This window comes from Anopheles gambiae, chromosome 3, assembly GCF_943734735.2.
Source record: "Anopheles gambiae chromosome 3, idAnoGambNW_F1_1, whole genome shotgun sequence".
In the NCBI taxonomy this organism is placed as follows: domain Eukaryota; kingdom Metazoa; phylum Arthropoda; class Insecta; order Diptera; family Culicidae; genus Anopheles; species Anopheles gambiae.
This window is the reverse complement of record NC_064602.1, coordinates 95,315,994-96,396,382: the sequence shown is the minus strand read 5'-3', so window position 1 is coordinate 96,396,382 and position 1,080,389 is coordinate 95,315,994. Positions and strand designations below refer to the sequence as shown.

Genomic DNA, 1,080,389 nt, shown 5'->3' with positions numbered 1-1,080,389 from the left:
CACGTAAATTGTCCATGCGGCTCGTCGATAATAAGGAATCAATGTGAAAATTGAAAAAATAATGGTTTTCTTAATTTTTATCTCCAAAAATGTCGAAAACACAATGAATTATGGAATAAAATCATGGAATAAAACAAAATAACACACTTTAATCCATGTTCTAATGTTTAATAAGAACTCGCAAAGTCCAAAATATATTTTTAAAGACAATTTAATCGAAAAAATTGAGTAGATAAATTATATGAACAAATTTAATAAATGTAAACAAAGTTTGAATCCTGGGGACCTTACGTCAAGTGACGAATTGTCAAAATGCACTAGAGTCCACCACCTGATATTTTTAAATCCACCTTGATGTTGCTAGTCGCGTGCTGTTGATGAATAATATGTTATTTTTTAATCATGAAGGTTTTTAGTGATATTTACCTAAAAATCGACACTACCAATGGTTCATTTAATTTATGATACATTTTCAAATTTTCTATGATGAAAACAAGCATTTAAACCCGTTAAAAGCACATTGACTTGTTCATCGATTTATTACAAAGATGGAGGACTGAAAATGGTTCCCACTGGCGTACCTGCTGCATGAAAATATTTGACAGTTAATCGTTCAATGCATGACGTTTTGAGCTTGAAGCATGCAAGGTATTGTGCAGAAAATGGATTTAGAAGCAAGCAAATATTTTCTAACTTCCACAAAAAAGCAGTTTTCGGCAAGCAAAGCAACATGATTCCCTTTTTTTTTTAATTTTCTTTCACAAAATTGTTAATTATTGTGCTTTCCAGTTGTCAGAGCAAACTGATCGTTTGTCTGTCAAGAGGAACTGTCAAACGGAACAACAATTTTCTTTCACTTGTTATTTTTATTAAATTTAAATGTTTCTGGTTGGAAATGTCTCACTTTTGTACCTTTTTATGTTTTCATAGCTTTCTTACTAATTTCAAAATTATATAAAACAATTTTATAAAAATTATATACGAGCTACAACGTTTGTTTGTCCCACAACCTGTTTTTTGGTTAGGTTTTAGCGCGCATATTTTTTAACTGAACTTGCCACACACACACACACACACGTAGAAAAAGACACGGCAATATTTTGCCAACTTTAAAAGAGAATAAGAAAAAACAACGCTTTTTTGTTGCGCTCCCATCTACCGGGTCCACTTGATTATCACCCATCGCCCATGCGGTTAGATTAGCGCGGAAGAAGCGGAAGACAGTAGAATAAGAAGAAAAAACAACAACACTCGTCAGCCGGCCGCTAATCCAATTCCATCCTCCAACCTGACCAGAGACGATGATGGTGCAACGGCTCTAACACGCGCACACCACGTCCGACAGTTATTGAGAGTGGCCGCAACTTATTAATAGTGCTCTTCCGCTCGGTCGCTTCGGTTTAGCAGCACTTCGAATACCGCGTGACGCAGGGCAGCAGCAGCAGCAGTCGAGTGCTTCGAGAGCGCGGCACAAACCGGCGTATTGTTGTTTGGCTTTACCCCCTGCATTGTTTGCTACATTGTCGTGCTGTGCGGTCGTGTTCGATATCGTGAGCGCTTCCTTTTTATATAATCAGAGCCATGGAAAGTCTTAGGTGAGTGGTGTGTTGTTGTGGCGGTGACCGTGAAAGAAAAAAGACCGTCCTTCCGCCTTCACGACAGCGCAGCTTCTTGATAACACGCCGTTCGTGGCAGTGTGGTGGCCGGCCGTCGGGTCATGCCCTTTCGCCGTTTCAACCGCTGCTCGGAAGCAGCAGATGATTGTGGGCAGAAGATTAGAAGATCGCAGTGCGCTTCCCGAAGACCGTGTCCGTGTTTCTTTTTTTAATTTATTTCTCTTTCCATCTATCTCTCCCGCTTTCCAACAGGGATGGTATGCTGGTGGGACTCGGCAACCCGCTGCTGGACATTTCGGCCGTGGTTGAGAAAGACCTGCTGAACAAATACGATATGCAGCCGAACAATGCGATACTGGCGGAAGAAAAACACATGCCGATGTAACACGTCACACCTTACAGGATCGCTTTCGTGATGCTTATTTCAACTCACTGTTTGCCTTCTGGTTCCCTCCCGCAGCTACCAGGAGCTGATCGAAAAGTACCAGGCGGAGTACATTGCCGGTGGTAGCGTGCAGAACTCGCTGCGCGTCGCGCAATGGATTCTGCAGCGACCGCGGACCGCCATCTTTTTCGGGTGCGTCGGGCAGGACGAGTACGCCCGCATCCTAGAGGAGCGTGCCACGTCGAACGGGGTGAACGTGCAATACCAACGGTCGGCCACCAGCCCGACCGGTACCTGTGCCGTGCTGGTGACGGGTACGCAGCGCAGCCTGTGCGCCAATCTGGCCGCTGCGAACGATTTCACGCCCGAGCATCTGCGAAGCGACGGCAATCGGGCGTATCTGCAGGGAGCACAGTTTTTCTACGTGTCCGGCTTTTTCTTCACGGTCAGCTTCGAAAGTGCGCTCAGCGTGGCGAAGGAGGCGGCCGCCACCGGGCGGATGTTTATGATGAATCTTAGCGCGCCGTTTGTGCCACAGTTTTACAAGAACAATTTGGAGGAAATATTCCCGTACGTCGATGTGCTGTTTGGCAACGAGACGGTAAGTAGAGGCGCAGCTGGGGTTGCGATTATCAACTTTTCTTTCAAACCGCACGGCGTTTTCTATTTGCGTTAATAGGAAGCGATCGCGCTAGCGAAAGAGTTCAGCTACGGTACGGAAGATTTGCGCCAGATTGGCAAACGGATCGCCGCCCTGCCGAAAGAGAATGGCAAGCGGAAGCGCATCGTGATCATTACGCAGGGCAGCGATCCGGTGCTGCTGATCGAGGCCGGAACCGACAACGTGCGGGAGTTCCCGGTGCAGAAGCTAGCGCCGGAGCAGATGGTCGACACGAACGGGGCGGGTGACGCGTTCGTCGGCGGCTTCCTGGCCCAGCTGCTGCAGAGCCGCACCGTGGACGTGTGCATCAAGTGTGGCATTTGGGCGGCACGGGAAATTATCCAGCGGTCCGGCTGCACCTTCGAAGGCGAACCGTCCTTCTGTGCTGACAATTAAAACGGCGCGTTTCTTTCGGGAAAGAATTTCCGCAAGCGGTGACGGTCAAAACCACCCACTCCCCTCGAATACAAAAAAGACCCTCATTTTGATAAAAAAATTGTCGTTTGCCTCTTTGTTACAACTTCTGCTGCTATTGCCGCGCTCCCTTACTTACTCCTGCCCTATTCGGCCGGCTGGTCGGAGTACAGACTGGCGATCGCCGGATCCTCCGTTTCGTAGATGATCAACACCTCGCGAAACTTGTCCACCAGCTGCAGCAGCTGCGAGCGGCGCAAATTTTCAAAGTACATTATCTCCTCCAAATGATGCTCGCCCTTGAAGTAGCCGGCCTTCCACAGGCGCACCATCAGCGCCAGGTCTTCCGGGTTCGAGGCGGCCGGGATGCGCGCCACCGCCTTCCGGTCGGGCTCGGGAAAGGCCGCGAGCAACCGTTTCAGCTTGTCGTCGTCGTCGATCGAGGCGATACTTTCGTCGTTGTCCGTGCTGGAAGCCGTCTGCAGGCCGCCCACGCTCGAGTGGCTAATGTTGGACCGGTGGCTCGCAGACGAAGGTCGCGTATTGGAGGTAACGGAGGCGGCCGTCGTTAGCAGCGCGGAGAGACTGTCGGAGTAACGATCTTCGCTGAGCGAATGCTTCCTGTTTCCGCCGGTAGGCACGGCCAACGGTTGGCTGGACGATGCGCTCGGTGCCGAGCTGCCGTACAGGGCGTGCAGTGCATGCGCCCGGTCCGAGCTGCAACGTCCTGCCGCCGCTCCGCCAAACTCGTCCTCCTCAATCCCATCCAGATTGGCCACAAACTGTACGTACGTGTGGAGCTGCATCAGCAGATGGTGCTGCAGCATCCACAGCACCATCTGGGCCAGCCGGCCTTGCCGTGCCGGATGTTGCAACGGGGTCGTAAGGTGCCCAATCGAGGTGGGCAGCGAAAAGTCGCTGATCACCTCAAACAGCGACATGCCGGGGAATTTGGTCGCAAACTTGTCGGAAAGATTCGAATGAATGTTGAGCTGTGCGTCGGGCGCAATCACGTACACGTTCGTCTCGCACAGCGGGTAGATGATTGTCGCCTTGGCCCAGTACACCAGATGCCCCACGAGCTGGTACACGTGATCGATCAGCAGCTCGGCGTCCGATGCCATGTTTTGCAGACTTTTCAGCGGATTGTACACCTCGATCAGCTGCAGCAGCATGTTCGCACCGGACGGTGGCACACAGTCGAACAGCTCGGACGGATCGACGAGCAGCAGCATGCCGTGGTAGGGCTTGAGCGACTCCAGACACCGATCGATCGTTTCCGGCTCCACGGCCATACCTTTCTTGTGGAACTGGTGCGCCTTCTGGGGCAGGCAGAAGCTCAGCGTGACGGTCTGGTTCATGGTAACGTTCAGCAAACCCGTCGTGCACAGGTCGTGATAGATCTGGAAAAGCAAAATGGGAAATTAGTGCCTATCAGCGCGAACACACCATGGTTCTTGGTACCGTTTTAATGAATTGCGCCAGCGTGGTGTTTTTCAGTATCGTGTCAAACACACCGACCGCAATGCCAGCCGCCGTTGCACACGTCACCACCGTTTGGCCGCTCGTACCGGCCGGTCCCGTACCACTGCCCGTCCCAACCGAACCGCCCGTTCCGGTGGCTCCGGTCGGCTGTTCCTGCTCTTGCAACGCGCTGTTCTCGTCCATCACAGCAACCATCGTTTTGATCTCCCGCGAGAAGTAACCATCGCGACGCTCTTCGTAGATCAGCGCGATGCCGATCCGCTTGCTCAGCTCGTAGTAGCTCTTCACCACGGACGAGCTGGCCTGGGCGTGCAGCGCAAACACGACGTTGATCTGAATGTCGGAAGACTTTTGGTCCGAGCCCGGGTCGCTCCGCAGCAGCGTCGGATGCGAGACGAACCGAACGTCGTTCACCTTCAGCTCGAACTTTTGATTGCACAGCTCCGACTTGACGGCAAACAGTGTCGCCAGATCTTTGTCCGAGATGCCGTACAGCTGGTCTGCGGTGGGATGGAAAGGAGGACAGCATGAAACACAAGAAAAAGCTTCGGAAAAACTGCTCATAACAAACCAAAACAAATGTTGGAAGGTGGCGCATGCTGCAGTATGTCGTCGCCCGTGTGGATCAGCGAGTAGGGCGTCTTGCGGGCTGGCGTGACCGACGTTTGGAACTGTTGCGGCAGCGTGTACGGGTAGCGGAACAGCAACCGATCGCCCTTGCTGTCGGACTTTACCAGAATAATGCTGAGCGGATTCACCTCCATCCCGGCGGAGAAGGCACATTACAACTGCGTGGACGCGATTATTTAACAGAGTTGAAGTTTGATAACGCATTTCATCTTGTTTACTCGACAAACACCACCACCACCGCCCAGCTGATGTGCGTAGAAATGTCATCACACATACACACACGCACGCACACATCACGCTACAGCGATGTAAACAAATGCCGGTGCGGGATGGGAGAAACGCGATTTTTCACTTTTTCAATGATTCAGTGGAAGTTTTATTAGTATCCGCAACAAAAGCGACCCCCACATGGATGCAAAATGCACGAAAGACGAACTCCTCCTGCGCACGTGACCTTCTTTCTGCAAAGTTAAATCAATATATGACCCACATCGCGCCTCGAGCCTTTGTTTACGCGACCTAACAAATTAACGTGGAAAAAAGAGCTGGTTCGATAGCTCAAACTAGAAGATGGTGCGTGCCCGATTTATTCCGGAAAATGATTGCAATGGTTAGCGTGCTGGATGATATCTGATATCAGCAAACGGTCGTACGACACTACTGCTTTGCTATCGCCATCTGGCTCTGGTACTGCATCTGCAGCTTCTGCAGGTTCGCACGGTACTTGTCCTGCTTCGCTTCCAGCTGCGTAATGTTCTCCCCGCACCGCTTCAGCTCCTTCGTGATGTACTCGATGCGCTTGCCGACGTTTTGCTTGCTCTCCTCGAGATCCTGCTTCACCAGCACCGGGCCGTACAGTTTGTACACCTGCAAGCGGCCGCCGCCGTGTGTGGGAGGGTTGGAAAGAAAAGGGGAACCATCTGGTTAAAAACGAGTCGGTTGGAGACGCACTCCGTAATTGCTTACCGTGTTGGTTGGCTTCAGCATTTGCAGCTCCTCCAGAATGCTCTTGTTTTCGAAGTACTGCCCATCGAGCTGCTGCTGCGTTTGCACAAGCTTCGAGAACTCTATAAAAGGAAACGAAATGGTGCTGGCGGTCAGTGGCGGACGGCAAGGCTACGAGCACATGGTGCATTCTTCCCCAGATTCAACCCCCAGATACCTTACCTCGCTGCGTGTCCTTGAAGTTTTTCAGCTCCGCTTCGAGTTTACGCTGCAGCACGGCGACTTCCTTGTCCATTTTGTAGGAAGGTTGGGCGATGTTTCTGAACCAGCAGCAGGGCAATTGCGTGCGTGCGAGGGATCGTGGGATTTTGGGTCCTTTTTGGTTCTCTGTTTTCGTTGTGCACCCATTTGACAGGCAGGTGACAGTTCACAATCCAACCAAGGTGCGCACAGGGGATGGTGTGCTTTCGCCCTATAGTGAGAAATAATACTCATGCGAGTGTTCTTTGATGGTAAAATTTGAATTTTAACCATCATTTTTGCATTTAAAACACATTTTGAAAGGGATTTGTTGCGTATTTTCATATTCTTTTAGTAAAATCACACGAATGTATCTCTGTTCACTTAAAACACACTCTAAAAGCTTTTTTAATTGCAAAAAAATGTTAATAGAGAAAGTTATCTTTACTTCATTTTTCAATTGAAGGGCATTTCTCAACAATTATTTAAAAAAAACATCTTTCTAGTGAAATCAGGTACAGAATCTAAGCAAGAAGGAAGTACTTAAACATACCACTACAGCCTTACATAGCGCTAAAAATGACAAAAGAGTAAGTAGGGGAAAGCGGGGCAAAATGGGCATGTGGGGCAAAATGGGCACCCTCTATTTAAGCATTATTTGACTACAAAGATACTTTCCAATGCTAAAAATGCATTCATTAGAGTGTTCTATGAACACCATGTAAGTTTCATAACCCTAATATAACAAATAACTAAGAAAAATGCAAAATAAGGTTTAGCAGTATATTGATGTAATTTTTGCCACTTCGAAAATAAGCTTAAACGTGTGTCACAGGGATGCGTTGAAGTTTTTCATGATATATTTTTAAAGATATGATATTTCTTTACAATTTGTCTGAAGCAATCAAGGCGATTGAATTCGTATTTTTACTAATATAACAAAAAATACAAAAATGCTTCACGTGGGGCAAAATGGACAGTTACGCTTGGGGCAAAATGGGCAGATGCTTTTGACATCTGGCGCTTGGTGAGGCTATGGTGTTGTATTTGTCGCCTCAATAATGATGACAGCCACAGCTTGAAAAGTTTCAATTTTGTAGATTTCAACGTGTAAAAATTGTTTTAATGTCGATAACATATTTTTGGAAGAATTTTAAGGGCCTTTCTGACCAGCAAAACAACAGATAGAACGAAAATACATTTCACAAAACGTGCACAAAAGCATAGACCATCACCTAAGCGCCGTTGTTGTGGCCCATATTGCCCCAGTGTTTTGACGTTTCGCAGTTTGTTTACATATGCCCATTTTGCCCCAGGGCTATGCCCATTTTACCCCGCGTGTCAAAATAGCTTCTCGTAAAACATCAACTTTTATTTTTCATTGTTTTCATGATTTTAAGTTGTTTTCTTTCAATGTGGCAATTTCAATCCATAGATAAAGGGTGGAGGCATACAATAATGAAAGAAAAATTGTGTTTTGTGGCATATTTAAAGGAATATTCAGTAAACTGCTTAACATGCCCATTTTGCCCCGCTTTCCCCTATTCCGAAGAAATTCTTCGCCAACTACCACTTTGTACTACACACACACGCACACAAACACACACACTCAAAGCAGAGTCGCCCGATGATTTGCTCACCTCGCCGCGTGTGTGATGGTGTGCGGCTCACGTTCGCATGCACGTTAGATAACATACGGCGAGGTAGGAGAGCACGCGCTAGAAACGGCTGCGACTCTCGCGCCAGAGTCATCTAATGTCATGAAGGTATCGGACGTGTTTTCTCGGTAGCTAAGCGATAGAGCGGGCACGGTATTTGGAACCATAATACAGACAGCAGAAGCAGCATCGATACCAGCACCGTATCCTTCGCAAAACGCAAAAGTGCCGGAAGAGGCAGTGTGCTTCGTCTCGTGATATTATTTTGACCGTTGGGTTAAAACGGCGGAATTGTGTGTTTTTGGTGTTCGTGTTGGTTCTGTTCAAGCATTGGTGCAAAATGTTGAAAACCCTACCAATTAGAGACGGCGGCCGAAAGTCTAGCAGCGACAGTGTGAACGGTTGTGAAAATGCGAAGAAAACTGCCGGCTCTCTAGCGGTCGTGTGCTCGCGGTTTATGTCACCTTCGCCGTAGTGATTGTGTAACCCAAAATGTGACTTTCGGTGCCACACATTAGTTGGAAGAACATTCAAGACGTGCGAGAACACGACGATGTAGGAGGGGGATACTAATTTCCATCCTCCCGGACTCGTGCAGCAGGAAATGGGAGAACGAACGGCAAACGGAATGAAGCAATCGATTTTCCAACTTTGTGAAATACCTGAGACATCGGAATGTTTTCCTCATTTTCCTTATTTTCATCCCGCTCACTTCCGCAAAATGCTCCCCCTTTTGTGGGGAGATACTGGGAGGACTTGTTTATACGGCATTTCGCTCATCTGTGCGGCCTATTGCCGAGAGCCCAGACCGGGCGGGAGGGCTGATTGAAATCACCGATACTGATCAGAAAACAAGCTTCCTGCTACCCCGGCTCCACTATCCCCAGCACCATCACCAGCATTAAAGATGGTGGTACAAAGGTCTGGGCAAAATGGTCTTCCACTCCCCGCCTGCTGCGATGGGCGCTTTTGTTGTGCCGGGGAGAGGAGGATTTGCTTGCTGCGATGTTGCAATAACATTTGACCGACTGAAAACTCATAATCCGCGCCGGAAGAGAAGCGATTGCCGAAGATGTGTGTGTGAAATGTTTAAAAAAAACGGACCTGCTGCAATTCCTGCTGCAACTGCATTTAAAGCGCGTTTAGCACGCGGTATTACATTGTTGTACAGTTGATAAGTGATTAGTGGTGGTGGTGGTCGGAGGGTTGTTTGTTTTCCGTCCGTTTTGCAATGTCGTGTAATGGTGCGAGCAAATCGAGCGTTTGCTGCGGTAGGATGTAAATTAGCAGAGCAAGCGAAGAGAGGTACAAAACGCAGCCCCACTGCGAGCAGCGAGGCAGTGTTTTTCCATTCCCTTTTGATGTGGCGCTGAGGTTAGATTGTTCTGGCACATTTCCCCCGGCTGGCGCTACTTCCAGTGGAAAAGCCCCCTTACTTTGGCAGAACGTTTGGTGGCGTGTGCGAGCGACCATTGCCCACACCATTGTGTTGGTGGTGGTCGTATGAGAGAAAACTGTGCGAGGAGAGTGCGGAAGGAGAGCGAGGGGAGGGTTGGGGGGAGAATGCATTTTCCCGACCCGTTATTACATAACAGCTGATCTCGTGCATAACACATTCTCGCCCCTTTCTCTCTCTCTTTCTTTCTTTCTATCTCACCTGCTTGCCTGCTCTTTCTCACACACAGCTACAAACACACACACACATATGCATATATGCTCATTTGGCTAGCAGTTTGCTCTCTATCGCTCTTTCCGTGTCGTTCTTGAGCGAGCACATTGACTTTCCCGGCCTTTGAGATGATGGGAGGGCGGTTGGGAGAGGAATTTTCCCATTCATCGTAGTAGTAGTAGTAGTAGTGGTAGTGGTAGCTTTCCATACGGTGGCCAATGTTTTTCTTCGATTTGCTCACACAAACAAGCACACCCATCAACACGGTTACCGGAGCCGGAGAAAATGCGTGTTTTGTCATTCGTCAGTTTGTCGTTACCGTTACATACTTGGATTATTTTCAATCCGGCACTCGCGGCGGAGAAGAAAACGCGCAAAAGAACTTTCTTGAAGGTTTTAACGTACACGGGTTTCTTTTTATTGCACCGTACGACAAAATTCACCGACAAAAAAAGAAGTGTAAATCGTGCTTGCGAACCAACTGCACCAACTGGTCGAAGCAGGCCTACTTTTCCCACCGTACCTTATAGAGGGATATCCCTTGTGAGCGAACAGGAAGTCGAACATCGATTGCAAACATCGGCCGACCTTACCTTGCACCCACATTGCTCCAATCCTCTGTTCCTGCAACAACAAAAAATGCACGAACAACGAAAAAAGCCAGCGGAACGAGCTAGAAGGATGGCGAGGAATTGATTGCTTAATTTATCCCAACCCCGAGTGTGTGTGTGTGTAAGAAAAGAAAAGAAAAACACCCAATCACAAAGAGAACACATTTCGCAATTGCACACACACACACGTATACAGGCAGCAAATGCGTTCCTCGTCATGCCGTCTTGCCCGTATGCACCGCTGCAGCTTGCTTCAAACGAAGAAAACGGTTTTCTTGGGCGAGTGGCAAACCCTCTAAGTGCACATTTTTGGCAATCCCATGCACTTGCAGCGAGTTGCACCCAGCGAGAGGACGGTGAGCATTCCCGGCGATCGAGAGTAGTTGTAGCTGCGCGATCGGTGAAGAATGTCACCGCTTTCCTTCCCTGCGCTCACTCACTCGAGGCCAAACAAACAATGTAGCTGTGATATACTTAATGTAGTTGTGCTGATGGTGATGCTGTTTGAATGAACTGAACACAGCTCATCCGCGTTCTAGGTTCGCGCAACCAACCAAAAAGCACGTGAGTTTGCGGAGCTGTCATCATCATTATCAGCCTCATGATCCGTCGCAAGGAAGGGGGAAGGAGGGAGCGCCCACTCTGCTCTGATTATGCAACGCGAGAACGACGCAAGGGAAGGAGCCCTGAAAGGTGCGCGGCCGCGCGCATCCATCGTTATCGACGGGCTTAAGAGAGTGTCGCGGCGGTTGCTTGAGGCGTACAGGGCGGGTGCAGCCGCTGTACAGATAGCGACATTTTAAGATATGTATTACTAGCCGTGTTAGAGCAAGCACACATACACAACCACACACAACAAGTCACATACAGACAGACAGAGGCAAGACAGATAGAGGTCTTGTTGGTCTCACATGCGCTCCAACGTGAAACTTTGGTTCACGATCGGCTTGAGAGACTCTTTTTCGGTGTGATTCCGCGTGTGTGCGAGATGAGTCGATCGGTAGCAGGCAGCATCGGCGATCGTGCGATCACACATAGGAATGGGAAGGGAAGCATCCCTCCCATCGGAAAGAAACTACAAATAGAACCATGAACTAGTGCGGGAGAGAGCAGTGAGGTAGTGACAGGAAGGGAGGGGGGCGTCTTGTGAGAGAGTGTTCTTTTTCCCCGCGGCCTGCAAAGTGGCGAAAGAAAGAAAAGTGACGAAAACAACCGCCAGTTGCCCGATTGCCGGACGCGAATTGCCCAAGGATGCGAGGTTTTTGTGGTGTAGGAAACGTTGTGGAGAGTTGTGTGTATTTATGTGCTTCGAAGCGAAGAAGACGGCGCACGTATGTACCACCCGGTGACTGATTATCTAAGACGTCGAGGGAAACGATCACGATTTGGTTGGTTGGAGAAATCAAACATTGAGCCACAAAGCGTGGAATACGATGGGCTGGTGCATGGTGTAAAGTGAAAGACGATCTTATCCAAAGATCCGATGATCTAGAGAAGATCCTCGAGTCTAGTTAGTGCCTAGTAAAGGATGTTCTTAATGTGTTTCTTGTGAATCCGTGCTTATATTCGTATGAATATCCTTGTGTCTTTACTCTTCCATTCCAGAATCATAACTAGTTTCGAGTGTACATGTGAGTGTGTCAGTGTGTGCGTTTGTAAGTTAACCAGAGAGAAAGAGTAGTAGTGTTCTAGAAGCTAGCCTGACCATCCCTATCGAACTCCACCCATCAACGCTACCAATAACTCCACCGAAACACCAACTCTGGTGACCCAAAACATCTCCAAAACCGTGCAATAGTGTACATGCCCCCCGATCTTCCTTTTCCCGTACGAGCAATTCCAGACCGAAACCCTCCGATCGAGCTTTGAATGATTCTATCCGATCACGACCCGCAAGCCGACAGCACACATCGTTCAAGATAGCACCAGAAACTGTCCGGAACAGTGCGAGAAGACCCGTGTTACCCATCGAAAGGGGAAAAGCAACGAGAGCAAGAGCCCTAACAAGCCCACCGGCACCAGTTTGAAGGACACCTCGGGTCGTCCCCAGTGAGGCGATGGCGAAGGGTGCAAAAAGGAAGACCAAATGGGTGTCCTTGTCGCTGGCCAACGCAAACACCAAAACCTCGAATGCGACCGGCTCGGATAGCGAACAGACGCAGGTCCACCATCACCAGCAACAGCACCATGGAGAAGGTAAGTGTAGCGGGAGGAGTAGCCACAGACAGTACGCAGCTTTTTGACAGGAATCAAATGTCCCCGGGAGGTTCCCTCCGAGCGGTTTGCTCGAAAACGCATGTCGCATGTCGCCTCTGGCCGCGTAGGAATGTCGCACGCAGTCGCTTCCAGAAATAACGCACCGAGCGAGTTGATGGCGAGTTTTCGTTGTTTTGTTGTGTTGTTTGCCTTCTTTCTGTCCTCTCCCGGTCGGTGATGGTGGGGCGGTGGTACCGCGTGTACATCACATGGTTTTCGACAATTGCGTGACAGCTAGCGCACACGCCGGTGGCTCTGAAGTGTTTGACGCAAAGATGGAGATGCTTCTAGCGATCCCGAGGGAGAGTTTGGAGATGTTGGAGCATTCAACTATGCGCTAACTGAATTCTGAAACACGAACGGAGGGCTCACTTCGTTGTGGAAGCGAACTCCCAGAACAGTTAAAGACATCTCCCGAAGTCGTCGCCATGGTAGCGAGAGAAATGATCCAACACGCAAATAGAAATGCTGTTAATCCAAGCAGGCACAGTAGTCCACACCGTCTGGAATCTTCGGTTTGCATCTTCCTTTTGCTGTGGCTTGCGCGTTATTTCCAGTGCGCCTGCCACTTCCTTCGTCCGTTACAGCGGTTTGTTTGTGCTGCTAATTATCTACCGCATTTCGAATGCTCTTCGCTAGAGACGATAGTGCTCCACTTCCTCGTCAATATCGGGTCCGTCTTTATGCACCGAGCTCATTATGATACACTTTCTAATCAAGAGCACACTGGGTCCACTGGCTGTGTCCAGGCACCGAAGGTCGATGGTTTGAAGCCTAGCGGGAGTCATCACACCTGATTTCAAGAGTGCAGATGGCACCAAAGGCACATGTACCAGGTAGAGCACATGGTGCCGGTCGGGCCCTATCGATGATAAGATATGGTAGGCCTCTTTACGGGAACGGGACGCCATGGCGAGAAACCCCTGAAGCACTCTTCCATCCATCAAGCAAACGGTAACTTCCTCGTACAATGGTGATCTTCTTGGGATTTGCTTTCCTCTTCTTCACACAAGGAGTTCCTTAAAGCGACAAGCAGACACACACGGGTCGAGGGTTTGTGCATATCAGCATGCGTTATGCTTATCTAGAAGCGAAAAAAAAGTAAGTCAAATGAACTTCCTCGCAAGATAGCTGCAGCGTACCTTACCAGCCCCGTTGAGTAGGCAAATCAGACCCGGTGTTGATTAAATAAACGCCCGGACATGTCTTTTTCCCCATTTTTTCAGTCTTCGGTTCTTCTCGCATACAAACGGCCAGTGTTGGGAGTTTCTTCACGCTACCCAGCGGTTACATCAGCCCAAATGTTTTCTCCCATAATCGTTTATTCTTTGCTGATCTTTTTTCTATGGTTCTTGCAATCATAATCGGGGCGTCCTCCACAACCCTGGACCAGAATGGCAGGGAAAGGGTCGTGTTCTCTCTGCGTCTCGTTTTTAACTGCTAATTACCTCGCATTCCGTTCCGTTCCATCGAGCTTACATAAGTGGACCGTTTGGCGGCGATGTGGGTCAGGTGTCTCGTGATTGTGAAGTTTGTCTATTTTTTGTTTCTCCGCTCCCTCCTCTTCCTCTTGTCCGGCCAGTCGGGAGGGATTTCTTCCCACTTCGCCTTGTACAGAATACACAAGCCAGACAAGCGAGCTCTGGTGGCGCTTTTCTGCCGGTATTTTTGCAATCGATTGGAAGAATTTTTGAACGCCGGCCAAAAGAAACCGGGCTGCTGTGAGCTCTCCTGCACGACAAATTGAATATGCACATAAGCAGTGGCTCTTCACTGGCCCGATAGTCAAATAGGTTTGCTTTTTGTTGCAACATGTATGAGTTCTATTGCTTTTTACAGTGGAATTCACTTCTGAACATGGATCGAATAAAGGAAGCAGCAAACTTCTCGATCGTTTAGGAGAAAACAAACTTCTTACAAGATTCAATTCACCGATCAATTGCATCATTCGGCCGTTTGTCTAAATGCACACGCGCGCATTGGCATTATGTAAAGTTGGCAAATAAACCCACCCGCGTGTGGTGTTCGCGGCTTTAAAAATATGTTTACACTCGCCCGCACCAGCTCGGCCAAAGTAACCAAAATGTGGCCGTTCTCCGCCGTGGTGGCCGCCGCCGAACGCGCAAACAACTGCAAAGCACCGAGCACCGCTCTGTGCGCCCAGTACACCTTCACCGATCGGTCGGTCACATGATGGCGCGTTGTAGCTGCCGCGGCTTCCCGCTGGCAAAGGAGCCAGCCCGTCGTCAACGGCAACCCACAGTGTCTTGGGTCGCCCGCTTTTCTTTCTCCTCCCGGTATCAGCAGCAGCATCAGCATGCCATGCCAAACAGCAGTGGGCAGTGTTGTGTGCGGTGTGTGTAAGTTGCAATTTCGCTGCGATGAGTTTCGCTTTCGGCCAACAACAGCAACGGTGCGGGTGAGGAAGTTCTGCGGCCTGGGGGCTGAAGTGATATTGGGAACATCGAGTGGCGGCGGCGCACCAAGAAACACTATTTTTGGTGACGCAAGGACTGCGCGCGGGAACCGAGCGAGCAAAAACGTGGCGCGTGACACATCGCACACCCGCCACCATGCCGATTCCGAACACGCGGACACACATTGGTGGGACATTTTGCTTTTGTTTTTGTGTGTGTGTGCCTCTTTCAGTACTCTTCAAAAACGGCATAGTAAGGGTAAAAATAGCGTTACGCTTTACGCTGCTTTCCGTTGCCAAAATTGTACAATTTGTGGTTCGTTGAGAATGTGTGCAACGGGCGGGACGGGACGCAATTGTAGTGTAGTTGTACGTTTTATATCTGCAATGTTTCAAACGTCACCTTGAATGCGACTACGTCAATACCAATGGGGCGATCAACAACAATGGATGTGTGTTAATTATTCTTTACGTTCTTTTTTTTCATCCGACACAGGACACAGGCACAAAATGCACAATGGCGCTACTAGTCTAGCTGCAAAGGTCGGAAAAGAGTTTGCACCTAGAACTGATGTAATAATAGAGGAGCAGCAGCAGCAGAAGGAAATGCAAGGAAATGAGCGAGTGCAGGAGCAAAGTGGGCATCGAACCGACACCAGCACCGGCAGCGACTGTGTGGCAGGCTCGGAACGACGTCCCATCGGTTCCTACCACAGACGTCGACCTCCTCCGTACAACAACTCGCGAACCAGCTGGAGCGGAGGAGCGGCGTCCACCGGATCGAACAATGGCCGCAGCGGCCATTACCACCGTAACGGTTACTATGGTAATGGGGGTGGATATTATGGCGCGGGCAAACGGTCGCACTACGAGCACTACCCACGACGGCAGCAAACTTCGGCCAGCACGAACAGAACGACCTCCGGCGAGGGAGGAGAAACAGGAGGAACTACGATTAACGACGGTATGGGGAGGCACAAGCGGTAGTAGCGTCTCCATAAGACACGATTTAACTTAATCTTGTTTCCCCAAAAAAAAACAGATGAGTACACCCGAATAACAACCCCGCGACAGGACGTGCTCTTCAAGAAGGGCTACCTGTCCCGTCCGAAGCCTTCGGTCGCGACGGCCAGTACGTCGAACACGGGCTCCAGCTCGATCGCGGCCACCACTAGCGAGGGCAGCGATGGGAACAACGGAGGCAGCAACAGCATTTCCACGACGGAATCCATCACGTCCGAGTACGGTGGGTCGTATGCGGCCGACGGCAGCCAGCTGATTGACTATTCCTACCCGTGCATTCCGTGCGGCTACTTCACGGAGACGGGCGTACTGGTGATGAATGGTAAGAGGATCTTTCGTCCACTTCCCAAAAATCCCAAGATTACTAACGCATTCTATTCCCCACCGACAGGTTTTGCTGTAGACAACAATGGCTTTTCGTACTTTAACGGTGGCCAGACGTACATCTACCCACCGAACTACAACAACTGCCAACCGTCACCGCCGACAGACACGACGTCCGCCGGGGACCAAACGACGGATTCGATGCTTTACGCAAATGACAATGCAACGGACGAAACGAACGCGAACGAATCGACTGATCTGCTGGATGGATCGTCTCCGAACCATGCGCCACCGGTCGGTGATGTTGAGGCTGTGGCGCAGTACGAAAGCAACAAAGCTGCCGTTGGCGCTTACGGTGAGTGCGGTGACACCGCCGGTGATGGCCAGTTCTACGCGAACGGTGCCCTTCCCACGCTGGAGCAGGTGCCGGAAGAGATCATTCCGAACGGCGAACCACAGTTGGCCGGGGAGCTGATGGCCGCTGATGCTGCTGCTGCTACTGCTGCTTGCGCAGTGTGTGACGTGCAGGAGCCGCAGGACTACTCGGAGAATGGGTTCTTCCCGTACACGAATGGGTACGATTTCGCTCAGTTCTATAATTCGCTTTGCTATCCCAACTGGTTCATGGATCAGTGCCGCATGTATGATGATGCTGGTAAGTCGAAATCACACCCTCAGAGTGTCGTTTTGGAAAGTACTCTAACTCTATCTTCGTCCTCCGTGTTAGGTTTACCATTATACTGCGGTGGCGAGTACGCTATGACAAACGAGGAGGTCTACGGACATCAGCCGAGCTTTAAGAAGCGCAAAAAGCGGTTCCGTACCTTTGAGGAGGTGAGAATGGGAGCTAACCCAGTAGTGCAATTCAGTATAATAATTGGTTATTTCTTTGTGCCTTTTTCTATAGATGCCAGCGCTAAACGGTAACTCTTATGACGTTGGAAACGCCACATCTGCAATGGTGGTATGTGAAGGAAGCAAAAACACACAAAAAGTGGAGGTTGTTCTAACATTCAATGTCTCATTGCAGCTTGAACCCAACGCTGCCGGTAGCGAGACTACCGAATGTGTGCCAGAAAGCCAAGTTCCTTCTAACGATGCGCCTCTTCAGTCGTATCAACTAAATGCCGACGTGCAGGAGTTCCAACCTGCTGCACTGCCGGTAGCCAACTCACTTCCAAACGCCACCAAGATTGGAGCCGTCTGTACCACGTCGAATGACAAAGTGGATCATCACAGCACCAAGCCAGGCAACGCTCAACCAGTGGCGAGAAATCGTCATCCAGTAGCACCAAAAGCTTCAAAATCTACGTCCAAAGTAGTAGTGGCCGTGCCTGCTGCTGCCCAAGCTGCCGTTACTTCAGAGTCAGCTACAGCACCAAACCCATCTCCAGTGCCAGTTGGTGGAAAGCCAACGTCCAGCAAAGCTAACCGCAAGAAGGATTTGATCGAGTCGACGCTTGCCTTCGCCGCCCAGAACATTGATCTCACGCGCCCGAAAGCGGCTGCATCGGTGTCGCACGAGAGCGACCTGTGCTGGACCACCATCGATCGGAATGGCCGGAAGAAGCGTGTTGCATCGGAGCTGCCGGAGCAGGATGCGATCACTGCGCCTGGAGCGGAGAAGGAATCTGCTGCGGAAGAGCGCGCGAACACGAAACACACGAACGGCGCCACAGTGCAGCCAGTTGCACCGACACAAGCTGCGCCTACTACGGTAGAATGTTCCACGGTGCCGGACGCGAACGGTAACCGGGAGCAGCCAACTAAGAGTAAGAAAAAGACACACAAGCACAAAAGACAGCAGCTCCGGAAGTCGGTGGGCAACTTCAGCAAGCAACCGCTGGAAGGATTTCAGCTAATCGAGCCGGAATTTTCGTCCTCGGCGGCGGGACACCGCCGTGGACGAAGTGGTGATAAGGCAGGACGTGCTGAGACGATCACGCCGAAAGCTAGCAATGAAGAGGTAACACAGAATGTTGAAGTCAGCAATGAGAAGCAGCCGTCCTCTCTGTCGGACGGCCCGGAGCAAGGTACGGCATTATTTGAGGGAGCTTGTCGCGTTGCTGAAGAGGTTGCAGAGGTTGCAACTACAGACGTGTATTGTGATAAGGAAAGCGATGGTGTGCTAGCCGAAGTATCGCCCACGGAAGAGAATGTTGCGTTGGAAGTAGAGGAAGTAATCGCTCAAAAAGTCATCCCCTCGCTAGCCGTTGCTGTTGCGGTGGAGGAGAAAACTAATCTAAACGAGACTGAGACTGAAATGCACCACCAACAAACGATGTCTGCGGACGTCGAGCAACTGGGAGCCAGGGAACAGGAGCCAGAAGTTGAAGTTATCGCCGAAGGAGTGATCGAGGAGAGCAAAAATGACTCCAAATCGGTTGCTCAGGAACCTGAAGTGGTGGAAGAGATGTTGAATCATGTTGCCGAAGGAGATGTTAAGATTTTACAGGAGCCAACCGAGCTTGACAGCACACTTTGCGTAGAGGAACTCATAGTTCCGAATGATCTCGATGAGTCCAGCGCAGTTTTGTCCCACCCGGTCGAACAGCACCAAACAATGGACGTCCAGCTGACGATCGACACGCACGTGCTTACCAGTGCTGCCAAACAGCTGACGATCAGTTCCGTCAGCAGCCCCAAATTGCCCACACTCGAAGAGGACGAAACGGAGGAGCAAGCCGACGGGGCGGATGATGGCATTGGATCGGAGGGTGACGACGCGCGTCCCAAGCGTGGCAGCGTCTCCGGCGCTGGATACACCGAAAGCATCGACTCGGGTCTACAGAGCCCGGCGCCGTGCGGTGGAGTTGCCTCGCCCGAAACCTCCTCCATGGTGAGCTCAATCGAAAGTCAACCGGCCAGCGGTGAATCGAGCCAGTCCGCTCTGACCCAGGTGGTAGGTTCGTGGCTGTTGCGAAAGCTGGAAGTGCACGAAACCGAGGAGTTGTTTGTACTGCCGAGCAATCCGCTGCTGATTCAGCGTCTCGAGCGGTTCCACCAGCTGCAGCGCCGCGAACGCCGCGAGCGACTTCGGGGAGCGATCACGTCCGAGTCGGAGGAGGATGAAGATGAAGAGTACGATCTCGAGGGAGAGGACACGGACAGTGATTACATGAGCGATGGACAAGGAAGGCTAGATCGTACACAGTCTGACGACGCCAACAGCTCCCAGCCGGGATCGCCGCTTAACTCCACCCAGCAAGAAGGTGCTGACGCTGCGCCGAAAACTCTGCCCGATGATGCGGGAACACTGTTGGTCGGGCTGGATGAAGGCAAGCGACAGGCGCCAGCCGTTCATGCCAACGGGGAACACAAATCCGCAGCAATGGTGCATCGGGCGGCCGACTCAAAGCGCTGCTCGATCATGTAGGGATCGGCTTAACATGACGCAGCCAGCCGCCGACACGCTCATCATCCTCACATTATACATACACGTTACGCGCGATGATAACCTGAGCAGCCTGTCATCCCCCACGAAACTCACACGTGACACACCGCTCATTGCCTTTTTCCTTCATGCTGAGATATTTCGTAAGAAGTTTTGATCTAAGATTTTCATAATCATGCAATTAGGTTGTTAAACACGGTACTAATAGTAGGAGAAAGAAAAGGAAAGCAGCAGACACACAGCAGCACATGATCCTCAAAGGGGAAACATGCACACGACAGTACACCGTCACCCACTGTCGACCGAGTGTGTGTGTGTGAGTGAGCTTTCCGATACAACGATATCAAATTGCGAATCGCGAGACGGCGATACGGTTAATGTTATTCGTAAATTAGTATACTATGGCACTCGTACTATAATCGTACTCAACCCGCCCCTACAGCGTTCGTTCACCGTAGAGCTGCTAACTGTTAATAAACAGAGCTTCACGAAAAGAAGAAGAAGAAGGTTAAAAAAAAAGAAAAGTAAAATGCACTTCCGTTACGGGGAGGTGGGGGGTTAAAAAAGAAAGGATCGTCGGATGAGCGCTCTTCTTCTGGCGCTAACTCATGCTGTTGTTGTTTTATTCGCCGCAACATACAAACTAATCAATTTTTAGATTCTTTCTGCATTCATTAGACAGTTTTTCTTTGTTTTTTGTTTTGTTTTCTAGAAGAAGGAACACACCCAATGCTCCCGCTCTCGCCTAAAAACACTCGATTAAAGCGCATTGTTTAATGCACGTTGTTGAACGTAATTCTTGCTAGAGGATATATAACTATTAATAATAACGAATAAATGAGTTGCATGCCTGCAAAAGCAAGCAATCTAAACGCTGCAGATGTAACTGCAGTAGGAAATAAATTAATATATAAAAAAAGCAGAAAAAAAAACAAACACAAAATGCCACAATAAAACTGAATAAACATTGAAAAAGAAACACATCAAACAGTTTCGAATTTGATGACGTTGCTAACAAATGATGACCACCCCCAACGCCGAATTTGTCCACTAAGTGTGTCGTGATGTTAATGCTGACGAGCCCAGCAATTAACCCATTGAACTCATTGTCACGGTATGACCTACCGAGATGCATCGAAAATAAATAACCTCATAAATCACGAAACATGCTGATCGGTTGTCATCCTCTCTTTCGCCCATCGGGCTGCCTATCCTTGACCTATAATGCTGCATGATGCCACTGGTTCTGCCCGTCCCGACATCAGCTGGTAAAGGTTATGTTCAGAATGTTCATGCTCCACTCGCTCTCCCGTCCACACAAGTAGGCGCGCCGAGAGCACCACAGCCACTCATGCTCAACAAAATAAACATCACCAGCTGTGATATAAAGGACATGGCACATACACAGGGATCGACGTTGCATAGACAGCACGATCGTGCTCGGTTTGTGTAATTTCGTGCATGATAAAAATAACTCCCGGCTTGACCATTAAAACCCCGTTCGGCCGACCGACCTCCCTTGTACCACCGAAAATTGCGCCATGCGTTTTCGCGTTCAAATCATCATTCGGGTAGGTTTTTATTTTAGTTTTTCATCTCGTGAAAGGGGCAGTGTGAAAGGGGGTTAGACGGCCAACCCATACTATTGGATCGTGCGTCATGACGCAGGTGTGTCTGTATGGGTTGAGATTTCTCACACTCAGCAAGCATTGGTTGAGATAGAGAGAGGGAGAAAAAGTGAGAAAGGGAGCAGAACAACACACAACTGATCGTGCACACTTGCATCAGCCGAGTTGACCGCAGCACGTTATGGAGAGGGGGAGAGGCTGATGATGGTTTTGTTTTGATGTAATTGTGTTTTTAATTTTTCCCTTTTCGTTATTTTTAAAAATTTGGCGCATGTGCTAAGCGCCCCCACGGACGCGATCTTGTGGCCAGTCGATTTAACCATACCGCGAAGCAAAGTCGAGCGTCAACAGCGAAGAAGGAGCAGACCGATCGTTACGTGTGCTGTGTTTGTTTGTTGGACCAAAGTGGTGAATTTATTTACATTCCACAATCGTTTGATTTGTTGCAACACAAAATTGATTAAGTAAAACCAATGGAAGGCGATTTCAGAAGCATTATGCACCTAAGCTATCGCGATTATCGCTCCATCCCGGAGGGTTTGCGCGGCCAGGGCAGTGAGGAGATTTCCGAAATTTATCTGAAAGAAAATCTTATCCACACTCTACCGGATTGGTTCTTCGTGGAGATGTGCCATTTGCGGTTTCTGTGCCTCGCGGGCAATATGATCGAATCGCTGCCGAACCAGATCGGCCGCTTCGAGTGTCTGGAAACGCTCGATCTGTCGGAGAATTCCCTTCACCGGTTGCCCCACACGGTGGGACGGTTGAAGCAGTTAACCAAGCTGCTGCTGAACGGAAACTATCTTCATCAACTGCCTGCTGGTATGTACATATTGTGCTGTGTTGATTCGCAATTTCCATTGCCTTTTTTCCGCTACTTTCCAGAACTAGGCCAACTACGCAAGCTGGAGGTGCTGGAAATTCGCAAAAATCGTCTCACAAACATTCCCCTCCAGCTGTCACAGTGCGTCGCGCTGGAAGATCTCCTGATGGACGACAATCCCGGGCTGGTGTCCGTGCCAACGCGGCTCTTCAATCTGCCCCGGTTGACGTACGTGTCCGCGGAACGTTGCAACTTGTTTCAGCTCCCGTTCTACACCAACACAACCACACTCGCATTTGCACTGCTGTTCAGCAACAACCGCAGCCTAACGCACTGTCCACTGGCACTGGAGCGCTTCGCGCCGCCCGATTACGATGCGCTCGAGGACAAGGTGAAGCGAATCCGAAACCCTTCCTGCTATCGGCAGCTCGTTTGTAAAGCGGTACCGTATCTGTTGAACTTTCCGTCCGAGTTGGCGTATGTGAGTGATCGTAAAAAGGTGGGAATTGCTCCAAACTCTTTGCTAGCGACAGCGTTGCGCGTGGTTTCCCGGTGTCGAGTACGGTTGGACGTTTTGGAGCGGCTTGGTTTGCCACAGTGCCTTACCATCCGTTTGCTTCAAGGGCCGGTAGCCTACTGTGCCAGTGTACCATGTGAGAAGGAAATTTTCATCGAAGCAGTCGTCGCGCTGGTTAAGAGGTGAGTGAACGCTACGCGCAGCTTCGCGGTTGTAAGGGACACCATGCGTCTCCACCGAGTTTGGAACGATCGAGCACGTGCTCCACGCAGTAACTTCTTCATCTACTAAATCGCTTCGTTCGATGGAGAATTGGTAGTCCCGCTACGAATCTAGTTACCCCCAATAACACAACCAACCTCAACCCAATGTAGATAACAATTGCCTCCGTAGGTTCGTCTCTTATCGCTCACAATTTCACAATCTTATCATTTGCAACCGTTCTGTACCCACCTTGGGAGATTGGCGTTTATTAATTTCAAGTTGTTTTTGTTTTCTTCTTCAATTGTATTTATTTGTAGGAAGGAATATGCACGAAATTTTGTACTTAGTGTGTTGTTCTGCTCGAAGCTTTGCGCGGACCGTTGGTTCCAGTACAACTGTGACACGTACGAGGAGCTGTCGTGGGTAATTCCCGTCTAAAGCGTCGTCATACTGCCATCAGTACAGCCTTATAGCCGAGACTACGTTAAAGAGAATTGAAGAAGTGGTTTAGTTTGATAGAATCGATTTTACACCCGGCCATCAGACCTCATTCGGCAACACACACACCAACACACTTACCTCACTGTGGATCGCAATCACACCGTCCTCCGCGTTGGCTCGGATAGAAATCGAGGCGAACCCGTTCGGCTCTACAATCACCTGCAGCCCGGTGCACGTTTCGCCCTCGCGAGCACCCGAAATCACATCACAGTAGATACCGGCCGGCAGCCCCGTCTGCAAGATCACGTTCATGTCGAACGGTTCGTTGTTGAACGCCACAAAGCCGACGTTCCCGCGGGCAAACGCGATCTGATTGTTGCCATTGTCCCACCAGTGCTGCAGCGGCGTACCCCAGGCAAGGTTGCGGAAGTGGATCATACTGTACATCTGGCGCCACCGGTGCTCGCACACCCAGCCGCCGCCGCACGTCTTGTCCGGATTGATGATGGGCGACAGCAGGTTGCCCTGCGCATCGGACGGCGGGCCCTGGTCAAAGTCGGTGAACGCGAACGAGCTCATGATGCGCAGCTGGCCGTACGGATACGCGGCCGCAAATGCAGTGGCCATCTTGTACGGTTTGGGCTGTTTGTACGTGAGAATACCGTAGTCACCGCGCTGATTGTCGTGATTGTCCACGAACACGAACGCTTCGCGGGACGCCAGCAGACCCCACGCTTCGCCAAAGTTCGACAGCCAGCGGAGGGCGTCATTTCCACCGAACGCACGACCAAGATAGTGCGAGAACATAAACTCCGTCACTGTGCCGAGGAACGTGTACTCAAACTTGCGAACCGCTTCGTGCGCCCCCATATCGATGACTTCCTGCGCGAGGAATGCGCGCGATCCCGGCGCAAACCCGTACGCAGTGTTGAGGTTGTTGAGCCGTCCGAAGATCACCGCCAGATCGGCGGGCCACATGTGTTTGGCCGCATCCACGCGAAACCCGGCCACACCGAGCTCGATCAGGTGGTTCAGGAAGTCAACGACACGGTCACGCACCCACGGCACCGCCTGGTTCAGATCGTGCAGTCCCACCAGCTCGCAGTTCCGGATCTGCTCCGCATTGCCCCAATCGTTGATGGCACACGGTGGGTTAAAGTCGGGCCATCCGAACGGTACCGCCGGGAACTGACGGTCCGAGGGAATGGCCGTGGAACTTCCCGTACCAATAGCCGGCTCGACGGGTTGCGTCGCTCCCATGTGGTTGATGATGATGTCCACGTACAGGCGCACGCCGGCCGCATTGCAGCGCCGCGACATGTCCGCAAACTCAGCCTCCGAGCCCGATCGCGTGTCCAGCTTGAAGGAAATGGGCTGATAACGTTCCCACCACGGGCGGGATCCATCGGCCAGTCGAATGACGATGTTCTCGTTCACTGGAGACAGCTGCACACCGCCGTACCCTTTGGGCCCCAGGAAGCGCTCACACTCGTCCGCAATGTCGCTCCATTTCCACTCGAACAGATGCACGATCGTGCTGTGGCCGCGGACAAAGTGGGGATCGTGCTGGGCGGCTACCGGGCGACCGGTTAGGGCTAGCAGCAGGATCGGTGCTAGGCGCACTAAAAGCTTCATTTTTCACAGGGAAGGACACCAATTTAATGACAACCCGACAGTGGGGCACTGGACCAATAGGTGCGGATTGCATTCATTTTATAGCTTCTGGCCGACCAAATCAGTTGATGGGAAAGCAATGTTAGGGTGGGCGATTGTTTTATCGTTCAACGTTACATGATACGACGCGGGGGTGCTGATAGCGTGCTGTTGTTCGGTCGAGAGGTGTGAGCTTGTTCGACAAGCAAACCAGTTCCAGTAGAGATTAGTTATCTCCCATTTTGCGTGTGTTATGCTCAATATGAATGGAGTTTAAAAAGAACAAAAAGCCAAATAACAAATAGCTGAAGTATTGTGTTATTGCAATGCATGTACGTAAAGTCAATCAAGATTACAAGTTCTTCTTGATAATAGAACACAGTATTTTGGCGTGATTAGCAAGGATTTGAGCGAAATTTGCCAAAAAATGGTATGCAATAACCTTGTTTTTTAAATTCCACTGATGGGTGAGAAGGATAATGGCAGATTTAATTCAAATAAAAATCGCTCAGACTATCATGATAACACTAAAGATCAGGATTTAAATTTGGTGCCACACAAAACAAAGCCATTTGCGAGATAATTTGTGTAAAAGAAAATAAATAAATATCTCCTAAAATAAACCAACCGAACTTTTGAGCGCACCCACCGACCATTTCTAGAACTTTAATTCGAGCGTCCCGTTCGAGCAGTTTTCGAGCAGCGCATCACAAAACCCAAACAAAAACCACAATCAAAGCTGCGACTGGCAACACTGCCCTCAAGTGACATTTTCATACCCAAGCAAGCGGCAGCGGAGTCGCAGTTTTGGCGAGGGCATTTTCGTGTCGGAAAAACACGTCATTCTATCGATTTTTCAACCCGCAAGCGGTGGAAAACGCATTCCAGTGTACGTTCCGCGAACATGGTTTCGCAAAAATCGCTGCGAGCCAACGCGGACAGCGAGAAGGAAAACAAAACGAACGCGGCGTCGTCTCCGTCAAGCGGCACGGGCGGTGGTGGTGGTGGTGGTAGCGGCAATACACATGCGGGAGACGGCAGCACTGCTGCTGCCGCTGCTGCTAGTTCCAAACAAACGAAAGATAAACCCGCTTCCGACACGCAGTCCGGGCCGGATGGAGTAAGTTCCAGTGCGGCCGGTTCGCCGGATGCAAGTGGCGGGGAGGTAAGCATAACAAGCGGAAAAGCTTTTTCTTGTACAAAAGCTTAACTGTGGTTTGTTTTTGTAGGGCAACAAAGATGAGCTGGTTATTGGAGAGGAGTACATGGTACAGCGGCAGGATGGTTCGTGGCATTTGGCACAGTTGATACAATCGCGACAGAATCCCTCGGATCCGAAGCAGCTGGAGTACTACATCCACTACGAAGGTCTCAACCGGCGGCTAGATCAATGGGTGACGCGGGATCGAATATCGAGCGAAAGCATGCCGGGCGGCAGTCCGACCGGTGTCGGCGATCGCTCCACCAGCACGTCCATTCCACCGAACGCGTCCGGCGAAGGGGCGACGGCAAGGAAAAGTCCACTCGGATCGACCACAGCCAATGCGAAGGATCGCTTCAGCGGGCTAAAGCCGGGCTCGAAGGAAGCCAGCACGCTGCTGTTGGGCGGCACGGATCACATCGCATCCAGCCTGGACGGTGGCGATACGGATCGCAAGATCACGCGCAACCAGAAGCGACGCCACGATGAGATCAACCACGTGCAGAAAACGTACGCCGACATGGACCCGACCACGGCGGCGCTGGAAAAGGAGCACGAAGCGATCACGAAGGTGAAGTACATCGACAAGTTGCGCATCGGGAAGTACGAGATCGACACGTGGTACTTTTCACCGTACCCGGAAGAGTACGGCAAAGTCGGCACGATGTACGTGTGCGAGTACTGTCTGCGGTACATGCGGCTGGCCAAAACGCTGAAGGAGCACAAGGCCGTCTGCACGAGACGGCAACCGCCGGGCAGCGAGATCTACCGGAAGGGCACGCTGTCCATCTTTGAAATCGACGGCAAGGACCACCGGTTCTACTGCCAGACGCTTTGTCTGATGGCGAAGCTGTTCCTCGACCACAAAACGCTTTACTACGATGTGGACCCGTTCTACTTCTACGTGCTGTGCGAGATCGACCGCGAAGGGCAGCACATCGTGGGGTACTTCTCCAAGGAGAAGGAATCGCCCGAGGGCAACAATGTCGCGTGCATTCTCATACTGCCGCCCTACCAGCGCAAGGGCTACGGCAAGCTGCTGATCGGGTTCAGTTACGAACTGTCCCGTCTGGAGGGAGTGATCGGCAGTCCGGAAAAGCCGCTCTCCGATCTGGGCAAGCTGAGCTATCGCAGCTATTGGGCGTACACGCTGCTGAAGCTGATCAAGGACTACCGGACGACGACGATAAAGGAGCTGAGCGAGCTGTCCGGCATCACGCCGGACGATATCATCTACACGCTGCAGTCGATGAACATGGTCAAGTACTGGAAGGGCCAGCACGTGATTTGCGTGACGATGAAGCAGATCCAGGAGCATCTGCAGATGCCACAGTTCAAGAAGCCGAAGCTGATGGTGGACCCGGCGTACCTCAAGTGGACGCCCCAGAAGCGCAACAACCCAGCGAAGCAGATAAAGAAAAATTAGCTTTAACGCGTCATGCGGTGTGGGAGCGGTGAACGATTTTTAATGGTGAACAATTAAAACTAGAATCATGTAGCTCCTAACGAAATCGTTCGTGTTTGAATATTGTATACACCTTGCGCCTGCACGGTCTGATGACAGATGTCATGAGAAGAAATCGGGGAGAAAAACAAAAACATTGCATTTCCATTCCTTACAACCGGCATTTACAGAGCATAACTGAGTAATTTTGCCATTTCATTTGTTAAGAATCGTGTTGAATGTTATTGAAAACCTGCTCGACTATCCTTTTCCATCGGAATATCTTGAAGTTTGGTCAACAGTCCCTCAAGACACGTGCAATGGCAACGCTTCCGGAGGTCGTCGCAAAACTGAGCGAGTTCGCACCGGAAAACCTGGCGGAAAAGTGGGACAATGTAGGCTTACTGGTGGAGCCGAGGAATAATAAAAGGTAAGGATGGATGGAATGCAAAAAGAATCCCTTATATCTGATATTTTGCACCCTTTTTTGCTCTTAGTTCCATTACCAACATCCTTCTAACGATCGATCTGACGGAAGCGGTAGTAGCGGAGGCACGGGAAACCGGCGCCCAAATGATCATCTCCTACCATCCGCCGATCTTTGCACCGCTCAAGCGACTCACCCAAGCGTCGTGGAAGGAGCGCATTGTGATCGATTGCATCCGTCACGATATAGCGATCTATTCCCCTCACACGAGCTGGGACAACGTAACCAACGGGGTGAACGATTGGCTAGCGGACTCGCTTCCCCATGCCGATTCGCGACCGATCCTGGAGAATCCGATCAACGCGGCTTACGGTGCTGGTCGGCTGTGTACCGTGAAGGGTGAACCTCTTTCGGAACGCGATGCCGTTCAGCAGATTGTGAAGCACACGGCAATGGACTGTGCCATGGTGAGCTTTGCGTCGAGCGGGGACAAAAACCGCAAGGTGCAAACGTACGCCGTTTGTGCCGGATCGGGCGCAAGTGTGCTGAAGGGCGTGAAGGCCGACATGTACATTACGGGGGAAATGTCGCACCACGAGGTGCTGGAGGCGACGAGCAATGGCACGTGTGTGGTGCTGCTTGGCCACAGCAACTCGGAGCGTGGCTATCTGAGCGTGTTCAAGGATATTCTAAGCAAGCGGCTGAACGGCGGTGTTACGGTTCACGTTTCGAGCAGCGATAGAGATCCGATGCAGCTGGCATTGCGAGAAAATGCAAACTAAACGAGGGTCTCTTTCCTTCACAGTAGGTTTTTCAGAAGAATGCTATGTTTGAGAATCGATTGATCGAATAAAAAAGGAATTTTTGGAAAATAATTCTTAAGGAGTAACTATTTGAACTATTCGACTACATGACGGGATGGTTTCGGAGGTCTCTTTAGGTTGGTAAATTCGCGTAATATTCACTGCCTTCATGCTTTTTTTTCAAGATTGCTTCAATAAATAATCTACTAAGGGTTATGACTTACAAGCAATTCCTCCGCGCCGTCGAAAATTATTGTTCCGCCGAACTGGAGATAATGTGCTGCACCACATCACTGAACGTTGGGAAGATTCCACTGACCGCGGGGCGATCTTCGTCGGTGTATTTTTCCGGTTGATATTTCCCCGTCTCCACCAGGTAGCCCTTCATTCCGATGCGCATCGCACCGAGACAATCATCATTCGGATCCTGTAATATAGCGAAAATGGCATTACTTACTCTCTCGTTTTCAAATCCACCTGATACATACATCCCCGATCATGACGCACTCGGCCACATCGATGCCATCCGGCAGGGCAGAGCGGAAAAAGTATTCGTTCGGTTTGCCAATACACACTGCCGGCACGCCCGTACTATACTCCAGCCCTTTCACAAAGCACCCAGGGCCGAGTGCGATCCCATCCTTCGCTTTGTAGTAACGTCCTTCATGTACGGCCACCAGCTGAACTTCCTGCTTGACGCTTCGCTGGTGCAGCACACGGAACGCTTCGTTCAGATGCTCGTAGCAGAACCGTTCCGGCGCCAGCCCAACCACGACCGAGTCGAGCGCACGTTCTGGATCGTTCGGTGGCATATCGGTGCGGGCATCGTCCGTCAGCAGGTAGTACGGGTTGAGGTTGTTTCTCCTCACGTACTCGGCCGCCGCCCCTAGCGAACCGTAAATCTCATCCCGCTGCAGTTCGAATCCTATTTTACGTAACCGATCGTACAGCGAGCCGACACTTTCCTTCGTCGTGTTGGTAACGAATTTCACTTGTACACCATGCTGTCGAAGCCTGCGGAGAAATGCAGAGAGCTGTTAATATGAGGAACTGTGGATGAAAATCTGAAAAACGATGTGCCCTCTTACCTTTTCAGCGCTTCCACTGCTCCCACGGTAGGTTGATCGTCCACGTGTAACGTTCCGCTGAGATCAATCAAAGCTAATTTCACACGCTGCACAGCCATGTTGCGTTGTGGGACGGTAAAAAGGGCCGGAAAAGAATATAAACGAACAAACGAGGCACTTTTCTGGAAAGTCCAGAATTTGGTGAATGTTTTCATTTGAAATTCGATTGTGGTCGTTGTTTGACAGCAATGTCAACGGTGCGTTTTCAACTGGCAACACTGGCGCTATGCTTTGAATTTTGCTAAATAAATTTTCTCAAATCAAGAGTTTATCGCAATCCAAAAGTTTATTTTTCAGTTTAGGAATATCCACTTGCTCTAAAATGAACTTTAAACCATAATAAATAACACAAAAGAATGCCCTTTTCATGGATTTTATCCCGAACCTATATATATCTTGGCCAGCGTGTGTGTAGACTGCGCTTTAGTCTCTGCTTCGAAGGCCAATTGTCAGTCGCTCCAGAGAAGCAAAGGAGTCACAAGAAAAACTCGGTCGAACGGGAAGCTGCAATGTCGCCGTGAAAATCGTGCAAAACGGGTTGAAAACCGTCGGGAAAACTTCCATGCGTGTGCGTTTTTCGTGACTAGGCAGCGTGTCTGTGTTGTGAATGTGTGTTATTATTTTCTCTCTCTCTCTCTGGTGAGCAATTGGTTCGCAATTAGATCGCGGGACGGTTGAATGTTTTGTACGGGCACGACGGTGGAGGGGGGAAAGAGCATAACACAAATCGATTGAAGGAACGGTTGCAGAACAGAGGCGCACGGCTTTCGGGCGTGTGTTGTTGCGCCGCTGTGTTGTAGGGAAAAGTGTTCGGGGATTGGCTTTTGCGTTTTTGTGTTGTGGAAAACACTCACGTGGGATACGGTGGAAATTATCATTTCCGCTGTACGGTTTCCTATTCCGATAGCAGGTAGAAGTTGTGCCGTATGTGTGTGTGTGTTTGATGCGGACTCATCATCATGCTAATGTTGTGTGTTGAATCGGTTCTATTGTGCGCAAAAGCGCAGCATAAGTGTTGTGTAGCCCACCGCCACCCGTTCTTTATGCGGTGTCCACAGTCCGATAATGCTGGTGTTGTACATATTTTCCTCGTGATTCTGGCTCGAAAAATCGGAAAATTATTTTATGGAGCCGACTGTAATTTTCTGTCACAGTGTACTAGATGGGACGGAAAAAAGTGGCCACACCAAAATTCCTAAAATTGGGCCTAGCACTAAGCAGAAAAAAAAGAAACAGCTGAAGGGACAACCTTCTTCTCTAATTCCTCAGCAAATCATCCATGTCGCATGCAAACGAGTCGTGATAAATGAGTTTTTCGGTGCATCCGCCCCGTCTGTTTTTCGCCCTTTTTTGGGAAACACACGCGCGACAAACATCGAAGCTCGAACGATCGGTTTTTTTTTCGTCTTTCTTTCTTGCCTCCTTGCGTTCAGTCGAGCGTGCAAAGCGTGCGTGCTGATGCTGGGGACGACGGATTTTCCGAGATTGGCTTGGCCCGCCGTCGTGTGACGCCGCACCGTATGTGTTTTCTCAAAACCAAACCAAAAAAAACCCCTCCCTCATATCCCACAACCTCATTCGCTCAACTCGACCATGATATTCGACGGCGAAGGGGCACAACATGTCTTCTCCCTTTTATGTTTTTATTTAACTTTAACCAGCCACACACAAGCGTACACGAAAACACACGTACGGCCCCGCGAAGGGCGTGAATGTGTGTGAGATGAAAGATGGGAAGGAAGGAAAGGAAAGGACGCAAGGAGACTGTGCGGGAGAGATGTGGGAGAATGATCCCTTCCCGAAACAAATATTGCATGTGTGTGTGTATTATGAAGCCGCACACACATTGGGATGTGTTTGTATGTATGCGTGTGTGTGTGTGTTTGTATCCTTTTCTGGCTTTTTGTACCGCATGTGGGATATACACGCGCTTTTCTCCATTTTTGAAGCTACCCAGGAATGGGGTAAATTTGATAGAAAATCTAATTTTCCTTTCTTGCTCAATGGGTAGCGCCACTATCTAAACAACCTCTATGCAAACCCGCATTATGAGTCAGTGTGCAAGACTGAAAAGGTGAAAATTGGAGTTTTGAGACTTTCACAATCTTTCAAAGAAAGTTCTTTAGTAACTTAAGTCAAATAATCAGAAGAAGAATCTAAAAAAGAACATTTTGACTGTCTTGCATTGTGGAGAGGAAAAATATACAGTTATACCATCCTGATTCGACAATGCCAACGGAATATAAAAAAAAAACAGTCAGAGACAGGAACAAACAAAGTAGAAAAAATGATGCAATATAGTTAAATCAACGGACGGGATAAAAAACGGAGTCGCGTGATTCGAAATTCGGCAAACAAAAGCAAGTTTACTTCTCCCTTTCTGAATGTCCTGAATGAATTACAGCTGTCTTGACTTGAGCGAGGAGAGCCGACTTTTACAGCAATGGGGTGAAAAAAGAAAATAATAACAGGACTTTACCGAACGTATGCTAAATACAAAGTATTTATTAAATTGACGTGTTCCGCTTCCGCGCTTGCATGTGTTTGTGTGCATGGGGAAATGGAAACGCGTGCAAAAGTCAGGCCTACTTAGATCAGGGCCTCCGGTGGTGGGACAGGATAGGCAAACAGGCAGGGTGGTTAGGACCGGCGCCAAAAATCAATCAGGAAGAAGTTGTTTTTTTTTCGACTGTCATGAAAGTTCCACTTTATTTATTGTTTCTAGTTTGATTTGCTTCCCTTTTTAATATGCAATCCCTCTCTCTCTTTCTTTCTCTTTGTAGTGCTTAAACAATCCAGTGGAAATGTGATTTGTTTCATCCTCACCGCTCCAGCGACATAGAAACCCCGCTCCTTGGCATCCTTTGATGCGCCGGGCGCGAAGGAAAACAGTTTGATTTGGTGCGATTTACAGGAAGCAACAGCAACAACAAAAAAAGGATAAATTATTAAACCCTCCCATCCCTTCCCGCTCGACCCCCCCACTGCTGGGTAGTGTTTCTGTCGGCTTTCGGTACCTCAAATCATCATTGTTGATCGGTGGCGGGATTTTTTTCCCCATTGCCTTTTCCTTCGTTTTTGCCGCATCGTGTGCGCGAGCGTGTGTGTGTGTTATTATTGTTGCAGTGAAAATTTCAAAATCCATCCTGTCCGGCAAATACCTGCCCTTCCAGCCACCTACCGCGGATTCTCCGGCTTTTCTCACCAAGTGTGTGTGCGTGTGTGTCTGTGTGAGTGAGAAAACGGGAATGGTTTACGTGCATTCATCATTTTCCGGCGTGGAAAAAGGTGTTGTTTAAATGTTTCTCCCGCCGTGCTAACAACCGTTTGTGTGTGTGATTGTGTGTGTGTGTTCCGGAAGTGTACATAAAAAAAGTCGAAGCAATTGCACACGGATAATAATCAACGTGGGAAATTGCAACCGGTTTGGGTGGAAAGCACACAGCAGCAGCAAAAACAACAAAAAAGGCCCGACCAACCAACGCCCCACATGCCCGGCACGGAAGGGAGCAGCGGGTACACAGCACTTGCCCGGGGTCGTTGGGGGTCGCCGAGGGTGAAGGATTAATCCAGCACACCACGCAATCGAAAGCAGCAGCACCAGCAGCAGACGACGACGAAACAGCAGCACAGCGCACGGTGTACAGTAAATAAAACTGCACAATAATTATATCGACCGGAAGCCCGGCGGGCCCGTACGGGACGTACCGATGGTTGCGATGCCGGCAGGATGCATCACCCGGTCGCCGGCTGGTCCTGGTTGCTGGCGTGTTGCAGCGGCACTGCTCATAATTAGCTGTTTATATAATCCGGCAGCAGTCGAAGGTAAGTGCGGAATGGTCCTTTCGTGTTCGTGTCAGGGGGAGAGAGAGAAGAAGGTGGCCTTTTCCACCAACACACTCGCAAGGAAGCAGATTTGCGAATCTACACCGACCGTATCGAATCATCATCCCATCCCGAAATCCCTTTTCCTCCTTTGCACGACTCTGCCCAGCAAGTCTCATTTTCTATTTTAGCAAACAAATCGAACGCTTTGGCAGGTTGGCAACGGTGACACGGGGGGAAATTGCATATAAAACGATAAACATCCGGTCAAACGCATGCCTGTCACGCCGGAATGCGAACGCCGTGTGGGCCCAATCGATCGCGGCCAAAGTTGTGCATGCCTGGCAAATTCCGTCAATTTCGATGCAAAGCGCGTCACGCGATCTGTCGTGCGACGGGAAAGCCGAGAAAACACACACTGGAAAACCCCCGACCCCCTTACCCTCTTTATCCTCTGCCTTTGGATCATCAGCATGGCTGTGTGCGTGCGGAAAACCGGTCTAATCGACCGCTTTTCTTTCGCCGTGCTGCACGTGTGTGTGTATTTGTGCTCGCCCTCTGTATCGAGCCGTCGTGTGTTGTGTCATCCTGCTGAAAATTTCAATGAATTTCCCAAAACCGGACGGATTTTCCAGCCTTTCCTGGGGGGTTGGTTTCGTCCTGCTCGTGTGCCGCCTGCTGTCGTGCTGTCTCATTTCTGCGCTCGCGCTGGTTTTTTGATAGCGACAGGAGGAGGAGAGCGAGGGACTGTTTGATGCAGCAAAATGTGTCCTTTCTGTGTTTGATTGCGAGGGAGAGCACCGAAGGGATACACGCAGAGAGTGAAAGAGAGCGAGGGAAAAGAAGAACAAAGGCCGGTCGTCCTTGTTATGCTTTCATCGTCGTGCCGTATTGCTTTCTCTGTTTCTGTTTGAAATGTGTGTTGTTTTATTGCCATCTTGTTTGGAGAGAGGGTTGTGAATTGTTTTCTGGAGAAACCTTTTGGGCAGTCTGTATAGTTTGAAATGATACATCATATTTGAATCGATCTGGTGAAAAATAGGTTATGATAAGAGCCGTACAGCCGTAATGAAAACAGCAGCCAACGGAGTCCAACAGCTATTGGACAACATCATCATCCATAGGCATTGTGGACGTATTTGCTCAAATAGATTTCAGCCGACAGCATCCTCTTCAATCTATTTGGAAACATTTTTATCATCATTTTGCCACACACACACGCACACACAAGCATGTGGCAAACCAGACTCAAATGGGTTCGAAAAACGATTCGATTTCAATCATCAAAAAAGGCCACAGAAGGCAGCGAAGGCATCTTTTCTTTATTACCCATCGCTGCTACTTCTGGCTTCGAGACCGCTCTACCATTAGCTTTGGGCTTGGTTTGAGACCTTCTGCCTTCTTTTTTTTGTTGGTCCTATTCTCGCTTATCTCGCGCCCGACAAACTTCCAATATCCGGCGGCGCAGCGAACGCTGTCCTCGAACGCTGGGTGTGGAAACGACCTTTCGAGGAAATCGTTACCGAAAGCAAACATTCCCCGCTGTGGGTTACATCGCCGACAAACCCGGAGTGGAAGAGCAATAGAGAGAGGGACAGAGAAAGAGCTTCGGCGTCGAAGGTCAACCCTTAAATCTGCATGGACTCTGCGCGACTGTTCGCCGGCGTATATGAGGCGTAGGAAAATTAAGTAACAACTCAGAGCAGAGAGAAGGAAAGTGTCCTATGCCGAAAAAAAAGAAGCCCAACGGCCGCCCAGAGTAATGCCGGCAAGACCCTCGAGGAGGGTAGTAGACACACGCCGTGCGGAGTCGTGTGTGTCGTGCCAAAATAGAACTCCAAACTCAGAAAATGTTTTTTTTTACGACTAGCGGCATTTGCTTTGGCCCAAGGACACCAAAAAAAACGCCACTCGTCCTTTCCCTGCGGGCGGGTCATTTCCTCTGCCTAGTACAGAATAGGATCATCGGCGATCGGAATCTCTCGAAATAAGATGAAGAGAGGGGGAAAAAACAAACAAACAAACACATGCGAATAGGACGGCGGAGGAAAATAAATTTCACTTTCTTCCTTCCTTCCTTCCTTCCTGTCTTGTTCTTGCCGTTGGTCTGGGTCCGAATAACTTCTTCGAGTAGGTTGTTTAGTGGTAGGGTATTTTTATGCAAAAATGATACCACCCCCCCTCCTCCCCTCTCCCCCTCGGTTCCATTTACATAGCGAGGGAAAGCGCAAAAGGGCAAAGAGAGGGAAAGAAATTTATTAGCCTCGGCCCTGAATCGAAGGAGAGAGAAGGTTCGTTGATAAAATCTTGATCGGAATTGAAATGTGCTTTGAACACACACACACACACACACACACACACACACACGTATAACGCATTTGCTGATCGGTTTATCGGTGGCAGGGCAATGTGTGGTGATGAAGAAATTCAATGGCTGTGGCCAGCGGTCGTTTTGGAACTGCGATAAACTTATGCTTTAGCCGTAGACCCTTCATCCCTTTACATGCTGTGCGTACCTGGGGCCTGAGTATAATAGATCAGAAATTTGCATTAATTTGTAACGAATGGATGCAGCAAAGGCACGGGAATTTGTGATAAATATGTGTTAAGAAAAAGGGGAAAAACACACGAGCCGGGAAGATGAATTGGATAAAAAAAATAGTTATGGAATGGAATATTAAATCGCTAAACAGAAGCGCATTAAATGGGAATTATTGGAATGTGTTAAATATGTGTGTCAGTTATACTTGTACTTCTGTTATGAATTCGATCGTCTTCTTAATGCAAAGACAATGGAAATAGTTTGAAAAGAGGGAACGACAACGCAAGGAAGCAAATGCAATTAAACTTTCTGCCGCTCTGAAACTCACGCCCGTGTCCTTACGCAACCCCAAAATGGTCAGCACATGGCAGCAGCAGCATCAGTATTAGTTTTGTTCGTAAGACATTTTTGCATATTTCCTCCACCCTCCCCACGTTCGTGTGCGCTTCCCCGCTTGTGCTCTCTTTGAGTCAACGACGACAACGACTTGTCGTCGGATTAGCAACCGCGGACATGATTTTGCCGCATTAGAGAGCATGCAGATTATGGGCTGAAAGATCAAAGTTCACGGAATGGCACAGCCGGGGAATGAACAAAAAATAAAAGAAGAAACATAAGCCCACTGCTACTGTGACCCGGGGTATGGTGTATCTTATAATGCGCTTTGCGCTGTGTCGCGCTAATCCTTTTCTCAGTCGATTGGGCGTCCTTTATGTCCCGATGGCAACGATGGCGATGATGATGATGATGATGATGGCGTTATGGAGAGTACCCCGTAACCTAATTTCTCCCGGTAACGGCCGGTTCATGATGGGCCCAGACTCCCGGACAGGCGTGTGATAAATGGACGGAGTGACGGCAACAAACGCCGAGTGTGGCATATTAATTGTGCCGACGATGTTGTGTGTGACGCAGCGGGAAAATAAACGGACCAACGGAATGGAGAAAATGTCATACGGAACACGATAGCATCTAGGTTATGTCTTACTTCTTTCTGGCGGACATGATTCTTCTTATCTCTTTATTTATTGTGTGAATCATCGCTAGCAGTTAGTTTGGTCACGAGCTGGAAAGCTGTTTGGAGCTTTTCTTTGTTGAAAGGACATCCCAAGGCAGTCTTCATCATTACTTAATGGTTTATAGGATACACTAAAGGGGGTTCCTACATGGCTGGATGTGTATTGAAGCTCTGATCCATATTGAGTGTATTGTAAATCCAGAGTCGGCTCCGATTCGACTTGGAGTTGGAGTCATCCGGAGTCATTTGGAGTCGTTTAGAGTCGATTGGAGTCAAGCGGAATCGGACAACTCCACTCCAAACGACTCTAAACGACTCCATACGACTCCATATGACACCAGACGACTCAGAACGACTCCAAACGACTCCACACGACTTAGAACTACTCCGGACGACTTCGGACGACTTCGACTTCAATCGACTCCGGGCAACTCCGTACGACTTCGACTTCAATCGACTCCGGGCAACTCCGTACGACTCCGAACGACTCCGGGTGTCTCTGGACGACTCCGGACAGCTCCGAACGACTCCGGGCGTCTCCGGACGACTTCGGACGACGCTGGACGACTCCGAACGACTCAGACTCCAATAGACTCCAAACGACTTCGAACGACTCCGGACGATGCCGACTCCAAACGACTCCAAACGACTCCGAAAGACTCCGGGTGGCTACGAAAGACTCCGGGTGACTCTGGGTGACCCCGGACGACTCCAGACGACTCCGACTCCAAACCACTCCAAACGACTCCGGGCGACTCTAGACGACTTAGAACGCCTCCAGACGACTCCGACTCCAAACCACTCCAAACAACTCTAGACAACTTAGAACGACTCCGGACGCTTCCGAACTACTCTGGGTGACTCCGAACGACTCCGGACGACTCCGAACGACTCCGGACGACTCTGGGTGACTCCGAACGACTCCCGACGATTCCAGACAACTCCGAAAGACTCCGAACGACTCGAGGACGACGCCGACACCAAACCACACCAAACGACTTCGGGCGACTACAGACGACTTAGAACGACTCCGAAAGACTTCGGACAACTCCGGCACCAAACGACTCCTGGTGACTTCGAATGACTTCGGGCGTCTCCGGACGACTCCGGATGACTCCAACGGAGTCGGAAGCGGACTAACAGTAGCCGGAGTCGGATCGGAGTCTTGGGTGCGCTCCAAAGAGCACATCACTAAACAGAAAGGCGATTATCCTACGACGAGGCAAGCTTACTGGCTTTGTGTGACAAGCTTTGTCAAAGGACAAGCTTCCTCTTTTCTACACCTGTTAGCTGAATTTGTGTTCCTTTGGGATGAAAATGATATCAATTTACGGTAGAAAACATTTGACCAAGCCGTAACAGCGAAAAATCACTTTCACTCACAGCCCAAAGATTTACGTCACTTTGCTTTCGTTCCCTTGTACCCAATCGATCATTACCAAATCAACAACACTGACGTTCCCATGTCACCCAACGAAGACGAACCGCGCGTCAAGTCAAAGGCGCGATTGATGTTGTTTTGCTGTGTTGGGAGGTATCACCTTTTTCCCCCCTTGCCGAAGGTGTTGAACCAAAAAAAAAACCGGCCGGTTCCGGCGGTTCGTCGTCGTCGTCGTCGTCGTCACCGACATGCATCAACACCTTTTCGTGTCCTCGGAAGTGGCGCGGTGCGGAAGAGATTTGCAACGGCTTTTCACACTTGGCAGGCAGGCACAAGCAACAACGAAAATCGATTCAGCGAGAGTGGTGTGACTCCGCTGTGAAGCAATGGGGAAAGCAGAAGTTCCCCCAAACACACAGACACACCGGGCATAACAATACAACAGGAAAGAGAGAGAGAGAGAGAGTGAAGAACCGCCGGCAGTGCTGAGCGGGAAAAGCTCCCGAAAGTGATTTTCTGTGCGGAAAATCTGAAACAACGCCCTAACGCGATTGTGCACCTCCGTTGCCCCACTGCTGGCCTTCCTCACTTCCGTTTTTCTTGAAAAGCAAAAAAAGGAAGAACACAAAACAACACACTCGACTCACCGTCGGAATGCTACCTTTTTACCCCAAACCCCCTCCTCCCTTCAGCTCACAGCAGGTTGAATGGGAAAATTCGATCCTATGAACGTGTGAAAAGGAAAAGCGTGAAGGACCGAGCGAGATGGCACGTCGGATACAGAAAGGAGTGAAAGGCTGCAGAGACACACCGAACACACACACCGAGGACGAGGTCGACAACAGCATTTGAATATCAACTCTTTCCGTTTCCGAAAACTCTCTCGCTTGTTCTCTTTCTCTCTTTTCATTTGCTGTCCCTGTCCCGCCAGCACTTCCGCCGTGGTGGTGGTGAGCTCGTGCAGCACGAGAAAGGGATAACTGTTTTGTTTTGGGAAGACAAAACACGTGTGTGTGTGGCAGTCGCCTTTAGGAACGAATTATTATCGTGAAAATTTTGCACTCGGACGAGGCGGAGATGGGAAAGCCCGATGGGGGAATTTTCCATTCTTAACCTGCTCCAGCTATTGTGTTGCGAACTTCAAAAAGAGCGTTGAATTTTAAGGGTAAAAAAATTGATGGAAGTTGATTGCGAAATTAGTCGATATTGCACCCGGCATCGTTTAACGTTTGAGGCCATTGATTGGTTTAAATATTGAAATTAGAAAAGGAACTTTACAAAACTAACTATTTCATAACACAAAGGAAAACACGCATTTCAAGCTACCATGCCATTTACGCCTTACGAAAGACTTGTCTGAATGTCCTTCTGTGCATGAGCCGCCCGGGAAAAACTGCCACAAAAAAACGAGTTTTTTACAAATATCCTTTACGTAAATGAAGTCATGGAATGTGTCCATTTTGCGCCAGGCGGCTTCTCTTTTCATCCTTTGACTTGCCATTTGCAGCGTGGGGAAAAGCCAAAACGATGACGGAATGATTCCGATGCTCCGATGCGAAATAATGGCAAAAAGCAGCACCCAAGTCAAGACCTTTTTACCTCACAATTAACAAAAGTCGTCACAGAGAGGAATGGGTGTTAGCCAGAGAGAAAGGGGAGCGCAATCTTAAAAACCCACCTTCCGGGCTTTTGCAAAGCTCAGCGCAAAAATTATGCCCCCTTCTTGTTACGCCCGCTTGCCCGCCCGCTCGTTCCCAAAAAGGCCACACCATCGCGCCGCTCCATTCATGTTAGCCAATCTTTGTTTTTCCTGTTCGTGCTTTTTTTCTTGTTGTTTGGTGTATTTAATTCGCAAATTGAAATTGTTTCATTTCGGTTTTGTGTGCTTCTTCAACGAGTTGGGTGTCTCTAAAGTCTCCAAATTGTGCTGCCCTGCTGCTGCGGTGTATTAACCTGCGCCCCTCGGACAAGGGTTCGACGAAAAAAGAAAAAGAAAGAGAAAAGGAACGACTTCTAAAATTAGTAATCACGTTTCTTATAGCGATCGTTACTTTGCGAGGTTCATTCCCTGTTTTTAAACCTTCTTCTTCGGTGTGGGTGTGGAAAAGGACACGGAACTGGAGTTTTTTCTCCCTTTACTGTATTTCTTCGCTTGTACGTGCTTTCTTTGCTTCTCTTTCTCTGTGTGTGTTCATTCATATTGTACTTTTTGCCCGGTTTCGCTTGGAATAATGAAGGGATTTCACTATTTAACTACTGCTTAACGATTCATACTGGTATACTTTTTTGTATTCGTCCTTTTCTGTGTGTGTGTATTCTGTGCTTTATTTGCCAACTGGCGCTGTGAATGTTAATGGGTTTTTAGTGTTTTATCTTTTGCGAAGCGTTTTGCTTCGTTTGTTGTTAGAAATTCATTTTTTGTTTCGTTTTTCCTCCTTTTTGCTTGTTTAATTTTGTACGACAGTGTTTAAAGGTGTTCTATGTAGTTTTCGTTTTATTTTGCACGTTGAAGCTTTTGCTATTTTTTTCCCTACCCTAAAGAAATCATTTATTTGAACAAAAATGGAATAATTTAAAGAAAAGCACCAAAACTGATGCTCAACGACACGGCACAAATCGTTAAAGCGAAGGAAGACCGGGGGCTCGCAGGGCTTTCGCAGGTGAAAGTTCATATAAATTCATGCCAACAAATCGTTCCCGAAATTCTATCCCACCTCTCTCTCTCTGGTGGTGGTTGGTGGTTAAGCAGCATCAAGAACATTTCCCCAAAAAGCAACAGTCGCGCGCACACACACAGACACCGCCGCAGCAGGATGATTTCCATCCCCCGAAAAGCAACGGTGCATCGTAATATGCAATATAAAGTGCAATATGTATGATGATGATATGATAAACCGGTTGCACGCTCGTCTGCAGCCATAAAGGGTGAACAGGGTTTTTGGGGTTTAGACAAGTTCCCCACGGAAGACAAGCCATCTCCACCATCCTCCTCCTCCCCCCCCTTTTTGCTTCGCATATTTGTTTCCCACTTTAAAGGAACCTTTTTTCCCTCCCTCTGCACTCGAGCCAAGCGCAAGTGGCATCTTCAAAAGTGGCGTCGTAAATTTCGGTCCACGCTTCTTCCACGCTTGATCGAGACACAACCAACGCCCTGCTCGAGTCGGCAGCAAACGCCGCACGCACGAGTGCACGAGTGCGGGGGGGGATTGGAAAGGTTGCCGGGGTTTGGCCCTTTTCCATCATCAGCCAGCCAGCCAGCCCGGAGGGATCGATCGGGCGGAGGTTGCTGCTGTTGCTTCCATCCCAAAACCCGTATGCGGGGCGCTAGAAATGCATCACAAGAGTGTCGAGTGCAACATGCACCAGGCGAGGGGGTTGGGAGGGGAGCAAAAGTAAAGCAGCAAGACGGAGAAAGTGTTGGTTGAGTAGAAAATATGGCTCTTTTTGGTGTGGTGTGCGATGATGATGCGCGTAAGGTAGAACGGCGTAAAGTGTTGCTTTTTATGGTTCGATATTGCATTTCAGCAATCAACATGGAACTGTGTTTTAAATTTTTACATTTTTTAAAAGTATCAAGCATAATGTATATAATGCTTCTCCCTCTTTTAAAGCAACCCTTTCGCTTTAAAGCAGACTTGTACGATCCGCCTTCACGGGAAACACAGGGCCGGGAGCAGAAAAACCGATTAAAAGTCCTGTGGTTGAAAGTTACTCTTCCTTCGGTAGTTAGTGGCCTAGTTGCTTGTCGATGTTGCTTGAACAAACCGTAGGGACATCGCAATCGATGCTAGAAAACTCCTCCCCTCGGGTTGGGTCCGGGGTCAAAAGGTCAGAAGAGGCGCGCTGAACACACACCGCGCCGCAGAATAATGATCCAATCGCATTCAAATCACTGCACGATCATCGGGGCGGTTTGGTTTGGGGGAAGGGTGGTGTTAATGGAGAAGAGAGAGAGGAAAAGGGTTAAAAGTATTCTGCAGCAGCCTTCCAGGAACAGCAGGAATGTTGGCAGTACTCACTCGATACCACCACCACTTGGTGCATGATGGTGCACGTGTACGAGCACTTCATCCCTTTTGGTTCTGTTTAACGCCAACCCTTGCCCCACTTGTTGCCCAGCCAGCGGCCAAATGCCCTCTTTTGCCGGCCAGAAGAATGTGCAGGAATGTCAGGAAAGTTTCAGGACATTATATTAGCAAACGGGGCCCGTTCCCGGAGAGCGTTGAAGAGCGCGGCACAGCACTAGCGGTTGGTCGGGCAATTCGGGCAAATTTCCACAGTTTCAGTTTTTGAAGAGCGATCGTAATTTATGACCCAGCCAAAATGACTGTTCCGTTTTACAAAATCTATGTGTTGTTTTGCGGTCGGCGGAATGGGCGATTCGTTGCAGCAGTGTAGAACTGATTTAGCCGAACCCGAATCGAAACATGCATTCAATGCGTTTCCCAACCACAAACGCTCCCAAACATGGGCCCTCTGCGTTTTGTTGGCGCTTCGCTCCATTTGTTTATTCACCCAGTTTTGGAAGCGTTTCGGTCTAATCTACAAGACTGGCGTGTTTCGGATTTCTAGTTCTAGGCTAGTGTGTGTGATGTATTGAATGTTTGTTTAGCCTGATAATGAGTATGGCAAGGAGCGACACTTTAATGCATCATTTCGGTTACAGGTCATCAGGGTTTGAAGATTTAATTGAAATTCATCGGGAGTGGCTATAACCCTGCTCGAAGAGACGATGACAAGTTTTCTATTACACTCTTGCTGCATTATTGATGCAATATATAATCAAATTACGCGATAGTTTTATAGTTTTATCTGAATATTTGTATTTCTTTTACTAATTCAGTTACGGCTGCTGCCCCAAATTCCCAACCCAACCTTGCGCGAGGGAGAGGGACACACCTGAGCATTTATAACGCGTTGTGGTGGGTTTTTTGTCATCATTTCCGCTTCTTTTTTTCCTCTCCCGGGGTACACACATGAAAATTGCGCCCCATAGAACCCACACAGAAAAAAGAAGACCAAATCCACCAGGAACGGCTTGAACAACAACGAAAAAAAGCATTCTCTGGAGGGCCTTTTTTCTCGTTTCCGGGTGGAATAAAAATAATCACATAACGAGAGTGGATGCCTCTCTTTTTTCTTCCATCTCCGACCGTTCGTTCGTTCGTTCGTTCGTTTGAAGACCATTTTCCCTTGTCCCCCGTTCTTTTAGGGGGGTTGTTGGGTGGTTTTTTCGTCTGTTGTTGGGTGCCGCCGCCGTTGTGCACTGTGGCGTTGTTGAACGTGTTAGTCACTCTCTCCGCCATTGCTGTTGCTTCCCAAAATGCCGGGCCAGGGCAAACCACTTGACACTCCATCCATAAAGCCGCTCCTCGAGGTCGCGCTTTGCATACACGTTCCCTCCACGGGGTTTTCCCGTTGGTTCTATTGGTCCGTGAGCCAAGCCTTTGATATGCCTGTCGTCGGTGGTGCTGGTGGTGTTGGTGGCGGTTATTGGCGCAATTGGTCGCTAGTGAGGTGGCCCCCAAGTGGCTGGTAGCAGATGGCCCACTACGAAACCATGACAGATTCTCCGCCCGACCGTTCGGTGGTCAAGAAGAGCATTAAACCATCCCAAATGTACAGCAAACGGGGCGGCGAGGAACGGGAGAGACCCCCTGGGGAAGGGTGAGCATTGCCACTTAGTAGTCGTTGTTGCCGCTGCTTCTTTTTGAATACCATTAGGACGACCCTTCTCCCCTTTCTCCCTGCGAGGTTATAGCACAAATATTTGATTATGGTCGTTCTATTCTTAGAACGTTGGCGCATAAATGAAGCATCATCCCGTAACCTACATTCCTTTACACCATCGCCACCAAGTGCAAGAGTGCTCTGTACCCTTACCCTTATGTGGTTCGTGCCCTCTGTGTGTGTGTCTGTATGGGAAATCAGCTTGTGCGATCGCAACAAAGAAGTGAAAAAAGAAGCTCACTCACGCTTGTCATTGCATTTATTCCAACCCGTTACGCAAATCGGCGGTCTTGTGTTCACATGTTCAATAACACCTCCTTCTTCTTGCTTCTTTCCCTTCTTTTTCTTCGCCAACAGCACAACAGAGGCCCAAAATTACGGAACACCCGAAAGATGCGGTCGCGGCGAAGGATGAACCGCTCACACTGAACTGCAAAGCGACGGGAAGGCCACCGCCCGAGTTTATCTGGTACCAGAACGGGGTTCCGCTGTCACCGTCCGATCGGCGTGTAATCCTGCCAGAGGGGTCACTCTTCTTCCTGAGGTAAGGGTTTTGAGCACAAGCACTCAGTGTGCTGCAAAATGTCACTGTCAATGTCATAAACAAATCTGACTGAAACTAAATCCATACCAGTGTGACGCACTCAATTGTGATAATCAGAGGTGATACTCAGAGCGGTTGGTGTGACCAATACATGCTTCATGGCATTTGTGCGACCATCGCTTGGTCAGTCACTATGTCATGACTTTTTTTTCTACTGTGATCAGTTTTGCAAAATGTCATTGATATAGTCATGAAAAATATCGGCTGAAACAAAATCATGTCAGCGTCACGAGCTCTACTGTGATGATCAGAGGCGAGCCTCAAACAGTTAGTGCAACCATCCCATGCTTGGTGACATTATGTGCAATCAACTCTTGGTCAGTCACTTGGTCGCGACATTTTCAGTCGGTCAATGGGAGATATACGGTGCTTGCGAGTGGTTCCAAGAAACATAGTAAGCATGTTATCTCGCTCTGTTTGATCCGACAGATAATTAAAACAGACAAAGGGAGAAAGCATGATTATTTTGTTGCTTGAGCTCACACGCCAAGTATATTCCAAGAATGTCGTGATTATCATTAGGAGAAAATGTCGTGACCAAGTGAGTGATCAAGAGTTGGGTGCTTATCAAAATGTCACCAAGCATGTGATTGGGCCTCCAACTGTTTGAATCCCACCTCTGATCATCTCAGTTGTGTATGTGAGCTGATTTGAGCTTCGTTTCAGTCATGAGTGTTGGTGACTGAAACAGTGGCATTTGGCAGCACTGTTCACAGCCAGAAAAAGTCATGATTATACTAGCGCCGGCATTAAGCTAAGCTTGTCAGTCAGAGTATCGCGTTGGACTCAAGAATTCGCATGTCGCATTCGGCACGTCATGACGCACTTTTATTGAGTATCAGCAATGAGCATCAAGCTACCACGGATAATTGTTTTCGTTGGTGAAAATCTCGTGATGCTCATGACATTTTGCAACACTGGTCTCTACGGCTTACTTATTCGCTTCTCATGCTTCCACAGAGTGACGCAAAACAAGCGTGAACAAGATGCGGGCGTCTATCACTGCGAGGCACGGAACTCGGCCGGTGTGGCCATCAGTGAGAATGCAACGCTCCAGATTGCAGGTAAGCACCACGTGCACCACGCGCACTAAACGCCCTCGACGCTAATGAATTGTTTTTGATGTTCCAGTGATGCGGGACGATTTCCGGCTGCTGCCGAAGGATACGGTCGCGCTGGTCGGTGGCCCTGTGGTGCTGAACTGCACGCCACCGCGCGGCATCCCCGAACCGTCCGTGCTGTGGATCAAGGATGGCAAAATACTGGACATCAACGGCAAGCACCACTCGCTGGTCGATTCGGGCAGTTTGCTCATTTCGGAAATACAACCGAACGACACGGGCAAGTACGAATGCTCGGCGCAGAGCATGGCCGGTACGAAGACGAGTCCGCCGGCGTATCTGAAGGTGCTGGCGCCGCCCACCATTGTCAAAAGTCCGCACGATACGGAGGTGCTCGAGGGGGAAGGGTTTGATCTGCCCTGTGGGCTAACGGGCGATCCGAAGCCGATCGTTACGTGGCGCAAGGAGAGTGGCCGCCTGCCGGAGGGGCGCTCCCGGAAGCTGCTGGACAATACGCTTCGCATTGAGGACGCGCGGCAGGAGGACGAGGGCAAATACTTCTGCGAGGGCCACAACGAAGGAGGCAACGTAACGATATCGGTGTATTTGTACGTGTACGAAGCGCCCACGTTTATGGAAGCGCCGGTCGATATGACGGTGCGGGAGGGCGAACCGCTGGTGCTACCGTGTCGGGCGAAGGGACGGCCCGCGGTGCGAATATTCTGGGATCGGATCGACCGCAAGCACGTGGACAATAATGAGCTGCACCAAGCGCAGCGCGATGAAACGGAGCAAGGCGACGGGGGACGGAAAAAGCGTGCGGTTGGATGGGGCTTCCCGGAAGGGTTTGCATTCGCACCGGAAGTGGCATCGTTCGTAGCGAATGGGAGCGGCGATGGTGGGATGCGGCGTGGCAACTGGTCGATCAAGATTGAACCCGTGTCGGAGAGGCAACTGCTGCGACAGTATCCCGCGCGCGTATCTGCGTACCGTGCGGACGCGAGCGACAGGAACCGGTTGCTTCTGCGCAGCCGCAGAGACACCGGCGGACCGGAGGACAATCAGCACTCGGAAGGAACGATGTCGCCGGACGGTTCCACCGGCACTTCGATCGCGTCGACGGCCCATCCACACAGCAGCAGCGACATTGTGTTCGAAGAGAACGGCAGCCTTTCGTTCCGGCAGATCCTCAAGGGCGACGAGGGCTGGTACGCCTGTGCGGCCATCAACGAGGCGGGCAGCATCGTGAAGAAGATCCACATCAAGGTGATGGCGGACGGGGAGGCGCCGGGGCGCGATTCGGGCAGCCTCGAGTACGAGCAGAACCGGTGGGCCAACCAGCAGTTTATCGTGCTGAACAACGTGTTCACCGTGTCGGCCACCTCGATCGGCATCACCTGGGACGTGACGGACAGTACGTCGCGCATGCAGCTGCGCATGTACTACCGGGTCGCGACGAAACCGGTCGACTACTATCTGTACAACTCGACGTTCAGCAGCGTGCTGACGACGAGCAACCTGAAGGAGCTGACGCTGACCGGGCTGCGGCCGTACAGTGAGTATGAAATCTTCGCCAGCATTCCGGAGGGTTTGGACGGCTCGGTGTCGAACATTAGGCGGGGTCGCACGCTCGATGGGCCGCCGACGGCGCCGCCGGTTGATGTGCGGGTCGGTGTGATCAACACGACGGCCGCATTTGTGCGCTGGTCACCACCGCCGGTGCATCTGCTCAACGGGGAGCTGACGGGCTACAAGGTAAGGATGCTCGATTTAGCGCTCGATGTGTGCACGATAACACAAATCGGTTGTTTTTTTCAGATTCAAATCAAGTCGAACGCAACCAATAAAGTGTTGGGACAGATGTCGCTCAATTCTTCTACGCAATCGGTCGTCATCAACAGTCTCACGCCCGGCGCCATGTATATTGCACGTGTTGCCAGTCTAACGGCTGGAGGAATAGGTTGGTTGTGTTGGCTAAAAGAGGAGAAGATCTTATTTGTTTATAAAATGTGTATTTTTTTCTCGTGCGTTTTTACAGGTCCTTACAGCTCGCCAACACCGTTGCACATGGATCCACAAAACATAGTGAGGTAAGCGGGGTTTTTAACGTATTCTTCTATGTAGAAGAGGTTTTATGTAGAAAATATAACCTTTCTTTTGGCCAGATCTGACCCAACACCGAGCTACTGGACCGCCTCGTGGATGTCCGGTACGGCTATCGTCGTGCTGTGCGTCGGGCTGATCAGTGCCGCCGTCTTTGCCATCTTCTGGACGGTGCGCAAGAAGCAGAGCGTGAAAGCCTCCTACCCGGGCCCCTCGGTAACGACAATCATCCCGGACAAGCAGCACACGCTCTGGCTGCACGGCAATACGCTCGTGAAGGCGCCCTCCCACTCACTGGACCCCCCGAGCACGTCCGAGTATGCCGAGCTGACCAACAACACGATGCAATCGCAAACGATGGGCAAGATGATGATGGGCGGTGGAAGCATTCCGCCCGAACCGTACGCCACCGTGACGCTGCAGCGTGGCGGCATGATGACACTCGGCGGGCTGGGCGGTCCGAACGGCGGCGGCATGGGCCCGACGCTGTCCGAAGAATCGTGCCTGAAGTGCTCGAACGGCAACAGTCCCACGTCGAGCAACGAGTACAATGCGCCGATGCGGGAACCGATCAACATATCGGACGTGTTGCCGCCGCCGCCGGACCATCCGTATGGCACGTACCGGCCACCGAACAACATGACGATTCGCACCAATCCGGCCGCACTGTCGCCGCAGATGATGCGCAAGAATGGCAACGGGGGTAATCAGGGCAACCAGGGACAGCCGCGATGGGACACGCTTCCGCCACCAATTCCGAGCTTCCCCCAGAACTGGATCCGACCGCATCCGCACCAGCAACAGCAGCAGCAGCACCATCATCCGGACATGTACAACAACGTGAACGGGACGGAAAACGATTACGAGAGCGGTTCGGTGCTGTACGAGCAGTGCTACCGAACGGGGCCGCCGTCGAGTGGGGGTGCTAGTGCGGGAGGCGGTAGCGCCATGACCGATCCCATGCTGATCGGGGGCAACATCGAGTTCTTCAGCCAGGCGGGCGAACCGACGGAAGAGTTTTACCGCAACGTGAACCAGGAGTTCTCGGACGATATGGGCTTTGAGCCGGCGAGTCCACCGGCACCGTGCCCGGAATCGGTCCCGTTCAACGGGGGCAAGTATCTCGCGTCGTCCTCGAGCGAGAGCCCCATGATGACGGCCCGGAGACACAACCAGGGCGGTCGGGGCGGCTATGCCGGCCACCATATGCAGATGCAGCACCAGCAGCAGCTCCAGCACCAGCAACAGATGCAGCAGCAGCAGCAACAGCAGCAGCTCCATGGACAGAACAGTGTTGAGCACAGCTCGGACGATAGCGACTGCGACTGTGGCAACGGTAGCAACGAGGGACGGTGGGTGCCGCGCACGAAACCCCGTTCGCGGAGTCGCTCGAAATCGACCGATCGAAAGTACAACCGGAATCTCATACGATAAGAGAGGAGGGCCGGAGGGATGGGGTATGGGATTGCTTAAGGGCAGCAACGGGGAGCGGTTTTGCGCCCATTCTATTGAGGCTATCTCTCTTTGTTCGCGGCATTTACGCCTGCATAGGTTTAGGCGCCAGACGGTTGAATGGCGTTCACAAAGGACACACACGCCTACGTGTGTGTTCAATCATCCTATCATAGAAACGATGACCCCACACTCACTCAAAACACACAAACACACTCTCAAGTACGTATTAACGCCTAGCTATGGCTTTCTCTTCAGTAATTTAACGAGCATTTTAGTCTCTCGTAGCTCTCTTATAGGAGGGGCATAACTCTTCTTAGGAATAACGCTTTTTTCTCATCTTTCCCACTCATTCGCCAACTGCGGGGGGAGCTGTCGGGCTGTATGCGTGCCATCGTCCGACAGGCAGACGTATAACATAACTTCATAGGAGGAGGGTAGTGGTAGTAGTAGTAGCAGCAGTAGAAGAAGCCTGTGGGTGAACGCGTAGTGAAAGCAATCGCGTTACACTACTGCTAAAAGCAATGAAGCATCAAGGAGAGGGATTGCCGAGTAGTGCATTTAAAGTCAGTACCGAGAGAGAGAGAGAGGGAGAGAGAGATAGGAAGCTCGAAATATGTCCTTTGCGGTACGATGAGGGTCTCCCTCTTTTGAGGTAAGCGACCGTGCGCATCATCATTATCATCAGCTAGCTTCCAAATAATTAGGTGAAATCGTTGCATACGATGGTTGCACGTTTGTATGCAATCGCAGGGACAGAGTGGCCGGTGCTGCTGCTGGTTGCTTACTGTAAAAGGCATGTGCATCAGCCATTAACAAGGATAATAACTCATTCAACATGTTTAGCATTACGTTGAACTTTGCTCTTACGTTAGCGTCACCCCATCTTCTCATACATAACATTAGCGTTTTATCTTAGAATAGAGTTGAAAGGGAAAAGTAGGGAGAGAGAGAGGGTCAGTTCAAGCCGATCAAGTCTGTTACGATCGATCGGTGAAGAGTAATTCCACGTTTTCAATTCTACATATCAATTTCCTTTTTCGGTTGGAGTGCAAAACACACACACAAACACATCCTCATAGCCGTAAGACAGATATGTATTCCCTCGGACAGGTGTATATATTTGCAAAAAATGTCTCTCACACACGCGCGCGCGCCATAGTAATTTTGTGTAAAGTTACCGAAACCAAAGCTACGACGGTGTGCCATATTGGATTGGAAAAGCCATTCGCGCAGCCAAACAAAAACTGATGCATTTTTTGCCTTCCCCCGCGCACAAGGGGATCGAATTCATTGCACATTGTATACCACGGAGGGAAAGGAGGAATGGAGCGGAAAGGGGAAATTGTTACTGTTTGGTTGGGGTTTGGTCGAGCGCGAACAAAGCAAAGCGTTAAAGCACAGAAGCGCACTCAACACGTTGTTCCTGAATGATGTCTTTTGTTTTTTTTTTCTATTGGGAGTTGTTACAAATTGACCGAAGGAATATGGGGGAGAAAGGGTAGAGAGTGTTCAATTCCTTTCGCTCCTTGTACAGCTATCCTTTTGCGTGGCCACTGTGGGCACTACTGGTTGGTGTCCGAGCTTGGGTTCGGGTTCGTTTGTTGTCGTGTTGTCCTCAGTTTCGTCGGTGTTCGTCCGTTCTGGTTTAGTTTCCCAGTTTGCCATTTGGGTGAACATGTTAGGTGTTTACAGAGATGCAACTTAAAAGACAAAGCAAGAAAGCATTTGTACAGCAAAAAAAACAACAAACACACTCACACATATATCTATATATATACACATTAAAATAATATATATAAATATATATATACACCAACTCAATAATCAGTAGTGCGTAGGGATGATGTGCGCTGCTTAGAGGATAGCGTGATCGAGGCGTCTCCTTCCCGGTTTGTTATAGATCAGCCAAATGAAACAAAACCAAAACTGACACCGAGCGATATCAAGCCACGATTACAAACGAGTAGAAGAAGGGGCAAACAAAATGCAAGAATGGGGAACGAAAATTCGCACTTTCTTCGCAGGTAACAGGAAGCAATTCGAAGTGCATATATACATAAAAATGGGGTATAGAGGAGGAGGAGGTAAACAGAAACGTGCATGAGATAAAAAGAGAAAGAATAAGCAAAACAAAACGAAGGGTCCCAAAACACAGAAGCAGAAGCAGCAGCAAAACAAACAAATCAAAAACATATGACACAAAACAAAACAGATCGACCGCAAAGTATAATATAGGGGAGGAAATATTATATCAACTGTGATAATGTAATGAAACAAAACAAAAACACAAACAAACAAAGCTAACAAAAGAAAAAAAAAGGGAAATCCGGTGAATAACAAAGGCGCCGCGCAACGCAGCATTAGTTGCGCGCGCAACCGTGGTTTTGTAGCGACGGCGACGACGACGACGATGGACGCGTCGACTGTGTCGTTTTTCCAGGTGTCGTTCCCACCTTTCCACCACAGAATCGCCCTTCCCAAAAGCGCACGGGCAGAAACAAGCTCGCCCACAATCTGATCCCGGTTTTATTTTTCGTCCTTCTCGCGACCACCTCTCCTCACACCAACAGTTCGTTGTTGGTTTGCCGATGAACTTTTGCATGTCGCAAACGAGTTAATATTTTGAACCGATGCGACAAACACACACACACACACACACATCCCCACGCCATTGGAAATTTGTATGCGCATTTCTAAACCGAACGCTGTAAACAACACACACCCAAATACGAAGAAGACGCATTTAGCAACAGCAGAACACAAGCGATAATACCATGCATTACATATATAATAGTATTATATGAATTAATTTACTGCCTTAAACAAAACGTAGCTAATAAACGCGGATTAACTTGCGACGGGGGTAAAAAGCAAGAAAAAGAGGAAGAAAACGCTAAAGAGCAGATGAAAAGATGAGAAGCCCCCAACGGGGGGCACACAAGCGCGCTTGTTGATGTGTAACAAAAGGAAACAGGAGAGGAAACAAATGCGAAAAACGAGAAAAAGAAGAAGAATTGATATATTGAAGTTCAATTTTTGGAACAAGTTTCGGACAATTTTGCCTGCACGAAGAGCGAGAAAGAGAAGGGACGGGAGCGTGAAAGCAAACCACAATACACACCCACACACACACACAGCGCGCAATCCAACCAAACGTGGGGAAAGGTGTTGAAGAGAAAACGAAATGCGAACCCTAAAAAGGAATAACAAAAAGGGAAAGGAAACACGTGTAAAAGGAAAAGAGAAATCAGACAAGAGAACTCAGCAAGGAAAGAAACACTCACACAGAAAACAGACACAAGAAAACAAGTAAACTTGAGAAGACTTATTTTACATCATGATTATTATGATTGATAAGTATATTATTACCAGAAACCCTAGTGGATATATATCGTTGTAGGCCGATATTAGCGATACATGATATGGGACACAGCATAAACGGTTGGAGCCACGCGTACCACACGTTCCCCCAGGTGGTTTGGTGAGGGCGAAACAAACTCACACACACACAACTGTGAGTGAGTGATGAAGCAATCGAATCGGCAGCACAAATATTGAGACAGTAGTAGATATTTGCTTTAGAAAACCGAATCCGAGAAGACGGACTCACCTGCAGGAGCGAAGGAAGAAGGAACAAATCAAAAGTAAGCCAACGGAGGAAGGAAGCTCTACATACATAACTACTGCATGCATTTAGCGAAACAAAAAACGAAGAAAAAAGCAAACAAACTCCCTTTAATCTTTAATCCATTAATTATTACCATGCGAAACCAAAACCAGCCAACAAGCAGCAACTATTTATGAACTCTCCTAATCATAGTGGGGCGCCATTATACACAAAAAAAAAACAGCCATACCAACCATTACCGACAATTAAACACGAGGGCATGATAGGGTCATTCTGGGAAGGAAGGGTCATATAAACTCACACATATATACGTAGTAGAACCAATCAGTCCTGTAGTTTTCTGACCCGGGTACACTACGGAAGAGAGGGGTCCCTCTGACTCACGGGAAATGGGGGAGCGACCCCAGATACGCCCGTCTTCTGTCGGTCCAGTCCATAATCCGATCAGTTTACTAAGGATAGTACTACCTTTTAAGAACGTTGCATAGTCTCCACATAATTCTACATACCATTCTCTCGCCTCTCTCTCTCTCACATTCACTCTAGTCTTGAACGCGCGCATATATTCTCCACACAGCATTTCTCACAAGCACACATACACAAAGAGACACACTAGAGACACAAAATCGTTACACCATTAAAGCTTTTTTTTTGGGTAGGGAAGAATTGAATCGACAGAACGAATGTATGTGACGATTTGAAAGTATTTTTTATGTATTTCTTTACTAAAGTATTGCAAGTGTTAGATAATTTTCCAGTTTTTTTAAATGCTTTATGTACGTGTGTACCACACGGCGTGCTTGTTTGGCTACTTGTTCGTACCGTTAGACTACGTTAAGCCCTGTTTCATGCATGCCAAAGCCTCCAGTTTCGTTGTTTCTTGTGTTTTGTTGTGCAAGAAAAAGCGTATGTGCCATGTATTATTTTTACGTACAAATATTTAACTCACTGCCCTGTGTGTGTGTCTATTTTTGCTTAGAAACGTTCCCGCTCTAGAGCGTCGTTTAGTTGGAGGTAAAACAACAGAAAGCCAAACAAACGAAACGAAAATGCAAAAAACTCACGAGTATAATGATAAAACACAAAGATGAAATGATTCTCAACCAGGGGCCCAACACGAAGTAGTAGAGAAACAATGAAACGGTAGAGAGATGGAGGCGGAAAAGCAAAGAATAAATAGGCTTAACCTCAACAACATCAAACACATAAAACTCAAACAAAACACTCACATAAAAACACATTACAATTACATCATACTCTAGCGCAAATTTAATCTAATCCCGAACGCAAATTAAAAGACAAGAGGAAGACAGGTAAAAGGCAAATGAAGGAAACATATGAAGAATGAACAAAAAAAGAAGAACATAACCACATAGAAGTAAACGAAAACAAATCCCAACACTATTCTCCTTCGATATTTATCATTTGTTTTTTCAAACCAAATATTTCGCTTTCTCGAATCCGCTTTTCTCGCGCGCTCGCGTTTTCTCTCTATAATCAATCGAAAAACGAAAAAAATGCAAAAAAAAAACACAAGAAGCGAAGAAGGGCTGTACATCCAGGGAAAGAAAAGTAGCAATGAGGCAAACAATCGGATTGCTTCATTGGGTGACGCGAGGAAAAATAAAACAATGCAAAAAAAGAGTTATGAAACATATAAAAGCAGAGCCAGTTCACTTTAGATAAGTAGTGATTAACAAAACCAAACGACGTTGAAAAGCAAAACAAGTAGTAGCGTGTAAGGCGAATAAAAAAAAAGGTAGGAACGCAACATGAGAGGAACCAACAAAAACAAAAAAGAAAGCAAGAAAATTCACACAAGAAGCAGTCGAAAATAATCAAAGGACGATAAAAGTAACAAGAGAAAGCGAAGGAGAGAACGTGTTTTTGGGCCATAGCGTTCGTTTCGTTTTTATCGTTCTGTTTGGTTGGGGAAGTTGTAGGAGGAAGGGAAGCTAGAGGGAGAGTAACAAATTTCCCGGAACTGCTGTGTAAAATTCTCGTGCACAAGCAAACAAAACAAAGATGGCAAAATTAGACGATAACGGAAGATTAACAGACAACAAAACGCAAACGCAAAAACGTAACGCAACTTTTAGATGATAGTTTTAAACAAACCGAACAAACAGCAAACGCGCAGCAGTAGAAAGGCAAGAAAAGAAGGGTAAAACAAAAAAGAAAACGATAACCCATCCTCCACACTCACAGCTCAAAGCACAGCAACAGATCAGACAAGCAAAATGAAGGTAACAGGTCAAAACTTCTTACAGCAAAATCCTAAAACACTTTAAACCGAAAGAAGCAAAAGGAAGCAAACTGACATGCGAGCGCAGAGAGGGGAGGGAAGCGTCCGATACTATAAACTAACTAATACAGGTGCAGGTTACACAATACTGCTAGTAAACTGGCAGAGAAACAAATCCATGACACAACGGAATCATCAATCCTATCTCTTACAACAAGAACAAAAAAAACGTAACGAAACAAACATAAGTAGAAACCGCAAAGTCGGTGCAACACAACAACCCCCAACACTAAAGTGGTCGAAATAACAAAACAAAAAAAAAACAGGGGACGAGCGCATAACAGCCATAGACGGAGGAGAGGAAAGCAAAACAAAAAAAAAACATACAAAAAAGGAAACAAAAGTAACTAGTGAAAACTAATAATTGAAGCAAAACAACAAAAAAACAGCATCAACATGAACATATATAGTAATATAAATAAAGAACAAAACAAATGAGCAGGTTAGCAGTTTTCCATTGAAAAAAAAAGTAAATAAAACTAGATGCGTTTTTGGTGCTTTTTTTGAGAAAATGTCCGAAAATTAAACAAAAAATCGTAAAACAACCAACAATTTTGAAAATAACGGTCAGTTGATGAGCGTGTGTAAACTGCGCTTTGTACGCTTGGTACAACCAATAATGCAACAGATGGCGCTACTCACTCTTGCTTGCTGCGGGAAAAGGGTGTTCGTGAATATTTAAAACAAAATATACTTATTCAATGAAACTTTTTACCTTTTTTTCTGTACAAAAGCCGTATTATCAGCAAATGCATGTTGAAAATCGGTCAACAATATGTCTGTACAGTAAATAATTCAACCGTTCGCAAAATGCGCGCCAATCGAACGCACAGCCAAACAACACACGCAACAGTGAGCGCATACAGGGTTTCCCACGATTTATTGGTTGGTTCCCACGATTTATTGGTGCGTTCCCACGATTTTTTGGTCATTTCCCATAATTTTTTGGTAGCAACCCACGATTTATTGGTCGGTTCCCAAATATTATTGGTCGGTTCCCAAATATTATTGGTCGTTTCCCAAATATTATTGGTCGGTATTATATTATATTATATTTGGGAACCGACCAATAATATTTGGGAAACGACCAATAATATTTGGGAACCGACCAATAATATTTGGGAACCGACCAATAAATCGTGGGTTGCTACCAAAAAATTATGGGAAATGACCAAAAAATCGTGGGAACGCACCAATAAATCGTGGGAACCAACCAATAAATCGTGGGAAACCCTGTAAGCAACACCAAAACAACATTTCCCTTGGTGGGAGTGGGAGGAGGGATCTAATACATCGGCATGTTTTGCTGTTGCCCCTAGCGAGACAGGAGCGGGGACATACACACACACACACGCGCCAAATAAAACAAACCAAATCGTCCCTAACAACCGTCTCAATGGAAAGAACGCAAACAAATCACAACATTGCCGTCTTGCGTGGTGTGGTGTGCTGCGGGTCGCGTCTGAACTTTGCGCCACTTTATACACTCAAAAAGAAAGAGATTACTAACAAATTGAAAGCTAGCTCTTTAAGATTTGTGATATTTTTTACCGCAAAAAGGCAGGTTTATGTGGGAAACTTCTTTGCCGTTGTTGTTAAGAGACGACGCGTGCCGTTCGACAAAGTAAGCGGAACAAGCGATGACGTTGCTAAGGGTGGGATTTCTGCTGCTGCTGACCAGTGGAAGTGTACCGACTGGTCAGGCGAAGTATGTCGAAGGTCATCTCAAAACATCCGACGTAAGTGTCATTGCATAAAGTGTGTAAATGAGGAGTTTCTTGCTAACATTTCCTTCTGTCTGTCCGTCCTTCCAGAACTGGGCATTCTTGGCAAGGTTTTGCTTTCTCTCCGGCAAGGGCAAGTACGAGTACCTGATTGAGTACGAAAAGAAGCTCGGTGAGCTGAAGCTGCTCCTCTACTACGACGACCGTACCCAGTGGCCTGCAATCTACAAAACGGACAAGGTGAGTTCCCAGCCCGTTTACGCGCACGTTCAACTAATGTCCCTCTCTTTGCAGACCTGTACCGAGAAGCTGTCCGTGCTGCACCCGGAAGACAATCAGATCGTAACGCTCTCCCCCCGCACACCGTACAATCTCTACTCGGGCTGTCATCTGCGGACGCCCACCGCCAAAGAGTCGCCGGACGATCCACTGCCACCGCGGAATGCCGGTGGTCCAACGACACGGGCACCGGCAACGTCCTCCCGTGGAACCCCAGCAGCTGGAGGTGATCTGAAGCCACCGGACGATGAGGCACAGTACTTTGATCAGTTTCTCAAAACAACAACCACAGCGGAGCCGGAATTCGCGTTCGAAGAGACCACCAGCGGCAATGGAACGGAGGAGTCCCCGTACGAGGTACTGCTCACGTCCACCAGCTCCATCGTGGGCTTCATGGGTGACAATGGCGAAGTGAACCTGCTGGAGAACAGTACCGACTATCGACTTCTTGTGGAGCAGCTGTTCCCCCAGGAGGAGGAGTCCTCTGCTGGAGAGCAATCACAGCAGGATCATCCGAACCGGACACGACTGAGACGTGCTGCATCGACCGGGAAGTTCGAAACGCGACTCATCGTGAGCTGCAGTAATTTTGGGAGTTTCACCAGCTCCCGAGAGCGTTGGTGGTATATAGCGATCGCGAACTGTGACGGTGCGGGGAGAGGACTGGACGTGAAGTATCGCTTTCGGATGACGAACGGGCCACCGGGGGACTTCTGGCACGAGCACTTTTCCGCCGATGAGATGTGTAAGTGCTGTGTGATGGAGTTGTTGGAGGACCTGAGTGATGTAGAATTCGCCGCGGCCTTCTTTGCAGATATTCCCCCAATCCTGCTGGCAGAGTCCATTGCTTACAGTTTTCTGCTGCTGGCCGTGTTTATCTGTGCGGTGGAGCTGAAGGCACGCCACCTCTACCACTGCACCTACAGGCTGTTCACGTTGAGCGTGCTGCTGCAGTGGTTCGGCATTCTGCTGCTGAGCGTCACCTGGACGAAGTACGCCGTGTCGGGCATTGGGCCGTTTCCCAACTTCGGTGGCATCTTCACGAGTGCGAGTGAGATCTCCTTTCTGCTGCTGCTGTTGCTGATGGCGAAAGGTAGGTCCACAAAGGTGTCCGCCCTATTACAAGATACCTTACTACACCTCTGTCCACGGGCTCTTTTACAGGCTATACCATCACCCGGGCACGGCTGAAAACGTGCTCCACCGTCAAGATCACCATCTTCATCAACCTGTATGTGGTCGTGTACGTGTCACTGTACATCTATCAAGCGGAAGCGTTCGATCCAGGCGAAGTACTGAACCTGTACGAATCACCGGCCGGTTTCGGACTGGCCGGACTTCGCTGTGCCGGCTGGATCTTTTTCATGTACGCGTGTGCCGCCACAATTCGCAAGTTTGCGGAAAAGACACCCTTCTACTATCCCTTCACGATGCTCGGTTCGCTGTGGATTCTTAGCGGCCCCGTCCTAACACTGCTCGGCGTTAGTGTACTCGACCCGTGGGTGAGGGAGTCTGTCATGCATGGTGCTCTCGGGGCGGTGGCGTTTGCCGGCCATTTGGCGTTCCTGTGGTTGACATGGCCGTCGCGCGCGAATCGTAGCTTCCCGTACCACGTGCGCACCAACCACGTGGGCATCTCGCACGGGGAGGACGATGAGGTGACCTATCCGAAGCATCCGTACGAACCCGCGACGATCGTCGGCAACCATCACCACTACCCTGCGGCCCCTGCGGAGACGATACTGCCGGGGAATGGGCACGGGAATGGCTTTCTGGTGCCGTTGTCCCGTGGCGAAGGATTGTACGATCAGTATTTGCGCGAGCGTGACATCTACCACAGCAGCTCGACTCCGCTTAGCTACGTGTCGTTCCCTACACCCGCCACCAACACCACCACGAATGGGGTTCATCGGGAGGGACCATCGTTAGTGCGGAATGGCAACGGCATCAACAGTCCAGCAACGGCGAACGGGAACGGCGTCAACAGCCCAGCCACGGGGAGCGGAGAACCATCGGCAAACAGAAACTCACTTGCACTGGTCGTGGATGGCGATCTGTCCGGGCATCCTTCGCTGGAGGTAGCGCCGGAACAGGTGTCGTCGAGCAATGCGCCTCTAAGCGGAAACGGGTCCATCGCATCCGAACCGGTCGAAAGGCAACCATCCGGTGGAGGTGTTGAGCGGGTACAAGAGAAACGACCTTTCAATCCATTTCTTGCTGGTGGAGCTGCTAGTGGAACCGTAGCGAGTGGGGAAGCGAGCCGAAAACCGAACAAAATCATTCTCCCCAGCCTGTCGGACCACACCGGTCAGGCAGGTCCGGTGACGGAGGTCGCTGGAACGGCGGAACTGGCGGAACAACCGGCAACGAACGGGAACGATGGCAGTAATGCCGTCCCCAAGCATCTCTTTGCGGCAAAGCGAGATCCGTAAAGGCACCTCTGGGTGGGTGTGGTGGGTGTGCCGTGTGCCTGTGTGTGTGGTTTGCCACCTCTTCTGTTTTCTCGTTTTTTTTTCTACACGTGTTTGTGCCTTACATCTACGCCGCGCCGTGTTGGTGTCGAGGCTTTCTTTCGTAGCAGCAATAAAGTGATGTAACACACCAAAAGTATTGATGTGGCTTGTGTCTGTTACAGTTAATTGGGTCCAGTTACAGGGCTATGCTTTATAAGATAGTTTATAATATCTCCAGAGTACGCTTAAAGTTTGTTTTGAGACAGCGCAAATTCCTGGTGCCTCTTAAATCCAAGAAAAACTGTCTCTCTCTTGTTGGCCTGCTCACGATAGAGCACGTCGATGTGACATGGCCCGGTCAACAATTATTCTCCAGGATGCTCGGTCCCTGGCTGCAGCCTCCCATCCATGCAGACACCCGTTCTCCGTCAGTTTTCGCTACACCTGGTTCAGCCATCGAGTTCGCTGTGCTCGCCTGCGCCTTATGCCGAACTGGGGATCGCTGTCGAACACCTTCTTGGTGTGGCATGCGTCCGGCATCCTTATGACATGCCCCAGCCATCGTATCCTGCCAGCCTTCGCCACCGTCAGGATGCTCGGTTCGCCGTACAGCTCAGCAAGCTCGTGGTTCATCCTTCTCCTCCACGCTCCATGCTCGAGCACACCGCCAAAGATGGTCCGGAGGATGCGTCGCTGAAACACGCCCAGAGCGTTTGCATCCTCCGCTCGGATTGTCCAGGATTCGTGTCCGTAGAGGACCACTGGGCGAATCAATGTGCGGTATATCTCACATTTCGGGCGGGCTCAAAGTCTTCTGGATCTCAGCAGCCAGTGAAGCTCATAATATGCACGATTCCCCTGCACAATGCGTCTCCGGATTTCGCTGCTGATGTCGTTGTCCGAAGTAACGACCGTCCCGAGATAGCAAAACTCCTTTACCACCTCGAGGCAGACACTGCTTCCCAGATGGTCTGAGTCGCCGGCAAGCAGGTACTTCGTCTTCGTCGCATTAATTCTCAATCCAATGCTTGCTGCTTCGCGTTTGCGTCGAGTGTACGGCTCACACACCTTCGCTGTTGTCCTGCCGATGATGTCGATGTCATCCGCGAAGCCAAGAAATTGGAGATATCGGTAGAGGATCGTGCCACGGATGTCGTTGTCTAGCCCCGCGCCTCGAATGACACCTTCCAGGGCGATGTTGAAGAGCAGACAGGAGAGTCCGTCACCTTGCCTCTGACCCCTGTGAGATTCGAACGATTCCGACGTCAAGTTCGATACTCTCACCTTGCACTGCACCCCGTTCATAGTAGCCTCTAACAGCCGGATCCACTTCCCAGGGAAGTGGTACCGCTGCATGATGCTCCATAGCTCCTTCCGGTCTATGGTGTCGTAGGCCGCCTGATGCAGAACAATTCAGGTCCTGGAAGTAATGTTGGACTCTCACAATTCCTGGAACATATACCGATCCTGGAACAGGTCTCAAGATCAAACTAGTCTGGTAACTGACAACAAACGCATGCCGAGTCTAGATTTGATTCCTAAATCAACCCATATCAACCCTTACACTCCTTCCTGAACCTATCCTGACACTGGAAATGATCTCAAGCACCTGGATCCTCAAGGTCCTGTGTCTGATACCGAACCTATCTCATTCTTGAGGAATGATTGTATCCATAAAGATCCTACAGCTGATCCCACAGCCATACAGCACTTGGAATTAATCTAAAGTTGAATTATTAAACTTGGAAGTACCTGGAGCTGTCTCAAACAATGCAATGGAATGGAAGAGAAGAGATCACCCGGTGTAAAGAACACAAACAAAAACCTTTATTTACTCTAAATTAAACAGTCGCTTGTCACGCTCTTTGCCACGTGCAATCGAGCGCTCCTTCGAGGCATCAAACGAATGTCTGAACTCTTTCTCAATTCTCCCACCAGGACGTCTCACAATCCTTTCCACCTTAGGACCTAGCTTCAACAAGTCACGCACCAGCGCATTCTCCTCCAGATGTACATTCAGTGCCATTCCCAACACGTCCTTCAAGCAATCATACCTCCGATGCATCATCCAACTGTTCAGGAGAAGCGTTTCATCACCAAACTTAATGCGCATCTCCGGTACAACGCCCTCCTGCAGGTACAGCAGCACATCACGGAATGTGATTCTTTGAAGTTTGCGGCCCCGTTTCCCCTGGAAGTGGTACGCGTCTGTGCTTAGCTTGCGGACAGTGTTGAGCAGATCGGGGAGGTCTTTCTGAAGAAAGCTTGAATCATACTGACACAACAGTTCATGAATCAAGGCAAGCGTTTCGCCCGACGCAGTGCGTACATCCAGATGGTTGCTATCGAGCATTGCCATGAGATCTCTTGGCGACAGTAGGTCGCCACTTTTCACGTGCTCCAGGATCTTCTGGGGTGTGAGCTGTGTGAGAAGTAGTGTCCACGAACGCAGCACTACTGCCTGAGAGTCGCCACAGACGGGATCGGGTACGTTTTTAATTGTTTGCTGTAGGATCTTCACAAGTGACACGATCTCATCAGCCCGTTCATCCTCGCCGATAAAGCAGAGCATTCCCAGAACCGAGCAACACTTCATCCGAAAATTTGAGTTTCCCAAACTAACGTCCGTGAGTATACCAATCATCACCGGCTTGAATGTTTCCACCAGCTCCAGCACATCCGCGCACGTTTCGCTCTGAAGTGCCAGCAAGGGAATGACACTCACCGCCCAGAGCCGTTCCTCTTCATTGCCTTTGCGCAACGAACGCTTCACCGACTCCACGAGCGACATCTTGCGGCCGGCCAGCGAGCCAGGACAGTAGCGCTGTACTAATCCTTCGCAAACGCTTCGATACGCATTAACACGCGTCTGCTGTCGTCGGAAGGATGTATTTTCGATCGCTTGATGCAGTTCTTTCTCGCACGCTGCTTCACTCGCTTCATCTTCGGACGGGCTGTCGGCCTGAATGGGTTGGGAGTCTCCCGCCGAAGGTTTTTTCCTGTTGCGTGGCATTTGCCAAATTCTTCTTCGAGTCAAACCCTTCCTTCCACCACTGTAACTCAAAGTCAAAGCTTGCTACGATTGAATGGTTCGAAATGTTCGGATGCGATCAGAAAAAAGAGGGAAAACACCAGTAGGTTCATATTAAATGCAACAATGAAGCAATAGTTTAATACTTTATTTTCCTTTTTCCACACATTGGTTTTTTTTTATTTCTTCTTTATCTCTTCAAAAGTATATTCTGGATCTGGCTTTGTTTGCTTTTAACTTGTTTTAGTGTTCAGTAGCTTCATCTTTTTTGTTTTCATCGTGGATGTATTTGTCGTGTATGTTTGCCTACAGTTTTGTTTTGTTTTGGTTTTTCCGTTTCCTTCACTCCTTCACAGTTTTCACAGTGTTGCTCTCAGGTTGTATTGAATTGTTCCATCTAGTATTGCATCTTAATGTTTGTTTTCTTCCTGTTTTCCTGTTTTTCTTCCACCATTATTATCAATTATTCGTTTCTCCCTCGCTCGGTGCAGGTCCTTTTGTGTAGTAACATTGTCATTCATTGTTTCATGTTTAGTAGTTGCTTACATACATATATGTGTTTGTGTGTGTGTTTGTGGTTATGTTTGTGATTTACTTGTTTTTTATACAGACGTGACTTTTTGTTTGTTTGTTAATGAATCTTCTTCTGTTAATTCTCCAAAACCGAATTCTTTTGCTGCAGCTTTCCCGAGTTTGTTAATGATTATACAAGTTCATATATCTCTCTCTCTTTCTCTCTTTTTATATCTTAATGGTGGCCACTTTTTGCAGCTCTTTGCTTCTTCCTCCCGTCTCTGCAACATTTTTGCTCTCAATTTGGAATCGAATCTGATTTGTTTTCCCTTTCCCCTCCCTCCAACATGCACATTTGATGCCTGAAAGAACCTTACAAAGTAACAGTCTCATCATACCGCACAAACCACCACAGTTTCTGCAAGTAGGTAGAAGTAGTAGGTTGTGTCCCATTTTTTTGTTCTGCACCAAAATCAATCCATCAATCCATTTCATATGTGTTAGATTCTCTATTGTGCTTTTGTTGCTTTTGTTAGTGCCAATTTTGCTTTCACCTTGTTTTGTTATTTGTTTTTCTTTCCTTTTCATTCGTTTTCCTTGTTTTCCATTTTTTTGCTTTCACCTTGTAACAAATGTTTTTTGTTTTCTTTCTTTTCCCCTCCCTTTCCTTTTTTCCCCCCAAAAATAATGTAACTTACACAGAGATGGCTTCAATTTTCAATGCTTATGATTTTTTGCTTGTTTTATTTGTTTGTTGTATTAAAATCAGTTTATTTTAATTGTCTTATAGTGTATAAATAAAAAAAAACGCACATTTAATCAATTAAGGAAACTCGTTTTCTCTTAATTCTCTCTCTTTCTCTCATGCTCTTTCTCTCTTGCACTTCGTTCTCTGCTAGGTTGTTGCTTTTATACTTAAAAATTAAAAATAAGAAATGGTTGTTTTTTGCAGTGTTTTACCGTTTTCCTTTTAATCATCCCGCTGCACACATAATCCCTTTTTTGTTTTTGTATTTTTTTTCTCTCCCTCTTTTCTTAATTTGTGTATGAAACTAAGTTTGTGTGCGTGTGTCTGTGTGTGTGTTTGTGTGTATGTTTGAGTTTTCGGTTTGCTTTGTGTAATGGTATTTTGCGTAATGTGTTGCACTCAAACACACACACACACATACACATTCACATTCACAGTGTTTTTTTATCTTTTGCTTTTCCATCACGTTTCCTTCTCCTTCTCCTCTCCTAGTTTGGGGTTTTCTCTCTTACTTACTTAGCATAACTTAGTTGTGTAAAAAAAAAAAAAAAACTCTAAACGCTGACACTTAATCTTACCGCTTATGCAATACATGGGGGGAGTTGTGTTTGTTTTTTTTCTTTTCGTCTATTTTATGAAAATTAACTTTTTACACACTTAACCGATCGTCCTCGCACGCGCGCGCTCCTTTGCCCTTTTTGTTTCGTTTCTGTTTCTGTTCATTGTGGAATTTCAAATTCAAAGCTAACGAAAAAAAAGGAACGAACAAAATCATTCTAAACTGCTAGAGCTAGAGCGATAGTAAAAGGACAGAGAGGAAAAGTGTCCACTTCTTTAGAAAGCGAAGCGCAACAAAGAGTGATAAACAAGAGTAAATCTAACACGAACGAAGATAGAAAATAGAACTAATAGAATATTAAAAAAACCGATACAAAAGATAATAAAAGCAATTGGGTCTACATAGTTCATTAAAAAACAAACAAACAAAACAAAACAGCACTAAACAGAAAAAAGCTAAGGGGAAAAAAGGGTTTCAATAAATAAACTAAACCAGTACGGTGTACAACACACCCAAAACACACACCTAACACACACATTTGCAACTTGCTACACAAAACTGCTAGCACAGCATCTTAAGAGCAGAGAGAAAAGTAAACCTATGAAAACAATTGGCTTTATGGAAAAACTAAGAAAAAAGCTCGGAAAAAGGAGGATAACCGAAACATAATTCCGGCAGAGCCAAATAGCAACAAAAAAAAAGTAGTAAATGAAACAAGTAAATTAGTGTTAAAATTGGATTCTACCTAACCGGTTCTTCGCGTACACACACTCACACTAGCGCACACTCTCTATATATACACGCACACACATACACACAAACACACTCGCATCGCTCGATTGTTTTGGAATTAAAATTACAATAAAATTAGAATAAGATAATAATAGTAAAGAATGATAATCGCTACCACTACATGCTAGGCAATTATTCTCTCTCTCTTTCGCTCTCTCTCTCTCTCTCTCACTTAATCACACGACCACTAAAAACAAAAGGACTGTTTCTTATACATGCGTACGCGTGTGTGTGTTTTGTTGCTGGAGTTTGGGGGAAAATGACTCAAAAAAGCAGAGAAAATGCTTAAACAAAAATCAGTTCAAATCTCATTCTCGTCTCCTGCTCGGCTTCTGTTCGGCTGTTTTCTTCCCCTCTTCCTCAGTTTTGTTTCTTTGTTTGTGTGTCCTGTGTAGTGTGGTGTAGTTGTAGTAGGCGTAGTAATAGTTTGTGACTTCATTCATTGCTTTCCTTTGCTCTCCGTTCTCCTCTCCATTCATACTCCCTCTTCTTCCTGTAAGAATCTCATGTTGCATGTTTTTTTTTGTTTTTAGTTTACTTATACACGTTTGTTTTTGCTTCTGTTTTCTCTCTTTCTTTTAGTAGCTCTTCGTATTGTTTTTTTAATAACCTCTTTCTCTGCTTTGTTATCACACGCACACCACCACAAACTTTTCTCTCTCTCATTATAACGTTTCGTTAAATTATATCTCTTTTACTTTTTCTCTTTCTCTTTCTCCTTCTCTTTTAATCTGGCGGAATATTATAGCTTTTCTTTTTCATCTTGTATAATTATTTCTTTGCTTTTTTTGTTGTTGCTGTTTTTGTAATCTCTCTCTCTCTCTCTTTCTGTGTGCGGTTTTTTGTTTGTTTTGAATATGTTTAGGTTGATTACTCTCCTGCTGTGTTACTCTCTGTGTATTGCATTCATTCCTCATCACTTCGTTTTGTTTTGTTTTGTTTTTTGCACACACTATCGCTAAAGAACTATTTACACGTAACGTTATACCCTTTTTCTGGTTTGCTTCTCTTTTTGTGTTGGTTTTTATATGTTCACTATTTGTATGTACCATGTTTTTGTTTTCCTTCCCCCCCCGCAGTTAACCCTTGTTTGCTCAAGGCTCAATCAAAACTTTAACGTTTCTGCATGCGTGCTTCCCCTATATTATAACTCCCTATACTTGCATTATCTGCCAGTGGCTGCCACCTTTTTTTTCATTTTACCTGAATCTGATTCCGTGTTGTGTGTGGTGTGTTTGTTTTGTTCATTCTCAATTTTAGTTTGTGTTTCGGTTATCCTTTTCCTGTTTTTAAAAAATCGCTATTTCTCTCATTGCTTTTAGAAAAGCGCATAAAGTGGTTGTGTGCTACTGTTACTCTTCTTTTCTTCTTTTAAATAGTTTTTGTTATTTTTCTTCTTCTCTCTCTCTCTCTGTGAGTGTCTTTGCAAAGTTTTGTTTGTTGTTGTTGTTTTCCGTTCAACCATTCTAGGATATTTATGTTTATGTGTGTTTGTGAGTGAGTGGGGTTTTCCCTTTCTTTTTTCTCTTAGCATATACATTTTGCGTGTTTTATCTTGCTCCTCTTGCTTCGCTTTGCACTTGTGCCACTACTACTACTACTACTGTACAACAGAAGTTAAAAAAAACCTCCATACTTCCATACCATATGTACTGTGGGTTTGCCTGTGAGGTGAGTGTATTTGTGTTGCCGTTTTCTTTTAATATCCTTCGCTTCTCACTAAGCTTCTATATAGGTTTGGCTGTTTGCAGTAACTTAGCTCTCTTCGCTGTTTTGTTCATCAAAATTATTGATTCTTAACACACACACTTACGCACGCACACATACATACATATCTACGCATCAGAGCTGCTCGTGGGAATTGTTCTTACAAACTACTAACGTCACCGTCGTCTTCCTTGTCTCACGCACGCACTAAAACCTATTACTATTACAGCTCCTGGCTTGCTAGTGGCGGCGTGCCATCATCACACTAGGATATTCTCCTTCCCTATTTTGTTTTGCACCCGATCCGACACCGGCCCATTGGATAGAAGCACACACATATGCGCCTTGCGTGGAGAAGAGAGGGGATTTCTGTTGAGGTTCGTCGCCTGCGCTTGCAGTCGCCGTAGTAGTCTCTTCTCCACGTGTGTCCACAGCTTTCTTTTAATAAAACAAAAATCGAGATCTATAAGAGCAACACACACACAGACACACACGCACACCATCATCCCCTCTTCCCGCTCTGCTCCCACCAACACACACACACACACGCACACACACGTTTTTGGCTTCGCATTGTAGTTTCGCATTTGTAGATCATTCGGCCACTAAAATACTATAATACATCCTCTCCCCCCTTTACCCTTCCCTCATGATGTGTGTGTGTGTGTGTGAGTGTTTTACCGTGCGCTTTTTAGGCTTGTCCGGAGGTTCGTCTTCTTAACACATTAAAAATTTGTACAACTTGTAGATGTAGTGTTTTTTTCCTCTGCGAATGCGCAATCATTCTCTCCCACTGATCCCCCTTCTGCTGCTACTGGTCTGCCTCTTGTGGTTTCTTTTGTTTGTGGTAGGATTCGCCCGCGAACGCCTGTTTGCTGTGTTTACGCCTCGAGTAGGATCTTGTGGATGGTGGGATTGTTGCTGCTGCTGCTGCTGGTGGCGGCGTTACTGCTGCTGCTGCTGGTGGCCACTACGACCGTCGTGGCGGCACCGACCGGCGAGAGGGCCGACGGTCCCCCCACGATGGACCGCTGGACGACGGACACAGGCGTGGGCGCCGGCGAGGGTGACTTCTTCGACAGGTTCAACGGTTGCTGGTGGCACGGATCGAGGGAGGTGGTGGCGGTGGCACTGCTACCAATGTCCACCTTCAGCTCGATGAGCCGGGGCGAGGGGGTGTGCGGGGGCGCCACGACCACCACCGACGAGGGGGAGGCGGGCGGTGCGGGTGACGTCATCGTCGAGTGGGGCGACTGGAAGTAGCGGATGCTGGTGGCGGAGGAGGAGGACGAGGACGGCGAGGCAGCCGACGGTGGCGACGAAACCACCGACAGCGAGGAGGAGGACGAGGAGGAGGAAGTGTCCGGCGGGGTGAGACTGCCCGGGGACGGGGTCTGCTGTGCCCGGTGGCCGCCCGTCGTCGTGATGACGCTGGCCGTCACTGCCGGTATCACCTGCTGCCATCGCCCGGCGGAGGCGCTAGACGACGAACCTCCAAACGGACAGCCACCGTTCGGGGCGGCCGCCGCCGCCGGACTGCTTCCACTGGAGGACGAGGACGAGGGGGCGGGCGAGACGGCCGACACGGTGAGATGCGGTGAGGCCCGCTGGAACACACCGTTGGCGGCGCTGGCGCCACACACCAACAGTCCTCCCTGCTGCTGCTGCTGCTGCTGCTGCTGCTTGATGTAGTTCTGCTGCTGCTCCTGGGCCGACTCGCGCATGATGTAGTTGTGGATGATGTCGGTGCGCTTCATCTGCTCGGGCGTCATGCGCGGCTCCTCCATCAGCGATTTGGCCAGCACGGAGTGCGTGCTCGAGAGGGACGAGTAGGCGTGGTGGTGGTGCTGCTGCTGCTGCTGCGGAGGCTGCGGACTGGACCGCGCGGACGTCGACTGCAGGAAGCCGGTGGCGCTACTTTGGTGGGACTGCGTCGTCTGCGGTCGCGTTAAATGCATGTGCAGCTGCGACTGATGGTGCTGGGGCGGCTGCTGCGCAGGCTGCTGGGGTGGTGATGGGGCGGCGATTGCCACCACGGACTGCTGCGGCTGGGGCACCGAGGCCGGGCGCGGTGAGGACGACGACGCCAGCACGGTCGCCGACGGGGACGGGGCGGCGCTCGCGCTAGTGGTGGTGGTGGAGGAGGAAGCGGCTTCCGCCTCGCTCTCCCGGTGGCGCATGGCGCGGAACTTCTTGTGCGGCTTGTACGCCTCGTCCATCAGGCTGTTGGTGTCGTAGAGCGGTGGCGCTTGCAGGACGCGCTTCAGCACCGGCATGTTGTCGACGCTGGCGTGCCGCGCCAGGGAGGGCGCCTTGCCGTTGCTGCTGCTGCTGCTGTCCTCGAGCGCTGGGTCTTCGAGCGACGACCGCGGGCTGGAGCAAGACGACGAACCGCTGCTTACGCTGCTACTAGCCGGTTTCGGATGGAGCAGCAGATGGTGGTGCTGCTGATGGTGGAGCTGCTGCTGCTGCTGCTGGGGCGACGGATTGTCGTGCTTCTCGTTGCCCGACTCGATGCCGGAGTCGGTCGGCGAGTCGAGCTTGCGGTACCGCGACACGTGATGATGGTGGTGGTGATGGTGCAGATGGCTTGCGCCCGCCCCGGACGAAGCGGACGACGAGGACGCGGACGAGGCGGACGACGACGACGACGAACCGACCGACCGGATGACGGGCGTGATGGTGAGCCCGTTCTGGGCGAGATGTTGCGCCGTGCCGCCGATCAGATCGTCCTCCGCCGACGAGCCCGAGCTGGCCCGATGCCGAATGATTGGACAGGCGCCGGACAGGGTGGCAGCGAGCAGGGGAGCCGCCGCGGAAGCCGCCGACGAAATGCCACCGTGCTGGTGATGGTGATGGTGCAGGTGATGGTACTCCGACGACAAGGAGGAGGAGGAGGAGGAGGACGAGGAGGACGTTTCGGTGGACTCCGTGCTGGAGACGGAGCTCATCGGGCTCTTGGCGATCTCCACCTCGACCTGGTTGCCGTCGCAGCTCCAGCTGGCCGGGCTCTTCGCGTCCAGCACCGCGCCCTGGTCCTCCTCCGCCGACCACATCTGCTGCCGGAGCAGCTCCTTGTGCTCCGTCCGGAACACGACCAGCTTCTCCGTGTGCAGCGTGCTGAGCGTGCGCAGATCGGGCATCGTGCGCAGCAGCTCCTGCATAAACTCCGGCTTGTCCGGGCGGTTCTGCGAGATGACCGACTGCAGGCAGGCCTTCAGCTTCGTGTACATGCGCTCGATCAGCTCGACGTTGCGCAGCCCGGGCCGGTCGGGCGTGATCAGCACGATCGCACAGAACAGCCCGATCTCGGCGTCGGTCAGCTGCATCGAGTTCATCCGCTCCGCAAAGTTGAACGTGCTGTCCACCAGGAAGCGAGCGTTCGCCCCGTTCTGGATGGTGTCGCGCCGCATCACCTGCCCGTTCAGGCAGATGATCGAGTTGATCGACGTGTCGAACATGCAGATCAGCCGCACGAACAGCGCATCGAACAGGCCCGCCTTCAGCAGCGTGAACTTGTCGTCCTGCGTCAGCAGCTGGAAGCCGGGTATCATGCCGGCGAAGTCGATCACGCCCCGGATGACGTGGGCGAAGCGCTGGCTAAACTCCTGCTCCGACTGTAGCTCGGGCGCTGGGTTCAGGGGACAGGCCTGGAAGAGAGAAGATGTGAGATGCGATTAGATATACATGAGAGAGAGTGTGTGTTAGTGTGTAGTAGGTGCGGGAAGACATCATTCTGACACCTTCCTAAAAAAGACTGTTCCAGTATGCAAATTGCCGCACTCAAAGAGACACGATGTCGTCTAGACACCATCAGGAGAAGCGCAGAGGAGAGAGATGGTGGTTCAAGGTGATCACTTTTGTATCCACCATCTCCGTTTACTCATCTCTGCCGGAAGTGTGTGTGGATTTGGAAGAACTTCCCAAAAAGTCCCAACCCATCGCACACTCACATCGGTCACGCTCCAAATTTGCGCTCCATCAGAGCGCGCGCGCGCGCATGGCAACTCGTGTGCGTGTGTGTGTGCTGGTCGCTCGCCGCCAGCTCAAGGTCGACGAACCTTCGGGTACGGAGGAGTTCAAGGTTTCTTGCGCTACTGTGCGCAAAAAAAGAGGCACTCGTGTGTGTGTGTGTACGCAGTTGGTCACGTACCGAGCGATTCGTGTGTGATAAGCAAACATAGCAGCGAACCCTGTGGCAGGGGGGGGGGGGAGGGGGGGTGGGGTATTACACACGCGTTAACAAGAGCTGGAGGACACGACGCTCAATTTCAGAGCGGTGGCCATCATCGATTTTAGGGAAGGGCGTGCTGAGAGAGAGAGAGAGAGAGAAAGAGATGCTTTTGGTGATAAGCGACGAACTCGAAACAAAAAAACCAAAACGACACAGGGTTATTGACTTTTGTGTGGGCGCGTGATGACTTTGGCAAATTTTCGTCGGTGGGCCTCTGTGTGTGTGTGTTTGATTGCAGCATGTCAGCGACATTCCAACCGGGAAACAATGCGGCTGTAATTAATCTCGACACGGGCTCGACTCGCCAGTCTAACCTTTTATCGGTCATTACCGGTCACGTTGTCACGTCTTTGGTCTGTGTGCCAAGATGGCACACACATGTGTTTTGCGCTTTGCCTCTCTTGCGGTTTCCTGCTCCCCGCTGCCACACGACGACGACGACGATTGTGTTTCCTCGTGTGCGTCACGGTCAGTATGATTGTTGTTAACGGTGCCTGATATCTCTCTCTCCCTCTCTCTCCCTGTGGCCTCTCCATTTCATTCCCTTCTACCTCTCTCTCGCTTGCTCCGGCTTGAACTTCAATTTCAAGGACAGCAACAGAACCGTTACCGGCCGTGTCGTGTCGTGCGCTGTGTTGGTGTGTAGCGGACTATTTGCGCGACAAACGACCAACCCCTTCCCCCCCTACCCTTCTCCTTGACAACCTTCTCCTACCGTTCCTCAAACCGCCTCCCCTTTGGTACACACGCGCTCTAATTGTCTCTCCACATGGCCGTTGTTGCTGCGCTGAGCGAAGAAGATGGAGCAGCGGTGAACGGTCCCCGGCGGTGGAGACGCATGGCCACTGACGACATTGAACATTGGGTGCTGGTAGGGAGAGCGAGAGAGAGAACACACCATACCGTTTCTAACACAGCATGCTGCCGCCACCACCAGTTCGAATTAATTCTATTTCCGCATTTTCGTGCACATCACTGAGGTTGGCAGTGTGTGTGTGTGTGTGTGTGTGCGTCAGCAATCGCACGCACACCTTCTGGGGTGGGGGCTCTCTCTCTCTCTCTCTCTCTCTCTTATCGGTCATTCCACGCAGGGTGGATGGGGTTCCAAAACAGCAGCACCAGCACAAAACCCCTGGGCAATGGCATTTCTCGGAAAAAAAACGATTTTTGCATTCGCTTTGAAGGCAAGCTGGGGATGATGATGTAGAATATAAACAGACACACACAACAGGAAGTCGATCGTTCGCCGTCTCGGTCTTTACATATCTCACACCGCACTCACACACGCGCGCGGCTAACAGCACACGAGCGAGCGATTAAATTAGCGAAACACAATTTCAAGGTTATCGCGCAGTCTGCGCTTCCTCCCCGTTCCGCCCTTTGTGCAAACATTCATTCCCCTTCCTGTGACTTACTTGCGCCAGGGGGGGATTTCTCTTATCGCTTGCCGCTCCACACCCCTCGCAGGAAACGATGTGAGCGAGAGCGAGAGAGCGAATGAGAGACCCCCGTTTATATCAAATGACAAAATCGCGACCCGAGTGAGTGCTTTCCGCGAAGCGGGATGATGAGCGATGAGTGCCCCTTCGAGCGCGCGCGCGCTCCCGTTTTTTGTGAGTGAGTGTCTCCACGCTGACGAGGCGAGTTCCAACCATCAATCCCCAAAAAAAAAAGCACCACCACCACGGCTCAAATGCCGTTGACCTTGGAGAAGGTGCTCTTTGCATGTGTGTCTGTATGGGGGAAGCTGCTTCCTCTACTTCCTCTTCTTTACGCGCGTTGTGTACTTACCAGTGTCGGCATCGAGTAGCTCGGGCAGTCGCGGGCCCGCTGGCGCATGGCGGCGACCTTTTCGCGCGTAAACTCGCACGTTTCGATGTGCGCCTGGAGGACGCTGGCGAGCAGCCGGGGCTGATCGTCGAGCTCGCTGGCGAGGGCCCGCTGGTTGCCCCGGTTCTGCGTGCTCTGCTGCATCGCGGCCAGTATGCGGGCCTTTTCCCGCTTCGGCACCCGCCCAAACCTGACGGCTGTATCATGAAACAGAGAGAGAAGGAGAGAAGAAGAGATGCGTTAGATTAGTTTGATTAAAGGAAGAGAAAAAAAAAACGGAACTGGAAATGCTTCTAATCAAACGCGCGCTTGGATGTACTGGTTTCCGTTTCCTCCTGTGTGCGTGTGACCTCACAAATCGTTGATCGCTCATGCACAAATTTCCTACTTTGATCACCTTGTTCCAATTACGCGAGCGAGGGCGATTCTACTTCCCCCGGAGCCTCCGCCACATTTCAAACTGCAGTTTGAACGTCCCTGACCCTCTTCCTGCCCTCTTTATTGCATTGCAAAAAACGGTGGAAGACGCGTGTCCTTCACCAACCGAGAGAGGATATGGAAGAGAGCCGAAGCCAGCGTTAGAGCACCTGTCGGTGAAGGTTAACATTTACCGGTTAGTAATAACCGATCGATCACTTCAAACAGCGCTCCAACACCAACCGTCGATCGATCGTTCGATGGCCCTGGCAACTGGTGGTGCTGTGGGGCTTGTGAGCTTCCCCTTCTCTCTCTCCACACCACGAAACACACGATCTACGATCTCGCACACACACAGCAAGGGAGGTCAGTGTGTTGTGTCTGTTACCTCGGCTGTTTCTTGCTTCCGCATGCGAGAGCCGGTGGTGGTGCTAGACGTCGGGGGTCTGTCATCTCGATTTCTCAAATTCGTCGTCATGCCCACACCACAAACGACCCCGGGGAGGGGGGCTTATGACCTCAAAAAACAAAAGGCGCCTAAAACCAGACGAAAGGTCGAAACGCAAATCGCTTCTCTTTTTCGCTTCCGGGGACAAGCGACGAACCTCTCCTTTTGGGTGTCCGGGGGGTTTGTGACCCACCTTTTCCCGCACAGCGCGCCTGAGTGGAGGCTTATTGAGGTCGCACGACGGACGAGACGTGTGTGTGGGGTGTCACTCTCACTTTCCGAAACCTAACCTACTTTAAATCCCGCTTCAACGTACTCTCACTTTCCACAACGAGTGCTGGGTTGGTTTCTCGTTTCTGTCCTCGCGATCATATGATCATTCGCTTTCCGGTTTACAATGTGAACCATGCGTGTGCGTGTGTGTGCTTTGTGCTACATTTCCCTTCTACGAAATGAGGGTGAAAAGGGGAACGCGTGCACAAGTGTGACCAAAAGGCAGCCAGATGAGGGGCAAATGGCAGCTCTTTCTCTCTCCCTCTATCAGGTGGGCAGTAGTAGTTGAACGACCCCGATCACCCTTTCTCCAATTCACACACACGCATGGCGGCGTTTAAAAATAGCACCTTTTGCTGCCTTTCTTTTGAGGTAAGCTGACGTAGAATAGAGAAGAAATGACAACCGTGTGACGACAATTGTTAGGTTCTATTATCATCTCCTCTTTTCTAGTTCATACTATTACTTTCTTATTTTACTTTTTATTCTTGTTTTTTGCATGTTTTTTTAATTTTTGAATTAAATTGCATTTCAAGACAATTTGATCTTATTTCCGCTCATTTCTCTCCTCACCATTGATCCCATTTACATGGGCAACGGTCCGTAACGGTCCGGAAGAGGAGGTGGTGGTAGTGGTGGCTGTTATCTTCACTTTCTGTTTTTAAAATAAAAAGAAATTTCGAAACGAAACCAACGAGCCCAGACAGAGCTGCTGCTGCTGCTGCCATGCCTCGTTAGTTGGGAGAAAACAGTCATCCGGCCAGCTGCTGCCGCCGAAACCCAGAGCCATGATGGCAGCGGGCGCGGGAGAGAAAGGCGACCGACTGACTGTGTGTGCTGCCGTCTGGGAGAAAAAGTAGGTGAAAATCGTGGCCAATTCTCCCTTTCCTCCCCTACTACCACAAACCCAAACAAACCCACTGGGAGAAGAAGAGGAGGAAGCAACAACAAAATACAAACACACACACACAAAAACGAGAAAAGTGAAATGAATCAGCCCGCGTACACCCCGATCGAGATATGGGTGTATGTTTTCGTTTAAAACAATGCACACAGCACCATTACCTCCTTATTAGGAGGGGGAGCAGCAGCAGCCCCGTGCCTTAAGAGCATCGAGCAGAGATCGAGGATGGAGAGCAAAAGAAAACCAGCACACCACAAGACGGTCCGCCGGCGCGCCACCGCGAAGAAAGCAGGAAAAGATAGACGCGAAAAGGAAAGATGGCGCTGATCGGTCCCCGGTGCGCGAGAAACATTCTCTTGCGGCCTCGCTTGTTTCTATCTCTCTCTCTCTCTCTCTTTTACCTTTACCGCGAGTAGTGCTTTCTTTAGCGTTTGCGCCCCTGATCGACGAGATGGTAAATGGAAAATAGCGTTTCTGCGCGCCGCGCTAACAAGGGGTGGTGAAGGAAAATAAAAAGGAAAAGTGTGTTACTTTCTTGACACCGTATCTTGAGCGGAGGCGAGCAGCAATGTGGAGAGAGAGAGAGAAGTTAACGAGATAAAGATATGGGTGAAAATCAATGGAACCATTGCAACTGACTTTGACAGTGTGTGAAAAGTGAAATTTTACACGACACGTTTTTTGTTTCATAAAATTATTTTTTTGCAAAAATCCAATTTCTACAAGTCAGTGTTCCACGAAAGATAAGTCTAATTTTAATTTAGTAAGCTTGCTTCGTGACCATCACAAGTAAGTAGAACACACGAACAGGGCAAAACATACGCCCCAAGTGTGTAAAACGAACGAGCGAACAATGGAAGCAAAATGAAACGAACACGTTTTTCCATCCGACGGTGACCATCTTACCCTTTTTTGGCACCCGCAGTGCGCAAATAATGCTAGTGTGGGTGGCAAAAAATGAAAAAAAGTAATGCTTTGAAAGTGAAGGTGAAAGTTGAACAGCCGCCGCAAGCGTGCGTGTGTATATTGAGATCAGACGGTCTTGTGTTCCCTTTTATTGCGCGTTCACACTCTACTTTGGTGTCGCCGGGGTGTTTGTAAGTGAATACCGTTCTGCTTTTCATGATTTTGAATTTCACCATCGAATTATGTGGAGCAAACCTGAAGGTGGATGAAAAGAGAAACCCATGTTGTGTTCACCCTACATTCTCCCCCAGAAAGCCCTTTTTTGCGCTGTGTCCCATTTGCACCATTAACCTCTAGTGACCTTTGCAGGTTTGCATAGGTTCCTATCCTCTCGTTTCCTCTTGCCCCGTTGCTCTCTTGGTGTGTGTGTGTGTCTACTTTCTAGTGGTTCGATTGTGTGTGTGTGTGTGTTCGGTAGAGTGCAAAAGAGAGCGCCCTTTTGTTCAATTTTCCCATTTTGTGCGGCTCGTGCCCTTGACCCTAAATGAGTGACACACACACACACCGTGGGCGGATGTGTGGATGGGCTTGGGGAGAGACCCCCCATTTCCCCACCACAAAGTGTGAGTGACACTCTCTGGGACTCGCTTGGACGGCAACCGAATGGAAGAGGAAAGAGAAAGCGCTTTAGAAAGCCAACGCGCTGCTCTCGCTCTCGCACATGAGCCATGCTCCCTTTCGGCATACGGCACTTTCTCTCGCTGGGTGCTTGGAGCTGCTGCTGCTGGTGGGCGCTTTCGCCAAAATCAAACAAGCAACAAAAAAAAACACCACAGAAGAAAGGGGGAGGTTATTCCCGTGACAAAGTCAGGGCAAACACACCACCGGTGGAAGCCATTTTTAAAGGTCACAATACGCAATTCGTGTTCGATTCGCTCGCTTCGTCCCTTATTTACTCCACCCCTTGATGGGCTGCATAGAAGGACCGATAGTGTGTGTGTGTGTGAGAGAGAGAGAGAGCGAGTGAGAGGCTCCAAGTGCAGGCATTTTGTGAAAGCGAACCACCCCATAAAAGGCTCCGCCACAAAGAGACAGGCGCACGCGTCAAAGGCCGCAAAATGGTCCAGAGTTCGAAGTGGAATCAAGGTCAAAGATCACATTAATTCTGATGGTGTGGTGTGGTCCCACAGGAACAAGGATGCCATCCATCGCTCTCTTTCTCTCTCTCGCCGGATCTCTCCACACAAAAACGTTGTCTTGTTGTACTTCAATCAATGGCAATGTAATTTAAAACAAACACACTCTAATTGGAAAGAGGAGATAAATTGCACAAATTGTAATTCTGAGAAAACTCCGCCAAAAACCAACACTACGACACCTACGTGCATTGTGATAGGAGACAACTCCCTTCAGGATGCCCTTCAGTATTGGTAACTCTTCGGCCATCTTTGCTTAGATGTTTTTTTGTTTGTTTTCCTCCGCCTTTTCTTTTTTTGGTTATCGCTTTTTGCTTCCTTTCTTTTGCACTTGTTCTTCTTCTTCTTCTTCTTCTTTTTGTACACACTTTCACTAGAGAATATTTGCCACTTGCACTCGCGTGCGCTTTACTTTGCCTTCTTTTTTCGGTGCTTTCCGTGACACTACTGTTGTTTTGCACTTCTTCTTCTTCTTCGTCTGCTCTCTTTTGCTACCGAAACGCTTCACTTTCTTTCACGTTTTATCGGCTTTCATTTTGGTTGCTGTATCACTTTCATATACCACTTTGCCACTTTTTTTGTATTTTACTAATCTTGTTTCTTACTTTTCATTTGTGTATCACGTGGCTACTACTGCTTTTAGAAGAAAGGGGGAAGAAATGGAAACTATTATAGAACACTGCTAGAACTATTTGTACGAACACTGAAACACATGTTTTATTCCATCGCCCTGCTCGAACACACTTTGCTAAAACTAAAACCGAACCAAATCAATCAAATTCTGCACACTGCTACTACTACTAACCCCCTGGGTAAGGGGCCAATTGGTTGACATTGAGATAACGCGCGGCTGAAAATCCATTTCCCAATTCACACGGTGTGTGGTGTGTTGTCACGGTCAAAGCAAAACGTTTTTCTGTGTGTGTGCGATGTCGTCGTAGTTGGCCGTGGACGTCGCCGTCTTGTGCTTGAAGCCGAACCGTCGTCAACCACCGAATGGCGAATGACCTCGAACTTGTACTCTGGTCTGGTGGTTCGAGCTCCCCATACACACACACAAACACACAGACACACAATCGCTGCCGGTGTGTGTATGTGTGTCTCTGTGTAATGTGTGTCGTGTTTTATCGGTTTAGTTTGATGGTTTTTTTTCTCTCTCTCTCCCTTCTACTCGTCGCTTATATTCACTGTGCATATAAACGCATACTAACAGAACGGTACGGGGTACATGGACGGCCCACAGGGAGGTGTAAAAAGGACCTTTACAACCCACACAATCTCCACCATATTTGTATCCTTTGCTCTCGTTCTCACACACTCTCTCTTGCGCGTAGGCTCGTGTTGGAATGTCGGTCCTTGGCCGACCCAACACCACACACAATGCCGATTCAAACACACCAATCACTCACAAATGCATACACACACACACACACACACACACACACACACACACACACACACAAATCCAACTGGATGACGCGCGCACGGATGTGTGTTTCCGAGGATGTGACCTTCGCCTTGCCACCCATTCAAAAGGCCAAATCATCGTCACCGGAGTGCGCGCGTGTGTGTTTTTGTTGTTTCGGGCAGGAGAGGCCGCTGCGCACTTTATCGCTTTGACCGCTCCAAACACGCGCGTGTTACTTTGTTGCAGAGAACAATTCAGTTATCCTTTTCGTGGAATTAAAACCCTAAGGAAAGAGGGAAAACCACCTGTGTGTACACACTTGGCACCCCCCCCCCCAAAACAACCATTTTACAAACACCCAAATCACTTTTTTTTTGCACACACTTCACCGCTCATTTGCAACCCCACAACGATATGCTTTTCTTCCACCGCAAACCGGCCGTTGTTGCACGCTTCCCCACACAACTATAAAGCAGCAAAAGCGGGCACAGCGCTCTACTAAAAAAACACGATGGGGCCACTAAAAATGCGCCCACACACACACACGCGAGGCACGCGCGCTTTTGCTCTCCTTTTTCGCAGCAGCCCGGTTCAACGGCTCGTCGCTCACTGGCAGCGGTGCGGTCCCCGTTGGGGCTTTGGGGCGCCTCCACCAGCGTGTGTGCGCTGGTGAGTGCCGGCTTGCTGAGCGACGGTGTGAGCGCGCTGAGCCGGCCATCGAGAGCGTTCAACCGGGAAGCGTACAGCGCGCAGCGCATTCAGAGCGAGAAAGAGAGAGAGAGAGAAGGCGCGCGTGTGCGAGGCGACGAACGGGGTTTTTTATCAATGTCACCCACACACACAGACGCGCGTTGAAGGTTTTTATCGAGCCGCACGACGATGATGATGACGATCGAGGCGGCGGCAATGATGATGGAGGAGACACCGGCGTACACAATGGCGCGTCCTCCTCTCTCGCACGCAGCGAGCGCGCGCGGCCATTGCTCGTGACCTCCATCTTTGCGACTCTCCACGTGCGCGGCTGCTGCCGCCCGCCCTTTATTAGCCACTCAGCATGTTTCGCAGCAAAACGCTGCAAACACGCTGGGGCGATAAAACCAAAACCGGGAAGCGCGCAAGGAAAAATCTGTGTGTGTTTTCCTTCCAAACAGTTTGATTTTAATTATTGTGGCGCATTTCTACGAGTTCCATCCCCCCGGGTGCGAGGGTGTGTGTATGTGGTGCACTCATCGCCGCCCAGATGCTCTCGACCCCATCAAACGAACGAACTCACTCAACCTGCTTCTGTTCTCTGCCTCTCTCGCTCTCACTCGGGGCTGTGTCGCACCCGTGGCCTTGAACTTATCCGAATTGAATGTCGAGCCAAGTGTCGAGGGTAGGTGAGGTGACCACCACCACCAGGGAACGGGAGTGGGATGATACGGTGCCGCGCAGAAGCAGCACTTTATCGCACACGTCAACGGCCACAGAGCGGCACACACACACACAGCAGAAAAATGTGAGAAAATCTTCCCCCCAAAGCAGTGGGATGGGGGGGGGGGGGGGGGATGGGGTGGTCACAGTCGGAGGCGGGAAATTTATTTTTACACACACGTCCATGACCCTCCTTTCTTCGCTGTCGTTCCCCACAAACCCTCTTCTCGCTGAGCGCCACATTTCCACGAAAAACGCCAACAAACTAAGGGAAAAACTATACTTCATCCTCCCTTTTTTTTTGGAGAACCCATTTTCCCACCAGGAATGCCCGGTTCCCTCTCGCTCTAACCCAAAAGCTGGTTACTATATAGGGCTGGTTACAACAGGCTGTAAGTGTGCGAGGGAATGCCACAAGCACTGGCTGGCTGTATGTGTGCCACGTAAATTAGATTGGAGCAAATTGCGCGCCTATACTTCGTGGAAAAGCCTCCTCTCTTCCTCCCATCACTCCCCATGCTGCCTCCTGCTGCCATTGCAAGGTCACACAGCACGGGAATATTGCTCACACACAGCAATATATAAATGGCGCAACCGATTTTTGTGCTTCCTTCCGTCAAAAGGTGGCTGTTGTTGCTGAGCCGGGAATAGTGGTGGAAAACTGTGATGGCGGTGACTGCCGGTGCCGCGACCTTCAAGGTAACGGAGGGGCGCGGTGGGCGGTGGAAAACTATTTCCAGAAATGCGACAAGGTGTTGTGTTGCGTTTTTAATGGGGATTTTTCTTTGCTCGCGCGCTCTCCTTGCGGTTGTCCTTGGACTGTCGGGAAAGCGGGAGGGAGCAGGACTTGCTGTCGACCTTGTCCGCTGGAATGGGGGGGGGGGGGGGGGGGTGGTAACGCTAAATATATCCTGAGCTGAGAAGAATTAGCCAGCTATTTGCGAAATGTGATGTAATGGCGAATGGCGGGGAACTGTTACAATGTAACGACTACTAACGAGCGGAAACACTTCCCAAGGTTTCGCTCTTAATCCTGTACTCATACTCATTGAGAGCTATTTTTGCGTCAAATTATCCCATAAATTTCATCATACAAAGATCTGGAACCCGTCAGGCAATCCCGAATCTCCAAGTTGCTCTTCTTTTTTTGTTTTCGTACCCCAAAAACTTCCACCTAGAACGCAGTTGGATATCATCACACGCACACACACACACAATTGGAGCCGCCGCCTGTTGGTTGTCCTTGACTCGTGATAACCTTGGTTCACCCTCGCTTCGCATTTAGCATCGGACTCTCTCTCTCTCTCTCTCTCTCTCTCTCTCTCTCTATCATTTGCCCACCCGTTCTATTTCGTTCTTCTAAATTTGTTCTCTTTCATTCTGCTCCAAAATCATCCGTGCTCCAAGCTCTTCTTGTGAACGGTCAGTGAGTGAGTGAGTGAGAGCTCAGCGCCACTCACACCAGCAGATCACACAGCACTCATCAGCGGAAAAGCTCGCGCGTAAAACGGAGTACCGAAAGCTTGCGTGTAGAGGGCGCCGCTGTCGCCGTGCTTTACACAACAGTGGGTGCAATAAAAGTGTGCTTTAGCGAGGGAAAACTATTAGCAAAAGAACTTTAAATATTTAAATAAGTAAAAAGTTTAATTGATGACAACTCAAGTCTTTTATTCACTTCACAACCCTTTAAAGAAGCCCTTTTGCTGATGGGCACTGGACTCACACTGGACATAGGCCATAGAAAACCCGTTACAGTTCATCGACACATACACTGGCGGTCGGTCATGAGTGGGAGTCGGTTCTGAACGCGGGTTCAACGACATTCTAACAACATTTTCTTCTTCTACGGGGGGTTTCCCAACAACTCAACACACTTCCCCCAAAAAGGTCGGTGACTTTCAGTTGGCCGATAACGATGTAATCGACCTCAAAATGTGTGTGGGGCTTAGCTTTTTTTTTTTTGCTGTTGTATTTCGGTCGAGATTTGATTGCTCCGATGAAGCAATGGAGTGGAAGAGGGATGGAAGGACCAGTAATTAAGCGCCACCACGATGATGATGTGTGGGGGGCTTGAGTTGGTGCCACGGGCTGGTCCTTCTAATGGGCAAGCAACCATTTCCGATGCATATGGCTCACGTAAAATATGCATAAAACGGCCGTCTGCTAATGAACTTTGACACACATACGAGCTGTTATTCATGGACGGAAGCGAACGTTGCTAGATGTCATTGACTCGTAGATTTTGCTTCCCTCAAACCTCGCTTTTGCCATCTCGCAGTTCAATCGCAATCACAGCCACACAGCACAGTTACCCCTAAATGTAGGCACGGAAAAGGGAAATTTGCATTCGGCTCGGTCGGCTCCATCCCCGTACATCGTACATCATCATCCGTTTAGTGTTTTTTCCGACTCTCTCTGTTTCGAAGTCACACAGTCACAGTGAAGGTAAGATATGCTCGCTGCTGCTCTTGCTGTATTTGCGCTCCTCTCCAAACGGGCGACTTCTTCGAGCGCGCATTTAAAGTGTACACACGTCGGGCACTGGTTCATTGACCGGGCCCGCCGCACATCGGGTTACAAATCGTAAAATGACCTACTTCTTCGGTGTAGGGAGGGAAGAGTCACCCCGTTGGTGGAGTGGGATGAGCTAAAAACAGGGCGATAAATCAACGCGCGAGTTACGTTACCCACCACTTTCAGTTTCGGCTCGGTGTGCACTTACTTTTGACATTGATAAGTTAATAAAAGTTAGATTTAGAATATCATAAAATGCTATTTACAGTTGTAAAGCATGAAATAAAATGTTGATATTCGATAATAACAACAAATTTAGCCAAAATAAAACTGAAAACTACTTACTAAGCTGCTTAGTAAGCACGGGGTAACGCTTACATGCTTACCACCTTCAGTAAGTGAAAGTATTTCCCTCGTCAAATAGTGCCGCCGCCATTGGCGTGAAAGAAAGCGAGCATTCGGTGTCTTTCCATCGCTCACCATCGGAGATCGGCTTACAGCAAGTAAAAGTTTCACTTCCTGCTTCGTGCGAAGAGAGACAGAGAGAGAGAGAGAGACCTGCTGACATGTTTCACACATTTTGCACGCACGGATGGCTTCCCTGCGCCTTCGCGACACATCAGGGTGATGAGGGCGAGGAAAGGAAGATGTGACGATCGCAGGAGAAAAGGGAAAGTGAAATCGTGTTGACTCCGTGTTGGCCCCCCGTCAAGGCAGGAGGCGAGGAGCGGAAAGGTGTGATAGACTTGTACACACCTTTTGCATGATGATCGATGATCGGTCATCTGGGCGCCTCTTTGTAGAGGTTTTATATAAGTTTGAGCCATTGAACTATTATTCAGACAGCCTCTCGAACAGCCCCAGCAACATTGTGCCCCTCGAGAGACTCAAGAGTTGCAAAAAAAAGACAATTTAAACATAAATCACCTATTTGCTCAGTTGCAAAAAACACAAAACGTGCCCCGCGCGCCTCATCATCACAAAATGGGTCATGATTTCCTTGTGTTTTCTTCCGAATGTGCAAAAAACCACACACACAGACGGGTGAGTGAGACACACTTTGCATTGACTCATAAGCACGGCTCTTTCTCTCTCTCTCTCTCTCTCTCTCTCTCGTCTGTGTGTTCATTAGCTTATGCAGAGCTCGGCACACGCGACAACGATGACGATTGCTCAAGCATTGCCACCTCCCTGTAACCCCCCCCCCCATACCACCCACCACCCTTCAGACTCCTCATTATCTGCGTCAACCCCCGCCTGTTCACACAAGACAAACCATGCACAAGCGGAGAAGAGCAGTGTGCTGCTCCAGATTATCGGTCCCAAACCAACACAGCCCCCCCACCCCACAAAAGGGAGAGAAAGGGCACGGCGGACAGATGCGCGAAAAGAGCTGGGGGGAGGGAGGGCTGGCCCGAGACTCTTATGCCCGAGGACAACGACCATGCAACCTAATTTTTTAGTCCAGCCGCGCGAGATGAACGGCACGAAGTGGCGGGGAGAGAGAAAGGGCAAAAAGGCGGCTACCCTCCTTCTCCCTCCCATGTGCAACACAAAAGGCGCAAATCCACGCAAAGGAGGAGGAAGCTGGAGGGTTGCGACGAGCGGATCGCGGGCAGGGGGTTCGTCGTCTACCATACTGTTGCTGTCGCGCTGCTACCCATTTGCTTTGTGTGGTTGGCTGCCGCTGCCGCTGCTGCTCGGCCAGTTCGCATGAATTGTAAAACAAGTGAACGACCTGCATGACCGAAATAAGAGTCAACGACCCCCTGGGCGACGACGACGAGCAGCCAATGGTCGTGAGCGCGTGTGAGAGGGAAAGGTTCACCCCGATCGCTCGCTCTCTCTCTCTCGCTTGCTCGCTCAATCGCTCTGTCACGCATCACAAAGAGGCAAATGGAGAGTTTGAGGAGGGTCGTATAAAGGGGGTGGTTTTGGGGCGATACAGGCGAGAGAGAGAGAGAGAGGGTGAAAAAGCCTTGAAACTCGCATGAACTAATCCCCCCAACTGCTCGAGCGGTGCTCGCTCGAATGAATTGCTCCATGAACTTCGCGATCGTCTCTTGCTGTGTGTGTGGCGAAGGGTGGAATGAACATTGAAAAATGAACAGACAGTGGGATTTTATGAATAGTGGAACCATTTTGCATACTTTTTGCATAATTATAGGTTGATTTTGAATATTCTAAAATTGTTCTTAATCTATTTTTACACAAAATCAGTCAATTTTCTTCTTGGAAAGAACAGTAAACCTCCAACTTTGCGACACCAGCACATTCTAATTTGAATGCATTTGCACTGTGTGTGTGTGTGTGTGTGTGTGCGCGCGCTAGGGTTGATGGTTGTGTGCGTCGTCCGGTCGGCTCTAATCTGATCGCGATCGCCACGATTCGGGAAGCAGCACCAACACAGCAGCAAAAACACACACTCAAATGGAGCGCAGCAAGCACCACGGCTGGCGATTGGAGTAAAAATAGAAAAGCGAAAGTTTCTCACCCGAAACCCCCGTGCGTGTTACGCGGCAAAACGGGCCGAGGAGCGTGCATTTGTGAGGTGTGCGTGAGACGAATTAGCACACGGGAATCCGTTTCGGGCACGTTTCAATTCCCAGCCCAGGCTGCAGACACACACAAACACGCACACATTGGTTCCACCACAACAAGGTGTTCGGGAGGTTTGATTGAAATTCCCAGCGAGTGTGGAGCGCAGCGGATGCGTCCGACGGCGAAAACGAATTCAATGCGCGATTACGAAACACATAATTCATTCGGCGTCTCCGCTGGGGGATGGCTGGACGGATGGCTGGACGGATGGAAAGGAAAAGGAAGCGATTTCGCCAGCCAACTCGCATACTCAATAGGGAGGGGGATGAAAAGGGGGACACAGATAACAAGTACACATGTGCCTTTGCTGCCTGGCTCTATAAAAAGCTCCGACCAACATCAAACCCATCAATCTTCCTCTCAGATTAACTCAACCCAATAAAGCGAGATTGTAAAAAATACTACTAAATTAATGGCATAAAAAAGCGCGCACACACACACACACACCCTCCAGTGCCGGAAGGTGATAATGAGACCGAGGAGTCAAGCACATCAAGCCGTTGGAGAGAAAGTGAAACTTGGCAACACTTCTGCAGCTCTCCCGCCGCCGCCCGAAAAGCAAAGTAAAAAAACCTTCGCCGCCAGAGCTCGATCTCCTCGACCCAGTAAAACGCCCCGAGCAGCGGGCGCGTGTGTGTAGAAATAGGGGTTGCAAGAGAGCAGCGGAGGGAAGGGGGGGAGAGAGAGCGAAGGGGTATTGGTCGGGGGCAGCTTGGTCCGGGGTGAATGCACTCCGATTTGGAACGGAGGTCGTTCGACGAGCGAGTGGAAATGATTGCGCTCCACCGAAGGTAAGAAAGAGAGCGAGTGCGTGTAAGGGGTGGGGGTTTTGCTAGCAGAGCGAAGGCACAAAAAACCTACGGCCTACTAAGCTGCGTACTAAGGGTGGCTACAGTGTGTGAAAAAGAGAGAGAGAGAGCGAAAGAGTCGATTGGAACGGAAGAAACGCTCCAAACGATGGATGAACGAGCGCAACGAAACGAATTTACCTTGAAATGGTGCGAGCGAGCACGTCCATTACTGTACCCTCGTACTGCTGAGCACTTGCGCGCTCTTTCTGGCGCACGAAGCAACCCTCCCCAAAATGAACCAAAATGAACGTTGGATCTTGTGGTGGAGCATCGAAATGGCTAGCAAAGAGCGGCAGTGAGAGAGTGCGCGAGTGTGAGAAGGCGTTGGGAAGGCGGGGGTAACAAACTAGGCCGTCGTTTCAACCCCCCTCTCTCTCTCACTCTCTCTCTCACTGCTTCTCAAAAACTACCCTTTTGCAGCCGTTCTCTCTGTCGCACAACAACAGGCGAGAAACCCCCCTACCAACCGCGCGGCTTGACTGTCACAACACATGCGAGCGAGACACATCATCGGTCGCTCCGTCTCACTCTCGCTCCCGCTCTGATGGAACGGTTCGAGCAAGAGCGCTCGCGGGACGGTGGGGGAAGTTTATTTTTCTGACCTAAATAAAGTTCAAAATGATTATGGCCCAGTTAGACGGTCGTTGAACTCGGGCGCGCGATGGCCTCGCTCGGTTCGGCTCTCCTCTCGGCTCGACTGGTGGGGTGAGTGAGCAAGAGTAAGAGAGTAAGCGAGATAGCCAACACGACGGTGGCGCGCGTTTTCGCTTTCGGTCTATGACGTGATACGTTCGTCGCTTGGTCGGTCCGGGTGTCCCTTCCCTGGGGTTGTCCGCGACTGTTGCGCGCATGCGACATGAAATGCAAAGGGTTGGGGAAGGGGGGGGGGAGAGGTTCATACAAAAAACTGTATGCGAAGGTATTTTTTGCAACCCCTTTTGCTCGGTATGTGTCTGTCTCTCTCTCTCTCTCTCTTTTTGTCGTTCGGTGTGCATCTCGTTCCGTTCACAGGCGCGCACAGCAGTTGCAACAACCGTTTGGCCCTGAGCTTTATACACAGTCGACTCCCATGCACCCCCCCTTCCTTCCAGCTTGTTGCTTGTGGTGGCCCTGTGTCCCTTTGGCCCTTCTCTTTGGGCGCGCTCGGATAGTTTGAGGATGATTTGTGCTTCGTTTCACAAGACGATTCGCTACGCAACGAAGCGCTAAATACAAAGTGTAATCTCCCATTTTTTTTAAACATTCTGACCTTCTACCCCTTTATTGAGATCGTTTCTTGTTTGCAGAGTGTTGCGCCGTTGACCTCCCAGCTCGCCACATTTCCAAATAAAACGCACACCTCAAAAGCCCGCAGCCTTGAAGTCTGGAACGTGCGCGGCCTGGTCTGTGGCGCCACACTCCCTTCTTTCCCAAACTGGAGCAGCCCCAGTTGGCTAATCGTTACACATCTTTTCACATCACCTCACTTGCCGACGCCGCCATCTAAACCTCCAAAACCAACACCCCCGAGCGCCCGAGATAACACACAAATCCACAAACCCAAATTATCTCCGAAGGCCAACGCGAGAGCGAATTTTTTGGAGCTCCGAAACATCTCCATCAATGACACAGACACACACGTACACCCGCCGAAAAGTGGACCACTGACCGAAGATTGCTGTGTCCTTCACACCCAAAAATTCGGACACGGCACGGCGGAGCAGCAGCAGCGTCCATGACAGCCATGTGCAACACAAACACACACACACACACACACACACAGACCATCCATTTCGATCTTCTGCCCATTCGCTTTTCGGGTTTTCGTGGGCAATATTATTATTTTCGATGGTAGTTTTAATGTTCGACCTTCGCGTGCGGAGACGAGCTTGTTTGGAACCCGCGGAGGGTCGTCCAACATGCGATCGCTTCCAGTTGGGCCGAGAGCGCGTTTAGAGAGAGCGCAAAAGGAAGGACAAACCCCCATGGTGGTGGTGGTTAGATGGATTAGGTTTGGGGTTCAAGGCAGTCTTCTACACAGTAGTGGCGGACATTGTTGTCGCTCGGATGGTTCGATGGTCGTTAAAGAGTGCAATTTATGATCATAATATCTCCTCCTCTCGATCGAATTAGCTAATTGAAACGTCCCTCACCGTTACAAACGAGCTTTAGAGAAACCAGTCAATCCAAGCGATGTTTGTAAAGGGAGAAAAAATGGTAGAGAAAAGGTCACTTACCGTCACGACTCATGCCGACGGCGATGCACTTCTTCAATCGGCAGTACTGGCAGCGGTTGCGGTTTATTCGCAGTATGCTGCACTGCTGATTTTTCGTGCACGGTCGGTACTGGATCTTCTGCTGTATCGACCGCCGGAAGAAACCCTGGTCACACAAAGAGAGAGAGAGAGGTAGAGAGAGAAAGATTGTTAGTGAAATGTTTCAATGTTTTGCTTTGATGATGATGATTCCTAAAGCATGAAAAGCAAACAAAAAGGAAATTGTGATCGCCCTCCTCCTGCTCCTAAACGTACGTGATCTTCGCAGAGATTCTCCTCAAACTGCTGGCAGAGATCGTTGATGAGATGGTCGGACGAGGAGCAGGTGCAGCCGCCGGTGGACAGTCCACTGCTACTGTTGCTGCTGCTGCTGCTGCTCTCGTCCCCGCTGCTGTGCGGTTCGGGCGAGGCCGCCGACGACAGGGACGACTCCCGGCTGCGGCAGGAGCTGTTACCGCTGCTGCTGCACGTGCTGCTGCTGCGCGCCTTTTTGCTCGCCAACCGTGCCTCCAGCTCCTGCTCATACTCTTCCTCGTCCTCCTCACACCCTGCCTCGATCGCTTCGTCCTCTTCCATGGCGATCGGCGCATCCGATCCGTCCTTCGTCTGCTGCTCTCCGCTGCTCTTCTCGATGGCACAAATGACTACACGCTGGTGCTCCTGCTGGACAAGTTGCTGTTGCTCCTCTAACCGAGGGGCGGCAGCAGCCAGCACTACCACCGACGCCGGTGGCACTTCCTCCCGCTGCTTCACACTGCCCTGGGCGGTCAACCACTCTTTGGCGATCGTTGTCTTTTTCCACGGGCAGAAATCAATCTTGGGCGTCACGGCCACCACCGGTGGGACGGTGGTAGTTGTGGTGGTGGTGGGCGGTGGTGGTGCGACGGTTGACTTGGCCGCATTGAGTGGTGCGGACTCGAGGATTCTCACCAGCGCGCTGTGGCTCGTTTTCAGACTTTTGGGCGCTTCCGCCAATTGCTGAGGTAGTGATGAAGGGGGAGGTGGAGGAGGTGATGCGGGGGCGGCACCCTGCCGCACGATCACGACCGTACCGGACGGTGCCATCGTTTGCGAGCTTTGTCCTTGTTGCTGCTGCTGGGCGGCTGCTGTTTGTTGCTGCTGCTGGACGGCGCTGCATCCCATTTTTCCACTCGCTACACGCTTTACGCCCTTGCTTTCCCACCAAACTGCACTGAAAATTGCACTCTCACAAGTACACACACAAACGCTTCGATAAACACACAAGCACGCACACTATAACGCGTTAGAACTTGTAATCCTATAAGATTTTCCGTTCCGTTGTTATCGCCGAGCGATGGGTGCGCCTGGTGTTTTGTAGAATTTAGCGTGAATTTTCCATCTTTGAGCTGTTGCGGCTGCTGCTACTGCTGGTGGTGGAAGCGGACAGTGTGATCCTTCCAGGACGGTACCGTGCACGCTACACATACACACACACGCACATAAACACGCTTACTTAAATGCACTTCCCTGCAGCTCGCTGCACACTTTTTGCTGCAATCTATTTTTTGGGAATGTTTTTCCTCGCCACAACGCAACGAAACACACACTTTCTTCTCAATCTCTCGGGCGGCACGCCACTCTATATCCTGAGCTGCCTGCTGTGGCGGCACAAACTTTGCATTCCTTTTCTTTTGCGGTGGTTTGCCACACTTTTTCACACTTTTTACTCCAGGCGAAGAAGGCTTCAAGACACACACACAGCCAAAGCGCTTCTGCCCTCTTGTGTGCACTTGTTTCCGGGGAAACGTGGTTGTGCACTCTTCTGGAAGGAAAAACTCCGACAAAATGTATCGAAGTGTTTTTACTTTTTTAAACACGTTTTTTCCCACCGATTTCGCAACCTTTGTGATCTGTTTTCCGCGCGCGCAATTATTTTCCTGCACTCGAACTAACACCCAAATGAGCGCCAAACGAATCAAAAACTCGCGGCGACGAGCGACGACGAGAGCGATATACAGAGCGAACGATGCTTTCGCAGGCGCGTCCAGTTTGCGAATGAATGCCAACGGTTCGTCGCCGTGCGTCAACCGTCCCCGCTTGAACGGATGAACACAGCGAACAGCAGCAACAGCAGCGCGGCGGTGTGTAGAGCGGTAACTGATTCGGTAATCGTGCCGCTGTGAGTGTGAGTGAGCGAGCTAGACTAGGTTCATTCTCTCACTCTCTCTCGCCGACACGCTCGCACACTGCACACACTACAGTCCCCGTTATTTTTGCCTCAGCTGCGCTGCTCCTTGCAAACCCCAAAAGGGACCGCGCGACTGCACAGCCACACACACACACGCACGCGTTGGCACCTCAGTTCAACGACCTGTCATTGCCGATGGCCTCCCCCACCACCAACGCACTCCCTACTCCCCCTTCTTCACTGACAATTCACGCGGCGTTCATTCGCCATCGCTGTGTTGCAATCGGCGGCGTGAACGCTTCGGGAGCGAAAATGAACACGCACCACGAGCACGGGTTTGGTGGTACGTGACGTGCGGCACACGCTGGTAGGTTCGGTGGGTGTGTGTGGTATGAGACACCAGTCCCCCCTGGCATCCCCTTCTACACGCTGACTTGCGTGGCGGCGTCGGCTGAGGGTGGCCGTGTTGGTTTCGTGACCCACTTTTTGGTCATCCACCCCGAAAAACACAGAGCGGCGACGGGGCCACCGAGAGCCCGAGCTCGCACACGCAGCAGCAGCAGCAGCAGCACACGGAAAACAAGGCCCATGGGTTTTGCTCTGTGTGTGTGCGTGAAAGAGCAAGAGAGAGAGCGTGTGCGTGTGGGCAAGAAAGGGATGAAGGAACAAGGGTTCATATAACGCGCGTACGGAGGGACACGTAAAATCGGTGCTTCGCGTAGTACTACGAAACTGCCCCGGCCGCCCATTGTATATCAAAAGGGGGAGGGAGGGCGCTACAAACAGGGGGCCACCTTTTCTTCCCTCTCTGTCGGCTGAATCTCGACACAAGCGAGCAACCCCTTTTGCGGGAAGGAGAGCGCACGAGCCGTCTTTTTTTTGCATTTGGAAGCATTTTTTACACCTTTTCCACCGCATCCCACTTCCCGGAGGACCTACACACACTTTGGACAGGGGTGTTTTTTTTGTACCTTCTCTTCTTTCTTTTCCTTCCTCGAAGCACAGAAAAGACGGTGGTGGTGGTGATGGTGGAAGGCGCGTAGTCATCGTCTTGCTGCCGCTTTTGCGAGGAAAGAAAGTGAGAGGAATTTGTGAAGCGAGGCCAATTATGATGAGTCGTCGGGGCGAGTGCCCCCCCCCACCCCCACCCCCCCCCGTTTGGGAAGGGGCAAAATTGGCGAACGGATAAAATTGCGTACGATTTTCAGCCACCCAACCCACAACATAAACCCCTTTTTCGGGGTTCAAGCACTGGGAGAGGATCTTGTTACGTTTTGCGAGGGGTGGTGGTGGTTTATTGTTCGAAGGTGAGGGTAAAGGAAATCGTGAGAAAAAACAGCCCCATCTTTCAGCATTCCGCAAAATGTGTATCGAAATTTGGCCATCGGATGAAAGTTCGGGTGGGAAAAATGTTGGCCAAAAGGTTCGCCGCTTCCGGTCACTTTTTCTCTCCACGTGTGTGGAGGGGGAAAGTGTGGCAGAGCAGAGTGAAGCCATGCAGGCAGATAAGCACCAGGGGGAGGGTTCGAAGGGTGTGAATCATTCTGTTTTGGGTCAGCAAAAAGGTGTAAAATATAAAAAAATCGAACAATAACCTTTCAAGCGCCAATGATAATGGATGAATCAGGGTGCCATTTTTGTTTGTTTGTTTTGAGAGCCTTTTTTCTTGGCTGAAGTCCATGATTCAGCGCCTTTCTTGAGAAAGAAAGGACTTGTGCCGAAACAAACCACACATCGGTGACGCACTCGCACAGGTATTGGTCCCATTTCCTGTTCGAGATTTATTCGCACACACAGCTGGAGCTGTCTCTGTTTTTGAGTGCACATTTATTGTATATTTATAAAGTGTCTTGTGTACCTTTGCTTTAACAAAACCATCCTAACGCTAGACGCCGTTGTGTTGTTGCGCACAATGCTCTAAATACATAGGCGATTGTAAATCGCGCTTTTAGCCCTTTTTGTCTTTGCGCAATCGGCACATCTATACACACACACCAGCAGCAGACTAATCGAGGTAGGCCGTGGTGTAAACAATCAAGAAGCTGTGGCGCTCGCATCGGCGACACAAGAAGTCGCCCCGCAGATGATCTGTTGCAAAACAAACAAAAAAAGAGGAAGAAGAGTGGCAATCGAAGTGGACAACACAACACACGCGCGCGAACTCTCCACCCCTTTCGCTTCGTTTTGTGTCGGGTTGCGGTCAGTGGCCTCTGTCGAGAACCTCGGCATACAGGCACACACAGGCGGGCACGAAAAAGCCGACCACCCGACGATGACGACGACGACGTCACCGGATTCACCGTAAGCGAACGGCGCGCGATAGAAGAGCTCGCAAAAGTTCATTGGCCTTCCCCGAGAGTGGTTGTTCTTCAAGAGACCTGACACGGTACTGGCCGGCATGGGTGACGGCGACCCAGAGAAAGAGAGAGAGCGGGCGGGAGGTGACCTGAAACGAGAATGAACGCTCGCACCTCCCCATCGGAAGGGGGTTCGTCGTCTCGCACACCTTTCTGTGTGCGGCTCATGCACGAGAGAGCGGAAAGCATGTTTCGTTCTGATTCTGTGCAATGCTTGGAAGCGGGGTGGAATTTCCGCAAAAAAAAAGAGGAACAAACTTGGGAATGACTCTGGCAAACCCAGCAAAGGGGAACCTAAAAGGGGAGCAAAGTCTGAGCGTGCTTTATGACGGTTCGGAATTGACACTGACTCAGATGTTTTTCCTTCTCAAAAAAGGAAAAATATAGAAGGGCGCATACTTCCAGAACTTCTGAAGCACGTTGAAGAATTTCAAAGATTTTCGCCCTTTTTTCCCCAAAAAAGTTCTAAATTTGACCTCATTTTGTGCCAACATTTTGGAATGTTCACTTCACAAATCCCCCCCCCCCCCCCCCCCATGTGTGTCGTATGTTTCTGCATCTGTAGCTTCCCAAGCAGCGGGAGAAGGAGTTCCAGTTCGGCTCCCCCCACGATATATGCGTCACCAACCGGACGGACCCCGGGAACAGGGCGCGAATGAAAGGTGAATGAACGCGCACCTTTCGATACACAAAACCACCCCCTCGCTCCTCGCTCTCCCGCACCTCTCCCCTTGCACATCCATCATCGCCATGGTTCTTCAGCGGAGTTGAGGGAGCACATTTACTCGCCAGACCTGTCGCAGACCTCGGGGTGTGTGTGTGTCGACCGCTGTGACGTCACAGAGCATGCAAGCAGAGGTTCTCCCGGTGTGCGAACGAACGTACGAGAACGAGAGAATGTCCAGACTCGGCGTTGCAAACGCGCGCGCAATTTCCTGGTCCACAGCGACACACACACACACGGCGACAGGGGTTGGTCGAGCGTTTTGCATATTTTACCCTTTCTCTCTCTCTCTCCCTCTTGTGGCTTGGCTTTTCGCTCCACCCGCTCGTTTGCGCTCATCTCCATTCATCCTCCGTCACTAACAATTGTTCTGTGAACCTGAGTATGTGTGTGAAAGAGAGAGAGGGAGAGCACACACCGAGAGTTCATTGACCGAGTTGGACGCAAAGGGTATGTGTGTTTGTGTATGTATGTGCGAGGAAAAGTCCGATCGTTTGTCTCGCGATCATTTCTTATTCGCTCGGTTCTTCTCTGATCTCCGTTACTTTGCCATGTGTGAGTGTGTGTGTTTCTGTGTGACTGTGCACGAGTATATGTCACCCTAGTTTGCTCTCAATTCTGAGAATTTTATTGGGAAAAATTGGAACTGCGAGTACCATATCAAAACGCTCGCTTTGTTGCCCGAACCGCGCGCATATGGAAATCGCCTTGTATCCTTCGGCCTAGCTAGGATCTAAAAACTTGAGCTAGTGAGGGGGGGATGGAGGGAGCGATGTTTAATTAGGTCAACAGTGCACACCAGCCGTGTCAAGCTTCGCGTGTGTGTATGGGGCGAGGAAACGATGAAAGAAGGGAGGCGAAACAGCAGCGGCAAGAACATAACCGACCGGGAAGGTTAAATGAGTTCGTTAGCAGACCCTTCTACAGAACGGGTGGCCCACTTGCCCACCCGCTAGGTGGTTTTGTGTTCCTTCGTTCGTTCTTTCGCAGGTTCATTGACACTTTCGGTGGGGAGGAGTGCTAGCTCTTGTGGTTACACTCGAACCGGAATGAGGGGTTGGTGGGGCAGCCGCTGAAGTTCTATTGCCATTTGGATGGAACTATTTCAACCTTAGAATTGCTGTTGAAATGTTTCTGTTGTCTTTCTCGATTTCAGGTGTTATAATTATCATCTTTGGTTTTTATCATCTCATACTTTCGCTTGTTTTTTCTGTGTGTTAATGGTTTAGTCTACTATTTTTCTCTTTTGCTACCGTTTTAGACTGACAGATTCTCACTTTTGTTGATTTTTTTTGACGATTTATGTTACTTCTTCTATGAGTTTTATGTTTCACTTTAAATTTTTTATTTTTTTTTCTTTTATCATTTTTATACAAATTCTATTTTATTTCTTTGTTTCATAATCAAAATCAACATAATTTTAGTATCGCTTGCTACCATCACGGAACTGAGCTGCATGTACGCAATCATTAATCCAGCTTACAATTCGCGCGCGCACGTCGAGTGCAACCTGAACCTCTCGAGTGCGCGTGCCGGTGTCAAAGGCTATGCCACTACTAACTCACAAAAAAATGGAGAAAGAGGAACTATACGTCGGAAAGAAGGGTGGAAAAAATAGCAAATAGCGGGTTAGAGTTCCGCGCTGGGAGGTCAACGAACTTTTCTCCGAAACTGAAAGAGAGTGTGGCGGTTTCTAACACCCGACCCGCCGTGCGTTGTTGTTGCTGGTTGCTGCTTGCGCAACCACCTCCTGCCCACACACACACACACACACACAGACCTTTCCTTCCGATCGCCCCGTGCAGTTTGTATGAACGATCGTGCACACACAGACACATATTTTTGTCCCGCCATACACGCAAAAACGTGCGCGCGCGCTCGCCCTGCTGCTAGGCTTACATAATTTTTTCTCACCAACTGTGGTACCCACCACCACCTTATGCCCTGCCACTGCTTTCACAGCGATCATGATGGGGTGGGGGTGGGCTAGTGCCCGATCGTCTGTTGTCTTTCGTTCCGACTGCGTTGCGCGTTCATGTCCGGGTCCGGGTGTATATGGTCAAAATGTGCACAGTCACACACACATAAACACGCGGCCCTCGAGCAGGACAAGGTGGAATGAGGCCATTTTCGTGCCAACTCCCCAAACCCCCCCCCCCACCTCTCCTTATGGGGACGTTATGTTAAACTTTACTGTCCGCGTAGATCCTAACGGGGTTGTTGTTTAACTATCTCCCTTGCCTTTCCCCCCCACACACACACACATCGCGCGGCCTACCTACCCAACACAACATTGGGGGTGGTGTTTTTATGTGCAAAAAACGACAAAAAAACACACGCTGGTCGGAAAACAAAACACTGCGACCGCTTGAATAATATCAGCCTTTGAAAATCTGCTCCGGGTACACGGGCGCGCGCGCCCGCCAACATTGTGACAACATCATGTTTTGTGACCCTCCCCTCCACCGTTTGCATAATACAGGAAAAGGGGTTTACGTGTGTGCACTGGTGGGTGGCGTTTCAGTACAGTTAGAATTTAGAGTTAGAAGAGGAGAACGGGTGTTGAACAATATTCCGCCGGTTCATTCTGGCTTTCCCAAAAAGGGTGTAATTTTTCACACTTTCGGCAGTAAAGCGTACGGCGCCGGTGCTGGGTCAACGGCCTTTCCGTGTCAGTCATTGGGGCGGGTGAATCATGTTTACCATGAGTCGCCGGGCGGGTTTCGGAGAGTCGGTCAAAACTGGTTCGCGGTATTTCGCCAGCTCAGCTGTATCACACAAAAACGGAGGAATTTCAGCAGGCATTCTTCAACGTTACGAGTCAACTTCAGGTCCAACATGAAGAATTTGAGTGTATGGAAGTTAGCGTGAAGGAAAGATTAAGAAGATATTGATATAGCATCAAAGATTGTTCAAATTGAACGCTTTTTTGTGCATATCAGTACTAGACAACGAACCCCTTCAAACACAGCAGGGCTCAATATCCAAACAAACACACATCAAAATGGTTGTTTACCACAAAAAAACACGTCCTATACAACATACACAAACCGACCAGATACTTTGGTCGTAGGAGACGCACGTGAAGCGCCGACTTGCACGCCAAGAACAGTACGCGAACGACAGAGAGTTCACTGACACACGCACGGACAGGGGAGAGTCCTCCCCTGGTTGGGCAAAATAAAACGCGCGAAAAAAAGGGCAATAAGCAAGGAAGGGATACCAACAACGCCTGGAGAGGTTAAAAATGTATGCTACAGCGTTGGCAGCAAACCCCCGGGAAAAGGGCGACCGCCATTTATCCGTTAGAAAACGGACACTTTAAAGCGGCAAAAAAAGGGTCGCCACTGTTGTTTGACGTTTGTTCTCATTTCGGGCTGCTGCTGCTGCTAGTGCTAGTCATAGTTTAGTAGTGGGTCTCCTCTCATCCTCGCCCTTTTCTCACCTCTCTCTCTCTGGAAGATGAGGGACGCAAAATCGGTCGCTCTTTGTCTTTGACGGGTCGCGCCGCAAGACGCCAGTTGCATTCGTCTGTTTTGTTTGTGCGTGCTGACATTCTTTGCTATTTGCAATTCTATCACACCACTCCTCTCCCCTCCCCGCGATATGCATCTGAGCACCCGTTTTTCCCTTGCAGAAGAGCAAATTTGCGTTCGAGAAATTGCTCGACTTTGCGCTGTTAGCATCCACTTTTCCAGACAGATCTCGTTATTATTGTGCTTTATTGTTATTCGGTCGCCGACTCGGGCACACATCCTTTGTGTGGATGCATCTCTTTATCTTCTTGATGTGCGGTGGGTGGGAGAGCAAGCAAAAATAGGTCATTTTTGGAGCGAACAGGTTCTTTGGCAGGTTCAATATGATAGGAGCAGACGAGACATGGGGCTTTGTGGAGGATATTCCTTTTGGATGCGGTTCTACCCGGGTTGATCCCCTTGGGATGCCCCGGATGATGGGGATCGCGACCGACAAGCAAATCGGACAAGTCATTGCCCTTCCCATCATTCACCAAGAGAGGAAGAGACAGAGAAAGAGAAGACGAGAACGCAATTCTCTCCCGCAGTGGCGATCGAAACCTTTTGCGCATATAAACGCCGAGCCCAGCAAGCGTGTCGATCGTGACGAGAAAAGAAGACGAGAGCGAGAGAGAGAAAGCACTATCCGCGATCGAGAAGTGGGATTTTAGACCGCCGACCTATAATTACACACTCCAAACGCGGGCCTTTTGCCCGTCCGTGTTCCGTTCGCGTCTCGTAAAGGCGAGGAAAACCCGGTTTTGTGCCTGGTGGCGGCGGCGAGTTTTCCTCCCATCCACTTCTTCCACCCCCTTTTGGGAGGGTTTATTTTTGGTCAAAACATGTCCACTCACCAACACTGCCACACACCAGAAATGGCCGGAGGATAGAGGAAGTGAATGACCGATCTTGCTCCGGCTGCTCAAGCAGAGTCCGCGACGTCATTGCTCCAGCCGCGATCGGACGCCATCATGGTGTTGCTCTCTCTCTCTCTCTCTCTCTCTTTCGCTTTCTCTCTTTCTCTCTCACTCTCAGGTCTGATAGTTGGTTACGCAAAAATAACTGATTGCCGCAGTGCTTATGATGATCGAGTTGGCATTTCCGCGTGATATCTGCCACCTTTCTTCCTTCACTTTTTCGCGCTCTCTCTCTCTTTCTTTCTTTCTCTCTTTCCTCCTTCTCTCCATCTTCAGCATAAAAATCCTGCTCGTAATATATAATTGAAGACGGAACGGAAACGGCCGATTCGGTAACGAAGAGATGGTGGCGCGCGCGGGTTGACTTGATTCGCGAACGGTCGTCGTCGTCGTCGTCGTTGTGTGGATTATGCAATTGTGTTAAAAAACTACATTACCACCACTACAGCAAGCGAAGGAGTGTGAAACTAACCCGCCACCAAACGCTATGATGGTTGGGGTCCATTGACCCCAGGGCGGTTCAAAACAACAACACCCGCAGGGAGGGAGGTTTCCAGCCAAGAAGGAACAAAAATCACACGCACGGAGGGGTGACCCGGGGCAGTAATCGCGTCATTTTGTTTATGTGTACACGAATTTTGATTTCTTTTACCTTCTTTACCTTTACCGCGTGCGTTCTTCCCTTATTCGACATTCGACCGTGCTTGTTTGCATTCTTTCGGTCCCTCACACACATATACACAGTAACAACCCTTTTTCGCGGTTCGTCTCTTACCCGTGTTCTGCTCCGTTTGTGTTCACGTTCACGTACGTTTTTGTTTTAATTTAGTTGTTTTTGTTGGGAGCATCGTTTGTTTTTCCTTTTTCCTTCTCAACCATTAGAAGTTTATTGAACGCGAAAGAGAGAAGGTGAGCGAGAGAGTGAGAAAGAGAGCAATCCAAGTAAACATAGTATTGTGTAATTCCTCCCTCTCCTTTCATTTTGGTGGGCGGGGGGTTCATCTCGCATAGCAAGCGGTGGAATCTGTCTCTGTCTCTCTCGCTCTCGCTCTGTTTTGGATTTTTGTTTTTGTTTTGATTTTGAAGTTTTGCTTCGCTTCTTCTTCGTATTTGGGGGGGAGATTAGGCTCGTTGGGCTTTCTCCTCCCTTTTGGACGCGCACACTAGGGGTAAATGAACGCATTAAGGCCCCGAAAACCGAAAAAAAATTGGGTGGGATTTTCCGGCTCTCCGCTTTGCGCTTCCTTTCAAAACATCTTACGAAACGCGCGTTTGCAATGTGAACCACCCCCCTCCCCTCTCTCCTCCATCCACCCCTTTCCTTTTGCTTCCATTTTAGGGTTTTGTTTGTTTCGTTTAGGAACTTTTTTATGTGTGTTTCTTTCTCCCTCTTTCGTTTTAAAGCATTTTTTTTTTTTCAATCATTTTCGCTGTCGCTGTTCGCTCTTCTCTTCTCACCCATCCAAAGGACCGTGGGGGGGGGGGGGAGGGAAAGATGAAAATCATCGACACTTTCTACCACCGGTGCGCGATGCCGGCTAATCTTTAACTTCCTTCTCTTCCCTTTCGTGCTGCGCGCGTCAGGTGAAAAAGGGGGGAGGAGTAGTAATGATGGTAGGGCGGTTTGAAAAGAGCCCACCACCAGATGGGGGTTGTTGAACTCCGAAATCTGCTCTGCGTGAGTCGTTTGTTATTATCCGCTTGCCAAACAGTGCCGGTTTTACTTGCACTTTTCCCCATTTCCGCGCAAGGCAGTTCCAATTGCTTTCACATTTCCATTTCCTTCTCTCGAAGCGCGCTCGAGTAGTTGCTGGTGCTGCTGCTGGTGAGAGATTTTACGTTCGCAATGGCAGCAATAACATGTAAACAATTTCATCATCAACAGACGAAACAAATAACAACAACATGCCGTAACCTCACTTCGCAGTGTGTGTGTGAATGGATTAGATAATGGATTGACATGTTTTTACTACGCTGCCATTTGCGTTGCGTACAAATGTCAATAACCCTCTGCATGAGAAGGGGGGGGGGGGGGGAGATGTGGTCCCTCCCTTGAGCTTCGCCCCCCAAAACAAAATGCTGGAAAATCCAGCACGATGATTAATGCCTCCAAAGGAGGACCCATTTGTGAGTCATCCAATTCCGAATGGTTCGAAACGAGCTGAACCAGGCTGACTGGTGAAAACTGGAATGTCCACCTTTTGGATCCTGTTTCCCGTATTGAACACTGAACTTCGGTGGTGGGGCCCAGGTAGCAACCGCTGTTCTAGGTGAATCATACTACTGGTGCTCGACATTCACAGGCTTTTGACCCCAACCCGGACAACGGGCGTAACTGCTATGAGGGCTATGAGTATGCAAATGAGCGGCAACAGCAACAACAACACAAACGCAACAAAAAATATGAAAAGAAATTACAAACAAATTCCCCGCCCCACCTCGCCTTTTGCCACATTAACAGTTAAATGACAGTTACAGTTAGGCCACGCGACGAACCCCCCTCTTCCTTCATCGTGGGTGGGTTAGTGGGAGAACCGCGGACAGGGAAGCGGAATATTATGAAATAGTATTACTTTTCGGCGATGAATTGTTTTTATTCAGCGCTGCACAGTCCGGTGCACACACACACACACACAAAGTCATTAGGCGTTTTGTGCAAAGCATAATTTAAATTCATCGTGCACACACACACACACACACCGGGAGCGCACAACAACAAAACGATGACGACCATCGGGTGGGTGGGTGGGTTTGGCAGAGCACGACAAACGCAGCAGCACCGCGGGGCACGTAATAGAACAGTTACGAGTCAATAGCCTTTTTGAACGGCGAACGCACGGGTTGCGCGCGCTGTGCCACCCCGCGCATTAGAAGAAAGAAAAAGCACCGTTGAAAGAATGAAGGAGCACGAAAACACACGCACACACAGGCGAGGGCGCATTCAAAAGCAAAAGGGAAACAACGATGGTACGCAAAGTGGCAAAAGGGTACGCGTTTGGGGTCGTTGAACATGACGATGAAAGGGGATATTCCAACTACTTTGGGGGAATAAGATCCGAAAAAACCAGCTGGTTGCCCAGACAAGTTGAAGTAGGAATAGGATGGCTTTTTGTTAGATGAATATGAATAATTGATAGTCAAAAATGATTCCCATTCTATGCTAAATGCCATAGTTACTAGTTCTAAAACGAACTGTTGCAAAATCTCCCTCCTGTACGCTCCTGCGTACACCCAGCAATCTATTCAAGCGAGAGAACACAACTCCCTTGATCTGGTTTTCAATCTCATTCTCTTTCTCTCTCTCTCGCGCGCGCTCATTCTGTGTTCGCTCTATTTGTCTCTGTTGGTAGACGCCACGTGCTTTCTTACCACGTACCATGCGTCTCCATCGGCTTTTACAACAAACTCGTTTATTTCTCATTCTCGCCACTGCTTTCGTGACGCGTTCGTGCGGCGCTGTTGGGGTTGAGATTGCTAAAATGCCAACGCGCTGAACGTCACCGAAACGCGTGTGAGTTTACCTTTCAAGGTAACAGAGCAAGAGCACAAAATGAACGCGTCGATTCATTCGACGTTGGTCGAACGTAGTCCAAATAGTCTCTATTTTTTTAGGTTTATTCTTTAAAAATAGCATAAAAATCAACATAATATTTTTGGTATTATTCAAACCCTTTCAATGATTTGTTTATCGCACGAAAGGGTTTAAAGATGCTGCAACACAACCGGTCACGTTTCGGTTGCTGCATCGGACGGATCTCTCCGGTCGGGCGTAATTTCTAGAAACGACGATCGTCTGAGGCCCTTTCCGTCTGTGTGTGTGTACGTGTGTGCGCTCCGTTCTCTTCTCGACGCACTTTTCGTCACCATATGGTGGCGGCGGGCGACCGTTCTTCCATGGGGCAACACACAACGAGCCGGTTGTGTGAGTGGGAGAGAGAGAGAGAATGGTTCCGAGAGCGTGTGCGTGACGAAGAACGAGCAACATGCTACAAACAAGCTGGTCCCCCCCCCCCCCCCCCCCCCCTTTTTGCTTGCGGGTAGCATTGACACATTAACAGAGCAAAGACCTTTGGCGTTCGTTTCTTAGCCGCTCTTAGCTCTCTGTCTCTCTCTCGCGCGCGCGCTCCGCGTAGAGTTCGCTTTGTGTTGCGTGGTGCGTGGTGCGTGGTGGTACTGCGGGGTGGAATGTTGGTCAACCACCCAGGGCAACCCCAGGCAGCAGCAACCACACACACGCACACACAAACAGCCAAGTAAGTCAGCTTGAACGCTTCTGCGAGTTGCGTGCGAGTGAGTTGATTTTTTCGCATCGTTTTGCATCCACCCGAATGCAGTTTTTGGCCATTGTGTGTGTACATCTTTGTCTTGACTTCGGGCGGGATGTTCCCTTTACGGTTATAAAATTGTTATAAAATTGTTCATTTCAAACACGAAATATCTTTCAAAAATAAGGGTGCAAAAGCAAAAACAAACGTTGTCCGCCAAAATGAATACGCTCGAAATGTGTGTACCCGGACAAAAGGGTGACGCATGTGGCACCCCTCCCCCCCCCCCCCACCCTTCGGTAAGCATTTATCGGTTGGATGGAATTTTCTCGAAACAAGCAACGAACCCACCAAATACACGCGCACAACACAACCAACAAACACTTCTGAAGTCATAAAAAAACCCCGCGAAACTGGCCACACAGAAATGGAAGATAACAAAAAGTCGTAAAAAAAACAAACAAACAATCAATGAGCAAGTATAAACACCATTTTTACGCACAACTTCACTTTACGCGCGGCTCGGCGCTTTACCGTTGTCGCCGATTTGTGACGCAATTGTTTGTCATTGTTTACCCACACACACACAAACACGCGCGCGGCCAATTTGAACAGGATATGGAATTTTTATTTGAGTTTCATTTCTACGCTTATAAACAAACAATGAACCAATAAACGGAAATTTGATTCCGTACGCGCGTGTGTAACCCTTTTGATTGGGGTTTTTAACATTACTTGAACCCCCGTGCGCCTGCAAACAAAGAGCGCTTCCCTTCCAGCTGAAGGGTAAGGCGTAAAAATCGGCCACCAGAACAAAAAGCAGCAAAAAGAGCGGCAACAGCGAAGCAAAAAGATAAACAAAAGAGATAAAAACCCCGAATGCAGCGAGATCTTCTTATTGGCAAACATACACCACACCACCATCGTGCAGCCGATGCACTTCGCTGTCCGTCTGTTGCACTTCGGGGGCAGCCGATGCAAAGCAAAAAACGCACGCTGCTGCCAGGCAGACAAAGCACCACCGGGAAGAAGGACCCTTTTGCCCCGAGTGTGTGTGTGTGTGTCGATGATGATAACGGCGCATGAAGGGATGAAATACATTGGTAGACGCAGCAGCGGATGGGGCAGGGTACGAGGGACGAATGGCGAAGACGACGACGGGCACGCTTCGGTGTCGTTGGCCTCAGTAACCCACATGCAAGGTTGATGACCTAAATTACTTGCCCCACCTTTCCGCAAGCCCCGCTTTGAACGTTCTCGTTCTCGCACGTCGCTCGCCGCTCGTGGCGCGGCCTATCCACTGTTCCATGGTCGTCGACCTCATCCATCAAGGGGTCGTGCCGCGCGGGCCTATGGTTGCCCGCCGCGTTCTGACGTTCTGGTGTCGGTCTGCAAATGAACGCTTCGCGCTGTTCATGGCGCTTTCGTTCTGGAAAATGAACGTGTCGTGTCGATGGGTAAAGTGTTGCGCTCCGGTGCTCGACATTCGGTTCTAGGTCGCGTGTGTGCGCTTACCCCGTGCGGGTGCAATGGACTCTACCATAACATTAGAAATCTGTTCTTTTTTTTCGATTTAAAATTGTTTTACACGAAAACAGCGTTTTTTTTTGCATTCCACATTTCCACATTTAGCGCATTTTTGTACCGCCCTCCTTATCAGTGTGTGTGTGTGTGTGTGGGAAACGTTATCAGCCCAAAAACAGAAAATGCAGGTCGTCCACATCCGGGCCAGTCACATACAAAAGAGAGACAAAATGAATGCCAAATGAACTCTCCGTTCGAAACAACGAAAACGAATTTTGCGTGAGAGCAACAGGGAAAGGAAACAATCCATTTGAGAGAATGAGGGGGCGAAAAGAGAGCGGCAAACGTGCATGTGCGCTGCCTCTTGCGCCATCAATACGCAGGCCGGGGCCAATGTACGACGGTACGCGCGCGCATGAACGCTTTTGTTGTCCAAAGTTCACGCAATTCACTCCGTAGTACACAAGCCCGTGGTGCGAGAGCGAACGAGAGAGTGAGAGCGAACAAAGTAGAGCTGAGAGAGAAGCCATTACCCTTATTGCGGCCATCTTTGTTTTGCTGCTTCTCGTTCGCTCGCGCGCAGAATCGAAGTTCGAGCCTCCCTTTCTTGCCTACTGGGATCATACACACACACACACGCATAGCAGCACAACGCCACACAGCTGGACGGCACAAAAATGGACGCTCAGGCACAAAAGAGAGACACCGCCGAAAAGAAAGAGAACGAAAGAGAAAGAGACGAAAAGTAGCGTAGAACGGCGGTGAGTGGGTTGGTGAGGAGGTGGCCTCATAAAATCTCAAGGCCAATACTTCTCCTCCTCCTCCGCCCCGGCGCATACATTCCACTCCCACCACAAGAAGATTGTTGTCGCACATACATGCACAGACGCCTACGAGAGAGAGAGCGGGACGGGAGAGGTGTCGCTTTCTCGCTCCTTCCCACACAGCAGCCACAAAGCGTAGCGGGCTGGCTGAGGGGTTTATTCTTTCGAGGGCATTGCTTTCAAGCCAGCAGAGCAAGAGAAGCGTGTGTGTGTGTGCGTGTGTATGTGTGTGTGTGTGCGTGTGTGTGTGTGCGACGACATTTTTGCGCTTCTCTTCCACCCTTCGGAAGGGGGCGCGAAAAAAGGCAAGCAAGTACAGCGGTCATGAAAGAGAGAGAGAGAGAGAGAAAGCGAGGGAGAGGGTGGCAGATAAAAGAACGAGGCCATTCGAGTTCGTTCAACCCGCGGGTGTCGTCAGGCGCGTTTCGGTTTTGCATGCGTTCGATCCGGACCAGGTTGAGGGGGGGGGGGGGGGGGGAGGGAAAGGGCGAGTTCTTCTTTTCGGTCATCCGCTCTTTTAGGACCAGACAAAGAGAGAGAGGATTCAACTTCTTGCTCATTAATTGAACTCGTCCTCATCCCAAAAAACGCCACCACAATGTTTCATTAATGTTTTTTTTATTGTAATGTCCATCTGGACTCCGTTGTAACAAATAATAAAAAAACGAAGGGTCGTGATAAGGCAAAACACGGCCGGACACAATTGCGTCTGCAAAGTCGCACAGGTGAATGACCGGTAATCGCAACCATGCGCGCACAAAACGCCCCGCTTGGACGGGTGTTTAACGGCCCCCAGCACCAAGAAGTTGGTCATCGGACCACAGATAAAGCTCAAACGGGCGCGCAAAAAAACGCACGCATGTGCCCAGGTTCCCAATTTGAAACCGAGTCAGTGTGTCACTCCTCGTGGCTGCTGCTGCTGCTGCTGGGATCGGGAGACCCCGGGGGGAAGGAAATGAGTTTGAACATAACAAAAAAATGCAAAAATAACACAGAAACACAGAGCAGAAGAGAGGAAGCCGCCACGACACGCTTCATTTCACGAACGAAATTGATGATGGTGGACCTCTCACCACCCCTCGAACACCCCTTTTAAATGAGTTAAATAGCTCATTGGAGGGGCGGAGGTTGCTGTGCTTTGACGCAAGCAGAGCAGTGAGGTGTCGGTGTGTGTGCACGCAGGAAGGGGGAGCAGGAAATAGACGCACGCGTGCACCACCCCGTGTGAGATATGGGTCAATAAATGGTCTATTTTTATTTTAAAAGAGTGTGCACGATCGGGTGGTGTGGGGAAGGAGAAAAATGCTTCAACAACACATTTACAATCCCCGCACAAAAGTGTGACGCTTTTAATTTTACGACAACCACTGTGATGAGCTGTTGTTGCGTGCTTTAATTCCGCTCGGGTAAAGATTTTGGCGCCATTTTTTTTTAATTTAAGAACTGTTTTTTCTTAATTTATTTACGTAAATGACAAACATTAAAGACAGCCGAAAAGAGACAGAACACAGTGGCCTACATCTTCCTACACGGCGTTGGCAATCGTCAATTAAAACCAATCGCCCCGTGTCAAACACACCCACGGAGTTTCGCAACCAATAACTCACGACGTGTTGGTGCAAATGTGTGGTGTGTATTGCACATTGCAGTAGACAAAACCAAACCTTAAGGCAAAATCTGTCTGCAAAAACCCAAGCGCCTAAACCCAAATCCCAATCTCGTCTCCTTCATTGCGCCACACCACCTTGCGCGCTCGCCCAGCATCTAACGGCCAGGTGGCGGTGCGGCTGCTGCCTGTCCTTGACAAGCCCGCAAAAGACACGCAAAGAGAGCTGGCTAGAGCGTAGTCGGTCGGTCGGTCGACGACTTCGACGACGAGCCCGCATCTGAAAACAACGCAGACAACACAAGCAAGCGACGAAACCGATCCACTGCACTGGTGTTGCACAGTACACAGACACACAGCTCTTCACAGTCCACGATTGCACAACAAAAGCGCAGCCAGCGATCAGTATCGCATCGGCAAAGGTGTTCCACCACCACCACCAGTGTGTGTGTGGCAAAAGAGTTGGTGGCGCGATCCGCCTGGACGACGACTGGACGACCTTCGGGGCGGGCCCTTTTCCGGCGCCTCTTAACACTGCCCGCTTGGTGGTCGGGTGGCGGTGTGGGTCGGGCCGACGAACTGTTTGCTAATTAGTGGCCGTGTGCCAGCTGTCAGCAGTGTGTTGTTGCTTCTCGAAATTTGGTTTTGCCTAACCCTTTCCCAACAAACACCTCGCAGGACATCGTGGAAGAAGCGTTTTTGGAACTTTTCGGGCGGGTTCGTTGCTTACACCGACGCGTTTCGCGTTGCAACGCCTTTACGCGCTCTAGTGTGGGTGAAAGGGTGAAGGGAGCAAGGAACTAGGTCACACCAGGCCAGGTGGTGGTTCGCGGCTCGACAAGGTTGCAAACCGACAGGTTCAACAACCTCACGCCGCTTCAAGACCAACTCACTCCGCAGCGGGGACCTCTTCTCAACAGCAGCAGCACCAACAAAAAACAACCCTTCCACTCATAATTATTAACACAGCACACACACACACCAAATGTTGTGCCCTTGTACTAGAAATTGAAATTCGAAAGGATTTTGCTCTCCGCGCGCGAGCAAACGAGCAAAAGCCGCAAGCGACGAAATTCCGTCCACATAAACTATGCACCGCTTTGCTCACTCTTTCTTTGTCTCTCTTTGTCTCGTTCACTCTACGCCACCCCGGAGAGTTATGCTGCAAACTGTGCGGGCTCTGCCTGAGCATTACAACATTGCAACACACCGCACGGCGCACCTGCCTCTGCCTGCGTCGGAAGCATCCCGGGCAGCAAGAATTCACGCAACTTTGGCGACTCACAGGCAGCGAGCGACTTGACTTTCAAGGACATATACTAGTGGCGAGGGAGAGAGAGAGAGAGAGAGAGTTTACGAAACCGTTCGCTTGCCAAGGTTTGGTGGTGAGATAGTATGGGGCCATTGTGTGGGCCCCGCTCGAGTGCGAGCGAGAAAAAGCGAGGCCGTGGCCCGGAGGCGTAGAAAAGAGCGCGGCGAAGAAGTCAATAAACTCACCCAGCTAAAGGCCATCGACACTCACGAATGAGAGGCAAAGAGCACCAGAGAAATAGAGAGGGAGAGAGAGAATGATTCTTAGATACTAAGAACAGAGCAGGCTTTGGCGCAAGTGAACGTCGTAAGAGCGAAAAAGAGGGCGAGAGCGTGCAGATTCTAGAAAGCACCAAAAAGCTCACCAAAGCTCACGAGGGTGCAGTTGAATCAGGGGTCACTGGACGCATCCAATGTCGGGCTGATCGAGTCGTGTGGGGAGGTTGAAATGTCAAATCGAGCCAGTTTCACCGTCACTAGCAGCGTCTTTCAAGGGTAAGAGAGCTAAGGAGCTTAGAGTGAGTGTGTGAGGTAACTTCAAGCTGGCTTCAAAGTACCAACTCCAAACTCGGACACACAGAGCATAAGCGCGATGTAACAGAATGCCCGCAAGTGGACCGGTTCTCTTCATATTCTGCTTGCTTCTTCGGCTATTCCAACTCCGCGCCGGCTGTTCTAGAGCCGACGACGTTAGGCCTTACCAACACACCACAGTCATTGACCGATCAATGAAGTTTATCGGCCTCTTGCACGCCTCTCACGCCGTTTTCCAAGAGCCGTGTCAATGCCACCGCAGGCCCTGTCCTTTCTAAAGACCTTCCCAGATTGCAGAGAGACGGCTTGCACGGTTGCATGTCTTATGCGCGGGCTGTAGCGTTCGTCGCTTGTTGCGTCGTTATTAACTGCATGAAGTGTGTGTCCATTCCCAACACAACAGTTACAACCGCTACCAACCCAACGATAGAACCAACCCGGGCGAGAAAGGTAAACAATAGCCAATCATGTATCGTTCTCTCCCTTCTGCCCGGGGTGTTGTTTTTTCTTCTTCTTTCGGGTCGCGCATTTCCACCATGACACCATTAGTGGGGCCACGTACACCTTCAACCGGGAGAGATGCGTTTTGGGTCACTAACCTTTTGCTGTATAGCTGCCTGCCACAGCTGACCAGAGGAAGAAACGGCAAGAGAGGCAACCCACCCACCACCGTCCAGAAGCAGCTGTTATTCTGGTTTGGTTAGTTCTCTTCTCTGCTGCCTCTGTACTAAGAAGCACCACGTTCTTTTTGCTCATCATTTTCTCAACTCTTTCGTTCTGCAACTCATTCTTTTCTTTCGCCTTTTTCTTCTTGCACACTTGTTGTTTTTTCTTATCTTTAGGGCTCTTGCTCTTCAATTCTCTATTACTTGTTTGTTACAAGAAGCTATTTTTAGACCGTTGTTGCTTCTTGCTTCTTGCTTTCCTCAGCTACTTCTATTTTCTTCTTCCAACTGTCCAGTTATGCTTCTGCTTTATGCTTTCCTTTCGCAATGATTATCGGCTTTTTTTTATGCTTCTTCTATTCTCTCACTCGTTCTAGGCACAGTGCTTTTGTCCATTCTACATCTTCCCTTAGCAAAACTGTTCTTTCTTTACCCTTTCCCCCCCCCCCCCTTTTGCGAATGGCAGAACACACCACAAAAAAGCCACAAAAAAGGTTACTGAACGGTGATGAGCCCGCGCGCGCGCTTCCGGAGCGCCCACGAGAAGCTTTCTCCCGAAGCGACGTGTTTCGAAGGTGAATGGCTTCTGTGTGTAACCTCTGCCGTATTCTTTAGCGCGCAAGAATGAGAAGAAGAGGGGGGGGGGATGAAAGGTTCAATTTATGAAACCACTCGGCTCGGTGTGCGGCCACCCCAAAAAAGTGAATGAACCTTTCCAGCAGCAATAACTCGGGGTATACACACACAAGTGCGCTTGGAAGGTTCGTGACCACCGATGGATGATGACCGACGATTTCCTCATTGCGGTCTACGTGTGAAGCCTTTTTTTTGGTTTGTTTCTCCATGAGTTTGAGGTCACAACACTCTTCAATATTTTACACTTTTCATGGTCTTGCAGGAAGGTTCTGATTGGAGGCCATTTCCTGTTGGAAATTTATGAACCGTACAACTCGCCGTCCAAGTCTCTAACCTTGCACAGCCGCAGAGGTTCAGTTGCAGCATTGTGAGGGAATTTCCAGAAGCTTCTTTCCAATTTCTAAGCATTATTTCTAGATCTTTTTCTTTGAATTTGATTGCAGTTTTTTCGATGAATATTTGATCACAATTTCCTTTTTTTTCTATGAATTTCTACAGCACATGGTACAATGTTACAAGACACTTACCTTGCATCCTTCGCACGAATGGACGCCATAATGGAAACCGGACGCCTTATCACCGCACACACGGCACAGGACGGTTGTGCCATCGAATTCTGGAAAAAGAGGAAAGGGGGTAACAAAAGCAGTTAGTTGCAATTCTTTCCACTATCTGAGCCCAAAACCAACCCCCCTTCGAAGCCCCGAATGACCGATAAGAAAAGCGGGTGAAGGCCACTGAACTCGTCCGTTTATCTTATGATTCTCTCCCCCCGCCGAAGTGATGATAAGCGAGTGGCCCTTTTTGTTTTCGGCCCACAGAATTGGACAGTGACGCATATTTCTTTTGTGTAGGGTCGTGTGTGTGTGTGTGTGCTTGTGTGATCGTCCGGGAACTGGGAGGATGATGTGGTCGATTTGTTTTCCTTTTCGCTTATCAGTGGCCAACACGTCAACGCTCTTTATCCCCCAGTGACCCATATAGTTTGTCCGTATAGGGAAGGCGCGGAGTGTACGTGTTATCCCCCCCCCCCCCTCTTCCCTCCTGGTCGATCAATCGTGTGATGGAGCGCCATAACGCAAGCGTTTACATAAATGCGACTTTTCCGGGACGCGGCAAGGGAGAAACACTTCGGCCGCGAGCGAGCGAAGCGGTCAACGTCCGTGCGCGGCTAGCTCGGGAGTGTGGAGAAAGTTGCTAATGACGAGCATCCGAACCGATCGAGAGCGTTTTTTTTGTTGTTGTTGCGAAAACATAAAGCAAAACAAAACCGCCCCAAGCACGATGATCGACCAACACACCCATAATAAAAGCACACCAGGAAAGATAGATAGGCGAAAACCTCCCCCCCCCCCTGGCACGAGTTGTGTGTAATTATACAATCGTTGTATAATGAAACCAAAGCACATACACAAACACGGTCAGCAGTGGCGCGCGTCCGGCTTCCATGTATGTTTGTGTGTTTCGTCTCTAATCGACTTTTGAATATTAAACCAAAAAAAAAGAAGGTAAGCGACGAAACCGAAAGCATTCGAAAAGAAATGCTTTCCAACCCGCCAAGGTACGGGGAGGGGGAGGTAGGGAAGGGCTAGTGCGCTCAGCCGCTCTATTGCACCAAGCGAAGAGTGCAAGTAGGAGTTGGGCGAGAAAGCGAGTCGCGCGGTTTTGTTTTCATTAGATTTAAGTGTTCATAATAACGAAGGGGAAGGTTTTGTAATGAGCGCTTGTAAAGCCGGTTAGTAAGGGGGCGAGCAGTGAAGGGGGTTGTGCTTTTAAAGCCACCATTCGGAGGAGGGTACATAAAACGAGAATTCCATATAAATGATAAAATGAAAAAACGAGTGCATTAAATCGAGCTTATTGAATAAGTAACTTAAAAGTAAGAAAGACAATGAGTAAAACTATAGAAGAAAATAGAAAAAAGAGGTAGAGCTCAATAAAAAGTAATAAAATGAAATCAAAACCACAATACTTTAGTATAAAACAAAAGAAAAAAAGAGATAAAAAATAAAACAAAACTAATCAAACACATAATGCAAATTTGTGTGTTTAGAGAAGCTATCGTTGTATCATATTTAACTATTCACATGTATATTGTGTTTTTCTCTTCTTTTCTACTTTTCTATTCTACTCTTTTCTTTTACTCTTCTTTTATATTCTTCTTTTCTACTCTTCTTTTCTACTGTTCTCTTCTACTCTAATCTTCTGTTTTTCTTTTCTATCTTCATGTGTTTTTCTTCTCTTTTTGTGCTCTTTTTTTGTTACCAAGAAACTCCAACTGCCTGTGATGAAGCCCCACATTTGCTGTTATTTTGTATCATTCAACCAAGGCTTGCTATGCGCGCCTGCAACACATCGAAAACAAGCTCTCTGCTCTTCAGCTCCCGCCAGCCAGCCCGAGAGGGGTTAGTGACTTTCTTTTCCCACTACCTGCTCCTCCTCCTCCTCCTCCTTCAGGTGTGGATTGGCTTCCGCCGTTCCGTTTTCGGTTCATTTTTCGTGCTCGTTACGTTTCGGAGTCCGCGTGACCGAGAGAGCAGCAGCAACACGGTGGTGTGCGGTGGTGTGCCCAATGGTGGCGGATCCACCAAGTATCTCTTCGCTCTCTGTGTTTGTGTGCCTTTTTTCCATCGTTCCATCGTGCACTTTCTTTTTCCAAGTGAAACCACCCATCGAAGCGAATGAAGCAGGAGAGAGGGGGGGGATAGTTTCACTTTCACTGATTATCAGGCACACAAACACAAAAAAGCAGACAGTTTGTGCTGTCCGTGTGTGTGAGAGACAGAGAGAGAGATAGAAAGAGCGAAAGAGAAATGCGTTTCCTTTGGCTTGCTGTCTACGGCGACGGTTGAATGACCCGCGCACACGGACGTGCACAATATCATAGACACGGGAAACCGAAAGCGAAAGCTCTTTTTCGGGCTGTGGCTGTTAATCTTCGGGGGGTTGATGAAGCACAGCAAGGGAGGCGGTGAGGCGTACCACCCCCGGAGGACGCGCATCTCACAAACAACGAGGCCACCGCCGGGAACTGGTTCAGGCGAACACAAATGAGGGCTGGGAAGGAGGAGAGGACGGTTCGTTGATTGAATGGCAGGGCAGCAGTGGGAGTGAAATCGGTGTTCGTTGACCCGGGGTGGATTTGGCCCACACTTTCCCTTTTTTGTGGAGTCTTTCGCCACCAGCTTGGAAGGTGAATGACTTCCTCCAAAGGTAAATAGCAAAATCAATGGAAGGAAAAGCGAGCAGCAGTTGCTCTTTAAGTACGGGAAGACGATCATCAAACATGATCGATTCCCTTATCAAACTATCTCGAATCCATTCAATCACTTCCGCCAAGCTTTAGCTGACCCGGATGACAGCTTTACTCCAAAGAGCAACTCGACACAGTTCTTCCCGATCGGGGTCGCACACATGCACTCCCGTGGCTCTGATAAGCCGAAGCGCAAGCGATAAGACCGCAAACATCGGCAGGCTGAAGCTGTTTGCACAGCCAGTAAAGCAGGTGTTCTCTGCTCGATCTGCCCGAATGCACGTGACAGCTCGTGCGCTTTGTGTGCTGCCTCCTCCTGTGGTGCGCACTTCAAACATCAAAATCGTCATCCCGACCGCGCGGAGTGCGACTTGGGATTTGTCATCGCTTGGGATTACTCACACGGGCTGCGGGAGACGAAATGGGGTCGCTTGCAAGTGAAGTGCAAAAAAAGGGTCTACAAAGTTGTAGTTTCCACTATCCACCGGGTTGTTGAGAGCGTTTAAATGTGGAACAAGAATCCCAAAAAAGTTTGGGCATTGAGGTGCATTGAGTTGCTTGATATCTTCATAACAAAAGTTCCAATCTTCAACCAATGTCTTCAAAAAAAATGTGTAATTTTCATAGATGTCGTATTTAATTCATTCATCTGTCTTACCACGTGTTGAAGGAACAGTAACTCACAAAAAACAACTGCATCGAATGCTTCCGAAGATTTCCATTTCCATACATTTCCATAAAATGTGATGAGAAAAAGGTCATTAAACCATAGAGCAGCGCAGTAGAGCATTGGGGAACCGAACCGAGCGAGAAAAGACAGGCGCAATATGCTCCATCAAACATCCCCCCCCTATTCCCCACCCCGAAAATTGCATTCAAATGGCACACACCACGTGACACGGAGCACGACGGAGCACGCCCCGCCCGAATCACACACAAACGCCGCGCGCGCCTTGGGAGGATGTGTTGAAGTTTCACTTTCCGCCCTCGATCGCCACTATGTGTGTGAGACTTTCTCGCCCAAACCCCGCTTATTATTGCGGTGCGAGAGGAGTTCGTTGAACTCGCCCCCCAAAAGGCCAACACTGGCGGCAGAGAGCGGGCAAGCAAGCAGGGTGAGAGAGCATTATGCACACCATGCCGACCCGTCGGATAAATTCGAAATCATGTCCTCGAGTGGAGGGAGAAACGCGCGGTGGTGGTGATGGGTGAACGGTGACTATGTTACTACAGACACACGCACGAAACTACCACCACCATCACCATCACCATTGCCAACCCCAACTAGCCTACTACGAAGTTCGTTAACCCAGTGCTCGAATTATGCGGCTGCATGCGAACGCTCGAAGGCGAACCACCCCGCCGCTGTTGCGTCCTTCTTCGCTTGCGCTGTGTGTGAGTTGGGCGAGTAGTGACTTGAGGTCGTTATGCGTATGTTTCGAAATTACTTGGGATGGGGTGTACACGGACGTACAGCAGTCAGCTCTTTAAAACGATGCTTTACCCCGACTGTATCGAGATGAAGGCATTGAAGCAAGGAACAGAGAGCAAGCGAGGGAAACACACACACAGCGTACTCGCAAGACAAATCTCAAACTACTGCGGCAAGTGTGATGGCACTACGAGGAAGATGGCCGGTGTGCAGGAGAGCCGCCCTCTGCCCAACCGAGAGTCTCCAATTGGAGGATGCTTAATTTTATACCGGCTAGACGACACAGACGACGACGACATCACGCCGAGTCGATACGAGAAGGAGACGGAATTGGAAACTATCACCTCCAGCACCGTCGTCATCCAGCCGAGAGAAACAGGTTCAACGGCCACCGCGATGAAAGTGAAAAGTAAAAGTTTCCACACCTCCACCGTCTGCTGCCTCTCTGGCAAGACATTTCGTTGCTTTTCAGTGCCGATCGATGTCACTCAATGGGATGTTAGTGCCCATCTTAACCGACTGCAAAAAAGGGGGTTAACTGGAGGGATGGAAATGAATCTCTGATTAGCAACATTACATTGAGGGTAATGATCCCTCTCAAGTTATTCCGAAATTGAACATTAACGCCAGACGACAAAGAGCGTTTCGTCTTCAAGATCTTCAATCCCTTTGAACTACGAAATCATCTCGAATAATGAAGATTCCCAACAGCACTTAGATCCTCAGATTACTTCGTTAGCATACATCTGAGGCACTCTCCTCTAGCTATGGTAATTTATATGTGCCAAGACATGGATTGATTTTTCGCGCTTGCTAACATAGAAATCGTGCAGCTCAGTGCTCCTTTCCTTGACTATTTCCTCTACAACCCGACAGCCTCACGTGACTCGGCGTCACGAGACGAGGGCCGAAGGGGGTGAGAGTCACACACTTTCAAAAACCCCGGGGTTCATCGTACCGGGAGAAAATGGAATGGAAAGAAAGTGTGTACACACGCCGGAGCCGGCGCGGCCCGGACCGTTTTCACTTTCAGCTTCACAGCTCTTGCTGCTGCTGCTTTGGTTCCGAAATTTCGAAACGATTTGACACGACCGAGGAGAAGAAAACAGGGAAACAGGTTCGTTGACCCAGCCCGCTAAACATAACATCCTCGAGGAGGGAGATGGGCATAGGGAAGAAGCATGGCGCACAGCTTCTTCGCGTCTTCCATTATCGTTGCTGCTCTGCTCGAAAATAAACAGACAAGCGTTCGCCCCGCTTCCCCCTCTTCATGCCCGATTTCAAGCGACTTCGAGGTCAACGGACCCTTTTCTTCCCTTCTTTTCTGGGTGTGAGCGGGCGCACGCACGCCCAGAGCCGGAACTATGCTGCACCGGGCTGGTTTGTTTGTTTTTTTTTCCCTTTTTTTCGGCAGAAGGTGCAAGCGAGAAGGGCCGATGAGGAGGGCGACGTTTGGAACGTTAGGCTGCGCTTCTATGGTGAGCCAGCGTTGTCTAGGTCATGAGGTAAAAGCGCACCCTCGGCGGGCACAAAGGGCACCGATCGGGCGGAATCGGTCCCTTTTAGTTCACCCTCTATCTTGTCTTTCGTGCGCGTGTTTTTTCGAGTCTACTCTACCCATTCCATTACTTTCTCGAGCACCACGAAACGCCCGCGGAAACGGGGGGTGAACGGGGAAGAGGTCACCCTCGCATGTTTTGTTTGAGGATTTCTTTTCGTCGCTTGCGCGCGGGCGAAAGCGAAATCTTAGGTCGACGAATTAATGCACCGTGTGCCTCCTCTTTCGGAGCAGTTTTGGGTTTTTTGTTTTGTGTTGCTTGCAGTAGCGAGGGTGCCACCACTTTCTCCGTCTTTTTGTTGATTTTGTTCAATTTTAACACCCGCAATTGTTGCAGAGGGGGAATCGTTGAAACAAGAGCAAGCGTATGTTTAAAATATTTTTTAATGTCTTAAAATGGTTGTAATGGAGCGAATAACATTAAAATTCTTTCTTATTTCGAATAAAGTAAAGAAAACATATTGCAACGAATCAACCAACACACGCGTAACATATTTCCATGCAGGCCTTATCTCAAGTGCGAACCAAAACCTTCAACAAATCCATCACCTGCCTCCATAAACTCGGGGCACAATCTAGCCGCATGCTGCGCTGATTGCAGACATTTAGGCGCATTTTCTGCATGTGCCGCTCACTGCGAACCACTCACTGCGCGCTCACGTGCTCAAGCGAGCGATTTCAAGGTTTCTCACTACTGGCGGCGTCGGCGGCGAGTGAGAGATTTGAGCATTTGCTGCAAGCCGCTAGCAAATTTATATTAAAGCGTGTTTTATTGCTACATTTATCGATAACAGGTGCAGGCAATTGTAGGTTATCGTTGCAAACACGTGAGCAAAATCCAATTAAAAACTGATGCACTTGAGACCTCGGTGGGCTGTGTTGTGGAAACAGTGTTGCTGTTGTAGGAGTTAATTGTGCACAATTAAGCAACACACATCCAGCGTTTCCATCACATGCAGATTGTACAGCGAGGGAGAGAGAGTTTACAAGTTAATAAATGAAACGCACGCTGTCAAACTGCAGCAAACTCCCTACTATTACTGAAAGCCAGCAAACAGCACCCAACCGTACGACGACGGACGACGACGACTAAAGCGACGACGACCCCGCATCGCACCGAGAATGCGATGTGAAACGGAAAAAAGGTCAACGACTTGCGGCAGCGAGGGCATTGGCATGAAAAAGGCGCGCACATGGCGCGCGTGAGGCCCACACCGCACCGCGCGCCACCATCCGGGTCCAGCGGCGCCACACACCTTCACACACCGCCACCCGGAACCAGCTTCAAAGCGGCCCAGAGTGCGAGTGAGCAAAGCAGCCACAGTGGTGAGCTGCTCCGGTTTGTGACTGGACGGGGGGTGAGGGTAAGAGGAATTCTTCATGCTCTTCACTCTCCACCTTCCATAGGAGCATTATAGCGTTTCCTATTAGAAAAAAAGGCGCACCACCCCATAGGGCACTCACAATTTATGCTTCCTTCTATCATGCTGCGTGTGCGAAAGAGAGTAGGACATCTCTTTCTATCGCACGCGAACCAAAGGAGCCTTTTGGTTTCTTCTCCCGCCACTCACGCGAGTTCCATAGTGAGAAGGGAGCTCACCGCACACGCACTTTCGCAGTGAGCAAACCCGAGCGAGATGGCATGCTGCGAGTGGTGAGTGACCGTCCGTGAGTGAGATGAGAGCGAGAGACAGAGGAGAGCGTGTGAGAGCATGAAGGGCAATGTACTGTTTTGACCGTGTGCTGGTTTTTCACCCCTATTTCCAAACCCACACACAGTCACACATCCACTTGTATGCTTCCCTATTTCGCTCTCTCTCTCGCTCGCTCGCTCTCCCTCTGTCTCTCAAGCGCCATCATGCAGGAACGCATTCTAGACACGATTTTTTTTATGCTGCTCGCTTCTAGCCAAGGGTACAGCGACACAAAAAAAAGGTCAACAACACATGTGCGATGTACAGTTGCACACATAGGGGTGCCTCCGCTTCCGTTCTTCCCCGCTGCGTTCTAGAGCGTGTTATGCGTCCTATTAAAGGGGGACTTTTTTTGTTAAACGCTCGCTAATAGGGGAAAGACGGCTCCGGCTCGTATGCAACTGCACACCAAAACCAAAAGAAGGTCAATTAAAAATTATGAATTGAGGGCCACGTCAGGTGAATGTGCCCGTCACGCATAATTATCACCCTACGTGTCTACGTCATCTTTCAGCATATATCCTGGCTCCTGTTTTATGCTCTAGATCACTCAAAGAGCACTCTTTTATCCCCTCTCTCTTTCACTCTTGTGGAGTGTAACTGAACTTGACACCATTTCGACACAGCTGCAGTTTTACTTTCCCTCTACAGTCTAGTCTAAGGGGTGGCAAACACGTGGGATTTGCATCCCAATTACGGAGGTAAGGCAACACATTACAATTGCTAATTTTCTTATGATAGTTTCAATTTTGGGAGCGCCTTTTCCTGCTACATTTCCCCCACCGCATCTTGGACGTGGTTACCTATGTTCAAGTCCGGCTCGCCTTTCGGGCCGGGTGAACAGCTGCTGGAACTGCCGCCACTGGTGGAGGTGTTGTTGACGCCACCATTGCCGCTGCTGCTGCTCGAGCTGGCCACACTGTTATCCATAATGACGGGCGGTGTCGTTGGTGGACTGCCGCCGCCACCACCGGCCGTGGTCGAGGAGGTCGACTCCTGCTTGGGAACGACGACCACCACGCCCGACGAATGCTGATGGTGCTGGAGCTGCTGATGTGGTGGTCCACCCCGACCATACACCGACAGCTGGTGATGGTGGTGGTGAAGATGATGCGGATGGTGGTGCGGATGCCCGAGCGCATCCTCCGCCTTGGAGCTGGCCGCCACGTCCGCCGAGATGCTCTTCATCGAGTGCAGAATCTTGGGGTGGCTGGTGTAGACGGAGGAGGAGCTGCCACCGTGCACCGCGTGATACGTGATGACCGGCGGTGAGGTCGGTGGATTCGGCCCGGCGGACACTTTCGGCACCTGCAGCTGCCGCTCGGCGGAAGGAGACGACGAACCCTCCGGCACGCTGCTCGTTGCAGCGGCACTGGTCGCTGTGGTCGTGGTGGCTGCCACAAGATGGTTCTCCTTTATCACGGACGGAGTGGCCGGCACCTGATAGTGGTGGTGCTGGTGGTGCAGCGCCACCGGATGATGATGATACCCGTCCGACAGCATGATGTGGACTGGGATGCTTTGTATCGACGGCGTGACACACTTGAATCGGATATGTACTCTGGGAAGGACGGGGGCTCTGGCTACCCTATTTGCACGCTGCCGCTATTGTTTGCCTACGATTGGGCCCGACGACGGATGATATACTGATAGAAGGTAGAGGCGCTTTTCACTTTTCAATTTTCACCAAACCGAACCGAACCGAACTAAACCGTAGACGGCCAGCGCGTGTGGCGAAACACATTTTTGCCATATAACCTTCTTTAACTCCTCGTCGCTTCACTTCACACGGCCGAGAGAGCGCGCTTCACTTTTGCTCCATCCACTTTCTTCCGGCGCCCGCGGTTTGCAACAACGATTGGAACGTTTTCACTATTTCTTTTCTTCTTTTATTAATATTTTGCTTTCTGCCGTTTTTATTTTATTTCAAAACATTTCACTTACACTCTCCCACACACACGAACGCGCACATGGACACGGGAGATAAGGCAAGACAGCTTAAGCATGCACACACGCACACACAATATTCCTACAAGCCAACGCACCAAGTTTTGGGCGCTTTCTTCATTCAATTGTAGGAAAATATGCACCAAGGCGTCGCACTCTTTCGCTCCTTATATTCCTTCTGCGTAACAATACTCGTTATCCTGAGGCACTTTTTGCAATGCACAAACACACACCAATGCTCAAAACACTGCTCGGCGCTCGACCGCAAACAAATCACAAAGCACTTAACTAATAAAATGATACGAGGAAAACTTTTGCGAGTTTCCGTTGAGTTTTCGTCACTTTTACACCATTCAAAACAACTGAATTAACACACACACACCCGCCAAGAGACAGAGGGAACACAGGCCTGTCACAGATCAGTTTTCGATGCTCCCTCCCTTCGTCTCGATTAACTTTTGCACTTTTGTTTGCACTTTTGCTTTAAACTTTCACACCTTTTGCTGGAGGCACTGATGTTGAGCGTTTTATCCAAATTGTTGCCGTCAACACGCGGTGTTTTTTGGCGTTATGGGAAGACACACACAACACACAACACACCACCCGGTGGGCCGAGGTGGTCGAGAGCAAGCGCGCGCGCGTCTTCGAAAAACACGACCGACGCCAATGAAAGGAAAATCGTTAATAAAAGTCACTCACTCGCTCCGGTTCCGAGTCGAAGCAGGCCGCCGTCGAAAATTGAAGGTCATGAGCGCGAGTGGGGGGGAGCAAGGAGACCTCGTGAGAGCGCCCGCGTGAGAGCGAGAGTGAGAGAGTTCTTGTGAGCCGCGTGCTTGCGTATTATGAAATGTGCGGCGCGGTGCGATTGCGGTGTGAGTGACCGTGTTTGAAGGCGATCGGTTTGCTCACCACCCCACAACGGCCTCCTTCTCCCTTGCTCCTATAGCAAGAGGAGAGAAAAGGTGGGGGGGGGTGGATTTCGACGGGAGCAGCAAAGGAAAAGCAGCATGATCAGGCGAAGGAAGCCAGTCACTTTTCCTGCTGATAGTTTAAATGCTTTTTCTTTAAAATGGGTTTATAGAACAGGTTTTGTGTTTCACAAGATTGCCTCGATATTGCATCGTATTCGAACCATAAATTGACCGTTACGTGCTTCAGAATATTACAAATATTTCAGTTTAAATTCACTGTCCGTTAGACTTTTCATTTTCGTTAATCATTAATCGAGAATTGTGGTTTGACAAGTGTACCTGCTCCGAACAAATCAATGAACCAGCCCATCCTTGTACATTTCATTCACCCCGCGCAAGGGGTAGAGAACCGGAAAAATCCTTCATCCAAAAATCGTTCGTACCTTCTTCCACCCCCCGAAAATTGCGTTATAAACATCATCCGCCGTCATCCGTTTTTGGCACAACAGCGCGCTGCTGCTAGCCTTCACCGGCCAACAAAAACCTGTGCAAAACCCCAACAACACACACACACTGATTGGATCATCGCGACACAAGAACCGCGAGTAGAGAGGGTCGTCGCTTTTGAAGATGAATAATGGTGCAGAGACCGCCGCCGCCGCCGCCGCCATCTCTTGAGGTCAGGCCGGCGCTGCGATGGAGCAAGAGCGAATATGGGGTAGTCGACCGGTGAAGGGCTCGGTCATGGCTAACGCCACACAATAACGCATCATAAAAAAAAACAGCACACACGCGCGACAGAGCAAGGGAAGAGCGAGTGAGAGAGAGCGAGAGAACGTTCAAAAGTATCTCAATTGGAGGCGATCATATATTAAAACGAAACGACCACCGAAAACCGAGAACTTCTTCTGCTCCCCTCCCAAACCCCTCTAATTGATGGTTGTTGGTGGACTACAGGCCCTCCCCCCCCTTTACACCCTTCTCTCCTAAAAACAGAACGCAAAACCACAAAACCTTCTTCGGTTTCTTCGGTTTCGCGAACTTCCTTCCCAAAACGCGAATGGTGTCGGTTCCTGTTCCGAAGAACAAGGTGAAGGTGAATGCGACAGCCAAACACACACGCACACACCGACGGCCGTTTGCTGCTTGTGGTGGCCATAATAAAGATGACGAGCAGGGGTGAGTCGCGCACGGCCGACCCCAAAAAAGGTGTTGGCCGAAAAGAATTCAAGGGCAAAAAGGAAGGCGCCGTGGCGTTGCAAAAAAGCCTCGCTACTTGTGCTCCAATTAAACACGCACACACACAAGTGGTGTAATTTTGCCTTTTGACTGGTTTTGTGGTAAGAACGTTCTAAAGTTAATATAAGAAAGTCAACAGGAACGGTTACATCGAACACTTGGGTGGAAGAGCAGCGATCGCCAAAGGGTGTCAATTTCCTGTACGGGGCAAGCGAGAATGTATTACAAAACAAACGCCACTTGAGCTTTTCTGAAGGCCAATCTATGTTTATTTTGAACTACACCTCACCACCACCAACACCTCCCGTTTGCTAATAATATCCATCCTTCGATTCTCCCAATAAAAAACAAACTTTGAATTAAACGAGATGAAGCAAACGAGGAAGCCAGGTGGCCTGTTAATCGACCCACTGATTCGGGGTGAAGTACCACGCGGAAGGAGAGGGAGCGCAGGGGAAGATGTGCTTAAAAATACAAAACAACGCTCAAGCATCCCCCAAACAAACTCTGCCAAACCACCCCAAAATTGATCAACATTTTCCCAAAAGAGATAGAAAGAGCGAGAGAGCGAGAGAGAGAGACCGAGCAAGAATACACAGATGAGAATGATTTTTGGTCAAAATAAATGGTCCACACATACTTGTTGTAACGGCTTCCATATGATCATCATCATCATCATCAGACAGACAGCACCAATACTAAAAGGAAGCAGCACACAAGCAGAATGTATAAAAAATCGCACATAAATTGGAAGTCGCCATTTTTTCGTTGTTGTTTGCTTTTTTTTCATTTTGAACCATCGAAAAAAATAAGGAACACGCACACAACTTCAGCCATCGAAAAAGCAAGAGAAGAAGTGAGAGAGATAGAGAGAAACAACCGAGAATTTCAGGTTCAAGGGCAAACATGCGACGCAAGCGAAAAAGCGGCACACGGACACACACACACACAACAGCCGCGGCAATGTTGGCCAGTTCTGTGCGTAAGTGGAGCAAAAGGAGGGGAGGAAAGGAAGGAGAAGGAAGGGGGTTTTGCACGCTTCTTCGGCACGGCTCTGCGCTTCTTGGACGCCCCAAAACAGCAAACCAGCAGGGCCAATTCAGAATTAATTAACGGCGAACAGCTTCGTCAAAGATTTGTTACTTTATTGGACTGGCGATCATAAATGGCATGTGAAACGTTCGTCGGTGCCGTGACTTTTTGATTGAATTTGTTACATCTGTTACCAACTGTGCTTTGTATGTTTCATGTTTTTGCTTTTAGTTTTATCAAACTATTGCAATGGTTTGTTAGTTCTGTGCTTCTCTAGTCTTTCTTGTAAGCTTTTTGAACATTTCTATTCAGTTCCAGTTCCATTTCCACATTTACAAACGCCCTTTTACGGATGACTTCTTCAGTGGCTCATTTGAATGGCCCACTGCGGAATGGAATACATTTTTGGGCACTTCCAAAGGACACTCCTGCTTCAAATGCCGCTCGGCCAAAGAGGTCAGGGTCAGTCGGTGACTTCGCGCGGCGGGTCGACCAAACCGACCCCTTTCCAAACACGAAATAAATAAACCCGACACGCCATTTGTCTCGGAAACCCCATAGACGAATAGCAGTGTCGATTGTCGACTTAGCACAGACAGGCCGCTCAAGAAACGCTCTTACGCATTTTTGCGTACGCAATCGCAGCGATACGCGCACGATCGCGGGAGAGAGAGTGAGAATACACGCGTTTCTTGTTTTCTATTTTTATTTCCTCCTTGTTCTTCCATTATTCTGCCCTCCCCAAAATCATATTCAAATGGATTCGCACCATCACACACATCGTCGTCGCCGTTTTTGCCTTGAACTTAAAAACATTCTCCCTGGACGGCCTCCTCTCCTGCCCGCGGAGGGGGTTTTTTCGGTTGCTGTTTCGCTTTTTCGAACGTTTTCTCCGCTTTCAATTGTTTTCCTTCCCAGTTGGGGTGTGTGTGTGTGTGCTTTTTTACTTTTGGTTAAGGAGGAAAAGGAGGGTGACGGGGGGAAGTTCCTTTTGCGCACTTTGGGCACTTTTACGCAATCGAAGCCGAAAGAACGTGGACCATCATCGCACCGTGTTGGGACGTAATTTAAAGGCAGCGTACAGCGCAATCAAGAGAGCGGCGAAGGAAAGCACAACAACACAACAGGAAGCAGCAGAAGTTTGCTTTTTTGATCTCTTTTTTTCTGTTGTTTTCGGTTACACTTTATTGTTTTGCTTTCGCTTTGCTGTTCTAGAAAAAACATGAGCAACTTTACTAAGTAAATTCTCAATTTATACAAGTTCACTTTCTTTTACACATATTTTATTTTACTTTTGGAACAAAGCATGCTCTGATATTATAGAATAAGTTAATTGAACAGAGAAATACTGTTTTGCAAAATAGTGTAATTTATATTCAATAAACAAAACAAAGCAAACAAATAAAAAAACAATCTTAAATAATCTAAAAAAATATAATACTATTTGCAAGTTGAACAATAAAAATGAAAGGTATATTAGCAAAACGGTAAAATAAAGCACACAAAACAAAATACAAGAAAGAAATGTATAAAACAGTTCATTCCGACGCAGAAACAAACCAAATAACATGTAAAAGCAAGCGAAGAAGAAAACCTGGAGTAAACAACCCCGGTAAGGAATAAAAGTAACGCGCAATTACAAAACATACACACACTCCGCCACTAAAAGGCAGACCAAGAACTTGAAAGCAGCACAAGAAAACGACCAATAGAAACATCACCGCGCAGCAAGAGAAGAAGCAGCAAGAAGTGGAAAACAAGTTCAACGAAACGAATGCAAAGAGGTCAACACACCTCACGATGGGCAAGCGACTGCTGCTGCCGCTGCTGCTATGTTGCTGCTAAAACCCAAGCAGTTTGTGAGCCCAAAACGGGAAGAAGAATTCCTCCCCAAAACGCACGTTCTCGTTTCCCGAAACAGTCGCCGCACAGGCGCAGCCACACATACGCACGGAGCAGAAATATGTGGTTCGTTCTGGGGCCCTGTCCGGTTCCTTTCTTTCCTCCCTAACTCTCTACGCAGCACAGAGTGCCACAACAACTTCGCTTCTGTAGATTTCATGTATATTTGCATTCACCCCATGGCCCCGATGGCAAGCAGGCAGGCAGGCTGGCAAGCAGGGAGATCGAGAACGATGCAAAGAAGTCATTCTAAAGAAAACGCACTGGAAAAGGCACAATTTTCCCACCTCTTACTAAGGAGCTCCAGTTTAGAGTTTTGCTGTTTCCAGTTCTCGTTCTTGCTTATTGCTTTCGTTTCGTTGCTTTTATCGCCCGTTCTGAGCACAGTTTTCATGGCAAGTTGTTATTTTCGCCTCTGGCTTTTTGGTTTGCGTTTTCCCTTCATTCTCGGTTGATTTTACCGAACGCGGCGCGCGTTCCCTCGCGCTGACTGACGGACGGACACGGCCCGCGGTCGGGTGACTGACCTACGACGACGATTTTATTTCACCTTCCGCGCGGTCGAATGCCTTTTGCGGTTTTGCCCGGCTCTCTCGCTAGCGAACGAGTGAGACGGAAAGCGAGAGAAAGAGAGAGAGATAGGGAGAGAGAGCGATGGGGCGACGATCATGGTGAAGATCTTCCAGCGCTGAGAGAAAGAGAATGCTCATCTGCGCTCCTCACTGTATGCTCCCCAAGCAGGCCGGGTGAGTGGCTGAGTGAGTGGCTGGATGAGCAGCTGGATGAGCTGTTTATCCAGCGTAGAGTTGATCGTCAGATAGCGACGAACGTAAAAATTGTTTTTTTCCTCCCCCTTTTCACCGAGAGCGCCAATGAAAGATCGAACCATCGCAATGCGGACGAGGAGCTGAAGAAAGTGCGATAAAGAGGGAAGCGACCAACTACACTATCGCTCACTCTCTCTCCCTCTCGCTTTATCTTTCCAATGGGAAAGTGATAATGCTTCGGTAGACCACACTGGGGGGGTATATTGCCACGGGAGCGATCGGTATTTTCCAAACGAGTGGCAGGAGAAAGGAAATACACTCTGCCTCCATTCCCTCTGCCGACCCACCACCACCGCAACTTGCTTTGCTTTCGCTACGAGGGCAAACCGATCGGAAAATCATTCAACCGGCGCGGATAATTGGACGGTGAAGGTTAAGTCATTGACTCTCGCTTTTCCTTCCTCTGCCCACCGGTGCGAATAAACGGGGAGAGAGGGGAAGGGGGAAGGGAGATGGAGAAATTTTGAAACGATAAAAATTATATACTGGGGCGTTTATCTGTTGTTGTACTTTAGTTTTAGAGGTTGGAAAGATCAATTTGATTGTAAAATGATTCTTTAAATAAAGTAAAAGTAGATAAATGTTTCATGTATTTGTTTATAATAAAATAAACACATAAACAGGTTTAAGCAAATGGAAAACTGTGCAACGTTAAGAGAGAATTTGACGCATCAAATTGCGAGTCATTTGAATATTTTCAAGCCCTTCTCACCATTGCACTCTAATTATACATTGCTTGGCACCGAAAGTTCACTAACCGACTTTTTCTTCTCTCCCTCCACCAAACGCATCAAACCGTTGTTTCACTAACCTCTACGCGCCACCAAAAGAAGCAAAAGAAGTTCATTGGATCGGTGTGAAAACATCATGAAAAGTGGTGCAGCTTTTCTTTCCATTTTCCCACCGGGTACGCACCCCGGGTGTGTCACGCCGTACGCACCAAAAACGCACTATTTTCGCATTCGCTTTGCGGCTTTTTGTGTTTTTTTTGTCTTGCTTGCTCTGCTGCCAACGTTTCCCCTTTCGCCGAGGCAAAAGTGAGTCAAAGGAAAATTCGTTTCGCAGCGACGTGTGCAGGGGTACTGTGGGGAGCGAGGGCGAGGTTTGGCGAGTTTAATTTAAGCCGTGCAACGACCCATAAGACACGCCACGGTGCACAAATTTTCCTCCTTCAAGTGTGTGTGTGTGCGTGCGAGAGAAAGAAAGAGGGAGAGCGAAAACACAAATGAGGGAAAACGAAAAATGAAGCAAAGAAAAATGCGTTAAAAGAGATGCACGGAGGGGGCTGGAGAGTAAAAACTGTGCAGTAAATAAATATGATCAGAAGAAAACACACAAAAACACACACACATAGCAGCAGCAGCGATGGCTAAGAAGAAAGTAAAGAAAGTAGACAAAACAACAGCAGAAGCAACAATAAAACACACACAGCCGCGGCTAGAGAGCAGCAAACAAACCAAACAAAAGGGAAATAAAAAGGAAAATGCAATCAAACCGACGGGCCACAACTGAGTGAAAAAACTTTGTAAAAGCGAAAACTGCACCCAGAAAACTGTTGCCTTCATTACCGCCCCTTACCAGTGTTTGTTTGTCTTGCGCATTTTTTTTTTTTGTTGTTTAGCGCTAGGAAAGTTTTGGATCACTCTGCCGCCGCCGTAAACTGTTACGATTATGATATGGCTAACCGATTTGCAGACTAAACCATTAGTTTACTTTCAGCTCTACAGCAAAACAATCAATGAACTTCTCTCGCGCTCGATGATCGTCCGATCAGCAGTGGGGGACTGCTACCGCATTTTCATTGGCTGTGAAAATGTGCAATCAATTTGAGGCAATTTGAAAGCGACCGGTGAGTGTGTGTGTGGGTAGATAAAAGGGAAAACTGTGGCCTGTTTGGACGGGAGCATGGGCCGAAGACAATTGTTTGACGAATAATGAGCTTAACGATAAACGTATAATTTAATAGCAAAATTGAAAATGGCAATCGAGTGAGAGGGAGTGAGAGCGATCAGCCGTGAGCTGGAGGGTAAATTCCGTGACAAACGAGACTGTGAATTATTAGTTAAGCAGATGATTTTGGGGCGAAAGGGTGGTACGGATCACGAACAAACGATCTTCAAATAATTGCTACCGCAAGAGGCATGAGCCAAACACGAACAAAATCTCATCTTCTCCTTAAAGAAGGCTGTTGTTAGTTGGGCACAACACACACATCGGGCAGTATAGTGAAAGTACTCCACCATGCAGCATGAACTGTTTTAATTGAACGGTCCCAAATGGAAAGAGTTCCCGGGCTTGTTTCAAACCAGCCTGATCCGGGGCCACACAAAATGCGTCAAAGCATCCCATAAAATTCCCCCAAACAACCTCCCCCCCGGTTGACGTTTCACTTTTGCTAGTGATGGCTGCTTAGCGAGGTTTGATTCGTTTCGGGGAGTGCAATGGCGCCGACCTGCCTGCTGACTGCAACCTCCCCGCGACGGGAGGCGCACAACACCTCCAAATGTGACCGGTGGAAAACATCATCCGGGCTGACCGGACCCCACCAGAGGTCTTGGGATAGTGACCCGCCCCTTCTTCTTCGCATCCGTTTCATCCGCTTCTGCTATTGGCTTCGTGTGTGCAAGGGCCAATGACTTCGTCCGGATCGGCCGGCTTTGCGAAGTGAGCAGAGGTCAATGGCATGCGGCCAGGCTGGGCAAGACCTCCGCGCCCGAAAGTTCCGAAAGTTTTTGACGGTGTTGACGGTAATAGAAAAACCCCCAGAGTAAGGTGGCAGAAGAAGCATATTTATGCTCTCTTCATGTGTTGATATGTGTTTTTGTTTTTATTTTGATGCATTTTTTTGTTGTTGAATATTTTAGCTATAAAAACTGCGTAAAATGCAGCTAAGGAAGAAATGAAAACATACCTGAAAACACTGAATGTACCGAATTAATGCTACAAAAACATTAGCCTTAGCATGTTAAATAGACATTGGACGGATCTACGATTCGACTACTTACAACAGCAGCAAGTAGGTGCGAAGAAAGCATCCTAAGATCAACAGTCGAATGGTCAATTGATGGAGCGACCAAGAGAAAAGAGAGAGAGAGAGACGAAGGGAGGCAAAACTATGGAAAGGAAATTGTAAAAGTAAATAAACTGTGGTACATTAACCCGCAATCGAGTGGTGCTCGCCCCGAGAAGATCATAGGCTCTCTACACCCCTCCTCCATCTTCTCCCTATTCCCCCCCCCCAACCCCCCTCACAGCACCTTTTCACTCGCTGTGCCAGTGAACCTTATCTCTCTGCGCTCGATCGCTCGCCGCCTGCTCGAAGGGAAAATGTGTGAACGCAGAGCAGAGCAAAGGCAATGAAAGTAGTGAAGAAAGAAAAAAAAAACACACACACACACTAAAGCTTCACACTCGAGCGGACACACGCTGAGCATAAACGAGCCCCGATTACCATGGAAACCGCATTAAACGCTCGTACTGAGGCGGTGGAAGGCAACAAGACACTCATCCACTCTTCATGGGGTCAGCAGCTCCCCATTACGGAGCGGGCATGGTGAGTGCACCTCCAAGTGAGTGGCCGTCGGAGTGCTCCAAAGGCAGCAGAGCGCAAAAGAGGCAATGGAAAACGAAAATACAACAACAAAACAGAAAATATCCAACAGATATATCCACTCCAGCCTATTTCCAGTGCAGCGGAGTCCCGCCGTACCATCGCGATGGGTGTGAACGAGAGAAGAATGCAATCGCTCTCGCTCTCGTTCCCGGCGATTGACAATCTTTGCCGCTTTGAGAGCCGCTAGCGAAGGGAGCAAGAAAAGAAAGGCTCTCTAATTTGCTTACTTGCTTTCACTCTTTCTCGCTGCCGTGCACGGCCGGGGGAGCTGTGCCGGCTGCCACGATGGCCGACTTGGGGGCTATGACCTTGGTTTCCTTTGCAGCGCGCACCCAACCCGGTGATTGTTATGCAGTAGTAACGGGGTTGAAGAAAAGTTCGGCTCCAACTCATCGACCGAGCAACGGACGATGCGTGGAGTAAAACCATCTCTGAACTCTCTGGTGCTTTTCCCTGTTTTATTCTCTTCCAATCTTAGTATTTATTATTTCAATTAGTAAAGGAAAAGTTTACAATAACTGAAATGAAAATGAAATATTCTTGCTCACTCCCACCTTTGCACAATTTGAATGTGGAACACCCTGCCCTTCATTGAAATTTCCTTGAAACCATTTCCCAGTTTCTCGGCTTAAAAGCAAGTCAACGAAGAAAAAGCAAACAATACAAAATTGTTTCAAAATAAATCTACTTTTCTTTCGCCTCGTTCTGAGCGTCAGAGAGAAAGAGAAAGAGAGCGTACATTCAGAACGACCATCATCAGCCTTTTCCTGGCGAGCGGAAAATCGAACAAAGCATTAATCAGCAGAAGCAAAATAAATTACCCGACGAAAGAATAACGCTGGGGAAAAAAGCACAACAAACCAGAACACACACACATGCACACACGCAGACACGCATACGGTCACAGCCGGTGTTAAGCGCCAGCGAGAGAACATGATCATCACCGCCGGGAACGGGCGCATTCTTGGTTGTTTGAGTTTGGCCCGGTGTGGCCCGATGTGGGTTACCAGTTTACCCGGCGATCGACTTCCATCTCGTGCGCGCTCCTGCTGGCCCCACGTGAAGAAGTGGAGCAAAAACGCGAGATACCGACATGAGTGAGAGAGCGAGAGCGAGTGATAGAGAGCGAGCAAGAGAACGCGCGCGTGAGTGACAGCAGCGAGCAAATGGGGAGCAGCACTGTAAGCTCTCAGCGGCTTAGTGAGCGTCACTCACTAGCAGTTTGCGTGCGTCTCCATCTCCCCCAGCCCCCCATCAGCGCGTAACTCAAACCAACCCCTCGCTCACGTACTCCCGTGTTGCACTCTCTTCCAACAACTCACCCCTCCCTTCATCCACCCTAACAACCCTTAACAGTGCTCCAAGTGCGAAAAAAACTCGGCAGAGCGAAGGCAAAACTCGAATCGCGCGCGTACACAACAGGCAGCGAGTGTGTGCGCATGGCCGGCAGTGTATCGGTAGTGGTGGTGGGGGAGGGGGGGGGGTTTACGGGAGAGAGGGGAAGTCAATGACCGACTAACCTTGAATTCATATCAACGGGCGCGCACTCGACGACCGAAGTCGCTGCCTGCTGCCTGCCTGCTTTTGCTCTGGCGTAGTTGCGTATTTTGCTCACTCTTTTCCATCCCGCTTTTTCGCACTGAGCAAGCATGCGAACGCCCAGGCGAGATAGAACGATCGAGGGATGATGATACACGCACGTTTTGTGGGTGTTCTTCTTGCTGCATCTTTTCTCGCAACAAAAGAAAAAAATGAAGCGAAATTTATATATTGGTCCCAGCTTTTGCAAATAACAATCGCACCACACATACGCACACACAGCCACACGATGCCGAAAATTCGTTTGATGGTTGCCCCACCACACTCCACAGACGGTGCTGTTCTGTTTGCGTTGATTTCAGGCGTTTGCTCACTTTCTTTTTACACAAAATAGAGGGCACAAAGGAACGAGAATACTTCGCAGTTGTAATGAGCCACCGCCCGAGGCCGCAAACAACGCATGCGAAGCGGGGAAGAAATCGATAAGCGGTAAGTTTACGTAACTATTCACCGAGAGTGTGTATCAGCAAATGAAGTAAGAGAAGATGAGAAATGTGTATCACGAAAGAAGTACAGAAGAGGGAAAGAAAGTAAAAAATATAAAATAGACAATTAAGAAGCTTTTAAATAAATAAAAACATATAAAACAACACAAGAAAACATGTACAAAGTATAGGAACAGAAAACAAATAAACAACATGTAAAACTGTTGAACAAAGTAAATGCACAAGATGAAACACAAAGTAAATAAATTCTCTTAAAAACATGAAAGATGAAAAGAAAACAAATAAAAAACGAAATAAATCAAGAAATTAACAAATATGAATCAATAAATGGAAACGAAATATTGCAATAGAGCAATGACATGACAAAACCATCAAAATTATCTAACCTACACAACCTTCAAAGTGTTAATACCTCATAATCATTCAATTTTGAGGAACAGACAAAGAAAAATCGATCCCATCATTACGTCACGCCCCCATGTTTTGGAATTAAAAAGGTGCAAACAACATTAGAATAAAAAAAGATGGACATCATAATACGAAAGGGAAGATGGGGGGGGGGGGGTGGGGAATCCAATATCACACCCTGTGCATCTTTTTTCCTCGGGGCTCAGCGGGTCTGCGCTGCCAAACGGATTGCACACACCACAGCACGAAAAAAATTCAGTGTTCTGGCATCGGGGCGAAATAGGTCACAGGAGCAAATTTGCTGCTGTTCTTATTATTTCATCATTCGGCCACATTGATTGCACAAATTCGGAACCGTATGTGAGTGCAACCGAGAGAGAGCGAGAGAGAGCGTGCCGGAGTGAGAGAGATAGCAGGCGCTTCAAATATCATTTCTAAATTTATACCAAAACAGCACCGCCAGCAGCAGTGGCCCCACGTAGCGTTCTGTGCTGGGTGCTGACGATGGTGCTCAGTAAAAAAACACGTAATGAAGGTGTAGGCAACATACAGTGCTTGTGGTCTTTTTGGTCTACTGTCATTATGATTACGTGGGGTGTATCTTAGCTCTCGGCTGGCGATCGATTTTCCTTGACAACCATAGAATTCCTGCACCAAGAGCAGAGCCTACGGATACAGCCAGCGTAGGTCATCAACACACTACTCCTACCTTATTATCGGACGGTTCCATGAAGCGGTTCACGATTTATTGCCCGCAAGTTGGTTGCCCTCCACCGACACCTTGAGAACGGTTCTTATACTACGCTTCTGGCCCCGTCGAGCTCCCCTGGAATCCTTCGCCGAAGACTCTGCCCTCTGGTGGCAATTTTTCGTAGCGACAGAACGGTGCGGCATTGATATTGCGCTCACGCCACGCTCATGGTGGGCATTCGACATCCCTCCTTCTATTCCATTTCCGGAACCGGTTTCATCGATTCCCAGACAGACGACGCTGGGCATCGCAAAGCACACGCGCAGCACACTCCCAACCACGGTTCTCCAACGACCCGTGGGGTTCGCTGTCTTGTGCGCGTTCGAACTCAAACCACGCTGCCCCTGCTGCTGCTTCGTTCGAGCAAACCTAAATGGCAATGACAATGACACTTCTTGACTGCGAGAACACACAGGTGTGCTTGAGAAACACACGCACGGTGGTAGAGCGCAGTAGTAGTCGATCGAGCACTACACGAAATGACATTTAGACGATGGTCCGCTAATCGGACGCGTCAACAACAACAAAAAATCGCACACACAAGAGGTCGCTAGTAGCAAGGCCTTTTGCGCGTGTTAGTGTGTTTGCTGCTGCCCGCTGAAATCGCGTCACCTGGGAAGTAGTTCGTTACACTCCACACCACGCTAAACATCTCCTTCTCCTCCCACGGCCACTTTTCGAACTTTTGAACGGCCATGAACGTGAACGTGAACGAGACGAGAACGTGCGAAGCTTCCCCCTTTTCAGAGGCAGTTTTACCTTGCCCACTCACAATGCGGTCGCCAATTCTCATACAGCAGGAGTAGGAGGAAGAGGAGGAGCAGGAGGACGATGACGTTGGCATGAAGTACATTAACGTCTTCCCCATCCTCTCGGTTCACCTCGTGATACACTAGCACCGTTTGAGTTTGACAGAGGGGGTTGTGCATATTTTGGCACAGGTTCTACCCCCGAGCCGTTTTTCCGGTTTATTCGCAGCTGAAGGTAAAGGTCGTTTTTTGGGGAGCGACATGCGGAAAAGCGGGTAATTACTGGGACGAAATAATTACCCCGGTTTTGGGGCAGCACCGAAAGAAAGTACCGAGTGAAAAAAGTGAAAAGAATATTCTGCACGAGCAAGAGCAAAACACCAAAGAGAAGGCATTCTTTCGGTACACATTCTTTCACATTCTACTGTGTTTGTGTTTCTCTTTGCTTATGTCATTACGTAGTTATGTCTCCTTTGAGTTGTTCGTTTTCTTTTCTGTTTCTTCGTCATTAATTTTCCTTTTCCGCTCTAAATGCTCTTACTTATATGTGCTGAATTACTTTCACGTTTTCTTAGTTTGATTTTCTTCTTTTATAAAAACGTTTTGCAAGAAAAAAACATCACGTTCTAAAGAACCTGCAATAATAATACAGTTTCAAACTTTATAAAGCACACACACGAGGTAGCAATGCTTAACAATTACTTCCCTCAATTACGTCTTTCCACCACACCTACCTCTCGTGACGTCAGGACACAGAAAGAAGAAACCACACAAATGCGTCTCGCCATAATGATAAACTACAATGTAACGAGCCTTCGAGCGTTGAGAGTCGAAAAACTAAGAATTCGACTGTTCGGAGCACCCAGAGAGAGCAGTAGCACTCAAGAATAGGGGCAAAAATGAAACACCAAAAAACCTGTGTGTCAGTGTGTTAAATACCAAAACAAAAAAAAAAAGGCCAACCGCTGGAAGGAAGTAATCGTTGAGCAAGCAATATTTATCGGGCTGACCAATCATTTGGCACCCGCTCTGCTTGGTCCCGTTGACAGTTGCCAGGAATGAAAAGAATGGAGCAAGAATGTCAGGCTTTTTTTAAATAACAGTTTGCGTTTGAGTTTTAATTATAAATTCCCGTTGTTTGAATGAAATAGCCGGTAATTAAGTTAAACACATTGATTTCATAATTCAAACACAGTAAAAGATTATCCTGTGATTGACGCCTCACAAGAGACGAACTGAGCGACAAGCTTGTACAAAGAGACAGAGAGTAGCAGCACACTACTCATGCAGATGCTACATTGCTACACGTTCCTCTCAACCCACGCTGTCCGCGTGTCTTGAATGTCTACGCACTCTGTTGATGAATCTTCTCGCGGCCTGCTCTGCGTCACTCTGCAGAAAAGTCCCGAGATATTCCGTTTGTGTGTGCTAGGCACCCGGCGCGTTTGACCTTCCGCGCGTTTATTGATCCTCTGTATCAAAGGATCCGTGCTCTCTCTCTCTCTCTTTCTCTCTGTATGTCTGGCCCTCTCTATCTCATACAGTGGCAGAGTGTTATGTCCGCGTTCGAGTAGCTTCCCTCGCTAGACCTACCAGCTCGTGTTGGAAATGTGAACACACGCAGCGGTTCTGTCGCGCTGGACTTCTTTGCTCGCTTTCGGAACGGCGAATTGGTGGGTTTGCCAGAGCAGGATGGCAAGCTAACGATCCACACCCAACGGCGAGAAGGTGGAGGGGGGGTTTCGTTGTCTGTGAAGTTACTGGGGGAAGAAGTTTGGCAGCTCGCCGCCCCACAACCACCAAAAAAGGTTGATTGTTATTCAATCGATTGTACTGTTGTTTGCTCACTTCCACACGCCCGTCAACCGCCTCCTCAAACCTCAAACACACAGCGCCTCGTACCAGCCCGAAAGTGCGCTTATCTTATCATAGCCGCCTTCACCTTCGCCTCAGCCGCCACAGTAGTCGATGACCGACAACAGGCGGGTTGTGGCATTGAAAATAATAATAAAAAAACATAATCGGCCGTTCAGCGACCAAAAAAACTGCGCCGTCGGACGCGAATTTTGTTGGCCGATCCTCCCGCTTCCTGATGTCACCCGGACTTGGAGGGGTGTTTTATTAGTTTTTCGTACTCCCCACCATTAGTTGCCGAAAATGTCCTTGAATGGCTGGGTGGGCGCGATTAGTGGGGCCTTTGTTCGGACGCCACAGAGTGAGAGCCCGGAAGCTTGACGCGCGCGTGCGAACAGCCGTTAAGCCGCACTACACTATGTGCAAGTATGGCGGACCAGCAGCAGCAGCAGTAGTGGTAGTACGAAGGGGAGATTCCCGCCAGAGAGCACCACCATCACCACCACCACTATCACCTGTGTCTGAGTGGTGCTCGCTGGGGCCGCACACTACGCGCGAGTGACCAGCGTGCGTGGTGCTCCAGTGCCACACATTTTTGGATGCTAAGTAAATAAGCTGTGCAAATGAAAAAAATAAACCATTTGTTCCCCCATTACCTAGACACACACACATGCACAGACAGACAGAGACACTTAACAAGCATTGCGGGAAGGGAGGGGCCAGGCAGTAGGGGTGAGTTTTTTCGAACGTTTGCCATTTAAAAATTAAGAGCTAACTGAGAGAGAGATAGGGAGGGAAGGTGGGAGGGAGGAGCTTGCTGACCTTGAAATGCGACGCAAAAAAGGTATTTCAAAATTAAATTTAGAATACCGGCCTGTGTGTTGTATCTCCGGGACCGAGTAGGGGAAAGGAGACTGTGTGTGTGTGTGCGCAATTTTGGGCCCGTTCGCTTGGTGTCTCGATCATGCTTCCCAACCTCCTCCCCACCCCCAAAAGGGGGACGATGATGGGGTGGATTTTGTGACCCAAGAGACTCAACAGAGCGGGACAAAAGCATTAGAAAAGGCGGCGTAACGAGAACGGGAGAAGCGGGATTTTTGCACCCCTTGTCACCAAGGACAAGCGCGTTACGTGTTCGTGCGATCGGTGCGGTGGCATGTGAGGGGGAGGGGGAGAAATAATACCTGAAATGACACGACTGCTTTACCGAATTACACAACGCGAATAAAAAAAGAGAATAAAATATAAACAGATTTACGCCTCAATCGATCGCATGTACGAGTGTGTGTGTTGATGCTCACATGCTATCAGCAATGGTCGCTAATGTCTTTCAAACCCCCCACTCTCCTCTATACCAGCTCCCAAAATGGGCTAATGTTTATCATCATTCCCATCACCACCCACAACACGAAACCAAGTGGGGGCAATGCATGATATGAGCTCCCTCATTTCAAGGGCAAACACATGACACGCATATCTCCCCCCTGTGTGTGTGTGCGATATGGGAAGCAAATAATAAAATATAATACAAACGGCCTTGCCGGCCCCTGTCGTCGTCCCGGTGTGTGTAACCGTTATCGCGTCAACCGCTTGGGGTGCGATACATACTTGTGCACACACAGTCGAATGTGTTTGTTGTGCGGAGGACACAGTGTTTAATTAATTGCGCAGCATTGGGTTGACACAAAAGTTGGTGGCCGCTAATTGAAAAGTGAACTCACTCTTACGACAAGCAAAATCAACACGTGTACATCGGCTGATGTAATGTGGTAATTGGAGCAACAAACAACACAGAACTCTCACTGTGTTGGGTCAACCGGTAGAGCAAACCTAGACTTATCTCGTCAACCTACTGCCCCCCTGTCTACAGAGCACCAAGAATTAGGTTCCTTCCAATTCCCAAAGGGGCAGGGCAGACAAGCGCGCGGAGAGACGGAAGCAAGCATCAAAATCATGAGGAGGCCTCCTACTCCGATAACGATAATGTCCATTCTTCCCCTCTTCATCTACCCCCTCTAGGTGCCCTTGGTGGCCGTTATCGAAGGTACGATTGAGTGTGTGTGAGTGTTTTTTTCTTCTTCTTCACGTCATCGTTCACATTTCCACTAGGACAGAGACGGTCGGAATTGGTGTTGGTGGACAACGGGTGGGATAAGGTGGATGTCAACGACCGAGATAAAGTGCTGAACTTTCTCAAGGATACATCCCCGCGCTCGTGTTGCCTGTTCGCCTGCTCGCCTGCTGCTTCCTCCCTGTGTTGCTTCCAGTCAATGGTCCAGCGCAATGCCACAAAACGCACACACACACACATACAGGGAAGAGGAGGAGGAGGTACACAGCTCAGCTGCAGCCGAGTCTAATGCCACCCTGCCTCCACATCGGAGGCATTGCGTTGCAGTATCGCGGCCAACGAACGTCAGCAACCATCATCGCAGAGTGCGGCTAGATAAGAGAAGACCACGCTGCGGTGCATTCGAGATGCATTCTTTCTATCCCTCTTATTGGTTGTGCCTGCATTGTGCCCTTTGATTACCTGTTTTTTGTATTTATGTTGATGAAAAATCATTGATAAAGCGACTTCCAATTAAATAAAAGGATTTTTAACTACAATTTTGACTGACTTTGGCTCGTTGTGGGGTGAGACAATGAGCTCCAATTTACAAGCTTTATTGTACAAAAATGTCTGAACTCGACATTGAAACTTTGACAACGTTGAGGAAAAGAGTTTTACGCTACGATCGTACTAAATCGTACAAAATTAAAGCCACAAAATGAAAGCGAAATTTACACTTTCAACAACAGCAGAGCGGACCTGGAATGTCTAGGCTCCAAAAACAAGCCCATCTGAGCGCAAGGTTCAAGAGAGAAATAAAAGAAATTATTAAACCCGTGCATTGCAACCGAGCCCGAACAAAAAAGGGAAAACTGACACAAAAAAGCGATACAAATCCACTGACCAAGTGAAACAACAATGTAACAATAATATATGCCTCCAAAAATTTCTTCCAGTAGCACCACACACAAAAAAAACACACTTTAAAAGCCTGATTTTTTACCCCACATGCAGGCGGGTTCATCACCCTTCTTCACGGAGAGCGAAAGACACGGCGAAAAATAAAATGCGATCGTGGGTCGTGCACCTTTCGCACGACGAGCCGGAGAGATGTACGATCATTGCGAGGAAAGGTGAAACTGACGAGAGCTGATCCATCCACAGGCGCTCCAGCGCCCCAAAGAAAGTGTGCGCGAAAGAAACAGCGACTGGAGAGCCTTCCTTCTCAAGCAAGCTCCGCGAAGAAAGTGGACGAAGAAAGTGCAAAAGCGGACGGCCGAAGAAAGGTAACACTTTCGCTCGTTGAAAGTGAAGGTTCGCCGCTTGGAGCCGCGTGCTGTGGAGAGAATGTGGCAGAGATGTGGCCGGCGGAGCGAGAGGAGACGGAGACGAACCGGGTGCATAATGGTTGGCACGATCTTTACCCTTGTTTCTTGTTTTTTTTTCGGGGGGGTTGGGTGGGGGTGGGGGGACTTTTCTTTATTTTATTTATTTGTGTCCCCCACGTGTCTGGAGAGAAGACGGCTCATAAAAGTGCAAGTATCTATTTTTCGAACGCTTTTTTTTTGTGCATGAATTTATGGAATCGAGCGGAACGAAACCTTCCCCAGAAAATGTCACGGATGGGAAAATAAAGCTGAAAGTGAAGCCTTTTTTCATGGAAAGTGAACTTCGGAGTCGTTATGGAGAAAAAAGCACACCAAAATATTGCGCTAAAATTAAAACGAGCCAATGAATTCCAAAGCATTCAAATTCTAAATACGCGTGCACATACACACAGTTTTGGACTTCCAGGAAATCCTAACGACCTTCCAAAACATCCTCCAACGATCCACACAATCGTCCCAAATGGATAAAAAATGACTTCATTTGTATTCGGACCGGGATGAGATGGTCGTCTGTCCTCGCGCGCGGAAGTGATCAACAGTTTAATCACCTTGCGGTGGTCGATTCTGTGCTAATTGGAGGCCATTCGTGCTCCGTCTATGGGACCCATTTTTTGGGATCTTCGCTCTTGTCTACTCGTCCACCATCATCTACCCCTGGGCTGCTGTTGCGAATTTCGGACCAGACTAAGAAAAAGGCCAAAAGCTCTTTGTCGGGGCTTTGTGCGATGACCGTGAGGATTTGTGCGCGTTGGGGCAGTGGAGTTGAATGAACCTTCGAGGAGCCGGCGAGTCCGGTAGCGTTTTAGATCGTTATCCGGATTGGTTTCTTTTGCTGTCTACCTGCGGGATTGGTTTATCCAGTTTTGGACAGGTGTGCAAAGACTAATGGAAGGTTTGGCAGTGCTGTACAGCGTTAAAAATAGGTAGGTCAGCCGCACAAGAATGAGTTAGAAAGGAAATTACGCCTGAAGTTATGCAACGCTCACTACAGTAATAGCTTTTTTGGGATTATGGCAATAGTTAATTTAGGTTTTTTTTTCTTTTTCGACCACGACCTCCAACGTCAATCAAACACCTTCACCTTCACATCGGAGAGTGCGTCACAGTCGTCGGAAGCATTTTGATCGAACGATTACCTCCATCAAGCTCACGGAAGAACTCTCCCAAAGCGGGAAACCTGCTTTAACCATCTTTGTCCACCAAAATCAGAACCGAAAGCTTCGCCAAGAACAAATCTTTGATCGTGAAACTTTCCTTGCCCGCCCACTGGTGAGGCCAATCGGACCAAACCAGTTCCAACTCGTGGCCGACAGCACCATCGACTGTTGTGTGTGAGGAGTTTGATTGCGAAGATATCTCGTATAGAAGATGGGGGGAAACCAGAATGAAGAACACTCGAAAATTGGTTTTGTCCCGTATTAGGCATGTGTGAGAAATAGGATTGGATCGGACTGGTGTCCTAACAGTCCCTCCGCAACACCCACGGTGGAGCTCAATCGTTGTTTGGGATCGTTTTTGGGTGGATTTAGCTGATGACTCACACAATATAACGTTTTACATATGCTTCAAGAAAGGAGCGTTTAATCAAAAGGCCATCCCCGAGAGGAAATCCCCCTTCATTTTTCAGTGCGTCATGATGATGTGGACAGGCGCACACACAACGCGTCCCTCAACGCGTCCACCACTCACACCAGTGGCTTCCTTTATCAGCGTGTACACTCATGGCGCAAAACGCTCTTACGCGCTGTACTTCAGTCGGTCATGAACCTGATTTCAACTGCTGAACGGATCTTCTGTGTCACACACACACACACATACGCACGCACATGAGCAACCGATTCCAGCGAGCGTCATGTGCAAAGTGCAAAAATGTGCATCGCGCTGCATGCCGCGAGTGAGAGGAGTTTCTGGTTGTTCCCTCTTTCGCCCGACCGATTCGGGCTCAGCTTTCGTTTGCAGGAAAGGGACCGAAGGGAAGGGAGGCGAACAAGGGGGAAGGGCACGATCGTTTCAGAGACCCTAGCACCGGTCATGAACCTTTTTAGCATGAAATGGCAGCGGCGGCCGCGGTCGGGTTGCATAGCCTCATCGGCTTCGGTTTTCTCGTGGCCTCTCTCATCGCTCATCTCTCGCTCGGATCGCTCGCCATCCACGACAAGGGGGTTCGTTGACTCATGGACATCCCCCCGCTTTTGCCCCCGCATTCCCCCCCTCCCTATTATTGGAGTCTTTGTGCCGCTGCCCTAGTAGAGATACGATCGCGACGATCGGCTACCACACTACATCACAATCTACACGATCTACTCTCGCAGGAAAACAGAAGAAATGGCTATTAAAAGCTTTTTTACAAACAACAAAACGTTGTTTTCTGAAGTCAAGTCATGATTTTAAATAAATGTTACTCAACATAGGAAACGTGGCAAGAGAAATATTGAATGCAAAACGGAGTTCTGAAGCCACAAGTAACGCCACCGCGCAGGGCGTAGTTTCGCATCATTATTCTACCGAGGGGTCGACGATAATTTCTAAGAATAACCAACCCTGCCGTCTTCTAGGTAGCAGTACGTTCTGGTCTCGCCGTCGTGCCTGCATGTTTGCACGCTGAAAGACATCTTAAGAATGCAACGCGCGATCTTCTTGCATGCAAAGCAGCTGCGGTGGTGGGGAAGGGCGCATCATTTGCACATAGGCTTTTTGTTTGCAATGCAACTCCCTTCTCACGGTTAGAGCGGAGGTTTAGGGAGGATTTTTGTGGAAATTGTCTTTGCTAATTCATATTACAACTAGCGCGTAGCGGTGTAATGTCATAGAATACTGATCCCAAGACATCGTTTTATGGTTTGCAGCAGTGTCATTAGGGAAGTTTTAGTTTCATTTTTAGCATAAAACATAACCATATTTGTATTAATTTTCTTTGTGAAAATAACAACCTTTATAAGGAAAAATAGGAAGAAAGTTCCATCCCAAAAAATGCCTTAAACATACTCTCCTTTAAAATGAAAGCAAAACAAAACTGCTCCAATAAAGACGACCCTTTTGCATGAGGCGAGGGAGAAGAAAACTGTGCCAATTAAGTGAACGCGATTTATTTTCCATACAATCGGCCGGCGAAATGTGTATCACTTTCACTCGGCACCGAAATGGCAAATATTTATGACCCCCCCCCCCCCCATCCTCCCCCCTTTCCACGGGGTAAGTTTTCCACCACTTTTCCCAGCGTCGTACACGCTTTGCTGCACATTTTACCTTCATTTTCATCGTCGAGTGTCCTATTTATTTTGTGGCGAGGCGAGACCCGCGCCACAGTTTTAGGCTCGTGTGGCGTGGGTGATGTACCCCCTCCCCCCTCCCTGATGGCCTTCTGCACCATCCACAACAGCTCTATGTTATCTTGGGCGGCGTACAGTGAAATTGGCCTTGGTTGGGGATCTCTTTCTCCCTCTCTCTCTCTCTCTCTCTCTCTCTCTCTCTCTCTCTCTCTCTCTCTCTCTCTCTCTCTCTCTCTCTCTCTCTCTCTCTCTCTCTCTCTCTCTCTCTCTCTCTCTCTGTCGATCAGTTTTACTTTCCAAATGTCATTGTTGTCGTCGTGGACAGCTTGTCCGTTTGCTCCGCGGAAGACGTCGACGAGGGCATCAAGGGGTCAACCATCTCTCGATGTCGTTGTCGGAGTTCAATGTCTCTGAATAGAGGGTGGTGTGTTTGGGTGGGTTTCCCTTTGCTGGAGTTTTAGTAAACGGCTGTTCCTCCTTTTTCCCTCCAAGTGTTAGCCTTTACAGAGCATTTGTGAATGGATTTGCAGAGCATTTACAAGCTGATAAAGTAGAGATCCGCACGAAAAGAATTACCTTCCCCCTATCTGTACCGTCCTCGTCTCCTTTCTCTTTCGTATCTCTCTCTCTCTCTCTTTCTCTTGGCGTGTAACGCGACTGATCGAGCTGATCGAAAGGAGGTGAAAGCATCAAGTTCCTCCTCTCTCTCTATCTTTTTTCCCCGTACATTCCGCACCGGGCGCGTTCGATTGAAAACGATCGAAAGCATAATAATGCCCCGATGCATGCACACACTGTTGCAACGCTCCTGCTGCTGCACGAAGGGAGAATGCCGCCGTCGCCGCCGCGAATCGCGATCGCAAATGAACTTTAACAAAAACCGCACACACGCACACACTTTCACACACCTCCGTAGCCGATTTGCTACCCATGACCCACTGGCTTCCTCTCCCCCTGTGTGCGTTTTTGACTCTCTTCGGTCACACAGTCAATCACCGGCCGCCATCGCGCCTTGTGCCGCCCGAGCGACTTCCTCAATCACAGGCGACGAAACGGTCCGACGACGGACGGAACGACAGAGACACAAAAATGCCACCAAACTGACCAAACTTCCCGTGGTGCCCCAAGCAATGGTGGTGGTGGTGGTGCTGCTGCAGGTCGCATGCCCGTTCAATTTCTCTTGTGGTTCATCGAACTTGAGCACACTGCTCCCCCCTTCATGCAGTTTTGGGGCTCTTCCACTACCGTCGTGTACCAGGTGTGCACACACACACACACCTACCCACCCATTCAACCCACGTTTAATTTCTCCTTCACATGCTGCCACCTCCCATCTGCCCTCGCTCTCCCCAACTGGTTCGGTTTACTATCGAAAATATTTCATTCCTCTTTCATCACTCTGTTCTCCCTTTCTTACGTGCTCTCTCTCTCTCTCTGTCTCTCTTTCTGTTCGCTTCTAAACTTTTTTGTGTTTGATTTTACACATCTTTCTCTTTTGTTCGATATTTTTACACCCATACTGTATAATTATTGTGTTTTTTTCTTACTTTTTGCTTTTTTGCGTTCCATCTCATGAATTTATCATATGAAGAAAATGATACAACAATTACAAAAAAGAAGAATTTAGCGGTCCTTATATTCTTAGTTCAACAAAAAATGGAAAAAATCTATAAATTGCATTAAAAAATTGTTTAAAAAAGGATGCATAAAACGTTTAAAATATATTCCGCAAGTGAGTTCAATCATTTTTGTTTAATTATTAGCATAGAAACAACAATACTAATGTGTTCATTTTATAAACATAACAAAGCATAATTAAAAATAAACATTGCAAACAGTTATATGCATTGCAAACAGTCAATTTAATATTTCTGTGCATTAATTCGCTAACCAAATGAATAAAAAAGTGAGCTTTTCAAAAAGCTTTTCCACGGCCCCACGCCAACACACACACACACACACTCAACCGAGAGCGAGAATGAAGGAAAAGAAAATTGGCTTCAACGCTCCAGTCATCTCCACACCGCATCTTCCCATCATCTCCCACATTTCCCAAACTTCCAGCGCGAGCGCGACGGTGACCAGTGGTGCCATCTAGTAGCGACTGGCGGAAAAAGTTTTATCCACACTCACTCACACTCGCTTTCTCTTTCGCTCGCTCTCTCTGTATCTCTTGCTCTCATTTCGCGGCCCGTCCAACAGAGGGCGCTAACGGATTGGGAGAAATTCCACATTCCATTCGGCTGCACTTTCTCCCCCTTCGACATTCGCGTACAGTGCTTGCTGCGCATGTAAAACCAGTTGCTGCAGAAGGGTTTTTGTTTGAATGTTGCTTTTTCTGAGTGTGTGTGTGGATGAATCACAACATCACTCAGGGGGAGTGTGAATTTCATTGACAAAAAACGACAAAAAAACTCACCTAGAATTAACACACACACACGTGCTCAGGCCTTTCTTCCCGCTAACGGGGCTAAGGCATTGCGGTTAAACAACGTCCGAAACAACGGGCATGATGCCTTCAATCCTCACGGCAAAGGTCACGGCACGGCTCAACGCACAACAAGGAGCGTGTGCAGCAGCGGTGTAAATGAAGAAAAAATGGCTTCTGCACTACCCTTTCCCCTACCATGCACCATGCCCAAACAACTCTTCCCGGGCGCCTTGCGAGTTTTCAAACAACACACACTTCATCACACCGCAAAACGGTGTCCTCCTCGTGCTCCCTCGGATTGCCAAAATATTGTTGCCAAAAGCTCAGCGCGCTCCATGCGGATTGTTTGTGTAAACCTTTGTCCCCCCTCACACACACAAACAACCAACTAACGGTGTTGGTATCGTTGTTGGAGCACCGCATGTGCCAGAAGGTTCAAGCAAGGTGAGAAGGAAAAAAAAGCTCTTCTGCACCCGTCCACAATAATGCACTTTCGGGGGTACCATCTTGCCGTTGAACTGTTTGCTCTTTTGCTACACAACAACTTTGAACGAAAGTGCGGAGTGAGGTGCGTGTATGAAGAGAAGCAGCAGTAGGCGGTGAACGTGGCCATCACTAAGGCACGCACGAAACACACACACCCAGGAGAGCCGGAGTTTAAATGTCGTCCGTCGACCACAGCTGCTTTTTTGCCTTCTCAACCCAACTATTCCAGCGCCAAGGTCAACACAGTGGCCACACCAGGGCCGTCCGAAAAGGGCATTCCGTAGCACTGTTCAGCGGCCATACAAAGTCAAAGTGAAGGCCACATGGCACTCCCCCAAACCTCCGAAGTCCATAATCCTTGCCGCTTCCCGGCAGCGGCAAAAGCGGGACAGAGTGTCAGGGTGAGATAAGCGTGTGCGTTAGAAAGGAATAGCGTGAGCCCACCCAACAGTACCCAACGATACCCTCCCGATCGACTCTTCACATCCTTCCTCAGGATTTTGCTAACACACACACTCTCTCTCTCTCTCTTTAGCAATGGAAAAGCGCTCGATTGGAACGAAAGGGATGCACGGACCTCCGTCAAGGGGTTACGGAAAACAGGGAAAAAGCATCGCAACGCCAAGGATCAATAGCCATGGTACCAAGAGCGTGTGTATGCGTGTGTTTGTGTGTGTGTGTATTGGTGGCCCTGAGTGAAGGATAATTATACATATTCTAGGCACCGATGTCCGCTCTGCCATGCTTGATTGGCTTTCGGGCACACACTCTCACACCTTTCGTCGTCCTTGGAGGTTGGAGAAGTTAATTTCACCGAGCCGACCGCACCAGGGCCGGGCCTGGGCCGGGCTATGCCTCCTGACATCGTCGAGGCCGTGCATTAGGGTAAGGCTTTAATAATTTTGAAATCAATTAAAAGCACAAATTGCTCACTTGAACGTTTAATTAGCCAAGTTGAGTGCTGAGTGCTGCTTACAGGCTTTAATTTGAAGTCTGTGCAAACTAATCAGACTCTGCAGTCAATATCAAGTATTTAGATGGATATTATTCATCGTTTTTTTGCATAGAATTGGATCTGATTTCTCCTAAAATGACTCTAAGCCAAACATTACACAAAAATCATTCCTACTGACGTAAGTTCTTCATCAGTTATCGCTTGGCTTGAGTGTGTCCTTGAGGGTTTGCAACACCAAAACTGGAGATGATGCAAACGTTGCTGTTTTTGGCACCTCGTTGCTCGGTTAACTCGATCCATTATGAAATCTGCTTCCGCATAGTGGCAGCAACTGTGACGACGTCACCGACTTCACCTTCACGGGTTATTTGCCATTTGTGCGCCGAAATCACGGAGGCGAATGAAACTGGTGGCACTCATCATGAACCGTAGAGGTACACCATCGGTGTTTAACCTGCTCATTGACAGTTGATCTTTAACGAGTGCGCACGGTCATTGTCCAAGAAGTCAAGAACCTGATGAGTCAAAGTTCACACAAAAAAGTGACATGTTACAGGTAAATGGTGGATGACATCACAACTTTTTTGGGGAAGTCTTCCTGATATCCTTTTATATCCCAAGGTCTGCAAGACTACATCTAGGTCCTACATCTCGACTTACCCAAATCCGGCATGGAACTGGACGGCTCCTCGTGTCCTCCCCCACTACCACCACTGCCTCCCTTGGACATCTTCAGTGGTGGCGGCGGAGGTGGAGGCTGCATTGAGGTCACGTGCCCGTGTTGCTGCTGCTGCTTGCTGCTTGAAACCGTCGTCGTTGTGGTAGAGGTAGCCTGCGTTGGCGGCTTGTAGATGGAAGCACGCTCGTTCGACACGAGGATCGTGGTCGTGGTCGTAATGCTGCTGGACGTGTGGGGATGCTGCACTGCCGCCCCGCCACACCCGCTGCCAGCAGGAGAAAGGCGTCCCTGGTGGGAAAGTGGCGAGGAGCGGCCACCGTTCGCAACGATAATGCTGCTGTGTTGCTGCTGCTGCTGCTGCTGCAGCGGGACATGATACTGTCCATGTGGTGCATCCTCCGGTTCTTCCTCTACCATCGCCTCTTCGTGGCGCTGTTGCTGCTGAGGTTGATAGAACCGGCCGTCTCTTATCACGTGCACACCCTGTCCACCGGTGACGACCACACCGGGTTGCTGCTGGTGCTGTTGCTGGTCATCCTCCTCCCCCTCGTCGCCCGGATGCGCCCGGGACACGATCTGTATCCTGGCCAGCATTCGGTCCGGTTCGTCGGACGTGCGGCGCAGTGTTAGGGGAGGTGGGGACGGCTGCCGGGATGACGCCGACGGGGACAGTGGGCCTCCCCGCAGTCCGAGGGCGAGTTTGAGCGTTTTCTTCGGTGGCAGATGCGAGATGGGAAGGTGCTGGAGTGTGGCGGAGGACGAGGACGATGGTGATGACGCTGCTGGCCTTGAACCGTCCCCAGGTCGGGCCCCGTACACGATGCACTGGTTTTCGCCCAGCACGAACGTTCGCACCTCTGGCGCAGTGCCGGCGGCCTTCTTATCGTCCGGCGCCTCCTGCTGCCCGGACCGGCAGCCCTCGTTCCCCTCCTCGCGTGACCTTCGCTCCACCTGCTCTCCCCGTTCTCCGTGCGCGAGTCCACGTGAGTCTTCCGTCTTTATCAGGATTTTACGTTCCACTGCACTCCCTGCTGCTGCTGCTGCTGCTCCCCCACTCGGACCACCGACGACACTACGAATACACTGCATTTTGTGGGGTGGTGGGGGGGGGGGGGGGAATGGAAGCAGAGGGGTCGAATTTGGAGCCAACCGTTTGTTTTCCACGAAATGTTACACACTTGCTTTGAAATGTCACAAACACACCACCGTCGCAGGACAACTTATTCACGTGGCCACTCGTGGTCACTTCAATCGTTTCCGAACTTTGCTTCACTTGTTGCCTTGCTTGCTCTTCACCGTGGGACGCTCTCTTTTTTGCTCACAAACGTTTGCTTTCACCTTTTGCTTGTACTTTACAGACGTTGGCGTGTCATTTGCACATCTTGCCATTTCTTAAACACACTTTTCGGAAGCAATTAGCACACTTCTTCTTCTTTGCTGTAACACACTATTGCTTCCATACAGCCCAAAACACACACACAGATACATGTGGTACTGGAACAAGGCAACTCTTGCTGTATGTGACACTCACACACACATATACACTTACAGCAGCCTGTACTAAACTCTATACACAATCACATGCCAGCTGTAGTAACCTGAGTATCAACATTGCCAACCGTTGATGACGCACACACACACACATACACCTTTCGTCGCCTTTTCCCTCTTTTTGTGTCAAAATCCCTTTTCAAAGAGGATAGTTTTAGCTGCCTTTGAAGAAGTATTGCTTTCCAATCAACAAATTTCCCTTAACGACAGTATATCACACACACATACACACACAGTCACTTGTATCCTGCAAAACGCTTCCTGACGATACACGTCCGGATGATGCAAATGATGCTGCTGCTGATGATGACAGTTGATGACGGAAGAAGGGGTTGGAAAAACTCAAGGTCTACTTGTTCACGCACTAACAACGCACTCACACAAACGCATGCCGAGGGACGATGACAGTATTGAAACCAGGTCCACGCACACACTCACACACATACACACGAAACACGCTCTAGTAGGCGGCAATGTACGGTGTCACTGTGTCAGGTGTTGTTGGTGTATTGGTTTGCCGTGTTGTTGTTGTTGTTGTTGCTTTCATTGTTCCTCCGGCCTGCCAGGGAACGGTATTGACGTTTGAAGAACATTTCTGAACGGAAAACGGGAAGAAAAAGAGCGAAAAAATTAAGCTTTTGTTTCACTTTCACTTTTTCACCCACGCGTTAGAGCTGGAAAACTCGGTGTGAAAAAGGGAAAAAGGTCAAACCCGCGAAAAGAAAATCCTTCCCAGACCCGACAGTGAGTGGCTTTTCGTGTTCCGTGTCTTCATTCCGAGTACCTTAAGCTAAATTCCGTGCAAAAATGTGTGCAAACTTTTCGTACGTTGCTCATGAAAATGGAACAGTAATGTTGTCCTTCTTCGATCTCGTCACACGCACACACACACCACGTGGTAGCCCTTCTCAGTTGTGCCTACTTGCAGCACATTTTTACAATACCAATGCTGTAGCGCGGTGTGCCCGACCGGTCGCAGAGAATCAACTAAAAAGCGCTAACACACCAACCAGCAGCAGTGGGGCCAGGCGGCGGAACCGTTTTTCTTGCGTCAACAACAAATGCGACGCACACGCGCACACACACAAACCAGCAGGAGGTAGTGTGATTAGAATGGGGCAGGGAGGCCGCAGGGACGAGGGGCCGACCGTCGGCAATATCTCGCGGCCGAGTTCGCCTGTCAAACGCGGCCGAGTTCAAGGTCAACATTTTTCGGCAATTCAAACAAACTGCTGCTGCTGCCGCTGCTGGCTGATGAGAAGAGCGCGCGCGGGCTCAACACACTCACAGCGAGCGAGCGAGCGCTCAAGCTCAGCGCGAGTTACGCAAACCGCTCGAGCGCGGCACTCAGCAGTCGAGCCGGGCTCTTCCGCATTTCGCTTTGCGTTGCATCAGCGCGACAGAGAGGCAGCGCTGCGCGAAAACGAGAGCAGGACCGTGGCCGTGAAATTGAAACTTTGTGGATCGGTTGAAACGGGTTGGCGGGAGCTGGTGACACGAGCGCGCCGCTCTCTCTTTCTGCCTCGTTTTGCGTCGGATTGTGCAACTGCGCTGCTCTCATTCTCTGTCACAGAGGGAGCTCTCATGAGTGAGAGAGAGAGCGAGCGGATTGTTCCCTCTCGCTAATGCTAATGTGTCAGATCGACGGCGATTTATTTGGCCTACTGCCTTTTGCGAAGGGAAAAAAGTGATCTATTCCTCACGCTGTATGCGTCAATTAGAACGATTCACAGCGGAGCAGGTTTTTGAGCATCAGAACACACAAACAGACGCAATAGCAGCGCATGCAAATTTCCTGTTACACCCGTTACACGGACCGGCGAGCGAGAGGAGGGTTTTGACGCGCCCACGCAAACAATGAGACCCCAAATTTTGAGTGATTCAGGCCGAGGGGTATGAGGAAGCTTGAGGAAGCACGGAGAAGCGCGCTGCGATGAGAGTTCGCATTCTGTTTTACACGCGCGCTTCACTAACACCAATACAAATACCGTGCTTTGACGAGCCGTCTGTGAATGTGTGTGTGTCTTCTTTCAGCGAGCTCAACTTGGAGCTGCTCGTCACATCGTGTTGTCTCGCTTACACTACAGCATCGAACCATCGCTCCGTATGCCCCCCCCTCCTACGCGTGCAAAACCACCAGTACAGCGCGACGCTTTGCCGGAGATGGTTGTGCGTGTTTTGTTTAAAGTCCCGCGCGCAGTGTTTGTGCATTGATGCGCATTTCGTTATAAGTCTCGTGCGCCGGTGTGTTTTGGTGAAGTGTGCAGTGAATAAACAGTGTGCACAGACGCACATGCAGTGCGTGGATCCACAGGTAAGAATTTGCTGAACAGAGTCAACGCAGATTGTCGACAAGTTTCCCGCAGCCTGGCTCGACCCGGTATGACGTCATTGGATTCTAAATGTGTACTTTAGTGTATACTTTATGTTTCAATAAAGTGTTTAATGTAATAAAAAATGACAGTGTTTGTGTTTAGTTTTAGAATAAGTGCATGAAAGAAAACGAAAAACGAAAGAAACAACTATCTTTACATGTGTTGGTAGCATGGCTCGAAAGAACACAAACACATTGAGAACTGCAGAGCGCACCGTGCGTTACGGGTGGGGAGGGGGAGGGCTCGCGCGAGGGTGTAACTCATTGGTCGAAGAGACACTGTATTTCGACAGCGTCACTCAAATAACTCAAAAAATACACTCATTTTGCCGGACGGGGCGTGACGCATGCAAGCTCCAAGGCCAAACGTCGGAACGGGCCGCGCATGGGGCAAACAGTTGCGCGAAACCGCCAACTATTCCCGCGTGTCTGTGTTGAGTACTTCTAGACCGCCTCCCCCCCCCCCCCCATTGAGGGGAGTGTTTGTTGTTTTATTTCAAAGTGTTTGTGTGCAGGGGGCGGCTTTGCTGGCGTGTTGGTGCTTCACCCTATTGCGAACGTGTATTCAACCCGGAACAGTCACGAACACACTCTCTCGCGCTCCGGCGGGTAACCCAATGGCCTAGTGGGATTGTAGTAGTCGCCGCGCGTCACAATGAGCGTGCGGTGAGTGATTTCGTACTACCAACGAGCGAGCGAGGGGCAACAGATCTACTAAGGGAGCACATCGCGCGGCGGGTGACGCGATATTTCATGCCCAGAGGATTTTGGTGATTACTTGCACCTAATTAAATAACATTTTTGGAGACTGCCGAGCGACTAATTTGTTGCACAATTTAATCCCATCACTCTACGGTCCTACGGCCTAGAAGACAACGACAACGGTTTCGTTTCCGATTCCGTTCGTAGGGCACAGCAAGCAATAAGCTCGGAAGGTGCGAACCTTGTGCAAATATATCGTAAAAAAGAAACCCTCACACAGCAAACACACCCTTCACACGGGGCCCGGGAAGCAAACACACTCCAGTCCCGGGAAGAACGGTCTGATACGTTTGTCCACCCCGCACTAGTTGCCGTGCACGCGGAATGGCGTCCGGATGTGGCCTTGGAGCTGAGCGCGTCACGCGCCAAAGCGGCTGTCAAATCCATATGCGGGCCCCTCCTGGAAGCGAATGTGCTCTTTCGTTTCCAGCACGGTCGTACGGGTAAAGTGGAAATGGATGATCCCTAGTCCAGCTTAACGGTATATTAATTGGGATGATGAAATTTGCATTGCGATTCCCGAAAATTGCATGATATATTGAGCATTTTGAGTTCCTCGAATAACTAGAAACTTGAAATCAAATGGGAATTAGAACAGACTGTATCAACTGATCTAGTCTAATCGTAGCATCCTTGAAGCAAGAGCAGAACCTCTTGATTTCCCAATTCCCAAATATTTTGACTGCGTGACTCACAAAAATAAGAAGTCTTGCGATCAATACTGTTCACGATAATTTTAAAAGATTTTTTTAAAGTATTTATATGTCGTTTTTAACTACATCCAGAGGTTTACGGCAAGTACTATCCAAACAGAATATCTCACCGAAAATTGTGATCATTCCCAATACATACCAGCTTCTGTCATTGGAATAATTAGGAGCTCCAATTTACTCTAGTTTTACTATCTTTGAATACGTGACAGAGGATAGTTCTTGCTTTCAAGAAATGCTGTGAACTCTCTATATGACTGAGACCTCTCTTATTTGAACATGTTTGACAGTCCCTTCATTTTATAGTACAATTTTTCCCATAAACATTGGAATTCGCTATTCCTCTTGTTTGTTTTTGCCATGGTGTATGCAATGATGTTCATAATCAAGTAACTTTCCAACGATTTCCAAGTGTTTCTTCGCTTGCAATTAGTTCTAAAAGCAACAGAGTTTCAACTTTTACTCAATCTTGCATACTTGAAGCCAAACAGTATGTCTAATCTCTTCACTTTCACTATCTCTATCTGATTAAAACGTGACACTCTGAATTATTTCGAGTTGAGGAAACATTGGAGATTCCTGGAACTTCATAATTGATGTCTCAAAGTGTGTCATTAGAGAGAGAGCTAGGCTGGATACTAGACAGTATGGATTTTTCGAAAGTTCCCGTAGCTGGTGCCCTCTCCTGAAGCATCTCACCGGGACCAAGAGCTTGCAATTCTTGGTTAGATGACATTTATTCTTGTCCATGGAAGTGTATGGCTGTGTCCTCGGGATAGAATTTCATAAGTTCAAGATCATCACTCCAAAAACTCTGATCACTTCATCGATCGAACTCTGTTCCATCGATCAAACTATTGCTTCAAGCTGACACACTACCGTCCATGCACACATACACACACACACACCAGTTGGTCGATAGAAAGCCACGATTGAAATTCAATTCAAAACGTTCTTCCCCATTTTCTTCCGATCCCCGAAATAGAAGCAGCAGCAGCAGCGGGAGAGCGAAAAACACTAGCTCACGAGTTACCAGGCGCACACACACCCATACTACAGAGGCACCACACATACACACGCTCACTCATACCCTACACGATCCGGGAGTGCGCGCGGGAGAACGAATTCTATAAAAAGACACGGGAAACGATTTTCATGGTCAACATTTCACCTTGAATACACGTTTATTACTTTGGCACCGACCGGTGGTGGTGGCGCGTTGATTATAAAATGTATTTGACATTGTTGAACCACACTCTACTGCTCCCATTTCCCTCCGTCGCTCGCGTTGATATTCTGGAGTGTCACACCGCACTTCTCATTCCCGCCATGTCGCATCCACTCATGTGTGTTCGGTCACGTTGATAATGGTGTTATCACATGGGCGGGAGGTTTTATTCAATACATTTCACCTCCATCTCTGTGTGTGCTCTCAGTACAGATAGAAGTTCACAGGTGAAGCTGTACACTACGGGGCTTTTTATGCAAGCATACACATGAAAGAAGCAAATCCAATAGAAACGGATCATCACTGCCAACCAATCGACTGAACAGGCTGCACAGAACAGAACGCGGCTGCTGCTCCTGCTTCCCAGTGTTTGTGTGCCATTCTTCCGTTTTGCGGCTTTGTTTTCCTTTCCTGCGCCCATGGTTCTCGTGTGTGTGTCTGTGTGCCATCCCTGTCACTCGCACGCTCACGCGGGATGCCTCTTCTCTGCTTCTTCGGTTCAGTTCTTGTTTGCACGCGGCGACACCGGGTCAAGGCCCTGCCGGAGCAAACTCAAGGCCAAGGCACACACAAACACACATACACACACACACAAGACGAACGCGCCACCGATCTTTGGGGAGGCAACGGCACACACTGAGACACATAAACACACACACAAACACGATGTGACAGCACCACACACAGCAATGGATGACGGAGAGAAGGAGAAAATAATAATAATGTGTGCCCTTTTGCCCGCGCTACTAAGGGTGTGTGTGCGGCCTCTTGAGGTTGTCTGTTGTTCCTCCGCTGGTGGTTATCCCGAGTTGGGTCCACATTTACATACACATACGCTAAACATTTCTACTTTTCATTCCCCTGCCTCAATCAAATGGCTGCCAAAATGTGTTGTTGTAATGAATGGTTCTCGAAGTGTCACACAATTGCACCAGAAACACATAGAACTCGGTCCTCGACAGGGAGCAGCTGTTTGTATGGGTGCCGCATTTGATTATTCGATTAGATTGAGGAAAACGTTCGATCGGTATCGAAGCAACCGTCGTCGCTACGGGAACCACTGAAAAAACCACTGAGCCACGTTTGGTTGTTTGACATTTGAACTGTCACAATGGCGGTACAAACACCACGCGATAAGTAAATATTCCGTGCTCGTTCTGGAGGTGCACTTTAGCTCCACACAATTCCTCGCTTTTCGTACCTTTCCGGAAGCAGCTTCAAACACAGCGGTAAGTGTCAGTTTTACTCTGGCAAATGCTGGAGAAATTGACCAGTAAAATCCCCCTAAACTCCAATAATAATTCACTTCCAGGACCGCGGGATCACACTAACAAACGAACGAAATTATAAAAAAAAAACACTCTCGGACCCCGGGAGAACAAACACTGGCGCTGCCCATACGACGTAAAACTCCGACAGAACTCCGGCCGAGTCCGCAACGTCAACCGTGTGTCCAAGCCATTCGAAAGATTTCCCTTAACTGATTTCGCTTTCATTCGGCTCGAATGCGTGATGGTACCAAACGAAATGGGAAACCGGCACCGGTGTGTGTGTGTGTGTGCTTCTCGGTTCTCGGCCGTCCGCGCGTCACCGTGCGCCACCCGCCCGGTTCTCTCAGTCCCCCCAAAACCCACCACCACCCACTAGCCTGTCCCGCATGAGCACGTTTAAGGGCTTGGTTCCATTTCTATCTCACTCGCTCTCTTCATTCTCTCTCCCTCTTTGTGGCCTCTCTCTCTCTTTCTCTCTGGTTTATGCGGGTTCCTCGCTAGAACCTCCGTACGCTCGTTCCAGAGAGCGAAAGGGGGCGCCCCGTTCTTTTTCCCTATGGGTTCTGTTGCGAGGGGACGCGCAAGGGGGCAGATGCATCTCGCTCTGCTGCACATGCGGCGCATGTCGGTGGGTTGATGTTGTTTTACACACTCAAACACACACACACGCTCATGCTCTTGCAGTCTTGTTCATTCCTCCGTTTCCTCGTACGATGGGTCGTTCTAGTGTTCCGTCTGGATGCGCTGCAGTTCCCCATGTTCCTCCCTTTTGGAAGCGCACCGAACACACACCCTCACACTTGCGCTCTTTCCGAGTAACAGTGAGGGACGGTTTTTGGTTAGATGGAAGTAGAATTGAAACTATTTTTAAGAAAGGTTCTTAAATATCTTGTGCTCTAATTAAAAAAAGTCTAGATTATCAATATCTAGAACAAGACCTCAAGGCATCTTCAGTCCTAGAAGATTTAGACTAAGTCCAAGTGACTATTTAGCTAGAGTAGTAGTGCTAGTTTGAAATTCCGTATATGATTTGAAGGTCCTTGTAGCATTTCATAACAGAATTTAAATCCAGACCACTAGTTAAGATGTCCTATTCCCGCTTCCTGTACGACAAACTCCAAAATAATGTTACCGTAATGATATATTTGGGCAATCACTGTTATTCCTGTCAAAAATAGTCCTTTCTCTCTCTCTCTCTCTTTCTCTGGCTCATCATCAACACACTCAAAGCGTTGCTCTCCACTACCCGAGTGCCTTACTCACGCTCATTTTCCGGCCGGTTCGGTGACTCCCGGCCCGGTTGTGTGTGTCCTGCCGGGCGCGTACCCCTTACCTATTCACCTACTTCTTCCCACTACCTATGCCCAGGCCTTTTTCCCACGACGCACCTGTTACCGCGTCCACCGAACTGCTTCCGAGTTCGTGTTGCACTTGCGAGGAGAGAGAGAGAGAGAGCGAGAAAAACAGAGAGAGCGAAGACGACGAACCCTTACCACCGCACCAGGACCCTTTGCAGGATTGCACTTAGTAGGCGAATGTTGCTCCTCGGGCTGCACCTCGATGTGTATCTGTGTGGGATGTTGACGTTCAACCGCGTATGGGTGTGTGTGTGTGTTTGTACGGGGAATTGTAAGGATATGGGTACGAGCTTCCTTGTGTGTTCGCCAATTTCCCATCCGCAGTGTCGGTCAAACATTTTCCCTCGAGGGTGCTTTTCTTCCCTACACGAGACACGAGTGCACACCATAACCCATGCCACCCCACCCTGGAATGCATTTGCACACCAATACACGCACACAACAATCGCTATCGGAGAATCGCGAATAATCGGGACTCTCACTCCCTGGTTGTGTCTCTTTCTACACCGGTTCTTCGTTCGTGCGGTACAGAGGAAACCCGCCGAAAGGATAGGGGCCAACGAACGTCGATGACGACGACAGCGACCACGACGACGACGACATCAACCTTTTTCCCCCTGTGTCTCCCTACCCCACCATCCAGCAGTTGAGCAATTATCCTTGCGGCAGACGAGTCCTGGAATGGGAGTTCTCCTTGTTTTCTCTTCCTCCCAACGTACACAGAAACTAGCAACTTGCTTCCTTGTTCCAGACATTGGAGTAAGGAATTCATTTTTTGGTGGTGCGTTGGTTGTTTTTTTTCTTCTTCTTTTTTCTCCTTTTTTGTATGCTTCCTACTGCGACTCCCCACAGTCGCGGGCGGCTTGTTTGCTTGCTATTATATGACGCTACACACAATTATGCTTCCACCGGTGGACACGACAGCCTATAGAACTACAACAGTAAGGATCCTCAAGAGCCACTCCAAAGGCGAATTCAAAAGAAGGAAGAATTATAAACCAGACGGATAGCATAGAGCAAAAAAAAGTACTCGCACACCCATACGTAGCATAGCGTTGTAGGGCTACACAGCTTTCCTTCCAACTTTTGGGAAGGGTTTGGTGTGTAAATTTGTCCTGTCCCGTGTTTTGCTTCCCTCAACATGGGGACAGGGGGACAATTCTTTACGGTTCTTCTTAGCCATTGACATGGTGCAAAGTGTTGTGTTTCTAATTTTATACACAATTTTTTCATTTCGATTTTGGTCCTTCGAACCGGATGAATTGAATTACAATGTATTGTTCTCTTTCCTTTTTCGAATTGTTTTTTTTTTTGTTTTACGTCAACTTTGCTACTGGAATGACCTTTCCTAACAGCAGTTGATTACAGGTCGTCGCGTCTTGTTCGGGCTATCGAAATCACGTTTATCGATCCATACATTAGGCCAATGTCCACCGGGTACAGAGAACGAAACAAACAATAAAAAAACGAAGCGACCCGGGCTACGAATGTTCACCTCCGCCTTAACCTTAGCTGAACCTAGCGAGTCGAAGGTTGAACCCAACAAAGCGTGTCAACGAGGAACTCCCTGCGCGTGAGTCTTTTCACATTCAAATTCAAACTAAGTAGAATAGTTTTAAAAGATAACGTAGAAAAAAAGCAACCGGAAATAATTCTTCTTTGCCGATGCACACCTCAATACTGTAACACTTCAGCGTCGCTTGCTCGGACAAGTGCAAGGTCAGCAATGTGCGTCATCCTGCCGAGCGGGATAGACGCAAAGATCTTCATCACATTCTCCATGCTCTAGGCACTCCACGCTGAAGGGTTCAATCAGTGGGAAGAAAGCTGACAATCGGCGTCTCTCTACGCGATCACGTAACCTTGTTAGGGGGAAGTGTTTATCTTTGCCTGGACGCTCACGCCTCTCGATCAACATCTTGCTTATTTGCAATAGAAAAAAACTCCCCCGTCTCTCTTCTCGCTCTCTTTCCCAGCTCAATCGAGGCTAGTTTATCAAACTCGTTTGACAAAGTTTTTTTCTCTTTCTTTCTGTTGCTTAGGTGCATTCGTTGTGTGCGGTGGCAGAGAGTTGCATTAGAAAATGCGCCATAGTAAGCGTAATCTCGGGTCCAGCGATCAACGAATGGGGAATTGAGCGTGTTTCTTTGTCGTAGGTTTCGTTTAAGTGACATTTAAACGGTATGACCGAGTGACCAGACACAGTAAGGGGAGAGCTGGGGGAGAATGGAAAAGGTTACAAAACGCAGGTACATAACTATGAAGCTTAATTAGTTTTGTGCATGACCTTTTCTTAAGGTGTTGATTAAGAGATTAGGAAAGAAGTTGTGATTTTCCGTCTGTTATGAATAAATATTGATGTCTTGGTATATTATAAAGCGCTGATCCAGAATAGTCTGAGAAAGATTTCAATGTTAATCATTTTTCAAGGTTTTGATTGACTAAAATGGCAAATATTTGATGAAAGAAACCATGATAAGTCGTATCTTACAATATCTCATAATTATTACATTATAAATTGAAGGTTCTTCAGACATTATTCAAGTACAACCTATACCTATAAAGCAACCACTCAACTCCAGCTAATGAAGATATCAACTCCGACAAGCGTCAGAATCATTGGCGCGATCTTGTCTAACGTCCAACGTTGGACGCAAAACCATGGACTACGACATGTTTTTGTTTCTATTTCTTTCTTCCCTCTCCCTCTTTCTCTCTAACACACTCGCTCTAACACAACCACTTGCTCGATGCACATTGCACACATTGCAACACCTCCGGTTCGGTGTACACGTTTTACCGTTATGTCGCGTGGAAAACCTTGACGCGCCAAACCGATCGCCGTCGCTATATTTATCAACTCACCCCGCGTTGATTTGCGGCGATCGGAAAGCACGCGCTTTCCGGCACAAAACAACCAACCACCACTCACTCAAACTCAACACCCGAGAGGGCGAGAGAGAGAAAGAGCGAGACGCAGCAGGGCAAAGCCGATAGCGCCAGCCGAGCGATTGTTTGTTGCGTTAGAATTAGAACGCGCAGCAGTAGGTTGGTAGAATGAATTAAAAAAAAGGGAAAGTTCCCCCGCGATCTCCTCGCTCGAAGGCACCTGATGCTGGTGGTGATGGTGGTAGCCACATGTGTGTGCGTGTGTGCGTTGCATTGCGCGATCACGCTGCAACCAGACGGCGAAAGATCTTGCAAACAACGGCAAGCAAAAGCAAACGGCTGCACTGTTGCACGGTGCGATGGTTGAAGGTCGCCTGGCCCTCGTGCAGGTCCTAAGTTGCCTAAGCCCATATTCGTGAATGAGCCGTAAATCTTGTGCCCTCGAGCGAGTGTTGTGTGTCTAACGGGGATTCGCTTTTAGCGACTGTGGGGAGAGTGTCGGCAGAGGAAGATCTTGGGACTGGATGGGTTGCCGTCTGGTTAGAATTTCGGGTCTGTCGGATGACGACGGAGTTTCGTGCTAGAGTCTACTGTCTGCCATTTCAGCGTTTTTCAAGGTCTCGTGGAAGTGGATGAAAGGGATGATCGGGATTTTCGGGAATTCGTCGAACGAATAAATGAGGTTACCGTTAAACGGTTGATCGTGCTCAAGAACCTTGAACATCTTCTGGGATCGGATTCGGATGATCTGATTCTGACGATTGAGGTCATCAAAAAGCGAGATCTTGGAACAACTTCAAACGCTAGCTTTTCGTAGAATTTGAAGTGAGACCAAACACTTTCAACAGCAGCCTCTAGGGGAATCGTACCTGCGTTCATTCACCGCATTTGGCTGCCATTTTCTTGCGCGGTTCCATAACTCACCAATTTCGTCTCATGGCATGGCGCTAGGATACGCCGTTACGCACACGCCGTAGCCGCCCGAGGGCATGTTGAATGGTTGTATGCGTGCAACATAATTGCAGTCCGGCGCGCAGCAGGGTCGCGTAGAGATGCTCCAGCAACATCTCCCGTGTTCGGCTCCTTTTCCTCTTACAGCTGTCCCATTTTCAGTTGTAAGGGAGAGCGAAATTGCGGCAGACTAAAAACAGGGAAGTAAAGCCACGTAAAGCTGGGATGAGGTGAAGAGCTGATATCTACGCAGTATTTGGCCTATACTTTACAGGTTCTTTGAAAATATTCCAGTAGTTTCGTAGAACATTGACTTTACCAACTCACTGTAGTTGTTGAAGAGTTGAAGTAATTAAAAATATTGTAAATGAATATCCTATTATTTACAAAAACTGTAAATAACATCCATGTCATCAGGATATATCCTTGAATTCTGAAGAATTCTTTCAATATTCAACGCTATCCCCAACGCCATGCTGTGGCAAGTACCAAGAGGCAAGTCTGCCAGACGCGTGGTATGAGTGAGTCCTGTAGGCCTCAGGAAATGCAGACACTGGCATGGACGTGTAGAACAGCGGGCAAGTTCGCCGGAAAGCAAAAATTCACTCAGCGAACCAACAGGCCGACAGTAGCGGACGCGACGCACGGTTCCTCCTGCTATGTAAAAGTAGGTCTTTGGGTTGGGGTTGCAAGAGCGAACGAATACGGGCTTTGCAGTACGTGAGCAGCAGCCGACTGCTAGGCCTACCATCGGTAATGGAGCCAGCAAGTGCTGGGTGTGAGTATGATTACCAATTCCGGAACAAGACTTCCCGGAAGCTTCACCTAACCCACACGCCACCTCGTGAAGCGTCCAGTACACACTTTGACAGCGTACTACTGCGCCATCATCTCCCATCCCAGGCGGGATGAAATCCACTTCAGCAATAGAATCATCGTCCCGGTTGTGCTCAAAATACCGCCGGATGTAAAGGACGTTTGCTGTGGAGGAGGGATAGGGCATAGGCCCTCCTCATAGTTCGCTCGCAAGTGCTGCAGTATTGGGGTTCCGGTAGTGTTCGGTGCTACATAGTACATAGAAAACATACAGAGAAAGAGAGTGTGTGTGTGTGAGAGAGAGAGAGAGCAGGAGCGGAGCGGTAAATAACCCAGACTGCTGCTGGACCGGGCCAGACCAGACGCCGACGGTGCTCTCGGCCGGCGCGAGTGCGCATGTTTCGTATGTCCTTGCCCTTGGTACAGGTTCATCGTTCACCGGTTTCGTCGGGGCAGTTGTCGCAAACAGTTTGCCGTGTGTCTAGTGGAAAGGGATGGTGTATTCCCATCTCTCTCTCTTCCATCATTGGTATGGGTTGTGCTACAAACTCACACAATTCCCTGCAGTAGGGAGATGAAGCGATTTGTTCTCATTTCGATTGTCTGACGATATTTCCCTCCGAATCGAATTATGCGATGGGGTGCGTTTTTTTGTGTGTGCCTATTGTATCTTCAGCCTCGAGTCACGTACGAAGGGAGCAGACGTCTCGGCAATAAAGTTGAGCAGACACACCCGGCATCATCCCCGTTTGTCTGGCTCGGGAGGATCTCGGACGATCATTGGGCGCGCGAGTCGATGCCCTCGTTAGGATATGCGTGTGTCTGCGAGATTCTGCGTCTAGTCTTCGTACCCACAGGTGAAAGGTTCATCCACAGGCCATGCCAAGGCGAGGTGATGAACTAATTTCTCGATCCATTTAGCACACAATCAGTTAACCTGTTCAATTCGCGTGCAAACGCCGTCCAGCTCCAGTAGAAGCTTCTCGACGCCTCCCCAAGTTCAGCTCGGTCCAGTCCAGACAGGGTGACAGAGGGAACCGAATCGATTCGGAATGTCCGGAACAGGGCGGCAAAAGTGCACACCACAAACGCGTCAGGCGCGTCAATAACCGAAATCTAGGTGGCTCGTCCTGCGCAGACACGGAATACTTGTCGCTTCCTCCTCGGTCCTCCGCTCGGCGTTTGTTGGGGGGGGCACACTTGTTTTGCACCGCCACGGTTAGGTGGTCAATGGCAGACAGACAGACGACGACGACCTCCCACCCGATCATCAATCCTGTTTACTGTCACTGTATGCATGATTTTTCCTTCTATTTTTGTTTTTTGTTAGCTTCGTGAAAATATTTTGCCATTTTCCGCTTACCGAAATAAAAGCGCATCCGGTCAACCAAATTTATATGGCCGTTCACAACGGTTCACATGATTGAAGCTCTCGTTCGCACAGCACACTCTGAAGCCCCAGTTTATCCCACATTCCCAGAATAACGATGTGTTGGGGTTGGGAAATGAAGTACATAAATGCTTTGCAATATAAATAATATGCTTTATGGCGTGTGGTGGAGTAACGGCCATCCGTCCAGCTTACTACACACACACAACCGGAGTGCCCTAGTTACTCTGGGGATCGTTTGTGCACTTCCGCCAGAGGGCGCTGCGCTGCTCACACACTTCCCGGAAAACCACGTGGCCATCACCGCCATCGCCGCCGTACAAAAAACAAACCGGAACGGGAAGTGACACTACTTCCACAGCCCACGCGGATGCATCCATATTTCAGGTCGAGTTTCGTTAGAATATGGTTGATGAACTTCGTGTCTGCGACCTGTTTATTCGTTGACTTCTTAAGCGCGCTCGCGCGCTCGTTTATCACTCCGGCCGCTCCGGCCGTGGTTTTTGTGTGCAATTTTTCTTTTGTCGGAACGACGGCAGGATAAAAAAAGAGGTCGACGAACATCTTCACTTGACGACAAAGGGGAGAGCCTGCTGATTGGGAAAATCTTTTGCCGAACGGAGTTCAATAGCATCTCTCGAGAGGGCTCCGAACGGAGGCTGTGGCTTGTGGGTGTCGATGTCCTTTCCGTCTTCCTCGTGATGAGGTGCTGCGGGTGCGGTTTCTCAGTAGTTTGACAACAAAAACACCAACAAGTCTGCAGCAACGAACCTCTTTGTTCTTACTGGGGATGCTTGTTTTGGGGGCAGAAATGGACAAAAGAAAAGCAAAACTCTCGCTGCTCTCGCGCTGGCTAGACAAGATAAGCCCGCAGTGATGGTTTACTAGACTTTCCAAGCATTTGTTTTCTGTCTGGACGATAATTTAGACTTTTTCGTCCACCTTCAAGCTGTATTTTTTACGAGTTTGATAAAGAGCAAATTCAAATGGGTATTATGTACTGCAAGCAACAAAGGATGGGTGCTGCAATTGCTGAGGGAGCGCTTCGCGGCCTGCCCTAGATATACAAAAGATCAACGACTAGCCAAGGTGTTCGTCACCTTGTTTCGTCCTTGTTTGCGGAAGAGTTCTTAACCTTTCTTTGTGTTTGATGTATATACATAGGCGAAAGTTTAAAGCCCTTAATGTTGTGAGTTATCCCAATGCGGGTCGAATCAATCGCGTTTGAGGCAAGATTCGTTGAGGCTGATTTGAAGCAATAATTATGTTAGCTGACTTGAAATTTATAACCTTTCCTTAATTAAGTCCTTAAATCCATGATCCTTAAGATCAAGTAATTCCTCAGGACCCACAACCGGATTATCCGGAATATCCAGTTCTGTTGGAGTGCAGGTGCCATAAAATTGAAAGCATTTAACGATTCTTCATCTATCCATCGTTGATGACCATTATAATTCACCTTTGTTCGCTGTTGCTTTCTGCCGCCAAGGCACCCTATGGAGAAGCGAAGAATGTGTGCCCTGAAGAACTCAAAACAATTTAGAGTTCCGTTGAAGCACGAAGATCAGATCATAAACCATCATTCTGGTTTCGTCCGTTCAAAACATCGCCGAACGCGAAATGCGAACTCCGATTGCACCTCAGCAATTATGCGCCCCAACGCCATAAAAGCTTGGTATGCTGCCCATGTGCTGAGTCTTTCGCGTACGTTGCACGTACCGCAATGACCTCCGAGTAGCAAGCATGGGGAGCAATCAACCCCGCAAACGAACCGAACGCGGAGCATTCGCCCGCATTCGCGCCAGTCCTCCGGCAAACTCGGGTGGGGTTTTATGCTGGTTCTAAGTACTCGCCCCGTGGCAAACACAGTGGACCAGCATCGTTGCAAGTTGCCCAAAGCGAAGCGCAAAAAAGAAAAAAAGCAGCAACCATCTTCCAAGCTTTGCGTGATTGCTTGGATGGATGCGCCAACCGATGACGAGTGTTGTTGTGGCCGGTTTTCTTTTCTTCATCGCATCGCAGGCAGGCCGACATAAACGTTGAAACTCGAGGGACCATAAACATTGGCCTTCACAGGCATTTGTTTTTCCGTTTCAGTTTGTTTCTTTTCCGTCTTTTGTTCGGCTTGTCCGCTTTTCGCTTGGTTCGTTATTTTGCATTTTGCCAAAGAGCACTTCTGATTTCTCATTATTTTGTTCTCTTTCGGGTAGAAAGATGCAAAAGTGTACAATAAAGTAATGCAGTTTTAGGAAAGTGTTTTCCAAAACAAAATAAAAGGATTATAAAACATATAAAAAGAACTAAAAGTGTAATTGAAAACCGCAAATGGTAGAAATTTAGGGGCAAATGAGTTAAAAACAAAGATCAAAGAAACAAGAAATACAAACTGCCTGCATAATTCAAATCATTGCGACTAACAGCGACATATAAATGACAGCACAATCATTAGAGATGTCTGCTCACACTCCCTGCAACATGTGCATTAGGGAGAAAGAGATAAAAACACAGAGAAAGAGAGAGAGAGAGAGAGAGAAAGAGATCCATCGCAAATCTCATCCCTCATCGTCGAAGGCCAAACCGGGGTGGAAAATCAGTAACGCGAAACGTAGAAAGCAGGAGCAGGAAAAGCGACACAGAAGAGCAGAAGAACGTTACAACCAGGGGCCGGTTGGGTTGGGTCGGGAAAGCCTGGGGAGGCACGGGTGTGCAGCAGGTTTTGCGGCTCTCGCTCTCGCTCGCTCGGTAACGTCGTGTCGGCCAACGTGCGCCGTGTCTTCTGCTCCTGCTCCAGGTCAGATGATCAGTGGCGGGAAGTGGCAGGAGGTGGTTTTGCCACGTTCCAAGGTCAATAGACTTTCCTCCTGCTCGTTCGGTTGAATCGACACGATTCTGGCTCGATGTTTACGACTTCATGGAAGCCCGCCGGCAAGCGGTACGGTGCTCTTTCTCTCTCTTTCTCTTTCTCTGTGTTTGTGTGATGTTGTTTTGTTGCACTAAAGTGTGTAGCATCGGTCTTTTTTTGTTGTTGTTATTACTCTGTTTCGTTTTCCTTTCTTTGAACTTGTTTTGATGTTTTGTCTTTTCGTAGCTGCTCTCATTAGTGTTTGATTTTTGTTTTCTTCAATTTTGCTGCTGTTCTAATGAGTTATGTCTTCGCTTCAACTTCAACTTTTGCAATTAGAAACTCACTTGTGTAAGCCCATACAGAGAAAACATAAAAAGATAAAATTCAAAGTCCGCCATAAAACAAGCCAAAGAGATAATGAAAATAATGGAAGGTTTCTTAAGGAAGTTGTACTTCAAATGCAAACGGGAAAAGTGAAACAATTTCGCTTTTGTTCCCAATCGTTACCTCATTTTAAAATCATCCATTCCTGGATGGAACGTTCTGGATACGGTGCAAACAGATACACTCACACATACACATACACATAGGGACTGCAGTTCCGCATGCGGTCTCGTGCGTCGAATCCGTATCGTTCCCCGAAAAAGTCCTTCTACCGTGTGTGTGTGTGTGTGCGGCGGTGTCTGCGTGCAGTTTATCGATTATTTTCCCGGGCCCTTTGCACGTTCCCGAGGGATTGCGCCATCGAGCAGGAAGAGATGCCGTTGCCGGATTCCTTTTTTCCGAGGACGAATGAAAGAGAGAGAGATCGCGTGTGAGTGGGAGATGAGTTGAAGAATAAGTGTCTGGAGGTGGACGCTTTACCCGGGAAAAACTAAACAAAAAACAGGATAGACTCTGGAAAACAGGGGAAAAAATACACCCCGACCCGGTGTAGATGGAAATGGTTCAGTCTGGGCAGGGGTGTTTTTTGTTGTTGTTGCTTATGTTGGTGTCCTGCATTGGCTGCTAGCGACCGGGTGTTGTTTTTCCGAGCCGGTCCTTGGCCTCCCTTTCGGGACACATGCGCCGGCGATTGCCGGAAATTCGAAACGTCTGACGGCCGAGATTCGGTTCCGGGCAGGGCGAGAAGGACGGTGGAACTGTGTTTGGAGTCGGGACACAGTGAGGTGAATGCTTTTAAGTGCAATTAGAGCAACGTCGTGGAAAATCAAAGATTCATAATGACATCATTCTTAATGATGCATTGCAATGACATTGAACGATTTATAAAATTAAGTTGATTTGAAGCTCAACTCTTACCAACTTTTATGCCCATCACTGTTCCAAGCGGTCGGCACTTCACATTACAGGCCCTCGTCCTCGTTGGCTGCCTCCAAAAAGGTTCGCCGCGGTCATTCATTCACTCGCGCACACGCGCTCCCTGTTTCAGATAACGATTTGTGCAGACGATTCATCGCGCGTCCGTCCACCGAGGCGCTTCCGCGTTTCTCTACTGGAAGAGCTGCACCGCATACATGACACGCCAATTTCCGGGCCAGCCTTTATGTCCTTCTGCCGCACCACAGACAAACCCGCCAAGGGATCAGGTCAGGTGCGAAGATGATGCTTTCGTATGTGGCCGACGGCCGACGACGAGTACGTTGAACGCTCGATGCTCGATGATCGTGACTATACAGCGGATCGCAGAATCGTTCCTGCCCGCAAAGACAATCATGAGGATGGACGAGTTGAATAGTCGACCGATTGGATTTGGATTGGAGGGTTTATATCGACAAGACAACCGGGAAGTGTCTAGACTGTCTAGATAGGGGAAAATGAAGAAGCAATGGAAACGCAACCGTGCTTAAACGTGGTATTTGGAGCTGTGACGCTCCAACGTTCCCTCGCTGGCAATTAATAGAATCCTTTTTATTTTCTACACAAATCAAGAACTCGTTACAGTCCCTGGTTGTACTGTACACGAGAAGGTAGCTCGTAACTCGTTACCAAGGGGTTGTTTTAAGGGGGAATATTTTCCACCACGCCACGCCACAAGTACTCTAGAAATAATGACCGCTCGGTGGTGGTGCGACCCTCTTTTTTTTTTGGGAATTTTTGCACAATAAAATACCGGGCAAACCGGAAGTCGGTAGCGAATGCAAATTTCGCAGTTGCCCTCACGCGGCATGGGTGAAAAATCACGCAAAGAACAGTCGCGTGATGTGAGGAGGAATTTTGAGCGAGATTTTGTGTGGCAGTGTACGACGAATCTGGCCATTTTTTGGCAAACATCAGTTGGTGTGTGTGTGTGGAAGTCAGGAAGGATTGTTTCCCTGTTCTTTATGTGTATATGCATGTGTACTTCTTGGACAAGGGTAGGAAACATGCCACATAAACCTGTCCTGTTACAAGTCCTGGACGGAAAATCATGCCACTTTTGGCAGAGTTGTTGAGTTTTGTATTTTTTTGTTTATTTTTTTTCATTCTATCCATACAACGAGTACAGTATTGAGCACGCTTTACAAGGGAAGTCTTTTTATGTGATTTTTGAACTATGGATTGTAAAAAAATTGCTTTGGATTTTGTTTTTTCTTGCTGATTTGTTATTTGTGTACGATTTTTCTATTTTTATGCCTCTTTTCCTCTATTTTTCTAGCCTAAACCGCTTAAACAACTGTCAGATTGTGTCATATTACAAAATACTTTGCGCAATATTGTGTTTTAATCAAAAACTTATCCCTTTTTTTTAGTTTATTCCCTCTAACACACTACTTTCGAGTACAAAAACGTTGCTAGGAGTTTTTGGTTTTGTGTGACTTCCTAAACAGCTCCAAAATTATGTTGCCACATAAATATAAAACAATAAGAACATACATAAAACAACATAAAACACACCACCATTGCTGCATGTAAGCGACGAACCGTCGGGATAGCGCAAAACTCCTTCACAACTGGCCTCTTAGAAAGTAAAAATCAAACAACAACTCTTCCCCTCCCCACCCCTCCTTACTCCTTCCTTTACTCTCTCTATCCGTCGGTTGAAAATAATTATTTTTCATCCGGCAATAGTGCCAGTAAGGGGGCAGGCATAGCGCAATCGGTAAGGGAGAACAAAACGAAAAAAACACACGAAGCGACGAACCCCCTTCGGCTACTGGACTAACTCTGACAGTGGGACGTGGACGTGGAAATTCGTCCATGGAATCCAGGCTACAACAGGGAGGACACCTAGGGCCCTTCCTTGTACACCACCACCACCGCCACCACCATATATTGGCAATGTGTGGCATGGAGCTAGCACTATAGACACGGGGAAGCCTTAACAACGGCGTGTCGTCCCGGGAAACAAAAGGGAAAATCACCAACGGAACCAAATCCCACTGGCCAACTAGGCGCGACTAAGGGGGCCTAGTGAAAATTTACTCTCTCTCTTCTCCCTCTTTCCTGTATATACATACATGTGTGTGTGAGACAGGGAGAGAGAGCGCGATGGACGGGGTATGAGCGAAATGGAGCCATTTTGATGGAAAGTGAATCTGTCTGCAAAACCGTAGGGCTGTGATAGGGAAGAACCGAACGTGCACAGAAGCGCACGAAGGGGCCCTGGCCCTGTCTGGCCTGCCTGTAGGACGGGGGGAGGGAAAGAAAGAGGGAACAGTGCAGGTGGAATTTTCATTCCAGAGTTCTCGCCGTTCTCGGTGCACAGGGGCTGGTATTTAGCTCAGTGGGTCTTGGTACCGGAGGGCGCGGCGAAGCACGACACGCGGTGTTGAAGGCTATGTGGGCTCAGGCATAAGGCCTATCTGCCGGTGTATGTGTGGGTGACTTTTGTACTTACCGGAAATGGGCTGTAGACGGTGGCAAAAAGGTGGTAATGTTAAAACGTGTGGTAAGGAGCGGAGGTAAAATGGGGATTCAGCTAAAGACATGCTTTTGTCTAGACACGGAATCAAGTGATGGGGATGATGAGCAGATCGTACTCTAGTGGCCCGCAGCACGCAACAAACACAAGGGGGAAATAGAGCTGAAACATTGAAACAACAGTGGCTTGGGGAAGGGGTGTTAAACAAAAAAAAAAGAAAAATATAAAACGCAATATTTAAGAATCAATTATTGAACTCAGTAGTGATAAATGAAAGAAATGTGTACGGAAAATTATAAAATTATGAGAAATATTTAACATTTTCCTAAATTTAGCATTTTAACTCTACTCTCACTTGCAACCATTTTGTAACAGTTTTTCACTACTATTCTTAATACAAAAATCTATAAACTCAAGGTTTCACAGCTAGCGCAGTGAAAAAACACACCCAATTAATTGTAAACATAACCTTAGGACGTAAAATAATTACCCGAACATGGGTTTACCATTATAGGCTAATAATGTCTGAACCGAAACCGCTCAGAATACGTAAGAAGATGATCAAATATTCTACCTCCTACCCCTTGGACCAGCAACGTACCACGGCGGCTTCGTGATGCGAACGCTGGTCGTACTACATGCTAACCATGCTCTACAACCTCACTTTCCTCTCCGCCCGAACTGGGTCTCCCTGGCCCTGTTTTGCTTTTACTTTTCCCCGTTCCGGTGGTCGATTTTCGGGTGGCCGCAGTTGGCTGGAAAACTCGCAAAAGCACCACGCCGCACAGCCACAGGGAGCCGTTCGCATAGCAGCAGCAGCAGCAGCAGCGGCGGCGTTAAAACCGCGAACCCCATTGCCTACTGAGACACATACGGAGCGAGAACGAAGCGGGGCGGGGAGCGTATTATAGAGCAACACAGCAAGCACGCACACACAGAACCAGCGCTCTGGTACTATGTTCCCGTAGGAACGCTACCCTTCCAAACATGGGAATGGGGAGCTGGTATATGAGTGCATGTGTGTGTGTGTGTTTTATAGTTTTTTATGCTTCTACCTTCTATCCCATCGGCCCACCACACCATGGACCGCAATCGAAATAGGCTTCACGTTCGATGTTTGCTGTCGTTTCCGTGGAAAATGCGCAAAAATGACGAGCAACGGGGGGAGGAAGCACACTGCCGACGGAACGCTAAAAACAACCACCAGACACAAACACACACCGTCTGGAGCTATCGATTGTTAAATCCATCCACCCTCCCCCTCTGGATGGGCACCGGCACTAGAAGTCAGTACGAGACGAGACGGAAAGCGCACGAACGTAGAATGGTTTTGGAGATTGGACGGCTTTTCGCGACCGTGGTGGTTTGCGCACGAGTCGCTGCTCAAGAATGGAAAATTGAAAATTAAATATTAAAATGTGAACTATTCTGTGGAGTGTGGGGTAAGACAGCGTAGTTCCGGGTGTCGTAGCGTATGAAGCAACAAAAAAAGAGAAAAGAAACCAGTTTTTTAACAGCGAATAATTGCCTATCAAAAGTCCATCAAAAGTTTGTTCGTCGCTTGCGGACGCTTACGGTTACTGTATGAAAAGTCTGTCGAATCAAATGTCACTGTGGCATTATTATTTTGTTTTGCGTCATTTCGACATTTAAATGCATTTGATTTGTTTCTGTAGGTAATAATAGTAAGATTTTGTAACTTCACAGCAGATTTCTAATAAAACATGACAATAAGAACATAAAATAGAATAAAATAATACAATACAAATCTCAAAACCGTCAAAAGCTTTGACAAGAAAACAAAAAACTTATAAACCAACAAAAATGTGTAACAATATAAATAAAACATTCAAAACGAACCAACAATGACCCAATGAAACTATAAACGTCAAGAACTAATTAAAAACAATAGCAAAAACTAAAAGATGATAAAAGACTTGTTTACCAACATAAATATGAAACTAAATCAAAGTTCCAACTATTTACTGAAAGACATGAAAAATAATCCAAAAGTGTGAGGAAACATACTAAATACTAGAAGCAAACAAATAACTCAAAATAAACCATAAAACAATCGTAAATGTTGATAAAAAATGTTAAACAAATATTCGCTTCCTAAAACACAAGTCATCAATAAAAGAACACAAAAAGAAAAGAAACATAACAATAACAAGAAAAAAAAAACAAAAAAATACAATGTAAAATTCAAAACAAACCATTGCAACAAATGAGAGAAACAAGCAAAAACGAGAACACCAAGACAACACCAACGACAGGAAGCAAGGGAAGCAATCAACCAAACTTCCTCAAATTCCGTGTCTCCACGGGCTGCATAACGTCGTTACAGCGTTACGCTGCCTGTTACACACACACGCCATCTATATGCCTCCCAATTTTCACGACAGCTTCTACTCCGACTGCAGTAGGCCGGAGTGGAGTGGGAAAAAAAGCAGAACCAACCGTCGAGACAACGGTGCAACGGTCTCGCCCGTACTCACAACCCTTCCCCTCACTTCCTCCCATACCAAAAGACGCACGATGGGATGAGTGCAGCAGACACACAACGTGCCTTTCCCCCATTCCTTCAACCGCCATCAGCCTGCCTATCTGTCGGGGAGCCGTTCTTCTCGTCCTGTTTTTCCTTCACCTTCACCAATGAATATTGCTGACGGTATGACCGTGGAGGATGAGGGCATGACTGTACAGTCACCAAAGGGCAGGGCAGGGCTGGGCTGGGTGGTGGTTTTTCGCGACATGCAGCTGTATTGGTTCCAGGCCGGTGCCAGCGCAGAGTGGGTCGCCCTAGGTAGTGGGTACATATTTCCGCAACATAAACGCAGCATAGCACAACAGCATACCGCACAGTGTCGCTCATACCAGCCTCCTCGCTTTCCACCTCCTCTTCCAGGGCAGTGTCGGGCACCCGGTTATGTACAAGCGTTCGCCGACCTTGCAATATCGGTCCGGGCAGGACCACGACCAACGCGAAGGTGGGAAGGAGCCGGGTGCGTTCGAGGCGCTTGCGCACACCGTGCCGTCTGGAGTGGGTCTGGGTCGGGGTTTTCGGTCGGTTCCTTCAGCGCTAGCCCAGATTCAACGTTCACGCAGACACGCAGAGACAGACACAGGGAGATACAGACACACACACACCCAAACACCACTGTACAGTCAGCTATGCAATTAGCGGAAGGATAACTGCGGGCGAAACGTTCCTGGAATGGGCATCGTATCGTACGGGACACCGCGTACCGAAGCGAGGGTTTCCCTTCCCTGGATGCGGAAGGTCATGAAAGTGGAAGCCACGAGAAGGCAAGAGACGGTGGGGCGGTGTATTGCACTACTTTTGTCGACCGGGATGTTGTTGATGGAGTTGGATGAGCTTCAGGATGAGAGAGAGAGAGAGAGAGCTAGACAGGGAATACAAGGAAGGACGATACCCCCTTCGCAGGTCCTCCTGCTTCTGCTCTAATTCTATGTTTACTCCACCGATGACGTACCGGGAGGCAGAGTTCTGGAGAGAACGATATTTATCCTCCGTCGTCACAAAAGCCAGCTCCCCAGACATTGGGAATGGTGGTGTTTGGAGGGTCCTCTTTAGAACTTAAAGCAGAGAGAGGAAGAGAGAGAGAGCGAGTGCCAGGATGAGTTTATCATGCTCCAACGAACAACTCGACGTCCTCGGTACAGGAAGTAGCTAAAACCATGGCTTTCCAATTCCAAGGGAACGGTAAATAGGAAGGACAAGAAGGACGAGACCTCGCACAGACAGCGAACCCTCTCCTCCACCGTTCCCGACAGACAGACTGAACGTTTGGCTATTATAAATAGTGAAATATGTCACGATGTAGCCGTCAAACCCATTCCGAGAGTCCGAGAGTTCGAGTAGAGACGGAGCCCCTGTCGCGTCCCTGTACTCTAGCATTTCATCCCCGGGAAGGGCGCTCGAGAATATAGTTCAACAAACGCTATTTATTACTCGCCGCAGCGCAGCGCAGCGAAAACAAGGAAGAGTGAAACTTTCCCGAAAGTGGGAAATGCCGTGGCCGGAGACCCGAGGGCGAGAGTGGCTGGTGGGGCAAAATGTCTGATGCAGACAGCTCCCCGTTTTCCTCGGGATTGGCGTGTTTGGGCCTTGCCCTGCTAAGTATGATGACCGTCTCCGATATTTGGATGATCGTGAAATTTCCTGTTGAGGAATTATTTCGCTTTTAGACGACTTCATTCCACCGGGGAGTCGTTTTTTGGGGGGGTCGGCGGCTTTTGTTTCCCGAGACTGGGGACTTCCGGTTTGGGGAGGTAGTTTAAATAGGGAAATTTATGTACAGACCACGTGTGAAGGTGGTTTGAGGTGAGTTTACACCAAGCAAAAGCAAGTTAAATGTATTTTAATTATTCATTCGAACATTTCTGTCTCATTATTGTCGCTGTCAGACGCCATTAGAACATAATTATAGTGGCTAAATCTCGAAATGGGAAACTCATATTAATCCATTACACCATTCACTGAGATAAAGACTCTGCAGAAACAATGTGTGCAAATAAATCACCACACTAAGGACGATGATTCTCTATTTACGCTTTTTCCCCCTGTTTTTGAGTCCGAAAAAGAGGGACCAAAACCAGGAAACAAGAAGCATCTATCTCGTCTGATGTCGACTACCCCCATATCCCATTGCCGTTGCTCCTGAGTTTGCGAGATGAGACAGCGTCCCTTGTCATCGTTTGGATGCTTTTCCTCCACATTCCTGCTCGTACTATATATGCTCAGTTTGTCCCTACCCTGCCGCTTTTGGTGCGATGATTATATAGCACAAGGTCTACGATCTCCTGCAACACCTGCATCTGGCGCAGCCGTATCCTGGGCGCTCGAGTGGTTGCCTGCCTGACGAAGTGCTTGAATCTGAATGCACGAGGATGAACTCAGCGCGCTGCTCGGGGCTGCTGGGTTATTCAAGGTTGCCGACTTGGCGGAAGTTTACGGTCGATTTTTGGGTTCTCCGTTGCACAAACCAAGGAAGCGATTGTGGTGATGGATTGTTATAGAAATTATTTGCAAAATGTTGTTTCCGTTAGCGAAAGGATTCGAAAAAAGGCCGAAACGAATTGACAATATTTCACACAATTTTTGGCTTTTAGCGATCAAACAGAATAGAGCTACATCGAAACAACTCTTGCTTGATGTACATAACACTCATACTCATCTCTTATTCAGGTCAGCATGGGACAACATTCGTGAAATTTTAAAATGCTTCCCGGAATAAATTTCATTGATCATGTTCCAGTTAAAAAGCATCACAACGCTTGGCCATTGAAGGAAGTTGTAGCATATTCCATCGATGTTTTGGGAAAAGAAAGAAACGTAACATCTCATTACCATTTAAATTGCATTAGCTAACCATTGCAACGTGCAATCTTCAGGATTCATCATGGAAATATCCCACAAGTTGCTCAAATTGCATCTCATATTAGAGCTTTTAGGCTCATGCGAGCTTTTGAGCTCAAATAAAAGCTTTTACCGCTGTGAAGTTAGTTGGATTATATGTTGTATGCAAGTTACAGACAAGTTGTGGGCATGCAGAGGGCGCTCGGGTGCCCTTGTAGCAAACTTTCACTTCTTTTTTTTCTTATTTCTTCTTCAAACTTTCCCATAAAATTGAATTTTCTTACATTCTTTGGATGAGGTTAAAACAAAAAGCATAATTTCTCATAATTCTGTTTTATATTCACAAAAATCATATTGTTTAATCAGTGTGCTTTTACTATAAAAATAGATTGCCTTGTAATGTATAATTACTGTATTAGGTTGAGTTTTCTTAACAAAAAGTTCCTTATTGAGGTTACAAGTCAATAATAGTGATATATTACGGAGAAATAGAGTAAAAAAGCTAAAAAAGAAGCTAAATGCAAGGCCCTTCCAAGACTTCTCGATTAATCTGACCCACAGACTCTCTTGACTTTTTGACAGATGCTTCTGTGTCCCTGTTAAAACGCATTAATCAATACATTAATAAGTCATTGCATCAAACAATGCACAGCATTCACACTAAACCGTTTTACTGCTGTACAAACATTAATATTTTCACTCAATACACCCACCATAAAAGAAATCGCACGCTAAAACAATCCGATTATCCTATCAACTAATTGTTGACAACGCTTCCGCTCGATTCAATCATAATTTGTCCATCATCCGCCCCCAAACAGGTTTCCGAGAAAGGTCACCAATGGGGAAGCGATGAACCGTCTGAGCAAATTTTACCATCCATTTATTACCATAGAAATCAATCTAATCAAATCCATCCATGGCGCAAAGGAAGCAACAAAAAAGCACAACCGTATCACACCCCAAAACAATCGAAATTTGCTTTCCCTCCCGAAAGTGGAATAATTAACACCGCAACAACCGTAACCGTTGGCCGCAACGATCATCAACGGTCCCAGGTCCTGGTGTGCAAACGACCCTTTGCCAGGGGGAGCAGCAGCCGAGCAGCTTTGCGCCATGCTGCTTTATAGCGCTGCTAACACACGCCGCAAATGTGGCTGCAACGCACGCTTTTCACGAACAGCGCGCGCTTTTCACGGTCAGCATTGGGGTGCGACAAACGATTCAATCAATTTCTACACCAACCACAAGCAGAAGTAGCAAAAAGTAATCGTTTTCATTATCCTTGGCAGCCGTGGAAGGAAGAAAAGACAGCAATTCGTTTCTTGGTTTTTTGTTTTGGCATGTTAACGTTTGCCTGATTGGTCCCAACGCGGGAAAGGAACGATTGGAATGGCATGACGCACGGGCAAGGGATCATGGCACACGGTGGAATGCGAAACAGCAGCAACAAGAATAAAAAACATGTCAAAATGTTGAAAAGATGCTCCGAAAAGGAAAGCAGGCGTACGATAAGAAGAACGAGCGCCAAAAATAGAAACATACAGCACATAAAGGTAAATAAACAACGCCAAACGAAGTAGTTAAAGTATTGTGCTTTAAATGGGTGAATTTAATTATTCATTTTATCAATCTAAATTCAAATCAAGCAAAAATCAAAGAATTGCGCCTAAAAGTATGCATTCCGCACTACATGATTGCATTAAAAATCGCGTCTGTTAGTCTAAAATGTTTTTGAGTTGTTCAAAACTATATTTTTTGCAATAACACATACTTTTAACGTGCTCAAACCCTCTTTCATCTCCTCTCTTTCCCATTTCGACAAATTAAAATACACCCAAGGTCAACCAAGAAAGAAAAAAGGTGGATGACTTCCGCAAAGTATGAAAAGGAGCCATTAAATCAACCCCTCAAACTCGTCAACAATACAGGCAACAACAAGCTACAGGTGTCTTCTCCTTCCGCCTTTCGGTACGTGTTAAAGTCACCGTCGCGTAGGATTGCAAAATCAATTACCATGGACGGGGCGCGAGAGACACGCCAAATGGTAGGATGAAAAGATTCCGAAGCGAAGGCCATCGGGAGCGAGGTTGTGATTGGCCATCGAACTGATTGATGGTAGGGGGGAACATCTGTACCGAAAAACTCCACTGGCCCCTTGTTGGCCCTTAACAGCGTGGCTACCCCTTAAAAACTAGCAACGGAGTTGGGCACCCATCAGTGAGGCTAAACATTCGACTCCTTCCGTTGTTTACGTTGAAGCGGATTTGCTTTGATTCGCGTTCCGGAAGCTCGGTAACGGGCCAACAGCTTCAATAATTAGTGCCATTCACTTGGACACTTGGTGCGAAGGCAGAAGAACCGAGGAGAGGGGGCGAAAGCCACACGGTACCGACCGCAACTGGTGTCCGCGAAATTAGGATTTGTTTGTTTTTACGAGCGCGTTTACAACCTCACTTCAAAGCGCGGGCGGAGGATTTAATGGGAGCCAACATTAGCCACCAACCCTTACCACAACGAGAGCCCCCCCCCCCTCTACGTCGGTCGAGAGGTACTTTTAACGATGGCCGAGCGACCGGCATGTGTTTATTTGGGCCACATATGTGCGGCCATCGTTGCCACCCCCAAACCCTCCACCAGATTAGCCAATTGACACTTCAGCTCATCAAGCGAAAGCGCGGCTGCTGAGCAGCGAACTGAGCGACGGAAGCCACTTGAGCCGAGCACTTCCGCTTTTCCACGCTTCATAATGTGTCCCCGCGCGGGTTTTATTTTACGCCGTATCCAAGTGGGTTGGAGTGGGGAGCAGGGGAGTAAAAATATTGGCTAATTGATAATTTAATGCACTGTGCGACAGATTGGACAATTTCTAGTACCATCAATCTGCCGCCGCAGAGTGTACGCTGTGACGTGCGAAAGCCGAACGGTGGCGGTGGAAAACACCGATCGTTCCTCACGGTTGGATAATACCATTGTGGGTGGGTTGGGGATGTGTGGGATATGGGAGAGTGGATTGAGGTGCTTTTTATCTGTCTAAAATATGTTTTCCACCGTGAAAACGGGCACACGGGGAAGTTTTGCAGCCTTTTCAAGGTGAAATATGAAAGTGGGAAAATTCAATTGCTAGTTCTTGCAGTCGAATTAGTAAAAGTATGCTGGGATGTGTAGAAACGGGTAGAAAGTCAGAAGAGAGTCCTATGCCGTTTGTTTCAGGGTAAAACGACGGCCAGAAAGGTAAACTGACAAGTGAATGATAGAGAAAAAGATGGAGTGAGGCAAATTATTTTGAAAAAGTTGATGAGGCAGTTAGAAATTTGTAAAGTATTCCTACTAAATGCTTTGAAAATGCTTTTAACAGCTTTTAGTTTTAACAATTTTCATATTTTGCAACCATTTTTTAAAACATAAATACGTCAAACATTTTAATAATTTTGTGCCTGAATTTAACAACTTGTAGTAATCATATTTCAATTTAATATTGTTTGTAAAATAAATACTGAAAAATATAAAATAAAGCAAATGTAATAACTTAATGTCCAGGAAACCTGCAACATCTACAAATTGACCGATATTGTTCCTCCTTTTTAATTGCCCAATCATCAGACAGCTAAGCAGCAAGCAAAATTGCGACCATCATAGTGTCCTTTTTGCTTCCATTTTACTTCACTGCGCGCTTCACACAGGCCCGACGACCTCGACAGTGCAGGCTGACGAGTGTACAGAAACAATTTGACAAAATTATTTCATCAATCCTGCACATTTCCGCAGTTTTGTGCCTTTTGCCATGCCTTCCGTCTCCTTCAGCATGATAAACTCTAACCTCGGAGCGGTCGTCAATGATGCGGTCGTGGATGATGTCACTGTTTGGCCATAACTGTGGGAGGGTGGTGGATAATCCACAAGTGGACACAGACTTGTTGCATTCCATGCATATCTTAGGCAAAAATTTGAAAGCATTCTGAAGATTGTAGTTGCATGATGAACATGATGTTGTAGGCAGCGTTGTACACATGTACATGAATTCAGTGTCTACAAGCGAAAAGACACCAAAACTTAACAGAAACGGCCAGTTTAAAGTTAGTGTTTCTAACCAAAAAACCTATTGAAACAAATTAAACCCACTGCATGTACTGAGAACTATCAAACGCTTGCATCTTCGCGACTTCGTGCGAGCACAGTGGGGCAGTGTTGCCAAACCAACCGACAAACTGTGCACACGAAACGAGCAAAAACCGCGAATTACAACTCGCGAAACCATTTAATCAACCCAGACAGTTTCAATTGAGCCTCGCAAACGTATATGTATCAAGGGGGTCGCTGCTATGATTATCATCCAGACTAGACTTCCACAAATCATCGCCGATGTTCAAATCGCGTCTCGCAATGCATCTTGCAGCAGCAAGAAGGGGATAGAAAATATTAATAGAGTAATTTTGTCATCCGCAATGCATACATTTAGGCGTATTACCTGCTGCGTAGTGAAACGTAGCTGAATAACGCTACCACAGGAGCGTTAAAGATTAATTATATATTTGGTGTCTCATCGGTGGAGCGTTCGCCCCCACCGAAAAAGCTTTTTTTCTTCTGCTCGGTGAGTGTGAGCTTGCCGTCGAATCAAAACCCTCGTGAGATTCACCCTTAACGATAGCCGCTCACGACGGCGAATGAGCATGAGATGAGAAACGGGAGCACTCACCGTATCGTACGCTGCGTTATCGTCGTCCGGAGTCGTACGCAGCTGCCGTCGTTTATCATGCCGTGCCGCTGTTGGCGAAAAATCGGGCCAAAGACGAGAAGCCGCCGGGTATAAAAGCGTCGGTCGGCCACCGGAAAGCGCAACAATCGTACACCAGGCATCAAACGCTCTGCATCACACACTCCCAGCAGCAATCCCAGTTCGGTGTGGTTGCAAAGACAGTGCAAAACCTGACCCCAAGCAACCGCCGTGTGTGCTGTGTGTGTGCTGTGTGTTCCGTTAGACGATCTTGCGCGTGGCTGTGGCTCGGATTCTTCAGACTTTCTTCGGCTGGTGGAGAGAGTGATTTTGTGAATTAGACACAAGTGTGTAAAGTGTGATCGCTCCCTCACCTTCTTCCTTCTGCAACTGAAGTGATCTTTCGGTCAGCATGGTGAAGCTTCATCTCGTCTGTGGCGTGCTGCTGTTCGCGTTCCTCGGCTGGGCTCACGGGCTGCCGGTGAAGGAGCAGGAGCTGGAGGAGGTGCTGACCAAGCTGCAGGAGCTGAAACGGCTGAACGATGGTAATGATCAAGTGCAAATTTTTCCCCTCTTTTTCCCCCCTTCCTACTGTCAGTGCCGTGTCTTCCAATCCACCAAAGTGCTGTCAACAATTGTCCCCGTGTGCCGTCCATTTGTTTCGTGTGCTGCTCGTGATCTTGTCAAATTACATGTTTGTGAAGCGTCCAGACCGTTTGAAATGATTTACCACATCCGCTCATTACGCACGACGAGTAAAATATTCATTTCCGCCTCATTGCGGTGGTGCCGAAAATTTGCACTAACCTCCAAAACCAAAAAAGCCACGTGCTGGCACTCCAACAAACAGGAAACGCCAATTACTTCTACAAATATGGTTAGCAAATAGTGCCATTTCCGTTTGCTACTTGTTGCATATCGCTGCTGCAGTTGAATCCTTTCGCGTACATTCCCCCTGGAGGAATTGGACGTTTCCCGCTTTGCTTACAGCGGCCACGATGCAAATGGCTGAAAAGAAAGGAGAACGAAAAAGAAGACGGCATGAGTAGATATTTTACATTTTAATCAAAACAGTATCATCATACATCACGATGCTGTCTCCGCCAGCAACAGAAGCAGCACCAGGTTGCAGCAGCAGCTGTAGCAGGACGCCCTCGGGGGCTTTCTGTGTGAAATAGCTCGGACAACGGCGGCATTCCGGAAATGGAGTGGCCTGGTGTTTCATGGCTCAAAAGCGGCCCAAGCCAAGGATCGAGGGAGGAATTGGTTGGGATGAGGAAGCACCATTGAGTGCGTACGGATGGGAAAGGAATGTATCCTCCCCTTCTAGGTCACCTTAATGAAGGCCGAAAAGTGTGTGCGGAGCAAAAATTTACAATCCAGACCACAGAGGACAGCTGGACCTGGGGACAGCCAGCATTGTTATGAGATCATTTTTACGATTGCATGCGGGCAAACAGTGCTTGAGCAACCTTGTTCCAACCATTCCCAGCCAGCCTTGTGGCGCATTGTACTGTTTTTATTTAATTCGATAAACATTCCAGCACCACATGCAGGGACCCCGTCATCATCCGACGGGAGTGGGGATGTGTTATTCGATGCGTTTTCTTGGACATTTTCATTCCAAATGAGGCTAACGATAAGTGGTTGAGCGCAGGAGTTGGAAATCGTGATCAAGCATTTTGTGTTTAAATCATAGCCCGTGCTCCACGTGCGAGCGGCTGTCGGAGTTGAATATTTAATTTCACTCCATTCGTATGCATGCTTCTAATTGAAGTTGTATTAGGTAATAAATGCAATCAAGAGAAGATAATGCCACAACACAACATAATCTTCTTGAATATGTTTTAACCTCATTTGCATCAGCATTTCATCCACCCGCTTTTTTGCACTACACTCTATAGCGAATCGCTTTTTGCTAACTCTACGCCAGGATGCGTTTTCCAATATCCTTTGCTCCCCCCATTGACTGAGCACTCCCTGCTCCTCGTCCACCGAAGATGTATAATTTATTATTTTAATAAATTGTCTTCGAGCTGCTCATCCCACATCCCCGGGAGACAAATCGAATTCGGTTAAGATAATTTCTATACCGCAAAGCGTGAACAACCACGCTGCTCCACTTCCGCGTCACAAAACTTGCAGCCCCCGGGGCTCGCTAATGCAATCACGAATGGAGACGCCTGGTGGCGCATGGTGGTTTTCGATCGCAGCTGAAAAAAAAAAAGACAGGCAAGCGGAACGAGTACATAATTCCCATTTTGCCAACCGACGCGCTTATCGACGCACGGCCAGGGAGTAACAGGCATCCTTTCCCGCAGCCAGGACGCGCGGCGATGCGCTTCAATTTCCCGCTTCGCTGATACTTTTTCCGGTCTGGGAGCGTCTTTTGTTCTCGGGTTTTGCGGTGTTGAAGAGCAGTAACAGGAGGCGGTTTGCTTCCTAATGCATAATGAGCAGTGAGGGGTTCTTTTTTCCGCACTAATCGCCCCAAAACCGATACGCCTAAGCGAGTTTCCCACATGCATTAAAGGTTTGTTTGCTTCCGAGGTGGGATAATTCGATCGCGCTGACCGAGAGAAATCGGTAACACTAACCTTTCACACCAACCGACACACACACGGCCGGGGGTGACGGCATTTCCTATGGCTGCCTGTACCCCAGCGCCATTCGGTTGTAGTTGGTTCTGATTTCTCCCGTCCTTCCGATTCCATCACCCGCCTTCCCAAGTGCTTGCAAGTGGCAAACTTAAAATTACATGAAAACATCATCAAAGCACGCAGCATGGTTGCCACTGGACACCACACACACACACACATGACACATGGTGATGTGAGCGCTCCACAAGTGTGGTTGGAGCCGTATGCGTGTGTGTGTGTGCGCTGCTGAAGCACAATTGTAGCACATGTTCGGGTAGGTGGTGTTGGTCCATGATGTTCCAACTAGTTGCGTGCTAGGTACAATGCTAGGGGAAAAATGGGATGAGGGGGGAACGGGGGAGGTTTCTTCTCATTTCCAGCAACACCAGAACACCCTTTCCGAAAGGGCCTTTCCTCTTGTGTGTTTTTGTATTGTTGTTGCTGGGTTTTTCGCACTGCCCGAATGAATGTTCTGCCATTTGCATTACTCATCGGCAGTACGGGGAACTTCAACGGGTAATTCAAGAGGTCTGCACACGCTCCTTTCGAATCCAGCCACGGTGCCACGGTTGAAGAGGACACACATCGTTCGGTTGCAGCATCATTGGCACTCCATTTGGGGGGGAACTGCACTCGATTCGTTGCCGTATTACTATCGTATGTCACATTCCATCGGTTGCAATGAACAAACAGGATGTTTCACAGTATTTGTTAAGCTGTAAAAAAGAGGAGCTTTTGTTATTTAATTGTGTAAAAAAATGTTAAAAATTATAAAAATAAGATTGATAAATTAACATTTGAACTTTCTTGCCCAGTCACATGTTCTAATACAAGCTTAACCCGTAATCCCGTTCGCTACAACGTGCCAATATTGTTGCATTGGTAGATGGTTGTAAAGATTCGACCGGAAAATAAGTTTGAAAAGTGCAGCAGACAGATAGGGAGAAGGATTTTTTTAATGTATAAAGGGTACACAAGAAAGTGCATTTTTTCATCGTAAAAAAAAACTGAGCGGATTGATAACTTTTGCCGGCGGCGAGCGTTTGAGTTTGACTTCGCTTTACTTGAGCAAAAGTTTATTTATTAAGTGACGAGGGAGCCAAACTGTGGCTGGGTCCCGTATCAGTAGGAGCTGGAAAAGAGAGAAAAAGAGAAAAAGGTATGTTTGTCTAAAAAGGATGATATCGTAACAAATTTTGAATTTTGTAGTATTTTTTTCTTTCTTATCACTTTGCTCACGATTTTTAGAGCATCGTGCGGCGCCCTTTTGTGGTTGCGTTGCGAACGGCAGTAATTTTATCATTAAATTTTCCACCGAGTGGAACAGAATTTGCCCCTTTCTCGCTAGAAGTATTTCAATTTACGATTCAAACCAGTGACCGGCGGCACAGTGGCACAGTAGTTGTGTGAGCATAATTTTGAATGCCGGATAAAAATAACGGCTCGGCCACGTGCTGCCTCGCGGCTTGCTCAGAGCGCTCCTGCCAGGCTAATCACGGTATGTTCCCTTAGGAGCTGAGGCTGCATTTGAAACCACATACGGTGTTGTGTGTGTGTGTTGTTTAACGAGAAGCCTTGAATTTAAATTGCTGCTGCTGCTACTTTCCCGCTGCCATCCCAATTGCCTTTCAATTGGTCAAACGCTTGGCAATGATTTGAACGATAATTTTGCGCCCTTCATGGGGCTTTTTGAGTGTTTTGGGCCGTCTCCGATAGGCCCTAAAGAGGATAGAAATATACTAACAAAATCCTTGGAACTGTTTCGGGCTTCTTTTCTTTGGAAAGTTTTATGTTTCGTTTAGCATCACGCCAGGTGCTAAAGTATTCCACAGAAACCAATATTTTGTGTTTAAACGTGCGTTTTAGGAACATATTTTTCCCTTGCAAACGCTTCTTGCTCGCATAAAGACAAAGTAGTTGAGCAACAAACCAACCAAGCTTCATCGAGTGCTTGACGTGGGGTTGGGTTATGATGGCACGATCCGAAGGTAAACGATCCTGCCTAAATTGATGCTCGGTGGTCTCGCAGCGTGTTGAAGCGACCTCAACCGTGAGGAGCAAAACATTGTTAACGATCTGTCTCACACGCACATAAAAAAGAACTGTTTTGTTTTACATCACAATCACAAGGTGCAAAATAATAGCCCAACTTTGTGCCATCTGGCCGTACAAACACGCTGGGCACGTGCGGTCGTGGTTTTTACGAGCGTCTTCAAGTGAGCGTATGGTGGGTGGGCAGGGGTGTTTTTTCTTCCTTTTGGATGCTTATCCGACGCACAGCTGATGCTCAATTATTCATAGCTTTATTCTATTATTATAATCATCGCCCCGAAGAGGTGCCGAAAATGAGATGCCGATATAGAGTCGTAAAAAACCTGTTTGTCATCGGGCGCCTGTAACGAGTTTAATTACATCAAGCATAATCAATCATCCGAGATGTAGTCACTACCCTAGCTCTCAATGTGTGTGTGTGTGTTTATATGTCTACCTGTTTGGTATCTGTCTTTTGTTCCTCGTCTCTGTCCCGTTGAGTGTGTGTGTGTGTTGTTCCTTGTGAATCGTGTCTTACACCAAACGTGAGCGTCCAACTGCGTGTCTAGAGGGCGCTGCTTAACGCCGACCCACGTGTTCTCTCTTCACGTGTTTGTCCTGTGTCCATTGTCCAAGTTGTAAGCGGTAAGCGGTGTAGCGGCGATCGCCACAGAACGCCCCTTATTAATGCTTCAAACCCATTTTTACACGCGTATCCTACTGGACACAACACAGAGTACCTGTTCTACAACCGCATTCTGCTCAACTCGGCCGGCATCTACGACGGATCCTTCTCCGCCATGCCGCGCAACGCCGTCGGCAGTCCGTTCGGGCGGAACCAACGCTCGCTCGACTCGATCGGCGGTGGCAATCTGCTCAAGCGAGCGTCACTCGACTCGATCGGCGGTGGAAACTTACTGAAGAAATAAGTAACCACAAGCCACGGAACATCATGATGATGACTTGAGATCGAATTTGGTAACCGCACAACGAAGCCACGATGGATTTGAGTTTATGGAGCAACATTAAGTTACCGACAGCCAGGCCGGAGGAGTCTGTCCCACCCCACAGCATTGTTAACAAGCGCCCTTTTTCTGTTGGGGCCCGAACAAAAAAGAACAAACAAAGAACGATCATAATCATAATCTGACCTGGACACTTTGATACCTTGAGCAAATCGAACAATCGATTTGTTAAATTAAAAACACTCAAAATTATTTACCTCTGTGCTAGTTTTGTCCCCATTGGATGGAAAGTGGACACACACACACATGCGCGCGCGTATTGTTTAAACGGAGCCCGACCCAAGCCCTTCTTTCTCTCTTGGCAAATTTAGCATTTGTTGAACTTAAATTGTAGCCTCCTTCATCAAGCACGGAACCTCAACGGAAAAGTTGAGCGAACAAAAAAACGTCCGGCCAAGTAATAAAATGAAAAAAAAAATCAACAATCAAACAAAATGTACAATAAAGCCCTGAATGCAAACGTCTCCTAAGAGCCAATATGAACTACTGTGCTTGTTTGTTAACTAAACCTTCATGTTGTGTGGCAAAAAGTGTGGGAAAAACTAAGACATCCGAAGCCACGTGGCAACCGAGTACCAGTGGGCAGCCTTAAAGCAGCGTCAAAGCTGCAACAAGGCTGCCGCTCAATCGATTAAAGTGCTTTATCCGTTCCGTTCTAGACATTTCGTCATCGCCAAATGCAAGTAGGTCAGGTTCAATATCTACAAAAAAAGAAGAAAACAATTAAAATGCAGTCGTAAATAATAAAACGAAATAAAAATATTGAAAAAATGCAACCAAAACAGCCTTACCATCCGAAACAAAAGGTCCAACGGCTCGCTAACCATTGCTCCCGCTCTTCTTTTCACCCGCTGCATTGTTTTGCTATGCTCTAATGATTCTTTTAATTCACACACAAAAAACACATAAAAACCCGCCACGAGAATAGGCCAACTGAAGCAGGTCAACGAGGAGAAGTTGCAGCAGCTCGGCGGCGCCTCCACCAACGGTCAGCGAACGGCTGGAGGGGCGAGTAGTGCTGCTGCTGGTGGTATTGCAGGAGCCGCTTCGTCCGGCTTCAAGACGAAACGATCGCTCAACAACTCGGACCGGCGGACGCTGCTGTACAACTACTATTCCCGCGGGTTGGCGCCAATGTACGACAAGCGCAACTTTGACGAGATCGATCGGTTCGCCCGGTTCAACGGTAAGCGCAACCTGGACTACGAGCCCTCGTACACCGGTTCGGCCGACCACGGGTACAATGGGCGCTTCAGCAAGCGTAACTTTGACGAGATCGACCGCTTTAATGGTAAGTTTGCTCCCACGGCTAAATGAGACATAGCCTTAAAGCTTCTCGCTCTCTCTCTCTCTCCTATGTGTGCGCTTAAGGAATGTCTGGCTTCAACTATCGGCTTAACGGCGATGACATGGCGACGATCGGCAAGCGGAACTTTGACGAAATCGATCGGTTCGGCCGGTTCGCCTTCAACAAGCGCTACTTCCCGGAGGTGAACGAGCTCAGCCCGGGCAACAATCTCAAGCACGACCTGTCGGAGGATATGGCCGTCATCAACGAGTACTCCCAGTAAAGGGACTGTGGTAAGCAGGAACGCGGATACCGACAGACCGAATGCCGAAACACGAAACAGTCCCGAGCGCCCCCTTGCACCATCTTCCCTTTGCTAAGCAGCACACTGAGAAGCACTTTCTTTGAGTTTCCTACACCGAGCAAAACACTGCAAGTGTGCAAGAATTAACTTAAGCAAATGGCACAGAATGGTCAGTAATGTACGCGATCGATGTGCACGTGTTTTATCGCGTTTTTTACACACAGACTCACCGAAATCAAATAAACACTAGTTCACTAATTGTAATTAAAAAAACACACAGAAAAAGTATAAAAACACTAATTACTATGAAAACAACCTATCGATGGAGTGATACGAGAGGAAACGGATGGAGGGATGGATTAAAAACAAGCGTTACTTAAATAAGTTTGAACATAATGTTGTAAAGTAAGAAACAAAGGCAAAATAAACAGATGAAAGTGAAACAAAAAGAGAAAAGAAAAACTCTCCACAAAAAAAAAACGAATAAGCATAGCTTCATAAAATTACCCAATAAACCACTTTGCTAATTGATGTGTGTTGTAGCTCTGACAAGGTATTGGCCATTCTGTTCATTAGGATTTGCCGGGAAGCGCGCACTGGGTCGTGGTAAACTTTCTTTCTTCGATTCGTTCGGACAACGCATTGTTCACAGTCGAGGGGCAAGGCTTTTTGCTTCAACTTTCCACCACCGCGGCATGTCGTTGCACGTGCGTGTGGTTTCGTTATTGTTTCATTAGCTGGCGCAGTCTTCACCTAACCACCGACGCGTTCGGATGTGTTTCGTTATCAAGTGAAGAGATAAAAAAAAGCAAAAAAAATTAAGAAGAAAAGGTTGTCGGCCTTGGCCACTCGGGCTCCAGCAATGGGCCGAGTAAAAACCGGTGCGTCCAAACGGACAAGAAGTATTACCATCCCTCTTGAGGAATTCCAACGCTTAAGAGAGTCAGCATCGTCCAATATTCGTACTAACAACGGATTTGATCTCCTTACGGACAACGACGCAGAAATGGATGCTGTGTATCCTAAACCGCAACGCAATCCACGATCTACACACACGAGCGAGAACGTTCAGCAAAAGAATACACGCATACCGCCAATCATCGTAACGGGTACTAGTGTTAGTGATGTACACCGACGTATTGTAGCAGCACATGTAGTAAACTACACAACGAGCCAAACCAGAAAAGGAATTGTGGTAACATTTTCATCAGTCGACGACTTTCGCAAAATAAAAAGTCTATTTGAGGATCAGAAAGTATCCTTCTACACGCATCAACTCGCGGATGATAGGACGACAAAAGTCGTAGTATTTGGCCTACCCGTTATGGACTTGCACGATATCAAAAGTGCTCTAGAAGAAAATAACGTCAATCCAATTGCAGTGAAGAGCTTGGCAATCAAAAACAAAAGGTACAGTGACCAAGCAATGTACCTCTTACATTTCACTAAAGGTTCGATAACATTAGCCGAACTAAAAAATGTACGAGCGATAAACCATCATCGTGTTTACTTCGAATACTACAACCAAAAAAACGGGCCAATCCAGTGTTCAAACTGCCAAAAATTTGGCCATGGTAGCGCAAACTGCTTTCTCCCGTCCATATGTGTGAAATGCGCTGGCACGCACACTTCAAAAACCTGCCCTCTATCACAGAGCACATTAAATCCTGATGGCAAAATCGCCACAAATAAGCTCTGCTGTGCAAATTGCAACGAACACCACACTGCAAATTACCGTGGTTGCAAATCCCGTCCATCTACCAACACACGGAACAAGAAGCAAAGCGCCCCGACGTTCGCCTTACGACACGAGATGTTCCCACCGCTACATCGACAAAACGCTCCCACACCAACGATCGCTACACCGAGTAGCAGAACGCCTACCTACGCCGGCTTGTTTAGCGAGCGAAATAAAACACATACACCCGAAGCGGACATGTTCGCGATAGACGAAATAGGCGAAATCATCGAAGATGTGTTCGCTCGCATGAGCTCAGTCCGCTCAAAACAAGATCTCATCACCGTTATCATCAAGGTAACTGCAAAGTATTGCTTCTCCCATGTCTGAATCTCCTAGGACACTTAAAATCATGTCATGGAATGCAAATGGTATTCATACAAAAAAAGATGAATTTTTCAATACCTTAATAGAGAGAAAGATAGATATAGCTACAATTAGTGAAACCTTCCTGAAACCCCAAACTCGTTTCTCACACTCAAACTTTATTGTACATAGACTAGATAGAACTACCGGTGAAAAAGGCGGAGTGGCTATTGTTGTAGCAAAAGAAGTACCGCATGAAGTTTTACATGCACTGGATCTCAAAGTTATTGAATGCATAGGAATTAATGTTAAATTAGTAGCCGGTCCTTTAGCTATATTATCAATTTATAACCCTGGTTCAAATTCCGATCATGTTAGTTTCCATAACGATTTAAGAAAAATAAGTAAGCTTAAAGGAAAATCACTAATTTGCGGAGATTTTAACGCCCGGCACCGCTTGTGGAATTGCATCAAAGGCAATAGTATGGGTAAAATCCTATTTGATGTAATTCAAACAGGAACCTTTTCTCTTCATAGCCCCAACGAGCCCACTTATATTCCAAGCTGTCACAGACGATCACCCTCTACTCTTGACCTAATTCTTGCAAATGGCCGAATCGATATAACTCCCCCTTGTACACTAAAAATATTTTCATCAGATCACTTACCCATCCTGTTCAAAACCATCGACAGTAAAATCATCAACAAATCCCCTTATGGGATGCCAAATTATGCCGCAGCAAACTGGCCTCTATTTAAAAACATCATTAACAGCCGTATTAATCTCGCCTCACTAAACCTCCAAAACATAATTAACACCTTCCAGATCGATACAATGGTAACGTACTTAACTAAAACAATCACTTTGGCACAGAATAATGCTATACCAGTATTCTACCCAGTTAGATTCACTTTAGTGTTACCTGAAAATATTAAATCCAAAATCAAAATACGAGACTCAGTAAGACGTAGATGGCAAAGAAACAGAAGAAACTTGACACTTAAAGATCAATACAACGAACTAGCAAATCAAATTAAAAACGATATATCCCAATACCGAAATATGTCATGGTCTCGAAATTTAACAAAAATTAATACTTCTAAAAACATAAACAATAGTAAACTATGGACATCTATAAAAATAATCAAAGGCTGCTCTACCTCCATTCCTCACCTTAAAGCAAATGATAGAATACTTCTCACGCCAAAGGAAAAAAGTGAAGTATTAAAAGCTCACTTTGCGAATGCCAATAACACCACTTTAAACAGTCCAAGTCCATTAACTGCACAAATTGACCCCTTAATAACCCAGTTTCTTAGCTATCATACAGAAAGAGGAAATATAAATCCGCCTCATCTTGTGAAGCCAAAGGAAATTTATAAAATTATAAAAACTTTAAAAACAAAAAAGTCGATTGGTACCGACCTTATAAGTAACAACGCATTAAAACATTTACCAAGAAAAGGAATAATTTTGTTATGCTTTATCTTAAATAGCTGCTTAAAATTAAACTACTATCCTGAAAATTGGAAAATAGCGAAAATCATTCCCATAGCAAAACCAAAAAAGGACCCCAAGATTCCGGCAAATTACAGACCGATAAGCATACTAAGCTGTATGGGTAAAATCTTCGAAAAGATCATATTAAAAAAGCTAGATTCTCATACCAAGTCTCATAACGTCATCCCTTCTTTTCAATTTGGATTTCAAGCCAATTTTGCCACCACTCACCAATTAAATAGACTCGCTAACACTATAACATCGAATCGAAATATTAAAAAATCTACAGGACTAGTTACACTTGATCTCGAAAAGGCATTTGACACAGTATGGCACGATGGACTAATATTCAAATTGATCAGCAACAATTTTCCCCCCAAATTAATTCTTCTCATTAAATCCTTCTTGTCGAATCGATCTGGCTCCGTTCATCTTCATTCTTATCATTCTGAACCCTTTAAACCACTTGCCGGCCTGCCCCAAGGCAGTGTGCTGTCCCCAATACTATTTAATATATTTACAAGCGATATACCTAAAATGAAAGGAGTTAAGAAATACGCCTTTGCTGATGATTTTGCTATCAGCTCATCTAGTTCCAATCCCGATAGCATATTGTGTAGCCTCAACAAAGGCATACGAAAATATGTGACCTTCTGTGAGCAGTGGAAGCTAAAAATTAACGATGGAAAAACGGAAGCAATATATTTCACGAGGTGCCGAAGCGCAAGAAATCTCCCAAATAGTTCACTTACGATAAATAATAACGAAATTCCTTGGAATAACACCGTAAAATATTTAGGAGTAGTATTAGATAAAAAGCTTACATTTCAAAAACACATTGAAGAAAAATTAGTTAGCGGCACAAATGCGATTAGAATTCTTTACCCATTTATTAATAGAAACTCTAAATTGAATTTACGAAACAAACTTCTTATGTACAAATCGTTAGTAAGACCTATAATTACCTATGCATCACCAATATGGAGAAACAGTGCAAAAACACACATAAAGAAAATGCAAATATTTCAAAACAAATTCTTAAAACGAATACTAAATCTCCCACCTTGGTACAGTACAAGCATTATTCATAGAAAAGCTAAAATTGACAGGATTAGCGAGTTTATAGAAAAAATCAATATTAAATATCGATCTAAATGCACAAATAGTGGCATACATACACTACAAAACCTCATCTAAAACTATACTTATATTTGTAAATACTACTTTTTTTTTTCTCTTTCTCCCTAATTGCAAATCCCAATATGAACTAGTTCCCCTAGTATAGTTTATAAAAGAATAAGTTAGTACATAGTTTAGAAAATATAGTCAAATTAAGAGGTTTTTTTGTAATTTTTCCTCCATCAATACGTCAAATTCATTTAACATCAGGAATAGTGTCCACAATGCCAAGTGCAACAAAAATCAACGAAATATCGCGTTATGGAATCTCCGGTACCGATGTAAAATACTAAATTGTAATTCAGGATTAATGTACATCTAAGAAATAAATACAAATGAATGAATGAATGAATGAATGAAACATTAGCTGGCGCTGTTTTTCTGTTGCTTTATTACCACTCCACTTTCGGTGTTTAATGCTGCTATAGTATTTTTTTGTTTTGTTTTAGTTTACCTGGGAATAACGTTTTCCTACATTGCCTCCACTGCTGCTCTTCTGCTCTGCCCTTTCAATTATGCGATTTGCTCTATCTGTTTGCTTATACAAATACCATCTTGATGCCACCACCATCCTGTGCGTGCGTGCAGGCTGCGGCGATTGCTGGTAGATTTCTTTAATGTACATTTACAGTCCTCAGGTCAGCTTCTCTATGCTGCGCGCATCTGCAACATAACGGCAACAACCAGCAGATCACGATCAAACTGACGGACGAACCTGCTGCTTACTGCCGTTATTGCTACGCTAACAAGAGTGTATGTCCTGGTGTATCCTTTTTCGATATTTTGTCAGGATGTAAACTTCCCCTGGGGAAAGAAACCGTTCGTTTTTCCGTACGCCCTTTTGTCCTATCAGTGTTTCTCCTCCTAAATCTAAGCAAACTTCCGTGTGCTCTTGTGTCATGATCATCAGCTAAATTGTCTCTTTACAAAGTAGGAGCGAATCTGCGGTAGCTGTGCTTTAAAATACTACCCAAAAAAATGAAACAAACAAACAAACAACACCTTTCAACCGCTTCTTTCCTACGCGATAAGCGCGAGCACAAGGAATTTGTAAGGCGACAAACATCTAATGCTCCCCCTTCTCCATCCGGTGGCAGTAAGTAGGTAATGGTCTCTTGCTAGCGCTCAGTAGCCCAGGACAATCCACGCCGTGCCGCCGTGGCCTCATCCTGTGTGTCATTTGCTGCCGATACCGATCAGCGCCTCATCCATCAGATCGTCGTCGAGTCCGGCGGCGCCGGCCGCGTGCGTCGACGAAGCATTGGAGTGCGGCGAGGCGAACGGTAGCGGAGAGGGTGCGGGCGACTTGACCAGATGCACCGAGACGGAGGCCGGCGACGGCAGGTTGTTCAGGGCCGCGGCACCACCGACGACGTGATTGTTCAGATGGTTGCTGTGGTGGTTGTTAAGTAGATTGTTGGGCGGCGGCGGCGGCAGCACGCCACTCTTGGCGGCCAGTGCCGCTATGAGCTGCTGCGTGCTGGTACTGTCCAGTGGCAGGGACCCGCCGGTGGACGCCGGAGACTGCCCTCCACCAGCGGCGGCACTCATCGCGTTCATCATCATCATCGACGCCATCGAGGCAACGGCGGGCGTGCTGCCGGCCACTGCGTCACCACTATTGCCGCTCCCGCCTCCAATCCCATCCTGGGACGAGTGGGAATGATTCGATATCGTGCTGCTGGGGCGCGACGGAGGGCGCATTAGCGTACCGGAGTCACCATCGTTCGACGCACCGCCAGAGATGGGCGATGGAAACGGGGGCAGCACCATCGAGCTCGTTGTGGTGGGCGTGCCCGGAGCCGAGCCGGATCCGCCACCCGAACGAAACCCGTCTCTGCTGGCGCTCCCCGACAGCATGCCGGGAGAGGCCCGTCCGGCCGTGGGAAACATACTTCCATCGGAGCTGTTCGACTTGGTCTGCAGTGAGCCATCGCTGCCAAACATTTTCTGCACAATGTTAGGCAGCAGCGGATGCAGCCCGGCTCCACCACTCCCACCAGCTCCGGCAGTACCATCGACCGATGCTGCACCCGTTCCCGGAGCCATTTTGTTGCTACTTTTAGCTGCAGCGCCAAGCAGATCGGACAGTAGCCGGGCGCTCGCTTCGCCGGAAGGAGAAGTGGACGAGAACTGCCTGACCGGTGACGATCCTACCGACGGTGCGGCAGTGGTAACGGGCGTCTGTTGCTTCTGTTTCCTCGCCGCAGGATCCTTGGCGCTCTTGGAGCCCGTCTCGCCGCTTTCGCTCGACCCGGTAGAGGCTGTACCGCTGGCGCCACTGTTGGAGCGTGCCGAAAGCTTCGGGATTTGAAACTTTGTGTCAAGCGACTTGGCAAACCCCTCCATGTTGCCCATCGAGCCGGTCGGGTAGCCGAGCATCTTCATGATCGATATCGGGTTGACCAGGGCGGAGGACGATGATCCCGTGCCGGATCCGGTCCCGCCCGTAGCTCCCGTCAGCATCGCTCCGGTAAGCGACGAAGCGGACGATGATTTCGAACGGCCGGACGTGGAGCCGCCCTTCTCCTTCGACGAGTAGGCGGACGATGAGGACGAGCTGGCCGGGTTGGAGGTGGACTTCGGCGAGCTTACCTTGGACGCTTTCATGCCCGTACCGCCGCTTCCGCCGAGCGAACCGAATGAGTTGGACTTTTGAAACGGTGCCTTGGAGGAGCCGGACGTGGAGCTGGTGTAGTGCGGGCTCTTGGTGGACGATGGGAAGGCTCCGCTGAAGGAGGTAGTGTGGTTCGATTGCTGCTGCTGTTGCTGCTGCTGCTGCTGCTTGGACGACACGGGCCCGCTGGATACGCCGGACTTTAGGCCGGATTTGTTGCTCGACTTGGACCCGCTGCCACTGTTGGAGGAGGAGGAGGAGCTTTTGTTCGAGCCCTTCTTGTTCTGGATCGTCAGCTTGATGCCGTCCGAGCTGGGCTTCACCATGTACTCGGACGCTTTGCCGCTGGTCAGAGCCGCCGTCAGCGAAGGTGCACTCGTCACGGAGCTGGATTGAGTTAGGGCTGAAAGGTGTGTGAGAGAGAAACAAGGATTAAAGGATGAATTTGAGGATGAAAGAACGCTCTTGTTCACTACTTACCTGCACCAGCAATCCCCGCCGTGGAGGAAACACAATTGGCCAATGAACTGGTGCCACCCGATGGCAACAAGCCGCTCCCCGACTTGGCCGAATCCTTCAGACCGCCAAACCCGCCGATGTTTACGCCAGTCCCAATGCCACCCGTCCCAGCCGCCAGCGAGGTCGTCTGCTGAGTGATGGTCATTTCCGGCAGTATCAGCACCGCCTCGTCGTCCGCCGATTGGGCCGACTTGAGCTTATCGATCACGGCACTGAGCGAACCGCCCAGTCCAGTGCTGCCGCCGGCGGCCGTGGGGGTTTTGCGGTTTTTTGCCGCCTGCAGTGCCTGCAGCATCGAGCTTGCCGTGGTCATGCCCGGCCCGGGCAGTCCCAGCCCTCCCAGGGCAGCCGCAGCACCCGGGACGGGCCCGGTCAGATCGATCATCGGGGCGACGGGCGAGCTCGAGCCAGCGTCTCCGATCCCGGCCGCCATCGAGATGCTCATCGACGAGCCGGCGGCCAGATCGAGCTGTTTCAGCTTCAAGCTTGAGTTCTTCGAGCGCCCACCCGAACTGGAGCTGGAACTCGAGCCAGCAGCACTGGTCGCGGTGAGCGACGATGAGCCAGTAGCGGTGTTGGCGGTGCCGAACTGAAGCGCCTTTTTCTCCGACCGTTCCTTGTCGCGCTCCTTGGATGAACTACCCGTGGTGGAGATGCTTGCGCCGCTCGTTCCACCACCACCACCACCACCGCCGCCGACGTCTGAGGATTTCGACCCGGGAGAGCTACCGCTGGCCGCGGCCGACTTCAGCGCGGACATACTGGGCTTGCCGCCACCGGTCGAACTACCGCCCGAGTGCAGCGGATGCTTCGGCGACACCGACGAACCATGCTTGGGGCTGTGAAACCCCAACGGCCCACCGCTTCCGCTGTGCTTCGGGCTGCTGTGATGGACCGGGCTGGAGTGTTTCGGGCTCGACTTGCTCGTCGACAGCGAGGAACCGCCCACGCCTCCACCACTGCGGTGCGGGGACGATTCACCCGACGACTTGTACGGCAGCTTGTTGGGCGGTCCCATCGCCGAATCGTCCGTTTTGCGCTTTTTCTTCTTCTCCGATTTGCTCGAGCTGGTTCGCTCCGACGAGTCGGATGTCTTTCGATGGCTGCCGCTGCCACCGCCGCTGCTGGATGAAGATTTTTTAACCGTCGATGAGGAAGTAGCGGTGGTCGAGGATGAACTGCCGGTAGCGTTGCTTTGCGGTACTGCTATTGGCGCGCTGGTGACGCTTGGGGAAGGAAATCCACTCGCTGCCACGGTACCAGCGCTCGTTGCGAGCGGGATAATTTCCAATCCGGAGCCGCTGATCGTTGGGAGAGGTGTTTTCTCTAGCCCAGCACCACCGGAAGGCGATACGACCTTGCTGGCAATGGGCGAAACCGCTCCCAGCGCTGGCTTCCCGGAAGGAGAGCCGAACGACGCTTTCGCTATGGCCGCCACTGGTTGAGTATTGTTTGTCTCGGCGAAAAAGCTGCTCATCTCGGCCTCGACCAGATCCACGCTCTCTTCCAGCTCGTCCGACGCAGCGGACGTGCTCGAGCTGCTCGAGCTGCTGCTCGAGCTGCTGCTCGAGCTGGAGCTGGAGCTGCTCGAGCTGCGGCGCCTCTTCGTCGGCTGCCCGCCGCCAGTGGACCGCTTCGCCGCGTCCGGCTCGAGCGCGGAAAAATCGAGACTCTCCAGCAGCAACGTCCCCGGGCAGGGCCGATCCGGTGCCGGCTCACCGGCTAGCGAACCGCCGGCCAGTGAAAACCCCGCCGAGGACAGAGAAGATAGGGAGGAGGAAGAGGAAGATTGGAGCGGCATCGTGGCACCCGTCGCGGTGTCACCGTCGCCGCCACCCGTCGGCAGGACGCTCGGAGGTTCATTCTTAGCAGAAATCATCGCGTTTGTAGTTGTAGTTCCACCCAAAGAGCTGCCCTTGGCATCGGTCCCCGCCGCCGCCGGGACCGTCTCCCCGAACAGTGGCAAGCCGCCGGTGTCCTCCTCCGTTGCACCGCCGGTTTGCAGCCGCTGCTCGCTGCTGTTTCCTGCACCTGTTGCGCCGGATGCTGCTGCACCCACATCCTGGCTGGTGATCGTGGTGGTGGTGGTGCTGCTGCTGCTGGTGGCACCGCTCGCACCGGCCGCAACCGCCGCCCCAATGTTGGCCTTCTCCGTACCAACAGCGTCACATGCGCCGCCGCCGCCGCCACCACCAACGCTAAGGTTGCTATCACTCTTTGGGCTCTTACAAAAATCCTCCATGCGTCGTTTCTTTGCTGCACCGCCCGCCAACGGTTCCGGCGGCTCCCGGGCACCCAAGCCGCCTGGCGCTCTGCCACCAACGATGCCAATGGCTGCCGCCGCCCCCAATCCACTCCCGTTCCGCTCGGTCAGCATATCACAAAAGTCTAGACCAAGGGAGCCGCCGCCGCTCACCGTGAGACCGTTGCCCTCTCCGTTCATTAGACCGCGCTGCTGCTGGGCGGCGGCCGTCCCGTTCGTTGCCGCACTGCCTCCACCTCCGCCAGCGCCCGAGCCATCCACTGCCGGGCCCGGTCCACCGAGCGACGAGAGGTTGAACCCGTTCATTGTTCCATCGTCCCCTGTGCCGGTTAAACCGCCACCGGCCGGACCCGTTCCATCGCCGCCATTGTTAAGACCCGGAGCAGCACCTCCCGCTCCACCGCCTCCACCTCCACCGCCGTGGCCTCCACCGGCACCTCCCGAAGACACTGTGGAGCTGCCGAGCACGGTCGGTTTGAACTTCTGCTCGTGCTCCTCCTCCCACGCCTTCATCAGCGCTCGCAGCGTGACCGGGATCGACATACAACGCTGCAGCACGGCCGAAATGCGCTCCACCGTATGCTCGTCACTCGTCTCGCCCTCGCTGCAGTAAATGCGCACCGCAATGTTGGCAATGTTCTGCAGATCAAACTCAACCGTGGCCAGCGACTCCTCGTACGGGTGTATCAGCGAGACGGTAATGTTCTGGCAGGACAGGGCACTCACCTCGAACACCAGCAGCCCGCCGGTCGTTCCGTTCTCGATCGTATGTACACTGCCACCGTCCAGCAGCTGCTGCAGTGCGCTCAGCCGTCCGCCACCACCGCCCGGGGCGTTCGTGCGGATGCAGCTCGACAGCAGCTGGTTGAAAACGGCCTGCTGCCGGAGGTAGGTTAAGATCTTGGGCACGTGCTGCGGCTCGGTGAACGGTATGCTGCTCACCATCATCCCGCGCAGCGACGGATTGTCCGTGAGAAAGTAGCAATGATACTGGTCCGGTAGCGACACCAGCAAACCCTTGGCCAGATCCGTCACGCTTCCCGCCGACGCGTGGTGTGCGATCAGCCCGAGAAGCGATCCCGGCAGCCCACCACCACCGGACGAACCTTCGCCCGCCTGCTGCTGTTCGCCCGCTCCACTACCACCAACGATGCCCCTGATCGCGCGCATCATTGCGCTGTTGAGCGGCATCGGTTTGCTCAGCCGCAGCACGAACGTGGCCGGCAGCGAGGTAGAGTTGTGCTTCTCGATCGGCGTGTACACCGGCTGCAGTACGGACGCCGCACTCCCGCTGCCCGCATTCACCACCAGCAGCGGCTGTATCTGCAGCTTGTTCGCGCTGGACGCTTCCAGCACCACCGCCACGCTGCAACCGATGCGCTCCTGGGCGATCAGCTCGGCCGACAGCACGTTCATGGTGCGCGTGGTCAGATCGAGCAGCTCGTACGGTGCCACAAAGTAGGTCAGCCGCATCGGGTGGCCCCCGCGCCGCTTTTGCACCACGCCGAGCGGCGCCTTGTGCAGCTGCGCGTGCACATCCGCGTAGTGCTGCAGCGACAGCGTGTACAGCGTGTGCAGGTCGGTTTCGAGCGCCTGCAGCGCGACGAACGCATTCACCTTGATCTTCTTCTCCGCGTTGAGCTGGTAGATGGAGGCCAGCCCCTCGAGCTGGGTGGTAAAGTCGGCAAAGTCGCCCCGCTGCAGGCAGGCGACCAGCTCGCTGCAGCTCTGCTGCTTCATCTTGCACTCGTGGTGCACCTTGACGTCCTGCACCGTGCCCCCGGCCGGGTCGAGTATGATTTCGAGGTAAAACATGTCGGACGAGATGAACAGGCCGGACGTGTCTTCGCTGAGCTTGAGGCTACAAAAAAGAGAGGGCGCAAATCGTTAGAGCAAAGCACGAAGCAGGCGGTGCTCATCGCCGATAGCACGAACTTACCCTAACTGTCTGGTGAGACAGTCGAGTCGCTCAACCAGACCCTGCCGGGTGGTCACCTTTATGCAATACTGCATGCTGTCGAGCGTTTTCTGTAGATTAGACTTTTCCACCGCGTCTAAGGCGTATCGTTTTTCCTGCGAATTGAAGGGAAAGAAAGAGAACAGTTAAGCAAATCTTTCCCCCTTTTGTTCCCTGTGTCCACTCTTACCAGGAGCGACATCCGCACGGATTTGGACATCTCCTGGAAGGATTTGTACTGAGCCGATTTGGCCTTCGTCCGTAGCCGCTCCATCAGCAGCTCCATCTGCCACGTTTCATGCTTGTCTCCGCCGAGCAGCACCTTCCCGGCCGTTCCCGTGCCTCCAGCGGATGGCCCTCCACCGCCGGGCGGTTTAATGTCGGGCTTGCCGATACCCTTGCCACCACCGGGACCACCGCCGGGACCACCACTACCACCACCACCACCGTTCGCCATCAGTAGGGCCGGAAGACTTCCACCACTGACCGCCGCCGTACCGGAAGCTGACATCGTGTGTGCGTATGCGTGGGTATGATTCTGTATGCGACACACTCTTCTCTCCCTGCTGTTCCCCCCGCTACTCTGATTCCTCCCAATATGCTGCGCAGCTAGGCAGTCCCACTTTTGTTGTCTCTAACACTGCAACGGATGCACACGCCAGTCATCGTCCCGTGCCCGTACCCATTCTCTTCGTCACCATGCGCAAAGTTCACGACAGCCGGACGACACATTTTCCCCACCCGTCCTCGGCAGGCGTTCCGGCGAACCGTCGCAATCCGGTGGCATCTAAAACGATCACTTTTCCCCCATCCCACCACCACCACCGGGAAATGGCTCCGATTACAAAACTTTCCCTTTAATTTCTTCCTCCGGTCACCGTTTCTAGGCGTACACACACACGCACACACTCACTCACTCACTCACGCATACGCTTGGTCGAGCGGGTGCGGGGCGGGAGAGATCCGCACGCAAGTATAGTTTCCCGTTGATCAGAGGAAAATGGCTTGCGATGCTAATTCGGCAGCACCGTGCAATCACTTACGGGAAAGATTTCATTCAACAAATCTTATCTTTCGGTCGCCCCTTTCCACATGAGGGCAACAAACGCGTACACACCGTGGCGACGACTACACACAGAAAACTTCACTGCCAGGTAGCACCCCTTCGTTTTCCCCCAGCACAACTCCTTCCACTCGCACACACACACGCACACGCTCCTCGGCACGACGACCTGCCGCACGTTTCACCGCTTTTTCGCACGCCTTCCCCCACTGCTAGCAGGTTCCTCCGGCCGTATGGAGTGTCCTGCACCGGTCTGCCCACCGTGGGACACAATTTTCACGCACGCGGAACAGAAGAAAGCGCAGAACTTTTCCGACTTGTCGCGACGGACGAGGTAAATAAATGGCTGCCGTCGTCACGATTTCGACCCGTACAACATGGCGAGGGTTTTTGACGTTCGAATATCGCTGCATCTCGCTCATTTTCTCTACCCATCCTTTACTCGTCTACAGTGCTTGTTTCAAAGAGAGCGTTTGTCCATATGCCTTTCGTTGTGTTGGTGACAATTTACGAGCATCGTATACCGGGGTGTGCATGTTCTCGCTCGTTGTGTCATGCCATCTCTTTCGCACATATTAACGCGTGAAAAAACGTAAACAAACTTGGTGGTTGACTAAATTGTATGTGCCCAATTTCGTTCAACTATTTGCATCAGAATCGTTTACAGTTTAGTTCAAATGTAATTAAATAGACGGATAAGGGCCGTAGAAAAGCTGCACAACGCGTAGGACCTCAATTCAAAGAGGCACACGCAAAAATCAGCGTGAGGAAATACCTGTATGAAACCAGATAACCGATAAAAGTTCAATAGCGGCTCTCGCACAACGCCTTTCAAAACCCCTCACAACGACTTTCAAAAACACTCGCACGCGAGGGAAAATCGCACCGATTTGGAGCGTTGGCGAGCTTGCAAACCCGGTTATTGGGGAAACTTGTTGTGTTTACGTTGCTGAGGGTTCAAGAGTTGACAGCTGTTCATTGATCGCTATCTGTTCGTAGTTTTCATCGCGCACTGTTTCGTCGATTATCGATCAAAGTGTAGTCGCAGCCAAAACATTTTTTTTAAATAAAAAGTAGATGAGCTATTAAATTAAAAGTTTGGCTTGTTTTATTACTGAAAATATGTTTAAAATTACACGAAACGTTCACATTGAAGCACCCAGCAATTGTATGCGAAATATGCAACTCAAAGTGTCATCGAGTGAATAGCCCTGTACCCCCAGGAAACAAATTCAAATTACCGGTTTCTAATGCTTTGTGACAAGAGAGGAATTCCGATATAAGTTTCAATTTTCGTAAATTTTATACTTTTTCAAAAATCGAGATTTCCCCAAATGCATATTCAATCTTGGGATGAGTGTACAGAATATCCACAGCGAAAGTAAAACGGTCAAAGGAAACATTGGAAATTACCATGCCGGTAGTTTGCTGGCGTTGCAAATCTGCATTTCACACTCATTTGGTAAGGAATCCTGAAGTTGTACGGAAAATTTCATCATGTCAAACGAAATCGTTTACAAGCGTCGAAAATCTGTTGTCATTCAGGTAAGACCTCCACAAACAAACTTCAGGAACTAAGGATAATGATGATACGATCTCCTGCCGATTTTTTATAGCGAACGAAAAAGAGAACATCGTCCAACGATGATGCATTTGATCGAAGGTACAAGGCGGCTGTTAAGGCCTATCACAACTACATGGAGGGATTAAACCTGATTCTGAAGGAGAAAGGTACGATCTACAATGTTTCTCCCCCTTTTTCCCAGGTTAATACTCATTTCTCTGCATACGACCACATTTTAGAAGCAAAAATTTGCAAAATTCTTCGTAAGCGTAGCACGCCGCTCTGGTTTCAAGAGCTGACCGACGAGCAGTGCGCCATCTGTGACCAGCTGCTCGACGCCATCGCGGACGATACGGATGAGCGTACGTTCCATCGCACATCGGCACTGCTCCGAAAGCTAGGCGTTTATCCGATTTGCCCCAACAGAGTCCTGCGCACCTCGCTGATTCTATGCAATGGGAATGATCTGTCCTTCATCTGGCTGCTGCTCGAGCTACATTACATACGCAGTCCCGGGCAGGACAATAATTCCCCCCGGGCGAAGGATTACACGATCAACGAACGGTTGCTTCTGTCGGCGATTGCTCACCTGGATATGATGACCACGTTGCGAGGATTGGAGAAAGTGCTGCCTCCAAAGAAACCTACGCGTCCGACCTCAGTCGCAGCGAGCGTTGCTGAAACATCCCATCGAAAGTCCCCTTTCCCTCGGACCAAATCTCCATATCTGCAACGGCAAAAGGTGTTCGTAACGGGTTTCACCGTTCCGGTGAAGATCCAACCTCATCGGGACGAATTTCTTGGCCGGTATGCAAAGTACCGCGATCCGGAGCACATTATTCGCAACGAAGAGTCCCGTTGGTTTACGCGGTGCGGAGGATCCCGGCGCAATCTGTACTCCAGCGAGTACTACCTCTCTGCGGACGATTCCCAGTACATGTGTTCGAGCAGCAACTGCTCGATCAACAGTGCCGGTGCGGTCGTGATGGACCTGTTGAATGACCACATCCGTAACATGGTGGCACGGGTTGAATGTTGCCAGATGCTCTGCCCCAAACACCACCAACTGGATGAGCAAGGAGCGAAGGTGTTGGAAATACTGCAGCGAAACACATCCGCTAAACAGGTGCTGATGCAGGCGGTTCGTGCCCAGTGTGTACAGTGGGCCGACGAGGAGCAACAGAACGACGCCAAACGCCAGGTGGAGAGTTTGCTGAAGCGCCTGGCGGACGAGGCGGTAACGATGGCGATCCTGGAACCGACCAGCGATTGTCCCGAGTGTTGGGAGCGCTTCGAAGTGCAGAAGAAGATGCTGAAGGGACAAAAGTGTAACTGCACAGAGTCGGAAGGTTCGGACACGCTGGTACCGGAGTCGATGGCCAATGTGGACCAGCGTTACTTTAAGTTCTGCGACAAACCAGTTCCGTACGAGTTTGATCATGATACAATATTTTACGGAGATGAGCGGGTTGAGCCCACGTGTCCGATCAAGTGTGCCATACAGCGTGCGCTCGGTGTGGACCAAACCGGCCGGATTAAGGACACGGACATTGACCAAGCGATCGAGCGGTTTGCCAAGATGACGTGGGAAGAAGAGGTGAAACATTGGCAGGAACGGACCAAGGCAACGGATGATGACCACGAATCGCCATCGGTGACGACGGATCCGCTGGACGTTAAATACATCGAGGCGACCGATGGGACCGATCTACAGGATCTGTTGAAGGTAATGACAGGGGTTTCATCGCCTGTTCTGCCCTATCCCAACACTTTTTTTTTTAATTCTTTAACAGCGCGCTCTTCGCCGGCTAACCGAAAATCCAATGTACCTGTTAGCTACCTTCCCTTGCGTCGATCGGCTACCGATCCTGCAGGCCTGGATTCGGGATCGCTACGACGTGCCGATCGATCCGCGGGAAAGGGAAGCTGCGCTGCTGGAAAGCAAACACTTCTGGAACTATCTCATACCGCGTGCCACTTCCGTGCGCTGGCCATCGCGCAAGGATACTGGACTGCAGCTGCAGGTTAACTGGAACTACAAAACCAAGCTGGAAACGACGGTATGTGGCACTGTCCGTTTAAAAACAGATTAATGTAACTTCCCGTTTTGCAGGCGGCCAGTTTGATGTACAAATTTTACCGAAAGTTTAAAAACGTTCAAATACAAGAGGGACGCATCTGGTGGACGAGCATGGTGCCGTACCATTCCGGGCCGGACAGATTCCGGCAGACGTTTTCGGCCTACTTTCCCAACTGTGAGCCGGCCATGGTACCGCAGGTACGTCCGTGGCGTCCATTCCAGTACCGAGTGATGCCAACGGCGAAGGGTACGAACAGCAGAACCAGATTCTAAGCCATTTCGAGTTTGAATTGAAAGTAGAGCATTCGTCGCACGAAAAAAATGCATTTTTGATAAGGTAATTGCTGGTGCAGCATTTTCTACTTTAATACCCTTTTTTCTACTCACACACACACACGTACACTCAATGGAATGAATGATTATATGGAATGCATTAAGAAATGATCCAAACCCCCCGTGCACAGCGTTTTTGCTGGTGTGTGGATCTTTCACTACCGAATTAATGTAGGATGGCCCTTAAGCACTACGGTAAAATATCACATACAAATGATTTTCTCCCTCACATACACGTCCGCTGTCCGCACACGTTGGCACATGGCACACGATCACTCGTTCGACAGCGGCTTGCCTTCCTCTCCACCGTGGTGGACGCCAGATTGCTGCTCCTCGTCCCGAGCTCGCTTCCGATTCATCCAGAGCCAGTTGCGCTGCCGGAAGTAGTCTTCGATGTCGTGCAGCGAGCGGCCCTTCGTTTCCGGCAGCAGAAGGAACAGCAGCAGCGAGGCAGCGAACGATGCGATGCCGAACATCAGGAACAGACCCTGCGTTTTGAGGGCCGCCTTCGCGTACGGGAACCCTTTCGCTACGCCAAACAGCAGCAGGTTGAAGATGGTGAAGAGATAGCCCGCTATCTGGCCGCGGATTTTGGCCGGCAGCAGCTCGCCGATCATTATGCCGGGCATGGTCATGAAGCCGGTATTCGCCCCAATGTAGATCAGTATCAGCGTTGCCGCGACGTACGTGTCGAGCGGGGTTTTCGGTTCGCCGGCGCGAACGTACATGAACGCAGCGATAGCGACACAGCTCAGCCCCGATCCGAGACCGCTCAGCGTCACCATTAGGCGGCGAGGCATCATCAGCAGCAGGAAGCAGTACAGGAAGGTGAAGGCAAGGCGCACGATCGCCGTCAGCACGGCCGCCTGGATGGAGTTGATGTCACTGCCGCCCATATCCGAGATGATGTCGACGGCGTAGAACACCACGAGATAGGTGCCGGAAAGGATCTGCAGCACGTGGAACGCGTTGATGATGATGAGCGGCTTAACGATGGCCAGCTCGCCGAGCGAGCGCCAAAAGTTTTGCGGACGTCGGTTGTGCTGCTGCTGCTCCTGCTCGAACCGCTCGGTCAGCTGGTGGAGTTCCTGCTTCGCCTGGACGGGGCAGCCGCGCAGCCAGGTCAGTGCTTTTGCGGCCCGGTCCGGTTGATTGTTGCGCGCCAGCCACACGGGCGACTCGGGCGCGAAGAACAGGGCAACGAAGGAGAGCAGCGGCAGGACGGTGCCACCCCAGGCTACCTCCCGCCAGTGGAACTGGCTGCCGAGCGCGTACACGAGCAGGATGCCGAGCGAGTACGACACAAACGGAGCACCGATGAGGAGGCCACGCAACCGCGGTTCGGCTATTTCTGCCAGCAGAATCTGTTTTGGAGGAGAGAAACGATAAGTTATTTTTGGAAAAAAAGAGCAATGGCTGATGCTGTTCTTACCTGTGCCGGCGCGGCTGTCAATCCTACGGAAATTCCTGCAACAACACGCCCGAGCAGCAGCAGAAAGTGGGAGGAAGCTGTGGCAAGCAGTACCCAACCACCGAATAGCGGTACAATCGCTAATAGAATAGCTGGCCGACGACCCCAGCGGTCCATGATCGGGCCGGAGGCGAACGAACCGATCGGAGTGGCCAGACTGTGGACACTTGCTGCAAAAAAGGAAGCAAAAATTGCATCAAAAGTACGGTTTTTGGGACAGTTAACGTAAAACATACCGATCCACGAGCCCATCTCGATGTCGATCGCAAGCGTTTCGTTGGAATCGTACAGCTGGGGCAGTAACACGGCCGAGTACCCGATTGGCATGCCACAGCCGGCAGCTAGCAGCAGCACGGCCGAGGTCAGAAGTAACTGTAAGTAGATAGGATCGTTTGAAGGACAAAGCATCATTTTTGGGGAATCTATTTTAATAACAAACGGTTTTGTCCTTGTGCGTGGTTCTAAATTTCAACACGGACATAAACATGTCCCCCAAAAAAAAACCCTAAAAAAACTAACATTATCTTGAGTTTGATTGTTTGTTCAAGGGAAGAAAGGCATGTCCGAAGCACGAAGCACTGCGGCCCATGATACCACGCTTTAATCGAAAACAATAAAGTGGTCCTTGACGTGCGCATCGATTCGGGAACTCGATTGCGGCAATTAAGCTTTGCTTGTGAAACAACGAACCAATGAGGCTGATTGGTTGTGCGCCACCCTGCAACCCAGCATCATCATCATCATCATCATCGCAATGGGTGACACTGTTACGCATTTGCATTAGAAGAAATTAACTGAACGGTTTGATGTTCGCGTGCACCTCCTATCAATTGCAGCGTAATGGTTGATGGTTTGCAACGATAACGAACAGCTGACGCTGCTGATGCACTACACACCGCATCATCAGCTGCAATCATCATCATCATCATCTGTTATGGCTACTTCCGAATTCAAACAAAGCATACATTGTAACTCTGATTCTGTTGAACGGCCTCAATTTGAAACGCGCAAAAAAGCGCATGCAGCAGCATAATGAACGGAAATGATAAGCCAATGTGCTGCATATGCTACGTGAGACTAATCGACTGCGCCAGCAAGAATTGTTTGTGTGCTGTAAGGTGTGATTTTTACATCTCCGAGAAAGTGTGTTTACACAGATGCAAAGTAAGCAAACAATCGGCACGCTATCTTTATGCCTCAGCATCAACAAAAAGTTATTGCTCTGTGTGATTGCTCTGGTGTAATTATTTGCATTAAGATACGGTCATGCAACTTGGCCGCTATTTACACTGCACCGCGCATTAAACGCTTCCGTGCAGTTCGGAAGCAACCGGGTTCCGGTTTTAAACGGCAAACAATACAAAGCCAAACCAAATCACCAAACAATCGATGTTGCGATTCGTTCGGCGGCACACCGTTTGCATGTAGTTCGACCAGGCTTTGAGATTTTTTGCAATTTACACACCTGATGAAATACGCCTTTCGTCGTGGACACGGATACAACCTCCGCCAACGTCGTTTGCTTCTGCTGCTTCGGGCTCCCTGCTTCGGGGTAGTAGCAGGGTTCGCTGAGCTGTCGCTTGTGCTCGACGTACTTTAGCGCTTCCTTTTCATCCACCGTTTCTTGCGTCGCCTTCGGGGACGGGACGATCAGCACGGGACCGGTTTGCAGCGATTCCAGTTCGGTGCCGGTGCGTATCATATTGTCCGGCAGGCATAGCTCCGTCTCTAGGCAGGTGCTGCCATCCACCCAACGGTCCTCTGGCGAATAGCTAATAGAGGAATTAGGATGAAAGAGGGAATTAGTATACATTTTTTTTGCTACAATCACGCTCTATCGATGACGGTTTATATTTGGTCGGCCAGGTGCGCTGATAAGATATCGATTGCTGACCTTCGGCGAGAGAAGCGGTAAACGACAAAACGGAGAGAGGAGCCACATGAGAAATTGTAGTTTTCAAGTGGCGTAAAACAGCTGTGTCACGGCCCGCTTAATGTGCGCGCCATGTAACCATAGCGAAACAGGTTCCAGGTCGGCCTACTTGACCTAATCGTTCTAAGCGGCTCTAGGTTGTGGAAGGTGAAGCAAAATTATTGCAGAATAAGCTCAAGGATCGCGGAGAGATGTCTCAAGCAAAACACTTTCTATCTCAATTTTCTGTACTTTCACCAATCTGGAATAAGATGCAAAAATATGTTTATAATATTTACCTTTGTGTTATTTTCATTGTAGAACGATTTGTGTGAATTCCAAGCTCAAAATCTCTGCAACATTAGTTTCACCCTTCCTCTCGTGTGTAGACGCGAAGGGATGGATGCTTTTCCCTACTCCAAGTTATACCATCGGCGCGGAAAGAGCGCCTAAAGCAACGCGTAACCACAGCACCGCGCGTGTGTCGCTCGGACGTGAACGAATGACTGAAAGTTTGCTCGCGCCAGCAGCATACTATACACCGCTCTACCACCGCCCGACCCAAGACGCGCACAGTAACAACATTCGCGAGCCTGATTGGTAATAAGCCGGAACAACAAAACGGTCGGGCGACGGCACGCGCTGCTAACAGCAAAGCCGGCAATCGATGACGCGAACCTTTCAAGAGAGTGAATCGCGCGATTTGTGGTCAAACGAAAGGCGATTTTTTCACTAAACCGGAGATGGAAAAACAACAATTACACCAAACACCTTTACATCGAACTAGATAAATGATGAGGGGGAATTAATGTTTACAATTTCACACTACCAAATATCACTCAAATTTCATGTTTTAGGAGTTGTATTACGATTGCATGCCAATTTGTCGCGGAAAAAGTTGAGTGAAAATATGCGGCAGAAATTTATCCAAACAAAACGAACTTATTTTTTGCACTGACACAATCGTAAATCGACTGGTTTGACAGCTTTATTGTTTACGTTCGGTTTTAGCAGCAGCAGTAAGGCAGCGCTCTGTTGGCTATTGAACGATACAAACGAGCAAGATTGTGCTCGATGTGTACTGAAACTTTTATTTTCCGATAAAAAATGAATGATGTACCTAATCGGAATGATTACCCAACCATCAAGCGTATGATTTGTCTTCGTTCAAAAATATTCATGTTAAAACATTTAAAATATATAATTGAAATAAGTTAACTGATAAGAAATATCTGTTGTCTTGCTCGATAGGTAACAGAGCGCCGCCTTAGCCACACGGAGACTGCCTGTACGCGCGCGGCACAAGTGTGATCGATTGCATACAATTAGGCGTCGTCGCCAGCATTTTCAAATTCTGACATTTTTTAAATTTCCGTTACATACACTGCTAAAAAGGATTTCTTTTTTTTTGCACACATGATTTATATTCTTTTATTTGTCGTCTTACATAAACCACAACACTTAAATATTTCCTTACTTAACAAACATAGCCCTGCCGTACAATGTACCCCCTATTCAGTCTTTGCTACTTCGCCCAGTCTCCATCAAGGCAAACTCCACGGCGCTGTGATGGTCCAGTTGGGATTGTGCGATATGCCATTGCACGACCACGACACAGGCACCATGTAGTCTACGATCGAGTCCCCTATGTCGGGACAGTTGCGTCGAGCGTAGTACTCCATGTTGTACAGACTCAGATGCAGTCCATTTCCGATCGACAACACCAACCAAAGCAGCACATTTCCCACATTCTTGCCCAACCGCTTCGTCACAAACATCAGCATCAAGCCCAGAAACTCGAACTGCACGAACATCACCGGGTAGAAGAACCGGAACGTAAACGCTAGGATGAGCTCGTGGAACACCGACGACACTGTGAACACAGTCACCGTTGCCAGCGGTCGGCAGTTACGGAACACGTGCTCCACACAATCCTTGTACACGTACGTGTACAGCCAATCGTGCACGACCACGTTCCAGGATCGGATATACCCGGCGAACGTGGACTCGTTCCACCAGTCGCGATAGAACATTCGATCGGCGAACCGCAACAGCTCGGCCGCTCCATTCATCCACGCGTGCAGCAGACTGTAGAACGCACACAGGAACGACAACGATCCTGGCATAATGCTACCGAACAGCGACAAAACGAAGCTGCCGGAGCTGATCTTGGCATGGCCAAACTTCTCGAACAGAGGCGCTAGGAATCGTTCCAGTATGAAGCTGATGTAGAACACTACACCGATCACCTCGAGAGCATGTCGAGCAACGACTCGCCAGCGGATCTGCTTCGTGCGCGGATACTCATCCCGGTAGACCAGCGTTGGTGCGAACAGGAAGTAGGCGTACTTCGAAAACGACGGCAGCCCTTGGTAAGTGTCCGGAGAGAGCGGCTTCGAGTCTGCGTGTTTCTTGCCGGAGACGAGCGCTCTCGGAACATTGCTGCGAATAAAGGCGTGCGCTTTCATGAGGAAGCGAGTCATTTCCATGAGATAGGCCACAGAGCTGGCTGGCGGTAGGTCAAACCAAAGGAGAGCTTTAATGGCTGCAGCAATAAATCCACACTGGTATGACACGAACAGAACCACTGCAGACCAGTCCCACAGCTTCTTCATGGGAGATCCTACAAACGAAAGAAGGGTACGTTAGAGCACATTATGTTGAGAAGGAGTTATGACTTCACTCACCTGCTGTAAAGTTCTTCCGGAGCAAGGCCCACATTCGGAAGCATGGATAAAGCAAGAAGGTGGACGTTTGCATACAACACCACAGCATCAGGGCGATGTGAAACTTGCCGAAGCCGGCTATGATTGGCCGAAAGCCCAGATTGATGCTGCCCGTGTCCACGAAATCGTGCACCACGGTGTTGAGGAAAAGGATGATCAATATCACGATGAAGATGTGATAAATCGTCTTGATGTGTTTCACTTCAAACAGATCCGTAAGCAGCGAGTTCCGTGGCATAAACACCTTGTCCGGTAGCTTCCCATCCGTCTTGGCGCTCTTTCGATGTCCATCGTGGTTGGTGGATTTCTCGTTGAACAGCTGTTTGAGCTCGTAGTTCTTGAGATTAAACTGCTTCACCTCGGTAAACAGGTCGTCCACCGCAATGTCCATCTTCATCTCCACCTCTTTCCCCAACCGATTGACAATATCCTGAAAAGCGACAACCAGGAAGGTGTTGTAACTGCAACGCAAACAGATATTGAACATTACTACGCTGTCTCACTTACGTGCATTTTTTGTTTCATTTGCTCTACGGCCATATCTTTCACCATCTCCTCGCGGTATTCCCGTTGCGCTGGAAGAAAGAAAGAGAGAGAAGCACACATGTACATAGAATTCTCACTACGAAAATCCAATAGGAATTCTAACACACTTGCATAACAAGTGGACAATCACACACAGGCGCTCCAAGAAACCATACAAAAGCCCTCTTTTTACGTTCTAACCAGCAAACGAAACATGTGGCACCCCACGCCTACCTCGATTGTTGATGGCATTCTGTACGGTCGATCCGGATGAGCCATCATTGCTCCCGGAGCCAGAACTTTCACTTCCACTGCCAGCATCACTCATTGTTCCTGCTTCTCTTTTCTCCCTCTTTTCGTAACACAAAGAGCATAAAACACAACACACAACAAGGATGGCCACAGCGCAGCTCAGGCCTCGAGTCTCGTCTCTACGACGTCCAATCAACAACTGAATCTGTGAAGCCTTCCGCCACTAGACGAAGCAGGCCGCGTTCTTGTATGAAGGCTGATAGGGAGTAATCGGTTCACATGCGGTACCACCGGCAGCCGGTCGATTGTGTTGGTGTTAGAGGAAGCGGACGGTTGTCGGACGGAGGCACTCGTTAAGGGCGCCGAGTGCAGCTGTACTTAAGCCATCAGTACGGTGGACGACGCACGCGCAATTGCTTGTACCGGTGGATGGGAAGTGCCCTTATGTCTCCAGGAGGTGGATTAGTCATGAAAAAACACATTAAAACGGATGACTTAACACGTGTTTTCTTAAGGAACATAAAAGAAGAACGTTATGTTCTGTGGTAAATCAATCTGTGATGGATTACTGAGCAGTTGAAACGAAAGATAACATAAGTGTCCCATTTCGTTATTGAATTATGATGAAACCAAACGAACTAAGCATCAAACATATCTTGAATAGCATGTGCAAAGTCCAACACAAATAAGGAGAGATTTTTCAAACATTCATTGTTTATGTTGCCAGTGACCCATAAAAAAACATCAACCATAGATAGAGATAAGGACAGAACGGTAAGAGCGTTAACGCAGACAGCCTCAAATGAGTTCCTCGTCTTCCAATCTCTTCCAGGGATGATTTGAACTGACATCTGTGTTAATTAGCGTACAAGATTCTATCAGCCTTTGCAACAATATGGCTTTTGTTATGGATCATAGGACTTCAAGAAAAATTGAATTACTTTTTTAACTAAAGGATTGACCCACAAATGCGATGCATAATCTATGGTATGCTTCTACTGGGGATGTTATGAATGATTTATCAAGTAAAATCAAACAAATACAACACCGTTTACTAGCTACACAAGGTCACATGCACTTGTTTACCAGCGTAATATTGATTACTATATCGCTAGAAGACTACAACCACTTGTAATCTATTTACAACGAACGGAGACGTGTGCCAAAGTCCACTCTAGATATCCGTGACGTGAAGTAGTGATGCAATTATATTGTGTTATCTGGAGATATTCTCCGTCAGTTTTTCGATGACTAATCCACCTCCTGGAGACATAAGGGCACTTCCCGTCCACCGGTACAAGCAATCGCGCATGCGTCGTCCACCATACCGCTGGCTTAAGTACAGCTGCACTCGGCGCCCTTAACGAGTGCCTCCGTCCGACAACCGTCCGCTTCCTCTAACACCAACACAATCGACCGGCTGCCGGTGGTGAACGCATGTGAACCGATTACTCCCTATCAGCCTTCATACAAGAACACGGCCTGCTTCGTCTAGTGGCGGAAGGCTTCACAGATTCAGTTGTTGATTGGACGTCGTAGCGACGAGACTCGAGGCCTGAGCTGCACTGTGGCCATCCTTGTTGTGTGTTGTGTTTTATATTCTTTGTGTTACGAAAAGAGGGAGAAAAGAGAAGCAGGAACAATGAGTGATGCTGGCAGTGGAAGTGAAAGTTCTGGCTCCGGGAGCAATGATGGCTCATCCGGATCGACCGTACAGAATGCCATCAACAATCGAGGTAGGCGTGGGATGCCACATGTTTCGTTTGCTGGTTAGAACGTAAAAAGAGGGCTTTTGTATGGTTTCTTGGAGCGCCTGTGTGTGATTGTCCACTTGTTATGCAAGTGTGTTAGAATTGCTATTGGATTTTCGTAGTGAGAATTTTATGTACATGTGTGCTTCTCTCCCTTTCTTTCTTCCAGCGCAACGGGAATACCGCGAGGAGATGGTGAAAGATATGGCCGTAGAGCAAATGAAACAGAAAATGCACGTAAGTGAGACACCGGGGTAATGTGCAATATCTGTTTGTGTTACAGTTACCACACCTTCCTGGTTGTCGCTTTTCAGGATATTGTCAATCGGTTGGGGAAAGAGGTGGAGAGGAAGATGGACATTGCGGTGGACGACCTGTTCACCGAGGTGAAGCAGTTTAATCTCAAGAACTACGAGCTCAAACAGCTGTTCAACGAGAAATCCACCAGCCACGAGGGACATCGAAAGAGCGCCAAGACGGATGGAAAGCTACCGGACAAGGTGTTTATGCCACGGAACTCGCTGCTTACGGATCTGTTTGAAGTGAAACACATCAAGACGATTTATCACATCTTCATCGTGATATTGATCATCCTTTTCCTCAACACCGTGGTGCACGATTTCGTGGACACGGGCAGCATCAATCTGGGCTTTCGACCGATCATCGCCGGCTTCGGCAAGTTTCACATCGCCCTGATGCTATGGTGTTGTATGCAAACGTCCACCTTCTTGCTTTATCCATGCTTCCGAATGTGGGCCTTGTTCCGGAAGAACTTTACAGCAGGTGAGTGAAGTCATAATTCCTTCTTTCAATAATGTGCTCTAACGCACCCTTCTTTCGTTTGTAGGATCTCCAATGAAGAAGCTGTGGGACTGGTCTGCAGTAGTTCTGTTCGTGTCATACCAGTGTGGATTTATTGCTGCAGCCATTAAAGCTCTCCTTTGGTTTGACCTTCCACCAGCCAGCTCTGTGGCCTATCTCATGGAAATGACTCGTTTCCTCATGAAAGCGCATGCCTTTATTCGCAGCAATGTTCCGAGAGCGCTCGTTTCCGGCAAGAAACACGCAGACTCGAAGCCGACCTCTCCGGACACTTACCAAGGGCTGCCGTCGTTTTCGAAGTACGCCTACTTCCTGTTCGCTCCCACGCTGGTCTACCGGGATGAGTATCCGCGCACGAAGCAGATCCGCTGGCGAGTCGTTGCTCGACATGCTCTCGAGGTGATCGGTGTAGTGTTCTACATCAGCTTCATTCTGGAACGGTTCCTGGCGCCTCTGTTCGAGAAGTTTGGCCATGCCAAGATCAGCTCCGGCAGCTTCGTCCTATCGCTGTTCGGTAGCATTATGCCGGGGTCGTTGTCGTTCCTGTGTGCGTTCTACAGTCTGCTGCACGCGTGGATGAATGGAGCGGCCGAGCTGTTGCGGTTCGCCGATCGAATGTTCTATCGCGACTGGTGGAACGAGTCCACGTTCGCCGGGTATATCCGATCCTGGAACGTGGTCGTGCACGATTGGCTGTACACGTACGTGTACAAGGATTGTGTGGAGCACGTGTTTCGTAACTGCCGACCGTTGGCAACGGTGACTGTGTTCACAGTGTCGTCGGTGTTCCACGAGCTCATCCTGGCGTTTACGTTCCGGTTCTTCTACCCGGTAATGTTCGTGCAGTTCGAGTTTCTGGGGTTGATGCTGATGTTTGTGACGAAGCGGTTGGGCAAGAATGTGGGAAATGTGCTGCTTTGGTTGGTGTTGTCTATCGGAAATGGACTGCATCTGAGTCTGTACAACATGGAGTACTACGCTCGACGCAACTGTCCCGACATAGGGGACTCGATCGTAGACTACATGGTGCCTGTGTCGTGGTCGTGCAATGGTATATCCCACAATCCCAATTGGACCATCACAGCGCCGTGGAGTTTGCCTTGATGGAGACTGTGCGAAGTAGCAAAGACTGAATAGGGGGTAAATGGTATCGCAGGGCTTTGTTTGTTGTATAAGGAAATGTTTAAATGTTATGGGTTGTGTAAGAAAACAAATAAAAGAATAGAAATTATGTGTGCAAAAAGTCCTTTGTATCAGTGTATGTAACGGAATTTTAAAAAAATGTGCAGTTATTTTGAAAAGGCTGGCAAACAAGACGGCGCCTAATTGTATGCAATCGTTCACGCATGTGCGGCTAAGCGTGGAAACAGCCGCCGCACGGTATATGGCGGCTAAAAAAGAACGTAAACAATAAAGCTGTCAAACAAGGTGGACGCAGCTCCAGTTCGTAGCCTAAACTAATTTGCAGATAGAATTTTACTAAAAATGTGCTTTGCTTTCGTAAACGGCGTAATTACTCGCTAATATGTTTAAGGATACATGTTACGTTCGTTCCGTAGTGTCCGCTTGTAGAGAAAGAAAGGATGACAAAAAAGAAACCCTCACCGTGAGTATCTTCCCCGTGTTGCCTCCTGCACAAATGCCTATGTTTGTTTTGATGTGATTTTCCCGTTCCGGTGTTGTGTTAACAACATCTTCTAGACAAAATCGCATCTGGGAAAAGGAGCGCCGCGAGCGTCTGAACAAAACATTCGATGATCTTCAGCGACTGCTGCCCGAACATGAGCCAGCCTCAACGCTCAGCAAGGTGGAAATCCTGCAGCGGGCAATTGAGCACATTAATAAACTACAAAAAAAGATTAAGACGCTGGTGGAAGAGTGCCACGATCCGCTGAAAGGTATGGGCGTTTGACCGTCGTAAAGCGACTGAAATGATAACACAACAATCCTATAACATTGCAGACCACGTAAAGGAGCAAGAGGTACGCTTGAAGCGGCTGCTAGTGCGGAACGAAGAACTCGCGGAACTGCTGCGGAAAGCGAAGATAACCGTTCCACCATGCAAGTATACGATAGCGGCAGACGACAGCCAGCAACAGAGCGAGGAGAAGGAGAATGGAAACGGGCATAAAAAGACGGTGCAGCGGCAACGCCGGGCCGGTGCAGCCGCCAAGAAACAACGAACTGTGATAGAGAACCAGCCACCGGCGAGTGTAGCGAGCACGGAGGCGGTAGGTTTAAGTATTGTTAAAAGTATTCCCCCACCAACCAGTGGGACGGAGAGCAGCGGGATCAGCTGCAGTAGTGCCAGCAGCAACACCATGCCAGCCCCATGTCCACCCACATTGCGGAACATCAATGGCATCCCGCCCAGTAATGGTGGTAAGTCAAAACATGTGTGAATTATGAAAGATTGTTACTAAAAGGGATAAAAAATTTTTAGTGAACGTTACACCCGCTCTACTACCAACGCCCATAATGACGACGAGCGTAATAATATCCAACAATGGCAATCTCGTCCAGGTACCGATCGTTGCCCCACCCTCATCGCTGCTGATCGTCGGCAATGAGGACATTCGATCGAAAATCAACTTGAAAAATCGCGCCCAAGACGGAAATCCATCCCGGTACCGGGGCAAACGGGGGAAATTCACGATCAAATCGATCGACCTCATACCGGGCAGAATAGTGAACGGAAAGATACCGATTCCACCGCTGCGAAGGAGCACCAACGACAGCTTGAAATCGTCAAAAGCGGCACCGAGATTGAAACGGAAACGAATGCTCGAGAAGGGTGGTAAAAGGTTGCGCAAATCAAGCACCTCTACAGGGTCTACAAAGCAAGACAAAGCGCACAGCGACAGTTCCAAGGCAAAACGTGCCCGACTCCAAGGGCAAGGGAAGTGTCAGAATGGGGAAACTGCCACCAAAGAGGATGGTGCAGCCCAACAGAAACAGCATGAAAATGTGCTTGAAACGTCAGCCCAACAGCCCAACCAGTGTGTGGTCGTTCCAGCGGCAATGAAAATCCTTCCAAAGGAGCAGGATCATACAAAAGTGCATCCAAACGAAACTGAACCGACGCAAGATACGCATCTCGATATTAGTTTAAACCAAGCGGACCTATCGGAAGACATCTTTGCAAACCTGCACGTTGGTCCGGACGGTTCGAATGTGCATGGAGGCAACGATGATGGTACGCTCTCACCAACGGCAGCGTATCTGATGAACTTCCCGCTCGTGGCTGGCGGTGGCAAAGCGGCCGGAAATCATGCAGACACTGGCGAGGCGGACGAATGCCACGATGCCACCGGGCCGATGGATCATCAGCAATCAGGATCAGCAAACAAAGCGAACAACGTGGCAAATGAACAAACGGGCAGCTTGTTGTTGGACAATTTTTCGTCCTTTTTCAACTATGGCCATATCGACACGACGCTGGGCACGACGGCACCGACCGTGGGTGGTCTGCCGGATATTACTACATTGCATTCAATTCCTACGCTGACTGGTGGGCATGCGGGCACACATGCAGCGACCACGATTGGTACGGGCAGCTCGAGGGAAAACACTTTCACCAACTATCCGACCATCTATCAGTCGATTGATAATATGCTTGATTGTCGGCCCGTGGCGCCAAATCGGTCAGCGATTGGCGCGTCCGCAAATAGAACGCTTCCAACGGAAACCGACTTCAACGGCAGTGGGACGTTCACGTTCACGCTAACGTCCAACACGTGCACCGCACCCACGACGGTCCAAGCGTCCATCGGTTCAGGGCACTTTTACGGTCCTTCGTGCGGTACTCTGAACCCAGTGAAGCCGGTAGACGATTTTAGCTCGCCGATGAAACCATCGATTGAGTTTACCTTTTCGCTAACAAGCACAACGGCCTCGCAGCCGAAAACGGTACAGAGCCAGTACACGAACAGCACGATTCTGGCGACCACAATGACCACACCGTCCTACGATACGTACGGCTATTTCCACAAAACTGTCGCCAAACCGAGCAACTACTGTGCGTCGTTCAATGTGCTCGATCCGCTACTGTCCACTGAGAAGCCGGCGACCAGCTTTACCTTTAGTCTGACATCCTCCACCAAGACGGAACCATCGTACACGCAGTCGACGATAGTGACGGGTCCAACGAATACCACCCAAACGTACGGAACGCCTCCGAAGCTGTCCACTAAACCACAACAACAACAGCAGGAGCAGCAGCAGCAGCAGCAGCAGCAGCAGACGGCAGCGGTGGATATCTTTCCAGCGAAACAAGAAGCTGTTGTTAAGCCCGAAAAGCCACGAACAGCGCCGAAAACTCACATGGAAACTAGCACTGCTCGGACTGACCCTTCAAACGGTCTGCAACAACAGCAACAGCAGCAGCAGCAGCAGCAACAGTTACAGTCTCAGCAGCAAACACAATCGAAATACGACGTTTCCTGGATGGCGACCGGTGTCCACCAAGGTCAATCCACCAACGCATCGTCCCAAAACAGTCAGCAACAGACGCAGCAGCAACCGCACTATGAGACCATTCCCTCGCAAATCATCCCACCGATTGAGTTCCCGCCGGCCGGTGGCTATACCACCACGAACAACTACAAGTCGGACATCTTTTTCGCTCATCCACCGGGCGAGGAGCACAACCTAACCTGGTCCTCGCCGAGCAAGCTGTCGAACATCCTGAACGACAGCTCCTCGCCCTACTTCCCCCCGGTAACGCTACCGAGTTTAAATGGCGATCTGGCGCTCAACACTTCCGGGGGTGGCAATATACTCGGCGGTTCGGCGGCGTGCACTGGCAACAAGATGAATACGGCTTCCAGCTGCAAGGTCGCCAAGAAAGCGTACCCGCAGAGCAGCAGCAGTGCCATTGGAGCGGGACAGGCGGGTGAAAGCTCCACCGGCGGTAGCTTCCTTTCCGTGAGTCAGCTCGTAAATGAACCGTCCAAGTCATACTCTGCTAATGGTCCTTCGATGAGTAATGGTGCTGTGTGTCAGAAAACGACCAATAACAACTATTCAGCTGAAGCATTGATTGGCCATTCGTACACCCATTCGTCTACGGTTGGGCTTGAAGGTGGCCGGAAGGATAAGCTGTTTGAGTACGGAGCAAGCACGCTGGATAGTGGTTCAGCGCCGTTAACGTTTAATTTCGACACGTACGCAACAAACGGCGCCGGAGTGGATTACAACAAGGGCTACAACTTTGGCAATCAGCAAAACGGTTACATGGCATCTTCGTACGGAGATTCGGCCTACAGTACAGGGTCGAGCAGCTGTGGCGCATCGAATGCACCGGCGGCGATACCTTACTACGGCAAGACATCTGCTTCACAGGGATACTACAATCAAACAAACCTGGAAGGCACGCTGATGGAACTCGGGTCCACGTCTTCGACGGTTACGAACTATCCTAACCCAACCCATGGGCAACCTACCGCCTCAGCTAGCACGATGGGACAGGAATACACAACACCGTACTATCTGCCATCTTTTGGAGAGAAAAAGCAACCCTCTTCTACGACTCAACCGAGTGGATCAACCGAGCAGACGAGTGCAAAGAGTAAAAAGAACCATAAAGCTGCTACAGTTGCTGCTGCGGTGGAATATGTGTTTAATACGACGATAGCTTCTACGATTGCCACCACCATTATGAGCTCATCGAGCTACAACTATAATGCGAGTGCTAATGCGACGATCACATCCTCAGGATCTATGGGTCATAGTGTCCCGCAAACTGATCCTTCCTCCTACCCGAACTACCATCATCACCATCATCATCACTCGTCTCGCCATCATAACTACCACCATCTTCAGCCAACGCAACCGTCTGGCATTGTTGCATCGGACACATCCAGCTCGGCCACTCGCAAGACTTCATCTGCAGCCACCGCAACCACCACCACCACCACCACCACGTCATCGTACAACTACAACGGCCAATATCTTTCGACGAAAGCTCCCCAGCAGACTCATTTCGATGCGTCCCATCAGCCATCTTACTCGCATTCACATCACCTGAACATGCCACCGTGCATCAACCCCACACCGGGTGTTGGCTATGGAAGTGGTCAGTCAGCCACCAGTCAGCCTGCTTACGGGCAATCTGCTTCCCACGAGGGACAGCAGCATCACTACCGCCATCAGCCATCACAGGTAGTCGTCCATCATCATCACCACCATCAACAACAGCAGGAGCAACAGCATCAACAGCAGCAGTCTGTAACGAGTTCCAGTTCCTCCATACCGAACAGCAGCAGCAGCAGCAGCACCACCACCATAACCAACTTTAACCTGAGCACAATCTGTCCGGAAATTAACGAAAAAACGGCCCGCTCGAGGGAAGGCCCGCTCCGGTCGGGTGTGGTGGAACCCGGTGCGCTACGAGCGCCATCGTCCGTGGCGTCGATTGTACCGCACTGGTGATCGCCGGTTCCTCTGTGTAAACCTGTTGAGTGAGAAGCAACCAATCGTGTGCAATCGGTAGTATGGGGGGAGGGCGGTTTGTGGTTTATTAGCTATGAATATTATGTTACAAAAAATGAAGAAATGTTCACATTAAGCAGGATAATAATACAATAAACAAAAAGCATGTGTGTATTGCTTTAACGTAAAATAAGCCAACGCGAGCCAAATGCTAAACGGCCCCAAAAACGCCCGAAACCCGGAAACAAACGCAAAGAGCAAAACTCCAAACCATCTGTTGTTCGCTGCCGTCCGCACACGGTTAACGTTAACCGTTAATTATCGCGCCCGTTGCCAAACAATGCGCCGTGCGCGCAGAAAATGCACCACGCGGTATTTGTGTTTGCTTTCTTCCTGCTCGACGCAGCAAGGACAAGGACAAACAAAGGGCCTGCCTGCTTTCGGCCCCCACCCCTCGTTCGATTGACGGTCGATCCTTGAGTGTTACGGTCGATCGGGTTGCAGCGTGCGATGATGGATTGGCAACAACGGCCTCGTCCACGGGGACAGAATAATGGTGTAACAGCTCCCTTTTCCCCATCGAAAGAGAGAGAGAGAGAGAGAGAGAGATTGAGAGAGGCTAGATATCCTGTTATTTCGTAACGTATTTGAATAGTCACCCTCTCTCGCAATGTCTGGGAGTCCGTAACGCAACGCCGGCAAGGACCCAAAACACGTTTGACAAACGTCCGACTGCAATGCCGAATGTGGAAGGGCGGTTTGAATTATCACACTCCAGAACTAAAAGAGGGAAGGAACGTAAAAAGGGGAGGGGAAACTCCGCAAACGTCTGCGCGTACTGCAGTCGTCCGGTTCGGGCGGCCAGCGGACGATTCAATTAGTTATCGTCCGTCGCATATGCATAAATCCGGCGTGCGCACGTGTGTGTGTGTGTGTGTGTGTGTGTGTGTGGGCTCGCTTTGCTCCAGAGCCGACAGCGGACCGCTCCCATACTCCACCACTACCATGGTGGCTGCTGGCGACATCAAAGTAGGCCTTCCCTATCGCTGCTAGACACGCGACATAGTAGGCTCCTTTTTTGTTGTTGTTCGGTCCAGCGTTTGGTCATTTCACAAACACATACACACAAAGGCACAAAGGGACACCATAACAGAAAAGCAGGCATAAGAAAACGAAGCGGATCAGAAGTTTATAATTTGAAAAAGCGTCAATTAATGTAATTAACTTTTCGGTGGCATTTGCATACCGAGTGCCGCAGCTCGGTTGGCCGCACTTTCCACGTTTACCAATTGATTCACGGGGTGTGTGTGTGAGAGAGGGTGTGTAGCAGGTGGTAATCCTTTTGGCCGCGCACAGGTACAAACAAGCGCAGCACCAAACCACACACACAACACAGCATGCTGTGGAAGCATGAGTGCCGGCAGTTAACGTGTGTGTAAGATTACTTCACGTAATTAGTTGGCCCCGTGGAACACACTGTTGCGCCGCTGTTGTGTGCAGGTAGTTTATAAAATTTGCACCAAAGAGACCATCCATCATGTTCTTAATTGGGAAATAGGTGAAATATTTTAATATATTGTTTTTTGTCTCTCTCTCTCTCTTTTTTAGACAATTGTAGAAACTTAAAATGTCGCGGAGAACCATTTGATGAAGGATGAAGAGAGCGAGGGTCTTTTGAGAGGTGATATATTACCCCCCCTGCCTCTTCTTCAGCTTGCCCGGGGGAAAAACAAACAACCGTAGCGCGGCAATTTATATCCTTCCGTTAAACATCTTTCTCTCTCTCTCTCTCGCTCATGCGTTGATACCGTTGTGCCGTGCGAATGAACTGTATGGAGTGTAACTGACAGCCGAAAGAATGCTGGAATGCGGAGCACTGGTCCGGGGGGAGGAATCCTTGGAAGAGACCCTCCGAGAAAAGCTCTTTAAGAATTTAAGGTTCAAAGGCCAAAAAGTTGAAACTAAAATTACGGCCCCCCCCCCCCCCCCCCCTGCCCTCAGTTTATGCTGGTGCGAAGCCTTCGGCAAGAAAAAGCTCTTCTAAATCCCTCCAGCAAGTCTCATAGTCCATGTCCAATGTCGCAGTGGCAATAGCTTATGGGGTCTCGCGCAGGCAAAAAGATTTACCACTTCCACTACCACCGCCCAGTGCTTTCACGCCCAGTTCGCGCGGGTTCCGTGTCGCACGGAAGCTTTCGGTGCAGTTTCGCACTGCATGCCAACCGCATCATCAGACCTATGGAGGGGACTCTGACCCAGTCACAGAGTCGCCAGCAGAATTCCCCCCCGTCTCATACTTGGTACATGCAAAGAAGTAATTGTGAACCCAAAAAGGGGCTGTACTGGCGAGCTGGGTTGCGTCGAAACAGTAAACCGAAGTGTTTGCCCGATCCGATTAATATCCGGAAGATGTCCAACCAATCTTTTTTTGGGTGTTTTCTGGTTGACTTTTCGGGTGTCTAAAAATTGGCAAGAGGTGGGGGGTTTTGGGGGGCAAGAGATTTATAGTATTCGACCGCCCAACAACCTTCGTTTTTGGGGGGCAGAGGGCTTTTGTTAGAGCGCAGAAATTATTTCACTCACGTGTACGGAGGAATTTATTGTACAGGAAATGGAATAACTTTCGTCACCGGTTGTTGTTGTTGTTTTGCTCCTTCCTCTCTGTCCCCTGCTGTTGGTCGAAAAATCGACCCGAAAAACTGCAACTGCTGCCAGCTGTGCAAAAGGGGTAGTAATGGTAGCAACCCGGTCGGTCGGTCGGTCGGTCGTCGTCGTCTGTCGGGCGTGGTGAAGCCTTTCACTAACTGCCATTTCCTTTTCCGGATTCCAGTACCGGACCGGATTGTTGGGACTGGGTGCTGTGTTACAACACCGCAGTTGCAGTTCTACCTCGTGCGAGGAGTTGCAAACAAGAAGAAAGAGTGGAAAGAGCGCCGTGCCACTGATATCAATAAATTTTGCAGAACCTTTCTACATCGAGAGGGAGAAAGAGAGAGAGAGGGTTTGGTTCCAAATTTATCATGAAAACCCCCTGAATCCATGTCTAGCTAGTGAGGGTGAGGGTTTTTAAATGCTACCTGAAGTTCGCGAGTTCGATGCACTCGTGCCACTCGGGAAAATTGCATTGCCTTTGGCGCATAAATCATAAGACGAATTGAATCCCGAGAGAGCGTGGAAGGTGGAAGGTCTAGTCCAGGTAGTCCAGGTCCAAAGGTAGAAGATCCCCCTGGAGGTGCGTTCGATTGATTGATGGTGATGATGAGGTTATTTATTTGCGTTTGCCGGAGAACCTTTCAATAGTTCCAATAGGTTCAATAGGTCCAATATGCAATTCCGTCTAAGAAATTCCTTATCGAAAACTCACAACTAGACACAAAAAAACAGTGTTTTATGCGAAACGATTTGTCCTGCCCTTCTACTCTTCCCGCCAAACCAACCCAAAGTGTCATTGTACTGTCGTATCCTGCCCTCCAGGGAAATCCAAAAAGGAAAAAACTGATGATGAATTTTCGCGCCAATGGGACCGTAGAATGGGGCCGAAATGTGTCGAACTTGTGTCTTCCACCCACAGACACGTTTCTGTTCCGGATCCGGATTCCGGTGCCTCCAAAGAAATGTGTCTATACGAGACCTCGAAATGTCGTTCTGCCTTTCTCGGTGAAGCAACGCGTTTTTTTTTTGGAGTGGGGGTAAAGACAGTTTATTAACCACCCCTTTCTCCATCTCTCACCCTCCCCAAAAAAGCGTGTCGAAAAGAAATGGGACCAAGGAAACGGAAGTGACAGCCGTCTTTTTTCGCACTTGGATGTCTCTCTCTCTCTCCTGTTTCCTCCAGCGGGGCACCATTGCCGAGGGACGATAAAAATGTGCAAATCCACTTCTTGCCAAATGCTGTCGGTCAGATTTCTTTGTTTTGGGGTCATAACAGACGACACCCCGTGCTCGTGTTTTCTTTGGCTGTCATTTCCAGGGCTGGCAATTATTGAAATTTCACCAATTTGCGCCCGTTTTTTTTGGCGAAAACGATAGACAAGATGACGTTTAATTAGTAATAGCTCAGCAGGGTAGAACCCCGTTGGTCCTACACCAGAGGACAAGGAGGAAGGAAAATGGGAACGCAAGTTGAATTGATGTCTATTGAGATTGGACTGGAAAACGACTGAAAGCGTGGTATTCCTCTATTCCTGTTGCTTTGAATTCGGAGAAAAAAATGAATTATTTTTTAATGAGAGCAAAGAGTTTTAACGGTGTTTTTAAAACGCCTGTCAGGCTAGTGATGAGCTGGTGAGGAGCAACAACAACAAAAAAAAAAAAACAAACTTCAAACTCCACGGATCACTGGATGTCTGGAGCAAGCTCTGCTCTGTTTTGCCCCGTCCGGATGCTTCCTGCCGTCCTGCGAGCTGATGATTAGAAGCGACTCGATGATGATCCTCTCGTCTCGGAAGGAGCCAAAAGGTTATCGTTTGCTTTGGGTTTGGTTTCAGAGGCACTGATTACACTGCCCATCTATCGGGATGGACGGTTGATAAGGAGGTCCAATTCCAATTCTAGCGAGGTCCGATCTGCCGCCGCCATAGTGTCCTGATTTGCGATGCGCTCTCTGCTTGCCACAACACAACACACACACGTGCCTTATCAGATGTGCAAAAGGCAGGAACAAAACAAACCACAATCCAACCATGTTTTCAAACATCACAATCCAACATCATCTCATCCGCATTTGCAATTGCGCTGCTGCAGAGTTTGCTGCAAAAAAAAAAAACAAATGGCGCCTTGATGGCGACACGTGGTGCAAGAGAGCAAGAGAGAGATGTAGGTTAGAACTGTGTGTTTTCGCCATTTCAGTCCAAGGATGATTAGAGAGTGTATCCGCGTGTTAGTGCGCATGGCAACCGATGGCGGTGGCGTTGTTGTTGAAAGGAGATTGCAAACATCACAGTATGCCGGATGCTGACTGGACGGTGATGCGGAAGATGCTCTTCTGCGCAGCATTCAATATGGCGGTCCTGGAGAGGCCATTTTAGGTACGAAGAGGACTATTCACAACATCCTCAGTTTGTCCCCTTTCTGGTCACAAAGGCAGGGGAACGTGAATCAAAGCATCCGGAAAAATGTTCACTTCCGCGGGGGACATGGATTTCACACTGACGCACCCAGGAAGGGGTCAAAAGAAGTCATCCGACCGACGACTGTGTGTGTGTGCCCCCACGGGTTAAGTATTTCGTTTGGTTTGGGTCTACTGCGATTGAATCGCGCGCTACCCGTCGCGTACGTGAACCGTTCCGTTCACCTTAGCAGCGGCACATCCGGTCACCCGGATTGCAGTGCGTCAGTGCTGCCTGAATGCATATTTTAAATCGGTTGTACTGGCTTTACCTTTCTTTGCTGGGCCGTGCATTTCCACGTTCGGTTCGTATGTGTGTGTCTGTGTGTTTGTGTGTGCGGTTAGGTTTCAAATTTCTATCACCTTCTCCAGTGGTGGCGGGCCTGTGTGCCGATGCCGGTTTGGGGACTTTGTTGGGTTATTTTAGAAGCGCCGGCCTTTAACTTCTCCGATCATCAGGGATCGCATTTCCTCCAGTTCTACGAACCGTACTGGAATGCAAACTGACACACAGTGCACAGTAGTGCATTTGGTGGCGGGAAGAGTCCGATTTGATTTGAAGTGTGTTTGAAAGGTGGGTTTTGAGGTGCGTAAATGTTCATTATTGGGGTACAGAAGTGAATTTGAATTGATTTTAAAATGGATGTACTACATGAGTCATTCATGTGCTAAAGACACAGAAGTACTGTTGGTGTACCACTTTAAAGAGCTTCTTTTTCCGGACAATTCTTCCAATGATTTGTCCACCACTATTACCCATAGTCCCGTACCGAGCGACACGCAGCTCCCCACACTGGCACACTGGGGGTCTGCTGCATAGTCAATGTACGGCCCCTACCCTCCTCCAACAGAACGCCACACACACACACACACACTGTCCGGGAGCAACAACAAGCAGCAAGCAAAACAACAACTAAAAAACAACGATGACAAATGTAAAGATATGCGCCGCTCGGGGCCATTACGGGCCTGCCCATCCCCCCGGCTTGAACCCGACCCCCTGCAACAAAAACGCAAAGCTCAGGAGGTCGGGTCATGACAGCCGCCGGACCGGGGGTTTGCGCACTATTCTATAGACCGAAACCGGCAAACCGGCCATCCTCTCCTCCTCGGCACCAGCGGTCAGCAGACGGAGAGAAGAGCGCACGCAACACATGTGTGTGTGTGTGTGTGTGTGTGTGTGTGTGTGTGTGTGTGTGTGTGTGTGTGTGTGTGTGTGTGCTGTGGCCACTTTGGTGTATTAAATAGTGGCAGTGTCTCCTCTCAGGAGGAAGCGAAGAAGAAGGTTGGCCTGTTGGTTGGCAATGATGTTGTTATAAATACATTCATTTCCCTTCTGCCTTCTCGACGGCCCGAAGGTCTTTTAAACCTTCCGTTTGGTGACGCTAAACGAAAACCATAATTCAAAGTGTAACTTCCAATTATTTTCGAAAAAAAAAACTACACAAATATTAAACAAGGCAACACCTTTACACATTGTATCGAAATTGAATTAGCGCAACGGTGTGCGCTGGTCTGGGCCTGTACAACTTCGTGTCCGTACCGATAAAGGCTGTTTTTTTTTGTTTTAAAGCGCGCCCGTTTTACAATTTGCCAGCTGAAACACATGGCGAGGGGGTGGGGGGTCACAGAAAAATCTAATCTCAAGCCCAGGTCCAGGGCACTCAAATCAGCTTTTCCGTCTCCGAGGCGACACTCTCTCTTGCGCCGCGCACTCCCGGTTCATATGCGCTCGAAGCCTTACGAAGGCGATTCCCTGTGTGTCCAAAAGAGGCAAGCTGAAGAATCCATACCAGTGGCCAGTGCCCTATACAAGTTCCCCCTCCAGCTCTTCAGGGTTCGACAATCTGTCGCCGGGATTTTGGGCATGCGAGGAAGAAGAAGCCGCTGCCGCGCGTTTGCTTCGTGTCGCTCATTTAAGTTGCGCTTGACCGTTGCAATCCGGCCACTGGCGGGTAAATTTAAATCACAAATCAATATTCATACAGCACATACGGCCCATGCATGTTGGAAGATTAGAATGTTAGCCCCCCCAAAAAAGGGACTCTGTTCTGGTTGCATTTTGAATGAATTTCAATTACAAAACCAGCCAGCCAGTCCCACAGCCCGTGTGGATTGGATGGTAACGAATGTGTGTCAACCGTCGGCACCGTGGAATAGATTTACAGTGTAGGAAAACAAGAGGCATAACATCTGTCCGTGGCCCGTGGTTTACAAAAAAAAAACAGGCAATAAACTTGTACTTTAAACATTCACACTCACACGCAAAAAGGGCAAAAAATCGGGGAAAGATAAGCGACGAACTCGGTAACGAATGCCATATCGTTGCACCGTTTGGTGCTGCTTATCTTTCTAACCTCGACACTGACCTCACAGGCTTTCCCAAGGTGTCTGAGTGTGTGTGTGTGTGTGTGTATGTGGGTGATAAGCAGTGGTGTCAATTTTCCCCAAACGCTTCCAAAATCCAATTATCAAACCAATTGGCTTATCCAATTGATGGTAACAGTGGGAAACACTGAGACATACCAACGGGGTTTGTTCAAATTTTCTAATAGTATCCCATTGCGGAACTGGGAACCGTTAGGGTGTTCCGATAAGAGTGAACGCTTTTCCAGTCGTCGCAGGCGTCGTCGAAGTCGGGGCCACCGTTATCGCATCTGAGGGGTTTAATCCTTCTAGACGGCTCGGGACGACCAGCAGCAGCTGAAACCACTGATAAGCACCTTCAGCACCACACACACACACACACACCGGCCACACTAATCTTAAGTGACGTGGCGGCGAACTGGGGGCAAAGATAAGAAAGCGTTGGGTCGCCCGTACATCGTTGTATACCTCAGAACAGAAAAAAATCGGTTAAACAATCGTTTACGCAGCCCCTTCCGTTGATAAGCGGGAGTCGTCCGGTGGTCGATTGATTTGGAGTTTTGAAGTTCAATTTCGGCAAATTACTCATTTGTTTTATCGGAGCGCCGCCGCCGTTTGTTTGGGGTGGGATGGGGTGTGTGTGTGTGAAGATAAGGACAGTTGTGTTGTCGAGCCGGCATCAGAAACTGTTGGTGGAGCATGTGGCCAATGCGCCAGAAGGAAGGAGGATGGTTTGTGTGACAAATTTTAATTTTAGCTTCCGTGTTGCTCCGGTGGCAACCAAATTGCTCTCTCTCTCTCTGCTGTCTTTGGTGTGTGTAAAAGCGAAAAAAACGTCGTTTGTTCACAGCGCTGTGAGTCTTAAATTTATGACCCTGTACCACTCCCCCGAGCTCCACCACATTGTGTAAAACAGCCCAACGAAAGTCCTCTTAATGACAATAAAATTGAACGCACAGGGCACAACACTGCACAAGACATTCCCAATCTGTGTCTCACGGCGGATATTGATTCTATTTCCATCGTGACGACTTCGCGGCTCCACTGTGGAGAGAGAGACCCTCAACCAACCGGTCGATCTTTCACAGCGATTTAGTAGTTTGGGGAAGAAAATTGTTCTAATGATGGGCACAGGCACTCCCAGTCCAATAATATCTTCATTTGTGGGGAGGGAAGTTTGGGACGCACACTGGCCACGTGGTTTGCAACAAACGGAGAGGGCACACACGTGCCGGGCGTGCCGGAAACAATATTGACTGACGGATGTCAAGCGAGTGGCTCTTTTTTTTTTTTGGGAAAAGTGTCCACTGGGACCTGGAGAGTAACATGTAAATATAGTTTTTTGGGAAGAAGCATTGGACCCAAATGGAAAGAACTAAAGAAAACCAAGTGGGTCTGATTGTTAAGCCAATGCCATTAGAATGTTTATTGGGATGCACTTACAGGCTTTCGATTGGACAATAAAAGGGCATTAGAAACTTAACTAGCTTTAGCTTTTAAATGCATTAAATGGGTTGCCAAATGAATCAACAACAAATCCGTTCATTTAATTCCTTCATTTCGAAATAAAAGTGGATTGAGGATAACTTCCAGACGCAGTATGGGTTCAGAAACATTTACAGAACATGATCGGATTCCATGGCAGTTATAGGACCGGTATGAGGTTGAGGATCAATTCCTTAATGGAATGGAATCAGTTCCAGGATCGGTATAAGCTCTGGAGTAGTCTGATAGCCAGAATTGGTTTAGAATTATTTCCAGCGCCGGTGTAGATTCAATATCAGCGCCTGGATCAGTTAAGTGTTGAGATCTGGTCCAGAATTGGTGTTGCTTATGTATATGTTCTAGGACAGATCAGTTCTTCAACCAATTCATTTCCAGAGCTGGTATGGATTTAGAACCAGTTCCACAAGAACTTTGGTATTGGTTCAGATCAGTATGTGTATGTGTCCCGTAGGTTGGAGAGTTCCTGAGAAATCATTCTCTCAAATTGCGGGATCCTTTAAATTCACTGTTACAAACTGCATAGTCACTGGATAAGAGTGTCTGTAGACAACCATTTCCTTTACACTACGATAAATTCGACGATCAAGCTGGTGTGAAGTACGATCGCGTACATGATTGAGAATTAATTTAAAATTTATCCTCATTAGTGTCTTTGCTGGGAAAACTTTCACCTATGCAAATAATAAATTTAAAAACACATTCACAAAACGAAAAAAAAACCAAGATCTCCATGTTTTATACACTCATGATCGTGACATCTCGTGGCCGTTGTACCTTCACACCTGCCGTCCCATCAAGGACAAACCATGTTTTATTTCTTCATTTCCCATTCCATCGGCAGAAGGTGTCGGAAGGTGACACCGCGCGAAAGACAGCCGTTACGGTGGAGAAACTAATTAATGGATGGACCTGTTTCTTATGCGCGAGCTTCCTAGCAGCTTGCAATTTTGCAGTTTTTTTGTTGTTGTTGTGCATGCGAACTAGCATGTAAAAATATTAATTTAAATTTGCATACCTGTTTTTGTTCATTAACTTACCTTTGATAAAAGACAATTAAAGTATCCTTCCAATTGGCAAGAACGATCGCTTAAAATGGGAATACTATTTTTATGGAGAGCTTCAAGTGTGGCCCGGATTTAGGTACTGTATTTCTTGGATTCCAATTCACTCTTAATTGTAATTGGAAAGGAAGAAATGAATGCACAAAAAAGGGGGAAAAACAACGTTCCCAAATAGACGCTGATGGCGGCCCAAGAATAGAAGACATCTCACACGGAGTATTTGCAATTTTCCCATTTTTCTTTGTTGCTTCCAATCCACCCATCCTCCAGAACGCGACGAAAGATCCGAGGACCGTGCTTTCCCTGGAATGAATAGATCATCTGTCTGGTCTGATCCGTGTTTCTCTGGGGACGGGTGGGTTTCGCGTGGAATTCCGCGCACCAATACGCTTCGCTAGCTGCCAAGGGGAACGGGTGACAAAAACACGACGATCGTGTAATGGTGCTAAGCTGCAGCGACTCTCTCCTCCTGATGATGGTAGAGATTGTGTGCACCAAAAAAAAAACCAACGTTCATCATTCGGGACGCAATCCTCGTTCGTTTGGGTACACATTCTTGACTAATTCTTGCCCCACCAACAAACCGTCTCCCTTCGATCTTGTCGGTTGTCGGCTTTCGGGGATGTGCCGTGAGTGTGAGGGGATGGGCCGTTGCATGGTGCAAACGCGCGCGCTCTTGCAATTGCGTTTTACAGTAAAACTTAATTCATTACACTATAAATAGTAATAGGCGAGGCATAGTAGCATAGCAAAACCGACAAGAATCCTGCTGCAGCGACAACAAGTGCAGCTCTCCGGTTGACGGGATTTGTAAGATATGTAAGCAGTTTGGGGTGGTGCTGCATTGCGCATCGGTGCATTTCTGTGCAAGAGGGAGCTTCGTCATGGTGGGGCAATACAGTGATGTGCCGATTTGAATGAGTAAATGATAAAATTCTATATTTTATAAGGAAACTCAAGGTGAAGATCACTTTTGAAGAGATATTGATCATGTCATGTATTTAACACTGAACAACCTCTTTATCAAACAGTAAATTTGCTTTATTTCTACCACCAAAAAAGAAAGCCTCCAAGGTGAGAGACACACTGTAGTAGCGCACCCAGAGATTCGCTTCTCAAATCGAATTACATTTCGGTATCTGTGGTGTGAGCGTGAGCCCTTCTCTCCATACCATTCCACGATCAAACCGCGTACGATCGCAGGGTCATAATGTACAAACGTGATACAACTCATCTCCGTCTACGAATTTCACATGTCTCCAAGCAGCAGCAGCAACAGCATCATGGCCGGCGTACGGCGCGGGCGCGCCACGCATCGAAATCGAAACGCCGCACCCGGACGATGAAGCCAGCCGACACTCCTAGGATCACTTTTCTTGTGATCTCCTATACTCTTCTCTTCTCGTTTTTACCCTTGAGTCACCATGAGTAGTACTTGTTGGGTTTGTCACACACATTGGACCTGCCGGCGTTGATTTAACGCTTTTGGCCGTTTTATTTGGTTGCTATATTTATAAACCCATTTAAATTCGGTTCGGGACGGAGGCCGTCGCCAATGTGTGTGTGTGTGTTTGTGTCTGTGGACAGACACAATGGTACGAAGCTGTAGCGCACACAACACATTTCCTTGTTTTCTACCCGCTTGATTTTATTAACTTTCGTTAGGAATTTTGGGGCGTCGTGCTCGTAGTACTGAGCCAAAAGTAACATTGAAATGCCCCGTTCCTTAAAAAAAACGGGGTTTCTCACGCAGCAACAGCAAACACGATTCAATAAATTACTCAAACTTCTTATCAAACTTCTCAGCGCGTGAAAGCGCAACGCTAAAACTGCATTATCGAACTTTGAACGCAATATTGCGGAACAGGTGCGCTCTTGTGGGGAACAAGGGGGGTTGCATTGCAATGCAGATTACCGTTGCATGCGCGATCGTGCACCACCCCACACAACATGCTCCGTCCTGTACGCGATGCGGTGTGTAATTACTTTACCAGCTACGACGACGGGGCGACGCACAATCCGCGACACATGCACTAACCCGTTGACCCTTTTTTTCTGCTGCTGCAATTCCCCCCCTTGATAGGGTCCGGGACGCAACGTGCCACCACGGGATGATAAATTATAGAGGCGAGTAGTAGTAGTTGTAACAGTGGGTCGCCAGTTAGCCAAGCGGTTTTAGAGGAGAAAACACACACACACACACGGGGGGCTTGCTTTGAAGGACGGTTTTCTTTATTAAAATGCAGATATATGCCCTATTCCCTTCTTTCCCTTAACGCCAGGTGCACCTTCGCACCTTTGGCGGAGAAGTAAGGGAATAAGAAGGGAAGAGGTGTATTTGCGCGGACAATTGGAAGTGATTGGGAGTGGAGTAGACAGTGAGAGGATTAATGGTTGTTGGGGGGGGGGGGGGGGGGGAACCGACTACAGACTAGCTTTCCACAATAACAAATAGGTTCCTCTATGACTTGACGGGGAAGCGAAGAGACTTTGGAATGTCATTTAAATGTTGAATCTATTCCTGAGCTAATGAAACAGTCCGATCGCATTTTCTAATTGAGATTGCGAAAGATATCCAATGTGATTTTCTCCAACTAGGATGCATTGGATTATTGTACCACGAAGAACATTCCAATGGGTTGAAGTAGTCAAGCTAATCGATTTCGGATGTTTCTTCTCCCAGTTCTCAATTTATATCTCAATACCCTTTTCATTTTTTGTCTGAGATACACTTTATTTTTTCCATTTTTATCGTTTATTTGTTGTTAAAAAAATCGCCATACACTGATCTCTAAACCACATTAAAATTACTTGAGCCACATTTAAACCCTGACTGCTATCGCCACTAAAGACCCTAATAAAAATGCTTGTGTGGCAATTTTCTTCACATTACCCTGCCTTTTTCGCCTTTTCGTGTACCCTCTCCTCCTAATGCAAACACAGATACGGAACACGTGTTGCCCTTACTTTTTATCGACGAAACGGCAGTCACCATTCGACAAAGCGTTTAAACTACAACTACACACAGTCAGTCAGTAGCAGTAGTAGTAATACCGTGTGGCGAATCGAATAAACCAACAAACCTAAGCCTTATAACACATCTTAAAAACCGTCTTCTTTCTTGAATTTCGACAGCATTTTCAAACATACCTACAGCTCAGCTCAACAGACTTTCCTAACGCAGACACACGAGACATTGGCCACGAAACACGCTGGTGACTGTGATGATCATCATGACGATGATGATGATGATTGTGACGGGGGATGGCACAACACACTGCACACACAACCCCACACATATGGGGCAATCTGTTCAAATAGATATGTGTGTATATATCCCGCTAGTACCAGAACGCCCCCCTGGAGCGGACACCCCGGGAAAATAAACCCGAAAAACATGTGTTTACCACGCGGGACAGACAGAACGAACGAACTGCTGCTGTTGCTATTGGTGCTGGCTGCATGGATGGATCTTCATCGCCACCATCGGCTCTAATGTACCGTATCTAATCGACCGGGGTGATGTGTTGGCGGGGCAAAAGTAGTGCCAGTCGATCGATAGATGCTTTCATTCGTAACAAATTCATTGATCGTCGTCAAACGACAACAAGTGGTATTGTGTTTCACTTTCTTCGAGCTGAGCGCTGTACGTTTAAGGCCCGGATTGGCTCGACGTGGAGTTATATTCTCAATAACTTATTGATGCTGTCATGCTTTGTCCGCCTCCTAAATTTAATCACAGTTTTTATGTGTTTTACTCTCCGCGCATCTGTAGCTTTTAATTATTTATGAAAAGCAAAAGATAATATTTAACAAAAACAATCTTTCTTGCGATGAGAAAGCAAATACACACTCTCTCTCGCGATCGGTCGACTGTCACGACCTCCGACGACTGTATGACAACTTAATTCGTTTGTATTTTAAAGCCTGCTTTTATTACACCCCCTTGCCGTCTGTGTGGTGTGATGGGAGGCGAAACTGATCTGTCTGTGATAATTTCGTTAATCCTCCTCCTCCTCCTTTGGCCGGCTCCAAAATCCATCCAAACCAATGTTCAAAAATGCGAGCGCGAGACGAAACGCGACCGGAATATCCATACCGGAAAGAGTGTTGAGGAAAGGGGAAGAGGGTAGCAACACACACACACACACCCAACCATACATTTCACTGGCACGCGTCCACATGTCCACATCAGACCTGCTCCTCCGCCAACGAATTTCGCGTCTGCGCGCGTGCTCAAACCGCCGGAACGGATTCAAACCCCCCACCCCTCTCCATCACCGGCCGGGGTCAGCGGAGTATATAAATGTGATAAGGCGTTTCTCGCTTCTTTTCCTACTTTTCCCGTTTCCCGTTGCTTGTACACGCAACGGTCAATCGACCGCGCATCTTCTTGCGTATCGCCATGTGCGCGCCGCCGCCATTTGCGCCATGTGTCTTCCCATCTAACTAACATTACTTGCCGCGTCTAAAACTTTTCCCCCACAACGTTGGCTTTCTCTTTCAATTTCCTGCCTGCTACGACTACAGAATCGCATGCGTTTTCGCCGGTTTGTGTGTTTGCCAACTGACCCGCCTAGGAGCATACCGTCATCCTCATCATCATTGGTGTCGTCTCGTCGTTTGCGCTATGTTGTTCTGACAAAAACTTTTTCCTAACATTTATGGGTGCCATAAAACAATAAATCCTCGTGTCCACCTCGTCGCCCTGCTGCGTGCCACTGAGTGGCTTGTGTTGTCTGCACTGCACACACCACCACACACGATACATGCTCGCGATCACGCCGATCCCTCATCCGACTTCCGTCCGACGTTGTTGTTCAATTTGCTTTGTACAAAACCCGGAGGAGGAGGTAGCTAAGATGCTAACAGAGAAGAAATGAAAAGGAAATAGAAGACAGAGAGAGTTATCGAAATATAGGGTACAGTTTAACAAAAAAAAGGAAAAGTGTTGGTACAAAAAGTGCATAAAATATTGCGGGTCTCCTCTTGCTACACACGATCGGACCCCGGGGTGATGGGGTAAAGCGTGTTGATTGTTTTCCTTCCCAACAAAAAAAAGGTTTCTCATTCGGTTGTGTAAACGCGGTATACACCCCATTTGACCCCTCTTTCTGCAGCCAAACCCCATGGATGATCATTTTCATTTTACAACAATGACGCACATCACAATTCATCATGAAACGAAAGTTGTAAAGGGAAAATTGCGCTCCTTTTCCTCTAATTCAACACACACACGCGTGCAGTACCTGATCTTCAATCTATGTATTGATCCCCTATCGTAAATGTTATCATAATTCGAAGTACAGGGTTTCCCACGATTTATTGGTTGGTTCCCATTAATTTTTGGTGTATTCCCATATTTTTTTCGTGCGTTCCCACGATTTTTTGGTCGTTTCCCATAATTTTTTGGTCTAATTGTATTGATATCCAATCGGAAAATACCAATAAATTATGGGATCGAACCAACAATCTATGGGATACTACCAAAAAATCGTGGGAACGCACCAAAAAATCATGGGAACTGACCAATAAATCGTGGGAAACCCTGTAAGTCGGATAAGTGCTGATGGGGAGATCGATATTTAACCCGCACGCGAACCGACCGGGCAAGCCCGCGGCTTAAACCACCACGATTAGATAATGAAAATACGAACCAGAGAGAGAGGCAGAGAGAGAGGGAGAGCTTATCTAATTTGGTGCACAACTAAAATGATGACAAAACGTGTAAAAAGGGTGCTTTGCTTTGATGTTGCATTAGACGTATCCCACAGGGGTGTTTCAATAATAAATCACTGAGCCGTTATCTAATCTCTGGATGGGTGGTTGTATCGCGCGTGATATGAGAGAAAAGCATTGTACTTTAGTTGTATGCCTAAATAATAGCTAGTTTGTTCATTTAATTCAATCATGTTCAATCTATTATTACACACGAATTAAACTCTTTTCAAGAGGAATTTGACGAACAAGGAGCTAAATTCAGTTTAAGACCTCTTCTGTCTGGTTTAGTGTGCATGAAGGGAAGGGAGGGAAGGGCAAACAAATAGCTTTTTCCCGGGCACAATCCATTTTTCCGCCCCATGTGCGTTATTATTGCGCGAAAATTCCTGCCCCAAACGCAAACACCCCGGGGTCCCTGTCTGTGTCGTCCCCCCCTACGGATACACACGGAGCCGACTTTCGACTATCGTATGGACACACCCTTCTTCCTGCGGTGTGTGTGTGTGCGGTTTTGGCGCTTTAGTTCTAACCATTAACTCCGGGGAGTGTGGTGATTGGAGAAGGAGGAATCAACACACCTCGTTTTTTTCGCCCCGGTTCCATCTAAAATATTCGCGCTCTGCGAGTTGAATTTTCATACAACGTGGGAGCAGAAATTTCATCCATAGCAACACCACCACCACCACCACAACGGCTCTACACCCCTGAAGGAAGAAAAGGAAGAAGAAATTAAGATTACGGAAAGGAAAGAAGCATAAAAAAACGCGCGCGCCGTGTTTCTGACGCGCCTTTTTCCCAAAACCCTCTCACACTCACTCTCTGCTGGTGGTGGTGGTGGTGGTATGTGGCATTTGCATTTGGCGTAAAGGGAAAAAAAACCCCTAACACACACACACACACACACACTCACACACACGTGCACGCGACATCACCACACTGTGGCAAACCACCAGCGGCCTGTGGTCGGGTCTTCCTGGCGGAGGGCAAGGATACATATTTCGATGAGCAAACATATGGTTTGGGCGTGTGTTTGTGGCTGGAGAAGGAAAAAGAAACCTCCGAGCAGAACCACCACAACCGGCGGGACATTACCGGGACGACTCCCATCATATCAGCCGCCAGGGCGCAAAAGGAAAAGAACAGGGAAAATAACACGTGGAAAAACTTCCACTTTTTTGCCTTTCGAAACGAACGAAAAACCTCCTTCCTTCGCCGGTTGGTCAAACACGCAGAGGCACCACCGCACCCTGTCGATCTCGTTCTCTTCCCCCCCAAGCCCGGGGAAGTAGTGTGTGAATGTCTTCTCCTCCTCGACTGATAATGTCATGCCGTGATGATGGTGGTATGCTATAATCATCATATGGCATTTTTTCTTCCCTAAACCGGGGAGCTACCGGAGCCCACCGGGAATGACACTCTGGTGTACGCGTGTGTTTGTGTGGTTGTGGCTTAAGGGACGACCACGTTTCGGTGTAGGCTCGGGATCAACGTGGTGGTGTCTTTAGCGCGGATTTTCAATACGGTGAAGTAATTTACCATTGCAAAGGTTATATTATTTGCATTTACTTTCACAAAACAATCAATTTTCAAGTGACCGTGTATCTGGGAGGACAATTCTCATACGCACCTGTTTGTCTCTCATTTCACTCCTTGTGTTCCTGGCTGCTAAGCGTAGGGTGTTAATATGAACAGATTAATTATCAAAAAAACATAAATAACAGAGTCACAAGTGGAGAAACCACACACTGTTGGTAGGATGGATATTATTACATTTTTAACACTTGCCACACAACGCTGTTGCGACAAGAGTGTGCTGTTGCTTCAGACGCGCTCGGTAAATGAAACGAAACAGCCTACAACACACAAGAAAGAAGAGATCTCTTATAAGATTCTTGCCTTCATTTCAACCGGACACTTGGGGAAGGGACATAAGAATTTGCTGCTGTAACAAGAAACGCACACCGGCGCTCTGTGCAGGACGACTGTGGGCAAGCGAGCAGCAACATACAACCGGTAGAGAGCTTGTGTTTGAAAATAAATGAATCTTGCGAAAGCTAAAAACCACGACTAAAAAGTAAAAATAAAAAGAACGCAACAAGGTGACAATGCGGGGCGCTCGTTGAGTAATTTCACTCGCTCAAACTCATGAGTTGAAAAAAGGCGGTTCAAATGGCGGACGCATTTTCTTAGAATCATTTTGTTTCTTCAAGTACGCACGGAAACGCGGATCGTGGTGATGTGATCGTCGTCGATGTGACCGTCCCTTTTCACTTGTGTTAGAAATGTGAGTGTTGCCTAAGCAGTAGCGTGAGGATGAAAAATGTGCGTCTTGAAGACAAATCTACACACATCCGTCACGAAATCACGCACCAGGAGAGGGCGGAAAACTGTGACAAACATTGTCCCCACAACCACCTCCCCCCACCAGGAAGAGCAGCCCCAGAGAGAGCAGGTGGCAATAATGGTGGAAGAATTGTTTAGTGTTCCTCTTAATCGCGCAGTGTGTGTGTGTGTCCGTAAGAATTTAAATTCGATTTCACCATCTAGTGAAAAGTGAACGGGTTTTGCCTGCCTGCCTGTTTTGGTTGGTTGATTGCCTTTCATAAAAAAAGATCAGCACTCCCTGCTGCAACCCCGTGAAGTGTCCTCTTCTCGTTCGTGTGACAACAAATCACTATCTTCTCGCGCCACTCGACAATAAAAAGCATTAACGTGCCAGTGGCCAGTGTGCGCTAGCACAGTAAAGAATGGATTAAAACGTGTACCAAGGCACAGAGGCGGAAAGACGCATCATCTGGCGCACACCGAGAATTATCGCTGATAAATAAATCCTTCGCGGTGGCCTTAGCGAGAGTCGTGAGAGAGGGACAGTGTCCCCCGTGCGTACATGATGGTCCATCCGTTGTCGGTACTGCGACGATAAGGAAAAAGATTGCTTCGTTTCTTGTCGGTGTGTGTATGTGTCCCTGGCATATTGTTTTACATTTTTTTTTGTATCCATTTTCCGTTCCGTGCTTGTCCGAACTTTGGTTCTAAAATAAGAAAGAAAACGAAACAAAAAAAGGGCATTTAGATTCCTTGGGTTTGTGCCGATGTCTTAAAGCTGCGGAGAATATGTAAACAATACACATGCCACCGCCGCCATCGCATCATCCATCGTCAATGTAATGTGTACTCCTCTACACACACACAGCACACACAAACTCGGACTCGGACTCGTTCTTGTGTTTTCTAAACGCGACCCCACCCGCCGACGTCGAGACATAAGATTTTCAGAAATTCTGGGAGCTCAAGTGCGCGACACAATGTGACGGCCAAAGTCATGACCCCTTTTTAGCGAGCAGGGGAAAGCATTTTTCTTTGATTTGAAATCTGACAAACCTCCCCAGTGGGGGGGGGGGGGGGGGGGGGGAGCGTCATCATATCGCATATCACATTTTGGAGGGAAAGGTGATTGATCTGCTGAAAAGCGAAGATCACCACCTTCCGAAGATCAGGGTCGAGGAGCGTGCACGCGTTCAAAGGGGCTCACAACAGCACTGCCGTTAACCCAAAAACGATCAAGCCGTAAGCAATTTCGCTCATAGTCGATTTTTTTAAAATAATGTTTTTTACTTAGTTTAGCTAATTGGAAAGATGGCCACTGCTTGACCCTTCCTGCCACGCACCAAATTGAGCACCCATTCACTTTCGATCGTAACGATCGATCGTCGTTAACGGTAAAGGTCACTTCTTGCCTTGAATTTACATAGACGTACACAGTGGCGGTGAAGGGGGTCACTTTCCTGACCGTAATTAACACCTGCGGGGCTCTCGTTTAGAGACCAAAAAAAAAGGCCCAACAGCATTCGAAGGACGCGCGGCAGTACACTACTGCTTGATCATCTCTCATCGTATTGTTTTCTCATTTTTAAAAGACACACACACGCGACGGCTCCAAATTGCACTCATGCATGCGCGAAAACGGTTCGGGGGGTTCAACGAGAGTTTGTTGTTTGCTAAGGTGTGTTCCTGTGCTTTATGATGGGACGGAATTACGTAGGGAGAGGAGAAGATGCAAGCAAATCATCTCATCTCTTTGCTCGATCGAATGTTCGATCGCCGCCAACAACAACAACCACCAGCTAAGGGGAGAGACAGAGAGGCGTGTGTTTTTGTTGCTAGGTTGCAAGGCATTCACGTAGAACGCTCCAAGCGCGCCCAAACAAAAACTGGTTTCCCATCGGCAACACTTGTACACTTGCGGCATCATCGTTACCCCGTATCGGTACCAGTTAGAGGAACTTGTGTGATAAAAATGACCAATTGGAAGTATAGAAGAGCAAACAGCATTGGTTGGTATTAGAGAGGGACGACTTCAAAAGGGTCGACCACAGCGCCTGTGGGCTGCAAATTATTGCATTTCACACACACACGACTGCCTCCTCCTAACGCATTTTACGCCCCAAAATTTTTCCGTAACAAACACCGAACACACACAAAGAGCAACTCGTTGTTTGCAGTTGAAAACGTGTTCATTTTAAAAAGCGCCCTATTATTTAGCAAAGCATCGTTCAGTCCGGTGATGGCAATAATACTTTACACGATGATGATGATAACACTTCTCTCCTCTCGCGCACATTGCTCTTTCAACGCTAATTCAAGGCTATTTACACAGAAAGCCCCCGGGTTTGAGTCAAGTGCGCCGTGTGCGTGTGTGTGTACAAAACTATCTCCAGAAGGAAACAATTTTCCTTTGCACAACACAAGTCCCCTTGTGTCCGTGTTTCATCTTCTCCTCTGCCCATTGTGTGTGTCTCATTACTTGCCCATTGCCGCGCGCACGCATATTATTGAAACCTCTCTTCTCCCTTTTGAGGTCGCCAGTCATGTTGCTCCGCCCGGGACGGTCCACCTCACCCTTAAACGAGGATAAGCGGCTGCTGTGTATATGTGTACATTTTCCCAAACTTGGACCGAAAAACGCGACATGATCCTCCCATGGAGGAGACACAGCGACGGTCATCATACAACGGTACCGTCGACGACGACGCTGTCCCGCCGCAATCCGCCGCCCGCCCTCGGAAACCATATCAATTTAACCAATTATGCTCAGCATGCGCGCGCTCGTGCGTTTCTTCGTCTGCTTCGTTTCTCTCTCTCTCTCGCCGTGGGGCGGCGGCAGGCATGAGACACACACTGCTGCTGCTGCTGCTGTGTTGTCCCACATCAGACCAATATTATTTGATCAGCAGAGAGCAGCCACCGGCAGGGGAGATGATATTGTGGATGGGATGTTGTACGACGATGCGATGATGATTGCTGTGCGATCGCCCGGCCAAGGGAGCAGAGTAGGAGAGTACTGGGCTTGACAATTTTATGTTTATTTTCGTGCGGCAATTTGATCTTCCCCTTTTTTGGGGCATACGATAATATGTTGCCTGCTCGTGATATTGTTCCTAAAAGCAAATGTTTCGGTTAGTGCTTGGAGGCTGCAAAAAGGGAACGATTTGATGGTTGGTGTAAGAGTTGCATTTAAAAGATAATTAAATACTCACAAAACATCTGCTCCCGTGTATACTTGCCTGGTATTACGGATCGAACGAGGCAGTTCCCCGAGTTCCGCCAACTACTAAACAAATGATCACTTCTTCCACGCCAAACACAGACACACACACAGAGACACAAGAAAGATGAGCATGGGCTCGGACGACATCTTTACCTGACAGTATTAGAAATATCCGATAACATATCTAATGCTGCCCGGTAAGATGTGAACAGACACCCCAGAGAGGAAAACGCACTGGCAATCCCGCCAGAGGAGTGGTGGCCACCACGGTCGAGGACGACTGAGAGGAGCCTGATTTCGCACACAACAGCAGAGCAGCAACAGCAGCACACAAACCACGGGTCGCTTCTTCCGTAGTGCGCTGGGGAGGAGGGAATTCCATGGAAACTCCTCACAAATGTGGGCAACAGCAGCAACCACCTCAGCACACACAGAGGGAAGCATTGGATGTGCGGGGGACGGTGTATCGATTACGGAAGGGCGTGTGCGTGTGTGTGTGTGTGTGTGCGTATGTGTGGTTGTGCCCGATCGAGTCATCGAGACTCTCCGCTGCAGAAATGTCACCTCCTTCTAATCGCACAAAACCAGAAAGGGAATGTGATATGGCGCTGTTGCTGCTGCTGCTGCTGTTGTTGCTGTTGCTGTATCATCTCCTGCCCTGTTTGGACCTGGTGGCAAGTTCTGGATGAGCGCTGCTGCCTCCTTCTACTGCTCCTTCAAAACCACCACCACACACGCTTGCTTCGATCGGATATTTCGCCGTTGCACACACAATCACGCGCGCACTCACAAACACACGGCGGCGCAGGGGGGTGAGAGAAAAAAACTTGAATTTCAACGACGCAAAGAATGGAAGCTCCCCACACGGCACGGCACGGCACACTCGATTGAACACACAAACGAGCCTCTGCTTCCCTTTTGGTGCCTCCTGCTGCTGCTGCTGCTGCTGCATGATCAAGCATTATGACAGTTTTCTTTTTTGTTTTACACACCATTGGCCGGTTGTGTGGTGATGGCGTGGTGGTGTGTGACCAACCAAAAAAAAATCCCCCCGAACACCATATACGGAATTACGCGAAAACCACGAGCGCGCGCGCGCGCCTCGTTAAGCTTGTGTGTAGTCTCTCCCAATCCCGCAATCCCAAATCGTGTCCTCTTTTTCTATCGTTTTATCACACACACGCCACACGCCAACGATCTTTCTCCCCGGGGTGATATCGAAGTGAGGTTAAGGAAAGGACCAGCCTCGCATCCTATTGTTTTCGCACATTTTATGCCACGCACACACACACCACGCACTGTCGAGTTCTTAACACGTGTGCAAAGCAGGAAACTCTGCAAAAAAAAACCGACACATCCACGCACACTTGCGAACAGTACGAGATAAAGTGCTTCTTCCGTCGAGGGAGCACTGTAGCACAGAGCGGAAAAAACCGGGACGACGACCACACCACGCGGCGGATCGTGTGCTCCAAGTGTGTGTGTTTGTGTGTGCCGATGACGGGGCGTTGCGTGTGTGTGGACTCGCCGCGCGTTCTTATCGCAAAATTGCCAACGCAGCGCCAAAACCAAAATGGTTTCGCTCTCTCCCGCTCTACCCGCACACTCCCTGCTGCACCTTCTACCCTTCCTCCTGTGAGTATCCTTACTTTCGCACTTCTCTATTCAGCACACACTGAACGCTGCTGGGGAGCAGCAGCACACGTTTCTTTTGTTTTTTGCGGAACGGAATTGTAGTAGCCATTGCTGCCGCTGTTTTTTTGGCACACCACACTTGTCTGTTGTCTGCACCCCAGGGGCGGCTTTTGTTCTTTTCATTGCCTGTGGTTCTACGAAATAATGTGAGCCTCGTGTCTTTTCTCATCCACCGGCGAGCGCGCGACCATCACGAATCATCACAAAATGTTCAGAGCACAAGAATCGCTTCTCCGTGCAAAGGGAATTGATATTAATTTCCAGGAAAGCCAATTCAATTGAACTGAGAGTGCATGCCGCCGCGCATCTGTTTCTTCGGCCTGCCCCGAAACGTAACTTCTGAAAACGTGGCAATACAAACTCGCCCCCCAAAACTGGGCGACACTTTTTCACTACCCAATTTCCGGGCGATGTTCCAGCTGGAAGAGCTGACAAGCAACTGAACTGCCCGGTTTCGAAAACACACGCGCGTACACTCTTTCCTCCGGTTAGCGAAAATCACAGCCCAGTCAGTCCTTCCACGCGAAACCCCAACACACACACACAAACACACACACTGAGCCAGCAGCAAACGGGCGGCAGCAGCGTTAGACCGCGCGAACCGCACCACTGCATTAGATGAGCCGCGGCGTGAATTTGAACAATAACTGACTTTTGTTACCGAGGAACGCCGAAGGAAAATGTGCTTCTTCAAATTCAAATGTGTATCCCCCCTCCCGGGCTGCTGCTGTTGCTGCTGCTCTACAGCCAGTGCCCTTAGTCGCCCGTAGGAGTGAACGGGAGCACACGAACCGGCTTTGCTAGTGGAAGCAGGCAAGCGTGTTTGATACGGCATAGCGCGCTGCGGGTGAGCAAACGAGAGCGAGAGTGGTCGCGTAGCAGGAGAAAGAAATGTGAGACGGCGCAAGCGCAAAGGAAGCGCGTGCGAGCGAGCGCACTAGTGTGTGGTGGAGTGTGACGGAGGGAGTGAGATAGCGAAATGCGGGAAGATCGCTATGGGTACTTTTACATTGTACGCGTGTAGTGCAGATAATATTGTGAGTTATTAGAAATCTGCTTCGATTATCTGGCATGGTAATTGGAGATTAGGTTTTGTGCGATCAACTGAAAAGTAGGGTTAGAAATGTACGTTGCCCAAACGGAGAGGCCCGTGATAAAAGGAAATGACAACTTGTCAATGCTCTGACTCGCTCACACTAACGAAGTGGATCGTATCTTTCTCTTTCTAGCTACCGGGGGAGTACAGGAAGGAACACTGAATAAGTGATAAGCTGTCCGGGCGTTTCGAGTTTCGGCATGAGAAAACTTGAAATCAAAACTACACGACGATGACGATTCTGAAATTATTCATTAGACTTATCATAGAGTTTGACAAACGTTGAAGCAACTGATGCGTTGGGCTGTCCAGCAAGAGATAATTGGTTTGCCTTGAGTGATATATTGCCGGACTGTTTCAGAACCTCTTGGATCGCTCCACCGTGTATCTCAAGCATATTCCAAGTTCCCTGGGACGTCGGTCACAACAAGCCTACGTCACGGAGGATTCTGCACAACCGTCGCTAAACGCCGCGTAGTTCACGGAGTCAACACATTGCCACAATCTCCACCTCTCCCATACTGGCCACCATGAAAAACGAAGAAGAGATAAACGTTGTCTGTAGCATTACCACCGGGTGTCGAGTGATGGCTGAGATTCTGTCGATCTCTGGCGGCAGCTTCTTCCCTCGCAGTGCCCCCGGCGGGTTCTGTACGACGATATAGCTGTCAATCATTCTATAATTAAGCGATTTCACGCCATCTCTTCTCTGTCGATGCCCCACGGACACACACACGCACACGCACCACGCAACGAGCCCTGGTTAGACACTTTGTGGACACAAATGTCTGACGATCATGATCGTGTCGTTCGTGGCTTGCAGCTACTGGGGAGCCGGGGAAGTGTTTTGGGAACCCGCATTAGAATCGGGTTACGAATCGACTCCATTGGTGTGATAGCTATTGCACGTTAGCGACAGAAAGATGCGACAGTATAAGATCAATGCCGATCGTTTCTTGATATACAGGACGATCACAGCAGAAGTGTCACATGGAGGCTACAACAAATAGCTCGTGCGCGCACTGTTGTGGCAAAAGTCCCTGCGGGATCTCCCTAGGTCCCCCTTCCCCAGCAAAAAAGTCAGATAAAGATACACTTTTTCTCTTGCGGATGTTCCCCGCATAGCAGAGGAGCCGGCAGCAGTAGGACGGTTCGAAATAGCAGAGCATAATCACACACACACAACGATCTCGGTCGGTCGGTCGGTGAAGGTAGACCAACTCGCACTCTGCGCGGCACTCTCGGGTCTCTCGGTTCCAAAAATAGTATTTATTTGGTATTCCATTCCTTTTCGGATGGTCCCGCCAACGGCCGTATTTTTAAACTGTCACATCTTGCCGACCGAATGACGACTGGGGGACACACAGCGATCGCGGCGCGGCACGGGCAGCCCCTTTTCCACAGGAACGTTTCAATTTGTCACCTCCCCCTACCTTCCCCTCCCCCAATCAGCAAAACAGGATGCCTTCCGTGTGTCGCGCTCGAACGTGTCGATTAGATCTTGCATGTCATTGCTTGGAGGTTGCGGCCCACCAGACCCAGCCCACCAGAAAGCGGGCCCTTACTATCGCACGGCGGCACGGGCGAAGTGTTGTCGTCGTCTTGCCCGATACATCGCCCGTGATGAGATCTTAATCGATCGAATGATAGATGAGTGAGGAAGTGGGCGAAATTGAAGCATTTACGGACGAAGCACCATCTCCAGCGCGGGATGCTTTCTTTTTTCAACAACCCAACTAATGAAGGTCTGTAGGAGCCACGTCCGATAGCATGGGCAAAGCCCCCTTGGAAACCCCTATTCTTGGGTGGAAGGTTACGTAATTTCGGAAACGGTGATGCAATGCGACTCGCTCCAAAAGTAAGGCACATCAGAAGCACCAGAACGGTTCCGTCTCCGATGAGTTGCGGTTGCCGCCCATCGGCACATCCAGCCCCGGCCTATATGGGGTAAGTGTGTGAGCAATCATCATCCGCCGATAACCTCCGCGCGCAGAAGGTTATCACGGGGAGGGAAGCAAAAGCAAAGCAAAAAAAAGGCAATAATGTTATTTCTTCCACAGCGCGTTCCTGAATTGTGCTGCTGATGTGGCCCCGGGAGACCGACCGAGATGATACAGAACCATGGCGGGATGTCGTGATTCGATTGGGAGAGAGCGCTGTTTGGATGCGGCGACCGTTGCTGGCAGCACAATCGATGGTGGTGGAGGCACACTTTACCACACAGTCCGAGGGATTGTGTGTCTGATAATGGGTCGCTAGCTTAAGCTAGGGCAGATGTGGTAATACCGTCTGTGTGAGTGCCTTCTATCTGACCCTACAGCCTGTTGACAGCTAGAGCAGCATCATCATCATCATTGCGAAAAATTATCGCCCTTGTGGTGGGCCAATATTGCAAATGATGATGATGATGTTATGCTTTAGTCAGCTCAGTCAGTGTTTATAGGCTCATCAGTTCCAAAGGCATGCAAACAAGGGAAGGTTTTGTATACAGATAGAGCGATCGAGTCCAGTCCAGCTCAGTAGAGCGCATTATTGATAAGCGCATCTCGTAACAGCGACCCCAACGCTGATGACCTACTGCTATGGCACGTTGTTCTTCGACTTGGTGATGCATTAATGTGCGAGCGAATGATTTATGAGACGTTGTTGAGCGTATGATGTGTGTGCTTTGCTTTTTAAAAATTAGCCACATCCTTTATCATCTCCTGAATGGCTGAAAACAGGAATTTTTGCAAGTGATTATTTGCACCATTTCTACATCAAAATCTGCCTGCCCTCCCTCCGCTCTCGCCATGCTCAAATGAGCTCATTGAACTAACAATTGCGATTAATGAGCTTTACGCATCGGTGAAGGTGAACATTCCTCTGCACGTTGTGTTGGTTAGGTTTAGTTTCGCGGCATTCCTTCCACTGTTGGAATGCGTGGAACTACCGTGCATTATTGGATGTTTCGAAGCATGTTGATTTGATGTTTGCGTTTTCTAATCAATAATTGCATCGTCAAACAACAACCAAAAAAAAAAAAAAGGCAGCAGAAACATGCCGTCATGTTCCAACACATCTCAGCTCTTCTGCGTTAAACGCCGACTAACACACAACAGTGTAACAAGTAAAGTCGATGCCAATGACATGGTATTACTTGAACCGTTTTTAATCCGATCCGGATTACGACGGAGAGGGCACTGTTTAAAGACATCGATTCTTAATGCAATGATTAGCGTATGTGCTGTCTTTCGTTTCGTTGTGTGTGCCTTCTGTCAACCTTCGGTGACTGCTTAAGTCTCCCCCCGGCTCCCCGATACATTATACACCCATTCTCCCCGTCAACGTCTAGTGAGGCTTAGCTTGCTCGGGCGTGCCTCTACCAGTCGAGCTATATTTAGTACGTTTGGCTGCTTAAATGCTCTTGCAAATGCTAGCTGAAAGCGATTGAGAACCCCACTGTGTGTCGTCCGAGGCGTACATGGGGTGGGCATGGTGTACGGAAGCTCTTCTGTCTCATACGTGAGAAGATTAATAAGTGTGTTTGGGGATATCAAGACGACGGTGTGTACCAGCTGTTACTTTGGTGGACTTTGGTGTCTTCCACCCCAAATCCTCCTCTCATTGACCGATCATATCTTTAATCGTGTACAAGATGTTTGAGTTGGTGGGCTTGGGACGTGCGGTGGGTGTCTTAAACATCTGCACCAATTTGTAGTAAACGGGTGCTTGAGTACTCTAGCACCCCCCGTGGCCCCAAAACAGCCCATTTGTCACATTATTACTATTACTACTAGCAAATAATTAGCGTGGCGCATTAAAATGGGCGCCCTCTCGCGCTACTGCTGCAAAGTGTGCGGACACGACCGCAGGAAAAAAGCCTGCAGATAGCGTCCTCTGTATCCTCTGTCATGGGCTGTCAAGCATTACGGCGAACAGCGCTGTAAAACTGGCCGTGTTTTTGTCCATCTCCATGGTGGTGCCTCGTTTTGAAGTGATTTGTAAATAAATTACTGTTAATTGTACGCTCCCGCACCACACGATGTTACAGGCCGACGCCGTGATCCTCCGTTTTGTACCGCGTGTACGGGTCGTGGTGCGCACCAAGGCTGGTGGTGAAGCGCCATCCCAAAATGAATGTTTTTATTCGTTGTGCTGCAAGCATGTTATATTGAATGTGTGTGTGTTTGTGTGTAACCTGTTAAAGTTTGCTACCTTGTGTCTTTAAACGTTTAGAATAGAGGAGTTTATAAAAAAGATAGCTTTTTTTTCTGGACGCGGCATTGTATTTGCGTATAAATTGTTTCATCATGGTCGTTTAGCTTCTTGCTTTCAAGTCATTGCGTGTCGGAATAGATAGAAATTTATTGAGGGATCTTCTGTGTGTACGGTAGAGTAGATGACTATATTGACGTTGATTTGTATATTGATTTTACGTCATAAACGTTCGATGTCGTCAGCAATGACATCGCTGGACCATGGAACCGCTTCCATTAGTTCCATGCCTGCTACCACGTGCTCGCCGTCAATTTGCTCGTGAAATATTGTTTTTTTCATTTTCAACTGCTATCACTTCCACACTGCACAAAAGTAACGCTGGCAGCAGCACACCCAAGGTGCACGAATTAATCAATTTAATTACCGTCTTCAAACGTCTTGAAGCGTCCAACGGTGTAAGGCGCGCGCGTTGGGGCGAAAGCTTATGCGTTTGGCGGCGTACCCGCGATGCGCCGATTTGCACAAACCTGATTAACAATCCAAAAAAACACAAAAGCAAACAAAAAATCCAATTAACCTCCTAGGCCTTCCTCTCCGGGGCGCTCGGTCTAGTGTGTGTGTGTTTGTGTGTGCGTAAGACAGCAAGCGAAGGATGACCCGGGCACTTTAAGGTTAATGATAGTGGTGTGTGGAACCGCGAAGGTGCAAGGAGAGTGTAATGAACGCGCATCTCTGCCCCCTGCTCTGAACCCACCGAATCGAAGGACCGAAGTGGCCCTGATGGACGGCGCCTTGTGTGGGGAGGTTAAATGTTACTGATAGGGCAGAGCGGGCTTGATGAAAAAAAGAAGATCAAGCAACATTGAAGATTATGCACTTTTTGCTGCCGTTGTGGACTGTAGTCGTCTATCGTAATCCTTGAAATGATGATCATGACCAGTGCTCGTTGGTTGGTGAAGAAGGAATTGCTGGAGATAAAAACTTGAAGACAAATGTCCAAATTGTGAGGGATCAATGAGATCCTTCAACTAAATATCCCATTGATACCTCAGGACCATCCTTGAACTAAAGCGAAAAGAGGAGTCTTTCAAATGAAATTGTAATGGAACTGGACATACTTCCTTTTTTCATTTAAAACATTTAAGACATGTAAGTGTCAATCATATATTGGCTGCATGTCAATGCACAAAAACTAGCCCCTACGTCCCGGGGCTGTCATACTATTATGCCTAATGGTTTGGGTTTTTTAGACGCCTCTTCTCTTGGGGTGGCGATAAAAACGGGTTGAGCTTAAATGGCAAAAACAAAATGGCAACTGCAATTTGTCTCTTTGCTGAGATGATGTAACTAAAAACCACGCTCCACGCTGATGGCATCTACTGTACTGTCAAGGCTAGATGGTATTGCTCTCAAGGCCACTGAAGTGTGTAGCGTCCACACGACAGTAAATGTAACGCTTTGTAACGCTGTAGAAATCAATATTAAGGAAGGTTCTCTGGTAGGCCATGAGGTAGATTTATTTTACAAAACTATCACTACAAAGCCTTCCCCCCCTGTATATGAGGTCACGGCAGCTCAGGGCAGTCAGGGAGTACTTCAACGCGCTTGGCCATGCCCAATAAGTTAAAAAGCTTGTATTCCAATGGTCGCACTCTCTGCGCGACCATCAAACCGCGGGTCCATTCAATTAATCTGCATTTAATTAACAAGTTGAATACCCTCGGCATGGTATGGAGACCGACCACCCTTGGGAGTCGTTCGACCCGAGTCGGGCGGTCGGTCGGTCGGTCTCCGCGGGTGCAATGGCTGACGTTGGTCCGAAGTTGACCACACGAACCATACACGAAAGTCGAGGGGAAGATACTTCATAAACAATGCTTGAACATTAGGCGAAATAGAAACAAGGAAATTGGATGTAGAAAGCTAACATGTGTTGTAGGGAAAAGTTTGATACAAAAACTGACTCATCATCACTCCCTTAGAAGCATGCATGCTCATCAGAACACGATATGTACTTCAACAAAAGTGTATGTAAATGTCGGATCTTGTAAGTCGATACCGACCAGATTGATCTGATTAATATGAGCCTATGAGGTTCACAATCAGACTCAGATCTCCCCTTCTGCCTACTCAACCAGTTCCTAGAACCTTTCCCTCTCCACACCGTCAAAGCCAGGGCGACATAACCTTCTACCATTCCACGTGTAAGCTCGAAGTAAGAAGAAGTTAATTATCAACTACTGTTGCACCTGGCGCTCTGTATACTCCCCAGCCTCAGCTAAGCCAGTGGAGTTATTAAGAGTGATGCAGGGGAGACAAAAAAACAGACAGCCAGTTGATAGAATTGATCCCTCCTGCCATCTTCCGGCTTTGGAGCAACCGGTATCACTCAACACACACACACACACTGGTTGTCCTTGTACAAATCATCGGAACGGCCCCTGACACATTATCCGTTCGGTAGCCGTGACGCGTGCGTACCCGGTCGTATGGCATAACATATCAGCTGCTGTTGCTGCTGCTGCTGCTGCTCTTGGGGATCTGGATCGGGTTCTCTTGCCGGCATTTGCGAATGCGATCGGAACTCTACCATACCGGGAGGGTTGTCCTTGCCGTGTCGATCGACTGATCAGCGGTATATCGAATGGGGTTGGGGGCTTCGATGCGATTTATTACCTCAGAATGCTGCCCCTAATGGTTGGTGTAGGTGCGCTCTTGGTAATCAAATGCCGACTCCCCCTTGTCATGTTATTAAAACGTGCTAGATTGCTGTTTCACTCGTCGTCGTCGGGGTGGTAGATATATTAATATATCAAAACACACCTTGCACACCCCTTAGACGTGAATGGTTAGCGATTATTAAGCGGATAGGCGCATTGCAAGAGTGTGGTGGCTCAAGATCTTCTTCCAACCAGGTGAGCCTAGAGCTAATTTGCACAGTGCGTCAGTGTGAATAGCGGACGATTAATGTATATGACCGTGCGTCTTTTTTTCTTCTCTACTTGTAGCCTTTCCTGCTTGAGTAGTAAAAAACTGGACGAACGATTGCCAGGTGCTGCTCCGCTACGCGTAGAGCAGCAGTATGCAAATTGATGTTTCTTTTTTTTGCGCAAAAAAGCGCCTGACTGCGGGTCGACTCCCGGGATGGACGGACGGACGAGAGCGATTATCGATTGGCGGCTCACTCGGCGACCCTCGTGTGTGCTTTCGAGGCGGCGGCGGCGGCGGCGGCATTGCATCCGCTTTCGCGCGTGGTGCAGAGGTCCCGCTTCCCTAAAGAGGTTCGGTTTTGGTGTGGCAGCAGCAGCAGCAGCAGCCGGTTCGCTGCTCCATCAAGGCTCGAATTAATGTTTGGAACCGGGAGCTAAAGCGGTACTGGTTTTCTATGGCGATGGCTGGAGCGAGAGCAACCCAGGGCCGTTGCGTTGGGTTGCATTGGGTTGATTGGATTAGCAGAACCTGCTGCTGCTGCTGCTGCGTGTGTGACGCGTGCTGGTGTTGCGCGCGCTCTCGACATGTCACGCCACACCTGTACGTCGCCGCGTGTTGGCATCGGTTCAACGCAGGATCGATGAACTCTCCTAGGGGGTTTGGATGCCAAGGCGTCGTGTGTGATGAGATCCTCGCCGCAGTCGATCCTTGTGAGCCGCGGCGATGTGTCAAAACCGCCACCGATCGTGACTCCGCACCGTCTGCCGCGGGGTCTCTGTAATTGCGCTGGCGGGTCGTCGGACTAATGGACTTTCACTTACAGCGTGCTACCGTTTTGGCACGTGTGAGAGTCATCCCAAGCGCTGGTCCTGTCCATCCGTTGGTTGGCTGCGCGTAAAAGGCGTACGATCACCAATGGCCGCAGAAAGAGCGGATAGATAGAGAGGAAGCGGCTGTCGGTTGGGTAACAACCACATTCACCTCGACACGACACGACACGGCACGCACGAAGGGCAAAAGGAAATTTATTAAATTGTTGGCACACGCACACACACACACAGCGCACGTCGATGAAACCGGCAGCAGCTGGCGTCTCGTTTCGAATGTCGGTTTTTTTTGGGGAGGGTGGAGTTGAGTAACTGAGTGGGTGATTGGGTGGGTGGATCGGTATTGGCTTTTCATCGTACGCACACGCGAGGAAAACGCTTGCTGGGGCATGCCATTTTCCTACCCCTCGGTTTGGGGTGTGAGTTTTCCAAGCGACTGAGACGGACACGCGAAGGGTGAAACAAGGAGAGAGGAAGGTGGTGAGGGCAAAAAAGGCACAAAAAACACACAAACCAACGGAACAATGTGTACAAGGAAGAAAGAGCTTGTGGCAATGGGAAGTAAAACACAAACACATAACGCCTGGACGGTGTCCAAGTAGTACACCACCGCCTGCTCCGCTTTTCGATTGTAACCAAACGCACACGCTTGGTCCCACCGCCTACCCGCGCCTCCCTGACCTCGGACAAGAGAAATGGACGCGGCTTTCGCGCGAATAAAAAAGCGCATTTAGCTGCACTTTCTTCTGCACTTTGCGCACCAGCGTGGCGGTGATGGGGGGCGGGGGGCCGGTGACGACTCATCCTTAGGCGCAGGCCTTCTTCCTCCCTTGAAGCCCTCTCTAGTTTCGGTATTGCATGCGTTTGTGTGTATGTCGAGTTAATGCACATTTCATTCCGCTTTTCGCTCTCTCTCGCATTGCGACCGGTGGTGCGACATGCATCAACGGTTCTTTTGCTGTTGTTCAATGCAAACGCGGGCTGTGTGTGTGTGTGTGGATGTTCGACACAAACACACACACACACACACACACACACACACCTCGTCGGAGTAATGGGGAGGCTTTCATTTCGCTCCAAACCCCCCTGAGGTTTGGGGAGTGAATTGAAGGGCGCGCCAGGCATAGGTTTTCTTCTTATCCTTCCTGCGTGTTATCGTGGTTTTTGAGGGGCAAATACACACACACACACATGGGTATAGAGGCAAAACCGCAACACCGTTGCATGCATCTTTCGTGCGAGCGTTCGTTTTCTTTGGTCTTTCGTGGCGTAACAGTTGACCATATGGGGACATCCATTTCAAAGGGGGCCCCCTTGTCCGTCGTGCCATTTTATGCCCTGCGTGTTTTTAGCAGGCATGGACTTTCGGACGATGCTTTGTCGTGGTGTGTGCGTTTTTCTTCGGCAAAACGGTAGAACGGAACAACAGAACGCAACCGGCAAAGGCTAATTTCTCTAGCGTCCATCTTTGAGTGCTTCGAAGGGCTCAAGAGAATGATGGGGAGAGAGAGAGGAAGCGAGAGAATGAAGAAGAAAAATTATGTCATTGCATCGATTTTATTTGTTGGCCTGGAGGTTCCTTTCGGTTGGTAATAAATTTAAAATCATTTATACCGACCGAGAGAGAGAGAGAAAGAGAACCCTTGATTACCATCGGTGCTGATCGGTGGTTGTGTTCATTCATCAACCGTGCTACGGTAGGCAGAGCAGTTGGGGTTGGCAACATTGTATCAGCTTGATGAGGATGAGGGATCTAATTGAAAATTCTATGATATCCAGGAATTAACGAACGGATTTTGGGAACGATATGAAAAATAACTGAAGATTAGTGGAACAATGCCCGATGCAAGAGGATTTCTTGGATATCTGGAGGTCCTCTGAATTGAAGATATATCGTTAGACATCATTTGAAGGAGTGTTGAACTCGGTATTGAAGGTAATTACCTCGGAACAATATCCAATATTTGGTTTGGTTGCCTAATGAGTTTAACTTTCAACAAGACCTTCCAGATATTCATGGCCTCTGATAGCTGCTCCGATAGCAAGAACATGAGCCAGAGGAATCTGTAGATGATCGTGATGATATCTCCTACCCTTACGTAGAAGATCTGCCTTACAATTCTCGTAATATTGGTTACTTCATTCCAATTATTCCAAGAAACAGCTGTACAAAGATGCGTTAAAGCCTTTTTTCTATCTTTCTCTCTTTCTCTCTCTCTCTCTATCTCTCTCTCCCTCTCTCTCTCTCTCTCTTTTCAAGATTTGTTGAAAACTAAACCACCGACTGTACTAACAGTTACGAAAGGAGAACTTGAAGCGATATTGACAGACTTTCGTAAGCCAAGAACATCTCATCGTACGATCATCGTAGGCTGGGAGCGATAACATTCCACAACTAGAGCTACTGCAGCGCAAGGCCCTCTCTGTCGCTTGTTTGAAGAGATAGAATCGATATTACTTTGTAGAGGGCGCCCTTGCTTTTTTTTTGTGTCTACTCGATTCATCGATTCATTTCCTAAACTCGTCTTCTTCAACCACGGAAGCGTGACATTTGACCAAACAAACCGATTGAACAGCAACAACAGCAACAAAAAAACAAAAGCGAAGCCGGAAACAGCATCGACCACATGGCCCTCGGAGGGAGGGCTGCAAACATATCGAAGAAGCACCTAAAAAAAGGAGGTGACGATGTGCAGACAACACACACGCGCGCCTGCTGAATCGGGCAACAGTTGCAACGTGTGGTGAGAGTGTGCCTCCGTCCGACCCCGGTTCCTAACAAATTTCAAACAGCGAAAGGACGTCGGGCGGGAGGTCAAGAAGGATGCTACCCATTAAGAAGTTGTGCAAGGAGCCTGACTGCTTCTGATGATGTGTGACTGTGTGTGTCTATGTCCAGTTAGCGGCAACAGAGGAGAAAAGGTTTGCCGCGGGTTTGACGGCGGCGGCAGCGGTAGACTCACACTTCCGGTATTTAAACGAAAAAAGCGTGCGCACACGCGCGCGGCCGATGAACACACCGGAAATCGTTTGAACCGTTTGACTCGCCTTCCGGGGGCACTGTTTGACACATCGGTGATCCCTGGGGAGGTTGAGGATGAGTTTGACATGAATGTGGGGAGGTATTGCGTGTGTGTGTGTGTGTGTGTGTTACCTTTCGATGCTTTTGTTTGGTGAGCATGAGCCTTGAGGCTTCCTCAAAAGACTTTGAATATTCAATAGTGATTCCTGTTGATTCTTCAATCAAAAATACATTATCGTGGTGGAACGATAATAATCTAAGAACTCTGTCCAAGAAAACATGAACGCGCACCGCGTTGTGTGCAGTTCGTTAGATAGTCATCTTTATGGTCAATTTGCAGGTTACTTTTTCCTTCTTTCTCTCCCGTTCGTTGATTCATATCCGTCGAGTGTTGTGCACATTAGAGTGTGTGCAGTGCAGTCCCATAAAAGTTCACTCTCTGGCCAGGTCATAAAAAAAAAACAAAACCCGTCCCATGGTGTCCGTCGCTCGCGAGCAGCCGAAAGGTAAAAGTAAAACAGCATAAAACAAACAGCATATAAAACGAGCGTGTTGAAATTAACCAATTGACCGTTATCTTTTTGCAGGAAAACGCCACACACACACTCTCTCTTTCCTTGGGACAACCTGTCGATTAATGAAGTGGAAATGGGTACTTTTACCAATCCTGGTAGTTCGGCCGTGTGCGCAACAAATGGTCGTTTTCTGCATCCTGCTAAAGGTGGCGCCGTTGCTTTTGGTGAGTACGAACGAAGCTCTATTTCCTACAAAGAATGGTTCTGTTTTTGGGGGACTAGAAGAGCCTTAATGAAGAATAATTTATAGCGAGTGCTTAAAAATGCAAAAATTGACATAACAATCTGAAGCATTCAAACAGGTTTGAAGCGCGTCGAGTTGTTGCTGTCTATCCCATAGAGCACTCCTCTTTCGTATCATTTTTTGGGAAGAACGAAGGCGCTAAGCACAATAAGAGTCTAAAACCTGGTATCGATTACAATTAATTTTCCTCCATCGTCACTGGACTTCTCTTCACAAGTCGGTTTTGTCGGTGTCGTCAAGCACAATTCCTGCCCATTTCTTGAAGCTTGTGTGGCGCTGTGGCATCTGATCGACCAGCAGGAGGTCGTCGATCACGTGCCGTAAAGCTATCTCCCAACACGGCACACACGCTGCTGCCCAACCGAGGTTGGGCGATGTTGTCTTCGCTCCACACACCACAGCCCCTGGCCCAAGTCATCTCTGAAGCACTCTCATTTGTAAATAATTCGTGTTGTGTGTGCGTTTTATATGATCGTTGATGCTTCACTACAATGTTGCTATGGTGCTGAGGTTCACTGCTGTTTTTTTCGCATTCTTCCGTGCTTTATTTCACTGTTGTTGTTGGTGCTCTTCCAACGCTAGATCACGCATGGAGTTTTGCGCAAGTAGGTCCGCAGAGGACTAGATAGGAGAAAATTAGACTAGCAAGAGGAAGATATGCGCAAAGATAGCGTTATTGTGCTGATGCTGTTGTCACTATTTCTTACTGTGGGCAAATGTTCAAGATCCGTTCTGACTCTATAGTTCAGAGTACATCCTCCTGATAAACTCCCAGCTTTTTTATCGATATCCCAAGAAGAAGTAGATGATCTAACCCTCTTCTGTTACAATCCAAAGCCCCCATGATGATGATGAAATGAGTGTGCAATAAATAATTCCTCTAAGCACCCCACATCCCCATTCCCGAGTTGGGATGTCGGGATGACTAACATATGCACAAACCCCTTCGGCTTCGTCTCTGTCCGGAAATGAACGGAAACGGGCCTATCTATGCTTGCCCTTGCCCTTCCGTTTCCTACCACACTTTAAGTGACACAGTTCACACAGCCCGTCAGAGAGACGACGATTTGTCGTCTCCAACACGAGTCTCCAAGCGAACTATTTATGTGTGGTTGTCTTGCACAGTTGTAGGGTTTCGACATTGGTCCGCCTCGTATTGTAATCAGCGACAGCGACGGACGGGAAGGTTTCCTCTTCCGATACTGCAACGCGACCGCAAACCGTGTGCTGCCTCATTTGGGTTTGGGGCAAGATTCATTAACCTATTTTATGAGTAGCAACGTCTAATCACATCTCCGATATTGAAGAAATAAGATGCGCTTATTACTGGGTTTATAGGTAGCGACTATAGGGTCTTTCAACTCCATAAATCAATTGTGCGACTTGGAGGGAGTCGTCGAGGACGTTCACCAAACATCTCATCCCTCAAAGCCTGCGCACAACATTAAGCTACCTGTGTTGCGTTGATTCCTTTTCCTTTCTTTCCAACCTCCGAAGGCGCTTTTCGTACATAAACGGCATCAAAACGGTGGTCCTTCCGGTAAATGATAGGGTGTGCCTTGTCCGTATCCTCGGGGCCTGTGTTTATATCCCGATTTAGCGCTTCCAACAGCACACGATATATTCGCCGCTGTTTTTTTGGTAATCGCTCAACACGCTTTGATCGTCGTTTTCCCCGGGAGATGAAGCGCCAGGACCCAGATTATCGTCGTTGGCACGAAAGGCTTCACACTTTGCCGCACTTTGATGAGAGAAGAATCCAAGGGAGAGACAGAAAGAGATGATAGAAATCAAGATAAAAACCAGTGTATAACTGTCGCGGGGTCTGAACTGTATCGCAAGGCTCCCCCGAACGGGGAGGGTATAATACACTCGACATTAAAACAAAAAACAAAAAGCTGGCCAAAACATCAACTACCACCACACACAATCCGGTAATGGCTGTTTGCAGTTCAGACTTCTTAATGAATGCGTTTTTTTACATTAATTGCAGCATTTTTTAATGCATTGTTTAGTGGGTTTTTTCTTCTTTCCTTTCCGCTTCATTTTTTTTAACGAAAAAGCCGAGGTTTTTGGGCTACAAGTGTCTGCAGGGATAGAAAAAAGTGTCTCGAGTGAAAAGCCATGACACCATACCATGAGCCTTCTGGAGTGTTGTTGGGTATATATGGTGTCGTTCCGTTGGGAGGAACGGTAACGTTTTCGATCGTGTTCCAACGCGACTCTGAAGAAGAAAAAACCCTCCGGAGGAAGACAGACAGACACACACACACACACACCGCTCATCGAATATGGCGAGCAGCAACTTTGGAACTCATCAGCATTAATATGAGAAGGTTGACTTGTCAGCAAACATCAACATCATTCTCCCCCCCTTTCCCGTGTCAGGCTAATCTGGAAGCGAACACACGTAACAAAAAACAACAACCGCAAAACACAAACCTTTTATATAATTCCTTTCCTTGCCTTGGCCGTTCCGAAATGGGCAACAAATGGGAATACTGGCAGCGGCTTCTGGAGCCAGTGGTGGCGGTGCATGCGCAGTTGCACTTTTTGACAAAACGTGCGGGGGAAAGGAATTTACATATTTCAGCAGGCAAGAAACGTGGACTATTCCTCTGGGGGAGGGCTTGGAGAGACAACCCGTGCGCTGGTTGGGGCATTATTGCACATTCTGGACGAGTAATGAAGACATTTGTGCGAGCGATGTCGGCGCGAAAAATGCATCTCCGGGTTTAGGAATGTTACGACATGAGATATTATACAAACCAGGAGGGAACATATGAGCATAGTTGGTTTGTTTGCTAGAAGAATCGGCAGAATCACTGAGCTTTCTCATGGTATTATGGAGACTGGAGGAAGGTTTTGCTGGGAAACCCGTTGAGGGAATTTTAAAATGTGTGCTAAAACGTTTCCCCAACTTCTGGAGTGAAGGCAAGGACAGAAAGTGTGATCTTCGAGAAGAGTCGTCTGAATGCTTGATGGTGATCGCGCCGATTCTACACCCCGAAGTCAACCCGTTTCACGCACATCCTGCCATTGACCTTGTTTGGAATGAGGCGAAAATGACACGTTTTCCAATAACCGGTTGGTTGGGTGTTGTCGGTGGGTTTGCTATTGCTCTCATTCTCAGATTGGTCAGATTGAAATTAGAGCTCTCTCTCTCCCTCTGAAAGGTAGCAGAGATTGATTGTGTTTGCTGATAGTCTCGTTACTTCCAACCGATCTTGATCAACAACACGATCGATGGGTGTACAGTGTTGCTGGAGATCTCTTTCCTTGGGCCTCAGATTGTTAGTTTGCCAAAGCATCTTAAGCATTTTAAAACCCTGAATTTCCAAAACTCTGAACTTCCAGCTCAAAACATTCCTGGAACAGAGAATTTGCTCTCCTTTTGCTTGTTTGGCTGGCCGCAAAACAAGTGGTTGGTTCCATCTGGTGTTCCATCAGCAGCCTGCAAAGGTTCACCAAGAACCTGAACCGAAACAGGCGGCAGAGTGTGTGTATGCCCGTGTTCTCACGAAGAAACGCAACACAGCGGCCAAACTCTTGTGTGTTGGCGCGGTTTCATAAAACGAGTTTTACCAGTTAAATTTTAATATTTCCATCCCCCCGCAATGGTATGGTGTAGAGGTGATGTTGTCGTCCTGTAGTCTGGCAGAGGAGAGCTGCTGCTGCTTCTATAGAAAAAACCTGCTCAACATACGCGAACATGCTCTCCACCCCCTGTCCTGTGTCTTTTCGCAGGAGAGGAGAGAATGAGTTTGATAGGATTGGAAGACTCCACGACAGCAACCACCGAGCAACCACGACGATGCTGCAGATGATGACGTCCTGGAAATGATCGCAAAACGTTTATTCCGCGATCTCCTCCTCTACCTCGTCCGCTCGATCTCGTCCCGCCCGTGTGTGATTAACGCGTTTTTATTCAAATGCAGCGCTTGGGCCTCTTTTTTGCCCGTATCCTCTTTCTCCCGTTTTGTGCGGAGTCTTAAGAAGGGGGAGCTGGGGTCTCGTATGTTGGAAGCGCGTAAAACAAATTTTCCAAAACCCACAAGCTCGGCGGGCGATACACCTCTGGTGGGCGTGGGGGCGAGCGTCGTCGTCACCACCTCTCCTCATCTCAACCTGTTTCTCTGCACGCACTGAGGATATTGGAACTCCCAACTCCCGCCCGGCGTTCTTTTGGACCCCGGTTAGGAAGCAGGAACAGGTTGCGATACTGAAGAGCGACCGCGAGCAGCGCGCACGTGTGTGTGTTTGTGTGCGTGTTACAACAAAAGTGAGACAGGTTTTTTTCAGTTTCTAAAAAAAAGAGATACGAACGAAAGAACGAAGAACCGTAGGCAACAGCAGGAGCAGCAGGAAAAAAAGCGCACACATAACGTTTTCTTGCCACAACCCTTAGTATAGAGGGGCTGTGCAAAGAACGCGCGCCTTCCATTTACAGATGCGGTCAATGACATGGTGTGTGTGTGGAGCGTGTGTAGCACACCGAAATCTTTAAAATCCACTCCATCAAATGAGATCGAATGAGTGTCTTTTAATGATCTAGTTCTGAGTGTCATCCCCGCTTAATGAAGCGATCTTGTACAGTTGTTGAACAATGCTTCTTAATAGCTGATAATTCCCATAAATGTTGATGATCACGATTTGTCATGGGATATTATATCCACCTCAAAATTATGACAAATGGCATCAAAACCATATCTCCCAACAAGAAGCCGTGACAAGCAGCTAATGTTTGCCTGTCAACCCCGTTCCGTTACACACTCCCCCGGGAGGATCGATCACAAAGTGATGAAAGCGTTAAAATGGGTAGATACACACCTTGAGCCGCATAGCCTACTCTAAGGTTGAAGTAGCAGCTCGTACCGATATATGATCGAGTTAACGCGTGGTTGGGTGCACGTGAAACATTGGAAATGTGAAAACCATCTCCAACACGAACAGCAGCAGCACCGGAGGCAGGCAGTCCAACGCCAACTGTGTTATTAACGGCAGCGATAAAGCGTGTCTTTACACATATCTTTTCCAGTGCCACAAAAGAGCCCACAGCACAGACGCGCACAGCACAGCTCTCGACAAGCGGACTACATCGGACCGAGCGTTAATAAGTGCGCGTCCATCTGTGGGTTCTGTTATCTCCTCTCACGCTTGCATCTCGCTCTTCTCCATGTAGCTTGTCCCGATGGCCGATGCTTGCCTGTCGCTTGTTGTATAGTCACCATTTTCAGATTATCAGTGACAAAACGATCATCTCTCGTTACCTACCCGATCGATCCTCAAAATCCTTACACGCACATAAATCACCGCGCGAACATTCCGGTTTGTCATTTGACTTTATCTTTGGAGGAGTTTCTCACTCTCTCTCACTCCCCTGAATCTCGTATTTTTAACAAGCAATGTTTTAGAAAGGGAGCGATAAGAGAGGACCGAGTCTGAATGAAGGATTGTTCTGTGTTCTGGTTCTGGTGGATCGCGTAGGGCAATGGGCCGCGCATGTGTAATGTGGGGTTTCATTTATCAAACTCCGTTGGTTGGTACGGAAGGCGCCGGCGTTGTGTTGTTGCGCTTAATGACTAACAAACGGCTATTTATAACGTATCGGTGGATGGCTGTTATCAATTTGTTGAGATGAACTCTATAGGTCTGTGGTGGAAATAGTATGGTATTGCCTTTTGTAGAGAATTCTATACAGATACGTGAGTGTATAAACCTTGTTCTAGAAGTTTGCATTGAGCTGATGTTCTGAAAAGAAATGATCTCAGTTTTTTGAAGTCATAATCGTTGGATTTCTGCAAGACATTCAAGAGAATTATCACTGCTAGTAGTGATGTCATGGTATAAACAACAGTGTCATAAGCTCCCAACGCGCCAAAATCAAACACACTTGAACTGGTTGGTTTACTCACTCACTGTACATTTCTAGACTTAGACCCGAGACCCTTAGAGGAGGCTCTATCACGCTTATCACGTTTCTGAGCAGCTGGGGTTAGTAGCACCTGGTTTTTGTTTTATGGCCCGTGGCTTTACACCCGAGATAAGAATCATTCAAACGGGAGCGCCGGAGTCTAGCGTTAATGATGTGACAAGCAAGTGTGGAAGAACCCTATCGGTGGGTGTGTGTGTTATCGTGTAGAGGTCTGGAGAGGCTCACAAGTTGCAAAAAGCCCAAAAAAGAAGAAGCTAGACTGCAATACTCGCCTTCTTCAAGAATTGGCTTCCAATCTCAGTGTGCAGGGTTTGACGGATCAATTCGGAATCGAATCTCCAACTGTTGCTGCTAGCTACTACAGAGCGAGAAGGTTGCTCGTTTTTTATGAGCCTGCAGTCTCCAGCAGCAGTAACCCAGTTATAAATGGGTTCATTCTTCTTCCAGCCCCAGCCCCGGGGGCCAGTAGGGGCGTGTGTGCAATGTTGTAGATTTTAACACGGATTTTTATGGTTTCTCTCGATGCCCGCTTCGTGCGCGCGCATTCCAGCTGAGATCAGGTTTGCGATCGACGGCAGCGTATCTGGACGGGGTTTTGGGCTTTTATGTGTGTTTGAAAACCGACAGCAGTTTATGGTTGTTCTATCGCGCTTGAAGCACACACACACACCGTCAAAAGGGGGGGAGAAGGGGAGCACCATATCAGATAATACCGTCCAATTACCTTTCAATTCCTTAGTCCCGCTTAGTCATCGGGAGGCCGGAGAAGGATCGGAGATGGAGTTTCGGAGGTGTTAATTTGCACCCTCTTGGGAGGGGGAAGGAGAGGGTTGGAGGAATTTCCCGAACTGAAGCGGCATCAATTTTCACTCTCATCCGATCTGAAGGGGGAGCTCTCTGTGTGTTCAATGTTGGCCTTCTTTTCAAACAAGGTAGACCTTCTTCTTCCATCCCCTCCCCAGAAAAGGGATCGCCTGCAAAGTGTGTGCGGGAGGAGAGTAAAGTGGTTTCGGTGGATTACGCCCCGGTGTGGTGGCGGCAAACCAGTACTCTATAATTATGCCCATCGTGTACCCCCTCATCTCCTTTTTTTTTTGCTGAGCTGTGTATTGTGTTCGCATGCTCCTCCTCACCCATCAGCATGGTGGATGGTACACGCGTGCGCGGAAAAGCCCACATTTATGGGCGATTTTCGATCGAACTGTTTTTTTTTTTGTGGTTTGGTTTGGTTGCTTTGATTGGTTGGCACGGACACGCAGCGCGAGACGTAGCGGCGTTTACGCATCGTTGTGTATCGCGCATTGAAATACCTGATCGCTGATGGTTCAATCGCTGATGATGGTGGTGGTGTGTATGATTAACCTGCGCGTGGCTACACGCGAGCGTTTAATTCTAAAAGCAATATTATCGTCGCTTCCGAAATGAAATCGAAATCTACTGCTATAAAGCACCATCATCCCCCCGGCATGGTTGTCTCGTCTCCGCAGTGCAAGACACACACACACGCGTGCGCCATAATAGATCGTCCGAAAATAGCTCGTGGGGGCCTCCTGCTGCTGTTGTTGGCCGCAACCGTTACAAATGCAGGATTGTCACCATCGCCCAAAGCATTCCACCGTGTTTGTGTGTGCCACCTCCCGTGTCGTGCGTCCGTCTCCTGTGGTGCCCTTCCCTTCTTCCCTCAAGACTTGATATTATTTTTCTCTATTCCCCCCCCTCCCCCCCCACCGAAAGAAAGAGAGAGCGAGAGAGGTTTTTATACGTCCAATTTCCCGACATTGTTGTAACGCCGGCAGCAACTCTTTCTTCCCCACCCGTCGAGTGTGTGTGTGTGTTTGTGTGATAGAGGACAGTGAGAGGAGGCTCTCTGAAGATTTATCTGCCAAGCAGAGACAACCAGCGCTGTGTTTCGACCGGGGAAATGTTGGTTTGCGAGCGGGAAATTTAGAACCTCTGGTGCGTTAGATATTTATTGTCGGCATTATTGTCAGATGGTTCTGCTATTTAGCCTTTCACATTGTTGCAGTGAAGAGTCGACAGGAAGCGAAAGGTTTTAAAACAAGATTTGGGGCAATCATTAGAGTGTCACTGCTTCGTGTGTGATGGTGGAGACTTAAGAGAGAAGCTTTATTCGCGTTCCAGCACGCAAGGATGCTTCCTATGGATTATGCTGCTTACCCAAGCTGCTTACTCAGTCACCAGGTTTTGGGACATTCTAAACTGGGGGCAGGGGTGTGTGTGTTCTTACTGCTCTGGTCACACACCCGTTTTACGCCGATTTTTTCAGAAGCGCTTCAAACTCGACTGCTCCTACTCTGCTGGTGTCTGAGGAAGAAAAAACATTGAGAATATATTTGCATACATATCGAACACATCGGGAGGACGTCCTGGGGGGTGCAAGGTCTGGTTGAATAATTCAACAACACGCCACGAAACACAAACGCACTTACAGACAAGCGATGTTACGATGATACGTACCAACAGTAAGGGAAAGAGCTCTTTAATATGCTGGCTATATTTATCATACACAGTTCAATTCGGTTCAATTCCTTGTTTGCATAGTTTAGCGCAGGGGCAGACTGAACTAGTTTATGCGGCCGCGAGAGAGAGCGAGAGAGAGAGAGAGCCCGAATGGATGGAAAGAAACGCTTACAACCTGTCTAAGGTTTTTTTTTGTTTTGGTTTCCAATCCAAACGAGCTAAAAGCGACGAGTTTTAACAAGAATTCTAAGCGAAACTAATGATGGTGCGCCTAAATGTATGCAGTGTTCATGGCAAATAGAAGCTCTTGCTGAGCAGATTGCATACTTTAAGGCGTACTACTTCTATGAAGACTTGTTTAAAAGAAGCTATTCAGTGCGCGTTTAATTAAGAGCATCTAGAATGTTCTATTTGCTATCTTATCTAGAACTGTACAAGTTTAATGGTAATGTTTGTAAGCAACAAACCTAACTTGCCACTGTTATCAACAATCAATTGACATTCGATTCACATTGATCGATGGAAAAGGTTAGCGGGAAAAAGGTCCGACACTACCCCTCCCGCTGGTAAGAGATTAGGATTCACTGCTCAAACGGCTGTAACTGGACTTCACTGGGGGAAGAAGCTATAAAAGAAAATAATTAAACAACCAACCAGGCACAAGTACTAAATTAAGAAGACCTTGGCGATAACGTGACCACAGTCCAGCGAACGATGAATGAAACAAACAAACCCAAGCGCAACAGCGCAACCAAGAGCGCATTTCGGTTGACCCTGCGGTGTGTTGCGCATAACCTTCCGACCACATCTGCGCCCCCGGGGTTCGCGGTCGGGTTATCAACCGGGGAACAGTAACACTCCGGCCGAATCCCAAAACAGCCCATTTTCGAGCGATAGTTCCCAGGGTCGTCAATGCTGGCCGCAAATGGTCGGGCCGTTCCCTACTGCTGCTGCTGCTGCTGATAAGAAGATCCCACATCCCGCGGCATTTTGTGGTTGCGGCGATTGTATCCCATGGGAGCGTTTCGAGCAATCGGTGGCGGTGTCGTCGCACAGAATCCTTAAACCGTAATCTGGTCTAATACAAATGCCACACACTCTGTGATAGCAGCATTTCCCATGATGATGATGTTTGAGGTTAGGAGCGTGTGTGTGATAAATGAATGTTCCCACGGATTTGGGTTTCTTTCATACAAATAGCTCACACAAGTCATCTTTTTTTTTAATAATGAATACATATTTTATTTGAAATTTTTACCATTCTTACTTTCTTCTCACAGTAGTATGGCATTCGTTTGCATTTCTTTCTCTTTCTCTTTTTCTCCCTCTCTCTCTCTCTCTCTCTCTCTCTCTCTCGCTCTCTTTTTGTATGTAGTTTCTCTATTTTGTATTTTCATGTTGTGTTGTGTTACTTTACATTTTGTTTCCTCCTTTCTTTATCATTCTTTTTGCAGCTTTCCCATTGTAACTTTTTCTCTCTCTCTCTTTCTCTTTCTCTCTCTAATCGTGCTTGATTCATCCCTTTTTCTTTTTATATATAGTTTACATAGCTTTCTTTCTTTTATTATTTAGCATTTGTTTTGCATCCTCTGTTTTGGTTTGTGTAAAGTTCTTTTTAATAATATAATATATATATATATTTTCATCCATTTTCTTTTTCTTTCGACGTCTGAGATTGGTTTCAGTTGGTTTGTAGTGTTTTTTGTTTCGGCTTGTGTGTGCGTGTGTTTGTGCTTTCAGTTTGTTCGGTTTGCTAGAACTCTAGAACGTTTTGTTAAATATTCTGTTTGACTGCTGTTGATGCTACTGTTTTGCAAAGTTTTCTCTCTCTCTTCTGTCTCTCTCTTTCTGTTATTTTACATGTTCTTCTATTTTGCTTTGTTCTTATACATTGTTTGCTTCGCTTCGTATAAGATGCAGGTTTTTTGTTCGTTTTTTGTTTCGTTTTACGTTCTTCTGTGTTTGTTTTTGTTGTGTTTGATGCAACCAGGTCAGGTTTGTTTGTTGCAGCTTTGCACACTGAGGTAATGGCAACGAGTGCGTAACAAGTTCACTATTTCACATTTTTCTGTAATTTCTGCTCCATTTTTTTGGGGGTTTTTTGTACGTATCGTGGAGTGTGTGTGTGTGTGTTCGCATAGCTCGAAAGGTTAAAAAGAGGATCTTTTTTGTTGTAAAGGAAAAACTGTTTGCATGAGTGCGTTTGTTTGTTTGTTGTAGTCATTTGCTCATATCAAATCTGTGTGTTGATTTGTTTGATGTACTTGTTCCATTTACATCGCTTTTCATGTTTCTTTTGCACGGTTTGTTGTGTCTGTGTGAAGCTTTTTATAAAAATAACAAGCTTTGCTTTATTTATCTCTTCTGGTTTGTTTGTTTTAAGTTTTACTTTCTTCTGTTCAGGTGTGAGAGCAGCTATTGTTTTGTTTGGTTTGTTTGTTTGTTATTTCTGTTCCTCGGGGTTTTTGTATGGTTAGAATCTGTGCTTATATATTATATGTATCTGTACATTTCTCTTTCTCTTCTCCTTTCTCCTTTCATCCTCACTATTAACACAGCTATATACTAATGTATAATTTTTATTTCATATATGTTTGCGCGTGTTTTTTTTCTTTAAGGATTTATGCAAACTCAACAATTCAGGGAATCTCAGGTCAAAGATTGTTTGCAATTGTACAGAATTTTGCGGGTGAGGGGGAGAAATTTAAAGAGGATTTTTCTTCAAAGTTTCTGTCCATTCGTTTCACTTTCGTGCTGTTTTCTCCCTTTTTTCCGCTGGGTTTTACCCTGTTGTTGCATCTACTGTCTCACTATTTACATTCATCTTTTGTAACTTTTCGTTCATTCCTCTTTATCTCTTTTTCACTCTTCAACTCGTACCGACAGGTAGTTTGATTTAGGTTGCTTTTTTGTTTGGTTGGAAACAAAATTATCTAATAAAATTAACTAGCATTTAATTTGGCTACAAGTAAATTTTTCCTAAAGTCCCAAAAAAAGGAGCATAAAAAGGGAAATGAAAGAACAATTTACTTTACAATGAATCCACAATCAAGTAAAGCATGTTATCTAATTATTCTAATTAAGAACAATGATAACGAAACAGCTTGGGTGTAGTAGGGCTTATGCAATAGAGAGTTGAACACCGAACAAGCTAAGGGAAGGAGGGAAGGATGTGTCCTATAACCGTGCAATTTGAGGTTAATGTTAGTGTTTTCTGTCCTTACATCACTAGAAAAGCATCAGGAACGGAGAGGAAGAAGTTTTGTTTAATATTTTTCTTTTCTTAATTTTTACCATCACTTGCCTCCTGTGTTCGTTCCCCAAAAAACGAATGAAATTAACGCCCATCCCTTCTTCCGTTTGTGGCCCTCTTCTTCTACAATTTTGTGTGTATAAGTATTACCAGTCTAATTTTGAAATGTTTTCCTACCTTCCGAAACGTGTGTAGTACGAGAACCGATTTTTCTTTAGTCTCAAAAAAGTTTTAAATCTCCTCCAATGTTGGTTCCTTTTTTTTCCTCTCGTTCCTTATTTTTCGTATTTTCCATTCAGTCCTTGTTTTGGTGCGCCTTTTGGGGGGTTTGGAAAAGCGCTTTCCTTTGGGAGGGATAATCCTAACAGCAGTAATGCCTAGTAAAGTACAGCTATTCCAATTGGTTGTATTACATTACATTTTGTGTGCTTGCATTGCCGAAGTGTAGAAACAGTAAAAGTGTTTCAATTTTAATTGGACGAGCTGGATTTTAGTGAACTGAGTGACAATAAAAAGGGGAAAAAACGCAAAAAAAACACTCTAGAAGAAGCTTGTGCTATTCCTTCTCTTGTGTTTTTTTCCGTATTAATTGCCAAAGCGGGATAATATTGTTATTATTTCATTAAAATAGCGTTTTTTAAACGTTGGACTTTTAAACGACGACGCACAGTGTAAGAGTGCCACCGACTACAGCTACAGCCATCACTACTCGGCTATGGGTTTTTAATTTAGATTTTTTTTCCGCATACGCTCTCCATTATTTCGGTATCGGTTTGTGTAAGGGCTTGTTTTTTTTTTAACTTTTACTTATGGTAATGTAATGTTTCAATATACGTTTAATCCTACTATCAAGAGCACCGCAATCAGTCATCTTTCGTTTTTGTCTTTATATGTTGCCCGTTAAGTATTGGTAAATTGGTTGGTGGGGAAAACAAGTGCTAATCTTTGCAACTAAAAATAGCTCACTTGGTGTGTTTTTGAATGAATATATTTGTAAAATGTTTAAAAAAAGATGTAACTTTCATTTAACAAATTATTGACATCTTTTCAGCGAGGTAAAAATGGTAATTTTGCCGGTAAAATGAAATTCGGCTCTTTTGCGCCTAGATGTATGCAATTTTTATGGCAAATGTTGCTAAAAAAAGGTAATTTAACGGAAAAAATTAGCCACAAAAACAAACGAAAGGTATAAAAGCTTAAAAATAATCATTCTGTAGCTTTTTTTCTGCCTTGCTTTCGTTTACCCAACCATTTCCTCCTACCCCCCGTACACCATCCAGTCTCATGTTTTTTTTGTTTCTTTTTATTCGTAATTTGCCTTAAATATGTTTATACACGGTTTGCTACAATTTCACCAAATATGCTGTGGTTTATTCTTCTTAATTGTATAGAGCTTTTTTTCGACACACGCTTTTGGAAAGAAGAAGTGGGGGGCTTTTTGCGCTGATTTCGTCTTGTTTTGCGCCCGAGCGTTGCGCTGGTGGGCGGGCAGGGCGTTTGGGGGATCGGATTGGATGTTGTCGTTGTCGCTCACACGCGCTCGCATAGATGGAATTGGGGATTTGTTACTGTAAATGTAGAGGAGAGAAATAAAACAAAAAACCTCAACAGCGAACGACAATAAATGCAGTAACGTAAAGAGGAAACTCATCGCCGGAGAGCCTCCGGGATTGTGGCAGTTTTGTTTGTTTTTCTTTTTGTTTTTGTTGTGTTAACGTTATCGCGCTTAGATCGTTGCTACTCGATCAAACCAAACTGTGAACACAGGCAGTCATAAATGTCGTACGGCCAAAGGGCAGTTTAAAAACATGGAAGCTAATAGTTTTGTTTGGTTTTGTTTTCATTCGTTGCTGCAACTGTGTTCCAAAACGAAACGGAGGAACAAAGATGTTTAAAACGGTGCTCCAAAAGGTGTGCTTAAAATGGTGCTTTACAAATAAACTCTCTAACGAACACAGTTTAGTTGGACAAATGCCTACTTCGAACGTAAAGAAGTGCAGTAGCTCAGCTCAGCTCTTCAACGTTTCAACGCCGTAAAGTATGCAACATGCAGAACAGAAGCAATGCTTCACTCGTTCGAAGCAGCTTTATCCAGCAGAACTTTTGCCCTAATCTGTCAGAAAAATGTCCAATCTCTCGGTAATGGCAGTGATGTGTTTTCTTTTCTCTTTTTCCCTCTCTAAATTACGCCTCATTTACGCCTTATTATGTCTCGCTCTCGCGCGCTCTCTCTCTCTTTTGCAGTTTGTTGTTTTTCGATTGTAAAAAAATGTCTCCCCAATATGTTGATGTTTTGCTTTTGTTTTTTGTTTTGCTGTTGTTTTTTATACTTCTAAATATCACACAGATATGTTACTGCCAATGTGATTAACGCTAGTGTGTGTGTGTGTTTTTGTTTCGAGTGCTCGCTGCTACTCGCTGCTTATACCGTCAGAGAGTGGAGAGAGTATTTTCACTGGGTGTGTATCAATATCGATAGTAAAATGCATATTTTCTTCCCCTTTTTCTCACCGTTCTTCTCTTAGTTGTTACATTAAGTATGCTTTTATTAGCTTAGTGTGCAATACGCCAATAATTTAATTAGCCAAGATACGATTATCTTCAGCGCATTGTGCTGTGGTTCTTCGTGTTGGGTTCTTGCTCCTCCTGCTGGTTGTGTGCCGACGAGATTTGATGGATCATTTAATATAGCGTTTCAATAGTACGAAATTTGAATCTTCAAAATTGAATCTTATTGTATAAGATCTCCTGCCACATCGTTACTCTCCTTCCTTAACCTCAAATGTATGCATCATCATGTGTTGATCGCAGTAAAACGCTCCACATCCCCCTTTACATCCTCAAGTGTGTATCCCTCAAGCTATGCAGTATTGTTTGTTTGTGTGTGTTTACAATAATGTTGTTTTTATTAAATTTATCCATTTAATCGCAATCGACATTCTCCCCCGCAAAGTTCACTCACGGAACGGAACGGAGGTGTACGTGTTGATTGTGTTGATTGAAGACTTTTTGCTCTCCTGCCGGCTCAGCCCCCCATCCCGCTCAGGAAAGAGAGGGGGTGGGGCCTTAATGGCAATGTTTTACAAATGGGTTTCATCTCATCTTTCGTTTTCTTCGGGGGGGAATGGGAGGGTAAATTTATTGGATGTTATATTCAATTAACTCCTGCTCATTACCTTAATTTTTACCATTTGCTTGACCACACGTTCTCTCTCTCTCTTTCTAAGAGCTTCTTCGACTACTGTTTTCGATGGTAGTAGTAGTAGTAGTAAGTTGTGTTGTGTACACGCGATATTGGAATGTTCATTAGCACACACATTTACACAAACGCGCTCTTAGAATTGTAATCATTATTGTGATGAGTTAAATCGAAACTTCGTGGGCCTTCTGCAATAGAGCTTATATCTGTGATTTGAGGAATTTAAACATTAAGCTTATGACGTTCATATCTCCCCCCAAAACACGATATTATTACCACCGATGCATGTATAATGTTGTATTATTATTACTGTATTGTATCGTCGCTATTCCTAGGTGTAAGATGTGTCTCTACGGTTAGAAACGGCAGTGGTTGGCCACAGAAGAAGAAACAAAAAACTGGCTATTCATCCCATATGAATCCATCATCACATTAATGCTCTCAGCTCTCAGCTTTTCCAAAAAATGCGCTCCACAATCGCGAAAATCCCATTTCAAGTACAAATGTATCCCTCCTGCTCGACAGCCCCTGGAGGATTTGGTACCTCAAAACTCGGTAAATACTGCTCAAACATTTCCATCATTAAACACGATTTTTCATCTTCAAAATGTCCATTCAAATACTCGCACGGTGCTGTTGTACAATTTTCGCAAATAAAATTAATGCTTTATCGACAGGGGACGTAACGTAACGGATAGATTCAAAAGCTACACGGACGCCTAAATGTATGCAATTTTAAAAGTTGCTTCTAATACTGACGAATAGGTGGCGCTACTGTACTGCTCGTTTGCTCCGCAGAACAGTAGGACAAGTAATGGAAAAAGGAATGTGACCTTAAGCAATGAAAATAGAATTAAGAAATTAAAACCCTTTGAAAACAAGTGAAACGAACCCAACGAAAGAAAGAACTCATGTGAATTAAAAAAGAAATATTTTATTACAAAAAAATAATAAAATAATATAGCAATAATAAAATGTAACTATCGATAAAGTCATTAATAGTATTTGAGAAAATTTTGCACATATCCCAGTTCAATGCTTACACACGAATTACACAAAACTATTATGCACTATGCACGCTCTTAATGCTGTACGCTCTCTGGCTCGTTGCTGGCGTTGTTTGTTGTTGTTTTTTGTTTCAGCAACTTTTCCCCATTTTTTGTGTGTGTTTTTTCTTCTCCCTTTTATTCCTAATCCTTCCTATCCTTCGCCTATAATACACGGTTGTGTGTAATCGCGCTGCTCTCTCGCTCTCTTGTTTTTGCCCTTTTGCCCTTGCCTTTTCCTTACATGTGTAGATAAGAATCGTCTACGGGTGTGTTTTCTTTTAAAAGCTGTACAATTTTACACAAAAGCGCGGCAAAATTTTCCTTCTGCGTTGTTTGTTTTTGCTCTCGTTTTTCCTATGTTTTATCTACAGTTTGCACAGCGTGTGTGTGTCTTCCATCCTTCAGCTGCATTCGTGTGCTACTAGAGCTCTAATCGGTGTGTAGTGTTTTTTGTTTGTTTTGTTCTGCACTCTTCTTATCCTGTGTGTTGAGATTTTATACTCCCCAAAAAGCTTCTTTTTCACGTTAATTACAAAGGTTTTTTTTAACTTTTTTTTCCTCTTCCCTCCATCGTGTGATAAAGAGAGAACGAAAAGGTTGGTTGGTTTTTGTGGGCGCATCTATTCTTTTCTGGTTATGAGGTGGTGTTTGCATAAAACTTGCTTCTCCTCCCATTCGTTTCATCGGACACTTTTCATCGCACTTCCAAAACGAAACCATCACGACGCCGCTCCAAGTAATCAGTCCGTTTTGTTGTTTGCCTCTCATTACTCGTGTTGCACTACAAAAAAATCACTCTTTTTCAATTCGTTTCCCGTTCCCACCTATCTAGTAAAGTTTTGTTGTTGTTTATGTGTGTGTTTTGTCTACATGTTTGCTTTTCACTTTTCGCGTTGTTTTCTTCTCGAGTTATCTTTTGCAACGCAAATTACAACTTTACTGTTGTTTTTTATGTTTTGCTTGTCTTCCTTTTTCCTCTTTTTCTATTTTACTGTTTGTAATGAAGTTTGAAGATTGTATGAATGAAGCTGCTTTACTCCGTACACTCTGTTCTGCTTGTTTAATGGTGTGTGTTTTAACTTTTCTTTTTTTAGATTTCCTGCACTGTTTGCGACATTTGTTTGTGGTTATTTGTTTTGTTTTGTTTTGTCAAAAGGCACCTCCGTTTCCGAACACAAACAGAAAGAAAAACTGTCTTTTTAAAAAAAAAGTTTTCTTACATACACTCTTTCTACACATTCGCTCTCTTTCTTCCCTCTCGCATCACACATACACGATTTCTTCGTTTTCTCATTTTCATGTCTTATTTTCTTCTCCTTTTTGTAAAGCAAAGTGCAGTAGCTCGGGAAGCATTAAATTAAATTAGCACGACAACGGTCAAAAACTAATTCTTGTTGTTCCCTTCTTGTTTTGCTGCTTTTGTTGTTTGTTTTCTATTTTTGTAAAAGCTTTTTTGTTCTCCATTTCACTTTATTAGAAACAACTACGGAAAAGTAAAACACACGCGCATTAGCAGCTTGCAATTAATTGACAACCGCAAACGTTTAATGGTCGTTTTTGCTTTGTAGGAACGGACGGGTGTGGTATTGTGGATGGTGTGTGTGTGTTTGTAATTAAATGGAATAAGCTTAAAATTTTGCTATAAAATTAATACAAGGGATGGAAACAAGGTAATTTAACAAGGGCAAAACGGGTGGGGGGAGAGAATCTTTCTTTGTTACAGTTGGCCGCATTTGGCTAGAACACGATTTACAACAACTCTTTTGACTAATAATTGATTTAATTGTTTGCATTTTCGACTAAAACAGAATGGGTTCTAAACGCACACACACGTACAGAAGAGTGGTCGCGCGGCACAAGGAAAGAGATTGAATAAAGGCTTACGGAAACACATTACGCATTACAGGATATGTTTAAAGTAACAACCGATTGTTTGTGTGGGTGCGTGTGCGAGTGCGTTTTGCAACGACAAATAAAGAAGCCTTTCTGGATTCAGGACGTTTCTCGAAAAACCTGGATTTTTTGAGCCTAGTGGGGAGGAGAGTGTGTAAAACTTAAATGCACATCGTTTTATGTTCTCTAAATTCCATACTAAATTGTGTTACACAAGCAACAAAACCTATGCATTCAAACTACAATTCTTTTGCCAACAGTTTGCTACATTATAAACGTTTCTCACTCTCTTTTCCCGCAAACCACCCTTTTTCTTTTCCTTTTCCACTCATCAATCAATCAATCAAGCCGCCGTGAAGATAGCAGGCAGCAGCAAACACCACATTTGCGATTTGTGTTGAACCGTTTTGTGTGAACTGCATTTGAAGGTTTTGAGGGTTTTGCTTAAAACATTTTAAACTCACACTACACGATCGTCTGCGTGTGCTGTTATAGAGAGATAGAGCGAGAGAGTTTTTGGGGGGAAAAAGAAAGCACACCACAGTGTGTTTCGATCCGGTCGATTCGTCCCCTTTTTCCCTTTCATTTTTAGTGAAACTGTGTGTTTTTCCCCTACTAAACCACACAAAACAACGCGCGGAAGAGGAAGTGGTCGCGGGATCATCTCACACACAGCTGCTACGGCCCAGAGTACTACTACTACTACTGCTGAACCGCACTGAAATTCGTTCCAAATATCGGAAAACAACCACCGCCATTAGTGCGAGAAAATCCCCCCAACTTCATCTTCCCGCTGTTGCGTTTTTTTTCTGCTTTTGCTTTTATAAACCACGTGCGTGTGTGGAGAGGTTTTGTTTCCGAAAGTAACTTAGCTCCGCTAGCTTATTAACTCTATCTTTCTGTGAGGGGGCGAAGGAAAGTGGAGCGATTTGCTTCTGTAAACACTGTATTCCCGGGTTCACACAATAGCTTCCCCTACATATATCCTTTTTCTTTTCCGTTTTTCTCTTGCGCAAGGGCTAGAGTGCTTGCGCCACAGACACTCACGCACACACACACACCATTTCTCGCCATCTAAAGCCAAGAGAACGGTGTGCGTGCGTGTGTGACCGCGCTAATAGTAATATTGTTGATCGTAATAGTAGTAATAATAATAATAATAATATATGCTTCTCTTAAAAATTATTAACAAGTCACAGCCAAACGATACGAAAGAAGGTGTTTCCGAACCGCACACCGCACACACCTGTCCATATCTTACCCTTCAACGCACACCGAGTCCACCTTACAACACATACACCCCGAAGGGGAGGGATCACCTAAATCAATGTGAACCTTGTTGTGGCGTGCCGCTTCTTTTTTCTGTGTATGCTACTGTACGGTATTTCTCTATTGGCAGTAGGAGGCGTTGAGCCGTCAAAAAGGAGGTGGAATTTTGGGTTTCCCTTTCTCCGGCGGATTCGGTTGCATTTCGTTTCACAGTAGCGCTCTCCTTCTCGCAGTGTTTTAAGGGTAGCAGCAATTTGACAAAGTAAAATGGTAGTGGTAGTAGTAGTAGTAGTAGTAATGGTACTACACTACTACTACTACAACTACAGCAGCGCAATGTAGCTGTGGCAGTATATTTAAATGTTGAAGGGGGTTCTTCCACGCGGAGGAAGTGTGTGTGAGTGTGTGACGGTGTTCTTAAGTTGGATTGTTGGGGGGGGGTGCAAATGGGTGCAGCACGTCTCGTTGCACCTTCTTTCGCAGCTTTTCCACAGTAATAGTAGTAGCAGTAGTAGTCGTAGTAGTAGTAGTAGTAATAGTAGTAGTTTGCTAGTGTGTGTTCCCCTTTAGCTTATTTCAGTATCGTTAAACATCCCTACCGCTTAAATACACCGCACACGACGCAGCACATCGATCTGTGCACACTCTTACCAATTACCCCCGCATCCGATGGGTAACCGGAAATGCTGCACACTGGTGCTGGTGCGCTTCCCTACCTTACAATAATAAAAAAAACGATCCTAATCCTGCCACTTACTATCGTAGAGCTAATAGTAGTACTCTTTCATCATTCACAACACAGATTTACGCGCACACACAACGCAGCGGCGGTCCGAGGGGGGGGGGGGGGGATAGCTTCCTTGCTCAATATTCAATTAAACACTTCACTTATCTACAATGCAAAACTCCCTATTGCAAACAATCCCGTTTTGGGGGTGGGATCGTCCCTCTCGTTCCCTCTTCTCCTAACGCAACAAAGCTGGAAGATGTACAACAGAAGAGAAAAACCGCGATCCTCTAACAAACTAACTGCCTTAAACGTAAAACAATTCATTACTTCCGGGTTTTCACTTTACGTTACAGTTTACTGTACAAAAAAAAGACTCTAGCTGTATAATTAGGTGAGGAATGAAGTATTGTTACAATCTGCCAAAACACACACGCACACCTTCAACTTTGGGTGTGTATGTGTGAGTGTATGTCTGTGTGTGTGTTTTTAAAATAAAAAAAAACATCAATCCAAAACTCGGTGGATGATTTGTGCACCACTACTGACTCTTTTTCCAGTGTCATTTTCGCAACATTTGCACACAAACACACTCAGGAGAGGCAAAAAAGAAACCCACCAAAGAGGAGTTGTTGTGGGCCAAAAAAAAAAAGAAAAAAAAAAGAAAACAAATAAATTAACTCTCTACGATAAATAGAATGTCGTCGTCCGGGAAGACGCTTCCGGTGGCCGCGTGGTCGCCGTCGTCAACGCCGCCGGCAGCACCGATCAGCGCGGCCAGCGGATGCACGTGACTGTCGAACAGTACGTCCGGGGCGGTGACGGCGCCGACCACCGGGGGCAGCACCGTGCCCTACGCTAGCTATACGACGTGGTGATCGAGCATGCCGACGGTGGAGAGCAGCCCGTTGCTGTTGCCGTTACTGCTCGCGTTACTACTACTACTGCTGCTGCTGCTGCTGCTATTACTGCTGACGCCCGTGTTACTGCTGCTGCCGTTTACCGCACCGCCGCCGTTCGTGGTGATACTATTAGTAACTATTCCTCCGACCACGCTCGTACCGCCGCCGACCGGCAGTGTGGGTACGACTCCGTTACTGTGCATCTGTTGCTGCTGTTGCTGTTGCAGCTGAAGCTGACTGGATTGCTGCATCGGTGTGACGACGATCGTCGACGAGGTGGATGCCATTGAGGAAGTGTTCGGATTGTCCGACTGTTGGTGTTGCTGCTGCTGCTGCTGCTGCTGCTGTGCGACCAGCTCTTGATGCCGAGCCAGCCCAACCGGCGGTATGTCCTGCACGTCCCATATCTCCTCCAGGAAGCGGGGCAGCTTACGGTTCTTCAGCTTGAGCGAGAAGCACATCTCCGAGTTCTGGTTGCCGAGCGTCCGCAGCTCGGTCAGGATGGACAGCAGCTTCGCGAACGTGACGCTACACTTCGGGTCGCCCCCGTGCCGGTTCAGGATGTAGACGCGCAGCGTGTCGATGTAGTAGCTCTGGATCGTTTCCACCAGCTCGGCCTTCTCGAGCCCGGGCCGGTCGGAGAAGATGACGATCGCGGTCAGCAGCGCGTACTCGACGTTGTCCACCGTGAGCGTGTACATCTGCCGGCAGAAGTGCAGCAGGTCCTCGATCGTGTCCGCCATGCCCGCCATCTTGTACGAGTCGCGCGTGTACGATCGGTTGTTGGCAAAGAGGATGGAGTCGGTTTCGGCGTCGTACCGGCGGGCCATTCGCAACATCATCACCTCACTGGAGCAGGCCTGTTTAACGCAAGGGTGGAATGGAATGACATGATGAGACGCTCATAGAGAAACGCCACTGTGTGTGTATGCATACTTACCTTTAGTAACGTTATCTGATCCTCCTGCGGGATCTTGGTAAATGCTGGCAGTCCCTTCGCGAACTCGACGATTAGTTGTACTGTGAGGATGGTGATTTCCGTTATGTGCCGGAAGTGGATTTCGTGGGGATCTTCCTCCTCGTTGGGTGAGTTCTAAGATGGAGAGAAGAGTATTGTGCGTTATTTTGACTACTTCAAGCCACCTGGGTAGGGCCAATCTCTTGGTTACTTACAATCATTATCCTCTTGAGATCTTCCTCCGACGGTTGCTCGTAGCCATCCTGGTACCAGATCAGTTTGTAGATGACGGCCATCTGGTTCGCCGTCAGCAGAGGTATGTTTCTTTGTCGGTTTTCGTTCAACAGCTTCTCCGGCAGTAGCTGCAAAGGAGGCAATTTGACGTGGCATTATTAAAGGAGCCTTTATCTCTCTCTCTCTCTCTCTCTCTCTTCCACTCTTTAGACTTACCGGTATCGCGGCGGTGGGCGGTGATTCACACTTCATCAGCACCGGCAGCAGCTCCGACTTGTAGCTGCTGCTGTTCGTTGTACTCACGGTGGTGGTCGACGGGTTCGGCGGCACCTTGTCCTTCTCCTTCTGCGCCTTCTTCTCCTTCCGCTTGATGGCGCACTGATTCTCCGGCACGACGCACTCCGGCCGCATGCCGACCGCGAGACACTTCTTCAGCCGGCACTCCTGGCATTTGCGCCGCATGTACATGTCCATCTCGCACGCGTGCCCAAACTTGCAGCAGTAGACCGCGTTCTTGGTGACGCTGCGCCGGAAGAAACCTGTGCAAATGCATTGAATTTAGTGTCGTTAGTGTGTGTTTGGGTGCGATGCGAGTGATCTGACACTTTTTTTCACATTGTCTGATGGGGACTTACCTTTGCAGCCTTCGCAGGTAAGTGCGTTGTAGTGGTAGCCGCTCGCCCGGTCACCGCACACGAGGCAGAGCTCCTCCTGCTGCCGCGGCGTTGGGCCTTTCTTCTGCTTTTTCGCCTCGCTGCCATCGCCGGTGTAGCCGTTCAGACTGCTCGACGGGGACAAATCTTCACGGCCTGGATCAAAGAGAGGAAGAAAGAAGGAGATAAAGGAGCCGAATTAGTTATTTTTATGCTTGAAGCCATGCGCGCGCTATCTGATGGTATTGAAGTGCGCAATTTAAACATTCAAACTCTTATACACATCTATCCAACATTTAACGCTGGTGTGGAGATGACTTGGAGCTGCATAAAAGCGATTAGCACGCGAACATGTTGCCACGCAACAATGCTGCATTAAAGCACACACACAATGTGGCTGCACGATGCGCTCGTGATGCGGTTTTTGGATATCTTGCAAGTGCAATCTTCTGGCCCCACGGGCACGATAAGAAAACTGGCACGCATTTTGATGATGACGCATGGAAACCACAAAGATCACGCCCCAACAACAGCGCAACCGAACACCAAGCAAACAAACAAAAAAATGCTTTAATTACCCTCGAAAAATGGTTGCTCTTGAACTCGTTTCTGCTGTCACGGTGCGTTCCTGTGGTGCCAAGGGGGGATCAACCTCAATCCGCTACCACGGCACACCACGACCACCATCATCATCATCCATCGTCATTGCAGAAATGCGTGACAGTTTTCGGAAATTCAAGAACCGCGTCAACCGCTTTGGGAGTGTGTGTGTGTGTGAGTGTGTGAGTTTGTCGAGGACGACGGGGGCGCTTTAGTGGTTTATTATACGTTTATTACTACTGACAATATGCGAATGCAGAAAATTGCATTTACACGCCAGTGGAGTGGGAGAGGTGTACCAGCAAAATGTAATCCTTGCGATGAAATAAATTAAGCCAGACGACAAACCGGGTTTCGGTGGGTCGGTAAGGAAATGTGAGATGCAAAGAAGCGAAATCTCATTATATCATGCGCAGATGTATTTATTGTGTCAGTTTGACGGGTTGTGCATTATTAAAACGGGTTCTCTCTGACTCTCTCTCTCTCCCCAGGTCTATGTGTCGGAGTGCATTTGAGGTGCATTATTATTATTTTTAAACCAAACTCCTCTTTTGCACTGATTTTTGGAGCAGATTTTGAGCCGTAACTCCCCGTTTTGGATTCAAAGGTACTCCCCCCCCCATCGGAACACACGCGGGATCCTTCCTGTGGACCCCTGCAGTATGCAGAGATTTTATGCCACCGAAAATTCTGGCGATGCAGAAGCAGATCCAATTAATTATAAACGCAATCGTACATATATATCTTTCAGCCGCTGACGTGTAAAGGTCGGGTGTGGTCGTGGTGGTGGTGCCCGCCGATGGTGCCGATGGATTGGGCTGGAATTCGGTCGCGTTTGTGGCGCGCGATGTGTCACGCGTCGGCACGACTAGGAAGTGGCCATCTTTCGCACACATACTCACCAGCCCGCCCGACACGGTAACATGGATTTGGAGCCACAGTTTTACACCAAATTAATGACACCTACGCGCACCTTGTGACCGTTCGACCTAGAGAAGCGGGGCCGTGATTTTAAACATTGGAGTGCAATTTTGTCGTCTGTCACCGTTGCTCAAGACGGCAAAGAAGCGAGGGAAAGACACAGTTTAGGGAGGTGTGAGAGAAAGATTACCCGTAACCAGAATGCTGGAAGCATTAGAAAAGGACCCAGACACAGCAATGTTGCAGAAATGCACAGACACAGAGCAGTAAGAAGTTGCCGCTGCACATGCGGCGAATGAATTATGGCAAACCGGGCAATAAAAGAATGCAACATCACACCACCACCACAATCGGGTTCGCCGGATCTCTAGAGAACCGAGGAGGAGGAGGAGGAGGAAGAGTCTTAAAAGCATGGCTCAGACCCAAAGGGAAGATCTGGCTTCTTCTTTTTTTTTGTTGGCTCAAGAGATATAAATGTGTCGTCGCGGTTGTTGCATTCCGCGAAAAAATGCACTTCTTTTGCGCGCTAAGACAACACACACGCAGCCAGCAGTGTGTCGTTCCAGCTAATCACGCGCTCGAATGTTTGTGCAGAGGAACCAACAAAAGAAAATAAAAAAGAAAAGGATCATACAGTGAAAGAAACAAACATTCTAAAATTTTGGCAACAACCGAACCACCGAAAACGTCACGCTGCGCGCATTCTGTGTCTGTGTTTCTAGGGAGAAAGAGCGACCTCACGCAGGAGGCAGGCGGGAATTAAAAATCTTCCATAAATCTCCACCCAAAAGGCACAGAACGCACAGGCAGCAAGCAGCAAGACACAAGAACCTTTCACTTTTGGGGGCCGTTAATTTTACACATCCGTGCCGTGCCGTGCCATGCCGCCGTCCGACGCCACTGGGAGTGTGTTGCGTGTGCGCATCGGGGCACACACGACTGCTCTGCTGCAGCTCCACTCACACTGGGTGCTTTATCGCTTGCATCGGGAACATCGGGAGGTATAATGAACAGCTAGAACGGCTCTTTTGGAAGAAGCAGCAACACAATAAAACCAAAACACATCCAGAACCTTTAAGACGCATCGTGTTTTGTGTCGGTAGAGTGCTGCTGCTGCTGCTGCTTATCTCACTAAGCAGCTTGACGATCCAAAAACCATCGCCCGACGCCCGATCGCTATATTTGCCAAAGCAGGCGAAATTCCTTTTGGAGAGTAAAGATAAAACAGAACCACCCGAAAAAAAAAGAGTCGCCGATCTGAATTACTAATCGATCGATCGTCCCAATGTGTGGTCGTCCGCAACGCGCCTCACGGAAGTGATGCTCGGGTCTTGGGACTCCTCTACTTCACCACTCTACTTCTAGTTTCCTTGACAAGGTTCATTGCCATGTCGTGCCGTGCGGGAAGATTCCTTCCTGGACGAGGGGAACATTAAATTGTACGCGTGTACTAGTGCCTAAATAAAGATGAGATGTTTTGAAACCGACAGCTACCCGAAAACCCTTAAAACGCCACCCAAAGGACGCTGACCAGAGTTTGAGTTAGTTATGCATGTGCGTTACCTTGAAAATTGAATTACAAAAAGAAAAATGAGATTTACCCTAAAAAGAGAGAAAAAGAGAGAGCAATGTTGTTGATTGCGTGAGCTATTTGCGGGATATTTTCGACGCTGCGTGGATACTGCCATTCGCATATGCAGATTTGATTTCGTAGGAATTACCGCTACCGAAGAGATTCTGCTGACGTTCCCCTTTCGGAATGATCTGGAAGAACGAGAATCTCTAGCCGGATATCTCTGGACAACTTTATTCCTATTCCAGTTCCAACCAACTCCGCACTAGCGATCCTCGAAGGTCTCGAGAAACTGGCATACAGAGCCTGGGAGCCATTCATCATTTGCACCGCAATGACGTGCTTATCAGACAACTAGAGGAGCCGCTGTGTTGTGTTGATCAGGGTTTTCAACTTTTGAAGGTGAACAGAGACAGTGGAATGTCTCCGCCAACGCGAGGATCATGTAATCGTGCCCCTGTGCCACTTGGCTGCGTCACTAGCTGCTAGAAGCTTGCCCTCTGCAAGTGGCAATTGCGTTCTAGTTGTGCATCTGTGAGAGAGACTCTCTCTCTGTTTTACTGACAGAGAAAGAGAGAGTGAAGTACAGAGAGTGCCGTTTGATAATATATCGAAAGGTTAGATTACCCATGACGTCAGCCGGTCAGTCTGTGGTCGTACGACGTAGATCGACGACCTCCGACACACGATCACACAACAGGGAAATAATCTAATGCACACGCGTTCCATGGGGAGAGGGATTGTAAATAATGCAATAGAAACTGCCAAATGCATTAGCCAGCGTGGTGTGGGCGAGTAACGATAGACGGATTGATGGTATGACGCTTACTTCTCAGAATAAAGATGTGCGCAGCCCGCAATTCCTCTCAAGCAAGTTCAACCAGCAAGTACGCAATGTTCTCCAACAATTCATCACAAACATCCAGTAAGACCTGCCGTGGATGTCTTTTGCTGAATCTTGCGCATTGATCAGATCGGTGGCTTACCCTTCAAAACTGATAATCTTCATATTTATGGGCTCCCCAACGTCCATCGATCCCGCACATGTGACAATGTCCAACACACTCAAAGTGTGGTAAGTTAATCCTTCGGATACCCGGCTCGCCCGGTACGTAATGTGACACATCTCAACGTACTAATTTGCAGCTCATCGAACGTTGAACGATGAGCAAGAAGTGGGGGAGCAAAGAAAAAAACAACAAAAACAGGAATCGACTCTGGAGATGATCCTTTTCCAGAGAATTTACCAGGCAAATACACGCAAATGCCAAAACATCCACCCCTTGCTGGGTGCGCTCATTCCAAGCTCGAGGAGTTCGTAAGACGGGATGGTGTATGTATAATCGCTACGACAAGCATTTACGATGCCGATGAGTTATTTTATTACGCTCATTTATTTCCAGCACACAAAACACGGAACACACGGAACACACAACTCATTTCCAGCATTGATATCTGCCGCCCTGAAGCAGAGGTTCCACACACAGTATGATGTATGCCCGCAAGGATGCGCTGGGATTCACCAACAGATTATCGTTTGGCTTTCGCACTCCTTTTTGGCGAAATGATGAAGCTGTGTGGAACGATTTGTGATTGTGTACGTAATAGGGTGGACGGACGTCTAGAATTGGAGATCTTCAAATGAAGGTGTTAACCCAACTCACCACAAAGATCTCATTGGAGAGAGAGGCTCTAGAAATTGAAGATCTTCAAGTCGAACAGGTTTTGCGGTGTGTGTGTACTGAACTGGTTTTTGTTCTCCTGGTTCCCGGTACCTTACATTCATGTCTAATAAATCCATCGAGTGCATCTGCGGTCATTTACCACCATGCAGGTTGAGTCACCGAACGGAAATCTTACCAGGAGCCTGATCTTCTTCAGCCAACCAAATTCCCTCAGGTCTGTTGTGTGGTAACCAGAATCCCGAACTCAGAACCCTAGGAGGTAAGCGATTAATTTCGCTACCATAAACGCCATCGCACGCTGGGCGAAGGTATTATTAAACAGCATCCGGAAATTCTTCCCTCCAACGCCAACAATGTTGCAGAAATAAAACTTTCTAAACAGAACCGTACGTGTGTGAGAGAGACATTTGTTCTGGTGTGTTTGTGTGTGGGAGAGCATTTATTGTATAATTTAATGTCCAACTCCAAACTGCTACCGTTTCGTGACATTGGGGGGTTTTTGGAGATTGGAGTAGCAGCCACAGCTCAACCGGTTCTTCCGGAGATGAAGAGAGGTTGGTGGTTTGCTGCTCACCTTCGTCGATTCGTGCAGTGGAATAGAGGAAAACAAAAAATCAGCTCCCAAAGAGCCATAATCAGGTCCATTAGTCATCATTAGCTGACCTATTTCAGATGATTTAATCCATCCTTACACAAGTCACAAATTAGTCGCCCCCCAAAAACGGCTGCAATTAACAACTCTAGCTACCGAAAGCTGTGGAATGCACACACACACATGGTAGCATCGGTAACGAGGCATGAATGCAGTAGTTTGTACAGCCATGCTGAAGCCATTTAACTGCATCATCGGCCCCCTTTATGGTTCATCTCGCGTTCAATTTTAGCGTCAGCAATAAAGACAACACGTCGAAAATACTACAACGACGACACACTCTTCCCATGCCATTCCCGTACATATTCGCTGCTGGTTTGATGTCGTACGAAACTAATAATACCACCCTGGTTAAGTGGCACATCAGCAGCCGCCAACCATCCGAAGGGCATTTGCGAGGGTGTTCCGATGGAAAGATGGCAAGGGAATGCAACTACACACCTTTTGTATGTTCTGTTATGTTCTTTGTGGCTCTGTTTGTGTGTGTTTTTGTGTACACATTCATCCGGGATCATGGCGCCCTCCATCACCGTACAGCAGCCAGCCGGGGAGAGCATAAATGGAAGAAAAATAATAAAACCCCCAATTCAACCTTTCAGTACCCCCAACCCCATTCATGTGTGTATTGGTGTTGGTATGGTAAAAACGAGTCCCATATTCTCTGGTTGCACCCGGGTACGCCACCCTCTCGAAATAAAAAAAAGCAAACATACATAAACACACACACACGGACGAACGAAAAAAGCGTTGAAAATATGTACACACGGTCCTGCCCGACTCGAAAAATTACTGTCATAGGTCGGGGTGGTGTAGCACCAGCACCAGCAGAGCTTCTTGGAGCAAGGGGGAGTGAGCCAGGGGAGAGGAAGAATAAAAGTGGAAAAAATGTTTATATGAGCACGATGAAGATGTGCGTTCCCTTCGGCTACCATCGCGTCCATAAGGCCCACCTTCCCCCTCCCTGTGCCCATCTCATCATCGTGGCCAGAAGAAAGTGAAGACAAACGAACCACCGAACGAAAGCAACCCACCACCAGTGAGTGTTTGTGTGTGCCAAGATAACCATTGCACTGTGGGGCAAATGGGAAGGGAAGAGCGTATAAAACAAAGAATTATCGATCGCTAACGCAGCGTCGTCGTCGTCGTGGTCGTTGTACAAACACAACGCAAAAGAACTGCACCCCAACCGTCGGTCGTGCAAGTGCGCTTGTGTGGTGTGTACAACACATGCGGGTTTTCACGCAACACGCAAGTAAGTTACTGGGTTTCTCGTGTGCACTTATAGTTCGCCCCCTTCCCGGGGGCCTCCGTCTGGTCCCCGTGCGGGCGAATAAAATGTGACAACCCTCAGGAGGGGTTTGAGGAGGCAAAAAAAGGGGCCAGCGGTGGTTGATAGATGCACAGCTAAAGATAGATACGATTCCCATCCGTAGTGTGTTGGAGCACTTGGGGACATATACACAGACACGCACAGAGTTACCAGAGGCAGTACATGACGAAGCACACCAGAAGTCGTTTTTAACTACGAATATCTCTCTGGACTTCTGGAAACGGGACACGGACTCCCAGGCGGGGAGAGCGGAATGATCTTTCACACGACGCCTGACTGTCGACGACTTCTTCCTAGGATCGGAGCGTTTTGGAGTTCTTCTTCACCATCACCAGCGATGGCGAAGAGTGGATGACAAACCGTTTGGGGTGTGTAAAAATGGGTCCTGCTATCTTTGGAACAAACCCGTCCCTCAGCGAAGAGTCGTAGGAGAGTAGCAGCCTCCCTTTCGGAGCAGCAAGCGAGTTCTTCTTCCGGAACATCTTTAGGGCAATAAAAATGTGCGCAAATGTGCGTGTACTACTACCACCACCACCACACACAAGAAGATTTTGTGATGGAGGTTCTACACCATTCATGTACCATCAGCATCATCAGCGGCATCATTATCATCGTCATTGGTTATTGGGAATAAGATTCCTTCAATGTTGGAGAGGAAGAACTCCAGTAGATTGTTGGCGCTTTTGGAAAATTGCTGACAAAATCTATCATGATTGAGAAGGACATAAAACATCCTCTCTCCCTTCCAGTAGGTTGTAAAATGTTTACGACGAAATTGTATTGAATTAATTTAGAACCAAAAGGAAGTGGAGTGCAAGCAACGAACCCTTTATGATGTCCTGCAAAATAAAAGAATCCCGAAAAACGGTCCACTCCAACCACGACCCGAAGTAACGACTTCATTCGCTATTCTGCGTATGCAAAATCTTCTGCACCATCCACGAGCGGTTTTAACTCATCGCGGCGGCTTGTTATTATTAACAGCTCTTGTCACACTTGATTGCACTGTGCAAACTCACGCTCCCCACGTTTGTTGCGCGGTTTCATCTACTTGCATCTCTCTGTCTCTCTCAGCCCGGCAAAGAAAAAGATAGACCAGACAGGACACGACCGCATCCGCCTCTAGTACTGCGCCACGGTAATCTGCAACCCACAAGCTGCTGCTGCTGCTCCGCACACACCACACACAGCAGTGGCCCGCTATGCAATTTATCATCGTTACAGCAGGAGCAGCGACGTCAGTCCACATTAAAACGGGAGAGTGAAGGGTGGTGCAACAGTGACTTTCCTTTGCTGTTGCTAGAGCCGTGGCACGCAGTATATATTGGAGGAGGAGGGTAGAGAATAGAAGCAAAAATTGCCGCTGCTAGCTAGCGTTCTCTGCTCTCTGTCGTGGATGTCTGTTCAGATGGGCGTAGAACAACATCGCGTCTCTCCCCCCTGTAGGAAGGGGCACACCAGCCACGGCTACAACGGCTACGATTGAGCAGATTGTGCTTAAGTGGAAAGTGAAATGGTAAGTGCACTCACTCTCGAACATGCGCAAGAGAACTCGAGAGTGTATAGTAACGCCACCCCACCATCATCATCGACGAGGGCCCATGAGGGCACTGTGCGTCCTTGACTCTTGTCGCTTGCGCCAGAATGCACTCGCGGGGCTCGCGGCGATATGGATGGATGGAGGAGGGTGAAGAGAGTACGATGTTGCCATCGTGCGGGAGATAGACGCACGATCGCAAGAAGTATTCTTGCCTACACAGACTCACACACACACACAGAGACACACATAATCAGACATTTGTGCTCTTCGTGCGGTAGGTTTCCCGTACCGTCATGTACATCCGGACCGACTTGAATATGGTGGCAGGCTGCCCTCATAGCGCGGCAATAGAAGAAATCATTTTACTGAATGGAACTAGGGGGTTCGGAAACTCTGAAGTCTGGGAGATCTGGGCGCACCAACACAGAACCCACGAACGTACGCATATGAACGTGCACTAAATTACATTCGTGCGTCATGAAAGCATGCCACGAACCCACCGAGTGCAATTTGATACGCGAATTGCACACACACACACACACTTTGGGAATTCACTTGAACCACCCCCCGTCGTCCGTCGTGTGCGCGCACTTTCGGCCGGATGGAGTTACGAGGTCAGGGGATGGGTGTATTTTGGGAGCATTTCATTTGAAGGGCAGTGTGAGTGAGGTCAGTTCCCTGTTCGAGCAAGTCCCGGGGGCGCATTGCAGTTTCGCTGTGGAATTGCACTTGATCGTGACTTGATCGCCGGGATCGGGGGACGCGGGTGAGGAGATCCTGTCATGATCGTGGTAGTGTGTCTTTCTTCTCCTTTACAACGGTGGTCTATCGGTGGTGAAATGCAGTCAGCGGAAGTCATAAGTACGTGGTGAGCTATTTTTAACATTCCGACAGTGTGTGCTGCTAATGTCCAAGAAGTTTATGGAAAAGTGTCTCTTTCAAAAACTTCAAGATTTCAGATGTACATTGACTCATGCCCAAAGAAGTGTCCCAAGAGTTACTTAGACGAGCAAGGCAGACAAGGCTTACTTTAGGACCGGTCGCTCGAGATCTTGCAAGACGTTAATTTAGATCTCAACACCAATCCATCGCAGGTACTGCCTGCTCTGTCCCAAGAAGACTAATCGATTTATGTCCGTGGCGGGTTCTTTCGCGCACAGGAACTGACCAACACATAGACCTCTCGAAGACCCTTGGTAACGAATGTGTCTTGCAATGGCGGTGGTGTTGCTGCAATGTTGCAACTGAGGCTTAATGAGCGACTTGCGCACACGGAGGAACCGGTCCGCCAACTTCATCACGCTTATCCGTAAGTGTATCGATCTCCTCCTGCTCGCGTGTGTAAGCGCACGCGTACTTCTGATTGACATTTTTGAGGCGCTGCCGAGAAGCCTGAAGTCGTCACGATCACTGTTTGATGATATGGGGCCCCATCTAGGCGATAGACGCTAGACGACGAACTTGAGCAATATAGCGGCGTGCAGTCCAGTTCTGGTGAATGCCGACCGCACACAGACGGCAGGCTACTACTTTCGCAAAGTCAAAGTCCACCAGAGCCGACGACTTTCGTCACGCTAATTTAGGTTTCCTTTTATAGCGAAAGCCGTAAGTTGATCATGTCATATATGATGTACGCTGCGTTTCGCCCTATCAGGCGAGCGTTTGTCCTTGAATGCGATCTTTGTTGGCTGATCTGCGTACAATGTTTGTGCACATTGATGATGAAACATCGTTTCACATTGGTTGTTTTAATCGGTGCAATCGTAAATATTTGCATAGTCTCTCGAGCACACATAAAAAAGCATGTCCGGAAACTTCTGGCGTACCTGGCCTGTAGTAAATCCTTTTCCCTCGTGTCGTGAATGTTGATTCGCAAATTTATGACCATTATGACGAATGCCATTTTTATCATAAACACAAATAGGCACACCAAAAACTAAGCAATAAAATGTGACCAAACGGTGACCACGGGCAAAATTAGAAAGTTGAAAGAAAGCGAACGTGCAGTTTATAGATTCAACATCTATTTTGCATAAACGTGCGAAAAAATGGACCCCTCCAACTCTACTAGGATGATGATCAGACGTCGATGATCCGAAGCGACCACAGAAACGGAAAGTGGCCGAGTCGGTTGGTGCTGATGAACATAAAAACCAAATTTTGCAACCCTGTCGAGTCTTATGGGGCGTCATATAATTAACAAAAGTGGCCAGTTTTGGGGCTCGTAAATACAACTCGAAACGCAACGCGCTTTTAATGCATCATTATGAGAAAAACAATCCTACAGGATCGACCCTAACCTGTCTGTTCTATCCGTCGTTTCTGGTTGGATAATTTCTTAACACAAACGCAACGCCGAGATCGCTATCTGACTGTAAAGGAAAAGAAAAAAATGAGCCACAATTTCAACGAACAATATCTGGCTGTATGCATCTGTGAGCGACGGGGCAGCAAGACGTCAGCAAAACCGATGGCATGTCCTTTTCCTTCTCCTACCCCCCCCCTGAGGGGGCTGCTAAAATTATCCACTCACGCGAAACATTTCGCTTTTCTGACATTGAAAACCGACGTGCTAGGAGACGGTTTTGTTGCTTTCCGCGATATTTTCAGCATCCGTCTAGTACATTCGCACATTCTACTGTTGCGAATTTTGTGTTTTGATAGATTTTTCAAACAAACCTCACACCATCGGAAACGCGCGGGCACATCAAAAGAGTGTGGTGGCATTCACGGAAGCGCTATTTTGCGACGCCAGTGCAATCAATTAACTGGCGAAATTGCTGATTGCTTTCAAACGCTTAAAATCGTTTTTAAATACTTCGCTTAATGATGGTCGTTGAGGTGTCATTAACGCGTGTCAAGAATGTCGTTTTCTGACTTCGCCATTACCGCAGTACAGTGCAGCAGATGAGCAGGATCGTGTGCGAATTTCCGTTTCTATCTTATGTTTTGTATTTGTTGAATGTGTTACTCTAGATTTAAGCTCAATGGGAGTTACATCAAAATCACAATATACATACTTTTTCATTACTCTTAAGAGTGTATCTCTTTATGTGCAAGCTACTGTATTTCATTTTATCGTGCTATGGTTCATTTTGACATTTTCTAAAGCGATCAACAAGCGATCCTCATAGCGGTGACACAGAGAGTGACATATTTTCAAACGCTTCAAACGCTAAATCGACGACCCTACAGTCTCTTTAAATGCTGTGCCATATGTGTTGACACGTGTATTTATAGTCTCTCCGCTGCCGTGCTATGCATTCCCCCTCATTTCTGATAAGAATCGGCTTTTCGACAAATGCAATGCTCTTTGAAGAGGTATTATTAGGACTTGAAGCGAAGTACACGTTCACGAATTCCACCAGTAAACACATTAAGATAATCACCAGAACCCTCCTCCTGCAGCAATGTAGCAGAGAGAACGCACTGAATGCACTTACGAGCAGGGCGCGACAGGGCGTGAGACGGGAACTCGAAGGGAGAGAGAAAGCATAATGAAGTAATTCGATGATTCATTTCAAGGTTGTAACATTGAAATACAACACGACCGCGTATGTAAGCACAACATGCAATTAAGACATGAAAGTACAGAACAACAGACATTAGCATTGTTGCGAAGCGTTGTTTGCCTGAGAGAGCAGCAGCACCATCGACGTCGTGATCTTTAGAGATTAGCACAAGAGAACGCAGATTCATTTTTCAGTGCTTGATGAATTGATTCTTTCTTTTCCCAGTCGTCCTGTCATTGCGCACAAAACACAACCAGAATGGAAAGATTATGTTGCGGTTTGGGTGGTCGGAGCAGTATTACTATTATTATTATTCTCCGACATGCATATGCAATCTCGGACATATGTGGTGTGCTTGATTCTGGAGAAATGAAGTTCTCTACACCGTCTGGCATGCGGACAATGCGTTTTATTGTTGTTCGGGCTAATTATCTGCATCTGTTGCAAGTGGATGCCACAACATTCTGGTTGTCTGTAAGAACATTCAAATAAGGCAATTCAAAGCAAATTAAACTGTTGCGTGAAACATGGGGCAGACCTCTCACTTCCTACACACCTCATTATCGAATGTTCAAAGCATTTCAGCCTTGTCCAAAAATCCATGCCTCTCAAGACAATTCTGTCCATGATGAGGGGTTAAACAGTCCATAACTTACCGAACATTATGATAGCTGATAGCTCGCACTGACACGCTGAATGAAGTCTGGATGAAGATAATCGAACGTTCGCGTGAAAGTGACATCACGTTTCCTGCATCCCAAAAGTGCATCCTACATGCGCGCCCCGACTTCAACACTTCTAATCCGGTTCGAAGGACCAAACAGACAAAAAATCCTCAAAAATTGCATTTCATCCATCCCCCGAATCGGAATTCAACCTTCACATTCTCTTCCTTCTATTCGTCATGTTGCTGTTGTGTCCGCTGATGATCAATAAAATGGTCTAAGCAGCCAAAGGCAGCCCCCACCGTCGTCGTCGCGCTTCATATCCGCCAAACAACCCGCATGGACCGATGAGGTGTTTGTTTGCTTGTTGATTGATTCTTAATTTCTTCCAATTCCAGCTACAGCGGGGTGGAGCGTAGTGGTGTAAACACCAGGAGAGGACGCATTTCAAAACCACCACGACATTTTAGGATCGCCAAAAGTGCATTGACACCCGCGGCTGAAGAAATAAACACACGAAAAAAAACCAGTCGCCACTTCGGTGGTGGTGGTGTGTTCTGGTGCTAAGCGCAATGACAGGACAGGGCAAGACAGCAACAACCCCCTTTTCTTCACCACCACCACCCACCTGTGGACGACGGGGAGGAGAAGCATTGAGTTGCATTTTCGTGTTTGTGATATCGTTTTGTATTTTAGTACTGCAGTCACGGGAAGTAAGAATGAGCGGGGAAGGATGGTTATGTAGCGGAAAGTGCGGCACATAAAATGGCCACTAAATGAGAACATTAAACCGGGAAAGGCGGTGAGGCGGCCGGTTTATTTTTTATATAAAAAGGCAGTGCGAAAAAATCCGTCTCACCAAATTGCCAGCCCCGACATTAGCAAAAAAACTGAATAAAATACAGGCACAAAACCGGGCCAGCACGATCTCAAAAGAAAACGCACCGTAGTCAATAAAATATCCTACGATATATTTCCAAAAGGATATTTTTAGCCAACAACCGATTTGGGATGCATGATAGGGCGCGCGCGCGCTTGGCACAGTTGCATACACGAATGCACTGCACAAAGCGCCACTCGCTGTGTTTTTTTTTATTTCTTTTTAAATTTCAGCTCGTCCGTTTCTGTTTTGATTATTTTCGTGTTGAAGTTCGTGCAAAAACGACGAACCGGAATTTAGTCGAGCGCGCTGACTGACTGCTGGTGAATGTCGCGTGTAGAAATGAATCTTAGACAAGGTGTAGGTAGCCTCCCTAAACTGCGAATAAGAAAATACTGACTCTGACACGGCCTGGTGTCGACCAACGGCGTGATGTAGCGTTAGAATTTTGGGTGTTGTATCGCTATTTTTCGCCTCGCTAATGCTTCACAGAGCGCAGAGACAGCCAACAGCGAAAGCAACACGAACTCCCAACAGACCCCCAAACCCCAATCCTTAATTGAATCGTTTGTATGCGCCGGGCAGTGTGCAGCTAGTGCCACGCCTCGTGTTCCGACGATGACATTGAAGAGGGGGTTGCGTGGAGCCGGGAGGAACCGGGCAGTCGTTTTTGTTTCAATGCAATTTTTTGACAGCCGCAAAAGCCGCGCTCTTCTTGTTCTCTGCTATGTTCGCGAGGTGAAGGTGAATGCAACTTTAAATAATGCAAAACGCCGGGGGTAAGTATCGCATTACGCGCTTTTAGAGCGAAATTAAACCAACAGCAGCGGCGAATGGTTTTTTGTTTGTTTCGTGCGCAGTTTGGGTTGTGCGTGTTTTGGAATTGTTTTAACAAAAATGTTTGTGAGACTCGTTTTTAGATATTGCAATATTAATCAACCCTGTCACGAATCTCCTACCCCCTTGATCGGTGGGGTTTTGTTAAAAGGAAGTGAACATGGGGAAAATCGACAAATCAAACGTATGTTGGTTGTCCCCACACAAACACATCCGGATACAGTCCGGCAGTGTTCAAGGAAATGATCGGTAATTTAGCGTGAAGAAAGAAAAATCGACAAACTGCTGGTGCTGCTTGTCCTGACGTCTCAAGACATTGGATGATTGAATGGTTGCAAAAGTTGCTGCTACCGCTCACGGCACAACTGCCGCGTTTCGGAAGCCGGCAATCAACGTCGGATGCCATATTTTGTCGTGAGCCGTGAGGAAGCCTAGGCGTGATGGAGGCTATACTGCCCTGAACTTGACGGAAAATGAAACAACACATTAATGCACCAAGGCGTGAAGAAACACGTGTTTGGTTTGGTTGGTGCGATGAGGAAGAGATGTATGAAGTGAGAGAGACGACACGTCTGGTTGGTGTTGTAGAGCTTTTGTTGCAGGAAGAAAAGCACTAGAGGTCAAGTGAGAGGAACATTGTAGCGATTTTGTCAAGCTTTACACATAACAGAAGACTTTTGGGAGGTTTCCGGAGGTCATAATGGGAAATTCAGAATTAGATGACTTATACTCCATGTCCTCGAAAGTGCCATGGGTAGCGAATGATAGTGAAAGGTAGCAAGAGTTCTTAGTACTGCCAAAGCTCCAAAGATTTGAAGATCGAAAACAAGCCCCTAGGGACGGGTGAAACCTTGAACATAAACTAAATAGCAATAGCCCACATAAGTGCGATCTGGCATCGGAACGTAACATGAACTCCACTCCAAATGGTTGTCCCTTTCCTCCTCTCGCTGGCCTGGTGGTACAACACCACGCGAAGGGCAGGTCTGCCCATATGCAGCGCGACCGCTCTAGACCTCCGCTCTGTGTGTCCAGATAAGATCGATCAAAATGGACGCGCTGACCTTGAATCGAACCTAGCGCCCCTCTCTTGTAGGCTCGTGATCTAGGCTTCGGAGAGACTTTCGTACGGCTCCACCATTCACCACCATTTGGGACCGGTGAGCATAGCTCCCCCTTTGCTACCATTCTTCACCCTTCTGCTGCTTCCTCGATCGACAAACCTGCACGCGCAAAGGAAGGAAGTTATAAATAATCGAACGAAAAGTAAAAGGAACCTCTCCTCACCAATCGGTCGGCCTAAAGAAGGATGTGTGGCTAGGGGGAAACTCAAACCTTCTTTATTCGTTCCACATATTCTCCACATCTCCCCATGTTTCCGCGCTGTCGGGCCAAGTCGACGAAAGGCGAATCTAAATGGTGATCGAAGAGTTGCCTTTTTTTCTTGAAGCATACGTACCGAAATGTGTACCACACAGAACACAGAAGCAAACAAAAAATCTTGCAACTCATTAGCCAGAAAAGCGTAGATAAAGACGGAATGGTGCTACCAGCTCGCGTAATGGAGGCCGAGGCTCGCTGGACTACACGTCCCGATGACGGAGGTGACTATCAGAGACACCACTCCACAAGGCGAATGGGGCTACGAGTTTATGCTAAATCGCTTTGATCTGCGTAGATAATCGCGAATCGAGAAAAGGGCGGAAGCTGATCATAATGTTGTTGATCAATTTTTGGGGAAGGTAGTTTTGGTGCTTTTGCTCTGGCCGTGGTGGCTGAGCTGAAATGAGAGCTGATCGTCTGTAAACTTTGACATTTGCACAGAGCCCCGTACTGGTGAAGATCTTCACTCTGGTACGAATTGAAACGGAACAAGTCTTGCCACAATTTACGACGACCACAACGGATCTCGCCGCGCTCTGTGTGTGTACGGGGAGATAGGTGGAATGTTGCCTTTATGAGCGGCAACATCTCTTCCATCATACACGAAAGGGAGGGCACAGCCGTTTTGCTGTCTCGAAACAGGTTTTTCAATTCGTCTCTGATAAAGGTCTGCGCTACTCCCCCAGCGTCGTCCCTTCTTCTCGTGCTTGAGCTCCTCCAAACAGCAAGTAAGAGCCAGAGAAACCGTGGACGGATTCTTTTGTACTGGGCAGAGATAGATCCACAACGCCTGGAAGGTACCGAAGGGTGGAGAGCATCAACGACGCCTCATCAGGCTTGTGGCAAAGAATAAAACTAGTACCAGAGGGCGCGAGGAAGTGGGTTTGATTGGTGGTGCAGCTGTCTGTGCTGCAAGTTTATGGATTGATTGAACAGTAACACCCCACCACCACTTACGAGCAAGCTGGGAAGAAAAGTAAAAGCCCCCTCACATAAAACTAGGCAACTCTCGTTAACTCGCCATCGCTCAGACACACACACACACGGTTCATAGGCTTCCAGGCCGCGTACCGAGGCGTAAAGCTGATTGACTTTTTAAAGCCCCTCTTAAATGGGTTCTGCTGCGTTTTTTTTTCGTTGCTGACCACTCTGTGGCAATAAAAAAATGAGAATACTTAATTTTAATTACAACTCGAACTAGTTTTACAACCACATCGCCAGCGAGCTATGACGTACTATTCGAAAGAAGGGGATAGGTAGGTTGATACTCTGCAAAAAAGTGGTGCTATTTATTCTGCAAAGAATTCTTGCAACTCCTGCAATGATACCATATCTGAGTCCACCAAGGGTGTAGAATCTTAGTGCTCCCTCCCATATAAGCTTACCTACGATGTCTGAGTCGTTCCGCTAACCGTTGGAGGGGGTACACCTATACGAATACTACAGTATATTCAACTGACGCTTGTCTGTGTCTGTACTTTTAACGTCCACACTCTGTACGTGGTCGTTGCAGAGTGGTTTACTACGTTGTCGTCATGGTTTACCCAAGAGCGTCGTAGATCTGAGATCGGATATTCACAGCGAGATCGTGCAATAGTTTTCGTAAATCCTCAAGCACTAGGGCAATGAGGCTGACCAATGGACTTCACCTTGGAAGTCATTGGAAGGCGCAGATGTCGTAGTGCAGGTGTGGTTGGATGAACTAGAGGGCTGTAGAGGACGCAACACACAACCAAGCGAAATGGACAGCTTAGATCAAGAATTCCCCCGCCCAAGAGGCAGCCCAGCACGTTGAAGAGTTTGGATAATTGAAGCCTCGATCGACTTCAAACCCCTTCCAAAGATCACGTACCGGAATAGGAGTAGTCCACGTCCGGCGCGGAGAGCATGGGGAGAGAATTCAAATTAACCGCAGCGTCGAAACACCGACCGAAACACTGGCAAGAAGCGATGGATAGAGTAGAATCTTTACCGCGTTGAAATGGGCGAACCGTACCTAATCGTACAATGATCGTTAGCGTGTACGTATATTCGACATACTTCAACGGTTAATTATATGATTACACTAGACCACAGACCGCGTTTCTGTTCGAGTGTGGGGATCTGATTTTTTGACAACTATCCGGTTGGTTCGACGGTAAAAAAGGCTACCATATCAACGAGAGCCACCTAGCAACAGGTTGTGAAATTCGCGAAAAAGTAAAACCTTTTCCGCATACAATGTTTGTTCGTACACAACGTTCTTCTTTGCCGCATGTTTTCATCTACCGGAAACTGAACTATTCCGACCATGACTAGGCAACACTACACACACTCTCTGGATTGGCCATTCCGCACGTTTTGCTATGAAATGGAACAGAGGAGGAGCTGGTTGGTGGCGGTGGTGGATGCATTTTCAACAATCGAAAATCTTGCTTCATCATCATTGAAAGAAGAATAGCGGGCAGCGGGGGAAAAAAACAATGGAATAAAATAGGCGATTTTGTGGCGAACAAACTAACCCGGATGAATAATCGATCGAGAGGGAAATTAAAGAGCGATAGAGAGGTAGAGAGCGAAAAACAGATGAGATTTTCCTTTCGTTACAGCAAGAATTCATTTCTGAAGGAAGGACCACCACCTCCGAAAAGTGAGCCGGCACGAATACGGCATGATTTATTCCTTATATTTTTGAACTTTTAATTTACGTGCACCTTTATTCATAATGATGAACCGAACCTACCTTTTACAGAGCATTCGGGCGCGTAATCGGGTAGCTGAACCAATTTTATTAATTGACTGCGAAGTGTTCATAATTCAGAACTGGAAATGAGGCTTTTTTTGGATCGCCCAAGAAACTCCACGGGACGGGAGTTGCACATCATTAGAACGTCCAACTCTCCTCCTACTCCTTCGATTCCTCCTCCAGTTTGCCCCTACACCTTCGATAACGTGGGACGTGGAACGTTAAGGCTATTAGAGGATTGAAGTAGTAAGAACCTTCGGTCATCTGGCTATGGAAACAACTGCACCTCGTTTTTTTGCCATATCGACTGCATCTTAAGAACTCCCACATGGACAAAACTACTCGCTCAAATACGCCAACGCAGGCTCGTATTTATTGGTGCGTTTTTTGTAAGTCGCATTCAGAATTCAAATGGAGAGAAGGTAGAAGATCTTTGAAATAACCTCTTCATCTTCATTTGTAGCGTTGGATGCAAGAAAAGCGGGCGTGCTACAAGATCTTAGAACGTGATATTCTACATAAACAGCTACTCCATCTGACTGAAGAAATAATAAAAATCATCACAGGAGTGTTTCCATACACATTAGCAATTTAATTTGTAGCACAGTATTGAAAGCCTCTAATCCTCTCCTTGTAAGTAGATCATTATTTCAATCAAATAAATCTCAAAACGTTGCACAGAACTAATCGAAAAGTGGGCAACACTGCGAAGAAGTTAATTGATTTCACGCGCAGTGTTGGTGCACTATCGACGCCACTCACCACATCTGCAAACAATTTTAGCATCTTACTAACTCGCCAAAAAGTTGCATTTTGCATCCGTTCGGCAATGGAATGGCGCGGGGGGTTAAAGGAAGCATATTTCACCATTCAAATTCGCGTCTCGGTGCACACTGTAAACAAACAGCTTTTTTGTTCGTTAACCCGGTTAATCCCATACACTTCCTGTGTGCACACAAATGCAAGATGTGCAGGCATGCAGCAGCATGGTATCAGTTTCTTTTGGGGGTCTAAAATTGCAATTCAGCTACACCACAAGTCCGGCGTTGAGATTATGCAGCCTCTCCCAGAATCGATGGTGCTGGTTGTTGTTTCTGCAGTATGATGCATTCGTTTGTTTTCATTTCCAATGTCCTAAACACAGGAAAACACACTTGTCAGCAGATTTTCGTACGGCAAATGTTATTGCATTGGGGAGCTGTACTTCTCAAACATTGTTTCTGATTGAATGCTGCTCAAAGTGCTGGTTGTGCACTTTGGATGTGCACGATTTGAAATCAAACGCAACAACAAACAGTTTGGCACTCAAAAGCCAAACATTTGCACTGCGTTTTGAATTACGAGTGCCTCAAGTTCAAGGGTATTGCTTTAAATGTCGGATTAAATGTTACCTCCAGCGCGCTCGCTAGTCTTACTAAAACTCCAACCTTTGCTGCGATGGACTCACCTAAAATAGAAAATAAAAAAACGAACAATATTAATTGACGTATTTCAGCACGACTTAAAGATATGTGATAAAAGCGTTCACATCGTTATTGTATATGGCTAAAACAATTACTGCTACAGTCGTAAACTCGACGGGGAACGTCCACCACAAAAGGAAGCTCAAATAAAGCTACTACCGCAACATCAACACAATAGCATCTATTTAGTTCAACAACATCGGTGACCATTGTTGCAACATTGTTGCATCTCCCGACACTAAACAGAACATACATGTCTTCTAGTGCAGTCGTGCATTGGGTTGCACACGACAGAGCGTATCGAAGGGTGGAGGGGGGGAGGGGTTTGTGTCAAGAACATTATTCGATTCTTTTCTTCGGCGTTTTGTGACCGCAAAGGGCACAAAGCTAAGGGCGGCAGAGCTGCGGTTGGTAAACATCGCCAGACGCGCACATTCTTGATGCACTATTGTTGCATAGTGTGCGGGCAAGAAGAACAAACACAGAACCTCACCACATATGTGTGCGTGTGTGTGTGTGTCTTCGCAAAACAGGAAGTCTAGCCAGCCAGTAGTACGAAGCGATTGAAGTGAAAAGCGTGGAAAAGAGCTTCTTGCAGTTGCTTCCTCTTGCTTACTGTAGCTTAGAATAGCACACGGAACTGTAACTGACAGGCAAAGGCAGCGAGCCGCCACTTCTAGTGGGTGGGCGTATGCACTGAAGTTATGAATACACAATTGCAGTACACCGAGATGGCGCACCAACGCGAAGACGAGCCGCAGAAAACGCGAAAGAATAATGCCTGCAAAGGGAAAGGCAAACTATCATCTTTCAAGTGCGCCGACGAGTGTCTGCAACACGATGGCGCCACAACAGATTTGTTGAGTGTTCCTTTCCGCTTGCTCTAATGGTTTCTTCCAAGTCCCTAGAAAGTCAATGGTAAAAGGGCTGCCGAGGGGGATCAACTTCCACTTGTTGCGTATTGGTGGTTGAACGGTTGGGTAATTAGTACCCATTTCCTGTATTGGTGTGCTCTGCGCCTTTACAGCTCTGCGTCTCTCTATCAGCTCAAGTTGCGAAGAAATCTGAATCCTCCCTGACGATCGTACAAAACCGCAATCCACCCAGCTTCAGTGGATCACTCTCTAAACATGATCACCACCGCCCGCCCCCCCGACTGATACTGATCAATATTCAAATGACCCTCGAAGAAACCGAATGGGAAAGCGCATCTGGTAATGGATTGCATTCAAAATATTCAAGACCAAACTGCCGCGCGTCGCCTTAGCAATAACCTCCAAAGAAGGTCCCTCCTCCAAACGACGCTCACTCACACACACACACACACACCAGCATTGTACCAAAGATCATCAAACCGTATCGCTGTTTTACATAACGCTCCACTCAATACATCCTCTGCCTCCCACCCCTTCTTAATCATCGACGACAACCCGCCAACGCGAGACAACTCTCTGGACTGTTCCGAGTCTTGCAGGCCAACAACAACTCCCTCACACGAAACTGTATGAGTTTGTGTGTGTGTCTGTGTATATACAGAGTAGCGAACGTCAGCACCGTGGAATATACGCTATTGCAACCTTGCCCTTTGAGCTACGTGCGCCTCACATCCCCTCCGTCCTTTTACTAATGCACAAGTAGATGCTGCAAGCCAGCACATCAGTTCAGCAAGGGAGAGTACTGATGCTGTTACCGGCGCGGCTCAGGCTCAGGCATCCCTTCTCCAAGGGCATCTCTCTTCCTCGCTCAAATGTGCAGCTAACCACAATGGCCGCGTTGTCAGGGCTGCCCACCGCCAGAAAGTGCACCATCTCCAGTGCACTATCTTGATTCGTTGATCGGCGGGCGCGCAACCACACACTTCAGGTCATTGGCGGCTGCATCCATCGGCGTCATCGTCACGTGCGCGAGATGATGTTTGTGCCGCGAGCGGAGCATTAAAATCGCAACCAAATCGAGGAGGGGCTGTTACTGGAACGTTTGAAGATTTAAGGGGACGGAGAGGTGGATGTTGAGTTCGCGAGTTCACTCATTTCCCATGAATTTGCAGTATTTGCAGGCTGCAATGTTTGAGCGATGCATCGTGATGTGTTCTTGTCCCTTTACTGCTGTGTCTTTTCTGTGCAATGGCGCGGGCCCGCATCACCACATCGTGATCGGTCTCCGATCAACACTCGTCCACTTTTATGGCACTATGAGCATTCAAGATCGCTGCAGCTAGCACACAACGGGCCTACCAGCAGACTGACTGGCCCAGAAGGGTTTCATTCACTTCATTTCCACGACCAGGTCTATGTGCGCGGAGTTGCCTACATGTTGCAATCGATAATTGAGCATTCAATTAAACTAGTCCTCATTACTGACGTCAATGAGTGGAGTTTCTGTGGAGGTCAGTCGGATTCCAAGCACTGAATTGCGAGAGAAAATGAAACTAACCAACTAAGCATAAAAGGACGGCATAATGATGATGTTCCAACTAAAAACCAAGACTTATTAATAGACAGCAGTGGGCAGCGGGAAAATGATTCCATAATTAGAAGTAGGACGACAGCAATCTTGATTTTCACACAGCGATAACTTAACCATCTGAAATTCATACTATTTGCAAAACCTTGGACTTGAATCAGGAAAACAGTTCCAATGTAGGAAGTAACATTTGGCTGCCTTTCTGAGCAGGGCCGTGTTGTTACTATTTCTCCTACCATGTCGTATTCCACTAACCAACTACGCTCGAAACCCGCATACCGACATATCGCGGGCTGTTCTCCTATTTCCCTGACAGGTCAGCGTGCGAAAGGGAAGTTGAAAAGCAAAGCTCGAAGGTAGGTAATAAGTACTGCAACACTGTCGGCGGGGCTGTCGGCGCTAAGGGGATACTGCTATGGGAACAAAGTGATGCTGTGCCTGTTGGACGACTTCGCTGCTTCGTTCGCTCAGCTAAACAGCCCACAGTAACGATGAGGAATGAGTAGCAGCGAAACGAAAAACGAGGAAGTCTGTGGAGAGCAATTGCTAAGGTTACGCCCGACTAGACGGCTAGTGCTGTTGCCGTGTGGCTGTATGTGCGGAGACTGTTTCCAACATATCGGAAAGCCTAAACAGTGAATTGAAAGAAAAAACTAGATTCACAAAGCTCTCAAGTTCCACGTAGAGGTGTGGAGCTACAGTGTAGGCTCTAACAGAGAGCTTCCACCACCTAGAATGTGCATACATAATCTACATAATGGAGCTCTCCAGCACTAGACGGAAGTGTAGGCATTGGGGGGAGAAGAAACAAGGTGCAAATCGAAGCGAACAACCTCTCCGTTCTAGTGCGCGTAATGGTAGTGAAGGTATGTGCCCTGCCGCGTGTAATTATACATGTAACTCTCCACCATCGGGGCAAAACCGGACGGCCGGGCTTCCATTCACCTAGTGCCTATGAAACTTTGCCGTCCAGTGCCTCGCCGATGTCTTGCGTCTAGAATATGCGGCTGTTTGCACTAGCTATGTATTGAAGTGTATTAATTTTTTTGATTACACTATACGTTGATAGGATCTTTCAAGAAAGCATAAAAAAGGCAACGAGAATTAAAAATATCCAATATCAAAATACCAAAAGTGAAATAAAAATAGCACCAACATAAAATTGATCTATAAACTGTGTCTAGCAAAACGGGAAGCCAATAAAACATCGGCAATCGTTCCGCTCCGTTCGCTGATTGCTTCGCGGCAGGCGGTACGTGGCTAAAGCGCTCCCCAACCAACAAACGCGGGGTGATATTTTCTTTATTTATCATTTCCGTAACTAATGCAAAAGTCAGATTATTGTAGCAAGCAAAAAACTCTGCTCTAGCGCAACGCAAACCACCGGAACAGCAGCAAAAAAAACAACCTTTCGCCAATGAATGGAGCCACCGCAGAGTTAGTGAGAATTGTGTAGCATCATGGCGAAACCTGGAGCGGCCTATGCCAGTTTGTGTTAGTCTGGCTTGGGTATAGCATGAAAAAAGAGAGCCTGAAGTGGTCGCATGCAAATAGCGCACACGTCTAGCGAGAAGAATTGCCCTCCGCAAGAGCCCGGCTGGTGGTACGTACTATCAATCATAGCTGTATGCGGAAGTGGCTCCCCCTGGCGAAGATCTTCGCAAGCTTCGGATTTGAAGCTTCTTTGCAAGTGTAATGCGTTTGCATGCGAAAGGGATTCTTCCTCAAGTGCTTTGTGCGGCAAGCGAATTATAGTGTCATTTTTTCTCCATTCCACTACAAACGCTTCATTGCAAACATTGGAATAGAGGCAGGAAAGGAAGAAGAAGATTACAGTGCAGAAAACAAAACAGTAAACAGGTTTCTTTGCACACAGCGTTTTCTCGTCTTTCTGCGATATTTACAACGCTCCTGCTGCTCGCTACAGCTGGGCGCCTATATTACCCTTCTTTCCTTCTAGGGCGAAGTTCTTAGTTGTAAATGTTAGTGTGTACTTGGAGGGGAGCTTATTAAAAATCATGTGTACCCGCACCACCGTCACTTCCGCGACCTTTAAACGCCGCAGAAGGAGGAGCGCCACCACATCGATTGGGAGAGGGGAAAAGTGTTGTGAAGTTCATAGTCAACTCGCTGGCTTACTTTCCTACCATTCCAGATCGTTTTATTGCTAGGTTCTTTAGTTCATGTTCTCCTATCCTAAACCACCACACACCGTCGTCATCCACATAATTGCTTGCGTGATTCCCTGATTAACATCATCCCGCGCGGGTTGTGCCGCAAGAGAAACCCTCTACCCGTGGAGAGTCGTGGCTTTGATTTAAATCGTGCTTTCGTTCTTTTGCTCTGCCTCTTTCCACACACAGCTAGTTCTCGTAGCACACCAACACACAGGTGTAGAATAATGTCGCTAGCTGGCCGGAGTTTCTAGGTTCTAGGCACGATTATTCTGATTTGCTCCCTAGTTCCCTAGTTCTTTGCTGCTAGGGTTTTGGAGCAAAAGGAAATAAAAGAGAAACAAAACAAATGATGATTACCAGGGGCCCTGGTGGTAAACGTATACCTTCGTTTTCTGAAAAGACTCTGAAGCGGAAGGAACTATGTCCCGGAGAGAGAGAGAGAAGAGAAACGAAAGACGGAATAGATGATCGTACTCTGTGCTAGAGCGCGCGTAACCATGCAGGCCCGCGTGATCCTACCGAAGAATGGCGCAAGACATCGGGCACAGACGAAACACACGTATCGTGGATCTGCTTTCCACGACGCATAAACTTATGTCCACAACCCCGTACCCCTTTCCAGCTTTCCTCCTTCTCCAGCAACGTTGGCTGGAGAATTAAAGCCCAACCAGGCAGCAAACCACGAACCACGGGGAAAGCACAATGCGTAAAGAACGTACAGGCGGCGCAAGGAAACGGTGTCTGCTGACACGGGTGTGGGACACCGCAAGGATTAAAGTAGTGTAATTGCCGTTTGTTGACCTCTGCGTGCAGTGACGTAGCGCGAATGGTAGAGGCTTATGAGTGTGTGCGTGTGTTTGTTGTTATTGATTATTTGTTTTCATTTTGAAAACCGGCCGGCAGCAGCCTGTTTGACAAACGGAACAAGGCAGTTTCGAGGTCAGGAAGGCATGGAGAAAAGGGGAGAACGTCTTAAATTGCCGTTTGGAATTAGAGAAGGATGGAAGAAGATAAATAAAAAGCATGATAAACCACACAAATCACGAAAATACAATTTTCGATAACACATAACATAATCATAAATATTTTTTTTTATTCAGGAGTAACGGTCCAAAAAGGCCGTATTGCTTAATAATCATAAATATAATAGATTAATCATAAATATAATAGACTAAGAAATGTGAAATACAAAACATAAGACATGAATATAACGAAATCAAACAACTTAACAAAAGTGAAAGGATTAAAGAAATGCCGAAAGCAAAAAGATGAAGATAACTTAACAAACAAAAAAACAAACCCACTAATAGCTGTGTTAAATTTTCTCCAAAATTCACACAAACACACACAACAACGAAAAACAAGCGAAAAAAAAGCTCTGTGTCCCCGCAAACCGGAAATTGAAACTAATTTGAATAATTAGCTAACACACATATACGCAACAACCGCCGAGTATTCTCTTTCACTCCCCCGTGCACTTTTTGGCAGCCCGCGTGTCTCGCAAGGGCTAGAAAATCGTGATTGGAGTGTCAATAAGTGGGTTGCCTTTTTGTTTGGTTGAGAGACTGCCCAAAAACAACAACCCGCTCGTTCACTTTCGCCTACGGTTGTCAACGGCTCAGTGGATTGTTTTTTTTTGTGACTTCAATGTTCAAGTATAGTTTTAGGTTCGTCTTAAGGTTGTAAAGGGTGCCGTGCACAACACAACGCAAGAACCTCGTAACCGAAACGGTTAAACTGTTTGTTTGAATAAACAGCTAATGTGGGTTGATTGCGCGCCTCTGATCGTTACATTTTGGGAGGTGTTAAGGTAAAACATTGTGAATCATAGACGAGCTAATTTCGATTCATTCAAGAATTATTCAGCGGATGGGGGTTAAATCGAGCAGCAAATGAAATCAATTTACTTACGAGGTGTTAAGAATTCAAACCTAAAAACCTCCTAAGTATGCTCCTCTCTCACTAATGAAGAGTCATTACATTGCCGAGGAAATTCAATTTCGTGGCAAACATTGATATGCAGCAATTCTTCATCTTCAATCTTCCACACTTCCGGGGCCGATTGATCATTAACCGCAGATACACGATTTTAATGATTGACCAAAATTGCTCCCGGTGGAGGTCAAAGTGGCGATGCAAATAGGCAAATTTGGATCAAACTTCCAAACTCTCGCAAACTGCATCACTTTTCCCTAGAAATTATATCCTCTCTTCCCCAGGGGGTGGGGGAATGAAATCGAATTGAACGTGGCGCCATCGAACCGAGGCATAATTGCAATTCAATGATGCGTTTCCGGTCGTGCTCTAATGCTCCAAACACAGATAATGTACAATGGTCCGAAGAGAGAGAGACTTCCAAAGAAGCATTTCTATTTTTGGAGTGATAACAGATACGTTTTCTGAACATTTTCTACCAGATAATTATTGCTTTCGATAATCACCAATATCCGAGGCTCTTGAGGCTACTTCAATATATTCTTTCTCCTTCCTTAATTCCAGCGTTAATTGCAATAGTTATGATGCCACATTTTGTTTCCCTCTTCTATAACACATCAGAATTCGTTGAGTTGGTATCTCTCCAAAAAACATCAGGCAATATTCAAATTTATCACATATACAATTTCCAAATGGTAGTTAAACAGTTCCGCGCACGCTGCTTCTATTCTTGAATTAATAAGCCGCAATTTGGCCCATCCCCTTCCCTTGGATAACGTGGAATGTATAATTTAGACCCAGGGAAAAACGACTCCACCTAGGCCTACCGGGCAAAGTCTGCCGAAGGTATCCTAGCAACAGCGGAATGGTAAACGAAAGCCCGTGTCCTACATTTTTCCGACCCTGGCAACTAATTCTGACCAGCAAAAGAAAAGCCGCAACTATACTAACAGCAATACCACCCCCACACGCAACCCGGAGTTAGCGGTGAGTAAACTGAGGCCTACCGAATGCCTTGCGGCACAAACTGATTCCTTCGGGTCGATTGTTTTTCTCCATTTTTTTTGTTGTGGATGATGGTCAACATTTACTGTTTCGGACACACATTTTGGGTTGTGTTAGTTAAGAGTTTAAGCACACGCTGGTAGGCTTTACCGAACAGAACACCGTATCACAGACGTCTCCGGTTGCGGCCTGTTGTTATTTTGCTCCATGCGGCCCTTATGATTGATTGATGAGTGTGTCATGAAGTGCGACAACGTGCCATGAAAACGTTTTGCCGCTAGGCTTCGGCGTTCGAGTAACCGAGTGGTCTGCGGTGAAGTTAACACTTGCTTCCTTGGTCAAGTGCTGAGAGCCGCTGCATTCTGCTATGTTAACTAATATATCCTGGAATACGGCATACCATACACCATGCAAAGGATTTTTAATTCTAGCACGGCTTTTTTACGGCTTGAACTGGTTAGCGCTATAGGTGGATGTTTCTAGTTGCATGTCATCCCTTACTTTGACCCATAATTGGCCGAGTAATACACGTTATATCGCTCGGAATCACCGTTCAAACAACGCCGGCAAATAGGCCTCTAGTGCCGTGCAAGGTTGTTGACCCACCACATCATACATACACGCGAACCTGCGCTGTGGAAAGGAGGTTTCTGCTGACTTTTGATATTACAACCTTTGTTTCCTTTTTTTTCTACTTTTTTCTAGGCCGCTAGGTAATTTTCTCCTACATTTGTTGCCTGTAGGCCACTGTGTTTGACACTGTTTCCATCGGTGTTGGTACTCTTTTTTCACCTACTAGAGAACCACCCTTCCGAAGGGAACCACTATATCGCGACTCGCACCTCAACACTACGGTGGTGGTGAATGGCAGGGTTAAGGGCGAATGTCAACGGGCCTCTCGTGCGAATGAGGGTGTATGGGTACCCTTCCCTATTCAAGATCAATGACAGCAACCTCTTGCTGCTAGTTTCAAAGTTGTTAGTTCACATCGAGCTGAGCAGAACCAACGGACGTTACACAGCGATCTAGGTACAGCTAGGTGCGTAGTTTAAAACTGAATAATTAACAACCTGTCTCACGTGGTGTGACAGGGAACGCCGCACACACACACACACACAGCGAGACAAGACGATTTTAATTTAAGCAGTCAAGCCCGAAACCGGCAAGCATCATGCGAGAGACCGTCACTTACGACGCAAAAGAGATAATCCATCCGAAGTTGGAGCCGATGTCCATCTTCTTGTTCGATTGGATTTGGAATGATTTTGTCACTGTTGCTGACATCCAGGCATTTTGACACGGCCTGTCAAATCAGCACACGTTATTGGAACCTCTGGTTTTTTTTCTGGAAAGTTAGTTGCAAATAGTTCTCGCCAATTCTGGGTGGTTCTCTTGACTAGAGCGCGCACAACTTCAGACACATCAGCAGAGCAGTTCGTCTTTATGCTGTATCAAATCATACTTCACATTCCACTTCCCGAACCCTTCGCAAGGCGCAGGTAGTCAAATCGTGGACACAGGGTCTCTGCCGCGCTAGAAAAGGTGTGATCCTCATTAGCTATTCCGATCCCGTACCCGCTGTGGTACCGCGCACACACACCCAACGCTTGTTGTTGTGGATTTTGCGCACACTTCACTCGATCGGGCTTCTCTCTGACAGCTGAGTGGTTGTGTAACATGTTGAAAGAACTATGACAGCTATGCCTCTACCTGCGCGAGATGTGCTGGAATGCATGATCAGTCTCGAGGCACTGACACACACACACACTTAGGCAGGCGATGACAAGCATCGATTTCATCGAGCTTTGGCGATTCTCCTAAAACAAGCTTAGCAACCCCGCATTGGAGAAGCGTTGACAAAAGGGTTTTTAAAAAGGGTGTCCTTTTACGTTAGCTGCCCTGCACTAGCTGAGGCTGGGAAATTAACATCTCAACGCATGTTAATAATCAGATTTTTAATTTCTTTTGTTGTGCTCACGTCTTCGGTGAGTTTTTGAGAATAAAAGTTCTCCCTATGATTAACACCACACCGTAGCATATTATCGGGGAGGCTTTTTCAGCGGATGATAAATATTGCCGCATTGTTAAGTTTGCTCAAGCTCATGGGAAACCTAATTTTAAATGTTTTATGGTTCAGAGATTTTTATGATGCTCTTTTAGTTTTTCTTCAGCATCATAAAACTGAACCACGGGATATTTGTGGTACTTTGTATCAACTACATGCTGATGTTATTCTGGAGGGAGCATGGTGTCATCCACGAAGCTGATATCTACTCCCGGAAATTTTTTAATAGAATGAGTTTTAAATTGGATTTACATATACGAGTATTTAAACCCAATGTCTTCTGTGACGTAAAGACTTGCTATAGTTGTTGCCAGGCTTTCTTGAAACTCGCTTCAGAATGCAGGGCATATTTAAGGAGCATCATATTCTGTTGAGAATTTCATTTCCTGAGCACATGAAGCATCTGCTGAACCCTTTTCATCTTCATGCGTGCTTTACGGTGATAATTAGAATTAATTGCTCGCCGCGGGATCTTGGGTCCGTGTAACGTACACGCGACCGAGAGAGCATTAATTTCCATATTGATCTTCTCAATACTTCAGCTTTTAAAACTATTGGCTTTTGCGGGGGGCACATTTCGTGAGTCATTTTACGACCGGGTACTATTAATCATCTGAAAATATCTCCTATTGGGCTTTAACTGCACATTATTAAAGATGGCATAAAATTCAAAGTGAGTCTTTAAAAACGCAATAAAACATTTTTAGAACTAGCCTTCAGAACAACAGTATGCGTGTGTTTGGCGTGCGCTTTCGTGACCTACCCCTTTTGTTAGCACCTTCCTTCTAACTCTCAGCACCGAGGTCGAAGCCGACTTCTAGAACCGCGAAACGCGAGTCACACCAACTATTGACTGTTTGCCATTTACTTTGCACTAGCCCTCACCATGATCAATCGTTCGTAGCAAAGTCAACCTGTGAGCTTGGAATATGATGATTTGTTGAATATATTCCTTCAAGCAATAGCGAAAAAAAACACCCAACCAACATCTATTTGTACAGCAGTGTTTGCCGAATTGCTGCAGGAAGGTGTATCTGGTGTGGTGGTCTGCTCATGCTCGTGTTACTGGTCTGGTGCCCATGCCCCATTCTTTACTAACAACGCGTCTGTTCGTGCGTTCTTCGAGCCAGCGTCTGGAACGAGCGCTTCTGGAACACGTCACTAAGTAATGAGGCGTTGGAGTAAACAAAACGGTGTGCTGACCTACATTTAGCAGCCAGAAGTTCCAGGAAGATAACGCCAGAAAACACACACACAGACACACTCGAGGGAAAAACGGGTGTGTTTGTACTATCCCCGGTTGGCCACTCCAATATTGGGCAGTTTGCTTCCTTAAGCGAAAAGATAAACACCAATCTCACCCTGCGGCAAGGTGAGTCGGTGTTCTTTTACCTAGATATCACTTTTCTTGTTGACGCCACCAGAGAGACCAGAGAGACAAAGGTGCGCATTTTTTTCTGCCCCGGTCAGTAGCTTTTGTTTGCAAATTTGGGACAGAAAAATGAGTGTTAAATATGTAATTATAGGGCGTAGAGCGCACGGTTCAATACGAAACCGTTTTGCAAACAGCTTCTGCACACTCATCTTGCATCCGGCCGTTGTTCCGTTAGAGCGTGTGGCCCTAAAACAGAAGGGCTTGTCATCGTCCGTCTCTTGACCAGCGATCAGTTGCTAAAGAATGCACTGAAAAGTGGTCAAGTGAGATTTATTTTAAGCGCAAATCCACCCTATCACCTTATTCTTTTTTTGTGGAAAGTAGGCTTTTTTTGGTTGCAACTGCAACTAAAAACAGGACCACTCGCGGTTGGTGTGATCCAACCATCAGCGCAAAAAAGGGAGACAAATGAGTATGCAAAATATGCGAAATAAAACCTTCAAAACCTTAACGCGCTCGCAATCAAAACGGTAATGGGTGTAGAGTGTAACAGTAAACGACAGCCACAGTCGTGGGGCAAATAAACATAAACAACTTTCATGCCCGTGTTGTGCGGGTGGATGCATATGCGTACCTCAGTCAAACAAACGAAACGAAAGCAATGAAAAAAGGTGCATAATAATATTAATGAGTGCAACAAGTAGCAAAACGAACGAAACGAGGCACCATTCCTCTCCAATCATGAGGGTTGCGAAGGTCTTGTGTATGCAGTTTTTGTTGTTGTTGCATTGGTTGTTGGTATCGTTCAGGTGGATCCGGTTTGCAGCACTGACTGACGGAACAGCATCGGCAACAAAGAGACGGCATATGAACGATGAGATCGGTGTGTGTAATCTGGTGGCGGCCGGGAAGGAGCAGTGAGGACCGTAAGATATCGGCGAATCTGTGTCAACGATGACCGGAGCCGGCACCCCATACACAAACACGCATACGGGGGATAGCGAAGTACGCTTTTATTATTTTTAATTTTGGTTACCATCGAACCGCAAGACAGTCAGTCGAATGTCTGAAGTATCCAGCAAGAAAGGAAAGACCTTTCTTTGTCCTGCGTGAGCGCCATTGTGTGAGCCAACCTACTTATGGTGGTAGTGTGGGGAGCGGCTTTTTTCTGTTCCCTGTGCGAGACATTACACCTTTGAGCGATTAACCATTGATACATGGGGTGATTTCTTTATGTCTGTCGAGGTTTCAGTTCCAAAAAAGTTGAGGGAGATGTTCAGGATCCAACAAAAACCGTATAGATGTCATAATACATTGGAAGTCATCGTACATGTAGAAGATACAATCCATTGGAGCTCGGGAAGTCATCCAACAACAAAAAGATCCTATCCAATACATCTTCTAGAAACATGCGGTCTACAATAAGACACATATGATGTTCCAATCAAGACTACACGGACGACACTTTCACTGTTTCTCTTACACCAGAGTTATCACGTCGGCACGTCAGCAAGCAAGTATCCTGCTCGGTTTGTTTAGTCATACACCAGAAAACCCCAATTTCCAAATCTAGGACACATCGCGTCCTGCAGTGTCATTCATCTAAGAAGTCTGACGTGGAATGTCCGAAACCAGTGTCTATAAGGCTTCGTATTTCCCCATTGGACAGTAACGGAGCGGCGATAATTGAACAGTAATGAGCTGTGCAGAGAAGAAGACAAAAAAGCATCCTTCCTAACCTTCTCACCCAATAAGGCACACACAGATGCTGTGCTGCTTTCATGTGCGGAAGCAGACCGGGTCTGGTGGCGAAGGAGGAGAAGATGAGGAGAAGGCCATAGGCGGCCGGCAAATCGCGTATAATGCGCGCCCTCCCTTTGTCGACTCCATTTATGGAGAAAATTCCTCCCAAGCCCAAATGGAGCCAGAGGATGCGTGTATGTGTGTGTGTGTCTCTCTCTCTGTCTCTGTTGAATGGCGCCTCCAAAAACCCCCGCCACCGCATGCAGCAGAGCTCTTTCGTGACTCGCAAATCGAGGTCAGCCGCTGCAAGTAAAGGCCAACCGGCGACCGGCGCTTTATCCAGGTCATATGGGCGCACGATACATACAGCCAAAAATACATCACCTACCCACACACACACACAGACACTAACACGGGTACGGGGTGGCTTTATGCAATGGGTTTATGATGACTGGGATGGCGGTCGGGTGGCCTCTGAACAATGAGCTCTCGAGTAAAATGGCATCGGTGTCTTTCCCTTGCCGCCCGCCATGGCCAGCTTTTTGGGGAAGGAGGTGAATCCGTCAAATCGAGCGCTCGAAGCAGAAAACGAAAGTGTGTACCCCGTCTGGAAAGTGAGGATCAGAGAGAGGCCCATCAGGACCGCGGGATGGACGGTAGGGAATATTAATGATTCACCTCTCGAACCCGCCGCGGGGCCGTTTTTGCTTAGACAGAGACAGAGAGATACACCCGGTGCCGGTGCAACCCGCCCAAATTGTTGTTTGCGACAATGGCACAATTAAACGAAAGGAAAAGTTAGGTGCGCTGGGCGTGCGTTTTTTTATCGCTTCATTGTCGTTTGTTTAAGTGTTTTCAAATGTACCCTCCCTTTCCCGTCTGCCTGCAGAAACATTCGGTGAGAGCTTTTTTTTTGTGCACAACAGTTAGACATTTTAAACCCGCACTATCATTTTCAGTCGCAAAAATGTACCGAGAGCTTAGAAATGACTTTCCCATGCGTTTCTTTTGGGTTATTTCGCTTTGGGGGCGCATTCGTTTGTTTGCGTGTAAGCCAGAGCAGTAAAACAGAAATGCCAACTTGAGTCGTGAAGCATCTAATTTCGACTTTAATGCCACAACACCATTGCCGCAATGCAAATGTCGTTCATTTCCCATCGAAATTCGCACCGAAAATCGTCCTCTACGTTCGGTTTGCCAATTCGTTCGAGGGTGAAACCTTGTACACCAGGACGCCTCACTCGCCTCTTTCCATCGACTGCCGCCTAGACTGCCTGAAGGGTTAAAGTAGTTCAAGGGCACCCATTCCACCCGGTGTGTTTTCACGAGTTTGGGCTCAATTAAACTGTGGTTGAATATTTTAAAATTAGTTTGTTGCCATTTTCGCATAAGCTCGGTCGCGCCTATCGGAAAGGTTGAAAAAAAGACATCCGATGATAAGACAAACGATCAAACACATCCTGTTGCACCTTTTCGCCATTATTATGTTGCCCCGGGGTGTCGGCTACTGCGGGGGGAAAGTGAAAACAACACTTGCAACAAGAAAAAAACCCTCCTTCGATACACACGTGAGCACAGTCGTGTCTCAGCTGCTTGCCAATTTCTGTGTGTGTGTGTGCCGTTTGCCTTTTTCTAATACTATTTTCATCCCACCACCAACGCGTACCAAACTAAGCTCACTTTCCCACTGTGTTGGGCCGGCCGCCCCGACAGACCTTTCACTTTTCACTCGCCAATGGCCCCGATTTTTCTCTAGTGGCGGCGTGTGGTGATCGTGATCGTGAAACTTTTATGCTCGCCGGGCAGATGGTGGTGGTGGTGGTTCGCTCTACGTCACCATCATTTTTTCGCTAATGCCTCCACATCGAGAGCGACGGCGATGCTGGGGCGCTGATGGTGATGGTGGCGGTGGTGTGGGAAAAGTAGGTCAAGCCCGGGCGATTTAGAAAACATAGAGTGCGCGCACAGCAACAAACCCCGAGCGCGAGATAGAGAGACACACTCACACGTCGGTGGGGAGTATCATTTTTTTCGCTCACTACACAAATACAACCACAGCTCCGCTGGCATGTGTGGCCCCACCCGCCGCCAGCTGAAAGGTCTGCGCCACGAGCCAAGAGAAGAAAAAAAACACACGAGCCGCGCAATCTCTCGCTCATTCATGATTCACATTGTGGGGCACAACGTTGCTGTTTCAAGAGCGAACAGCTCACGAGGAAGGGCTGGGTGGTGGTGGTGACGTTACGAAAGGTGTCACAGTTACACGTCTAAGCCTAGGCTAAGCCGAGCGACGGCGGCGGCGGTTGACATCGCAGCTGCAGGTTGCCTACTCTCGCGTGATCATCACATTCAGGGTTAGAAGGGGGCCTCCTCATACCAGTGTGTGAGAGACCCCATTTATCTGATCTAGATCTATTTTTTGCTTCCATTTCCCCAACCCTTGGGGTGCAGCAGCTGTTCCACATAGGCTGCAGACAACATCTCGAAGGGTGTACGTCTCGTGCAGCATATCAATCTTCTAATTATCTTTCATCTGGCACCCAACGGGGAAGGAGAGTGTGCTGAGAGCTGCTCGAGCGCTATTAGAGAACTTACTCGAGGGTAGAGGCGATAATTGAACGATCGATACGTCGACTTTGCACGCACGCACACAGACACTCGTAGATGTCTATTACCTTCAAAATTTCTCACGTGGTTTACAGTTTGCTCGATGGCTGGGCTGGGCGAGGCTCGTCGTTTAACGGCCAGCCTCGCGCAGCAAACCCTCAATCAAACATAAATGTCACGCACAAGACGCCGCCGCCGCCGCACAGCACCGAGCGAAAGTTAGACGTCCAAAAGCAGTAAAACCACCGAAACGCGCGCGCTCGCCAAATGAAAGTGAAGCCTAGACCGTCGCCGGCGTGGAGAAAGCTGCAACTCTCCGCCGGACCCCGACATAAACGAAAGGGAAACAGAAGAAGAAGAAGGAGATGGTGCGTGGCAGAAATAAAACTCCAAAAGTCAAGAAAGTGAAATGGATTTGTGAAGTGTGCCCGGGAGAAAGAGAGGGAGCAAAAGCTCATCAGGTTTGCGGCTGAAACCCTTTCGCACGCAGAGACTGAGGTTTTGTGGGTTTGCAGGGCACGCACACACACACACCCCGCCGTATGCCAAACGGGTTCCTCAACGAACGGGTGTGGTGGTGGTACGGCCCTTCTTAAGCAGTTGGTCCGCGTTGGAACCAACAAACCGATTGCCAAATGTGGAACTTGCCGGACGGCTTGGTAGCCGGGTTGGTAGCCTCCGGGGGTCTTAAATGCCCCCAAAAAGGCCTATCGCACATCGCACACCCTGTGATCCGGTGCCTGGGGCTTGGACAATGCGGGGCGCGAAGGCATTCTGAAACCGGTCCCAGCAAAAGGGAGGAAAGTTCCCCACGAGTGTGACGGTGGTGGTGTCCCTTAAGGCGATGGGTTTTACGCTTCTCCTATGTTTACTTTTCGCAGCAATACCGACGCTGATTTTTGCTGGTTTGCGCACTACACCCCTGTCTCTGTATTCTCCTATTCCCGGAAAAAAACCTGAACAAATGTGTTTCACGCACTTTCGCCCGCGGTGTGCTTCTATGGCGAATACGAAAGAAAAAAAGGAAAGTAAACAGAAATCAGTGCAAGTCCATTTGGAGATTCGTGTGGAGAGCACGCGCAAAAATAAAACAACAATTGGCGAAAGCTTCTTCGTTTTCCTGTAGGCTTTGGAGTAGCCTCCTTAGATGTCAGTCATAGACGAGGCACTCCTCATCATCTCATCTGCCGCTCGAAGGCAGCTGTTGGAGAAGGTGGTTTGAATTTCTAGCTCCGATCTAAAGTCCATCAATCGTTATCAAACATGTGTTGAAGCTTAATCGAGCGTAAAATTCCTTACCACAAGTTCTCAAAGCTTCTGTGTTCCAAAAAGTTGGAAAGTGCAATCAAGAGGCCTCGTAGCAGTTGACTGAATTTCTAGAACACTCACTGAGCTGTAACAATAATTGATCAGTGAGGTTTCGGATGAGCCTTCCGGGATATTGATACTTGAAAAGTCTGATGAAAACTTCACCTTCCAATTAACCGTCTGTGGGGCAGGGAGTATCAAATTTCACGGCAAGCTTGAATGTCTTTTGGAAGCCCTAAGACCTCCCCTGGCGACACATCTATTGTACCTTAAAAGACTTCTTCGCAGTGTTCAAACATCCTTTATCGCTAGAATCTATTTTGATCTATTCCGTCATGTTTGCTGGTTCTATCGTTCTATTCCAAACTCATTTGACAGCTGACCTTGTGTAGAGGCACTAACAAAGAAACCCCCAACGATAGCAACTTGATAGTTGTTGTCCAAAACCGCGATTCTTCGCCCTCTACTTTAAACATCCCGATGACCTTATATTCAACGACAGATTCCACAATTAGATGACGAACTGCCCCATCTTCCATATGGTTTGCTTCTTTGAAATCTTCTGAACTACTCGGACCTGAGAGATCTAAGAGACAGAGATAGACACACACACTCACTATGACCTAGCTTCCCAAAGAAAGTGAAATCCAAAACCGGTACCCGCCGCAAAACTTGTGGTTCAATGTCGAGCACGGTAATTGGGTCATCGTCTATCGCGGCCGGCTATGCTGGTTTCACTATCTCAGAAATGGCACGTTTCGCGCGCTGCAAAGAAATGGCAACCAGATTGGTTCATCTCAAACGCCCTTCTCAACCTCCCCCACCCTACAACGCGACTGGATTGTCCGAAAGGGATGAAAAGCAGGTCTTAAGTGATCGTCCACGTTTGTGATGGATAGGTTCGCCGAACGTGTAACTTGATACGAAATTGTCAACCGTAGGACCGGCGCGCGCTAGCTACCTCCTCCCGGTGGCGGTAATGGCGCTCAACAAATAGACGTCACTTAGACGAGCCGCTTTCAATGTGGAACGAATAGGAAAACAAAGTCTTTAGATAAGTGTCATCGAATGACAACTGACTTTTTAACTTCCAGCTAGTTTTTATGCTTGTATGTAGTTCTTGCTCAAAATAACTTCAAAGAATACTTAAGATTTCTGTGGATTTAATCTCCTGGAGATGTTCTTCAATGTTCTTGGGATCTCAATGCTTACCTGTAACGAAAAAGAAAGGATTGAAATGATTAGCTAAGTTTTTGATTAAAACGATCTAAAGGATAGTTAAAAAAACAACAATATTTTAGTACAATTAGTAAACATCTCCGCTTACAACGAAACAGCTGTACATCTTCACACTCGGATGCTGTCAATTGCACGCACTGCAGGGCGACTTCAACCACATTGTGTGTCACCTTTCGCCCACAGCCGTCAAACAGTCGAGTCGAGCCGGACACTCGTAGCCGCGAAAGCAGAAGAGCTAGACATCTTGACACATAACGCATTCGACCTGAATTTCCACGCAAAAGGTGGCACAGGGAAGGACAACACACTACTTTTTTGAACATGACTTCGCTCATGCCCACACTCGCTAAAAGTTACACACTTGCAGAACAATTTTCGGACTTGTAATTGATTTTGGGACCAGAGAAATTGTGTAGCAACTGTAATTTCGATGCGTACTTCGAGCCAATTCGCCAATGGAAGAACTGACTGCGAACGTGTTTGAACGATCTCCTAGCGTTCTTTTTAGCATACGGAAAGCAAGTACAGCGAAAGAGGACGTGTTGATGGACATGTGACAAAGTCGGTCGGGCAAAACAGACAACCCGCAGGGCCTGAAATAGCGACGTTGCATGGGACACACGCATCTCTCTCTCTTCATTAACCACGGTTGACAACAGTCGTATGGAACCGGGACGATCTATTCCACCTTTGGACCGCAACAGCGTTGAATTTCACTCATCGCACCAGCACGCAAACATGCTTGCGAGTTTAGAGCAGGCTAGATCATTTTTATATCTAAGTGACATTTCTCGCTAAGAATAAACATAAGCTTTAATTACTTTTACAAATAAGAATCTGGCTTGCTTCAGTCTGCTTTGCTTCCAACCGACGGACGCAATGCACGTCAGCAAATGGATGCCCATTGCCAAGGTTATCTAATTTACTGTCCACTGGTTGACGTTGACAGCGCGGGGTAATACAACAGCGAAAACATCTGTTTCCTCCACGGACAAGAAATGGACTGTAGTAGAAAAAAAAGCCAAATTGTACTCCAATGAGAACCACCTCAACACCTCAACTGGCCAAAACATAATATAAATCGCCTAGGAGCCAAAAGAAGAAAAAAAACTGACAACATCCGCCACATATGTTTGGAGGGTACGGAGAAATCGATCCCAAAACACGCATCTTTACACTGTTCCAAGGCGACTCTTTTTTTGCCCATTACGCAACCCCGCTAATGGAGTTCACAGAGAGAGAGGCTAATCCGACACATATTCTCCGCCTCTTGGACAATGTCTAAATGAACTGATGAAAAACTTGAAATTCGTGAACATCGAATCTCTAGTGGCGTTGTCGTCCTCTGAAGAATCAGCTAGTCTTCTCCTCACTCCCAAAAGGGCCACCGATTAGAGGTGCGCGTGAGTGTGTCATTCGTTTGCGGGATGATTAATGACTTCTGGCAAGTACCTGGGCTGAGACGCTGGGCACAGAAAATCCCTCCGTGTCCCCCTAATAATGGTGGCAGCAGTGCAGCACATTATAATGACTGGCAAGGTCGCTTGCCATAAATTTCTTCGCCGGCGCTGATGGTGGGTGTTTTTGGTAACAGATTTCAGTGCCCGCCGTTGCTAATGCTTAGGCCACGAATAGCACCGCTTTTATGTGCAGTTGTTGTCACAAGAACCACACTACAAATTATCCGCGCACACAAAAAACCCACACAATATCCGCTTCCTTCCGGTTGGGCTTTAGTATCGCACACGCACGTATGACGTAATTTCCACCCGATTCGCTTCGTTCAAATCGAATCGCTACAGTAAATGTGGATAGATCGCATCTAGCAACAATCGGAGAGACGTGAAAAACACTTAGCAAAAGGACAAGCAAAAGATCAATAACAAGCAATACACACACTTGCGCTTCTGGGTGGAGAGCTATTTTCTTTTCTCCGTGAAACGATGGCGAAAGTCAATAAAGGAAAGTAACTTTATCGTCTTGCTGTGGTTGGTGGTGGTAACAATCTTGTAGATCGAGAGCTTCATCCATCAATCTAGCATCGGGTAGCACCGCATGCGATGAAAATGTTCATTGAGGTAAAATTATGTTTAGCCATTGTTTTTATATGGTTCAGTTTGTTTTCTTCGTAATATACGCATGACAGGGAAGTTTTTGCACCCCGAAAAGGTGTAAACAGTTAGATGATGAAATCTAGCCACAAATAGGCAAACGATTCTTTCCAGCTTCTGTTAGACTTCCACAAGCCAGCTTTTTATCGTCTATTTGATACATTTGTCACCTCTATTGGGTATGGAAGTTTGGGTTTCTGGTCGCTTTTTTGCATCTCCTAGAAACTAGTTGTCACATCACACAAGATCGTCAACAGCGCAGAACAAGCAGCCGCTCTGGCAACCGTCAAACGATCGCCAGTAGCGCGCTGCACATTGATATTTTTGGTTTAATGAACTCTCGAATGCACGCTAGACATATGACCACAAATGCCGCCGTCACGTCGTTTTAACTGGTGTGTCGATCACTCGCTGCCATGGTGTTCAATGTGGGGCACGTCCTTGCACTCTAGTGCTTCAATCGTCTCCACTAACCGCAAACGCGTCTCCGTGTGTCTCGCTCGCAAACGGGGTGTAATATTTCCGAGCAGGCCGGGCCGGGGAAGAAAGGATGATGAAAAGTAAGAAAAATGGTCCCAAACCACCGCGCAGTACCTCGTATGATGACTGACACGTTACGATGCGGAACAGGGCGAGTTGTCGCGTGTCAGCGGATCCGGTTCGAAGGACCAAAACATGTCGGACATTTTGAGTCGCAAGAAACTAAATCTAAGGTAGTTTGATTTGTGTCTTACTGTAATTGATCGAGGTAATTATAATTACAGAGAATTTTTAAATAATAAATATGCCTTTGCCCATACACTTCTTCAGTTAGTAGACGGTCCGCTCGTTCTATCTCTCTTGCTCTCCCCATAACCGACAGTGAGGTAGGAAGCTTCGGTTCTCGATTGTCGGTTGGAAGCAACGTGAGTTCAGTTTCCGTCAGCGTTCCATACACCGCATCCGGCGGTTAGTAAACAGCACAAAAATAGAAACCACAGCTCTCCTCTGCCCTCATCTCAGTCTCTTCTTCTCTTTCACGCTCAGCACACATCGGTACAGTTCGGCAGGGACGTGAGTGAGCTAGTTGGTAGCGGGTTTCTAGAACGAAACCGAAACCAAACCCACCCCAAAAACTGATTTCTTCATCCCCATTAGCACACACGTCCGTATGTGCGTCCGGCGTGGTGTGTGCAGTGGCGCATTCTCAGGCTGCATAACGAGCGCAACGCCCAGCCAGGCCCGATGTATGCTCCCGCGAGATCCCTGACCATAGAAGCGCGCCGGTTGATGCTCGTTGGAAATGCGTTGTCTTATGTAGGACGGATAATGCGGTGGTTCACGTTGAAGCATACATTTCTTTTTCCCCCTCGGTGCAACCGCGTTTGCTTCCACTCTTTTCTCGACGAGCGTTCGCGGGTTACGCATGCGTAACGCTACACACCGCGCGGCCTGTATAGACCACGGTTGTAGTGATTCTGCTATATTTGTAACAGATTCTGGCGTACGTGTGAGTGTCTGAGCTGCTTTTTAAAAAGGGCTTGACCTATTTTTACCACGGGATATTAAATCAATCAAGCAGCCAGAGGTGGGACATCCGATTATTCGATCTTTAGGGTTAATTAATGCGTGTTGGTGAGCAGCGCGTCCGGCGTTGATATGTTGTGAAATCGAGATTCGTTTGGCCCAATTCTGTGCGTTGTAAAGCATTGTGTACTATTTCTATGACAGTTGCAACTGCAAGAGGATTGTTTGGAGCCCATTTTCATCACATCATTCATCATGCTTTCCTGTTCTTTTGCTCATTAGCGCTCTCTTAATTACATTTTATAATTGAATTGCTCAGAAAACAGCAAACACTCACACTGGCTCATCTTGCCTCGACAGATAAATAAAAAGAGGTCATCTCCACAGGGATCCTCCTTCACCCTCTTCTTGTAACGTCCAACAACACTGTTCCCTTGAAACAGACCTGTAATGGTTATCACACACAGCACAAAAAGCTCCGTTTCTCCTTCTCTCTAGTACAAAAATGAGGTGACCTAGTCTTGAAGTCCTGACGCACCTCAGTATTTGCAAACTCACACACACTTACCAACAAAAACCACACAAAAACAAAGACCGAAAACAGTACATTCATTGTTGTTGAGCCGATTGATAACCGAGTGTGGGGGCCACACAAAACCAATCGCCTGGCGGCCCCAAAAACCGAAGCCGATAAGACAACTGTGCCGCCATTTTTACACATCCCTCTCCTCCTTGTGCAACAGAGTTACTGGCGCCCTCCTTCCCGTAATGTCCCCCCATCGAGTCGGCTGGCCCAGATGAAACATTGCGGCTGCTCGGCGAGACCAAAGACAACGAGAGGGGCGAGAAGAATCCATCGAACAAGGAAAAAAAGCATCACACGATGGCTTAAAAATAAAACCAACACCACTCGATTGGAGTCTCTATCGCACGTTGACGCATCTCTCTGTCGCTGTCTGTGTATTTGTGTGTGTGCGTGGATGGGAAATTCACCCCCAAAAACATAACACAACAAACCCCGGCATTGAACAACAGAAGGGGGAAAAAAACAACAACCGAAATATTCGACATTCGGCAAACGATGATGATAATCGCACACACTAGGCCAACACTCCTCTCGTACGGTTGACCGTGAGTCGTGAAGGGGCGCCCCCGAGGGGGTGTGCGATATGATGCAGCGATAGGGGGGGAGGTTGTGGGGAGTGGGTGCACGGTGTGGCAAAATTGTTTCAAGGCCAAACACGGACCCGATGTCCTCCCTGTGCCGCGCGCGCACGCCGTTCCACTCGCTTCACGCGCGCGGAATTCTATCTGGCGCACCCGAAAGCCGTGACTCCCCCCCCACCATACATCATCCCCCTCACAGGCCGGGTGTCTCTCTCCGTTCCGGAGACCCCACGGAATCGGTCGAGCAAATGTTTATCATCGTAAAAATGCTGTTTTATTTCGTTCCTTTCCGAACACGTCTCGATCCCGCTCCCGCTGTCTATCTCTCTCTCTCGTTCGCTTTTTGCTCCATACCCATGAGGGTTGGCAATTTGAGATAGTGAGTAGAAGGAGCACACACAGACACACACACAGCAGGGCATTAGTAGTAGTAGTAGTAGTAACGCAGGGTCCTCTACATAGCGTTTTGTGCGAATTATGATCACCCCCACACGAACCCCACACCACGACGCGACCAGTACACACACCGAACTTGACCCCAAAAAACAGAAACGGGTCTCGCCGTCTGCTCTCCCCCCTTCTACCCCTCTTTCTATCAGTTCCGCCTTCCACCCCTCGCCCGTACAAGCGACAAGTGTGGTCTGTGGTAAGGATTAAAAAAACGTCGCAAAAAAAAGCAACCCACCACCCCTTCCTTGTTGCATCACTGCTGCTGTTGCTGCAGTTCCATTTTGGCCCAGCACACACTCCCGGTGATTTGTTCTCTGTATATGTGTGTGTGTATGAGTTGGTGGTGGGTATTTTTAAAACATTGTACCCAACACCCTTCCCCTCGAAAAGAACAGGGAAGCGGAATGATATTTTGTTGCACTTTTTCGGACACTGTGTGTGTGTTTTTATCGCACGCGGCTGCATTAGAAGACGACGTGCACTTTGGGGTGGAATGCGCGCGCGTGGGATGGCGCGTTTAGTGACGTGAGGAGCGGGAGGGGGGGGGGGGGGTTGGATGGTTGTAGAAACTGCGGCGAATAGATAAAACAACAACGCAAACTCTGAGGCGCACATGTGCCGCGGTGCGGTGGCGAGCAAAGTTCGACGAACCTTTTTTTCTCCCCCCCATCCCCAGTTGTGGTGCGCGGTGCGGTATAGGGAATCAGCGATTTGCATCCCTCCGGGAGCGAGATGTGTGCGTGTGTGTGTGTGTGTGTGTGTGTGGCAGTTTCAAGAGATGCCCGTTGACTTTCATTTTTAAATGCGCAGTTAGGCTGAAGAGCTTCGGGGTTTAAGTCAAGTTTTAAAAATGGCATAACAAATAATCTTTTCCGATTGCTTAAGGAGCAGAGAATTTCACAAAAATCGAGCCAAAGTTTTAGTCCTTCGAACCGGAATTCAAAATGGCTTCAAAATGGCTCATAGTTTGAGCAGAACACATGATCGTGTTAGTAGCATTTAATTTGCACAAAACAACTGCTTTCGGTCCTTCGAACCGGATTGTTTTGGTCCTTCGAACCGGAGAATCGTACTCACATTTCAGAAACCAGTTAGAATGGTCTACTTTTTCAAGCACATGCATCACACCTTCTAGTAAAAGGTCAAGAAACTACCAACTACCCACGATGCACTAGAGAAGATCATGACCAAAAAAAATAACAAACCCACACCAACTTGAGCACGCGGCTTGGGCATTGAACTTTATCACCCTGCTGGTCGTCTGCTCGCTGCCAAGATGACCAAATATACCTGCCCGGTTTGTTTCGGCTGCTCTGCGCGCCTCTACCCTCATTGCATGTGTATTAGTTTTTATTTTACCACGATGCGTCACCCTTGCTGAGATAGATGTAGAGAAGCAAACAGAGATAGAGAGGCACACAACAACAACAACAGCAAAAAACACAACAGCGCGCAAATTTGGCCACACGCCAAATGATGCAATCGTGTGCAATTTGCCGGCATCAAACGCACCACCAGCAGCAGCAGCACCGGTATTTGATGAGCGGAATTTTTAACAAGCCCGGGTGGGTGGAAGCCCCCGAAAACAGAGGAGCCGTGGTGTCAGTACACGGGGCAGTAAATTAAGGGCGGCCGGGCAGGACCTTCGCGCTGACAAAAACCTTGACACACAAAACGGCAAAGAAGGGGGTGCAAAATGGATGATGGGGGGATGGTTTGCGCGTAAACAAGCGTACAAAAACCGATGCAATTTCACTCCTTTCTTGTGGAGCTCTGTTTTTGAGGGGCTTTGATTAGTTTGTGTCAATGAACAGTTTATGTTTTTATATCAAGAGACTCTTGGCGATGGTTTGGAGTTCCGCTCTAATAAAGTCCCAAGTGTTAGACTATAACAAAGTGTGTTTTTGTGATGGTTTTTTCTTTATCAGCGTGCCCAAAGCGACACCTCGGAAGCGCGGTTCGATCCGCTGGCTGGCGCTGGTGGGTGGTGGTGGGTGCAGTGGTATGGCACTCCCACCCATTGGCAATTTGTTACAGCGCCACGCCGCGCGCGTTTTATGCCGATGCCCTTGAAAAATGCGAACAAAAACAAACCTGTTATTACTACCGTGCCTGTGTGTGTGTGTGTGTGCGTTGATTATAGCAACAACCAACAACTACGGGAAATGGGTAGCGTGAACTAGGCGAACGCACACATATATACAGCAAGACAGGCCACCTGATAATGGATTACCAGCGGCAAAAAGTAACACACATTTACCGGCGGCCAATGGAATGTTGGTGACGTTTGGCAAAGGGAAGGAAATAAAAATTACTCATGGTCAGTAGGAGGAAATAAAGTGTCATTGTTTTGTTACAATTTATGAAGCTTTAAATGTTGAAAATAAAAGCGACCAAAAGTCGCTTGTTTCAAGCAGCGCTTGGGCAGGAACATCACTTTCACTATCTAGTCCTTCTGCATAATGCCCGTAGCTAACAGTGTTGCGTCTTACATCCCCTCTTCCTTGACCTATAAATGCACCCAAACGGCAATATCGGCACCGTTGGGAGTCTTTTCCCACCGCAAAGACTTGAATATACCAACAGCACACAAAAAAAGCACCAACATGCAACCGAATGAGGGTAATCATTTAATCAAATTCCCTCAAAGCTAACCTCATTTCAGATGCGCCCTACCACAGGGTCGGTCCTGTGTGTGTGTGTGTGTGTGCAGCACACAATAGAGTAATGACAATAGGGCGACACGCAGCGGGCGACCCAGCTAGATCCGGTGTGGGATTATGGCGCCTCAGGAAGCCGCACCGCAACCGTTGGAGATGCAATGACGCTTTATCAAATTGATTGATAAGTTCGACGAACGGCCAGAGGCTCGCGGTGGTGGAGGGAATTTAAACGTCGTGGTATCATTGCGCCTGACACCTCCTACTCCCACGGCGGATTGGGTGAAATTGGGGCCTCATATAAATAACAACCTTCCGGGAGAGCTGATGGGCGAACGGTTAGCATAGCAATGGCGCTAATAAAACATCTCATAAGGATTCGCAGCTTCCGGCAGTTTGGTGGCAGGTTTTATTTCACGTACTTAGAAAACAAACAAACCCACTCCCACTGGCCTCGAAAAACTAAGTGAATAGAAGAAGGCACGAAACAGAGAGAGAGAAAAAAGCACCCCAAAACAAACCTCTTCTGGCCAGTGTCGATTGACCTTAAGTAGGGAATACACTTAGAAGAAAAAACGAAACATTCCACCGCACGTTATCGGGGTACGTTTACTTAATCGGCCTTCCCAAACACACCACGACAGCGAAGGCAGCACTACTAATGAACCTTGAAAGGCCGCCCTGCTTCAATCACAGCAAGTGAGGCGCATCGCTAAGCTTCGCTGTCCGAGCGCGCGAGAGAGACAGAGCAGTTTTGGGACACACCGGGGAGCGATGATAGTGTGACGGACAATTTCTTAGAATCTTCTCGAAGAATAACTACTAGCTTCTACTTCGGTGCCCAAACCCTGAATCAATTATCACGCCACCACAACTTCCTGCAGGCATTACGAGCTAAGGAATCGATTCCGAAATTCGCTTCTCTGCCGAGTGCATAGCCCCCAGGGAGGAAAACAAGGGTTGTTCATTGTCAAAGTGCAGTGACGCACACACGTTCTGTTTTACATCACACCACACCACTGAGCGAAAAAGAAATCTCTGCCTGACGTTGCCTGACCCTGAAAAATATGTCTCAATGAAGCATGGAGCGCCGCCACACTCCGAACTTCGATAGCAGGGGCAGCAACTGTGTATGGTTTCTGTGTTTTGATAATCATTTGCGTGAGTGGGAGCAGGGAAAGGGAACACACATCATGTGTAATCGGGTTGCCTAGGAAGGGGCGACACGCACACACACACTCCTACATGCACAGATTGTGAATAACACAAAACTCGCCCGTCTATGTTTAAGTGCGAATTGACTCTGACTTTGCTATGACGGCTGACCTAGAAAACAGGCGTTGATAATCGCGCGCAAGTGTCGGTTTCACACACTGGCGGCGCATGACATCCACACCACCGTGGCTACGCAATGCGTGTGAGTGAACTGGGCCGTTCAGGGTGGACAGATTAGAATACAAACACAACTCCCTCTCCATTAGAGTGTCGTATCAAAACACCAACAAACACACATACAGAAGCTCTGGACCGCATACCAGTTGGAATGGGTATGTTTTTGATGCCAGGCAACATATGACCAAACGTCCCAAAAAAAAAAAACGAAGCGAGTCACTGAGATGATGTTCTTTGCACGGTTCCAAATTGAGGTCAAGAGCAGATTCGTCAACTAGCGAACCGGCTACTACTGTGTCGCCTGGTCCACACTGTTGGGAACATAATTTACGATCAATTTATAGCCCACTTCCAAACGCCGTCGAGAGTACGACTAACTTCGAAGAAAACCAGGGAAGATATATTTATGGGAAGACTCACAAACTTGAAGCCAACAAGCAAGCATATTGACTTCAGAAAATGTACCTGACGAGGAAAGAGCACCTTACCGACGAAGTTGAAATGTCACTGTACACACTTCAGAGTGTCTTGAAGCAATGTGCCAAACAGAGAGGAGATGCAGTGAAAGAGACAGTGAGAGAGTGTAACTTATTGGCGGCAATAAAAGTTGACACCAATGTTAGTCGATGCTACCGAGAGCACGAGATTCGTTGGCGTCTAATTGATATCCACAAAGCACTTCAAGAGATGTCACATCTAGACCTCCTTAGAACACGAACATCTCTATGCCTCAAACATTTTCTCATAAACGCATTAAAATATGAGCATCTATTACAACATGACATGACGCTTTAGCGTGCTGCCTCCACCAGCTGTTGTTTTATCGGAAAGATCCGGCGAGGAAGGTTGCCCACGTTGCACACCGACACCGGGATGCTTCATCATAGCTCCATTTGGATGGACACGAATGACGTGCTGCCTCTGCCTACACATGATGTGACGACAATCGTTCGTCGTAACAACATAAAAACCTTTGCCTCGCACACAACCGCCTCCCCGAGCGAATCTAGGTCAATGAAAGTAAGAATCGTCGAGAAGGTGCAACAGCGGTGCCAGTGGAATTCCCCAGCGCACGCAAACGGATGTACGGATCACTTCAAGATCTTCGTACCTGCGACTGAGAGATGCCTAAAGGACCTGGTTTCCGATGATGAATCTCTCATTCAAGGATGCGAAATTTGCCCCTAAAAAATCCCAACAATGATTCACGGTGGCCGACAACTTACCTGACGAAATCGAGTTCACCGACTCGCTGCGCGGCGTGTTCATGATCGTGTTCTGTATGATCGAGGGCAGTGGCGGGATGATCGTCTGCGAGTGGTTCATACCGTTGATCAGATTGCCCACGAACTGATGTATCTGGTTGGTGCTGGCCTGGTTGGCCCCGTTCGGGCCGACCGAGCCGGGCCCGAGGCCAATGCCGTTCATCATGCCGTTCAGATTGTTGCCACCGTTCATGATGCCGTTCATGAGCAGCTGGTTGGCGGCGACCGCTCCACAGCCACCACCGCCGAGATTGTTGTTCCCGTTCGACAGGACGCTGTGGCCGTTATACGCATTCTCGTCGTAGGCGCCCCACAGCTCCAGATCGTTGTACTCTGGCGAGCCGAGCGACGTCGGAGACATCGTCATGTTTGGGGACATGACGAGCGCGGCCGACGAGGACGTCACTTCCGAGCTGCTCTCGTCCAGCATGCGCAGGGCGGTGAAGCCGCCATTGTTGGACCACCTTCTTTTCATCATCTTGCGGGCCTGTTTTGTTGGTGAGAGTTGCTTACCCCTTTAGAATCCTTCTTAGGCTCTCTTCTTATCTACACTGAGGTTACACGTTTTGCAAGAATCGCGGCGTTCCTTGTTTTTCGATTGGATCCCGTATCCTGCAGGATCTCGAAATTCTTCTGGAGCCGTATTCTGGAGGTACTCCAATAACGGGGGAGAGGAGAGGTTTATTGTTTGTACCGTTGGTTAACGCTGTATATTGAGGTCGAGACGTTGAGGTTGAGTAGCGAGAAGGTGTTCTACGCTTCTTCTAGCAAAGATGCCGCCCAGAAACCCTCCCGCTGCAATGCAAAGGCCAAACAGTCGAACCAGGTCGTTGTCTTCACTTGTACACTTGTCTTCAGAATGCTCTCTCCCGACACTTCACTTTATATTACAAGAATCTCCTTGGATATCACTACTTCTGATTATATTTCACACTCTTCCAAGCCTTTTTATTCCAGAGATGTATTTTCACTTTGTTTAATAGACTCTTCGCTCGTTTGGCTCCACTACTGCTGAAATAGATCCCAGAGCCTACTACGCAGTAGGAAAATAATTTACACACACATACACGCACGTTTGCCACGAATCACTTAACTTCGGTCGACACAGCAGGCGATGGCCATGTTCTCTGGAGCTGCTCTGGGAAGCGTTGGATCACCGCACGAAACGGACGGCGTCACAGATTGCACCGTGCTGGCGTTCCGGACCACCTGGAGGCAGCTGTACCGTATGATTCTGATTGGTTGGCTGTACAACTACTGCTGCTGCTGATGATGCTGAATAATAACTGCACTTCCCGAACTGTTTCATGCTGTCCCTTCCGGACACGCTGATGTTGCACGGAACGGGACACGCACTCCCGATATTCACAACCGCATACAGGATCGTTTGTTGCGCGTTTTGGGTTTCTTCCCGTTTAAACTTTACAGCACTGGAAGTTTGTTTTTGTTAATCTCTGTTGGTTTTAAAATGCACATTGCCAATGCGGCCACCGAAGAAAAAGAATATTTTAAGGAATGGTTAGTTAAAGCAGTGCGTTCAATGACCCTGGGATACCGTTGCCTTGCACCCAACCCCCCAAACTGCCTGATGTGTTTCTGAAACCTTCGTTGGTATGTTAAGAATTGACATTAAGATCTTTAGACTTTTTCGAGACTACCGATAGAAATCAACCAAGTTTCAAATCATCCCTGACAACCGTGTCTTACGACCCTGCATGCCCTCCTGCTTAGTAGGTTGCCGGGGCTGGGCAACATTGTAAAAGCCTGGCCACGTCCAAGAATGTCACTTAGGCTTTGTGCCCTTTTTGTCTCGCTCCCGTCCCGTCAATACCCGGAGTTAGTCGTCTCAATCAACCAAGAACCTTCCGGACCGGGAACCGGTCTTGGGACGACGGTTTGCGCTAAGAGCGACCAGGTATTCTATAATTTGCCTGGAACGAATGCCCGGTTGAATAAGAACAACCTGTACAAGTGGACACCGGGGCCGCACGGAGCTTGAACACATTTCGGACGTCACTGGCAAACGCAACGCAACCTCAGGTGCTGCATAGGTGAGTGTGTGTGTGTGTGTGCTGGAATTTCCCTTCACTTTTCTGATACAAAAGCGACAGGATATTTTTGTTCCCTCCGCTTTCGTGCCATGATTCGTGAAACAACCGCCGCGCGGAGATTCCGGTCTCTCCTTCGGGCAGGGAGCGGCAACGCTTCGGCTGCTTTCAGTGCAAAGTGTTTCCATTTTTTGCTGCTGCCTGTGCCTGTTTGTATCGTTCATTATCCTGATTGTTGCCTTTTTTTCGCATTTGGCATTTGGTATTTGCTCTACCTTTGCTTGTTTGCTTCTTCCCCCGTGTATGAAATTCAGCACAGCACAGAGAGGACCTTAGAGACTCTGGACCGAATTGCCAGAAGATAATATCGGCCGACAAAAACAACACAAAAAAACACCGATACCTGTTGCGAAGGTATGTACCTGTTGCTTCCGATTGGTCCAGAAGTCACACCGCGAGAGCGCGCTACACCGAAACGTGTGTGCAAGAATGTAAATGTTTTGCGGTTCCAGTTTCGACTCAATCCGACGGTTCGTGAAAGCGCTCGCCTTGCCCGCCGAGGGCAGCAAGCACACAATCTTCGATCTAATTTCGGACGATCGGTGACTTTGCTCTGCGTAATCACCGCCACCGCCCGCCCTGCTGGACGTGAAGACAATCGCCTTGTGTGCCCTTCGGTTGGGCGAAGCGAAACAAAAACGGGAATAAAGTTTCCCCGTCCCCCGTGGGATGTCAGCCGCGGGCCCTGAACGATTCTTATCAGAGTCGACCGTTTACAAAAGCCCCCGGAGCGAAACTAGGCCAACCGGTGAATTGATAAGCGATAAGAGATACTAGCGCGCAGGAGAACATGTGCGGTGGCGGGGACAACAAAAAAAAAACAGTATCAGTTTGGGAAGAGACGGGAGAAGTCAGGAGAGAAGTTAGGGGAAGTCGGGCACCTCCAACTCTTAGGTTCAACCAAACTAGTTCCAACAAAGTAACAAAGATGCCTACGGTTAGGCCCTGATGGCGATGGCATGCTCAGGGCTGGAGTTACACTAGCAAGTATTTCCCAAGGGTTTGAAGAGATTGCAAGATAGTGCCTTTAATCCTTGTCGGTTCGTTAATCATCTGTACGCAAAACACGAACCGAGGCTGAGGTTATCGTAACCTCATTAGGGAGGGCTGCATGTAGAAATCCGGGATCACAAGTATAATAACCTATATTCCAGATGGTTTCGAGTAAATGAACAACAGATCTTGATCGTGTTTATAATCATTTATATTATATTGATCAGAATCTACAGAATTTGACGACACATGAGCTCCACAAGTGTACAAACGAATGGTACGAAACGGTTCATCAATATTCCAATGTAAGACCTAAGGAACGTAGAAAGCGAGCGTTCTGTTGCACTTCTCTGTCCCCTCCGTCAACTGTATGCTCCGACGGTATCGACAAAGTAAAGTGTCTTTTCCGTGTTTGTACAGTGATTTCGTCGTCACCACCATTAGGCGTCATCAAAGGCAGTGGAAAAGATGCATCGATTACTGATAGCGCAATGACACGGGAATCTAGCATGCACCTCCAGTGTGTCGAGCACGTTCCCATCGATGTTCAGTTCCCGCAGCAATCATAATAAAGCGTTGCACCAGCGTTCCTCGTAAGTTCTCCAAACATGTGGAGCAGTTCCGTTCAATTCACCGCATTCGGGCAGATACCGATTTATTAAAATGAACTGCGCCTTTTGCGTAAAACCCATTCCATTCCAACTGCACAGGTTTGTCTGGACAACTGTCCCCACTGCTGTGGGGTCAAATGGATAGTTGTTGTTTGCTCCGTTTCCCCGTACACATGTGAGCTTCACACTAACACCCCACCGGGCAAGCGAAATTGGAGTCTTCCGATGGAATCTTAACCACGATAGCACGATGGTCAACTATAGAACAGAAGACACAGAGAGAGAGAAAGTGAAACAAGCTCTCCCCGCTCCGACCAAAGCGGCATAAGTGCAATGGCGATCGGAGATACTGGGGCGAGATGCATACGGACGGCGTCTTGGGACGGCGCACTGCTGCAACCGCTGCCGTTCATCAAGGTTGCGCCCGAAAGCGAAAAGGCGCGTTCAAATATCCCACAGAACGCGTCCCCGCCCGTCGTCGTGTGAAGGAACGCGTTCAGGGACAAATATCTGGAGGCAACGGCGATGACGACGATATTTGTTTCCACTGGTAAATTGTGCCGAACCTCCTCTGACACGCGGCGTTTGTATCTGAGAAATGGAATCTGTACTTAACATTCCACAGTGACTATCAAACTTGAGGGTATTATATGAGGGATGACCGGAAGCATCGAACATTACAATCTAATTATCCGTAATTTTGGAAACCGAATATCTCAGATAAGAATTCTATGGTAAGTTACAATGTCCATTAAGTTCCAAAGTTATGTACATTGGAGAGTGATCTTCTTTCTTCTTAGCGACTTTTGAAGCAAGAGATCAGAGCTTCCCGAAAACATCGAGAACATCGACACAGTGTACGGCTTCCCTTGGACCGCTTGCACCCCAAGCGCAGATGTCTCAATCAGTCGTCTAGGTTGAAAATAAAACAGTTGAATGAATTCGCAAGCCTCCCCAATTGAAGGCGATTCGTGGCTGCCAAATTGGATAACGACCGGTATATGTTTAGAAGGGAGAGCAATAAATAAATCGACATCTCACTGCGACGGACGCCGTAGTCTCGCGTAGCCTTAGGCTTCAACTATCCTTTGGGGGAGTCGTCGAGCAAGTGCATCTCTTTGTCCAATAGCTCTGTGGACATGTTCCGAGTTGCAAATAATCCCTGGAGAACATCCCCGTTATATGTTATAGTGTTGTTATAATCATTTTCTTTATTTCGCTTCCCACTCTGGAAGAGACTGCAGATATATCAACCTCAGCGGACGGATGAAATACGATCAATGCTCAAGTGTATGCCATAAATGTGTCCAACAGGAGGCGCACGGTGTCATAAAAGCTTCACATTCAAATCACCAATCCCGGAGATGTAGCAAATAGTGTAATAAATAGCAAACGATCGATCGATCGCGATGGTTTGCAAGGCTCAAAAGCACACGACACGCTAACGAACCAACCAACACCTTCCCGGGCGCGTTAACCAGAGGGTCAAATTTCTACGAAGAATTCCAACCTCTGGAGGTGCTATAAACCTAACCAACAACAGCTCTATAAACAAAACAAAAACCCGGCTCCAGGTGGTTCGTTCCCTCTATCATCGCCCGTCCGGTGGGAACGGTGCTCACCTCACCTGGATAAGTCGGTGAACTTTCCGAGGACGTCACTCGAACCGTGAAGGACACGTGGGATCGGATCGCACCGATGGTCCTCACTCAGCCCTTGCAGTAGGTATGCACGCTGTGGTGGGCATCAGCGACAGCCACCAAGTTCATGGTCATCATAAATTGCGCTACTTATGCTGCGCGCACTGCTCCGACACGGTCAAACCAGAACCAGCATAAAACCTCCAGTTGCCTCCCCGCAATTGGAAGGCCAGCCCGCACCACCACCACCCTCTGGACAGGAGACACCGGTGGTGCAGAGAACGTACAACCCTCGTCCCCCTCCAACAGATAAACACGCAACAAGCGCTGCCAATGTCCGACCGTTGAACTTTCGTGCAGAATTCCATTACACCGCTGCCTAGAAAACGGTTCCCGAGCGCGTTTGCAATGGATATTGTTTTGTTTCCCTTTTCCGAAACGACTCCCCTGTACCTTCCCTAACCTTTGCGTGTGTGTGCAGTGGGGAGAAGGGCAGAAGTTCTCTGTAAAGTACACCCGACACTCCCGGGTTCTTGTTTGCACCGCGTTTGCAGCCCCGTTTGCACAAAAGTGCATCACCTTGCCACATACAAGGGGAGAGAGCGCGCGCCGGGAGGTGGTGGGTCGTAGCGTTATAAATTAACGCTAGAAACGCAAACTACTATGACACAGCGATCGGACGGGGGAGAAAAAGCCGCAAAAGCGGGTTTCATTTTTCAGACATTCGTCACCTGCGTTTGCCTGCCGCTCGGGGCGTGAAGGCGTGAAAGTGCAAAAAACTCTGCGGGTGTTTGAATATTCGATGAAGTGCTGCTCCTAGGGTTGCTCCAAAGACTGACTGCGGTTGCCCTTTGCGCCTCAGAGGACGCGGTCGTGAGGGTTGTTTGTGTGTGTTCCACTTGTTGAACTGCACAGGGAGGTGTGGACTACCACGTTTTGCTCTGTGTTGTGCCCGCAGTTTTTTTAGACTCCCTATCCTTTCTAACCCTCGATTGTCGATTGTAGAGTCAGCGTTGACTAATCACGCGCCCTCCTCTTTTGAAGAGTGAGACAGTTTAGATCAGGGCCCAGGGTCATATGGGGACTCACCGCAGAGCCAACCTTGCAGACACTCAAAAGGGGGTAAAGGAACACGGTTACGTGACTGTTTTGCGATCACCCGCACCCGTACCCAACAACGGTTATCGCACGTTTCACCGATGTCTAAACTCGATCTGATCTTTTACAGCAAAACGGGCCGATGACTACAAAGCCGAGGAATGTATCGAAACGATTGACTGTGTCCAAGACCGTGAAAACCGTTCTATTATTCCACTACTTTAATTCTTACCGTTCTAACCTGCGTTTTTGTGTCCTGGGCGGTTGAGGTTGAAAATTTACATACAAATTTTGAGCCTCAATAAAATATGATAATCAACCACACACTCGCCCCGCAGCAGCAGCATCCAACAGGTTCATTGGCTTCTCCGGCAGGCGCAGAACCCATCACTCAAACCCGCAAACAAAAGCCGCCAATAAAATCGCCGCACTACTTGCCAAAGGCTCTGCTCCTCTCATCGATAAGCGACTTAGGCGCTGCCGAATGGCTAGGGATGGTGTTTCCTTCCAGAAAATTATGATTGGTGGTACGAGCACTACAGTATTATGCAAAAATTCGCTGCCACTTTAAATCAGTGACGCGCACACACAATGGAGAAGAGGGCATCCTCCTATTCTCTTTCGGCTCATTTCTGTAATTATGGCTAGCATGTTGCTGATCATCTTAAGCATGCGCCGTTTTGGTCTATTCTTTCTTGTGTTAAAAACCTCCCCAAAGTCACTGTTTTTTTGGGGCGAAGAACTCTCGGGCCACATAAAAACAAAGCTCCACACACGCAGGTGGTGGGCATAGAACTGCGAGGGGCATTTGTTGGAGCGGATGAGCCGAAAGGAGTCAAACGAAACGGATGCTATAAAATTTATGAAAATGTTTGTTTTCTTAGACAGGCAGCAGCAGCAACAGCGGGCAGTCAAGGACGGTGACTTTCTGATCAGTGTTTTGCTGGAATCCAATGACATGGAGTAGATGCAATCTTTAGCACAAAAATGCGCTTGAAGCTATATGTTTTCTGCTTAGAATCGTACGGATAACGCTTTATTTATGGTGCACTACTGCTTTATCCGTCCTTGATCGTGGCGGTGTGCTGTGCTCCTCTCGCCCGCGAGGGCAATGTTTTGCATTTTCTCACGACCACACTCGACTCACCAATCTTTGGCTAATCTTAAAAATTTACGCCAAAAAAAAAGAACATTCAGCATCCAATAATAAAACCCTCGTCCCTTCTTCCCTCTCTCGAGTCACCTTCCTTTCCATCGTACAGTAACGCGTGTGGAGCGCGATCACGTTGTTATGATTTTAGACCCTTCTTTCCCCGTTCTCGCCGTTACGAAAGAAATCGAAACTGCTTCATCCGAAACACACACACCCAACCGTGGATGGATATCTCTCGCGCGCTGGAGATGGACCCGAGAGTTTTTTTATGCGAGGTTGTGATGCTTTTAGGTTTCAAAGGTTTTTTTTTGTTTGCTTCAAACTGGTCGCGAAGCTGTTTGCTGGTGGCTATAGCATGTTCACGCTAGCCTAGCCGCGGCCGTATCACAACGCCGCTGTGTGTGAAGGCAGCTCCAAAGAAACCGGTTTTCCCCTCCGCATATTCGTAGCATTTTCTTACGCACAAGTGCCACACACCCTATACGTGTATCCGAGCGCGCGCACACACCACACCGGGCGCACTCCGCACAGAGACCTATCTAGAATGGTTGCGTGTAATCTTGCTCGTTAGGAAAGAGACGGAAGGTCAACAAATCAACAGAAAGAGCGAGAGAGCTGCGAAAACAATCTCAACATACAATTAAACCCAACCCAACGCGGCCCCGTACGACCCAGGCGCACAGGCGACGAACCCCCTGAGGACGAACTGGAACGAAGCGAGCTGAAGACTCGGTCGTTTCGCTCGGAGGCTTCATCAAAACGAAGGAGAGGGGGCTTTTGTGCTTCGTCCTGTGACCGATCGCTCTCACGTGGTTGGGGGAATTTGAATCCTTGGCATATTTTAAAAAGAAAGAATGAAAAAATAAACGCAAGTCCCAACACCAGGAACACAAATCCTCCTTCATTCTTCATTATGTCGTGTGCTGTAAGATTCTACCTGGTTTGCAAAAGCCAGTCTACCCTTCTCTGTCACGCGTTCACGCACGCAGGTGAGCTCAACATTACGCATAACGCGTAAACCGGAACAGTGTGGATGTACGCACACATATACAGTTTTCGGTTCTAGCCGTGTGTTTACACGCTTCTAAACATCTCTTGAAGGTTGAATGTTTCCATTCCAACATTTACCAGGCGTGGTTGTATTGGTAGCGGTAAACATTTCGTAATAGACACAAATGCACAACATACAAACACACACACACGCACAAACAAGAAGATTTTTTTTTGTGGTGGTTGTGCGTGAGGAAAGATTTTTCCCAAAATTATGAAATAAAATGTCAGCGCGGTCCAGTGAGGTGAGGATAAAAACAAAAGATTCAAGTTTTTGGGCCGCAAGAGACGAACCTTCCCCTCCTACAACTACGTCTGCAAAAAGGTATAATTAGGTAACATTGCTATCAAAAAGAGGTGGAATCTTCTTCCTTTATAAACGGAAGACATTGTCAGCTCAGCTCTAAAGCAGGAATAGAATCAATTCTAGCTTTACGATGGGAAAACGGAAAAACCCCATCCTACACACCGCAGCACCGTGCGCTTGGTGGTGTTTTGTTATTATGTGTGTCTCCTTCTTCTTTCTCTTCACCTTCGTTGTTCAATCGTGATGAGCTGCGCTTCATGCTCATGTTCATTTTTATGCGCCTCTTGACTTGCTTTCGGGATTTCTGTGCCCTGTGCGCTTAGAATCGCTCATCCATCCATCCATCCATCCATTCCACACCGTGTTATGTTTTAATCTTCATTCCCTATTGCTGTGCACTGTTTCCGTGTTCATTGAGTGTTGTTGTGTGCGTTTTTTTTGTGGTGTGTGGTATTACGATGCGTTTTCCTGGAAATTTTATATCATTAGTGATGCAGAAGAGCGAGCAAGAAGAGCAAAGCATGCTCAAAAAAAATGAAAAACACAGATTGAGAAGCGAAGACAAAAAAAACCGCGCCGCTCTGTGTGTGCTTTTACGGAAGAGAAGGAAATGAGTTGGAGAATAGGAAGGATGGGCAATGAAGCGGAGGCTCTGCCCATTTTATGTGTGTAGAATCGATTAAAAGAAGGCAATCGTGGGGGTTTTTTTCAGTTTTCTTCAACGCAAGCGGGCGGCCTTAGGTTCGTACTTAGATTGGATTGTTGCGCCTTTTTGGGGTGATAGAAATTGATTTTTTCGCTCAAGGTGAAGGTGAAAAAATCACTATTTTAAAGTAGAACGAATTCTTTCCCCTATCGGGGAGAGAGAGAACGTTCACAAGCGAACAGATACCAAGCCCCAGTTTTATGCCTTTGTTTGCCACAGTCGTTTGGTTTGAAATTAGCAAATGAAGCAGTGGTCGAACAACACTCCACAGCGATTTGTAAAGCAATAAACCAACAGTTCAGTGTGTAGCTGTGCCCGATGACAAGGGCCGTAAAGTAAGGCTGGTGGTGCCGTCTCTATAAAACATGTAAATCACAACAACTACCACACTCTGATGAATGTGTCCAATCCACACACAGCTCAAAGCATCAAAGACGGGCATAAAATTAGAAAACTCTAAACCGTCAAACCAAATAACGCTTTATGACATCTTGTCGCATTTTTTGGTTTTTTTTTGCTGCCCGCGAATCGATTTTGCAACAGGTCCGTGTGGCAGCGTGTGACTGACATTGGAGCTCTTACACGCAATAATTTATGATACCCTGCTAGAACGTTCATCAAAAACGTGTGGTGTGAGTTCATTTAAATATGTTTCAATTTTTAACCGCCTCGAGACACCTTCTGCTTTTCGCACGCTTCTCACGCGTTACGTTGCTCCTCGCGCGCGCCGAGTGTCATCCGCAGTTGACCTTAGCTTTTGGCGACAGTTTTGGTGGTGGCAATGGCGTGTGTGAATGGGGCGTACCATGACATTGATTTCGAAACTGGCGCGGCAAAAACAACACACCAGGCCAAACTTCTAAACTTGACCGCAAATGCCGGTGCCATAGACGGGCGGCGGGGGTAACGTTCGAAACCGAAAACCAACACCACCACCGTGTGACATGGTTCAATTTCGCTTGGTCAATGTTGTGTGCGAGTTTTCTGTTTGGGGAGGGGAGGGGGGGTGTGGGTAGATTAAAGAATAATTTTAAATATTGTATCCAAACTAATCAGACCCATCAGACATTCTGCCAAGCGTCCGCAAGCATCCGCAATTTGCGTTACAAGTTCAATCAAAACACACTTTGCGAAGAAACACCAATGCCCTACATTGCCTGCCTGTGTCGTCATAGCATCTTTATGCTCGCTTTTAAGCTAATTCATCTCCAACGATACATCCAACACACACACGCACGCAACACAATTCGATTGTGTGGGCTTTCGCCAATACAAATTTGCGCTACTTGAGTGGTTTCATCGTTCAGAGAGAGAGAGAGAGCAAGCTGACTCTCTGCCGGGGTGTGGTGGAGGAAAATGCGTCGCCAGGCGCCACCCGGTTTGTTTATCTTGCGGGAAATTGTTATGATACGGCCGGGAAAAGTGAAAGAAAAACGCCCAACAACTACTGTCGGTCGCAACAGTGGGCGCCATTTTTTGGAGTGATTTCTCTTAACAGCAAGAGGGACTGCTTGATAAAGCATAATATTTGTTTGTCCAAAAAGAGTGAAATTGTTACATGTCTGCAATAGCAAAGCTATTTTTATATCACACTGGTTTTGTATTGTTATGCCATATGGAAGGCATATGTGTGTTTGTGTGTGTGTGTGTGTGTTTGGCTGTGACCTATTTTGAACGCATTTCCGCAGCTTCGGAGCTTGCATTGTAAACAATTTCCGCAATTTTCTATGAAACTCTACACCTCCAGGTGAAAAACCCGTTCCTCCTTCCCCATGGCTTCCCTTTCATTCAGCTTTTCAGTGAAAAACATATTTCTAATTTTAGTCCTGTGTCCCATATTATGCAAACTTTGTCGCGATTCGCAGAAACACACACACACGCACACATATTATCCCGAAATTCGGGAATCGTGTGATTCACCCCGTTCCTACCCTTCGCGCGCACACACACACAATGCAATTCTTCTCTCCATCACACCTTTTGTTGCGCCCGTCAAATCGAATCCTTGTCGCACGGGGACGGTGGTGTTCTCGTGTTTGGGCCGCGTGTTGAAGGTAAAATTATTTAAATTTATTCCCACCTCCCGTCCCCTGCTTCCTGTTTGCCTTCGACGGTGTTTGCTGACGGCAGCAGCACCTGCAAACCGAACACAATTTAGATGCCCAAAATCTGCTTTGCTGCAGGCCAAAATATTCCTACGGGGCGACATATTTAAGCGACCGAACTTACTTTATTATAGAGAAGGGATGTTAGTTTTGGGCAGCGAAATATTGGTTTGGCAAGGGGACGAATGTCCGTTGTGTGTAAAAATGATTAAAATAGTTTCTGCATAAAGCAGTTCAGAAACACATCAGCAGTTTTTTTTTGTACGGATTTGGGTTTAATAAACGGCCCTTTTGATAAATTATATTACATCATATTCCACTCTTCTACGCAATATTTTACCGTACTCTAATATCATGACACATTTCTCAAAAAAAAGATCAAAAATGCTTCTCAACGTTCGCCTTTTTTTACAAGAACATAATCTTGCAGCATAAAAATGCAATTAAACAAAAAAAGACATTTTCGACAATATTGTCCATCTTTTCGGTCCATGTTTTTCACGGCCACGCACACTCACTCACACTCTAACACCCTCCTCTCTCCCTTGGTTGTGTGGTTCTTGCTTTCATTCCATTCTACGCTGCCATCTTCCCTATCTTCCCTCTCCGATCTTTGATTGTTGCTCTGGCCCGTTCGGTGCACGCACACAAACGCTCCCGCCATCGACGGAACCATTTCCTCGTTGCCCACTGTTGTGCCTGCAGTTGCATTAGAAAAGTGAAACACGCACACACACTCAAACACCCATCCACTTGCAGCCACACAAGCGTCGGGGTGGGTTTAGAAGAACAAAATACGCTGGTGAGTTGCATCTGGGTTACTATGTAACCCGATGGGGTGGGTTTGCGCTGCCAGAGTAGTGTTGGTGAGCGGGCATCACACCGCCAGAGGGGCATATCAAATACAGCTCTATGGCAAGAGGAAGAAGAAGAAGAAGCAAAAAAGCTCGAATCAAAGAGCGCGTGAGTGAGAGAAAAAACATGTGAAACAGAATCAGGTTCAAGTGCACACACAAGCGGCGGTGGCGGCTGCTGCACTGTTGCAGTTTCAAAATCTCTTGCTCTCTCTCTCTCTCTCTCTCTCGCTCCGTCGTTTGCTCGATGTACGGAGATGCAGTTTCCGAGCGCACTTGTGGTAGTGCTGCACGGGTGCAATAGTAAACGGGCGGTAGTAGTAAAAGTAACCTACTGACTTTGAGCCCCGCACGACAAGATCAAACTCGCTTCTATAGCTGTGCTCTCGCGCGTACGCGCTTGTATGTATGTGTGCCTGCGGTGAGTAGTAGGTGGAAAGGAAGCGCGTCTCTCCCTAACACTCGCTCTAACACACACGCACTCACACACAGGCACGCGGGGATGCATTCTGATGCACTTTTTCCCTTTCACTGGCTGCCCTGCTGCTGTCCATTTTACTTGGCTTTCTAACACACGGCTTTGTAAGTGTGTGTGCGTTGCGCTGGTCGGGAATGTAACGCGAGGCACACTCAACAACAGCAACTGCCGCTGCTGCTTCTTCTTTGCTGTCTATTTTCTAATGCCACGGTGTGTGTTGGTGGCGCGTCGGTGGCAATGTCGGGGAAAGGCCACGCAAATGAAGCAACGAATGGAAGGAGCAACACACACACACAAAAAAAAAACATGGTCGCCTTCTGGCTGGACTCGAACAAGCAAACACAATGAGCAGAAGAGTCCATCCGCATTTTTGACGTTTCACTGAGGAATGTGTCGGATTAAGAGGTTTTACCAATGAAGAGTTTATATTTATGTGATGTCTTTTTTTTTGTGTGTAGAAGAGTGGAAAGAAACTGTTTCCTATTTTTTAAATTAACTTACACTTTTCTAGAAACTTTGTTTCTATTTTCACTTTTGTTTTTTTTTTGCTGAATTCAACTCCCAACACTTCACCCGATGCCGTGCGGAATCAAACTGATCATAATCCTTCAGGAAGAACAAACAGAAAATAAAATTTAGATCATCACCGAAAAAAAAATCACTTCAAGCGAAAGTAAAAGCACGTGCACAAACTGTGTAACGCGCGCTTCCTCGTGGCACTTCATTCTACACCAACACCAACATTTGCACACTCTGCATGCCCTTCATTTTGTGGCATTTGCTCTACATTTGTCAAACTGTTTCAATCTGCTCCTTTTGTTGCAAGCGATCGCACACCTCACACACTGTTGTGTATCCACACGGGTGTCGCTTTTACTTTCTCACACTGTTAGAGAGCATCCTTCCATCACCACGATCATACACCCGCGCACCCACACTTTCGCCTTGCTCCACCACGTATTCCACGTAGAGTATTCCACTTCAGGTGCGCGTAGATTGTGGTGATTAGGGATTTAAAGCTACCGAAAAATGTCGACCACTCTAATGTGTGCGCCGTGTATGAAGGTGTGCTTGTGTGTATGTGTAGGCGACACACACGCACAAACACTTTGAGCGACAACAGATGCGGTACACGACGGACGCTTTGCGTGGAGGTGCTGACAGGTGTCAAACACGGGGCAAAGCGCGCAACCAGGATACAGGCGCAAAATTTGATTTTTTGTTATTTATTTTCGGACGCGACACGCACGCAATCGATCACCTACACACACGTTTTGCATGGGAATTTAGCGTTCCTCCGGCACACAAACACACTCTAGCCGGTGAACAACACTCTAAAGCGGCGGCGAGTCGATCGACAACGTGACGCGCACTCTCGCAATTCAAAGCACCAAGTGATGATCAAGTTCACCAGCTTTTTTTTCCGGATCGAACGATCGAGCTGAGAGATTATTCTTTTGCATCTAATTTGCAACGCCACATACACACACATACACACGCACATCACAAACGCTAATTGCCGGTGTATATTCAAATCGAAATCATTTCTCTGTCAGCACTGAACACTCTATTCTCTGCTCGCTTCCTTATTGGTCACCGTATTCCAACACTACGAAATACCCATCGCAAAATATTACTACAATACCTGCAGCACACAATTTTAACTAACACACCTTCTTTCTATCGGGTCACTAATATTTTACAAAAAAAACACGCACTCTGCGGGGCTCGCTCGATTTGGAAGGCAAAGAGGCGTCGCACGACACACGCGGCCCTGCCGTTTTCTGCGTCGAAAAACAACGCCGGGCCCCGGCGGTTTGTTGTTTCCGTGTATAAGAGCGCCGCGCGTGCGGTTGTGTTGTGTGTGCGCGTCTCGACGAACAGCTCGAACAGAAAGCTTGCCGTTCACGGGCGCGCTGCAGCACACGTACGTACGTACGTTTCGAACGCTATTCACCGAGGTACAGAAGGGTACTGAGTGACTGGTCGTGCACTAGCACCGTTCGAGGCCGCCGGTCGGTACATCGCTGCCCAAAAGCCGCACACGGTGAGAGCCGCTCACTCGAAGCAACTCACCCAGGCGGTTCGGCGGTGTGTGCGTGTACGTGAGTGCGCGCGGCGCACAGTGAGCACGGTGCAGTTTACCATATTTGACCAAAAAGCCATTTGAAAATTAAGTTTGATTTTATTGAAGCGTTTTTATATTTGTCTTTTTAATTGTTTTTGTTTAATATGAAACAGATTAAGTAGGCAGCGTAAGTGAAGAGATGAATCAGTTTATCAAGTACCCAAAATAATGCTTCGATTTGGATGAACTATGTTATCATCAAAAACCAAATAAACTTATTCAAACATATAAAGCAGCTTCAGCTTCAAAATTCAACAAATTTCATTACAACATTTTGTCCAATCCATTCAACCCAGTGTGCAGCATTTACTATTTCCACCTATACAGCCGTACTTGCCGAGTCGTCTCATGCGAGACTCACTTTCTCACCTCACGCTCTAAACTCACTTTCATCTCACGCTCTGTGAGTGACCGTCGCACGCACACAAATGCAGCGAGGTTTTTTTTGTGCTCGACGACGCTCTCCCTTTCACTCACGAGCCGTTTTCCGTTTTCTTGTTCCTCTCGTTGCAACACACATAAAAGCGCATAATTTCTAAGCAACTGTGGCGATAATGTTGCTGTTTTACAATTTTGATTTAATGGTATTTTGGATTTAAGTATTTTCAATTGGGGTTTCTTCCTTTTATATAAATCATAATATAAACTTCTATGATATAAAAAAAATACAAATATTAAGTCTAACATCTCATAATTTCCTTTTTCTCTTACAATGCGTTTGACATGCATTTTTAGACGCTGCACAACGGAGGACGAAAATTCACACCCAAGAAACCCACCGCTGTGCGGCCGTAGAAAACTTTCCTTCCTTTCCAGCTTAGCCCCGATATCGCCCCGATGTCGTAACCGCCTTCCCCGTGTCCTCCCCGTGTGCCGGCGTACGGCGAAAAAATAAAGGGTTAGAGAGTCGAGAAAAAGTGCTCCGAAGTGCAGCAGCAGCAGCAGGGCGCCGGCAAACGTTGAAGCTACCACTGACCTACACACAAACACAGCTCTATGCAGCCGCCGACACGCCGACACGCTATGTATGCCAGTGTCATGGTGAAGAGCATAGTGGAAGGTATACATAGAGCAGCAGCAGCAAGAGAAAAAAGCGACAGAAACGTTCACAACCGCTCCACCACCAGGTCCACATAAAACCCCATTCACGAACGGAAACGCACAGGGAGGGGGGGGAGGGAGGGAAATGCATCCAACGTCATTGCAGCGACCGCGCGGCCCCAGCGCCCTGTGCATGTTGTGGCACGTGATGGGACGGCGACGCGGCGAGCTGGTGGTGGCGAACAAAGGGAAAAACTAGTTGAAAACTAACCCACAGACGACGGGCCAGCAGCAGGGCAGCAGACCCCGGGAACGTTTGTGTGTGCGTGTGTGTGTGTGATGGTGTCTGGTGGAGAACAAGGGAGGAAATAAACTCCAATGAACTGTGCCAACCCGGGAAACGTGATGCGCCGAGGAGTGCACTGGATTGCGAAGGAATGACATTTGATGCAATGACAAGGAGAGAAAACCGGGGGGAGATGGTGTATTTTCTAGTTCTTTTTTTTGCTCTCTTTTTTCTATACGTGTATGTGTGTGCGGAATGTGGTGAATTGGATCAGCCAAAAGGGGAGTTTTGTGACAGGAAAATGGAAAACCATTTCCACCCCGAAGCGATGATAGGGGTGAGCCGGAAGATGGAGTAGATGGAATGTATTTCATCCATAACCTTAACGATGCTCTTCATAAGCGCATCAAGCATAAGCGTACTTCAAAGTTCAACAAGAAGAGTTCTAAGAAAATTCGAGTTTTATGTTGACAGTTTGAAATAAATAGAGAAAGAATAAATTTCACTTTTGAATATTAAGAATTGACAGAATATAATGTAAAACATAGAAAACATTTACAACTTTTACAACATACCAAGCGCATCGTGAAGAAAATGTAGAAAACAGTTGTACGCTTACCTGAAAAAGAAGAAAGAGAAACAAACAAAATAATTAGTAAAATACGCATTTGGCTCCAATCAGCTCCACACATTCTCCCCCAAATGCTCAGCCCAATCAGCGTTTGTTGACGTGTGCATGTGTGTTAGCTAATCGCAATCATTTCTCGGACCATTTTCGTTGCAACGATTGTATATCAGCCATGCAGCAATGTGTGAAGTGAAAAACAAAAGAAAAACGACGAAGCAGACAACTCCCGGCAGCAGTTGCCCCAATCGAACGCAAAACTGCGCAGAAGATTCCACCATTGGCCCGGCGGCGGCACCCGAAACCCGGGAGGATGCGGCCGGTCAATGATGGGAAGAGGTCGGGTTGGGTGCAGTGCAGGGCGCAATGCATTCGAAAGCGAATTTCTAACCACGTCCGCTCGCGACGATGAAGAAGAACACGCGGGACGAACAAACAAACAAACAAATGGAACATTGAACGAAAAAAAGTGCACATACACACACACACATAAACACGCACCATCCCTTCTGCTACTAACTCCACGTCACTACAGTCCGGTAGTATGCCTCTCGCTCTCGCCAAGGTGATAAGAACAGCAACGCGGCACCAATACCCGCGCGCAAAACCCGTGTAGTATTTTGTCCATTGCACTCCACACGTCCCTGCAGCCGTCTTGGCATCGTGCATCAGGATCGGTTACCACTCCCCCATCCCCCATCTCCCCCCTGTCTACCGGTTGTACAAGTTGTCGATGGGGGCTGAGGAAAAGACACATCAAAATTTCCATTTCCTAAAGTGCTCCTCAAAGATGCATCCTTCCGCACACCGTTCGATAAGTTGTGCGACAGTTTATGGGTGTGTGTGTGTGTGTCTGTGTTTGAGTGGTATGATAAGGAAGTTTCAGAATTTTAAATCAAATTATAGCCAATGTCACGTTTTCCTCACACCCCACACACACACACACACATAGGGTCTGCAAGCCGGCTGCAGATGCAAATGAGCATTGTGGGTTGTCCACTCCGTCCCAGCCGCCCTGGAGCATCAAAATGCACATATACACGAGGGTGCAGTTTTGCACAAGATGCGCATACGCTGACCTTAAACCTTACAGCACCAATCAAGTGAATAAAATACGACTAGAAATGATTAAAACCACTCGCTACTGGAGTTTGGAGTGGTGCTTTGGAGTCGCAGCAACATATTTCAGCCATTTTTGCTTGCTTTGAAACCGAAACGCAACTCCCCCTGCAACCCCGCGCATATGCAACTGTAAACTGCGCGCGCCTTACGTAACACCTTTTTTGGCCGGAGGAGCACACACACACGCACACCCGGTCCGTCACCCGAAACACTCTCGCTCTCTTCTTTCTCTGCTTCCTGCCTCACCCCCCACCGTTTCACGAGGGCCAATAAACGTCTTTGCGTTGTGTGTGGTGTCGTTTTCTTGCTCGGAACTCGACGACGACGATGATGATGATGGAGCGGAGCACATGCATGCAACCAGAAGCAACCGCACCGCACATCGCGCACCAGAGCTGCTTATCTACCGTTGCAGTCCATACCCCTCCCCGCCCGACTACACCTTGCCCTTCCCGCAGTCATTTCTAACGTGCCCTCTTTCGGCAGCTTCATCACAATGGACGAGATTTCAACTGTGCAGGCCTTTCTCGATGTGTTTGGCTGCTTTTGAGGGAAGTTTTATATTTTTACTGTGTTCTAGAGCACTCTAACTTGTCAGCTGCAAAATTTCAGAACAGTATCTTTGGTAGAAAAATTAGGAAAATTAAAATAAAGCGTTGAATCCTGGTCACGGCACCAGCGATTATTTTAATATTTTTAGGCTTTTTTCATTTGATACTTATAATTGAGCAAATTTTTTTGTACACAATCATTCTTCAATTACTCTTCGAAAAGAAGCTTTTCAAACTAAGTTCTTACTAACAGAAGTAACTATTTAACTAAAATATTTATAAGCCACAAATCCCAAACAACAAACCTTCACCGTGCGCTTGTTTGTAAAGCATTTGATTCTGTGTGTGTGTGTGGTTTTTTATGCTTACGCGGACATAAAAACGAAACTGCACACTGCACCACCCCACCCCACACGCTGTGCCCGCAGCGTTGACGAGCTCAGTTTCCATGTGCCCATCAGTATTTGTGCAGCACCGACGGGCAGAGAGAGAGAGAGAGCGGGATTCCGGGGAAGAAGCATTATCAGTAAACCTTTCCCTCCATTCGACTCCTGCTCGCCCCCCGCCGGGGGAGAAGACTAATAAAAGTTGCACTTCCTTCCCTCCCTCCCCCCTTCCGATGGCTTCCCCAATGGCAACGGTAGAGTGCAATCGCATCGTGGTCGACAGCATGTTATCTGCTCCATACACACACACGCACACCAACTCACTAACACATAAACACTCGCGTCGGCTGCGGTGGTGCAGCCAAAGCCGCTTCACGCTGGCCATCTAATGCTTGATGCAACGGCGTACAGCGTTGTTGTCTGTGTGTGTGGGACGGACTGTGGTTCTCTCCCGACTTTGTCGACATAATTTCCACCGGGAGACATTACCACCTCCTTTCCCCTGCCCCTCGACAACCACTCATTTCACTCTGGGTTATTATCAGCATTTTACCAGCTTAGGTGAAGATTAGTTTTAGCAGATTAGCAAAACCGATGCAACAGAGGGCTTGAGGGTTTTTATTTGCAAATGTAGGAAGGCATGGGAGGAGCACGAGAGAGAAGCAGGAGCTACACTTAAGCCGTGAATGAGCCGGTTCCAGAGTGGAGACAGATTAGATCGGCAAATAAAACGTTATATCGTGGCTGGGCGTATACTGGACTAGTAGCTTGTTGGCGCTATTTATCAATGAAAGGGTGATAAAAACGGTGACGGAAAGTGTTTTTTATTGCAATTTCTGTATTTCATACAGGATCAATTGATGGGTAAGTGCATTGGAAAAAGTTTATTTATTTGAGCCGGAAGTTTTGCAATCGTTGCGCAAATGTTTGCTTTCAATTCGGAGTCAATTTTGAGCCCCTTTTTTGCATACGACTGCAGCGTAGACTGATAGCACATAAAATTCCCAGAAAGTGCTCAACATTCTTCCCCAAATAACTGTACATTTTTCAATACCATAGCAAAACGTGCAAAGGCTTCTTGTTTTTTTTTCTCGCTGTCATCCCCAAATCACGATAAAAGTACGGCCACATAAAACACACCATCCCGTGCTACCCGAGCCGTCGTCGTCGTCGCCACCACCGTCCGGCCGGCCAGCCAGCCGGCTAAACAAAATGCCAATGTCGTCGTGACATAGACATAGACCGCTCCCCCCCGCCATGCCCTTTACCGCTCCTTTGCGGGTTGCATTGAAATGGAAGTGCACGCTTTTGTGCATCCCATTGCCTTCCCTCCGCTCGCGTATCGCGTTTGTAATGGAGCCCGGGGGTTGAAAATTGAACGAAATGGGAAATATAAAAAAATCGTCTCCGTCATCATAAAAACAAAACCCACCTCCCCCCACCCGGGAAACACCAAAACTGCAGGCAAACGGGAAGTTCTGGGGAATTGTTTCAGTCAAATAACACACTGCACCGATGACGAGGGTAAAACGGAAGGGTAGGGGGGTTGCATTGTGTTTTGCTGCACTTTTCAGTGAACTCGTCAGCTCGTTCACTTCTTCGTCTGTATGTGTGTGTGTGTTTGTGTGTCGATGGCTTTTCTAACATTGGTACCGTATTTTTGTTGTTGTTTGTTTTTTGGACTGAAACTTTTCAATTTCGTGCCCGCTCTATGGGACGATGAGCATTAACCACCCCCCTTTTCTGGTGCTTCGTCTTCCATCCGCGTGCTTCGTTACCGTTAGAGCACCAGCACGATCATGATCACCATTATTGGCCATAATCAACCATAAACTGGAGGAAAAGAGGATACGGAATGACATAAAAAAAACAGACAAAACAGGGCGAGGGAGCTGCCGTACCGTGTTTCGTATGGAGCGCATGAAGTCGTTTGGTAGAAACGAAGCATTTACGATTTAGTTGTTGATAGTGCGACAAGCGGGTGGCCTAGATAGTGGGGACATTTATTTTTATTCATCATTAAATGCATTAAAGGGTCGAACAGCATTGGAGGACTTTGAGTTGTTTAACAGATAGGAGAATATTAGACTAAAAGTAAGCCTCAGTTCCGTTTCAAACAGATCGGAACATCAAACAGTTCTTATACATTATTCAACATCAAAACGTAATGTCGTATGAGCAATAAAACTCTCATGAATTGCACATTTTGTTGGTAATTTTTAAACTTAATTCCAAACCGTCATATCCTTCCTTTGTTTGTTCCACGTGCAGCTAACAATGAAGTAGGCGCCATTCGTGCACGGCTTCTTACACATCCGGTGAGCGAAGATGGCGTCCGGAAGTATCGTACACCGCTGCTCCCCTTCCCACCCCCCAAACGTTGGTCTGGTCGGATGGTATAAAAATTTGGAATAAAACAAAAGCCGACAGCAATGCGGCATACGCATCAGCTGCTCATCAGAACGGGAGAAGGAAGCGTTTGCATTTGCTGCTTTTCAATTTTACGCACAACGTCCCATCCCCACGTCCCCCCAGACACAACAGTCCGAACGGAATGAAAACGACAAAACGCTGGCTGGATTAAGCGGGGAGACTCGTAAAAAAGTACTCATAAACATAGACAACGCATCCAGGGAACAAAAAAACAACCACACAGAAGTCCGTTCCGTTCGTGATGCGTTCGTGTTTTTTGCTTCTTTTCTTGTTCTTCAGCTTCAACATAAATGTCAAATGAAATAAACAAACAGAACAGAGCAGCAAGACGCCAAACCCGGCTGTGTCTTCGTCACTATCTCTCGCTCTCTCTCACACTCATCGCACGCATCGCTCACCGCATCCCACGCGCGCGCTCACGCACCAAGCGGCGGTGACGTTCGCTTTCTCTTTTCACTCGCTACTTTCTCGGCCGGCGAAACCGACGAAGCACGCGCGTGCGTGCCCTACCAGAAATGGTCTCGCGTTGGTCTAGGTTAGGGAAGCGCAACCTTTCTCTCATCCCTGGCCCAGCAGACCATCGTCTCGATCTCGAAATGCGAAAGGAAATGCGGTTCTTCGAAGCGTTCTCCGGTGTGTATGCGGGGCAACAGCAGCAACCGTTCTCCCTTTTTTCTGCTTTCTCCTGCGCACAATACAGGCCCATACACATACACACACTCAAGACACCCGCATTGAATCTGAGAAGATGCGAAGCGAATGTTGAGATTTTTTCTTTTTGGGTTCTCTCTCTTAGCGTGGATGAAGATATGAAAGGGACTGCATAATTTTTTTTATTGCTCGTTTTTGGGAAGGTTTAATGCCCCGGCGCTACTACCAAGAAGCGCCACCAGAGCATGATGCTGGTTTGCCGTTTTTTATTGATCCGTTTTTCATTTTTTTTTGTTGCCTTCTTTGGAAGGTCGAGAGGAGATTTTGATGTCGGTGTCCTTGCTAGGAATGTTTAGGACGTTTTGACGAGAGCTAGAATGCTCGTTTATGCCTTTGCTCCCCTATATTGTGCTAATCTATGCTTAACGATTTGCTGGAAGTCATGACAAAAATTACATGAGAGACATTCAATGCTATGCCAAGGCCCCAAGTAACTTACAGTCCAAGACATTGGGGCTCCTCTCCAATAAAATTCCTGATAGTGTGTTCAATATCAATCAAAAGTTCATCGACACACTCCATCTCGTGCCCTGTTGTCAACGCATCGCAAACACTGGAAGCATCAGACGCGTTCCGGTGGAAAATCATCTGTTCTTGCAATTTAACACACATTCCTGATTTTACTCGCCGTCTTCATTCTAATCTTTTAGCAGCTTTTAAAAACCTTCCGTCGAATGAAAGGAAAACAAAAAAACAAAGCAGCTAATCAACTCAAAAGAAGAAGCACTTCACCCAAGCCAGAGGGGAGCAGAGGGATCGGGACGATGACGAAGATCAGTAACCCATCAACCCACTGCCCATCAAAAAAGCTGTAAGCCAGCACCACCACGTAAGATACCCTTCGAAGTGAAATCAAAATATCTTTTCATCACCGTGTTCTTGCTCTTGGTGCCAGAGCATTCTTTTGCCTTTCCACTTCGTTTTATTCACCGAAACTTGCCCAAAAATAAATCAGTATTCGGTTGTGCATCTTCCGAACCATCCCCACCAAAAAAGGGGAACCGTAGCACACAAAAAAAACAAGCCCCATACCATACAGACATTAGACGAACGATTATATGGAGAATAGAGGAGGCGAAGAAGTCCAGTACGGGAGGCTCCCGCGCTTTGCTCCCTTTCGTTCTCAAGCACTCAAGAGCACACCTCAGCAAATGGTGTGTGGCCTTTCAATTTCGGTTTCGCCAGCTGGCGTTTCGCCCTGGATACTCTCCCATTCTATCTTTTCCCATTAGCTGCTCGCATTGTTGAATCTTGCTTTTGCGCTAGTTTGTTTGCTTGTTCATCGCTGCTACTAGTTACTATATCCATATTCAGCTCTTTTAATCTTGTTTTGAGTGTAGCCGTTTTTATTCAGTTGGTTCATCTCTTATCATTTACTTATATTGATTCTTTACATCCTTAATTTATTCCTTAAACAACTGCTCTTAACTGTCTTATGTTTGCAGTTTCGATAATTTATCTTTCACGCAATACGAAAACATTCTTTCAATTCTTTGGGGATTGAAAATGATGTCAAAAATAGCCGCCGCCCTTGCTCCTCCGCACAAAAGCGCCAACTCACAGCCCGATTCGGTTTTATTGCGTCTTAGAAACCTGCTTTTTGATGTGTATTCTACGCGTGTATTCGTTCTCGTCGGCTCGTCGTCGTCGTTTACGTTCCATTTTGCCCGTTCCCTTGGGCGAACCTGTGCTCTCATCCTCATCCTACGTTCGCGCCGTTTTTCCGCTGCTGCCCGCTGGTTTTTTACTTTTGATTTTTATTGCCCCCCAAAACAGTTTTGTTTCTCTTTTTTTTCGCTTGCTGGTACTCCCCCCGGCTCTCCCAGTACGTAGCAGAAGGCTGAACAACGCTGCCGGGATAGGTTCTTCTTCTTCTCTAAGCCCTTTTGGAGATGAGCTTCGCAGGCTTTTATGGTTTTGTTGTTTTCCTGTACGTGTGATGCTGTAGGGATTTTCCTTTCTTTCTGTTTTTTGTAGTGCATGCTTTAATTCAACAATTTTGATTTCTTACACAATTCTCAAATATTGATTTTCCAATGCTTTGATATTTCAACATTTGATGTAACTTCAGCGATGAACGATACATCTGGCTTAAAATAAGACACCAGCTGATGAGGTGGAGATACAACGACGGGAAGAATTGCATCTACCGAGTTACATCTGGTGGTGCAGAACACATGTTCTGCACAACACAACGTGTTTGGAAAGAGAATTGCGATCCAGTTTTAGAATAGAATGGCGTTCGTGATTCATTTTGTATCGTTTTCTTTGTACATTGGAATTGATTATTGGGAATATTGAAAACATTGGAATTTTGATCACTTGGAATCTTTTGGTTCTGTCGTTTCATTTCGAATAATACCCCTGGATGGATCGTGGTAGTTATTGATTCCTTCACAACGCCTCAAGCACTATCACAAGCGATTGATTTCCTCGGTACCGACATGCATTAATCTATCGCCCGATGCATAAACCCCGTCTGCTTACTAAATCAGTTCACTCCTGTCAAAAGCCACACACCGGGAAGATGATCCAGTCCAGCCGTCCAAGGCAGCAGAGCGAAAAAAAACGTCCAAACCACAGTACAAACCACCACCGTACAACCTGGTGGAAGCCTTACGGGCGAGATACGGGTGGTATCCATTCCGGCTGCATATGTTCCACGATGCGCTGCCCGATTGCCGATGCGATATGCATCGTTTCAAAGCCGTAACTCCCTTTCCCCCTTTGCTCCTCTTCCACGCCGAACCAACAACTGCATCACGACGACAAACACACATGCCACAAGCGATCGGAGCGGTTGGAGCTGGGGAGGCTTCTTAGAACGCCATCTTTTCCATTTTTATACCGTTCTAAACTCAACCGCCCTAGGGCCTCCGTATAGGAGCTGGAGGAAAGAGAGAGAGGAAGAAAGGGAACAAGCGAGAAAAAAAAGAAACGCATAAAAAGCCACAACCACACACACACATGCACAGAGGCAGGGCCCGGCTAAGTTGCATCCTGTGTTGCACTTTCCCGTTCTCGCCCAAAACCCCTTCCCCTTCTTGGCCATATTGTTTAGAAGGAAAATTTACATTTTTATCTTCCATCTTTTTTCCTCCTTTCCGTCACACACCACCCAGTCTCCCTCTTACTCTCTCTCTCTCTTCTTGCATTCCTCGTGGGCTTGTTTGTTTCAAACTGTTTTTTCATGCCTCATGATGCCAGCAAACTGCATCCATTCCGCCAGGAAGCAGCCGCGCCACCCTGGCAAAGGGTGCGTTTTTGGCGTTTGGCGTGGCCTAAACAAAAAAAAAACAGCATATGCCTCCGGCTTACGGAACGTGTAAGCGGGCCCGACGAATAGAGGAAGATATCTTGTCAAAATTGATTTCAATTGCGATGGCGAAAAACAAAGAGAAGAAGGCAAAAAGCCGTGGGACACAGATGCACATCCGTTTTTTTCACGTTTGATGTACTTCTTGCTTCATTTGGCGAGTGTTTTGCGATTTAATTCCATTGTGAAACTTCCTCTGGAGCAAGATATTATCCATCGTTTACTAACTGAAGCATAATTAAAATCAAAATAATCCTCTGCACGTTTGTTGGTAGTTGTTCCTGAAGAATACGCTCAACTGTAAGAGCACAATCAACCCTTTTCTAAACACACCATCAGGTCCAAGATTCGACGAGCGATATAATTTAATAAAATTTGCACACGTTACCCCTTTCTGCGTCGGTTAAACAACCTTCACTCATTATCTTCACCATTTGAACTACGCTCCTTCAGAACATTTCCCCCTTTTCTAATTCTATGTCATGCTACGAGAGCTAAGTCCTTACGCACAGCATCCCTCCTAAGTCCTAATGAAAGTCATGCTCGTGCTGAAGGTCTTACTCTGCCACAAAAACCGTTCAAAGGGATTCCTGTGTGAGTGTGTGTGTGTGTGTGTGTGTGTTTTGTCCACTTGGAAAGGGAAATGAAAAATTGAATTATAATCCCCCTTTACAGGCTTACGGCGTACACACACTGACACAGTGCAAATGGCCACAAAAAAGGGGATGATTTTCTTTGTGACAGTTACACTACTGGTGGCACTCAGTGTCAGGCTGTGCTGTGTTGGGAACACAATCAGATGGACAGTGAGCTTTCCAGGATGGGTAGTGCCCGAGGTGGAATGCTTGTCATGTTGTTTACGATACGCTTCAGCTAGAAAATAGGAAGCTATCGGGTTTAGAACGTTCTCCAGGGGAAGTTATCTATAGAGTTCATTATTTCAGGTTTACATTCTTCACAAAAAATGAGTTATATTTTGTCCTTCAGACTATCAACCTAAATATCCTTAATCTATAAAAAACATGGTAGCCGTTTTTTTCAGATCGTTGATCTCTTTTGCATTCATCCGAAAGCTTGATGTATCTGTCAAAACACCAGAAAACGATACGCGAAACATCAACAACAAAAAATCCCTACAGGATACCAAATTTACATGCACCCAGATCCAATTTTCGCTTCCCCAAACAGCCGAGCCTGTCCCGAGGATCGTCCCGAAACTCGAAGACTGACTGCTGCGAGCTCCCCAAGAAGCCTCCTGCTCCTGCGAAAGCAAAGCACAAACACGCAACACCAATCTTGTCCAATCTTGCGAGACGTGGAAACTATTATCAGGAGCCGACAAGTGCCTTCATTCTTGACGTCCAAAAGCACATCAACAGACACACAGACGGGGGGTACAGGCAAAAGGGCAAATTATTCGATCGATTGATTTGCGAACGAGCAAGGCGAAGAAGAGCCGCCAGCTGCGGGCTGGCCTGGGCTGGTGGTTTCCAAAAATTACACATTCTTGGTCCAATGGGGGAGAGCATGTTGCTGCTGTCGCGGGCCTGACGTTGCTGTGTGTTGCGGTGGCATGCGAAAAACGCTTCTTTCCGCCATTTGGATGCTCAGGGTTGCCGTTTTTTTGCCGCCGCTGCTGCTGTTGCGTTCACTTCTAGGTTGTGATCGTTTTTTGTTTCTTCACCGTTTTGTTCTCGAAGATCCTCCCCGAATAGCGCAAAAGCTCCAAGCGGCCTAAAGTGGTGACTGCTTATTTCCTTCGTTTTCACTACCAAGCAAGAAGTTCTACCTGCTTACAGATTGGTCCCTCTGGCCCGTTTGAAGGTCCCCAGCTGAAAGCGAACGCGTATGGCGCGTGTGGAAGAGGCAACTCCTCCCCACCGCCGTTGAGGTCCACAAGATGCGGCCACTTACAATCGCTACCACAACGGGCAAGCCCCTGCCATGCTGCGAATGGGTCGATGCGATGCTTTTTGCTCTCTACCACTCTGCGGTGTGTGTGTTTGTGTGTGCCTTCGAGAAGATGCATCACCAGAAGGGGACGAAGACGAAAAATACCACAAACAGCCACAACCACTACTACTACCACCATTCAAACACAACGAACCTCCCGCCCATTCTCCCTGCCTCATGTCCCTCTCCCCCTGGCTGGCACGCGAAAAAGTCGAAGGAGAGCAATTTAGGCGGAAGACTACAATTTGACGAATGGACCCCAACTCGGACCGCGCGCAGCCTCGCATCCTTTACCAAGCCGCGGGTTTTCTCCTTCTCATTCGCAAACGATCGGAAATCGGAATTGGCCATCCGGGGTGGTGAACAGTGGGGTTAGAGAGGGGTTGGAGCAAACACACATACAGATACAAACAGCCAGAATGGTCAGCTTTCGGAGAGGAAGCAATTGCTTTTGAAAATAACAGCAGCTCAAGAGAAGGAAAAAACAACAACTTCATCCCCCGGCAGCGACCGGCGAAAGGAAGAGTTTTGTGTTAGGTGCAATAGGCTTTTTTTTGGTTTTGTTTCGTTTGTTTTATTATTTCCTTGCTTGCGGAGGTTTCAGCACACTGAGGAAGCAGCACTAGTGCTGGAGGTCTTTTCTTACCTACAAAAAAGTCAGTACAAAAAGTGAGGGACTTTTGCAAAAAAGCCGATTGAAAACTCTGATCACTTTACCCAAAACTGCCACAATTGATCCAATCTCTGTTCGATCAGCTCGGATGTGCGTAACGATGCTTACTGTCATTACTTGCTCCCAAAATAGATCCCCAAGCAGAAATAGAACGCGAGCACACACAGCAACCCAAAAAATTAGACCAAGTACAGGAATGTGTGTACCTCAATGGTGTAGCACGCTCAAACGCACTAAAATCAAGTGTGGAGTCGCCGTTGTGTATCGATACGCCCATCCCAGTTTCATTTGAAGGCTGTCGTCGTCGTCGTCGCAGCGTGAAAACGAGGCTTAAATTTAGCGAAATTCTTTCCAACGTTTTGGTGTAAATCGGCTTTGTGCTAGATTCACGATGAGGGAGAGAGTGCGTGTGGCATGAAATTAGATCAGTTCGTTCGATCGCTATAAATAAGCGTGTCAGAGACAAGCAGCATTCGTACTTTGTGCTTCGGAAGTATTTGTTAAAAGTAACATATTGAAGGGATTGGAGGATTTATTTCAAAGGATTTGAATGAAAATTACACCTCAGAAGATATTCTAAGCAAAAAAACGCCCAAAAGTATGCAATGTGTACAGCAAATATTGCTTAAACGGCGATAGTGATCTAATTTCAAGTTAAGAGCATCACCAAACTTATTTTACAAGAAAAAAACACTCTCTCACAACCCTCTCGTCTCGTAACACTTTTTCACCAATCAACGAATTGCCGCTAACATGCCTCTTTAAAATTACACCCCAGTGTTTTGTGCGTTGCGCTTCCAGGCGAAAGAAAATTGTCCGTTCGTGTTCGCCTTCCCACCCAAAAAAAAAAATACAGAACCGTCCGCATGCAAACGTAATTAGCCGCTGGTGGTGATGGCGGGTGCAATTAAATGCAAACCAATCTTGCTTGCTGTGTGCGCCTACCCCCGGGTTGCACGAATGCAGTCGAGCAAAAAAAAACAAGCAAGAACATAAAACAAAGTTCAACTGCTGTTAACAATACCAATTACAACCGATCGGACGAGAAGACAGAGAGAGAGAGAGAGAGAGGGTAAAAAAAGCATACCAATGTCACCGTGTCGATAATACACACGCAGAAACCCGGAAGCGTTTGCGCAAACTTTCTCGCTCGCTGCCGTTGCATCATGGCACCAGTTTAGAGAATGCAAGCTTAGAGGCCGAAACGCTTTGCCGAAAGGTGCTGACGGACAAGGGGGAGACGATAAAATCGGTTCCGTTTGTCGGAAGCGGAGCTTCACTCTATCGACTCTCTAATTAACAGCTGCAGGTTTGCTTCGGTTACCCATAAACTCCTGACAGTGTGTTGTGTGCGGTGTCACCGGCGTACAAATTGGACAGCTTCTTCAAATTACGTTTACACGGGCAGCTGCACACAGGACGGGCTGCGCTGAAACGCAACAACTGAGTGTTCGATTCTGTGCGAATAAATTAACATATTACGCTCGTGTCAGGTTGTTGGCGCAATGGGCACAAGCGCTTGTTTAACATGAATTATTAAAAATTGTTCCAACGGCTTCACCGTTAGACGAAGAGTGGAAGCTGTAATTTGAGCACATTATTTGTTTCATACATTTAAGCAATCGTTCATCAGTTGCGTTGGAGGAATTCAAATAAAAAGATTGTACCTTCTAGTCGAAAGAACAACTCACGCACGCATATTTTACACTTGTAAGCTAAAAACAAACAAAACTGAAACCCACTCAACGTGGGAGTTCTCTCCAGCGCTCCACCTTCTTCTCATTGAATGATTAGTTTTATGGTGATCGTTTTTGGGCAGCACGACGCCGACAAATAAATTACCTTGCCCGTGGTTTCACTAAAAGCACCCTCCCGTTGTCTTGGTTTAATTCCAACGACACGCGCAGCCGAAGCGGAACTACCATTGAGAAGCGTTACATTAAGGATTATGATGTCATTTTCGAAGTACCTCACTCGCCACACACAGCCAACCCAAAGGGTTCGGGCAATTAGGTCCCACTGTCGTGGTCCAAGTCGTGATTAATTTCTGGTCGATCTATGTTACCAAACAAACAGACTTATGCCTCTTCAATCATCGGTCGACCGGTGAAATACTCATATTCAGTTAAAATCTCTTTTTTTGGAGGGTTTTTTGTTCCTCATTTACTCTACAAACGCTCAAGGTTAGTGTCAGAACGCTGGCGCACTGAGAGTGAAATGTGTGTGACGACCCTCTAAAGGGCTTGTCTCCAATGTCACCCCTTTTTTTGCCTCTTCCGTGCCTCTATAAATTAATATTGTCAACCCTTTCTCCGGTATTTGTGTGTGACAAGGGCTGCCTAAAAGGGAATGGAAGGCCAACAACAGCGAAAGGCGTGTGAAACAGCATTACGGTAGGAGAAAGTAGGGGAAATGAATAAAATTATCCCAATCCGTTCCTGCTCGATCTCTTATTACTCACCCGGGCCGCCGCACATACCAGATCTCCTGCTGTTGGCTCAACGTTCCAGCTTTAGCATAACAATATCGTGCAAGCATTGTTGTTGTAAGGATGCTTGTACTCGAACAGGCACAAACACACGCCCCGGGAATGTATGGCAGTGGGAAAAAACCCCTTCATCTGGCGGGGAAAACTGGAAAATTGGAACGGAAATCCTTTTCGTTCATGAGCCTTTCTTTGAGACAGCTTGGCACTATTATTGAACGCAATTACGGAAGATTTGGGTACAGTAAGCCACGAACGCAAGTCTCATTAGGTTATGGAGATTTTCAATGACTCAAACAATAAATAAACCAACTATTCTATTTCGTTCAGCATAACTTTGCCTCTTTTGTAGTGTAATAAATCTTATTCCTAAACTCCATCCGGCTGCTAATCATATGCCTATTGCAATGTAAACAGAATACAACGAACAACGAAGCAACCCCCACAAATACCTTAAACCATCATCGGTCAAAGCGCTCCCAAAATCAATGACCGCCCTGGGTCTGATTTATTTCGCACTTCCCTAGCGCGCACGGCAATCAAACCGAGCACCGGGATCAATTTGACCAATTAGTCAAACAGTTGGAAGCTTTTGCCTTTTACTCCTCGGAATCGTAGCCACTCTTTGGGCCAAAATCAATGTGCGCTTTTATTAGCTAAGCGTGATTTTATGTGCGAAATAAAAGCACCGAAACGGAGAGAAGTAAACCTCGGGCTCGGCGCGGCGTCACGGCTAGATTTAGATTGCGATTTTATTTTCCGATTCGGGTTCTCTATGGTCAATTACAGTGAGCAGTGCCAACGGAGCTAGAAATTGAAGATGCCTCCAACCTGTGGACGTGGAGACCGGCCCGCGTGTAGGCAGGAAATTTGGAGTAGCCTGCCCAGAACGAAGCAAACTCTCCAATAAATTCTTCAACCTTCCAAAGCTTCGCAAAGCGCCATCGATTGCGTGTGCTCTAACCTGAGTGTGTTTGTGTTCGAAAGCAAAATTTATGACAGTCATCCATCGCACCGCAGCAGCAGAGCATCACGACGTTGATGATGATGACCAAGAACGGCCGATCGAATCTTCTTCGGATCACGGTTCCACTTCTAGGATTCTAGATTGCTGCCTCCATCCGGCGGGTTTGCCAGCTTCTTCTCGCTTCTACAATTAAAGCATACAAGGCCCGGTGATCACCGAAAACCCAGGCAGACAAGGGGGGCTGCTGCAGTGCGTCACTTTGCCTCCACGCGGAGTAATATCATTATTTCGTCGTGCTTGAAATAGCAAACTCATCGTTTCGTACTTATGGCGTACATGTGACACGCAGAAGGGGGTGGGGGTTGGAGCGGGAAAGGGAAGCTTGTTAAAAAACCTGGGAAAAGAATCTATTTTCTAGCGAGCAATAACATCCAAACGCCATATGGTGCCGCGATCCGAAACAGCAGCAGCAACGAAAACGAAAAGACGAAAAAAACACCCCAACAACTTGAAGGATAAATTATGCGCCTCTACAAAATCGGCAACATTCAATGCCCCCTCTCCCGTAGATCCCCTCCACCTCGACTATCCTCACAGTGGAATAGGCAACAGCAAAAGCATCGCAAAGAATCAAGCCAAGGTCACCCCGTTGACGAAAACGAAACGAACGACTTATCGCGGCCGAAGGCAACGAACCTCCGCGCGCAGTAGTTTTCGGTGTTTCTGTTTCGTTCCATCTCAACGATCACAACGCACTCGCATAGTGTTCGTAGTGTTCTTGTCTTTTCTCCCATTGGGGTTTTACCTAGCTTCCAGTTTTGTCACGGACGGCACAATGATCCACTTTTCTTTGGCCCCATGTTCATCAAGGTACACCGAACATGAGAATTGTCAATCAATTGCTCACGGCGCACCGCGCGCTTCGTCATTATTTGATCGCTCCGCGGTAGTCACAGTGCTACCGGTTCGACAGCATACCCACCCATCTACCCGCCGCCAAAAGGTCACCCACTTCCCTAGCTTCTCATTCATCGCACACAAACGCACCACCATCTGCAGACCTTTCGAGAAGTAGGGGCGGCAAGAGATCCGGAGGTCTCACCACCATCGGAATTGGGCTTGTGAGACCGTCCGGCTGTAGCTGACGTGGGCTAATGACCACGAAATATCAACGCAATGCGCGAATGGGCACCGAATTCAACGACCGGCTAACATTATGCAGCCGACCACACCGTGGAAGGAAACAATAACGAGCGAATTATCCACGTGAGCTGCCGAGGTTTGCCCGACGGCGCATGCTGATGATGCCTTCCACTGCTACCAACCGTACGACACATGGTTGTGACGCAGTGACTCATCCGGTATGAGTGATTGAACTCTTGTTTAGTCAGTAGAGCAAACGCGAGCACATTCCGTTCGATAAACGACAAATGCTCGTTTGCTTGTTCAAAATTAATTTGTATTACAATGCCAATGCCAAAACTGCGAAGAATTCCAATTAAACTGTGTACGAAAACCTATAAAATTAAATCAAGCCTAACACAAATTCACAACAATATTCCAACAACGAGAGCATCATGAAAACTGCAAAATAAATGCCAAAATCACTGCCATTCGCTCATCAAAATGCGAATGTGTTCTCGTCGGGCCATGTTGATGTTCGTAAGCGGGAGGGAAAGGAAGTCGGTATAATGAGGCAAAAGTTGTTGACCATTCTTTGCCCACACACTCACACACATGCAGCCCACAGACAGCGTTGAGTGAAGTTGTGTGCGAGCACCCTCACCGAGCACCACACACTCTTCCACGTGCCACTTAATCCACCTATTAGTCCTCTTAATTGGGCCAGGGTCGCCACCATCGCCACCAGCGACCGCGCGAAACAATCAACCAAAGAGAAAGAAATACGGCGAAGAAACAAACAAAAAAACACGCACACGTCCAATCTTGAAACTCCTCCAGCAGCAGAGCTCGCACGACCCAAACAACCCAAAACCGGCGTCGCGTCGAGCCTACCGGAGCGCTATTTTTGCACGTTCCGGAGCCAACCTTCATGCGCGGTTGTAGTTGTAGCTGCACAGCCCTGACAGAGCGCCAGAGGACAAGAGCAGCATAGACCCACACTTTGGGACAAGTTCACGAATAGAGCCGCAGACAAGGGGACAAGCATACCTCCACGCGATCACATCAAGGCCTGCAGCGGGTGCTAGATTTTTGAGTGTCGAACGTGAGTACCATTCACGAAACGCGCGGTGAGGATATGCTGAAGTTTGGTGCTACCCCTGTCGGGACATACTGATGAGGGACACACACATACACAGCCATTTGTGTCCGAGGTCTACCACTTACCGCATGCGCATAAAGAAGGCGCTTCGGCGCTTTATTCTGCAATAAATGAGATACTTACAATAAAGTAATCTTTATTGTTTACGGAGTTCTTTACGGCACCAAGCTGCTAGAGTCGGGATTTTCCAATACGTCGTCCAATAAAACGCATGACCCTGCAGCATGCAACGCACGTCTCCACTACCTTCGCACACTCCGTTTATGGAGATTTGCGTTTAAGCATCGCGATTCGCGAACGTAATCGATCCAACATTTCTTATGCCTGTCCAGCAGGCTGCTGCTTGGCTGCAGTTTCAATTAACAATACTTCCCGTAATGATCGTGCCGGAGGACTTGCTGTATTGTAAAGTCTACGGGTGACTTCATCAGGGTAGGAATAAAGGAACAGACACGTTCACCTACATTTCGATTTGATGATAACAACAACAGTCGTCATATTTCTGCTCTCGCTTATCTTTTCCATCTACACATTGTATCCTCATGGAAGGTCTGAAATGAATACGATCTCAGACTACGCTCAGGCTTCAATAATTGAGCGATAACCAAACGGGGTAGCATTGTGCAGCAAAAACACCCCAAAATGGGCGTCTCTCGAATGATTTCCAAAAGCTCCATCCCCCCCCCCCCACCATCTCCATTTCACATCTCATCAACAACTCATTTCGCGAAATGTCAGACAAGATATCTTTCTTTTGCCTTCGCGACATCACAAGGACATCGATGACCACAGTTTTGCACGCACACAGCAGCACACCTATAACACTCTGCCAAGGATGCACATAAATCATGCACGTGCGCTGCCCACACTGTGGCACTGTGTGGCATAATTTCTTTTACGTCATCCAAACAGAGACAGATCCTTAGTAGCCACGCGTAGTATTCATGCACACCAGGTAGGGGGTTCCACTCACGTTCACACACACGCAATGTATACGACAGACGGAAAAGGCATCACACCATAAACGGGAATCGGTGGTTTCCAACACACACACATCCGAGGAATATTCATCTGACATCTTCGTGACAGCTTGTTACTGGGTGGTGTTATTTATACACAGACACGGCGAAAAGTCCTGCGGAGGAGATGGTCCGAGCAGTGCAGAGCTCGCAGATCAACCCAGCGCTGCCGAGCCGAGGTTAATATTTATGGTAATACGAATAAAACTATTTGCAAGCGGCGATCCTTTCAACTGGGCGTGTGCAACGTCAGTCCCCCTTTGGGGCAACTGTTTAGTCTAGGGTGACGGGTTTGTTTATGTATCTTTGTATAATTTACACTCTCATGGTACGCGGTTGGATGTGTGTATAAGAATGTCTTTTGATTGTAATAAGTTAAGATCAAAAGCGTAATATTTCTTTGTTTCACATACAACTACGCCTATAACCTCAATTCTGTACATGGGACTATCCCATCAAAGTTATAAATATACACGTACACCCCTATCGCGTGTGTCATAGAGTGCCCATTACAGATTAATTATAACTGCTCGATGATGCTGCTGATCATATTCAACATGATCAATCAAGCGCGATCTCCACCCTAATACGGAGTACAGCGAGAACTTGCCATCTCACACACAACACAGTGACTCACCGTGCTCGTAGTGCCAGGTTCATAGCCCGACGGTGGTGCCTGTGTTATGTCAACAAATCGATGATGGCGGTTCATCAGAGTTCAGACGTCGCATTCACTGTCTCATCGCGCGGTACGCGTGATCTTGCACAATAATATCGTCAGCATGATGTATTGCTTTACTCTCGGATGAGATACACTACACTATCACCCATCCCCCACCAAGATTATGTCCACGTTCAAGGTGAGTCGCTCGGCAGAGATCACGATCACGAGGCAATTTGTAATGCCAACTCCCAGCTTTTCAAGCTAACGGTGGGCGGAGAGGACAGGACATTTTCACAGAACATGTCGAGATCTATTTCCTGGTACGGGTTACGGTGCGGTGCCCTAGGGCAAGTTCTGATCTTATCAGAACCAGCCGGCATAGCAGCGGGGGAGTGGTGTTCGCTCGATCGCGTTATTGAATCGTCACGATTGCCCACTTAATCCAGCCGTTCGGCTCGGGATTACAAAAAAGGGAAGTCGTCGAAGGGAGTATATTGAAAAGCTTGGCGCTCTAGGCGCCTAACGAGCAGAGCTGTAATTATCGTGAGATAGTTGGACTTGGTCTAGAATTGAATTGCCATCTAGTTAGCATTTAGTTCGAGCTTTTATTGGGTAAGTGGCTTTGATTGATTGTTTTTGCTGCCTCTGGAACCTACTGGAACGGACTGAAATTAAAAGTTCCATAATGTCTGAGGCCATACCAGTGTATCTGGAGATTCAATGTCCATTTATTTCTGGATCAGAGATACTCCAACAATTTTATGCTTTTAAATAAACACATCTCAATAAAATACATGACCCCGAAGGCTGATTGCAATCTCCGATTCGATTCGCTTCCATCGCTCTGAACATGTCAACTTACCACACACATCCACCATACTTCACCCACCAATGTTTGACCAAGATCAAGTTCTCACACCATGACGTAGTACAACAACAAAAAACCCACGATTTAAAGCCTCAGCTCGCATAAGTGTGAACACACACCGATTTGACAGATTTGTGCTGACCGCTTCTCCAAAACGCTGGATCGCTGCTACAAGGATCCAATATTGTCCGTGAGACTTACCTGTGGGAAAAGGAGGGGAAGAAAAGAACAGAAAAAACAGTTTGGATAAGTCGTACGAAGCATTAAAGTGATCGGGTTCGAGATAAATCTCCCTCTGTGTGTATGAGCCCCCTCCGTCTGAACGCTCTTTAATCGTCGTGTCGACCCGTTTCGGTTTTATAAAACATGAAAAAGCCTCCAGCAGTGCAAAAAGGAGTCGCACCGCGCACGATCATCGCGGTGGTAAAAGGAGCGGGCAGACCTGTCAGTATACCGGACACATGTTCCGTTTTCGCACACCGACTCCGATCGCCCTGACAGATGTGACCGGTCCGGTAGGTTGGAAGGTAGGTGTGTGTGTGTGTGTGTGTGTATGTGTGCAAAGAGCGTTCCCGATCTTGTACGTGTGGCGTGTTATGTTTCGTGCGACGCCACAACACACGAACCACGGCGGAATCGATCTCGAAACCGCGCTCTTGCGCCCTTTCGCTAATTGAAGTCAAGGGCAGAACGCCGGCTACGTCGGGACGGGTCCGATCTGGCTGAGCATGCGTTCGAAGAGATCTTTCAGCCCTACAGTGAAACGTACTAGACGCTCGGGGATTCATTTTTATGATTATAAATTATACTAGGAAGCATATAATAAGCGTCAATATTTATTCACCTTACGTTTAAGTAAGCTTAACCATGTAGATTTATTGAATTTAATCATATGGAGAAACGCTACATCCTAAGAGAGCTGTTAAAATAAATCCATTGGCCTTAAATAGATCGACATTATAGCTTGATTCGATGGTAGAGATAGGACAATTCAAGTGCTTGACTCACTGCACAATACAAGCGCATACACCTCGTGCATGCATGATTTGCTTAAGATGGGATTTATTCACGACACACTTCAGTTTTGAAGTACTAAATAGATCAATGTAGAGTGCATTGAAGCTGATTTCTTGATAATTCTTACTCAGAATTTAAACAAATAGAACTATTTCTTGTTAGTACTATTTCTTTACAATGCTTGAACATGTAAATTATTATTTAACTTAAGCCTGTCATCGAGACATCGTACCCTTCATCGTTATCACGCCACACTTTCCAGTGATGCAATCGAGCAAACGTCAATGACTCTACTAAGCATCAGATCTGCCTCCAAGGTTCTAAGTGCAGTCTTGCTTAACAAAACTTCAGAATCAGACAGACACCCAAACACTTGATTATGCCATCGTAATCTGTCATAATCATGTAAGGGGGTTTTGATTGATAAGACCTCAAACTATCAATCCTCAAGGATCAAAGATCAACCCAACCCGAGCACACTGCAGAACTTATTGGAACTAGCAAGAAATCATGATTTCGTAAAATAAATTTCCCCAACGTGTAACATGGAGGCCTCCCACAACATTTCCAGCACTGCCACATCAGCCACCCGATTGGCGGAATGATAAGCCAGCGGGCACAACAAGCGAGCACGTAATGATTGGTTCTGAAAAGGGTGCGTGCGTGTGTGCCTGCGGTTGATTGCAACTTGCAAGAAGTGGAGGTACTGTCGATGCACTTTTCAATGTCATTCGGCTGGCAGAAAATGGGGCTGTACCAGAACGGGAGCCTACAGCATTGATAACACCTCCCGTTGTGCGGTTACGTGCCGAATCTCTCGGCGAGAAATTTGTACGCGTGCAGATGCACTCTGCACACACTGTGCATTTATTTATAAAAAGAAAACATACATTTTCTTCTAATAACTGTGGGGAAAAGGGGGGGAAATGACCCAACAAACGCAGCACACCAATCAACGAATTGATACTGTCGACACTCTTTCACTGTGTTAATTAGACGTCATCGAGTTGACTTCAAACGCTCCATTACACACTCTCCCTCTGTCACACGCACACACAAACATGTCAACCAGCCCGCCGACAAACCCAATTAGCACCACCAACCAACCGCTCGCCCACAGAGCGCATCAAGCGAAAACATAAAAATGTACTGCAATTGCAGCTTGGCACGCGAATATTCGCCACGTCAGACTGCACAGACTTCCCACCCCAAAAAAGGTGGGTCCCTCACTGTCCCTGCAAGCGTGCCTAATTTGTCGTGACCACAATAGGGAGTCATGGTTTCCCCCAAAAACTACCTTCCCGCAGGGTGTGTCAATGCAACCGAACCCATTAGAGGAGCATTTTTTTTGGCTGGAGCAATGCATTCCCCTGTTTTGCCAAGGGCTGATGGTTTTTCTGCACCAAAAGCTGCAAAAAGTGATTGCAAAACAGAAACAAAATTTTCCCCTCAAAATGATGCTCACGTTAAAATAATCATTAAAATAGTGATCGATTCAGGTGTAAGGAAAACTACCAGCCCGCCACACATCAAACACACTTCAAATACCAATTTTACTTTCATACACATTCACTTATGCAGTAAGAGCAACAACACAAGCAAAAGTGCATTTATCAGCAAGTGAAATTTTCCTTTCCAACAAAACCGGCGGGGCAAGGGGGAGGAAACCTAATTTAAAAAAAAACCATCCAAACAACGCTCCCCCATGGGCAGCTGTGTGGGCTTAGTCGTCGCGTGGTTGTAGATGGTTTCGTTTTTATCGGCTTCGCGTTCCGCGGGTACACATTTTCGACAGCTTACTGCAAGTTAATCAAACTAAAACTAGCCGAAAAAACGAAAACAAACTAAAAAGCAGCGTTGCCATAGCGTTCGCGAAATCGATTGTAACGAATCGCGCAAGCCCCTTGTTGTTGAAGGGGAGAAATTAGCAAAACGAGCGAACAAATCGGGCAGAGGGGGGGAAAAAGACAAGCAAAAGAAGAAAATGCAAACTATAAAAAATACACACACACACACACACTGCAAGTGAGCATGTAACAGCGAAAGCGAACATCATGCACCATTACGAAAGGGGTTGGGGGGGTGCAAGTTGTTTGTTTTTTCTTTCTTCTGTTTCTGTTGTTGCGCCTTTCCCCCGTTGGCTGGCGAAAGGCAAAGAAAACAGACGGGGGAAAACAGACGAATTCAAGTTCAAGTTCAGTGCGGGGCGCAGTGTACAAAATTTTGCACAGCTCGCTTTACTGGCGACCCCGTGGAACTATGACGACCGAAAACCAAATGAACCGTGCTGCTTCCGCTGCTCGTGTGCCCGTGTGCCCGTGAAAATGTTGTAAAACTATATGACCGTTTCGGCTGGCGCCGCGGTAGAAGGCATACAAGCATTATTGCAATTGACTTCTTGATATGTTTATGACAAAGGAAATTTCATTAAAAGTGTTCTGCAAAGGCACAGAAGTGTCTGAGAGGAGGCTGAGAAAGGTGACGTAAAAAACCCCTGCTCCGCAACAGGCCGGTAATTGTTGCAGAATACTAACCAGAGCTTCAAGAATGATTGCTTCATTCGAGAGACTTATTTACATAATGACGCTGTAAAAGAAGTAATCACTCGGAATCAATTATGAACTCACCGGCCCTCCCCCCAGCCGGACTGATTTATGGACAACTAAAATTAAACGATGATAACTCAAAGCACTAAACAATCACTGTACACCCTTGCCGTCGCCTATCAGGAAGATTACAAATTATCATGGAAATGGAACGTAAATAGCGGGGCGAAAAGCAACAAATTTCCGCACAACAATAGCTCTCTGCCATTCCCTTTCCCCTTTCCATATGCAGCGGGTGAGAAGAGCTACATAGACCACAATAGCATACAGGCAAGCGAAACAGCAAGAATATGAAAGAAAAAAAACAACAACATAAGCACCACCAAACGAATCCATCAAACAAGCTCCAATTTAGCTTTTAAAATCAAGTTGAACAACCAGCTAGAGCCAGCGACGCAAGGTTCAGGTTCATGGTCATACGCATTAATTTAGCTGGCCCCATGGAATATCACCCCTCCCCCCCCCCCTTGTACCCCTGTATATGTGTGTGTGTGTGTGTCTGTTGGTAAACCTTCCTGTGCTTCTTTTTCGCAACAATACACCACCTGGGGGGCTGCTACTACCCTAGGCTAAGAGCGCTATGCGCGCGTTCTAGTGCGCGCTCACTTTTCACACGGCAGCGTGGAGGAAGAGAAGAAGCTACCCGGTAGGGAGGGGGGAGGAAGCAAAATCACTGCCAACCCCCCACCCCAAATGGTGGGTTGGTGGAGCACGCAACAGTTAATTACAATTATGAGTCTCCATGGTCCTCAGCGCGATCGAGGGAAGAACAAAGCGCGCAGACGATTGTCGCTCATTATTATGGCGCTGCATAATTTACGTCAAAATGTTGCAAAAAGGTTTAACCCAGCCTGGCACCCCCTCGCCCTTTGTTGGAGACACGAATAAAAAAAAAGGAAATTAAAATTCACGAATGCAATAACTACACGAAAAAATAGCCAACTCCAACCACTGGAGGCGAAGCTGTGCGAAGGAAAATGGCGGAAAAATGACGCATTGAATGCCGCCGGCCGGCCGGCTGATGGTCGGCGCGGTGGTAGTTTGCCAAAAAAACATCCCCCTTGGCTCAAGAATCCACTATAAAAATGCACAAAACGCTACCTGAGCACAAATTAACACAATAAACACTAATTAACCACCATCAACAGACGGTGCGCGTCCTGTCCTGGTGTCCAGGTTGTGGGCCACAGTCCCTTTTCCCTCCCACAACACCGACTGTCGCCTATTATGCCGATGGATCCGATTTCAGCTCAACGCAGAAACCTTCACCTTTTCGCTCCTTTCCCCTATATGTCGTCCATGGTGTTTTTTACCCTTCAGTTCAGCACATTTTCAACCACAATAAAAGTGAACCCAGCGAACCATAAACCGAACACTACACTCAAAGGAATGCCGGGGAGAATCGTCCCCCATCGTCACACACACACACACACACACACACACACACTCACTCACAAATGCAGCGAAAAAATCCGCGCAGTGGAAGAAAAGCGTTTTACTAAGAAAACAATGTACCACCGTGGAATGTGTGTGTGAGAAGAGTGCGAAAAGTGGAAAGAAAAACTCTGTACAGAAATTTTAAAGTCGGTGGAAAATGGTCGTACCAAGCGTTGGAAAGTAAAATAATAAAACTAAAAGTAACAAGAATAGCAAACAAACATACAACCACACGACGTCAGAACAGTGCGCGACATAAAAAGTGACAAAAACGAGTCAATTTAACAGGGAAAAAACAGTAAAAAACAAGAACACGCAATGAAACACATAAAACACACACACGTCAGATGAAAAGCGTTTTTGACTTACCCAAAATGCGAAAAATTGGCCTGCCCTACCGAAAACAAAAAAAATAAAGCAAGCAAGAACCACAAAACAAACAACAAAAAACCGACCGAAAAAAAACGACAAAATTGTCATCAAAATCGACGAAGCATAAACCCTTTTTCCTCCGCTCAAAGCGGCTATTAACTTTGCTGGCTTTTTATTATGTCTCTTTTTTCCCTCTCTCTTTCTCTCTCTATGCCATTCCTTCTTTGTCCACACCCGCCACTCCTGCTGCTGCTTCCTGTGTGCGTAAAATTGTGCTGCGTAAAGCAATTGCGCATATTTTAGGCGCGAGCGTCGATTTCGCTCTGTGTGTGTGTGTGTGTTTAACGCTCTTGTTAAACGAACGAGAACACTTCTTTTTTTGGTAGCGTAAAAATGAATTTTTTTGTTGCATTTTTTCCCCTGGTGGCGACCGAAACTGCAATTGTCAATCCAAATTTGCGTGTCAGCCCACAAGCGAGCTACTGTGCTTGACGGCGAAGCTTAGTCAGCCATGTCATCACCCATCAACTGGCACAGTGCGAGGGGAAAAATGGATGCGTTTTTCATGGCTTAATGTTTATTTCAATAACTCAATTAAGGGTCTTTTTGCTTTACTGCGATTTTGATCACATCTTTTGTTTGATTTTTGGGATGTGCGCGAAGTGCTCAGCGTTGGCCTCAAATTTTCTAAAACAAACACTCCCCAGAATGTTTCAAACTCTCATCGTCATCTAAGACCAAAGACAACCCAAAGTGGGTCGTTTCGTGATATACCACACGCGTGATTTGCGTGCCATTTTCTCATCTGAAGTATTTTCCTTTTTTCTTTTGTGCACCCCTCTTAAACCAACATTATTCTTCCCTGTACACACATTGTTTCACTAGAAACCATTTTTCATGACCTCCTTCCTTTGATGCGATCTCAAACGGGGCACGTTGCAATTTCGGTAGCATTTTCCCACCCACCCAACCCCACCACTGGGAGCTCGTAAAACACGAAATAAAACCCCCACGGTCCACATCAAAGCCGACTGACGGCTCACGATCGTACGCCGGGGGCCCGGTCCGAAACCAGACTCTTCTATTGACTTTGATCTTTGCCCATGATCGGAAAGCCCTTGGAAAGGTGGTGGTTATTTTGACGGCGACAGCGCTGAACGCTGAACTTGACATCGGGTGCGACCGGCACAGCGCGACACGGCGCCGCTACTTTATTGAAGCCCATAAATCTCTCTCCCGCCGAAGTCGCGTTCGCTGTGCCGGTCCTCTACAGAAGCGACAACGAATGGTCGTGGTAGACACCAAGCGCACAACAGCTGACATTTGGTATTTGGCTCACTGCGGAGCGCGAAATCTTTGTAAGAGCGGTTAATAACTACCACCAGACCGAGCGGTGGCGGTGAAAAGTGAAGGGAGACAATCTTCATGAAGCAGGGCTGTAGTAAATGAAGTTGCCAGAGAAGAATACATTCTGTTTAATGAGGTACACACTGTGTGTACTGTACCCCCACAGCACCATTTGTAGCTACGATGAAGGTCGATTTGGTCGATTCTTTTCAGGATGAATAGTAGGAACTTTAATGATCAATTGCCTCTCAGCAACAGCTGCGAGCTCAGATCTCAGACCCATTCTAGACGCAAGAAGTATGACATTTGCATCGGTTAATCAAGTAATCAACAACTTCCCGAGACGTGAGATAGACAAAACACGAACCACGACAACAGCACAAACCAATCAAACCTGCTTCACAGCCCACCGTCCGTTAGTACAACCAGCGTGGCAAAGGAACTGTCCCTTTTCCATGCCGGATGATGCCCACGTGGCGCTGGGTCCAGCATTAACTGGACGCGCGTGAGATCTGCCCACGCGCCACCCACTGGAGGCTATCGACCGACCGAGAGGGTGCCCAGCTTGGTTGCTGCAAGCATGCCCGACCTGCAAAGCCCTACGCGCCACGAGCAGCGGAAGAAAGGCGATATTTGCATCCGTTTGCACTTCCAGCGGCTGCACAGCGCTGGTGACCTTGCATTCCAGGAAACACGGCAACGATGGAAGGAAAGCCGGACCACAGCCCCTATATTGCTACATTTTGCTTCCGCTCGTGCAATCGTTCAGCTCCCAACGGGAGGAGATGGGCGTGGGTGTACCGCATCCGAAGGAGTTTCCGGCTGCATTGCAAATGAGACTTTTCCCATCTTACCGGAGAGCTGTGCTACCGGCCGGGCTTTTGCAACTACACAGTTCTGCATTGGCGAAGCTTATTAAGATCCAATCACTGCAAGTGGACAGTATTCCCCCAGACAATAAAATGTTAGTTTTGCGGGTAGCTTTTATACGGAAAAATAACAGCGGAGATAAAAGATGGTGAAATGGCGACATTAGTAATGGCATGAAATACCACACCATGGGTCGTGAGATCGAATCTTAGTATGGAACCACTTTATTTGTTACAAGGGCATCATTTTTAAGCATCTTTTCGATATTAAGCCCACAAGTCGACTATAAAAACTTAATGCGTAAGCCTGTTGAATGGGTTAATCAAGCTAAAAGAAGAGCCCCTGGTTGAAAAACACATCACACACATACGTAATTTAATATCTCTATTTAAGACACTCCATCACTACGATCATGATGATGATGATGATGGGTTGACACTTCATGTATAGCGCCTGGTAACCATCAACATAACAAAGGCAGCGAATGATATATTGCATAAATATAACTTCCCATAGCACAAAAACAAATAAACACAACACTCCTCCACCACCACCACCAACTGGGTGACGACGGTGCGAAGGTTTACGATGATTTCGAATGCATGACATGTCGCGTTTCAGCATTGACCACTCCGAGAGGCTTCGCTGCGCCACCATTGCAACACTACACACGCGGAGAGTTGCATTGTGGCACACATTGGCACGTTTCCAACGCGGAAACGACCGAAAAAAAATTAAAAAAGAAAATGTGATGAATGCCGGCTCTAACCTCACATAAAGGAAGTTCTCCCTACATCTTATACACATTATAACCCCCTGTGCATGGGGTTCCTCGTCTTCTCCTCGCAGGGGGGGATGATGTAATTCTTTACGGTGTGCGTAAGTACCGCCTGAAGTCGTTGTCGCACACCAGATTTGTGTGTTTGTGCTACCAGCCGGTGACCAATCTACGCCAGTCAATTAGCATTTATGTAAAGTAGTAAGAGGCTTTACAGCGCTCGGAGGGGGAGTGCAAAAAAAGCAGTCAAAGATGGCGTTATACCAAACGAGTGCGCAAAATATAAAGTTGCGAAAGCATTCGCTCGCGCACGACCAAAGAACGATATCAATCTGGCCCCCAAAACGCTGTCCGCACATCTGGGGAGTGTGCGGTGAATAACAAGGGGATATTCCTCGATGGTTCCCTATTAAGCTCTTCAAACGCTATTAGTCGTAATAAAGCGATATTTTATGTATCTTTATTCGTCTTTTAAAAAGGCTCTAACAGACTTTCATTTTCTACTTCATTTCAAACATTGGTTTGGCCTTGAGTTTTGTGAATTATCAATCGCTATGATCTATTGAAAGAGACATTCAAAATCATTTTAATTTGCACTGAAGCTTATTTATAGTTCAGGATGTCTTTGAATCCCCAGGCACTTCACCTATACATCCCTAATACGCTTGCGCTGCAGGAGATCGAGAGATCAGCGCACCAACAACCAATCCAGACCTGATTAGAATCTTTATCTCGTTTGCACGCCACTAGCGCACCATAAATCGCTCGTCTTAACGGCGGCTGTGGTCTTAATAAAGCGGCGATGCGCACCGAGAACCATCGTCGAGATTGTCCGCTCGTGATTGACCAGATTTCTAATCGCAATTCCTGCTCCTGACAGCAAACCAGTTTGACTTGCTAGGACCAGCTCTTTGCAGTTGTCGGGGCCTCCTGTATTTGCTTTCAATTTCTGCTCTGTCCTGCAAGCGACTGACCCGTTTCTGGAGAGATAATGCGTGCGTGAGAACCCAAATTGGAAAGCCGTACGATTCTTAGATTCCTTCACTTGTGGATGCTGTGATGTGCACCCCTTCTTTTAACAACAAAAAATCAAACTCACACAACCACAACGCATGGAACATAATGCACACGATGCAACATGGGGCTTTTTGAATGGAAAGAAATGGCCGTGGGATTTTCCAGTTTTTTTTTCTTCTTTTCTGCACCATCTCGCCACGAATGCATTTCATTTTCCTGTTTTGTTCCGCTCGTTCTGGCTGGATGTAATGAGCTGTCCGTAAGAAAACCCTCTATTTTACGTTTTTCTGAGCCAAACCAAACACTAACGAAAGGGCAGCGGCAGTTTGCGGCCACTCTGTCCCATGACTGCCAATTGTTCAGCAACAGCAGTTGGAGGATAGCCCGGCGCAGATGCATTGTTGACTGTCGAATCATTGGCCCGGGGGGGGGAGGAGAGTTCCACCACTATTTGCAGTGCAGTTTTGCCTTTGTTTTGCCCCGCGTGTTACCATGTTCGCCGTTTACTTTCGCTTAGCGCAGCAAAATTTCATTCTCAACCGCTAGAACAACCGCCAACTGTTTTCGCTCCGCTGCCGTGGAGAACCGTGGAAAGGATTGCGATTGCATCGAAAGTGCAACGAGTGCAGGATGCCGCCACAGCCCGATCATGTGCACCAATCATGTGCCCGTCCTCTTGCGCCTCCCTTTGCAAAGCGCAACAGATTGCGTAAGAAGACGAAATTTGCTGCACGTTAGCACAAGACAGGGGAGTGTGTTAGAGTTCGTTTGCAGCGGCTGCATCGGGTTGCATTCGGCGAACAAGGTAAGAGGTTCACACACACATACACATACTCCCACCGGGTACACCTTTACATGCTGTTCTGTGCCAGGGAAAGAAGAAGCGACCAATCGTGCCATCGAACTTCCGCCCAGCGTTAGAAAACTGAACCATCCCTTACGGGAGAAGTCCTCGTTGAGGGTGTTTCTTGGCAGTTTTGTGTGTTGTTTTTCGCTCTAGTGCAGGGGATCAGCTTTCTTCTACGAAAGTGGTGTCCAATTTTCATGCGCATTGCTTAACTGTATGCGGTGTTGTACGAAACGAGACGAAACTGTACGCCCTACGAAACGTTGACTCCTATGGAATGCTTTAAGGGAAGAACATTGCGCTTTTCTTAATGGAGTTTCTTCGTTGAAATATAAATCCACAAGACCACAATCCACCGTTTTAAAGAAGACTAAAAGGTACACATATGCTATCAGCAAGTTTTGTGACATTTCTAGCGTGTTATTGAAAGTGAACAAACCAGCGCACAGGAATCCAGGATCATTAACATTTAAGTCCAGCTGATATTCTTAACCCGTACGATCTCCGTTTCACAAACACAACTCTTCACCTAGTCCAAACCAGTCCAAACTGCTGCAAGCGAAAATAATTGCCACCATTTGCAAACGCTCTCGCTCTTGATAGTGAGGAGCACTAGGGTGAAAAGGGTGACGATGCATTAGAAAGGAGCGACCGACGCGTTTCTTCACGCACCCGCTCTGCTCCGAGTTTAATTGACCGGCTTGACAACAGCTACCCCCTTTCCCATCCGCCCCGGTGCGTTTGTGTGTAACCAGTGTCTGATTTTCGTTGCAAAATCCCAAACCAGAATGGGAAAGAGGAACCAACCCGTACAACCCGACCCCCCAGAACGAGCAGGGAGAGAGGCCGGTGTTGTTTGCGGAAGAAAACACCCGTTAGAAGACCTTGAACGATCCGGTTGTGGGGTGTCACGCCAGCCGGTATTTGAACATTGCAAGCAAGCAGGCAGCCATTGCACCATTACAAATGCATCCACACGCACACTCCCCCTGCACTGCAACTGCACACGAAGAAGGCGTGTGGTGTTGTGTGCATCTTGCACCGTGTGCCACTTGGGTCCGATTTGCAAAGTGCTGTTGGAAATCGATCGAATGCCCGGCCCGCTTTGCCTGCCGTCTGTTCTGCTTCCCTTCAAACCGGTGGTGTTGCGTTTCATGCAACACACCGTGTGCAGCAGCGCATCGACGCTGCCTTCCTTCGGTGCATCACCCGAGCCATTCTGTGGCGGGACGGACAGAAGAGTGTGCAAATAGCATTCTTCCACTTACAGGTTCTCTATCTCTCTCTCTCTGTCTATCCTTCTTGACAGCTGTCGATTATCGAGATGACATTTTGCTCCCAACGGGTTGCACAAACCGGGACAAGTGGACGGACTACCGTAGCCGGTGCGATTATCTACCCACTTCCCGCACTGTACACTGTTCGCTTCCGCTTAACCCAGGACCTTAAACCGGGCTCAGGCGAAGTAAGGCGAACGGGTATAATCGGTTGTTCTGCTGCCTCTAAGCATTGAAAGGAAAGCTTCCAACTCCACTGCGAAATGGCACACCGCCGGACGCTTTCGCTAACGATCGATAATGACGGGAAAATGGGCGTCCGGGCGGTGCGAACGAAAATGAACGCAATTTTAACGATAACGAGCTGCACGAGAGGAAAAACTGAGGCACTGAGGAAGTAAAGCAAACAAAAAGTGTGAGTGAAAAGATAGGCTGAAACGCTACACAGCGGGAGCGACAACAAAAGTAAAAACACTAAATCGAACGATAACGAAAGACTTCATCATCAAACAAGCGACGAACGCGCACTGATGCAGCGGTATTATTGCTTACACTTACACAACATTTGTTGTTACTTCCAACTCATATTAACAGTTGCGTTAAACTAAAACAAAACACCGCTCCTTTCAACCCTCCCCAGCACGCATAGCTCCCATTCATTCGTTCTTAATCGCTTCGGCTGCGTTTAAACCTCCCCAGCACCAACGGGCGCAAATTAAATTAAATTAGCAGTTTTGCTCAATTTCATCCCATAAGCCAATTCTCGGTGCCGCCGCATTTTCGGTGCATTTCGGATAAGTTGCTTCCTCTTGCACTGGCCGGTTCTGTGCCGATTAAATAACAGCAGCAAACAAAACCCAAAAATTCGCAATTGGTTTGCGTTTATTTCCACCATCCTCGTTCGTTCTCCTACCAGGCAAGGCAAAAGAAGGTAAGGAGTAAAAGTGCAGCAGAGAGCGAAAGACACTCATGCGGCCGCAGAGAAAAAATAAGCTTTATTATGTCCCACCGCCAATTCCCCCCCCCCCCCCCCCGCTATCTTTATCTTTCATCACATGCTTGATAGTCATTAATTTAATGACGCTAAGAAGATTTTCATCTGTTTGTTTTTGTTTTCGAGCGAAATTAATCTTCAGCCTGCAGACTGGCATGCGGGGTTCCTTCATAATTTGCAAAGTAAACAGAGAATTTTAATTTACAGAAGCTCGTATCATCGGGTTTTTTTTAACAGCGCACATTGTTCCAGTAGCCCAGCGGTTTAGTTACGGCTGAGCAAATGCTTTCATTCAACCGAAACCGATTGATATTTGACCAACGTTGACGAACGGAAAAATAAAACCGCTCCAAAATCCCCCAAACATGGCCGATCGTGGCCCCTTAACGTTGAGTCTCCCATTTCAGAGCGCAAGGAGCGGTAGTAAGTCGATCATGCATACTGCAACGGCAGCAGCAGCCGCCACAGATTGCAGCAGCGTCGCCGAAATCACTTAGCAGCAGCCGCAACTTAGACGACGAACCCCCCCTTGGGGATGAATGGTCCAGTAGTGGAAGAGATGAAGGAAGAATCGAAAGGAAAACCGCACTCGGCCGATTAATTATGAGCTCTCGAGGTAATTTGTCAAACCATTTGCTTCAACAATTCGCTCACACAGACGGGCAGCACAATCATTTGCACATTATCAAGTTCCATGTGTTTGGTGGGTTTTGTTCGCGTGCTTTAATGAGGAGATCCTTCCAGTAGGAAATCGGCTCCAGTAAGAAAAAAAGCTCAATCTTAAATCGGCATTCCAGACCATCAGCCGTATCAGCTGCGGCAACAGCGCTCCACAAGCTGTAGACCCGAACGCCCCGGCTGGATGATCGGCCAAGATAATCTGCGTCCGTTTGCAACTCAAGCCACACGCATTCTGTCGAAAGGATGCTCGCAAGGAGCTTGAATAAATTGGCGATCATTAACGATGGCAACAAACGAGGGGAGATGTTTCGGCGCGGAAAGTTTCTCATGCAATTCTTGATCTCTTTTTTATTCTCTTTTAATGTTTGAAGAAAAAAAGCGCATCAGCGCGAATGGATGCAACGCGATGGAAGTCAGCTGGAATAGAAACAGAACACTCCACACCCCAAGAAGCACTGTGCAATTAAGTGAGTGTGAGTGGATCAAGTTACGGCTGTCATTAGGGTGGGGGATGTACCAACACCACCACCACCACCACAGAGAGATGAGCGGTTGATAATTTGCCAAAAATGCTGCAGAATAATTTGACAGTTTCATGTATTTTCAGGCTCCAACAAATCTGGAGCTTTGGCAAGCTGTGTTAGCCACTTTCCCACCAGCCGACATTCCCACCCATACTCATTTCCAGCGAAGCTAACCATTAACTATGCGTAAAGTAATTCGCATGCGTTCTTGATGTGGCTTGATGTCACAAAAAGAAACCAAACCAAACATAAGACGGCCCGCGAATGCGCAATGCAGTTGTTTCGCAGGTTCGGGGACTTGGTTTTCCCCGTTTTCTTCCCTTCACTTCGGCTCCTTAAGCGCAATTTATGCACCCAGAAAGTAGTGGACAGCATTGGGAAGGTTTTATTCCTTTTCCCGTATGCAGTACGTGACTCCTGCTGTTCCTACTGCTGCGGCCCTGTCAGTCTCCGGCAAAAGGGTACAGAGCTCGCAAAAGTTGCTTGATTTGTTGGCGCAAAGTGATGTCATAAATTTCGGTCGCTCCCGCTCGGGCCGCAAACCGGCCGGGGTTATGCGGTGCGGCATCAGTTCGGCGAGCTTGAACGAAATGGCGATCCGCCGCCACCGCTTTTGATTGAATTAAGCCGAGCCCCGGGAAGCAATTAAATTGCTCTGCGCGCGTGTAATTTAATACAGTTCGCTTCCTTTGTGCTTCCTTCCTAAGCATTTTGGGGGGAGGAGGGAAGTGATAAATGGAAGCAATGTTTGGCCAGGCGTGCTTGTGTGTATGTGTGTGTTTTTGGTAGAGTATCCCATGGTCCGATTTGACCGAGCAATAATCCTAAAATCTTGCGCCGTTTCTGACACGAGAACGAATGGATTCAGTCGTCGAAGCAAACAGCGTAAATCAAATCAATGGTAAAACATTTTTATGAAACTATCTTCAAACTTCCAATAAGAATAATAGTAGATTTAAAAAGCTGATTAAGAAAATATCTTAAATTATTGGCAAATATCTAGAAATAGCAAATAGATGCGAAAGCAACTTGAAATCTAACTGAAAGAGAAAGCATTTGCACAACAACTTGCACCTGATGGAAAAAGCAAACGATTCTCATCAAAACACCAAATTTCCCAGAATAATATTGACTGCTTTCAGCATGGTTTTATTTATTTCTCCGGTCTTTTCCTCCTTTCTAGCATTTCAGGCCACGTTCGCAGTCGTACGCATCGATTTCCTCCATCATTTACGCTCCCTTTGGCAGCCGGCAGAAAATAAACCTGCCAATAAACGTTAGATGTGTTGCCACTCTCGAAACAGCATTTGTTCCACTGTTGTTGTGTTTTCCTGCTCCTTTCGCAACAGATTAAGATCTTCACGTTTGCGCCACACACCCGTTTTCGTGGTACGATCTACCACACGGGGTCGGGTCTAATGCAATGAAAATGTTATAATACACACCCCATAATAGCGAGACAGCGCAACAAAACAGGATGCAGACGGTGTCGATGCGTGGGGTACACGTTCGCCAAATCCTTTCCGTATCCCCCTGGAGCTTTTGCACGAATGTGCGGATGGTAGAAATTAAATAAAGATATTTTTTCAACTTCAGCCTGCTTCTATCTGCCAGAAGGAACAAATGCAATTCCCGAACACGCTTTTTTCATTGCTTTTGCGAATTTTATTTGATACCACGCAGCACCATGCATTTATGTTTTTTTTTCAATTTACCACCGGGTGCTTGTAACGCGTTCGACATCCGCCAAATCGTGGCGAGGACCATTTGAAAGCTGCACAATGCTGCCCTCGAGCGGTTGGACGAGGCTGGCACGCGACTCAAATGCGCGCTCGAACCAGACCTGCACCTTGCGCCCTTTTTTTGTTGCGGCAGTAATAAAAGCGTGCCGGCGATGGGCAAGTGTCCGTACATCCTGCAGACACACAGGATGCATCCTGTGCTCGTGATGTGCAACCGAAAAAAAAGAACAGCATTACAAATTGAACACGAAAACTAAGCAACCTGCATTGAAGTCAGGCCCTCTAAGCAGTAGTGAATAAAGGGCCACACAATGGAGCAAGGTTATTAGCAATTAAAAACTGACCAGCAGTCCAGCATAATGGTTGCGTACACATCTAACATTAGGCTCCTTTTGCTTCGTGCTTAGAAAGAGGACGACCCAAAATTGCATTAAATTGCAACAAATAATGAGGGAAGCAAAAAAGGGACTCTGCTGGCAGCACATGGGCACCCCCTCCAGCACTTAATGAAACGCAAATAGAATTAGCATAGTTTTTGTTTTGGTGGTGCGTTGTTGCCTCACTCTAACCGCTCTCTAACGTGGCACAACGTGGGTTATAGCGCTGTCACCTGCTGCGTAAAAATTAATATATCCACGCCTCGGGCAGCATAGGCCAAAGATGAATGCTGTCTAGACGTTTCGCCCGAAACGATTCGTACCAATCCTTTCGGTGGTTACCACAGCTAGACAGCTGTGCCTACCGGTTGCACAGTGTGTTATTATCGTAAAAAAAGCCTTCATTTTGCCAATAGCTTGTAAATCAACCGTTTCTAATCACATTTGGCTGTGTAAGACACAGACACAAATTTGTTGTTGGGGCGAGCTAGTGATTATACCCTAATGTTAACCCCCCATACTATTTGTAGTTTGGGAGAGCTTTAGGTTAGGCAGATGGTAGACAGAACAATCATGCATTTTTATGTTAACCTCATGAAGGTCAGACTGTGTGCATTACATGCAGCTGGCAGATTCCCTCCAAACAATCTCCATTATTGTTACACTTGTTTTCTTTTAGTCACACTGATTGCCATCAAAATGCATCCCTTTCATTAATCGTTATCAATCCCACCTGTTTGTGGCGTATAAGCCACCCACCGCAACGGTATTAAACTCCCCCTCTTCCATGTACACAAAACCACGCTCAATGACATTGCAGCTTCCGTCGTCATTTGACGCTTGCATTATCGTGTGTCCCATATTCCTGCATATAAACTTTTTTTACCATTTTTTTTTCACTCCCCCGATACGGTTTGCGCGTTCGCACTACAAACGGGAGCGGCAACGGGTACACAAATAAACGTTTATTAACGATTGCCCCCCCCCCCCCCCCCCCCCCCCCACCCGGCTATTGGGATAGGTTCAGGGTACAGCGAGCGCAATTGCAGTACGCTGCACATCACCGTGCATCAAGTACACCGCATCCAGACACATACAGACACGGGCGCTTTACGAACACATCCCGAACCTACGACAACGCCAAATTATTTTGTCTCGATTCGGATCATACCGCCGGCTGCAGAGCCAGTTGCCGACGGTCATAAAAAATGCAAACAGCAGGCCATGCACCTCTGCTGGTTTTCTCTCTCTTTCCAGTTGGAAATGCTACGGCACTTAAAAAGCAATTAGAACACTTTTCCCATTGACCGATAAACCTTTGGGGGGGGGAGGGGGCCGGTTTTGGTAGAGGGTGGTTGTTGTTTTTGTGGTTCTTTGTGCATGAGCTACATTTCTGGAGCATGAGGTAAGGATTTTAACAAGACATAATGAGACAGATCTAGTGACTCGTAATGCCTGAATGTTGGAATTGAAATTTAAAGTCCAACAGGAACTTATTCTAACAGGAACTTACTTTTATCATGCGCGAGTCATACAGACAGTACCCAGAGTTTGTGTAAAAAGGTCATTAGACCCAAACAGTACAAACCTACACATCCCCTCCACCATGCACTGCCCACACCCTACCCCATGAGTCATATTCTGGTATCTTACAAAGGGGAAAAAAACCTGAAATTCCCGACCTACCCCGACGAAACAAAGAAGACGACACTGGAGACGACACTTCTGATAACGAAACTGCAACCAGCAGCAGCAGCAGCTTCGTCGATGTCGATTTTTGGTCAAAAGACGTGCGTCACACCGGTACGTTGCGTGCGACTCTTTGTTGGATAAGGCAAAAAAAGGTCCTCACAGGTGGGTGAATATATGGCTGGTGGCTCTTGAATATATCGATGCAAGTAGGATGGAATAGTCCGCCGGCGCTGCGGCACGCAACAAGCAAACAGATACTCACACTGCTGCTATTGCTGGAAGTTGAATGGAACCTGTTCCGGTGACTAATGCTCTCGGGCGGGGAGAGCTTGCGAGGCAATGTTTGCGTGTCTGGTGGATGTTTGTTTTGAGCAGGGAGTCAAACAGACACCTCAAGTACCCGCCCTCTGTGTAGTTGCACCAGAACCTCATGCATGTTTTGCAATCAGAACCTCTGGCGTTAGTGTATTGAAGAATATTTTACAGTAAGGTCATCCGAATCGAGCAGCATAATGACACTTCTAGTGAGGCAACTAACACTAACAAATTCTGGACTTAGGGATCTTTCAAGATCTAAACAATATCTCACTTTGAGTCACAACTAATCACTTCAAAGTGACAGCAAATTATTCCTCCCTTAAACAAGCTAACTTCACACGCTATTTTCCAACGACATGCATGTGTGTGAGTGTGTGTGTTATCCACAAACAAGTATCATTGTTTTGCACTTCTATCGCGCTGCTATCCATTACCATCACGCCGCTCCGTGATTACGCATCCGAACGTAACTGATACATCAGCATGGCAAAGAGAAAGAGAGAGTGGCGCGTGAACGTTTGCAATGGATGCATCGGTGCAATACCTTTTCCGATTTTCACAGCACTCCACCCCTCTTTTCCACCCGTGTCGAACCGTGTCTGGGCTGGTCGTGAAAGCGTGGAGACCGAGTCTCCATGTTCCTCTCCCCCGAAAACAGCTTATGCTCCAATACTATGCTCATCCCACGTCACAGCTAGGTCATGGATCATTTTCATTTCCACTTTTCGCAAGCTCCCTCGTCTGATCCCAATGGGTAATTATATTGAAATTATCGCGAGCCCTGAAACGTGACGTCCGGACATGCAATACCCTCTCTCCCCTGGGGGGATGTATCACTGTTACAGGGGGCAACCAAATCCATACAAGTGTCGCCCGTCGCTGTTTTATGCCCGCCGGAGCACAGCTTTGAGGTTGAGGTAGGTCCGGGAAATGCGTCTCGTCTCGAGGGCAGGCAGGAGAACAAGGGGCAAATCGCTACGGAATCGGAAAATTTTGAAACAAACACAAACACGGGTAGACGTGTGCTCGTTCGCTTCGTATCGATCCGAAACAAATAATTCAACACCAACAGTCGGCAACGAATCCGGTGCTGCTGCTACACTATTTTGGCACCGACGGTCCTCTGCCTCTGCCTACGTATCGGATTCCACCCACCAATACACACATACACACACACACAGATACACACCAAGGGAGAAAGGGAGTGGCCCTTGCATGACGAAACAAAAGCGTCAGAAGGGGGGGAAAAAAGACACACAAAAGTGGAAATGGATAACACAATTTACCCTCGGTTGGCGCAGGTCAGTGTCAGCCTTTTTCCCTGCCCTTGTCTGAGTTTCCTGGCGCTCGACCGTGGCCAGAAAGCATGGCGAACACAACAACAGTTGTAAAAAGACAATTTTACTTGTACAATTCTTCGGGCTGTTTGTCTGGTTGAGGATTTTAACATTTTAAACTAAGCGATTTACATTAATAACAACCAATATGTTTTTTGTGGGAATTTCTGCGCTGTTGTCAGGCAAAAAGAGCATAAAATTAACATAAATGTTATATTCAAAACAACTTTTACCAACACTACTAGCAAAAGCCGGCTCCCTTCCCTTCGCGCTGTGCCCATTCCTCATCGAAGGCACGATGATGATTCCGTGCGGCCCTTTTGCACATTTATTTCTGTCCACCACAACCGGTCTCCGTCGCTAGGGCGGCTGCCTCACTGGCCAGATAAAATGGGCCGCATGATGTTCCCATCAACCCTCCTCCCATCCCAAGCACTCCCCTGAGCGCTCCAAAGGGAAAAGAACGAGAGCAAGCGCAACAGAACCACCACCACACACTGCTGCAGTTGAGTGACCTTTTGAAGGTTACAGCACACCGTCAGGCCGGTGCGGAGCCAGTGCACTCTTGTAAAGGGACCACCCCGACTACCGCCCCAATCCACCACCCTCTCGAGCTCGGGGAAAAAGGTGTTGGGATGGAACGCACGAAGGTTCGCAGAAGGAAATTGCCACACATACACCAACCGTTGGAATTGGAGCCGTTTGGTGGGCGCAGGAGGTGGTGTTGTATCGGTTCTGGTGGTTTTGTTTGGTCCCTTTTTTTCTCTCACTCACTCTCTCTCTCCCTCACACTATTGCAAAATACACCGTCACAAAAGGGTGTGGGTTTTGGGTTGGTAAATAATTCGCGCCCTCAACCCCCAGCAACCGTGCGGCGGTGTGTAGTGATGCGCGTGCTCGGGTTTTCACCGTTTTCCTTCGGCGTCTTGCTGTTACTCCTTTTCGCAACACTCACTTTCGAGACATCATAGCACCCACGGCCACCCTCTTGCTTTCTAGAGAACAAACGGTTCTGTTGGTACTGCGACCTAGGACACGGTACCGTCGGTTGAACCTGCTCTTGCCGCTCCACCCGGGTTTCGATCGATCGCGAAAGGATAGCGAAGACACCAGCTCTACGAAATCATGCACCGTAGACACGCAAGACGCAAGCATCGTGTGAGCTTCGGCAACGGAGGCGGAGAAATTTTAGCTCACATCAAACGACCCTTTTCCTTCCCATTTTGCAATTTAAACCACACTATCTGCTGGAACGTGCGAAAGGGAAAGGTAGCTGGACGAATTTTATAACAAGCTCTCCTCTCACCCTCATGCTCCTTGCCAATCCCAGCTGCGCAGTTTCGCGCAAGGGTGAAATGAACTCGAATGTCCTTGGAAAGCTCGGGAAGGACGACCGCTTCTTGCTGTGCCCTGGGCTGGGGCAGAAGTTTCGCTTCGTCGCATTGAATGCTGTAATCATCATCAACCCTACGGGGAGCACGCGGTAAGGTAATAAGGAAGGATGGTAATTGGAATGGGGCAGTGGGATAAGTTTGCGCAAGACTTTGTCCAACTGCAGCATAAAAAGTTTGATAAAAGATAACCATTAACTAGGGCAACTGTACGGTGAAAATGTATTTTAAAACGTAATTTGTTCTATTTTGCCATGCTTTCTGGAATAGACTTTGACAATTCTGGGAGGGAAAACTTAGTTCCCGCGCCAGCTGGAATGTCACACTTTTTTTTCGTGGAAATAGACAACTCCAAAGACACAAGTGAACACACATTTTCATTACAATTTCTCAACAATTAACAATCCTGCTTCCACCTTATTTTCCACTTGCCTTTCCGCTTGGCTTGGACTGCATTTTCCGCCAAACACAAGAGAAAAAGAAAACCAAGAAACCCCCCTTCATATCATGCCCCCCCGCCCTCGGCTAGCTCGGTGAATTAGAAAAGGAAAATGCATGAAAGAAAAATTGCCAACGCAAAAAAAAAGTAGTTTTCTAGGTGAAGTGCAGCGTGATCGAAGATCGAGCACACGGCCACACCCTCTCCCCCACCCGCTCTCCCGCGGCGTCGGTCTATGCATTTTGCGCCACCACTGTGCGAGTGGGAAAAGCTGAAGCAAACTCCACACCGACGACCTGCACCGGCTCTACCCCCTCTTTAGCCGGGTTTAATTGATAATGAAGATCTTGCCGCTTCGGAAACAACTGCTTAGACTCGACGGATCTAATGCGCTACCATCTCTCCCGCTGTGTGCATTTGTGTGTGAGTGTGTGTGTGTGTGTCTGTTAATTAGCCCCCCCCCCCCCAGACCCCCTTGGCTCTCATCCCAACATGCCCACGGCGGAACTGGAGCAACACCGACAACTACAACAAGACCTGTGTGCTCGCTCGCTGAACACGCCCCGCCGTCATTAGAAGCGAAAGAAATGGAAATGGTGACTCAGGCAGAAACCGGGTATGGGAAAAAGGTGGCAAACGAGAGCGCGGGGGAAAACATGTCTTACAACCCAAAACCGGGTTTTCCACATTTTCCCGCAGCACAACTCGCCGAAGGAGGAGTTGCTTTAATTGGAGTAGAAAATTTTGTGATTCCCTCGCTACCCAGCCAAAAGCGCATTGCTCGTATCGGCCAGCCGGATCGCGATTGTCTTTGGCACCGTAAGTGGCGCACTGTTTGTGGGAGAGTAAATTACTACATCAAGTACCTCCCACCTTCCTGCTCTTACCTGCTGCTCCCTTTGCTTGCAAACATGCTAAAAGTGAAAGAAACACTTTTGATTGCGAGAATTTTGCTTTTTAATTCCGACCCATCGATTACCAGGCAGTCGGCAGAGCATGTGGCAAGTGGAGATGGTGCTTTTGTCGGTTTAATTTTTGCCTGTTTTTGATAAGCGGTGTGGCGGTACGAGCGTAATGCATCACTTTCTACAATGGAAAGTAAGTCATGCTCGATAAACCAAGGCAGGCAGGCCTCGGGCGAAATGCATAATGTGGAAAATTCAAAAATCGAAAGGCAAACAGTGCAGCGCCACTCGCGCCAACCTTCGGCAAAGGACAGTTACAATAAAGTTCAAGGTTGCTGTTTGCAAGGTTTGCCAAAGGCCAGGGACTGCTGTGCCGCTTCGCTAAGCTCCGGAGCATGCGGCCGGTTGAACCGGGAATCGTGACTTTGATGCAGCTGCGATGATTAAAATGCTGCGGCGTGTGCCTTCAGTAAGCTTCAGCAGAAAGGAGAACGTGTACGCTCTCTCATTACTTTGTAGAAATGGTTCGACTAACAAGAAGCAAACAAAATTGCATTCTTTCCAGAGCAATGTTGACTTCAATCCAACTAGAATGCAGTCCTGTTGACTTTTCTGAAAAATATTCCACGCTATAATTAAGACATCTTTCTCAAATTGACTCATGTTTCTAGAAATTCTTACTGCTAATGCGCATGTTGTTCCAATCATTGTGTTCTATATAAAACAAGGTTACTCCCTCATCGCTCTGTTTGTTGATTGATGGAAAAGGATTCTAAAATTAGCTCCCCAACACCACCATCACTTCCTCGTGACACGCTCTTTACAGCATAAATTGTTGCATGATTTCGATAGAAAGAGCGTCACAAACACAAAGACAACAAAGAAAAAGGATTAAATAAACAACCGTCCCCAAAGACACACACACACAATTAAAAATGCTTTCCTCGATGTTTAATTGCACGATGATTTACATTCGCAAATTTATGACACGCTTCATTAGCGTCCGACCCGGCCATTGCGTAGCGGGCGTGGGCGCACTTGCCGCGCAAAGGCAGTTCAAAACGTCACGCGTAACTGAAAATAGCATCATCGCCGATTGCGTTGACGATAGATCAACATTGTTGCAGTTTTCTGCACTCATTACTGTCGGGCCCTAACGAACCAAACAGGACACGCGCCGAGTTCACCGGGGCAAAAAGGGCTTAACCGTGCACAGATGCCGTTCGTTGTATCCAACGGGGATCCAACTGGCATCAAATACTTTGTTGCCTTATTCTAGAGCTGAGACCGCTTTAAATTATGCGAATAATGCGTTGGTAACAAATCCAATAAAGCTTGGTGGGTTCAACTACTAACCGCCAGGGGGACACGTGTGTGATTTTTGCTTGGTTTTAGCATTACTTACCCATTTTGCCATTTGGACTGTACGGATCGTAGCTGCCGCTGGACAACGGTGACGAGTAGCCGTTCGACATCGTGTTGGTGTAGGTGTGACTTTGCGAGCCGGGCGAGGGGCTCAGTGGCGGGGCCGATCCTTGCACACTTCCAGGACTAGGTGAGGATATCCATTCTTCGTTGCTGTAAAAGGTAAAAAGGTCGAAATAGAGATCGTTAGACGATGAAATAGGTCTTCAAAATCCATTCTTGTTTCCTTTAACTCTTGTGAAGTACCCTAAATTAACAGTCGACCTGCCAAACCACAAAAGACACAACGTAAAAAAAAACCCTGTAAACGCTCCCCAGCATTAAACAAAGAAGCATCGCAAATCACCATTTAACGAGGCCTTGAGAGCTAACCAGACACACATCAACAAACCGAAAAAACTGCAACGAAAAACAAATAAAAATCAATACAACGCGAGACCTCACGTAATTTGCCGTCGGTTGGGTTGTGTGCGCAAACAACGACATCAACAACGACAACGAGAAAAAAAGGGTGCGAGAAAGCTGACCCAAATTACACCATGTCAGGAGAGCTGCTCGTCTGCATAGAATGACACCGACACCCACACACACATGGGTACGCTCTCTCACACCCTTTTCCCCTCTGATAGCACAGATTCCGCGGCCCGGTCTCGGTACCATTTCACAGGCCTCCATTGCATGGTAGTCTGGTTGATAGCAAAAACCATTTTCCAGACGGGCTGATGATTCAGGCCGCGTCCAGACGCCGCCGACATACGCCAGACGTTCGGTAAGCACAATTTTAACGGACAAATAATACCATCCCCAACAAGCCGTCGTCACGCCATCCGGAGGCGCGCGGACGAGATACAGACGCCGGCGTTGATGTTCACGACCTTTCCCAAGGTAATTTCCAGTACGCCCCGCGAGGGCGCTCCCATTGACGGGAGGTGTTGGAGCATGTTGGAGAGTGTGAGTAGGGAGTGAGAAGAAGAAAGAAAGAAAGTTGTGGGTGCTATTTTCTGCTCCATTTTGTCTGTCCCTCGTGTGTACTGTCTTGCCTTCCAAGTAAACATATGAGCAGGATTAGCTGGCGGATCTCTTTGGGGAAGATACCATTTTGACGGATATACTCTCCACTGAGCTATCAATCTCCATCGACTGCTTGTTTGTGCGCCGTTTGGTGCTTCATATTTTATCGCGATCCAACACTGTGTTTACTTATTTTCTCAGTGCAATCTCAGTGTCTCTACAGCTTGAACGACCCATAAAACCGTTTGCAACCCTGTTGCAAAATTCTTCGTTTTTGTTGTGTGCCTCCAACTAACCTCCAATAGAATGCACAACTGCAGACGAGATAAGCTTACAACAAAGCAAGCAAACGAATGCAATAGTGATTTTGCAAATCCCAGACACACCTTGTTGAGTTATCAGATACAGACCGGTGACCTTGAGAGACGCGTCGAGTCCGGGGCTACGTTATCTCTCAATGAACTTTTTTTCCCCGGAGGTACAGTATTGGGGACGGTAAATGAATGGTCTGGAGGCTCCAACATGTCCAGCCTGTGTCCAAATGTCGAGGGGTAGCGTGTTCTCCTCTCCAGGGAGCCGAAGCCACCCCAAAGCTAATTGGAAGCCCTAAATTGGATTTCCCCTCAGTGACTTCCAGTGTGTGTATACAGTTGGCTAGTCGACTCCTCCACCACCCAGACCAGACATATCCATACGATTTGCGCTAGAGGAGCTAATAGAGGTTGAACGATGCACATAACGAGCGACCATTTTTTTCAGTTTCAACCGAAATAGGTCAACTCGCCCCAACGTCGGACATGCATGGGGACGAATAAAAAAAACCAACAAGGGACAACAAAGTTGCCAGACGGCGGTATGCACAACGTATGACGCACTTCCGGCTTTCGATCCCTACGTGCGGGAGTTTGCTGGTCGCGTTGTCTGGGGTTAGGATTGTTATTACACAGTGCCGAAACTAAGTTGTCTAGTTGGATTTCTAGTACTTTATAATTGAATTTAGAACGGGAATACTAAAGACCTCTTATACAAAGATACTCCCCTGCTACTTTTAGCTACAAAACCTCCAAAGACTCAAAGCCCACTACGTACCTTTCGTGCCTCCGCTTGCCACCAAAGACAACATGTCCGCCACCATTCGCGGGAGGAATGGTCGTCACGGTAACGGTGTTGGCAGTGACACTCGTACTACTTCCGGTGGGGGTTGCCACTACTCCTCCTCCGCCGCCGCCGCCACCACCACCCCCTCCACCGCCCGTATCACTGGGCAGGGGTTCTACTTTCACCGCCTTCAGCATGATGTCATCACCGATCTTCAGGATGCTGATGCTGTTGTTGTTGCCGCCGGCCACCTTTAGCAGCTGGTTGGCGACGACTGTCGCTCCACCGGCACCACCGCTACCTATCACGGGTGTGATCGTCGCACCACCGCTCGCTATCGTGGCCCCACCACCCGTACCGACCGCCGTTGCCGCATTCAGTGCACTGAGCGTACTGGCACTCAAGCCGATGATCGTCGCGGTCGCGGGTGTAGTGGCCGTCTGTTGCCGGGCCGTCTGCTGCTGCTGCTGCTGCTGGGGCTGGTGCGGCTGCTGGATGCTGACTATCGTGCCGATGGGCAGGGCCGTCGTCGTTCCCGATTGTCCAGCCAGGATCGTCGTGCTGCCGCCGGCGATGCTGAGGATTTGCGGCGCTTGCTGAAGGATCACGCTGCCCGCACTCGTTCCACTCGTTCCACTCGTTCCACTGCTGCTGCTCGCTGACACACTCGGATTTGTGCTGACAATGTTTACACGGTACATGACCAACCGGGAAGGGGTAAGGAAGAAGAAAGGACTGTTTTAAAAGCGTTTTGCTGGATGTCGCTCAACGAAGCGGTTGAGATTCGATGTCGTTTGCTTCCGATCGAGCCGAACGATCTCTATTCGATTGCAGAGATTCTTAGAGTTTTCTGGACACTTTCGCACAAGCACTCTTTGCGGTTAGTGTCTTTATTCGTAACAGAATTGGCGGAGATTCATTCCTTTCTACTCTGTACAGTTTTTCCCCAAAACTTTCTCGCGAGGAGTCTGGAGCTTGATTGTGTATTAAATAGTATTACAATGATTCTGGAAGCTACGGGCTAAAGTTTCTCCTCTTTTCTTCTATTGCACGTCGTTAAGACTATCGGCCTTTACTGGTTTGACCGTTGTTCTGTACCCCCTGTTGCGCTACAGAAGTTGTCTCATAACGCTAGAGACGTTCATATGCAGCCCGGATTGAGGACACGGTCAAGCCGCAAGCTGACCAACGTGCTGCTTCGATAGGCGTTTATATTTGCGGCACATCTCTTCGGGATCATCGTTACGCGGGACATGACACCGTCGTGTGGAGGAAGATTCGCTGAGATTCACGAAATATTATCTGGAAAGAAGAGAATGGGACATCGTGAGTATTGTTATTGGCTTTCAGCTTTCATTTCAAGAATTTTGGAGTGTTTAACGTAAATTGAAGAGACCTTTAAGATCTCGATGAATTGAAACCCATAAAATTTTTATCCATTATTCTCTTGAGCAATAGACTTCTCTTGTTGTCAGACATCTCATTTCCCAATAATATGATTCATTTCCCAGGTGTAATCCATATCTTCCGATTATCCTCGCCATAGAGCACGGACTATTTGGTTTTCCGCTAGATTAACGTCGATTTAACGATTTATTCCCCAACGGACCGACGCGTTCCGTTCTATGCTATGCTTGGCTCATCCCTCTCCGTCCCACCACGGCCACATTCCACCAGACAGACAGAACACAATGCCAAACGAGCTACCCACAACTACATCCAACCCATAAGGGTCTGCAAAAATCGATCCACCACTACCAAACTCGCTGTGTGGAGCGTACATTGAAGAAAAAGCTGCTCGAATAAACAAAACCCACGCCCACCCAAACCCAAACAGGGGGTAACGCAACGCTCCGGCAAGCTCTGAAACAGCAGAGACACCCGAGACGACCGACCGAGGGCATTGAAAATGCAGCACAAAACATGAAGCCCTTGTACAGTTATCAAGTGCAAGGTGCGCCTTTGCCGCTCGGCAACGTTTTGGCACGGTATAGACAAGCAGGGGTTTATTGGCGTAGGTCGGACAGAATCAATGGACCATCTCATACAGCCGCACACACACAAACACACATAAGCCTGCCCCGGTGTGGGTGGTACTCACCGGTGTGTCGTAGCCATGGTGAGAAGTTTCCTTCCTCTGTCCGCTCAACTTTTCTCAGATCACGCTATGGCGAGATGTGGTGAGAAAAATCGATCGCTTTTCTGAGTGCTTTTCTCACAGTGCCAATGTGTGTGTGTGTCTGGCTCAGTGTTTGGAAAAGCGTGGAAATAGACACTCAGACGAGCAGGCCATTAAACCTAAACAAAATAATATACATAGCTGGGAGTTGCACTCAGCCCCAGCCGCACGGGGAGATGGTGGCGCGAATGGTGGAAAATCGTGTCGCCACTCACTTTCCTCTTCGCTTACTCTCGCTCGCGAGTCTGCGGAAAGCGAACGATGGTGCTAGCAGCAGCAGAGCGCTAACGCCAGACAAAGGCCGGTCATGCTTTTCCTTTTCGATGAAATGTGAGTTTTTCTTTTATTGTGCAGCAAAACGTCAAGCACTATCCTAACAAGAAGCAAGTTGTTATTCGCATCTGTCAACAGACTTTGTTTTTATAATCCTAGATGAGTCTCGTTTACGTATTTTCATAACATTTAACATTCAAATCACTCAATTGATTCAATGCTCATTTTAAATCCTTTGCTGTTATTTTTTCATTAACGTCTTCTCAAAGACAGTTCTCCCACTAAAGGCTCTTGAATTCGACATCAGTCCCTTGATCAAATTGACTCCCACATTGTGAATTTTTGCTACGGTCATTTGCAATTTTGTGCATTTAGCAAAACTTCCACAGAAGGGAATAGGAGCACAATGTCCGGCAAGGAATGCATGAACGCATCAATAGGTGCCGTCCATGCTTCGAGTTTCCCCCCTCTGCCAAGAAGTTAAACAAACAAAACACAACGACAAGCCAACATCAAAGAATTGATTAAACGATGGAAAGTGATTGACTAGGACAGGACAACAGCACGGCGAACACTGCCATTAGACGAGCTTTTCCCCAGACCATTTACCATTTTCCTTTCGAACCTATCGAAGCGTAAAGAAAGTGCAACTGGCTTGACCGTCGTGGGCGTTTTGGGGAGTTAAGGATGATAAGCAATTTGTTTGTTCAATGGGGGTGTTTTTGTTGTGTCAAGGTTCTTATAAAATTCCACTTATAAATACAAACAGTCATATAAAAGGTAGGGAAATAATCCTCAAAAATGTAATATTCAGTTCAATCCTGTATGTATGTATTTATGTATTTGAAGTATTTGTTAAAATGTTTAATGTTTAAATGTATTGCAATGAATTTAAACTTGACAGTGTATTATGTAAGAACAGAGTAGTCAACAAATCGTTGAAAAAGCAACCATCACTATCACACAAAGAAACACCAACCATTTTCATTCGGCGCAAATATACACAGAGACCTATTACGCTCTGCAGCAAGAGCGCAATTTTCAAATGAAAACACATTCCGCATCGCTGAAAGGAAAGCGAAAATCGTTTTCCCAACACCAAGATATCCCGCCATATATTTTGCCAGCAAGGAGGATCCTTCCTTCTGAGCTTAAAAGAACATTTCGCTCCCACACTTACCTCCCCCGAAGGCACGGGGGAAGAGGCAAAATCATCCACCTAGCAAACGAACGAGCGAACGAACGAACATCCTTTTGTGTCGTCTGAATTTGTGTGTTGTGGAGCAGCAAAAGAAAAAAAAGAAAAGAAAACGGAAGCTTCGTCCCGTCTTCTCGTCTAATGAATACTCATAAAAAATGTATTTTCTTCGCCTCGCGACAGAAACCAACGCAGCGCTTCGTTTGCTTTTCCATTCGTTAAATCGACCTTTCCCAATGTGCTGGAGGCCACAACACATCGAACAACGGCGGAGCGACTTGGCAGAGATCCCTTTTTTTATTATTTTTCCTGCATTTTGCTACAGCCCTCCTGCACCGTGCTAAAGGCGCTTAGACATTACCATCGAAAATACATAAGAATTTAGGTCAATGCAGTACTTTGAACATATAAACGGTACCCGGGTCTCTCTCTCTCCACGGCATCAGCTCCACTTTGCTAGACCTTCACCATCCACCAGAAGGGCAACGTCGAGAATCGTCTGGCAAACGCAAAACGGTGCCTCCCACATAAGTGATATAGAGAGAAAGAAAGAGAGAAAGAAAAAGAGAAAGAGAGAGAGAGAGCGTCGAAAATGGAAAACTGACGCTAAATCGAAAAGTCGAAAAGAAAAGCAAGGTGGCGATGGGAGTGCTTCGCCATCCCAGTATGGCGACCTACCCTAAGGTATTTTCCATTTTTCACGGAAAGCAATCGCACCTCTGAGTGTCTCTATGTGTGTGTGTGTTTTTGTGCTGTACATATATACATTGACGCACACGACAATATACATTTTGCGTTTCGCCGTTTCTGCCTTGCAGCATTTTCGTACATAAGCCAAATCTATTACGAGACAAATAACAGTCAAAAATAGGGAAAAGCTTTTGCAAAAATGATCCGAAATCTTAGTGCTATTGTTCGCAGCATGGAAATGTCCTGTCTTGGCGTACAGGTGGGTAGTTTCGGAAAATAACAAAACTTTTTAAAACACAGCGTTCCTGCTACAGGCATCCCAAAATGATCTCCAATCTCAAGGGATACGAATGCCGTGCTGGTAGCAACAACAATGACGGACGGGAAAGTCAAGCTCAAGGAGAACTGCGTCCAACGACTCCATTCTGGCACTGGAAACATGGTCTGGTACATAATATGTCCCCCGGGTTTAGCGTTGGTTTTTCCCTTTTGCCATGCTACTATTTACTGACAGACACCTGCAGGAAGCCGAGCATCGCTTGATATTGTGCAATCGCCACACGCCACAGCAAGGCTGACGGGGCACACGCGTGGTTGCAAGGGGAGTGTGTTCCCGTTCGTCGTCTACTGCCCCTGTTTGCATCACTTTCCCCCCTGTATGCTGGGGGCCATTATAAGTGCCAGACTCGCACAAAGGACGAAGCTAGAGACGAAGGTATCGGTCCCGTATCGGATGAGCAGTTGTTTCCGCCCGGAGTCTGGCATTCCCGACGCCACACGCCAGACTTGCGCAGTAGCGCGGTCACTCCAACCGGGGCAAACCGAAATTCGGGGTCATAGGTCATGGTTTCGGTTGCAGATCCTTGTTTTTTTTTGCACAGTTTACACAGGGCGGAATGTGTTCAGTGTTCTATGTAACGGTGGCGCTTTATGGAGTGTAGCACATTTCACCCTTGGTGCCTTGGTGGGTCGTGGTGTGGAGCATCCGCTACCCGTATGAGAGCGGTGCAGTCTGTGCGGGTGGAGATGAAGTTACAGCGTAATTTGCAAAAAAGAGGAGATTATTGTCAATGTCGACCGGGTTGGGTTAAGGTTATTTCAAGGACTTTCCATTTCGAAACGCTGTGCTGCTGGCAGGCGTTGTTTTAAGGATTTTACTTTCACGAAATGAGTGGCATAGGTTGCATTGCATTGAAAGGTGTTGCAATTGTTCGGTTAATGCGATTATCTGCGAGAGGCTGAATGTCCTTTTTAGGAGAGCACAGGAGAAATATCTGTCTGGGAAATGCAAAGCATTACTTGAGGGCTTTATCTTCCAGGAACTGTACTTAAGGAGCTTCCACAAAATGCACTTAGAATTCTGTTGGAAGAAATTGCTACTGATAAATAAACTTTCAGACACTAATAACAACTCAATAGTTTCGATAACTTATCACATTCATCGAAATATTTCAAACAACTACAAAATTTCGAAAAAATCTCAAAGCTATGCACCAATACCTACTTTTAGGAAGAAAATCAAAGGCTGTTTTTGATAGCATTGAAATCAATTTTGAAACTATAAAATTGTTATCATATTATTTAGTAAAATCTATTCATAGAAGATGCCACTCGAAGAAAACGAAAACTGAAGTCCTACTGAAGCTTCCAACATCTTTCCGGGAGATGGCGCTATCATTTCCAAGTGCTACGGTGAAATATTTCACCGCAACTTTTCAGCCCTTTGAACATTTCAAACTGTGCTACGTTATACCAGATTCTTCCACAGTCGACATAGCAATGAGGTCGACATATAGTCGACATGCTGTGAAACAGAAACTGCTGGATGGAAAATGGAAAAGCTTCTGCGAGCAAAAGCTTCTTCAAATGGAAATCTAAGACCGTTGTTTTGAGAAACATTATCATAACGAATATTCACGCTTTTCTTTGCATTATATTACGTGTCTAATTGCTGTTACTATTCTCCACAGGTCACTGGGACACTACGGTACGGCCAACTGAATCATCATAATCATAAAGAAATTAAGTCGTTGCTTATCACCCAACACCACCCGAAACACAGCTAATTTCCACAGAACACGCTTCCGCTTATCATTTCTCTTCATTTCTACGTGGCCACGCGCCTCCTCCCCGTATATGGAACGGAAGTAGCTTTCAAACTTCTTGCTAAAACAAGTCTAACAACACAACCGCGAACCGGATTTCGTAACGCCGCCAGTGCCAAGAAACCATGAGCTATGAATCTTGAGCCACCCAGCAACCACCTACGCACGGGCGGGGAAAAGCTAGCGACCGAGGAAAAATGGGTCATCATTTTTCTTCATAAAAACGCCTTCCGATAGGTTGGATAATAATGTCGCCCCATTTCGCGATCAGTGGGGTTTGGCGGGAAAGTTCGTTGACATTTTCTGCTTCTGCGAAAGATGTGGCCGTTCGCTCGTCTATCGGTTCCTCTGCAAGATGCAAGCATGTCACATGCTTTTATCGCGTAGTTTGTAATGTATTGCGTAGATGTGCTTGTGGTTTCTTCCATCTCCTTGATTAAACGGTGTCCCTCTGCCCTTGTGCATCGCTCACTCGCTGGGGGACAGGAAACCGATCCATAGACGCTCGGCAGGATAAGCGTGCGAAAAAAGCTCATTAGGAGTTTTTTCATGCAACACACCGCACCATATAAACTTCTCCGAATAGGCACCGGAAAAGGGCCCTTGGTGGGGTGAGGAGGTTTTGTATAAAGCATAGCTTCATCAATCAAACTGATCTAGGTTGGTCAGCATTCGATAGCGTTGTCAGTTTTTCCGACCACACAAAACAAAGGCAGGACCATTCATCCTCGCAACGAAAATTTATGAGGAAATTTCCCAAGAAAAAAAAGCTACCAATGTGTGTTAGATAAACAAAAGCCTAATAAATAAGAAAAACTATCCAGAATGAACTTATTCCTTTCACGAAAGCATTAGCAGTAACATTAGCATGACCAACTGGCCCAATTAACATTTTATGTCCTAAAATTAATAAAATTACTAAAAATATCATTCGTGACATCCTTGCTGCAAACTAGAGCTCCGCCCGACCCCCCGCTGCCAGACGGAATTGGCCGTGCAGGCTCGGGGGGACCCTACTTCACATAAAAACCGAAACCCCATTCATTCAATTAATTTCGGAACGCTGGTCCCAGACTGTTAGCCGGCCATCATTGCCAGAGCCAGCCGAAGCTTTCGGGGTGAGAGTACGCTAAACGCGTTCGCCTTCCTTCGTAGTTTGTTTGCGTGACGCTCCGGTGGCATGATGAAGAAGAGCGGTGGGAAAAGCTTCAGTGCGTGAGGACACCCGAGGTAGAGAAGGATATGCCGGCGGCGGCGTGCGAAAAGAAATACGCTCACCGAGGCTCGCCCGTTAAATGGTAGACCTTTACAACCCCAAAAAACACTCACACACACACCGATCGATAAAGGCCAGACAGATGCGCGACGCGATGGTGGTCCTTTGTGGACGGGCTGGGAGATTGGGAGTGTTTGTGTGAATTTTCCTCCGTACCCTGTACCACACGGACTACTCCTTCACGGACACCCGGAGGGACAAGAACGAATCGCACACGCAAAACCTATCGTACGATGGGAAAAGCTACAAACGAGCCAGATAGGTTCATCGGGTTCGAGAGGCTTCAATGTGTCTTGCCCGAAATCTTCTCATCCTGGGGAAGGCTGGTAGTGTTCGGAGCAGCTTTGCGTAGGCGGAAGCCACTTGAATGAAAGCGCTCGTAATAAGTGTTGAATGAGCCACGGCGGCGGACTGTGAATAAGGATGTGTGAATGTTATTTATTGCGATTTTCTTTCCCGGGTGAGAGTGAGTGCTGCACAAATAGAGGAAGTATTCGGAAGTCCAATAAAACGGATGCTAGTACAGCTGATTAGGTCTTTCAAAGTAAGCCTATTCCAGGAAAACCGGATCAAAGTCAAAACAAACTTAATAATGGACTAACTTCGGCTTAACTTTAGTTTCACTTTAGTAAAATGCGTTGGCCATAACAACACAAAGTGTTTCTTGAGATATTTTAAACGCATAGTTACCCAAATTGCCTGTCAAAAGGAACATTAACTGGTCACTGCTCCCATCGTTTGCAGAGACTTTCAACACTGATCACTTTCTGCCTACATATTTTCCTTCATTTGCAAAGGGTTGATTGAGCTTGCCAGAATTGTCTTATACATCATCTTGCTGAACAAACTTTTGCCCTTTCTTGCTTGCCAGCAGCTACGCAGCAAAAAAGTAATAAGCAGACATCAAACTAACAGCGTGTGGCTCATCACTCCCGCCCTGGAAACCAGGCGACGTGACGAGCCAAGCGCCTCCATCGTTACACGTTCCTTTTCGTTACTCCGGCTTGGGGCGTTCTTAAGACCCCGTGCTTGCCGAGCGCCTCCACAGTTTCATCTCCTTGGCAGATCCCCATCGCCGCTGGACGTAGGCGTTTTTATCCTCCCAAACTTCCCGCAAAGTAGCGCACAACCTCCTGGCTGGAATATTATTTTGGCCCTCTTGGCTTGGCGGTTTGCTGCTTACTTCACTTCGGAATTTCGGATTCCTTATCGATGGCGACGGTTGGTGTACATCATTCGAGCCACGTGAAAGTAATGAGGGCACCTTTTTTCCGCATCGCGCGAGACTGTTTTCCTTCTCACGAACCTGCGTGCAAGTGTGTGTGTGTATGTACCAGTGTGCTTTCCATTGAACCTTGCGTGAACCCGCAAAAGGACCCAGAGCACCACCAAACGCGCTCCGCAAACAGACAGACGACGTCAGCCGACGTACGACGCGTGCTGGGCGCGTGAGCCACATTGGGTTCGTTGGCTGCCGGGTACGCTTGCGACTAAATTATGGTCCGAAACCACATCCCCTCCCGGTCCGTCCGTCTGCCTTTTGAGGCCGGCTTTAAACCACATCGTTCGACCGAAATTCAGACATGGCCTTACGCGCTTCGGTGTAACATTAAAGGGGCGGCTTCCGTCTGGTAATGTTGTTGTTTTTTTTCTGAATGTTCCTTGGGACCATGGGGTTTACCGGGTTTATGGTTTGTATCCTTTTTCGCGTCCCTTTCGTAACAAATAAAACACCACGCTCAACCACCAGCGGCTTCTTTTAATGGGGTAGCTGAACTTTATTCGGGTCTCGGGTGTATACCGGGGTTCGGTTGTGTTGTAAAAGGGCAACCAGACGCTAAACTTCCAAACAGGCAGAAGGAAGGCCTAGTGGAGGCGAACAGCGGAACGGGGGATATATCCTCCGCTTGCCATTCAACCGCATTAGAAATGGATTAAACCCCTGGTTCCAATATAATCCACTGCGGCGGGGAACGGTCACAGTTATTAACTGGACCAAGGCTGCGAGATGTATGATGTCTGGGCTGGGGCTTTGCTTTAGGCACCTTCCCCAACGGTGTAATGAACTGTTGTGAACATCCGTATGGGACAAAGCCCTATTCAGATGAAACTTGCTGCTTCACAAATGAATCGTCAAACTCTCTTCTTTTTTTTATCCGATGTGTACATTCCATCCACCAAGGGTCGGGAAGGTTTACCTCATACACATCCAAGTGTCAGACATTCTTTTCACAAAACATTAGAAACCGCGGATGGATACGGGGGTCAGACATTGGACATTGTGTTTGTTTTGACATGGAGCGACATGTTTTTGATGGAGTTTTACCTCCGGAACGTCTGGAACGGTTCTCTATTATGATTGCGATGGACAGATTTAACGGAACAATCATATGTAATAGAAAATATGACGAAACAAAGACATTGGATTATCCTACAAACTAACTGTGACTGCTCGACTGGGACCTGTAAGCAATAAAAAGTCTACAAACTAACTTACATGTCCAATAGTGGAACTGTCAAAACAGTTACGTTTTTTGCATTCTTCTATTTTCTTCTTCTTGTCGTTAAAATGAGTCATTGCACATTATTCTTTTTAACATAACCAACAAATCTATGCTTTCTCGTCATAAGATATGTGATGATGGCCTAGAAGCAGATTTGAACCCACTACCTGTAGTGTGTAAAGCAAACGGTTTGGCAATACACTACGAAGCGCTCTTTCAGCTGGGCTGTAAGAATACGCTTTTAAGCAAACAAAAGGAAGGCTCTCCGTAACTTTCGTTCCATACCCAAATTCAATTTAAACCTCTTTAAATTTCATGTACCGTCGGAATATGATTGCGTTTTAAATTTTTAAATTGTCTACAGCACCGCCCCGGATAAATATATCCCCTAAAATGTATTTTACGTCCCACGTAGTTACCCTCGCCGAAGGTGATTGGTTCCAAATTCCCTCCCCTTAAAAGATTACTTGCCAGCATGAATATCTTCACCACACACACACACACACAGGGGAGCAGAATATTGCCGCGGCATAAAACTCACACTCACACGCTCGGCAGGAAATTAACACCACATGTGTCCTTAATCGATCGATCAGTTGCTTTCCTAATTGAATTGTACCCACCAACGAGACGCACCGTGCCCTTGCGTCTTATCCTTTACGATAGGAACACACACATTAAGAACTCACATATTTTCCATAACGTTTGCGTCGAGCAAAAAAAAGAGACATACACCAGTCGACGTTTTAATTTGAATTTTCCATCCGTCGCACGAGCCTGGACGACCTTTTGTTTTTCTTTTTTTTTCTTTTTTCATCTCACGCATAGGTGTTACTCGGGCTGGTTAAAAGGGAGTTTGCAAATTGTATTAAATTGTATTATCATTACCATTCGCAACCTTCACCCCTTGTGGATGATTCGTTCGAAAATCGTTTATTGATTTGTGCAAAAGCTGCACAGGAAAAATACGGTACCAATTAAAATTCATTTTCCATAACGTTAATGCTTGATTCTAATCGGGCTCGCTTTGCCCATCTAAAGAAACACTTTTACTTATTTTCCATGTAGCAACGGCTCCGAAACCGTAAGATACGATTCATTCAAAATTCATTCCTCTCAACACACACAAAAAAAACCGGGAGGGAAAGAACACCATGTTGCAAAATGCAAACATCTCTCCCTTCTAAACTTGCGCCAAACGCACACACACACACACAAAAAGTATTGCGTTGCACACAAAAGCTTGCACCGAAAGTGAACTAAACAGGACAACGTACTCGCTTGCATATGCAACAACCCTGGGGAGGCAGAAACAGTAGCAGCAGCAACAAAAAAAGTCCGATGACTTTCACCTTGAATTTACAGCGCAATGTCAATCAGCCCCGCCACCGTCTGGGTCGCTCTTCCGGAGTTGCCCCACCCATTCGGTTTGGTGGAGGGGTAGGGAAAGCAAACAAGCGATGCACCGAAAATGCACCACCTCTCCCACAAGCTGCGCCGTTAGTGAATTTAGAGGGTTTTTGTTTTTCCCACCACCTCTCCCAGGGGGAACACGGCGCGCCAAATCTTCCAGAAGGAAGGTTGGAGGCCATCAGCCGCGCTTACACGCCCGGGGCTCGGGAGTCGGGCAGATTCAGCAGCAGAGACTGTTCAACAAGCTGCAAGACAAGTAGAAATGAGGGATGAAGCGCAACAAAAACCACCACCACCACAATCAGCAAAAGCGTTCGCGAGAACTGAGCGCGAATGAATTATTAATGGCGCGAGATAAAACTGTTGACTTTGAGATTTTCATGCACGAAGGCAAGGAAGAGAGGCAGAAAGAATGGAGGAGGAGGGGGGGGGGCAAGAGCGTTACATCAAAAAGCAGTCAGTATAACTGTCAAAAGAAGCGTTGTTGCGAAAAAGAAAAGAAACACTGAACACGAACCGTTTCGATGGACTTCTTCCGTGGCATTGCATTCGTTGCAGCTTATGGTTGCTTTTTTTAAGGTTTCTTTTCACTGTAACCTCAACATCGTTTCGCTGTTTAACGATGCTGTCCGGGCCCGGATGAGTTTGACATGTTTGAATAAATATCTTCATTAAAAATGACCACCTTTTTTCCCCCTTTCACGACTTCCACAACACAGAGAAGTCCAAACATTCATCAGCGCGTTGTTTTAAACATGATTTAAAAAAAAACATTTCATTGGTTTCTTTAAATTCTTTTGAAAAAATAACCAGAATGGGTACAAATTATTCCAAACGAAAGCAACCCTGCTAACTCGATGACAGCCAACGCGACAAATGCACCACGATGCTCTCGCTCATCCACTCCCCCGTCCTCAAGTGACGATGACGAACAAGAGGCTGACTGGTGGCGATGAAGTGCAGCGAGGTGCATCCGCCGCGTTGCGTTTGCGGGCACAGCACCAAAAACTGCACACCAGAGAAATGACCCACTGTCGAGGAAATGTGCATCCCCACGACGGTAGAGCGCGCACTGCAGGCGCAACTGCACTTTCTGTTGAGGTAGTCCTGTGATCCGGTGCAGTTGCTGTTTTCCTTTCTGTCACTTTCTCTTGCGAACGGGATGCTTGTACAAGGAGAAGGAAAGATGTATTGAATAAATTACCTTGTTTGTTAACTATTCGTTGTAATTTATACGATTGTTTGGTCTATTTTTAAGCACAATTATTCGTCACCGAACACGCACACACACACACACACGCCGCGATAGAAATTAATGCAGAAAGCTTTCGCACCCAGCGTCGCGCTTACGCGTTAATAATTCTAATCGAATGCATCGAATGCATAAAGCAAACGGAATAAATATATCATTCCGTCAAATGAGGTCATCGTCGATAAATCAACCCAGCACGGCCGTAGACAAACCGTCCCCACCACCACCCTTTTCTTGGAGCACGTACAAGCGACGATGCAACTGCAGCTCAAACCATTGTCCACCGCCTCCCCCTAAGCTTCCCCCTGTCGGCCTTTCCCTGTCTTCAAGCCAGTTGATTGAATTGAACCGAACAGAAAACAGACAACAGCAAAAAATGTCAGCATGCAATGCGAAATCACCTTCTCCCCCGAAACAATCATGCATACATGATCGATTCACACGAGGGTAAGAAACACACCGACGCACACGTACAAACAAAAGCCCCCAATCAATGACGGGGCAAGGTCATTTTCATTGCGATTTTGGCCGTTTTATGACACGATTTTTATCGCGCGGATTCGCTTCCTCCTTCGCCCCCCCCCCCCCCCTTTCCCCCGAGATGCACATGCACCGCGCGTTGTGCATGAACATTGCAAGCGAACATTGGTGTGGCTGTCTGCCCGCATTTCGCTCATTGTTTCTGTCGCACCGTGTGTTGCTGTGCAGTGTTTTGTCACTTCCCTTTTCGCCACGCCAGGGGAAACGATCGCAAACAAAAATGGTAACACTGACGGTAAAGTTGCAGCGGCGAAGAAGCAGAAACGATTACTGGGGCCATTTTCATTAGCGTTATTGCGGCTGTGGCACTTTCACTGATTTGATGCTGTTCTGTGTGGTTTGCTTTGCAGCAAATCAAATGCCAGACAGGCGCAAAGATTCAGCAAAGACATTGAAACATTTTATGATTATTTTAACTTTAAGGTATTTTCTAATTATTATTTCGCTTCTCCATTCATTCCCTCACAGCTCGTCCAACGATGATAAGATGAACGAAATAAAATAACATAATCACTGAAAACAACCTCCTCCGTCGCACGCCTCCCCGCCGCCGCCCGCTGGTTGCAGATTGTGCAACAACACAATTACGTGCAGGAAGACAATATGCAATCGGCTCGTGCATAAACGCCACGCAATCGCTACCACGAGGAATAAACAAACGAATGTTGCAAAAGCAAAGATGAATTGAGCGGAAATGAAAACCGGCGATCGTTAGGTCTGACACTGATGGGGGGGGGGAGTTGCAAAAAACAAACCAAAAAACCATCAGCCTTCAAGCTCGCTGCGTTCATTATCGCACCCCTCCTCCACCACCAAAACGTGGCTACAAATTCGGGGCAGTGTTTCATTGCGATGGCCCCCCCAAAAAAGAAATGAAAACGGGACACACACACAAATATTCACAAAATTCAAACGACCCCCCAAAAAAAAACATTTACGCAAATAACTGCGCACGAAAATGCAGCCGAACTTGCGGGAAAAACCACGCAGTTTCAGCGACGCAAGACGCGCAAACCAAGTGTGTGTGTGTCTATGTGCTGGTGCTCCCTGTGCCCTGTGAAGATTTGTCCTTCACCCCGTGGCTGTAGTAGCAGGCTGGCAGCACGGTCGTATTTCAAACCGATGCAATCTTGTCGTGCGTTATTTTTGTTGCCATTTGCGAGAAGAAAAAAAAACAAGACGAATCACATGTCCGCACGGGATAAACACAGTGGCGGCGCATTAAAACAAAAAAAAAACAGACGTTATCCGCCACCAGCATCCGACACCGTTAGAAAGCCATATGTGTGCTGCATTTATGACGCTGCGACCGTGCAGGAAAGCGATAGGAGGCGGTACCGGTTTTTTTAATTATTTTTCCCTTTTTCGCCTGTTTGCAAATTCAGTTGCAAATGCGAAAACAATTCTTCATCAGATCAACCAGATGATTTTTCGTTTCGTTTGCACCGTTTCTTTTGCTTAACAGCTGCAACAGCGAGCAGAGGGGAGGAGGGGAGGGCAGCGATGGATTAAGTCATCGGCAGTGCAGAAGAGCAGCGGGTCAGCAGGTGACCTTAACCTCAGGCGAAAAAGTGAAACTGTAATCAATTTCTCATTTTTATTTTTATCTCACATCTCACCCGACGTGTGGCTGCTGCATTCCGTCGTGTGCAATAGAATTTGCACACTGAGGCAGGCGGGTGGGTAGGAGAAGAAGCGCTCCCATTACTGCAAGTGTGCAAGCTTGCAACAAACGCCGATTCACCCCGCCCCCCTCTAACACGAGCGTAAAAAGGAGGAAAGAACAAAAATAAAACAAACAAACAAATAAAACTGCCCCGCCAAACTGCAAACAGCGCGCAAATGCACGGGCAGACACGCTCATCAAAACCGGCGACACCACATACGCACACACACACACGCCGCGGTCACCTGCAGGTCCCCTCCTCCATCCCTCACGCCAGACCTGCTCACGTCACACAGCGCGTCACTCATCATCAGCGAAATCTAAATACAAAACGCTAGAGCAATGAACTTAGCCTGGCGAACCGCGCGCACCGTCCCCGCATGGTCGGGGAGCGCAAAAAAAAACAACAACCGAAGCTGCATTAGACAGCGCACACACACACACACAAGCGCGCCCCGCGGAAGGCACATGCAAACTGCAGCGGCGCAGGTAGCAAATAGACAAATAAAATGGCCTCCCCACACACAGCGGCGTGTCGTTTTACAGAAGAACAGGAGGGAATAAACCGACCGCGTCATAGGTCGAGCGAATGCAAATTGCTCAATACTTCTCTCGTTCTCAACTCCGGATGCACTAACCCACACACACACACATGTGTGTGGAGGAGGGCAGGCGAATAGAGCGACATCAAACAGCACACAAACACATCACACATGCTCTCTAAGCCCCATCCGGAGCGTTTTGGTCAGTTTGGACTGCAGCGGGTGCAGTAAATCAGCATGCCCCACCAAACCCTTCCTCTTGCTCCACCCCGCTGCCAACACTACTGCAGTAGATGGGCCTCTATTTCCGGAAAGATTCGAGAGATTCGTTCCATTCGTACACAGTGAGAGTGAGTGACCAATATGCTGAGCGCTGCTGTGTGAGTGGCTCTAATCCGATCTATTGCAATTTGTAGCTCATCTTGGGAGGAAGCTATTCCGTTGATGTGGTTGAGTGGAGTATGCAACCCTCTCTGGAGTGTATTTACATGGAATAGACGGAACAAAACATCTAATTGAGGATCATTTCCAAAAGATTCACTATCCTGTTCCAACCATACAACTGCATAACTTCAAATAGGTTCATATTCAATCGCTAAAAGCCCATCATTTATTTCACTCACGCCTCATTTTGGCGGTCATGATACCGCCTCTGCACAGTTGTGTGGGGCACAGTTGCACAATTGGAACGGTTTCAACGTCCCCGCGCTGAACGGTCGCTGCTAAAAAGGCACAAATTACGCCACACGACATACCACATACCGCCGGGCGATCACTGACCCACACACTGGCCCACATAGATTAGAGCAGAGCGAAATTGCCGCCGGGCGCTGATGATATGACCGCAAGGGGAACTGCCGGCAGAAAGGAGTGAACTAAATGGAGCAAGAGGGCAACAATTACTGAGTAAATTGATTGCGAATGCAACAATGCTACCGCTGGTAGAGTTGTGTGTTGGGGAGCACATATTGCAGCAACATTTAAAGCACAAAAAATCAAACGATTCTATGAAACTTTTATGTTAATTAGTGTACTTAAAAGGATGTAGCTCTATTTTGTAACAAACAACAAAAAAAGTGTTATTTACGATCAACACCCAAACACACAAAGAACATTTAGAATGGGGCGCAAAAACTGCATTTCTACACACACACACCGTCTAAGCAGCTAAACATTCACCTTGAAGAAACATGACCACTATTGTTTTCACTCATGCGATACTTTCCTGCCCCACACACACACACACCGACACATGCGTACACCCATCCCACTAACCCCACACCCCGGGCCGGCAAGCACACTTCCTTTAAATGGTTCTTTCATTAAAAATGCACCAATCCCTCCCGCCCTTTTTGGCCTCGCACACAAACAAACAGTAGTAAACGGGGTCAAATGCGCCCGTGGATGAACGCACAAACATAACCAGGCAGACACATACACGCAAACATTGGGGGGGTGGGATGGTGTATGCTCCTCGAGCATCGTGCGAGGAGAAAAAGAAACCCCCGTTGCATGACTGAACGCCGGGGCACAAGCGAAACAGCTGTACTAACAGCCGATGTCTGCATTGTAGTATCGCGCGTCGCACACACTCTGTTCTTGTTAGTGGTCATGGTGGTGGTGGTGGTGTGGGTTGGGTCGATGTTGTACAGCAATTCATACATAATTACGCATGCATGCATGCTGATTGAACGTACGTGGTGGTGGTGACCGACAGCAACGCTGGATGCGAACGGACTCTGAAGGCCGGCTCTCCATGTCCATTCGTGCTTCGATCCTCTTTGCGGTAGGTTAGGGTCATCCGCAGTCTTGGCGGATGGCCGCTTCCGCGAGGCCCCACCATCGGGCCATCAAGAGCAAATCTAATTATGTCTGTCACACTGGCCCCACGTGCGCCATCGAACGGGCAAAAGAGGAGCCATAACGCATGCGACCCATTGAGCTCGCCTCGCATCATATGTCCGCTGAATGTCAAATCTAGCATTATAAGCTGCCATTGGCTGCACCGTTTTTTTACGCCAAGGACGACACACCTTTACCCACGTGAACATAAACCCATAAACATCCAACTACACTTGGGCAAGTCTGGAAATGTAGGTCATCAATGTAGCCAGAAGTCAGAAGCGCCACTAGCGCCACCACAGTGACATCAACAACACGCGTCAACATTTCGCTGAGTGAATAGACACTCTTGTCAACCCAACCCCCTCTCTCATTGAATGGATACTTCGGTGAAAGGATGTGATGAGAAGAAAGGCAAGAAAAATAGCTTCTAATCACGCCACCGGGCCTGAGGGATACTTCTGAGCTGCTAAACAGACCTGTTTTACCTTTTCTTTTCAGCAAGAACCCTCTCAATCACGCCCATTCACGGTGAGTTATTTGTTGTCCACTAAGCACTGTTATACACAAAGCGTTATACACTGCGTAGAGCATCGAGTCCAACCAATGCTTGGAGCAATTTGAAATGTTTTGTTTTTACGTTCAAATGTTGTTCTTCCCTCCTCTTGGAAGCCATGCCGGCAACAAACGCATAAAAATGTCAATACAGAGCCCCAACCGATGCAATCCAATCAGTCCGTCCGAGACCGTCTGTGACCGAACGAGGTCAATTAATCGAAGGCGAGTGCAAACCCCGCCGGACGGTCAACGGGGGGAGAGATGGACAGGACGAACAATGTTCGGCCTCTGCGACAAGACGGCTGACATCACGCCTCAAGAGGCGCACAAAAAGGAAGCTAATAAAATGCACGCTAGACAATGCCCTAGAAAAAGGATTGGACCGTTGCCCGGGATGGAAATTGTTCTGGGCGGTGTATCGCCCCATGCTGAGGACAAATATTGAAATGGTTGTGTGGTTTTGTTTAATCCTTAAAACGGTCTATAATGTTGAGTGCCCTCTTGACTCCATCGTAGAATTGATTTTGCTAAAATCCGTTACCAGACTAAATATTTTATTTCATTTCAGTTCAGAATTTAACTCATTTCATGTCCTTTATTCGAGCTTTTCCATTTCATTTCACCGCTTTAGAATTCCCCTTTTCAGCTGACACCACAAACATAAACATGCAATAGTATAAAATCGCAAATAAGGCTTCAAATCGATTAGCAGACAATGAGACGTGCCGATGCTCGCTGGAGTGAGGTAGGTCAGGGACAAAAAAACAATATCCATTTCTAATATTCTAACCCCATCGCACAGTGTTCCTGAAGTGGTGGCAATGGTTCAAAGCTAAGGCGTAACAAGCTGTCAGATTTCTCCAATCAGGAAAGGAAGCAAGCAAACTCTTGCTGCTTGAAGAATGACGACCCAGAGGAAGGACGATTTACTCCAAATAAAAACGCTAATCGAGGAATAAAACGTTATTAAAATCGTTTTCTCTCACCTGCAAACTTGACATGATATTGGTAGGACTTGTGTCCTGAACCTGACCTTTGCTGGAATTTAACAGGAATAACCTTTGTTGTGACTCAGCTACAAATACTCCACAACTCGCTAATGGTGATGATTGTTCAGTGTAATTTTCTATTGTTTTAAATCGGTTATTCAAACCATAAAACGATGAGAAAATATTTTCTACTCCACTCCATCGATCATGGTTGGAAAGCTTTACTACTTCCTAGTTGCATGTTAGGCAGCCAAAACTTTTGCCATAAAACGTCCAACTTGGCTTGGCACGGCTCCAGAACAATATTTTAAACCCAAGCTCATCCCTGTCCAGCGTCTAGACATGCTTCCACAATTCGCCAAAAAGCTGTGCATCTTCCCAAAAAGCAAGCAAAGTATAAAAAAGACTACCAATCCAATCGTTAATAATTCTCCAAAATGCAGAAAAAGAGCTACACTCATCTGCATGTTACTTGATCCACAATCGCACACAGACACACACATACATCCCACAGGATATCTTGCTTACAGATTCGAAATCACTCAGTAAGATAGAGAGAGAGAGAAGGAGACCTTGAACATCCGTGAACCAACAATAACAACTAAAAAAGCCAAAGCCAACACGACACTGCTCGTCAAACACCTCTCCCGCTGGCCTTGAGCTGCGGGTTGTGTACTGTTTTGTGCTAAAATGCACATAAGTTAGCAAGCGTTAGCGCACTTCTGCCACTGCCACATCGGAACAACCCGGTCACTTCCCGCTTCCCGGCAGGGTGGCGGCGCGCATGCAATCACACCGAGCCGCATACAGTCGCATTTTGGGGCCGGCAAAGAGGGTGTGAGTTTCGGCAGAAGTCTGACGCCATTTCGAGAGCCTTCCCCAGCAGCGGCAAGCTGATGGCTCGTCCTGCTGCATAAACCATGACGACGACTACCGACTTTACCACGGAAAAATGCGTTAAACATTATCGAATGGAATATGGAATTATTTTACATTAACGTCCTATGGGAAAAACGTTCACCGGCGGCAGTCCTTGTCTAAATGAAAACCGAAAGGTCGTAGGGTAGTGATGGACATTATTAGGAAATAGAGATAGATAGAATGTATAATTCCTCAGGTATGAAGTTACATTTCCTCAGGTTCTTTACAGCGAATCTTGTTGACTGCACGCGACAACAAGTAAAAAACAAACATTAAAAATCGTCCATTGACCTTCCCAGTAATGTCAGCCACGAGCGGCTTGAGCTCAATCATCACAACCATTTGAAAGCAAAATAATTAGCGCTTTCACCCGAAAAACGACTTTTGCAAAATCACTTACACGAGGATAGAGTCGTTAGGACAGAAATAAAGATGATATAGTATAACTCGCTTGCTCGGTACATGGCGTGTGGTCAAGCGACCTGGTACAAATGCCGACAATAATTCAAACCTTTTTGCGTCGTTGCGGGTGTCTTTTCTAAGAAATCGTATAAAAATAATAAAGTTCTTTTCATTTTTTTAATTGGTTCAATTCAGCTATCGATGGCGTAGAATAGTCTCAAACAAAGAGTCTTAAATAAGAGATCAAAGCAGCTTTCTTCGCCTTACTGTTGCAGTAGAAAACAACATCAGCATGACATCCGAATATTGTACAATTCTTGTTTTGCTGCGACGAAAATTTGATTTTTTCCAATCAGCAAACGAATTGTCTCGCGCACCTGGTTCAACAAACCCCAGCTGGAAAAGCGTGTACACGTGTAGTGGCTGAAAGTGTTTGCTGATAAACGTACCCCATAGCGTACACACCGAGATTGTACACATTTCCTCAATTCCCTAACAGCTTTTTGTGAAGAATGCTTACGTGATGACGTGAAGATTGTCTGCGTTTTTAATTTCATTCTCGAAACGTTTACAACTGAAGCCAACAAAGATTGTCTGCTGCATACCTGAAATAAAAGAATATAGAAACAGAACCGATTATTATAAACGATACATTATTTATTAGCTGCTGGTGTGATCATAAATTATCTAATTTAATCATAAATTAATTCCGTTTCCTTCCACTTTTTTTCCACAAACACACTCCACTGTTTGCACTAGGTCACTGTAACGTGAGTGCTCAATCAACACACACAAACACCCCGTTCCAGGAGCCACACATACACACATAAATGCATTAGAATCACAAAACCAAGTATAAAGTTTCGTAATGATTAGTTGAAGAAATGTGTCGGGCACAAGCTTCTAACTCGTTCTGCCGTAGAAACTGCTGGAGAGCTCGATGCTTCATCCATTATGCATAAGGTAGAGGAAGCAAAGTTTCAGCTCCTTCCGTAATTTGAACAAAAATTGAATACAAAAAGTTTCAAAGATGTTTAAGCAAAGCCGTACACTTAAAACTGCACAACAAACATATGTACCACAACACTAACCATCTTTCAATTATACTATAGTATTACAGGCACTTCGCAAGCGTACGCTGTGGTTAACTTCAAAGCTAACCCCAACCCTATTAACCGCCATCATGTAAAGACGCTAGCAACAATGTTAAGCTACACTTGCGTCACGCAAAACCCCTTCGGCATCGTGTACGCAAGAACCCCCCTCATTCTACCAACTGATGATCAAGATACGAATCAACGTCTTCCCCTTTTTCGCACTCCACTGACAAATGCACCGTGGCAGCAAGAGCAGCAGCAAACACACTTGAACGATGCCTCCATTGGCTGTACCATTCGAGTTGAAATATAATCCTTCTGCTATCGAGCTTTTCCATTAGCACAGACACAGGGGGAAATGGGGAAGCGACGTCGTTCCGCCGGGCAAGACGACACAGCATGGTTGACCTCGTCGGCGGGGAAAAGATTGCCTTCGAAGTGCATTTGCACTCCCCAGCTCTCTTTTCGCCCCTTTGAACGCGTCCCACTTATCGATCGACATGCTCAGATATTGCTAATTAAATCTTAACATTAATATTATTTCTGCCTGCTCATTCTCCCACCGACGGGCTGGGGAGGGGCAGTCCGAGTAACTGACGGTCTGGCGCATAGTCTGGTCGCGTCAGCTGGCTTTGCCGGAAAGCGAGAAACGCTAATTGTATAATGATTTGATTGATCAGCCGAGTCGATCGATGACATTCGTGCGCACCGGATTGCCGCGAAAAATATAGCCGCCGTGCGGGCTTATCGCACCCGCGGCGAAACCATGGTCCTGGGTGAGGTTTGGAAAAATCATCTGTCATACTCATAAGCTGCCTGTCCGGCCTGCCGGCCGTTGGTCCGCCCACCCAGCCCGGCCCGTCACTTCGGACCAAACGAAAAAGGACTCCTCGCAAAACTCGAACGACCAGTTCCACCTCCCGATGGAGCAGCACCGTGGCGGGAACGGGTTTTCGAGCTGGTATCATACTTTTTTCTGTCAAGGTGACGGCAACAAGTCGAGCTTTTCTCAACCCGACACGGAGGCATCCCCCGTCAGGCATCCCAGCCCGGGAGAGCGCGTGTTCTCCCTCTACCGCCTGTCGGTCCACACAACATGGGCGACCCTGAAATGGTGGCTGCAACAAGCCGACACGGTTTCGCTAAACCGAAAACCTCAGTAGATCATTTTTCATTCAGTCTTTTGCCCGGCGCGTTTAATGGCGTTCAGCAAGCAGCACGATACGCGGATAGGATTTGTCGCAGTTGCAATGAAATGAACGGCAAACGGCCGTTTTTTTTTGTTGTTGTTTGCCCTCACCCGCGCAACACGCAATCGCAACAAAAGGCTTAATAGCTTTGCTTAAATTTTGCATTGAAATTGAATAAGCCACCGCGCGCGCGCCTTTAGCGGCCGTTGAATTACGCATACAGTTGTCCCGCGATCACGCTCAAGGCTGCATTTGGGAAGCTCCCAGGCGAACATGAGAGACAATGTTGCTTGCCCGTTTGGTTTGGCTGGCCTTGAGCCGGTTGGGAAATTAGAATACATTTCCATCGAAGATCTGAGATCGATGGCGCCTAAGATGTTACGAGCGGACAACAACGCCCAAAAAGTAGTTCGACGCTCAGTGTTATGCTAGCACTGGCAGGGAAGTTGTGTGCATATTAAACAGCCAAAACCGAGGAAGTATGCAGGAATATGCTAAAGCATTACCTGGAACATCGCTAAGAACATCTCAGACATCAGAATGGTAGCTTTTTGTTTGATTGTAATCTTCACCAGCACAAACAAGTACGGTGGTCAAATGGTAATGCAGACAGACTCGCAACTCAACAGACTAGCGTTCAATTCTCAAATATAAGCCAAAATGAAACATTTTTGCTTGTCTTTTCCGATCAAGTATTCAATGAATCCTCCAAGCGCATAAAATACTATTCTAAAACGTTGATGTCTTCTAGTCGATTGTACGTGGTGGTACCACATACTTATATTCAAAGCACACGCATTGCATTAATGAATGTTTCCCCCGATCATACCTTCGATTAGGCATGCACAGCACACACCACAATCGATGAGCTTTACAGCAAACGATTAGCCAGCCAACCAACACACATTTGTTTATTTATTTTTTCTACTCCTCTCTTTAGTTTTGCTTCAAGCCAACATCCGCAAACAAACCGCACCACAACGGGTACAAGTGAAACACAGCGGACATAATTTCTCAACCAAACCAATTCCAATGGCGATATGATGGAAAGGAAGTCCTTTTTAGATCACTATCGAGCCCTCTCGCGTCCATCAGGGTGGTCTAGGGAAACAGTTGTTTAATAATATTCGATGATCAATTCCAATCACATCTCCGAGGACAGAGAACGTACGAAGTTCGATGCGAGTGTAAAGTGACGTTCAAAGTAGCAGGCATTTCGAAGAAGAAGATCCAACATCGTTTTATCAGATCGAAACATCTGATCGAGCGATCAGATACGAGACTTCCTCAGTGCAATTTCGCGTGTGTCTTAGATCGTTTGAAGCACTTAGATCGTTCGGACAAACGATTATTGCGGAAAACATCGTGTCAAGCGTTACTCTTACCACGCATCTTCCAAGTCCAAGTTGTCGAACAAAATTAGCTTCTTCATTGCACTCTCTCCCGCTTTTCTGCAGAGTGCATCGTATCGATTGCTTGGTAGGGGTAGTATTTTTTCAACATTGGTGTCAGTGAAACAAGAAAAAACTACCATCGCCTCATCGACACGATTCCGTCCGTGCACGCATTCACGGTGAATGTCACAGTGTAGGTCAACAGATACGGCAGACGCACGCACTTCCCGCGCCCCGGATGGACCGGGAGGAACCGGTTTCGCTCTGCGTCACCTCCATCGCAAGAAAACCGGTCCATCGGGTCGGTGTGGCCGATGGAATTGGCCAAAGGAAAACATAACGATGGAGTTAAAACTAAAAAAAAAGGCACGCATACATTCATATTACCCTGAAGCAGTAACGCAAACACTGACCAACTCGTTGAGCAGAAAAGTTAAAGAATGATAGAGGGCACCAACACGCGGGACGCCGATCGCTGGGAGTGAGACGACATGGCTGGAACTGGCCCTCTGTGGACAAGCTTCTAGCCTATTGCTTAGCCTGAGAGAAGATGTTCTTTTTAGACGTTCCTTGCTAAGAGCTGAAACTGATGAAAACTGGTTTAGGGTTTTGTGTTGCGTACACACATGCCGGCTTATGGAGAGGAGCTCGAGCTGGACTACTATCAAGAAGATTGCAAAAACGATTTTCCTCCGTCCTCCAGGTCGGGCATGGAAAGGTATGCATGGAAATGCATTTAATACGATCCTTCCCGATCCAACCTGGAACGGAAGAATCTTTCGCGGAGAATGGTTCGATCTCAAGAGGGGAAAACTCCATCGCTACAATGTTGCGAGCGCTCCAAGAATGGGGAATGACGTGATATTTCAACATTTAATTAAATACGGACCGGCTGTCCAAAGAAGGATAATTGAACGATACGCCAACGACAATTACACATACCGTGCCTATCAACACTGCATCCGAAAGTACCGAGAGCCTGTTCGGGGAGCCTGCGCATCGACATGATCCTGAAAACAGCCACAGCGATCAGCGCTACTTTGTTGCTAAATGGGACAGAACTCGATGTCAGGTGATCATTGGCCAGAGGTGTCCGTTTTCTGGAGCTGTGTCTCGGTGCTTTACGTTCAAGAATCTTCAATGCAGAGATATATCCAGGATATGATTCATTGTTGGAATGTGGCATTTTAATAATTTCGTGCTAAAGCCACCCTACCGAGACGGACTATAAATTCAGCTTCATTATTCACTCGGATGCGATATATGAGCTGCGTAAATGCCAATGTCCGAATAATACATATTCATCTCGAAAACTAAAGCACCAGCAATATCAACAACTATCCTCTGGTGGCCCTTGCAAAAAAATGCCTCCTCTATTACCTTTTCCATTCTAATGCGCGTTTCCTTTTCCGGTTCGCAGCGGCTAGAAACCGAACTATAACTTCAAACCTAACCGCACACACAAACAGACCCGCGTGCTTTAATATGGACGACATTAATCACCTTCTCAAAGCACTATCTAACTGCTCTCGGCTTCCGGTGCCAGGCCGTTAGCATTTCGATAATAACTCCAACACTGCTAGGTGCTAACGTGGCTCAATCTCGTCACCCCGTCGATCGCATACACTCTAGACGCGACTAGTTCGACACTTCTTCCTTCGGCTGGCCGGCCGGTGGCATAAAAAGGTATGCACGCGTTTGTCAGTTGTCCAAAAAGGCGTGACACCGATCAACGGACGAGCACGGAGCTCAGCTTGTGCGGGCGCTCTCGCGCGCGCTCTCTGGCCTCGGATCTATTGGTCTGTTTGCTTAAAGTTAATGGCGTGTGCAAATGATTGATAATCTCCTTTGTGACTTTTGCACACACTTTACGGTCTCCAACCAACGTCAAGGGACACTAGGAGAAAGGGAAAGAAGTCTGGGGTGAAAAATAAACAAATGGGAAAACAGGAAAAACCCCCACGACCACCACCCTAAGGGGGACTCTGTTTGTAAGGTGAGGCCATTATCTTTAAACCGCGTACACACACCATACACACATTGCCATAAACGAACGACTCTGCAAGACTTTACAGTCATATACCTCGTACAGTGAAACAGTTTCTACGTACACTTATGTAGGTTTTTGAATATAAATTCGTTACACTATTCAATCATGATAAAGCTTGAAACTTGTTAAGTGAAGTAAAATAAAGCCCACTAAAGTCCTGAATTAATGAACCATTTATCAATGAGCGAGTGCTGTTGCTTTATCAGCCACAGTGAAAAACTCCATAACTGAACCTGCTGCTGTTACACTGCAAGCTTACCCACTGTCCTACATTCCCTAAACGCAAGGGAGCCCTCGCAAGGGACTGTGATGTGTGTAAGCTAACTGCCACACGCGATCGAAACACTTTCCACGCCAGAACTACCTACCGCAGGACCCAAACAGCTACACACAATCTAATCGTTGGCAAGTTTGCAGCAAATTAATCAATGTCCACTGTAAACTATACCACGACACGGTACGGCAGAGGAGACGGACACAATATGGACGCCCTAGTGGACGCTACTTCCTAGCTGGCGTTCCTTGGGGAAACAAGTAAGAAAAACTGCATCACATTTTAGGCACCAAATTACCTAAATTACGGTATTATGTCTTCTTATACCTTCCTCCTATTGACAAAGTACCAATTGTTATCCTGCAACCGTTTTTGGGTACCAGAACAAAACAAACGTCTAGCAACAGAAACCAACAAATTTCACAACCTACACAAATCGTGCCAGACCGTCAGCAATCTCTCCTGCCGAGATTTTTTTTTTTTTTGGCAGTTCACGTCAATCGGTTGATTAACGATAAATAATTTGATTGACAGGTTGGGCCAGAGCAATAAGAAGCCTAACCCACACCAAAGGATGAAGAAAGCGAATTCTAGCAGAAAACATCCAATAACTCTCGCCTAGTGCGGCTAGAACCATACTTTCATTGGCGTATTGTTTCTCTGCCCCGTACCCCCACGTCTAACTTTTCGTAAGATAGTGAGCTTTTTAGACTCGCACAGTCTCCGTGAGTCAGCACGTTGTTGGGCAACATGGCGACGAATGCTCCCGTGAGTGTAGGTGTGTATGCGTGTGTCCCAAACACTCCCATCCTAACCAAAGCTGTGCCGCGGCGGTGTTCACCTCCTGCCGCTGTCGATTTTCGCATCTTGATAGCCCATTAAAGCTTACCACCCGCGCTGCCGGGCCCCAATTGTAAAGTTATGTTGTTCGATTCCCCCAGCTCGCTCGGAGTCGGGTAAACCTTCCTGGTTATCCCGCGGGTGGGGGATAAGGCAGTTATTAAAAGTGACGAACTAATCGCACCCCCAGCTTTGCCTTCTATTCCCACCTCCAAAATCCTTGCAGGTCGTTGACCTACACGATTCATTAGCACGATTCTGTTCGTGAATCTGTCCGCGAGTGGCGTGGTGCCGTACTCTTAACCCCTTCCCTGCGCCATTTTGAGTGCAAAACATTACGACCCTATAACAACAGCCAACCCAACAAAAAAAAACACGTTTAGACGGCAACAAACATACCAACAACGGCTACAGCTTGGACAGCATTATATCGGCGCCTCTGAACGCCCTCGTGAGTCGTCGTCAATCTGCCATCCAAGCTCGGAAAGGCATGACCGGTCGATTTGGCATAGAAGTTTCCAAGTACCACACGTGACACACCGGGCGGGCGAACTATTCCGATTGCAAAGCTGGATGGATTTGATTGCAAACCACGTTTACACCTTCCCAGATCTATGACCCTCCAACCCTTCCTCTACCATTCCCTCCGCCAGTAGCGGTCGCAATTCTGAAGTTTGTTCACTGTTTTCTAGGAACTCACAGAAGATCTGTCAAACGTCAGACGAGAAGTATGCGAGGCGTGGTTTTTGGACATCGGGTCGGTGCCTCTCTTTGGCTTTGCCATCGTTTTTGATCGCCGCTGCTGCGCCGAATTGTGTTTGCTCGGCATCTCTGTACGTTTGATAGCCTTTGTTTGCAGAAAATAATGGCCAATTGACGTGTGGTGTATTTGATGATCAAGCAACCACTAGAAAAAAAAATAGACGAGGATCACTGGGCAATACTGCGAGAGACACGTCACGGTTTTTGGTGGAGGTGGAGATACAGAGAAAAGCAATTTACCAGATTCCAGGTGATCGGATTACTGTCGCCAGCTTTAAGGGAAGGTCGTGAGCAGAATTCAAAACGGTGGCGAACAAATGGGATGATGCAACTTGTTGTCTTTAACTCCAGAAGACCTATTTTAATGATGTGTCGTTAAGAAGGTCAATGTATCGTTCAACATACACGATAACGTCTTTAAATTCTTTGAGTTTTTGATATCTTCACAGGAACTTGAAGCCCCTGATGACTTACATCTGACCGGAACTGGATCTTCTGAGAGAGTTAATAACCTCCAGAAATTCTATCAATACTCTTCCAGACAAAACATCTAACGCAGTCCTCATCTTCAGCCAAGTCTCATTAAACCGATGCCTCCGAAACCGAACAAGTAGTATAGTTCCCATGCACTCTCATCTCCCTTGAACAAAGCTATCTTTTTTGTAACTTCCGTTCGCGACTTCCTTCAGCCTGATCTGCATTGTTTTTCATTCGTTCCCTCCATCCTATCGACTCTTCTGCCAAAGCTACTGAACTATTCCACCTCAGACTAGAACAATCAGCTCCCTTTAGCGTCCGCCAGATTCGTCACACTCTTACATCATCGTTCAGCTTTAATGATCACGCATTTCCACCTTTGCGGAAACCGGCCTTTGATGCAGTACAGCCGGCAGCAGTCACTAAACATGGCGGCAACAAACATCACAATGGTCCAAGATGAGTATTCGATAGGAGGCTCGGGTTCTATTCTATTGCCTTTTAGAATGAGAACTAGAGGCAGACAGTGACTGAGTCAGAGGGGAAAGAAACCGACCGGACACAAAGGTACCCGGGTACAAGGTGGTTGTGTATCGCCTTATAACAATGAATCAACACTTTTCCTTCCACGTTTTTCTGCTCTCTCGGTGAAACGTGCGAACGTCCAGTGTGTATGCACCGGGGAGGCATTCTACTGTGCGATCTGTGACGATTCTTGCTGGCGTGTGTGTCTAGCAAGCGTTCTAAGTGAAGTTGACTACTTCCCAGCCCAATATCTCTCTCGCTCACTCCCGCTTTCTCAACCCCAAACCAACAGAGTTGGAGAAGTAAGCGCGCAGAAATGATAGATAGCTACGCAGTTTAACCTTGAACAGTCGCTTGTCAGCATGTGCATGCGGCTCCATGTGGTTGTGTGGAGCAAAAAACACCCCCAACCGCTCTTGCGTTACATTGCTTGTTCTTTCCTCCTTCCATTCCATGAATAAGCGACCGACAGAAGGGAACCACGATTGTCTGACGTCTGAGACTGGGCTTAGATATGCGTGTGGAAAAAAGTGGGGGTAAGAGTTCGCTTACCGCGCGTCTGTGACTTTGGTTTGCGCTATCGAGAATGCGGTTGCGCATATGCTAATGAACTCTATCGCTCAAACGAGCTAAGTAAACACACTACGTACACTGCCAAAGCCTGGGGTGGGAGCAATACGTTGGAGGTTTGGTACAGCATTCTGATCTCTGCTCGGAAGACTATTAGACCCGTGTCTAGACCCCTCTCGTCCAGACAATGATCTTACTTTTGTGGTTTTCAAAGACCAATTTCAATACAGTTGATTAGATAACAAAAAATATATATAACAAAAATATATTCTTGTTAACTACTTCACTGACGGTGACCTCACTGAATCACTTCCCTTCGAGCTCTTCTTGCCAAGATATACTTAATTCTAGGCCCAAAACAACCACCAACAGGCCAATCTACTTAATCCCCATGTTCTGCTGATGGCGCCGACGCAAGCCACCTTCAAAACGGTGCAACAAACACTTGCCCTTTAGAACGCTGCTGCACACACCCGGTCGTACTGGTTTCATTTTCTCAACCTACACACAAACACACATCCTCTCGTTATGTCACACACGCAAACGCCCACCCAAGAGAGCCATCTTCCTTCCCACTGCACAAACAGAGGCACAAGACACAAGTGTTTTCTAGCGGAAAGTCTAGCAAAATTACACACCGTTCAGCACACAAACACCGCTGCATGTGCGCAGATGATGCGCACAGTTGCGATCGAATATAAAACGCCCAACTGCATATGCAAGAAACAGATACGCACACACATGTAGCCGTACGAAGCGAGCGTGATATTAGCGAGTGAAGACAGCGTTGCCTTTTGAGCATCTCTAACACAATTTCAAAGCGGAACGCATCGCATCGCGCAAGAAAAGGGATGCGAAGAGCTAATTTTAGCCGAACGCAACCGGTCCGCTAACGCAACGAGATGCAGATGCCGCTGCACATGTCAATGATGAGGCGTAGGTTGTTATTATAAAGCAAGTTTTTTTTTTCGTAGAATCAGCCAATTTAATCCAAGTTCTTCGAGAGTTAGTCATGATCTCTCAAAAACTCTAACTTATTATGTTAAAATTACTTTACACATTACACAAATAAAATTGAGAGCATGCCTCTCGTTAGAATGAAACGTTCGCTTGCGCGAAAAAAGAAAAACAATCCCAAACACCCATGAACCCAAAAACGAAATCGAGCGCACGTTTTCGGCTGACCTACTAAACGCACACGCTGCGCAAGAGCTGCGCGTACACGGTGCGACGACGCATCTGCATGTGCGTTGGTTGAGAAATGTGTCTCCTCTGTCATTTACTTTTCGGGTGCGTCAGACAGCATAGCAATGTTTTTGGGAAGTGCCACCGATTGGAAGAAGCGTTTCCGGCACTCTCGTGATCCACCAAGATACCTGCTTCAATGTAGAATCAAACGCATCTTTTTGGGGCGTACTTACGTACTTACTAGAAGCTTGACCATTCTTTACAAACTAAACACAAGCCGCTAGAAACGATTCACAAACTAATTTTGCTAAGTATCAACCCGTCACCTTCCTAATTACGTCTCCAACAGACTCGTTGTGATATAAACATTTTCCATTGATTGTGAAAAACTCCAACCATTAATTATGATGTGCTCTGGCAGCACCCGGCTCTTCGCCATCTCGAAATTTTCATTTCTAAAAGTTTGCCAAAACATGCCACTAACCGGGTGAAGAAAATTGCTCGGTTGGAAAATGTTTCCGCCCCATTCTCTTTCCGTTGCATTTTAATTGCACACTATAGAAACAAAATATCTCTGCGCAAAAAAACAAAAGGAAAAGTTAATGCTTTGCCGGGGAAAACCGTTGGCAAAGATAAAAGGTAACGAGGAGGAGAACACCCAAAGGGGTAACAAATCAAAAGAACCAGAAAACAAACCAAACAACGCACGAATGATAGAGAAAGGGGGCAAACACAAAACCACCACCACAAACACAGAGACAAACATAACGACCAGCAACAACAACAACCACACAACCGGAAGACGTTTCGCTTTTATTTCCCTCGGACACACTACCCCGCGTGGCAGCGATGGCGACGACGGTGAGGGTCATAAATCTGCTTCACAAATTTGACCGAAATGTTCTCTCATCTGTTGCCAACTTCACGAGGCGTCGCGAGAGTTTGAAGGTTTTCGATAGCAGAAGCAAAAACAATCTCACACACCAACAAAAAAAAAACAACAACCCCGGCACACCTGTGTGCTGCCGTGTGTTTGTGTGTGAGTGGTGCGTTTTCGATTGCCAGGAGGGGAGAAGATGGAGTCGCACACACGTCATGTGTGAAATTTCGGTCATCTATATTCGGCGGTTAATAAGCCGCGACCGCGATGGTTGTTTGGTTCAAGGCTTCTTTTGCTCTCCCCCTCCCCCTTCGGTGCAAATGGAACAGCATGCATTTCTAATGTTCATTTAAAAGAAGTGGAAGTGAACGCCCAAGTTCATCAAGAAAGCGCTAGAACGATATCTTACCTGCAGTGGTGTGTTCTGGTTAGCGGTGACCGATGTACTCAGCGAGAAATATGGGAAATACTATTCAGCTAAAACATAGTCTTGAAGAATTGCTTTTTGAGTTGGTGGTTTACTGCTGCTGCTACTGCTACTTCAGCTACCAAGCGAACACAACACGATGGTTATCTGTTTTCTTACTCTATGTTGCACACTCTAGCTCGATTTGCTTTCGTATGTTTTAGCACTGTAATCACTCGTTTCCGTATTTTACTGCTTTCTTACACGTAGTACACATCCACTGCTACCATTTGCATGTATCTCTAACACTAAGGAAACATTTACTTCCACACTTTAAAGAAATATATTTCACAAACAGACACACATGTACATACGCACACACAAACCATGGGGGACACAAACTGAAAACGTCGCTGCAGTCGCTGCGTCACTTCACTTTCTTTCTTCCGATTTCACTACTTTCGAGTCGCGATCATCGAAACCCGGACCTTTATTTACACACTTAACTGACTCACTCACACACACACTCGCCCCAAAAGCACTCTGGCGCTGGTGGCTGGGCTGGCCAAGGTTAGATGCGCGTCTGCCGTAACCAAACTGCTTTTTTTTCTCTCTTTTCTCCTTTCTGTATTTGTTGTTTTGGGGGATTACACATTTGAACCACTCACACACACATTTCACCCTTCAAACGGAGCACCTCGCACTCACTTCGTACCTGGCGCGATCGACAGCTGCTGCAATCGCAAACGATCCTACTGCTGCTACTGCTGCTATTTCTCCTCCATTTGGTGGCTGGTCGGTGTCAAGCAAATCTTAACGACTTTTCTCCCGATTGAGATGATTTCCTTTCTTCTTCTTACTCTTATTTTTTCTTACACTACTCCACAATTTTCGGCCACCCTGTGCTGACTACTTCACCACACCACCAGCAGGCTCGTGTTTTGGGTACGATTGGTTGACGTTGAAATATTTGGGAGCAGCAGCATATTGGTTTCACTTTTCTACACTTTTCACTTTTCTTTTCGTTTTCCTTTGGCGGGAGTTTCTTCTCCCCGATCTGGCTTGTCAACACTACTGCTGCCACTCAGATTTCACCACCTTGTTTTCAATTTTCACATTTTGCACACTTTTGGTGTGGTATTGCTTTTTCCGCGACACTTTTCTGGCGTGCTAAGGAAGAGGTGCATCGCATTTGCTCTATTGGGAAAATAGAAAATAAGGAAATATGCAACTAATTATTTACAGGACACTGGTACCTAAACCTAGCTCAATAAACACGAAAAGCAATTGTGTCATTCTAACGTAAAAGAAAGAATTTTACACAGCAAATGTGCTCTTTGTTCATAGTCTTTTCACAGCAAGCGTCTTCAAGTCTTCCGTTGGCACATTAAACTTAACACTCCAGAATTGTGCTCGCTCGTAAAAATGACCTGAAAAGAAACAAATAAAACATATTGTTAATTGTTTTTGCTCATTTAACCAATTTAATAAAACGTTACTTAGATATTTCCTTATCAATATAATCAATATCTAGCTAATAACGAATCAATTCACCCTAAAAGGACCTTGCACCGATTTCAATCTCAAATCAATCTTCAAGGTAAACCTTACACATAATCGAATTACATCGGACTGCTCCTCCACAGTGAATTTACTCGATTGCAGAAACTTAAAATGTTCTATCAAGAGCATCTCATCCACACCATCGCTTTATCCATGGCGTCCGATACCCAACTTCCAGCTCAATTTCTCCACCCCAAACACGACACACTTTCGCTCTCAAGGTCGTCCGGAGCAGCTTTTACTCTGCAGCTTTCCTGTGGCACTATATGGCAATCGTTTTATCAAAATCGAGGACAGCTAGTCCCGTCCTACCCCCGGTGCACATCACTCCAGTCGATAAAGGGCGATTGCATTCCAGCGAGCGAATAAGAAAGGAAAAAATGTAAAGCACAAGACAATCCAATCCTCCAGAGAGCAAAGGAGTCGCTTGATTCGATTTCAGTTCCGGCGCGATATTCTAACGCCAAACCCCCGTACGAAGAGCTAGACGATGCTTGCACGATTCTATTCAACCTCACCTCACACCTCGATGTCGCGCGCAAGAACCTTCTGGACCAAAACCGCTTTATCTTAACTAAAATCCTCCGCTCAGTCCGAGCGAGCCATTCGCACCGAAATCATTTCATTCCAACACTTTTTGTGAGCTTTTTCCCTTCTGCAAACCTGAGTCGCCTTCGTTCGCTTGACACAGGAATAAAAGTAAAATATGTTAGCTCCCGCTCCCCCTACCATCGTCACGACGACATCGTAACGTTAAACGTGAACGTAAACGTGAAGCAGATTACTCGATTGCATGATGAAGTAAGTTTTATGCTCTATCGCTACCTCCCTCCACACGCACACACACACGCTTTTGCCGGCAATGTTACAAAGCTTTCCGCCAAGCGGACGCTGGAGCTCGCCGGGCGCGCACACAGCACACACAAAAGGTGCTAAAATTTTACGTTCATTTACATATAAATTTTTAATTCACTGTCAGCTTCACGTTGTGCGCTCGGTCGCGTTTTTTTGGTAAGGAGTTGGCAAACACCAGAAATAAACGGACCAAAAAGTGATAGACGCACGCTCTCCCCTCCGGGTGCTGCACGCAGTGTTAGCTTCCCCGCTGGAGACACTCATTTAAATACATTTTTAATGTGTAAAAGAACACCAACCAAAGACAATTAAAAACGCGGCCAGCTAATTCACGGATTGAATAATGTCCGTGTGTGTGTGTACGATTCCAGCGATGCATGCGAGTGCAAATAATTTGAATCTCCAAAGCGGGAATAATTAGCTTTTTTGTTGTCGGTACCGGAAACTAATTGGTATATCCTTTACCTTTCTCTTTAAATTCGTCGGAATAATTCATTCACTATAACGCTGAAACTATAAAAAGGTTGTCTCATAAATCATATCTTCAAATAAAAAACATCAAACCAAATATCTATTTCCAGTTCAACCATTAAATCCAGCGAGTGAGAGATAAAAAAAACACAAATTTCCCCAAAAAAAAAGCCCAAAACAACATACATCATCAAACAAATATGACAAACATTCAAGATAGCGGCTACCAGGCGAGCAACAAAAAAAAACACCTAAACTCTCTTCCAATAACTCGTAAAACTCTGCCAGCAGATGCATTCCGTAGAAGGTGCCAATTTTTCTCCAAACGAAACTCCCAAAACCCACGATCGCATTGAACGTTAGAACAACACTCACAAACGGCCACAACAACAACAACAAAAAAGCAGCAAGCTCCACCAAAGAAACACAGATAAGAGCTGGAAGCTACAGCGAAAAGCCCGTTGTTCCTGTCCAGCTCGTTCCGCGATTCGCGAGACGCTTATGCTCCCAAGAGGCACCAACAGCATCACACCAACACCATCATAGCACCAAGGCACGCTACGCACGTGCGAATCGAGTGACGGGGCTAACTGGTCGAGAGCGCGGTTGGTTCTTTCCCCTTTCCCAAACGTACACCCTCCTTTCTGGCCAGCCCAACACCCCCTCCTTGGGCTGTGATTCGGGGGTCGCTAGGTTCGAATGTTTCGCCAAAGCGGGAAAGGGTACCGCGCGCCGGGGCGGCAGAAAAACCGGTTCCCGGTTGTTTTCTTCTACCGATCGCGTACCGCGGGCTTCCAAATTTTGGCCACTGGCCACGAAGCAAGCAAAACAGTTTCTTGGCAGGTTTTGTTTTTTTTGCTGAGCAGCCCACGAACCATAGGGCGAGCGGAAAATACGCTAAGCATTCGCAACAAAATTCGCCACACGGGATTGTGCCTCGGGATGCCCCTCGATTGGACCTTCTTTTATTCTTCCTTTTTCAATTCGATTCCACCAGCGATTCCCCGTTCCGTTTGGTGCGAGAGGAAGGAAAGTTCTGCAAAGGGAAACGTTTTCTTATCCCTTTTCTTGTCCGTGGCTGTGTTTGTGTGCTGTTGCCGTTTGCCAAATTGACCATTCTTGCCCATTCCTTTGTGGGCCTTTCTATTCCTTTCCATCTTGAGCATCCCAAAAGCGCATACCGACGGGTTGGGTTCGCCAAAAAAAAAAGATTGGAAGTTTTGGCAACAACCAAAAACGCGAACAAAAAAAAACTTCGTTACGAGACACCCAACAGCAAGCAATTGCAAGAAAGTGAAATGGATGGCTGATGATCGAGCGCCCCAAAAACGGGTTTCCCCATCGGGGTCCGAAGTTCGTGGAATTTGAGATGTTCTCGTCGTGATAATTTCCAAGGGAAGCTCCTTTTTTCTCTCGCGCTTGGCACTTGATTGCATTTTCTAGACCGCCTCTAGACTCCTGAAGAACCGAAGAAGACTTCATTCAGAAATTCCCAACAGCCAACGTAACGGAGCTGCTGTTCGATTCCTAGAACGGAACGGTTCTGTAGTGCGAACATTCTTGAGCTGAAGGACTGCAGATATCCTTTTCCTTTCTACAAATCTGCAGATATTCACTCAATGAACGAGCTACCTGCACAGCTGCAAGCTATTGTCTATTCCAATCTCTTCCTATTTTCTAATGGTAGATGTCATTTAACTCCAGACAAATGTTTCTTGTGCCGTGTGTGCCGTTCTACACACGTTTATGACGTAATTAACCCAATAAAAACGAACACAACACCAACACGCTGCTGGTCCCTTGTTAAACTTTCATCAAACCGAAGCAAGTTGAATGACTTCTTTAATCATAAAATCTCGCGTACAGTGCTGCTCGCTTTCCGTTTCTCCACTTCCATGGCCCTCTAACGTCCCTGGTGGACTTTATGCATACTCCCAGCTCCCAACCCCAGGGGAGCTGGGTCCATTTTCGGGGCCTTATCCCATTTGTCATTTCAAACACGCTCAACCGCTCGCAGCTATACAAAACCGAATATCCGTTTAATGATTTTAATGTTGTTTCCCTTATTTTTTTGTGTTAGTTCGTTTCCGTATCCACGGCCACATTAACCATCCCCCTTGTGAGGGATGGAATTGAGACGACAGAGCAGTAGAACCGAATGAAATGGAATAGTTTCAAGCTTTTGCTGTACGCGTGCTTTCGTAACTTTTTTTTCGTGTTCATCCCACCGGTATGTGATCGTTTGTGGTAGGTTTTTTTTTGTATTCCCAGCCAGCGGAGCAGCTCCATTTACCGACCTCTAGCTGAGGGTGGTGGCAAACGGTTTCAATACTTGCTCAGATAGTGTGACAACAAGCACCGGCAACCAAAAAAAAGCTTGCACCCAATTTGAAATAATGAATCATTCCACCGAAAAAAGGAACACATCCATAGCCCCACTCATAGCAAGTTGAGAACTTCCATCGAAAAGCACCGGAGAGTGACGAATGAAGAGTCATTGACATAATTAAAAAAATAACACTAACTCTTTGCCTGTCCATACCACAGTACGGACAAGAGTGCGAGAAGCACCACTAAAAAAGGTCGCTTAAATTCTGTTGCCCATGTAGAGCCGCAAAACTGTTCAAAGTGACGTTTTAATCATCTCAGTGATTGAGCTCCATCAATGCCTTGTACTGCCTTACAAAAGTAACAAACGCACACGCACGACTTTCCAACAGTACACGCGTTACTTGCTTCAATTAAGTAACAACCACCGTAAATCCGATACAGTCACACGCCGGCCACCAAAACAACACCACCAACATATCGATTCCAACCAACACTGCACAACGGTAGATAATATCGGTACATCGGTTTGACCGATTGGTCCAGTTTTCCCGACCCCTACGACTTTGCCAAGGCACTCTTCCTCGCACACACACACACAAACACACTCAGGTACAGCAACGAAAATTGGAACGTTTTTCCAGCACGATACACCTCGTTGCGCCGTACCCCAAAAGCTTCCAAAGTAGAATAGCCCGACGATTAAGCGTACCGAATCCACCCAACATAGAAGGATCTCTTGCTACCCCATAAATCGGAACATTCCCTCCAACGTCTTCCGACTCGTGCACAACACTCGTGCTCTTTGATTGATGTAATGAGTGGAAGAAGAGAAGCCAGAAGCCACACCACCGATCGACACAACGCCAGCAGCTCTTCGACCGCTGTGTTCTAATTCCGAGGTGATAATGATACGCTCAGCAAATGTGATAATTACTCTCTGGGAGGGGTGGTGTCTTTCGGTACGGTTCATAGCAGCGGAGCACCATTCCATCCTGCCTGGGTGTGCCGTAATTGCTTCCAATCAGTAGTTGAAAGTTACACAATGCTTTTGATGCACCAGAGTTTGGAAGTTTTTCATATTTACTTCGTTCGATTGCGACGGGTCGTCAGGAGGAGCAAAGTAGAGCGACGTTTAGTACCGTAGATCATCAGAATTGGTACAGAAGATTTGGATTTCATGTAAGATTCCAACTTCTAGCTACCCCGGAAAAGTTTGAACCTTTTTAATGAGGCAATCAAACACAATCGAGCGGTAAAGCTTAATCGCTGAAGTCTTCATGCATATTGTAAGATATATTGTCCATGCATCTCTTCCACCACCAGCTCCAATGAAACAGGTCCAAAACACCATTCTACATACCTCAAGGTGTAATTCCTAATATCCGAGTTCCACACACACACGCACACAAACCCCTATCGGCACCATTCTAATCTGAAAACTCCCACGTGTTCCAATTGCCCGGCAATTCCACCGGCCAGCAGCAGCATGCAATTATCGATCTTTTGCTACCCTCCAATGCTCCACACCTTCCTACGCCGTTATTCTGTTCCGAGCTAAATTTCATACCCGGTAGTAGGCAAGTCGATCGGCAAAAATTGAAGCCTACTTTTTACTTCTACCGATGTGAGAGCTTCTGTGTAACCGATTCTACCTACCGATTACCGCTACGGAAGCGGCTGGTGGGAAGTTTTACCCAGTCTCAAAGGCGCAAAGATGCAGTTATTCAACTGTAAACAACGTTCAGCAAAATTGTGTTACAAGTGCGCACTGTTATCTTTTTCACACTTGCAGCCCGATTGAGCGATTGTGTGAAGAAAGTGAAGAGCCCCTGTCCCCCCGAGACTCCTTCCTTCTCACTAACGCTTTGTTAGACATTCTTTTAGACGGCTGCAAACAACAACAACAAAAACCCCCAGAGGGCTCTTCTATTAAATGCAACGCAGACATTCGACACCCCCGTTCCTCGCGAGACAAGGCCACGGTTGGTGGTGTCGAATGTAAACCGTCGGGGGCAAATGCGCACGCCCAAATGCATTTCGCAATGGCCGGGCTTGCAAACCGCGCGCACCACAATGAAGCATGCAAAACTGTGCTTGATCGTGCTGCGAATGTTCGCGAGATCCCCTTGCCCTTTACCCAACGCCAGACAACTTGAAAGGGTTAACAACTTCGTAAAGGTTGCCCACCCTCTACCTCTACCACTCATATATATGTACGGCGAGAATCGGCGCAAAAGTTGCCGTAATGCAACTCACCTGCCCCACAGACACAAAGGTCAGTGTGAAGCGTTAGTCAATCGGTGTGTAAGGTTAAAGTATATGCACACAACGACGATACAATCTTCACCACAGACGTTCATTCACATTGAGGAGTTTGAAGAAGAACAAACAAACATTCAAGATAGATTGGGCTGCACTGCAATTGCTAACTTAAACACTCAGCAACCTTTTACATTACTTAAACACTTCAAGATACTCACAATACTTAAGCGTATGCAATGCCCCTTCTTACACTGTAACAATATCCACCACCCAGCCAAGGTCCGGTAAGGTGCTAAGAAACAAAGTAATCTCAACCGATACTCCACTCAGCACCGCCGTTCACTGCCAACTGTGAGGCCTGGCGAAAGTTCTACAATCAGGCTTCAACCGCAGGTCTCAATTACAGTCCTAACTTCGGAAGTACGTGTCAGTACCCGTTTAAAACTACTTCAGCAGGACATCTAATCACCATGGCAGGAAAAACAAACTTCCTTCAGATACGACGGTGGGCTTATTTTGTCTAAAATTACTGCCCCATGAATGAACCAATTCCAAAACGATAAATCCTCACTTTATCAGACGCGTGACGATTGAGCTCAGCGTGTGCGATGTTTTGTGACATCTCTACCCAGCCTAGACACCATCAACCTTCGGCATATGACGGGCACCAGCTGAAGCGTGTCCTATCGCGCACAAGTTTTCAACCGAAACCGATGCACGATCGCAATCGAGACGCCGTGCAAGGAACGCATTCCTTCGATGAGTTGTTATATCCCCCCCCCCCCCCGTTTGTAGCAGCACATCGGTAAAAGGTTTTATCAGCACACTTACGAAAGGGTACCACCGCCACCACTACTACCTCTATTATGTAATGGGCTGGCAATTGGCCTGGGCTGAGGAACGAACGATAGGAAGTGGTTCAACCATTAGCTGAACGGTGTGATAAGTGGGGTACGTGACTAGGCAGACAATATATGCTATGCCGATGCACTTGCCGTCGACTTGCGGGTTTTGATAGTGACGAAGGAAATTGTTAGAGATAGAGCGATGGTTACTTATGCCACCAATATGGCCGCTTTGGTTGAGCTCCACATGCAGATACTTTATAAGACCTATCATATACTACTGTCCTAAATAGTTTATTTGCAAGATGCTGAAGTTTTTCATTCGTTTTCAAATAGAAGATCGGACTCGTACCAACCCGAACCCGAGAATACGGCGGACAGTGGTGACATTGAAAACTTACAACCACTTAACGACCGGGTACATCACTGCAAATACTTGACTGCCTGTTTGCCGCGGCGAACACAACCGGTTCAACCAACGGACGTGTAAGCATGAAAGGTCCACATTCACGAAAGGAAGGGCACACTCTGTGTGTTTAACTCCGGCATAGTATACCCTTCACACGGTACCAACTATAGCCAATAGTGTCGCTGGAGTGCGACTACACCAGCGAGCGCTCGGCTTGGCCGGTGCCTATATCTGCCGCCCATCATCCATAAATACCTCGGCGCGAGAAGTACCGTAAACAACAAACGCAGTCTTTATGACAAATTGTCTGAGCAAACACTGCCAGGAGCACGTAGATTCTGACCGTTATTAGTCGCCATTTGAAGCTGTCCGACATGCTTTCGCTTCATGCAAATCGCGAAAGAGGGGCAGATGCGTCACGTAGTGAACTTGAACGTGGAAAGTGCGTGATTTGAAAATAAAATACGCGTCTTCAGACGCATTCTCCAAGAATGTTTTGACATTTCTGAAATTTTCACTTACTAGAAGTCTTTAGGACACGCTTACCTAGCTACAGATACTGTCTTAATTGGAAGGCAACTTTCATCTGTACGTTCTACCTAAGTGCTATGCTATTCCTGCTGACCTCATTCTCAGCATTAGTGCTACATCTTCACCCCCCACACACAAACACACACACTCTCCTCCACATAGGCAGTGTATTGCACAGCCATTAGAGCAACGGCTGAAGCACGTCGGACAAAATCTAACGGCAGACAAAACAGTCACCAGGCGTGACGACGGTCGCTCGCTCGTCTGCAGGATGCAGCTCCAGACGAAAAAATTGATTTTGCTGCCTGCCAGCACCCACCACGACAGATCCTACCGGCAGACGCACACCAAGAACAACACAAAAATCAATCATCATCTCGCGCATGCTGCTGCTGCTGTTGCTGCTGGCCTCATTTTGCTAATGAGATACTGGGGTGGCTATTTTTACGCAGAATTTGGATGCTTCTTCCTTTGCCAAGTTTTTTGTTCTTTCTCTTCTTGATGCAACCACCACGCACCAAAACACTGCCTGCGTTTGAATCGCCCGACATCCAAGACACCGAAAGAAATTAGGTCTAGTCCAATTTAATGGCAGTATCATTGCCGAGTCATTAAGTGAGTTTGTTTGCCTTCATTTCTTTGGGTTCGGTGCTTTGGTCGCCCCTGCCTGATGAGTAAGCTTCTTGATGGATAAATAAATGTCGACCCTATGCGGGTGTCATTTGTTTGCATTTGGCCAATGTGGGTAGAGGTGGTAGAGCCGTTATGGACCTGTCTTCCCCCCTGCAGACATTAAACTACATAGACAATTATTTCAAATCCAAGAAGGAAGAAGCTTCGTTAATCCGCAAGAAATTACAAGATTACTTATTACTGCACAAATATAGCTCGTTTGAGGAGCAAGTTTGGCGAACGGCAGCAACTAAACCTTCCTTTGTCACTCAATCGACTTACCACTTCTTAAATCACGGCGCTCTTGCGCCAAATTTCAAACATGCATTTACCTGCAAGTGGAGAACAGAACACACAATAATCGCTAACATAAATCTTGGCCGACTGTTCACCATAAATATAACAGCTTCTTGAACCTCAAACTGTCCCACAAATAAGCCCGCGGCGGCGGCATGTACATTTCTTCATTTTCTGCACCCCCGAAAACAGAGATGCGTTAGGCCACAAGTCAACCGGCCTGGTCATATATTACACCCTTTTTCGGTCAGTCCATCGGACGCGCCGAACCGCATTTCGAACCGGGCATGCCTTCCGCAGTGTTCGAAACTGTTCCGGAACTGCTCAGCCTTTGTGTTGCCAAGCGGCGGACGAGACCCACCCAGAAAGCGAAACCCTCTTTCCGGCTAGCAGTGGAAATTTATTCCATCCCCATTATGCCTCCCAAGTGCAACCGGACCTCGGTGCGGGAAAAGTGCAACGAGGTCTCGTTTTCTCATCTTGCCGCTGGCATTGTCGCCACCGTCTGGGCCTCACTGGCAGGACTGACGTTTGACAATGTCGCCGTATTCTTTCGGATACTCGGGTCCCGTTTTTGGGAGCGTAAGCTTTTGGCAACTGGCACCGATACGTGCCGTTTTCGTCGTCTATTGTGCTTTGCTGGCTGTGACTGGTTTATTTTGACTCGTGCGAGCGCTTCAACTTTTTTTTATGTTGTTCTCTGCGTCCATTCGCGTCATGTTTCGTCTTCGACAGCTCGGAATGTTCGCAATCGGTTCGGTTAGATTTGTTATTTTATTTTGCCTGTTCACCATTTCCAACACCAAACGGGCGGTCGGCCATCTCCTGTTACCCACCCTCCCTATGCCCCGCGTTCTGTTCCCCATGCAGTCGGTTTCGTTTTTCTCTTTCCGTAAGTCACTTTTTTTTTTCGGGAGAGCACGGTTAAGGTGAACGAAAACGAAACTTATCGACAATCGGGCGACAATCGGCGTCGTCGTCGTTGCTGTCGGGGGAGCTGATATTGCAATATTTTATTTATTTTCTTATTTACTTATTTCTCGTCTCTGTGCCACCCTTTACCTCGGTGTGTCGTTGAGCCCGTGAGGGTCCATTTTGACTAAAAACGGACGCTGGCAGAGCAACAAGAAATTCGAAAGAAGAAGAAACGTAAAAAATGCCAAACAACAAAACAAAAACTGCCCACAACGACGACGACGACGACACCGACGGACGACAGCGACCATAATGTTTTGGGCCAATAAATTCGAGACAGTACTACGTTTTGCGCCACAGTCGGCTAACGGACGGTAAGATGTGAAAACGAAACTGGCAAAACAACAAACCAATCGGTCCAGACACGCGGAAGACGCCACGGAGAGCGTAAGTAAACCGATGGAAACGTTTACGAGTATGAAAAAAAACTAAACCAAAGCAAAGGAACATCCTACGAAATGTCGACTAAACTCTTGATTGGATGCAATTTAAAAGGAACCACTCGGAAGGATATGTACTTCTTATTACGTCACGATAACTGTCGATGCGATAAACCGAATGACAAGCCTTGCCAATATTGGGCTGTACATTTGATTTTTGGCTAACATAAGCATAGTTTTTTTTTTGTTCATCCTCTTTCCTTCAATCGAGTCTATATGCTGGAGCAAGGAATCTTAGATTGCTCCAACTCCATCGAAAGCGATTGCAAATGTCACACAGCAGGCATGGCTGACGCGAGATGGTATGATGGCCCGGTTTTGCCCTTATCCAGAGAGACGGACTCAAGTTTCATGCCTCTTGCCAATGAACCAATGAAACACGTCACACACACACACAGCGCGCGCCGTCGTCTCGTAATCTTTGTGCTCGTTTTTTTTCTACTTTCTGGTGTGAGAGACGAGCTTTAGCAACACAATTAGCATAATGCCGGCCGGGGCGTGATTGTTTGGCTTGATGGTATTATTTATTTTAAGTCGAACACTTAAATCAAACTCCCTCTTCGCGGCTCAGCTGCAGGACCGTACCTTTTACGGTGTTGCAAACGACACTGGGCTGGACAGTGTTTTGTTTCGGTTCGTCTGTGTTTAAGCGTGAGAAATACTCTACAGACTCACCAGACGACGTAAATGACCTCAAAGACTTGCGTAAAACGTTTGGATTGTTTTACTGCAAATCACTAATCGATACAGTGGTTCTTATATTGCTCTCAAAACGGGACTACGGGAGCAGCATCTCGAAAGTACCATGCATCAGTGCATGGGTTTGCGCAACACGCGTCACGGTTAACGTTTTTGAAACCACCGAGAATATAATGTACACTGAAGATTTTTCTACACATTTCAGGCATTTGTTAGCAAAATTAGGGGCTCCTATGAGAGACATTCGCGCGTAGTTGATATTCAATGATGGTTGTTTCTACTCATTAGGATTATGCAACGGTATGCTGTTACGGGTTGACAATACATTCCCACACGACGCTTGAATTTAGCACACACCAGGTAGAACTCTTCCGCTCATGAATATGTGTGACTCTGTAGAAGACGCTTCCAACAGTTACAGAGAGCGCAAGTTATTTTATCTTAAGCATTATTCCAAACGAAGCTTCTAGCCGCTCCTACTCCCACCAAGCACAAACAACACCCCACCAATAGATCGAACACACACACACCTATGACTGCTAGGCACACCTATTCGCCGAAGCATGAGCGCCCGCCAGAGTGCCCGCCTCATCAGCAAAAGCAGCAGCATATTAGTGTATGAAAACGGTGTACACTATCCGGCCGATATCCCCGCCCGCCCGGGACCCGGTCCGCCGTTCGTAATACGCATACGAATGAGTTTAATTAGCATGCGCTGACATTCATGCTTCAAACGAACACACCGAAATGGAAAGGAAGCAACAACAAGAGCAACAGCGGCGGCAGCAAAAAAAAACTGCGCACACCACACGCTAAAGTTTCACTATCATCGTCCGCCGGGACATCAGGGCGTGCTGCTTCTGCCTTTTCGCCCGCACAACCGCGGATCGTGCGCGAGGGTGGGTTCGTTGAACCGTTTTCGGTTAGGAAACCTTCGACAGCAGTTATAGGTGTGTGTGAGTGAGTGTGAGGTTTTATTTTTTTCAAAGGTGAAGGCATCCTATTTGCTCTTTTGTCTATGTTGTTCCAAGAGACCCCCAAAGGTAGGGTCCAATACATCGACACCACACAACAAAAAGCAGGGGTAGGAGGTTCATGTGCACGCGAAAAGCTCACCGTCTTGCATACGCAAGCAGTATACGCCATCGGTTTCGATTTCCATGCCCTATCCATGCTGGCGCGCGCATACCTTACCGAAACGAAGTAATGCCGCGCACAAATTAGCCAACTGACAGTAGGATAAAGCGCAACGAGGGGAATAATGGTATCAAGCGCTGGGGGTGGTAACAACTACACAATTAGACAAAGTAACAACCAGCGTGGGTGTGAGTGCAGCACGCAAAACCAGCCCCAGTGTGTGTGTGTGTGTGTGGAAAGTGGGTGGAAAATGCACACACACGCCGACCACCAGAATGACACGAAAATGCAATACAATACAGCCGGATGGCGTTGCAAACGTGTGTTTGGACGAACGAAACGCGCGCGCGCGCTCTCGTACACACCTGCTAATGCTGAACACACTTTTGGGTCAAGGTTAGGAGAGTGTGGACCGCGTACCCCGATGCAGACATACCGACACATGAGTGAGAGTGAGTGTGAAAGCGGTCCGTCGGTCGGTGGAAAACTGCGTTGCAAAAGCTGGAATGGAAAAACTGTCACCGGTGGTAGCGCTATTTTTATGTGCCGCTGCAGCAGGTTATCGACCGCTGCCCATACGGCTTGGGGCGGGAAAGTGCAACACTCGGACGGACACTGCCGGCTGGTGGTGTGGTGTGTCTTGCTTCACTTTTAAGGGTGGAAAGATGACCTCAGCCATACATCAGCGAGACTGAGAGTGAACCATTGGAAGACGTTTGCAGCAGCAAAATCAAACGTCGAAGAGATGCATTACTTTGTCATATCTTAGTATTTAAAATACTAAAAACAATTGTATATAAGTCTGACCAGAACTGCTTTATCGTCTCTTAAGTAATGTACACTCTTCTCGAGCTCTCATTTGCTCCAAATGGCTTCCATTTAACCTTAAATATCACCCTTAACACCGTTACTGTTTCACTTTACGCGAAAACGAAAATCCACCAACATTGCACTTTCAGCGCCACCGCTAAGTGCAAGGGCACCCGGACCACACCGGACCGTGTGCACAGTGCGTTTTGTCCCACAGGGGAACGACCAAAGTGCATTACTGGCACATTACGAGCCAACCGAGCCCGCTAGCTGAACCGATGAGCTAATCAGACTCCACCACCACGCTTTCGCAGACCAATGCAACGTTGTGTGAAATCCAATGCAACATTCCCAACAGGGGGCTTCCCACCACTAACACCACACCAATCGCTCGCGCCAACGGTTCCGTCTTGAGAAAAAAAACGGAGTGGAAAAAAAAACACAATTCCACCGGTCTGTTTGCCGGTCATTTCGCGATTTTTCGCTCTGACCATTTTGCAATCGGGCACGAGCACCGAGTTCGCTTTTAATTGTTTGTGCATCGGCGTGGTCAAGCTGCGCGACCGAAACTGAAACCATGCGCCTCCTCCCCCAGAAACCGCCAACAAAAACGCAATGGACGTGGTGGTTTTTTTTCTGTTTCTTTCGCTTTCCTTCACAAGCCACGTAACTTTTCGCAAAGACAAAGCCACTAAGTTTGGACTCCCGGCGGGTGGTTGGTGAGCCAGCGGCTTGAGCCATTTGGGGCAGATTAAGCCCCCGCTGCCACCAGTGAGCTTCCCTAAGGCCACGTCGAATTAGATGTGGCCAAACAACAATTGTCAACCAGATGGGGCACGTTTAGCTGTGAAGCATATTTTAATTGCTCGCTCGCTCGCTGGAAAAGGTGGAAAATTGGCTCTACAAGTACACGGTGCGGCCGTGAGAGCATAAGGTGGTGTTTGGTGTTTTTCTATTGAAGAGTCAAGTTAAAACAAACCCCATTGCCATTTGCTGCGAGAAAATGAAGTGACACATTCGACTATTTCTCGAAGCTTTAGTGCTCTAAACTCGTTCAATAAAGAATGCACAAACCTCTCTTCCCTTCTCACTGGCGGTACAAAATGGCGAACCATTGGCATTGTGTTATTGTATGCAGCGCCACATCTTGCACGTCGCTGCCCCCGTGTGCACACAGCCAAAGCTTTTATTTATTGAAGCTAACAACACGTACTCGCATCTTCGACGTCCTGTCATGTCTCGAGTATGTTCCGCGCTCTCGCACACACACACAGCTCCTCGCTTATTGCAATCGGAAATCCAATCAATCACTCAATGATGGCACTTCGGGATGCCAAGGTTGCACAAATGCTCCTCCCTGAGTGCGCTTCTTCTCCTTTGGTGATGTGATTTTCCACTTCAAAAGCTACCCATTTCAAGCCGGCTTGAGGGACGCTTCGAAACGAAGAATTTGGTGTACCTCTTGGGACGAACTTTTAAACATGAAAACATTGAATTTTTTTATGCTCAGTTGTTCCACAAAAATGATCAACAAGTAAATATTAACAAATAAATAGTACAAATATTTTGCAATATTGACCTTCTAAAGCAATACATTTTAATGGTTCCTTACATAAACTCCACAAAAACAACCATTTATATCGACAATTGTACCACCAAAACAACATACAACGAAGTCGAAGCATTTAAACTTCCACTCGCAAAACGAAAACGGACACCGGATGGAGTAACGGATATTTAAATCAGCAGCAACAGCAGTAAGTAACCAGGAACAAAAGCGCCAGGAGTAGCCGTACACACACACATACACACCTCAGCACAGGAACGCCAGAAAATTCAAGGACAAGGCATTAGATTTGCATATTTTCCTCCTTCGCCTTCCGCATCCTCCTTCTCCGTTTTGCGCATCGATTTCATGAATATCCTCCTACTTAATCCGGATCGATTTTTTCTCGTTAGTCCTTTTCGGTCCGTTGGCACAGTAAAGCTTCAGCCCCCCCCTCTCCTCTCCCTACACATTAAAAAGGCATGGTACACATCCGCGCCCGCTATTTGCAGTCGTTAAACCATTTTTATTGCAATGGCTTTCAAAAACCGTCGCATGATTGAATGTCCTTTAGCAGGAAAAGTGCTGCTTAAGATCCCACCAACCAGTGTACCCGACGGTGGAGCTGTAAATCGAACTGTGTTCTCGCTGTACGCAATGCATACGGCCAAACGAGTATGCATAAAACCGAATCTACATACAAAACACGACACCACACGAGACCGACCCCACCGATGGCGGGTACGGGGTGGCAGCCGACAAATGTCCTCCATACCGCAAAGTCCGCGTCAACTTACGCAGAGCGAATGTGTGCACTTTTCAGCCGTCGTCGTCGTACGTCGACAGTGGCACCCGTTTGCATTGCAGAATGAGAAATAGCCAACCTTTCCCAATACAGGAAGCTTCTTCACAGCGAATAGGAAAGCCACTTACACCTTAGGCTAATGCCCTCGCAACGTCACTTTCTTTGCCTCCTTTCCCTACGTAAGAGCCTCCGCGGCGATAGCACGCACGCTCCGCGGGCATTGGGCTTCGAACCGTTTCGCACACACGGAGACACGGCAAACAGCAGCACTGCACACGGGCACAACTGCATCTACCCCTCCCCCATCAGAAGCCCCTGCCCTGACAATGGGAAGGTCCTTCGAACCCTAGACGAGAGACGGACACGCCGAGGCCGAAGTGTGTTGTGTGTTTCTGCTGCGTTTTCGCATTTCGCGATTGCTTCGCACAATCGCATGCAGCGCAAAGAAACGCAGCCGCAGTTGCATTCATAATGAATGAAAAATTATTGACCACAGTGGTGGCCGATGAGGCGCGAGTGGGTAAGAAAAAGGGAATCAATCGAGCGAGTGTAAGAGACCTCCGCCTGCTGCTCCCACCGCTCGTCGTCTTCCTGCTGTAACACGAGAGTGGCCCACCGGTGCACATTAATAAAACATCTTCATCAGAGCTGGAATTTACTTTATGCAAATACTCTGCAAACCGTCGCTCCTTTTTTCCTCCTTCCCTTTTCTCACTCCTTTTCCTCGCCGCAGGTCGGGGGGTCGAACCAGATCGGGAAGATGTAAGGGCTCATACGTTATCTCGCGCACCCGTTCCGAAATGGTGCTGGAGCGATGTAATAAATTGTACAACGGTGGTCCCCCTCCCCACTCCTGCTAACGAGCGGTGAGACAATTTATCGTCTTATAAATATCGTCACGAGTCCTGTTCAATTAACAGCTATTTTTCAAACCCAATCATACACACCGTAAATCAGATCATCAGGAAGAGGAGAAATACAAATAATAAAAAAAAACTATCTTGCATGTTTCTTAATCGATGAGGACGGTGGAGCTTTGTTGCATCCGATCACACTGCCCTCGGCTGTAGAATGCGTAATGCGTCAGCCTCCCGAATGCATTTTGCAGCGCGCGAATTGGGATCATGCAGCGGTCGAAAGTACATGCTGATCGTATGCAGCGCGCGATTGAAGCGCACATTGACTATGCAACAAGGTGGGAAAAGGAAGTCGGCGACAGATTATGGTAGGTTCGGCCGAGTGCAGTTGCTGCGAAATAGGACTCACAAGTTACCTAATGAAGATGCTGTGCGGCTGTCTTGTGCGTGTCACGGGTGTCTAACACATCCTGTGCAAAAAGGGAGACGCCAATAAGAGATTAGTTTAATTGGAAAGGTTACAAAACAACTGATGGAGTGTTCCTAAGCAACTGGTTGAAAATTGGGCATTAAAATCTAATAGCAATGAGAAAAAGAGTTAAGGCTTGTGAGTTTCCCTTTCAAAAGTATTTTTAGTCAAGCTTTCGTGAATAAATTTTATTATTAATGGAGTCATTATCTATTTTTTTTTTTCAAAACACTTCTAAAGTGCATCCAAACGTTCCCTCTCGTCGGTGTGTATGTGAGTGTGTGTACTTGTATTGTTTTCCCTTGGCGGCCGCTATAGCGAAACGGGGGAAAACCCATCGAACCGAACCACAAACAAAAAGTAAAATAGAACACAACAATTTTTATACTCGTTGCACACACACACACACAGACCGTGCCATGGACGCCATCTGCGAACAAGAGGGTGCGTTTGTGTCGGTCTCTAAACACTGACTTAGAACGCGCGTTGCATTAGAAGAAGAAGAAAAAAACAGTCTAAATCCAGAAGGGGAAGCAACAATACCGTGCACAGGGGGCCGACGACGACAAAGACACAGAGGGGCAGCAGAGCGGGTGTTTCCGGGAGCCGGGCCGGGGGCCGGGAGGGGTACTAGAAGAAACGAAAGCGTTTTTCATGCACCCGGGGAAATAGGGCCAAGGTGGTGCTGCGCGTCTCATTTGAATGCAGCCAACCGACGGAAACTACAACTCCAATTAGGGCTCCCTGGCTGGATCAGTGTGTGTGTGTGTGTGTTTTTTTTTTGTTTACTGCTACTAATGCTCCCTTGTAGCTGGCACATTGAGCTAGAAAATGAAAACTTTTTTTAGGTTTTACAATCGTTTACACACCGGTATTATGTATATAAAAGATGTTTAGCGTGCAGTGTGCGTGTTGCAGTTTCGTCGATATTTAAATACCACATTTATCGTTTGTTATGAAACAATTAATATAATTTTGTTATTTCTTTTAACGATTGTAAATAAGACAAATAATACAGTGTCTGATTCAGTGTTGTAATGTTACTTCAGGAGGACTTTTTAAAGAGAAGCGAAAAGGTCGGTCTTTTCGAGCGTTGAACAAATGACGCACTGGTTGGTCACGTCAACAGTCACGCTTTTGACAACTACAATACGCGTCTAGTCCAAGCGATTGGCCGCAAAATTCCAATATATCTTACACGCCCAACTACATAAAGCACCATACAGTCCTTCTTTTTACTCTCAAGAGCAATCAAACATCGAATTAGCAATTTATCGAAAACTACACAACTTTTGACTACAAAAGGAAAACCGTTGTGCGTACAAGAGCGTGAAAAAATCGAAAAGTAAACGTTAATGTTATTTTGGCGCTACACTTTGTTACTGAGAAGTGCGATGAATTACGCTCAAAAGCAAGTGAAAGAGAGCAGCACATAGCGGACACCAGAAAGTACATACAAACGCACAAAACACTCACTGCTCCATATAGCAAGCACGCACAGGGGGGGAAGTTACTATTTCCCTTTTATTCGCCCGCCGAACGCTTGTATGTGTGTTTGTCTAGTAGAGCTGGACGCGAGTTTTCATCCACCTTTTTTCAATGCTGAATCTTCCTAGTTTGTTTTTACTCCAAACCCGGCAGTTCTATCCGTACACCACAGTGCTCATCCGATCAGCTTCACGAGCTACTGCTGTGCTTGGTGAACAATATATTGGGTGCGGGCGCGCGCCTTTCCCCTGAAGCCAGAAGCCCGTAAACAATACCGTTAACCGATCATGCGTTTTCCCACATTTTCTCCACCCCATCCCGAGCAGGGAGGGTACGAGGTGGCATCGAAAGGAATTTTTCTAGCGTAATATTTACGTTAACAAAAAAAAAGCCAATCATATATTTACCGGGCTCGTTTCTCGGTCTATCTCTCTCTCTCTATCGCACTATACTTTTCCCCAATTCGGCCGTCTATTTACAATTTTTCTCGTATTTTCATCCCCATCTTCTGGCGTGCTCCACCTACCTTTGGAAGCATGTAGCAGCAGATTGGTAGTAATAGTGACCTAAAACCGGGCTAGGCTAGGCTTTCGGGTTACTGTTGTTGCTGCTGCCGCTGGCTGCCTAATTGGAATTCAACCCAGAAAACCGGAAGCAAGCTCGCGCACACACACACACACCACCACCACAACGAACAAATACAGGCGCGGGGTAATGGATGACATTTTCTGTATTCGATCGCGCGATGAAATGTCGAACGAGCGTTAGAAATCAGCGATGAGTGACGTTCGGTTGCATGTTATTAATGTCGCATCATTAGAATGTACACTTGCGGGCCGTTTGAATTGTGTAAGAGAATTGTACAACTGCTATGCACTTTAACTATAAAACTATAAAACAAACTGAAGTAAGAGAAACGCTTATATAAAACAGAGCCATAACAGACGTTTGAAAAGCACAGCAAACTAAAAAAAGGGGGATTTCCCTCTCGCCGTACAGCTTTAAGCTTGTATCTCCACGAAACCGCCACCGGTTCGAATCCAAACCAAAAGCGACACGAACATGAAATCAACTACACATACATACACCGACACAAACGATCTCTAAACACGAACAGACACACACACACACAGAAAAAGACGCGATGGTGCACTGCTGGGCAGCAGACAGAACGAATCCGGACGTTCAATTTGGGGCTTTGATCTGGGGACTAGGGATGAGAAGCGAAAAAACACAAACAAACCGAAATAAAACCCATCAACACACTCAATCTCACACACACACACGTTTGTAAGGGAAAGGAAATCGCGTGGTTTTCCCACCACCATCCCACTTACACCATCACGTGCACACACACACACAGACACAGCGGCACAAAGGCCCAGACGCAAGGGAAGCGCTAAGTTTACACTCGCGCGACATCGCGGTTGAGATTTACCTACACTTGCACACACTGACTAACGGGGCAGCGGCGCTTGCAAGGTGCATCTGGTAAGGTGCACTCGAGGTGGTCGCTTCTTATCACAGCGATGCAGCGAACGATCGGAATAATACATGTCAAAATGCGCTACAAGCTACACTGTCAAACACTTTACCAAAATAATTCATTTGAAGACACGTTTGAACACGGCGAGGGCATAGAAACACCACCATCAAACACCGACGAAATGACGTACAATGTGAATTCACTCTCTGATGAAGTGTGTGTAGTTGCAGAGAAATGCACTGTCCGCGTCCCGTAATCGTGTACTTCAACAGCGATCCGCGGCACCCACACCAAACAACAATCAAAATGAAGTGGGGACGGCAGCAAACTTCTAACAAACAACACCTTACACACGTCTAATTTAGCGCAAAGAGCCGAGCACGGTCCGTTCCGATGAGACGCCAGAAGCCCGAACGCATCCGTGAATGGTGAGAAACTAACCGCTCGCAGTATGGCCACGGCAGCCCCAAGCGAAACCAAACCCCAGTGCGCTGAGAGTGGTGCGAGAGAGTACATTACACCGCTGAGTGACGCTGTACCACCCCACACCCCAATGGGGGTGATGGTGGTGGTTGCTTCGGTTTGGGGCGCGAACACGCGCGAACTCCTCCACCTGAGCTGCACTCTGCTCCAAACGGGGTACTGCTGCTGACCAAACAGCCCGAGAGCACTCACGACGACGACGCATTCGAAGGAAGGAAGGTTCGAGAGTAGACAGCTCTCTGTCTCTCACTCTCTTCAAACAGGTCCTCAAGCCGGAGAACGTTTGACGATCACACACACACACACGGGAATACCCATACCATTGTGGGGACCTGTGTGGAGATGCAGATGGTTGAAGGGATTTGTTGCATTCGAACTGCTTCCCAGAGTGCCGAGAAGAGCTTCAATGGAAGAAAAGGGAAGAAAAGGTTGCTATTGAGCGAGGTTCTCACAGCGCGGCACAGCGCATCTAGCGAGATGAGTTCGAGAGAATGCTGCCAGACCTTAACGGAGTCAGCTGTTGAAGTTTTGCGATTGGTAGACATTGACAATCTGAACTTTAAGAACTTCAGCTTTGATGGAGCTATGTTTGCTTTAAATTATTACTTTTTCAAAAAAGTTTTTGATTGAATGGAGAACTCTAATTTCAGCATATTTGCAGGTTCTAGAAAGGACGCACTAAAATCTCATCAAACGAATCTAAACACACTTTAGTGATCACGACCTTAGATGTCTTACCAGGAAAGGCACAGCAGCTGTTGGAAGGGACAAGATTTACTACACCATATCAACCACCGGCTATAAAATGGGAAAACGACTCTGTCCAACGAAACATCACATCTCTCCACAGAACCGGTTCAAATAGCGATCCCTTTCATTGCGATTTCTGTCTCTACCTCCCTCTTTCTCTTTCCTATTGAAGAGTAAGCACTTTTTTACAACCAGCCAAGCGATCAAGAAGCATCTCGCGTTCTTGCCGAGGTGATCGTTTTGGAGACCGGCGATCGTCTGAAACGGTAAACTCTCACGAACGCTAAGGTGATGCCGCATTAGGAAGGGAACGAAATCGACGAAACCAACAAAATGTCTCGCGGTGCTATTTATCTTCTAAACATTGCCAATGCATTCTTGTTATCGTGTTAGTCGATCTTCCTCCGTTCATTCCAAACCAACAGGCGACAATTTAACTACATACCAACATGCGAATCAGCACAAACTAGGCATGTGTAAAATGAACGAGAATCGCACCGTTCGAACAGCTCGGTAAAGTGCACGAACGAACGAGGTTCTTAACAAAAAGAACGCCCAGGACTTTTGGAAGAAACTGACTACACCGAACGCGTTCGAACGTTCCGTTCAGTGTTCGACGGCACACATAAATGTGGTAATAAAACGTGCAAAATCATATTGCTTTCTCGCTCTTTCTCGCACCGTGCGAACGGGTCGTCAGAGATCAAAATGTACCCTGTTGGTGTTGAAATCGTACCCATACAACTCAATTCCTCGAACGCCGTCGAATTTGTCCAGCAGTGTTCGATACTTGTGCTGTTGGTGTGGAAATCGTATCTATACGACTGAATTCATCGAACGCGTTCGAACTGGTGTTCGATCTGTGTTCTGTTGGTGTGTAAATCGTACCTACACAACTGAATTCATCGAACGCGTTCGATCTGATCCGTTAGTGTTCGATCTGTGTTCTGTTGGTGTATAAATCGTACCTACACAACTGAATTCATCGAACGCGTTCGAACTGGTGTTCGATCTGTGTTCTGTTGGCATGGAAATTATACCTATACAATTCAATAGATCGAGCCCGTTCAAACGGATTAGTCATTGTTCGCGAATGAACTGAACTGAATTGATTGCGCTCATCATGTTCATCCATTTTTAAGTAGTTTTTTTTTAAATAGAATCCTTAAGTGTGTATAAGGCATGGGGTACAATATATGCAGGAGACATTTTTGCTCGTATTAGTTTTTTACATGCTAGTTTTTGGTCGGTTTTGCGATGGATTGTGTTGACCAGACAACCGAGTGTTTAATGTTTTTAAATGATTGGTTCCAACCGCAGAATGAGTAGTTCTTTGGCTACAGTATGCGTCTATGGTGGGTAAATGAAAAAGATAACGAGCGTTCTTTGTGAATAAAAACCTCATAAAACAAAGAACGAAAGAATCGTCGTTCGCGTTCGGTTCTTTTTGGTGAGCGAACTAGTTCGTTCGCGTTCGGTGAAAAGAATCGTTTTGCCCATGCCTAGCACAAACGATCGAAAAGGCAAGAAAGCGAATGACTTATAGAGCATGTTCTGAAACCAACCGGCTAAACAAATCTCTACAGCTTTGTAAGAATAGGCTTTCAGATGAGAATTCAGAACAGGAGATCACCGTCGAAAGAAAAGACATAGATCACATTTTGTCCGATTATCAGACCGCGTGTTTATTTCAATAGCTTTTCCAATACTTCAATATCTGTCGCTTAGGCCGCAATCACATGATTGCTCAACATTTTTTTCCAATATTTTCTCAGTCCATCATTCCACGATACGTTCCGATTACTATCTCGAGACGACCAGAAGCACTAACCACGGCCTGGGTTGAGAGAGTCGCCGATTACGACAGCATAAAACATCTTCGAGGTGAATCCTTGACCAGCAAAGGGCAAAACCACACCTTCGCTCACTCACATGTGATCGTGAGGCTCAAAAGGGTAGTTAACTAGCTCCCCCGTTAAAACGAAACCCGCGGCGAACGGGTGGACGAACCTCGCGTGTGGCTTTGGTATCGATCGCGACACATTGCTCTTGCTCTGCCATCTCGCTTTCACCCTTTGCCTATTCCGCTTCGGGCCGCTAACTGGTTTCTAGCGCAATTCCGAACGATCTTCGACCTTTTTCGCTCGGAACGGTATGATTCATTGGCACTGACTATTGTTTTTTCACCTCTCCCAAACCCCGTTTCCTCGGAAATTCACGCCGTGCTGTGAACGCTGCTTAAGCTGCCCTCGAAAACAGCAAACGGTTCAAACTGATCGAAATTGAAGAAGCGAAGATCGAACGAGCGAGTGGGAACCAATGCCACAAAAATGCATCTCGACGAAAGAGACCTGCTGGTGGGGGGATGCGAATTTATTACACCATACATCTTATGCCCACCAACGAAACGAGCTCTGTGTGTGTGTCTACAACCCGTGGGACAGTGTCTATGGGGAAGAGGTACGTATAGCGGCAAATAGCAGTTCGTTGAAGTGGAGTTTTAGTTCCGCTTACGGTGCGGTCAAATGACACTGCAGAAAAAAAACGACAAACTGGGATAAGATTTATTTTTATGAACGTTCGCTACACGGCGTGAACACTGCGGGTGACTTAGGCTAGCCTTGCCAACGAAGACCTCTTAGCATGGACGAGGGCCTAGCAAAACTTCAACCTGATCCCTGTCAATAAAAAGCTGATCATAACGGTCAGTTTACGAGTGCTCTTCACAGTCTAACTGGTTGAGGGACATATGTGTGGATCGACAAGGGTAGAAGTTCAATATTCAATCTCTTTCACTAATCCGCTTGGTCCTGGTACAATAATATCTTAGCAATAAAAGTGCCTCTTCCATAGCTGTGGGCTATTTTAATGACGAATGAAGTACATTGACACTTGCAAGTGTATCACTTTAAGTCACTATGAGAAATTTAGAAAGTACTTCCTGCCATTACCGAAAGACAGAAGGGAGAGATATCTCTGCAAAGTAATTCTTAACTCAATGCCATATCTCAAAAAAGCTGTGGTACATCAGAAGACTGTTGCTTTAAAAATTGTCCTATAATATACACACATCCATCCACTGTCTCATGCGTTCCTCTCATCCACTCGAACAGCCTTGTAATCCCTTGTAAAGAGCACGTTTCTAAACATAAAAGACCAATCCCCATCAAATTCTTGCATGCACCAACGAACCCACTGCGTCTCCAAATGATGCCTTCGGGATGAAGCTATAACCCGATGCACAATCTAACTCTCCGCACGTTTAGGGAAAACTTGTATCTTCCCGTGATTGCTTACGACTGACCTCAAGGGCAAACCAACAGGCAAGTTGGAGCATAAATTCTAAAGTTGTGCTTTTTCCTGCTCAGCACAACATCGGAGCCCCATTCGTTTCAGCATTGATCGATCGGCTCAATCAGACCGTTGCACAAGAGCGGGATATGGGCGCAGAGAATCTTGCGCAGAAGAATTCGATTTTGAATTTTATGATTAAGTCGTAAAACTTCATAGCTGAACCTTGGGCCGTGGGGTGTGCTGTAGCCCGCGTGGCCCTTGGTGGTTTCTCAACCGTCCGTGCAGCGAGCAACATCATGAATTCTACCATACGAGAACGGCGCAGGATAATGAGATTGTCTAAGGTAAACGGGAGAAAATTAAAAATATATTCCTAGAATCTTTCATTAATCTTCCTGATGATTTCAGGGGCGTAAAAGAGCATACGATAACTTAATGACATAACATGAAATTTCTTTACACTTGCGCAATTCTATGATTTTGCACAGGTTTTTCAGAGATATCATTCTCTTGGCAGAATCCTAATATATCTAAATATTAGCCCCATTTGTCCTCCGACATTCCAATGCACAAAGCATCACAAAGTCAAATGTTGAATATGGCTCAACCCCCATCAGGGAGAGAAAACAAAGCTTCAACTATAGCTAGGAGCATGTACCTTCACGACTTCTTAACTCCCACCGGGGCACGACACTGCACACATTACAACTCTGGCTAAACACGAACCGACCATATTCTTCCCTGATCAAAAAAACACGGTAGCGTTTTTTGATGCACTCCTTCCACCCACTTCCGCCGAGGTGATTCACACACGGCCACATTCCGAACCGGATTGGAAAATGAACCGCCCGCAAAAAAAGGGCCAAACCGGTGCAATAAATTAGGAGCTTTATGTGTGCATCTTTTGCTTGGGTAGAAGTAATGATTTTAAAGGAAAAAGAGGAGGATTCAGAGGGGAGCGGGTCCGTGCAGGCATTCGCTTCTGTTTGCCCTTTTTTCCAGCTGCAAATAGAGGGTGGAGAGATGAGATCTGCTTGCACTTGTTCGTGCATTCGCAGTGTGTCGTCCTCCAATTCCGCTGCCCTGCCGTTTCGAGCAAGTCAAGGATGAGATTTTACACTTCAGGGTTTTAGAGCGTCCGCAGCCCGATGGGTGGCCGTGTCGGTTCATTAGTTGCACCGAAGTGGGGGGGTTACGAGCTTCTACTTCTTCTCCGTAGCCCGTTAACGATTTGATTTCACAGTATTTATTTCGCATGCAACAGGGCAATGCAATGGGCACCAGTAGCAGCGACGTTTGAGAGCAGTGGAAACTTTTGTCGTTAGCTTTATCAACGTGATTTGGGAGTGCAGAGTGTTGCAGAGAGACTTTAGTGAACTTTCTTCATAAATTTTGCATATTGAAACTAATTAGGGGTACAACTGCACGAGAAATGGATTAGAAATGATATCCTACCCAGAATTGGTGCAGATATAGGGCAAGCCGTTTTGCACGATGAATATTAGAAACTCTTTGAAAATCTACTTGAATATCTTACCAGGAATAAGTGTGGAGAGGCATCAAGCACATTTAATAAATAATAAGCTTCAATTTTAATGAACGTAATGCTTACGTTTGCAAGAATAAATCGAAGAATGCTTCTAACCATTACCCGAAACTATGTCAGACATCAAAAACCAACTACATGAAGTAACCCATTTCATTTTCATAACCATTCCAATACTCCTTTCGTCAACAAAGAATCCTACCCGCCTGCAAGCGCTCTTCCCCTCAATATAACTTATTTCATCTCGCTGTTCACGAAAAACGTCCTCTATCGGACTCACGGACTCCGCTCCTCCGCACCGTCCATGTCAGCGATGCACTTTGTGACAGTGAGTAGCGCACTGCAGGATGTGCAAGTCCTCCAACCCAACTTCTCTACCGACAACCTTCTCCCAGCTCCGAAAAAACCGCATGACAAATAGGTCACATTGGGCGCACCCTCTGTGAGCTGTGGGCTGGACCGGTGTCCTAGATTGTGCGAAACGAAACGCCACGTCCTGGCCAAGGTTAGGACATTTCCACCGACCGACCGTGACGCTACAAACTCCACGGTTTTGGCGTGGTTGTTCCGTTTTTGTTACAACGTTAAACTGCTCACACTACCCGTAGGAGTCCTTCTTTTTTTGTTTTGTTTAAATACAACCAGCACACCGCACACCGTGGGAGGGCTATTGCTGCCGAGATGGGGTGTGGTGCAGCACTAAAAACACACACACACACACACACACACACAGAACAACACACAGTGACGCAGCTATCACGAAACTGCATCGAACAGTTACGACGATAGCCCCAAGAAGTGCACCCAAGGACGTCCACGGTCCATCATTGCTCTGGGCGGCGTCTTTGTGTGTCGATACAGGGAGAAGTAGTTGAGGATATTTTATAACCGCTTTAAAAGTAAACTTTTCGTACGTGCTCCAATGCAAACCGCTTGCCGTTAACTATGTGTGTCGTGACTTTATGGCAAATGTAATCTACATTCCATTATGTTGCTGGTAATCACCTTATCTCATCGCAGCTCCCGAACTACACAGCTGTCACACACCATTCACAAACTCAATTAGCAATTATCCATCAAACTGTAGGCGAAATGACAGCTGGAATGATGCACTAATGTCACTAACATTCTACTCATTGTCCTGCCAAGAAGAAGGATGACAATCCAGTTCACACACTAAACTTTCCCGATCTCAATCTCGATCTCAAATTAACAAGTAACAACTTACATCGGTATGCATTCGGAGCATCCTGTCGCTCACTCTCTCCTGTTTTCTTCCTTCCAAACGCAATGCAATCCACTGTCAATTCGTCCTTGACGTTCCTTTATCGATGTGTTGCGGCCCGTGGGACGCACTTCACCAATCCGCACGACAAACAAACAGCAGAAGGAGGGCGTAAAAACACTACTTTGACACAAAACTTTCCCCATTCTAGCACCAAACCAAACCATTAGCCTTGTTCCTGTTAGCTAACTAGTCGTTAACATTTCCCTGCCCTATTCGATGCACTTCGCCGTTTACCGCTCCCGTGTCCAGCAATGCGCGCTGTGTCCATAAAATATCATCAAAGTTTAAGCCATCCCCGTCCACCGTGCTGATCCTCTCTCTGCTGCCCAAACGTCCGTTCCATTTTCCACGACTGGCTGCACTTTGTTCCCATTCGAATGAACAGGACCATCGCCGCGCGCACGCAGCCAGTGTTGTAAGTTTGCGCGGGATGGTGTGTTCCATTTATTGTGCACTGATTACCATCGGGATCAGTGGCGATATTTCCAGGACGATGGTGCCAGGAATCGCGCTGCAAAATGGGAAATGGAGCAGGAGCACACAACGGTTTTGCTAAGTAGCTGCACAAAGTGATAATAGAGGACACATCGCCGTGCGCTGATCCTTCGACACATAAATCCAATCGACAATAGGGACCGGAAGCCCTGCTAATGATGCCAACAGGGGCTGTCCTTCGCTGCTTTGCGGCGGTCCGATTTTGAAGGACTTTGAAGGACTTTGCGCAAGGAGTGAATTATCTGTTGACGGAAAGTGTTCTTGTAATGGAGTTATGTTCAGGTGTAAATAATCAAATTAAACTGAAACACAATACGCAAAAAAACAATAATGTCACAAACAATCCTGTTTAATGATATTCCATTCAGCCAACCGAGTATGATTAATCGCACTCATCAGAGATAAACATTTAACGAAGGTGCAAGTTTAAACCACACACAAAAAATGCATGCTCTCGCTCTTTCTCTCTATTGATGAGGGTGCTGGAAGATTGGTTAAAGTAATTCGATCCGCCAACAAATTCCATCCGCCGCCCGACGAGACAACGGCAGAGGAAACGAAACGGCTCAGAGACAGAACCGCCGTCGAGCGCCTTTGCCTTCCGTTCTCGAAAGCCCAATCAAATTCCAGACAGGCTTATGGTCGTCTACTCCACCACCAACCGACGGTTTCGCATCTCACGCATTCTCTCTCTCTCTCGTGTTCTCTCTCTGCCCCATTGTGATGGTTATCCTTTTAAACTGCGAATGACGACAACTCGGCAGACAGGCCGTTGCCCTTCGTTACTCTCAAAAAAAAACATAAGCACACACACACACACACACCAAAATTCTTTACCCCCAAGGACCAAGTACGGTAAACGGTAAGGATTCTCGGTGTCACAAGGGAAGATGGAGCCGGCCGTAGAATGACAGAAGCGCCAAAAATTGTGTTGCAAGCATGAAAAACTTCTCCGATAGCATTCTTCTGTCTGCTTTTTGTGTGTTCCGTAAAACAGGTGTCGAAATTTCTGCATAAATTATCTGTTGCGAGGGAGTATTATTTCCTTTTCTAAGAGCTATTTACAATATCCTTGGAGCATAATTAACTTTGACACAAGTTTCGCCCTTTCAAAACATTTAATTTCACACGCTAAAGTTGCGAACTTGCGTAGAAAATTAACTCTTTTCAATTCATACCACGTTGCAGCGACACGCATCAAAAATATGCCACACACACAAATTGTGCCCATTCGCACGGTAGTGTAATAAAAATATCATCAGCCACCCAAAATCGAACAGAAACGGCCACGACTACCAACAACACGGCCGCCCAGACGAATCAGGAAGAAGATTTTGCGGAAGCTCGGCACGGCTCGGCACGGCAGTGACAAACACCCGCGAGAGAGGCCGGATGTTGGCAGCAGGAGAGTGCCGAGAGTGGAAAGCAAAAAATATCGCCCAGCCGTCTGCGGCCGAATTGGTCCAATGAACCTGCGACCTCTAGTCAAGGACGTCTTGGGCCAGACAAAGCAATCTTTAATAACAATAATAACAGCAGCAGCTGCGCCGTACTTCCTTCCCGAGTTCCGGCAAATAGAAACCCCGAACTAACTCTGCCACTCCTTTGCTGAGGAGGATGGGATGGGGTGATGCAAGAGAGTGGTTGTTAAAAAACGAAAGGAAGTGAATTTCGGAAAAGCTTACTGGGCAAATAAAAGAAGTAAGCTCGATTTCTCCCATCGTGCAGGTCCTTTTGTGCTCAAATGTTACGTTGTTACGGTAGAAATCGAAAAGTCTTTACAATCACACCGAAATGCGAGAACGACAGCCTTCACTTTTGCTCCAACTTCCTTAGCGCGTGCGAAAGCTCGAGTGAAAGCTTTTCTGCCGAAGAGTTCTTATAGGCCGCAGATTCCACCGTTCGGCACTCACCTGCACCTGTGTGTCCTGCACCAGAATGCGATCTAATGAAGACGAATCGAGCCGAGTGTAAGCGCTTCGGTTCGCCACTGTGCCAAGGACGAAGGAGAGTGCTTGTATCCTTGCCGGAGCATGAGTTCCGTCTGGGCGCTGTGTTGTGACGGGTTTGGTTACATTCTGAGAACCGTTCTCCATCTCCGCCCGCACGGAGAAATAAAAACAAAATTCACCTCTCCCCATCAGCTACATCATCTTCACCCATCCTTGCGTTACTGGTCTTCTGGCTGCTCCCAACTCAACCACACGAGACAATCATTACGCTCTCGTCAAGGATGCAAGGATTTAACTCGAGGCAAGCCGGTGTGCTCCGAAGCTATTTCCGTGGACCGAATGTAAGGGGTCAAGGACGTTTGAATATCAGACGATGGTAAATGGAGATGAGTACCAATACGAGGAGCTTTCTACGTCACGTCAAGCATAATATAAACATTCCACAAGCAATGAATACAAATACACAATTGAGTCTACTTTGTAATTTAAAAAGGATACATTTTGCTCTTATTTTCTCACCAATGTTCCCCACCAATGTTTCAAATACGAACTCTCCCCCCAAACTTGTTCTTTATTCGTAGCAAACATCCATCAAGACGCGGGATCCTTCAAACACAATAAGTTCACCCATCATAACAAACAACCCCTTCAGAGTTCAAACCGCCCAGCCACTCGGGGGGCCGTTGTTGAGCGATGCCAGAAGCTCCTTCGTCCTTCACCAATGACGGCACAACCGCCAACAAAGAGAGATCTGACTAGCAATCATGCGTCAAAATAAGATGCCAACCATTTATCATGCTCAAAAACCCGTACACACAACACCGGCCGCCAGAGCCACCAGATTACGCCACTTTCGGATATGATACGAGCAGGGTGAACAATATTACGTGGTGTGTTTTTGTTACTTTATATAACAACTACACAGCCCGCCGGAGCTGCCTTAGCCCTGAGGGTGAAGCTCGCCAGCAACGAAAATGAAACCTGGAAAAGCACTTTGCTAGAATAACAGCAAAGTTCTTTGCCGCCCAAACGAGATATATGCTGACCCTTTTTGCGAGGATGAAAGTTTGAGCGAAGCTAACTATCACAGCCACGGTAGAAACGATGTTAAGAGCTTGCGAAGGACGTATTCACAATGGTGCGAGTTCATTTAGATTAAGCGTGTTACGGAAAGTAAGAGCTAAATTGAAACAATTCACAATAAAAATATGGTTGAAGGATTGAACTTGGCTGAACAAGTAATGTCTTTTGTTTATGATCTAAATCAAGAACTACAAACAAGCCAGCTTTTCTTTTACTGCACAGAAATGGACTTACGAACGTATGTGAAAGGATATTTGACTTTCTATGATCTCCGAGGATGTTTTAGAAGAAGATGCAATCTGTATCTTCATTGCGGAGTTGAACTCACGACCTTTTGCGCAGACGACCGAGCGCTTGACAACGTCACCATGGAGGCGCTCATCAATTACTACATTAATAGCGCCTTTTAAGCAACAATCTGCGAAGAATTGAATCAAAAGTCTTTAAACACGTACTAATATTACAAACAAAAGCGGTCTTACTTCTTTTTCTAGTCTCGTTTAATTCCAGAATACTCTTTACCAAATGTATACTTCTAAAATAGCATTATTAAACCAAGAACAGCACAGTGCATAGACATAGGTGAACCGCGCGGCCAACCAACCTGACCACACATAAACTATTACCTAGAACACCGAAAATAACGCAAAGGATATGCAGGAAAAGCACGCGCAAGAGGTAGAAAATTGAACCTATCGGACCAGCAACCAGCGACCAGTGCGGTAAAAGAAACGGGACGAATCGTGGAGGGCAACACACTACGATCGCGCCGCCATGCCCGACCTACGCCAACATTCATTTCGATCCATTTTTAGCATTTATATTGTTTATCGTTCCTTCGCTTCTCTGCAGCTTGTTCGCTTGTTCAGCGCGGTTTGCCAGAATGGCGAATTATTATTACACATTATTTTTTGTTCGGTTCACACCACATCACACCGCCTGCATTCCGGCGTACATTCTTTTGCTCCATTTAGCACTTTTCGGGGTTCCTTGTTTCAGCTTCATTTGGCCGCTTTACGATGCTTCTTCCAACCCCGTTCTTAGTTGCATCCAAATGGTTGAACTGTGTTCCAAGAACCCCACGAGTAAGGGACTTCATTTGCCAGTATTTGTTTACGATCCATTATAAGTGTTTTTTTCGCTCTCTCACGATAATCACTACACTCTACTTTGGACGAAAGAGCAGCAGGTTGATAAGATTAGCTTCCTTTTTTATGAAGCGCTAATGTAACATTACTGCTTAACGTCATTACGAGCGGGCAAACAGCACGAACGAATGGATAAATAATATTACCCGTACGCGTCTTTGACCTCTGCTGAAGGAATAGAGTACACACATATCTTGCTAAACTTCACATAGCCTCACTACATACGTGGAGTGGGGAGGAAAATGTAGAAAGCGCACTGATTGCAGCGCAGTAGTTTCTTCCTTGCCGGCTACAAGTAACGTCCACTTGCCACTCCGGTATGTATACTACGAAAATGCATCGACGTTCTCACTCTCTCTCTCTCTCATACTGTGTTTGAAATCCGATTTAGGCAACGCCATGCATGACCTCGAAAGTGTTCAAAGACTACATAACGCTCCTCACTATGTACTGTACACGATGCACAACGATGACGCACGTTTCAGCCCTGCATACTGCCACAGACACCTACCATAGGCGATAAGGAAGTTTACGCCTCACCAGGTGGCTCCATCAGAGAAATGTGTTTGAAAAGTGTTTTTAAAAACAACCTCCAAAGGCAATATTTACATTGAAAAGTTAACGCACTTCATGATTTTTCTTCTTTACGTACAAGATAACGATAAGCAACCTACGCTTTGGATCGATTTCATCACATCCGTAGTTGTCGTAGGTTCGGCATTATGTACTCAATCTTTTTGGTCGTCGCAATGGCAACGTACGCTCAAACAGGGCAAAACCAGCGCCGTTTGATGTTAAGATGAACCGGCATTAACCATTGCGAAACACTTCGCTAACCCCGAGAAACAAGTTATGTTTAAACTTGCGCGGGAGGAGATTCCTCGCTCGCTGCCTCTTTCGCTCCCTGTGTTCCACCACTCTGTTGTTGTTGATTTTGTTAATAAAAATTCTAACAATCCGTACCGTGCAACCTGCCCAAAATCGATACTAACTTCATTTGAAGGCATCCACACTCTGCTCTGGCATCCGTAATGGGGTCAACAGTCGGGTCAGCGTATCCAGCGTAACCTGGCTGCACCCGGTAAAAGCTGCACGTGAGCGGGGCCGGAGGGGGGCCACAAGCGACCTTGCGACAACGGAGGATACTCTCTCTGTGTCTCACTCACTCATTCGCACTCATTTTCACACCATCGGGAGCGGCATTCTGGTGCAATGAAATGCGCAAGGACATTCCACTGCAAAATTCCACCAATACCGCCGCCACACAGCAGCAGGTGAGACGGCAAAGCGAGCAACCACCGAGAGCGAAAGAGCCACACAAACACGAGGAGGGAAAGTTCATTCTGGTGCTGCTACAAACGTGACCTAAGTTGGGTCTTTTTTGTCCTTTTTTTGGGGTGAGCATGCTTTTGTTTTTATATAATAATAAGCGCTCACACAGCCCAACGAGCCCAAGGAGCTTGGGGCTTGGGGATATTACAAGGGAATTTTCGCTGGAAGGTTAATGTTGCAATTTTGGGAGGTTCTCCACCCAGGGGGTTAACGAACAACCCGTGTTGTTGGGATGACCATGAGAAGCTTATCCCTGCTGAGATAATCGAATGTCGGTTCGAAGAAATCTTAACGGCTTGACAGTAACACGAACCAACAAATTATCCCCAAAAAACCCAATGAACTGTGTCCTCTTTACAAAAAGTGTACTCCAAAACAACATCTTTGGCTCCCGAGTGGACCCGAAAATTCCGACAACTTCTTGCCCGCTTCCCCTTTCCCCGTTCCTCCACCGTCACCGTGTATGTTCAATGATCTCGCCAGTTTTTGCAAAAATGAACTTGCGTGAGGCATTGCCCTAGGTCAGGCACCGTAGGCAAATGTCATCGATCGATCCCCCTTCGAAGCCGGTTCAGGGCGTGGTGGTGATGCAATGCAACCCAATGTGCCCGAAAGAGGAAAAACAAAAACGGCACTGCACAGTATGTTGGGATCCATCATGTGTACATAGCGCGAAGAAGCGAAGGAGCGAAACAATGCGGAGAAAGCAACGAACTTTTGGGAGGCTCCCGGTAAGGACAACGATTTGCAATCGGGGAAATGCTTTCCTCGCCGAAGGAAGAATACACGATGGAGGGAGATTTATGTTTCATAAAAAGAGCCTTTCTTGTACCTATTTGGACAAAACGATAAGAATGTCGCTGTACATAAGGCTGAGATTTTTATCTGCGCGAAAGCAAAAGCATATGCAAAAAAAACTAAAAGTCTCTATGAAAATAAAGAAAAAAAGGGAAAAAAATCAAAATGGTTTCTTGTCCTTTTAAGCGCGAAAAGGATGCATGTCGTTTTCGTTTTTGCACCAACAAAAAAGGGCTAGAAGGCAAACCTTGCCAGTGCTAGGGGCGCGATGAAAGCAGGAAATTGAAAGTGATTTTTTCTGTGAGTGTGTGTAAGTGTGTGTGTTTTTGCATCATCGCCCCATAACTGCAACTGCGCGTTTTCAATAATGCAACCGCGCGTTACACTGGACTCACCTACACATAGAGATAGTGAAAGAGAGAGAGAGAGAGAGAGTCACTAACGCACACACCCACACAATCACAATCGAATGAAGCATTTCATAATGATTCGCTTACATACTGCAGCGATCATAATGCATTCTCACCGTTCGCGTTAGATAGCACAATCGGTTTCCTCCACCTTCTCTTCCACAGTTTTCCTCCCACCCAAGTAAAGGAATGCACCACCGGAAACAGACCTGTGACTGTGTGTATGTGTACCGTCGAGGTCGTCACACAAATCGATGATGCCATCGGTGCTCGGTGGAGCCGGACAGGATTCAAGTTCATTGCCTTTCCGGGATGAAAATAGAAAACTCGGGAAATGCAACCACAGCCCGTCTCTCTTTCTCTCACAAGCTCTTTCGGCCTGCTTTGGGATCCGCCGCCGTTCTATCCCGATGGGAAGAGGAATTTCGGAACGGTAATTGAAAGCTGCGCCGGCGCGATTCCCCAAAACCCAACTACAGACGCATTTCTCCTCAGCAAAAATCACCCCCCACCCGCCCGCTTGGTGCATTGCAAAGCCCTGCAGGCCCAAGGAAAAACAAAAAGGGCACACGGCATAGGGTGTGATAAAGGGAGTGAGTGTAATTGCGTCATTAGAAATAGTACACAAACGCATTGCAAACGGTAACACGTCGTGATTCAAAAAATGGCTTCAAAAATATCGAAAATCTTTTCAACTAATGCAGCATTATTTTAGTAATTTCTAATAATCTTTATTACAGCCAAAGACCGACCATTTTCATAATTTAAAGCACCTCAAAACGACAACCGGTTCTTACCGGACAGAACAAACCGGCTCGTGGCTCGCGGCTATGCGCTGTCCATTATCTAATCAATCCACACCGGGTTGAGCCCCCTTCCCTGTATTGGGGGGGGGGGGGGGGGATTCTTCCTCTCACGTGCACGAGCAAACGCGCATGAGGAAGCGCGCGCGCTTTGTTTACATCATTATCGAATTATTGCCTATCGCTTATCGCACGCGGTTCTTCCGACGAAGCAGGAGCGATGGAAAGGGCGATACTACCGAGAGGCGTGGTACGTTTGAAGGCTAGCCCAAGATATGAACGGGTTTGTTTACCATTTGGGCTTAGCTGGGGGGTGGCTATACGTTTTATAAATAGAATGTCCACTTTACTGGACTGACCACTTCCTGGAGGGTTTCAGGTTAGATATTCTCAAGAAGGTGTTTAAGCAAATAAATGAGAAATCTAATTAGACAAACTTACCTTAAATTAAATGGCGAATCTTTGGATCAACCTAATTTCTTCCTCTCCTAGAAACACATCCTTTCCCCTATACTTCATTCAATTGCCGCATCCTGTGCTCAGCCCTCTCAACCATTACAACACACCTTTTTTCGGAACATTCTAGACGATCTTCTCCCTCCCAAAGGGAGCGTCATTTCGTCACGGGAATAACGGGGAAAGGGATACACGTTCACGAAATTTCCATACCCCCCAAAAACCGGAAGCGAACCGTCTTGTACACGCACGCACTGAGGCGACGGAAGACTATTGCCATGGAAACCCACACCCTACGTCTCTCGTGCTCTCTCTCTCTCTCTCTCTTTCCTCCAGACCCAAAAAGGTACTGACACACTATCGACCTTTTTTTATTTCCTTTTCGATTGTAATTTAATCAATTCTGTACACCCAAGACACCCAAGCAAGACACACAAAACAAACGCGTTTTGCTTTTGTCACATAATTTCACGCACCGTTCACCCCCTTTTCCGCCCTCCCAGAAGGAACGCACGTAAACATCGTACCGCAGCACGCGCGCGTTATCAGTCGGGAAATGGCGAGAAAAACACACTCACTCATACACACACGCTTACTATCTTTTTTCCACACCAATTTGATACAACGTCTTGTCTCCCGCCGCCAGATTGTGGAGGATTGGTTTTGTTTTCACCGACACCGATTAGAAGGTTCACGGACGACACACGGACTTTCACCGAGAATGGTGACCGCTTGCTACGATCTGATTGTGCACTGACCGCACTTCGAAAGCATAACCCAAACACACGCACAAACACACTGCTGCCCGTTTTATGCTGCTCGGTATGTTTTTATGCTGTTTTCAAGCGCATTCAATCGCGCACTTCCTCGCGAGAACTGTGGCAGCAGAGGAGACGGGACCGAAGCAAACGAAGTGGTATGCTGCGCGCACATACACACACGCGCGCGCAGGGGGTGTGAGGGAGGTGTAAATACTGATTTGACATTACGGTTTGTTGTTACGCCGTGCTGCTTGACAGTTCCGCCATCCCTTTTCTTTTTGCTGCCTTTTAAAAAATCTCTGCTCTGCTACGCAGGAAGAAAGTAAACCGCACCACCAAAGCAAAAAGAACATCCCCTTTCTACACGCACACACACACTTGTGCACGTTTCCTCGCGGGTTACGCGACTGGCCATTCACAACCGCGTTTTTTTTTGGGTTGCTCCTGCTCGTCTATAGCGCGAGACACAAACGACGACACATTCTAGATGAAGCTGTGCTCGGTACAAGAGATGAGGGAAGGGAAAGGACCCTTTTTCTAATGTATTTCTATTACCCAAAACACACTACACCGGGATGAGGTGCACACGTACACTGCACACACATACAAACAGGCACACACAACCGCGCACAAACAATCGAACACGAGGCGCACAAACACACAAACGAGCGTTCAAAACAATTAAACGCAGCTCCCGTCGTACGCGGTTCCACCAACACGAATGGAATGTTTTGACAGCGCAGGCAGAGTGAAAAGTGAACCTCACCAGAGAGCGCTCGCACACACACACGCATGCATGCAGTACGACCCGTTCTGAGCGTGCAGGGGTGTCAAACTCCGTATAGTGAAGCGTTTCAAAATAATATTACCGTTTTGTACAAATTATTATTATTATTTATTTTTAGTCATGTAATTCCAATACATCTATTTAAATGGGTTTTTTTCTAAAATTGTGCCATTTCATGTGCATCTAGGATGATATTTGACTTTTTTTCTCCACTTGAAAGTCGACCCGTTTGAGGCCCTTAAGAGCAGGGTTGCTTGGAAAATAAAGTCTATATAAGGCAGGGTTTCAGATTACACGTGTTGTTACAACTAACTGTTTATTGTATTCAGAAACAATTCCATCTAAAAGGAAAACTGATACGTTATGGCTTGTGTTATGGCTAGTGTCAAAGTGGTCTCCTCCTGCTGGTTTTACCTACTAATATCGATATAAGGCACATTAATATTATCGCAATTCCATTCTTCTACGGGTTGATCCAATGTTCGTTTTTTTTTTGGTATAAATGCTACAGGACATTCCCAGTGTCCATCATCAGATCCTTCATCGTGCGCTTTTGGGCATTTTTCCCTCTTGAACGCTAAAGTTCACTGCGCCTGTTTTTCGTCTCCAAATCATGCTCTCCCTGCCCAATGCCCGACTCGCTCAGCAAGGCCGGCGCATTCGGCAGCTGCTCCTTGTCCCCCTTCTTTGGTTCCTGGCTGGCCTGACCCTGGCCACCGTCCCGCGTATCATTGCTAACCATTCCCGAGCTACCCTTGCTTGGCCCTCCAACAGCCGGCAGTGTTCCATCGATGCGCAGCGAGTCCTCCGTGTCGGAGATGTACCCCTCGTCCCCGGTGTAGTGCGTAGGGTACAGCAGCAACGGTGCCGCACTCCAGGCACTCAGCGTCCGGTCGCGGAAATGGCTCGTCCAGCTATCGTTCGGATGGTTATCGAACATGATCGGCAAATACTCGTCCACCGGCAGCAGCTTGCTGAGCGGTTGCTCGCGCAGCAGCTTCTTCGCTCCCTCCAGCGTGATCACGTACCCGAGCGTCCAGTACGAGTAGCCCGCCTTCACCAGGTACTCCGATCCATCGATCCACTTTTCGTCTTCCTCCTGGAGCCGCTTCCGCCCGAAGTAGATCAAATCCCAGCCACCGATGCGACGTGCATCGGCCAGCACCCCGTACGCCCGGCGGCGGAAAAATGGCTCGAACCGGATGTCATCCTCCAGCACGAGCACTTCCTGCTGGTTGAGCCGTACCATACGCTCCCAGATGTTGTAGTGGCTCAGGAAGCAACCGATCTCTCCCATCGTCATCGGGCTGGAAGAACAGAGGGAAAAAATGCTTAAGTAAACAAAGCAAAGAATGGCAACAAAAAGCTACGTACCGCTTGTGGAAGGGATCGGCATAACCGGGCAGAAAGCGGATGCCCATATCGTACACTTTCTTATCGCTCAGCTGCTTCCCATCGACGGCGGGGAAGTGTTCCACGTCCAGGCCGAGCAGATCGAAGTGCTTCAACATTTTCGTACGTCGCTCCGTACGCCGCTCCAGATTGATCATGTAGATGTGGGAGAGGGACAGTTTGTCCCTGCGGAAAAGCATGAGAAGAAACGAAATCAATGATTTATGTAAAAACACTCCAGCAAAGAAAGGTCTCCGGCTTACTTTGGAACATCCGCAACGAATCGGCTTAAATCCTGCTTCAACGACAGCGCCCCATACTCATTCACGATGTAGCTGAGCACGTTGGTCAACTGTTCCAAATCTTTGCCCGGCACTGTTTCACCCGCCTCCAGCGGCACCATGATGTACCCATAAAGCAGCTCATTGCACACATACATCGGAATTCCTGAGTAGTTTGCCGACATGGCAAATATGATGATATCATCCACCGGCCCATCGTACCGCCCGACCGGGAGGTTTTTCCGCTCAAACGTTAGCTGGCGCGTTTGGGCAATGTTAAGGCTAACCAGCACGGCAGTATGCACCATCGGCACCGGCCACTGGCCGATCTGGTCGTAGTTGAGTATCTTTTTGTAATCGTCCGTCCGCTGGTAGTAGTAGTCTGACGTCATGCCGCACCAAAAGTTGGAGTACAGCCCATCGGACACGAGCATGGGCGCCACGATCGGCAGCTTCCGGTCGATCAGCTTGCCCAGCGTATTGCTGTTTGTTAGGAACACATCGGCATCGATGAACTGTTGAGAAGAAATCGAAATCACAACATTATTCCCCATTGGATTGAGTTTTTTTGCTATCAACTCACGAAGATATAATCGGCCCACATCATTCTTGCGGCTTGTAGTGCATCCTGCTTCAAGCGAATCACATCACTAAACCGTTCCTCATTCCAGTGTGTGCTAGTTTTCTCACTTTCGCGCTTTCCTCGCTCGCTGCGGTATTTAAAATCCACACTATGGTACAGCGAGGACGTTCGCTTCAGCCATGCTTTGGTAATCTCTATGCTGCGATCTTCATTATGATCCGAACGGATCCTGCAAGAAGGGGAACAAGAACGTTTTATATCGTTACAAGAACCCTCACCGAGGTAGATTAGTCATTAACACTTACCACAATGACATCCGATCTTTGGGATAGTCGAGATCCTCCAAGTACGAGAAGAAGTACGGCAGCGTGTGCGCTTTGTTGCGCACCAGCACTGCCACCATTACGGTTGGAAGTTGCTCCGTAAGCTCTATCTGATTGTCGCCGCTAACGATTGTCGTCGTCAGCAGTAGTGCCAGCATCATCGTCATCATCGCTAGCCCCGCAAATGCGCCACCGCTGCTGCATCGCACCGACACTATAGAACACATGCTGGCGTTTGTGCGAGTTTTAACGTAGTTAATATAAAAACTTAACAGTAAGCACACCGCAACTAGCCCTTTCTTACGCTACAACACCGACTATTGCTTTTTCTGACTCATATCAACTTCCGCTTCCGCCGTCGCCACCGCTCGCCAGATGAGAAACAGATGAGTTTTCCGTTCCGATCTTTACCGTAGCGCACAAGCATGCAAACACACCAACACACACACACACGCAACAAAACAATGTGCGGCAAATGTCAAACCGTACCCCCACAGAGCATAGCCTGCTGACGCGTAGAGGGGATGATGTTTTATGCTGGTTTGTTTATGTTTTCCTTCCTTTTCCAAAGCACGCAACCAAACACACACACAGAGAGAACGAGATAAAAACGCCAATGATGTAGGATTTGGAAAAACAAATATTGCACAGCAAATTTATTTCTCACCAATACAAAATAATGGAAATTATTAACTAATTTCTTAATCCAATACACTATCCTTAATCGCTACAGCAAAGTACAATTTGTATCTTTTGGTTTTTTTTTAGTTTGTTCAATTCCATCACTAGGAAAGCAAGAAGTACCATCAATTGTTCAGAAACGTTACAGCACTGGGGCGTAAAGGTGGAGAGAGGGGGTGACATATTAATACAGCATAAAAGATGAGATACATCGCTATGTGCGCCGGAGCTGCCCAGGGGCGGCTCGGGCCTTTAAAACTGCGGCAGGCACACCTTCTCCGCAAACAGCTCCGATATGACCGTGATCCACAGGGCCAGCACGAACATGATGTACGATATGCCGACCTGGTGCGAATGGGGCAGATGGTACGGTTGGCCACCGATCTCGTCCACATGGAATCCAAGCGGAAATATGACGGCCGCAAGACAGAACAGCACCACTGCAATGGGAAAGCGGTGAGAATTTGATGTTGGGTTTCTTAATACCAATCGGCAATCGGCTGCCCATATACTCACTTGCAGTAAAGCCGACCCACCGGGCATAAGGGATCACATTACGGTCCCAGTTGCTGGACGCCAGCAGTATGATGGTGGTGGTAATGCAGATGCAACCCACGAAAATGCATATCAACGCGATCAGCCACTCCGGCTGCAGCTCGGGTGTGAAGCAAACCTGCGGCCGGTTGTACAGCGTCATGCACGTCCACATCAATCCCAGCCGCGTTTCGCCTGCCGAAGCGAAAGGACAAAGATTAGTCAGTCGACCTCCCTATTTTGCAACCCCCTTCGTATACCTCCAACACTGGTCACAATCCAATCGGGCATGGCCAAACTAACGATCGCACACACATCCGCCGCCATAAACAGACCAGCGCTGATTGTAGTTAGCTTGTCCATTTTAGGGCTGTATTTCACAAAAACGTCCTGTTTATTGCAATACTGGTAACTCTACTCAGAGAAACATATTTTGCCCTCCTCTTCCTGTGCTTGCGGAAAAAAGGTTGCTGCTTGCAAAATTGGAATGTTTATGTTTGGGTTTGGATGACAGATGCGAATGTTCTTTTTTTCTTGTCTTGTGCAACTGTTGTAGGGTTCCGCTGGATTAGTTTGGTTTTTATTTTAACTGATGCATACATTTTCTACATCGAAATTACATTAATTGCTAGCATCGCAAATGAAGTAAGCACACATAAAACCTAAAAAGCAGCATTTCAGATCGTCTGAAATATAAATCAATAAAATAAAAAAAAACGCTTGTTTTCAAACCCCTTCCACAAACCATTTACAGTTCAGCCCGCGCAGTTTTCACTGCGAAAAGTAAACAAACTGTCAAACAGCATCGGAATTTGTTGCCCGATTTTCAGTTCGGTTCGGTTTTTTTCTCGCATTGTTGCGCTGCGAGTGAATCCTTTTCCATAACTCCCGGCCGTTCTGTGCGGGAAACGAAAATGGCCTATTGGTCCGGGCGGAGGTGCCTCAGAAGTCAAAACCCCCATTAGTGCGCGAGTGTGTATGTGCGTAGATTTTACAACCACTTGTTTGTGTGGTCGGGCAAACACACCTTCTCATCGCATTCGACATGAGCGACCTAGATGATCCACTTTGTGGGCAGACACAGTCGTCCCAGCAGCAACAACAGCAACAACCTCCAACTCAAACAACACCCCGCAGTTCTCTCGGCTCGGGTGCACTGTCCTACAGCAATTCCTCCATCTCGCCGTCGACGAGCTCGAGCAGCTCCGGGTCGGCCAAATCCGCCGTCAGCGAGTGCTTGGGTGCGTGGCTCAATTACCTCCAGATCATGAACAACCTGTGTGCGGCCGGCTACCGGCTAGCGCAAACGATTGCCGCCCTCGAACCGTGGGCGTACTTCGAACATCCGAGCACAGCCACCGGCGGCGGCGGTGGCCAATCCGGATCGGGGGCGAGCAATCCGTCCGGCATTCCGTCACCCTCGCAATCGGCACAGCCGGGCCCACAGATACCGCAGCTACCGTTCACCACCTCGCAGATTCCGTCGCACATGGCGTTCCAGTTTATCACGGCCTGGGACGAGCTGGCGCGGGCGTCCGTCATGGCCACCAGCACGGTCAAATCGCACATCGTAAGCGTGCTGCAGGACTTTAAGACGCAACCGCTGGCGACGGTGGAGCAGGACAGCGAGCTGCTACATATCAAGGAGTACAATCAGCTCATTCTGCAGGACAACGCACAAACGATGATCAATCTGCAGCACCAGTTCTGTGTCGCTTCGTGCGACGCTTTCGCGCAGCTAATGTGCTGCTACCAGTGCCAGACGCAGGTGGGATTTCCGCACGACCCGGACTGCCCAATGGTGCAGCACCCGATGTCGGCCGCCGCAACGATCGCTCGCACCGGCGGTGGTGGGGCGGACCAACGCTCCCAAACGCCTTCGCCCCACTTCGGCATGAAAATGCAGGAAAATGCCCGGCTGTACGATCGTACTGGGTCGATTTCGACGCAAGGATCCTCCTCGGACCACGGCACGACGGCGTATGAGCAAACGCGTGGCCCCTCGCCGCACGACATTCGTGGGCCGAGTCCGATCCAGGGCTATTTGGACAATATCAGGGGCCCACTGCCAAACCCGGGCCATCTGTCGGGCATGAAAGCGCCGTTCTATCGGGGCTCACGCTCGCCATTGAATTTCCCCCTCTTCACGCTAAACGGACAGCGTCGCTGGTCGGAAGCGGCAGCTGGGGAAGTTAACTCCGAGGCAGCGCTCGATCCGGAAAGCCAAATGCGTCGCTGGTCAATGCCGTGGGAAGCGAAGGCAGACAAATCGACGGTGCACTGGAACCAGACGCGCCTGATGCCGATCTCGAAGCTTGCTGTGCCGGCGTCAGGGCCGGGACCAACGCCGAAATCGTCGCTCGGCGATCGTAGCCAAAGCACCACGCCGGACTCTACCTGGCACTCGTCCATCACGAGCCAGGACGGGTTGGTGGAAGCGATACAGCTGCTGTCCTGCCGACCGATTCACCGGATGCAGCCGATGATGATGATGGCACCGCCCAACATCGGGCCACCGTTCGTCGAGGAGCCCTCCGGGATGGTGGGTAGCATTGAGGCAAAGAAATGTTAGATTCATTCTTCTAATATGACTCACCTTTTCTTGTTGACGCAGCAGCAACAGGAATCTCACAACGTGTCGGGCAATCCGCCCGGTCTGTACGGTATCTGGACGCAGCAGAACCCGCCCAGTGCCATGCTGCGCCAGTCGACCGTGGCCACGATGCAGCAGGACCGCATGGTGCCGCTGATGAACTACATTCGCGAGCAGGACTCATCGATTGACGAAAATCCACCTAACTAAACTCACACTCGCGCACCAGAGGCAAGAGGCGAACTCATACTAACAAAACCATCATTACAGGCGCCAGTGCGCTAGTGACCGCTTGCGTAATGGGGGGAACTTATTCCATTGGTGGTTCCTCCAGCAGCGGGTGGCATAATCACATACCAAAGCATCATTATATTAGCATCATACCAAAACCCATTTTAGGACGATATTGGAAGGTTAAATTTTATACAAAAACCAAAAAACAAACGGCGGCTAGGGAGAGGGGATAATATTTTGGCCCCACACACTTTTTGTCTCACTTCTGTAATGTTTAAAGTGTACTCATCATATACATAGACGGAAAAGTATGATATTCTTTACACGAAACGTTAAGGAAACCGAGAGAGAATCTTTAACCGTTCGATCATGACAAGATATAGTGGAAACGACGCTCACATTTACATTACATTATATACAGACACGACAGGGGCCGGATATTTAAATGTTTAGAACTAACTCTGCAAATTCGTACTGAATTTCTACTATATATACAAATCTCAAGTGTAACCATTTTACACGTTTCCCCGTAGAGAGTGTCTGTCTGTGCGTTCTCGCGATCGATAGCAAAAAGAGGCAAAATCGCTTAAACAAACTGTTTGTTCCTTCGTTGGTTCACCTTCGTTACTTTACGTGGTGCATATTAAATTATTATTCACTACTTTAGCCCACGTGGGGCCAGTAAATAGAAACGATTAGTAAGTAGTAGTATTACATTGGAAGGTTTATTGGGTTTTCTATACTTCAATGGACAAGCGTGTTTATGTGTACTAATATTCGGGGTAGTAACACAATTTAATAAATCTGGCTGTCTACTAAAATAATGCAAATCTATTCCACTTTCGATTTGATTCTTAACCGAAAGCACGTTTGACGATGAAATAAAAATTCATAAAAATTTTGAATTCAAGAGTTGAGAAAAAATAAAAAGAAAAATTGTAAAAGAAAATCATATTCCTCCTCCTCCTCCTCGGGCACGGTTGTTAACACTAAAATAGTACAATTTAGCAGGTCGACGCAGAATCGAACCCCCTTTACGAAGGTACGGGAAGGGTTGAGAGTTCTACCTTTAGCTTATCGTACATATCCTGATAGTCGGGATGCTCCCGGATCAGCATCGCGACCGTGCCGCGCTTCACCCCCATCGCTGCACCGAGATCCTTCCGGCTCGGCATGTAGCAGTAGGGAATATTCTTCTCCTCGCACACGGCCGGCAGGTGGCACATGATTTCGATCGGTGTCACATCGCCGGCAAACACAACCAATCTGTGCAGAGAGATGAGAAGGGAAATTATTTAACAAGTCAAGCGAGAGGTCAGTTTGAAGCCGTTCAAAGCAAGACACACTTACCCAGTCTCTCCCTTGCGCAAGCGGATCTGAACGTCCTTCAGTCCGTTACGCAGGAAGTTCTTCTGTTTCGATGCTTCAAATACAAAACAAAGGATGGCGTTAGATCGTGCAACAACGAACTGTTGTAAACCACTTCCAGTCCTACCTTTTTCGATAAGCTTGTGAACCTTTTTGGTAAGCTTCTTGGACGCCATTGGCTGGGCGATTGCGCTGGCATTGCGGACCTTGTCCTCGTACGAGTCTTCCTCCTTCACCACCACCGAAGTGTCGACCTCCTCGGCCGCATCTACCTTTTCCTTCTTTATTTTACCCATTTTACGATGTGAAACGTTTTGTGTGAAGTTAAAAATGTGTTAAATTATACACGACCCGGCGTATGTTCTTCCCGCACGTGTTTCGGCTCGCGATGCAGTGTGTGATTTTTGACAGCAAAACAAGCCCACTTTGACAGCAGCGTTTGTTTTGGTCCGTCATGTTGGTAGCTCTGCACTGTTGTAAGGTTCCGCGGAATAAAAGCAAACAAGAATTTAATTTGTTAAATTTTAAAATAAATTTAATGTTAAAGCTTTTCGTTGGATTGTTTTCCTAAAAATATTAAACATTCACCTAATACAAGTTACCAATTGCATTTTGTGTTTTTATTTGCACAAAATCCATTCTTCCATTCTTTTCGCATACAAATGTCATCCATAACACCTCGCAAACACCCGTCTGCCCTGCCCCTCGCAGCAACAACACTACAACACACAGCTCTCGCTTGTTTTCGTGCAATAAGAAACACGGAAAACGGGCAAAATCGTGCCTGCGTGACATGAAATAGTGCAATTTTTTCAAGGAAACCGTTTGGCAACCCACTCATACTGCAGAGGGGAGGGGATTGTGGAGGCAAAGCCAGTGATCGGTGCGTGAAAACTGTTCGCTTTCTGTGTTTTTGTTGTGTGAAAATGCGTACCCAGCTCGGCTGCTGGCAATGCGTAGAAGGAAAAGCCTGAAAAGTGCACCCACTGGGTGGGGAGGTGATTTAGTGCAAAGTGTGTTAAACTAAGGAAAGGAAACATTCTCTGTTCTGGATGGAAGACAAGAAAAGGTGAAACGGTGAAAAGGTTCCATTGAGAAAGAAGCCGTATCTTCTGTGTGTTGTGCAGTGAAAGTTCCAGTGCAGCGAGGGGAAGGAAAATGTAAAATGCCTAAGCACCCTCTCGCATCGTGAAAGTAAGACGAACAAGAAGAAAACGAGCTCAGGAAGCAAAAACGTTCCTGTAAACATATACCCCCGTCGTACGCAAAAACAATCAAGCTCGCCAGAAATATCGGTCCCCGCGGAAAAGAAAATCACATCAACACACACACACGCACATACACACACACCCCCCAGCCCTAAATGTATCGTTCGTGGCACACACGTAACCCCCGCACGGTACAGCCAGATGGGATGTTGTGGTGGGGTGGCTTGTGCTAGAAAATAGGTTTTGCCGGTTGTTTACCGCACGGTTGTCGGAGAGAAGATGAGAACCGGGCTCGGCAGGAGGCGGAAAGGGAAAGCCGGCGCTGCCGTCACCGTCGGACCGCCGCCGTTCCTTGCCGATTGGGTATTGTGGGTGGCGTTGTCGCTGCTACTGATTGCGACCGCCGTCCGCACCACGAGTGTGTCACCTGGTGTTAATAATAGCTCCACCATCCTAAATCGACCCAGTCCCTATCAACCCGGACACGATGGGCAACGTTCTCCACTGGACAGTTTGGAAGGGAGTGGTGGTGGTGGTGGTGGTAGTACGCTGAGTTACAATGCCACCGAACGTGAGGGCAACCGGTCCGCCACGACGTTCGAGCAGTCCGCAAAACCATGCTGTGATAGTAATAGCACCGACCGGGCGCAGACGGCTTCTCCTTCCGCGAGGACGCACCGGGTAGTGATAGAATTTTCCACCAAAATTGTCCAGAACGAGTACATCGTCCAGTTCAACGGCTACTACAAACCGAAGGAGCGCGAAAGCTTCATTCAATCCGCCCTGAACGGATCCAAGGTAAGGAGCATGGCCTACTCTAATTCGTGTACGTGTTGTCGCAATTAAACCTACATATCACTGCTTTTAGGTACAAAAATGGCGCATCTTGCTACGGAACAATCCGGCACAGGATTTCCCGAGCGATTTCGACGTGCTAACGCTGGAGGAGGCGATCGAATTCGCGGACGATGGGTTGGCGCTGCTTCGCACGCATCCCTCCATCAAAAGCATATCCCCCCAGCGGATGGTGCATCGTGCGCTGAAGTATGTTCCCCTCCGGCAGTCGGACGCCCATCAAGCCGATGCGGAAGAGGAGCAGGAAGAAGAGGAGGAAGAGCTGCCAGAGCAGCCCGAGCCCGAGCTCGAGCTGGACGATGCAGAAACGAACGATTTTATCGAGTTCATCCAAAAGCGCCGCCTAACAACGGAAGCTAATTCGTTTGCCCAGCCACCAGCACCACCGGCACCTCCGCCACAATCCCCCAACCGGCACACCAACCGGCGGTTGCTTCGTGCGATTCCACGCCAAATAACGGCCCTACTGAAAGCGGACGTGCTGTGGAGCATGGGCATCACGGGGCAGGGCGTCAAGGTGGCCGTGTTCGATACGGGGCTGGCCAAATCCCATCCACACTTTAAGCGCATCAAGGAGCGCACGAACTGGACGAACGAAAAGACGCTGGACGATGGCGTCAGCCACGGTACGTTCGTGGCCGGCATTATCGCCTCGTCCAAGGAGTGTTTCGGCTTTGCGCCGGACGCCGAGCTGCACATCTTCCGCGTCTTCACCAACAACCAGGTGTCGTACACGTCCTGGTTTCTGGACGCGTTCAATTACGCCATCCTGAAGAAGATCAACGTGCTCAACCTGAGCATCGGCGGGCCGGACTTCCTCGACCAGCCGTTCGTGGACAAGGTGCTGGAGCTGTCGGCGAACCGCGTCATCATGGTGTCGGCGATCGGGAACGATGGCCCGCTGTACGGGACGCTCAACAATCCGGGTGACCAGATGGACGTGATCGGTGTCGGCGGGATGGATTACGCCGACAACATTGCCAAGTTTAGCTCGCGCGGCATGACCACGTGGGAGCTGCCGTACGGGTACGGCCGCCTCAAGCCGGACATTGTCACGTACGGGAGTCAGGTGAAGGGCAGCAACCTGAACGGTGGCTGCAAATCGCTCTCGGGCACGTCCGTTGCCTCGCCGATGGTGGCCGGTGCGGTAACGCTGATCGCGAGCGGTGTGCTCGACCGGCCGGGAGTCGATTTGAACCCGGCCTCGATGAAGCAGGCACTGATAGAGGGTGCGGAAAGGCTGGCGGACAACAACATGTTCGAGCAGGGCCACGGGAAGCTGAACATACTGCGGAGCATGAAAGCGCTGGCAGCTTACCGGCCGCGCGTCACCCTTTCGCCGGCGTATCTGGACTTTACCGAGGACTACATGTGGCCGTACACGACGCAAAGCTTGTACTACAGTGCGATGCCGGTGATTGCGAACGTCACCATCCTGAACGGGATGGGCGTGTTTGGACGGGTGATAAACCGACCCACCTGGCATCCGTACAGCAACGAGCACGGTGAGCTGCTGAACGTTTCGATCAGCTACTCCGAGCAGCTGTGGCCGTGGTCCGGCTGGATGGCGGTACATATCGGGGTGAACGAGGCAGGGCGTGGATTTGAAGGCATCGCGCAGGGTCACATCACGCTGACGGTACAAAGCCCGCCGCAGGGCGAGAACGAACGGGAACCCCGGAACGGCACGGTCAGTTTCGCAATCAAAGTGCGCATCATTCCACAGCCGCCCCGGCAGAAGCGAATCCTGTGGGACCAGTACCACAGTCTGCGCTATCCGCCGGGCTATCTGCCGCGTGATAATCTGAAAATCAAATCCGACCCACTGGACTGGCGAGCCGATCACGTGCACACCAACTTTAAGGACATGTACACGCACCTCCGCAACGCTGGCTACTACGTGGAAGTGCTCGGTGCGCCGTACACCTGCTTCAACGCATCCCACTACGGCACACTGCTCGTGGTCGATCCGGAGGAAGAGTTTTTCCCGGCGGAAGTTGCGAAACTGCGCGAAGACGTGCTCGAGCGGCAGCTGAGCGTGATCGTGTTTGCCGACTGGTACAACACGTCCGTCATGCGGCGGATAAAGTTCTACGACGAGAACACGCGCCAATGGTGGATGCCGGATACGGGCGGGGCCAATGTGCCGGCGTTGAACGATCTGCTGCGGGGGTTCGGCATCGCGCTCGGCGATCGTGTTGCGGACGGGTACTTTGATATGCGCGACCATCGGATGTACTATGCGTCCGGGGCGAACATTGTGCGCTTTCCCGTTGGAGAAGGCACGATTCTGGTCGAGCGGGACCTGCTCGATGAAGGGCTGGCGATAACGCAACCGGACGAACCCCGCTCGAAGGTGCGGACGCGCACAGCCATCCTGGGGATGCTGCAAACCGATCGGAGAGTGTACGCACGGCTACAGCCGGCAACGCCCAATCCGGAAGGAGCGCCACCATTGGCTCCACCGGACGAGCTGCCGGAGGAGTGGGAAGAGGACGGTGGGAAGATCGATCGGGACGCAATCATCAACAAGCGCATCCTGCTGAGTGCTGCTGTCGGTGGTGCTGGTGGTGATGTTGAGGAGGATGAGGATGTCCCAAACGATGGCGGTGAGTTTAACCGGGACGATGCGATGAATCGCGTGGATGCCGGTGAGGAACCGCTGCCGGAAGACGACCGGGACGGTGATGATTTGGGACAGTTGCTGCGCGAAAGGACGAAGGCTGTGAAGCAGCACAATTCCACAACGGCACGAACGGGTGGTCGTCCCGAGCTGCTGGCCGGTGGCCGGATTGCACTGTACGGCGATTCGAACTGTCTCGATTCGACGCATCTGGAGAAGCCGTGCTTTTGGCTGCTGGACTCGCTGCTGGAGTACACAATGACGGCGCATGTAACCAGCCTACTGCGAGATTTAAATGTCAGTCGGCAAGTGGAACAGATCGAAGGTAGGGCGTGGAAGGACTGTTTGAAAAGAGTGTATAGTAATGTTATTTGCTTTACTTACAGAAAACGTGAAGCTACCTCAGCGAATGCCGAACAACAATCTGCACCTGTACTCGAAAGTGCTGGTGGCTCACACGACAACGGGCGAGAAACGTCCCATACCTGTGTGTCAACGGCTAGAGTGGGAATATCCGGTCACGCTGAACATGTCCAGCTTAAGCTTCGGCACCGGTCCAAACGATCATTTACTCGTCCAGGAGCAGCAACAGCAGCAGCAGCAACAGCTTCTAGTGGTCCAACAGCGTCAACTAAAGCAAGGCCCACCGCAACCAATCATGCCGTTGGTGGGGAACGAGCTCGTCTACAGCAGCCGGGGTCGTAGATTGGAAAGTCAGAAAGGTGAAACTCTACATTATCAAAAGATGATGAGCATTGTTTAAGTCATTTACTTCGTTTTAGGTGGTAATGCCGCACTAGGCGCCAACGATGAACCAGACGTTCCCGGATGGCGCAACAAGAAAACGGATAAAATCCCCCCAAACGCACCACCGAATGGATTCAACGGTCCATCCGGTGCATCACCAACGGCCGGCACACCGATGGCGGTCGGGGTGAAGATAATTCCCCTTGCCGGAGGATCCACGGAAGACGTTGACTACTATGCGGAGAGCCGCGCCGGTGGTGGTGGTGGTGGTGGTTCGAATGGAGATCGTTCCAGTGGTACAGTTGGGGCGTTCTACTGGTTGGGCGGCTCGAAAGGTGCCGTAATGTTGGCACTGTTCGCGTTGCTTGCTCTACTGAACTGGGTGCGCAAAACGAAAGGACTCACGATCAAGCGACGGCTCAATTACGTCTTCAATAAGGTTGGCTTCTGAGGAGCTGAAGTACAGACACGGTTGGCTATACCAAAAGAGACGAGCGATAAGGCAACGAAACGGACCGGCTGGTAGTAGTGGTAGCTTAAGTTGGGGGAACAAGACTCGTTACACGGTAGGTGGTAAGGGAAGTATTTGCCAGCTTTTCGTATTAGGGCTCAATGTTGTTTTATGTTCTTGTTATTCTTCGCGTCGTAGGAGAGGGCGGTTCTAGTTCACTTTTTAGCTGCAGTAATGAACCTTTTTTTTAATTTAAATACTACTGTATGTTTAGCCAAGGAGAAGGAAATCAGTGCTGTTCTTCTGGTAGGTGTATCTTGTTGAAGATATGGCAATAGAAAATAGGAGCCCCAAATGAGCGGTGTGTGTGTGTGTGTAGAGAGAGAGCAACAGCAAAAGATTAACATACATTATGTCAATCCGTATTGGTGTGAATGTGTTCCTAGCTATTCCCCGCCACACGGGGAGGAACGCAAAATAAAGAAGAAAATATTTTTATATTTTTATAACGAAAACACACAAGCGTAAGGATTGCTTTGATTGCGAAACAGAACGAGAGCAAAGGAGACAAAAGAACAGTTGGACAAGCGAAAGAAAAGAAGTGAGGGAGAACGGAACAGTTTCTTGGAATGTTTTGGATCTCTGTGGAGTTGCCGTTGGGGTCAAACGGATGGATCAGTGTATCGATGGCAGCCAGTGCGAAAAGTTGTGATGAAGCGGAACCAAGAGTGAACTTGCTGTAAAAAAAGTTGAATCATATTGCTTTAAAGTGAACCAAGGCGATCATCAGAAGTGGAAATTGCAACCATTTTCTTTCAACAATTTCCCTCCCAATAACCCAACAACGAGTGAAGTAAGTTTTAGAGAGTATTTACATACATTTATTCTTCGTAGTAGTAGTAGTGGTGAGGTGGTTGTTCCCAATGTAGGGTTGGTTGAAGCAATGTAGTTTCTTTTAGAAAGTGCATCACTTTAGATTCCATGGTTGTGTCGTTCTTTGGTATTTCTTCTATTTGCTTTGGTGGATTGTAATTGGCTCTAATGTGTTCGTATTCTGGGCATTCAATTGTCAGGTGTTTAACGGTGGCGTCCACTGCGCAATTTGGGCATATTGCTGAGCTCTCGTTGTATCGAATGTGAAGATGCGCGTGATGCGGGTGTGTCCTATCCTTAATCTTATTATGGTTCTCTGGTAGCTGCGTGAAGGGTGATCATTCCAGGGATCTATTTTCCATTGCAGTTTTATCTGGTAATGCAGCCACCGACGAAAGTTGGCTCTGGATGACTTGTTGTGTTGTGATACGGTGGATGCGAAAACCAACGAAAGCTGATGTATTCGATGTTGGGAAGTTACTCTATATGTTGGATGTAGGGATTGTTGAAGTTTCCGTGTTCTATTGCCTCTAGTACCGGAGCGCTATCGGTAAAGATAACACACTCGGCGTTTTGAGGTGCTCTTTCTTCGGCTGCTTTGATGACAGCTATCGCTTCCGCTGAGAAGATGGTGGTGGGACAAGGCAGTTTGAGTTGTAGGTTTCTGTTTTATGTGTATGCTGCACAACCGGCGTTGGGTGGTAGAACTGATCCATTGGTGTAAATGTTGTAGTTTTTTTAGTAGTTATCGGCTATTTCGATAAAGTGTTGTATTACGACCAATCTATTGTTGTTATGCTTGCTGATGTGTTGCATAGACCGGTCTATCTTGTTGATGGGATTGTACCACGGTTTTTGCTTGTTTTTGTTGATGTCATGGCCTATGGTGAGTTTCATGTCGTGCTATGCTATCTCAATAAAAGAGTTGGCGTTGATCCTTCCTTCTATTATTCTGCCTGCCATGTTGGATATATTCTGCGTTATTAGATATGTCAGTGGAAGAACGCCGCATTCAACTAGTGCTGCATCGGTTGGACTGGTTCTGAAGCAGCCCGATATGTAATTGACGGCCCGGTGGTACGGTGGAGCGATTTGTTGGATAAGATCTGTGGAAGTTAGTGAGGCAATCTCCGACCCGTACAGCAGCCGCGGCAAGAACCAGCCCTTTAGGACTGCCAACAGCGCTGGGCGAGGGGTGTTATTCTGTGCCAACGTACGGATAATATTTAAGCGAGGTATGGTGCGTCTTTTAATTTCCCTGCAGTGGGGCCCAAAGGTGAGTTTTTTATGAAAAATAATACCCAATTTGATTTTTTATTGTAATTTTATGACGGTTGCGGACACGCGTGACTCCGCTTGGTATGTGTAGGATTTGACTTTTTGAAGCCGCTATGGAGTTGGTCCACTGGTGTACTGGTTGTTGTAATTTGCGTCGTGTAGTCTTGGCGTAATGGAGTGTGGAAACCAGTATGATGTCGTCAGCGTAGAGAAAGGTGTGTATTTTGACTGGGATAGATAGTAGGAGGGATTCGATGTGGTTGATGAGGAAGAGGGTGGGTGATAAGGAAGACCCTTGCGGTACTCCGTTCTCTAGTGGGAAGGGCGGCGGGAGGTGTGGGAGCCAAAGAGGATTTTGAATGTGTGATCAGTTAAACAATTTTGTAAGAAGGCCGTTAACCGGCATTAAGCCAATTGGTCCAGTATATGATACTGCCGTGTGCGGTCAAAGGCCTTCTACAGGTCAATGTGTTTGCCTTTGTTTCTTGCATTGAAGAAACACTGCTCTAATGTCGCAAGGTATGTTTCCATACTCTTGCCGGGTCGGAAGGCGTGTTGGTGTTTGTAGAGGAGTTTGCGGTCTTCAAGCTTTGTGATGAGCCTCTTATTAAGGATAAGAGGAGAGGTGTTAGCTGCAGGGTTAGTTTGCTCGCCGAATGTTTATGCATAGAGTTAGTACCGAATATCGAAAGCAGAAGTCTAGTTCGTTAGCGTTAGATCGGTATCAGACTTTCGCTCAGTTACTTTCGCTTGCGGGATTTGTGTTTCCCGCCTTTTGGTGGTTTTACTTTCGGTGGTGTGTTGTTGTTGCCGGGAGAAATTTCCTGCTTAATGATTGAGCCAGTGGAAGCATCAGTGGAGGTTGAGGAGGGAGTTTTTCGTTCCGGTGTGACCGGGGCAGAGGTGTTCGAGTCCTTGTTCGTTGATGTGTTAGTGTCCGTGTTTGTGTTGATTGTGTCTATGCTTTTACTGTTCGAGTCGGCGTTTTCGGTGTCATTGTCTTTGCGTCGGGTTTGGATCTGGCTTTTCAAGAAGTCACGTTCCTCAATCACTTGCTGGAACTTTACGAAGGCCGAATTTAACATGGCCTTTAACTTTTCTATTGTTGCGTCGCGTTCGGCCAGTGCCGTGTCGTTTTGTTGTTGTTGGTGGTGGTGGTGGTGGTGGTGTTTTTGTTGGTGTTGTTGTTGAGCGCCGGTCAGTCGCTTTTGGACGCCGGACTCGCCATTTTGACTATACAGTCTGCGAGCTTCGGAGTAGGTAATCCCACACTGTGCCGTTTTGTGAGCGTGGATGGGAATTATTTGCACCGGGGTACCATCGATTAATTTATTAATCTTTAGCAGCTTGTCGAACTGCTCCCGACTCTGCGTTCTCATTAAGAGCTTGAACTGTGAACCCCTTTCGATCGGCACGCAATGCTCGATGGGACCGACGAACGGCGAGAGGCTTTTCTCGATCAAAAACGCGTTCTTCGGAATGGCAAAACCCTTCTGGGGCGCCAAAATCAAATATCGCGGTTCGCCCTGTACGTCCGCTGGATCCATCCAGTCGGGGACCTGACGACCACTTTTACTCGGGCCCGCCATCTTGCGGGCCTCACTGCACCAAGTCGCACCAAGACGCAAGTTTGCTGTTGTCCGTTGGCACAAAATAATCCCCCCACACAAGCACTAGTCTAACAGTCACCAAAAATAACCGGTACTCACCGCTGGCAAACGGTCACGAGGCAGAAAATCCACACTCCCTAGGCTCCCAAGCTCCCCGGGTGATGGCGTCGGTTTGTGGCGTCGGTTGAGCAATGGCGTCGCAGAATACTGGGCACGGGAAATCGCAGCGTGTTCACTCTCCGAATGCTAGAACACAATTGAACAGGATTTGATGCTTTTTTTTGGTTGGCACCACGCGAATTTTCAAAAAGCCCACGCAAAGCTCCCACTCTCACCCCTCGGTCCACGCGAGATGCAGCGATGATGCGTGCGTGTCCTGCGCAGCACTCTCAGCGCGGCGTGAAGGTGCGAAAGAGACGACGCTATGGAAGCATGCAAAAAGCGCCCAGAGCTGGAAGCTTCAAATGCTTTCGCTATCGTCGTGGGCAAAACGCTAGGATTGAAAACGATCTATTTGTTTGCATATTTCGATAAAAGTGAGTAATTCGCATTTTACGTTCATGTAATTGCAGGCATTACTAAACCGGGGAACAGTTTCTCGATTCGACACACCTGCACAGACCTGCTTTCGGACGCAGTGCTTTCGGACGCAGTGACAGCGAACGTCAGTGTTTTGCTGTGCGGTCGGTCGCTGGAGCACATTGAAGGTAAACATTGGAAAGGAAAGTTGGGATAAGGTGCAGTGAAGTTGTGCTTGTTTCGATGGGAAAGATGAGGCTGTCTGAGCGAATGGTTCAAAATAATCTACTCCCGTACTCGAAGGTGCTGGTTTGCTCACACGACAACGGGTGAGAATGTGTGACAACGAAACGAGCTTCTGCCGGGACAGCAGCCGTACAAAAGGTAATCATTGCTTCACCGTCTGATGGTCAGCATTTTGTTGAATCGTTTTCTTCGTTTTAGGAAATATCTCCATCTCTCCGTTTGGGACAGTTGCTGCGCGAAAGGACAAAGGCTGTGTAGCAGCACAATTCCACTACGGCACGAACGGGTGGTCGTCCCGAGCTGCATGTCCAGCTTAAGCTTCGGCACCGGTCCAAACGATCATCTACTCGTCCAGGAGCAGCAACAGCAGCAGCAGCAAGCACCACCGAATGGGTTCAACGGTTCAACGGTCCACACACGGTAGGAAGTAAGGGACGTATTTGCCAGAAGGAAATCAGTGCTGTTCTTCTGGTAGGTGTATCTCGCTGAAGAAAAGGAAAATGTCTATGGGAAAGGTCCCCAAATGAGCGGTGTGTGTGTGGAGAGAACGAAAGAAGCAGCAAAAAGATGAACATACATTATGTCAATCCGTATTGGTGTGAATGTGTTCCTTGCCCACACGGGAAGGAACGCAAAATAAAGAAGAAAATATGTTTATAACGAACACACGTAAGCGTAAGGACGGTGGCGATTGTTTGAAAGAAAAGGCCTCCTTTGATTGCGAAACCGAACAGGAGCAAAGGAGACAAAGGAACAGTTTGGACAAGTTTGGACCGATCGGTGGCGGTGTGTTGCGAAAGAATGCAAGTGAGGGAGAACAGGACAGTTTCTTCGAACAGGTGAAGCTCTGTGGAGTTGCCGTTGGGGTCAAACGGATGGATATCGATGGCAGCCAGAGTGAAAAGTTGTGATGAAGCGGAACCAAAGCGACCAAGAGAAGTGGACATCGAAACCTTTTTCTTTCAACCATTTTCCCAATAACCCAACAACGAGCGAGGTAAGTTTTAGAGAGTATTTACATACATTTATTCTTCTTCGTAGTAGGGTGGTTGTTCAGAATGCATAAAATTGTGTTCCGAGCGAGTAACTTACAGCTAGGAGAAACGCTTAACAGCTAGATAATAGGGTGTACGTGACCGTACTGCACACGGAACTGGTCGCTTTCTGGTCCACACACTCATCCTGGGTAGTCGTCCGCCGTTCCATGACCGTGCACACAGCCTCCACTCCGCCGTCCCCCATCGCTTACTTGGAACTGGTGTACTTGGTGACGGCCTTGGTGCCCTCGGACACGGCGTGCTTGGCCAGCTCGCCGGGGAGCAACAGTCGCACCGCCGTCTGGATCTCGCGGGACGTGATGGTGGAGCGCTTGTTGTAGTGCGCCAGGCGGGACGCTTCCGCCGCGATCCGCTCGAAGATGTCGTTCACGAAGCTGTTCATGATGCTCATCGCCTTGGAGGAAATGCCGGTGTCCGGGTGCACCTGCTTCAGCACCTTGTAGATGTAGATGGCGTAGCTCTCCTTGCGGGTCTTGCGCTTCTTCTTCTTGTCCGACTTGGAGATGTTCTTCTGCGCCTTGCCGGACTTCTTAGCTGCCTTGCCGCTGGTCTTCGGGGCCATTTTGCTTTGGGACTTCGAGCTGAGCGGACGTGTTTGCAGTAGAACAGATGAAATTCGCAGATTTCCAAAGAAAATGTATAGAAATGTTCACTTTTGTTCGCCTTTCTTTTCTTTTACTTATTTTTATAGAGACTTTGAGGACTAGCTCATTCGCCTCTTTTGGTGGATTATATATCATCCAGTAACATGGTCTCTTTTAGATAACTTATAACTTTCATTTCTGTTTTTGTATCGTTCTGTAAGACCTGTTCGATGTGTTTTGATAAATTGAGTTTGGCTCTTGTATTATCGTACTCTGGGCATTCAATCAGTAAGTGTTTAACTGTGGTGTCTGCGGCGCAATACGGGCAGATTGGAGGGTTTTCGTTATTTAAGATATGGCGATGCGTGAGACGTGTGTGACCAATTCTTAATCTGGTTAAAATTCTTTGATGGCTTCTGGAAGGGTGGTCAGTCCATGGATCTATTGCTGTTTTTATGTACTTTAGGTGTTTGTCGTTGGATTGTACCCATTCTGTTGTCCAATGTATTTTGATCTGATTGTGGAGCCAACGACTAAAGTCGGCTCTGGACAATTTGTTGTTTTGAGTTGCAGGTAATAGTCGGGCTTCGTTGGCCAGTCTATCGGCATGGTCATTTCCAGGGATCCCTTTGTGGCTGGGGATCCAGCAGAAACTGATGTGTCTGATGTTAGAAAGTTGCTCTATTTGTTGAATGTATGGGTTTTTGAAGTTGCCATGTTCTATAGCTTTTAATACAGATGCGCTGTCTGTGAAGATAACACATTCTGTGTTTGGAGGTGCTATTTCTTCTGCTGCTTTAATGATTGCTATTGCTTCCGCTGAGAAAATGGTGGTGTGACAAGGCAATCTTAGTTTTAGGCATCTATTTTGAGTGTAAACTGCACAACCGGCGTTAGGTGATAAAACGGATCCATCAGTGTAGATTTGATAATGGTTTTTGTATTTGTCGGCAATTTCGATAAAATGCTGCAGTATAACCGAATTATTGTTGTTGTTCTTGCTAATGTGTTGCATCGACCAGTCTACCTTGATGGTGGGATTGTACCACGGTTTTAACTTATTTTTGTTGATGGTGAGTATTTGTGGAAATTCCAGGCCTATGGTGAGTTTCATGTTGTATTTTGCTCGTCGAATAAAAGAGCTGGCTTTGATTTTTCCTTCTACTAATCTGCCTGCCATGTTGGATATTTTCTGTGTTATCAGATATTTCAGTGGAAGAACGCCGCATTCAACTAGTGCTGCTTCGGTTGGACTGGTTTTGAAGCAACCCGATATGTGCTTGACGGCCCGGTGGTATAGTGGAGCGAACTGTTGGATAAGATCTGTGGAACCTAGTGAGGAAATCTCCGCCCCGTACAGCAGCCGCGGCAAGAACCAGCCCTTTAGGACTGCCAACAGCGCTGGGCGAGGGGTGTTATTCTGTGCCAACGTACGGATTATATTTAAACGAGGTATGGTGCGTCTTTTAATTTCCCTGCAGTGGGGCCCGAAGGTAAGTTTTTTGTCGAAGATAATGCCCAGTATGGAGGCTTGTTTGACTTCCTGTATTTTTTGACCTTGTATTTTGATTTTAGGACGGTTGCGGACACGTGTGACTCCGCTTGGTATATGTAAAATTTTACTTTTTGAAACCGCTATAGAATTGCCGGTCCAGTTGGTCCACTGGAAAACCTTGTTGACAGCATGCTGTAGCTTGAGTCGTGCGGTCTTGGCGTAGTGGTGTGTGGAAACTAGTATTATGTCGTCGGCGTAAAGAAAAATGTGTACGTTTGTGGGGAGGGATAGTAATAGGGATTCGATGCTTATAAGGAAGAGGGTGGGAGACAAAGAAGACCCTTGCGGAACTCCGTTCTCTAGAGGGAAAGGGCGGGAAGTGTACGAGCCTAGCAGGATTTTAAATGTCCGATCGGTTAGGAATTGTTGCAGAAATGCCGTTAAGCGGCCACCTATGCCCCATTTTGCCAATTGATCTAATATGTAATATCGCCAGGTGCGGTCAAAGGCCTTTGACAGGTCAATGATTGCGCAGATAATGTGTTTTCCTTTGTTCCTTGCTGTAGAGAAACACTGCTCTAATGCCGCAAGGTATGTTTCCATACTCTTGCCGGGTCGAAAGGCGTGTTGGTGTTTGTTGAGGAGTTTACGGTCTTCGAGCTTCGTAATGAGTCTCCGGTTGACCATTTTCTCCATCACCTTGCAGGTGCAAGGGAGTAGAGAGATGGGCCGGTAGCTATTGGCACTATTGCTGGGTTGATTAGGTTTGGGGATAGGCACTATCAGACTATTTTTCCATTCTGATGGGATGTTTCCGGTGGTCCAGATATTGTTGTAAATAGCGAGCAAACGGTAATGAGCAATGAGAGGTAGATTTTTGAGCAAAGGGTAGCCGATATTGTCGGCACCGGCAGAGTTTCCCTGGCAGCTGTTAAGTGCCCAGTGGAGCTCTCTTATGGAAAACAGTTGATTGTACGATTTGTGGTTTGTGTCAGGAAAAGAGATCGGAAGGTTGGACTCGGTATTTATTTTGTGAGCTATGAAACTGGTAGAGTAGTTTTTGGTGGCTGAGGAGTTGTAGAAGTGATTGCCGAGTGTTTGGGCAATTTCGGGTGTGGATGTAATTGGTTGGTTGTTTTCGATCAAAGTGAAGATAGAGGATGGGTTTTTCCCAGACATGTAGTTTATCTGTCCCCAGACCTGTTTGAGTGTACTGGATGTCTTGATACTGTGCGCCAAGCTAGTCCAACCGGAGGCCTTAGCCTCCTGGATGGCTCGCTTAGCTTTGGAGTTGGCTATGCGATATAGGCTGGCTAGATGAGGTGTGATGGGGTTGTTGGGAATACGAGTGCTTCGCCGCAGTTTGCGAAGGGCGGATCTGCGTTCTTTGATGGCTAATTGAACGTTCTTGTTCCACCAGGGTACGGATTTGCCGGATTTAAAACCTTTTGTAATAGGAATACTGAGTTTGGCTGCTTTTAAGATTAGGTTGTGGAGCTCGTCTATTGTCATGTCGTTGTTGGCCGAGATGTGTGAGTCTATTGTTTGCTGGTATAGCGACCAATTGGCCTGTTCATATTTCCAACGAGGTCGGGATGTTGGTCTAGCGTCTATTTGGCTGTGTTGAATAAAAATTGGAAAATGGTCACTGCCGTGAAGGTCGGGGGCTATGGACAGTTTGAATTGAGAGCAAATATCGTTCGATACTGCACAGTGGTCTAGAGTGGATTCCTTTCCATCAGCGGGAGAAATGCGAGTGGGTTGCTGATTTTGAAGCACATACATGCTGTTAAGCTCAAAGTAAGCATACAGCAGTTTGCCGCGTGGAGTACACTTATCGTTGCCCCACGCTGTGTGGGAGCAGTTTAAATCGCCAATTATTATCTTAGGGTGGTCGGTTTGCATGGCTACGCTATTGAGGTCGTTTGTTAGGTAGAGAAATGATGAATGGGGAATGTAGCTATTGATGATGGTCACTGTGCGGGGATATTTTATTTTCACGGCTATTACTGGGAGTGGTGAATTGATGGGGACGAATTCGTGGTCGATTGTTTTTAAAACGCCTATTGCTATGTTGTGGTGAATGTTGTTGAAATTTTTAAAATACCATTGGTATTGCGCGAAGGAAGTGTTAAAAGCAGGTGGAATAAACATTGTTTCTTGGAGTGTGATTATATATGGTTGGTGTTTAGTTACTAAGGTTTGTAATTCGTCAATGTTTGAATTAAGGCTTCTGATGTTCCAGTTGAGGATAAGCGGAGAGATGTTAGCTGTAGAATTGTTTGTGTTGTGGAATTTTAATTATTCGAATAAATAGTGCCAAGTATCGAGAGCAGAAGTCTAATTCGAAGCGTTAGGTCAGTGTCTAAAGCCTAGTTTTCGCTTTTGGGATCTACGTTTTCCCCTTTTGTGCGATTTTGTTTTCGATGGTGTACTGTTGTTGCCGTGAGGAATTTTCTCTTCGCTTGTTGTGTCGACGGTGCTATAGGATGAGGATGAGGGGGAGGCTTTTCGTTTCGGTCCGATCGGGGTAGAAGTCTTCGAGTCTTTTTGCGTAGCTGCGTTTGCGTCCGTGTTCGTGTTGTTGTTCGCGTTAGTGTTGTTTGTGTCGATGTTCTGTTCCACGTTAGTTTCCATGTTTGGGCTCGAGTTCGCGTCAGCGTTGCTGTCGCTGTTCGAGTCCGTGTGGTTCGAGTCCGAGTGATTCGAATCGGTGTTTTCGGTGTTCTTGTCCTTGCGTCGGGATTGGACCTGGCTTTTGAAGAAGTCGCGTTCCTCAATCAATTCCTGGATCTTTGCAAAGGCCGAGTTTAACATGGTCTTTAGCTTTTCTATTGTTGCGTCGCGTTCGGCCGGTGCCGTGTCATTTTGTTGTGGTTGTTGTTGCAGTGGTTGTGGTTGTTGTGGTTGTTGCTGAGCATTAGCCAGTCGCTTTTGGACGGCGGACTCTTGTACCTGACTGTATATTTTGCGCGCTTCTGGGTAGCTGATACAGTTATCCACCTTGATGCGGATAATGTTCTGTTCGGCCAGATAGACCGGGCAGGAGCGGTTCAGGGTAGCGTGATCTCCTTTGCAGTTTTTGCATCGGGGTGGGTTGTTGCAAGATCCATGCTCCGGCATTGAGCAGTTCGGGCAGGCTGGAGCAGAATTGCACCGAGCCGTGGTGTGTCCCACAATCAAGCATTTAAAGCATATCATGGGCCGGGGGTAGTAGGGACGCGTGCGCACCGAGATGCAGCCAACGCGCACCTCCTCCGGAACCGTGACCGAGTCGACACGTAGTAGGTAGGCGTTGGTCGGTTTCACCGCACCGTCCACCTTGCGCATGAACCGCTTCACCTCCACGATTTTTGTTCCCTCGATTTGGGCCAGAATCTCTTCGTCCGTTAGTCCGTCCAGACACGGAGTGACCATCACACACTGTACGGTATTGCGAGCTCGGTCAGAGGTGATTTCCACCGGGGTACCATCGATCAGTTTCTTGATCGCAAGCAGTTTGTCGAACTGCTCACGACTGCGTGTTTTCATGAGATATCGCGCGCCCTGGTCCATCGGCACGCAAGGCTCGATGGGACCGACGAACGGCGAGAGGCTTTTCTCGATCAAAAACGCGTTCTTCGGAATGGCAAAACCCTTCTGGGGCGCCAAAATCAGATAGCGCAGTTCGCCGTGTACGTTCGCTGGATCGAGCCATTCGGGGGCCTGACGACCCCTTTTATTCACTGGGGGGGGACCGTGTCCCCACCCGCCTCCACTCGGGCCCGCCATCTTGCGGGCCTCACTGCACCAAGTCGCACCAAGACGCAAGTTTGCTGTTGTCCGTTGGCACAAAATAATCCCCCCACACAAGCACTAGTCTAACAGTCACCAAAAATAACCGGTACTCACCGCTGGCAAACGGTCACGAGGCAGAAAATCCACACTCCCTAGGCTCCCAAGCTCCCCGGGTGATGGCGTCGGTTTGTGGCGTCGGTTGAGCAATGGCGTCGCAGAATACTGTGCACGGGAAATCGCAGCGTGTTCACTCTCCGAATGCTAGAACACAATTGAACAGGATTTGATGCTTTTTTTTGGTTGGCACCACGCTTCAAGCCCTTCCCCTCAGTGCGAATTTTCAAAAAGCCCACGCAAAGCTCCCACTCTCACCCCTCGGTCCACGCGAGATGCAGCGATGATGCGCACGTGTCCTGCGCAGCACTCTCAGCCCGGCGTGAAGGTGCGAAAGAGACGACGCTATGGAAGCATGCAAAAAGCGCCCAGAGCTGGAAGCTTCCAATGCTTTCGCTATCGTCGTGGGCAAAACGCTAGGATTGAAAACGATCTATGTGTATGCATATTTCGATAAAAGTGAGTAATTCGCATTTTACGTTCATGTAATTGCAGGCATCACTAAACCGGGGAACAGTTTCTCGATTCGACACACCTGTACAGGCCGTACTTTCGGGCGCAGTGACAGCGTACGTCAGTGTTTTGCTGTGCGGTCGGTCGCTAGCTGGAGCTTATTGAAGGTAAACATTGGAAAGGAAAGTTTGGATAAGCTGCAGTGAAGTTGTGCTTGTTTCGATGGGAAAGATGAGGCTGTCTGAGCGAATGGTTCAAAATAATCTACTCCCGTACTCGAAGGTGGTGGATTGCTCACACGACAACGGGTGAGAAAGTGAGACAACGAAACAAGCTGCTGACGGGGCAGCAGTCGTACAAAAGGTAATCATTGCTTTACCGTCTGGTGGTCAGCATGTTGTTGATTCGTTTCCTTCGTTTTAGGAAATATCTCCATCTCTCCGTTTGGGACAGTTGCTGCGCGAAAGGACAAAGGCTGTGTAGCAGCACAATTCCACAACGGCCCGAACGGGTGGTCGTACCGAGCGTTATTTGTTTTATTGACAGAAAACCTACCTCAGCGAATGCCGAACAACAATCTGCACCTGTACTCGAAAGTGCTGGTGGCTCACACGACAACGGGCGAGAAACGTCCCATACCTGTGTGTCAACGGCTAGAGTGGGAATATCCGGTCACGCTGAACATGTCCAGCTTAAGCTTCGGCACCGGTCCAAACGATCATCAAAGGGTAAACTCTACATTATCAAAATATGATGAGCATTTTTTAAGTCATTTCCTTCGTTTTAGATAGTAATGCTTCACTAGGCGCCAACGATGAACCGGACGTGCCCGGATGGCGCAACAAGAAAACGGATAAAATCCCCCCGAAAGCACCACCGAATGGGCGGTCCATACACGGTAGGAAGTAAGAGACGTATTTGCCAGAAGGAAATGGGGGCTATTCTTCTGGTAGGTGTATCTCGCTGAAGAAAAGGAAAATGTTTATGGGAAAGGTCCCCAAATGAGCGGTGCGTGTGTGGAGAGAGCAACAGCAAAAGATGAACATACATTATGTCAATCCGAATTGGTGTGAATGTGTTCCTAGCCCACACGGGGAGGAACGCAAAATAAAGAAGACAATATGTTTATAACGAACACACGTAAGCGCAAGGACGGTGGCGATTGCTTGAAAGAAAAGGCCTCCTTTGATTGCGAAACCGAACAGGAGCAAAGGAGACAAAGGAACAGTTTGGACAAGTTTGGACCGATCGGCGGCGGTGTGTTGCGAAAGAAAAGAAGTGAGGGAGAACGGAACAGTTTCTTCGAATCTGTGGAGTTGCCGTTGGGGTCAAACGGATGGATCAGTGAATCAATGGCAGCCAGTGCGAAAAGTTGTGATGAAGCGGAACCAAAGCGACCAAAAGAAGTGGACATCAAAACCTCTTTCTTTCAACCATTTCCCCAATAGCCCAACAACGAGTGAGGTAAGTTTTAGAGAGTATTTACATACATTTATTCTTCTTCGTAGGTGGTTGTTCAGAATGCATAAAATTGTGTTCCGAGCGAGTAACTTACAGCTAGGAGAAACGCTTAACAGCTAGATAATAGGGTGTACGTGACCGTACTGCACACGGAACTGGTCGCTTTCTGGTCCACACACTCGTCCTGGGTAGTCGTCCGCCGTTCCATGACCGTGCACACAGCCTCCACACAACACCCATCGCTTACTTGGAACTGGTGTACTTGGTGACGGCCTTGGTGCCCTCGGACACGGCGTGCTTGGCCAGCTCGCCGGGGAGCAACAGTCGCACCGCCGTCTGGATCTCGCGGGACGTGATGGTGGAGCGCTTGTTGTAGTGCGCCAGGCGGGACGCTTCCGCCGCGATCCGCTCGAAGATGTCGTTCACGAAGCTGTTCATGATGCTCATCGCCTTGGAGGAAATGCCGGTGTCCGGGTGCACCTGCTTCAGCACCTTGTAGATGTAGATGGCGTAGCTCTCCTTGCGGGTCTTGCGCTTCTTCTTCTTGTCCGACTTGGAGATGTTCTTCTGCGCCTTGCCGGACTTCTTAGCTGCCTTGCCGCTGGTCTTCGGGGCCATTTTGCTTTGGGACTTCGAGCTGAGCGGACGTGTTTGCAGTAGAACAGATGAAATTCGCAGATTTCCAAAGAAAATGTATGAAGCTGTTCACTTTTTGTTCGCCGTTTAGTTTAGTTTTACTTATTTTTATAGAGACTTTGAGGTCTTGCTCATTCGCCTCTTTAGGTGGATTATATATCATCCAGTAACATGGTCTCTTTTAGATAACTTATTACTTTCATTTCTGTTTTTGTATCGTTCTGTAGGACATGTTCCGATGTTGTATTAATCCAGCAATTGTCTCTTTCAGGTAATCCATTACTTTCGCTTATAGTATGTCGTTTTCAGAAGTTGTACGGTTTGCTTTGGTAAGTTGAGCTGAGTTGAGTTATGACTCTTATGTTTTCATATTTTAAGCAATTCAGTTAAAGGTGCTTGACTGTAATGCTGGTAATCCATTATTTTCACTTTATAGATAGTTTGTCGTTTCCAGAGGCTGTACGGTTTGCTTTGGTGAGTTGAGTTGAGTTTGACTCTTATGTTAGCATATTCAGAACAATTCAGTTGACTGTAGTGTTCTGCGATGACTAATCTGCGATGACTTCGTGGAAGGATAATCTGCCCATGAGTCTATTTGATGCTGAGATTGTACCACGGTTTTGCTTATATTCCTGGACAGTCGTGTTCTATGGTGAAATCCATGTTATACTAGCTCTTTGTATGAGAGTTGGCTTGATGATCCTTTCTTTTATTGTTCTGCTTGACAGCCCGACAGTGTAGTGGAGCGAACTGTTGGATAAAGAACTAAGAAACCTAGTGAGGTAACCTCCGCCCCGTACAGCGGCCGCGGCAAGAACCAGCCCTTTGGGACTGCCGACAGCGCCCTGGGAGGGGTGCTATTCTGTGCCAACTTACAAATTGTGTTTAAACGAGGTATGATGCATTTTTGATATTCTTGCAGTGAGGCCCGAAGGCACGATTTGGTCGAAAAATAATGCTCGGTATGGAGGTTTATTTGATTACTTGTATTTTTTTTAATAAAATACCATTGGTATTGGGTGAAGGGATTGTTAAAAATAGGTGGAATAGGCATTGTTTTTTTTTTGTGTGATTATATATGGTTGGTGTTTAGTTGCTAAGGTTTGTAATTCGTCAATGTTTGAATTAAGGCTTCTGATGTTCCAGTTGAGGATAAGCGGAGAGATGTTAGCAGTAGAGTTGTTTGTGTTGTGGAATTTTAATTATTCAAATAAATAGTGCCAAGTATCGAGAGCAGAAGTCTAATTCGAAGCGTTAGGTCAGTGTCTAAAGCCTAGTTTTCGCTTTTGGGATCTGCGTTTTCCCCTTTTGTGCGATTTTGTTTTCGATGGTGTACTGTTGTTGCCGTGAGGAATTTTCTCTTCGCTTGTTGTGTCGACGGTGCTGTAGGATGAGGATGAGGGGGAGGCTTTTCGTTTCGGTCCGATCGAGGTAGAAGTCTTCGAGTCCTTTTGCGTAGCTGTGTTTGCGTCCGTGTTCGTGTTGTTGTTCGCGTTAGTGTTGTTTGAGTCGATGTTCTGTTCCCCGTTAGTGTCCATGTTTGGGCTCGAGTTCGCGTCAGCGTTGCTGTCGCTGTTCGAGTCCGTGTGGTTCGAGTCGGCGTTTTCGGTGTGCTTGTTCTTGCGTCGGGATTGGAGCTGGCTTTTCAAGAAGTCACGTTCCTCAATCACTTGCTGGAACTTTGCGAGAATCGAATTTAATTTCGAGTTAATGTGTGCATTCATAGCCGTTAACTGTTCTATTTTGGCGTCGCGTTCGGCCAGTGCCGTGTCGATTTGTTGTTGTTGCAGTGGTTGTGGTTGTGGTTGTGGTTGTGGTGGTTGTTGTTGTTGCAGTGGTTGTGGTTGTTGTGGTTGTTGCTGTGCATTAGCCAGTCGCTTTTGGACGGCGGACTCTTGTACCTGACTGTATATTTTGCGCGCTTCTGGGTAGCTGATACAGTTATCCACCTTGATGCGGATAATGTTCTGTTCGGCCAGATAGACCGGGCAGGAGCGGTTCAGGGTAGCGTGATCTCCTTTGCAGTTTTTGCATCGGGGTGGGTTGTTGCAAGATCCATGCTCCGGCATTGAGCAGTTCGGGCAGGCTGGAGCAGAATTGCACCGAGCCGTGGTGTGTCCCACAATCAAGCATTTAAAGCATATCATGGGCCGGGGGTAGTAGGGACGCGTGCGCACCGAGATGCAGCCAACGCGCACCTCCTCCGGAACCGTGACCGAGTCGACACGTAGTAGGTAGGCGTTGGTCGGTTTCACCGCACCGTCCACCTTGCGCATGAACCGCTTCACCTCCACGATTTTAGTTCCCTCGATTTGGGCCAGAATCTCTTCGTCCGTTAGTCCGTCCAGACACGGAGTGACCATCACACACTGTACGGTATTGCGAGCTCGGTCAGAGGTGATTTCCACCGGGGTACCATCGATCAGTTTCTTGATCGCAAGCAGTTTGTCGAACTGCTCACGACTGCGTGTTTTCATGAGATATCGCGCGCCCTGGTCCATCGGCACGCAAGGCTCGATGGGACCGACGAACGGCGAGAGGCTTTTCTCGATCAAAAACGCGTTCTTCGGAATGGCAAAACCCTTCTGGGGCGCCAAAATCAGATAGCGCAGTTCGCCGTGTACGTTCGCTGGATCGAGCCATTCGGGGGCCTGACGACCCCTTTTATTCACTGGGGGGGGACCGTGTCCCCACCCGCCTCCACTCGGGCCCGCCATCTTGCGGGCCTCACTGCACCAAGTCGCACCAAGACGCAAGTTTGCTGTTGTCCGTTGGCACAAAATAATCCCCCCACACAAGCACTAGTCTAACAGTCACCAAAAATAACCGGTACTCACCGCTGGCAAACGGTCACGAGGCAGAAAATCCACACTCCCTAGGCTCCCAAGCTCCCCGGGTGATGGCGTCGGTTTGTGGCGTCGGTTGAGCAATGGCGTCGCAGAATACTGTGCACGGGAAATCGCAGCGTGTTCACTCTCCGAATGCTAGAACACAATTGAACAGGATTTGATGCTTTTTTTTGGTTGGCACCACGCTTCAAGCCCTTCCCCTCAGTGCGAATTTTCAAAAAGCCCACGCAAAGCTCCCACTCTCACCCCTCGGTCCACGCGAGATGCAGCGATGATGCGCACGTGTCCTGCGCAGCACTCTCAGCCCGGCGTGAAGGTGCGAAAGAGACGACGCTATGGAAGCATGCAAAAAGCGCCCAGAGCTGGAAGCTTCCAATGCTTTCGCTATCGTCGTGGGCAAAACGCTAGGATTGAAAACGATCTATGTGTATGCATATTTCGATAAAAGTGAGTAATTCGCATTTTACGTTCATGTAATTGCAGGCATCACTAAACCGGGGAACAGTTTCTCGATTCGACACACCTGTACAGGCCGTACTTTCGGGCGCAGTGACAGCGTACGTCAGTGTTTTGCTGTGCGGTCGGTCGCTAGCTGGAGCTTATTGAAGGTAAACATTGGAAAGGAAAGTTTGGATAAGCTGCAGTGAAGTTGTGCTTGTTTCGATGGGAAAGATGAGGCTGTCTGAGCGAATGGTTCAAAATAATCTACTCCCGTACTCGAAGGTGGTGGATTGCTCACACGACAACGGGTGAGAAAGTGAGACAACGAAACAAGCTGCTGACGGGGCAGCAGTCGTACAAAAGGTAATCATTGCTTTACCGTCTGGTGGTCAGCATGTTGTTGATTCGTTTCCTTCGTTTTAGGAAATATCTCCATCTCTCCGTTTGGGACAGTTGCTGCGCGAAAGGACAAAGGCTGTGTAGCAGCACAATTCCACAACGGCCCGAACGGGTGGTCGTACCGAGCGTTATTTGTTTTATTGACAGAAAACCTACCTCAGCGAATGCCGAACAACAATCTGCACCTGTACTCGAAAGTGCTGGTGGCTCACACGACAACGGGCGAGAAACGTCCCATACCTGTGTGTCAACGGCTAGAGTGGGAATATCCGGTCACGCTGAACATGTCCAGCTTAAGCTTCGGCACCGGTCCAAACGATCATCAAAGGGTAAACTCTACATTATCAAAATATGATGAGCATTTTTTAAGTCATTTCCTTCGTTTTAGATAGTAATGCTTCACTAGGCGCCAACGATGAACCGGACGTGCCCGGATGGCGCAACAAGAAAACGGATAAAATCCCCCCGAAAGCACCACCGAATGGGCGGTCCATACACGGTAGGAAGTAAGAGACGTATTTGCCAGAAGGAAATGGGGGCTATTCTTCTGGTAGGTGTATCTCGCTGAAGAAAAGGAAAATGTTTATGGGAAAGGTCCCCAAATGAGCGGTGCGTGTGTGGAGAGAGCAACAGCAAAAGATGAACATACATTATGTCAATCCGAATTGGTGTGAATGTGTTCCTAGCCCACACGGGGAGGAACGCAAAATAAAGAAGACAATATGTTTATAACGAACACACGTAAGCGCAAGGACGGTGGCGATTGCTTGAAAGAAAAGGCCTCCTTTGATTGCGAAACCGAACAGGAGCAAAGGAGACAAAGGAACAGTTTGGACAAGTTTGGACCGATCGGCGGCGGTGTGTTGCGAAAGAAAAGAAGTGAGGGAGAACGGAACAGTTTCTTCGAATCTGTGGAGTTGCCGTTGGGGTCAAACGGATGGATCAGTGAATCAATGGCAGCCAGTGCGAAAAGTTGTGATGAAGCGGAACCAAAGCGACCAAAAGAAGTGGACATCAAAACCTCTTTCTTTCAACCATTTCCCCAATAGCCCAACAACGAGTGAGGTAAGTTTTAGAGAGTATTTACATACATTTATTCTTCTTCGTAGGTGGTTGTTCAGAATGCATAAAATTGTGTTCCGAGCGAGTAACTTACAGCTAGGAGAAACGCTTAACAGCTAGATAATAGGGTGTACGTGACCGTACTGCACACGGAACTGGTCGCTTTCTGGTCCACACACTCGTCCTGGGTAGTCGTCCGCCGTTCCATGACCGTGCACACAGCCTCCACACAACACCCATCGCTTACTTGGAACTGGTGTACTTGGTGACGGCCTTGGTGCCCTCGGACACGGCGTGCTTGGCCAGCTCGCCGGGGAGCAACAGTCGCACCGCCGTCTGGATCTCGCGGGACGTGATGGTGGAGCGCTTGTTGTAGTGCGCCAGGCGGGACGCTTCCGCCGCGATCCGCTCGAAGATGTCGTTCACGAAGCTGTTCATGATGCTCATCGCCTTGGAGGAAATGCCGGTGTCCGGGTGCACCTGCTTCAGCACCTTGTAGATGTAGATGGCGTAGCTCTCCTTGCGGGTCTTGCGCTTCTTCTTCTTGTCCGACTTGGAGATGTTCTTCTGCGCCTTGCCGGACTTCTTAGCTGCCTTGCCGCTGGTCTTCGGGGCCATTTTGCTTTGGGACTTCGAGCTGAGCGGACGTGTTTGCAGTAGAACAGATGAAATTCGCAGATTTCCAAAGAAAATGTATGAAGCTGTTCACTTTTTGTTCGCCGTTTAGTTTAGTTTTACTTATTTTTATAGAGACTTTGAGGTCTTGCTCATTCGCCTCTTTAGGTGGATTATATATCATCCAGTAACATGGTCTCTTTTAGATAACTTATTACTTTCATTTCTGTTTTTGTATCGTTCTGTAGGACATGTTCCGATGTTGTATTAATCCAGCAATTGTCTCTTTCAGGTAATCCATTACTTTCGCTTATAGTATGTCGTTTTCAGAAGTTGTACGGTTTGCTTTGGTAAGTTGAGCTGAGTTGAGTTATGACTCTTATGTTTTCATATTTTAAGCAATTCAGTTAAAGGTGCTTGACTGTAATGCTGGTAATCCATTATTTTCACTTTATAGATAGTTTGTCGTTTCCAGAGGCTGTACGGTTTGCTTTGGTGAGTTGAGTTGAGTTTGACTCTTATGTTAGCATATTCAGAACAATTCAGTTGACTGTAGTGTTCTGCGATGACTAATCTGCGATGACTTCGTGGAAGGATAATCTGCCCATGAGTCTATTTGATGCTGAGATTGTACCACGGTTTTGCTTATATTCCTGGACAGTCGTGTTCTATGGTGAAATCCATGTTATACTAGCTCTTTGTATGAGAGTTGGCTTGATGATCCTTTCTTTTATTGTTCTGCTTGACAGCCCGACAGTGTAGTGGAGCGAACTGTTGGATAAAGAACTAAGAAACCTAGTGAGGTAACCTCCGCCCCGTACAGCGGCCGCGGCAAGAACCAGCCCTTTGGGACTGCCGACAGCGCCCTGGGAGGGGTGCTATTCTGTGCCAACTTACAAATTGTGTTTAAACGAGGTATGATGCATTTTTGATATTCTTGCAGTGAGGCCCGAAGGCACGATTTGGTCGAAAAATAATGCTCGGTATGGAGGTTTATTTGATTACTTGTATTTTTTTTAATAAAATACCATTGGTATTGGGTGAAGGGATTGTTAAAAATAGGTGGAATAGGCATTGTTTTTTTTTTGTGTGATTATATATGGTTGGTGTTTAGTTGCTAAGGTTTGTAATTCGTCAATGTTTGAATTAAGGCTTCTGATGTTCCAGTTGAGGATAAGCGGAGAGATGTTAGCAGTAGAGTTGTTTGTGTTGTGGAATTTTAATTATTCAAATAAATAGTGCCAAGTATCGAGAGCAGAAGTCTAATTCGAAGCGTTAGGTCAGTGTCTAAAGCCTAGTTTTCGCTTTTGGGATCTGCGTTTTCCCCTTTTGTGCGATTTTGTTTTCGATGGTGTACTGTTGTTGCCGTGAGGAATTTTCTCTTCGCTTGTTGTGTCGACGGTGCTGTAGGATGAGGATGAGGGGGAGGCTTTTCGTTTCGGTCCGATCGAGGTAGAAGTCTTCGAGTCCTTTTGCGTAGCTGTGTTTGCGTCCGTGTTCGTGTTGTTGTTCGCGTTAGTGTTGTTTGAGTCGATGTTCTGTTCCCCGTTAGTGTCCATGTTTGGGCTCGAGTTCGCGTCAGCGTTGCTGTCGCTGTTCGAGTCCGTGTGGTTCGAGTCGGCGTTTTCGGTGTGCTTGTTCTTGCGTCGGGATTGGAGCTGGCTTTTCAAGAAGTCACGTTCCTCAATCACTTGCTGGAACTTTGCGAGAATCGAATTTAATTTCGAGTTAATGTGTGCATTCATAGCCGTTAACTGTTCTATTTTGGCGTCGCGTTCGGCCAGTGCCGTGTCGATTTGTTGTTGTTGCAGTGGTTGTGGTTGTGGTTGTGGTTGTGGTGGTTGTTGTTGTTGCAGTGGTTGTGGTTGTTGTGGTTGTTGCTGTGCATTAGCCAGTCGCTTTTGGACGGCGGACTCTTGTACCTGACTGTATATTTTGCGCGCTTCTGGGTAGCTGATACAGTTATCCACCTTGATGCGGATAATGTTCTGTTCGGCCAGATAGACCGGGCAGGAGCGGTTCAGGGTAGCGTGATCTCCTTTGCAGTTTTTGCATCGGGGTGGGTTGTTGCAAGATCCATGCTCCGGCATTGAGCAGTTCGGGCAGGCTGGAGCAGAATTGCACCGAGCCGTGGTGTGTCCCACAATCAAGCATTTAAAGCATATCATGGGCCGGGGGTAGTAGGGACGCGTGCGCACCGAGATGCAGCCAACGCGCACCTCCTCCGGAACCGTGACCGAGTCGACACGTAGTAGGTAGGCGTTGGTCGGTTTCACCGCACCGTCCACCTTGCGCATGAACCGCTTCACCTCCACGATTTTAGTTCCCTCGATTTGGGCCAGAATCTCTTCGTCCGTTAGTCCGTCCAGACACGGAGTGACCATCACACACTGTACGGTATTGCGAGCTCGGTCAGAGGTGATTTCCACCGGGGTACCATCGATCAGTTTCTTGATCGCAAGCAGTTTGTCGAACTGCTCACGACTGCGTGTTTTCATGAGATATCGCGCGCCCTGGTCCATCGGCACGCAAGGCTCGATGGGACCGACGAACGGCGAGAGGCTTTTCTCGATCAAAAACGCGTTCTTCGGAATGGCAAAACCCTTCTGGGGCGCCAAAATCAGATAGCGCAGTTCGCCGTGTACGTTCGCTGGATCGAGCCATTCGGGGGCCTGACGACCCCTTTTATTCACTGGGGGGGGACCGTGTCCCCACCCGCCTCCACTCGGGCCCGCCATCTTGCGGGCCTCACTGCACCAAGTCGCACCAAGACGCAAGTTTGCTGTTGTCCGTTGGCACAAAATAATCCCCCCACACAAGCACTAGTCTAACAGTCACCAAAAATAACCGGTACTCACCGCTGGCAAACGGTCACGAGGCAGAAAATCCACACTCCCTAGGCTCCCAAGCTCCCCGGGTGATGGCGTCGGTTTGTGGCGTCGGTTGAGCAATGGCGTCGCAGAATACTGTGCACGGGAAATCGCAGCGTGTTCACTCTCCGAATGCTAGAACACAATTGAACAGGATTTGATGCTTTTTTTTGGTTGGCACCACGCTTCAAGCCCTTCCCCTCAGTGCGAATTTTCAAAAAGCCCACGCAAAGCTCCCACTCTCACCCCTCGGTCCACGCGAGATGCAGCGATGATGCGCACGTGTCCTGCGCAGCACTCTCAGCCCGGCGTGAAGGTGCGAAAGAGACGACGCTATGGAAGCATGCAAAAAGCGCCCAGAGCTGGAAGCTTCCAATGCTTTCGCTATCGTCGTGGGCAAAACGCTAGGATTGAAAACGATCTATGTGTATGCATATTTCGATAAAAGTGAGTAATTCGCATTTTACGTTCATGTAATTGCAGGCATCACTAAACCGGGGAACAGTTTCTCGATTCGACACACCTGTACAGGCCGTACTTTCGGGCGCAGTGACAGCGTACGTCAGTGTTTTGCTGTGCGGTCGGTCGCTAGCTGGAGCTTATTGAAGGTAAACATTGGAAAGGAAAGTTTGGATAAGCTGCAGTGAAGTTGTGCTTGTTTCGATGGGAAAGATGAGGCTGTCTGAGCGAATGGTTCAAAATAATCTACTCCCGTACTCGAAGGTGGTGGATTGCTCACACGACAACGGGTGAGAAAGTGAGACAACGAAACAAGCTGCTGACGGGGCAGCAGTCGTACAAAAGGTAATCATTGCTTTACCGTCTGGTGGTCAGCATGTTGTTGATTCGTTTCCTTCGTTTTAGGAAATATCTCCATCTCTCCGTTTGGGACAGTTGCTGCGCGAAAGGACAAAGGCTGTGTAGCAGCACAATTCCACAACGGCCCGAACGGGTGGTCGTACCGAGCGTTATTTGTTTTATTGACAGAAAACCTACCTCAGCGAATGCCGAACAACAATCTGCACCTGTACTCGAAAGTGCTGGTGGCTCACACGACAACGGGCGAGAAACGTCCCATACCTGTGTGTCAACGGCTAGAGTGGGAATATCCGGTCACGCTGAACATGTCCAGCTTAAGCTTCGGCACCGGTCCAAACGATCATCTACTCGTCCAGGAGCAGCAACAGCAGCAGCAGCAAGCACCACCGAATGGGTTCAACGGTTCAACGGTCCACACACGGTAGGAAGTAAGGGACGTATTTGCCAGAAGGAAATCAGTGCTGTTCTTCTGGTAGATGTATCTTGTTGAAGAAAAGGAAAATGTTTATGGGAAAGGTCCCCAAATGAGCGGTGCGTGTGTGGAGAGAGCAACAGCAAAAGATGAACATACATTATGTCAATCCGTATTGGTGTGAATGTGTTCCTTGCCCACACGGGGAGGAACGCAAAATAAAGAAGGCAATATGTTTATAACGAACACACGTAAGCGTAAGGACGGTGGCGATTGCTTGAAAGAAAAGGCCTCCTTTGATTGCGAAACCGAACAGGAGCAAAGGAGACAAAGGAACAGTTTGGACAAGTTTGGACCGATCGGTGGCGGTGTGTTGCGAAAGAATGGAAGTGAGGGAGAACGGGACAGTTTCTTCGAATGTGTTGGATCTCTGTGGAGTTGCCGTTGGGGTCAAACGGAGGGATCAGTGAATCGATGGCAGCCAGTGCGAAAAGTTGTGATGAAGCGGAACCAAGAGTGAACCAAAGCGACCAAGAGAAGTGAAAATTCCAACATTTTTCTTTCAACCATTTCCCCAATAACCCAACAACGAGTGAGGTAAGTTTTAGAGAGTATTTACATACATTTATTCTTCTTCGTAGGTGGTTGTTCAGAATGCATAAAATTGTGTTCCGAGCGAGTAACTTACAGCTAGGAGAAACGCTTAACAGCTAGATAATAGGGTGTACGTGACCGTACTGCACACGGAACTGGTCGCTTTCTGGTCCACACACTCATCCTGGGTAGTCGTCCGCCGTTCCATGACCGTGCACACAGCCTCCACTCCGCCGTCCCCCCATCGCTTACTTGGAACTGGTGTACTTGGTGACGGCCTTGGTGCCCTCGGACACGGCGTGCTTGGCCAGCTCGCCGGGGAGCAACAGTCGCACCGCCGTCTGGATCTCGCGGGACGTGATGGTGGAGCGCTTGTTGTAGTGCGCCAGGCGGGACGCTTCCGCCGCGATCCGCTCGAAGATGTCGTTCACGAAGCTGTTCATGATGCTCATCGCCTTGGAGGAAATGCCGGTGTCCGGGTGCACCTGCTTCAGCACCTTGTAGATGTAGATGGCGTAGCTCTCCTTGCGGGTCTTGCGCTTCTTCTTCTTGTCCGACTTGGAGATGTTCTTCTGCGCCTTGCCGGACTTCTTAGCTGCCTTGCCGCTGGTCTTCGGGGCCATTTTGCTTTGGGACTTCGAGCTGAACGGACGTGTTTGCAGGAGAGCAGATGAAATTCGCAGATTTCCAAGGAAAATGTATAGAATTGTTCACTTTTGTTCGCCGTTAGTTAGTTTTACTTATTTTTATAGAGACTTTGAGGTCTTGCTCATTCGCCTCTTTAGGTGGATTATATATCATCCAGTAACATGGTCTCTTTTAGATAACTTATTACTTTCATTTCTGTTTTTGTATCGTTCTGTAGGACATGTTCCGATGTTGTATTAATCCAGCAATTGTCTCTTTCAGGTAATCCATTACTTTCGCTTATAGTATGTCGTTTTCAGAAGTTGTACGGTTTGCTTTGGTAAGTTGAGCTGAGTTGAGTTATGACTCTTATGTTTTCATATTTTAAGCAATTCAGTTAAAGGTGCTTGACTGTAATGCTGGTAATCCATTATTTTCACTTTATAGATAGTTTGTCGTTTCCAGAGGCTGTACGGTTTGCTTTGGTGAGTTGAGTTGAGTTTGACTCTTATGTTAGCATATTCAGAACAATTCAGTTGACTGTAGTGTTCTGCGATGACTAATCTGCGATGACTTCGTGGAAGGATAATCTGCCCATGAGTCTATTTGATGCTGAGATTGTACCACGGTTTTGCTTATATTCCTGGACAGTCGTGTTCTATGGTGAAATCCATGTTATACTAGCTCTTTGTATGAGAGTTGGCTTGATGATCCTTTCTTTTATTGTTCTGCTTGACAGCCCGACAGTGTAGTGGAGCGAACTGTTGGATAAAGAACTAAGAAACCTAGTGAGGTAACCTCCGCCCCGTACAGCGGCCGCGGCAAGAACCAGCCCTTTGGGACTGCCGACAGCGCCCTGGGAGGGGTGCTATTCTGTGCCAACTTACAAATTGTGTTTAAACGAGGTATGATGCATTTTTGATATTCTTGCAGTGAGGCCCGAAGGCACGATTTGGTCGAAAAATAATGCTCGGTATGGAGGTTTATTTGATTACTTGTATTTTTTTTAATAAAATACCATTGGTATTGGGTGAAGGGATTGTTAAAAATAGGTGGAATAGGCATTGTTTTTTTTTTGTGTGATTATATATGGTTGGTGTTTAGTTGCTAAGGTTTGTAATTCGTCAATGTTTGAATTAAGGCTTCTGATGTTCCAGTTGAGGATAAGCGGAGAGATGTTAGCAGTAGAGTTGTTTGTGTTGTGGAATTTTAATTATTCAAATAAATAGTGCCAAGTATCGAGAGCAGAAGTCTAATTCGAAGCGTTAGGTCAGTGTCTAAAGCCTAGTTTTCGCTTTTGGGATCTGCGTTTTCCCCTTTTGTGCGATTTTGTTTTCGATGGTGTACTGTTGTTGCCGTGAGGAATTTTCTCTTCGCTTGTTGTGTCGACGGTGCTGTAGGATGAGGATGAGGGGGAGGCTTTTCGTTTCGGTCCGATCGAGGTAGAAGTCTTCGAGTCCTTTTGCGTAGCTGTGTTTGCGTCCGTGTTCGTGTTGTTGTTCGCGTTAGTGTTGTTTGAGTCGATGTTCTGTTCCCCGTTAGTGTCCATGTTTGGGCTCGAGTTCGCGTCAGCGTTGCTGTCGCTGTTCGAGTCCGTGTGGTTCGAGTCGGCGTTTTCGGTGTGCTTGTTCTTGCGTCGGGATTGGAGCTGGCTTTTCAAGAAGTCACGTTCCTCAATCACTTGCTGGAACTTTGCGAGAATCGAATTTAATTTCGAGTTAATGTGTGCATTCATAGCCGTTAACTGTTCTATTTTGGCGTCGCGTTCGGCCAGTGCCGTGTCGATTTGTTGTTGTTGCAGTGGTTGTGGTTGTGGTTGTGGTTGTGGTGGTTGTTGTTGTTGCAGTGGTTGTGGTTGTTGTGGTTGTTGCTGTGCATTAGCCAGTCGCTTTTGGACGGCGGACTCTTGTACCTGACTGTATATTTTGCGCGCTTCTGGGTAGCTGATACAGTTATCCACCTTGATGCGGATAATGTTCTGTTCGGCCAGATAGACCGGGCAGGAGCGGTTCAGGGTAGCGTGATCTCCTTTGCAGTTTTTGCATCGGGGTGGGTTGTTGCAAGATCCATGCTCCGGCATTGAGCAGTTCGGGCAGGCTGGAGCAGAATTGCACCGAGCCGTGGTGTGTCCCACAATCAAGCATTTAAAGCATATCATGGGCCGGGGGTAGTAGGGACGCGTGCGCACCGAGATGCAGCCAACGCGCACCTCCTCCGGAACCGTGACCGAGTCGACACGTAGTAGGTAGGCGTTGGTCGGTTTCACCGCACCGTCCACCTTGCGCATGAACCGCTTCACCTCCACGATTTTAGTTCCCTCGATTTGGGCCAGAATCTCTTCGTCCGTTAGTCCGTCCAGACACGGAGTGACCATCACACACTGTACGGTATTGCGAGCTCGGTCAGAGGTGATTTCCACCGGGGTACCATCGATCAGTTTCTTGATCGCAAGCAGTTTGTCGAACTGCTCACGACTGCGTGTTTTCATGAGATATCGCGCGCCCTGGTCCATCGGCACGCAAGGCTCGATGGGACCGACGAACGGCGAGAGGCTTTTCTCGATCAAAAACGCGTTCTTCGGAATGGCAAAACCCTTCTGGGGCGCCAAAATCAGATAGCGCAGTTCGCCGTGTACGTTCGCTGGATCGAGCCATTCGGGGGCCTGACGACCCCTTTTATTCACTGGGGGGGGACCGTGTCCCCACCCGCCTCCACTCGGGCCCGCCATCTTGCGGGCCTCACTGCACCAAGTCGCACCAAGACGCAAGTTTGCTGTTGTCCGTTGGCACAAAATAATCCCCCCACACAAGCACTAGTCTAACAGTCACCAAAAATAACCGGTACTCACCGCTGGCAAACGGTCACGAGGCAGAAAATCCACACTCCCTAGGCTCCCAAGCTCCCCGGGTGATGGCGTCGGTTTGTGGCGTCGGTTGAGCAATGGCGTCGCAGAATACTGGGCACGGGAAATCGCAGCGTGTTCACTCTCCGAATGCTAGAACACAATTGAACAGGATTTGATGCTTTTTTTTGGTTGGCACCACGCTTCAAGCCCTTCCCCTCAGTGCGAATTTTCAAAAAGCCCACGCAAAGCTCCCACTCTCACCCCTCGGTCCACGCGAGATGCAGCGATGATGCGCACGTGTCCTGCGCAGCACTCTCAGCCCGGCGTGAAGGTGCGAAAGAGACGACGCTATGGAAGCATGCAAAAAGCGCCCAGAGCTGGAAGCTTCCAATGCTTTCGCTATCGTCGTGGGCAAAACGCTAGGATTGAAAACGATCTATGTGTATGCATATTTCGATAAAAGTGAGTAATTCGCATTTTACGTTCATGTAATTGCAGGCATCACTAAACCGGGGAACAGTTTCTCGATTCGACACACCTGTACAGGCCGTACTTTCGGGCGCAGTGACAGCGTACGTCAGTGTTTTGCTGTGCGGTCGGTCGCTAGCTGGAGCTTATTGAAGGTAAACATTGGAAAGGAAAGTTTGGATAAGCTGCAGTGAAGTTGTGCTTGTTTCGATGGGAAAGATGAGGCTGTCTGAGCGAATGGTTCAAAATAATCTACTCCCGTACTCGAAGGTGGTGGATTGCTCACACGACAACGGGTGAGAAAGTGAGACAACGAAACAAGCTGCTGACGGGGCAGCAGTCGTACAAAAGGTAATCATTGCTTTACCGTCTGGTGGTCAGCATGTTGTTGATTCGTTTCCTTCGTTTTAGGAAATATCTCCATCTCTCCGTTTGGGACAGTTGCTGCGCGAAAGGACAAAGGCTGTGTAGCAGCACAATTCCACAACGGCCCGAACGGGTGGTCGTACCGAGCGTTATTTGTTTTATTGACAGAAAACCTACCTCAGCGAATGCCGAACAACAATCTGCACCTGTACTCGAAAGTGCTGGTGGCTCACACGACAACGGGCGAGAAACGTCCCATACCTGTGTGTCAACGGCTAGAGTGGGAATATCCGGTCACGCTGAACATGTCCAGCTTAAGCTTCGGCACCGGTCCAAACGATCATCTACTCGTCCAGGAGCAGCAACAGCAGCAGCAGCAAGCACCACCGAATGGGTTCAACGGTTCAACGGTCCACACACGGTAGGAAGTAAGGGACGTATTTGCCAGAAGGAAATCAGTGCTGTTCTTCTGGTAGATGTATCTTGTTGAAGAAAAGGAAAATGTTTATGGGAAAGGTCCCCAAATGAGCGGTGCGTGTGTGGAGAGAGCAACAGCAAAAGATGAACATACATTATGTCAATCCGTATTGGTGTGAATGTGTTCCTTGCCCACACGGGGAGGAACGCAAAATAAAGAAGGCAATATGTTTATAACGAACACACGTAAGCGTAAGGACGGTGGCGATTGCTTGAAAGAAAAGGCCTCCTTTGATTGCGAAACCGAACAGGAGCAAAGGAGACAAAGGAACAGTTTGGACAAGTTTGGACCGATCGGTGGCGGTGTGTTGCGAAAGAATGGAAGTGAGGGAGAACGGGACAGTTTCTTCGAATGTGTTGGATCTCTGTGGAGTTGCCGTTGGGGTCAAACGGAGGGATCAGTGAATCGATGGCAGCCAGTGCGAAAAGTTGTGATGAAGCGGAACCAAGAGTGAACCAAAGCGACCAAGAGAAGTGAAAATTCCAACATTTTTCTTTCAACCATTTCCCCAATAACCCAACAACGAGTGAGGTAAGTTTTAGAGAGTATTTACATACATTTATTCTTCTTCGTAGGTGGTTGTTCAGAATGCATAAAATTGTGTTCCGAGCGAGTAACTTACAGCTAGGAGAAACGCTTAACAGCTAGATAATAGGGTGTACGTGACCGTACTGCACACGGAACTGGTCGCTTTCTGGTCCACACACTCATCCTGGGTAGTCGTCCGCCGTTCCATGACCGTGCACACAGCCTCCACTCCGCCGTCCCCCCATCGCTTACTTGGAACTGGTGTACTTGGTGACGGCCTTGGTGCCCTCGGACACGGCGTGCTTGGCCAGCTCGCCGGGGAGCAACAGTCGCACCGCCGTCTGGATCTCGCGGGACGTGATGGTGGAGCGCTTGTTGTAGTGCGCCAGGCGGGACGCTTCCGCCGCGATCCGCTCGAAGATGTCGTTCACGAAGCTGTTCATGATGCTCATCGCCTTGGAGGAAATGCCGGTGTCCGGGTGCACCTGCTTCAGCACCTTGTAGATGTAGATGGCGTAGCTCTCCTTGCGGGTCTTGCGCTTCTTCTTCTTGTCCGACTTGGAGATGTTCTTCTGCGCCTTGCCGGACTTCTTAGCTGCCTTGCCGCTGGTCTTCGGGGCCATTTTGCTTTGGGACTTCGAGCTGAACGGACGTGTTTGCAGGAGAGCAGATGAAATTCGCAGATTTCCAAGGAAAATGTATAGAATTGTTCACTTTTGTTCGCCGTTTAGTTTAGTTTTACTTATTTTTATAGAGACTTTGAGGTCTAGCTCATTCGCCTCTTTTGGTGGATTATATATCATCCAGTAACATGGTCTCTTTTAGATAACTTATAACTTTCATTTCTGTTTTTGTATCGTTCTGTAAGACCTGTTCGATGTGTTTTGATAAATTGAGTTTGGCTCTTGTATTATCGTACTCTGGGCATTCAATCAGTAAGTGTTTAACTGTGGTGTCTGCGGCGCAATACGGGCAGATTGGAGGGTTTTCGTTATTTAAGATATGGCGATGCGTGAGACGTGTGTGACCAATTCTTAATCTGGTTAAAATTCTTTGATGGCTTCTGGAAGGGTGGTCAGTCCATGGATCTATTGCTGTTTTTATGCACTTTAGGTGTTTGTCGTTGGATTGTACCCATTCTGTTGTCCAATGTATTTTGATCTGATTGTGGAGCCAACGACAAAAGTCGGCTCTGGACAATTTGTTGTTTTCAATTGTAGGTAATAGTCGGGCTTCGTTGGCCATTCTATCGGCATGGTCATTTCCAGGGATCCCTTTGTGACTGGGGATCCAGCAGAAGCTGATGTGTCTGATGTTAGAAAGTTGCTCTATTTGTTGAATGTATGGGTTTTTGAGGTTGCCATGTTCTATAGCTTTTAATACGGATGCGCTGTCGGTGAAGATAACACATTCTGTGTTTGGAGGTGCTATTTTTTCTGCTGCTTTAATGATTGCTATTGCTTCCGCTGAGAAAATGGTGGTGTGACAAGGCAATCTTAGTTTTAGGCATCTATTTTGAGTGTAAACTGCACAACCGGCGTTAGGTGATAAAACGGATCCATCAGTGTAGATTTGATAATGGTTTTTGTATTTGTCGGCTATTTCGATAAAATGCTGCAGTATAACCGAATTATTGTTGTTGTTCTTGCTAATGTGTTGCATCGACCAGTCTACCTTGATGGTGGGATTGTACCACGGTTTTAGCTTATTTTTGTTGATGGTGAGTATTTGTGGAAATTCCAGGCCTATGGTGAGTTTCATATTGTATTTTGCTCGTCGAATAAAAGAGTTGGCTTTGATTTTTCCTTCTACTAATCTGCCTGCCATGTTGGATATTTTCTGTGTTATCAGATATTTCAGTGGAAGAACGCCGCATTCAACTAGTGCTGCTTCGGTTGGACTGGTTTTGAAGCAACCCGATATGTGCTTGACGGCCCGGTGGTATAGTGGAGCGAACTGTTGGATAAGATCTGTGGAACCTAGTGAGGAAATCTCCGCCCCGTACAGCAGCCGCGGCAAGAACCAGCCCTTTAGGACTGCCAACAGCGCTGGGCGAGGGGTGTTATTCTGTGCCAACGTACGGATTATATTTAAACGAGGTATGGTGCGTCTTTTAATTTCCCTGCAGTGGGGCCCGAAGGTAAGTTTTTTGTCGAAGATAATGCCCAGTATGGAGGCTTGTTTGACTTCCTGTATTTTTTGATCTTGTATTTTGATTTTAGGACGGTTGCGGACACGTGTGACTCCGCTTGGTATATGTAAAATTTTACTTTTTGAAGCCGCTATAGAATTGCCGGTCCAGTTGGTCCACTGGAAAACCTTGTTGACAGCATGCTGTAGCTTGAGTCGTGCGGTCTTGGCGTAGTGGTGTGTGGAAACTAGTATTATGTCGTCGGCGTAAAGGAAAATGTGTACGTTTGTGGGGAGGGATAGTAATAGGGATTCGATGCTTATAAGGAAGAGGGTGGGAGACAAAGAAGACCCTTGCGGAACTCCGTTCTCTAGAGGGAAAGGGCGGGAAGTGTACGAGCCTAGCAGGATTTTAAATGTCCGATCGGTTAGGAATTGTTGCAGAAATGCCGTTAAGCGGCCACCTATGCCCCATTTTGCCAATTGATCTAATATGTAATATCGCCAGGTGCGGTCAAAGGCCTTTGACAGGTCAATGATTGCGCAGATAATGTGTTTTCCTTTGTTCCTTGCTGTAGAGAAACACTGCTCTAATGCCGCAAGGTATGTTTCCATACTCTTGCCGGGTCGAAAGGCGTGTTGGTGTTTGTTGAGGAGTTTACGGTCTTCGAGCTTCGTAATGAGTCTCCGGTTGACCATTTTCTCCATCACCTTGCAGGTGCAAGGGAGTAGAGAGATGGGCCGGTAGCTATTGGCACTATTGCTGGGTTGATTAGGTTTGGGGATAGGCACTATCAGACTATTTTTCCATTCTGATGGGATGTTTCCGGTGGTCCAGATATTGTTGTAAATAGCGAGCAAACGGTAATGAGCAATGAGAGGTAGATTTTTGAGCAAAGGGTAGCCGATATTGTCGGCACCGGCAGAGTTTCCCTGGCAGCTGTTAAGTGCCCAGTGGAGCTCTCTTATGGAAAACAGTTGATTGTACGATTTGTGGTTTGTGTCAGGAAAAGAGATCGGAAGGTTGGACTCGGTATTTATTTTGTGAGCTATGAAACTGGTAGAGTAGTTTTTGGTGGCTGAGGAGTTGTAGAAGTGATTGCCGAGTGTTTGGGCAATTTCGGGTGTGGATGTAATTGGTTGGTTGTTTTCGATCAAAGTGAAGGTAGAGGATGGTTTTTTCCCAGACATGTAGTTTATCTGTCCCCAGACCTGTTTGAGTGTACTGGATGTCTTGATACTGTGCGCCAAGCTAGTCCAACCGGAGGCCTTAGCCTCCTGGATGGCTCGCTTAGCTTTGGAGTTGGCTATGCGATATAGGCTGGCTAGATGAGGTGTGATGGGGTTGTTGGGAATACGAGTGCTTCGCCGCAGTTTGCGAAGGGCGGATCTGCGTTCTTTGATGGCTAATTGAACGTTCTTGTTCCACCAGGGTACGGATTTGCCGGATTTAAAACCTTTTGTAATAGGAATACTGAGTTTGGCTGCTTTTAAGATTAGGTTGTGGAGCTCGTCTATTGTCATGTCGTTGTTGGCCGAGATGTGTGAGTCTATTGTTTGCTGGTATAGCGACCAATTGGCCTGTTCATATTTCCAACGAGGTCGGGATGTTGGTCTAGCGTCTATTTGGCTGTGTTGAATAAAAATTGGAAAATGGTCACTGCCGTGAAGGTCGGGGGCTATGGACAGTTTGAATTGAGAGCAAATATCGTTCGATACTGCACAGTGGTCTAGAGTGGATTCCTTTCCATCAGCGGGAGAAATGCGAGTGGGTTGCTGATTTTGAAGCACATACATGCTGTTAAGCTCAAAGTAAGCGTACAGCAGTTTACCGCGTGGAGTACACTTATCGTTGCCCCACGCTGTGTGGGAGCAGTTTAAATCGCCAATTATTATCTTAGGGTGGTCGGTTTGCATGGCTACGCTATTGAGGTCGTTTATTAGGTAGAGAGATGATGAAGGGGGAATGTAGCTATTGATGATGGTCACTGTGCAGGGATATTTTATTTTCACGGCTAGTACTGGGAGTGGTGAATTGATGGGGACGAATTTGTGGTCGATTGTTTTTAAAACGCCTATTGCTATGTTGTGGTAAATATTGTTGAAATTTTTAAAATACCATTGGTATTGCGTGAAGGAAGTGTTAAAAACAGGTGGAATAAATATTGTTTCTTGGAGTGTGATTATATACGGTTGGTGTTTAGTTACTAAGGTTTGTAATTCATCAATGTTTGAATTAAGGCTTCTGATGTTCCAGTTGAGGATAAGTGGAGAGATGTTAGCTGTAGAGTTGTTGGTGTTGTGGAATTTTAATTATTCAAATAAATAGTGCCAAGTATCGAGAGCAGAAGTCTAATTCGAAGCGTTAGGTCAATATCTAAAGCCTGTTTTTCGCTTGTTGGATCTACGTTTTCCCCTTTTGTGCGATTTTGTTTTCGATGGTGTACTGTTGTTGCCGTGAGGAATTTTCTCTTCGCTTGTTGTGTCGACGGTGCTGTAGGATGAGGATGAGGGGGAGGCTTTTCGTTTCGGTCCGATCGGGGTAGAAGTCTTCGAGTCTTTTTGCGTAGCTACGTTTGCGTCCGTGTTCGTGTTGTTGTTCGCGTTAGTGTTGTTTGTGTCGATGTTCTGTTCCGCGTTAGTTTCCATGTTTGTGTCATGGTTCGAGTTCGCGCCAGCGTTGCTGTCGCTGTTCGAGTCCGTGTGATTCGAGTCGGCGTTTTCGGTGTGCTTGTCCTTGCGTCGGGATTGGACCTGGCTTTTGAAGAAGTCGCGTTCCTCAATCAATTCCTGGATCTTTGCAAAGGCCGAGTTTAACATGGTCTTTAGCTTTTCTATTGTTGCGTCGCGTTCGGCCGGTGCCGTGTCATTTTGTTGTGGTTGTTGTTGCAGTGGTTGTGGTTGTTGTGGTTGTTGCTGAGCATTAGCCAGTCGCTTTTGGACGGCGGACTCTTGTACCTGACTGTATATTTTGCGCGCTTCTGGGTAGCTGATACAGTTATCCACCTTGATGCGGATAATGTTCTGTTCGGCCAGATAGACCGGGCAGGAGCGGTTCAGGGTAGCGTGATCTCCTTTGCAGTTTTTGCATCGGGGTGGGTTGTTGCAAGATCCATGCTCCGGCATTGAGCAGTTCGGGCAGGCTGGAGCAGAATTGCACCGAGCCGTGGTGTGTCCCACAATCAAGCATTTAAAGCATATCATGGGCCGGGGGTAGTAGGGACGCGTGCGCACCGAGATGCAGCCAACGCGCACCTCCTCCGGAACCGTGACCGAGTCGACACGTAGTAGGTAGGCGTTGGTCGGTTTCACCGCACCGTCCACCTTGCGCATGAACCGCTTCACCTCCACGATTTTTGTTCCCTCGATTTGGGCTAGAATCTCTTCGTCCGTTAGTCCGTCCAGGTACGGAGTGACCATCACACACTGTACGGTATTGCGAGCTCGGTCAGAGGTGATTTCCACCGGGGTACCATCGATCAGTTTCTTGATCGCAAGCAGTTTGTCGAACTGCTCACGACTGCGTGTTTTCATGAGATATCGCGCGCCCTGGTCCATCGGCACGCAAGGCTCGATGGGACCGACGAACGGCGAGAGGCTTTTCTCGATCAAAAACGCGTTCTTCGGAATGGCAAAACCCTTCTGGGGCGCCAAAATCAGATAGCGCAGTTCGCCGTGTACGTTCGCTGGATCGAGCCATTCGGGGGCCTGACGACCCCTTTTATTCACTGGGGGGGGACCGTGTCCCCACCCGCCTCCACTCGGGCCCGCCATCTTGCGGGCCTCACTGCACCAAGTCGCACCAAGACGCAAGTTTGCTGTTGTCCGTTGGCACAAAATAATCCCCCCACACAAGCACTAGTCTAACAGTCACCAAAAATAACCGGTACTCACCGCTGGCAAACGGTCACGAGGCAGAAAATCCACACTCCCTAGGCTCCCAAGCTCCCCGGGTGATGGCGTCGGTTTGTGGCGTCGGTTGAGCAATGGCGTCGCAGAATACTGGGCACGGGAAATCGCAGCGTGTTCACTCTCCGAATGCTAGAACACGATTGAACAGGATTTGATGCTTTTTTTTTGGTTGGCACCACGCTTCAAGCCCTTCCCCTCAGTGCGAATTTTCAAAAAGCCCACGCAAAGCTCCCACTCTCACCCCTCGGTCCACGCGAGATGCAGCGATGATGCGTGCGTGTCCTGCGCAGCACTCTCAGCGCGGCGTGAAGGTGCGAAAGAGACGACGCTATGGAAGCATGCAAAAAGCGCCCAGAGCTGGAAGCTTCAAATGCTTTCGCTGTCGTCGTGGGCAAAGCGCTAGGATTGAAAACGATCTATTTGTATGCATATTTCGATAAAAGTGAGTAATTCGCATTTTACGTTCATGTAATTGCAGGCATTACTAAACCGGTGATCCACAACGCGCGGACAACGGATTCCACTGTACCGGGGAACAGTTTCTCGATTCGACACACCTGTACAGGCCGTACTTTCGGGCGCAGTGACAGCGTACGTCAGTGTTTTGCTGTGCGGTCGGTCGCTAGCTGGAGCATTTGGAAGGTAAACATTGGAAAGGAAAGTTTGGATAAGCTGCAGTGAAGTTGTGCTTGTTTCGATGGGAAAGATGAGGCTGTCTGAGCGAATGGTTCAAAATAATCTACTCCCGTACTCGAAGGTGGTGGATTGCTCACACGACAACGGGTGAGAAAGTGAGACAACGAAACAAGCTGCTGACGGGGCAGCAGTCGTACAAAAGGTAATCATTGCTTTACCGTCTGGTGGTCAGCATGTTGTTGAATCGTTTCGTTTCGTTTTAGGAAATATCTGCATCTCTTCATTCGGGACAGTTGCTGCGCGAAAGGACGAAGGCTGTGAAGCAGCTCAATTCCACAACGGCACGAACGGGTGGTCGTCCCGAGCTGCTGGCCTGCTGAAGCTACCTCAGCGAATGCCGAACAACAATCTGCACCTGTACTCGAAAGTGCTGGTGGCTCACACGACAACGGGCGAGAAACGTCCCATACCTGTGTGTCAACGGCTAGAGTGGGAATATCCGGTCACGCTGAACATGTCCAGCTTAAGCTTCGGCACCGGTCCAAACGATCATCTACTCGTCCAGGAGCAGCAACAGCAGCAGCAGCAAGCACCACCGAATGGGTTCAACGGTTCAACGGTCCACACACGGTAGGAAGTAAGGGACGTATTTGCCAGAAGGAAATCAGTGCTGTTCTTCTGGTAGATGTATCTTGTTGAAGAAAAGGAAAATGTTTATGGGAAAGGTCCCCAAATGAGCGGTGCGTGTGTGGAGAGAGCAACAGCAAAAGATGAACATACATTATGTCAATCCGTATTGGTGTGAATGTGTTCCTTGCCCACACGGGGAGGAACGCAAAATAAAGAAGGCAATATGTTTATAACGAACACACGTACGCGTAAGGACGGTGGCGATTGTTTGAAAGAAAAGGCCTCCTTTGATTGCGAAACCGAACAGGAGCAAAGGAGATAAAGGAACAGTTTGGACAAGTTTGGACCGATCGGTGGCGGTGTGTTGCGAAAGAATGCAAGTGAGGGAGAACGGGACAGCTTCTTCGAACAGGTGAAGCTCTGTGGAGTTGCCGTTGGGGTCAAACGGATGGATCAGTGTATCGATGGCAGCCAGAGCGAAAAGTTGTGATGAAGCGGAACCAAAGCGACCAAGTGGAAATTCCAACATTTTTCTTTCAACCATTTCCCCAATAGCCCAACAACGAGTGAGGTAAGTTTTAGAGAGTATTTACATACATTTATTCTTCTTCGTAGTAGGGTGGTTGTTCAGAATGCATAAAATTGTGTTCCGAGCGAGTAACTTACAGCTAGGAGAAACGCTTAACAGCTAGATAATAGGGTGTACGTGACCGTACTGCACACGGAACTGGTCACTTTCTGGTCCACACACTCATCCTGGGTAGTCGTCCGCCATTCCATGACCGTGCACACAGCCTCCACACAACACCCATCGCTTACTTGGAACTGGTGTACTTGGTGACGGCCTTGGTGCCCTCGGACACGGCGTGCTTGGCCAGCTCGCCGGGGAGCAACAGTCGCACCGCCGTCTGGATCTCGCGGGACGTGATGGTGGAGCGCTTGTTGTAGTGCGCCAGGCGGGACGCTTCCGCCGCGATCCGCTCGAAGATGTCGTTCACGAAGCTGTTCATGATGCTCATCGCCTTGGAGGAAATGCCGGTGTCCGGGTGCACCTGCTTCAGCACCTTGTAGATGTAGATGGCGTAGCTCTCCTTGCGGGTCTTGCGCTTCTTCTTCTTGTCCGACTTGGAGATGTTCTTCTGCGCCTTGCCGGACTTCTTAGCTGCCTTGCCGCTGGTCTTCGGGGCCATTTTGCTTTGGGACTTCGAGCTGAGCGGACGTCTTTGCAGGAGAACAAATGAAATTCTCGGAAACGACTTTTTTCTATGGAATCGTGATTGCAACTTCTTTCTTTTACTTATTTTTATAGAGACTTTGAGGTCTAGCTCATTCGCCTCTTTTGGTGGATTATATATCATCCAGTAACATGGTCTCTTTTAGATAACTTATAACTTTCATTTCTGTTTTTGTATCGTTCTGTAGGACATGTTCCGATGTTGTATTAATCCAGCAATTGTCTCTTTCAGGTAATCCATTACTTTCGCTTATAGTATGTCGTTTTCAGAAGTTGTACGGTTTGCTTTGGTAAGTTGAGCTGAGTTGAGTTATGACTCTTATGTTTTCATATTTTAAGCAATTCAGTTAAAGGTGCTTGACTGTAATGCTGGTAATCCATTATTTTCATTTTATAGATAGTTTGTCCTTTCCAGAGGCTGTACGGTTTGCTTTGGTGAGTTGAGTTGAGTTTGACTCTTATGTTAGCATATTCAGAGCAATTCAGTTGACTGTAGTGTTCTGCGATGACTAATCTGCGATGACTTCGTGGAAGGATAATCTGCCCATGAGTCTATTTGATGCTGAGATTGTATCACGGTTTTGCTTATATTCCTGGACAGTCGTGTTCTATGGTGAGTTCCATGTTATATTAGCTCTTTGTATGAGAGTTGGCTTGATGATCCTTTCTTTTATTGTTCTGCTTGACAGCACGACAGTGTAGTGGAGCGAACTGTTGGATAAAGAACTAAGAAACCTAGTGAGGTAACCTCCGCCCCGTACAGCGGCCGCGGCAAGAACCAGCCCTTTGGGACTGCCGACAGCGCCCTGGGAGGGGTGTTATTCTGTGCCAACTTACAAATTACGTTTAAACGAGGTATGGTGCATTTTTGATATTCTTGCAGTGAAGCCCGAAGGTACGATTTTGTCGATAAATAATGCTCGGTATGGAGGTTGATTTGACTACTTGTATTTTTTTTAATTAAAATACCATTGGTGTTGGGTGAAGGGATTGTTAAAAATAGGCGGAATAGGCATTGTTTTTTTTGTGTGATTATATACGGTTGGTGTTTAGTTACTAAGGTTTGTAATTCGTCAATGTTTGAATTAAGGCTTCTGATGTTCCAGTTGAGGATAAGTAAGGAGATGTTAGCAGTAGAGTTGTTTGTGTTGTGGAATTTTAATTATTCGAATAAATAGTGCCAAGTATCGAGAGTAGGAGTCTAATTCGAAGCGTTAGGTCAGTGTCTAAAGCCTAGTTTTCGCTTTTGGGATCTGCGTTTTCCCCTTTTGTGCGATTTTGTTTTCGATGGTGTACTGTTGTTGCCGTGAGGAATTTTCTCTTCGCTTGTTGTGTCGACGGTGCTGTAGGATGAGGATGAGGGGGAGGCTTTTCGTTTCGGTCCGATCGGGGTAGAAGTCTTCGAGTCCTTTTGCGTAGCTACGTTTGCGTCCGTGTTCGTGTTGTTGTTCGCGTTAGTGTTGTTTGTGTCGATGTTCTGTTCCACGTTAGTTTCCATGTTTGGGCTCGAGTTCGCGTCAGCGTTGCTGTCGCTGTTCGAGTCCGTGTGGTTCGAGTCCGAGTGATTCGAGTCGGCGTTTTCGGTGTGCTTGTCCTTGCGTCGGGATTGGACCTGGCTTTTCAAGAAGTCGCGTTCCTCAATCACTTGCTGGAACTTTGCGAGAATCGAATTTAATTTCGAGTTAATGTGTGCATTCATAGCCGTTAACTGTTCTATTTTGGCGTCGCGTTCGGCCAGTGCCGTGTCGATTTGTTGTTGTTGCAATGGTTGTGGTTGTGGTTGTGGTGGTTGTTGTTGTTGCAGTGGTTGTGGCTGTGGTTGTGGTTGTTGTTGCTGTGCATTAGCCAGTCGCTTTTGGACGGCGGACTCTTGTACCTGACTGTATATTTTGCGCGCTTCTGGGTAGCTGATACAGTTATCCACCTTGATGCGGATAATGTTCTGTTCGGCCAGATAGACCGGGCAGGAGCGGTTCAGGGTAGCGTGATCTCCTTTGCAGTTTTTGCATCGGGGTGGGTTGTTGCAAGATCCATGCTCCGGCATTGAGCAGTTCGGGCAGGCTGGAGCAGAATTGCACCGAGCCGTGGTGTGTCCCACAATCAAGCATTTAAAGCATATCATGGGCCGGGGGTAGTAGGGACGCGTGCGCACCGAGATGCAGCCAACGCGCACCTCCTCCGGAACCGTGACCGAGTCGACACGTAGTAGGTAGGCGTTGGTCGGTTTCACCGCACCGTCCACCTTGCGCATGAACCGCTTCACCTCCACGATTTTAGTTCCCTCGATTTGGGCCAGAATCTCTTCGTCCGTTAGTCCGTCCAGACACGGAGTGACCATCACACACTGTACGGTATTGCGAGCTCGGTCAGAGGTGATTTCCACCGGGGTACCATCGATCAGTTTCTTGATCGCAAGCAGTTTGTCGAACTGCTCACGACTGCGTGTTTTCATGAGATATCGCGCGCCCTGGTCCATCGGCACGCAAGGCTCGATGGGACCGACGAACGGCGAGAGGCTTTTCTCGATCAAAAACGCGTTCTTCGGAATGGCAAAACCCTTCTGGGGCGCCAAAATCAGATAGCGCAGTTCGCCGTGTACGTTCGCTGGATCGAGCCATTCGGGGGCCTGACGACCCCTTTTATTCACTGGGGGGGGACCGTGTCCCCACCCGCCTCCACTCGGGCCCGCCATCTTGCGGGCCTCACTGCACCAAGTCGCACCAAGACGCAAGTTTGCTGTTGTCCGTTGGCACAAAATAATCCCCCCACACAAGCACTAGTCTAACAGTCACCAAAAATAACCGGTACTCACCGCTGGCAAACGGTCACGAGGCAGAAAATCCACACTCCCTAGGCTCCCAAGCTCCCCGGGTGATGGCGTCGGTTTGTGGCGTCGGTTGAGCAATGGCGTCGCAGAATACTGGGCACGGGAAATCGCAGCGTGTTCACTCTCCGAATGCTAGAACACGATTGAATAGGATTTGATGCTTTTTTTGGTTGGCAGCACCCCTTAAGCCCTTCCCCTCAGTGCGAATTTTCAAAAAGCCCACGCAAAGCTCCCACTCTCACCCCTCGGCCCACGCGAGATGCAGCGATGATGCGTGCGTGTCCTGCGCAGCACTCTCAGCGCGGCGTGGAGGTGCGAAAGAGACGACGCTATGGAAGCATGCAAAAAGCGCCCAGAGCTGGAAGCTTCAAATGCTTTCGCTATCGTCGTGGGCAAAACGCTAGGATTGAAAACGATCTATTTGTTTGCATATTTCGATAAAAGTGAGTAATTCGCATTTTACGTTCATGTAATTGCAGGCATTACTAAACCGGTGATCCACAACGCGCGGACAACGGATTCCACTGTACCGGGGAACAGTTTCTCGATTCGACACACCTGTACAGGCCGTACTTTCGGGCGCAGTGACAGCGAACGTCAGTGTTTTGCTGTGCGGTCGGTCGCTAGCTGGAGCATTTGGAAGGTAAACATTGGAAAGGAAAGTTTGGATAAGCTGCAGTGAAGTTGTGCTTGTTTCGATGGGAAAGATGAGGCTGTCTGAGCGAATGGTTCAAAATAATCTACTCCCGTACTCGAAGGTGGTGGATTGCTCACACGACAACGGGTGAGAAAGTGAGACAACGAAACAAGCTGCTGACGGGGCAGCAGTCGTACAAAAGGTAATCATTGCTTTACCGTCTGGTGGTCAGCATGTTGTTGATTCGTTTCCTTCGTTTTAGGAAATATCTCCATCTCTCCGTTTGGGACAGTTGCTGCGCGAAAGGACAAAGGCTGTGTAGCAGCACAATTCCACAACGGCCCGAACGGGTGGTCGTACCGAGCGTTATTTGTTTTATTGACAGAAAACCTACCTCAGCGAATGCCGAACAACAATCTGCACCTGTACTCGAAAGTGCTGGTGGCTCACACGACAACGGGCGAGAAACGTCCCATACCTGTGTGTCAACGGCTAGAGTGGGAATATCCGGTCACGCTGAACATGTCCAGCTTAAGCTTCGGCACCGGTCCAAACGATCATCTACTCGTCCAGGAGCAGCAACAGCAGCAGCAGCAAGCACCACCGAATGGGTTCAACGGTTCAACGGTCCACACACGGTAGGAAGTAAGGGACGTATTTGCCAGAAGGAAATCAGTGCTGTTCTTCTGGTAGATGTATCTTGTTGAAGAAAAGGAAAATGTTTATGGGAAAGGTCCCCAAATGAGCGGTGCGTGTGTGGAGAGAGCAACAGCAAAAGATGAACATACATTATGTCAATCCGAATTGGTGTGAATGTGTTCCTAGCCCACACGGGGAGGAACGCAAAATAAAGAAGACAATATGTTTATAACGAACACACGTAAGCGCAAGGACGGTGGCGATTGTTTGAAAGAAAAGGCCTCCTTTGATTGCGAAACAGAACAGGAGCAAAGGAGACAAAGGAACAGTTTGGACAAGTTTGGACCGATCGGTGGCGGTGTGTTGCGCAAGAGTGGAAGTGAGGGAGAACAGGACAGTTTCTTCGAACAGGTGAAGCTCTGTGGAGTTGCCGTTGGGGTCAAACGGATGGATCAGTGAATCAATGGCAGCCAGTGCGAAAAGTTGTGATGAAGCGGAACCAAAGCGACCAAGAGAAGTGGACATCGAAACCTTTTTCTTTCAACCATTTCCCCAATAGCCCAACAACGAGTGAGGTAAGTTTTAGAGAGTATTTACATACATTTATTCTTCTTCGTAGTAGGGTGGTTGTTCAGAATGCATAAAATTGTGTTCCGAGCGAGTAACTTACAGCTAGGAGAAACGCTTAACAGCTAGATAATAGGGTGTACGTGACCGTACTGCACACGGAACTGGTCGCTTTCTGGTCCACACACTCATCCTGGGTAGTCGTCCGCCGTTCCATGACCGTGCACACAGCCTCCACTCCGCCGTCCCCCCATCGCTTACTTGGAACTGGTGTACTTGGTGACGGCCTTGGTGCCCTCGGACACGGCGTGCTTGGCCAGCTCGCCGGGGAGCAACAGTCGCACCGCCGTCTGGATCTCGCGGGACGTGATGGTGGAGCGCTTGTTGTAGTGCGCCAGGCGGGACGCTTCCGCCGCGATCCGCTCGAAGATGTCGTTCACGAAGCTGTTCATGATGCTCATCGCCTTGGAGGAAATGCCGGTGTCCGGGTGCACCTGCTTCAGCACCTTGTAGATGTAGATGGCGTAGCTCTCCTTGCGGGTCTTGCGCTTCTTCTTCTTGTCCGACTTGGAGATGTTCTTCTGCGCCTTGCCGGACTTCTTAGCTGCCTTGCCGCTGGTCTTCGGGGCCATTTTGCTTTGGGACTTCGAGCTGAGCGGACGTGTTTGCAGGAGAGCAGATGAAATTCTCGGAAACGACTTTTTTCTATGGAATCGCGATTGCAACTTTGGATTTTTGAAAAAATTTTCAGGTTTTATTCAATGCGCATTTTTGACAGCGCGCATCGAAAAGTTGCCGCTCGACGCCACGCCTACTTTTTGCAGCGTAAAACCCGCCCTAGTATATAAGCGAAACGCAGGTTGGTTTGAAGCATCAGTTTCGAAGTATTTTCAGAACAATACACACGTGGAATCTGCGTCTGTCTGTGCAGTCATATACACGGCTTTTCTTACAAGTTCTCTTTGTGAAGCAACCAAACCAACCTCCAACTTCTCATCATGTCTGGCCGCGGAAAGGGAGGCAAGGTGAAGGGAAAGGCAAAGTCCCGCTCCAACCGGGCCGGTCTGCAGTTCCCGGTCGGCCGTATCCACCGACTGCTGCGCAAGGGCAACTACGCGGAGCGCGTCGGAGCGGGCGCGCCCGTCTATCTGGCCGCGGTCATGGAGTACCTGGCGGCGGAAGTGCTCGAGCTGGCGGGTAACGCGGCCCGCGACAACAAGAAGACGCGCATCATCCCGCGCCATCTGCAGCTGGCCATCCGCAACGACGAGGAGCTGAACAAACTGCTGTCCGGGGTGACCATCGCCCAGGGCGGCGTGCTGCCCAACATCCAGGCCGTGCTGCTGCCCAAGAAGACGGAGAAGAAGGCTTAAGCTGGGGTGTGCGGACTCTGCGTGGGATATACATCTCTATGGACACGAACGCTTTGGAAAACAGGCCTACGACACCCGAAACCTCGCTACGACACAAAACGCCCTTATCAGGGCGACGAGATGCATTTCTCAAGAGCTACTTTCTTTTCATTGCGTTGTTGGGTTGGGGTGGGAGAGGGGAGAGGGAGATGGTTGTACGCTTCTCTTTGCAACGGAGCAGGCAGTGCAATGGTATGATGGCGCAGCTGATGCAGAAAAATGTCAAAAAGCGCGCTGGCGTTTATACAGCCATGTTGTACGATTCACCGTCGGCGCTGCTCATGAACGAATGAATGCAACTCCCGGCCCTGTTTGAACAGACCGTTGTATGAAATATGATGGGTAGGATTCATTTGCAGGGGATCCGTTCGATATCACAACCATATTTTTATTGTCAATAAAAATCAATTGAAATACACATTCCAATGACTTACGACCTTTAACTCAGACCATATTCAGTTTGGGTAGAATTAAAGTTTTTTGCAATTCCACCTTACTCACGATCACGACCGTCTGTTATTTTCATTAACAATAGGTTCCATTTACATGCAATTTGGCGAAATAAGCGCCAAAACAACCAACACATCAACCATCGTTCTCATTGCAGCCACCATGCAAAGAACCCACCATGCAACACGCATACCCATATGGCACGGGGGAATCGCTTTTAACACAACTGTACCCCGTTGTCTGCAAATGGCCTTGAACGCTAATTTCCTATTGGAATCGACAAGGGGATCGCCCCAAAAACAGCAATCCCATAATTTGCACTAGTATAGGTGAACGAGGGGAAACTGTACTGCCTACTTGGATGAGCATTTTTACCCTCCAGCAAATGATTTTAAAACATATTTTTACCCACCCCAAGAGGGGGTACCGAAATCCTTTCCCAATTACCCTCAACCCCACTTCTCCGTCGCATGCTCCTTGCAATGTGTGGTGTACCTTTCCCATCTTGACCCTCGATAATTTTGGCCTGCGTGACCAACTGCAGCGTGTGTGTTGGTGTGCCTAAAGGATAATTTCCATCGCACCAATACAAGAAAAGCGTAAAGACGAAAGGGGATTGTTTGTTTGATCTGAATAGCAAATCCTAGGTACGAGAAAGGGACAGCGAGAGGGAGAACGGGCCCGGCTGCCAGAAGAGCGTTTCCCACACTGCTCTCCCTTGGTGTTTAATTTTACCCTACCCCTTAAAGGAAGGGTCTCACTCCGTCCCGGTTTTCGGCTAAAACAGTCTATAAAATCCTGTCCCCGGAAAAGTACAGTTAACAGTTTTCTCCCGAGCGCCGCCCGACTCCGCATTCGCAGCATCAATCGCCATGGCCCGTACGAAGCAGACCGCCCGTAAGTCCACCGGTGGAAAGGCTCCCCGCAAGCAGCTGGCCACCAAGGCCGCCCGTAAGAGTGCCCCGTCCACCGGTGGCGTCAAGAAGCCGCATCGCTATCGTCCGGGAACGGTCGCTCTGCGTGAAATCCGACGCTACCAGAAGTCGACCGAGTTGCTGATCCGCAAGCTGCCGTTCCAGCGCTTGGTGCGTGAAATTGCGCAGGACTTCAAGACCGATCTGCGCTTCCAGAGTGCCGCTGTGGCCGCGCTGCAGGAAGCCAGTGAGGCGTATCTGGTGGGATTGTTTGAGGACACCAATCTGTGCGCCATCCATGCCAAGCGCGTCACCATCATGCCCAAGGACATCCAGCTGGCCCGCCGTATCCGTGGCGAGCGTGCCTAAGCCTACTTAGGCGATGGTGTGACACCATAGCAATAAGCCTCTAGGATAGCAACAGCGCTACATGCTTCTTCTTCTTCTTCTACATGCATTGATGTGTACGTGACCACGGCGCACACAGAGAGAGAGAGTGAGAGGAAATATTCAGAATGCATTCTTGACTTTGTGTAAAAACCCCATACAAAAAAATGACAACTTTGTATCGTTTAACGTTTAATAAAAGAGTAATATAAACAAACCTAACACACGCATGCCTTGCTGCCTTTCTTGAATCAATGGAAATTTCCACCGGTGTTCCGGTGCGTACTTTCTCCCTCCCGTCGCTTGTCCCGAACTGCGCAGAAAGGACGCCACCGAGCCGTTTCCCTTTGGCGCCTTTTTACCACCACCACCAAAGACAGCGGGCAATGTGTGCTCGATTGTTGGTTGTTAACTGTACAGCCACCATCGGTCATGGTCTATTGCACGCACTGGTGGGAAGGGAGGGGATTCACCAGGAGTCCAACAGGATGAAACATGTTTGATGAGCAAATGGCGTTTTAAAAGTACGCGAGTTGGATTTTGGCACCAATATATGACATAAAAAGATCCATACATTTAGACATGTTGTGTTTACTGTATTCAGATGTTCTTGACTAATGATATGAATAAAGAACCCATTCTGGGAATTTATATGATATGGTAATGCTGGATGATAGAGAATATTAAAGTCCAAGTAAGCATGAATCTTCTGCCTTTTCATGGTTTCAAGCAAACCCTCCTAAATTTCATCTTTTCTAGCAACTTCCCTCTTTGGACAGCGCTTCCGTTTTTATTTGGTAACATCATAGATCAACATAACATCAATTGCAAACGATGTAAGGTTTGATGCTGGCGTAAGCCATTACAAGCTCGGTTTATTTAAGCATACTCATTTCACCGGGATTCATTTTACGAGTTACCTACCGGTGGTGTTTATTGAAAATCGGAAACTATTACGAAATTCACTTCAGGGTCCGGCCGATCGTACTACTTTGCGATACAGATATCAATTTTATCTACAATTGTAAAACATCATGAAAACTGTGCAATAGGCTTCTTTTCATTTGCCCTTCTAAACGGGAATGCGATCAATCAATAATAAATTTAAATATAGAAAATAATGGGAACAAAATTATGAAAACATCATGGTAGGAAGAGCGTCCTAGTTGGAAGTTTCCGATTTTGAATACCCAGCACTGTACGAGTTCTACAAAACGCCATAAAGTGCAAATGTTCCTTTTTTGTCTAGATATAGAAAAGAGGGAGAGAAAGGCTTAAATAGATAGAATTACTTGCAAATTATATGAGTTTTCTATTATCCATGATTCACTCCTTCTATACTGCCTTTGCTTAAAAATCCTAATCTTAAAATGTAACAGAAAATGAGATCTGAAACGTAATTAGGGTACGGAAAATTACTATTTTAGAGATGTGTTTCTCAACACTTTCATAGTTGCAATATCCCCTGTCTTTGGTAAACATTATCATCACATGATTGGTTAAAAATATATGTTAAAATCGTTAATTTTCTATGTTAAAAAAAAAATCAAATGCATGGCCGTAATGCTTTGTACAAAAAGCCCAAAATGTTCCAACATTTCATTTGTTACCCTAAAAGTGCATTACCGTAAATACATTTACGTCGGTTCATGCCGCATGCAGTTCTTTCTCCCATCATTCTACCCAAACAAACGATTCCAATTGGAAATGCGTGAGCAGATCAGAGGCATGCGCTCTCCCTTTCACACCAATGCTCAGGCATAGCGATCTCACTAACACACTCACACCGCATGCGGTTGTGTCTGTAGGTATAAAAGACGCGATTCCAAACATTCATTCATTCGTCTAATATTTTTCTAACATTTCGCATCGCGTCTAACGTTTCTCGAGAACAACTTATCCAGCAACTCAGCCAGTGTCTACGATGGCCCGTACCAAGCAGACTGCCCGTAAGTCCACCGGAGGAAAGGCTCCCCGCAAGCAGCTGGCCACGAAGGCCGCTCGCAAGAGCGCTCCCTCGACCGGTGGAGTGAAGAAGCCGCATCGCTATCGTCCGGGAACGGTCGCTCTGCGTGAAATCCGACGCTACCAGAAGTCGACCGAGTTGCTGATCCGCAAGCTGCCGTTCCAGCGCTTGGTGCGTGAGATTGCGCAGGATTTCAAGACCGATCTGCGCTTCCAGAGTGCCGCTGTGGCCGCGCTGCAGGAAGCCAGTGAGGCGTACTTGGTTGGTCTCTTCGAAGACACCAATCTGTGCGCGATCCACGCCAAGCGCGTCACCATCATGCCCAAGGACATCCAGCTGGCTCGCCGTATCCGTGGAGAGCGTGCTTAAATTCACCTTACCCAGCATATCATACCACTGCAGCAGTTTAAACAACTACAAAAAACGGTCCTTTTCAGGACCACCAAATCATTTTCCATAAGAACTCTTTCCGTTCGATTCCACCGAAAAAAAAGTGACGCCTTCAAAACAGGAACATTCATGTACGGTTCATGGGTTGGCGTCGGTTTTGGCTCTTCTTCCTCTTCTTCTTCTAACGTTCTTGTAACCGCCATTTTTTTCTGTTCATTACGAAATGACAGAAACGTCACTCTCCGAACAGCACACAAAACAACGCGCGTTCGAGAAAGGGGGTTCGGAAAGGGAAATCTGCGTTTCACACAGGTTTTGCGGAAGGGACGCGTGTGTTTTGTGTAACACCACAAACCTAATATAAAATGAACGTAGTACCGGCCTCGACCAAGCGGCTGGTGCTTTCGTTATATCGCGATTTGCTTCGGTACGGCGCCCAGCTGCAGCACACCGACCAGGACTACTTTCTCAACCGCATTAGGCGCGAATTTCGTCAGTCGGCGTCACTGACCGACCCGAAAGAGATTGAGTTCTGCTACAAGGTAACGCCGACGGCACTGTCCCGTTTTTGCACCGTGTCACCGTGAATTCGATTATACTTTCAGCGAGGACGCGCTCTACTCGATCGGGCCCGGGTGATATAACATGCTCGGCCTGCTGCGATGTGTCGCTCTTGAATCGACCGCACAGTGGAAGGCTCTTTCCGCATCCCCATGGCGACGATGCCTCTCGAAAGCCATCGATCACAGCCGGGTGCCGGTGCTGCGCGATGAAGATCTGGAGGAATCGTTCGTGCGGGGCAGTGGACCGGGTGGACAGGCAGTTGCCAAGACCAACAACAAGGTGGTGCTGACGCACAAACCGACCGGGATCGTCGTGCAGTGCCACACAACGCGGTCGCTGTTTGAGAATCGTCGCGAAGCGCGCAAGATGCTGATCGGCAAGCTGGACCAACTGTACAATGGCGATCAGTCGGTGGAGGCGCAACTCCAGCGGATCGAAGCCAAGAAGCAGACGGAAACGGCAAGACGCAAGCAAAAGCTGCAGGCAAAGAAAAAGGCTTGGAAAGAGCGTGAATTTGGTGACGAGTCGGACAAGAGTAGCTAAACCAAATGGCGGGTAGTCTTTAATAAACGCTTAATGTTTTACAATTTATTTGTTCTAAAATTACCACGAGCTAAAATTACCGAAACCATCACCACTTGCTACTTTACGTTTCTTCGCTTTCAATGCATCGTTGGTCGTGCCACTCGTGCCGGGAGTTTCCCCTGACGCCTGTGCCGGCAGCACTTTGGTCACGCTCGTATCGAGATACTTGCCCACACCGGACCGGAATACCTTCAGCGGTTGGGAGGACTTTTTGCCTGCCGTTTTGTCACGCTTCGCTTCCGCCTCCCGCTGTATGCGCTCCAGCTCTTCCGCCCGCTCCTTGGCAAGCTGTTCGTCCACCTCCTGGAACGGATCGACAAACACTTGCGCCCGCTGGATGAAGATGCTCTCGATGGGACGGTCTCGATTGTCCACTTCCACGCGTTCCATCTCTGTGAGCACTTCCAGCCCTCCGACCAGCTTGCCGAATATCGTGTGCTTTCCGTCCAGATGTTTGCACGATCGATAGGTAATGAAGCTGAGAAAGACATTCAAATGGAAAGCAAATTAATTTAACTACTTTTAACGACTTTCCCTCTACTTACAATTGTGATCCGTTCGTGTTTGGTCCCGAGTTGGCCATCGACAGTATGCCTCTTCCAGCGTGCGATAGGTTTGGTTTGATTTCGTCCGCAAACTTTTTGCCCCACGCGGACGTGCCTCCATTCCCGACCCCGGTAGGATCACCGCCCTGGATCATAAAGTTGCGGATCGACCGGTGAAACAGACACCCGTTGTAGTAGCCGCTTTGGCAGTGCTTGAGGAAGTTTTCGCACGTCTTCGGCACCTGCTCACAGTACAGTTCGAGGTTTAGGGCACCAAAGTTGGTCAGCAGCCGGACGTAGCCCTTCTTCTTGACCCGCTCGTAGCGTACAATGTCATCGTCGATTATTGCTGCCTCGTGGTTCGACACCGGCACCATCGCAGTAGAGGTAAAGGAAGCCGCCACGGCCCCGGTTGAGTAGTGAGCTGCATTGAACTTGTCCGCAACCTGCCGCTCTTCCTGCTGCTCTTCCGGTGCTTTGTAGTCCTTTTCCAGCTGCGTCAGAATGTCCTTCGTTTCGGCGGAGATTGTTTTCAGCCGGCCCTGTGGATCCTTACGCTCGGCCAGCTCTTCCTCCGTGAGGACGCGCAGGTTCTTCTTGATGTGGTGGAAGGTGGTAATGTTGAACTTGTCCAGATTGCCCGGATCCTGGATGGTGATCAGATCCTTGCGCAGAAACGGCGTATCGTCCACCAGATCCTTCCAGTTTTTGGCCTTCACGTTGAGCTGCTCGATCGCTTCCCACGAGAACACGTTACCCGTCTTACCGTTCGCCACGATGTGGGAGTTTTTGGTGAACGGTTTAAACAGCGTCGGGCAGTGGTACTGTCCTTCGTGGTTTTTGGTAAAGTTTAGCTTGATCAGCGATTTGCCATCCAGCGGGCTGCCAGTAACGGGATTGACCTTGAACCGCTTCAAAAACTCTACAATCGCCGCCAGCTCAAACACGTTCCCGTCTTTGTCGCAGTACGGATGCTCGAACGGCACCATCGAGAGGCAGCAGTGGTCGAACGGCAGTCGCTTAAACTTGATCTGCTCATTCTCCACCGAGTCTGGTTTGTGGCCGCCATAAAACTCGGACCACTCGGTGTACGTGAGGTACCTACAAGAACAGCAATTTGTTTTAACACCGAAAACACGTGTAAAAATGATATTCCACTTACATTTTATCCTTCTGATGCTGTTTTTTACCCATTTTGAAGCGTTTTTAGGGCAAAAGTTGCGACAAAATTGCGATTCCCCTTTGAGAATGCTTTGTTTACAATCCGCTGCTTCTGCTTTTACTTCCCGCTGTCTTCTTCTTCTTCTTTGTACATTTGACAGCTCGCGATTGCTCGTTTGGCTGCGTACTTTCTCGTGGGTTTTTGTTTTGTCCCTTTTCTTCGCCATCGCGCCATGACGGAAATAGGAAAACCAAAAATGCAAAAATAGCCCACCAACATGAATGCACTTTCATTCTCAATCCACGTAAAACTAATAACGCTCCCTCTCGCTTGTAAGGTAATAGAAATAGCAACAATCTTGGTGTATTTTGCCGAATGTTTCAACTAAATCAAACCGCAGCGCACAATTGCTGCCACATTTTCCGATTGCTCCGATTGCAGTCTTCCTTCTCCTGCCCGGCAATGGCAAAGGGTCTGCGATGTAAATGACTCAATAGTTGTTGGGGGCGGGGTGAAATTAAACGAAACCCTTCCCGTGGCTTAGTTCTTCTTCGCTACCGCTAGACTGTCGTTGTTGTCCATGTAGTCGTAGCCCAGCTTGGCCATCAGCAGACCGGACGACAGGCCGAGCACGGTGGCAAGGCCCTGGTTGCGCGGCACGGCCGACCGGATGACGGCCCACACCAGCACCGAGCCGAAGCTGAACAGCACCGAGCCACAAATGCTGTACGCCACCCGTTTGTTCGATGGCACCGCCTTCAGGTGCGGCCGGCTGTACATGAACAGCGTCGTGCCGAGGACGGTGTGGAGCAACAGGAAGTTGGTCACGTCACGCTTTGGTAGCAGTCTGTGGAAGAAAAACCAGAACGAGCGCGTTAAAAGGATCACACAAACCACAAGGGGGAGAAGATTGTGCTGCAATTGTGGCTTACTTGATCGCAATCGAAGGGTTCATTACGTTGACGGACAGTGCCGCATAGCTGAGCATGCCCTTCAGCGGAAAGTAGTAGTAGAGGATGTTTTCCTTCGTCAGTGGCCGCAGGCGCAGCGTGTTCACGATCGGCAGGTTGGCTTCCGGCATCCTGGTAGCTGCGCTTTGCGGGCGGGGAGATGCGATGCAAGTGAAATACCGTGCGGCCTTTAAACTGCAGCGACGATGCACACCGACGAAAAACACGGGCCCTTTGTGGGTTGTGTAATAATTCTTCTGGCAGCGACGAAGGTAAACAAATTATCAGCGGCTTGACGTACTCCGCAATGTCAGCTGTAGCTGAGGGCAGAGAAATAAACTAAACGTTTTGATGAAAAGGGCGATTTTTTTTAGATTTTTGTTCGGGCGGAATGTGTGCAAAAGTGTTGCAAAGGCTTCAACCGCAAGTTTGTGGGGTAAAATTGAGAAAACTACTGGAATGCCGGTCTTTACGAGGGGTAGGAATGTATATTTATTTGTGAAAGCTTTATCTTACTTTTTATTACATTTTAAACATTTTTTATCAGGTTGATAGTGTTAAATATTTTGGAAATATCTTAAATAGGTTGGAAATATTTTAAATATTGTTGAAATCTATCAAAAACATCCACTAATATAGCAAAAATCTCCGTTGAAATCTTCAACCTGCATGTATAGACGTATACAGTGCGTGACAAAAAAACATATGCAGTGACAAATTGAATTTTGTTCAATCAAAAGATGAAAAATACAAGCTTTTGAAACTGATAGCCCAATTAATAGTTCATTTAATTATGATTCCAAATTTTACTCTCTCAAATAGCTAAATATATCATAAATGTAAAGCTAAAAACGAAATAAAACCTCTGCATAAGTTTAAATTTTGACCGTTGTTCAACCGTCGCTTCTGGTGTGCGAACTAGCCGGCATAAACAAAAGGACTTGGAAATGCGCTGAAAAGACCCGCTCAAAGTAGACATCGAAAAAGGATCGATCTTTCTGCATTTCCAGCTGGTGTATCCTTTGCTGCATCCACGTGAGTCGCTCGACCGGAACAAGATTGTTCCTGATCGTTCTGGAAAGTACGGTTGGCAAGGGGTTTTGCTGTGCGCGAACTCTCCTAGCCCGTAGCTATCAATCTACCGCGTGAAGAACAGCAAAAAGAACAAGAGCGATAAGAAGGCAAAGGTGCTCTGGTGAAGCAAGCAGAGGCAAGCCCAACCAAACAAACGGAGCGTGTCGAGCGCTAATGTTCGTGCGAGTTGCCGAAAACGCGGATCTTGTGCAGTTCTGAACTGGTGAAGCAAATCGATAGCGCTTGTGTGTTGTGTTGTACGGTTGCGAACAAATTCGGCGCGAGTGAAGAATTTGTGGTGGAACCAGGTGTGCAGTAAGGAAGAGTAAGGCTCAGCGACAGCTTTTCTAGAGGTAAGTGAATTATCCTTTCCATCCACTTTGTGTCTTAATGTGTAATTATTATACAAAAACCATTTTTCTTAATTATGTTTATTTTTGTAATACAATAATGTACACATAAAATCATTACAAATTACAAATTATTTCTTGAATGTCAAATAATAACCATTTTTTCACGGAAGGAATCACTGAAATCCACAATATGCCTCTTCCCGTATGTTGCGTAGCGACGTGTACAAGTGTTGTTCCTTGCACATGTGTGAGTGTGCGGCAAGATGTTTGATCGAAGGAAGCGCACGTTGTCAAAATCGCTTCGAAAATTGGTCTCGGGAAGGTTCCGGCAAAATCTACGGTGGAAGCATATCCTGCTAAAAATATTGCAATTCGACACCACCGTATTGCAGCTTTAATTGGACTACAGGGAAATTGCATTGCGCAAATTCCTGCTGGTAGGGAATGCTAGGATGAACATGACGAGACAAGGAAGAAAAGAGTTTAATCCTGTTTGTAGCAATTTGATAGCATTTCCGTTGTGTTTTATGCAGGTATATCAAATTTAAGCTTTAGGCTTGATAGAAATCGTTCAAGCTTTGTGCGCGTAAATCCTCTATTTGCTAAAGCCTGTGGACCGGTACGTTGCAGGAGAAGAGACAAACTCAACACAACGATAAACCTCTTCACTTTCGCCTGTTGCGACAACATTAGCCTCGTTTTACAGACTTTGCTTTGCATGGCCACAGCATTTGTTTGGCTGGTTGCGCTCATTTTCCATCGAAAGGGAAGATAGCATGAAGCCTCGAAATTGTCGCAATGAAAGTGTCCTCCTAACCGTGTGTGCGATGTGTGCATTTAAGTTTCTCTTTGTTTTGTGTACTCAATTTTGGAAGGTGGTACGGCTCAAAGGCCTACACGTGTCGGGGGGCAGATGATAATGAGGAATCAGCAAGATGAAGTTTCTCTTTTGCTTCTTAGAGTATGATGATTTAGGCTAATCACATTAACGTGAACTTATTGCTGTCATTTGGAACATACCTTCATGTTTTCCTTACAATGTATAGGTTAATGTTTTTTTCTAACTCTCTGTGTGGCTTCTTCCACACCCCATTTCAAGAAAGGCTCATTTCAGATGCTCAAATTGTCGGCTGGAAGAAGCTTGAAATCGATAACCCGTCTAGGGGTGTGTGTGTTAAGGTGTATCACGATCTAAAGTCCAAACATGTAGCCACTTCAAAAACCGGACAGGAAGCTTGACTGCACACTCACACTCCCTACTCCCACTGTTTCCTCACGCCGCTACGGATCATTAAAATACCAAACATGCGTACGATCCCGCCACATGATCATCATGATCATCATCATCATCATCTCCCCCACGAAGCACCACGAATCAAAGACAGAACACCGTGTAGCCGCGCGCGAGTTCATTACGAAGTTGGCCGGGCGGCGGAGGGGTTTTGGTCGTTAAAGTGCGAGTCAAAGAAATAGCTGCTTGATTTTGTTACCAATTATTGGACCTTTTTTTAAATCCGAGCCGTACTCTAGCTAGAGAGCGATCAGGGTTCGATGATAAAAAGAAATGTCAACCGATTTTCAAACTGGAATTTTTCGAACCAAACGAACAACAAACAAAACACACCCTCATTTCACCACGCGGTCGCGCATGAATGTATTCCGAAGGCGTACGCGCATTATGCTGCAGCTTCATGCACCGAACCGGCGGTCCCCCTAGCTGCCAGTCCTTCCCCCTCGATACGTTAGAACTCCCCGTTTTGCATTAAAAAGGGCGCGTAATTTGATGTGCACTCTCCCCACTCTCCGTAGTACTAGGTGGCATTCAAAGACAAGTGCATTTTGAAATTTGTCACGATCAGCAGGTACACAAATCACCATTCCCGTCACGTACACCACCACCCCGGCGGTGTGCTATGGGGTACTTAGGAATTTTCTTTTATGCTTTGGCCGGGCTGTGTGCTTTGGCTTTTCGAGCCTCTGTATTGCGTGGGTTGAGTTAATGATATTAATTGATTCTTTTTATCCTTGCAGTGCCATAAAAATTAGAGGTAAATGCGTTAGTTCGTGCAAGCGATAGGATGCGCCCGGCCTTGCAGCGCTTTATTTTTCCTATAATTTCCGGCTTTTATGGCTTCGGAACTACCCTAAAAGTTTATGATGCACTGCAATTAATGTGAAACAACATCAAGGCTAAAAAAGTGCTCCAACGCTTTTATAAGTTGTAACAAGTTAGTTAAAAGTTTTAATTCCAAAAAGTTGCAACTGAAGTATGTTCAAACGCAAGGAACTCTCTTTCATATCCAACCAGTTTCTCTACCAGTGGCCCTTGGCAACCTATTAATTATCGGTTCGGATGACTAACAATTAATCTCGGAAGTTCGTGTTTTGGGATGAAGACGTTTCACGGCGCGAAGCTGCATCGCTTTCAGTGTTTCGCTTTTTTGTTGATCGTACGACAATGGTAAAACTTTTTACTTCCCCACACCCCACCTTCGCCGAGAATGTGCGAAGACAGCACGATTTGTAAAAGAAGCCGGTTGTTTGCCTATACTTGGCGTTTATCGCTTCGTCTATACCTCTCTACAATTAACCGCTTTAATGATTAGCTTTCATTTTTCACGTAAGCAAGGAAGGGCCCATTTTCACACTGTAAATAATTAGTTTAATTAGTAGCGAATCGTTTCGATCGAAAAAATGCGGTTGCGAGAGGGGTTCAGTTTTTGCTCTTTTTTGCTATCAACATCGAGCATAGAAGAACACAGATCAGTCGTCATTTTAGTATTCAAACATTCCACATAGCACCTTTGAGTTTGAAGATTTGTGACACAAGTTTACTCAACATTCGCAGTGATTTAGGCAATATCGACCAACATTTTGCACCTTCATTTAGCAGGAAGTCAGGAGAGAACACAAGATATGTCAGAAAAAAGAGCTTGTGCAATAAAAAAAAGAATGAGGTTAACGTTTTTCTGTTGCCAACTACGCAACACCATGTGCCAAAAAATGGGATGAAAAGAAAAGAATAGGTCTAATTAGTATGTAGCACCTAGTTCGATTCAGCCTCATCTTCCCCCTACCGTAATTATCACCTTCGACCCAGGAAACTTGGAGACAAAGAGGAAGGGAGTGAATGGATATATCTTCATCCCTCGATTGTGTTAAATATTGCAATCGTAGGGGGAAAAGAAAGATTCGCGTTTTACTTGTCGATGAAAGTCAATGAAACGTTCCCAAAAAACAATACAAATTGTATCCCCTAAATTGTGGGTGAAGTGTGTTTGTCGCGTTTCGCAAATCCCACAATCCCAGCGACGAAATATTAATCGGACATGGCTCCGAACTTAATCTAAATCCTTTATCTAAAACACACACACATTTCGTTTACTGCTGCGGGGCTATTATTTAATGCCCACAAATCGGTTATGGGGTGGTGTGGTTCGTAAAGCTAAATCTTGGCAGGCCGCCTGGAATGACGTGAGCGTATTATTGTAGCCTTCTTCCTTCTTTTGGAGTGGTCCACGAATGGTCACGGGCCCCCCGACCACACACACACGCACGTTCGTTCTTTAGGTGATGCTGAGAGGATGGGGAGGGGGTGGTTGTTGAATGAAAAATTGCCTGCGCGTCGCCTCCATTTGGGACGTCGCCCCACGAATGCCTTCGATCCAATTTAGATGATTAGCTTGCATTTGACCAATTCTTTTCTTTTTCTTCTTTTTGTAGAATCTTCTAATCGCGGGTGTGTGTGTATTGGAAAGTCAAACAAATAGTTAGTTACATTGGCATGTTTCCATCGATTGTGACCTTTGCTTGAGGGGTGGAAAATGTGACAAATGTTGGATAGAGTCCTTCGTGTAAGTCAATGCAGGCGGGAATGTCCCACGATTTGGAAGATATCGAATTGTTATTTGCATTTTTCAGAAGTCTGCCAATCTTAAATCCCAAGGATTGGTAAATCAGAACAATCTGCTTCTTTGGTGTTCCCCCGTAGAAAGCTTCTAATTCCAATTCTTCATGTTACAGAACCTCAACTAGCCGATCTCTCCGTAACTCCGGGCCAATATCGATGATTGTGCGGGCACGTTAGAACCCAACTGCCGACGCGTACCACGTACCGGACACGTACACACACACGCACAGTGCGTGCTGGGGCAATATCATCACCCCTTTTGCACGGCCTGTATACACACTGCAAGCACAACAGACGGCCAACGTGGGGCTGCTGATGCGTGTCAACGAACGAACACACGTTAGTATGGCGCACACTGGGTTCTCGTTTCTTGGTGTAAGTGGCAGCAGCAGCTCCACCGCCTGCTGCACCCTTTCGCCCTTTTCACAACCCCTCACGGTATATCGAAAACGAGAGCGAGAGAGAGAGAGAGTGGTGAGCCGTTGTTACATGACGAAGGCGCGTGAGAGATCGATCTGGCCGCTCGCTCTGTTGTTTTACCTGTGCTGGGCCCTACTTGATCGAGTTTTTGTTTTTGGTGGGGCATCCCATCTCCTACACCCGGGGTATTAAAATGATCCACACCGGTTCCACCGCCCGTTCCCCCTTACAACCCTCCTGGGTTGTGAATACGAGAGTGCGCGCGCGCGCGCGGTTCCTTTGTATGGCTTTTCGGATCTTTCCTCTAACCGTCGCGCTCTGTGTGTGCGAGGGCGAAAGTGTGCGTGTCACGCTCGCGCACACACGAGCAGGCCGCGCCGGGAGAGCCATGGCGTGCACCACCTTTTGTGTGTGTGGGGAAGGATCGTGTCCGCGATCTACGGCTGCTTGCTACGGCTACGGGGCACACGCTCTCGCGCTCTCAGTTGCAGCCAGACGTCTGAACCGCGCGGTACTACGGTCGTGTTCGACTGACGACGGTCTGTGAAGGGTTCTGTGTGTGTGTGTGTGCGTGTTCACGCCGATCGTTACGCCTCCGTTGAAGTTTTTGGGGGTCGTTACTGTGGGGATCAGCGTTGCGTTTTTGTGTGGTGCAACAGTGTGAGGGTAGGTTCCTGGTCCAGCACTGAGTGACATATCCGTTTTTGGGAGAGACGCTGTCAAGGCAAATCGGCAATCGAGCTGTGTGTTATCGGTGAATATTTCGGACAGCTTAATCAGTTTAAGTATGGACTATTCCCCTCCAAAACTGCGACGCATTCCAAGTCCAATTTCCAACCGTTCAAGAATGGCTGTAAAATCTACATCCGTGTCGTCGCCCTTTGGCGCTTCCCTGTCAGCTGATTTTGACACTATTTAGAATAACGCAGGGGCAGCATCACGGGTGTGTGTTGTGTGTGTATGTTGTCCGGATGCGTGAGATTGTCGTGACTGTTGCCGCGTGCATGTGTGTGTGTGTGTGTGCGCGTGTGCAAGTGATAATAAGACACACAGCCGAGAACGGCCGTACATTCTAATCTTGGTTCTTTACTTGTGCACTGTACTGTGGAGGTTGTATCGCTGTTGCGTTCTTCTTTCGGTTTCCTACTGAAATTGCATCATTTGATGTGAACAAAATATGATATCTGGCTTTCCCTCATGGTGACATTTCCATGAAGAGAAGAGGTCCCCGTGTTGGACGCATAAACAGCTTTAATGCTTTATTCTGCGCTATGTTCGCTGTGTGCGATGGGAGCAACATCCTCCTGCCGGCAGGAAACGGAAGCAGTGCTTTACCAGTGTCATTTACCGTGGACTAAAAGGAAGAAAAGCAAAGAGCAAAAATGCCCCTCGATAGCTCTCGTTGCCACAGGAGCGGCGGTGTAAAATGCGGCGCATGCGTTTTAAAAAGCGGAAAAGAGACTGTTTTGCAACGCTCTTGGTGGTGGCACCCACCACACACATGGGAGGGCTTGTTAAAATGCTCTATCCCTGAAGTTTCGTTCTCGCTGGAAGCCGTTTGTTTCGCGGTGTGAGGTTGGCATTTGTTTTTTGTTCGTTCATTCCTCCGGAAATCCTGATCCGGAAGTGAAGAAGATCCTGTTGTAGCATTTTGTGCAAACAGGGAGCATTTTGGATTAGCAGCTGTTGGGTGTGTGTGATGGCAAGAAACAGCGTGGGCTGGCGGTTGTTCTCGGGCGCGTCCTCACTCCGGAGAAAACACACCGAAACTCCGAGCGAGAGAGAGAGAGAGAGAGAGAGAGAGGCCCGGGAGCATAAACACACAGAGCGCAGGGCCACCCTCTCGGAGGACACTCCGGTTCTGGTGGGCAACCTTTTGCGTGAAACTCCGCGCGCGCGTCTTTTCGCAACGGCCGCTGCTGCTGCTGCTGCTCAGTTTGCTGCAAACTTCCTGCCACTGTGAACGCGTGTCGGCGTGCTGTGTCGCCGGGTGTGTCGGTGTTTGACTGCTTTTGCCAATCGACGGCACGGTGTGTACGGGCCAGCCCAGCGAGCGTAGGTGTGTGTGTGTGTTGCTGGAGTTCTTCCGCGGCACTTGAGGGAGTGTTTATGTGGGTTGATTGTGTGGTGGGAGCGCGGACCTGAACGGTTTGTTTTATCGACACTGGCAAGGAACGATTTGAGCGATTAGATAAGGTGACGATGATGCTATCTTCGGGAAAGAGTATTGTGTGTGTGTGATTTTCCTTGCATTCTGTTTCTGTTGCTTTTGCTCTGTGCGTTGGTTTGTTTTTGCTCGCTCGCAAACGCTCCTTCGCTCGCTCTCTGTAGGAAAGGTTGTCGCTTTCGTCCTTGTAGTAGGGCGTGTTGCGATGTTGCAAGTGCAGCAACCTCTTTCCAGCAACAAACCCCCCCAGTGCTGAATTGGGAATGTTTCCTATGTTTTTAATTCCTAAATTGCGTCACTTTCCGACAGCTCTCTTGCGTGACCGAACGCTATCAAAAGGCTGGAAAATAATTGCACATGCACGCTGGCCAGTTGTTACTGGTGGTTTGGCTACTGTCTTTTAAAAAAACCAACTCCATCACACACCCAACCACCCACCGTTGTGGGGCCGTCGCGGCCGGCTTCCCGTTCCAGGAAGTGTGCATGTCCTTTGCCCAGTACACAGGCTCGCTCACTCTTTCTCGCCCATGGGTGAGGTCAACAGCTACAGAGTTGGTGCCCCGTTTCCGTGGTTCTGTTCGCCCGAGAGAGTTAAACGGCGAGAGTGTGTGTGTGCGTCAGGAGCGTTAGGAATGAGCATTAGAGCGGCAAGAGACACACGACGCGAGCGTATTTGGGGAAAAAGTGGGAAATGGAAATAATAGCGCAAATAACTCATCCTCAGAAGGCTTCCGGCTTCCCTGTGCGGTGTGCGAAGGATACAGACCCGCCGCGCTGTGTGCTAGTAGTACCTTTTTCCGAAGCGAACAGGAAAATTCCTGCCAGGAAAAGTGACGCCCAGAAGGTGTTTGCGTGTGTGTGTGTGTTGTGAAGGGAAAAAAATCCCTCGCTGTTCGTGGTGATAGGAAATTTTAATCATTTTTGCTGGAAGTGGTTGGACGAACGGGTTTGTGAATGTGTGAGTGAATGGCCCTTGATTTTGCCACGTTCATATTTGCAATCAGTGCTAATCCTGAAACAATGTTAAAAGCCATTCGAAAAAGAGTATAAAAAAACGAAGACAAAAGTGACAGAAAAATGATTTTTAATTATAAATTTCACAGCAACATTGCTAATAGTGCATTCTTTTCTGATTTTATATTACAGTGCGATCCGTTTCCGATGAAATATTAAAGGAAAGGTGCCGACAAAAGTGTTCTAATCTGTGTTTGATGGTGTGTTAGGGTTGAAAACAAAACAAAATCGGTGTAATTCGAGTTTGAAGGAGATTTTTCAACATCCGGAGGAGTTCTTGCCGATTATCGCCATCAAAACAAGTAAGTAAAATTTAGTAGAAAATGTGACAAGAGAGGCTGGAGGAGGATTTTTGGTCGTCTTTTTTGTTTGTAAACCTTCATCGGTTGAAAAGAAACATCGCCTCAAAACGGCTGGGCATACATCAAACGCCCAAACGTACGTGAATGTTCGAAACTTCATCTCAACCCCAAAACACGCTATGCTTCGGGAGAGCGGGTAAAGACGTAAACCTTTAATGGTTTCATTCTTTGCCTTTACCACGTATTGGCGTACGTACTTTTTTGTTGCTGGTTTCGTTGTTGAAATTTCTGTTTTGCTGACAGCAGCCAAGACGACAGCCTCAGCATTTTCGTCCCCTTTTGCTGCGGCCGCAGACTTCCCCCGCCCCAGACACTCCAGCAGTGTGTAATATGCTGCGTAGTATGCTGCGTTTGTATTATGCCACTGCGGGAGGGTGAGGGGGTGGTTTTGCGTTTCATGAGGAATTGCCGTTTATGCAGTCAGGACCGATCCCCCGGGCTTTGCTATGCGTTGCAGTGGGTGGCTGGAGAATGGAGCTTGAGTGTCTGTAAAGTTTTAATATGCGACGGAAGGGAATGCAGTACAAAAATAATCAAAGTCGATTAAAAAATAAAGGAATACCGCTGCAGCAGCCTCTTATTAAACATCTTTGAAAACAAAGTAAATGACACCCTTTGTTTTAATCCGATTTTGAAAGCCTATTAATTGCGATGGCGGTCAGAAATGGCAATAAATTTTTATGTTTAGCGTGAATTCTCCCCCACCAAATAAATTATTCATAAAGTACGGGCACCACCACCAGCACCACCAATGTGGAAGCGCGAGCGTAGAATCAATTTCGTATGTCATGTACAATGTGTCGTACAGAAGTCGACGTTTCCCATCCACATTGCTCTAGCGCAAATGCCCCCCAAAAATAGTATTTTATCGATCGTTTCAGCGTTTGTACACGCCGAGGCTTGTTGGCAATGTGTGGCGGGCTACATTTTGCATATCCATCACTGGGGTGGGCTCTCTGCCACATGCAACCTGGGCTGCTTCCCTTTCCCATCCTACAACATCCGTCGACATTGGGACCGGGCGTGAAGTTCAAATGGTGGAGTGCTTTTTGGGTTCGTTTTATTCGTATTCGAGGTCCCCTCAACGTTGTGACTCTATGGAAGCAACATTGGTAAATGGTTGGTACTGAAACAAGTACGATCGATTTGCTCTGATGTGTGCAATGACAATAGCAGAGAAGCATTAGCTATGAAGAAGCTGCGATGATGGCGAGATTCCGTCACCCTCACGCAGGAAGTGTTATGCTGTGCATGCAAAAACGATAATACAGTAGGAACTACTAATGCCCATTATTCATTTCGGGTGTGTTTCCTAATTCTGCTACGAGCTCGAGGTGCTTGTTCAGATGAACTGAATCGATTGAAATTCTCCCGACCCAATGGAATGCCAAAAAAGCAAAAAAAACGACATTAAATCGCGTGAGACGACCAACCTGAAATGGCAAACCCCAGGACCCAAGAAACCAGTTGCGCAGACAGCACGCAAACTGGTGGCTGGCTGGCTGACATGGTGGTGGTGGTGCACAGCAAAGTAATTTGACACTGATACGGTGCTAATACAAATGAGTGTTTTACGGGAATGGGGGGTTTTTACGGCGGTCTAAACGGTGTCGTTAAATCTTGTTGCAAGAAGCGATGGATCATCTGCATTTTTGCTCGTTTGGCTCTAGTCGGTTTCTCCGTCATCGTCGTCTTCGCTTTGGGACGGGGTGTGGGATATGTGATGCAGTTTGTATTACAAGTGTATCATGAATGTCATCAGATAGTTGAAATGTTTCAGGGTTGTTTTTGCGTCAGAAGTAGGATCAATACCTGGAAGGAAGCGATTATTGTGTTCCCTTCAAATCAAGATATCATTGCTCGATTAGCGTGTTTCGGGTTCAGCATGAATTTAGTATTTTTTGTTGAATGTTACAAAGGTTATTTTCGCCTTCTGGGAAGATATCGTTCAGTGGTGAAAGTTTCATTTCATGTTACAAGTCCTTCTGTGAAGATTGTGTTCATCTATATAGTCGAAAATAGCTTCAACTTCAACGCTTCCTTTATCTCATTCTTATCCTTCATTCACCAGGACGGCTTTAGCTGCCGTCATCAATTATATTCCGTGTCCAGAATGTTAAGTGTACTACGGTCGGTCTACACTGCCATGTTCCTTAACAGCTGTCCGAGACTACGGTATGAAAACTAAGCATCTTTAATGCCGACAGAAGAATCAACAACCGGAATGTGCTCAAGAGTGCCAGCCAACAGATCTCTCTTGTTACCAGATACGGGTGGACGAAGACGTCGCCCGAGAACCCGGCAGCTTTTTTGCCATTTCATTTTTCGTATTCTCTTTTAGGCTTTGTTTTTTTCTTTTAGGGAGATATAATAGGACGTGCTCGCTTGTGTTTTGTGGTACAAAAAAGCTCGATATTTTTCATCATCAATCGAGATGTTTGATAGAACTTGCATCACTGGCTTTTGAGAGTTTCGCTCCGCGAAGGCCTCAACAAACCTACGACCTTATGGTAGATGTGTCCTCGGGTAGCATCAACCCACCCGATGCGATCAGCAGCCGTGTCTCCTGCTGGTGGCTAGAATCCGTGGATCAACGAGTTTGCCAGCGGGGCAGGTCCGAGTCTCTAAAAAGGTATAAACGATTGTTATGTAAAAAGAGAACCCAGCGAGACCGGTCTTAGATAGGGCGTAGAGTAGTGGGGAAGCAGTCGCTCTGGGTCATTGTGGAATCCTCCTACTCTACTGCCCTGGTGTGCGTGTGTGTGTGTACTCGCCCCAACACTCTTGGAGAACTGTTTGAGCAAGTTTAAAGAGATATACTCTTAGACTGGTTCTGAAAGCAATTAGCTTCTCAGCAAACTACAAACACTTTGGGATTGTGTTTCCCTATTTCCAATTAGCTACCTATTTCGATTCGTTGCTGCTACCATCCGGATCCCCATCCCGAAGTTCGTTGACGGAACCAACCATTTTTTTGAGTTAGCTTTCTTTGTTTCGCAATTCCCAAACTACGAGATGGGATCATCTTTCCGTCTGAGATGCGATATAAGGAATGGGAATTTCCGAGAAAAGAAGGAGACTAGCTTCCTCAATCAATTCCGGACAAATTCAATCAATTCTCATCCGCTGAAATTACCGGCAATTGTAGGAAAAAGGGCACAAGCCGCGTGTGGCGCGGGAGTGTGCGCCGGACTCGGAGATAGATGCCTCCAACTTCTCCACCCTATAATCGCTTGACCGGCCGTTCTTCAGAACCGAAGTGAAAGGACCGTTAACGGACGACTGGGCGTCCCGCTTGAAATGGCAAATGTATTTCGGATGACCTCAGCACGCTTTTGTAGCTGCTGCTGCCCTCTGTGTGTGCGTGTGTGCACGGCGCCTTCTCCTAGCATTCGCGTGCAAATTTGCTTGCCTGCCTGCCGCCTGTGTCCAGCATTAGCAAATCGCAAAATTGCCACACGCGGCTAATGAAGCGTAAAATGATTGTGACGTCCGGGGTGGTTGGGTTTTACGTTCGTGTTCTGTTGGGTGTGTGTGTGTGTGTGTGGTGTTCGGTTGATTGATTTCGATTGAAATGCCATTTTCAAATTCCAGCCACTTTCCATTTCCCAGCCCATTTCGGAGATAGTGAGGTGTCTTACTGACATTGTTTGTTGCTGGAAGTATGCAATTATCTGAAGAGAATACAGCATTCTGGTGGAGTTATTCGTTTGTGTGATTGATGGAGGTGGGCAATGACTTTGAAGTGCCAGGAATGCCGATTTATGCCTTCTAATTGCCAGAAGATATCTTATGGTCTTTTGAGCTTTTAAATCTGCTATAAGAAACTCAATAGATACGATCAACAGGATTATGTCTAGTTACTAATGGACGTCAGTTTGGTGCTCTGAAGAAACTTGGACAAGTTTTCATGTAACAACTCGCTCGTCAATGTTGCAGCTGGGAGCACAAATTTGAATAGATCGCCGAACGACGGCAAAACATGAAAACTTAGAAGTTGTTCACTTTAGCGTTCGATCCATCCTACCAGCTAGCGCAAAGTTTCCCATGGCCTAAACACGCGCCCGCGCGCCTCCACCGGTGGATGTGTGTTCGTTGACTTGTCTTGGTCGAAGAGTTCTCCTTCCCGGGGCAGGGCGAAAAAGACCAAAGTTTGGAAGAAACCGGTTTACCGGTGCCCACTGACCTTAACTTTCGATTTTTTTCTACTTTGGAGCTTGAGTTTCGTGCGCTTCTTGAACGTTGTGGTGTTTTTTTGCACCCCATTATCCTCCTTTTTGTTGGTGCGTGTGCGTGTGTCTTCTTGCTGTGGGTGAAGAGTAGACGAGTTATCGTGAGGTTTTTTACATGATCTGCTTGCAACAAACAGGCAGCAGGCCCCAGGTAGCGCTCGGTTGTGTTGTTGGGCACGAATTCACTCAACAAGTTGTATGTGCTAAAGCTCTCTGACGTGACTGTAACGGTCAATTATTATTCCGGATGGCTGAACGTTCGGCAGCAGTCTGCCTGTTGTGGTGTTGTAAACCATTACGGGTTGTAGTTCTGCATGACAGCTCTGTTCTATTCGCTAAAATCGGTCTGTTTGTTTCGCTTGACTAGCTTTCGCTTTGGGTTGAGCAAATGCGCCCAGCGGTTGTTCGGCAATGTTCGATTTTAAAGCGTGTTATTAATTCAATATCCTAAGTAGAGGGAGGGGAAGTATGTGATAGAACGTTACATTTTATGACCTAAGAGCTTTGCGTTCTTTTACGATCGATCCCCCCCACTCAAACATCAAGGGGTTCCGATCGAACAGAGTCGAGTTGTTGATGTTAATCTGGTGCTGTAATACCTTAAAAGTATCCGGCTATTGCTATTGCTACTATACCGGACCCGCAGGCAATGAATATCAGTACAATATGAGGGTAGTAGCAGCAGCAGCAGCAGCTTCATAAATTATAACAGAAAAATATTTCCGCTTGATTAGATAGAACTCGCTCCGGACGCCGGTCCCTGCTGTGGTTGCACTGTTCGTTCTTTCCGGTCCGTTTTTTGGGGCGAGGTTACTTTTAAGCTATTCTACTTTATAGAGCTCGTTAAACTGTCTGCAACGCAAGGACGAACGCTCCTTTCGCAAAAGTCGATTAGTGCCTGGGGGAAACGTTTCGTCGCTTAGCCCTTGCGCCTTCCGACTAGCATACAGCCCCCCGGAAGGTTAGCCCTTGAACGAAAGGAACTTGCTGCCGGTGTGTCCAGGTGTTCTGTCTTTCTCCTGTGGATTGTGCATAGCAGGACTCTGGGGCTCTGAAGGACTGTTTATACTGCAGGATATTGCTTCATATACTCTCCACCGTACAGCTCGCATTGAAACGAGCGTCAGCCAGTTGGCGGCGGCATTGCATTTTTGTTGTACTGAGAATTTTGAATTTTTCCTTCCTTCGATTCTGTTCTGTTCGGAACGGGGTCACAACTCCAGGGGGTTGGGCTGTTATGGAAAAAATTGTTATGACTCCGGAAGCAAATATTGATCAAACCTTGGATGGGGTTGGGGTACAGACCAGAAAGAAAGTACCAGAAAAAAACCCAGCGTGGTGGCAGTTTGCTGTTTGGCTGTGAAAAATAGCAAAAACAAACATTTTTCACAGCTTTTTTTTACAGCGGGAGATCCAGTTTTTTTTTTGTTTTATGGTAATTCGTGGAAAATTTTGACCTACAGTGTGGAAAAAAGATATCATGGAAATACGGCTACGGCGTGCCGATGTCTCCAATAAGTCTATTTGTGTAATGATCACGGCCAATGAAAATGCAAAAAAGAAAAACTGTGAGGATCCTTTTTTTAAACACACGAAAAAATAGCTTGTTTTAGTTTGTTCTAAAAATAAAGCGTAACATTTGGCGATTTTCGGAGAGCGCTGTGCTGCGCTTGGGGCGCATGGATGACGTATCAGTGACAACTGTGTATAGTTGCCAAAAAAAGTGTTTAGAGAAACACCGGGGTCGGAGACATGCTAAACACACACACGCTGATTCGCCTGAAGGATGAATACACTTGACCGGAGAGCCGTAATGGAGCATCCACACAAACACAAGGTATCGATTGAAATTGAGTACGAAACGAAGTGTGTGAAAACATGACGGAACCTCCTCCCACAACGCCCGAGTCCCCGTTAGAAGCTCCCTCCGATGGTAGTGGGATACCCCATCTCCCCATTTGCCGCAGTTTTTGCACGCACGCAGTCGGTATGGACGAATGTACATAACCTCCAAATCGTCGACTGTCAGTTAAAAGTTTACCCATTTTCTGTCTGCCATTGTTGCGTCTTCCGGTATCGCCCTGTCACACCTGCCGGCCGAGGGCTGTGATGTCAATGGCTGTGGTGCCTGCCTCCTCCTGCCTGTGAGTGATGTTTCTGTTTTGTATTTTTGCCAACAAAAACACACACACACGCACACACAGTTGTTCCGGACAGGCAGGCAGGTCCAGGGAGAATTGATTGGAAAAACATTGTGTGTTCTCACGTGCCCTTCTTGCCTTGACAGCGACCTCTGGCGGGGGAAAATGAGCGATGCGCTTGTTGGATGTCGTTGACAGTGGTAATGTTATTGGGGCGTATGTTTCCTCGTGTTTTTTAAAGCTACCGGCCCCATTGTTTAATCGGGAGTTGCCTCACAGCCGGTCTGTTGGGTCTGTTAATGGTGGAAAATCGTTCATGTCGGCAGCGAAATGAGCGTTTTATTTATACATGTTCTGGCACGTTTGTACTGTTCTTCTCCTGTAGATGGCGCAGAGGTGGTAGTATCACGAATAGTATAGCGCAAGCGTTTTATGGCAATGCATCACATTCATTGTCAAGGATATGGGCGTTTCGTCATGATCGAAATGTCTCAAAAAAAAAAAAAAAAAGGATACTTAAAGTCATTTTAATCCCAAAATATTAATACAATTACTTCAAATAAGAAAAATAAACAATGATAATAAGTGGGATACTCGCTCGGTAGCCCACCAATGTTATGTAACCTGTGGGGGATCGTTGGGTCGCCGGACCTCAATCATCCATCAACAACCGCTTTTGCTGGTCGAAAAAAGGCGGCTCCACAAACAAACAGAGCTCTCTAACCCGATAATTTTGGTTGGCCAGCACTGGTTTCAGCTCTTTCGTTCAGCCAAAGAGTGGAGAAACAAGTACGGCTTCCCTTTAAGAAGAGAGAGAGAGAGAGAGAGTATGGGGATGTAACTACCTGAAAAAAGGGTCTTGTAAAATTCATCTCTGACACCTAAAAAAGAGCCTATTCATCCTACGGCCACTAAAGCAAGCATCGCACGAGCGACGTAATAGAGTGAAAAACGGCTAAAGAAGAACAGTGACGTAAAAGGGGATAAGGTACACCCCCGGTACTTTATGGCAGTTTAATGAAAAAGGGGTTGAAATAAATTTGTTTGCATTAGACGATGCTGTAATCAATTTTATTCGCTGATGAGAATGTGCTCTTGTATGCGTGTCAGCTTTGACCTTATGGCGCGCTAACCAGTGGGGCGTCTAAGTGTTGTGCTGCGAAAAACTTTTAATGAGGGATTTTTGGAGAGCGGGGCAAATTAAATGTGTGGAAAGCAACATCGCCAGAAGCTGTACCGGCGGACCGTGTTTAGTCTAAAACAACCCCCCCCCTGCCCCCTCCGAAATAGCCCTTCTAATTGAGAATCCGTTTTACAATTGATGTGATTTGAAGGTTGCCCCCGTCGTCGTTTCCCATTAGCGTGTTCCGATTTCCATACGCTGCGAAGGTGAAAAGTTCGTGCCTTTTTTTCCTTGGTTTGGTTTCGTTGGGGGCTTTTTGTTACAATTGGGCCGTGAAAAGCGTGCAAACACACAGAGCGCTTTATTGGGCGTGTGGCGACTGTGTAATCGCGTGAGCATTCTCTACATGTTGAAAAGCCTATTGAGTTCATCGAAGAATCTGTGCCATTATTATGCGACGTTTGGGTGGCGCTACGAACAAACTTCACGCAACATAAATTCTCCCTTGGACTCGCGAATGATGGTGTGCCGGTGGTGCAGGGGTAGGGGTTAAATGGTGTGGTGGAATGGTGTACATTATTGTGATTAGGCGAGTGACGGTAAGCTACTGGCACGGTTCGCAACGAAATTTAGCCACCGATGATCGTACGAAAACCAAAAGGACTACTGTTGTGGGTTAGTATTGGTACACCAAGTAAAGTGGCAGTAGAGGGTTTGATCTGGTGGGTTTGTTGATTCATACCAAAACAGTTTGTTGCGCAAAGATTGAAAGGTTTGAAGGAGATATCAATTATTTAAATAAAATATACCTGTTGGAGGCTGTTTGTAACCAAAGTTCGATACTCTTCGAGCCTTGGAATCAAAAATATCGTTCCACATAAGTCATGTCTCTAGACACTTTTCAATCAGTGCGATTTCGTGTGTTGCTCAACACTATACTTTTGAGAGCGCCGCGTTCGCGTTGTAGTTGACGCTCTCCGACACTCGTTGCAATTTGTGGGTAGTTCTGTTTTTTTGTTTTGTTTTTTTTCTTCACCCCTCGCCTGCGTGTTGCATCATAGGACAGTTTGAGATTTGCCCGTCACAGACCACAGCAGTCGGCTGCTGTGTCCCACCGTTAGCTCAGTGTTGCGCGCAACCCCAGATTGCAGCAGGCCCTCGCCGCCGGTCGCCTGATTTTGACGCGCGCAATTTAATCGCGTTGGTCACACTGACAGCGAGACACACAGTGCAACGGGAAGGGTGGAAGGGTTTGAATCGCTTCTTAATAGTGGATTATTATAGCGTAGGTTTTTCAAACCGGGTGACAGGTTCATATGACACACACACACGCGTGCCTAGACTGTGGCTGGCAATATTGTGAGCGCAAGATCAGACGCGTAAGAATGAATGAATTATCTTGCCTGTGACATTGGCAACCGGGGGTGGCAGTGGACAATTAAATCAGTTGACTTGTACTTATTCCTCTCAAACATGGAAAGCCGTCAGGTGTTGAATGGTGCTAAATTTAGCGTTAATTTAAATTTTTATTACTGTTAAGTTGAAGAAAAAAAAAACTCCACGACTCCGTGTGACTAAGCGATTCGTTGCGTTATAGTTTAAAAATACAATACATACACCTCAACGCACCAAATGCTTTGAATTCGTTGTGCGCTTGTTGTGCGGGGCTTTTGCTTTCAAACCAAAACGCTAGCTGTAATCATTTGCCATTGAAAACCAATTGCTCTATTCGGCACTATTTCCTGTTCCAGTGTCGGTAAAGTCGGTCCAACCTCGCCAAGTAGTGGTAGTGAAGAAGTCTTAGTACTGATGATAAATCGCTGCGTGGTAGAAAGCACCAATTTACGATGATTAATGAAAGCGTTTGTCTGTCGGGGCTCGAGGGTAGTGTGGTGTGTGCGCGCGCAAGCGCATACAAACCGCATCGTCGTTCCTGCTAATTCAAATCGGCCGTAAAAAAGAAATGTTCAATGATTAGAAGATTAATGTTTGTGATATAAAAGGTTTTTTTTTCGATTGGAGTATATCTCCGGCCCTCCCCTTAGATTGTGGGGGAAAAGCAAGAAGGAAGAAGGAGAAAGAAATTCGGCTGCGCTTTATTTGCCTGCAGGAAATGGGTAAATTTCTATTTTACGCACTTGACTGCGCTTCGGTTGCTGTCCGGTCGATTGGTCGAAAATCAAATACGTGTGTGTGCTTTAAATTAATTTTTGGTAGCTGTACCAATGTAAATGTTGTAAATCAAAGCGTGTTTTGCTGCCTTCCTTCGTCCAAGCTGGGAGGAGAAGAAATGATCCATTTTATTAGGAAATAAATAGACCTCAGGGGTGGCAAGTTGGAGCACTTAATCTCTCAAAAAGCTGTTTTTGGACAAACACTATCTGATGTTGGTTCCACTGTTGTGTACGCGTGCTTTGAAACGATCTCTAATCGCGCCATTCAAAACGATTGTGTGTTTGAACGAAGCGACCTGAAGTGAAAGATTCTTCACACGCGTATCATGAAGGCATCACGACCTTTATAAACCGTAGGGAGAAAGAGATTGGGGAACTCTGTTTCTCGATAAGCTGCGACTTTTAGTTCTGCTTCCGTCTTAGCGCAACAACACGGCAGCGCTTGACGGCTTGCGTGCGTAAGAAAAGGTGTGTGGAGCGCATTAATCTTTCAGTTGGCGTTTTTCTTCGTGCTTTTTTGGGGAGACCCTTTGGGGAATGCTATCCAAACAGTCGTTGTCACCTGTGTGTGTGTGTGGGTAAGGTGAAAAGGTATAATTGGAGTAGTATGTCAACTGTGCTCCCCTTCCCAATTCTCTCCTGCCCGCTATGTGGGTCAGGTTTGTTTACACAATTATTTCTTAACCCTCCCCATCAAGATATACCGTCCGCGTTACGAGAGGCAAAAGTGATTGGGCAGAACGTTTTAAAAAGAAAACAGGAACCGACGGAAGAGCCGCGAGCGGTTCTGCTTAACGGTCTGCTTCAGGGTGGTCAGCTCAGTGGAGACATGTTGACGGCGCTGGGAAGGAGAAGAGGCCATTGCTGGACAAGAAGTGCAGCAGCAGAGCCTGGGCGACTGCGATGTTATGGTCGTAGTAAAAAGAAGTCATTTTACCCAGCCGGCGATGTTTCCTCGGTTTGAGCATGTCTGCTTTTTTCCCAGTGTCACATGCACATCCCAAAACTTTCACCGAACTCTACAGATAGCCGGTGGCCGGTAGGTTGGGACAGCCGTGTATCACACGCAGGGGCGGTGAAAAAACTCCACTCCGGACGAGATGCACATGGCAAGCACACAGGCGTGGTCGTAAAGCTCTGAACCATCTACGGAGGATTTCGTTGCTGACAGAGGAGTGTTTTTTTTTAGTAACGTACGGAAAAGTTTCCCCTGGAAGAGTGGCTGTCACCTTTATTTTTTTCTGGAGTCAAACATAAGACACGTGTCCCCTTGAAGACCTTGGGTTTCGGGATGATTGATAAGGGTTAATGGGGTTGTATTTTATTTTTACACGAAGAAAGAAAGCCTATTCTTTCTCACAAGTCGATTTAATGAGCAAGTTTTGATGTTAGATGGATGTAATTGAAATTAAAGCCCCAACAATTTGAAAACATGCATCACAGAGCGAAAAGTGTTGAAAACACCATAACTTCTTTTTTTGAGGTTTGAATCAATCAAGACTCTGAACATTAATGGTGGAGCATCGGCAGCATCAAACTGTGAAGTGCATATGAATGACTCTTGTTTGTAGTAACGTTTTTGTGGCTGAAAACACGCGTCGGCGGCAGCTGCTTGTCTTGAACTCGGTGAATAAGCATCACTCAACACGATTCATTCGATGCACAGCGCAAAACAGGTTCTTCACATGCATCTTGAGCAAAAAAGTACGTGGTCGTGTCTTGTGATGACTTTTTATCCCTATTTTTAGTAATTGCAAAAAGATCCTCTTATGCAAAGGAGATGGATTTCAATTACATCATATTGCTCTAATAGATATTAGTCGATCGATAGATTATGTCACTGGAGTGTAGTAGTTCAAAAGCATTCGGTGTAGGGTCTCCGAAAAAGAAGACAAGTTAATTAAACTCTAATGTTGACGCAATACATCAGCTCTGTACGCTAGCGACTGCGGCAGTGTGTAAGATGATGCCGTGTATGAAACGTGATCTAGTTGATCAACCAATGCCCCACCGACGACTACGAGTGTCTATGCCTGCAGGGAGAGATAAAGAGAGAGGGAGAGAGGTACTAGGTACTCGCAAATACCTGTACTACGATCTCTGTTCCGTCACACCGTTGCAAACTTTTAAAAATGGAAGATGATTTAATCCGTTTGCACAAATTTGGATTCCATGATACACACCAGGCTTTGAGCACCTTAAAATAGACTCTTCCAACTTTTCGCGCGCCTACATCTGGTCGTCGGTGAAGTGGCAGTGTGTGGTGGGCCAGATCCCGGGGGTTGACGGTCAGAAGCGGTTGCCTCTTTTCGTCGTCAATCATTTGCATGAAGGAAGAGAATAATGACCACGGATGGGCCGGCCGGTCGGGGGCCTACACGGGAAGAGATGCGTGTACGCCTCGTGGTGTGTGTTGGACGTCGTGTACCGGTGGGCACGTGCAATGTAAAGCGAGGAGAAGTTGCATAATGGTACACCGTTGTTACCGTTGCGCAAAAAGGTTACGGGACGTAGAGATTAATGTCCTTCAAAAGGGCACCATTTTTGGGCTTATGTTCCAGTGTCTATTATTTGTATTACATAGACCTTGACGGCATGTCTTCGATGTTCGATGCGCCGAATGGGAAAAGAACATTCCCTCCCCAAAAAAAGGAAGGAAGTACAGATTTATTACAGACATAGACGGTGAGAAAAACCACACAAATCTCCAGCTTCCTACAAAGCCGTGAAAAATTAATCACGAAAACCAGAGGATTCGGGGAGAAAACGGTTTTATAACACGCGCGTTACGGGCCACAATAAAATCATATATTATCGATTAACGACGATCACCTTTCGAGAGGAGAAATCGACAAGGGAAGATGTCGACCGTCTCTATCTCTCGCCCCATGCTGTTGGGCGTAGTTTTGTGTGCACTTCAGAGTTTCCCGACTAGGAACGGCGGGGCTGTTTCGTTTTGGGATACATTTTGGGAACGGCTGGACAAACGTGTGAAATAGCTGAAAGGCATCATGCTACAGTCCCAAGGTGCAATTTGGTCGGATTGTAAATATTGGAACAAGAAATACACGGGCGCGCGCCCCCTCTGCTAACGACACACTCGAATGCAAGCAACATATAGGAGGGTTGGGCGCGTTTTATTGGACAACGAGACCGGGGAAATTAATTAGATACTGCAGTTGGGTGTGTTCCGTGTGTTGTGTGTTGCCTTTGGGATACATACGAGAGGTGTGTAGAGTTTATTGCGATAAAGCACAGATAAACGTAAGCTGTTGACGTCCGCTTGGCAAGCACATTTGGTCACCCTTTTATAGTCGAGGAGGAGGTAATACGTAAAGCTCGCTTACCATTTCTTCGCGTTGGTCACTACACTTGCATGCACACAGCATCGAACTCGTGAGATACACACCTTCGCCCCCTAAAGCCTGACGGCAGAGAGTGGGAGAGGACGAGAAATCGGGAGCTTTCATCTTCACGCGCGCTTTGCTAGTCCAATCTTTCCCGGAGATCTTCTCCCGGTCTCCTTCCGGTCATCGACCTGCGCGGACACATGCACACAGATGGGGTGTTTCGGCGAGTTGGTATCAATTAAAAAGATATTAAAATGTTAATTAAGATTTCACTCGGTCTCTGGTGTGCTGTGAATGGTTTTGGGTTTGAGGGAAGCATGTGTGCAAACGATAAGATTCCGTGGTAAAGGAGGAAGCAAAGATTTGAATTTAATAAAATGAAGCTAACCAACAATAACAACAAAAAATGACAAAAACTGGCGGCTCCCCAAAAAAGGGTTTTATCAAACCAGTGCGGAAGGCATGGAAAGTGAAAGGCTCTGCGATATCTTCTTCAGACACGAGTGAGATGTGTGTTGTTCAGGAAGCGAACTTTCGATTTCGTAATTATGGGGTGCGTATGTGTGTTGATCGCTTTTTTTGTAGCTATCTCCAAATGAATTCTTTCCCTTGGATCGCCGATCGGAAATAACGCGCTCTGTGAGCTGGTGCGCAGGTCAATCGGATGTGTTATGTCTCCAGGCGGGATGGTGCTAACTACAATCATCACTACCATTCGCTCTGTTCCCGAAGCAAATGAAGATGTTAGTGTGCTGCTACCATTGTCTGGATGTGTGGAAGTGTAGAAGCGCACTTCATTTCGAAGCTAATTTGTTTACGCGGGACCTTCCGGAGGCGCCAGGTCAAGTCGCCGTCGTCGCTCTCGATTGAACGATTAAGACAAATGCTGAAGGAGATGTTGTGTGCGCACGCCCTATTCTTCTAAAGAGATGTGTTGCCTTCAGGCTGGCCTCACTTGTGTAGATCACTTAGGTGTAAGGGAGCGGAGTATCATTAGCCAGGCCCCCGAAGAGCTGAAGTGTGTGCCGCAAGGTTCTGGTCAACGAGACGCTCTTAGAGACGATTATCCGAAATTCGAAGACGGCGATGTTCTTCGCTTCCACGTGCGCTCAAACACACTTCCCGCCGGTGTATCGAACTTGATCTCTCTTTGTTGATATATTGTTAGAAGAAGTAATAGAGTTCTTCGTCTATGAGGAAATGAAGAGGCACACTCGAGGGAGGGAAGTACAAACAATTTACACCAAATTAGCAGCGTTCGACACTTCTTCTGGTGTGCACTGTTGGACCAGATGGCCCCCTTGTTCGGCTCAAAACAATTACCTAGAGTTTGAGGAAGACCCGGAATGTGCTCTGTGTCTGGCTTAGGTAGTAGTTGGTTGGAGCAAACGAGTGATACTGCAAATTGAGAACGAACCGTTGTGCCTTGAGATGGATGGTGACCAGATGGGACTGTTTGTGCTGCTTTTGTTCCTTTTTTGTGTTGTTGTTGTTGTTGCGGCCATGGAGTCCATCTCTCTTCGGAACCTTGTTACGGTGATGTCAGTGTAATTACTACAAATAGCTGCGATGAGTGAGAAGTGGCAAGAAAGCAATCAGCAATCTCCTTACTGGTGATCTTGATCTTTGCCTGTCGTCGGCGGGTTAACTGCGCTCGGAAATGGATTGATGAAATCATGCGTTCGATTGGATATGTGTGTGTGTGTGTTAGCCTGAAATGGATTATTGTTATGATGCAAATCGGTTCGAATGATTGCCATGATTCACACTATTGCATTGTAGTGTCAGTACACTAGGCAGAACAGTTTTGAAAAAAATATGGATCCTCTTTCTTTTGACTTCACTTGCGCCTATAAAGAGGACAGGAAGCGAAAGCTTTTTTTATACTTTGTTACGCAAACTATTTCAACTTTTCCCTGGTTCTCGTCCGCGCAAACTGACGACGCCACTTAATGCGATCGATCGTGCGTGACAGAACAGTTACACCAGCTCTGGAATGAATTTTAAACTAATTATTTGTTTTCGTTTTTTCTTCTCTTCCTCCCTCCAATCGTTTCAGAAAAGGTATGTTGTCCAAACGCTCACCCCTGGATTGGTTTGAAAGCAGTGCCGCCGGGCCGCCTCCCTGATACGAAACACTTCCGGTGCCGTGTACATTTGTGTGTGTGGGTTTAAAGAGAAACCCATGTTCCAACAGTGATAGTGTCACGCAATGCGGCGCGCGGCCATGTAGACGCGCAACGATTTTATGAGCAGTTTTCAAATGTAGCAAATTCTAGCGACACGCCGGACGAGGCACAATGTTGCCCTGCAGTTAATGACGGTGGTGGTGGTGTGTGGTTGTGTGTGTGTGTGTGTGTGTGTGTGTGTGTGTGTGTGTGTGTGTGTGTGTGTGTGTGTGTGTGTGTGTGTGTGTGTGTGTGTGTGTGTGTGTCGGTACGTGTCCATCGCAAGGGCCCGAGTCGACTAACGAAGGAAACGCTCAATTGCATTCATTTTGGATAATTTTAGCTTGATTGGTTTTGTTTCATGTTATCACGACGATAATGGACCAAAACGCGGTGGTCAGCACCGATGGTAACTGGGGAGAAGGGGGGACTGCGAGACCGACCGACCGACCCTTAAGATAGCATTTCCCGCGACCACGGTTGTTAGTGTGCCAAGTGAGCTTTTTATATAGGTTAGCGCTTGCCTGCACCAATTCCGATGGCTGTGTAGCGCACACCACCCACCACCACCGCCCAGGGATAAATCAATTGTACCGTGAAGTTCAAACAGACACAACAAAAAAATGGGAAATGGAGTGATTCGAAATGCGACGACCAAAGCACCATTTCCTACGAGATTGGTGGGGAAAAAGTGCTGTGTGTGTGCACGTGAAACAAAAAAGACAACAACAGCGCGAGGCTAAGAATAGCTATGATTAAGGGCTCCATTGCCGGCGAGGATCAATCGAACGCGCGCTCTCTTTCTTTTAAAAATGTCATTCCCTTTTTTCTCCGTAGATCGTTACAAATTCGACACGTACACACGCGCGTGTGCTTTCAGTCGGCAACTGGCTCTGGGACCTCCGGCTCGTTTTTTTTATCAACTACTTGCAAACGAGATCGGAATCGCAAGGCGTTCAGCGATGATGAGAGAGAGAGAGAAAGAGAGTACAGTACCTGGCCCAGGGGGCGTTTGACTTAGTTTCCCGCAATGTGTTTGACGTGCTGTTGAACACACGCAGAAATCGATTGAACATGGAACAAATTGCTCCCAGCCAGCCGTGACTCTGTGGAGCCGTGAGGGACAGGAGAAAAAGCTAACTTCTCTCCTTCTGGGCGTATACGCCGTTAGCTTCTGCCCCGCACCGCGGTATCGGTGACCGAGCAACAGGAAGTGATTTTCAATTTCGTACGCCCCGGAGGACGTCGTTGTTGTCGCAAACGATACTTGAAACCCTGTTAGCGGTTTTCTTTACATCGGGGTTTAGCAGCTTTCGCATTGCCAGCAGCAGCATTGCAGCAACAACACGGTGCTTCACAGAACGCTAGCGGATTGCGATAAAGCCTGAAAGAGAGCATAAGGAAGTAATCTGAATCCATTCTCAACTTCAAAGCTGTGTGTGCTGGGGGACGCGCGATCAAAGGCGAAAGTGTAAGCTTTTGTTGGGCGCAGTAGCAACTTCTCTGCTCTGCGTGGAGTGTAGTTACGGCAAGTTCTACCGAGCGGTGGGTATAACTTTCACAGCCAACAGCCAAGTGTTGTACCCCCGTACACTGTTGTTGTTTGGTAGTTGAAAAGTATTTTACGAAAATAGAATTGTCAACCCACTACTGTTGCGAGAGTGTGCGCTGGCGCGCGTTTGAAGAGGTTGCTAAGGAAACAATAGCCTAGGAACGTCTAGAAACCACGCCGCAAAGCCTTTCGTAATGAGCGACGTAACCTTCGTGTCCTACAGGATCGTTACGACTGTGCCAGTACGACCGGTAGCGTGGGGAAATGCTTGCTTAATAACAGACCATAGTTTCGCATTAGGAAGTGTCCCCAACTAGTGTTCCTGTTGCCGTTCGAGGAAGCGCTGCCGAGACTCTCGCCCGAAGAGTTGTTTAAGTGAACACGACAAACTTTGGAAGCACTACTACAACAGAGCAGCCAGTACATGGCGCTTGCCGTTACAACTCCCGCCGGGCCCTGTGGAGTCCGAGTCGTATACGCGTATGGAAGCGATGTTAGCATCCGGCATTAAAACGTTCCGCTTACATCATCGTTCGGGCGGGCGTTGGACCGCTTCCAAAAGGGAAGGGAAAGCATGTGCTGTGTGTGTGTGTCTCTTCATAGATTATTCAAACAAGGGAACTTGCGGGCATCCTTTGCTACCGTCCTGCCATTACTACTTGTAACACTTTTATCCAATTATGTTTAATTTTTGTATTCACTTACTTATCAGACCGAACGCTCACTGGCGCGACACTGTCCCGACACTGTGGCCTGGGAAAGAATGTGAAGCGTACGTCGCGCCAATACCGGAATTTGAGTATCATACTTGGAGCTTGGTGGATGGGGCGGCGTCACAAAGTTTCACGGAGGAGGAAATACCTTTCCAGAATTATGACGATTACCTGGCAATTTGCATACGCGAATGGAATTATGGCACCACCGTTAAACCAACTGCTGCTGCACAAGGGCAGAAGAGTGAGACAGTAGGCGACGAAAGTGTTATAAGAAAAATTGGATGCCATTTTGCACAACGCTTTTGGGAAGGATGTTACAACAACGGGCAAACATAGTCATGCGGCCGCAGACAAATTGGATTGACACCGACAGACTATTGTGGATAAAGTGCCCCGATGTAAGCTTAGCACCCTCCTCCTCGGCAACCGGGAACACTCCCATGCGGGCTACAAATCTCACGTTTACATTCTTTCTCAAGCTTCAACGGATCAGCCCCACGGGTGGAACACTCAATTAGATTGCCGCACACAACACAGCAACGTGAAATTAGACGAGTGTTGTGTGAGCCACCATCACCCGGTCTAGGGGCATATCGTAACCAGTCGCGGGCGCATTATGCTACCTAATAATCGCTCATTTCTTTTACCCCACCCCTCGCTCTCCCATCCATGTGGCTCATCAACATGTCTCGCATTTCGTCATGGCCTGTTTTGTTCTCGTTTTCGCTTTCATTTGCAGGCTTTTGGGCAGGCCATAAGCCATCGCACCGATGGGACTAGATGGAAGGGAAGGGATGATCCAGTTTGAAGTCTCCATCTGGCTTGGTGTGTGCCATCGTGAGGTCTACATCACCGAAACGGCGTACCGATCGAGATATAATCACTCGCGTACGCGCGTGCACGCGGCCACCGATTTTTAATGACCGTAAACGATGGTGTGTGGCCGCGTGTGTGTGTTGGGCCGTTTGTTTTCCCGTACCGTGCCGGGGTTGCCTTCGGTTGATGATTGGTGGTTAGGATTTAGTATTTGGCAGACAGACACAGAGACCGGAGGGGGACCCTAACCTCACAATTACCTTTGGGACCTGCGGAAAAGAGGAAGGGGGGGGGGGGGGGGTGTGGTTAAGTCGCCGACAGAAATCTTGTGCGGAGAGAAAGGCCTTAGCGCGGATTAGGGTTATTGCAGTGAAATTAATTTATTTCGTTACGGCCGATCCGAGTGTGCTTCGAGGACGGCAAAAGGAAGGAGATGGTTAGCAGCTTAATTTGCTGCGCCTTTTCGTGGAAAAGAAGCCGCATTTAGGTATTGATCTTTTCATTTGCTTAAATGTGATCATTAGAGAGCTTGTGCAGTCCAGCTTTTGGTACACGAGGAAATGGAAATGAATAATGATGATTACAGAGATGTATAGATTTCTGGTTATTAAAACTGAGTTTGAAGTACAGCATTGGAGACAATTTTTTTCCCGGGCGTGAAATTCAAAAACGACTTTGATCACTTCTGTGTCCCACCGGCGGCGGTTGGTGATCGAGCGGCATCGTTCTACGCCTCGTGGCGCATGAGTCACCAACGATGATGATGACTGGGGGTCGTCCCGTACACTTATGCCGTCTTGCGTTTCCGTTGTGTCATTCTTCCTTACGCGGAAATCTCATCTTTGTTCTATCAGGAGACACACACGAGTAGAAGCGGAACCGTACGGTACTGTATGCTTGTCTGCAGGTCGCGGGAATAGAGAAGCTTTGTATGAAGATGATGTTCCGTAGGGGCAGGTCATCCTGCTATTCGGTGGCGCGTGGAATCTTCCGTCCTTATTAGATCCCGGAAGAGTGCACACGGTTGTTCTTTAGATTTGTAAACAACACTCACCGTTCCCGCCCGCAATCGGGATGTGGCAGAATCATTGAACTTTTCCTGAAACCTGTTTTTTGCGCCTTGACTCGCACACAGATCTGATCTTGACTGGTTGGGGCGTGTGTTTGTGTTGCTGATGGGGAAGTCCACCTTCTTCTTCCCAAGTTTAGTCATCGCGCGGGTAAAGTGCATCGGCATTTCTGAAGTTGCCATCGACCGCCGCTCTTTAGCTTCTGTCGTAAAGTAATGTTCCCATACCCAGAAAATGCAATCGATTTTAAACACCGCCAGGCGCGTTTGTCTTCATGTTCCGACTCTGCTTTGAAGCTAGCGAACGAGGGCTATGACCCGCACCCCCGCGGCTCATCGTTGGTCAATGTCTGCTCCCTAAAATTAAGTGTCTGCCGGTACCAAACACGGGCCTGACGTGGCCCTGACTTTCTGCGGTTTTCTTTCGCTTTGGCAAAAATTCTCATAGACCTCATCATCATCATCAGCCAGCCTCCCAACCAACCACCTTCAACCGTCCCAGTTGGGTCATCCAGCGTGCGCTTGTGTGGGATGTTCTACCACCGTACAGCACCCCCAATCTCCCCGGACATGGCTTAACTTTGAGCACATACTTGAAACAAGATTCCACATTTGGCACGCCTTTGCACACCCGGGAACCGAATGTGTGTAAGTGTGGTGTGTGTGAGAGTGAGTGAGACTATTGTATGCGGGTGTTGTGGAAACCACAGTTGGGTGTTGCCAGGTACACCCCGGGCTAGATCATCAAACTTAACGAATTTAAACTTTCCAATTAGGAATGAGGAAGAGGTGGGGGGGCTGCAGGTGATGAAGGTGGAATTGGAGGTGTGTAGGCGGTTTTGGCTAGCATTGGCAATGACCCGGTCGAGAAGGATCTTTGGCTAGGAAATTACCGCCGATACACGTCAACTCAGGACGACGTACCCTTCCCGAATAACGCAACGCAGCACAACAGCAACAACCATTTATTTTTGCCCGCATTTCGGACGATTGGCAACACCAGGTGGACGAACCCGGGTTTGGTGAGAGGTCTACGAACGCGCTCGTGTGTTCCCACACGCCGATTCACGATGGCCTTGTGTGTATTAAGCAGCTGAAATTAGTGCAAATGTGGTGTGTGGCATATGGTCAGGTGTGATGTGGATTGCGCACACGCTCTAAACACGCGGGCTTCACGATCATGCCATTCGCCGTGTCCCAGTGCATTGGCCGGAAAAATGGGGCCCGACCGGCCCCGGCTCTCCCGGCACACCCTAGTCTAGACGACGACGATGCGATAGCGGCCACACTTAGGTCATTATAGCGATGCTCGAATCACAACACACGTGAGCTCATCACCTACGCGACGTGTGATGTGTGTGTGTCGTGCCCACACACGCAAATGCATAAATCATAAACATTGCGTTTTCGGTGTCGCGCCGAGAAAAGGTGCAACGGCAGTAGCGCTTGGTCCCGCGAACAAGAGCGGGCCTGATTGGGGGATTTAGTGGTGTGGAATAAAGTATACACACAGCTCGACATTGGAGCGTACTTTTTGCCTTCGTTTCCGGCCTCTCGACGTGTGGCGGTGGTGTGGATCATACGGCCGGCCCTCTTCTATTATTTATGCGATATTATAGTTTCCGGCTTAATGATTGTAAATCTATGCTATTCGCCATCATATGATGCTTGCTGAAGCCGCCCAGGATTTGAGTACCGGAAAGTACGATTTAGAACGGTTCGTTTTTTTTGTTTATATAAAGAAACTCTATTAGTGCTTTGGGGGACCCTTTTGGGTGGGTGTCTTGTGTGGGATAACACACACACATACACAGGAGGAGGAGCGTTAGGAGTGTTTACTTTTAAGCTAAAACCGTTTTGTACCGGCTGTCCTGTTGCGGCTGCAAGTTACAGTGAGGAGCCCCCTTGCTCATGTGTTCATTTCAAATTCGATTGAATATTAATGGACGTTTGGGCTTGGCATTTGGAAAATCTGATTGTTTTAGGACATTTGAAATATTCATGACCCTTTCGGAGCGAGATGTGCACGCGGACAGAAAGCAGACCGGAAACAGAGCGCTTTCAACATTAAAATAATATTGAATAGCATTAAAAACGGAATCGTGCAAACCGTAACACATATGCTCTTTGAATCGCACTCGATACATGAGTGTTTGTGGCTCGGGTACTGAACTTTCGCAACGGGTTTGGAGTGGTAACGATAGAAGCACGATTTCACAAATGCATTTGTTGCCTGGTTGTGTCCCGTCGGTGGACATTGATTGACCTTCGGGCTGTGCTTACTTTGCTTCAAGAGGGGGTGATATCAAAAGAGGAAGAAGGAGGTTTTTTAGATGAAATTATTAAATCTACTCTTTTGCAGAATCGTTAGTTTGTGACCGCTTCCTAACACTCCAATCAGCAGATGTGTGTTTTTAAATGCTATGTGTTTCGTTTTAGTTATGAAAGATGATGTGTATGTGGAGTGCTCAATCATAAATTTGTAATTCACGCCTTTGCAAGAAATCTCTGCAGATCGGTCAGTCGTTCTGTCGGACGCAGCGTGAGATGCTATGAATGAGCCAAGCCCCAAGAGCGCAATAGCCCAGTGTGTAGAGCCCGCCAGACCTCGAACGGTTTCTAATGTCATTGTGGTGCTGGTGCCGCGCTGTGAAGAAGAATCCGTCGTGCCTGTCTCTGTGTCCGTGCATTTGATCAGCCAATTGGTCCTCGGAACGCGCTCGGCGATACTTCACCACCGTTTTGTGTGCATTGACCTAGATTTGCAGATGTGTGGTTTTTAAAAGCCTAACGACCAAAGTGCTACTGTCCGTCGGTGGACGATGTGACCGTGCGGCGACGGCGCTCTACCCCTTTGCGGTGCTCAATTCAATCGGTTTAGTGGAAGCCACTGTTTGAAGAGCATCGCACCGACAATGATCCGTGTTGTGACGACGGGTGTGGTGATCTCGCAGACAAACGAGAATGACTTCCCCCGCCTCGGCGTGGCATGCAGGGGACGGCTTTGATGTATCATATAACGCGACGATACTACGCCACCGTCGTCCGATAACCTTCCCGGACATTACCCATGCCGAAGGGGCGAATGGGAAGGAAGTTATGAGTGCATTGTCGGTCCAGGGCTGGGCCTCCGCTCTCTGTTGCATGATTGATTTATCTACACCGTACGCTTGCGGGTGAACTTACGCATTCAAGTTTCAGTGCAAATTGTACTGGTCAAGGTACACACACGGCGACGTAGGTACATAGGTACTGCTTGGAGGTGTTGGAGTAAATTGCATTGAACTGACACATCAGTCCTGGGGCGCTCGGCATCGACACCAACGGGTTGTCCCCACCTCTTGCCAGTATGTTTCAAACTTGGTTACATGATGGTGATGTTCACGCCTCCCAGACATCGAACGGTGTGTGGTGAAGCTCTAGCTCGGTTTGCTCTGCAAACGTGTGTTGCCTCTGGGGAGAACCGACCACCACAGTACATTTGCACATTGCCCATCGGAAAGCAGCGCTACGGCAGAAAAGGAGGTTAGCACACGAATGACACACTGTAGACACTCGCCATTACACTATTTTCTGATTGATCCGAGCGAAACCCTTACAGTGATTTGATTGAAACAATGAGCAGTAAATTGATTTTGTTGTAAATGTAAAATAGAGTACAGTGGCCGCATGAAGATGGCGACGACCACCACCACTAGCCCGATAGCAGTTGATCGATTTTGTACCCAGGAACACACAGTAGTGCATCATTATACCGTGAATCGCTATCATTAGTGCTGTCTCCCGGGCTGGGTATTCGTTGTGGTTTCTGTGGTGTACGAGCCTGTTTCAAAGATTGTTTTTTTTTTGCTTCTCTATGGCATATCGCGTATCTCGCCCCTAAGGTGGCGCCATTATTTCTAGCGCGAAGCGTGTAGATGGCAATTGGAAGCGGTAGTAATTTGAAACTAATTTGTTTTTGGTTTAGGTAGGCCTGGGTGGTGTGCTATCATTATCGCTGGGGGAGGCACCCATTGGGGTTTGTTAGATTTGGCTCGAGGTGTGGTTTATAGAAGTGGAACAGTAACACGAGAGAAGAGATGCAGTTGGTGAGAATGATGGGTTTATAATGTACACTCGTTATAAGATCTCTCTTTACCAAACATTGACGCTTGGCAGTTTCTCCCAAGTCGTCATAATCTTCCCAATTCCTTCGTCTGAGCAGTTCCAATGTTGCATATCGTCTTCGTCTGCTTAATGTACATTGGGTGTCTTACTGGGCAATGGTCACTCTAAAGCTCTCTAAATGCCTTTAGCAAAGAAACTAATGGATGGATTGCAACATGCACACACATAAAACCAACACCCTTAAACCCGTCTTAAAGTAAAACGTTAAGGATACGTTCAGACATTCAACGAACGCTGCTAGTGGACGGCCGAAGAATGTACACACATTTGTTGCGAGCGCTTCTCGTGTTGATATTCGCATGCACATAAAGGTGAAGTACATCGCTCGGTGATTATTATTCCCCTATGCACACCTGAAATGGTCGAGCAATGGTTGGTTGTAGCTTGTTGCCGGCTACGTTGTTCCGAGACACGGGCAAGCTTCACTTGTCCAATGAATCATCCAAGTGTGACTGACGCGTTGCCCGAGGTTGAGAAAGCGCGATGGTGTGCACTGAAGCCCATAACCCACACCATCTTGTACGGTGTTGTGTGGCTTAGGTGAGATGTTACGAGCTCGATAGAATGCCCAGACCAACTTCTCGGATTGGAGATTGGACAGGCCAATGAAGAAAACGAAAAGCATGAAGAGTAAGATATGGTCAATTATTTTCTCTCTTCTAATGAGGAGTGTGCAAGTACGGGAGGAAGCAGTCCACCTCAGCTAAGCTGGGGTACCTTGAAAATCCTGAAAGCTTTCGCTGGAAGATTAACGGTGCTGCCACAGCGCTCAAGACGAGGGATGATTGTGATCTACATTTTTGCACGATCGCCGCCACGCAGCCTAATGAACATCGGAGGCATATGCAATGAGTCAGATGCTAGATATGGCTGACGAACTGTAGCGCATTTTCAACGAATTCCGCGATGTCTGATGAATGGTGAAAGATTGAGAAATTATTGAGAGATTTTAATTGGATCTTATCGTGGTCTTCTGTGCGAGGCACAACTGCGGGCGGGGATAAATCGAACTAACAAAGTTATTCATTTGATTAGCCATGTTGCGTTAACAGCATCCTGGTGAGTTACTGGGCAGGTTTTCTTGAACCTCAAACGAGCGGGTCTACCGAGGTGAAGACTCATTAGTGCAAATTTAACCTTGTCCTGGCAGTAACTTCCTCAACGCACAGTGACAAGAAGCGAACCAGTATCGGGGCGGACGGGTAGGAGTAGTTCAATTTGTTGTAGGTAATTCAATTGACCAAGCTTGTCTCTGCCTTTCTGGGCCAGTTCCGAGCGGGCTTGGGCTGTGGGGCGTGGTGGTCCAAGCAAGGAGTCACCAGCGTGAATCGTTTCTGATAAATATTAATTAGTCGTTTACGGTCCTTAGTTTGTGGTTGCCGCCGCCGCCGCCGCCCTGTCGTACGCGTTGGGAAGGCACGTCCAGCTTTGGTGGGTGCGCTTCGGAGATAGCGGATTCAATTAATTGCCTTGCTCCTCGGACATGACCGTTCACTGGAGACGATAACTCCGATGTACAGGCACACACCACATGTGCCCCAAGTTAACGATTGACAAAATCTACCGATGTTAATTGATTGGCTAATGAATCACCAAGAAGAAGTCGTTGCTGGAGTTCATTGATCTGGATAATATGCAAACCTCCCGCTGGGTTTGTGCGTCCGGTTGGGGGTAATGAGCACGGGACTCGATACTGACGGAAAGAACCGATGGGCTGGTAAGCATAGTTTTACTGTAGTAAGTGACCCGATGGCCTCATTATAGGTCGTTGTGAACCTTCGCTGTGTGGGTCAATGATTTAACCTCGTTCGCTGGAAAATGGTGTTTCTGTGGCAATATTTTTGGGGTTAAGAATCGGGGTCTGGCACGCGACTTTCAGAACCTTTCTTCGTTGGCTTACGCCAGGGGTCACTATTTGTCATTTTCTGGGTTACAATTTCAGAGGCTTCGATTTTGTTAGGTCCTGTCCCTACTTTCGTATCTGGTTCTTTCCCTCCCAGATATGTGTAGAGGTTTACACGAAAAAACAACAACATATAACTTTTACGTTCGTCTTCGGCCGGTCAGGCGAAAGTGTTGCTACAATTCGTTGATGTATTTTGTCGTTTGTTGACTGATTTACTTTATGACACCTTGTCCCTCCCTCGCTCTCTATGCGTAGGGCAACTTCTCAGAGGGCCGCCCTGTTGTATAAACACAAACATCAAACACATTCACGAGTGCCCGGTGCGCCCCAAAGAGACGCATGTATAATGACAACGCCGGCCGCGCGCGAGACACGACGCGACGACGCGGGAGGTTGGAATTATTTTTACTTACGATACGCGCATACCATGTGTTCTATAAATACGTTACGCAAACGGATGAGGGCGCTTGCTGGCTGGGGGAGGGAAGCCTGGTAGAAGATTGGAAGTGATTGCGACCTGACCCGTAACAGGCCCTACCCTTCCCTAAGATTTACTGTGTATTTGTGCTTTTGAAGTGGTTCGTTCGTTCTTTCGTTCGTCGCCATCGTTGCACGGTATGATATCGACGCCGAAGTGTAAATGAGCCCGAGAGGTCAGTCCGGCCGATGAGTTGGTAGACTGCCCTGCCGTGTTAACACTTTCGCAAAGTGTGATTGAGAGTGAAGCGGCGGATTATTCTTTTAGGGATGAAATTGGAACAATTTTCTTAAAAGTTTGATAAGTTAATGTAATTGTTTTTTGAGCAAAAGTGTCAGGAAATAAAATTGAACTTAACTTTCTCTATTGATTGACAGTGTCGATGACGCTATCGCACTTGGTGTGAGGACAACTCTTGCACATTGTTATTTTGCTGTCACATTTGTTGGTGAAAGGATATCATTCAGCTGTTAATGTGTTCTATTTACAACGCAACCTTAACCCTCTTCGCCACATCCACAGGGACTGGGTGCCGGCCTGGGCAGTTGCAGTTCCGTAGAATCGGTGTTGTTGATGTTCGGAATACGGAAAGTATATTTTTATCAAAGCAAAAGATAATGAAGCACAACAAACGTGTGGCGCTTGATTTCGAACGGAAATGACGCAAGCAGCGATAAGATTTTCCCCAAGGATATTACGCATTACGGCCATTATCTATCAGTAGCTGACGATGGAGAGAGAGAGAGAGAGTGATATTCGTTTTATGATCCTTCCTTTCCTTCGAAAGTTTATCCAATGAGATGATCGAAAGAACTTCCAGACGGATTCGGCCGTAGATATACATCCCCGGGAGCTTAAATGTAAATTAATTCCACTGAGGGTAGCAAACCCATCACTGCATCACACACACCACACCTCTCTTCGTCGGTGGCTATTGTTTCCTGCTCTATGTAATTTGAGTTTCCTCCTTTGTCTGTTTGGGCAGAGGAAATGCGTTACAGTATGGGACGCCGTGGTCGGTACACTTTCTTACCTCGTGGACTCGTCGCCAAGACACACTCAGATAATAGATTGAAAATTATTCATGTACAGACACACACACCGCCAGTCTTCGTTGCTTTGTTGTTGCCTCATCTTCGGGTCAGGCCCAAGAGAGTGGTTTGGGGAGTCGCTGGGAAAATTGTGTCCAATCTGTGAGACGGCCTCCCACGGGGAAGATATCGGTTGTTGTGTCTTTTTTGTTTCTTCGAAATTCTTCACCAGAGAATAAGCACTTCCTGTTTCTGCTGCTGCTGTTGCCTGCATTCAAGATTCGTTTTTTGGGACCTTTGTTTTGGGTTGCTTGTGTTGTATCCAGCAGAAATTCTCACCATTTTGATGCCTGCAGTTTGAAGAGTCCTCGTTTGCCTGGTGTCTTGTGTGGGGATGTTGTTTAAAAGAGAGGAGTCAATAACCTCACCTGAGTTAGTAGCATGATTTACGTGTGCAATCATAATTCAAGCTGCTTGTGTGTATGTTGTGTCTTTGTTGTGTAGATTTTCCTCGCTCGCGCGCTTGTTAAGTGTTAGAATATTAAATGAACCTGCTCAAATTATGTGGAAAGGGTTGCCTTTTTATGTTGGAGAAGTGTCTATTAGGCAGATTTATCTTCTTGATGCGAAGTGGAAGCATCGGACGACGGTTTAAAGGCTAAATCGAGCTTTTGCGGTGTAGTGGTGTCTGTGGTGTATTTGGAGCGCTTCGAAAGTCATTCGCTCAGAATTTATGACTGTAAATGGAGAATCGTGCGGATGAAGAATTGCAAAAGCCATCATTTTTCTATCCCTTCTAGATACATTTATTGCAAAAGACGAAAGAATCATCCTCACTTTCAACGACTGAACTGGCAACATCGCTTAGGGCGACCCCTTCCGACACTTTATCGATGCGATGAAGTGTGTTGTGTGCGGCTTTACGGTCGGTGCATTAGCCATCTTCGTTGAGTGCATTTCTTACATATTTTTGAAATAGCAGCATTTTATGGCCACATCACCTGCAGCGAGAGTCAATAAATAATACTTATACACCTGTGTATGTGTAAGTGTGTGTGTGTGTGGTGTGAAAAAGCCACGAACCACAAGACATGTAAGAGAATGACATTCTCGTGTAAATATTTCGAAGCGCAAAACGGGAAGAGGTGGTACGAGATTCTGCATCTTTTCAAATGCAAATACTATTTTTTCCGTCTAACCGCATGCATACTGCCAGAAGAAAGATGGGAGCACGCTTTCCTCTCTGGCTCTGCACATCCGTTGCTCCTCTACCATCACCATTCGGTGGAATGTGTGTTTTCGTTCGGACGGGCTTGGGCTGGGCTGGGTCCCGGCTTGAGCATGTAATATTTTTGTTAGGAAAGATTTATGTCCATTTAGGTGCAATATGTTTTAAGAGCTTCTCCCTGTCGAAATGTGAAAATGAGCGGAAGAAATGTTTGCTTATTCTGAGAAGCGTGTTAATGTTATGGTGTGGTGTACAAGCTGTTTAAAATCGAGTTAAATGAAAGGTTGCATTCATAAATCATTAAATTTAATCTTTTAGTGAAGATAAATGTATGTAATAAAGTTATTCTTTTTCTGTTTCATTTCAGCAGTGAACGCCGTTTGGCATCGAAGCTGAAACGCATTCGTAGCTCAGCTGTAGTGGAAGCGACTTCAACGGATCATAGGTAAGCGCCGAGTGTCAATGAGCGACAATTGAATATCTCAATTTTATCGTTTTAGTATCTATGACGCATAGTAGGGGAGAAATTCGACACCAACAACGGCTAATGAAATTAGTTCAATTGGATATTTGTTTTCATCTTTCCAAAAACAAAACCCCTGGCGGTGCGTACACGCACTCACAGCGTGAAATTATAATTCACATCGAGCCCGCTTCAGCGAGTTATCATTTCCCTTTCGAGCTGGAGCGAAACCGCAAATAATATGGTTCAGTGTACGGCGACAGGGGCCGGGAAAAAGTGTATCATGCACGATCTTAACCTAGAAATGAATGCTCGCTAACGAAGAAAACGGCGCCCGGCGCACATAATAGCTTTTCGCGCACGGCCTCTAATGCCTATCGGAACTTTATGGCGCGCGGTGGGACCACGGGGAACAGAAGAAGCGATAATAATGAAGTAATTAATTTAATTCCTACCATCTCCACACACAGCCCCCCCCTACCGCCGCCACTGTGGGTGTGCAATTTGCATATAATACGTTTCGTGTGGGAAATGGAAAGAAGAAATACTCACACACACTCACATTCTCTTGAGAGATATGTTGTGAAAAGTGAAAAGCATAGAAAATGGATAGTGAGTGGCAGTGTGTCCCTCTATCATGCGGCGCCTGTATATGCCCGTGTGTTTTACACATGCCATTTTTAATAACTGTCATTTGAACAAAATGCTGCTGCTGCTGTGTCGGCCTTTTTTTATTGTACGAAACAGAGAGAAGAATTCGCGCAACGAACGCACCGCACCCGCACGCACGCGTGTGAGTGTCAAATGTACTTCAAATCAGCATTTTTCTTTCGTTTTGTACTGGCGGCTTCCGTCAGCTTTCGGGGGCACATGCCCATTATTTAAACAAGTGTGTGTTGATGTTGAGGTTTTCTTATTTTTGCAAAAGTTTGTGAGGGGGGCAAAAAAACAAAAGAAACTAAAAACACAAAACAGCCACTCGTTCGGTTCCACCCACCATCAAAGCTAATAGAGTGCGTGCAATGACGTAGTGAAGCGGCGCCAGCGGGAGTTTTATCGCTTGGAAATTAATTTATATGCCTCAGTCACAGTAGTTTCTCATTCTGTATCTTCACATCGAGTGTTGTCTCACTTCCAGGAGTACGATATCAGTCTGACGTTATCAATGGACCCCTTGATAGAGCAGGCTAATTGTAGAGGTTGAGTTCGTGTGAGAGGAATCTCCATGAAGGGTTTGTTGACATTGAATATTGAGACAGTTAGATAGGTGATGGGTTCATGGTTTATAAAGCATTCGAATGTAGAAAGAGAAAATCCTCTTAGGAAGATGAAATGTGCATACCCCGAAAACAAAACGCTCGATTTGAAGAGCTTGATGATTTCATCAAATACGTTTCGTACAATATTGACTCGTACGTGTAGTCCTCAATTTTGCCTTCAAGCCACCAGAACAGCAAACATAGAAGAAGAACTCTCTTTCACCTCTAATTGACATAACGTTGCGTTCGGAGAAATTAATTAAAGTCGAATTAGATTCCCAACCGACCGTTTGTGCATGCGGCGTGTTTGATCTAATCTGGGTAATGAATAATAGCACAGAGCGAATACGCGACCGGTAATGGAAGCCGTAAATATTTGCACAAATCATAATCAATTAAATGTTGTTTAACAGTAATGGAAGATATGGAGGTCGACGGTTATGTTGAAATGGAATTCTAATGTCGCGATGAGGGTGGCAACGGAATGTGTTTACAGCCGTAATGTGAATCATGTATTGAAATTTGAAATAACAAAACTGATCCTAAGCTATACTATGCTGTGTTGTGCGGTTTGTTTGTGGATACACCGATGCTTTACCGTGCATAATTAAAGCTTTGTGTGTAACTGTGCATAATTTTGTAGCGCCCGTGGTTTGCCAACCCCCCGTGCGTTTCGTGCCAATGTATGCCATTTACGCCACAATACGACGCTTGCCGCATTTGTTAGTGATGAGTATGAAAACGGTCTGAAACTGTAGTAATCGGTAGTGTGGTTTTGTGAAATAATATTGCAACTATTGGAATTTATGCCACAGTAGCAGCGGCCCCCCGGGGGTGTGTCAGTCGGAGGTGTAACAATTGCAACATTGCTGCTTTTCTGTGCACAAAGTGAAACTGTTTTGCGAGTCGCTGCAATAGATAATTCCCTCCCGGGTTTAATTATGGATTCAGTTCGGCATTGCGTTTCTATTGAAGAATGCAATCGATAAATGGTTGTGGTAAAAAGGCAAACGCTGACCATTGTTCAATGTGTAGGCGCCCCTTTTTTATGTGATGGCACTCAGCATGCTCATTGAAATAGTTTTAAAGGTGTATCTCCTGAACAATTTTCGCGCCACTGTAACACCTGAGAACACTCAGGCCAAATTTCAGGAGAAGAAAATATGCCTACCCATACCGGCGCCGGTTTGTTCACTCGTCTCATAGACACCGGCTCTCGCGACTATCTCGACAGGTTTTTTTTGGGGGAAAAGCCAAAAATACACGCGGCATCTATTTTAAGGAACACCGTTTAAAACCTCTCCTCAAGCCCCCAGTTCGAGCCCTCTGGCACACCAAGGGCCAGGTGATATTTGGGTGTGTGTGTGTGTGAAAGGTTCCGCAATGATCTCTGTCGCTCTCTCTCTCTCTGTGTAGCTCTTCTTCTGTCCCATAACGAAGCTGATTTTCAACAACGATCGCGTGTTTGTAGATCTTTCGTCCTCTCTCTCTCTCTAGTTGCATTTGGTGTGCTTACTTTGGGTTGCTCCTCGGCTCCCGGACACGCATGCAAACCCCCCAAGCAAGCAAGGGAAGGTGCCGCACGGCCGCCACATAGTCGACATTTTTCCAAAAATATCCACACTCCACGCACACCTTCCGCGCGAATGTGAGCTAAAAATAGGAACAGGAACCGAGATCATCTTTTACACAGTACGAGGGTGTGTTTGTGTGTGCTGGCGGGAACAGTCTGTTCCCTCGGCTGTTTGGCCATTTTGGACGCGGATGCGGAAAATGAGAAGCGACTGGTGAATATGCGCGCGAAAACCAGCAGATGGAACCTGTTTGTGTTGTGCCCCGTGTTACCCCGGTGTAGGTCGTCTTCTGTCCAAGTGGGTTTCGGAATTGGGAGCGTTTTGGGGCGCTTTGTAGTGTTGTTTTCGATTTCATTTTTCTTCCCCCCATCTGAGACGAGTGAGATTCGTGTGACACTAAATCCTTTCGGAGGGGAAGCACACGGGGAAAGATGAACGTATTAAAAAACAAACTAATGGGACGGACGACATCTGGAACGCTCTCCGCGTCGCGTCGGTGAAGAATGAGGAAGATCTTCGCCGTTCAAATAAATGTCTCGCGCCAGTGGATGACACTTCATTAAGTGGCGGTGGGGTTAGGACGGTTCGTTTCCCACCCTTCTGTTATAGATCCCCGATACAAAAGGCGTGAAGACGATCTCGCGCTCTCTGTTTCGGTTTCTCCCTCGCCCGATTTGGCTCAACTTGACCATGAACCTCACCCTGACTGACGGCGAACACAGGGTGGAGTGCCCTTTTGCCGAAATTTCAAAGGAAAGAAACGAGAGGAAAAAAACGTATCCCGTTTCAGTTTCATGATTTTAAATCCCTCGCTCCACACCTAATAACGGCACAGAGAGACGATTTTTTTTTTATCTTTGGCACAAACTGTGTGATGTAGCGGTGACAGCTGTGTGATGGCGTGATACACACGCGATGCGCTCCAAGAGAGATGATGCGTAATTGAGCGCGATCACTTCATGCCCATTAATGGTCGTGTTTGTTTGTGTGTCGCCGGTAGGCAAGTGAAAGTAAAAACAGATCGCAACAACATATGGTAATGTTTAGTATGACTTTTTATGCATAAAACTAGATGCGATATGGAGTACGGTTCAGCCGCAGAGATGCTCTTAATTAGGATGTGTCCAATGCTTGTGATTTTGATTTGCAGAATTTCAGCCAATCAGACAAGCGTTTCAAGCTATTGTATGTTTGGCAGCTCGGGGACAGTTTTTAACTGTCATTCTGAACTTATAGCGTCGCGTTTTCCACACTAAATCTCCCTTTTTTGTTGCTTGTGGAGCTTTCATAGAGAAACGTATCTCCCGAAATACACACACAGACCCCATAATCGTTGCCATAAATCAATCGAGGATGTATTTTAATCAACGCTAGCTGCAGGTCGTCCGTTCCCAGCACGCCCGAGCGAATGTGTTGTGCGTACGATAAGTGCCGACGGCTAAACGACGACACATCGCTGACGTTTCCCACGTCACAACTCACTCTACGGCGCGGTACGACACAACCAGAAGAGGCGTCGTCCATCAATCGTTTTTGCCCGTGTTCGATCGGTACGCCTTTGATGGTCGTTCGATGCGGTCCCACACGTCCCCGGGGCAAAACTCATCTCTCTCTCTCCCTTTTTACACTCTGGCTCGGTGCCTTATCAAGCGTGACAACGCCGCGACACAACACCTCGGGCACTGGTGGCCATTCTCTTGCGGATATCATCTCCGAATGTGCACTGTGTGCACTGTGTGATCGCAAACGGTTCGGAACGGCAGAGATAATTAAAGTGAGAGTAAATAGAAGAAATAAAAAAATCGACCCACGATCACATCAAAGTGAAGCGACCGAATCGAATGAATTGGACCGTGCAGTGAGGGTTTTTTTTTGCCGACACGCTGCACAAAATCGAACCAGAGATCGCAGGATGATGATACAAAAACGCAAAACGTGTGTGTTTGTCTCTCGATGTCCAAAAAGAAGTGGAAAAACCATCATACAATCATGATAAAATCTATCTCTATCTTTCGATTCGTGTGAGTGTGTGCTTGCCGGGGGCATGATTGCATTTTCGCCATCAATTTATTTGCCAATTTGGTGACACTGACACGGGCAGCGCGTTTTGTTATGGGTTAATTTAAAAAAGCGAAAGGCATGTGGCAAGAGAAAGTGCAGAAATGCATCTTGTCCGCGCGTAGGGTCAGATAATTCCGGCGAAGAGAAGTATAACAGGGTGGGAATAATACATTCTGTTTTTGGGAGCAAGTTTGTTTAATTGAAAACCATTTTGCTACACACCGATGTTGCACAACTTAATATCGTTCAATATCGTCGCAACTTTTTTCCGAATCTCTTTTTAAAAGATGGTCACAAAGAGACATTTTGCCGTTGCTGGTTTCTACCACTAAGTGGCCATTTCCAAACAAGAAACTAACTGCATTTGTTGGACGTTTTTCTATGCGTGTCCTCCAGAAAAGGGCTGCCCACAAGAGGATGGAAAGTTTTGCCAATCGATTGACGACAATCCAAAACCGTATGTGAGAAGGTTGTGGACGCTTTTTGCGATGTCCCGGCCCTCACATTCGACGCTATTTTCTTTTACTACTTGGGCGGTGGGAAACATTGAAGTCGAACACATCTTTCCCCACATAGCAAAGTTTAACCCGCATATCTTCACTGGCTTTTTTAGGGTTTAAATTGACGTGTTTTACCACGTCCGCTAGACTGCGGAGGAGCTCCTTACGGTCCTCTCTTTGCTAACAGTTCCTGTATGGACATCGTGAAACATTGGTGCAATTATTTGCGTGAGAGAATAAAAACACACCAAGCCAAAGGCCCTGGAAAAACACAGAGAATATGCGGGTCGTTGCTCATCTGTGTGTGTGACCCTTTGGCATTAGGAACTTTATCGTCTATTGAATGCTGGAGCGTTGTGGGTGTTGTTGGAGTATTCCACGCTTTGCTTGCACTGCTTTTGCCAACCACATTGCGCGTTATTGCATCTTGTAAAGTGTGCTTTTTTGTGTCTGAGTTTTTTCTTGCGCTTCTCTGTAATGACCCATCACCACCCCGCCTAACGAAGGAAGGATGGGCTCTAATGGGTTTCTGATGACGGTGGACTTTTGGTTGTCATGGCCTAGACTGAGAGAAATGAAATATTATCCTTTGGCCCAGGGATTTAGCCAAGGGGGCATGTCAATGTGAGGACGGTTAAGAATTGTTGGGAGAACTTTTTGATTGGTTTGTAGAAGGTGCAAAATTGGTATTTCCCTAAGATTAAGAATAGGTTTGTTTTTCAATCAAGATATTCTCGTTATTGCCTTATTCAATTAAGATATTGTTCATATGCTCAACTGTTATTAGCTAAACTCCTCATACAATTTTTGCTCCCTTCCACGGATTAAACTTCTTTGGGACGAAGGATTAGCATCCTAAAATCCCAAATACATTCGATTGTGATAGAAATCCCAAATCACTTTCTTTCTCTCTCCTGTCAACCTTTTCCCAAAAGAAATCGATTTCTTTTCGAAGAAATCACTCATAAGATTCCAACAAGGCTCTGCCGTACAGGGCGCTTAGCATTTATGTCTTGAAACCCCGCTGTCAGCTTAGCGTCTCGTTGGAATGACGTTGATTTAGAGCAGCTCCCTTGAAAGCCGAAACCACACTCCTGCTAGATTGGCGGCAATTTCATGCGCCCTAGATATCAATCCAATCATAAAGACACAGGACGTGGTTGGTGATAAACAAAACCAAAACCAAAAACAAAAAAAAAACTGCCCGAAACAAGCAATCGCTCATGTTCGATTCGGATACGGAATGGGAAATTCTTTACGTCTCGGGCCGGTGACTTCGTTGTCGTGACCTCCTGGACCTCCTCCGCGGGAGAATGTGGAATGGAAAGTTGAACCGTGGACACTGTGGACCCTGTCCGTAGTGCTGTATAGGACCTCTTTCACTCACCCCGAGGGCACGGTTTGCAAAAAGACGAAGGCTCTGGCAATGCGTATATATCCTCCCGTAGACCCGCACGCACAACGGCTCGCCGAAAAGGGCGCCTCGTATCGTTTTTGGAGGTGAAAGTATCAACCGAGCAGCGGGTCCCCGCGTCGTCCACAGCGATATCTGCAGGTGGTTGATTTGCTCTTCGGTCAGAGCGGAAAGACAGCAGAGTGACCATTGCGTGATGGCGATAAGAAAACGAAAGCAAGCAATAGGTGGGGTTAGGTTGCTTATGTGTCGCACAAGAAAAACCTTCGACAAATATTGAGGTTTGGGTTCAGCCGGTTCAGCACGGATGGAATGTGAGTCTTATCTAGTGCGGTAGATTAAAGAGCGAAGCTTTTTGACAGAATTGGCTTAGCAATGTAGGTTGTGGTTAGCCATTTCCTTAGAGTTGTGATAAGAATTTCGGAACATTTGCTACGATCAAAAAGCTGAGCCCGCTTAGAGAAAGCGTCAGGTTAAGTTAAATCTTTACATTGTTACATCAGGAAATGATAGAGATAAGGTGAAGGTATCGAGTGGCAATGACATGTTGCGTTGGTCCATTAATTATGAACCTGTGTGCTCGCTTTGCAAGGTGTAAAGCTCACCGAAGCTTATTTTCATACCGTTACGCCCTTACGCGATTGAACTGAATTCTTAATCGGCCAAAGGCGATGAGCCGCTTCTTCGCTTCCCGGCCATAGAACAACACTTCATTAAAAGATTAATTACAAGTGGCGGTTCCGCTCAAGTGTGCGTTTTAACCGCCTTCCGAACTGATTTGAATATTCAAATATTGACTTCGATTTAACTCGTTTTTTCTTCTCCCGCTTTTGCGCGCCCTTATTGTGCGCACCACCAAAGAGCGTGAAGTGGACGCGATTCGCGCTGCAAAGCAGCTTATACACTTTACTGCTAGAATGGAAAAAAACTTTTCCCTCCCCGTGACGCCACAAACAGTTTATTCGAAACCACCACCACCACATTGAGTGAACTTTATAACGCAGACTGGCTCCCCTGGTCTGTGCCCTTCCGATGAGCGAGCATTATTTTAAGAGCATTTGGGGTAGACTGTTTTTCTCAACAGCTTCCGAATCACGGCGTCGAAGGTCATCGTAAATTGGCTTATTTGTAGTGGGCATAGGAGGAAGGGAAGGTGTCTGATGCTTCGCATGCTTATGCTGTGGTATGTTGGTGCTCTGTGGTGGGTAAAGATATTTCACGTGACAAAACGCGTTTCTCGAGCAATCCGATACAGACAGTGCATGTTTGTCTAAAGTTGAAATACCAAGAAAGAGGATCGTGATGGTATGAAACTTCTTAAATTCGACACTGAACAGAGCTTCTACACTTGCCATCTTCGATAGCAAAAAGGGTTGAAATTCTGTATTCTTAACGTTCAACGTTAAAGACGATAGCACGCTCCTATTCTTACGATTCATCCAAGATTTGTGGCACAAGAACGAAACGGTTGGCTATTAATAGTGATATTTACAGCGAACGTTTAAATGTACTTCCGCCAATTTTTACCCACCTGCTCGCGCTTCCTGGTCGATTGTTTGCCCAAACTGTGTAGAATCTTCCTAGTTTCGTTAAAGAAGAGTTGTTGAATCTCCTTCTTCATTCTATTCATCTTGTTCGGTCAGAAAAATGACCATTTTCCTTCTTGTGTGAGCATTTTTTGCGGCTTCAATGTCTGGCCATTTAGAACCCAATTCAAAATATTACCCTTTTAAAATAAAACCAATGAAGCTTCTTAATTTCCTGCCCAAAACGCTCCAGATCGCAAACACTTTTCCTCGAATCGTTTTCAATTCGTGATAAATTAAACACCATCGATGAGCGCACCGTCGCTTCCTGTGACACGACCTATTTCCGAAAGCCTGGGTCTCCGCACGACGCGAATGTCCGCTTTCATTGCGAATTAATAGCGCAAGATAGATCCCTGATGCGCAAACCCAGGTCGTGGTCACGCTAAATGGAGGATTGTTAAATGCGCCTAGGGCCCGCTCCCTGATAGTCCACCAACCAACGGGGGGAGAAGATCGTTTGCTGCTGCCATTCTTGTGGCCGGAAAACAGGCGATGAGCAGCAGCAGCATCATCCATCTTGAGAGAGGCGGACAAAATTGATGGTGTCATGTCTCGAGGGGGGCCTGTTGGTGAAGAAGAGAAGGACCAGTTGGGGAAGAGGTGATAAAAGTTTACACTTCGCGGTGTCTTGTTCCATTCCGACATCAATCACGATATTTGCGCGCCGCGCCAGCCAGTCTGCGTGAATATGCGCGCGGCCACGACTTACTTCCTCTCCGTTTGGCTGGGAGAGACCGTTTCAAAAAGACCCGGTGGCCGACAAGAGGCGTTGCTGTAAATTGTGCTAGGAGGGAAACTATCATCGACTTTTCCTGCCCCTGGTTGTTGAGCCTCTGGAGCGCGACGGCGATGCGGGTCCCGGCGTGGAGGAGCTTTGATTCAATAGCTCAAGTCAACGTCAATTAAATGGATGGCCGATGGGAGGCTCTCGCGGGCTCTTCATCTCAGGATTGAGCCCGCTGACGGTGCAGCATTTAAACCATTACGTGACAAAGTTAGGTATGATTGTGTTTTTAATTCTTGTGCGCTTCCTTGTACGTGTCATTACGTTTCTTCAGCAGGATAGCGTGGCGGAGGACTGTTATTGGGTCAGGAATAGCACCTTTTCTCGTCTCGTGCCGGCTGTAGCAAACACTATCCGTAATGAGAAATATCCGACATGACCACTTAAGGGTTTGTGAAGCCTATGTGTTGTGCATCAGCACTTAGAAAATGAAGAACAGAAAAAAATCACACTGAAACGAACAGGCGGGCATTGGAATGGGCATGACCGGCTTTGTGGAAAGTGAGATGTTTTAATGAGACACTCTCTGGCAGAAGCTGCTGCTGCTGTCACCTTTGGTAGCGCTCGGTGTGAATAGACATCTCCCTGCCTGCCAGCCTCGGCTGTGCAGATTCTTTCCAGAGGAAGAAGAGCTCTTCGCCACCTCAGCTTTGATGACTGGGCGACGAATGTGTGCCATCCGTTTTGTCTGTGTCGTGTCGCGTTTTTTAGTACACCGGAGACAAATGTGCTCTGGAATCAGAGTTTTCCTGGAGGAGTGGAGGCATTACTTCAATGAGACAGGAGTGACGGAATGAAAAATAACAGCCATTAGGCAAAGCGACACAGTTGCGAGACGCGAAAATCGAAGGTGCATTAGAGGAGATGAGTCATTTAGATGATTTGAACGAAGGTTGTTACTTGATTGAGTTTTATGGTTACTACATACATTGTTTGTATCAATTTATCAGCTATCTTACTTATTTTTATTCACTCTAACGCAAAATAAGGAAAATATGTTAATTGTCTTTTTCTTCTTTACTTTACAGGTAATTTAATGACCTTAAAACACTTCATCCTTGCGTTAAGGTAAAATTTGATATTAAACATACTGATCGATAGCGGAAGGGGTTGTTGCAAAACGCGCGCGTGCCCTCTCTGCTCTGCGAACGACAGCAGCGACTTCAGTCACTCTCTCACTCTCCCTTTCTAACGCACGTTCTCGTTAGAAGCGAAATTACGCATCGCTAGCGCAGCACGCCGTGCGACGAACAAAGCCGCATCAATCCGTCTCGCTCTTTCTTCCTTGTCTTGGGGAGCATAATGTCCAGTGAACGTGTAGTGAGGGCATTGATGCTGACAAACCCATCTTAAAGAGCAGGATCTTGAAGGTCCTGTTTCTTTGTAAACCCCCGTCCGTCGGTTCGCTTTCAAACAGCTGTACCAGGTGGTCGGAATTTTTGAAGCGTCCCTTTACTTTACAAGGGATGTGCAAATTGGTTGAGGTAGCAGTGCAGGGTAGGGCAAGAGAGGATGGGGTTGTGGTTGCTGTGTACGTGCGTTCAGCTACTAGAGCAGTATGTTGAATGTTATTTTTATTGTGTATTTAAAGCGGTATTTATCAAAGGAATTGTTTCTTTATGTATTTTAAATTCCATACATTTGCCATATCCCCAATAGCGAACGGCTACAGTGGCAATTTATTTTTCATTCCAATGAGTTTAGCCGTGCTTTGGTTGAGGCACATGCTGCCCAGTATCTCCGTGAGTTATTTGAATGAAGCAAAACAAAACAAAACGAACTCTGAAGTACAGAGAGGAGAACAACACAGAAAAAAATCACACCACAAAAGCAATATGTTTTCATTTTCCAGTTGAACATTTTTTAACGCTTGTTCGAAACACGTGCCCCACCATCACCCTGTTCCTCTTCCACATACACCTCCGGTTGGACGGAACGGACGGAGTGGGTGTGCATCATTAATTAATTATTATGGCCTTGTGTTTCTGCCTGTTTGCATTGCTGCTGTGCCGTTTTTTTTCTTCAACTTCTCTTGCACACATCACCATGTTTCCTTCTGGCTCGGGTTTATGTTGTGCTGATTTTCCGTTTTCATTTTCCTTCGCAATGTTCGTCGGAGGAAGCTGGAGGAGGCCGGAGTAGCGGTGTGACCTTGCTTTTTTTCCTCGTTTCCGTTTGCCGAGATTGCCCGGCAGCGAAGATGCTGCAAACGCTAGAGAAGATACGAACGAGCAATGCAACTTGAAGTTGTTTTCCGTTTTTTTTGCAATGTGAAAACTCAGGGAGCGCTTATGAAAGCGCTTGATCTTCTCCTCGTGTTTCGATCAGTCACTCATTGGGTCGGTCGGTCAGTGAGACTTATCGCACGAGATACGAGTCAGCATTGCTGTATTGTGTTGTTTTTTTGCTTGTATGTTTGTTTAACTTGGTGCTATCTTTCATCATTTTCTGCTCTCCTCCGTATGTTTTGCACTGGAGATGAGGCAGAAGAACTACTCAGTGTGCTGTACAGAATTGTTTAAAGGGCACCTAATTGGATCTTTAAAGTATTATATTGCACTTCCCTTCAATTATTGTAACAAGCAAAACGAGACATCCAACATGCCAGAACGTAAGCCCACATTTTATGTTACACGAAATACATCGCGCGTAAATCCCTGTACCCATGTAAGTGGATCTCCCTGTCGTCGAGATGATGGGTCCCGGTGAAACATACACGCCCCATGTTTGTCATGTTCCGTTTTTATGCGATATTGCACCGTAAAATCAAAGCACCGTGTCATGCAAACGGGTCGAGATGATGGTGAACACACTGGTCGAAAAGGTGCCTCTTAAACCACAAATGCCACCCACGGCTTCGACCGACAGAACTGGAGGGATCAGAGCATCAAACATCGTCCCTTACTTTCCCCGCGTTATTAATGTGGTCGTCAAACGTGTCGCGGGATGAGATTGACGAGACGAAGCAGGGGAAATGTGAATAAAATAATTAACCACTGGGATGGACACCATTGCCTATAGGATGAGAGCGGACAGAGAGTAGTAGAGTACGTAAAGGTACGCTTAGCTGATGTGAATAAGCGAAAGAGGCGAATCATCACCACCTGACCGACCAGATCGATCATAATTGGAGCTGCGTGATGGTGCGTTTAATGTTTCCGAGTGCTCTCAGTACGCTGGGAATGTTTGAACTCTTTCTAACTCGCCCCAGGGCGGTCAGTGTGTGTGTTGGAGCACATTTGGTGAAAGAAGATGATGATGATGATGATGGATTTATTATGATCAATTATGGACTCATGTTGAGTATCGGTGATGGAAGATTACAGGAGGCAAGTTTCTCTTTTAGCAGCCCATATCAACATTGACGAGCCAACGTTTTGGGAGTGTATGATAGGATGTATTGATCCAGGAGTTAGTAAGGAGTTAGTTTCGAGAGTGTTGAGAGTTATCGACGAAAAAGCGACACGATAATAAACACCATGTGTGTGTTGCTCCATGACCTCTAATCACTTTGCATAAATTGACACCTCCATTTTGGATTTCACGGCTCAAGCAAAATTCACAACCACCGCTGCTTGAAGGTTGTGTTGAGTGTGTTGAACCTTTGCAAAGAAAATATCCGTTCATTAAGCCCAAGTCTTTAAAGTGCAAAAATTGAAAGTAAAAACATATACAAACCACTGATGCAATATTGCGAGACAACCGCAAACAAAAACGGTTAAACTAATAAAAAGGGAATTGAAATCGCTCGCTTAAACTACTCCTCCCCCGGGGGCTAAGGGAACAGGCAGGCACCAAGAGAAGGTGCATTAACGTTGATTTCCGGACCTTTAAAAGTCACAGGTAAAGCTCTAATAACCCTCAGCGGTCGCCGGCGCTCCCCCTCTGTGAGGTGTTCACGTCCCGTGAGTGAATCAACATAATAATGATGATTAGAGCCACCCGTTCATTAGTTGTGTGCGGGGCGGAAGAAAACATCTCCATCCAGGCAGGCCAATCCATCCCGTAATGGGGCGAACGGTTTCCTAGCAACACAACACAACACCACACAGCGTGACGACGTTGGGATTTGGCAAAGCTCTTAATTTCATGCCCAATTTTTCACTTCTTCACGCAGCAGCGTGCTGAAGTGAAAGCTGTTGTCATATTTTGTTTTCCTTTGCAGCTCCCGCTTCTGGGAAGGGTGGATTGTTTTTTGCATATCTCTCTTAAAATTAGGAAACGGTGGGTTTGTCAGGATGAGAAGAAGCATTCTCCCCAACCGGGCTGCAATTAATGTCAGTTTGGCTCGTGTGCTGTAGGTCGTTTGGTTGGGAAAATTGAAGAAGCGTAAGGATTTAATGGTGTGATTAACGTGTTTGCAGGGAAAAATGGCATCCCTTTAAGTGGTATTTGTCATGCCTGTCGCAGTGTAGATTTTCCCTGGGAATGGAATTCAAAACTGCGCCAAACCAAACTCATTATTTATTGCTATGAATACACCCGCCACGCACACGTGCGCTCAATGCCGCAGACACAGTACAAACGAAGCGACTAAAGCACCTTCACCACTCCCAAAAGATGCGATGAAAGCGATATAATAGAGACTTATTGCCGGGGAAGTCTATCGAGGTGACCATTAATCCATTCCTCCAAACCGCCGACGACACCTTCCTTATTGGTCGGCATGATGAGGGTGGTGTTGGCGCAAGCGTGCTTTGAAATTGCCACCGGAAACGATTATGGCCGGGTTTGATCGCGCGTCGTAGATCGCGATCAGTATTGGAACGTGGAGGGCGCCTCAGCGGACGCCATCGATGTGGGTCATTGTTTCCGACATATCCAACAGGCGGCCCCTAACCCTGACACCTTCCCAGACAATTGTGTCGCTGCCGCGCCAATGGACAAACATTATAGTTTCGAAGCAATGCGCGGGCCGAGGGAGTTGCAGGCGACGAACCTTTGGATATTATTGTTGCACTGCCAATAATGCGCGGGTCACTTTCGCTGCAAAAGAGATGTTTGTTCGAGCAATCAGCGCAAGCATTGTGTTCTAAGCTGGTGGCACAAAAGGGGGCCATTGAATGACACTTGAATTGAAGAATCGTTGTTGGACTAAAAGCACACAAAGTTTCAAATGATAGTCCGCTGTTGAGACACATTTCCGGGTCGCGGGCTTTCCTTCTAAGATGTATTCCCGCATCCATCTTTCTTCCTGGAGCCTATTCCTACGTTTAATTGCACCGTTTAATGCCCCCTAATGGCTGTCAATTCAGCTGTCCACAACGTGACTGTAATGAGACAGCAATGGGGCAGCTGGTAGGAATCTCTTTTTAATCGTTAAAATCTTTCTATTTTCTTCATTTCTTTACACCCGAACGGTGTTTGCAGCACAGTGGGCTAGTTTCTGTGTTCGTACGTTTAATGCTCACTGCTCTCTAACGATTTACGCGAGAGTACAGAGCGCGCCCTTAAATGCCCATCAACTGCTTCTGCTACTGCTGCTGAATAGCTTATCCCATAGGACGGAATAGGAACAAGAGGATAAAAGTGCATTGCGCGCGCGCACCCTATGTGCACGTGTTTTGCAAAATGCATTTTTGTAGCAAATCTTTTTGCGCTTTCCTCCACCTCCTCCCCCTATTTGGTGTTTCTCGTGTCCGATCGACCTCGATTTTTCATCACCTTGCGCGCTGCTACTACCACCACTCCCCTACCCAGCCGAGATCACACTGGGAGCGGGAGAATGAAAACACACCAAACACGTAAACGTTGGCACACAGCCTTAGTACGCAGGTTGCTTTTGCTCTAAAACGTTTGCGAGGTGATGAAAAGGGGGTGGTCCGTCCGGGGTGGTGATGGTGGCGACTCCATTCGATCGTTCGATCGTCGTGGGTGCTCGCGCGCAACGAGAGCGGAGATAAGCGGCATGGGAAAGTTCAGTTCGTCCGTAACTTTCTCGGCTCCTTTTTGCTTTTGCGCGCGCTCTGTATGGACTTGTGGATGGAATCCGCCGTGGAAAAACACAACAATTGCATGCTGCCGAGGAGAGTATGCTGGGCACAAGCACACAAACGTTAGAGCTCGCGCGCGCGCGCACCAAAGTTCGTTCGTCGTCCGCTCCCGTGGTCTTCTCCCGCGCCTAAAGGTAGGAAAAGCAATCAGCGGAAAGCTAGCCAGATAGGGAAAAGATAGATGGATAGTATCGCGCAGTGTGCCGGCTATTGCGGATAATGGAGTGTAAGTAGCTCTTCTGTAGTTGATCGCCGCCGGATGATGGGTTTCTTCTCCGGTGCTGGAGCTGCTGCTCGCTGGCCGACCGGTGGCCCATTGCCTTTAATAGACTTCATCAATCGCTGGGAAAATTAACCCTCCCCCTTTTGGAATGGGTGTGTGTGTTGGGGATAAGAGCTGCGTTGGGTGGCAAGGTTTCGCCCTCAAGCATCACGTATTTGGACCGAGGGAGACTGACGGTGCTGGTTGCAATCTGCGGGAGCAGATTACCATCTATCGTTTGGGAAGATAATTTTTGATTATGTTTGTTCACAAGTCGTGTCAGATTGCAACGATGCTGGGAGAGTGGGCCCCCTAAGAAAATGGCCTTTAAGAACGGTGGAGGGAGGTTATTTGCAGTCGAAACCATTACACTTTGCCTGTTTGTATTTGAATAATTTAAGCTTGACCTAACGTTCCCAATTCTACCGCAGTCGCAGGGGTTTGCGCCTCGCATCGAAGTAATAGAAGGAACTGTTGCAAGATTTTATCGCACTTCTACTCTTTGTTGCCTTCTTCTCCACGGTGCATGGAATCTCGTCCATGACTTATGGGGAAAGAGAAAAAAAAGGGAGGAAAACTTCTTTTTATTGCTTTCCTTTCGATATCGTTTCAATCGCTTCGTTGCTGTTGTGTGCCCGTCGTGCCGCCTTTCAGCTAAGCGATTATTTATTTCCCGCGGCACGCGTCACCAGTCACGATCACCACCGTGCACACCATCACCACCCTCCGGGCGCTGATAGACGAATGAAATACGGTAGCCAATTTACTCTGACGGTTGGTCTTCTTCAGACGAGCCTCTGCCTTCTTCCTTCCAATTATATCTCCTTGGGGCTGAGCCCGCGCAGTGGGTTATCGATTGAGAGTGAGTATCGCTGTTTCATGGGGTATGGTTTGCTGCAATTCGAACAATTTAAATTAATCCTTGCAATGTGGTGCATTCGTCAGCAGAGGAATTCTAATCGTTGACTGTTGCAGTAGTACGGATGGATGGGCTTTCATATGTAGGCTTATGGATGTTGCTCCAAGCGGCACGTGTGATGTAGTGAAGCTTTGATGGACACAGGAAATTTTATGAAGACAGGAAAATAAATGACGGGTTTCAGTGCAACAAAGTGGTGGACGCTTATTTGACCATGAAATTTTGTGCAAGTCAGACAGACAGCGGATTATTTGCATGAGTCAGCAGAGCATACCCTTTCAAAGCTGTCTTGGCGAAGAGAAGAAGGAAAAAAGTCGCATAAAACAATCTAATAAATAGCCAATGGAAATAGATTGCGCAAATGGATTACTAACCACCATCCGCCTCTCTTGCTACGTGCCTATAGCTGTTCCGTTCAGATCATTCCCAATAACCGTCTGCTGGGTTGTCTTATTGCACGTGTTCGCCTTAAGTGGAGAGTAATGGTCGCACATGAGTTGTGTACGGTACGTAATGTGTGCCCAACTTCTGATCAGCTGGTGTGTGTGTGTATCCAGATCGCCACCCAAGTACAAGACAACTATTTCCTTTGTGACGAAACCACCACTATTCCATGTTGTTGCATAAATTGGAACGAATTGCTCTATCAACCATCGATCCCGTTTCTTCCACGCTTGTATGTGTGTGTTTACATTGAAGTGCACCCATTATTTCGTAACACCCCTTTACTCCCTTTAACGACCTTTGCCTTCTGACAAAAACACATCTGTAAAAAACGCGACGCAATGAAGGAGTTGCAATTGTTGGGTAAATCAATTCACACCCATCCCCGGACACATGGCCACGAGCGCATAAAAACAATTTGTGTGCGCACAATCCGTGTTTGTTTTATGCGACCGGGAGACGATAGGCAACCAACCCCCATGTTGTTAGTCTTGATTTACTTCAATAAAAGCAAAACAGTGAAGTGAAGAGGAGTGCACTTCTCGACATTTTTGCCAACATTGGCACTTCAATTGCGACAAGGCAGTAGGGAAGGAACAATCGAACGCGTGTTGTGTTTCAATGTTTGAAGTTATGTTCAGAAATCAGAAAAGCATGGTTGGATGAGATATCAAGATGAGTTTTTTTTTTGGGTAGAGTTAGTGTTGGGAGTGTCTGGAGGTTAGAATTGACGTGTGGGTGTTGTGGAATTACCTTTTCAAGCAATTCCAACTGCGTTTTTTTGCGAAGTCTACAAACAATCCATTGAATATCGTCCCCTAGTACCTGAGGATTTTCGCGTACATCTCAGTTCACGATCGGCAACAACGATTAGTCTCCCATCCGATCGATCGATACGGAGACAAACATGATCGTCGCAACACAATGGGTCGTTTATCTTCATTTTAACGATATCTTTATCGAGTACCTACCCCCCTACGAGGAAGATCGTCTGACTAGCATGCGGGCAATGCTGTCTTCCACCCCATGTTGCTGATTGAAATGAAGTGTCCCAAGTGCGATCGTGCACTCACTAAACCTTTCCATACGCGGTGCTCTTATATCATCATCGTAGCGATATGCCTTATGCTATTGTCATGGCAAGAGATCATCATCGTCGTCTATTTTCTTCCCATTCTGGAGGAGGGAAATACTTAAATGGAAACGGCGATTGGTGCTAATAGGTTCGCCGCCGGCGTGCCGTTTTGGTGATCGATCTTTTTGGCTAGGAGGAGGAGGAAGAGGAGGCACTAGGCGTATATTCCTCTAACTCATCCGTTCTTTAGGCACGATCTTTCCGTGGGGTGGTTAGGAAATAAAATTTTATTTCACTTTCCATCCAACTTGAGATCCAATCGAAGATGATCATCGCCCCAAGATCAGTTCACAATGCTTCATGGCAGCCAATTTCCGTGCCATTTTCCCACCCATCACACAGTAGTGCTGTGCTGCACGATTGTTGTCGACGGGAAACGTCCGGAAGCTAAATTGTGCAAAGAAATTACTATTACTAAAACGGTGAAGAGAGGCCATGGCGTGCACCCGGTTCGGTGGTGTTATCTTGAACTGCACGGAGTACAGACGATGATGACGGGGGTCAAGTTCGTGATGTTGCTATTATTATGTTTTTGGTTCGTTTTTAGGGTTTGCAAATAAGTTTCGAGTGTGAGGTCTCATCCACACGAGAGTGTCCCATATCGTGTCCACTTTTGCACGCTTCGTGACACAGAGATTGTGTGTGCCTTTTTGGTGTAATTAATCTTTCGCGTGGGATTCCTCCAATGGAAAAGGAAAGGTTTTTGGAGCACCCAAAACAGTCTCCAAGGAAATCTTCAATTAGCTTAAGTCATCAATGCGTTGGAGTAAATGTTGGATAACAATCGACCTGTCGGTAATTCTTACCCAGATTTGTTCCTGGAAGCAGGGGAAAAGAAATTAATAAACCATCAAGTAGTATAAACTGCCATCCCAGTAAAAAGGTACACGGGATGGTTTGTCGATGACGGCGGGGAGTTTATGTGATTATTGGCGTCCTCTCTTTTACCGGGATAATGTCTTCTTTTAGGAGCTTTCGATGTAAGAGGGTATTTTGCGGATCGAGAAGAAAGAAGGCGGCGGTTAGTGCTTCTCCCGTCGTGGAGGAGGAGGTGGAGAGCTAGCCTATAATTTCGCCTTTAATCCGGCTGTAAGTAATCTGCCTGCGGAACGTACTGTTTAGACAAGGTATCATTGACTCACTCGATTGGTAAGGGGGAATGTAGACAGGCTGTATGGCTAAAGATGTCTGAGTAGGCAGGCAACAGCGGTCGTCAGAGCTTAATGCCACAAATGCTATCAATTTGAACTTCGTATTTGTAAATAGGAATTAGCGATATTTGGTTTGAACCTTGGAATTAACATTACGAGACTGTCTGCTTATTCTACAAGCCAATCAAATATGAATTAGCCACCTAGTATTACCTAATGGACTCTACTGTTGGTTTAATATTTGAAATTAGATTTCTCCTCCAGAATGGGTTTTAAATAGTTATTCTCACTTCCCAAAAACATCTAAACTGTGATAAACCTTATGTGATGTTTCTCTTATCAAAGTAATGATTAACATAAACATTTTTTTCCCTTTTGCTTATCATCCAAAATGCGTGCGGCTAGAAGTAGAACTTAATGTACGAATAGTACGGTAAAAAACCACCCTGTACGTGCCTTTACCCGTACCAGACAATCTGTAAGGCTTAGTGTGTATGTAAAGAAGCCAAAGCAAAGCATTGGACATCCGTCGGCGTGCGTCTAATCGTGCATGAAAGCTAATGGGTCAGCGTGTTTCATACAACAACTGAAAGGTGGAGACAAAAACAAAAGTGCCAGTGAAAAGTCACACAATTCTGAACGAGGAGGAAGTGTGCAAGGCCGTCCCCGGGAAATCCCCGTTTAGTCTTGGCGCGCCTCTTGTTGTAAAATTCAATTTACAAAACTTCCAGTAGAAAACAGCGTGTACGCTGGAAGCAAAAATCAAATTAAAAAGGCATATTTCAAGGTGGGTGGAAGGTGTTTAGGCTCTCATTCTTCACACCTGAACACACAGTAATCAAACCGCATGTTGCATAAGTTTTTGGTTGTGTGTAACTCTCCAGAGGAAGAAAGTGTGAGATGTTGCTGCGGGATGAAAAGCTGTCAACAGCATAGACGGATTGCTTCATTTTTGTGACTTTTCATTAAGCCTTCAAAACCATCTCAAGTGGACGTTGAACAACCGGAGGTATGGGGAGGTTGTGGGTTGGTCGGGGGGAGTAATGGATTTTTGTTTTACACAAGCTTTCCTCTACGGGAAGAGGAAAACAATGGAAAATGATGATGATGTAAAAGGCAACAGTGGGGGCAGCACGTGTTCTCCGACCACGTCTAAACACTATCTCATGTATTTGAATTGTGGCGTCACGCGGTAGCACAGTGCGTAATAGTGATAACGGGACACACTGCGTATTGAGGGCGGATACTGCTACGCGCCATCCCTTCCCGCCCTTCTTTCTGACAGGGTTTACCACAGAGCTTTAGGGCGTAAAGTTTGATAAAACGACTCGAAAAACCCATGCCTTTTGGTATATTTGAATGCGTCGTTTAGAAGAAAGGGCACAAGACAGACCCACGGTAAAATGTTGTACGCGCTGGCAGATAGTAAGAATGTGCAGTAGGAAGTCTTCCAACGATCTCCCGAGTTAATATCGGTGGTGGCAGCATTGTTTGACATGAAATTACTGACCTATTACCCACTACTACTACTACTCCCCCTCTCTGTATCATTCAGTACCGCAATTGTGTCCCTATTTTTCCCTCGCGGCAACATAATTGGAGGGCGAAGAGAGTGTGTTGCAACAAGCAATGACAATAGCATAAAAGATTGCGTACCTTTTGAAGCTGTTGAAGCTCTATGGAAGTCGTGAAACCGTGCTGTTGTGTGCTTGTTATTTTGTTAACTTTTTCTTTGGCATTTTCACCGTTGCATCACTTCTTTCACAATCTTTAATTTTTAGTTGCTGTTTGTGAAGGTTTTGTGGTAATTTGATGGTAATTTTCAAGAAACATAAGGTTTTAGACATTAAAACAGTATTCATTCAATGTCGAAACAGAGAAACTCCTTCCATGCACCGATAAGATCAAGACATTGGTTTGTGGTTTGGAAGGCTTTCTACGGAACCAATGAAATGAAAAGGGCTAACTGTACACAGAAAAAGGTAACAATTTCACCTCCATGAATTATACTCGCTCACTACCCCGGAGGGGACAGGCGAAACGCGTTGCATTTTAGTCTTCACGTGAAACGGTTTTATGCATTTCAGATACATCCACAACAACACATGTGTCCGCCCGGAGGGGCCAGTGCTGAAAATTTAGCATGAAAGAATGTGCACGGGGTAGTAATGCACCGAGACGATGCTGGTGCATGCAATTCCCCAACCACCTCCTCCGCCCTGTGTGTGAATGACTCCCAAAGGAAAGGGGCTGGCGGAAGGAGCGGGGTGTATGCATGCAATTTACCTTTACCACCTTCGCTCGCGTCGAAAACACATTAATCCATTCGGATCGGATACCGAATCCGGCGTCGGTTGTATTCGCGTCCCACTTTTCCCACTCCTTTTGTCGATAAAGAGACGCCCTCCGACGTTCACACAGACGTAGAGGAAGGCCCCCTTTGTATCGATATGTCCCTTTGCACACAGAGAAAACCGCGAACAGAACTCGCGCGCGCGGCAGCACACATTTGTTTCGCGCATGTGGCCATTTAGCAATTGCTTCATGTGAACATACCGCGATCTTGCACACCGACTGCCGGTAGGGAGGAGGAGGTAACGGAGGTGGTCTTAAGCATAAAGAAACCCCCTCCTAACGGCTGCGTGCTAATCGTGAGCAATAACAGTTGCGGAAACTATATGCGGTGGTGTGTGGTACAAGCTAAAAATGGCAACCACAGGGCACCGACCACCAACCCGCCGTACACGAAAAAGGCGCGTTAAATGGGCTTTTTACGAAAGTGTGTTCTGCCCCAATCCGTGTGTGTGTGTTTGAATACAAAGTGTTGCCTTAAAACGTGTTTTCCGAGGCAGAGTGTATGCGGTGTGACATTTGAACTCCCATTTGTTTCCCATCTAAACTTTTCCCACCTCAAGGGTGGTTGGATTGAAGGGAAAAGTGGCACATTCTTGTAATGTGTTGGAGAAAATGACTTTAGGAAAGGGGGGGTAGGAAAGATCATTAGATGCCACAGGGAGGGGAAGAAAATGCTTTACCTTTAGTGCTTCTGGGTATTAAAGCGCTTTGGAAGACGAAAGAGATTGCTTAAGGAATATTGCATGCATCATCAGCAAAGATATGGTAGAATTGTATGAGCAATCTTGCCAATATACAGTCAGCAGGTACTGCAGCATTCCATGAGCTTAAAATATGCTGCATACGAATAAGAAGCTTCTGCTTCGAACGAGTTGTAATTCCCTGTTTGTTAGTGAAACCACACCACCCGTAGATGATTCATCGGTGCATTGGGATCTCGGAGTGCCAATGGTGTGCAATTATTCAAACAGCTGTTGGTTGGTCTGTAGTCTTATCTATCATCCGTGAACGTCCGACACACATCCCGAGTAACTGACGGATGTGGTGGTATGAACCCTAGAAGAGAGCCAATTCACTATAATAATGTGTGGCATTGCAACAACTATAATTTTCTCTACTGATAGAGCGTTGTGAAGGTGGTTTGCTGTTTCCATTATCTGTTAGGTTGTGCTCAAACTGACTGCGGCGAGTCAGTGTGTTGGTCGTGCACGCGATTGCAGCGGTAAGTGTTTCAATGTCACTGACGCGGTGTGACGCAACAACACGTCCAGTTTCTCTCACACCACCGCCACAAGCCGCCATCAACACGCCGCAACCCTTTGCGCAATTGAAAGACACACTGGAGTTGTCAGTAGAAATGAAAACTCTCCAAAGACAAAGATCAGCAACAACAGCATTGATCAAGTCAAGGAAGGCATTCATTTCGCAAATGTGTGTGGTGAGAGATAGCACCCTCCTCCGTTATCGTGGCTCCGGGATCACAGCTGTGTGTTTATTCAAACTGTGTGCTGTGAGAGTGTACGCTGTGGTGTATTCTAGGTCTGGGTCATAGTGTATGTGGGAGTATCTCACCAGACCGGGAAGCGACGCGAGTTCATATTGTAGCCACTTCTCTTTACCACAATCAATTCGAAGAGAGATACCGATCGACTCAGCTAAGGAGTGCTGTGTGGTGTCCCTCTGTTGCAGCGTGGCTCCACTGTACACACACGGGTACTGAGCGAGGCGGTTTGCTTATCGTCGGTGTTACCCTTGCTTTTGATAAGAGCGAGTTGCGGGTGTTTGTGTAACACACTGATAAGGAGAGCGTGAAGTGAAAACTGTGTTTAAAGTTCTGTGCCAAATGCGGAGCTAATATACTCGGTTGCGTACACAAACGGATGTCAACCATGAGGTCTTTCGTAGCGAGGAACAAGGGTTCATGGATCTGTTTGGCAAAGCTCGTCGTCCGTTGAACTGTAATCTGTGGCAGAGAGGAATAGAGAGCGTAAGTAGTGTAATGGTCAGTGTTCAAATTCAAGACATAGGTGCAAAACTAACGAACCTGCGGTGACTCACCAGCTGCAATCGGTTAGTGATCAAAAGTATTTGATTTAGGTTGGGAATTTCTGGGGGGAATTTCTCGCGTCTGTGTGGCATATTCGCCGAAACTGGGAAGTGAATCTGTGCAGCGCGTGAGTAAACCTGTGAGTGGCCTCATTAAGTAAAAATCGAAAGTAAGCATTCGTTTGCTGATGTGCGTGTTTTACTTACTTACGCTCGATGTTGGTACCAGCGATATACCTGTGTGGATACTTGAAGCAGAACACTCTCAAACACAGCGGTGGTTCTTGCAACATCACGAACTACCTCACTCGTGCAATACAGAACTTCAGGCCTGTGCTGCAAATACCGGTTTTGAAATCGTGTTTATTATGACTGCTGCTAATGTCCGTCACTGCCGAAAGGTAAACGTCACAACGTGACACGCGGTAGAAGCGGCAGCAGCAGCAGCAGCTATATCTCCCGTTTTGTGTTCTTGACGATATCTCGATTAAGAAGGGGCACAGGGGGGGGGGGGGGGGGCAACAGGGCCAACAGTGACGTGCACAATATTGATTGCACGGAAGCGGGGAGTCATCTCACGACTTTGCGGTTTTGATCAAACTGTTGTGATAGGTAGTAGTGACGTGGGGAAGAAGATCTCCACAGCCAAAGACAATTCAATCGTGGAAGCGATTGGAGTAACGGTGCGAGTCGGATGACGAAATTTGGTCGGCGAATGAGTGAGAGGACTGAATCTTAATAGAGGTGTCATACGGTGGAAAACTTTCACCACCCCAATGTGTTGGATTAATCATCCGTGGGAGTGTTCACCACTGTGGGGGGAGACGAGACTTTTGATAGTGTGAAGAGACATTGGATGGTCGATAGCGATAACCAAACACGTGTCTTCCTGCGGACGGACCCTGAACTTGTAAAGTTAACGGTGCTGGAATTTCTTCGGATACTGACCATTGACCCTAATTCTACGAAGATATCATCGCTACGAATGATGCTACAAATTTCGTGATGTACTGTAAATTTTCAAACTACACACGTGGCTCTGATCGGCTGTCAAACGTTACAGTTCCATCGGTTGATCTTGCCCGAAGTTCTGCTGCAACCACCTCCAAAAGCGGATTATGAATAATTGTGAACGATTGTCATGGGCACACACAAGCACGCGTGCAGGGTCAGGTTTCGACAGGTTTTGGACCGACGACCCACGAAACTCCCCACCACTATTCGGTCAATGGAAGAGAGCGAGGGTGACGTCTTTTTTTGGGAGTAACTCCCAAACATCTCCCCCATTAACGCGTAGGTGGGTGGTGTGGTGGTGGTGGTGGATGCTGCAAAAGCGTATAATTTCTGCGTTTCCGATACCGCGAACTTCTGTCTGTGGCGGAGTGTCACTAACCTCAATGAATATCGCGCAACCATATGGTCGCGGTTGCGTGTGCGCGCTCTCTGACGTTTGCTGCCTGTGATGACTAACGCGCACGTCTTCGAAGGTTGTGACTGTGGGCCATTCATTATGAGATTTGTTTGCTGTTGAAATTAGGATTCTACCGTTAGTTTAAATCCGAATGGTAAAAACACGCTTCTTATTGATAGGATTGACACGATTACAAGGCTCAAACCACCATATAGAATATTGCAATCTAATCAAGTCTCTAGGATATGTAGTATCCTGTTGTGTTCCAGCTGTCACAAATATTTCATCACCAATAACAAATCTAGTAACCCATGCTTTCGTTTCTTTGTGTCTTTCTTTTTTCTTCAGATCCGAGCGAGTAGTTCCGTTTAGCTCCAAATCCATCGTTGAGAGCTTCTTCGTCGGGTCCAGCGCTACAAATTGCTCTGCCAGTTTTATTCCTACTACGCCGCGTCCGACTGGAAGACATGCATCATTATCGTTAAAAGATAGCCGCAAAGAACAGCAGGGTGCCGAATTCTGTGTGCCGCAAGACTGCGAAATAAACGCGCCTAGGAAGAACGAATTTATTGCAGAAGTGTCTGTAAGAGACCGACCGCGCCCCCCCCCCCCCCCCGTCTAGGCCAAACCCCGTTAATCCTCACGCAGCAAAAATGGTGGACTATTACAAAATTCTGGATGTGTCCAGAACAGCGACAGAGGCTGAAATAAAAAAAGCGTAAGTGTGCAAACATCTATCTAATTTCTTATATCGTCAATTGATTGAATTTCTTCTTTTTAGGTACAAAAAATTAGCCCTACGATGGCATCCAGACAAAAATATGGACAATCCAGAAGAATCCAACAGACGGTTTAAGGAAATTTCAGAAGCCTACGAAGTACTGTCCGATGGTAAGTTGTGCCTGTGAGAGCTGAGTGCTGCAGATTTGATTCTTATTACTTATATCTCAAGTGGTGAAGGCGCTAGAATTGAAATGACGAAAGGTTAGGGTTTTATGGACAAATCGATTTACATTTGGTGATGTGTGTGGTGGAATCAATTTTCGAAAAGAGTAAAAGAGTTGGTACACAGGTTCATGAGGTTATGGTTTGTTTTTCCGTCACATTAGCATACAAACGACACATCTACGACAGTCGGGGCACGCGGAAAAGTGCAACCGGTACGGGTGGCGGCAGCACCGGCAGCTACACTGCCTTCACCAACCGCGACTACAGCCGCAACGGAGGCTACGACCATTACCATCACCATCGTTACGGGTCGGGCAGTGGCCGGTACTACGGGTCAACCGGTGGCCGGGAGAATGGCGGTAGCAGCAGTCGTACGTTTTCGTTTAGAGGATTTTTTGAGACGACGCCGTTTTTCCGCTTCTTTGGTAGAGTGTTGTAGTTTGTACATATTTTATACGCGTGTGTGCGTTGTTTCCGCATGCAAAATACCGACACAACAGTTGTTTACTACCACTACTACTACTACATACTACCGCTACTACTACTGCTGAGGGCGCTGCTGTTGCTAAACCTGGACATTGTGGCTGTCCTCCTGCTCCTGCGTGTCTGTTGTGTTTTCATTCGGGGAGAGTGTTTGTAAAAATGGTCCTTAGATCGATTCCCAATTCAAACGTCATCCCCATTGGGTGCTGATCGCGTGTTATTATGCTTCTGTGTGTTGTCCCCTGTTCTACGTTGAAGATTCCCCTTACCGATATTGATACTAATCCTGTGTTGCAAGGTGATTGCTCTGTACTAACGTTGTCCGGAAGTTGATCGAAGAGAAGTTGAACAGGCTGGCCGTTACAAATTCATGAAGACAGAGTCTTCCGTGATATTTCCGCCTAGTTGTAAGCGCGACTAATTTGATAGCAGAGTATAGCATGATTCCTTTTGATTAACACACATTTGTTATATTTTTAATTTGCTTTATATATTCTAATAATATTTATTTCCCATTTTCTTTACAAATACAGAAAAGAAACGACGCATCTACGATCAGTACGGCAAGGATGGGCTGATGAACAATGGATCCGATCGCTACCATCAGAGCACGCGACACCGCCGGCACAACGGTAGCAGCGGCATGGACGACTTCGAGTTCTTCGGCTTCCCGTTCACATTCCGCGACCCAGAGGATGTGTTCCGAGAGTTCTTCGGTGGATCACCATTCGATGAGTTGTTTAGAAGTATGTGCACACACACACATTCACATCCTCCGCGTTGATGGCATTTGTTTGAAATAACTGAAATTAATTATGATTGTCCTCTCTTTCTCTCGCTCCCTTTCCACCAAACAGTTAGTCAACCGGTGCACCAGCACGGCCGGCGGGCAAACGGCGCCACCAACGGCCATCATCACCATCATCAGCGACACTCGCACCCGCAAAACGTCATCTCGTCACCGTTCATGACGCCGCTGATGAGCTTCAGCCTGATGGATGACTTCTTCAGCGGGGCACCGCGGGGCGGCATGAGCTCCGTGTCCGAGTACACCATCGGTGGGGGCGGTCCCGTCAAGCGTACCTCCACCTCGACCACCTTCATCAATGGCAAGAAGCTGATGACGAAAAAGTAAGTGTGCGGTGTGCGGGTCTGGTGCCTCCTCCTCCCCGTCTTCCCCGTTCCATTTTGATTGATCCTTTTTTAATCGTTTGCACTTTCTGACTTTTCCCATCCGGCAGGGTGTACGAGAACGGTACGGAAACCATCATGTCCTACGAGAACGATGTACTAAAATCAAAGACTGTAAATGGGGTCGCTCAAGCTATACCATACAACCATTAATTCGCTGAGAAATAATTAGCCGGCTATCCGACGAGAGGGAAAGAAGAAAAAAAAACACAGAGCTAAAGAGAGAGAGAGATAGAAAGAGAGTTGCAGCGTGGCAGCGATCGAAAGCAGCAGAATGGAAGTAAGCAGGATGGCTAAACAAACAATTATTTTCTCATAGCTACCGTAGGATTAGTGATACACATAATAATTATAATTAATAATATGTAGACCATTGCGGATATGTAATGACTGTTTGTGTGTGTGTGTGTCTGTGAGCGCGCTAAATGGAGTTCAATTGCGGGTTTTTTGTCATTTTTGTCGGGTGCGGTTGTTGTAAATGAAAGGAAGAAAAGGGCAAGACAGGGCACAGACAGAATTTGCTCAGAATCGTAGTGTGTGTGTGTGTGTGAGAGAGAGAGAGAGAGAGAGAGAAAAGGAAGTGGTTTTGTAGTGTGAACTGTTTTTAAAAAGCAAGAAGGATATCACAAAACGGTCAATGGGGAAATCCCGTAGAGCAACTACTCAGTCTCAGGCTGCAACAGAATGATACTTTACTTTATGAAATGTGTAACGTGCAGGGTCTTATTTGAATTTTGAGCCTTAATTAAAATCCAATTAGAATAAATTTCGCAGAAGTGGATTAGACATGAATAACACATTTCGTTTCAAGTTTCAACGGCCCGCGAATCATCATTCAAATTAGTTAGAATAGTCTTTGCAACCGATTTAAGTGAATTATTCGTATGATTTTGAAAAGCAGTTTAAGGGGAAATATGTTGCTGACCGCACTGACACACACTCTGGAGGACGATTTTAATAATCATATTGAGCTCTTCTCATTAGACACGAACGACGCTGTGTGTTTGGATGGCTGTAACCTACTCAATATTCACAGTAATCGCAGAAATAATACCACTTTAATACAACCCACAGTAGAGAGAATGAAGTGAGGAGGGTGAGGCATAGCTAAGCAGTGAATTATCCATAGGAAAAAAAGAGAACAAACACAAAGCGAGGCAATTGTATTCCTGGTTCTTCATTTAGCTAAATAGTTTCCAATTAGTTACTTAGTTTGGTTGCTGTTATAATGAATTCAGTATACCCCCTCCGCCCCTCCCATCTCAGATAACTAGAGAAGGATTGTAGTAAAAACAGGTGAAAGAGAGGATTCCCAAGGACATGATTTTGTAATTCTTAACTATTGCCGAAAAGCACAACGCGCATTGAACCGATTTTGAATTAAAATACACAGACACACACCCACACACAATCCATGCACCTTTAACAAATGAGAAGAAATGTGCCCCTCCTAGTATAAACAGTTTTTCTCTCGATCGAGCTCTGCTGGGGGAAATGAGCGTAAATTTCCTCACAAAGTGTGCAAAAAGCGCTAACGCAAAACAAAAAGCTGCTGTCTGCCACACGTGCCGTGCGCACCACGTGCTGACATTCTTCATCCTGCCGCGTGTGTGTGTGTTAGTAGAGTCGCGTTTTAGCAAAAGGAGGAAACATAACACACAATACCACCACACCTGCGTGCGCGCTGTACTGTATAATATGTTCATTTATTAATATTTGTTGTGTATGTTTCGTTTGTAGGTTTAATTTTCGAATAAGGATTTCGCTTATTTTGTAAGAGCGCGCTAAACACAAAAATAACAAAATGAAGCGAGAGAAAGAGAGAGAGCGAGCGTGTGTGGAATTTGGTGAAAGAAGTTGTGTCCGATCGTGTGTTTGTGTGTTGGTCCGGATGTGGTTCACATGGGAGGGTTCCCTTTCCCCATTACCAAGAACGGCCAATTTGAAATGAGACGAAAATACACAAAAATGCAGTTTAGATCCAGATTAACTCTCTCGCGTACTTGTTAGTAGTTCATCTCAAATGTTCTTGGTTTTAAAACTGCCGTTCATGCGCAGCTTAGAAACCTTCGGATGAAAAGTTGAGAACGTGAAATTTGTGTCGCGCGCCATCTATTGGTGGGGCACTTTACTGTACTAGATGGTAACAGAAAGAGAGAGTTGTAGCTGGATTTGAACTCGCAAACCTTTTACCCCACTCAAATTTGTTTTGTTTTCTTTTTATTTCTTTTTCTTCATAGAATCTTCTTTCTTCTACTTTCAATGAAGATTCTATGAAGGAAGGATTGTAATAGGGCTTGTCTTTATAACTTCTTAGTAAATACAAAAAATCTGTCGAAAATGGACGTTCCGCGGGAATGGATCATGGGAAGCAACCAACAGCATACCCGCGCAGCCGTGTTATGTAAAGTCACAAAATTAATCTCCTTACAGATATAGAACGGATCGGAAACTAACAAATATATATTTAAATGTGGTTTCTATCCGAAAACAAAATCCTTCCTCCACCAGGTTTTCCTAGTCCTACCACAACACCCCCCAGTTGTTCCACCAAATTGGCGATAAATCGTTCTGTGTGTGTACGCTGAGATAGAGAAACAGAGAGGAACTAGATGTTGTACAATGTTGAAAATTCAAACCCACCACACACCCAACTCCAGCCCTCTCTCAATTTGCTCGGCGATTCCGCAGCAGCAGCAGCATCATCATCAGCATCGACGGCTAAAATAGAATCACAGCAGTATAATCAGTAAAATATTCATGCAAAACCCAAACAAGCAGACACTCACATCTTAGCCAAAATAGTAAAGAAAGAAAAAAACATGAAAGCAAAACAAAAAAGAAACAGTTAACTTATAATCAAACAACAACATGCGATGGGAAGAAGGGGAATGATAAGAAAACAGAGAGAGAGAAAGAAAAGGTAAATATCACAGCGATGACAAAGTCAAACGAAAAACCAACGCAAAGAGTGTAGAAGAAGATGTAAAAACAGATACAAAACAAAACCCTACGAAAGATACTAAAAATATGAAAATATAACAGATTTCTGACTTTTGCGAGTTGATGAAAGCACGTTGAGTAAAAAAAAAGCCCGCAACATTTAAAAACCCCAAACGTTGCTTGTTGCAAAATGGCCAAGTGCGCGTTTTCTTTCATTACATTCTTCGCTTTTCCGTGGAAAGAAATGCTTGAAAATGCGGTGGAATTTCGTGTTTCGTTTCGTTTCCTCAGAGTCACAGCGTTGTTTAAACGTTTCCTTTTATTTACTAGACATTGCTAAACTTACATGCGAAATTCGATTATCAGTATTACCGGCATCATTATATAATTACAATTCTGAATCAGTTGCCCTTTGTTTTAATGAGGGGAGCGAGAGAGAGAGGGAGAGATATATAGAGATATTTGAGAGAGAGAGAGACAACGTAACGACGATACGGGAAGAATGCTCTTCTTTCATACCGTGAATTGTATCATTTCATTGTTTGATGCTGGAAAAACGATAAAAGTAATAAAATTGCGAATCTTTTGCGTTTCCTAGAAGACTTTTTGTTGTGAGTGTGGTTGAGCAAATCGGTTAAATATGTGTTCTTCTACTATTATTATTAGCTATTACTGTATAATTACACTTTCAAACAAATGTTCGTGCCCTTTCTAAGCTCTAAAATGGATCGTCCTTTGGACGTTTCTGTGTTTGTAATGGGATTATGCATTAAGTTATGCTTTACATGCTTCTGCTTTGACTATATGTGTGTGCTTATGTGAGAAAGGGGTATATATATTAATGCTTGTGTGTAGGTGTGACAATCCTCTACAGTTCGTGGGGGGCGAATCTTCTTGTTTTTATCCCACTTCTCTCTCTATCTCTCTCTCTCTTTCTTCTCTGCTCCTCCCCAAAAAAAGGGCCCGGAGTCCGGAGGCAGGATCGGCAGGAGGGTGTTTACAGTCTCTCGGGGAGGGAAGGGAAAGGGAATGGAAATGGGAAGGGTGGTGATGGTGGTGGAGGAAGTCTTGAATTATTATCTTCTCGCGTATGCGGACACGTACTCGCGCACCTTCGCCTGGAAGCGCTCCTTGTCTTTGGAATACTGTTCCGCCGCTTCGATGTTGAGCGGGTCGTCAAAGTTTAGCAGGTCCTACAAAATAGGAAAGCGTAATTAATACGGTTTGCTTTGATGGTTGGTAAGACATCACTATAGTGATGTCAGTGAATACGTACGGTGAAGAGTGAATTGAGACCCCAGATGACATCCTTGAGCCGACGGGTCGGTGCCCACCCGAGCCCGTCGATCGAGTTCAACCGGAGCAGCGAAAGGCAGATGTCTCCCTCGACGGATATGTTCGGGTGCCACAGCTTGGTAAGACACTTCACCTTCGGTGGCTGCAATGGAAAGGAATTAGGCATTATTCTCCCCTGTATTAGGCATCCAAAACCCGAGAGCCCTCTTACCGCCATGTTGTACTCTTCCGGCACGAGAATGCTAAACTTGAAGCGACCCCCGCACCAAAACCCTTCGTTCGGACTGATGACTAGCGTGAACTCGCTCAGCACGTTCGGATCGTGGAACGTCACCTTGCAGGTGATCGGCAGGTTCTGTTCCAGCTCCTGCACCTCCTTCACGAGCAGAAACTCCCGGATGGATATCCGCTTCGGCGCATCGGACAGCGGACCACCACCGGCAGCGCCACCGCTACCAGCAGTGCTTCCGGTGGTGGATCCTCCGTTTCCACCACCTCCACCGCCGCCACTGCCCGACTCTTTCTTCTTGCGGGCTAGCGTGATCATTGTCAAGTGTTTCTGTGTTTTCGTGTTGTGCTTGCCTGTGCGGGGTAGATAAGCGGACAGCCTTCTTTGCTTCTTGATCGGGGAGCAGTTCGCCAACCGGAACCGGATGAGTCACATCCGTGCACGGGGTAAGCTTAAAGACAAGACGAATGTATTGCACGGAATCAATTCAAAACACTGCGCGCTGCACTGCTCCGTCTTCCGTCCGTCCTCGAACTCGGGTTCTTTCTGCTGCGTCTTCACGGAGGATACACTTCAGCTGAGCATCGTCTTAATGTGTGTGCGGGTTAAACGGGGTAAAATGCTTGTACACCACAGAGAAACAGAGATTGTGCGGTCGTCGTCCTGTGTGTGTGAGTGTGTAATTTACGTTGTAAATATTTCCAGACTTTGGGTTTCTTTACGTTCGAAGGGTGAATGTTTTCCTTCTTCCGTCGTAACAAACTTTCCCAGCTCCCAGCTCGCCCCACAAACACAACTGACAGGTAGCCGACTCGGGTTGTGTGACGTTTTGCAGACCCTTCTCGCATGCTCGTTCGTTTCTCGGCTGCTAAAAGCAAATTATTAAAAATGATCATTGCTTATTAATGCAATGCAAAATAAAAAGGCATTTCTGAAGATATTAATATAAATTTAACACAGAAAAGAGGATAAATTTACTTAAAAATCCTTTCGTGAAAAATTACCCAATTTTTGGGTTATTTTTGTCACCGACATCGAAATGTCAAATTTTGCGCAACGGGGAGCGATTCGTGCTCAACCTCTCAGCCGAGCTGTCAAATGTTTGTTTATCTGGCTGGCGCTTCGCACACGCACGGTTCGTTTATATAATTATTCCTGCAAAAAATACGCAATTTCGCAATGTTTCGCATTCCGGCTCTGGTAAGTATTTTCCGTGCAAAACATCTGCATTTTTGTATGATTATAACAATCGCAATTTTCTTTTAGCGCTTCATTAACCGTGCGGTGGTGGTGAATGGACAGGCTGGTCGGTTTATCGCCACCGGAGCACCGGTCTGCAACTCGACCGACGGTGGCTACCGTCCACCGACACCGATGATTGACCTGGAGGACAAATCGCTCCCCATTCCCGAGTACAAGCAGAAGAAAAATGAACCGCTGCAGCTGCAAAAGTCACGGTAAGATGGCTGCCCATTTCGTTTTTCACACTAACTCACTCTCGCGCCTCCTATCCAGCCTACTGTATCAGTCGCGCAAACGTGGTATGCTCGAGAACGGCCTGCTGCTCAGCACGTTCGCCGCCAAGTATCTGGCGGAGATGAGCCCCGCCCAGACGAAGCTGTACGATCAGCTGATCAACCTGCCGTCGAACGACTGGGACATCTTCTACTGGGCGACGGGCGTGAAGCCGACGCCGAAAGAGTACGACAACGAGGTGATGAACATGCTGAAAAATCACGTCAAGAACAACGACCGCGAACAGCGGTTCATGCAGCCCGACCTGTACGCCAAAGCGAACTGAAAAGCCTGTTGTCTGTTAATCAATAAGAAAGTATTTATTTGCCTCCCAAACTCTCCCGGCGAGTGTGTGTGAGTAGTTCTTAGCACCGTTCAAACACCCGATACAGTTCCGGCAAGCTGGCCAGCTGCAGTAGCGAACCATTCTTCGCCATCTCCTTCGGCGGTATGAGATAGTTCCGTACGGCAGGGTAAAGCACGTGCTCCAGCTCCCACCGGTACTCCTTTTCGGGCTTCGTGAGCGCAATGCGCGAGAAAAAGTGTGCCGTTTCACGGCTAAAGGTACGAAAGCACTCCTGCTCCTCCTCCCACTCGACGTCCGTCGCGAGCCGTATGACGTACATGGGCAGAAACACGAGCGAAGGAATGTAGTTGTCGAGCAGTTTGGGTAACGATTCGAGGCAACCATCCTCCCGGATGGAGAGATTGTAATACTCCCTCAAGACGGGCGCTTTTGAGACGAGCTTTTGTACGATCACGTCCGCCAGTTCGTCGGCCGGTCCGTCTTCCTCGGTGTAGCCCGAGGCCGGATCATCCAAGCCCGCGTGCACCAGACGTTTTAGGTCGAGCGGCTCGGACAGGGTAAGACGCTCAAAGTTTCCAAAGTTAAACAGCAACAGCTGGTAGAACAGTTCCTCCGCGATGGGTTGCACCTTTGAGAGGTACATCTTGGTGTCGTACTGGATGAGCACTTGCTCCCGATCGATCGTACCGACGTAGGTGAGCTCGCGGAATATTTTTCGCAGATTTTCATCTCCATCCGATTCCACCTGCTGGCGCAGCGTGTGGATGCTATGAAGCCGTGTTTCCCTATGGTTTTAAGGAGGAGAAAGATAAGATCCAGCGAAGGATTTTTCTCGTGTTTACTGACCTTTTTACAACTTTTTTCTTCCTCGATGGTGATGGTTGCGTTAGTTTTGGCTCAACCACCTCGTCCTGTGGTTCCTCTTTGATTGGATCACCACCACCGGCACTACTTCCAGCTCCACTTCCACTTATGTTAAAGAACTTTTCCAACTTTTGCTCACTGTGACTCGTACGGACAAACTTGTAATCCAACCGTGGCTTCTCATCACCGCCTCCCACCATCGATTCGTTCACTTTCGAACTGTCCAACGGTTGTGTGGCCCCTGGCAGTAACGCCTGCGTGTATGACCGTGCCGCATTCCCACCCAACAGCGCTCTCTCCACAAGCAGCTTCACCTTCTCCACAATTTCCTCCTCGTGCAGGAAGTGCACCTCGTGCTTGGTCGGATGCACATTCACGTCCACGTTCTGGGGGTTTAGCTCCAGCGAAAGGTACACGAACGGTGCGCTACCCTTCGGCAGGTACACTGCGTAAATCGCATCGATCGCCTTCTTCAGCGCACTGCACTCAACCGCCCGATGGTTGATAAACATCAGCGAGATGCCTTTCTTCAGCGAAAAGTTCACATTCGTCACGTACCCCTCGACCGTGAGCTGCATCACCTCATCCCGCAGCTCGATCGGTACCAGCGCCTTCCCAATGCCGGCCCCATAGATTGCGCCAATATTGTGCGCCACCGTCGTCTTCGCCTGCGTACGGATGGTGGCCGTTTCGCCAAACTTTTTCAAGATGAAGCAGGCGTGCGGATTGTGCACCGCGTACCTGCTGACCACGTCCGAGATGCGCTGAAACTCTTCGTTCGGCGTTTTGAGCGCCTGCTTGCGCATCGGCACATTGTAGAACAGCTCGTCGACCGTGATCTGTGTGCCCTGGTTGCCGGCGATCGGTTTAATGTCCCCCTTCAGCTTCCCGTCCTCGTAGCACGCTTTGTAGGCACACTTTTCGTGCTTCGTTTTCGTGACGATCGTTAGATGCGCGACGTGGCTGATGCTGGCCAGCGCTTCGCCCCGAAACCCGTACGTACTGATCGAGGACAAATCGTCGAACGATTGCAGCTTCGAGGTGGTGAACCGCTCGCAAACGATACCGAGATCTTCGCGCCTTATGCCGGTCCCATTGTCCTGGATCTGGAGTGACCGCAGCCCGCCCGCTTTGACCGTAATTGTGATGCTCGTCGCCTTTGCGTCCAGGCTGTTTTCGATCATCTCTTTCAGCGCATTGGCGGGACGCTGTATGATCTCCCCGGCGGCAATACGGTTCACGACCACCTCGTCCAGCTTTCGAATCACTCCGGGGTCCATTTTTTGCGGTGCTTTTGTGCCTGAACTGGACGGCAGAAGCGGGACACACACACACGATTTGTTTACAAACAGGGCGCACGCAATTGGCGCGCTTGCGGAGCAAGCGCTGCTCGAATTGGTTGTCGCGCGACCACTGTTTTCGGGCAGTTTGCTTAACCCTTGAAGTGCAACGAAGAGTTATAGGAATAAATTATTATTATTTTGTTTAGACTCAAATAGAAAACATTTCTGTTTTTGAGCTACATTCATTTTGGTGGCAATTTCTAATCAACATGATTGACAATTAACAGGATTAAAATATACATGATTTTCCATGGTTTTTTGGATTATTTTCCAAGAACTTGCGGGTATTTCTCATATTTTTTTTGAATTCGTTCCACTTTTTTGAGGGTTCTACAATCATCTATCATTATAAAAACGATTCAACAGATGTTGAGAAACAGTAAATAAATTGTAGAACCGTTCCAAAAATACATCCAAAATACTCAATAAATTATTACATAAAAAACCCGAGAAACATTGTAAATTCCTTAAAAATTTCTTTCAATTTTGAAGTTGAAATGTCCTTATTCCATAAAAAAATAAGAATTTTACACAAATTTTCCCACCATCCTCATGTCCACATACCCACTGTTAAATGAACGCTCAAAATGAACCTCACAGTGAACCTCCCGTGAATGACGACCACCATCACCGGCAGCAGCAGCTCGGTACGGCACCGACCGAGCCGTTTGAATCGTTCGCGACGTTGAACTGGCCGGTTGCGGCTACACGCGCGGCCGTAGTGTACCGCTTCGAGTTTTATTTTCTTTGGTTTTATTGATACCATTTTCCCTTCCCCCCGTGGGTAGGTAATTAACGAAAGTGTGCACGGAGATAGCTATAGCTCTATTCCAAAACAACCCCCTTTTTCTGCTGCATATGTATGAGAACAGAACGAAAGTGTCGGGACGAAGTGTAGAAGCATCACGTAGCACCACGAGCAAAATAGAACGTGCTGCAAATATGTGTGTGCCTGTGTGTGTATCTGCGGTGTGTCTGTGTGGAAAAATGTGGTTGAAATTATAGAAGGAAAATTCGTTGATCAAAAGCAGATATGCTTCGTGTCCCGCAGCTTCGAAGAACGTGCGGCAAGAAGGGTTGCTTGTGAATGTGCCATTTAAAAAAAACAACAACAACACAGTGCTGTGAAGATGAAGCAGCAACACAACAGTGGGCAACAAGGGAGTGAGGATGGGAGGGTGAAAATGCATAATTTTCTCACCCTTGAGCTTGGATCATTTTCGGCGATTTTGGGTACTTGGATGAGACGGCAAAGCTCGTCAGACACACACACACATACACTACGAGCCAACAAAAAAAAAAATATACACGAAAAATCGCGGCCTGCTGCTGCTGCCACTACAAAAAAGACCGTTGCGCGCGTATCCGTAATAGCGTTTGTCGAGGTGTGCTGTGCGCCGTGCTTTTTCGCTTTCTTCGTGCCAAATTCAGTACGTGCGGGGAGGGGGTGTGCCGATTGCGCGCGGGGGTTGGTTTGGTGTGGCGCGAGCAAAGTGTGTAAAAATAAAAACGTGTCAAAGCGCGCTGCTAAAAAAAAAAAACGAAACAACCAACCCGCACACTGGTGTGGACCTCCGCGCGTGTATTTTAGTGTACCTTGGGCGGCTGTGGCGCGGACCGACCCAAAGCCCCCGGACGGATGGTGTGGTTGAATGCGCGAAACCGAGCGACAACGATGGGTCACCGACGGAAGAAGAAGAATGTGATTAGGGAGAGCGGAAGTGGGGGGGGTGCGTTTTACAGAACACGTTACCGGAGCGGAGCATGCATGTTGAAGTGTTGAAGCCGACGGTCACTACCGGTTAGCGTACTCGGTGTTGCGGAAGGTCTTCATGCCGCGACGTACAATCCGGATGAAACAGCTGATTTTCTTTTACTGCCTAATATGGATCCGCAAGTCGGGGACTTGATACAACTATGGCGATAACGGGGAGGGGGAGTTTGCTGTTTACATTGTCCTCCGTTGACTTGCTATGGAGCGACTAACAAGGAAGCACAATCATGCGTGCGTTCTGACAGCTGTCAATTAGTTTAGTGGTTTGCAAGCGCAAAGTGTCGGTTAGTTTACTTCCGATGAGGATTTTCTTACAATTCATGATGATTTGTATCTATTGTGAGCTCTTCCACATGTTGTGTTTACATCATGGATTATAACACAACAATTCACTCTTATTCCTCAAACTTTTACATAGAATAGGACATTTAATGTTAGATATTGGATTATTGGGTAGGACTTTTCCTAAATATTATAAAAATCGCTGTGCTTAAGGACTAAATTATTGATCTCCAACTTACTGGTTAGGATATTGTTGGATTGGAGCTCAAGTTGTCCTAATACTTCATATAAGTCTTTGGATTGTTAGGACGTATCACAACATTGACATTGACTTTTCCTCGTTCTCAGATTTTCAAGCGAAACTGTGCGAAAAAATGGGCTCATTATTATGAGGAAACTCCACTGGGCCATTCTAAGCACTTTCCAAGAAAGTCTTACGAAACAAACTTCAACATCGCTAGCTATGGTTAAATATTCATATTCATATTAGGGAGCATCTTCTGTGGCGTTGGTCTCACATAACACCGAAAACATTAAAACAAACACATGTGTCTCGTTTTGCAGTTTTTTCCACCATCATTACTGTGGCTACCGCCACTAACACTAGGCCAGCTAGTAGGTAGTATAGCCAACGGCGATGGTTCAGGAGGAGCATTTTAAAAATATTTTCCTCACTACCAAACCGCCAAACGAAAGAGAGAGAGATAAAGGTATTCTGATGTGATGCAGAGTGTAAAGATGGGGATTGCATGTTCTTTTTGCCTGTTTTTGCTTCTTCCTCTTCCTTCTGGATGTGTATGTGGACGTGACACGGTCGTTAAGTCACAGCACATTTTCACGCAGAGTGTGCGAAATTTTTAACCGGGATTGAGAATGAGATGAATGTGTTTTCTTTGCATTAGATAGATTCTTGAGACGTGCAAAGAATTAACACTAAAGCCAAGGAGAGTATATTGGAGTAATTAGTCTATAGCAAAAACACAACCGCCAGTTTTTCTTCTTAGTAGTAGTTTACTAGTTTACAGCTATTATTATAAAACTCCTCATCGCAATCAATTTGCGAAATGAATCGGTTTCGTGCACGGGCAAGACACGCTTTTCGCACCGGTCGCTTGAGATAAAGCGTTTGTGGCGAAAAAGACGCTCACATAAACAAGAATTAGGGCATCACCATCCTCAGTCAGTGGGGTCAGAATCTTCCACCCAAGGAGAGGAAGAGACGCACGATTTACCGGTGGTGAGGAGACGGTGTGTGCCCCAGAGTGCAACGAAGCGAAGCCAACCTTTTGTCGGTTGGGCGTGCAAAAGCGAGTGTCTGTGTGTGTATGCTATTCCCGGGAGACCTCGGACGGAGGGTAAAGCTCATGCTGCGTGAAGGGAGCGTTGTGTTACTTCCTACCTTTTTTGCTTTTTTTGCTGCTGTGAAACCATCTCACACCAACTTGGGAAGGTGGTTGTAAAGGGAAGAAATGTATGAACGTGTATCTGTGGTGGGACTACGTAAATTGCAAAACACCCACAGACACACAAACACCCACACCACCAGTAATGCTTTCCACACTTTTTGGGTGTAGTAAAGGGGGTTGTTTTTGTCTTTGATGGGGTAAAACGATCCATTCCGGTGCGTCTTTCCGGCTGCACAGGGAAGGAAATTGTATGATTTCACCCAAATCTTTGTAAGTCCCTTCCCTTGATTAGATGAGTTAAATTGGGATTAATTATATTGTTTATCTATTTTTAATCCGCACAAAATGGTTCAATTTGGCTGTAATCAAATTAATTCCAATTTAAAGATAATTTCCCATTTATTTTCTTTGTTTCTCCGTCGGCACAAAATATTGCTTTATATAAGACAAAACCAAACCGCACGACAAGTGAAGCGATTACGCTCACAATAACACACGTCTGGGTGTGTGGTATTGGGGAAGAAAGATGCATCAGCTCTTATGCAGCGTGTGCCCACAAGTAGAAGGGGGAAGGGTGAGAAAACTTATAATGCATCAAGCCGCTCAAAGCCCAGGCTCTTCTTCGCTCGCACGCCTCGCAGATAGGGAATAGATGATTAGAAAATGATGAAATCAGCGGATGAGATAATAATGCAATTATAGCACACAGTTCTCTTGACTTGGCTGTTACGGGGGGGACGGAGGGACTCGAGTTCAAGCGAATTTACTCATAAATTCCACCCCAAGCCTTTAGCATTTACTGTAACACACGACTAAAAATCAATCGAAACGCGCCTCGTCTCTGCAGTAACGCTAGCGTTTGGAGCAAAAAAAGGAAGCGTTAGCGCGCGTGTGTGTGTGAAGAGAGAAGCAAAATGACATAAAATATGCTCCCCGGTACCGTACTGCGGAGAAACTGGGTCACAGGAAATAGTGGCCCCGGTTTATATCCGCACACATACACACACCCAAACAAACAAACCCATAGACACACATACATACCCTTTAGTAGTGAGTGTCGTACAGGGAAAAGCAGGATCACGTGTCAAACGGCCAAACGGGGCGGATGGCTGATGTGACCTATTCCAGGTGTCACCTTCCGGTGGACAAATAATCTTCTCCATTTATTAGAATTTATTGTGTGCTGTGAAAAAAGGGCGCCTCTTTACTGTCGTGTTTGCGTAGCAAAAGAAGGCAACACGTGACACGCAACAATCACCCCCCGTTTTTCTAATTAAGTAATTAGTTGGAATTGTGGGGAAGAGCCCTTACTTCTAGCACTAAAACAAAGCCTGAAATAGATCATCAATATAAGAGAAGAAATAACAGCTTCTAGGATAGCATCAGCGACCTGACGGGGCGCGATATTGGAGCTCAGAGTCTCAGAGTCGAATTCCTCATCCAACAAGTATTTCGGGGTTTTTTTTTGCGGGCGCACACACACAACCACTGGTCGTGTGAACTGGTGTGAAGGAAGGTAGTGGTGACTTAAAAATAGCAAAATCCTCTGTTGGGAGGTTTTCCACCAGATCAGATCAGTCCGTTTGCCAGACTGACCACCAGTCAGCCAGTCGGGGCCGGGGATTTGAAAAAGATGAAAAGCGATGCGGTTGCGAGTTTGTGTTCGTTGCGTTCGTCTCGTAGGTCGTCTCTTCGCAAGTGAAAAATAGCATCAAACGCATCAAATGGCCGGTGGAAACATTGAGAGATGTGTATGTAATTTTTCAATGCCATTTTTCCGCTTGGCTGTGTGTGAGGATGATCTCCGGTCAGACGATTTTCTCTCGCCACTGGGCAGACAGGGTCGTGGGGTGTTTGTGTCTATTTGTGGGGAAGGCACTGGGAATGGCACCACATCAACATTGACAGCAGACGAATGCGCCGCCAACGAACTGGAGTGGAATTGGGAGCGGAATTTAGGGAAATTAGGCCACCAGCCAACAAACCACATTCATTGTGGAATTATTTGTTTACGTTTTTACAGCATACCCGCCTTCCGTTTTGGTTTTGGTGGTTGAGTACATGCCCGCCAAACGAATCGATTGCAATTCCAAACCATATACTTCTTCCTCAGAATACCCGGGAAAAACGAAACGAAACGAAACACTCCGACGAAACAAATGCTACCGATGCTGAAAAGTCTTACCGCAACGATGAAGAAACGAGGTGAATATAAAGTTCTACTCTTGTAACTCATGTTCTAGGTTTGTTTGCTACAGTAGAAATAAGTACCGTTTTCCTGTGCTTACGACCAGTGTTTCATGTGTTCACCAAGATGTTTAACCTTTGTACTGGATTCTTTTTTGTTGCGTGTTTGTGTATTACGTGCTTTGTGCTCACCTCAACTTGCTGGAGGAAGCCCTCACGACCCACGATCGGTTGTCGTTTGCAACGTGTAAGTTTGTAACACACATTGACTGCCTGCGTCAACGTTACTGTGTAACGTCTGTGTTGTAATTTGTTTATTTGTCGATTCATGTTTACAAACGAACTCTTTGTGTGTTTGTGTAGGTAAGTGCGTGTCTGTGTGTGTATAGCACGAGGAGGGTTGTCATTAAAACACAGGTGCGTTCAGGCAATAGGGCACGATCGCGAGGTGATCGCGTGGAAGCAACAGCGTAGAACTTCCAAATACGTTTTAGAAGTTTAGAATGCTATTCGACCTTCGAATTTTACATTTTGCTTCATGTTTAAGAGCTTTAAATTTGGTTGAATGATATTGAAATCATGATCCCAGTCAATTGAGCTAGATGACCAGAATTCAAGATTCATTCGGCGCAAGGAAACGTCATGCTAACGTACAACTTTTAAACAGTTCTGTCTCTCTAATGAACTAGAAAAAAAGAAACATCAAACCTCTTCAAATATCGTGCAGAAAGTACAAACGGAAATGCAACAGACCGACCCATTCCGAGCCGGCACTTGCGGTTGCACACGAAAGCAAATAATCGAACCTAGTTTACAGCTTGTAAATCATTTGGAATGCATTTTACGGAACGTCTGCACACGCACACGGTCAGCCACACGTACAGTGTGCCCTTTTCTCTACACTACACGCTTATCGATCCAAAAGAGGGGGGTGGTGGATGGGTGCGCTTTTAAAAAATTAATCATCACCAACCAAACCAACCGGAATGGTTTCACCCTCCCTCCCAGTGGTTCGTTATTATTCGCTTCACTAGAGACGGGGACCGGCCCGATGCATGCATTCGATCACAAACATGCTTCCAGGGTTGTAGTCATCAGCGCGGTAGCCCGATCCACCCGAAAGTGATCATTGCGCGTCGATCGATCCGGACGAAGTTGCGCGTGCTTTAACGAAGGGGAAATAATGATTTTTGCAAAAAAAAGAAGTAATAACTAAGCACCGATTTTAAATGAAAGGGTGCGTCCGCCGGGTATCGGTTTCCGTACGGCTTGTAGCGCCGTTTAGAGGCAAGATTAACTCATCTTGGCTCAATTGCGCCATGCATCATTGCGTGTGGTGTTTGCATGAACCGGGTGCGCGTGTGATGAAGATGGCGTCTTATCCCAGGTCGCTAGTGACCGGTTAAGTATCGAATTTACTGAGCAATTACAATAAGTACACATGCCCTGTCAAAGGGGGTTTGCGTTGACGTCAGTATGACAATAGTGTGTACGATGCTGTCTATCCTCATCTAGCCCGTAATGAGCTACAATCAAATGATTTGACAGATTTGTTTTGCCAAGGTTTTTTTTTCTGCGTTGCGTGTGTGCTGCTTCTATTTCTCAATGTTATGTTTCACTATCTTTTTGAAGTTTTGTACCTTAGTTGTATCATGTTTGTTTGTTACTTGATTTTACAAAATAATTTGATTGTTTTTATTTTTCCTCAAGTGTCTGAAGTATTTTTACTTTTTTTTAAATATTAAAAATATAATCATCAATTCAAAAACAATTAAATGATATAATCCTGTCTAGTTCCATGTTTAAGGTTGTTAAAGCCACGGATCATTAGGCCTTATTATCCACTCCGTTTACGACCTTTGTCAACAACTTTATCGGCGTTTGTGGTTTAGTTTTTTTTGTGTTGAACCAAAAGCACTTCACGGCCAAATATGACATAACATCGGTAACGGGTTTGTTTTCGGTGATTGTTTGCCGACAAATCGAACGATAAATCGTTTCATCGGAACTGTTTGATTTTTTTTTATCGAAGAGATTTGATAGATAAAAAATAACAAACAAAAAAGCCGAAACCAGCGAACCATAACAGAGAGAGAAAGAGAGAGAGAGAGAGAGCGAGAGCATGTGGAAGGTTTGTCCTCTCATTAGCTCTTCGCACACCCTTCCAATGTCAATGTCTCCACGGTCGGTTACATTTTCGATCAATCGTTACTATGGGCTACTGTCGGCTTCCTTCCCCTTTTGCAGGGTTGTTCTGCTTCAGTAAGGTTTGTCTAATTGATAGCCTACTGCGGCGTCTCATCAACGGGGGGATTTTTTGGGTGATCGACCGAATCAGTAGGGCTTAGCTGCGGCTAATCAGTGGTAATTAATTACCAACCTCTGGAACCCATAATGACCATAATGTATGGAAGAGAGGAAAAAAAGCACATTTTACTAGTGGTTCTTTAAAATGGCGGTTTCACTATTTGTTGGCTTCCTCACAGCAGCTTTTAATTAACATCCGGGTGTGTTTGTCTTCGCCCGTCGCCGGGTGTTCGCCGTTGATAATGGCAATACCGCGTGGCGCTCCACTTATCAGTAGCGTTTGGCGAGAGGTTCAGTATACAACAACACACGATTCGGACAACATAGTTCGGCTTTTAGAACGAGTGGGAACGAACAAAAAATGCCAATCGATCGTGCATTTCGGCACGAGTCTTCCACCGATTACCAGGTTGATGGAGTTGGCAGATGTTTCTTGACGCGGCAGAGAAGCTGGATTTGTAATCTGATGTCATCACTGCGCTAACACACACACACACACACACACACACACACACACACACACACACACACACACACACACACACACACACACATTGGTTCGCAGTTCTTGTTAGATTTGAGCCGAGTAGAGCTCACCACAGAGGGAGAGATCTCAAGGTATCTGTGAAATTAACCTTTAACGGAAAACAATATCCTCTCCTCTCACACACGCGGCCAGAAGAGTCGCCGTCATCGGGCAGGGGTGCGTTATTAATAGTGGCCCCAATCTTGCGAAGGTCCTCCTCGTGTGTTCGTGTGTGTGTTCCGTTGTGTCCGTCGGTTTATCGGCACATCATCGGTCCATGTTTACATTTTGCCACGACCCCGAACCCTCTTTTTACACGTCCTCCCGGGCGTGTGTGTCTGTGTGTGTGCCTGTAGCAGTGATTTTTGTGATCGATTCCACATCTTCTATGACGGTGCGCCATCTGAAGGATGGCCACAGTTGCCGGTGCAGAAGAGTGTAATGGTGTGTAAACACAGTGGATCACTAATTGACGTTTGATGCTTCTTTTTTTTTTTTTGCTGGTCCCAACCTGAACCGGAAAGCAGGGAGAATGCGACGAGAACCGTGTGACGCAAGCCTGTCCGTCCGTTTTTATGCAAACAATTACGCGATCGCAGGGTTCCGGCTGGTTCTGCTTGGGGTGTGATTTTTGGGTACATGGAAAGAAGCTAAAGATGATGTGTTCTAAAAGAATCTCAACGTTAAACTGACCTTCTGTGCGATATTGTGTGTGTTCGTGGTGGTGGTTCTGGTTCGTCTTCCATTGCACAATCGTGTTTCGCTCCCTTTTGTGTGTTATCTTGTGCAAGCTTTTTGAGTGTACCGCCTAATAGAATCGATAAACAGTTATAAGTGAAATAGGAAACAGATGGGTGTTGACAGTGCCGTTTAACTGGAGGTGGTAACATTGTTGCTAAAAAGGCAAACAGTTTGCCAGATAAAATGCTCTCGAAGGAAGTGCAAAGTTCGTTCGTTTTAGTGCCCGAGTCCCGGGGGAGTGTTCCTCTGTTTGTGGTGCCAGCTTTTAACAAGCTATCACGATTCGCAAATACAGCTGGATTAGGCGGCAAATAGATTTGCCCCAACACCTGTTGATAGTGCCGCTTATCAAGGAGAAAGCGAAACGTTTTCAATGCATCATCGTAGTGACAGCAAAAAGGTCTTGCTATTTTTTTAATTACTTAAATAATTAGATGTTTCATTACAATTTGCTCATGCGTCTGATTTAGAATTTAAATGCAATTTATAAAATTGGATTGTTTATATTTAATTACAATAATTAAAAACAATCACACAAGGACGAATTGTGCTTGTTTGTTTGTGTTTTATGAGCTTTCGTTTTTTGGTCCTTCGTGCCGGATTCTACTTATTAGCGATGACCTGACAGAAGCGATCATAATTCAAATGAAGCAGAGCCAATTAGTCTTTCAAATGAGCTCATTTAATTATAATAAAGCGTAGAAAAACAATCGTAAATAAAGCAGAGTTTGTGAGAGCACTTTCCCTTAGCCAGTGGTCGGCAAGGAGCATTGATTCAAAGGACATACTATACATAAATTACTGTTTAAATTGTAAAATTTAAATTGTTGCTTGTGTGAAGAGTTTCGTGCATTATTAAGTATTGAAACTGAAAGTATAGGAATGTATTTAACCCTTTCTTTCTTTGTGTACTTGCCAACCCCTGGTCTAGACGATGCATTCCTGCAGTCCAGCAAAATCTAGACCATTAGTCTACCTTTCCCTTAATGCACACTAAACATGCAATGTGGCCCGACCATCGCCTTATATGCAAATATGCATCGCATCACTTCCCAAAAACGGCTCGGTCAATGACGCTCTAGCCCGCAGTAACTTGCCAATCGTCTCAACGCGGCAAAATAACTCACAAAATGCCGCAAACTAGACAAACCCCCTTCCCAAAAAAGGGTAAAAGCTTAAGCGCATGAAAAATGAACCTTTCAAGGTTCTTCAAGTTTCAGTTTTGGCTGTTTAAAGCCGTTTAAAGCCTTCCCTACCACCTTAACTATCTGTGGCTAGTTTACAGCTGAATTTAGTTCGCGCTCGGGCCTCACGATGGTGACCGGTTTGGTTTTGTTGGTTGGTGGGATTACCTCACCCCGAGGCTTTTGGTCTGTGTCGTGCCGGTACCACTGTTTGTGACAGTTTTATTTGGCATTCTTCTTCTGCTTCGGCTTTTTTCGCCCTTCCTCCTCTAACTCCATCGATAAAACCGATACCAAAATGTCTCGGCAACCTCGTCACGTCATCTCGCAATGGCACTCCATGGCTCGAAGAAGTTGTCCCTGCGGTTCAACAACCATCCCTCCCTCCTCCCTTTGCCAAATCAATGCGACGAAGAAAGGCACTGCTGTTGGGTGTACATAAAACCCGTCCCTTCCCTTTGCTTCTCTGACGGCCATACCACACGGCACATGCGACATTGCCAGCTGACTGCCCATGCGAGCGCCCAACGGTGGTGAATGTTAAACCCCCTTCTCTCTGGAGAATGCGCGCTGATGTCATGCTGCAGCACGGATTTCGCACGGTGAAGGCATGCGTAATGTTCTATTCTTCTTTTGGGTTGTGATAAATGCAAAAAAAATGTCTTTGGTAGTTCTCTCTCGCTCTGATGATGATATTACACTGCAGAGTTGTTACGCGAAAAAGGGAAGCGTTTGGTCGAACAATCGACGGACAGGTTGTAGGGCAAAGGTTGGTGATTTACTTAATTGACCATTGAGTGGCATCATTTGAGTAAGCATTCTTCCAGTGACTGATGATGTTGTTGGAGCTGATTTGCACACCGGCTCTTGGTGGTTTGTACCGTGTGTGTGTGTGTCACCTGTGGAATGACACGAGACAACCAGTGATTGATGATGTATGGTGCAGATACATCGACCAGACTTGAAGGCGCTCTTTGAAGTGTTAAATGTTATGAAATCCATTGCAGATGCCTGAACTGACAATAAATCTCCAAAGCGTCTTTTTAATGTACCTTACAAAATTCGACTTAACACATAGATACTTGATCTTGGATTGGGATACGCTCCTGTAAGGCCGAATATGGTTCAATTCGAATATGGTAAAATTTGGTAAAAATAAATCCAAAATACCTGTATAATAAGGACCTCCAAGTTCGTTACATCTCAAGCATTAGGGTTAAGGTTACAAGATTATTCTGCAATAGATTCATATTAAGCAAGAATTATGTTCAATTTCTCTTTGGACAACATCAATTTCCTGTAAAAACCCTATATGTGTTCCGTTTGTTAAAACATTAATTTAATCTCTCCCGTTCATTTACGATCAACCTTCACCAATTGTGCTTATCGTTCAAAATGCCTGCTTGATGCACATTTTGGTCGACGCATTTGTCACTCCCTAATCCTACCCGGCGGTTCGATACCACGGAACCGCAGCGATAAACGTCATTCGTCCAATGCGTCCGAACAGCGTAATGCGTTCCGCGCAATTATCGTGGTAATCCGTCGACTTTATGAGTCAGTGGTTAATGCAACAAAGAAAAGGTACGCCACATGCTTGTCTCATGTTATCGGTGTGCCAGCTGTGCTAGCTTGCGATGTACCGGTTGGTCCGTTGTTTAACGAGCAGACAAATCACACACACATAGAGAAAACCTTCTTCGTGGAGATTTATGATCAATGAGACTATCCAAAACTGTATCGGCGACCGATAAGTACGACCGGTTAATAGAAGAAGCCGATAAGTTCACAAATAAAACACATCACTGCAGACCTACAAACGTTATGTAAACGATCGCAACGATACACTCGTCAGTCAAAAGATGGACCGGGGAGACAGGGGTGGACTGATAGACATGATGGCTGGCATGGCTGCCAAATTGCAAACCCCAGGCCCACTTGAACTATTGATAAATGTGTGTGTGTGCGTCGTGATACGGGGTGAGGCAATTTTGGTTAACCCTTTCACAGTTCCACTGAAGGTGATCGGTTCAATCGAACGCAAATTCGATCATCGTTAAGAATAGTAACTTCGATTCTGGTTGTGCCTGTGGTTTTGAATTTCCTGCTCGATTCGCAACCACCACTTGACACGCAAGAGAATCGCAGAAGTGGAAAGTGTATAATTTAAACGTTTCCGCGCGAGAGATGAGATCATTGGACGACCGGTTGATCGCGTCAGGTTGTCAGCGATCATTTTCACGAACGAGTTGGGGAAGGATAAGAAGGAATATTGAATTATTCAAATGATTTAGGATGTTTAGTCAATATCAATATTGACTTCTTGTAAGATATAGCGGGGTATGATGCAAGGTTTCACCCCAAAAATGATCGTTTTGCATGATCTGTATACTGTACATAAATCCTATAGAACATTAATTTTTCATTTCTCGTGGTAATTATTTGTCATTTCTCCCAGATAATGCAAACATTCGTCCCTTTGTGTGTTTAAAGGCCGTGCATTTTCGTGTATGTTGTGTGTCATTGTGTCCTCCATCCGAGTACCAAATCGAAAGCTCCCCCAAAAGTGTTCTTGTGTGATGTTGTGAATAATTCCAACAATAACCCTAAACAATAAAACTGAACCTTATTGTACTTCAACAGTCCTAAACATTACAATCTCACCAGCATTGTGTATCCTTCCACATCCCTCCAAAACAAAAACTACATCCCAGAACTTTCCTCACCTCATCACACTTTTATCGAAACGAAACGAAAACACCATCGTCCCCAGTGCGCGTGCCCTGCCGTCCGTTGGTCGTGCCGGTTATGTCGTGTGGCCGCGTAGCACCGAACTGCTATGGCCGAAGACTTGGCTGATCAAATTGACGACTATATCTGTGTATTTGAAGGAGCCGGTGACCTCACGATGGATACGTTCGTAATGCTACTGTTCGCGCTGATTGTGGTAGTGATTTCGCTCGTGTTTGCGACCAAACTGATCTACGACAAGTACGTACTGAAGAAGGGTGCTACGGCGACCGGTGGGACGGCTGACGGTGTCGGTACTGCTGCCACCGTGCCGGCCGGTACTGCGACACCGCTCGTGTCCGCCGGTGTGACTGCTGGGACACGCGTCTCCGAACCGAAGGAGGTGCTCAGCAAGAAGGTAAGAAAGGGAAGGGTATCAGGGACGTTAATTTTTGAAGATTTAGTTTAGGACCAATAAAGCACATTTCCATGTAAACAAGGAATCTCTTAGTACCTAAAAGTCTGAAACAGAGGTTTATGTTTCACAAAGATCTTCTGGATATTGGGTACTTTAGACATAGGCCTGCGATCTCAAAGATCTTCAGGATCATGGCAGAACAGAATGTCTATTCCGAACTCCTCATCTTCACTAGTCCAAAATTGCCATATCTTACAACTCCAAAACAGAAATCATGAGCCTAAAAACGAACTTCATCTCCTCTCCCTTCAGGAGGCCATTCTGTCCCAAGTTCGTAATGGAGGCAGCGGTGGCATGGGAGGTGGCGGTGGTGGTGCCAGAGGTGGTGGCGGCTTCGGTGGAGGAGCGATGGGTGCCGCCAGCGGTCCCATGATCGCTCGCAAACGAATTTCCCGCATGAGTCCCGGACCCGAGGCGCAAAAGAAGCGTCCGGTGATACCACCTTCCAACATTAATGGCACTGATCCGGTAAGTGTACCAGAAACAGATAAATACGGTACCTGGATTCTAATCTCCAATGTCTCCCGTTCCAGCAAATCACGCAATGGGCAATCCATCTGTTCCGCTGGCTGTACTCCGACCTGGTGGTGGTGAACAAGCTGCTCCAGGATTGGGTGGCCACCGTCAACACGGCACTGCTGACGCACGTCGAGCAGCACGAAATGATTGTGGAGGTGGTGCGCGTCCTGCCGGAAAGTTTGCCCCCCAACATGTCGAGCATACTGTGCGAACCGACCGATCAACCGAACGAGGTCGAGCTGCTGTTCGACGTCGACGCTACGCCCGTGCTGCAGATCAAGGCATTCAAGTCGAGCAATCAAAAGACGGAGGTGTCCCACTACAAGGCGACGGTGGCCCGGCTGAAGTCACGCGTCAGCGTTATCGTGAACTATTTCGCACTGAAGGGAGAGATGAAGCTGGAAGGATATCCTGATGTAAGATAGAGGAAGATCTCCTTGAAGATCGTTTCGATGCATTGTACCCGTTGTTTTGTAGATCAAGATCCATCTGAACAGCATTGGACCGCTGAAGACCGCTAACGCACAGGACGAGAAGAAGCAGATCGATCTCATTACGGAGCTGCTGATTGGTTCGATGCGTGATGTGGTGTACCCAGTTGACTTCTCCATCTACTCCACCTGTCCGCGAATAATGGGCGAAGAGTCGGAGGAAGTCACCTCGGACTATGGCTACGGTGTAAGACAGATTGTTTGTTAAGTGCAAGGAATCAATCAGAGTTGTTGAACGATCGTTTGGCTTCCCTTTTGTTATAGGGTTACAGTGATGGATATCGTGGCTATCAGGATGATGCGTACGGTACCGGACTGTCGGCATCCCCAAGGAAACTACTAGTCAAAGTGGTGAAGGCAGAAGGACTGTTGAAGGTACATCTTGCGAACAATCAAAAGGAACACGAGTTCACTTGATCTCTCTTTAAATTGTAGTGCTCACAACCTTTCTGTGTGATCGAGATGGACGAACCGGCCCAAAAGCACCAGTCCGCCTCCAAGCTTGGCCAAAGCCCGTACTGGGATGAAACCTTCCTGTTGTAAGTAGCTCCCTCTAGCGTACAAACAAAAAACCCCTCGTACCGTAATTGACGTTTCAATGTTTAGACAAACGTTGTAGCGTATAGCAACAGTATTGATGTTAGTGTAAAGTACGAATTATGTGGTCATGTGGTATGGTATACGATACGTTTCTTCTTTCTTCTTTCCTTCGGTTCCAAAACGAAACGACCGGCTCCTTCCCTCCAACCTCCCACGTAGTGATCTGTCGAACCACTCTACCGAACTCCTGTTCGAGGTGTACGATACTGTAGCAGTAGGTAATGATAAAACGACGAGCGAACTGCGCGAAGGAACCGCTGGGGATGATGCTACTAGTGACGATCCTCAGCAGGTTCCTTCTGCGGCGGTTAACATGGCCTCCACCGCCAGCATACCCGACGTTGTCGACAGTACTACTAACACGCGTTCGGAAACGAGCGCCGAGCTGCCGCCGGTGGACAATGGCAGCGATGGTGTGTTGGCCACCGTTGCCGAATGTCCGGAAGCGAGTGACGCCACGGAGAACGATCCGGTCGAGCCGCTAACTACCAAAACAACTCCCACGCCGACGGTCGACTCCGGTGGCGACGAACCTGCATGTACCGATACTAACCAATCTAAACCCCGTAATGCATGTGAGTGTAATAATACGAAAAGATGCTAAGGAAGTAGTTGTTCATGAATGAGCGTATGAGTAGTAAGTAGTGAAGGTGGATATTGTTGCCTGCATTGATTCAAGAATTGATAGTGCTGTAGTACTAAGAATGTGCGTTGCAGAGATTAATAGCTCCCTCTAGCGTCAAATCAAAGGTACCATCAACCTTTTAACGATAGAGAAACAATTTTAATTGTAGGAAATAATCCAGCTGCATCATCTTTTCAAACATTTTTGTAACAGTTTGCCGCTTTTCTAATCAGTATTTAGAGCTTAGATTTGAAATCCAACTTTTAACGAATTTCCTTTGGATTTGTATCCAAGTACTAACAATCACTAACGATAAGTGGCCTTTTTCATAATTTCTGTTCTCTTCCCTCCCCACAGCTGGTGGGCAAAAGTTCCTTGGACTGGGTCTGGTAGGAATCGACGAACTGGCCAGTGGTCCAGCCACAACACAAATCCTGGAATTGCAACCGCGACCCTACGAAACGGAAACCATTACCGGTTCCTTAACGGTTGAGGTAGTACTTGAAAAGGTTAACCATACCAAAGCGATCGAAGATACTAATTCCCTGCACTGTTCCTTGTTTAGTTTGTCTTCATCGATTCACCACCGGTCCCGGCAGCCCGAAGACAGTACAACCAGCAGTCCTTCCACGCGAACGGAATGTCCAACTTTGCCCGAGGTAAACCTTCCTACCATTATGTTTTTTACATTCATCCTTTCCATGTTCTGTATTTGGACCACACCTCTCTCATCACCGATCATTTCCAAACACTGCAACTTGCAAATTCTATACAATTTTTCACAAGTACACACATTTTTCATTCTTTTTACATCTATAAACATACTTTCGGTACTTTTACCAACTCTTGTTTGCACCTTGGTGTGTTTTTTTCCTCTCTTGTTTCTTTGATTAGCTGCCTTTTGTTACGTTGAGTTTAGTTTTGCAACTGTTAGTTTGTTTATCTTGTTCTTTTTTGTTTGATGTTGTTCTTTTTTTTTCTTTTAGTTTATCATAGATTATTTAAATCTTATTAGTTTTTGTTTTGTTTCAAACTAAATTCACTTTTGGTGCACTTGGGTGTTTTTGTTTTGTTTTTACGTAAAAAGTTAGGTTAGATCGTAGATCAATATTGCGAAAGTTTAAGAAATGTTGTATCACATGCACGAATCACTCTTCATTACACATTTTCCTTCTCTCGTTATTGGTATCTCGTTCTTTTGGGCCTTTCCATATTTTTTCCATAACTCTCTCTCTCTCCCAATAATTTATCCCAAAAATGGGTTCAAAAGTATCATAGAAAGCTTTCAATCATCACCGTTTCCTCCCCCCGAGAGGGTAATAAATGTAACCACCAACAAAATCAACAACATACAAAAAAGCCAAACTGCCACCACCACCACCTCCTTTTTAAGTGAACAAAGTATATTTTCTCACATAATCCCTCGATCGATCTTGTCTGTTATTTTGTTATCTTTTCTTCTTCTTCTTCTCTTCTTTGTCTATTGTTTCAGAATACTAAATCAAAATTTTCAATTACAACCCAAGATAAACAAAAACAAGACTTAAACACTTTCGAAATCTTATCTCAACCACACCACAACCAACAACAATACCTTAACGACTACTATCTACTGTATGCGCTTCCGACTTATTCGCCGAGCGATCGCTGCGGAATCGCTGCTCCGAACCAATAACAAAGCCGTTTTCTCGCTCCTCTCTTTGATTGTCTCGTTGAATCAATGTCCGGTTTTATATTTCAAACTGTTATATTATTATTTTACTATTTAATTTTCTACTGTTTTCGATTGAAATTATCTTTGTAATGTACGAAAAATAAACATCATTCGTTATTGGCATGGCTGGGTTTAATGTTCTATTGATACTTTGTTTATCTCAAAGATGGAAACTCTTCGAAATCTTGTTGCCGAATTACGATAAAATTTTGAAAATTGTTCATCCAGTTTCTTTGCATGCCAAATCAAGAAACTCCACCAAAAGAAGTGAAAGTTGTAGGTCTATTCTGGCAACGGGGAAAGCAATCAGCTCTGCTACTACTACTACTACTACTACTAGGCTACTAAAGCACAGCACAAGCCGCTCCACTCTCTACTACACTACTACTCAGCCACTCAGCTTAGTGCCTGGGGCCGAGAAGGATGACAGACAGAGCAATTATATAGGTAGACAGAAACCCAGTCAAAAGAATACAAACACCCGACCCTCACCACTATTTGCAAAGCGTTTACAGTCGATGTACAAAACCCCTTTCAATTCTAGTTGAAGTTGAGTGCATATATCAAACCAAATACTTCCAAAAGTATATGTATAATTGCACTGAGAGATAGAGAGGGAGAGATCTATGTGAGTAAAGATATTTTTGCCTGCTGCGCACCGACAACCACCAAATTAATCTACGCCACTAATCGGGATGGTTTTGTGCGTTTTTTTTTGAAGACTAACGATATCATCAACACTTCAAAGACATCATTGAAGCCGATTTTAAGACTTCCATTTCTTGCTCGAAACTTAACAGACGAATCATCTGCATGTGCTTCCTTCACCAAAAAAACGATAATACTCTCTTGGAAACGAGCTATTGGTTCTCGATGTGTTTGATTTACCTCTTGTCCCCAAACAACAATCCACTCTTGCAAGAGTGATCCTCGTCTTCCCAGTTTTTCCTGGAGAGAAAACGTCCCTCCGGGGTCGTCCCATCAGGCTTGAAATGGTTTCCTTTCTTCTTTTTTTCGAACCGATTTTAAAAACTGTGTGGTTTTGTGATTGTTTTTCACATGCGAAGGCTGATCCTTGATTTCTCATTACGATTGTTTTCCCCCCAGATGCCGTCACGAGTACGCCCGGTCCCGGAAGTCCGGGCAAGACCGCAGCTAACCAGGCGATGGTCAACGGGTCGCAGAGTAGCTCCCCGATGTCACCTTCCTCACCGTCCAAGCAGCTGTCGAACAAGGCGCAGGCGATGGCAGAACGTAACCAACGGTTCCAGGCAGCCGAAGCTAACCGGATGGTAGGAAAAGATCCTTCTAGCACATCTTAATTCAACCATAATCTTTATATCCTTATCTCTTCCAGAACAATTCCTTCCTCAAACCGACCGCAACCGGTCAGCTGAACTCTCTCAACGGCATGGGCAAATCCGAATCCACACCGGCATCGCCGGCCCTCTCCTCCACCTCTGCCACCTCCCAGTCCATGACGGCCAGCCTGAGCAACAGTGCGCCGGTGAGCGTCAACTCGGCGCCACCCGTCAAGAAGCCGCGCAACATCTTCGGCACGCTGCGCAACAAGCTGACGCCCTCGAAGAAGTCGAAATCGCTGGACGTGCCGCAGTACAGCCCGACCACGCCCGGAGGTAACGTGCGGAGCGCATCGTCAACGCTCAGTCGAGGATCATCGATCGATCAAAGTTGGTTGACAATGCATGCGCTCGCGCCTCACTTGGATTATTAATGTATGCGTATTTTTTCTCCCAGGATCGAACATTTTCCGCAACCTGTCACGCAAATCGTCCATCTCGGAGTCGTCCGCCATCTCGGGCCTGTCGACGGGCAGCGGGCGAACGTACGTGCACGAGGAGTCGACGCTGCTGCTCGAAACGACCGAGAACAACGTGGTGCGCCACTATCTGGTGCCGCTCGAGGTGGCCACCAAGCAGAAGAACTGGAAGCGCAAGGGTACCAAGCTGCACATCTACAACGATCACACGTTCGTTGCGAAACACATCCCAGGGTTAGTGGCGTTCAGCGCGCTCCACCACACTGCAAGAAGCACTACTAACTGTGTCTGCTTTATTTTCAGTGGCATCCTGTGCTTTGTCTGCAACCGCAGCATACCGAGGCGCCCGGGCAAGCAGGGCTACGAGTGTCGGGACTGTGCGATCCAGTGCCACAAGCCGTGCCACGTGCGGGCTCCCCAGGCCTGTCCGAACCCGAAAATACTGTCCATGCAGCTGTAAGTATGCGAGGAACGGGATAGCGAGAGCATTGGTGATGGGATTTCCCCGTTTTTGTTGTTTAAACTGCGTAGCCTCTCCATTTCCTCCAAACTATTTAGGTTGTTTTGTTTAAATATCTTCCCTTTACCATCCCACTTCCATTCTTTTCCCAAAGGTCTTCACTACCCGTACTTAGAGATTAGTGTGGGGGCCGGCACACCAACAACCGATGAACCGAAAAACAGAACCCTCCTCCCCCCTTTGCTGCGTACGCTCTTGCCGTTTTGTTGTGTACCACACACCTTGTTACTCGCGGGTCGCTCTCTGCATCACTCTTTCCCCACATGTGTCGAAATCGATCGAACATTTTGGCTTCTTATAGTCTTCATCTTTTTGTTCTAAAAGGAAATAGGTTTTTTGTCGCGCTTCTTTTAGTAGAATTAAATGAAAAATAAGCCAAAACAGTCGTAGAGAGTAACTGCTTCAGAAAGCTTCCTTCCCGTACATCCCCCCGCATTGCAACTTTCCAACAAATCTGCGAACCGTTTCGTAAGTGTGTCCCTAGAATACAATGTCCGTTTTTATTGCTGCTTCAGCTCGTTGTGCTAACACAAAATTGGCTCTATGGCTGTGTTTACCATTCTCCGTTGGGTGAACTATTGCCCGTGTCGTAATCTATTCTGAAGTGTTGATTAGTTTTGTTTTTAATTTTTGAGAATTTACTTCAAAAATACTTATTTTTACTTTAATTCGTGCTATTTTACTTTTTTTCTCTTTATGTTTTGTGTTTTTGTGTGTGTGTTTTTGTCTCTTCTAAGTTTATTTTTTATTTTTTATAATTGCTTACCTATTTTTAATTTCATTCTTACTCCTTACTATTGCTAATAACAAAATTGTATGCTCCTATTTGTGCTTTCAAACTCTCTGTCAGCGAGTGTCACTAAACGTGAATCTACGATTTTCATCTTAAACAATACTAATCCATTTTTATCCTTCCAGTTTGCGATGGCCCTGGACACACTAAGGACACACCAGTTTCCCCCCAAAGAGACCCTCCCCGGGGAACGGACAACAAACAACTCTCTGCCAAAGGAGCATTTATACAGAGAAAACAACTACTATCACTACCACTAATAGATCGGCTAAAGAAGCTATACAAGGCAAGTGGAAAAGAAAAGCAAAAGCGGAGAAGAAAGTAAAAGGATCAAAAAGCACACAACAAGTTAGGATAAGCAAAAGTGTATCATTCGGGTAATGAAATGAATCAACGCAAACAAAAACAAACGAAAAAAACGGGATACAAAAATGGGAAAATCTTAGCTGCTGCTTATTTTTGCTACAACGTATTTCATTAATCAAAACTTCCTGCAAAAAAAAGTGTAAAAATGGCTAAAACTCAAAAACATATTAAAAAGAAGAAACCAATCCTCTCGAACGCTACAGCGCTTTCTACGACGAACTCTGTATGAAAACGATCTTTCGAAAACAAAAAGCATACGTATAACAGAATATAACGATAGAATTGTTGCGTTGCGAACCGTTTGAATGCACCTGTGTTTGTGCCCGCGCAACAAGCTTTTGCTCGCGCAGCAAATTCGTCTTTCTCGCACACTGTGTTTCAAAACATGAGCTCTCTTTTTCTCACGCTTTCTTCTAAACCTTTCACCCCTCTACTGCTCTATGTAACGTTTCTCTCGTGTTAAAAGAATACATTTGCTATAATATAGTCAACAACAAAAAAAGGTTAACATTGTACAGTACAGGATGAGGGTGAGGGACGACGCGCGTACAACTATGTTCGATTTAGTATAGCAGCATGTGTTTAGAAGGAAAACAGTGCCTAATGGATAATGGGTTACAGCGAGGATCTGAGCGTATTAGTCATTACAATGTAAGAACAACCCGTGGGCGCCAGGGAATGGTAGAAGGTCCCGACAAAACTGGCCAGCATAAGTGGAATTCACATTAATTTATATCTAACACTAGGGGCAGCAGTACAGCGTATCTGAAATGGTAGGGTAGAGATTGAAATTTTCTATTCGTTTCGTTCGACAAAGCAGAAACCATGCTAATAAATACCTCTCTCTCTCTCTCGAATCTGTAAACAGTGTGACCAAAAACCGTGATTACAATCAGCAAACAACAGTGCAGTAGGAACCGATTGAACGATTTTTTGTTTGCAAACGATAAAACGAATCAAGGCTTTAAGTGCATCAAATGCAGCTAAATCAAAATATTGACCGTTAGATAGGTCCGTTTAGTTTGTCACTTTGTTAACACGCTTCCGCAGATCCCGTCACAGAGCACAACAACACAGTTTCGTTTTTTTGTAGATGTTTCTGTTACTGCGATGTTTTGTATTGTGTACGATTATGTTGCTTTTAATGCGTTTATACTAATGACTATTGTTATGCCCGTTACGAATCTGATTGGTGAGATGATCACGTTGTGTTGAAAGGTAATGAAACGTTAATTTAACAAACAAACAAAACCCCGAATAAAGTCAGTTAAAGGTGAAAGTGTCAATGAATAAACGTTAATATTGTTTAAAATGATGGTGTGCATGATGGATATAACTACTTACTTACAACCACTCTCTTTCCATCGTCATCTGATTTCTTCTTCAACCGCCGAGCTTGCTTCTCAATGTTTTAGTCGTTATTTTTCGAATTTTTCACATCTGTATGAGAATATTTAGAGTTAGTTGATGGAAACGTTTTTTTTTTCTTATTTAGTTCATTTATTGTTCAGAGGGATTACTTCTACGAAATAGTTCATCTAAAAACGAATCTCTCATGTAGACACTCGTAAGCTAAATCGACCGAAATACACGCCGTTATATCTAATTACTTTCCGCGGGGGGGGAAATCGAACATTTCTCCACGCTCTTAATAAACCCTGACACTGGCTAAATTCGAACGATGTGTTGCAACATTTGGTCAACTGCGGTACGCGCCACTACACGGTACACAGCATAAACACCCTGCGAAAGCACTTCCTTCTAGACACTTTTCACTCAGTCCACTTAACTACAGCCTAACGTAACAAATAACGAGTAACTTATATGCAACTCTGCAATTTGCCACACTTTTCCCCTCTCACCGCCTCAGTATTGTGCGTCGCGGTACGCGTGGAAAAAGCGCACAATAATCTCGGGCAGATTCGGCGCCCGGCAGATGTACTTGTGGCCGTAGTGGCTGCTCTTCTCGAACCGATGGAACTCGATCGGGCCCCACGATTTGCCCCGCATGTCTAGCGCTTTGCGGTAAAGCTGGGGGAGGGGGGGGGAGTAGAAGAAAGCTGTACTACTGCACCAGCCATGTTGGAGGGAGCGTGGAGCGCCGCCCATTACACTTACCTTATAGCCTAATTCAAATGGCACCACGAGATCGTCCTCCGCGTGCAGTATCAGCACCGGCTGGCGGAACTCGGCAATATGCTGGTCGGACTCGAAGCGCAGCTTATTCTTGTACATTGGTCTGGAGATCAGGTAGTCGAACCATGGCAGGTGACGGTATAACTACAAAGAAAAAACAGGAGCGAAATGGTTATTTCTAATCAACTCCGCAAGCACATACAACCAATCGCTCACCTTTGAAAATGGATGGGCACATATCTCTTCCTTGATGTTGTTAAACGGACTCTCCAGCACGACCGCTTTCGGCCCCGGCAGACTCATCTCGGTCAGCAGCGACAGCAGATGCGTGGAAACGCCCGTCCCGAGCGAATGGCCCCACAGGTAGACCGGATTGTTGGTGATGCTGGTGATGTACTGATACACGGCCAGCGCATCGTACACGACGCCCAGCTCGGACGGCGACAGGTTGGCCGAATCACCGTACCCACGGTAGTCGATCGCTATCACGTGATAGTTCAGCGCCCGTAGCATCTGGTACAGCTCGACCCGGTGCGGGGCGCCGCGCGATGCCGTATTTCCGTGCAAGTACAGCACCACATCGTTCGTCGTGGCCCGCAGCGTCTCCTCGAACAGGTCGCGCTGGTGTTTCTCATCGGTTAGCTGAAACCCGTCCGAGCGCAGCACTTTTTCGATCCCTTTGTAACGATCACCGGCGTGATGTTTTTCATCGGCAACGATGCTACCACCGTTGCTCGTGATGCCATCTATCGTTGGGAGCGTTTTGTTTGCTATCGTTCGCTGGGGAAGCAGTAAGGGGAAGAATTGTTAGAAAATGTTTGTTCTCATTGCTGCAAAGTAAAGTTTTGCTTTTATCGCGAAATTCCCTGTCAAAGTGATGACTCACTCGCGTTGTAAATTCCCATCAACTGAAACTACAAGTCACTCCAGGAGTGCCATTGATAATCGCTCTGTTTATCAAACGATTAAGCTTGACTAACATTTCTAGTGACACTGATAAAAGCAACATCTTGGAGCCATTTCTAACAATGTATGTAAGTTAGTGTGAGTCGACAATCAGCTTGTTGCTATCGTTTTTAAAAAGAGGCTCTTTCTCGTCAACAAAATAATTGAAAGAAAAAGAGCAAAACTAGACAACAAAAGTGTTCAATTTTCTTTCCCAATGTGTTTACAATTTCAATCAATTAAATCTTTTTTCCTAGCATTCGTTTTTCTCTCTCTCGTTAGTACCGTCATGTGAAAGCTAACACTTGGCGCGATGAAATTGAGGCATACAATATTCATATCCACACACCATCGTTTTGTTCCGTTCCACAAAGCATGTTAACAGTCAAGCTACAACAAAAAACTACGTTAATAAATCGTAAAGCAATAACGGAACGGTGGCAGCATTACATTAATTATTTCACTTATTGATTTCCTTCTTTCCTGATAGTCTTTTTTCCGTGAAAAACGGCCCTTGGTAAAATGGAAAGACCAACAACACTCCCTTAACTTAGCCTTGTAGGAGCGTTTTCCGTTTTTCTCCCTTGTAGCTAATTGCATAATGGATCAAAATGATCGTAACCCTCCCGGCACCTGGCCCCGGCACCAAGGTCTCGCCCGTCTCCCCCAGCCGAATGGCGTCGCGCGACCAAAAACCGAATGCTGTGCGCGCAGCATTTGGTTGACAAAATTGTAAAAATAACCTCCGAACGTAAAAGTAGTAGCTCGATCGTCGCGGCGATCGAGCGTCCCGCGGCAAAGGGGGATGATTGAAGCGTGCGCTTGAGGCAAATTCGCACGGAGCGCATCATTACGGTGGATGCACGCCACGATCGGATGCTGCCACGCTTCCCGCTTACCTCGTCGACGTGCAATTCCTTCGCATAGCGGCGCACCAAATCGAGCGGCAGCACGTGCCACACGGCAACGTTCACCTCGAGGTCCTCCTCGTGGTCGTGATGGTTGACGTAGAAGTTTCTCGTCGCGTACAGGCCACTCTTTTCCGGCCGCTTCAGGTCCAGGTTCGGTGGGTAGGTTACTGCAAAGGGAGGGAAAAATCAGACTTGCACATTCGATCGGAAGGGGGCAGGCTTTTTGTTTTGGATCACTTACTGAAGGTGAGAAAGAGGATGCTTTTCTGGAGTGCGTACGAATACTTGAAGATGATCGGTAGTATGACGAACCCGACGAGAAATAGCAGCACCGCAACCGCACACGTACATCGACCGATTCTGGAAGTAGGAAGCGAACGAAACGTGATTAGATACACATTTTTCACACATCCTTTAAAAGGAAGACTATCAGCTCACGGAAATAGTAATAATTTGATGGAAAACGGTCTTTAAAATTCAAACAAAATAAAGAGAACAACACGAAGACAACACCTAAACGACACACTTAGCACAGCAAATGCATTACTTGCGGCAGAGGGGCATCATCTTGGCGACGGTGCATTCGACGTGGTGCAACGCGCGTTCGAGTGCGATTAGTGTGGGCGCGTGTACTTAGGCTCGGTGCGCACACACTAGATGTAGACTCTACTTCTTCGCCGCACAAAACCGGCACAAATTGCAAAGGAAGTGGCCCCTACATTTGTGTTTGTGTGGTGTGGGTTGGATGAAGACAGCGTGCGCACTTGTTGTGAGTGCACGCCTCCTCTGCACTTGACCCTGAAAAAAGCGGCAAATAAACTATCTCCTTTCCCCCGCTGGCGTGTCACGTAATCTGGGGCGAAGATCTGCACCACATCTTCGTTATCTCTGCAATCAAAGTACTGTGTACTGTGTGGCACTGGCAAAAACCGGTACGGCGAGACTCGTGGTGTTGGTGTTGGTGTGAGCAAAACAAAGTTAAAGTTTGTAGTTTGCTTACTAGCACTCCTTAGGATAGGTGACATTTTTTCAACATAGCTAAAGCAGAAGATGATTGTGGAGCAATAAAAACGAACAACTAAAACATCAAACACACATATATGTGAGTAGGAGAATAAATAGTGTATTAGTGGTGAAAAGGCGAAAGATGAAAAACACGAAAACAATAATTCAAGTGCATCAATAGCTAAGAAGCAAGTAGAAGCATCATTTTAAATTGTGAAAATAAAAGAATACAAAGCTAAGGATTTGAATAATGAAAATACCGAAGCAAATGTTGTGGATTATTATGCAGAAGTAAATATTTTTAGTCAAAATCCAAAGACAAAAGTATACTCCTTACCATACGATTAAATCATTTCGTAGTTCGAAGTGTATATCTATACGTAGATGAGTTTTTTTAAAAGTAATTTCATTGTTTTGGTAATGCAAAGGTAATGCAAAGGACCTTGATTAAGTAGGGTCAACCATTAATCAAGACTCTGCTTGTTAAAATCACAAAATGTATAATACTACAATTGATCATTTCAATTGTTTGACTGTTAGAAGCTCGAGCATACGCTATTCTCGTAACAACCAACTTCAATTCGAACTACCACAATGACAATTTGGTCCCGTGGTACAGTCGTCAACTCGTACTCGTACTCGACTTTACGACATGCTTGTCGTGGGTTCAACTCTACAATGGAACCCGCGTCCCCCCGTAGAAATAATTAACTTATGTTATACGGCTGTAGTAGTATAGTGGTGTACTGAACTAAGTCTCGAAAGCCTTTATAAGACTTAAGATAGACCCAGCAGTATGTTCCCCTAGGACGTTTACGTCCCAAATAGAAGAAGAAGATTATTAAATTCAACAAAAGACCTTGAAATGCATCCACAATGTAGGAAACGAATAGAATGTGGTTCGGTTTGAAACAATCATGTAGAGAGGTACAACTTGTGTTTCATAAAACATACATAACAATGATAACCAGTCAGTACAAAGTTCAACCCTCGTGGTTTTTGCGCCAATGGGGGAGCAGAGAGGGTGAGAGAGAGCATTTGTTTATGAAATGGGCGCCATCGTGAACAACAAAAAGAAAAAGAAAACACAGAGAACTGCATTCAAGCAAGAACCGATCGTGCAAAAAGAAGATAACCGGAGCGGCAAAATAGAACAATTATCTCATGGAAACGATGTGAAAAAGAAATTATAAAGAATAGAACAAATATTTATTTCAATTTCATGCAAGCACGTAGTGCAATAGAATGTAAGAAAAACGAGCAAGCATTAGAAAAACAGCAACGGAACTACATACGATGGCGCGCAGGAAGCAAAGCTAAAGTGGCAAACAAAGGGGAATGATCATTCACACGATCTTCTAGAACTGTCCGCGCACCAGATCGTCGTCATGGTGGCGCGATCTGTGATTTAAATGTGCACCAGACGGGCCAAGACATTTTAATTCTATTAACGATTCCACCGCTCCAGTGTCCGTGGGCATTTATTCACTCGCCAAGAAGCTGTGCGACCTTTTCCCCACGTCCCGGCGAATACGCTTGCATAACATCAAGATAAATCTGTTGCGTGTGTGTGTGTGTGTGGGTGCAGTAGTGCAAAGAAGACAAAGTACAAGCAAAACGCGATCTCGGACACACAGATACACACACACACACGGGACAAAGAAGTTCGGTGCCAACCGAAGAAGTCGGACAGATATCGCACTCCCGTCATTTTACTTACAAATCGGTCAACCACAGCCCGATCGCTATCCCGGGCAGGACGGTCGTCTTGAAGAGATCGGTTATGAGACGATCGAGATCGAACATGGCCATCCTGTGCTGGTGGGGTATTATTTCCTGCCGCGTTCCTTTAAGGTTTAAGGTGGGAAAGGTGCGATTGCCTCTGTCACAGCAAGGATTCCCCTGCAAGGGGGCGTGTGTTAGAATTGGGGGAGGGGAGAGGTGGTAGCTTAAGGGAGAGGTTGAGAAAAAGCACAGGATCGTCACACGGCACACACAAGCTCACACACACACACGCCAAGCACCAGGCAAGGGGACACTTCAATGTGACTCTGTTCACTCCGCACACACGAACGGTTCCAGCTGATGATGGGTGGATTGGGATCGTGAATCATCTACATACACACCCACACTAACACACTTTCTTCCAAGAATCTTCTTTCTGCTTGTGCATAAAAACCGGAAGCAGGAAACACACACAGTGGCACACCCCTTTGTACACCACACAAAGAGAAACTGAGCTGCGGCCTGCTCGAGACTGATTCACTTGGCCGTCTGCAATCGAATCGAACTTGATACGCGAATAGAACCGCGTCGGGATCGGGGCTTTTGTATGTCGCGAACACTCCCGACACTTATTTAGCGGTGGTCACAAGCCGCGGCGCCCTATTTCGGCAAATACTGTTTCCGATAGCGCAATAATACCAGCCCAGCGGTGCCTGTCAGTAGCGAGCGAATGTAAACACACTTGTTGTTGGTCTCTGTTGGCAGTGTTTGTCAAGAGCGCATACAAATTCACGGTTCCTGAGCCGGTTTCCCGATGCGTAAAATTTACTCACACACGAGCGCACACACAAACACACTCTCACAACGTCGTCATGGAGACGCCCTTTTTTGGTGAAGGGATGATGGTGTCGTTAACAATTCCTACAGCGTCATAATTATTGCTCCGTTTGTTGATTAAATTTTGGGATTTGGGCACACACACTTTGGAATGTATGGAGGAAGCAAGGGAAAATCAACACTCAACACTAAAACTTCACACACTCCATTCAAACACATTCGTAATCACCTTTTCAAAGCGCGCCGCTTGACGGACCAGTACATGCCTGCGTACGGTTCGGCCGCTGAATTCGCACAACTTCCTCCGACGATGCTGACACGACGACCACGACGACTACGATGGCGATGCGTTCGTGTGCTCGAACCCCCTCCGCTCCTCGGTTATGTTGTGCTGCCGTCCGTTGCGCCACCGCCTTCTCCGCTTTCTGCCTTACTTGCCCTGATGGGACCGGCTCGTAACAGAAAAATACGAACCTTCGATTACACACTCACAGGGGGGGATGGAAAGGGATGATTAAATTGCACTTTGCCAGCTGTATAAACACCCACCGCTCCCCACCAGTTGCCGTATCAAAACATATGCTTTTGCACGCGTCACACACACACGCAGCTAGATGATAACCGTTGAAATTTTAAGCAAAAGGGGGAAAACTTCCCGATAAACCTTGCAGCGCTTGCTATGATGCGATGGAAAACGTTAAAATGCACTGCTGGCGCTATTTTCCACACTCTCAAAATACCGGCAACGAACGTTCACGCCGGTTGAACGGTGATGCAAAACTGTTACCACCACACAGCGCAGTGCAAACGGGCAAACGGGAGAGCAAAATCGCACAAAATTGCCCACCAAATCTCCCCGCTTTTGTTTCATTAATAGCGTCCGGGATGTTCTCTTTCTCGATTGTGTCTGTGTGTGTGTGCAAAGGAAAATTTAGGGAAAACCGTGCTGGCAAAAAATCGTTCGCGCAGGTCGACGCGGGCGCTCCCCGCACGATCGTGGTTGCGTAAAATGTTTGCGCATAAAAAGGAAAAACGAAGCAAATTCCCCCTTTTGCGTTGTTTGGCTGTGTTTGCGATTTTTTGGCAACCGAGCAAATGTGTACAACTGACTTTATCTACCAATTCTAATGGTGTGTGCTCATTTGGAAGCACAAAAACGAACTTTAAAATTTAAGTCACGTTTTAAACGGGTTTTCTACGCTCCTAGGAGCGTTCCTATCCCCAGCATGCCTCTTCGTCTTACTGTTTACGAGTTAGAGCAGTCCAAAGTCCGAAATATTTAGGACAATTTTGATGACTGCGTCACTGGTTCAGGCGCTGTCGCACACAGCAGCTAGTACGAACGTTAACGATGTCGGTTTTTAGTGTCGCAGTTTGGCACACGTTTTCGTGTAGTTGTAGTTTGACGTTGACGTCGACGTTGATCCTGTCTACCGTTTAAGGGCAAGACGAGGCGAGAGCAGAAAAAAGCAACTCGGGAACAATGTTCGGCACCGATGACACCGGGAGAGTGCAGTCGCCTGTAGGGGAGCCGGCCGAGCAGCAACCGTGGTGGAGGCCAGCCGTGGTGATGTAATTGCACTTGTAGTACGCTGCAATTAAAATAGGTTACCGAAACGGTTCAGTATGCGGAAAGCAGGGGGGAGGAGGGGGGATTCGTGGTACATGTTTAATGACGAGAACATAATTGCCCTTTTGCTTTTACGTACGGAGTGTGTGAGTGTCTGTGAAGGCTTTTCCTTAATGCTCTGTTAAATACACAAATTGGCAATGGTAAAACACGTTTTCGTAAAGGAAAAAGAGGATAAAGATGATGTAAAGGTTACGAATAGTCACCAGATGAACTAATCAACAACTTAAACAGGAAAGAAAATCGAGTCACAAGCCAGGATGCCAACAAATGGTACATTTTCAGCAAAGAAAAGTCATAGACGATTAGGAGATAATGTTTATCAAAATGATTAGCAGTCGCTATTAACCCATCGATTACACGCACAGTGTAGATAAATGTGCGTTTTTTTTGGGGGGTGAGATTAATCGATGGCAAACACCTCTTTCCCATACGGTGAACAGATCGATGAGACCGCATCGATAGACAAGTGACACCAGTGACACAAAACAGCAAACCAAAAACACGAATGAAAAGAGCACGTGTCGCAAAGTATGATTATTCAGCACAGTTACTTACATTTTACAGTTAAACTTCCTTCCTTCGTCATCGGCACTGGTTTTTTGGTTTATTTTTAACTAATTAACATTTTGCTACGCACGATCATCCCTTCGACGTGCTGGCAATGCGTGTCTGTATGTAAACAAACGGCTGTCAAAACCAGCTGACAGTGGACGGGAGAGCTTTTGCTCGAGGTTGCTTGGACCGAAGCTTTCTTCGTGTCGTGTTTGCTGCCGCTGCTGTAGAGCTTTCTCGATTCGTTCCGCTGTTGTTCACATAGACACAAACGCGACTCTTCAGCTGAGTGTGGTTCAACGATACATGATTTATTCCTAATGCTTCACAATAATTCCCACACAAATGCCGTGACGGGGTACCGGCGGGAAGGCCACCTTCCAACGTCCCGCACCCCCTTTTAGCGGTAGATGTTCATAACGCGCGGCGAGTTATCGCCACCACCACGGCACAGTGCGCATATCTTCGTTTCGAAACGCATCTCGCACGAAAAAAAGGTTTACTTGTTCGATTCCCACTTGACCTTCTCCTCGCGCTCCCGGACCACCTCCTGCAGGTACGGCTCGAGGTATTTGGTGTCCTCCTCGTACTTGGTCCACTGTTCCTTCGGCAGGATCGTTTTCGTCATCGACAGGTGGAGGGCGCGCGTGATGCGGAAATTGCGCTCATCCTTCAGCTTCTCCGGCAGGCGGCGGATCGCCTCCTTCACGTCCTCGTTCTCATACAGACAGTCGTCGCGGTGCAGACCTGTGGTAATACGGATGGGAAAAACATCCGGATCAGTTTGCCATTCGCAGCAAGGTCAACGCGAACCAGAACACGGGGAGGGTGAGCTGTGCTTAACGTTCCGTCCGTGCGTCACAATAACAAACCCCGTAACACTCACCGTACTGGTTGAATCCGGCCATATTGTAGGCCCATTTGCCGAGGGCAGCTGCAAAAAAATGGAAAAAGCAGTTAGTAAACAATGCACGCAAACCCCGCTTTACCGCACCGGAATCTAAGGACACAATTTTCTTAACATTATGTAATTTGTTGCGCCGAACGCTGACCGTGCCTCGTCAAAACAATAAGACTTTGCGGAGGCAAAAAACGGCACAGCAGGTACGATGGAACGCTTTAAAATTTCAACAACCACTCACAGTAGACGGCAGGTCCTTTGCGTGCGAGGTACGACATTTTTATCGTGAAAAAACGCTCGGAAAAATCCTTCCCGAAATGTTAAGCACAACTTCTTGGGACTTTGCAAAAAACGAGAACGAATCTGCGTGCTTGACGTTTGTGCAATTGGCGAGCGCAGAGACGTCAGCGCGATTTGACAAGCGGGAGTTTATAGTACACTGTTGACTTCTGGGTGATGTGCGGTGAAATCGGCAATGAAAAGACAACAGAAAGAGGTGGATGCAATGCGTACATTTCGAGCCGGACAATTTGAAACACGAAAAGAACGATTTAAATTTACTTTATTTCTGCACAACAACAGTAATATCTTGTTTGGGAAAATTTCATACTAAATTTCAGGGATAAAAGTTGATAACAATCTGAGTGTTGTTTTAGTTCATGGAGTTTTGCGGGCAATGTTCGCACAAGTCGTGTAGAATCAGTATAACAGTGAGGTATGTATAACAAAACAAACGATCTTCTCGCCCTGTACTTCAGTAAAATTGCTTTACTTCTGGATCTGATAAGAAACGATCGTCTTTTGTCTGCGTTCGTTCAACATTCGAGAGTAAAATTTCAATGTTTTGTTTTATTCTAACGGTAGGTAAGCAGCGGTTCAATCCTGCCAAACGATATGATTATATTGTATGACCTTCACTATTAACTTTAATCTCATTTTCGTTCCCCACAGGCTGTTAAAATATGAATAAAATCATCGAGTACCCAACACTGCCGGTCAGCAAAGAAGAATGTTTGCAGTATGTGTTGTACGTCGCGATGATCCACGTCGAGATCATACCAGATATCAGTGATACTCTTTTGGTAAATCTAATCGGACCACCGGAGAACTATACTCCTAGAGCCAAGCTTTATGCCACGCCCAAACTCGGAACGTGGTGGCAAAGCATGCCCGAGTTCGGGCTGGAGAATGTTGCGCCGGAAGATAATGCTCCAGTTAATTTTTATTTCATTGTGAAATACGAGCTGTCCGTCTACCCGTCCAGGGTCGGCTGGTATGAAAAGAAGCATACCGGGGCAGTGGTACGCATCTGGGCCTACAGAGCCGAAGCAAAGAAATGGTCCCTGCTATGGGATTGTCGTTATGATGGCGTCCTGAGCAACAGTTCGCCCCAGCTCTTCTGCCCAGAGATACGTACCGTTCGACACTCGACAAAGTTGCTACGGTTCGAGCTTAACACGCGTGATCGGGTAAAAGCCATCGTCAACTTTGATGGAATTGCTTTGGTAGGTGTGGAAGACAGTTCGGAGGAAACGTTACATCAGTCGTCTGCGGTACCATTGAAATCGCACGGGAGAGTCACCCCGGACAGTGGCACGCGCGACTCAAGCGCCCTACCACCTACTAGGGCCACTGGGAGGAAGCTTACCGATCTACCGCAGGAGATGCTGTTTAGGATCTTTTCGCACCTCGATCAGCTGTCGCTCCGTAACGTTGGACAGGTGTGCAATTCGTTAGCCGCGCTCGTATCCGATGCCCGACTGTACCGGGTGGTAAACCTGCGTCCTTACTGGCATAAGATGAACAGGCAGCATCTGCAATGGCTGCAGAAACGATGCACCGGCATCAGCAAGCTGGATCTCTCCTGGTGTGGCAATGTCGACGTATTCAACAATTCCGACGTGAATGCATTGTTGAAGCGTCGCGGTGCCACCCTAACGCACTTGCGGCTCAATTGCTTCGGAGTATCTGTCAATCTGTCCCGCATGCTTAAGCTCTGTCCCAATCTAACCGAGCTTTGCATGCAAAGCGCGTGCATCGACAATAACTACATGTTCAGCCATTCCTATTGCGGGCAGTTGGTTACGCTCGATCTGGGCCGGACAAGCGTTTCGATCAAAATGCTCAATCATCTGCTGCAGCATAATCTAGGGCTGCAGCATCTAAACCTGTCGTACTGTACCTTTCCTGTGTTGGAAACGCTTTTAACATTCTGTCAACGATATCATTTGCAATCTTCCATCATCCGTACGATCGGGGAATACAACCGGCAGCTAATAAGCCTTAACCTGTATCGGACGTGCATAGTGACTGCGGATGCACTGGAGGCGCTATATAATTGCATCAATCTAAAAGAGCTCGACCTCGGCTATAGCTGGAACTCAAATGAATGTTTCGATAATGAGCTAACTATGCTGGTGCAGGCTTGTACGCGCCTACAACGACTAGGACTTGCCGGTTATATGACGTCGAGCGATTCCTTTCTGCAAACGATTGCGGCGAGCTGTCCCGAGCTACAGCTGCTGGATCTGACCGAATGTGAGATACTAAACGATGAGTTGAACGCTTTGCGCAATGAATTTCCAACACTCAGCATATTCGACCAATCGAGGAGTGAAGGGACTCAATGAAATTGGTCATAGATTTGCTGGTTTGATGAGATAGAGATGAGGCGACGTGTGTATAGAACACATCATTCCGGCGAATAGTGGATGGTGAAAACAAAAATCTTTTGATTATAAGCCGCTGATTCAAGGCATTGGTTAAAAAACACACACAAAATCAGCATTTCATTTTCAACATTAATTCTTTTATTAGCCTTATCTTCCCTATCGCCTATCTTATTTGGTCTTTTATGATCAACAATCTATGAACAACGGGTTGCGGGATTAATCCAAAAAGTACACTATCAACTTAACGCTACACTGCGCACTCCTTCCCATGAACACTAGGCTTCTGCAGTACTACCACTCTACGGTTGAAATAGGAAAGCAAAATCGAAAGTAAAGCATAGGAAAGCGCTACACTAGGATACTAGGGTCAGGTCAAAAACAGTACACGAACCATCCAGGAACACGCCAAAGTCAAACAAAGTAAGTAGAGTAGTAAAACCTAGACGTAAGCGAACAGACACACAACCCCACCATCCAACTAAAACTTGCTAGCGGTGTGTGTGGATGTGTGTGTCGGTAGCGGGACGACGAAATGATATGATCGCATTCTTGATGTAACTTTGCTTCCGCCCCCCTTGCTGCTTGCAAAACGGTAAGCCGGCATTGTGCCGGCACAGGAAGCTCGTAACTAAATCTAACCGCAATAATAAAGATGGAGAATAATCAATAAGCATGTCGTACACTATATACTACTAGTAGTGTGTGCATACCCCGTCCGTCGCGCCCTGCCAATGCCACTACACTACTTTTGTTGCGGATTAAAATGGGAGACTTAAAAAAACAGAGGATTCCTGATCGGTAGAGCACTATCGTTGAGTCCATAAAGGTCAAAAAGGTTTTCCAATGGGGATTTGTCGCCCCCGGGGGTTCTACACTCGGTCATTTTTAAGCCTAATCACAATTTCGCCTCTCCTATCTATCCTCAAGATCACATTAAAGAAAGATCAGGCAATCAGGTTCCACTAACACACCAGCACAGCACGACCTAAGGCGCCTACGTGCAAATTTCACAAACTAAAAAGATCCGCGGCGACGGCGCAAAGAGTAATAATTATAAAGCAAGTAAACAGGTTCGCGCTGCAGATCATCTGATTGCGCGCGGTGCATTAGTTTCCAGACTTTTCCTTATACTCATCTTTCTCTTTTTCACTCTCTCTGTCTCACGCTCGATTGTTGGTCAAAAAGGGTTTAAAAGTAAAAACTAATACAAACAAATGAGCTAAATCGAAAGCGGATGACGCATGCGCAAGGGCCATGATGGATGGTAAAACGGATTTGCTTCGATTGCATTTTGCCTTGCTCTACCTCTCTTCGACAAACAACAGCTGATTAGCCTGTTGGTGCAATATGCCCGGCGTGTGTTATGCAAGGTCGATCGATTGACCACAGCAGGCGACGCTTCTTTTTTGTTGCTTCGTTCACTCCGTTCAAACTGTTGTTTACTGGCTTTTCGCTTGAAGAAGGAGGCCGGTTTCCGGTATGCATTATGACATTTGCTTTTCTAATCCCCCTTCGTACCAAGACACCCTAAGAAGGGCGCTCAGAAAGTCACCTCCCACCATCCCGCCTCTAATAGTTCAGGGTTGTCGTGAACCCGCCGACTACTGCAATGCGATCGTACGATCGATCGATCGAGCCCTTCTTTCTACTGTTGCTAACTACTGCTAGGTGGTGGTGTGTGAGGAGGACAAGCCTTCTAACTATTCTAACTGTGCCGCTTCGTACGCAGCGTGTGCTCGCACGCGTACCAGCTGTTTGTTTGTTCCGGTGGTGTTTTTGAATTTCAAATTGAAGGGAGTGGTAGAACGAGAGAGAGAGAGATAGAGAACGAGCGTCGTTTGAAATGAAAAGTGAGTCAGCGACGACGTTTCGCTTTCAACTGTCCTCCGTACCGACGCCCGTCGACGAGGAAGAGGGTACGGCGGCGCCCGTCGCTGGCAGGACCAACCTTCATAAGCCCATCGCCTGCTGCATGTTCTCGGTGCTGGCACCCTTCAGCGCTTCCGCGATGCCGTGGAAGCAGTCCTCGCTGTACGTCCGGCCCACCATATCGGACACGACCGGGATCGGTTCGTGGTTCGGCAGGATGAGACTAATTTCCTTGATCAGTGCCTGTGTGTGTGTGTGCCGGTGAAGATAGACAAAACAAAAAAAGGCCCGATTAGTATTAGCTCTCCTGTGTGCACAGATCCCGGGACAGCTGATAAGCACTTCTCCCCCTCATTACCTTTTCGACGTCAACTTTCACCTTCATCTCTTGCTGGTGGGCGGCCGTGGTCGATTTCAGCTGGATCGTTTTCTGGACGGAGAAGTTCGGCGTCTTGCCGAACCGCCAGTCCCAGGAGGCGAAGTTCTCGCGCAGCTCGGTAATGCCCGGGAACCATTTGTCGGTGGGATTGATCAGCTGGAAGCCGCGCTGCTTCATCAGCAGCTCGCGACCCCCGTCGGTTAGCTGGGTGGCCGGGGTGCGCAAGAATTCGTAGCTGTATTATGAGGATGAAAAGGGCGATAGATTAATACGCAATCCGAAATTCCCCACAATGTATTGTAGCGCAAAACACCACACACTTACCCGATGGCCGATAGGAGCTGCTGGATGTTTACGGTTCGGTTTACGTCCACGAGGTTCTTGATTGGCGATGGAATGGAAGCGGTAGCCTTGCTTGTTATTTCGACCTGCGGGACACACGTAAAAAAACACACACACGATCAGATCAACAATTTAATTTCAAGAAGCGTGTGCAGGAAGACATCTCTCACTCTCATAACGCTTGATCACCTTCCTCCGAAAAAGAAAAAGAAAATCATATTTTCATCCACCCAGTGTGCTACAAAGATAACCCCCCATCGAGGGGGGAGCATGGCACACACCTCTCCTCTACCTGCTCCCCCACACTCCCCTCCCAATGTGCTATCAATTCGACTTCATTCCCTTGAGGCCAAGCAAAAGCAAGATTGTTTAACAGTCCCTTATCATCGCCGCGAATGAACTGACACCCCTCCCGCCCCTCCTCTGTTTCTCTCCTCTTTCCAAAATGTTAACAAAACACACACCATTAACCGGTGTCCTTCAGTTCTATTCCTGAAACGAGTCCCTCACCGAGCGGTCACAGTACAAAGGGCGACGTCGTGGGCTGTGTGTTCCGCTGTGTTACGGCGTCATATGTGGCATCGAAAAACGCATCCCGCCTGCACAGAGAGAGAAGAGAGTGCAGGAAAGGGGAAGGGGAACTCATATGCAGACCACCCGCCCGGCGGCGGCCCTTATACACGATTCCGGTTTGGTTCCCTATCGGTCGTGGAACCGGTTCGCGCCAGTTTTCATTTAGACCTGACTGAAGCCAAATGATTTTAATCAAGATAAATTGGTGCGCGCCCTGGGTTCCTCCGAGATTCACACACAGGCGGTGAGGCAACCTGGGACTGGCACTGGGACGGTGAAGGGACCGGCCAATAGAAGCACTTTCACACACAAACAAGGCGAGGCGAGCACATTTGCGCTAGTTGAACTTCATGTAGCCTAGTTACAATGTAAGCGAGGGGTTGCAGTAGGCGGCTGTAGCGATTTTATTCTATTTGAGACCGGCTCATGGTGTGAGTCCAATGCTTGAAGTCTTCGTTCAGAGGAGTCTGGACATGATTGGTCTGCTCCTCTCATACCCATAGCTAGATGGATTCCCTCTTTGTCTAGATATTAAACTACTTCGTCTTCAACTACATTCAGGGCAGCATACATTGTAGCTTAGAGGCTCTACTTCAATGGGAGCTAACAAGACTCTTATAAAGAAGCATCTTTGTTGTTCTGAATGTTCTACACATACAAGAACATACTCTCAATAACATCAACAAAGTCAGGTTAAATTCCACAATGTTATGCTTATAGCTTGGATGATTGTAGCATCGCATAAGGTGATGTACGATTGTGATGGATCGTACGATCTTATGGAGTCTAATATATAGTCTGGATCATGATCACGGAACTCTTCCGCAAAGACTTTTGACTTAATACGGGTTTTAGACATGATTTCTTGACAAATTTAATAAGATCTTACCATCACTATATCATAAAGTGAACATATATCAATCCTACGTTACTTTACTTACAGAGGTATTGTACTATTATACTGTTATTGTCGCTCTTTCAACAACTTTTTTCGTAGATAAGCGTCTAATATTTACCCAACCATCCATTCTGACCTCGCATGGCCAATGTTTATCCTCCTTCAACGGGGTTATTAAAGAAGAAGCTCGCAAGACTCTGCTGAGAAGATCACACATTATTATCTAGATGTGCCGACAATAAGCCCCAAACAAACACCTCTGCTTAACTTATCATTATCTGTTATCGGACACACACACAAACTACAAGCCGCAAGGGTCCATTGTGATCCGATGGACTCTTCTTCGATTCTTCCTGCAAGCGGTGCGAACTTGACAGCGGAAAGTTTTTAACTCTCATTGTTTTTATACCTACTTCCCAAAATAAGGTCGTTTGCCAATCATTATCGTTCAATTCTGGCCATAACAAAACACATGTCTGTGGGGGAGGAAGATGGATGGAGGAGGGGGGGGGGGACTCTTGTTCACTGAAACAGACTTTCATCCCACCTCATCGGGACGCTTATCACACTCCCGGGCTCAGCACACAAAGCACACAAACAAGTGCTGTGTGTGGGGTGCTGCTTTACGCATTTGCCCTCGCTCGCCCCCGAAAAAGTAATCAAAACGCCGGCACCGGGAAGAAGAAGACTTATCACTCCTGGTACACGGCCGGTTCTAACCGGTCCACCAAAACCAGTTCATAGACATTTGGCCTTAATTTTGTGCCAAACACCAAACATACGTTTGGCGTGCGGGGGTAGGAGGTGGAGCCTTATCGAACGTTGGGGTGAGATGGGGTACTTAGTGTTTATCAACCCCACGCACACATGGTTCGTTGTCGCTGGATGAAGAGTTCCGTCTTGTTGCGATGCTTTCCGTGCAGCGGTGCTGGAACACTCGAACAAAAGGGGCGACTCACCGTACAAAGTTCAGTGAGGGTGGTCAAGGATATGTTCGGGCAAAGCTGCTCAATTGGTGGTGGTAGTGGTTGCATCGTGCCGATGAACTCATCATCGTGCGAAATTGCCTACCGCGCCCGGACAAAGAGCTGATGCAATACAATTTATTCCGCGCGTGCTGTGCCAATCAGCTGGGACCATTCTGGAAGGGTTTGCTACACAAGTTTTGCAAAACAGAAGTAATGAGAGTTCACCCCAAGCAAGACCCCTCTAGAAGAATCATGAGCAATTGATCATGTACATTATCTCAAACAAAGCTCCGTTTTTTTGCACCTCTCGTTTAATAAACTTTGTTCATCAAACAAACACAAACGCCGTCTGCAATTGCAATTGTTCTAACCCCTATCTCCCTCTATCAGCTGTTCCGCCATAAAGCCTTATCATTGTGATACAATTTATCATCACAAAATATACACAAAAACCACCCCGACGCCGAGTCTCCGGGTGTCTCCGTGTGGAACAAAAAAGCCTACCACACTCTCGCTTTCATTAATAGAGAGGGTCGCGCGGTGGGTGTAACGCTCGGGGATGTAGGAAGTTGCCGCTTCTTGCAGCAATAACAGCAGCAAGAAGCATAGTGATGGTGCGAGAGGCAAGACATTATTTATGGGTATGGTGTGACCCAACCGGTTTATCACGTTAGATCAGACCATCGTGTGGCCTGTCGACTGTTCTGTTGTTTTCGCCTTTTCGCATAGCAACAACAGCCAGCGCTTTGCGCTTCGGATGTGAATCCTCCCTGTGCTGTGTTGTTTTGATGTTTTCAATTTGATGCTATCCCAAGCCGGCATTCTTCTACTTACGTTATCTTTCTCGAGGGATGCACCCAGGTGTAGCTTGTTCGAGTTAACCAGCAGCGTACAGTGGTGATAAGCGTTCGGTTGGCCCAGTTTTGCCGCCGTGCCGGATATCTAGAAAAAAGGAAGAAAATATGATTAGAGAAAAACTTAGGAATTGGAGTTATAGTAAATTACTCTAGTTGCCTTATATTGACACTCCGGCAGGGCAATTGTAAAGAGAGTTAGAGGGAGAGAGCTCAAAATCACAAGGCAACCGTGAAACAAAAACAACCGATTAGATTAGTGGAGCACAACACACAATCTAAACTCGACTTCTATTCTTAATGTCTTTCCAGATAAGCATCAAATCAAGCGTCAATGTACCACACACACTCCAGGGTCATTGCAGACATCGTGGTTTGTTGTTCCCGTCTTCTTGTTCAATAGAAATAGAGTGTTACCAAGCAGAGAGCCGAGAACATATTTTAGGAACTGAATATGCGCTATACTAACTTTTGCATATCCAACGGTACAAAGGCACACGACCGGCATCTTCAATCACGGAACGCCAGTGTCAATGACATCGTCAACATCATAGTCGGAGGATGGATCAAGCGTACGGGCACTACCCAGCGAGCAGTGAAGAGAACGAGGGCCGGTTTAATAGCCCCAGTCTCCCTCCTCTCTAGATATCATCCAGTAGGCGAGTGCACACAGGCAACGACCTGCGTGCGTAGCAACGCCGTCCGAAGCAGCATTTTAAGACCATGGACATCAACAACAACAACATCGCCATGGGCTGCTCTTCTGCCCTAGCAACAGCCACTTGACCATTTGTGCGAGCTGCCGCTAGCGATCTGTTCGACGCGTTTTGTGTCCACCGGTTCACAAGAAATCCAATCTCGCGGTTCAAGGGTGAGCCGCGGTCGTTAGCCGTTCCAGCGCTGGAGCGCACAAGAACAAGATTCGATGCTCTTCCGCGGCTTATCTAAAAGACCCCTATAGACTATAGACCCCACTATGTTACACTGCGTACTAACACGCACACACATAACACTCGCGCACCGACGAGCACGCGTGTTCGCGCATAAACTATGCAAATTCGCACCCAGTACACGTGCACTCGGTGTATGTAGAGCTGCTTTGTGTGCGCCCGGGCCATGATTGTGTATGTGTGTGTTCTTCCTTCCGATTTGTGTGCACGCAGAGGGTTTGGACGAGAACCGGTTTTGTGGGTCATGCTCGCAACACGTGAAACATCACCGCCTCGCTGCTCTCATGCGCATACCGTCGAGCTGAAGGGAGGATCAGCTCGTTAGCTTGCGATCAGCGTGTGTTGCAAACATGCGAACTGAGAAGCACACACAAAAAAGGAGTGCAAAAATAGCGCTCCGTCTTCGGAAAGGGACGACGTGATTGATTGCACGTAGCACCAACAGTACCAACGGCATATCGCATCTGAGTGTCCTTGGTGGGAGAGATAATTGTGGCAAAAACAAAGCAAAAAAGAATATGCCGATTGAGTACTGCACAAGGCAGGTCTGTCAGCCAGCCTCTCATCAATCTCGTTGGGATTTTCCCATGGTAAGCTTCTCAGTGTCTAACCAAAAGTATGATTTTGACCTAACCACCTCTGAATGATTATGGGAAACCCTGAGATACTACATATTTAAGGGTAGAAGAAGCAGGTCGTAAAGTACAGTAACAGTATGTTTCTTGTCTTCCGCTACATCTTCTCATATTCCACCTAAAATGCCAAAACAGAAACCATTTAAACTGCTCTCCCCCACACAGCTTACCTTTTTGCCCAGCAGCACGATATCGTCCCGCGCGGACAGCTCCGCATTGATGCCGTACTCCCGGTACAGGGCGCGCGTCAGCAGCGTCAGGTTGTACTTCCGATCGTACCGGGCCCGCGGCATGAAGAACGTACAGTTCAGGTTGCCCAGATCGTGGTAGACGGCACCGCCGCCACTGTTGCGCCGGGCCAGCTCGATCCCATTGCGTGCCAGTGCCGACACGTTCGTCTCCGAGAACGGATTCTGATGCCGGCCGATCACCACCGACGGTTTGTTAATCCACAGCATCAGTATGTGATGGTGGGTCAGGTCAAAGTTCCGATAGATCCAATCCTCCAGCGCCAGGTTCGTGAAGACATCGTTCGACTGCGAGATAAAGACGGATTTGCGAACCTCCGCGTCGGGAATCTTCTTGATGTCGGCCGTTGACAGCTGCTTGCTGCTGCTGCTCATGGTCAGGTGGCCGGTTGGGCTGCTCGTACCATTGCCCCCCTCGGTGGTGCCATTACCACCCTGGAAGGGATGTTTCGTGGTGGAATAGGCGCACAACGCCTGTCCCGGGCGGAAGAGCCGCGAGCTCGCCGGTGACGCCGATGACAGGACGTACATCCGGCAGAGCGATCGAACAGCAACCGCCGACGATCGTTTCGCTACCATGGCAGCCATCTTGCTTGAGAGTGTTGGTGGGTTTTTTCCGCTCTTCTTCAGTCGAGCGCCGATGATAACCAGCTGTTCGCTTGTGCTGATTGAACGCACACACACACGCGCTTTCTCGTAATCACCAACACACGCAGCAGCACACACACGCAGTTTCGCTTGCACTTTCTTTGTTATATCGTGTGTGCGTGGTTTTTTGTGCGAGGTTCTTTGTGTTGTTGTTTTTTTTTTTTCGGGCGACAGAGACACGGCGAAGTATGTTTTGACCGGTTGCTTTGTTTTGATACGCAAATTCGTAGCCCCGCCGCAGACACACACCTGTTGGGGTTTGACGCAGTTCGCAGGAAATAATAAGAAAGAAAATGCTAATGTTCTTGGGCTCGATCTTCTCGATGGTTTGTGGAATATATTTCACCACACACTGGTTTTGGGTGCGTTCTTGTTGCACACACGCACGCACACGATCCGTCTCGCTGGTCAGTCTTCGGTGAACTATTTGCTACACACGTCTTGAGACGGTCGCGAAGGTGGTGATGATGATGTGAGATGATGTTTGGGGCAGTGTTCACTGTTAGCTAACGGACGTAAAGTTCTATTTTTACGAGGCACACACACACACACGGAATGATGTTGTTTGTTGTCCTTTACGCGTTTTTTTGTTAAGGCACGTTTTTGACTAGAGCTTTGAGGCAATGCTAGGCTGAGTAGAGTTTTTGTTTGTTTACACACTATTAGCGGCTTAGTTCTAGGTAGCTAAAACTATATAAAATGCCTTAAGTAAAAACACTGGTAGCACCACACACAACAACTCACAAAACTGCACCCTTGTTCCTAAGAGAGGAGGGGTTTCTTTACGCTCTAGCAACACAACACAACAGTGCTGATGCTCTTCTGCTGCAGTAGTGGATGGTGGTGCGACTTTCGGCTGCTGATATTCGTGTCAGCTGCGCTCATCGAAATCAGGTACTCGTGCAGGGCGATCGTCTGATGCAGCCACTTCCAGGTCTGGTGCAGCGAGTTGATGCGGTATCGAATACCTACACAATCGCGACTGCAGTTAAAGGGCATTCCTTTCTGTTGACCAGACGCCAGGACGAAAACGGTTGCTACACGGTCGTTTGCTGGAACAGTCACACACACGCTCTCTATCTCCTTCTCTCCTGCTTTCGACACCTGGTGCGATTACACCGAAATGCAGTACCAAAACACAACACCAACTGTCAAACGGTAGGCCGTGGCGACCCGAACACTACGCAATACACAGACGTGAAATGGCGAGACATATGGGCACACACGGAGACACGACGCGGCGATTTTGGAAAGTGGTTTTCGTTTCTCTGGACGAGAATTGAACGGGCACGGGTCCGCTGAATCTAATGGTTGATACGTGAGTGGGTTCTGCTGCGAGCGCAGCGATTTAATTTATACACTCTTGGTCGCAAGCGCGCGCACACAACGCACACCGTACCGTACGGCTAGAAGCGATGGGTTTAGTGTGTGCATGTGTGTGCGTGTCGTCGGTGGCTCGTATTGGCTGAGTATACACTTCGCGACCGGAACGGAGCGGAAAGTTTGGAACGAACGTTATCAGTGGAACGGGTAACGGATCCTCCTAGAGGTAGGTTAGCATTGTTGGTCAGTTTTCTGCATTTAACACTTTTATTATTTATTTATCTATTTATTTTAGCTAAATGGAACAGGCTAGAACCACGTAGTTTGTTGCTCCAAGAAAGAAGTGAATACAAAAGAATAGTCAGGGTATTGAGTCTGGCAAATTCTAATGTCCATCCGTTTACCCAGTCCAGTTGCTACCAGTCCACGATGATTCTATTCCAAAGGTAGGTTTCAGTAATTTTACCTGTTACAGGCTATCACTTTAGTTACTGTTTCCAATTTGTTGGATTCTGTCCCTTTTAAAGTGTCTGTTCTGTACCCAGTACCGCTGTTCCATTAGTTGGTTCTGGTATCTCAAGTATGGGTAGTAGTTATACCTTTGTGAGAGTTTCGTACAGAATATTTAGCTTTATTTTAGGCCCAATTTTGGTTGAAATAAGGATAATTTTTAGGGCATACTGCTGATAGAAATTTATAGAAAAAAGGGATCCTATTCCTCAATTAATACTTACCAAAACAACCTTTACGAAAAGAACTAGTTAATTATCTTCTCTTATTTCATACGCTGTTTAAAAGATAACAAATTCCACCACAAATCAATCTACTCGTATTCGGATTCAACGACAAATGGTTTTGTGGAACATTTTTACACAAAACGCTTTATTTATTCTCTGATCTCTGATCCATTCCATTGATCTCCAGATCACGCCACATTGTTACGATCGTGCATGCTCTCGCAGGACGTTACGTTGCAAATATTCAGCCTCTTCCCCCCTGTTACACGATACACCACAATTGATCGTAACACGTTTGTAGTAAAAGCGTACAAGTACGACGATGCAATTGCACCTCCCGCCGCATGCCACGTTTATCGTGGTGAGAGAGCATCACGCTCCGAGCGAGTGTCAACTGCAGTCATGGTAACGTAGCGTGGTTGTGTGTAGCTGCGTTTCACATTCTCTATTCTGAGCCCGGCGTTGACGTAGGTTGTGAGAAAAGGAAAATGTTCTATGGTCAATCCATGCCCGGAGCACACGCACCCGACCCAACATTGTCAAGTGTGCAAGTGCGGTGGGGTTTGTCCTCGCTAAGGTCAAACGAGAGTGTGTGGCCAGCCATCATCAGGTGGGAATGCGTGGCACATCATCGCACACCAGGCGACCATTCCGTTGAGATGATCCTCAGCCCCACCCCAGTTGATAAGCTTTTGATGGTTGCCCGGTGTCCGTGTGGTGATTCCGATCGGTGGGTGCGCGCTGCTGATAGTCTTGGGAAGCGAGTAATTTCTCCGACTCGGTTGGTGGTGGCTGACGAGGCGACGTCATAATAATTATACGGGGCCGCATGACATGGCGCACTCCCGTCCCCGGGGGCAAGATGACCCACATAGAGAGCGCATTCTAGCTAAAACTGCGCAAATTGTTTGTGCAGGGTGACCGAGCGGTTGCGATGGGGGAGAGAAGGAACAGGAAGCTAAGCGCTCATCTACAAAGAGAGGGTTATGTGTACGGTTTGCTCCAGTTATTACCGGTCCCGATTGATGATGGAGAAGCCGTTCGTGCGCTCGCGCGCCAGACAAATGAAAGTTGCAGTAAATGTAAACACATCAATCGCTATGTTTCGCTTTTCGTTACACATAAGCTATATCTTAATCACGTTGCATGGTTTTATTTTGTAATAATAATGTGTCAGGCTTTCCAATTACCAACGATCGCCCCCTCCCACTTCCAAGCCAATATACGGCCATCGGCACAGGGATGCGCCTCTCTCCCTGGATGCTTAATGTAGTATGGTTACGAGAGGAAGGTTTCTTTAGATTTCTGCAGCATTTTTGGCTCAACTCAGTTTCCAGCAGCTCATCTCGCTAGCGCTCTTCAACGCTCTTCGCAACATTCAAGCATTACGTCCACACACGATTCTCCTTAAAGCACCTTAACTATCGATGATCACACCAGTTTACAAGCTGTTTCGTCCCTTCCATTTCCAACCTTTAGTTTTGTTTGCGCGAATTTCTGTTCTGTTCTGCTGCCCTGCTCAAAAGCGAATCTTCTTCTGGTCGTGTCATACCATCACACACATCACAAGCTAGCTTTACTTTGCCTCTTATACACTGAAATTACCAAAAAAATACGATCACGTTATGTGTTGTTTCACTATTTTCTGCAGCGTTCTAATCCATTCCAGTAGGAGAGTATGTTCTTTTTTTGTTTCGATTTCCATATGTTTGCTATAAGAGAAGGAGAACAAGTGAGAGTAACAAGACGCTTTTTGGTGTAAGCATTCGAAATACAACGGGTTTTCACAGTAGAAGAGAGTTTGTTTCTTACAATGTTTCGATTTTTCGTAATGGAGCTACCTATCTTGATTAGTAATTTATGTTTGTCCGATTAAATAGTCTGGGTGATATTGGGTTTACCTTTGCTCTGCTCTCGTGTGTTTGTGGTCTAGAACAACTGCAGCTAGCTAGAGTTTTGCACAGCCTCTTTTCCCTTACTCGTCGGCGGATTATCTCATGGTTTAATAAAAAAAAGACGCTTATGCTGTCTGCCTGCTCCTTTCCCAACCCCTCCAAGCACAGCAGCAGAGGATCACCGATCGTAGTAAAGGAGATCGTTCGAGTGGACCACGTGGCGATTGTTAAAACGTTTTAAAAGACTGCGATTTTTAGATAAGATGTAGAAGGAATAGGAGTGAGTTCACTTGATCATGAGGACGTGTGCCGTTGAACTAAACGTATACATAGAACTAAAATTCGGAAAGGAAATAAAAGAACTTAAATAATTATTACATTAATCATACTTAACAATTTTTAAAGTATATTTCGATAAGATAAAAAAAAACACGAAACTTTCGCATTTCGTAAGACAAAATTAAATTAAAAATAAAAACTAAAACAAACAGCAATCATATGTGTATGTACTGAGGGGGTGGTCAAGGGTGGTTACCCTCCTCTCCCACCCCTCTTGTAGTTTCATATATCTTTCTTCGTCCCCTACTGAAACCTCTGATTGCCCTTCTGGTGCCTTCTGGTGTATGAGGTTACGGTTGCAGATGATTTTTTCTCTTTCTTTTCTTCTCACATGTATATGTATATATGCACAATTTGCAATTATGATAACTCTTTCTATAAAAGGGATTATTGCTGAACGGCGATCGTATTAAACGTAAAAGAAACACATAAACATTCCTTAGCTTAGCTTGGCTAAAACGAGAGAAAAAAAAAGGTAATCGATCGGCTACCGATCAGATCCCACATAGAGAAGGGGTTGAGGATCAACTAAAGATAAGAGTAGTGAAATAAATTAGGGGAAAAAATCAAAACAAAACAATAAATCAGGTAGTGATACACAGAAGTTTAGGAGGAGAAGCATATAGTTTTTTTTCCAAGAAAGTATGGAATGTTCATGCAACCAAAAAATTAACTAAAATCTTTACAAAACATAAAAAATAATAGTAGCTAAAGTAGAATAAAGCAAGTGGTATAACCAATTCAATACGAGTACGAATTGGAGCACAAAACAAGGAAAGGGAAGCAACGAAGAACATACATGAAAGCTTCGTTAGCATGATCATTCTCCCCACGTAGTGATAACAAGATGTTTTAGAGTGTATATATGTATGTGTGTGTTAAGGAGGGGTATAGATACTGCAGCAGGGTCATGATTCGCTTGTTCTGCTAGAGTCGTCTTTGCCTAAAGAGAGTAACTAAAATAAGGCAACCTTTTCTTTTTTTGTGTATGTGTTTCTACCTTCATACCCACACAACACTATGGGTTGTTGTCGATTTTGTTTTCTATTAGTTTTTTACGGGTTTTCGCCAAATGTTTTCCAAAGTTTTGCTATTTTTTGTACAATTGAAATATTGTTTTCGCTTGTTTTGGTGCGGAACGAGCGCGCTGGCGGCTTTTGACTGCTATTGCACACCATCTTTCTCTCATTGTTTTACACTCCACTGAACACTGATGGTATTTTGGTTTGACATATTTTTGTTCCTCTTTCCTTCTAACACACGCGGGGGTCTCTCTTTGTTTTTTGACGGGGTTCTAAGAGAGGCTCTGCTTGGGAGGGTGGGATTTAAAATTTCTCCAAAAATTGTGTTTTAGCTTTTATCTGCAAAACTGGAAACAGGGCAATGAAAAAGGGAGAGACGGTTTAGTTGGTGTTTTAACAACAAAAGTATAAGCGCGACACACAAAACGAAGCACAACACGCCTCTCTCGTCCGTGATGTGCACACGCGCACATCGATGATAGCTTTCTTACATTTAAATTCAATAGTACAAATTGAGTGCTTCCCACAGTAAAATACGTTACGTCGTACGACGCCCTCCACAACTAAAGCGGTTGTATTCTTTTGGCGAGCTTAATATTCGCTTGCTGCATTGCTAATGCTTCTGCACACACTTACTGGTTGTTCAACTTTGTTACTTTTTTTTTTTGTTTTACTTGTAGCGAAGACATGCTCGGTCAACAACTGTAAATAATCGCCCGTTTTGGCGGAGAGGGGGTTTAGTACTTTATCGCTTTCTATTTCGCTCTGCCCCGAAAATTGCTCCCCTCTCAAAAATGCAAATTATCTCATATACTTTGTATGCCCTGAAAAAATTGTAATACACATCTTAACATCAAAGATCCATCTTCCATCTAATCAATATATGTATCTTGGTGCCTGGGGGTGATGCCTGGTGTATGCAATGTGTGTCTGTGTGTGTATATATAAGGGTTTTCCATATCTTTTCCTTTCTTTTGCTCTTCCAAAAAGCAGCATTGGTGATTTTGTTTTAAAGCGAGAATTTGATTGTTTGCTTGCTTGCGCTCGTGTCGTGTTCCTTTCTTCTCGACTTGCCATATATTTTTTTAAACTCTAAATATTCAGCGAATCCACCGGCTGCTTCTCCCTTTCTTTGCATGCGCACATGTTGCATCGCACTTTAAGCAATAAATAAATATATGAATAGTTTTCGTTTTTTATATTTCGGCGTCACACCTATCGTCGACCTCTGTGTGTATGCCACGTTTCCTCCCTCTTTCTCATCGCGATCCTCGAAGGTCGGCAATGACAAAAGAGGAGGATGCTTTTTCTCTCTCTCTCTTTATAGGGGGGATTTGCACTTTATGTTTTCTTATTTATTTCATGTTATCTTCAAACTGCATCTCGCAGCAGTGTTAACCTCCAAGAGCACACTGATTTGCAACAAGCTTTGCGGCGACACACGATTAAGCAATCACTCCAGAACGTGTAGGAGGCAAACAAACACACGTAAACACACTTTTCACGCTTTCTTCAGCTCGCGTGGCCGCTTTTCGAGAGCTAATGGCACACACACACATACCATATATGTATCTGTGTTAACACATCCGTTTGAAATTGTCGCGAGTGTGATCGCGATTTGTCGACATTCGTTCGTTTTCACTCGAATCGAATCGGTTTTGCCTAAGAGCTACAGTGATGCACATATGGGATGCACACACGTGGGAGGGTTGCAGAGAACACTCCCGCGCTCATGTGTGTGTGTCAGCATAAAGATATAAAGGGGGCGTTGAGAGACGTGATTGTGATGATCCGCTGCTGCTGCTGCTTATTGCGTTTGCTGTTGAATTTCAATCTTCTCCACTGTCATATCTGGATTCATGGCGGTTGCTTCCTGTAAAATGGGAAATGCGAGAAAGGCAATTAATACATTTTGTCATGAATAATAGTTATTAAAATTAGCATAAAAAGAACACAGTGCATAAAAAGCTGTTCTGCTACACACACATACTACGATGTGTGTATTTGAGCGGGTGTGAGGATCAGTTTTAATAAGAAGTGACTATTAGTTACGCGATCAAACAAAACTCTTTCCAATCGGTGATATGTTAGCATATGCTTTGAGGCTCGCATTGCGTGTTAAAATGATTCTTTTTTCTTTCTCTTCTCTTTTGCTGCGAAAGAATTGTAGCTTTCGCAACAAACACTGAAGCGAAAGGTCGTACAGACAACCTTTCGCGTTTGGGGGGAAACAAGCCAATGAACAAACATGATAATGTGTATGACAAAAACAAAATCGAATTGGGATGATCTTCCAATGGGAATGAGCATTGAAGAGCTTCGTGCGTCTCAGGGTAAGAAGCTCTTCAAGAAAATCAAACGGCATTTTTTGATAGCAAATTTTCAATTCAGTCGCATGAGCAGTACGCATGTTGAAGGATGACTTGGTTTCTCTCTCTTTCACACTAGCAAAAAAGTGAAACACTTGAGCGATAACGGAAAAATGTAAAAAGTCCGTTCATTAGGCAGCCACATTACGCACAACATTACGCGAAAGAAAACAGTATTTAAAATGGCTACTCAACCTCAATGCTACTCTCAAAATGCTGTCTTGCAGTGGTGTTCAGTTCGTTCGTTAGGGTAGCTGACAACCCGACCCCTTTAGCCCTGTTTCTTTTTTCCACACCGTCTTGCTTCATTTCCCCCCTTCCGGGCGACCTTGCGGCGTGCTTGGGCCGGGAAGTTCTGGCTTCGTCGAGCGCAACGCGGCCAGGGGCGATTGGCTCGTGTGCAGCAGATATCTGCGGGCTGCTTCCCGGCGATCGAATGGGTTGATATTGATTTTAAGTGAAGCAACCTGCAGCCGGCGGGACGTAAATTGTTCGAGGATGTTGGGAGGTTGGGGTCGGTAAGGTTTGCAACGATAGATAAACAAGATAACATAGTGAACACGCTGTTTGAAGCTACATTATGGTGCCTTAAGGGTAATGGACAGAAGGGGAATGTTTATGCAGTGTGAGCTATTGTTTAAAAAAAAATCGAAGCGCAACAAAAATGATAAAATTTTGGAAAAGGGACAAAAAAAATGTAAAAGTACAAAGCAGTGGCATAGCAACATTGATGCTTTAAATTTGATTGAAAGTAAGGGTTTTAGAACAGGAGATCTTTTGAGTTTAAAAACATGACGTTATCCCTATTATAAGCGTGTCTAAAACATTAGTACACAGCTTGACATCTAGATGGCGCATTTGCCCGATCGTATTCTATCATTTATAGATCCTTCTAACGCTTTACGATTCTCCCCACCTTGAATCCCCAGTGAATCCGATATTCTGGGTTGAGAGGTTCTGTTCAATCAACAAATTTTGCAAAAACCAAGACTACATCATCGTTAAGCAGCTCAACGGCATGCTTCTTAGGCGGTGCTCTAATACAAACTGTGTACTAAATCACGAATGAGCTTTTGTATGGATAACGTCTTACGTTTATGAGCATTCCGCTGACTGAAAATCTTATCCAATAACAAAACAAAACCTCTTTCACAATTGCACAACAAAGGCGCGCAATGCACAACAAATGTTCCTCTGAAGTTTCTACTTGTTCAATTGAAATTCTTAGAACATCTTGTCTGATAAACCATTTACGTTAGCGACACCTTCTTCATACCGTACCTGAATTGCTTCAGCAAGGGCTTTGTCATGATCGATCGGGTCGCCATCAGACTGGATGGTGATCTTCTGCTCGACGCGTGTCTCCACCACACCGTCCCGTTCCGTTTTGTACTAAAACAAGATAAACGAACGTTAGTTTAGCGACTGAAAGTACGATGTACACTACACAGCAATACTTACGGTGATTGTTTCAACGGTTCGCGTTTTGCTGGATACCGTCTGGGACGATACGATTTCACCGTGGGTAGTGGTGCCACCTTCGGCAAGATCATCTAGCACCACACGCCGATGCTCCACGTTCGGTCCTTCCGGGATTTGTGAGGCACCGACAACGTTATCCGCTCCCTAAAAACAGGTCGGAACAATGGTCATATGTATAATTAGAGACCCGTTTCTTTTCAATTGAAGCATCACAAGCTCTTCAAGTGTTGTAGAGATGTACACGTGTTCCGAATCTAATCTACCCATTCATGCAATGTATATGGCTTGTACAAACCGTGTAGGACTTGTTGTAGATCACTTCCGACAGCGATTCGTCTCCGTAGGGGCCATCGATCGGTGTTCCGGAGTCGCCGGAACTCGACGATGAGACACTGTCACGGCGTGCGTACTGCATTGATGCGTACAACACATTCGCCCAGTAACGTGTCGAGAGTAGGGTTCATGATGAACAGACATCGTGCAAGTAGTAGTTGGGGGGATGCAAACAGGGCATTCATGCAATAACAACACATATTTGGAAGCATAACAACAACGAAAACGCAAGGGAAAGAAAATGATGTAAAATATAAAAAAGAAGGATAAGTAAATAAAAGTCATATCGCATGGGTGTATGGGGGGGGCGAAATTAAAGCGAGCTCTGTTAGAAAAGCGACCATACCTGATCGCCACTAGTCACCGTGGCCGTGGTTTTGACTTCCTGCGTAATGACACGCTGCTCCTGCCGCTCACCGTGCTGGGTGGTGGTGGTGGCCACCGTTTTCTCTTCGAGCTGTTGCGTTTTAGCGTTCGTGCCCAGATCCTCGTGGGTGGTGGCGGTACGCGTCGTGACAGCGGTGGCCGTCACAAATTTACCTGCATCCGTACCGGTCGGGGCATCCGCCTGCACAGCATGTCATCGGATTGGTTTGAACATGAGCCAACCAAAGGGGGCAAACAATAACGTAATGGAAGGAACGCGAATCGCAGTGTTCAGAGCAAAAGCGCGCGTTTAGTGGCAGCAACACAAACAGAAAAAAAGGAATAAATTATTAGTTAACGAAAAATCAAATCAAATGCATTAAACAAACAAATACAGCATTCCCCAATGTGTGTAAAGTGGCTCATGCATGATGCTAGAAAAAGTGCACAGTGGAACGGACATGGGGTCACCAATAACCGGGAAACACGCTTTTACGAAGGTTTCATAAGAAGCCTTTCAATGTTATTTTGATGTGCGAATTACAAATATGTTTTTGGCCGGATGTTGTTAATTTGGTTATTTTTGTCTTCTCACTATCTAAACGTTTCATACTTACTTATACCAATAAGCTAATGTCCATTACAACATACCAGTCAACTACATATGTAAAGGCTCAAACTACGATTGTTTTAGGGTTTAATGTCTAATCTAGTTGAAGAAATATACCCCGAAAATCACAAAGTAAAACACGTAGGACTACTACAACTTTCTCTAATAAAAATGCAAATGTAAAAAGAGTCGAAAACATGGTAGAGAAAACAGTGTACAAGAAAAGACGAACATGCTACAGACAAACATCATGCAATAGAAGCGAAACACATGACAAGCGAACGTGAAAACACACACATATCAATGGAGCGACGGTTAGAAAACGCATGAAACAACAGACAACCATACCCAAAGCAGATTAATGCAATGTAAAAATGTGTTAGAAATCAAACAAGCCAACACCAAAACACAAAAATCACATTAAAACAACGCAACAAAACTATAAAAAAAAACAACCAACAAGGTGTGAGTGAGAGTGTGAGTGCCAATAGACGACCGTTACGCGCTGCTGTCGATGCAACACTCTTCTCCTGCTGTCACACGCGTGAAACGAAAACGAAACCATTACACTACCTTGTGCTCCTGGGTGGAGTACACGATCTGTCCGGTGCCCAGATTCTGCACCTCCTCCTCCACGTTATGCGTAACGCCATCCTCGTTCTTCGTGATCACCTGCTTGGTCGTCGTCTTCACTACGGTTGGCGTGCCGGCAGCAGCCGCAGCAGCAGCAGCAGCATTCAGCTTGCTGCCCGCCGCCGCTGTACCCGAGCTGATCTCCTTGATGCTTTCCTTGCCGTACTGGGCGGTCATATCGTCGTCCGAGCTTTCCGAGTCTCGGCGCGTGGCCTTCCTGTCCATGTGCTTGATGCCTTCGTAGAACTGCTCGCGCGTAATCGGTACCGTTTCCTTCGTCACCGTTACATTCTTGCCAAAGTGGCTCGGTTCAATGTCGGCATAGTTCAGGATCAGCTTACCGGTGACCGGATCGCGGATGGCCGTCGCCGGATCAATGTCGCCCGTGTTCGGATCGATGTGGCCCCACTCGGACTTGATGCGCCCGGTAGCCGGGTCAATCTCACCGCTCAGCGTCATCGTTTGCGTGACCGTCGTTCGTGCGCCGGCAATGCGCGGATCGTTCGGATCCACGTTGTACGTCTCGCCCGTAATAGGATCGCGCATCTTGTACAGATACAGCGTCTTCGGTGCAATGTTGCGAATGTGACCCGTCTCCGGATCCAGATCGACCGCGCTCACGTCCAGCTCCTCCGGTTTGCCCCGCTCGTCCTTCTTCGTGATGATGAAGATCTTGATGATGACTAGTCGGCCCGATTTCGGATCGATACGGCCCACCTTGGTGTAGATTTCCCCGTCCTCTTCGTTGATTTGGGTCGCGGCGAACAGTGGCTCACCGGTGGTCTCATCGACCTGGCCCGTGGCAGCATAGATCTGGCCCGTCGTGGGGTCCACCTTCGTCATGTTCGGGTCCATCTTGGCCTGTCGTTCGATTTCGTTCGTCTTCGGGTTAAGATAGCCGTAGATCGTGATGACAAAACCGGTCTTCGGATCGACCTGGCTCGAAGTGTAAATCGTTTCGCCCGTCTTCGGATCCTTACCACCGTCCGGCAGCCAGACCTGGTTCGTTTTGGCATCCACACGAATGTCTTTGTCCTCGACCGGGGCAGCCGGCACGTGCTTACCCGTCACCGGATCGATACGGTTGTGCACGATGCGAATCGACACGATACGCCCGTAATCTTTGTCCGTTTTGCCCGTCTTCGGGTTGACCTGATTCTTCAGCAACACCTGCCCACTGACCGGATCCACCTTGATCTCCTTCGTTTCCGTCTTGCCCGTCTTCGGGTCGACAAACGTGACCGTTTGCTTCACCAGGTCCAGCTGACCGTACTTGGTGTTGATTTTGCCGTCCTTCGTGTCCAGCTGACCCGTGCTCTTGTCGTACGTGATCGTCTTCGGATCGACCAGACCCTTCTTGTCAAGCTTGCCGAGCACGGACGTTACCTCCACCACCGGATCCACCTGGTTGCCGATCGCGATCAGATGCGCCTGGCTGTTGTCCAGCTTGTTCGTCTTCGGGTCGGTCACGCCAACAACCATAATCTGTCCATTGCTACGATCGACCGTCACCGGACGCACGGCAGCAGCCGCAGGCGATGGTTTGCCCGTCTTAGGATCGATCGCTCGCAGCTCTCCCGTGCGCGGGTTAATGTCACCGTACTTGGTGCTCAGAATGCCGGTACGGTGGTTCAGAATACCGCGACTCTTCTCAATTTCTCCATTGATTGTGTCGATTTTGCCCGTGTTGGGATCCACCTTGGAGGTGATGGTCGTGATCTCGACCACCGAATCCTCGTCCGGCACCACCATAATGGCCTGGCCGAGCGTATCATCTACCTTGCCGCTAGCCGAGTCGACCACGCCGCCCACGATGTGCAGCTGGCCCGTCTTCGGGTCCGTCTGGCCCTGGAACGTTTCGTTCTGGCCGGTGCGAGCGTTGAAGTTCACCACCGTGCCGGCCTTCGGATCGATCAGCCCGTACTTGCTCTCAATCTGGCCCGTCTTCGTGTCCAGCACGCCGGTCGAATGCTCCACCACACCCTGCGCCGTATCGACCTTCTTCGTTTTGGGATCAAACTTGGAAATGATCACCATAATCTTCACCTTCTTCTTGGCCGGTTCGGCAGCGGCGGCGGCGGCTGCAGCGGCTGCCGCAGCAGCAGCACCAGCCTGCTCGCCCTGAATAAACGCACTGCTAGTGTCGTCTAACGGACGGAACGTGCCGGCCCCAGAAGCGAGCGGATCAACCACCTGTCTACCCTTGTTGGGCGAGTACGATCGAGCGCTGGTACGCACACCCTTCTCAGCCTCACTCTCCCCGGGCAGTCCACGTGCAGCCGATTTCGGCGAGAGCTGATCGGTCTTGACACCGGCAGCGGTGGCAGTGGCAGCTACCGGCGATCCCGGCGCTTTACGCTTCTCCACCGACTCGCGCACCTTCTGATCCTCACCCGGCGCGTAGTTGAACGCCAGCCCGGTCGCGCGGCGGCTTTGCGAGTTCGGGCTGAGCTGCGCTTCGCTTTCCTCGTTCGGGCGCAACGGTGCCTCGTCGTACCGGAAGCCGCGCGTCTTTACGTTCTTTTTGTGCGCCGTCGCCGGGTCCTGTTCGCTTTCCGAGTACTCGTACGGTTTGGTAAAGCCGGGCTTCTCCGGCGTCGTTTGCGGCGTCTTGTTCGTGGCGGTATCTTGTGCCCGCGCCTGAACCGCTTCCTTGGCCGGGTCCTTTTTGCCCGCACTGCCACCGTCACCGTTTGCGGCGGCCATCAGCTTAGCCGGCTGCTCATTTCCGGCGTCTTTCTTGTCCTTCGGCGACTTGCGGCCGGAGGAAAACAGGAAACCCTACACAAGCGATAGACGTTACCACAAACACGCGGACGGATGGAGGCGGACGGGCGGGCGGGCGGGCAGTACAGCACAGTTGGCGGGATGGACGTAACACACACGAAGTACATGACGACCACACACATACACACACAAACAGATACATACAAACACATATGGATCAAGAGGATGTCGGGATGTGTGGAAGGGTTCGTCAGATCAAAACGGCAAGTAGAGAACAGAACGGTAATAACATGGATGGGAGAAGGAGAAACAAAACGGGGATAAAAGAGAAAAATAAAATCAATCAAATGGTACACAAAAACGGCTAATAACGGCTAATATCACTTTATGGAAATTGTGTATGTTTTTGGGGCGAAAGGATAGCGCAAAGGAGATATTTCGCTCAGCAAATGGGAGAAGAGTTTAACGCTAACAGTCTATAAGAAAACGAACAATCGCTACCTATCGTGAAGATACACACAGACAGCATCAATACCGACAAAATACGGGGAAACACACGTGAGGGACGTTTCGTGAACACGCAAAAGAGGTCAGTCTCAAATGCCATATGAAAAAAACGGCATGAAAAAGGGAAAACATTACATTCGACGCTACTATTCAGTGAGAGCAAACATTTGAATAAAAAAAAAACGATGGAAAAGAAAGGATATAAAAAATCTACTACAGAGCGCTTCGAATAATGGGCCATAAAGATTTGAATAATGTCGGAAATCGTATCAAATCACATTGAAGTAGAAGATGATGGAAAAACTGTCTACGATACATAATAATGATGCAAAACACGGTTCAACGGTGTGTATCGATCGATTCATTCAATCAACCAACGAGTGCTTAAGATCTAGAGTGGTAAGAGTTTTCTTTAAAGTAGTTAGTGTCCACGTACCTTGCGTTTGCCGGAGGGAGATGTTGCCTCTTCCGCAGAGGAATTCAGTGCCTCGGCTTGTCCATTGTTTCCTAAAACGAAAACGTTCGTTATGAATATGTGTCAAGAATACTTTTGCACCGTAATACATACCATTCAGACCTTCATCTTTCTGGGAAACTTGTTCGGGTTTGTCCTTCTTGCCGGCAACTGGCAGTACGGCAACTCCTCCAGCCGGTTTCTGTAATTTAAATGTGGTAAAAAACGGAAATATGAGCAAAAAGAAACGAATAGAATACAAAGCCAGAGAAATCATGCAAAACACAACTGAGTAAATAGAGAAATATGATAAAAGCGATTAGTGCAACATCAAGTAAACAAATGTAGAAAAGAAAACTAACACTACCGTAAAGCGCATTATACTTTAAAGAAAAACATTTATTTAATTACGAGAATTGTGTGTTTAAAGCTTTTACACTAAATTGTGCCATAAATAACAACACCAACCAAACAACGTTTGCAACAAAATGCAGCGGAATAGAGACTTGTTTGCGAAATGGGTAAAAAAATGTATCGAAAACTTTATCAGTGTTTGTAACACAAGTAGATAAGAGAGAGAAAACATGTTGGAGGAAACAAAAATGCCAAACAATACGTTTAAGTATACCAGAAACTAGTGAAGAAAATATATGAAATTTAAAACATTATAACATACGTTGCAAAATTGCAATAGATGAAGCGAAATTGAGAAATATGACAACGAAACGAAATAACGCAACTAAGTAAACAATACGGCAAAAAGGAATCCAAGTGGAGTATGTTTGGTAAGTCAATGGAGCTATTAACCTGTGCTGGAACAACGTTTGGCGATGTGGTTTCGTACTCTCCCTCGAGGGAGCTCTGCGACGAGGCGGACGCGGTGCCAGTGCTGGACTCACGCTTCAGCTGTAGGCGGAAGCCGCCCAACCGAACAACCGATCAACCAACACACCCCAAAACACATATGTTAATCGTATTTCGAATCGGTTAGTGGTTTGTTAGTGGGTGCCCAACGCATTCATGAAATCAATTTTAGTTCAGAAAAGTAACAAACGGTATCGTTAGTTAGATTAGTGAGATTAATATTAACGGGTTTCGACGAGGAATGGTAGGGCAATCGTATGGGATTGAACACGCGATTGGATCATTTCAACAAAATCGTATCAGAGGAACTGTGTGTGTTTTCATGTATGAGTGTTGTGGAAATTAGGAATGAAAAACGTCTTCTATTACAACTGAGAGCGATAGAGAGCAGCAACTGTGAGCTGGATCTAAAAATTTTGCAATAACATCCAAACAAGGCCACGAGTTCTACTAGTGTCGTTGAAACAAGGGAAATAACGGGCGCAGGGGGGAGCATGGGAATTGAAGTTGGAACGAGCCAAATTACATAGTGACAGAGAAATAGACAGAGAGGAGAGGGTAGGTGATACGTAACAACGAAACATCACTAGGGTGGGTACGCGCGCGCGATGAAACTATTTCGCAACTTTAGTTTAATTAGTGTGTGGTACACAGTTTAGTGCCGAAAGTGAAGATGCTTCAAGGGCCTCCCTTGGCTCACACTTACGCGCTCCTTTTTGTCCTTCTTGATCGGGCTGCGGGAACCGCGCGTCGGCGAGTCCAGATCCGGGATGTGATCCGGCGGATGCGACATCGTGTGGCGTTTGTTTGCGTCCTTGCCCGCATCCTTGGCAGCCGCACGTTCCTTTTCCTGCTGTGCGAGTGCTGGAAACAAAACAAACCAGAGGATTAATGTCATTTCATTCCCTCGGTCACTCCAACAACCAACCATCCATGCTGCGGCTGGAGAGACGCTTTCCGGTCAAGCTGCGCTTGAAATCGGGCGCCGGACGCTCGACGGGCGTTTTGCGCGTTTCGTAGTGCGTGCGGCCCGAGTATCGGTACTTCGAGCCAAGGCGCGGGAACAGGCCCGACTTTTGCTGCGGTTCCGGCGTCATCAGCCGGAAGAAGGTGTGGTGCTCCACGCACGCCTTCCACAGCTTTTTCGCCGCCCGGTGGTTCTCCAGCTTGAAGCCGATCGTCGACTCGTACTGCTCGAACTCGCCCGGACGGATTTTGATGTAGAAGTTGTTGCGCTTGTACGAGATCTTCAGGATCTTCGGCCAGGCGAACCGATTGATACGAAGTCTGCAAACGAAGTCGACAAAGGTGCACGATTAGCAATTGAGTCTGATGGACGATCACCCTAAATGACCAACTTACTTGTCTCTGTACACGAGCAAACCGGAGGCACAGACGCCGAGCATGATGTCGACACCTTCGGAATCCTTCGCCGGGTGCAGATCGACACCGTACATGGCGAGCTTTTTCGCATTCTCAAGATAGTGTAGCTCAGCTTCCGCTGGCGTCTGACTCCTGGCAAAGAGGAAGAACAAACACGTTCATTAGATTCTTCCCAATCCTCCGCTTCTGCGGCAACATTCTAATACATACTTGTGGGTCTTGTGAAGATCGATCACCTTGTCCAGCAGTTCGGGCGTCTGGTTCGGGGCAATCTTGAAGTCCTTCAGATAGGACCGATCCTTCATCTCGGCCGGATCGTAGTCGCCCAGCTCGGACTGCACCAGGTACGAGCCGAGCAGGGCGTGTGTTACGAACGAGCAGGGCAGCCGGCCCTCCAGGATGTCGTTGCGCACCTGCAGACACAGATGGTAGCGCGTGATGTCCTCCTGCAGCTGGGCCGGCTCCGGCGGGTAGAACTTCACCTCGAACGAAAGGTCCCACGGATCGGAGCGGAAAAACTTCGTCACCGGACGCTCGAGATCGAGCCAAGTGCGCGGATCGTTCGCTGTGTGGTACGTCAGCCCGAAGTAATCCTTCTCCAGTATGTTCAGCCCGGCACAGACCGAGTTCAGTAGGTCCCGACCGCGGCATTTTCGCTGTAGAGCGCAGAGAAAGGAAGACGAGAGACGTTTAACAACACAGTTTAACAGAGCAATTGTGAGGATATTGTACTACTTACATCAATGGTCACCTCCAGTATCGAACCATCGAGCAGTGTAACCTTTGCGAGGGCCGCCTTTGAGTTGGTGGGCTTCTTTTTCGGTGTGCTGGGACTGGTGGCGGCGGCCGGTTCCGCCGCTTTCGTTGACTCGCCCGGCATTATTACTGCAGATACTCTAATTAGGTTCTACTGCTACTGGGGAGTCTGTCCGCTACGTAAGCTGATAGGGTGTGTGTGTGTTGTGGTTAACACTACACAGAGAGCTACGAATAGGTCACTCGGCCACAGCGCCGAGCGTGCGCGTGTACTGGGACACCAACTTCCGGACCAAACGGAACGCTACGCTAAACGGAAACGGAGAGAAGAGAAGAGAAAGAAAATGAAATTTAATTGCAACCATTATTGAAGTGGTGATACGTCTCTTCCACCCTTCCTTGCACTCGTTTCTTCCTCATTTCTCCTGATGCTACAACCCCGCTAATGTATTTAACAGTGTCGCCGGGCACTTTGTCGTCATCATTACGACCCCGAGACACTGCGCTGTTGAGAGGAGTGAGGAGAGCTTGATAGGATCTGCATTTTGCCCGGCCAATATTATCATCGGTTGGTCGGTCTATGTGTGTGTGTGTTGTCATGTTTTGGGTGTTCGCCGTACACACCCTGATAAAGTCAGCACTCGGATGGACAGCAAAGTCCTTCCTTCCTTTTCGCACCTTCACGTCTCTCGACCTTGCCGAGGTAATGGGCGAGCGTTGCGACATTAGCTAAGCGCTCGGGCGTAATTGGACACATCCAGCAGACTGGCCGCCGTCTGGGCGGGTTGATGCACACACACACGCAGCGCGCTGGTAGTGTTCTCTCCCGCAGGGCGTGGTGTGGTGTTAATGAGATTGGAATGCAATCGCGTTCCGGCAGGGCAACACATTAACTTAAACGATGCTGTGTCGCTAGTTTGTCTTGCAAATGATGTACCACGTCAACACCACCATCGCAGCCAGGAGAACATTAACTAACATTAAATTAATTAAAATGATCACAAAAATCAATGCGCATCGGATAGTGTAAAAAGTAATTAAATCCCGCGGTGATTCATTTCCATCCTATGTGACACAGATTCAACTGAAACACGGGGCCTCTACGACTAGGGAGTTCCCGAGCTTTCTTCCATGCTACAAACGAATGGTCTCGAAAAAAAAGAACGCGTGATCGTGTTTCATATGCTGTTGTTTTGCTCTCGGAGAAGCGATTATTCACGATATGACGACAGTTTGTGGGTGGGTGGTTGGGTGAGGACGTGCATTCTCTGACGTTAGCTGTTTGCGGCGGAAGCATGATTAAGGCAACGTTCCGCTGGTTCAGATAAATCATGGTCATATGTCAAAATCGAGCTGCATTTGCTCTGTTTCGTGAGGGAGAAGAAACAAGCAGGACACGACAAACAACAGAAGTCCACATAACAACAAAGCCGCCAAACAGTGATAAGAATCTTTGATGTGGCATCACACAAAGAGGGTGTTGGTGAGTTGAAGTTTTTGATTTTGTATTTGTATCATCACTTTGGGCAGTAAACAAACATCGATGGCGGCAAGAGGAGGTTCTTCTTGCTACATTTCAAATGAGATTCCATACACATCCGGCTGTGTGTGATACAACGCCTCTATCCACTCGATCATCAGCCTGGTCAGACACTGAGCGTGTTAAAACCTCAATAAGAATCTCTGGCTGCAGTTTCAAGGCAAAAACAATGTTCATTTTGACTTGCTCCAATATCGTGATGACATTCCACGAACCACACACGGCCAAAGTTAATCACCGGACAGGAGGCACTGATTCCCTTGAAAACGAAATCATGTCAATGGCACAAGGGGAATACACATCGTTTTATCGGTGCAGCACACTGTGGTGTTGCACTTTCTACCGGTGTTCCTGTGCAGGTTTGGAACGGTCGGAACATCTCCTCTGAGAGCCCATGAGGAGTGGTCCCGATTTCCGCCCTTGGTTCGATAACGCTCTTATCTTATCAGGGTCAGCGCCGATACGAAGGACAGCGCGTATCGGAAAGCCATCACACGCCGGCTGGCGATTGATGCGCGTACGTCGTACCGAGAGACAAGTGATCGAATACGATCGCGAGCCAGAGCGAGAGAGGCTTAACACGGAACTCTGTGGAACGCCAAAAGCAACGGGATAAGACGTTAAGAGGTCTTATCGCTAAACCGTTCAACCGGGGAATCCGGGCAGAAAGATTATTTCCATCGCCGTTGATTCTTCGCGGCTCTTTTCTCGACTCGTAACCCGTCGGATTGGAAGTGAAGAAAGAGGCTAGCAGCAGCTGAAGCAACGCAAGAAATACTTTCGCTGATTGTTTTGTTTTGATTCACAGAGCACAGGCGGACGGCGGGCGATTATTGCCGAGCGTGAGGCAACCTCGGTCCCCCCCACTGCAACTTGCGCTTTTTCTGCAATCAGTGCATGAGGATGATGATGCTGATGATGCTATATTTAGAACGATGAGCTCATATTGCCGTTTATTTGCAAAAGGAAAAGGATTTTAAGACGCTCAATTGAGCATGGTGATGTTGTTTGAAACATAATGCAAAAAAACACGCGTTTGCTTGACGATTCATGGGGGTTTTACTGGTTCAAGAGGAGAAAGTTCACTTCCTCCTTTCGACTATTTGTTTCGACAGCTTTTTGGAGTGATTTAAATTAAATAAATTAAATCAACTAACAGCTCTGATGAACAGATTGTATATATTGACCGGGACAAAACTGCACCTCAAAAAGCTGATAAACTGATTGATTTGTAGCGAGATGTTGTTTTTTTTGGTTTCTTTGTGTCTTGACTTTCGCTGCCGATCATATCTTGATGTCTCAGCTCTTCTCCTGCCCTCACAAAACATCGTGCATCATCCCACACGCCAACAATAATACGCTTCTTCTGTGCGCACCTTTCACCCCAAGCCCACATTTGGTAGTAGCTGACACATTTATTGTGCGCATTTTGGCTTCCTACTTTTGCTCAATTCAGCCCCCAACGTGCGACTTCAACAACTTTTTATTCAACATAGGAAGATGTGCACACCATTGTTTGGGCGGCCTTATACAACACATATCTTTTTCACCAGCCAACCACCAACCGACTGAACTCATTCGACAGAGACAGACGGGCGTGCGTGGAGGAGATCGGCGCCAATTTTCCCCGGGCTAGCAGCAACGTTTAACGATCCACCCAACACGCCGCTAGCCTACAGTTTGCTTTCACTCGTCATCGGAGATAGTTTTTCCCTACGTGTGGTGTTGGGTGATTTTCCAAGCGTCGATCGTTGAGGTAGCACAATGTATTCTGTGCCGTACGATACAGCGAAAGAAATAAAAGAGAAATACAGCAACTGACGAGCACACTGCTGCTGCTGTTTGCGCTACTGCAAAGTGTGTATTGCGTATGCTCATAAATTGTCGCGATAAAGACCACACCCAGGTAGCGTGTTGTGGGACAGAGTGTTGCAATCACCAAAACAGTCCTCTCAAATTACAAAACTGGATTGATAGAATACTTCAATGTTGCACTGAATACCGTAAACCAGGTAACAAATTCAATAGTTCTGACTGATGAAAGCTGGAGAACAAAGCCATAGCGAATGTTAATGAAAACTGACATTAAACGCCCAACACAACAGACGAACGTGAGAGGGGCAGGCAAGTAAATTAGTCGATCCCTAATGAAACACAAACATTGTTTTACGATAATGGAGCCAAACTTCTGGTGTAAGCCCTCGGGAGGGCGACTAATTATGTTGTAACTTTGCGTTGTTGTTCGCTGTCCAGGTTAAATGTTGATGCAGCAGTTGAAAGTAAATAAAAAACATCGACAAACGTTTTTGGAAAATTATTTCATCCAAAAACTTGCTTCACCACACACTGAAGGTCACTTTTTGGTTGAAGGAAACTTTAACGAATGAAATTTCCCATATTATGGTTTATTTATTTATCATTTATGTTACTTTCTACCACGCCGCCGTCCATTCCCGATGACGATCGAGGCAAATATTTCTTTAGCCTCGTACAGAAGATTGCCAATCGATCGTAAAGAGAACGTAGAACGCCCACCAGAAAAGGGAGGGAAACATAATTTATGCCTGTTTGACGTCAATTTTTATGTCCAGTTCTTCTCGCTCTTCTTTTTACATACACACACAACGTTGCACTGACACGGTGAGGAAGGAAGTATATGCGCGTGGGGTTCCGTTCTCTCATATCTGGACAGTAATACCAGCAAAATGAAGAGCAAAAAAATCCCTCCAAAACGAAAATTTTCGAACGTTACCATTTATGATTCATAAACATGGCATGTTATCTCGGTTTTTGGGAGACTCGTACCCTCGCCCCCTGTTCACTAAAAGCAAGCTCTTGCATCGTGGACCCTTGGAGTATGCGAACCTTTTTTCCCCCGAAACGTTGATAACATCCAACGATTGCGATGGACGGGTTTGATTCACAAACATACATGCCAAATCGCACACGGGCGGTCGGTTGTTGTTCATGTGTAGCCATAATTATTGCACGGTCAGGAGTGTCTCGAAAGCTCCACCAAGCACACAAGACGTTACACACCATGTGCCATTTGCTATCTGTTGCTTAGAATTATTTAACTCAGCTTAATTTTATCTGCTTTTTTTCTGTGCAACGTGCGTTGAGAAAGGTCCGAGTTCAAGCTGTCAAAACAGGGCAGGGGGGGGGGGGGGGCGCTCTGCTTTGTCTACCTGTCACACCAGATACAAACAAAGATAACAAACATGCCGTCCTGTCTATGCACGAACAATCACGTAGAATAACACACCGGAATTCGTGATTCTTGTTGGTTTGTCCGGTCCTTAACGCTATGTAACAGGGAACAACAAGAAAGAGAAATGGGAAAGTTGGTCTTTTGGTGACCTTCTTCATTAGACCAGAACACAAGGCACTCACCGACACACAGCACTCAGGAAGTGGCGAACCGTTGTTGGATTCAGCGTTCGATCGAGGTACGGGAAGTTCGTTAGCTTTACACGCCAAAGCATATTTGCACGTTCTGTATCAATCACTGATTGTTCCTCGAATCTTCCTCGGTAGCTAATGAAGTATATGTCGTCTAGAAGAGAGACAAAAAGGCCTAAAGGTAGCCGAATTCGCCTTCCCTAAATTACCATATTTCCAACTAACATTATGCAATCCACGTGGCAAACCGCCTAAAGTTATGCATTATGCATAACACATTACGCTTAATAGGGTTTGGTGTGGGTCTTTTTAGGCCTTTGTTACAAGATTTTGTCGCATAATAATGTAATCTCTATCAGCATGAGCAATTCTTGAAGTTGAATCGAAAAGTAATCTACAATAAAGCAGAAAATATGTTCTTCTAAGACTTTTTTGCATGATACAATTGTAGTATCTGCAATCATTTCAATCATTGAAATCAAAATTGTCCCTCTACACATTATTATCGCCCCTGTTAGGATCATCAATACCAACTAGCTGCAAACATTATCGAAGCAGAGAGTATCATTTACGCATCGCTCTAACGACTTTCTATACAGACACACAGCTCACCCCGCCTCTGTTGAAAGCGACCCAACCCAAAGCCAAAGCGAAACAAAATCGATAATAATCCAAAAATTATCGACCAAACAGACAGTTGCACTCGAAAGCCGCACCGGGCCCCGGGTGTGTGTGTTGTCTCCCGATACGAGCCCGGGGATCGTCGTCGCAGATTGCGGCTTTGAAGGTGGCCCATACTTTACACACGCCCTCTGTCCATCGACCCAGCGCCACAACACACAAACACAGAAACGCACAAGCATCGTCCTGTGTCATTGCGTGTGCCTGTGCCTAAACGTCAAACCCATCACCCAAGCCCACTACTACTCCCCAAACCACTGGTAGGGACGTGTTTCGCGTGACATCGTCCAAACACAGGAGACAGAGTGCGTGTTCTAACCACTCGCACCACCATCGGTTGGCTGGATCAAGTTTATGACCACCCTTGGCACGCGGGGGACAGGATTGGGAACGGAAGGGACAGAATGATGATGATGGTCGGTTTGGGTTTCATATATATCGTGCAGAGTGTGAGTTTAGCCTAAACATTGGCAAAAGTGACGTGTTGTGTGGTATACTAGTATCAACAAAGGGGGTCGCCAGTCGTCCGGCGCGATCATAGAGACGAAAATGGACAACATGCCCTTTACGGGTCACTTTCGGCAACGAAGTTTGAACCTCGACAAAAAATGTCACTCTTTACGCGAGCTGAGATAAAAGAAGTGTCCAAAAATATAAAATGTTCACAAAAGCATTAAGCCATTTTGGTGACTTTTTTTAAATGGCGTCTCATCGGCCTTCGTTCTTGTGGTATAAAATTAGCTCTTCATGTGATGTGGAGGAAAAAAAATACTCTAATATAATATAGTAAAATACATGCATCCAAACATCCATCATTTCTTAGCATGGTTGGCGCTCCTAACAAGATGCAAGAATTAAATTAAGGTTACTTGTCCATCTTGTAGTGGCAATACGCCTTCAATTGACTTTTTATGACCAGCGCAATCACCTTTGCTCCCCATGCATCGTCATGCTGATTTGCTGCTGGTCAAAGTATGAAGGTCGTTTAAATCAAAACTACTTGAAAAGTGTGGAGCAAGTGAGCGCATAATTTAGACCGATTGTATTTGCTGATTTGATCATAGAAGACGCCAACCCTTGCGGACATTGCCACAGTACAAACTACAGTACACGGTAGAAGTTGATGAAGCTATTGTAATTTGAATTACAGCTCTTTTAATTACACTCCGATTGCCGCCGACCGTTACTGGCCCTGTTTGCAACGAGGATGCAGCACAAGTTGTTTAATGTATTTCCAAAAACGCCACAGCACTCACCGGGGGGAGGATCTAATTGATTTAATAAGACCTGCGCTTACGCTTTCGCCCGTTCCAAAACCGTTTCAATGGATCGTTTCGCTTTGCCCAATCCAGCTTTCCGCTCCACAATTCACAAAACGCCCCAAAAGCGGTGGTCCTTCTGGCGGGTGGCGATAATTTAATTTACCATGTTAAATCCGACACGCTCCAATGCTAAAACGATCCATTATCGTCATTGCGCCAGCCGTCAGTTGCCGCCGGTTGAACACATAATGCGATCGACTACGACGACGACGACGACCAGTAGCACGTTCCCCAACTTCCAATAATACACCCCATACTGGTCGGGCTCTGTTGGGGAGTAGTTTGGTCAGGGCGGATTCCAATTTTGACACTGTCAGGAAACGCATTGCCAACACCCGCTTAACCGCTAATCCTCCGGAAGGCTTTGGAATCGACTCCCGGCACAGGAAACAGCCGAGACTTCTCCCTTTTCTCTTCAATTCAGGGAGAGGCGGCAAATCATAACGTTTGATACCGTTCGGAGGAGTTTTTTGGCCGCCAGCCATATCATACTTATGCCCTCAATTCCAATTTGCCCGAATGTGCGTCTCCGCTTATTTTCCAATATTTCAGTAGGACCTCGCACCTCCAATCGGCAGAGTTCGGCATGATTAAATATTTACCATTTATACGTGCTTTAATCCGGCGTAAATCCCCACAAACCGGCGTGCTCCTGCTGCTGCTCGGCCCCGCAAGAACAGAAACATTCATACGAAAGTGAAAGTTAATTCATTGCTTCATCAGACAGAAAATTAAATTCTCCAACGCCAACGGATCGCCGAGGCGGCGCGGAACGACCCGTGCCAAATTCGACTGACTGTGTTCCGGGCGTCGTGTCGTGTGGGGCGCGCCGGAGATGCTACCTCCTCCAACGCAAAAAGCCATGGGGCGGCGGCGGCCCACGCAATTGTGTCTGGATTGGACAATTTTAAATCCTCAACATACTGTGGACGTCAGTGCAACAATCAGCTCCCATCCCATATCTCGTGCCTCCTCTTCCTGCTCTAAGAACCCATAAGCCCCTGCTGTGAGAGAGTTTAAAGATTGGCAAACATCGGATGCATAAATCATCATCAGCCAGGAAAGGGCTGGCTGGCAGCACACACGAGCATTGCTGCCCGGTAATCGGTCTCTTGTCGAGTCGTCTCGGTGTGTAAGTGTAGTGCGACAAGTTTTTGAACGCGATGCGGAGGAAGAGAAGTATTGTTCATGTTGGCACGCGTCGTGTATGTTTAATTAAAAAGAAAGAAACAAAAAACACATGCAGACATGAGTAGCTCAACGTGCCAAGGAAAGGCGAAAGAGGGCTTTTCAAACTACACTGAAGTAGACTCGAAAGGACGATGGAAAGGTACTTGTTGTGGAGCGATAAGCGGGAACTGCGAAAGAACTGTTTATAATTCCGCCTTTCTGTGTACGACTGTTTGCAACTAGTGGGTGGGATTATTTGGGGATGTTCAGTGCAGAAAAGTTTAATTATTTATTGTGCAGAAACGTGTGTTACACGCACCATGGAGCAGAGGATTAGCTAGGATCCCGGGATGACTTGTTATGTAGTGACTTTAATCTTGCAAGAATTAGCAAGTATTTTAGATGTTTCTTTTGTGATTTAAAAATATAACACATATGACGATCAAACTACTGTATAATGGCTCAATATTACACATAAAATTGAACAATTACTAAAGAAACAGTTTCACGTGCCAACTCAAACCATCCTAAAATACTTCTGATCGGCGTCCAAACGTCCAGCCTACACGCATTGCTACTCACGTGCTCTTCAAGAAGGCAAAAGGGTCATCGTCCTCCATGTGTGTGTGTGTCTGGTACCGTGAGCGATTGCACAACTTAGCCGCCTTCTATAAACGATGCATTTTGCATCAGACGCGTAAGCCCGGGGGCGCAGCACGAGGAGCGTGAGCGCGCTCGCGTAATCCGATCGATCGACCGGCTGCCGGGGGTGGGATCCGGAATATAGTAAACAAAAATCAACCATCACAACACACACACACACACAGCGAGGAGGCCGGTATTGGAAAAGAAGAAGGGCGACCAGCAGCCCACAGGTCCAAGCCGCCGCCCCTACACTGTAATGTTGTTATTTACCGACGTTTTGTTTACGAACCAATCCTCTCATCCGTTTGTGGTTGGGGAAGGGTGTCTTATGAGGGTGGATGAGTTTAAAAGTGAGATTTGTTTCTTTCTTTTTTCTGTTTCGAAGACACGCTTAAGCCTCACGTCCATCCATCCACTTTCCACGAAACACTAAACACACATCGCAGGCGGTAATTGCAGTTCCGAAGATGCAATACCGACGCCAACGGGTTATCTCATAAAGCGTCGACGATGCAACGAAACGATCCCCGGTTCCAACACGGCTGTGTGGGTGCATGTACTTTGGGTAATGATACACCTTCCATCCAGGGCAGGAAGAGCTTGTTGCTGTGTAGTGCTCTTAGGCGCGGGTATTTGTTTATGGGAAAGAATATCCAACGCTCAAGAATGAAGATTCTTTTTTATGGAAGAATCACTTGGAGGAAACCCTACCTCCACAAATAATTTTTCGTTTTCCAGAAGATCTTGGAATAGGATTTCAGAAAGCAACGGGGAAGTAAATAAGTCTTCATGGTGGTTGGCAAAGATCCAAATTTCAAGTTGAAGTAAATCCATGTAATGTTTTTTTGGCAATAGCAAGCAATCTTTTAGACATATCCTCCAGCGAAGAAGGACAAAAATCAATAGTAACTGTGGAAGCCAGTTCTCTCAAGTACGGTGCCCATAATATTCTGACCGCTATCCACTAACCTCCATGTGTTCGGGAGGATCTTAATCGGAACCCAACATTACGCACACAACAAACTAGCGTACGAAAGTTGCGTGCTTGCTTCTAGCAGAAACTGTAAGAAGAGGAAAATCGATACAAAATAGCAAACACAAACGAAATGAAACAACACTTCAACTCTAATTACGCGCCGAAGGTAAGATAAGAAAACCACTCTGGCGCCAAATTGAACTTCCAATTCCGTTCCTGAAAGAGACAGAGAGGGAAGAGCGTGGTGCCTGCCTTCATGACGCCTCTGCACCACACCACTACGACGACCATCGCCGGAGGGCTGCTACTCCTGCTGCTACTGCGTCTCTAATGGGAAGTTAACTTCAATTTGGCACCAGCACCAACATTCTCTCGAGTGGCTCTGTGGCTCCACTACTACGGCGTCGTACCCTGGCGACCGTCTGTTTGCCCAGGAAGTTCGCACTTTAAAGTAAAGCGCTCGCGAGCTTCTGAGCTTTGCTTTGCTGTTGATTACATACGGTGGTACTACTCCCGGTCGTACGTACGCGTTTGATGGTTTAAAAAGTTTTATTTTCTTTTCGTGCGCTCTGTCACTTTCTGCTCGACAGTTCATCAGTAACCCCCCGACTTATTGCTTGGGTATAAAAAAACTACTATTTGGGACGTAGTACTACAGCGGCGGTAATTGAGTTTCAGAGACACAAGCTTCCTTCTTGAATCTTCACAATCTACAAATCAAATGGAATGTTTGGTTGTGTGGGATTACTTTGAAGGCATTCATGAACATTCAGTTTGTACTGAGTGTTTGAAGATTACTCAAGAGAAGTTCGACCGGTTTAGTGTCTTTAGATGAAGATCTCATGCCATCCAAATCAAGCAGTGAAACTGAAGGAATAGCAGTATTCCAAATGCACTGCATGTGTTCTTTGCCCGAAAAAGATTTCTATTCGTTCGGGAAACTCTTTAGGATATTCTGAGAAATACATCTTCAAATTCCTCGTATCCTTCCGGCACCGGTTTAATCGCATAAAACAGCACACGAACCGGTTAACTGGAAGACCTTCAAAACCCTATCCGACATGTACGTGATTGACCAAGCTTTATCCCGAACAACAGCAACACAGCACACAAAAAAAAATCGTTAATCCTCCAAAATAAGGAAGACCCAACTATACTCTATCGACGGGCGAAGAATTCCAGCTCGCTTGTGGTCGTTTGTGTTTTGCGAATCTTGCTACCGAGTGAATAAATAATAAATTCTACTCCTCAACCGAAGAAAACACCCATAAAACTACCTCAACCTTCCCTTTCACCGTTGTCCGCAACATTGTGAATCCTGCAAAACTTCCCGTAAAAAGGAAGAACCAACGAACGAACACACCAGAAACGAGCTCCACACGAGGGATAAACATTAACGTGCGCTGCTTTAGGCGCGTTGTTATCGCCGTACGAGAGACACAGGCACACCACAGGCATTTTTGCTACTCTGGCTGGTGCTTCTGAACCAGAAAAAGCAGGAAAGAAAGCTTCCCGCCAATAAAAACCACTGCGTGAAGCGACCAAAAACAACAACACCACCAAAACAAAGGTTTACATACTACATCCCTGCCTAGCAAGAAATCGCGAAAAAAGAAAGCTTCTCCACGAGCGACGAAAGGGCATCCGTACCAACTTCTTAAAGACCACACCCCCTGGCACACTAGTAGTAGCTGGTGGGCAGCAGAACTCAAACCCTGAACTGAAGGAACTGGTGTCAGAGACAAACACAGACCTCTTCCGGACAAAAAAGGGAAGGCTCACACACACACACACGCACACACGGGGTCTGTTGCCGGGATTTTGCATTATCGACGGGGCTCGCTCTCCCTTTGCTCGATATCTGTGTGTGTGTTTGTGGAGTGAAAGTAGGTCGTCGCACACACGTACACAGTGGGGGCTTGCGAGATGTTCTTGGTGTTGGGAGGTTGTGGCGAATGTGGGTCACTGGAAGGTACACATCCCAAGCCCGCGCCCTGGAGAGCTTTCGTGGAGAGAGGGAGCGATAGTTAGCACGCAACAACAACGCAGCATGAAAAACGGAACACGGCGGCGAACGCTGCTGCTGCTGCTTCTGCTTGTTGCTTTAGCGTGCGTCGGGGTCGGTTGTTTGTGGCATTGAAAAAGGGGTTTTGACAGCTCCCTCCGCCCGCAGGGTGGTGGTTGCGGATCGATCGAACTCCAGAGCTCCCTTTTCCGACTGTGATTCGTTACCCAAGGGGCGGGGGGCGGCTGTGGCTGCCCGCGGGTTGACGGATTGTTTGACAGGCTCAACCAGATCCGACGACGCCTGCTAGAACCACGGGGACGTTTATATTGCGGTATTTACAAATTCGTATCGATTTGGGGTGTGTATTGCTTTTTTGTTACTTCGACAGCGACAAAATCCTTCACAAATTGTGCACGACGGAGGTTAAAATATCCATCACACGGGCAAAGGAACGCCACAGAGCAGCGAGCTCACGAATTCTCATCGGCAGAAACAAATTTAGAAATTTCTCCTTCCTTTTTTTCTGAGCCCCACGGTATGCCCTCGGCGGCCAGTCTTTCGTGTGCTTGTGTTTGTATGGAAATGGGTATATTTATAGGGGTGATGATGAGGTCCAACGCTGGGGACAACACACACCGACCGACCGACCGACCGACCAACCATGTGCAAAGATTTCAGATGATGCGCGCACGATTTTTATGCGTTTTCTGCGGTGTCTCTTGGTGGCGCGAGACCCGTTGCTCGAATACATGTTTGTGGGACCTTGAAGCAAAACTTCAAACCCTCCACAGACAGCGTGGCAGTGGGGGAAAGAAGTGGAATGGGAATAATAAACAATCTTGCATATTGAGGCGTCCGTTTGCTTGCCATACATCATTCACCAAACACGACAACGAGCAGCAATGTGTGTGTGTGTGAATTGAACACTATGATTAGAACACAACGATGACACATCGATTGCCGTCGTGGGGGTACTGCGCCGAGGGGAGAGATGGCCTCCAACGAATCACAAACCACACGCCTCAGAAGGAATCAACGTTGGTGGCGGTACGGGTTATCAAACAATCGTGGTTTGAATAGAGCAAGATAAGAAACTCGTGGGCCGGTCAACTGATTAATTAGTCTCCGCTTTGGGGCCATCCTTTTCCTCCAAATTTCACTCAATTTCCCCTCGGGGTGTGGGATTGAAGTCGATCGCTCTCGGCGTAATTTATTGCAATCGAAGCGCAAACGCTCGAGGAATGTGACGCCGAGATTACATCCCTAAAGCCGCAGAGAGAGAGAGAGGGATCAGCTTCCGATTGAGCATCGGGCCACAGGCACACAACCGTCCTTCTTCCCTTTCTCGCCCATATTTGGCCCACTTTCACGCCGTGATTGCATTCTTGGAAATGACAGTGGATTAGATGGGAGCTTCGACAGTGGGACAAAAACAACCAACCGATTAATCACCCATCCCCCGAAAAAGGCAAACGAACCAAGATTTCTTCCCTCTGGTATAGGAATAGCGAAGACGAAAACAGATAAACGTTCGTCCCATTCAACAATAACACAACAGCGTCCAACTATTTTTACCCGTTCGACACGCGGTTAGAAAACAAAACAAACCATCTTTGCTATTAGCGGGCGTGCTTTGGTCGCCACGGCAGCATCGGCACGCTTTCCTCGGCGGGAAATCGGCGGGAGTAAAGGGCTGATTGGGTTGGATATCTTTACCCTTGATTGTTGATGAGTAAGCGGTTAAATAAGTGTGTCCCGTGCACTTGCTCAACGGAAACAAGACGAATGAGAACTCATTTGAAGGGATGAAAGCAATCATTAAGTAAATACCCATGAAGATACTGTACCATTTTTCACGGTCACTATGATCCAGTGCATTCGTAGTGCTGTGCCAAACGGTCGGCTTGCGATAGCACAGGTCGCAGGTTCGAATCAAATCTGGATCCAAATATCACGTTCTTTTTCTGTTCCGTTTTCAACGAATATGATGAGTTTATGGCTTTAATATGGCATAAAGTCAAAGAAACGTCCAACAAAGAAGAAAACGAAGCGCTACTACGATTCCTACGCTAATCCAGAAAGTTTATTGTCGCACCAAGAGAGACGCGGCCGTCTGTTTTATATGAAAATAAACTGTCTTTTGACGGCAGAGTTTAGAATAATAAACGTTTCACATTTGTAGTGCGCAGCAGACCTCGGCGGAACGCGGCATATGATGTCATGCGGCGTTGACGGGACCTTCACCAACAAAACCCGAAACCCCCGAAAAAACCCAACGCTTTCCGCCGATCGTGTCCGGTGGTTGCTTCAGGCCAAGGTCTCGAAGAGAGTTAAGAGAAGAGTTGAAGATATTCTGATAGACCCTTCCTGTGCTGGTCACCCCAGGAAACGACCTTCCGCACTATAACCCGGCGGAGGCAATTGCATACGTACGGTGGGGTCTATATCCCAATAAAAACACAGTTCTGTGTACGTCGTGTGCGTTATTTTTACTTCCCTTTCGACGATGTTGAGCGCTCAGTGGCTTGCTACAATTTCTCAAGTGGACACACCCAGGACCCGAGGTCTGCTGTTCAATGTTTCTCTTTTGTATCGAGCACAGGCTCGGGTGAGAAACGAAAATCGGCAATTAGGATATGGAGCTTGGCTAACAGAAGTTGCATTCGCTTCAAATCAATTTCAAGTAGTTCCACTCCAGCAGACTAACGATCCCGGCACATCGCCAAGCAAGACATGCGCTGGAACGAGTTTAGGGCTGTATCATGTCTCAGGGCAATTCGTGACATCTTCACCCGACCAAGCGGCCTGTGTCTCGTCGTGCTCGGGTGGCAATTGACATCCAACGACCGAAAAACGGAATTCTAACCATTTCCCACTAATTCGGTGTTGAAAGTGGGAGATGGTCGTGACGGATCGGGTTGAAAGTGAGGTTAACTCTTCCCAACGGCCAAAGTGATGACGTACCGCTATTAATAGAAGCAATAAGTCAGTGTGTCAGTGACACGCCAGCCACCCCCCCCACCAACCCATTTCTCGTGTGCTGCTGCTGTTACCACTGGCACACTTTAGCTGCTGCAACGTGCTTAAAATTTATGATACGTGCAAGTGTGCAACTGTGCGAGAGTGCACTAGACCGGGTCACCTTCCCCCATACACATGTACGGGAACGGGAACGGGCATCTCCGGGCATCCGTCAGAGCTTCTGGTGCAGTAAATGGGCAAACGAGAAAACAATTGCATCCACAGCACCAACAACTGGTTCAAATGCTTGTGAAGTAAAAACGTGCAAGAAAATATTAAAATAGGGCAAGGGAAAGAAAAGTGATTGTTCTCTCTCTCCTAGTACTGTTAAACTAATGGCATACCACTAATACACTGTTGTGCTTTTGCCCCACGCATACATGCTATGTGAGGAGCCCACTTGAGCGTAATCTGGATGTGTGAATCAACTTCAAGCGAACTGAAAAAATGACGTCTCCCTTGCGCGCTTGGGTCGATCGATATTCTTGGTAATTTGTTCAAAATGTAATAACGACAGTGGCTTTAAATCACAAAACCTCACCTCTCCACTCGCCGCTTCCCGATCCGTGCGCTGCCTGCTGTCCGGCAGTAACAGCAGCTCGGTGGTTCGGTCAACTCGTAATTACATCATCCACCGATTCTGTTCGATTCGGTCGTGCAGTTTGCCGGACCGATGATCTCATCCTAGCACCGTCACACCGCTAGCAGAGAGCAGGACATTTCCCACTGGTTGTTGAACAAATGCCTTATACCGCTTTGGTAGTGAGTACAGTGGATACTCCAATAATAGGTTAATTACCTTAAATAACATTAACTTTGCAGTAAATAAAAACCAGCCCTCATTTTATCGTCTAGGCTCTCTCGACGAGCTGGATGATGATGATGATCAATATTTGCTCAATCGTGCTTGAAAAATGTCATTGCTTTTTCACCTTCCAATTACGACGCGGTGTGTTGTGTCGTTAAATAGACATAGAGAGCTTCCCATTAATGCCACACTTTCCAGTGGTGCAGGAAGGGTGAAGGAGAAGAGCACAAAGGGGGAACATTAAATTAGGACACATCCCGACCCACACACCTTGCCCATCATCATCATTGCCATGGATCATCAATCGCAACGGCAAAATTGAGTTTCCATCCCACTTCAAACGGAACACCTCTTTCATCGCAACACAGTCGACTGATTCGGTCGCGCGATGACACGGAATAAGGAAATGAATGCGCGGCTGAGAGTTCACTCCTCCTGAGCCGAGGCGTGGTGAGGAGTTTAAGCTTACCTTCCTTCCTTCCGGTTGCAAATTAGATTGCCCCCCGTTCCCTTTCTTTGGAAGACACATCGGGTGACTTTACCTAGGAGAAATTGATATCTTTGCTTGAGCAATCAATGAAAGCTTCGCCAGAGCCGGCAAATGGCTTTTGAAGGTTCAATTGAATCACACCCTGTCAGTTTACTTACTGGAATGGGGCGGTTTTGGTGAGAGGCGCATGGATGGGTAAAGTAAGGCGCAATGTCAACGTGTGTTTTGTGCAAATTTCCCGTTTGCGATGGATGAGAATTGTTGAGCAAGCAATGCAGAAATCTAAAGTAAATAAAGGAACTACGCTGATTGAAACTAACACAGATCGTAGCCACATCAATTCTGTTATAAAAACATATTTGAACGGTCTGAAAGTTGTCGTAAAATGTTTACTAAACAGATAGTGAAAGCAATAATTCAAACAACACAACTATTACGCCGTAAAACAAATAAAACATTCATCAAACTATGACGCCGAGCGTAACATCTGACACCTTTATAGGATGAACATGAGCAAACAAGCAGCAACGGAGCAACGCTAGCAAAAATTGCATTAGAATCTTTGCGCAAGCCCAGTCTGTGTGTGTTTTGTGTGGTGCTGCGACCGTTTGTTTATTTTGTAACTTAATATGAAAACAATCAAACACCGACAACTTCCACACACAGAGGAAAAAGCTTTTCTTTTTTTTTTTGCTGTCCTAGATATAGAATGACATTTGCTGCTGACACAGAGGCATTAGAGGCCGCTCGCGACTCGCCGCGGATTTGGCTTGAAGTAACGTTGCTTCGAAAACGTTGGGGACGGAACAAACTTGCTACCTGTGTCATAATAGGGAAGAGTTTCCATTTTTCACTCCTTGAATGTTCAAATTCATCTTTCCGTTTTTGACACGTCACAAGTTGGATTTTCTAATCCGTACACAAGAGGTGACGATGACGTGACGGCTCGGTCCTTATTTAATTTCGCTTCGGTTGATGTAGGAATGCGTCTGTGTCTCATTTGACGCCTAGATTATTAGTTTCTCTGTCTTACTCTCTCACTGCCAATGTCTCTCGTGTGCTTTTCTGATGGTAGCGGGTGATAATTAAATGCATTCAGCTGAAGAAACGGGAAGGCGTTTAAAGAAAAGAGCCGAACAAAAACGCACAAGAAATTAAGCGTGCGTGTAATAACGTGCGTGAGGAGAAATGTTATTCATAACGCAACAAAAACTCCAACCGAGAACTGAGATAAGGACAAGGGAGAAGGAAGTAGGGGCAAAGAATTTCATAATTTATGACACACGAGGTTCGCTGCTGATGCATACTTATGAAACGCAATTCTGAATGGGAAAAGGAAGGGACACTGGTGGTTGAGCATAGGAAACGTAGACCGGGAAGCGAATGTTGTGGGGAATTTATGATGCACCATCTCTCTCTCTGTGGAGGTAGTACAAGACCCTACAACTCCTACGCACACGCAATCATCTTCAGTTATGCGGAGATGATGTCTTAGTAGCCGTCTTCTCGGACACTCAACCTCCTTTGCAAAGGGGAAACATAAATTTATAGCATAATGAGCACAAACACACAAAGCGCATTCAAATGGCCCACAAACCCATCCAGGGCGGAGTCGATTATCGTGTTGGCGAGATTTTTTGTGGTTCAAGTGACAGCTATCCCATTCATCCTGCTGTACCCCCACACCCAGTGCCACTGGTTAATGCACACACAAGGGAAGCAACCATTCACTGGCTACAAGTGAAGTGGGCAACCACTACCACCACCACCATCGTGTTTCTGTCTCGAACAGGTGGCTCCTTTACCAGCGTCGGACAGGATGTCACCACCGGGGCGAGAGAGAGAGTGTGGAGTAGAATTTTTTAATGAACTTCACCACGAAGAAAACAAACGGCACACCACCAAAGCACGTCGAAGGAATGCTTAATGAAACCCCGAACAGGAACACGTTGTGCACTCTTCTTTCTCTCTCCAACGGGTTACGACGACGACGACGACAACAACGACACGCTATGACATTCTGGTTCTCAGACATGCAAAACAAACGGTCGTTGTCGTCGTTTTTTTAAAATTGCCTCAACAGCTACACTTAAGCATGATCTCTTGGGGATGTTTTGTTGGGGGGGAAAGGGTTTTTGATGATGCCATCATAACAACAAAAACCCATAGACTGCGCGCGCCCATTTCTTCCTCCCTGTCCATGTTCTCAATAGGGGACCACAATATTTCCCCGCCCGGGAGGGGTGACTGATGAGCAAAAGAATGGCGACTGTCGATTTAGTAATGTTGGCAGAGAGTTTCAGGAAAGCCGGAATGACAGCAGATGCAGCAATGTGTCATTATGTGCACTAATGTTTGCTAGTTATTCTATCGTCGTCTACCAAACGGGTAGTAAAACTGGGATTGCAGCCTATTTAAATTGAAGATAAGGGTTTAGACTGAGACTCTGCATGAACACTTGTCATAAAAAGTAGTAAAATATTACGAACAACTGTTGAGGATCTAGACTTTGTTCGCCGAATTGGCCTTAAGCCGGTCGTATCAGTTACGCGAATAGACCAATTAGTACAAGGGCACCACTTTAAATCCTTCAAACAGTGTAAGAATTTAGCAGTTGATGCATTCCAAATTGACCGACTTCAAATTGACCGTAAAACATTAAACTTCTATTCTGTTCTATTCCGCCCAAATGCGCATCACCACTTTCAACTTGCCGTCCAATCAACTTCAATTAACGACGTTTGATTGAAATCAGCGAAAGATGACATCGAGAGATGACATCGGGCAATGGGCTTTCGCAACAACAACAAAAAAACCTTTGGTCGTATCACACTCCACAACACACCACTCACCTGCAATGAGTAGGGACCCCAATGCTCTAAGTCACTTGCAGCAACGCAGTTCTGCCTGGGTGTGGCCCGAGTGTGTATCTAACTTTCTTGAGCGAACACTAAAGTAGCATCGAAATACATCGTCACCGCACCTCAAACAATAATACTATTTGACGAGTGTGAGTCCAAAACGGCGTGGAAAGGTCTCGCTTGGGGTCGCCTTGGGTCTCTCTCTCTCGTTTGACACAATTTTCATCTATATTCAGATGTAAGTTTGTTTCATCTTTTGGGAGGCGGAATAGACGACGGAGGGGAGCGCTGCCGTGCGGTGTTCTAGGTTGCGACGATGTTTGTTCTTCTTTTTTATTAGCTTTTCAACTTTGCCTACACACTCACACACATCAACATTTGGGGAGGCGTTTTGCAACTTTGGCCCGGTCACCCTTCCCTTTCTCAGAGAGGACGAGCAAATGGTGCAATGACGATCTTCGCCTTCGAGGCCACAAACCAGTATGACACCATCAGCAGCAGCAGCAGCATCATCAACATCATCATCATCAGCATCAGGCAGAAAACTGGTATGGTGATGATGGTGTTCTCGGGACAGTATGACATCATGCGATAGACCATTTGCTCGCTGTCGAATTTAGTGCACACGCGGGAGAATCGAGGGGTTCTTCTTTGGGACAGAGAAACGCAAGCACGCGCAAAAAGGAAAATAACATTTCATTTCTTCTTCGCTGGTGCGCAGAGGGTGCTTTTCTCCAGTATTTTATAGCAATCAAGCCAGCACACAGTTGCTGGATGAAGCTTGTTCGCGATCTTCTTTGGAGTGGAGTAACCAACAGTGGTTGGTGGGGAGGAGGGGAACGGGGGAGCTCGTTCGTATTCCGGTCGGGTCCGTAATTGAATTTGATTCAGCAAATCGAAAGTTCGCTACCACATACGCAACACACCGTCAATTGCTGCCGAAAGACGAACGTTCGCGATGGCGGAAATAAAGTTCTCGGAGGTCTCTTAAACAAATGGAAGATTGTTTAAAGACAATGTATAGTTTCAAAGATTTTGAAAAGATGGTAGCGGAATCGGATGCTAAGCGTTAGCTTTTCGGAAAAGGTAACGCCAATAGATGATAATGCTATAAAATATAGCTTGATTTAAGTGCAAACCTAATGGATCCCATATGACCACCAGCAATAGTGTAATCTGAAGCATGCTGTCAAATAATTCGCTCTGAAAATCCAGGACAGGTTCAAATCTCAACGAAATTCATTGCTCATTCTAGCCTCAAAGTTGGACGTTTAGGTATCCAAGTCAAAATGCTTGTGATGAGGTTCAAGGATTTCAGATTCAAGAGAGAATTAATTAAGATAAAATGATTTTATTGGACAATCACTTAAGCAGCTGTACATTATCATACAAAAGATACACAACAGCATCCAGCACTCAATCGAACACACTTTCTATGTCGAATCAATACATTTCAATTCCCCACTATTACACCCCAGTTGCAATCAGCTTTTTACTATCAGCTGCACAACTATTCCAATCATCCCGAGAAGGAAACAGCTCAATAGCCTCGGAGGAAATAAACCACGTCCCAATAGACAGACCACCGATTGATCCGAATACCGATCAGTGGTGAGTTGCGGCAACTTCATCAAGCCGCCTCCTCTCCCGCAGCATGTTATATGGCAACACAATTGTGTTCCGATACCACCACAATACAGCACACACCACACTGTCCAGGCTTTGGCACGCGAAGGCACTCGCCTGCCAATCGCAACTAATAACACCTTCATCCACTCCCCCCCCCCCCCCTCTTCCCAGGAGGACGAGAATACACCCTGCCGAGCTGTGAGAGCCTTTTTCTCGCCGGCGTCGAATCCGAACCGGACGGATGGAATAATGGCAAAATAAAATGCACTTAACCGCGTGCAATCGGTGCAACTAGAAGCCGTTTTTTATTGTGTGTGTGTGTGAGCATTGACCGTTATTCACAATAGCAGCACCAGCACCACCAACACTCCCGGGAAAGCTGTCCCCATCGGGGGCTACCCCGCGGGTGGCGGTGAGTGCTGATTGAAATGGCCACGGAACAATAGGCTTCCTCCCCCCAGCAACCCCCTGCCTGCAGACTACACCATCCGACCAACACCAATGTCAGACAAAATGAAGTACGTGGTTTATGCTCCGGTGCACTTTGGGGGTGAAGAGCGGGCCTAGTACGCCATTCAATGCACTTAAGAGGATTGTGCGTTTTCAAGTGTGAGCACGACGCATTACTTGGGCGAGAACAAGCGGGCCCGTTTTTTTCACATGCAAAATTTGTAATACTTTGAAACAGAGAGAAAGAGGGGGATAGTTCAACGATCACTAAACGATTTGAAGTTTGATTATTCTTTTGTTTTTCACCACTTAGCGTTTAACAGCATTAAAAACGGAGTCGTTAAGGCGTCTCGTTTTTCGACTTCAAATTAAGAAGAAAAGAAATTCAAAAATAACGGCTTTATGCTACGGAACAAGAAGCACAAAGATTAGGATAAAACGCGCATTGTTTCTGTACTTTCATTACGGTTTGTGCTTAAACGCTTCTAATTAGGAAAATGTTGCTTGGGCACTCACAGCGGAGTAAAATGATGATTGGGAATTGATTTGTATGGGTAAGAATGTGAGGTTAATCCGGTTCGAAGGACCAAGCTCTTTTCTCAGCTCTAATGGTATCGTCTAACGCCCAAAACTATCTGTCCATCATCACCTACATCCCCAAGGAATGACTCAAATGCCACCAAACCTACAAAACCACATTGCATTCTTTCCCCCCTACGAGACACGTGTGTGTGTTTGTATTGGTGCCACCAGATCTAACGCAACTGACGGACGAAAAGGTGCGGTCGCGCAAAAGCGCTGTGAAAACACACGCGCAACGCAACATTTCTACCGTTGTCTGCGTGAGAAGGTTGTTTTGCTGCTGCCGCCGCCCAATATTGTCACACGATCACTAACAAAAACGATCTACACTCTGGCGACCAAGCGCCAACAGCAGATTCCGATCTGCGGCGGGTCAGCAGCACCCCTCGCCCACCTGTCAATGTCCCCCAGTGGCCAGGTTTAAAGGCCCCACTCGATAGTTCGCCTCGCGACACACTAATACACACACACACAAATAGACGAGAGCGTAGCTCAGACTAACAAGTTGTCAAATGATGCCGCCGCTGACTCAAACATCTGGCGGACGGACGACCACCATATACCCTCTCCTATCGATGCTTTTAGCGCGCGTTTGTGGATGGCGTTAGCGTGACTGACCGTGAGTATCATTGGATGATGCGAGCAAAAACAAAAAAGGAAGCAAACTGCGCGTACACAGCTGCAAACATTATGTCATCTTTTATTTTACTATTCACACTACACACCACATATCGATTGCATATATCGTTTGCACATGTATTCTGTGGTAGTGGTCGTGCTGTCTGGAAATTCTTTCCAATGTGCTGTTAGCCACACGACAGCAGTGCTAGCCAATGTCAAGTTATTTAGGTCCCCAAAGTTCTTCTAATAAATGTAATAGGATATTAGGAAGATGTCAGCGATTAATGTATCTAAGGGAGTCAATAATCTCAAAAACACCAATCTACAAAGGTCGTAAAAGCTAAATTTGAAGTTTCAAACTTCGACCTGAGGAAACATCTGTTCCACAATCTGATGTAAAACAAGGTAGAACGCACACAGGTTAACGGTGAAATTGTTATTAAAATCAGGTTTAGACAATTTTGTACGAAACAACGTCGTAAATGTTGGAAAAGACCACACCGCTTAGTTCCTCATAAAACGCCTAGAGACACGTGTCATATAGCACCACGCGGGGGCAACGTGAAGGGACCACACCCTAACATTATGCTTGCTCTGGCACCTATGTTCGCTTTGTTTCACTGCTAACCTGCTACCGTCGTTCCACAACGATGGTGAAAGGGTTTAGAGGGTAAAAAGGCTAGAACAATGAAGGGGTCTATGTACTTTCCCAAAAAATATGTTCCCCTTTTCTTCAGCTGTGGTGTATCTAAGCAGAGTGGAAAGGAAAAAAAGCTTTATGAGCATGTGCACCTGTAGAGCTCTTTTTCTTTCTCTATTCCCTTTCTCCCTTCCCACCTACAGCACACCCAAGGAGCTGTGTGTTTGATAATTACGGGTGAATAACCTCGTCCACCAACAACACCACACGGTGCTGTACGCACTACCTCTCCCTGAAATGTCAGGTGCGTCATATCTTCACATTTTTGCTTCACCCAACAAACTATTACTGCTCCCTACTGTGAGTTCTCAAATTGGAATCTTCATTAGGAAGACTGGGACGGTTCGGTTTTGAGGTATTTAAGGGCCAATTAGCATCATGCACGTCGTCCCGCGGGACGCCATCATCGACAGGGCGTCCAAAACAGAAACGGGGAAACCCATTTCCAATCTATCTATGACCCAAAACGGGGTAGCTACCAGCGGGGATTCTATTTCTGGACTTCCTAAGCCACTGGGCGCTCCAAGCACCAACCAACCACAGAGACAGAGGAGTCACTGTACTACCCCCCTGATCCGGAACTGGCGGTTTATAATCAAGCACACGGGGAGCTCCAACGGGAACTACTGTTGGTGGTTGTATGTTTGGGCGACCAATCACTCCCCAACTCCCCAAAAATGTACATCCCCACAGGGTGTGTAAGTTTTTGTCTGTCAGACGATAGGCGCGACGGAAGAACACTTGCCGAGACTAGCCGTCGTCAAAACCTCCAACATGCTGGCGCCACATGACAAATACATCCCCCCTAGCACTTACACAAATTCTCGCTGGTTGAAGCTATTGGCCATCGGTCGAAAGGCTTACAGCAAAAGAAGGAAACTCTGGTTCCTGTTTTCTTTTTTCCATTACAGAACCTTTCCCTTTGGTGCTATCTACTGAAAAGTGGTGCGTGTTGATAGTGAGAATGAGGGTATGGGCGGGGGAAATTATAGTACACTGCCGCTGCACACGAAGCTGGACGTCGCCTCAGGCATTAAGGGGCGTTTTTTTGTTGGTACGAGCGAAAATTAACTGATTATGGGCGATAGTTGGCAAGTTGTAGGCAAAGGGACAGACAGAAAGTGAAAATTGCTGGCTTTATTCATTATTCAGAGGTTGTGCTAGACGATGTTGAGGACCTTAGGACATTCAGGGACGTTGAGAAGCATTGGGGACATTGAGGATATTTGTTTTAAGCATTGGAGTATTACTTATTGGCATATTCATAGCAATTGGAGCAAAACTGACCACTATTCCTAGTGTTAGGTCCTCTTTTTCACTTCATCACTTCAATGTATGCCTTTATTTTACAGATCTGCACGCTTTTCTTGTAACTTTTTACACAATTATTGCTACATAAGCAAACATGTACAGGTATAGTTGTGACTGGCAGTCTGCTAACAGAAAGCACCACACTAAAACTAACTCCTTATGTCCCTGCTTTAAGCCCTTTCCAACACACACACTGCAGTTGCTTTCCAAACAAAAGAATAAATACACATTCTGCCTTTTCCCTGTTATTTTTACCCGCATTTGGGAGTGTTCCCGCATTGGCATGCCCTCACATCCATCCACCACCATCGTGCGGAAGTGGCCGCTGGAAGGTAAAGAGACATAAATTTCACACTTTACACCAGACACAGACACGCGCGCGAGCGAAAGTATATCCGAGCTGGGAAATTCTATCCTTCCTTTCACGCCGACGTTTCCCAAACCCTTCCGAACCCCTCCATTGGAGAGATTGGATATCGAAAAGCCCCAGTTGCGCTCTCCGTAATGTGCCTCTGCTGTTGCTGCCAATGTCGGAAGTGTCAGTGTCAGGAAAGTTTATCTTCCGCGCCAAAGCATCATCCTCTGGCGGACGTGTTGGGGGCGTTGTGGCATCCACGTTTGGGGAGCAATTTTCGGGAGTAACCTTTTCGCCCCTCAAGACATTTTTCTTTCCCGATGTGCCGCTGTCACAGGATGCTCGCGGGTGTCCCAAGGGCACCAGCCAAGGTATGGGCACGATGCGGCAGAGCGCACGGGAGAAGCTTGTATTTCATGTTATGATTTCCGTTACATTTTGACCATGTATCCGCATTGGAGGCACATAAATGTTTAAGGTTGAAATTCTCCAATCTTTGAAACAAATAAAAACGAAGTCTTTAAAACATTTAACTATGGAACAATGTTTTAATTTGTATCTTCTTTTTTGTCGAACTTTGAAATGACCCAGAAACTCGCTACACACATTATGCCCGATGGCGCTAAAAACCTGTCTGTGGTTTCTTGTAAAAAAGCATAACTCTTTCAAACGCTGGCTATTTATCGTTTCCGGTTTCCGGTGCATCACGCCCAGGTGCACTTGCACGGGTATGTGTGTGTGAGTGTGTGTTAGAGCGCTGTTACACTTAGTAGACCTCTCCTCTCACGGCATTTAGCAACCACCAGGGGAAACCATTTCCGTTTTCCGCCCGTATCTGAAGCACACCGCGCGTTCGAGAAGAGCACGAAGTCACCGCCGCAGCCAATCACTGAACCATTCGGTGGTATTGGTGGTAGTGGTGGTGGTGATGCTGTTTGGCCTCATTCTTGGATGCCGGTTCCAACGGAAAGAATTCAAAAAACGGTGCTCCCCATCCACACACCAACGAGGCTTGATCGCGCTCTCGAACCGGTTGGTCAGCGATCGCACAAATACAGATGCAGGCGCACCAGACCAGGTAAGTCTTGTGCCTCTCCATCCCCCGTATCCCTTCCAACCCATTCACTGTGAAGGAATAATGTTAAGAAAGAGGGTTTGAAATGAAATAAGGAATTATTATTGTACAACCCCCCGCGGGAGAGGAGAGAAGAGGAGGGATCGTTGCGCTCGATCTGTGGTCGGGGCCGTTTGTGTGTATTCACCCACCCACAACAAAACCGTGAACAAAATGCGCTTGATGATGATGATGATGTTGTGCCGTTTGCCGCGCGCGCCGGTGTGTGTTTTGAACGCAAGCCAGCAGGGTGTGTGTAAATATGAAACCGGAATACTTTTATATTTATTTTATTGGCTTTTCTTACCGTATTAATACACGATGCGCAATCTCAGATTGCGCATATATTCGTTTTATCAAAACATAAGTCATTTCGCGTAGCCAACCCTGAGCTATAAACGTCATTTCCATACATTTTCAGATTGCGCCAAGATTGCGCATAAATTTTCAAGATTATATGTCCGAGATATATATATATTTTTTTGACAGATAAATATATCAAACCGACCCGTTTGACAGATAAATATATGCGCAATCTGAGATTGCGCATCGTCTATTGCTACGGTTAGAAAGAAAGCTTTCAGATTGGAGGATGAAGTGAGTTTGAGACGTTTTAGATTATTTAATCAATATTGCACTTAAGTATTCAACCAAATGTATCGTGTTTTCATCAGAAATTACAAAAATTACATTGCTTAATCTTCTTCTATTGTTAATAATAATGAAAAATGAAAAATAACCTATTTTGAGTGAAATTTTGGGACAAAAATAGCCACAATGTAATTAATTCGATAGGACGGTTTCATAATTACACACTTGTCACCGGCACCAACCATTCCAACCGCAGCAGCGCGCGTTTCGCGGCTCACTGCGTTTTGTTGTGTTGTATATTTTGTTACATGTGAGGGGGGGGAGAGACAGAGAGGGAGCCAAAACCAGTTTTTCTACTTTTCGGTTTTTGGGGCTTTCGTCAAGTTCTACCCCAAACACTATCCTCGCCTCTTCTTTCCCCTCTCCCCCCTGCTCCACACCCACTCACATAGCTCCACGCCACAGAAGAAAGGGTGAAGCGAAAAGAACAAAATCTCCACACAACCACACAAAATGGGCCACCGCCTCTCTTCTGCTCCTTTCTTTTTTGGATACACTGTTGGTGGTTTGTGTATTTACACATTTTGGAGTGTTGCAGTATGTGTGTGTGTGTCTGTGGTGTTTCTCGACTGCTTGTTTACTGCACCTTATTTGATATTCCACTTTGCTTTATTGGTCGCTCCGCTTTGGTTGCCACAGACAGTTTCTCTCCCCTTTCTCGAAAAACTAACCCCACCCGCCCTCTCCTCACCTCTACACCCTTAGTAACTTTGCCACGCTGACCACTCTTTCGGGCCATTCTTCTTTATATCCCCCATTTTTTCATCCAAACCTTTATGCAGACGGCACCGGCTTCGTCAGCGAACGCATATATCATTCGAAAAAAGGAATAAATGCATGGCAAGGAAGTGGAATTTAAGATGGAAACATTAAGCGCTACAAATCGTTGCTGAACGAGAAATTGTAATTTTAATTTTAAACTCACCTTTAGCTGTTAGCGAAAGTGCGACACGCGACACGGCGAAACCGAACAGTTCAAAATTATTTGATGATGACGATTAGTTGGATGACGATGACACGATGATGTCAGCAGCGGCAACAGATCCGCAGACGGGCCTTGTTGTGTTGTTCTTTTTTTTTCTTCGCTCCGTTAACGGCTTTCCGCTATTGTGCCTTGTTCACACAAACACATACACATACACTTTCTCACCCCTAAAAACAGTGCATAATAATCAGGGTCGTGCACAACACAGGGGGACACACACACGGGGAACAGTAAGTTTCCTTCCTATGAACGCCCCGGCGTGGTTTTCCGATTGTGTGTGCCCTTTTGTGCGTTTTATTTTTCCCCGTGAATCACACACTGCATACACGCACATACACACATTCACTCACAGTAGGCTTTGGGAGGAAAATTGCACCTTTCACAGAACGGGGTGCGAACAGGATGAAAGATACCAGCAAGAGGGACAGAGGAAGATGGAGAAAAGACGCAATCGCGTTGTTTTAGATTAATTTTCACTTTTCCTTCGCTCGAACATGCACACATACACCCTTGCCGCTAATCAAACACGCACGCACTTTTCGCTAGAACGGGAAGTGGAAAAAATAACATTTTTTTTTCTCTATTTCGGCTCTAATAAACAAACAAGAAAAACAGACATACGTATGCACGGAACTAGTTTTGAATTTTCCCATTCATACACGGTTAAGGGTAGAGAAGCAAAAGAAAAAAAGAAAAGCCCCTCACAGAACGGAACCACACACAAGCTATGTTTTTTTTTGTTTCGATCTCACCCTCCCCTCGAAATCCACCTCACAACATCATGTCGTGTGTTTGTGTGTGCGGCACACGTACGTGTTAATATCTATGGGTGGCAGTGGTAGCAGGCGACGACGGCGAAGGCAAGCGCAGCACAAACACATACGCACTGGACTGTCCACACACTTCGCTCGAGAATTACAAAAAAAAAGAAGGAAAGACAAACTAAACCCAGTCGGAGTAGAAGCCACGAACCTGCCCGTTTTAATTCCCTCCCCCTTTCAAGCGACCGGTGGTCAACAGCAGCAGCACCACCACCACCACCAACCCAACCATCCCGTCATGTCTACCAACAAAACACACCGATGCGCGAAATGGCTTCTTCACCGGACGATTTCCCACCTTTTCCTGCTCTTCTTCTCTGTTTCTCACTCTCTGTTAGCAAGCAGCACCTTATTTTTATGTTGCTTTTATGTTTTATCAACGCACACTGTCACGCACGCACACACAGAGGTACTTGTCACGTTTGTGTTAATTTTTTTCTCTCCCCATTCTGCTGATAAAACGCATTCAAATATCACTCGCCAACAAAGCGCGCCTCACCGACAGCTTTCAGGGAGTTTTCTTCAGCCAACAACACACAGCACCACACACACACACACCCAATCCCACCGAACCAAAGGTGTTTTTTTTGTGTTTTCCCTTTATGCTGCACCTACATAGAATGCTTTATGCGGTATTTTCAGCGCGACCACTACGACGACGACACGGTTGACACAGACACGTCTGCTCTCATCGGGTTCCGCGAAGTTAATAATTTTTTGGTCGCTGGCAACGCGGTCATAGCGCAACACGGACTGGCTGCGTACGTTTGCTGGTGCGAGAGTGTGTCTGAGTGTGTGCGTGTGCTCGGTCCGGTAACCCAGTTAACATTTGATTCGCCTAAATTGACAGCTATCGGGCGTCAATGAAAATACCGGTCTAAAAATATATTTTAGATACATTTCATAACTTTTGTTGTTTTACAGACTTCAGCGAAAACTAAGATGAGCGAAAAATGCAGTAAGATTCTAAAAACTTGAGGTTTGATGAAACATCTTTACGATCATTACGATATTTTTCTTCTACCAAAAACAGTCAAAACTCTTTAGACGAGTTTAAATTGCCTGCCTGTTGAAAGGTTGATTCAGGTAGGATGCTTTATAAATTTTCATACCTTTTTCACACAAATTGAGATCAGTATTGTCTCCAAAGGCCAATAAATTTCAGTGCATTTGTATTCAAACGGTCTCCCATAAAAACACATGCTTTTTATTGAACTGTTTTATTGAACTCAGACATTAATCTGCAAAGCATGCCAACTAAAAGGCGGTCAACTAATAAAATGCGACTTCGGTTGGTAGGGTAAAAGGGCTTGAGTTGGCACAAATTAACCGACGGTTTCGCAATATGTTTGGAAGCTTCACGATTGGTCTGTTTGTGACTTGTGAAAGCAAGGCAACGCCAGGTTCTTTTTTATGATCATATCGATCAAGAAACTATTGTTACACGTTTTTACACACAAGACGGCTAGCAGGGGTGATCCCGGGGTACATTCGTCAACTCGAACGACTTAATAACATTTCCGTCATGGATTCAAGCCTAGAATGGAGCGTCTTCCCGTAGCAAGGATTGACGATCCGGCTGCGTAGTAATAAATAGAGTCTCGAAAGCCTGTATAGGCAAGCATGACCATCGCGTAGGACGTTACGCTAAATAGAAGAAGAATGAAAGCCGACCTCCATTCAATATAAAAATATAGCAATTCATTTTCCCGCTGGATCAAGGTGTTATAAATGACAAGGTGAAGTTGTTCAGAGCAAAATGACATTTCTCGACTTGACATTTCTCTTCCGGGGGCTCCGGTATAAAAATCGGGGAGGGGTGGTGCGGGGTAATGAAATTTGTATGCAGAGAGTGACAGATGTCCCTCACAATGTCGCCCCGCAAAAGCGATAAAAATCAACCTTCTAAATACATTATCCTTGCGCTGGATGCTCAAATTCGAACATCTTCAGTTCGAATCCTCATTTTGACAGCTCTTTTGACATCCAAGACGTCCATCCGTGCTGCCCCAAATGTTCTTTGGGAATCGACGCGCAGAAGGGAAGACATTTTCTTTTTCAAGCCGTGTGAAATTTCGGTGTGTAATTTTAGGTGTGAAATTTTAAGCACTCGCAGCACAGTCTTGCTAACCCATCGTGTTGGAATTTCTTTGCTCTCACTCTAAAAATTGCAGCAACCAGTGCGTAATTGCATTCGCTTGCAGCAGTTCCAGCTCTGTGGAATAAAAGAAAGTTGTGCAGCCCTCTACTTGACCGGCTAATTTTGCAGCCCGTGCCCGTGTGTGCCCTTGTCACTAGGAAGCCGTAACCAAGCAGGAAGAAAAAGGAACGCAAAATGGGTGTACAGATTGTCCCAATTGCCAACGGTGACCGTAAGTATCGGAATGCGCCAGTGTGCGCTGAGCTGCGGTGGCGAATGCTGGGAGTTTATCGTCTTTTTATGCTGAAATTTTTCGTGTGTTTCCTTTCCCCCTCCCCTCTCGGTGTTCTTCCCATCCCTTAGAGACCACCTTCCCCAAGCCGGGTCAAACGGCGGTCGTCCACTACACCGGCACGCTCGACGATGGCACGGTGTTCGATTCGTCGCGCACCCGCGGCAAGCCGTTCAAGTTCTCGGTCGGCAAGGGCGAGGTGATCCGCGGCTGGGACGAAGGCGTCGCCCAGATGTCGGTCGGCCAGCGTGCCAAGCTGGTGTGCTCGCCGGACTACGCCTACGGTAGCCGTGGCCACCCGGGTGTCATCCCACCGAACGCTCGGTTGACCTTCGACGTGGAGCTGCTGCGAGTAGAATAAACTGGAGCGTGCAAGCAATCGCTTCACATCCGTTTACCAGATGCAACACACACACACACAAATCACACACATACACAGTAACACATATGCATTGACCGAAGCACCGAATTGAAGAATGAGATAAAGGAGGAAGGAAGGCTGGATGTGGATGCAAAAAAGCAAGATAAGAAACAGCTACCACCAACCCGTTTCTTGCCCTTTGTTAGTCGAAAAAAGAAAAGAAGCTAAACATTCTTATCATCACGTATGTCGTAACAGTCAGATTGTTATCTTTCCGAGCCTCCGAAGACTCATCACAAACTGTAACAACAACCAGCCACAGCATTATCTCGTACCTAGCAGAGAACTTCCTATCATTGTGTAATCGGCGTTTTTTTCCTAGCTAAAGCTCTTTTTTAACCCTCTAGTCTTTGTTGGCGTATAAAAGCGTGTTTTTTTAACGAATGAATTGTACATTCACCCGCACACCAACGAAAGAGAAGAGAAAGGATAAGCCTTTTCTTCCCCTTTCTTATTCCAAAATTGCACTGATTTTGCATTTAACTATTAAAAACAAGAGCAATAGAGGGGGACGAAGAACGGTAGTAGTACAACATAGCGAGATAGCGAGAGCGGAATGTGAAATCAAAATCGCGAGAATCGATCGGAATACAATTAAGATAATTGCAAGCAAACGAACAAGTCTCCCCTTTCGTAGTGGAATCGAACATACATTTGCGAGCTAATTGAGATGATGATGGATAATGAGATGATAAAAATTGAACTTTCCATTTTTCCTAGAGAGCACACTACTAGCAGTCCAGCATGTTTGTCAAAGTTTTTGCTGTATCTTCTTCTCTTGTACCTTTTTAAATTAGCACATTAACCAGGGCATTTCCTAGTTCGTTTTTAAGCTTGGATATGGTTGTCCCAGAAACCCAGGAAGCATTTATGTCACCGCGCACCGTTAGTGGCAATATTTATTCGTCAGTAAAAGGGATGATCCTTCCTTACGAGGATGGCAACGCGAAACAACCACACCTCTTAAAATGTAACTCAGAAAATGGCTACACTCGGCTACAGCCAGCCCACCCCGGTACGTGTACTGTGTAACTGCCACCCCTCGGCGATGTGCAATCCAAACTCTCTCTCTCTTTACAACCTAATCATTGGTCAACGGTCATTGGTACTGCAATGTGAAAATGAATCTGAAACACTCAATAAACCATTAACTCTATACCAAATCAGAATATGGGCATGCGTTTGTTATTGATTTTTTGTTCTGTAAAACGAAAGAAAGCATCATTGAGGGTAAAACGTTTAACATCCAGCTTGGGTCAGCTTTGTTTCGGGAAGGACATTTGGAAGGATCTTTTGGGGTGATGTCATCATGAAGATCTTCCATTTTCTTTTCTGTTTCAATTACAGGGCATTCCAGGGGTTCTCATAGTTGTGGGACACTTCCTTGACTCTTTCTAATTGGAAATGAACTTTATATGATGGTAATTGGACTCTTGGCACCCTTTTTGGACAGGCTCCTTGGAAATTCCTGTCCAGCAAGGGTGCTATAGAGTCCAACTTCCATTACATTAAGTTCATTTCACGCAAGAAAGAGTCAATAAAGTGTCACACAGCTATGAGAACTCGTGGAAAACCCTTTAAAACACAACACGCATTTTTGTAATTTTTGGAATTGAAGACAGCCATTGATATATATTTCAAATAATAATAATAATTCTTTAGCCATTACCTACGTATGCAATAATGCCAACGTCCAAATAAATAAATGAAAACAGGAACAAAACTCATCCAAACACCACGCTTGTGATGAAATCCAACAATTTCATAAAGAAACAAGTTCACCAATTCAAATACTTCTCTATTAAACTACCACCATCTAGTAGAAGAACAATTCCGGAAAGTTATTCTCGTAGATTGGTCGCTGACCACCGGCCGCCAGGTGATGCTTGCCCGGCTCAATCATCGACGGCCCGTTGAGTCCCCCGTTGGCGGCAAGCAGCAGCGAACCGGCCTGTACACCGCAGGAAGCCGAAATCTGTCGTTCCGCCGACAGGGCGTTAAAGATTTCATTCAGCTTGTTCTGGATGACGTCGTGCTTGGGTTCGGTCCGGCGTACCAAATCCTCGAACGCCGTCTCGCGGAACGTGCGCCCAATTTGCATCTGCTTTTCGCGCGCCTCACGCTTCGAAGCTTCGGTCGGTTCGGCCAGCACGCGCTTCATCGACTCGAAGTTGTACTCGGAGGCGAGCGAGCGCTTCTGGACGCCTGGGGAGCTGCTGACGCTTTCGATGTCGTTGTAGCTCGCATCGACCACACTGTTCCGAACGGCACCTGGGGAGATGGGGGGATTAGCAAAAAGGACACACAAACAATCCCTTGAATCAATGACTTACTGTGCGTGTCAACCCACGAGTGACGGTGCGCCGATATGTCCGTCTGGTTGAGGGCGTACGGTGTCCCTGTCTGGACGCGGTTGCACTCCAGCCCGGCCTGCTGCAAACATTCCGCCACCGCCAGCTTGTCCACGAGCAGATGGGGCAGGTTGGTGTTCAGCGTGCTCGGTGCACTCTTGTCGTTGTCCATTAGCGGGGGCAGCAGATAGGAAGCCTCCTCCTTGCGTGCCTGTATCAGCTTCTCGACGTACTCGACCAGCGGCCCGACACCGGTACAGCGTCCGAGCAGGATCAGCAGCGAAATGGCAATGCTGTGCAGATTGCAGCGATGCTTTGGCGATAGTTCCACCTCGGTTACGGCCACTTGCTGTACGCTGTGTGTGTGTATGTTGGTGTGAATAAGATGGGAAAAAGGTCATTACGGGGGGTGGTAGTGAAGAGCTAATTGAATTCGTTCGATTTAGAGAATGAGGCGGAAGTGTCCTCGGAAAAGAGAGGGCGAATATTGATTTTTTGCGTGGATATTTTAAGAGAAATCAATTGAATTTGGGGAGGAAGAATTCAAGCACGAGAAGGATGAAACAGTTCGTTTGACCTATGACTTTTGAGTTGATTGCATGCTATGACCGCTATTTTCTACTTTCAAGTGCGAAATTGATACTTAAAAATCATTTGAGGCTAGTTTAATTATCAATTATAAGGTAAGAGAGCATTTTTTGAATAATATGTTTCAATATAAATTGAATAATAACATAGATAAATAATATTTAACGTGGCCGTTACGCCATACATCGAATGGAGCGAGTTTAAGCCTCATCAAAGACACAGACATAAGGGGCTACTACGATTGTTGTTCTGCCTAAATACGAGATAAGCCCCATACACGTTTACATCACCATGGAGATCATGTTGAAGCTTCTTCTACCCCCCAAAGACAACATCCACATCCCGATAAGGAAACTCACCCCAATATGAACAGCAGAAACTCTTGCATCGTTTCACCGCACGCCATCTCGACGATCACCAGTGCGATCGTGTTGTAGGACGATTTCAGCACCTCCAGGTGGTTCTCCTGCGACATGCTCTCGATGATGGCCTGCAGTATGTTCGAGCCGTACTTGTGCGTGAACAGTATGTCCGACCGGGACGGCGTTTCGATCGTCAGCGTCGGATAGTGGCTCACGTTGATCACGTTCAGCAGATGCTGGTTCTGGTGCCGATCGAGCAGCTGCTGGAAGATCTGCATCACGATGATGCGGATCGGGATGGAGGCGGCCCGTGCCATCTTGAGCAGCGGCTGCAGGAACGACACGGGGAATGCTTTCTCGAACGAAACGGTTCGGTATTGGGTGCCCACCTTCAGCAAACTCTTCAGCAAAATGTTCTGCAGCAGATGGTCACCCTTGCTCTTGTGCGACGGATCCGGCACCGTGTTCATGATGAAGAGCATTATTTCAATCTTCTGATAGTCGGGATGATGGTTGGCGAACTCGCCCAGTGCGTTGATCAGTGCCTCCTGGTACTGCGTCTCTTCCGGCGTTGATTCGTCGTGCTGCGTGCTAACGCTCGTCTTCAGGTGCATCAGCAGATTGTTAATAATATCCAGTGCCGATGGGCCGACACTTTCACCCGCAGCGATGGCAATAATCTTGGAAAGCACGACCGCAAGCGAGGTTCGCGTTTTGGGCGAGGAAGTTAGATTTTGGTCCAGGTGCGACATGAGCGTTTCCACCACCGTGTACGAGTACTGCGGTTGAATCGAGATCATCACAATGCGGAACGTGTCGATCGCGAACTTGTTCGGCACCCACAGCTTATGATGGTCCAGATGCGTGAGCAGCGGTTTCAGCACCGATTTGATATGCCCAAACGATGCCCTGCTGACCAGCTCCCGCAGAACCGCTTCCGCTAGCAACGGTGGCGTCGACGGGGTCGCTTCCGTGTCTGTCGATTTCGACGGCCCCGATTGCATGTTAAACAGCAGCGAGGGAACAATCTTTTCCATGTGCTGCTTCTCCCAAATGTTTGCCACCAAATCGTCCGACACCGTCTTGCGGATGACGCCCTGCAGCCCCTTGATGCCGGCCATCCGGATGCTGTCGCGCAGCTCCATGTCGTCGTTGTTGCCGTAGCACATGGAGGAAAACTTGGAGATGAAAAAGTCATACCGCCGATGGTAGGACGGTGTGTCCTCCTCGATGTTCGCGAATCGCACGAACGAATTGGTGGCCATGATCTGCAGCGTAGGATTCGTGTCCTCCAGTAGCTTCTGCACCATGCGCAGGAACGACTCGACAAACAGGTTCAGTATCTGGGCGTGACAGGCCATCAGCAGCAGATCCATCGCTTCCATCGCGATCTCGACGAACTTGTACCGCTTGCGGTAGATGTCCTTCGAGGCACGCTGGTACAGATACTCCCCGATCCGGTCCAACTTCTCCGGCGAGCGCAGCGAGTAGAAGGTGAGCTTTTCCATGTTCGATTTCACCAATCCGTCCTCCGGATTGGCCGGAAAGATGTTATCCACCAGCCGCTTGTAGCGGGGCCGCAACGCCGAACAGCAACCGCAGCAACCTGCAATCAGTAGATTCACGATTAATTTTCTCATCCAACAGCAACACCGGGGCCGATGATGTTTGGGGTAGGAATTTCGGTCCTCAAGCAGTTTCTTCCATTTCTTGCCAGGGACTCGGACTGTTTACCTAGCATTTTCGATAGGAGTGAGTTGCTGGAGCACTTGGATGAAGCAAAAAGAACGCACACACGCACTCGGTGATGGCAGTGGAACAAAACTACTTTGCTAGAGGCTTCTTTCCCTGCCTTGCTGGTGATTACACATCACAATCGCACACGCCTGGGTTTGTGGGAGGGGGACTAATTGGGGCGCATTTTTATCGGAAACACAAAACACCAGGGACGCTTTCGCAAAAGGCAGTGTCCAGTGAACGGAAAGGTGGGTGATACGAACAGAGCGAAGGAAGAGGCAGAACTGATTTTTGTTTCAGCCGCGATTGACGCATGACGTCATACTGGTTCGGTTTCCGTATCAGCTGTTTTTGAAAGAGATTTTTTCGTGTTTTGGGAGTTATTTAATCTTCTAGCTTGCACAAAAATCAAATTTTATAAGGAAAGAGCAATTTTTAATTGAATATTCAACGCTTTCGCAATTAAAAGGTAAATAAACATTTTCAAACTGTCAAAAGTCCGTGTCCGGTGGAGGTCGAGCAGTGCTGCATGATTTCGAGCGGATTTAAAGTGTGCATCCCGAAACCGTTGCAACTTCGCGAGGGAAAGGTATTAAAATTGATTTTTACAAATCATATTACGATTCGATGCATTTTAGAGCGAAAAAAAGGTACAAGAAGTATTTGGTTTACATATCAATGTTGTCAAATTATTGCTGTAAGCATGTTAATAGGCAAGATTAAGAGATTTACTTCTCACAAGGATATTAACTAGTGGAAAGGAATAAATATTACATAGAAAATCACAAAGCAATTCCAATCATAATTGTTCCATAGTTCGCAATGTCTATTTAATTTCTTTTCATTCAATAAATCTCATTTTACTACAATAAAAAGGCCAGGGCAAGCTCAGAGTGAGAGTTGAACTTTATCCGGGCTTGTAGGAGCTGGCGTCTCCATGTGTAGATTCGTTTAGAAATATAGAGACAAAAAATAAATAAATAAATATTTGACTCTTCTATTGGCTTTATATTCATAAAACACCATTACTTTTTTAAATAAATATATTATTTCAATAAATCTGCAAGTAAATGCATCAATTCTAATTCCCCAAAACGGCCAGTGCATTATTTAATTGTCCTTAAATCGATATTCCACCATCCACAGCGAATAGTTATTATCCTGCCGAGTACCTTTTCCGTGTAGTCCGGAAGTAGTCAACCCTGTTCCCGTGCAGTCACGCGATGGCTCTCGCTCTTACCATTACCCTCATATCAACCCCCCTCGCCCACAATTCCCTTGGTAAACATTAACCGTTTCCTACCGTTATGTAATAGGCCCTGCGACAAAACTTACATCCTTCGGTGCACTTTTTCACGAACGAGTCCAGGAACTCGGGCATCTCCAGCGGCTCGAAGCAGCATTTGATCATCGACATTGTGTGATTGGGTTTGGTTCGAACTTTACGTTTCACTTGCGTAGACAACGGGGATTGCTATTGGTTAAAATTCTGATTTTCTTGAGCAAAGTTAATTAAAGCTGAGCTGAGTTCGTGTGATAGTCATCGTTTGGGAGGGGACTTTTATACCAATTTACACGCTTGCCTTTAAAACTGAACACAAAACACACACATTGTATCACAAAGGAAGCGCTAATTTAATTAGCTTGAATTAACTTTTTAGCCGATATTACTGATTCATTTAGAACACTTCACACATACCCGGCCGACGGTTCCGTTTGATGCAGTATTTTTGCTCATGTGATACCAATAAAACAATGATTCACTTCTTGAGTGGGTGGGGAAAAACCACAAAGCTGCTGGCCTGTGCTGTGAACCACGAAACCAGGCAGGCAATTAGCCCTTCTTGTCACCGCGAAGGGCTAGCAATCAAACAAGGTCAAACTTTGAACTTTTCTTTCCCATCCACGACCACCCCATCCACGGCGAAGGGAAAGGAAAATTTCCCACAGGACACTTTTCCTTCACTCACTTCACTCTCTTGCTTTCTATCTCTCTCACGCAAACCCTCCTTCGTTCGAACGGTCTAAAAAAACGAAGCTTCCCTCACGCTAGTCCATCTTCGACTGGAAAAGTGTCGACCGTGCGGAAAACGGTGTCGCTTTTCCGACCTTTTCGACATGCGCACTACCTACCACTCTCTGTTTTTATCGATAACAGTTGACAAACACAGTCGCACAATCTCACTCTCTTTATGTATCACTTGTGGTTCGGGTTGAAGTTACAGGTTGTTTATGAATGGAATTTAAAGCCATTGAGGAAAAAGCTCACCGAGAGCTGCTGCTCTTTGCATCACTGTACCGAAATCCCTTGGGTTTGCTTTTTGTTTTGGAGAGTGTTTGTAAGGTGTAACTTTAACCGCGTACAGCTGAGCACGGTGCAATAAACCATATCGCACGTGGACTGTAGCGCAAAACTGCTGCTGGTGATGGAAAATGGCAACATCCTCCCTTCTGTGGATTGACTGACTGCAGCGATCCGAAACGGAGGTCGTTAGCTATCAATTGCGTCTGCGATCATCAACTGGCTCAAGGTCAGTGTGATGTGATTGAGTGAACAAATAAGTGTTGATGTCATCGAGAAGGCAGTTAGACGGGACAATATTGTAGGATTATTCCTTAAATAACTTTTTGAGTCGATTTTTTTACTTTTATAAAAAGAATTCAATCGAATCCAACGAACCCTTTACTCCCAAAAAACCCAATTCAAATTAGAAAAACTCAGAAGAACATGATTCTAATTGCACTGACGTCATACGAGAAAAACGCCCACTTACTAAGCCTTCAAGTTCACTTTCGATCGCCATAATAAGCAGCTCAAAAAACGAAAAAAAAAAAAGCTGAACCGTTTACTGTATTCTAATTACCATACACACACACACACACACACTCATAAACGCCGCTTATTGAAGCCGCAAAGTGGTAAAGTTCTGAGCTGGAACCAAACAAGAACACCCTTGGGCGCACTTTTCTCTAACCAACCGTGTGTGTTGTGCAGAGGAAGAAGAAGAGCAAAAGAAGAAAAAAAATAAAAAAAGCAGAGCAAAAAGTAAAAGCGGAAAACGCGAATGGGCGGCAGTGTAAGTGTTTCATTACTACTAAGGCGGCTGCGCGAGCTATTCCGGTAAAGTATTTTCATTTGGCTTTGGCGCTATTACGCAGGTTTGCGCAAAAGGGGGTGCTGGGGAGAGCATTCGCTTTCACCGCTTCCGGCCAGCTCGAGTGCGGGGGGGCTCATCTCTTTTTAAGAACGATTAGCAACGTGAAGCGCATATTTATATGAATGATTACTGTTTTTACCGATGCAATTTGCACCGGCCGAGACGCCCTTCCCGGCTGCACTTTCATAATGTGGTCCGGCCACACATTAGCGGCGTCGGCGGCGGTGGTGGTAATGCTTCGCGCGATCATTGCACAATAAATCGACCATCGTGCGCGCCACATAATCGACCGGATGGTTTCGTTGGCAATGCGCATAAGCTTGCGTACGCCAACAGCAGCAGCAGCAGCACGGGCAGCAGCAAAAAATGGGAAACATCCAAAACAAAACGCGCTTACATCGGTAACGGCTGGTCGAAGTAGGCGATCAATTTCACTTGTTTGTCCATTACAGCAGCAAGCGCGCATCCCTTGCAAGACAAGTGAAAAGAAAAGTCGCGCTTGTATGTGTGTGTGTGTTTGGGTACATGTGCGTGCATAAAGCTCATAATATTGTGCGCAAAAAATTCATTGACCGTGTACAGAAATTCGTGTGCAGCAGCACCTGAACAATGCACTTTTTTGTGCATACTCATACCACCATTGAGGGCTTTGAATAATCTTTCAAAAAAAGACAGCAATGCACGAAGCGACTAGCCCCGTCGCGCGAAAGGTGAGTGACAGCTTGATTGATAGGAAGTTTAATTCTTGCACGACAAACTGCAATCTTTTCTTAAATTAAAAAAAAAAATCATTTGCCACCAATAAATTTCCCAATTTCTTTTTTCTTTTTTTTTGGTGCTCATTATTCTTCCTTTCGCTGGCAGAACCTTTTCCTCCGCTTTTTGCGGTGTCAATCACTTGGAAGGAGAGAGAGAGGTTTTTTCACCCCTCATTGCGTTGCAATTCTGAGCTTGATTTAAACACATTGTCACACGAGCAAACACACACACACACACACACAGTCCTCACTATTCCTGTTGCGGGCGGTCATTACGTACGTTTAGCACGTTCGCGGGTAGAATAGAATCCGTCCGAAGGGACATGGGAATACGCCGTGATGGTCAAGGGAGAGTTCCCTTCCAGCTTAAGTGGGCGGTATGTGTGTGTGCGTGTGTGGTGTACTTGGCGAACTGTCAAGAGGAATTTCGGTGGTACTTCATCATCGTCAAGATCGTGGCGATTAAAGTGGCGGAGTCTTGGCGTGCGCATCTACCGGTCCGGTACTTCACCTTTTCAGCTTTCAGGGTGTGCTGGTGGAGAAGAACGAGCGTACATTTGCTAAGGTTGGCCAGGGTAAGGGAATTAAGATTTCTGTGGAACGATATTTACTTAATTTAAATGTTGCTAATAACTGGATGGGGAGAGATGAAACAAGAGAAAAAAGGGAATAAAAGATATAAGTAGTAAAAGTGATTTGAAAACTAAAGAAGAATATAAAAAAGAAACAGGAATAAACATGACAACAAAGAGCTGATAATAATAGAAGAAAACATGTATGCATGTCTGCAATAGTTTGTGGTGTTTTGGTGCTTTTTCCTATGTTTTTTCCTTTACTAAGCTTGTATTCTACAATTTACGTATTTAGTTGATCATTTACTAGTTTGTTTTATCATTTACTATTCATCTTTACGACTTACTTTCTTGTGTGCTTCTCTTCTCTTTCCCAAATTGAACTTTATATCATTATTATTTTGACTTATTTTGACATTTTAGTAAAGAAAAAAAGACAAAATAAAAGTAAAGTAGTAGCATTATAAGTTCCTGCTTAAACACAGCTTAACATAAATAAACAATAAATAAACGTATCAAAACTCAACACTTTACAAGGAAAGCAGAAAACCACACAACAATGCTAAAAAAAAAGAAGTAAACCTTTCCCCACAATTTATGGGAATTACTTCCCCAGGTAGTTATCATTACCATACGCGTTTATTTATTGTTACCCACCACACGGTACACTGTTCTGAAGGTGCTCATCGTCAATGTGCCTTCCGAAAAGTTTGGAACAGCTTCGCCCCCCCCCCCCCCCGCGGCCAAGAAGAACAGAGTTGTAGAACATAATTTCGTCATCCTTAGCGTAAAGTGGATAAGATAGCCGTAGGGGTAAATTATGCGAATGCACCCATTGGGACGAACCTGCGCGACGCTCGCAACCGTCAAGTGGACTGCCCTCTTCATCCTCTCCTGCTCCTGCCCATCCTCCAAACAATTCCATATTTCGTGTGCTTGTTTTCGGCGTGAGTGGTCAAGAAGAAGTCACTTGAAATGGGGCCCGCAAAGGCACCAGCACCGCAGAGGGCGCAAGGTAAACCACAACACACGTTTGGTTCCGGTTGGTTAGCCGGTTGCTTTATGGATGATCATGATGGGAGCAAAGGGGAGCGAGTGAGGGGGGGGGGGGGGGTAGAGGACCATCATTTCTAATGTGCATGCGTACGCCGCGGGCACCTGAAGCACCGATCGTGTGCGCCTTTTATCGCCTGTTGCCCGCAATCCAAAAACCCGATGAAGAAGATGTTTATCGCCACTTCATCTTGTACCAAATGGGTGTTCCTTTCTATCGCACTTTGCTTCGTTTGATCATGCCAAGGGCAAGGGTCTGTTGTTTTCGTGGGCATTCGTGGGCAACCGCAAAGTGCATTGGTATATGGATGTAGGTTAGCAGGGACGCATGGTGGGATTAATGTTTGTAATTGAACTTTGATAGTGATCGGATTTCGACAAGAGACTATCGAGAAGAGATTGGAAAAATATTAATGATAGTTTCAAGAAAACATATTAATTATTGACATTTAAAGTGTAAATAAATATATAAATAAACCTAAAAAAGAAGAACTATTTAAATAAACAAAACTTTACAAAATAATGTAATCAAAAGCAAACATATTAAATGGAAAAGAAAGGGATGCCAAAATCCAATAAGAAGGTATTAAAAGGAGGAAATTTAATAAGACATTACTCCCAACAATAAAAGAGAAGCGATCAATCCATTACAAAACGAAAGAGAGTAATTTCTTAAAGGTCTTACCACACAAAACCCTAAGGTAAACTCTGCACAAACACGAACTCACCAAAGCAAAGGCACCGTTTGTTTGAAATGTATCTTTTACTCTCCAACGCGATACAAAAGCATACAATAACAACACAACACCAAAACCACTCTCCAGAAAAAAAGCATCCCGCTGCGTCACGCACCCCCAAATAAGTGAAAATATCATTAACGCACGCGGGGCCAACCAAACAACCACATAAAGGGCACAAGGCATCAGGTGTCTTGCAGGCCCTTTTTTGTGTCCAGGCCGTCCCATGCACACAACATAATCACAATAAATCCCGAACAATAACCAGTGCATTGGCCGACCAGGGTCCCACTGGCACGGTCCCACGAAGCCGAGGCGGCCGTCGTCTAAATTATGTCAAGCGATAATTCTTCCGGAGCGCGGACTTCGCTTAATCCTAATTAAATTTTTGCACCAAACATGCTTTCCATGCGCGTTTGCCTGTCTGCCTGCCTGCCTTCCAGCCAGCAACGGCCACTTGGACTGTGACTTAAAGGATAACTAACGAAACGCGGAGAAGCAAAACTGCATGCGAAATTCATAACCTAACGAGCGATTGCGATGGCAACGCAGTGCGCACCCCGGACGCAAAGGCGTGTTGCTGTGGTGTGCACGCTTTTTTTCGTGGTTGTGGTTTTTGCGCCACGTTTCCTTTTTGCAAAGCCCGTGCACGCCGTGTTCCTTCCCGAGGCATCGAAATTTATAGAGATGTTACGCTCAAAAGCTAAGAAGGAACGTAAGGAATCACCGCCGCCGCCGTTTGCCGTCATATCCCTTGGGGCGACACTTTGGCTCATCGTCGTTTGGCGATGCGCGACTCAATTTTCGCTGCTTTCAGAAGAACTTTAATTCATATTTTTTGCACACACTTTTATTTCCTTCTGATTTCGGCACCAGGCGGCATCGGTTGCTGTTGGGTGTCTGCTGTCGAACTGTTCGTTTTATCAATGTGCTTCTCTCTTTTTTATTGTTTTATAAAATATTCTTGCGTGTCTCAGATGCGTCAAACCATGCGCGCGCAAGCGCTTTGGCTGTGGAGTTTGGAATTTGAAGGTTAGACACCTTTTTGCTACAACTGAGAATTCCTTGTTCTTTGTTTTTTCGGTGTTTTGTGTTGAAGTGGCGAGAAGTTTATTAACATAAAACGTAGAAGGATTGCCTTAAGAAGGTTAGGGAATCATAAAGGGAACTACAAATCCTGTCTAACAACCTGAAAAAGATTTTTCACTCTGTATTCATTCGGTCTAAATTAGATTCGAGCTATTGATCTGTCATATACAAAGTCGTGAGTATAACACTACACCATGAGGGAGTTCGGAGAGAGACAAAAAATTAGTTGATCAGGTGGTGACTAACTCTTTGGATTTGCTTGATTATTTTATGTTTTTAACTTATAAGAAATATAATTTAAGCAATATTCATGAAAACCTTGCAAAACGAAATGTTTGACACTCATGCCACCATCTACTCGTCTGCAACTGCCTCGTTATGTGCCGTGAAAAAACGCATGTTTGCATATTTTCGTCTCGCCGGGCTACGTCGCGCAACGCGTTTGTGCGTGAGAAAAGCACAAGATTTGAAGAAAAATGTTATTATGATTCGTGTTGGAGCATGGTTTAATTCTACGCGCAGAGGTACCGAAATCGAAGGAACCGGAATTTCGTTAGTCGCAACACTCCCGAACGCATCGATCGTCGATCATTCGCATCGGTTCTATCGTGCCTGGAGCTATGCGCTTGCTGTTAAGCAAGTGTCCCTTGAGGGCTTTCTTTAAAGTGAACCGCCAAACAGCTTGACCCTTCCGCAAAAGCTCGCCGTAGTGCGTAGGCTGATAAATTGAGCTGCCTGCAATGTGCATCATTAATGCAGGCGAGCCCGGGCCGTGTCGTCGGCACACCACCAACGTACACGTGTTTCGCTGCGATCGCGGCGCATGTGGCGCAATTGGTGCACTGATTAATGGCAACCCATTACGGGAGAAGCGCAAGAAGAGAAGAAGTCGGCGAGAAAGGCGTTTTGGCGTTTTGGTGTTTTGTTAATTAAAACCCATCGGCACGCCACAGGGGGATGAAAAGGAGTCTTTTCCAGGCTTGTGCTAATAATTTCACACTTTCCTACACGGTCCCTGTGGCGATTTTGGCAAACTCGGCGAATACTTGTCGATATCATTATTACTGGTCGTTGGGTTTTTTTGTGTGGTTTCGTCCCTCTGCAGATAGGAATCCTCATCAAAATGATCATCGCTGTTTTGTTTTAACATCTACGTACATCTCTCGTGCAAGGGATCATTTATTCGTTTTTTTTTCGTGGTCGCCGCCACCACCGCCTCACGTTTATGGTAAGTAAAGAGTTTAAAATTTATAGCCAACCCATAATCGTAAAACATTAACGAGTATTGAATGAGGTATTCTGTTGAATTGCATATTTCCCCGGGACCATCTTCCTCATCCCCTCCTTGAAGGACACATTCCTTGATTGTCTCCGGTGTGAGCATTATTGCGACACTGGATTGCCGTTATGTCGCGCAGCGGGTCACTGAACTGCGTCATCAATGATGGGGATTGGGATGATTTTTGTTTTAAAGTGCGTAAGTTTTGCATCATAACAGTAAGGGTCAGCTCATCCTTAATTGAGTGTGCATTTAATGAAATAACAATCAGTGATGGACATGGAGGGGAAGTTGACTATGTTTAACAGTCATTTTTACACTCTAAATGTCAATGTATGTTTGTGTGTTTGGTTAGGGATGTTTTGTTGATAATTAATGATCGAAACAATGGTTTTAAATTGGTACCACAAAAGTTGTTGTTCATTAATTTGAACTTATGAAGTGTGAAATAATGTTATAAAAATGTTAATTTAAAGGCAATAGAATCGATTGTAGCTCAAAGTGGCGCCCTTTTTATTGTAATTATTAGAACGTTTTGTTGATTCAGTTGTGAAGGGCTACTGGAATACACAGCAGAGGAAGCAAGAATTGATTAATGAATAATTGGAAAGGGCTTCATTAATATGTGGCATGTAATGTGGGCTATAAAGCTCAGTCAAACAGTACAAAAGTAGATAAAATACAGACAAGCCAATAAACGTGTATTAATTTTACATTTATACATTTGCACAAGACTTCTTCATTTCATACAAAAACCATACAAGACACACGTTCAAAGACCGACGTCAACATAAAATTCTCATCATAACTCATGCAACCGTCAATGTTGATCTCGACATTTCTTCTTTTCCTTATTAAACCGCGGGTATTTACAGTGGCGCCACACAGCAACTTTGCTCCCAATTCTATCCACCACAGCGACTAACGAACCCTTTTGCAAGCAAATAATTAATCACTCATATGAAATCATTCCTTATCAGGCCACTGGGCACAAAGTTGTCTTAGTGTGTGTATCGGTAGGGCCGCAACACCATCATTAACCGAACTGGCGGCAGCTGGCTGGCTGTTTTATCCAAACACGGTTAGCATCCGTTTGGGCCATTCTCATAAAACAGCAATTATGCGCGAATCATAAGCGACGAGTGCGGTGCTTCGTGCAGTGCTTTTTGGGGTCACATTTTCGATTGGATGCGGAGCGAGCGCCTTAAAGCCCCGCAGTGTGCATGCATGAAGGATCGCGTGGAATCAATAATCTTTAATTGCGCAGCCTTCGGGTCTCCTGGTGCGATACGACCTACCGATGATGGTACGTACGGCGGACGCTGTCGATTGATGTTGAAGTAACCCAGCATATCATGTTGATGCTTTGTGCCCACTCACTCACACACACACACACAAGCGCGGCTATGCTTTGTGCCTTTGCGCGAGATCATCAGCCGCGCGGCGCGAAGGTTGCGTCAAAATTTCACTTTCAATCACACGCTTTGGGGTGCTTTTTTCGCACGCCAAGGCAATGTTTCGCCCATACCCTACCCGGGGACAGATTTTGGCACTGCTGGGACCGTGCAATTGCAGCCGAATGGTGAAAATTGCAACCATCTGTGTGCGCACTGGGCAACCGGTGCGTTGTGCAGCCACCTTGTCACCTTGTTACGTGCCAGTGGTGGTGGTGAGTGTGCGCGCTAAAACCTTTCCGTGCAGCGCTGGGACGGGGAGGAGCGGGTCTCACACGAAGGGGGGAGCTGTGTTCCTGGCTCGCGGGGTTGACTGCCATTTAGGGAAGGTTCAGTGTCAGCGTCGGTTCAGTCCGTGTGCGCGAATGGGGGGGGGGGAGGTTTTCACGACGAGAGTGCACGGTTTTGTGACGGTGTAGTGAGGATCGTCGACATTGTGTTCGTGCGGCTTGGGTCGACATGTTTTAGTGGTGGCCTCGTGCTATCAAACTATGCCGAAATGAGGGGCGGAGAGGAGATTGAGCGAAAGAAAACATTCATTAGCGGCAGTTGGGGTGGTTCTGATGTCGATTTTGGTGGGCTGAATGTAGTCAGCTGAGGCGTTTGATGATGAAGTTGTACGAGTTGTTTCCTGTCATTTGGTCGTTGGGTGTCTCAGGTTACAATTTGTCATAAAGGGTTGTTTTGGGATGTTTTTTTAAAGGGCATTTTAATATGGAACAGAAGCTCGTTTTTAATTATTCTTTATTGTACTACATAATTCAAGAAACTTTACTTTGTAAAAGGCATACAGCTTTGACCTAACAAAAGCGATCAGAACGAGTAAAGTAATTGTGTAATTTGTTTTACAAATATTTATGATCAATTCTACTTTAATCTCAACATCTGATCCTCATCAAACCGATAATCTTAAAAGCATCCAGCAGTGCTCTTTAAAATTGAACTTTAAATGCCCTCTCCTCCACCCACCGGGGTACGTAAACCTGTTTTAATCGTATGCATTCCACCGTAAAACTAAAACCTTCTTGCCGGAAATGGTGTTTGTTTTTTTAATTCACAAAAAGCAACAAAAAAAAAACAAAAAACTAACACACAACTCTGATTGACGCTTTGAATTGGTAAGTATCAAACCAATCAAACAAACAAGAGTACCACCCTGCCTCACGCGGCCCCAGCTTTGAATTTGAACGGTTTGTTGGGCCCCACAAAAGCGGATGTTCTGCCAGGCGGTTTGTTCTCGTTCGCATGCACCCTCGTACAGCGCGGGAAGGAAGGGGAGGACAAATCGTCCGTCTGGTACGACAAACGACAAAACACGACAATTCGGCACCGACCGAAAACCAACCACGGCTCATTATCGCTGCACGCTCAACTAAGCAGTTCTAATTGATTGACGCGAAGGTGGACGCGCTGGTGGAAAGTGGACGGATCATTCCTAGGAAGATCTGGTGGCCCCGTGCAGCTCGATCGCCGATGGCACGCACGCGGTGTGTTATCGGGGTGATTTATATTAATTAGCTCGCACCACCGAACTGAAATTTATGTTCACCTCGGTCGGGCCGCTCGAGTTCAGGTTTATCGTACTCGCACTCAACCATGATGATGACAATCGGTTGACGTATACGGTGATTTTGGTATTTTATTTTGTTTCATCGCGCACCATCGCGCAGCACCACTGGCGCAGCAAAACAATCGGAAACCGATAAAGCACGCGGTATTGCTTTTCCATGCTGCTAATTGAGTGGCAGTAGGCTGGGCGATGATGGGCAGTGGAAGAGGTACAAAGAATTCGATTTTTACCAGTACGTTACCTGGGTAACGTAACCGTAATACCAACAGGGTCTCCACTAGGGGACTTCTCTTTTGCTCAACTGCAGGTTCGTCGCCTATGGTTGTAGTGGTTTTCGAAGTCAAGAAATCGATCGATAAGTTAATTGTATGTACACGTTTAGTGCACAAGGGGCACGGGCTGTATGCTGTCGTAGCGTTTGGGCACGATCGTGTACTCCAGCCGTACCACTGCCGTGAGCGAACACGCAAACGAGTGCACTTGGCAATAAATAGGAATTTGCGCGTACAAATCTTACCCGCGCGTTTCGCAGCCGACGCAGGCCGTCGGTTGGTGTGGTTGTTGTTGGTGACGTAGTACCCGTACGGTCGTACTCGTTAACCTAAACCTGCGGCTCTCAAGATTTTCTCGATCGACCCTCTCTCCCTCTTCGTGCATGCTTTTCCGCCCTTTCGCGCCAAGGAAACGAGGTCCCAGACACCTTCGCGAACGGTGCGATCACACCTGTCTTACCTTCGGTACCACCTACACAGGGGCCGTACTGCTGGTATTGGTGCTATCGCGAGGCGAGTGATTTCATTCTTGCTCGGGCGTTGAGACGCTCGATCGATCGATTCATTCATTGCCGAGATCGCCTATGGTGGATGGAAGGAGACGGGGGGGGGTTCGTGGCTGGCGGTGGCGTACAAGTTTTTCGTGGCGCAAGGTATGGTAACATTCTCTCGCGCGTTCGATCTCCGCGGCTCTCCGCGCGCGTGGAATGCGAACTATGGGATTGGAAAGGTTCATTTGTTCGATTAGTTTGATTCATTTATAATATTGAACAACTGAAGTTAAAATATCGCAGAAATACATTGAAAAGTAGAACAAGAAAAAAAAATAAATACTTGATTTCACATGTAAATAAATTGTAATTAACGTTAAGGTAGCTACCGACATAAAACGTTTGTTTTAATTTCACGATCTATTACAAAAATAATCTCCTAAAACGCTCCTATTACGCGGATCGAAACATTCTCTTTGGCGGCCCTTTGTCCCACCACAAGGTCCGTTTGGCGCACGCTCATGCTCTCCGTTACCATCGCGACGTAGAGAGAGAGAAGGAGCGAGAGCGTGCGAACGCGTGTATCGGCTGAGCAAAACCCGATGAGTACGAGATTTGCTTTTTGCCCCGGTCCGTTTTCGCACAGTCTCCGTCCGAACGCGGTGCCGTCCACAATTGGCGATTTTTGACTGTGACACACTCCGACCGCGTAACCCACTGGGACGCGCACGAAAGCTGTTTAGTGCTACGTAAAACGAAAACGCGTGCGTACGCGCGTACGCCACCTAAACCTCCGAAACGGTGCACGAATTGAACGAAAGCAAATTAATAGTCTAACCCGCGACTAACCAACCACGGGCACGGGCAAAGAACTGGTCCGTTTTCACGATCACGAGCTCAAACGAGGCACAGAGCGAGCGAGGGGGAAACAAAAAAAGAAGGATGCTAATTGCAGTGTGTGTAGTAATGTGACGTAAACGCGTAATGCTAATCATTTGTGTGAAGGAAAGATTTCAACCGCGCAACAAGTGACAAACCCGTTTTTTGTTGATGTTGGTGCAGCTGCCGTTGTTGATTTTAAATTAGTTTACTCTAAAAGCACACTAAGTGAATTAAGCTCGTCGTTACTAAGTGTACGTGTGTGGGTGTGTGTTTGTGTGTTAAGAAAAAATTGTTCTTATCATTTAACAATCCCTCAAGTGCGTCAATCTCCTCCCGTGCGTCTATGGGTGTAATTTTACTCTTTCGAAAAGCAGGCGGTTTAAAATATCACATTCCAGCACGCGCGTGCTCGCGCCTCTTGAGTGATTGCTTCCGCTTCGGGGTTTTGGTGGTTACAAGGAGTTACCAGCGGCCCAGAGGCGCAATCGTAAGTGTGACAGACGGACAAGGAGTCGAAACCTAATATGTTTACCTAGCTAACGTAGCGTAATGGTTTAGCGATTTTAGCACCAGTAATCGAACCTGGGATTGTCACAATTCCCGCGTCGTCCAGTGACGTCTTAATGGATTAGCGTTTGCTTATCTGAGCGGCCGCCCTGTTAGCGTTTTGTACGCGTGATCAATCACGCGCGTGAACAGTGAAACGCAAACAAAAAGAAGCTAACGGTGCATTGTGGACGCCCTTTGGCAGAGCGAAACTGTAAATCAGGTATGTGTTTTGGTATTGATTTTGTGTTTCACTCACCGCTTGCTTCTATGCAAAATACTGGTCCTTCGAGTCGGAACTCCTGTAGGACTGAAGCCATTACAACCGCAATTCATATTTGGGAATCGAAATAACCTTTCGATACTTTGTTGCTGTTCCCTGTGTGTTCGCGCTCTCTGTGCCTACATTTGGTAATTATTTCCCAAAACCACAAGCCAACGGACGCTCGTTACGCCCGTTTGAGCTTTGCGGTTTTCTTTCGCTCTCCCCACGCTGCTCGTCTCAATCATCGGGGGACCCCAAAGTATCCCATGTCTCACGGCACGTAAACAATGGAGCACCAAATTAATTCACAATAATCGATTTGGTATGCAGTCGGCGTAGTTTTTCGCCCGTCGTGGTTCATCACTGCGTGTGCATAATTCGATATTCGGTGGAATCTCGCAGCACAAGAGGACAGAAGACTGCTCTTTTTTCTGTTTAAATATGCGTGCGTAGCGCGTGTTTTGCGAAACGATGTTGGTACACTGTTCTACCGGGCTTTGCAGGGCTTTGACGCTAAAGCTCATAACCCCGTGGCTAATCGCTCGTCCGTGATGAGGGGAGCGTTTATTCATTCAACCGAAATCAGCTATAATGCTCATTCACAACGCGTCCTCCCGAGCCTGTGCCTGTGGGGCTGTGCACAGGTGGAACGGGTGGACATTAGGTACGAGAGATAAAGTAAATGCTTCACAAACTGGTTACTTGCCGCGTCGTGTGAGAATCTTTGCGTCGTGATAAACATCGCTAGCCGGTACCGGCAAAGCGGTAAAGCAAACTGTCCAGCAAGAACTGGTATGGTAATTTGTTTTATTGCGTCAGTGAAGATAAAAAATTATCATTAACTCAAGGATGTTCCGTATTCTCACTAAGGGGTTATTTTTCGACGGAAAATTGTTGCTGTTTTGTTTTAAAATTATTTCTTTCTGAGATATCTTTTGAAACTTATTTAAAGTAAGTTATTAACTGTTCTTTGGAATCGTTCAATTAACTGATCTGATGATGTTTTACGTCACAGTACTAAGTCCCATGCTCCTTACTTTTAATGTCTTTAAAAGAATGAGTACCTTAATTTCGACATTTGGATTATCAAAGAATTTCGCATAAAATTGTAGATTATGAGCATTAGGAGATGATTCTGAGCACATTATAAATTAAAGAATTAACTACCTAAAAGCTGAAAAGATAGACAATTGTACTAGTAAAAGCTTCTAAGTACCCAACATTGGCAAGCAATGGACATTAAAAGATAAACACTCCTCCAGCAAACTCATTTCCCAAGGTCCCCCAAGAACACACAAGCTGGTAACGGACATCGTCAAATGCCATTACGACTATCTCCCGAGTTCTTACAATAAAAAAAAAAACAACAACAACACCATCATTTAGATCCGCCGCTGTCCAATTCCACGTACGGCCCATCATTCCGACTTCATGACTATTTTATTGCAAAACAGAACAGAAAATTGTCCCCCAACGAAGCATCCTGTCGGATGGCTTGGAAGATCTGCGTCAATGTTGCCTTCGTGCAAACTGTTGGAAGCTGTCCCGATCTGGACGACGTTTCCCAAGCTCACTGACTCTGGGCAATGGGGGAGCCCATCCCAATTATAATCACATCTCACACAACGCGCCCTGCTCCGCGGGCGGGAATTGACGCTGGGAAGAGATTATTCTTCAATTAGTTTTCTCGGTGCCGCTTAGCCACCGCTTTTTTGCCTGGGTATTAGTTGGGTTATTACGGGAGTTACGGGATGGTCGTCGCAGTGTCGCTTGGTGGTCGCTTTGGCATCGTTCGGCCGCACGGTTCTTGATTGTTTTGAGGAAGCGTTACGGCTAAAGACAGGAAGTTTAGCCGGTCATTCTGCGTCGGCAAAGTCATGGGGTTTAGTTGTTGGGAGTTTAATCACCATATTTTCAAAGCGTTGCCTTTGATGTGGAGGAGAAATCGAGTCAAAGGAGAACTTTAAATTAGACTTTTTTGGGGGAATTAGGGATAATCCGTAGATGGCAGAGAGCAGTGGAATAGGGAAGGTGTCAATGTGTATACTACCACACATGCGAAACGACGAAGCTTTATTTGAAGATAAGTTTTTGTACATTTAAGGTAACGACGACGTGAAATGTGTCTAGGATGGGTTTAGAATATCTCTTCTAAATCTTGCTCCAAGAACTGGGGTTTGATGGCTATTTCCCACATAAAATGTGATCCTCAAAACGTTTCTCCAAGGTTTCAAAGCTCAAAATTGATGTTTACTTTGGTGCTTAAGATGTTCACTAATATCCAAAACAGCAATCTCAGCTAACGAAAAAGCCAAACATCAGTCACTAAACTACGCATAGCGTAGTCATGGAACAAACATTGTGACTTCCTTAAAATCTCATTCTTCAAAGACTTTAAGATGCGTCACTGAAACAACACCTTTGGAACGATACGTCAAAAAATCAAAGCAAACATACACACACAAACACACAGACATTGTAGCCTCAGCGTTTTGTGACTGAAGGTGAGTTCAAGGGAACGCGTACATTGTCCACCGCACGATGGCCACCTCCGCATTTCTTCGTTCGCATTCAAGCTCCGATCGCGTTTCAGCGAGGCCACCACCACCGCCACACAACTACCTAGGGGCTAGGCGCCTCGTGCTCGCGTACATTCAGCTACCATCGCCATACCACCCCCGTGTCAACCCCGTGTAGGAAGCTGTGCGCGTGAGTGTGTCGGAACTGAGTGCGCGCGCCCGGAAGGTCGGGCTTCCGTTCGCCTGCCGCATCCTCCCACTCGGTGACACTGTTGACGAACGCAGGCGAAGCGAGAACGTGATTAGAGTTGACAGTGGAGGCTGTCAAGGTTGGCTTTTCTCGATCATCTGCTGCTGCTGCTGCGTGTTGGGCAGGACACATGCTAATGCTGCTGCTGGAAGCGGCTGACCTTGAACGGATCGTGTGTCGCTTGAATGGTTTACGTTACGTGCGTGCCCGTGTGTGTGTGTGTGTGTTTGTGTGATTTGAGTCAAATCGGTGACGCGATCGTGTTTATGGTGCATTATGGTGTGTTCCAAGCCGGAAAGGGAGTGGTCGTCCAGGGCGGAATCGAACATCTGCTACAAAACGCATCGGAATGTGGCTGTTTTGCGGTGCGGGTGAGGGTGTAACTGCGCCGTCGAAAATTACTGTTTACTCTGAACAATCGGGCACAATGCTTATCGCGATTGTGTTGAACAGGGTTGAGTTTTACTCAATAGAAAATGATGCATAGCGTTTTTGTTGAACTGGATCACTGTTAGAGTACAAAAGGTTATTTCAACAGATCATCTGGTTTAATGTCATTCTATGAAAATACTTTATTTCTATACCAAAATCACCTACTACAAATTACTGGTATTATCTAATTTGTCACCAGATGGCGCTAAATGGGAATTGGGCAATTAGTACCTTTACTATAAAAAATAACCCGTAGTGTGGGATATTTCAGTAAATTCAATAAATTATATTAAAATCAGAGTAATTTCCAATAGTTCTCAAATAAAATGGATTCCAAAGATATAGCATTTCATTTATTCTAGTTTATTTCTTCTTGTCACTGCTCTTGCCATCTCTTCTCGTATGAAAAATCAATAATTTATTTGGGCCTTAAATTGATACTCCCTTTCTCCCAAGCTGTCATGATCCAGATACATTCATTCTTTGGCATTAGAATTAAACGGCCCGCTTGCTACCTAAAGGGGAAAAGAAATTTACTGTCCATGTTTTGACAAACACCTCGCGCCAGTCCCGGGTAGCACAACACAGCAAGAATGTTAGACAAATTTGCATATTTTATTGCTTCCCTACCGTTTCTACAAAACGGTCAAAAATGTTCTTGTGCCTAGAACGCAGTCAAAGAATAGTTTCACAGCCGTAAAATGCGTTAAAATAGAATCGCTGTCATCTGCCATTGGTTGTGGCGTTGTTTCAGCAACAACCCAAGTCCCCTGCGATGAGTTATGCAGTACATCACACACACACACACACACGCCCTCGTCCCGGAATTGGGTGTCCTTCTGCGAAAGTGGCGTGCGGTTGCTCTTTTTCTTTCTTTTTTTATGTTGCGGTGGCACGATTTCCTGCGGCCATCCGTTACCCGTTGACTGGAAGCTGACAGTTAGCTTATTTTTCTACCAATTCTCAAACCCCGCACCGGGAGTGGGAGTGGGAATGAAAGGATTCCGTTTGCGAAAGGACGTGTAACATTGGGCTGGAGCGAAGCAGCAACAGCATTTCAAAGGCCAACACCAATTAACAATGGACCTTATTTGTGCGTTTCTTTGGTGGGAATGGCTGGGCAACAGGAGAAGCGAAAGGGAGAGGAAAACAAAAACTACAACGATAAAGAACGGTACCACCTATCGCGCGATCGAAGCGTACGAACTGTCCAAAACGTGTGCGATCCACCGTGCTGCGCCACGGTGTCAATTTATCACCATCGCGATGTCGGCGCGAGGCGCGAAACCCAACAGCGCACAGTGTCGCTCTGTCATCTCTGGTCGAGGGAGGGAGGAGCTGGCCTTTCGACTTGAAAAGTGCTTGGAAGGCAGACGCTTTGGAATGCTGCTATGGTAGCGATGGAGGATGTGTTTCTTGAAGTTTAAGTTTAAAGATTGGTTTCTGCAGAGAGATACTAATGCAATGGGTTTTAGTACATCAGTTAGTACACAGAAACTTATATAATTTCTCTAGAACTGCATATTACTATCATCTTTACATAACATCTAATTTTAAATAAAGACGACTGTAAATATTATTCTTAAAAATGTCAATGATTACTTAAATGGACTTTTTAGTACATAAAATAGTATTTCAATCTTTAAGTTTCCTCTTAAACTGTTCTATTCTAGTGACCTTCCAATCCTTCTCCTGAAATTGTTTCATCGTACTCAATTTCCGCCCGGCAGAAGAATGACCCGCACTGTTCTCCTGCGCCGTAAAGGAGCCTTAAAATGACCCCCCCTCCACCCCTCACCCCGTTCAAAAAGGATCCCGGAGATTTTCGGCGATGCCGATCCAAAATTGATTCCACTGAATGATAAGGCAGTTTTATGCGAGCTTCGAATAATTGCTAATTCGTTACCGCCCGCCAGGTGGCGTTTTCCCGTGTGTCCAGCTTAATCCCCCTTTTGGATGGGGAACTCCAAGAATGGGGGGATTTCGTTTTTGTTATTTGAGGAACGCAAAATTTTAATTTGGCACTTCTGGTAAACAACCCCTCGCTAAAAGGGATGATGGGGGCCTGCGCGCTACCACTCGACCGCGGGATGCTCCGCGTGGGCTGTAACGACGGTGACGACGATCGCCTGTGCGGTCTGTCCTCCTTGAAGTGACCCTCCAGACATACACACGCACACACACACAAAGTAAATTCCGCAACCCTCAAAAAGGGATAGGATTAAAGCCTCACACATTGCAGCGCATCGATCATGTGTGCGGTCGCGTGGAGTCAAAGCCGTGCTGCTGGAGGCGGGTGGTGCTAGCACGATAACAATACGCGACCCAAAACCTCACCCAGGAAAAGGGAGGAGGTGGGTTTCATTTGTCATGTTGAATTTGCGAATTAAATGCGTATAACTTCATTCAATTACATGCCAACCAATCGCTGCGATACCTGATGGGGAGTTGCGTTGTGGACACTGTAGACTCCAGGTTTTTGGGTTGTAGAGTGGGCATTGGGATTGGATTCGCTTACGTTTGCTGCATTCAGCACATTTAATTGGTTTCCAGCCTTTTCCTTTCAGACCTGGTGTGTAAGCTGAAGTGGAGTGCCAGCTGAAGTGGATAATGTTGTTCGTGGTGTGCGTTGTGTACTGCGGGAAGTGAGTGTTAAAATTGAATTAAAGCCAGGGAGCTTTGGGGCACGTGGCTTGATTGTTTGGCACACACCCGATTGGTTCAGTGTAAAATTTGCCGTATCACGAGTGTCGGAAAGCCTGTCGTGGAATTAACGGCTTGCCAACACGTGCTCTTTTTTCATAAAACTACAAAGCAAAGGTGAACAGAGTAACATACAAATTGTGGGGCTCACCGGGAGGATGATCTTTTTATTGCTGGGTTATTCCAAACAGCAACAGATCGTTTCATTATTACACAAGCCATAAAGTTGTGTTAATGACGCAAACTATTATTTTTGTGGATGTTTGTACAAAAGGTTTAAAAATATATTTTGCACACAATTTCCGTTTATGACCTAGCGGGCATCAGCCAATTCATTAGTCATTGAACAATGTATCTGTGTATGATCACTCTTGGAAGAAGTAGGAATTTCTAATTATAGCGTTAAGATGGTGTTACTTACTTATTACTCTTTCTGTAACGACTTAATTGCAACAATATAGTCGTCTCCATTGTCATACTTTTAGTCCGAAGGCTACATTTCTATCGCAGACGATGTAAGCAGTGTAAATATGAGTGGTTTACCTTGACAAGATCGTTCCACTTTTTTAAGATCACACTACCCACTCGTTACGCACTTGTGCCACGAGAACTCATTACACCGCTTAAACAAATGATCGTTATGAAAATCAATCAGATCATCGGTTTTGCATATGCCCTCGATCGTTTTGCCATAATTATAGGAAGTACAATCGTGTAATAATATACCATCAGGCTCCCAAAACTGTGCGTCTTGCCTGTACACTGTAAAGCACAGTCGAAAAGTAATAAAAGGTTCCACCGGTGAGCTTCAAAAAAGAGAGAGAGAGAAAAAAAAACCCCAACACCACATCGGAAGTTATAATTTAATACCGCCCTCGCCACGGTGCGTGCCCAATGTCAAACAGGCGGAAACATTTGGTGGCTATGAGAGGCGGATGCGGAGGTTTCGGCTATTAGGGCGCCCCATTGAAATTGGTGGCATTTTTCTTCTGCTGTATCGCAATGGAAGCGCCTAAAGGGGGAGATTGTACCCACCACCAACAACAATGACATAAAAGTGGCCCATTTGCTGGCGCGTTGCCAATTTGGAATATTTGTACGTGAAAATCGTGACCGATTGCCGATCGGGGTACGTGCTCAATACGGCGCCCCTCGGAGATGGTGGTGGTTGTGCGTTGGGTGTTGATTCGTTTAGAGAGAAGGCGCTAGTAGTGTGGGAGTCGTCAAAGTGTCGTTTTAGTGTGTGTGTATAAGGGAGGAACGATGTTAGTGCTAGCCGGTGCGAGGTGTGCGAGCCGTTTTGTGTGTAGGTTTTCGCTTTCGGTGAACTTGCTGAGGTCTCCCCATGAGGAGGAGCTCTGTCACTGGCTCTGCCTGTTTCTGCCTGCTGTTCGGCTCGGCTGGAAGAAGGTCCGCGAGATGACGTTCCGATACGGTGTTTGGCCCGTTACGTATCCCGAGTCCGGCTTACGTAACGATCGCCTCGATAAAGGCTGGCAAAACGGCAAAAAGGCGAGAGATTTGCTGTTGTTGGTGCTATTCTTCAGTGGGATTTTTTGCTGTTGTTGTTGTTGTTTGCAAACTACTTTGTACCCCGTGGGTAGCATCACGGGCGAGATAGACGTGTTGTTAGTGGCAAATGCGTGTTGGTTAGGGAATTTTTGGTGTCGCGCTCGGGGTGTCGTTAGACTGGCAGAGGCTTAATATCATCATTGATCAGTTTTTTGTTTAGTGAAGCAATTTGATTCACTGCAAAATTGAATGTTACCTATAATTCAAACCACTAAAACAATAATCAGTATAGAAGCTAGCCATAATAGCTTTATGGCACAATTAGGGTTATTATGGCAATATACTTACCGGACAGATTGGATGCAGTTGGTGTAACATTTGTCTTGTTGTGGCGGTGATTCATTTACACAATCTATTCATCAAATCTTTTCCGATAATTAGTTTGCTATTTTGTAATTAAGATGAAGTAAAGTTTACAATAATCTTGTAAAATAAACAAATTAAACGGCAAACAATGCAAGATATGAGTAAACAAGATCGTAAGATCCTAAGCTACACAAACTTTGCTACTTTTGCGTGCCAAGCTCCCATTTCACGTGCAAATGGTTCCAAAGCCATTCAAAATTATCTTCAAAATCTCCCCCCCAACCATTGGATCGGACACCTTTAGACCACATTGGTTAGCGTTTCACCCTGTGTGTAGAATGTGCAACCGCGGGTGTCTTGGTGCCGCAACCGTGCAGCCCTTCCAGTGGCTATCCGCTCGGCAGCGTTTGGCTACAGGACCCCCAGCTTTAGCTTTTGTGGGTGGATCGTGCTCGTTTTGTTTGGCGTGAAAGTGGGCAAACAGGGCTATTTTGCGTGTGCCGTTTCGGGAAGATGAACGAATCGATTGGCGGTGCGAATCGTCGGCTTCGTTTCGCGACGGAACGCTACTTACGAACGCTCCCTTGTCCGAACGGACTGGTTGGGAGCTACGGAGGAAGGTAGCGAAAAAAATAATAATAAAAAAAGAGAGATAGAGAGAGAGAGAGAGAGAGAGAAAGAGAGAGAGAGAGAGAGAGAGAGAGAGAGAGAGAGAGAGAGAAGCGACTCAGTCGGGTTTGGTAATGCACCAAACTATAGCCTGAAATGGTGAAATGATGTGTTTAGAGTCGTCGATGGTACTGGTTTTGAGTGACTGTCAAAAAATCGGCCGAGTTCCCAGTCGCCCAGTTAGATTACGTTATGATAAGCGTGGTAACGATCTAACCGCCAGTTGCTGCAAGAGTTTAGTCAAGAAAAAATGCTCCGTAATTTGTTCGAAAATGAGCATCAGAAAGTAGATAAGACATGATGGTTGATTTTGTCGGTTTAAGTTTTTAGGCCAACCAGTGTTGTTTCCCCATCATAAATTGGTTTTCATTTGACACTTGAGCCCATTTTACGATTTGTCATTTCTTATCCGTTGCATCAATTCCGTTGACGTTGCAATAAAAGATAATGTGCTTTATTGTCATTTATTTTTACGACAACACAGACAACAAACTAAATGATGTTGTTTGTCCTAGTAAATACAACTTTTGCTATAAATATTTCCCAAAATAGCTCATTCCCACCGCGCAGACAGCGCAAAGTTTGACTCCAAAACCAAAAGTGACTAACGAATTGCATCGTTTCGTTTCATTGCAGCACATTACGTTAAGACGATTGTACGAAGCTGAATGCTTCTTCTGCTGCTTAAGCAGAAGCATCGCCATCATCGAAATAAAAGCCCACCACTCCTCCGCACTGACAATACTCCGGGCCACCAATCCGCGGGTAAGTGTTACACCGCTATCTTATCTGCTGGACACCATCAACCGAGCACCAGTTGACCTTCTTCAGGCGCAGCATATGTTTACCGCCGGTGGGCAACGAGTGTGCGGGACACAGCAAAAGTGCACAGCATAAGTCAACGTTGCTTGTACACATTTATTATTACTGTGCGCCGAAAACACTGCACACTGGCTAGTGTGCTTGATCAGTCCCCCAAAACACGACTCTCCTCGTTGGGGACAATTCATTCGGCCTGATGGTTGTCGTGTCTCCAGAGCGGACCAAGCCAGAGAATGACTTCAGTGCGCACCATTTTTCATCCCTCCTGCACGGCGTATTAATTGGTAGTGTGTTAGTGTGTTGTAGATTTCGAATGTAGAGTATAAATCTTTCGAATTTACCTACTGACCGCTACCATTTTTACTTCACACCGAGACGACCTTCGCGCTGATTACCATCTCCACCCGCATGCGATCCCGTTCTGCAGTTCTGCTGGTGATGGGAAAGCGCTCAGCCAGGTGGAAAGCGTCGCTCGCTCGTTTGCTCAGGTTTTTTTTGTTGTGTTTTTGCTGTCGCCATTTCTTATTCACCTTCTCGCTGGACAAATCGACAAATCGGGAAGGCTGACGGAATATGCATATTTTTGGAACGGCAACTTTCTTCCGTCGTCTGGTCGTCGGGGGATGATGTCATTGATCTCGGCGGTGGTGGTGGTGAACCATTGAAGCGAGTACTGCTTTTTTTTGGTCGCGAGGAAGTAGCATACGGAAGGTTGGTTAATATGTTATCTGATTAGATGACCTAGATTGACAGCAGGGTGGGGACCAGTGTGACGAGAGTGTGCAGCGATCGCACTGTAGGAAATGTTTTTTATTAGTTTGCTCTTCCAATTTAAGGGCAAATTAGGTGTAAAGTGCCACATAAACTTGAATTTAGATAAAAATAGCTAAAAATATTGAAAAACTTAAATTTTATATCACACTATTATTCGTAGAATGCAAACAAGAGTCTCTTGTTCTTTGTCTCAAAATAAAGATTTTTTCGATGTCGAAAGCACCCATCGCTTGAAGTGCCTCGGCATCAGATCGATCGTCACCAAAAAGTCAACAAAAACAACACCCCACCAGGATGGTTGGCTGCTTTCAGTGTCTCGGCCAGCCGTCTGTCTAAAAACAAAACTCGCTCGCCACCATGCAAAAGCTCGAAAAGCTGGCAAGTACTGTGCGCGCTGGTGGTATGGCGCATATGATTAAGCCGACTATTTGTGACGATGACATCAGCCGCGGTGGGGCGGTTCGGTTTACTGATCCGGTCGGTTTGGTTTCGGAGGGAAGGTGACAAACCCCAGGACTGTCATCGACCCTCCTTGGTAGGTGTAAGCAGAGAGAGAGCGAGAGAGCCTTAAAGTGACAAACACATTGGGTGGACAACGCACACTCGGATGGAAGTGATCTTGTACGCCCGCTCTGTCAGGCGTCGCCGCTTTGGGGTGTGAAAAATGCCCCGATGCATCGGTTCGCTATCGGCAACCCCGTCTGACGGATGTTTACCATCGATTTCAAGCGCAAATGTAGCCCGCAGGACTCATTGGCAAGAACGAAGAACCGCGAGGTTCTCAGTGCCTTGGGCGAATGCGGCGCAACGGTCGCTAGAAACAAGGTGTATTAATTGACCATTAGTGTCGTCGTTTTAACGCCCCGTTCTCGATTATTGAACCCCTTGCCCGGTGTGTGAGCCCTTGCGCGCAAAAAAGGTGTAAATCCTTCGGGCAAATGTTTAACCATTGCAAATGTTGGTGAGGTGTGCGACCGTTTGCCCTGCCCGCTGCCTAATGAGCTCGTTTATTTGCGATCGGGGCGAAGAAACTTGTGCACTCATTGTGCTGTGTGTGTGTGTTTGTAGGTTTGTGTTTTGAATTCTCCTTCAGCGCAATCGAACCAGCCGCCCGTCTGCACGAGCTCCACGTCCACGCAATTTTAGCCCGTGGCACAAAACGATGTTCAATCGAAGGAGGAAGGTGTCTCTAAAGCTTCTAGAAAGGGGAGAAATGGCAACCAACGAAGAGGTGAAATGGTGGTGCAATCGGTACAAAGGAAATCAATTAGAGGTGGCGTGCACCTACCATCGGTATCGTTTAGGTTGCGCTGCGAAGCGAGGCAGGTCGCGGTACAGGAAGGTGTCATCTAAAGTGTTGCTAGGTGTTGTACCATCGCGATAGATGTGTTTATTATGAATTGGAATATTTAACAATCCCACGCGGCCACCATTCCTAATGCGTTACGGCTGTTAGGGAGTGTGTGTGTAGGATGTGTGTTGTGGGCCATTTACAAGTGCAGGGAAAAGCAGCCGAGACGCGTTGTTCGCGGTGGTGGTGCCGTAAAGCTTCGCACAAATTAGTGTCGACAAAAGGTGGAGAGATATGGCTGAGGATCGTTTCCGAAATGGTTCTTAAATTAAGACAAATGATGTGATGGCAAATTATGTGCTTACATAATGGCTGTTATTTGTTGTAAGCTATAGCTATACGCGAGATAAACGCAAAAACACTCATTACGGGAGGGTTCGTCGCTTTTCTGTCATTGAAGTTTTTCGTTGGAATATCGTTAGATTTGTAGTTCTAGCTGTGGTAATTGATGTTTTTTTCCTAGTTTCTTCAGTAAATTGAAGTTATTTAATCAAGAAATGATATTTACCATAAAATAGCTGCAAATAGTCCTATTCATTCAATGCTAATGTGCAGATTCTATTTGATTTTAGTTCAGGTCTTGAAACAGTTATGTATAATTTGCTTACAGTTCACATTTTCCTCCTAAAACACAGAACTCGTCAGGTGAATTTTGATTGATCGATTCGTTTATGAATCTAAAACTGATTTTTATACACACTGTCTGAATATTAATATTCACGAACCAAGCAGGGCGTGCCCGACTAGTCACGGTTCACGGATGATCCCCTCCAAAAAAATGAAAAACAAACACCAACTAAAACACTTACCCAGGGAAGGTGTAAACAGTATCTCATCCTAAAGCCATGACTAGCTAATAAATTCCTTTCGCAGCTTAATGTGCAAACTTTCACCCACTCAACGGAGGGCACGAAAAGATGGGGGAGTTTTTCATTTAGCAGCGATCGAAGCGACTCGCACTGATGGTGCTTTGCTGATAAACAATTATCGGTGTAGGATTCCGCTTTTCCGCTGAATATATCGATCGAGCAAATCTCAACCACCATCGAACATGTTTTTCCACTGCCGGTCCGCTAACTTATGCTGCGCAAGTATGTTAACCTCCCCCAAGGGAGCCCTTCGAGGCGCTGGGAGGTTTCGCTTCAGGGTGGGCTATTTGCGGCCGATGATAATGATGATGGGGTGGTGAAAGCTGGAAACAAATATTTTTAAAGCCCAAATAGCGCAAGGTTGATTTGCAGCAGCAACATAACGGGTCGTAAAATATGAGTTTTGAAAGTGTGTAGCCTTCGGTAAGGTGGTCTGAACGTTAGAGCGAGGACGAGCTGAGCAGACCGAGTGTGCCCAACGAGGACGTCATGGTTGGAACGAATCTAGCACCTCGAACCGGCATGAGTACCGACATCATAAAACAGTGATGAAATCATCGGAACAGCATCCTTCCGATGGTTAATTGATGGACGGAACTGATTCATGTGATTCCAGAACCACCGGCCAGTCGATGCTGTTGATCGAAACGGGCCAGTTTTCTTCGTGGGAGGAACATCCCCTTTTGTGGCGCTTCCCCTTGCAAGGAAAAGTAGGTGACCAACTACCCGCGCTGCAGCATGTAGTGGTAGAGGATGAACGATGAAAGTTTGAAGGAGATCTTGCGATCAGATTTGCGATGCGAGTAGATTTCGATCAATATTGGCAAACCGGGGAGGGCTTTTAAAACTGTCGATGAAGTCACACCGCCGGACACGATTCTTCGACAGCCCCTGGTCTCAGGACCGTCGCGTTCGGCCATGTCCGGTGCGGAGCGGATCAATTAATTAAGAATTACGCCTGTCGTGCGATCGCGGACGACCAACGAACAACCACGAAAACGCCTCCACATGCGCTCTTGTGGCAATTATTTCACCATTCAGAACCGTCCAATGCTTAACCTGCTCCACTTTGGTCGAGCAAACGACCCACTGTGGCCAGTCATCAATTAAGCTCTGTGGTTGGGGTCTTTTTTGTATTTTTGAGCCGTATTGAAAACACTCGCAGCGGTGACACTCACAGCCCCTGCGCACCATCCGCTCCCGGCTCGATGACGATCGATCGCTTGAAGGGTTTGATTTGTGTGCCAGGTGGAGAAGATGACGGTGGGTTGTCGTGGTGCACACAGAGTGAGAGAGGGGGAGAGAGAGAGACCCCGAGCTGCTTTCCTTTTACGGCTCCGGCTCGTTCTGTGTGGAAAGAGTATCTGATCTCTCGCTACAAATACTCGTGCTGTTGTGCTCCAGAAAGGCGCCCCCAGCGCATGACATGGTTTCAGTTTCAACGGTGCGAACCGACGACGATGACGACCCCTTCTGGTCGAATATAAATAGGTCCCCAATAGGGCAGGAATGTGGTCGCGGTTATGTAAGCAATTCTTTTGTGATATTGCAGCCCTTGTAGCAACGCGCTTGGCCTTTTTTACGGTGAGTCGGGTGCATCTCGCAAAAACGCAAAACCGGCTCTGAGAAATGGGCTTACAAAATAATTGCGATGCCAAGGTGAAGCTCCCCTAAACTCGAGAGCAAGGAGGATGTGTCGGAAGGAAACGGGAGACCAAAGATTTCACACCACGTCCCTGGGAGTTTTGAAAAATGGACCAACCTTAAAGAAAACCTCATTCGAACGCTTCGATTTCACTTGTCGTCGGCTGGGTTTGGGTTGGTTTTACTGTTTGTGAGTTGTCCGTGCGCTTATCGATTTGGTCGTAAAACATTTTATTACCTTTCTGTCGCCAAGGCAATTTTGGGATTTTAGGTTTTATTTTGCTGTATTGTTGCAAAACCCTCGTGTGTCACCCCATACAAGCGTTGAGTCCTCCAAAAAAAATATTAGCAAGCATGTTAATCGTTTCGTTCTGCTTTCAGGGCCTCGGCTTTCAGGCTGCCATAAGCGGGTGGGAATACAAATGCGCAACACCCGTTAGTCGTCTGCTCTCGTTACGTGAGTTGAACCGTGTCGTGCTTCTTGACACTCTTAGCTCAACATGTTAATCGCCAGAATGGGCCGAAGTACTCGGAACGGAACGTGCACATTATAGAAGTTATCTGTGAGGTGTGCTGCAAGCTTCCGCACTTTTGCCAGAAAAACACTCGTGACAAACTCACCGCGCCACGTGACAGAAGGGTGCTAAATTTTTCACCCCAATATGGCCCGCCAATGAGGTCAGCCCAATGATACAGGGAATATTGGCAGCTGAATGGGTTTCATTACCCGCGCTGTGAGCGATATGGCTACAATGTTCGTGGATGGTCCGGGTTGGGGGCACGATTTAAACGGTCCCGAAACTCCACTCCACTCCACATTCCGGGTAGGGGTTTTCTTTCAGATTTAAATGAGCTGTTTTCTTTTTTTTCTGTATAAAAAGGGACAACGGGGCGGTGTTGCTTAAAAGGTGCTAAAATCGACGGGCTTTGCATAATTCATGAGCAGCGTGTGGTTTGTCACTCGTGCAAACGGTTTTTGCAACATAATTGAGTCGCCGCCGACAGTCTGCAAAAAGGCTGTATCCTCCCGTTCCTGGAGTTATCTCTGGATGAATAGAAATGGTTGTTTTTCTTCTTGCATGGGAGTGGACAATCAAAGTATTAAACTTGTTTATCTGGCACACTGTATGGGTTTCGCGTAGGAAAGAACCTTTCGGGCGATGTGTTAATCGCGTAAAAGAATATGTGCTTTTAAGCTTGAAGATCATAAATCACCCTATTTTATGATTGATGCTTATTTATCATGGAGTTTGGAAATAAATTATGTGCGTTAAGCTGCTTTTGAAAGAGATAAAAATGTTGCTTTTCATCGCTTAAACCCATCTCAAAAACAAGATTGTTTGCGAAGGTGCTAAACGTTCGTGCCACGTCTTATTTGTGTAACATTTGAACCATTCACCGATAGTGATCGTTGCAGCAGTAGGCTTTTAGGGGTGCCGAATGCCATCGAACCGGTTCATCTTGCGTGAACAGATTGACAAATGTGTGAGCATCAAACCGGTTCACCCGATTATCGAACACCGCCTGGGTTGTTCGGTGCACAACCTTTTAACCTGCCCCCTTTTTCAAAAAGATTGGCACTGCCCCAAGGGCTTTAAGCAAATAAACGTTTTACCGATGTCCACCCCCCGTAGTAACGCCGTCAGCAAACGAAGGGAGGGGAAAAAAGCTCCCAAAAAACCCCCGAAAAAACGAACCACTTTTTGTTTCGATCCCGAGTAGAAAAACAGGTTGACGACCAGCATTTGTTGGGCTTGGTGTTGCAAAATAAACGTATCGGCCGTCTGTTATCGAAAATAGGCGTCCTTGAGAGAGAGCGCGCGGAGTATACACGCGTGTGCACCGTGGGCCGATCGACAATTCGCCGAAACGACTGTGCCGGCCCGGTTGCCGCTGCGGCCACTTCAATCCCTCCGGTGAGTGAGCAATATCCTACCGTCGAGCCGTCCGATGGCGACATTTACTGTTCGGGGCGAAAATTTCAGGTTTTGTTGGTGGTTCAGGCAGGCCCGCAGCAGGCAGCTTGCGGAAGGCGAACTGGATCAGCGCGTGAGGGAGGAATGGGGAAGGGAGAGTGACGGTATGCGAAAACAGCGTCCAATTCCCAACGGTGAACACCTGGGCAGTCAATAAATGTTATCGTTCGCATCGTTTGATCCGCTTATGCCACTGGCTGGCGAAAATATGTTGGAATTTGATGATCGGTTAGAATGGAGTTGGCATTTGGCAAAACATGTAGGCACACACAGAGTTTTTTTATGACGAAGAATATTAGTGCAAGCATTCTGACTATTAGGGGAGAAGAAGGGATTGTTGTTGAGTTGTTTACAAAACATCTTGCTCCAGCTTCTTGACTACTGGAGATCAAGGTATTGGAGGGTATTAGACATTTAATTTATTGATAGAGACCTTTTCAATATCACTATAGAATGAAAGAAGCTATAGGACCTTGAAGTATTCGAAAGCAAGTTTAATCCCAAAAGCCCAAGGAACTAGTTTAGCAAGATCCAGATATGCATCGATTATTCGTCGATTCTTCAAGAAGTAGAGTCACATTTATGACACGAGGCTACTCTTGGAACAATGCAAATTATAAACCATTGTACATCTGAGGCATGGATCCTGTTAAGACTCTTTTGTTATTCCAAGTCTTAATCCCTCTAGGAATCGAATATCAAACAAAATTAGTTTGGGACATTATCCAAGCTTTTTGGAGAGCTTTATCGTCCATCTCTTGGATGCGTTACTTTTCAAAACACGTTCAATATTCATGCCTCTTTTACGCTCTTTGTTAATCAAAGTAGGTCAGTTGATGCTTGAATAGTGATGTGAACCAGATTTGCGTAATTAAATATTAGAGTGTGCTTAATTTCGAAGAACTCGCATCTTGGCGAATGTCTGGAGTGTTGTAGAATCTCTTGTAGATCAACTGATCCTAAAGGATAAGGTACTACATTATGTGACAGAATTTAGCTGAATATAGTATAACTCAACTTGTCTTTCTATTGAGGACATGATCCATACACAACAAAATATTGAGAGTTTACATCTCGAACCATTATTACAGTACAACTCACACAGCATTTCTTCAAGATTTGCATGAAATAAAGCAATATATTTATATTAACCCAAGTCCATTAAGGTATATAATCGAAACCCTTTAAAAATGTATCATCACTTTAATGAAGATCAGATCGGCGCCTGCCTTCCCGTAAATCCGATTAATTTTTACGATTTGATTGGAAATTTTTCATCACGCGGGCTTGACAAATCTTAAAATATGCTCCCGTACTCCCAAGTCCGTTATCGCACTGGAGAAATGTCGTAAATTGGCTGATGAAAAATTCACCCTCCGACACAACAGCCATAAACAGCCAATGAGTGCCATTTGTTAATCGGTTGTTAAGTCGCGACAGAAGCTCCTACCAAACCGTGGGCCATTGGAGCTGGGCTGAAAAGTGAAATAAATTAAAGGCAAGAACCAACACGGAAAGAAATGCTTTCGTCGCCATTTCGCCAAGCGCCTACAAATTAGGAAGTTCGCTTTATCATTCACGCTAATGTGAGGCAAGCCTCGGAAGCCTCGGATTGGAGTTTGGTGAAGGCTTTTGCAAAAAATGTTCTGAATTAATAACAAGCAAAGCTTCCCCGTCGGATTACCTCCCAATCTTTACGGCCACAAATCTCGGGTACGTTTGTTGTTTGTTTATTTGATCATCCCTTTCCGATCGTGGTGTCGTTTACGGACTGTTTCGAAGCGCAGGGAGGGAAAGGATTTTAATCGGGTACAGCATTCCGCCTCAATGTTTAATTTTTGTTTGTCGATTCTTTCCGCACTGCACGATTCCTGCTCGACCCACTCACCCCTGTCCTTCCAAAACGAACATCAATTTTGTTTGATTTCGCCTAATATCGTCAGTTCGACGCATGGGCCGGGCTGGTCGCGCGAAGGCTCCAACATTAATTGGTGACGCCCCGTTCCGAAATCGATCCTAATCAGCACACAATTAGCATATTTTTGCGATTTGTTTCATTTTATTGCTAACGCAGAGCGAGCCTTATTTGCAGCGCTTTGCGGTGCTGCTTCTTGAACTCGTCGCTACACGCCCTCCCGCACGAATCGGAAAGCATTCGCAAGAATGTATCCTGAGCTGCGTGCCTTTAAGGAACCTTGAGCCCCGTGAGCACCGATTGTGGATTGATTTACTTTTCTTTTCCTTTTTGGCCTGGCTTTTTTTTCTGGTGAATTTTTTGAAACTTTCAAACCCAAAAATGCTTGCACCGAACTGTTGTTCATCGAGCGCAAGCGAAACGGAAACGGAATGCAAATTTACACAGCCAATAACCAGCGCTGAAGTTGAAGCGCACCGATCGTTGGATCGTTTGTGTGGGGTTTTTGGGCTTCAGGGCAGGTTTTTTCACCGTTCCGCCCGGGTCCCTGTGCACCAAGAAGGGAAAGGCTTTTTTGTCTTGGCTTGAGGATCATGCAGTTGCAGGCTGGTAAAACCGGAATAATTAAACTCTACGAAGCGAAAGAACCGGTGTGTGTGTGTATGTGTGAAGGAACCTAGAGCCTTCGAAGGTCGTTTGCTGATCTCGATCGTGGCAAATCGGAACTGTTGTGGAACTAGTGCTGTGCTCCGTTTTGTTCTCGCAGGTCGTTGTCGGTCTATCACGACTAAACACAGCCACGACGTGACGAAGCGATCGATGTCATGCGATACCTCTCTAACTTCACCAATCTACATAAAGAGAGCGCATGAAAGAGAGAGGACGGGTGACATAAAAAGAACGGAAGCCTATCAGAGGTAGTAGTAGCGGCAGTAGAGCGAGTCAACTTTCAACGGGAGTTGTTAACGATCGAGTGGTCGAAATTGCCGATAAATCTGCGTTTAATGACTTATTAAGGATGCAATTGCTGTTGGTTTGTGCGTACAATCGTGGCTGAGGATAGCGTACAGAGAGGCAGAAGCCGCATCTTCATCACCATCGCATGTCCGTGACATTGGAGCGAGCGGGCGAGACATCCCACGATGCGCGCCCGTTGGTCGCACTTGAGAAGCTTCCATATATGGGGGAGACCCGCGCAGAGTAGGAAGTCGGAATGTCTGGAGGTCAAAATTTTGGACGGTTACGCTGGCAGCCAAGAGGTGTTCGGATAGTTGAAAGACCTTTTTGTCATTGACATTGGTACAAGCTGTTGGCGCCTTCGGACCTCCATTGCGGTAGCATATAATCAACGCGGTCCTCTCAGGTGAGCTGGAGTGAGTACCACTCAGCACACCAATAGGTCAACACCATGGTAACGATCGTAAAGATACGTTCGTTGATCTCTATCTCTCTCCGGAGGCCCTTCCACGCAACAGCCCTTTGCCTTTGACAGTAAAAATCCCGGTTTCCGCAAATGCCTTCAGTTTTTCATTTTGTTCCTGCTTGTTTTTTGCAAAAAATAGTCTACATATTTTGCGTTGGCCACCGTACCATCGCGGGTCTATGTTAATCGTCACCTTCAAGGTAAGGCAGCAACAACAACAACGCCACACAGCGTACACTATTCCACGAAACCGAGAGAGGATGGAATAATTTATTTATTGACGCCCCGACGCACCCTGTACGTGCAGCTAAGGTCCAGGGCACGGAGTGCTGAGGTTTTGGTTTCGATTTGTCTCTGGACGTACCCCGTGCCACGACCTACGCACTAAATGGCGTGCGAGCGCGATCCAGTTCGGTAAGCCCACACTTGCCCACTTTGCGGATACGTTTGTTTGCATTCTTTGCTCCCCCGGGCGCACGACGGATCGTTCTTACGCACACGCGATGACTTCATACTTCCGTAGCCGGCTTCTACGCTGACCTTTCTGGAACTAGTCAATAGATTGGACGTGTGTGTGTGTGCTCTCTTCTTACCGCTGCGAGCGAATGGCCTAGTTCTCCGCTGCAACCAAAGCTCCCAGCAGTAACGCGCCCAAACGGACCTAACGGACACATCTGGGATGGTATCGACCAGACCGAAAAAGAAGGCCGCCTTACTAACTTCCTAGCACTACTCCATGTGGCTAGTTTTGTACCGCAAAAGCGCTTTATTTAACCCACCAACGTAAGTCGCCGACTGACAGTACGTGCGCCGACTGACAGTACGTGCAGTAGGTGGAACAAAACGTCGCTAAAATGGCACTGCATAATGACGGCGGCCGGGTGGCGCGTGCGCGCATGCAAAACGTGGCAATAAATTCATGATCACTTCCGCCCTCCCAAAATGTGCGTGTGTGTGCGTCTAGTTGGAAGGTAATGGAATTTCGTAAGGGGAAAATTGAGAAGTTTGGAATGCACGCTTTTCCACACGACACTTTAAGTGGCGTTCAAGTTATAAGTGATTGTCGATTTTCAATAAAATTAGTCCTAATTTAAAGGGAAGTACCTAATTGGTTCAAGGCTTCATTGGAAGATCGATGTAAGATCAAAAGTACCAATAATGATCGTCATTTGACAGGCCAGATCGCTCTCTAATTGGTACAAAATACTTATATATACCATCTCAAGCAGCGAAAGCGCTACTTCGCAAAGCGCCTCTCAGGTCAAGGAGCACGCAATTTGATCAAATTTTGCCACTTCTCAACCGGACAACCCATCCCAAACGGTGCGCGCTAATGACTCAAGAGTTGTCAGAGCAATTGGCAAGCGCAAAAATATTCCAACCTCGTCAATGTTGTCACAAAACTAAATCTCAAACATCCGGACGGTACAGTAAACACAGCGGCTGCGATACCATCATTGCCACTGGGCAGAAACTCTATTCCCCCCTTGGTTTTTTGCACCCGCATCGACTCCATGCTGGCGAAGACCCTGAGCTCCGTAAGCGGCTCCGTGAGCTCATTGAGCAAATCCTTAAAAGGCACGCCGAAGGCAACCTCCTTTTCGAGGGATGGTGGAAGTACCTCAGCGGGCTGAGCGTAGATTTTTCTCGCAACACACATCTTGTTTTGCTGCTGCTGCCTGTTGTCTGGCAGAATGGGGCCTTGTTGGTGAAGAAGCAATGCCAGCCGTGGTAGTACATCCCTTCCTAGAGGATTCCCTGCAGAGGGCAATGATACCTTCGACAGGAGATAATTCTTCCACCTCCCAGCACGACGTGCAGTTACCGATTCGTGTGACCTTCGCAAACGCGTAGGGCAGATGTGTTCAGCAAGATTGCAACAAAAACCACGGGGTACAAACAACGAATCAAGGTCACTGGGGTTGATGAATGGTCCGGAAATGCGTCGTATCTGCGGAAGAAAACCACCAGCATAAGCTACATCAGCTACCCCCCGGTAACGGATGAGTTTTATCTTTATTATTTTTAATTCTTTTTGATTACAGACATTGACCTGTGCGCGCGATAGCGGACGTTTGCGTTCGTTGGATCTGAGCCCAATCGGTAGAGGAATTATCAGGCGGTAAGTGGTGGTTCCGTACTGGGAAGAACTATCCGGGAAAAAATGCCTCATGTACGGTTAATTAGTCACCGAGGCGCAGCGCAATGAGCAACAGAGGCTGCGCTGAAGCTTCATAAAATTGGTCATTAATCATTAACCATAGGGTTTTTTAGGGACCGAGCGATCTAGATTGTACATTGTAGTTGATGAAGAGACAAGATTCGTTGTTGGATTTGATGTATAGCTGATGCCTGCGTAGAATTGTAGTGTAATTAGTGCGCATAGAACTTGTCCTCTTTGTAGTTTTTGTATTGTATTTTGAAGCAATTTTCAGATTATTGGACTGTTTTATAAAATCTACTTAAATTAACGGATCAATCAATACAAATTACAACTTCCAAGACTGCAATTTCCAGCAAGAATATGTCCACCTGTATTAAGCATGCTTCATTAGAGTAGTCGAGGATACTAACATTGTTCATTTCATAGATTTATAGCAGTTCGAAAGGGCTAGAAATGCTCCTGTCTCTTCACTGAGCATTTTACACAGTATAATTGATCGTCCATTTGAATATGCGCATCCTTAGCCTAATCATAACCTCACACAGTTCGATCATGATTTGATGTACTTAGTGCATGCGCTCACTAAGCACGAGCCGTCATCGTGTCTCCTTCACCTTAATAGCAACCTAAAGTGTAAGTAATTACAACAAAAATCGATTCATTGGCATTTATAACACGCTCCATCACACCAACGGAACTCTTCATAAAGCGTTCACTTAGCACAGGTGCATATGCATGAAAGGGTTTCCCTCTCTCTCTCTGATCAGCTCCTTCTTCTGCTCCTCTGATTCAACATCATCAACACATGATCATCACCATCATCTCCTTTTGTTTCTTTCATCAGTCCATTTGTTGTTCTTTCCATCTCGTTTTTTTTAAATAGCCACCCTTCCACATTTGTTGCCTAATTTCGATTGGTAAGCAGTGTAAGAGCCTAGCAGTAGTGTCTTCCCTCCATCCGATAGTTCGACTATATAGTCGCGCTAGAAGCAAACGCTAGCCACCATGATCGTCGGTTGCAGCACTCCCAGTCCGGTGCGGTAGTCTTGTCTCCGTGGGGCAGACAGGCAGGCAGACAGGCAGGCAGAAAAGGCACACAGACCATAGGCAAGATGACGGAAGTCGAGTCGTCAACCGTCGTAGCCGGCGCTTCGCCCGGACCACGTGTCTCGTTCAATAGGGATGTGCACGTGAAACGTATCGGTTAGTGTGGAAAACAGTCTCTCTTCCTTGTTTTTACACCAGTGTGTCTCCTTCTCATACACCCAGAGGGTGTTTGTAATGTGCTCCCTGTGACAATCCCAGTGGTTTGTTTTCGCTCTACCAACCCAACACCCTTTCCTCCCTTTCTCACCCATTCTTTCACACACTATTCATTGTTTTTTTTGCACTAAAACTTGCGCTTGTCGTGTCGTGCTGTGTTTGCGCGTTTGCGGGGTTTGAAAAGCATAAAACACCCTCCCATCACCCTGTTTATTAACCTGAAAGCAAATGACATCCGCTACATCGATTCTCGAACTCTGCTTGAATCGTCATACCACTGCACACGGTACTAATTTGCACAGGCACTCTTGCGCGCGCGCGCGCGTCATTTGCTGCACCCGATTTGCTGCAACTCTAACTCCGGCGGCCGTTTGTGTCTCCCGTCGTCCCGTAACCAAACACGATAACACACTTAATAAACTTACACCAAACCGAGCGGCAGCCACACCCGGCAGGCTTGGGCGTTTTGCAAGCGTCTGACTAGTGGAGCAAAGTCTGGCAATGGTACAAAGTAGAGCGACCTGTCGTCGCAAATGCCCACGATGAAAGGTGGATGAGTCTCTTGCTTCCTTGTTAGATACGCTGTCGGGCCGATGTCGACGGCGCTGCTGTGGCGACAAATGGCGATAAACTTTCGTGGGATTCACCTAGAAATTGGCATGTTTCAACAACACCTACGATCGGTTGGGTACAGCAAGCAGCAAGTGAAGTGAAGAACTTGGCAGTGTTTGAAGAAGTGAGAAGAATGTGGGCGTTTCTGGTTGGGTTCTGAAGTGGCGAACTGCTTGGCATTGTCTAGAGCGATGTTCTAATTCAAGCTTGAAGCTTATCTTATGGGTCAAGCAGAGAGAATAGAGAGCAAAGCTCAGAAGTTGTTCAACTCATTGACTTAAAAATAGCTTGAGGTCCGACAAGACACGAAAGAGATCCATCGTAAGAAGTCTGTAACGTCAATTTCATGTTGAAATTAGTATTTATAATTAAATGGACGTTAATAGCTAGCTCAGACTGTTCAATTTTAATTAACATTCAACCTCAAACGACCCGCCTTAGTGTAGGCGTCTGCATTGGCCCAGTTACTCAAGGGTCCGCGACAGGGTACACTGTCTGTGACAAAGAAACTCGCATCACACAAAGGCATTACGCAGAAGAAAAGAACAGAATGTGCAAATATCCCCGATGTGGTTTAATTGCTTTCATCAAATAAAGGCGTAAAGGTGCACAGGTGTGCGGCTGTATATGCATAAATTATTCCAAAATGAGGGCAAAAGCTCGGAAGCGACCCGAGGGCGTACGCTTTTCCAAAAGCGGATAGAAGCGCCTACTCAGTCGGGTCGATCGGTCCCGCTTTCCAAGCGGGTGAAGAGGTCTTTTTGCACAGCGTGGTTGACACGCTGTGCTGGGATAATTAAATTATCTCCGTCCGTTAGGAAAGAGTTCCAAACACTCACTGTTCGTTGTCACTCACATTCGACCTTTTGGAGGTGTTTCGGAACGGCAGGTTGTTGGCAGGTTAAAACAAACAGCTTCATTCACGTCACCAAAACAGCACGCTGGTGGGACAAGTTATCTTCGAGGAAAGCCCTACTACGCGTCCCGTTGACGTCCATCCAACGACACTGATCGTTCAGGTCCACCACGCAACAACGCAGCTGTTTGTTTGGAACCGTTTGCGACCAATTGCGTTGGCTGGCTGTACAGTGTCGTGTTTGTACGCTATCGCAGGAAGTTTGCCTGACCCGAACGACTGAAAGCGACAGATCAACGCCGGCGCAACAGCCGTTCCCGCCAAAAGCATTCCAAACAACCGCAAGGCGCACAGGCGACGAACCTCACGGTACTTACTCATCTGGAAATATTGTAATAAGCAATTTGCGTTCGCTGGCTGACGTTTTGTTGGGGGCCCAATGGGTTCCGACTTGCGCCCACTTGCGCCAGGGCGTAGTGCATTATCGAGGATTCCCTTTTTGCGATTCCCTCCCCATGAGCGCGTCGCGTTTGTCACAGGCGAGGCGTGCGTACTACTGGCGAGGTGGTAGAATGGCTTGCTCCTGCAGGCGGCTCCCAAGAAGGATCGATTGTGCGTTTTGCAACAAAGTTGCAATCAGTGCCGCACCGATTCCATTTATTCCTGTCAGCTGCAAATTACACGCTACCGCAGCAGCCCGGCCGCGGTGCCGCTGTTGCGTATCGCGCTAGATTTAAAGCGTGCCGCGACAGGGGAACATCTTCTCCCGGGGCCGGGACCCTACTCAAATGGAATACGGGGGATAACGTTGGCTAGGCACCTAGGCCGTAAGGTCGTTTCGTTTTATTTTAGCTTCTTCCCATTCACTGTCGGATGCGTTTATCTGCCACAATCAGATGCAGCCTATACGGACGTACAGTGGACAGTGGACGAGGAAAATCGCAAATGGAGAAGAAAAGAGCATTCTTCTTTTTCAATGTATCACACTGGTTTTGTAGCATTTATTTAAATATTTGTTGCTTATGTTACACTGTAAGAAGCTTTTTGATTCTTTTTTGTTATTTACTTATTTTTGAATAGTTTGTGTTTTTTTATATACATTATCATGTGTTTTTGTCTTGTTGAGCAAGTTACTTCATGCTTGTTATGTTATTTTTTTAAATTGGTTTTATGTGTGTTTTGCTAGGTCACATTTATTTGTGTAATTATTATGTAGTTTGCTTGTTTGTAATGTTTTGATCATTATTATATATTTTATTTTGCCATTTTTGTTATGTTTTAGTTGTTTTTTGTTTCTATTTTGTACTCAAACACCGCTTTAAAAAAGGTTTTATGTCGTTTTTTGTTTCTTTAACATGTTTTAGCTTTTATGTAAAGACTATTAGCAAACGCGATAATGAATTTGCTTAAAATGGAAACTAGTACAAGGCCAGTATCGTACGCAAAAGCACCACACATCTGCAAACGAATTGGTGCTACCTAATCGCACCATTTAAACGGTAGCACCGTTCAAATGATTCGTCCGCGGCCTCTCGGGTCGGTTAAATGCTCGTAATAAAAACTTTGCAGCAATCACTTTACTCATTTGCCCGTGTGTAAGCGCGAAAACGGTAGAGTCAAGCAAAAAGGGTTCCTCGGGGGTTCCTTACCTAACGCTTCGCGAAGCAGGTCACACACTCACTCACACGAGAAGATGACGTTGGTTGGGAGCGATTGTTTGCCTTTCTTTTTGAAGTTTTTTGTTGTTGTGGTTGAGCATGGTGTGTGCCCTTTCCCCTTCAACGTGTGTATGTTTTTGTGAATCGTTTATTTATCCATGGTCAACTACACGATGTTTACAAATTTTGCCGTCCCATCGGTCGTAAATCAGCGTGGTGTGCGTGGTTCACTATTGTGCGGCACAGTGTGCAGGCGACATGCGTTAGCAGCTCGAGCAGTTCGATCGAGTTTGAACGCGAACGCGATAGAGCCTCCGGTTTACTAACGATCACCGAGCCACGGAAAGTGAATCGATGGCTTCGCACGCGAAAGACACCCTCGAGCTCGAGCACGATCGAGGGTGGCAAAGGGGGGAAAGCATTTGCATAATAGCAATGCTCTATGCTAGAACACTTGGTACTTCAAGCATCAAGAAACACGGCAGCACGGCAGCGAGCTCTCCCGAAACCCTCTTGATGGGTTGTCGAGTGTAATTTATTCCGCGGGCGCGCGGCACTTGCGCGTGAGTGTCCACCGTAGTGCGCATTTCGTTCGTTCCAACACAAAGGGGGGAGTTGAGAGTTGGTTAAGTTTTTCCCTTCTGTTGGTGAACCCTCTCGGTTAAGAAAAATCTCCTTTGCTCCGTGGAGTTGATTTATTTTTTCGTTTGCCTGCACGATCGCATTCCTGCGCGGTGCAAGTGCAATGCGCCCGGATTTACCAGTGAAAGGCACCTAGCAGCCACAGCAAGGGGCCCAACTCGGCAAGGTCGTCTGGTGAGCAGTAAGGGCGCTCTAGGAAGTGGCTACAGACAGGTCGGGTGTCATTCAAAAAGCGGTGCGAGCTCACAAATTCGTACGATCGTAATTAGCAGAACGAGAGATCCATCATAAACCGTTTCCGCGTTATTGCAGGGAATGGGCGGGTTAGCGGGCTTTTTTTATTGTTTGAGGCACATAGTAGCAGTCGCACATTTTTTTGCCTCGATCGTGCAAAGACATTAATGCTGATTAACGATATTATATTCCAATTTATGTAGCCAATCGAGCCAACGCGGGTGCCGCTGCAAGAGGGTAGATAGATCACTGCAGCTGATCGTGGATGATCGTACGCGATCGCATACAAAATGCGCCAATGATGATGTGGCAGATCTTTTTTTTTATCATATTCATCCGTGACTGGTTGATTGCGATCAAAATGATTATTATTGCTGATGAATGTGATATTAAAATGTGTAACAGATGGTGCTACATCCTCAAGATGTGATTTTTATTACCCTTTTGTCTTGTTCTGCAAAGAAATGAGGCTTTAATTAGAATAAAATTGAGGGATGATTATTAACAGTCTACTTTGTAGTTTTGTGAATGGTGTTTGGTCCTCATATCATAACTATTTAGCTGGATAATATAGCTGGATATTCGACAAATAATGTACTTAGAGGTCTACATACATTCTGGTGGTGATCGACACTCAAAGATTGGTAAGGTAAACTAGTAGTTTAAACTTTGTTGGTGTACTCAGACTTTTCCCAAACAATGGAGTGTTCTACTTGGTTGTGTTGTTGTCGCTTCTAGTGTTGTTGCTTTGACCGCTTATCGTAGTTTTGGTTGGTTTCCGTGTGTATCTGCCTTTCTCTATGTACTCTATTTTCCCCCCATTTTTTCCATAATACTCTACCTTCTCCAAGGCTCCTCTAACTCTAACACTGCCACAGCTATAGCGAACCGCTCCCTTTCTCTTGTTCCCCCGCTCATTGCAGGCCCTCGACACGAAGGTCCCCCACGCACCACCCTACCGAACGGTACCGTTCGCAAGGAGCACCCCGAGAACCTATCCCAGGAAGCGTTACGCCGTGAAGCGGAGTTCGTACTTGCGCAGGCCGATAAAATCGATCGCTCCAGCCAAGCCGCGGCCAAGCAGTACAGCCAGCCCGGCGAACCACTCGATGCGGCACGGTTCAATTCGCTGCCCTCGCGCTCCAAGTCACGCACGAAGAAGGTCACCCGGTCGGTGAGTGACGCCGCCTCGAAAAAGCCCTCCAAGAGCCTGTTGAGCCTGTTCAGCCGTAAGCCGGCGGCGGATGAGCAAAGCGCACCGCGGCCCCAAGCACCCTCGAGCGGCAGAAGCGGCACCCTTGGCCGGAGCAAAAGTGATGTTGGCCGGAACGGCGCCACACCAGTGAAGCAGCGCAAAGTGGTACCGCGCCGGGCGACGCAGGAACTCGGCGAGCTACGATCCACGGGCACGGTCACGCGAAAGCATGACCCACTGACGCCGATCATCGAGGCATCACCGCTCGAGTACACGCAACAGGTCGATCCGCTGACGGCACAGCTAGCACGGCGCGGTCGGGCCGTGTCCGAGGAGCCGAAACCATCGACCAGGCTCGCCGCACCGCCGAAACCGGGCGTTATGGAAACGATCACGCTGCTGCGCTCGTCCAACAGCACTGCCAAATCCCAGGACGCACTGCACAGCTCGCAGCTGCCGCCGGAGAAGCCTCACCTTACCAAGGGCGTCACGGTGGAGAACATCGTCAAGCGGTTGTCGAGCGAGCGGCACACCTCCCCTCCGCCATCGCAGATCGTGGGCGGTGGGTTTTCGTACACCCGCGGATCGGGCGAGCAGCCGATCGTGTACGCGCAGGTCGTCGCCAACGAGACGAACAAATCGAAACACACCGTCAAGCAGCAGCACTATCCCTCGACCGAAGAGGAAGACCCAGCCACCATGTGGACGGCGGGTGAGAGTAAGTTGAGACCGTCGGGAGGATTCCTGGACACGACGCAGCGTCCGAGTCCTCCGCTGCCGAAGTATCGGCTGGATGAGGCCGACCATTCGCCGCTCACGATCAATGGAATAAGGCGTAAGCTGCACACAAATAGCGACGAGGATGAAGGGCTCGGGATCGACTACGCCCGGCAGAAGCAGGCTCAGGAGCGTTATAAGTCGTCCGCTTACGTGCACACATCGAGCAGCACGACCCGTACATCGCCCAAGTCTTTCCTTACCAACTCGGACGAGGATCCACCGATCGCACCGAGTATCGTGCGGTTGACACCGACGGAGAAGAACTTCTCCAGCAGCTACAGCGTCCACTACCGTGGCCAGGCAGACGGGAAGGAACATCTGCCCGAGTTCCATGAGCTCAGTCAACGACGGGAGATTCTGGAGTCCCGTATACGATCGCGCATTGGATCGCGTGATCTGCTCGATCGGATGTCACCGGAGAGGACGGTACCGGTTCCGATTCAGCTAACATCTGGAGGACATCGAACGAGTAACAGTAGCAGTACGACCAAGTACCGTACGACCACCGAACGTCGCTCGGTGGATCGGGTACTGGATCGACATGAGTCACCGGTGCGCAGGAGTACGCTCTCGCCGACTCCAACATACCGAGAAGCATCGCAGGAGCGTGGTGCAGTGCCACGAAGAAATTCCCGTGGATATGTGGAGACATTCGTGACGAAAACGGTTGTCAATCGGGATGGTAAACCCGTGTCGGAGGAGTACGTGGAGCGGTACAAGTATCCGGGCGAGAGTGTGGAAGCCGTAACAAGCTCCAGGACGGTGTACGATCGTGAAGGATCGGCAGGACGTACGGAGGTTCAACGATACAATCGTTACGTTCCGGAGCAACAGGGTGGAACAAGCAGCTACACCACGCGTCACACGGTCGACAAGGGAGATTCGGGCATTGAGAACGATTTCCGCAAGGATTCGTTCAATCATGAGTTTATCTCGGGGTAAGTAACGGAATGTTCACTGGAGCTCATGTCCGAAGTTCGATTGAATGTTGAATGTTCTCCTACCAGGACAAAGTTTACGCTGACGGAGAACGTACGCGCTTGTGAGGACTTCCTGCGCATGGAGCGAACGCACACGAACAGCTGCATGAGGAAGCCGAGGAAAGCGCACGTCTACCGGGAACGGAGCATCGATGATGGATCGCGGTACGATCCACGTTTGGATGAGATATCGGCTAGTCGCAGCTACACCCGAGACAGCACGCTCAAGTCTTCGCTGAAGGCTGACAAGAAAGCTGGAGGACTCGCAAAGGTATGTTCGACTGTGGAGTCCTCTATTCGGCGGTGCTTTAATGAGTGTTTCCCTTATTTTAGGTAAAGCAGTTCGTCAGCTCCACCCGCAAGAAATTGGTCCGCATGGGTACGGATACATCGGAGAAGCGAGATCACTCCCGCGTCGGCAGTCTTCGCTCGGACAGTGCAGATGGATCGCGTGTCCCAGACATTGCCACGCGGCGTCGACTCTCCACACCGAAATCGAGCCCTTCGTCGGCGAAGCGATCGCTTTCCTTCAAGAGCTCCAAACTGTCCAGCACTACGCCGGCAGAGGGTCAGAAGCAGTCGTCTTCGCGCTCGGAATGGTTCAAATCGTTCGATCGGTTGTCAAGGAAAAAGTCCAGCTCGAAACCGAACCTCACCGTGGATGCGAAATCGCCTCCACCGCCACCGAAGCAGGCCAAGAGTTTGCGCTTCTTCGGCGATACCGATACGGAGTATGGCGATCAGAACGCCACCTCGTACAGATCAGCACGGTAAGAGGGTTGTTACAAGGAGTCTTGTTGTGGAATATTCTGCGGGTCTAATCTTCCCTCTTTCTTATCAGGAGTAATCTCTCGAAAATGGAAAAGAAATATCGCAGTGCGTACGATCTGGACACAGCCCCAAAGGTGCGCGATACAGCTCGCAATCGATCGTCCTCGTTACACAACCTGGACGAGGAGGATGAGCTGAGCCTACGGGTAAGTGTATTACGTGTATGCCACCATTATAAATGATCGTTCTAACCGATTCGTCTTCTCCCCAGGGCAAAGACTATCGCTCGGAGGAACATTCCAGTACATTCTACCGGGCGAGATCGCCATCACCGTCGGACTATCGGCCGGAGCGAACTGGCACACCTCGGGACTACACGCCGGAACGTGTGACCAGGAAGGCGTACCACCATCACCATCGATCGAGGGAAAACAATATCGATCTGGTAGATGGAGAACGGTCGCAAACACCGGTCCATCAACGGCCGGGGAGTCGTAGTCGCAGCGAGCACAAGAAACCACCGTCAGGGCCACAGAAACCGGCCCGGACCTTTGAGCGTCGGGATAGCTTAAACAGGTAAGCTTTGTTAGTGTGTTGAGAGATAAAAAGAGAGCTTTACTTACATCGTGTTTTGGGTCATCTTCCAGGGACATTGATCGCATTCTGGACAGTTCCGGGACGGAAGGTGAATCTAGTCAGCAAAGCCAGCGCAGTGTCGTGTTTCTGCATGCAACAACCGGTAAGCACAGAAATGAGTAGGAATCCCCAGAGGGCCTATTTGACTCATTGGAGAACACTTTCTTCCTATTCCAGTTGGCGATATACCGCATCCACAGATTGCGAATGCTCGTCGTCGGGCGTACTCGCGCGAATCACTCAACCACTCGGTCGCCTCCTCCAAGAAGGTCCAGCCGATGACACGCACCGTGTCTCGTTCGATATCGGTCCTGGCACCCTGGAAGCCGAAGAACATTCGCGAAGGATACGAAATCGATTACCACAAAGATCAGCACCAGGCGAAACCGATCTCAACCTTGCCTCGGTCCGGTGCCACCAGCCGCCAGTCGACAGTCGGCAGCCAATCCACGCTCAGTCGGCAGCCCAAGCAACGCAACACACCATCGGCCCGTGATGACCCAGACTCGGACAAAAGCTCTTCGTTTGAGCAATCGCGACGCCACAGCGCTGACCAGCAGCAGCAACGACGCGCAAGCGGATCACGCGAAACGGGCGGATTAGCCACACCGTACGCTTCGACCACGCTGCCCAGCTCGCGCCGTGTGAAGGACTCGATCGCACAGTATCCTTCCCGTACGGCGGGCAGTGGCTCTACGCTTAAATATCGCCGATGAAAAAAACATTACCGTTAACACGTGCAGTAGCTACTGCAGCGGAAAAGCAAACGACGCGGTTAACACTAATTAATTAAATGTAGCATGTAAGCATTCACGTTCAACAGCACGCTGTATTTCGATTTGCAAATGATTCAAACTGCCATGCTACCGGCGTGATTTTCCACGATGCCAACTTTTTGGGGGAAGGGTGCAAAACTGCAAAAACTGCAATTCCAATCAGACTTTACATTTTATTTTAATAATTTTGTCACTCCCCCTTCCTCTTTTTTTAACAAAACTGAAACCAAGTTTAACCAAGTGTTTGTATCGCGCACACTTACTGACTGACGACGAAAACGACGAACCCCGTAAAATGATTGTTCTTGCATTGTGTGTGTTGTAATATGCGTGTCGTTCAGGACCCTAATAAGCTAATAATAAAAGAAATATTGAAGTAGCAAAATGTGATGCAGTTCGTTTTACAATGCCATGTAATGAAAGAAAACATTTTAGTATTCGTTTTAGTAGTCCCCTATTTTCTTGATGTTTTGTATCTCCATATATTGTAACGGTCATTTCAAATTTTATTGTTCGAATGTATGTTCGAAGTTTTCGAAGAAGGCAGAAATGACGTTTCCAATGTAAACAAACCAATCATTTGTTGTTGTCTTGGCGGTGAGTATCGTTCAAACTTGGTTTCAGCTAATTTTCCTTAATTTTGTACATAAACCTTAACTATATTCTTATTAAATGACAGTATTTCATGATATATGGATTCATAACTGTTGCCATCGTGTCCTGAGAGTAGAATTTGCGTAGCTTAACCCAGCATCTAGGATCAGTAACCTCGAGAGCAATCGACTTTACCTGCATCAGTATGGATTCTCCCGAGAACACGGTACCGGCTTCGGTGGATATCTACGCCGTGTTAAGCATTTTGCTGGTGGCAATCATGTGGGGCGCTACCAACCCTTTCATCAAACGGGGTAGCATCGGGTATAACGAGCTAAAGGCAGACAGCAAACTGGGCCAACTTTGGTTGGAAGTACGATTTCTTATAACTCGTTGGCAGGTAAGTCGTATCATTGATTCGTTTCATTTCCTGAATTGAATATCGTATTTTAAAATGCATTTTACAGTACCTGCTTCCATTGGTGATCAATCAGTTGGGCAGTATCGTGTACGTATTAACCCTGCAACGGACGGAACTGTCGCTCACCGTTCCAATGGCGAACTCGTTAACGTTCGTTTTCACTGCCATCACCGCTCGACTGCTGGGCGAACGACAATCGGGCTGGAGTAAGTAGCAAGCATCTTTTAATTATAGTTAACAAACTTACTGATTACGGCTTATGCTGGTATACTATTGATAACGTATTATGCATTGTCTTCTTTTAGAAATTTACTGTGGAATGACTCTAGTCATACTAGGGACCGTAATCTGTGGACTTGATAAAATGTTGTGATACGCTTGTTTAAATCTAGTTGAAATATAATTTAAAGCTAACAATCATATTCCATTTATTGCAAATATCACGATAAAAGATAGATTACGATGTGCCTTGCATATGAACTAAGTTTCACTTGGCACTTTAATCATTTCATCATTATCTAAATCATATTCTAAAGATAATTACATTTTTACCACCCTAAAGTTCTTGTAACTATTTACTATGTACTATTTACAACACAGAATCTATTTACAGGACTCTAGTGCAACCCGCTTGAATCACGTTCCTGTAGATAAACAATTGTATTAGTAATAGTATCCGAAAAATATTTGCATATTGTGAAATGCGACACAATATTTAAATTCAAGAATGAAAAGGGTCAGGCAATATAGAGATGCAAATCATTCTATCAGTACCATCCCACTATCCCTCGTTCTTGCTAGCCTTCAATGTGTACAACAGACAACAGGAACACATCATGCGCCTAATGCAGTTATTATTTGTACTACTATTGCAATGATGCTACTGGGAGGAGAATAAATTAAACTTTACCCTGACCCAATTATGCAGCCGACGACCCAGTTCGTTGCCTCACTTTTCCCCACGATCTGCTCGATCGGTGATGCAATAATTCTATGCAAACCGAGGGTGTCCGAGGGTTTAGCTCTTCCTATCCCGCTACTTTTTTGTTTTAATTGCTTTCCGGAAAGCAAAACTATGAACCTGAACCTCAACTAACCACAACCGATGCCAACCCGATTTGTGGGGGGCGGAACCGATACCGAACTTTGCATGGTCGTGTGCATGCCAACTCCTCTCGAACTGCATCGATCAAAAGGGCAAAAGTTTTTAGCCGATTTAGAACGCTTCGTTCTTTGCTTTTTCCAGCGCACTTCCACCAGAACACATTACTCTAGAAATCAGAGACGAGTGAGGAGAAGGGCCTAGAAAAACTATTCATTGCCAGTCGCCAGCGCCGTTTTTGGCAGCGGACAAATTCGTTTTTTTATCTTTTCTCCTTCGTTTGGCAAAGCACCCTTCCCTTGCTCGCTCGTGCACACATTCGAACGTCGTGAAAGTGGTCATGAATAAGAAATGCACAATTGTGGGACTGCGAGAGCGAAGGGCGTGCGAGATTGGTCGTGTGCCGGATGCTTGGAGATATAATTCAAAACTTTGCTGGGCTTACCACCATCACCGCCACCACCAGCAGCGGCAGCAGAGGCGGCGGCTTTTAGAAGATGGGTAACGAGCTTGATAAGGATGGAGTCGTTTACTAGTGAAGCTATTTATCATAATCGTAGGCACGCGATAGGAATGCGATTGTGTGTCGGTGGTAAAAGTTGGTCGTTTCCCCTCGTGCTTGCAATGTATGCATTATTCATGGGCGGTTCAATCGTAGCAATCGTATGCATTTGATATGCTAGAAGGCGTATTAGAGAGACAAGTACGCGTGTACTGAAGCTCTGTTAATGTAGCGCGGGTTAACTTTGGTTCGAAATTAATTGATCTTACCGGAAGAGCTAAGCCTCTTGCTTAATACCACCTCATTACAGCATCTTGATATCCTTCTCTACAACATTTTAAAGGTTTTTGTTTTTTTTCCGTTTTCAGGCGCTTTCCTACTTCAATGCGGAAAATAGTTCGACGGTGCGGCTAAAACCACTCACACACACCGTCGGAAGCAAAGCAATTCTCCGAAGAAAGGATATACGTACGTGTGGATCTTATGCTGTGGATTGCTGTGTTGTTTATGTTGGTACCGTTGGTGGCCAATTCCACCGCATTTTCCGACTCGATTCCGATTGGTGCGGGTGGTGCTGCTGCTGCTGTTGCTGCAAAAACAAAACGCAGTCATTCGCGTCGCCCGTTCAAACCATCACGTTGGCACTGCTGCTCCGTCTTCTGTGTGTGTGTGTTTGTGTGGCCACCACGCAAGCACTTTTCTTATGAATGAATCGCAGCAATCGCTGCGAAAACGCCCGAAGAGATGGGCCCGTTTCGAACAAGGCGTTGGAAGTTTCGTCTGTTTGCGTGTACCGGATAGCTCCGGGAAGGTTCCGCTTGCCAGTGTATTGGTGCCGACTGTCTTGTTTGCCGACGACCGTGAAAACAGAACCCAATGGCGGTGAGTGAAAGGGAAGCACAACAGCCCTTAGCGAACAAGCGCTGCCCGAAACGGTGGAACAGATGATGTGCGGGAACTGCAGGAAATACCGACAACAAACACTCGCTCGATGGGCGAGACGCACTGGAATGAAGGAGAGAAAACTCAACCACCTTCGGAAGCTTTCGGAAGCTTTCGGGTGGCAAATCCCGAACGGGGTTCGGTTGGAAAAACTCGTCTCCCGTTGAACGCAACCGGGGAAGGCGGCCAGACCACGCAACGGGGGAGAGACGGCATGTTATTAATACGGTTCGCACGATGCGGACACATTTCACTGCGAGTTGCGACACCGAACGATACGGACGGCTCAAAAGGGGGCCAACGCTTCTTGGTCGCTCGTCACCCACACCGTGGGACGTGATTTGCTTCTGGCTGTGTGGTGACTTGAATTGGGGTAAGTTTTCGCCTGCGCCACGTTCGCTCGTTTGTGTAGTACCGTGAGCTCTGTTTATCAATTGACTGTAAGCACAGCGAAAGAGAAAGAGCCAGTGCGTTACTGTGTTGTGTGTGCGTGTGCTGTTGGTGTGTGATTCTGTGTCACGAACGTTTGGTGTGTGCCATGGTGCGCCGACGGTGCGGTGATAAGCAGTAGAATTGTTTCACCCCACACTCTCCAGTTTGTGCCAGCATCAGCAGAAACGCCCGTCCAGCCGGACCAAGAGTAAGTGTGCTATCCTTTCCCAAAAGTGTCAATCATTATGTCGCAAAAGGGTCGACCCCTGCCCCCGTTCATGTATCCCACACCCACACAAACACACATACACACCCACGCAAGAGGACACGAACTCCCCTTCCCGCTGTGGGGCACTGCTCGTTCCCATCCAAATTATAATCGTAATCGTTATTATTATCACACAACCATCCCGACCGGCGGCGGCAACCCGGATCGGATCGACCCGTCTACAGGTTGTTTTGCGTGTATGTATAGCAGCGACCGAAGCGTAAAAAGAGAGAAAGTGGTTGTTTTGGCTGTGTGTCGCGTTTCGCGTTTAGCGCCGTTCCCACTACCACCAAGTAAGAAGCGCGCAATGGCGAATTCAGGGTTCCGCGACCCCGCGCATTGTACTGCGTTCGTTATATTTTCGGTTCCCGGTTGCTTTGCAGCCTTTAATTGCTGGCATTTGTTGTTTTGGTTGGTGTATCCTGCCTACCTGGAAAGATCTGCTCCAAGTCCTATTTCTCAGTAGGTCCCTCGCCAGAGGCTCTCGCTGATTTGTTTTTCGTGGGTTTGATTATGTTTAATCGATGAAGCTACTACGCCGTCGGGCGTGGGAGGAAAGGATTTTAGTGAGAAATTCGTTTCGTACTCATTAAATCGCTGTCGCTTTACGGCTCGGGAAGGCTAAACCAGTGGGTCACGGTTATTGTAGAAGTCATACGAGAGACCGGTATCGATCGATGCGTTTAATATTACATTGAAAATCATTCCCCATACCAGAAAAATCGAATTTTTTCACTCAAAAAACGATAAAAAGTTGTAAAATATATAATATTGCATCGAGAATAATCATAAAACTCTAATCAAATAAGATCTCGCTAGTTAAATCACGCCTAAAATCCCCAATCACTATTACTGCTAACCGCTTAAGCCACATCCCGTACTTTACTGCTCCCGTTTGGACACACATGGTACGGTTTTCCTTTACACTACTGCCCTATCCATGCATGGTGCCGTAATACTGCGGGTGGGATTGGGTGTGAATCGAGATTATCGTGTCACGCTTTACGGCTACCATCAGTTGGAAGGTAAAAGCGGTTCGTCCGGACTAGGGTGGAGACGCCTGGTGTTTGGTAGAGAAAGATAGTTTGAACCCATTCCATCCCCGCCGAAATCCATCGAACGAACGGTTTGATTAGAATCAAACCCCAGTCGAGTCGACACGCTTGCCATGAACCTTCTGTCAGTGTGGGTGTGGGTGAGAACACCGTTAGGAGGGGGAGCAGAAAGCAATTTGAAGACCTACTACGGTGGGACACACTAATTGTCATTTGTTCGTACGCTTGACGTGTGCTGTGTGCTAACATCGCCCTCGATCAAGGCCGAACACGTTTACCTTTTCAATGCGACTGTGTGCGCACGTGTGTGTGTGTGTGAAAATCCATTTGCATGATCTTAGAACCGAACGGAGTGTACGGCTCCATACTGCGTATGTAAGCTCTTGTATCAGCTCCGCGTAAGCCGCCGCCGGCAGCGTGGTTCTAGCAGATTCATTTGCGAACGAGCTGAACGGAAACTAACACACACTCCACATCGTGCTCGTCCGCCTTCATTAGCTTCATTCATTATGCTAGCACTTTTCACTGTTTCACAGCCGGATGTAGTGTGTATGTGCTCACATATTCAATACGCCATCGCTATCATGCTGCTGCTGCTGCTGCTGGCTGCGAGCGTCTAATTGTCTAATCGATGATTCTTTTAATTACCGTTTATCGTTTTGGCATGAAAGGTACCGTACGGTGTTCGAATAACTGATGCCCTTTCTTAATGGACCCCCTAGTTTATGGTTGCCGTTTTGTAATGAGCTGGTTAGTGGAGCTCGATTGGCAAGTAATTTATGGCGAAAATGGTTTCACTGAAAGCAGTATTAGTAAAACAATTTGTACTCAAATGTATCGCAACTCGTACGTGATAAAACATTTGCACATTCGTTTGCTCGCTTTGTACTCGCTTGTCCAAGACACCAAACAAACCAAGCGTACACTTACATCATCTTCCACACGCGTCGAAGGGAAGAAAGTTCCGGGCCGTTTGCTACGGATTGCTATTTACATCTCGTGACAAGATGAATATTGTAAAAAGTGTTTCGAAACGGGTGTGGAAAGCGGGTCGTACGCATACACTGTTTTAAAATTTAAAGTACGTTATGGCAACGGGTCACGCTAGGTTGGGTAATAATTTATCACCGAGTGGAATGGGATTTACCTGAATTCAATATTGAAAAGGGAATTTTTCCCTAAAAGTGAAAAAGTGATGTGTGATGTAATTCAATTTTTCGGTTGACATTTTTAAGGTTTTCAATGATTCAAACGGAAGCAGTTGGTTGATTTATAATGTCCCTCTTGGAAAATTGCGAGAAATTCAAAGAATGGACCAAAATTCTACACCAAAACTATCATCATGCCAATCCATCTGTAGAGCAGTGTAACCCATTCTTTACGATGGTTGTTTTACTACATCCTGAATCGCTGACATTGTACACATCCGCAAAATCAATATTGAACCGGGTACCGCAATTTGTCCACGATTTGTTACTGCTACCGGCAAACGTGGCAATCAAACGAAATTGATCTTGCCGACACAAACCGAAAGTCATAACATCATTAATCTGCTCGCGTGATCGCACATCGACCGCCAATCTTTCGCCCACTGCCTTCCGGCTCAAGCAACACGGCTGGACAATGTCAATCGGTTTGCTGACGCGACTGTGTAACGGAAAACATCTCGTCAATTTGAGCCAGAGAGGATCCGTCTATTTGGCGGGTGTAACGTTTTCAATTCCTTTCCGTTCTGTCCGGTTGTTTCCGGTAGTGTGTAAATTCAAACGAAAAAGATTTTCCCGTCTGTTTTCTCATTACTGCTTGCTGTTTCATTGCAGATCCGATCTCCAAATGGTTTTATGTGTTTTTCTTGCAAAATTGTAATGGATGGATGCAATTTTCTTGAAATTGAATTTAAACGAATTTTGGAAAATCGTTACCATCATTACCTTTCACCGCGTCCCACGACAGCAGGATGCGTTTCTCGCACCTCGGCGTGCAGCTCCTTTCTCTTTACGCCGTTGGTGTAAACAATCTTTTCCGCTCGGGTGCATTGTTTATGCGACAACGATACATATTCCATTACCGCTGGCCATATGGGGACGGGTTCAGGTACGGTTGGTGTTGGTTTTTTTTTTGCTGGTGGTGAGAGTATGCTTGTGCGTTGTTGAGTCATGCAAAAAAAAAGAAACCGTAACGAGGGTGGGCACTGAACCACCCCCCACTCGGTTAAGCATTTGCAAATATGCTGGCAGTGGTAATAAACCCTTGGATGGATGGGTTTATTTTTGTCTCTGCGAAGCTCTTCAATACACGATTTGGCGTACCGTTGTTGGTCAGTGTTTTGAAGGGCTTTTTTGTGGTGCCGTGACCAGGATTTGAGCTCCCTCATTGATTCCAAGTTTATTGCTTCAATTTCTTAATGGAATTCGTAGCGCCATGATCAAGCTTAAGGGTTTGAAGACTTAGTAAAACTGATTGATAAGACAAGATTTTATTTTAATCAAACTTTTAACATAAATAAACTTGAGTAGAATAATCATCAGATATTTTTTTCTTTTTTTTACTCTTAAAACATCTGTGATAAAAACCTTTCTCTCTATAGTGATCGAGTTTTTTTCACAGAAATTTCCATGCTATTTGGAAAAACCGTACAAAAAAGTGTGTTTTGTATAAACATTTAATTCGAAGAATGGAACCATTTCGGAGAAAATTCTTGAAAGCAAATCAAAAATTTCCATTACCCGTGGCAAGTGGAACGCGGCAAGTGCCCGATTGGGAAAGTTTTCACGACCTAGATTGTGAATGTGTCGCTGTGTGTTTCATGCCTGTGTTTCATGCCGTACCAAGGCAACGTTCCTACTGGCGACAGTGCATAAACCAAGCTGCTGCTTCCATATAAATTGCTTTTGATTATTTATTCTGCTTCGATTTCTTGCTTCCGAGCGGCGAGCAGCCGGCCACTGATGAGGATTTTAATGTTTACGTTCACGAGAATGACTAAAAACGAGCCGGGACCGAAAATCGTTGCCTCGTTACTGCCCCCCCCCCCTCTTCTACCTCTCTATCTCGCCCGTGCGGACCGTGCTGCTGTACGCACGATATCGATTTCCCGCGTGGCCTCCGTGTGGGACAGGTGGGAGTGGGACGGGCGGCAAATGGTGTAGGCATTAACAATTGTGTGAGTTGGCCTTTTTTGTTGTCGATGCTAGTTCCCGTCGTCGTCGAGGTGCTCGTCGGCCAGAGTGTCGACCTTCACCGTGACTTTCCCGTGGCAGTACAATGTTGCTCTCGATCTGTCCAACGGGCCGAAACATGTGTGGTTGTGCGTTTACCTGCCGCTCGCCGAGACAGGGTGGTTGCGCACTTTCACTTACGGCAAGGGGAAAAATGTAATGAAATCTACCTCTGGTCCAAAAGATTGCGATCTTTTCCCTTCGTCATTAAGTTTTCGGTGGGGTGTGTTCCGGGGGCTCCATTTCGGTCGTTCTCTCTCTCGGTAGGGTAAATTTATGATTCGTGTGCAAATTCTCGACCCCAAGGTGATGACTATTTTTACATTTGCCTCTACGTGTGTGTGTGTGCAAATGCTTGGTTTTTAGTTCGTTTTCTTGTTTTGGAATAGTTTTTTTGTGTGAAATGAAACACCTTAATGTATCAATGTGGTTCCTAGTGCTGGCAATGAGCGACTGTGCGTGATTGCGACTGTTTGACAAATTGTATAATTTACCATAAGAAAAAGTATTAAAAAAAATGACACGGCTTCCTTTTTCAGAGCAATTACACGTGGAGTTGGTATGGTAATTACATGATGTTATTTTTTATTAATTTGGCTATAAACCTCTTCCAACTACATTGTTCTATACAGAAAAAGTAATACATTAGCTTGATACTGTGAGCGATACTGATGATTTGCTGGGTTATCATGAGTGAGTCTTCAAATTTGTACTTTCCTTGTCTCTTGCAAAGAGCTATTTCAATAATTTTTATACTCTTTTTTCTGATCACGACATTGGGAGTTACTAACGCCCTTCAGAGTTAGCTTTCCCCCGTAAATCCGTCGAAAGGGTCCAGGGGGAACAGAGTTCAAAATTCAAAGCAAAACACAACATCCTATGGAATTATGGACAATGACGAAGCGTTTCCTTAACAGTATCTAAGAATAGAATTTAATTGCGTTTTTAGTCACAGGAATCTACATCATGGGTAATTGTGTTGTAGGCATATTAGTTTATTCGGATTTTTTTTTCAAAAATCAGCTTTAAACAGGTTTGGAATAAACTTTATCTGGTTATAATAAGTTTTCTTTAACAAGAAAATAAAAAAAGAAATTGAAGTAATTTAGTAATTACCCATTTTAAGCTGCTCATTGAATGCTGTTTGTAATCAAACCCACACTTAAACGTGCTTTGCATCTTCTGTATGGTAATTTGTTTACCCACTCGACCATGGTTTCAATTTTCTAATGCCCATCAAATTATCCTCTACACTTGGCTGCATTTATTCGATTATGAGCTTCAAGTAGCAAGGCATATTCAGCTAGCCAGAAGAGATTAGATAGGTTGAAATCGACCAGAGGCATAAAATGGCAAATAGATGGGAATAATAGAGGTTTGTCGTAATATTTCTGAGTCCTTTTCTATTTATTGCTTCCGCTAAAAATGTTCACAAAACACTACTATTTAAAATTGCGCAAATGAAAATGGCACAAAAGTACACGTTTTCCTCCATCCATCCATCTGCCTTATTTGTCTTTCGTTCATTCCCTTTCCCCTTTTGAAGCTCATCTCTTTCAGCATCCCGGTGCGCATTTAATCGGGCTGAAGAAAGAAAAAAAGATCCACTTTCCTACCGCACACCAACTTCCGCTTTGTAAAACTTTCCCATTTGCCAGCGACCAGTGCCGCAGCCTCGATACATCAGAATGAGAGTACACCTGCTTATGCTTCAGCGAGGCGGTTGCATAACAATAGGGTAGTGTATTTTCGCCTCAAACTCACCGAGTACCGTGCAGACGGATTCCCCGAGAGGATTGTTCCCCGAACTTGGCCATCACATTGTGTGACTGAAAGGCTTGGCTCTGGCAAATCCTACCTCATTCAGGTGTGTGTGTGTATGTGTGTGCAGGAGTTGATGTTGTTTTGCTGTCTTCGCAACCGTATCCTTTTTTTGTGCTCGGGCTCGTTGTGATGCAAAATCATTCTACCGGGCACGTAAGAGCCGGCAGACAGCAGCAACAACGACATGGGCCGGAGCAAAATCACACATCATTCCTGCCTCCGTCCGTATGTGGCTGATACTGATACCGAGCCAGAACGACGATTTTATTTGCCTCCGAGCCGCCGAGCTCGATCCAAATTATTGAGATATCGATTTTGTATCCTTCACGAGCTTTTTTCTTGCCGCCACCGCTGCCGTGTTGGGTTGATGTTGCGTCGTGCTCGGGCGGGTTTACTTTCTTGCTCGTTTTTAGCCCCTTATTTGGCAGCGAGTCGTCCGCACGATGACGGTGCCGCGTTCTCTCCTCTTTCACAAAGAAGACTTTTGGGGCGGTGCGTGCTAAGGACTACTGTTGACACTGTTTTAGACCGTTGCGTCGGCCTGCGTTGCGTTAATATTGCGCTGCCATCAAAGGTGGCACCAATTACCCGGGCCGATGTATCGCACACACTCGCTTGCGTCATCGATACTGGGATGTGTGTACACACACACACACACCCTTAGTCCCCGGGAGGGATGTGACGATGTGACGAACGTTAACGGCTCAACGAACGGGAAAATGTGCTTCCACCCCGAAAAATAAAAGGAAAACCTGTAGCACCCGGCGAATAACGCGTAAAATCCCGGTGTGTGTGTGTGTGTGTGTGTGTGTGTGTGTGTGTGTGTGTGTGTGTGTGTGTGTGTGTGTGTTTGTGCAGGTGTTCAGCTGGGAAGAGTTTCTGGGAAAACATCTGGATGGGTGATTAAAGTGCTTCAGTTTATAACTGTTTGCTTGTGTGTCTGTCTTTATAGGGAATGATTTTCACTTTGCATGGTTTGATATTCTATTTCTATACCTTTCACAAGCTCCGAAAGTCACAAAAGTAGTGTTCTAAGAATTTTTAAATTAGAATATTTCTATTTCAAACACAAAACACTTGGGAAATGTTCACACACAACGCTATCGTGCATCAGCTTTACACCTTGAGCTTGAGGGAAATGTTACCTCACATAGGATCGAATCAACGAAGCTTCCCTTAGCTAACCTTAGTTTTGAGGGCCACCAAACGCTCAACTATGGGGGAGGGCCGCCGTAAAAGTACTCGAACTGAATTTCATTACACGCCCAGAACACGGCCAATAGCAATGTCTGCCGTCTTGTGTGCGAAGCAGTTTTCGCACTGCTTATTTATTTGTGTTGTGCGTTATTTCTTTCTTCTTTTCTTCCTCAAAAGCCACCGGGAGTCGGCAGGTGTGTTTCGTTACCGGATTCTCTAGATTACATTAGAAATGTGCGAAAATGAAGCAAAACGTTGGATCAGGTCCGCTGGTGGTGAACACGGTTTGATTGGCAATAAATTTGCATCCCAGTGGGCACACAGCGTTGGACACAATTTGGCACCCAATCGACAGTGGTGAATGTCCCCGCTGGGTGTGCTTGGTATTCCACCCCCCCCCCCTTTTTGCTGTATGGAAAATAGTGTTTTCATAACGAAACGCAAATGTAAATAAGGTAGCGTTCGTTGGCTGCTCGGCGTTTTGGAATTTATGAACGCGCCGAAAGAGAACTCACTGACCTTAAACGGTGGCTGGCAATTAGGATGTTTATTTGCATAGCAATTTGCGATTTATGCGCTTGTTGTTCGATCAACATACTTGGAGGGGCATGCCCCGAGGTGGTCTGAAACTCAATCGATTGGCTTCGAATAAATTGTGTGTTTCATAAATCTCTTTTAGCGCTGGAATTTTGGAGTGCTTTGAAACTCTGTAACAGTGACTCATATAACCATCATGGAAAGGATTGCTGAATGATGTTCAAATAATTTTAAAATCGGACCGCATTTCAAAGAGAAAACAATGCTTGTCGAGTGTGTGATGCTTCTGACAGGAGACGAAACACTCACATTCCTCACATTAAACAAGCTTAATTATTCATCCTTTCTATCACACTCAAACACATTAAACATACTTTCTACCCCACTAGGCTCAGCCGTTACCCTGTGCATAATCGCGCTCACGTGTTCGCTTCACTCCCTCTGCAAAACAAAAGAGGCAGCAGCACGTTTGCTTAATTATTTTCACCTTAACAACACCGTATGTGCCGTACACCGAGTTTGGCAGCACCGGGCTTATTTCAATTAGGGCCCCTGTATCGAACGGACCGTGCATGTACGGTCAAGTGGGTCAACCTTTTGGCAATTTAATGAACGAGGCTCAAGGGGAAAAGAGGGGACAGAAGGCAATTTTCGACAGCGACCATGCGTCTCCATCGCTTGGCGTGGCGAAGGGGTACACATATATTATTATTGAAAGGAAAGCCACAAAACACGCCCGTCGGGTTCACCTTTGGCATCGTTTCAATTCCTGTTTTCCATACAAACACAGCTCCCGCTTCGCCTCATTCACTGTGTAAAGTGTTGCGTCGGTTGGGGGCATGTCATTTCGGTGCTTGTTCTATTTGCAGGATTTACCCTCCCGGTAAACCCAACCCCGGGATATGCCTTGCCATGGTGCCCAAAAGTACAATGCCAATCACTGCTGCCCATGGCCACCGGTGCTGGCTGGTACACGGGGATTTGGTTCGGTTTTCATGCTGCGTTTGTTAAATTTGATTGCCTTTCAACGCAAACGCAGGCACTTCCGGCTGGTGCGGTGTTCCGGTGCAGCACGGCAGTCCGTTGTAATGATTATGATGGACCAAGCGCAGCGCGCACAGCAAACAGCAGGTCCTGCATGACGGATGTGTACGCCACCGCTCTCCAGTTTTTCAAACGCAGCGTGCAAACAAATGCATCCGCTGCGGCACTGAAGCGGGTGAAAGCAAGGTGGGGGGAGGACATGGAACACCGAGATACCGTGGGCATAATTTATGAGTCTCGAATGCTCGCAGGCAAGTTGATTCTTCAGTCTGTCTGTGTGTGTTTGTGTGTGCTGTTTTTGGTGGCATGTAGATTGGGAAGGAAGGACCTGGCTGCTGCTGCTGCTGATGCTGCTGCCTGTTGTGCAAATGTTTGCTGTGCAATTAGGGGGTTTGTTACATCCATTCGGGTGGATTATGCCATTTGTCTGTGTGTTTGTGTGTGTGTGTGTGTGTATGTACGGAGAGCACTGACTGGTTACGATATTGTTGGGATTTCGGTGCAGATGATCTGCAAATTTACATCTGGCATCGTGTTTCATGAAGCTGGCAGTGTATTCCGGAAGAGTAAAGTGTTATCGACATGATTGCAATGAAGATGTTTGCAAATAGGGATACTTCCATGCTGCATCGATGATAACCACCTTAATGGTGTGATTTTGACATTGTGGAGGAAGAGATAAAGCGTTTAACTTGTACGAAAAATGCTTTTTGGGAAGTAACACAGAGCTGCTAAGCATAAAAGGATTTCTATTTCGTTTCAGAAAGTTGTCATGCTTTGTAGAGCCTTTGCTACATGATGTATGCTATTTTGTGATAACTTTTGATACATCGTTTAAGGAAAGAATGGTTCAAACTTTAGATAAAATTAAGTTTGGAATGATTTTATGTTAATATCCAAATTCAACTAATTAACCGTCACTGGGTTCATTAAATGTCACACATCCTTTGCCGTGTCTAGTTATGTTTCTGCACCTGTCCATCCAATGTCCTGGTTGGCCGGAGCCATCTCCCATCGGACGTCATTCGCTGCGGAAGGGATGGTATTGATTTTTGTCAGTCCTGACGGTGACTGCATACTTAATCCGCACTATTCGAGGTCACTGTCATTCGTTCGCACTGGCTCTATTTTCATCCTCAACCAGTTCTAGAGGGTCTGGGGAGGACACTGGCGGCAGTGTCGTCGCAAAACAAGAAACCCCTTTATTGCGGCACGATGGCAGGAAAGGGCAGGAAAAGGTGAATTAAAAATAGGTAGAATGAAATCGATCACGTTGATCGATTAGATAGCGGCCAGCAATCATTTATTCAGCACCCTGCACGTGCGGTACACGCACACACGTTGGGATTATAAGGATATCGATAAAAGGGTTGACCATGGAGCATGGGTTTTGCGTCGTTGTGTTGCTTGGGTGGCTTTGAATTGCAGTCGGTAAATTTATCGGGTTTAAAATATCCTTTAATGATGTTTGATTGTACTGGAGTCTTCAAGAGACGAGAACAGAAGAGTTACAGTAGCTCCTGCTAAGACGAGAGCTCTTTGTTGTATTAGTATGGTAAGCAGAGGTTAAGTCTCCGTTCAAAGGACAAAGCTAATACCCTGGTCTCATTGTCTTTATTATCTTTCATCTCTTAGTATCTTCCGTAATGTGTTTTTACTATCTCTCGCCGCCTCTAAACCGTCCAAGCAATTAAGAGTTAACCGTACAGCGACACTCTTCACTACCGCAGCAATGTCTGCCACGGAGCGAACACCGGTCCGGAAGCGACCTGTCGGATGTGTGCTTGTCAGTCGCTGAACGGGAAGTTAACCCGGGCCCTGTCAAGAGTCCAATGAGGTGAGACACGAGCGGGGTACGTGCACTAATGGTGCCCTTGTCAGTTTGGGCGCTCCTATTCAATTATCGTTTGGTGAGGGAGGGCACTAGTTGACACTGAGATAATCCCAACCCAGTTCCCGCCCCAGAGTCTACTTGACCTTCCATGTTGCCGGCCCCACTTTTGACGCCATTGTCGCCATCGTTGACGGCGTTTGGTGGCTATGAAAAATCGGTTTCCTTCCTTCCGTCCGGTCCGGTGCCGGCACGGATTGTTGCATCGATCAATCGATCCAGCCGGCCTGACGAACGATTACTCATTGGCTCCCTTCACAGCGCAACGCCAGCGTGTGTTTGTAAAATCGCTGTTTTCCATGCGACGACCAACAATGCAGGAAAGCGAGGAAAAAAGGAGTTTGCACAAAGCAATCTGGTTCCACACACACACACACACACAGATGTGGTGAGTTCCCCTGAAGGCAGATGGTTATCTGTCACGAGTCCTTAGCATACGCCTCCGTCATCCTCCGGGTGATAGAGGATGCATCAATCATCTGTGGCACGGTAGCAGCAGGTTCTTTGGTAGTGAAGGTAAAGCAGAACGAGCAGAGAAGGGGACAAGGACAAGCTGTGCATATGGTTCTCGTACCAGCCACTTTACATCTTGACAGCCAGCAACGCAGTAGTGATTCGTTTGACAAGCTGCGGTACAACATATCAGTCTGTGAAGCTGCTTCTTCTTGCCCTTTGTGATTTGAGCGCGATTTTGCTAGATTTTGAAACGATTTTATCGTCTTCCACATTCCAATTTATGCTGCCACAGCAGTGCGGAGTTGATTCTGAACGCTTTTTCCGCTTCCGCTCGGAAACATTGAAAGAAATTGTTGCTCACGGTATGGGAACTCAGTCTCCTTTGTGGGCAAACGAAAATGGATGGTAATTTTATGGACTGAATTATCCAGATCAGCGAACGTCTGGGATTGTGCACACGGTGGAAGTGGAGTAGAGAGTAGGCAGAAGCAGGTTGCGAGGAAGAGAAAATGCAGCATTTCCGAGTGCCTAAATGGTAAATCTGTTACTGACTGTCGAGAATCGGTGTGTGGTTGAGTGATGAGGGTTGTTTGATTTTTGGCTTCAATTTCCAAGCAATCGTCTGCCGGAGGAAGAAGGATCAGGAGAGCGTGGGAGGGAGCATGTGTTGCGCGTTCGATTCGATTTCGGGATGGTTTGAAACGAGTTTTAAATCCGTATTGGTGTTTCATTTTGTAAATCTCATTTTGAAGGATTTTTCATTTTGGAAGGATTACATGTTGCGTCAATACCAAACTGGAATCGTTGATTTGTCTGCGCTATAATAGAGAGCGCAGAACATAATCAAATTCATCCTAAATAGGTTTGTTTTGAAGCTTTATGAATCAAATCGTAAGATTCAAGATGTGCGAAATCAGTCGGAATGAGATTTTGATATAGGTTCGGCCTTGTAGCAGTCGCCTTCTCTAACCACCGCACCGTAGGGATGTGTCGGTTATGGTATGATGAATTACTAATATGAATGTTATTTTATGTTGATACTATCTTTGTTTTATTTTTATTATCTTTAGAGTGTGATGAATCTGCATGTTATTGATAGTAACTAATTTAAGTTAAGAAAAATAAAGTAAAAATAGGGATAAGCCTTACTCTATGTCTTAATTTAGGATTACAATGTATTTAGTTATAATATTACTTTTGGAATTATTCACGTTGTTATCACCGAAATGGTGCTAAATCCGTTATATCTGTCTCCAAATCCAGGAAACCTTACACAAAACCACGTACGACTGCGGAATAGCGAAAAACACGGTACGAAATAAATCATGCAGACGTTCGTTTGATATTGCTACCTTTGCTCTACGTGAAGCGATAGCGCTAATCTGATCAAATCCCATTCGATACATCATCAATAACAGTGCGAGGGTGTTTACACTATTTTGTTGCTGGTAAATGAAGGCAACCCATTTAATTCTACCAGCTTCAGCGTGATTCGAACGGCCACCGTAAAAGATCATTGCCACAAATGGTACTAAAAGGCAGGAAAGTATAAAAAGCAACAAAAAAACAGCTTTACTCTTTCTCCTACTGCGACACGGAATGGCCTCCGTTGTCGGTATTATTTACACAGCACATATTTATTGTCCTGCTATCGTGCACGTAGCATGCACCCTCCCACATCCTATGACGAGTTCTATGCTCCCTTGTGATAAATGTTAAATTTGTACTGCATGTGCCGCGTTGCTTGTCTTCCACGCCACCGTACGGATTTTTCGAGATCGGAGTTCGTTTGATTCGTTTCACGCTGGGCTGGGTGGCCGCTACCCATCGGTTGGTGGTCGTGCTTTGCTGTGCGCTAGCACACACACACACTCTTACTGCCCGCCACAAAACAGTCAACCGTGTGACGATGGGACTTCCCCTTCCCAGCGCACAACGTCGTAGCTTTTGTTGGCCGAGAAGTACGCCGTTCCCGTTTTCAAAGGCCCCCGTTGCATTCGACGCCACTTGGCGTTGGTTGGGATGCACTGTGGAGTCATTTCTTTTATTTTGTTGCCCTGACTTATGATGCTCGAGTTGAAATGGCTTTGATAGCGTTCCACCACCACCTCCACAAACTACTACTCGCTTGGCTTCCGTCCATCTCAGCGCGTGTTTCGGAAAGAATAAAAGGGACACAGAGAAACTTTTTTCCCTTTCTTGTTTCATCCATTTTTTGTTCATGGTTGGCTAAGTGTCTCCCACTCAGCAAAGCAGCCTGTCAGGCTGTCCTTCACCAAGCAGCAGCAGCACCATGGACTTTGCTTCCGGTTGTCCTCCTTGCCTGCGGGCAAATACAAAACAAATTTATTTGCACCGTTGCACTGCCCGGACAGTTTCGGTCCGTTTCTGGTTGGGAGGTGGTGATGGGGCCTTATTTTGTCGTTCAGGGTAAGCTTGAAAGCGTCCGCATGGGATACGTGTTAGCAGCTTGAGCCCGGTGAAAAGCTTCTTTCAGCAGGTGGACAGCCAAGAATTAGAGATTGTTGGTACGATTATCTGTACAAATCCTGTGTCATTCTGTTTGGTTGTACTGCGATGCTTGTGGAGGTTTACTCTGCACAAAAAACGGAAATATTTGCTTGAAATGAGTTTTAAAATATTCTTACCATTGATGTAATTCAAAAGTTTCTTTACGTTCTTTCGAAACATCCGTTAAACCAAGCATTTATTAAAATGTTCGGTTATTAACTATTGTTTCAGAATTGGATCTTTTGTATTCGTCTAATTTAAACTAAAATGCTTCCTGTAATCACGCCCTGTCCTGTCCGACGAAGGGACCATAGAAAATAGAACAAAATGCTAGTGTGCTGTTCTTGCACCAAATGGTTAAATCGACCGTAAAAAGCAACGCTTTCCCGCTGTTTTTGTCTGTAAAGTCAAACCCACGTGGCGGTAACGTGGCAAAGCTATCCATCCTTGAAGCGATCATTTGCTCGTTTATCAGTACTTTCGCTAAGCTTCTTATTAGATTTATGGCGCTCCCCCCCACTGTCACTGCAGTCCGATAATGGGCGCAAATGGCAGGGCGAATGAATTTTACTTTGAAACTTTTGAGCGGCAAAAAGTGCTAGTGCGATAAGACAAAAACCGTTTGCTTAACCTCTCGTTGCTTTCGATCGGTGAGCTCACGTGCATTGCAGAAAGTGCTCTTTGTTTGTTTGCTGGTTTGATAAAATGATACTTTTTAACTCAACAGCCAAAGTGTGCTTGAGATTTATTGCATTCCCGGCACTAATTTAGAATTAAAACACTTGAGAGTAAAAAACAAGTGTGTTGAAGGTATGAAAAGTTAAAGGCAACTAAATGCCTCAAAAATGTTACGTTGGGAATTACAAATTGTTTACTCTAAAATACACTTTTTGTTGAATAATCGACTCCATTTTGCTCATAGCACTTGGCTCATTCTTTTCCTTAATGACACCATTCCAAGCATTGCGCATTCCTATCCTTACGTTTTACATTTCCTAAAACCATCCCTAAATAACCTTGGCCATTTCCATTTCGAAATGAATGCATCTTCCCGACATGCGCGAGGAGGAAAAGCGCTCGAAAGGAAACTATTTTTAATGTGACATTTCTATTCACCGGTGCGATATCGCGTGTATCCTTTGGGCGACACACTTTCCAAAGTCGAGGATCTACATACACACATACACACACACACACACACACACACACACACACACACACACAACGACTCGACAAGATTGAGCAGAGTGCTCACGCTCGGTTGTGGTAATTTACAGCGCGAGGATCACAGTTTCCCCAACTCCCAGCGAGTCACCACACGTGCGCCGAGTAACACCTGTGCATACTAGGGCTCGTTTTCAAATGGCACACGCCTAACACACACACTCCACGCTTCTCCCTGGTGATAGTAGTGTGTGTGTTGTAATTTATTTCGAAATGAATTGCACCCCACGCCCATTAGCACGACATTCGTGGCGAAACCTGGCAACCTGTCAGAGTGATAAATGGGCATGTGGGTGGAGAAAAACCACCCGACCACCAGCCATCCGTTTTCAACCCGGTTCACCGGTGTGTGTGTGTGTGCACTAGTTGGAAGTAGATAGTTTAGCAATCCTCTCCCTCGCTCCCCTTGACAGACTTTTATAGAAAGTTGGTTGGCGAGATTTCTTGTTCGGGTTCGTTAAAAAGCCACTGCTGTCTTTAGCAAGGCTGCTCGCTTTAACTGCAACACGATGAGGGTCCGGGAAGGTTTCAAGTTTTGAACGTTCCGTCCACCCAACAAGTAGCAATGCATTACTCGCATAAGAACGGGTGGTGCATGGGTAGTGCCCGTCAGTAATTGACAGCATTGACAGCATTTGCATGAGCTGCACTTGTCACCGCGACAGGAAGCGACAACGGTTAGGTCCTTGATACTTAAAAGCTCAACATCGCGTCGCGTATCGGTAACATCCTTCACCCTGCTGGTGTCCCTGTTGCTTTTTTTGCGCCTAAGCCAGCCCCACCGTGGGTAACTCATAATTGACACCACTGTTGAGCGTGTTTGCGTGACTGGAGCTTTTTCGGTGCGTCAATCACGGCTTGTGGTACAGAGCCCCGTTTTTATGGCTTTATAAATCTCGGCGAGCCTAGTGAATTTGCACGATCTATGCAATTAGGGCACCGTATCCGGCAAGCATTTAGCATTGAGTACAGTTTAATGAAGCACACAAACTCACGAACACACCCCATTGTTTCAGGGGACGGGTAAGCTTTCAAGTGTGATTAAAAGCGCAACACGCGGGCGCGTGGAAATTTCGTGATAATTGGTACTGTAACTGCGAAAAGTGAGCAACTAAGTGGAGGGAAACGTTTAGTTTTTTCTTCATTTTGCAGCGGTTTGTTGAAATGGTTAATTTAAACTGTACACAAATTCAACGTCAAAGCTTTGTTATCTTTGGAATTGCCTATTTCATCGCAGCGTACACAATAAATCACCCCGATTTCCCAATCAATGCATGTGCTCCGCTCTAATGGCATCAATCGAATAGCGATTTGTTTCCCGCTCAAGCACTCAAGCCTTCCACTACGACGCACTGTTTAGGCGAACAATTTCGATTTCGATTGCGATACTGCTGTATGCTCGTGTGTGTGTTTGTGTGAGGTACTGATTGTTGAGTAAATTAAATTAACATAACCCTCTGTGAGGGAAGTGGTGCAATGAGGCGTGCCAGTGGAGTAAATTCAATGGGTCAACAGGACCCTCAACTGTGATTGTAGAAGTGTGCTCTTGTTTAAGCCTTTCTCTCTTCAACGTCACACCACACCAACCACACCAGTGTGAACGATGCACCCTCCATATGGCGGGCTCTTTCCAAGGACGGGTACCCACGGGACATCCCGGCAGATGTCAATGAAAACCCAATCGGTTTGATATGGCTACGGATGAAGTGAGCCGTACAGAGTGCTTCACTGTTTGGTGTGTTCGGCCTGCCGTGTCCGGTAATGGAAGCTTTGAAAAGCGTTAGTAATAGAAGGGAGTTGAGTTATGAATCCTTACCAATTCACTCACATTTTGCGGCTTCGTTTTTGTTAAAATAATATCAAAGTATGGGTCCAAATTAGTCTAACATTGTTACATCACTTACAACGCCTTTGTATCAAAGGTGTATATTATCTGAACTTATCAATCACATCGATGTGTCAAGATCTTAAGAGCCTACCAGCAAACGTGTATGGTATATAATGCGTGTGTGCCGTGTGTGGTCGTCACAAATGCGATTACGGGCTCATGCCGGTTGAGCGAGTGTCAATCGGACTTTCGCTTGATGGCGACCGGCAATTAAGCCGCTCGTAGACCACACCAGAACCCCCGCCATGTCCATCCAATAGGCCTCCAAACCACCTAGTCCCCAAAATAGGCCCGTAAATGGCCCGTTTGCCGGATTTTGGAGAGGGTCGTTGAAAACTCAACCCAAACCTCTTCAAGCGAAAACATACGCTGTAATTAAACTTTGTTGCTCTTTCTGATTATGTTCGCTTCTTAGGGCACATGTCTGTTGGGTTGAGTCTCTCACTGTTTGAGAGTGGAGTGAATACCGCTACACATTAACTCTAGGCATTGAAGTTGTATCGATGTATTCTTCCAGCTCTGTTGATGAATGGTTAATGTATTTGAAGCATTATCATCATGCAATGATTGTGGACGTTACATGCAGCAAAGTCATGAGATGTGCATGTTTTTGGACGATGGGGACATGTTTTGTTTGCGTTGTTTTAAGTTGTTACATTGTCAAAAATAGGAAAAGACAGTATTATATTGATGATATCTTCTTCTTCTTTTTGGCTCAACAACCGTTGTCGGTCAAGGCCTGCCTGTACCACTACTTGTGGCCTTGGCTTTCAGTGACTTATTGATCTCCCCATAGCAGGATAGTCAGTCCTACGTATGGCGGCACGGTCCATTTGGGGCTTGAACCCATGGCGGGCATGTTGTTAAGTCGTACGAGTTGACGACTGTACTATGAGACCGGCTATTGATGATATGGTTTAGACAATTTTATGTCACTGTATTAATTTGTAAGTGATAAAGGGATGGGAATGTAACAGTTCAAGTTCACATCAATTCATCTTGTACATATAACTTTGTGTTTTAATATGTAACGCATGCAAACAATTAATTTCTATTTTCTTTCGCGTTTGAAGTTTTACTTTTATTTTGTTTAGTGCTGTTTACTTCTTCTCTTTCCAAGCTCAACATCGACACACTGCCAAAAGCTCCGAGGGTCAATAATAAAACCACGCGTAATCTGCGCAATGTATTGCCAAGGGGAGTCGCTAGGGGCTGTGTGGTGAAAAGATGTATGGTTTGTAATAAAACATTTCGGTGGGAAAATTTGCCAACCCCGTAGTCACATCTCCCTATCCCCTCTGCCTCGTTGCAAAAGGCTGGCCCTTTGATCATCCCCGTCCGAGGGAGGAACGTACAAACGGTCCAAGTACAGCACCAGCCTCTCTGTCGAAGTAATATTTTATGATTAAATTTTGAACACCCGCGACCCGCGCGCTGTTGTCCCGCCGTGCGTTGTTTATTGCTCGAATATTGTGGCGCCGGGCTTGTTGCAAATCGGGTAGCGAAAGCCCAACACGTTCTTCCACTGTGAAACAAACACTGCCAGCAAACATGGGAAAGGGTGTAGAGTGGGATCAGAACAAAAAATACAGAAACTGGTGCTCAAAAAAGCTGTTAGAAGTATAATTCATTCAGCCTTCGAAACGGTGGCGGTATACATTCTTATTAAAAATGGAATGAATCATAATCTTTTGATCGTAATCTCCTTAGTGATAATACGTGGGCAATATGAAGGATTGGAAGAAGGTTTATGGTAATGTTTTAAGCGGTAATACTAGCTCACAATGCAGTGGTTGGGGTAGATTTTATTGTAAAATTTTAAATGCATGTAAAACGAAGGGGGAGACTTTTTAAAATTTTAACCACAGGTCCTGGCACGCGCTTGGAAGAGCTTGCGTAGCCGAACCGAAAATAAAACAAACCCCATTTCCCAGCTCGTTAGCCCCAACCGCAAACTGGATGGACTGACGAAAATTTGGTGGTAAAATACAGCCCTGGATCCGGGCGGAAAGTTGGCATTTGCATACACCGGGGCGTAGCAGTTTATTTGCAGCATTTTGGCAGAACGGTGGCGCTCCTGCCCATCGCTCGTTACCGGAAACGATTTGATGGTCCGTTTGCTAAAGGACGGGTCCGCAAATGGGTGCCGATGAAATGGTGGTTTCGGCGAAAGAATGTCTGTTGAGCGCTGCTGTGTATGTTTATTTGTCTCCAAACAACAAGCGCCGTTTGTACGCGCAGTCGTTTTAATATCGACAGACGACGCGCCCATGGAGGCTTGGCATGGTGGATGAGGCTTGGCGGCGAATGGGGAAGACATTTTTATCTTTCACAAGCAAGTGAGGACTGTTTGTGAGCTTCAGAAAATGATGTTTTGGATGGTTATGTTTGCTGCTGTTTAAATATTGCGCTGCATAATGATGTCGTGATTTGTGAAGATTCGTAACTGAATTTGTAATTCTGATTTGTTTTCGTTTTTTTTCCAGGATCACCAAACGGTAAACAAAAAGCCTAGAAGAAGGCACTACCCTTGGTTAGGTAAGAGCAAACTATTGGAAAAATCTGATAAGAAATTATCATATTCGTACAAACTTTTCGAAAAATGCTTATAGAGAAGCTCAAATTGTAGAAGCTTTATTTAATCTTCGAACAGTAATTGTTTGTTCCGAAAGGCAAAAGAATCTCATCCTTACCTCTTGCATTAATCTTGTACCTTAATCGAACAACACTGCAACACCACCGGTAGCATTCATTTCATTTGATTAGGTTTATCGCCCCGTCGTGCTTCCAGCGCTCAAGTGCTTATTTCACTCGCCGTTTCCTTCACAATGAAATTTCCATGGAAAATCACCACTACATGCCATAAAAATGGCACTATGCACGCTGATCGAAACTCACTCACTCTGCACCGTTCGTGCCTCAATGTTTTGTTGTTTCGTTTTTTCCCCTTCCCTTGCCTGTGCAATGTAAAAGTAAAGCTTTCCCGGGTTTGCTTTCACACAAAAGCATACGAGACAAGCGGCAAAACCAATCGATTGCGAGTGTAAACAGCGGCAAAAAAGCACCGGGGTGGGGTGGTGTGTGTTGAGTTTTCTCGTCCGTCGATCCGATTTCATTAGTGGTGCGACGTGATAAAGCTCTCTCTGGGCGGGGTTCGTCCGAGCCGCTGCCAAATGGAGCGAAGGAAAATCTAATTAAATAGTTAATTTTCTTTCAGCTGCTGCTTTCCTGCCGGTCTGTGCCGAATCGTGCTTTCGTTGCGTTGCTTTCAAACTGGCGGGCGGTCGGCCGGTTTGCAATAGTCCTAAAAGTTGAGAAAATGTGCAGTAACTTCGCTCACAACTTCTGTACAAACGATCATGCTTAAAATCGGTATTTGTTTTTGAAAATACGACACAAAGGCAAAGGAAACGGCGAAGAGTTGGTTTAAATTTAATTTAAAATCCAAAAAGTTATTTTGATTTTGGAATGCTTAATTGTTTGTACAGCTTACGTGGAACAGTCTACGAACAGTTTCGCTGATTCAAACACACCACGTTGCAAATGTATTTTTATATAAAATATTGTTTACCTCCAGGGCACCAATAACATTTATTACGGTGTGTCATGTCTGCCTGTCAGCTTTGTCACCGGCTGCAAGCAAACACACCACCGGTTAGTCATTCATCAAATGTAAATCACACCATCGATCTTTGCATGCCCTCTGGGCACTTTCGTACGTGACAAAGTGACCGTGAACCTTTGGAAGTGTATAGTCGGTGAACTAAAAAGCAACAGCTACAAATGTGTCGATCATTCTCCGTCCACGGGGCTCGGAATGGTTGAGCAAACGAAGCCAATATTATTTACATTCCGATGCTCAGAGCTGCAGATCATTGGATGGAAAAAGGCGGAATGCAGGAAGCTCACTTACAGTTTATCCCAAACATCCTTCCTTCTCGATCGACCGTCGGATACAATTCGATCCGCACCGTCGACAACGAAGCGAAGGGATCGAAGGGATCGACCGGCCGCCCGCGGATGGTGAGGGCAAAGTTTATTCACACGGTGCCCGCGAAGTGTGATGCCAATCAGTGCGGACGAACGAAACAAAAAGCGAACCGGGATCGGTTGCCCGCTTTGCGGGTGCTGATAAATATTAGTATAATTGATGGATCCCCCAAAAGGTATTGACGTTGATGGGAAGGGCCAGGGAAAATTGATAGCCACCATTAAGCGGAACTCCGATACTGTTTTTTTACCCAAGCCCCCGAGGTACGGTCGTTAGCACCATGGGCTCATGGCCCGGGTCCTGTGTGAAGAGTAGTGCTATTCGTCTACCAAATGGCCGAGGTGGCAGCCGGCGCCAAATGTGGTCCCGCGCTCGATTGGCAGACAAATTGGTGCCATTTTTTGCACACCAATCTGGTTTTTTTTGTGTGTGCACAAGAGTGACATAAGTATGTATCATTCATTAATTTAAGTGTGATGCTGTACTATTTAAATCAGCGTGTAGATCGTTTTTCCCTTAATTGCGAGTTACTCTACTTTTTCTTGTTCGGAGTAATTTGTGCAACGATAAGTCATTGACGGTCATTTGTAGACTTGATGATGATTGGATTTTTATCACAAAAAGTTATAAGTTAAAATGGCAACAAGTTGATGCAGGCTGGATTTGAACTCACGATCTGAAGAATGGTTGTCTCCGGACTTACCCTCGGCTCCATTGGACCAATGATAAGCATCAACGCGTGAAATGGTATAGTTTGTCATTTAAATTCTGAAAAAAACGTACTTCAACTTTTTTTACATTTTCTACATCTTTGCTTACTATTATGTTATTAAACTCCTTCTTTTTGGTTGCTTGAAAGCCTGTCCATCCAGCAAGAAGCTTTTCACTATCAGTAATTGGATGTCACTTCGAGTATATCCATTCCGGCACGTCGAACAGTTGATGTAACACAGGAAATTGAAAGTGGAGCAGGAAAGAGAACGTTCACCTCCTGCATTCTCATCCACCTTCCTCCGCTTATCTTCTGCGGTTAAAGGCACTTATAGACACATTTTTGTGTGGCTGCATCAACAACCACGATGAAGGTGTCAGAAACCGGAACGATAAACTTCTCTTTCATATTTTGCGTGCTTTGTACGAGAGGAAGTGGACAAAGAGAAAAAAAAACCCCAGCAATCATACTGACCACAGCAGTGGTTGTGCAACGACTTCCAGCCTTGCCTTGCTTACCGGGTTAAGAAAGTGGAAGTGGATTGTGTGTGTGTGGGTTTGTTATTTTTTTACAGCACACATACTGTGGATGATTTGCAGCTTTGCTTTTTTTTCTTGGTCGCACGCAAAAGCAACGTTGTATTCGACGAGGAAGCGCAACAAGTGTCCTTGACGTGAAAGGCAGTAGCCCCGAGAGACTATGCGGGGTACAGTGGCGGTTGCTCGGTAGGTTCAGGATCAAGAAGCCTGCTCTGCCTTCAAACGGCCGCTTACAGATATGACACACTATAAACGGTTGTGCTCGTTTCGGTGTCCTTGGGCGTGAGGTTTCCTTTGCTGGACTGTATTGAAGGAGTCTAGAGTGGAAGTCAAAACGGACGGGAGCTGTCAGTACTTCATCAGGCAGCAGTAATCAATTAGCGCTCCCGATGCTTTGATGTTGGTGCGCGGTAGTCACTTCGGTTAGGGCCCGTGATTGATGAATACGGAAGAGACACCCTCGGCTCGAGACGGTTGTTGAGCTCGTTTTCAGAAGTCCTTGAGCGTAGAACGCCTTCGAGTGCTTGTTTGTTTGGACAGTAGATTGGATTTTCTTTTTTCGATCGTAGATTTTCGCAGAAACTCAGTTTTCTTGGAGTGATTGTTGTATTTTAACTTTTCTAACACTTATCTATTAGGGAAGATGGTACACGATCCTGGCGTTAAAATGATTCAATCTTGAATGTTTCACAAAAAAAACAAAAATTTACCAATTTACTGCTATTGACAACACCTTTGATAAACAAACGAAAATGCAATTTCATTGCATGGTGTGACTGCCAGCAATATCCGTGTCGGAACGAAGTCACACTTCCCTCAGAAAACACGCAAAGACATTCTCATTTTTCATGAATCTTCATGGAATAGAACAACTTGAAGCAAACACCTCAAAACGTAGCTCCCATAAACTGTGCCTTCCGTACGGGGGAATGTTGTAATGCTAAATTCGTGGAAGAACGCTCAACAAAACCACTCCTTGAAGAGAAACGCCTTAGAAAAGCATACCGTCCCAGCCACCGTTTCCTGTACGTACGTCGGTGTCGGTCTTTTCTTGCCAGAGGTTGACAATTCCGGTGGTTTCTTCTCGGAAGTGTACGACTCCTCCCTATCGTTCCAAATGGGCACAAACTGTCACGCAACGCACCTGAAAATTTAATCAATGCTGAAACACTGTCACTTGCTCGGTGGTTGCAAAAGAGAAGCCCTTTTTTAGAGTTGTTTTGTGCAAGTCAACTAAAAAGCTTCTCGCTAAGATAGACGCGATTTAGCCTCATCCGGAAGATAGCAGCATTTTATCGGGGCTTGAATGAAACCGACCATGAATCGTCTGCTGTAGAATCTTAAGAAACGGAATGAAATTACTTGCAAGCGTACATAAATATTCTTGCATCTGTTTTCGTTCTTTCTCGTACCGCCCGAAATGGTTTCGTGATTGTAGCAAAAGCTTCCTGGAATAGGTTTCCGCTCGTGAAAAAACAATCGTTTACTAAGGGCGGAGTGGCTGGAGAGGAAGTAGAGCTGCGATTAGAAAGATTTATTTACTCTTAAATATACGCTTAGCCAGCATAATTCAGTTGATGTCGGAAAATGGACGAAAGTCGTCCTAGGGGAAGGAAGTTTAAGAGCTTTCTGCATCGTAAACGTTTGTTGCGCGATAAATGCTGAGTAAATAGTGATACAGGAAGCTTATTGTTTTTAAGCCATGCAGATGGGTACCAGATCCGTAGTTTAGTAGGTAAGTTGTTGGCATCGCAACTCGCTTGTTCTATGTTCAAGTCTTGACGCCCTATAAGCGATAATTTAAAAAAACTTTATCCTGCTGTACTAGAAATTACACTCATGTGAAAGGGTTTTACTACATCACGATTTCACAGAGTTCTAGCTGGTAGTTGGTGTGTTCAGTCACGATTGCGAACTTTATTATTCAAACTATTGTTTATTCAAACCCCCCAAGACAGTTACGAATTTTCCTCACACAATAATCATCATCAGAACTCTCTCCGTGTCCTTCATACAGTGCTGCAACAAACATCTGGCTACCAATTTGTACTCACACCGACTGACACTACTGGCTGTGGCATTTTCCAGTTCTGTTCCGACGCTTTTCTGGTCGTTGGTCTCTTTTCCTCTTGGCATCTTTCGTTTGCATGGCGGCCCTGCTGTTTGCATTTTTTAACACCCGCCACTCGGTAGAAGTTAATTTAAAATTCATTGAAACTGTCGTTATTTCGTTGCCTACCACTCTCTTGCTCAAAGCTCCTACCCTGTGCCTCCTGCCCATCGGGGCGTACGCGTGTGATGGTCGACATTCCATTGGATAATCTTTTCATTGCAGCTATAAAAGTAAATTGGCCACCGTTTGCTAGATTTCTCTTATTTCTGCTCCGTACACAGTGTAACCTTCCCGAAACGGTTCTTAAAATCGAACCCAAAAACGTTCTCTTAAACCCCTTTTTACTTGGCTCCAGTGAAGTGTTCCTCCAAATCGATAAGGGTTTTCCACGTTTATCTATTTATGATCGTTTATTTCTTGGGGGTCGAGAGTGTGTGTTTTTTTTCATTCTTACACCGCCTCAAAACCCTTCTTGTATCCGGCTTATTTCCTATAAATAAATATGTTCCCTCGGGTTTTTTTCGCATCCTGACACATACATACACAGGCGGGACCATGGTGACCGTAACGGTGTTGTCCGAACGGAATCGAGCCACTTGAGCTTTCACTCTGGCTACTCTCAAATTACATGACTCACAATTCGGAAGCGTAACTTTTTCCTGGAACTGGCTGGCACGAGCAGCAAATATCCCAATCGAACCACTAACGAATTTCCTCCGGCTCCGGTATCGTTGTCCGGGGTAGCGTTTCGCTCATTGAGCTGTTCTCTTGGAAGAAGCAATGCTGGAGACTTGGTGAAGCATCAAATTTCCTTCATCCAGCAACACGAATTGCTTGTGGACAATTGTTTGATTTGGAGTCCTTCGAATCGCGTTTTACTAATTGTCTTTTTTACTGCAAAGTTTTCCAGTTCGTTCAAATGCAATTAACTGCTCACTATTTCAATTGCTTCAAATTGCACAGTCCTATTGTGAAAAATGTTAAAGCGAAAACGACATACATCTTCAACTCTTCCCTAAACGATTTTCGGTGCTTCAAAGGTATGCAATGCGGCAAAAAAAAACGAAGAGAGTACCACAATCTGAGTGAAATTGCATTTTACTGCTCCTCTCGCTCGCGGAATGCACCATCTCCACTGCACCGCTTCTGGCAGGGGAATTTGTAGCAGGCAAGCGTTGGCCAAATCGCGCACCGAATGGTTTATGCTTTTAATCTTACGAAATCAAATTTACATTCCCATATTACACCGGCTGCAAACATATTACGGTGGAGCCGGGTGGTTCTGTTGTGTGAAGTTGCATCTTTTTTGCTTTGCTTTAAGAAGAACGAGAGAATGTCAGGAGAGTGAAATTTTGATAGCAATGTAGTTTACTAGTGCACGTGCAACGTCATGGTTGGTTATTTGCTTTGTACAAAGCATTCCGCTAATCTCTGTAGAATGATTTGATTTTAATTCGTTTCCTCTTGTTTGTTTTGGGTGGTAGATGATTGCTGTTTGCTAAAAAAATCCAGCTAAATCCCCATCACATGAGCGTGGGGACCTTAGCGTGGGGACCTTAGGTTGTTTTTGTTTTGTTTTAAAGAGTAGGTATAATAGCTTTAATAGAAAACTTATATCTTTAGGTCCTAACACTACATTAGGACTTCAAATTTTTCTATTTCAATTCCGATTGAATATTTAATTGTCCGTACTTCGTACTTCACTCTGGTTTGCTGTCTGTGAAGAGAAACGTCAGCACTGAGCATTAAAGTATAGTCATCTCTTACAGGTTTAGATACAAAATGTGCAAATGTAGAAGCGTCATCCACAGCGTCTAATGCTTGAAATTCAAACCTGTTAATTTGGCACGACTTACACCGCAAATCGTTACCCCAGTACAGCCCCATAATCCAACGGATAACTTTCCCGGAAGCTTTCCGTTCACAATCTCAGCACGTAGCTCCAACCAACCGCCCCCTCCCCCCTCGGGTGACAATTCAATTGTTCGAGCGACGCGTATACATGGCATGTTTTATTGCCCCTTACATCGATACCGAACATGCAGTTGCAGACTGTGGTCCACAATGGGACGCACAAATCATAGCTCGAAGTACGAAGCTAATGCCAGGCTTTTTCGCAAGCTTCACCTCGCATCCTTCGAGCCGGCCCCATCGGTCCGTTTGTTTGTGTGCGAGATCAGAGCGTTCCACGTATTGTTGTGCCATTTGCTCAGCTCAGCCAGCGAACAATCGGATGGTTGCATGGGCTTTATCAAGCGGAATCGAAACGTCGCTAGCAGTTTTAGCAAAACATAACTCATGCCAAAAGCCCGGAGTCCGGTGTACGGCTTCGTTCCAGTCACTCGCAGCTGCAGCTGCAGTCGGTTGGGGCAAATACAATATCATGATCATCGTGGGTGCTTCCTCGCTCTTCCCAGTTTGAGTGTCGCTTCTCATGGGAACGCTCCATGCGGCACAGGGATATGTCCGTGTGCATAGCTCTGCGAACATAACCACACAATGCGGCAAAAGCAGTTTAGTATGCGCACGGTTGGTTAACAGTTGGCACGGAGCATTTCACAACTGGCAAAGAGAGTATGATATTTTGAAGCTTTTGAACAAGTACGATATTGTTGATATTTTAGGTATACGAAACAGCATGTTTTTGTACAAATCTTGATATAAATGTCTGCCTTTTTTAAATTTGAATTCTATTTTCGATTTTACCAAAAATCCTGAAATCTGCGTCTTTCTGTGTCAATATGCAACGTTTCCTGTTAAACTTCAATTGCACCACTGCTGCAGCAAATCTTTCTAAACGACGAGTTTTTGCTTTTTACACTTTTCTTCGTTGAACGAGTGCGATATTATTTCCCAATAGATTGAGAGGGAAATAAGTCTCGCTCGCTAGCTCGAGAATTATTGCACCCACTTTGCTTGCAATATTGAAATGCAGTTCAGTTGCTTGCTCGTTATTTGCTCCACCCTCCTCCACCCACAGTGAGTGTCAGGGCGAAAACGGAATGAATTATGCGGGTGTGCTATGCGTGGTCCGTGTTGATACGATAGTGCAGATTAGCATGAGCCAGGGCGAGCGTCATATCTCTAGCATCAAGCATCACATCGGTGCCGGTGTACTGCTCAATCGGTACCTGAACGGTGTTTGGAAAAACGGAACTCGAAAGCCTTGGCTCGGAGGAGTGCATTTTTCATGCCTCTGCGCGCACACCCGGAGATTGAGATGCAATCGGGTGTCATTTATCGTTTGAGCTGTTTTGCATAACTACACGGCGCACAAGGCTGTTTGGAAAAGAAAAAAAAACGAGCGAGAGAAAGAGAGAGCAAGAAAGAGTGTGTGGCAGAATAAAGCCAGGAAATGACTAAATCAACTTAATGTCCTTCGCAAATGGAAACACGTTTCGCACTTTTCCATACGACAGAGAAAGAGTTTCGCCTCTGTGCATCGTTGATTTGCTGCTTTGCATAATGGACTCTGCCGCATAAAAAGGCACTAAATATTGGGCCGTTCGTTTCCGGGAAATGATATCGATTTACGATCATTCGTGCGACTTGAAATGAATGCCTCTTTTAAATTCTTTCAAAACGGATCTAGGCGTTGGATTTAAAAAGAATATTGGAGAAAACTATTAGGTTATATTATTTTCCCCAAATAAATCTGGCAAAAATGAATACGATATTTCCTCCATCACAAGGCACTTTTGTTGGAAAATCCTCCCACAAAAATCCTTTCACACAACTTATCGCACAATGGTGTGACGGTTCGAGCGTGCCCTCTCGAATGAAGAAGACACACAGGACCCCCTAGGTTGGTTGAACCCATTCAAATCCCACCCGCTAATCTTCCTGGCGCAGAACAGTGGCCGCTCCCTTCATGCGTCAACTGCAGAAATGTAGAACCAGCTCTTTTGACCGAATCCACACCGTATAAAACCTCAGCTTCGTCGGCCGCATGGCCTCAGGAAGTCAATATAAATTGAAACTGAAGCAAATCAAAAGCACACGACGATGGCTGTGTCGAGGACGGTGAGGGCAATGACACGCGAGTGGGATGTTACAATTTCGATTCGCAATTCGATGAAGCGTTAGATAGCAGAGGGAGGATAGCAGCCACCAGAACCATACCCAAAAGGGATGCCGTCGGATTAAAGCTCGTTAGATGGTTTCAAATCCCAAGCTTTCGGGCGGGACGGAGCTTCCAGTGCTGGTGGGAGCTCTGGTTGCCCCTTGGGACGCAAGAAATTGCATCCGTTCGTTGGCGTTGGCCAAAGGGTTGCTGCGTCTGCTTCTGCTGGCTTTTGCACCAACCAATTTCACCAACATCCGACCGGAAGCAAAGTAACGCTCACCGGGACCACGATGTCGTTTGCGAAGACAGAGGAACGAATATTATCGTCCGTTTGAAACGAGGGCGAACTGGTGCTGTCCTTTAGTGTGCCAATGCTCTTGGTGGTGGTGCTGCTAGACTGTCGTACGGGTGTAACCTTCGACATGACATTACGACATTGCTTTCATTCCACCGCCTCCCGATGGTTCGGAGAAATCGAAATGGTCGCTCGGCTGTCACGCTACTACGGCGGAGACTACATCAAACCATCCGGTACCATTGTCCTTTTTACCGCCCTCGGTACCACTTAACCGCGGAAACATCTTTCTTTTCTCGGTAAAGTAACATTCCAATGTGTGGTCGCCTGTCGTCGAGCAAGCGAGGTCGATGGTTTTCATGAAGTGAAAGTACGATGGAATTTCGATGGCATTGATGGCAATAAGATTAACATTGTTCTTGTTTTCTGTTTGAGTTGTCACTTGTGTCTGTGTCTGTGACGCTCAGGAAAAGGTCGAGTAAGTAGTCTACTTTTAATTTAAAGGAACTTTTGAGAACATTCTTCCATGCGACTGTTGAAGAGTCATCTGAATCACGATATCTGAATCTTAGAAACCCGGTTCTGTAGTATCTTTCAATCCTTTAGATATTTACCACTTTTGAGAGTCATGAATCTCGCATTTGACTAGGTGAATCTTCAGAATCAGATTTACGAAGTATGCTGTAAAACATGCTCTAAAATTTTCCACTGCATGTGAACTGTAATTAACTCTTTCGAAGTTTTTGAGAAACATCTCCGTATTAATTTCTTCATTCCTAAAGCTCCAAATGTTTTCTATACACTGTGTTTTTCATTTTTTGCCCTCCAAAAGTACATCAACCGTGCTAAACGTATCGAAACCGTTCTGCACAGGTGATAACGAAGGTGTTCCTTTACCAAGCGCGGCTCTGAAACCGAAAACTTTGCTCCTGCTCTCTCTCTCTCTTTCCTTTTTGTAACCCCGGTGACTGCCGTAATTAGAAAAGTTTCGCCGCTCTTTTACTTACTTCGGGTGCACTTAACGAAGGTGTACCGCACACATGTACCGCGGCTGGTGGTCGTGGTCATGTGTAGTCAACCTGACACCCCGTGGTATAAGTTTACTGCGCCACACATGCTCGCTCGGTTCGGTTTCGGTTGAGGAAGGATCCCGATACGCTCGGTTTCAATTACCGGAAGCAACGTTTCGATTGGCCCGGAACCACTTTTGCCCGGGGATGCGAGGTTCGGTGTGCGCCACAGCGGTGTGTTTTGTGCTGGCATGCGATACCCATCCGTGAAATATGCCGTGGCCTTTCCCGGTTGCGGTGGTTAGCACATTGGCAGTGGAACAGACCGAATTGTCCGGGTGAAGTTAAGACGTGTTGTAACCGTGTACTCACTGTGCATTGGGTAGGTGGAGGTGAACTCTGGGAGGATGAAGGAAAAGTTACAGAAGAAAGCTTTCAATGCGAAGCACAAAGTTTGTACTAATTCCGTGACAGTTGGAATTTGTCTTTGTAGTTATGGATGTTCATGTTTTCTTTACTCGTTTGTCTTTCATATCGGATTTCAACAACAAACAAAATAATTATTCTTAGTTATAGGGTTATTATTATAATCATTTCAACATATTTCCTATAAAAAGCGATTCTTAATAGGCTTTATCTTGTTCATTCTTCACTTCGGTGTTTGATGGTTCCATGTAATTATGCCCTGTTGCTAAGTTCATTCCATTTTTTCTTATTATAACTTCATTCCGTTACTTCCCAAGTCTCTTGCAGCAACAAACACCTACTAAATACCTCTCATAAATGCACTTACACGATCGGACAGGCGTAGTAAATCTCTCCAGCATAAATTCACTTAAGCCACACAGCTTGGAGCGAACTATGCCGGGCGCATTTAATCTACTCGACCCCGGAGTACACGGCAAGCTAATCGAAAGTTTCTCCGCCAAGATTGGTTCGTGGTTTTCGTCAGCCACTCAGTTCCAGGAAACGCAAGCGTCAACGCCATGGTGCCCTGCCAAACTCTATCCTAACCTGCAACATTACACCGAACATTCTAACAGTTGTTCTTTTCTCACTTCCGCTCGTGATGCTCCCAAAGCTGGAATCTTTTCCATCATGCATCACTGCGGCACTGGAACACACCACTCCCCTGAACGATGCCCGGGGTGGATCCGCTTGCGTGGTTCAAGTTCGGTTGCTCTAGGGTGCAACTAATTATATCATGCCTGACACACACACACACACACACACACACAAGTAGTGCATGAAGAAGAGCATGTTGCTTCATCACCGTAAGTGGACCCATCAATTACATAATCTCGCTTGCGCCGGTGGTGCTGTGTGCGGTGGTTGCGGTCGACAGCACACACTCCTCGGTCTCAAGTTGCAACGTTTGTCCTTTCGGATTAGCGTTTAGCTCGAGATAATTGAGTCAAAGTGTGAATATTTTATGGCACTTCTACCGCCCTGGGTGCTGACAATTTTGGGGTGGAAAGGTAGAGAATGAGAGGATGGGCGAAAAGTTTTTTGTCGGATTACAACACTAAAAACTTCCTCCTAGATGAGAGGAGGTTTCGAGGTTAGGATTGCATTTGTAAGCACTTTTTCGGTGGCAGGAAAGTTTGCTGTGGTAGTGTTTTGTAGGTTAGGAATGAAATGGTATAAAGCCTAGAAAAAAGCTTATTTAATACATAATTGTTGGCTTATTTTAAACATTTTATGTATTTTTTATGTTACGTTCTTTTTGGTAGCGTTATTTGATACATTTAAATATGGGATAATTAATTGTGTTTATGATGCCTTTAGCTTAAAGATATCATTATTTTCATTTTGCTATATAGTTCCATCTAAGACCAATTGGTTCAATTTGGTATCTATTGCTGTTATGGTGATTATGGTCTCGTAAGCGATATCCCAACAAATGAAACCCTACACAAACAAACATCGCAGAACCATTTGTTAAACTTCTCAAACAATGTTGCCATCTTCAGTTCCCCCCTAAAGGCGTAACATGTGTATTTGCAAGCAACACAAAACAGCAACACAAAAGCTAATGTAATTTATGCATCGCTATCAAAACTAGCACCACCCGCCAACGCGGTTAGGTTAAAAAGCACCCACCTCGAAACCATCTCAAGATGTGTACAATAACATCGGAAATCAAATTACAAGCTATCGGAGAGCCGGAGCCTTCCAGAGCGGCGCGTATATCTTGCGTACGCGGTACGGTTCGTTGCCTGCGGTCATTTTGCTTTCGAGATACGAGCAACACGAGAGTAGTTCTCGGTTGCGGCGGGTCGGCGCAGACAAAAGGGAGGAGGGTTTTTGAAAAACAATCTGTAAAACAGTAGTAAAAGCTTGCGGCGAGTTTTCGCAACAAGTGCTGTCTGGCATGTTTACTCAACCGGCTTCCGAACCAACCGTAAGCAGGGGTTACAGACGAGTGTGTTCGCCTGTCCTGTTGCCTTCCTTCTGCTGTTCCATCCCCACGCTTTCAGAGCTTAAATCCTTCCCAAGAATCAATATCTTGACGAAGGGAGCTCCTTGTCAAGATGTTTGGTTTTGCTTCTGGTCTCGAGCTGGTTACCTCTTGCCCCTCCTTTCTTGGTGTTCTAGCTGTCATACCCATTGGGGAACGCATGTTTTCGACCCCCCGGGACGCATCGATCCGTATCCACAAGAGCAACTCCACAATGCGTTACACGCTTCATAAGAACCGTCCTGTACTACCCGTCGGGTCGCCACCGGACCTGGTCAATCTGTTCTAAGTTATGTTTCGATTCTGTTCGAGCAAGACCTTTAGCTCCTCTCCTTCGCCTCGTTCATCTCTCTCAGCATCAACTCGAGACGTCACTCACACACCCGTTCTCTTTATCGCACTTGCAGACGACTTGCGGCATCGGAGAGCAGCCGGCATACATCCGTTTTTTCTTCCCTATTGCTGCTGATTCACCCCTTGCTGAACCGAACACAATGGAGCAATCGGCCAACAGCAAGGTACATCTGGAGAAGGCACAGAACTTTATGCGCCAGTACCGGGATCCGGAGTCGCGCGAGCTGAAGAAGCTGTCCGCCAACCAGTTCATGGACGTCTGGAGTCATTACGATCGCGATGGTGAGTGTACGGCGTGTCGCACCCTCCCTCAGGGGGAGAGTTGGCACGCCTTTTGCACGAAAATAACAACTAATAAACTTTTCTTTCGGAAGTGAAACAGATCTCAAGATAGCTTTAGGTACTGCCGGGGGCGATTTTCTTTTTGTTTAGGGGCGTGTTTCGCCCAAGGAATCGAGGCGCCTGCAGATTTGCTTACACGGCATAATTTTTTATAGCTACTTCCGCTTTGTGCGTGGTTTTCGTCCTCCGGTGCCTGTCGATTTCAATTGAATCCAATGTATCATTTCAAAACTGTTTTGCTAACACCCAGAGCTCACCCAGCGTCTTCAAGGTCTCGCGGTTGGAGGTGGCAACCCACGGGAAGGATATTTATTTTATGATTCTTTCTTTGCGTCTACATTCTTCGCACGGTATAACTTTTTAAGATTTCGATGCCACATTTGGCATTTAGAAGGTATGCTTTTTTACCACCGAGCTCTCATTTTAGTGCTGGAGCAGATTTGTTGGCATTGGAAATATGGGAAGCAAATGGAGGTGCAAAAACAAACGCAAAGCAATGGCCTGTCACTTTGGCAGGGAGCAAAGGCAAAACAGCACACCAACAGTCCTCACGATAGCCCGCTAGGCATCTTCGCTTTTTTTTTGCGCCTGACTTTTATTGTGCCGGTACCTTCGACGGACGATCTTCCAAGAATTTTTATATCTCATGCCCGGTGTTTTGGTGTTGCGTTTTTTTTTTTGGCCAACTTCTCCCTCTCCACACAGCAGTCAAAATGGCTATCGCAATAAAGCTCTCTAGCCCACCTTAATATTGGTGGCGGTGTGTTTGTTGTCTGCCGCGCTGTGGCAGAAGTTTTATTGCGAACCTTGGGATGGTAGAGCTTTGGGGCTGTGGTGAAACTTTTGGCGCCGCCGTGCCTTCTGAACTGCATATCTAATCAAATTTATTGGTCCGATTTCTGTCCGATGTGTGTGTGTGTGTGTTTTCCGGCCTTTTTTTATTAAAGCCCCTTCCGGTCGGTTTAGAATGTGTGTTCAGTTCATTTTTGGGGAGGCAAGAAAGTTTTATCGTCCGCCCAGTGTGCTAAATGAAGCGTCGCTCAATGATGGAACTTTTTTATAGATCTCTACCTCATTGTTGGCAATGTTGATGATGTTTGTTTACACATGATGATTTTCTTCCCTGTTTTGGGCTTTCAGGGGGAAACATATTGCCACTGATATGTCTAATTCCAATCAGCCGCGTAAACATCCGATCTGTAGCTAGCTTGAGTGGCATTTTGGTGCAAACAGCAATGGGCGTCCGCCAACCGCTTTTCATGATGTTGATGATTTATAAATTAATTAAAACTCGCTGTTCATTAGAACTCCCAAACCCTCCCCCACATCTCTTTCCAACTCCCACATTGAGCTGAAAGCCAGGAAGCCGCATCGCTCAAAGCTTGTTGTAATTAACAATTCAGCAAGCAGCACAGTCAAAACAGCAAAGCCTGAAACCAAAGCTTCATTAAAGTCTCGTAAACGAGCATCGATACGAGCGCATGCACAAGCACACACACACGATACAGACAAGCGATGATAAAAGTACGTAATGCCGCCGTTGAGTCCTTTTTCTGTGGAACCGTAAAATGATTACAGCTTGTAAGCGTGTGTAAGCGGTACACCGGCGGTATTTATACCGTATCGTAGAGTTTTGTGCGAGTCGCAACAGTTTGTCACGTAACTGGTTTGGTTTCGAATGGTCGTACTATCGAACCCGAAAAACTTTGTTAATGATGGCACATCGTGTACGGTACGTGCTAATTAGGGAAGGGCGAACGTTGCCTGTCGACTTAAATTTTAAGCCCGATTGCATTCGGAATGTATTTCGCAAAAGTTCTAAAATGCTTTTCAATGAAGAAATATTGGAAGTACAAGATAAAGTTTTCTACATCACCTTGAAGAACTGATGTTCAACGAAAGCTGCTGTTAAGATAAATATTTAATATTCTTTCAATATATTGCTATCATTTTCTACGACGGCTTAGCTTAATCCACTTGAGAAAAATCCCTCACTGTAGTACTACTGGCCCTTGTGCTGCCGTTCCACGGTCGGATAAATAAACACTTGTGTGTTTTTGCAATACATTTCAATTACCGTCTATATTGCAACCTTTATCTTCTTCTTCCCCTCGGTCTCGCGCTACGCAGGGAACGGCTACATCGAAGGATCCGAGCTGGACGGATTTCTCAAGGAGTTCGTCTCGAGCGCCAACGCAACCGACATCAGCCCGGAGGTAAGTTCCGCCAACTTATTTTCACCGACCGGTGCACTTTCTTTCGATCTTGAAACGTTGCCTTCCATCTCTCGTATATCTCTCTTCTTGTTGTCCAAAACTGTGAGCGCGTTCGTTTGTATGTGAAAGAATGAGCGTGTGTGTGTGTGTCTGTGAAACTATGCTGTGGGTGTTTTGTGTGTGTGTGTGTGTGTGTGTGTGTGTGTGTGTGTGTGTGTGTGTGTGTGTGTGTGTGTGTGTGTGTTCTGAAAGAGTTTCCCCTTCGGCATCACGCTGGTTGGTTGCCGTGAATCAATCCTGTGCTCTGGTGTCGTCCCTTCCAGCCCACCAACCAACCGACCACCGTCACCACCAGTCGTATACAATATCTCAAGTCCATTGAGCAACTCACTGATGTGGTTTTGTTTTCTTGTTCCTTTTTTTTTTTCTTTCTCCTGTTTTCCGTTTCGGTTCTCGGTTCATTATTCCGTTTCCGCGTGTTGTTACCATTTTGTTTACTTTTGGGTTTCTTCAGCAAAAAGTGGTTAGTATGTAGTCAATGCCTTTAGTTAGAGTGTGTGTGTGTATACGTGTGAGACTGATTTGTGGTAGAGCTTGGGACAAAATAGCTGCATTCCACTAACAAACAAACTTACAAATTCCTACGTCCTGACAGAATAGTAACGTTAACCTCCTGTACTGCGGAAAAAACGGAACATTTGTGAAAATTTTGATTTTGAGACCTTTTGCACTGTTTTCCAATACTTCCAAACAACAAAATGTACAAAAGGTGTGAAATATACAGCTAGATTTACCTAGATTTGCCTACCTTTATTTAGGACGAGGTTGAGAAAGGTCACTCAATCCCCCTGCTATTGACACCTTTATTAATAGAAACCTTTCTAGCAGCTGCGAGCACGATCTAGATTAGACTGTGAATCATCTTGAACAAGTTTTGAAAAGATTCCGAAATTAATATCCTAGCCTTTCTCAACAAAACATACCATTGTTCACGACCTCCAAAGCAAACGAGTCCAATTTCCACAACTCAATTCTCAAGATTGATTGCTTGACACCGTTGAACCGTTTTCGGCTTTCCAAAACAATGTCAAACTTAAACGAGCTGAACAAAGGGATCAGGATGGATGGCTGCAGCACCCTCCCCCTTCCTACCACCCTACCAGACTGTTAATAGTTTCACCTTCTCGATAAATTCCCTCCTCCTCCCTCCCCACCTACAATCATCGCTTGATTGCTTTCAGACAATAGCAAATGGTGGACGAAATTCGTTCGTTCTGGTAGCGATTTTTATGATTAAATTTTTACCGACACTTTGCGGCAAGGAAAATAGAAAAGAAAGCAACAGCGAAAGCAATCGCTTTAGAAATGTTGCCCTCACACAGCCCCAACGACCAACCTGCTGCGCACCTGCCATGCACGTCCGCGCTTGTCCACGTGCCTACGCGCTTCCAATGTCGGTGTGTCCAGCGTCGCAATTGATTCCGGTGGTTCCCTTTCCCTTTTTGCCTGCGTCCTTCATAATTTCGTGCACCATCGATTCCGTGCTTTTCCCACCCGCTTTCCACGCGGCCACACGCTCACACAGTACGCTTTTAATAACGTCGCGTTTTTTTGGCCGTTGTCTAGATTAATTTTTCATCACTCAGCGGTGAAAGCTCTTGTCTTTGAGGCGATTTGTTGGGGCGATTTTAAATAGGAGTAGAAAACCATTTTCCCCGCTGTTAAAATGAAAACTTCTTACGAAAAACGTGGACACTAAAAACGATCGTGCGCTTGCTGTTGTACGTGGGCTTTTTTTTTTGGAAGGGGCAATATAAATAATTTTGTCCTCCCTGTCTGCCCCATTTCTATTCTGTTAGCCCCAACGAGGTATCGTGAAGTCAGGTGAAGATGATTGAAATTTCACTCAGCACGCAATTTGATAGAGGGGTTTTTTTTTTGCTTGTTTGGTTTTGGTGCGCCCACGATAAAACATAAATTTCACGCAATAACGAGCGAAGCTGCCGATATTGAATGAAAGGGTCCGTAATTTTCCACTCAGCTTTTGGGACATATCAAACCCACTTTTTAGAACCAAAAGTGCCTAGACGTGCAGCTGCTTCTCCCGCAGTGCTGTACACTTTTTAAGGCAAATGTAGATATCTTTTTCGCTCGGTTCTCGTGCAGCCGGAATGCGCTCAACTGATTTATAGGTTGACCGTTACGAGCCGAGGCCACACATTGACCGAGCTTTAAATCATTTGCTCCACATCGCTCATGAATATTTGCCCTGCCAGTGTGGTGAGGCCCACGTTTTATCACGTGCGCCGTTCGGGCGGTGGTAATAAATGTTAAAATTTGTCGCTTTAATTGAGATTTAGTGCTTTTTTGTTGGGTTTTTTTTGTTTGCTAGATTTATGATACATTTAAATACATTATTTTTGTTTCTTTTTTCGTCTCATTAGCATTTTCAGTGCTTTTTTTATAACACATGGAATGCCTTTCCCCGTTGCTGCTGATAAGATGTTTATTATTTATTATTTAGCTTCACCAACTTCTGCCATGTAATTACAAATCACATCACTCTTGCTGGTCCAGCGAAGCACTCTCACAACCCTCCCCCCTCAGCACTGTGTTTTATATGGTCACACTGTTCTCCTGGGCAAACAGTTTTTCCCGCGGCAGAAAGCTCACCCGCATCTCCTGCATCTCCAAATTATTTGCACTGAATTGGATTGGATCAATTTTAGGATCGTTTTGTTTTGTGTCCTTTCTTTGGGAAAAAAAAACTCATTCTAAACGTTAGCTAACAGATGACTAACCATCATGATACTAGATCTACTAGCGAGAATGTAGCGCATTGCTTCGGTGTGACATATGCTTCCGTTATTTTTTTAGCTGCGTAATAGCGTTTGGTTTGACAATCGTATTGAAATGTGTCCGTTTTCATTCCCGGTGCATCATCCGATCCGGCAACGACAACAGTCCCTTACCGACGAGATGCTGGTAGAGCTGAAGTCATGCTTCATGGAAGCGTACGACGATAATCAGGACGGCAAGATTGACATCAGAGAGGTGAGTAGCGTAGTCGGGCATTCAGCAATCGATAAATTTGCATCCTTTAGGTATAGCATCACCAAAGAAAGGCTCAAATTGCACCGAGTAATTTGAATGATACCAAGATATCGGTCGCAGACAAGGATTGTCAGACAGAACATCCTTTGTTTGTTGAATTTCAAAGATTTCATTTCACTGATTTCACATTTGTATTCACTCCCTGAGCGATTTGGATCTAACACTAGAGATGACGAACAGCGAAAAACTATGTCCAAATCTTAAACATATCTGCCTAGACACAGGTATATGTCGTTTGTTGAATGTCAGAGAAGAGACAATAGAGTAACTTCAAAAAGTCAATGCATGTCATTAAAATGATTTTGGACGACATCTTGAAGAGGTTTGTCCAATCCCAAACCTGCCCAAGAACTAACGAGCACAACCTCCTTGCACAAATGTTTAGTGTCCTCAGGATATTCTGATCCTTCTCTGTTCTTAGATATCCAACTTTACAGCTATGAAAGACTATAGACTATGAACAGCTAAAACTCCTCTAACATGTAAAACTCCAATTCTGTTGTTTTTGTTGTGTAAAATTGAAGATACAGCTGAAAACATTGAGCTGAATATCTTTCGCATTGAAATTCATTCCATTGCAAACTCCTTCAGACTCGCTTGATCTTTCCCATCGCTAAACTGCAACGCAATCACAGCTCGCAGCACGCTAGCCCTTAAGCCCAAACGCTTTCTACAAAAACTGCATCCACTTGGGCCCCGGACCGCGTTTTCGCGTTAAAATATTCGTCCACTCAGCACAATTTCCATGCGGATCAAAGCCCCATCACGCGCCGTGGACGAAATCCTCATTTGGCAAATTGCCCATAAGCACCAGCGCCCCCCCCCCCCCCCGGCTCCGACACACTGGTGTTGCTGGACCGCAGTTCGGTCCGCTCCTTGCCAAACCCTAACGCCCACTCTATAGTCGCCCACTTGGTATGCAGCGCACGTTTCGCGACAATAGTTGGCAAAAATTGTGTGAGCATCATGCTGCGCCTTCAACTGCTTCGCTTTGCGCTTTCCGCCATTCCACCGGCACCGAAATGTATTCAAAATCATTTTACCATAAATCCATCCTTTGCAGGTTTTTTGGCTACCTCGCCGCCTCGTAACGCGCCGTCGGAAAGTGTCGGAATGGAAAGAAAAGTAGGGCTGATTCGGGTTGATTTTGTGTGCCTGCATGAGTGTGCCGTCCCGGGATATAGGGGAAAATGCGAAAAGCATGACCAGACTCGTTCCACTGGTATAGCCTGAGTCTATTTATAGCTACGAGCATAGGCAGATTCCTTCGCATTTGCCTTTTCTTGCCGAGTTTTCCATTGTCCGATAGGCAGGATGTTTCGAGCGCGCCTTGTTATGGCAGTCGCCGATCACTTTTGAGCAAAATACTGGGCAAATGGTCAAAAGATATCAGGGACTTCTTCAGAGTCTGTTGTCAGATCAAACACATATATCAACTCATTCTAATGTTCACACAATGAACTGTTACAGATGAAATATCAAATCAATAGGACTTTGCTGAACTTGTGTTTTCGTGTGAAGTTTGAATTCTACATATTTTTCAATTTATGTACTATTTTGTTAGTATCTTTACTGTTTGTCCGACATATCAAGCAAAGTAACACAAAAAACTGTTCTCATTAATGTCCTTCTGGTTTTGCTGAAATTCCCACCATTCATCATACGCACTTATATCCGTTATTCTGCGAAAATTCATGCTTGCTTCGGAAGGTTTTGGCCATCAAAACCATCACAAATTGTACCATAGCAGAGCAAAAAAATACCCCATTTCTATGCCATTACCGCGCAACAATGAGGAAAGCATTTGGATATTCTTTTTCTCCATTTCCATGAGTTTTGCTCCTTCCTATCTTCTTGGATTATTGTTTCTTGGAACTGGCTTCTTAAGGCTTGTATGTGGTCCACTTACAAGCAGCCAAGGGATATCTCTGACACCCTGCGAAGCATGATTCCATTTGCTCATTGTGTTTGGAGCGAATCGAGCGGAATAACCATTGAATTGATCGTTATGAAACTAATTGTAGCTTAATTATCATCACTCGGCACAGGAATTAGTGTGCTGAAATGAAGTCAACGCGGAGCAATATAACCAGCAAGGCAATGGCACACTTGGCAGTGGCAAGTTTCTGCCAACTAGCAGCAGAGAGAGGGAGAGAGTGATGATACCATCTGCTGCCGCGAACGGATCACGGACAGGGAATTGAATTTTAAACGATTTGCTCACCACCATCCTTTGCCATAGCCATGACACAGCTCCACGGAATTCGCACTGTGCGGAGTGTGCGATAAAAGTTAATCGTTTTATTTTCCCCGATATCATCAAGCGTGATAATTTTATGATACAATATATTATCAGCAGTTAGTCATTCAGAGCGTGTGTGTGTCTTCTTCCGGCCCGTTTTCGTTGCAGCTTGCCCAGCTGCTCCCGATGGAGGAGAACTTTTTGCTGCTCTTTCGGTTCGATAATCCGCTAGAATCGAGCGTTGAGTTTATGAAGGTAAGCAACCGGGAAGGCCGGGGACAAGGGAAGTTGAGATGGGATGAGTGTGATATAAAAACACTGTACGCCGCCGATGAGGGCATATGCATGGGAAAAGGTAATTAAAATTGCATTAATTGATTCGATTTCACGTTTCACGTTCATGACAGATCTGGCGCGAGTATGACTCCGACAACAGCGGTTACATCGAAGCGGATGAACTGAAGGTGAGTAGCGGATTGACGGCTATTGTTGGAGAGAAAACAATGGAAAACAATTCGTTGAACTTCTGTGCGAAATTTGGATGAAAATGGTGCTTTTTGGAATGGAATTTAGGCTGAAATTACACATTGAAAGGCAAATTTTGTGTTAAAGATAGTCTACATTTAGGCGTTTCGGTTCGAACTTCATTACAGGGCTGCATACATTTAGGCGAAATTTTGAACTTGATTTACAAAGGGACCAAACGACGAACCGACAAATTGTTCATCCCGTAATAGAACGTAAATTGTAAATCAAACGCCTCGATCTAAACCTTTTCCATTAATTTTCCCTGACCGCAACCTTCGCTCTTTCGGTAAGCCTCATCGGCTCGTGGTGGCGTTTCCCTCCGGTAAATCACGGTGCCCTGAGATAATGGGCCACCCAAGATACGATCGCGCGACACAATAATAAACAATTTAATTTTGCATCCATCCACAACCTCTGGCATTCGGCACGCGTCAAAGCCGCCCGCGAACCGTCCCATCCTACCGGATCGGCCGGACGATGATGAAAGGATGGGATGGGAATTTCGCGGGTTAATTCAGCTAATAAAGTAGCGTTTTAACGCCCTTTCGGAAATTCCGCTTCGGTTCGGCTGGTGTGGGCCTATTGTACGCGTACTGCTTCGTGAAAGCTTCGGTTTTGGGAGGGATGGCGAAACTTTGACAGCCGTGACAAATAGCGAGAAACATAATTTGCTCCCCGTGCCATAAAGGCTTTGCTCGTGCTCGTGCCAGTGCTTGTCTCGCGTAAGGACATTTAAAGTGGCTCTCAGCATCGTCTTAATTAGCTTCCACCGCAACCAAGAGCATCGTCCGCCCGTTGCATCTCTCTGTAACATCGTCACCCACAGTGGAAGCAGACGAACAACGCTAAACAAAAAAAAACCCGCGCCACATCAATCAGCATAATCTCTTTACCAATACGGTACTGCGGTACCAAGCTCTCACCACTGGCTTTCACCTCTTTTATTTTCTCTATCCCTTCCCTTCCTCGCGGTTGCAGAACTTCCTGCGGGATTTGCTGAAGGAGGCGAAAAAGATAAACGACGTGTCGGAGGACAAATTGATCGAGTACACCGATACAATGGTAAGTCCCCAAACGGGGGTTGGGGTGGACGGGAGCTCCGTTCTGTGGTACCGTTTGTGCAGTTAAACGGTTTGACATCATTGACGAGTGTTAACGGTTTACTTTTATTTTCCATTTTCTCCGCAGCTCCGAGTGTTCGATGCAAACAAAGATGGAAGACTGCAGCTGTCGGAGATGGCAAAGTGAGTGAGTGAGTGGGTGAAAGTTTGGCCAATTTTCTCCGCATTTATCTAGCGCAATGATAGCAATTGTATTTTGTGCGGTTTCTTTTCGTACAGTTGTATAGAGCTTTTGAAAAGCAGGGTGTACACGTGATACTTGTAATGCAGCGTTTAGACGTATACGAGATGTTGTTTGAATATGGATGCAAATCATTTATGCTGTCAATTAGGTTGCATTTATGTTATTGGACCTTAAAATTTCTGTAGTCATTTTTTTTTATTTGTAGAAGAAAAATCACTGCCACTCGACGTCTAAACGCTTCCACAGAAAATGATCTTTTCATCCCTGCTATAAGGGTACACTTGCGTACCTTTTCCTCTATTAATTATTTCTTCTTCATTGGTCAAAATCTTTCCAAACCGGTTGGTGCAAAAAGAATTTCCAAAAAAGGTCTTGAGCGATGTACAAAGACACAAAAAATCACCGCCCCAAACCACCCTAAAACATTCCTTTTCGTAATTGAAAGCAAAACTTTTACCAGGGCCAGTTGTTTTTTTTTTTTGCACATTTTCACACCCTTTCTAAAAGAATTCACATCCTTTGTGTGGCAAGGGGGGACACGAGCGCCCAAGAAGCTTATTATTTATCGCTTAAATACACACTTGTGATCGGCTTTGTTCAGGAAAGTTGGCCAAACGAACAAAACCCCGATTCAAATTCATCGCTCTAAACAAAAGCCGCCCGTGTTTGGTTATAAATTTACGCATATAAAATAGACACATTTTTGGCTTTGAACTTGCTTCATAAGAATAACAACCAAGTACAAGTTGCGGCACGTGCTTCGGTCGACGCCTCCGCGCGCAAAGTTCCAAGCACTCGACACGATTTTCGTGGAAAAGTTTGCGTCCGTTTTTCGCGTGAAGTTTGATTCGTTGTTGTTTTAATTAAACTTTCCACTTTCCGCTTTGTTGCGTTTTCGCGCTCGTTTCAGACTGCTTCCAGTGAAAGAAAACTTCCTGTGCCGGCAGGTGTTCAAGGTAGGTGTCAATAAGCTAATTTCGCATGTACCATTTTTAAGTGTAGGGATCAGAAGGCGGAAGATCAGAAGTTGGGGAGATCTCCAACCGCCCTAAATCGATTATTGTTCGGGAAAACGATTCCACCAGATATTTGGTGGAATTTGGCTCGTCTGTTATGGGTTTAAAAATAAATGTACACTCAAGGGATTAAATTTTCACGTCCAAAGAGCCAAAGAGTCCCTTAGAGCTTCTGTTATGATTACCCTCCAGGAAACCCAAGTTTTATCCACACCAGCAACTAGATCCAAAGCATCAAAACCATTAGCATTTAGTGACCTAATTAGGGCGTAACGATCCTTCTGCCTGCTAATTGCGATAAAAGTAATCCCGATTTACACAAAACCGCACCAAAAAACTCCTGCCTCGCACCAAACTAGGAAGAGAATCACGTAGATGTAAAAATCGGACCCTTCGGCAATAACAATAGCAACATTTATCCGCGATAATCCAAACTCTAGCCGCAGTTAGCTCATACCACCCACCCGCTCGAGAATGCCAACCTCAATTCAGCTCCCTTTTCCCGTGAGATTTACGTGAGTTATGTTATCAGTTCAGCTACATCGATGCTTGATTGTGTGCCGTTAAAAGTAATCGAGTGCATTAGTTCCTCCAAAAACCGCAACTTCCACCATATTAATGCCACTAGTCCGTGAGATTTTTTGGTTGTTGCTCGCCTTTCTAAATGATGATTTATGCTGCGTGCACTGATTTATGCCTGCGAAGGGCATGGATGGTTGTGTGCGTTGGGAAGCAAAGCTGAAACTTTAAATGCCTGACTCGATCCATTCAGTCAGTCATTGTGTCAGGCAGTCAGTCAGAACTCATTCCTGTCATTTTAGACCTTTTCAAAAAGAACAAGGAATGAAAATCAGGCCAACTGTGAGCAGTAGCAGTGGTTGAAAGAAAAAGTTACGCCTTTGGAAGGGATTGTACAGGGCGGATGGCGACGGGACATTCTGGTTTGTTTGACCGTGTCCTTCGTTGGTTCCGTTTCGCTACAGACTGTATCGTTTTCTCCAAGTCGTGGCAGTACCACGAGGATACATATTACGCTAATTCTGAAGAAACTGTCTTCATGTCCGTACACGCCCAAGGCCGGCAAAAGTATGCTCCATTCAGGTGCCGATGGTTAGTTAACCCTTAAATGATCAGTAACTGACCCAATACCTGAAATATTTTTAAAAAATTTAAACGAAGAGTTATTGGAAGTCCAAGCGCTTTGAAAGCACACGAAGGGTTTATCTGCAAACTGTCCCTAACAACAAACTATCCTGACAAAAATGTTCGTCCCAAAACTTGCCATAGCAAAACTTTACCCACAGTTTCGCTGGTCCAACTTTCTTCGACCGTTCGAAAATTCTTCAAAATTGTTCACCAACACGTGGTGGTTGGCAATATTCCGGCGCAATTTTTCGCAACAACAACAGCAACTAAAGCAACCTTTTCGACAAGGGCGCACCGAGCTGATCGGAGCTGATCCGTAAACTGCACCACAAAACTACACCCCTGAACATCCTTCTTTCCATTCCAAAAACTGCTTCAAAGAGCGGCGCCTTCTTCTAGCAAAGCACGAACGACCGAAACAATTTTACACTCTCCCCCACCTTCCATCCCGACGAAGGAGGAAAATTGTTCGGTGAAAAACTTCTCCAAGCTCCCTGTTCGTCACCATTAACTTTTGGGGTGGCTGGGTGAAGATAGTGGTTGTCTGGTGAGGGCTCAAAAACCCACCATAACGAAAGCCAACACTAAAGGTTTGGCAGTGGGATTTTGTGGGTTTTTGCTGTCTGTGAGCGGGAGACATTCCTTGCGTTGCTGTACAGGGTAAGGGGTTTGGGTGTACATTGAAATGGAAATTAATCTACTGAATGTTTTGAATCTGCACCAAAGAAAAGAGTGAAGCAATAGTTTGTGTAGCGGAGGAAATAAAACGGCAAAAGCATCAGTCGTAATCGGCTTTTCGAATGTTTCTCAGATTTATCCCTTTTCGTCTTACCGTCTCTCTGTCTTTGTGTATGTGTGTGTTTTGCTGATTCAAATACTGTCTCTCTTGGTTGTAACTTTCCCTAATCTCACTGTTGTTTATCCACCAAATGCAACCGCTTTTCACTTGCTCACTGAAATATTATGCCACTGCATCCTTTTTGTTCTTGTTTTTTCTTCTTTTAGTGTTTTCTTTTTCGAATTTTCGTTTTATTTTATCATCTTTTTTATCGTATATTTGTTTTCGTTAGTGTTTAGAATTTCAATTATTTAGTTTTCTTCTTCACTCTTCATATTAGGCAGTTTGATCTATTGTTCTTTTGTGTTTTTCTTTTGTTACCTTTTTTTGTTCGTTATTTCTTTTCTAAGTATTGCATAAACTCTTTTGTTCCTTTTATTCACTCTCTTCTTTTTATTCTTGCCCAGTTTCATCTCACGCGCTAAGCAACAAATAATAATATCACTTCTCTCTTCTCTTTTTTAAATCTCTCTGTCCCTGCACAACTTGTTTGTATGCTGCAAAACTGACCGTGTAATAACCGTAAAATGCTTCAACAAATAAAATGTTAAAACAAAACAATAACTAAATCCAACTAAAAATACCACCAACTCGCTATACAAATCGCCAAACACCTAAAAACCACATCAACACCGGCTCCTTCCGTGTGGGTTGAAATGTGTCACATTGTACTGCGTAAAAAACAAACAAACAAACAAACAAACAAACAACAAAACTTTCAAATACTCTAATAAAAATCAACACCTTTCAACACGGGGTGGTTTGTTTTGCAAACTCCGCCAACATTGCAACACCAAAAACGAACCGTCGAAAACGTCAACCAACGAAAACAACATACCCAAATCAAATCCAACCTCCCTTTTCCACCTTCTCCTTCGCCCCGGTACGAGCGAATTCTCTAGGAAGGGAAAATAGACGAAGAAGTGAGTACCATCAGCCTCTTGCTCGCGATGACAGCAAATGCAATGCAACTAGAGGCTGCTTTACGATCTGTGCTGCTCTACCTCTCTACTTCTTTACTCTTTCTCAGTTTCTCGTTAGCATTTCGGTTCGTTTGTTTACTGGTTGTGAGTGTGTGTGTGTTCTGTATCTTAGCAGTAACGAGTTGTTTGTGGTTTTTCTTACCCCAAATTGCCAAAATACAGCTATGCGATTGTTCGATTGTTTCACTGTGTTTTGCTGTGTTTGATACTGTACCGGGGGGACGGGTTTCTCGCTTTCGCGTCGCGATCGGTAGCCGGAAAAAGGCAATGAAAAATCATTCATATTGTTTCAGCGTTTGTGTGGTACCACAAAAAAGGATTCTTTTTTTCATACTTTTTGAAGCCTGTTTGTGAATTGTTTGAATTGTTTTGATGAATTGAACCATTTTCGGGATTTTTTTTTCTTCCGTTTTCCACTGAAAATTGCATTGATATTTCAACGCTCACGCTCACGTGAACGTTTGCCGTATGTTCGTTTGTTCATATGTTGACTCTTTTTTACGCTGCAGCGTCCCATTTTTGTAGTAGCTTTTGTGCTTTTAGTTTTTCTTTTTTTTTTGCTGCCGGATAGGAATTTCATGCTCATCTCGCTGAAAACCAGAGGACAGGAATGAAAATTGGTGAAAATGGAATCAATTGTGTATGCCACAGTGGGTAATGACAACCGCGTTTGCGGTGTGGTTACCGGCTTAGCACAGGTGTTATAAAGGAACACGTTTTTTGGAACGTTTTTGTGCTCGTTGTGGGAGAGATTTTTCTTTATTTTGGTATTTTTTCCCCGGTTCCCTGTTCATAACTTGCATTTGTGGCAGGGTGCAGGTGTGACCATAAATAAATTCGACATTCGTTTGCCATTTAATTACGATTTTATGAGATGAGTTGCTGTGATAGCAGAACGGCGAAGACAATAAATCGTATGGTCTGCGTTTTTGTTTTTTGCTACACTACTGTCCTGCTACCCTTTATTCGCGCACACACGTACACTGCAGAACATGTAGACTGTCAGAGTTCGTACCGGACGTAATTAAACAAAAAGTACAGTCGGTTAAATTAACCCTTAAACATTAAGCATGAAAGTTAATTTGCATGAATAGTTCACTTAGACTTCCTTAAAGTTGCATGCTAGAGATTGAAATAGTTCCTCGCCCTATCAATTATTCTCACACTTTAGTAGGTTATTTCCCATATAAATTATCACTTTGCACAATCAATATCCAGCGCCTAAAGTTATGCAAAATACATAGCGTTGTTAGCTTATTAAAGAGATGTTAGCCTAAAACTACTTTAGCCTTCATTTTGAATGGTTCTAAATGGTAAATATTTTGCATAACCTTCATGTGACATCCTTTCTTATATGAACATGGTTACATCATTCAAACAATCGTATTTCATTCCATTCCTTCACGAATTGAATCCCCTTTAGGTCAAACACCAATATGCTGATGCAACTTGTAGCAAAAGCGCTCCCTTAAGACAAATAACAATCCGTACTGTAGCATACCACACGTATCTATATGTCTCACCTTTGTCACAAACAATCTTTTAATAACACTCCTCCAGCATGCGACTCGGGCAGGACATCTTTCCGGTACACCAATGCGGTGGTGTCCGTTGCGCTGTCATTCTCACTACCTGAGCATATAACACACGTGCGCCCCAACAACCCCATACTTTCATAAAACACAGATTATGTGTCGGTGTGTCCCTATTTCCCTGTGCGAACGATGTGTGTTGTCTGAAAGCGAGTTGATAAGAAGCGAAAGGTGTTACATCGTTTCTTGGCCACTCTCCATCCCATCGCAATCGATCACGCATCACCTGACTTGCTCCTCTGTGAGCTTCATTTGGCAGACCGACAGGCATGCACGTGCCAGATAGCTTAAATCAATACGCTCACAAGAGCAGCTCGCTTTCGTAACTCTGCCAAACGGATCGGATGAAAATGGAATAAATGGTCCAAAAATCACTCGAAAGGCTTATGTTTAAACTGGAGTTTGTTAGCCACGCTACGTAAGGTTTGATTTTCATTGCAAGAGCCATGCTGATAAGCATCCAAAGGGCCATACTGGATACAAATTTGCTCACTTTATCGCACAGAAAACAAGATTGCTGTGTGGAGTAACATTTCGCCAACTCACTTACGCCAACCAAACTTTACTGGAGGTACCATCATCACAAATAACCCTCCTTGTTAAGCCCCGGCAAGAAGCTTTTGTCCATTCAATGCTGTCTCGTTGGAGCATCATCAGCAGTGCTGCACCGAGCCGCAGCAGCGTCCACAACACATGCCAGCCGGCGTCCGACTCACATAAGCAGCTCATATCTCTGATCTCTCGTTAGAATGCCCCCGAAACGATTATTATGCACTGAACCATACGTTCGTAAGACGGCGTAAGAAACCCGGCCGTGGTTTGGCTTGTGAAGAGAGCGCCATCCCGCAACAAAGTAGTGGGATGGTAGCGAGAAAAAATAAAGCAAAGGAAATGCTGTATGGCATTGTTTCTTTCGAGCGAATGTGTGCCATTCAAGGACGCCTAGAAGAGGACGCCTTCCAGGAAATGCCAATGTAATGATGAGAGTGCATAAAAAAACCGCTCCACCGTGCGTCCATCGGGGACGGAACTTCAGCAATCGGCTCGGTATCACCATTAAGATGATTATTTTACTGTCCTCACACGAAAGTACGCTTCCTGCAGTTGGCCTGAAGCCCAGCGTGCGCAACGAGACGGAAAGCTAAGCCAGGCTCGCCCATTGTGCGAGTTTTCTTGCGAACCTTACTTCATCGTTATGAATTCTTTGTAGTCGAGCGATCTAGCGCAGTGACGTACGAATGCCGTCCACGCTTTTGATTGGTTAATATTTTTCCACATAAAAAATGGTCCCAAGAGAGCCCTTCACATGTTACTTAGAAGTTTTTTTAGTTGGGATCTTTCTATGAATTTTACCTTTTTGATGTAAAATATGCTTCAAATACGTCTATGTTTAGGATTCGAGCCGTTATTCCAATGAAAATAAGCATAACTTTTAATGATAATTGCATAGTTTAAGGCGTCTTATGTGTTTTGCACTTCGTGCGCCTAAATGTATGCAATAAGTCTTTCGTTTTATGATATTTTCCTTTTCGTAACCTAAAACCAGTGTTCATTTATCATGTTATCATACAACTTCTCCTCATTACATTGCATAAACTCATTATTAACAAATTATTATGAAAATGTATCAGTATTTCTACGAGTCTGCTGTTAATAATGTACCTCCACTTTGTAGTTAATATAGATTTATATGGAGTTTATTATACATTTCCGCTGGTAATTGGTGTTTACAGGTAGCCACTCTTCGTAACATCTGTACTTTCATGCATCCGATGTCGGATATATCATTTCTATATTTGTTCGTTAAAGTTTACCATATCGTAATGAAACTATACATTTTCCAAGTAGCTTTGACTGATCGTTTGTTTGATGAAATACTATTACTACTGGCGTTTGTTTCTTACTTGAAAGAACATACTATAGCATCGTTGATGAACTGTACATGTTTTGCAGTAGAGTTGTGTTTGTTACATTATGGCTGGTTTGTTTCAGGTTTACGCAAATGTTGAAAGACAAAAACAATGCAGCTCTTATGTGTACTGTTTGCCATGCTTTTTTCCCCTTTTCGGCAAAGCAATGTGTCGAAGAACGTTTACTTATTAGTGCTGGTGTTTTTCTTTTTTTTACATTATAATAAACCTGACAGGGTGCGGCTAAGCTAACGAAAGAAGACATCGAAAAAGTGTTTTCACTCTACGACAGAGTAAGAAACGAGCATGGGATCACTTGTAATATGTTATCATTAATGCGAATCTTTTCTATTTTTACTTTCCCACCAAACAGGACAATAATGGATCGATCGAGAACGAAGAGCTGCGCGGTTTCCTGAAGGATCTGCTCGAGCTAGTAAAGAAGGTTCGTCGCTTATGGCACCTTGCCCGCATGGCATATTTTCTCACCTATCTTCTCCTCCTTTGCTTACGCCCGCCCCAAACCAAAAAAAGGACTACGACGCCCAGGATCTGATCGAGTTCGAGGAAACGATCCTGCGCGGCGTCGGCTACGACAAGGATGGCAAAATTTCGCGCAAAGAGCTGACGATGATTCTGCTGGCGCTCGCCAAACTGCCGCCGGACGATGACCAGTAATTAATGGCGTCGGCGGTCTGCATCGAGACTACTAGTAGCAGCCAGCCCTGTAGTAGTAGTGGTAGCAGCAGCCAGGACCCGATCACCAAGGACCTCTTTCCGCCCATCGCGAGCGTGCAGGACGGCATCCGGGATCTGTATCGTAAGTTTCGGCGAAAGATTCACAAAAAAGAGTAGCGCGGGCAGCACCGGGAGGGAAAGGCTGCACCGAGAACGTTGCACCGTACTAGCAGCAAACAAAGCACCACAAATGGGCAGTGCAGCTATAGGGCAGCTTTCTTAGTGTGAGCGTGTTGTTCTTTCTTTTTTGCGTAGTGCTTTCGTAAACCAACTAGCAAACGATGCATCATCCCCTCATTCGTCCTCCGCATCCCCGATGGAGAGCGAAAACAGAGGGCCCGTAGTGAGAGTTATTAAAATTAAAAAAAAAACACCAGAAAACAATTTAACACACACAAACACACACACAAAAGGAAAGGAAGTTGATGAACAGAATATGGTTAATAGAACGGTTAGAAGCAGCCAGCGGGCTATGCGACACATAAACAACGCCGTCTCAAACGAAAGACTCGTACAATTAGGAAAGCTTGTGAAGAAGCGGCACGGTACCACGGTGCGTGGAAGGACATGTTAACGTGTACTCACTCCGTCTTGCGGGGAAGAAGAGCGAAACAGTCTGCGATCGGAACATTATACACACAGAGATTTAACAAGCATATCTACATTCGCAAAAGCGCAAAATCGAACGCAACACCCACTTATCTTCCTCGTCCTTCTTATCGATCTATTTGAAACATATTATCTAGCTGTGTACTGAAACTGTTTAACGCCGTTTGTGCTCCTCTCCTCTCCTATTACGGTCGTGTTTAATGCGCTTTTCTTGTGAAGCTTGAATTTTATTAGCCTCAGAGAATCTGCTCAAAACAAGAATAACTAAATTGGTAGAGAAAACGAAGGATTTAAGATGTGATTAAGTTGAACGAAACAAACCCAACTCTCACATATACGTACAAAGAGCTAATGTTAGGAAGAAGAGCAGAACAATAGCAACATCTCTCAGGCATAGGCCGCATAGGTTGGTGAAACAACTCCTTCAGCCACTGTACGTAATGGCTTTCGAGTGATAGAATTTCGCTGAATGGCCTAAAACAGGATACGGAGGGTTCGTGGTACAACAAAACATGAGAAACGAAATTTGCTCAGTACTTGGAGCCGAACCGACTTTTAACAAAAAACCCTTTAACCATGCCGTGCCAAAAAGCGGTTCCCAAATTCGATCCAGACCAAACGATATTGAACAAAAACAGCCAGAAAGGATGTAAAACACGTGCCGGCTGGATGCGCGCTTATCGATTGTTTGTGCGCAAGCCGCGTTTGTGACGAATGTTATGAAGCATGATAGTTAGGAGAAGCTTATAAAAACTAGCTGCAAGGCCGGTTGACCGTTTGTTGATGTATTTGATGTGTGATGTGTCTATTGGATGAAGAAAATTGTACCCCCATGTTATGCCTTCCAGTGGAAAATTTCAAAAACGCTCCGGGTTGGTTGATTCCTTCAATGTTTTGTATTTCCCCTTTCCCCGCCACTCACGACCGCCTAGCTAGAGCGAAACAGCATGTGCATGACGTTATCAATGTGCCGGCTTGTAAACCCCTTGTTACTTGTTCCCTTGTTGATGTGGAGAAAGATGTTGTTGATTCCGCTGTCCTGTCTACTAACTATAATACTAAAATGAAGCAAAACCAAGAATGGAAGCGTTGTTAATGTTGGACAAGTGAGAAGCGTACGAACGAAACGGTGCAGCAGAAAGGTTTTTATCCTACTTAAACCCAAAAAAAAAACATGAATATTAACGCTAAATCTTTCACTATCTATATCTAAATGTTTCCTTAAAAAAACAAAACAAAAATCGAACCCTTATCGATGTACCTACCCAAGGCATCGTCTAACAACTTTAATGCTACTCACATTCTTCACGCTGCTGCTGATCGTTATCGTTATCTTATAAAACGTTGGCCGGGAATAGGAAAGTTTATGAAAAATCCAATTCTCCTTCCATCCCCCGTATGTCCCCTGTTCAATCCATACCAGTTGTTTCTACTGTTGTTGTGAGCATTGATTGGAACTGGAATTTGCTTTGCTTGGTAACAACAAAAGTTAACCAATCCCAGGAGAAGGTTGTAATATCCGGCCATAGCTTACAGACAAAAAAAGCATTCAGTAGAAGAACGAGAAAAGACTAATAAGAATCCTTTAATTGGCTTCAGTTTTTTCACACAAACACAATTAACAATCAATCTGTTCATTAGCGTTGAACTGTTTGTATCTTCAGGTGGTACGTATCCGTTCTTCGCTAACGACAAACAACACCAGTATGTAATGACACACAGAAACACACTTTAAACACTACACACATTAGCAGAGCGAAACACTAACAGGCAACAACCCGTTCCCGTGGGGCGTTGGGCGGTACTGCTAGAAAGATTGGAAACAGAAAACATATGCCTTTTTGTTATTAATTAGACTCCAGCGCAGCGCCAGATTTTTACTCGCACTATAGTGCAAAGTGCAAAACGATATTACTGTTAAATGATAAAAATAAAAACGAAATAAAACACGTAACAAACCAAAAAAAAGGGGTTGCATTTGGAAAGATACTTCATTTTACGCGATGACAATAGGGCAGAATGCCAATAGTTCCTCAAAAAAGATCTGTGAACTAAACGCCTTTTTGTAACGTATTTCCTTGTTCCAGTTTGAAATTGCAACGTTCTAATTTGAAAAGCTCGCGCAAAGCTTCAGCCGAAGCCTACTTCATTCACCCGCCACTAGATGGCGCTCGATGTTAGTTTGTCGGCAAAAGGATTGCTTCCGCGGTGGGAGATGTCCTTGCGCAGAAGGAAATGTATCCTTAATTAAATCCACGAATGCATGCAATGAGGAGAAACAAAATATCTCAAGGCTGAAACGTTTTTATTCGGAAAACAAATGCATCACTATTTTGCTGGATATTTTTACTTTTTTTCAAATTTCCTGGCACATAATTTGTTTCAGTAAATCAATTTTTATTTATAATTCTTTATTAAACGTTATAACTCTTTTGCGATCAAAACGGAACATGGGAACATAATGTAAAAAAGCTGCTTAGTAAATTATCCAAACAGCGATTCACATTGAACCAGCCCATGTTTCAGTTGATGTGTTCTGCTTCAATCTTACTACTTTTTGATACCAAAAACTCATCCTTCCTTTCTACAAGACAATATAAGAGAGGACAAATATTCTACATCTTGTGCATTTTATCCCAAGAAGTAGGAAGCTTAAGTCATTTTTTCCTTTCTTTCTTCATGGTACCGATTTATGCAAAAGGACATTCTACCATCGTTTGATGCGTACAGCCAACACATTGCCAGCGCACACAACAAAACAAGGGTAGGTGGGGTGAGAATAAAAGAAAAAAAAGCACACACTCATGCAACCAAACACGCACGCACACACAGACACATGCACAGGTAAACATACCCAGTTTTGGCACGCAATCCTCTCAGCCACCAACACACGGAGCACGGATGAGATGGCAACCGCAGCCTACTCTGCTCGGTGCAGAAAGCGTCATGCGCAGAACGCGCGCTTCAGTCGCTGCCACTGTGCCCTGTGCGTGTGTGTGTTTTTTTCGTTTCGCCTTGAAGGAAAGCCTCGGAACAGAGAGTTACTATCCGAATGGCTTATTTACAGGCATAGTGTAGATGTGAAATATGTTATGCACGTGAGATGAAGTGCAGCACCTGACGGGTTTGGCCTGATGGTTGAGAGAAACAGGAAGGGAACTTAGCGTCCTCGGCACGTCGAGGATGACGTCAGGGAGGCGCAGGCGCATCGCAAGGCTTCGGAGCGGTACGAATGACGGAGCCAACACAGCTCAGCTGGAGAAGTGGCCGAAACACATTATTTGATTTATTGCTCTTTTTTAAAGAGCTAATGTTTTGTTTGTTTCAGTTTGTGCAATAAATACAATTTTAAGCTATAATTGTAGGCAACACCATGATTCTTATTATTATCTATTTCAATTATTATTATCTATCCAAATTACTGACAGTGATTTGTCAAACTACTTAAATATAATACTCACACAATTTTATAACTTTTCTTCAAGCAATATATAGACTATAAAAATATATATGTTTACATTCCAATCCGAAATTTCAAGCTTACTTAAAGCATGTATATTATGTAAAACCCAAATAATAATATATATTTAAATGATTAAATTTAAAGCAAATGGTTCAATTGGAATTACTTGTATAGGTTGAGTCAGTTTAGGAAAAAATACCGTTTTCTATAATTAATTTATTTTTTGAAATTCAATCTTACATCTTGCTCAGTCATATTTCACAACTCTTTGTCACCTGTAATCATCGCTCTTTAACAGCTTATCAAAAGCCACCCGGGTTAAGCAATACGGCAATGACATCGCTCCTGAATTAAAAAAATCCACCTAGGAGCAATCCCCAGTTTTTTGGACCCAAAGACACCCTCACATTCGACCCTCGGCACCATTCTGCCCGTTCAATCTCTCGATACCCGCCGTTGCTCGTTGTGTCTGCGCACGAGCCACCTTGCGCACTGCGCACTGCGCAACCACAGCCATGCGTTTGTGTTGCAGTGACGCGAAGGGAAAGCGGTAAAACACAGCACAACAAAAAGAAAAACATGCCACCCCTACCACAGCTAGATAGGAATGGCTGTTTCATCCCTTGTGCGGAGAGTGTAAAGGGGGTTGTTAATTTGCTGATTTAATTTTGTTTAATTTCAATTTTTTAAAATAAGATAAATTGTATTCTTACTTGCTTGAGCTTAAAAAGGCAATCAGGAAGAATTTTAAGTCTCTCGTGTCTCAAGAACAAACTAGTTTTTGTGCTGCTTTGCGTACGAAAACTTGATCAACAGCGTACGCTGTACAGCATGAAGGAAAGGTGAATAAAATGTTCCATAAAGTAGGGGACCAACAAAGGGCACTATTCATCGTAAGGATCATCGCAACCCTAAGCGTGTGCGTGTTGAATTGCCCTGATACGCGGAGCGATTGCCCCGAAGGGCGGCTTAAACCAGGGTCGACATCCCTTCGAGGAAGCCGTATAGCGCCGTATTCAATGCGAACCGAGGGACGGTAAAAAGGGAGTGGAGGAAACCAAACCCCGTCCAGATGGCTCGGGGTTTAAGCCAACAAAACTAAGCCACGAGGGACAGAGGTAGGGTAGGAGGGGACACATTTAAGCTGGATCATGTGAGTCATAGCTTATGAATCAAATCACGTTTATCAAAGCGAGTGAAATAACGTTAACAGTTTTTAGTACAATTATTTTAAGCTAACCGCCTGAATGTATGCAAATTTTGTTACATTTTTGTATCAAAAAGCGTTAAGCCCATCAAGTCTGAATATTTTTGTATCAAAATGAAAGTAAATAAACATTGAGAGTAAATTAAAGGCATAACATCGCTTAGGGGGATAACCATCGGAGTTTCGTTTACTATGAATGGATTTTTACATCCTTTATCCCTTGGCGGCCTAAGAGATTACGCCTAAACTTAGGCAATGTCTACCAAAATGTGTTTAATAGTGCTCTTTTTGTTTTATTTTGAACTTGTACTCATGAAAACGATACATTTGTTTTTAATCAAATCACAATCTAGATTAAATATGACCAATTCATGTCCAACCACTACTAAACCCCTAACTTAAGCGCTCCTTGCTATCGAAACAACAAATGTTGGGGTTGTTGCTACGACCTTCCATACACACAAAAACTCAATGCCAAAAGGGGTTGGAAAAAAACCAAGCCAACCACACTGAGCTGAGTCCGTACTGCCGTAGACCGCGAGCGCATTTATCGATCGAAGAAAACTGTCCCTCCGCAGCAAACCCGGTAGGGGTTGAACAAACGCTCAGCCGAACCGTACGTACAACATGGCACAAATGGCACAGAAGCCGGGCGAAGAGCGGGCTGAGAGAAACAGCTGCAGCAGACTGCTTCGATTATGCTTAGCCATGGGAACAACAACTAGGGGGGAGAAAGTGTACATGCCAGGCTAGATTTGTGCGTGTGCATGACTCGGCCGTGCCTTTGTTGGCACCCTTCGTCGTTTTGCGTACCATCCGTACCGGGTGCGCATGTGCCGGGGTGCCGCTTGGCCAAGAAGCAAACAGACGACACGCGGGGCGAAAGCGCACTCGTTGTGGAATTGTTTTGAGGAAAAGCGCAATTTAAAAACACTTTAACAACTTGGAGAGCAGGAGTGAAATTACCAACTTAAATTCGAATCGATACCTTCAGCCTCGGAGCACCCACAATTTAAAGCTTCCCGCAACCGGCTTGCGCAAATTACGCGTGCGAGAGGGAGAGAGAGAGAGCGAGGAAGGGGAGAAGGGAGAGACGGTCTTAAAAAAAAACGCACCCCAAAATCCACACAATACGCCAACGGCGCCTCAAGCGAGTGGTTAAGCAACCTGCGAGAAAAAGGATTCTCACTCTCTCTCTCTCTCTCTCACTCATTCTCTCTCGCACACGCTTTCTCACGCTCTCTGTTTCACCGCTCTGCGTTCATCCTTGCTGCTGCTGCTGCTGAAAATAGGGGAAAATCTAGTCAGCTGAGCGGTTCGGGCTAGTGCGACTACGACCAGGACGCGACTCCAGTTCCATCCAGTCAGCAGTGTGTGTGAGGCGCTTTCATCGACAGGACACCCCGTCGCACTTAGAGCGGTGCGCCCGGAAGTTGGTGTGATTGCCCACCCTCCAATTTTGTGGGTGTGCGTGTGTGTGTGTGTGTGAGTGTATCTAATCTCGTGAGTTGGCGCAAGTGGCAAACAGTGGTGTGCTGCGTGACAAGCGACGGCAGCGTCCTAAGTTGGTCGTGTCGTGCTGGCAAAAGTATCGATTTTTTCGACTCTAGCGAGCTTTCCGGATGTTGAAACTAAAGTGCGCTTTTCACTGAGCTGCGTGTGTGTGTGTTTGTGTCTTTCGTTTGACGTAAAGTTACTCTTTCCTTCGGGAAGAAACGACTAATTTCCACCGGGTCAGCGTGTACAATGACAACAACGTCGTCGTCCGCCGGCGGCGGCCCGCCGGAAGTGCGAAGCAGCCGGATCAGTCAGAAGCAGCGCACCCCGAGCGACGGCACCGACTCATCGTCGTGCAGTGCCCGCGAACCATGGATTTCCACCAACAAGATCCTCAACAGCAGCCTGTGCGGCCGGCGCATCAACAGCCGCAACCCGAACTTTGACTACGACGAGACGAAGCTGCTGATCGCGCTGTGGGGCGATCCGGTGGTGCAGAAAACGCTCATCACCACACACAAGAAGCACCCGGTGATTGCCGAGCTGGCGCGCAAGATGCGAGCCCACGGGTACAACCGGTCGACGGAGGAGATTAACACGCGCATTAAAAATCTGAAGTGCTTCTACAACCGCATCAAGAAGGATATGGCGGCGGGCATTATTAACCAGACGACGTGGCGCCATTACGCCGAGATGGATGAAATCATCAGCCGGCCGGTGTTTGGCAACAATGCGGCACGGTTGCAGGTACAGCAGCAGCAGCAGCAGCAGCAAACGAATCAGTCGGAGTCGGAGGAGCAAGGAAGAAATGAGCAGGATGAAGGTGGAAAGGACGAGGTGCATCAGTTGCCGGTGAAGCTGGAGCTGATGAGCGACGACGATGATGAGTACGAGCCGACCGAGATACGGGCGGAAGATCTGCTTACCATCGATGCGAAGTTTCCGGACGACTCGCCAGCACCGACACCGAGCCAGCGGTCGATGCGAAGAAGCAGGGGTAGTGCCGTCGGTGGTGGCAGTAAGAATGGGAAGAGTGCCACCAACGGACGAGCCGCCGAACGGAAGCAAACGGAGGATGAAGATGAGGACGACGATGAGGACGACGACGACGAGGAGGAAGAGGACGATGACGAAGGTAGCGACTTTGATGTGGAAAAGTAAGTCCCTTACTCCCTCAGCAGAGGTCTACTAGGATCGTTAACCTTACTTTTCTTCTTTACAGTGAATTCAACGATGGCTTGGATGAGTTGCTCCAGAAAGCGCAGGCCACCAAGACCAACACCATGGGGAAACCGGCCGGCCCGAAACCTGCTACCAATGAGAGCGGGTTGGTGATAAAGACCATTACCTCCGGCAATGGTACCACAATTACGGCAACGGGCGGCACCTCCACGAGCATACCGACGGCCGGGAAGATATCCGTAGTGCCGACGAATCTGCTGATGAAGCAACCGACGGCAGCATCGGTCGCGTCCAGCATGGCCACCCCGATACAGATCTACACCCAGCCGACGATGAGCCTCGGGAAGGGCGTTGCGTCTGCCGTGCCGGGCACGATGGGAGCTTCCGCCGGCGGCGGTGGTGCTGGCGGCGTTCCGGGAGCACCAATGAAGCTGCTCCTAGTGAACACCGTGGGCAAGGATGGCAAAACGCAGCAAATACTGACGCCCGCCTCGGAAGCAACGGCCGCCGGCATGCCCAAGCTGCTGCCCGCCGCGATGCCTCACACCAAGCTGCCGCTCTCGGTCACCGGCCAGTCCCCGATCGTCACCATACCGACCATGAATGTGCCCGGCAAGGTGGGCCTCGAGCAGCACAAACCGAGCGCGACCGGCGGGCGTTCGGCGTCCGGCGGCCAGTCGGCCGGTTTCCGCACCCTGCTCACCCAGCTCGTTACGATACAGCGCGAAAATCTGGCACTCAACCAGGAACGGCTCGCGCTGGAGAAGGAGCGGCTCGAGTTCGAGAAGCAGTTCGGTGGCTCGCTGGTCGGCATGGTGCGCAACATGAGCACGTTCTTTGCCGGCATGCTGCAGCAGCAGCGCAAGGAGCAGCACCAGGTGAAGGATTCCGGCCAGCGCCCGGTGGCACCTTCGGCGGACAGCAAATCCCCGGTCGAGCAGGGAAGAAAAAGCCCGGACGGCAGCAAATCCCCACCGATCGGGGAGAAAGAACCGGAAGCCGTTCTCACCACCGCTGCTGCTGCTGCTGCTACTGGTGGTGCTTCATTGGAGTTGAGTGAAATTTCATCCTCTCCTTCCTCGTCCGCTTCTACATCGCGGGTTGCATCGCCCACATCCACCACGAAGGTGTCGGCTGGGGAGAATGAAAAGGAATCGAAGGATGCGAGTGGTACGAAACGACCAGCCGAACCGTCCTCTTCATCGCCACCGGAAGATTCTACCGTCGTGCCGGCCGCATCCACCGGGAAGGCGACATCCACGTCGGACGTGACGCTGCCCAAGAAGCGCCGCATGATGACACGCAACTCAGCGCAGCACAACACAGCGCAGCCTGCCGGAGACGCTAACCACGGACCTGCGGACGACGATCCGCTCAAGACGGAAATCATCAGCGATGCGGACGAGCAGTGAACGCGATGCGCCATACCTTTAAAGTTTTCTGTTCCTTTCTTTTCGTTCGTTTTTTCTTGAGTGCTTACTTTAAGACCACTTCGATGCTTCGATTGCTTCGTTACATTCCATTCTATTTATCGCTTGGTATAGGTTTTCATCTAAACCCTATTGAATTATGTTCGTTCAGGCACACTGCACGATTACCAGCTCGCGGGCTGGGAAAAAAAAACACTGTAAGATCTAAAACGAGATGAAATACATTCCACGCAAAACCCTGCGATGTGTGTGTGCAGGACGGTTTCTAGTAACAATTCTGGTACACATTGTTCATCAGCTCCATATCACGTATCTCCATAATGTCCGTCTTCAGCCGCTGCTTGATGATTTCGCGCAGTATGTCGCCCCGGTCCTTCTCGTCGTGGATGCCCATCCGGTACAGGGTCTGCTCGTCCGTGATGCGCAACAGTGCCCGGCCCGTTATTTCATGCTAGCCACACCCGGGAGGGGGAAAAAGGAACAGCATTCACTATGAACGATTGGGAGAGAACTGGCGTAAACTAAGCTTACCCGCTGGAACAGCTCCTGATACTTGACGCACCGTTCGTTGCAGTGCCGCCAGAGCCACTTGAGCGTATCGGCCACCGTCCACATATACACCGGCTTGGGGCGGGCCATCTTTAGCTGCGAATAATGAAGCGTTTGAGGTGATGCGTGCACCGTTCCCTTGTTGCTGGTTGCTGGTGCTTACCTTCATCGGAGCCGTCTCCTGTGTTTTGTGCATCAACACCGTTTCCTCGACCATTTTCCAGTCTTTTTGGGGCACCGTTTTTCTTTTCTTCAGGGCGTTTCGGGAGCTACGGGAAGAAGAAGGTAAACAAATCCGGACAGCGATTGTAAACAAAGCTCGGACGAGCTGTCAAACATTTGGACCTGTGTGAGTAGTACAGGGAGCGCGCAACAGAGGGCGCCATTGTGACAGGCTAGGTGGCGTTTCGGAGAACGATTTTTTTTATTGTTCTTAGTGTTTTGGTGTGGAAATTATATATTATTTAGAATAATAAAAGAAAGGTTACGTCAGGTAAGAAAGTTTGGTAGGGGATGTAGAAGAACTAGCAAAAAAGTATCAAAATCTTCCTAGCTTAAACGACACAGCTCAGTACCAAATAGAGCCTAGAGTGCGTAAGTAAACAAAACAGCAATTACTCAACTACATTTAGAAAAAAAACTCGATTTTCTTATTCCTTATTTCATGAGGTAAGTACCAGTATCAAGAGGAAAGTGCGCAGACCATTGGCTGAAAAGTATTGATCTGTTCAGCTTACCAGTCATGCGATTGCGGCAATTCTTCCGACACTTTCCGATACGAATTACACATGCACACAAACGTACACACGCAAGCCTGCGCCTAATCTTCTGTCTAATGGCCCTCCCGAGAAGGGGGTGGGGTGAGAGGGTGACGGGAAGGTTGAGTCGCAAGCCGGAGTGACGCAATAAAAACAGGACCCGGAAGGTCCGAAGGCACAAAGGCTACGTCGCGGGACGAGAAGCCTCGTACTACGCAACCACCATCGCACGCACGCGCATGCGTGTCTTGCGTACCCAGTTTACCGACGAGCCGACGAGGGGTTGGAGGGAAAATGCAATGAAAAAACGCACCCTCCCAAGCGGTGGCGGCGGCGGCGGCGCAGGAACAGCAATGACCAAACACGCCGCTTCAACGTGGAATCGAACCAGGCGCATTCGACAGTCGTTCGCGTGTACGCATTTACCACGCATCGTCGCTGGCGCCTAAACCGTGCGAGCCTTCTGTGCACACTCTCCCGTGAGTGTATTTCGCGCTCTCTCGCTCTCAGTCTCCCTCTCTCTCTCTCTCGAACCGGAAACGCTTACTAACAAAAGCGAGCAGGGGAACGACAGGACACACGGCCTGCTTCGATATCGATTTTTCCTCGCTCGTTGGCAGCGCCGCGGGATAAAGGCGAGTAAAACACGCGACCGTGGACAGTAATGTTTCGCGGTCCGCCTAGTCACATTTAGGTACACGTTCCAAGTGATTGTGTCTCAGTGTGTGTGTGCGTGTGTGTGTATGTGCGGATAGGGTGTCCCTAGTTGAATGTCACCAAGGCGGGCCGCCACGATACGGTTGCGTTTGCGAAACACCCTTGGCATCAGGGCGCGGCGACAGCAAAGCAAGCAAACCCTCCCAGCGGCGTGGCCCAAAATGTGGGTCTCCACGAACAAGGTGCTGATCGGGTCGGTCGGTGGGCTGAAGAAGCCGCACTGCCGCAACCCGAACTTTGACTGCGAGGAGACGAAGCTGCTGATATCGCTGTGGGGCGATCCGCAGGTGCAGCGGACGCTCATCACCACGCACAAGAAGCACCCGGTGATAGCGAAGCTGGCGGAAAAGATGCGCGAGTACGGCTACAACCGCTCCACGGAGGAGATTAACACGCGCATCAAAAATCTGAAGTGCTTCTACAACCGCATCAAGAAGGACATGGAGACGGGCGTCATTAACGAACCGTCCTGGAAGCACTTCCAGGCGATGGACGAAATACTGACGCGGCCAGTGTTCGGGGGTGCGAATGCGGCTAGCCGGTATCCACCGACGCCGGGGGCAGCGGCGGGTGGGTCGTCCGATGCAGCGACGTCATCGGGTGGTCGCATCACCCGCCCACGGCTGTCGGCCGGTTCGGTGAGCGGGGCCGAGCTGTCCGAGCTGGATCCGGACCAGATCGAGGTAAAGCTGGAGCTGGTGAGTGACGAGGAGAAGGAGATGCTCCATCCGGAGGACCTGCTGAAGAACGCGGAACAGGTCGAGCTGAAGGAACCGAACCTGCTAATACCGAAGGACGAACCGATGGAGGAGGAGGAGGTGGATGATCCAAACGATCCGGACTTTGAGGACGAGGGCGGAAGCGAAACGGACGACGAAAGTTCCGGCATGGACGAGGCGGATGAGAGGTACGGTGGCCGTTTTCTTTCTTAATACCATTAACGTTTATGTCCTTTTTGGTCGCGACAGAGGAACTCATTGGCGCCTTTTGCAGACAGAACGGGAAGGCGCCAACTGAACCGTTCAGTATTTGATTAGATTTTTATTTCTCATTCAAATGCATTAAACTCAGCGTCCTAATGAAACTTCCTTTCAAAAGGATGTTAATCGGACTACCTACCCCTTTTGTAAAGTGTGTACAGTCCATCCCAAAGCAAAGCAAAGCAAAATGCCCAACTTCCCTTAGCGGGTTCGGCGCTTGCGCACACCCGAGTCTCTTTACCGTAAGCGAGGGCAACCAATGCATTTCCCCTCCGTCTGGCACAACAAACACAACAGCAACCGAAAGGAAGGGGAAAACTCACCCCTATTTTGACAGTAAAGGGAGGGGACGATTGCCGGCGCTCTTTGCGTCTGCGCAAAGTAGGCGCGTGTAGTGTCGCACGTGTTAGGTCGGGTGTTCGACTTTGTTTTTGTTATTTTCCCCTCGCACCACGCGTCAACAGGTGGTTTTCGTATTTCTCAAACAGTTCATTTGACTTACACATTTTGTTCTTCTTGCTCTCTTTCATTTTAGCGATCGATCGACACGTTTACGGCGACGGACGAGACGAGCACATAAGCCGAAAAAGACGAACCCAACAGCCGGCGGGAAAAATGTACCGACCACCACGCCCGCGACTGCTAGCGGCACATCCACGAGTACTACCACGAGCACAAGCACCGCAGCCCAACCGAAAGTACCATCAATAAAGATCATCAATTATGCTGGCGGTGGTAGCATAAGTCTGTCCTCCGTTGCCAACGTTGTAAGCGCCGTATCGTCCGGCTCATCGACGGTCAGCATGACGACGCTGGCAGGGAGAACGGATGGTGGCACGACTACCACCACGACCACCACGACCCCAAGCAAGATCTCGCTCGTGCCGACCAACTTCCTCCTGAAGCCGCAAGCCGCCTCCAACCTGCAAGGCTTCAAGCAACCGATCCAACTGTACACCAAACCGACCGTCTCGATTGCGACCACCAAGCCCACGCCCGGCCTGTCGCCGATCGTGTCCGTTAATGCGAGTGGAGCAGGAGGCACCGGAGTCACACCCACCACCACTAACACCGTTTCAGCGGCCGGCGGCACTACTTCCGGCGGTCCGATGAAAGTATTTCTCGTCAACACGCTGGCCAAAGATGGTTCCGGCCCCAAGCAACAGCTCATCACACCGACCACGGGCAAGCAGATTTACACCACCTCCACCGGCGTATCACTGCAGGGAACGTCACACGTGTCGGGACTGCCCCAAATCAGCATCCAACCCAAGCAGCTACTAACCAGCACGGCCGGAGGTCCGCCAACAATCACTAGGAAAATCATTCAAACCTCAACGCTTCCCTCACTACGGGCAGCGGTCGCTAGGACAGCAGCGCCACCACCGAAGTTTGGTGGATTTAAAGCACTGCTGCAGCAGCTCGTGGGTTTGCAGCGGGAGAATCTCAGCATCACGAAAACGCGCCTCGTGGCGGAGAAGGAACGGTTCGGGAATGAGCGATCCGTTGCGAACTCGCTGTTGGATGCACTGGGGGAGCTCAATGCGCTGCTGACGGAGGTAAACGGTGAGCTGATGCCGCTCGGGAAGGATTCGGACGAGGACGAGGGGGACGACGATGGGTTGATCAAGATTTCGTGCGACAGTCCGGCGTCTAGTCCGGCCCGTAGCGTTAGCAGACAGGAGGACAGCTTGAAGGCGGAGGTGATTAGCGATTCGGAGGAAAGTTAAGGCGAATAAATGATTAGATCTGCTCTGAGAGATTCAAAGTGTGCAAATGCTAAATGAAAGTGTTGTTCAAGTTGTTTTAATCATTTTAATTTGATTACATTCTTCCAGCGACTTCAGAGGACACTTCCAATGGAGGACTATATTTAGATAAAATGTAAATTGTTTCTTAGGGAAATGGATTCGATATGAGTTCCTGGAGGCATATGGACTAGTACCTCTATGAGTTCTGCATAAGTTCCAGGAATAGAGTGAGTTGATGAGCACATCAAAAATAAGTATGAATTCAGGATTTGTTCTAGGATCGCTATGGATTCAGAGCAGTTCCAGGATCAATACAGATTGAGGATCAACACTAGAAGTGGTCTAGGTAACGGATCCCAGTTCCAGGAATGGTATGGGCTCAAAGTAGTGATGGGAAATATGAAGCTTTTGTCGGAATCCATTTCCAAAAAGTTCCGGAATCTGTTTCCGGATTCGATTCCGGCATCGGTTCCAGAATTGGTTCCAAAATCGGCTCCGGAATTGGTTCCGAAAACGGTTACGGAATTGGTTCCAGAATCGGCTGGGAGTCGGAATGAATGCTACGATTGATAGCCGCAAAGAATAAAAATTTACTTGTAAATGATCCATTCTCTTGAAGATTCTCGGATTAAATTCTGATTCTCATTGCGGAGCGAATTCCAATTCTGGAGTCAATCCTGATTCCGTTACTGGGGCAAATTGCGATTCTCAGGTCAATTCCGATTCTGGAACCAAGTATGATTCCGGATCCGGTTCCGGAGTCGATTTAGAAATCGGCTCTGGATTCAACTCCGGAATTGGATCCGAGTAGGTCCAATTCCGAGCTTCCACCACTAGTTCAAACCCCAAAACCGGTGTGGGTTTGCAAACAGTTTCGCTTTTGGTGGAGGTACAGATCAAACTCTCTTGATGTGCTCTATGGATTGAAGAGGACCCATGTGCCATTCAGTCTTTTTTTAATACCTCTTGCCATTCCCTAGATGTGTCTTATATTCTGGATTATTGTTTATGATCGGACCAAATTAACTGGTTATCCAACAATCGAAATAATATACAGCCAGGACGAAATAACGGCACGTTTGAATGTTGTCATTTCGAAAGCGCCTTTCCCAGCGTTCGAACTTGCTTCGCATGGTGGGCTTTCCGTGTGAAACTGACCATTTCATTTTCGACCGCATAATTTTGGAATTTGTGTATCATATTGTTTTTGACTAAGCAAATGAGCGAAAGTGGAGATTTATAGTCATTCATTAGCTAATGATCCCATCAATTTATCGGTAATTTTCAACAACGATAGAAATGTTGTCCATTTCCACTGCTTCTTCACACCCACTGTGCAGCTGTCAGTGTAGGCTCCACCAGCACCAAACACAACACACAGCCAAACGCACGACAACCGAGCAGACGGACGGACGCACGGGCGCACGCACACGTCCGCGGAAAGAAAACGTCGCGAGTGCATCTGCGAAGAGTGAAAGAAAAAAAAAACAAGGGCCTGCTGCTCCCACACCATTTTGGGCCTGTTTTTGTGTGTGGCAGGGCAGAGACACCATGCCCGTTGTGCCCTTAGCCGACGGTCGATCGATGTGAAAACTGTGCAAAAGGTGTGTGTGTGTGTTTTGTTGTTGTGTTGTGGCGTTCAGTGGGTAAACAAAGGCCAAGGGGAAGGGGGAAGGGACACTGCCTGATTCCTCCCACATACACACGCACGCACATTTCTTCCACGGGTAAGCTCCAATTGTGGTTGTTGGTAAAGTGGGAAGGGGGGGTGTCGTTCTGTCGTTTTTCCACCCCGAAAAAGTGTACCAATGCACCAAACAGTTCTTCAATCCGTGGATGAAACGCGCCTGTGTGTGGGTGTGTGTGTGTGAATCAGTGTTATTGATTAAATGCGTGACCCCTCACAGCAAGAAAGCCCCCGAAGGTGAGTCCTCCTTGGCCCCACATATGGTTCGGGAGCGTCTTGGTGTGTACACGTTTGCAAAGGAGAGGAAGATAAGGTGCGAGAAAAAAAATCCAATACACACGCACACCAACCAATCCCCCCCCCCCTTTGGTCAGCAAGGATCACAGGAGTTTTCCAAGGGGGATTTTCGCCTGCTTACGTCATATTGTGGTGGGTCGCATCCCACGCGTCCCGCATGTGCCGTGATTTTCTCACGAAAAGAATAATATTCTGTGCTGTGCCAGTGGAATAGTGAAACTGTGAAGGCATTTAATCCGTGTGATAAAACACGCACTGTGATAAGGATTTGTGCAACGTGTGTGCCTGTGTCGGTGGATGGTTTGTGCAAGGGGGGCGTTAGGCTTTACAGTTTGTTGCCATGTTGTGGAACAGAAAAATGGCTGCAATCGGCGCACAACAAGCGTGTTGTGTTGATGGTTAAATAAAGCAGTGCAATCTCAACTAATGTTTTCCTGGTAAAAGAAGCAACATCCAAGTAGACAGTGGAGACATTCCCGCCCAGCGCATTGGAAAGGTCAAACGTTCAAGTGTTGGAGAAAATTCCAGCCTATTGGGATTTCGCTTCCATCGCGCCACAAGGCCACAAAAAGACACGAAAGGATGGAAAGAGGAACAACATGATGCTGTCGGAGGGTTTTTTTTAGAGAAATGTTTAATCAATTGCATGGTTGTTCTCTATCTTGTATGACCCATTTTGTATTAATCCATTCTTAATACTTAAGGGTTTTTATTTGTTATATACTATGACGGACATTTGAGTGAAAACTCATTAAAAGTTGATTTTATTTCTAGTCAATGTATCAAATAACTTCCGGTCAGTATCTCTGCCATATTAAATATCTCTGCGACGATTAAAAATGTTACATTTTTTCGATTCTTTGCTTTACCTGCCGGCCCACCCGGTTTTGTACGCCGGCGGTTGTGCAGATAGTTACGGTATAATCAATCACACACCAAAGTAGGCACAGGAGGCGTTGAGTGGATACAGCCCCCCCAAAAAAACGGAACACTCACATACATACTTTTTTTTTTCCTTCCGCTAATCTTGCCACCAGCACCCGAGCAACCCGAACCAACCGCCGAGAGAATCTGTAAATAAAATCGCACTCTGGACATCTTCCAGACTGGAGCCGAAAGGCACGTTAAAGCTCTGCAGGGAGCAGCATATACAACCACAAAAAAAAAACAACCCATCGGGTCCCAAAAAGGTGAAGCCAAAGTTCTTGGCAGTCCGGCCCGACCGCGTGGGAGAAAACCGAGTAAAAAAGAAACAAAAACAACATTTCCTCTCCTCTCCCCTTCGACGGTCAGGAGCAGCGTAACAAACCCACACACAGTCAGAAATATGTGCACACAAACACACAGAGTGTGGAAAAAGGAAATCCCAAAAACGCAAAGTTGACCGAACGCGCCCTGGGACTGGCGAAGAGAATGCCACGACTTAGCCGCGGACCGTTCCTACGCACTGAACACAGCCTCCTATGTTTTTTTTTGTTTTGTTTCGACGATCTTCTCCACTCTTTAATCCACCCCAACCTCCACCTCCTCCCCTTTTTACCCGTATTAGTGTTTTCTGGTCACTTCCACTACATTCCCCGTGATTGAATGAGTCGTGTGTTTTTGGTTGTTTTTGTAGCTCCAACACCGAAGCGAACACAAACACACAACGGACTACTCATCCCCCCGCGAAACATTGGAAAACCAACAATGTAATGAACATTTAAAAAAAAACACACACCAACAATCGAATGAATTTAAAGTTTAACGTAAAAATGTATTCATTTTGCTAGCAGCCCCAAATGGAGAAAAGGGAAAAGGGAAGGAAAAATAAACCATAAGCAATTGCCGTCGGTCTAGGCCGGGGCCGGGATCGTTTTGTTGCCATCTTCACTCGCACCACCTGAACCACCACCCCTCCTACAACCCGGCCCCCCTACCTCCCCTACTAGAACGCCGAAGAATGAAAAGGCATAATCTGTAATTAACATTTGTCGTGGGAAAATTTCCGAATCGTGAGAAAGTTCCTAACACACCGTGCGGAGAACCATCACCACCATCGCCGCCACGTCTTACCCCCCCGAAAGAGGGGTTGCTGCTGCGAGCTGCCCCTTTAGAACACACATATACAAACACACATCGATGCCGGGAACCGGTTCCCGCGACCACCGAATCTCCTTCAAAACGACCGGATCATTCTCGGAAGTGTTTGTGTGTGTGTGTGTGTGTACCTCGCGATCTCGCGCTCTCTCTCTCACACTTCTTTTCTTTGATGAAGGAGCATGCGACAAGACGGCCGGAAAGGGGGTTGGAATGGATCGCGCGCGGCCGGTGTGGCAGTATTTGTTTCCAGTAACAAAGTTAGATTAAGATACGTGCTTGTATCGCACCTTGTGCGTGCTTGTAGGGAGAGAGGAGGCTGTGAAGGACCGGGGGGAGGTGTACACATCATCTTAAGATGATCGCCTTCTTACAGCTCTCGATCCTCTCGCCACTGCGGAACAGCCCTGGGAAAGAAGCTCCCCATGGGAATCCGATCCTCGTTGCGATCCCTTTCCTTTTGGTGTGGGAAATCGGGCTCCACCGTGTGCCTGGGAATATGTCATACGGGCGGGCCGGACGAGTACAAACATCTTATATACCCTAACTGTCTGTTTGTTTCTTTGCATGTTCTGCGCACAGCCACCAGCCAGGGAGCGAGGATAGAGAGTACTAGGCGGCAAGAGACGACCGCGCGCGCAACCGGCCGTCTTTGGGCGGAGCGCGCTTTCGGACCAGAAGCGTAACAGGAAAACAGGAAAGTGAAAGTGCTGCTGCTGCTGCTGCTCATCCGCCGGCGATCCAGCACAAGGGCACTTGGTGAACAAAACATTTCTGCAATCGAGACGCCGTCCACAACCATCCAAACCGCATCACCATGGCCATGTCGAAGGGATTCCGCGTGCTGGAGAAATCCAAACCACCCTCCCCGCACAGCGTGCTGCTGGAGCATCGGAACAAGCCGGAAACGCTGCTGTTCGAGTCGCAGGCCGTGGCCGTGCTGTGTAAGTATATCCCGTGCGTTACGTCTCGAATAACAGTTCGCTTCGTGTGTGTGTGTGTGTGTGCGCACGTAGGCTTTAAGGTATTCTTTGGCTAGATCGCTCTAGTGTTACTCACGTGTGTAGCATGACGCAGAAGTCGATGAATGGATGTTCTTACAGTCCAAATAGTTTACGGTTGGCTTACTCCGACCAGAGGGGCACCTAGATTGATTATGTTGTGCCGAATGCACCAGCGGTCAGGGTTTTTAGGCGAGCGTCTCATTTTCAAGGTTGTTTAAATGCTTCGATGCTCGTTGTGGTGCGAGAGATTTCGAATAGAAAACTGCAGTGGGTCATGGAATTGATGGAACAGTCCTGGAATTTACTTGGTTTTGTGCAAATATCATGGCCAGTTCTCAAGTTAAGATATAAAATGTTGATACCATTCGATAGATTTTCCAGGAGTTCTCATGATTGTGGAGTACTTCCTTGACTCATTCCTATGGGAAGTGTACTTCATATGTTGGAATTTGAACTCTATGGCACCCTTTTTGGAGAGGCTTCTTTGAAAATCCTATTCGATTTGGCCAACACGGTTGCTATTAGTGATGGGAAAAATGAAGTTTTTGTCGGAATCGATTTCGGCTAGCTCCGCAGTTTTCTGGAATCGATTCCGGCTAGTAGGTCCGGAATCAGTTTCCGGAATCGATTCCGGAATCGGCTCCGGAATCGGAATCGACTCCGGAATCGGCTCCAAAGATGATTCCGGAATCGGCTCCGGAATAGGAATCGGTTCCGGAATCGACTCCGGAATCGGCTCCGGAATCGACTCCAGAATCGGTTCCGGAATCGAAGTCGGCTATTGAATCGGAAATGGCTCATAAATTAGAATCGGCTACCAAACGGAGTCAGTTTCGGCATCGCCATAAAAAAGGCGTTTGGGTCTAATCATACTACGTATTGATAACCGCAAAATCCAAATTTACTTGTAAAAGATCCATTCGCATGGAGATTCCCGGACTGATTTCGCTCCGGAGTCAACACCGGAATCGGCTCCGGAGCCAACTCCGGAATCGGCTCCGGAATCGGCTCCGGAATCGGTTCAGAAATCGGCTCCGGAATCGGCTCCGGAATCGGCTCCGGAATCGGCTCCGGAATCGGCTCTGGAATCGGAATCGATTCCAGCATCGGAATCGGCTCTGGAATCGGAATCGATTCCAGCATCGGAATCGGCTCCGGAATTGATTCTCAACACGGAATCGGAATCGGGTAGGTTTGATTCCGAGCTCAAACCACTAGTTGCTATATAGTCCAATTCCCATTACATTAAGTTCTTTTCACGTAAGTAAGAGTCCTTAAAGTGTACCACAGCTATGAGAACTCCTTATTATGCTATTAGATTATTATGCTTTGTCTGCAATATCTAAACCAAAGTTGACAAAAACTCCTTAATTCAAAGCCCTTGTGTGATACTAATTATTTGAAATCGTATTTTAAACATAAATTATAAGTATTTTATGCTTAACAGGGTTTTCCAGGAGTTCCCATAGCTGTGGGACACTTTATTGACTCTTTCCTATATGAAATGAGTTTAATGTAATGGGAATTGGGCTCTATAGCATCCTTCGTAGACAAATCCAATTAGAATTTACAAAGAGTTTGTCCAAACAAGTTATCTCAAAACTGTGGTATCAATTTTGTGAACCACTGTATTTTAAATTGAGTTTTTTCTCTGTAAACAGTTACTTTTGATGTACTTGTAACCCTTTTTCCTTTTCCCATCGATTTGTTGTGATCAAACTTTGGTTGTGTAATTAAACCTCCCACTGCTATTAGTTTCGACCCAATTATTAGCAATTCAAATAGAATAGGGGAGGGTTTTCAGTTCCAACTGCCGCCCACCACAGTGTGCTACCAGAAGGAGAATCTTGGACCGGCCGGTCGGATAAAACAAAATACCAACAATATCGATGAGCAAATATCGATTCAAAGGTGAAGCTTTCGCTCACGTGTCAGCTGTGTGGTCGTCCCTTCGGCCGGCCGGAAGAACGACGAAAATGATTAATAGCCATATGCAGCATAGCAAACGCGCAAGCAGAGCAATCGGTCATTGGTGGAATGGTGGGTGTTGATAAAACTTTGTCCCCCGGTCCTCCCCCCAAGCGATGGTCATACATTTTAATCATCATTTTGGCAAATCAAATATAGAAGTTGTGCTAGAAGTGGAGGCGTTTTTGGGTTGTAAATACCAATTAGTTTGCTTTGTTATGGTAATTTACGGACAAACATTTCCCTCACTGTTTAATTTTAAATACCTTTTTACTAATCAAATGCTTACTCTCTCTCTCGCTCTCTCCCACACACACAGCGGCCCAAGAGACGGAAATCGTCCGCAAACAGTACACCAAAGTGCTGGACGCGTACGGTTGCCTGGGCGTGCTGCAGCTGAACGCCGGCGACAGCTCCCTGCTCTACCTGGTCATGGTGACCGGGTGCTTTTCGGTGGGAAAAATTCTCGACAGTGAAATCTTCCGCATCACGCAAACGCAGTTCGTCTCGCTGCAGTACCAGCCGACGAACGAGGACAAGGTGGCGGAAATACGCAAGGTGCTCAACTCGGGCACGTTCTACTTTTCCTTCTCGAATGTGGCTGGCAGCGGTGGTGGCGGTACCGGACCGACCATTGCCCAGCCGTTCGGGTTCGATGTGACGCTGTCGGCACAGCGGCGACGCCGGACGCGCGAAACCGACAATCGCTTCTTCTGGAACCGGATGCTGTTCATCCATCTGCTCCGGTTCGGCGTGGAGTGTAACTTCTGGCTGCTGAAGGCAATGTGCGGCTCGGTCGAGATACGGACGGTGTACGCGGGCAGCAAGCAGGCACGCGCCGCCATCATATCGCGGTTGAGCTGCGAACGGGCCGGCACTCGGTTCAACGTGCGCGGCACCAACGACGAGGGCTGCGTGGCGAACTTTGTCGAGACGGAGCAGTGCATCTATCTGGACAACGAGATCACGTCGTACGTGCAGACGCGCGGCAGTGTGCCACTGTTCTGGGAGCAGCCGGGCGTACAGGTGGGCTCGCACAAGGTGAAACTGTCGCGCGGGTTCGAAGCGTCCCGGTCCGCGTTCGACCGGCACATGCGCACGATGAAGGCCAGGTACGGGCAGCAGGCGATCGTGAACCTGCTCGGCACCAGCCTGATCGGCAGCAAGGAGGGCGAGGCGATGCTGAGCAACGAATTTCAGCGCCACCATCGCGAGTCGGAGCACACGGACGTGCCGCACCTGGTGTTCGACTACCATCAGGAGTGCCGGGGCGGCAACACGGTCGCACTGTCCAAGCTGCGGCAGAAGATCGACGCAACGTGCGCCGACTTTGGGATGTTTTACGCGATCGGCGATGCGGTGTACCGGGAGCAGCGGGGCGCCATCCGCACGAACTGCCTGGACTGTCTCGACCGGACGAACTGCGTGCAGACGTACATCGGGCTGGAGATGCTGAACGAACAGATCACACTGATGGCGGCGCTGGCGGATAAGAAGCAGCAGATGAGCTCCCGGTTCGAGGAAGTGTTTCGCCAGATGTGGATCAACAACGGGAACGAGGTGAGCAAGATCTACGCCGGCACCGGGGCGATCCAGGGCGGCTCGAAGCTGATGGACGGGGCACGATCGGCCGCCCGCACCATCCAGAACAATCTGCTCGACAACTCGAAGCAGGAGGCGATCGATGTGCTACTGGTCGGTTCCACGCTCAGCTCGGAGCTGGCCGATCGGGCCCGGATACTGCTGCCCTCCAATATGCTGCACGGTAAGTGAGAGTGGGGTACGAAAGATCGAGTTGTGATTTATTGGGTTTTTTCATTGTTTATTATTGCAGCTCCTACGCCGGTGCTGAGGGAAATGTGCAAACGGTACGAGGAGTACGTCAATCCGCTGGTGTTCCGGGTGGCCTGCGGCACGTACAACGTCAACGGTGGCAAGCACTTCCGCAGCGTCGCCTACAAGGACGTTTCGTTGGCGGATTGGCTGCTCGATTGCCATCGTTTGGCACGATCGCGCTGTAAGTGTGAAGAATGCGATCGTTTAAAAAATAAGTTTTGCTCACCAGTTTGTCCGTTTTCTGTTTTGCTTGCAGCGCTCGTTGATTTCAGCCAGGTGGACGATAGCAACGAACCTCCGGTGGACATATTTGCGATTGGATTTCAGGAAATTGTCGACCTGAACGCATCGAACATTGTCGCGGCAAGGTAATCAAATCGACCAAAAGTGTTCCATTCCGTCGAATTAATCGTATTTTATCGTTCAAAAACAGCTCTGACAATGCAAAGGCGTGGGCGGAAGAGCTGCAGAAGGTGGTCAGCCGGGACCGGGAGTACGTGCTGCTCACCTACCAGCAGCTGGTCGGCGTCTGTCTGTACATCTACATACGGCCCCAGCACGCCCAGTACATCCGCGACGTGGCAATCGATTGCGTCAAGACGGGGCTGGGTGGCGCGACGGGCAACAAGGGAGCGGCCGCCATCCGGTTCGTCCTGCACGGCACCTCCATCTGCTTCGTGTGCGCCCACTTTGCCGCCGGGCAGTCGCAGGTGGCGGAACGGAACGCGGACTACGCGGAAATTACGCGCAAGATCGCGTTCCCGATGGGCCGCTCGCTCAAGTCGCACGATTACATCTTCTGGTGCGGCGACTTCAACTACCGCATCGACATGGACAAGGACGAGCTGCGGGAGGCGCTGAAGCAGTCGCCGCACGATCTGACCGCGGTGCTGCAGTACGACCAGCTGCGCATCCAACAGAACGCGGGCAGCGTGTTCAACGAGTTTCTCGAGGGCGAAATCAGCTTCCCGCCGACGTACAAGTACGATCTGTTCAGCGACGATTACGACACGAGCGAAAAGTGCCGCGCGCCGGCCTGGACGGACCGGGTGCTGTGGCGGCGGCGCAAGCAGAGCCCGGACGCGGACCGGCACCCGGGCTGGAATCCGGGCCGGCTGGTGCACTACGGGCGGGCGGAGCTGAAGCAAAGCGACCACCGGCCGGTCATTGCCATGATCGACATCGAGGTGCACTACATCGATCCGGAGCGCCGGTCGACCGTGTTCGGTGATGTGATACGCGATCTGGGCCCGCCGGACGGCACGATTCTGATACAGGCGTGCAGCCCGTCCGCGGCCGGCACCGACTCGGGCGACGAGGACGAGGGCAGCATCTACGACGAGAACCTGATGGCGGCGCTGATACAGGAGCTGACGCAGATCGGGGAGGTGACGCTGGTGCGCTTCGTCGGCGACACGATGTGGGTAACGTTCCGCGACGGGCAGTCGGCCCTGACCGCGGCCCAGAAGCGCTCGGTGCTGGTGTGCGGCGTGCAGCTCTCCATCAAGCTCAAGACGGAGAACTGGGTGGAGCAGGTGGAGAAGGAGATACTGCTCTGCACGCCGAACACGGTCAGCTTCTGCGACGGCAGCCAGACCGGGGGCGACTACAACAGCCTCGGCATACCGGAGATCCCGGCGCGCCCGAAAAGCCCACCCTCGGTACCGCAGCAGCCGTCCGCCCGTCCGGGGCCGCCCAGTCGCCCACCGTTACCAAAGTCCCCGCAAGCATCACCAAAGCATCAGCCACAGCAGCAGCAGCACCATCATCATCACCCGCGGGCGGGCGTCATCAGCCTGGGCCCGGAGATACTGATGGCTTCGAAGCTGCAGCAACCGCCGAAGGTACCGCCGGCCGTACCCTGCCCACCGCAGCGACCGACACCACCGGTCGAGGAGTATGCCAGCTCGTCACCCGTGCCCAGCTCGCCGACGCACGGTCCGGGACAGCAGCAACCAGGCAGCTCCAACCTACCGCCCGTCGACACCGGTGCAATATACGAAGAAATCAATGACGACATTGTAAGTACGCGCAGTGCGTCGTCGACGATGACGAATACGGTCATCTTAAGCTGCTCTCATTCGACTCTCTTTTCCAGCCCGTTCCCGAGCAGCCGCGTGGACCACCGCCCCCTCCGCCACGGAGCGACGTGTACGACCTGGACGTGGTGAGCAACAGTACCAACAGCAGCAGCAAATCGGCACCGACCAAATCCTCGCCCCCGGGCACATCCGGCAGCTCCGGGGCGGGCTCTCCCTCATCTACGACCGGCGGCAACGGTGTACTACCACCATCGGGACCACCCAAGGGAGCACCGCCACCACTCCCGATGCGACGGGGCGCACCCCCTCCCATACCAAATCGAAGCGGTGGTCCACCGCCGCTACCGGCCCGCCCAAACAATCCTTAGGGGAGCTGCTTTCCCTCCCATTCCTACCACCTAAGGGCATCCATTATCAGTGTGACTGACTGACGTCACAGCTAATCTATCTCCTCATCTCATCACATCTAACTATCTTCGGGCAGTGTACACGGTGGTGAGGGGAGAGGACGCCAATGCATCATAGTAGCGTCACCGCCACCACTGAAAGAAGAAAATATAGAAGCAGGGTAGTTGCAATCAAGGCTCATCCCAAGGGAGCTGACCAGAAATAGGAAAAATAATAACTGTATTTAGCATAACTGCAGCAATTGTGTGAATTTGTGTTGAACTACTGCTACCGTACAACCGTACTATTACTATAACAATAGCCAGTACAGCTATTACTGCTATTATTACACACTACTACACCACCCATCACCATCAGCATGCATCGTGCGGTAGAAGAAAACAGATGCTTCTCTATTTATTCGGGTGTGTGACATTCCAAAAAACGAAACAAAAAAGCGTAGAGTAGACATATTATCCTCACTCATCACCAGGAACGAATGCATTGGGACCTACGTTACGATATACTCCTCGTTAAATACTGATGTTAAAGTTACACTATCCGTTGCCAGTCCGTTTTCATTACCTTAGGTGTTTGGAGGAAGAAGGCAAAGATTATTATTATTATATGAATATTATTTAACGATTAATATTATTGATAATATTATTTTACCGCTAATTATTATTATGATTATTATTATTGTAGTGGTTAAAAGCAATGCGGTTGGTTGCGGGGAGAAAAGTTAATTATGCGGCAAGGGAATATCAAGTCTGTTATCGAAATTGGGATTAATAATTTAATCCATCGTACCTATAGGCAGATGAAAAACTATTATTACACTATAAACGAATGCGGAGGCGCTGGTGTGGGTCCGCCGCTGCATGAGGTGGAGAAATAAACGAATGCATTCACAGCTGAAGCAATAGTAGAGCAATTGGAAACAAAACTGACAACGCTTATTAAGTATATGGGGGTGCGGTAAGTAGTAGTGGCCAGCTGATAGGATCAATTAGAAACAGAAGAAACATCGGCAACAGAATCGCCGGCAGAGCGCATATGTCTGCCACGTTTTGCGTTTACTATCGTGCAAGCTAAACCAACGGGGGTTGGCCGATTATTCCCAAAAAAAAGCATTAACGCATTACACGCTTAGCAAAGCTTCTTGCGCTCCGATCCGAAGGGACGAAGGAAGGATGCGCGCCCGTAAAACCACCCCATTTAATAATATAAAGTAAAACAGTTATCGCAAAATTTATTGTTAGCGCAAGTGTGTTTGCCAGTTTCATTACCAACAGCGTACGTCGTAGGGTACGCCAGCATTATATTGCGCAACCGGGATGGGTGCGAAATGAATCGAACTGACACGAGTGTATCTATCCAGTGTCCACCGCGTATGGTTATTGCACGTGTGGCGTATGAATGTAATAATGTTGCGTTTGCGAAAATATTTATCCGATTGAAAGTGTTCTGTGAATGGTGTCGTCTGTATGTGTGCATGGACGGGTGTGTGTTTGTTTGGGTTTGGGAAGCGCAAGCAAAAAGGCAGCAGTAGCGCAGCCCATATGATACATAATTACATATTATCATGAAACGAATGAATAAACAACATAGTAAAACCATTGACATCGGTTGTTGGTATATAGAAAGAAAGAAAAGCAGTTCCCGGCAAATATACGGTATAAAAATGTGGCGCTGGGTGTTAAATCCCTTGTCCATGCAATTTAAATACCTACAGCGTTATAAAAATCGTAATACAACGACAAGTTCATAAACGTTCTTGATATTGCAAATTATGTAGCCGTTTCTGTTGGATTTAAATTCAAATAATCTGTGTCTCTGCTATTCGAGCACTTTTCTACTGGCGGCTGCTCGAACGGCGCAGATCGCACCAACTGTCAAGCGGGCGCTGCGTGGCGAACAGTGTGGCCAGATTATTTTGGCGGTTTGCGGTAGGCGCACCAAAATTTTATCGGTAGTTTTCGGTAGGTTAAAACTCGAAACTTAAAAGAAGTAAAAGCGAAAGAAGTTTTAAGCAGGATGGGAGGGGGTGCTAATGCGGAAAATGAAAGTTCCATCTCACGAGAATATGCATCCTTTATTTAGGAAATGGATTAGATTTTGTTCAGCGGTTACACAAATGACGATTTTTCTGAAGTGTCGATCTGAAAATTGGAATTCTAAGCCAAAGAAGGACTAAGATGCACATTTTTTTTTGTGGTGACAAGTTCTTTTTCTCGGGGCTCCACGCGACCGCTTAGGACCGCAGCAGTGCTCCTTGGATACGATTTTATCGTACGTGCTGTCATTTGATTTTCGCTGGATTATTCAGATTGATTTAATTGTTTGGCTGAGTTTTGTAGTTCAATGATTAAAAAATTGAGATTTTTTCCTTCAAACCCTAGATATATATATATATACATCGGTATTTCTGGTCACTTTGACGACAGGGCAAGGCGAGCTTTTTGGCCGCCACCGTCGCAAAACCGTCGCAAAACGTCAAAACCGACGTCACAAGTACTGCAAACCGACGTCGCCAGCGCCTCGAAATCGTTGCGAGTTTCGCTCGCAGGCGACGTCGGTTTGCAGTACTTGTGACGTCGGTTTTGACGTTTTGCGACGGTTTTGCGACGGTGGCCGCCAAAAAGCTCGCCTGACCTGCGGACCAGTGTGGCCAGAATATATTGGCTGATTTCGGCAGGAGCACTGTTGAGAACGCAACCATTTAATTTTAATCAATTATTGTAACGATTAATTTCTTTTTACCCTACTAGCTAAGAGAATGAAAAAGTGTGCGACTGTTATACATAATGTGCGTGGTTTGAAGCAAGATTGTGTGAAGCTATGAATTAAAATGTAAATTCATAAAAAATTAAATTGAATTCAAAACGCATGTAACATTTTTCGAGTGCCAGGCAAACAAACGTGCATCAGCGCGATAAGTAACAAATGAGGATAGCGACCCTTGAAACAGCATCCCAAGCGCCACAGGTTAAGCTTAAACGACTGAAAAATCAAATATCTGTGATTTTCGGTAGGTTAATTTTGTGATATTTGTGGGGCTTTGCTAAAACGACGTTGTACTTATTAAAAACAAAACAGTAATATATAATTTATTAATCCTAAGCCCTTTTTGTGTGTGACCGTCCCGCTCGGCCGCCTTAATCCAAGAGGGCACGATCGTCCTTTCGATCGTGCTGAGTGGCCTCTCGGCTCGCTGAGTGACCAGCCAGTCGGAGCCGGACTGTTTGCGCAGGTTGGCTCACTTATCGCATTTCGCCCTAAACGCCTCCATAACAGTTAAATGAAAAATCGGTAGTTTTAGGAGGCTTATCTGTGAATCGGTAGGCATATGAAAAATCGGTAGGAATACAGATCGGTATTTCTGGTCACTCTGAGTGCTAATGCGTTTGTTTACATGTCCAGTGGTTTTGTGCCGCTTGTTGGCCGGTTGTCCTGTGAATCGTTCCTGTAAAAACATGTCCAAAATCCTTAAAGAATGTGTGATAAAGCCCCTGTCGCCCGAATATCTACCGATACGTATCAACACGGAGCAAACGATGGTGGGCCGCAGCCCCGAAACACAAATACAGGATGAGCTTTGTTCGCGAAAGCAAGGTAGGCTAGAGATGGAAGCGCCGGACACGGTCCATGGTGTGTGCGGTATTATAAACCTTCTCTACTAATTCTCACAGTTTGCCTGAAAGCGAATCTGGAACAAGGATACGTGTTGGTAAAATCGCTTGGCTTGAACCCGTCCGTGCTGAATGGCAAGGAGCTGAAGCGGAACATCGGCTACGAGGCGGTACACGGGGACATACTGGAACTGGTGCCCGGCATGTACAAGTACGTGTTTGACTTCATATACGAGCCCAGCACCAGCGAGGAAGAAAAAGGTCCCCAGACAAGCAAAAAAAGCAGCAGTGCATCCAGTTCGGGAAACAGAAGCGGTTCGAGCCGGACCAATGCCAGCAGCACCAGCAATGGAAAGCGTTCGCGCGAAGAAAGCTCGCCGAAGGAGGAAACGGAGTTCGTGCCAAAGGTGGAAAAGACATCGAAACGATCCAGTTCCGGAAAGAGAAGCAGCCCGAGCCGGTCCAATGCCAGCAACTCGGGCAGCGAAAAGCGTTCGCGCGAGGAAAGCTCCCCGAAACGATCCAAACAAGCAGCCAGTCCGGTTCCGGTGGAAAAGCGAAAGCTCTCGTTAGCACCCACGACCGAAGGAAGGTGGGAAGCGTCAGACGATAAGCTGCTACACATCTTCACCAGTGCCGGCGTGATGGCGTCGGAAAAGGTGGCCGCCTACGATATGGACGGCACGCTGATAAAAACCAAATCCGGCAACGTGTTCCCGAAATCGATCGACGACTGGCAGATCGCGTTCGCGGAGGTGCCGGCCAAGCTGAAGTCGCTGCACCGCAACGGCTACAAGCTGGTCATCTTCACCAACCAGGCCGGCATCGGGAAGGGCAAGGTGCGCATCGAGGACTTTCGGCAGAAGATCGAATCGCTGGTGCGGAAGCTGGGCGTCCCGATGCAGGTGTTCATTTCGACCGGCTCGGGCAAGTACCGGAAGCCCCGGACGGGCATGTGGCAAACGCTGTGCGACAGGCAGCAGAAGGACGACGGTGTGCAGATCGATCGAGCCCGCAGCTTCTACGTCGGCGATGCCGCCGGTCGGCCCGAGCTGAAGAAGCCCGTCAAGCGCAAGAAAGACCACTCGTCGGCCGACCGGCTGCTCGCACTGAACGTGGGCATTCGCTTTCTGACGCCCGAGGAACACTTCCAGAACCTGCCCGAGATGCCGTGGACCAAGCCGGAGTTTGATCCGCGCGAGGCGTGCCGGCTGGCGGTGAACGAGCCGCTCCTAGTGCCGGCCGGTGCATCGTTGACCGGGTCGGTGCAGGAGGTGATCGTGATGGTGGGATTTCCGGGCTCGGGCAAGAGCCACTTCGTCAGGGAGCATCTCGCGCCGAAGGGATACGACATTGTGAACCGGGATACGCTTGGCTCGTGGCAGAAGTGCGTGGTGCAGATGGAGCTGTCGCTGCGGCAGGGCAAAAGTGTGGCGGTGGACAACCTCAGCCCGGACGTGGAAAGCCGCAAGCGGTACGTGCTGGTGGCGAACCGTGCCAAGGTCCCGGTGCGCTGCTTCCTGATGGATGTCGGCTACAAGCACGCACGCCACAACAACGAGTTCCGGGAGATGACGGACCGGTCGCACTCCACCATCTCGGAGCTGGTTTTTAATTCGTACAAGTAAGGCTTGGATTTGAGGCCGGAGCGGATGTATGGGGAGATATTTACTCACCCTTTGGTTTCTTTCTCCCTTTTTAGATCCAAATTTCAAGAGCCGACCGTTGCGGAAGGCTTCACGGAAATCGTCAAGGTGAAGTTTGTGCCGAAGTTTGCCTCAAAGAGCCACGAGGATCTGTACCGGATGTTTTTGCTGGAAAAGTAGATGGCAGCGCATGGTTTTACCTTTTTGATAGCAGTTTACGTTTGTACCTTTTTACACAATTCGACCATCACACCCTAATTAATACGGCAGCCGGTTTTAGGAGGATAATTCGAATATATTTGAAGAATTGAATGAACGAAGGAACGCAGTTAAATAAAACAATAAGTTCGCCGAAAGTTTAAACAAAGGGCTGTACATTCTTTTCCAATACGGATAGTGTGGCGATGATCACTAGATGCCGAAGACATGATTGTCCCTGCTTCGGACGTTACGTCCTCTAGCGTTTCATTTCAACGCACTGCCATCGCGTCAAAATACGTAGTCAAGCGTAGCAGGCTGGAAGCTCACCCGTATCAGAGCAGATAATATTTCCAAGATAAAGTGAACGAAATCCGCGGCTTAAAATAGGGGACAAGTGCGCTTACAATCAGTATTCCTCATTCGTGTGGTGCAAGAGTAGTTAAAACGGCTTTCCACTCAACCCTCGGAGCCGGTTGTCTGGAATATGGGTAATATATAATGTAATTTACAAAGCTTATGTCCACCTAAATATACCATAGTGCATCGATCAGCTGATCATCGTCATCATCAAACTGTCACTTATATTAATAAACAACGCATTCGACCGGTAGAATGCCGTGGTGAAAGTGTAAAATATTAGTTATTTTATATAAACGCTAATCTTCTGCAGAAGTTAAGGGAGCAAAGCTACAAACAACGGAATCATCTGAGGAAAGAAACTTCTTAGCTAAAGCAGAATTGAAAACGTTTGCAGAGGAAACCACATTGAGGTGAGTCATCTCTGTATTTGTGTTTCACTGCCTAAATCTTATGTGTGCTGGGGTATTGCATTCCAAACTCATTTCCAAAAAAGTTGAAGCCATATTTTTATTTTTCATTTTAGAGCAAAATGAGTGAAGAAGCTCTTCCCAATGCACCGCGAAGGGAGCTGTTAAAAGAGGCAGACTTGTTAGCGCAAGTAAGTAGCGGTAAAGGAAGATCTTCCCGTCACGGCGATTCCTACCAGCTGGGAATGGGGTTGTTGGTGACATTGCGTGCGTTCCGGATGCATCAACTGGACAGGACATTTATGTTCGTGATCGTCATGGAGGATCCTGCCGGGAAAGATTTCGATGACATCATGTACCATTACTCATCAGACCGGCTTCCCTCTGGCACTGTCAGCATACAGGCAAAGCATAAGCAAAGCAATGACGATGACGGTAAACAAGGGGTGCTTACGGAAGATTTGCTGCACGCTCGATGGGACAGTAAGCCCAAGCCACCGTTCTCGATTGCGAAATACTTCATCTCGTTTCTGGAGGTGGATCAGAACCTGAGTACAACAACGCGATCGTATGTATTATGCACCAATTACGTGCTGCATAAAAGCTTAAAAGGACAGTTTATCGAGAGGGAACAACAGTCGGATGAAGATATGCTGCAGTTCTGCTATGATGTTGGGGCAACCTGCTACCAGATTAATCCAGAGCATGAAAACAAAACATTAGAGGATCAACTGATCAACAGCGCTCTAGCCAAGCTTGGAAAGTTGATGGCAAACGATGTGTTTCATAGAAAAGAGATTATATGCAAAGATTCACTGTACTATACCTTCGCTGGGTTCATTAACAAATGTGTGGATCGTTGTGATGCAAACGCAACTGGATTCAAGTTTAACGAAGTCTACTTCAATGCGGCACCAAACACACACATAGGAATATTTCGTACAGAGTTTGCGAAGGAGTGCCAAAGGTTAATGAAGGATGGCAAATTAAAAATAAGAGAAATTTTGAAAACAGCTATAATAAGGTTCGATCAAAGCTCATTGACTGCAGCGCTTTCTAAGGAAGAAAGTTTAGAACAGTTAATTTCAAAGTTTTACCAATCGTTCATGCTCGTTTGCCAAACGCCACACGAAGAGGAACTGATGAGCAAAGCAAAAGACCTGCTACCAAAGTGGTGCAGTGCGGAGCTGGTTTTAGATAAGCTGCATACGTTGCTGTTCAATGCAATGAAGAGTGCGACACCGGATCCGATTAGTTTGACATTTCTGCAAGAAAAGTTCCGAGAAGTTGATCCCAACGTAAATTTTACGCTTTTAAAATGTAGATCAAAAGAGTATTTAGACTCGATGCAGCAGAAATATCCTTTCATTCAAATAGACCCGGAACGATTAAAACGCTCGAAGCTGAACAGTTTCATTGCTAGCGAGAATTCTGGTGGTATTTATGAGTTTAAATGCTCGCTCAATTTGGATGTGAGCTCGCTGATTGTAGGGCAGACGTTATTATTACATCGGTATGAAACACTGTTCATTGATAGTGCCATGCACCAGGATAAAAAGGAACTGTTGAATATTCTGGACGATCTGATGTCTTATCTGAAGGATGTCAATCATCCCACCATCAAGTTGATAACGTTTTGGGGAAAACTGGAGGCAGAAAATCTATGCGAAATCAAGAAACTGTGTGAACGCTATCATCAAAAAGTAGTGATTGTAGAACAGATTCTAGATAGCGTTGAACATTTTTCGATGGATGAGCTCATAGGCGAAGCAAAGGAACAGCTGTTCCATGATCATGAAAATCAAATCATCTTTGGTACAGTCACACCGCTGACCAGCATTATACACGAAAAAGATGATTTGAGCTTTTTGTTGAACGTGTTAGAGATATTGAATCAGCCTGAGAAGATGGCTAGGTACGATTCGATCGAACACAATTATGAACAGATTAAACCCTGGTACATTCACCGCCAATTCGTACCATTGGATTCTCCGCCAGAGAAGGAGAACATCACACGAAATGGCAACGTAACGTATAGTGCAAATTCGTTTGGGCAGCAAGCAGAAGTTCATTTTGCAGAAATGGTTCATTATCTTCATGATTATGATAAGGACACTATGTCAGATGTAAAGAAGACTCTAGCGTTGAGCGAAGAAACACAAGATCCTCTTGGTTGCCGGGATGACGAAAATGATGGGAAAGTGTACATTTTCCTAAACGAAGCTGGGGAGGGCAAGACCACCTACTTCACCTGGCTGGCCTGGCGCTTGTCAACGTACGATCGGTCGCTGTATGTAATCAAGCTGATGGCATTGGAATATTCGACAGATTTCGAACGTTTGGAAGAATGCGGAGTAGACCATTGGAACGACACACAGATCGTGAGGCTTCTGTATCGTTTCATTCACCTGGCGCTGTTTGTTCCGAGCGTCTGCAGGCGTACGATCGAAGAGACGGATGTCCACAGAGCTGAGGCCGTTCGATGTGCGGAACTGATCAGCCTGTCAAATGGACGAATAGTACTCGACGAGACAAAGACAAAAGATCTGACAGCGATGCAACTGATCGAGCTACGGTTGTTTCGGGAGAAGTTTAATCAGAAGCAGCTCGCACTGATCCTCGATGGGTTCGATGAGATCGCCCCTTACTACAAGGATGTGGTGATGAAATGTTTCGCTTGGTTTGCGCGTTTCGAGAGAATCCGTAGCGTGTATCTTTCGAGCCGGCCGTATGATTTCGAAAACGATCTTAAGAATGCCTTTCAGAATTGTAAAATGAATCGTCTGAAGATGTTATCTCGGAAAAATGTTATACATGTTCTGCACAAGTATCTTTCGCTGCACATAGAAGATTACAGGGACTGTAAAAAGGATCAACGAGTGAATTTCCTCACTATACTGTATGTTATTATAACAGATGGTTTGAAAGATTCTGTTTCCGTTCCACTCTTGTTAGACATGGTACTTCTTACTTTACGGCCTACGATACGGGAACACGTGAATTTCAAGTCCTGCAGAGCATCAAACCGTCTTTTGGGGATTGCCAAATTGGACAAGTTACAGCTGATGGAGCAATTCGTTGCTAGGAAGTTGGAAATTTTTAACACCGACAAGTCCGGAATGACCAACTCATCTGCCAAGACAGCTGTTGCTAAGAAAAAGGAAGAGCAAGAGAACAAACGCATTAAACAACGTCACGCATTGCTAGCCATGTACGCTCTGTTCAATAGTGAAGATAGGGCAAAGCTGCTGTCCGGTCGCGAACAAGCCCAAGCCATCGAGTTGCTAGAGGAAGCGATGCAGGGCGAAGAGAAAACGGGCATCATTTCAGGAGTAAGAGACGGTATACCTCAGTTTGTGCATCGCATGTTTGCAGAATATTTTGTAGCGTGCTGGCTGTACCAAAACATGGCCCGGTTCAAGCAGGAAAGTGTGTTCAAGTCTCAAACCATCTGGGCACAGCCAATGAAGCAAGTGCGAGAGTTTTTCAATCGAATGATACTGCAGAAAAGCGAAGGATGTGATCTACACCGTGCTGTGGTGGATGGGTCCTATGATTTGAGTCAAAACATTGTGAAGAGAAAGCTTTCCTCCTTGATTGTGAAGGATAGTGTTGGCCGATTGGCATTACACGTAGAAGCCAGTAATGCGATAATCTTTAATGACCACTTTCTAAAGATAATTCCATGTGAAATAATCAATCAGAGAGATGAACTGTTCTGTTGGAATGCCTTGGATTATGCATTTGTCTGCAACAATAATATTGCAATAGGCAACCTTCTTAAGTGTAGCGTACAGCTGAATGTGGAGATTTTATTGGATCAGCTGTTTTCCAATGATGATACAGATACTTTGATTATGCAGGGCATCACTTACGCCTGGTCTTTGCAGGGTTGTTCAAAAGTCGAAATCGCCGATGAAATACTCAGTCGTGTCGTAGAACGTCTGCTAAACGAACGAATGCTAGATATTTACACTGCGCGTACGAAATTAAACTCGTTGTCGGTTTTAGAATTTTGCGCCAAGTTTAACTTCGATCGTTTTTTCCATCAGCTTGTCACACAGGTGGGTGCACCTCTGATGCAGAACATGGCCGCTGGTCTGGGCGATCGTTTATTCCAGATAGCTTTCGAGCAAACGGCTCACACGTTTATTAAATATCTTATTGAACAGTGCAAGCTTCCCTTGCCATTGATAAACGATATGCGTGGCTTAATCGACGGTGTCAAAAAGGCAATACAAAACGGCGATGTGGAGCTGTTTAAAATTCTTTTCCGGCAGCTGTGTCTGCAACGAGAAATAATCTGTACGGCTGAAAACGACCTCATCGATGATATTGACAAAAAGATCTTTGAACCATTCGAAGTAGAAATTGGTTTAAAAAATGAATGCTGTGTATATGATTCCGGAAACGTTAAGCTCACAGTACCGGAATATTCATTTTCGGACGAAAACGTGGAAGACTACTTAATAGAAGTTTTGGTAACTACAGCAGTACATGTAGGAAACGTATCGATTGTTAGTTACATATTGCAAAAGACGAAAACGATCGTAACAAACAGGCTGATTGTGACGATTATGCGATTATTTCCCAAGTCACAACCTTTGTGTCACAAAAAATCCATACCAGCGTTCAGGTATTTGCTCCACAAAACAATCGATCTTCGTAGTGTTGATGTAGAGGGTCGCAATTTGTTTCACATGATCGCTCAAAACGGTTGCTGCTACATGTTGCCCTGTCTGATGGAGCAAGGGTTCGATCCGAACGAGGCTAATCCTCAGAACGGCTGGAATGGTTTTCACTATCTCGTGTCCTGTTTGGATGAAGTCGGCTTACGTGTGCCTAAGACATTGGTACGCCTTCTACCGTATCATGCCAATAGCGACTGGAAAACTGCAGGCGAGGATTTGTTTAACTTTGCAATCAATAGATCGCAGTGGATTGTTGCACAGTTGCTATTTCAAACACATTGCCAGGCCCTTTCGAAGTCACGAAAACGGAGTGCGCTTTTGAGTTTGATTAAACGAATGCTGCGACAACATGAAACGGAAATTGTACTTAAGTTTTTGTTATTTGTATGGTATAATAGTAGCTGGAATGGACTATCGGAGGATGGAAATTGGCATAACATCTATGACAGCCTTCTTCGCAGGGTACCGGTTGTTTGAAGTTGCATAATCTTATAAGGTGAGGTATAGGATTGCTATTTGAAATTACTACTTAGACTACAAGTCATTGTGGCATCGCAACTAAAAGTTGTTAGTTGTAGTTATATTATTTTTACGATGTATTAAATGATTATTTTAAAATAAACAATTTGTATGTTATATAAGTGTACTATTTATTTAGTTCAAATCTTAAAAAAAAGGAAAAGGTAAGCAAAAGGTGAAGGGATCACCATTACGCCAGGTATGTAGGAAAATCAATTACAGCACTATTCCGATAAAATCACTTAGAATAAGTACTCCATCCTGTAACTACGATACGAATTTTGTAGCTTTTACAAACATTTTGCAAGCGTAGGTAGAAAAGGACAGATTTAAACTCTAGGCAACGCTTAATGTCTTATATTCTTAGATAGCAGTTTACGTTTGTACCTTTTTACACAATTCAATCATCACACCCTAAATGATATGGCAGCCGGCTATAGGAAGAGAATTCGAATATATTTGAAGAATTGAATGAACGAAGGAACGCAGTTAAATAAAACAGTAAGTTCGCCGGATGTTTAAATTTATACAAAGGTCGTACCATTTTTCCCAGTACAGATAGTGTAGCGATGATCACTAGATGGCGAAGACATAGTTCTAGTATCCACCATTACGCCCTCTAGTGGCATTTCAACGCACTTTCTACACGTTCAATTACGTTTTATATCAAGCGTAGCAGGCTGGAAGCTCACTCGTATCAGAGCAGATTACATTTCCAAGATAAAGTGAATTGAACATGCGGCATAAAATATGTGACAAGTGTGCTAATAATCAGTGTTCCTCAATCGTGCGGTGTGTGAGGAGTTAAAAACGGCGTTTAACTCAGTTTGCCTGAAGTGCAAGACGTGTATGATGTGCTGTGGTACGGCGATCGTTTGCAGGACTCTGGTTTCGGTAAGTTTTTCTGAACAATTCCGAAGAGCATTCATTTTACAATAGCTTTCACATGAACTGGGGCGCTGGAAAGGAGTTGTACCAACGCTAACACCGTTTTAACGTTCTCTTAGGAATCAAGGCTGAAACAGATGAGTGATATTATACACGCTCTACTTGAGTAACGTCAGAAGTATGGAACGAGTTTACACTAACAATGACGGTGGTCTTCCACCGGGGGGCCCCACTCCATCGTTCGCTGCTGTTCAGTTTGTCCTGAACACAGACAAAGGACGATCCACTCTACATGGCAGCTCGTACCATCTTCGACTCGGAATGGTTATCATCCTCAGGGCCTTTAAAATGCACCGGCAGGACAGCGGGTTCAGTTTTACGATGGCAATGGAAGTTCCTGCCGCCGGAAAATTTGACGACATTATGTACCATTATCGGTCGTCGGTCCGACAGGCCTCCGAGACCTTGTTCATACAGGCGAAACATAGACAAATTGCAGATAGTGAGGACAGTCCGTCTCAAAAAACCACAATGAAGCATCGGGAAGCAACGCAAAGCAAGAATATGGCACTAACAGAGGATGTTTTATTTGAAACGTGGGACTCCAACGCATCATTTTCGATTCCGATGTATTTTATGTCATTTCTCGAAGTCGATCAACACCTTCCAGAGGACGCTCGGTACGTGCTCTGTACGAATGCTGCCCTTGATAAGAGCATCGAAAGCTTCTTTACGACAAACCAGCAAGAGGACGCCGTTCTGTTACAGCTGTGCGACGACATAGGAGCCACGTGTTATCAGTTTGATCGCGATATACCGTTCCCAAATCTGGCTGATACGCTGAGAGACTCGTGTCTAGCTAAATTGGGAAAGCTTATCGCGCTGCACATGATGAAAGACGTTCTGATCAAGTTCAATGACGCGTTATTCAACACTTTCGCTAGCTTGATAAGCGAATGTCTGAGGCCATTGGAAAAGGAAAAGGTCGAATCATCTGAAATCTCATACACGATCAAGGAAGATGACGAGCCTGCAGATCCATCCACCCCAGCCGGAAAGCTTCTGACTGCGTTCAAAAGAGAATACGACATGATGATAGAGAAAAGTAAGCAAAAGAAGGATGTAACACGCCAATTAAAAATCAGGGTTGATAGAAACTCTTTCGCCAATGCTCTTAGCGCAGGTGATTCAGAATGGAGCGCAAAGTTCAATGTGAAATTGCACAGGTTTTACGAAAAATTTGTGCTCGTATGTAACTCCTTGAACGAAGAAAAGCTACGTACACAAGCTATGACGCTTTTGCCGGAGTGGTGCAATGCCGAACATGGCACGGTGCTGGACAAGCTGCAGGTATTACTGTTTGAGGCAATGAAGAGTACGAAACCCGTCCCGGTCGACTTGAAGTTTGTGAGGGAGAAGTTTATGGAAATAGAGCTCAAGCCGAGCATTTCGCTTGTGAAAAGTAGATCCAACGAATATTTGACCTGTTGGGTTAGGGAACATCCTCACATAAAAATAGATCCAGATCGTTTAAGGCGCTCTGAGCTGAATAGTTTTATTGCTAGCAAGAATGCTGCAGGAATGTATGAGTTCAAGTGCTCTCTGAGTATGGATGTGAGCTCTCTTATTGTAGAGCAGACGCTATCATTACATCAGTATGAGACACTGTTCATTGACAGTGCTTTATACCTTGAGAAAAAGGAAATGTTGAATATGCTGCATGACGTATTGTCTTACCTGCGGGATGTAGATCATCCAACTATAAAGGTGATAACAATTCGAGGGAGATTTGAGCAAGAAAATCTATGCGAAATCAAGAATCTATCTGAACGTTACCATCAGAAAGTAGTGATTGTAATGGAGACGGGAATCGCTGAAAACTTTGAACATGAGAATCAAATAAACTTAGGAACAGTTTTATCATACAGTTCGAAAATTTCAAACATAGTACATGAAAATCTCTCTAAGAACAATAAGAAACTGTCCGACTACAACGATCTGAAAGTAGAAAGGTTTACTATACATGATCTTACAGGCGAAGCAAAGAAACAGTTGTACCGACAATATGCGTATCACGTCATCTTTGAAACAGTTATCCCGCTAGCCAGTATTATAAACGAAGAAGATGATTTGAGCTTTTTGTTGAACATGTTAGAGCTTTTCCGCCAGCCTGAAAAGATGGCTAGATACGATTCAATCGAACACAATTATGAGCAAATTAAACCCTGGTACATTCACCGCCAATTCGTATCATTGGGAACCCCGCCAGAGAAGGAGAACATCATACGAAATGACAACGTAACGTATAGTGCAAATCCGTTTGAGCAGCAAGCAGAAGTTCCTTTTGCAGACCTGGCTAAATATGTTCTTCATAATGATAAGGACACTATGTCAGATGTAAAGAAGACTCTAGCGTTGAGCGAAGAAACACAAGATCCTCCTGGTTGCCGGGATGGCGAAAATGATGGGAAAGTGTACATTTTCCTAAACGATGCTGGAGCGGGCAAGACCACCTACTTCACCTGGCTGGCCTGGCGCTTGTCAACGTACGATCGGTCGCTGTATGTAATCAAGCTGATCGCATTGGAATATTCGACCGATTTCGAACGTTTGGAAGAATGCGAAGTAGACCATTGGAACGACACACAGATCGTGAGGCTTCTGTATCGTTTCATTCACCTGGCGCTGTTTGTTCCGAGCGTGTGCAGGCGTACGATCGAAGAGACGGATGTCCACAGAGCTGAGGCCGATCGATGTGCTGAACTGATCAGCCTGTCCAATGGACGAATAGTACTCGACGAGACAAAGACAAAAGATCTGACAGCGATGCAACTGATCGAGCTACGGTTGTTTCGGGAAAAGTTTAATCAGAAGCAGCTTGTACTGATCCTCGATGGGTTTGATGAGATCGCACCTTACTACAAGGATGTGGTGATGAAGTGTTTCGCTCGTTTCGCTCAGCTAGATGGTTTACGAAACCTGTACATATCCAGCCGTCGGTATGGATTTGAAGAAGCATTTCAGCAAACATTTAGTGACTTCAGTTTGTTCCAGTTGACGAAATATTCCAAGCATGACAAGATATTATCTCTTCACAAATTTCTCCTCTCTAATTACAGTGATTACATTCGTTGCGATTGGGATGATTGGGTGCACTTACTCACTGTACTTTATGTGATTGTTGACGATGCTCTGGCCGATCTGGCAACTGTACCCCTTTGGCTACACACCGGGCTGGTTATGCTACTACCTTTAACAATGAAGTTTGTAAATTTCGATTCCAAATCGATCTCGAAACGTATTTTTGCGCAAACGAAATTAGACGCACTGCATCTGGTGGAAGGCTTTATCGACAAACAGTTGAGCAACTACATCACAAGCAAAATGGGGACAACTAATGCCGCTGCCAGAACGGTTGCGGCGCGAAGCAATAAGGCAAGGATGCTCAAACTGCTCAAAGAGCAGCTCATGCTATTGGCCATGTACGCTATGCTAGATTGCAACGGCAGAGACCAACTGCTGTCTATTGAAGAACAGGCTGAAGCTGTGGAATTCATTGAAAAGGAAGCCGAAGGCCAAGAGTTGCTGGACATTGTGGAAGGCGTGCGGGATGGCGTGCCTCTGTTTAGATATCGACTATTTGCTGAATATTTTGCAGCTTGTTGGTTGTTCGAAAACGAGCCATGTGTGGGTGAGGAAAGTGTTCTTCAATCGCCGTCATTTTTTACAGAATCTTTTGAGCAAGTGCAATTCTTTTACAACCAGCTTTTGGAAAGAGAACGTGAGAGCAAACGACCGACCTAGGGCGATCATGCCGGCCAAGCCAGCAAGTGTGAGTTATTTGTATTGCAAAAAGTGATCGTGTAATCGGTTTCAGGCCTATGTGATTTTTTGTGTGGATAAATCACTCTTAAGGCATTCAGGCAGATAGAAGCTAGATGTGGAATTGATTGGACAATATTTTCATAAAACAATTAACAAAAATGTAAGACTCGAATGGTACATGTGGAAGACAAAAATGAACCTCTCAACAGTTGAATCGCTTGTCCGATCAACGAGAAATCTAGAAATTCATAAGCCTGAAGAAAATAATTGGGGTCAAGCCAATGACAATGCAACTGATTTGCCCTTATCTTTCCAGCGAATTAGCTAAACAAAATTGTGAGAATCAAATTTGTTCGAAGAAAAGGTTACACAGAAAATCATTGCTGCCTGATAATGTAGTAAGATAAGATATCCGGATATGTAAGGTATGGATAACGTATGGAGCGCATACGGTAACGACATACGGTAGAGTAATAGATTCGACACAGTTTTGTCTGCGTTTTTAAGGTGTTTGCATCAAAATCTATCTCGGTGAGTAGACCAATTAGGTAAAATTGAATGTGATAATACGGAACAGAGCAATAGGATTGTATTAGAATGTAACCGAAACCACACATTCCACCAAATGACGTTGTGCTGTGAAGCGTGAAGCCAGAATCGATGACATTCGATGATATTCAATGAAACGGCGTGAAATTGTCTCAATATGTCAGGTTGCACAGTAAGATTATCTACGTGAGTGCATTGCAGATGTTCTCTTTTTAACAGAGAGAATCCCTATAACCTGGAATATAAATTTACTGTCCTAGACAAATCTGAATTCTGGCAAAAGACTAAATTCTGGTTAATCTTCAATTGCAGAACCGCTACATTGGTCTACTAGCAAAAGCGCCGACTGTCGACAAGTCCGGATGTATCTTGTTTCTCATCAAGGTCCAAAATGAACGGTAAACCCAAGCACGATGACGATCGTTCTAACGTCTCAAAAGACACGGACGTTCGACCAGTTTCATCTGATGTCGATGTTATTCGAGCCGTGTTAAATAAAACAGACAAAGGCCGATCCACTCTACATGGTGACTCTTACCATCTGCAACTGGCTGTAATAATGATTCTTCGGGCATTTAAATTTCATCGACAAAACGGAGCGTTTGATTTTACAATTGCATTGGAAGTTGCTGCGGCTGGAAAGTTCGACGACATAATGTTCCACTACTCAACGTCCTCACTATCATCGGGGACCTTGTTCATACAGGCGAAACATAAGCAGATGACTGGCCGTGAAGCTACGTCTTCGAAACAAAGAAAAGCTAAATCGGCGCATTTTGGAACAGCGAAACCAACAAAAGGATCAATGATACCGGAAAGTGCATTACTTGCTGCCTGGGATTCGAATGCAACGTACTCCATTCCGATGTATTTTATGTCATTTCTCGAAGTCGATCAACACCTTCCAGAGGACGCTCGGTACGTGCTCTGTACGAATGCTGCCCTTGATAAGAGCATCGAAAGCTTCTTTACGACAAACCAGCAAGAGGACGCCGTTCTGTTACAGCTGTGCGACGACATAGGAGCCACGTGTTATCAGTTTGATCGCGATAAACCGTTCCCAAATCTGGCTGATACGCTGAGAGACTCGTGTCTAGCTAAATTGGGAAAGCTTATCGCGCTGCACATGATGAAAGACGTTCTGATCAAGTTCAATGACGCGTTATTCAACACTTTCGCTAGCTTGATAAGCGAATGTCTGAGGCCATTGGAAAAGGAAAAGGTCGAATCATCTGAAATCTCATACACGATCAAGGAAGATGACGAGCCTGCAGATCCATCCACCCCAGCCGGAAAGCTTCTGACTGCGTTCAAAAGAGAATACGACATGATGATAGAGAAAAGTAAGCAAAAGAAGGATGTAACACGCCAACTAAAAATCAGGCTTGATAGAAATTCTTTCGCCAGTGCTCTTAGCGCAGGTGATTCAGAATGGAGCGCAAAGTTCAATGTGAAATTGCACAGGTTTTACGAAAAATTTGTGCTCGTATGTAACTCCTTGAACGAAGAAAAGCTACGTACACAAGCTATGACGCTTTTGCCGGAGTGGTGCAATGCCGAACACGGAACGGTGCTGGACAAGTTGCAGGTATTACTGTTTGAGACAATGAAGAGTACGAAAACTGTCCCGGTCGACTTGAAGTTTGTGAGGGAGAAGTTTATGGAAATAGAGCTCAAGCCGAGCATTTCGCTTGTGAAAAGTAGATCCAACGAATATTTTACCGGCTGGATTAGGGAACATCCTCACATAAAAATAGATCCAGATCGTTTAAGGCGCTCTGAGCTGAATAGTTTTATTGCTAGCAAGAATGCTGGAGGAATGTATGAGTTCAAGTGCTCTCTGAATATGGATGTAAGCTCTCTTATTGTAGAGCAGACGCTATCATTACATCAGTATGAGACACTGTTCATTGACAGTGCTTTATATCATGAGAAAAAGGAAATGTTGAATATGCTGCATGACGTATTGTCTTACCTGCGGGATGTAGATCATCTTGTCATCAAGGTGGTAACGATTTTAGGTGAACTCGATCATGATATGCTGGACGAGATTCAATGTATGTCTGTTATCCTTCAGAAAAAGATCATCATCATACAGCAGAGGCCTGAACAACTCCGGATCACGGTAAATGATCTCACGAATGCGGCCAAACAGCAACTGATGAATCAGAATCTTCAACTGTATGGAACAGTTACCTCACTGACAGGAATTGTACAAGAAGCAGATGATTTGCATTACTTGCTATCGGTATCCAAGCTATGTAATCAAGACGATGGCATCGACCCTACAAATTCAAACAGCAGAAACTTCTCCAAAATTGATCACTGGTACATACAACGGTACCACGTGCCTTATGAAACTGCGGAAGAGGAACAAGGTCGTGTATTCGTGCGACGAAGCTACATAATTATGCAACAAATGCGACAATGGTATTACTACCAGGATGTGTCATTTTCCCAGTTGGCAAGAATATTTGAAGCCATAAAACCAACTGTTTTGTCCCTAGTGCGCAGGGCATGGGATAGGGGGAGTGTCGCATGTACTGCACCAGGGATGGCGGATGACGTTGGTAGTGGTACAAAGGTGTATATTTTCCTAAACGATGCTGGAGCGGGCAAGACCACCTACTTCACCTGGCTGGCCTGGCGCTTGTCAACGTACGATCGGTCGCTGTATGTAATCAAACTGATCGCATTGGAATATTCGACAGATTTCGAACGTTTGGAAGAATGCGGAGTAGACCATTGGAATGACACACAGATCGTGAGGCTTCTGTATCGTTTCATTCACCTGGCGCTGTTTGTTCCGAGCGTCTGCAGGCGTACGATCGAAGAGACGGATGTCCACAGAGCTGAGGCCGATCGATGTGCGGAACTGATCAGCCTGTCAAATGGACGAATAGTGCTCGACGAGACAAAGACAAAAGATCTTACAGCGATGCAACTGATCGAGCTACGGTTGTTTCGAGAGAAGTTTGATCAAAACCAGCTCGTACTGATCCTCGATGGGTTCGATGAGATCGCCCCTTACTACAAGGATGTGGTGATGAAGTGTTTCGCTCGTTTCGCTCAGCTAGATGGTTTACGAAACCTGTACATATCCAGCCGTCCGTACGGATTTGTAGAAGCGTTTAAAAATGCCTTCAGCAACTGTAACATCTGTAAGTTGAAACCGTTTACAGAGGAAGATCAAATCTATTTGCTGCATCTATTTCTTCGCTCGAAGATAGCCGCATACAGCGATTGCCGTTTCGATGAGCTTATACCTGTGGTGGGAATTTTGTACGCCACAGTGAATTTCCAAGAAGGCACGATTCAAAATGTGCCGCTAATGTTTTACATACTGTATGTCACTTTCTTGCCCAAAGTCCAGCGCTACGTGGACTTTGATGCGCAGCAAATTTGTGGTAAAATTTTCATCGAAAAAGGCCTACCATTGCTAGACATGGTGGAAACGTACGTTGACCTAAAGCTGCGCATACACAATGTAGAGAAGGCAGGCCTAACCGATTCTGCCTCCGTTACAGCTGGGGCCAAGGAGATCGAGCAGCTGCTTGCGCGGGATGTAAAGGCAGAGCATGGACTGCTAGGCGCGTACGTCATGTTTCCGAAGTCGTGCTGGAATGAGCTGTTTACCAAGCAGCAGCTCAAGAAAGTAGCACTATACGTGCATAACCTAACACAAGGCGAGGACAGTGGGGGTCTCATTGATAGAATTCAAGACGGCATGCCCTCGTTTGTTCATCGATCGTTTGCGGAGTTCTTTGCAGCATACTGGTTGTCGCAGCACTACAGGCGAGTCCTGGGAAGCGTGAGCTTTTTCCGCTCCGTAACATTTTGGAATGACGATTCGTATCAAGAGATTCACACATTTTTTGAAGCAATGGTCGACAGACAGTGTAGCGACTACCCTGTCCATAATGTAATTAAAAAGCGTTCAACATCATCGGTGGAAGAAATCATATCGCAGGATCCGTCTGCAATCTACAAGAGAGATGGTGTAGGGCGTACGCCGTTTCATCTGCTGGCAAGATACTATTCAAATGAGCTGGTGGAATTGCTTATGAAAAGGAACATTTTGGTGCGCGAGACCGTCTCGTTGAAGGATGAGCTGCTGCAGTGGAGCGTTTTGGACTACGCCTTTGTCTGTAATAATACGACGTATATAGAACAACTGTTAACACTCGGCCCCGATGTCAACTTAGATGTTTTACTGCAACAGCTGCTGACGAGCGACATCGACCTGCTACTTAAGCGCTCCCATACCCTCGTGAATCTGCTAGAAAAACACGACGCCACGCGCGCCTTAACGCGACAGATACATACACGCGTAGTGCAGCATATCTTACGCGACAGGCAACTGAACCTGAACGCTCGCCTTGAGAAACTTAAATCCTTGACAGTGCTAGAGTACTGTACGGAACTCGGCGCGTATGATATGTTCCTGGAGTTTGTAGCACAGTCAGATGATCCGTACCGTGTGTTGGCGACAGACATTAATGGGCTATTTCAAAAAGCGTTCTTGTGCAGGGATACCCGCTTTGTATTCTATTACATCGAGCAACATAACTTTCCCCTCCCGTGGGTGGATAATTTTGCCGGATTTTCCAGCGTTCTGGTCAGCGTATGTGGATCGTATAAAATGTCAACTTTTAAAGTTCTTTTCAAACAGCTGTGTTTGCAACGCAAGATTCGATGCATTAATGAGTCGGCCATTTTACACGAGGAGCTTCCGGATGCTCCCGGAGATGAACAGTTTAATCGTAGGATTGAGAATATGCGTTGCTGTGTTCGCTCTGTTAGGGACATACACAATGATCTGCCAATTTATCAGGAAGGAATACCCTTTCAGGATGAATGTATCGTCGAATGTCTTTTAGCACGAACGATAGATATGGGCTCCATTGAGAAAACTGGTTACGTGCTGCAGATGACTGAAACGGTCGTGACAAATGAGTTGATAGAGAAGATTATGCGCCTACTGCCGAAAGGTGTCAGCCATAAAGAATCCATTGGTACGTTTAAATATCTTTTGCAGCACGCCACCAACCTGTACCAGACGGATAGCGAGGGTCGAAATTTGCTGCACTCGATCGCCCAACATGGATGCTTCTTTATGCTGCATTGTCTCGTTCAGAAAGGGGTCGATGTATCGCTGGTAAATGCGAAAAACGGCTGGAACGTGTTCCACTACATCGCATCCAGAGCGAACAATGCCCATTCGCTACATTTTGAAACTGATTCACGGAACATAATATTCAAGTACATGTTACAAGCAGTACCGGATCCTGACTATTTGACGGCACGAGACATGGCAGGGTACAATGTGCTGGATGTTGCAATAGTTAAACAAAACTTTAGTGTGGCTCGCACGATCGTCAACAGCCAGATTAGCCACGTGGTAGGTGGAGCAGAAGAACGGCTGCAGGCTTTGTTCGACAAGGTGAAGCATGTACTCACGGAGGAACACGAGATAAAGGTAACGAAGTTCTTTTGGTACTTGCATGAATACACGGAGGAGCATGATGAGTGGAGTGAGGTTTATGCCACTGCAGCGAAATGGAAATATAGCAAACCGGATTACACTTTCTCGTAATGATGAGCGGAGTGATCAGATGAGTTGTTGCGACGAGCAACGAATAGGTTTGATGCGATTTGAAATTTAATGAATATTGCGTTTACAACGGTTGAGTTTGGAGAGAGATTTAAATTGTAACTTATCGTATGAGAACAAGATCGCTGGCCTACAATAAACATACATTTCTGGAAACGTCCCGATACTTGTGTTCAACGATAAGCGTAAGCAAGACGAATAGGCGAAGGGTAGTAAAATAAATCTTAGGGTTGGTACACTTAGATCTGGAATTCGGACACATTTCAACACCATCAAACATGTTAGTATATTAAAACCGATTTTGTTTAATGAAGTTCGGATTTTATACAGAACCATAACAGAAAACGTCTTGATTTACTTTTGAACGTCTTGGCATTTCCTTGAATTTGCTTTAGGTCTCACCCGGGTCACTCTGCCTCATCCGAAAAGAAATTGTATCAATTGCGCCACTTTCGCATAGCATAGGCTCCCACGGACCGTGAACACTAGCTTTCTAAGTTTAATACACAATTTCCTTTTCCATCCTTTTCTATAAACCCTCTTGCGGTTGGAGCTTAGGACTCTGAAGGCCTTTCCTTCGTGTGGCCTGGCCCGAGTTCCGCCGTCAATATAGGTTCTTTTGGTTCCTTGATTTACTGCAACTATCTTCCCTAGTTTCGGGTGGTACAATCGATAAAGTTGTATGATTGTTAGGTCTTCATGCCAGTTATGGGATCTTATTAGTACAGTCTTTCTCCGAGTTACGCGAATGATGCTTTCAGGAGGCATTCGTAACTCAAATTTTTGCGTATGTCAAACATCGCGTTTTTCAGCCATAATATAGTTGAGAAATAGTGATTAATTGAAGGGTAGACATCACCGTTACACCATGTACGTACATCATCCTGCACCCATATCACATCACCTCGCTTCAATAGGGCCACATGGGCCGCATGTATTTGTTGAATTTGATAAATATCAAATGAAATCAAATCCTGTAACTATAAATGTTATAGCTTTTACAAACACTTTACAAACCGTAGGTAAGTAAGTAGAAAATGGACCGATTTAAATAACTCTAGGAAATGCTCAATCGCTTATATTCTTAGCCCCGAACTCAGTTGCTTTGAGGAATGGGTGTAAAAGCTCCTTCATCAAAACGCTTTCCGCTCTCTTCCAACTATCTCTCCGGCTGCAATATTATGCTGCTTTTACACAAAACGCAAAAGCTTCCAAGAGACGGTGTAAACACTTCCTTTTTACGAATATCACAAATAATGCGATAGCAAGAGGGTGTATGAGTACGACAATTTCTCATTTAATCCTGTTTAGGCACTTTCAGCAGTTCTCGCCTCGATTCTCTGAAGTGTAGAGGCTGCTTTACCGTTTCCACTCTCGCTCTTACACTCTCGCTCTCAACTTCAAATGTCTCTCTCTCGCACTCACGCTCACGTTCTCTCTCTCTCTCTCTCTCTCGTCTATCGCATGTACCGGTTGTGCGTGTTTTCATTTTGTTTTGAATTTCCGTGCCAGTCGGACGCACACCGGAGAGCAAGTGCAACACGGCGCGAACTAGCCGGGAAGCTGCAAGTAACAAACTGTAAGCAAATGAACATCAACATCAACTAGCAAGCTGTTTCTCTGCCTCGTCCTAACTATTGTGAGTATGAACCTTTTGGTAAATGTGTACTGTGTTGTGTTTAGCATAAAAAGAATACGTAGTTGAATAATACAACGGCGTCATTTGGTCTAAAATTCACCATCTTTGTTGTGGCCATGGCTAAGAGATGAAATAAAGAAAGTCAAACGTGTGTGGTCAGCTTGCGGTCGTCATGTAGGTGTGTGTGTGTGTGAGAGAGAGAGAGTGCAAAGGATCAGCTGATGAACTCCAAATTTCTTGGGTGCAGTGTTACCTCGCCAGTGTGTGTGTATGTGTGTGAATTGCATTGTTTATATACAACATATACGCAGATTTTATTAATAAGAAGGACAAATAACGATTTGTTAGAATATGTTCCAATATCTGCCCATAAAGTTATATGACATGATGATGATGACATGATGTTAAAAAATACAATACACAAACGCAATACAACAATTATGCTGTGGAAGGGCAGTTTTCCTTGGATTTGGCTGGCTCCCTGAAACTCACTTCCTGAAGTAAGGGAGATGGAAACATAAAACCAAATAACAAACACCCCTCACACACTCACACGATCATACACAAACATTTTGCAACACGAACCCACATGCAGCGGCCCCCCAAAAACCGGCTTTCAAGATGCTGCGCGCGCGCTTGTGTCTGTGTGTGTGCGTGTTTGGTGTGAGACGAACGAAAACGTTGCGAATAGTTTGCGAATCCGCGAGAGTGGAAGGTAAACGAGTTCCATGGTGAACTTACTTGACCGCAGTCACCGCGAAGCTTCCAAACGGGCCGTTGTCTTGGGGGTCGATTTTGGGTTTGCCGATAACAGTTTCTATACATTTCCTCAAAGAATGTATTTCGAAGTGACAAAATTCAATTTAACCTTATGTTTTGGTATCATATTATCTCTTTCTCTTTCTCTCTCTCTCTCTCACTGTCCCATTCGCATTCGGTTGATCTAGTTTTTGTTGCTGATGCTGGCGAGGCTGTCCCGTGCCCAACAGGTGCCTAATCTCAACCAACCATAACGCCATGTAACGCTTCGTAACGCTTCGAACACAGTGTGCATGGTCGCCCGCTGGAGGAAAAATCGAACCACACCACACTGCGGCCAGTAGTGGTGGTGGGAGGCAATTGTGTAGTTTTTATGTGTGTGCGCGCATGAGAGAGCGAGAGAGAAAGAAGTGGAGGGGAGATTAGCTACTGCTGCTGCTGCTGCTGCCGTAGGGCTTCGGCAACAGCAGCGCAACAGCACCGGGCGCAGAAGTAAACGACGCGCGGTGCGTATTAGATGCTGCTTAGGAGAGCGTAGTGCGCTACATAGTCGGGGCCGGGAATCTGGTGCAGTTGTGGTACGGTGGTCCAAGTGGTCCAAGCGGCACATCGGAGGAAAGGGAGAGAAAAATAAGTGCTCTGCGCGCGCGTGTGTGTGTGTGTATGTTCCAAAGCCAACTTCGATCTCTGTGCCCGATCGGTTGAAAATTGATGGTGGTGTGATGTGGTGGTGTGCTTTCGTGCGTTCGTCCGTCCGTTCGTTGTGTGTGAAGCGAGCAAAAAAATAAAGTGTGAAAAGCGAATGAAAATGATGTGAGGGCAGCGGGAAAGTGTGTGTGGTGGTGCAAAAAATAAGAAGCAATAGTTGTAGCAATAAAACAGTGGCGAGCAAGAAACGTGGTGCGGTGCTTACGGGGCGTCACAAGATCGTTTGCCGCAAAGTGAAAGCAAGTGATGGCAAAGGCGAAGTGTTAGATTGCAACGTACAGTAAGGGCCGCCAACGGGTGGTATAAAGCGAGCGAAAGAAGCATCAACAAAATATACAGAGCGAGAAAGAGAAAGAGAGAGAGGGAGAGAGAAGTAACAGAGAAAACGGAGCAAAACGGGGAAGGAAAACAACAACAGTGGCTTAGAGAAAAAGAGCGGGAGAGCGAGAGAACAAAGTAATTAAACAGGTAAGTGAGCTACAAAATGTGATAAAAGTGTTAGGAGAAAATAGCGGGCAAATAGTGTATATTACATAAAAACAGCAATTTTGGCATGATCTTGCTTTTGTCGAGAGTGATAACAGGGCTACCGAACCAAAGCGACGAATCAAAATGTAATGTAATACCATCATAAACATACTGCACAGCCACTCACACAGAGCACATTGATTGCTTCTGCTGTTTAATTCTACAGTGCTGTACGCAAAACCTGCAGGAGAGTCTAAACTTGAAAGAAGATATTTTACAAAAAATAATCAAAATTTTAAAACTTAGATGTGTACTTTTTGCTGTCCAGTTTGTCCGTTTGTTCGTCCGATTCATTGCTAGAAACTTATCAAGTGCCATGGATGTGTGCTGGAAAAACTGCGATACTGAGCCGTCTCGCGCCATGTCCGCGGGGGTTTCAGCCTCAGCATTGCAGCAGTACCCACTTCCTTCTTGGTGTTGTGCGCTGAGCCGGGCGACCCCGCTGCAAGTTGTAGTTGTATAAGCTTTTATGCTGTCCACCCACCTTCCTTGCTTCGCCCTGCTCGAGCACCGCCAGCAGCATGATGATGCACCGAAGCATAACTTGTTTTGCTCGCTTAAGCCTCGCTTTTCTGTCTCATTTCTTTCCTTCTCGGTGTTACCTTTTCTAGCTCGTTGCGGTCAGAAGCCAGCAAAAGGCCTCATAAAGCACCACGCATGCACGCACGCACCGTACGGAAAGGAAACTGGCAGCCAACAGGGGAACCGAGTTAATGGTCGAGCAAGAGTGCAGTGAATACTGAGCTGCAAAAAGGCACAGTCTGTTCGGTTGTGAGTTGATCTACCCTGTTCGTATTGAAATGAGATGTGGCATTATAGAGTGGTTTTATTAGCTTTTTTTTATTACTCAAAAGACAAGATAGTTTCTCAAGCCTAGATAGTTACATCAGTTCCACTCAATAATGAACTCAAAACAAATGGATAGTAACTACTACTTCCATTTCATACTTGCTATGGTTACTGCTGACATTGATTTTGGACGAATCGAAACAAATTCCCCTTATCATCGCTCAATGTGGTGCGCTTTGTCTGCAGCGCACTGTTTTAATGAGTCGAAATTGCTAGACCGATTTGATTAGCACCGACTGCCTCTAATCGAATGGGATTCCCATATAGAAACACACACACATACGCATGTACATGGGCAGCCACTTAAAGCCGAACCTTTGACCTGGCATGACGTACGACTGGCGTCCACGCCGGCCATAATGACACATCCACTTGCGCACGGTTAATTATTGTTTATGAGACTGGAGCTGTCTTGCTTCCGGATTTTCTCTCTCTCTCTCCCACTAACCGAGGCGGAGAATATTCTGCTGTAATCGTTGTGTGATATTCAATCTACTATTAACTTAGTTCCGGTTCTGGCTGCGATGGAATTAAATGTGAACCTTTCCCTCCGAACCCGGACCTGGACAATTTTGATGTGGATTTGCCGTTGTATTTGTGAAGGGGTTTTGGTGCACCCTGTAATGATCGCGTCGATCGTGCCAATAGGGAAGGTAAATTGATTGCACTGATACAGTGTGTGTGAAAAGGGTGTCTGAGATTTTTGAGACACTTTTGATCGTCGTCGGATGGAGCGTCTATAAAGCATTTTTGCGCCCAGTCATTGCAGACGCGTACGCGACACGATTGGGTTGAAAGTGCGAGATTACATCATCTTCGGTGATGATGAATCGGTCCGTCGAGATGGGAAGTGTAGAGGCTGGTTGCCACCACTACTACCATCCACTGCGATCCGACGCATCGACACGATGGGTGATGCTGATGCTGGTGGTAGTTGAACAATTACGATAAACGACGAGCCAAAATCTGGATGCCACTATAAAACAGCGACGCGGATACACTACACTGAGTGTGATCATCGGTAATCATTGATCATGGAGTGTGGTTTTGTGCTTAGCCAACAAACACACATGGTTGGTGGTTTGCGTGTTGGACAAATAAAAATCAGTGTTTCGGATGGGGGCTACAGGAAGCTAAAGAGACACGATTTTGTCGGGCGTGTATTTACCCAAGTAATTTGTGACTGGATTTTTAGGCGCGCGATTTGCTGTCACATGCTTCCGTATTTTTACTGTGGAAGGTTTCATGGTAGAAGTGAGCGCGTACAGGTAGTCGATGGATGTTTAGCAATATATGTATCTAGATGAAATTGAAAAGTTGTTTTCCATACGAAATAAAGCGATCCGATCTGGATTTGAATCCACAACCTGCGGTGTGTTAGGTCAGAGACATTGTCACGGCACTATGAGACTGCACCACGGAAAGGCCAATTAAATTGAGTTTTAAGCTATAATGTGCTCTCGTTGTTGGATTAGCTTCTTTTTCAAGAAAAATAACAATCAATTATGACGCAAACTGCGGCTCGATGACTTCTATTTCTCTGCCATATTGAAGTCACCCTTTGGACCCGCTCATCCGCCCGATCTAGTAAGCTTTAGGAGGGGCGGAAGAGGGGCAAAAATTGACCACCTGATAAAGGCGCTAAATCTTATCATCCTGCACCTACTGCTTGCCTGTTTGAAGATAGAGCGTACGCCTTGCCTCAAAAATAGAAGAAACACTCAATTTTACAACACTTGTGGCGTGTTAACCCGATTGCACGATTTACGTGTACGGGCCTATCTTGCCAATTCTCATTTCCTGCCCCTGCCTTGGTGCTTCTGCGTGGATGATAGCGAAGATGCAAAGATAATGTAACGGGTTAGTAACGCCAGTAATTGTATGAATGATCGAGGATCGTGTTGCTAATTTTATACACCAGTTTTCGGCTTGTTTAATGGCTGTTATCTTGCCGTTCGATTTCAAGCTACAAACGGACTGCTTTGAAATAGCTATTAATCTTCCAGCTGGTGATGATCATTCATCGTGGAACCAATGGTTAACGATTGAGCGAGAAGAGATTATAGGGGGAAGCTACTGGATACGTCTTTAAAAGCATATCTACATCTTCTAAACGTTGTTTACTTCGGCTATGTTGCCGTAGCATTAAAGACAACCGGATTGAATGATTAAAGGTGTTCTTTATACGATGAAGGCCATGTTGTATGAAAAGCCTATACAAAGGGCAATGCTTATTGTTTTAAGTATAAAAGCTTTATGTTAGCTTCTGAGCTTTCTTATGAGAGCTTCCAAGATCCATTACATTTAAGCACCCCTGTTTGTGTATCTTTTGGTCTCAAATAGAGTGCTTTAGACTTGGTCAATCGCCATTACGCTGGATTAGAAACAAACAGTTTAAGCTTTCCCAATTAAAATGTCTGTTGTGTTTTGTGAAGCTTCGAACTACTACTCGTTTGAAGGCTCTATGTAACATCTAACCATCCCGAATGCGTCCTTAAAATGGTTCTTCATTCATAACTCATGTCCATTATTTTCTGCAAACTCTAAATCCTATCTGCCCACGGGTCACACAAAAAATGCAAATCCTCAACCCTACAACACAAGGTACGGTTGCGACAAACATTAAAGATAGAATCTTTCCGACGCTCGTTATGCATAATGGCCGCTTACTTCCATTCCGTATTGTCAAATCCTGTACCGGAGGCAATTTGTTATTCCCATTATCTTGGCCCTTGGCTGGCTGGCTGGCTGCTTAAATGCAGTTGCGGTGGCGCTCCGGCAAGAGTTCATAAAAGTCTCTTCTAGCGCGAATGGAAGGGCAGAAGAGCCGAGCTGAAGAGCTGCATCGCATAAATGGCTAAATTTCCTCTGGGTACGCGTTCTCGCCGTGTGCCCCGTCGTGCGGCCGCTGCCACGACAACAAACTTGTTTTCCGTGGTCCGTGGTCGAGAAGCATTTGTGATTGCGCAAGGTGCACAAAGACACACAGCCAGCGAGTGGTGGTTGTGTCGAAATGCAGTGGAATTTCAGCGACACAGCTACTCGCAGAACGCGGAGGAAGAAGCCAGCGAGATGCCAGTGGTATGGAAGGGACATGAAGAACTTTACTGGCAAAACGGAAGCGAGCGCGGTGGTAGGGATTAGTCTCCGCGTGTCTGTGCATTTGGGTAGTGCTCTTGAGTGTGGTTCGTTAAGGAGCTTCGGTTGTGGCAGTAAAGGGGACAGCTTAGCAAACAAGTACTGGCACGTACGCGAATTATGCGCTATCCGAATGGATATTATGCTGCCTTTTGGACAGAAATCACGGCATGCATTTGCCAGTTACGTTGGTTTGAAATTTGATTGAAACTTGAGCGTCTTTTCGTAGCGAATTTCCATCCAACTGCTAGCGCCGATCCCTACACGACACTGCCAACGCTCGGAACTGGTTGGCTAGCGGAACTAAGGTTGGCAGCAAAATAAAACCGGTACCTAAAGCACACACATTGCACAATCGGCATGCTTGTGACTTGTGGCTTGCGCGTGTCGGATTTAACTTCGCGCTCGCGGTAATACTTTGCGACGTGCATCGCGGGACACAGCGGGTGCAGTACAGTGCACATGCACGACGGGCCAATTCGGTAGGGGCTCTGGCTCTTGTTTAGTTGTTTGTGTGTGGACGATCGTCAAGGTCCTAACGTTGGTTGCGGTCGGGTTCCTTCCCTCGCATGAGTGTTTGTCGCATGAGCGTGTCCCTATTTGGGGGTTGGTTCGGTGCCGCTGCAAGGTACGAATCGTCTTTGGTGGTGGAAAAGATGGAGACCTTTTTTCAATGCCCTTTACATTATACTGGGTTGTAAGTGAAGAGTAGCGCTCGTAGTAAAGCGCCTGAAAGTATGCAATATACTATTATTTTGTTATATTTACTCATTTATCTGTAATCAATTATTTTTAAAAAATGTCTAAAACAAATGTTATATTTACCAAAAAAAAAAGGTTTCAAAACCTGTTAAGAGCACTAAGCCATGTAAACGGGATTTTTTTTTACTTTTTTTTGTTGTAATTTTAAAATAAATTAATTCGTTTACTTTCTCTCAATTCTTTCTAGCAAAACCTTGTTATACTTCTCATGAAATAATTGGAGTAAAATATTTCAAATTTATTAAAATCCTCCTAAATTCGCACTTAATCTAGTACTTCTCACTGTCTTTTACTATTATTTACTGCTTTAAAATTAAACATTTTTGTCAAAATCACGCCAAAAGACGGAAAAAATCGCTCATAAATTGCAAACCAAACCCATTTGGGAAGTGTGTGCGCACTCACACTTACATAAACACGGTACGGTGTGCAAAAAGCGAAAACTTGAAAATCAAACACCCCCCCCCCCCCCCAACTCACTTCCAATCCAAACACACACTTCGAAACGAAACGAAGCCTGAATAAAAACCTGAATCGATCTCAGTACGGTGGAAAACGAAATCGCCAATGGAAAGGAAAACCGAACGTCAGCCCGAACACATGGTGAATGTCCGCGGCCACCAACAGTGTGGTCTGTGTCTCCACCCGCCCTTCTCCCCCTTTGGGGTTTAATCGCAGGCAGAAAGGTTTATTTTCCCTTTCTACTTGCTTTTATTTCTGCACGGCTGTAGTTTTCTTTTTCTTGCTACCTCCGGTGCATTTCCTTTTTTTTTAGACCGGTCACTGACAAACCCACTCCCACCGTTCGCATTTTTTGTTGCATATTGGGTGGTGATGGTGCATTTTTGCATCGGTGGGACGGGACACGGAATGGAATGCTGTCTATATTGATCGAATTTCCAACCGCCCCCGTGCGTAAGGCGTTGTGCCGTGGAACGGTGTTGGGGTAGGTTCAGCAGGCTCGAAAAACGACGTTTGCGTGTGAAAGGGACTGTACACCTAGTTGTGCTGTGGCTACAAGACTGTTTAACTAAACGTTGCAGACTGAATGATTGATTGTTTTACTCGTTTCAATATGAATAAGTAATTAAATAAATTACAAAAAAAGTAATATCGTATTTACCCCCCCCCCCCCTTTTTATCCCTGTTTTTTCCCCTAAGGCTCTTTCTATGCTCAACGCTAACCAGAACGGACTACGATCAGCGTCCAGCGCACAGTGAAGGTGAAGGCGACGCGCGGGCTGAAGCCATGTGTGCGATGCGTTCGAGCAGCTGCAGCACTATTACGCGACAGGATCGGTGCTCTGCATCAGTGACATTCATTTGACCATCGGTCTGGTAATCGGTACCAGTAAGCAACCAGTCAGGGTAAGTGTGATTTTGCCACGATTTTGCCAAGCGTAATCTTTCCTCGAAACGATGCGTCTCGAACCATTCACTGCAGGAAGTGCACACCTTAAACAGAGGAAGCGATTGTATCGGCTCAATCGCTGCAGTCCGCTCTATCTTTAACCCGCAGCAGTGTATCTCGCAGCGTAGCCGTAACTTATTATTTTGACACGATACAAGTCACGAGTTCACCGGTTATTAGCGATTTCCGCACCGACGGCTGGGCTATTAGCTACCATCCACCCACCGTGGGATACTTTACTTAGAACAACAAATTATGAGCATGCACTAATGCGGATAGAATGTTGGCGAGTAAACGAATTAATGCGGATAACCGCTTGGCTACTTGCAGGTGAAGAAAGTAAGTGCTTTTCCACCGCACCAAAACCTGGTCCTTACTAACCCATAAACCATTTGTTAGTAAGGACGGCGCATTATTTTTCCGTTCAATCTATAAACGATCGAGAAACATAGAGAAGGAAACACATTGCGCTATAATTAGGCAAATTGACCAAAAGGGAGCTGGGGCTGGTATCGGTGGCAACGTATCATTTAAGGGTCACAGCTTAATCAAGACCCACGGAGCAGTATAGGGGCATTAAAAGACCCAGGACGTCACACTACTGTGTACTACAGTCCTCCATCCACTAATGCCATGTAACCTACTGGTTGATTTGCATTGCGAACGGAAAGAGGGGGACCACCTTCACTCCTCCCCGCTTGCTGAGAATTTTGCGGCGCGATTTTTGCTATCCTTCGATCGATTGGCTTTAATTTGTGGGCACGACACAAGGAAAAAGAGCGCGGGGTGTCGTGGGGCGGCACCACCTTTGACCGTTCTCTGTGTGTGTCTATGGCGAGAGTGTGGTCGGGGTATTCCCCTTGACCAGTGCAGTGTGCTAGCGCAAACGCTCGCGTTATGACCCTTAGAAAACAAGCGTTCTCAACACTGGCCCCACCCGGCGAGAGTTTTACCACGTGTGTGTATGGGGATTTTGTTCGTCTATAATAATTTTTTGTATGATAAAGTACGCTTTTTTGGCTAGAAAAATGTTACATAGTTGGGCTCTGTTTTGTATATGAGTATTGAACGCACGACCCCTTGGCACTGGCTAGGTAAACTCGTGCGTGCTAACAACTACACTATGCGATCATCTCCGAATAGTAGTGCTTCAAATCAATCTGTATGCGCTGTTTCGAATTGAACACATTCACTTGAATTTTATTTATAAATGGATTTCCAAGTTAAAATGCTCCGAAATGGAGTTTCGGTGTGATTTGATGTATTCCTAGTAGAAAAGCTTTAAATATTCCATTCGAGTTTACGTCCATTCGGAAGAAATTCAAGCAAATGACAATGTTGATAGTGTCCATGCCGTAGCTTCTAGTTCGCTGAAGTTTGCTGCAATTTTAGTTTAAGAGTCTATTTTTATTGCTATCTGACCATTGTATACCAAGAATGGGCATGGAGGAAATGTGAATTGACACCAGACCTACCGCAAATAAGTTTTATTAGCTCTGGCATTATTCTGCTTATCAATCGATAGCCCCCTATTTTAGTATGCTGTATATTTCATTATCCTGTTCAACGTGTTGCAGAGCAGATAAAGCTATGCACTATGTCACAATAATCATAAACAAGTGATAAAAAACAAGATATAATGTTGCTCTAATATAGATGTAATTTTGTCTTTAAATTTATTTCCCTCTCCATGGCGCTTCCATCAACCAAACACAATCAATGTCAGCAATCTTCCTATTCTACTTTGTAAACGCTTGCAAGCGAGGTAATAACATCCATTATCGATTGTCGATGCACATAAATTTAGTAAGAGAGGGGGTTACATTTACACCGGACAGCGTTGTAAGAAGAAGAAAAAAAATCCGAAAATTGTATGCAAACCAATCGCCATCAAACGTCATCGGTTCGTGCCTGCCGTGTACTGCTAGAACACACACGTTCCCCATGCCCGCTCAATTGCTTTATTAAAACGGCGAGACAAACGATCAAGATGCGCCCCGTTCAACCGCAACGACATGCTGCATGTTGAGCAATAAATTATCATTGTACAGTGTTTTGTTTGCGAGAATGTGACCAGCGAAGGGGTAGAGTTCTGAGGGGAGTTCCGTCGAGGCTGCAAATTTCCCATGTCAATTGATTTCATTACGGCATTACGGCAGCCAGAGCCCGTAGATTGAGCGAAGCACGCTGGAGAATAAGTTGAAGATTGCTGCTTTCCTTTGGAAAGTTGTCTTATCCACTGAGGCTGAGAGCCAACGCAGTAGGCGAGGGGTGAGCTTTGTTGATTTCATTCCATTAGCCTGGATCCACCTTGATTGAACCTTGATTTTTGTTCCTTTTTTTCGGTAGCCTTCAGGCGGCATTCCAAACAAGGTAAGGCTAATGTATTTTAGGCCCCAAGGGTGGGTAGCCTCTCTTATCTGGAGTGTGATGGACCGGGCCCTGCGGATTCTATGCGGGCTGAATTCGCAACACACACACACACACACAGACACAAGATCCCTTGGGGGGTTTGTGTTATCCGTTAGTCCATCGGAGTGTTATCGGCAGTGCCATTGTTATATTGATAAGTTGCCCAGTTTGTGTCGATTGCGTGACGTGCGAAAGTAACCGGCCCGGCGGTGCTTCCGTGTTCGAGCTCTTTGTCGATAGCTACTACAGTGCGTCACAAACGAAAATCTCACGTACACGGTATTAGTTTTGGTGCTTTATTATGGATTTGATGAAGCCTAATATATTGTGGAAGTTTGACTTGAACGTCTGTAAGTGTATTCTCAGAAAATATGAATATGGATGAGTCTAACGAAATCAAAATCAAACAGCTTATCGCTCGTTGTTCTTTATTCCGGTTTGAGGAACGTGGGCAGCTCTCCTTGCCATTTTCTGTTGCTAATTTTAATGCAAAGCTGGTGCCTCAATTTATAAAATTCTACCCGCTCACTAGCAAGTGGAATTTCAAACAACGAACCTATCAGACCAGCTCTTTGAACTCTTCCTGCTTCTGGGCGTGCGAGACACATCCTTCTCCCGAAATGAGCCATTGAGTGCTCATTAAATTCACATCACGCAGCAATTATAGCCGCCCGGCACTGTAAAATTCAACCCCGTTGCGTGTGCGTACAGGCGGCGAAGACCACCGACCACCGTCGTCGTGGACGAGACAGTTCGCATCGATGCCCTGTGCATGTCGATGATGCGTTCCGTGCTTTCCGTTTGCTGTGGCCGCCATCCGCGTCCCCTTCGACAGAGCCGTTATTCTTAGCCCGGACGTGCGACAGGTCAGTTATTTTGTTACGCTGTCACGTGATCGAGAGAGTGAGATGGCTACCCATGGCGGTGGGGTGCATGGGAATTCTGTTGTTTGGACTTTGGTTTTAAATGTGCCGCGATGTGGGTCTGATTGATTGGAGGAGAGCGCGTGTTCAATGTGTTTGGGAAAGTAGAACTTCGCATCTTGGCCTCGTCTCGTTTTGCGCAACTGTTCGCATTGTGGTGATAAGCTTTTTTTTTAACTCCGGATGTATCGATCTTGGACGCCTCAGGCACTTCACTTCTCTTTTCCGGGTTGGATGGGGGTAATTTGCACTATTATTTCCCCTGTCACACCATGGTTTCGCGCTAAACGCCGAGAATATACGAGGACAGCGGTTGCGTGACGGAGCAATTTCGCGTAGCATTAGGCATGGCAACGCCGGTTCGTTGCCTACTGCCATACCGCTGTTAAATAATGACATTTGACAGCTATGATGGTACGGCGACGGGGGGTTCGTATCGTCATCGTAGCAGCAGGCCTGATTGAAATTGAACCGCTTTGGCCGCATCGCCGCTAACCGCACACTACCGCATCGGAAAAGTGTTTGAAACAAAAACAACTAAGGGCAAAATGTGTAAAACAACCAAAATCAGTCCGACAAAATCCCTAAACGCGGGGGTACGCGCCATGGCCTGAAAATACGCTCGGCGTCAGTACGATTTTGACCTTGACCAAAGTGTTCAATCGGCCGGGAAATGAGGGGCAGTAGCGGGGTGTGTTCGGGGGAGATGTGGTGGCCACCGAAAGGGTGTTGAAATTTTTGTAAACGCTGTTACTCAAGCAAATATGAATGCGGCTGCTGTTGCTGCCCACTCTGCTGTACTTACCATGCTCACCGACCCGTGCCCTTCGGTCGGTTCGCTTTCTGCCGTTTTCGGTCGGGCAGATTTTTATCGCCTTTTTCTCATTCGTTCGTTTCTCTATTTATTTTTTGTGCTTTTTTTCTGTTGTTGAATGAAAAACACTCCTCAATGTGACGAACACAAGCCGGTAGAAAAAGTTTGCAAAAGTTCTTTATTGATGCGTCGCCAGTGGCAACACAGTGTACAAATCTTTTCGGCAAATACAACATTGGGGCAGCGCTCACAGAGTACCACGGTACGCAAATAGTTGCGCGCACAAGGAGTGGTTTTTGTATAGTTGGGCGGAAAATAGTGAATCATCTCAGACGATTTAGTGGCATTTTTCGGGCTTTTGAAACGCAAATTTAGTGTCGGAAATCAGAAATGTTTGGTTAAGAAATTAAGTATTAATTGTTCGCTTATTTGTCGTGGATGTTCTTGAGTAAGTATATCTGCTTAGGGTTTTTTTTTTAATGTGCATGTAAATATTTGAAATTCTGAATGCCGACAGATTTCGGCTGAAATGATTATTAGAAATGGAATTTAAGGCGCAGGCTGCAAGGTGTTGTTAGATTATACATGAACTGCCTACTGGAGAGTACTTTAAAATACACACGTCCTACGCTTTGTTGGGCAAAATGACTCGAATATTAAAGAGCACAAGTCTACAAGAGCTTCACTAGGTCCTACTTATCAGTTGAATATCCCAGAAGAATACCACAACTAGCCAGTTTCCTTTGGAGATGCTGATTCTGATGTAAGATCCTGTTAGGTTACTAAAGTTCTGACGTTTTCACTGATAAAGGCAAAAAAGTATGTTGGCAATTATTAGTTTTATTTATTAGATCACATAATTCATTGTCACTCGGTTCCAACATTGGTCTTTTGAATGCCCAATGACGTTTCACGCCATCTTATGTCTGCTCTGATGCTCTGCGTAGTCCAACCAATACTAGAATCATTCTTAGGCTTTATTTCGCTAAAATTGTCTCATTGAACTGTATGACTCCGTCAACTTAAGTGTTGTTATAACAAGATCAAACGTGGAATGCAAAGTATCACGATCCTCACCAGCACTGAAAGAACACTAACGCCAATGAAACGTGATGTCAGCCAGCCACCACCGGTTTGGTGGGAATTGCGTGTAGTTGAGGTTTAGCGTTCAGAAAGGCAGGGATGTTCAGATTCGTTCAAACGTGTGTTACCTCGAAAATAAAAAGGGTTTGAGGATGGCTCATGCTTGTAGCTGAAGCATCAGCATCATCAACACTACGTTTCAAGTTGCACGGTACGGTGTGGAATGCATGGTCGCATGGTGCTGTTGTTGACGTGTGCTTCTCCTCATAAGTGCGCCACCTGATTATGTTCGTTTATGTCCTCCCGTAGCCTACAACCACCTTGCTGACCTTGCCTACCCCGGAGCTGTTGGGATTTTATTTCTCATCTCAAGAGGCAATTCGATTGTATTGGGTGGCAAAAACCATACGAATGCGGCATGGTAGGGAAGCTGCAGATGGCGCACGGTGGTAACCTCAAAGCAAACAACCTAACCTAGAAGCTGGGACCAGTGGGCGCTCTAGAATTGTCGCCCAGATTTGTCAACCGTCCACGAAACGTACGGCGTCGTCAGGTAGGTTATGGTTGAGCCCCGGGGGCTATGGCTGCAATGGAGCTAACGCACGCCGTCATCAACGACCTAGAAGAACTTAGCGCACTACCTGAGGTGGAGTAAAAAGTAGGTTTCCCTTCCTAAGTACGGCCGAAACGGCCATACGGTGCAAATCTTGTGCAGTGGAGTACCCTGACCCAATGAGCACTCTCGCAACTTGTTTGCCGTCCGTGCGCTTGTGTGTCTGTGCGTGTCTTTTGCAACAACGACGTCTGACCGGACGAGTGGGGGTTCGTGTGCAAACGGCGTACCTTAGGATGGTCTGATGTACCTTTGTGGCCATTTGAACGCATTACTCACCGAACATTTCAAGGGGAAACTACACACAGCAGCTCCCTACTATACCAAAAAGCAACAACGGCAGCAAAATTGCAGCTTTCCGACGCTCTGCTGGAACTAATGCACGATGACTTACCGGTTTTTGGTGGTTGCGCGTCATCTCCCAACCCAAGATAGGTGCTTTTTAGGGAAGAAACCCCAGCACGCGTGTTTTGGTGTGTTTGGCCAAAGTTTTGGGGGGGGGAACGAGATGCTGTCCAAAAGCAAAACACACAAACACATAAACTTCCGGCGATGGCAACGCCCGCGAGACTCCCTCGAACGCCGCGGAGTCGTGGAGTAGTCGATTGACGTCAAACTCTCTTGGCTGGCAAATTTTGTTGTTTTCGCACAGGCCGGCAGTGGTGTTGCTGTGGGATGCTCCCTGTCCGTGGGCGCAAAGTTCGCAATAGCGCAAATGTTATTCGGGACAGAGAGGGAGGGAGGATGATGTCTACGTTTTGTGTGTGTTTCATTTCGTTTGTTTCGTTCCAAGATCGTGTTCCCGATGGATGGTTGGCATAGTTCGCGGAGCAGCTGCTGATGCTCTGGCAGATCGAGCTTATTTGATTAGTTTCTCGGCGACCGCGGGTGTACGAGTTTCGCATTTCTGTGTCCTTTGCTTTCTCGTGCTTTCACCCGTTTATTGGGAAGGCATCTGTTTGATGTTAGGATCTTGCTTCGTTGTCTTGCTTCGCTGTTGGGAAGAACGCTAAAAGGGAAGTCTTTTATTGTGTCGTCTTGTTTTGCCGATATTAAATTTATTCCTCCGATTGATGTATCTTTATCGATGGGACTTTTGTTTTTTTTGCTACAGGAATGGAAAAATAAAATAAATAATGCAAATTTAATTAACCGTAAGCGTTGGCGGGTGATTTTTAGGCGCGCTTTACTCGTGTGAAGCTTGTGAACGAGGCGCGATGATGATTGAATGGGAAAGTTCCAGCAGAAACTTTTAATCCTGACTCATGCGTTTGATTCCATTCCGTGAAGCTAACCCGTCGACCAGAGGGAGGAGGCTGCTGCACATCTCATTACCATTCAGAATTGTCCACCACACGTGCGGGTACACCCCTGCTGCTTCTCCACCACAACATCGCGTTGAACACGTCGCAAGTATTTACTGCTCGCTGAGTGTTTTTTTTACACCCGACATGCCGATCGGAGTGATTTATTTTCATTTATATTTATTCTCCAAGTACACACACCTACACCACCGCCTTACCTTACCGCCTTCATGGAACAATTTTCCATCACACGCTCTGAAATTGATCGCCTATCACACACACACATTCGCCCATTGAGGGGGCAAGAAAATTTCCATTCAAACCAATTCCACGTGGCGGAGGTTGCGAAACTTGGTTGCTGTCTTCTATCTTTTCCGACCACGGTTGGGCCACACTCGGTGGGAGGAGATGCCGCTAAGCCTCGTTTCCCCATCCAACACAACCCAAGCGCTTCCGGGAGCGGGTGTTGAATATGCATGCATCAGGTGAACTTAATCATACGCGCTGAGTGGTACGGATCCTAGGAAACAGGATCGTGTGTGTGTGTGTGTGTGTGTGTGTGTGAGGGTTTTTTTCGTTTATCCCCAAGTACGTCACAGAAAGTGGTATTGCACCTGTGTCGGTAGTGTAATCAACTGACGCCTCCCTTGAGGGAACACCGACGTCCGAACACCCTGTCCTATACCGTTAAAAGCTTTTTCTTCTAAGATTAGGGAAATAAAAGTGTCTATTTCGTCATCTAAGAGAGTACTAGTTAGTTGAGAGAAAAGACGCTCTTGTGATTGACAACACGTACTAAAAAGGCACTTTACTTTGGCTGAGAAACTATGAGATTCAATGTGTCGGATTATATAGACACGTTCAGTTCACTCAGGGTCATCAGGTTCTTCTTCTTCTATTTGGCGCAACATATCCTACGCGGACATGCCGGCCTATAACATGCTTTCGCGACTTAATTCATTACCACGTAGCCGGAAAGTCAATCCTTGCTACGGGGGGACGGTCCATTCTGGGCTTGAACCCATGACGGGCATGTTATTGAGTCGTTAGAGTTGACGACTGTACCACGGGACCCGCCCCAGGTTCTTCAGGTATCAATGGCAAAAACTGAAAAATGCTCTATTATACCGGGGTTTGGAAGAGATTCGATCTCCAATCCGGTGTTTGAGATATCGGCGTGCCTATCCATTACACCAACTAGCCACTCGCGGTGCAATGAGGTTGATAGTGCATTCAATGTGTTCACCGTAGCTTATGAACCTATCTTTTCAGTTAAAATAACAAAATTTTGCTGTTGTTATAGAATTATACATATTTTGGACCTCATGAGTCTCTTTCGCCTCTTTAAAGGGATTGAGAAAGGGAAAGCTAAGAAGGGAAAAAGGTGGGACGTTTGGAAAGAGATTTTATGGTATCCCAGACCTTCTTACCTTCGATGTAACATTATATTCTGACATAGTTAATAGTCTCGGTGTTAAAATAACAAAATGAATCACTTACCACAACAAAATTAAAGTGATGAAAAATGTATTACTTCATGCAGAACGTTCCAATCTTCTTGACATATTGCAGCAGTAGTCAAAGGAATTGAGCTGCAATTTACCGTACCCACCCCATAAGACCCCTAATTGTATCTTTTTGCAAAGCAAATCCTCTTAGGTAATTATTTATAGCTTGCTTGGCTACCTCGTTCTCTGCCCTCCGTCTAATTTCTAATATTTCTATCAGCAAACCAGCTCAACTTCTACGCGAGTGCGCGGCGTCTATCAAACGCATTTACCGAGCGTGGCTGGCAAAAAATAACAACGAAAGATGGCTTCTCATATTTCGCGTCCGCCTAATGAGACGCCAGACGTTTTGTGTTGTGTTTTGTTGGGGCGTTGTGTGAGGTTTTCCCCACCAGGCTTTTACATTGCAATTGCCCGTCCCTCTACTTGTTTTTTTGCGCCGACAAGAAATGCTCTACGTTAGCGTCGGTTTCGAGTTGGATAAGAAGTCTCTCGGACTGGTTGTTTTGCTTGCTTGGAACGCGGCAAAAGGCCTTATCTTCTTCTTGCCTTCTCTATCCTTATGGAAACTGCCGCCGCCCATTAACCTTCCCCGAATGCCCTGCACTGATCTTCGGGATGTGGTTTACTTTTTTTGCGGTAGGTTTTTAGTCCTGTTTTTAAGTAAGTCTGGTCGTAAAGCTCGTTGCTTTCTAATTGGATAATTTCATCCCAACGTTTAGATGGATGAGGTGCACTTTGCCTTCTTAATGTGCCATTGAGTGGCAATGCTCTGGGGACGTACAAGCTAATGTGCGAGGATGTTGAATTAAGTTGAAGAAAAAAAAAACACGAAAAACGTGAATTACAAATAAGCTTTAAGTCGTTGTGTTGTATCACTTGTATCATTATTGTTGTTTTTCTCTTCTGTTGAACCGCAAAACTAACTTTACATTTGACTCGCCCCGGAGGTTAACGATGAACTCGTTTCTTCAAAATATCTTGCGCACATCAACACGAAGCAAGTGACGCTCTTTTCCGGGAAGCATTAGAGCGAAGATAATTAAAAAATGTTTAATGTTGATGTTAGGCCAGCAGCGGAGGGATATAACTATGGCCGGCCCTGTTTTTGCCCTGTCGCCCTCGCCGCAAGCTTATTGAGGGGATTTACTAGGACGTAAAGGAGGAGGGCTAGTAGGATGTCCTACATACCTATCTACCTACACAGTTATTTTAATTAAGTGCTTCTCGGAATGGTAAAGCGTTGTCTAAATTTGGACGCCGTCAAACTTCGCGGGGACTACTAAATGAGCCTCGCGTACTGTATAATGATTAGACCCAATTTCGGATGGTTTTGGTGGATGGTCAGGCGCTGGGCGACCCAATCGTTCATATTCATGTTGCAGTGAATAATTTGATTTGATCAGCTATTAATAAATCCTGCAAAAATTTTTGGGTGTAAAACGCTGAACAAGACTTAACTTTTGCTTGTAAAATCACATTTGCGAGTGTTATTTACCTTTAAAAACCCAATTCCACCTGTGCAAGTACCTTTTCCCAACCTTCGTACACTGTGTCTGTGAAAAAGAGCGCGATAGATCAGAGGCAACAGCATCCACCATCATCATCTTCTCTCTGTGTTGATCGCTGCTCTGCCCTCGATTGCGCTCGTTGCGCAAACAACGGGGACCTTGCGCTTCCATTCCGATGGACGCGCCTTCGACCGCGGCAGGCTGTTGGGGCGGAGCGCGATTTCCTCCTTGGACAGTAAAGTTTCATCAATTGTTGTTGTGGTGGCCTGTACGTACAATCAAACATCTCCAACCACTCGAGATCAATTGTGGCCTTACGCAAAAGTACATGATTAATAAACGAACACGAAGGACGGGGCTTTCAAAGGGAAGCCAGTTGGTCTTATGCGATCATTATCTTCCCATGTGCCGCAAGTTGTTGACCGCTCTACCGACCGCTGACCGTGTCCTTTGCATCGTCCCGTGTCCACCTTAAACGTGCCATGGCAAAAATGAGGTTTTATCGATGCTTTAAAGCGCAAAGCTCAATAGGGTTGTGGTTTAAATTTGTTGTTAAAGAAATGTAAGAAATCGCCGCCTCTCGGTTGATTTGCTGTTTTAATTGCGCAAAGAAAACTCGACCTCAAAGCGGGGTTGTGTTGTAAAAAAGGGTTGAAGGTGGTTTGCCTTTGCAAGGGTAAAGTTGAAGTACAAAGCGCCAGCTGGGAACGATTGCTTCACGCAGAAGAAATTACTTTTCTCGCTCAATAAGAAAGGTCATGGAGGTGGTGTTGTAATTTCGTTTTATGTTTTATTGTTTATTGAGGAATTGAACACTTGCGATCTGCAGTACTGCGAGTAATCAAAGCAATATTACAGAATAATTTAAAATTATTGTGAAACATCTCTAACTAAGGTTTCTTCCAACTAATTGAAAGTAGTTCAAGCTAAGAATTACCCGCAACAATGCTTTTAGATGTAATTTGAAATGGGAAACTCTTCCAACAGAAAGGCCCCAATGTCTTGCATATATTGTTGGCTACAGTATCGTTCGATCGAAGCCAAAGCAATCAACCCGAAACGGTCGCAATGTGCTTACCGGAACACGTTTCTATCGACGCCACCGGGTAGGTACGGTAGCTCTAAACCACACCACCGAGCATAGTACACTTGTTGCGCGGCACGTTGCGACGAAAGTCTTGCCAGTATTGCACGTGTTTCTTTTTTTTTCGTTTCCTATTTCCTGCCACTTCCACAAGCAAAGAGCAATAGTATGATGGGGGGCGAACCAGCGCACAAAACACCAGCAACGGCACCAACAATATAATTGAGCGGTTGGTTGCTCTGCCCATGATTAAGCGCCCACCAGTGCCACCAGTGCCCGGCATCGTTCCGAGATGGGAAAAAGTTCCACAAACTGCCCATCGATGGGCGGGGAGGTGAAGGCAACAGGGAAGGGAGTGAGAGATCCAAAGCAAACCAATAATCTTCTGCGTCGCTAAATTAATAACCTCCCTCAAACCGTAGGGAGTGGGCGGTTAGTGGTGCTGCAATGCAAAGTGAAGGAGAAGGTGGAGGAGGAGGAAACCCTTGGATCACTCGGGTCACCCCATTGTAATCCACCTTGTCCTTGGCAACGGACGGACGGACGCGGTCATAACAACCGAGCAGTGGCACAACCGATCGACCCGAAGCGCGGAGGAGGCGCGGGAAGGTTCGATAAGTCAATAGTTTCCCCTCGCGAGCACAATCCTTGGTTGCACACGTGGCCACAGAGGTGGTGTTCGGTGTCAGTGCGACCGGTGTGCATGGGGTAAGGGCAACCAAGAGCAAAAGTGTGACAGGATGATGATGATGGTGACACGAAAACACGGCTAAACCCTTCAAGTGTTGATGAGATGGAAAAAGCCGTGTGGTGCTGCTTGCTAATTGTGTTGTTTACTACTTCTTCTATTGGGGGAGGGGGGCCTGTCTGTTTTGGCTTATGATTTGTTATTGCTTTTCCTCCTATTTTATTCATTTTGTTGTTAATGAAATATGAATTCCTTGTTTAATAGCTCTCTCTTCGCTTTACAATAATTAGGTTGTTGAAAGCCAATTAAAAGTTTTGGGGAGTTGGAAGCTTGATCTAGAGTAGATTTGATCGCAAGACCTGTCACGTGCTAACTCGGGCACTTTACCATTGAACCACGAGACTGCTCGATGGCAATACACTTCTAAATCTGGTTTGATTTTCCATCCCAATTGCGCATAGCGGGGGCGCCTATCGGGAAGGGCTTGAACGGCCGAGGGTTAACATCATTAGCATCATTGGTTTAAAGTTCAATGCGGGTGGCGGCGGTGGTGGTTCCAGCAGGGAAACAAAAAGGTTGAATAAGCCGCGCACACCGCAAAGGTTAAGGTGAACTGTTGCCCCACCGTCTCCATCTGTAGGCAGCATACAAATCCATCGAACTTGCACGCCGTTTTGATTTTGCATTCATTCCCATTCCCCCATTCCCATCGCCCCCTTCGCTTTCTTATTGCCTGCCCCGGAGACGACCTTTCTGACCAACGCCCTTTGAAACTATCCGTCCGCCCCTTGTGTTTTGTGTCGCTTCTTTGCGCGCGCTTCGCTGTCACTGACGCGCTGGGCGGGTCAGGTCAGGCACTGGAGCTTTTGACCGTGACACTTCCTGTCTTATCCACCCTTCCACCAAGGAGGGACAGGAGGCGGCGGCGACACACACACGTCAAGTGTGAATTACAGCCTCCGATCGTTCCCAACGGCGGCGGCATACGCGGGGACCGTGGAACCACGTACCGTGGGAGGCAAGGAAATTGGTTTTACCGACCTACCGACGTCGTTCAAGGGCATTTACCGGTTGTTCTGCACAAAAGTCGCTTCTTCACATTGCTGTTCTTCCCATTTCTGCGCCCCGGGTTCGTGCCCTTGCGCGCCAGGGGAACCGTCCCGCGATGTTGATTTATTTACACTCTCGAACGGTGTGTGGACCTCGTGCTGTGCTGCAGTTTATGTTTGTTTCCATCCATTTCGCGTGGCGTGGTGGTAGTAGTAGTGGTAGTAGCATGAAACATTACATTGATTTCGGACGCTTCGTTCCCAACGGAAGTGGGTGTTTTGGGATTTCAAAGGAAAAGGTAAATAGAACAGTCGCATCGTGATCACTTGAACTCGAAATCGAAATCTGATGAGATTTCGTGTCGCATCAAACACTTAGGGCAAGGAATGACATTTCTTCGCCGCTTTGAGTCGTTGTGTAAATATCTCTACTTTGATTTTGATTGCTTTGAACTTGTATTATGCTGCCGTGAAAGTCGCAAAAGTCGTTGAATTGGAAACAATGCTCAATTGCTGTTTGTTATGCTGTCATTTGCAATCCATGTTTCGATGTTCATTTTCTTTTGTTTGTTCATTTGTTTCATGATTCAGGAACCTTTATGTGGCTTCATTTTTTGTCATGTTTTGTGCTCGCAGTTACAATAATTTTAACAATTTTAAAAACTTTAAATAGAAACGATTGGAGCCTTGCCTTTACGGACTTCTCCAGCATCGAAATAAAGTCGTTTAAAACGCTCTCTTACCCCCAATGGACTTTGTTTTAAATCGAATTAATCCCTCTCAAGCGTACGCTCAAGCGCTATTTGCTCTCCTAATTAAGGCAATCAATTTTATGCTGGCAGTTCGTATTTCAAAACCAACCATCACCAATCTCCCTCTCCACTCCAGAGACCGAGAAGAAGCAAGTGACGTTCGGTCGCTTGATTTACTTGCTTTTACCATGGAATGCCATGCTGGGAGTTCCTAAATTCATTTCCTCCCCGCACAACCCTGCCCCCGTGGTGACCGTGGTGAGCTGCTGCCTCCCTTTCTAGTGCATCTGCATCTGCCCACTGCTGTGGGATTGCTGGCATTAATTAGAACCTATCTCGACGGAACGATCGATCGTGGACGATGGACGCACGAGAAGGTTGAAGCTTTTGGCATTTCCCACTCCGCTGTGTAGCTTCCTTCCGAAACGCTTCTTTCCTCTAACCCTGCTCCTCCTCCTCTTTTGAACCATTTCAATCGATGGATTGACTCAACTCCACCCCGGTTAAACGGTAGGACAGAAGGGAGCGGGAGGGTGAAACGTTACGCCATAAATTCCAATTATGCAACCACTCAAAACCGCCTCCCCTCTCCCCCGTCGCAACCTCAGCGCTGGCAGAGGTTTTAATTAAAGCATTGTGATGCCCCGCGCTAGAACTGCTCAATGAAGCGCCGCGGAAGGGTGCACGATCTACGCGAGCGCGCGAGATAGAACGGTTCGATTATTAGGCGAGCGCATCTTTCCATGGTGTATGCGAGATGCGAATGTGTTATGATGCGGGGTTGTTGGTTTTTTGTTGTTTTGCTTTCGGATTCTAGAATAAATAACGATTGAGCGGACTGGTGCACTGTGAAGAGTTCAGCTGAGCATCTGCTCCGAATAGCAAAACGGGTATGAATATGCATTAGCCGGGGATGGAGCCACACCACTTGGGGGAATGAATGCCCGCATTTTCCGCCCCCCGGTGGTGGTTTTAATCTAATTGCCTGCAACATTTTCCTACGGTCACTTCCAACGGCAATTGGGTGGGTGGACCCGTTGTTCGACGTTTGAAGCTTTGAAATGGTTTGAGACACAGCACAGCTGTTAACAGCAAGCAACATTCTTGCGAGACGTGTCACGTTCGACGAAGCCATCCTGTTAGCGTTATGCTTCGGTGTGCTATAATATTTGGTTTAATAATTTGAAATAAAACCAATAAATGCTAAATTGAGTAAGAAAATGTATCTGTTCAACCGTTTTGTTACAATTCGCGTGCAAAATTAAACCCCCCAAGCCTGCAAACCGTACACACTACGTCAACGGTGTTGCGGAAAGATAAATCCAACCTTATCCATCGGCTCCATCTATTCAAACAATCTGTTCTCCTCCCTTTCCTCCCCCCCTCCTCGCACACCGCCATTGCATCATCTTTCCATGATTGAGCAATAAATTTTCTCACCACCAGTTGTTTGCGCTTTTCTCCTCCCCCCTCCCACCCAGGTCATGCCGGCTTTGCGTCTGTTTGGCCGGAAATGGTTAGCCGCCTCGGACGACCTCGTGTTTCCGTGCGTGTTCGAAATCTGCTTCCGGATCGTATGGTAAGTATCGCACAGTACAGTACCATGCTCACCCACGCCACGCCATGCCAAAAAGGTTGCCATTTTCTAACGTCGCTTTCTTTCCTCTCTTTTCTTCTTCTATTCCGCCAGGCTGGGGCTGATTTCGTGCGTAACGTCCACCTACTGGAACGTGACCGAGGAGTGCGGTGAGGATGCGGTCCCGGTCCGGATCTATCTGGTCGGGACGATAGTGTTAATTAGTGTAAATATACTACTGCTCGTCATCTTAGTCAATCGCAGCGCCCAGGGCAGCATTACCGAGGTGCACAAGCGCCGGCTGGTTGCGCCGCTGCTAGTAATCAAGTGAGTTAAGATGCAACATCGCGTTGCAGTTGCAAAAGGTTGCACGCATCCTTTCAAACCATCCTAATTACTTTCTCTCGCTATTCCTTTTCTAGAATACTTTTAATTCTACCGGAAACGGGCTTGAACGTGCTGGGCACCATGTGGGCGTTCTGTGGAACGTTCGAGTGTAGAAGCAATGATAAGGTATCCCGAACTGTGATCGAAGGTAAGTGCCGAATCAAAACCTATTGGTACAGGTGGTGGAGCAAGTGATCCCTTGGTACAGTCGTCAAGTCGCACATTCTTACTACTTACATGCACGTCATGAGTTCAACTCTCGAATCTACCAAGCCTCCCAACCATACAGAATATAGCCAAAGCTCCTTTGACGTCTAAATGATCAGGCCATTAATCGGTTATTGCTCTTAAATAACAAGAAAAAGAAACTTTCTATTGATCAAAGGCTTCTCGAAATAGTACTTCAGCACTACAATAGTAACATGCATTCGACGACCATTACTTGTTTACTGTTTTATGTATAAATGTCTTTATGAGCATTGCTTTTTATGTTTTTCTCTCAACCGTTTATTTAAAATTGATGAAAGTTACCTTAATTTGTTAAGGAATTCGATTTGTCCTTAATTGCAATTAGGCTGCATGCTTCAGATTCTTTAGCAATGCTACAGATTTTGGCCTATTTTTGACGACGGAAAGTAAAGCTTTTATTTTACTACGCGAGATACGATCGTAGAGACAGACAGCCAGACCTTGCGCCAACTGAGGCCAGATTGATTCAGCTGTACAGCGTGCTATTTCCGCAGGTGGATCAGGTGAAGAAAACAAAACTGTTTGCTTATAATGTGCGTAATATGGCGCAACAGTATCATTTGGCCTATCCGAGGATACTGTGCAAATAAGACGTCTCTTTTTCCTAGAACTATTCCATAGAGGCTTGTCTAGTGTCAATTTCAATTTAACGAATAAAAAGGCTTATTGAACTAATTCACTAACTCGTAACAATCTTCCAGCAATCGTCCTATTCAACTGGGTCGTGTTTGCGCTGATAATATTTGGCCTGGCGATCGTGTTTGACCCGCTCGGCTCGGCCAAGTACAAGAATGGGCGCGACACGAACGACAACGGACCGACCGAGTCGGCGATCCACCGGAAGGTGTCGAAGCTATGGTTCCGCCGGTTCCGGTGGGCCTTCTGCTGCCTGCGCCGGGACGAGTTCGGGCACGAAGCGTTCACGCAGGTCGCCAGCCTGCTGAGTGCGCTGTTCCGTGGGACCGATCTCGTACCGTCCGACATTGTGGCCGGCTGTGTGCTGTTGCGCGTCCGACAGAAGCGTGAAACGCGCGAGATGCGCCGGATACGCATGCTCAACGACGACGGTCCGCGGTACTCGACCGACATTACGCGCGTCTTTGCCACCTCGCCGGCCTGGATGACGATCAAGAATGCGCGGCACTTCCTACGCTTCGCGCTGGCCGCGTACGGTTGGCCGATGGTGTGCTATCTGAACTGCTGCACGGGGCCCTACCGGTTGATACCGAAGATGACGTGCTGTGCGTGCTTCCGGTAAGTGGATGAGTTTCGGGGAAATACAGGGTGAAAAGGCAGGAAGAATTGAGTCTAAACGGTTTCGGATTTCTCTCTTGTGGTTGTATTTCAGACGAAAACCCCAAATCATCATCGATGACAACTGCTGCCTGTGTCATCTGGCCGGCGTACGGTACACGTCCCGGTTGCGAAGTGAAGATGTACTACACGCGTCATTCAAAAATCATGTATTTGAGGTAAGAAGAGACCACACTTGCTTTATTCCCCCTCCTACGTTACGATCGTCCCCGATCATTCCTCTTCCGAGCTGCGATCTACGCCGAGAAATTTAGAGTTCCGGGACTTCAGCATGTCGTGCTGAGATTTCGAAGGCACAAAGTCTACCGGTTCATCTTGCAGACCAGCGAACTCTGGAATGAGAAGTTCCTTTAGTACCTAAGAGCACTTTTTGGGGAATTCTCGACAGGAACCTTACCGGTAGTGGATGGTGGAATTGATTGCAGCTTTCCGTACGTTTCCTCCGCATTTTCTTCTGCTCCTTCGTCACACTGAAACGGTGCACCGGTGCAGATCACTCCCATCAGCATCGCTAGCAGTAGCATCGAAAGCCAGCACCGTTTCAAGCAAATGATTTCCATGGCAACGAACGAACTAACGTTGATGTGGTATGAATAGAACAACACAGAACACACTGACACTTGAGTGAGGTGCGAGTGATCGCTTTATACGTCCACGTACGAAGAAACGGAGCGTCACAGGTCGGAACTGATAACTACACCCGTCGGTGGTTTTAGGACCGGTTTTTTTTTCAGAAAGACTTACAATAATTTATGAATAACATGGCGCAGACAATTTCCCCTGAACGGTGTTTTTGGCATAGAAAAAGCGGCGAGTCTTATCGGAGCTGCAGCCGTTTCGCTTCAGGTTTTTGATGTGGGAGGAAGACAGGTGTCATGCGCTGTGAAATGCAACACCTTTCACGCTCTTCCCATTTTAGATTAGAGTGCGGCAATTGGAGGCGAGTTGACAGTTTTTCGAGGCTAATGTCGTTTTGGCGTGTCAGTCCAGGGTAGGGGAATCTGGTTGATTTATTTTTGGCGAGCGACATTGGATATTGCATGTTCCTGTACTTACTTGGAAGCAGTGGTTGTAACTAGGCTGAATGTCTGTTAAAGAGATCTTGACTTTTGTTCAAATTGCTGTAAAAATTGAAGTCCTCCTGCGATGTTTTGTGATCCTGGAAGCATTGAAAACACTGTTTTGGAACCACTGTGTATGTATTTCATTTTCCAACGCCTGCTAAGCTTCTGCTGTCAATGGTTCAATCGGTGGTCCTGTTATGGCTGGTGTAGTGGTATCGGCAACCGGCGGAGATGGCTGTACTGGACGATTACCTCCAACAGAACCTCCACCACCACCACCACCACCACTCGATGGTTTGTTCATAAAGTTGTAATGAAAGTACGCTTCATTCTGCTTGCTAACCGTGCTCTGATGCCGTCCCATGAACGAGATCTTCTCCAAGAAGGTGACCCAACTGAAGTCACGCTTCGTGCGCCCAAGTCGTCTCTCTCGCGGTATCGAGAACGGCGTACCAGGCCACTTTCTGTAGGTGGTGAAACGATCGAGCACTGGCGCGGGTGGTGTGTATGTATGACGGAAGCATTCCAGCTGGCCATCGGCAGACATCAGCTCGTCGGCGGTGATGGTACACTCGTAGAGTAGACAGTGGAGCGATCCTACCAGATTGTTGGGAACTGCAGTGCCATTGTTGATGGTGGAGGGGTCCAAGATGCACACATTGTAGGTCAAATGATACTCAAGACCGTCCTTGGTGTGGCGAACGAAGCAGGAGTAGGAGTTGTTGCTGTAGCGCTTGGAAATTACAACGAGACCTGCAATGAAGGAGCGATGATGAGCGATATTGGAGTGTTGAAAGTGTTGAAGATTTGGAATGATATTGTCACTTACTATCAGCTTGGATGTGAGGAAGAACAGACAACGTGACGGCTCCAAAGAAGAGAACAAACAAACAGATGTCCATGTTCCGAGTAGTGATGAATGTCTCTCGCTCAGACTAGTCAGCCGCAGTGCTTTTATATGACTTTTCTCCCTTCATTAGCCCATCTCAAAGCAATTTTAATGAGAAATTCCTATCTTTATGTTCATAGTACTTCGAAGATTCTAATTCTCCATTCACCCCCTCTCTCCCCTACAGTTACCATTCTGCATAATGGCGGATCACAGCACGAAAAGCATCGTCATCGCGATCCGGGGCAGTCTGTCGATGCGGGACGTCTTCACCGATCTGGTCGCGAATGCGGAACGCTTCGATGCACCCGGCATGCCACCGGACTCGTCCGCCCACCGCGGCATGGTGGCCGGTGTCGACTGTATGCTGAAGCGTTTGCGCGAGGGCAACATACTGGAGCGTATCTGTGCGACCTATCCCGAGTATACGCTTGTGCTGACGGGGCACAGTCTCGGTGCGGGCGTTTCCATCCTGCTGGCGGCTAAACTGCGCAGCCGCTTTCCGGATTTGCGCGTGTACGCGTTCGCTACGCCAGCGGGACTGTTGAGCCGGGAGGCGGCCCGTTGTACGGAGAGCTTCGCGTTCACGATCGGTGTCGGGGACGATTTCGTGATGCGGCTCGGCGTGGATTCGATCGAGAATTTGCGCACGAGCGTTATCGAAACGATACGGGCGTGTAAGCTGCCAAAGGTGTGTGTGTGTTGTGAGTTTTTATTTTTGTTCTTTTTGACTAATTTTTGACTTCTTGTTTTGCACAGTGGCGCATCATGCTGAACGGGTTCGGCTATGCGCTGTTTGGGGTGCCATCGCGAGATCTCGAAACGACCTGGCACGATGTGACGGAAATCACGAAAAAGGCCGCCCAAAGTCCACTGCTGTCCGGTGAGCGCCCAATCCAGACGGTGGCCACTGCGGTAAGTTGCACAAAAACTAGTCCTTCGAACCGGATTTACTCAATTGCTTTATATCGTTCCAGGAGGGTGGACTACTGTCGAGCGAAATCTCTCTACGCCGGTTTGCCAAAACGCGCCTGTACACCGGTGGCCGCATACTGCACATCGTGCGGCGGAAGAAAACGGAACTCGAAAAGTAAGTTCCCTTGTCGTTAGTCTGATTTTCAACATTTTTAATCCATCATCTTAACCTCCCAAATCCAACAGGAAATCCAACAGCGGTGGACCAACGTACGAGATGCGGTGGGCCACGGCGGAAGACTTTACCGAGCTGAAGGTGATGCCGCGCATGCTGCTCGACCATCTGCCGGACAACGTTTTCAAAACGCTCACCACCATCCTGGAGGACCAGAAAACGCACAACGGGTCCGTGCTGTCGCTGCAGGAAATCTGAACGCCGCGGGACACAGGGCGGGAACCGAAACGGAACCACCGGGATGTAACAAAACCGAACAGTGCCTTATGTGAATGTGAATCTTGCCTAAACGTGGGATGATATATGGTTGTTGTTTTGTGGTTGATGGTCCACAACCACCTGGTCCCCCGGGTGTCTTCGGACGTTAAAAAAAGCTACAAAAGGGTTCATCATATCTTTCCAACCACCTTTGGGCGATGCAGCGTACGAAAACGAAATACCACCTAACAATGATGATGATATTACACTACTAATTCCCGTCCTTTCGGTCGTTAAACTGCGTGCAGGTTTGTGTGTCCGCCCATCACTCCAAAACAAAGCGCAAATTGACTTTAAGCATTATGACAAAGAGCATTCCAGCGAGAATAGCAGCCAAATTAACATTCCACATTTTAATGTATTATACTAGTGGTTAGATAGCTTAGATAACCGGCCGGTCGGACTCTGCCACCCTTCTTCCCCCATCCCCTAATACGTAGCGGTGATAGTAGTACCTAGGTAGTACCTAAGTGCGAACGGGAAGAGGCAGTCAGAGGCAGTCTTGTACGAGAGAAAACGAAACGCGCAAGTGATTTTTTATAATTTTTAAGCAAAAAGCAAGACAAGTTGTGTGATCGTGTGTGATCCAAATCCGCTTCATCCTGGTTCCTTTTACTTCATTCCTGTTTATTCAAGTTTTCCTCCCCAACACAGAGGAAGAGAAAGGGAGAGAGAGAGAGAGAGAGAGAGAGAGAGAGAGAGAGAGAGAGAGAGAGAGAGAGAGAGAGAGAGAGAAGCCAAAATCAACCAAAATTCCAACGCACACTGGTGCGATTCTTATCATGTTCGTTACTTGGTTGTGATAGGAAATTGATACAAAAAGAAAAAAAAGCACAGACCATAGGGTAATAGAAGTTAGGGAAAATTGATTTTAGAAACAATCACCAACCAACAAAAAAAAAAAACAAGAACAAAACAGAAACGTAAGGTATTTATTAACTTATAAAGTTTTATTGTGTTTGTTTTCCAAGGAGAAAGAGAAGCGTTTTCCATTCCGATAAAGTCTGTGCGTGTGTGTCTTTTGTTTTTGTTTTTCGTTCGTGTTTTAAATAGTTTCGAATACCGCGCGCTGTGTCTGTTTTTTTAAGGATATCGAAGAAGAAATTCCGACGACGAAGCCCTTTGTTTTCGATAGTGTTTAGGCGTAAGCGTACGAAAGAGACATAGAGAGACAGAGAGAAGATAAGGAAACGGTCTTAATTATTAGTAAAATAATGACTACCGGATACGAGCCCGTCCCTGCATGTATATGTATATGTGTGTGTGTATTTTTATATAAATATTCTCTCTATGGTGTAGAATTGTATTTTTTTGCGCGTTTGAGTAGATTTAAATCCGAACAAAAGCAGCATACAAGATGGCTTGGAGGAGCAGAAGAGAGATCTTAAGTTCTTTGGCGAAGGTGCTGATGGTTAACATAATTATAACCCCTTTTTTCAACCACAAAAGCATCTGCATTTGATAAATTATGTGTGTTTTATTTTGCGAACATGTTTTTGGGGTGCAATTTCGAACAACTCTACAACTAAAAATCAGTTCAAATGGCTAGTAAGAACAGACGAACTACGGAACGGAACAACAATTTGTTCCATTTTCTAAAATTCAAACCAAACAAAACCACACCAACGATCATACTTCAAAGAAAGGCTTTTTACGATGGTTTTTGATAGGAAGAGCGATCGGAGCGGACTCCTCTCAGCACTCACTGTGGCATTAGTTTTCACCACTGCCCTGGCTGTTGTCTGGTGGTCCACGGCGTCCACCACCCTGGCCGCCGCCTTGTTTACCGCCCTGTCCGCCCTGTCCCTGGCCACCACCACCACCGCCACCCTGGGCAGCACGGCGCATTCGCAAGCCTTCCATCGCGCTCAGCACATCGTCGAGCGGTTTGATCATCTCGATCCCGTCCACATTGTCGATGCGTGTCAGCGTGTCCTTCGGCTTCTTATGCTCAGCGGATGCGTAGTGCTAGAAGTAATGGAAATGATTTTAAATTTAAACATTTTACGTTTTTTTTACCAAACTCAACTCACCACCAGCACCATCATCGCTAGTAGAAAAATCGCTGCAATTGCTTTGTTCATGTTGTTTCGCTCCGTTCGCTTGTGTGTTAACGTACCGTGATCACTGTCAGTGGGTAGCTGCTTGCTCGAAGCCACTGTGAAGGAGCCTTTTATAGTACAGCACACAGAAGATCGGTATCAGAAACACCGGCACCTGTGACAAATGCCCCTTTTCCGGCAGAGCAGTTTGTCTGATCGTTTCATTGTAAAGCTCACCTCGCAGCGACTGCAAAATTATTAACAGGAAATGCAAAGCCGTGATGATGCACACTAATGTGATGTCACGTTGGGCGGGAAAAGAGATCAGATACGGCCGCAATCGGTGTGATATTCGGTGTGGCATGTGCGCATTACCGGTTCGCGCGGCACGCATCGCCACAAGGGCGACGGCGGTGTGACTCATTAACACCTTAATTAGTACATTTAAGAAAGCTTATATTTTACTTATACACAACAACAATGTTACACCGTTTTGGAAACGTTTGCAATGATTGGTTTGGGGCGCGCTTTGAACAATACTTTGCTCCGTACGACGGCACGCACCCGGTACTCGACCTTCGGCACCACCTTGTGTTCGATCGCAACGGTCGAGTCGAGTACGGTGCGGTTCGAGGTGACCGATTGGGCCGTCGAGTCCAGCTCATGCTCGCTGCCTTGTGTCATCGGCAGCTGACTGACGTCCAGCATCATTTCATCGCCCTCATCATCGTCATCCCGTCGGTTCAGATCGCACTTTTCGACCACCAGCAGTGGTTTGTCGATTTTCTGCATCCTTCCTTGCAGTATATGATGGCCAATGATAAGAATCTGAAGTAGGAGAAAGGCCTATTTTTAGTTATTTATCTTGGGAATTCTCGTTGAGGAGGGTTAACATACCGGTTGGCCGTATTTGTTGTAGAGAAGATCGCCTATGAACTGTCCAGACATGATGCGATCGCCCCGGACGTCCAGATCACCTTGCAGCTCCACGATGCTCCACTCTTCCAGCGTGCTGTTGGGTTCTCCATTTTTGGAAGGACTGTTAAAAAAGATTCATATAATATTTACAATAAAGTACAATATAAATAAACTAAATAATGTAAAAAGCAACATGTCTTTTTTAAGTAAATAAATTTGATAGACCATATTCCAATCCATTTTTATTGAGAACTGCATCTTAATGAACTACATACAAACACGCCCTAATCCTAGCAGCGGAACTTCTTAAACAGTGGATGCTGATGGGCCGACTTCTTGCGCTCGTAGTAGATCGCATCATCCGCACCGGCCATCGAGCTAAGCCCGCCGGTACGCTTCGATCCACCCGGCCGTGGCACGCCCGTCCCATCGCCCGGCATACGCTCATCCTCACAGTCCATATCGGTCGCGGACAGCACCTGCTGCAGCAGCTGGCCCTGCTCTTCGCGCGTCTTGTAGAACAGATCCGGATCGCTCTCCATGCCGGCCAGATGCGTGATCACCTTGTAGCTGTAGCCCTGGTTCACCAGGAACCGCTGGCGCTTGCGCGAATATCCCATCTCGAGCGTGTCCTGCGACACGAGCGTATAGAAGAACGCGTTGTACTCTTCCGCGATAGCGCCCTTCTTCGCACGCAAGATACGACCCAAACGCTGCGCCTCCTGACGACGCGATCCACCGTGCGAGGAGATCTGAATCAGCACGTTCGCTTCCGGCAAATCGAAGCTCGTATCAGCCACCTTCGACACGAAGATTGTGTTCACTTTCGGGTTGAATTTGAAGTTCTGCAGGATCTGAATACGCTCGTTCTGTGACGTCGGCCCGTAGATGTACGGTTTGTTCATCTTGATCGCGTAATGCTTCAGCGCAAACACGTTGTCGCTGAAGACGATCGTTTTGTCGCCGCGCTTCTCGTGGTAGCGTATCAAGTACTGGCAAGCCCGGAACTTGGCCGGGTTCATCACGTACAGCAGCATCTTTTTCGACGTCTTCGCGATGAGATACTCGCGGTAGAACTCGGGCGCCATCGGGCACCATACCTCAGCGCACTGGACCCGGGCAATGTAGCCACGCTTCTGCAGCTCCAACCAGTTCGCTTCGTACAGCTTCGGACCGATCAGGAAGTTAAGGTCGGCAATTTTGTCGTCCTCTCGCAGCAGTGTTGCGGTCAGCCCGAGCTTACAGTGCGACTGTACGATGGTCAGCACACGGCGGAACATTTTCGCCGGGATCGTGTGCACCTCGTCCAGCACCATGATGCCCCACTCCTGCTCCTGCAGCCAGCGCATCGTCTGTTCCGCCTCCCAGGAACGCTTCTGGGTGTGCGTTATCATGGAGTAGGTCGTCACGAGAATGCCACAACCCATCGGTTTATCCTTCGCCTCGGACGTGAACCGACAGATCATACTGTCGTCCGCCGTGGACCACATCTTGAACTGTTGCTTCCACTGCTCCACCGACACGCCGCTGTTGCAGAGCACGAGGGCACGCTTGCGCACCGTACAGCAGGCCGTTACGCCGACCAGCGATTTGCCGGCACCGCACGGCAACACAATCACTCCGGATCGGGCCCGCCCGTTGCCAAACATTTTGCGCAAACTTTTCTCCTGGTAGGGGCGCAGCACGGCGGCCGGCTTCAGGTCGATGTTGATGTCGGCGTTGATCGTATCGTTGCGGAAATCGTACTCCGCCAGCAGCGGGAACTCGATCTCAATACAGCGCTTCTGCAGCACTTCAATCTTTTCCTGGTTCACCTCGAACGAAACTGTGTTGAGGTTTGCTTCCTCCTCTTCCTCTTCGTTGTCCATTTTGTCGTAAAAGTTGGTGATATCTTCCGGCACGGCCGCTTCCTCGGTGACCGTTTCACCACCTTCCGCGAGTTTTTCTATAAAAGGCAAACAAGGTTAATGAATCATCAATTACACAATCACTTTCCCCCAATTTCACCTACCACCCGTCTCCGTTGTGGTTACCCCGGGGGCCGGCAGCGCAGTTTGTCCGGGAGCTAGCTTCGTCTGTCCGAACGCCGTTATTCCCTTCCCCTTCTCCAGTGTTTGCTTTATGAACCCATCGCCCCCTTCCTCCTCAGTGCGACGCAATCGGCACGACTGTATGACCGGATCTTTCAGCAGCTTCTGAAGCACTTCCGGATGTGGACTCTCCACAAAGTACTTGTTGTGCTTCAGCACCAGCTTCACCTTACCGTACGACAGCGTACAGAGCCGGATGAACTCCACGATACCTTCCGGAATGGTTGTTTTGCTGAGTCGCTTCAAGTACTCGACAATGTCGTGCGTCTGCAGGCCGACCGACACGGCCGCGTACAGACTGTACGCGGTCAGCTTATACTCGTGTATGTGCTCCGGGCTGGAAGATGCAAACACAGTCATTATTTCAATATTAAACATACTCCCTTCCACTCCTTCTCCCCCGTATCCTACCGACAAACAGGTTCCGAGATGGCAATCAGGAAGTCGTGCGCGTGCTTGTACACCGGCGAGAACGACTCCAGGAAGATGTGCCCGTTCGGCGCGACCCACAGCGGCCGGGACTCGTTGTCCGGCTTCAGCTCCATCTGCGACCGATAGTCCTTCGCCCCGTACTCATCCTCCTGGATCGCATCGTCATTCTTTTCCGCATTCTTCGTGGCCGCATCCGGGACGAAGTCACTCTCGCCCAGGTTGCTGTCGTCGTCGTCCGCAAACGCGGCGTACGCTTCATCTTCCGTCCGTCGCTTTTTGTTCCACTTGTTCTCCACGAACCCACTGGCACTGCCCGATCCGGAACCACTTTTATCCTTTTTGGAGGACTTTTTCGGAGGACCCATCGTGGCAAGGCGATGCGAATGCACAGGAGCGGCTCTCCCGTTTGCCCGTTCGTCAACAAACACGACCCACTTTTTGACAGCACAGTTTGACAGCTACGGCACGGCGAAGGTTTTTGTTTCCTTCGCTCCAGCCGCTTGTTTTATGGAAACAGGAATAAATCGGCGGTTTTACTTACTTTCTTATGTAAATCGGCATTTCCGGCTACACTCCACACACTACAGCAATCGTTTAGTCGCACTGAATCCCAGGAATTTGAACACAAACACACACAATTCACCCTCTCTTTCCGCGAAACAAACTGGAAACGCGTTTTGGCGCGCACCGTTTCTGTGAGCAGCTTCGTCCCATTTGCTCCCAGAGGGCGCTCGCGGCGCAACGGCTTTTTGACATTCCAACGGGCGGCCGCGCGGTGACAGTTCGGCTGCCATCCATCATCGCACCATTCGCCAAAAAGGAAACCCCCGCGGAGGAGACAAAACGCATTTTGGTCGCTCGTTCCGTTCGTCCTGTTGTAGTTTTCGCGAAATCGCCAGCGCGTGTATAGTGAGTGTGTGTGTTTGTGTGTGCGTACGCAAGGAAGGAACAAGAACACGGCCGGTGCCGGAAAAGCTGCGTCGCTCGACGTTTTCATCTACCCCTCTTTCCCGCGCGCTATCGTTTATTCGGTGATTTCGTTTCGTGCGTGTGCGTTTTATTGTTTCTTCTACGGTACGTCTGGATTGTTTACGCCTTTGTTGTGTGGGTCGTTTTTTTGGTCAGTCATTTCCCTTGAGGCTACTGTTGCCACACACGCACACACACATACGTACGTACATTCACATTGCATTCTGGCTCGGCGTGTGGGGACATTTTCTTCTTGTTCTCGCCTCGTGAGTGAGTGTGTGGTGCGGTCGATTGTTCCTTGAAAAGGTTCCTTCGCTTGCTTCTGTCGAAGCCGCCCTGTGCCTTCTGCGTGTGTGTGTTGCGTGCAAATACGTGACTGTGTATGTGTGTGTGTGTGGCGGTGCAAGCAAATCGCGATTGTTCCGTGCCGTGCGGCTGCTTCGATTGGTTTCCCCTCCCCTTAGAGGAGGGTGTCCCGTTGTTATCACCGTGTTTCGTTCGCTTGTTGGAAGAAGAGTCTGTAGTGGCAGTGGAGGTATCGGTGGTGGTGGTGTGGTAAAGTGTGAATGCGACAACAAGGTGAATTGCATTGTTTTCTGCTGCAACTGCATTTTATCTCTTGTCGAAGTCCAGTTGGCAGTGGGGGTGGGGGTGACACATTTATCTGAAAAAAATATTTGTTGCCGCACGTGTAAAGGTGTGTGCGTGTGTGCCCTGTGTGTCTGCAGCTGTGCTTTACTTTCAAAGCTCTTCCAAGTGTGACTCATCCAGAGTGCATTATTGCAAATTGTACAATTAGGTGAAAATTGAAGGAAAACAATCGCAAATAACGTTCATTTGTTGAGAAAAGGAGGAGAAAAGCTGGAGGAATCCGCAGCACGAGTGACGAGGTTCCCGACTGAACATTCCGGATCTTTCTTATCGCACCGGTTTTGCTGCCGGATTACCTTTAAGAGCATGGAGAAGCAGGCGGCGGCCGGAAAGCCGATGAATCAACACTTACACACACATACACACACAGCCAACTTTAGACGATGTGCCGAGGCGCAGAACCAATAAAGCATGAAACTGCCCCTATAGACCGGACCGACCGGAGAAGCGATGGAAAACTAACGAAAAGCGGCGACGGGCGGCATTGAGAGGAAACGCATTTATGTACACACCCAACTCCCCGCCCCCTGCCGGTGGGGTGAGCCATCCAGAGGAAAATGAGGAACGACAGAAAAGGCCAAAGTGGCCAACCAGCCACCCGCGCCCGAAAAACAACCAAAATTGGCTCTTCGAGAAAATGATTTTAGCGAACACAAACGCACAAGGCGTGCTGATGGCGCTTCTCGGTTCCTTCTTCTTTCCTCATCCTACAGAGTGTTTCGGACCGCTCTTCCGCTTTCCACCCGAATGCGTTTTGTTCCAAAAACACGCTGTGTGTGTGTGGTGGGGGTGGGGGAAAGGGGGCGAGTACTCTAATGTGTGTGGTACATGCTTTTTTTGGCTGGCCCACCATACACACATACACACATCATCCCTGCCTCCCCCTTTTACGACCGAGCTCCACTAAAGAAGCATCATTATCCTAAAATTAGATTCGGACGTGCCGGGGTTTTCTGTCTTACTCTGGATACAGACCCCACCGTCACTCCTGCTCCCCACCTCTAGAGAATTCCATCATGGTCAACGTTTTCTGACCTTCTCGCCAACCTGTCGGGAAAGCAACACCACCCAGCACAACCTAAAGGGAATAAGATTTTCACACCTTCCATTTTTTTGGCAACGAGAGCAGCAATGTGTACTTAGTGTGGTTGCATCCATTGTCAATTGCCGGTGACGGAAAGCAGAAGAGGAGAGTGTAAAAGGTGTTTGTTGCCATCGCAACATTCCCTTGTCCTCTGACCGGCCAACACAGATACGGCCGGCGGCGACGGGTTCAGTATGTTTATGAGAAGGGAGGAAATTATTTACAAGAAAATGTCTGTCGGTATTTTCGCTCCGTTCTACAAAAAGGCCTGCTAATCGTTGCTTCGTGCTTTTTAAGGTTCGAAGAAAGGAAAATATGGCATTAATTTCCCGGGAAAAAAGATCCCATAAACACACATGCTTGGGGAACTCTATCGAACGAAAGGAAAACCGCAACACATCAAAGCATGCACGGACGGAAGGCTACAGCATGATTATTATGCATCCCGGAGCGATGACTGCGTGCACATTCCGGCGTGCACCGTGTGCGTATATGGATGTATGGGATCATGATCGGCCAACCAACCCATCCGGAACAGTTTCTTCGTGCATGCATGCGTGCATTAAAATTTCGTTCGCACGGCGCGCATCGACCGCGATGACTAATCGCGAAAGCATCTCTGCTGCCCCATGTGTCTGCCTATCTGCGCAACAATATGCGTGAAGCTGTTGCGTTATTATTTTTTTTTTATTATTGTTTTGCTATTTTCGTTTTAGGCAGCATGTCTTTTTTGCACTGTGATACACAAACACGGTGGACGCTCTTGGACTTTACGCCTTGCGATTTATGCAATGAACCGGCGGAAGAAACACCTAATGAAAACAAAAAAGAGGGTCCCTGTACACTCACACACATGTAAATGATTCACTTCTGCTCAACCGCACAGGGTAAATCATCCACAACAGAAGCCTCCTCCCACCCGGGTGTGCTGGGTGGGTTGCCTTTTTAAGAGAGCCTAACACCCAAAAGCGAGGAACCGGGGAGGTGCGAGTGGAATGAAGTGAAGGTCTCAGTGTCTGGCGGCGGCGGCGGCACATCCATCATCACCGCTTTCGTGCGCTGAAACCAAGCGGCCACGGCAGCTGAATCGGATCAATTTTATTGATTACTTTTAATATGGTCGGAGTGTTGTCATTTCGCATCGGCCTTTTCCACCCGATGTGCTTGTGGCGATGCAGCAAAGACAGAAAAAAGACAAGAATTGCAATATTCTGAAGTAACGCATACGTTCATTTGCGTTCGCTTATTCGCAGCGGAATGAAATGTGCGCAATGCTTGTCCATTTGCATCGAACAATAAAATACGTGCGTGGAGAAATAATAAAATATAGCTCATAGCTCTTCTCTGTGCTATGTGGTGCATGATGCGGTCCGTTTTCTGTGGACGCGAAAGTTCTTATCGCGGTCGTTTTGTGACGTTGTTTGGTGGGCTGTGGTCAGATAAATTTGTCGCCCACCGAATGTCATGCTCATGCCGAATCAACTTCCTTCAAAAAATAATTCATTTCGGTTGGTTGAAGAAGTTTCCATAGAGGAAGAGGGAACACAGACACGCACATACACACACCCTTTTGGGTTGGTTTTTATCATTTTCTGTGTTAAACTGCGCTGTGATAAGAAACAACGCGCGATATGAAATCGATGTGAGCTGGGTGTGTGTGTGTGTATTGTGGTTTGTAATGAGCAACGCGATGGATTACTAATAGTATATACAATCACTAATCGCCAAGAAAAAAATCTCTGTTTGATACACGTTGGTTCATGATATACACGTTTGCTGAAACCTTTTTGACTTCTTCACGCTGCTACATCAACGACAGGGAAACATTGTACCGGTATTAATCACACCCATTTCTCTTCGTTCTGCAGTTACTTTATCGAGTTCAGCAAACAGTGTTTACTGCTTACCGTAAGCAATGTCGACCGAAAAGGAAATGAATCCCGCGGAGGTGGAGCAGGAGGAACACGACAGCAACTATCAGCCACCGCCGCAGAAAACGATCGAGGAAATTATGGCCGCCGATGCGGAGGACGAAAGCTTGCGAAAGTACAAGGAGGCACTGCTCGGCGAGGCACAGGCGGAAAAGATTATCTTTGGTGCGTTGATAACACGATGTTTTGGGCATAAGGTGGACCGTTTTACTAACCCAATGCGTTTCTTTTTGCTTTTCTTTCAGATGAATCCGATCCGCGGAAGGTGATCGTGAAAAAGCTTGCCCTGCTGGTGGCCGATCGTGATCCGATGGAGCTCGATTTGACTGGCGATTTAACGAAGCTGAAAAAGAATGTACGTCCCTTTGTCGTGCAATAAGTATTGCCAAATATTTTCTAACATTCTCAACGTTATTTCCATTGTAGGTGTTCGTCATTAAGGAAGGCATTCAGTACAAAATTCGCATCGATTTCGTAGTGCAGCGGGAGATTGTGCACGGTTTGAAGTATGTGCAGAAAACCTACCGAATGGGCGTCCCAGGTAAGAGCGTGGAGTTCGCTTTAACGCTTTTTATCACACAACAATCCATACCGTGTGTTGTATGTACAGGTGTAATTGAATTGCCTTTTGCCCTGGTTGTGTCATGTTTAAATGGACGAAACATGAACGCCCTTTTTTCATTTATTTGTTCACTTTCATACATATTTTCATTGCCATTTGCTCCCTTTGCAATATCGTTTTCCTCGTTTCATTTCGAACAAGATGGTAATGTGTGATTTGATTGATTTGTTTTATTTATTCCTCTTCACCGACTATACTCGTTCGGGATGTGTGTGTGTGGCTTGAACAAACCTTTTCGCGTTAAAGCCATCCATGGTAAGAACTAGTAGAGGGAGTAAAAGTTCGTACTAAAACGCTCACTATAGGAAAGAGCACAAGTTTAATTAGTGATGTGCTGATGTGTTATTAGTGTGCACACTTTCGGCACTTTAAGCGTATTACTAATTCGAGTGTTGTTAGTGTTAGAATTTATACACGTTTGTACTCTCAAACCGAGGGAACATGACACTTAGTGAAAATTAAATACGATTACTTTTAGATGAACAGTGATCGAGTTATTTCGTTTCGATCTCCCAATCCTTCCAGACTTCCCTATCCTTGTTGCTATTACGCTTTCCCTACCAACAAATGCTTTGCCGTCCGTGTTAGTTTTACCTATATGCGATCCTTTTTCCTGTCTCGATGCTTGCCCGACTGTTACAATAATCTTGTTTTCCCTCCCCCTCGATTCAGTCGATAAAATGGTCCAGATGGTTGGTTCCTATCCACCAAAGAAGGAAATCCAGAGCTACACCACCCCGTTCGAGGAGGCCCCGTCCGGCATGATGGCCCGCGGTACCTACTCCGTCACCTCCCTCTTCACCGACGACGACAAGAACGAGCACCTGAAGTGGGACTGGAGTTTTGAGATTAAAAAAGACTGGCAGTAAAATGCAAACCACCTCCCTCCACCCGTAACTCTTCTACTGTACCAGGACACTGCTCTCCCCTTACCCGGTTAAAAAAACCCCTCCCCGCAACAGACGTGCGTGTTGAGTTGAAGGTAGAGTAGACAGAGAGAGCGAGAGAGAGCGTGTGTTTGTGTGAAGAAACATTATTATTAGTGTGGATAAAGAGGTACGAAACAGAACAAAAAAAAAAACGGGAATATTGGCATGCTTATATCAGTGTGTGGCTAGCGTCAGGTGTGTGTTTGTGTATTAAGGAGAGGGGGGTCGGATTCTGATAAGCAGGAGAGTGTAGGGAGCCAGAAAAGATGAAAAAGAGCAAGCAAAGCAAATGAGCACATTCATTCAAGGAAAAGTGTGGTGAACATGCAGAAGGGCAAAAGAGGAAATCCAGTGTGCCACACGTACAGGTCGGAGGATTGTTTTTGCAAGATTTTTTCTCCCCTTCTTTCTTTGTTTTAATAAAGGCGACGCTCAATCCGCGGGCGTAAGAAGAATTTATTACAAGAGATAGTAGTAGTAGTAGTAACTAGCATGCAGACGTTATAGCTAGCCGGGGCAGAAATAAAGGTTCCTCCTAAGGTAGAACAATACAAAACAAAAAAACAAAAACAAACCAAGCAAAGCATGAGAAATGAGACTACAAAAAACGCTGACAGTTCAGAGCAATAAGTGTGAAAGTAAAAATCAGCCGAAAGGAGGAAACAAGCGCTAAATCGCTTTAAACAAAAAACAGCAACATCAACGTTGCATTCTGTCTGTATTATCGCTCCTTTCTTTTCCCTCTCCCCCCATCTCCACCTTTTGTGTGATTGTGATGGTGATGTTTACTTCAGTATTTGCCATTCAATCAGCATTCAGGCATAAACAAGAAGCTTGCTCTCCTGTTTTTTTTTCTTATTTTGCACATTGTGTAGAGTAGAGAATATGCTGTGCAAAAAGCTCCCATTTATGCTTATTCCATTTTGTTTCTAAAAACTATCCTGCCTTTTGAATTGAAGCGATTATTGCCGTTTAGCGACGTGTGCTAAAACATGTGTGCATTTTTATTATTTGCATTTTTTGAACTATTGAGTTGCGAAATTCATCAACACTTTCACCGCAATACATGAAAGTGCAATTATACAGCGAGAATATGCCCTTTTATTAGTGTGGCGAGTTCTCCTTTCCTTTTTGCTTCGAGCCCGTTTTTTAGTGTGAATTGAAGCGATGAAGGTGCGCGATTTCTGCGCACCATACGATCTGAGTCTGCGGAGGAGAGAAAGGGCTCAGGTTGTGGGAGCGTAACGTAATGGATTTGCAGCGCATAAATCACTGCTATGTTTCACTAGCCATTGGGTTCCGCGCACTTGTGTGTGTGAGTGTAGTGCATTGTATTTGAATAGCGTAAGACGACAGGACAGGGCAAGAGAGAATACTATACAATTCTTACATATTAGCCATTTCAATCAATTCGCATCTCTTTCGCTAGTGTTTCCGGGGAAGATGTAAGGATGTGTGTGTGCGTTCTCTTTTAGTGAACAAATCGTAAAATATGCGCCTTTCAAACGAGTGAATCCCCCTTGCCGCTCTTGGTTTATCTCTTTAGAGCTAATAGAAGTCGGAGTTCTTAGAGCACGATTTTTAGGGTTTAAAGAAGTAAGCGAAAGAGGCATCGGGTTCACGCGATAAATGTCCTTTCGCGGATTAAGCAGGCAGAGAAACAGATCGACGGAAAGAAGTGGCATTTCAAGGTGTTAAAGAAAGCAATACATTTGTGGTGCTGGACGGTGTGTGTAAGAATAGTAATGCAGTTTCCCCAATTCAAACAGTCACTTCCACCCTTTACCTAGAACCGAGCGATCCCAAAATAGGATGCCTCCGCTAATGCTACTGCAAACGCTGTGTGTTTTTAAATTGTCTGAATTGCACTTAATGATTAGACGCGATGTACAGAGGAGCGAGAGAGCACTAAGACACAGCTTTTCCGATGACAAAAATCAATAAAAATCGCTTCAAAGCAAAAGAAAAGGTGCTGCAAAATGACCTTAACACCATCCCTCCCCCCTCAAAAATCACACGCGTGCATGTATGCCAAAAAAGAAACAGTATCCTTACAGTAAAAAACAAGCGAACGCCATCCTTTCCCTTTCTTACACACGTGCTAGTTTGCTTACAGAAAAGTGGAAAAGGAAACCAACAAAAGGAAACTACAATGGAAAAGTGTGATTATAAATCATATATGAGACACATGCGCGCGCGTGTGTGTGTGTGTGTGTGTGGGCAAGTAGCAAGTGGTGTGAAGAATGAAAAAATGTATAAAATAAGCAAAAAGATAATAATGAGGTTGGTGGGCGCGCCATTTTGATAATCCTCCCCAACCCACCCCCAACGCGTGTACTGTAAAATCATACCGAAAAATCCACACAAAACTGCGCTCAATTTGTTTTTTTGGATTGTGTAAAAGAAAAACAAAAGAATTACCCAATAATAAAAAGCAAACAAACATAAACACACACACACATACATACCCATACGGATTTGTGTTGTGACTTGACTGCGTTGGAAAGTAGTAGTGACCAAATATGACCAAAGTTAGTAATAAAAGGGCAAAAAAAAAAACATTCAGCGGTGCTTTCGTCCGCTTTCTCCCGCTCGGAGGATTCCATCGCCCCATCCATCACTGTCAGCATCAAGTTTTGTGACCATCGGACGGCTAGAAAGGGGGGACGTTATCCGAGGATCGAAACATGTAGAAGGAGGAAGTCCATTCGGTAACATTGTAACCGAGGCCCAACGGCTTCTTGGTGTCCCAATTCCATACATTTGTGCCATTTGCGGCTGGATGCCGAGGGGGAAAAAGATGGAGTAGAATCATAAATTTCCCACTAATTTCTTGTGTACCTTACCTTGGCCAGTAGTACAGAGCCGGGACGGGAAAGTAAGCGCGCGATACAGATTTTAGCATAATCAGTTAACAGGTGAAAAGGTTACTTACCTCGCGCGCCAGTGTGGCGCCCGTTTTTTGGCGATTAAATCTAACGAATTTCGGAATGAAATTTTGGTTCGTTTTTCCGAAGTTACGACTTTAACACTGTTACAGCTTTATTGGATAACATTTGAGCGCGACAACTCATGCATATTAGTATGTGTGTGTATGTGGCCACAAACACACACACATTTACGAGAAGCTACGAGAAATAGTTTAATAATATTGCACCGTTTTTTTTCAATGTTTCTTGTGTGATACGAGCGGGACTACACGCGATCTATATCTCTGCAAGCAAATTACTCTTTATCTCAATTGAGTTGAGTGTGTGTGTAACGAGATTTTTACCATTTTACTTGTGTGGGTGTAGATAACATCCAAATGTGTAGCTACCAAGAAAGAGAGAGTAAGTGTGGTGCCTACATACATACGTATGTGTTATGGTTTTTCAACCACGTTTTTCAACTTTTTAAATAAATAATCACACACCCCTTCGATCTCTACTCCTCCTCCCTCAGCTCTCTACTTCTCCTGGTTGATCTTGATAAAGTTAATCAGCCCGTTGGTAGACGAATCGTGCGTAGTGGTTTGGTTCGGGTCGGCCAGATCGACCTCGATCGCCTTCGCCAGCTGCTTGCCGAGCTCGACGCCCCACTGGTCGAACGAGTTCACGTCCCAGATGACGCCCTGCGTGAAGATCTTGTGCTCGTACATCGCGATCAGTGCGCCGAGCACGAACGGTGTCACCTTCTTCACCAGGATCGAGTTCGTTGGCCGGTTGCCGGTGAACACCTTGTGCGGGAGCAGCTTCTCGAGCGCCTCACCCGCCAGTCCCGCCTTCTCCAGCTCGGCCTGTGCCGTGGCGGCCGTCTTGCCCATCATGAGTGCCTCCGTCTGGGCGAGATAGTTGGCGAGCAGGATCGTGTGCATAGCGCCGTCCTCGACCGGGTTGTGCGTTTGCACCGGGGCGATGAAATCGCACGGAATGAGTCGAGTGCCCTGTGGGAGAAGGAAGGAAAAGAGAAGTTATTGTTGTACTCAAAGAGTGATATTGATCCATCGACGGAGTGCGGCGCGGTCAATGGCCCGTTGGTGGGTAATGGGCGAAACACGATTTAATAGCCAGTGACCGATTCGGACATTAGTAGCGCAGGAGAGGTGTTTGTGAATGTGTGAATGTACAGAGCGATCAATTTCGCAGAAAATTACCATAAACATAAACACCATCGCGCTCTCGCTATCGCGCGATATCGGGAGGCCATCAACGAGAACCGTTTGTTCGGGTGTGTGGTTCCCCTTCTACGGGGCTTTAAGGTCATGCGGTCTGAGCTATATATCGGTACGACCAATCGTCCGGTATTCAAATCACACCGGGGTCGGGATAATTCAATCCTCATCCCACAAAAGGCGCCAGGCATTTTACCCCATTCCCGCTTCCAGTATATCGGGGGAGTTGGGGGAAGTTACCTTATATCGGCGGTGGGCAATCGATGCTGTTAAAGTTACAGTGAGCAAGCTGGGACATTTTAGTGTTTGAGTTACTCTTTTGCGTCGCATTTTCTCCTCCTCTTCGTCGTTCAAAGTGCCGAGTGTGGAACTCTGTAATTGCCCGGTGGCATGTGCTGTGGCTCTTAGTAATACGCGTCGAACCACCAGCGTCTTGGCAAGAAGGAGAAGTATTCCTCTTTACAGCAAATGAGCACAATCCTTTTAAATCCTTCAAACACATTTTAAGTACATTTTAGCGCACTCCATCCGGGTCACATGGAACATGAAGTTGTGTCCTACTGGAAGAAGCTAATGTGCGTTTTAAGATTTGTTTCGTTCTGAAGGGTATCCTACCACCATTGGGTACATTTATATGTTAAATTATTATATCAGGCTCAATTAGGGCATATCGCCACTTGTTTAGCTTCAGAAAAGACCCTAAAACCCTGAATCCTGAAATCCTTGGCCTACATTCGGTACGGGAATTGTTTTTCCTTGCGTACACGGTACAAGAATGATCGTCGAAGTCCGGTCAAGAACAGATTTGTAATCCAATGAGTTTAATCTTGGGTGCTATTTTTTAAGGAAATGTATAATTTCCTGTTTTGTTGGCTTGATTGGAAGCAGTTCCAGAAGAAAGCTTGTACTAGGTACGTCATAAAATGGAGACTTTATCACACAGTCCCAAACATTCTAACAGTGGCTGCGTGATAGACCTTCAGATTGAGGTGATTGCATGTCCTGATATGTATAAGTAAATTTAGTAGTCTGATTTGGTAATGAATTCCCATTTGCGTTCATTTCCAATTGCTTGTTTCACAATTCTCACGACTTGAATAATATATTCTGAAGCATTTATTATTAATGACTGCAATATTTTGGCTAATGTTCACACGGAACGGGACATTTACATGCTTTTCGTTAATAGCATTCATGTGGAGCGTGTCAATATTACTTAAGTGCGTGATAATAATGACACTTTATCATAATAAAAATGGGTTGATTTGTGCGCTTGGTTGGGAACATGTTCTTTCACTTGAATTGTGTGCCCCAATTTTCTTCCACCCATGGGTAGGGTCATTTTTACAACACGACCCTGATTAATAGAGATCGAGCTACTATCAAGCTGACTTTCTTCACGGGTTGCCCTCAAATCCTACTCTGAAAATCGTTACATGAAACCCCCGTATCATGCTTTCCCTATCGACGCGGGTACACGTCAAACAAACCTAATTGCAGCGGTAGATTCGAGCAGCTTATCACAGCACGCGACTAACAACATGCCCGCTAGATGGAAAGCAATCTTCGCTTCGTCACCGGAAGGAAGGAAACGATAAATTACGCGCACAGCGCAGCGCGGTTGGAAAAGGTTGAGAAAATTAGCACTGAAAAATATGTGTTCACAGTGTAACGCGGGGGAGAGCTCTGTTTCTGCGGCTGAAAGTGGAGCAATCTGTTGCGTTTTACTACTGCTGCGGCCGGCCGAACAGACGAACGAACCGTTAATGGTTACGACTCAATTTGAGAGTTCGTTTTTCATGGCGGGTCGTTTACATACTTGCTACAAGAATTCCTAAGCTTTTTCTGGGAATTGGTTCATTATCCTTTTGACCGTCTGGCGTGCGAACAGATTTCGATCTGACGACAGCACGTATCCACAAAAGGCGAATTAAGAGGGTGATGAATCTCACTCATTAAATCAAATTTCGTATCGTGTAACTGCCAACCCACTCATCAATCATCGCTCGTGGATGGGATTTCTAATGCTATAACAACCCCGGAAACGTTCACAGGTCAATCTAGATTTTGCTGTTATGCTTGCTAGTGTTATTCGAAGTGTGCAACACAACCCACAGGAGGGCGATAACACGTGATGCACTACTTATCAATTCAATTATTTGTAGTGCACGAAAGCGCTCGTAATCGTTTGCGGAAAAAAGATAAAGAGCGTCCAGTTGAAGTGGAAAAGGGCACTTCAGAAGCTGACAGAGACTTACCTGATGAATCAGCTGATAGAACGCATGCTGACCGTTAGTGCCCGGTTCGCCCCAAACGATCGGCCCGGTGGCAAAGTCAACGGTTTCGCCCGCCTTCGTGACACTCTTGCCGTTGCTCTCCATGTCGCCCTGCTGGAAGTAGGCGGCAAAGCGGTGCATATACTGATCGTACGGCAGCAGTGCGTGCGTTTCGGCACCGTAAAAGTTGGAGTACCAGATGCCCATCAGCGCCAAGATGACTGGAGCCTAAATTTATATGGGAGATTTAAAAGAAGAATAAGCCATAAGTTACACGCTCTTCTCCCCCTCCCACACCCGTTTACGTACATTCTCATTGAGCGGTGCCGTCATGAAGTGATTGTCCATGTAGTGGGCACCCTCGAGCAGCTTCTCGAAGTTGTCGAACCCGATCGCGAGCGAAATCGACAGCCCGATGGCGGACCAGAGCGAGTAGCGTCCACCGACCCAGTCCCAGAACTCGAACATGTTCTTCGTGTCGATGCCGAACGCGGCCACCTTCTCCTTGTTGGTGGACAGCGCGACGAAATGCTTCGCCACCTGCTCCTTCTCCGAGCAGCGCTCCAGGAACCAGCGCTTGGCCGCGGTCGCGTTCGTGATCGTTTCCTGCGTGGTGAACGTTTTCGACGCAATGATGAACAGCGTCGTCTCCGGGTCGAGCTTCTTGAGCGTCTCCGCAATGTGCGTACCGTCCACGTTCGACACAAAGTGCGACCGGATGCCCTGGTTGTACGGTTTCAGCGCTTCCGTCACCATGAGCGGCCCCAGATCGGACCCACCGATGCCAATGTTCACCACATCGCTGATCTTCTTGTTCGTGTAGCCGCGCCACACCCCGTTGTGGATCTGCTCGGTGAACTCCTTCATGTGCGCCAGCACCGCATTCACCTCCGGCATCACGTCCTTCCCGTCGACCAGGATCGGTTTGTTCGACCGGTTGCGCAGTGCCACGTGCAGCACGGCCCGGTTCTCCGTCACGTTGATGCGCTCACCGTTGAACATGTCGTTGCGCATCTTGACGACATCGCGCGATTCCGCCAGCTCGAGCAGCAGATTCCACGCATCGTCCGTCACGCGGTTCTTCGAGTAGTCGAGCAGGATGTCACCATCGGCCGGGGTCGTTAGCTTCAAGCTGTGAGGGGGTAAGTGTGACGAGAGAAATGAAGTTATAAATTACATCTCGATTCATTTATTGGAGCACCATGGTGTGTTTGTTGTACCGGAGCGGGGTGAACGTGCCCTCCACATCGTGTTATGTCACGTGCTGCGTGGCAAACAAGTTCACCCGCTCTCGTATAAACCTTCTACCCAACCTCCCTTCACTTTACGTTAAGCCGCTCTGTTTATGACGATTTTTTTTAAAACGGCATTGTACCTTTTGCAAAGGTTAGGTAATGGCAAACGAGAAGAGAGATCAAGAGCGAATTATATCGATCTTCTGTCTCTAAAATGGTTCAAACAACACAAGACGAAAAACAACTGAATCGTTCAAACATTGACCTAAATACTACGATAACAATTCGATTGATTGAGGAAAAGTATTGACCCTATGGCTTGGTTATTGCGCATAGAGGCAATAAAAGTGTTTCAAAAAATGGTAAAAAATAGACGTGATGCGGAGGATTCCCCGATAATCCCATTTCTAATAATAAATTTGATTTTTTTTATATTGTAAATTAAATCAACTCATGCAGACACAAAATTGCAATAGAATACTATAAACTTTTACATTATAATCTGTAATAAGAACTTCTTATATTCAATGACACAGCTTCTGCTATTGTAATGTATGAGCGTATTCGTAAATTACAAAATTAGCAAAACTACTCTAACCCAGGGGTCGATAATGTCCGACCATTGGAACTAAATCTCTTTGGCTCTTGGTACCACTTTACCGGGAAGTACTTAAATGCAAAACGCTAGAATGCTCAGAGAATGTATGAACTGTAGTGGGCAAACCTTGCTAATATCTTGCTTTAGGCTGGATACAAAAGTTACTCAATGTTGGTGGTAAATATTATAAGCATTAACATCCAAAAACAACCAACACTTTTACTTGTTCGAAAAACTGACCCGCATAATTTATGAATTCCCTCAATTCCGCCCCTGTATTTGATCAGATTGCCGACCCCTGAACTCTATTGGATTTGCCGATCGTATTAGATTTTATCGCTTTGTTCATTTCATTTGATTTAGGTAGGTTAAAAATTCATATTGTGAAGGAAATCTAAGTAGATTTTGCATAAGTGTTGCACAAATATTAACAAACAAATGACTTGTACAAATGCAAACAAACGAATAAAATTGCATCAGAAATGAACAAAAATAAAATTATAAAAAATCGCTAATTGAATTAACGGCTAAATTTAGCAAAATTCAATGTTTAAATAAGATTCTAATAGTATTCAAAAACAAAACCTCTTCAAAAGAACCTGCATCGCTGATAACAAATGAACTCACTTCGCGACGTTGCAAAAATTCTTATCTTTGCTTCGCAGGAAAAGGTTGCCGAAATGGGCCGAAACGGGCTTCTAACGAGCCCCCCGATTCTCGTTGCACCTTCCGTGGAAAAGGAAATGGCGAACTCATTATCCTTACGTCATGTTCCGTTCATAATCTTGCAGCCGGCCCGCGACGTAACATAAGCACCGAATTACATCAAATGTAAGGAGGTGTGCAATTTGAAACAAAACTGTGGAACCAAGAAGAGCAACAGATTGTAACAAATTGTGCGCTCTAGGGGTGTTTGGTTCGGTGCAAAACGCCACCGCACCCCGTTTCCTTTCACCCCGACCAGGCACTGTTTCTTGCTATTCGGTTTCGGTCGACATTATGAGGGGGGCCTCCGGCTTGCGTCGTTTGACCGCCGTTTCGTTAGAGATCGCGGAGGTCAAGCGTGGCCCGACATGATCGCAAAGAACCGCCATCATCGTGCGGACTGTTTTATTCGCACTGTGTGCCTTTTGTGTATTAAACGATAGTGCAAAAAAGGTGTAAAATCACAAACGAACTTACTGGAACTTATCGAAACGGATATCATCCTCGTCGAACAGCTTCTTGATGTTAATCGAGGCACCGTTCGCGTTGTAATACTCCTTGATCTGCTGGTACACCGAATCTTTCGACAGTAGCACTCGGCCCGACATTTTCGCTGCACCTTTCACTTTCCACGGGAATGAAGTTGAACACCACTAAAAGTAAACACACAGGCACACACACAAACACGGGGAGGGGGGTTAAAATGCACAAACTGCTAATTAATTGCTGATAACACCGAACTAGCCGGGGGCAAAAGAGCTAGCTTTGGAAGAAGAAACGCTCGCGCGCGCGGCGGACAGAAGAACAGGTATTCGGTTCGCACTGTACTACCGGAGGGCTCAACGGTCACGGTTTGTCTGACCACAGGGCTCGCAAAGGACACCGTTCTGACCTCGCACGCTAAGGGGCAGCCAATGGAGAGACCTCCGAGTGTGTTGCAAACGGCGCTGGCTGGATTCGTGCGTTCGTGATCGCCACAGAAACACTCACCTTCTTGCTGCTTCTTCGTTCGGCGTTGCGGGCTCAATGTCAAATGAAAAACATTCGCTCTCGTACTCCCGAAGCCGGCTTGAGTTTGGATCGCGTCACGCAGCACGGCCCCGTACATGCGTGGATGCGTGGTTTTGTACCGAAAGGGGGCAGGATTTCAATCCGGCTTGAAAGTATCATCGAATGACAATCGGGTGTTTTGTTGTTTTCTCGCTCGTACAGTAGAGTCGCGGGAGGTTGGTTGTTGTTTATCTTTCCATTATCTTTGAAATAAGGAGTGTTTTGTTCTCAACTTTGCACAATTATAGTTGTGTTTGCAATTGATGGTATTTATTTCCCATTTTGTTACAAATTTACGAAAAGACAGTCAACCAAAGTGTTCAGTGTGGTACGATTCCACTGTAAACAAACGCGATAGAGAGAGAGAAAGAGAGCGAGCGCGAGAATGACAGCAGAACAAACTGTGAGCAAACAGTGGGTAACTGTCATGTGTCAAAAAGGTCAAAATTTAAAAGGGCGGCAAAATAATGAACTAAATTAACCAATTTCTCTGTTCGGCCACGTGGACTGTGTTGTTTTCAAAGGAATTGGACTTCTTTATTGTTTGTTAATAATTTTATTTATGCTTATATTTTTTAATTTCAATATATTAAATGGAAGAGTAGCAACGGTTTCAATTTGTTCAAATGAAAGATCAGATAAATTAACGTTAAAAACTCATTTCTAGCTATGGAACCCTTGTCAATTGTAAAGTAAATACAAAACATCATCACATCATTTTATCTTTCTTGCTAAGCACCAAGACTATCGTCGTAAAATCATTCAACTTGTCTGGATTAGTAGAGTGAAAACGAGTAAACGATTAGAACGATCATCCGATGCGATGGTCCGTTCCGTGTTTTGCACGTAATTTGTTTCTCAGGAAAGGGAAAAAATCGAAAGAAATAAGGCGGTAGGAACATCAGCTGCCCAGGCACACGAAATTTGCATGCCCGGCCACAGTTAGGCTGACCAATGTTCACAACCAAAACCCTTCGGGACTCCCAAGCCGAGGACCTGCGGGGAGGAATCGGAGTTCGTAAATTTGCCGTCCGATAGCACCAAAGCACCGTAGCTTCTTGCGGGCCGATGTCGCACGATAACGAAATCAAGCTTCAGCTCAACAACTTAAAACGTCTCGAAAGTCATTAGCGCCGACAAAAGGTCCCAGCTCATTCTCGTTTCGAAACTTTAGCACCACAAGCTCGAGATGTTAATCCTTTAATCCAGTTCATCAAGGCAGTGCTTGTGTGCTTCCAACTTCTTACCCAGAACCCCCGAGATTGGGTCCTTTTATTAATTACTTTACGTCCGCGATTTACCGCCGAAATGGTAAAATGGCGTGAAGTGGCACATTGGAGGATTTGCTTTTTTTGTTTTTTTGCTCTTTCCCCTGTTTTTTCGGGCTACATACATCCGGCTAATTTATGCGTCTTGATTCGGACCACACAAGCACACAACTGATTGGTGGTTAGGGAGGCCACAATTGATATGAGCTCGGTTCACGAAAGGTGCGCTAAGGTCCGGTACGTGTAATGCCGACCGGACCGCTCTCTCGCGTCTGAGGCTGGCAATACCATTTCACGCAGCTTTTCCTGCCCGTGGCCAAACACCATCAATTGACCTTCTTGCGTACCCATTCGATTGCGTACCATAAATTCTGCAAACAGCGAAACAGGGTTCAACGTCGTTCCAGGCACGGTTTCTCACGGTTAATGGATCGGTGTTTGGTGTGCCGTCCAAGTACTGCCACCAATACCGCCATTCTCCCGGTCGACCGGAAGTCAGCCACACGAACCACGTCGACAATTGTCGCACGGAAATTGGTTCTGGTAACGATTAGGACGCGTAATAATATTCGCTCGTGGGGCTCGTGGGGTCCAGCGACAGCGGGTGAAACTTTGTTTCCCATCCATCAGGCGGTCTAACGGACCCCGGGAGGTGTTCTCTCTAGACTCTAGACACCGCAGACGATTTATCGCACACAAGCCACGGGCACGGAACATGTAGTACTAGTTCGTTCTAGTATCGTATCGATTGCAATTTGGCGCTTTTGTAGGTATTTAACGGGATTAGCGTAAGGTTAATGTGGAGTTAGCGAGATGAAGCATTGCGCTTTGTTTGGGGAGGTCTGCTTTCTTTTAGCTTCAAATTGATTTATTCGTCTGCAGTAGCAATCAATAGCATGTGGTGCAATTGGGAGTGAGAGAACTACTACATGTTGATGTAGGTAAGTGCGATTTTGTTAGAACGTATACATTGCAAATTACTATATATTTCAAAAACTAAGTCCTAACAAATGGCTTCCTCGTCTAGATCTTTCCTTCAATATTGACAATTTATTATCCCACGATGGGACGAAATTAATTCGACCCCAAATTGCCAACCAATAAAGCCACGACAAGGAGGCCTGATAATGATTGTAGTGGTCCGAAAATAAAAAGAAAAGGTAGCCCAGACGAGATAATTCGTTCGATGGTCCAATAATGATTGCTGATAAGAGCGCCGGTTTTTTTTCTCACCTTTTTATGGTGTTGCACATGTTGAATGGACATGAACACTCCTGGTAGATATGTCATTGAGTTTCCCTGATTTAATTATTGATGCAGTTAATATATTTCTTTATATTGTTTTATTAGTTAAATAACATTAAAACTAACCTATTACTTTCACACATTCACTAAAATGCTCTTATCTAAAAACTTTTTTTACATAAAACTTAATCATAAAAGCTTTTCTATGGTTGCTCCACAGTATGGTGCATCACAGCAACCACTGGAGTTGGGTTTGAGCGTCTCACGCGTGTGTCACCAATTGCATGAAAAGCTTCAACAACGCTCCATGAGAGACACAAAGACACACCTGGGTCCTGGGATTCACAACACTCCCAGTGCCTTCTGGCTTAGGGACAGCTTGCCTGATATACCCACGCAAAGGCATCCAGTCAACCAGCTCAATCAATCTCCAGCTTTCGGAACGTTCCAGCCGTCCCGAACAGATCCTTCTCCTCGGCCAGCGGGTTCGTCGTTCGGCGCTTGCCTTCATCAACGCCGAGCCCTTCCTCCTCGATCAGGTACGCCCGATTGTCGATCAGCTTTTGCTCCCACTCATCCACGTACTGCTGGACGGGACCCAGCTCCCCACCCAGCTCAGCCGGAAGTACGGACGGTGGGAAGTACTTGTGCAGTGACTCGAGGCTGGAACCGTGCGATACAATCTGGGGAAAACAACAAACCGGTTACTACTTATCAACCCTCTATGTGTGTGTGTGTGACCACGCCATGTTCGGTCGATATCACGCGGGGACTTTTTTGATGCCCGTTTCCCAGCGCTTATCTCGCACGCTTGATTGCCGTTTTACGCACATGGCGTGGATGCATCCAGAAGGAATTGGGTGAGAACCCGCACACTTACCGTTCGTTTGCGATTCTTCTCCGTCATCAGCCCTTTGAAGATGTTCAGCACCAGATCGAAGCTTTTCGGTGTGTTGATAAAGTGGAAGCCCTTCTGTCGGAGCGGTGACGCCTGCTGGTTCAGAATCGATGCCTTGCGCAGGAACGAAAGGTTGAAGTTGAACAGATGGCTGCTGGAAGAGTGCCCCAGATCGATGATGGCAGCCTGCCCGCAGATCATCATCTGATCGTCATCCCGCAGCAGCAAATCTCCAATCATCGTAAACACCTTCAGTATGTCCGGGAAGTCACAGACGTCACCGTCGAACGCATCACCCCGGATGAGAATGATTTTCGGATCGTCTGGGTGTACCGTTTTGGGCAGTGGCACTGTAACACTGTTTCGAGGAAGATCAGTAACGAAGTACTTCCACCCCCCTCCCCCCGGGAGGAAGGTCCACTTACCCCATCTTGATGACGCTCCGCACGAACGGATCGAGTGGATCGCGTTTGCGCATCACCTCCGGCAGCACCGAGCGGATCGTGTAGTACGTGTCCAGCTTGATCTTCACCTTCTCCATGCTGTGCTTGCAGGAGCGCAAAAATCCGAACAAAAACTGATCCTCCATCCGGCCCCGGATGTGACCGGACTGCTTCATCCAGGTCTTGATCATCGTCAACTCCTCCGCGATTGTGCCTTCCTTTTCGTTCAACTCCTCCGCTGCCTTTCGCTTCAGACATTCGGGAATCGTTCGGATAGGCTTTGGATGTGGGAAAACGGGGAATCATTAGACCCACTCACAGCAGAGACATTCAACACCTCGATTTCACAACACTTACGATCATCTTTCTGTCTGTCGCCGGTGCCGAGAACACTTCGCTTGTTACCGAATCAACCTTGACGCTCATCTCGCTCCACCAAAAACCGGCTTACCGCACCAAATTTCAGCACACTACTGACGCACCAGTCCCGCTAACAATGTGCCATATACACTTTACACGTTCACTGCACTGTTTTTTTAGGATATATTGATCAGCGCACAGATAAGATAGAGCAAGCGTTGGCAGTGGTGGTGTGAGGCAGCCCGCCGCACGCTTCTGGAACCGTCCGACTGTGGCCACGTTTCGGGTGGTGTGGTGAGAGCGTCAGATGCAACACACCGGTCGGTGGTTCAGTGAATCTCAACGCACCACTACACGCACAGACACCGGCGCAAACGTGAATGCGATCCGGTTTTTGACATTCTCTCCGGTGGCGTTGATAGATAAGCGCCGGTGGAGCTGTGCGTTGGTGCGCGAAATGGGTTGCCTTGTTGTTGTTGTTGGTGTTATTGTGGTTTGCTCTGTCTCCCGTGTCTCCCGGCATGACCAGGCACTCTGTTTGCTGACGGTGCAAATTGACGCGTGTGCCACACATTCGCGGAAGTTCATTAATACATTAATTCCGGTTAGGGGAGGGTTGGGGTTTGATTTTGGGGAGATTAAATTATTGTTCTAGTTTCTCTTTTTTTTCTCCGAGGGCGGATTGTATGATTCATTGGAGCACTTTTAGGGTTGTTTTTTCGATTGATCCAGTGTAAATAAATGAATATGTATTACAGTGTGAAGGGGAAAACAGGGAAACAATCGCACCAGAATGGGAGTCGTAATGGAAGGCAAATATTTGTGGGAAAGAAAAGTAGGTAAAGACACTTCAAACATCTTGAAGAAAGTGCGATCACTCGAGTGATAGGGGGATGGTTGAGTGGGTATTAATAGGGACATGGATGTGCTATTACGCTATCATCATGATGATTGCTGTCTTTCTACGGAAGATGTTCATAAATATTCATTATTCGTGATCCCACAAATTAAGGAATGAATTATAAATAAGCTGAAATAGCTTAAAAAATGTATTTTTGGGTATTGTACGACCTTGATTTTTTGTTACCATTCGGGCACTAATTGCTCTATAGAGTTCGCTCTAATTGTTACTTCAGTCACTATTCAAAAGACCCTCTCATTATCTTATCTGTTGTCGTGCAGAACACGACACGACGCACACTACCAACTATCAGCAAATTCACATCACTCATGCAAGATACAGAGGTAGGAAATGTCCGTTTTATAATGTATTGGAGTGAACTAGAGCGGAATACTTGGAATACTGTTTAGGATGCCTACGGTGAGAGAAGCTCAGATCTGTTGCTGCTCTTTCTCTTGACATTAGTATCTACGAGCAGAAATCTATAAGCTTACTAACAGTACTAACTAACACTATTTAACATTAGTAACTGACAGTACACCTGGCTGTTTTTACCAGTTATGGCTAAACATTGTTCCCTAACGACAACAGACTGTAATGGATGTAACACCCCTTTTGAGTCGTAAACAGATGCCTTAATTTGATTGATAATATTTTATTTTAGTATTTTTTTAAATTTATTTAATTTATTTACACCTTTCTATACTTCACTCATCTCCAACGGTCCATCCAACATTCAAATCAAAATCACGCTTTGCCAATGTGGCGCCCTCTATCGAGCAGTAGCGCAACCGATGCGAAAGCTCCATCCACCATCGCCAGTTCATACGGCGCTATCTTGGCCAGTTTTGCCACGCACAATAAAACGAACCCCTCTTCCCCGAACCCTCCCTGCGATGACCGTGCAAATATAAAGCAACGGTTGGCCTTTTTAGGTTTCTACCCCATTTCGCCCTATCGCCCTATCATCCCCAACCCAAGATCCCACCGAAAGCGCACCTTGTAAGTGGTTGCGCTTGCCCTGGGGCCGGGTCGGGTATCTTATCGGTGCGGCCAGCGTGAAGATCAATAAATTAATCGCACCCCGAAAAGGAAGGGGGGCTAGCGAGATCGATAGCGATTGGAGTTCACTAGCCGCGCGGGCTTGCCAATCTGTCAAGTGCCCGCTGCGGGCTGCTTACCGCGGAAGAAGATCTCAGTACGGAGGCCACCATTCCGCAACGCGGACGCGTTTCTTCGGTCGAGTGCATTGTCAAGGGTGTTTCGCGCGTGTGGAAGGGACAGTCCGGTGCAAGAGTGTTGTGTAGAGCAAGGTAAGATAAGCAACAGGGAAAAAGGGGGACAATTGATTTGCATAAACAACGTGTGTTGTGCCAAACTTGTTGAAGATTGCTCCAGTGACCTTGAGGAGCTACAGAGTACAGAAATTGGAATCAATTGCCAGCATTATCTTACAAGCACCCAGTTTATTTCCCCCCTCAAACCCCACCAGCTTATCAATAAATCGAGCCCGATAATGCCGAGCCTAAGACCGCTGTCTGCCCAGCTGGCAAAGAAGGCGGCGGACGAGCTGTTCGAAAAGCCGGAACGCATCGACGAAGATCTGGCCGCGCTGAGGGCCTGGTTGGCCAAGTGCCCGCACATCAAATCCCGCACCGATGACCAGTTTCTGACGATGTTCCTGCGCGGCTGCAAGCACAGCCTCGAGCGGGCCAAGGAAAAGCTGGACATGTACTACACGGTCCGGACGGCACTGCCCGAGCTGATGCGCAACCGCGATCCGGAGGAGCCGAAGCTGCTGGAGCTGATCAAGATGGGTGTGGCCGTCCCGCTGCCGAACACGGTAACGCCCGACGGGCCGCGGATCATCCTGGTGCGCCCGGGTGTGTACGATCCGAGCAAGTACACCATCCAGGAGGTGTTCCGCTACAACACCATGATGTCTGATATTATGATGAAGGAAGATGACAACCTGGTCGTCGCTGGGCAGGTGAGATTCGGGGGGGGGGGGGGGGGGGAATCAGCATCATTGGAAGCTTTCAACATAAACTATTTGTCGTTTGTATGTGCGTTTAGATGGGCATTCTGGATCTCTCCAACTGCACCATGGCCCATTTCCTCCAGTTCAGCCCCACGTTCGTGAAGAAGGCTACGATGTGGAGTCAGGAAGGATCGCCGCTGCGCCAGAAGGGTTTCCACTACGTCAACACACCCAGCGGCTTTGAGGTGGTGTACAATCTGTTTAAGAATTTCCTCAACGAGAAGAACCGATCGAGGGTAAGCCGTCGTCTTGCACCAAATCCCTGGGCAGGCATTTAACACCTTCTCCTTTCCCCCACAGCTGTATGTGCACGGTAGCAATCTGGACTCACTGTACGAGCACATACCGAAGGCCATGCTGCCGGCAGAGTACGGTGGAGATGCTGGCCCTATCCAGGAGATCGTCGATGCCTGGGCGAAGAAGATCATCTCGTACCGGGATTACTTCAAGGAGGAGGACCAGTACGGTACGGATGAGAAGAAGCGTCCGGGCCGTCCGAAGAACGCGGACAGCCTGTTCGGGCTGGAGGGTTCGTTCCGGAAGCTGGAGGTTGATTAGATGAACTTAGGGGAGTGATTTTGAGAATTCCAATAAAGATCTCCTTTCTTTGTTTTTGGGGAGGAAAGCTGGGAAGATGTGAATGAACTGTCTTTTTTTGCTTGAAGACGTCATCAGTAGGCCCTGGAATGAATGTATCATCCAAGTAGCTCTATTTGTGGAACAACTTTAGTGCTTGTAAGCTGTCAAAGTAGACGAGTTGTTTATTATCGCAAGGTTCCTCCTTATCTTATCGTTAATCGGTATATCGTGTTGTAACTGTGTTTAAAATCTAAGAACAATTTCCTGACATATAGATCCTGCTGCAGAGCTGATATCTTCTAAGTAACATCGATTTTCTGCAAAGTTCTTGAAGAATTCGTCCTCAAGGTTACATCTTCAAAGAATTTGTCACTGCCAACAGTTGCTTGATTATTTGATTGCACACAACTTTACACCTTGCAGCTCGGGAATTCCGATTACTTTGAGTAAAAACAGACCAATCATTACCAGCACCAGACATCACACTACGATGTGGCCAGGGGGTGAGCATGAAATCGCACAACTCAAAATCTGCCCCATCATCATTGCCGTGCGGCTTATCAGACCTTCCCCACACCAACCGATAAGATAATACAGGTGCACCGGTACAAAGGGAAGCCACGCGGTTTCACGATCAATCCGTTCGCTTTAGCTCAATCGCGTTTACATTGTACCCTGCCGGCAACTCGCCCCCTGTTGTACACCCTGCTTACCCGCGTGACCGACAGAGGGCGCAACGGCAGCGATACCATCGATAAGCTTATCGGGCCGCCGCGGTCAACAGGTAGTGTCCGGTGTGTAGTGCAACACTTGCTGCCAGTAGTGTACCGTTCGTTCCGTGGTGCAGTGCAGTCCCTCGCTCGACTGTCACGTCATGGTGAATCTACGGCCCATATCGGCCGCCCTGCACGAAAAGGCTAAGCGCGAGCTGAACGAAAAGCCCGAGCGGATCGAGGAGGATCTGGCCGCGCTACGGCAATGGCTCGCCCGCACGCCCCACATCCGGGCCCGGATCGACGACCAGTTCCTGGTGACGTTTCTGCGCGGCTGCAAGTACAGTCTCGAGCGGGCGAAGGAAAAGATCGACATGTTCTACAGTGTGCGCACGGCCATCCCGGAGCTGATGCGCAACCGTGACCCGGACCGGGGGCGCATCCGGGAGATTGTGCGGCTGGGGGTGGGTTTGCCGCTGCCGCTCACCGATGGGCCGGATGCGCCGCGCATCATGCTGATCCGGCCCGGGGTGTACGACCCGAAGCAGTACACGATCGAGGAGGTGATCAAAGTGAGCACCATGATCAACGACATACTGATGCTGGAGGACGACAATATGGTGATCGCGGGTCAGGTGAGTCTCGCAGACGCTAGGCGACGAACTGGTGGCTCGCTGCACGTACACACATTGAGCTTGAGGGCACGGTATCGCTCCCCCACCTCGAAGCTTCTAGGGCTTTGCAATCTGTGATAGTGTGTGTTGGTGTGTGTGTGTGTGTGTGTGTGTGTGTGTGTGTGTGTGTGTGTGTGTGTGTGTGTGTGTGTGTGTGTGTGTGTGTGTGTGTGTGTGTGTGTGTGTTTGTGTGTGGAATGTGGTGTGCTTTCATCCTTTTGGAATGAATGAGCCTTATCTTGCAATACATGGTCGCGTGTCACAGAGATTGGTTGAGAGGTGAGGTGTGCGTGTGTGTTCGCTTGGTTGAAGACAAGGCAGGAGTGCCTGCTTGGATAAGTCTACACTGAGGGTGTGTGTGCGCATGCGCGTGAGAGTTTGTGTTGTTACTCACTCCATGACGTAAGTGTCGGATGTTGTTATGGATTGTTGTCAACGCTTACTGCGTACGATAAGACGGCCCGTATGGAGAGACAAAATAGTTTGGCCTGGTTATGGTCAACAGATTCTCTGGTTAGGCCTGGTTGGACCTGACTACAGGGCTATGTAAAATAACTTCAGGAATATACAATATCATCAGGTTGAGGAACTCATATTGTACTCATACCGGCACAGGAATTGATTCTGAACTCATAGAGGCCTTGAGATTGATCCCGAACAATACCGATCATGGAATTGATAACGAACTCATATCAGTTCAGGAATTGATTCTGAATTCATAACTTTCCTGGAACTGATATTTAATCCCAAACTATAGTTGAAACTTATACAGCTCCCATACTGATCCCGGAACAGATCCTGGATTGATTCTATAACTGATATTTGGTCCATATTGGACTTGAAATATGTTCGGAACCTGTACTACACGGTCACAAACTCATATCGGTCCTAGAATTGATCCTGAATCCATATTCTACATCGGTCTTGGAACTTATATTGAACCCATATCGGACCTATAACTCATCCTGAACCTCGTGGAACTTATACGGAACCCATACCGATCATGGAATTGATCTAAAACCCATATCGTCCTTGATACATGCGCTGAACCTATACTGGTCCCGGTACTGAACATAAACCTTAATCCTCTAACACGTGGCCATCGTTCCATTCAATTTTTTGGTCATCTTGAACATAGTTTACTATTTATTCGGACCAGTTTAGAGTAAAGATACCAGTTCACAATGGATGTATGATTGTTGTTATCTCAAATAACCGTCCAGATCAATCAAAAACACCATCTGGACGTCTAATGACCTTGAATATTTTGCTTCACCTTGTACTGAAGGCCAAGCCCCTTTGTGGTTGAAGCCAATTGAGACCTTTAGCTTGGTTTTCATGCTCTAAACAGTGTTCCGATAGTGCCTTGTCAAATCTCAAACAAATCGATGGAAGTCTCTTTCATCTCATCTCATTTTCTTCTGCCATTTTCTTCAGGTCGGCATCCTCGATCTGGCCAACGTGACCAGTGCCCACTTCCTGCAGTTTACGCCCACGTTCGTGAAAAAGATGACCATGATGAGCCAGGAGGGTTCACCGCTGCGCCAGAAGGGCTTCCATTACATCAACACACCGACCGGCTTCGAGACCGTCTTTAACATGTTCAAATCGTTCATGAGCGAAAAGAACCGATCGAGAGTAGGTATACCAATCCTTTATCTTTTGATTAGCTTCCTAACGGGTTTCGTTTTCCAATCCCTCCAGCTGTACGTCCACGGTAGCAATCTGGAGAAGCTCTACCAACACATCCCGAAGCGCCTGCTGCCGAAAGAGTACGGCGGGGAGGGCGATTCCCTCAAGGACATTACGGCCAACTGGGAGAAGAAGATCCTCTCCTACCGGGAGTACTTCCTCGAGGAGGACCAGTACGGCACGGACGAGCGCAAGCGCGTGGGGAAGGCAAAGACGGCCGACTCGCTGTTCGGCATGGAGGGTTCCTTCCGCCGGCTGGAGGTGGACTGAGCCCGACTGACTGAGTGAGACTTTGGCCCCTGTTGGCTTTGTACTATAGAGAAACCAAATACACAGACAGGCACTTTTTATTGACATACACACCAGTACACTGACGACAACACTGCCCCTGCTGCGTCACATAAATCCGTCCGAAACGAGTGTCGTACTGCGTGGCATTTCCGAATCACCGCCGCCGAACGTGTCCGTCGTAAGCTTGAGGTGGGAAGTTTTGGTATCTTTCGAGGGGCTCGTTGGCTGGGAATCGGGTCCACCGTGCCCCGCTGGACACAGTACCCATCCGGACAGGTTGGCCATTTTGTCGTTCGTGCCGCAGGGTGCTCGGGGCTGCAAGCGACCACCAATCGTGGCAATGCCAAGCGCCGGATCTAGTTTCCCCATGTTACGCTTTCCATTGCGGGCGTGCTTTGGGTGCTTTCCAGCCGACGAGTGACCGCGGCTTGCCAGAGCGGGAATGCACAGCAGGCGGGAAAGGCTTATCTTGTGGAACGCTTTGCGGAAGTTTTCATTCGTCAGGCCGTAGATGAGCGGATTAAGGGCAGCGTTTAGGTACATGAGGTAGTGTGAGACGTACCAGAGGATGAGAAAATCGTTGCCAATCTGTTGGAAGAGCGCAGCAAAAAAGACTGTAAAAACCGCTCCAGTTTAGAACACCCTCAACTAACCTGATTCTGATTATCGTTCAGATAGCGATTGTAGCGCACAAACACGAGCGTCGTGAACGGTATGCGCAACAGCACGAACACAATCAGCACGATGAACAACGTTTTCGCTACCTTCCGCTTGTACGACACCGAGATCGGATGCTCCTTGCGCAGTACGCGCCGCTCGTACCGGTCCAGCTTGAGAAAGATCAGGCTGTAGCAGCAGAACATTACCAGCAGCGGAAACCAAACGAGTGCCCCGATCAGCACGTGCCAGTAGCTCGGTAGAAAGGTCGTGTTTTCCGCACAGTACGTCTCGAGATAGTTCTTCCACTGGCGCTCCCGGTACGCTCGGTACAGACTGAGCGGCAGGGCGAGCAGAAAGCCCCCGACCCAGCAGGCGACAATCAACCCAACCGCACCGCGCTTGGTAAGGCGTGAGCGCTTAGGAAACACGATCGCCGTCAACCGATCGTAGCTGATCGCACACAGACATAGGACGGACGTGATGAGAAGGGAACCTGGATGAGAAAGCCTGCGTATAGTTCACGCTTTCCCGGGGTAAGTATTAAACATCCACTCACCTTGCAGGAAACCCTCCGTCCGGCAGCCGATCGCACCGAGCACGTAGTTTTGGTAGAAATCGTGAAACATAAACATCAGCGGACAGATGACGAGCGTGGCCAGATCGGCGACGGCTAGGTTCGCTATGAGCAGGTTCGTTGGCGTCCGGAGGGCACGTATCTGGACGAGTGTACAGCACAGGACGGCATTGCCGAGCACACCGAACAGTACCAGGGGCAGGAAGGTGATCGTTTTCAGGGCCACCTCCCAGCCGGGCTTAAGGTGCCAAATCTCACGCGGATAGTCGTACACGGTAAAGTCCATCTGTAATGGGAGAATGGGAAAATGGGGGAGAGAGAGATTAGAGGTGGAGGATGAAGATGCGACTGCGAGGACGTTACCGACGGATATTCGTCGGTGTAACTGATCAAGACGTTAAGCTTGGCGATCACTTCCACGATGAGCTGATACATTGAACGGTTTTACGTGATGGAAACTTAAGCTTTTTTCTCCTCTACTTTACTTTTAAAATGGAAATTCAATGGAAAATGTAACCACTCAATCACACAACCGACCCTGTTCGCAATAGACTGTTTCAAGCACTGGGCGGCACACGGCACTTACTTTGGAGAAGCAAACAACCGGGGTTTTACAATCTCTCCGTGCACTGAGTCAATTATCGATTTTGCTTCGCGTCAGATGGTGCTATTTTCCTACCACCCCAGGGAACTGCACTTCAGCTCGGTCTCGGCCAAGAGCAATACTGCATTAAATGCATGCACACTCACGTTCAATTTCTGCACGTAACAGCCGAGCGTTCGGTCGTCTGTTGCTCGGTTAGTAGAAGGTCTGTAGAGTGAATCCGGACCGGGGGCCTATCGATAGCCAGACCGTTGGGCGATACGCAAACCACTCCGGTATCGGTTTCGAAGTGTAATAACTATCATACCCCCGTCTTCGTTCAGGGACTCATTCCCCGCTTTGGGTTGGGATTTTGGGGACGTTTACCGATGGGCAGCCACGATTCCCAATCACGGAGACGGGCGATGGGCGGGTGTTTCAATATCTCATCCGATAAGCGGGCAATTGATTTTGCTCTCTCCCTTTCTCAACCCCCCCCCTCCCCTCATCGCTCGAAGGGTTCGAAGGTGAAAGCGTATTAGAGCGTGTTGCCTGTTGCTTTTGGATAAACAATTCAAGCTATGTCGGGTGTCGGGTGCTGGTGTAACGGTAAATGGTCGCATAAACAACCAAGAACCAGAGGGTCGTTTGGGGTATGGCTTGTGTGTTTGTAATGAGCAAAACTTAGATTATGTTGTAAGGATTTTAATATAAAAGATTATATTTAACATAAGTAGTTTGTTAAGAGGAGTTTTTGGTCTCCAATGGTCTTAATGTCTTTCTTCTTATATAGAATAAATTGCAATATTAACTATTTTAAACTACGAGCAAAACTCTTGGCATTAAAAGATTAAAGCAATACGTTTAAATTAATAGTTTCATTGGTAAAAATGGCAAACTACTACCAAGCACCATGCGTCTCCATTCAGATACAGAACAGATACTGGGCGCCTCCATTAAAAAATGACCAGGCGCCTCCATTAAAGGAGCCTGCAAATGTCCTTAATAATTATTATTATTTAATGGATTATTGGAATTTATTAGTGTATTAGGAAAGATTTTTTTTAACTAATGTGAGGAAATTATAGCTCTTACTGCAATGTGTAATTATAATGGATGGAAATCGCTCTAAGGTTTTGTAAAGTATTAAATAGGAAAAATTCAATCAATTGCTGGTATACCGCAACAAAACCACCAATATTTGTATTGCGGTGCGATTAATGCTCCAATCTGGGGGTGGGTGTTGCCATTAATCGCACTGAATAATTCCACAGGCACAATGAATTATGGCTAGCGGTGTGTGATGATGAGCAGTATGATGATATATGGCCGGCAATGCATCATGCATCACGGGAGCTGATAGTAAGGCAGGTAGGAAGCACAGTAGCGTATCCAATATCAATCTGTTTTTGCTAGAAAAAAACGATGAGTGAACTTGAAGCGGCATATCTTTTTTTTCGCTATATTTGTGGCTCCCACTCTCGACAAACAATTTCGAATGTTTCTCTACAAAAACCCACCACCAACTTCTATAACTCTGTGTTTTGTAGTATCTTGTTTTTTTTTTATTATTTTCAATAAATATACATTCCTCATTATTTTGTCCCGAGTATCTAGGCAAGGTAGAGTTTGTGCTGGAAAAGAATGCTTTCTATCTTCTTATCACACTATCACACTACCCCCCCTCCAGCTCGCCATACCGGGAGCACTCGTTTAACGTGCATCATAGTTTTGTGTGTATTCTCTCTTCCTCTCTCTCTTTCTCTCTCCTTCTCTCTTTACATATACATATCTATCTGCTATATACGCACTACGCTTTCTATACAGTGAATGATTTGATAGCTTTAAAACCCGTTATGTTTAGACTAAAAGAAATAAACAAATGACCTCCTACTAATGAACTTCAGCGCGTGTGTATGTGTGTGTGCCTAACAGCCACACACACATACACATGTACGCTTTGTTTGCTTTGCCTCTTTGCTGCTCTGCACTGCTCGTCCCATAGGCGGGTCGGTTTTGGTTGAATATTTCACTTGTGTTTTCTCCTCTATTTGTTTTTTTCTCTTCCTTTTTTCTTCCTCTGCTGTGTGCTGTTTTGTGGGCCTTAACATACGACATTCAGTGATTCTTTTTAACTTCTCCAAATATCTTTTCTAAGATAACACGCACACACACAGCATTTTTGTTTGTTTAATTCTTAACAATTCTTTCCTGAAATGGGTTTTGTTTTGTTTTCATTTCATTGTTTTTGTCTTCTTTTATCGTTCATAAAGGTGTAAATATATTTTCACATATTTTTTTCAAACACACACACACATAACACAGCAGCACACTGCACATACAGGCACGCCTGAACTTTTTCCCATTTTTCAGCTAGTGATAGGTGTGACTGTACTGAGATTCATGCCGCACAAGGCAATCATTATCGCTACAAACGTCAATTTACAGGTCTCTATATGTGTGTTGTGGCTGTTTTGTTTTCTTCTTCATAACATATACATTTTGTTGCACTCTTTTTGTGTTTGTGTACTTTCGTTGTAAAATTGATTACAAGAGCTGAAAAGCCACACACACACACACTACATTATTCTGCTTCGCTAATTGTACGGTAACTTTATCGTGCGCTTTATGGTTAAAAACCCGTTGCTATGATACAAATACATTCGCAATCACACACACCCAGACACACACAGACACAGAGGGATATGCCTTTAAACGCACAGAGCACTTTGCACTGCGGTTAACCTAGCGAGTAGAAGTATTGTAAACAAATAATCACACATACACGTACATACATACATACATACATACATACATACATACATACATACATACATAACGTTAAGCTCACGTTCAATTGTTTCCCCACTGCGTGTTTGACTGTGTGCGTGCGCAATCCTTTTTCCCTTACTATTTTGTTTTACTGTTGTATGTGTGTGCGTGCGTGTGTTTTTCCTCTTCTTCTTCTTCTTCTTCTTCTTATGCCAAAAATCGCCCTACACTGTTACACTGTTTGTTTAAAGTACATTTTGCACAAAAATAAAACACCGAACGAACGAACGGCTGTGCTGTGCTGTGGTGCGCGGTTGTTGCGAACGGTCTGCGGAAATAACAACCAACATACATACAAACATACACTTACACAGACACTCAGTCACATACATTCACGTACAGAGATACCGATTATGGGTGGGGAGGGGGGGGGGGGGGGGTACAGAGTACAAGAGGAGTAATCGGTGATGGCGGTAATCAGCTTCTATAGCCGTTTTTCACCCATTACTCTCACCCCAAACAACAAGAACAACTACAATATCATCAACTTACACAGGTAAAGTGAATGATGTCACTTCCCTGACTTCCTAACCTCCTCTTTAGGGAAGGGTTAGAGGGGACTTTGGACACAGCTTTACGTTAAATGTCCCTCCGACCGAATTATAAAGCACACCGAACACTGAGAATGCTTTTTTCACATTCATTCGCCCGTACATACACACACACACACATACCCTAAATGGCCACCGAAACGAAGAAGTGGAGAGAGGGAGTCAGGACACCAGCCCGCCTCTCGCCCCAAAACAATCGGAGGCAGAAAGACAAATGACAAACATTCTTAATTGATTAACTTCTATTTTCACAGCCTAGTTGTGTTTTTCTCTCTTTCTCTCTCTGTGTTCCTTTCTCTTCTTCTTTCTTTTTTCTCTTTTGTTTTCCCTTCCTTTTGTTTGCTTTTCAATTAGCGATTCTTTCTTTTTCACTTCTTTCTTTTACGTATTCACACAAACAACTTTACGTTCTACCTTTTCCCCATGCATCCTTTAACGGGTTTTCTTCTATGAAATCACTTTCCATTACACATTTCCCTCTCTTGTTTATTCAACCATTGCCGTTCTGTGCTGCCTAGATTGAAATCGTGGGGCAGGCGCACGTAGCTGAGAACGTTTCTCTTCACCCTGCTCAGCACACAGTGTGCCATGGGCAAGCCACATTTAATTATTAAAGTGGAAAATACAGCAAACAAGAAAGTGGAACAAGTCCACATGGGTGAGTTACCATAATCCCTTCTCACACACACACACAGTCGTCCTTTTTTACAATTAGAACGGGTTCTTCCTTTCCATACACACACGCACACGCACACTCACACGCACACAGCACAGGTCTGTCTGTTTTATGCTTATTACACTTGTTTCGCTTTTTTGTTTTGTTTTGCAAAACGCAAATGGCACTCAGATTACAATCAGGCTACAAAATACATGAGGAAATTAATTACAAAAAAACGCTCTTACTCGCACACACCCACACACTCACAAACAAACAAAATTAAAACTTTTAAAACATAAAATAACCCCCCCCCCCCCTTATCCCCCCCCGCTCTAACGATACGTAACTGCCCCGTAAAATTGCCCCACTCCCGTCTGTTTGTTTTGGTAAGCCAGTTTCTACAACGTACTTGTGTGTGCCCCTCTCTCTCTTTCTCTCTCTCTCTCTCTCTCTCTCACTGGCGGGATGGAATCAAAGTGCAGTGGAACGCGCCTCAAACCATGCTCTCCTTCTCGGGCGTTGGCTGTAGCTCCCCGAACCCGGTCACACCGCCGACACCGACCGGCAGGACGCCCACCTTGCGCAGGGAGCTGTCGCTCGACTTGAAGCCGTTCCCGTGGATGAACCCAACCAGCCAGGATTTGAGCGAGCTGCGCGTGAGCGACTTCTTGCTGCAGCTGTCCTCGTCCGGCACGCCGACGTGCTCGAGCGAGTACCACCGCTTGCTGCTGCTGTTGTTCGTGTACAGCCCCGGGCAGTGGTGCTCGTGCTCCTGCGGCGTGGTGAGTGAGGTTTGTCGCGTCAGCAGCGGACAAGTCGCCTGCTCTTCCGCCGCCCCATTGCCGATCGACCCGTTGCAGTTGTTGTTGTGCAGATACTTGTGGTGGTGGTGGTGGTGATGGTGGTGGTGCTGTGTCTCGCCGTGACTGTTGGGCGGTTTGGCGTTGCCATGGCCCGACCCACTCAACCGTTGCAGGTGCTGATCGTCCTCCAGTCGCACCGTGCTGTCGGCGATCGATTCGTGGCTGATGGTGGAGACGGCGGGCGGCACTGACACGAATGACTGTGAGCCGGTGCGGGACGGTGCGGCGATCGTTTTCGCCAGCCGGGGCACCCGCTTGGCCAGCGCGTCCAACCGTTTGCGGCGCGGCTCGAGCGTGACGGGAAAGGGATCGAGCGAGCGGCTCTCGCGAAGTAGCGCCGCCTCGGGCGATCGGCCCCCATTGGCCGCCATACTGCTGCACAGCTGCTTGTAATCGTCGGCGGACGTGATCGAGCGCAGCTTGTGGCTTAACCGTCGGCCGGGGCTGTTTGTGCCGAACAGCGCGCGCTTCAGGTTGTCGCTCGAAGCGATTTTACTCCCGAGCGTGGTGACGGTGGGGGCCGTCGGTCCCATCGGTCGCTGGTCGAGCGTACACTGCGAGTAACCGTCCTCCCCGTCGTCCATCAGTGCGATCGAACCCTCGCGATAGACCGCATCGAGTCGATGGCGGGGCGGCGGCGATGAATCAGCCCGCATCATCGGCACCATCGGGCCAAACATCGAGCCCTGCAGGCTGTAGCTGCTCTCGTGGTCCGCCCCTCCACCGACCCGATGCGCGCAGGACTGGCGCCTGCTGCCCGGCATGTAGCTGCCCATGCCGCTCACCGTCGTGATCATACCACCGCCCGGCAGCCCGATAATGCTCGGATGGCGCGAATCGTACGTCATCTTGGGGCTGCGACGCGGCCGACAGAACAGTGGCGGTGGCAGATCGCGCACATCGACCGGGATCTTCTGGATCGCTTGCTCGGTGGCCGCCTCCAACCAGTACGTCATCACCTCGCCCTTGCCCTTCATCGCGATCAGACCACGCTCCACGATCACGTACCCGCCGAGCGTGTCCAGCGCGTCCTTGCACTGCTGCGAGATGTGAATCTTCAGCGCCTCCCCGTTCGACTCCATGCGCGAGGCCGTATTGACGGTATCGCCGAACAGACAGTACCGGGGCATGGTCAACCCGACTACGCCCGCCACCACCGGTCCCGTGTGTATGCCGATGCGCAGCTTCAGCGTTTCGTTCGGTCGGTGAGCGATCCGGTGGCTCCGGACGGCCTGCAGCAGCTCCAGTGCCATCGAGGCGATCTCACCGACATGCCGGTTCCCGTTCGTTATTGGCAACCCAGACACCTGACACCAAGAACGAGAGGTTTTAGTGGCAAAGCTAAAGGCGGGCGGACCGACGGAAATACCTACCACCATGTAAGCGTCGCCGATCGTTTCCACCTTGTACACGTCGTACCCCTTGATGATGCGATCGAACACCGTGTACAGATCGTTCAGGAAGTTGACGACCTGCAGCGGCGTACTCTCGGCCGACATCGCTGTAAAACCAACAATGTCGCTGAAGTAGATCGTCACCGAGTCGTACGATACCGGCTCGACGCCGAGTCCTTTGGTCAGCTTCTCCGCCACCGGCTGGGGCAGCATCCGGTGCAGCAGATCCTCCGTCTTGCGCTTCTCCTCGCAGAGCAGGCGCGTCCGGTCCTGCACGATCTCCTCGAGATTGTTCGCGTACTTCTCCATCATCTCCATCATCTGGTCCATGATGTTTTTCGATTTGCCGCCGCGCATGCGCTTCAATCGATTCCTGGAGTTGCGTGAGTGCATGGGTTGAGAAGAGCGGGAGAGAGGGGGGAGAGAGATTGTTATTACGTTGTGATCAGTTGAAGAAAAGATTACACACAAAAAGAGCGAGCTTCCTGGTGATCAGAATAGCCACTCGGTAGCATGAGTGAACTCAGAAAGAATGGGTCAGAAAAGCGTTTGGAATCTTTAGCCTACTCTCTAGAGTCATATCATCGATTTATTGAAGTCTAGACCTATAATCAGTTTTGAAACTCACTCAATCATTCACATGAGTTACAATTTGACACAAAGAGTCAAATTGCTAAGCTCTAGAATGAGTTATTCCTCTTTCGCATGAGTTACCTCACTATGAGGTAGTGAGTGGTCGTCCTGGAGCTTGAAACAACTCATTCCAGCTCAACTCTCTGTGAGTCATCAACTAGTCAGGGTCGAGTGTTCACTCATTTCATAACTCACTGTGATGAAGCTTTCGAACGAGTTACTATTTAACTCTAAAACAATTAAACTCTGCAATGAGCTAGTAATTGATGCGAAGAGTTAGATCACTCATCAAGATTTAATTCTTTAGAGAGCTTTGTAACTCACCAAAGCTCATTGTGAGAACCCGGGACCGAGAGTTAATTCGCTCATTTAAATTTGACTCTCAAAAGAGTTATTTCACTCACTGGAAGTTCCTAATCGGTGCAATGAGTTAAACCCCAAATGAGATTAAGCAAGCTGTTCCTAACACAGATTCGACTCATTCATGCATTCTGACTCAGCATACAGCTCACCACTCACTTACCTAATGTTGGGAAAATCTGGCCGCAGGTCTGCATTCTCGTCCCAGCAGTCGCGTATGCAGTTGATCACATAGTCGGACACATTTTCGTTCTCGATCACGCTCTCGATGTCGGGCCGGAACGGATCCTTGCCCGGTTCGGGCAGCGCCTTCACCCGATCGATGATCTCCTTCGGCTCGAGCTCGGTGTACCCGAACGGGCCCCGCCGGCCAATGATTTCGAACAGGATGATCGCGAACGCGTACACATCTCCCTTCTGCGTGCCGTACACGCTTGGTTGGCGAAGCAGCTCCGGTGACTTCCAAAACAGGTCTGTGAAAAGGTGAAGAGAATTGTGTTCAGTATCGTTAGAAGGAAGAGGTGTGATAAAGGAAAGCTGGTAGTGTGACTCACTTCGGTAGTGCTGATGTTCGCCGATCGACTCGTTCTCCGCACAGTGGCGCAGATCGTGCAGACCAAAGTCCGTCACCTGCAGCATCCAGCGCGACGTCACGACGCAGTTCGACGATTTCAAGTTACCGTGATAGTTTAAAGCTGAACTGTGAATGTAGATCATTGCCTGAAGAATGGGAAGCGCAAGCGAAAAACTCCCATTAGCGAAAAAAGAAACTCAACATCAAACTCCGTACCGAAACGGACAAACGCAAACTTCACTCACCTTAATTAAATCATGCACCAGTGATGCAATAAATAAATCATCTAGCTTGATATCCTCGTTCTCGATGATATCGTACAGGCTTCCCTTGGCACAATAATCAGTGACTAGTAATATCCGCATCGGCTCCACGCAAGCCCCGATGAAGCTATTGATGTTATCGTGCCGCAGGTCGCGCAGCAGCCGCATCTCCTTCATGATTTCGCGCGAGATGTCCTTGCGGCGGGAAAACTTTAGCTCCTTGATGCGCACCACCACGCTGCGGAAGCGGGCGGTCGGCGTGAACACCTGGTTCGAGCACCGCGACCCGAACGACTGGGCACTGGCCAGGCTGAGCTGTTGGTGGGGGAACGAGAGAGAGAGAGAGAAAGAGAAAGAGATGAGAATGATGGGTGGAAATAAATGGAGAAACAAACTGTCGGTTGGAGAGCGGTTTCGGTGGTGAAGTTTCCGAGTTTGACCAACACCGGAAACGCTTCGTACGCTTTCACTCGCACAAACTGTTCTGGAATCGGTGAGCTGAGGCTTTAAAGCAATTACGGTGATGGAAAATGGTTCAAGCGGTCGAATTCCAGTGGTTGCCGATTGGCGAAATGGATGGATAAGTAAATTGCATTATCCTGAAGGTAAATGTTATCCGATTACTTCGAAACCAATCCAAGATCTATGTATAGTTGTGAAGCTAGGTTATTGGAGGCTTCTTGAAGCATCAATTTTCCAATAAATCGAACCTGAAGAGGATTTTCAAGTCATTTAGAACACGTTAGAGTGTCTTAAAGCTATTCCCAGAATTGTATATATGTAACTCTTCCGCTTAAAGCAAAGGTAAAAGATAGCGTGAAAAAGGACATTTCGTTCATAAAAATAACAGAAAAATGAAGTTAAATGTACCAAACATAGACGCTTCCATAAATGCGTTCAAGTTTGATCCTAAGCTCTACACAGGTTAACGAGACTGTGTGATGCGTTACCGCACAGAGAGCGTCATTGCGCAAAAAAAAACTCCCATTTACAGTTTGCATCCCTCCCACCATGCTCATCCCACCCACCGGCACAATGAGAATAAAAACCCTACCTTGCTCGGCGAGGATACGATTTCCGTGTTGAAGTAGCCCTTGATGTCGCCCGGATCGATCTTCCACAGCAGGCCCTCGATTTCCAGCTCGATTTTCCACTTGCGATAGATGCTCATCGTGATGACGCCGGCACAGAACAGGATGAGGGCCAGGACGCCCGCCACCACCATCGACATGATGTGGGTGTCGTCTTTCATGCAGTGCTCGTTCATGAAACCGCACGACGGCTCATCCATCGGCCGGTCCGACCCGGGCCAGTCGATCGCGTTGCCCACCTTGGACAGCTTAAACTCCTGCAATGATGGACGTGTGTTTGTGGTTAGTTATTGTGAAAAGGAGCCGGCATATAGATTGATCCCTGTTCAAGCGTGTGAGAGTGTGTGACCAAAGAAAAAAGAACGATCTGTTCCCTTTATCTGGCGAAACAAGAGGAGCACAATTGAAAGACAAAATCCTCCCTTCTCGCAACGACAAAAAAACTCCTCACAGTGAATATCCTACTTCGCATTGTGCTCTTTCCCTGGAACTACGAAATCAAATCGATGTGAATCTCTGAGAAAGCGCCTTTTTCATCATCTCCTGCTGCTCCCCTTTCCATAACACAATGTCCTGCGCCTGATTGCACGTGATAGAATGGAACAATCGGAAGCTTAACTACTACCCCTTGGGGGGGCCAGCAGGGGATGCAAGTGGGGACAAAGGGGACCGTGGCAACCGTGGAGTCATACAATGCAAAGCTCGTTACCGGCCAACCAGTTCCAACCGGATCAACGCAGCGGGGCCTGATGCCGCCAGAGCGCGGAGTGGTTAAAAATAATTGATAATCCTTCAGGAGTCGTCGCACAAAATCCCAATCCCATTGTACGCCGGATGGGTGTGCGAGCGTGGGTTATGAAGGTTGTCCAGCAGCTCATTCGCTGATTTACATTTCGGTGGGACATCCATGCGATTGGTTGTTTCCTCGTTCCTTACTCAACTTTGTTCGCGGTGTCACTTTGTGTTCGTTCACGGAAGTTAGTCAACTTGCTGCCCGAGCTGAAATTGAGTACATAGTCACGCTGCTGATTGAGTGTATTGAGCGTCCTTCTGTTTGTGGCTCTGTGTTCGCAGTGTTTCCCGCGCGGTCACGGCAACGATGGTGAATCAATGCCACACTGCAGACAGTGTAACAAACTTCGAACTCTTGATTGGGTGAGATACATTCACTTGAGAGGTGCTCAGATCTTCGGTACATTGTGCTTAAAGCAATGTGGTTGAGTGTTTAACACATCGCCAACAGTGTTGCGTTCGTTACAATATGCCACTTTTAATTAGTCACCCAACCCTAGGCACCAACCCAAGGACACTACAGCACTAAATTCATTCTCGTAATTTCACTGCCAGTCCGGTTCATTGAGGAAAATGTTCGTTTGAACTGCGGTTTGTTGGGTGTACAAATAAGTTAGTGATAACTTTGATACATTATATTGCCTTTTTTTGATAATCAAATGACATTATTGGGATTGTATGCAATGGACAATCTGTAATAAGTCAAAATACATCAACAACTTATTAATACACCTCACAATCTGAAATAACCAGCATCTGTAGAACTCTATCGAAGAACATGTCAATTACTTAACACCTAGAATAGATGGTTTAAACGGTTGACCAACTAAGCTAATAAATTGATACAGCAATTTGTAGCGGTGTAGTGGAGCACACAACATTGTGTAAATAGTGTAAATGATTTAAAACAATTTACAATCTCCATCCTTCTCTTAAATCCTTCGAGCAGAACAACGCTTTAACAAACCCCCCGTTCATCATCGTGCTCGAATGTCAGCAATAGATCCTGCATATATAATTGTAAATCAAATAACACATGTCTGACTGGTATATTACTCTCGTTGCTTATTCTCTCCCTCTCTCTCTTTACCTATCTCCCTCACTCTATACTAGCTAGCTAGCACCACAAAATCTACAAAACCAATTCGTATTTTAATGAATCCTTCACTTCAAATAATTCGGATTATTTTCCGGTACGCTGTGTTTGGTTGGCTTGGACCGTGCATTCGACACGAATCCCACAAAAACCCCTCCCCTTTTTTGCTCACACACCCTCTCCCTAACCCACCCGTTGGTTAAAACAAATACGGAAACAATCACGACTCACTCACTGGAATTTCATCGTTTCGGTGCTGGTTCGTGTCGTTGAGGTGCTGCGGTTGCCGCATCTGGAAGTGCGCGACCGGCCGCATCTGGAACTCGCAGGAAAAGTTCGCCTCCTCGTAGAACTCCCGCTTGAGGGCGAGCACCGAAAAGTTACCCTCCGAGTCGCCGTAGTCGTCGATTTTAATCGTCGCACCGGCAACGCCTGCATGGTGAGAGAAATGGACGAAAAAAATGCCCCCGCCCGGGGAAAATGGAAATGTGAATATGTTCGCACCATTCGCGCAATATGTTTCGGGGGATGGCTTTTTGTGTGTGTGTGTGTGTTGCAGTGGCAGCTACACGCTACTATACTCACTGTGGTACGTTCGGTTGTTGATGATGGTTTGTATGATCTTGGTACCGTTGCTGGCCACGTCCCGGATCACGTCGCTCGTCAGCGGCCGGTGCTGCTGCTCCTCCTTCAGCAGCTTGTCCAGGGCCCAGGCGTACAGCTTCACCGAATCGTACAGATAGGCGGCATAGATCGACACGTACTGATGGGAATATGCGAGACCCAAGAATGCAAAGGAACAAAACAAAGCGATGGTTAAAAAAACAGCCGACTCAATCCAAGTGTGCGAAACGAAATGAAAGAGAAAACTCCATTACATTGGATTGGAAAGAGGGAGTGGGATGGAAACAATAGTCCTCCACTGAATCGGTTGCCAAGGATTGCTTTGATGGTAGTCAAAAAGGAATTCTTGCTGTTTAAAAAGCGAGAGGCGCTTTTTTTTGCACGCGCCCGAAGCTATGCAATGCTTCTTTTTTAATCGTGTATTTTGAAGGTTCTGCGCGACCTTTTTACCTACCGACGGCATTAAGAACAAAACGTGTGTGCTGTACAAAGGCACATTTGAAATGAAACATCAAAAATGAAAGAATCTTTAATAAAAAAAACTTGCAACAAAGTGACGAACGCAAAATTAGAACCTTTTTGAAAGTTTAACGACGAGCACGGGCAGAACATGAATACGGGCGCTCAAAGCAACAAAAGGGGCTCCCTTACCTTTACGAACTGATGAAAGAGCGACGGCTGCTTGAAGAAGAACGGCTCCTTCTGCGTGTACTCGCGCACCTTGTGCGTGAACGCTTCGAACGTGGGCAGCGGTTCGGAGGCGACGACCACCAGCAAGCTCTTGCTGCGCCGCTCAAAGTCCCCCGGCAGGTCCATGCAGTTCTTCACGTTCGGTGGCTTCTCGACGCGCCACAGATACTTGTTCGACAGTCTGTGGGTGGGGGTGTGGGAGATATGAAAAAAGTGATTTAGAAGTAATGTTTTATTTTGGAGTTTTTGGAGCTAAAAGTGGCTAAAACATGGGTTTCAGTTATAACTCCTCAAGTTGTGTAATAAGAAATTGAATCAGAAATCTTCTCTTGTGCGACTCACAGTTCTGTGGAACTCACATCTTATCAACTCACAGTTCTGTGGAAATGTGTACTAAATAGCTTATAACCTACACCATTATAGCTTCAAGTCAAACTAGTCTCAAGACTGCTCGAGTCTACACAGAGCTGAACATATTGACCGGCCAATGAAACGAACTCTGCTCATTTCAAGTCCTTTTGCTCGAGTTGGAAGCAGAAACCGGAGACGTCATTGAAAGAAAAGTTCTAAATTTTACCACGCTAAACTAGGAAAACAATCAAAAGAAACGAAGAAGAAGAACTGTCCTTGAATGTACCGCAACCATCTTCTAGCAGTTTGGGATAGGAAAAATAGAAAATCAAACTTTATTTTCCGGGGAAAACTTTCTCTAAAACTACCATATTCAATTTTCCGTTGCTACCAATGTTGCTGGGAGAATGTTGCTTCCTGTATCTGTATGTTTTCCCTCCCCAAAACAAAAGCTCGGAAATCCATCCTACTTGACGTTAGAGAGGGGCACACAGGCAGCTCGCTTACTTACTTCGGCGAATAAGTCATCATGTCGGCGGATATGACCAGGTATTCGCCCTTCGCAAACAGCTGCATCCCGTCCATGGTGGCCATCATGTCAACGAGCTGGTTGCTGTTCCCGAGAAACACGTAGATGCGCGTCCTGTTCATCGTTTTCTGTATGACCTGTGGTTGTGGGTATGGCGCCCCAGGTGGCCAAGCAGAGAATGAAGAAGAAAAAGAAGAAGAAACGGAAAAGCGTACGTTGAAACACGAGAGCTGATCAGGAAACACGGTGCCGCAACGGCCACACACACACACACATACGAGTACATTAAAACGCGCAAAACCATACACATCGTTAATGGTGAGCAACGGGATGAACGAGAGAAGGAGTGACATGGTTTAGCATTAGTGCATTATTAGTGGATGGGATGGATTTCAAAAGAAAGCAGCTTAAATAATGGAAAGTGATACTTTAAACACGGTCCTATTAAGAGCGGATGAGTGTAAAATGGATGAGAAGCGCGCTTTCATCTGTTGCAAGCTTACACATGTCCCGGACGGGGGTGGTTGGGCTTTGTCTATCTATTATCTACCAAGAATTAGTTAAATTTAACTCCTGAAATTTCGATTGGAAAATATTGTTCAACTTTCGAAGTCTCTATCAACAATAGTTGGCAACAATTCCGTTGAACGAACGAGCAAAACCCTCCAAAGCCGTACTCAACCGTACTCAAACTAAACGGCGCCCCACGTCCAGGCCAGCCGTACTGACACGAGGGAGCTACATGTTCCAAAATCAGCGTACAACAGAGTGTAAAGCATTCGTCCATGGGTATGTGCAATGATGAAAATGGGGATGGGGATGGTGATGGGTACAAAACGACGGCCAAAGCACTAACAACAACGCCACAGCGCCGCTGCGCTTAGACAACATTTAATTATTTATTGTAATAATATAATACCGTGTACCAATATCCACTACGGCAGCAGTCCATATCGTCCTGGCAGCACTTGTAGTTGTCGAACACCATCTCGACGTGGTTGACGGACAGGTTGTTGTTTTTGGCCTGCGTTTCCAGCGAGGTGGCCACGTTCTTCCACAGCTGCTCGTGGATGATCGAAAACTTCCGCCAGCCGTAGTACGTCAGCAGCGAGATGATGGATTTGGTAACCTGACATAGACAAGGGGAGAGAGACATAGAGAGAGAAAGGGGATAAGACGAAAAGCGTTATCAAAACTGTAACAAATTCGGGCAATTTGAGCGGTTGCTAGCTGGCTGAAAGGTAGTTTTCTGCGCGCATATTTCCCCCTTCACCGTAGATGCGTTGCGTTTTGTGCTGTAAATGATATTTAATTTATGTTTGTGAGAAGAAAGAGCTGCGCATCGAGCAAGGGGTCTTTGAAATTGAAATGTCACTAGCGTTGAATCACATCAAACGAACTACTGACTCGGGCAGGGAGCATCCTCTGGAGAGAGAGAGGATAACATTCCAACATTGGCAACCTCAAGAGTTCATGTACAAGATGAAGAAAAGTGTAGCTTTTTATTCATTTTTTGCTTTCGGAAGGGGATGTTAGCATAGCACAGATCGAGCACAGCGTGTATTGGAATCTTTCATCTTTCAAATGTCACCTGCAGCTGAGCTTAAGTGGCACAGCAACGAGGTGAGGAGGCAAATAGAGTGACAGTTTCAAATACATGGCCAATGTACGAGTCAATTCGAAGTATTGAGAAGTGTTTCACTGATTTAAAAGGGGGAACGGACATTCTCAAATTAGTAAATTAAATTTTAAAGCATCTTTTAAGAGAATACGAGTCCGAAAAGGTTTAGAAAAACATGTTTCCAAGTCCAGCAGCGTCGTAACATGCAGCTTGTATATTGGTGCCATGACCAGGATTAAAGTCAATATATTGTAGGCATTTCTACATTACCAAAAAACCCTTTCCATAAAACAACTTCCATGTCGAAACCACTCCACCTCTTTTAAGGCATATGTTGTTCCTCAAGCCCATGGTATTTCATTGATGCAGCACGAGCGCCACATAATCGGCGCAAGAAATTTGATTCCCCAAGCATTTAAGCGCGCGTGTGCCGTGCCGCGCGGATCGTCGGTACGGCACAACGTGACGTGGCCAGGCGGTGTAATAATTCACTTTGGAGTCAATTTTCCATTCATTCAGAAGCCGAAGCAGCCGAACAAACTAAAACCAAAAAAGGGGAATAAAAACAAGCTCGGTTCTTTTGCTCCGGTGCAAAAACTGCTCCATCAGTACTTCCGATCGGTGCTGCAAAAATAAATTACCCGGCTGAGCCCGTGGTCTGAAGGTGTCGAGTGTCATGTGTCAGCTTTCCCGACACCTCCAGCTCAGCTTCGGCAGACACACACACACACACGAACTCAATCCGGAAGTGATTATCGTCACCCAAGAGAGGCAAATTTTCTGTAGTGTTTGCTTTTTTTCTTCTTTGGGTTTGTTTGTTGCTTTTGCACATCTCAGCAGGCGAATGCACAACATTATTTTTAGAGGACACGCTTCGGAAGAACATTCCGCTGACCGCGGGGTATCGCTGGAATCATGTACGCCACTTTTACGTACCGTGCTTGCGTATGAATGCGCAAAGCAACAGGTGGTGTGTGGGGCGTGCGTTTTTTTTTGTACGCATTCTTTTTTGCTTTGCTAAATTGTCAGCGAAATTGAACGCCTTTACTCCAATTTGGTCTTCATCGCGCGGTGCAAACTGTGAGTCAACTGCTCGGCTTAACCGCCGCCCGTAAAGGTAATTGGAAGACTTGGAAGAGATCCGGACACGCTTGAAGCTACCGATGGGGGACTGGCACCGCCATGTGCCGTACGCGTAGAACGTAATTATATTTTCTTTTGCTGTGCTTGTTCCGGTTTATAGCTTTTCTTTCATTTTTTTGGTTTATTTGCGATTTGACGAATGACAAAATCGATCAATATGCTAAGCACACACGCTTCCGTTTGATTTTGGGGGATTTTTTTTCGTTTGTGTGTGTGCCTTATTTTTGGAGCTATTTCAGGAGAATGAAATGTGAACGAAAATCAGATTTTAATGATGATATCGCAGACGAAGAAGGAAATCGCTTCTTTTTATTATTTTTGCTTGAATGCTGGCTTGCCATCCTGTTAACTAATTTCCGGCCTTAACACACTCCGTTTGATAAGAGCTATTTATTTAGGACAACCTTTTGAATTGTGCCATCCAAAACGGAGGCTTTGATGTTGTTCTTTGGCAAGGAGAAATGGGTAATGAAGGATACTGAATAAAACACATCCTTTTAATGAAACAAATAAAGCAGCGCAACCTATTTTCACATATTTCTCTAATCGGTTACATGTTCGTATACAAAGAGAAGGAGTGAGGGATAGAGCGGACAATTTGTCACTAGCACTCCCCGGGGGTAGGGAGGGAAATAGAACACAAACACACAAACATACCTGAGTATCGGGTGGCTCGGTGCGGGCGAAGGTAGGAATTGGTGAGCTACGCTGCAGCTCGGAACATCTCTGCAAATAGAACAAAATCAACACCACAAGCTTTAAACTCGTAATCGGATTCAGGTTTAAGGTGTAGTTTGCAGCCCTTAAATGGAGGGAGGGGGAGGGGGGCTCATTATTTTGCAGAGTTTTTAGTGCGCAGTTTTGTTGTACGATACGATGAATATAAACCATGAATTGCTCGAGATTTAATCCTATTTTGTGTTGCATTTTGCATTCAAACTATCATACGTAATAACTATCTGCTATAAAATATATTAAATTATCAAATTATTCCTTTTTTAAGCTGATTTATTTAAGTACTAGTGCTAATATAGCCTTTTCCTGTGGCGGTTTATATACAGTGGCGCCCATCTAAAGTCGGATACCTCATATTTTCACCTTTAATCTGACTTTGCGGCACCCTGGACAGTTCCCTAGACCTTTTATCGGAAAACTTTTTCCTCTCATCGTTGAGGACACCCTTTAGCTGTGTCTCTGCAAAAAATTAGATCGATATTGTTTAAAATCTCGAAACACCATGTATAAATGTGATATAAGGTAAAAAAATTGTCTTCATTTCATAGCTAAACGACTACGTAGCATGCCAATATTGACCTATATGGTTCATAAATCATGTGAAATCAGTTACTATAGGTCCATTAACTAGCTTGGGTGGTCATCCAGGGTGCCGCAAAGTCAGATAATAGGTGAAAATATGATGTATCCGACTTTTGGTGGCCGCCACTATATGATTTAATATTTTTACTATTTATCCACCATCCACCAGAATAACAAACAAATTGCTAGAAAATGTATAAAATGTCACATTGCCCCTCTTCCTAATTAAACGACAACCTTTCCCTCATTAAATACGGATCGATGGCTATCTAAAGATCACCGTGCCGCTATCGATGTCATACTGTCGCCTTGTCGGCCCAACGCGGAACGATGATGTTTGCTATTGTTGAGTTAATTAGCAATCATCAATTACCATAATACCGAATGCCTTCCATGTCTTCCGTCTGCCCAGGCCAAGTGTTCGCCCGGGCGAGTAAACAAACCCCCGAAGCTCGATCGAACACCCCAAGAATGCTTATAATTATGCAGGATGGGGCATCTTGCACCCTGCCCGAGCGCCTGCCCTTATGAACCAACTCATCTTTTCTGCATTTATCATTTGCCTGCCTTCCTGCTTCTCCTTCTTCCAGCAGCCATCCACTCCTTTGACGCATCGGATGTCATCGGGCGAGGGAGACTTGGAATGCATCACAAGCATACAAACAACTGGACAGCAGCAGCAGCAGGGGCAGCAGTACCCAACCAGTGGGTGTTATTTTTAGCGCTACATTATTCATTTTCGTGCGACACTTTTGCACACATTGTTCTTGGTGCTTGAGGCGGCACAGCAGGTCAACACATCAAACACACACATACAAACAGAGTGTTGTAACAAGAGGCATCGCAACGTGGTTCAGGGCGTCAACGTCCACTAACAAGCCGAAAGGTCGAATCCATCGCTTTCCATCTCCCATTATCGCGCGCTGTAATCGCTACGAGCAGGGCTGATGGAACGTAACGGGCAACGGTCAAATGGTTTGATTATTGATAAGAAAACATCGGCTGATTGAAGACGCGTTGCTCTTGGGAAGGAACGAACAAGATGGCACGAATTCACTAAGTGAATGGTTTGATTGCAATTCTGGGGCAATGGTTTCTGGTATCTGAATACTCCCGCTAGAGCGTCTAGATTCGTGTGCATTCCTGAATGTTTCTAAGAAAGGCTCCTATTACTCCACGATAACATAGAATCCAATTGCAATACTCACATACGAGATCATTGGTATGTCGCGGCTCTGCGAAACGATCGCCTCGGTCTGGCAGGTACCTTCCGGGCCGAAGAATGCCGCCACCCCGTCGCAGATCATCTCGGTGATGACACGTGTCGCGACGACGGTTTCGCCGCGCGTATCGTTCCACCGTAGCGCGAGCGTCACGTTCGGCAGCAGCTCCGGATCGTTGTTGATCTCGTCCAGCGCCATCGTGAGCGCGCCCGAGATGGTGAGGCCCTGCTTCTCGATCAGATCACCCTTGACCGCGGTCAGATAGCCGAGGGTCAGCACCGTCCGATTGTTGCGGAACTTCTGGTGCGGCGAGTTCTCCGGCATCTTCGTAATGTACGAGCCGGATGAGTGTGTCTGCTGCTGTTGCGGCGGCTGCGACTGCTGCTGCTGTTGCTGGTGCTGCTGGTTCGTTGATTGATGCTGCAGCAGCAGTGACTGAGGTTGATACGGGTCATGATAGAAGGGAAGGGCGGCCGAGGCAGACGCTTCGGGCGCGCTCGAACTCCCGGTACCACCGCCGGAACCGCTCGGCGTGAGACTGCCGCCACCGATGCCATTCGGGCCGGGCACTAGGGCGACCGCGGCCGGCACATGACCGAACGCCACCGAGAGCAGTGCAAGCAGTAGGACGGGCCAACGCGTCATGGCCCCCTCGAATGGGGCCGATCAGCGCGACTCCAACCGATTTCGAACACCGGCTGTGGAAGAGAAAGACACAGAATCGTTAGAATTAATGTGTAATTTTCCGTAAAATTGAAGATAAATAACATTTAAGCGAGCTTAAAGTACAGCTTGTTCCACATCATCTCCTTTAAGATTCCTCTACACGGAACACTTTCAGTCCATCACACCGGGAGCGCATAGCTTCATCATAACTTTTCCAGCACATTCCCATGTCACAAAGTTCAGCGCCTGCTGCCAACATCAAGTAGAGCATAATCTGTGCCTGCTACGCTACTTGCCAACTAATGCTAAACCCACTGATGAGGTTGAGCTGTATCCCACGATTTCCCCCAGGGAGGATTTAGCAGAACAAGGTACGAGCTCGAACTCGAATCCTTTGCTTCAACATGCTCACTCTATAATACGCAAATGTAATCACCTGCGCACGGAGCAATCGCTCACTCATGCATCTAATTATGTTAGGCTGCTTAGTAATCACTACCGAACCACTAGTTAATGGGTTTTGACGAGTGGCGTGGAGTGGCGGAACACGGTAAACCCGATACCACACTACAGGACACAACTGGTTGGTCTCGTAAGAGGGGGCGCACTTAATTAATCAGCTTCACATTTCAGCACGTGATGGTGCAGCTGGTGGGTGGAAAAGTTTGCATACACATGACAGTGCAATATTCTGAAAAAAATTAGTTGCCTTCCTTTACCTCAATTACACAGCAAACGAACTTCGTAGTTGTCCAGAATTGTCGGAAAAGTACAAATTGTGTGACAAGGAATTGTTTTAAATGATTTAGAGCAGGTAATGTTACCTTAAATGGTGCTGATAGACTTATCATGCAACAGGATTTGGTTCGCACTGTACTGTATAACTCTCTCGCACAACTAATTGCCCTTCCCTCTCGTTAACACACTCAACTCTTTATTGTTCCCTACACGGCGGCCCGGCACGATGCGCCACAAATGGATGGAACGTGCAAATACGGTTGGCGTCTGATCACATCGAGATTCACAGTGACCGGTTCACACACACGTCCACCTCCACCAGGTTGGCACTTGTTGCTCAGCTGAACGGGAACCCACCATAGTTTACCATACCACATTTCGCTGCACACACACGGTGACTGGTCGTCACGTGCCGGGAGTGTGCCAGATTATTCGATCAAATGTCGTACCGTGGCGCTTGTGTGTTGGAGGGGATTGGGAAGCAGCGATAGGAGGGTAACCGGAGCAAATAGTAAAAGTAGTGCTTTATGCTATCACGTGGCCAGCACACTCCAGCTGCCTGCCGGTACGTAATGATGTCCACAATCGGTTCGGTGAAGGGGTTTTGATACCCCGAAAACGAAGTACACACTCACTGACACTCGACCGTGTGTTGATGTGTTTAAATGTGTGTACGGAGTGAGATTTTAACAAGACTAATTGATAAGGAACTGTGCTATTTAGGAACATTATTATTCACAGTGTTTATTCATTTTAAACCGTCGATTTACCGATGTTTAAATGCAATGAACTCACATCATTATAATTAATAATTACCTCGAAACATATAAACCCCATTTTACGCAGTCGGTTCTTTGCTTTAATCGATGCTTTTGATCTTCCATTGCACATTTGACAGGTAATTTAAACATGCAATTAAAATGCTGGTTCGAGAAACCGAAATTGAAGGAGTGGAAAGTAGATTGAAATGTACACTGGTTTCTTAACGATCAGTATTAAGTTTAATTATTAAAACCAACCGAAAAGTGGTCGTCAAACACTCGTTAAGCCATCCAATCGACCATTATTCTTATTTTTCGCTCGATTTTCGCACACCTTTGCAAAGTTTCCAATTAAAGCTCTAGAAACTCTAGCAAACCACAAAAGATTCGATTCCAATTTAGATCATACTGGTTGATCTTTTGAACCATTCTCACGAATAATCCTTCCTTAAAACTCCAATCAAAAGTTTTGATGGACGTCTGGCCTCATCGCCTACACCTTGCCACTTTTAACAGCAGCTGAGAGCTGTTATCTTTTTTTTCTTTAATCCATTTTGAAACTCATCTTTTCTTATTCGCAGAATTCGTTGGCGGTGATGTAAATATAACTTTTTTATTGGTATTGCTTGTTTAGTAAATAAAGGGCACGAGGAACAAACAACAACAACAACAACAACAACAAGCGGTTGATTTGTTACTTGATCCCCGATTACAGCTAAGCGCTTTGCAAGTAATGACACGGACGCAAAGATAAACACTCGCTTTCTGGTCTTGGTTGCTTGGTTGTTTAATCCACTTTGGAAGTTTTATTTCCCGTGCCCAAAAAGCGATCCTTTGGAATGTGTATTTCCTTCTTCAGTGCTGACAACGCAGACGAGCACTGACGAACGATTAGTAATAATTAATGATGGGTTCAATTACATGCGAGATACGATTATGTAAATTTGTTGCGGTTAAAGGAACCGACCAGTTCGACACAGACGCGGCGGATTATCTGCCTTTTTTGCCAAACACGCGGTGGCGAGGATTGTGGAGGCACTTTTACGAAAGTATGTGGGCCGACGTATGTTTGTCGATTGTGGAGGTGGAGTGTTTGTACTACAACATAAAAATAATACACGCTCAGTAGCGGTATCCTTGCTGCTATTGCTCCGTTGCTGCCTTCAGGCTTCAGAAGTTGATATAAACTAGAAAAAAGCACCGTCACCGTGTAGGGTATCAGGCTTCAGAGGGCTGAACATATTTTTCCAAAATTCTTTCCCATGCTCGGATGGAAAACCAAACACAGTTAACAAGACTTTTTTTGCTTATCGCAAAATATTTCCACTTAGAAGTTTGTGCTGATCGAAAAATGCCCACAACCACGTGGCCCAACAGCAAACAAAAGTTTGCAATTGGATTGGAAGCTTAATTATTCAACTGCTGCTCGCACGCGGAATAATGTTATTTTAGCTGATCAAATATTGTCCGGGCCAAATCGGTTTCACTGTCCTATGGGCGGACCACATTTAAAATAACAAACAACATCAAGGAAACGTTGCTTTCCACCGCCGAACAGTGGAGAGAGCGTTGTAACGCGCGTTTGTTACACCTTCCTACGCCAACACACACACGCACCTACGCCACTCTTTTCCTCTCTTTCTTTCCTGCTGCTGTGGAACAACATTTCACCACCACCACGGAGAGCACGGGCGTCCCGCGATGCGAAACCTTGACCTCGCGTTCGCGCCATTGGTGCGCAGAGTTCGCACGTAACGGTGATTAACGGGCGTGTGCGAGGGGCCGACCCTGACTAATGGGCAAAACCTGAACCCGAACGGCTTTATCGAATTTCGGCATTTGTTCCGGGGTGACATTTTCCGAAACCCATTTGAGACCGTTTGAGTTTTTCAGTGATTGGGGTCGGGGATGAGCTTTCTGTTTGTTTAAGCTTTGTATTTTTTTTTGTTTGGGGCGAAAAGTCTGCTGTTGGAGCATCTGGTCACCTTGGTTACGGTGCAAGCAATATTGAAGCCAATTTGGTGCGTTGTTTGCGCTGAACGAGCTTGCTGTTTGCTGTTTGGTAAGTTCGTTGGAAATGGGGAAAGGGGGACACATTGATTTGGGCGTGATTTTATAACATTTTCGAACAAAACGTAAAGAACAGGTGAAAGTAATTAAGTTTGGTCCTTTTTCGATGATAGCTACACTTCAGTAACTGAATTTATGAATTTGAGACAAATAAGGATATATTTTACTATATTTTTTTCGAACTATCCTGTATATTATTTTATTATTTTGTTTTAATTAATAATTATTATTTATTTTAATTATCCATTGCACTAGATTTAAATCTTCAAAAATGTAAATACCTCTCCATGCACCCATAAATAAGCACAGCACTGTACACAGCCAGCAGGCGGTGCCTGGTTTCGGTGCGGCATACCAAACAACGGCAACGACCACCACCATCACCACGGTCACCGCGCCAATGATGATCGTTGCCGTGACCACGAAAATACACCGAGCCGAATATCATCAATGACCACTAAAACTCGAAACACGCTGGAAGCTGCCGGTGTGGAAGCTTGTCTTTTGAGTCCCGCTCGCTCTCCCGCCCAGGAAGAGAAGACGGCGAAGGTCCTCTCGGGCGAAAGGTGCGTACAACCCCGCTAGACGACGATGGGTGACGACAAACGGACGACAGACAAAAGCGCAAAACCGGATTGGTAAAAATAACATTTAGCGTTTCGTGGTGCACGTTTTGCGACGGGACGGGATAGTGGAGGGGGTTTTAACCCAAAATTGAGGTTTCGTTGGCCTGTCGCAAGAGAGCGCACGGGTGAGCGCATATGCCTTCCCGTTTGCGCTGTCTTTGTTTACTACATTCGTATGGGATTTTGAGATTTTATGGTGATATGATTGGATTTTGGTGATTTTTTCCGATTCAAAACGCATACACGTTGACTTTGTTGTGTAATCGATGATGAGAAAATTAAATAATTTATATTATATTGATGACCATTTATCCACTGAACAATTAAATATGGATGTTTAATTTATTGCCATCTCACCATAATTCCATCATTAATCAACAACGATATAAATCACAGTAATTAAAATTTAAGCACCAAAAGTCCCATTTGATGCGAAAATTGCTCCACATCATCTATCATTAAATCTCAATTTGAGGATTATTTAGAAGCTTTGGTCGGAGCCCCTCTCCATTCTTGTAATTTACACCTAAAACGTCATTAGGTGTAATTATAAACAGTTCTCTGGCTATACCCGGCCGGTTTGACGTCACCCGGCGTCTCACGATCGTTTGATGTGAAAGCGTTCGCCTTTTTTAATTTGATTTTGATTTGAGCATGTTTATCGTTTTCTCTTCTCTCTCTCTCTTTCTCTCTTTTATTTTATTTTCCTTCCCAAATGTGTATATTATCCCCCTTTTTTGTACACATTACACAATCCACTCCCATTCGCGCTTCCATTCTTCAAGAGCGTGGCTGTTTTGTTTGTTTGTTTGATTGTCTTTGAACATCAAAAATTCTTCCACGAACCACACATCAATCACCCGCGCCCCATTGGTGCTTTTGAGGCCGTGCGCGCGCGACTTTATGCTAATACAATGGGAGGGGGAGAGGGCTGGTTGTCCCATCGCAGACACGGTGCGCACCACTTTCCAAGCAACATCCTTGTTGACTGTGTTTTTTATCATAGGGTCAGTCCACACGGGGCCCGGCAGTGCTTTTGACAAATTCCATTCACGCACAAACACTACCGCCACAGTGGATCGTATTGTTTGGTGCGCGGCAGATCCGTTTGCGGTTGTGCTGTTGGCTGTGTCCGGCAGTGTCGTTGACAGGAATATGAAATGAAGCTGCCGTACAGCGGGCGTACACGTTGGCGCTAAAAATATCGGCCATGTCGTTTCCATGGAGCTCGTCGTCATTGTGCCGTTTTTTTCTCTCTACCGCGCTGTTTGTACCCATTTCAATTACAGCTGTACAAGCAAACAAGGCTTGGAGTGGTTTGGGAAGAAGGGTTACGAGCTGTTTTCGATTTCACAGCAAAAGAAGAATAGTTCAAGGAGATTCGTTGACAGGAATTGATAGGAGCAGATGAAAAAACTGCATGTGTTCATGTGTTTTTACCCTCAAAGGGCAAGTCGTTGAGGTCGCCCATACCAAAAACCAAACCCTTATTCCAGGTGCTCTCTCTTGGAGAGTTCACTGCCACTGTCTGGCAGCGAATGTGTGTGTGTGTTCCACAAAACACTCGTGGCCATCTCCAAAATCCACACTAACCAGGGCCGCCAGGGAGGCCACACAACAAAAGCCCTCCCATCATCGCCAAACGTTAATCATCCGGACACGACCGCCGACGACACACGAGGAGGAGGATCGTCGAGGCTGCTGCTGCTGCTGCTGCTGGGGATGATATATTGTAAATCGGCCGCTCCAGCAACAGGTCCGTTCAGCCGAACCAACCAAACCCTCATCATCCTACTCTACGATGCTACGACGGGCGGACTGGAATGTACAGGGGAGGACACAACCCGTACACACACACACACACACACTACGCCTCGACACAGTATCAGTAAATAAATAAATATTATTTTTCGTTCTAAAAATAGCTCCACCGTGGTACCGAAACCGCGCGCGCGGTCGTGACTACCGGATCAACCGGTTGCAAAGGCTCGCCACAGCAGCAGCAACAGCAGCAGCATGATGGATGGAACGAGATCGACGTACCCGGAATGTGTACGGAGGGGAGCCCAGTGTGTGTGTGTGTGTTTCTCTCTCTTTCTCGTTCCAGTTGCCATACTCAAACCAGCCTCTGTGGTGGCTGAGCGATCGTGTTAAGGTTTCCTCTTTCATCATTCTTTCCTTCTTTTTGTTGTTGTGGTTTGTGTTGCGGTGTTGTGGATTGTGGTTCCGTTTCAACCGATGTCGCGCCGATAGTGTTACAAAAACATACTCCAGTAACCACTAAACGGCGCTCGTCTGGAAAACAGCTTGCGCTTTAGAGTGAATTCAATTTAATCGTCAACAAAATAAAAGTGAAACATTCCACTCTAAATGATGAAAATGTGTTTTAGGACGATTAATTTTAAGAATTGTTTGGAAGTAGGGGTATAAAACAAATCAGAATATGATTAGAGGTCATAAAATGAACCCAAGCATCTTGATCTTGATTAGAGCCAGCACGTTAATTTGTCACCATATTGCCCCAATATCAATTTAGGAAAACCAGTCCAAAAATAACATAATAATTAAATTGAATTATCCTTGCAAGCATCTAAAAGCTTCCTTCAATCCACGTAGGCTAATCTTTTCGTATTTAAACATCCTTTGCGACTTGTCTTATACGCTAATTAATCTTCCAGTACTACGAGCGTCCCCATGGCGTCATGCGAAACTGTCGAGTAACCACAGCAAACGGTATTGGTTCAATTCTCTTCCTAAGCTCTTATGATGTTTCTTTTCCGGACAAATATCGAAATGATTGTTAATATTGTGAAGCGTTTTTAATAATACTAAACACGTGCTAATGATCGTTTGTTTTTTGACATTTGGTAAAAGAGCTCTCCCTCATCCAACCCTACTTTGTTGTGTATATCTTCCACTTCCTTATACACAGCACGCGCGAAAAGCGATTAAACATTATGACCAATAAACAACACCCATATTAAAAATCACAATAAACCTCTCCCGCCTCTGTTGTTATTATCCATCCGGAACGGAGAGTGCGGGGAGGGGCGATCGTGCCCCCGTTGTTGAAAAGTGATATTCCAATCGTGTGCATTGTTGGAGATAGATGGATATATGCCGCGCTCAATGTGTTCCTCTCAGAGTCAATCAACGCGCAAACGGGCGCGCGCACACTCTCTCGTCCCAGCACACCGTACAACTTCCCCAATCAAACCTTACCTCCTATCGAACCAGAGGCGCGTGTGTTTGTCGCTAAGGGACACCGGGGGATGGTTTGTTGTGTGCTCCCTGGGTGACTTATCGTCGTCTTCCAGTGTGTGTGTGTGTGTGTGTTTTTTTTTTCTCTCCCTCCCAACGATCCACTGTGCTATTGAGTGGTTTAATTTATTCTGATGAGCTGCGAATGAACACTACATTGCATTGCGTTCTTTTACGCACGGGGGCCATCCATCGTCTTCGTTCTGCGCCCTTCTCTATCTCTCTCTCTCTCTCTCTCTCTCAACGTTGACGGTTCAGCGCACGTTCTGTGCAAAAGCCGGGCACGAAAGACTCCAAGACATCAGCACACAAACGCTCCGTTCAAGACTTTGGAGTTGGCTGTAAATAGCACTCCAGCCCGAGAGAACGCTGGAGGAGCACGTTCTCAAGCAGGAGCACACAAAGTCAAGCATCTTTGCCGGGGACTGGGGTTGTCACACAAACACACACACACAGCACAGACGCTTCTATCAAAAAAAGGGTCCGTCCAATGGCTGCGTGGTGTTTGCCTTTCCATCGACAACAACAGCAGTGCAACACACACACTCTCTCTCTCTCTTTCACATAATCCCGTTGCTCAACCGACGACTCAAGTGTCGAAAGTGTTCGAATGCGCCAGCACACACCCCAATGGAGACACAAACAACAGTACACAACAATCACCAAGAGAACGGGAAGGGGGAGTGGGGGGGGGGGGGGGTTCAGCAATCGGGTAGATAATTTATTAAAAGTGTAGCTATTTTTAGCCCCACCGCCGATATCGGTATAAATAACTGGCCTTGGTTTGGTGTCGACCCCGGGGCCGGCGTTGGCAAGTACGAGCCGCATGCGGACCGCATGGGCTATCGCGCAGCCAACAACACACACACACACGCGATAGCTCGGACGCCCGTTGCCTCGGACGCGATCGTACACGACCTGTTCTGTGGCTGTTGAGTTCTAAGCCTCAGTCACAGCCCTACAACCATTGGATTGCTATGCTTTTAATATGTGTGTGTGTGTGTGTTTGTCTGGTGGTGCATGAATGGGTTTGCGCAACGTTCTACGTTGCGCTACAAAGCATGACGGATCGTTCGTGATCGATTGAGTATAATTATTTTATGATTACTCGAGCTAAAGAGATGATAATTTGGATTATTTTTATTACAAATGAAATTGGAGTACATAATTGATATTGAGGTTTGTATAATTTCACTTATTCAGTTGTAATCATTCTTATCATTACTGTCTCCACGCCGTTTTACTGATCTATTGATCTATTAACATCTTAACAGTCATTCGACAGGCATAATATGACAAGTATGATCGTTCTACGATCACTTAATTCAATTAAAATGCATCTACTCTAGCACACACACACACACACGCATACTGATCATTTGATCGATACGGTAAAGCAACGATGATTTGTTCTCGACGTCAAACCAAATGTTAAATCGAAACCGGCCACCCGCTTCACAAACACGACGGGAAACGGTTTGCGTCGAAGCTCGAAATTAAATTGTCAATCGGGCTTCCCTGTCCCTCTCTCGCTCACACTTCCCATTCAACTGGTACAACCGATTGTCGACACTAATTGATCATGATGGCAGCCCGAGAGCGGGGGGGGGGGGGAAGCAGCAGCCAAGAGGGTTCAGGAAATAAATGAAATGTAGGTGCAAACATTGGCTCTCCCATTGGGTTCGTACGAGTATCCACGAATATTGCCGTCCCAATGATCGACTCGGCTCGACAGACGATTCTACCAGAACAACGGAATGTGCCCGTTCCGTATTTGAGTGTGTGTGTGTGTGTGTGTCGATGGAGTTATTTGCGTGAAGGAGGTGAATCTAATTGAACCAACAAGCCAATGGAAACAGAACCCGGGTAGCGCTATTTAATCAATCACTGAATGACGGCGCTCGCACTGGCTCTGGTACCCCCCATACCAATGATCTCGCGGCCCGCATGCTCCTCAACCCCGGGCCGTGCGCCGCCTTCATACGCCATTGGAACGAAAGGTCGTCAAAGATGCTGGCCAACGGCACGGTCGGTTGCGAGAAAGGCAAAATGCGACGGTACGATGGTACAGTTTCCGGTAGCAGCCGTAAACAGTGCGCTTTTCGAGAACGACCTGTTGATTGCACAGTATGGTTCACGATTGCACCAGCACAGTCGAGAGTTCGAATTTACAAAAGATTCCAATTGGAACTAGATTAAGTTGCAGCTAGAATGTGTACGCAATCAAGTGAGCTGTGTGCAGCGGCAATCTCATTTCAAAGCTCTCGAAACATTGACATTAAAACTGCAACAAAAGATACAGACAACGACACAGTTGACGCCGTACTTTTTGCACCACACTGTTCCTTTCATCCCGTGTGAAGCGTGGAGCGTGGAGAATATTAGCCGCTTCCCGCTGCCCGTGGCAATTTGCGAGCTCGGCTCGGCTCTTTATTGGATTCACGTTCGCAAAGGCCGAGTGCGGACGGTGCCGCACTAATGCTAATCGGATGAAACTCATTCGAATCCAATTTCAATAAGAAACAATGCACTATCCGGCGTGGCCGGTGTCGGCAGAACAGCAGCCCGTTGAGGGATGAGCCTTTTTTGTAGCCAGTTTTCAGCGCAGCTGAATTACAGATTCATTAGAAAAAGAGGTCCCGTATCAGCGGAACCGTAATCGAAGTGTCATTTTTAGTTCCACGTTCCACATTCCATTGACACGTTGCTGTTTGCAATAATAATCTCACAACATCTCTTTGTCGTTTGCACAAAAATGCAATCTAGCACAGGGAAAATGGCGTGGAAAATGGACCATTTTTCACATTCAAAACCTCATCGAAAAGGCTTTCAAAGCGTGCAACATTTGCGTGGGCAAAATTCAATCTCCCCCACCTACCCCGGGCCGCTTTGGCAAATGGCAGTTTACACACTCGTGCGGCAAGAATTTTCAATGATGCATCGTTCACCCGGTGCACCGTTAGCAAAGCGTGGTGCGTTACAGGTATGGAAGTAATGTTAGAGTTCAACACAAAAGGACATGCAGCTCGTGCGCGGTATGTTTCATTTCACCGGGGGAAAAATGTTCACATGAAATGATCAATTGGTAAACGATATCGTTGCAAGAATGTATGCATGTTAGTGAGTAAAACTTGCAAACGAGTTCAACACACACACACACACACTCTTCTACAACTGTATATATTTGGGTGCCGTAACACGAGCCTAGCAAAAGACGTGAACCAGGCCACAAGCACAAGCACGGTATGGAAATTCTTATCCCCTGCGATCGTTCAGGCAGGCCCTTCCCTTCCATCTGGGTCCGTCAAGCGAGCCTGCCCGGAATCCTTGAATGGAATTCATTAAACTCGATGAACGGCAAATGCATCAATGGCAAAGGAGAGTAGCAAAAAAAAAACAACCCCCTCAATGGTTAGATTGATGGATTGGGTTCACTTCACCCAGTCCGAAAAAAAGAAGCTCAGCTTATGCTCTTCCCATGTTGCAAATGCAGCACATTCAATGCAGCGTCTAACACGCATCCTTGCACACGCCTCAGAGTGGCTCAGACTAACGAAAGTATCGACTGCAGGGAGAGAGAGAGACCGAGAAATCGAAGCTACAGCTCGTTTACATATGCTCTCGTCGGCTTTATGCTCTTGTTCGTGTGAGTAATTTTTTTGCTTCTCTTCCGATGTTGCTGTTGTAACGAATTCTATTCAAATGAAGAGTTTATGGATCGAAGTTGTGATTTGAGCCGTGGGTGGCTGTGCCCTTCTTTTGACTTTTTTTTCCGGGAAAATGTTAAGCCAGGTCAAGTGTAAACTGTGGTTGAGCCATGAGTGTGATTTAATTTGAGTGCTGTGTCTACAGTGGATTGATTTTCTATGGAAATTTCTTCACTTTCAGCGGAGAATCTGGTTTTAGAGGATATTTGCATTTGTTGCTGGTCCTTTTTTAATATCAGCTATGAACAACAAGAGTAATAAATTAATATTATGTTTTGTAAAGAAATGAAAGCATAATCAGATACAATGCACAAGAGTGAACAGAATGTCACAGAACGCCGTCACATTGTGGTGGCGATTCAATTATTTTGTCACACGCAGCGCCCGGAAGTGTACGCTCCGGCGGACGGACGCGCCTCAGTGGCTCAGTGGCGCTCAGTCATAGTTTGTCATCCGCAAAAGAATTATCTTTACGCCGCGGCATGTATCAACGCGTGCGTACGGAGAGGGAATTGACGCTTGCTTGTGCCACACAGCCGCCGCTTCCCTGTTCCCTCTACTGGTGGTGGTGGTTTGTTTCACTAATTAAGTAATAACTGTGGCTGTACATTGCAGTGCGTCTTTTAACCGTTCCGGCGCGCAAACCACCTCTTGCCACGGTCATTGGAATCACGCCCGAACGGGGACTTGCTTCCCGGAACAGGAGACCTTGGACCATCGAAGGCCCCGGGAGTACTGCGAGCGGCTGACCAGCATGCCGGTGGTGTTTCGTGGTGGTCCCCGATCGAATTAAAACCAAACCAGCTAGCTTCCTCCCCAGGCTGATTCGCTTCGCTTTAGCCGGCCGTTAACGGACGAAACGAAACGGAATCTTCGAGCCAATAATTTATGCCTGATCATAATCGATCGGACGACCGGGTGCCACCGTCCCACGACCGGCCGCCACCGGTGGGGGGGAAGAATGATCGAGGAAAGAGGGTTGAGACGGGTTGTCTTCGTCTTCTTCTTCTGCGTTTGCGGTATTGTGGCTTTCTTTTGCTTCCTTCTTCACTTGACTCATCAATTTATTTTGCGCCAGCAATCGTTGCACGCAAAGATTCGGGAATACGCATCAACGAGCTTTGCTGTTTATTCATGATGAACATGGTGAGTTTTTAAGCAGATTTTTGGCCTTAATTTTACGTTGAATTAAATTATATTATTATGATCCATTCTTTGAAGTACTATCAAATATGAGCAAAACATTAAAAACAGTCAAGGATACAAATTTCAAGACGATATCGGTCGATCAACCGATACGCGTTATAACCTCATTCGATCAAACTGACTCCATGGTAGCATCGTATACGCGCGATAATGCATAGAGACAATCCCGAGTTCGAGCCTTGATTGGATGAATATGGGAGGTTATTATTCGACATTTATGTTCCTTATACCATAAGAATAATATGATTTAGGCTCAGGATTATAATTCAGATTGAAAGACGGCAACATTTTTACAACACAACTAAAATCAGAAACCGAATTCCTTCTTGAAATCTGTTTATACCACAAAAGAGATGAACACACTTCCTCCAAGCCACTTATCAATCAATAGTCGGGGGCTGTAAAACGTTATGCGCATAGCAAAAGCGCGACCGCAACGTCGTCGGCCCCCGAGGTGGACGGCGTTCGACCCCGCGCGCCAGTTCCCCCTGGGAGGGAAGGGGCTGGTCAAGTTCAAGTCGATCAAAGTCAGCCAGACCTCGGGGAACCTCTCTCGGCGGTCGTTGCGGCACGTTTGTCCAAAACCAGCTTTACATACCACCATACCCCCTCCTTCCGCCCCCGTTCAGCGAAGTCGGGAAGTCAAATGGGCAATTTTGCAACATTGTCTCGGAATGTCTTGATATTCCCGTGCCCGTGTGCTGCCGTGCCGATCGATAGCGCAGTGGCGCAGGAGACAGGAAGAGAGTACACCATCACCACCCTTCGTCTTTTGCCACATCTCGCTCTCGCTCTCTTTACACTAAATTAATTGATTTGCCAACCGCATGAACCCACCCAGAGGGAAGGGGAATGGGGTAGGCTTTTGCATGTTGAAGAGAAGAAAAAAAAGTTTATCTTCCGTCCAACCGCCCTTTTGCGTACCGTAGTCACTACGTAGCACGGGATAGCGTTTAAGAGAAACACGATAAAGCAGCAGCAGCAACAGCAGTGGAAGCATAAAAAAACGGCGGGAGCACGTAAGTTCTGCCGATGATCGATCGGGTGCTTTGGTGCGGGCACGGAAATTTCATGGTCATCGCTGGTGATCATCAGTTCGCTCTTCTGGCGTACAGCTTCGTCAGGCAACAGCTAACCGGAAATCGGCCAGTCGCCAAAAGGTAATGAAAAAAGAGCTGAAGAACGTGCGTACGCGTGTGCTCGCATGCGTGTGTGTGTGCGTGTACAGTTCATGACGACTTCAAACTGCGAAACGTGTGCCAATCAGACCCAAACAAAGTAGCATGATGGATGGGTTCAGTTATGGCGGGTGAAATGTTTCGGCCAACGCGAGCCGGTTTGTGCCGGATTCCGAAACGCTTGGACGAGTGTGAGCGGTTGGGTAAAGTTTCGGAGGGCAAAGCCGGGGCGAACGGGGGGAAGTAATCGACGACTGTCGTAAGGAAACGGGGAACTGATCGGTTTCGGTTATATTGATGAACTATTTTTGGCCAATCAGATCATGCTAACGAGGGCACAAATGCACTGTGTAGTGAACGATTCCTTAACGTTTGTTTCAATTCTGAAGATTAGAACCGTGCTGTCAACACAACATTGAGCATTGAGCATATTATACAAAGCTTCTTTGTATTAAACAAGTATAAATAAATAAAGATAGTTTTAAAGAACTATCCAGCACAAAAAAGCCTTCTCAAAGCATGCCTTTATCTTGTCTCTTTTGTGTACGAACAAGCTTATGATTTTTCCTCTCTGCCATGGACTGCCTTGACCGTGACTCGACCGTGCCCCAGGGGAGGTCGAGCTACGAGAAGAAGAGGAAGAAAAAAAGCAACACAAAAGCGCAACACAAAACATTACGCTGCGTGCTGTCACCGACACGCGTTGCATTAATGCACTCTACCGCCTTCTACGGAGGCAAAAAAAAAGTGACACGAATAGGATTGCCAAGAAACGAGTAATCCTCCATGGGCAACTTGGGATTGGAAAAAAGAACTTTTTGCAAACACTCGCACGAACACACACATCTGCAGAGTTGTGTATTTTCCGGTGGCAAAAGCTTGTGGCAAAAGCTAGGTTCGCTTTCGGGCTGGGAGGCAACTATCATCCAGTGCCACAGTGCCACGCGTGTGCATGTCGCAAAAGGACAGCCATCCGAGCCATCGGAAGCTCGCTCGAATGCACACGACTGGACGTTTTTCATTTCCAGCACACACACACACACACACTCGTTGTGTTGAGGATCATTCGCTATCATACGGCTACATTTTATCGCACTCCGGTGTGCCTGGTTGTGTTGACAGGGTGTTTCGTATTTTCTTCCTCACTTTTCCTCTAAATCACATTTCTCTCCGCTTCTTGCCGGCACGGTGAAGAGGAAAAACCTCGTACAGAACTAGTGGCTAGTGGTTGCAGTGGCTTGCTACTATAGCTGGATGGGTTAAGAAAGCTTAAGGAAGAAACCCCTTCTGGCCAAGCTGTGCTGCTACAAATTCCAGCCTAATTGTAATTAAATGCAAACTTTGCACTAATTCCCAAATGAAGGGAAATCTTTCCAGCACGACTTCTGGAACAAATATTCACAAATTGCACTTGCAACACTTTAAAGAGTTTGCACTGAGCTCGTGCAGTGCCAGGGGAAGCTGAACGCTGCAATTCAACCAAAACCACAACCACGCGAGCGCACACGAGGCGCCCGTTCGCGCCTCGAAAAACCACTTTGCCTAGGCTGTGCAGCAGTTTCATTGACCTCTCGCACCCGCTCCACAACACCCAGCACCCAGCACCCAACACAACGGGGCCCCGTCTCGGGAACTTCCCCGGGATGACATCTGCTCGCAAACCCCGGCAGAGAGTGTCACCGGAATCACAACAACTCGCAGGCCACGGGAAGCCGCGGGATCCGGCCCGGTCTAACCTGTTTCGCGCAAACCGAAGCCAAGTCTAAGGGTGGCGGGGACTAGCTTCTCAAGGCGGTTCCAAACATACCTGCGACGAGCGACAACGAAGACCATAGAGAGGTGCCGGTTCCCTGGGACTTGCTCTCGACGCGTCACCGGTTTTGTGGACCGGTGGGCGATTAATTTCTGGCTGCAATTCGTTGGCCTTGTCTCGGGATGCCCGTGGGTGCACGGAGAGGATGCGAATGGGTGACGAGTAATAGCAGCAGTAGTAGTAGTAGTAGCAGTAGTGTTGGTGATGGTGGTGCTAGCACTAGTAGCAGTAGGTCGTCCCCACATTTCGTGTGTGGTAAAGACTTTCTTCCAACGGGGAAAACAAACACAACGCTGAAACACCTTGTGAGCATTTGTAAATATTTACCTTTTCTGTGATAGCACTAGAAAATGATAGTGATTTACACTTAATTGAATTTACTCTTCTTGTATTCATTATTTAAATGTTGTCGCAATTAAAACTAAACAAATCGTTTATCGTTTGACGTGAAAGAATTAGTATTAGTAGACATCAGCACTCTTCTAAAGTAATTGCATAGGTTTTGCAATAGATGGCGCTCTTGTGAACGATTCGATCATCGTCTCTTGTTATGTTTTGATATCAGTGGGTATATTTTTATCGGCCAAATATGTGCAATTGATAGTATATTTGTATATCTTTAAGAACTACAAACGTTATCTCAAAGTTTTTTATTATTTGTATTTAATTTAACGTATTTTAGTAAACTTTTATGATACATAATACATTATATCAAATCTTATTAGATTACTTGCACACCGATGGCATGTAAATAATGGCATTTTGTTATACATATTCCGTTCATTTATCATCATTTTACTAAAAAAAGCTCATTTTTAATGCCGTTTAATTAACATGTGTTCTAATCAACACGCTCCACTAGTGGCATCAACTCAAATCCACATCGAGTGGATCGGTGATTTGCGCAGTAAACATTAAGCTCGTCGCTAATCGGGCAACTAGCAAAGCAACAAGCAACAGCCAACAAGTATCACCCGTGTCTCCTAATCAAGATCGTTTGGGCGGTGGCGCTCAGTCCTGGCGGTGGGTTTAGATTGTCCGCCCTAAGTTACTAATTGACCACGTCCACTTATCGCGTATCGTGCGCATTACCAAGTTTGTATTTCATCGAGGCGTTGTTGTTCTGTGTATATTCTCCACTGTCGCTGAGGGTAAGGGATGAATGTTTAGGGCGCTTCCTTAGCAGTGCGACGTTGCAAATCAATCCACCGTCCGTACTTAACAACACTTCCGAAACGATCGCAAACCACGGGAACGTGGTTGAATTTTTCAATTTCAATCATCGTTAAACCCCTTCTTACACTCTATACCGCAGGGAAGAGCAACAGTAAACGCAGCAACAAAACGCATCTCGCCCACCCAGATAACCACGACGCAAAAAACGCCAATTCGCGACACCACGAAACATGTGTCCTTCTCAGAGAGAGAGAGCCAGCCGCTTAAATATATTTATCTCCTCCATTCCCGGGCTGTCGAATGTGTTAATTAAATATTTACCCTCGTCCATCACGATAAATTATCACCTAACAGGAACAAACCAAACAGTCGCCCAACCAAACACAGACCAAACGATAGAGCGGAGTGATGTCGTGGTTGTTCGCCGATATATGTTCGCACAGTTGGCTCCCTTGCCCGGTCTCTGCCGCCGACTTGCAAACTGACGATGACGAGACTTTGGAGCGCTTTTTTGTTGTTATTGCGATTCTCTCTAACACCGTTATTAGACTACACAAAAATAGGACTGGAAAGTTATCTATGTGTATTTGTGTGTGTGTGTTTTGTTTGTGCAAACGTGTAGCACTATCAAGCAGGCGGTGCCATCGCACTGAAACGTCGCGATCTGTCACGTGTCTGCCCCTCTTGGTGTCGTAGTGTCAATGACATTTACGAGCGAAAGGCACCCGTGTTGTTTGCTATTCCACTGGAGCTTTAAGGTAAAAGTTAGCGTAACATTGTTTCATTATTTAACTTTCAAAACATTTAACAAACACAACTAAATCGCTCACAAGAAGGATGTTTTCCAGCCCAACCACCAGGGCGACGGGGGCTGGCTGCAACATGAGACCGAAACGCGTATCGACACGCGCACCAGCGCGTTGTTTGCCCTAACCCCGGCGGGCCGGGGATGTCCACCTCCATGTTGCTAGCGGGTTTTATTTACCTTCCTGCACCTGCACCCACCACCCCAAAAGCAACCGTCCAGCGGCCTCGAAGCCGAACGAAGACGATCCTTGGAGCATCAAAACTCCACTCACACCATAGGAGGTCGATAAAAAGAAAAGGGTTCCCAACAAACCAACAAGGCAGCAGTTGGGGCCCACCGGGCACCACCGTTGCTGTCCTGGTGTGGCCTGGCCGGGCCGATAAAACCAACAATTAGCCATTAATTTATGCCGCCGACGGGCTGACAGTTATGTTGTATGCTTAGCGCCGATCGAAGTAGTGCCAAGCCTTCTTCGGGGCCGATCCTGTCCATTAGGCGGGTTCAAACTGTAGCTCAAACTCTACCCCACCTCACACTGACGACTAGAGGGTTGTGTCATGGATGGACACAAGGAGCATTGTGGGTGATTTCTCCGTCCTACACAGTTTGGTTGGTGTGGGGTTTATTGGTTGCAAAATTGAGAATTATTTAAATTAAACTTTACTTCCCTCGGATCGGATGTGTTGCTTCATTCAGGCGGTGGGCTTTAATGCATCCGAACCGTCAGTGTGCACAGCTCGTAAGCTAATGTTGGCGTTTTCTAGGAGCAGAAGCACTACCGGTGCATCCTTTTACGGCGCAACAACCTTGCGTCGGGGGAAAAGTTTTCCGTGTGCTTTCTACTACCTACGGTTACATTCCACGTGCACGCAGTTACGAGGAAAGCCTTGCATTACGATACCTTCCCCGTCGATGAACATGAGCTGCAGGCTACAGTAGAACCAAAGTGAATGTAAAAGTTGTTCTCTCTGTGAGCCCACTCTGTACCGGGCGGGAGTACTTAAGCGATCGGGCACGCTGCACGCTGCACGCTGCGATTTAATTTATCATAAGCATGAAAACACCGAACCGAAGCGCTTCAAGGACCGACCAATGTCAATGAACTCGCTGTTGATTTAGTCCTGTGCAGCAGAAGCTTCCATTTGGGGGATGCTTTTTGGGTGGAAATATTTTTTTTTTTTTTGATAATTCCTTTGCACTTGTAAAGTAGCAGCTTAATAAAGAACTTTTGCCATTGTTTGTGCCACATTGTAGAATGTAAAATGGGACACTTGATGGAACTTTTGCAGCTTAAAAGTCTACCGGCGGCGAGAGTGATTACTTCTCGCGAGCTTATTTTCGCTGTCAAATTATGTTTTATGTTTCACGGATGCCTTTGGTGAAGCTTTTACAGGAGTAAAAAAGTGAGAGTAATTTTCCTGCTTATTTTAATGTATGTTTGTTATTTTTCTGTTTGTCTTTCTGCTTAAAAGTTGCTTCTCGCTGGCAAAGCTTTAGAATACTTTCTACAACCTTTCCTATCAATTCCCACGTACATCTCGTTTCATTTGCCTCGGGTTATTTATATGTTTAACACTAACCAACCAGCTTCCCGACCGTAAGCTACACGCGAATCCCGCCGACATGGTTTCCCCTCTGTTGGAATGTGTCCTACATTTTCCGGTAAATGTTAACAATACTTCAGGGAGTTTCCACTACGACCTGCCCCTGGGTTGGGTAAAATCAGTTTCCAGTGTGAGATCTCCGGGCAGGCGAAACAAAACCTAGCCTCAAACCACCACTACAACCTTGCTCACTTAGCAGGGGTTTAAAGTTTTCACGATGAAGAGGCGTTCGGGAGAAGCGACGAAAGGGATAGAAATGTTTTGAACCACGTGTACCGTGCGCGGGCAGACAGCAATCCGCCGTTCCGGTGTGGCACTTGCACAGCCCAAAACCGAAAACTTTTCGCCCAGTGGAATGATTTATTGTCACGTGGCGTCGCCCAGTCCTCGGCATCGGTTGCCGTCCCGAGACTGAAAGGTAGGAGAGCTTTGCGTAACCCAACGCCGTCGATGAAGGACCATTTCGCTTCGTGCTTTCCAAGAAGCTGAGGCGCGCTTAAAAGTGGTTCTTGATGCTTGAAGGCATCCGTAGGACATTGTTCTACGTGTAGCTACTATTCGCAGAATGCTGTGCAATGTGACGCAAAGATAGACTCGACTTTTTGCTAAATAGCATCAACACGATGTTCAACTAGAGACAGCATCGGAGTGCGGTAAGAACATTGAACTTTTGTTTTCTTTTTTTTTGTAATTAACAACTGCTCTGATAAAAGCTATTCTTGCACGGTGATAGAATCGTGCAAGGGGTGGATTTGAAAGTGGAGTTAAACCAAAAAAAAAAGAGATTATTTCAAGCGCATGGCAACCGATATTAAGGCAAACCGTGTTTATGGTCTTGCTTTATGAGCTGTTGTATTCAACGCACCTCTCTGTAATTGGTTACCTTTTCCAGCCTTTCTGTTTTTTTGGGTAATTATTGTAGTAACAATACAAATCCATACGGATGCTGTTTTCCAAAATAAAAACGACCCGTTCAGTACGGGTGACCTGGCGGCTCCATTGCCATCGTTACCCGCCTGGGTGAGGAAAAAAAAGGATTGTAAACAAATAAGGAAAGCGCTTTCGAAAGGTCACCTACTGATACACTTATTTTCTAAAAGCTAGAAAAACACTTTGCCTAAACGGTACTGGCCATTGACCGAACATATTGTTCCTTTTAAAAAGGGCAAAGTTTATGCTTGGTTGAACATTTTAAACTACCGGAGGTGAAAATATTCATCTCACATACATACAGCAGCTTTTAAAAACTTGTTGCGTTTATGACAATTCCTAGAAATCTCCTCTAATGATAGAGTCTTTTCACAGGAAATTACACAACAAAAGTATGGCATTGTTAGCATTAAAACTTTCATCCTTTTTAGAGCCATTTTATTTGTTCAAAGAATATTAATGGAATGGCGCTCAGTTGTTCTATTTATCAAAACCAATCCTTGTTATGCACAACAACATCATCATCATCATCATCATCGATCGGCCATCAGCTTCTGGTTTATTTATTTTTAAAATTAATCATCGCAATCAACAATAATCTCAGCGTTGGTCGTGAATTGCTTGCATTTGAATTGAAAGTGAAATGAGAAATTGATTTATTTTTCAAACAGAAACAAAAACACAGCTCCATTTCAACTGCCCTGGTCCCCGCTCGAACCCATCTTTATCCCGACACCCCTCGAGCTCGAGTTGCCAAAATATTTCGCATCGTAAACGGACAACCCCCAACCCTTCCCGAAAGCGAAGCGGGCTATAATCGAATCGTTGCGGCGCAAAGCGGCCAGTGCAAATCTATGTTTTTTTACTTCAACTCTTCTTGCTTTTGCTCTCCGTTGGTCCGTTGGTCTAATCGCAATGAATGGTGGTAAATACGTACACTGCAAACCACAAATAAACATGCACGAGCCCCAACCTGGCAGGGGGCTGCAGCTAACCGCTTGTTGCCGCCTGCCGCCTCGGTACAAACGCTCGCCACACAAACAGTTTTCTGGTGCAGTAAAAATATAAACAGACACCACTGCTTCCTTCTGCAACGTCCGCTTCCCCCGTTCTTCTGTTACAATCACACACACTGAGCGATCTTGCAGCAGCTCGCTCCACATGTTTTGCAGCACATGGATTAAAAATAGACACCCGTAATGCCCTGCAACTGTTCTGTGTGCGTGTGTGTGTATTTGTGTGCCTTAACGACACAACCCCTCATCCCTTTCAACCGGCCACTGCTCGTCTTTTTATTAGATTTTCAGTCCCCCCCCCCTCGTCCCGATTGGAGCTAATCTTAAACACACAACGACAACACCCCGAAACTTACCATGTGTTCGAAGGCCGAACTGAGAATAGTTTCGCGCGCTTCGCCTTGAACGTGAAATCGTCGTCCTGTGGGGTGTGAAAGATGCCGGCGCCGGTTGCACGGAGATGGGTAGGGGAGGGAGGAGGTTGTTCACGCCACTCTGCAGCACGATCGTGATCGTGACGGGAGGGGAGTGAGATTTATTTTGCTCTTTCTCTCTCTCTGCAGACTTCTGTTCTGTTCTCAGTGATAGACCTGTGGAATGGTATTGCACTTTTGTTTTCCAAATTTTCGCCTCCCGTTTGGTTGCGATCAGTGAACTATCTTCCCCTCGCTGGAACTAGCTCATCTCCACTTCTATGGGGGGGGAGGGAGCTTGTTCCCAATTAGCAAAACCAAACAGTCGTTCCTTTTAAAACGAAGGAAGCGAACAATTTGCGCTGATCGTTGATACACTGGACCCGAACCTGGGTTCAACGCCGATGCTGGTGATAATACGTGGCACTTTTTGCTAATTTGCTGACCTATTATTTTCTTCCCTGCTGTTTGCTACTTCCTTCACCTTGCTTCTTTTCTTTCTTTTTTTGGGACACTTCTCATGTGCAGAAACCACTTTGCATGCCGAAAATTACTCTTTTTTCGCACACTCTCCTACACAAAACTCAATGAACTCACGGCAAAGCAGCGGAGAATAAATGCCACACACATAGGACGTACACGGGATGATTAGCATTTCATTTTTCATACACCTATAGCCACTTACAAAATTTTACACTTGCACACACATGGAGCTTTCACAACACAGCTTCACTTCTTTTTCACAGCAAACACTTTTTTGCGATTTTTGTCAACCTTCTGGGCCTTGTTTTCTATGCACTTTTTTCACATGTATCTGTGTGTGTGTTACTCACAATCACCAACCACCATCAAACACAAATCACACACACGCAAAACGGGAGCGTATGATCGCATACGCAAATCGTTACGGCACGCAGCATCAACTTCCGTTGCCGTTGTGGCTGAGTTTGGCAATCGGGGTGCTAGCTTGAATATTCACTCCAAAAAGGCCTACACTTCACACTCACAATCACTCACAAACACTCACACACACACACACACACACACACACTAATTTCACTGACGTAACTTTGCTGCTGCTGAGCGGGGAGAGGATAAGGAAAAGATGAGCAAAAGAGAACAATAGAACCGCAAGACGGACGGACACGGGCCAAGACGTGATCGTGAGAAACAAATGCGAAGAGATGGACTGGGACCGAATCGAGACTGATCCATAGAGGGTGGGGTGGAAAGGGGGGAAGGGGCGGTTCTAGAAGGGGTAGAGTGGAAGCAGACAAGAGTAAACCCAGAAGAAACTCAGCCGTTCTTCCGTTCTTGCTGCAAAAGACACGTAGCGCAAGAGAGAAAGAGAGAGTGAGAGAGACAAAGAGGGATGATAAGTTTGCGTTGCGTTCGGGGAAGGGTTTGCGTTGATTAATCTGCTGCACACAAGATTAAGATAGCCGATCTAAGATGGTATGGTGACGATTAAGCAAACATGCAAAATTCCATTTCTCTGTGCACGCTTTTCCCTTTCCGCAAGGGAGCAGTTTCACACACAATATTTTGCCTAACGCTTGTAAAGATCGTCCACTTAATCGGGGCCGGGAAGGGGGGGCCTTTTGTAGTCCACACGATCAGCCACATGAAGTGTGACACACTCACTCAGAGAACATACTCGCGCTAAGAACTGAACCGATAACGTCACGATATTTCCGCTCCGCGACCCGTTGTTTGCTTCACGCCAACTCTCCACGGAAACATACCCACACACACACAGACACACAGGCCGGCGAGTGAGAGACACACACTCGTAACACACCCGGCTCAGGCCCGCCACAACAACAAAAATCTACAGGGCAAACACACATACGAGCGGGCGCGCGCCTCGCCAGCACACACTGAATGATCGAACGATCCGTTTCCCACGGGAGATGCGTCGTTTCTGGCGGTGGTGCAAGAGAACGCACGCCACTACTACCCAGGGAACGCGCACGCAATTTCGCTCTCACTCTCTCGGGGGTTGAGAAGTGTGCGCTCTCTCTCACGCTTTGGGGGATGAAGCAAGGGAAGATCATCGAGAGCACTTGCTTGAGAGAGCATGTTTTTCTTTGCTGCAATAGAAAGCGATGGCTGCGAGAGCGAAATTAAGCTGCTGCCCGTTGGGTTCTCCCGTTCTGAGGCGGGGACAGACGTGGTGGCCTATTGGGTGGCGTCTCGCATCCGCTTCTTAGGGTCTTTGGGCCGTCGTCGAACTCATCTTGGGCAATTGCGTGTGCCCACACACACACACACACACACACTCACACGAACCGGAGAAGAAGGCTCAGATCCCGGCGCTCCGAGTGAGCGTTAACCCGCACGCACACTTTCTCTCTCGTTACGAGCGGGGGCATTTTTGGGGGGGAGTGTTTGGGTCGGAAGGGCCGTCTACTTCAGCGATCCGTACCCAGGAAGGGCGGCATGGTGTGGTGGGGTGTTGAGCTAAAAATAAACCAGAAAGATGGAAAAGATGAGTAAAAACAACACTCACACACAACAGATATGGTGGGACGAGAGAACGACGATCTTGTTCAAGCCAAGCCCAAACTATTGCCGGGCGAACTGACCGACCCTGCAACACACACGAGGCCGGCGTTATAGGGCAATTGGTAGAGGGAAGAGGGAAGAGTGTTTTAAGTGTTTATTGTTTGCTCAATTTGGTGTCTTCCCTGCCTACTCGCCACCTTTTTTTCGTGAGCTTCAACAAGGAAAGGATAGGCTTGGTGGGGAGGAGTAATTTATAATCGGGTGCGCAAAAATTTCATGCTAAAAATGGGATGCTCTTATCAACGGGAAACAGTTCTTCGGAGGGGCTTTTACAAACTGCGTGTAAAATGGCAAGTTGTTTCTTTCGTTTTCTCTCTCTTTCTCTCTCTCAAGATTCTGACCTTGAATTAGTCGAATGAGACGATGTTAATTTGCGCGATTAAGAGAGCTTATGCTATGGAGAATGTTTTACGACTCTGCAGGTTGAGCTTGAATGCGTTTTTGGAGGAACATTAGAGCCTTGTGAGCAAAAACCATTGGCTAGTTTAAGCTAGAGATAACACAGACCTAGGAATGTCTCCTAAAACCCAAGCAGAACTCTGGCTTACTTCCCAATCAAACGCTTCTACTACTGCCCTAATCCAATATCCAGGAATTGATGTTTGTCTAATGAGATCTGTAGACATTATTCACTTATAACATCCTGGAACAAATCTGAGAGATTGATATCTACTAAAACCCAAGCAGAACCCTGGATTATTTCCCAATCAAATGCTTCTATTACTGCCTGTATCCAATATCCAGGAATTGATATTTGTCTGATGAGTTCTGTAGACATTATTCCCTTATAACATCCTGGAACAAATCTGGGAGATTGATTTCTCCTAAAATCCAAGTAAAACCCTGACTTACTTCTCAATCAAACACTTCTACTACTGTCTTCCAGTAATCCAGGATATAATTGATATTTGTCTGATGAGATCTGTAGACATCATTTACTTGTAAAATCCTGGAACAAATCTGTTGCTGCCTAACCTTCACTAGGAATAAGGGGTTATTCAACTTGATGCAAGACAAGACCATCCCTCCATCAGGGATGAAGACCTCAGATATCATATTCAAAGTGAAAAAGTGTTCCAATGAAAGTATCTATCAAGACTATTGTGTATCTGTTTCAACTGAAGGTGCATCAAACGTTCACTCAGCACAGGAGCTTACATAGAGACATTGAACCATGTCAAAATCTCCCGTAAGCTCTTGTCATCGAACATTAGTCTCGCTAGGCTCTAATATGTCATGAAAATGACTTTCAATTACTCTATTAAAAATAGTTAGAACACATAAAAGGCAAAATAGAATTACTCTTCAGCATATTCCAGTAAAACACTCCAACATTCCATTCCGTCGCTGTTTCATCATCCCTCATAACAAATCATTTAGTTACAAATCTGTTAAATGTTTCAATTCCCAGATGCGTTGGAATTAATGTCATCGTTGATGCCCTAGCTTTGTTTTACAAAATCTCCCCCAAAGACCACCCGTACACCACCAAACACTTTGCTTAACACTCCCCATCAAGTTCACCAACGATCATTTATCAAGCAGAGCCGCATTCAAAACGACACTATTACTTTGCTGAACCTGCACGCCCATCCGTAAAAACGACGCTTCAACGCTAAGCTATTTCTGTAAACGAATAAGATAAGGTGGGATATTTTCGTTAATTGACACCATTTCTTAAACCGATAACCGGTTTGTGAGGTGGTTGTATTTTTTTCTGGAGATTTGTTTTTGTTTCTAGGCCATCGGTGTCTCCTCAATGGCGTTGAATGCTTCACCCGCAATGGCAAACTATTTTACATATTCATTCACAAAAAAAAACGCACACAATCCAGCCCGAATGGCGTACGTAGATGGCTCTATTTCACCATTTGAATGGCACGGCACTGTGAATGGAGCGCCTAATTATAGCTATTTTAGCCGGTGGTCGTTAAATTTGCGTGTCCGATCGCCAGGTTTAAGGCCGTATTGCACCGGTAAAGGCAACAAAACAACCAAAAACACACACACACACGTGTGCTCACGAAATGGTTGTTAAACTATCGGGAATCGATACATAAATTTACATTTCATCAGAAAAGGCCCCTGCGCCACGAAACCCAAAGTGCCGAATTCAAAGCACGCGTCGCCAATTTTGCGTCGCCGGGGCACAGCGAGAAGAACATTTGCATCGAGAGAATAATCTCATTTCCGCCCCAAAGCCGTGTTGCTATTTGTGTCATTGTCACACAGACACTTTTTTCTCTCTCTCTCTCTTTGTTGAAGGAAATCACGAATCATAAAATTCTTCCCCCATCCCACTCGCAAAGGTATTTTAAAAACAAACGAGCACTCCTCACAATCGTCGATCGGTCGACAGCATTGAAATGAAATAGCACTGCTTGGTTTTGTGCAGTTTTGTACCGACCACAGTCGACGCCAAATCGGCATAACCAAATATAACTCCAAAACGGTCAAGTTGATTTTATCATTTTTAGAGTTGTGCGTCCGCACCCGCTACATTCCCTCTTGGCTTTCCGGGTTCCTCGTAATGCCCGCCCGCTCTGGAAACGGATTATTCAAATTTTAATATCCGCAAGCGAGGCAAGCGACCGCAGAATGTTGTTCCCGCCTTCCCAGCCCATATAGCCACTCTTTCTCTCTCTCTCTTCCCAACCCTTCGCTCGTTTTTTCCCCTTTTTCGAACCGGTTCCGGGAAACCGGGACCGGCAACACGCTTCACCATCGGTGATAAAAATAAAACAACAGTTCATAAAATGATACGAAACCATCGGTCCCCGTCCGGACTTCAGTGGGGAGCTGGTTTCAGGGGGGAGCCTCGCCATACCTCCTCTTTACGGTCTTAGATTGTGGATGTTTGTTTTTTTTTATTTAGTTTGCCATTCTTGATTCCATTTTGCAAAAAGCGCGCAAAACCAGTTAGCCAAGAATATTGCCTAAGCGTCTCTTGGTACGTGAGAACGAAGTTGTGGCGTTTTTTTTTTGTGTTATTGTATGAAGATTTGTGCAGAATTTATGCTCCTGTCATTTAGGCTCCTGGGATGTCAGCATTCCAACAAGTCTTCCAGTGTCAAAGGATGCAAACAAGCAACGTGACGTCATTGGAAAGCATCATAATGTAACAATAATTATTTCAGTATCAAAGGGGCAGTTTATTAAGTTGAAGCCATTTTAGCCCTTTTCAGTAAACGTCCTAACATCGTCGTAAAGACAACCAATTAGGCGATGTCTTCATCGCACCAGGATTGAAAATAGATACAAATACCTTAACAAATGCCAATAGAATTAGTTACAGAAACTAGGTTTCACGACAAACTCGACCATTTTAAGCAACACTACCACTAACCACCCACCGCAGGAACCGGATAAAGTTCTCTCGCACAAAGTTGTTGCGAACAAACAACAACATGCACATGCCCATGGTTCGGCGGTGGGGTGTTGGTGCAACGAAGTTTCCGGTGCAACGGAACGGCACGGAAACAGTTGGTAGAAAACAATTATTAACACACAAAAGTTTGTTTGGCAATGAGCACAGCATTAGCAGTCCGCTTCGAATGCTGTGGGAGCGAACGGTGAGTGTAAACGGATGAAATTACAGCTCGATGGCTGATTGTCATCTTATATTACACAGTGAATCATGTTCTGGAGCTCATTTGAATATTGAATTTTTGATTAAGTCCACCCAAAACAAGAACAGCGAGACGGAAAGGCAAAAGCTTTAAAAATTTCAATCAATTTTTTATGCCAAAGGATGTTGATTTCCTCCCCTTTCTTTTGTTCTCCTCATTATCGATTCGGTATCCCTTTTGCCGCGAGACAATTTAGATCATTTTCGGGCTGCTTGCGATTCGAGGGCAAAACAAGCGGCGATAACAATCTGTCGGTGAGAGGTTTTTTTTTTCATTTTCTAATAAAAAGCTTCCCTTTTTGTTCTGTTTATGAACAGCAAGAAGAATAAAACGGTCAATGAAGTATAATAAATCCCATTGATTGATAATAAAAGGTGTACCTAGCAGGCAGTGCATCAATACAGTTTAAATAAATCGAGTAATTTAAACTCTCCACACGCCACCCATGTCCACCAGTTACTAAGACATAATCACTGACACACTATCGCCCCATCAATAAATAATTACAAACTCCAGTCCCTGCTTTTTGCTGTCTGCCACGAGAGACATTGAAAGTTATGTGGGCAGCCATTATCTGACTGTCAGCAACAAACGATTAATTCAATTTCGCAAAAGACACGCACACATGGTTTGAAGGAAGAAGAAAGAGAGAGAGAGAGAAAAACATAGCAAAAAACCAACCCATGTCATCTCTGCAAACATACGTCTAAACTCAAGAGGACAAGAGTTTTGGGGCTGGACTTGGGCTTGGTGTTCCCTTATCTTCCTAGGGAGTGTGACGGCCTGTGGTCATAAAAAGCACTCCAACAAATCCGTCTCGGCGCGCACAGATGGACAAACAACAAGGAGGAAGGGAACGGGTTCGGTAAAAGCTTACGGTGGGTCTAAAAATAGATCGGCGCAGAGTAAAAAAACACAGACACACACACGTACGCACACGTAGAACAAACATATAAATAGCTTGTTTAGAATGTGGTTAACGCGCGCCCGCGCGCCTCTGGAACTCGTTCCAGCGCCCCTTCGCGTTAAGAGGTCTGTGCGAGCCGCCCATAAAAACGTGTCTCTCGAATGTTCAACCGATTGGCTTATCGCCCAGTTCCAGTACACACACGTACACACACTGTCGTAAGGAAGGAAAGAATATTGCGTGAGAGTGTATGGGTGTGTTAGGGAGAGCGAGAGAGCAGTGGCTCCAGCCGGGAATCGGTACAATCGGTACTTCGGCACGCGGTAGCGGGATGATCGCGATCGTTGCGCTTTCGTTGAGCGTGTAAGCTTTGATATGACGCACCAAGGGGTTTAATAGCTTTTCTTATAAGAAAGAAACATCCATTTGAGAAGAACAAAGTGGATGGAGCTCTTTATGACAGACTCCCAATAGACTGTCCTTTGCAACACCCCCCTAAGCATACATACTGCCCACACAGTATTTTCATCCATTATAACCCTCATTACTAGAATTGAGTAAACTATAAACGGTCCCATGTTTCGTATACACACAGCAAAACCTCCCACGGAGTGAAAGCGTTTTATTTTCCCCATTTTCCAATTGAACCCTCCCACAGCAAATTTCGCTTTGCAATTGAGCCTTGCGTCTAGTAGAATCCTTTTTCCGAGAAAATTAATGTGTGCATCTCGCCTCCGCATGCTTCCACCTGCGCTAGTGAGTTGGTGAGAATCGACAACAGGTCGGCCCTCGTACGTCGTGCGAAAGGAACAACGAATGGACCGGGGCAGGACCGTGCAATCAGTGCTTGTTGTAATGGAGTAAAGCAAAGGAGGCATCGTACAGCTTCCGTACACTTAAAGCTGTAGTACCATTTCGTAGCTTAAATGGTAAATTTATCCGGCTTAAATGGTCCCAAGCACACCATTCTCTACTCGATTTAATTTAGAATGAAGGTTTGATGTACGACGACGACGGCGGTGGGCTTCGTGCGTTCAATACCCGTAGCAACAGCGACCATCGTCCCAATCATGCTTCCGATTTGCGTTTGGAAATGGTAAGCAGTGGTACACACGGTACACGTCACAGTGGCAAGCGTCTCGGCAGGAAGACGGCTTTTCGGATGACTTTCGTTGATTCGATTCGTGGGCAATTTGCATGGAAAATTTTATCGGCCTGTTTTTCTGTGGTTGGCATCGGCCTCTTCCAACTGTGATAGCAGGGGTATGATTTATCGTGATGGTTGTTTTGAGCTTTCTGCTTGCCTTGCAAATGTGTCAGATGCCAGAGAAGATTCCATTCCGTATCGGCATGCCTCTACGGGCGGTCCTTTTGATTCCGCTCCCGTCGAGCTAAAGATAATCTGAGGTTGGGAATTTAATTTAAAGACAATTGTTTTTGATAAAGACTATATGGTGAAAAGGCAGTAAAAAGATTATGCCAGCAGTCAGTAGACATAATTGAACGATAAATTGATGTCAACGATAGACAGGGGTAAAGCATTACTAAACACTCTCAATTCTATTTACAAAAAAAAAACTGATAAAAAACTGCATACCTAACCTTCCAACAGCAATTATCTGAACAAAGACCCACAAAAAACCACCCCGAAAAAGCCCACTAATCAGTGGCTCATTACCATTGCCGGGGACTGCCCTTGGCGTGGAATTATCTGCAAGTAACGCCCCGTACTGCCCCCGTATTGTTGGCACAGACAATCGCGTTTTGTGGTTCAAAAATTACAACACTTACTGTCGGACGCAAAATACTTTGACCACACCACACTCGCTCTCTCTCTCTCTCTGTCTGACGCACTGAACCTACGGGCTTTTGGTACTAAAAATAGCCCCCCACCGGTTGATAAAGAACGCTTTAAATTGTGCGCTACCGTTTGGTTACAAACAAACACACACACACACACACACAAACTCATTTTTCCCTCAGCACAAATCGCCAAACTCAAAATGGAGAAACAAATAAAAGCATGTGACGCGGAACCGGTGTAGCAAAAAACCGCAGCCCACCACCGCACCCAACAACACTTGACGCAGAACTTCGTGCAAACACCGTCGTGGAAGAAATGGTAGCGCGAAAAAGGCAAAACCGGCCCCGTACAACACAACACCGACAACGACAGATAAAAAGAAACGACCCAAACAGTCAAGCAGGATCGAAGCGAAGAAAAAAACACATTGGCAAACAGCCAAACCAGCCGCAGAAACCGACGACCAGCTTCACGTGCCCGTTACGCCCGCTGCGTGTGCGTTAGGAAGAAACTACGCCAACGACACGCACGCAAGTACAGATGAGCCGATGGGATCGTGATACGTGTTCCGTCCAACTGTTCCCGCGACGGACACCAACACATGGAGAGGCGACAGGGGTCGTGCAACAACAACAAAAACACTGCCATTGCAAGTGACGTCACTCTTGCGCGGTGAGCCACGACAAACGCAGCCAGGCAGGAGGCTGATCCACATGATGCGGCGCTAATTCGCGATTCGCTGCGCATTCGAAAAATCATATGGCCATCGCGTGGTAGCGTGCGGTTGTGTCAAAACGGTACACAAAATGAGCAAAGGAAACGACGCTTTTGGTTGGGGTCATTTATGCTTCTTTTATCGCTCTTCCACTGGGCGTTTTAACACGTGGAGCAAAATTGCATACTTTTTTAATGAAATTATTATGAATTTATGAAGCTTGTTTTTAATAGCAAACCGAGTACAAACAATGCCCGCGAGTAGAGAATAGATCCCAACAGGCAAGAGACCCACAAAAGAGCCGTATCACACACACACACCGTCACCTGTTGAGCGAAGCTTAATTAAATGTTCAACGGAATAACATCTAAATCAAACAACCCCCGTAAGAAAAGATACCCCACAGCTAACAATTAACAAAACGCTCACTCTCACAGCCCCGTGTGCTTCTTCCCTTCACACAGCATCATCCACCACCACCACCACCACCGTGATCCCCCCTTCCTTGATGTTTTGCGTTCACGTCATTTGCATGCTGTTTGCCTTATAGCGCACGGGGAAAAAGCAGCACACAGCGAACAGACAACCGGAACCTGAGCTTAAGGTGGCTGTGGTGGTGCCAGTTGGGGTCGGTGGTCGGCGATAATGATGGTGGCGATGCCCCAAAAACACACATACAAATCCCGCACTGGGGATGGCATGCACGAGGGGGAGGGAGGGCAGTATGTCTAGCCGTGCGGATAAACAAAATGCGAGATAATTCGCGAGTAATTTTCAATTTCCTCCCAACCGCACCGGCAGACGGTGGTGCGCAGATCACACACACTCTCACACACACACAAGCACTCGCGCAGCACCGGCAGCGCAAACAAAGTGGGCAATGGGAAAAGAAAGAAGCTATGAAGAGAAGCGCCAAAGAAGTACGCCACGGTACAATGTGCGAAAATCAAAGCAAACGATGAGGGGTTTTTTTTTGTTGTCTTCTTCCAACGGTTAGCTCGAGGCATACTGTGTTTCACTTTTTGTCGGGGTTTGAAGAACATTAGGTGTGCACAAAATTCGTCCATGTGTATACACGCCTTGGTGGGGATGCGAAAGTGGTTTTATGACTTTGTTGTTTTACTGTTTTGTTTTGTTTAAGAGATAAACAAAATAAAATATCATTACTTAACAAAAGAAACATTTATTATTTCTAGCATTATTTTCAAAGCCGTTTGTGACCATTACACACTTTATTTAAACGTGTGTCTCATCAAGCAGTCGCTTGTTTGAGCTTATCTAGAACTATGAGTGTGTTAAAGACAATCAAAAGTTTAACCACAAAAGCGTAGTAATATTCTTAAAAATAGAAAACTCAACACACCCTTTTTTACACAAACAACCATGCGTCTCCATTTACAATAACACGTGCTTGCAAATAATTTACTACTGTTGTACAGTTTACGCAGTAATTACACTAAAAATATACTACAGCTTATCAGTAACCGTTCACACACAGTGCTCTGAACACGGAAATAAATCACGAAATGTATAGGCAAACTGTTGCAACATTACTCAATAGAACTTGGAACGTAACGTACGACAAATTACTCCAAAGAACATGGCTTCAAATGGCCACTCGATACATTGTAATTGTAGCAACAAGTTCTCTGCTCTCGTAATGATGCAAAGGTGCGGAAAGTGATACGAGCATTAAGGTGTCATTTTGCTTTGCAAAGCTGTGAAGTTAATTACGAATTGGCAAACACAATGGCACCGACCAACACCAGCTGGCTCCTGTTTCCGGCAGAGTGATTTCATCACGCTCTCGCAGGCGCCAACTGCCGCTGCAAAACTATCCCTCACCTGTGCCACCACACTGCTGCTGCTGCTGGTGAGGAGCTGGTACAACACATGAAATCCGTTTGCCGATCGTTTGGCTTCATAAAACGGGAACTGTCATCGTTTGACCGGATGGGTACCGATACTTGGCTGGGGCTGCATTTGAACGCCTTTTCACCCGTTTGCTCGCCTCCCCACACGCGCAAGACAATGTCGAACGCTTTTATTTGCGGTAAATGAGCACACACACACTGTGTTGCACGCTCAAGGTCACACACTGCTGCCGGCCACACTGATAAGCTGCTCGGTTACTTTGTTCGGTTACAATCGCCCATCCAACCAGGGCAAGAAGATCGTCTGGTGCTGCCTGGAGAGTTTTATGTTTTTTTATTTACCTTTTTATTACACACTCACTACCCTGGCTACTCACAGGAGACGTTTTTGCCCTCCCCTAGGGGTGTTTCGGCGCGTGGTATAGCTTCAAAGGGAAACTATTTCTGGACCAAAGCCCTTATGAAACACACTGGAGTTAGTTGACAATCTGCCAGCAGTCTACAGGTCCCGCAGCTACATGATTAGTTACAAAGTTTTTCCCTACTGATTGCTGAGTAGGATCATCTTCCTTCCCCTTATCTCTCCCGACTCTCTTTTTCGCCTAACGAGAACGTTTAAAAGACCGCTCGTCGTTTTCAATACCTGTTTTCGTTAAGAAAAAACCCAAACCTTCACGATCACGACAGCACAACACTTGTTAAAGGCATCATATTCACACGGTGCGTTTGTTCCAAGCTAATTCCACCAACCCGAATCGCCCCACCCTCCTTCAACGCAGCCTCAAAGCAGCGTTGACGTAAGCGGTGGGCTCTTGAACCGATCGGCACATTAGCCATAGTGGCGACATTTGCGTCACAGCACGATCACAGCCGCTGTCGCGCAGGCACCGCGATCGAGCAAACTCATCCGGGGCGCAATGACGTGAGGAAATGAGTCTTACGACGACCCGTGGCTGAAACCCGTTTCGCTTTTGGATTTTAGTTTCGTGTGCTTCCTCGTTGGATTAAGTTTGTTTTTTTTTTTTTGTTTTGTGTTGCTGCCACCTTCTACGAGACTTTAAAGGCTTGAGGGCGGATGTGTGAGGTTGATTTCTAGGGGGGAAGCGTGGAAGAACAACGGCACTTCGTACAGCACAGGAAACGATCAATCATGCGATGGAGGACATGACCCAAACTGTGAGACACCTAAATAATGATATTATTGACAAAGAAAGCTCACTTTTGGCTCAACAGCAATGTTCTAAAATTTGTGCAGAGTTTTCATATATTTGCAAATTTGTCATTGACCTTTCCCGGGTTGAAGTGGGCTTCACGCTGTTACGCCCTTTTCGGTACGTTCCAATAAATGCTAATAACGCTCCAGGAAACATAAACACAATTTCCATATACCACGAAGGAGCACACTGGACACTGGATCCAAATTCTTGGAAAAACCAATTTACCCTCAATTGGTGGCTAGTGCATTTTCATTCATTCATTGCCGTTTGGCTTCATCCCTCGCGCTGCTTTCCTGGAACTTGGAGGAAGCAGAAGAGACAGCGAGAGAACAATTAAGCCCAGCTGTTAAGTATAGAACATGCAGAGCAGCATGCAAACATAACCACCATCATGCATGGTTTCTTCGGAAAATGGTCAACCGTATCGCTTTAACGAACAATGCAAACAGCACAGAAGCGCGATGCGCCAATATTGGAAGATTTCCAATGTCCAGCTGCGCTTTAAAACATGAAGATTTACTTTCCAGGAAAGGCCACCGCAAAAATCCAACACACCCGTGGATGGCAGGATGGCAAGGTCAGGGCGATACCGAGAAACAATCATGGCTGGGAAATTGTCTTCCCCATGGGAGGAAGGATGCCACGCACACAATAGCGACCGATGCGTCGGATGGGACATATTTTCCCGGTTTTTTTTTTGTTATGAAACGGTGCTGCAAGTTTGAAGGGAGTGTTTGAAGTTGAAGATGGTTCAATAGGGGGCGAAAGGTGCTGCGGGACCTTGGGCGATGAATGAAATATTGAAAAGCATGGTATGGTGGTAGCATGCTGATAAATTCGTAGAAATCGTTTCTATTGAGATTGAAGCTACTTTGAAATGGACAGTGTGTGTTTAAGTTGTTTGATAGGAACGGTTGGTTTATGTGGATTTTTTCTTGTGAAAATTGATTAAAGCAAAGGTTCTTCACTGTTTGTGAAATTACTGGTTCTTCGATCAATGCAATAATTTTACTGCGAACCAATAAACAAATCGAAGCCGTAAATGAATTCCCGAACAGCAAAAACAAACACAAACAATCCCACTAACAAGCAGGGACCCACTTTGATAAGCACACTTCCGTGCACTGGTCACGTTGCAGCACCAACCGGTCGATGTGCAACATTCAACCTCCACCGAACGAAGTGCGCAAGCGAATAATCGAAGGCAAGCAGCTGACAACGCAAAGCTAAATCACATTCAGATGGTGATTTTCTGCTTATTCTGCCACTTGTTGCGTCCAAATTTCGACTCGTCTGAGTGTTCGACTCCATAATCTTCCTCCAACTTCCCATCGAAACCCCTCAACCCGACCGATTTCAACAGAGATTTCAGAAGAGCTCCAACGGGAGTTGCGTGCTGCTTCCGCCATTGCCACCTTCCTCAATCCAGTCCAAGAGGGGAAGATCGACGATCTTCTGACGCCGTCCAGTGCCGTCCAGACGGTGGGAGAGTGAGTTACCATCATGCATTCCTGCCTGCCTGCCTGCCTGCCTGCCTGCCTGCTATCAGTGAGGCCAATCTTCTGCCATCGAACGCATAACGATCGAACTCGCGATCATACATTGCGCGATCCTCACCCTCCCTCAGACCCCTTACTTCCCTTACTCTTGATAAGGGCGATGAGAAGGAAGACTTCAGCCACAACAGCAAGAGGACTAGGAAGATCCAGCGTACAGTTGCTGCTGCTCGCGTTGATTGAATAATCGATGATGGGGATTTGTTTGTCTTACATTCCCAACCCTCCCCAAACCAGCCCATGCCACTCCACATTCCGACCGCGTGATCGTACATATTTTGGCAAATCTCTCTCTCTCTCTCTCCCTTCTTTGCTGTTCTCCATCTCACTGATCTCATCTCAGCGCTGCTACTCACCTCACGCAGACTCACCGTTCTTTGCTCACATGGCACTCGATCGAACTGTTCACTCTCTCACTCACTCTCTCTTTCTCCCTTTCGTTTCTCGTTGGCTCTTGCTACACACACACACACGTACACAGCCTCACACTTTCTGACGTTTCGAGTCGTTCTTCTTCACCCTCATCAGTCCCTTCCATGGGCCAATCGCTTCTTCTTTTCTTCTTGTGTACCGATTTTAACGCAACAACAACTATTTCGACGAGCAACAACAACAGCCCCCTAGCACACTTACACGTCTCTGGCGCGCACGCTATCAACACAACAAATACACCACCAGCACCCTCTATCGTCTTCTCCTTCACTCACTGCGCAACGCAACGCCTGCTGCCTGCTGTTGTCGTCTGTTTCTCGTTTGCATGTGCTTTGTTGTCCCCTGCTGCTGCCCTGTTGTTGCTCTGTTTTTCGTGTTTCCCTTGCGTCCAGCCCTTCGTTTCACGCACACCCTTCGCAACTTGCTCCCGCTCTCTTTCTCACTCTCTCGCTCGACAGTCTTTCGCAGTTCAACACAGCCTCTCACTCTCTCCTTCTTTCTCGGCACGGTGATGATGATGATGATGATGATGATGACGATGACGAGTTCTGATAATGTGCTTTGAACTCGACTTGTTCGATCCTCGAACCCGCCGTAGACGTTGCTACACACAGAGCCACAACACAAACACACTCTCACTCTCTCTCTCCCTTTTGCTTCGCAGCCCTGCCCTGCCCTTTCCACTGCCCTTTTTCTTCTCTTTCGATCATCTGCTCTTTCGCACGCTTTTTCACTTACCGCAGTGGCCGCGCGCGCGATCGAGAAGAATTACGTACACACACACACACGCGCGCGCGCTATTCTCCCGCAATGGTACACACGCGGAACAACACGACACACACCATACCACCAGGGCCCGTACACCAAGTCCACCACCACCAGCCGCCAGCCACCAGGCCAAGAAGGCAACCAAATTGCTCCAGTCTCCCAGCGCCGTTTCGTTCAATCAGGGCCCATTATTGCTATTTTCATTACCATTATCATGCTCCCACACAGTCACACGCCGTCACACACAGTCAACAGACTCCCTTTCCGTCCCTTCGTGCCGTTGAGTGAGCGATCGGGTTCGAATTTCCCTGTCCAAAGCCTCGCTCGACCGTTCGATCGGACGATGTAAATCGATTACACACTACACCTACACCACACTGCTGCACAAACGACGACAAACAACTGACTGACTGGTTGCTGCTGCGTTACTCCCAATCAATCACATTCACTAACGCACGACGACACTGTGTGGCACTGTGGGGCACGCACAACCATCTCCGGCCGACACACGATTTCAACGAACAAACACGAACTGGCCCAACTTGCCGCGAGCCGCTGCACGCGCGATCACGCCGAGGGATCTCACGAGATGCCTCCGTGTCTCTGCCGTTGACCGCGCTCTGGCTGGCTGGCTGGTTGGCTGGCTGTCGTCATCTCATCGTGGAATGGGCCTGTGTGTGAGGCTGATTGTTTTGATTTCACGCAGCATCTAACGGGGAAAGGGACCAACACTCACACAGTTGGACGGCCGACACACGGACTGGAAGTTGATTTCAATCCGAGCGTGCCATGGTGTTTGGTGGAGGGCCCTTTGTAGTTCGTCAGCTCATCACATCACCGTTGGATACCATCGATGACGGTGTGTAGACGGCCTGCTCGTCGTCGTCGTCGTCGTATGAGCGCCTACTGAGCACGCATTCGTATTCGCTGATAAGAGCGAGCTCGTTGCGAGAGCGTGAGAGACCGTGAGCGCCTTGCACAAAAATGCCGGTTTGATGCATTTCGTTCCTGATAACGGAAGTGACGACTGAGGAATGCGTGCTTGTACAGTGCTCGCGGGTACAGTGCCGTGCAGCAAATGCATGCAGCTGAAATGAAGCAACAAGTGTGCGGCACTGTACGGACGATTGGAGGCAAACCGAGAGATGCATTCTGTTGTTGTATGTATTCGATATTGTCCGCGAAATGTCTCTCGATTGCGCTCGAAATTCACGCAAAGCTCACCAATTCGTGCGTCATGATCTCGTACCGCGTATATCATTGTGGGTCTGTTACCAAGCGCAGTGACAATGTGCGAATATCACATGGCCAAGGTTTGTGTTTTAAGCGTGGCTGTGACGCTATTTTCAAACAATTGGACGAGACTTTGGTGTCGTTCATCTGCGGAAGGTGTAAAAACCGGCCCGTCTTTCGCTAATAGGAGCTAATTGAGTGCTAATAGAGATGGAGGAGTAAATTTATCACTCGGAAAACACGTTGGTGTCGTAAGAGAAGAGTTAATTATATTTTTGGTTTAAAGCTTCTTACAAGTAGTTAACGAGTGTTCGTTAAATGATATTTGAAACTATACCCACGCCAATGGTATGTTGCAATCAAGAATAAAGAAAGCAAATATCAAGCCAGCGATTGATTTTCTTTCTCCAGAGTAAAACATTCCTGCACGTTCGAACGAATTGTGGACGTGAGTGGGAAACAAATAACCGAATGAGCTTAATACGAACGATAACGCAAGGTCGAAAGGGACCACAAAATCCGATGAGCGAAACCTTACTAAGAGCGGGAGAGTTATTCAATGATAAGAATTAATGAGCCGAGCAGTATCTTTACGTTAAGATGATTATCCTCCGTGATATTTTATCTCCGCTAGAACATCTCGTTGTAAATGTTGTTATGTTTGAAATAGAGCCACGACAAAAATATTGTAATCAAAAAGCATCTACAAAGAAATTATCATCCAACGGGTCCCTTCAAAAATTGAGTCAATTTGCTCAAAATATGTATTCAAGCCGTTTTGTTTTGTCTGTCAAAAAGCATGGCAAGCCCCAATCAGGGACTGCCTTTTTCCAGGAATTACAGTAACCTAATGGAAGCAAAAAAGCGATCATTTGCACTGCAGATAGCGTCACCAAAGCGCCAGTAGCGTGGCCAGCGATTGACGATGAAGCTAATAATAAATAATCGCATGCAGAAGCGCAATGTGTCTATTTCGTCCACGAGCAGGCCAGGCCATGTCGAAGCCGTGCTGCTTTTTGTTTTGATTTTAAACCATCCTCACAATAATCAATCTTTCAATTCCTGGAATTCACTATCGCAAAGCAGAAGGCAGTACAACATACACACAAAAAAATGAAGAAGTCGTCCAGAAATTTTGCGACGCTCCATGTCCGGCTCGAGCGTCCTTCGTTGCTGATAAGAGGACTTTATTTTTGCGAGCGCTGAATTTGTTGGCTCGTGCAGCAAACGATTCATAGTCGGATGATTTGAGGTCGGCTTTTTGTTGGTGGTGCGTGATTGTTTTTTTTGTTGCCAATTTGAGTTCCTTCTTTCTTTTCGCCGTCCCAAAAATATTGGCTACGCTGCCAATCGCCAAAAACAAACAAAGTTCATCAGGTTATTATGGCCTAATGGTCGGAAGGAATGTGTTAAAATAAATTTACGACAAGGAATTCCAGGAAATAATTCCGATTCCAGCCACTATCAGCTGACCGAAAGTGTCTGTAGGTGGGGAGTGGGGGAAGCAGTGAAGGGAAAGAAAGACAAAAAACCACAAAACGACTCGGCTGTGGTCGGCCAAACAGTTGAAGCCGGTCGTGCAATTAGGAACATTGAATGGGACGATGACGAAAGGTGCTATCAGCGAGAGAACCACGTGCTGGGTTTGGCAATTGCCTAGACATTGATATGCTGGAAGTCGCGAGCATTATGTTTGATTATTAGGATCCTGCCAGATCTGACATTGAATCTGCTTAGCGGCAAACTTACACTATTAGACGATGATTGTGTTTTGAGCTTTGCGATCGTTCTAATCATCATAATATGTAACGCGATGAGTTCAACGGCTTGTACCGATTGGCTGACACTGAACTTCTCATTCAGGTCACGTCTGGCGGCGGCGTCTGGTATTTTGGGGTGTCGCATCCCTACTTGACACGTGAAACTTAAGGTCGCAATGATCTCTAGCCACCAAAAGCTGTAATCGCCACTGGCCTACGATTTCAAACCTTTTTGTGCAATACTTTGTATTTCCTTTTCTTCTAATAACTAGATTTATATCATGTTAATGCATTCATTGCATTACAATACAAACATTAAATTAAGCTATATAAAGCGTTAACCATATCATTGAGCAATGATGGTGCGTAAATATTTCCAAGCGTGCATCGTGAATTTTCAAACTGAAACTATTTCTTCATTTGCTATTTAGTGATCGATTTGCATAGTAAGCTATTGATCATTCGAGCGGAAATATTTAAAGAGAAAAAAGAAAACCAGCAATTGCAATCACCCATATCTTCCGAGTGCTAAATTTACTCCTCCGTCTCTATTAGCACTCAATTAGCTCCTATTAGCGAAAGACGGGCCAGTTTTTACACCTTCCCCAGATGAACGACACCAAAGTCTCGTTCAATTGTTTGAAAATAGCGTCACAGGCACGCTTAAAACACAAACCTTGGCCATGTGATATTCGCACATTGTCACTGCGCTTGGTAACAGACCCACAATGATATTCGCGGGACGAGATCATGACGCACGAATTGGTGAGCTTTGCGTGAATTTGGAGCGCGATCGAGAGCCATTTTGCGGACAATATCGAATACATACAACACCAGAATGCATCTCTCGGTTTGCCTCCTATCGTCCATACAGTGCCGCACACTTGTTGCTTTATTTCAGCTGCATGCATTTGCTGCACGGCACTGTACCCGCGAGCACTGTACACGCACGCATTCCTCAGTCGTCGCTTCCGTTATCAGGAAAGAAATGCATCAAACCGGCATTTTTGTGCAAGGCGCTCACGGTCTCTCACGCTCTCGCAACGAGCTCGCTCTTATCAGCGAATACGAATGCGTGCTCAGTAGGCGCTCACACGACGACGACGACGACGAGCAGGCCGTCTACACACCGTCATCGATGGTATCCAACGGTGATGTGATGAGCTGACGAACTACAAAGGGCCCTCCACCAAACACCATGGCACGCTCGGATTGAAATCAACTTCCAGTCCGTGTGTCGGCCGTCCAACTGTGTGAGTGTTGGTCCCTTTCCCCGTTAGATGCTGCGTGAAATCAAAACAATCAGCCTCACACACAGGCCCATTCCACGATGAGATGACGACAGCCAGCCAGCCAGCCAGCCAACCAGCCAGAGCGCGGTCAACGGCAGAGACACGGAGGCATCTCGTGAGATCCCTCGGCGTGATCGCGCGTGCAGCGGCTCGCGGCAAGTTGGGCCAGTTCGTGTTTGTTCGTTGAAATCGTGTCTCGGCCGGAGATGGATGTGCGTGCCCCACAGTGCCACACAGTGTCGTCGTGCGTTAGTGAATGTGATTGATTGGGAGTAACGCAGCAGCAACCAGTCAGTCAGTTGTTTGTCGTCGTTTGTGCAGCAGTGTGGTGTAGGTGTAGTGTGTAATCGATTTACATCGTCCGATCGAACGGTCGAGCGAGGCTTTGGACAGGGAAATTCGAACCCGATCGCTCACTCAACGGCACGAAGGGACGGAAAGGGAGTCTGTTGACTGTGTGTGACGGCGTGTGACTGTGTGGGAGCATGATAATGGTAATGAAAATAGCAATAATGGGCCCTGATTGAACGAAACGGCGCTGGGAGACTGGAGCAATTTGGTTGCCTTCTTGGCCTGGTGGCTGGCGGCTGGTGGTGGTGGACTTCCTGGTGTACGGGGCCTGGTGGTATGGTGTGTGTCGTGTTGTTCCGCGTGTGTACCATTGCGGGAGAATAGCGCGCGCGTGTGTGTGTGTACGTAATTCTTCTCGATCGCGCGCGCGGCCACTGCGGTAAGTGAAAAAGCGTGCGAAAGAGCAGATGATCGAAAGAGAAGAAAAAGGGCAGTGGAAAGGGCAAGGCAGGGCGAAGGAAAAGGCAGAGAGAGTGAGAGTGTGTTTGTGTTGTGGCTCTGTGTGTAGTAACGTCTACGGCGGGTTCGAGGATCGAACAAGTCGAGTTCAAAGCACATTATCAGAACTCGTCATCGTCATCATCATCATCATCATCACCGTGCCGAGAAAGAAGGAGAGAGTGAGAGGCTGTGTTGAACTGCGAAAGACTGTCGAGCGAGAGAGAGGGGAAGAGAGCGGGAGCAAGTTGCGAAGGGTGTGCGTGGAACGAAGGGCTGGACGCAAGGGAAACACGAAAAACAGGGCAACAACAGGGCAGCAGCAGGGGACAACAAAGCACATGCAAACGAGAAACAGACGACAACAGCAGGCAGCAGGCGTTGCGTTGCGCAGTGAGTGAAGGAGAAGACGATAGAGGGTGCTGGTGGTGTATTTGTTGTGTTGATAGCGTGCGCGCCAGAGACGTGTAAGTGTGCTCGGGGGCTGTTGTTGTTGCTCGTCGAAATAGTTGTTGTTGCGTTAATATCGGTACACAAGAAGAAAAGAAGAAGCGATTGGCCCATGGAAGGGACTGATGAGGGCGAAGAAGAACGACTCGAAACGTCAGAAAGTGTGAGGCTGTGTACGTGTGTGTGTGTGTAGCAAGAGCCAACGAGAAACGAAAGGGAGAGAGAAAGAGTGAGTGAGAGAGTGAGCAGTTCGATCGAGTGCCATGTGAGCAAAGAACGGTGAGTCTGCGTGAGGTGAGTAGCAGCGCTGAGATGAGATCAGTGAGATGGAGAACAGCAAAGAAGGGAGAAAGAGAGAGATTTGCCAAAATATGTACGATCACGCGGTCGGATTGTGGAGTGGAATGGGGTGGATTGGGGAGGGTTGGGAATGTAAGACAAACAAATCCCCATCATCGATTATTCAATCAACGCGAGCAGCAGCAACCGTACGCTGGATCTTCCTCTTTTGTGGCTGAAGTCTTCCTTCTCATCGCCCTTATCAAGAGTAAGGGAAGTAAGGGGTCTGAGGGAGGTAGGGGATCGCGCAATGATCGCGAGTTCGATCGTTATGCGTTTGATGGCAGAAGATTGGCCTCACTGATAGCAGGCAGGCAGGCAGGCAGGAATGCATGATGGTAACTCACTCTCCCACCGTCTGGACGGCACTGGACGGCGTCTGAAGATCGCCGATCTCCCCCTCTTGGGGTGGATTGAGGAAGGTGGCAATGGCGGAAGCAGCGCACAACTCCCGTTGGAACTCTTCTGAAATCTCTGTTCAAATCGGTCGGGTTGAGGGGTTTCGATGGGAAGTTGGGGGATGATTGTGGAGTCAAACACTCAGACGCGTCGAAATTTCGACGCAACAAGTGGCAGTATAAGCAGAAAATCATCATCTGAATGCGATTTCGGCCGATTGGTGCTGCTATGCGACAAGATTTACTTCACAAATCATGTTCGAACGAAATGTTGATGAATTTATGTATTGATGTATTGATTGCGTATTCAGTCACGTTTTTGCCGCTTAAATGTGCTTGTTGCACTTGCTCTGCATTGATTGAAGAATGAAGTGTTGGACAATTTGCTGAACTACGAATAGCATTGTTAAGGTGTGATATTGTTTTTCTGTGATATAAAAATAACCTTCAGTACGAAGTAATAAACAAAAAATATTCGTTAAAATAACATCGTTTTTCTTTGCAACCAATCGATTTGAAAGAAAAAAAGATTCATAAAAGGTTTGATACGTAAATACATATATATTCTTTAAATTATGTTTTTTCCTGTATTTCTGCAAGTTGATTCGTCCTTTTTATCCGAAATTTTCAACATTCAATTAACAAACAACTTGCAAAGCACAATTTTTATATAAATTTGTCATTTGTCCTATCTTTGGACTGTAAATCTCCATTGTGCCCTTCCTCATCGAAAGTATGCAATCTGCATCATCTTTTGTGCAAGCTCCACGCATCGAGCAGCTACCGCTACTCGCTCATAGGTAGCGCTATTAACGCAAAAGAGATTATTTTCAAATTCAGGATAATTCGCTCGTCCATCATCGATAAAAGCGTGGATTTATTGGATTTCAGATGATACAACTGTTCCAAAACAGTATTTAAAGTGTTTTACAGACAAAACACGACACCGCAGCGAATGCTTTTGTGAACTTTCTCTATTTATTTCACAACTAGTAGATTACGACACATTACAAAACGAACAACAGTGATGTTGATAAGGATGATGTGTGCGCGTTGCACTGTCGGCACTCCCGCTTAACAATACTGTTTTCTTGTTTGCTTGCTTTCCTGTTTAGCTTGGCTCGTCTTCCAACCTTTCCCAACTCAACACTGGAGCACTTCAGCCATCGTCCAACACTAGCCTTTCCTCTCCAAATCCCCATTTGCACTGGTTTTCTCTTTATGTATTATGCGCTTTCGACATTCTCTCCTGTTTCTAGTTTTGTTTGTTTGTTTGTTTTTGTTATCACCATTTGCGTATCGCAGTTAAGCACAGACAGACACATGACATTGAGCGTATGACTAGATATCGGTAAGGAAAAAAAGGAAGGACAGATGGCCCACTAGGTGGCGATGCTGTTGTTGAGCAGCGGTGTCGTTACCGTCGGACCGTTCGTTAGCAGATAGGCGGGATCCGCCGGCGGGTCCGTCCCCAGGTGCTCGATGCACGGGCAGGAGGCAGTGATGTCTTCCGCGCCGTCCGAAATGCTGTAATCCGACCGCCGGATGCTACTGTCCGAGATGACTTCCATCAGCGCGTCATCGCTGTACCTAAAACGAGAGAGCAAGAAAACGCTTTAGAGCGTTCCACGCGAGACAAAGGCCACCGGGTTTACTGACCGATGGTACCGATGTTGCTCGAGCATGGCTCCACTGGCGAATCTCAGTCTTTTCGGTGACTCCAGACTAGAGGAGCGAGGCAGCGAGCCGCGCGGCAACCCGAGCGACCGGCTCTTGAGCGAGCTGCGCACTCCCGGCAGATTGGTGACGCTCTTCAGCATCCCCAGATACTTGTTCAACGCCCGCGAGCCACGCCGCTCGGTACGTTCCTTCGTGCGCCTCGCCCGCGCATCCGGATCCTCGCCCACGAGCCAGAACGTCCGCTGGTCGCCCTTGCCCTTCATCGGCACCAGCCCGCGCTCCTGGAACTGGTACCCGCCGAGCGAGTCCAGGATCTCTTTGGTCTGCAAGCTGCAGTGGATCTTGAGCGGCTGGCCCGTCGACTCCATGCGCGACGCCGTGTTGACCGTGTCGCCAAACAGACAGTACCGCGGCATCTTCAGCCCCACCACGCCCGCACACACCGGTCCCGAGTGGATGCCAATGCGCAGATACAGCCGATCGTTTGGCCGGTGGCGCACCTTAAACTCCGCCACCGCTTCCAGCAGCTGCAGCGACATGGACGCTATCTCGGCCGCGTGGATCAGCCCGTTCCGGATCGGCAGCCCCGACACGACCATGTACGCGTCCCCGATCGTCTCCACCTTGTACACGTCGTAGTGGCCAATGATCGAGTCGAAGCACGTGTACAGATCGTTCAGAAAGTCGACCACCTGCAGCGGCGTGCTCTCGGCCGACATCGACGTAAAGCCGACGATGTCGCTGAAGTAGATCGTCACCAGATCGTAGCTTTCCGCCTCCACCTTGTGGCCCCGCTTGAGCTGCTCCGCCACCGGCCGGGGCAGCATCTCCAGCAGCAGCGCTTCCGTCTTCTTCTTCTCCTCCTGCAGCTGGTCCGTCCGCTCGTCCACCAGCTGCTCCAGGTTGTTGGCGTACTTCTCCATCATCGCCATCATGTTGTCGAAGATGTTGGGCCGCATGCCCTTGCGCAGGACGCGCAGTCGGTTGCGGATCGTCTTAAAGTCGGGCCGATCTTCGGGCCGCTCGGCCCAGCACTCCTTCAGGCAGTCGCGCACACAGTCGAAGGACGTTTCCAGCGGCTGTATGGCGGGTCGGAATGGGGTGTTCGGGTCGAGGGGGTTCAGTACGCGCTTGAGACACTCCATCGGCGTGCATTCGATCTCCCCGAACGGACCGCGCCGGGTGAAGATTTCGTACAGCACGATGCCGAACGAGTAGACGTCACCTTTCGGGGTGCCCGGCACGGTGGCGGTCGGGCCAGCGCGTAGCAGTTCGGGCGCACGGTACAGCAGTTCTGCCGGAGGAACGAGAGAGAAGCAATTAGACTGTATGTTGCGCAGTAGTTGTGCGGAAAACGAACCCCAATTGAACGACTTGAAAGTGTGAATGAAATGAAGTGAATTGATCACGTAATAAAGCGATCGTTTGTGCTTGAAATAGCAGCATTGTTTACATGATTCTAACCTATAAATAAACTTCCTTGTGTTGGTGAACAATTCCAACACGAATCTCACTGCGGTTTGGTTTCAGTTTCTACTACAACCTTACTAACACTTACTTTGACACTTTTCCTCCAGCTTTTCCTTCTCGTCCGGCACCTCCTCCGAGCCCTGCTTGAACGCAAACAGCCCAAAGTCGCTCAGCTTCACCACCCACCGGGAATCGATCAGACAGTTGGACGTGCGGAGCGACCCGTGAAAGCGGAGCGGCGAATCGTGCAGATAGATCATGCCGCGCAATATGTCCGCCACCATCGAGGCCGTAAACATGTTGTCCAGCTTGACGTCCTCGTTTTCCAGCACGTCCTGCGGAGAGGGAGGGAAGTGTTAGCATTGAGGTAAAGCGAATGAGTTAAAGCCAGTGTCCCCCTCCCGGCACCCACCTTCAAACTCCCACGGTTGCAGTAATCGGTGATGATGCAAATGTTGGGCGGATCGGTGCAGGCGCCGATGAACGCGTTCAGGTTGTCGTGGCGCATGTCGCGCAGCAGCTTCAGCTCCTTCTTCATCTCGCGCGTAATGTCGATGCTTTTCTTCTTCACCTTCTTGATCGCGTACAGCTGGCCCTTGTACAGCCCGATCGGGGTGAAGATGGTCGAGTAGCGAAAGTCCAGGTCCGGGTTGGAGCTCAAGCTGACCTGGCTCGTCCGTATCAGCGGGTGGGTGGACTGGAGGGTGTGGAAAGGGAGGAAAAAAAATGATAAGATTGAGTGAAATTTAAATAAAAATGAGATAAGTCAAATAATATACATTTAATCGAGTCGGTCGTACCAATGACCATGCGTCTCCATTGAGGAAATGCTTATAAAAAGATATTTAAATAAAATTATGAAATATTGCATAAAAATCACTTTAAATATCACAAACGTGATTTGATACATGTGTATAGGATAAAAGCTAATATTCCATGAATTAGAGTACTTTTTATGAAAACGAACATTCACAATAAAGCCAATATTCCGCCTAACAACTTGAGCGTTGCCTTATACTTTTGAACTAATATGCAAAATATGTTACAAAAAAATAAAAACTTTCCCCAAAACGAACAATAGTACGCGATTCAACACGACCCTCATCAAGCACGGTGTCAATAATAAGACCTTTCTGTAAAATCATGACGCCTGTTCACACATACACAAAGCGTCTCTCACACACACACACCGTGCCACGGACGGAGCGGAAATCGTTATTATTTATTTATTTTTTACTGACATGATCGAACACACAGCGACCGAGCACTCACTCGCTAGCTATTGAAGTTCAACGACCCATATCGTGCGCTGCGGAATTAGGCGCACGGTGCGTGTCAACGGTTGTACCGTCCATCATTACGCAGCAGGGGTTGCTCGTGGTTTCGAGAAACAATGTTTAGAGCACAAAAATAACAACCAAAAAACAACCCCGGAACAGAGCGCCTCGCCAAAACTAGGTCACTACGCGACCTTACGCGGCAAAAAAGGTCGACCCTCATCGCGGGAGGGACTTTGCAAAACCGTCTGCAACAAAGTTCTATTCCCGTGGCGGCACTACCGTACGCGAACGCAATCAATGCGCATTCGACCATCGACAGGCTCGTTTTGCCACCTGTCCAAAGTTTGGACAGGCAGCGAAACATAGTAGGCATGGGAATGGCACACACACACACTTACCCGTGTCATCTTCTGTCCGGCCGTTTCCTTCTCATTTTCGTGCATTTGAATTTCGCGAAAGTCAACCTTCCACAGCAGACTGTCGAGCTCCTGCTCGTAGCGCCAGTTCCGGTAGAGGACGAGCGAGACGACACCGAGCAGCAGCAGGGCCCCACCGGCAATGCCACCCGTTATTTCACCCGTGTAACCTATTCAATGGAAGAGAGTGAGGGATAAAATGAGGTAAGTGATCCTTCGCCGTGATATTATGCAGCCCTCTTTACTTACTGATACACTTTTCCCCACGAAAGCCACAGCGCGGCTCCGCCACCGGAGGACCGGATCCGACCCAATCGATCGTATCAAACAGGCGTATCTCCTGTGCGGAAATGAAAAAACGTCCATCAGTGTTAGTGCTGTGCTGGCGGGGCGGGCGGGAGATAGTGCGTAAAAACCCGCCCAGAAAAACCCAAGACACCGGAATGAATGTGCTCGCAGCATGCACAACCAAAGAAAAAGGTGGAAACGGGTTTTCCAAAAAACGGTTCATTCACTACAAAATCCAACAAAAACGGTATCGAAAATCTTTTGTGGGGAAGCAAAAATGGAAAGATGATTTGGGGCGTATCGGACGACAAACCCCGTTCTCTGAGTTCCCCGCCGTATCACCAATTAATCAAAGGCGAATCATAACGGCGTGAGCGTTATGAAATCGATGCGGTAGGGAAATTAAATCGGCAATTAAATTAAATGATTTGGGATAAATAGGTTAGGATAACAATGGGAGTCAAACCATGTCAAAAAAGGGGTTCCCAAAAGGTTCAAAAGGACAGTTTGGCTAGGCTAAGTATGCATTTTCATGGCTTGATGATGCTGAAGAATTGCCGGAAAAGGTTGTTATCTTTGATGTTGTGGGTTGATCAATTTGGGAATTGGATACTTTTTACTGGTTGCGATAAGTTTGTATTGCTTTTATATAAGATCATTTTAAGGTGATAAAACTACAAGAAAGATCAAATCTACTTTAAAAAACGCTAATAATGTTATTGATAAAACAAAGTTTTTAATGTTGCATCATCATCGTTCAGCACAAATCTACACCGTTTCTTCCCAAGCGACTCCATCCTCCTCTGAATCACTGGCAATTAATCACTATCGCTCGCTTTCATAACAAAAATTCTAAAAACAAAACACCTTAAACCAGACGACGAACCGTCCACAGCGTACGATTGCCATTAAGTGATCATTTCACCCCGGTCGGCGTGATGCGCACGGGCAGCAATGGAAAGCGAAACTGTAAACAAACAAACCCCGGCGCGGAAGGAAAAACAACATCGATCATCTTCCTCTCAACCGATCGCAGAGCGAGAGAGAGAGAGAGAGAGCGAGAGAGAGCGATGGTGTTACCAAGCGACCAAGTGTGATAAACAGTGCACACTGCAAACTAAACCCTACAAACACAGAACGGTCAGCGGACGAACGTATCATCAAATCGCAAATCGGTGTTGATGATGTTGATTGATTGCATGCGAATATCGAATCGGAACGAATTTTGTGAAGGAAACACATACAGCACACATTAAACACATTTAAAGTGAACGGAAACAAACACTAACGGAGCAACACGAAACACATCGAACAAAAACACCACCGGCCACTTACTCACGCACTCACCTGAATTTTAAACTACAAAGCGGGTGTGGGTTTGTGTATTTGTTTTTTGTACAAAAATAGAATGATAGAAAAGCATAAGTATATACAACGGTATTAATATAGTTTTTTAGATTCGCTTTCAATACACCATGCTTGCTTTAAAATTGTAAAATTAGCTTCTCTTATCGGATTGTTAAACTCTTATTAGATTGCTCAATCTTTTTTATATATTTTTTAATATTAATTATAATTTAGCTTAACACTTCAAGTCCTGCTCTTTCCAGTTTACATATAGCAAAGCGTTTGAGCTAATAGCTTGCTGTTTGAAGGCATTTGGCACACAAATGTAAAGTATAAATAAAGCTTTCTTTAATAATATCGAAACATCACTAAAAATTGAAGCAAAATTCGTTACATTAATCTAATAAAACTCTTTAAATATTAAACAAAAATATTATTCACACCATCAAAGGCTCTGTTCTATCACTAGTTCAGGATCTATATCTAGTCTATTTTACTCACAACGCTATATTACAATCTAAAGCAACGGAACGTTTAATTTGCAAACATGTGTTGCTTAAAGTTTATTGCATTATCCCACCAGGGGGGATATAACCATTTCATTGCTTTATTTTATTGCAATTCTCCTCGTCCTCCTCAACGAATGCACACTGCACACACTAAAGCCCACCACCTGCTGGAAGGCACAAAAAAAATGCTCCCATTTACCCACTTACCGGTATGCGATCCACAGTGGGCGAGCTGAACCGCCCGATCGGAAACAATCCGTACTGGTTGGTGGTGCCCGTACTCGGGACGGGTTTCCGGGCGAGGATGGTATAGTTGCCGGTTGCGTCCCCATTCTCATCGATGTGCACCAGATAGCTGCGATGGAAAAGGCACGTGTAAAGAGAGAGAGAGAAAGAGGGAACGAGGGAAAGCTTTAAATGCGTTCCTGTGTTGAACGTTGCACCTTTCGGCATTGTGGCCACCAGCTTACCCCATCGCACTGATGTACGCCCGTCCCTTGATCGCTTCGATGATGGCGGAACCATTTTTCGGACTGCCGCCCGACAGCAGCACCTGCATCAGTGCATTTGCATACAGATGAACCGCATCGTACAGGTAGGCAGCTTCCGCCCTTATCTAGGGCACAAAAATGAAGAAAAAAACGAAAAAGAGGGAGGATATATTCAAGAGCTTTTTTCATGTTAAAGTGGACAGTTGACGGAGTGAATAAATTATTTGCATTTTTTTCCTTTTTGCTTTCAACCTTTAAACACTGTAACGTTATGATTTGCACCACCATAAAGAACATACTTCAAATTTTGTATTCTGAATTTAAAACGAACCAAGTCTAGACGCACGACACCCCCTACCAAAGGGATGCTTATTTAAAAGAAACCAAAACGAAACCCCTTCAACACTCAAATGGACTGCTAATGGATCTTCGTCTCCAAAAATGGTCTCCATTTCTCCACCCAGTCAGCCACCACCAGCAATCAAAGCTACACTCAACCACTGTCCATCCCCACTCTAGCAACAGCTGCTGCTGCTGGTGCCGAATCATGCTACCGAATTGGCTGCAAATTGAATCTATTCCCCACTATCACTTAGAACCCATTTCGCTGTTAGAACGAAGCTCTAAAGTCATCCAGTTTTAAGTTGCTTTGTTAGCGAGCGATTGCAAAGGATTCTATCAATCTATGTTTCCACAATAGCCGGGGATCAAATGAAATCACACCCAAACCCAAAACGAACGAACACAGCTGCTGCTGCTGCTGACCCGGCTCGCCAACAATGCACAAAGCGGAACTATCAAACTTCGAATAGAATAACCTGTGTGTGGACCTGTGGGAAGGAAGCACCAAGCGGTAATCGATTATCGATGCTTTTCATTCACAAGACAGTGCCGCGGGTGTGCACTGCAACAAACGGCTCTTGAGTAGATCCGGAACGCACTGCGTGCTGCACGGTTTGTGGCTGGCCGGGGGTAACGCTACGAAAGTGCAAACTAAGCCACTAAGTGAAGTGATTTTGGTGCAGCCAAACGGAAGAGCTTTGCCGTTGATTTTGAAGCAAGGATGTGCAGTTTCTTTGTTCGTGTCACTGCTTCGGTGCTCAATTGCAGGGGACAGTGTGCAAAGAGATTAGTCAAATAAACTGTATTGTTCGCTCGAAATGACTGTTGACGAAACGACGAAAACAAAATGGTCATACCCGATTGTATGAGCTGGACAAAAGAGAAATGCATTCATTGTATTGAATCGATCGACTATAAACTAAGCTTTCGAGCTATTCAGTAAAAGGGTCAAAATGAACTTGAATGTCAAGATCCATTTGTTAATTTAAGGCTAATAAATTCTAACTAAGTGGAACAAAAAAGATAAACTAATATCTTACGTAAAATATGATTTAAAACACACCAAAGTTTAATACATTAACAAATGATGAATCAAACAATGATGGTAAGGAAAGATGGAAGAAAAAAGGGAAACAAATAAAGGAAGAACTTGATAAGACAGCAAAAGCCTACAGAGAATGTTTAAAAAAAATGATAATTCAGACCAATATCTAATGTTTTAAAGAAATAAAAAGAGAATTATGAAAACGAAATAAAACCACTACAAAAAATACCCTATACTTATGTTACGGTTACATATTTAAGCCTTTCTTTGGCTCCATTGCAAAAAGCGTATTGAAATGCTTGATCCAACCGTTGCATTACACAGTTTAGCTTGTACTAGCAAAGCGAAGAAGTGCTCTCCTTGGTACTTCAATTCCTTTTGTGCCGCACAGTCCAACGTCTGATCCAACCCAGAAGCCCCATTTTCTTCAATGAGGAAACCGTAATCTGATAGCAATCATTGAGCTCCTTAGAGTCGAGCGATTACCGGTGTCCTTATCTTCGTACCCGAGTGCCCGATGCAACGACCAGAAGGGCCGTGGTAATCAAGGACCTTTCCTTCGGGACGGCCCGGGAGGTGGTGTTCAAGGAAAAAGCATATTAATTCAATTTCCGTATGAATAACCATCGACCATCGGAGCGTGTTCGAAAGGCATCCAATAACCGTGGAGCCTGGTTGCCTGTATGCTTGGAACGCAAAATGATTCCCTACTGCACCAAGGTGATTGGGTTGGAAATATATACTTGTATGTATGTGTGATTATGCTCCATTACTGATAGTGGTGTCTGGCAAGTGCATGTGAGCGGACTGCATAAAGCTCTGTATAAACGTGTGTAGTAAAATCACTGCAAAAATGTGATTTGGGTTTGTAAAATTCATTCAATCTTCTGCTCATCTGCTTCCCCAAAACGTCAAAACGAAAAGTCAAAAATAAAGCATGTGAAACCTTAAATTGTTTTACAACGGAATCCCCAACCATACATCATTCTCATCAAAACCCGTGCCATATCAACAGAAAACCGCCCCGCTGCTGCTGCAAATTGTAATCCGCTGTGTAACGACGTGCACGACGTTATAAATATTTACCTGCTTGACGCCCCCGAAGAAGATCAGCGCGTTCCGATAGTTGAATGGTGGCAGCTCCAAATATTTGTTAACCTGTGTTGTAGCGACAACGCCGTCCGGAAAGTAAAAAAGAGATAAAAAAAGCGTTAAAACACGAGCAGACGGCTGGCCCGGCTGGCGGAAGCACCGGGTGTGTTCCGCCCCATTTGGCGCACCGATTTGTTATCATAATAAATTAACGTTCGCTTGTTCGCGTCTTGTCACGTTGCAACGCGTGCAAAGTGCATGTGTTTTTCTACTCTTTCGCACGATCCTGGGCTACGGGATGCATCCGTTGCCCCGGGGCGTTGCAGTGCAGTGCAGCAGACGACGCTCTCTGTGTATTTATTTAGAGGCGAGAAGCGCGCGCTCGTGAGAAAGATTTATTAGTGTAATACCAGCGCAGCCAGGCTTTCATCGCCGAACGGTCGTTTGAATTTTTGCTGAATTTATTTGCGTTCCGTTTTGCTCGAAAATGAAGCAGACGGTTTTGGGTGTGTGATTAACTTTTCCTTTTTGTCGTAAAAGGTTCTCAGCTGCAATTCTACCGCTGCTGCTGTTCATAAAGGAAGTTATTATTAATGAAGGACTGAATTTGTGGTGCAGTTGTTTTGTTACCCATTCCACACCCATAAAATCGTTTTCATGAGTATGAGTTACACTGGCACTTCATTAACAGTTTTTGGCTTTTATCGTTTTTCCACAACATAATGTTCCAATAAAATTCCACTAAGATGAAGTATTTTCCAAATTTCACGATAGATGGCGCTGCTTTGATAGTTCAATCAAATCAATCAAATATACGGCAAATACAATACACCAGCAACAAGTTCCAATCGAAAAAAGGAAACTGTTTTCGCCTTGTCATACCTTTCTCACGCAGGTATCGAAACGTTTGATTGATAAAGGAAAAGTCAGCTACAACCACGCTGCCAAAAACCAACTTGTTGGTAAGTCGGATCATCGCACCAAATCGTACCACTCCATCGTAGTTCCTTTATTTGCAGTTCACGATTACGCGCGCAAAAAAAAGAAGCAGAAACGGAAGCAAACAAATTTCCCGGTATCCATCATGCCCGTCGTACAGTAGCACGCTGCCGGCGCGATAAGCGAGACCGATCGCGGGCCGACCAACTCACCTTAACCGCAAACTCCTCGAACCGCACCGGTGCCGACGGCACGATGCCCAGATAGTGGCGGAACGCTTCGACCGCGTCCGGATCCGGCGTCGTCTGCAGCAGCCCGTGCATGTACTTGGTCGGCAGGGCCGCATCGTACTGGTCGATGTCGACGCCGACCACGAAGTAGTCGCCGCGGTCGAGCAGGCCGCGCCTCCGCAGGCTCACCAGCAGCCCGATATGCTCGTAGTGGTACCCGAGCACCAGATAAACTGGGGAAGCGAGCGTGGAAAAGCGGGGAAAAAACGTCAATAAATTGATTAATGTTCTGTTAAAGTGTTGCTGGAGAGCGGAGAGGGGGGCTGAAGAAAAGGGAGCAGCGCAAATGGACTCGATGGGTGATGGGATATTGAAGGATGAATAAATAAAGAGCGCGTGAAAACCCGACAAAAGCGTGCGATATCCTGCTACTGCTGCTGCTGCTGCGGTTACGGAAGTGGGATAAACTCCTGACGCGCCGGGTCACACTGGTGCGGGTGCAAATTGGAAATAATTTATCAAAAAACCGCGACAGCTCGGTAAACGGGGTGCTATTAATTGAAAGTTAAGCGATCGTTGCTGCTATCGACGGCTGTGGGCACAACTTTTGCGAAGGCGCTGATAAATCGATTATGATGGGTCGAGCGTTACAGTAGCACCATTTGTGGGATTTGTGTCGATCGATGATGAGGACAGGGGCAGAAAATTGAGAGTTACAAAAGAAGAACAAGTAGAAGATAACTTGACGCGAATTTGACATCTTTTAGATGAATGTGTGATGAATAGAAGGATAGATTATTAGGTGTCTAATTAATCATTACTTCTCATTCAGAGGGGGTACTGTCTTTCTTTTATTTTAATGATAATAGCAATAGACTTGTCCTTCTTCTATTCTTATTAAAATGATTATAAATCTCTAATTCTTGCTAAGAAGATACTATCCACTACCAACTAATCATGTTAGAATCAATAATTGGTTGAGTGCTCGAGTAACTCGTCGCGAGTTAATGTATAGTACAACCATTTTCTAACAGAGGGCGTTGTGTATTATACTTATTGACCTACTAGAGTATCTTAAAGCAAGTCATACCTATCGAACTTGTCAAATTAATTAGAAAAAATACTCAAAATGCCTTTTAAGATCCTTCCTGGAAAGTAAGCTGAAGTCGAAATCCTACCCAAATGAGAAGCACCATCACCCAACCCCCCATCCAACTTACTTCTCGTATCCTCGTACGTGTCCTCCACTAGCCGCTCGAACGGATTGCTCGAGTACCCGTGATGGTAGATGTCGGTCCAGGTGCCGACCGACCGGATCCGGATGTTGGCCGTCCGGAGCGTCGTCTTGAGCGTTTCGGCCACCGCGTCAAGCTCACCGTTGTCTGAAGCACGATACAAAAAACTAACCTTAAAGAAGCCGAGGAAAACTATTTTTCCATTTTTTCGATCGAATTTTCTGTCAGCAAAGACACATATCAAAGTACAAAATGGGGAAGGTAGAGGGGGAGGAGGAGGAGTGGGGTAGCGGGCGAAATTTTTGCCTGTTGTTGTTGATTGGGAAAGATGGTTTTGTGTGCTCTTTTCGTGGGTTTTCACTGCTGTCGTTTTAAGCAGCTAGAGCACACAACACAAACCAGACATTTGGAGGCAACTAAAGCGTACACACAAACACGCAACTAAACACACACATACACACAAATAGATGGACAAACGAGTCCGTGCACACCTACCTGGGTCCAGTTGTAGGCTAGCAGCAGCGAGACGACAGATTTGGAGATTTGCAGATCCGGCGGACGGGTTCGAGCGAACGTTGGAAAATGCTTCTTGTTGGACGTCTCGTTGTGTGTACAGAACTGAAATCAAGAAAAAAAGACAGTTACTTTATGCTATACTCAAAAACACCCAATCCTAAAACACCGCACAAAGTTCTGGCACTCACGTAGGAAATCATCGGCAAATTGAAGGCAGCCGCCATGCGACCCTCGTGCACGCACGTTTCCTGCGGCCCGAGGTAAGCGATCACGTCCCGCGTCCACAGGTCGGCCGTCTTCCGGATGCTGGTCACCTCCTCGCCGTACGTTTCGGCCACCTCGAACCGCAGCTCGTGCCCGTGCTGGCTGAAGTACCGGTCGTTCACCTCGGTCATCGCTAGGGTTATGGCACCGGAAATTTGTAATCCTATACCACCACCGGCGCGCCGGAGAAAGGAAAGGCGGAAAATGGAGAAGAATGAAAGCGTATTTACTACTACTGTGGAGTTGCTGCAAGTGGAGTTTTATGTTGTTGCTTTTGTTTTGTCGGTAGCAGCTGCGGCGTTTCGGTATCGTATGGACGCTTCTGTGTGGGGGGAAGAAGCATTAGTGCATATTTAATTGTCTATCTTTTTCATGCGAGAGGAGGAAAGTTCCTGTCGTGAAATGGAGTACAGTCCAGTTGTTGGAGGGGAGAGTTCCGTTTCCAGAGTGAAATAGAAGCGGAAGTAGTCGTCGAGCATCCACAACACAGCAATAGAGACAAAGTGTTGCGCTGGACAAACAACAAGCAACACAATAAACAACACGTTTGACTAATGGATTCGTTGTAATGCGCCCGGTGTGAGGTGTTGTGAATGTTTAATAATATCGTTCGTGCTTCACTATGTGTATAAAAGCTTGAACAACATGAACATTCAGTAATTTCTAGTGGATTTTCTATATTTGTTTGCTTTGAATGCTGTTATATTGTTATGTTAAAACGTTCGTATTGAAGTTTCAGCAATTGAACGAATGCTCCAATACAACCTTAACAAAATACAATGGAATTTGACGGTATTTTCTCTACTATCGCAGCTCTTTTCATTGTCCGAGGGATGCACAACCCGCCGGAAAGAAATAATCCACAGGGAAGCACACCATTACAACGCAATCCATTCCCTTTTCTTTCCCATAAGCGATACAGACCAAATCCCCTGGAGCAGGCATTTGCCGGATGGAACCGTTTCCTGCACAACTGAAAGCCTGCACAAAGCAACCCGTAAGAAACTCAAGCAATAAATGCTTTTACTATCACTGTTGTGACTGTGATTTCTCCTACCAGCGTCCCCCCTTCAAGGCTTCAACTTTTTGCGCAAGACTTTACACCGTAACACCTTTCCAAGTATTTTCTTCCTGACCTATTTTTCTGTTTCCAACAATTGCTACATCGAATTTAAACGATCAGCATGCACCAACAAATCAGCTTTGTTTACATAAATTTGCAATAAATTAAATAACGCTAGACACTTTTTAACTTGAAACGGAACGCTGCACAAACGTTGCACGAATGGGGGGGAGAAATAAATTAAAACCGTGTGGCCAAATTAATGTAAATGCGTTCCAAGAAGTGATAACATCACTCCAGGAAACATAAATAACACTGCAGGCGCGACATCGGTGTCATGCAGTTTCCCATCCCCAGTTCAGCCGAAGTTCTTATCAATCGATTCAACCCCAGGAGAGCGAAAAAGCACACACTTTCATTTTTCATCACATTTTGCTACAATTAATGCAGTCTTCGCTTCTTCGTGTCTCACACCTTATCTACTCTCGAGGACATTGTCACATCACTTTTACTTTCAGCTTTCTACAACACTTCCCCAACCAACACACCAAAAACCGTTGCATATTCCCGTACAATCGCATCGCATTAATATTTATGTACACACATAATTCAAGGTCCTTCCAGGCGTCGAAATTCAAGGACAACAAATATCCTTCCACCGGTCGCACGGAGTCGTGTAAACGTTCTGGAGCATGGCGCCGGCAAGGTCAGGACCTCCTATCATCAAAACCGGCAGGTGTATAGCCCGCAGCACAAACCAGTCGATGAGCGATGGCGTTAGCTTTCCCACTGGGGGAGGGAAAAAAGATAAATGACCGCTCTTTGGGTGGAATGACAAATTTGGCCGCTCTAAACATGCGACAAAGGCAAGCCATTTGGAGTGTTGCGTCCTGCTGGACGGACGCGAACGAAGGAAGAGTATCTCCGGTTCTGGTTTGGAGTAACTGATGGTGGAGAGGATTATGAAAGAGCGATGAGCGATGTCTTCGCTGATTGGGATCTTGAAATATGATTAAATAAGATTTTGTTTGTGGTTTCAGCATTATATTTGCTCACGGTGGCACTCTAACTCAGTAGTAATTTCCAAGCGGAACCTACATTCGTATTAGCGTCACTTTTGTTCAGAATATTTTCCTTGCGCGAAACATTCACCATTCACTTCTCACCATGTCCGGCTGTGTGATGTATTTTCCAACATTCTTGAACAAAGAACAGGAACCAAAACGAACCGAAAGCATACCATGGCAACATCTGTGAGCTATTAAGCTTAAAATTACACCCGTTCCAAATACGACACTCGACAGGCACACTGCTCCGCCGAAAACGAAAACCAGCGACGTGTACCGCTTTCCCGACATGCCATTCGAAACGATTTTCGCTAACATTTTCCACCACATGGCTGGCAGGTTTCCAGTACGCTTTGGCCCGATATGCCGGTGCCACGATCGTGGACGTACCACGAGCAGTGGGTGCTCTTTGCGAGACGGATTAGTGAAACGACGTCCCGTCATGCCGCTTTCGCAAAGTGGCTAGTAGCTTGGGCGGAAAATGGTGCTTAATTATTTTTCCACTTCTCCCGCATGCTTGTCTGGGGTTTATCATTATGTGGTAGAAATGGTGTGTCTTTCTCGGTCCTTTGTTGGTCGGTAAAGAAAAAGCTTACACTAATGCGATGTAAATTTCGTTCTTTAACAGTCCTTTTTCGGGGTTTATATGTCTTATAACAGAACAAGAGAAAGCTTTTTTATGTACTAAATTAAACTTACCCGGTCGTGCGTAAACGCGATCGCCCGGCCGCCGCTGTGATCCGGTCAGATAGCCGACGGTAAACACATCCGCCCCGGTCAGCGCCACCAGCCCGCCGAGCAGGAGCCCCACTATCACCACGAACGCACTGCACTGCACCCCGACCAGCTGACGACCCACACCAACCCCACCGAGCAGCGACGCGCCCACCCGCCCACCGGTACTGTTTGCACTGTTTGCTTGCAACGCTTTGGTACGTTCGGTCGGATCGCGTCCACAGGACTTCATAACGTTACGTTACGCAGCGGGACACCGGGGCGAGAAGTCGGGCTGTTTCACACGCTCGTGCGACGCTCGTCGGTACGCGCTCACGGTCAACGGTTTGCCGTCCACGAGCCAGCAGCGGTCAGCGAGCATCTTACTGCCGGCCACGCATACCACCATCTTCCTGGCGCATCACTTGCAGCCGCTTTGGTGAGAGGGCGAGCGTGCTTCCGGCATACGGCTGGGGGGGGCGATAGTAAAAGCTCCACCAAGGGGTTCGAAAGCTCTCACTAAACTTCTGCTTTTAATAGGTGCAAACTGCAATGAGACAAAGAAAGAAGGGTAAAATTAGCAACAGAAAGTGACAGGCATGAGGACAGCGACGATCAGGAGCGGTGGTTTAATCAAACCTTCCCTCACGGTGCGTTGAATAGTTTAATTAATTTGTCGGTTATTTTATTCCACCGGAAATGAGCACCATCACCATATACACTCCCGGTGTGGTCGGAAGGATATGAAATTTAGTTTTCGGTCGGTGTTGCACAGTTGATTGCGCAGCTCTAATTACATATGTGTATGCTCGTTTATGTGCAAGCAAACTTGATTACGGTGCGGAAAACTGGAGCAAACAAATTAGCTCAACCGTTAGCAAATTCTCACCCGTACTTAGGTTAATAAAATCGGTTTTACCCACACGCGGGGAAACGTTTGGTCCATATAATTGGGAGTTTTAATTGTCGCACGCAAGGCAAGGCAAGAGGGGGAATATGTAATTGAATTGTGTTTTGAATTTTTATCGAGGCGTACTAATATTGAGTGCCAGTTAATTGAATTCATTTACTAGTAACGCACGAATGGATGACGAGTGAAGTGAAAAGATACATAATTAACTCTGATATTACCCAACAGTGGTTTAACTAATGTCACCAACGATTGGTTATAATGAAAAAACCAATACCACATGACTAAGCGGTCCAGATGAGAATCGATCAGCAACCAGTATCGTACAAACCAGTAGGTTTATTCTATCGACCACCAGGGTCATCCCATTCCCAAGAAGACTATTTTGGTATAGACCAACCAGTAAGCCAAAAAGCACCGTTTATTCTAGGAACAAAATGGATTGGAAAATCTAAAATCTTGTTTTCCGTGTTATTTATCATACAACATTTACACAGCTGTCTACCGACGTTTTACACCATTTAAAACTTCCATACATTTATCGCCGTCTCACTATCATGTGTGTCTCCAAAACGACACTTTACATTGCTAGTGTTTCCCCCTAGTGGAGCAAACTTTGTCATGAAACAGTGTCTGCAATATTCGTTTCGCTTTAGTTTGTTCTTGGCGCTGGGGGAAACTAAACCCACACGATTGAAAATAAAACCTAACTCAGAGCTTGCACAACGATACCACCCCATACAACCGAGATAGCTTCCCTACGCGGAGAACAGAGAAAGGAAAAACCAACCAAACAGTTGTGTCGGTGCTATATGAATAGCGCATCCACGATTACCCGATTTCCACCGCGGATGAAAACCCCCCAGAAGCGAAGGGATTTCATTCCATTTTCACATCGGAAATTGTTTGTAAAACCACCCACCATCAACTCCCAAATCCCAAATCCGACCCCTAAATAGCGCTAAATTGAAAGTTGACAATATCGAAAAGTTTTTGCTCCCGATGCTCCCTATGCTGCGCACACACTTGGCCCGGTCAAAACAACAAAACCGTGGCGATAAAACTTTCGACACATATGAGCAACATTTCGCTCGACAATTGGTCAATTCCCGGTTCACAAACTGAACACACACACACAACCGGGGCTGGGAGCAATATGTGTATGTTTGTGTCTAAAACAAAACTACAGGTTTTGGGCAAAAGCATTTCTCTATTTGACAACTTGCACAATTCCACCGATCCAGGGCCAGACATTCTGCTGTTCTGGCGGTGTTCGTTTAACCTTCATTTCCTCCCCCATTATTCCACGCAGTTGCACGCAATGTGCGACTCTGCTGAAGTGGAGATGTAATTTGCATTTCGGCGATATTTGTCCCCCAATGGAAACAAATTTACATTTAATCTCGTCTGGACGGCATGGATGTACTCACGCGGGGAGTCTGGATCCGTTCGATAGCGAGCTGAGGATCGAACCTGATTGTCTGGGACGGAGATGGAGCCTTACGATTGTTAACCCGGCAAAACGGATGCGGATAGCGGGCTTTTGTCAATTTGTCAATAAGAGAGTCATGCTGTGTTGGCGGTCAGCTGTGAAATTCCTGCTAAACGTTCGAGTTGGACCCTCATTTTCCCTCCAAATTGAAATGCCTTTGCTTTGGAGAAACCTACTCCTACTTCCAAGCTAAGCAAACGGCACCAACACAATGTACTATCATTGTTTGAAATATGTCGACAAACCCCCCATCCCTACCTATAGAACCAACGCCTTGAAAAGAAGTTTGCAATCAACATGTGTCCTGTCACTTTAGCTTAACCCTTATCACAAAGGTTGCCGAAAACGAACGAAATGGACTAACAACGTTGACGTACTGAACGGCAAACACACCAACCTTCACGTGTCTCATTACCATTCATTTGACTTAGAACCGGTGCGGTGCGGTTTGCCATGCTGGTAATTAGTTGCGAAAAAAGGAGGGTTCGTTCGCTTTGCATTGACATAGAAACCCTACTTAACAGTACGATCAGTTTGGGCATTGAGCTATAAAATTGGGACCATTGTCAGCGGGTAAATAGGTCATTAAAAGGTGGAGCAATTGTTGGCTCTTCTATTGTATTGTAGTGTTTGGGAAAGGGAGCTTAAACTACACCATGACTCACATACGCAGAAAAGAATAACTTAAAGTTACCATGAAGTTTTACCTTGTGTATATTTAAGTCTTTGTATGTAAAAAATATCATCACATTATGTGCTAACACTCTCTATGAATCATTTAGAATAACCCACCTATATTTCAGCACTAAAATACCACACATCCAAAAGGTGGAAGAGTTCCAGATGTTTTTTTCTAGCTCATCCATCGACATTGACCATTCTCCAATGCTATTTGTTTTGATCACCTGAGTGACATCCGACCAAGCGTGGGAGTGACGTTTGTTCTTAACACATTACTAACACTCCAGCCACCACCGTTCGCCACAGCCACAACTGCTACAAACCTCAACCTGTTCGAAATGCAAGCCATTCAGTCCATTTATTCCAACGTCAACCCAACGGGTGCCACTCTTCATAAACTGCAGCACCGATCGCTACGGTAGTACAGGTGGAAAATGGGCAGAACCGTTCACCATTTTCATTTTTCGCCATCCAAACCAGTGCCGGTACGGTAAGGTAGCCTTCCTTCCCCCGGGTTTCCCGCCCCGGGGCAGATCGTTGCAATGAGATGGCCAAGAAACAGTTCCACCACCCCACAAACGTATGCTGACAGCTGGCCGCCGCTAGCAATAAACGTCAGACGTCCGGCTTTTTGACAGTTTGGATAGAATTGTTACGATTTCTACACGCGACTCGGCAATTAAAGCACACCAGAGAATAAAGTGAACAATCTACAGTACAGGGGGGCGGGCTATAAAAAACGGGGGAGAGCACGTGAATCTACAAACCCTACCAGACAAACAAAAAAAGCGCATCAGTCACACGATAGTTGGGCAGCCAATAACAGCAACAGCAGTAACAAATGCAATGGTGTGATGCATACAGTGTGCGCGTTTTTATTGCCACTCGTTTAAATTTTTATTGCGCGAAGTGTTAAACATGTGTGTGCCCGCATGCAACTATGTTTCCATGTCCTCTTGCCACCGGTCCGGTACGGTAAAGAGGAGACAGAAAAAAAAGATACAGGCCGCACCACCGACACGGTCGGTTTATTACGATGCACAAACGGTTGGGACGGGTGGTCTAGTGTGTCGCCCGTTTGGGTGTCATTGCTACTGTGCTACGCCCCGTGTAGTGGCGCGCGATGACAAACTCACCCCGATTGCTGCGGGACCGTACTTGGGTGATGCGTGAAAAATTGGACCCCATCATAAAGCGAGCTTCCCAATAGGCAAATCAACTTACGGAGGAGGAGGAGGAGGGTGAATGTGTATGCAGGTTTGTACTGTTATCTACCTACCACCTGCTGATTAGATCTGACAGATTGGTATGCTCGGATGAAATCAAATAGAAAGTGAGTGACATATTCACAATGAGATTGCTGTTGTCAATTGGTATAGCAACTGTCAAGACATTAATCGTGCACAATGAGATAAGTTAAGGGAAAATAAATATTTTAGGACAACTACTAAGTATACTACTAAGGCCATTATCCTGGAAGATAGCGATGTCTGAAGTCCACTAGTTCACAATTCGATCTGACCTCCGACAACTTAGCCGTCCTCTTAGCACTATATCTTATCAATGTGAATTTTTAGCTCATTTGCTTATTCACCATGCATTCCAAGAAAACAAAGTCATTAACGTCGTTCTCACATTAATAATTCTTATGTTAGTACTCTTAGTATCCATAACAGATCCATCCCAACCTCAATACCCAATCAATTGGGTCAATACCCAATCAACCCTTGAAGAGGTTAGAATATATCTCACAGATACTTCAAAAACGTCCACAAGCAGATGTTCAAAATCCAACATCCTCTTGCAGACTGTTTACGTCTGGTCACAGATGCTTCGTGAATTATATTTATGAAGTTTTGCTTTCAATATTACAGAGCTTAAAAAAAAAACAATTGTCCCAGAAATACAATTTAGAGACCAGCTACAAAATGTTCAATATTAATTTAACCACGACGCAATGGCCACACTGAACATTGTAGGCCAATAAAGCAAACTTTTATCGTTGCAAAAACATAAAACTCACCCGTCGCATCATTTCAGCAACGATCGATATCGCTCATATTTACACTCCCGGGAGAGTCTGGCCCGGGAAGACAAATTGCGATGTATCGATATCTATATTGTCCCCACATTGCCTCCCTCTCACACCCTTCAGAATTGTCAACATCCTTCAGATGTGGCATCCTTCAAATCACATTTCACAGGAATGTTTCATTCACAGTTTTCCGATGAAATTGAGTTGGCGTTTCTGTCCCGCTGCGCTTCCTGCTAGGATTGGCTGCATGAATATTACTCACTGCTGGGTGAGCTGTTGAATGGCCCAGCTGAAAACTTTACGACCAAACTCCAACTGTCGACGTACTTCAGCAGGGTAATAGAAGAAGGGCGAACGACGCAAAAGAAAAAAAAAACACACACACACACACCCACCCACCCCGTCCTGCAAATAAACATCACAAACACTGCTCTATCACTACTGCTCCACTTTGATCGCTTGCGTGTGCTCACGGTCGCCTTCAACGCACCCAGTCAATTTCACCCAGCTGGATACCCGAGAGAGGTCTGGGTGAAACCCTGGTCGTGGTAAGCGCCTAGGCAAACTGTCGATACGATAAGACCGATAACAAGCGCACCACCGCGCCAAGACACGGAGACTTATCATCGAAATAAAAAGCTCAAGCTCTGCTGCTGAGGTTGTTGAGTGAGACTCTTCCCGGAACGGAAGAATGTGAAGAAGAAATACGGAACAGATTACAAGACAGTCGTGGATACATTGGCCGAGCTGCTATTACCTTGCTGCCAGAATTGCTTTATTTTGTTGCTGTGTGAAGTTGTGCCCCGCTTTGCTGTGTGCGAACGAAATTCAATCATAATCACACTTTATTGAGGTCCCAAATACAGCGAGCTAATTAACCCAGATTTGGACCGCGCTTTGGGGTTTACTTTTACGTACTTTTGGATGTATTTTTAGAAAAGTCAATCAGACCCACTTGACGAAGAAATCACCGTCTCTAAGCCACCGGACTCGTTGACTCCTCCTATCAGCCCCATTGACCTTCTGCACGTCATCAGGCACTCTGGTGTGCTGCTGCTGGTGGTGGTGGTTGTGAAGAAGAAAACGGAGCAACTACTAGAATGCCAAAGCAGCTCATATCAACGGCTCATAAACTTAACCTACAAATCGCACCAAGCACCGAAACACCAGCCCCACCACCTGTATTCCGTGTGTCGTTAGAATTAATTTTCTATTAAGTACCCCCGTGGCTGGCTGGCTGCTATAGTTGTGTTTTTTATCACTCAAGTAAACGCGAAGCTTCAGCTCTTATCCACCAGCACCACCAGACCAGACCCTTTGCTAGTTGCGTGATTGAGACGGCCGCTTGATTGACACATGAAGGTGTGCATGGTCGTCGTGGACCCCCCCTTGGTGGATGTTTTGTCTTAAGCTAATGGTGTTGCTAAGCTCGCGGAACTTGCGGCCAAGTAGCAAAATGTACATACGACCCAACCTCGCAGTGGAAGAAGTGTAACTATCAACGACCCGACACTGGCGTTGACCCATAAATGATAAGGCGCTTTTTAAAATTGCGCGAGGATCCATCGCTCGCTACCTCGGGGGAGAGCAGTGGCTGTCAGTGAGTTTGAACTGAAGGGTGCGGGCATGAATATAACTGACGCGAGAGCGCGAGTCTGACACAGTTTTGTAGGACACACTTCCGAGATTTGTTTGATTAGAGCTTTAGGTTTGTTTGATGTGGTGAATGTGGGTCGTTCTAACTAGCAGAAGCGACCTCTGCATTTGGGGTAGATTTCGTCAGGCTCAGCTCCACTCTGCATGCGTAAACCAAAAGGTTTAGAGGTTTTAGACGGTCAACACTTCGTCCTGTTTTATTATCAAAAAACTAATATTTTCAAGAAATGTAGAAATGCCATTCTCAAGCTAAGCCATTTGTTCACTTAGAATAACTCTTGAATTATACAATTCTTCGAAATTATAGTTTTTTAATGAGGAAATAGTCAGAACATTACCAAGTCTAATTGAGAATCAATGACAAATCCAAAGATATGATAGACTGTGTTCGGTCTACGACCCTACGACCAACGACTCTCAAAAGTCTGTTCCTATAACAAACCTTTTATCACACTAAAAAGAAAGGTCTTATATTATTATTGTCAAGAATTGGGCTTTTCATTTATCCAAAACGTCCTTTGTGACTTGATGAAATCATCTAATGGTATAAAAGTGATAAAACTACCAAATCATGACGATATTCATGCCTAAGACTTCTCAAATTCTAATTTGATTTGCCACCTAACAAAGACATCGTGAGAGCAGCAGCATCCAACACACATATGATCAACGTTCGCGCAACAGTTGACGGAATTCACACGACCTGTTTCGTATCTCACACCCGTTAAAACCACCCAAAAGCTCGTTATAAATATCGAAACGTGCGGAATGTACACACACACACATTCCGCTCACACTATAAACACTACACAACACAACACAGTTCCCGCCGCCGTATGGTAAAGATAAAGAGGAAACCTATTTTACGACCCCGGGTTTATCAGCTTATGCGAAACGGGTGGGATTTCGATTGTCCCTGCCAAACAAACGAACAACGAGGAGGACGCGACGCGTTCGTCGGGAAGCTCTTGCCGCACAATTTGTTGCCAAAGTATTCGAATTCAATTTTGTAGTTTATGATTCCGGCAAGGCAATGGCCGTTAACGATGAAAAGACCACCTCTTTCCCCTTCACCGTGGGGAACGAACAGTCACGCCAGCCTCTGGATGGCTTCGTTACGGAGGAGGGTTTGCGCGTAGGCACCAATGAAGAGAGCATAAGGATAAGAAAGCGAAAGCGCCACAACATTAAATCCACCCTAAAATCAATATTTGCTTGGAGCAATCTACAAACCTCACGCCAGCAAAGGATCAGTAGAAACGGGGACACACTTTCCTGGTGCCTTTTGGCTTGCGCTTTGGTTGGGTAGAGCAGGTTGTAAATAGCCGATTTTTATGTCATTCCAGTGTCGGTCCCATTAATGGTTAGGTTGGTCTGAGATTACCAAATGATGATAGAATGCTTTTTAAAGCCAGTTCAAAAAGCCCACAAAATCCAAGCTTTAATCGACGCTCGACTGCATCGAAATGTATTACTGAGCACGAAACTCAGAGCGCATGTAAATAAACAACAGCGCACATTGCTGCAGCCCAATGCATTCGTGTCGGTGCATTTTTGTGCATCCTGCATAGCGAAGAAGCGCACCGAAACATTCTCAATTTGCCATACAGCTCACATATGCTGCAGCGGAGAAAAGTGTGAAAAGTTTTCCCTTCGCATCATCGTATCGTATATTCCAACCTCGTCCATCGACCTCCACAGGGCCAGCATTGGAGCAGGTTATGTGTTTATAATAAAACTCTTTACCCCCCTTTGCCTTAAACGAAACCACAAAGCAAGGGAACGGAACTGACCGGGCTCAACGTGAAATACTTTCTGGGAAAAATGGAAGTTAGTTGTGGAATTTATCGATTCCACAAGCCGGGCTCGATTTGTGACCCTTTCCGTACGATCGTGAGCACGTCCTTCTGAACCGACGATTAGGGCTGAGCATTTAGGAAAAGGCTTCCGATGTTTATTTTAAGCACGAGTTATCGATAGTTGTAGTCATAAATCATTGACTATTTGTTGAGTGGAGCGTTCCTTTTTGTGTCATTTTATGTTTTATCGATACTAATTTATGATGACATTAATGCTTTAACAAAAGACAACAAGGAATAGGTTAATTTAGGCTTTTATTCCGTTTTCTGAGATAGTTGGAAGGATCAAACGAAGCTTAAATTTGATTGTATCCACTAACAATGCATTATTTATGTATGCCAAAATATGTACGTAAACCCTTGATGTAGCTTTAAAAGGCAGCCTTCCCATCGATACTTCCATCATCTTCACATTTGTGCAACCATCACCATTTATCATGTTTAACTGAGCACACACACGGGTGACACACATCAACATCAGCGTCTTTAATCTTGATTGCCTCCGAATATCGCACCCACAAAGCGGCCACCAAATCGATCTGTCATGCCCGTGCCCGTCCATCAATCGTCATTCTCTACACGACACACACACACACAAACAATGCCCCTGACATTTCCCTCCGCACATCTCGGCCTTTGTTGCAGGTTGTCGCGCCCGGTGAGGCGCACGCGGCACGCGATGATAATAAATGTGCAACATTCCTTTCACCGACCGACCGTCCGACATGATGATTCGCTAATTGTGGCAGTACGCTGACATGATTGCGATTAAAATCAGCCCAAACAAACCGCGGGGAAAAAAATGACGCAAGAATTCAGCTAGAGATCTTCCTTGACAAGGGACGTTCCCCTCCGTCCATATGGTAACGTCAGAATCGGTCATCCTACAAGCTAATTCTATGAACATAAATCAATCTAAATTAAGGTTCAAACCAGACGAACACTCTCGTACTGATTCGATGAAAAAAGTTGCTCCCACATTGCGTACACAGGATCAGAGTTAATGTTGGTAATATTGAGTTCTTTTGTATGTGTATATGTTTCTTTTACGCGATGCTCTCCTGACCTACTTTTATTATCAGATTAGGGAATGCCCGGGAGCAAAGATTCGACAGCAGTACAGTCGGTCTCGCTCGTGGCATAAATAGCATGCTTCCCCCTCGACAAACAGAAGCGGAGAAATGAAAAATGCTTTCCTCGTTCGCTTCTTCTTCAGGAATTTGGCACATTTCATTGCCCAATGTTTAGCTTATTGTCAATCAAAGATGTCGTTATGTGCCTAGAGCGTTGTGACTTGACTTGGAGGTTCATCCGATGGTGTGGAAACTTCTTCTCTATTTCTTGCTTTAAAATGATTTCTCCCCGTGCGAAATAAATCCGTTTCATTGAAATGTTTCATCAAGTAAAGTTTGGTGATCCGTCTGCCTTTAGTTAGCTATCGATCATTTATTCCTGGATATTGAGAAGCAGAGTTCCATGTAATTTATTGTTCAGGACTTCCGTTACAGATGTTGACAGCATGAACTCCAACTTATGCTACTGTGGATGGACTTTTCCTTCCAAATTATTCTACAAAGTTACAATAGCTTTGTCTTACAAGAATACTGTTGGTCCCTCGAAAACGGATGGACGTAGTTCTTAGTTATAAAACCCCTTCTTTTGTAGGTCAGCTCAAATCTCACGCTAAGAAAAGTGCTACCCAACACGAAGCCCATTCAAGCGGCATATCCATTAACGGCAGTAATACAGAGCACACAAAGACACACCACAAGGACCGCATGTTCCATTGTGTGTCACACTCGGTTGCGTTATGTTTAAGCAGTACAACCAACAGCGATTGCCCACTGTGTCGGGTCGAATCCTGGCGTGAATGTTACGTCCCTAGTACCGTTTCCCGTACAACGAAAATCAATTACTACCAGCTGTGAGCTGCACTACAATTTCGAACCTCCCCGGCATAACTCATCCGACTGGCAAACGTTTTTGTTTTGCGCATTGGCAGTAAGGCTTCGGTGTTGTTTATTCGACCCGAATAAGATGTTTTATGAAGTGCGTATTTTGCTGTAAGCACTGCGTATATACATCCCCTTTTCATACGACAAACGTAAATCAGGGCAGATTGAAATTTGTATTTTATTACAATTGTTTTTTTGTGGATTAAAAGTGAAATATTCATAATTCCATGCTTCTGGAATGTGAACTGCATTGTTCTCTGAAACAGTCACAAAATCTGTTCCGGAATTTTCTCCAACACGAAGAACGCACCACCACCACCCGGGTTCTGATTACATTTCATTCATCGCGCAAAAACTGTAACCATGGAATTTAAATTCAAGCCAGGCACGCTCGTTAGATTCCTCGCTGTTTGAATCTGTTGCATTTGCTAGCATTTCTTTGCCAGTCATACATACACACTGACACACACACACATACATCGAATGCTTCTGTTCTCGCTCTTCCGTTTCTATAGCGACCGTACAACCGTACGAGCAGAAAGGCTTTACTACGAGTGCAGAACAATGCCTCATTCATCAGACTGATATGCGACGGGTCCACGAATGCCGAATGCAGAAATGCCGGAGAATGCAAAATTAATCTGACAGAAATTGTTCCCCGCTGCTGGAGGGAAGTGGTGCGCTTTTACATAATTGATTCCTTTTAAGTACACATTTCTTTTGTGGTAATGGTTTCGGTCACCCGTCGGATCAGGCACTGCACTTTGCTTTGAAGCAATTCTAACATACTTTTAAGCTTTAATGTTGCCTCAACTCGAAAAATTGTGCTCTATGACCTACAATATTGCAACAGAAAAAGGACAAGAAGTCCGGAGCATAACATTTTTGATGGCAGGAAACTCTACACCACCCATCCCATCCCAATCATCATCATCATCAACACCGAACCTAGCGCACTAAAGTGCATATAAAAAGACTCAACATAAATTATTTATTTTTACTATTGTTTCCATCATTGCACACGCCCCATATGCTGCACCATGGTTGTGCTTCTATGTGTTGGTGCCGCAGAGCTAACGTGCACTTTCCTTTTCAATGAAATGCTCACTTTATATGCATGGGTTTAATGCAGACAGTAAGTATCGTGCCCCAACAGACTGTACTAACCCTTACCAGAAAAAGACCATCAGCTGCATCAAATAAACAAATTGAAGAGTAGGACAGTTTTTTGATAATTGTTCAACAATCTTTCAAATGTTAGCAAAGGAAACTAAGCTCTTTCATAAATCTACAATTGGTAATAAATTAATTGAAAATAACAACAAGCCACTCAAGGGTTAAAAGTGGGAGGTGCAATCGGCGCACGTGGTGACAGCAAAATATGCATCCATCGGCTGTCTGCACCTTTGTGCAACGCCAAATTAAATGCAACAAGTTTTCTGTAGGCTGCAGACTTCGCTCACGCTACTTCCCTCGCCGGGCCGTTGCCGTATGGTCGAAGCTTTAGTATTGGTGTGCATTGAACAAACGACCAACCAACAAAAACGACGTCCAGAGAAAGTACAATACTTCGGCCTACACAACAAACGTAAACGGCATCAATGCATTTGAGAGCTCCAAAAATGGAATGATGCTATAAATTTGTCCGCCAAAGCACGAACCCGAAACGATTGTGATATGATTCTGGCATTGTGAAGCAAAGATAACATTTCCCATAAACTGTGTCCTTTTGGTCGGTTTGAATTACCAATCATCGTTTTGTTTTGTGCCTCCCACACGCACCAGCTTGTAAGAGACGTAATGCACTCGTACCACGAAAGGGAACCCTCTCCGATTACCAGCGCCATGTTTGGAGTGCTTGCAAATCGGACACTAAAGCCGATTCTACCCGATGGTCCCGATGATATTTGCTCGTCAACTCCCCTTTTCGGTGGTGGCTTTTTGTTGTGCCAGGTCCATTACTCTCACCTTCACCGCGCGCAGGAAAGATAATTGGGTACCGGATAAATGCATTCGACGGCGGATGGCACGAAAAAGGGGAGTCGAACGATCGATCGAGAGCCGGCTCAGACGCCACAGGTGGTCGTGATTTTTGCTCCGATTTAAATTGCCGCCGTAAAGAATCGGTAACGACCGTGGCCGATGCTATTAAAGACACCCGAGTGGGTAGAATGACACGTTGCTGGGGACGGTTTGCGTCATTTGTACCCGATGAAACGTGACGTTCAGTTGATAAACCTGTAGTACTTTTCCTAATAGACACGTTGGGGATATATAGCATAAAGAGCAAAATGGAAATACAATGGTTTTTGTATGCGAAATGCGTCTCCACCGAGAAGCGTTGCAATAGTTCAGGAGATAAACCTTCCGCTTTGTAATTCAACCGTTCCGGGTTCAAGTCTAGACTGATTTGAAATTTCGAAAACATACCAAACCCTTGTCTTATTTGAAATGACCGACGAAACAAACGTTAAAGCAAATTAAATTTACACTCAGAACAAATCAACAAACCTCTCCTCCTACCCTCTCTGGTTAAAGCCATTTTTACTTCTTTTCGACCGAGACCGGCTCAAGAAAAGCTCCGAAATTAATTATTCCTCCCCGAAGATAGCCGCGCAACATAAATCATTCGACGACACCCTTTGCCCGCCGCGCACCATCCATCCACCCACCCACCATCCATTGTTCATTCCATCGCAGCCTCGCCGACGTGATAAACAAATAGCAAGTTATTAGCTGGCGAGAGGGATCACTTACGTCACACGGTGGAGCTATTAGCTTTGAAGAGGGAGGTCCCTGACCCATTTCCGGTCGTAAGAGGGCGAGTGAGTGTGTGTAATATTGGCTGTGCTTACTCTCCCTCCGCAGCCATACCTCCCCTGCCATTCAACGATCTAAGTATGTTCCAATCAGTGGTCGCATCTTTGCCATAAAATCCATGCTGCTTTCGAAGACTGTGGGGCCGCTCTGCACACTCTTGCTCTTCCCTCTAGCTCTCTCTTTCCTTGCTTTTCCGGGTTCACAATGATGACCATTTGAGTGCCGCTTGAATGGTTCGCAGGGACCGTGTATATCAGTGCGGTCTGCGGTAGCCATAGTGGTAGTAATCCATTGGAAGCTTATGACGTACGGTATTAGTTTACCGGCTTCAAGTTCCGGGCGAATGGTTTGGCCCCAAATCGAGATACGTCGAAGCACAAGAATCATGTTACTGCCGGCTGCTACACTAAAATGTACTGTTATTGCTACCGGGCGAGCAACAGTTCAATATCAGTGGATTAGATTGCTTGAGTGGATTATTTAAGACATGTATTTTATTGATTTCAATAGGGATTATAGCAAAGTGTGCTATAAAACTAAAGATTCGAGAAATTTAATATGAAAAATGGTACATACATTGTTTAGTATCTATGTTTACTTCCAACTCCTGGTGTACCTTCTGAATTATTTGCCATCGATAAATTCTCATATTGTTGTCAATAAACATACGCTTAGTGTACAGAGCACAAGCAACCGTTCCACATCACTCATAAACCATTTATTCTGATCGATAAATATCTACTGGTTGTCCAAATAGCTGCTCTTAATGTTTGCTACCGGGCTCCGACCACACATGCATGAAGTAGTGCACTACTTTTGACACGCTCTACCATAAAACAGCGCGGAGAGAACCATATTTTTCCACCAAGTACGGAAATTGAGCAACGCTTTGAGAACGATAAACAAGAGCACCGAAATGGCATATCCGCCTGCGCCGTGCACGTTGGTGACGATGATGGGTAACACACCCAGCCGGGGCGGCCCCAGAGACAACAACACCCCAACAAACAAGGTCCCCCAGCAAGAAAGACTAAAACCTACGCTCATCGCGTGCATTACAAGCACCATCAACAAACCGGGTGCAGAATGCAGTTACATGCAACCCGACGACTTCGGGGGAGGGCCATGTGTGTTTGTGTGTGTTTGTGTATGTACGTGTAGGATCTACGATAACCTCAATGGCTCATAAATCATTCCGTTTGATAATTAACGGCTCGAAACGGTACGTACAGAGCGGGGCCACCTCGGCCGTCGGCTGGAAAAGAATACTCCTCACTGCAGTGTCGTGCAGCTTGGCTACGGTGGCCAAAGGTGACGGTAGAGTACCACGTGTAATTATGGAATAATTTATGGTTAATTTGAATCATTTTAATTTGCACCGAATTCCAGACCACTGCTGAGGACATAAGACACTCCTGGCGCACTCACAACAGGCGGAGTGAAAAACTCCCCCGTTGCAATCGAAACAGTAACTAGCCGGTGGTACTGGAGGTGTAGGCAAATCTCGTGCTGGAAGGCAAGATAATTAAGTTGTGCCTGTCGCCACGGTGTTGCAATTTCGTGAGTGTGTGTGTTGAACTCTTGCAAATCCGATTGTGGCAATTATTGGCATTCGCTTTGTGCGGCTGTTGCGGCGATGGGTTTGTTTGGACGGGAAGGAAATTGGTGAAACCCCTATCGTCGTGGTTGTCGTTGGCGTGCGAGGCCCGTGGGATGTGATTCACTACTGTCAACACTGGAATGTGCAATCCAGTGCTGCTGCAACATTGTGCCGGTGTGTGAAAGGTTCGTTAATTGACACGGCAATCAGTTGGGAATAAAAATTAATCTCCAACAACCAAAACATGGAGTTCACATTAATTCATGTCTGTTTTGAGCTTTCTTTCAACAACAAATGCCAATGGAGTGTGATAAACGTATACTTTGTAGTATCAATTTATATGTGACATTATCTTGGAAACGACATTTTAAACACATGCCAACAGGAAACAGACCAGAAGTTATATATAGAGAAATAGTTCAGATTAGATTTGAACCCACGACATGCGATGTAGTAGACTGAGATCATATCCATGGCACTATATGTCTCTTGTTAAGAGAATGAGTTCAAAATAAAACAAGAACCAAGCCACAATAGTTCTCTAACACATTTGTTGCCTGGCACCGAATAAAACTAAGCTTACTCCAAAATAACCATAATAATTAAATGATAATTAAACAAATTAATTAAGCGATACGTGGAAATAAGTCCCTCGTTTCTTTTTAGTCACATAAAATACCACATCGTAAAACGCCTGACTTGATTTGCAGCGATATAAAAATAGTCCACTCTTGTCTGACGTCAATCAGGACCGGCGGGTAGTTCTTCTTCCAAAAACCGTTTCATCGATACATTTTTTGCATCCCTGACATCAAGAGACGTCGTGTTATGCACCAGATGCATCATATCCGTGCCAACTCCAAGCGATTTCCTTTTCCCCCAACTTATTCCACTTATTCTCCACTAACAAAAACTCGAGCAGAGATGCCACTCGAATCCCATTTTCAAGCGGCAACTCGGCGTTGTTTTTCAATGCTCCACTGCTGCGCCAAGCGTTTGGATTTCGGTAGCAACTTTTGACCAAAAGAGGAGAGGAGACGACGGCCACAATGTAATCCAAGGCCCCGTCTCTCCATAAACCCATCACGCACCAACGCACCTTGCGCGTCAATTTACGATCGGATGCGAGAATTCGACGTGCCGTTCGACGGCAGAGCGATGCTCCCGATATATACATATTTAAATCACCCGGATCGGGCGAGCTGCGCGGCATTAGAATGCTCCGGTGGAGTGGATGATACGTTATGAGAGCTAATCCGGGTCGAGGAAGAGCGTGATGTTTCGCAGCCAAAGGGATTTTAAGCGCGACGCACACACAAAAAAAAACACCCTTCACCCACTCAGACACTTACTCAAAAAATAGGTTAATGTTTGCTCGTCGTCTACCCTCTGCCCTGCTGGCCCCACCCGCCTAGTTCCTGGATTTTTCGCTCGTACACTCACCTTACCCGCCGGCTGGTTTGACAAGGTTAGATCGTAATGCTGCTGGTAAACATGTCCATAAATATACACTTCGGAAACCAGTTGGAACAGTGCTGCCGCGGCCACTGCCGCACACTCCGAGGGGTGCAAAAAAACACACACACACAAACTCAAACACACATAAGATAACCAAACCCAAGAGACACGAAGCTAACATTACTCACCATCCCGAAAAAAAACCGTCTGCGCACGTCGCCGACTGACAACTTCTAAAACCTTCATCCGGCAAATCGGTTTGTTAGCTAATTTGTCAGCGTGCGGTATTTATTTCATCGATCCATCGCTCTTGCTACCCCGCTACACCCCCCCCCCCCCCCCCTACCAGCGGTGTATAAGTTTTATTTCCCTAAAACACGCGTCAGCGCCGCCAAACCCAATCATGACGCCCAATCGATGCAATCAACAAATATGTATATGCACCAGAGACACTGCCTGCTGCCAATCGCTGCGCCACAACCGCCGTTGACAACCATTACGCTAAATGCGGCTTATTAATTTGACTACCGATCAGTGCTGCAGTAGTCGTAATAGTAGTAGTAGTAGTTAGCAGTACCGCCCGGCCTCTCCCCTCCGCCCACTTCACCGCCCGGGCGGTCTGGTGTCAATGCTGCTCCATCGGACGGATCAAGTCCGCTTCAGGACAAGTGTTGCCAGAGAGTTCGGATTTTTTTCTTCCTCTCCTCAAACACGCCTACCTCGTCAAGTGGCATTGCATCGAATAATGTCATTATGAAATCGTGCTACTTGCAGTGCTGGACGCCCCACCGCGTACCGGTTTGTGTGCCTAACGACGTCTTCTATTTTGCCAACCGGTGCTACTGTTTGCCGCTCATAGAAAGGGAAATTTTTGCTTCAATTTTACGTAGATTCAGAGATCAGGAGGAAGTAGAGTTAGTAGTTGAACGATCGATGCAGATCTGTCAACTAAATCACAACCAAATCGGGTAAAGTATGATAGACTAAAGAAAAATTGCATCGTCATGGAAGTAGCAGCAGCTTCTTAGAAGCTTTTAGATTCCAAATTATAATGGTTTTTAAACAAAGGAAATTGCTTACGAATATACTATCACCATTTGACACATTGATCTTCAAGATAAGCGCCATCTGGCGGGAAATAAACTCTATTCTATCAACACAGAGCTCTGATCAATCATTTTTTCATTAAAAGACAAGTTAAAAGACTCTTCTTAACCTAAAAAAGACTCTTTTACATTTCATATCAAGATTCGACATAAAATTGAGCATTTTGGACTGGATATTCCATCTTTTTGACATTTTGGTAGAACAGCATTTACCCTGTCCATTACAAATTATTGATCAAACTGTACGGTGGAATGGGAACAACATGCCAAACGAACAATCCTCGCAAAACAATAACCAGTTATGAGCGAAACTATTTAAAAATTACCCAGCCCCACACGAAACGATGACACACCGTCATTGTCCTTCTGCCAAAATAGGTCTTATTGCATAACCTACGCAATCCGTCTGTTGCGGTTTACGCCTCAAGTTACTCCTCCTGAGCAGTTGCAGGAGCTTCATCTCTCTTCATTCGTTGTGCGGTTTGTTTCTTTCTGCCAGCCACATTACACTTCCTTTGCCGGATTGTGCATTGTGCACATGTGTGTGTATGTATGTCCTTGTGCGGCAAAGCCAAATTGCTCACAACCCCGTACAAGGAACTACCGCCCGAAAATCACTAACTTTTGTTTCAAATTGCCATTTCGGTGAAATGATTATTTCGCACCGTGCCGGTAGTGTAGCGAAATGAAACCTTCGCCAATCGTACGCCCGCCTCTGCTTGCCAATCACTGCCGAATATTATTTTCAAAAACCACCAACCGACTGGCTTTTGATTGACTCCGCAAGGCTAAACCATTTACGGCACTTTGCGACCCCCGGTGACCCACGCGCCGCCCGTGTGTGTGTGGAGAGGTGTGTGTATCGGTTTCTTTTTTATTTTATTTCGATACTTTCCAACACCCTTGTCCAGCTCTGCTACTCCAGAGGACAAGTTTTTTTTAGCGAGGAAGGGAGTGTTTTTTTATCTCTCTCTTCTTCTTCTTCGGTTTGCAAAATATCCCGTGAGTCAATAGTGTGCCCCTTGCTTTCGGGGGTTTGCTGCCCGGAGGCCCTCGGGCTAAATCATTTAAGCCGTGATCTCGGCTTCGTTCACTTTCACCCGTGTGCGCCCAACTCTTTGGCAGTAGGTCAGCCGTCGTGGGCCGAAGGTGCCTAAAGGAAGCACCCGGGCACGGGCATACGTATTTTGTGCGGCTCACTAGGCCGTTATTGCCTTTGAAAAGAACAAAGGAGGCATGAAAATCCTTCCTGCCGGCAATCTTCGCATCTTGGTGACATCCGCTACCAGTTTCAGCCGTTCGCAGGTATAATAGTAAGCGTGTTCAAGGTGAAGATTGTGGATGGATTGAAATGTTCCAATACGGGATCGCTGTGTCATAAGACAGCCTCCTTTTCTGTAGGTGTCACGCAAAGGCTAGAGTTTATAACAATATCTTAAATCACCTGACATGATACACATCATAGGCTCTAAACAGCGTATTAAATAGACCATTCGTATGGTGGTGTGCAAAGCACAGAGCCTGCCATTCCTAAAGTCGTTGGTTCGAGCCTGATTCAATCGAACACCTACAAGCTTTTCTGTACCTTTCGTATCCTGTACCTTAGCAGAGCACATAACTCTGAACAAGCGCATAACTTTATTGATGCACAATTCATAGCAAATCGAAATAAAGAGTGACTCAGCCATTTCCAATGATAAATTCATGGACTGTTTTAGTAGCATCGGAGTGTGGAAAAGCCATGAAATTTATAAATCTAAAAACTTTTCAACCCCCGCTCGATTACATCATCGTAAATTTGGCCAAAAAATCGACCCATTCATTCATTCTGCACACCCGAAAGCCGATACACACACACACACAAAAACCGGTCCACACACACACGACCAGCCAAAGGGAAGTTGAAATTATGGGAGGTTATAAACTATATCTTTACCGATTTCGTAAAGTTTTGCACGCGACGTCGGCAGCAGCAACAACCAACCACGAGAGACAATCGATGGAGCGCCACAAAAAACTAGTTGCGATCGAGATACACGATCGCTTTGCGGGCACAGATTTTGGGGGGCGGCATTCATTAGCTGTGTGGAGGGTGCGTTTTCGCAAAGGTTTCACATACTTTCTGAATCGTGCCATGATTTGTTTGTTTATAACTCATCACTTCCCCGGGCCAGGTGACGTGGAGGACGTACACCCGGGAAAGGAAAGGGAAACCAAAAACAAACCGGATTGAAGTAGATAGGCCAGGAGACACCCAGGTGACGATAACGATAAAAAAGCGCAAACTTTGGGGAGTAAATATTACGAAAGGGTCGCACAACATTGAATAACGCTTGCGTGCTTTTGGAGCGTTATTTGCCTTCGGAGGAGAAACTTTTGTCGAAGACCATTAAAATAAATAATAATTTCTTCAAACTTGATATTAAACTCCCACAGAAATGCACTACTAAAGGCATAACGTTTCCTTTCATTGACCCATTAAAAACCGGCCCAATACCAATTCCAACGCTCGTTAAACCAACCGATCAAAGCTCATAATCTTATCGCATAAAACCGTACATCTACCAAATGTGGCCTATTTCTTGCCCCCGCTTTCCCAGACTAATTTAATCCCATCCCCCGCCGTCCGCCCAGTCAATCTTTATTTAAAACATGCTAATAATCTTTTTTTATGCTGACCTCTACCAACCATTTTAAACCATTACCATACGGCAAATCCGCAAAACCCCGCGCACATTGCGCAACAGATGTTTTGCGCGAGAACAGATCGTCTTTAACGATTTGCCGATCCGTCGATGTTTTACGACGCTTTAGCTCGCAGTTTGGTTTTTTTTGTCCGTTTTTGTCCGTTCCCTCGATGTTCTCTTTCGAACGACAATAAAATGCAGGAAAAAAAATCATTTCGCAGGTTGATAGCATCCGGCAATAAAACCTCCACGACTGGTTTTTCTCATCCCTCCTACCCCGGTACATGGAGCTTGATTGCGTGTTTGATGCGTACGAAACGGTTTTGTACACTAAAATCCCGATCGGTGTTGACGGCGTGCGACAGCATGTGAACCGATAAGCAGCGTGTTTTAATTGATAGTTGAAGATTGCAGATAAAATGGTTCAAATACTGCGCGCTGATAGCTTATTGGCTGATAAAAACGGCTTAAAGATGGCAAATATATGAAAATATCGCAGTTTGCACAACAAATGGTTAGACATCATCATCACAATCGTCATATAAATTACTCATATATTGAAATAAAATGTACTATATCAGTATTAGAGGAATCATGTCTTATAATAATGTATTACAATAAGAAAACTCACCTAAAATATTCCACGAAACCAGGATATACAATGTGTTTTAATAGATTTGCTTCTCGAGTACGATACGTTCAAACTGTTTGCGCTCTTCTCAAAATTTAAATTCTCTTTTCACTGTACTGTATGCAATTGTAAAATGTGCCCAACGAGGGTTCTCTTTTCTGAATATAGCACAACTATCCTATTCGCATTACATCCTCTGACATAAACGAGCAAAATTGTCCACCATAACCATCAAACTTAATTGAAATTTCTGGATGCGGTGAGTTAATTATTACTACAGCACGATTGACGCAAAAGAAAACAGTAGAAAAAATAAAAATAAAAGTTTAAACCTTCCACAAACTGAGCAGAAAAAAGGCCGGGAGGCCCGTCACTCCTTTTCGGCACGAGGATCTGGCCGAACGAAAGGCCAAACTACTAAAACATCATGTACAAAGCAAACGCACAAAACAACGTCAACGCACGCCGGTGGTCGATGAAAAGGAAAAGGAGGCCGCCAAACCGCCCTGGTAGAAGGAAAATTCTGACCAAAGCACGGCAAGCAAAGGAGAGAAAAAAAATGCGTCAACAACAAAACTGACCAGAAACACAGACGACCCTACACGTTTTGTCGCGCACGGGAAACGGTGTTACGGTTACGTTATTTATAAATATATAAGAACCACACACACACACACACGCACACGGTGTGGCCACGCGATCGGTTAGCGATCGTAGTGGCGGTCGCTGACTTTTCACTTCTTTTTTTATGGGACACGTTTTCCGACCCGGGTGCCGTAAGGGTGGCCACACTCTTTGTTCTAATGCGAAAAGGAAAGTCAACGAATCAATGAGGAGAGCAAAACATGGAATCGAAAGACAAACAGATATTGAAAAATTTTCATAATCATCAATGATTTGCTGATGATATCCAGGGAAGTACAAATTAGACTTTATATACTTAGAAAAATTCGCTGTAATTTATAGAACTTTTAAATAGATGCAACAAAGAACTTTCCATTTTTCATTCAACAGTAAGCCCCAGCGCTCGGCTGTTACTAAACGACATCGTTGCACTACTACACTACCAACTACAGCTGCACTACCCTGACCACCAACCAACACAGCTGTTGCCGCTTCCAATAGGCAAAACGAACTATATAAAAAAAACCTGTTCCACCCCAAACGGCCCATAAACACACCATCGGGGCGAAATGCATCTACACCAGCTAAAAATGCAACAAAAAAACACACACGCACAGTTCACTACACCACGCTTGCAGTCCCCACACGCACCACACCATCATACACTTTTACCTCTCTCTCTTTCTCTCTCTCCCTGTCGCTGAGTTGTCGACCACAGTAGGGCACTGTATCAAATTCACCAAACCGCGGGCGAAAAGTGATGCAAAAAAAACCGTGGTGCATCGAATGCACGCCGCTGCACACAACGCACCAGCAACCGACAGGCAGACAGACAGACAGACAGGCAGTTCGCACACACACAACTGCTTTAAACACACACGCACTTGCTCGTAGGGACCAACTTTCTTTGCACACACTAGCACTGCCCTACACTAGGCACGCACCGCACGACGCGAAGCAGCACCGACCAGAGAGAGAAACGATCCGATTGCGCCAAAGTCACACCAATAACTGAATGGCTGAGCACGCACGAACCACGAGCAAGCCTCCGCGAATAACGTGCGGGCCCAGTGTAAAAGTTGTGCGTGAGTGATTGTGAGTGAGTGAACGAAGAGCAGGGGTTTTGGAGGTGTTTGGAAATAAACGAAGTTTTCCGGACCTGTCTGTGGACCTTTTTTAAATACATCATATACGAAATTAGGTCTTTATTGAGAGAAAACGGTAGTCGTTAGGGCCTAAAAACTTTTGCAATAAGAATTGTGACCAATCGAAACATTAATCCGATCGAACTTCACTCTACAACTGTCCTTAACTGGACAGTAAAGTTACTAGATTCTTTAAAAATAACATATAAAGAAAACGTGTAGAGTCCATTATATGCAATGTTCAAACAAAACTTGCAATGTTCAGACACCGAAAAACCCTGTTAGTGAATGCTCGACAAAATGAACACGACCATCCAACACCCCGAGAGTGCCTGTGTAACACATCGAGAAAGAGTCGCGGGAGGGAAGGTACCGGTTTCAGAGTTTTCTTCACTTTTTTTACCGGTAGTAAACAACACAGCACCCGCCAAAATGTGCTGTGGCTGAGCGAAAAGCCACGTGGGCTAAGATAAGGGTGAAACTGTAGGGTGTTAGGCGGACGCGATACCAGTCCGAACGTGCCATGTGCGTACTCGCCCAACAGTCAAAAGCCGAAGATTTTATATTGACCTTTCACTTTTTCTATCTGTCTCTCGCTCTAATTTGAGCAATTTTCCCCTGATGAGTGTCCCCGAGCCTCCTCGTGGGGTTGTTGTTGTTGGAAGTTGAAGCCGAAACCCCCTCGTGCGCTGCCAAAATCAGCGAAGAACGAAATCGAGTGGCTCAAGCGAAAAAACGAAAAAAAAATGACGAACGAGTGTGCTGTGACAATAACACACCCACACGCACAAGGCGACACCCGAAATCTGGTGCGATACCGGCTTTCAGTGGAGCAAGTACACACATGCACACATTTGACCATACCAGCGCTCTGTTCTAGTGCATGTAGTTTTCTGCAGTCCACGGTGATACTACACACAGCCACGCACTTGGCGATACACGCTGTGTGGTGCGGTGCGGTGGACGTTCAGAATTCAGTGGTGCAAATACACACATGCATACACACACACGCTCTGCTGCGCGGTGAGATTTGTGTTCTGTGTCCAGTGGTGCAAATATACACACACACGCACTTGGCTACACACGCAGTACGGCGGGGTTGGCTTGGCAGAAGCGCATACACACATTCACGCAGTAGGCTTCACTTTCAGTCCAGTGAGGTTGGTGCTTGTGTGGTGTTTCAGCTCTTGGTGGTCAGCGGATAAACCCCGTAAAAATGGAGATCATTCTAATTTAAGGTAAGTAAAAGTGATTAAAATTATCAACCAACATCCCCCCTTCTAATTAATATAATTTTTCTTCCATTTCATGTGTGTTTCACGGCGAACGGAGACAAAAAAACCTGTGGCAGTGTCGTGGTGTTGGAGATGGTGGCCCGTACAGTGCAGCGAGAAGAACTAGGCGCGACAGCGATGTGGAGCAGAAAGTGCTGTGCTGATTTTTCTCTGTGCGAGTGTAAAAAGTGTTTGTTAAATTATGTGCGTTAATTTAGAATTAAGTGCAGTGGTTATTGTGCATGTGTTGTGTTTTTTTTGTATTTATGTTATATAAAATATTCAATAAATCGAATCATATTGATATAATGGTTCGCACTGTATCATTTCGGAAAGAAATCCTGGCAAAAAAGGGGGAGGGGGCTATTTTAACGAAGGGTCGTGCCGAACCCCGTTCTGGTTTTGCTTCGGCTTCGGGTTTGCTTCGGCTTCGGGACCCGACGGATCGGTTGAATAATTTCGCCAACTCAGCTTCAAAGCCAGCTTCAATCTCAGCGGATCTCTGAGTGCTGGTGACCGGTGGGCGTGCTGCGCTCGGGTAGTTCATTCCCAACAGTCAAAAGCCGAAGATTTTATATTGACCTTTCACTTTTTCTATCTGTCTCTCGCTCTAATTTGAGCAATTTTCCCCTGATGAGTGTCCCCGAGCCTCCTCGTGGGGTTGTTGTTGTTGGAAGTTGAAGCCGAAACCCCCTCGTGCGCTGCCAAAATCAGCGAAGAACGAAATCGAGTGGCTCAAGCGAAAAAACGAAAAAAAAATGACGAACGAGTGTGCTGTGACAATAACACACCCACACGCACAAGGCGACACCCGAAATCTGGTGCGATACCGGCTTTCAGTGGAGCAAGTACACACATGCACACATTTGACCATACCAGCGCTCTGTTCTAGTGCATGTAGTTTTCTGCAGTCCACGGTGATACTACACACAGCCACGCACTTGGCGATACACGCTGTGTGGTGCGGTGCGGTGGACGTTCAGAATTCAGTGGTGCAAATACACACATGCATACACACACACGCTCTGCTGCGCGGTGAGATTTGTGTTCTGTGTCCAGTGGTGCAAATATACACACACACGCACTTGGCTACACACGCAGTACGGCGGGGTTGGCTTGGCAGAAGCGCATACACACATTCACGCAGTAGGCTTCACTTTCAGTCCAGTGAGGTTGGTGCTTGTGTGGTGTTTCAGCTCTTGGTGGTCAGCGGATAAACCCCGTAAAAATGGAGATCATTCTAATTTAAGGTAAGTAAAAGTGATTAAAATTATCAACCAACATCCCCCCTTCTAATTAATATAATTTTTCTTCCATTTCATGTGTGTTTCACGGCGAACGGAGACAAAAAAACCTGTGGCAGTGTCGTGGTGTTGGAGATGGTGGCCCGTACAGTGCAGCGAGAAGAACTAGGCGCGACAGCGATGTGGAGCAGAAAGTGCTGTGCTGATTTTTCTCTGTGCGAGTGTAAAAAGTGTTTGTTAAATTATGTGCGTTAATTTAGAATTAAGTGCAGTGGTTATTGTGCATGTGTTGTGTTTTTTTTGTATTTATGTTATATAAAATATTCAATAAATCGAATCATATTGATATAATGGTTCGCACTGTATCATTTCGGAAAGAAATCCTGGCAAAAAAGGGGGAGGGGGCTATTTTAACGAAGGGTCGTGCCGAACCCCGTTCTGGTTTTGCTTCGGCTTCGGGTTTGCTTCGGCTTCGGGACCCGACGGATCGGTTGAATAATTTCGCCAACTCAGCTTCAAAGCCAGCTTCAATCTCAGCGGATCTCTGAGTGCTGGTGACCGGTGGGTTCGTTCCGACAGTGAGGGCATATTGGGGCAGTGAGTGCATTTTTGTCGATGCACTTTTACCACCCCCGGATTGGTTGCTGGGAATAGGCGAAATGGTCTAGAATAGGCGGAATGGCACACGAAATTAGTGCTTCATGCTAAAAAGAACTAATGCTGCAAAAAGAAATAATTGATATGCCACGAAAAGAAAGCAAGTCAAGTACCTGGTGCGGCCTGGCCTGCCTGCCTTCTTAGTCCTTTGTGATATGCTTTACAGGCGACATTCGACTATTTTTACCCAAGTCTGGTAGGAATCAAATGGCTGCAGGAGATGAAGTACTTTGGAACCAACTGCTTCCTCTACGTCTAGCATCCGGCCCAAAGCCTGCTTTCATCGGACATTCAGCGCCTTCCTGTGTTCCTACGGCAATGAGAAAGAATTGTTCCTAGTAAGACTGATATTATTGCACTAAAGATCTAAAACTTTAGCAGCTTAACACTGAAATCGGTGTTCACAGCACGGAGGGCTTGATTGTCCTCTAGAGACTCGGTTGATTTTGGTCGGCATTCCTTTAGCCTGCAAGTAAATGTTCCTCAAGTAGTGACAAGCATTCTATCTTAAGCTATGCAAAAACATACCAATCAAACCGTTGCGTTAAAGATGCATTTTAAAACAGATAAATGTGCTTGCCACTTATTCCAAGCTACATACATTTCTCTTTTTTATGGTTAGTTAACCACTGGTAGAACATTCAGCAACGCTTTATGTAAACAAAGACGATTTGGATCACAGTTTATACAATTGCGAATTGAAACGTCCTTTCTTCTCGTAGAATTACAATATTCTCTAGGATTCACTAACAAATACGCTTTGATTTCAACTTTTTAAAATGATTTGCCACGCGTCTGCACCGGCAAGGCTAATTTCTTCATCGTTCATGCTTTTGTCATCCATGCGACCACTTTCGAACGCCGATTGCTTTTCTCACAGCTGTCATTTCCGCCAAGCGCCAAGATCGAGCTGTCAAAAAATCAAACTCAAAAAAGCGGCCCTTTTCGTAGCGGTCGTTTCATTGTTTACCGATCCGCCATTTCTCAAACAACGGAATTAGATTTTCTGTCGTATTGTTTTTCCCTTCCTGTGTGCTGTATTTCTGCCAATAATTATGTGGTCCTGTGTTGAGCCCGTTTCATCGATCGACGAATCCATCGTGGGAGTGTTTTGTACCAGCGGGCTGCTGCGAATCTCTAGCAAGCAAACGGTAAGGTCACGGTGTCATTATTTCGATCCAAAAGATGTTAAATTGGTTTTGGCTTGCGTTCCTCCCGCCTTAGGTCCTGAAAACGCCCGCCATTAATGGCATCCTGCAAAACAACCGGCTGGTGATATCGATCGATAATGCGCTGATACTGTACGAAGATGAAAAGCGCTGCAACCAAGGGAAGTTTGTGGACGCTGGCTACGCGGTCGAGGTGATTGCCGTTTCAGCGAGTGGAAACATCGTCGTGTGTGGCCTGTCGAATGGTACCATCGCGGTGCTACACATCTCGGGCGTCATTGTGCTTACATTGTAAGTGCTTGTTCCAATTAACCCCGCACCTTAATCTAACGAGCCTTTTGTTTCGCTTTCCTTAGAGAGGTGCAGCAGTCCGAGTCACCCAGTGGAGAGCCCACATTCGCCGGCATATTCGATGAAGGCAATGGACGGTACCTGTTTCACACCGCGAAGGGTTTGCTGTACCGGCTCACGCTGGACGAGGCCAAAATTGCCGAATGCATTGAATCCGGGGGCAATCCACCGGAGACAAAGATCGCTCAGTACGCGCAGTACGAAAGGCTGATCGGGAAGCAGTTCCAGGACCCGATCGTGTGCTTCTCTCCGATCCGGCAGTACAGCATCGGCCAAGAGTCTTCCATTCCGCTGATTGCGGCTGCCAGCAAGCAAACGATGTACTTCTACCGCGAGGGCAACGTCGAGATCGTCCCCCTCAAGCCGGAATACGATGGAGTGAAGAAAATATTTACACTCATGAACTGCAAGTAAGGAATTGGGATGGGGGAAAAAGAAAAAAAAACATCCTAATGGCTCTTTATTTGTCGCCCAGATACGCGTTGACTTACAGTGGCCAACTGTTTGAAATATGCCCACTGACGAAGCTGATGTCGGAACTGCCGTGCACTTTCCGCATCGATGAGCTGGTGGTGCTCGAAGCGAATGGAGAAATTTTCGAACTGCTCATCACAACCAAACCGGACAGCAACGGAAAGATTCTGATGAAGATCGTTAGCTTTCCAAGTAAGTTTTGCGTTGCAGATTTGTCTCCCTCCTTGATCACTAATCAACATTATACTCCTCTTCCAATCAGCGATGGAAATACGCCAAGAAATGGAAATGTCCGAGCACACGTGGTTGGTGCAGCAGCCGAAAAACTCGGCCAACATCTACTACATCGCCGGGCTGACACACAAAGAACCGATCGTGCAAGAGTTTGAACTGAAAATACTGTCCGAAACGGATCCCTTCCTGCGTCTGGTGAAGTTGATCAAAATCGGACGGCTTGATGAAGCGGAAGAGTTTGCCAAACAGTTCGACCTGGACGTACAGTTGGTGCATCAGGCACGCGTAAAGCAACTGCTCGACGGGCTCAGTTCATCCCAGAACGCGGAAGAATCGTTCGGTCGGCTGATGAAGGTCCTGGGAGACGTGAACGATGCCACGTTTCTTACCTCCATTCGTGACGCTAGCATCGCTGATAGGAACATGAAGAAACGCTATTTACAGTTCCTGCTGGCTAAAGTTTCGGCGGCAAAGGTAACATTTCGAAAAGTAGAGAAAAAACGATACATTAAAGCTACACGTGCATTGTTCGGTTTCAGGACGTGGAAATGGACTCCGTAATCGACATCAACGAGCGGCTGCTGCGCATGGAAACGCTCAAGCTGATCGATCCGTACGAAATCGACCCGGACTGGCAGCAGTTTGTGTACCACGACAATTTGCTCCAGCTGTGCACCGAACTGTTCCAGAAGGATATGGACGCCGCCTGTCTGATTTGGTCGCGGCACATTGCCTGCATCCTGCCCCAGCTGGACGATGCGAAGGTGGCCATCCTGCTGCGTGCCATCCCGAAGGAAACGTCCCCGCTGCACGTCGTCCAGTGGTTGATGCACTTCGTCGGTCCCATCCTGCACCATCAGCCGCAGCTGATGCATCTGCTGGTGCAGTTTATTGTGTCGCGCGCCAAGTCTTTCCAGAAGCTAGCGGCGTGGCCCACGATCGGGCTGACCTTTCTCGAGGATGTGATCAAGCTGCTGCAGGAGGTGAAGTTTCCGCTGATCGATCTGCGCCTCCAGTACGACAGCAACATGGAGGAGCTGCAGCGTATGGCGCGGGCGCTGCGCGATCTGGTCACGCTCAAGCAGCAGTTCAATCTGCAGGCCAGCCTGGACTGCTACATGCAGGAGGATGTGGAAAACACTGCCTTCCGGTTGCTGCAGATTACGCCGCTGAATCTGCTTGCCCGCATCGTGACGGAGTTTCTGTGCAAGTTTTTCATCGGCAAGGAGCATCGGCTGTACGAGCAGATCGTGTGCTACGTGAAGTTTCTGATCGCCAACCAGCACAACAGCTTCTGGGACCAGCGGTGCGTGACGCTGGTGGAGCTGCTGTACGACGAGCAGCAGCAGCTGGAAACGGTGCTCGCCATTCTGCGGGCCGCTCCCGTACCGTGGTCGCCCGCGATCGCTTCCCTGATGCGGTACGCGGCCAGCGATCTGCCGATCGCGTCCAGCCTAGCGATCGAGCGGAACACGCAGATCATCAAGTGTCTGAAGGTAAAGTATGGCTGGAGTCTGAAGGCGCCGTTCAACAACCGGCTGCTGGTGCAGCGCATCCTGAAGCTGCACCTGCCCGAGATGCTTGCCGACATTGAGGCGATCGTGAAAACCGACGGCGGGTTGGCGTTCACCACGGACGTTAGTGTGATTTTGAAGCTGGCCGAGTACGGTGACGTCATTGCAGCGGCCCAATATCTCGATGGATTGGATAAACAGCGGCAGGAGCAGTGTTGCCGGAGTAGCATTTCAATAATGATTGTAAGTTGGATCGATTTCACGATTCATTCATTCTCTACCTTTATTATGTATCATTTTTGTTTAATGGTACCAATTTTTCCCCACTTATTCATAAGCGTATTATCGACGGAGGAAAGATGTCAAAGGAAATGACGATGGCTTACCTGGAAGCACTGCCCATGCTGAAGCGCCGCGCAAACAATGAACAGCAAAAGGCTATCCAACAGATCGTGAACATCATTCAGTTGCGTACCGAGTTTGGACTATCCGTTACCTGTCGCAGCTTCAGCAATGCCACCGACCGTAACGGGCTGCTGCTCAGCGGCATTCGATACATTCTCGACAAGCTGCAGCACCAGCGTGACCAATTTCTCGACCTGCTGCTGGGTGCATTGCGTCGCCTTTCCTCCCTGCTGGACGTAACGTTGCTCGACTGCTTGTACGAAACTATGTTGCTGCTGAAAAACGTGCACGTAAGCTGTCTTCTAGCCGGGCAGGTCACCGAACTGGCCGACCTGCGCAAACCGGGCACATTCCCGGCGGTGCATCGTATCGTTTCGTTGCTGCTCGTACAGCAAATACAGTGTGCGCGAGCGGATGATTGCAGTACCACCGGCTGGCTGGAGGATGCATTCACGTTTCCCGTCTGCCGCGAGCTGCTTTATCAAACGGCAACGGACTGCCCGAAGGAAGCCGCCATCCGGTTGGAGCTGTTGCGTTGGATTCAGCTCGCCGTACGGCACTACCCGGCAGGCATTGGGGAGGAATTATCCCGGCGTACAACTATTTCCGAGACTGTGTTTAGCGCAATGTACGAACAGCTTGCCGAGGAAAAAGGGACGGAAGGAAGCAATGGCACCAACGAAAAGCCATTGGCGAAAGATCTGAAGCGTGAATCGCTCTCGACGTTCGACGTAGTGAACGATGATTTTGATCAGGTCAGCCTGCCGAGAAATCGACACGCCCAGGAGCAGGAAACGATCGTGCAGTGTGTTGGGCAGGCGCTGCAGATGGTGCTGTCGCGTGTGAAGGGAGAGGCCCGTACGAATGGCACCTTTGCCCACCTGGTCGCACTGATGGGCCCGCTGAATGAGGTCGAGGTGTCGACCGCTTTCCAGCGCAGTCTGGACGGGTTGATTCGCGCCAAGCAGTATCCACCGGCAATCGGTATCGTGCATCTGCTGCGATCGTACCAGCCGACCGTGGGGCTGCTTATTCCCGCTCCGTACGCGGAGAACGTTGCGCGCAAGGCGATCAAGTACATGCTTTCTCAAAAGGAGCCCAACTATAGCAGTAAGTGTGGCGCAAGGCGCGTGAAAGACGTCTGTCGTTTTATTTGTTTTCTCGATAATTTTCTCTTCGGCTCTTCTAGGTGCCATCATGACGCTCTTCACGTGTGAGAACCGCGAAACCTGCCTGGAGTATTTGCGCACCAACATGACAAACGAATCGCAACGCATCGCGCTCCATACGATGCTGGAATTCTACTACTTCACGATCGGGCAGGAAGCGAAGGCGGTGGAGGAGCGCAACCAGCGGCTGCGCTACACACTGTTCCACGAGCTGTGCAAGTTGGACCCCTCGCTCAAGGCGAAGAAGTCCTTCATCTTCCACTCGCAGTCCGACCTGATGAAGGAGCTCAAGCACAAGGTGATCAACGTGGAGCTGCTGCGCAAGATGAGCGACGCGTTCAGCTGGGACTACCAGCAGATGCTCGTCTCGCAGGTCATCACGCTGCTCGGCCAGCAGGAGCTGTCGTTCACCGTGCGCGCCGGCATGTACGGGCAGGAGGAGATCGTAATCAACGAAACGGCCGACGCGATGCTGGCGCTGGTGCAACCGTACCTGGCCGAGATCGACAACGAGCTGCTGCTCTGCTCCAAGCTCACCAAGTACATGGAGCAGGCGAACGGCTACTTCTACGAGCAGTTCTTCTGCATCTTCGACATCCTTGCGCAGTACGGCGAGACGAAGGACGACGTCGTGGCGTGGGGCCACATACTGACCTACATGAAGAATCAGCTGACCGGGCGGCGCCGCCAGCGTCCCGGGCAGGCCGAGCTGGAGGCCTGGATGCGGGTGCACTCCGATGGCGACATGCTGCCGGAAATTGCCAAGTACCGGTACCCGTTCATGCTGATTCTGCGCCAACCGCTCAAGACGCTGCTGAAGGAGGACATTACGGTCGAGAACTACCACAAGCTGCTGGTGCTGGTGTCGATGAAGGCGACCGCGGAAGGGCTGGACTGTCGCGAGATGAACGACTACTTCTGCCGCTCGGCCGTCATCAACTCGATCAACGAGTACAAGATACAGAACAGAGAAAAATCGCCCCATTCCGAATGGCACCGGCAGTCGAAGAACAGAGCATTCCTGCAGTCGGTAAGTGGAACAATCAAAAGGGTAAGAGTAACCATACAAACTTATTACTAATTTGCATTTTTTCCTCCCCAATGACGCAGATACTTCGTATCGTGGACAGTGTGTGGGATCTGTCGACCAAGCTGTACATCCTGTACTACATCACCTGCAACGCGCTCGACGGGGACGATCAGGTGAACGCCGCGTATGCCTGCTATGAGTTTGCCCGCAAGCACGAGTCGAGCCTGAGCGGCATTCCGGAGGCGAAGGACAAGATCGAGAAGATCTACCGCAAGTATCCGGTGCTGAAAACGCAGCAACTGTTACAGCAGAACGGTGTCACAGACGAGAAGCAGTTCCAGCTGGTGAAGAACCCGCAGGAGCTCATCCAGGCCCTGTACACCGAGTCCTGCTTCCAGACGGTGAAGGTGAACGAGCTCGCGACCACCATCGGCGAGCTGCACGGGCTCGACGTGGAGGCCATCCAGATGGGGCTGCTGCAGAAGTGGCTCACCATGTTCGGCGGTTCGGGCATGGTGGCGGCCGCAGCATCGGCAGCCGACGGTTTCCACAACGGTAGCGGCATGCTGGAGGAAACGCTGTACGACGATCACAACGTGTCCGACGCGAGCCAGGAGGACGAATCGAACGTGCACGAGTGTATGGCGCGGGCGTACTACATCCTGAGCAGCTGGCAGCGCTCCAAGAGCGTCGAGTTCCTGGTGGCCGAACTCAACTCCAGCCTCGACGCGTCGCACGGCGCGTCGGACGTCAGCAAGCAGCTGCAGATCTACCAGTGCTTCAGCCGGCTGGCCGACGACAACTGTACCACGTACCGGGAGTTCTTCACCCAGCGCCGGTACGTGGCGCTCAAGTGTGTCCATCTGCTGAAGGCACTCGGCCTGCACACGATCTCGGTCGCCCGGTTCGAGGAGACGGACAAGATGGCGCTGCTCAAGATGCTTTGGCAGTCGCACGCGACCAACCCGAAGGGGCTCGAGGTGCTGTCGCTCATCTGCATCGGGTACGACATCTACGTGCCCCAGATTTGGAACGGCATCCTGAAGCAGATGTCCCGCCTGGGGTTGGTGGCGAATCTGCGCGCCCTGATCGATATCGTCACGGCGCACCGGCAGCTGTTCGGGCTCGAGGGCTACCGGATGGCCTGGGAGCTGCTGATCAAGCAACCGTTCCGCAGCGCCAACCGGGAACAGTCGCTCGCCGAGGATGCGCTGCTCGCCCGCTCGCTCGTGATGGTGCAAAAGTGTCCGATCTCGTTCCGGCTGAACCTGCTCGAGATTGCGGACGTCTGTGTGAACGTGAGCCGGATCAGTATGGCCGCGGTGCTGCTTGGATTTACCGACGAGGAGCAGAGCGAGACGCTCAAGAAGGTAAGGATCGTGCGGGGAAGGCTGAGATGGACGATGGTTTCCATATTTTACCATCTTTTTACTGTTCGCCTTCACTTGCAGCTGATTGCCACCGTCCCTGTGCCGAACCTGCACGAACAAATACGCGAGCTGGAAGAGTTCGGGCTGGCGTCCTCGATTACGAAAGCGGTCTGCCGGGAGCTGCAATCGCTCCCGTCCGACACCTCTGCCCCATCGGCTGAGAAAAAATGGCGTTCCAACTGAACTAACTTTACCGCGCGATATTACGCTATTAACTTTTTTTTTTAATAAATTAACATTAACGATACCTTCTAGATGAAATCTTACATTTGGCACACTGTAGTCTAAGGGCCCATCGCGAACACTTCAATTGAGGTCCTAGCTCTACTCCAAACACCTTAAATTCTATCACTTTTAACCTCATCGAATGCTACGGCCAGATCGGGCAGCATTCGCTTTAGCTTGTCTATTTCGCGCTTGTACAACCCGTAACAGTGGCTAATGCGCAGCCAGCGCAGGGCCGGAAATCGTTTGACCAGTATCTGCAGGTGAGTCTCATCGATCTGTGTGTGAAGAAAAGTGAAGAGAGAAACGGTTAAGGTCACACAACTAATTCTCTCGTTCTTCTCTTCCGCAGCAACGAATCGACATACCCTCCGGTAATGGGCGAGAACCATCCGCTCCACACTGTACGTCGGGGTGAGCTGCAGCACCTCCGGGTAGATCTTCACATTGATCAGCGTCAGCGAACGCAGCCGATGGAACGCCATCAGTCCCTCGATGCCCTCGAGATACGTCCCGGGCAGTTCGCCCGAGCCGAGCTCGAACGAGCGAAGCGCCGGCAAGTGCACGTGCTGCAGATTCACCCGGCACGCCACTATGCGCAGCGTTTCCAGCCGGGTCAGGTTCGCGATGTGCTTCAGCTCGATCGTACCCTCGGTCACCTGGAGCGACAGGTGGAGGAGCTGCCCCAGCCTGTCCGCGATCGTGTGCAGCACCACGCTGTCGATAAACTTCACCCGCAGCTCGAGCCGCCGTAGTTGGTGGAGCCGTTTGAAGAACGCTATGCTAGCGTTCCGCTCACTCTTCGTCATGCCCTTATCACGCCGATCGATCACCAGCTCGTGCAACCCGACCGGCTGCAAGCTGTAGAAGTTGTAGCTTTCCTTCGCGTCGAACACGACGGTAAGTGAGCGGAGCTGGTCGATAAAGCGTTGTAGAAAATCGATATGCTCGTTCAGCAGCACGTGCAGATGCAGACGGGATAGTTTGGGCGCCACCAGGTTTAGATCGTTCGCGTAGGGATAGTCTAGCTGGAGCGTTCGTAGCTCTTCTAGGCAAAGGCATAAAACGCGACGAGATGCCAGACGAAATCTGCCCGTCAGGTGTAGCGTTTGAACTGTGGCCAGGTTGACGAACGGCTCTCGGCAAAAGGCAACCCAGACCGTTTCGGGAGGGAAATCCAGCCGTAAGCAAACAGTGGAGGGGTCGGGAAAGAGCGTTGGGAGTAGGCGGAGCCCTTTGGACGCTTCTCCCTCGATTGTGCTGTCCAGCTGGAGCGTCAGATTCGGATAGGCACGATGGAAGGTGTGCTTGTGGAGCCAGGACATACGGGACCCATTGAGGACGAGCGTTACATTGCGGGCAATGAACCGATCCGACAGAAGCACGGCGTTCCACCGTCGACATACCAGAGTCAGGTTGCGTCGCGAGCGGTAATCTAGGTGGTCAAATATCTGTTCCAAAATCTGCAACAGGCACAGCCACAACACTTTCCTTTAATGCTGTGTTTTTATCATTTATTAGTTGCAAGGTAGACGCTTACCTCAATGGGCATCTGATTAAAGTTCGCCATCCAGAGCCGAATCCCGAGCGCCACAGACCCGGATCTCGGTGTTTAAACCATTAAACCAAAACGCTGCAACCCGATGTCGACGTTTTGCGTTCCGTGTTGTGTACGCGCGATATGTATCACATGATAGTTAACAACCGAAACCGGAGGTAACGATCCCTGTCAACTTGGAGACGTGTGCGTTGTGCTGCTGGAACGTCCACAGCAACGTTTTTCGGTTTGCGTAAACGCTGCCTCTGGCCCAATTTCCGCATCTCATGTTATCGGCGTGCGTTTCATTCGGTATACGCACCGGCCAACACAGGTGATAAGAGCTTGAAACGTTTCTGTATTTCCTGCTTTCGGGGTCCAACAATCACCAACAACAGTACGCAACTGAATGGCGCTTTGTTTACGTTTTTGGTGGGTGTTTCGGGGGGTGGAAAAGGGCGAAGCGAGGGTTGATTCTTCGAATGCACATCGAAAGTCGGTGTCCAGTGCAGCTATTTGTCGTACGACTGAATGGAATGGTGATATTTTATGGAACAAATTCAATTATTATCTTTAAAAGTCACACTAGCACATTAAAAAGCATTTGTTTGGCTAGCACACTGAAAGTCCACAAAGAACACGAATGCGCCGGCAACGCATAGAAATTCAAATCAAAGTAGACAGCCATTCCCGCCTGATTTGGCGCTGGATCACAGTAGGGACTAGTGATGGGAAACATAAAGATTTCGTCGAAATCGATTCCGGCTAGCTCCGAGGTTTTCTGAAATCGATTCCGGATAGAAGGTCCGGAATCAGGTTGCGTAACCGATTCCGAAAACGGCTCCGGAATTGGTTTCACAATCGAAATCGGCTCCGGCATCGGAATTGGCTCCGAAATCAGAATCGGCTTCGAAACTGAGTCGGTTTTGGCATTTCCATAAGAATAGGCGTTTGGGTCCAATGATGCTAAGTACTGATAGCCTCAAAGAATCAAAATGTTCTTATAAACGATTCATTCTCATAGAGATTCTCGGACTGATTCCGCTTCTGAAATTTCTTATTTCAAATGAAAAACTGATTCTCATTCCGGAGCTAATTCAAATTATGGTGTCAATCCTGATTCCGTTACTCGGGCAAATTGCGATTCCCAGGACAATTCTAATCCCGGAGCCCATTCCAATTCCGGAGCTGACTTCGGAATCGTCTGCAGAGTCAATACCGAAATTGGCTCCGGAATCGACTCTGCAATCGATTACTACATCGGAATCGGCCCCGGAATTGATTTCGAACACGGAATCGGAATCGGGTAGGACCGATCCCGAGCTTCCACCACTAGTAGGGACGCATTTGGTTTCGATTATCATTCCACCAACAGGTTTAAGTTTATGGTGTGTGTGTGTATCAAGTTGGACAATGTTTTCCAAAGAAATAAATTCATCAAGTTGTACCAAAAATGATCGTAAAAATCGTAAACATGAAAAGGATTAGGTGAAATGCCATCACCAATCTTTGCTCTTTCTGCCTAGACCACCGCCTAAGCTGCTTGGTGCATATCCTTTGAGAAATGGGAGGGTGAAGGAAATAAAAGGGGATTGTTTCGATTTAAAAAAAAAATCATCCCTTCTCTTGGGGATATGTAAATATTCTCTAAAGCAAGCAAAATTTATAAAATTAGAATAAAAAATCCTCCACAACATTCACCCACTGTGCGACTCAGCAGCTCGCGGACGCTTTTTGACAGCGGCTGCTGCACCACCAGTGTGGCCAGATTATTTTGGCGGTTTTCGGTAGGCGCATCAAAACTTTATCGGTAATTTTCGGTAGGTTAAAACTCGAAACTTAAAAGAAGTCAAGGCAAAAGAAGTGTTAACCCAAGCGCCACAGATTAAGCTTAAACGACTGGAAAATTGAATATCCATAGAAAAAAAATGAAAGCTCCACAGCTTCATTGGTTTGATCAATAGATGGCGTATTAAAACTCATCATTATATTGCTATCCTTTTCTTGCAATGTGTTTCGACAAGTTTCATCTTATCATACCAATATAGCCTTCTAACTTTCTGAGCAACAATCTATATGAATGGTCGTGTGGTCAGATACGCGGGTATCAACACCAACGACCATTACTCAAATCTCACTTGCTTCAGTGCTGGTGGTTTCCATTGGAGTTTAGTATTTAAACAATCGTATCGCCGTTCTAGTTCTAGCGATGCATAACTTCAATGCGAAACCATACAACAGTACAGAGGAAATGAGAAGAAAGCTCTCCTCCAAGCGAGGAAGCTCAACTGGTTGGGTATCCCACAAACAGATGGCGCCACCAGCTTTTTTGCTATTTTTAGAATGCATAAGTCGTTTGCCGTCTGCTAAACGAAGTCTTTCTATATTCCGTTTAGGTAGAGTGCTGGAGTCGTTTAGAAGGCATTCAGTGGTCGTTTAGTGGATTTGTGGCACTTGGGGTGCATCAGCGCGATAAGTAACAAATGAGGTTAGCAATCCTTGAAACAGCATCTCAAGCGCCTCAGATTAAGCTTAAACGACTGAAAAATCAAAATTCTGAGATTTTCGGTAGGTTAAATGAAAAATCGGTAGTTTTAGAAGGCTAATTCTGGTCACTCTGTGCACCACCGCGAGCTGCAACTGAAAGCTGTCAAACGGGCCGTGTATGCGAGTGGAAAGGGACGAACAAAAAGAGGAGCTTGTGCATTTTTCGCGTTCGCCAAACTAGCTGCGGAAGTGGACGGCAAATAACTTTAACCTCTCTGATTGCAGTAAGAACAAAGCCATCTCGTTTCCTATTTGTGTGCGCAAAACGACCGGTCGAAAGTGGTTCTGTGGTGGAAAAAACTGCGCGGCGGTATTGATTTGGCCCCAATTGGGTTCGATCCGGAGAGCAAGGCGTACTGCTCGGGCCTCGGGTGGAAAATTGATCGCACCCGACCTCACAGGCGTGCAGAATGGGCCTGCTAGAGCAGTTGCAGGAACAGGGCTGGTCAGTATAGTCGTAGGCCGAATGGTGTATTTTTTTCTTCCTAGAAACAGTGCGCTCTCCCTTTGGGATATTGATTTTCATTGCGTCTCACGCTTCTTTTTTTTCCTTTCTTCGTTCGACGGCTTGTCCCGATCCCTTAGGTACATCACGCAACCCGGCTTAGACAAGCTGCTGGAGGGTGAAAAGAATGGATCCGCCGCTAGTGCGGATGTGAAGCAAGTTGTGAAATTAGCCTTGAACGTATGTATCATTTTCGGTTTGGGGGTGAACTGTACCTGTTTTGTCATGCTTATCTTGTGAAAAGTGCATAAAGCGTAAAACTTACTAACATCTTCCACACATTGCCCCTTCCCTTTTACACACACACACACACACACACACACACACATACACAGGTCGATCTGCGAGAGTATGGTGGTGGAGCGCTGGCAAGCCTGTCGTCCCGCGGCGCCAAGGCGGAAAGCTTCGATGGGCCCGGCGTGGTGCAGCTGGTGAAGCTGCGCAATCTCGGCGCGCCGAAGGTGAACGAGGAGTCGAAGGTGGCCCCCCGGCTGCTGAAGCTCACCGTCACCGACGGCCAAACGCAGTACATTGCCCTGGAGCACGAGCACATATCGTGCCTGAGCCTCAACACACCGCCGGGCACGAAGATTTTGCTGAAGAACGGCCCCATCCGCATCCTGCAGGGCGTGATGATGCTGGGCGAAAAGAACGTACAGGTGCTGGGCGGCCACGTAACGGCGCTGGTGGAAAAGTGGGAGCTGAGCCGCACGATGGCCAAGTACGCCAAGGGCGGCCGGTTGCAGTTCAGCGCGTCCGGTCCGCCGCCGTGGATTCCGTTCGGGCAGAAAATCCAGCAACCGGTGGCGCAAACCGACAAGGACTTCAAGAGCCTGCAGCCGAAGGAGAAGGAAGAGTCGACGGAAAACACGGCCTTCAACGCGCTGCGCAACGACGCGATCGCGGAGGCGACCAAGCTCGGCACGAAGAAAACGTTCGGCGGCGGCGCGAAGCAGATGGTCGACGCGAACGTGCAGAAAATCATGGACAAGGGTTTCACCGAGGAGCAGGCGACGCACGCGCTCAAGCTGACGCGCAACAACGTGCACCGGGCGCTCAGCAATCTGCAGCGGATAGAGGACCGGAAGCAGGCGCAAGCGGCTGACGCTGCGGCCGGTGGTGGTGTTGGTGGAAAGTCGGAGGGCGGTGGTAAGCTGGGCGGCAAGCGGGGAGGATACGGCAAGCGGGACGAGGAGGCGGAGCTGCAGGGCAAACCGTCCGAGAAGGTGTCGCTGTTTGACTATTTCGGCGATATACTGCAGGACACGGAGCCGGCTGCGTCCCGGGGTGGTGGTGGTGGTGGCGGTGGGAAGAAATCGAGCAAAGAATCGACCCCGCACGAACAGCAGAAGGAGCAGAAGGACCGAGCGCGGGGTGAAAGTGCCGGCCGGCAGACGGGCGGCAATCGGGCCGGTCACTCGGCCAAGAGCCAGCAATCGTCGGGCGGAGGTTCGGAACGAACCGAACGAGGTGGTGGAGGAGCAAACCGAACGAACCAGACTGACAACCACCATTCCGGCGGCGCTGTGGTTAATGGTGGAAGCTCTAAAAATTACAACCAACGCTTTGAGAACAATATTTCGAGCAGTTTTGCCAACCGGAACACCGTCACCTCGTCGTCGGGTCGTGAACGCGGGGACAGAGGCGGCCGCGGCGACAGAGGCGATCAGCATCACCAGCAGGGCCATGGACAGTATTCAAACCAGTCGCAGCAGCGTGATCAGCATCGGGAATCGAATCGGGATCAGCATCGAGATCAGCAGCGGGATCAGCAGCGGGACCAGCAGCGTGACCAGCAGCGTGACCAGCAGCAATCCTCAAACTACAAACAATCGGATTACTACGGTTCGTCGGGCAACAGCCGTTACCGAGGAGCGAACGAAAACCATTCCTCCAACACGTCCAACAACCCGTCATCCGGTGGCCGGGGTGGAAACAGTCGTGGAGGTGATTCCAAATACAACCAGCAACATCAAAGCTCCGGATACAGTCACAACAACCAGCAGCAGCAGCAGCAACAACCACAGCAACAGCGTCAAGACGGCTTTAACAACAACAACAGCAATAGTAACAGCCATTCTACCGGCAAGGGAGGAAAGTACGGTGGCAAAGGACAGTCCAACGAAAATGCGGACCGATACGGCAACAGCTACGGTTCGGAGGGCAGAAATCAGCAACAATCTCAGCACGGACATGGACAGGGTGCGAATGAAAACCGCCAGACCAGTGGTGGAGGTGGCGGCAAATCCGGTTCCGGATCGCAAAACACTGGCTCTAACCATCATAATGCGACATCCCAGCAGCAGCAGCAGCAGCAGCAATCATCCTACGGAAATGCATCCAAGCAGTCCGGCTATCACAATCAGCAGCACCAGGGCAATACAGCGAACGGAGGCAGCAGCAACAACAACAACAACGCTAACAATCACTACAACCAACCAACTGGCGGTAGTGGTAACCATGGTAACAATTATGGCGGCGGTAGCGGTAACACTGGCTCCAAGGTATGGATAGCTCGATTTTAGGTTCTATTTGAACCCATTTTAATCCTTTTCTTATATTTTTAGAACTCGAACAAAGGTGGACGTTATGGTGGAGGTAAGGAAGAATCTCATAAGTACAGTGGTGTGAGTGCAACACAATCCACCGCAACTAGTGCCAGCACCAACACCAACACCACCAACTCGCAGCAATCCAAAAAGGGGAAGGGCCACGGGTCGCAGCAGCATTCCAGCGCTGTGCAGAACAAACCAGCCGAGCAGCAGGCGTCATCGTACGGTTCGTCAGGCACGGGCAAGCAGCACGGAGCCTCGAACGCTAACAGCAACAGCAAGGTGAACCAAGTGGCGGAACAGATGGGAGGCATGCACCTTGGCGGCAACAAGGCGTCGTCGGGCTACAATGCCACGAACAGTAGCAACAACAACAACACGGTCGCTCAGTCGTCCGGCCCTGCCTCCTCTTCCACCTCCTCATCGACTGGCAACAAACACAGCGCGAAGCAGATGAACGCAAACAATCACTCCTCGTCGGCTGTTCAGTCACAACAACAGCAGCAGCAGCAGCAGCAACAACCACAGCAGCAGCAACCACAGCAGCAACACCATCAACAGCATCATCAACAGCAACATCAGCAGCAACATCAGCAGCAACATCAACAGCAACATCAGCAGCAACACCATCACCACCAGCAGCAGCAGCAGCAACACCATCAGCAGCAACGGGCACCGCAGGTAGCCTCACCGCCCGGTGTTCCAATGCCAACTGGCCCCGGTGGTCCCTCTCCTGGCGCAACGGCACCCTCGCCGGGCGTTGGTGGCCCGAAGAACTTCATGCCGCTACCGAACGGATACAATCCGTACCAGATGCAGATGGGCTACCCGAACAAGCAAACGAACGACGCCTATGCCATGAACGTGATGAAAAGCCCGCAACAGTACGATCCGATGCAGCAGCAGCAGCAGCAACAGCAGCAACCACCGCATCTGGGCACTCCAGGGCCCGTTCCGCCTACTGTGTCACCGGTCGGACCGAACGTGGTGCCAATGCCGGTGAGTGTCACTCCGACGGGCGTACTGGCACAACCGCAACCCGCCGTGCTCGCTACGGCACCATCTCCAGGGTCAGTGCCGGCCCACGGTACCCTGGCCCCTACCAGCATGCCGATGGCACCGGCGATGGCTCCCCCTGCTACGGCGGCCATACCGGCCGTCTATACGAACTGGAAAATTGGCGATCGATGCTTGGCCAAATACTGGGAAGATGGTGGGGTAAGCATAGAAACTGAAACCATTTGTCTTATAGTGCTGAAAAACTTTGCTCATACCTCATCCGCTTTTTGCTTTCATTTTCACAGTTCTACACAGCGGAAATTACGGACACGTCGAAGAACACGTTCGTCGTACACTTTCTCGAGTACGGCAACTACGAGGAGGTGCTGAAAACGGACTGTATCCCCATCACGCAAGCAGCCAGCCCGGCCGCACCCGCCCCGATGGCAATCGGGTACCATCCCGCACCGGCCCCACAGCACATGGCTCCACCGCATCAGGCGGCAGCAGCGGCAGCAGCAGCCCCCGTACCGTACGCTCCCCATCCAGGCCATCCGCATCTTCCACCGCAACACCACCCTGGACACGTGCCGGCACCACTGCCACCCCATCACCATCAACCGCAGATGGCGGCCGCTCCCGGTGCGTACCAAGCGCCAATGCAGGACGTTGCCCAGCACGCGCACTATGCGCAGTATAAGCCGGGACCGATGCCACCGGTCGCCGCCCCGATGCAGACACCTCCCGGACAGGGTCAGCTGCCGCCGGCGATGAATCAGTATCAGCCAGTAACGCCGCAGCATCACCTCCATCAGCAGCAGCAGCAGCAGCAACAGCAGCCGCCGCCGCAACAGCAACAGCATCATCCGCATCACCTCGCCCAACAGCAGCAGCAACATCAACAGCACCAACAGCATCAGCAACAGCAGCAGGGTGGACATATGGCGCAACATCATCACCAGTCACAGATGGCCCAGCAGCAGCAGCACGGACAGCAGCGAGGAGGTGTGAAGTATCGCGAACAGCGACCTATGTACGTTCCCCCGGCACAGCGTAAGTAGGCTGGTGTGCGGAAACATGCCGATACCATCGCTGTTCAGTAAGTAGAAGCGCTCGTTTTGTCCCCCCAACACTCCCCATTCTCTTCCTATGATCTTGCAATAAGGTGGGTTCGATAACAAAAAAAAAAAACAGACATATAACGGACACCCGGTGTATAACACTCTCACTTTGGGGCGCGCCAGTTTCACTGTCATCCATTGCCACTGTATTGCAAGACTGTTCGCGAGCGCGTAGTCGATATCATCCTACACAACTGAATTTACCTCCCCCTGTGTCGTCCACCTGGCGTTATAGGATGCACCTTATTTAAACTATGGTAGTTGATTGCTGGCTCTCTGTGTTGGTGCCTAATTGGTAGGAAAGAATCTGTGCACCCACAGGGCCACGGCAGTAAATATAGAAACATTTTGCAAAAATGTTTTCCACCTCTACTCGTTAGTGTGGCATTATGTATTACATTCAAAACGTAAAGTATTTTGAACTACAAAACCACGCTCCGGCCCACGGGCAAGGAACGGAACGTTTCATCTACATAGATGATGGGACGCGGCACGATGTTGCTGCATCATCCGTAACCGATACGTTTCCGCCTCGGATTAGGTATAACTGTCCCGGGAAGGAGGGATGCTAAATTTAGTCACGTGAAGTCGCCATTTTGAATGTTCGTTACATGAAAAGCATAGACATGTTGTCTGCATTACAATTAAGCATTAAACTCGTTTCCCCCTTTCTAATTCGCCTATCTTAAGAAAGGACGACTGTGTCAATCTTGGTTTCGACTTCCTTCTTTTGTTTCCTCCTGCTTCTCCGTCTTTTCAAGTAAATATTTGATACAATCAAACGGGAAAACCAATATGCAAGTACGAGTAGCGGAACGGCCAGTGCATTGCACTGTGTGGATAGAATTCACTTCCTCGATTGATTGAATAAAAGCAAAGCAGAAATGGATCGTTGTATATTCTGTGAGATCTTTAGTGTAATCCATACGCCTGTAGCCTTTCGTACGTAAATATCCGAAAAATATGGAAGTTTCGGCACGGTTCTTAGTTCTGTTTTTCAGTGCTTTTAATATACTTAATACTTTTCTCTTACAAAATACTTTCCATCACAAATAAATAGTACTAAATGTATACAGGCTACCCGTAAAGTAGAGGTCAGAAAAGAAGATCCTTCATCGATTTGCACCACCACACTATCAGATGCGTGAGGTACGTGACTCATAGTCGGCAGTTAGCGTAGACTTCTTTTAGTCTTCTACTCGCTGGAATTTCGTGAAGTACAGAAACACCTGCTCGAGCGAAGTCTGTCCAAGAGCGTAGTCCTCGATGTCGAGCACCTTCTTGGCGTCCTCCATGATGCCGAACATGGTGGACCATCGTGTGTTGGCCGACGGAATCTGGTACGTCACCGATTCGAGATACTCTTCCCTGCGAAGAACAAACCAATATGATATTGATGATTTACAATGCAATCAGCTTCATGCCTCTCTGCTACTCACTTCAATTCTGCCTCCGGGAACCGCTCCACGATGTACTGCTTCACCTCATCAATCCGTCCCGTATTGACTACTTCCGTACGCTTCAGCTTTATCGTGAGGAAGTACCCATTGGAGAACTTATTCTTCAAGTGTTGCGTCGATCCGAGACATTTAAACTCTCCATTCACCATGATGGCCAGCCGCGTGCAGAGCGCCTCACACTCCTCCATGCTGTGTGACGTCAGCACGATGGCTTTACCAGCCGCCCGTTCCTTGCACACAACGTCCCACAGCTGTCGGCGAGCACCCGGATCCATTCCGGTCGTCGGTTCGTCCAGATACACCACGGCCGGATTGCCCATCAGTGCCAGCGCCGTGCTGAGCTTACGCTTGTTGCCTCCACTGTACGCCTTAGTCTGCTTGTCGATGTGCTTCGAAAAGTTAAGCTCCTCTGCCAACCGGCTCGACAGGGCCGCTATCTCCGACTTCGGTATTCCGCGCAACAGGGCAAAGATTCGGAGCGTTTCGCGCCCGGTGAGATCATCGATCAGCGCATCAAACTGGGGACAATATCCGATGCGACGGTGCACCTCATTCATGTTGCTGTTCAAGCTTACCCCATTGACCCATGCTTCACCGTACGAAATGTTCTCATCGCCCGTCATCATCTTGAAGGTGGTCGTCTTGCCGGCACCATTCACACCCAGCAGTCCGAAGCACTGGGAGTGTTCCACCGCCAGCGAGAGTTGATTGACAGCGAGGAACTTCTTATAGTACTTGGTAACGTCCCGCAGGACCAGATTGTTGGCGGCGATTTCACCTTCAGTCAGTCCTCGAACACGCAGCTTCTCCATCCGCACGTCCGAATCGATCTCGTCCGATTCGCTGGGTGGAGCGGCCTGCTTGGACTTGCGCTTAAAGACCCGATCGATGACACGGTACTCGATGCACATCAGCAGCAGGAAGGAGATCAACCCTACCACAAACATGTACATCAGGTTGCGACTGATGCCGGTACGCTCGAAGGTGAATATTTCAGTATCTGGAATAGTAAGCATTGTGATTAGCTGGCGATCCTTCCAAAGAGATACTGCACCAACACTTACTGCAGCATTGGGGAAAGACGCGGCACAACAACTCCGGCGTACAGTTTGGTATTAGTGCGCACTGCGAGTCGCACACCTGCTGCGTGGCGACGGCAATGTTCATGTTGCTGAGCGAATGGCTGAGCGCAAACAGTGGGAATATAAGGAAGGCCCATTCCATACCCTCGGCCACGTGGCGCAGATCGAACCCATCGAACAGCAGCAAAAACACGGTCATGAAGAAGATCGTACCGGTAAAGATGTTAAGGATCATCACCTTAACGAACCCGCTCGCCGGGATATCGAACGCGAACGACAGCAGATAGGTGAGCGGTAGGAAGGCAAATCCAAACACGACCATCACTAGAATTACACGACCTGCAAGGACGAAGGAAGAGTCACCTTGATGTCTGTATCGGAAAGCAACAAGATGACGGTTGGTCTTACCTATCTCATCTCCAGTAGACCATCCATCTTCCTGAAACGCTGCCAGCACCGCAACATAGAACATGATCGTTACGAAGAAGGTCATAAAATCCCACAGAAAGGAGATGAGCCAAAAGCCGAGAACGTTGGCACCGCTAACGAACTGCAGCAGTTTCGACCTGGTCACTCGCTCCTTAATGTAGAACATGATGTAGAGTGCGGCCACGAATGCCATCGCAAACCCGGTGTTGAACGCCAGCTGGAATCCCATGTTATTTCCTGCCTGTAGTTGTGTGAACTGGAAAGATTACAGAGATGAGATGTTAGCAGTTGGAATGAAGCTATCGATGTAGCACCAATATCCTACCCTTGTCTCTGGCCGGAATGGCAACGGATCGTTCGTGATCAGTATCGAACACTGGGCGCAAACCGTGCGCAGCATCGCATTGTAGAACGTGCTCACCGCCAGCGGGGCCGTGTGGAATCCTTGCGCATTGAACCAAACCGTGTGGTTGGTCGGTGTGATCGATGCTCCCACCATGAACTCATTGTTAACTTGGGGCAAGTTTTGTTCGTATCGTTTGAGAATGTAGTCCACCATTGGTTCCGTAACCGTTACGAGCGAACGACTGGCGCCTGCCCCTTCGAACAGCTGCTGATAGGCCTGTATCACGCTAGTGTCAGCTGATGTTCCTTCCAGCACAGTGACGGTACTGGAGTAGCTGTCAAACGCGATCGGAAGGGCTGGAAGCGAGAGAGCGTCGGGGAACGAGCGCACGATTACCACTGTCATGATTACGAAAAAGATCGGTATAAAGATCTGCACGAGTAGTGCTATCCAGCTGCGCTTTGTAGCGATTGCCTTCTTGAGCAGCATTGCCTGGAGTTGGTTCGAAAGTAGCGGGAATCCAGTCAGTAGCTTATGATCTTGATCATCGAGCGTGAGCGTAACGGTGGACCCATTCGAAGTTTCCGTAAGGGCGTACGGCTGGGCTGGCTGGTCCGTTCCGTTGGGCTTCTTGTCTAGTGCATGTGAGTCACTACCAACACGCAGAAACACTTCCTCGAGCGTCGTTAACGAGATGCCGTAGCTGCTAATGCCGAGAGATGTGGAGTGTGTCTCAAGATCCTGTAGTAATGGTTGGAACAGCGCGGTGTACTCATCATCCAGCACGTACGACAACTCCGTACCGATGTCGGTGTCAACGTCTAGGTTGGGGATGTGCTTTCGCATCAGGTCTGTTACACGCGTCGAATCACAACCATCCTCCTTAACGCAGATCAACCGATAGCCAACGCCGAATCGTTTCTTCAGGAAAAACGACGACCCTGCCGCTTTCAGTTCACCGTCCGCCATGATCGCGATGCGATCGCCCAATATGTCTGCCTCATCCATGAAGTGCGTGGAGAGTAAAATGGTGCGTCCCTTCTTCTCCTGAATCAGTAGATCCCACAGCGCTCGCCGAGCTGTCGGATCCATACCAGACGTTGGCTCATCACAGAATACCACCTTGGAACCTCCGCACAACGCCACACCAACGGCCAGCTTGCGCTTCATACCACCCGACAGGGTGTGGCTTTGGGCATGTCGTTTATCCTCTAGCTGCAGCACCGACACGTAGTGATCGATCTCCTGCGGTATGCGTTTGCTTTCGACGCCCTTTAGCCGGGCGAAGAATTTGATGTGCTCCGAAACGGTCATCTCGTTGAACAGCACATTATGCTGCGGACAAAGGCCGAGCGATTTGCGTGCACCCTCGATGTTGCTGCGAATGTCACAGTCATTTATCAGGGCCGTCCCGGACGTGGGTGAGAAGACGCCGGTCAGCATGGACATGGTGGTCGTCTTGCCGGCTCCATTGTGCCCCAGCAGGACCGTGATTTGATCCTCGAACATACTCAAATGGAGTCCCTTGACGGCAACCTTCGTCTTGTTGAACACTTTCCGCAAACCTTTGATACGAATTCCGGCGTACTTGCCCACGGGTTCCGCTTCCACGGTAGTTGATCCGCTTATGTCGTGCTGCTGCTCAGCTCCATCCTCACCGCCCGTCGGTGTGACCTGGCTTGTCCAGAACTTTTTCGTCACCGGAAAGTACCACGGCTCCGCGACACCGTACTCACCCGGGAACACCTTCTCCACGTACAGGGCAATCACGAGATAGATCACGGCATCTGCCAGCAGCATCATCATCGTCGCGCCAACGCTCAGATCATCGTCGACCGTCACCGGATCGAACATGTTCGACCACTGCAACCCGTTCGTGGTGCCTTCGTGGCGCATAATCAACATAAACCCGAACGACATGCCGGAGTTGTGGAATAGGCAGAGGGCCAGCTTCGCCGACAGTGACATCGTGTCGTAGTTCGAGAAGGCAATGTTGTACGGCATCACAAAAACGAACCACATCAGCCCGGCTATGCCGGACGCCGTGTTCGCTTTGGAGAAGAACGTGCTCATCATGAAGCAGAACGTGATGGTGGCGAGGCTGTAGATAAACAGATAGAACCAGATCGCGAACCAGTTGGCGAACGTAAAGATAGCCAGGTCGGTGTTGGTGGTAATGCTGACGCAGAGTAGTACGGTAATGATCGAGATCGAGATGAGCAGTAGGCTGATGCACTTAACGAACCAGGCCGACCAGTGCAGCCAGCTGGAAAGGCCCATGATCTTCATCGCCTCCTTTAGCTGTCGCTCCTTCTCCACCGTAATGTACTTGACCGTGTTGATGCAGGTGTAGAAGAAAGCGATCACAATGATCAGTGGGAGCAAATTTTCTAATCCCACTAGCAGGTTGTCACTGTAGAAGGGAGGATATGGATAGCGCTGTGGAAAAGATACAGAAGGTACGTTGTTAGATGTGTTATTGGATACGTCCTGTGCTCCTGCAGTGACTGCGCTTACACTCAGATACACATCCGGGAACTGATAGTTGGGATCGCGCTGTTGCAGAATCGACCGTGAAATGGCACTCTGAATCTGGAGGAACGTCTCGTTGTAGTAGTTCGCCGGATAGCCACCATCGTCGCGTTCGAACTGTCGCGCACCGGGCACTTGAAACGGAGGAAACAGTCGCTCCGTTTGCCAGTTGTTCCAAAACTCGGTGCCCGTCTCGCGGAACGTACGCATCTCACTCGGGTATCGCAATGACAGCACGGTCTGCTCCGGTAGTTGCGTCAAGTTCTATCAGGGTAAACACAAAAGATAAACCTTGCGGCATTGTCCGTAAAGTATCTGCGAGATCGGAGTACTCACTGCATAGATGTCGGGAAATTCGATTCCAACGAGGATATTGTTCACCTGCAGATGAGCCTGGAGTGTTTGGGAACTGTTGAACGCTATCACTGCCAACTCTTCATCCAGGTAGGCGGTGGATCGTTCTACGATGCTCTGCAGCAATGGACTTTGAGGTGAGTATGCGATCGAGTAGATGATGGGGGGATCTATTTGGGAATTATTTCTACACACAAAAAGGAGAGATTATCATAAGCACTGACCATTCACATGCACTTCTTCACCTTTTTTCAGCCACCTACCTAAGATGTGAGATGGTGTTCAGCTCGAGCGGATTGAAGATGGTTGGTTGCTCGAACTCTTCCGCATCGACTAGTCCGCGGATCACGATCAGCAGGATGCAGGCCAGCACAGGGATGGCTATTTCGAAGAACGTCTGTAGGTAGTGCCGTTTGGTGATGATCCAGTTTTTCCACAGGAGCAAGACGAACTTGCCCCAATTTGAGGTGCTCATTTTTGGTTACCTAGGCAATAACTGAAACCAGGGGAGAAGAAGGCCACGTTTCGGCTCATTAAAACCAACACTTAAACAAACAGGCTCGATCGATACAATGAGGGATAACCGCGCGTGATCTTATCGTTCGTTACGCGTTACGCGGTGGTGTTCGCCATTTCCGGTGCGCAAAAACATCACACGACGAACAACGGTTGCTTGTTTAGAAATCTGAGCTAAATGTGTGTCGTTTAGAAATCTGAGCTAAAATGGTGCGATAATCTTTATCGGCTTTTACTTTCGATTAAGCCCACCGGTATAGATAACTAAAGATATTATTGTGAGGAGTGACTGGCAGCAAAATGGGACGATAATTTGCTTGCGCTTAAGAATGAGTTGGCAGATTTTCCACTTGGGGGATGATGTGGCATTTTTATCGGGAGTTTCGGCTTCGTGTTTGATTTTGTTAATATCATTCCAGAGGTTTCGTAAACGGATGACTCATGCCTTGAAGATACTGTGACGACTTTTTGAAGTTTTAGATATTTAACACCAAAATCACAAAAGAACTCGAGACTCTTTCTTTGTAAACACTTAACCATTTCTTTACATTCGTTTATTCCAACATTAAACCTATTCTTTTTACGTTAGAAAAAGGGAACACTTTCACACGACTGTTACAACTAAACTGACCCATATGGCACTATGTATCTCATAGCTCCACTCTGATTTTATCAGTTCGATCATTACTCGCTTCTTCTTCTGTTTTTGTTTTCGTAATGTCCTTCAACTTTCACCCCAAAAACAACACTTCTCCCACGTAAGAGTTCACGGTCGAAACGTTTATCCAACCCAAGGGACACCTTCTTCGGCATCATCACACCCCCGGTACGACGGCAACGGCGACATAATTACATCGTCCATCGGCGATGGGAAACTACCGGCTAACTTATAATGTGCAGGTGGCGTCACCCACTTCACCCCCACTCAATAATCTATTATCCTTGCTCTACTTCCACGTGAAACACATACACACGCACCGGCACACTACCATACACACCTTTAGAGGCGAAAATGTAGTCCACTTGTTAGATTTATGACGTCCGCTACAATCACCGACGCTACCGGAGACAGACTGAAACAGTTCTCACCGGTCGCGGCACATTTATCGATGTTGGTCTCGCGTTCGTCTCTCAGCTGAGTGGCTACACTCTATGGGGTCCTTACGGGTGAGTAGAAGTACCCTAGCCTACAAAAATCCATCGCCCGCTCTAGATAACACCACCATGTACGAGCGTCAGCGACCCGACCGCCGAACGCAAAATTGATCCACAGGGATTAATGATAGCGAAATATCGTCAATGATTCACGGCCGAGCTGTACAGCTGGTGGTAGATATGCGTGTGTAGTTAGTGGAAAATGGGCCGGTTTTTGCTAATGCTGTTCCTATTGTTTCTGTCTCTTCCTTCTTTTCGAACTTAGCAGGTACACGAACACGTCGCACGGTGGTGATGATAAGGGACCGCTAGCTGTATTCTCAATGAAGTACTGGACTGGTCGCTAGTACGTTAGTAGAACTTAACGCACTAATCAGGGCTCCTCTCTAGTTATCATCGGTAACGCGCTGGTATTTGGTAAAGAACAGGAATACCTGCTCCAGTGAGGTTTGCCCCAGCGCGTAATCTTCGATATCGAGCGTCCGTTTCGCTTCCTCCATCAGCCCAAACATCGACGACCACTTCAGCTCGGACTGTGTGATGTGGTAGGTGAGCGAATCGTGGTATTCCTCCCTGCAATTAAAACGTGTGAAAAGGGGGATTAATCCTAGGATCCAACGCGAATACTACTAGACTTTGAAGGGTTTGTACTTACTTGAGTACGGCTTGGGCGAAATTCTGTGCCACAAACTGTCGCACCGGTTCGGCATTAGCGGTCGAGCCGTCGCCCGTGCGGTTCAGCTTTATCGTCAGAAAGTAACCCTTGGAGAACTTGTTCTTCAAGTGTTGCGTCGAGCCGATACACTTGAACTCGCCGTTCACCATGATGGCTAGCCGGGTGCAAAGGGCCTCACACTCCTCCATGCTGTGTGACGTCAGGACGATGGATTTGCCCGCCTTCTTCACGTTGATGATGACGTTCCAGAGATGACGCTTCGCGCCCGGATCCATCCCGGTCGTCGGTTCGTCCAGATACACGACGGCCGGATTGGCTAGCAGGGCGAGCGCTGTGCTGAGCTTACGCTTGTTGCCTCCACTGTACTCCTTGACGCGCTTGTCAATGTGCTTCATGAAGTTAAGCTCTTCCGCCAGACGCACCGTTTCGAGCGCAATCTCCTGCTTCGGAATACCTCGCAGCAGGGCAAAGATTTTCATCGTCTCGCGGCCTGTAAGATCCTCCAGCAGAGCATCGAACTGCGGACAGTAGCCGATCACTTTGTGCACCTGGTTGAGGTTACTCTTGAGACTGATGCCCTTCACCCATGCCTCACCGGCCGAAATGTTTTCATCGCCCGTGAGCATCTTAAACGTGGACGTCTTGCCTGCTCCATTTACGCCCAACAGTCCGAAGCACTCCGAGCCCTCCACCGACACTGAGAGTTGATTGACCGCCAGGAACTTGCCGTAATATTTGGTCAGATCGCTCGCCACAAGGTTCTTGTTTGCCAGCTCACCATCCGAGAGCGATTTCACTCGCCGTTTCTCTTCCAAAACGTCATCGTCTTGAGTGGGATCTTCGCTGCCTGCTGGTGTTATCGCCCCGGAAGATCGCTTGCGACGCTTCATTAAACGCTCCACCACACGGAACTCGATGCCCATCAGTATCAGGAAGCCGACCAGTCCCACCCCACCCATGTACATCAGCTGTCGGTTGATGCCGGTCGATTCCCAGGAAAAGATGTTCGTATCGCAACACTGTGGCAGCAAGCTGCAGAGGTACTCCTGCGAGCATAGCGAAGCCGTCTCCTCCGTGCACTGTTCCAGGCACACGGAAGCCGTCGTCGAGAGCACGTTGATGTTGCTCAAGCTCTGGCTGAGCGAAAACAGTGGGAATATCATGAACGCCCACTCCAGCCCGTTCGCCACGTCCTTCAGATCGAACCCGTCGAACTTGAGCAGAAACACGGCTGTGAAGAAGATGGTCCCGCTGAAGATGTTCACTATCATCATCTTGACGAACCCGGTCGCTGGCACCTCGAACCAGAACGAGAACAGATAGGTGACGGGCAGGAACGCGATGCCGAACACTATCAGCACTAGGAACACACGACCGAGCTCCTCGAACGAGGACCACCCGTCCTCCTGGAAGGCGGCCAGCGTCGCGATGTAAATCAGTGCAGTGATGACGTACGTAACGAAGTCCCACACGAACGAGACGATCCAGAACGTAAACACGTTGATACCGCTGACGAACTGGAGCAGCTTGGCGCGGCTGGTGCGCTCCTTGATGTAGAACATGATGTAAAGGGCCGCAATGAAGGACATCGCGAAGCCGGTGTTGAACGAGATCTGGAAGCCGAGATTGTTGCCGGCCTGAAGCTGAGTGAACTGGAATAACAAGGTAAAGAGAAAGCATTGTGAGTGATACAGGAATCTTGTCAAAGAGTCAGCCACGAAACTTACTCTCGTTTCAGCCTTGAACGGTAACGGCTTGTTAATGATGGTGATCTCAAAGTTCTTGTTGATCGATTTGATGATGGCGTTGTACATAAAGTTCAATGCCAAAGGAGCAGTATGGAAGCCGGTTGGGTTCCACCAGATGGTGTGATTCGTGTTGGTGATCGATGCGGCCGCCATGAACTCGCGGTTCACCAAACCAATGTTCTCGGTTGACTGGAAAAGATTATGTTAGATAGTGCACAGCTTCCCCATTTCTACCTTCCCATACTCACCACATCTAAAATATAGTCCACCATATCCTTATCGGTGATCCGCAGTTGATGGGTGCTCGGGAACGCCTCAAACAGTGATCGAAATCCGTCCACGAAAGGACTGCCAGGGGCCGATGCCTGCAGGATCGTGGTTGTTGTGCTGTAATTGTACACGTTAATCGGTATGGCAGGCAGATCCGTCTGACCGGGGAAGGTTCGCACGATGATCACGGTAACGATCACGAAGTAGATAGGGATCAGCGCTTGCACCAGCATCTGTACCCAGCTCCGCTTCGTGGAGATAAACTTCTTCAGCAGCATCGCAAACAGTTGATTCCACATCAGGCTCGATCCACCGAGCAGTGGTTGCGTATCGCTCGTCTGATTCATCGTGACGGTGGAGCTGCCGTAGCTACTATCTAATCCATTGCTACTATCTTGCTCGCTATCGCTCGAGCCCTTCTTTTGATCCAACGCGTACGAATCACTTCCGACGCGCAGAAACACTTCCTCTAACGTCGTCAGCGATATGCCGTAGCTCGTAATGCCGCACTGCTCTACGTTGTCTTCGAGATCGCGCAGCAGATCCTGAAAGACGGCCGTGTAGTCTTCGTTCAGCACGTACGACAGCTCCGACCCAATGTCCGTGTCGATGTTAATGTTGGGAATGTGCTGCCGGAGAATGCCCGTCAGCCGAGCACGATCACAGTTGGCACCCTTCACACAAATCAACCGATAACCAACGCCGAATCGCTTCTTCAGGAAGAAGGAAGATCCACAGGCTTTCAGTTCACCCTCCGCCATGATCGCGATTCGATCGCCCAAAATGTCCGCCTCGTCCATGAAGTGCGTAGAGAGTAGTATAGTTCGGCCTTGCTTTTCCTTGATCAGCAAATCCCACAGCGCCCGTCGAGCGGAAGGATCCATACCAGACGTTGGCTCATCGCAGAGTACTACCTTTGAGCCTCCGCACAGTGCTATCCCAACGGACAGCTTCCGTTTCATTCCACCCGACAGGGTGTGGGACTGTTTGTTCAGCTTGTCTTCCAGCTCGAGCAGCTGCACGTAGTGACGGATCTCATCCTTTATCTTACTCCTGGGGACACCCTTCAGTCTAGCGAAGAACTCGATATGTTCCGCCACGGTCATCTCGTTGAAGAGCACATTATGCTGGGGACACAGTCCAAGTGATCCTCGCACCGCATCGATATTGTTGCGTATATCGTACCCATTCACTAGCGCCGTACCGGATGAGGGTGAAAACATCCCCGTCAGCATGGACATTGTTGTCGTCTTACCGGCACCATTGTGGCCAAGCAAGACGGTGATCTGATCTTCGTACATGTTCAGGTCCAATCCCTGCACAGCGACCTTATTCTTCTGGAACTCTTTGCGCAGTTTCTTTATCTTTATACCGGCATACTTGCCATCCGGCTCGCGTTCGATGTTGGGCGTATTGTAGTTGCTAAAATCCAACACCGCTGGTTCCTGCTTTTGCTGCGTCTCTTTGCACCAGAACTTCTTCGTGTACAGGAAATACCACGGTTCGGCAATGCCAAATTCACCCGGGAATACCTTCTCCACGTACAGTGCGATAGATAGATAAATTATGGCATCAACCAGCAGCATCACCATCGTATCTCCGACCGAGAAATCATCATCCACCGAAACAGGCTCGAACAGGTTTGACCACTGCAGCCCAGTAGCCGTACCCTCGTGTCGCATCATCAGCATAAACCCGAACGACATGGCCGAGTTGGAGAACAGACACAGCGCTGTCTTGGCGCCCGCCGTCATATCGTCGTAGTTCGCGAACGCAATGTTGTACGGCACGATCAGGATGAACCACAGCAAGCCGGCAATGCCGGCCGCAATGTTAGCCTTCGAGAAGAACGTGCTCACCATGAAGCAGTAGCAGATCGTTGTGATGCTAAACACGAACAGATAGAACCAGACGACCGTCCACTCGGCGTACTCGAAGATCGCCAGGTCGGTGTTGGTGGTGATGTTGACGCACAGTAGCACCACGATCAGGGAGATAGACACGATCAGCAACAGCAAACACTTCACAAACCAGGCCGACCAGTGCAACCAGCTCGGCAAGCCCATGATCTTCATCGTTTCCTTCAGCTGTTTCTCCTTCTCGACGGTGATGTACTTCACCGTGTTGATGGCGGTGTAGAAGAACGCGATCACGATGATCAGTGGGAGCAAATTTTCAAATCCCGTCAGCAGGGGATCGCTGTAGTACGGTGGATAGGGAAAGCGCTGTAGAATTGGAAGGTAAGATTAGTCGTTTTTTGTCAATCAACTATCTCTAAACCACTCATTACTTACATTCAAATAGATATCGGGCAGTGCAAAGGAAGCATCCCGCTCGAGAATGATCGCCCGCGACACGGCACTCTGTACCGCGATGAACGATTCGTTGTAGTAGTTCGCCGGATAGCCAGCATCGTCCCGCTCCCGCTCCCGGGCACCGGCAATCTGAAACGCCGGAAACATCAGCTCCGTCGCCCAGTTTGCCCAGAACGCGGTAAAGTCATCCTGCAGCGTTCGCATTTCGCCCGGGAATCGTAGCGCAACGGTCACATTGTTAGGTAGGGTGTCGAGGTCCTTATAGTTTTCGGGGAATTCAACCCCAGCGAGTGAGTAGTTCAGGCGGAAGAAGTCCTCCATGCGCTGGGTATTCTCGAACCCGGCAATATCGATCGGTTCCAGGATCTGATCGACGGCCCGGCGCATAATCCGCTCGGTCAGCGCTGACTGAGGGCTGTACGCCAGCATGAACGTTATCGGTGGGGTAATGTTGGGGTTCAGTTCGGGCCTGATGATGGGTTTTAGTGAAAGTAGGGTAAGCACACAATCTTCTTCTTCTTGGCCAGACAAACGCAAACTCACATCATATGCCGAACGGTGTTGATTTCCAGCGGCTTCCACGTGGTCGGCTCATCGTACACATCCGCATCGACCAACCCGCGGACCACGATCAGCACCACGCAGGCAATGGCGGGGATCAGTATCTCGAACAGTGTCTGCACGTAGTGGCGCTTCTGGATGATCCAGTTCTTCCACAGCAGCAGGATAAACTTATCCCAGCTGGAAGTGGCCATCGTGCCTGTGTCACCCTTTTATCTGCAACAAACAGATGAAGGTTACGTTAGGTAAGGATCAACGGGTGCGTCAACATGGGAAGAAACTCGGTGTAATGCTGACAATGCGTTTCTTGTGTTTTTGTCTAGGTAGCCTACGAAGTCATTCTCGCCTACAAATAGCAGCAATTTATCCGCTTTATCGCACCGGCTTATCAGTGGGTGAGTACCTGCCCGGTTCCCTAAATTACCCGCTAATCAGTAATCCGCAACGCACATATATATTCGATAATCTGACGAACTAAAACATCCGATGGGAAAATATTATTCTTTTCAACCCTACTGCAACTTTCTCATTTTGGTTGGAAAACAATCGAAACATCAAATATTGTTTACGGTAGTGATTATTTCGAACGTGCTCGCTATCTGCAGCGGCCACCGATAGGGAATAAAGTAATCGCAATCAGCTTCAATCAGCATGCTCCTCGAACCAGTACATTGACCAGAGGGCTTCTCCAGAGGGCCAAATCGAATTGGTAACAAACGCGTTAATCGGTTGCGGCTTTTGCACTTGCTGCTCAGCTGATTGAGACTTATGACTTAAAATGTCCAGTTTTTAAGTGCAACTGTCCTTTTGAGGAGGGTTTTGGCACTTTTCAAACGAATATGATGATAGTTCAGTGCCAAAACGGTTACGTAAAGAGGAACTAAATGATAATAGAATAGTTTGATGGCTTATTAACGCCACTAACTATTGCCTTACTAACGTCACCAGAGGAACAGATCACTATTCGAATTGACTTAGCACAACCCTCTCTCTCATCACAATTGACACAACACTTTCCCATTATTTTAACACTTGCCCTTAAACTTACACCGTCTGTTCAGCAACGACTGCCAAAGGGGCTATATTGCACAACGTCCACTGGTATCACTATCACGACCAAAATCGTCTCACCAGCTGGCCAGCTCCAGTGGCGACTTTTATAGAAAATCTAGCGCTTCCAATATCGGGCAATTCGCCCAATTCAGATCGATAAGCCCCCTATCAGAGGAAGCCAATTGGGCCTATTTTACCTGCGAACGAGAGCCACGATACGAGATAGCGATTATCGTGCCCCGGCAATTCCACGCATCTAATTCCGGTACGATGAGTTACAGATTTGTCGCTTGTAGAGGCGTGATCTTGTGACGACATCTTTCCCGCACGCGGGACTGTCCAAATGCCGATGAATTAAACCCTGCTTGGCGCTGGGTGAGCTTTATCTTCTTCCGCGGGGTACCATTACGGTGTGACTGATTCAGCTGATTCAGTTGATCTCAATGAGGTTTGGCTTTTTTGTATGCTGCACACACACACCCACATGCAAACAAATGGTCACAAAATGCACGTGAATAGGTTACGTACGTGCTTCTTCGTCTGTTATCATATGCATGTGATTGATAAGAGAATTGGTCAATCGATCGCGGCGATGCAGCGGGTTGATGATTGACAACTCTTGATGGTTTATTTGCATGTGCGAAATCAATGCGTAATTAGTGTCAACGTTTATCGCCATTCTATTCGATTGGTGACTTGAGCTCGTGACTTGAGCTATGATAGGATCTGATGTCGAGCGGCATCTGTTGTGCTGAATAGTTGCGTCTCTTTTTATCTGATTTATTGACGCATTTAATCCCAATTTACTATTCAAAAATGCTTTGTCGAATGATTCTTCAGTAAATCTTCTGCAGCCTTCAGGTTGGACTTTGCATTTTGCAAAAATAGCATCCAAACTAACCTTCGCGGTAGACTTGAAGAAACGGCCATCATGATCTTTCACCCACGAAACGATCATAAGGTCCGTGGGGATCACCCACGCCGCCTCCCAATGATAACCGACTACAGCTTAATGCGGCATTGATGTGATTTGCACACGCGGAAGCTTCCGGTTAAGGCATGAGATAAACGCAACAATGCAAACCACCTCAAAAACGACTCTGGAACTGGATCGGAATTGGACGTACGTGGAGGGGAATCGGTTTCACTTTCCAGCCCCATTCCAGAGTGTGCCATCCGACGGAGACGACGACGACGCAACAGAGCAGCAGCCCGTAGGTTGTCACTTTCGATGGCATTGACCGTTAAAATCGCGTGCCTGCGCGCGCTCACTCGTCCTGCTCGTTCTGTCGCAAATGGCTGTCCGGCGGTATGCTGCCAATGATTGCGAAAAAATACTTCGGTGCTAACAAACCTAATGGACAAGGTTATCAACAGGTTTGGTGAAGAGTGCGACTGGTCCCTCGGTCAATGGGGCGATATTTTTTATTCAAAGGTCTTGAAGATGGATTCCCTTTCATCTGGAATTGACTGGAAATGTGCAATGTTGTGGTGAAGCCTCGTAAAATTGAATCAGTTTTGTACCAATATTTGATCAGTTTTTATTGCTTAATTGTTGATTTTTTAATATATTTCATCCTTCAGTAGTTAGCAATATCTTGGCTTAACTTCCTTCCTTTTCTTCCCAATACTTTCGTATTTAATTGAAAAAAGGTGTTATACTTATTATCACATTTCCCCCATTATCCAATTCAAATGTGTTCAATTTACCCAAAATCGTTCTCTGACGCAACTATGCGGATTAATGAAATTTCTCGCTCACTCTCTCCCTAGTACCCGCTTGACTGCCTTAATTTAATTGCTTCTCATCACAGTGCTCTTATCACAGTTTTTGGAGCGAAGGTGGGGGATCTTAAAATAACGTTTAATGTAATTCACTGCCTGAAGGTAAATAGAAAAATATGCTGGTGTATTTATTGGAAATTTTTCAGCATATTATATAGATGATGAACGACGGTACGACGCATCATGAGTATAATTAGCTATAATTTTTTGAAGAATGTTCACTCGTATGAACCCAACCGAACCAGCCGTTTCAGCCACGTTGGTCGGTCCCCTGGGTTGATCGCGCAACGAATCCGAACCGTCCCGTCGCGTTAACCTGGCTGGTGTTTGATACGATGTTGTCATACGATAATTACACTTTTCGTCGATCATACCGCGCGTAGCGGCCTTCCTTTAGCCTCAAGCAATCAACTCATCGCACAAACGACGGACGGACGGAGGTACTTCGTGCATTCACTCTCTTTAGTGCTGCCGGTGCCGCTCGAAACTCCCGCACAATCCGGGGCCGAAAGTAAACACACTCACACACACTGTCATATAAAAATAAAGCAAAATAATTAAGAGATAAAATTCATCTCATTTGCATCGCTCCTTACCTCTGCCCAGTATGTACATGATATCATCTTCGTATCATCACGTCGTCGCCCCTACTTGACGTTACCCGTGTAGGTTTGTATATTACCAGCAGGTTACTGCTGTCTGTGCATGCTGGAGGGATTTCTGTGTTGTAACACACCGCTAGACGATCTATCACGCCCGTTAGGTGTTCGTTAGACTCTTTCCTTCATCCTCCAACCACAAATATCTGTGTCTCTCTCTCTCTCTCCCTAAGCCTGTAATGCAATTGTGTAAATATTGTAGTAGCTTTCAACTAGAGAGGGCCGGCTACGACGGGTGTGTTCTAAGCCTTTGGGTGACTCCATAATGTGGTTGAGCGGCAGTGAGGCAAAGACCTTTTCAGTTAATCGACGCGTGCACACACACACACTGAGCGCGGGTGGAGAACGAACGTTTGTCACAGTCAGAGGTGTAACAAGCGCGACAAATACGTTAAATATAGTTTTACAACACTTTTGCTACGTTTTTTACGAATGATAGGGAGTTGACTATACTATGTAATAAAAGACGACTTATCTTTTTATTACACAGACATAAATTATGTTTAAAAACCAACTTCGAAGAAGACTTCTCAATAAGAAAGTAAGTGTATGAAGCTAGATACGATCCAATGTCATATAATGTATCGTTCCATGCTCTTATCCACAAGACTATCCGGCACCGTCGCCTGCTTTACTAATTTTTCCAATAAAAACACATCGGAGTGCATTATATTCAAAGTAAATAACACTTAAATACATTTTAATTAACCACATTTTACCCACTCCCGATTCGATCGATCAGAGGAAACGATCACCGGGCAAGTGTCGCCACTGTTACGCGGATCCCCGGATCTGATCGTCTGTGCTGTGGTACGGGACGGGTATACACACGGTCAATCACAGTACTTCCCCTCCGGTGAAACACCGCTGACGAGAGCTATGCCGTACGTATACGGCACACCAAACAGCAGCAGCAAAAAAGCCACACCAACACACAAGGTCTTCTCCACCTCCACCGTGGTGCTACTGCTGCACACTGCAGTCCCAGAGAGGGGGGGCTACTGCCGTGTGTTTATTGAAAACTAATTTTCCACATTTATTACGAAGCGGTAGCTGGGCTCGCGCTTTCAGTCCAGCGTCAACCGTCGAACGTAACGCACGTTACTTGTAAGTGTAAACGAGCGTGGCCGGAGCGTTATAAGGCGCGGACACACACCTGTTGTGTGTCGGAGGGGCAGCAAAACGGCAGCGTACATGAACGATCGATCGGATCGGGGGTGATCGCATTAGAGCCAACCTGGGGGCTATCCCCAGCAATCCGTGAAGCAAGCGTATATGGGTGTGCGCGTTACGTTGCCAGGGAGATAAATTAGTTTCAATTGAACGCTTGCAGTGTGTGTTTGTGTGTTTGATGGTGTGTTGTGTTGCAGCGTTGCAACGTTAGTTCTTTTCGGGCTGTTTGATTCCCTCCAAATTTTGGTCGAGCTTTGTCAGTCACTTAAGCAAAGGCACGAAGCTACCCGAGGGTATGTGTGATCATAGTTTGTTCAAAAAATGAGAAAGAGAGAGAGAGGAAAGCAACAAAAATCAGTTAATTACATTTTCCACAAATACTGCATCAGCACCGACGGGTGCTTCCGGCTACTTTCACGCGACCGGAAGATCTTTCACCACACACGGCCGTAGTGACGCACAATGAAGAGGAAGAAAATTACTGCCAACACAAAAGCCAAAAATTGAACAACCGAAAAACAAACTGGTAAAGGAAAAAGCGTCCCGAAAACAGACACACGGACGGCACGAACAAAATTGTTTGCGTTCTATCAACCGTGACCCGGCGTAACAGTTTCAGTTTTCGGGGACCGATAGTAGTTGTTTTGTATGTGTGTGTGTGTGTGTGTGTGTGTGTGGTGTGAGTGTATGGTCATTATCGGTGCAAAAGAATCAAAGAGAAAGTACCCGCGCGCGTGTGTGTATGGTTAGATTAGTGTTTGGTTTTCATTTTTGTCACAATATTTCACTTCCCTCGCTCTCTTCCTTCCTTATCTCTATCTAATTATTATATTTTTTGCAAAATACCGTCGAACCGATCGTTGGGTAACGATCGCCGACGAAGAGCGTTACGCGCGTTATCTGCGTTAGTGGCGAGGACCCAATTAGTGTCGCAGAAGAAAAGTGAAACCTAAACACTCTTTGCTCTTCGTTTGCTTGTTGTTGTTTTTTTTGCATAGTGTGTTAGTGACCCCTTGCTGGTGGAAGAAAGCGGTGGTAGATCCATAAGACACTTCTCGGCGAGACACCTCACACGTCACATGTGTGTCTGTGTGTCATCCAACGATAATTAGCGTGATGGCATATAGAGTTTAACCGGTATCGTGCCCTTTTTTTGCAGCCCTTTATTTTACTGTCGATGTGTGGAGATTGTTGTGTGTTTTCTGTGTTAAAATCCTTAAGCAGGTTGTGCTGTTGTGCGCGGTAACAAGTGTAACGTCGTGTCGTGAGTGATATAGTGGAAAGAAAATCCGGATTTATCGTCCAAGATTTCGTTCGACCGAGTAAAGGTGCTTCACCATTTCCCAAGCACAAGCTGGTTAAACGTCGGCAGTACATTACGCCGATAAGATACGGGTTAACCGCTCAGCCATAGGACACATAGGCAGCTGGCTGCTCCACGATGGTTTCAACGCGCTTCGAAGTTAATAGCACACCGGTAATGATATGAGATATGTGTAGTTTACTAATGCTTATACGCTACGTAATTAATAGTGGCAATAATGCGCGCCAGTTTGCCAACTCACGCGCGCAAAGCAAGTGTTGTGGCATTTAGCGCCATTTTTGTTTTAATATGCAGGTCAACATACCCCATTCTAGCCACACATACGCACAAACACACACGGCCGTGCGTGTCATCAAAGTAACCGTGTGAACTCTCGTTTCGCGTGGAGCGAGTGAAATTACAGCCTACTGCGAGGGTTAGCGCGTGTACATGGTGATGAGGATGATGATGATGGGGTTTGGGCTGCAGAGACCTGGCACTTGCATACACTCACGTTCGCTGCTTTTACCCAACGACGGAATGGTGATATCGTGTCGATCATGGTATTGACGCTTGGTCAGACATTCTCCCATCCCTCTATCACCCACTCTCTGTCTCGTGCCCTTTCTTGCGGGCCCCTTTTCTCTTTTCGCTAGGCGTGCGTACGCACCACCGGTAACTCAATTACCGGCGGGTGCTTTCTTGCGCAAAAGACGCAATTTTGCGGATGAATGAATCTACGGTAATTTTGGTCTTAAGTTAATTAGTCTTTGCCGACTGTAACTGTCGATCTTTGGTGTGGAAGGAAAGGGAGATCAGTCTGATTTCAGTAGCTGATTGCTAATGGGATGGAGAGTAGGAATGGTAATCATTTCGCTACAGTTGAGCAAAGTGAAGGAAGTTTTTATGATGATCCGCTGGTTGAGAGGTGTGATAAGCATTATTTAGATGCTTAATTTGGGCAAAAGCTGTGAAATATCAAACAGATTTAGTATAGATGATCGTTTGAAGTTTTCAATTCGATGCTCACCTTATAGATCCCATATCCTTCAAACTCCAACTTCCAAGACGAAGGCCACCAGAGTAATGCTTTCACAAACTTCCGCACTTCATTATACTGCACGAGTTCAGCGTCAAATTCCTCTGCCATGGTCAAGTACAACAACCCTCCCACAAGCTTTGCCGTATCCCTGAGTCGCTTCAGGTGACAAAACACGTCCCATCCACCACCGGCCGTCGATTGTTCTTGAACTTCGCACAGAATCGTAGAAATGTGCACGGGGCATTATCCGCGATCGGTCACTCGGGCCGTGTAAATTATTGTGTGATCGTCCTCGAAACCGCCCACGTACCGTGCAATATCCTCCGTAAAAAGAAAGCGGAAACAGATCAGCCAATGGTGGATATGGTCGGACGTGCTTTACATACATTAATCAGCTCGCTGCATATTATACACAATGGACAGTGGGGAATGGATCCTTGAGAATACTACTACTACTACTACTGAAATGTCAACTTCCAGCCATCCTACCCTTCTTCCCATACGGCCTAAAACCACTTTCCATAGCAAAACAAACCTGACCGTGAACTCGTGCGCTCGTTTCACGATATCCACTTCGGCTGCCTGTCTGTTCGCTCTTCGGAACATCGCAGAAACATCTTCGAGAGGGGCTCGATCAGACGCTTAAGCGCTCCCCTCCACACTGCGTCCACACCACACCGGTCAAGCTGGTTTAAGATGCGTGTCAGTGCTCACCACAACGACGGCATTGGTTGGTCAAGTTTTTGACCAGCAGTAGCTATGATCCCGGGGAAGCGTTGAAGGCATTGGCGTGGCGGAGGTGGTGTTAACGCATGCGTAACATTGACCCGCTTTTACTCTCACGAGACGACGACGCCGACGACGACGACGATGCCGCCCCTCCAGTTCATCAATGAAACGAACGAGGTTCGAAAACTGTGGAGGCATGGCGCTTACATACACTCGATCAATGTTCCTTCAGTACAGCGAAAAAAACCGCGGACAGATAAAGAGGAGTTATTTCTTATGACCTCCAGAACTGATCGACACCTTTGCTTTGGACAGATCGAAAAAAATGGGATCTAAAATCCAAACCGATTTCTGCTTGTATGATCGATAGGTAGGAAGGTTGAAGTCGTAACCTCCATCATCCTCTCCTACCGGCTCGATGTGGGTCAATACTGTGGGTGCCACTGCGTGCCGCTGGGTGCTAACTCGTTTGCTGCTCGAGAATTGCATAATTTCGTTGCGTTGCGAAGTTGCGGCACCCGCACGTGTGCAGAGTGCATTTCTATGCACTCGCCAATTTTAATTGATACGAATTGAAGTAGATTTGCACTAAATGGAGTAACGAACGTGTAGTAAGGGGGTGGTAATTGATTGAAACGCGTCACGCTGTGGAAGGCTTTGATTGAAAAAGGAATGGATCGTCAAAAACGGCAAAGGGACGTGTAAAGGGACACGTGTATCGTTTGCTTCAATTGACGCCGAACCGATAGAAGAGTGCGTTCTTTCTGTCTATTAGCTCAATTAGAAGTGGGTTTGTGGAATAGGAAAAGGCTCTTTAAAAGTAATTACAATGTGGTGTGAGGCTGGGGAAGATTCTATTGAGACATTGGTCGTTATCTTCGATGAATGATCGTGTGCTGAACAGGAGGAAACGCAATGATCGCATACAGAATTGACTGGAATTTGATGATACTTGTATAGGTAACAAGTCTACAATATGAATAACATTTAAATCTGGCCTTTCTACAGGGCTTTTCCCTTAAGCTTTGATGATCTGGGTAATTCCATTTCCAGCTAAGTACGCGTTTCTTCGAACTAATAATGCATAATCGTATGTCCTGAGTATGGAATTCATGTCTCTGTGATGATCACGATCATCTCTCATACATCTCATACATCTCTGATGTTTAAACTCTCCATCTGTATCGATAAGAATCCCAATTCTGAGGAATTGAAAACCTTGGGGAACCTAAACTAAAGAACATTGCTGTCTAGAATAATGTCACACATTGTACAAACGTTCGATCGCTTCGCTCCGAAATTCCCACGTCCCCTAAAAAGTTCAATGAACATCGTTCATCGGTTGCATCAGCCGAATGCGCGTACTACACCCGCCAGATTGCATCAGCCAGCAACCTGGAACTGGAGCACGACGTTGGCGTTCCGGCTTCTTCTTGCCACAATTTATCCATTTTCACCTTCTTACTATCAGCCTGCAGCCTTGCATTGTGGCCCACTGTGGTCACCTGTGGCGTAAAATGCCACGGTGAAGGCTTTTCTATTTTTGGCATTGTCCTGCAGAGTGGAGGAGCGCAAGGCAGGGCAGGGACTTATTCACACAAGAAAATGCATAGTAATCGGTTTTGTGGCGCGAAGCTAATAGCAGCGCCAAAAACGCGCCACGCTACCTTGGGCGGGGGGGATTGTTTGTTAGACAACGGTGTAACTGTGTATGAGTGTAGTGTGTTTTGTTACATTTTTTGTTAACTTTGACACACCCTTTTATGTTTTACTAACATGCTTTAGGCGCTTTGGGGTAGTTTTTTTTTCTAAAGGTGTTTGTCTTCAAGTGACTTAAACGCGCCGCAAGACAGTATACATGCTCCAAATGGGGAAGAGAAATAGTATTATTATTATTATTTTATTTTTTTGTATGGTTGGAGTCTTATTTCCGACCTTCTTCGTTTACCGCCTGCCTGTTAACGACGGCACGTGGCTGAAGTTGCGGAACGGATAGGACACGCATTCGCCGCAGTGGCGCACGTGTTGCGAATATACAGCGTGATTGCAGAATCATCTTACCCGTTGTAGCGCTTGAGCCTAGGCTTGCCCGCGCTTTATCGTCTCAGTGTCACGAGACTACGTGCAAATAAATGCAAATTCCAATCCAGAATCCAGCAGGCTTGTTGGCTTATCGTTGGAATGCAACGTCAAGGTGGAAGTTGAATGGGACACAGTTACACATATAATGCGTAATAGCGCGGCATTCCTCCGTGGCGCTTCCAGCGATGTGCCCAGATTGTGTTCTAAGTTCATTCCACGGGATGTATGGGATGTTTTGAAGGGTGATCACCTTCAACAGGAAACGACTTGAGACAAAATATTACTGATATAACAGAGCTGTTTCTTCAAAGATCACAGGTTGGACCATCTTAACAGAAATGCTTTGGAAAATGCTTAAATATATGGGATTAATATCCATCAGAATTATCAATTAAACTGTGAACAGTCAGTTTTTGCCGCAGAGATGAATAAAAAGCGTCTTTTTTATATTTTTTGAACAATTTTCGCTGTAAAAAACATCAGTCATTACTGCGTCCAGTTGTTTAGTACCGCTAGTCTTCCATAGATGGCGCTGCGGCGTTTAAAGCCTCGAAGCTCTTGTTGATTCTTGTTGAAGTTAAATCCAAATGATTTTACCGCTAATCTAATTCATCTCGTCCTTTTTTGTTCCTTTTTTCCCCAGCCCGTTCGGTACCCTCGGTCGATATTCTTCATCATCAGCAATGAGTTCAGCGAACGGTTCAACTACTATGGCATGCGAAGTAAGATCAAAGAGAGCTTCCTTTCCATCTATCAACTTCAATACTAACTGTCCGTCCGTTCATCTCCACCTTCCTAGCGGTGTTGGCGCTCTATCTCACGCAAAAGCTGGCCTACAGCAATGATACCGCCACCGTGATCTACCACATCTTCACCAGCCTGGCGTACTTCTTCCCGCTGATGGGTGCCATCCTGGCCGACAGTTGGCTGGGCAAGTTTAAAACCATCCTGTACCTGTCCATTGTGTACTGTGCGGGAAGCACACTGATCGCACTCGGCGCCATTCCACCCTTGAATCTACCTGCCACGTGAGTTCTGCGCGACGTTCCTCTTTCCAAACTCCCTTTTAATTCGATCGATTCTTCACCTTCTCATTTCCAGCTCGATGACCGTGCTGGGACTGCTCTTTATAGCGGTCGGTTCCGGCGGCATCAAACCGTGCGTGTCGGCGTTCGGCGGTGATCAGTTCAAGCTGCCGGAGCAAGCCGCCCAGCTGGCCAAGTTCTTCTCGCTGTTTTACTTCTCCATCAATGCCGGATCGCTGATCTCCACCACGCTGACGCCGATTCTGCGCGAGGATGTGCACTGCTTCGGGGACAACAGTTGCTTCTCGCTTGCGTTTGGTGTGCCGGCAGTGCTGATGATCCTCGCGATCGTCATCTTTGTGTGTGGCCGGGCTATGTACACGATCAAGAAACCGTCCGGCAACATGATCGTGCTGGTGTTCAAGTGTATCGGCAATGCGCTGGCAGTGCGGTCGAAGGAGAGCAGCACGAGCCCACGGGCTCACTGGCTCGACTATGCCGAGTCCAAGTACGGCAAGGGCATTGTGGCGGACATTAAGGCGCTGCTGAAGATACTGATCCTGTACATTCCGCTGCCCGTGTTTTGGGCACTGTTCGATCAGCAGGGCTCACGGTGGACGTTCCAGGCGACGCGCATGGACGGTGAGCTGGCCGGATACACGATCAAGCCCGACCAGATGCAGGTGATCAATCCGCTGCTCATTCTGGCTTTTATTCCCGTCTTTGAGAGTGTGATCTATCCAGCGCTGGCCAAGATTGGCATACGACGACCGCTGCAGAAGCTCTCTCTGGGCGGTTTACTGGCCGGTGCTGCCTTTGTTCTGTCCGGCTTTGTGGAGATCGCTCTGGACAGTACGGAGGCGATGCTGCCCGCCGCACACGAGGCACAGCTGCGCGTGTTCAATGGGCTACCGTGCGACTATCGCTTCCACACCGACATACCGAACCTGGCCGGGTTCAGTGTGCCATCGCGCGGTGCCTACGAAGCGCTCCACGTCGAGCTGCCCCCGGGGCTGGCCAACGGTACGTTCCAGTTCCGGGCGGAGACGAGCGAAATTGGGTGCGTGCGGGAAAACATGACCGAATTCAGCGGGAGCTTCAGCCTGCAGGCGGGCGGTGCGGTGAGCTACTTTATCAGCCGGAAGGGAGGCCGGAGCAGTCTGCTGGAGTACGCCGACACGGCTGCCAAGGACCGGAACGGGCTGCCCCGGATGCGGCTGCTAGCGAACGTGCGCACGACCAAGCAGATCTCGCTGCGGCACAACGGGAACGCGGACGTCGTGTACAACGTGGCGCTCAACCAGTACGATCAGCTGACGTCGGTGACGGAGGGCGAGTACGGGGTGTACGTCGGGGAGCGTCCGATTGCCACCGTGAAGCTTAGCCCGGGCGGTGTCTACACGCTGATATTGGACGAGTTTTTGGAGAATGAGTTTGTGAGTAACGAATATATAAAGAGTATTCACCTCGATCAGCAATCTAATTCCGACCCATTTCCCACCCCCTCCCGTTTTAGAACCTTCAAACACACACGATCACCCCGTCCAACTCGGTGCACATGCTGTGGCTTATACCGCAGTACGTCGTCATAACGGCCGGCGAGGTCATGTTCTCCATCACCGGGCTCGAGTTTTCCTACTCCCAGGCGCCGGAAAGCATGAAGTCCGTCATCCAGGCGTTCTGGCTGCTGACGGTCGCGATCGGCAACATGCTGGTGGTGTTCATTGCCGAGGCCAAGTTCGTCCAGTCGCAGTCGCTCGAGTTTTTCCTCTTTGCCGCGCTCATGTTCCTCGACATGGGCCTGTTCATGGTGCTGGCCATGCGCTATCGCTACTCCGTCACGACCGGCGGCGCATCGTCTGTCGAATCGATTGAGGTGGAGCAGCAGGGCAAAAAGAAGCAGCACGATGCACTGGCCATCAGTGACACGCTGTCGGAAAGGAGTGCCAAGAGTACAACGTACGCAAACGAAGCATACCGGGAAGACTGAGCGAGAACGAAGAGGAGGAAGAACGAGGCGCAGTTTTTGAGAGCCATGTGTTGTAACATTGCATTGCCGTTTCTCTAGTGCATCCACGCCGGGGATTGTCTCCACAGGACAATTTCAGGTTCCAAGCGAGGTGAATGCACACTGAGACTGCTACTAACAACAGCGCGTCAGAGGTATTATGTTTGTTTCGTCGTTTAATGGCGTCATCCTGCTGTAAGTTAGGTTTATAGTTCTTTTTTTTTGTAAAAAATAGGTACTGTCTAAACTTGCTGTAATTATTTTTGTTTCAAAAGATGAATAAAAAATAACAGAAAGATCTTTGTCCCAAGTTGTAGTCGTTTCACGTGTCCTGTTTCTGTTGTTTTACAACTTGTCATTGTCAACTCCGAAAGTATAAGGTTGAGTAACCCTGTTTTGACGGGATAAATTTAATACAAGATTAATCAAATATTTTACACAAGTCTGCTATCGGAAGAAAAACGCAGAATTGCATAAAATGTAATTCTGTAATAGAAACAGATGAAAACAATTCACTCGAATAAACTACAGTCAGTTATGGAATTTATTTAAAATTATTGTATTTTTCTTAATATATGTTTTTGTGAATAATCACTATAGTTAAAGCATTGGCATTAGTACCTGATTTTTCCTTCCATTTACACTAAACTTCTTCCCTTTGAAAATCATCCCTGACGATGAAATGAATATTTCATCATATTGCAAAAGTTTCTTTTTTATTTCCTTAAAACTTTGTCAAAAATCTAATTTAGTAACTAAAAGTGAGAACGTTATGCCGAACAAACAAAAACTCCAACAAAAAAGTTTCTTCATATGCCGAAACCCGGGATTGAACCGGGGACCTTTAGATCTTCAGTCTAACGCTCTCCCAACTGAGCTATTTCGGCGCTGTCTCTTCTCTCCCGCTCAAACGCCTATAAATACTCACTACCACTACCATATTGTCGTTTCTGTTGCTTGGCTCACTTCCTTACACACGTATTGCACCACAATGATTTCTTATGCACACGCTTCTTCGTTTAGTTTGCAATTAGTTGAAAAATCCCAGTAAAATATATTACATACATACGCACACGCGCACACACAGAAACGCATACATATCCACATCTGCACACGTTTGGCTGCAAAGACGATTCCCTGACTGGCGTTGTGTGCACACAAATCACAACACCTTGCTTACACGCTACAATATCACGTACTCCTCTTATCCTTTTCTCCTGAATGATGAATTAAATAGATTCTTACACTCCAACTCCGGTTCCCTCTCTCTCTCGCTACCCATTTTCTTCAGCTTTGCTTAGCGGTATTGGTGAAAATGGTCGAGTCTTTGGTCGATATGCGACAGCAGGGCATCTGGCGGCGCAACTCGTCGAACGTTGTGTAGTGTTTCCCGCTATCCTCGAGTATCAGATACAGGAAGCAGTTGCTGATGACGAGCGTTTGCAGCGAGGGGAATCTGGCCGGTATCATATCTAGCATGGAGACCTCCTGCAGGACAGACACATAATGAGAGAGAAGAAGGATGCATTAAGTATGTGCCCCTGGCAGACGTTTGCAATTGCAATTGCAATCAAGAAGCGGTTTGCATTATACACACCGACACGATCGTGTCCGTTACCAGCCGCTGTAGCTGCGGCACCGTCGGACAGTTCTCAAACACGGAACTCGAAACAGACATGTTCTCGATGACCAGGACGCGCAGTTTCGTCAGCAGATTCAGATGGAGCAACGCGTTCCGATCGAGCTCGTTGTCGAAGTGTTGCAGGCACAGGAAGGATAGGTTGGTAAAGGTGGCCGCTATCTTCTTGATCAACAGTGTTTGATCCTTGGTCGTGTTGTTGTAGTACAGCGTCGTAAGCGTGTCGAGCTGCGTGGCACTAAACAGGGAGAGCTGCTTGTAAGGCATCACGAGTGTCTGCAGACAGGGTAGTTGTAGCCGCTTGGAATCGTCCATTCGCTGGCATCCCTCTAGATTAAGGTACTGTTGAAGGGGAAAGAGTGTGTACTATTAGTAGAACATTGCCCAAGACGCAGGGGGAATAACTGTGATGCCACTTACTTCTAGTCCCTTAAACCCGTTTATCAGCTCGCCCACTTCACTAACCAACTTGAAGTAGTTGATGGTGAGCGCTTTCAGCGACTTAGCGTACGCAAACATCTTCAAAAAGTCAATGTCGAAGATGTTGCAGATGTCGACGATGCGGAGCGTTTCCAGCCCGACGATGGTTTGCGCGAAAATGGCCTCCCGCTCGAGCGGTCGCAGATGGACCGGCGACACGCTGTACGCAATGTATTTGTCATTCTTGAGCGATATGTTGAGCGTCTTGAGCGAACGAAAGTCGCACCGGAACAGCTTCGCAACGTGGTCCTTCGAGATGAACGACACCTTCAGCTCGACCAGCTGTGCCGAGATCGTCCCTATCAGCTCCATCTCGCTCGGGTAGCGTACGGTCAGGTGCAGCGTGTGCAGCCGTGGCGTGACGAGCTGGCAGACCGAACTTTGGTAGAACGAAATGTTTAGCTTCTCCAGGGACGCACTGTCGATGAGCACACCGTTCGTAAGGCCCTCGTTGGCGGATATCTTCAGCTCGGTCAGGTGGCGCAAGTTTGGTATGTTGTCCACCACCAGCCGGGCCAGCCGATGCTCCGACCGTAGAAACAGTGACAGCGAGCGAACCATGGCGCTGCCGCCGCTAAACGACCGCCCGATCGTGTCGAGCAGCTCCTCCGTGTCGAACATGGCGTTCGAGTAGAAGGCGATATTTTTCTGCCGATTCAGCAGCTCCACCTCGACACCGGAGAAAAACTTGGCCTTGTTGTAGTTGTACAGCACCAGCTTCTGGCCGCGCAGATAGTGGTCCGAGTTGATGATGGCGTTCCAGCGACGACACACCAGCGACACCCGCTGCCGATCCTTCCATGGCAGGTAGTCGAATATGGAACACAGCACCTGTTGGTGGAGGTGGGGGTGGGGAGAAGACAGAAAGCACACAAAGCATTTAGGCCGATTCCAAGCTTTAAAATTACCCACACAACCAAACGGCGCCCAATTGCGCACCAATTTCTTTTTTCAGCCACACCAGGTTAGTAGCGTTGGCTTACTTACCTCATTTGGGAAGGAGTTAAAATTCATTTGCCTTCTCGGAATGCTGGTGGTGGTGGGTTGTGTCCTGCAAGAAGGGAACGATTTGCTAAACGTAAACACGCAGTACACTCGTGTGCGGAGGTGGAGGTTCTCGGCGAAATTGTAAACACGTTACGAGGCGTTACCAAAAAGTAACGCATTTCGCGTTGTAAACATTGGACGACTTGACGTTTCCCATTCGTTTTGGAAGACACGTTTCACCAAGGTGTGTACTGGGTGGGTGGGAGCTCGTTAGCAACGAAATTATTTGTTTAAATTTTTGACCACCAAATTAAACGGTTTAAAAGTGTTTTTGTGAGTTTGTGAATGAATCGACCAGCTACACCTGCCTTACCTTTTTGAACCATTTTGGAAATATTATCATTAAGGTTCAACGACCGATAAGAAGTCAAACAGTAGTAATTTCATTTTCTTTTCTTTTTTAAGCCATTTGCGACAGCTACGTTCATTTTCCAAAAATATATCCACAAAAATATCAACAAAAACGTACAGCATCGAGAGGTTTGATGGGCAGCTTCGTTAAGTTTCACACCAACGGTGGCGCTGTCACCGTTTCGGTTGCTTGGGCTGTCACTTCACCCTACACACGCACACAAGAACAGACAGCGGGGAATAACAGTTGCCACACATCGCACAGCGGCAAAACGACGGCATCCGCGAGCTCAGAAAGATCCCGTACACGGCCAGAGACACACAAAAACGCGTCTCCCCGTTTGTTCGTGCTTAGCTATTCTGTTTCTAGTCGTCCTCACTGTTCTGTCGATCTTCCTCCTCAAGTGTTTCCGCGGTTGCGTGTATCGTGTTGTGTGTGTGTGTGCGCGCTTGGCGTTTCCGCGACGTTTTTTGTGACGTTTTCGTGTGTGCGCTCGAGTCCGGGAAGCGATGCTGTCGCGTGTGTGCGTATTCACGGGTACGGGTTACGATTCACACCTGCAGCTGTAAGTAGCAGCAGCAGCAGCAGCAGTAAGGTGATCCGGTGGATTGGTGTGTGGTATTCGCGACAGTACCGCGAGCAGCAGCAGTTGGTGATTTCGTAAAGATAAGAAGTCTCCCCTTATTGCGTGCGTGTGTATGTGTGGTTCTTATCGGCCACAGTGAACCCAGAGATATCTGCGACCTAAACCGTTCAAAAGTGCAAATCGAAAAGTGCCTCCAACCAGATGAAAGTGTGTGCGACGACGACACGGTGACAGACGACAGAGGAAGCAAAAAAAAGAGTCCGTCTGTGTGTGAGTCGGGGCCTACTGCGTGGGCAACACACAAAAAAGGTGCTCAGTGTCCCGTCCATTCCCCCCCCCCCCACCCCCCCCAATCCAGTGAAGATAAAAGTGTAAAATTCATATACGCGCGCGCGTGTGTGTGTGTGCGACGTGTGGTATTTGTCCCGTGCGCTCACATCTGTTCCGTAATAAATAGAAAAAGTAGGCGGAAAACACCGGGAAAATCATTCTGTGTGGAAACGCAACCGAGAGCGGCCCGAAAATGCCCAAGTTTTATCGCACCGAGATCAACAAAACGGAATGGGAAGTTCCGGAAAAGTATCAGGTGCTGACCCCGGTCGGTAGCGGCGCGTACGGCCAAGTGTGGTAGGTGTCCATATAATTGGAGGGGTTAATTATACAGTCTTTGAGGGATGGTAGGGAGTTTTACAATCGATTGAGTTTGTGATTATTTGATCGCCCCGTTCGCACCTCGGAATCTCGTGGTGCTATTGGTAAATTGAGCAGAAAATTGTTAATTAGTTGCTTCAACCAATAATGTGTAACCTTTTCCTTTTTAAATACGGGAAAGATGAAGTAAACAATATTTTGAATTTTTATCTCAATAAACAAACCATCTTGCGTTATCGGTCGTAATAATTGTAGTTCAATTACAAAATAATTACCCGAACGCACCTAAATTTATTCCACCCTTTACGGTAAGCCCCCTCCGCGATGTAGCGATGGAAGAAAAAAAACTGAATATTAAACGCATTTTTAATGACTGAAAAACTCGTTTCGCACTCGTCATTCATCAATCGTGTTGCGCATTAACGTGCAAAAGGGTTGCAAAAGGGCAGTTATGAGGCAATTTTATAAGGCTGTTTTATCTTTATTTCGTGCTTTTACCTGCGTAGTATACAAAACAGTTCAATAATCAAGGATATTCATACCATTTCCTTATTGTAATGCAGCAAAAAAGCATCTACGTCACCCATCGAATCATTGGTCGTCCCACAGGCTTCACGAAATGCCATCACAGAAAAAGGCTTGAATGATGATGATGATGATGCTGTTTCCCTCTCCCGAAATTCACCGCATTCGATGATGATGTGCGTTCGTTGCTGTTTGCACAACAACCCAAACCGGTTCGACGTTGTTGCGGTCACAGTTCCTTTCGGGGAGGGGGGAGGGGGGGACTCATATGCCACCCGGTGCCAAAAAACCATCTAAACTACGCATACATATAAACACTATTTTAGCTGTCATGCGTGCATTATTCTAAAAACGTTGATGTCTGGCTCAATACCCGGACACAACTTAAGGAGCCTGGATCGCTGTGGTTACTTTGATTGTTTTGTGTGCATGAGTGTGATGCAGTTGTTTGGTGCACACACAGTTTTGGTCCGTCATTGCTGTCATCATTTCCGAATTCAGCCCGTTAATCCCTCGGTTGACATATCTTCGCTCTTGGAATGTATTTTAAATCCAGCAATGAAGATGTTTAGCACCCGAAAGCTTAACCCCACACAGGGTTCACGGAACGTAGACCAAATTCTCAACACAAATATGACCCTAGTCGTGTAAAAAAGAGATCTTTTTTTTTAAAGAACATTCAGCCAAGAAGCAATAAAATGACCAACATGCCTATCCAGCTTCCATCACGATCACAACGAAAGTGTGACAAGGAGTGGCCGGTTTGATTCTGCCGTGTACCGAAAGTCGCGCCCTCCCACCCCGTCCAGTGCAGTGGGTGGGTGGGCGGGCAGCAATAACAGCTCTACAACAACACATGAATGGACGAAACAGCCGGATTCGTTTTATTCCGCTTTACTATGCACTACGTTTGCCTCCCCGGGCCCTTCTTTTTGTGTTTGGTGGCCCGTTTCCATTACAGCACGATTCGTGACCGTGCCCGCGAGCCATAACACATGGTGTCGTCATTCCGCCGCTCGTCCACCGACAACAGTACAGCATGTGGGTGGGTGTGGGTGCGAGTGGGGCGGGGAGAGATTCTTCCTGCCTCTGGTGTGTAGCAGTAACCTTGAGAAAAGAAACAATCAAACGACAAACAGCACCACCTTCTGTTTTGAGAATGTCACGAAAAGGTATGTGGCTAGGCGGATGGACAGAAATTGGAATGAATATTGTAGGACAAAAGTTAGATTAAAACCAACAACAATAATGGTTATCTTTTTCGAGAATATTTTAAGCTAACCAACGGTATATGGGGTTGGGGGGCTGTTTGCATCACGCGCCACTCGCAGAATACTTTAGATATCTCATTGGTATTCACCAGATAAGATTAGATACCTCGTGCTACAATTCCACCTGCCCCTTCCCAAGGGGTGGACCGAGTGGAAGGCGCAACCGAGTTCAGGATGAACTTGACTTTTGCTGTTGAAAGGTTTTCGTTTTACACTTATTTAACGCAAATTGCAACAAGTTTGTTATAATCTTTTTTCCCATTTACCTCTTTCCCTCTGGGTCGAAGCTTTTGACTCCTTAGACTCGATTAGAGAATATTAATTCCATTTCCCATTTGCCCCCAATGACCCCCACCCCAATGATGGAAGCAAGGGGAAGTCAAACAGACTCACCGACTTGATAAGAAATCGTTTGCGATGGCTTTGGGCCAGTGTTGGTGCAAGCATTACATGTGCAAAGGGCTTGCTGTTTGTTGCATTTTTATTTATTGGTAAATATTGCGTACCAATCGCTCCCCTTGTGCCTTCCTCTAATCGCGGTTTCTGTCGCACCCATTTTCCGCCCCAAAATACCCAGCCGTTTATGAATGAGAGGCAGCAGAGTTTTGCTAATGTGATAGCGAGCCCCAGCAGCTTGATAATGTGATTGATATGCTCGCCAAAGAGAGTGTAGCTTATTGGTGTTAATTTGAGGTTATTTTTTTCATTCTCTTTTGGCCCCTGTAGTGGTGGGAGCTCAGAATCGGACCTACCCGATTTCGATTCCGTGTTCGGAATTAAATCCGGAACCGATTCCGGAGCTGAAGTTGGAGTCGACTCCGGAGTCGGATTCCAGATTTGCTTCCCGTTTCGATACTAGAATCAGAATCGGGTCCGGATTCGTAGTAGACATGGGAATTGCAATTTGCTTCGGTAACGGAATCAGAATTGACTCCAGAATTAGAGTTAGCTCCGCAATTCTTGAATTGAAATACGAAGTTTCAGAAGCGAAATCAGTCCGAGAATCTCCATGAGAATGGATCCTTAACAAGTAAATTTTGATTCTTTGCTGCTATCAATACGTAGCATCATTGGACCTAAACGTCTATTGTTATGGAGATGCTAAAACCAACTCGGATTCCGAAGCCGATTCTGATTCGGGAGTCGATTCTGGAATCGATTTAGGAAACTGATACCGGACCTACTATCTGGAATCAATTCCGACGAAAATTTCATTTTTCTCATCACGAGAGACCACTGTCGATCACAAATGATCCCTTTTCTTTGCATACCTTCTTGCTTTTTTACATTAAACGGGTAAATAAGTTCCATTTAGGCACATTTTCGGTACTCAAATTTCTCGCCATACAATTAACTGTTACGTCGTTTTTATACGTTCACCTAGTTTTTTTCCGATTGACTCACAATCATTCAACACGCAATAATACGATGGACGTAACATCTGGTGACGACGATTTGTGCATCGTAGGCACACTCGCATGTCATTGCAGCACCTTTCCCCAACCCCCTGCAAAGCCGCAAAACACCCCGAGGTAACCCGGTCAATTTGCTACAATTGAATGCAATTGATACGACGCGTGCTGTGCTCTGTATGTGTATTTGTAAAGGAAAGGGAAAGGAGAGTACAAGGGACTACGACGTGTGTTGTGGGGCAGATCTTAGAAGGTTTGCATGAAAAAAGGGCAAAACAAAAGCTGATCGTAATTACGTCTCGGGCCCCCTCTGGTGCATTGTTACACAGGTGCAAAAGAGAATTTGAACGTCATTTACACTTTAAAACTATTTCGCAATTATTCAAACCCACACAGTGCGCATTTGCTCTGTGCTGCCACTATATTGATTTCCTCGCCCGCAAAACATTATGATTTTTCCCCAATTGGGGGGTACCACCTCCCCCATCACCTTTGTGCCCGCCCGCCCGTTCTATCGCAAAGGAAACGGAGCGCGTTTGGTACGATGAAGGTGTGAATAATTAGCTGCAGTAACACTCTGTTTTGTTTCGGCTTGACGACTGTGCCGTGCTGGTTGCTGGTGGCGGATGTGGCCAGGTTCATCTCTTTCCCCTTCGCCACCTCACAGAGGGAGACACAGAGCGAAGGATGGGGGTTTTGTGAAATCCTATAAATAACACGAAACGGCTGAACTAACGTATAAACAAATGCGCGATACTATCTTTCCTAACGGTTGTGTATATTTTAGCCTTCCTTCCTCTTCCTCCTCTAAGTCGGGGTGAATGATGTGTTGCGATTGCGGCCAGATAGGGATGGTAGAGAGGCAGAGAGAGAGGGGGTCATAGGCCTCACAGGTACAGACAAAACCCTCCCCATTCTGTGACCGGTACTTGGGGTGCTAATTGTCTTCCTCTGTGTGTGTTTGAGTAGTAGAAAAAGAGCTGCAATCCTATGCAATACGATTATGTTTGTTAAAACTGGCGACGGAGGAATATTTGAAATATTTTTGCACACACTCAGGCTCGAGTCAGTAGTAGTAGTGGTAAGCTTTCGGGTCACTCGCGCTGCTGCCAACAAAGCAGCAAATTCCACCACTATCCCATGATACTTCCTCCGACAAAGAGAATGATGGAAGAGGAGAGATGATCATTAAAATAAATGACCTTGTTGGGTTAAAACTCTTTGCGCCCTCTTTTCAAGCATTAGAATTGAAGAATACTATTGGGTGACATTGAAGACTACAGTAATGTGTATTTAATTCCCAGTGGATGAGACATCCCGAATTTTTCACCGAATTTTAATGACACCTGGCGAGGCAATTTAATCACAATTACCTATTATACTGACAGGTAAATTGGTTAAAATAATTTGAATCCTTAAAAATCAATCATAATGAAATGGGCAGTTGGTAATTGAAAAATGAGTTAAATTGAATTTAATGCGAAACATTTAGAAAAGGATATTATTCATCATGTATGTTGTACAATGAGGAATCAATATATAAAACCACCAAAAAGAGGCACAAGGGGAAGATTAGATGCCTAGCCAACATTCTGTTTGTGGCGGTTTCTAATATGAATCCACGAAAAGCCTGAAAAAGTCAATAAAACTTCTCAATTTTGTAAAACTCCTGCCTGACCATTAGAACATTTTATTGATTATTTTCTTCTTCTCTTACCACTCGCTCTCTCTCTCTCCCTCTCTCTAGCTCGGCCATGGACACGGAGCACAACGTGAAGGTGGCAATCAAGAAGCTGGCCCGCCCGTTCCAGTCAGCCGTCCACGCGAAGCGCACCTACCGGGAGCTGCGCATGCTGAAGCACATGAACCACGAGAACATTATCGGCCTGCTGGACGTGTTCCATCCGGGGGCCAACAATACGCTCGAATCGTTCCAGCAGGTCTACCTGGTGACGCACCTGATGGGCGCCGACCTGAACAACATCATCCGCACCCAGCGCCTGTCGGACGAGCATGTCCAGTTCCTCGTCTACCAGATCCTGCGCGGCCTGAAGTACATACACAGTGCGGGAATCATTCACCGGGTAGGTTCACCGGCGCCCTCAAGTCATGCAAGCCATAAATCAAACAAACACACACACACACCCACACACACACACACACACACACACACACACACACACACACACACACATACACACACACACACACACACACACACACACACACACACACACACACTTTTCTTCACCCCTTTCTTTCTTACACGTCGCTCGAGGCGACGTACGTGTACCGTTGCGTGTCAAACTAAAATGATGTAAAAGTGATTTTATGGTCGTGACATGGGCGTCTCTCTCTGTCTGTGTGTATGTTTGCTTTAAATGACCGCAAGACTGAAATTAGACTGTCCTCGAGAATGTTGGCCGGGGGTGAAGGTGCATAAAATCGATCAATTTCGTTTTACCTACACAGCAACAAACCCCACCGGCCGCCCTTCGGCAACAAGCACATAATATCCTCTAATTGTGTCCAGCGGTCAGCATGTCGAGGCTAATGTTTCTAACGCTCTTTCTCTTTTGCTCCCCCTCTCTGTCTCGCCGTAGGATTTGAAGCCGTCCAACATTGCCGTGAACGAGGACTGCGAGCTGAAAATACTGGACTTTGGGTTGGCCCGCCCGACCGAGAACGAGATGACCGGCTACGTTGCGACCCGCTGGTACCGGGCGCCCGAAATTATGCTCAACTGGATGCACTACAACCAAACGGTGGACATTTGGTCGGTCGGCTGCATCATGGCGGAGCTGCTGACCGGCCGGACACTGTTCCCCGGCACGGACCGTATCCTTTTTACTGCAAAGCAATGCAAACCTTACACACACATAGACACATAAGACACCCTCTTTTTGTTTTGCTTCGTGGTTTTAGTTCCATTTTTTTGTTTTTGTTTTGGCAAAGCTTTTTGTGTTAGGGGGGAGGGTGTGTGCAATTTATGCGAGTAACTAACATTACTAACACACATTTACCATCTTGCGCGGTGTTATTTGGTCGTTAGTGTTTATACCAAATTGTCTGTATTTGTTTCCCCTCCAAAAAAAAGTAAAGCCAATTTACAATTCCGTTTTGTTTTTTGTTTAAAACAAAATCAAATTTTGTCACTAATGCGTCACTAGTGTCTAGCTTTCCAATTTCTCTCCATTCCAATATTATATACTGCGGGAGCAAAACCAAAACCATTTTCGAACGTGATTTTCTTTGACTTTCTTCCCTCCTACTCTCGCTTTGTGCCATTCGGGCATGATTTCCATATTTTTTTCTCTCTCGTTTTTTGTACTCCCAATCGCCCACAACCTCTCAAAACTTGATTCATCTCCTGCCCCAGACATTCACCAGCTAAACCTTATCATGGAGATACTCGGCACACCGAACGATGAGTTCATGGCGAAAATCTCCTCGGAAAGTGTGAGTAATTGTAAAACCATTTTTTGTTTTGTCTCTCTGATCCTTTTGTGTATTGTTTTCTTACTCTTATTTTGTAGTTTAATCACTTTCTATAATACTTCTTACTTCTGTGGGGCAGCTACTCAATACAAGGGGGCCATGCGTTCTTGCTACTCTAACCCTCCCTCCCATTCATTTCGTTGTAGGTTGCTAAACACTCTGCATACGGTTGCATTACGCTTCATTAATTACAATTAACCATAAGAACCGAAAGCAGCGACAACAGAAAAGGTCACACAGACGATTGAAAAAAAAGCTGCTGCTGCAGCAGTACTATATTTAGTCGAATGTAATCGAACCCCCCGCTACACTACTGTGTGTCTGCACTTTGTAATTGCCACCCCCCAAAGTGTGGTGAGGCTTTCGATCAAGTACATCCACTAGTGATGGTAGAGCCAATAGGCTTCGTTTTAAGTGATATGGAGCAGCAGCAATAGAAGAAGAAAAAAAAAACTGGGTGCATTCATCACCACAACACGTCAAGCGTGATTAGAAAAACGCTCTTTTTTGCGCGTTTTGCCCCCATATGATACTGCTGGGGTGACTCAAAACCTGCGCGTTCGCTCGCTCGCGCAAGTGATGGCGACACTTGCTTGCCCCATTGATGGTCGTCAGCACTCTAGCGAGACCTGCGTCGTCCGAAGGGTGCAAAAGTATACTCACACAATCTGTCCAAAGGGTGGCAGTAGCAAATAGCGATCAATTGGAGGAAAAAGGCACGGACGCGGTGTCCAAACGACCACGACGGAGAGGTGTGTGTAGCTGTTTGATATGGAAGTTTTGGAGCTGTGCCTAGGCCACAGTGTGTGCCAGATAGTGGGTTGAAAGCAGCCATGTTGCGATTGGTTTCGACTGCCATGATAAGGTGTAGGGGGTGACGACGACAAATCGATTGCTTTTAGAAGGTTTTTTAGTAGTATTGTGAGCATTTTGCTTCCGTTTTTTAAGCTGGAGGCTCCTTACGACGTTCTTTTTAATGAGACCCAATGTAGAGAGCTGACATTATTGAGCATTATCACAATAAGCAGGGTAATCGCCTCATTTCTTCCCAGAAAGCGTGTCTAATTTGAATCAATTGAACTTGCCTTGTGTACACTTCAACACAAACGGACAGAACCGATTGAATTTGAAACACCAATGTGCATTCGTCACTGATTGACTTGACCATTATTATCTGCTCTCTCTCTCTCTTACTACTACAGAATGTGGAGAGAATGGAGAGACCTTTTAGTTTTTAATAGGCATTGCGTTCAATTTGAACAACATTCTACAAATTCTTGCACGTTTTACCGGCTCTCCAAGCGGGCCACGAAGGGATTTTTCTGCTACCATTTGTTGCTGCTGCTGCTGCTGCTGCTGCTGCTGCACACAGTTAATTTCATTTGATTCGTTTCACGACAGTCGTCGTTTCTTGTCGTAAGATGTGCCTCAACACAAGAATGGTGAGAAGGAGATGGAAAGGGTTTGCATCAAGCCGAGCGGGGAAGCCGCTTATGGGGGTTTCCCGCCTTGGCATTAGCAACAAGTTACTGTAAACGGCCAGAGACGACTTCCTTCCCCTTTTGCGTCTGTTCCGACTGTTCCGAATTGAAACGCTCTCGTTCCTTATTATCAGGGCAAGACACAGGGGGGAGAAGGAGGAGAATCGCAACTATTCCACACGGCGGAATGTCCACACCCCACACAACACCACCGGCAAAAGGGAGGCCTGTACTATGTTGGTATGTGTTTGTGTTTGTTGCAGCACACCACACGATGGTTTCTTCTTATCATCAGTTCGCATCCATACCGCGGTAACACTTGAACAAACAGCCGGTCGGGTGCCTCACCCCCTTTTCGGGAAACCAAGAAGGAACGGGGCGGGGGTTGGTGTGTGTGTGCACGATCGTCTTGATTAAGTTATTATCTGCCGTCATTACATGCCGTTTGGTTGTAGGCTTTTCTCATCGGACCTACATGGTATGGTTCGATTGCCAATTCTGAGGCTTGGGCCGTTTGGGGTAGCGGGTAGAGGAGCATACATACAAAAACATGTACACTGTGAGACTATGTTGCCTTCGTCGTGGGGTATGGTGGTCAATCAGGTGAACGTGAACATCGATTAGGCATACCGATAGGCGACGTGAACTCCCTGAGGAGAAGGGAAAAGTATGGATCGAGGGAAGGAAGTGAGTATTAAAACAGCATCATTGAGAGAGCTCATGAAGAGCGCAAAAGTGATGTTTGAAAGTAGGTTATGGTTGATTGTTGTTGGAATCTGATGAAAAGAAGTAAAAAAGCGATTGGCGGTCATTGCCGAAACCCGGGATTGAACCGGGGACCTTTAGATCTTCAGTCTAACGCTCTCCCAACTGAGCTATTTCGGCAGGTGGGGGGAGGGTGGACCATAGTGCTATTGATGAACACGTTCTAATGCGCTCGTGCTCGTTTTGGTCAGGTGTAAACATATCGGAATATGACAACAGTTGGCAGGGGTTGTTATCTGTTGTACTATTTGTGTAGTGTAAAAATTGATTTATATTATATTAACAGCATCATTATGGAAATAATAAAGCTTGTTAACGATTAATGCATGTAAAGACGAAGCTCTTAACAATAGCAATACTAACATATAAAATGAAAGCAATGACAAGGGAGGGTTTGGAATGGAATTGCTTACGCGTTAAAACCCAACTGTTCGTAAACGTTAAAATGCTCGTCTTTATCTAGAACCAATACAAATCTACCTAAAATGGAATCGACAGTCGGCTACGAAGACTAAATTCTGTAGAATGTCGTCTGAATGACGTTGTGCCGGATTCTAATATGAACCCAATTTCCTACTTTTGACCATCGCGAAAGGTTTATTATATAAAAACCGATGTCAAAAACAACATATCCTAATACTTGAAGAAATAGCTCTGTTCCTGGGATTGGTGGTGGTAGGTAAAAGGATAAAAAAGAAGTTGTGATTTTCTGTGCCGAAACCCGGGATTGAACCGGGGACCTTTAGATCTTCAGTCTAACGCTCTCCCAACTGAGCTATTTCGGCAGGTGGTGGGAGGGGCTTCCATGGAATTGATGGTGGGTGAAATGAAATATAAAAGAACCCATTGTGCTCGTTCTTTGAAACGTAGAGGGCACTGTACAGGAAGCACAGAGTTATCGTGCCATCACATACGAAAACACACACACCTCCATAAAGGACAGCGACAGTTCTATGCTTCTTGAACAGATTAAATAACTCTCAAAGTTAATGTAAAATTAAAATATTGTACACACCAAGAACTTTTTAATAGTTTGTCGTGAAAAGGGATGCATGTGTCTGCTAATGAGCATAATGAATCCTTCCTAACGCTAATTGTGAACAATTGGAATGGATGAGTAAGTCATCTACTAGCTGCTGAAGGGCTATAGCTGTGCATATATTTTTCTGGTTCTTATCTGATTTGATTCTTTTTAAAATCGTAGCACGGAAAAATGTGACAAAAAACTGAAAACTGGATACAAAACCAGAAAAAATGAAATTGCCTGCCGAAACCCGGGATTGAACCGGGGACCTTTAGATCTTCAGTCTAACGCTCTCCCAACTGAGCTATTTCGGCTGGTTGGAAGGGAGGGATCTCACGCAATACAGGTTGCGCGATAGTGTTTCGTTCTCTTTCGCTTCGCGTAACTGTACTGCGTCGTAGTGCAGGAGTTCGCTTCAACTACACACATTACCCCATGGAATGGAAACTCCTCTTTTTATTCTTTACCCATCTTAACCAACTCCATAAGTTTGCTGTTTTCCACATACTAACCCGTTTATCTATCGAGTTGGGCATGTTTATATTTTATGCTACACAAAATGATTCCCTCTAAATAAGCATGTTACGTAGAAACCTTAACTTTGGAACCAAACATAATGATGGATGGTGCTCTATGTTTTGCTGCTGCCCGTCTGCTATCGTTTGAATCAAACGCGTAACTTTTTTTTTTGGAAAACCGATGACGATGAACAATGAATGAACTTGCTTTGTGCGTGTTTGTATGCGGGGTGGTTTGGATATTCAACCGCAGATATTGACCATCTGACACGCGTTATGTTTTTCTGCGGTACGCCCAACGAAGAACTGATGCAAAAAATCACCAGCGAAGAGGTAGAGCTTCGAACATGTTGCTTTCCTTTACGATTTTCAGCTTACGTCTTCTTAGTCGTATAGAATTTAATGTGACCTTCTGAAACTGATTTTGTGTTGAACCCTTTTCGTACATTTGCAGGCCCGTCATTACATAAAATCGCTGCCGAAAACGGAGAAGCGCAACTTTAGCGACGTTTTCCGCGGTGCCAATCCGCTTGCCATCGATTTGCTGGAGAAAATGTTGGAGCTGGATGCGGACAAGCGGATAACGGCCGAACAGGCCCTTGCTCATCCGTAAGAAGCGGTGTTTTGTTAAGAGAACTTTACTATTTTACTGACATCCACTCTTTATTTGTTGTGTGATTTTAGTTATTTGGAGAAATATGCCGATCCGTCCGACGAGCCAACCTCATCGCTGTACGATCAGAGTTTCGAGGACATGGACCTGCCCGTGGAACGGTGGAAGGGTAAGAGAAGATCTTTATAATAGAAAACCACATACTCGAGCCTCATCTTTTATTGCACGTGTCTTTTTAGAACTAGTCTTCAAAGAGGTACTCAACTTTGTCCCGCAGCAGCACGCACATATTGGCGGTGAACCTCAAGCGTAATTCCAGAACGAGATCAATCAGTAAAAGCCCAACTAGCTGCAGCGAAGGTAAAACGGGAATGTTCTGACCACCACATAATGCAAAATATACACGCGAAAGGACACGCGGTTGTCCATGAAGGGGTCTTATAGAGACGAAGAAGACAGGAGCGGAGGGCTCAAACAGTGAATTACTGAATGCGTACTAAATGCTGACTAAGAAGCTAGGTTCGAGAATGGCAGTCTCTATTGAGCACATGTATGCAGGGTTCACTTTTATAAATTTCTTCATAAACATTGTGCAATTGCGTAAAACGCTTGCCTTCTGGTGATGTGTGGTGGTGTGTTGTGTGTGGTGCAAAAGACGAAAAGAGCTAGTACGGGTAGCAGCAAGAGAACACGTAGCCTCTAGATGCACAAATTGACGTGCACAAGTCCCTGTGTGTATGTGCGTGGTGTGTGATGCAACAGCTAAATACGAACGTTTCTCCTCTGTTTAAACACCAACTAGTAAAGTAAGCGAATGCGATAGACATGAGTGAAGATGGAAGCTAGCAAAAGCAAAGGGAATGTAAAATCCACCCTACAAAATCAGAACTTAGATCCTTGCTCACTCCCCCACAGGACACATACCCCGTCCGTGTGTGTGTGTGTTTCAAGCTTTACTGTTGATGCCACAACAACAACAACAACAACAAAATTATTACAATTTCGAGTTAGATTCAATGTTAATATACGTACGCGATAAATGGGTATGAGGTTCAAGGTGTAGTATATGCACGGTACGCTGGAATGAGTAATGGCGGGAAAGAGTCGTTAGAGTCGTTAGAGTCGAAAGTGTACTTCAAGTAGTAAAAAACGATAACAACAAACTTATTTGATACGAATAAAATTATCTACAAATTAACTATAGTTAAGGGTTTTATTTACGCAATCAATGTTACTGTTGTACTGATGTTGCTGTTTTGAAGTGTTACTTGCTGTGTGTTAATTTCGGCTATGTTCGGTGCTCCAGAAAAGGTGATTTCTTCGGTGATAAGAAGAAAAGTATGAAAGCGTTTTACCAAGAATCTACTATTTTGCAAGTACATACAACTTGGAAGAAAAAGCATTTTTCTACAACAACGGCTGTATAAAGCTATGTGTGTGCAGTGCAAAAAGCGTATATGTTACATTCTATTGAATTGTGCTATTCAAAAACGATGTAATCTAATCGTAATTAGTGAAATAACAAGCGAATTACGCATCAACATAATTATAACAAAACCATAGTCACTGTACCACATTTATGTACTGCTTTGAGCGGCTTTCCTCCAGCTGTGTTTCCGTAGTGTAGTGGTTATCACGTCTGCTTCACACGCAGAAGGTCCCCGGTTCGAACCCGGGCGGAAACAGTGAAACTTTTTTTTTTCTCTCCTGATTCTTTTGAGATTGTCGTTTTTGATCTTTTCAGTTTTTCTCATTTACTTGTTACGTCATTCAATCAGAGAACACTCGCGTTTTTTTGCTGCACAAGGATATCTATGTTTTATTGTATCTCCAAGTGTCGTCTAGTAATAAATACTGTCTCTATCAGTTAATATTTATAAAACCTTCACAGGTTTTACGGATGTGTTTGCTTGTGAATAGGGGAAGAAAATAAGGTTCACATGATTTGTTGATAACATTTCTCCGTCGTTGTCGTCGTTCCACAAGAGATCCTCCCAAATTGCTTTTCCAGGTTTTCATTCACCGTTGTCGTTGTCGGTCGTAGGTTGGAGTGTATGTATGTGATGCCCAATGGATTGAATGGCTGCGATTGATTCACACACTCTGCAAAGAAGCTATAACCACCACATTTGAAGCATGTGAAGTTCATTAGAGATCAGTAGATGCTCGTGGCACAGCAACTTGAATGGTTGCTTCATCATATTATTGATTGCTTTAAATAGAATATTTGTTTATATTGTTCCATCTTCTATGTTGTCTTAACCTGCTCTTTTACATGCCTCACACGCATTTTCTTGATGTTTGAGGGCTCTACATTATTGCCTTTCTTGCACTGCAAAGGTTAGTTGTGACCCGGATAAGGTTAGTATACATCGAGCTACTTTTTAAGGATATAATAGTGCTTTTGCTTTGCTTGTTTGTACTGTCTGTTAAGCCTGTGTTGTGTCTCCTGTGCTAATGCCTGTGTGTTCTGGTTAGGAGCTGCCGTACACATCTCTACTCTCTTTGCCGTCTAAAATGCACTGGATAATAGAGTGATAAGTGTGTGATAGAGATTATTAGGATGTAAGTTTACTCATTTCCGACGGCAAGCAGCTTGCCGAAAGATTCCATCATGGAGCAAGGAGCTGCTTTCTTTTTCAGCTCTTCTCCTTCGGGGCTGGATCCACCCGTACCCTTCAGCAGCCAGTAACCAGCCACAGCGACGAGGGCTGCAGTTTGTAACAGCTGATAGAGGAACGCATTTTCCTGCTGGAAGGCGGCCAGCTTGTCCTCGCCACGAGTCATATCGTCCATATGCTTCAATTCACGTACAGTGCGACGCTCAGCACGATTTTCACGGCCATCAAAACGGCGTCCAGCTTGGTTCAGTCTATCGTTACGGGTTTCACGTCGTTCGGCTTCTTCGGCACGTTCATTGTTTTCCCGGCGTTCAGCACGACGTTCATCGGTCACTTCCTGACGGATTCGACGCTCCTGGCGAGGCTCATCTTCACGACGCTCAACTCGTCGATCCTCACGCTCTGCACGACGTTCGTCTAGCCGATCTCGACGAAGGTCTTCCTCGCGACGTTCTTCACGACGCTCCTCACGGCTAGTGTCCTCACGGCGAGTGTCCTCACGGCGTTCATCCCTGTAGTTCTCTCGGAGTTCTTCACGACGACCTTCCTCGCGCATGTCCTCGCGCATGTCCTCGCGACGTTCCAGTCTTCGATCTTGGCGACGGCTTTCGCGAAGTTGGTCCATACGTTCTTCCCTGTCGCGGACGCGACGATCGGCCTGTCGTTCTTCTTCTCGCATGTCCTCTCCACGTTCTTCCCGGTTGTTTCTTCGGTCATCTACACGGCGTTCTAGACGTCGGTCCTCCATCCTTTCCTCGCGACGGCCCTCTCGAGCATTCTCCCGACGATCTTCTCTACGTTCTTGACGGCGACCCTCTCGGAGCTCTTCACGTCGCTCCTCCCGTCGTTCATCTCGGTTGTTCCGCTGGTCTTCAATTCTGTCTTCACGGCGATCTTCACGACGTTCCTCTCGGCGGTCCTCATGACGTTCCTGTTCATCCAACCTATCGTCACGACGATCCTGGCGCCGGTCTTCTAGCCGGTCTTGACGTCTATCTTCACGACGTTCATCTCGTTGGTTCTCTCGACGTTCTCGTCGTTCATCGTCACGGTAGTTGCTTCGAAGTTCCTCACGACGTTCTTCTCGTCGTTCATCTAACCTATCTTCACGACGATCCTGGCGCCGCTCTTCATCGCGTTCTTGTCGACGATCTTCACGAAGTTCCTGTTGTTCTCGTCGTTCATCACGATAGTTGTATCGGAGATCCTCACGGCGTTCCTCGCGGCGTTCCTTCCGTTGTCCATCCAATCTATCTTCACGGTCTAGAAGACGATCTTCACGACGTTGCTCTCGGAGGTTCTCACGGCGTTCCTCCCTTCGGCGATCCTCTCCGAGGCGTTCCTGTAGTCTTTCGTCACGGCGATCTGTACGACGGTTCTCCATACGCTCTTCAAGTCGATTTTCACGTCGTTCAGCGTCACGCCTGGTTACAGTCACGCCCTCCTCACGCCGCTCGCGCCCGACCAGCACACGATCGGTAGCCTCACGGTTTGAAAGTTCTTCACGTCTAGTAGCGTCAACGAACCGCTCAAATCCGCGATGGTCTACTTTCATGCGCCGGCCCTCCGCCGCCTCCTCCACTCCCTGTCTGTCGACCCGATTAAACAGCAGCAGCCGTTGTTCCTGATCCTGATCCAAGCGATCGATACGTCGATCGGAATAGTATTGTCTTTCGCCGACATCATCCGTACACGCTTCGGCCGCCAGGTTGCGGCGTTCCTGAGCCAGCGAGGCAACACTCTGCACGGTAGCAACTAGCCCGATGCAAACCACCATGAAGATGGTTCCCTTTTTCGCCATCTTCACGTATCCGTTCGCACTAACCATCGCCTGTGCTTTCACACTTTACGCTTCAAGATGGAAATACACAAACAGTCACTAGATACGGTTTTGTTCAACACTTCAGAAGCTTAATCGGGATGCGTGTGTGCCCTTAGTGCTCTTACACATTCCAGTTGGAACTGACACTCCCCAGAGCATCGACAGCTTGCTTTTATAGGAATCCTGTCCGACGCAGGATGCTGACAAAGCAATATAAAACAACCGCAAACGATTCCATCGAATTAGGATGCTTGAAAAATTGCATTTAAACTCCAATTTCACACTTCACTGGCACGATGAATGGGACCCTGTGCTCGGTTCGGTTCGGAGGCGACGAAATTCATTGATAAGTTGTCACACTCCTCGGCTGGCATGCGCCACAGCAGGGACATGTCGTGAGAAAAACCACAATCCACTATCACCAGGAACACAACGGTTCAAACTTGTGAATAGGATAAAAATGGGATGGAAATAAAAGAAAAACGACTTTCCCACTCGCTGTGCTGGTGGTGGCTGGCACGCGCCTGATAAGAAATGTATCATCCTCCCTCAATTGATTACTTTCCAATTGCATTACGATGACGTCACACCGGGTGGCGGCGTACGGCTTTTCCTCACTCGATTAAACACCACGCGGGCATGGCGGAGACATCGCGGCACACACGTTGTTCGGTTGTGTTGACCATGAACATGAAAACCATCTGGGGTCACCAGGAATTGATGAGATAGACCGCACTATCGATGTCCTGGCGTGCAATTGGTAATTATACGATGCTGAAGTGTTATTTTGAAGAATATTTACACACTCAAACACCTTCAAAATTGAATGAGACTCACGCCCTTGAAGCTCATCGGTGTGCGGGAATGAACGAGTCGTTTGTGAAAAAAGAAACATGAGAGAGAACAGGTTTTCTATCAACTATGTTTCCCCCCTTTGTTGGGGACTCGACCAAAAATCGACCTAAGTGACAAAATCAACATGCTTTCTCGCTCTCTCAAGTTTGCTGATCTGTTGGGTAGAACGAAAAAGCATGGCGATTTGGTTAGTTGTGGTAGAGTGCGTTATCAAAAGGTGAGATTATAGAGGCCGCCTAATTTTTGCCGATTTTTGCCTAATTGGGAAACTTTGTCAATCTGTGCGATCACTTTCTGCCAGCGCGCTCAGTTTGATCTGTTCGTAGCGGCGTGGCACACGTGAACGTGCCCCTCGCCTGTAAATCACGCTTTCTTTGTCTGTAGGGGTTGCTTTTAGAACTTCCTCACTATCTCCACCGCTGCGTTTCTCAAACCGCTTTGAGTCACTGCCGAATCGAACACCCTTCCTTCAACATCGCTGCGATAGTTTGAGAGCGTTTCTCCCAAAATTTGGGAGATTTGCTAACGTGTTTGGGGAATTCCCACCCAAGATTATCTCATCACGCAAATAAAATGCTAAAACACGGATACCTCTCGACTAGTTGCTTGCGAGAAGTCGGGTTTTAATCATTTAGAGCGGAGCTGTGTGTTTGGTTCATTATCAACAACGTTCTTAAGTTGAGTGATCATGTGTAAAGATTTGGTGAAAAGTATGTTTCTTGCCATTGACAAGAATGACTTGGATTTGATGGAGAGCTGCGTAGAACAGGTGACTCTGGATACTGTGCTGGAGTTTGATAAGGAGCATGGAGCATCACCGTTGCATTTGTGCGTGAAAAAGCTCGCCGGAAGCTCGCGAGACCTCACTATGGTGCGCCGATTGTACGCGAGCGAGTGGTTCGATAGCACCGTGGTGGATAGAGAAGGGCATACCGTGCTGCAGTGTGCTTTAGCCCTTGGCGACGATGAGCTGGTGAAAGCGCTAATACAACTAGAAATAGCCGAAGCGGACGGCGGTACCGCTTGCTACAAGATAATGCGTCACAATTCTTTGCCGATTGTTAAAACGTTTCTAGCGATGCAGTGCTATGAGAGAATGGAAGAGTTCCAGCATCTAACCAGTGCGTTGATGCAGTTGACCATGAAGCAGTTTAGTCTGGCGTCGGAAGTTCGAGTGTACGTGATGTGGAAACTGTCCGCCTTTGGGTTTGAGCATCTGTCGGGTAATTGGTCCGGGGTGAAGGATCCCAACGAATGGAAGCAACACATGAAGGTCGTACGCGAGTGTTGGAGTGTGATTAGCGAAAAGTATGACACAGGCCTCTACGCCGATATAGACGATACGTTGCTGCACCAATTGCAAGCGTGGCACAACCACTGTTACTTCCTCAAGCACAACCAATTCCTGGCCCACCTACCAATGTCAGAGGCACTGTTTTGTGTGGCAATATTTGTTTCGATACATACGGAGAGTGTTCCCGAGTACCGGCTGTTGGTGACCAAGCGCTTGGTGATTGATGTTGTACGCATGATTACCGGTCAACTCACGATCGCCACAAATTTTCTAGAGACGATGCACTCGGATCTATTTGCGGTAGCAAAGCCGTTCGAAATAGAAATATTCTCCCGGAAGGAGGCCGTCGTTGTGGACATGATGAGCAAGGTAGCGAATGCCGTAATCCCGCACAAAAACCACCTAACGAAACTGTTGGAGAATAAGCGAGCGAAGTTGTGGCCTACCAATGCGGACAGATTGGTCAAGGAAATGGCGGAGAGGGTGAGAACAATAGATCCAGCATGGACCGAGCAGAGAATGGACGAATTGAACGACTTTATTACCAAATCCAAACAGCTGTTCATCGAGCAGATACGCATCCGGTTGCCTCCGGTATCCCATCCACAGAATGTGGTTACCAGATTGACATGTGAGTGGAGAAAAGGGCGCACTACCGAGTCCATACTGCCAGAGCTGATCGCGGAAGAAGCATTTAAGCTTCACCATCTGATGCGATTCAAGGATCGTCGCATCAAGCGTAAGCTGCTCAAGTGTTACGCCAAAACCAAGCAGTTCTACTCGCTGCGGAAGATGCTTCGTTATAGTGCGCATATAAAACCGTTGGAAAAGGAAAGCACGCACACTGACATCATGTGCATGCAGGGTGTCATGCAAACGCTGGGAGAAGCGTTGAAAAATACCACAAACTCAGCCAATCTGCCCGGCAAGATACAAGACGTGATGAAAGCGATTGTAACACCACACTTTGTCAAGCAAAACAAGTCACTGCGGGAAATGTTTTCGCACGGCGTCCCGCTACACCGGCTTCTCGCACCATACGTTGACGATCGAAAGCTGTGCAAAGAGTTTTACTCCAAGTTTGGTCCAATCAGGATTGTATTCCAGCTGCTGTACATCGTGTTGGTCGCCGATAGCAAGTATTCGTTCTATGGGCAGTTGCGATCATGCCAGTCGTTTGAGGTATTTCAATCGCTAGCCCGCTATGCCAGCCATAACAAGGAGCTAGAAGAGAGCCAGCAGAAACAATACGAAGAGGTGAAACAATATTTCCAAAACATAAAAGCCACTTTCACAGAGGAAGCGAAGAAAGAATCCATCCGCAACATGCGGGAATATGAGTTGTGGCGAAATGATGTAGAGACTAAGTGTGGCATTGTCGATGAAATTGGCGATTTCTTAAACGCTACCAATGATCTACAACTTTCCGCCGTAGCTTCCCTTGGTTACTGCAGCGACGATCTACCGTCGGTGAAACGAATGCTTGACTGGTTTCTTTACAAGTTGTCGGTTGTAAAGAGGATCTATAGTCGATGGCGCTCCAACTGGCGCAACATTCACGTGAATTTATCTTGCGTAGAGTCGAAAGAAGCACGCCAAACACTCGATTACTTTCCTTGCACGTTTTCGCATCTGCTGCGCAGTGCTGTCTGTGAGTTTGATTGCTCGCAAGAGTTCGACAGTCTGGCGCAAACACGACAGCTGGCACAGGAACTGGGACTAGCGGACAAGCTCGATGAAGAAGCGTTGCAATCACTGTGCGCCCGTCTGAAGCCTTACTACAACAACGTGTTCTACTTGGATAGCAAATGGAAGGTGCTGACAGCGTTCTGCAAACAGCACAAGATCGCATGGAACGAGCGATTGGCCAGACAGCTGCTGAGCAAGGATCAAGAGGTGCTGCAGCAGTATTACGATGATACGCGCAACACATTGCTCGCCATACTAGAAGAACGCCAGCTGCACACTGTTGATGGTTTAGTCGCTGTTGAGTGTGGTAATTTTCCGACACGTACATTAGTTGCATTGATGAAGATTCAGCTGGATCTTTGCGAGATGCTGATAGCAGTACAATACTTTGGCGACAGTTTTCACTACATGAAACATTCCATTCCCATGATCCAGGGGAGGAACTATCGGAACTATTTGGCCCACGACGTACTGTCCTACGATCTATTAACCTACAGCTCGAAGGTAAAAATCATAATTAACGCTCTTGTGTTTGCCACCACGAAGGTACACCTGTTTGATACAAAATGCGCGACAGACCCGAACACGAACAAGTTTCCATCTTTTGAAGATACAAGGCGGTGGCAAAGGGTGCAGGAAGGATTGTTGACCGCAATCCAAACGCGAGACGTACGGCAGATACATTTCGCTGTGCGGGATGGTGGTGAGTTAAAAAGTCGATTCTGTTGCTCTCCAAATGCTCTCTGTTGTCCAAGCGATAGTTTATCGCTTATCGAGCTGGGAAATGTTTGCCGTTTTGATGTGCAGGTTTTAAGATATTTGAACCGATATTTTGCACGATATATGGAAGCACTTGAAAGCCCATCGTATCAACTGAACAAGGCTCTACGCTTAGGCGACTATCCGGCAGCATTCGAACGATGGGTCGAGAGTGAAAGCTCTGAGCTACCGGGTAAACTCGCTTGTTGGCCGGATCTGATGGCCAACCTGCTGCGCACGGAATGGTTCGTAAACCAGGCCAATGTCGCCAAAAGACGTCAAATTTTGATAGAGTGTATAGTAAACGGCAACGAGCGAAGTGTTCGTGAGATGTTGCCTCATTTCGGTATGTTCAGCAGTCCAGAA

At 47.1% G+C, this 1,080,389-nt stretch overlaps 80 protein-coding genes, 9 long non-coding RNA genes and 6 other non-coding genes across 229 annotated transcripts; 47 read left to right on the top strand and 48 right to left on the bottom strand.

The window, feature by feature from the left end:
* Positions 1–849: 849 nt before the first annotated feature.
* LOC133393949 (uncharacterized) lies at positions 850–5,062 on the top strand. The gene is made up of 4 exons (XM_061661243.1): positions 850–1,595; positions 1,869–1,997; positions 2,077–2,602; positions 2,681–5,062. The coding sequence occupies exons 1-4, from the start codon at positions 1,582–1,584 to the stop codon at positions 3,056–3,058; spliced, it is 1,047 nt and encodes a 348-aa protein (XP_061517227.1). The 5' UTR covers positions 850–1,581; the 3' UTR covers positions 3,059–5,062.
* LOC133393948 (GATOR complex protein NPRL3) lies at positions 3,145–5,476 on the bottom strand. Its single transcript, XM_061661241.1, has 3 exons — positions 5,133–5,476; positions 4,541–5,061; positions 3,145–4,479 (listed from the first exon to the last, which is right to left on the bottom strand). Exons 1-3 carry the CDS (start codon positions 5,323–5,325, stop codon positions 3,223–3,225), a joined length of 1,971 nt encoding a protein of 656 aa, XP_061517225.1. The 5' UTR covers positions 5,326–5,476; the 3' UTR covers positions 3,145–3,222.
* Positions 5,477–5,740: 264 nt separating this feature from the next.
* LOC1280452 (probable prefoldin subunit 6) lies at positions 5,741–6,580 on the bottom strand. Its single transcript, XM_320305.4, has 3 exons — positions 6,359–6,580; positions 6,158–6,258; positions 5,741–6,058 (listed from the first exon to the last, which is right to left on the bottom strand). Exons 1-3 carry the CDS (start codon positions 6,429–6,431, stop codon positions 5,849–5,851), a joined length of 384 nt encoding a protein of 127 aa, XP_320305.3. The 5' UTR covers positions 6,432–6,580; the 3' UTR covers positions 5,741–5,848.
* A 1,476-nt stretch (positions 6,581–8,056) lies between these two features.
* LOC4577853 (uncharacterized) lies at positions 8,057–20,706 on the top strand. Of its 9 annotated transcripts, none has more exons than XM_061661234.1 (8): positions 8,058–8,142; positions 11,920–12,510; positions 15,483–15,950; positions 16,029–16,331; positions 16,401–16,988; positions 17,061–17,167; positions 17,241–17,297; positions 17,364–20,706. In XM_061661234.1, exons 2-8 carry the CDS (start codon positions 12,372–12,374, stop codon positions 19,707–19,709), a joined length of 4,008 nt encoding a protein of 1,335 aa, XP_061517218.1. In that variant the 5' UTR covers positions 8,058–8,142; positions 11,920–12,371; the 3' UTR covers positions 19,710–20,706. The 9 variants fall into 9 exon arrangements, with proteins under 9 accessions (XP_061517217.1, XP_061517218.1, XP_061517221.1 ...); XM_061661237.1 differs by having other exon boundaries at positions 8,115–8,187; XM_061661236.1 differs by having other exon boundaries at positions 8,118–8,162.
* An 892-nt stretch (positions 20,707–21,598) lies between these two features.
* Positions 21,599–23,354, top strand: LOC1280294 (leucine-rich repeat-containing protein 1). The gene is made up of 3 exons (XM_320308.5): positions 21,599–22,177; positions 22,241–22,877; positions 23,217–23,354. Exons 1-3 carry the CDS (start codon positions 21,829–21,831, stop codon positions 23,335–23,337), a joined length of 1,107 nt encoding a protein of 368 aa, XP_320308.5. The 5' UTR covers positions 21,599–21,828; the 3' UTR covers positions 23,338–23,354.
* LOC3291533 (alpha-amylase A) lies at positions 23,137–24,980 on the bottom strand. The gene is made up of 2 exons (XM_551967.4): positions 23,479–24,980; positions 23,137–23,378 (listed from the first exon to the last, which is right to left on the bottom strand). Exons 1-2 carry the CDS (start codon positions 24,973–24,975, stop codon positions 23,367–23,369), a joined length of 1,509 nt encoding a protein of 502 aa, XP_551967.3. The 5' UTR covers positions 24,976–24,980; the 3' UTR covers positions 23,137–23,366.
* Positions 24,981–25,897: 917 nt separating this feature from the next.
* Positions 25,898–27,705, top strand: LOC1280459 (histone acetyltransferase KAT8). The gene is made up of 2 exons (XM_061661242.1): positions 25,898–26,158; positions 26,223–27,705. The coding sequence occupies exons 1-2, from the start codon at positions 25,898–25,900 to the stop codon at positions 27,618–27,620; spliced, it is 1,659 nt and encodes a 552-aa protein (XP_061517226.1). The 3' UTR covers positions 27,621–27,705.
* A 51-nt stretch (positions 27,706–27,756) lies between these two features.
* Positions 27,757–28,940, top strand: LOC1280465 (NIF3-like protein 1). Its single transcript, XM_320310.5, has 2 exons — positions 27,757–28,068; positions 28,136–28,940. Exons 1-2 carry the CDS (start codon positions 27,878–27,880, stop codon positions 28,845–28,847), a joined length of 903 nt encoding a protein of 300 aa, XP_320310.4. The 5' UTR covers positions 27,757–27,877; the 3' UTR covers positions 28,848–28,940.
* Positions 28,941–29,025: 85 nt separating this feature from the next.
* LOC1280466 (haloacid dehalogenase-like hydrolase domain-containing protein 2) lies at positions 29,026–30,190 on the bottom strand. The gene is made up of 3 exons (XM_320311.4): positions 29,957–30,190; positions 29,357–29,882; positions 29,026–29,295 (listed from the first exon to the last, which is right to left on the bottom strand). The coding sequence occupies exons 1-3, from the start codon at positions 30,148–30,150 to the stop codon at positions 29,119–29,121; spliced, it is 897 nt and encodes a 298-aa protein (XP_320311.4). The 5' UTR covers positions 30,151–30,190; the 3' UTR covers positions 29,026–29,118.
* A 247-nt stretch (positions 30,191–30,437) lies between these two features.
* Positions 30,438–54,567, top strand: LOC1280467 (protein sax-3). Of its 2 annotated transcripts, none has more exons than XM_061655821.1 (8): positions 30,438–30,634; positions 32,779–33,820; positions 44,849–45,035; positions 46,056–46,159; positions 46,227–47,911; positions 47,975–48,116; positions 48,195–48,246; positions 48,322–54,567. In XM_061655821.1, the coding sequence occupies exons 2-8, from the start codon at positions 33,706–33,708 to the stop codon at positions 49,691–49,693; spliced, it is 3,657 nt and encodes a 1,218-aa protein (XP_061511805.1). In that variant the 5' UTR covers positions 30,438–30,634; positions 32,779–33,705; the 3' UTR covers positions 49,694–54,567. The 2 variants fall into 2 exon arrangements, with proteins under 2 accessions (XP_061511805.1, XP_061511806.1); XM_061655822.1 differs by lacking the exon at positions 30,438–30,634 and adding an exon at positions 30,730–30,905.
* Positions 54,568–56,928: 2,361 nt separating this feature from the next.
* LOC1280468 (transmembrane protein 145) lies at positions 56,929–60,233 on the top strand. The gene is made up of 5 exons (XM_061659836.1): positions 56,929–57,386; positions 57,462–57,611; positions 57,666–58,395; positions 58,465–58,743; positions 58,815–60,233. Exons 1-5 carry the CDS (start codon positions 57,288–57,290, stop codon positions 60,080–60,082), a joined length of 2,526 nt encoding a protein of 841 aa, XP_061515820.1. The 5' UTR covers positions 56,929–57,287; the 3' UTR covers positions 60,083–60,233.
* Positions 60,234–67,148: 6,915 nt separating this feature from the next.
* Positions 67,149–154,312, bottom strand: LOC1280470 (ecdysone-induced protein 75B, isoforms C/D). 8 transcript variants are annotated; one of them, XM_061661616.1, is made up of 6 exons: positions 154,201–154,312; positions 146,188–148,352; positions 110,258–110,346; positions 88,665–88,809; positions 73,479–73,714; positions 67,149–71,103 (listed from the first exon to the last, which is right to left on the bottom strand). In XM_061661616.1, the coding sequence occupies exons 2-6, from the start codon at positions 147,293–147,295 to the stop codon at positions 68,335–68,337; spliced, it is 4,347 nt and encodes a 1,448-aa protein (XP_061517600.1). In that variant the 5' UTR covers positions 147,296–148,352; positions 154,201–154,312; the 3' UTR covers positions 67,149–68,334. The 8 variants fall into 8 exon arrangements, with proteins under 8 accessions (XP_061517600.1, XP_061517599.1, XP_061517602.1 ...); XM_061661615.1 differs by having other exon boundaries at positions 154,033–154,219; XM_061661618.1 differs by lacking the exon at positions 154,201–154,312 and adding an exon at positions 148,542–148,560.
* A 24,090-nt stretch (positions 154,313–178,402) lies between these two features.
* Positions 178,403–186,135, top strand: LOC1280471 (uncharacterized). Its single transcript, XM_061654525.1, has 3 exons — positions 178,403–178,837; positions 184,916–185,278; positions 185,359–186,135. The coding sequence occupies exons 1-3, from the start codon at positions 178,705–178,707 to the stop codon at positions 185,556–185,558; spliced, it is 696 nt and encodes a 231-aa protein (XP_061510509.1). The 5' UTR covers positions 178,403–178,704; the 3' UTR covers positions 185,559–186,135.
* Positions 186,136–191,017: 4,882 nt separating this feature from the next.
* Positions 191,018–199,093, bottom strand: LOC1280472 (mediator of RNA polymerase II transcription subunit 1). The gene is made up of 4 exons (XM_061654524.1): positions 197,850–199,093; positions 197,642–197,775; positions 193,401–197,563; positions 191,018–193,323 (listed from the first exon to the last, which is right to left on the bottom strand). Exons 1-4 carry the CDS (start codon positions 198,168–198,170, stop codon positions 191,480–191,482), a joined length of 6,462 nt encoding a protein of 2,153 aa, XP_061510508.1. The 5' UTR covers positions 198,171–199,093; the 3' UTR covers positions 191,018–191,479.
* A 990-nt stretch (positions 199,094–200,083) lies between these two features.
* LOC133394120 (uncharacterized) lies at positions 200,084–202,688 on the top strand. The gene is made up of 5 exons (XM_061663130.1): positions 200,084–200,267; positions 200,339–200,453; positions 200,526–202,012; positions 202,080–202,346; positions 202,400–202,688. Exons 1-5 carry the CDS (start codon positions 200,220–200,222, stop codon positions 202,637–202,639), a joined length of 2,157 nt encoding a protein of 718 aa, XP_061519114.1. The 5' UTR covers positions 200,084–200,219; the 3' UTR covers positions 202,640–202,688.
* A 4-nt stretch (positions 202,689–202,692) lies between these two features.
* Positions 202,693–207,059, bottom strand: LOC1280473 (facilitated trehalose transporter Tret1-2 homolog). Its single transcript, XM_320319.5, has 5 exons — positions 206,382–207,059; positions 205,636–205,942; positions 204,407–204,542; positions 204,132–204,340; positions 202,693–204,063 (listed from the first exon to the last, which is right to left on the bottom strand). Exons 1-5 carry the CDS (start codon positions 206,396–206,398, stop codon positions 202,972–202,974), a joined length of 1,761 nt encoding a protein of 586 aa, XP_320319.5. The 5' UTR covers positions 206,399–207,059; the 3' UTR covers positions 202,693–202,971.
* Positions 207,060–207,479: 420 nt separating this feature from the next.
* On the bottom strand, positions 207,480–209,986 carry LOC1280474 (sterol O-acyltransferase 1). Its single transcript, XM_061663129.1, has 4 exons — positions 209,568–209,986; positions 209,316–209,383; positions 208,770–209,238; positions 207,480–208,705 (listed from the first exon to the last, which is right to left on the bottom strand). The coding sequence occupies exons 1-4, from the start codon at positions 209,659–209,661 to the stop codon at positions 207,627–207,629; spliced, it is 1,710 nt and encodes a 569-aa protein (XP_061519113.1). The 5' UTR covers positions 209,662–209,986; the 3' UTR covers positions 207,480–207,626.
* A 1,012-nt stretch (positions 209,987–210,998) lies between these two features.
* On the top strand, positions 210,999–213,401 carry LOC1280475 (sterol O-acyltransferase 1). 2 transcript variants are annotated; one of them, XM_061663127.1, is made up of 4 exons: positions 210,999–211,321; positions 211,506–211,573; positions 211,651–212,119; positions 212,184–213,401. In XM_061663127.1, the coding sequence occupies exons 1-4, from the start codon at positions 211,228–211,230 to the stop codon at positions 213,260–213,262; spliced, it is 1,710 nt and encodes a 569-aa protein (XP_061519111.1). In that variant the 5' UTR covers positions 210,999–211,227; the 3' UTR covers positions 213,263–213,401. The 2 variants fall into 2 exon arrangements, with proteins under 2 accessions (XP_061519111.1, XP_061519112.1); XM_061663128.1 differs by lacking the exon at positions 211,506–211,573 and having other exon boundaries at positions 211,236–211,321.
* Positions 213,402–213,563: 162 nt separating this feature from the next.
* Positions 213,564–218,783, top strand: LOC1280476 (mucin-2). Its single transcript, XM_320322.5, has 4 exons — positions 213,564–213,764; positions 213,860–214,056; positions 214,121–214,540; positions 214,602–218,783. The coding sequence occupies exons 1-4, from the start codon at positions 213,742–213,744 to the stop codon at positions 218,588–218,590; spliced, it is 4,629 nt and encodes a 1,542-aa protein (XP_320322.3). The 5' UTR covers positions 213,564–213,741; the 3' UTR covers positions 218,591–218,783.
* Positions 218,784–231,363: 12,580 nt separating this feature from the next.
* On the bottom strand, positions 231,364–242,402 carry LOC133393924 (uncharacterized). The gene is made up of 2 exons (XR_009766505.1): positions 237,118–242,402; positions 231,364–233,496 (listed from the first exon to the last, which is right to left on the bottom strand). It is a non-coding gene; the product is annotated as an uncharacterized LOC133393924 (long non-coding RNA).
* Positions 242,403–242,474: 72 nt separating this feature from the next.
* LOC133393925 (uncharacterized) lies at positions 242,475–246,949 on the top strand. The gene is made up of 3 exons (XR_009766506.1): positions 242,475–242,720; positions 242,825–244,638; positions 244,752–246,949. It is a non-coding gene; the product is annotated as an uncharacterized LOC133393925 (long non-coding RNA).
* A 15,428-nt stretch (positions 246,950–262,377) lies between these two features.
* LOC133393922 (uncharacterized) lies at positions 262,378–263,819 on the bottom strand. The gene is made up of 3 exons (XR_009766501.1): positions 263,588–263,819; positions 263,374–263,531; positions 262,378–262,750 (listed from the first exon to the last, which is right to left on the bottom strand). It is a non-coding gene; the product is annotated as an uncharacterized LOC133393922 (long non-coding RNA).
* Positions 263,820–267,983: 4,164 nt separating this feature from the next.
* On the top strand, positions 267,984–270,230 carry LOC133393923 (uncharacterized). Of its 3 annotated transcripts, none has more exons than XR_009766504.1 (3): positions 267,984–268,070; positions 269,694–269,913; positions 270,036–270,230. It is a non-coding gene; the product is annotated as an uncharacterized LOC133393923 (long non-coding RNA). The 3 variants fall into 3 exon arrangements; XR_009766503.1 differs by lacking the exon at positions 267,984–268,070 and adding an exon at positions 268,174–268,298; XR_009766502.1 differs by lacking the exon at positions 267,984–268,070 and having other exon boundaries at positions 269,674–269,913.
* A 42-nt stretch (positions 270,231–270,272) lies between these two features.
* LOC1280477 (ecdysone receptor) lies at positions 270,273–325,900 on the bottom strand. The gene is made up of 6 exons (XM_061661056.1): positions 325,239–325,900; positions 277,026–277,199; positions 276,607–276,929; positions 276,372–276,518; positions 276,139–276,291; positions 270,273–276,058 (listed from the first exon to the last, which is right to left on the bottom strand). Exons 1-6 carry the CDS (start codon positions 325,753–325,755, stop codon positions 275,159–275,161), a joined length of 2,214 nt encoding a protein of 737 aa, XP_061517040.1. The 5' UTR covers positions 325,756–325,900; the 3' UTR covers positions 270,273–275,158.
* Positions 325,901–326,046: 146 nt separating this feature from the next.
* Positions 326,047–457,696, bottom strand: LOC4577789 (ecdysone receptor). Of its 3 annotated transcripts, XR_009766493.1 has the most exons (8): positions 457,500–457,696; positions 419,401–420,594; positions 408,265–408,349; positions 387,386–388,696; positions 385,266–385,438; positions 340,026–342,454; positions 338,882–338,986; positions 326,047–326,731 (listed from the first exon to the last, which is right to left on the bottom strand). XR_009766493.1 is itself a non-coding variant. In XM_061661084.1 (5 exons), exons 3-5 carry the CDS (start codon positions 388,093–388,095, stop codon positions 326,700–326,702), a joined length of 915 nt encoding a protein of 304 aa, XP_061517068.1. In that variant the 5' UTR covers positions 388,096–388,696; positions 419,401–420,594; positions 440,696–440,807; the 3' UTR covers positions 326,047–326,699. The 3 variants fall into 3 exon arrangements, 1 of the variants encoding a protein (XP_061517068.1); XR_009766492.1 differs by lacking the exons at positions 408,265–408,349; positions 457,500–457,696 and adding an exon at positions 440,696–440,807; XM_061661084.1 differs by lacking the exons at positions 338,882–338,986; positions 340,026–342,454; positions 408,265–408,349; positions 457,500–457,696 and adding an exon at positions 440,696–440,807.
* Positions 457,697–458,014: 318 nt separating this feature from the next.
* On the bottom strand, positions 458,015–460,855 carry LOC1280478 (glycosyltransferase 25 family member). The gene is made up of 5 exons (XM_320324.5): positions 460,293–460,855; positions 459,988–460,216; positions 459,387–459,919; positions 459,106–459,309; positions 458,015–459,038 (listed from the first exon to the last, which is right to left on the bottom strand). The coding sequence occupies exons 1-5, from the start codon at positions 460,535–460,537 to the stop codon at positions 458,309–458,311; spliced, it is 1,941 nt and encodes a 646-aa protein (XP_320324.4). The 5' UTR covers positions 460,538–460,855; the 3' UTR covers positions 458,015–458,308.
* Positions 460,856–460,932: 77 nt separating this feature from the next.
* LOC1280479 (uncharacterized protein C16orf52 homolog A) lies at positions 460,933–462,054 on the bottom strand. The gene is made up of 3 exons (XM_320325.4): positions 461,786–462,054; positions 461,508–461,720; positions 460,933–461,431 (listed from the first exon to the last, which is right to left on the bottom strand). Exons 1-3 carry the CDS (start codon positions 461,886–461,888, stop codon positions 461,244–461,246), a joined length of 504 nt encoding a protein of 167 aa, XP_320325.1. The 5' UTR covers positions 461,889–462,054; the 3' UTR covers positions 460,933–461,243.
* A 242-nt stretch (positions 462,055–462,296) lies between these two features.
* LOC5667999 (uncharacterized) lies at positions 462,297–465,182 on the top strand. 2 transcript variants are annotated; one of them, XM_061661057.1, is made up of 2 exons: positions 462,297–464,067; positions 464,143–465,182. In XM_061661057.1, the coding sequence occupies exons 1-2, from the start codon at positions 462,571–462,573 to the stop codon at positions 464,326–464,328; spliced, it is 1,683 nt and encodes a 560-aa protein (XP_061517041.1). In that variant the 5' UTR covers positions 462,297–462,570; the 3' UTR covers positions 464,329–465,182. The 2 variants fall into 2 exon arrangements, with proteins under 2 accessions (XP_061517041.1, XP_001689252.2); XM_001689200.2 differs by having other exon boundaries at positions 464,140–465,182.
* LOC1280481 (H/ACA ribonucleoprotein complex subunit 2-like protein) lies at positions 465,056–466,146 on the bottom strand. Its single transcript, XM_320327.4, has 3 exons — positions 465,848–466,146; positions 465,703–465,775; positions 465,056–465,618 (listed from the first exon to the last, which is right to left on the bottom strand). Exons 1-3 carry the CDS (start codon positions 466,014–466,016, stop codon positions 465,387–465,389), a joined length of 474 nt encoding a protein of 157 aa, XP_320327.3. The 5' UTR covers positions 466,017–466,146; the 3' UTR covers positions 465,056–465,386.
* Positions 466,147–466,391: 245 nt separating this feature from the next.
* LOC1280482 (membrane-bound transcription factor site-1 protease) lies at positions 466,392–472,119 on the top strand. Its single transcript, XM_061661054.1, has 4 exons — positions 466,392–467,726; positions 467,797–470,731; positions 470,793–471,128; positions 471,189–472,119. The coding sequence occupies exons 1-4, from the start codon at positions 467,208–467,210 to the stop codon at positions 471,602–471,604; spliced, it is 4,206 nt and encodes a 1,401-aa protein (XP_061517038.1). The 5' UTR covers positions 466,392–467,207; the 3' UTR covers positions 471,605–472,119.
* A 762-nt stretch (positions 472,120–472,881) lies between these two features.
* On the top strand, positions 472,882–508,626 carry LOC133393917 (uncharacterized). Of its 5 annotated transcripts, none has more exons than XR_009766497.1 (5): positions 472,882–473,363; positions 473,465–473,970; positions 483,654–483,974; positions 484,035–484,339; positions 484,403–484,746. XR_009766497.1 is itself a non-coding variant. In XM_061661087.1 (2 exons), exons 1-2 carry the CDS (start codon positions 476,220–476,222, stop codon positions 508,391–508,393), a joined length of 420 nt encoding a protein of 139 aa, XP_061517071.1. In that variant the 5' UTR covers positions 475,981–476,219; the 3' UTR covers positions 508,394–508,626. The 5 variants fall into 5 exon arrangements, 1 of the variants encoding a protein (XP_061517071.1); XR_009766495.1 differs by having other exon boundaries at positions 472,883–473,363; positions 484,399–484,746; XR_009766494.1 differs by lacking the exons at positions 483,654–483,974; positions 484,035–484,339; positions 484,403–484,746 and adding exons at positions 475,938–476,268; positions 476,329–476,794.
* On the top strand, positions 486,193–490,133 carry LOC133393414 (uncharacterized). Its single transcript, XR_009766146.1, has 4 exons — positions 486,193–486,360; positions 486,437–489,361; positions 489,422–489,726; positions 489,786–490,133. It is a non-coding gene; the product is annotated as an uncharacterized LOC133393414 (long non-coding RNA).
* LOC133393918 (histone H2B) lies at positions 490,464–491,147 on the bottom strand. The gene has a single exon (XM_061661088.1). It carries the CDS (start codon positions 491,075–491,077, stop codon positions 490,703–490,705), a length of 375 nt encoding a protein of 124 aa, XP_061517072.1. The 5' UTR covers positions 491,078–491,147; the 3' UTR covers positions 490,464–490,702.
* On the top strand, positions 491,580–495,421 carry LOC133393920 (uncharacterized). Of its 2 annotated transcripts, XR_009766499.1 has the most exons (3): positions 491,580–491,747; positions 491,824–494,748; positions 494,809–495,421. It is a non-coding gene; the product is annotated as an uncharacterized LOC133393920 (long non-coding RNA). The 2 variants fall into 2 exon arrangements; XR_009766498.1 differs by having other exon boundaries at positions 491,580–494,748.
* LOC1280483 (histone H2B) lies at positions 495,774–496,486 on the bottom strand. Its single transcript, XM_061661092.1, has one exon. It carries the CDS (start codon positions 496,390–496,392, stop codon positions 496,018–496,020), a length of 375 nt encoding a protein of 124 aa, XP_061517076.1. The 5' UTR covers positions 496,393–496,486; the 3' UTR covers positions 495,774–496,017.
* On the bottom strand, positions 501,086–501,798 carry LOC4577811 (histone H2B). The gene has a single exon (XM_001238299.2). It carries the CDS (start codon positions 501,702–501,704, stop codon positions 501,330–501,332), a length of 375 nt encoding a protein of 124 aa, XP_001238300.1. The 5' UTR covers positions 501,705–501,798; the 3' UTR covers positions 501,086–501,329.
* A 335-nt stretch (positions 508,627–508,961) lies between the features above and the next one.
* Positions 508,962–509,689, bottom strand: LOC133393919 (histone H2B). Its single transcript, XM_061661091.1, has one exon. The coding sequence runs from the start codon at positions 509,577–509,579 to the stop codon at positions 509,205–509,207; it is 375 nt and encodes a 124-aa protein (XP_061517075.1). The 5' UTR covers positions 509,580–509,689; the 3' UTR covers positions 508,962–509,204.
* A 2,991-nt stretch (positions 509,690–512,680) lies between these two features.
* LOC133393921 (uncharacterized) lies at positions 512,681–513,962 on the top strand. The gene is made up of 2 exons (XR_009766500.1): positions 512,681–513,289; positions 513,350–513,962. It is a non-coding gene; the product is annotated as an uncharacterized LOC133393921 (long non-coding RNA).
* Positions 513,963–514,302: 340 nt separating this feature from the next.
* LOC1280488 (histone H2B) lies at positions 514,303–515,103 on the bottom strand. The gene has a single exon (XM_320334.4). It carries the CDS (start codon positions 514,923–514,925, stop codon positions 514,551–514,553), a length of 375 nt encoding a protein of 124 aa, XP_320334.2. The 5' UTR covers positions 514,926–515,103; the 3' UTR covers positions 514,303–514,550.
* Positions 515,104–515,152: 49 nt separating this feature from the next.
* Positions 515,153–515,783, top strand: LOC1267699 (histone H2A). The gene has a single exon (XM_306256.2). The coding sequence runs from the start codon at positions 515,292–515,294 to the stop codon at positions 515,664–515,666; it is 375 nt and encodes a 124-aa protein (XP_306256.1). The 5' UTR covers positions 515,153–515,291; the 3' UTR covers positions 515,667–515,783.
* Positions 515,784–516,955: 1,172 nt separating this feature from the next.
* On the top strand, positions 516,956–519,861 carry LOC1280489 (uncharacterized). Its single transcript, XM_061656664.1, has 2 exons — positions 516,956–517,435; positions 519,336–519,861. The coding sequence occupies exons 1-2, from the start codon at positions 517,028–517,030 to the stop codon at positions 519,789–519,791; spliced, it is 864 nt and encodes a 287-aa protein (XP_061512648.1). The 5' UTR covers positions 516,956–517,027; the 3' UTR covers positions 519,792–519,861.
* A 69-nt stretch (positions 519,862–519,930) lies between these two features.
* LOC1280491 (mitochondrial ribosome and complex I assembly factor AltMIEF1) lies at positions 519,931–520,963 on the top strand. The gene is made up of 2 exons (XM_320337.6): positions 519,931–520,354; positions 520,418–520,963. Exons 1-2 carry the CDS (start codon positions 520,178–520,180, stop codon positions 520,454–520,456), a joined length of 216 nt encoding a protein of 71 aa, XP_320337.4. The 5' UTR covers positions 519,931–520,177; the 3' UTR covers positions 520,457–520,963.
* On the top strand, positions 520,458–520,963 carry LOC133390941 (mitochondrial translation release factor in rescue). The gene has a single exon (XM_061661086.1). The coding sequence runs from the start codon at positions 520,458–520,460 to the stop codon at positions 520,917–520,919; it is 462 nt and encodes a 153-aa protein (XP_061517070.1). The 3' UTR covers positions 520,920–520,963.
* On the bottom strand, positions 520,933–522,871 carry LOC133393916 (RING-type E3 ubiquitin-protein ligase PPIL2). The gene is made up of 3 exons (XM_061661058.1): positions 522,669–522,871; positions 521,507–522,607; positions 520,933–521,439 (listed from the first exon to the last, which is right to left on the bottom strand). The coding sequence occupies exons 1-3, from the start codon at positions 522,698–522,700 to the stop codon at positions 520,980–520,982; spliced, it is 1,593 nt and encodes a 530-aa protein (XP_061517042.1). The 5' UTR covers positions 522,701–522,871; the 3' UTR covers positions 520,933–520,979.
* Positions 522,872–522,998: 127 nt separating this feature from the next.
* LOC1269135 (uncharacterized) lies at positions 522,999–524,104 on the bottom strand. Its single transcript, XM_307724.6, has 2 exons — positions 523,601–524,104; positions 522,999–523,515 (listed from the first exon to the last, which is right to left on the bottom strand). The coding sequence occupies exons 1-2, from the start codon at positions 523,747–523,749 to the stop codon at positions 523,209–523,211; spliced, it is 456 nt and encodes a 151-aa protein (XP_307724.5). The 5' UTR covers positions 523,750–524,104; the 3' UTR covers positions 522,999–523,208.
* A 427-nt stretch (positions 524,105–524,531) lies between these two features.
* Positions 524,532–591,254, top strand: LOC1280492 (dnaJ homolog subfamily B member 6). Of its 24 annotated transcripts, none has more exons than XM_061661060.1 (9): positions 524,532–525,045; positions 532,689–532,858; positions 561,437–561,514; positions 586,778–587,147; positions 587,211–587,320; positions 587,539–587,802; positions 588,394–588,606; positions 588,718–588,991; positions 589,102–591,254. In XM_061661060.1, the coding sequence occupies exons 4-9, from the start codon at positions 587,083–587,085 to the stop codon at positions 589,202–589,204; spliced, it is 1,029 nt and encodes a 342-aa protein (XP_061517044.1). In that variant the 5' UTR covers positions 524,532–525,045; positions 532,689–532,858; positions 561,437–561,514; positions 586,778–587,082; the 3' UTR covers positions 589,205–591,254. The 24 variants fall into 24 exon arrangements, with proteins under 24 accessions (XP_061517044.1, XP_061517061.1, XP_061517046.1 ...); XM_061661070.1 differs by lacking the exon at positions 524,532–525,045 and adding an exon at positions 529,074–529,294; XM_061661075.1 differs by lacking the exon at positions 524,532–525,045 and adding an exon at positions 529,841–530,041 and having other exon boundaries at positions 587,539–587,748.
* LOC133394129 (U4atac minor spliceosomal RNA) lies at positions 571,992–572,160 on the top strand. The gene has a single exon (XR_009766612.1). It is a non-coding gene; the product is annotated as a U4atac minor spliceosomal RNA (small nuclear RNA).
* Positions 591,255–592,259: 1,005 nt separating the features above from the next.
* LOC1280493 (NEDD8-conjugating enzyme UBE2F) lies at positions 592,260–593,837 on the bottom strand. Its single transcript, XM_320339.5, has 3 exons — positions 593,502–593,837; positions 593,271–593,432; positions 592,260–593,187 (listed from the first exon to the last, which is right to left on the bottom strand). The coding sequence occupies exons 1-3, from the start codon at positions 593,835–593,837 to the stop codon at positions 593,071–593,073; spliced, it is 615 nt and encodes a 204-aa protein (XP_320339.5). The 3' UTR covers positions 592,260–593,070.
* Positions 593,838–594,388: 551 nt separating this feature from the next.
* On the top strand, positions 594,389–595,370 carry LOC1280494 (succinate dehydrogenase assembly factor 2, mitochondrial). Its single transcript, XM_320341.6, has 3 exons — positions 594,389–594,719; positions 594,786–594,976; positions 595,035–595,370. The coding sequence occupies exons 1-3, from the start codon at positions 594,699–594,701 to the stop codon at positions 595,318–595,320; spliced, it is 498 nt and encodes a 165-aa protein (XP_320341.5). The 5' UTR covers positions 594,389–594,698; the 3' UTR covers positions 595,321–595,370.
* LOC1280495 (DNA mismatch repair protein Mlh1) lies at positions 595,332–597,597 on the bottom strand. Its single transcript, XM_320342.5, has 2 exons — positions 596,188–597,597; positions 595,332–596,126 (listed from the first exon to the last, which is right to left on the bottom strand). The coding sequence occupies exons 1-2, from the start codon at positions 597,483–597,485 to the stop codon at positions 595,400–595,402; spliced, it is 2,025 nt and encodes a 674-aa protein (XP_320342.5). The 5' UTR covers positions 597,486–597,597; the 3' UTR covers positions 595,332–595,399.
* Positions 597,598–598,191: 594 nt separating this feature from the next.
* Positions 598,192–619,886, top strand: LOC4577642 (uncharacterized). Of its 22 annotated transcripts, XR_009766488.1 has the most exons (17): positions 598,197–598,332; positions 603,124–603,215; positions 610,847–611,103; positions 611,416–611,631; positions 611,697–612,098; positions 612,160–612,360; positions 612,438–612,548; positions 612,609–612,712; positions 612,933–612,991; positions 613,756–613,892; positions 613,964–614,057; positions 616,220–616,404; positions 616,470–616,803; positions 616,871–617,126; positions 617,196–617,348; positions 617,507–617,880; positions 618,331–618,514. XR_009766488.1 is itself a non-coding variant. In XM_061661024.1 (16 exons), the coding sequence occupies exons 2-16, from the start codon at positions 603,170–603,172 to the stop codon at positions 618,353–618,355; spliced, it is 2,937 nt and encodes a 978-aa protein (XP_061517008.1). In that variant the 5' UTR covers positions 598,196–598,332; positions 603,124–603,169; the 3' UTR covers positions 618,356–619,886. The 22 variants fall into 22 exon arrangements, 16 of the variants coding, with proteins under 16 accessions (XP_061517015.1, XP_061517012.1, XP_061517022.1 ...); XR_009766486.1 differs by lacking the exon at positions 603,124–603,215 and having other exon boundaries at positions 598,192–598,332; positions 612,933–613,348; XR_009766491.1 differs by lacking the exon at positions 603,124–603,215 and having other exon boundaries at positions 598,193–598,332; positions 616,470–616,749.
* Positions 619,887–620,047: 161 nt separating this feature from the next.
* On the bottom strand, positions 620,048–627,722 carry LOC4577641 (lysophosphatidylserine lipase ABHD12). Of its 7 annotated transcripts, none has more exons than XM_061661050.1 (6): positions 623,111–627,722; positions 622,805–622,923; positions 622,552–622,730; positions 620,924–621,487; positions 620,690–620,851; positions 620,048–620,602 (listed from the first exon to the last, which is right to left on the bottom strand). In XM_061661050.1, the coding sequence occupies exons 1-6, from the start codon at positions 623,128–623,130 to the stop codon at positions 620,438–620,440; spliced, it is 1,209 nt and encodes a 402-aa protein (XP_061517034.1). In that variant the 5' UTR covers positions 623,131–627,722; the 3' UTR covers positions 620,048–620,437. The 7 variants fall into 7 exon arrangements, with proteins under 7 accessions (XP_061517034.1, XP_061517031.1, XP_061517028.1 ...); XM_061661047.1 differs by having other exon boundaries at positions 625,289–627,722; XM_061661044.1 differs by having other exon boundaries at positions 620,048–620,851; positions 625,289–626,274; positions 626,360–627,722.
* Positions 627,723–628,605: 883 nt separating this feature from the next.
* On the bottom strand, positions 628,606–629,618 carry LOC1280500 (cytochrome b-c1 complex subunit 7). The gene is made up of 3 exons (XM_320347.5): positions 629,458–629,618; positions 629,202–629,249; positions 628,606–629,062 (listed from the first exon to the last, which is right to left on the bottom strand). Exons 1-3 carry the CDS (start codon positions 629,492–629,494, stop codon positions 628,815–628,817), a joined length of 333 nt encoding a protein of 110 aa, XP_320347.5. The 5' UTR covers positions 629,495–629,618; the 3' UTR covers positions 628,606–628,814.
* Positions 629,619–629,772: 154 nt separating this feature from the next.
* LOC1280501 (F-box/LRR-repeat protein 4) lies at positions 629,773–632,558 on the top strand. 2 transcript variants are annotated; one of them, XM_320348.4, is made up of 2 exons: positions 629,773–630,076; positions 630,168–632,558. In XM_320348.4, the coding sequence occupies exon 2, from the start codon at positions 630,179–630,181 to the stop codon at positions 631,844–631,846; it is 1,668 nt and encodes a 555-aa protein (XP_320348.4). In that variant the 5' UTR covers positions 629,773–630,076; positions 630,168–630,178; the 3' UTR covers positions 631,847–632,558. The 2 variants fall into 2 exon arrangements, with proteins under 2 accessions (XP_320348.4, XP_061517026.1); XM_061661042.1 differs by having other exon boundaries at positions 629,962–630,080.
* On the bottom strand, positions 632,004–641,043 carry LOC1280502 (lipoyltransferase 1, mitochondrial). The gene is made up of 5 exons (XM_320349.5): positions 639,527–641,043; positions 637,752–637,859; positions 634,461–634,564; positions 634,116–634,371; positions 632,004–634,000 (listed from the first exon to the last, which is right to left on the bottom strand). Exons 1-5 carry the CDS (start codon positions 640,190–640,192, stop codon positions 633,839–633,841), a joined length of 1,296 nt encoding a protein of 431 aa, XP_320349.5. The 5' UTR covers positions 640,193–641,043; the 3' UTR covers positions 632,004–633,838.
* LOC133393915 (uncharacterized) lies at positions 641,042–641,251 on the bottom strand. The gene has a single exon (XM_061661053.1). The coding sequence runs from the start codon at positions 641,249–641,251 to the stop codon at positions 641,042–641,044; it is 210 nt and encodes a 69-aa protein (XP_061517037.1).
* Positions 641,252–644,578: 3,327 nt separating this feature from the next.
* On the bottom strand, positions 644,579–686,957 carry LOC1280503 (protein 4.1 homolog). 12 transcript variants are annotated; one of them, XR_009766480.1, is made up of 17 exons: positions 686,811–686,956; positions 685,315–685,916; positions 658,036–658,361; positions 657,507–657,952; positions 657,276–657,428; positions 656,842–657,200; positions 656,620–656,777; positions 655,857–655,955; positions 655,164–655,251; positions 655,032–655,102; positions 651,302–654,142; positions 650,099–650,320; positions 649,715–649,828; positions 649,399–649,563; positions 649,219–649,329; positions 648,133–648,404; positions 647,404–647,441 (listed from the first exon to the last, which is right to left on the bottom strand). XR_009766480.1 is itself a non-coding variant. In XM_061661016.1 (16 exons), exons 3-16 carry the CDS (start codon positions 658,174–658,176, stop codon positions 647,376–647,378), a joined length of 5,034 nt encoding a protein of 1,677 aa, XP_061517000.1. In that variant the 5' UTR covers positions 658,177–658,361; positions 685,315–685,916; positions 686,811–686,956; the 3' UTR covers positions 644,579–647,375. The 12 variants fall into 12 exon arrangements, 6 of the variants coding, with proteins under 6 accessions (XP_061517000.1, XP_061517003.1, XP_061517001.1 ...); XR_009766481.1 differs by having other exon boundaries at positions 658,036–658,356; XR_009766482.1 differs by having other exon boundaries at positions 685,315–685,541; positions 686,811–686,948.
* A 1,142-nt stretch (positions 686,958–688,099) lies between these two features.
* LOC1280504 (peptidyl-prolyl cis-trans isomerase Fkbp12) lies at positions 688,100–690,217 on the top strand. 2 transcript variants are annotated; one of them, XM_061661051.1, is made up of 3 exons: positions 688,100–688,273; positions 688,370–688,567; positions 688,699–690,217. In XM_061661051.1, the coding sequence occupies exons 2-3, from the start codon at positions 688,531–688,533 to the stop codon at positions 688,986–688,988; spliced, it is 327 nt and encodes a 108-aa protein (XP_061517035.1). In that variant the 5' UTR covers positions 688,100–688,273; positions 688,370–688,530; the 3' UTR covers positions 688,989–690,217. The 2 variants fall into 2 exon arrangements, with proteins under 2 accessions (XP_061517035.1, XP_061517036.1); XM_061661052.1 differs by having other exon boundaries at positions 688,204–688,287.
* A 425-nt stretch (positions 690,218–690,642) lies between these two features.
* Positions 690,643–696,158, bottom strand: LOC1280505 (protein EFR3 homolog cmp44E). 2 transcript variants are annotated; one of them, XM_061661040.1, is made up of 4 exons: positions 695,422–696,158; positions 692,347–693,955; positions 691,382–691,755; positions 690,643–691,319 (listed from the first exon to the last, which is right to left on the bottom strand). In XM_061661040.1, the coding sequence occupies exons 1-4, from the start codon at positions 695,501–695,503 to the stop codon at positions 690,865–690,867; spliced, it is 2,520 nt and encodes an 839-aa protein (XP_061517024.1). In that variant the 5' UTR covers positions 695,504–696,158; the 3' UTR covers positions 690,643–690,864. The 2 variants fall into 2 exon arrangements, with proteins under 2 accessions (XP_061517024.1, XP_552016.3); XM_552016.4 differs by lacking the exon at positions 695,422–696,158 and adding an exon at positions 694,084–694,564.
* A 10,987-nt stretch (positions 696,159–707,145) lies between these two features.
* On the top strand, positions 707,146–740,143 carry LOC1280507 (uncharacterized). 3 transcript variants are annotated; one of them, XM_061661480.1, is made up of 10 exons: positions 707,146–708,170; positions 729,483–729,559; positions 730,485–730,804; positions 735,790–737,779; positions 737,849–738,092; positions 738,155–738,591; positions 738,663–738,798; positions 738,864–739,168; positions 739,240–739,331; positions 739,406–740,143. In XM_061661480.1, the coding sequence occupies exons 3-10, from the start codon at positions 730,714–730,716 to the stop codon at positions 739,942–739,944; spliced, it is 3,834 nt and encodes a 1,277-aa protein (XP_061517464.1). In that variant the 5' UTR covers positions 707,146–708,170; positions 729,483–729,559; positions 730,485–730,713; the 3' UTR covers positions 739,945–740,143. The 3 variants fall into 3 exon arrangements, with proteins under 3 accessions (XP_061517464.1, XP_061517463.1, XP_061517462.1); XM_061661479.1 differs by lacking the exons at positions 729,483–729,559; positions 730,485–730,804 and adding an exon at positions 717,300–717,428 and having other exon boundaries at positions 707,146–707,888; XM_061661478.1 differs by lacking the exons at positions 729,483–729,559; positions 730,485–730,804 and adding an exon at positions 717,300–717,428.
* Positions 740,144–740,578: 435 nt separating this feature from the next.
* Positions 740,579–741,436, top strand: LOC4577632 (transmembrane protein 234 homolog). The gene is made up of 4 exons (XM_001238305.2): positions 740,579–740,601; positions 740,684–740,998; positions 741,066–741,225; positions 741,325–741,436. Exons 2-4 carry the CDS (start codon positions 740,804–740,806, stop codon positions 741,390–741,392), a joined length of 423 nt encoding a protein of 140 aa, XP_001238306.1. The 5' UTR covers positions 740,579–740,601; positions 740,684–740,803; the 3' UTR covers positions 741,393–741,436.
* A 2,358-nt stretch (positions 741,437–743,794) lies between these two features.
* On the top strand, positions 743,795–797,198 carry LOC1280509 (calbindin-32). Of its 2 annotated transcripts, XM_061661485.1 has the most exons (14): positions 743,796–744,205; positions 763,597–763,648; positions 776,705–776,933; positions 779,124–779,209; positions 782,174–782,263; positions 784,734–784,820; positions 784,973–785,029; positions 786,072–786,155; positions 786,282–786,337; positions 787,309–787,354; positions 790,301–790,321; positions 794,120–794,176; positions 794,257–794,328; positions 794,418–797,198. In XM_061661485.1, the coding sequence occupies exons 3-14, from the start codon at positions 776,792–776,794 to the stop codon at positions 794,559–794,561; spliced, it is 942 nt and encodes a 313-aa protein (XP_061517469.1). In that variant the 5' UTR covers positions 743,796–744,205; positions 763,597–763,648; positions 776,705–776,791; the 3' UTR covers positions 794,562–797,198. The 2 variants fall into 2 exon arrangements, with proteins under 2 accessions (XP_320356.3, XP_061517469.1); XM_320356.4 differs by lacking the exon at positions 790,301–790,321 and having other exon boundaries at positions 743,795–744,205.
* A 4,037-nt stretch (positions 797,199–801,235) lies between these two features.
* Positions 801,236–804,284, top strand: LOC5667976 (uncharacterized). Its single transcript, XM_001689202.2, has 2 exons — positions 801,236–802,554; positions 802,620–804,284. The coding sequence occupies exons 1-2, from the start codon at positions 801,647–801,649 to the stop codon at positions 803,989–803,991; spliced, it is 2,280 nt and encodes a 759-aa protein (XP_001689254.2). The 5' UTR covers positions 801,236–801,646; the 3' UTR covers positions 803,992–804,284.
* Positions 804,079–804,904, bottom strand: LOC1280511 (protein aveugle). The gene is made up of 3 exons (XM_320359.5): positions 804,722–804,904; positions 804,541–804,654; positions 804,079–804,460 (listed from the first exon to the last, which is right to left on the bottom strand). Exons 1-3 carry the CDS (start codon positions 804,773–804,775, stop codon positions 804,275–804,277), a joined length of 354 nt encoding a protein of 117 aa, XP_320359.5. The 5' UTR covers positions 804,776–804,904; the 3' UTR covers positions 804,079–804,274.
* Positions 804,905–805,658: 754 nt separating this feature from the next.
* On the top strand, positions 805,659–808,802 carry LOC4577637 (uncharacterized). Its single transcript, XM_001238306.3, has 2 exons — positions 805,659–806,940; positions 807,549–808,802. Exons 1-2 carry the CDS (start codon positions 806,087–806,089, stop codon positions 808,741–808,743), a joined length of 2,049 nt encoding a protein of 682 aa, XP_001238307.2. The 5' UTR covers positions 805,659–806,086; the 3' UTR covers positions 808,744–808,802.
* A 1,312-nt stretch (positions 808,803–810,114) lies between these two features.
* Positions 810,115–821,687, top strand: LOC1280512 (synaptojanin-1). 3 transcript variants are annotated; one of them, XM_061661481.1, is made up of 7 exons: positions 810,115–810,368; positions 813,410–813,771; positions 816,119–817,564; positions 817,634–817,816; positions 817,892–818,003; positions 818,069–819,656; positions 819,734–821,687. In XM_061661481.1, exons 2-7 carry the CDS (start codon positions 813,645–813,647, stop codon positions 820,043–820,045), a joined length of 3,768 nt encoding a protein of 1,255 aa, XP_061517465.1. In that variant the 5' UTR covers positions 810,115–810,368; positions 813,410–813,644; the 3' UTR covers positions 820,046–821,687. The 3 variants fall into 3 exon arrangements, with proteins under 3 accessions (XP_061517465.1, XP_061517466.1, XP_061517467.1); XM_061661482.1 differs by having other exon boundaries at positions 810,151–810,410; XM_061661483.1 differs by having other exon boundaries at positions 810,151–810,491.
* Positions 821,688–823,432: 1,745 nt separating this feature from the next.
* LOC1280513 (uncharacterized protein F21D5.5) lies at positions 823,433–825,709 on the top strand. The gene is made up of 3 exons (XM_320361.5): positions 823,433–823,679; positions 823,757–825,320; positions 825,399–825,709. Exons 1-3 carry the CDS (start codon positions 823,466–823,468, stop codon positions 825,520–825,522), a joined length of 1,902 nt encoding a protein of 633 aa, XP_320361.5. The 5' UTR covers positions 823,433–823,465; the 3' UTR covers positions 825,523–825,709.
* Positions 825,710–825,846: 137 nt separating this feature from the next.
* LOC4577583 (uncharacterized) lies at positions 825,847–842,741 on the top strand. 6 transcript variants are annotated; one of them, XM_061657371.1, is made up of 4 exons: positions 825,847–826,313; positions 826,427–832,414; positions 832,528–836,968; positions 837,095–842,741. In XM_061657371.1, exon 3 carries the CDS (start codon positions 832,589–832,591, stop codon positions 836,210–836,212), a length of 3,624 nt encoding a protein of 1,207 aa, XP_061513355.1. In that variant the 5' UTR covers positions 825,847–826,313; positions 826,427–832,414; positions 832,528–832,588; the 3' UTR covers positions 836,213–836,968; positions 837,095–842,741. The 6 variants fall into 6 exon arrangements, with proteins under 6 accessions (XP_061513355.1, XP_061513353.1, XP_061513354.1 ...); XM_061657369.1 differs by lacking the exon at positions 832,528–836,968 and having other exon boundaries at positions 825,847–826,031; positions 826,214–826,313; positions 837,095–842,529; XM_061657370.1 differs by lacking the exon at positions 832,528–836,968 and having other exon boundaries at positions 825,847–826,043; positions 826,214–826,313; positions 837,095–842,529.
* Positions 842,742–843,876: 1,135 nt separating this feature from the next.
* Positions 843,877–873,561, top strand: LOC1280514 (diacylglycerol lipase-beta). 4 transcript variants are annotated; one of them, XM_061657391.1, is made up of 12 exons: positions 843,877–844,035; positions 844,983–845,970; positions 851,941–852,147; positions 867,413–867,510; positions 867,622–867,834; positions 867,930–868,042; positions 868,845–869,397; positions 869,492–869,615; positions 871,598–872,101; positions 872,170–872,325; positions 872,388–872,500; positions 872,572–873,561. In XM_061657391.1, exons 4-12 carry the CDS (start codon positions 867,416–867,418, stop codon positions 872,756–872,758), a joined length of 2,058 nt encoding a protein of 685 aa, XP_061513375.1. In that variant the 5' UTR covers positions 843,877–844,035; positions 844,983–845,970; positions 851,941–852,147; positions 867,413–867,415; the 3' UTR covers positions 872,759–873,561. The 4 variants fall into 4 exon arrangements, with proteins under 4 accessions (XP_061513375.1, XP_061513378.1, XP_061513377.1 ...); XM_061657394.1 differs by lacking the exon at positions 851,941–852,147; XM_061657393.1 differs by lacking the exon at positions 844,983–845,970 and having other exon boundaries at positions 843,892–844,035.
* A 710-nt stretch (positions 873,562–874,271) lies between these two features.
* On the bottom strand, positions 874,272–879,018 carry LOC5667963 (chromosome transmission fidelity protein 8 homolog). Its single transcript, XM_001689203.2, has 4 exons — positions 878,842–879,018; positions 875,758–875,899; positions 874,852–875,688; positions 874,272–874,786 (listed from the first exon to the last, which is right to left on the bottom strand). Exons 1-3 carry the CDS (start codon positions 878,859–878,861, stop codon positions 875,344–875,346), a joined length of 507 nt encoding a protein of 168 aa, XP_001689255.2. The 5' UTR covers positions 878,862–879,018; the 3' UTR covers positions 874,272–874,786; positions 874,852–875,343.
* LOC1280516 (general transcription and DNA repair factor IIH helicase subunit XPB) lies at positions 875,974–878,757 on the bottom strand. Its single transcript, XM_061657390.1, has 3 exons — positions 878,280–878,757; positions 877,790–878,205; positions 875,974–877,723 (listed from the first exon to the last, which is right to left on the bottom strand). Exons 1-3 carry the CDS (start codon positions 878,663–878,665, stop codon positions 876,069–876,071), a joined length of 2,457 nt encoding a protein of 818 aa, XP_061513374.1. The 5' UTR covers positions 878,666–878,757; the 3' UTR covers positions 875,974–876,068.
* Positions 879,019–879,043: 25 nt separating the features above from the next.
* Positions 879,044–886,959, top strand: LOC1280517 (rho GDP-dissociation inhibitor 1). 5 transcript variants are annotated; one of them, XM_061657407.1, is made up of 5 exons: positions 879,044–879,374; positions 882,873–883,100; positions 883,181–883,290; positions 883,362–883,476; positions 884,230–886,959. In XM_061657407.1, the coding sequence occupies exons 2-5, from the start codon at positions 882,920–882,922 to the stop codon at positions 884,424–884,426; spliced, it is 603 nt and encodes a 200-aa protein (XP_061513391.1). In that variant the 5' UTR covers positions 879,044–879,374; positions 882,873–882,919; the 3' UTR covers positions 884,427–886,959. The 5 variants fall into 5 exon arrangements, with proteins under 5 accessions (XP_061513391.1, XP_061513389.1, XP_061513392.1 ...); XM_061657408.1 differs by having other exon boundaries at positions 879,098–879,848; XM_061657409.1 differs by lacking the exon at positions 879,044–879,374 and adding an exon at positions 879,815–880,068.
* Positions 886,960–887,503: 544 nt separating this feature from the next.
* On the bottom strand, positions 887,504–894,878 carry LOC1280518 (glucose-6-phosphate isomerase). Of its 3 annotated transcripts, none has more exons than XM_061657397.1 (5): positions 894,444–894,878; positions 893,931–894,106; positions 891,225–892,047; positions 890,898–891,143; positions 887,504–888,411 (listed from the first exon to the last, which is right to left on the bottom strand). In XM_061657397.1, exons 2-5 carry the CDS (start codon positions 894,059–894,061, stop codon positions 887,935–887,937), a joined length of 1,677 nt encoding a protein of 558 aa, XP_061513381.1. In that variant the 5' UTR covers positions 894,062–894,106; positions 894,444–894,878; the 3' UTR covers positions 887,504–887,934. The 3 variants fall into 3 exon arrangements, with proteins under 3 accessions (XP_061513381.1, XP_061513380.1, XP_061513382.1); XM_061657396.1 differs by having other exon boundaries at positions 894,346–894,459; XM_061657398.1 differs by having other exon boundaries at positions 894,285–894,452.
* Positions 894,879–897,095: 2,217 nt separating this feature from the next.
* On the bottom strand, positions 897,096–898,856 carry LOC1280519 (alpha-tocopherol transfer protein). The gene is made up of 4 exons (XM_320367.4): positions 898,715–898,856; positions 898,340–898,635; positions 897,897–898,272; positions 897,096–897,699 (listed from the first exon to the last, which is right to left on the bottom strand). Exons 1-4 carry the CDS (start codon positions 898,781–898,783, stop codon positions 897,436–897,438), a joined length of 1,005 nt encoding a protein of 334 aa, XP_320367.4. The 5' UTR covers positions 898,784–898,856; the 3' UTR covers positions 897,096–897,435.
* A 148-nt stretch (positions 898,857–899,004) lies between these two features.
* LOC133393264 (retinol-binding protein pinta-like) lies at positions 899,005–902,300 on the top strand. Of its 2 annotated transcripts, none has more exons than XM_061657402.1 (4): positions 899,005–900,931; positions 901,111–901,608; positions 901,695–901,895; positions 901,960–902,300. In XM_061657402.1, exons 2-4 carry the CDS (start codon positions 901,135–901,137, stop codon positions 902,215–902,217), a joined length of 933 nt encoding a protein of 310 aa, XP_061513386.1. In that variant the 5' UTR covers positions 899,005–900,931; positions 901,111–901,134; the 3' UTR covers positions 902,218–902,300. The 2 variants fall into 2 exon arrangements, with proteins under 2 accessions (XP_061513386.1, XP_061513387.1); XM_061657403.1 differs by having other exon boundaries at positions 900,777–900,931; positions 901,084–901,608.
* A 729-nt stretch (positions 902,301–903,029) lies between these two features.
* Positions 903,030–905,682, top strand: LOC1280520 (retinol-binding protein pinta). Its single transcript, XM_061657404.1, has 3 exons — positions 903,030–903,586; positions 905,063–905,263; positions 905,330–905,682. Exons 1-3 carry the CDS (start codon positions 903,113–903,115, stop codon positions 905,585–905,587), a joined length of 933 nt encoding a protein of 310 aa, XP_061513388.1. The 5' UTR covers positions 903,030–903,112; the 3' UTR covers positions 905,588–905,682.
* Positions 905,647–908,109, bottom strand: LOC1280522 (neuropeptide FF receptor 2). 2 transcript variants are annotated; one of them, XM_061657400.1, is made up of 4 exons: positions 907,429–908,109; positions 906,825–907,128; positions 906,262–906,761; positions 905,647–906,196 (listed from the first exon to the last, which is right to left on the bottom strand). In XM_061657400.1, exons 2-4 carry the CDS (start codon positions 907,126–907,128, stop codon positions 905,714–905,716), a joined length of 1,287 nt encoding a protein of 428 aa, XP_061513384.1. In that variant the 5' UTR covers positions 907,429–908,109; the 3' UTR covers positions 905,647–905,713. The 2 variants fall into 2 exon arrangements, with proteins under 2 accessions (XP_061513384.1, XP_061513383.1); XM_061657399.1 differs by lacking the exon at positions 907,429–908,109 and adding an exon at positions 907,206–907,402.
* Positions 908,110–908,963: 854 nt separating this feature from the next.
* Positions 908,964–964,317, bottom strand: LOC1280523 (receptor-type guanylate cyclase Gyc76C). Of its 17 annotated transcripts, none has more exons than XM_061657376.1 (16): positions 962,630–964,317; positions 949,648–950,466; positions 947,947–949,082; positions 926,016–926,728; positions 924,148–924,216; positions 921,646–921,855; positions 920,709–920,863; positions 919,808–920,027; positions 919,118–919,295; positions 918,768–918,964; positions 916,608–916,901; positions 915,536–915,868; positions 915,271–915,436; positions 914,880–915,189; positions 913,703–914,096; positions 908,964–913,636 (listed from the first exon to the last, which is right to left on the bottom strand). In XM_061657376.1, exons 4-16 carry the CDS (start codon positions 926,673–926,675, stop codon positions 911,960–911,962), a joined length of 4,863 nt encoding a protein of 1,620 aa, XP_061513360.1. In that variant the 5' UTR covers positions 926,676–926,728; positions 947,947–949,082; positions 949,648–950,466; positions 962,630–964,317; the 3' UTR covers positions 908,964–911,959. The 17 variants fall into 17 exon arrangements, with proteins under 17 accessions (XP_061513360.1, XP_061513366.1, XP_061513356.1 ...); XM_061657382.1 differs by having other exon boundaries at positions 947,947–949,079; XM_061657372.1 differs by having other exon boundaries at positions 949,661–950,466.
* Positions 964,318–970,690: 6,373 nt separating this feature from the next.
* Positions 970,691–1,008,261, bottom strand: LOC1280524 (guanylate cyclase 32E). 4 transcript variants are annotated; one of them, XM_061662488.1, is made up of 17 exons: positions 1,007,909–1,008,261; positions 1,006,613–1,006,886; positions 985,708–986,269; positions 982,803–983,041; positions 982,594–982,716; positions 982,084–982,270; positions 980,846–981,096; positions 979,689–979,760; positions 977,195–977,340; positions 976,932–977,079; positions 976,216–976,227; positions 974,830–974,920; positions 974,563–974,750; positions 973,297–973,581; positions 972,973–973,219; positions 971,394–972,708; positions 970,691–971,324 (listed from the first exon to the last, which is right to left on the bottom strand). In XM_061662488.1, exons 3-17 carry the CDS (start codon positions 985,973–985,975, stop codon positions 971,117–971,119), a joined length of 3,780 nt encoding a protein of 1,259 aa, XP_061518472.1. In that variant the 5' UTR covers positions 985,976–986,269; positions 1,006,613–1,006,886; positions 1,007,909–1,008,261; the 3' UTR covers positions 970,691–971,116. The 4 variants fall into 4 exon arrangements, with proteins under 4 accessions (XP_061518472.1, XP_061518473.1, XP_061518474.1 ...); XM_061662489.1 differs by having other exon boundaries at positions 1,008,121–1,008,261; XM_061662490.1 differs by lacking the exon at positions 1,007,909–1,008,261 and adding an exon at positions 1,007,794–1,007,818.
* Positions 1,008,262–1,012,479: 4,218 nt separating this feature from the next.
* Positions 1,012,480–1,019,579, top strand: LOC1280525 (kinetochore-associated protein 1). Its single transcript, XM_061657059.1, has 10 exons — positions 1,012,480–1,012,707; positions 1,012,781–1,013,016; positions 1,013,082–1,013,486; positions 1,013,552–1,013,742; positions 1,013,813–1,014,258; positions 1,014,324–1,015,541; positions 1,015,637–1,016,813; positions 1,016,893–1,017,902; positions 1,017,983–1,019,272; positions 1,019,354–1,019,579. The coding sequence occupies exons 1-10, from the start codon at positions 1,012,612–1,012,614 to the stop codon at positions 1,019,513–1,019,515; spliced, it is 6,231 nt and encodes a 2,076-aa protein (XP_061513043.1). The 5' UTR covers positions 1,012,480–1,012,611; the 3' UTR covers positions 1,019,516–1,019,579.
* LOC5668022 (uncharacterized) lies at positions 1,019,518–1,021,725 on the bottom strand. The gene is made up of 3 exons (XM_001689204.2): positions 1,021,098–1,021,725; positions 1,019,926–1,021,020; positions 1,019,518–1,019,835 (listed from the first exon to the last, which is right to left on the bottom strand). The coding sequence occupies exons 1-3, from the start codon at positions 1,021,125–1,021,127 to the stop codon at positions 1,019,671–1,019,673; spliced, it is 1,290 nt and encodes a 429-aa protein (XP_001689256.2). The 5' UTR covers positions 1,021,128–1,021,725; the 3' UTR covers positions 1,019,518–1,019,670.
* Positions 1,021,726–1,023,736: 2,011 nt separating this feature from the next.
* Positions 1,023,737–1,029,739, top strand: LOC3291518 (uncharacterized protein DDB_G0283357). Its single transcript, XM_552043.3, has 5 exons — positions 1,023,737–1,024,086; positions 1,024,227–1,024,326; positions 1,024,482–1,026,650; positions 1,026,714–1,027,916; positions 1,028,003–1,029,739. Exons 1-5 carry the CDS (start codon positions 1,024,052–1,024,054, stop codon positions 1,028,756–1,028,758), a joined length of 4,263 nt encoding a protein of 1,420 aa, XP_552043.2. The 5' UTR covers positions 1,023,737–1,024,051; the 3' UTR covers positions 1,028,759–1,029,739.
* A 67-nt stretch (positions 1,029,740–1,029,806) lies between these two features.
* On the bottom strand, positions 1,029,807–1,036,651 carry LOC1280527 (phospholipid-transporting ATPase ABCA3). Its single transcript, XM_552044.4, has 9 exons — positions 1,036,536–1,036,651; positions 1,035,285–1,035,517; positions 1,035,004–1,035,208; positions 1,034,653–1,034,931; positions 1,032,115–1,034,574; positions 1,031,769–1,032,045; positions 1,031,343–1,031,699; positions 1,030,258–1,031,278; positions 1,029,807–1,030,186 (listed from the first exon to the last, which is right to left on the bottom strand). The coding sequence occupies exons 2-9, from the start codon at positions 1,035,494–1,035,496 to the stop codon at positions 1,030,006–1,030,008; spliced, it is 4,992 nt and encodes a 1,663-aa protein (XP_552044.4). The 5' UTR covers positions 1,035,497–1,035,517; positions 1,036,536–1,036,651; the 3' UTR covers positions 1,029,807–1,030,005.
* On the bottom strand, positions 1,036,055–1,042,456 carry LOC4577893 (phospholipid-transporting ATPase ABCA3). Its single transcript, XM_061653488.1, has 6 exons — positions 1,042,245–1,042,456; positions 1,041,681–1,042,170; positions 1,039,365–1,041,611; positions 1,039,096–1,039,305; positions 1,037,348–1,039,020; positions 1,036,055–1,037,265 (listed from the first exon to the last, which is right to left on the bottom strand). The coding sequence occupies exons 1-6, from the start codon at positions 1,042,454–1,042,456 to the stop codon at positions 1,037,079–1,037,081; spliced, it is 5,019 nt and encodes a 1,672-aa protein (XP_061509472.1). The 3' UTR covers positions 1,036,055–1,037,078.
* Positions 1,042,107–1,043,003, top strand: LOC133392715 (uncharacterized). Its single transcript, XR_009765775.1, has 3 exons — positions 1,042,107–1,042,197; positions 1,042,274–1,042,507; positions 1,042,586–1,043,003. It is a non-coding gene; the product is annotated as an uncharacterized LOC133392715 (long non-coding RNA).
* A 1,828-nt stretch (positions 1,043,004–1,044,831) lies between these two features.
* Positions 1,044,832–1,046,370, bottom strand: LOC133392714 (uncharacterized). The gene is made up of 2 exons (XR_009765774.1): positions 1,045,697–1,046,370; positions 1,044,832–1,045,630 (listed from the first exon to the last, which is right to left on the bottom strand). It is a non-coding gene; the product is annotated as an uncharacterized LOC133392714 (long non-coding RNA).
* Positions 1,046,371–1,046,740: 370 nt separating this feature from the next.
* Positions 1,046,741–1,055,431, top strand: LOC1280528 (peptide transporter family 1). 3 transcript variants are annotated; one of them, XM_061653484.1, is made up of 6 exons: positions 1,046,741–1,046,866; positions 1,048,092–1,048,409; positions 1,052,732–1,052,810; positions 1,052,888–1,053,116; positions 1,053,190–1,054,549; positions 1,054,630–1,055,431. In XM_061653484.1, the coding sequence occupies exons 2-6, from the start codon at positions 1,048,374–1,048,376 to the stop codon at positions 1,055,101–1,055,103; spliced, it is 2,178 nt and encodes a 725-aa protein (XP_061509468.1). In that variant the 5' UTR covers positions 1,046,741–1,046,866; positions 1,048,092–1,048,373; the 3' UTR covers positions 1,055,104–1,055,431. The 3 variants fall into 3 exon arrangements, with proteins under 3 accessions (XP_061509468.1, XP_061509469.1, XP_061509470.1); XM_061653485.1 differs by having other exon boundaries at positions 1,046,813–1,046,866; positions 1,047,931–1,048,409; XM_061653486.1 differs by having other exon boundaries at positions 1,046,834–1,047,225.
* Positions 1,055,432–1,055,647: 216 nt separating this feature from the next.
* On the bottom strand, positions 1,055,648–1,058,455 carry LOC1280529 (uncharacterized). Its single transcript, XM_320379.5, has 4 exons — positions 1,058,228–1,058,455; positions 1,057,181–1,058,071; positions 1,056,719–1,057,102; positions 1,055,648–1,056,609 (listed from the first exon to the last, which is right to left on the bottom strand). Exons 1-4 carry the CDS (start codon positions 1,058,252–1,058,254, stop codon positions 1,056,409–1,056,411), a joined length of 1,503 nt encoding a protein of 500 aa, XP_320379.4. The 5' UTR covers positions 1,058,255–1,058,455; the 3' UTR covers positions 1,055,648–1,056,408.
* On the bottom strand, positions 1,055,936–1,056,008 carry Trnaf-gaa (transfer RNA phenylalanine (anticodon GAA)). Its single transcript has one exon. It is a non-coding gene; the product is annotated as a tRNA-Phe (tRNA).
* A 385-nt stretch (positions 1,058,456–1,058,840) lies between the features above and the next one.
* Positions 1,058,841–1,072,186, top strand: LOC1280530 (mitogen-activated protein kinase p38b). 2 transcript variants are annotated; one of them, XM_061655787.1, is made up of 7 exons: positions 1,058,841–1,059,852; positions 1,064,832–1,065,168; positions 1,065,688–1,065,922; positions 1,066,464–1,066,543; positions 1,070,825–1,070,979; positions 1,071,055–1,071,152; positions 1,071,223–1,072,186. In XM_061655787.1, the coding sequence occupies exons 1-7, from the start codon at positions 1,059,749–1,059,751 to the stop codon at positions 1,071,294–1,071,296; spliced, it is 1,083 nt and encodes a 360-aa protein (XP_061511771.1). In that variant the 5' UTR covers positions 1,058,841–1,059,748; the 3' UTR covers positions 1,071,297–1,072,186. The 2 variants fall into 2 exon arrangements, with proteins under 2 accessions (XP_061511771.1, XP_061511772.1); XM_061655788.1 differs by lacking the exon at positions 1,066,464–1,066,543 and adding an exon at positions 1,070,624–1,070,703 and having other exon boundaries at positions 1,058,846–1,059,852.
* Trnaf-gaa (transfer RNA phenylalanine (anticodon GAA)) lies at positions 1,068,876–1,068,948 on the bottom strand. The gene has a single exon. It is a non-coding gene; the product is annotated as a tRNA-Phe (tRNA).
* Trnaf-gaa (transfer RNA phenylalanine (anticodon GAA)) lies at positions 1,069,541–1,069,613 on the bottom strand. Its single transcript has one exon. It is a non-coding gene; the product is annotated as a tRNA-Phe (tRNA).
* Trnaf-gaa (transfer RNA phenylalanine (anticodon GAA)) lies at positions 1,070,094–1,070,166 on the bottom strand. Its single transcript has one exon. It is a non-coding gene; the product is annotated as a tRNA-Phe (tRNA).
* Positions 1,072,187–1,072,595: 409 nt separating the features above from the next.
* On the top strand, positions 1,072,596–1,072,668 carry Trnav-cac (transfer RNA valine (anticodon CAC)). Its single transcript has one exon. It is a non-coding gene; the product is annotated as a tRNA-Val (tRNA).
* An 885-nt stretch (positions 1,072,669–1,073,553) lies between these two features.
* On the bottom strand, positions 1,073,554–1,075,598 carry LOC133393002 (trichohyalin-like). Its single transcript, XM_061655786.1, has one exon. The coding sequence runs from the start codon at positions 1,075,430–1,075,432 to the stop codon at positions 1,073,555–1,073,557; it is 1,878 nt and encodes a 625-aa protein (XP_061511770.1). The 5' UTR covers positions 1,075,433–1,075,598; the 3' UTR covers position 1,073,554.
* Positions 1,075,599–1,080,389: the final 4,791 nt, after the last annotated feature.

Coding starts and splice junctions, on each gene's coding strand:
- LOC1280473 (XM_320319.5), bottom strand. Junction 204,543..205,635: donor CGAAAGGCGTATTTCATCAG/GTGTGTAAATTG, acceptor ATCTACTTACAG/TTACTTCTGACCTCGGCCGT. Junction 204,341..204,406: donor CGAGATGGGCTCGTGGATCG/GTATGTTTTACG, acceptor CCTTTTTTGCAG/CAAGTGTCCACAGTCTGGCC.
- LOC1280507 (XM_061661479.1), top strand. CDS start 717,332: ATGCTTCTTCTGCTGCTTAAGCAGAAGCATCGCCATCATCGAAATAAA. Junction 717,429..735,789: donor TCCGGGCCACCAATCCGCGG/GTAAGTGTTACA, acceptor CGCTCATTGCAG/GCCCTCGACACGAAGGTCCC. Junction 738,592..738,662: donor ACCTCGTACAGATCAGCACG/GTAAGAGGGTTG, acceptor CTTTCTTATCAG/GAGTAATCTCTCGAAAATGG.
- LOC133393919 (XM_061661091.1), bottom strand. CDS start 509,579: ATGGCCCCGAAGACCAGCGGCAAGGCAGCTAAGAAGTCCGGCAAGGCG.
- LOC1280468 (XM_061659836.1), top strand. CDS start 57,288: ATGACGTTGCTAAGGGTGGGATTTCTGCTGCTGCTGACCAGTGGAAGT. Junction 57,612..57,665: donor CAATCTACAAAACGGACAAG/GTGAGTTCCCAG, acceptor CTCTCTTTGCAG/ACCTGTACCGAGAAGCTGTC. Junction 58,744..58,814: donor GCTGTTGCTGATGGCGAAAG/GTAGGTCCACAA, acceptor GCTCTTTTACAG/GCTATACCATCACCCGGGCA.
- LOC1280522 (XM_061657399.1), bottom strand. CDS start 907,277: ATGTATCAGCTCATCGTGGAAGTGATCGCCAAGCTTAACGTCTTGATC. Junction 906,762..906,824: donor GACGGAGGGTTTCCTGCAAG/GTGAGTGGATGT, acceptor TTTCTCATCCAG/GTTCCCTTCTCATCACGTCC. Junction 906,197..906,261: donor TGAACGATAATCAGAATCAG/GTTAGTTGAGGG, acceptor CTCTTCCAACAG/ATTGGCAACGATTTTCTCAT.
- LOC1280530 (XM_061655787.1), top strand. CDS start 1,059,749: ATGCCCAAGTTTTATCGCACCGAGATCAACAAAACGGAATGGGAAGTT. Junction 1,066,544..1,070,824: donor CGAAAATCTCCTCGGAAAGT/GTGAGTAATTGT, acceptor GTACATTTGCAG/GCCCGTCATTACATAAAATC. Junction 1,071,153..1,071,222: donor GCCCGTGGAACGGTGGAAGG/GTAAGAGAAGAT, acceptor GTGTCTTTTTAG/AACTAGTCTTCAAAGAGGTA.
- LOC1280503 (XM_061661016.1), bottom strand. CDS start 658,176: ATGCCGGGCGAGTCAACGAAAGCGGCGGAACCGGCCGCCGCCACCAGT. Junction 657,201..657,275: donor TTGCTCGTGTACAGAGACAA/GTAAGTTGGTCA, acceptor CTTCGTTTGCAG/ACTTCGTATCAATCGGTTCG. Junction 654,143..655,031: donor CTCCCTCCGGCAAACGCAAG/GTACGTGGACAC, acceptor TCGCTTGTGTAG/GGTTTCCTGTTTTCCTCCGG.
- LOC1280479 (XM_320325.4), bottom strand. CDS start 461,888: ATGGACAAGCTAACTACAATCAGCGCTGGTCTGTTTATGGCGGCGGAT. Junction 461,721..461,785: donor GATTGTGACCAGTGTTGGAG/GTATACGAAGGG, acceptor TCGCTTCGGCAG/GCGAAACGCGGCTGGGATTG. Junction 461,432..461,507: donor GTGGGTCGGCTTTACTGCAA/GTGAGTATATGG, acceptor TTCCCATTGCAG/TGGTGCTGTTCTGTCTTGCG.
- LOC1280489 (XM_061656664.1), top strand. CDS start 517,028: ATGGCCCGTACGAAGCAGACCGCCCGTAAGTCCACCGGTGGAAAGGCT. Junction 517,436..519,335: donor GTATCCGTGGCGAGCGTGCC/TAAGCCTACTTA, acceptor CATCGCGTCTAA/CGTTTCTCGAGAACAACTTA.
- LOC5668022 (XM_001689204.2), bottom strand. CDS start 1,021,127: ATGGCGAACTTTAATCAGATGCCCATTGAG. Junction 1,021,021..1,021,097: donor TTAATCAGATGCCCATTGAG/GTAAGCGTCTAC, acceptor TGCCTGTTGCAG/ATTTTGGAACAGATATTTGA. Junction 1,019,836..1,019,925: donor TTCTCGCCCATTACCGGAGG/GTATGTCGATTC, acceptor CTTCACACACAG/ATCGATGAGACTCACCTGCA.
- LOC1280476 (XM_320322.5), top strand. CDS start 213,742: ATGACAAAAAAGAAACCCTCACC. Junction 214,057..214,120: donor GTGCCACGATCCGCTGAAAG/GTATGGGCGTTT, acceptor ATAACATTGCAG/ACCACGTAAAGGAGCAAGAG. Junction 214,541..214,601: donor CATCCCGCCCAGTAATGGTG/GTAAGTCAAAAC, acceptor AAAAATTTTTAG/TGAACGTTACACCCGCTCTA.
- LOC1280470 (XM_061661616.1), bottom strand. CDS start 147,295: ATGCAGTGTATTCGTAGTGTCGTCGGTGGTCCGAGTGGGGGAGCAGCA. Junction 73,715..88,664: donor CGTCGGCATGAGTCGTGACG/GTAAGTGACCTT, acceptor TTCATGATACAG/CCGTCAGGTTTGGGCGGGTG. Junction 71,104..73,478: donor GCTACTCGATGCCGACACTG/GTAAGTACACAA, acceptor TCTCTCTTCCAG/GCCTGTCCCCTGAACCCAGC.
- LOC1269135 (XM_307724.6), bottom strand. CDS start 523,749: ATGCCGGAAGCCAACCTGCCGATCGTGAACACGCTGCGCCTGCGGCCA. Junction 523,516..523,600: donor AACCCTTCGATTGCGATCAA/GTAAGCCACAAT, acceptor TTTCTTCCACAG/ACTGCTACCAAAGCGTGACG.
- LOC1280514 (XM_061657394.1), top strand. CDS start 867,416: ATGCCGGCTTTGCGTCTGTTTGGCCGGAAATGGTTAGCCGCCTCGGAC. Junction 869,398..869,491: donor ACGTGCTGTGCGTGCTTCCG/GTAAGTGGATGA, acceptor GTTGTATTTCAG/ACGAAAACCCCAAATCATCA. Junction 869,616..871,597: donor TCAAAAATCATGTATTTGAG/GTAAGAAGAGAC, acceptor TCTCCCCTACAG/TTACCATTCTGCATAATGGC.
- LOC1280474 (XM_061663129.1), bottom strand. CDS start 209,661: ATGAGTGATGCTGGCAGTGGAAGTGAAAGTTCTGGCTCCGGGAGCAAT. Junction 209,239..209,315: donor AAATGAAACAAAAAATGCAC/GTAAGTGAGACA, acceptor GTCGCTTTTCAG/GATATTGTCAATCGGTTGGG. Junction 208,706..208,769: donor CCGGAAGAACTTTACAGCAG/GTGAGTGAAGTC, acceptor TTTCGTTTGTAG/GATCTCCCATGAAGAAGCTG.
- LOC1280494 (XM_320341.6), top strand. CDS start 594,699: ATGTTTCGCATTCCGGCTCTG. Junction 594,720..594,785: donor TGTTTCGCATTCCGGCTCTG/GTAAGTATTTTC, acceptor ATTTTCTTTTAG/CGCTTCATTAACCGTGCGGT. Junction 594,977..595,034: donor CTGCAGCTGCAAAAGTCACG/GTAAGATGGCTG, acceptor CCTCCTATCCAG/CCTACTGTATCAGTCGCGCA.
- LOC4577811 (XM_001238299.2), bottom strand. CDS start 501,704: ATGGCCCCGAAGACCAGCGGCAAGGCAGCTAAGAAGTCCGGCAAGGCG.
- LOC1280519 (XM_320367.4), bottom strand. CDS start 898,783: ATGAGCGTCAAGGTTGATTCGGTAACAAGCGAAGTGTTCTCGGCACCG. Junction 898,636..898,714: donor CGACAGACAGAAAGATGATC/GTAAGTGTTGTG, acceptor CCACATCCAAAG/CCTATCCGAACGATTCCCGA. Junction 898,273..898,339: donor CGGAGCGTCATCAAGATGGG/GTAAGTGGACCT, acceptor TCCTCGAAACAG/TGTTACAGTGCCACTGCCCA.
- LOC4577789 (XM_061661084.1), bottom strand. CDS start 388,095: ATGTACCGTGTAAACATTGTCAGCACAAATCCGAGTGTGTCAGCGAGC. Junction 385,439..387,385: donor GGCAAGCGGAGGCACGAAAG/GTACGTAGTGGG, acceptor TACCTTTTACAG/CAACGAAGAATGGATATCCT. Junction 326,732..385,265: donor CAGTCCAAATGGCAAAATGG/GTAAGTAATGCT, acceptor TAAAACCAACAG/AGATTAACAAAAACAAACTT.
- LOC1280493 (XM_320339.5), bottom strand. CDS start 593,837: ATGATCACGCTAGCCCGCAAGAAGAAAGAGTCGGGCAGTGGCGGCGGT. Junction 593,433..593,501: donor CGGAAGAGTACAACATGGCG/GTAAGAGGGCTC, acceptor TTTCCATTGCAG/CCACCGAAGGTGAAGTGTCT. Junction 593,188..593,270: donor GTCTCAATTCACTCTTCACC/GTACGTATTCAC, acceptor CCTATTTTGTAG/GACCTGCTAAACTTTGACGA.
- LOC133393949 (XM_061661243.1), top strand. Junction 1,998..2,076: donor GAAGAAAAACACATGCCGAT/GTAACACGTCAC, acceptor TCCCTCCCGCAG/CTACCAGGAGCTGATCGAAA. Junction 2,603..2,680: donor TGCTGTTTGGCAACGAGACG/GTAAGTAGAGGC, acceptor TTGCGTTAATAG/GAAGCGATCGCGCTAGCGAA.
- LOC1280505 (XM_061661040.1), bottom strand. CDS start 695,503: ATGTCGATGATCAAATGCTGCTTCGAGCCGCTGGAGATGCCCGAGTTC. Junction 693,956..695,421: donor GAAAAAGTGCACCGAAGGAT/GTAAGTTTTGTC, acceptor TACTGATTGCAG/GTTGCTGCGGTTGCTGTTCG. Junction 691,756..692,346: donor TTTCTGCTGTTCATATTGGG/GTGAGTTTCCTT, acceptor ACACACACACAG/CGTACAGCAAGTGGCCGTAA.
- LOC3291533 (XM_551967.4), bottom strand. CDS start 24,975: ATGAAGCTTTTAGTGCGCCTAGCACCGATCCTGCTGCTAGCCCTAACC.
- LOC1267699 (XM_306256.2), top strand. CDS start 515,292: ATGTCTGGCCGCGGAAAGGGAGGCAAGGTGAAGGGAAAGGCAAAGTCC.
- LOC1280511 (XM_320359.5), bottom strand. CDS start 804,775: ATGGTCGAGGAAACGGTGTTGATGCACAAAACACAGGAGACGGCTCCG. Junction 804,655..804,721: donor AGGAGACGGCTCCGATGAAG/GTAAGCACCAGC, acceptor CATTATTCGCAG/CTAAAGATGGCCCGCCCCAA. Junction 804,461..804,540: donor ATCAGGAGCTGTTCCAGCGG/GTAAGCTTAGTT, acceptor GGGTGTGGCTAG/CATGAAATAACGGGCCGGGC.
- LOC1280482 (XM_061661054.1), top strand. CDS start 467,208: ATGAGAACCGGGCTCGGCAGGAGGCGGAAAGGGAAAGCCGGCGCTGCC. Junction 467,727..467,796: donor CCGCCCTGAACGGATCCAAG/GTAAGGAGCATG, acceptor CACTGCTTTTAG/GTACAAAAATGGCGCATCTT. Junction 471,129..471,188: donor TAGATTGGAAAGTCAGAAAG/GTGAAACTCTAC, acceptor ACTTCGTTTTAG/GTGGTAATGCCGCACTAGGC.
- LOC1280459 (XM_061661242.1), top strand. CDS start 25,898: ATGGTTTCGCAAAAATCGCTGCGAGCCAACGCGGACAGCGAGAAGGAA. Junction 26,159..26,222: donor CGGATGCAAGTGGCGGGGAG/GTAAGCATAACA, acceptor TTGTTTTTGTAG/GGCAACAAAGATGAGCTGGT.
- LOC1280518 (XM_061657397.1), bottom strand. CDS start 894,061: ATGTCGGGCCGAGTGCTACTGTCGAAAGATTCGGTGTACCAGCAGATC. Junction 892,048..893,930: donor ATCCGTTTCGATAAGTTCCA/GTAAGTTCGTTT, acceptor ACCCCCTCACAG/CTTGAAGCTAACGACCCCGG. Junction 888,412..890,897: donor TCTATCAGCTGATTCATCAG/GTAAGTCTCTGT, acceptor CTTCTCCCACAG/GGCACTCGACTCATTCCGTG.
- LOC1280528 (XM_061653484.1), top strand. CDS start 1,048,374: ATGGTTTCAACGCGCTTCGAAGTTAATAGCACACCG. Junction 1,053,117..1,053,189: donor CCCTTGAATCTACCTGCCAC/GTGAGTTCTGCG, acceptor TCTCATTTCCAG/CTCGATGACCGTGCTGGGAC. Junction 1,054,550..1,054,629: donor AGTTTTTGGAGAATGAGTTT/GTGAGTAACGAA, acceptor CTCCCGTTTTAG/AACCTTCAAACACACACGAT.
- LOC1280465 (XM_320310.5), top strand. CDS start 27,878: ATGTTATTGAAAACCTGCTCGACTATCCTTTTCCATCGGAATATCTTG. Junction 28,069..28,135: donor GAGCCGAGGAATAATAAAAG/GTAAGGATGGAT, acceptor TTTTGCTCTTAG/TTCCATTACCAACATCCTTC.
- LOC4577893 (XM_061653488.1), bottom strand. CDS start 1,042,456: ATGGCCACTTCCAGCTGGGATAAGTTTATCCTGCTGCTGTGGAAGAAC. Junction 1,042,171..1,042,244: donor AACACCGTTCGGCATATGAT/GTGAGTTTGCGT, acceptor ACCCATCATCAG/GCCCGAACTGAACCCCAACA. Junction 1,037,266..1,037,347: donor TTCGCCCAAGCCGTACTCAA/GTAAGTACAAAC, acceptor TTTTAATTGCAG/GGAGGAATACCACGATTCGC.
- LOC1280501 (XM_320348.4), top strand. CDS start 630,179: ATGAATAAAATCATCGAGTACCCAACACTGCCGGTCAGCAAAGAAGAA.
- LOC133393917 (XM_061661087.1), top strand. CDS start 476,220: ATGTGTGACAACGAAACGAGCTTCTGCCGGGACAGCAGCCGTACAAAA. Junction 476,269..508,022: donor GGACAGCAGCCGTACAAAAG/GTAATCATTGCT, acceptor GTTTCGTTTTAG/GAAATATCTGCATCTCTTCA.
- LOC4577632 (XM_001238305.2), top strand. CDS start 740,804: ATGGATTCTCCCGAGAACACGGTACCGGCTTCGGTGGATATCTACGCC. Junction 740,999..741,065: donor TTCTTATAACTCGTTGGCAG/GTAAGTCGTATC, acceptor TGCATTTTACAG/TACCTGCTTCCATTGGTGAT. Junction 741,226..741,324: donor CGAACGACAATCGGGCTGGA/GTAAGTAGCAAG, acceptor GTCTTCTTTTAG/AAATTTACTGTGGAATGACT.
- LOC1280502 (XM_320349.5), bottom strand. CDS start 640,192: ATGGCTGCCATGGTAGCGAAACGATCGTCGGCGGTTGCTGTTCGATCG. Junction 634,372..634,460: donor CAGCTCCTATCGGCCATCGG/GTAAGTGTGTGG, acceptor CTCATAATACAG/CTACGAATTCTTGCGCACCC. Junction 634,001..634,115: donor TGAAAGTTGACGTCGAAAAG/GTAATGAGGGGG, acceptor ACACACACACAG/GCACTGATCAAGGAAATTAG.
- LOC1280527 (XM_552044.4), bottom strand. CDS start 1,035,496: ATGAGCACCTCAAATTGGGGCAAGTTCGTCTTGCTCCTGTGGAAAAAC. Junction 1,034,575..1,034,652: donor TCCCGGATGTGTATCTGAGT/GTAAGCGCAGTC, acceptor TCTTTTCCACAG/CGCTATCCATATCCTCCCTT. Junction 1,031,279..1,031,342: donor CGTCTTTCCCCAATGCTGCA/GTAAGTGTTGGT, acceptor TTACTATTCCAG/ATACTGAAATATTCACCTTC.
- LOC1280495 (XM_320342.5), bottom strand. CDS start 597,485: ATGGACCCCGGAGTGATTCGAAAGCTGGACGAGGTGGTCGTGAACCGT. Junction 596,127..596,187: donor AAGAAAAAAGTTGTAAAAAG/GTCAGTAAACAC, acceptor TTAAAACCATAG/GGAAACACGGCTTCATAGCA.
- LOC1280504 (XM_061661051.1), top strand. CDS start 688,531: ATGGGTGTACAGATTGTCCCAATTGCCAACGGTGACC. Junction 688,568..688,698: donor CCCAATTGCCAACGGTGACC/GTAAGTATCGGA, acceptor CCCATCCCTTAG/AGACCACCTTCCCCAAGCCG.
- LOC5667963 (XM_001689203.2), bottom strand. CDS start 878,861: ATGCCGATTTACATAAGAAA. Junction 875,900..878,841: donor ATGCCGATTTACATAAGAAA/GTAAGTAAAACC, acceptor CTTTTTTAACAG/TCCTTCCAAAAATGGAGAAC. Junction 875,689..875,757: donor ACAACAAATACGGCCAACCG/GTATGTTAACCC, acceptor CTCCTACTTCAG/ATTCTTATCATTGGCCATCA.
- LOC4577583 (XM_001238307.2), top strand. CDS start 837,174: ATGAACGGTAAACCCAAGCACGATGACGATCGTTCTAACGTCTCAAAA.
- LOC1280529 (XM_320379.5), bottom strand. CDS start 1,058,254: ATGAATTTTAACTCCTTCCCAAATGAG. Junction 1,057,103..1,057,180: donor ACGGGTTTAAGGGACTAGAA/GTAAGTGGCATC, acceptor CCCCTTCAACAG/TACCTTAATCTAGAGGGATG. Junction 1,056,610..1,056,718: donor TAACGGACACGATCGTGTCG/GTGTGTATAATG, acceptor TCTGTCCTGCAG/GAGGTCTCCATGCTAGATAT.
- LOC1280452 (XM_320305.4), bottom strand. CDS start 6,431: ATGGACAAGGAAGTCGCCGTGCTGCAGCGTAAACTCGAAGCGGAGCTG. Junction 6,259..6,358: donor CTTCAAGGACACGCAGCGAG/GTAAGGTATCTG, acceptor TTCCTTTTATAG/AGTTCTCGAAGCTTGTGCAA. Junction 6,059..6,157: donor TGCTGAAGCCAACCAACACG/GTAAGCAATTAC, acceptor GGCCGCTTGCAG/GTGTACAAACTGTACGGCCC.
- LOC1280525 (XM_061657059.1), top strand. CDS start 1,012,612: ATGTGGTCCTGTGTTGAGCCCGTTTCATCGATCGACGAATCCATCGTG. Junction 1,013,487..1,013,551: donor TTTACACTCATGAACTGCAA/GTAAGGAATTGG, acceptor TTTGTCGCCCAG/ATACGCGTTGACTTACAGTG. Junction 1,017,903..1,017,982: donor ACAGAGCATTCCTGCAGTCG/GTAAGTGGAACA, acceptor CCAATGACGCAG/ATACTTCGTATCGTGGACAG.
- LOC1280491 (XM_320337.6), top strand. CDS start 520,178: ATGAACGTAGTACCGGCCTCGACCAAGCGGCTGGTGCTTTCGTTATAT. Junction 520,355..520,417: donor AGATTGAGTTCTGCTACAAG/GTAACGCCGACG, acceptor TTATACTTTCAG/CGAGGACGCGCTCTACTCGA.
- LOC133393915 (XM_061661053.1), bottom strand. CDS start 641,251: ATGCCCTTTAACTGCAGTCGCGATTGTGTAGGTATTCGATACCGCATC.
- LOC1280478 (XM_320324.5), bottom strand. CDS start 460,537: ATGTGTTCTATAGTGTCGGTGCGATGCAGCAGCGGTGGCGCATTTGCG. Junction 459,920..459,987: donor TGTGGGCCGATTATATCTTC/GTGAGTTGATAG, acceptor TCTTCTCAACAG/TTCATCGATGCCGATGTGTT. Junction 459,039..459,105: donor GCCGATCCCTTCCACAAGCG/GTACGTAGCTTT, acceptor CTGTTCTTCCAG/CCCGATGACGATGGGAGAGA.
- LOC4577641 (XM_061661043.1), bottom strand. CDS start 625,380: ATGGCCATGTTCGATCTCGATCGTCTCATAACCGATCTCTTCAAGACG. Junction 622,924..625,288: donor GGGCTGTGGTTGACCGATTT/GTAAGTAAAATG, acceptor TCCTACTTCCAG/AATCGGTCGATGTACGTGTG. Junction 622,731..622,804: donor CATCCTCTTTCTCACCTTCA/GTAAGTGATCCA, acceptor CTCCCTTTGCAG/TAACCTACCCACCGAACCTG.
- LOC1280477 (XM_061661056.1), bottom strand. CDS start 325,755: ATGATGAAAAGAAGGTGGTCCAACAATGGCGGCTTCACCGCCCTGCGC. Junction 277,200..325,238: donor GGTGAACTCGATTTCGTCAG/GTAAGTTGTCGG, acceptor TCTTTGATCCAG/GCCGTGAAGATTTGTCCCCG. Junction 276,930..277,025: donor TACCTGCGAAGGCTGCAAAG/GTAAGTCCCCAT, acceptor GCATTTGCACAG/GTTTCTTCCGGCGCAGCGTC.
- LOC1280513 (XM_320361.5), top strand. CDS start 823,466: ATGCGTTTGTTTACATGTCCAGTGGTTTTGTGCCGCTTGTTGGCCGGT. Junction 823,680..823,756: donor GCTTTGTTCGCGAAAGCAAG/GTAGGCTAGAGA, acceptor TAATTCTCACAG/TTTGCCTGAAAGCGAATCTG. Junction 825,321..825,398: donor CTGGTTTTTAATTCGTACAA/GTAAGGCTTGGA, acceptor CTCCCTTTTTAG/ATCCAAATTTCAAGAGCCGA.
- LOC1280509 (XM_061661485.1), top strand. CDS start 776,792: ATGGAGCAATCGGCCAACAGCAAGGTACATCTGGAGAAGGCACAGAAC. Junction 779,210..782,173: donor CAACCGACATCAGCCCGGAG/GTAAGTTCCGCC, acceptor CAACGACAACAG/TCCCTTACCGACGAGATGCT. Junction 787,355..790,300: donor TGTGCCGGCAGGTGTTCAAG/GTAGGTGTCAAT, acceptor CGAATTCTCTAG/GAAGGGAAAATAGACGAAGA.
- LOC1280517 (XM_061657405.1), top strand. CDS start 882,920: ATGTCGACCGAAAAGGAAATGAATCCCGCGGAGGTGGAGCAGGAGGAA. Junction 883,101..883,180: donor GGCGGAAAAGATTATCTTTG/GTGCGTTGATAA, acceptor CTTTTCTTTCAG/ATGAATCCGATCCGCGGAAG. Junction 883,291..883,361: donor TAACGAAGCTGAAAAAGAAT/GTACGTCCCTTT, acceptor TTTCCATTGTAG/GTGTTCGTCATTAAGGAAGG.
- LOC1280523 (XM_061657376.1), bottom strand. CDS start 926,675: ATGACGCGTTGGCCCGTCCTACTGCTTGCACTGCTCTCGGTGGCGTTC. Junction 919,296..919,807: donor TCTTTCATCAGTTCGTAAAG/GTAAGGGAGCCC, acceptor TATTCCCATCAG/TACGTGTCGATCTATGCCGC. Junction 913,637..913,702: donor TCGGCGACGCTTACATGGTG/GTAGGTATTTCC, acceptor TCTTGGTGTCAG/GTGTCTGGGTTGCCAATAAC.
- LOC5667999 (XM_001689200.2), top strand. CDS start 462,571: ATGAGCGACCTAGATGATCCACTTTGTGGGCAGACACAGTCGTCCCAG. Junction 464,068..464,139: donor TCGAGGAGCCCTCCGGGATG/GTGGGTAGCATT, acceptor TTGTTGACGCAG/CAGCAACAGGAATCTCACAA.
- LOC1280466 (XM_320311.4), bottom strand. CDS start 30,150: ATGAAAACATTCACCAAATTCTGGACTTTCCAGAAAAGTGCCTCGTTT. Junction 29,883..29,956: donor GCAGTGGAAGCGCTGAAAAG/GTAAGAGGGCAC, acceptor ATTTCTCCGCAG/GCTTCGACAGCATGGTGTAC. Junction 29,296..29,356: donor AGTGCGTCATGATCGGGGAT/GTATGTATCAGG, acceptor GCTATATTACAG/GATCCGAATGATGATTGTCT.
- LOC4577642 (XM_061661022.1), top strand. CDS start 610,795: ATGGCCGAAGACTTGGCTGATCAAATTGACGACTATATCTGTGTATTT. Junction 611,104..611,415: donor AGGAGGTGCTCAGCAAGAAG/GTAAGAAAGGGA, acceptor CTCTCCCTTCAG/GAGGCCATTCTGTCCCAAGT. Junction 611,632..611,696: donor ACATTAATGGCACTGATCCG/GTAAGTGTACCA, acceptor CTCCCGTTCCAG/CAAATCACGCAATGGGCAAT.
- LOC1280524 (XM_061662488.1), bottom strand. CDS start 985,975: ATGAAGTCCTGTGGACGCGATCCGACCGAACGTACCAAAGCGTTGCAA. Junction 981,097..982,083: donor CACGTACGAGGATACGAGAA/GTAAGTTGGATG, acceptor TCGCTTCCCCAG/TTTATCTGGTGCTCGGGTAC. Junction 973,220..973,296: donor GCAACCGTGGGAGTTTGAAG/GTGGGTGCCGGG, acceptor CCCTCTCCGCAG/GACGTGCTGGAAAACGAGGA.
- LOC1280471 (XM_061654525.1), top strand. CDS start 178,705: ATGGTGAAGCTTCATCTCGTCTGTGGCGTGCTGCTGTTCGCGTTCCTC. Junction 178,838..184,915: donor GCTGAAACGGCTGAACGATG/GTAATGATCAAG, acceptor CCACGAGAATAG/GCCAACTGAAGCAGGTCAAC. Junction 185,279..185,358: donor CGAGATCGACCGCTTTAATG/GTAAGTTTGCTC, acceptor TGTGCGCTTAAG/GAATGTCTGGCTTCAACTAT.
- LOC1280475 (XM_061663127.1), top strand. CDS start 211,228: ATGAGTGATGCTGGCAGTGGAAGTGAAAGTTCTGGCTCCGGGAGCAAT. Junction 211,574..211,650: donor AAATGAAACAGAAAATGCAC/GTAAGTGAGACA, acceptor GTCGCTTTTCAG/GATATTGTCAATCGGTTGGG. Junction 212,120..212,183: donor CCGGAAGAACTTTACAGCAG/GTGAGTGAAGTC, acceptor TTTCGTTTGTAG/GATCTCCAATGAAGAAGCTG.
- LOC133390941 (XM_061661086.1), top strand. CDS start 520,458: ATGCTCGGCCTGCTGCGATGTGTCGCTCTTGAATCGACCGCACAGTGG.
- LOC1280472 (XM_061654524.1), bottom strand. CDS start 198,170: ATGTCAGCTTCCGGTACGGCGGCGGTCAGTGGTGGAAGTCTTCCGGCC. Junction 197,564..197,641: donor TGTCTCACCAGACAGTTAGG/GTAAGTTCGTGC, acceptor TCTTTTTTGTAG/CCTCAAGCTCAGCGAAGACA. Junction 193,324..193,400: donor GGCGGGGATTGCTGGTGCAG/GTAAGTAGTGAA, acceptor CACACCTTTCAG/CCCTAACTCAATCCAGCTCC.
- LOC1280488 (XM_320334.4), bottom strand. CDS start 514,925: ATGGCCCCGAAGACCAGCGGCAAGGCAGCTAAGAAGTCCGGCAAGGCG.
- LOC1280500 (XM_320347.5), bottom strand. CDS start 629,494: ATGTCGTACCTCGCACGCAAAGGACCTGCCGTCTACT. Junction 629,250..629,457: donor CAAAGGACCTGCCGTCTACT/GTGAGTGGTTGT, acceptor ATTTTTTTGCAG/CTGCCCTCGGCAAATGGGCC. Junction 629,063..629,201: donor GGCCGGATTCAACCAGTACG/GTGAGTGTTACG, acceptor GTATTACCACAG/GTCTGCACCGCGACGACTGT.
- LOC1280483 (XM_061661092.1), bottom strand. CDS start 496,392: ATGGCCCCGAAGACCAGCGGCAAGGCAGCTAAGAAGTCCGGCAAGGCG.
- LOC133393948 (XM_061661241.1), bottom strand. CDS start 5,325: ATGGAGGTGAATCCGCTCAGCATTATTCTGGTAAAGTCCGACAGCAAG. Junction 5,062..5,132: donor ACCTTCCAACATTTGTTTTG/GTTTGTTATGAG, acceptor ATCCCACCGCAG/ACCAGCTGTACGGCATCTCG. Junction 4,480..4,540: donor TGGCGCAATTCATTAAAACG/GTACCAAGAACC, acceptor TTGCTTTTCCAG/ATCTATCACGACCTGTGCAC.
- LOC133393264 (XM_061657402.1), top strand. CDS start 901,135: ATGCCGAGCCTAAGACCGCTGTCTGCCCAGCTGGCAAAGAAGGCGGCG. Junction 901,609..901,694: donor ACCTGGTCGTCGCTGGGCAG/GTGAGATTCGGG, acceptor ATGTGCGTTTAG/ATGGGCATTCTGGATCTCTC. Junction 901,896..901,959: donor ACGAGAAGAACCGATCGAGG/GTAAGCCGTCGT, acceptor TTTCCCCCACAG/CTGTATGTGCACGGTAGCAA.
- LOC4577853 (XM_061661233.1), top strand. CDS start 12,372: ATGGCGAAGGGTGCAAAAAGGAAGACCAAATGGGTGTCCTTGTCGCTG. Junction 15,951..16,028: donor AGGAACTACGATTAACGACG/GTATGGGGAGGC, acceptor AAAAAAAAACAG/ATGAGTACACCCGAATAACA. Junction 16,332..16,400: donor GGGCGTACTGGTGATGAATG/GTAAGAGGATCT, acceptor CCCCACCGACAG/GTTTTGCTGTAGACAACAAT.
- LOC1280512 (XM_061661481.1), top strand. CDS start 813,645: ATGGCCATGTCGAAGGGATTCCGCGTGCTGGAGAAATCCAAACCACCC. Junction 813,772..816,118: donor GCAGGCCGTGGCCGTGCTGT/GTAAGTATATCC, acceptor CCACACACACAG/CGGCCCAAGAGACGGAAATC. Junction 817,817..817,891: donor TCGTTTGGCACGATCGCGCT/GTAAGTGTGAAG, acceptor TTTTGCTTGCAG/CGCTCGTTGATTTCAGCCAG.
- LOC1280294 (XM_320308.5), top strand. CDS start 21,829: ATGGAAGGCGATTTCAGAAGCATTATGCACCTAAGCTATCGCGATTAT. Junction 22,178..22,240: donor TCTTCATCAACTGCCTGCTG/GTATGTACATAT, acceptor GCTACTTTCCAG/AACTAGGCCAACTACGCAAG. Junction 22,878..23,216: donor GTCGTCGCGCTGGTTAAGAG/GTGAGTGAACGC, acceptor ATTTATTTGTAG/GAAGGAATATGCACGAAATT.
- LOC5667976 (XM_001689202.2), top strand. CDS start 801,647: ATGACAACAACGTCGTCGTCCGCCGGCGGCGGCCCGCCGGAAGTGCGA. Junction 802,555..802,619: donor AGCGACTTTGATGTGGAAAA/GTAAGTCCCTTA, acceptor TCTTCTTTACAG/TGAATTCAACGATGGCTTGG.
- LOC3291518 (XM_552043.3), top strand. CDS start 1,024,052: ATGGGCCTGCTAGAGCAGTTGCAGGAACAGGGCTG. Junction 1,026,651..1,026,713: donor GCGGTAACACTGGCTCCAAG/GTATGGATAGCT, acceptor TTATATTTTTAG/AACTCGAACAAAGGTGGACG. Junction 1,027,917..1,028,002: donor AATACTGGGAAGATGGTGGG/GTAAGCATAGAA, acceptor TCATTTTCACAG/TTCTACACAGCGGAAATTAC.
- LOC1280467 (XM_061655821.1), top strand. CDS start 33,706: ATGGTTGCGATGCCGGCAGGATGCATCACCCGGTCGCCGGCTGGTCCT. Junction 45,036..46,055: donor GGGTCACTCTTCTTCCTGAG/GTAAGGGTTTTG, acceptor ATGCTTCCACAG/AGTGACGCAAAACAAGCGTG. Junction 47,912..47,974: donor GGGAGCTGACGGGCTACAAG/GTAAGGATGCTC, acceptor TGTTTTTTTCAG/ATTCAAATCAAGTCGAACGC.
- LOC133393916 (XM_061661058.1), bottom strand. CDS start 522,700: ATGGGTAAAAAACAGCATCAGAAGGATAAAAT. Junction 522,608..522,668: donor CAGCATCAGAAGGATAAAAT/GTAAGTGGAATA, acceptor CTGTTCTTGTAG/GTACCTCACGTACACCGAGT. Junction 521,440..521,506: donor AACACGAACGGATCACAATT/GTAAGTAGAGGG, acceptor TGTCTTTCTCAG/CTTCATTACCTATCGATCGT.
- LOC1280520 (XM_061657404.1), top strand. CDS start 903,113: ATGGTGAATCTACGGCCCATATCGGCCGCCCTGCACGAAAAGGCTAAG. Junction 903,587..905,062: donor ATATGGTGATCGCGGGTCAG/GTGAGTCTCGCA, acceptor CATTTTCTTCAG/GTCGGCATCCTCGATCTGGC. Junction 905,264..905,329: donor GCGAAAAGAACCGATCGAGA/GTAGGTATACCA, acceptor CAATCCCTCCAG/CTGTACGTCCACGGTAGCAA.
- LOC1280516 (XM_061657390.1), bottom strand. CDS start 878,665: ATGGGTCCTCCGAAAAAGTCCTCCAAAAAGGATAAAAGTGGTTCCGGA. Junction 878,206..878,279: donor ATCTCGGAACCTGTTTGTCG/GTAGGATACGGG, acceptor TGCATCTTCCAG/CCCGGAGCACATACACGAGT. Junction 877,724..877,789: donor AACCACAACGGAGACGGGTG/GTAGGTGAAATT, acceptor TGCCTTTTATAG/AAAAACTCGCGGAAGGTGGT.
- LOC133394120 (XM_061663130.1), top strand. CDS start 200,220: ATGTCAAACGAAATCGTTTACAAGCGTCGAAAATCTGTTGTCATTCAG. Junction 200,268..200,338: donor GAAAATCTGTTGTCATTCAG/GTAAGACCTCCA, acceptor GATTTTTTATAG/CGAACGAAAAAGAGAACATC. Junction 202,013..202,079: donor ATCTACAGGATCTGTTGAAG/GTAATGACAGGG, acceptor ATTCTTTAACAG/CGCGCTCTTCGCCGGCTAAC.
- LOC1280492 (XM_061661060.1), top strand. CDS start 587,083: ATGGTGGACTATTACAAAATTCTGGATGTGTCCAGAACAGCGACAGAG. Junction 587,148..587,210: donor GAGGCTGAAATAAAAAAAGC/GTAAGTGTGCAA, acceptor TCTTCTTTTTAG/GTACAAAAAATTAGCCCTAC. Junction 587,321..587,538: donor CTACGAAGTACTGTCCGATG/GTAAGTTGTGCC, acceptor CCGTCACATTAG/CATACAAACGACACATCTAC.
- LOC1280481 (XM_320327.4), bottom strand. CDS start 466,016: ATGGGTAAAATAAAGAAGGAAAAGGTAGATGCGGCCGAGGAGGTCGAC. Junction 465,776..465,847: donor TCACAAGCTTATCGAAAAAG/GTAGGACTGGAA, acceptor TTGTATTTGAAG/CATCGAAACAGAAGAACTTC. Junction 465,619..465,702: donor TTGCGCAAGGGAGAGACTGG/GTAAGTGTGTCT, acceptor CTCTCTGCACAG/ATTGGTTGTGTTTGCCGGCG.
- LOC4577637 (XM_001238306.3), top strand. CDS start 806,087: ATGTCACCAAGGCGGGCCGCCACGATACGGTTGCGTTTGCGAAACACC. Junction 806,941..807,548: donor ATGGACGAGGCGGATGAGAG/GTACGGTGGCCG, acceptor CTTTCATTTTAG/CGATCGATCGACACGTTTAC.
- LOC133393002 (XM_061655786.1), bottom strand. CDS start 1,075,432: ATGGTTAGTGCGAACGGATACGTGAAGATGGCGAAAAAGGGAACCATC.
- LOC133393918 (XM_061661088.1), bottom strand. CDS start 491,077: ATGGCCCCGAAGACCAGCGGCAAGGCAGCTAAGAAGTCCGGCAAGGCG.